Raw genomic sequence first — 990,093 nt, forward strand, 5'->3', positions numbered from 1 at the left:
ACCCAGGAATGGGAGTTTTCACAGCAGAGCAGGGTAAGGCTGGTTTGCAGAGCCAAGGATTGGAGTGACTAGCAGATCACCAGTCCAGATAACACCAAAGGGGAATGTCACAGAGTGCCAGTGTTTCTTTTTCTCTGAAGAACTGGTTTGGGCCTGCTTTTCTAACTTGGAATATGTTAAAGTAATGTTATACAGCAAAATCTTTTAACTTTACATACAATGTTGGCACACACACATTACCAGAACAATAATGTTCAGCAGATTATGAGTTTTCAAATGATATCTCACAAGGCATACTTTGTACAAAATTTTTCATAATTCTGTAAAAGTGGTGAACATAATGGTATAGACTGTCATATCCCCTCTTTCCCTTACAAAGCTGAAGGAGTGTCAGCCACTGGCTTAGCCATAGGCAGTAGGCCAGGGCCCTCTTGAGTTTTGGCCACATAATTCCCAAGTGTTGCTAAACACTGCTATGCCATTCACATGTGCTCTTGCAAAGTTCTGTGAACTATTTAACATTTTGACCAGCTTTGTGATCTTCCCTGCCCTTTCACTCACTGCAGATATTAATACTTTCCAGAGTGGAGTTATCTTGGCATTTAGCCATCAAATCAATCAGATGGTGTGCCTCTGTTTCCCTTTCTACAAAACAGATCATGTTTACCATGGCTTCTCTGCAGTGATAAGCTTTAAGTGTGTTTACATGCATTAGTTGTGAAACAGCATTATCATGAGGCTTTTTAACATGACATGTATTCTCATTTCAAAGGGTTCTTCCTAAGAATTTTGCATCTTTTCACAGGGATTAACACCAAGTCTCCTATTGCAAAAAAGTGTTTACAAATATTTGTATTATACCACATCTTTTGTTTAGATTGATGGTCTTTGAGGTTGGTTTGGACAATACTTATTTTGTCCTTTAACTATTTCCTGAACCGCTGCACTGGTGCTTCTTTTACTGGTTCTTCTTTTATCTCAGTGTTCCCTTCAGCACTGGTCCTTAATCCAGCCAAATTCCTGGGGCTTTGGTATTGCAGGATCTGGTGAGGCAGGGATGCAGGGTGCTCCTGCACATTAGCAGGCCTTTTCTAGAGTTGTCCCTCAACCCCAGGGCTGTGCGGATCCAAGAAGCCCATCTCCCCTTGTGGGGTCAACCTGTTGCCCTTGTCCCCAAGATTGAGTACTTTCCCAGCCCTCTTTTCTAGAGGGCTATGACTTGGGTTCTTTTGGTTAAGAGAGTCCTCCATCACCATAGACACCCTCTGGCCAGATGTATCTGTTGCCAGCAGCATCCTTTCCACTGCTTCTCCCTTCCCTCAAGTGTCTCTCACCCTTGGGCAAGGCAAGCATTTTGGCAGTTGCCCTGCCCTGCCTGTGTTTCCCCACAGTCACCTGGGGTCTCAGTTACAACCATGCTCAGCTCTGTCTTTGCTTTCCCACTGAGGGTAGACAGCAAACTTGCTGCCTTCGTTACAGCATCATAGCCAATGTGACTCACACCTTCTGTGTAGAGATGGGTGGAGACCATCCCTCTGCACCACTTGGCCACAGGTGTCTGGTTACAAACTGGAATGTATTTTAGGCCATGTCTATATGTACCGTGCTGCAGAGGCACAACTGTACCAGTACATCAGCATAAAAAATTCACCTCCACAAGTGGCAGAAGCTGTGTCAGTGGCTCTGAACTGTGATACTCTTCATACATAAATCTTTAAAAAATGGCACGAATCTAGAGTGCACCTCATGGATTTAAAACATCAGAACCTGAATGCAGCACATGTTCTGCTTCCTCTCACACTGTGCTGCTGTGACAAGCTGCAGACTCCTCCCGATCCTGCACTTACACCGATCTTTACATAGGCAGGGACACACCCAGCTGCAGTTACATGAAGGCTCTGCCAACCACTGCATGAATCAACAACAGAGAGGCTCCAGCCAAAATACCCCCAGCTCCCCAGCTTAGGACCCCAGAGCTGTACTGTCCTGCCCTGGTCGAAAGCCTGACCACTATGAATTTATTACCCAGTCTGCCATTTCTACAAAGGAAAGTGGACATGCACTAACTCTTGTTCCTGAGCTGATTTACAAAGCACTTCAAGCAAACAACACAGTTTTAGGTAAAAATATAGAACAGATTTATTAATTAGAGAAAGATTGCTTTTAAGTGATTATAAGAGATAGCAAACAGATGAAAGTAGGTTACCTAGAAAATAAGCAAAAATGCAATCTAAGCCTAATATACTAGGTCTGGTCTACACTGGGGAGGGCAGTGATTGACATAAGATGTGCAACTTCAGCTACGAATATAGTATAGCTGAAGTCAAAGTATCTTAGTTCAACTTACCTCGCGTCCTCACAGCACAGGGTCGATTGCCGTGTCTGCCCCGTCAACTTTGCTTCCACTTCTTGATGAGAGTTCAGCAGTCAATGGGAGAGCGACTGGGGATCGATTTATCATGTCTACACTACACATGATAAATTGATCCCCAATAGATCAATTGCTACCTGCTGATCCAACAGGTAGTGTAGACGTACCCCTAGATAGGATTTTTTATTAAGCAGTGTCTAACTCTGTTGGATAGTATAAACAGTCCACCAAGATTTCATATACAGGCAGGCTTCCTTCTTTCCTGCCCAGGACCAGCACTTCCCGCAGTTCAGTCCTTGTTCTTTAGATGTTTTCAGGTGCTGTGTTGTAAGGGGAATGAGGCCCCATGATGATGTCACTTCCCCCCTGTATAGTTTATTCCATATGGCAGGAATCCCTTTGTTCCAAGCCAAGTTCCCAGCCCAGACTGTGGAAAAATACAGGTACTAAAATGGAGTTCAATGTCATGTGATCTAGTTACATGGCCTTGCATGCTTTGCTGAGTCATAGCAAGGGCCATTGCCCATATCCTAGCTAGAACATCTTCAGGAAGGTCCATCATGTGTGGATAAGCTTCTTCCATGGTCCACTGTCAGTTCAGTGTTCTTTGATGGGACATTTAACTTGAATAGTCCCTTCACAATGTACTGGCCAGACTAGAAGTAAACTGCCTTGTGGGTGTTACCCCAGGAGCAAACACATTTGAAATAGATACATAGTCAATGTTCATAACTCCACATACAAAAATGATACATGCACACAAATAGGATAATCATATTCACAAATCATAACCTTTCCACTGACACCTCAGATGACATATTTTGTACAAGATGCATCATAATTATGTCATAATCATACCACAATGGTGAATATGGAGTGCAGAGTGTCACACCTTCCCTTTAACGGTGAGCTGAGTTGCCTTTTTTTAAAAAATTATTTATGATCACAAACCTTTTCCAGAACATGTGGAGAGTTACAAGGCTGGCGGAATGAAGGATTGTCATGTCCAGTTCATGGCACCAAGATCAACTCTCAGCTCATACAAAGCAGTGCACTGAAGAGCTGCTCAACAAGGGCTGGGATGAGCTCTGATGGGGCGAGGGGAAGGAACCCTGTGATCCGGCTCAGAACTTAAACAGAATATTCTGGAGATGGTGATGAGCCACTGGCAGGTAGTCTTAGAATGAGGTGAATTACTGGAGCCCCACAGGAGCAGACTTTTGAGAACTGGAGGAGGTTTGGCTTATCTTTCCCTAAGGATCTGAGACAAGAATCTAATCACTTTACTGTCTTTGGAAGAGACAGGCCAAGCTGTCATTGTGAAGTGATGGCTTCTTCAGCAAAGGACACACACATTTTCTTAAGCACACTTGGCAGCCTGCTTGCCTTAAAGTAGGTTCTGAAAATCTCCATCAGCAAAGGACTAATTACTTTTGCACTAGCCAGAAAGAACATGAGTTCACAGCATTGACTATGGAACAGAGATCTGCAGCACTTCTAGTACCCCAGCAAGCAACACCAATCTAATAAAAAAATTAAGCTGAAACGACCTCACCTCCATCTTATCAACATCCTGCTCTCCTTCCACAGATGTCAACAGCTAGGCTGAATCCCAGTGATTTTTCTCTGCAAAAGAATGAGAAAATTCCTTTCAGCAGCAGGTAATTCAAATCAACTCTCAAGAAGAAACAGCCTGGAATCAGAAGCCTAGCCTAGTTTAAATTACCATTTTTTCCATACATCCTCAGAATACTGTCCCCCTGTGTGGTGTCGTTCACCTCACACTAAATTGGTCGACATTGAATTGAACTTGACCATACGCATCATCATACACACCGTCCGCCCGATTCCTATCCCATGACTACCAGTTCTGAGCAACATAGCCCCTGGAGCACCGCCAGCTTTTTTGCTGCCCTAGGCAGTGGAAGGTCCCCCCCCCAAAATGCCACCCCGAGTGAGGCGGCGGAAGGTGCTGCCCCCGAAATACCGCCGATGACTGGGGCGGCCGAAGATCGGGCCACCGCGGGTGCCGACCTCCAAATGTTAGTGCCCTAGGCGACCGCCTAGGTCACCTAATGGGTTGTGCCGGCCCTGCATAGCCCATCCACACATGATTCAGCACAGAGAGTCTACAGCCAGGCTGGTGGAAAAGGTACATGCCAATCCAAGTCTCCCATTGTACATAGACATTTTTAGTCACCCCAGAGCATGACTTACATTGATGCGTCCATTGTGGTTTCAATTGCCAGATTGGAATCTGTCAGCAGCAACCTTTTGGTACGATGAGTAGTCAGCTATAGACATTTGCAATGGTTTCGTTGTCACTGATCCGACCATTTGACTGCCAGGATTTGACCTGCAATGTCACCCTTGGACTCTGCTGAACGGGTTCCAAACTGGTAAAGAATATGCGCAGCCAAACTCTGCACATGGGGTCTGGACGATGACCCACTTTGTCAATGCGGCCTCCGTTAGTCAATGGTACATGTTATTAATAAGTGTCAGCTGACTAGATTTCATGGTGGCCTTAGGGCCCTTCATTCTGTTGATGAAGCTGATGTCAGTGACTCAGCAAGCACTGCAAATGCTAGAAGAATGAATGCCTAGAATCAAAGCATCATAAGAGATGCTACAGATTTGTAGTCCTGTTTAAAGTTTTTCAAATTGATTTTTTTGGTATAGAAACGTGAATTTTTTTAAAACACTCCTCCCCCATTAAAAATGTTGGTGAAATTTTCCATCAACATTTTATCCATTTTTTGAAAAAACAGTAAAGTTTTCAGAACTTCACCTCCTTACACTCACACACATTTTCAACCAGCTCCTCAGATTTCTTGATTGCAAGGTTTCTTTGCTGAGGGTCTTCTTGCTGCTCTAGTCACTTAAGGCCATTGGGCATATGAATTTCAGATGAGTGTGATTGCCTAGGATGACGTCAGCAGCAATGTCATTTGTTACATATTTTATTTAAGGAAATGCATTTTTGTGAAAGGTCCACTTCAGAGTGATACATTTACCCAGCTATATCTGCATGTACTGTGTTATAGAAAGAAGTATATCAGCCTGATTTCCTGCTACATACCCCCATGTAAAGCTTCAGTAAATTTCCTTGATTTCAATGAAGTTACACTGATGTAACATTGCAGCAATGTAATGGGGCAAGAGGCCCTGTGTCTCCTGAACTCAGGCAGTTTTTCATAGTAGGTTAGAATTTTCTGCCTCTTAACTGGACTAATAGCTATATTTGTATTTGGTGACTAATTTAATTGTCTCCATGTGTGCTAGTCACAGCTCACAGGACCATGTCCCAGTTTTCTACTTTTAGAAAATAAAGCCAGGAAGGGGAAAATGAAGACAAAGGGGCTGTCAGGGGGCTAATGAAATAGGGGGTGCAGAAATTAAAGGAACATTAAGATACTAGAAAGAGTAGAATTTCTGTCCTAACAGTAACTGTGTTCAAAGAATTCAAAGCCATAAAGTTTAAGGAGTGACTTTTCAACATTTGGGGGGGGAAATCCCTGCTATATCTAAAAATGAACTGCTGTCAAATAGATGAATGCCATAAAATCAGAAATGTAGGGCTCCAAGGGGCCTTGAGAGGTCATCAAGCCCAGCCCCCTGTGCTAAGGCAGGACCATTCCTGACAGATGTTTGTCTAACGTGTTCTTAAATACCTCCAATTACAGGGATTTCACAGTCTCCCTTGGAAGTTATTCCAGTGCTTAACTATCCTTATAGCTTCCTAATAGCTAACCTAGATCTCTCTTGCTGTAGGTTACATCAATTACTTCTTGTCCTCCCTTCAGTGGACAGAGAACAATTGATCAGTCTTCTTTATAGCATATCTGAAGACTGTTATCCGGTCCCTCAGTCCTCTTAGTCATCTTTTCTCAAAACTAAACATGCCCAGTTTCCACTATGTCAAGTTTTCTACACCTTTGTCTTTTTTGTTGCTCTCCTCTGGACTCTCCAATTTGTCTTAAAGTGTGGCACCAGAACTGAAAGTGTCTTAAAGTGCAGCACCAGAACGAACACAATATGCCAGCTGAGGCCTCATCAGAACTGAGAGGAACAATCACCCTCTGTTTCTTACATGTGACACCCCGTTAATACACCCCAGAATGATATTAGCCTTTTTTGCAACTGTCACACTGTTGAATCATGTTCAATTTGCAATCCACTATACCCCCAAGATCCTTTGTTACAGTAACAGCTCAGGCCAGTGCTTTCTGGGGGCAGCGTTACCAGTGCTGGAAGGCCAGTCTGGAGTCCTGTGGTTATATAAACAACATTAGACTGTGTAGAGAGACTTCAACAACACAGAGGGCAGTGGCAAAGCGGTGCTTGAACAAACTAAGCAATCTGGTTTGGAACCGATTTAGTTCAAGTGCCCTTAGACAGACGAGACATTATCCAGTTTCTCATGGTGTAAATCAGTATAGCATCATTAAAGTCAACGGGCCAGATCCCCAGCTGGTATATGTCAGCATGGCTCCATTGAGATCAATGGCACAGATTACCAGATGGTGTAAATCCATGGAGTTTCATTACAGTCAGTATAGCTAGCTTGATTTGGCTGGTTCTCTTTTGGGACACATGATCTCGGAGGAAGGTAGGCACAAACTCCAACCTGGACCAACCTGCAGTATCTACTCATACACGCAGACCAGAAGACATAATCACTTCAGCTTCCTCTCTGGGACTCAGTGTTCCAAGTTTATTCCAAATTATGCAACAGCTGGAGAACCCTTCCTGGCACTATTATGTTGACTCCGGGTTTCACTCAGGCGAATACTGCTCAGACTTGTGGAAGAAATTAACTCCACTCTCAGGTTGGAAGCAACAAAATCAGAGATAGCTTTATTCAGGACATGCAATTGCAAGGTAAGAACACAGATGACAGAGAGCATCTCTGCTTCAGTTTCTCCAAAATACAAGCAAAATCACACAAGCATTTATACCTTTTTGTGACATGCATTAATTAAAAACATCTGCATTTTATTTAGGCTATTTGCTATCTATTCCAGTATTTTCTCACTTTCTCTTCTCAAACATCGTTATCTGAAGGCTAGGTCACACTGACTATTCTGCTGTTTTCCACTTGCTTCTGACATGAGCCCTGCTTCTACAGGTCTCACAGTATTAGGCTAAGGCCTTGGCTACACTGGAGAATTGCAGCACTGGTGGTGGCTTTACAGCGCTGCAACTCACTCACCATCCACACTTGCAAGGCACATACAGTGCTGTATCTCCCTGGCTACAGCGCTGCATATACTCCACCTCAACCTGGGGAATAACTACTGCAGCGCTGGTGATGCAGTGCTTCTCCACCAGCGTGGCCATCAAAAGTGCTGTTATTGGCCTCCAGAGGTATTTGGAGGTATCCCAGAATGCCTGCTCAGCCACTCTGCTCATCAGTTCGAACTCTACTGCCCTGGCCTCCGGTGACCTGCCCTTTAAATGCCCAGGGAATTTTAAAAATCCCCTTCCTGTTTGCTCAGCCAGGTGTGGAGTGCAATCAGTGAATCTTTCCAGGTAACCATGCCTCCACGCTCCAGAAGAGCCCCAGCATGGAGCAATGGCGAGTTGCTGGACCTCATCAGTGTTTCAGGGGAGGAAGCTGTGCAATCTCAGCTGCGATCCAGCCATAGAAATTACGATACCTTTGGGCAGGTGTCAAAGGCCATGCTGGAAAGGGGCCATGACCAGGACGTGCTGCAGTGCAGGGTTAAAGTGAAGGAGCTGCTGAGTGCCTATTTCAAAGCCCGCGAGGGAAACTGCCACTCTGGTGCTGCCCCCACGACCTGCCACTTTTACAAAGAGCTGAACGTGATATTTGGGGGGTGACCCCACCATCAATCCAAGGACCACGATGGACACTTCAGAGCGAGGGAGGGGAAGGAGGAGGGGAGTAGGAGGAAACCGAGAGTGAGAGTACTGGGGTAGTGGGGAGACACCCCAGAGTCCCTGGAGGCATGCAGCCAGGAGCTCTTCTCAAGCCAGGAGGAAGGTAGCCAGTCGCAGCAGCCTGTACTTGGTGGAGGACAAACAGAGGAGCGGATTCCCGGTAAGCGGCTTTTATTTTCAGGATGGAAATTTTTTGAGAGAGGAGGGATGGTTCTGCATGCATGCATGCGTATCTAGATGTGGAATAGCACATTGATGTGGTCTATCACGTCGCGGTAATTGGCCTTGGTAATCTCTTCAAAAGTTTCAGCCAGAGTGTGGGCAATGCGCTTGCGCAAGTTTATTGGGAGAGCCACCGTGGTCCTTGTCCCATTCAGGCTAATGCGTCCGCGCCACTGTGCCGCGAGGGGTGGGGGGACCATTGCTGCACACAGGCAAGCTGCATAGGGGCCAGGGTGGAATCCGCATTGCTGTAGAAGACCCTCCTGCTTTTCCCAGGTGACCCGCAGCAGCGAGATATCTTCCAGGATCAACTCCTGTGGAAAATATTGGGAGAGTGTTCAGTGTAGGTGCCCCCTGCAGCTCTTTGCTTTCCCCAACGCACTGAAACCCCAGTACAGCCCTGAAGCAATCAGTCCCCCTTACTCACCATTTCGGGGCTCCTATGGGTTATATGCACTCTCTTTGGTATGGAAAAATTATGCTATTGTCAAGAATGTTACTAATTCACTGTGTGGGAATAACTGTCTGAGATATAAACAGTGCTGCCCCTGTTAAGTGTTGCCTTTTTTGCCTTTCCACAAGCAACCTTGAGTTCTTGGCTGCCCGCATTATCAACAGCTCAAAGACTCCAAAACCTCTGGAAGAAGCCACGAAAAAGCAAAGAAGACATACTGCAAGCAGTCATGGATCACTCTGCCACAGAGAATCAAAAAGTGCAGGACTGGAGGGAAACGGAAAGCAAGATCTGCCAGAAAAATGCAGCGGCCAGGAAGAAAAGTACAAAGCAGCTGATAAGCATCCTGGCACGCCAAGCAGACTCTATCCAGGTGCTCATAGCCGTGCAGGCAGAGCACTACCGCGCCAGCCCCCCGCACCTCGTCCCAAAGCTCTTTCCCTTGTGCCCCAGTGTCAGCTCAAAACCCCCTTCCCCAGCATCCAGGTTCTTACCACCACCAGCTGCCTCCAACACCTGTACGTTCACCAACCAGCCCTGAGAACTACAACCCTTACCCTCTGCACTCAACCCCATCACCATGCAGTATAGATATCCTGAAGTGCAGCAGTCATTGCACAGCACTCCAGACAGGACATATTCAAACCTGTAACTGTACAGTTCCCCAACCCACCTCCCTGCCCTTTTAGATTCCCAAAATGTTGTATGTCTGTCAATAAAGTTATTTTCTTTTCAATAAATGAATTCTTAGCTTTGAAAACAATCTTTATTATTGGAGAAAGTCAAAGATACCTTAGCCCAGGAAAGAAACAGGCACTGCAAATCAGCTTAGGAAAAACAGATTCCTACTAACATTGTAACCACTGCGCTTCACTCCCATGCAAGGCACCAAACATTACTGTTGGTTTTCAGCCTCAAATTCCTCCCTCAAGGCATCCCTAATTCTTGAAGCCCTGTGCTGGGCCTCTCTAGTAGCCCTGCTCTCTGGCTGTGCACATTCAGCCTCCAGGCATTGAACTTCAGAGTTCCATGCCTGACTGAATCTTTCACCACTCCCTTCACAAATATTATGGATGGTATAGCACGTGGATATAACCACGGGGATGCTGCTTTCCCCCAAGTCTAGCTTCCCATACAGAGATCGCCAGCACCCCTTTATATGGCCAAAATCACACTCCACAGTCATTCGGCACCGGCTCAGTCTGTAGTTGAACCAGTCCTTGCTCCTGTCAAGCTTCCCTGTATACGGTTTCATGAGCCAAGGCATTAACAGGTAAGCGGGGTCTCCAAGGATCACAATGGGCATTTTAACGTCCCCTACTGTGATCTTCCAGTCTGGGAAAAAGTCCCAGCCTGCAGCTTCCTGAACAGGTCAGTGTTCCGAAAGATGCGTGCATCATGCATCTTTCCAGGCCAGCCTGTGTTAATGTCCGCAGTGCCTGGAGAACCATAGAGAAATACCCTTTCCGATTAATGTACTCAGATGCTAGGAGGGGTGGTGCCAGAATAGGAATATGCGTCCCATCTATCGGCCCTCCACAGTTAGGGAAACCCATTTGTGCAAAGCCATCCACAATGTCCTAGACGTTCCCCAGAGTCACGATTCTTCTTAGCAGGAAGCGATTAATGGCCCTGCAAACTTGCATCAACACGATTCCAACGGTCGACTTTCCCACTCCAAACTGGTTCCTGACCAATTGGTAGCTGTCTGGAGTTGCTAGCTTCCAGATTGAAATAGCCACCCGCTTCTCCACCGGCAGGGCATCTCTCAATCTTGTGTCCTTGCGCCGCAGGGTGGGGCCGAGCTCAGCACACAGTCCCATGAAAGTGGCTTTTCTCATCCAAAAGTTCTGCAGCCACTGCTCGTCATCACAGACTTCCATGACAATGTGATCCCACCACTCAGTGCTGGTTTCCCGAGCCCAAAAGCGGCATTCCGTGGTGCTGAGCATTTCCGTGAATGCTAGAAGCAAATTAGTGTCATACGCATCAGGTGACTCGCTATCATCGTCAGACTCCTCATCACTTTGGATCTTAAGGAATAGCTCAACTGCCAAACGTGATGTGCTGATGAGACTTGTCAGCATATGCCTCAGGAGTTCAGGCTCCATTTCCCACAGAAATTTTGCCACACAGAAACCGTTGAGAGAGTCAAGATGGAGCCAAACATGGACAGAAAAACAGGGATAGCTGGGATGTGAAGCGATGCATCATGGGGCGTTGGGACAGGAAGCAGAATGACCCACACCCTCCACCCCCTTCGCACAACCCATGGCACCAAAATGGCACCTAAATGGGACGAGGTGCTCTGTGGGATAGCTGCCCATAATGCACCACTCCCAACACTGCTGCAAATGCTGCAAATGTGGCCACACTGCAGCGCTGGTAGCTGTCGGTGTGGCCACACTCCAGCACTTTCCCTACACAGCTGTACAAAGACAGCTTTAACTGCCAGCGCTGCACACCTGCAAGTGTAGCCAAATCCTAAGACTTGACAGAACAGTTGCTCTGTCTCTGACACTTAAATGGCTGCACTTAAACCCTCTCTTTCTTTCCCTGCTTCCACAGACTAGTTCCAAAGCAGATTGTTAAAAAGCCCAGAACTTATCTTGTTCAATTCTGCTTTGCCTGAAATTATAGTTACAGCCTGCATCAGACTTTAGACTGCGTGAGACATGCTCACAGATCCATAAAGATAAGGGTTGGGTTTGTGTCAAAGAACTCAATGATGATGAATAAAAATGTCTTGTTGTGTCAATCACAGCATCTAATGAAAAAAAATTCTGCTTTAATAGATGCAAGTTCCCCAGACCCCTGTCCTAACTGGTCAACCTAATAGCTACCTTTGAAATGACTGCAAGTCCCCCCAGCTGCTGCCACCTCATGACCAGAGCCAGGGACTTTTTCCATATTTGAGGCTTTCAGCATGCTTAACTCGTTTTCCTCCTTTAGTGACCAGGGCATTGGTGGCCAGGGCAGTAATGTCTGCTGGACCAGGGTCAGAGGCAGGAGTTAGGACCAATTCCCAAGCCAAGTCAGGAAATGGGTACCAAGGTCACGCTTGGTCAGGGCCAAAGGCAGAACCAAGACGGCAAAAGACAAGTAACAAGCCAGAGCCTTCATGGTTATTTAGACAGCTTCCTAGCCCAAATTCCTGATTTAAATAGTTGGTGAGGACCAATCAGATGGGTGCCAGGTTCTCTCACTCTGGCCTTTTTGGGCAGTACGTCCTACAGAGACTAACCCTTTAGTAATTGTTAGGTGTAAGTTGGTGAGGCTCCCTCCTAGTGATGTGGTGTTATTGGTCCTAGCATCTTGGGTTCTAGACCCCCAACTACTTATACCTCCTTTTTTTGATGGGCTGATGCTAGTGTAGTTTTTGCTCCTGGGGGAATTATGCATCACTGCTTATGTGCAGAATTCATGCTCCATGCAGATTTCTTTGCTTCCCTGAAGAAAAATCACTTCTGATGAGGAAGCAAAGGGAAGCCACAAAAGCAGTCTCTTGCCCCTCCCTGACAGCACAGACAGGTCATACACTGCAGGGGGAGGGAGAAGGAGCTAGAGTGTTCCTGGCAGCTGCAGTTCCCAGCATGCCCTGAGGGAAGAAGAGGGCAGTGTACAGGAAACTCAATACAAGCGTGGTACCCAGCATCAGGCTGTTTCTCCCTCTGGATCCCTGGGCTCTGGGGGAGTGAAAAGAGCAGGTATCTGGGCTGGGGGGACATGGCTGGGCTCTGGGGGGGAAGAGCGTGCAGGTATGTGGGTCGGGAGTCCTGTGGCTGGGCTCTGGGGAGGAGGAGGTTTGGGTGTATTGTGGGGGCATGGCTGTGCTCTGGGGGAGAGTGTCTGCCCTCTCGGCTGGGCACTGGGGTGGGGTAGGGGGCAGAGAAACAGGAACTGGATTGTCATAGGGGTTTCTTTAACTCTCTACTCCTAGGAATTTCTGTGTGTGTCTGTATTGTTATGACATACTTGCTGACAGGTATTTTGAAATAAATTACCAAAATAATTGAATCTGGCATGATTATGTATTGTTATTTTGAGAAATAAAATTTGCAGAATTTTAAAAATATTCTGTGCAGAATTTTTAATGTTTTGGCACAGAATGCCCCAGGGTAAGTTTTGCAGTGGTGAAGCAGGCGGTGGAGCATGGAAAGGCCAGTTTGGCTACAGGAAAGCTGAGTGTAAAGCTGGACAAATCTTTTTCAACTGTTTTTTTCCCAAAAAAATGAAATTTCCAAGGTTCAAAATTATTCACCCATCCTGGGTCAAATTTGAGGTATAGTTTTGGTTGGAAAAACAATTTTTAAAGAGTCAAAATGACATTTTGATTTTAAATGTGGCCAGTTTAAAACAAAAAACAATACAGACGCACACAAAAGGGATGAAAATCACCGGAGGCACTTGAATTAATAGAAAAACTTGGGGGCGGTAGGGATTGTTTGAATCAACCAAAATGGTTTGATTGACACAAAACTAATAAAAAAAATTGTTTTGGGTTGGCTCAGAACATTCCAGTCAATACTAACAAATGTTGTTTTGTTTTTCCATTTGACAAAAAATTTTTTTTAAAAAAGTTGTTTCCGTTCAGTTGGAAATGGCTTTTTGTTTATTCAGATCAGCCCCTGAACTGAGAGATCCATCCTGCACTCTGATCTAGGTAAGTGCTTTATTAACACTAAGCGTCCGACACACACTCTCCAATCCCAAATACACTAGCACATTCTTTCCTGCTCCCTAAGTCTCACTCACATACTGGATCTTGTTCCCCAAATCATATTCTCCTGGCCCTACTCCTTCAAGTCATACTCACATCTATTCTGTCTCTCTTTCCCTCCCTCCCGCAAATCACCCCTGCGCACACACTAGTACTTCTTCAGCCCCACCCATGCCCCAGCCTCTCCTCCTGTTGGGGTCTGCAGTGTGGTGAGGGGAAATCAGTAGGAAAGGGAGGGCACAGCATACCAACGCTTCTCACAGTGCCTAGAGCGGAGGAGAAAAGGTCCCTTCCCATCCCGCAGATGGTTGTGCCCATGTGCTGCCCTGGCAGCAGGGCCTCCATTAAACATTACTCAGAACTCTGTCCTGGTCTCTCGCCCAGTTTCTTTAGCTGAGCCTCAAGTGCATTCTGGGAGGTTAAGAAGACATGGCCTTTGACATTAATAGCAGGTAGTTCTGTTTGTATGACGGGACTAATGGGAATGTTTTCCCACCGTACTATAGTATTGAAGGAATTACAGCAATTTATGTTTCTCATCTTGGGTCACATGTTCCTAATCCCCTTGTTGTTTTAGCTGCCACCTTTTCTCTCCACCCTCCCTGCCCCTTACAGGGCCACAAGCTAATACAGCAGAGAGGTCCCTCTTCTTTGGTGCCATGTAGATGGCATCTCTGTGGATATGGTGTCTCCTAGTCTCCAGTCCTGGACTCTCTGTTGGATCTCCTGTGCCCTGTGTTTGTCTGCTCATACATGATTATGACTCGGAAGATGGTACACTACCTTCCGGCAGAGGTTGTATTTGTCTGTTCTGTGTCCCTCCCCTCTGCAAATCAGGACATCTAGGTTCTATTTAGATGGTACATGTCCCTTATTCATTTTAGTTATTACACCCCCTACAAAGGCAGGCACAGACACCAGATTTGTAGAAAAAGGTCTTCGAACCCGTCTTGTCACCAGGTTTAGGGAGACAAGGAATAGCCCACTGGATTAGAAGCACCAGTCCCAGCTAGAGGTTGGTGGGAGGGTCACAGTCCCTCTAGGGCAGGTTCAAAAGGGACAGAGAATAGCTACCCAGTCTTAGCTATAGAAAAACAACATGACAGGTCTCCTTGGCTACAGAAAGTAAAACAAATGTGTGCAGCTTCCTTCAGCCTAGCCCTAGGGTCCATTCTAAACAGACAAAGGGGAAGGTGATCAAAGGGACTTGCCTTCCCTGTAAGGGACAATGAGAGAGCTAGTGATGGGAGCTGTTCTTAGAGAGGGAGTTGAAGAGGGAGCTGAGGCTTGGAGTGATCCTCCCTGGACTGGATGCAGAAGGACTCACTGCTGGGAGCTGCACTCCTGAGGGAGTAAAGATAAAGGCAGGAAACCTGTCCCACCAGGTGTGGGGACGGGGGGAAGCCAGTGTTGCTGTTTGAGAAAAGACAGCCTGAGTGTATCCTCTGGAAGTGAAGGAAGAGCCTCTGTTTCCCTCTCTTGTGGAGGATGGATAACGAGGTCTGCAGCCTCCACAGAGGCGCCAGCAGGGAGAGAGCCCCATTCTGCCCCTTGGAGGGCACTCTCTAGGTGCAGAGATGAGAGGTGTTTGTTCTGTGCTGATCTCATTCCTTTGCTCCAGCTCTGGGTTTCTCAGCCTAGTCAGGTTGGTCACTCCTTATTCAAAGGCAAGAATGTTTGCACCCCTTCTCTGACATTTACTATAAAGGTTAGAGTAAAATCTGTCTCTGTGGTAACAGTGATCAGCCTGTGTAATATACGAGTGTGTGCTTGAGTTACGAGAGGTGATAAGGATACTAGGCCTTGAAGGATACAGTATGTGTGGAGAGTGGGGCAGCAAGATTTTCTTTGCCTTAGACTGTAGTAACATTTCCACTGCCTCCTGAGTCCTCTGATTGCTAATGTCCCAGGCATCACGACCCATTGGCAGCGTGGCCCTGTTCCAGATTATAGATTCTGGAGTTTGTCGGTAGCTACTGCATGCACTTCTAGCCCCACACCAACATGGGTTGTAATGGAGACTCGCACTAGTGCTTGCACCGTGTTTTTATTTAATTTGTAAAGCTCAGCATTCACCCCTTTCCCTTCCCCAGACTAACTCCCTTTCCACCACCTCTGTGCTCTCTTTATGCCCAATTAACCAAGGCATCCACAGTGGTTTTAGCTTTAGGCCAGGTCTACACTAGAAACTTTTGTCAGCATAACAATGTCACTGTGGGGTGTGATCTCCTGTGATATTGCTATATCAGCAAAAGCCCTATGGTGGACCCATTATCTCAGCCTAAAAGTGCTATCGGGAGAATAATTTATTCCTCTTGGGCGCCCAGGATAAACTATGCAAGCAAAGGCACATTTATGCCAGTATAGGTACAGCTATGCTAAGAGGGCCCTTGCCCACTGCACTGTTGTTATTAATCCTCTCCATTATACCCACTGCAGTGCTGCTGAGTGGGAAAGGACAGATGGCACACATGGAAAAGTTCTGGCTCCCAGGTGGAATAAGACCTAGCAGCCATAGTGCACCAGAGAAGGAATGGATGTCACCTATTTTCAACGGGTTTATTGTGCAGTCAATGTTTATACAGTAACTGAGGTAGGAATCAGGTGATGAAATATAGCACCCTTATTGATTTACTGCACACTTAAAACTCCTGCCCTTGACATGGGACAGATAAGGGAGAGGGTTGTTTTATTTACCACTCTAAGCACTGTAGCGATGCCATTGCACTGGAAGAGTTGTAATACTTGAACACTGTGCCCTGTCACAAAGTGTTTGCACACATACCAATGCCTCAGACAAAAGGAATGTGACCACTATTCAATCTGAATTCACCTGTAGATTCAAAAACTGTCCCAATCTATGGGTCTTAATCCTGTGATCTGTTCAGAGAGCAACAAATTAATATGACGCAGTCTTTATTGTTAATTATTAACATAGTACACCACCTTCCATGCTATTTATATACCTTTCATTGAAAGAACCCAGAGCAGAGGACAATCTTTACAAACTACACACAATCATCAGATGAAATTTAATGTTGATAAATGCAAAGTAATGCACATTGGAAAGCATAATCCCAACTATGTATATAAAATGATGGGGTCTAAATTAGTTGTTACCATTCAAGAAAGAGATTTTGGAGTCATTGTGGATGAAAATATCCTCTCAGTGTGCAGAGGCAGTCAAAAAGGTGAACAGAATGCAGGGAATAATTAAGAAAGGGATTGATAATAGGACAGAAATGTCATGTTGCCTCTATATAAATCCATGGTATGCCCACATCTTTACTACTGTGTGCAGATGTGGTCGCCCCATCTCAAAAAAGATATGTTGGAATTGGAAAGGTTCAGAAAAGGACAACCAAAATTATTAGGGATACGGAATGGCTTCTGTATGAGGAGAGATTAATAAGACTGGGACTTTTCAGCTTGGAAAAAAGACTGCTAAGGGTAGATATGATTGAGGTCTATAAAATCATGACTGGTATAGAGATAGTAGACAAAGAAGTGTTGTTTCCTACTTCTCATAACACAACTAGGGGTCACCAAATGAAATTAATAGGCAGCAAGTTTGGAACAAATAAAAGGAAGTATTTCTTCACACAACACACAATCAACCTGTGGAACTCCTTGCCAGAGGATGTTGTGAAGGCCAAGACCGTAACAGGGTTCAAAAAAGAAGTAATTCATGGAGGATAGGTCCATCAATGGCTATTAGCCAGGATAGGCAGGAACGGTGTTCCTAGCCTCTGTTTGCCAGAAGCTGGGAATGAACAATAATCAACCTTTGGAACTCCTTGCCAGAGGATGTTGTGAAGGCCAAGACCGTAACAGGGTTCAAAAAAGAAGTAATTCATGGAGGATAGGTCCATCAATGGCTATTAGCCAGGATGGGCAGGGATGGTGTCCCTAACCTCTGTTTGCCAGAAGTTGGGAATAGGAGACAGGGAATGGATCACTTGAGGATTACCTGTTCTGTTCATTCACTCTGGGGCACCTGGCACTGGCCACTGTCAGAAGAGCGGATACTGGTCTGACCCAGTAGGGCCATTCTTATGTTCTTAATCATCATTTCACTCATCATTGAAATGCAGCCACCTCGTGAGCAGAAAGGAGCAATCTTTAAACAGTTCAGGCCAGAAAGTGAAGGACAATAATTCATCAGGTTAAAAAGCAAAGGAAAACTAAAGGGAAATGCAAGGGAGGCTGCCTGAAATCCCCTACCCTGGAAACTGACCAGAACAGCAGAAGTAAGATCTTCTCTCCTGCAAAAGAAGCCGAAGGGGTTACATTTTAATGCCTCCATTTGATACCAAAGACAGTTGGGCAGATTCCCAGCTGGGTAAATGTCACCGATCCATTGAACTCCCTGGAGCTGTGACAAGTGACACAAACTGAGTATCTACCCCAGCTCCTCCAGCAGTGTCGTGCTCCTTCATAACTCAGTGTGGGGCTGATTCAGCACTGAGTCAATATGGGGAAGAGTGTAACCCATGAAACCCCAATTCCCCTTTCTGAAGCAATGATATTTTCCTTGGCAGCCTCTCATTCAAATATTGCCTAAGCCTGAGCTTGGTAATGGATGGCTCTGGCATGCTCAGAGCCCAGAGTGGGCTGGCTGCCAGCTGGGTTTGTTACCAAATTGATCAACGGGTTCATCTTTAATTAATAGTGTAATTTCTATTGCAGTAGCACCTAGAAGCCTCAGCTGAAGCTAGGGTCCGACTGAATAAATGCATAATCAAGGACAGGCCCTGTCACAGGGAACTTTCAGTTTGAATAGGCAAGCCAGACAAAGTATGGGGGAGGGAGAAGTGACTAGTCCAAGGTCACACAGCAGTCAGTGGCAGAGCTGGGTATCTGGATGCCCAGTTTTATGACTTGACAGAATAAGGAGCTATGGTATCAAGTTGCAGTGGAGGAGGGTGGGATATTAGGAAACACTATTTCACTAGAAGAGTTTTGAAGCACTGGAATGAGCTTTCTAGGAAGGTGGTGGAATCTCCATCCTTAGAGGTTTTTAAGGCCCGATTTGACAAAGCCCTGGCTGGGGTGATTTAGTTGGTGTTAGTCCTGCTTTGAGCAGGGGGTTGGACTAGATGACCTTCTTAGGTCTCTTCCAAACCTAATCGTCTATGATTCTATGATTTATCCATTAGACCATGCAGCCTCCTCAAAAGGAACATTTCAGAATCTTACATCTTTCCTTAAATCTCCAGTGGTGGATAATGACACTCATGTCTCTCTCCCCAGCTGATGGTAATACTCTGCCTCACTGTGCTCTGTGCTATCTGACACATCTGGGACTAGCTGGAGGATGACAGCTCCTATGTAAAACCACGTTACCCTTTGGTCTCATTTGGCAGGAAAAGGCGAGTCCAGCTTGAAGCATCTGCTGACTGAAATCACAGTGGTGTATTGGCTTCTCTGAGTTGGGCTGACGTTTGGGGCTTGGCTTGGTCTGTCTGTGGAGGTTCTGAGTACGATAGCCTGGCTTAATGCGTGCATGTGGTCATGCTCCTGCCTCCACTGAGTGTCACAGCCTGCAACTTAGCGATGGCACATGGCATAAGTCCTTTACCTCCACTATAGCCTGGGACCTTCAGAATCAAAAGCCTTTTGATTCTGAAGGTCCCAGGCTGCAGTCCTGCTAATGATCACACTGCCTCTATATCATAGATACAGCCTATTACCAGCCCAGAGCCCTTGAATAGTCTGTTCTCTGAAGCTATTACATAGAGGGACGGGGTGGAGGATGGGAACCATTACTGGAAAGGAAAGGCAGGGAGAGACAGTTCATGGAGATTCTGAAGGAGAGAGTGAGCCTTACACAGGGAAGGCTTTGATTTGATTGGATTTTAAACAAAATGGAGTGTATCTAAAGAGAAGAGCTCCTCATGTAACCATGCTGTTTAAACTGCTGACATGATGATGATTCTCATGGAAGCCTTTTATCTCTTATATGAGGTAAAATGGACAAAACTATGAGGCCAAAATATTTTACATCTTTAGTTGGAGTTCTGAAGCCTGTGTATCATTCTGATTGACCATTCCACTTCCCGTCGAATAGCCAGGACAGAGGGGCATGGCAGGCGAGTTCTGTATGACTTCTCTTAGAGCGGAGGGCTAATATATTCCAGACTCAAAAGGATGTTGTATCTCAGGAATCTGTTCCTGTGTTTCCAACAACCAGCATGTTACACCCTGTGAGCTCAGTTCCACTGGCTTGTGATATAAAGTACCATCAAATAAACTGAAATATAAAGCTTTCCCTCAGGCCTGCTAAACATGCTGTTTGGTCTTTGCAATGTCTGTGTGCATGAAACTGACCTGTACTGCACTGGCAATCCCTGAGTCAGCCTAGAATGGGAAAGGGGAATTTCCTGCAGAGTCACTTCTCTGAAGCATTTTCCATTTACAGCAAGATCAATGCAGGCATTTGCACTAAACCTGATGCTGTGATTTAAATTTGTATTTCACCCACAGAGGAAAGGCCAGTATCTGCTCTGTGAAGCAGGGACAGTAGGCAGTCAGGGAATAAATCACAGTTCCCTGGTTCTTTAGCCAATTTCACCCCAGCCCAGCCCCTGGTGTAGGCTGGAGCAAGCAAAGATGTCCAGGGAACCATATGCCAGAGAGAGTCAGCTGGGGAGTGCTGTGTTCCTGCCACACACACCCTGTCTCCCCACCCTACTCACGGATCTGAAATCTCTGTAAGGAAATTTCATGGGTTAACTCCACTGGGCCACAAAAATGTAAACACACATCTCTGGGAGGTACATGAACAATGTGATAGGAATGTTATAAGCATTATTGCTCTGTGGGTGATATTAACAATCCGCCAACACTATCACCTCCGCCACAAGGAAAAGGCTGTGCTCTTCCTCTTCTTCTCTGGGAACTGATGAGCATACAGATATGACATATACTGAAGCTCAGGTGTGATCAGTCTCAGGCAGGTTCTCAGAGTCTCATTAGCCATGTCTTCTTTAAGATTATAGCCCAGAATATTTGCACGCCCTGACTGGAAGGGCTGAAGTTTTTTGTCTTTGATCTTGGTCTTATCTATTGGCATTGGGTCCAAGAGACACAGCTCCATAAGTTCCTTTTGTCTCATTCTCAGGAGATTCACCTCCTGATCCAATTTTTCTAGTCCTATTGTCTCCTGAATTCTCCTCCAGAAGGTCCTGTTGAAGTGTTGGTAGAGCTTCCAGTCCAATGAGCACCATTCTTTTACCTTTTCCTTGCTCTCAGGGGTCATGCTTTTGATAGAGTCCTGGCTTCGGGAATTCAGCTTGAAGTAAACCACATCATCCAGCTCCCAGCCCAAAGTCTCCTTCAGCAGGACCATGGACTCATCAAAGTAATCAGTTAGCAGCATCAGCTGAAAAGCCTGTTCAATCTCCGCTAGGACATGCTGAACATAGTCCTCAGTGTCCATTGCGTTGTTATCATAGCCAAAGTCAAACCACATGTAGTTCCTCGCATGAACATTATTTGTGCATTCACTCATATTGTAATATGTCCATGGAGAGGCCAGAAACTCATTCACATCCTTTGACCTTCTAAATGCTGGTGTAAAAAATTTATTATAGGCATAGGAGGACTCCATCAGTGAAATTGGGTTTCTCATGATGGAAAAGTAGGTGGTAGTGTTTGGCATTACTTTTTGGACCTGTTTATAAAGAGACAGCACAGTGTGAACATTAATGTATCTCTTGCTTATGCATAGGAGAGGTTTTGTGATACAAAAATGGCTCCTACTTGACTTTAAGGGTAAACAGGCCAAAAGAAGAAGCATAGTGTAGATCATTTGCAGGGGGTTAAAACATAGTCACGGTGGGAAAGTCTAAGTACAAGCACTGTACTGACAGGTTGTAGGCAACTGGTCCAGTTCGCTCTCTGTGCTAGGAAGACTTGCCAGCACTGCTGTACTGGTATAGCTAAACCAGCACACATGGCCCTTGGCCACTCACTATAGTAAGCATATGGAAGCAGAGTTTTCTCATTCCTGTTAGGGCTGAGTGAATAGTTTGGCATGTTATGCTTGGCTGCATGAGGGGTTTTCTGGCTGAACAATCACAGAGGAGTATCGTATCTGAGGTACCTGTGCACCCCTAAACACCATGGATGTGGGCTCAAGGCCAGCCCCACTTGGCTGATGCTGAGGGACACATTGGTTCAGGCCAGTGATGGAGTGAAGATCCACATTTATAAAGCCCCAGTGACTTGCCCAACTGCTACAGTGAGACTGTGGCTGTTATTCCAGACCATTGGCTGGAGCAGCAGCTGTGGGAAGAGTGCTGTGCAACAAACCCTGCACCCTGGCCCTTGGTGAAGGGTGGATTTCACCTCCCAAATTCCTCTTTGTGTCCTCCATATAGAGTCTGAATGCTTGGGATTTATGAGCATAGAGTGGAATTCACCCCCAGTTACTCCATCAAGAAGAGAGAGAAAGACAGAGAGATCATGGCCAGGCCTAGAAGTTGACTCTCTATTTTCCAAAGCAAAGGGTCCTCCCTGAGCCAAACAAGGTAACTCCAGTCTTGTTTGTTTGTTTGTTTGTTTTATAAATAATTGTCAATTCTAAGATTCTTAGAGAAATTGCCAGCTAATGATGGCCATTCCCCAGATCTTTGTGATTGAAGGCTTACGTATTAATTCCTAACTCGTAAAACATTTTACATGCCAATTGCAATGCGCTTCTTGAAGGGAAACGCCTCTGCAGAGTGATATTTAGTGCTAGCTAATAACCAGGGATCCTAGAAATCTGTTTGCCATGGAAAAAATGTAAAATTTGCATTTTTACAGAGAATCTTTAGTTTTTACATTTGTGAGAAAATAAAAACCTATACAGTGGAACCCTGATTATCTGATCTAATTGGGACCAAGGCCAGATCAGATCATAAACAATTCAGATAATCAGGAGAATGGCCAGGGCTCCAACTGCAAGCTTGCTTTAAAATTGTAAATATATCAATAAAATATTGTGTTCAACTGATACCTATATATACTGTGGCCAGGATAACAAAAGTTCAGAATTTCATTTTAATCACAAAAAAAACAGATTTCTACATTTTTTTATTGGTGAATTTTGTTTTTTTATCATGGAAAACTAGGATCCCTGATAATAACAGCACCACGGTCATTTCACAGGATGCATACCCAACTGCTACTGTCCAGGATCTCACCTCTGGGAGATTAAATCTCATGTGGTTGCACATGATGTTGTAGCTTTGTCCCATGGTTTTAAATCCCTCTACAAACTGGGCCATGAAGCGATGAGGATAGCCCAGGTGGTAGTTTTGGCCAGCAGGAAGGGCTAAGGTCAGATTGTGCTTCTCTGCAAACCGAAATAGGATGTTCATGACTGTGCTGCTGGCAGTTTTGTGGGTCTTGAGAAACATCACGTTCGTCTGGGGGTAACTGGGTCTCAGGGGCTTGGTGGAAAACCTCCACATTCTGTAGGAACTTAAAGCACATGGGAAATGTTTTCTCTAGTGTTGTATAATCCATTTCTCCCACCTGACAGTGCTTTCCCCTGCCATTTCCTACCCTCTTGCCCCTCCCACTTTACTTTTCCAAAGCCACCAAAGTTTAACCTGAACTACCTTTCCTTGGGATAACTGGGGCCAGCTCCACACCTGGCATAAATCAGCATCACTCCACTGAACTCAGCTGGCCCATTCCCCAGCTAGTGTAAATCAGCATCAGTCCACTGAATTCAATGGTTCCGTTCCCCAGGTGTCATAAATCAGCATAGCCTCATTGAAGTCAATGGGCCACATCTCCCACTGGTGTACATTGGCCATAGCTCTATTGAAGACCAGATCCCCAGCTGGTGTAAACAGGCATAGCTCCCTTGCAGTCAATGGGGCTATGACAACTGACATCAGCTAAAGATCCAGCACTTTGTCTGTAGTTCTAGAAACCATAGATGAGCCACACCCCTCTTCTGCCCTCATTAGCTCCGAATGCCAGTCTGCATGGCTCTTTCAGCTCCACACAATAATCAGCTTATTTGTTACTGAGGGGTTTGGGAGGGGCTCTGACTTCTGCTCACTCCCCTTGCTGTGTATTGTTGCAGCTACTCCCAGCTGCTGGATGCTCTACACTGTTGATAGGTCACTTATTTAGGTGCTAGATATAGAATTAGGAGCCCAACTTCAGGCCCTCAGACTTGAAAATCCTAGCCCTAGTCTCTGTGCTTAGGGCTACATTTAGCAATCCAAAAATATAAGATATGATGGATCATCTTGCTGCCCCTGCACAGACAGGGCACATGCCAAAGTTCTCCTTACTTGTTCTACCACTATACAAAGTGGACTTACGAGGTGATCTTTACATTCGTATGGAAGAACCCAGCTAGAAAGATGACTCCCAGCCAAAGAGTAACAAGCCCCAGGAGTCTGGAATGCCTGCAAAAGAAACAGAGATCCAGTGAGTCCAAAATAAAATTTAATGTCCTCCCAATTCAAACCACACCAAATTTCCTGCCACTGTTTGTAACTGAGGGCTTATCTACATAAACATTTCATTTGCGGCAAGCTGGGGGTAAATCTGTCCCCCTAGCCTGCTGCATGCAACTGTCTGTGTGGACCCTGCTGACACACATTAAAGTTCCGTTGTGCAATCTGATACGAACATCAGAACAGCCATAGTCGGTCAGCGCAATGGTTCATTAGCCCAGTGTCCTGTCTCCACCAGTGGCCAGTGCCAGGTGCTTCAGAGGGACTGAATAGAACAGGACAATTTCCCATGATTCATCCCGTCGGCCATTGCCAGTATCTGGCATTCAGAGGAGCTACCCCACTTTGAAAAGGGAGTAGACTGAAGTGCACTAGGGAATTGCTAGTTCACATCAGCAGGGTCCACACGGCCACTTAGTGCATGGAAGGCCAGCGACGGGTAGATTTACAGCCCAGGTTGTCACAAGCTAAATGTTTGTGCAGACAATCTCTTAATGGCTGTTACAGCTGCCTCCTTTCTGGCCTTTCCATGTTGTTAGATAGCGTGAGCACATCGATCAGCATCTGCCTTTCCTGCCCTGGTGGTAACTCCTGTTCTCTGCAGTAAACCAAGAGCGCTTGTGTTGTAACAGTTACATTCCCTTTTTACAAAAACTTCCCTTTTTACAAAAGAAAGCAGAGCATCTCAGGTAAGCATGACCCTAGGAGCTGGGGCTTTAAAAAAAACACTCATGATCAAATCGCAAGAGTTATCAAATCGCAAGCTGATTAGAATTCCACCTTCCAAAATGGAGATGACAGACCTTTGATCTCTCCAGCTGCACCCACAACCCTCGACAACAAAGGCAGCTCCTCTATTCAGTAACTATGCTCCAGAAGTATTGGAGCCAAAGTTTTCGTTAACCTATAAGGTGCCGCAGGACTCTTTGTCGCTTTTTACAGATCCAGACTAACACGGCTACCCCTCTGATACTATGCTCACAAGGGCTGTATCCCTGCCACTTGGTTTATTTTGCCCTTCCACACCCTCTATACATGTCATACTTTTTTTCTGTCTTTGGAGAGAAGACCAGCTCCATCACCTCCAGTAAACCTGCCCAGATGCCCCTTTTTCTCAGCCCAGCTGAATCTGTAGGGCAATGTTCCCTCTAATATTTCCCACCCATGTGCGGAATGAATTTTGTTATGTGCACCAATATGGAGGTGATGTGTCACACATCACCTCCATATTGGTGCACATAACAAAATTAATGTGGCAGGGTGGGACTGAGGGGTTCGGAGTGTGGGAGGGAGCTCAGGGCTGGGGCAAAGAGTTGGAGTGCGGGGCAGTAAGGGCTCCAGCTGGGGGAGCAGGCTCTAGGGTGGGGCTGAGGATGAGGGGCTCAGGGCTGGGGCAGAGGGTTGAAGTGCAGTGGGCTGAGGGCTCCAGCTGGGGGTGCAGGTTCTGGGGTGGTACTGGGAATGAGGGGGTTGGGGTGCAGTGGGATTCCTTAGGGCTACGGTGGGGAAAAAGGACTCCAACTCAGTTCTCTGTCCCTGCAGCAGAACTTGGGCTGCAGGATAGAGGCACCTCTCCCCTGGCCACAACAGGTCCAGGCTGGGCTGGGTGGGGCTGAGGGAGTGGCACCTGGCCACAGCAGGGCCAGGGCTGGGTTGGGGCTGAGGAGAGATGCCTGTTCTCTGGCCGCAGCAGATTCAGGGCCGGGCTGGGTTGAGGCCAGGGGAGGGGCTCCGTGGCAAGTCCAGGGCTTGGGGAGAGGCATCTCTTCCCGCCACAGCCCTGAACACCTGCATGCGCTTAATAGGCAGCTTTGCAGCTTAGAGGGAACTTAGCTAGGGGACATCACCCCCACAAGCCCGCTCACAAGGGGACTCATTCAGTGCTGACACACACTGCCTGAAGTTAATGAATCCTTTGAAGTCAGCTGGGTAGCACATGGGAAGTAAGGGAGCTCTAGGTTGGTCTCCAGGATGGGGAACCACTGCTGTTCAGGAACTGTGGGGAGTGAGGGAAGCAGAGCCGAAAAGAGGGCAAGGCAAGTGAGGCGCTTGCCTCAGGCGTGCAAAGCTAAGGGGCACAGAAAAGCCCCTGAGCATCCCTGCCAGAACGAGAGCTGCATGTGGCTCTCCTGGCTGCTGCACGTTGCGGGGAGGGATGGGGAGGAAGCACACACATGCTTCACAGCCCTCCCATCCCCTGGCACACACATGGAGGAGACGCCGAGGGGGCTTCCAGTGGGAGACAGGATCATCGGTAGTGGGCCTCATTCACCTGAGTAGCTGTTGGGGCTTCGGTGAGTGTTTGACTCTGTGATCCACTCCATCTCCCCCGCAGCCCCTACTCCTGCAAACACTGGGCAAGGGGCAGCCCCATCCCCCACCCCCAGTGAAGCTATGGCGAGGGGCAGCAGGGGAGGAAGGAAGCCACATGTGATGGCAGTCCCCTTCCCCCCAGCACCCACTACCCCCTCCCAGAGCCCACAGCCCCTCTCCGACCCTCAAACTCTGTCCCAGACCCTGCACCCAGCCCTCCGCACTCCTGCCCAGAGCCTGCACCCCTCCACCCATCCTTCACCCCACCCATGCCCCAGCCCTGAGCCTGCACCCAGCACCCAAATTCTGTCCCAGAACCTGCACCCCCACCTCTTCCCACACACCCTCTCCTGCCCCCAAACTCTGTCTCAGAGCGTGAACCCAGAGGCCATGCCCTAGCCCAGAGCCTGCACCCAGCACCCAAATTCTGTCCCAGAACCTGCACCCCCACCTCTTCCCGCTCTCCCTCTCCTGCCCCCAAACTCCCTCCCAGAGCCTGTACCCAGCCCTCTGCACTCCCTCCCAGAGCCTGCGCCCCTCCACCCATCCTGCACCACACCCCATGCGCCAGCCCGGAGCCTGCACCCAGCACCCAAACTCCATCCCAGAGACCAACCTCTCAACTATCCTACACCCCAATCCCCTGCCCCAACCCAGGGCCTGCACGCCAGACCTCCTCCCCCCACCCAAACTCCCTTGTAGAGCCTTAGGCAGGTGGGGGGCAGAGTTCAAGGGGGTCGGGCTCTGAGCATTCTGGGCACCACCAAACTTTCTACACACCTGTTGCCCCTGATACTTGGAGAGGGGGTGTGTGAGGAGGCAAGTGGCAAATCAGTAGGTGGAGGGGGGCAAATCTCCCAAATTCAAAATCTGGGACTGTTGTCTGTTGTCTGTTGGTCCTTTTTGTTGCTTTTCTCTGGGCTGGGGGTTGTCCCAATGCTGCAAAGAGGGCGTTCCCAAAGGAAGGTGCTTGCTCCTGACCCCTAGGCCGTCAGTATGTCTGCTCTTCTCTAGTTATCCCACTTGACCAGTTTGATTGTCCTTGGTCTGGCTTCCAGCTCCTCTCCAAGGGTTGCAGCTGTCTGGAGGTGCCTGCCTTCCATGCCTTCCTCATTCTCACCTCATTCATTCAATGAGGAAATTGATTACAAAGTGAAGGGGAAGATCTTATTCTACTTCTAGCAAAAAGACATTTTTCTTTTACTTTAATTATACTACCTCAGGGGCCTGCTATAACATATTACCAAGGTTCAATACAAAGTCATATAAAAGTTATTCAAAAATGCATAATGCAGATATTTATCTACAACTGCATTGATTGCTGTGTGCAGTAATATAGGACCCTTGGATCTTTGAATGAGGCTTTATATTTGGGGGGGGAGCGAGGGGGTGAGTGGCGAGTTGGGGGTGAGCGAGTGGGCAAAGAGGTGAGCAGTGAGCCAGCAGGGGTTCTAGTATGTTACATGCACTATGATGCAAACCTTATATGTATTAGTTGATTTTGTACCCGGAACTTATGATTAAAATAAATAACGTTCTATTACCGTTATTATTCTTTTTTATGTATTTTTCTTTTTTTTACAAAGTAACTACTATGAAATTATATGGAGGGGGGAGGGTGCAATTTTATATCCTTGCCTAAGGCACAAAAATAGCTAGTTACGGCTCTGGAGGGAATTATCTCGCAATGCTCTGGGGAAACTGCTGAAGCCAAGGCCAGGGATCCAAGAGGAGCACATGTGCCTGCTGAAAATCTTGCAGCTTTTTCCCCTGCAGGGACAGGGTGAATGAGTGCATGGAGATGCCAGCGACCCAGAACTTCACCTTGGAGCTCTGGCAGTCACCTTATGGCAGTGGGCTGGCTGGGGGAGACTGTGTTCTAACCTAAACTATAGGGACAAATCCTCCAATGGTACAAACTGACACAGCTCTCCTGAAGTCACCGAGACAGTCTCCCCTGGTGTCAAAGGGGCTGTGCTAACTTACACCAACTGAAGATCCAGCCTGTTGCAAATAATATGTGACTAATTTTGTCTGGTTGCTGGCAAATCACTATGACAAACTTTACACTTTAGACACAAGTTATTCCTGTGTGCCTGTTTCAGCGTAGGTACACCAAATAGACTGTTATTCTAAAACACATGGATCCAGCCTCATCACTGACGTAGCTCTGCTTACTTCAGTGGAGTAACATCAGGAATGTATTGGCCCTGACTGCATCAAACTACGTGTGATTACTAGGCAGTGTGTAGGTTTGAATCTCCACACCTCCGGAGACTGCTTAGTATTTTTCTGCCTTGTACGAGGTTCCTTCAAAGCAGGCCCGAGGCTTGAGAGTCAAACCATGGTAAACTGAAGTTTTAATAGAAACCAACTGAGCTATAGAGCGCAAAAACGTGGTGAAATTCTTCATTGTGGTTATTTATGAGATAACCAAACTCAGGCAAACCTAACACCTAAGACCATCTCTGGGCTGAGAACAAGCAGGAGAAATGTCACAAAGGCCATCTCAATTGTTTCCAATTACTGAACCCCGGACCTCCAGAACTATGCCAAGAAATGTGGACAAATGGGGAGAGTCCAGAGAAGAGCTATAAAAATGATCAGAGGTTTAGAAAACAAGACCATTGAAGAAATGTTAAAGGAACCAGACATGATTAGTCCAGAGAAGAGAAGGCTGGGGTGGGAGAGCTGGGTGAGGGGAAGAGAGGACCCTGACAACAGTCTTCAACTATGTAAAAAGTTATTATAAAGAAAACTGTGATCATGGCTATTCAGCACTATGGACCTCCACTGTCTACACGTATTATTGTTGCTCAATTGTCCTCCATGTCCACTGAAGTTAGGACACAAATGTGACACTAGCCTAGCAGGCGCCAGCTCCTGCCAAGGTCCCTGTGGCTCAGCTGAATACTTCCAGATATATAGCTGGACTCTGTCTGGCTCACCTGGAGGTTTGCATTGGTAGGACAGGTATTAGAATGATAAGAAAGTGTTTCGTGTCTGGACTCTGTGGAATGCTTGTGAGTTGCTGCGTACATTAAGCTCACTTGTACTATCTGTAATGTAATATTTGTGCAGGTGTAGCATGAGTAGGCTTGCTAATTTTGGTTGGACGTACTCTGGAGATTTCATCACAAAACATACTATTTAATTAAAGATTAATCTTTAATTCCTGAGGCTCCAAGACAATCCCGGAGGACTGGGAAACCTAAGCATGAGCCAGTGAATGAATCACCACACAAGAAACTGTTACGCCCCTTCCAAAAGAGGAGACCAATGAATACCAGACCAGCTCTGGGTGGATCTTTCAACTGGAAACTCCCTACATCTGGATTGCAGAATTGTCAACAGAAGGACTAAAAGCTCATTGTTCTGCTTCCCTCCCCATGAAGATGAATCACATGAATGGACTTTTGCCATCAGCTGAGAGCACATGGCAGAAGGGGATGAAACCCCCCAACAAAAGGACCTAAGGATCTTTATGCTGCTTGGACTCTGGGGTATGTCTACACTGCAAAGAAAAATCCACAGCTGGCCCGTGCCAGCTGACTTGGGCTCACAGAACTCAGGCTAAAGGGCTGTTTCACTGCTGTATAGACTTATGGGCTTGGGCTGGATCCCGGGCTCTAGGACCCTGTGAAGTCTACACTGCAATTAAACAGCCTCGCAGCCTGAGCCCTGCGAGCCTGAGTTAGCTGGCACAGGCGAGCCGTGGGTTTTTCTTTACAGTGTACACAGACCCTAGCAGGCCTGCACAACTCATAAAGCAATGAGGGCCATATTACTCCAAAGAAAATAGCTGAGGGCTGAACCCCCCCACCCCGCTAAAACCCCCCTCCCCAGCGCCACCCAGCCCCGCCGAAACACTCCCGCCCCCAGCACTCGTGTAAGCAAGCAGGATGCACAAGATTTTGTTGAATAAATTCACACACAAGGGAAACAGTCACACACAAAGAGAAGAGATATCTCACGGCATATGGCACACTAGGAAGGCACTGACAGTTTGTGGAAGCCTGTAGTGTAGAGAGGGGAAGAAATGGCATACATAGGGTGACCAAATCACAGCAGTAACATAGGACCCACCCCTTCCCTACTCAGCCCCACCATCACACCCCTCTTCACCCTCTAGTCCCCCACTAGCTTGCTGCATCCCTCCTAGTCAGTCCCCCATCCCCACTCGCCTCCTTTCACCTCCTCCCTCCCCTGCCAGAAACCCCCATGCCCACCCGTAGAACTTCTGCTGGCTCACTGCTTGCCTCTTTGCCCACCCGCCCCTTGCCCACCTGCTCACCTCCAACTTGCCGCTGCACCCCCCCCCAGTATGAAGCCTCATTCAAAGACCCAGGGGTCACTATATTACTGCATACAGCAGTCAATCAATGCAGTTGTAGATAAATCTCTGCATTATGCATTTTTGTATAACTTTTATATGACTTTGTATTGAACTTTGGTAATATGTTATAGCGGGCGCCTGAGGCAGTATAATTAAGGTAAAAGAAAAATGCCTTTTTACTAGAAGTAGAATAAGATCTTCCCCCCCACTTTGTAATCGATTGTGCTGTTGAATGAATGAGGTGTGAATGAGGAAGGCATGGGCCTGGTCTACACTAAGCGTTTAAACCGATTTTAGCAGCGTTAAACCGATTTAACTGCGCACCCGTCCACACTACGAGGCCCTTTATATTGATATAAAGGGCTCTTTACATCGGTTTCTGTACTCCTCCCCAATGAGAAGAGTAGCGCTAAAATCGGTATTACCATATCGGATTAGAGTTAGTGCGGCCACAAATCGATGGTATTGGCCTCCAGGCGGTATCCCACAGGGCACCACTGTGACCACTCTGGACAGCAATCTGAACTCGGATGCAGTGGCCAGGTAAACAGGAAAAGCCCCACGAACTTTTGAATTACATTTCCTGTTTGCCCAGCGTGGAGCTCTGATCAGCACGGGTGGCGATGAAGTCCCAAATCCCAAAAGAGCACCAGCGTGGACCGTACAGGAGATACTGATTGCTGTATGGGGAGACAAATCTGTTCTATCAGAGCTCATTTACAGAAGACGAAATGCCAAAGCGTTTGAAAAAAATCTCCAGGCTACACAGTGCTGCGTGACAAGCGTAACGGAAAGCCAAAGAATCAAATGGATGCTCATAGAGGGAGGGAGGGGGTACTGAGGACTCCAGCTATCCCACAGTCCACTGCAGTCTCCGAAAACTATTTGCATTCTTGGCTGACTTCCCACTGCCTGTAGGTTCAAACACATTGTCCAGCGTGGTTCAGGGTATAGCTGGTCAATTTACTCCCTCCCCCCACCACGTGAAAGAAAAGGGAAAGAAATCGTTTCTTGACTTTTTTCAATGTCACCCTATGTCTACTGAATGCTGGTGGTAGACGCAATGCTGCAGCAGTGAAGAGCAGGATCCACTCCTCTCCCCTCCCTGGTGGCAGAAGGTTCAATATGACTGCTATCTGTTGTCACCATCAGCCCGTGAGTGCTCCTGGCTTGCCTCAGGTGAGGTTGGCTGGGGGCACTTGGGTAAAAATAAGAATGATTCCTGGTCATTCCCAGTAGTAAGTACAGAACAGCTGGTAACTGTCCTCATCATAGCAACTGGGGGCTGAGCTCCATCAGCCCCCTCCCTTTCCTGTGTAAAGAAAAGATTCTGTACTGCCTGGACTATCATAGCAGCAGCATGCTGGGCTCCTCTCCTCCACACTGCTTAATGTCCTGCCTGGACTGTCATAGCACCAGGAGGCTGCCTCCCCCTCACTGTTTCTTATTCCTGCATTCTTTATAACTTCATGACACAAATGGGGGGACACTGCCACGGTAGCCCAGGAAGGTTAGGGGAGGAGGGAAGCAACAGGTGGGGTTGTTGCAGGGGCACACCCCATGAATGGCACGTAGCTCTCATTTCTGCGGGATCTGACACAGAGCAGCTGTGCTCTCTGATACACTGGTTCTCTAGCACACTTGCCCCATATTCTAGGCAGGACTGACTCTATTTTTAGAAACCATAAAGGAGGGATTGACTCGGGGAGTCATTCCCAGTCTTGCCTTTGCGCCCCCGGCTGACCTCAGCCAGGGGCATCCATGATAGCAGCAGACAATACAGAACGACAGATAACCATCATCTTACTGCTAATTTACAATGGCAGCAGAGGGTACAGAACAACTGATAACCATCTCTGCTATCATGCAAAAGCAAACAAATGCTGCTGTGTAGCGCTGCAGTAACACCTCTGTTAGCAGCATCCAGTACACATACGGTGACAGTAAAAAAAAAGCTGAACGGGCTTCATGGTTGCCGTGCTATGGCGTCTGCCAGGGCAATCCAGGGAAAAAGGGTGTGAAATGATTTCCGTTGTTTTCCCGGAGGAAGGAATGAGTGATGACATTTACCCAGAACCACCCGCGATAATGATTTTTGCCCCATCAGGCACTGGGATCTCAACCCAGAATTCCAAGGGGCAGAGGAGACTGCGGGAACTATGGGATAGCTACGGAATAGCTACCCACAGTGCAATGCTCCGGAAATCGATGCTAGCCTCGGACCATGGACGCACACCGCCAAATTAATGTGCTTAGTGTGGCCGCGTGCACTCAACTTTATACAATCTGTTTTACAAAACCGGTTTATGTAAAATTGGAATAATCCCGTAGTGTAGACGTACCCATGGAAGGCAGCACCTCCAGACAGCTGCAACCCTTGGAAAGGGGATAGGAGCCAGATCAGGCCCAATGCTCCTATAGAGACGCTCACCCAAATGTAATGGGCCACTGGTAGCCACTCCATAGTTCAGACTGATCCTAACTTACAACTAAGATCCCTTTTTAACTTCCCTGTAACTTCTCCAAAAAATTACCAGATTCCCCTGAGTTCTCCTAGGCCAGGTAGGATTTGTCTGGGAGGTTTGGTAACCTTCAGAAAAGGGGTTTTGCAATTATGTTATTTTACAAATATCCACCATTCCCTTTCTGAACATTTTCCTAGCTTCCTACCCCAAAAAATGGCTTAGCCCCAAACATCAAGTGTCTGGCTGAGTCGGATGGGGGCCTCTGGGTGTTACTGGGAGAGAGCTGAGGGATCACAAAGACCTGTATCATGTTTATAACATTGACTCTGTAAATTATTTAAACTGCCCTTCTGCTGAGCCTTGTCTCTGCGGCAAGTGTTGCTCTGCAGAGGAAGAGGTGGGGCCCTCGATCAGGTGGGATGTGGCTAGTATTCTTGGGGGCAGGGCACGGGGGATGCTGAAGAACAGGGAAGAATGATATGGCTGTGGGGTTGGATCCCTGACCTGTTCATTTCTAGACTGTCCTGCCTTTGTGTTTTTAGGGAAGCTGTTGAGTATTTGTAAGTGAGATTTGTTGATAGGCTAACAGGGCTCCTCTAAAATTTACAAACTCTTCAGCTAACAAAGTGGTTCGGATTTATGTGCAGTATGTCATAGTTCTCTCTTCTCTAACGCGGGGATGGACATTTGATTTGATCCTGTCCTCACTTTCCCTTTGCACTGCTGGGAACAGACTCATCTGCACGGGTTCCCAAAGTGTGGTGAGATTGAGTCCAGAGAGCTGGGTGCACATGGGGCCAGCTTCTTCTGACTGCGAGATAGAAAGAAGCTAAATATACATTTAAGGGTCCTCCTAATGTGGCTTTTCCATGGAAGCAGTTCCTGCGGTGAAGACAGCCACATGAACCCTTGATCCAGACACAGCACCTGTCTGGTCCTGGGATTAGCAGTGATTCCCCCCAGAGACTGTCAAGCCTTAATGACCCAGTTTTCTTTACCAGTCTGGGACAGTTACTTGAACATTTGGGATCATCAGGGGCATTCTGCCATTTCCCTCTCCCAATTGCCCCCCACTGCCCCCTCCGCCCGCTTGCCTTCTCAGCCACCCTGCCCATGCTGCTGGATCACTTGCCTCCCGCCCGACTCTTCAGCTGCCCGTGTAACAACAGAAAAGCCTCCCTCTCCCAACTGCCCCCCCCGCTCGTCTCCTCAGCCACCCCTCCCCTGCCGCTGGCTCACCTGCCCCCCCGCTCGCCGCCTCAGCCACCCCTCCCCCGCCTCCGGCTCACCTGCTGCCTGTGTAACAACAGAAAAGCCTCCCTCTCCCAACTGCCCCCCCGCTCGTCTCCTCAGCCACCCCTCCCCCACCTCCGGCTCACCTGCTGCCTGTGTAACAACAGAAAAGCCTCCCTCTCCCAACTGCCCCCCCGCTCGTCTCCTCAGCCACCCCTCCCTTGCCGCTGGCTCACCTGCCCCCCCACCTGCCACCTCAGCCACCCCTCCAGCTTACCTGCAGCCCGTATAACAACAGAAAAATCTCCCTCTCCCAACTGCCCTCCCACCCGCTAGTCTCCTCAGCCACCCCTCCCCCACCTGTCTCCTGAGCCCCCCTGCTCGCCTCCTCAGGCCCCCTCCGGCTCTCCGGCCCCCCCCCAACTCGCCTCCCCTGCATCCCTTCCCCATCGCCAGCTCACTTGCCTGGCATCTCAACTGCTGCTGCTGCCACTGCCCCCACCTCCTGCCACTGGTTCACCCTCACTCTCCACAGTCCAGCCTGACACTGGCCCCTTTACCACCCAGCCCACCGGCCAGCCAGCCAACCGTCCTGCCAGCTGGCCCTTGGCTTGCCTACTCACTCCATGTGGGCCGCACAGTAAGGCCACCTGCTCACACCCCCGCGGGCCGCAGAGTGAGCTCAAATGGGCCGCATGCGGCCCTCGGGCCGTAGGTTGCGCAGGCCTGCGGACAAGGGGTTTCCTTGGCATAAGAAAGAGATCATGGATCCATAGTCACTTGCTTTAACCTCATAACTAACTCTCTATTTTCCTATTTAATTAATCTTCATATAATTTATTATAGGATTTGCTGCAGGTATTGTCTAGATGTGAGACCTAAGGTGCAATTGACCTGGGGTAAGTGACTGGTCCTTTGGGATTGGGAGTAACCTGAATATTGCTGAGATTCTTTGTCTTAAAGGCCATCTATCACAGAAACACGGTGACAAGACAGACCGGAGTAACCAAGAGGGCTATGTGTGACTGTGTTTAAGGCTGTTAATCCATCTGAGGAGTTTGCACTTGGTGCAGTTGGTTGGTGAAATCTAAGTTTATAACTCACAACCAACTTTGGGTTTGTGCTCTATTATTTTTAACCGTCTGCCCAGAGGTTGGTAGGCCTGGTTTTGTGCCCCCTTGGAAGCCTCACAATTAAGTAATCAGCTTAGTTTGCAGCAAGGGAGATTTAGGCTACCTGATAATTAAGCAATGGAAGAGGTTACCTAGGGAGGCTGTGGAAACCCTGTTATTGCAGGTGTTTAAGAACATGCTAGACAAACAGGCTACAGGGATGGTCTAGGTATATTTAATCCTACCTCAGCACAGAGGGATGGACTAGATGATCTCTTAAGATCCCTTCCAGCCCTACATTTCTATGAGCTTCTGCAGCGTGAACTAAAGGATCCTCCAGCTCGGTGCTGTACAAGAGTCAAGTCATTGGTGGATCTGTCCCAGAAGCAGGGGCGGCTCTATGTATTTTGTTACCCCAAGCACGGCAGGCAGGCAGCTTTCGGCAACATGACTGCAGGAGGTCCACTGGTAATGAGGATTCAGTGGCATGCCTGCAGGAGGTCTGCTGGTAACGCAGATTCAGTGGCATGCCTGCAGGAGGTCTGCTGGTAACGCGGATTCAGCTGCAGGCCTGCGGGAGGTCCGCCGGTCCCGCGCCTTCGGAGTACCCGCCTCCGAATTGCTGCTGAAGCCATGGGACCGGTGGACCTCTTGCAGGCATGCTGCCAAAGGCTCCCTGACTGTCACCCTCATGGCGACCAGCAGGCCGCCCCTCACGGCTTACCACCCCAGGCACGCACTTGGTGCACTGGTGCCTGGAGCCACCCCTGCCCAGAGGGGCCACGCAACACTGAGCAATGGGCTATAAAAGCACTTGAAAACAAGGGTCTAGCTGAAAATGCTGTGTCTGCCAAAACTATAGTGCCAAACGCTGATATTCTGATATTTCAAATGTTATATGTAAATGTTAAAAAAAGAATTTGGACAATCTTTTGACCCTTTGGATCAAAGTGGAAGGAAACAGCAGCTTCAGAGACGTGCCAAAATTACACTGTGATTTAATTTAAAATATTCCTTAAAGGCTGCTTTCCCAGCTTTGCACCCACACCTGGATCCCAGCAAGGAACAGCCAGTTCACAATTAATCTCTGGCCCTGGATCAAGCCAGGGCTGAGCTCAGAGACATATGAACTATTTACACAGCTTAGGCAACACATTCACTAAAGCTTCCTATAAAACTATTTTTTAATCACACCCTCACGATCACTTCTTTGACCCTTGCTGTCTTCTTACCTCCAAGAGCATCTTAGGCTTTTCATGTTGTCTCCAACTTCACCACAGTAAGCTTGAATGAGTGTTCTTTGCAAACCAGCCAAATACACTTCCCTCTCGTTCCAGCTTCTCCAGTGTCTCGTGTTAGTGCCACTATTTCTAGCAGTCAATCACATCTATGAAAGGCTGGGACAGGCTGGGACAAAGGGAGTGGCTATGTGTCCACTGGGCGCAAGTGCAACTTATTTTATAAGACAAGAGGAGCTTTGAGATGACACTGCCGATACACAGGAGAACAAGAGACAGGTGCAAACCCTCTTCCCATCCCTGGGAGTTCATGCATCAGGAGGCAGATATGGGAAAACCATCAGTGAGGGTCTCATGATTTTTGTAATCTTGAAGGGAAGCCACACGTGCGCACATAGCTCAGAGTGGGAGAATTATGCCTCCATCTTCTTCCTGACAGCGAAGAGTAAGGCTATAGTCCTGGCACTGGAGGACAGGGAGGGAATTGCACTTGTTGCCTGTTGATGGTTGTATATTATCTCTCCATATTTTTGTACAGAGCCATAGGCAGCGAGTTATATGGGCCCGTGGTGCTCATGTTGCACCAATATTCATGAAGGTGGGCCCAGCTCCACCAACGTTTGGGCCACAGGCCCCATGCTTTGGGGGGCCCCACACCATGGCTTGGCTTTGAGCAGGGGATTGGACTGGATGACCTCCTGAGGTCCCTTCCAACCCTGATAGACTATTTAAAAAAAAAAGTGGGGCACTCTCACCTAGGGGGCAGCTCCCTCTATCCCTGGAATTGCTGCATGCTGTGGAGAGGCTCCAGAGCTGACCCAGCTCCCAGCCCATTGGCAGGGAATCCCGGCCAATTGGAGCTGCAGGGGCCAGCGCCAGAGCTGCCTGGCCACTTCTCCACAGCAGGGAGTGGGAGGGAGCCTCAGGCAGAGAAAGCCCCAGGAGTCTCTCCCTGTCAGAGACACATAGACACAGCTCGGGGGTTCTGGGGACAGACAGATGGAGCTGTGGGTGGGGAAAGGAGCAGTGATGGGCCCCCTGGGGCTGACATAAAATACAGAGTACAGAGGGGGCTTCCTGAGGGGACTATAGCAACATACACACACACCGCAGAGCAGACCCAGGCTGAGGCTGGCTCTGTTCATCACTCCCCCCCACCCCACAGAGACCCACAAAACCCTCTGCCCCCCCGAGAGACCTCCAACAGCCCCTGTCACCCCTCTCTAGAGAGCCCCCACTTGTGCCAGACAACTCCCCTCCTCCACTGCCTCCCCTGCTCCAGAGCTCCCTACAATCTCCTCCTTTGCATCCTGTCACCCCCAGCCCATTGACTGAGAGGCTCCCATTCTATTGCAGATGCAGACCTGCCTGGCCGTGCCTGCACAGCATGGGGAGGGGGAGCCACAGGTGAGCAAGCCCCAGTCATTGTCATCACAGGCACAGCAATTCTCTGGGTATTTAATTTCACTGAGGCAAGTAATTCTATCTACTCTTCCTTTCCAGACAGTTTGTGGCTTTTCCTGTAAGAAAACTTACAATTTCTTTGCAAAGAAGTCCATTTATAGTGTTTTCACTTGCAAAGTATATTTTCTGGTTGTTCATAAGCTCATTTATTTTGTTAACTCGGTTTCAGAGGCAATTATAAAGTCACTTGAATTGTACCTGTTTTTTTCCATTGGTTCAAAAACACATGGAAGATGTGCCAAACCGCCCTCTGTAGAAATGTAAATGGAGCTAGAAAAGCTCTGCAAGGGTAAAGGTCACTTCAGGAAATTGTCCTCATGTCATTCATTCTTCTGGGCATTCCATTCTACTGTTCCCTCCTATAGTGATAGTGATCAGTGTTTCCACCCACAGGGGAGAGGCAGAAGACTGGGTCAACCCTGCAGTGACTCTACCTCTACCCTTGTTCTCTGTCTGCTCCCTCTACCAGCCCCTTTGGTCTCCCTAGGCTTGCCCCTACCATTACTCCTCTCTAGAGCTTCTCATGAAGTAAAGTCTGTCATTACAGGTTCTTATCTCTGTAACATATTTAATGGTGATGCATTTATTGTTAATGCAATATAGGAGTCTCCTTCAGCCCTCTATACAAACTGACCGTCTTCTTTTCATATGTTTTGCCCATAGGGCTTTAGGAACTGCAGGGCCCGATTTGAATACCCATTGGCAGTCCGGGTCTGCAGCTGCACTTCAGCAGTGGGGAATCTTTCACTCGCTCTGGACCCTCCTGCCGCCAAAATGCCACCAAAGACCCAGAGCGAGTGAAGGGCATCCCGCCACTGACATGCAGCCGAAGTCCCAGACCACCGCCGGATATGTAAAAAAAATTAAAAAGGCGCCTAAGGCTCGAGGCCCTCTTAGGCACAGGCACGGGGCCCTCTTAGGCACGGGGCCCTCTTAGGCGTGGGGCCCAATTCTGGGGAATCAGCAGAATTGGCCTAAAGCTGGACCTGTCTGCAGCCCTAGGGCAACCAGCAATAACCCCTGTGCCTTTGCAATGGAGTGAGGGAAGGGGATCATAGAGTTCCTATTTATATGATTTGCAAGAAGTGTTATCATTACTCAGGGTACCAAATGTGTTTAAATGATATAAGTGCCTTGTAAAATCCCAAAACAAGCTCATTTTCATTTCTCATATAATCTCATATGCAGTATGCACACATTTTTCATTACTGTTATTATTATTAGCTAGGTTTCTGGGGCTTTTTCATTGTGGCAAAATGTGTGCTATTTTATAGATTGAATGATTGAATGACATAATACTCCCCTCCCCCTGCCCCCAGTGTCACTAAGTCCGATAATTTTGTCAAGTGTTCTTCGTACAACATGGTGGTGCCTACCCCACCTTGTGCTTCAGGGGGTCACGGGATCCAGGGTGTCCTGAGGAGTTAGCGGGGGGCCTGGCGCTGGCAGCAGTGAGTGACCTGGCCCCAGCCCACTCTGCTCCACCTCGCTGGCTCCCAGCATGGCTCAGGGGCAGGGCCTTCGGGGAAGAGGTAGAGTGGGGATGGGGTGGGAAGAGGCGGGGCACAGCAGGGTTGCTTGCTGCTGTCGGCACCAGGCACTCCGCTAACCCCCTAGGCCACCCTGGACCCCACGTCCCCCTGAAGCACGGGGCCCCCCTATGGATGGCATGGATCCACTTGGGCATCACCAAAAATTATGTAAACCTGCCACCCATGTACACAGCTACACAGCCTGGGTCTAACTGTCAGTCACATTTTGCTGTATTACACCTCCAGTTTTTGTTGGCCTCGCACATGTATGTAACCCTTCTGCCAGGTGATATTGGCAGCAAAAAGGTCCAGGTTCAAACACCTAGGGGTTCCTCTTAAAATTAACAAGGTAGAAGGTTTTTTTCCCCTTCCCCTGTATCTGACTTGTGTCCAAGGAGTGAATCCTTGCTGCTAAGGACCTATATGCCATTGGTCTCTGTCATAAACAGATAGTTAAGGGTTAATGTCTCTTTTACCTGTAAAGGGTTAACAAACAGGGAACCAAACACCTGACCAGGGGACCAATCAGGAGACAAGATACTTTCAAATCTTGGTGGAGGGAAGCCTTTGTTTGTGTTCTTTGGGTTTTGTTTTGTTCTCTCTAGGATATGAGAGGGACCGGACGTATACAGGCTCTAATTTTCTATTCAAGTAGTAAGTGCAAGTAGAAAGGCGGTTTAGTCTTTTTAATTGGTTTTCTTTATTTGCAAATGTGTATCTGGCTGGTAGAGTTCTAATGTGTATTTAGCTGAAAGTATTTTAAATTGTATTTCTGTTGGAGGAGGCTTTTTCTCCAGTTCCTATAAGCTGACAGACCCTGTAACTTTTACCATCTAAATTGCAGAGATAACTTTTACTTTTTTTCTTTCTTTTTATTAAAAGTTTTGCTTTTAAGACCTATCTGAATTTCTCCCCTTGTTGAGGCTCAAGGGAATTGAGTCTGTACTTAATACAGAAGGAGAAGGGAGGGGGAAAAGGGTGGAATCCCTTTGTTTTAGATTCACGGAGCTTAAATCTGTCTCTCTCTCCAGGAGCCCAGGGAGGGAACACCTGGAGCGGAAGAGAAGGGGAGGGAAATGGTTTACTCCCCTGTGTTGTAAGATTCAAGGAATTTGGGTCTTGGGGTCCCCAGGGAAGGTTTTTGGGGGGACCAGAGTGCCCCAAAACACTATATATTTTTGGGTGGTGGTAGTGTATCAGATCTGAGCTGGTAATTAAGCTAAGGGGAATTCATGCTGGTACCCCAACTTTTGGACTCTAAGGTTCAGCTTGGGGAAAGATACCATGACAGCCTCCCACTACAGGCAGTTCTTTGCTAAATTAAATGAGGGGATGGTCCTGCTACTGAGGAGAACTTTCCTGACTTCTGCACTACCCTGTTAGAATGGGCTAGTGAAAGGATCTGAGTCCTTGCTCCCACTTCCATTACCCAGAGGCCTGCCTGACCTTGAGGACTCCCCTTCTGCTCTCCTGAGCGGCGGGGTCCTTGTAACCCCAATAAGGCTGGGCCCAGGATTCCTGGGAGGCTGAACCCCAAGTCTCATCATGGTCACTTAGGATTCAGGCCAGTGGTGAGGTGAAGATCCACATTTATGAAGACCCAGTTGTGACATTGCAGTCTATATAATTTTATTAAAATATGCTAATGAGTGAATATAATGTAACTGGAATATTCTTCATGCAAAAGGTCTCTTGTAAGGTATCATTACAAAGCTTATAATCTACTGAGTGTGGTCATCCTGTTTGTGTATAAATGTATCACTCTTGTAACTGAAACTAGAAATATGAAATATAACTCTGAAGTCCTATTGTAATTATGCAAAGTGTGGGCCATTAATGGTGGTTTGGTGACTCCCATTAACCAGGACAACTGTCAGCAGATGGCTCTGTTTTAGCTGTAAGTCTTCCTGTATATGTGTGTGCTGGCAAATGGGTAATGAAGTCTTGCAGTGACATGTGATCGTGTCACCTGAACTAGAATCCATCTTTAACCTGGTGTCTTTCTATGGAGAAGGAGAGGGTGGGAACCCAGAGAGGGAAAAAAGGATTCCCGCTTTATGCAAAAGATATACAAAGGGGTGGAACAGAACAAAGGGAGGAGAGGAGCCATCATGAAGAATCCCCTAGCTACCACCTGAGCTGGAACAAGAACTTTACCAGGGGAAAGAATTGTGCCCAGGTCTGGAAGGTGTCCAGTCTGAGGAAAAAACTTACTGAAGCATCTCTGAGGGTGAGAGTATCTGTATTCAGTTTGATTAAACATAGATTTGCGCATTTTATTTTATTTTGCTTGGTGACTTACTTTGTTCTGTCTGTTACTACTTGGAACCACTTAAATCCTACTTTATGTATCTAATAAAATCACTTTTTACTTATGAATTGACCCAGAGTATGTATTAATACCTGGGGGAGCAAACAGCCGTGCATATCTCTTTATCAGTGTTACAAAGGGCGAACAATTTATGAGTTTACCCTGCATAAGCTTTATACAGGGTAAAACGGATTTATTTGGGTTTAGACCCCATTGGGAGTTGGGCATCTGAGTGTTAAAGACAGGAACACTTCTGTTAGCTGCTTTCAGGTAAACCCTTCAGCACTGGAGCAAGCAATTCAGACTCTGGGTCTTTGCTGGAGTAGACGGGAGTGTCTGGCTCAGCAAGACAGAGTGCTGGGTTCCCAAGCTGGCAGGGAAGGAAGGGCTAGAAGTAGTCTTGGCACATCAGGTGGCAGCTCCCAATGGGGTTTCTGTGATCCAACCCGTCACACCAGTGACTTGTCCAACTGCTACAGTGAGACTGTGGTTGTTATTCCAGACCATTGGCTGGAGCAGCAGCTGTGGGAAGAGCGCTGTGCAACAAACCCTGCACCCTTGCCCTTGGTGAAGGGTGGATTTCACCTCCCATATTGCTTCTTGTGCCCTCCACAGCAAGAAACAGTGAAAAAAATAAGCAAAAAATGGGAAAGGTTAAAGCAGTGGCTCTCAACCTTCCCAGACTACTGTACCCTTTCTGGAGTCTGATTTGTCTTGCATACCCACAAGTTTCACCTCACTTAAAAACCACTTGCTTACAAAATCAGACATAAAAATACAAAAGTGTCACAGCACACTAGTACTGAAACATTGCTACTGCCTCATTTTATCATATAATTATCAAATAAATCAATTGGAATATAAATATTATACTTACATTTCAGTATGATACTTGAGCCTGTTTTTCACTTGTGAGCTGAGTCTGAAGCCCAAGCCCTGCTGCCCAGGGCTGAAGCGTGTAACTTAGTTTTGCAGAGATTCTGTGGCATGTGGCCTGGGGTAACTGCCCTACTTGCCACCCCCTATGGCCAACCCTGCACTTGTGACCCTCCTAAACCTGTCCTGTGACCCGCACTCAGGATCACAATCCCAAGTTTAGAGGCAGAAAAGTTCATAAGAAACTCCAGTTTTCAATGACTATTAGAGATTATCTGCAGGAAGCAAATCTGGAGCTTGTCAATGCCAGTATTACACTGGCGAGCTGATTAATGGGCCAGCTGGGTGCATGGGCCAGCACCGCTTGCTGGAGGTGATAAAGACTGTAGGAGATCCCACTCTTGAAGGAATCTAACGTGGCAAGAATCCCAACATATATTTCTGTGAAAATTGGCTCCCTTGGTGAAAGGAATTGCCTTACAGGATTGGTGAAAAAATCCTGAAGAACAAGAATAGACCTGGTCTTCTCCTCATAACTGTTGCAGAGATCATTGCTGGCCATAATAGACCCAGTTTCTGCCACTCTTGAGCTGCAAGATTAAATTCTCTATATCTCATTATCAGGTACATTTTCAAAAACAATGAACCAAATATTTACCTTTTGTTTAGCACCATCTGGCTCTCTATTTACCTTCTGTAGTTTATAAGTAGGTTTGTCACCTTATCAGGGCCATCCCTAGGATTTATGGGGCCCTATGCAGTATTACTAAACTGATGCCCCGTACCAGGAGATGTCAGCAAACCAGTAAAGGGCCTGAACCCACTATTGCTTATTGCTAAAAGCTGCCAAGTCAGCAGGCTTAGCTTATCCAAGGAAGGAGGGGAGGGGGGTTTGGGTGCCACAGAAAGGGCAGCTTGACCCCGCGTCTTTCCTGATAAGAATTATGTTGAAGTTGTTGATACATGCATTTTAAAAGAGCAGGATGTGCCCTCAGGAGTGTGTCTAACAGGGTCTCAAGACTGCAAACTCTGGGAAAAAAACACACCTGGTTAATCAATAATCAGAAGAAAACCTCCTGCTTGACCATCGAAACTGCTTGTGTAAGTTTTCTTTAAGGGACATGTCATTGTGTTACTAATGTATAAAATAATGGGGGAAAATTTGAGATAGTGGGACTCTTCGGGACTGGACTCTCCCTCTGGATGCAACTTATGTTCCTCACCAGCAGACGGACTGCAGCTGTGCCACTCAAGAGCGACACTCCGCTTTAGTAATTATCAAGGGTTGGGAGTGTTTTACTAACCTGTTGCAGACGTATATAAGTGCTTGAGACTAAGGGTATGCCTACACTAAGAATTAGGTCGAATTTATAGAAGTCAGTTTTTCAGAAATTGTTTTTATACAGTCGATTGTGCGTGTCCCCACAAAAAATGCTGTAAGTGCATTAAGTTGGTGGACTGCATCCACAGTACCGAGGCTAGCGTTGACTTCCGGAGCGTTGCACTGTGGGTAGCTATCCCACAGTTCCTGCAGTCTCCACCACCCATTGGAATTCTGAGTTGAGATCCCAATGCCTGATGGAGCAAAAACAGTGTCATGGGTGATTCTGGGTACATGTCGTCAGGCCCCCCCTCCCTCGCTCCCTCCATGAAAGCAACGACAGACAATTGTTTTGTGCCTTTTTTCCTGGGTTACCTGTGCAAATGCCATACCACGGCAAGCATGGAGCACGCACAGCTGACCGTCACCGTTAAGTGTCCTGGGTGCTGGCACACGTGGAACTGCAGCGCTATACAGCAGCAGCTCATTGCCTTTTTGCAGCAGACAGTGCGTTACGACTGGTAGCCATCGCTGTCGTACTCCTGGGTGCTCTTTTAGCTGACCTTAGTAAGGTCAGTCAGGGGCGCCTGGGCAGACATGGGATTGATTCAGCCAGGTCATCCCCATCTTCTGCCAAGCACTCAGGAGATGACGATTGCTAGCAGTCCTACTGCACCATCTTCTGGCAAGCAGCCAGGAGATGATGATGGCTAGCAGTCAAACTGCACCATGTGCTGCCAGCCTAAAGATGTAAAAGATAGATGGAATGGATCAAAACGAGAAATAGACCCGATTTGTTTTGTACTCATTTGCTCCCCCCTCCCTCCCTCCCTCTGTGAAATCAACGGCCGGCTAAACCCAGGGTTTTGAGTTCAATCCTTGAGGGGGCCATTCTGTGTGACAGTTGTTTGTGTTTCTTCTTGATGCAGCACCACCCACTTTGTGGATTTTAATTCCCGGTAAGCCATGTCGTCAGTCACCCCTCCCTCCATCAGAGCAGACAATCTTTTTGCGCCTTTCTTCAGCCCAGACGCTATAGCACTGGGATCATGGAGCCTGCTCAGATCACCGCGGCAAATATGAGCACTATGAACACCATGCACAGTAACCTGGAGTATATGCAGAACCAAAACCTGCCAAAGCAAAACCAAGAGAGGAGGCGACGGCAGCACGGTGACAAGAGTGATGAGGACATAGACATGGACATAGACTTCTCACAAAGTACGGCCCCTGGCAATGGGCACATCATGGTGTTAATGGGGCAGGTTCATGCTGTAGAACGCCGATTCTGGGCCCTGGAAACAAGCACAGACTGGTGGGACCACATAACGTTGCAGGTCTGGGATGATTCCCAGTGGCTATGAAACTTTCGCAGGCATAAGGGCACTTTCATGGAACTTTGTGGTTTGCTTTGCCCTGCCCTGAAGTGCTAGAATACCAAGATAAGAGCAGCCCTCACAGTTGAGAAGCGAGTGGCGATAGCCCTCTGGAAGCTTGCAACGCCAGATAGCTACCGGTCAGTTGGGCAGCAATTTGGAGTGGGTAAATCTACTGTGGGGGCTGCTGTGATCCAAGTAGCCAAAGCAATCAAAGAGCTGCTGATATCAAGGGTAGTGACTCTGGGAAATGTGCAGGTCATAGTGGATGGCTTTGCTGAAATGGGATTCCCTAACTGTGATGGGGCGATAGACGGAACCCATATCCCTATCTTGGCACTGGAGCACCAAGCCAGCAAGTACATAAACGAAAAGGGGTACTTTTCAAAGCTGCTGCAAGCACTGGTGGATCACAAGTGATGTTTCACCAACATCAACGTGGGATGGCCGGGAAAGGTACATGACGCTTGCATCTTCAGGAACTCTGATCTGTTTCAAAAGCTGCAGGAAAGGACTTTCTTCCCAGACCAGAAAATAACCATTGGGGATGTTGAAATGCCTATAGTTATCCTTGGGGGCCCAGCCTAGCCCTTAATGCCATGGCTCATGAAGCCATACACAGGCAGCCTGGACAGTAGTCAGGAGCTGTTCAACTATAGGCTGAGCAAGTGCAGAATGGTGGTAGAATGTGTCTTTGGACTTTTAAAAGTTCACTGGCGCTGTTTACTGACTCGGATAGACCTCGGCGAAACCAATATTCCCATTGTTATTACTGCTTGCTGTGCACTCCACAATATCTGTGAGAGTAAAGGGGAGACATTTATGGCGGGGTGGGAGGTTGAGGCAAATCTCCTGGCTGTTCAGTACGTGCAGCCAGACACCAGGGTGGTTAGCAGAGTACAGGAGGGTGTGGTGTGCATCAGAGAAACTTTGAAAACCAGTTTCATGACTGGCCAGGCTAGGGTGTGAAAGTTCTGTTTGTTTCTCCTTGATGAACACCCTCTCCCCTTTGTTCACTCTACTTCCCTGTGAGCTAAACACCCTCCCCTCCCCCCTTCGATCACTGCTTACAGAGACAATAAAGTCATTGTTGCTTCACATTCATGCATTCTTTGCTAATTCATCACACAAATAGGGGGATAACTGCCAAGGTAGCCCAGGGAGGAGTGGGGGAGGAGGGAAGCACCGGATGGGGTGGGGGAGAAGGGAAGGACGAGGCCACACTGCACTTTAAAACTTTAAAACTTATTGAAGGCCAGCCTTCTGTTGCTTGGGCAGTCTTCTGGGGTGGAGTGACTGGGTGGCCGGAGGGCCCCCCCACCGCGTTCTTGGGCATCTGGGTGAGGAGGCTATGGAACTTGGGGAGGAGGGTAGTTGGTTACACAGGGGCTGTAGCGGCGGTCTGTGCTCCTGCTGCCTTTCCTGCAGCTCAACCATACACTGGAGCATATGAGTTTGATCTTCCAGCAGCCTTAGCATCGATTCTTGCCTTCTGTCAGCAAGCTGATGCCACCTATCATCTTCAGCCCGCCACTGACTCTCTTCAGCCTGCTCCCTCTCCTCATGTTCATATTGTGCTTTCCTGCACTCTGACATTGTCTGCCTCCACGCATTTTGCTGTGCTCTGTCAGTGTGGGAGGACAGCAGGAGCTCGGAGAACATTTTATCCTGAGTGCGTATTTTTTGCCTTCTAATCTTCGCTAGCCTCTGCAAAAGAGAAACTTTTCCAGCTGGTGGAAGAAAAGGGAGAGTGGTAGTTAAAAAGACACATTTTAGAGAACAATGGGTACACTCTTTGACCTTAAACCTTGCTGTTCACATTACACAGCACGTGTGCTTTCATTACAAGGTTGCATTTTGCCTCTTGTATTGAGGGCCTGCTGATTTGGTGTGAGATATCACTCAAGCTTCATCCCTCCCCCCACCACATAGCTAACAGCGGGGAACATTTCTTTTCAGCCACAGCCAAACAGATGAGCAGGAACGGGCACCTCTGAATGTCCCCTTAATAAAAGCACCCTATTTCAACCAGGTGACCATAAACGATATCACTCTCCTGAGGATAACACAGTGAGATAAAGAACAGATGTTGTTTGAATGCCAGCAAACACCAGGACCATAAGATGCCATGCTTTGTTATGCAATGATTCCCATTACGTGCTACTGGCCTGGCATGGTAAAGTGTCCTACCATGGCGGATGGAATAAGGTCGCCCTCCCCAGAAATCTTTTGAAAGGCTTTGGGAGTACATCCAGGAGAGCTTTATGGAGATGTCCCTGGAGGATTTCCGCTCCATCCCCATACACGTTAATAGACTTTTCCAATAGCTGTACTGGCCACAAATGCCAGAGCAAATTAATCATTAAACACGCTTGCTTTTAAACCATGTGTAATATTTACAAAGGTACACTCACCAGAGGTCCCTTCTCTGCCTTCAGGGTCCGGGAGCACACCTTGGGTAGGTTCAGGGGTTACTGGCTCCAGGTCCAGGGTGAGAAACATATCTTGGCTGTTGGGAAAACCGGTTTCTCCACTTCCTTGCTGTGAGTTATCTTCAGTCTCTTCATCATCATCTTTCTCATCCCCAAAACCCACTTCCATGTTGCGTGATTCTCCATTAATGGAGTCAAAGCACAGGGTTGGGGTAGTGGTGGCTGCACCCCCTAGCATGGCATGCAGCTCATCATAGAAGTGGCATGTTCAGGGCTCTGATCCAGAGTGGCCGTTTGCCTCTCTGTTTTTTTGGTAGGCTTGCCTTAGCTCCTTAATTTTCACGTGGCACTACTTTGCGTCTGTCAAGGTTTTTTCCCCACTCTGAACTTTAGGGTACAGATGTGGGGGACCTGCATGGACCCTTCTAAGCTTAATTACTAGCTTAGATCTGGTAACATTGCCACCATCCAGAAGTTAGTGTCTGGGACACTTTCTGTCCCCACAAAACCTTCCCCTCCCTGGGCAGCCTTGAGAGGCTTCACCAATTCCCTGGTGAACACAGATCCAAACCCCTTGGATCTTAAAACAAGGAGAAATTAACCATCCCCCCTCCTTTCCCCCCACCAATCCCTGGTGAGTCCAAACCCAATCCCCTTGGGTCTTAAAAGAAGGAAAAATCAATCAGGTTCTTAAAAAGAAAAAAAAACTTTTAATTAAAGAAAGAAAGATAAAAATCATCTCTGTAAAATCAGGATGGAAAATACTTTACAGGGTACTCAGATTTACATAGCCCAGAGAAAACCCCTCTAGCCTTAGGTTCAAAGTTACAGCAAGCAGAGGTAAAATCCTCAGCAAACAAGGAACATTTACAAGTTGAGAAAACAAAAATAAGACTAACACGCCTTGCCTGGCTAATTACTTACAAGTTTGAAACACGAGACTGATTCAGAAAGATTTGGAGAGCCTGGATGGACGTCTGGTCCCTCTTAGTCCCAAGGGCGAACAACCCCCAAAACAAAGAGCACAAACAAAGACTTCCCCCCACGAAGATTTGAAAATATCTTGTCCCCTTATTGGTTCTCTGGTCAGGTGTCAGCCAGGTTTACTGAGTTTCTTAACCCTTTACAGGTAAAAGAGACATTAACCCTTAACTATCTGTTTATGACAGTGTCCCTGTTATGTATGGCCTCTGTCCTTCATGCCCTTTGAGACTTTTTCTAACATTTTGGCATTTCGTTTCCTGGGATGGAGTTCATCTAGCATGGATTCATCTCCCCATACGACGAGCAGATCCCATACCTCCCGTTCGGTCCATGCTGGAGCTCTTTTGTGATCCTGGGACTCCATCATGGTCACCTCTGCTGATGAGATCTGCACTCACCTGCACCTTGCCATGCTGGCCAAACAGGAAATGAGATTCAAAAGTTTGCGGGCCTTTTCCTGTCTACCTGGCCAGTGCATATGAGTTGAGAGCGCTGTCCAGAGCAGTCACAATGGAGCACTCTGGGATAGCTCCCGGAGACCAATACCGTCGAATTGTGTCCACACTACCCCAAATTCGACCTGGCAAGGCCAATTTCAGCGCCAATCCCCTCGTCGGAGGTGGAGTAAAGAAATCGATTTAAAGAGCCCTTTAAGTAAAAAAAAAGGCCTTTGTTGCGTGGATGGGTCCAGGCTTAAATCGAGGTAACGCTGCTAAATTCGACCTAAAATCATAGTGTAGACCAGGCCTAAGTAAAGTCTTGCTTTAAGTGAAAACACGCTTGTGTTGTCCTGTCTGTGCCAGCTATCTATCAGTTATGGCCATGTCTCCCTTGATTTATTTCCTGACACCACCTAGCACAGAGTAAAAGTTACCAAGAACTTTGGGTTGAAAGAACCCTGGGTAACACCCCTATGCCCGATGGCAGCCCGGGCTCGCATGTGTATTTTAGATAAGGGTGGTCTTTTGAAGGATTACTTTAAAAAACTATATGTCTGAAGATCCAAGCATTTAAAGCAAAAAATGAATACTCAGACTGTGCAGCTAAAAATTTATGCAAGAATTTTTTTTAGAGATGTGATTTTATAATCTTCAGCAACACAGTAATGAAATGTTTTTAAAGCAAATTTTAAACTAAGGTCCTGTAGACGAACATGTTCTGAGTAAATAGTACAGTAATGCACACTTGTTTTGTCAGTAAATTCAGAAACTGAGGCTGTGTCTACACTGCCACTTTCAGCGCTAAAACTTTAGTCATTCAGAAGTGTGAAAAAACACTCCCCTGAGCGACAAAAGTTTCAGTGCTGAAAAGTACCAGTATAGACAGTGCTTTATTGCTGGGAGCCGCGCTAAGACCCAGGGGTGCCCCAAATTTTTGGGTGCCCTATGCAGTTGTGTATGCTGCATATGCCTAAGGACGGCTCTGCACCTGAGGATCTAAGCCTTTCAATACAGCCACTGAGATTCACATAGCGTTGTTCATGGAGGGTATTACAGAAAAGCCTCCTAAATCCCTGGAAACATTTATTTGCCTCATTTTGTCTGTGCATGAGCATTAAGAATGCCTTGTCTTTCCTGATGAGGGGGAGGGCAATGGCAAACAGATGGGTTTTCAGCATGTTCTAAAAATGGCCAGGCCTCCTCTCCTGTAGTAGCGTGTCCCGCAGTCAGACTCTCAACAGAGAAAACTTTACAGTATCTCCAGCTCCTACCAGCCTCATGGTGACCCTGTGAGGGGTAAGCTGGGAACAGGAGAATGGGGAGGAGCTGGGGGAGAGACAGGAGAATGTACTGAAGAGCTGGAGAGGAAGTTGTAAGGAGTCTGGTGAATGTGGAAGGAGGCAGAGGCAGACTGGGAAAAAGGAAAGGAAATATGAGAGGAGGGCTCAAGGAATGTAGGAGGCAGTTAGGGGCAGAAGGCTGTGGAGGAGCATAGAGGAACAATAGATAGCTGCCTAGGCTGTCTTGGGAGGGAGGGGGATGGAGAAGGATAGAACGTTAGCTCCCAACTTCAGGAGAGAGTGAGTGATACTCCCTCTGCACATTGAGCAGAGGCTGCATTTTTATGATAAAGGGCTGTGCCAAAGGATGTGGCATCCTTATTTCACAGGGGACTCTACTAGGAAGCAATTCACACTCCACAACAGGCAGCTCTAGAACATCAACTGGGAACAGCACACTAGCCCTGCCACTGGCCTTGAGCGGGGTGGAGCCTGTGAGGCAAGGGACCCTTGTAGCTACAGCACTCTTTGAACTGGGCCCCTCTGTGGCCAGCTCCTTGGGAAGCTGAGGTTCCCCTGAACTCTGTAGCACAGGCTAGTGTGGTAACAAAGACCCCAGAGGATGCTGTGTGTTCAGCAATGAATTTCCCAGTAACTTCACTGCTGTTAAATATGAAGCCTGATGAATAACATGTATCCAATTATCTGAGCCAAGCCGCTCTTTGAGTCCCCTGACCTGGATGCTCAAAAGGGTGAACTGGCATCTTATAGAAATCGCCAAGTGCTAAAACTGAGCAAAGAATGAAAACATCCTCCGTCCATTCATTCAAATCAGACTTGGATTCAGTTGTGTTCACTTCCTGTGAACTTATGGCCCATTTCAAACAATGCTACTCTAACATGCACCAGGGAAGTTCTGGTGCATGCCAGCAGGGGCCACATGGGCCCATTGGTGTGAGACATGCTAGTGCAGCCTAAACTTACACCCCTCTGGTGCAGAGTAAAGCACCATGTAGACAGGGATGAAAATAACATTAAGCACTTATTGGTTTGGGGGCCTGGCTCTGGGCCCCCAGAAGGGGCAGGGCCTCAGGTGGAAGGGGCGGGGCTGAGGGTCAGCCTCCACCAGCTAGCCCATCCATGCTGCCTAGCCCACACCACCTGGGGCTCCAGTGGCAATTTAAAATGCTCGGGCTCTGGCTTCACCTGCAGTAGGACAGCAACAGCTGGAGCCCCAGGCCCTTGTAAATCGCTGGCTCTGGGGCAGCTGCCCCTTTTGCCCCCACCTCATCGGTGGCCCAAAGTGGGATAAAAGGGGCAATGATGTTAAAGCGCTGCCACAGCAGCACTTTAAGCAGGGTCCTTTGCTGCGGCAGCGCTTTAACATCGGCTGCATACAGGCCGGTACCCATGGCCACTTTTTACTGGTATGCTGTACCAGCCCACTTTCATCCCTGTGTGTAGACAAGCCCCAAGTCCCCCAAATCCCAGACCCTAACCATTGGATCATCCTGCCATCCCAGGAGACCAATATTGTCCTCCCCTGAGGGGAGAACAAACAGTCCACTGATCTAACTGTGCTAGGTCTCAAACTGGGGTTTGGGAGAGGCTAAGGTAGGGCTATAGGGCCTTGACAGGGAGCCCCCAGGCTTTGGGGGTATGAGGATAAGATGTACCACTTTTGTATGGTGTCCCTAGCCTCTGTTTGCCAGAAGCTGGGAATGGGCTATGGGATGGATCACTTGATGATTACCTATCAGAGGGGTAGCTGTGTGAGTCTGGATCTGTAAAAAGCGACAAAGAGTCCTGTGGCACCTGATAGACTAACAGACATATTGGAGCATAAGCTTTCGTGGATGAATACCCGCTTCGCCAGACGTCAGCTTATGCTCCAATACATCTGTTAGTCTATAAGGTGCCACAGGACTCTTCGTTCCTTTTTGATGATTACCTGTTCTGTTCATTCCCTCTGGGGCGCCTGGCATTGGCCACTATTGGAAGACAGGATAGTGGGCTAGATGGACCTTTGGTGTGACCCAGTATGTATGTTCTTATGCAGAGGCACAGAGGGTGTCACAGAAACAGGCTAAAGGGAGGGCTGCGTATCTGTTTGCCTCCCTGGGAAGGTCTCCGTCCAACTCACAGGAATCAGCACATACTGTGGGGGATGTTTGTAGAAACAATTATGAGTGAACTATAAAAATCAGCCGTTTAAACTCTTGGAGTCATTACAAGCTGGCAGAGGCTGCACGTGTGGCTTCCACAGAGCAGGATGTGTTCTATCCTGTTAGCTAAGGGTGGTATATTGAAATAACTATAAATACAATGATGACACAACACTGTATTTAGAAGTGTTGACAAAAGTTTTTAATAGGAAGATAAAATGGGGGTGAATTCCTGAATTTTAATCCTCTGGCAATGCCTTCCTCTCTCTCCATAGCGCAGAGCAAGCTATACATTCATTCTGCCACTGAGCTAAGAGGTACAGCTCTACAGTAAGGCACCGTCAGAAAAGCACTGCTCACCACACCCACCATTAGCCTTGCAATTACTACTGGCTAAAGCTGTGCAAAGTTCCTGCAGCCTCGAAGTCTGTGGTGGGTCTCTGCCATGCCAGGCACAATTTCTCCCTCCTCTTTCTCTAAGGGCTTTGTGTGTAAAGAGCGATCAGCATGACAAGCTATTTCTGAATCTGAACTCCCTGCATCAGGCACTGATCTCTTTTAATAAGGCTACAAAGCAGAATTTTAAATCTTAATTCTCTCAGTGTGGTAAAAAGGGAGCTGGGAGTGAGTGGAGAAAACAAAAAAAAATCTGCTCTGGAAAGAAGAGATAACTATCCAGCTTGCAAAAAGCAAAGTAGGGTGGCTTATTCCATTGTAACTGTCACAATTCATAGCAACTGCACCTGTCTTTCCCTTCTGGTGTCCATCCATGGCACCCACTCCCAGGCTCTTGGCTCCCCGGCCCTCACCTCTCTTGGTCAGAAACACACGTCTCCCTCCACCCAATCTGTGTATTTCCAGGCTGCGCAGCTCTCTGCCTACACTGTGAATTCACCAGCAAAGTCAGACTGCCTCAGCAGGCCAGCTTTGCTTCTCTTCTCCGAGGCGGCAAACAGTGCCATTGCCAGGGCCATAACCAGGGTGCAGGGAGAGAGGCAGGTGGGCAGCTATCCAGGGCACAAAACCACAGGGGCAGAAAAATGGGGAGGAAAAATGATGGGAAAAAAACAGCAGGAGGTGCAAATATGCTTGCTTTCCCAGGGTACTAACATGCCTTATTACTGTTCTGGACACTGCCACAGCTCTTTCTAGGCAAGCACATTGATTCTTAAAGTACAAGTATTACAGAGAGAAAATAAAAGAACCTACATGCTTGTTAATCAATTTGCCAGAGATCACCCCCCACACCCCATCTCCACGAGGCCTCTGGTCAGTATCAGACCTTCCAAGCCTTCCCTAAGGATGAGGGGGGCCCCTTGGACAGAAGGGTCTGCCATTTGCTAGAGCCAAAAGCAGGCCCTCAGTCAGTTAAACTCAGGCTATTTATCCAAAAATCCTTTATGTCTGTTGGTGCCTGGAGACTTCAGTTTGAACTAGTGGCTATGAGGCTCTCTCTAGGGCAGTGATCTCCAAAGTGGGGTGCACGCACTCCAGGGGGTGCACAAGAGGATCCTTCGGGGTGCACGGCAGGAGGAGCGCCGCCTGAGCAGTGCCGCTTTCCCCCCCCCCCCTTTGGCAGTTCGGCCTGGAGTCTGAGCGGCTTTTCTTTTTTTTCCCCATCCCTCAGCAGTTCGGCTACATTTGGACAACATTTCTGCAGTGCTGACAATTTATTGCCACATCATGCAGTATATTTAGATTCAAACCCCATAAAGGAAATACCTGAGAAAGGAACACAGCTTCTAAGAATACAATTCTACTTGATAGTGCAAAATAGGGAATTTCAGAAGGAAACTATTCATCATGAATCTGTTCTGGTGTCCTTTTGTTAATGATACGGTTAAAACAAAAGCTAGTATGTCCTAATTTAGACACCCTCACTCATGTTGCTTGTCATTTTACTCTAAGAACAGTCCCATTGCAATCAGCGATGCTACAAAACATAAGAGCTGAGTAAGGGGATCAGTATCTAATCCTCAATAAACAGTATGATAGTTTTGTATTCAATTTTGATTCAAATTAATTAGAGAAATTTAAGAAATTACAAAAAGCCACCACAAAATCTTAAAGTTTTTCTGGTTTTTTTAAACTAAACAAGTGGATCCTTCAGGGTGCGCGGCAGGAGGAGTGCCGCCAGAGCAGTACCACTTTTTTTTTCCCCTCCCTTGGCAATTCGAGCAGGACTCCAAGTGGCTTTTTTTTTTTTTCTTCAACAGTTCGGCCGGGAGCAGGGTGTGCATGCTCAAAATTTTTTTACTAGTGGGCTGCACGATCAAAAAAGTTTGGAGGCCACTGCTCTCGGGGATGAGGGCTCTCAGGAGATGTTACAGCTGAGTGACTTTACCTAACCCCTTCCCCCCCCACCCACTGTTGTTAGTGTCTGGAGAGCTGTGCTTCCCCTCCCCCAAGGTGTGCATACAATACCAGCCCACAGTGATGACAAACTCAATTCAATAAGGTTTGCTCAGGATATTGCAGGAAATTGCCCCATCAGAGCCTTTTCACAACTCTGCATTATGTATTATTGGTTGCGATGGCTCTGGGAACTCAGGCAAATGCACGCTATGATCCACCAACCTCTCACCTGGTTGTTTCCCTCTTGACCATAGAGTCACTGCATCTAGTCCGTTTAATTATGGCATTTCACAGACCCTGTATTCCTTAGCCAGACCATTTGTACCATTGGCCCTGTTTGCAGCAGAGCTGGTACTCTACAGACAACGAGTGCAAGGTGGCCAGACCTTTCGCTGGGGCCAGTCAGCACAGCTCCATGGTGGAGCCATTTCAAACAGTGTGACGCTAACGTGCACAGTGTGAAAGTAGAATGAATGATATTGTGAAAATAGAAAGGATTAAAGAAATGCTGTCTGTACCTTTAAGCAAAACTGTTGGAATGCTGCAATCCAGGTGTCAGGAATATAGACATTAACATAGAACAATTGCACCGTTTAAGGGCAATTGGTGAAGTATTAGCCTTAGATCGATGAGTTAGTAAGGAAGTCGGATATGCATGCTGTGCCCCAGGTGAATTTTACTGTTTTGCTTTCTTTGTCCCTTTGTCTAATTCCTGCTCTTTTATCTGTATAAATAAGACTGTTTGGGTCTTCATGGCCACTCACATTATCTGGGTGTTATTGGCGGAGCGCTGCGCTAATAAAACAGAGTGGTCTGACAAATTGTGTGTCCTGATTCTAACTTTGACAATTTGGAGGTTCCACCGAGATGGCAACTGACTTCACTGGGGCTGTGCGATTCCTGACCATTTTTGTAGGAAGACTGTGGCAGCCGGCACCTGGGCATTTGGCCCAAGCGGTCCTCCACTAGAGCGGAAAGGCGCACAGCCACAGTGAGATCTACGACATCGAACCTGTTGCTTTCCACTCTGTTCTGGTAGGGATCTCAGGATCTGACATCAGGAATCTGGTCAGGTAATTATTTCTGTGTTTTGTCCAGACTGAGGACTGTCCTGTCTCTGTGTCTATCCGTCCTCTTGTGGAGTGTTTGAGTCTGGGTGCTGTCTCCATCTGGGGATAGGCCGACCAAGGGGTTCCTGTCCCTGCAGTCTGAGTGAGTGGAATCTGCACGGTCGCAGGCGCACTACACGTTGGGTAAAACCCCTGGTGTGAAAGCAAGGGCGACTGAGGCATTAGCCTGTGGGCTACTTTTGCGTGTTGCACTAGGCATCGCTCTGATGAACCCGAATTTCCTTCTTGTGTGATTGGTGTGTGAAGTCCTCCTGTATTGGTAACCAGACGTCTAAGTCGGGACCATTCCTTTAATGAACGCCGGCTCATTTTATGTATTTAGGATGGGTCCAGACTCCTGTAAAAAGCGTCCAGACTCCCGTAAATTTCTGGAAAAATGGTCTAGGCTAACTCAGGGGGATCCCAAAACTCAGTAGCCACTGTTAAAATCTTGGAACAAAGACTGAGTGGACGTCTTAAAGGACAAACTCGGCCAACCTAAAACTAAATTGACTAAAGGAGAGGTTAATTGTTTCATGCAGTGGTGGCAAGAGGCAAATCATAGGTGGACAAAATCAGTTCGCCTCTCTCAAATATTCAAATAATAAGTTAAAAGCTTTATTAAAAGCCTCCTCTCCCACCACCAGACTGAGCACTCCCCTTTACCCCGTTCTCCAAACCCCGGATCGATCCAACCCCCTTCATACTCCCATCTCATTGTAAAAAGGACAAAAAAACCCTTGTTCTGTTCCCCTTTGTTGTATGCCTCAAAAACTGATTCTTTAGTGTTCCACTACCAATTCAGCAAGGAGGGTGGGCTCCTCAACTAGACCCCACCCTTCCTGGTCCCTTTCCTTGAACGTTTCTTTCAAAATTGTGAAATGACCACAATATCACTCACAAACGGTTTGTTGAAAAAAAAAGCAGGATTGGGCCCAGACAAGCAGGCAAGTAACAGATAAACTGAAAAACAAGTTGAAAGCCCTAAGGGAATAGCGTCAGGAGTAAGAAAAGCAGTAAGTGCAGGCATGAACCCCTGGAGCAATACTTAAAATGGTGAAATCTGAGGTGATAAAGGTGTCATTTTGGGACATAAACAAGTGATTTAAGAAAAGAGTGAAAAGTTAACTCTACAGAGGCTGAAGAGAATTAAGCAGTTAAACTTTGTGGAAAATGTTAAAAAGGACCATGTTAAAGAGAAAGAATTCTTGGTTCATCTAAACCAACACATCTGGTTTGTAAAAGTCCTGTTTTCTAGGTGTGAGATAAATTGGTTTTGGTTTTGTTTTTAATGCCACTAAAAATTCATTTGACTCTTTAATTCAAAGTTGCAAAACTGACAGACCTTTTTGCAAGACCCAGGTAATTAGTGCTGTTTGGCTTTGGGATTTAGCATTTAACCCTTAAGGGGTAACTTGATTCTTTACAAAAATTAAAAAATTTTTAAATAAAGACTAAGTCATGGGTGCAATAGGGCAGTCAAAATCAAGAGAATAGGGAGAGATTCTGAAGTCTTTTTGTTTGGTTGGGTTTTTTTTGTAATAATAGCAGATAAAAGCTGTAATGAAAGAATAAGAAATTAACAGTGACCCTCTAACGCAACAGCAGAGGTGAGGTGCACAAAACAAAAAGAAGCAATGTTAAAAACACTGAGCCTTAAAATAGCTCTATGTATTCAGACTGTCACTTTTATAAGGGTACATGAAAACTCTGTAAGAACAAAACAAACAGTTACACCTTATGTTATAATTAACATGGCTAATGTTTTTAAAAAGTTATAGTGTAGAAAGAATGTGCATTTTCCCTAGGACATGTGCGGTGTATATTGTAGAAAGGGGTAAAAAAAATGCAAATGAAACATGCTGCTGAATTAAAATCCTATTAGGGCTCCTAAAAGAGCCGCAATAGGCTGTGTTTTCTTTTTCAGATCCCTGTGTGTTAAGACAGAGTCTCTGAGCTCTGCTGACGGCTTTGAATCCAAAAGCCAAGCCTGTGTTGATGCAAATTACCTAACTGATAAAGGAAGGTGAGAACTGCCAGCACAAAAGAAGCTGCAAATAAAGAACATACCTGGTCAGCAAACAAATTGCCTACATAAAAGGCATGATATAACAAGATACCTTTAATAGATTTGATGCTGATGTTATTGTTAATAATTAAACATTAAAATAAATTTAATGTTAGTAAGTACCCCTGTAACAACTTATAGTGTGTATGCTTTTTGGAAAAATCCTTTAAAGTAATATGGTAATAATGCTTCTCAGCTATTATCTGTGAATAAACTTAAAGCTTAACACAGCAGGAAAAACATTACAAACTTGGTCTGCTATATAAGAGGAAAAACTTAAGGTACACCACCTCATGAATTTAACAACTAAACAATGGAATAATTTCCACATAACCCTTAAAAAGTAGAAACCATTAAAACCTGGCCTGCCTATAAAACAAACAACAACAACAACAAAAACAGAAGAAAATATGGGGGTAATTCTTCTGTTTTGCCTGCAATCAGCAAGGGTATTTGTAAAAGAAAGGAATCTTTTAAGTAATAATCAATGCCACCCCAAAAGGGGTAGAAAAATGTTATTTTTGTCTTTCAGATAATCCAAAGTACTGTATAATGGGCTATGTGTACGTGTTAATTCTTGGGGAAAAGTGTTTAAAAAGTGTTAGCAACCCACTAGAAGACAAATGTAAATGTAATGTAAGTACTGTGTTTACCAATAATCACATTTACTATTTGCCACAACAACAACAACAACAACAAAAGAGTCTCAGCTTACTGTAAGCACTGATTTAGCTGAGTTCTCTATCAAGCTTGGCATTGAATGGCAAATAGTTACCAATCATCTGTTAGAAGGTAAAAAGGTAACAGTTCCTGAAAAAAAAAAATATGTGGAAAACTGGACCATTCATATTATACACACAAATGGGGACATGTTAAGAATTGCCACTACAGAAAAACATAACAGCTTACCATTGGTATAACATATTTTCTGGATGGTCTCCCACAACTACTGGCATACTAATGTTACTACCCCAATTGTGTTTTTGGTTTTAAATTGTATGTGTTTAATTGAAATGTTTAAAATGTGCTGGTGGATAAAACAAATGATGCAAAGCTAAAGCCACAGGCCCAAATCACCTCCCAGTATTTTCTATTACGTGGACTAAATAAGAAGTGACACTGGCGATTAATAATCTTAGTTTCAAAAGGGGGATATGTAGGAGCAGGATTTTATAATGTCCCATGAGAATTAAAGTATAATTTGATTTCATCCTGCTAGCCACTTTTTTTAAATAGCAGAAAGAAATGACCCTCTGGTACTATAAGATTCTGTTTTCCCATATGCATTACAAATTGGGCCCTCTCTTAACTCTTTGTTTTAAGATTTAGTTAGTAAGAGACAGGATTCTCTATTGTGTCTATGTTAAGTAAATTAGAGAAACATTAAAGGACTGGGTCGCAATGTAAATTGTCTTGGTTATCAACTGTAAAACTTAGCAACGTTTAATTTGCAATGCCTTTTTTTTGCTCGATACAAAATACTACTGTTTGTATTCTCAATCTATTTGTGTGAATGAGGAATATATGCATCAGGAAAAGATAAGGTGTGAAGGCCATTGTTATAGCCAGAGTCAAGGAAGAAGTAGTAAAGAGACTTAAAGAACATCAAAGAATCATCAGGCACTGCTTACTACCCCTACGGCTGTTAAACTGTCTGGCATCACAGAGTGGATACATGCTTTGCAGTATAAGAATGCACCACCCCCAGAGAACCAATCATCACCTCAGGACCACACAGAGTCAATTTTGACTCCAGAAGAAGACACAGTAACAGCCTGCAATACCTTACAATCTACGCTCTCGTAAGGGTTGCCAGAAGCAGATGACTACATAAAGCAAGGCCTAAGAAGAAGTAGTAGTGAGCCTAGCGCCTGCTGCCTGGTGGACATAAAACTGTGACTGCAGTTCCCTCAGTTGAGGTTGTCAGAACCAGAAGGGCCCTGCCTCCAACATGCATCTCTGGTGGTTCTTGTTCCTCGGCTGTTGGTGTCTTAAGGTCTGGGGAGTCCACAATGACAATTCTTTTATCCAGCAGCAAGTGTGGTTAGCTCAGACCCTTAATATTTCTAAATGCTAGGTCTGCAGCCGCATCCCAGCCCACTCTCAAACTGGTGTTCCTGTCCTGGCTACCCATTCAATTCCCCAGACCTCACTGGAGGACCTTGTCTGTTTAACACAATATGGAACAGTAATGACACCTGGGAAGAGGCTATTGGCAGTTCCTTTATCCCACTTGGGGGAGTAATACACCAGGCAAAAAGGCTCCTGAGGTTACAAGCAGTAGTTGAAATAATGGTAAATGAAACCGGAGAAAGTTTAAAAACCCTGGCCAAAGAAACAGGGGTGATCCGACAGGTGGCCCTCCAAAACCATCAGGCATTAGACATAGTACTGGCAGCCAAAGGAGAGACCTGTGCTCTCATTGGAAAAGAATGTTGTGTGTTTATACCTGACAATACCAATGAGGTAAGAGATAGCGCCAGCCACTTCGAACAAATCGCATCTCTTCCCCATGAGCAGCCGAGTTCTTTATGGAAGTGGCTAAGTAACCTGTTCAATTTCTCTGGCATAGGAAACTGGTTGTTTCAGGGAGCCCTAACTATCCTTTTGGAATCTTAGTGATTTTTGTATGCTTTCAGTTAATCTTCTGTTGTATCCAGAATTGTGTCACCCAGGTGACTGCCCCAAAACAGAGTGCTAATATGATGATTTTGAATATCACTGATGAACAAAGAGATAAGGAATGGTTAATTTGTGGAACCCAGTAATTGTTGGTCATGGCGTGCGCTTGACCAAAAGGAGGGATTGTGAAAGTAGAATGAATTATATTGTGAAAATAGAAAGGATTAAAGAAATGCTGTCTATACCTTTAAGCAAAACTGTTGGAATGCTGCAGTCCAGGTGGCAGGAATACAGACGTTAATATAGAACAATCGCACCGTTTAAGGGCAATTGGTGAAGTATTAGCCTTAGATCGATAAGAGTTAGTAAGGAAGTAGGATATGCATGCTGTACCCCAGATGAATTTTACTGTTTTGCTTTCTTTGTCCCTTTGTCTAATTCCCACTCTTTTATCTGTATAAATAAGACTGTTTGGTTCTTGCATGGCCACTCACATTATCTGGGTGTTATTGGCGGAGTGCTGCGCTAATAAAACAGAGTGGTCTGACAAATTGTGAGTCCTGATTCTAACTTTGACAACAGCAATTACTACTTGTTAAGGCTGTGCAAAGTTCCTGCAGCCTCAAAGTCTGTGGTGGGTCTCTGCCATGCCAGGCACAATTTCTCCCTCCTCTAAGGGCTTTGTGTGTAAAGAGCGCTCAGCATGACAAGCTATTTCTGAATCTGAACTCCCTGCATCAGGCACTGATCTCTTTTAATAAGGCTACAAAGCAGAATTTTAAATCTTAATTCTCCCAGTGTGGTAAAAAGAGTGCATACAGTACCAGCCCACAATGATAATAGTAATAGGATGAAATTTAATAGTGAAAAGTGCAAGGTCATGCACTTAGGGATTAATAATAAGAACTTTAGATATAGATTGGGGATGCATCAGTTGGAAGCAACAGAGGAGGAGAAGGACCTTGGGGTATTGGTAGATCACAGGATGACTATGAGCTGCCAATGTGATATGGCCGTTAAAAAAGCTAATGCGGTTTTAGGATGCATCAGGCGAGGTATTTCCAGCAAAGATAAGGAGGTGTTAGTACCATTATATAAGGCGCTGGTGAGACCCCACCTGGAATACTGTGTGCAGTTCTGGTCTCCCATGTTTAAGAAGGATGAATTCAAACTGGAACAGGTTCAGAGACGGGCTACTAGGATGATCCGAGGAATGGAAAACCTGTCATATGAAAAGAGACTCAAAGAGCTTGGCTTGTTTAGTCTAGCCAAAAGAAGGCTGAGGGGGGATATGCTTGCTCTTTATAAATATATCAGAGGGATTAATATTAGGGAGGGAGAGGAATTATTTAAGCTTAGTACCAATGTAGATACAAGAACGAATGGGTATAAACTGGACACTAGGAAGTTTAGACTTGAAATTAGACGAAGGTTTCTAACCATTAGAGGAGTGAAGTTCTGGAACAGCCTTCCAAGGGGAGTAGTGGGGGCAAAAGACATATCTGGCTTTAAGATTAAGCTTGATAAGTTTATGGAAGGGATGGTATGATGGGAGAGCCAAATTTTGGCAACTGATCTTTGATTATCGCCAGATAAGTATGCCCAGTGGTTGGTGATGAGATGTTGGATGGGATGGGATCTGAGTTACTGCAGAGAATTCTTTTCTGAGTGCTGGCTGGTGAGTCTTGCCCACATGCTCAGGGTTTAGCTGATCGCCATATTTGAGGTCAGGAAGGAATTTTCCTCCAGGGCAGATTGGCAGAGGCCCTGGAGGTTTTTCGACTTCCCCTGCAGCGTGGGGCATGGGTCACTTGCTGGTGGATTCTCTGCAGCTTGAAGTCTTCAAACCACAATTTGAAGACTTCAATAACTCAGGCTTAGGTGAGGGGTTTGTTATGGATGGGTGAAGTGGATGGGTTGTTGAAGTGGATGGGTAGGGTTCTTTGGCCTGCTTTGTGCAGGGGGTCGGACTAGATGATCACATTGGTCCCTTCTGACCCTAGAATCTCTGAATCTATAACAGAAACTCAGTTCAATAAGGTTTGCTCAGGATATTGCAGGAAATTGCCCCATCAGAGCCTTTTTACAAGTCTGCATTATGTATTATTGGTTGCGATGGCTCTAGGAACTCAGGCAAATGGCCACTATGATTCACCAACCTCTCACCTGGTTGTTTCTCTCTTGACCATAGAGTCAATGCATCTAGTCCGTTTAATTATGGAGTTTCACAGACCCCAAACTCCTCAGCCGGCCCATTTGTATCATTGGCCCTGTCTGCAGCAGAGCTAGTACTCTACAGACAACGAGTACAAGGTGACCAGAGCCTTCGCTGGGCCCAGTCAGCACAGCTCCATGGTGGAGCCATTTCAAACAGTGCAACGCTAACGTGCACCAGGGAAGTTCTGGGGCATGCCAGCAAGAGTCAAGTGGGCCCTTTGGTATGAGATATGCTAGTGCAGACTAAATGTACAGTCCTCTGGTATGGAGTAAAGCACTGTGTAGACAGGCCCCATGTCTCCCAAGCCCCAGGCCAAGGCCCTAACCACTGGACCCTCCTTCCATCCCAGGGGACCAAGTCTCATCCTCCCCTGAGGGGCAAACAAACAGCAGTCCATTGATCTAGCTGTGCCATGTCCCAAACCAGGGTTTGGGAGTGGCTGAGGCAGGTCTATAGGCATTGATAGGGATTCCTGGCAGCCTGCAGGGAGCTCCCCAGGCTTTGGGGTACCCGGGTAAGATGTCCCACTCTTGCAGAGGCACAATGTGTGTCACAGAAACAGGCTAATGGGAGGGCCGCGTATCTGTTTGCCTCCCTGGGAATGTCTGACTCTGGGAATGTCTGCCCAGCCCATGGCAGTGAGCCTCCCAGCCTGGGGTGACTGACTCGGGTTAGTGGGGCTTGCGCTAGCGCTCCCAAAACAGCTGTGTGCATGGCACTTTAAAGCTGTAGCTTGGGCTGGAGCTGAGGCTGTGACACCTAGGGAGGAGGCTGCTGCCCGGGGCTGTGTACACACACACACAGGGGCTAGCATGGGAGGATGTTTGTAGGACTGTTTATGACTGTAATATAAAAAGCAAACATTAAAATTCTCTGAATTATTACCAGGTGGCAGAGGGAGAATGTGGTTTCCAGAGCATGACAGACCATTGTTTTTCAAGCTCTCAGACAGTGATTTCCCCAGGAATTGAAACTGGGGCGGGGGGGGGAGGGGGAAGCGTGTTCTAATTTACAGGGTGGGATGTCAGGGAGTTATATAAAAGAGATATGAATAAAGTAAATGTTTTGTTAGGATAATGCAAATTTAACATAAGGATAATGCAAATTACACCAAAACACATAACAGGCCTAGATTTCTAAAATATATATATATATTTTTTTAAATGTATGTAATTTAAATGGACTTTTGAAAAGTAAGCCATCATAGGATAAGAGGGCAGTCCTCTCATGGATCATTAACTGGTTAAAAGATGGGAAACAAAGGGTAGGAATAAATTATCAGTTTTCAGAATGGAGAGAGATAAATAGTGGTATCCCCGAGGGGTTGGTACTGAGACCACTACTGTTCAACATATTCATAAATGATCTGGAAAAGGGAGTAAACAGTGAGGTGGCAAAATTTGCAGATGATACAAAACTATTCAAGATAATTAAGTCCCAGGCAGATGTGAAGAGTTACAGAGGGATCTCACAAAAATGGGTGACTGGCCAATTCAGTGTTGATAAATGCAAAGTAATGCACATTGGAAAACAATCTCAACTATACATACAAAATGATGGAGTCTGAATTAGCTGTTAACACTCAAGAAAGAGATCTTGGAGTCATTGTGGATAGTTCTCTGAAAACATCCACTCAATGTGCAGTCAAAAAAAGCAAACAGAATGTTGGGAATCATTAAGAAAGGGGTAGATAATAAGACAGAAAATATCATATTGCCTCTATATAAATCCATAGTACCTGCACACCTGGTATACTGTGTGCAGATCTGGTCACCCCATTCCGAAAAAAGATATATTGGAATTGGAAAAGGTACAGAGATGGGAAACCAAAATGATTAGGGGTATGAAACAGGAGGAGAAATTAAAATGACTGGGAATTTTCAGCTTAGAAAAGAGACGACTAAGGGAGGATATGATAGAGGTCTATAAAATCTTGACTGGTTTGAAGAAAGTGAATAAGGAAATGCTATTTAATCCTCCACAAAACACAAGAACTAGCAGTCACCCAATGAAATTAATAGGCAGCAGGTTTTAAAAAAACAAAAGGAAGTACTTCACACAACATAAAGTCAACCCATGGAACTCTTTGCCAGGGGATGCTGTGAAGACTAAAACTATAACAGGATTAAAAAAAGAACTAGATACATTCCTGGAGAATAGGTCCATCAGTGGCTATTAGCCAGGATGGAGAGGGATGCAACACCATGCTCTGAGTGTCCCTAGCCTATTTGCCAGAAGCTGGGAGTGGGCAACAGGGGATGGATCACTTGATGATTACCTGTTCTGTTCATTCCCTCTGAAGCACCTGGCCTTGACCACTGTCGGAAGACAGGATACTGGGCTACATGGACCATTGGTCTGACCCAGTATGGCCATTCTTATGTAAAAATTAATTATAATAATAAAAATGTTTAGTACAGAAACTCCCCAACATAATGACCTCCCAAGATATCAAGGATGTGAGATAACAACCTTGGCAAATAATGCATTTTAAAAATCTAGGCCTACTAGGAAACATATTTATATAAGTTTCCATTCTAAGTTACAAATCTAGCATTCTGGAGCAAAGTCACTAAAATATAGTCCAACAAACAAATGTTTATTTAACATGCCCCTCACTTTTCCCTCCACTGCACCCCACTCACTGGTGTTGTCCTTGGTCAGTGGAGACAGCATTCAGAGGTGCTTTTATGTGAGTACATCTCCCATGAAAGCACCTCTGAATGCTGAGTCTCCGGTGACCAAGGACAACACGGTGGGGGGCAAGAAGGCACCTTGCTTGTTTCTCCAGCTGCTCACTGTTTGCTCTGACCACTGCTGTTTGTTGTACCATCCTTCACTCCACCACTCTGTTCCCAATGGCCCTGCACAGTCACCTTCTGCTGCCACCTGCCACTGTGACCTCTGCAAGTTGGTCTGACCCAGCTCTCAGTGATTTCAGCTGAGCTCTCAGTGGGGGAACCTCACTGCTAATGTAGTCTGGTCCATCTCTTCCCCAGAAACACTGTCCTCACAGCAGGACTAAGCACATAGACCTGATTATCAGTGATTTCAGCTGCAGTGGTCACATAACAGAACAAAAGACTATCCATGGAGTCTAATCAGCTCTGTCTTTAAACAGTGGAGAGGAACAGGTCCCCCACCCTCTCTCGATGCCCTCAGTCAGCACAGGCTAAGTACAGTTCTACTGCCCTTTACTCATACAATAAGAACAACAACATTTCACTCTCCCCCTCGCCGCATTCAAGTGATTTGTAACCGAACCCCAGCGAAAATCTATTACTTGGACAACACAGCTCTGTTTGCTGGATACCTAGGTAGATTAGGTGTGAATGTAAATATAATCTGGTCCTGAAGCTTTTCTCCCCAGCCCCCAGCTCATCACTAGGTGTCAGGGAGAGCTCATTTAGACTTTGTTTACAAATCATCATTTGAAATTATTAGGTTGACCAACATCACCCAAATGAAAGCACTGACATTGTCATAAAAAACAGCAGCTGTATAAGGAAGCTAGTCTATGTTCATACTTTTCAAATCTATTATACTTTTTCAGATACACTTATTTCATGATACACTATGTATGCTTTTAAAGTGTGTATTAATATTTCAATTTCAATTCAAATTTCCAAACAGTCACTAAATTGGCATGTAACTAGTTCACAAAATTGGGGGGGAGGGTTGTTGGGAAAATTCAAGGGGGGGTGTAGGGAAATCACTGCTCTCAGATCACTTCTGCTCCAGTTTGAATCAAGGTTGTGAGTTTAAAATATAGCCTATCAAGAGGCCAAAGGACACTGATCAGCAGAACACTGTGTTTAAAAGTGATGTAGTGATAGAATGACTTGCATACATCCCCATCCCTGGGCACTCCCAAACTCCTCAACTGTTCTGTAGGCACATGCTGTAGCTGCTGATTTTCCACGTACTTGGCACAGATACTTTATACACAGGCCCCCAAAAGCCAAAGGTCTGGGGCTATTTAGACCCCATGAGATGACATGCGCATACACCTTTTAGATAACATCTGCTCCTTGACAGACTTAGTTCTGATTTCAATCTTCTGCTGCACACAGTTTTCCTTAGGTGGTTTGAGCACCATTGACAAGAGTTGGGTAAAATATTTTGCACAATTCATTTGGCTGAAGAGTGCAGATTTTGGAGAACTGGAACATTTAGCAAATTTATGCAGAATTCACCAAATCATTTTGGTTGGGGAAACCAAACTCTAAAAAGATCAAAAGGTTTTGTTCTCAACATTTTCTAAACAGTGTTTCAACGCAAAACAACTTTTACTTTCAAATTTTACTTCAGGCCTGCACAACATACGGCCCATGGGCCACAAGCGGCCCATGGAGGCTCACTGTGCGGCCCGCGGCGGGGATGCAAAAGGATCTGGGCTGCCCGCGGCGGCAGGGAGCCCAGAGCCCTTTAAATATCAGCGTCTGGGATTCATAGGGCTCTGGGCTGCCAGCAGAGATTCCCGGCCATGGCTGAGATTTAAAGTGCTCAGGGCTCCCTGCGGCTGCAGGCAGCCCAGAGCCCTTTGAATCCCGACCACGGCTCCACCGGATGGGCTGGGGCTGGGATTTAAAGGGCTCAGGCTCCCCTCAGTGGCAGGAGCTCTGGGCCCTTTAAATCCCTGCCCCAGTCCAGCAAAGCTCCAGGTTCCCCCAGCTGCCAGAGCCCCGGGCCCTTTAATTTGCCCCTGAGGGCTTCCAGCCACCTCTTCAGCTGGGAATCCCTGGTTGATTTAAAATCAAGTATCACCTCCCCACCCCCAACCTTCCTTTTTGGCCCACAGCTGTTTTGGTGGGGCGGGGCTGGGGAAGGAAGGTTTGTTTCTGCAGGGCTGAGTGGTGCTGGGGTGGGGTGTTTTTGTGTGGCCGGGAGGTCCTAGGGGGGTGTGTTTCCGTGGGGTCAGGGGGGTTCGGCCCTCAGCTGTTTTCTTTGGAGTAATGTGGCCCATGCCGCTTTACGAGTTGTGCAGGCCTGTTTTACTTCAATGTTATTGTTAAAGAAGGTTTAAAAACACCTTGACAATGAAATGAAATGTTTCCTTTCAGGCTGAACACAGCATTTTGAAATGAAATTTTTTCAGCTTTTTCAGTTCACTGAAAGTTTTTTTTAACAATTGTTCCAGGTGAGCTGCAAACTAATTTTTTTTTCTATTTTTTTATTTGTCCAGCAAACCTTAAGCCTAAATGCGCTTGCTTAGAAAGACCAGTGTGGTCACTTATCTGAGTTATTACACAGTTTAGAGTCACTGAGGAGAAGGCAAAGCGGCACCATCTCTCTCTCCCACACTGTCTGGATTGGAAGCAGTATCATAGAATCATAGAAAATTACAGTTGGAAGAGACCTCAGGAGGTCATCTAGTCCAACCCCCTGTTCAAAGCAGGACCAACCTCAACTGAATCATCCCAGACAGGTCTTTGTCAAGCCAGGCCTTAAAAACCTCTAAGGATGGAGATTCTACCACCTCCTTAGGCAACCCATTCCGGTGCTTCACCACCCTCCTAGTGAAATAGTTGTTCCTAATATCCATCCTAGACCTCCCCCACTGCAACTTGAGACTATTGTTCCTTGTTCTGTCATCTGTCACAACTGAGAACAGCCAAGCTCCATTCTCTTTGGAACCCCCCTTCAGGTAGTTAAAGGCTGCTATCAAATCCCTGCTTACTCTTCTCTTCTGCAGACTAAATAACCCCAGTTCCCTCAGCCTCTCCTCATAAGTCATGTGCCCCAGGCATCTAATCATTTTTTGCCCTTCGATGAACTCTCTCCAATTTGTCCACATCCTTTCTACAATGGGGGCCCCAAAACTGGACACAGTACTCCAGATGTGGCCTCACCAGTGCCCAATAGAGAGGAACAATCACTTCCCTCAATCTGTTGGCAATGCTCCTACTAATGCAGCCCAGTATGCCATTAGCACTTCTTGACAACAAGGGCACACTGTTGACTCATATCCAGCTTCTTGTCCACTGTAATCTCTAGGTCCCTTTCTGCAGAACTGCTGCTTAGCCAGTCTGTCCCCAGCCTGTACCAGTGCATGGGATTCTTCCATCCTAAGCACAGGACTCTGCACTTGTCCTTGTTGAACCTCTTCAGATTTCTTTTGGCCTAATCTTCCAATTTGCCTAGGTCTCTCTGGACCCTATCTCTACCCTCCAGCATATCTATCTCTCCCCCCAGCTCAGTGTCATCCACAAACGTGCTGAGCCTGCAGTCCATCCCATCATCCAGATCATTATTGAAGATATTGAACAAAACAGTCCGCAGGACTGACCCCTGGGGCACTCCGCTTGATACCGTCTGCCAACTAGACATCGAGTCACTGATCACTACCCATTGAGCCCGATGGTCTAGCCAGCTTTCTATCCACCTTATGGTCCATTCATCCAATCCATACTTCCTTAACTTGCTGGCAAGAATACTGTGGGAGACCATATCAAAAGCTTTGCTGAAATCAAAGTATATCACGTCCACCGCTTTCCCTATATACACAGAGCCAGTTATCTCATCATAGAAGGCAGTTAGGTTGGTCAGGCATGACTTGCCCTTGGTGAATCCGTATTGACTGTTCCTGATCACCTTCCTCTCCTTCAAGTGCTTCAAAATGGATTACTTCAGGACCTGCTCCATGATTTTTTGGGGGACAGAGGTGAGGCTGTAGTTCCCCAGATTCTCCTTCTTCCCTTTTTTAAAGTCTGGGCTGGAGCTGAGCCCAGAGTGAGTCAGGCTGGCCAGCAGCAAGACACATACACACACACCCCACCACAGCCTGCTCCTCACACACTCCCTGGGATAGCACCAGCAAAAGTGTACTGTTCCCTCCAAACAGATTATCTCTAACTATGTGCTATATGATTGCTACACACAATGGCTGTCATTGGAAAAAGGCTAAAATTATAATCTAACACTTCAAATTCTCAGGGGATTTCCTGGTCCTGCTTGCCAGCTGTGGGCTCTGTAGGGAAACATGCAGTCTGGATCTTTCAGCAGTCAGTTAGATGGGGGTGAGTTGTGCCTCTGTCTTACGGAGCAGCCTGCTTTGTCTCACTCTGTTTTTGGTTCTTGTATGGTAAGGTTCTGGATTTTGAGAAATAAAGTAGAGTGACATTGCAACCTTTCAGAAAGAGTATTTTATCTAATTCCTCAGTGTGCGTGCCATGAATGTAACAGGAAAAGAGCCCAGCACCCTTTGCACTAGGAACTTGATTCTGCACCATTCAGGCTGATGGGAGAAGGAGCAGGCCCCAAAGAAGAGATATCTTTAGCTGTAAGCCTGTAATAAGCACTCAAAGGCTACATTGATGGTGACCATGTAAGAACCTAGTGACAAAATGGCCGATGTTGGTATGGTGGGTCCCACGCTTTTCTTGGCGGGGGGCTAAGCAGTCACTCATTGCTCCTGCTTTTTGTTGTACCAATAAAATAAAAACCAATGGGATCTTTTAAAAGGGTGTAAGGGTCCGGTGCTGGGGCTTGTCCCTCTCAGGCACGGCAGGGAGCCAGGGCGCCTCCCTACAGGCAACAGTCCGTGTAGGCCAAACCCCTCAGCAGGGGCTGAGGGAATAGAGGGTCTGTAAACAAGGCAGAATCCCAGCCCTTCAGCAGGGTCGGGTACACACAAAGTTTATACGCCCAGGCCCTTGGGCAGGGTGTGCAGGAGGCAGTCAGGCTCAGGCCTTTCAGCAGGCTGAGCCAACACACAGTCTATAAGCCCAGCCCTTGGGCAGGGTGGGGCAGTAAGCAGTTCAGGCTCAGGCCTGTCAGCAGACTAAGTAAACAAAGTCAATAAGCCCGGCCCTGGGGCAGGGCGGGGCAGTAAGCAGTTCAGGCTCAGGCTTGTCAGCAGACTGAGCAAACACAGTCTATAAGCCCAGCCCTTGGGCAGGGTGGGGCAGGAAGCAGTTCAAGCTCAGGCCTGTCAGCAGGCTGAGCAAACACAAAGTCTATAAACCCGGCCCTGGGGCAGGGCGGGGCAGTAAGCAGTTCAGGCTCTCAGGCAGAGGCTGCGCAGCGATTTAAGCCATAAGTCTATACAGCAGGCCTCCTCTGGCGAGGGAGAGGGGGAAGTCTGCCACCCTTGGAAGGGAGGCAGGGGGGACGCAGGCCTTCCCACTCCACTGCATCCCAGTCCGGGGCCCTAGCAGCGGCAAGGGTTCGCTGCAGTCAGTGGGGAATCCTGGCTGCAACACACTTATTCAGGGTCCCCAAAAGCCAGACTGGGGTCAGCTATCCCCAGGCCACTTCCAGTCTCCCCCTCTCTAGGTACCTGTCCTCTGCTGGCGTTATCCAGCGGGTCCCAGACCATGGGTTCCTCTGGATACTGGGCGGCGGGAAGCTCCGGCAGCTCCTCTGGATACCGGGCACGAGGCAGGTCAGGCCAGCGCTCCTCTGGGTAATGAGCGCAGGGCAAGGCAGGCCAGTGCTCCTCTGGATACTCGGCGCAAGGCAGGTCAGGCCAGCGCTTCTCTGGGTAGTGAGCGCGGGGCAGGTCAGGCCAGCGCTCCTCCAGATACCGGGCCCGAGGCAGGCCAGGCCAGTGCTCCTCTGGGTAGTGAGCACGGGGCAGGCTGGGCCAGGCTTTTATACTTCCTGTCCCGCCCCTTGACTTCCGGGAGGGCGGGGACAGGTGGCAGTGACTCTGCCCACTGAGGCACCTGCTCTGGCTCATCCCTCTCAGGTGCGGCGGGGAGCCAGGGTGCCTCCTTACAAGGGGATGAGGCAAAATGCCACGTTTACTGTGAATACAAAAAGAAGCACAGTAAACAAGTAATCAATAATATTCTATCCCATGTACTCACACAAAAGAATCAAAGCAAGAAGGCAGTTATATTTACTACATTCCATTTACTCACACACACATACACATACAAGTTCTGCAAAGTTGTTATCGTTACCAGCCTAGAGGTTGCTCATGCCAAGTTACTGGCCAGGTAACCTGGGCACGAGGGTGGAGCTGAGTCTTTGTTAGATGCGCAGCCGATGCTTCTGGAGGTGGTTGCAGAACCAGATTCAAAGTCCTTAGTCTTTAGGGTCTATTTTTATAGGAGTTTATTCCTGTGCCAGTCTATGGAGGTGGCTTCATCATGCTGTTGCTGAATCAATCAGCAGATGGGAAATCCATGATGGCTCTGTGATGGCTGCCAGATGTTACCTTGTTCTTTGGTTCTCCCATCCTTGGGGTTGTTGGGTGGATTCCAGTCTGCCCTCCGGGGGTTATCCGGGTATCTCCACTTAGCACATTCTTCAGCCCATCGATAGTGAAGTTGTAACTCTTAGGCTGGTATTCCTAACCATTAATCTTCTATTCACACACAATATCCATTCACATGCATTCTGTAGCTTTAGTTCAACATATAAATCTTTTGACTTTAACCACTCTTAGGGTATAACAAAACTGCTTAACCCTCTTACCATATAACATACATAACGAGCAAGATAAAGAACGGGAGAAGAGTAGAAGTCTCTGTATGCTGTTTGAGGAACAGTTGCAAGGTCTTCTCTTTTCTGAGATAAGGATGTGCTGACACAATTAGCAGTTTGGCCTTGTAAACTGCTCACAGGGAAAAGAAGAAAAAGACCTTCTAATTAACACTATTTTGGGGTCTCTAAACTATGAGGGAGGGGTTTACATTCAATCTATCTACCATACACCTCCTTATGGCATTAATACAGAAGCCATACAGAATACAGAAATCATACAGAAATCCTTTGGTATAGTCTGACATCTTGGGGTGCCTAGGGCCCACTAGTGGCCCAAGAAGGTGGTAGAGGAGGAAAACGGTGGAGTGGTCTGGGTTTGCTCCTCACTCTGAGCCCCAGCCCCTCTCAACCCCTGCGGATTTCTTACCCTCTTCTCCCTTGGGTAGGGTTACCTTCGGTCCTTGACACTGGGGGAGAGAGTCTCCCTTCCTTCGGTTCCTCAGCAACACACCTCCAAACTCCAGTCCTCTCTCCTTCCTCGCACATCTTGATTGCCTGAAGCAGGGGGGTTTATTAGGTTCCTGACAGGGCCTTAACTGACTACCGGTGCTCCAATTAACCTGTAGCAACCCTCCCTAATCTATAGGTGTGATGTTCCCCTCTGCTGTTATCTGGACTGGTGATCTGCTAGGTCACTCCAATCCTTGACTCTGGGAGCCAGGTTTACCCTGCTCTGCTGAGAGAACCCCCACTCCTGGGCTGGTCACACACAGCTTTTAGCATGTAAGCTAATCCTTGGATTGCACAACTGAATGACACTAGCTAATATCTCCAGACCCAGACACAACCTTAGGAACCTTCAATTTGCAGTGTCCAGTTATACCTGCTGGACACTGCAAGCTTATATGAGTTTGTCAATTTAACAAAGAAATTGATATGTACCTGGCTTGTTATCCCAAGGGGAGTCTCTGACACACTTCAAACCAAACACTCTGCTTCAGGTAGAATAAACAAACACATTTATTAACTACAAAGATAGATTTTAAGTTATTATAAGTCAAAGAATAAGAAGTCAGATTTGGTCAAATGAAATAAAAACAAAACGCATTCTAAGCTGATCTTAAGACTTTCAGTGCCCTTACAAACTTAGATGCTTCTCACCACAGGCTGGCTGGTTGCTCTTCAGTCAGGCTCTCCGCTTTGATCAGCACTTCAGTTGCTTGGTGTGGTGTCTATAGATGTAGGTGGAAGAGAGAGAGAGAGAGAGAGAGAAAGAGAGAGAGCATGGCAAACGTCTTTCTCTTTTATCATGTCCTTTCTTCCCTCTTGGCTTTGCCCCTGCCTTCAGAGTCAGGTGAGCATTACCTCATCGCAGTCCCAAACTGACCAAAGGGGTAGGGGGTGACTCATTCAAGAGTCCAACAGATCCTTTGCTGTCGCCTAGGCCAGTGTCCTTTGTTCCTGTGAGGCTGGGCTGGGTTTTTCCCATACATGCCTTGATGAAGTGTGAACTGCCCCTTTGCTTCTGGAGAGTTTTTGCCTGGGCTTGCTTTAAGCCATGAGGACACGTTCTCAGCCACATAATTATATACATGAAATTACAACCTATAACATTACTATAACAATGATTACTATAACAACAATGCTCAATGCATCATGAGCCTTCCAAACACACCCAACATGACAAACTTTGCATTAAATATCACACAATTAATTATAATTATATTATATTATATTATATTATATTATATTATATTATATTATATTATATTATATAGGGTGTTCCCCCGAGCTACACATCGTTACAACAGGGAACCACACTTTAATTAGCCAAGGGCTTATATATCTCCCCTCTACCATTCTCCCACTGCTCCCTGGCCCTCTTGTATCACACTAGATATGCTATTCTCCTCACAGTAAACCAGTCACTAGCGAAAGACATGATCACACTCATCGAGACAGTGTATTATGTTTGCCTCTACTAAGACAAAGCTCACTCTTGAGCATGTGGGGTCCACAGTAGTCCCAGTCCTGTATGCACCAGCCCAACTGATCCTGAGGGGAAGGTCAATCCAGAAAGAGCCAGAGGAAATCTGCACCTACTTTGCAGTGGGATTCAAGTAGCTGCTTGAGATTCATGCAAAAGCTCCTCCTTGGTTTGATGCAGGGGTATATGCAACCGCACGCAGGTGGCTGCCACTTCTGCTCAGTGTGGTACCAACCACAGAGGATTCCTTTCACTCACATTGGAGGTTTGGAGCATGTGCAGGGCCTCAGCCCCACTCCTGATGTCATGTTCATTGGCCCAGAGGACCAGAATCACTGTGGGATGAGCTGGCTGGCTCTGCTTCAGAAAAGTGCTAGACCAGTGGTGGGCAACATGCGGCCCATCAGGGTAAGCTGATTAAGGGCCGCAAGACATTTTGTGGACGTTGACTGTCCACAGGCATGGCCCCCTGCAGCTCCCAGTGGCTGCAGTTCACCTTTCTTGGCCATCGTTTCCCACAGCTCCCATTGGCTGGGAACAGCGAACCGCGGCCACTAGGAGCTGCGGGGGGCCATGCCTGTGGACAGTCAACATCCGCAAACTGTCTCTTGACCCACAATCAGCTTATCCTGATGGGCTGCATGCAGCCTGCGGGCTGCAGGTTGCCCACCACTGTGCTAGACTATGCTTCTCCCGGTGAGAGGTCTCTGCCATGCTGGATGAAACAAGATGACAAGGCCCTGGCTTTGCATGTTCACTGTTAAACTGAAACTAACTTAATAAATCAGGTTAATAAAAAACTGGCAATTATCGAATTTTAGAACTCTTCAAGGACTCGGTCTGGCAGGGTGCAAAGCACTCAGGCCCCGATCTTACAAAACACTCGTGCAGAGATGAAATCAGTGAAACAGTTCATGTGCTTAAAGTTAAGCATGTGCTGAAGGACTTTGACGGTGCAAAACCAGGGTGCTCAGCACCTTGCAGGATCCCTTCAGAACAGTTTGTGAAATTGCAAAGTGAAAACAAAACCTGAATTAAGTTTAGTAACATGTTCTAAACATCCCAATGATCAGCCTGAGGGACAGAACACTTCATGACACAACTGTGCAACTTCCCTTTGTAAATTTCTTTCCCCTGCAGAGAAATACCCTGTTTACAGTAAGAAGAACAGGAGTACTTGTGGAGGCCAGGGAGACCATGTGGAACTTGAGCTTCACCATGTGCTGGTTCAGACCTCATAGGTCCAGCATGGGCCTGACACCCCCTTTGGCCTTTGGGATAAGGAAATAACGGGAGTAGTATCCCTTGCCCATGAACTCCTCGGGCACTGCCTCTATCGCTCCTAGTCCAAGGAGCTGCCCCACCTCCTGCTTGAGCAAAGCTGCATGCAAGGGGTCCCCCAGGAGGGATGGGGTGGGGGGTGGTTGGGTGGGGAGGAAGTAAACTGGAGAGTGTAACCCCAGGAGATGGTGTTGAGGACCCATCAGTCCAAAGTGAGCCGAGACCATTCCAGGAGGAAAGTATACAACTGGCTGGAGAAGGGAAGCTTTATTGGGGTTGGATCCCAGATGAGGACTGGCGGGTTGCCCCTGAGCCTCCCATCGAAATTGCCTTTTCCCCACCTCCTTGCCATTGGAGGGTCCAGGCTGCGGGGCAGGCCAAGACTGCCTGTGAGGGAGTCTCTTATAGTCCCATTGCTGCTTATAGGTTGCCTCATACTTTGGGCGGGCGGCTGAGGTTGGAGTCTGCTGCGGCTTGAACTTAGGTTTTGCTGGAGCCGGGACACAGAGACCCAGAGTCTGGAGGGTCATGCGGGAGTTCTTCGTGCCATGCAGCCTTGTATCATTTCCTCTGTGAACAGAGCTTTTCCATCAAACAGGAGATCCTGCATGGAAGATTGCATCTCGCTGGAGAGCCTGGAGAGTAGGAGTCATGATACCCGTCTCACAGACATCACAGAGGCCATTGAACATACGGCCATGTCCGCAGCATCCGAGGCAGCCTGCAGGGAAGCCCGAGCTGCCATTGCCCCTTCCTCCACCAGCACCCTGAACTCCTTCTTATCATGCTCCTGGAGGGAGACCTCATATTTAGGCAGGGAGCCCTACAGATTAAATTCATACTGACCCAAGAGGGCCTGATGGTTTGCCACTCGTAACTGGAAGCTCAAAGATGAATAAATATTTCTTCTGAAAGAGTCCAGCCTCTGAGAGTCTTTGTTCTTTAGGGTCGGGGTTAGCTGACCCTGTTGTTCCCTGTGGTTGACCAACTCGACCACCAGGGAGTTGGGCGCTGAGTGGGTATATAGGTACTCATGCCCTTTAGTGGGTATAAAGTACTTGCGTTCTGCCTTTTTTTATATAGGGGCCAACAAGGCTGGTGTTTGTCACAAGGCATCTGAAATTTTAGCCAATCCTTCATGGGGTGGCAAGGCCACCCCACCTGGTGCCGATAGGAACAACATATTGAACAAGGAGTCCGAGGGCTCCTCCATCTCTTCTGCCTGGAGATGAAAGCTTGCTGCCACCCTCTTTAAGAGCTCTTGGTGGGCCCTGAAGTCCTCCTGTGGGATGGAGGGAGGCGGGGCCTCAATTGCCTCCTCTGGGTGGGGCAAAGAGGCCGGTGCGGTGCTTTGGGTGTCGGCTGGTACTGGAGGATCCACCACCTGGTCGAACTCCAGGCACAGTACCGAGGATGAGCGTCCCGACAACGACGTCCACTGCGGTCCTGTTGATATCCGCTCTCTGAGGAGGACTGGTGTCGGATGGAACCCAGCCCGAGAGTCTGGTCGGCATCAAGGGCAATCCACGTGGACTCTGCCCCGAGCAGATGCTGGGCGGTGATCGACAACAGGAACATTCCCTTGACCAAGACCGGTACCAAGCCGGGGCTCACTGCGGAGATCCTAGCAGAGGCTTGCCTCTGGAGCGTGGGGCCGACATCGGTGGTGCTCCGGGCACAGGCATGGACAAGACATCCTGGGCCACTTGGAGGGCTTCAGGTGCGGACAGCATCTGGACATCTGGAAAGGCCTGTTCCGAAGGGGCTGGGCTACTCCACTCTACGTGAATTCGAGGCCTAGGGCCCTGGTGGGGATCGAGGACTGCCAGACATGGGCCTAGCCTCTGTCCCAGACTTCCCTCGGTGCCGCTGCAAAGAGGGAGTCTTCTTGGCCCTTTTGGTGTGCTCCGTGGATAGAGAGCGGCGCTGACTGGTCGATGGTACCGGCGGATCACTGCGTACTGACATTGCGGTACCAGCTCAGAGCGGCTTGCCAGTGTCAGGGTCAGTGCCAACTCCACCAGAATGGCTCATAGCCTAATGTCCCTTTCTCTTGTGGTCCAAGGCTTAAACCATTTGCAAAACTTGCACCTCTTGCTGATATAGGTTTCTCCCAAGCAGCAGAAACAGTCTGTATGCAGGTCGCTTCTTGGCACAGAAAGCCAACAAGAACCACACAACTTAAATCCCGGGGCTTGGGGCATGCCCCGGCCCAGGCTCACTGACTAACTAAACTAACTATGGTAACTAACTACAGGTACTAAACTAACAAAGAGTTGTGGGGACGAGCTACAGCAAAGCTGGAGCAGAGCAGTTCTGATGCACCTTCACTGGCGGCAAGAAGGAACTGAGGATGGGAGGGAGTGCGCAGCTCCCCGTATACCGCGTCAGGGAGACGACACTCCAGGGGCTGCAAGGGGCGCTTCCCCCCATGGATACTTCTAGGGGAAAAACTTCCGGCACCAGTGCACATGGCGAGCATGCACACCTATTGTGGAATACACATGAGCAATCACTCGAAGAAGAGGATACAGATGAGAGCTAAAATTGGTTAAATGGAATCAATTACATACAGTAATGGCAAAGTTCTTGGTTCAGACTTGTAGCAGTGATGGAGTAAACTGCAGGTTCAAATCAAGTCTCTGGAGAACATCCCCCGCGGGGATGGGTCGTTCAGAGCTTCAGTTTGCAGCAAGGTTCCTCCAGAAGTAAGAAGCATGAGTGAAGACAAGATGGAGGGGTTTTCAGTGCCTTTTATATTCACTGCCCCTGGAAGGACACCCCTTTGTTCTGACTGTGGAAAATCACAGCAAGATGGAATTTGGAGTCACATGGGCAAGTCACATGTCCATGCATGACTCAGTTCTTTGCAGGCCATGCTGGTTATGATTATGCTATCTGTATGTGTGTGTCATTTTTGTAGTTAAAGGTATGAATATTGGCTATGTACTTGTATCTCAATGTGTTTTGATTCTAAGGGCTTGTCTACATCAGAAAGTTGCAGCGCTGGTGAGGGAGTTACAGCGCTGCAACTTTGAAGGTGTACACATCTGCAGGGCATCACCAGCGCTGCAACTCCCTGTTTGCAGCGCTGGCCATACTCCCGTTTTGTCTCGGGTGTAGAGGATCCAGCGCTGGTGATCCAGCGCTGGTAATCCAATGTAGACACTTACCAGCGCTTTTCTTGACCTCCGTGGAAGGAGGAAGCCTCTGGTAATCAAGCTGGTCTCCTTCCCTGGCTTGCTCTCGCGTTCCCAGAACCCCGAGCAAGCAGGTCTCCTTCCCTGCGGTTTGCAGGGTGGTTCGGGGAACGCGAGAGCAAACCACGGCGAAGCTGGTCTCCTTTCCCGGTTTGCTCTCTCGTTCCCGGAACCCCGAGCAAGCAGGTCTCCTTCCCTGCGGTTTGCAGGGTGGTTCGGGGAACGCGAGAGCAAACCGCGGCGAAGCTGGTCTCCTTTCCCGGTTTGCTCTCTCGTTCCCCGAACCCCGAGCAAGCAGGTCTCCTTCCCTGCCGTTTGCAGGGTGGTTCGGGGAACGCGAGAGCAAACCGCGGCAAAGCTGGTCTCCTTTCCCGGTTTGCTCTCTCGTTCCCCGAACCCCGAGCAAGCAGGTCTCCTTCCCTGCGGTTTGCAGGGGGGTTGGGGAACGCGAGAGCAAACCGCGGCGAAGCTGGTCTCCTTTCCCGGTTGCTCTCGCGTTCCCCGAACCCCCCTTGAAGCCGCCCAACAGCGCTGCAGTGTGGCCACATCTAACACCACTTGCAGCGCTGGTTGCTGTAAGTGTGGCCACTCTGCAGCGCTGGCCCTATACAGCTGTACTAATACAGCTGTAACAACCAGCGCTGCAAAATTTTAGATGTAGACATGGCCTAAGTAGCCTCAGTGAAGCATTTGGTCAGCTTCTTGAGAAGGGACTATTCTCAGTAAGTGCCCAATCAAGAAACACTTGGGTGACAATGAACTTTGGGAGACACCAATCCACATCTGAGCTTTCCTGGGAATGTTCAAACTAACATGTAAACAATGGCGCCTGCCTGCAAAAAGCCAAACCATTCATGGACATGTGACTTGCCCAGGTGGCTACAAACTCCATCTTGTTGCTGTGATTTTGCACAGAAGAACAAAGGGGTTTCCGCCCACAAGAGAGAGAATATAAAAGATTTATACAGAGTAAACAGGATTTATTTGGGGTTTGGATCCCATTGGGAGCTGAGTGTATGGGTGCTGGAGACAGGAGCACTTGCTAAGCTGTTTTCAGTTAAGTCTGCAGCTTTGGGGGCATGGTTCAGATCCTGGGTCTGTGTTGCATCAGGTTTGCATGTCTGGTTCAACAAGGCAGGGTTCTGGAGGGTCAGACTGGCAGAGAACATGGGCTCAGACATAGTCTCAGCACATCAGGTAACAGTCCCAAGAGGGGGTCTCTGTGACCAAACCCGTCACACCGGGATTCTTACATCCTAAGTGAGGACTCTGCACTTGTCCTTGCTGAACTTCATCAGATTTCTTTTGTCGCAGTCCTCCAATTTGTCTAGGTCACTCTGGACCTTATCCCTACCCTACAGCATATCCACCTCTCCCCCAGGTTAGTGTCATCTGTGAACTTTCTGAGGATGCAATTCATCCCATTATCCAGATCATTAATGAAGATGTTGAACAAAACTGGCCCCAGGAGCGACTCCTGGGGCACTCCGCTTGATACTGGCTGCCAACTAGACATCGAGCCGTTGATCACTACCCATTGAGCCTGATGATCTAAACAGCTTTCTATCCACCTTATGGTCCATTCATCCAATCCATACTTCGTTAACTTGCTGGCAAGTATACTGTGAAAGACTGTATCAAAAGTTTGCTAAAGTCAAGGTATATCTCGTCCACTGCTTTCCCCATATCCACAGAGCTAGTTATCTCATCATAGAAGGCAATCAGGTTGGTCAAGCATGACTTGCCCTTGGTGAATCCATGTTGACTGTTCCTGATCACCTTCCTCTCCTCCGAGTGCTTCAAAATGGATTCCTTGAGGACCTGCTCCATGATTTTTCCAGGGACTGACGTGAGGTTGACCAGTTTGTAGTTCCCCGGGTTCTCCTTCTTCCCTCTTTTAAAGATGGGCACTATATTTGCCTTTTTCCAATCGTCCAATCCAATTGCCACAAGTTTTCAAAGATAATGCCCAATGGCTCTGCAATCATATCTGCCAACTCCCTCAGCACTCTCGAGTACACTGCATCCAGCCCCATGGACTTGTGCATGTCCAGCTTTTCTAAATAGTCCTTAACCTGTTCTTTCACCATTGAGGGCTGCTCATCTCCTCCCTGTACTGTGCTGCCTAGTGCAGCAGTCTGGGAGCTGACCTTGTCTGTGAAGACCGAGGCAAAGAAAACATTGAGTACTTCAGCTTTTTCCACATCATCTATCACTAGGTTGCCTTCCCCATTCAGTACGGGTCCCACACTTGCCCTGACCTTCTTCCTGTTGCTAACAAACCTGTAGAAACCCTTCTTCTAACCCTTCACATCCCTTGCTAGCTGCAACTCCAATTGTGCTTTGTCCTTTCTGATTACACCCGAGCAATATTTTTATACTCCTCCCTAGTCATCTGTCCAAGTTTTCACTTCTTGTAAGCTTCCTTTTTGTGTTTAAGCTCACCAAAGATTTCTCTGTTAACCCAAGCTGGTTGCCTGCCATATTTGCTTTCTTTCTGCACGTTGGGATGGTTTGTTCCTGCGCCCTCAATAAGGCTTCTTTGAAATACAGCCAGCTCTTCTGAACTCCTTTCCCCCTTATATTAGCTTCCCAGGGGATCCTGCCCGTCAGCTCCCTGAAGGAGTCAAAGTCTGCTTTTCTGAAGTCCATTGTACATATTCTACTGCTCTCCTTTCTTCCTTTTGTCAGGATCCTGAACTCGACCATCTCATGGTCACTAATGCCCAGGTTGCCACCCACTTCTACTTCCCCTACCAATTCTTCCCTGTTTGTGAGCAGCAGGTCAAAAGGAGCATGGCCCCTCATTGGTTCCTCCAGCACTTGCACCAGAAAGTTATCCCCAACACTCTCCAAAAACTTCCTGGATTGTCTGCACTGCTATATTGCTCTCCCAGCAGATGTCAAGGTGCTTGAAGTCCCCCATGAGAACTAGGGTCTGTGATTTGGAAACTTCTGTTAGTGAGAACCAGAGAAGCAGCCCAGGGAGTAGGTCAGTGCTGGGAGCAGAGCCACAGAAGAAGCCCAGGGAACAGAACTGTGCTGGGAGGAAAGCTGCAGCAACCAGAGCCAGAGGGGCCAGAGAAGCAGCCCAGGGAGCCGTGCTGGAGGCAGAGCAGCAGTGCTGAGGCAGAGTGGAGCTGGAGCAGTCTGGAGCGGGGTGCGGTGAGCAGCTGAGGACAGTGAGGGGGGTCCCTGGGCAGCACACCCAGTGCAGGGAGACACCCCCAGCCAAGAGGCCTTACAGGCCAGACTTGGGAGGGGAATTGTAACCCCAACAGGAAGAAGGGTCCCGCCACCTACAGCCTGAAGACATGTGGCCACTGCAAGAAACTGACCTGCAGGATCCCTGCAGCACAGCCAGGGCCTGGGCAGGAGACCTGGGATGTGTGAGGAACTGACTATTAACGTCTCTTACATTCCAGCAATGACTGTTCGTGATGTCCTCATGCCCACAGAGCAGGTTGATGGGTTTTCCTTTAACCTTTCCCATTTTTTTCTTATTTTTAAAATTGATTGCTATTTAATAAATTGTGTTTGCTTGAACTATATGCAATGATCAGTGGGTCAGGGAAGCGACCAGTGCAAAGAGAGCACCCTGCAGTGGGGACATCTTAGCCCCTGCCCTAAGTGACCACGACAAGGTTGGGGGTTGAGCCCTCCAGGAATCCTGGGCCCAGCCTTGTTGGGTTTACAAGGAGTCTGCCAGATAGGAGAGTAGAAGGGGAGCCCTTGAAGTCTGGGTGAAAAGAAGTGGGAGCAAGGACTCAGATCCTTCCGCTAGCTCATTTCACCGGGGATAAAGGATATTAGGAATCATTAAAGATAGAGAATAAGAAGGAGAATATATTATTGCCCTTATATAAATCGATGGTACGCCCACATCTTGAATACTGCATACAGATGTGGTCTCCTCATCTCAAAAAAGACATACTGGCACTAGAAAAGGTTCAGAGAAGGGCAACTAAAATGATTAGGGGTTTGGAGAGGGTCCCATATGAGGAGAGATTAAAGAGGCTAGGACTCCTCAGCTTGGAAAAGAGGAGACTAAGGGGGGATATGATAGAGGTATATAAAATCATGAGTGATGTTGAGAAAGTGAATAAGGAAAAGTTATTTACTTATTCCCATAATACAAGAACTAGGGGTCACCAAATGAAATTAATGGGCAGCAGGTTTAAAACAAATAAAAGGAAGTTCTTCACACAGCGCAGTCAACTTGTGGAACTCCTTACCTGAGGAGGTTGTGAAGCCTAGGAATATAACAGCGTTTAAAAGATAACTGGATAAATTCATGGAGGTTAAGTCCATTAATGGCTATTAGCTGGGATGGGTAAGGAATGGTGTCCCTAGACTCTGTTTGTCAGAAGGTGGAGATGGATGGCAGGAGAGAGATCAATTGATCATTGCCTGTTGGGTTCAGTCCCTCTGGGGCACCTGGCATTGGCCACTATCGGTAGACAGGATCCTGGGCTAGATGGACCTTTGGTCTGACCCAGTACGGCCATTCTTATGTTCTTAATTTTTAAGCCAGATAAGTTCCTCACAATAGCAGGACCATTCCCCTGCCTATATATGTAAATACAATAAAATCGATGCTTCTGATTTATTTTACAAACAGCAAGTAAAAAAATCTTAAGATGGAAGCAAGAAAATGGATCAGGCAATAATCATATGGCAACAGACTGCTTAGCTTGGGCAATACGGAGGTGGGGCACACAGGCTTTATACTACCCTCCAATTTCACTGGAGTTACTTTAGTGTAAATTGAGTAAGACAGTGGCAATCAGATTCATGGTCTTCAATTAGTTTTCTTGCAGCTGGTCGGTATTTTATGGCACTGCATCCAGACTAGACTGCAACCTGGTAAGAGTCCCTCCTCCTGGTCCAGTCTCAGCTATGCCTCTTTTTCACAAGGCAGTATGTTAAATCACTGCCATAGGGTTAAGGGAAGATCATAAGAAATCTATAGCAGTGACATCTCTAAAGAGCGTGAGACCATTCAGGTTATGAGCTGGAGGTCCCCACCAGTTGGAAGCACCCCTCTTTCTTCCTTCACCTGCTCACTCATAGGTTCTGCCTCTTTTTCTGTTCCTTTCAGTGTCTCCATGCTGCACTTTGGTGTGGTGGCTGCATCTTGCCAGGGCTTTTTTGGGTCTACTCTCACTCCTTCTCCTCTTCATCTACATTACAAATAATTAACTATGCATTAGAAAAAAAGGGGATGGGAACCTAAGGCCTGGTCTGCACTATGAGGTTAGGTTGAATTTAGTGATGTTAGGTCGATTTTATAATGAACGCGTCTACACAACCAACCCCGTTCCGCCAACCTAAAGGGCTCTTAAAATTAACTGCTGTACTCCTTCCCAACAAGGGGAGTAGCACTAAAATCGCCCTTCCTGGGTCAAATTTGGGGTACTATAAACACAGCACTGTGCAATCCGATGGTACTGGCCTCTGGGAGCTAACCCAGGAGTGGTCCAATGTAACTACTCTGGACAGCACTTTCAACTCCGATGCACTAGCCAGGTACGCAGGAAAAGCACCAGGAACATTTAAATTTCATTTCCTGTTTGGTCAGCCTGGCAAACTCAGCAGAACAGGTGACCATGCAGTCCCAGAATCACAAACGAGCTCCCGCATGGAGCGAATGGGAGACACCGGGTCTGATTGTTGTATGGGGAGAAGAATCTGTCCAGGCAGAACTCTGATCCAGCAGAAGAAATGCTGATATATATGCCAAAATCACACAGGGCATGGTGGACAGAGGCTACACCAGGGACACACAGCAGTGCCGAATGAAAATTAAGGAGCTGAGGAAAGCCTACCAAAAGACAAAGGAGGCAAATGGTCGCTCCAGTTCAGAGCCCCAGACATGCTGCTTCTGTGATCAGCTGCATGCGATTCGAGGGGAGGACCCTACCAGCACCTCAACACTTTCCGTGAACACCTGCAAGGTGGCAGCTTTACGCAACATGGATGAGGATTTTGTGAATGAGGAAGAGGAGGAGCAGGAGAATGCGCAGCAGGCAAGTGGAGAATCCATTCTCCCCAGCAGCCAGGACCCACCCACTCTGGAGCCAATACCTTCCCATGGCATATTGTTTCTGGAACTTGAAGGCAGAGAAGGCACCTCTGGTGAGTGCACATTTGTAACAACACTACAGGGGTTAAAAGCAATTGTGTTTAATGTTCGATTTCCCCAAACAATTGGGATGCCTTCACGGCCAGTAAAGCTACTGGAAAAGTCTGTTAACGTGTCTGGGGATGGACCAGGAATTCTCCAGGGACATCTCCATGAAGCTCTCCTGGAGGTACTCTGGAAGCCTTTGCAGAAGGTTTCTGGGGAGGGCTGCCTTATTTTGTCCTCCATGGTAGGACACTTTACCATGCCAATCCAGTAGCAAGTGGTCTGGAATTATTGCAGCACAAAGCATGGCAGGAATTGTCCTGGGTTTTGGTCACATTCATGCAACATTTTAGTCTTTATCTTTCTGTGTCAGCTCCGGAGAGTGACATCATTCATGATCACCTGGCTGAAATAGGGGAATTTTTGTAAGAGAACAGTAATCCCCTCTGTTTGGTGATCCTGACACATTAGATCCCAGTCACACTGGGCTGTTTGCGCTTGGCTAAAAGGGATCAGCCTGGAGAATAGCCATGCGGGGGGCGGGGGGGTGTTATGCTGCACATCCACCCCAAAACCACACCCCTCCTTTTAAATGGCAACCGCAGCCCCTCCTCTTAAATGGCAAACCCAACTGGCATTTGTTGCTATCGGAAAGGAGGGCATTGCAGTTTTAAACCATTCCCACATATTATGAACACGGAAGAAGCCAATCCCACATACCCTTTGGCTTACCATGGCTGCCTGCAAACTGAATTCTGTTGCCCAGCCATGTGTGATGTGTCACCATATCGGCAGGCACTCAATATAAAAGGCAAAATGCAACCTTATACCTAAAACACATGTGCTGTCTGCTGTAAATTGCTTGATTCACTGTGAGTCTCCCTTTTGTTTTCAGAAATGTATCTTCTTAAAAGCCTACTCTCCCTTTTCTCCCCCTGCAGCTGCAAATGCTACTATGCTCCCCGCATCAACTCTGTTCCTGAGATTATCGCAGATTAGAAGGCGGAAAAAAACGCACTCACAATGACGTTTTCAGAGCTCATGCAGTCCTCCCGCACTGATAGGGCACAGCTGAATGCATGGTGGCAGAGGCCAGGAAAGCATTAAGTGAGCATGATCGGAACACGCAGGAGGACATGATGAGGCATCTGTTGGAGCTGTAAGAAAGGCAACTAGAGTACCGACCCCACTGCATCCATTGTGTAACTGCCTGCCCTCCTCGACAAGTTCCACATCCTCCTCACCCAGATGCCCAAGAACATGGGAGAGGGGCCCCTCTGGGCACCCTATCACTCAACTCCAGGGGATGGCCCAAGCAACAGAAGGCTGTCATTCAAACAGCTTTGATTTGTAGAGTGGCTACAATAAGCAATATGATAGGTTCCTGAATGCCTGAGATAGGTGCCGGAATCTGTTAATAGCTGTGCATATGCTCCCTGGCAGATTTTTAGGCAGCTAGGAGACTTTACAAGCAGAAATATAGGGACTTTAGGAGCCCACAGGGTGAGGAAGCAGCTGAGCAGGAGTTTTGAGGAGAGCAATAGGGTCTGAACATTGGACTTCGGCATCTAAAGCAGCAGTTAGATGGATCTAGCGCTCCATGTCTCTAGGACTCAACTCCCCAACTGTACAATGGGAGTAACAGTATCCCACAGGGATATTGTGAGGATGAATACATCGAAACACTGACGTGCTCTAACCGTATGATAGTGGGGATCCTAGACAGTAACACTCACATCTTCTTTCGGTAGGGATCCATTCTTAAAGGGACTCCCAACTGAAAAGCTAGTTAGTTTCACAAAAGGATTTAAAAGCAGTTTCAGTGCTAACCTTACCCCAGAAGCCCTCTGCCAACATGTGTGGTTTTACAATCCCCTTACATAGCCCCTCTCCGACTTGACTAGGGGAAGCAGTGAAACAGTCTGTGATGGGTTGGATCACAGAAACCGCTTGGGGAGCTGCCAACTGATGTGCCAAGACTACCTCTGTTCCTGTTTTCCCTGCCAGCTCAGGACTCCAGCACCCTGTCTTGCTGAGCCAGACACTCCTGTCTGCTCCAACAAAGACCCAGGGTCTGAATTACTTGTCCCAAGGCTGCAGGTTTACCTGAAAACAGCTCACAGAAGTGTGCTTGTCTTTAGCACTCAGATGCCCAACTCCCAATGGGGTCTAAACCCAAATAAATCCATTTTACCCTGTATGAAGCTTACGCAGGGTAAACTCATAGTTTGCCCTCTATAACACTGATGGAAAGATATGCACAGTTGTTTGCTACCCCAGGTATAAATACATACTCTGAGTTAATTAATAAGTAAACAGTGATTTTATTTAATACAGAAAATTGGATTTAAGTGGTTCCAAGTAGTAACAGACAGAACAAAGTAAGTCACCAAGCAAAATAAAATAAAATGCGCAAATCTATATCTAATCAAACTGAATACAGATACTCTCACCCTCAGAGATGCTTCAGTAAGTTTTTTCCTCAGGCTGGACACCTTCCAGGCCTGGGCACAATTCTTGCCCCTGGTAAAGCTCTTGTTCTAGCTCAGGTGATAGCTAGGGGATTCCTCATGATGGCTTCTCCCTCCCTTTGTTCTGTTCCACCCCTTTATATATCTTTTGCATAAGGCGGGAATCCTTTTGTCCCTGGAATATGTTTCATGCAAAAGGGCTCTTGTAAGGTATCATTACAAAATTTATAATCTACTGAGTGTGATCATCCTATTTGTATAAATGTAACACTCTTGTATCTGAATCTAGAAATATGAAATATAACTCTGAGGGTCTATTGTAATTATGCAAAGTGTGGGCCATTAATGGTGGTTTGGAATCTTGATGACTCCCATTAACCAGGACAATTGATTGGATGGCTCTGTTTGCAGGCAGGCCTTCCTGTGAGTCAGGCTGGGAGGAATGAAGGCTTGAAGTCTTGTAGTGACATGTGATCATGTCACCTGAACTGGAATCCATCTTTAATCTGGTGTCTTTCCATTGAGAAGGAGGGGGTGGGAACTCAGAGAGTTACATTATATTCACTCATTATCAAATTTTTATAAAATCATATAGACTGCAACATCACACAGTCTACACACAAAGTGCTATTGAATGCATAACTAACATTCCCTAGAATTATCTATTTCTGTGATTCCTCTTCTCCAGTGTAAAACATGAAACTTAATTAAATGGAAATGTAGCATTTTATACTTACCATGGACTTACAATTGTTTAGTGCCAATCTCTTCCCATTCAATAAGTACTGAAATTGTTTTCAATTTTTCTATCTTTTTAGGAAACATTGATTATTATGGAGTCATAATAGTGACTTTATGGCAAAATCTGAAAGCATTTATTTCCATTCTAAGCCTGAACTGAGACATACTAGTTATCCTGATAAATTCTTTCCACCTGATGTCTCTCCTGCCCTGTCTGAAGCTCCTGTGGAATTCTATCTAAGTTGGAAGTTTTCCAGCCAAGCCATTTCTGAGGTATGTGACTCAGAGTAACTGCTCATTTTCCAAGACTGGTCCAACCATTTCTCATTCACTTTCAAGTCAAAGACCTTGCTGTGCAAAATGGATCAACACTTAGCCCTCATGAAGAACTCATGCAGAGGATTTGTTTCACCAAGTTTGGTTTCCAAGCTATGGACAGCCTGACTGCTTCCCTGCCCTGAGAGAATGGATAAGGGGATGGAATCTCACTGGCAGGTATGGCTCGCTAATTCCACTCTGGTTACGAGGGAGGTGGAAGTTGCTCTTTTTAGAAGTGAGAACTGGGGTCTAGAACAGAGAAGTGTGTGCACAGAAACCCCAGGAACAGTCAAACTTGGGAAGAAAACGTAGATTCATGTTACCAATAAAGCCAATTCCCAGGAAGGAATATATGTTTGGACTAAATACAGTTGCTCAGATTGTGGGAGTGGCCAAGCTGTGTTGATGCAGGACTCATACAAATGGGGACAAAGAAGGCTGTATGCTACCTTTGTGCGTCCCAGCTCCTGGCTCCTCTAAACTTCATTCTCCTGCCCCCAAAGAGCCATTGAAGCAATTGGAAATAGTCAGAACACAGCATTACTCAGGCCATGCCCACAATATATCCCCTGGTGCGGGGAAACTCACTCAGCCAGAGGAATTCCTGCAGGACCAGATCTGTTTGAGTTACAGCCTCCGTGCCACTGAGTAGTGCAAAGAGGCTGTATCATACTAGGTTGTATAGGTTTTGGTCAGAGCATAAGAGGAGCTCCTGCTTACACTAAGGATACAAGAAATGAAACCTGACTGGTGCAATTATAATAAAAATAAACACTGACTTGTTTTTAATAACTCTTATATTTTATCAAGTTTCTTATACAGTCATAAAAAACATATATTCATTAGAAGATCACTGAAAATAACACCAAGGTTCTCCAGCTGTTCTCCTAAGAAAGACTGAGGTCTCCATTTAGACTAGGGTATAATACTGGCAAAACATTATACAAGATTTTGTGAATTAAAATAGTGTCATTTTTTTTTAAATTCTGATCAAGTTTTAAGTAGTCAAACCCCAAGTCCCTGCCAGATAACATTTTCCATTGCATGTATGATTCTCATTAAATGTAAATGTTTGTCCTGAGACAGAAAAGGTTCATTTCAGACTTGTTTTCAGTTAGAACAGTGAAATCCCACAAACCTGGCCTGGTATACACATGCCCTTCTGCACTTCTCTCAGGCTTCTGGCCAGCATGACTACTTCCCATGTAACACTGCCGTTGGTTGCGCTCTGCCTATTGGTGTATTGTAGCCAGAGGGAGGAGGAGTTCATGGTTGTTACACTAGGATCTTATGGGCTTAGGACATACAGACAATCTGTTCCTCAATTCCACTGCCCTTCAGCAGGCCAAGCCCCCCATTTCAAATGGGGTTTTACTTGCATATTTTTGGTGCTGAGGAGCTGCCAGTGACTAAGAAGTACGGAATCATGCTACCGATATGTAGTCACCTTTCCTGCTGCCCAGCTTCTTAACTCCTCTTTCTGTACAATCAATGCACCTACATTTCTCTCTCTGCTGTGCAACACAGGGGAAGGAAGCAGAGATGTCTGTCAAGTGGCTAATACCCCCAATCCACAAAGAATATTTTGAAAATTAATGTATGTACCCTCCTTAACATGTATATTTTCTCCTTTCTCTTCCTTGCGGATTACCAAAATGCAAGCATAACCAGACGCTGTCTTTATAAACTGGCCTCTTCTATTCCGTGGTGCCACAATACAATCTTTCCCATCAAAACAGCCTAGTTTGATACATAGACTCATAGGCTCTAGGACTGGAAGGGACCTCGAGAGGTCATCGAGTCCAGTCCCCTGTCCTCATGGCAGGACCAAATACTGTCTAGAAATCACCAGAAATACATAATCACCAGTTTAGCCAAAATCTAATACAAGACTGCAGTCTACTTCTATGACTTTACAAGATCTGTGCACAGGATGATTACATTCTCTTTTAAACCAAGCAAGGGTACTGCGAATGGAAGGGGCAAAATTATGTCCTGGTAAAGGCAGCGCTTTCATGGCATCTCCAGCCCTTCCGCCGGTTTAGCCCAAAGCTGCCTTTGGCTCAGGGTGTTGTTGATGGGATGCTGTTTATACCTCTGATCTCACGTTTGTATTATCTGTGCGAAAGGAAAGATTACTGAGGGGTTGACATTACTGGAAACCCTACTCTGGGTACCAACTACAGTATTTCTAGCATGCCTATAACTGTAGTATCCAAGTGTCAGCACAAATTGTTAACTCTGGCTTGGTGCTAGTGAGACAAATGCTATAAAGACACTCTAAACATAGTGGATCTCAGTTGGGAGATATAGGGACAAAGATATGATCATGATGCCCACTGCCTGTTGGACACCTAGTGGAGCTTAGCAAATTATTACCACTGCCATGAATTTAACAACTGTGCCAAAATTACCCCACATACATACAACTATGAGCAAGTGAGGGGAAAATACCTATAATTCCAGGATCAGGAACATCACTGCCATAATCCTGCCATCTACATCCCTGAGATCCACGAGAATTTAATCTTCCATTTTCATAGCTGACTGCACCCACAAATCACATACCTAGATCGAAGAGGACTAAGCCGCAGGTGTAACAATTTGCATATGCAAAGTTGTAGGCTTGTGTTTGAAAACAGGCTATAAATTATCTTGCTATATAGAGTAAGAAGAACAGAGATTTTAAACTGCCCCATTGGCAGAAAGTGATAGAAAGAGCAGATGGTCTCCCAAATCTAGATGCTGTGTACACTTTCTTCTTGCTGCATGTAGCTCTAACATCCACAAGCATGGACTATAAATGAAATAACAGACGCAATCTAAAGTAGAGAGGAAAAGCCATCAACAGAGCATTATAGAGTTAAGGCTTTTCAAGGGTTCCACCAGCTGGACTGGGATGGGAGATAGTTCTAAGCACTGTAGCATGGGAGGGACTGGCAGGTAGGCCCCTTATATATGTATACTCAGTTTGAACTTTCAGAGCCATGAGGAAGCCTGTGTGGCTTTGGCCGCTACTGATCTCTGCTTTCTGGACGGTCAGAGCTCGTCCAATGATGGATAATACTGGGAGGAGGAATTGCAGTCCTTTACCATTTCAGTACAATCATAAAGTGAGCAAGGCAGCTTTGAACATTGTTCAGTCTCTCAGAGTCTAAAGTGCAGTTATGAGCTAGAGATACAGTCGATACAACAGGATATACACCTATTTCTCAGCAGCACGAAGCTCTCAGGAACTAGCTGGCAGTGTCTTGTAAGGGTTCAGAATCCCTTTGGGGTCCAACATGGCCTTGACCTGCTGCATCAGAAGGACTGCCTCCTTTGGCTTACTGTATTGAATGTAATGCTTCTTCTTGAAGCCCAATCCATGCTCTGCACTGATACTGCCATTATACTGTGCAGTCCACTCATACACAAATGGCTCAATGGCATCCAGCAGGGAATGGCTGTAGGACTCAGCTGTGATGTTCAAGTGCAGGTTTCCATCTCCTGGAAGAAAGCATAATAGAGCTGGGTCTGAGATGGTTCTGACAGAGAAACAGAATGACCGTGCTATGGAAATTTCTCATTGGCTCTGCTGTGTAACAAAACAGCAGAGTCTGTGTTATGTCCTGAGACCAGCTGTCCATTAGGATTCTATAAACACTGGTTCCTCTCTTCAGATAGTTATGTGCTTGAATAACTCAGAATATTTCCTAGCTCTTGTGCCATCTCAAAGAAGTATAGTCCATCAGAAAGCCCTCACAATGTAGAGTAAAAATAACTTTCCATTTCCTGATTTTGTGCTTTTAGAACTTCAGCCATAATATTTCTTGTGGCAAAGGTTTATCTAAAGTTACTTCATTAGGACTGTGACATTTTGATTTACCGATACCACATGATTCAATCTCTTCCAATTATATTTGTGCAACCATTTAAATGTAGCTCATTAATAGAGTTGTTTTCTTTTGGACTGCCTCTGAATAACGATCTTTGATTAACATCTAAATATCTATTGACTATTTGGGAGTCAAGATAAATCTGAAGTTTTTAGTGATTCGTGTTCACTTTGGAAGAAAAGAGCTCTCCCAAAAGGGACATGACTCTTTATATTAAGACGTAGAATTAAAAATAATAATTCTTTGTTAAATCATAGAATCATAGAATATTAGGGTTGGAAGAGACCTCAGGAGGTCATCTAGTCCAATCCCCTGCTCAAAGAAGGACCAACACCAACTAAATCGTCAATATAGTCAAATGTGTACAAAAGACAACCTTTATTAAGCAACCTCCTGTTTAAAGCCACTGCTATGAAATATCTTCAAATAGAGAGTGCTTAACACTGCTCCACTTCTAATGATAGCTCAGCTCTGTTAAGCAATCCATTTGTCTGTCTCCGGAGTCAAGTTTCACTACATAAATTTCAAAATATCCCTTTAAAAATTCCAAGTTCTTTTTTACTCAATTGCATTATTTTAATCACTTTTTTCTGGTGGTTAATGGCTCAGCCATAATTGGTTTACAAATATTGCTACTCTCTCTAACGAGGACAGTGGTTTCTACCAAACACTAACATTTATTATTTGACTGTGCAGATCAAACTTATTGCCCAATAAAATCTACCCAAAACATTGGATAAAGAGCTACAAGGCAACATCTCTTTGAATAACTTCTTATACTGTGCTACAGATTGTTAATGTTATGAAGTCAATTTTTCCATTAGCATAGGGATCATGTCTGAAATTAGTGGATTCCAACAAATCCTCACAGCTCCAACTAGAGCTATAGCTCTCAGTCAGCCAATAACATCTAGTTTCCATTTCTTAGAAGCTAAGCTACAAAAGGAAATCCGTAATGTTTCCCAACTCACCTAGATGGCCATAGCCAACCACATTCTTGGCAGTCTTGCCCAGTCGAGCCCTGGTATCAATCACAAGGTCATATAGTCTCTCCACAGGGAGTGAGAGGTCATATTTGTAAACACAGCCATCATGAGTTAGGGCCTCTGTGATCCGCTCCCTCAGAGACCACAACATCTGTAGTTCATTGGATCAAAAACGATAAAGTGGAGAGAGCAAATTAAAATAAACCAAATACATCAGATTTCACTCTTCATGAAGTTTGACGATGGGGGGCAGAGGGGCAGGGAACTGTTATCCAACTATATGAGCTACTGTGATGGCCTTACGTCCTCCCTTTGGATATGTATTATCTTACAGCTCTCGGAAATATCAATTTATATTTGTTTGGCAAATTGGCACCATCATATGGTGGAACTATGCATGAGGTCTCTAAATTCAGCAATTTCAGATAAAGCAGTACTGGTTAAAATAACTGACTTGCTCAGTATCCTGCTACTGCAGTCTTTGGTTCCCATGCATCTCAGTCCTGCCTTACCAGCACCCTGCTATCTGAGCCCCATACAAACCATCTCAGCCTTGACCCACAGCAGTCTCTGGCTCTAAATACAGGGCTCCAATCTAACTTTGAGTGTGTTTAAATCCTGTCTCAGAGAAAGGAGAAAACATATAATTTCATTTTCCTGGATGTTTTAGAATGGCTAATTTTCTGTCTAGAGTCAATACTTAGATCTCCTGCCAGTGCATTGGCTGTGAGGGAAGGGGAAGACTATGGAAGCATCTCCCCATAAACATCCAAAAAGCCACCTCACTGTCCTCTTTAAAACTCTCCACTGTCAACAAGGCAACAAAAAACCATAGTGGTCAGGCAACTGGTGTGCAATGACCACCGCTTATCACAGTGACCAGGAGCATCTCACTGTTTCCTTGTACTCTCCTGTTCGTTTGCTGTATCTATCTGTTGTCTCTTGTCTTGTACTTAAATTGTAAACTCCTTGGGATGGCAGCATCTCTGTTATGTGCTGATACAGTGCTTGGCACAATAGGGCCCTAATATAGGACCCTAGAGGTTCCTGTAATGTAAATAATAATCATCTCAGCTCCATGCTAGTACCCAAAATTTGCTTCCCATACATGAGTGCAACATGCCGCTGAGACTGAGAGACAGGTGGTCCAGTCCAATGCAAGATCTTCCACTATACACACCGCTGTAACATATTCCAAGGAACTGAGGGTCAGGGTGTAGTCCAGCACTGCAAATCTTCCCACTTCTACAGAGGAATAGGGTTATTCTGCCTCCATCACCTGTCAGCCTCTCTCTATCGTTTTGTTTTGCTCTATAAGAAAATGAGGAATTTCTCTACTACTTTGTGCTCAAGCAAAATTGCATGTCTAGAGAAAGACAATTCAGCACCTCCACATTAACACCACAAGAGAGGGCCATAAGGAAAATGTTGGTAGAACATTGCAAAACAGCCAAAAAAAATATTGGCATATGTTTCACCATATAAACAAGCTACAACTTTTCCTCCTGATGTCAAGTGACTTGAGAATTCCTAAGCCACAGAACAAACTGTTTAACCATTCATCAATATAAAGTACAAACCCAAATAGAGAATGATTCAATGAGTGTTTATGTTGGAGGGTGAATCACCTTTATTTTCTTATCCTCTGTGGCCACAGTCCCATCAGTCACCAAACCAGAGGCCATGACATGTTCCAAGAAGTTGTTCAGCTTTTCTTCATCATGTACAGAATTGGAGCCTGATGTTTCAATTAAAATATAAAAGGGGTTTCCTGGAAACGAGAAAGGACAGAACAAGAGAACAGCCAGTAGCAGAAGATAGGGATTTAATTCAGATTATTAAAAGGTCATTTTGAGAATATTCTCTACAGTGACTCCTTTTGTATAAAGTAGAGGGCTGAGATAACTGATCTTCCCAACCTTCAGCATCCTTTCACCATTCCCTATAAGAATTCTGCTGGCCAAGGCAGGAGTGAAATAGCTGTGAATGCCTCCAGAGCTGGGATATGTGGGAAGATTCCCTCACGAACAGCTGCTCTGCACTCTGCATTGGCTAGACTGCAGCGAGCTCTAGACAGAGCACAACGGATGTTATGTCCCCAAGAGTTGGAAATTCTGCAAATATTTTTGATCTTGTCAAAGTATCTGCTTTGTGTTTGAGAGTGTTTCAGAGTGATACTTTCCATTTGTACGGAAATAAACTCTGCCACAAGGCATACAGCTTATCTACTGCTTCCTTCCAGTTAACCAATGTAAATAAAGTCCAAAATTCTGGAAATTGCCCTTTCCTGCTGCATTTCACGTAGGTTCCCTCTGAGGAATCCCTCTCTGCTACTCTATAGCCTTGATGCTACATTAGATGCTCTATGCACTGCCCTTGTTTTAATCACTCTTTATTGTAGCAGCTGCTGTTGAGATGGGGCCAATAATTTCAAATAAAATTCCCCCTCCCCCATACAAAAAAATTATGTTTCATGTGATGTTTGTTTGAATGTCTCAGGGGACTAAGCTGGGGAGATAGGGAAGTTTGCTCAGTGATAAATTATGTTATAATGTTACTGGAATTTATTCACGTTATTTATTAGGTTGCTGCTTCCTTCCTACTCCAAGGGACTAGACACAGTCCCTATGAAAAGCTGTCTTTTTGCTATCTCTGGAGAGACCCCTCAATAACTGAACATACAGGTTGAACACTTCTCTTGTCCTAGGCAGGAGACTAGCTGCTCCATGGCAGGGTTGGAGTGCAGTGGTGGAACAGTGTGGGAAGTCCAGACGTCAGTGAACCTGGATACTGGACTCCCTTCTCACCTTTGGAGAGACCTTTCTTTAGATCAGCTAAGTATTTAGCCCAGCATTCCCTACCTCCTCCCAAAAGAAATCCCCAGAAGATATTATGTCTTTTTCAACAGCACAATAAAACATCAAGATACTTGGGTTCATAGCACAGCCTTATACTCCAGAACACCTGTCTATGCACAGTACATTAATTCTAGTACCTGTCACTGGGTTGGACAATTTGAGGTGGTTCTCAACCAATTTCATGCACTTGTCATCCATGAATTCGTATGCAGACAGGATCTCTCCCAGCATGCCTTTGCAGGTAGTGAAAGTTCCAAGAACCTGAGAGAAACTCTGACAACCTTTCCACAGACAACAAACAGCACAGAGAAAATTAAAACTGCTAGCATACTAAAAAATACTGCCCCCTCAAAACAGTTTGTCCAGGGTCCAGTAAATAATAATTAATGATGTGTGCTACATAGAACGCTGTTAGAAATGTTTGTGATGGCAAATGTTTAGCGTAGACCATGCAGGTGCAACTCTTACCAGACTGGTCTTTTTCATGCCAATAATTTTTAGAAAACAGGACATCTTGGATCCTATCAAGATGTTTAGGGCACCGTATCTCTATTCCCCACTTATCTGTCTGGGCCAGAAGGGTGGTGAGGCAAAATATAACCAGCACAGCTAAACACTGGGTCCCTTCCCTTCTCCACTTCTACTTAACATTTTTTACCTGTGAATGACATTTTGCCTGCCAGAGCTAAGCTAAAGCTCAAATGGCATGATGACAGGAATACCACAGATAAGAGAGTTTTGCTAAATCCCAATGACCACAAGTATTTTAATACACATCAAAAAACTCTCTCAAACATTTTATTATTAGAAATAAAATCAAGTTGATGGTTTACAGCAGTTTACTGACTTGTACCTTCTCTCTCAATTCTCACTCTTTCCCGGCCTCTTCTGTCACTGGTTTCACCAGTCAAATTATTAAAAACCAGCCCCCAGGATCACAGGGCAGCTTCATCTCCAATAATATATCCCAAATCAGTCTCTTGGTCCTCTGATACTGTATGAACACCATTGCATATTGTTTCTGGTTACCAACACCACTGCTAGAGAATGAGAGAGGGACAGAGCCTACCTAAGAAGACCAGATTCACAGACTTGGGTTTCCGTGGACAGAGGATAGAGACAGCAGTAATGATCCCCAAAGTCCCCTCTGACCCAATGAAAAGCTGCTTCAGATCATAGCCAGTATTATCCTTCCGCAGAGAAGCCAAGCAGTTCAGAATGGAGCCATCAGCCAGGACCTGGCAGAGGACAAAGAAACAATACTGATAAACCCTTCATTACGCAAATACACACAGGTGATGAGCTGGTGTGAAGAGACAAGATGATAAGAAGCTGCAGCAAACCTCTCAAGAGAGCCCAGCACGGAAACATCTGATCCACAAAAATGGTCTGCGGAATTTGCAGGGCTCTACCTCTCAGTGCTGCAATGTGGTTAAATTATTTTTTCCTTTTCTAATTGTTGTCCCTCCTCACACTTTTTCCCTATCACTTCTTCCACATAGCCTTGGACAGGGAGAGCTTTCTCTCATCAACATGGTGCCCATTTTGCTCCACCAAATTCCTCTCTTCCTTAGTGGTACATGCTCTGCTCATGTGTAGCATGAAAAGCAAGGAACAGTTACACTAATAAGAACAGATTGTTTTTCATACCAATCAGTGATCTTTCTCCAATGGACATGATCAGCCACTGTATGTAGTTTTTAGCTTAGGACAGCTGATGGAACCAATGAAAGTAAAGTGCCAATTTTGAAACAGTGAGGGTAATTAATCATCAGAAGTAGTAAGTTCTCCATCATTTGAGCCCTTAAACCAAGATTGGATGGGTTTGTAACAGATATGCTCTAGTTAAATATTACCTTGACTTCTTAGACACCTGAGAGATGAAAAAGACCACCTGGGTCATGTAATCCTTTCCCCCGCCAATACTGTTCTTTACAATAAACATACTAGTGAATTTTTCAGTCTATCTTTAAATGTTCCAAACACCAGGACTTTCAGAAGTAAGCTGACTATTTTACAGCCTAATAGAACTACAAGACATTCAGCCAAGACTTTTCTGTGTTTTAACTGAACTTCACTAATAGGCTGGTAGCACCACCTATTTTGCCAAACCTTAATAGTTCGCACTGACATTTTCCATGCACGGTGTCTGCCTCAGCCTTATATCATAGAATCATAGAAGATGAGGGTTGGAAGAGACCTCAGGAGGTCATCTAGTCCAATCCCCTGCTCAAAGCAGGACCAACACCAACTAAATCATCCCAACCAGGGCTTTGTCAAGCCAGGCCTTAAAAACCTCTAAAGATAGAGATTTCACCACTTCCCAAGGTAACCCATTCCAGTGCTTCACCACCCTCCTAGTGAAATAGTTTTTCCTAATATCCAACTTAGACCTCCCCCACTGCAAACTGAGACCACTGCTTCTTGTTCTGTCATCTGCCACCACTGAGAACAGCCTAGCTCCATCCTCTTAGAATTCCCTTTCAGGTAATTGAAGGCTGCTATCAAATCCCCCCTCACTCTTCTTTTCTGCAGACTAAATAACCCCAGTTCCCTCAGCCTCTCCTTGTAAGTCATGTGTCCCAGCCCCGTAATCATTTTTGCTGCCTTCTGCTGGATTCTCTCCAATTTGTCCACATCCTTTCTGTAACTGGGGGCCCAAAATTGGATGCAATACTTGGACTGAACTGGTGGAAGTGATGGTCCCAGGCTAAAGGGATTTCTAGCCTGCGTATGAAAACCTAGGAAACCAAAGCTGCTAAGCAAAAGCAGCTTGTGCCTTAAGAATCTGCCAGCCTGTTTATCACTCAGGGTGAAAATTTGCCAATTCATATACTACTATCTATATGTTAAACTCAACTTTTTTGTTTTTGTTTATGTACTAGGTAATCTGCTTTGATCTGTTTGCTATCACTTAAAATCTATCTTTTGTAGTTAATAAACTTATTTTATGTTTTAATCCAAACCAGTGTGCATCTAAGGTGTCTTGGTTACCACAAGTGTGCATGGTGCTCTTCACATTGAGGGAGAGACGGACTGGGCATTAAACCCATATACTTGCCAGATTGACCAGGGCAGGACGGTACTGCTCTGTGGTCCTAGGCTGGGAAGCTGGTGGTTAGAGAGCCTGCATGTAACTGCAGCTGGGTGTGTCCCTACCTGTATGAATGCTGGTGAAAGTGCAGGCTAGAGGGCTTAGCAGCTTGTCAAAGCAGCTAAGTGTGAGAGGGAACCCAGGCTGCTGGGTCAGAGGGCTCAGTGGTATGCCAGTTCCAGGCAGCACCCCAGGGACAACCCATCACACAAGTAAACCTAAACTATATCCCTGACAGGTGTTTGAAGGGTTTTAAGAACAGGTAGGACAATGATGGAGATTCCATAACCTCTCTTGGAAGCCTTTTCCAGTGCTTAACTACTCTTAGAGAAGAGGAAAAACTTTCTAACTCCAACCTAAGGATATGTCTACAGTACGAAATTAATTCAAACTTATTCTATTCGAATTTTCGGAAGCGATTTTATACATTCGGTGTTGTGTGTCCCCACTAAAGTGCCTGAATTCGGCGGAGTGCATCCACAGTACCAAGGCTAGCATCAAATGTCAGAGTGGTGCACTGTGGGAAGCTATCCCACAGTTCCCATAGTCTCTGCCGCCCATTGGAATTGTAGGTTAAGCTCCCAGTGCATGATGGGGCAAAAACATTCTTGCGGGTGTTTTTGGGTCTGTGCTGTCACTTGTTCCTCCCTCCGGGAAAGCTACGGCAGACACCATACTGTCAGCAGACAATGCAGTATGGTGCACCGCCTGTCTCCTGGTACTATGAATCCACCTCGCATATCTTCTCGTCTTTCTATCTACTCTTTTATCTAACCATTTCCCGCCTTTTTTCAGCTACTGTGAACCAAGCAGAACAGCTTCTGCTGCAAACTCTGCTCTCCCGTTCTTGCATCGCTAGCTAATTTTTCCATGTTGTCTGTCCCGGGCTCGCGTGCAAGCTACCGAAGCCAACAATTCCCTGCCGTTTTTTGGCCATCATGAACTGAGCTGCACAGCTTCCGCTGCTTTTTCCATGTTGTTGGCCCTGGGCTCCTGTGGAAGCTACAGACAGCAACAATTCCCCGCCGTTTTTCGGCCATCGTGAACTGAGCTGCAGCTTCCACTGCAAACTCTGCTCTCCCACTCTTGCAGCTCTAGCGAGCTTCCTGACTCCGTGAAAGCTACAGAAGACAACCATTTGCCACCTTTTATCAGCCATCTTGAACCAAACAGCTCTCCTACATTTCGCGCCCTTTTTCCAGGATTACCCCTGCAGGCACCATAGTGCGGCAAGCACGGAGCCCACTCAGATCTCCGCTGCAGTTTTGACCATTGTAAATACCTCATGCATTATCCAGCAGTATGTGCAGTACCTGCAAAACGGGGCGACGAAGCGATGACAGTGCGATTACTATACTGATGAGGACATGGACACAGATGTTACTAGAAGCACGGCATGTGGCGATTGGGAGATCATGGTGGCGTTGGGCCAGGTGCATACTGTGGAACGCCAATTCTGGGCTCAGGAAACAAGCACAGACTGGTGGGACCACATAGTGTTGCAGGTCTGGGATGATTCCCAGTGGCTGAGAAACTTTTGTATGTGTAGGGCCACTTTCATGGAACTTTGTGACTTGCTGTTCCCTGCCCTGAAGCGCAGAGACATCAAAATGAGAGCAGCCCTCACAGTTGAGAAGCGGGTGGCCACAGCACTGTGGAAGCTTGCAATGCCTGACAGCTACCGGTCAGTCGGGAATCAGTTTGGAGTGGGCAAATCTACTGTGGGGGCTGCTGTGCTGCAAGTAGCCAATGCAATCATTGACCAGATGCTATCAAGGGTAGCGACTTTGGAAAATGTGCAGACCACTGTGGGTGGCTTTAATGCACTGGGGTTTCCTAACTGCAGTGGGGCGATGGATGGAACACATATCCCTATCTTGGCCCCGGCACAACAGGGCGGCCAATACATAAACCGCAAGGGGTCCTTTTCCATGGTGCTGCAAACACTGGTGGATCACAAGGGACATTTCACTGACATCAACATGGGATGGCCAGGAAAGGTGCATGATGCTCACATCTTCAGGAACTCTGGTCTGTTTGAACAACTTACTTCCCAGACCAGAAAATTAGTGTTGGGGATGTTGAAATGCCTATAGTTATCCTCAGGGACCCAGCCTACCCCTTAATGCCATGGCTCATGAAGCCATACACAGGCACCCTGGACAGTAGTAAGGAGCAGTTCAACTATAGGCTGAGCAAGTGCAGAATGGTGACAGAATGTGCTTTTGGATGTTTGAAAGCGCACTGGTGCAGCTTACTAACTCTGTTAGATCTCAGCACAACCAATATTTCAATTGTAATTGCTGCTTGTTGTGGCTCCACAATATCTGTGAGAGTAAGGGGGAGACGTTTATAGCAGGGTGGGAGGTTGAGGCAACTCGCCTGGCGGCCAATTTCACACAGCCAGACAACAGGGTGATTAGAAGAGCACAGTAGGACATGCTGCGCATCAGATAAGCTTTGAAAGCCAGTTTCATGACTGGCCAGGGCACGGTGTGGCAGTTGTGTTTGTTTCTCTTGAAGTTACCCGCCCCCTATATAAATATATGAAAGGAAATCAAGTCAAAATTGTTTTAAAACTGTTCTTTATTATTTGTTGCACAACACATTGAGAGAAATCAGAAGGTAGACTGGGGGATGGGCGGGGGATATTGGGTTAGGGGGGTGGAGGAGGAGGGAAGGACATGTCCAGAAACCAAATCAAAAGTTTGCATATGCCAGCTTTCTGCTGCTTGGGCGATCCTCTGGGGTTGAGTGTGTGGGTCCTCACAGCCTCCCCCGCTGTGTTCTTGGGCATCTGGGTGAGGAGGCTATGGAACCTGAGGAGGAGGAAGGTCATACATGGGCTGCAGCGGCAGTCTGTGGTCTTGTTGCCTTTCCTACATTAGATCCACCATACAATGGAGCATGTCAGTTTGCTCCCCCATGAGCTTGACCACAGCGTCTTGCCTGCTCGCATCGTGTGCGTCCCTCCTCTCTTCATATTCCTGTATTGCTTTACAGGACTCTGCAAATTTTGCCTCCATGTATTCAGCTGGGCCCTATCAGTGCGGGAGGACTGCATGAGCTTGGTGGACATGTCGTCCCGAGTTTGTTTTTTCCGCCTTCTAATCCGGACCAGCCTCTGGGATGAAGTAGATAGGGGCCTCATTGAAACATTTGCACCTGCGGGAGGAGAAAAGAGGAGGGTAGTATTTTAAAAGATATATTTCAGAGAACAAAGGGGACACTTTGGTGTGAGTAAGCCATCACATGGCCAGGCAACAGAATTCAGCTTGCAGGCAGCCTAGGGGCACACGGGGTTCTGCTTCTTCTACATTCATTTCAATGCTTTCAAACTGCTGGGCCCTCTTTCCCATAGCAAGCAATGCCTGGTGGGTTTGCCACATAAAAGGAGGGACTGCAGGCTCTCTGGGATGATCGCTTCACACAACACCTCTCCCCCACCCCCGCACCCACTGCGTGGCTCCGATGAGGCTCTGAGCAGGGATGAGCCCTTTAAACTAAATGTGAACAGACCAGCGAGGCTGCATTTTCCACCTACCCCCCACCGCGTGGCTCCGATCAGGTTCCCGCTCACCTGAAGTACCTTCTCCAGGGTCCTGGTCCGGGAGCCCATCTTAGGAGTGGGGGGAGGCTACTGGCTTCTGTGTTAAGAATAGTTCCTGGCTAGGGGGGAAAATGCATTCCCCACTTGCCGCCTGTGCACTGTCCTCCTCCTCCTCCTCTTCATCCTCCAATGACTCTTCCTCCTCGCTCTGTGCAACTCCCCCCTTGCAGGTGTCCACAGACAGTGGTGGGGTAGCGGTGGTGTCACCCTCCATAATTGCATGCACCTCACGGTAGAAGAGGAATGTATGGGGCTGTGACACAGAGCGACCGTTCGCCTCCCTGGATTTTTGGTACACTTGCCTGAGCGCCTTGATTTTTGTACGACACTGTTCTGTGTCCCTGGAGCAGCCTCTTTCAGTCATGGCCCTGGAGACTTTAGTGTACGTATTTGCATTCTTTTTTTGGAATGTAGTTCTGCCGTAACAGACTCGTCTCCCCAACATGCAATGAGATCCAGTGCCTCTCGTTTGGAGCAGGCTGGAGCTCGACTGCGAATCCAGGACTGTGTGATCTCTTGTGATGGTGGACTCTGCATGATCGCCTGTGATGGTGGACTGTGCTGACGGTCACCTGTGCTGATGGTGACCAAATAGGAAATGAAATTCAAAAGCTCCCAGGGGGTTTTCTGCCACCTGGCTAGTGCAACGGAGTTAAGAGTGTTGTCCAGAGTGGTCACAAGGGAGCATTCTGGGATTGCTCCTGGAGGCCAATAATGTCAAATTGTGTCCACAATACCTGTAACCCGGGATTGCGACCTCAATTTAAGTGCTACTCCACTTGCCGAGGTGGAGTACAGAAATCGGATTAAAGAGCCCTTTAAATCAAAAATCCCAGTTTGGTCGTGTGGACAGAATCACTTTTTTTTTTTTTTTTCAAATTAACTTGGCTAATTCCAAAATAACAGGCTAGTGTAGACCAGGCCGAAATCTGAAACACCCATTACTTCTTGTCCTCCCTTCAGTGGACATGGGGAATTGACCACAGTCCCCTTTATAACAGCTCTTCATATACTGGAAGACTTATCAGGTCCCCCTCTCGGCCTTTAATTCTCAAGACTAAACATGCCCAGTTTTTTTTAACCTTTTCTCATAGTCTGGGTTATCTAAACCTTTTATCATTTTTGTTGCTCTCCTCTGGACCAGTGTTCTCTCTAATTTTTTAGATCCATGTGAAGAATGAATTTTGTTATGTGCACCAATATGGAGGTGATGTGTGAGGAACTTACAGGGAACTTAGCTCTGGACTCTCTTCAATTTATCCACATCTCTCTCAAAGTGTGGGCCTACAACTGGACACACACTACTCCAGCTGAGGCCTCATCAGTGCTGAATAAAGCAGAACAACTATTTCCCCTATCTTACACACCACACTCCTGTTAACACACCCTAGAATTACATTAGCCTTTTTCACAACTGCATCACACTGTTATCTCGTATGCAATTAGTGATCCACTATAACCCCTGATTCTATTCAGCAGTACTACCACCTAGCTAGTTATGCCCTATTTTGTAGTTGTGCATTTGATTTTTCCTTCCTAAGTGTAGAACTTTGTATTTCTCTTTATTAAACTTCATCTTGTTGATTACTGACCAATTCTCTAATTTATCAAGATTATTTTGAATTTTAATCCCACCCTTCAAAGTGCTTCCAACCCCTCCCAGCTTGGTATCAGAGAGGTAGCTGTGTTAGTCTGGATCAGTAAAAGCAGCAAAGAGTCCTGTGGCACCTTACAGACTAACAGATGTATTGGAGCATGAGCTTTCGTGGGTGAATACCCACTTCGTCGGATGCATGGATACAGGATGGAAGGAAGTTCAGATACAGAAAGCAGCTACAAGACATTCATCTTACCACTTCCAGTCCCAGAACTGTCCCTCGGAGAGAGCCGTACCTCAACAGCCTCAGGCCTCCTGCATTTGTTGCCACATTACCACCAATGTGGCAGCTGCCCTTGGCTCCAAGGTCAAGTGGCATGATGAAGTCCAGCTCCTCAAGATACTGGTTCAGGTTCTCTAAAATACAGCCAGCCTGGCAAACAAGGATTCCTGAAACACAAGAATCAAGCTACAATTTGACACACAGAAATGGTCTCCTAAAGATGCAGGACAACTGTAAGCAACTAGGACCACCCCTTTCTCCAACACTTCTAGCCTGATGGTACAATTCAAATCCAAAACAATTCTTCTCATGACTCTATCTCCCTCTGTAGCAGGGTGGTTATCCACTTCTGCCCTGCGAGGCTTGAAACAGCCCAAGAGAGGGCTGTGGCTGGGGCAAGAAGCCTGGGCTGATTGGGGGAAAGTAGGCTCAACTGGGGCCATGCCTCAATGAGGCCCAGCTGGCCCCTATAAAAGGCTGTGAGCCAGAGGCCCAGGCAGTCTCTCTCTGCCTGTAGAGGGAGAAGGGCCTGGCTGCAAGGTGCTAAGCAGGGAATCCAGATTGGAGCAGGGCTGGGGAAAGGCCAAGGGAGCTAGGAAGCTCTGGCCTAGGAAAGCCCCAGGCTGCAGTCCTGATGAGGCCCATTAGGTACTGGGTTGCAGAGGGCAGACCATGGGTAGGCAGAGGCAGCTGGTCTGAACCCCCCCTTGCCTGTGATGAGTGGCTTATACTGCAGTCTGCTCCACAATTTGAACAGGGACTAGATGGAGACTGGGCAGTAGCCAAGACTGAGGCGAAATGGGGATAGTGGGTGGGGGTTTCCCTGGGAGGGGAGATCCAGACTGTTGGGGTATTTCCAGGGGGCAGCACCCAGTTAAAGGGGCACAGGGGTCCTGTGAGGGACATGGGGGCTAAATGACAGGCAGGACACCTGGCCTGCAGAGAGTGCTCCAATGACTGGTGAGCTATTTCCCAAGACAACCAGCAGGAGGTGCCGCAGGGGTGAGTCTGCATCGCTACACCCTCCTACTGAAGTCTATGGAAATTCTGACACTGACTTCAGGAGGAGAAAGCCCTGGATTGGTATCTGGAACACAGGGGTACCAAATATTTCTCTCCCTTTAATTTTCCCTTACTTCAACTTTTTAAGAACTTAAATGTTCAAATCAACAAGAGATTTTCTCATTCCCCATGTCCAACCACATATGCATACTTTTTCCATTTCTCTCCTCCACAAATGCCAGTGCAGACTGGCCATAAACCTGGCAGATCCTTTCTTCAATACCACTGTGATTTATGTCCTACCCTTTACTATCAGATCCAGATAGTATCCCATCTGGATTTCTTAAACAGATACTGAGATGAGTGCAGGTACTCCTCTCCCTTCCCCTAGTCTCCATGTACTATCAGAAACAATATCAGAAGAATCCTGGATTCAGGAAGCCCCTGCTGCCTCCTCGTGGTGGTGCTGCTGGTTTGAATCCCTGCTGATACTATACTAAGCACCTCTCAGAAGGAGGGTAGCTTTCACAGGATTAAAAGATGAGCCCTTTTACATTAGAAGAAATATATTTACCAGACACACTGTTGAAGCTGATGACCTGGTTCATCAGAGCTGTGGAGATGATAATCTCATCAAAGACAGGAACGCTTCCCCCTACAAGGCCAGTGTTACCTCCCTGGGGGTTTACTGCCAGCTTCCTTTTGTTACAATACCTGAAAGGGAACACATTGTTCAGCAATCACACTGCTCAGAGCCATGTCCCACTTCCCTTCTTCATGCCTCTGGGAGATTTGTTCTCACATGCAGTTGGATGAATTGGGTATCCTCATTAAAGCAAATTGTTTCAGTCCTAAAAGCTGAATTTGAGATGAATGGTCGGTTTCAGATAGAGAGTGAGAAAGCACAAATCCTGCTGATGCCAATAGGCCTTGGATAAAGGAATATAAATGCAGGACCATCCCCTTTTTTGTAGTTTGTTGTACAATACAATATTTTTACCCCAAACAGCACTCAACTCCTTTTAGAAACTAATTGTTCATGTGGCTACTTTTGTTAGCACATCTTTATCACACTGCTGTGTGTTCTTTCCACCTTATTGCATGGGATTTTGGTTTTGCTGAGGCTCCCGGATCCCTCAGCACAGCGGTGTGTGGGAGTTCCAGGGCCCCCTGCCTGTGGGACTGAGCAGCAGCAGGGAGATCCTCCAGTGCTAGGCAACTGCAGCATCTGTCGGCCACCCGCTGGGCAACTACAGGGAGTTCCCCCGCTGCCTGCCATTGCTGGGCAGCTGCAGGGAGGTCCCCTGCCGTGCGAAATGGTTGGGCAGCTGCGGGGTCCACCGGCCACCCACCACAGTTGGGCAGCTGTGGGTTCCCCCCACCAGGGTGAGGGCTGGGAGCTGTGGGGGCAGGGCTGGCTGGGAGCTCCAGCCCCAGGTTAGAAAATGTCACAAAGGCCTATGGAAGTCACGGAATCCGTGACTTCTGTGCATCGTAGCCTTATTTATAGAGCACTATGGATGTGTGTGGGGCATCTTACAGAATAAGTGAAAAGGCAGGTCTCTGCTCCACAGAGTTTACAATTTAATTCCAAAATTGCAGTCTAAGTTAATTCTCTGCTTAGACCTCATACACATGAACAGGGTGGAGGATTAAGGAAGGACTAAGAACAGAAGGCCAATTCAGGCCCTTAGAGGGAATACAAGATACTATCAGGAACAGCTGCTGACTAGCAAGGGGCCTTCAAGAAGGTAAAGTGCCACAATCAGTTCTTACAGAGCTGTGATGCATCTCAGGATAAGGACTATCTAGTTATGTAAAAATATTTTTAGTTTCTCTTGTTGTAACTAATGCACTTTAAAAATCTCCTCGAAAACCTTTTAGAACTAGGAAAATATGCTGTTCTTTTGTTGCTGAACCAAGAGACATCCTGAATCCTGCAAGTTCCAGTTGTATTAAGTGTACAAAGCTGCAGTGTACTAGGAAATATTTCATAAATGCAGACCTTGATGGTAGAAGGTTTTAGGATCACTTTACACTTTGCTGTAACACACCTGGTATTGGGTTCATACACTGTTGTAAAATGGGATCAACCTTTAATTGTCTGAACCATCAAGTGGTAAGCCTGTGTACTGCTGCTAAATTAGGGCTTGATTCTACACCCAGTGACATCGAGAGGAGTATTGTCATTGACTTCAATGGATACAGGATCAAACCTTCAGGTTCAGGAGCTCTTTGAAGCTGGCATCAGGCCAAAGGTTTCTCTTTTAGGATTTATTTTGAATCTCTTATTTTATTTTCCTTTTGTTCTCCTAATCTCCTTTTTCCCCTTTGGCTATTTTTCTCCTTCAGCCTGAGCCTGTTGTGACCTTCTGAGGGTTGTCCTTTTCTGCAGCTGGCACTGTTTCCAATTAGGTCAGTTCAGTGGAGCAGAGAAATCACTAATGATGAGACGTTGCCCCCTACACACACCCCCACACACTACTACTAAGGATTTTCTAATCAGGGCCACAGGTGTGTGGCTCTGAGGAGCCAGCTGTTTCCCATTTGGCATTTATAACATTTGTTAGTTGTTCTCAGTGATCATATTGCTAGTTAGGAACTCATTCCTTTCTCTAACCACCTGAAAGCTCTCTTGGTCTAGCTTTCATAGTTAGACTGGATTTGCTCATTCCATGCACATTACTTGGTTTCTTGATTAAATCTGGTAGCAATATCAAATGATATGAGAAAGTTGTTGGAGTAGAGCAAAGACAGAATTCAGAGATGGTAAAACAGAAGCACTAAATAGCAAAGATCAGTTAAAAAGATGTAAATTACCTGAGAATCTCAGATATCTCTGCTGCTGTCCGTGGCCTCAGTAACATCTTACTGCAGCCTGCAATGAAAGCAAGGTATGGTAAAATCAATCTGAAGCAAAGATTGTGGTCAAAAAGAAAAACCCAGCATCTTTTGGTATTTCTGACACTAGTGGCAACAGAACATGTCAGGGTCATCTGCACCATGAGCTTCAATTATGAGGTGAGGTTACTTGTTCCCTGGTTTAGCAGCACAGGGAAAATCATGGAAGAAACACGTTCCTGCAATGCTCCAATAGTAACCAAGCTCAGGGTACATCTACACCAGGGCTTGGCAACCTATCAGAAGCGGTGTGACAAGTTTTCATTTATTCATTCTAATTTAAGGTTTTGTGTGCCAGTAATACATTTTAATGTTTTAAGAAGGTCTCTTTCTATAAGTCTATAATATATAACTAAACTATTGTTGTATGTAAAGTAAATAAGGTTTTTAAAATGTTTAAGAAGCTTCGTTTAAAATTAAATTAAAATGCAGAGCCACCCAGACCACTGGCCAAGACCCGGGCAGTGTGAGTGCCACTGAAAATCAGCTCATGTGCTGCCTTTGGCACATGTGCCACAGGTTGCCTATCCCTGGTCTACACTACCTGCTGGATTGGTGGGTACCGATCGATCTATCGGGGATCAATTTATCGTGTGTAGTGTAGACGTGATAAATGGATCCCTGATCACCCTCCTGTTGACTGCTGAACTCCAGCTCGGCGAGAGGCAGAAGCAAAGTTGATGGGGGAGTGGCGGCATAGGCGGCAGGTTTGTATAATTTTTGGTGGTGCCCAAAATGGTGGTGCCTCCCCGCTCTCGCCCTGTAAGCCGATATAAAATGAAGCTACAACGCATAGGCACCACAAGATTACAAGGGTCAATTAAAAGTGGAAAGTCAGAAGCAGCACTTGTCTGCTTCAATATACAGTATTATATTTTGTGCACCTGTTGTGAAGAAGTGTGAATATTCTTAATGTTTTCTCTGAATACTGTGTGGGTGCCTCAGTTTCCCCTGCAAGGTGCCAACTGAAGGTGTTGGGGACAAAGAGATCAGGTGGCCTCCTTGTCCAGAAGAGACACAAAGGCCAGAGGAGGGAGTGTCAGTTTGGAGCTGGCTGGGGAAATGGGGAGAGGCCCAGAACTTGGGTCTAGGCTCCCCAACCCCCAAAATGGACCTGACTGAGGGGTCCTGTTTTCTGCACCTACAAGCTCTGTTTTAGACCATGGTCCTGTCATCTAATAAGTTTTCTGTTTTACCGGCTGGCTGAGAGTCACGTCTGACTGCAGAGTTGGGGTGCAGGGACCTCTGGTTGCCCCAGGACCTCCCTGGGCAGACTCGCTGTGGAAAGCGCAAGGTGTGGAAGGGCATGCTGAATGCTCTGAGGTTAGACCCAGGAAGGTGTAAGCTTCTTGCCCTGGAGACAGTCTGCTCAGAGAGAGGAGGCTCCCCCAGAGTCCTGAATGGCTTTGTATGGAATAGTTCCAGAGCATCCCAGGATCCCCTTCCACGCCATGCGCTTCCCAGAAGTCCGCACAGGCACTGACACTCCCTCCTCTGGCCTTTGTCTCTTTTCCAGGCATTAGGAGGCCACCTGATTTCTTTGTTCTCCAACATCTTCAGTTGGCACCTTGCAGGAGAGCAGCCCAGGCCATCAGTTGCCTGGAGACAGGGTTTTGGCCATTCTCTGTGCAGATGGCTTCACACTGGCCCTCTAGGGCTCTACAACAATCACACTCCCATATCCCACCATCTAGATCCTTGAGAAATGCATAGGGGAAACTGAGGCACCCACACAGTATTCAGAGAAAACAGTAAGAACATTCCCACTGTATACGACTAGTTATATACTTTAAAGGGTGTAAAATAATCAAGTATTGTGCTAAACACAATGATACTCCAAACTGACCACCATATTTAAGTTGCATGTTTTTCCCCTCAAGTGAGGGCTCTGGAGTGGGGCTGGAGATGAGGGGTTCACACTGCAGGAGGATGCTCAGGTTTGGGGTGCTGGGGGCGCAGGCTCTGGGGTAGAGCAGAGCTGGAGATAAGGAACTTGGGGTGCAGACAGGCTGCCCCAGGGCTAGGGCCAGAGAGGACTCCTTTCCCCCAACTGGCAGCAGCAAGCTCCAGGGGAGGGACCCCTCATCTTCTCTCCCCCCCTCTCCCCCCCCGGCAGCACACTCACTCTGCACCACAGTCACTGCACATGCTCCCAGGGACTCTCTCAGGTCCAGAAAGCCCCCACTCCTCCCCTATGGTGGATAACGGGTAGGGGGGAGGGTTGCCATCACGTGGGCCTCCCCTGCTGCTGCCCCTCACTATAGCCTCACTGGGGATGGGGCTGCCCCTTGCCCAGCATGGGGCAGGAGTGAGAACTGCAGGGTGGTGGCTAGGTGGGGGCAAGGTCTCACAAAATTCACCCAAGCCCCAGCTGCTCAGGTCTAGGAAGCTCCCCTCCCCCATCTCCCCTGTGGTGGGTGGGTGGGTGCTAGGGGGAGGGAGGAGAACTGCCTTCACATGCAGCTTCCTTCCTCCCCTGCTGCAGCCTGCTGCCCCTCACCCTAGCCGACTGAGAATGGGGCTGCCCCTTGCCCAGCACTGGGCAGGAGTGGGGGCTGCAGGGGGGGGATCACAGGGTCAAACCTCACTGAAGCCCCAGCAGCTGCTCAGGTGAGTGAGGTCCACCCCAGATGTCCATCTTCTGGCCGGAAGTCCCCTTGGCATCTCCTCCAGGTGGGTGCCAGGGGACAGGACAGAGGGCTCCCAAGCACGCGTGTGCTTCCTCCCCCTTCCTCTCTCCCCTTCCCCCTCCTGAGCTATTCCAACAGTCTGCTGGCCGCTGCTCTCTATAGCCTTAGGCAGAAGCAGCGGCAGGCAGCTGGCAGCACAAGCAAGGGAGAGAGGCACGGGCTGTTTTTTTCCAGGCAGGGAAGCTCCAAGGCGGGGCTGGGGCCCGCTCCAGGCAGGGCCAGGGGAGAAACCCAGCTCCAAATATGGGTGAAGCACAGCCCCCAGCCTTGAATATTCCTGGTGCTTGGGCACCTCGAGCCCATGTAACCTGCCGCCCCTGAGTGGCGGCCATCGATCCTGCGCCACGAGGACGTGAAGTTAGTGATTCTAAGTCGATCTAAGATACGCCAACTTCAGCTACGCTATTCTCATAGCTGAAGTTGCCTATCTTAGATCGACGCCCCCACCCGCTCCCTGACCGAGTGTAGACCAGGCCTTAGTGATCAGAAATGACATTGATGGGCTGCAAAGCGAGCAATGTCCTATAATAACAGTAATAATACTGAGCTCCTATATAGTGCTTTTTATCTATAGCTCCCCAAGCACTTTACTAAAAAGGTAAATATCTTTATTCTCATTTTACAATTAGAGTATGTTGCTATGGTGAGGACAAGAGATGGTCAGAAAAATAAGAGATTAAATGGCAGTAGTTTTGGCAAATAGCAGCTCTCATGTGGCTGGAATTTTTCCCACAGAACTTGGATAACTGGCCAGATGTAATAATGGATGACTTTCACTTCTCCCTGAAGTACTGTACACATAGAAAAAACAGGGTAACAAACTAGGTAAATCGTTGGTAGGGCCCTACCAAATTCACGGCTATCAAAAACACATCACAGGCCATGAAGTCTGGTCTTGTGTGTGTTTTTACTCTAAACCAGGGGTCCTCAACGTGGTGCCTGCGGGTGCCATGCATCTAAATGTGCCCGCGTCTTGGCCAGCGGTCGAGCATCCGCCGAAACCCCACCGAATTTCTGCAGCATTTCGGCAGTGACGCCTCTCGATGACGTCACTTGTCGGTGGCAAGTGACACCATCGAGAGGCGTTGCCGCCGAAACGCAGCAGAAATTCAGCAGTGATGCCTCTCATCGATGCCACTTGCTGCCGACAAGTGACATCATCAAGAAGCGTCACCGCCGAAACGCTGCAGAAATTTGGCGGTGATGCCTCTCAACAATGCCACTTGCCGCCGACAAGTGAAGTCATCGAGAGGCGTTACCACTGAAACGCCACAGAAATTCGGCGGCATTTCAGCGGATGCTCCACCATCGCCATGGTCTTTCGTCTGGCACCCGCCAGACGAAAAGGTTGGGGACTACTGCTCTATACTATACAGATTTCACAGGGGGAGACCAGTGTTTCTCAAATTGGGGGTCCTGACCCAAAAGGGAGTTGCTGGGGGTTGGAAGGTTATTTTGGGGGTGGGAGGTGTCACAGTATTGCCACCTTTACTTCTGTGCTGCCTTCAGAGCTGGGTGGCCACAGAGTGGCAGCTGTTGACTGGATGCCCAGCTCTGAAGGCAGTGCCCTACTAGCAGCAGTGCAGAAGTAAGAGTGGCAATACCATACCATGCCACCCTTCTGTGCTGCAGCCTTCAGAGCTGGGAGGCCAGAGAGTGGTGGCTGCTGACTGAGGGCTCAGCGCTGCAGGCAGCAGAGCAGAAGGGTGGCAATACCATACCATGCCATCCTTACTTCTGTGCTGCTGCTGATGGCAGCTCTGTCTTCAGAGTTGGCAGCAGCCGCCACTCTTCAGCTGCCCAGCTCTGAAGGCAGCGCTGCCACCAGCAGCAGCACAGAAGTAAGGGTAGCAATACCACAACACCCCCTACAATAATCTTGCAGTACCCCCCCTCCAACTCCTTTTTGGGTCAAGAGGCCTACAATTACAACACTGTGAAATTTTAGATTAAAATAGTTGAAATCATGAAATTTATTATTTTAAAAATCCTATGACCATGAAATTGACCAAAATGGATCATGAATTTGCTAGGGCCGTAATCATTGGTCTTCTCCACAGAAGCAAATCTTAAATTTCCTAAATTAGCTCTGCTCAGTCTGGCATTCTGCTTCACTGACTTGGCATGGGCAACCATGGAAAACTATGCCATTTTCCATGCTAAGAGAATAAATAAGTGGAGAGAAGAGAACTCCAATAACAATCACCTTCTCAAAAATAAATCCGCTGTGTTGAAGACTGAAGAATCATACTCTACTGTAAGGTATTTTAACACCTTGTTCTAAATACTCACTGGGTCAGTGAGTTTAATGATGATACAAGGCAAGTACTTTATAGAGCTCTCACAAATATACAGGGACCCAATAGCTCCATCTTTAGGATAATCAAAGAAAGATTTGACTATTTGAATATTTCAAACAAACACTCTTATTTTTAAGGTAGATATGATACTCTAAAAGAATCAATTAAAACATAATTGACTGCTTAGTGGATGAATTTCACTATAAAATGAACCATTTCAAAAGCAAGGTAAAACTTTGGGTATATGTAAACAAAAACATAATTTAACAGTTAACCAAGAGCTGATTAGGAAATATTTTTTGTTCCAGTGAAAAATTCTGACAAAATTGAGAGTTTTGACCAAAAAAAAATTCATAGGAAAGTATTTTTTGAATGAAAAATTTCCACCAGTTCTAATAACCAAACCTGATTTTGTAGGATTTGTATAAATAAGCAGCAGCACAAACTTGGCACCGGAGTTGATGTTTTTGCCTGCAGATTTTTCAATATAGGGCTCAGTGGAATAGATGGCTATAAAACTATTAGAATAAACTCTTAAAGGTTGAGTATATCCAATAGTTTTATTAAAAAGGGAAGCAGGTTTTTGGAAAGAAAATAAATACAAGAAAGACTTTGCTATTTTTTATAGCTGCTATTATATACTGCTAATCATGGTTAGAAGGGGGTAGGGTGTGTCAAAATGTTAAAACACCTACCTCGGACTGACTGCAGCCAGTCCACATTAAACAGTCTCAATTCATCTGGGTCAGTGATGACTCTGCCAGGTATAAGGTGCTCAAAAAAGGCTATATCACTATCAGAAACATGAGAGAAAGGCAGCCTCTTCACACCATACTGCTCACTAGTCAGCATCACTTCCTTGGGGCTGCTGGAAGTTGTAGAGAGAGCTCGCTTGCCCAGCAGACTGGTGCCTGATAAGATGGATGGCCTGGACATTGGTATCCTGTATAGCTCTGCTAGTTTTTTCTGCTTAAGTGTCCACTGAGCAGTAGCACTGGTCCACACTGCCAAGGGTCTCTTATGGCCGTTCATCTGCCATCTTGGTAGGGTCCAACAGCACCAAACCAAACGAAGCTGGACGAGAGAGGAAACTGTCATGGTTGCCCTGAAATGCAAACAGAGGATTAACACCCAGTTTCGATTCTTCCTGCTGCTCTCCATGTCCCGTATGCATAAAAAAACTAGATTTTTCAACTAACTGACTTGCTACTGTTCTTTATAGAGGCAGAACTACAGGGGAAACCTAGCTCTTGTAGGGAGTAAAAGGTCATTCTTATTTGCAGATAGGAGAGTTTCAGGATCATCATTATATTATTGTACACAGTCAACCCATCTCATATCTAGGAAAATCCAGACTGAAGTAGGATCATATATGGGAAGCAGAGGGAAACCAAAGCTTCTAGTATTTGTTAGGATATAGATATTCAAGCATGTCTGGCCTTTACTTTAAGAATTTAGGTGTATTCTTACCACTTAGCTAGTTATAGAGGTATAAAAGAAAGAATCAATATAATAGTCTATCTGTGTAAGGGCCTTCTCTCACTGTGACAGTCTGTGGGCCTGTTTAGTCATATTGAAATAAGGCAATCGGGGGCTGTTAGGAAGGTGAGCCGAACAATACCTCCAGAGAAAGAGAAGAGCTTAGAACATGTAAAAAGAAATGTAATTTGATAGTTTTCTGTCTGGTAAGAACTCACTTATCAATAGACACAGCCGGAGAACCCTCATGTCTGTGTAGATGTAGTTGTAAATCCTTATGTCCGTATAGATGTAGTTGTGAAATCCTCACTTCTGTATTGTTTTGTATGGTTTTTTGCATGTTCTCTGTCTGGTTCTGTAATTGTTTCTGTCTGCTGTATAATTAATTTTGCTGGTGTAAACTAATTAAGGCGGTGGGATATAATTGGTTAGCTAATCATGTTACAATGTTAGGATTGGTTAGGTAAATTTTAGTAGAATGACTGGTTAAGGTGTGACGTTATAAGTGTAATATAATATCTCATTGAAAGGTGACAGGGCCAGAAAGAGTTAATTAACTCACCTCACCGACTGACCTGACTCGTGGGTGAACCTTAAGGACTGGTTAGGAAGATATGTAAATGAACAGAGCTTTGGAATGCAAGTCCGCATTTGTTAGAGGTAGAAGGGGAGGTGTTTGCTCAGGTCTTGTGAGGTAAGCAAACAAGTCTTGTCTATTGCTATAGTTTTAATTCAAAGATCAAAAAAGGAATATTAGCATTTAAGATGATACTTGAGTGAAATAGTATTATTGTCTATATGTCTCTTTGAAGGTTATGGTAACCTGTATCTGAACTGTTTAATGGATAAATTACTCTGTGCTAATTGCCAGGATGTTTGGGAGAAGGAGTTAAGCCTATTGTTTTCTCAGGCTGAAAGGCTGCTGGAAATGTATGAGAAGCCTGGGACATGATCCTTCTTCATCTCAGATCTGCTTTGGGTTTCAAGAGGGGGAAACCTTAAGCCACAAGGATTGAGATCCCCAGTCATTAACTGGAGCCACCCTGAATATGGAAATTGGACTATAACCTATGGACTATTTCTAAAAGGACTTTTGGCAACTACAAGCTCATCTCTGCTGTGCATCTGAACCTCAAGAATGGAATTCAAGTCTGTCTGTATATTGATCTTTTAACCAACTCTCTCTCTCTTTTTAAACAAATTTTAGCTTAGTTAATAAGAATTGGCTGTAGCGTGTATTGTGGGTAAGATCTAAGTTATGATTGAACCTGGGTATGTGGCTGATCCTTTGGGATTGGAAGAACCTTTTCTTTTATATGATGAGATAAGATTTCAGGAACCATCATCATATATCTGACAGGTGTGTCTGGACGGAGGCCTGAGGCTGGGTACTTCAAGGGAACTGCATGGTTTGGACTTCTAAGTAACCAGTGAGGTACTACAGAAGCTGTTTTGTGCTGGCTTGGTAAATCTAAGTATTGGAATAACCACCAGCGTTTGGAGTTTGTCTGCCCCGTTTTGTTTGCGGTTCACCCTGATTGAGTGACCTCAGCTGCCTCCCACGGGCAGCCCCCGTCATAGAAGGTATAGCTGAAAATATTACTATATAAATTAGCGGCAAACAAGAAGTAAGCTGGGATTCGAAAGTAAGGAAAAAGGAACTTGGATTTAAGCTTGCTGGAAGTTCATTCCAATAAACATTGAATTGTTTGCACCTTTGGACTTCGGGTATTGTTGCTCTCTGTTCATGTGAGAAGGACCAGAGAAGTGTGAGAGTGAAGGAATAAACTCTCTAACAGTATTACTGAAAATTCCCAATGAAATATACATGATATATCATATCTTTCATTGAGAAATGCATGTATTATAATGGCTGTAAAGGTCCTTCAGAACTGTTGTCAATGAAGGACAGAGCTTCATATTTAATGCACCTACTCATGTGCTGCTTCCTGAGGACATACGCCCTCAGCCCTTATGCTGCACATGACATGACTGGTCTTTTTCACAAATTCTACCCATAGCTCAAGCCTGCTTTTCCCTTGCATCTTGCCCTTGAGAAGATACCCAGATATAAACTCCTGAAGCCTGATTCTCCACTCCAAGGCACAATGCAGTTGAGAATCAGACCTGTCTGTGAGTTTCCCATGACACTGGGTACATTTGCAAGAATCTATAAACTGGGACACTTATTAATCTGTAAGAATCCAAAGAACACATATCTGATCAACACCATTTGGGGGCTGGTTGGATACAAATTGCAATTCAGGGCCCCCCCCCCCCCCCAACAAGGAGCAGATGTTAACTACTCCAGTGATCAGTGAAAGACTGTGGGTGTGGAAGAACTAAAGACTTAGTGCAAACTGATAAGTCAAACAAAGAAATCCTCTCTGCTTTCATTACCAATTTTTACAATACCAGTATTAAACACTGATTAAAATGTCAACCATCATCTTTCTTTGTACAAACAGCAAGTTTCAATGATATACTGGAGTGCTGGATGTGATGTGAATAAACCAGTGAAAGTGCTTGGACGCTCAGAGGAATAAGTTGATAGATTTATTGATTATAACTAATCAGTTTCAGAAGCAAGATAAAACTTTGGTTATATATAAACAAAAAATAGTGCCTAGTGCCTAGCTATCTCCCCTTCTAGATCATTTAATAGGACTTTTATAGGAAAATAGGACAAATAGGACACATCAAGTGTATACTCATTTGTCCATGGCATTAATTGCTGACAAGTTTGCATTCCTCCTCCCACTTCCAACATATAGCTAAATGCCCACAAGCCAATGTCAAAATGCAGCATTTACAAGGGGTCTGGCTCCATTGCCCACAGAAAATGTGAGAAAACTGAGTTCCTATGTTGATTCAGGCCCAATAAGCATGTACCACTGCCAATTATTGCCACATTATGCCCATGTGGTTATGCTGAGAAAAGAACCCCCCAAAGTGAATGGTAGTAGACACTGAATTGGACATCAGGACAAAAATGTGTGTAGCATGTAAATAGAATAAAATTAACACGTTTGCTACTTTTTAAAACAAAGTTTAAACAGTAATATAATATATATATATATATATTATATTACTGTTTAAACTTTGTTTTAAAAAGTAGCAAACGTGTTATATATATATATATATATATAACCTGACCTATCTTCTATTTTATTTACTTTGGTGTGAATAAGAACCTGCTACTCCAGTAACTTTGCTACCAACTCAAAGCATCTGCCTGCTCAGATGCTCAGCCTTTCACACAGGACACGTGAGGGGATTTTGGAAAAGCTGAGCTTTCCCGTTGGAATCTGTATGTTCAGAGGCAGCTGTTTCAGGATGTGCCCAGCTGTCACTGGGAATCTCTTTTGTATGTGTTTGGGGAGATGGCAAAATGGAACATACAGCTGAGAAACGCTTTCACGCTAAGAATCTCTCCTTTTTATTAAATGGCCACATGGGATACATCCTAATTTCCTACAGTGGAGTCCTGCCATAGGTAGATACTCATGGCACTGGTCTACCATCTGGCAGGTGCATGGCAGCAAGCCTGCAGCTTGGCATGCCAAGACAGGTCTGTTTGTGTGTGCTGTAGGAGAGTGTGTGTCCTGGTCAGCATTCCCAGACAACAGGCGTGGGCCATGACTATCACACTGCACACTGCCAAGCCATTGGGGGGCAGAAGGAGCATTGCACACTGCCTCGGGGGAGGGGCAAGGGGGAATGGACGCACACTGCCAAGACATGGGGGGGCCAGAGGGGGGAAACTGCACACTGACTCAGTGGGGGTCCAACGCAACTGCCAAGACACGGGGGGGGCAGAGGGGGACTACTGCACACTGCCTCGGGGGGGGGGACGGGGGACGAAGCACACTGCTAAGATATGGGGAGGTCGGAGAGAGAAAACTGCAAACTGCCTCAGAGGCGGGGGGGACATTACACAGTGCCGCGGCTGGGGGAGGGGGATGCACACTGCCAAGGTGGGGGGGGGGGGGTCGGAGAGGGATACTGCACACTACGGCGCGGAGGGGGCCGGAACATTCCACACTGCCTCAGTGGGGAACACGCTGCTACCCGCGCGAGGCTGTAGTACGTCGCCCGCCCCTAGTGCTCGCGCGGCGCCTGCCTCTCGTTATATTACCGAGCCCGGGTCTGCGGCCGCCTCGCCCGCCACGTCACACAAAGGCGCCCCCGACCGCTTTGCGTCCAGCCGACCAGAAACCGAGCGACGGTTTCCTGAGAAAGTCCCGCCCCCCAGGCCGCCTTGTTAGAGTGGGACCCACGGGGCGGGGCCAGGAGTCAGAGCGAAGGGGGTGAGGCAAAGCGCTACAACTGCGCCAGCGCAGCCCCCCCCCCCCCCCCCGGCACGTGCCGGTGCTGAAGGGCTCAGGATGGGGGCAGAGGGTGGGTGTGATGGGTTAGACCCTCGCCTGGTGTCACCTGATATATTGGGGTCCTACTGGTTCCACCAGCCTGGGCTTCCTTCCCTGTCCTGATGTGGCTCTCATAGCTCCTCTGGCGTGCACCCGCCACCCCCCAGCAGGCGGCACAGACTGAAGTCATCTCTGTGTGAGAGGAGGCGGGTGTAACCAGGGCCGGCTTTAGGCCTATTCCACCAATTCCCCCAAATCGGGCCTCGCGCCTAAGAGGGCCCCACGTCTAGTGAGAATCCCTTCCCTGGCTAGAGGTGCCTTTTTAATTCTTACTCACCTGGCGGCACTCCGCGTTTTCAGCGGCACTTCGGCGGGGGGTCCTTCAGTGCTGCCAAAGACCTGGAGCAAGTGAAGGACCTGCCACCAAAGTACCGCCAAAGACTCGGACCACCGCCCGGTGAGTACAAGCCCCACGTGTTTTTTTACATGTGTTATTTTTTGTTAAGTCATCCTTGCCGGGGCCCCATCGAAACTCTTCGAATTGGGCCCCGCACTTCATAAAGCCGGCCCTGGGTGCAACATGGGGGGGGCCTCCTGAGTCATACTGAGAATGTAGGGCAATTGGCTAGTTATCTTAGGTGCACGTACACAAATGCAAGAAGCCTGGGAAACAAACAGGAAGAATTAGAAGTCCTGGCACAGTCAAAGAACTATGATGTGATTGGACTAACAGCGACCTGGTAGGGTAGCTCACATAACTGGTGCACTGTCATGGATGGGTATAAACTGTTCAGGAAGGGCAGGCAAGGGAGGAAAGGTGGAGGAGTTGCACTGTATGTAAGAGAGCAGTATGAAACTGGAGAAAAGCCTGTTGAGAGTCTTCGGGTTAAGTTTAGAAGTGAGAGCAACAAGAGTGATATCATGGTGGGCGTGTGCTATAGACCATCAGACCAGGAGGCTGAGGTAGATGAGGCTTTTTTGGGACAGTTAACCGAGGTTTACAGAACACAGGCCCTGGTTCTAGTGAGGGACTTCAGTCACCCTGACATCTGCTAGGAGACCGACACAGCAGTGCACAGACAATCCAGGAAGTTTTTGGAGAGTGTTGGGGACAACTCTCCGGTACAACTACTGGCAGAACCAACCAGCAGCCACTCTCCTCTTGACTTGCTGCTTACAAACAGGGAAGAATTGGTAGAGGAAGTAGAAGTGGGTGGCAGCCTGGGCAGCAGTGACCATGATACGGTTGAGTTCAGGATCCTCACAAAAGGAAGAAAGGAGAGTAGCAAAATATGGACCCTGGACTTCAGAAAAGCAGACTTTGATTCTCTCAGGGAACTCATGGGCAGGATCCACTGGGAGGCTAATGTGAGAGAGGAAAGAGTCCAGGAAAGCTGACTGTATTTTAAAGAAGCCTTATTGAGGGTGCAGGAACAAACCATCCCAATGTGCAGAAAGAATAGCAAATATGGCAGGCGACCAGCTTGGCTTAACAGTGAAATCTCTGATGAGCTTAAACGCAAAAAGGAAGCTTACAAGAAGTGGCAACTTGGTCAGATGAGTAGGGAGGAGTATAAAAATATTGCTTGAGCATGCCAAGGTGTAATCTGGAAGGCCAAAACACAACTGCAGTTGCAGCTAGCAAGGGATGTGAAGGGTAACAAGAAGAGTTTCTACAGGTATGTTAGCAACAAGAAAAAGGTCAGGGAAAGTGTGGGACCCTTAATGAATGGTGTGGGGGCAACCTAGTGACAGATGATGTGGAAAAAGCTGGAGTACTCAATGCTTTTTTTGCCTCAGTCTTCACAGACAAAGTCAACTCCCACACTGCTGTCCTGGGCAACACACTATGGAGAGGAGGCTAGCAGCCCTGAGTGGTGAAAAAACAGGTTAGGGACTATTTAGAAAAGCTGGGCATGCACAAGTCCATGGGTCCAGATCTAATATATCCAAGGGTGCTGAGGGAATTGATTGATGTGATTGCAGAGCCATTGGCCTTTAAACTCGTGGCAATCAGGAGGTCCTGGACGATTGGAAAAAGGCAAATATAGTGCCCATCTTTAAAAAAGGGAAGAAGGAGAACCCGGGGAACTACAGATTGGTCAGCCTCATGTCAGTCCCTGGAAAAATCATGGAGCAGGTCCTCAAGGAATCCATTTTGAAGCACTTGGAGGAGAGGAAGGTGATCAGGAATAGTCAACATGGATTCACCAAGAGCAAGTCATGCCTGACCAACCTGATTGCCTTCTATGATAAGATAAGTGGCTCTGAATTGGAGGAAAGCAGTGGATGTGATATATCTTGACTTTAGCAAAGCTTTTGATAGTCTCCCACAGTATTCTTGCTAGCAAGTTAAAAACGTATGGATTGGGTGAATGGACTATAAGGTGGGGCACATGACTTATGAAGAGAGGCTGAGGGAACTGGTCTTATTTAGTCTGCAGAAGAGAGGAGTGAGCGGGGATTTGATAGCAGCCTTCAACTACCTGAAGGGGGGTTCCAAAGAGGATGGAGCTAGGCTGTTCTCAGTGGTGGCAGATGGCAGAACAAGGAGCAGTGGTCTCAAGTTGCAGTGGGGTAGGTCTAGGTTGGATATTAGGAAAAACTATTTCACTAGGAGGGTGGTGAAGCACTGGAAAGAGTTACCTAGGGTGGTAGTGCAATCTCCATGCTTTAGAGGTTTTTAAGGCCCAGCTTGTTAAAGCCCTGGCTAGGATGGTTTAGTTGGTGTTGATCCTGCTTTGAGCAGGGGATTGGACTAGATGGCCTCCTGAGAACTCTTCCAACCCTAATCTATGATTCACTCAGCACTCACATGCACACAGGACTGTCCTTAGGCATACACTGCTGTGTAGGGCACCCAAAAATTTGGGGCGTGGCCTAGGCTGGTCGCGGCTGGACTCCTCTCTTCTCTGGGGACACTGGGGGGCTTCTCCCTGACCCTAACCCTGCCCCATCCCTCCTCAGCTGACTGGGTGAGGACTCAGCCTCTGGCTCTGCTGACCCAGCCTTGGGGACAGGGGCGGCTCCAGGTACCAGCACGCCAAGCGCGTGCCTGGAGAGGCAAGCCACGGGGGGTGCTCTGCCGGTGACTGCAAGGGTGGCAGGCAGGTTGCCTTCGGTGGCATGCCTGTGGAGGGTCCGCTGGTTCCGTGGCTTCGGCGGACCTCCCGCAGGCTGCCGCCAAATCCGCAGGACCGGGGACCTCCTGCAGGCAAGCCGCCGAAGGCAGCCTGTGTGCTGTGCTTGGGGCAGCAAAATACCTAGAGCTGCCCCTGCTTGGGGAGCCCAGAGCGGTTCAGCCCCGGCCCACTGCTGCCCATACTGCTGCCCATAGTGGAGTTCCTCCTTGGACCCTGCCTGCCTGCACTGCTCAGTCTCTGGCCGGGGCCAGGAGAGGACGAGGGAAACTTCCATGTGAGTGGGGGGATGAGGGGAGACTTAAAGTAACAGTGCACTCACTGTCTCTCACACTTCCCTAACACACACACACAGACTGGCTCTCACAAGTCAGTCCCCCAATACAGATTGTCATAGAATATCAGGGTTGGAAGGGACCTCAGGTGGTCATCTAGTCCAGCCCCCTGCTCAAAGCAGGACCAGTCCCCAACTAAATCCCCAAATGGGCCCCTCAAGGATTGAGCTCACAACCTTGGGTTTAGCAGGCCGATGCTCAAACCACTGATCTCTCTGTCTCTCTCAGCCTTACAGTATACCTCCCACAGGGTCCCCCCTTAAGCCCATCTATCAGAGCTAGAATAAAAGAAACCACCAGATTGATATGAACTCACAACAACACTTTATTTACTAAAGGAGAAGGAAGGAAGGGGAGAGGAATGGATTAAGGACACTGGAGATTTGGAATATAAGCATACACATGCGCACGCACACATTCAATAAAGCAAAGATGTTTTTTTACTCCTTCAGGTACTGCCGGTGGCGAGGCTGCAGAATCCAGACTGGTGAGATCAGCGATGGACACCAACAGTGGATTACAGGTGTCGAAGACAGGTAAGTAACCATATCTCAGACCCACCCTATCCCTCTTTGTGTTGTCTATGGGTGAGTGTCAGATCTAACTAACCAGATGTAGTCCGAGAGTGCACGTCTGCTTCCCAAAAGAAAATAACTAATTAACCCCAAGATGACAACTTCGTTCAGTGAATGGTTATTGGCCTGCAGTAGCCAATGTGGAAGCTATACCACATCACAGAGAGAGAGCTTTTTGACACCTGAGCCCCAAGGATTCCGGTGCTCAAGAGCTCCTGGCCCCCTCTTTGTTTGTTTATATAGAAACCGGTTATTTAGCAACAACTGATTCCCGCTCTTTTCACTTTCCCACCTTTTGCCCAGAATAGGGGAACAAGAAGCTGTCACAAAGTGGAGGTCACGTTGTTCTTATCCAGACCAAGATGGCCACCTAATCAACAATGCCCAAAAATCCAACTGGGTGTGTGCCTTCCCCAAGAATTCGGCAGGGCTGTAATTAACATGTCTCCCTCACACACCCTGGCTCGCTCTCACACACACAGGTAGTGTTGTTGTTGTTATTACTGCTTGGTACTTCCTGTCAAAATGCTCGTGGTGAGCCAAGAGTAGCTAGGGATTAAAGGAGGTCTGTGAGCTCTGGCAAGATGCAGCCTCCATGTGACAGCACGAAGCCTGTCTTGAGTCACTGCTGCAGCGTCTGCTGTGTACAAAGCTCAGTGTGTGTCAGCAATGTCTTGCCCTGTGTAGTGAGATCTGTACAACATACCCTCATAAAAATTGACCCTTCCCTGAATGTGGAGGGCAGTGCCGTAATAAGGGCGAGGCGAGAGAGGCACTTGCCTCGGGCGCGCAAAGCGGAGGGGCATAGCTCTACTGTGATCAGTGGTGCTTCGGTGGCAGCTCTACCGCTGCCACTTCTTTGGCCATTCGGCGGCAGGTCCCTGAATCCCTCTCAGAGGGAAGGACCTGCCGCTGAATTGCCACTGCCGCTTAATTCATTCTTCAGCAGCAATTCGGCAGCGGGTCCTTCTCTCCGAGAGGGACTCAGGGACCTGTCGCCGAATTGCTACTGAAGAATGAATGAAGCGGCGGCGGCAATTCGGTGGCAGGTCCTTCCCTCCAACAGGGACTCAGGGACCAGCCACCTAAGAACCTGGAGCCGGCCCTTGCTTCGGGCGCAAAATTTCCTTGTTACGGCTCTGGTGGAGGAAGATATGCCAGTTTTTGCCCTCCCCACACTCCTCCCCATGAATTACACAAACTGGGTTTAGGAATAAACAAAGTTTATTAACTATAAAAGGTAAATTTTAAGTGATTACAAGTAAAGCTGCAAATCTGTTACGGATTCTGTGACTTTCCGTGACTTCTGCTGGTGCTGGGGACCAGCAGCAGCAGTTTGGCTGTGTGGGAGGGGGCTCAGGGATAGGGGCAGACGGTTGGAGGGGCACAGGTGGGCACTTACCTGACACAAAGACCATGTCTCTGCCTAATTTCAAATCCCTGCTCAAAAGGTCAACAGCATTTTTGAACACAGGCAGAACATTATTCCATAGTCTCATTCTTGGAAACGGCTGCTTTGGCTAAAATTTTCAAAAAACTCATTTAGTCAGAGGCAGACACCCCGGTGTGGCAAATTCCAGGCCAAATGGATTAATTTGGGAAAGTCATAAATAACTGAAAACAGGGTCTGTCTTTGAGAAGTGTCAGGCAACCTACGTAATAGGTGTTGCCAACAACCCTGCCTATAATAATTTAGGACAATTGGTGTGTATGCACAAGTCACTATAAACTGAAAAAACTAAAACACTATCCAAAAAACCCAAACCACAACCATGCAAGGGATTGCACTATTGATGCTTAAAGGATCAATTTCAAAACATTGTATTTCCCTTTACTAACATCCTCATTGACACTATACACGTGAAATCTGATTTGCATGTATAGTTATGAAAATTATACAGTGTGTTTGCATCCTTGTGTTCCCCAACATGAAGTCATCAATGTGCTGAAGTCTTCTTGACCCCCTATGAGAACTCTTTTCTTCAGCTGTGGGAGAACCATTGTGCTTTCAGAGTTTTGAACTGTAGTACATTCATCAACATTTTGATTTATTATGCATTTGTTCTGTTTAGCTATTAATAGTGTAAGCTCCATGGAGTAGGGACTGAGTCTCTTTCTGGTTTCTATGACACTCTCAGGACTTAAATCAGGAGTCCCCAACGCGATGCCCACGGGCGCCATGGCGCCAGTGGGGGCATCTACATGCACCCACGTCCTGGCCAGCAGTTGAGCATCCGCCAAAATGCCGCCGAAATTTGGTGGCATTTCGGCAGCGACACCTCTCGATTACGCTGCTTGCCGTCGACATGTGATGTCATCGAGAGGCGTCGCCGCCTAAATGCTGCCGAATGCTCGATTGCCGCCACAGTCCTTCATCTGGCACCCACCAGACGAAAAGGTTGGGGACCACTGACTTAAATACTACTACTTTTTTGAATGTGCATTTTTCTTCTATTAGGCTTTAATATTACAAACACTGTGTTTGTAAAGGTCAGTTCCCTTTCTCATATCCCATTGCTGCTTCCCTTTCAACCCCCAAATAAATGCTAGACTTCTTCTCAACTCCCTGGCTCCCTGCCTCTGTGACCCAGTCACTCAGAGTTTCCCCACAAATACACTGGTTTACACGGAATCAAGCCCAGCCAAAAAATCATACCAAAGATTCTGCCTGATTGCAGGCTTCAGAATTTGATCTGATCTCTGTCTCAAAAAGTAACATCCAGCCAGTAACACCCCCTGTCCCCCCCCCAAAAAAAACCCCACAGTCATTACAGGCATAATGGATGGTATTGAGCCTGATTCTCCTCTGCTTTGCACTTTTAGTTGTTGACACGTACAAAATGCCAGTTTTGACTTGGTATCACATTATACTTACCTTGCACTTTGAAACTGATTTGGAGTAGTTTATAACTATTGTGCCCACAAAGTACTGTGACTTGACAAAGGAGACAGAAAGAAGTAGGTAACTACTTGGGTAAAAGGCCTTACTCACAGAAGCTGCAGTCCTTATCCTCAAACAGGTGCCATAAAATAGCTGGCAAGAGATGTGAGCATGGGGAGAGCCAAATGTTGTTGCACAAGGCATTTATATTTTAAGTTTGAACACTGGCAGAATCACTTTGGGTTGCCACCTCTGAGATACAAAAAAAAACTTCAGGACATCCGGGATGATCCTGAGCCCATAATATTGGACAGCTGGCAGTATATATGGAGAACCCTTACAAGATTCCCCAGGACAGCCACATTAAAAATTGGATCAATCTTGGGAAAACCTGGACCAGTGGCAACCCTACACTACTAGCCTCTAGGGACAAGTGCTGCAGCCACAGAGACATTGCTTAATTGGGACTGGCAGCTTACTGCCTACAACAGTTGGAGCTAGTGAGTATTAGTATAATCCTCACTCCATCACCACCATGCAGAGAATGGATAAGAGTTAGAGAACGTGCCATCCAGGTTTTGAGTGTATGAAATGGGTCCCACTCCTGCCATAAAACCCTGTGCTAAATTCAAAGTTAACAGAGCTAATAATAATCATTAGTCTTGGGACCAAGATGTGAGTTTGAGATATAGGTACATCCATGCCATTATTTATGTATCTGCATAGGTTCCCTTTGTGCATGGATTTGAAGCTCTAGCCGGGAACCCTGAAACAATGTGACTTCAGACTTTTATTCCCAAAAATACTTTATTTATAACAATATATCCATTATCTATAACATAATCAAAAAATACTGCTATACATTTTTACATTTTTTAATAAAAAGATTTATAATATTCTCTTCCATTTACAAAGGGAACATATCTAATTCCTTTGAGAATAAAACAACATTCTGGTTAAAGTTACATCATCTCCAATTTGGATGAATTGTGATAAAGCTGACCACCACAAAATATACAGGTGTCTGAAAAAGCTTTTCTTGATAAACTTTAGTGGAACATTCCTTTTAAATCTCTCTCAGTTCTGTCCATCCCTCTCCACAAAGGTAATGTATATTTAACATTGCACATTCAAAATACAGGACTTCAAAATTCTTTAATGACCAAGATCAAGGCTACTGATCTTCCTGTCTAAAGAGGAGCAAAAAACCCTAAACCCAGAAATGAATGGGCAAACAGATACTATTAAGTCTGTGATAACTTTAACTATTAGAACCTCTGTTTGTTAGCTGTTCCATATGGAACACACTCTTTATTGCTCAAATTCTGTTCCAACTCAGATGATTTGATACATTTGAGAGGTTGCATGCCAAACTACATGTCATCTTATCTAGTGTTTGTGGTCCCCATATATACCTTTCATTCTTAGGACTGAGAACATAGTGCTAACTCTAGGTCTTTAGCTTCCCTGCTTAAAATTGAAAGCATCCATTCTTCCAGGCTACAGCTCCCCAGACAAAAATCACTAAATAATTTGCTGCCCTAAGCAACTATCTCTAAGTTTATGGTAATCAGCTTTGCATTGATAGATCTGTAACTTCTTGGTTATGCAGCAATACCTCCAAAGAGATGTGTTGGCTTTTGAGTATCAGTTTAACCAAACAATTACGATTTATGGTTGTTATTTTACGAAGTATTTTTTTAAAAATAAGTGTTGCCTACAATATTGTATCATTGGAGGGATGGGGAAATGGAGCCTGAGTGTTCATCAGTATTACAATCTTCAAAAACAGTGACACTCCTACTTGTAATCCAGTGTAAAAGGATAATGAGGTATGGGTTTTTCACTGGCTACTTTACTACATGCTGATTTGCGAAAAGGTTTACTCTCCAGACAGAGGCAGAGCCACTTCTTACACTCTGAGATGAGACACAAAAAAGGGCTGACTACATTCCCAGATCCAGCTTTGTGCAATTGTGCTTTCTCGCCACTTCCCTCCAACAATCTGTTGCTAAGTTCTGTGCACATATTTTTGCTGTGTTTGTTTTAAAATGGCAAAAGCCATAGTCCTGTGAACATGAAAACTTCATATATACCATATGGAGTGATGTGATAACAGGGATATGTACATCACATTTTAAACTACAGAACTCCGGAGACACTTTTTTCCACAGCTGATGTGACAATCAAAATACATTCACAGATAACTACACTAATACCAAGAGGGGTTTTCTATGACATTTTTGTTTAATTGCTACCTCCTACAAAGCCAAATGCAAATAGCATAACTGCAAGAAAGGAGACTTAGCAAGAGCTGTGTTTTACGTTCTTGCATCACAAAATGCACACAAAGGGCACCATTCAATGGTCCTCCTGTAACAGAAAGACTATCTTTTGTTTTTTCAACTAGAATTGTGCTATATAAGCCTGTCTTTTGAATTAATTGTTCTGTTTTGTTGTAACGCTGTGGGCCTGATTCTGTTATACTGCAACCCCTGACACGCCAATGATCTATACAGTGGGCTACACCATTACAGCCACTGGTGGCCATAGGTAGTGGAATCCCAGAATATGGGAAGTACAAAAGTAACAAACCCATCTTTACCTCTCTTCTCAGTTCCTACACCAAGCATAGCTCAGTATTGAGGGAGGCATCAGGGAGGAGGGGAAGAGAATAAGGGACTTATAGGAGGGTGAATGATAGCTCAGTGGTTTGAGCATTAGCCTGCTAAACCCAGGGTTGTGAGCTCAATCCTTGAGGGGGTCATTTTGGGATTGGTCCTGCTTTGAGCAGGGGGTTGGAGTAGATGATCTCTTGAGGTCCCTTCCAACCCTAATAATCTATGATTCTATGACTTATATGGAATATTTTCTTTTCTTCCTCTTGGATTTCTGTCTTCCTTCCACTGTAGGGTATGAGACTCTAATGATAGCAAGATTCACTTTTTATCTGTCAACCTGAAAGGCAACTCAAATCCAAAGCATGCAGATCTCTCACCAAACAAGCAAGATGTCCCTTTTAAAACATTCCTGCTGTGTGGACTTCTGTTTTATTAGCAGTGGTTCATGATGGATGCTGATTAAAATCAGAAAAAATGCAATAGAGTTAAAGTCAATGACTTCATCTCAGGTTTGATGCACCATCACAAGAATCTGTATCTTATTACAATATTATTCTCCTCCTAAAACTTGTTTTCCTGATTATTTATCAAAGTGCAACATAGAGATAAGTAATGTAAACAGGCCTTAATTTTATTTCATGAGTAAATCTGACCCCACTATCTTCATAACACCACATTAGGTTTTGTCTTCACTGTAAAGAACTTAAAGCATTTCCAGAGAAATGTGACGTTGGCAGGAAGGTCTGCACTCGCTCTTGCTACCACTGTCAGTATTCAGGGCAGATCTCTTGCTACTTAAAAACGATTTTCCTCCAGAATGGACAAATGTTTGAGAGGAGAAAGGAATTCAAAAGAGGGGCCTGGATGTGGGAGCTGGATCAAGTCCAAAGGCAGCAATGCAAAATTGAACAGAAATAATTCTCAATAAAAAGAGATGTGTAACTTCAGATACACTGAGCATGCTTCACCAAAATTACATACAATACTTCGCTTTGGGGAAATAAGATACTGGCCTGCATGTTGCTTTCAGTGCTACAGGACTGTACACATACACAAAAAATGGACTTCACTCCTAAATGTATGAATGTACTTCATGCAGGTTGCAGTTATATAGAGATCCTTCATATACATTATGCATAGCTTCATGCCTGCACTATTTAGGTAGTGGCAATCCACCATGCTGAAAATGTAGCTCTCTCATTCCCCTGAAATGCCTTAGGCAGTTTCACAGATTCCAATGTATTAGCAAAAATTCCAGCTGTGGGCTGCTCCAAGTATTTCATAGTAACAGCTGTCAGTGCTGTGTGAAAATAACTTAAATAAAATCCCTGTGGTAACTTTCTCAAAAATCCTACCCTCCCTCACCAAGTCATTGTCATCTTTTTAAAATAAGAATTACAACTGGCTGTTGGACAATTAAATATCAAATCAAAACAAGGAGGAAGGTAGGTCAAAAACTAAAAGATAATATTGCAACATGTAAGAAAGTAATATATTAAACTCCTTCTATATTCAGTGTACATTCCCCTTCCTTACTTCTTTTTCTTCCTTTCCTGAACACAACGGGGACAGAACCTAGGGACAGAGAAGAATAATATTAAGGTTCAACAGATAAATATTTTGCCTGGGAACTCTTTGCTGTTTTGGAGAAGGAAATAAAATCCACTATATGGATGTCAATTTCTTTTGTTGATGCTGTAATATTACAGAGCACAAATATGGGGGAAAGACATTTCATTGAGATGGGTCCAGGAAATTTGAACAACTAGCAAAGGAGCTATGGTGTTTGGAGGGTGAAAGTGGCAGAAGGGGGATCCTCAGCCCCATTTTAAAACAAAGCTGGTTTTAGTTATCTGAACAGAAAAAAACTGAATTTTTTTTAAGTGTGAAAGATACCTCCTTGCTGTAACTTGTATGTTCTTAAAAAAATAGATGAACCAAATAAATTACCCCTTCTCTTTGAGGTGAGACCACACATGGAAAAAAACAGCCTGAAGGAAAAATATCTCATAAAAGTTACAAGCTTCCGAAGACAGGGGGAAAGTACAAACATACTCCCCCAATTTTAACAATAGCACTGCAGTTGCTACTCAGTGATATAGTAGATATACTATGCAGGAATGTGATGTACATACAGCTGTGCAAATACATGTTAACTGTTCTGATTAGGCTGTTATCTTGTAAATGCTTGCAACCTGAAATATCTTGTTAAGGCCTTATTCTAATGGCTGGTCTACACTAATGCTGTAAGTCGATCTAAGTTACACTAGTTCAATTACGTAAATCACGTGACCAAAGTCCACATAACTTAGGTTGACTCAAAGCGGCAGTTACACCACGGTATGTCCATGGCAGACATTCTCCCAGTCTTCCACCTCGGGGGGAGGTTGAGCACAGATGTCGATGGGACAGTGCTCTCCCATTGACTTAGTGCGTCTTCACCAGACTCACAAAATTGACACTGCTGCAATCTGCAGTGATGCCGATTTAGCCGGTAGCATAGATATGGCCTAAGCCTATTAAAATCTATCGGAGTTTTGTCAGACTCCAATAGAAGCAGACTTTAGAGAAAAGAATAGATGTTTCCTAATGTATCACGTACATCCAGACAAATACAATTCTCTTACAACGTATGTTACAAGCCTGCATCTAGTCCTCTCGAGGTCCCTTTCAGTTCTATGATTCGATGGTTTCTATATTAGTGAGAGCAAAACTCATGCACCAAGATTGGTTAAGATGTCAGAATTTAATTTTTTTCATGATTGGAGAGAAGCAGTCAAGAAGAGACTCAACAAACAGAACCTGTGCCTCCTACTTACCATTTTCCTTTTGGTTTTGTGGTGAGGTCCACACAAGCGAAGTGAAACCACTCAATTGGACACTGCAGTTCAGGAAAACAGAAAGAAGAGAAACACTTATAAAACTAGGAAAGGATGGCCTACTATTGCAGGTTATCTCATCAGATGTATTTGTGCTGTGAAGTTATGCAGGGCACTGTAAGAACAGATATCCAGAGTGTACCTTCAAAAAATATAAGCCACAGCTGAAAGGGACCTTAAAAAATTAAAATCCAATCCCCTGCACCATGGCAGGACCAAATAAACCTAAACCATCCTTGACAGGTGTTTGTCTAACTTGTTTTTAAAAGCTTCCAATGATGGGGACTCCATGACCTCCCTTGGAAGCCTATTCCTCATAGTCCAGGTTTTCTAAACCTCTTATCATTTTTGTTGCTCTCCTCTGGACTCTCTCCAGTTTGTCCTCTTCTTTCTGAAGGTGTGGGGCCCACAGCTGGACACAGTACTGCATCTGCGATCTCACTAGTGCCAAGAAGAGTATGACAATTACCTCCCATGTCTTACATACAACACTACTGTTAATACAGCCCAGAATATTAGCCTTTTTCACAACTGCATCATCACACTGTTGACTCATATTCAATTTGTGATTGACTATAACCCCGATTTTTTTCAGCAGTACTACCACCTAGCCAGTTATTCCCCATTTTGTAGTTGTGCATTTTATTTTTCCTTCTGAAGTGAAGTATTTTGCACTTGTCTTTATTGAATTTCATCTTATTGAATTCAAACCAATTCTCCAATTTGTCAAAGTCATTTTGAATTTTAAACCTGTCTTCCAAAATTATTACAAAACCACCCCCCCTCCAAACTTGGTGTCATCTGCAAATATTATAAGCATACCCTCCACTCCATTACCCAAGTCATTAATGAAAATATTGAAGAGAACCAGACCAGGATGGACCCCTGCTGGACCCCATTAGATTCACCCTCCCATTTGACAGCAAACCACTGATAACTACTCTTTGAATATGATCTTTCAACCAGTTGTGCACCCACCTTATAGTAATTTAATCTAGACCACATATCCTTAGTTTGCTTATGAGAATGACGTTTGGAACTGTACCAAAGCCTCACTAAAATTAAGATATTACACATCTACTGCTCCCCTCATCCACTATGTCAGCAATTCTGTCAAAGAAAGAAATTACGTTGGTTTGGCATGATTTGTTCTTGACAAATCCATGCTATTTCTTATGACCCTATTATACACCAGGTGATTACAAATTGATTGTTTAATAATTTGCTCCAGTACCTTTTCAGATACTGCAGTTAGGCTAACTGGTCTATAATTCTCTGGGTCCTCGTTCCTCTTTTTAAAAATAGGTACTATGTTTGCCCTTCTCCAGTCTTTTTGGACCTTTCCCATCCTCCAGGAGTTCTCAAATATAATTGGTAACGGCTCTGAGATTGCTTCAGCTAGTTCCTTAAGTCCCCTAGGATGAATTTCATTAGGCTTTGGTGACCTGAATACATCTAACTTATCTAAATAGTCTTTAACCTGTTCTATCCCTATTTTGCCCTGCATGCCTTCCCGTTGGTTGTCAATACTAATTGTGTTGAGTATCTGGTCATCATTAACCTTTTTAGTGAAGAATAAAGCAAAATAGGCATTAATCAGCTCAGCTTTCTAGATATCCTCAGTTATTAGTTCCCTTTCCCTGCTAAGTAAAGGACCTACACTTTCTTTTTTCTTTCCCTTGCTCCTAATGTATTTAAAGAACCTCTTCTTATTGCATTTTATGTCCTTTGCAAGGTATAACTCATCTTAGGTACTTACATCGGGATTGTCACAGCCAATCATTTCTCCATAGGACACCTGGTGGCACAAGCAATATGTGGGCTCATTGGGATCCACTGGCATGTCTAGGACATCCGAGGGGTGAACAGACAGGATGGTATCAGCAAACTCAGAACTGTGGAGGAAACAATACTATTGAATGTTAAGTGAGAGCAAATTACTTTTGCTCATTTAAAACTGTATATTTCATAGATAACTAGTTTCACTTGAAAATTTAGCTTTAAATATATCTTAAGCTTAAAATCAATTATGAAGGTTTAGAAAATATATTCATTAAAAATATAAATAATTTGGATAATTTTGAGCATTGGTCAAAACAAAATTATATGAGGTTTAACGTAAAGAACTGGAAGAATAATTTGCAGCATACAATACATACAAATAAAGGGAGTACTATTTAGATAGCAATGATAAGTATAGCAAAACTGCATTGATGACCAACTAGAAACAACAGGAATGTGATAAGAATCGATCCTTTTCAGTAGTGGCTTAAAAATCATATTTCTATCAGAAAATTTTGAACTCTGGTTTCAAGTAACAGCCAAGATTGCTATAACTGAAGGAATGTAATATTCCTCTATTTTTCCAGTTCATTTATTCGTGCATTTGGCAGCACTTTGCATATAATCAGTTTCTTCCTTGCTGAAAACACCATTATAGACATTAACAGGAGCAATATAAGCCTTATAATTTTTTAAAATAATATTTTTATGATACCATGCAGTGCTGTTTAAGGATGCCTTATAAGAAACTGGAATTATTTTTGTCATCACTTTCAAAATATTCAAATTGACAGTGTCCTGTTAATTACAGCATATGAAAAGTAGATCTGAGATTCTTTCCTGCTTGCTTCAAGGGACTGGATTAGGTGACGCATGATTATTTAGGATACCCACCCTATGATGTAGAATACCAGGAAATGATTCCAAGAATGCCCCAGGATTTCTGGGAGAGTGATGCAACATCACAATATACCTCAGAATGAGCAGGTCACCCTTATCTGCAAGCCAGCTCAGTGTAAACTAGTACAAATGGCCACACACAAAAATGCTAAGCTACTTTTCTTTACATTTGCAGAAAGCAACAGAGACTGCATTCTTGCCACCTCAGATACAGATACTGTTCCAGCCATATTAACGCCTTGCTCAGTGTATGAGAACTTAATAATGCAAAGATATCTTGACATTGGTGCCAGGGGAAAGCATGAAGAGAGGACATATTTAAAATGCAGTCTGAGTAGAAGAATGGTCTGGGAATACAAACTGTTCAGCTGGAAGTGTCATCAAAAGGACCAGGAAGGTTTGGCTTAGTATTTTATAAATTTACAAAGCTTTTCCATAAAGCCAGAAAAGCTGTGATTGTTTGTCTCTTACCCTCCTTTTAGTTTTTTCTTCTTTGGAGTATCTTCTTCAGATGTTCGCCTGCCTCGACCCCGGGAGCCTCTCTTGTCCTTTTGACTTCGTCCCTCTGAAAGCCAAAATTATTTCAAATTAAAGGGCACCCCAGAAAAAACATTGGATGCTTTTATCTGTGCTCCTATTATTTTAAACTTCTGTTTTGCAGACTATTTATGTACAAGGCTCTTTGGATATTAAAAATATGTATAATTTACACATACTATATCACACACAGTCTCAACTTCTGTTCTGGTTTGCAACTTGTTCAGCCTCATAACACAAGTCAATAGAGTTGCACAGGAGTCACCTGGAACTTGGCCTGGTACTGTATATTCAACGAACGGTTTAGTAAAAGAGTGCTTTAAAAACACACTGAACATCTTCCCATCCAAGGACTGTGCATTATTAATCAGGGTGCAACAGACACATGCCATCACCAGCACCCACCAAACAGACTTCAAAACCATGTCCTTAGCAATTTAAAGGAAAGAACAGTTGTACAGTGTTAATTGTTTACTGTATTTTATTTGGCTTTTTGCCATTTAAAATTTCTAATCTATATTAAAAAAACAGGCATTTTCTTTTAACTCTTAAAATGTCCTATTGTCATCAGGTTACACTGGACTCTTTAAGTTAGAAATAAAATCCTAACTTTATTTTAATCAATATTTTTTCTTAATGAGAAAATCATCCTCTCCCACCCCAATGTCTTTTACTTCTCAAGGCAAGGCACAGCTGAGACAAAGTTTGCTCAACTCAGAATAGATGCTTTAGTTTCAAAGTTTTAAGAGCTACAGACTGTGGATATGACTCTTGCCACCACACTCAGCTTCATTTGTAGCAGTGCTTATAACCAGTGACCTAGAGAAAGGACTATTTCAGGATATGCTGACTCAACAAAGCAAGGGACCAGCTTCCAGCAAGAACTGTTAAGAGGGCTCTAAACTAGATTCTTTCTTCCTCTGCCTACCAAATCGTGGCATTTTGTCAAAATTACCTAAACCCTTTAAAAGCATAAAATAAAATAAAATAAAATAAAATAAAACACACACCAAAGCTTAAAAAAAAGTTATGTCTGCTCCATCACAGCCCTTCTGCACTACACTGGATATGCATATTTACAGCAAGGTTTTCCAGCACTGAGTGAGATGGTGTGGTCACATTAAAAATAACTCACGCACTTTTCAGGCCTCGACCTCCAGGGCTTTCAAAATCACTGCCTTCCAACTTATCCTTCAGATCTGCTTCAAATCGTGCCAAGTCTGCATCCAGCCGTCGGATGTGTTTATCTACCTGCATGGGAGAGAAACTACATGGCTGAAAAAAACTTCAACAAACCCACTAAAAAAATCCCAGCTATTCTAGCAGGTGGGACTCTAACAGTTCAGGGCACACTGAGGCAACTCACCCTTACTAAGCATGTCCTTCCTGATGAGGTTCAACAAGGACAAGTGCGGAGGCCTGCACTTAGGACAGAAGAATCCCAGGCACTGCTACAGGCTAGGGACCGAATGGCTAGGCAGCAGTTGTGCAGAAAAGGACCAAGGGGTTACAGTGGACGAGAAGCTGGATATGAGTCGACAGTGTGCCCTTGTTGCCAAGGCTAACTGCATTTTGGGCTGTATAAGTAGGGGCATTGCCAGCAGATCAAGGGACATGATTATTCCCCTCTGTTTGACATTGGTGAGGCCTCATCTGGAGTACTGCGTCCAGTTTTGGGCCCCACACTACAAGAAGGATGGGGAAAAATTGGAAAGAGTCCAGCGCAGGGCAACAAAAATGATTAGGGGGTTGGAGCACATGACTTATGAGGAGAGGCTGAGGGAACTGGGACTGTTTAGTCTGCAGAAGAGAAGAATGAGGGGAGATTTGATAGCTGCTTTCAACTACCTGAAAGAGAGTTCCAAAGAGGATGGAGCTAGGCTGTTCTCAGTGGTGGCAGATGACAGAACAAGAAGCAATTGTCTCAAGTTACAGTGGGGGAGGTTTAGGTTGGATGTTAGGAAAAAACTTTTTCACTATGAGTGTGGTGAAGCACTGGAATGGATTACCTAGGGAGGTGGTGAAATCTTCCTTCCTTAGAGGTTTTTAAGGTCAGGCTTGACAAAGCCCTGGCTGGGATGATTTAGTTGGGGATTGGTCCTGCTTTGAGCAGGGGCTTGGACTAGATGACCTCCTGAGGTCCCTTCCAACCCTGAGATTCTATGTTTCATTGGATTGATACTCCGTTATACTTTACAATAAAGGGTCCGTTATACATTATTTATAATAGGTTAATAAAGTATTAATAGCTGTTATAAATATGTTGCAGACATGAGTAGTATGTGTTATAGATGGTTCAAAGCACGTCAGTGGAAAGTGTTATCACAGATCACTGTAAGCCCTAGTAAAAGCAAACAATTAATTAAACATTTAATAATCATGTACTAACTCTTTATGAACTATTTATAAATAAAGATCAATACAGAGTGGGACAACAGTCTTTAAATAAAAATAATCACCTAATAAAATATTACTACTAGAGGAGGATTGAATGGCATGATGTGTTGGAATCAAACTTGCCAAGATGATGGCATTTGAAAGTTAGTACTGACACCTGTTCTGCGATCTATGTGAAATTGGGCTGGTCTCACTCCAGTCCCTATGGGCAGGTGTCTTCATCACAAGAGACATTGGTAGCAATTTCTGAAAAGAGGTCAGAGTCAAATGGGCTGGTGAACAACTTGCTTGCCTTTAGGGATGATCATTCTAACGGCAGGGCTAAGGCATAATATTGGAGTGACAAGAGAAAACTCTGCTTGTGCTGTGGATGAAGAGAGGACTCCAGTGCCATCAATAACAGCACTTATTTAAAACCCCCAAGAATACTACACCACTAATACTGGGGGACTGCACAGCTCAGGGGATTTGTTATGGGAGAGTCTTTCAATTCTGGTTTATTAATTCAAAACTGAATGAAGTCAGCAAGGATCAGTAGCTGTTACTATTAATCAGCCTCAAATGAGTTCTGGCTTGATTCGAAAATTAGTGAACATACTTCAAGAGCCACCATCTCAACTGACATCGTGTTTGGCAGTCTAAGCCAGTACTGGGAACGAAGATTAAAATTAACTACTTTCCTATCTCACCCGCCAGGTCAAGGTTGAGACAGAAGGCTGGGACAGTGCAGGAAAGCTTCCATTCATGCTCCCTGTGCATATCTGTCCTATGGACTCATCTAGATACTAAAGTAATGATAGACACTTTTCCTTAATCCTTCGTATTCCCTGGACTTTACCAACAGCATCTTTGATGTCAACTCAACAAATGCAACAGGAAACAGCAAAGAATGGGAGCAATTTCAAGTTGCTGGTGCTATATTACACTGCAGATGGGCAGTACAAATCACAGCAATGACTAACAAACCATACAGCTGTGGGGTACTCACAATGGAGGTTTGTTTGACACACAACTAACGGAACAAAAGGAAATCTGGAGTTTTCTTGGTAAGACAATGGTAAAACAGAAAATAATGTGTCTTAACAGAACTACTGCTCTGTCAGGAACAGAGTCAACCCAAATATAGATACTTCAGCAAAAAACCCAAAAGCTCCTTCTTAGTTTATGATTACACTTGCAAGAATCTCACTGATCACAATCACAGCACGTGTGCACTTAATTCTCACCATCTCATAGGTCTGCATGGCTAGCTGCACTTTGTCATCACTGTACTCTTTACATTTACAATAAGCGTTCTGAATCTTCTGGAGGTACTCCACCCGCTGCTCCGGCAACAAGTGCTTCACTGTTGAAATGTACTCTGCTGCAAGGCTGTCAATTTCTGCTTTCTTATCTGAAAAGAAAACAGGCAGTAAAATTACACGAGAATTAATTTAATAAATGAAATACTTTCTAGCTAGCGACTGTACTTACCTTATGATCCCAATTACCATGGTGCCTGAACCCCTTCAAAAACTAATGTATGTATCCTTTTTAGGAAATCACAAAAAAGATTCACCCTACCCAGATCTGATACTGCACTCAGCAGTTTTCCACTGACCTCAGTGGAGCTACTCTTGTGAGATCAGAACTGAACTCACTGACTCCAGTTCATAGGTTTCAACATTTGTTCAGCTTCATTCTGAGTGTGAGAATTTGCTAACTTCTGTGCTGCCATCTCTCTTTCCTTCCAATGCCATTTCAACAGAAAGGAAACTCATTTGGCAATAACAGCCATACACTGTTTGAAAGCTCACATCCAAAAGTTAAACATGAATGTCTCAAAAGATAAGCAATATTCTACTACTTTGCCATCAGGTTACACATACTTTCCCTCCTCTGTTGTGATGACATCCATGCAGTGTTCACGCCAGTTTTATAGGGTATATTTATATATGGACAGAACCTAGAAGCTACCGTATATACTCATTCATAAGCTGAATTCTTTTAGTAAATAAGGGAAGCATCAGAGAAGGAGGTTGGCTTATGAACTGGTATAGAGAGGGAGAGGTGGGACATAGCCACTCCCCCAACAGAGGTAGCACAGCCAGAAAAGCCAGAAGGGAAGAGGCAGGGCCAAAGTCTCTCCGTTTCTGGCCACGCTGCTCTCCCCCCAGCCTCCGAAGCAGCTGCAGTTCTGGGGCTGGCAAGCCACAGCTGTGCCCCTCCTCCCCCTCCGAGCAGGCTGTGGCCGCGCCGCCCAGCCAACCAGAACACACTGCGGCCATGTTGCCTGGCCCAGCCCGCTGGAACATGCGGTGGCCGCACCACCCCGTCTGGCCCACCGGAGCAGGCTGTGGCTGTGCTGCCCACCCTGCCGGAGCAGCTCCAGCCAGGCCAGAGACATCCTCCCCTGGCTCTCCCCAGATAAGGTGGGAAGGGATGGGATGAGGAGAGTGTGGGGGTCTCAGGCTAGGGGTGGGGTCCTGTGGGGGATGGTCACAGGGGTTACTCCCCTGACCCCCAGCTTCTCCCCCCAAAAAAATTTCCCCACCAGTTGCTGTCCTGGCCCATCAGGGTAAGCAGCTGGTGCACTGGGACACTTTGTTTACTTAGGTTTACCTCCATGCCTGCGGACGCTCAAGGTAAACAAACCATCTTGGCCCACGAGCGACTTATCCTGATCGCCTCGGAGCCAAAGTTTGCTGACTCCTGAATTATAGGGTTGGCTTATGAACAGGTCATAAAAATTTTCCATTTTTACTTATCCATCTTGGGACGGTCGGCTTACAAACAAACCGGCTTATGATTGAGTATATACAACTTATATGTGACCTCCAAAAGTATAAATGCTGCCACCTGAATCTATCACAAAATAAAATGTTGTAGAATAAAGATTAAGAAAGACTCTTCACCTATATGTAGTGAGGCATTGCTGCTGGAACAATTCAATAATAAACACGGATATAATTGGTTAAAAAAATCAATCTATAATAAAAGTTCATTGGTTTGATTTATTGACTAGAGCAGGGGTAGGCAACCTATGGCACATGTGCCGAAGGCGGCACACGAGCTGATTCTCAGTGGCACTCACACTGCCCGGGTCCTGGCCACCGGTTCGGGGGGCTCGGCATTATAATTTAATTTTAAATGAAGCTTCTTAAACATTGTAAAAACCTTATTTACTTTACATACAACAATAGTTTAGTTATATATTATAGACTTATAGAAAGAGACCTTCTGAAAACGTTAAAATGTATTACTGGCACGCAAAACCTTAAATTAGAGTGAATAAATGATGACTCGGCACACCACTTCTGAAAGGTTGACGACCCCTGGACTAGAGCATGGAAAGAAGGAGAGTATAAGTTCTCACATTTACTATGTGAGTACATTAGCATTTGTACCTTTACAGCATAGGTAAATCTTGTCTCCAAAACCAAAGTTTTGCTCTTCCATACCTCATAGTCATGCCAAACCCCAGTGGGATTGTTATGCTCCTTCAGATGAAAGCTCTCTATTCTGACTGCTTACTGGAATACCTTAGCATACCTTCTGTTCTTTGATCCAGTTCACGCATCAGCTGGAAGTTCCTTCGCAAATCACAGGGCAGGTTTTCAATACCTGAAACAAAAAGGCACAGAGATTGTAGTCCATCCTTCCCTCCACTAAAGTATGAATTGTCATCTCTGATACAGAACATTGATCGGATGCCCATCATGTATAACAAAAAGGAGCGACACCCACCACCTAGTGATACAAAGTTATGAAGATAACTAGCCATAGTATTGACAATAACTATACATGTTTACTGAGACACAGAAGTTTCTGTGGAGCTTGCTGTGTTCTCAAGAATCTAAGATTTTGGTTAAAATAAACATAAATAAAATGAATATTCTAACCCTTCCTATTGCAAAGAAAGCCTTGACAATGTGAAAGCCCTGATCCTGCAATGATTAACATATGCATAACTTTATACACCATGAATAGTACTACTGAAATCAACAGAGCTACTTCCGGTGCACAAAATTAAGCCTGTGAATAAATCTCTACAGGATTGGGGACAGTGGTTATATTCAGTAACATGTTTATTTCATTTCAGTCTGTTTGGCATAAGATTACTTAGACACAAGAAAAGTGGGCACTCCCTCATGCATCAAGGATAGTAATGCCATGACTCAGGGTGCCTCAATTTTTGGCTACTCAACTTGTGAAAATTTAGACCTAATTTTAAGAGACCCTGAGCATCCAAAGCTCCCATTGACTTAACTGGAAAAAATAGGGAGTGTTCAGCACTTCTGAAAGTCAAGTCCAAGGTGGATATCTAAAGATAGAGGTAACCAAAATCACAGGCCACTTTTGAAAATGTTCAAATGGATTACATTTATACTACTAGAAAATCTTAAAATTCACCTGGATAAGTGCAACTGCAATCTGAAATTGCCAGCTGGGTTGGGAAACATAACTCTTGCTCACTCTTGACACCCCAAGACTTTGATGCAGCCAAGAATTTGACAATACTTTTGTCTGTCCAGGAAAGGGTGGCAAGAAGATGATCTCCACTTGTGACATTACACTCCATATTCTTCATTGAAATATTGTTATGTGAATATGGCATAACTAAATTATATTTTATGCAAGATGGGTCACGTGAGGTATCATTGGAATGTTATGATTTATTGAATGTGTTTCTCCAAATAGTATGCATGTATCGTTTCTGCATCTAAAGTTAGGAATATTGTCTATGTAACAATTACAATTGTGTGGGTATGTGCTTGGGAAACACCCACCAGACAGTAAGCAATCAGCCTTAATGGACCATTAGGGAAAGACAATGAGTCTTCAAAGATGTGGATCTCCCATCTTCGGGGCAGTTCCTTCCGGTGGACACTGCAAATAAACCTGGTTTCATGGTTGCTTTGACACTACAAGGTCAAGTGATAATGTCACCTGGTACAAAGTATCTCCTTGGACACTGCTGTTACTTTTCCACTGGAGACAAAGGCTTCTCGCCTTATGTAAATTCTGTTTAAGGCTGGGGAGTAAGGCAAACAGGTCTCTTCCCCAATGCCTTTCTGCCCAAGAAAGACTGCTGAAAGTACCTGAAGAGACAAAGGAACTGAGCTGAGGGAAAGGCAAGGGCTGAGTCCAGACTAAGGCTATGTCTACACTGGCAACTGAACGACAAAACTTTTGTCTTCAGAGGTGCTAAACCCTCCCCCCCGAAAGACAAAAGTTTTGCTCCAACAAGTGCCAGTGTGAACAGCACGCGGTCAGCAGGAGCGCTCTCATGCTGACAAAGCAAACGCCACTCGTTGGGGGTGGAAGTTTTCTGTCAGCTGGAGTGCTGACAAACAGCCGCTACATTGTATGACTTTTAGTGACACAGCGGTAGCGACACAGCCATGTCACTAAAAGCTGTGTAGTGTAGACATAGCATAAGACAGGAGTTTAGTCTGTAAAAACAAATAACTGGAACTCTAAGCTACAGAAACTCTGCAACTTGCCTAAAACAACATTTAGAGTGAGAAATCTGTGTCTTGAGTATATTAAGCTTAGTTTGCATGTTTTATTTGCTCAGTAATCTGCTTTGTTCTGTTTGCTATCCCTTATAATCACTTAAAATTTACCTTATGTAGTTAATAAATTTATTTCTTGTTTATAACATAATCCAGTTTGTGCAATTCATAATTGGGGGAGGTGGGCAAGAAGCTATGCCTATCTCTTTCCACATTGAGGGAGAGGGCAATTTTTATGAGCTTCCGCTGTGCAGACTTTTCTGTACGGTGCAAGACAATATTATTTTGGGTTTACTCCCCACAGGGGTTATGTACAAGTGCTAGGTGAATCCCTAAGCTGATTGCTCCCACAAATAGTTGTGTGTGCATGCTGGAGAAGGCTTGAGGGCCTGGCACAGCTAGGACAGGGTGAGGAAACCCAGACTGGTGGAATGGGTGGAACCAGTACGACGCCAGCACATCAAGTGGCATCCCTGATGTGGGGGGGGGGCAACCCGTCACACCACTTGTCATAAACAGATAAGAAAAGTTAATAGCACAGAAGTACTTTATATCTCTGACTGTAAAGGGTTAACAAGTTCAGTAAGCCTGGCTGTCACCTGACCCGAGGACCAATCAGAGGACAGGATACTTTCAAATCTTGAGGGAGGGAAGTTTTTGTGCTGTGCTGTTAGTTTCTGGTTGTTGTTCACTCTGGGGGCTCAGAGGGACCAGACGTGCAACCAGGTTTCTCTCCAATCTCCCTGATACAGGTTCTTATAGATTCAAAATAGTAAGTACTAGGTAGATAAAGCAAGTTAGGCTTATGGTTGTTTTCTTTATTTGCAAATGTGTATTTGGCTGAAAGGAGTTCAAATTGGTATTTTGCTGAAAAGATTTTAATTTGTATTTGTATACTTAGGCTGGGAGGGTGTTCCCAGTGTCTACAGCTGAAAGACCCTGTACCTATTCCTTTTTTTTTAAATTTACAAAGATAATTTTTACTGTTTTTTTTCTTTCTTTAATTAAAAGCTTTTCTTGTTTAAGAACCTGATTGTTTTTTTATTCTGGTGAGACCCCAGGGGACTGGGTCTGGATTCACCAGGGAATTGGTGGGGAGAAAGGAGGGAAGGAGGAGAGAGAGGCTAATTTCTCTCTGTGTTAGGAATACTGTCTCTCTCAGGTAGAATCTGGGAGGGGAAGAGAGAAGGAGAGGGAAAGGTGCATTTTCCTCTCTGTTTTAAGATTCAAGGAGTTTGAATCACAGTGATCTTCCAGGGTAACCCAGGAAGAGGCAACGGTGAGGGAAAGGGTTTACTTTCCTTGTGTTAAGATCCAGAGGGTCTGGGTCTTGGGGTCCCCGGGCCAGGTTTTGGGGGGACCAGAGTGTACCAGGCACTGGAATTCCTGGTTGGTGGCAGCGCTATGGGTACTGAGCTGGTAATTGAGCTTAGAGGAATTCATGCTGGTACCCCACCTTTTGGACGCCAAGGTTCAGAGTGGGGAATTGTACCGTGACATGGTAGGCAGCGTTTGGGATCAGGATCAATAAGCCAGTGAGGTTTTTATTTCTCTCCCTGCTATCTATCTGCAGGCAGACTGAAAGGTTTGGGTTTAAAAGCAAAATTCAGTAGGATTTTTTCTTTCTCTTTCCCTGCAAGCTGTGGGTAAAGCAGGCTAGAGGAGATTGTGTTAAAAGCAAAGGTCTGCAGGTTTTTTGGTCTCTTCTTTCTGAGTACTCTGAAGGCAAAGGCATTAGAGTTTAAAAAGGGACTTTTGTTAAACAAAGGGACTCCAGTTGTGAGTCACCATATACCAGCAAAACACATTTGCAAATGAGTGTTTTTTTTTCTTTCTAACTCTGTCGGGAATAGCTAGGTAGAAGGAGTTAAAAAAATAACGACTCTGTTGCTAAGCAACCCTAAGGAGGCAATAGAGAAGCAGCATTTCAGGCAGTAAACAGCAGAGGGCGTCCCAACACAAGAAAGCAAACCATGACTACCAAAGACACCCTGAAACAGGAACGAGCAAAACTGGAGGCAGAAGAACAAATCAAAGACGCAGACCACAGGCGAGACATGGAAAAGAAACAACAAGAACTAGAAATAAAACAAAAAGAAATGGAGCTGAGAGAAAAAGAAATGGAGCTGAGAGAAAGAGAAAGAGAGGCTGCCCACAGGAGAGAGCTGGAGATAAAAGACAGAGAGAGGGAAGAGAAGGAACGAGAGAGAAAGCATGAACTGGAATTAGCGCAGGCTAGCCAGCATGCTCCAGTCAACCCTAACAATCCTTCTCCAGTTATTGTTCCACATCCCAAGAAATTTCCCACCTACAAGGCAGGTGATGACACTGAGGCCTTCCTAGAAAATTTTGAAAGGACCTGCCATGGGTACAGCATCTCTGAGGACCAGTACATGATAGAGCTGAGACCACTGCTCAGTGGACCCCTAGCAGAGGTGGCGGCTGAAATGCCTAAGGAGAACATGAACGATTATAAACTTTTTCAAACCAAGGCCAGAATCAGAATGGGGCTAACACCTGAGCATGCCCGTTGGAGGTTCAGAGCCCTAAGGTGGAAACCAGAGGTGTCATTCACCCGACACGCCTATCACATTGGAAAGAATTATAATGCCTGGATATCAGGAGCCAATGTTAACTCTCTGGACGACATGCACCTCCTAATACAATTGGAGCAGTTCTCAGAGGGTGTTCCTGAAGAAACAGAAAGGTACATCCTAGGTGGGAAGCCCAAAACTGTAACTGAGGCAGGGGAGATTGGAGCCAGATGGGTGGAAGTGGCAGAAAAGAAAAAAGCTACTATCAAGGGGAGCGAATATCACAGGAGTCACACCGACAATAAATCCTATACCCGAGGACAACCCAAGACTCCACCTGCAACCCCAGGAAAGCTGCCGACTCCCTATTCTCTCACCTCACCAATCTCCAGTAACCCACCTCGGCCTAGTGACCAGTCAGTTGGGCGATGCTTCAAGTGTAATGAACTGGGACATATAAAGGCCAACTGCCCCAAGAACCCCAACCGAGTGCAGTTCATTATATCTCCATCACTCCAAAGATCCCCAGGCCCAGATGCCTCTCAAATATCCCGGGAGCGAAGGGAAATGTTGAGAGTGGGCGGAAAGAAGGTTATCGCGTGGAGAGACACGGGGGCACAAGTGTCAGCTATCCACCAATCCTTGGTGGACCCCAAATTCATCAACCCAAAGGCCCAAGTGACAATTTATCCCTTCATGTCACAAGCGGTAAACTTACCTACAGCTAAACTGCCTGTCCAGTACAAAGGCTGGTCAAGAATGTGGACTTTTGCAGTCTATAACAATTATCACATCCCCATGCTAATGGGGGAAGACTTGGCCAACCAGGTAAAGTGGGCCAAGAGGGTGGGAATGGTTACACGCAGCCAAGCCAGGCAAGCTTCCAGACCCATCCCTGTTCCAGAACCATCCACAGAGGCCCCATCTGTGTTAGCAGAGACCCAGACAGAGGTAGTGGACCCAGATTCCCTGCCAACGACTGCAACAGCCACAGTACTTCCAGTCCCAGACCCGGACCTGGAAACACAACCAGCACCAGAACCATTGCCAGCACTGACGCCAGCGCTTGCAAACACATCTTCAACCCCAACGCCAGAGGGCGCCAGCAAGCCTGAACTGGCAGAAGCAGCAAACAACCAGACCCAAGAGGCTCAGCCAGAGCCTGAAATACCACCTGGTGCACCAGCGGAGAGCGGTTCACCAGCCACGAAAACTATCCCATCACCTACATCGCTTCCCGAAGGACCAAGCCGAAGTCCACAGTCTGAGGAGGAACTGGTGTCTCCAATCTCCAGGAAACAGTTCCAGACTGAGCAGGAAGCAGATGACAGCCTTCAGAAAGCTTGGGCGGCAGCACGGAGCACCTCACTGCCTCTCAGTTCTTCTAACAGATCTCGGTTTGTTATAGAACAAGGACTTTTATATAGGGAGACTCTTTCTGGTGGACACCAGGAAAACTGGCATCCAGAAAAACAGTTGGTGGTTCCAACTAAGTACCGGGGGAAGCTCTTAAGCTTAGCCCATGATCATCCCAGTGGCCATGCTGGGGTGAACAGAACCAAAGACAGGTTGGGGAAGTCCTTCCACTGGGAGAGGATGGGCAAGGATGTTGCAAAGTATGTCCGGTCTTGTGAGGTGTGCCAAAGAGTGGGAAAGCCCCAAGACCAGGTCAAGGCCCCTCTCCAGCCACTCCCCATAATAGAGGTCCCATTTCAGCGAGTAGCTGTGGATATTCTGGGTCCTTTTCCAAAAAAGACCCCCAGAGGAAAGCAGTACATACTGACTTTCGTGGACTTTGCTACCCGATGGCCAGAAGCAGTAGCTCTAGGCAACACCAGGGCTAAAACTGTGTGCCAGGCCCTAACAGACATTTTTGCCAGGGTAGGTTGGCCCTCTGATATCCTTACGGATTCAGGAAGTAATTTCCTGGCAGGGACCATGAAAGAACTGTGGGACACTCATGGGGCGAATCACTTAGTTGCCACCCCGTACCACCATCAAACCAATGGCCTGGTGGAAAGGTTTAATGGAATTTTGGGGGCCATGATACGTAAATTCGTGAATGAACATTCCAATGACTGGGATCTAGTGTTGCAGCAGTTGCTCTTTGCTTACAGGGCTGTACCACATCCCAGTTTAGGGTTCTCACCGTTTGAGCTTGTGTATGGCCACGAGGTTAAGGGGCCATTACAGTTGGTGAAGCAGCAATGGGAGGGGTTTATGCCTTCTCCAGGGACTAATATTCTGGACTTTGTAAGCAACCTACAAAGCACCCTCCGACACTCTTTAGCCCTTGCTAAAGAGAACCTAAAGGATGCTCAGGAAGAGCAAAAGGCCTGGTATGATAGACATACCAGAGAGCGTTCCTTCAAGGTAGGAGACCAGGTTATGGTCTTAAAGGCGCAACAGGCCCATAAAATGGAAGCATCATGGGAAGGGCCATTCACGGTCCAAGAGCGCCTAGGAGCTATTAACTACCTCATAGCATTTCCAAATTCCTCCCTAAAGCCCCAAGTGTACCACGTTAATTCTCTCAAGCCCTTTTATTACAGAGACTTACAGGTTTGTCAGTTCACAGCCCAGGGAGGAGATGACGCTGAGTGGCCTGATAGCGTCTACGATAAAGGGAAAAGTAACGGTGGCGTGGGAGAGGTGACCCTCTCCACAACCAGGAATGGTCTGCAGTAGCAACAGATCAAGAAGTTGATGCACTCTCCTGTGAAAGTTCCCTAAAATCAACTGGTTAAAAATTGTCCTTACAATGTGAAAAATCTTGTAGTTTTACTTAATTAGTGGCATATGTAAGGATGCATGTGTTTATTGATCTGTTTCTTTTGAAGTTCTAGGGAGAAATCACTGCCAGTGTACTTCCACACTGTCAGCGATTTGGGGGGCGTGTCATAAACAGATAAGAAAAGTTAATAGCACAGAAGTACTTTATATCTCTGACTGTAAAAGGTTAACAAGTTCAGTAAGCCTGGCTGTCACCTGACCCAAAGACCAATCAGAGGACAGGATACTTTCAAATCTTGAGGGAGGGAAGTTTTTGTGCTGTGTTGTTAGTTTTTGGTTGTTGTTCACTCTGGGGGCTCAGAGGGACCAGATGTGCAACCAGGTTTCTCTCCAATCTCCCTGATACAGATTCTTATAGATTCAAAATAGTAAGTACTAGGTAGATAAAGCGAGTTAGGCTTATGGTTGTTTTCTTTATTTGCAAATGTGTATTTGGTTGGAAGGAGTTCAAATGTGTATTTGGCTGAAAGGAGTTCAAATTGGTATTTTGCTGAAAAGATTTTAATTTGTATTTGTATACTTAGGCTGGGAGGGTGTTCCCAGTGTCTACAGCTGAAAGACCCTGTACCTATTCCATTTTTTTTTAAATTTACAAAGATAATTTTTACTGTTTTTTTTCTTTCTTTAATTAAAAGCTTTTCTTGTTTAAGAACCTGATTGTTTTTTTATTCTGGTGAGACCCCAGGGGACTGGGTCTGGATTCACCAGGGAATTGGTGGGGAGAAAGGAGGGAAGGAGGAGAGAGAGGCTAATTTCTCTCTGTGTTAGGATTACTGTCTCTCTCAGGGAGAATCTGGGAGGGGAAGAGAGAAGGAGGGGGAAAGGTGCATTTTCCTCTCTGTTTTAAGATTCAAGGAGTTTGAATCACAGTGATCTTCCAGGGTAACCCAGGGAGGGGAAGTCTGGGAGAGACAACGGTGAGGGAAAGGGTTTACTTTCCCTGTGTTAAGATCCAGAGGGTCTGGGTCTTGGGGGTCCCCGGGCCAGGTTTTGGGGGGACTAGAGTGTACCAGACACTGGAATTCCTGGTTGGTGGCAGCGCTAAGCTGGTAATTGAGCTTAGAGGAATTCATGCTGGTACCCCATCTTTTGGAGGCTAAGGTTCAGAGTGGGGAATTATACCATGACACCACTCATTTGCAAACTTTTCCAAACGGGAGGGATTCTGCTATATGATATGCAGCTAACCTCATGAACAGGACCTGGGGCATGACACACCTACACTATTATTGGAGTACATACAGTGTTAATTTCAGGCCACAAGATTGCATTGTGCATCTGCAGTTTCACCATGCTGATATATAATCTCAAATAAGGGACCTCTAGTCCCCTGCTGTGTAGTCTACAATGGTCAGATCAAAAGGCCACTGACTACACTTTGTTCCCACATGCACAATTTATTAATAATACTGATAGGCACCAGCTGACCAGTGACTCATTTTGATATGAAAAAAGGAAACTTTTTGCTTTTCCATTAAAATATTTAAAGTGACAAAGAAAATTAAATGCAAAAATCTAACTTATTGCACTGCTATGCTTACACAGAGAATTCTCAGAAGTCAGGAATAGTGAGTACAAAGATGGTGCTCCTACGCTGCATTTCATATAATGCCATTTGTGATTATGTGATCAGACTGTCACAGACGATGATGACCAGAGGGCATGGGATTTAAGTGAGGAATACCATGTAAGTCTATAATTAGAGGGGGCATCCTAATTCATGTTTGTGGCGGAAGACTCATGGCTGCATGTGAAGTACCAACTTCCTATTCCCTGACTTTCCCAATGCTCTGCACAGTCCCTGGGACCCGGAAATTTCCATTTTTCAGTCTGAAATTCCAAATTCTGGAGAAGATGAAACCCACAAAAACCTCCATGAAAAGCAAACACACCAAGTCAAAATTTATGGTATGCAAACAGAATGAAGTCCAGACCAGTAATATGTGCTTTAAAAGGACCGATTTCACAAAGATGAAACAACTGTGAGTCAAATCAGCCGGAAGGAAAAAATTAATCAGGAAAATGTGAATGATAATGAAGAATTGTTTAAGGACATTTTCCTAGAAGCCCAAAATGTCACAATTAAGGAAAATGGCCACACTGGTTTAAAATAATTGACCTGGTTCACAGAGAAGTGAAGACATCTATATAATTTTTTTTTAAATGGAACAAACTGAAGTATGGTTAATCTGATAATAATGAATGTAAATCAGCAGCTAAGAATTATAGAAGGTTTATAAAGTAAACAAAAAGGGACAGAAGGAGAAATCTATAGTCAGCAGAGTTGAGGAAAAGGAGGAGTTTTTCAAGTGTATTGGGTACAAAAGAAATCTTAACAATGGTACAGATCCATTATAGACTCATAGACTCGTAGGTCAGAAGGGACCAATATGATCATCTAGTCTTACCTCCTTCACAAGGCAAGCCACAGAACCCTACCCATCCACTTTTATAACAACCCCTAACCCAGGACTGAGTTATTGAAATCCTCAAAATTGGTTTGAAGACCTCAAGCTGCAGAGAATCCACTAGCAAGCGACCCATGCCCCACGCTGCAGAGGAAGGCGAAAAACCTCCAGGGCCCTTGCCAATCCGCCCTGGAGGAAAATTCCTTCCTGACCCCAAATATGGCGATCAGCTAAACCCTGGGCAATGTGGGCAAGACTCACCAGCCAGCACCCAAGAAGGAATTCTCTGCAGTAACTCAGTTCCCATCCCATCCAACATCTCCCCGCAGGCCATTGAGCAGACTTATCTGGTGATAATCCAAGATTGATTGCCCAAATTAAACTATCCTATCATAACATCCCCTCCATCTACTTATCAAGCTTAGTCTTAAAGCCAGATAAGTCTTTTGCCCCCACTACTTCCCTCGGAAGGCTGTTCCAGAACTTCACTCCCCTAATGGTTAGAAACCTTCGTCTAATTTCAAGTCTAAACTTCCTAATATCCAGTTTATACCCATTCGTCCTCGTGCCTACATTAGTACTAAACTTAAATAATTCCTCTCCCTCCCTAACGTTAACCCCCCTGATATATTTATATAGAGCAAGCATATCCCCCCGCAGCCTTCTTTTGGCCAGGCTAAACAAGCCAAGCTCTTTGAGTCTTCTTTCATAAGGCAGGTTTTCCATTCCTCGGATCATCCTAGTAGCCCGTCTCTGGACCTGTTCCAGTTTGAATTCATCCTTCTTGAACATGGGACACCAGAATTGCACACAATATTCCAGATGGGGTCTCACCAGCGCCTTATATAACGGTACTAACACCTCCTTATCCTTGCTGGAAATACCTCTCCTGATGCATCCTAAAATCGCATTTGCTTTTTTAACAGCCGTATCACACTGGCGGCTCATAGTCATCCTGCTATCAATCAATACCCCAAGGTCCTTCTCCTCCTCTGTTGCTTCCAACTGATGCGTCTCCAACATATATCTAAAATTCTTATTATTAATCCCTAAGTGCATGACCTTGCACTTTTCACTATTGTGTTTCATCCTATTACTATTACTCCAGTTTACAAGGTGGTCCAGATCTTCCTGAATAGTATCCCTGTCCTTCTCCGTGTTAGCAATACTCCCCAGCTTTGTGTCATCCGCAAACTTTATTTGCACATTCCCGCTCTTTGTGCCAAGGTCAGTGATAAAAAGGTTAAATAAGATCGGTCCCAAAACCGATCCTTGAGGGACTCCACTAGTAACCTCCTTCCAGCCTGACAGTTCACCCTTCAATACGACCCGCTGGAGTTTCCCCTTTAACCAGTTCCTTATCCACCTTACAACTTTCATATTCATCCCCATCTTTTCCCATGTGGAACCCTGTTAAACGCCGTACTGAAATCGAGGTAAATTAGATCTACCGCATTTCCTTTATCTAAGTAATCCGTCACCTTCTCAAAGAAGGAGATCAGATTGGTTTGGCACGATCTACCTTTAGTAAATCCATGTTGCAATTCGTCCCAATTACCATTGACCTCTATGTCCTTAACTACTTTCTCCCTTAAAATTTTTTCCAAGACCTTACATACTACAGATGTCAAGCTAACAGGCCTATAATTACCTGGATCACTTTTATTCCCTTTCTTAAAAATAGGAACTACGTTAGCAATTCTCCAGTCGTATGGCACAACCCCCGAGTTTATCAATTGCTTAAAAATTCTCGCTAATGGGCTCGCAATTTCACGCGCCAGTTCCTTTAATATCCTCGGATGGAGATTGTCCGGGCCCTCCAATTTTGTCCCATTAAGCTGTTCAAGTTTGGCCTCTACCTCAGTTGCGGTAATATCTACCTCCATATCCACATTCCCGTTTATCATCCCTCCATCATCGCTAAACAATTCACTAGTCTTATTAAAAACTGAGGCAAAGTACTGATTTAGATATTGGGCCAAGCCTAGGTTATCCTTAACCTCCATTCCATCCTCAGTGTATAGCGGCCCCACTTCTTCTTTCTTTGTTTTCTTCTTATTTATGTGGCTGTAGAAGCTTTTACTATTGGTTTTGATTCCCTTTGCAAGGTCCAGTTCAATGCGGCTTTTAGCCTTCCTCACTTTATCCCTACATGTTCTGACCTCACCAAGGTAGCTTCCCTTGCTAATCCCGCCTTTCTTCCACTCTCTGTAAGCTTTCTGCTTTTTCCTAATCCCCTCTCTGAGTTGCTTGCTCATCCAGCTTGGCCTACAACTCCTACCCATGGTTTTTTTCCCCTTTCTTGGGATGCAGGCTTCCGACAATTTCCGCAGCTGCGACTTAAAGTAATTCCAGGCCTCCTCCGCATTTAAATCCGCAAGTTCCTCTGTCCAATCCACTTCCCTAACTAATTTCCTTAACTCTTTAAAATTAGCCCTCGAGAAGTCAAAAACCCTAATCCCAGATCTACATTTGTTTATCCTTCCATCTGGTTTGAACTGAATCAGCTCATGATCACTCGAACCAAGGTTGTCCCCTACCACCATTTCTTCTACGAGGTCCTCACTGCTCACCAAAACCAAATCTAAAATGGCATCCCCTCTCGTAGGTACTTCAACTACTTGATGAAGAAATTCATCTGCTATCACATCCAGAAAAATCTGACCCCTATTATTCTTGCAAGCACTCGTCCTCCAGTCTATATCCGGGAAGTTGAAGTCTCCCATAATCACACATTTCCCCTTTGTGTTTACTTCATTAAAGACATTAAAGAGGTCTCTATCCATATCCAAATCAGATCCCGGTGGTCTATAGCACACCCCAAGCACTATCTCAGGGGAAGCTCTAGTTGCTTTTTTACCCAGTGTGATTTTTGCCCAGACAGACTCTGTCTTATCCATTCCATCGCTTCTTATTTCATTACAGTTAATCTCATCATTGATGTACAAGGCTACTCCACCACCTTTGCCTTTCTTCCTGTCTTTTCTAAACAGCACATAGCCTTCAATACCTGTACTCCAGTCATGAGTACTATTCCACCAGGTTTCTGTTATCCCTATAATATCCGGTTTCACTTCCTGCACCAGTAGCTCCAGTTCCTCCATCTTGTTACCTAGGCTCCTCGCATTAGTGTACAGACATTTTAATTTTTGGCGTTTGGCGTCAGTGACATTCTTTCCCCCGTCATGCACAGACCTTTTACCACCAGCATCACCCGTTAATCTGGTTTCTACTCCACTATTCCTCCTTGGATCAATTCTTTGGTCCGCAAGGGTATCCCCTCTCACTTTGTTTACTTCCCTCTCCAGGTTATATTCCGGCATGGAGATCTCCTGAACATCTCCCAACCATCTCCTCCAACTTCCTAGTTTAAAGCTCTCTTGATTAGGTCGGCGAGCCTCCATCCTAGAATTCTATTTCCCTCCTTACTTAGATGAAGTCCATCCTGAGCGAACAGTTGTCTATCCGTAAACGCTTCCCAATGACCATACATCCCAAAGCCCTCCTTATAACACCAATGCCTGAACCATCTGTTGATCGCCATAATCTTGTCACTCCTTCGTCGCCCTGCTCTAGGAACCGGCAGAATCCCACTGAAGATCACCTGAGCTTCGATTTCTTTGAGCGTCTTCCCCAGTCTGGCATAGTCCTCCTTGATACAGTCCAGCGAGTAACTAGCCGTATCATTCGTTCCCACATGAAGGACAATCAACGGATTCTTTCCCGCTCCCACTAGGATCCTATTCAGCCTCGGGTCCACATCCTGTATCGTAGCCCCTGGACATGTTACTAGATGGACATGTTAAAATTATCAATAATAATGTGTAAAGGCAGAAGTGTTCAATAAACTAGCATCTCAGTAGGATGATAAACAGCAGCTACCAAAGTTAGACATTTTAAAATCAGTATCTCTGGATAACTTGTACCCAGGAATTTTAAAGAGCTGGCTGAGGAGCTCGCTGGACCATTATTTTTAATTTTCAATACATCTTGGAACACTGGGGAAGTAGCAGAATGCTGAAAGAAAGCTAATTTTGGGCAAAATATTCTAAAAGGATACCCAGGATAATACAGGCCTGTCAGTCTGACATTGGACATAGGCAAAATAATGGAGTGGCTGATATAGCACCTGATTAATAAATAATTAAACGAGGATAATATAATTAATGCCAGTCAACATGGGTTAATGAAAAACAGATCCTGTCAAACAAATTTGATATCTTTTTTTATGAGATTACAAGTTTGGTTGCTAAAGGAAACAGTGCTGATGTAACATACTTCTGGAAGGCATCTGATTTGGTATTGCACAACATTTTGATTAAAAAACTAGAACGATATAAATTAACATAGGCATTATTTAATCCATTTACTGTGTGCCAACTGCTACATCTCAAAATGTCATTATAAATGGGGAATCATCAAGCAGGTGTATTTCTAGTATGGCCCCCCAGGGATCTGTTCATCATATTTAACATTTTTATCAATGACCTGGAAGAAAACATAAAATTATCACTAATAAAAGTTGCAGATAACTCTGATACATGGCCAGGAAGGAACAGCTTGCAGGCTAATTGACCCAGATTCAACCTTTAGAGGCATATTGGTAGATAATTTGTGTGTTTACATATATATTGTTAGAGATTGACAATGTAATCTAACGGTTCCTGACTATGTTGTATGTATTCTGTTAATTCTGAGATCAAAAGATCTTAACATTTAAATGAACTGTAAATATAGTGATATCACTGTATTGATTTCTCTTTGAATTATATAGCATATCACCTGCAAATGGTGGAAGATAGGCAACTGCCTTATATTAATCCGTGTCGCTCATTACTAGTGATGCTTAGGAAAAAGATCTACTTCAAAGTTGCGATGATTGCCTGTTGTTCACCTGAGAACACCATGATATCAAGAGGAGCCCTGTATAAAGGATCTTGGGTCCTGATCCTTTTTATCTCAAATCTGCTTATGCTTTATCAGGGGAAACACTGAGCTACAAGACTGAGGTCTCCAATTTAATTTGGATCACTCTGGTATGGAACATTGGATTGAACCTATGGACTTATTCTAAGAACTCTTTGCAACTCCAAAGCTCACTATGAAACTGATAGAACTGTAATTGTGTCTGTATGTATAATGATCTTTTAACCAATACTCTCTTTTCTTTTATTAATAATTTTTAGTTTAGTTAATAAGAATTGGCTGTAAGTGTGTATTTCTGTAAGATCTGAAATATTAATCTGGGAGGTAATGTGTCCAATCATTTGTGATGGATAGAACCTTTATATCTGACTTGGCTGTATGGGAGGGAGCCCAGCTGCTGGGTTGCTTTTCAGGGAACTATGTTTTGGCTTCTGTGTAACTAGTAAGCTATTGTGGAAACTGTTTTGTTGCTATCTTGGTGAATCTAAGTATTAAAATAATCACCAGCTTTGGGGATTGTGTGCCCCATTCTTTGCAGTTTGCCCTACTTGAGTAACCTCAGTGTGCCCAACCCCGGACCCTGGTCACAGACTCACAATAACAGGGGTGTGGTAAACCATAAAGAGACAGGTAACTGATACAGAGCAATCTGGACCATTTGGTATGCCAGGTGCCAGTCCACAATATAAGTTTGAGTGATTGTGGACTATCATGGGAAGCAGGGATTCTGAATAAGATTTGGGGTCGGAGGTGGATAATCAGCTAAACATGAGCTCCCAGTGCAATGCTGTGGCCAAAAGAGCTAATGTGATCATTGGATTTAAAAACAGAGGAATCTTGAGTAGGAGTAGAGAGGTTATTTTACCTCTGTAGCTGACACTGGTGCAACCGCTGTTGGAAGTATCCAGTTCAGATGCCCACAGTTCAAGAAACAAGATAAATTGGAGAGGATTCAGAAAAGAGTCACAAGAATGATTAAAGCATTAGACAATGTGCCATCTAGTGAGTGAGCTCCTTGAGTTTATCTATTTACATTAACAAAGAGAAGGTTAAGTGGTGTCTTGATTACACTTTATAAGAACCTATTCGAGGAACAAATATTTAGCAATTGGCTCCTTAAAAAAGCAGACAAAGGTATAACAGGATCCAACATCTAGAAGTTGAATCTAGACAAATTCAGCCAGATAATAAGGCATACATTTTTAACAGTGAGAGTAATTAACTTCTGGAATAATTTACCAAGGGTTATGGTAGATTCTCCATCAGTGACAATTTGTAAATCAGGATTGGATGTTTCTCTAAAAGATCTGCTCTAGGAATTATTTTGGGGAAGTTCTATGGCCTGTGTCATACAGGGGGTCAGAATACATGATAACAGGGGTTCCTTCTGGCCCTGCAATCTATGAGAAACAGCTACACCAGGAGAGGAACACTTTTATAAAGAGGGGTGGAGAGTCTGTAAAGAACTGGGGATGTAGAGACAACACCTTATTGGATTGAAATCCATTCACTCTACCAAATTTTTATTAAGCAAAACACTCAGCAAGTTGTGATCAATTACAAGTGGGAAGCTCATCAGGAGGATTTCAGGAAAGTCCCCTCCAGCACTGGATAATATGGCTTCCACCACTCTTTGTTACACAAACTTATTTATAACTTTGTTATCTTAGAATCATATGGTTAGAAGGGACCACAAGGGTCATCTAGTCTAATCCCTACTCCGGGGGGAATTCTGCTGATCTGCAGACACGCAGAATTAATCTGTCTCACGTAATTTTGTATTTTCCCGCATACAAAATATTTGTCTAAGTGCTACAGTTCCTCCTTTTGCCCACCAGAGACCGCTGTGGCACCAGAACAGCCAGAGCATTCATGCCGGCTGTTCTAGCGCCACAGCGGCCTCTGGTGAGCAAAATGTGGACCTGCAACGCTTCTTAGGCAAAATGTATTTAATGTGGGAAAAAAACAAAATTCTATGCCCAGTGTGGCAGAATTCCCCCAGGAGTAGAGTTCACCACAGCACCCTGCCCACGGAGCCACGTTAGGGCAGAGTGGGGCACACAGGGCTGATGGAGGGGGGTGTGTGTCACAGACTGAGGTTCAGAATGGCTAGTGGGGAGGGGGGAGCAGACTGGAGCATGAGCTCAGCACCTAGCGGAGTGACAGTGTTGAGCCTGGGGAAGAGGAGGGTGGCTGCAGAGCTCCATGGGGATGGGCGGTGTGGGGACAGGGGCAGACGTGCCTGACTGCATGGGAGAGGCATGGGGTCAGCCAGGGACTGCATGGGCGAGGCTTCCCAACACCCTAACTATACCACCCCAATCCCAAAGAAAAACCTCCCACCCACACCCAGCCCCCTCCAGGGTCACTCCCAGGCTCCTTCCCTCTCCCTCAGCTACTCCATTACCTCTGCCTCCCCCAAGCCTTTGCACTGCTTCTTACAGGTGCAGGAAATACAGGTCTGTATTGTAATTTAAACGAATTACACAAAATTGTGCATTAATATGCCCAGTAAGGGACCTGTCCAAAAAAAAAATATTACCAGAATCTTTTTTTTGTCTGTATTGTTATAGACATACTTGCTGACAAATATTTTTTGAAATAAAATTACCAAAATAATTGTAACTGCCTAACCGGCATGATTATATTATGTTATTTTGACAAACAGAATATGCAGAATTTTCAAATATTCCACCCCCCCCGGCCAAGATGAAGGATTTGTTGTGTTTAAACCATCCAAGACAGACAGCTATCCAGCCTCCTTTTGAAAACCTCCAGTAAAGGGGCTTCCCAGACTTCCTGAGGCAGTCTGGTCCATTGTCCTACTGTTTTTACAGTTAGGAAGTTTTTCCTGAGATTTATCTAAATCTGCTATGCTGTAGTTTGAACCCACTGCCTCTTGTCCTGCCCTCTCTGGCAAAGGAGAACAACTTTTCTGCATCTTTTTTATGACAGCCTTGCAAGTATCTGAAGACTGCTATTATGCAGCCCCTATGTAAGCTGTGGGAACTAGGACTGCTACTGTAGGGGGAGTGTAGCCCTGTGACATTAAGAACCCAAGAGCAAAGGGGCACCCAAATAGCTGGTAATGAACTGCAGCTGGCTTAACCAGTTCTACTGTAACAATTGTTCAGTGTCATGAAATATATCTGGTAAATATCATGCAAGGTGCCAATGAAAAGCTCATGACTCACTGATTAATATCATTGTGTAATGCAGGTGCAAGCAAGTGATGCAAAATTATGGACATAAACTGAAAGTACAATTCTTAAATTGTGTTTGCCAGCCAAGCAGGAGATACTTCACCCTAGACAAAGGACTGTAGTTTTTCCACCTGGTAGGGAGTCACTGCCTAAGTACTTTGTACACCTCTACCCCGATATAACACTGTCCTCAGGAGCCAAAAAATCTTACCGCGTTATAGGTGAAACCACATTATATTGAACTTGCTTTGATCCGCCGGAGTGCGCAGCCCTGCCGCCCCCCGGAATGCTGCTTTACCGCGTTATATCCGAATTCGTGTTACAGTGGGTCGTGTTATATCGGGGTAGAGGTGTATTTACATTATCACATAGACCCATCAGGTTAACAAGGGGTAGAGGCAAACCTCACACTATCACAGTGGGGAAGGAGATAGACAGGTACATGTTTGATGCTCAACCAGTTACACTGGAAGGGGAAGGAACTAAGTAATTTCAGCAGACAGCCCAAGCAAAAAACTTCCCTCACCAGGAGACTGCATTTTTGGGGGGAGAGGGGGGATTTTTTTTTAAATAGCTTCTAAATTCTATGGCTTAAAGGAAGCAGATAAATTTAAATGCCAGTTCTGCACTCCTTTTTTAAAAGTTGTAATTAAACTTGCAAAGGAACAAAACTTCTGCTTTGGAGCTACACAGGTACAATATCTTTGTATTTGGACTCATTTCTGTAATATGATTACGTCTCCTCATGTCACGCTGCCACTCCCAGCTCAGCCAGACCCATGGACTTAAAGTTACATATGACAGAAATGAAGAATCAGAAGATAAGACTTGGGCAAACTCCCTTGAATCCTTCCCTTTTGTTTTATTTCCTCTTAAGCTTTCAATAGGTGTGTTTGAAAAAACACATAGCAAAATACTCACATGCACCCAGGGCCATCCTTACCCATACACAAAGTACGCAGCTGCATAGGGCACCAGGAAATTTGGAGCACCACATTTCCTGGTGCCCTGCACAGCTGCATGCTGCTCCAGCCCCTGCTCCAGCTCTTCCCCAGGGCCCCCGCCCCCAATTCCCTGAGCTTTGCAGCAGGGCCAGGCCTGAACTCATTGGCAGGAAGTGCAGCGACCTGGCCTCAGCTGCGCCACCAGTCAGTGCTGGGAGGTGATTCCCCCCTGCCTCCCAAGCCAGCCCCATTCCCCCCGTGGAGGCCTTAGGGCCTACCCCCCCATGGGGGGGTTGTGTAGGGCCCCAGAATTGCTAGGGATGGCCCTGCATGCACCCATTCACAGGAGACTGCATGTTGCCTTCCTCACAGCTTGAATGAACTTTATGTAGGGGTTACCCTCAGAAGAATCTATTTCAAAGGTTCACTAATCTATAAAAGAGGAACAACCTACAAGTTATCTATCTTTGATCAAAGACGACTCAGGCAGCTTACGTCAAGCTAATTCTAAGCATCTACACTAAAATGTATCAGCGTAGACACTGCGTTGCTTACATTAACTATTGCTGCCTTTCAGAAATCATCCCACAATGCCCCCCACTGGCAGTTAAATCAGCGCAAGCGCTCCTAGTGAGGATGCGAACCACTGAAACAAGGAACACAGTGTGGACGTGTAAAACTGATTCAATTCTTGTTGTGGCTATACATCAACATAACTTCGGTCAACTTAATTTTGTAATGTGGACTTGCCCTCTGACTTTTGGGAATAGATTCTGACGCAGGGATTTGGTCAGCTATCTTGATGGAAATGTGGTGAGGATTTTACGTTGAACCAAGCTAGTTAGATTTTAGTTACTAGAAGGGTTTTATCTTTACTTCTTGTGTAACCATTTCTGACTTTAGTTCTTATACTTGCATTCTTATACTTGTTTTACTTTTTATCTAAATCAACCCATTGCTGTTGAACTGAACTGTTTGGTAACTACTTAAAGTAACAAACTATTGGATACTGACTCTTCAAAAGAGCAACAAACCTTACCATTCCTTCAATTATTCCAGGTCAGGATTGGACATTTCAGAACACATCTTTCTGTAGAAATTTGGGGCCGGGGAGAGTGGCATCACCGTACCAGTTGTTAACCAATACTGGTGGAAGTCTGGTATTATAGGCAGACTCCTGGATTCAAAGTAGACACAGGGAGCATACTTGTTGCTGATTGTGGGCATGCCAACCAGAAAGCTACAGTAGTAAACCTTTAAGGCACTTTAGGTTTTAGAATAAGAGGTGACAATTCTTCACTGGTCTGGACTGCATACCACAAAGTAACAAGCCCCTGCACAGGCTGGGGGAGCTGCGGCAGCCCCCATGGGGAGGGGGAGCTGGGGAACAAGGGCAGCCCCATGAGTAGGATCCTACCAAATTCAGTCCATTTTCATCAATTTCATGGTCATAAGATTTTAAAAATCATAAATGTCATTTCAGCTATTTAAATCTGAATTTCACAGTGTTGTAATTGTAGGGATCCTGATCCAAAAAGGAGTTGTGGGGGGGTCATAAGATTATTGTGGGGGAGTTGCAGTACTGCTACCCTTATTTTTGCGCTGCTGCTGCTGGCGCTGCCTTCAGAGCTGGGCAGCTGGAGAGTGGTGGCCACTGGTTGGGATCCCAGCTGTGAAGGCAGTGCCACCACCAGCAGCAGTGCAGAAATAAGGATGGCATGGCATTGCCACCCTTACTTCTGTGCTGCTGCTGACAGTGGTGCTGCCTTCAGAGCTGGTCACCCAGCCAACAGCTACTGCTCTCTGGCTGCCTGGCTCTGAAGGCAGCGCAGAAGTAAGAGTGGCAATACTGTGACCCCCCCCTTGCAACTCCCTTTTGGGTCAGGGCCTGCAATTTGAGAACTGCTGGTCTACCCCATTAAATCATAGAATCATAGACTTTAAGGTCAGAAGGGATCATTATGATCATCTAGTCTGACCTCCTACACAATGCAGGCCACAGAATCTCACCCACCCACTCCTGTAACAAACCCCTAACCTATGTCTGAGTTACTGAAGTCCTTAAATCGTGGTTTAAAGACCTCAAGGTGCAGAGACTTCTCCAGCAAGTGACTTATGCCCCACACTGCAGAGGAAAACGAACCCCGCCCCAGGGCTTCTGCCAATCTGCTGTGCAAGTAGGGAAAGAATTGACAAGGATTTGTAGGGGATCTTAATGCATGTCAGTCTGTTAGCAAGAGTTAGGCCAGCTGTAACCCTAATGACGTGAGACTTGTAGAACCGAGGATAGTGTGAGGTGAGTAGGAAAGAACTATGTGAGAAGTTATCACGACCTTGCACTGATAATCAAATACATAGACTGGCACCCAGAAGTGAGAAAAATAAGATAGCAGGATAGCCTATGTATAAACAAAATGCAGCTGTTGCTCATTAGTCTGTATTATTGCTTGTTATTGTCTGTAACAAAGGTATAAATGCTTGCTGTAATTGTTTACGTGTTGAGAGACCTGTCCGGGACTAAGGCGACCCAGTGTCCTAGGGCACTCCCTCCCTCTATTGCAATTGCTGGAATTAGAATAAAGTATTTGATTTTGCGGCACCCAAACAAAAAGCGAGAACTGAGTTTTTTTTCGACACTGCCTTGGAGGAAAATTCCTTCCTGACCCCAAATATGGCGATCAGCTAAACCCTGAGCATGTGGGCAAGACTCACCAGCCAGACACCAAGGAAAGAATTCTCTATAGTAACTCAGATCCCACCCCATCTAACATCTCATCACAAGCCACTGGGCATATTTACCACTAGTAGTCAAAGACCAATTAATTGCCCAAATTAGGCTATCCCATTATACCATCCTCTCCATAAACATATCAAGCTTAGTCTTGAAGCCAGATGTCTTTTGCCCCACTACTCCCCTTGGAAGGCTGTTCCAGAACGTCACTCCTCTGATGGTTAGAAACCTTCATCTAATTTCAAGTCTAAACTTCCTGATAGCTAGTTTATGTCCATTTGTTCTTGTGTCTACACTGGTATTGAGCTTAAATAATTCCTCTCCCTCCCTGTTATTTATTCCTCTGATATATTTATAAAGAACAATCATAACTCCCCTCAGACTTCTTTTGGTTAGGCTTAACAAACCAAGCTCTTTGAGTCTCCTTTCATATGACAAGTTTTCCATTCCTCGGATCATCCTAGTAGCCCTTCTCTGAACCTGTTCCAGTTTGAATTCATCCTTCTTAAACATGGGAGACCAGAACTGCACACAGTATTCCAGATGAGGTCTCACCATTGCCTTGTATAACAGTTCTAATACCGCCTTATCTCTACTAGAAATACCTTGCCTGATGCATCTCAAGACCATACTAGCTTTTTTCACAGCCATATTACATTGGCAACACATAGTCATCCTGTGATCAGCCAATACTCCAAGGTCCTTCTCCTTCTCTGTTACTTCCAACTGATGTGTCCCCAGCTTATAACAGTAGTGCTTGTTATTAATCCCTAAATGCATGACCTTGCACTTTTCACTATTAAATTTCATCCTATTACTCGTTATTAATCTGTTACTCTTAATACTATTAATCTATACAGTGTAGGGTAAAAGGATACAAAAGGTCAGTTTTCATGGTCTGTGATGCACTTCTCATGGCTATTTGGTAGGCTCCAACCCATAAGGCAGGGGAGGGGAGCTGAGGCAGGCAGAGGGCTGGAGTCAGCCCCGCGAGGAGGGGCGGAAGAGCAGAGGCAGGGGGATGCGGGCAGCCCGCAGAACAAACAGCTACGCCCAAGAACAAGGAAGGGCCGCTAAAGAGAAGAGGTTGAACTGCTCCTGCTCTCCGCAGGTAATGATGATACAAGCACGCGCCTCTCACGCGAGACGCGGTTGATGACGCACATGATACCACGCCCCCTGCGAAGAGTGACGCAGTTGTTATTCCCGCAGTCAGCTGCAGTAACAACAGCGCTCGCGGCAAGCACCGCCCCGTCCCGAACTCAGCGGTGTCACCGCCCCCGCTGCCCCCTCCATCATCCCCACCCCGCCGCGGGGACCCTCTCCCGCAGGCGCCCCCTCCCTGGCGCCTGTCCCCGTTCCCCCTCACGCCGCAGGTGGTGGGACGCCCCGCTCCCCACGCCGGGCCCGCTACTCACTGTCCAGATAGTGCTCCAGGTACATGGCTGTCGCCATCTTGTGCCCCGCTCCCTGCCGCGCTGTTCCCTCGTCGCTCGGGCCCGCATGACAAGGGCCGCAGCCCCGGGCTCATTCCATATTCAGGAGTTGCCGCCGCTGATTGGCCGCCCGGGACACCGCCAGCTGTATATCAATAAGGAGGCGGGGCAACAGCACAGGCGCCAAGGGGGGAAGGAGCAGGTGGCATCCAAGTATTGGGAGGTGGTTCCGGCATGCGCGCGCCACCCGCCTTCCTTCATGCAGACACACCTTCCCTTCAGCCTCCCCTCCGCCCCAGCCCGGGGCAGTGCCAACCGCCCTTCTCCCTAGCGCCGGGCAATGACAACCTGTAACTGTCCCCCAGCCTGCAGCAGTGACCGTCTGTAACCCCTCCCTCCCGGAGCAGTGACATCTCCTCTCCCCACCCCAGAGGCAGTGACAGGCGCTCTCTCAGACACACACCCAGCCCGGGACAGTGACAGCTTCTCCTCACCTGTCCCAGCCTGGGGCAGTGACCGCCTCTCCTCCCCAGCCACCACGTGGCAGTGACAGCCGCCCCTCATCCCAACCCGGGACAATGACAACCTGTAACTCGCCCCCTGCCTGGGGCAGTGACCGCCTGTAATCACCTCCCCCGTGACAACCTGTAACCCGCCCCCGCCCTCCCCCAGCAGTGACAGCCTCTCACCCCCTCTACCCCAACCCGGGGCAGTGACAACCTATAACCGCCCTCCAGCCCGGGACAGTGACAGCCAGTAACTCTCCCCCCACCCCTGTCTAGGGCAAAGGTAGCTGTCACCCCCGCAGCCAAGCCCGGGGCCGGAGCAGTGTCTCCCCCATAGTCCCCCGTCTAAGGATAGGGCGCCCTCTGTGTAGCCGCCGATAGGTGCCCTAGGCAAATCCTGAGCCCCTTCCGTGCGCTCTTGCCCCCCGGCGGGGCTAGGCAGATGGGGTGGAGCAGCGGGTGGGGCTCCGCCTTGGCGGACTTGGAGGCCTTAGGCAGCCCCTGCTGTCCAAACTGTGCCCGCGTGGCTCTCTATGGTTCTCCGGAAGCGGACGCTCGTCCTACCCGCGCCTGTTTCTTCGGGAGTGGTAACGGTTGTGGCGCGTGCCGCCCTGGCCATGGCGTGCAGACGCGGGGCGCTGGTGGTACTGGAGGGGGTGGACCGGACCGGGAAGACCACGCAGAGCCGGAGGCTGGTGGAAGCGCTGCGGGCATCTGGGCACCTCGCCGAACTCCTGCGATTCCCGGGTACCGGGGGGAGCCTGCCCCTTCCCCCCCTTTTATGCGCCCCCCCGCGCCCTGCCGTCCCCAACCTCCGTGATATGGATCGGGTTGGGGGGCACCGCTAACCCTGGGGAGGTCGGGGGCACCGTTACCCCGGTGACATGGAAGGGAGGGCAGGTGGAGAGCACCACCAACCCCCGTGATGGGGGTACTACAGGTGGGTGGGCACTGCCAAGCCAAGTGACATGAAAGGGAAGTGTGGGGCAACAATAACCCTTGCAATTGTGGGAATGCTGCCAACCCCCATGACATGGAGGGAAGGGTGGGGCACCGTTACCGCCATGACGGGTCACCGCCAATCTCAGTGACATGGAGGGGACAGGGGACATTGCTAACCCCTGTGACATGGAGCGGGGAGCAGGGCCGACTTTAGGCCTATTCCACCAATTCCCCCAAATCGGGCCCAGCGCCTAAGAGGGCCCTGCACCCAGTGAGAATCCCTTCCCTTTCTAGAGGCGCCTTTTTAATTTTTACTCACTTGGAGGTGCTTCCTTCAGGTCTTCAGCAGCACTTCAGCGACAGGTCCTTCGCTCGCTCCAGGTCTTCAGCAGCATTTCAGCGGCTGGACCTTTGCTTAATCTGGGTCTTCAGCAGCACTTCGGTGGCAGGTCCTTCAGTGCCACCAAAGACCTGGAGCGAGTGAAGGACACACCGCCAAAGTGCCACTGAAGACTCGGGGCACTGCCCACTGAGTACAAGCCCCACATGTTTTTTTTACATTTTTTTGTTTTGTTTTGTTTTTGCTTTTGTTTTTCAGTCATCCCTGCCAGGGCCCCGTCAAAACTGTTCAAATTGGGCCTCGCACTTCCTAAAGCCGGCCCTGGCGGGGAGACACCACTATCCTCACTGATGGGGGAGGGGAAGTTGAGGGAGGTGTTAGCAACATTAACTCCACTGATGCAGGGTGGGGCCGCCCTATGTAGCCCTCTGACAAGGGGTGGGGGGCCCTGAAGGGTGCACACCAAGGGCTGGTGATTGCTGTGGCTTTCCAGTAAGCAGTGTTCCCCAAAGTTTGAAAGCTAGGTGTCTCTTCAGGAAAATAAAACCATTGGTGCTGTGTCTTGCCCTCCCTTTCATGCCTGCCATGTACAGTTTGAGGTCTAGTCATCTTAAAGGTATACATCTTCATAGTTAGTGTTTGCTTTGTCCTGGGGTATGCCCCCCTTCCATTTGGGGAGAGGCATCTGAAAACACTGGAGAATGTAACACTGATACCTGTAGCTGCATTCTCAGCTGTGGTGTTGCATGGTTCCTTGGCTGTCACAGTGAACCCTTTGTGGTGGGAATCTATTGCCACACTAGAAAGGCCAGGATGCATGGCTTTTCTGTCACGTTTCCCTACATTTACTCCTTTTATTTTTACTCTGCCATTGAGGTTGTGCTTCCCATATTATGGCACCTCCTGGTTTTTGGTTTGTTTCCATTGCAACTTGAAAATTCTCTTTGCGTAGCAATTTTTAAAAGTTGAATAGTTGGATTTTCAGAAAAGCAGTATGTATGTCCAAGGATGACTGGTTTTTAGTTTTGGGTTTAAAATATTTCTTCCATGGAATTTGTACATGGAGTAAATCTTAAGTCATATTGCACAGTAACTGAAGCAAGAGACTGCATAACTCACCAGATTTGTTCTTGTACTCTTTCTTACAGACAGAACAACAGAAATTGGACGGCTAATTAGCTCCTACTTGGAGAACAAGAGCAATTTGGAGGACCACACAGTGCATCTGCTTTTCTCTGCTAACCGCTGGGAACAAGTGTAAATATAATTCTTTTTTGAGTTTTAAAGTAATGTGCATAGCTTTGAATCCTGAGTATTACCTGCACACTTTAGGGCACCCACCTTTACCCAGTTCCTAGAGCTGAAGGCATAACCCAGTTGATTTAGGCAGCCCCATTCCCAATTTGATCCTGCTTCTGAAAACAATATTTACCCATGACTCCTGATTTCCTATACAGGTCAGGATTGGTCTTGTGATAAATGCTTTCATTGTCTCCCCTGTATAGGATATTAATTGTGCTGAATTTTTGGTTTCCAAAGCATCCCTGGGAAGCCACTGCTCTCCAAGCACACATACTGATGCACCTGTGTCAATTAACATTATGGGGCATGTTTGTTTCCCAAATCTCCCCTTTATTGCACCTACAGTGGGATGCCCCCACTTGTCATACTGTTTTTTTTATAATTGGAGATATACCAATCTCCTAAAACTGGAAGGGACCTCGAAAGGTCATCGAGTCCAGCCCCCTGCCTTCACTAGCAGGACCAAGTACTGATTTTGCCCAGATCCCTAAGTGGCCCCCTCAAGAATTGAACTCACAACCCTGGGTTTAGCTCGCCAATGCTCAAACTGCTGAGCTATCCCAAGGGATAGCTGTAGTTGGGCCACCACCTCAGGGGAAGTCCGAGGAGGCAGGCACCAATATTGGGGTGGCACCAACGATACAGAGTCCATTATGGAAGTTACAGGAGCCCTGTCAGTCAATTCCTCTTGCCTTTCTAACTGGACAACCTTCTGCAATAATTCACTTGTGGGCTTCCCATCCCATTTCTCTTTAGGTTCTCCTGCCATCATGAGCTTCCTCCATGCCTTCGTTCCCCATGTGCATCTCCTATGCATTCTCTGTACTGCATCTGATACACATATCCATTTCTTCCTCTTGTTCCTCTGCTGTCCCTTGCACCTCCCTGTTCTCTTCCTCTAACATGCTATGGTGCATCGGGTCCCTTTTCCCCTTGAAGATCTGGGGGCCTTTTGTTGGCAAAAGTTACCGCCTGGACAGGTTCCATTTTTCTGTCAATTCCTTCTTCTGATTGTCCCAGCGGATCTTGAAAAACTATAGCTGCTAGAAAAATGTCCTGTTTTAATTCGGGGTACCCACTAGCTGGATCTGTGGGTCCTAAATTCACCTTCATTTTTTAATTCAAACCGTCTATCAATGCAGTCTTAAAAGCTAAAGCATTGAAATCCAGTTGGGTTCCAGTTACTATTGGCACAAACCCAGCAGCCATGGCCAGTATTGCCTTTTTAATGACACACCATTCTGGGGACTCACAGAGGCCTTGTTCTTTTACATGGAACAATTTCCCCTGTTGTCTGTCCAACATTGCTTTCTTTATTATTTTTCACCCAGTCCCATCTGGTAGCAAGAACACCGTTTGCACCTAACCGCTCCTCAGCAGTCCTTATTACTGCGCAGTCAGAAGCACTAGTGCAGGCCTGGGGTAAAACCTCATAATCTGCTGGCCTCCATGCAGGTTGTGCCAACACCTTCACCATCCAGTCCAGACACAGTTTCCTTTCTAGGGGTCCCAATAACTGAGCATCTGCCTGTACCTGGTCACTGTTTATCTGGGCCCAAGCCTTATTTTCTTATAACATTGTTCTGACAGCTGCCTGAGCATCCCTTAGTTTCATTTGCAATGTAGATACTTCTCCAATCAGTTTTTCTCCTTTCATTTTTAAATGTTCACACTCTCCTGTTTTGGCCTATAGGTCTGTTGCATTTTGTAATGCTGAAGCTGCACTGGCACACTGCGGTGCCTTATACTGAGCCAAATTATCCTTAACTATATCCAGTGGTGAGCTGGAGCTGGTTCCCACAGGTTCTCAAGAACAGGTTGCTAAAATTAGACCTCCATGGAGAACCAATTGTTAAAGGGCCAGGAGGTGGGCAAAGAACTCCGGTCCACGGGCCAGACCATCCTGTTGCTCCCAGGATTCCCAGCTGGGGAGGCTGAGGCTCCGGCTCCCTGGGCCCTTCCTTCTCTTTCCCCCCAGCTGCAGCATAGCCAGCCGCCGGCACCAGCTAGGCAGCTCAGCTGAGCTCGGGAGTCGTCCTGCTGCTGCTTTTTGAGTGGCCTGGCTAGGTGGGAGGGGATTGCTGCAAGCTCCAGGGCTGGCCAGAGGGGAGAGGAGGAGGCAAGTGGGGCAATTGGCCCAGGCCCCAATTGGCCCCATGAGGATGTCTCCCCTGAGCTCTCCTCTGCTTCCCCTACCCCGCAGAGCCTCAGCATGGCCAGCTGAGCTCTGGGCTGCCGGCAAGGTAAGGGGGCGGGGAGCTGCGAGCTCTGGGGCCGCAGGGGGGGGAAGGGCAAGTGGGGCAATTTGCCCCAGACCCTGCAGGGGCCTCCGGCCCCACGAGTATGTCTCCCTGGCCCCTCCCCCCCCTTAAATCAGAACTTTTTATAGGGAACCGGTTGTTAAGATTTTGGCAGCTTATCACTGACTATATCCAACTCTAATTTGTAATCCTCCAGTTGTCTTTCCTGGAGTGCTACCAGGCTGAAAGATTAGTGACAGCTTTCCATAATGCCCATGCTGCTGCTGCTTTGATATAGTTTTTTCTTTGGTTTTTGCTTCATGTGTTTACAGAATGCTTTAAACTAGGGCTGTCAAGCGATTAAACAAATTAATTGCACGATTAAACAAGAATAGAATGCTATTTATTTAAATATTTTTGGTTGTTTTCTACATTTTCAAATATATTGATTTCAATTACAACACAGAATACAAAGTGTACAGTGATCTCTTTATATTTATTTTTGACTAAAAGTATTTGCACCGTAAAAAACCAAAATATATAGCATTTTTCTATTCACCTAATACAAGTACTGTAGTGCAATCTCTTTATCATGAAAGTTGAACCTACAAATGTAGAATTATGTATAAAATAATCTGCATTAAAAAATGAAACAACGTAAAACTTTAGAGCCTAAAAGTCCACTCAGTCCTACTTCTTGTTCAGCCAGTCGCTCAGATAAAAAGTTTGTTTACATTCGCAGAAGATTGTAAACAAGAAGCAGGCAGTACTATGTCACCTGAAAGTGAGAACAGTCGTTTGCATGGCACTGTTGTAGCTGGCATCACAAGATATTTACATGCCAGATGCACTAAAGATTCATATGTCCCTTAATACTTCAACTACCATTCCAGAGGACATGCTGATGACAGGTTCTTCTCAATAACAATCCAAAGAAGTGCGGATTGATGCATGTTCATTTACATCATCTCAGTCAGATGCCACCAGCAGAAGGTTGATTTTTTTTTTTTTTTTGGTGGGTTTTGTAGTTTCCACATCAGACTGTTGCTCTTTTTAAGACTTCTAAGAGCATGCACCACATCTCATCCCTCTCAGATTTTTAGAAGGCACTTCAGATTCTTTAATTTTGGGTCCAGTGCTGTAGCTATCTGTAGAAATTTCACATTGGTATCTTTTTTTGCATTTTATCAAATTTGCAGTGAAAGTGTTCTTAAAACGAACAAAATGTGCTGGGTCATCATCTGAGACTGCTATAACATGAAATATATGGCGGAATGTGTGTAAAACAGAGCAGGAAATATACAATTCTTCCTTGAGGAGTTCAGTCACAAATTTAATTAACACTTTTTTTTAACGAGCATCATCAGCATGGAAGCATGTCCTCTGGAATGATGGCCAAAGCATGAAGAGGCATATGAATCTTTAGCACATCTGGCATGTAAATGTTGCAGTGCCAGCTACAACAGTGCCATGCGACAGCCTGTTTTCACTTTCAGAAAACATTGTAATTAAGAAGTGGGTAGCATTATATCCCGTAAATATAAACAAACTTGTTTGTCTTAGCAATTGACTGCCCAAAAGTAGGACTGAGTGGACTTATAGGCTCTAAAGTTTTATATTGTTTTGTTTTTTGAGTGCAGTTACCTAACGGAAAACCACTACATTTGTAAGTTGCACTTTCATGATAAAAAGATTTCATTACAGTACTTGTATACGGTGAATTGAAAAATATTTGTTTTTTACAGAGCAGATATTTGTAATACAAAATATAAAGTGAATACACTTGTATTGTGCTGTAATTGAAAACGATATATTTGAAAATGTAAAAAAAAATCCAAAAATATTTATACATTTCAGTTGGTATTCTATTGCTTAACAGTGCAATTAATCATGATTAATTTGTTTTAGTTAATCGTGTGAGTTAACTGTGATTAATCAACGGCCCTACTTTAAACCCCTTACAAGCAGACTCAAGGACATCCCTCCCCTGGAAAGAATCTTGTCCCCCCGGGCATGGACCTTGTTCTGCTACCCATTTAGCAAAGAAGTTGGGCTTTTCAGCTAACCCTCACCCCTCCTGCTCCTTTTCTTTGTTCCCTCCTGAAGCTTCAGAATGGTCATTCTGTCAAGTAGGTAGCGGCCCTTATTGACTAAATGCATATGTATTCTGCTGCTATTACTTTTCTACAGTTATTCTCTGTGTGAAGCTCTATCAGTTCAGTCCAAATGACCACAGGCTGCCTGCATTCTCCACTACGTTGGTTACCTGCACCCACTCTCTAAGGCACCCACCTTTAACCAGTTCCTAGGTCTCAAGGCATAATCTGATTGATTTAGGCACCTCCACCCTTTCCCAGTTCCTAGAGCTCCAGGCAAAAGGCACCTACCTTTAGCCAGTTCCTGGGGCTCAGGGCCACCCATACCCAATTCCTGGGGCTTAGGGTGTACTCTTCTGTGGATTTGTGTGGTCTTTTACCAGTGAAAGAGCCTTACACAGTAATATCCTTAACCTCTATTTATTAACCACCACCAAAACAGAATGCTATGAATACAATGCTCACCACTCCCAAGAAGGAAGATAAACTTTTCCTGATGGCCAGTCAGGATCAGGTCATCCGGGGACTCCAGCTTCTGCATGGTGTGATTGGCAGGCTGTTGAGATCTGGCAGGTATCCAAAAGAACTGGTTCCAAAGAACTTCCTTTTGGACCCCAGTTTATATAATGAAACTTGAGTCCTGCTTAGCTGTGCCTTAACCAATCATTTTAAACTAAAGTACTACAAAACCATATCTTTCACCAATCCTAGCCCATTATGAAAAAATCTTTAACCAATCACACCCCACCACCATAGTTGATTTACATCTAGCAAAATTAGTTATGTAACAGACAGAAACCATACAGATAAACAATAGAGAAGTAGGGATCATAAAGGCAAAACAGTAAAGAGGTAGAGATTTCACCCAAACTGTTGATAAGTGATTCCTTGCCAGACAGAATTTTCTTTAAACATCTTAAGAGATTCCTTGCTTATCTGGTATGGTGGGTACTATTAGTAGGGGTGCCTTCTTAACAGCCCGATATTACATTGTTTTGATATAACTTAAAAGGAAGGTGAGGGTGTGACTCTGCTTCTTGGCTCATAACTACTGCTCTCCTTACATGGCTGCAGAAAAAGGCCTCAAAGACCTTACATGAGGTTACACAGTGGATTAACATGTTACCTTGGTAATCTCTTGAAAACTTAATTAAAAGCTCAACTATAAGTGAAAGTGAATTTGGTAGTCTCCTCTTCCTTCCCACTTCTGTGTGTATCACAAAGTTATCTCCCGATATGATCTGATTGGCATTCTTAAGAGCAGCCTGGAATAGAATTAAGAGTGCTTTAGGTTAGGATTGAGGTGTACTGAAGCATCTGCTAGCATCATCTTGAATTAGGCTAGAATTAGAAATCCATCTCTTTATGAGCACTAAATTAATTCATGCTAAATATAAGAAAGTCTTCATGCTTTTCCTAATGTTGTAGCTGAAGGCACAGAGACTGATGTGGAACGCATTTCTCCAGCTCTGAATTTGCCATACCAACAAGACTGATTTAGATTTCTCACACAGTATTCGTAATCTTGGGTTCACATGATTTCTTGATTTGTATTTTATATTTATAGCCCTCTAAACTATAGGGATAACATGCCTGTGTTCTGAGCAGAGCATCTGTTCTGAATCCCTGATCTAGTCTGTTAATTTTTGTTTGTTTGTTTGTTTTTTCCCCCTTTGGAAGGAGGGAGGCAGATACTTGCCTCTGGTGTGGGAATATTTCTTCAATGTTTCCAGGTCTATTGGTGAATTTCCTCTGCCTGGTCTTAAGTAGAGGGAACAGCAACAATTACAGGGTGGATTGAGCTCAGAGAAGAGCACTGAGTGAGTAAATGTGACTCTATTGTAGCAACAGAGAACCACAGCTTCTCCCAGTGGAGCTTGGCATAAGTGGCATAGTTGTAAGGCGCTAGGGCATGGATTTTGTGTTTTTCATGCAATTAAAAAATGACATTTCCCTTCTAAATCATGTATTCTGCTACTGTCCTGTATGATGATAAAATTCAAAATACATGGTTAACAACATTCAACGTGATTCTGACCAGTCCCTAGGACTTCTGATTGAGTCATACTCCCTAAACTTTAATCAAGGGAAATTGTGATGAAACTTCTAAGTGATTTAAGGAGGGTGGGAGTGGCCCAGGCTTTCTGCTTCAACATCCATATATAAGAAGAAAATGTAAGAACTACTTACTTGTGAGCAGTTCACTGCTCTCCCACCTAACAAATGCTATTTCAAGCTTATGGCTTGATGCTGACCTCTCTCATTAGAACTTCAGTGAGAGTAACAGGTGCTTAACACCTCTCTGGAACAAACTCCCCCAGGCTAAAACTTCCAAACTTTGGTGCCTACATTTGCACTGAAATAAGGCACCAAGGCTGCAGTGAGTTCTGCGCAGGCAGACACTGGCACTTGTATGGAGGCCCACTGATTGCAGAGTGTCTCTGGACATGCATTAGGTCCACCAGTGGAGAGCTTGTTACAGGATCTGACCTGATTTTCTATGTGCTGAGTGTGACATTGCACCCCATAATGCTTTATAGAAATATGCTTATGAGTGTAAATATGACATACCTGGAATGTTTTATGCTAGATATGTCATGTAACATATCTTTGCAAAGGTTATGTTCTACTGAATGTATTCATCCTATTTGTATGCATGTATCATTGTTATATCTGAAATTATGAGTGTTGGCTCTATGCTTGTATTTAAAGTTTGCTGTAGGAAGCACCTAAGGCAGATTTGGTCAACAAAGTGTGAAGGGGTTATTCAAGTAATTGGGAGTACTTAGCTAACAATGGACCTTGATAGATGCCAGTCCACATCTGAGCTTTTCTGGGAATGTTCGGGCTAACATGTGAGCATTGGCGTCGGCCTCTAGAGAACTGAGTCATGTGTGGACATGTGACTTGCCCATGTGACTCCAAAACTCCATCTTGTAGCTGTGATTCTAAAGTGGGGAGAGAGGGGTTTCCACCCACAAGAGAGCCTATAGAAGCCCCTGGAAACCCCTCCATTTTGTCTTCAGCTGGCTCAAGAGATAGCCTCTCCACCCCAAAGGATGCCTGAAAGAAACTGGAACAAAGGACAGTAATTACAGGGGTGTGAGCGATTGCTGGACCCAGACTATGAGGAAGTTTAGTCTGTAAAAGAACATCTCTGAGGGTGAGATTTACCTGCATTTAGTTTCCTACTGTATTAGGCTTAGACTTGTGTGTGTTATTTTATTTTGTTTGATAATTTACTTTGTTCTGTCATTACTTGGAACCATTTAAATCCTACTTTTTATATTTAATAAAACCACTTTTTACTTATTTATTAACCCAGAGTAAGTGACTAATACATGGGGGAGCAAACAGCTGTGCATATCTTTCTATGAGTGTTATAGAAGATGGACAGTTTATGAGTTTACCCTATATAAGCTTTATTCAGAGTAAAACGGATTTATTTGGGGTTTGGACCCCATTGGGAGCTGGGTATCTGAGTGTTGGAGACAGGAGTACTTCTTAAGCTGTTTTCAGTTAAGGCTGCAGCTTCTGGTAGATGTGGTTCAGCCCTGGGTCTGTGTTTGTAGCAGGCTATCATGTCTGGCACAACCAGGCAAGATACTAAAGTTCTAAGCTGCCAGGGAAAACTAGTTTAGAAGTAATCCCAGCACATCAGGTGGCAGTTACAAGGTTTCTGTGACCCAGCCCATCACACTGAGGCCCCTTAACTCCCCTCAAAATTAATGTTGTGTGAGAAGTCTCAGAATCAGCCCCCATGTCTGCTTCCTGGCATCAGAGGGTGAAACATTCTTAGTCCCTGCTCTCACATGGATGAATTGCAGAATTGAGGCCTTAGAGTGTAGTCTCACTAAATCTCTTGCTGCTGAGATGCTCTTAAAGAACTGGTGTTCTTCCCTTCATTTTTCAAGTTAAGCTTCAGCTCTCTTGCTTTATGATGAAGTATGCACTACGCTGTTTATTACAGAGAGTGGGTACTGCCTTTAATACGATCTCCTATTAACAGTTCAACGTGGATGCTACTCCTTTTGAGCAATAAATGGTAGAATGATGTAGGATTTTAGCCAAACCAGACCTTTACAAGTGTAATGGTATAAATTTGTGGAAAGTAGTGCTGTTAGCTGGAAATCTGTAAAATAGAAAATATGTTTCACTTTTAAAAAGCTGCATTTTCCAAAGGCTTCTCTGCTGATGATGGTGGTAGTTCATCTTTACTAATGCCAAGCAGATCGGGAACATTCCTGAATTCTCGCACGGAAGACAAATGCATGAGTCTTGACACATTATTGTCCATTTTGGGTGACGCTCAAGTGATTTCTTGCCCAAGAGACACAGTCCTTATTGTATCTGCTACACTAAATAGAAAAATTGAACTAAACCATTCATTTGGTCCCAACTGTGGATACTTTCAGCTTGGCTGTGACTCTGTCCCTAGGTCATTTAACTGGATGAAGTAGTGCTCTGCATTACCATGCAGGAGACTTGGGACTAGTGGCTCTGAAACTTGCTTTTTATGCTGGGTGATGGGAGGTTATTTGCTCAGCTCCTAATAAAGGGCAGGATGAAAGTAGCACTATTTCAGGCAGCAGCAGCCATAGCAAGCACCCATCTTGCAGCACTATTTGTCTCTGAAAAGAGTCCCATCCATTCCTCCTTGGCTGGAAGGATAGTGATGCAACAAGGTTGGGGGAGATTTTTAGAGCGTTGAGAAACTGTGGGTGACAAAGCTTATAAACAAAAATCACAGCCTTGACTGACAAACTACTCTAACCCCTCAGTTGCTGGAGATCACTATAACCAAGTGCATCAACTATTGAAAAGGGCCCACCCGCTGTGTCCTCTGTGTTGAATTCTTTGCATTTCTGCCTGGGTATAATGGAGTATGACATGTCTTTTCTTTGTTGTTCAGGCCATTGATGAAAAAGAAGTTAAATCAAGGCATCACTCTAGTGGTGGACAGATATGCCTTTTCCGGGGTGGCCTTCACAAGTGCCAAAGAGGTGAGTGGATGAACAGAAAGGCAGTGCCTGTGTCTAATTGGGAGGGCACTGTAAAAATGATAAACAAAATAAATAGTATTTTTCAGTTCACCTCATACAAGTACTGTAGGGCAATCTTTAGCTTGAAAGTGTAACTTAGAAATGCAGATTTTTTTTCTTACATAACTGCACTGAAAAACAAAACAATGTAAATCTTTAGAGCCTACAAGTCCACTCAGTCCTACTTCTTGTCCAGCCAATTGGTAAGACAAACAAGTTCGTTTACATTTACAGGCAATACTGCTGCCTGCTTCTTATTTACACTGTCACCTGAAAGTGAGAACAGGCATTAGCATGGCACTTTGTAGCTGGTATTGCAGGGTATTTAAGTGCCAGATATGCTAAACATTTGTATGCCCCATCATGCTTCAGTCACCGTTCCATGCTGATGATGATCGTTTAAATTTGTAAATGAACTCCTTGGAGGAGAATTGTGTATTTCCTGCTGTTTTACACACATTCCACCATATATTTCATGTTATAGCAGTCTTGGATGATGACCCAGCACGTTTAATTTACGAACACCGTCACTGCAGATTTGACAAAATGCAAAGAAGGTACAAATGTGAGATTTCCAAAAATGGCTGCATCACTTGACCCAAGGTTTAAGAATCTGAAGTGCTCTCCACAATATGAGAGGGATGAGGTGTGGAAAATGCTTTCAGAAGTCTAAAGAGAGGAACACTCAGATGCGGAAACTACAGAACCCGAACCACCAAAGAAGATCAACCTTCTGACTCAGATGATGAAACTGAACATGCATTGGTCTGCTCTGCTTTGGATCGTTATCTAGCAGAACCCTTCATCAGCATGGACGCATGTCATAGAATATCAGGGTTGGAAGGGACCGCAGGAGGTCATCTAGTCCAACCCCTTGCTCAAAGCAGGACCAATCCCCAACTAAATCATCCCAGCCAGGGCTTTGTCAAGCCTGACCTTAAAAACCTCTAAGGAAGGAGATTCCACCACTTCCCTAGGTAACCCATTCCAGTGCTTCACCACCCTCCAATTGAAAAACTTTTCCCTAATATCCAACCTAAACCTCCCTCACTGTAGCTTGAGACCATTACTCCTTGTTCTGTCATCTGGGACCACTGAGAACAATTTAGATGCATCCTCTTTCGAACCCCCTTTCAGGTAGTTGAAAGCAACAATCAAATCCCCCCTCATTCTTTTCTTCTGCCAACTAAATCCCAGTTCCCTCAGCCTCTCCTTATAAGTCATGTGCTCTAGCCCCCTAATCATTTTAGTTGCCCTCCCGCTGGACTGTTTCCAGTTTTTCCACATCCTTTATGTAGTGTTGTGACAGATTTCTCTTACCAGTCTGTCCAGGGTGTCAAGTGATCAGGCTGAGGCCACAGGATCTTTAGGGGAGGAGATGACGGAGCACACCAAGTGTCTTAAGTTTTAAAGCTTTATTAATAAAATAACAGCGGTGAGTGTTGGGACTTCTCCCACGTCATACAAAAGAAAAAAGAAAGCGTTAGTACCCCAGCCCTAACCCACTTTCATATTCACACATGCATGACTCGAGGCTGGCCAAGCCTGGATGTAACGTAAGAAGAAGAGGCGGAAGGGTGAATGGGAGTTCTTGTACCGTGAACGGGTCGTCTAGTGTCCGCTGTGATCTCCGACTTGCTTTGGCTCTTGGGAGGGTTTTTAAGTCCTGGGTTCTTTTGGGGTGTTTTCGTTTTAGGGCCCTCTGTTACTGGTGCTCTTTGTACCAGTCCAAACCGGCTCGCTGTAGCCTCCTCGGCTTTCCAGAACACACCAGCTCCAGAGACTTTGTTTTCCCCCCGTTGATCTTTGCCATCTAATTCACTCTCACTGTTCTCACTGCTATCTCTGCAGCCCTCCTCAACTTAGTTCTCCTCTTCTCACAGCTGGGCAGCTCCAGATTTCTCGTCCAGCCCATTACCTTGGATCGGGGCCAGTGTCTTATCTTCACACGGAGCTAGCTAAAGTGTCGAGTTAACCCATTCTCTGCTCTCTTCCTCCTTCCCCCTCTTGGCCTCTTGCAACCTGCAAAGGAATCTTCCATTTCACACTCACACCTTTCACCTTCCCTGGAAATGCCTTACGGTGCTTGCAGCCGCGTTAGCAACATACAATGCTGATTTGCCTCCCCTTGGGAGTCCTTGGGCCTGTGACAGCGTGGGGCCCAAAACCGGACACAGTACTCCAGATGAGGCCTGCGGCAAGTGAATACGGGGGGCATCCTTTCCCCAACCTCCCTGCACTCTCCAGTGGTGGGAAGCGGAGTGCCACAGCTGGGAGCTGGCAGAGTGGAGCGGTATGGGGCCGAGCTACCCCACTTCCCACTGCTGCCGGTGAGTGCCAGTCAGGAGGTGGGGGGTGGATAGGGGTCAGAGCAGTCAGGGGACAGGGGGGTTGGGTAGGGGGTGGGGTCTTGGGGGTGATTAGGGACCGGGGTCTTTGGAGGGGGCGGTCAGGGAACAAGGAACGGGGGAGGCAAAGCAAGGGTGATATAACACAGTGTCATCTATAACACGATGAGATATTTTGTCTCCCGAGGACCGCGTTATATCGGGGTAGAAGTGTAAATGGTATTCTATTGTTTAACAGTACGATTAATCACGATTAATTTTTTTAATTGCTTGACAGCCCTAATTCATGGTAATTACTACTCACTTCTGCTTAGAAGATTGGTTCATTCAAGACCTTCATCTGCTCTACTAGCCCAGAGAAATTGGAGGCTATTTAAGAATTTGCCTCTAGCCCTGGAATCTTAAAGGAGATTAATGAAAGGATTTATATTTGTAAATGAGTTGCAAAAGCTTTGTAGGTTTAACGAATTGGCTTTCTACCATCTTTAGCGACTCAGACTTCAAGGCCAGAATGGATCATTGTGATCAGTTAGTCTGACCTCCTGCACATCACAGAACCTCACCCACCCATTCCTATAACAGAACCATAATGTCTGACTGAGGTACTGAAGTTTTCAAATCGTGATTTAAAGACTTCAAGTTGCAGAGAATCCACCATTTACTCTAGTTTCACCTGTGACCCATGCTTCAAAGGAAGGTGAAAATTCCCCAAAGTCTCTGCATATCTGACTGGGGGGGAATTCTTTTCTGATCCCAAACATGGCAATCAGTTAGACCCTGAGCATGTGGGTAAGACCCACCAGCCAGTCTCCTGAAAAAGAATTCACTGTAGTAACTCAGAGCCTTTACTATCTAGTAGTGTCCCATCTCCAGCCCTGGGAGAGATTTGTTACTAGCAGTTGCAGAACAGCTACATGCCATTATAGGCAACCTCAGCATACCACTCCTTCCATAAACTTATTGAGTTCAGTCTTGACACCATTTAGGATTTTGCTCCTACTGCTCCCCTTGGAAGGCTGTTCCAGAACTTCTCTCCTCTAATGGTTAGAAACCTTCGCATATTTCAAGCCTAAACTTGTTGATGGCCATTTATAGCCACATATTCTTGTGTCCACCTTGGCCTTTAACTTAAATAACTCCTCTCCCTTCCTGGTGTTTGCTCTCTATAAATCCAGAGGGATAATCATATCTCCCCTCAGCCTTTGTTTGGGTTATGCTAAACAAGCCAAGCTCCTAAAGTCTCCTCTGTAAGGTATGTTCTCCATTCCTTTGATTACCCTAGTAGCCCTTCTCTGTACCTATTCCATTTTGAATTCATCTCTCTTACACATGGAAGACCAGAATTGCACACAGTATTCTAGATGAGGGCTCACCGGTGCCTTGTATAATGGCACTAACACTGCCCTATCTCTACTGGAAATACCTTGCCTGATGCACTAGCTTTTTTTCATAGCCGCATCACATTGGCTGCTCATAGTCATCCTACCCAGTCGGTCAACCAATTCGTCAATGCGTGGTATGGAGTGTGCATCGAATTGGGATACTTGATTCAGTCGGCGAAAGTCATTACAGAATCTCGTGGTACCATCAGGTTTAGGCACTAGAAAGGCTGGACTGGACCACTGACTGTAAGATTCTTCAGTAACCCCTTATTCTAACATTTTCTTTACTTCAGCCTTGATTTCTTCTCTTTTGGCTGCTGGGATAGGTCTCAGTTGTCCGCCCCGGTTTTGTAGAGAACATTTCTCGGTTGCAATTAATCATGTTGGCTGCCTCGATCTTTTGGATTGGCGTCAGGTCGGGTGATATCCTCACTTGCTCATGTAAGTTATCCACCTGGGAAGCAGCAAAAGAGTCCTGTGGCACCTTATAGACTAACAGATGTATTGGAGCATGAGCTTTCGTGGGTGAATACCCGCTTCGTCGGATGCATGTAGTGGAAATTTCCAGAGGCAGGTATAAATATGCAAGCAAGAATTAGGCTAGAGACTAACATGGCTACCCCTCTGATACTTGACCTCCTGAGGAAGGGTCTCCTGGGTGACTGAGTGTGCCTCTCGATCGTGCCAAAGTTTTAGAAGATTGGTGTGGTAAATTTGCTCCAGTTTCCTGCAGCCTGGCTGCTGCACCTTATAGTTCACCTCTCCCTACGGCTTTGGTCACTTTGTAGGGTCCCTGCCACTGGGCCAACAGTTTACTTTTTGCTGTGGGCATCAGGACCATCACTCGATTCCCCTGGTTGGAACCGTTGAAGCTTTGCTTGGTGGTTATAATGGGTTCGTTGGGTCTCCTGTGCTTTCTCTAAGTGGTCCCGTACAATGGGCATAACTGGGGCTATCCAACCCCTTATCTGCAGTACATGCTCGACTATGTTCCTTCTGGGATTTGGCTTCTCTGGCTATATCCAATATGTCCTAGGGGTGGCGCCTGTATAGTAGTTCGAACGGAGAGAAACTCGTGGAGGCTTGTGGAACCTCCCGGATGGCAAACATGAGGTAAGGCAATAGGGTATCCCAATCTTTCCCATCCCGGCTCACCACTTTCCTGATCATGGCCTCTAGGGTCCTATTGAACCTTTCCACAAGGCCATCTGTTTGCAGGTGGTATACAGAGGGCCGTAGGGCTTGTACGTGGATCAGCGAACAGAGATCTTTCATCAACTTGGACATGAAAGAGATCCCATGATCAGTCTGTATCTCCTTGGGTAGCCCAACCCGGGCTAAGATCTGTACTAGCTCCTCAGCTATTGTCTTGGAAGCTGTGTTGCGTAGGGGGATGGCTTCCGGTTATTGGGTTGCATAGTTTAGTACAACAAACATATGTTGGTGGCCCCAAGCTGTCTTCTCTAGGGGCCAAACCAGATTCATGGCTATGCGCTCAAATGGTACCTCTATTATTGGAAGAAGTATCAAAGGGGCCCACAAGTGTGGACAAGAGCTATGTAGCTGACACTCTGGACAAGAGGTGCAGTATCACCGGACATCTTCGTGTACTCTTGGCCAGAAGAACCTCTGCAGGATCCATGCATGGGTTTTCTCTACCCCTAGGTGTCCTCCAAATAGGTGACTGCGGGCGAGACTCAATATGGCTTTTTGATGTTTTTGTGGCACCAGAAGTTGATGCATTTTCTTGCTCCTGCATTTGCACCACACAGTACAGTAGATCTTTCTTCACTATAAAGTAAGGTCCTGGACCTTCTCATCTACAGGGATTCTATCTATCTTGGCCACCTCTTTTCTAGCGTTATCATATCTAGGGTCCTCTGCCAGGTCCTGCCTGAAAGTCTGTCTCCCAGAACTAACCTGGGAGTTCCCAGGAGCCAGCTTCTGCTTCTTCCAATAGCTTTCTGCCGTCACAGCTGGGGCCAGCCTCTGGCTCATCTTCTGTGGTGGTAATTTCTCTGATGGCTGCTCATGTCCATCTGCCTACTAGGGCGGTCGTCTGGCCCTGGGTCAGGATCTGGGTTCCCAAAGCTTTTGCAGCCTTCCTCTTTTTTTTTTTTTTTTTTTTTTTCCGGTCTTCCGAGTCTTTGGGAGGGAGCTGAGAACAGATCTTGAGAAATCTCAGCGAACATCAGGGATTGACATTCCCCTGGCGACGATTTGCTGCCCTCAGGGTCCCCACCTCCCTCCAGCCTCTCCGGGGGGAGTAAATTATCAAACTCTGGATAGTCCCTCCCAATGACTACAGGATATGGGAGTTTAGGAACTACGCCCACTGTCGCCTCAATAGGGTTCCCCTGAACCTCTGTCTCCACCGGGATGGTGGGGTAATGGCTCACAGCCCCCTGCACACACGTCACTGCTGCACGCTGGCTACTTTTTACCAGCGTGCCTGATAGAAGGGTGATAGCACTCCCAAAGTCCACAAGCACTGTAGTCTCTGCTCCGTTTATCTTCACCGGCCTGGTGTAGTTATGCGGGGCTAATGCGACGCCTGCAAGGTGGATAAGGGAGCACAGAACCTCCCGATCCCCCCAAGTTGCATTGCATAGGCTCCTCAGTGCTGGGACACTATGCTGCTATGTGTCCCCATTCCCCACATGCATAACATCTATAATTGCGTCTAATCACTCCCCTGTCTTGGGAGTTAGGGGGTTTAGTCCCAGGGTTCCCCCCACTCAGGCCAATCCTTTCCTTCTGGGGTCCCTGCTGGTTTTCCGCCCTCCCTTCTTCCACCTAGGACTCCCCAGGAGTTTGGCTGCCCAACCTTCCAAGGTTAGGGTCAGATGCTTGCTTCGAAAGGGGCCTTCCTTGGGTGGTTGGGTCAATTCCCTGGCTGTCATGCGTCTTTCTACCAGCATGATCATCTTGTCATAGGTGGATGGATCGTTCTGGCCTACCCATTTGCAGAAATCTGTGGCAGTCCTCACATGTAATGATCCATGACCAGGGTCTCCAAAATCTCGTCTGGGTTGCACACCTCGGGCTGCAACCATTTCTTCGCGAGGTTTATGAGGTCGAATGGCTGGGACCTCAAGGGTTTTTTTCTCCTGATACTTCCACTCATTGGACCTCTGGGCCCGTACCGCTGCCGTCACCCCTGATCTCTGCCTTCAGCCGGGTATAGTCAGTGGCATCTATGGCAGGTAAGTCAAAGTAGGCTTTCTGGGCCTCTCCGCACAAAAAAGGGGCAAGAATGCTGGCCCACTCCTCCTGGGGCCACATCTCATGCTGAGCAGTCCTTTCAAATGAGAGGAGATATGCCTCTACGTCAACTTCCGTCATCTTTGGCAGACAACCAGTGGCCCTCAGGGTTCGTGTCCTATCGGACCCCCGGGCCTGGGTGGTGAGGATTTTTAGCTGGTCCACTACCTCTCGGAAGAGGGCATGATCTTGGGTCGCATGATCCATTAATAATTTATTGGTTTCCTGCTGTAGCCGCATAGATTTCTGTTGCACCATTGCCTGAACACAGGTGGCCTGCTGCTGTGGCTTGTACCAGAGCTCTTACCACCTTCTCCATTGTGGTACAAAGCAAACAAACAAAAAAATCCAAAACCCCAGTGCACCTTTTTTTAACCTCTTTTCCACCACGCTGTGAACGATTAGGCCGCTCCTGAAACCAGTTGTGACAAAGCTCTGTCCTTGTCTCTGTGGGTTCCGCATTTCCTGGTGGATTTCACTAGCCTCACAGGCTCACTGTGACCCTCCGGGTAGCCCTTCTGTCTCTCAGTGGTTTGAGCATTGGCCTGCTAAACCCAGGGTTATGAGTTCAATCCTTGAGGGGACCATTTAGGGATCTGGGGCAAAAATCTGTCTGGGGATTGGTCCTGCTTTGAGCACAGGGTTGGACTAGATGACCTCCTGAGGTCCCTTCCAACCCTGATATTCTATGATTCTAATTATTTGAAAAAGTGACTCAGTGTTTAAGTGTCTGTGATCTCATTTGCCAAGGTGCTGAGTACCTGTAGTTCATGTTGACTTCAGTGAGAGCTACAGATGCACAGCACGTCTGAAGATCAAGTCATAAGTATCTGGGGTATCTTTTCTAGTACACATAAACTGGGCTATTGTCAGCTGGTGTAAATTGGCATAGCTCCTTCGAAGTCAATGGAGCTACATAGATTTACACCAGGTGAGAATCTGGTCCACTTGTTAGTACTACTTCTTCAGTGGATGTTCATTTTCCCCAAGTCTTTTTCCTGCTTGTCTCTTGCTGATCTGCTCTCTCATTTTCATTGATTTTTCTTCCACCTCTGATTTATTTCTCCTCACTTTGGACAGAATTTCTCCTTGGATTGGTGCAAACAGCCTGATGTAGGGCTTCCAAGGCCAGATTTGATCCTGTTTCTTCAGTTGAGCACGTTGGAGGCAGCAAAACGAGGGGACTTTGGAAATGAACGCTATGAGAACAGGTCCTTCCAGGAGAAAGTTCTACAGAACTACTACCATCTGATAAAGGACAAGACTTTAAATTGGAAGGTAAGGGAATAACCTTCCAGGAAGGCTCTAGCTGAGTCAATGAATTAAAACTAAACTTCTCAAGATTTTATCCTTTACAGCCCCTTCCAGGAAAAACTGTTGTATAATATAAAGGGTTTTCTAATCCTTGAAATTAAACAGTGAAGACAAAACTGCTACAATGTAGCACAATCACAGGGAGATGCCATCTTGACCTTCTTATATAGGTAGGATGCAGGAATTGCAACTCACCATTTGAATGACTAGAACAATAATCTATCAAGCTTGATATAAAACTAGATCAAGAAAGTAAGTGATCACTTCAGGAGATATTAAACTACTGTTAATTAACCACATTTTTAAAAATACAGAATTTATGTACAACTGCATTGAAAACCTGACTTCCCATTCATGCAGATGGTGACCTGCATTTCTGTGGTCTGGATCTACAAGTCAGCTAGAGTTCCAGTCTCAAGTATCAGCAAAATGTCAGTTTTTCCAGAACAGAATTCTAAGCACTGAAGCACTGAACAGAGATTGATAGTGTCAAGTGTTCCTAAAATGATTTTGAAAATACCTGTCTGTATATTCTTAGAAAGTCAATATGTAAGCTGTTAAAGGTGATCACTGGATAGAATAATATCAGCCATTCACAGAGGACTGTTCACAGTCAAGTTGTAGATTTAAAAGTAGGTTGAATACTTTCAAATAATAAATACATTGAGGAAATTGCAATCTGTTTGTGGATGAGGAGAAAACAAGGCTGGATAAACTACTGTGAATTGTTCACTTAGCTCGACTCTAAACCCATCTGTTAACCTGCCAGTTTCCATCTCTACCATTGTGTGTTCCAGGATTAGGTCATTTATAAAGAAACAAAATCTGTATCTCGTAACAATTCATCCATCAAGTGCTAACTTCATTCTGCTCCTTGTCTAAGTAGTCTAAAGCCATGGAAAGGTGTTGACCTTCCAATTACCATGGATTTGTAGTAATGAGTGAGCAGCAACTTGAGCGAAAAGTCATCAAATTGTCTTTTAAAGCTCAACTGTTTTGCTTCAAATTGCAAAAACCCCATAATTTCCTGGCTTAATGGTGATCTGGAATGTCTGTTTAATAGATACTAGCACATTGGTGTTTCACTTTGACAGTAGGTTTCCTTTATTTGACAACCCTTCTTTACAAAAATCAGTTAAACAGATGAAGCCCTAACAGAGTCTCCTGCAACATGGGTGGTACATTGGAAGATAGGCAAAGCTAGACTGGTGTGTCCCAGTTTCTCCAGCTCTAAATGGGGATATTATTTTTATACCTTACGGGGTAAGATGAGGCTTAATTCATTTATGTTTCAAGAACCTCACTTAGATAGCACTATACTATTACTTCTGTCAAACTCAGCTCTTCACATATTCCCACCCCACATCCCTGGCAAGGGTAAAAGTTTTGCACACCCAATGAAGGATTAACATTTCGTCCAAATAATAGTCAAATTTGTATTCTCTGGGAGATTTCTGTAGAGCTGGGGTTGTAAAATACCTTAGGTCCGATGCCCAGTAGCCTCTGTCATTAACAAATCCTGTTCATTAATAGTCGTCTGTTTTCCCTCATGCCTCTCCACACTCATTAGATGTTCTTCCCTGCATTCAATTTCTGTATTTGCCAATTCCAGGACAGAAATTGTGCACAAGAGATAAAATTCAACATGCCTGACTATTCTCGATTCATGAATTTGGAATAGAAATAGGGGGGAGGGATAGCTCAGTGGTTTGAGCATTGGCCTGCTAAACTCAGGGTTGTGAGTTCAATCCTTGAGGGGACCATTTAGGGATTTGGGGATTTAGTTGGGAATTGGTCCTGCTTTGAGCAGGGGGTTGGACTAGATGACCACCTGAAATCCCTTCCAACCCTGATATTCTGTGATAGCTGCCGTAAAAGGTTTAATACAGTGGGGAAATGATGGAAATAAGTCCAGGACAATCAATGGCTTCCCATTTCTAAACACATCAGTCTTATTTTCTCCTCTGATGAAAGCATTGGGCACTGGGAAATGTTTTAAATGCAATGCTTTTATTTTGGAAACAGACAATTGATGCTTCGAAGAGCATTGAAGAGTTGCATAATGAAATTAAGTCTTTCACTGAGGAGGCCATCCAGGAGGTTCAGAATAAGCCCATAGGAGAACTCTGGAAATAGAATTGGCTCTTACTCCATCCTCTTCCTGCAGCATATTCTGCTCCAGATCTGATTGAAGGGGAACTGGCATCTCACAGATCTTCCTCAGACTGACTCCTTCACCTTTAATAGCTGCAGTTTAGATCACAGCATTGTTTTTATAGACCAAAAATACCTTGGAGACCTCTGGTTTTATCTAACTCCTCCTCTGTAAATTGGATCTTACAAGCCATCTTCCTGATGTATTTTATAAATGCAGACTGTTCTGTAAATCGTCCTATAGTCCAGGCACAAGCCTTGTGCAGGAGCAATGACAAAATGTATAAAACAAGTAATTGTAAGTGGAACTTTTGGCTAATTACCATGATGAGTTATGGTAGTGGGACTTGAAGTGGGGGAGATAGGGTTGTGAATCAAGAGAAGGGGAAAGAGGGTTTCTACATTTGTACTTAGAGAACTGTCATTTTCCACAATCATATGCCTGTGGGATTCCCCTTCCCATAACTTATTTAACATACTAACTCAAACTCTTAATTTGTGGAAGTATTGCTAATAAATTAGTGCCTTTTATTTTAGTGTCCTTTTTTGTGACAGCAACATTTACTTAAGTAAACTGGTTTGAAATCACTTTTGGAAAAGTATCAACCCAAGGCTATACACTTTCTTAAATGAAAGGTGATCCAGTGTTTCAAACACCAGCCTGGGATGTGGGACACGTAGGTTCAATTTCCTGCTCTGCTATAGACTTTCATTGGGACCAGGTCAATTAGTGTCTCTAGGCCTCAGTTCCCCAGCTATAAAATAGGAGTGATAGGGGGGTACTATCTCATAGGGTTGTTGTGAGGATAAATACATTTGAGATTGTGAGGTGCTCAGATGAGTGTGCCAGTAAGAACCTTGGCTAGATAGGTTGCTATAGTATGGGACTGGTTTGAAAGTGTATATATAGTATGGGACTGGTCTGCACACTGAAACTGTAATTATCTTTAAATTGAGTTGAGTTCCCCAAAGCCAGGATAATGTGTCGGCAGCTTAAAGTTAGGCTTTCTTGTTTTATGGATCCTGATGTCCAGTTACTGGACGTTGTTTTGTGGGTTATGTCCCAGCATAACCCACCATGTCACACCTGCCAGGGACTGTAGTCTTACCTGACTCTCTCACTTCTTCCTGGCTAAAACCAGATTTCATGGTGATATTTCTAGAATAACGTTGTCTGTGTTCTTACATCAAACAGGAGGCTTGATTGGATGTAAAATTAAAATGTTGGCAGGGTTTTAGTTTCTGTATCTATGGGTCACTTTCAAAAAAAATCTGTCAATCAGCAGTTTATATTTTATGCTGCATTTCTATTAGACAATTGTTGGCTTTTTGATAGGTTGAACACTAGTTTAATATACCTTGGAAACAGCTCAGCTCATTTGACAAGAGGTCAGCGCTGTAGCTCTTAGTTATGTCTGGCACTAAAGATTTTCCTTCTGCTAGCTGGAAATTAGGGTTGAACTCCTTGGCCCAGCAGATGCAGAAATTCAGTTATGGAGTTCTAAAGTTTAGATGAGGCTATGCTGACAAGATCCAATATGATGGAAAGAAATTGGCTAAACTGTTTTACTGGAACAGTTTCTTTAAGTATGAGGCTATTGCAGACTTCTCCTTTTGATAACTGTCAAACAGATTTTAATTTAGCTATGTGTCATTATTGAGAGTAACTGCTACAGTAGACTTATTTTTACCGTAAAGTTTGTTGAGAAAGGAGGGCCTATGTGGCTGAGGTACAGGACTGGGAAGCAGAGACCTAGGGTCCCAGCTCTTCTGCAAACATAATGTGACCTCAGGCATGTTACTTTATTGTTCTCTACCTTCGTTTCCTGTCTGCAAAATAGGAGCAGTACTTCCTCAGCCTGACTCTACACAAACCTAGCTGAAAAAAATTTCATATCCCTTACTCTCATAACCAGATTCCTTGTCACAACAGATTAAAGGATTCAGATGCTGACAGGGATCCCTTTTAAAGGGAAGAGCAGCTCTACCATCATTAGCAGTAAAATAGTCAAGTGCTGATATTGTCATCTTTAGGCTTCAAAGTTAAATACCCAGAGAGATAAATGGGACACTTCACATTTGACTAGTTTTGACACTTCATATTTTTAAAGTTACTTTGTAGGCATGAGGGCTAGCAACCTAATTTTTATAAATGAAAACATTCTAGAACACAGTTCTGTAGCTAGCGCACATGGGATCCTGACTGTAGCTGAGAGCAGTCTAGCTTTGCTGTTGGTACTGCAAATAAGCATAGTGCCAGGCGTTTAGGAAAGCAATGCATGTGTTGGAGCAGTTTAAAAGCACATAAATTGGTCATTATTTTGTCCTTACACTGGATGCTTTTATCTTTCCCATGTTAATTATCTGCCTTAAAATTTACTGGAGGATGGTGAATTTTTCACCAACTTGTTTCTGTTTAAGAAGCTCTAGCTGTCCAGGACTAGGCACTATATTCATACAGGAGCTTGCAATAACAGGGAGGCAAAGAGACTGGCATTAGCACTGCAGTAAGGGAAGGTGACTCCTGAGGTTGAAAAGAGTGCACTAGTGTTCTCCTGTCTCTTCCACCCCACTCCTTTAAAAAAAAAAAAAAACATCAAACCAAAAATAACCTTCCCAAGCAAGCATACAGGAAATGGTTCAGTTATCTTGAGCCTGACAGAAGGATTCATGCCAACTGGTCCAGGACTCAACTACATTGAGGCATGGCAGCTTAGCTTAGTTAGGCCTAGCTACAGTTTCAGGCATCTACTGTGGACTATCAGACATCCTTTGCACCCTCTCAGTTCTCTTAACAGGTTGGCCCAGTCCTTTGCCACTCAAAGCCTGGTTAAAACTAGATGCCTTAGAACTGCTTCAAGATGATTTTTCATACTATGGCATAAGCATCTCTGGACAAGGAGTAAGGGGTAAAATACACAGCTGCCATCCCTAACAGCATGGGTTGCTCCTAAGAAAGAAGTACTAAAAAACTCAAAGATTTTAAGTTTGTTTATTCAGATACAAATTGAAAGCAGTTGATGAATGGAGCACAGCCCCACTTCGTCCACTATCTCCCCTCCTCCCTTAAAATTAATGCAAGAGATGAGGAGGAACAGCAGCAGAGAGAAAGCAGCAAGTAATTTAGTGACAGAAGCATCATGGCTCAAGAGTTAAAATCTCTGGCTCTCTGGGAGATTACGGGTAGATAATATGCCAGTCAGCCTTGTCATGGAGGAGAGCATTTATGGCCAGTTTATGCACCTTCTGGGCACAAAAGCATCAGCTGACAAGTACTGTTCCCAAATGCAGGAAAATGCATTGCAAACATGGATTTGCCATCTGCAGAAGCCCTGGAGAAAGGAGAAGACTTCAGTAGCTTCTGTGGTGGCTCACACCAGGACACAGTTCTCCTATGCATCTGTTTTTACTAAATATAGATATTATGGGCCCCAGGCAAGTTCATGTAAAGTTACTTTAATAACTCCAAGGTTTCCAGTATAATTGTGTTTGATGTTGAACTATCAACTTTTCTAGGCAACCATTTTTTTTTCCTGACATCTTCAGATCACTTAAAATGAGTTTCTCTGGCCTAGCTTCTACAGTATGCATTTGCCACACTGTGCTAGAAGGATCATAGAGGGAAGCTGCAGAATAGCATATGAAATGGTACCTATCAGCCAACAAATATATTCTATGTCCAATTAAATTTCAAGCCCCCTTGTACATCATTTTGAAAGCACAGAGTCAATAGGAGCAGTAGCTGGAACTATTCAGTCAACCCAGGAGGAATGGTGCTACACAAGATGCTTTGTATCACCAAAAACTGTTGGGTTAAGGACTAATTCACAAAGGTGAAACCTTACATACCAACATCAGGAGCCTATGGAGTCAAAAGAGGGTTTAGGTATGAGAAAGGAAATGGCAGATTCTCAGTCTTCCTGTTCTGCCTCAGCACCTCTCCCCCTCCCTCCACCATTTTAACTAAAAGAAATATCAGGCTCTTAAGATTTAAAAACCTCTCACAGGACTGTTTAGCTCTCTTAACATACACTTTAATGAAGACACCTCACTGCTGTATTTGTCAATCCATCTTTTGAGAGCCCTGGTGTTTCAGTGACTCAGCCAGTGAGACTATGGCCCTCACGTACATATTTTCTTCCTTCCTCCTTTTATTTAAACTAGGTTTCTCCTCCCCTTGTGGTTGTCATCTTCAGACCTTGTGGAAAACCTCAGGGTAATGTCCAGAGAGGAAGTGCTTCACCTCTGAGAGAAGGTTGCTGCCCTTTATAAGAGCAGGCAGCACTGTGTGTGAGAAAGCACTGCAACTATTATTAAGCATGAGCAGCAGCGCGTGGCCTATTACAATGGAAAATGTGACCATCTAGGTGACTAGCTCACATACTGCTGTGCTGGAGACTCCATATGGGACAGGCCTGGTAATAATTTACATTGCTTTCCATAAATCTAAGTCTGCCCAAGTCAGCCATAAGCAGGAAAGCTGTGGAAGGAACTAGCAACAGTATAGCTTTTGCCCCCCCCAAAAGAGGGATAGCTCTGATTAAATATCAGTGGGAAGTACTCATAAGAGATTAGCTCCATGTGGGATTTCTGCTGTTACTATTGTATGGGCAGCTGAGCTGCTGCTGCAAACAAACCAACCAAAACTTTGAACTCCTAGGCACCACTGCATCCACTTCTTGCACATGTTTTGTGGTGAGAAATCCTGACTCTGGTCACTGAAGCCTTAATGACGACTTGTTTCTTGATCCCAATGCAGACAGTGCACTCTGTGCTTGAGACTGCACAGAATGCTTGGATGGATGGGAGGCAGGGAGGTCAGCAAGCACCTATGAAAACCAGGAAGGGCCCAGGTGCTCAAATGAACTTCTTCTTCCCCCCACCCACGCCCCACACACAACATAGACGTGCAGTCAGTTTCCTGTCTATTTTCAAAGAGATAAGATTTCAAAGTCTTCATCCTCCGAGTCAAAGAATCTTTCTAACCTGTCTGCATCAGAAGAGTCTGAAAGACAAGAGATAAAACCACCTCTGTTTAATGTGCCTATTCCTTAAAACATTTACACCAAAGCCGCACACCAGCCCAAGCTGTATGAGAGGAAGAGGGGGGCCATGATTGGCTGAGGGATTTGGGGGGAGGGAGAGAAGAGGACAGAGCATGCTTTAATAGCAAGTAACAATGGACAATCCACATTACACCTACACTATGTGTGGCACAGAATATATCAGCTAACCCTAAATGTTATGTTCCTCAGCACTGGATAGTTTGTGTCACAGCTTAATGTGGCACAATCTTGTGTTCTAATGTCTGGTGGCTGTATGTAGAAGTGTCAAATGCACAGACTCTATAGACCCATAAATATATATGCTGTATGCTATATAGAGAGAATTCTGATTAAAGAGAGGCTTGGTTCAACTATATCTTTGGAAAGAGTGGACCAGTGATGTCTTGAGGCTTTATATAGACCATACTCAATCCTCTGTTGCTAGTATTAGGAGACGTTCCTTCAACTCGTGTTGGGGTGTGACACATTTCCTTCTATTAATGCCTTTGATCCAGAACACTAGGAAATGGCAACACCACAACCCAGATGTTACTGACTCTGCTGAGGCCAGCTCTAGCAGGGAGCTGACACTGGTGCAGAGTCATGTTTCCTACTGATTTGAAGAGTGCAGGCCACACCGATGGAGCAGGCATTGGTGAATGCCCAGCCCAGCAGCACTGAAGGCAGTGTGTGTTGGTCTATGATAGTTTTACCATTACAGCAGGCATGCCAACTGAACCCTCCAAATTTGGAGCTGACCATAGAGGAAGACTCAGAGAGGGGAAAGAAGTGGACCTAGCAGAGACCAACACTAGCTAAAGCAACAAGAATGTGTGTTTTAGGTTTTACCAGAGTAACCAACAGCTAGTGAAATGCTGACTGCACAGCAGGAACAGAGAAGACTAGTCAGCTAAGAATTGGTGGGGCTCCGAGTTGGGGCTCATTCGGTTGGATGAGGGAGCACATGCAAAAGCCCAATGGTTCCTGCTTTCCAGTGTCCCAACTAGATTGAGGGCCCATATGCACCAGGAGCATGGATGTATCTATACATAAAACACCCAAGGGGAAGTACTCTCAACTGAGGCAATAAGGGAAAAAGCAGCCAATATCTCAAGGACAATGACTGCAGTAAGACCAAAGTGAGACTGAATTAATCACAAACATCAGTAATTCTAATGAGGGCCATAGCAATAAGATGAGCAGAAAAAGATAATGGATTGGTAAGGGGAGGGAGAACTGAAGGTGAGCAGCCCATGCCACAATTTTTAGGGAGAACAAGAGATGGGAAATAAGGGTATGGCTACATTTGGAATTTCAAAGTGCTGCCGCGGCAGCACTTTGAAGTGTGAGTGTAGTCAGAGCAGCAGCGCTGGGAGAGAGCTCTCCCTGCCGCTCTGATTACACGGACGCTTTACAGCGCTGTATCTTGCAGCGCTCAGGGGGGGTGTTTTTTCACACCCCTGAGCACGAAAGTTGCAGCGCTGTAAGGTGTGAGTGTAGCCATGGCCTAAGGAAAATTTGAACCAAGAAGGATTAAGAAAAAGCTTTCTTAGAGGAATGGATAGAGTGAGAGATAAGGGAGACGGTGAGAAAGGCAAGTGATAGAACTGAGTGTCACAGCAGGAGAAAGAGATAAGAGCACATGGTATAAATGACAGGACACATCCAGTTCCTGGTAACTACAGAGATGTTTGTCCACAGATATTCCAGATGGCTGGGCCTTACCTGGTGTGAGATTCAGAACATCGGGGCTGGAAAAGTGTGAAGGCTGATGTTCTACCAGTTCAAACATTGGCAGAGCGCCTCTTAGCAGGGACAGCTGTGGAGCGACACAGAGCCAGCCTGTTAGCACAAATATGCCTCCAATCAAGGGTAATAGTGACAGCCTCTTCACTCAGGAGCCAGAAGAAAGGTGAAGAATCTGACAGAAAAACTGACTAATATGTCCTCTTCTCTACCTTTAAACCCCTGCCTTTTCTGGAAGGGAGCAGTCAGCTAGCTGGTTTCTATCACTAGACAGCAAGGGATGGCAAAAAGGATCCATAATGCCTTTGGCTCTCCTCCCAGTTGGTAAGGAAAGGTCCTGGCAGAGCAGTACAGCACAGTAGGAGCACCAAATACACACAAGCACCAAGAAGGGTAACCAGAGCCTCCCAGCATCTGAGGCAAACAGCAGGGCTAGCCTTGGGAATACTCAATACATCATCAGGGAGCTGTTATATTTGTTCAAGCTAAATGAGTTATTAGTTCTGAGAGTTCAGCTTCTAAGCCCCAACCTAAACAAACCACGGCTTAACTGTATCTCTACCATCTGGGGACTGTTAAAGCCACCAAACTCAAATTAGGCAAGGATAGGACTGGCTTACTATATGGACCTGACCTCCCATCCACCCCGCTTCCCACATATTTCCACGGAATAAACCAAGAGTGTTCCTTGTGTTCCACAGACATCCCACAGTGCCCTGTTTTAGCAAGATGTTAGCCTCATTGTCCGACAGTTTCCGAGCTGGGTAATCTATTTTGCTCATCCAAATTCCTATGCAATTTCAGAAGGTTGTGCACTCGATTCCTTTTCTCATTGCTACTTTGTTAAACTGCTGCTGCAGGGCTGAGAAGACCCGGGATCTTCCCCAGTCTCTGGCAGACTTCCTGTGACCACCAGACAAGACACGAATCTCACTCACAGACCTGTCTAATTTTTCTAAAAGCGATTATAATTTTTTGCTAAGTGATAACTTCTTATTTTCAGCTTGAAGAGCTTCACACATTAATGGCTGTAAGGTGCTCTAGAGACCATAATTGAGCTAGTCCCCCCCACACCAGTCAATCTGCTGACCTTCAAGGCAAGGCATAAAAGATCATCTCTCAGGTATTTGCATTTCTATTTGCAAGTTAAACGTGGGGGGCTGAGTTCTTCTTGGTTTTAATTACCAACTAGCTGTTTACTCTTTAAAAGTGGTGGGGAGGATAGCTCAGTGGTTGAGCATTGGCCTGCTAAACCCAGCATTGAGAGTTCAATCCTTGAGGTGGCCATCTACAGATCTGGGGCAAAAATCTGTCCGGGGATTGGTCCTGCTTTGAGCAGGGGGTTGGAATAGATGACCTCCTGAGGTCCCTTCCAACCCTGATATCTATAATTCACCCTGCAGAGTGTGCTGGATGCATTTGCAGAAGTTGGAAAATAATGTAGACCCATGCCCTTTACCAGTGACATGGCTGAACACAAACCTTTTGATTTGCTGGCACCAGTTATTAAAGTCTTCCTCTGTGTTGCAGAAAAAGCCCTGAAAAGAAAGTTTGTACAATCTTTATTATCTTAGAATAAAACCAAAAAGTGTGGATACTGTCTATCAAAGCCTCACAGAGTAATGCCAAGCAGTTATATGAAATATACATTCTGAACATTGGCTATGCCAATAAAAATGTTTCTGCTTTCATGTAGTGACAAAGCCAAAAATTTGAGAATGTTTTTGGTATTTCTAGTCACCTGGCTTTAAACTGTAATTCAGATGGTAGCAAAACTCTGGCTACTTCTCATGGACTTACTCAGGCCAGTCTCTTCCAATGCTGAAAACACTGACTATGGTCTCAGCTGGGGCACATGACTTACAAGAGCGGCTGAGGGAACTGGGCTATTTAGTCTGCAGAAGAGAGGAGTGAGGGGGATTTGATAGCTGCTTTTCAACTACCTGAAAAGGGGGTTCCAAAGAGATGGAGCTCGGCTGTTCTCAGTGGTGCAAGATGACGAACAAGGATTAATGGCTCTCAAGCTGCAGTGAGGAGGTCTAGGTTGGATATTAGGAAAAACTATTTCACTAGGAGGGTAGTGAAGCACTGGAATGGGTTACCTAGGGAGGTGGTGGAATCTCCATCCTTAGAGGTTTTTAAGATCAGGCTTGACAAAGCCCTGGCTGGGATGATTTAGTTGGTATTGGTCCTGCTTTGAACAGGGGGTTGGACTAGATGACCTCCTGAGGTCCCTTCCAACCCTGATATTCTATGATGGAAGCGACATGGGGACACAGCCAGCCCAACTGGACACACAGTTCAGACATTTCACATTTACCTGAGAACACAGTGTTACAATTGTACTTGGGTCCAGAGGTGCTGACTTTCTAATGGCTCTGCCCCAGGCCCTGCCCCACTCCACCCTTTCCCCCAAGCCTCCACCCTCACCCCACCTCTTCCTGCCCCTTCCCACAAGCCCCCACTCTCACGCCACCTTTTCCCATTCATGCTCCACCCCGCCTCTTCCCTCCCCCGAGCATGCCCCGCCATTGCTCCTGTCCCTCCCACCAGTGCTTCCTGCATGCCATGGAATAGCTGATCCACAGCAGCAGGAAGCGCTGGGAAAGAGGGAAAACTGCTGATTGGTGAGGCAGCTGGCAGGCAGGAGGCACTGGAGGGAGGGGGAGGAGATGCCGGTAGGTGCTCAGCACCCACCATTATTCCCCCCAGTGGGTGAGCCAGCCCTGGAGCACCCACGAAGCCAGTGCCTACGCTTGGATCAGCTACTTCACCACAAGGCAGGATGCAAATCCAGACTGCAATTCAGAGATGGCAGAATCAGTTATCAGGCTGCTGTCAGAAAGGCAATTGAATGTACAACTGCATGAAGATAAAGTTAGGGATACAGAAGAGGCAACTTCTCTCCAGGTACCCTTCACTATACCCTGGGGCTGCTATAATCTCCATAGGTCAGTGCATTCACTTTATTTCAGAGTTGCCTGCAGCACTTGCCACACTGCATGACAGACCCTTAGCAATTAGTCACTGTGTAGATGCAGCAGTGTAAGGGGGTTTTCCCCTCTACTGAATTGTTTCATGCAGAAGAGTTATTTTTGACCAAAATTTTAACTTAAGTCAGGGTATGGAAGAGTTTGCCAATAGGACTGGCAAGTAAATAGCATCTTCATCAGCAGACTTGTAGGGAGAGGAAACAGTCAGAAAAGAAGGGAAAGCTGAAAAAGACGGTTCCAACTGCTACAGTGGCATGACTGCAAAGACAGGGTCAATCTCTCAACAGCTGCAACAGAAACAAGTAACAGATACACACCACTGCGATGGATGGGTCAAGTTCAGCAATGCTCATTCGGCACGGGGGGTGCTGGCAGTGGAAGCTCTCATCAGGGATACAGCCATTGTCACTGGGTTCCATTGCAGGCTGTGTAGTGTGGGGGTCCAAGTAAATTAGCTCCTCACCTGGACAAACAGGAGAAATTAACAGAGTATGTCACACCAGATGAGCACCCTGTGAGCGAGTAAGTGGATAAAGGTCACTAACGCATCCTTTGTCCCGTCATAATTGGTTCATGATTTGGAAAACAGAAGGAAGAGGAAAATATACAGGTGCTCACAAAGGAAAAGAGGGAGAAGAGGGTAAACAAATTATACAACCCCATGAAGGGAAGGCAGCTCTGGATCTAGGACAAGGTCAGACAGACCCATCTGCTGCAATTTAATTCTATGTGAGGAATGTTCCACAAGGAATAGCACTTTAGGGTTTGTCTAAGGGAGTCTATACCCATGGCTGCAGTCACCCTGGATCCTCGCTCACGAGGCTCGTCTCATAGTACCCTCAAGCTATTCTCAAGTAAACAGGGAACACCACTCTGGGGAAGGTAAGGGCGAGTTGGGGGAGGGCTGCACTGCTCCGCAGTCACTTCCCTATCTGTGGGCAGACATCTCAAGACATACTGGACACCTCCCTAACATGGCACAAAGCTAGGCTGGTTAGTCACTCACCTACATAGCCAATGAAGTAATGAGCACTGTTGGGTTTCCCTCCAATCACTCCCAGGGACTGAGGCATCATGAAGCAGTGCTGGAAAGCAAGACAGAACATGGGCAGATGGCAGGCAACAGCAACTAGAGCAAGTGATCAGAAATCAAACTCAAAGAGTCACTGATAGTGGCACATGCTGGGCGTCTGAACATGAGCAAGCCCAGCAGCAGAAGCAACGGTTTATGGTAGAAGGTCTCTGCCAGGAGGGAAGGATGCTGCAACATGGAGCCTTAAGGGAAAGAGGCTCAGAGAAGCCTTAGAGCCCTGGGGAGAAGTAGACCAAGAAGAAAAGAGGCAAGAGGAGGAAGAAGAGATGAGACTCCAGACACTGCATGGTGCAATCTGCACTATGGTCACAAATTCAACAAGCAACTGAGTAAAACCCAGCTCCACTCAGTCAATGATTAAACTCGCATTGACTTCAGTAGTGTCAGGATTTACTCCTAAATCTTTTGTCAATGGATCTGCAATAGCACTCCCAAGGGAATTACGTTGTTCTGAATGTTCTTGGGAAATGGATGAGAGAATTTAGCATCCACGTTGCTGAATCCAAGCCAATTCAGTGAATCAGAGTGCCCATACTAACACGGCTGAGGGACTGACACCACTATTAGAGCAAGAAACTGTGCAACCTTCTTCACAAAGTCAACATGTGCCCCTCAGAACCTGATCTCTGCCAGTCTCGGCTGCTCCAAAGGCTGGTCTGGAACCCCAGAGTTCTGCTCACAGCACACAAAGCTCTGATACCATAGCTAGATGTGGACTTGCAGCACACAGCACTTAAAGCTCAGGCTGCTGGCAAGCAGACTGGCAGTCATCTTGAATGCTCTGGTGGCTTGGACTGGGTACAGACAAGTAGGGACTGATATTAAACCATGGGTAAAATTCTCAGAAGCACCTCAATCTCATTTTCAAGAGTGACTTAACCACTTTGGCTTTTAAGTCCCATTGACTGTCAAGGAGACTTAGGCACCTAAACACCAATGTCTCTCTTGCAGCTGGAACTTGGGCACTTATGAACATTTTGCCCCAGAACCAGTTTTACACCTGACCTAACCAAGACTTATTCCTTGGCTCTTGGCAGTAAAACACCGGAAAGTCAGCTCGCCCATGGCCATGCCAAACAGCACTAATTCCCCTACCTTTAGTGTTTCAATATAAGCTTCATTGATATCTGTGAGTCCAAGGCGAAGAGGTATCAGCAGCACCAATGGTTTCCATTGCGACAACCTATCTGTAACCTCTGCTCCATCCGGGAACCCATTATAGAGCAGGTCTGACTCCGCAGCAGGGAACGCTGCAGCCCCCAGCACACAAGAAATTGGACTTGCACAACCTTCCTACAGAAAAGGAGCAGACAGACAGACAGACACACACACACACACAAGCAGAAATGGTTTCAGGAAAAGCATCAAACAGCTTATAGTCCTTGAATACTTCTCCCCTAACTCTTCCCCTCCAACCCCGCTGCCACCTCAGTGCTCAACAGAAACTGCCATCTAATTTCTCAGAGCTACATGACACTTAAATAAGCAGCTGGTTTAAAGAGCAAGCACTTTGCTTGAGTTATATATTCTCTCCAGAACCCTCTGGTAAAGTTCACATTGATGTAACTTTGTTTTAGAAATACTGTACATCAAGCCTTTTACACCAAAGCACTTAGAACACTCATGGTATGTCTACACATCAATAAAACACTTGTGACTGGCCTGTGTCAGCTGACTTGGGCTTGCGGGGCTCGGGGTCAGGGCTATACAACTGCAGTGCAGATATTCAGACTCAGGCTGGAGCCAGGGATCTGGGACCCCATGAGGGGGGAGGGTTCCAAAGCCGTGACTCCAGTCCGAGCCCAAACACCTACATTGCAATTTTAGAGTCCCACAGTCTGAGCCCAAGCAGGTGTTTTATTGCTATGTAGACATACCCACAGGGATCACTTGGGACACCACTAAAAAGCAGCCATCTTTACAGCAGCAATGCAAGAACCAGCAACTGCCCTGTGCCAGCAAGATTAAACAGTACACTTGTGAGGAGAGACAAAACTACTATGCAACTGAAATCACAGGGAGAATTTAGGTAAAGGAATGTAAGTGCTTGAGTTGTAATTTGGTCAGGACACTGGGGCTGAACACAGGAGGTCTTCATCTTAATAAGATACAAACGGAGCACTAAATAGCCACACTAAAATCTTACGGGGACCCTTCAGGTACTTAGTCTTCAAAGACAGACAACACAAGATTTCTGGCAAGTATTCTTGCCAAGGGTCAGGCAGGCCAGATGAAAGGAGTCCAAGAGACAAGTCCAGGGGTATCCAAAGTTGGAGTGTTCAGAAAATTCTGGAACCTCAGTTAACTAAGATCCCTTAAGACAAAACACATCTGCATCAGCTCTGACAACCATACAGTGGTCTTTACAAGCAGAAGAGTTGACTACGATTAGGGTAGTTCAAGAAAGCTTTCAGTGCTAATACCTTTTGTTCGGTTGTCTGTTCCACAAAATAGCTTCCAAGCAATCCAAATTTTCCACCTCCATGAGACCTCCCAGCTTGCACCATACCAGTGAGGATATTGACAAGTGGAGTCTGCCTAGGAGGGTAATGTGAGGGATACTATCACACAATGCATGCTGTGAATCAGGGATCATTCAGAAGCTACTTTAAGAGCCCTAGGGGAGTGGAGGAGGGAAAACATAATTGGGAGGCACCTTAAAACACAAAGCCACCTTGAAATGTAACAGTGACACTTAGCACAACAGCTGTCTATTTAGAGTATTGTACAAATACTAATCCTCACAGCACACCGTTAGTAAGCACCGAGTATCCCCATTTTACAGATGGGGAAACTGAGGCAGAATGTTTAGCCAGCAGCAACTCAGTGACAAACAGATTTCCCATTACATGGGAGTTTCTGACCCCTACCCCAATAACACTTCTCTAGGCCTTACTGCCTCACTTGCTAAGTCTACCGCACCTTAGAACACTGTGGTGTTATTTATAGTAAAGTGATCAGATTAACAAATGTAAAGCAAACAGAAAGATAGCCCAAACAAGAAGCTGCAGCCATGTATGGCACAACATTGTAGTACTTGCGGGCATCTGCAGTTTAAGCAGGGCACTTGTTTCCCAGACCTATATCCCAACTTGACCAAGAGAAGGTGCTATAAGGACACAAAGCATTCACAATGCATAAATGTCTAGCTGGCAGCCAGTATCAAGCGGAGTGCCCCAAGGGTTTTGTCCTGGAGTCAGTTTTGTTCAGTATCTTCATTAATGATCTGGAGGATGGCGTGGACTGCACTCTCAGCAAGTTTGCAGATGACACTAAACTGGGAGAAGTAGTAAGGATAGGATACAGAGGGACACCTGAACAAATTAGAGGATTGGGCCAAAAGAAATCTGATGGAGGTTCAACAAGGACAAGTGCAGAGTCCTGCACTTGGGATGGAAGAATCCCATACACTGTTACAGAATAGGGACCGAGTGGCTAGACAGCAGTTCTGCAGAAAAGGACCTAGGGGTTACAGTGGATGAGAAGCTGGATAGGAGTCAACAGTGTGCCTTTATTGCCAAAAAGGCTAACGGCATTTTGGGTTGTATAAGTAGGAGGGACATGATCATTCCCCTCTATTCGACATTGGTGAGGCCTCATCTGGAATACTGTGTCCAGTTTTGGGCCCCACTCTACAAGAAGGATGGGGAAAAATTGGGAAAAAAAGAGTCCAGTAGAGGGCAACAAAAATGATTAGGGGGCTGGAGCACATGACTTATGAGGAAAGGCTGAGGGAACTGGGATTGTTTAGTCTGCAGAAGAGAAGAATGAGGGGGGATTTGATCGCTGCTTTCAACTACCTGAAAGGGGGTTCCAAAGAGGATGCATCTACACTATTCTCAGTGGTACCAGATAATAGAACAAGGAGTAATGGTCTCAAGTTACAGTGGGGGAGGTTTAAGTTGGATATTAGGAAAATCTTTTTAATTAGAAGGGTGGTGAAGCCCTGGAATAGGTTACCTAGGAAGGTGGTGCATCTCCTTCCTTAGAGGTTTTTAAGGTCAGACTTGACAAAAGCCCTGGCTGGGATAATTTAGTTAGGTGGTGGTCCTGCTTTGAGCAGGGGTTGGACTAGATGACCTCCTAAGGTCCCCCTCCAACCATGATATTTTAGGATTCTATGGAAGGAAACATTTGGAGGCACTTGTTTGTGTCATACTAGGTATATGAATGACTGGGCAGTACAGCCTTTTTGTTTGGGCTATTTGCAGACCCTTCTCTAAGGTAATTATTCTATCTGAATCCATTTATTTTTCACCTGCCATCATTGCGTTAGTGGACTGATCTGGCCATCCTGTAAAACTTTTTGTATTTATTCCATACCCTTGGAAGCATTATTTGGTTTTCCTCCAAGACTTTCCTGCCAGCAGTCTGAAAATCTTGTCATTCTTAGTTGCAGCTATTTGCTCTGTGCATTACAAATCACTACCTGGATTTAACTACTTGCAACCATTCTGTGCTTTCATTCCCATTATAGTTCTAAAATTCTTTATCTTTGATCTCATGTGCTCCTTATGTCCCAGTCTCCTTTAAACTGAAACTTCCTAACAGTGCTTTGGGTTTAAGTGATTTACTCATAGCACGTTCCATTTGTTGTCCCCCGTATTCATTTGGTTCCTGGGTCCAGTGGTCCCTCCTGTTAGGCTGGGGGAGGGGCCTTTAGAAGTGGGCAGGCACAACCTCCCAGGTTTCCAGTAAGGCTGTGTAGACTTCCAGGCTTGGGCCCGAGCTCTGGGACCCTCCCACGCCTGCAGTGTCCTAGAGCCTGGACTCTAGCCCAAGCCTAGAAGTCTACACAGCAATGAAACAGTCCATCACCCCAAGACCTGCACACCCGAGTTGGCTGGCACAGGCTAGCCGTGGGTTTTTCTTTGCTGTGTAGGCCTACTCTTTGGTTCTAACCCACCTGGCCGCGGTTTTGGACATGGCATTTACTAAAAGTTTGATTGTGTTATACTGCAATTGATCTTCTGGTTCCTTCCATACATCTTGCAGCCAGGGCACACAACTTTGACTCCAACTGTTATACTTACTGATTTCTTCCATCACTACAGTGTTGTCCATGGCTACGTGCACTGCCAATGAGCTCCATGTATCAAAAGTGGCAAGTTTTCTACAGGAAAGAGAGAGAAGTAAATAGAGGACTAACAAGGCACTAAGCAAAGGTATGGTTCTAACAGAAGAACTTTCACTATTTCCCCTATAGTTTTCATAAAACAAGATACTGAACTAGAGAAGATACTGGCTTTCACAGTTTGTGCCAGTCCTACCTCCTCTCAGTAGAATTCACTGCAAGAATTCATAGCTTAGGCAGTCAAAGCAGTGAGGGAAATGCTGTAGGGAGAGAAAATGCCTCTAACCTACAGTGGTGATTGAACAACAGTGCAGTATTATCATGTCCAATTCCTGCAGATAACAGCATACTCCCACGCAACTCTCTCCCTGGGCTCACCACCATAAAGCCCCAGTGGGAAATAATTTAAAAAATAAAGGTTTACGCTTTATTCTGCCACTGCATTAGTCACTCAAATGGCGAGACTACCTCTGTCCTTGACTCTTAAGGAATGCCACTGCCGTCAAGGTCTGCAAAGGCCGTCCTCAGATGTGAACACAGATTCAGAGATGTTAAACACAAGCAGAGATTCCAGCAGCAAGCCCAATATCTTGCTGGGCCTAGAGACAGATTCTTGGAGGACTGTCCTCAATTGGAGTTCACTTGTCTTTTTGGTCCACCAAGCCTGGGAGCAAGGGGTAACGTCCATCTCCTCTCTCAAGTTTTTGCCCCACTGGGATTGATTTCACAGGGAGTTGGGAGACAATTTAGTTGGGACACCACACTATTCAGCACAATTGCTTTTATACGGCACACTACATCCAGAGACTTGGGCGATGGGCTGTTTGATTGACTGAAAAGTAAAAAAAACTACCTCATTGCATTGCACAGAAGGAATAAAGGGTAAAGCCCAGAACTTACTTGAGCACTTGTGCAACTGTGTTTGGTCCGTACCACTGGCCTATCGATTTGCCCTCTCCAACTCCCATCTGGGCTACACCAAGTAGACACAACCAAATTAGTCAGCAGCCGCCATCAGTTACAAAAAGGATTTTACAGGAAAAGCTACAGCTTGGGTCTCGGCTACACTAAAAGGTTAGGTGAACCCAGCAACATCTACCAGGGGTATGAAAATTCCACACCCTTGAGTGATGCAGTTAAACTGACCTACCTATCCTCAGTGTTGACAGCACTATGTCACAGAAGAATCTTCCATCAACTTAGCTAATGCCTCTCGGGAAGTGGATTACCTCACACTGACAGGAGAACCCCTGTCATCATAGGTAGTGACTACACTGTAACGCTACCGCTGTAGCATTGCAAGTGTAGACAAGCCCTTAGACATGCTTTGGAGTCAGATCATGCCATCTTGCCTAGGGTGTGTTGAGATCATAGCACCTCATGTGACCATAAAAACGGCCCTCCCAAGTCAATTAAGAAACCATATTAATAAGCTCCAAAAAGAAGTCTCAGCCATACTCTGCTGGAAGCAAGATCGATTCAGGGCTCAGGAATGAGACAAAGGGAATTCCTAAAAAGGCTAAGAACTGCAGATGCTTCAGAGGATGCTGTTTAGAAGCAATTCTATTTAAAAGATGCCTGATTGTTCCTGCCACCGTTCCTGCTGTCTAACTAGGAGTGCAGGTGCTTAGCTCTTCCCAAAAAACATGCCCGTTGCCATTTTTGCTTTGCTTTTCCTTCATCCTTAGAACACTTGCACCCAGACAGGATCTTTGTGGAGTTCATGAGCACCTCCTACTCATTTCCACACCTGATGCAATCTTCTTGCTTGCAAGATTCCTATGTAGCTGCTGTGGGCATGACTGTCATCATATTCTCTCCCCCGTCTTGAGATGGGCAAGTACAAGGGAGATAAAGATACTGGCATTAGGCTGACAGGATTTTCATGTCACAAATCCTTCAACCCTTAAAATCAATAACCTTAGTTTTAGGCAACACCACATAGGAAGCAGTGCTGTATAGATTTCATTCATACACAGCAGCACACATAGAAGCTTATCTGAACACATTTTACCACAGCCCTTGGCAAATTATTTGTACCATCAATCTCTCACAAGTAAGTTACTTCTGAAGTTGCTGTGCTACTAAAATAAACCTGAAGAATCTGTTGCTGTTCTGTAACATTCAGGGAAACCCAGGGCAGGACACTCCTATCTAGGGGGGGAGGGACAGCTCAGTGGTTTGAGCATTGGCCTGATAAACCTAGGGTTGTGAGTTCAATCCACTTAGGGATCTGGGGCAAAAATCAGTACTTGGTCCTGCTAGTGAAGACAGTGGAATGGACTCGATGACCTTTCAGGGTCCCTTCCAGTTCTATGAGATATACCTATTTATTTATTGACAACTGCCTCTTACCTATCTGGTGGATGGAGTAGTAGCTGTCTTTTTTGTCAATGAAGGCATTAAGTATGTTGAAGTAATTATCCGTCTGCCTCTTCCCTTTTTCCCACCTCCAATCTAAGAGATACAGGAGAAAAAATAGGTTACATACTAGTATACTTCTCCATATGTCACTGCTTAGTAGGATTTCCTTAAAGCTATGAGTCAGAAGTCTTATTGCTAGGAACCTGTGAAGATCCCCAAAAAGGACCACATTTAAACACAAGTAAAAGGGTCTTTTCAGAGGTGGGAATTGAAGACATGGTAAAAATCAATTCCAGAACATGCATTGACCCTTCTCTGTCAGGATGCATTGGCTCCCAAGGAGAAGGAATACCAATGTGAAAAATCTCAAACACCCCTAAAATCCTGCAAGCGTGAAAGAACATTGGAATTTCTAGTGCCCAGAATGTCTTTGCAGAAGTGGGACAGTTGGTTTGGGAAGGACAGGATGCCAGTGCCACAAGGCGTCTCCTGCCAATCCACAGAACTTTAGCAGCAGCAGCAGCCACAGAGAAGACCATCACAAAGTGTCAGCTGGCTACAGGTGTCACTTCTAGAAAGGTGGGATTCAGGGAGAGACCTGAAGGCATCTCAGTAAAAAGTTAAAAAATAAAACTAACAGCTGCTTATCGCACAGCAATTTTAACCAGCGTAAATGTTTCAGGCATGTAAGCCTGGGAAGTTTGGGGCTCTCTCAGCTAGCCCTTTCAGGGGTGTCAAACATGAAATGGCATTCTGCTCATCTTGGGGGATGGGGAAGAGTTTGCAGTAATTTAAAAAAAAAGCTCAGCAAACAAAACCATGGTCTAACAGTCAGTAGAATATCCGCAGGCTGCCATAGCAATAAATCCAAATGCTAGGGTGTTTTCCACCTCAAAATGACATGACCTTGTCTCCAAACACCCACTGGTACAATGGAAAGCAAGCTGCTCCATTGGTGCAGAAGAATTTACAAGAAGATTTTTTACTGGCTAGCACAGCCCTTGCCAATTGTCCATACAGATTTATTGATTCTTATTTGGAAGGAAGAGATGCTAGTGAAACTCACTGGGATGTTTCCATTGGGGTTGCTTCATCATCTAGCTCTTCAGGTGAGAAGATCTAGAGAAACTTTACATGGCTCCCACAGCAATTTCAAGTTGTGCCCTCTCTTTTTGTTGCCCTAACAAGTGCACCATCATTTGGACTGGCTCTGGACACCTCCCTTAAAAATGCAATGATTTACCTCTGCCTAAGTGCTGGCAGACCAATGCCTGAGCGAAGATCATCTGACCACACCTCAACATGCAGCCCCAGCCGGTATCAGACGTGGGGCCTGTTCCTCCTGTAGCCAAGAAAAACAATCAGAACAGAATGTAAGGGTTAGACCAGCTGTCTAGTCACAGTGCAATACAATGGCAGGTGAGGGAGGGAGAACTTGGAGCTCTCTAGGTATGCAAGGTGGGTGTTATGACAACAGAGACTCATCTGTCAGACGATGCTGAGGAATAAATACAGATTTGATAGGCAAACCCTATCACCAGACTTTTAAGAAAAATAAAGCCAGGCACTTACAGAAGACAGGGGTGCCTTTCAAGTAAATATGCAATTTAGACTGGGGAATGAGACATGGGATCACACCAGCCCTCAGGCATGGGTCTGTGAACAAGTCTCCAGCTCAAGCTACCAGAAACCTATTTATTTATTTCAGCTAAAGGCGTTTTATGGACTATTCTCGCCATAATCTTCACCCAGATCCTACACCTGCTAAGGCACTTCACCATGAAAACATGGCAAGGACTCTCCACAGCTGCTGATGGCTAGACAAGGTTCCCAAGTGAATATAGAAATAAGCCAAAAGACAAAGGGTAATTAGGCTGTTGGTTCATGTTACTGGTATGCAGAGGCTAAAAGCCAAAAGACTTTAAAAGCACATCCTATTGCAGAACTTCAAAGAAAGCTGCCACTTCCCCTCCCAGATGAGGCCATTGCACAGCCAGCTGTTAAGATAAAGTATAGAACGCTGAGAGTGACCAGAACTAGTGGGCTGGTTTTACAGACTCAGCTGCTCCTTAATACACTGGTAGCATGAAATTTTTGCAACTATTTTCTCTTCTCTCTGGTCACTTTATATCTAGGGTGTAGGAAGACAAAGTAAAAAAGCCAAAGAGGAGATCCTCTAGAGGTCACAACCCAGACTCATGCCAATATGTTAGATCAATTTATCCCATTTGGTCAGCAGAGCTCTCCTTTAACCAGGCTTGCGGTCTGTCACTTACAGAGGACTCAAAATGTGATGATGCTAGGTGATGTACAGAACAAATGCATTGCCCTTGTCTTCAAAAATTTGCAATCAAATTTTAGATGTCACAATGGATGGGAGCAGCCAACAATGGAGAGGGTAGCAGGGAGATGGGGTGAGAACAAGGTTTACAGCAGTAATAAGATCAAATGGTTACTTGAGCATAGCATGGGCACATCTTGGGGCTTCCTTGGAAAGTCATTGCTTGCATGGAAGCAGCACAGAAAAAGGTGCACAGATGGGAATGGAATAAAGAGTGAAAGCGCTGTTGAAACATACATTTAAAGAGCTGTGGAAGCTTGTTGGGCCACAGGCACTTTATCTCGTGCTTCCCCTAGGTACCTTTTTGGGGGTCCCTGCTGTTTCACTAATAGAGGAGGAAGTTTGAATCTGTGGTCTTGCTACTGTCTACTGTAAACTGGGATAACATTAGTCAAGTTCATAAATTAAGCCTGTAGAAGTTTAAGTTAACGGATATTCAGGGAAACAAAGACACAAGGTGGGTGAGGTAATTTTTTTTTATTGGACCAACTTCTGTTGGTGAAAGAACTTTCAAGCCATGCAGAGCTCTTCGTCAGGTCCTCTTCTTCTGCCATTCCTGCCTCAAAGAATTTTCACAACAATGCTGACATCACTCACGACAACATCCCCACCAACAATCATAAGAAAAAAAATAACCATCTGATTGGGCGCCACAGAGCAGATGAAACTGCACTCATGATCATTACATTGATTGCTTCAGGGAAAAAAATTGACTGCAAAATCCTTAAATATCACATCCACCATAATCTCTCCACTAAGAGGACATCCATACAGTCCATGAAATCTAACCACAAAATAACGAACAAGCCATCAGATCAAGCCACGGTAGTCCTCAACTGTGATGTCATCAAGAAGGCCAACTGACAACTCTCCACCACCACCTACTATAAAGAACTGAAAGACAACCACACGCCACAATTTACCCAGGAACTTAGGGATATCATCAAATCCTTCCCAAAACAACTTCGAGAGAAACTCTACAACTTCTCCCCCCAGAAACCCACCTCAGGGACCTTCTACATTCTTCCCAAGAATACACAAAACAAGAGAACCCAGACGTATCCATCATATCTGGCCACAACACTCTTACTTAAGGAATATTGGAACTCACAGAAACCATCCTCAAATCACTCACCAAACTCACCAAACCACAACTTCAACAACCACTACACGTCCATTAAACTCTTTCTGGAACACTCCCACATTAGTATCAACTTCCTGGATAACAACCAGCTTCAGCAATGGAATCCTGCAGACAACCACACAAGAAACCTACAGACCACCACACCTACCTTCATAGATCTAATGACCACCCTTAATACACCAAGAAATCTGTTATCTACAGCCAGACACTCAGATACCACAGAATATGCTCTGAGGAGAAAGTCCGGGATATACACCTTAACACACTTAAAACTGCCTTCACCAAAACAAGGACATTCCACCAGAGAAGTACATCGCATCATGGAATGGGCCACCCAAATACCCAGGAGAGAACTTGCTTCAATACAGAAATAAACCCCCTTATTCATCACCTACCACCCCATACTGAAACCCATATGGGATATCATCATACTACAATCCATACTCAATGGGGATCCCTCTTGAAAGACCTGTCCTGAACCCCTACTTCCAGCATTCAAACAACCCCCCAAACTCATCATCAGAAACAAGCTCCCCACAGACCAAAACATACCAACTCAAAGCAGCACCATCACCTACCAGAACAGATGCAAAATCTGCAGACATAGCTCCACAGCTAAAATGATCAACACCCACCCCCCAACATATATTTTTCAAGACCCATGGATCCTACACATGCCTATCACAACATGGAGAGTTGGCAGTTTTTCAAAGGGACACTATTAAGGGCCCAAAAGCAAGCTATTCCGATGGGTAGGAAAAATAGAAATTGTGGCAAAAGACCACCTTGGATTAACCGTGAAATCTTGCATGATCTAAAAAATAAAAAGGAGTCATATAAAAAATGGAAACTAGGACAGATTACAAAGGATGAATATAGGCAAACACAGGAATGCAGGGGCAAGATTAGAAAGGAAAAGGCACAAAATGAGCTCAAACTTGCTATGGGAATAAAGGAAAACAAGACAACTTTTTATCAATACATTAGAAGCAAGAGGAAGACCAAGGACAGGGTAGGCCCACTGCTCAGTGAGGAGCAAGAAACAGTAACAGGAAACTTGGAAATGGCAGAGATGCTTAATGACTTCTTTGTTTTGGTCTTCACCGAGAAGTCTGAAGGAATGCCTAACATAGTGAATGCTTATGGGAAGGGGGTAGGTTTAGAAGATAAAATTAAAAAAGAACAAGTTAAAAATCACTTACAAAAGTTAGATGCCTGCAAGTCGCCAGGGCCTGATGAAATGCATCCTAGAGTACTCAAGGAGTTAATAGAGGAGGTATCTTTGCCTCTAGCAATTATCTTTGGAAAGTCATGGGAGACAGGAGAGATTCCAGAAGACTGGAAAAGGGCAAATATAGTGCCCATCTATAAAAAGGGAAATAAAAACAACCCAGGAAACTATAGACCAGTTAGTTTAACTTCGATGCCAGGGAAGATAATGGAGCAAGTAATTAAAGAAATCTTCTGCAAAGACTTGGAAGGTGGTAAGGTGATAGGGAATAGCCAGCAATGATTTGTAAAGAACAAATCATGTCAAACCAATCTGATAGCTTTCTTTGATAGGATAACGAGTCTTGTGGATAAGGGAGAAGCGGTGGATATGGTATACCTAGACTTTAGTAAGGCATTTGATATGGTCTTGCATGATATTCTTGTTGATAAACTAGGCAAATACAATTTAGATGGGGCTACTATAAGGTGGGTGCATAACTGGCTGGATAACCGTACTCAGAGAGTAGTTATTAATGGTTCCCAATCCTGCTGGAAAGGTATAACAAGTGGGGTTCCGCAGGGGTCTGTTTTGGGACCGGCTCTGTTCAATATCTTCATCAACAACTTAGATGTTGGCATAGAAATTACGCTTATTAAGTTTGCAGACGATAACAAACTGGGAGGGATTGCAACTGCTTTGGAGGACAGGGTCATAATTCAAAAGGATCTGGACAAATTAGAGAAAAGGTCTGAGGTAAACCAGATGAAGTTTAATAAAGACAAATGCAAAGTGGAGCACTTAGGAAGGAACAATCAGTTTCAAACATACAGAATGGGAAGAGACTGTCTAGGAGGGAATACAGCAAAAAGTGATCTAGGGGTTATAGTGGACCACAAGCTAAATATGAGTCGTCAGTGTGATACTGTTGCAAAAATAGCAAACGTGATTCTGGGATGCATTAACAGGTGTGTTGTGAGCAAGACACGAGAACTCATTCTTTCGCTCTACTCTGCACTGGTTAGGCCTCGACTGGAGTATTGTGTCCAGTTCTGGACACCACATTTCACGAAAGATGTGGAGGGTCCAGAGAAGAGCAACAAGAATGATTAAAGGTCTTGAGAACATGACCTACGAAGGAAAGCTGAAAGAATTGGGTTTGTTTAGTTTGGAAAAGAGAAGACTGAGAGGGGACATGATAGCAGTTTTCAGATATCTAAAAGGGTGTCATCAGGAGGAGGGAGAAAACTTGTTCACCTTAGCCTCTAAGGATAGAGCAAGAAGCAATGGGCTTAAACTGCAGCAAGAGACATTTAGGTTGGACATTAGGAAAAAATTCCTAACTGTCAGGGTGGTTAAACACTGGAATAAATTGCCTAGGGCGGTTGTGGAATCTCCATCTCTGGAGATATTTAAGAGTAGGTTAGATAAATGTCTATCAGGGATGGTCTAGACAGTATTTGGTCCTTCCATGAGGGCAGGGGACTGGACTCTATGACCTCTCGGGGTCCCTTCCAGTCCTAGAGTCTATGAACATGTGGTATACCTCATTCAGTGCACTAAATGCCCCAACCATCACCATGTGGGTGAAACCAATCACTACACTCTTGAATGAACTCACACAGGGAAATGATATGACAAAACCCCTTATCACCTGTGAGTGAACACTTTTCACCAGGGCTTTGGAGTGGAGCCTGGAGCAGCTCTGGAGCAGTGGAGCTGCAGTTTTTGCTTGGAGCTGGAGCAAAGCTCCAAAGCCCTTCTTTTCACAATGCAATCATTCTATATCTGACCTATCAGTCCTCATCCTCAAAGGAAACCTGCACAAACACTTGCAAAAGATGATCCTGGGATCTTAAATTCATTACTCTGCTAAACACTAAAAATCACAGACTGAACAGACAAACTGGATTTATAATTTATTACAACAATCTGTAACCCACTAACCCCCTGTTATAACCTTATTCCCAGATCTGGACCTTAGCGTCCAAAATATGGGGGTTAGCATGAAAACCTCCAAGCTTAGTCACCAGCTTGGACCTGGTACCTGCTGCCACCACCCAAAAAATTAGAGTGTTTTGGGGCACTCTGGTCCCTCTGAAAAACCTTCCCTGGGGACCCCAAGACCCAAATCCCTTGAGTCTCACAACAAAGGGAAATAATCCTGTTTCCCTTTCCCCCTCCAGGTGCTCCTGGAGAGATACACAGACACAAGCTCTGTGAAACTACACAGAGTGATTCCCCCTCTCCGTTCCCCAGTCCTGGGAACAAAAAGGACTTTCCTATTCCCCAGAGGGAATGCAAAATCAGGCTAGCCAATTCAACACACACAGACCTCCCCTGATTTCTTCCTCCCACCAATTCCCTGGTGAGTACAGACTCAATTTCCCTGAAGTAAAGAAAAACTCCAACAGGTCTTAAAAGAAAGCTTTATATAAAAAGAAAGAAAAAATACAAATGTTCTCTCTGTATTAAGATGATACAACACAGGGTCAATTGCTTAAAAGAATATTGAATAAACAGCCTTATTCAAAAAGAATACAAATCAAAGCACTCCAGCACTTATATTCATGCAAATACCAAAGAAAAGAAACCATAGAACTTACTATCTGATCTCTTTGTCCTTACACTTAGAAACAGAAGACTAGAAAATAGAATTACTTCTCCAAAGCTCAGGGGAAGCAGGCAGACAGACAAAAGACTCAGACACACAATTCCCTCCACCCAAAGTTGAAAAAATCCGGTTTCCTGATTGGTTCTCTGGTCAGGTGTTTCAGGTGAAAGAGACATTAACCCTTAGCTATCTGTTTATGACACGCCCCCCAAATTGCAGACAGTGGGGAAGCTCACTGGCGGCAATTTCCTTCTAGAACTTGAAAATAAACAGATCAATACAACACATGCACCTTTACATATACTACTAAGTATATAACTAACAGACTTTTACATGTTAAGAACACTTTTTAACTACTGGATTCTGGGAAACTCTCACGGGAGAGTGCATCAGCAACTTTGTTAGAAGCTCCTGTGATGTGTTGAATTTCAAAATCAAAATCTTGGAGAGCTAAACTCCAACGAAGAAGTTTCTTGTTGTTCCCCTTGGCAGTATGAAGCCACTTTAGTGCAGCATGGTCAGTTTGTAGTTGGAACCGCCGTCCCCAAACATATGGGCGTAGCTTTTCCAGGGCGTACACAATGGCATAGCATTCCTTTTCACTGACTGACCAGTGACTTTCCCTCTCAGACAGTTTCTTGCTGAGAAACACGACAGGATGGAAGTTGTGATCTGTTGCTTCCTGCATGAGCACTGCTCCTATACCACGCTCAGATGCATCTGTGGTTACTAGGAATGGTTTGTCAAAATCCGGGGCCCTGAGTACAGGGTCAGACATGAGCGTTGCCTTAAGCTGGGTAAAGGCTTTTTGACACTCATTAGTCCACTTAACGGCATTTGGCTGGGTCTTTTTGGTTAGGTCGGTCAATGGGGCAGCGATTTGGCTGTAGTGTGGTACAAATCGCCTGTAGTATCCGGCCAAGCCTAAGAAGGATTGGACCTGTTTCTTTGACCTTGGGACAGGCCACTTTTGGATAGCATCCACTTTGGCCTGTAGGGGGTTTATGGTTCCTCGACCCACCTGGTGCCCCAGGTAAGTCACTCTGTTTTGGCCTATTTGACACTTTTTGGCCTTAACAGTTAGTCCTGCCTGCCTGATGCGCTCAAAGACCTTTTCCAGGTGTAGTAGGTGTTCGGGCCAGGAGTCTGAAAAAATGGCCACATCATCGAGGTAGGCAACTGCAAATTCTCCCAGTCCAGCTAGTAGACCGTCTACCAGCCTCTGGAAGGTGGCGGGTGCATTTCGAAGGCCGAAAGGAAGGACATTGAATTCATACACCCCCGCATGGGTGACGAATGCTGACCTCTCCTTGGCAGGTTCATCTAGCGGTACTTGCCAGTACCCCTTGGTTAAGTCTATGGCAGAGATGAACTGGGCACGTCCCAACTTTTCCAATAGCTCATCAGTGCGTGGCATTGGATAGTTGTCCGGACGAGTTACCGCATTTAGCTTACGGTAGTCCACGCAAAAGCGTATTTCCCCATCTGGTTTGGGTACCAGAACCACTGGAGATGCCCATGCACTGGTAGATGGGCGGATTATACCCATCTGTAGCATGTTCTGGATCTCCCGTTCTATAGCAGCTTGGGCATGAGGAGACACCCGGTAGGGTGGGGTTCTGATTGGGTGAGCATTACCTGTATCAATGGAGTGGTATGCCCGTTCAGTCCGTCCTGGGGTGGCTGAGAACAATGGGGCGAAGCTAGTGCACAGCTCCTTGATTTGTTGCCGCTGCAGACGTTCCAGGGTGGTTGAGAGGTTCACCTCTTCCACGCCACCGTCTTTTTTCCCGTCGTAGTAGACACCGTCAGGCCACTCAGCATCATCTCCCTGGACTGTAAACTGACAAACCTGTAAGTCTCTGGAATAGAAAGGCTTGAGAGAATTAACATGGTACACTTTAGGCTTTAGTGAGGAATTGGGAAATGCTATGAGGTAGTTCACAGCTCCCAGGCGCTCTTGGACCGTGAATGGCCCTTCCCATGATGCTTCCATCTTATGGGCCTGTTGCGCCTTCAAGACCATAACCTGGTCTCCTACCTTGAAGGAACGTTCTCTGGCATGTCTGTCATACCAGGCCTTTTGCTCTTCTTGAGCATCCTTTAGGTTCTCTCTAGCAAGGGCTAAAGAGTGTCGGAGGGTGCTTTGTAGGTTGCTTACAAAGTCCAGAATGTTAGTTCCTGGAGAAGGCGTAAACCCCTCCCATTGCTGCTTCACCAACTGTAATGGCCCCTTAACCTCGTGACCATACACAAGTTCAAATGGTGAAAACCCTAAACTGGGATGTGGTACAGCCCTGTAGGCAAACAGCAACTGCTGCAACACTAGGTCCCAATTATTGGAGAATTCGTTGATGAATTTTCGTATCATGGCCCCCAAAGTTCCATTGAACCTTTCCACCAGGCCATTGGTTTGATGGTGGTACGGGGTGGCAACCAAGTGATTCACCCCATGAGTTTCCCACAGTTTTTCCATGGTCCCTGCCAGGAAATTAGACCCTGAATCTGTAAGGATGTCAGAGGGCCAACCTACCCTGGCAAAGATGTCTGTTAGGGCCAGGCACACAGTGTTAGCCCTGGTGTTGCCTAGAGCTACTGCTTCTGGCCATCGGGTAGCAAAGTCCACTAAAGTCAGTACGTACTGCTTTCCTCTGGGCGTCTTTTTTGGGAAAGGGCCCAGAATATCCACAGCTACTCGCTGAAATGGGACCTCAATTATGGGGAGTGGCTGGAGAGGGGCCTTGACCTGGTCTTGAGGCTTACCCACTCTTTGGCATACCTCACAAGACCGGACATACTTGGCAATATCCTTGCCCATCCCCTCCCAGTGGAAGGACTTCCCCAACCGGTCCTTGGTTCTGTTCACCCCAGCATGGCCACTGGGATGATCATGGGCTAAGCTTAAGAGCTTCCCCCGGTACTTAGTTGGAACCACCAACTGTTTTTGCGGCTGCCATTCTTCCCGGTGTCCACCAGAAAGAATTTCCTTGTATAAAAGTCCTTGGTCTATAACAAACCGGGATCGATTAGAAGAGCTGAGAGGTGGTGGGGTGTTCCGTGCCGCCGCCTAAGCTTTCTGAAGGCTGTCATCTGCTTCCTGCTCAGCCTGGAACTGTTCCCTTGAGGCTGGGGTCACCAGTTCTTCCTCAGGCTGTGGACTTGGGCTTGGTCCCTCTGGAAGCGATGTAGGTGATGGGGTTGTTTCCGTTGCTGGTGAACCGCTCTCCGCTGGTGCACCTGAGGGTATTTCAGGCTCTGGCTGAGCCTTTTGGGTATGGCTGTCTTTTGCTTCTGCCAGTTCTGGCTTGCTGGCGCCCTCTGGTGTTGAGTTTGAAGATGTGGTTGCACTTGCTGGTGCTGGTTGCGGTTCCAGTTCCGGGCCTGGGACTGGAGATGCTGTGGCTGCTTCAGTGGTAGGCATGGAATCCGGGTCCACTACCTCTGTCTGGGTCTCTGGTAACACAGACGGGGCCTCTGTGGACGGCTCAGGAACAGGAATGGGTCTGGAAGCTTGCCTGGTTTGGCTACGTGTAACCATTCCCACTCTCTTGGCCCGCCTCACCTGGTTGGCCAAGTCTTCCCCCAGTAACATGGGGATAGGATAATTGTCATAGACTGCAAAAGTCCACATTCCTGACCAGCCTTTGTACTGGACAGGCAGTTGAGCTGTAGGCAAGTCTACAGCTTGTGACATGAAGGGGTAAATTGTAACTTTGGCCTTTGGGTTGATGAATTTGGGGTCAACGAAGGATTGGTGGATAGCTGACACTTGTGCCCCCGTGTCTCTCCACGCAGTAACCTTCTTTCCGCCCACTCTCAAATTTTCCCTTCGCTCCACGGGTATTTGAGAGGCATCTGGGCCTGGGGATCTTTGGTGTGATGGAGGTGTAATGAATTGCACTCGCATGGTGTTCTTGGGACAGTTGGCCTTGATATGTCCCAGTTCATTACACTTAAAGCATCTTCCATCTGATGGGTCACTGGGCCGAGGTGAGTTACTGGAGACTGGTGAGGTTGAAGGGTAGGGTATCTGTGGCTTTACTTGGGTGGTATGTGGGGTCTTTGGCTGTCCTCGGTTGTAGGGTTTATGGTCTGTGTGCCCCCTGTGGTAATCGTTCCCCTTGACAGTAGCTTTCTTGCTTTCTGCCAGTTCCATCCATTTGGCTCCAATCTCCCCCGCCTCAGCGATATTTTTGGGATTTCTATCTTGTATGTACCGTGTGATGTCTTCAGGAACACCATCCAAGAACTGCTCCATTTGTATGAGGAGGTTCACTTCTTCCAAGGTTTGAATGTTGTTTCCTGTTAGCCAGGCCTCATAGTTTTTTGCAATGTAGTAGGCGTGTTTGGGAAATGACACCTCTGGTTTCCATTTTTGGGTTCTGAAGCGCCGACGGGCATGATCTGGGGTTATCCCCATCCTGTATCTGGCCTTGGTTTGAAAAAGTTTATAGTCGTTCATTTGCAGCTTAGGCATTTCAGCTGCCACCTCTGCTAAAGGTCCACTGAGTTGTGGCCTTAATTCTACCATGTACTGGTCTTCGGGGATGCTGTACTCAAGACAAGCTCTTTCAAAATTTTCCAAGAAGGCCTCGGTGTCATCACCTGCCTTGTAGGTGGGAAATTTCCTGTGCTGTGGAGCAATAATTGGCGCCGGGTTGTTAGGGTTGGCTGGCACATGCAGCCCAGCTTTTGCCAAATCCAGTTCATGTTTTCTCTGTTTTTCCTTCTCTTCATTTTCTTTTTCCATTTGTTTTTGTTGTTTTTCCATGTCTCGGCGGTGGGCCGCCTCTTCTTCTTCTTGCTTCCTTCTGTGGGCCAACTCATCTTCTGCTTGTTTCCTTCGGTAGGCTACCTCTTCTTCTTCTAGTTTTCTTTTGTGTGCTGCCTCTTGGGCTGCCTGTTCTCTTTGGTAGGCGGCCTCTCTGATCTGTTCTTCTCTTTCTTTCATTTCCATTTGTCGCCTGTGTTCAGCGTCTTTGAATTGCTCTTCGGCCTCAATTTTTGCCTTAGAAGTCATGATTCCTGTTTTCTTGTGTTGGGGTGCCCTCCGGTGTTTCTCTTCTGAACTGCAGGCTCTCTGTTGCCTCCTGAAGTCTGCCTAGCAACAGTGCTTTTTTCCTTTTCTCTCTCTAGCTAATGTTCAATGAAGGGAAACCAGAAAAACCACTTTATTTGCATGCATATAAGTGCTGGTACTTGCCTCCTAATGAGAGGGCTATTGCATGACAAAAGACCCTCAACAGTCTTCTCGCTTAACATGCAAACCACAAACTGCTAGAGAGAGCAGAAAAAAAAATTCTCTCTGGTTCCCTTTTAAAACCAAACTGTTTCTCTCTGCTAAAAAGCCCTTAGCAGAGAAAAGAAAAATATAATATTCCTACTGGCTTCTGGATTCTGTCTATATCCCGCCGCTGCCACTCATGTTACAACCTTATTCCCAGATCTGGACCTTAGCGTCCAAAATATGGGGGTTAGCATGAAAACCTCCAAGCTTAGTCACCAGCTTGGACCTGGTACCTGCTGCCACCACCCAAAAAATTAGAGTGTTTTGGGGCACTCTGGTCCCTCTGAAAAACCTTCCCTGGGGACCCCAAGACCCAAATCCCTTGAGTCTCACAACAAAGGGAAATAATCCTGTTTCCCTTTCCCCCTCCAGGTGCTCCTGGAGAGATACACAGACACAAGCTCTGTGAAACTACACAGAGTGATTCCCCCTCTCCGTTCCCCAGTCCTGGGAACAAAAAGGACTTTCCTATTCCCCAGAGGGAATGCAAATCAGGCTAGCCAATTCAACACACACAGACCTCCCCTGATTTCTTCCTCCCACCAATTCCCTGGTGAGTACAGACTCAATTTCCCTGAAGTAAAGAAAAACTCCAACAGGTCTTAAAAGAAAGCTTTATATAAAAAAGAAAGAAAAAATACAAATGTTCTCTCTGTATTAAGATGATACAACACAGGGTCAATTGCTTAAAAGAATATTGAATAAACAGCCTTATTCAAAAAGAATACAAATCAAAGCACTCCAGCACTTATATTCATGCAAATACCAAAGAAAAGAAACCATAGAACTTACTATCTGATCTCTTTGTCCTTACACTTAGAAACAGAAGACTAGAAAATAGAATTACTTCTCCAAAGCTCAGAGGAAGCAGGCAGACAGACAAAAGACTCAGACACACAATTCCCTCCACCCAAAGTTGAAAAAATCCGGTTTCCTGATTGGTTCTCTGGTCAGGTGTTTCAGGTGAAAGAGACATTAACCCTTAGCTATCTGTTTATGACACCCCCTCTTTTTGTCCTATGACTGCAGAGGTGTTATGAGGCACTCTACTTTAAAATGGTCCCTTAGAATGTGCTAACTACTTACACTAAATGATCTGTTCCACCTTGCATTTAGCTGTGACACGTGGAATACTTTTCCCAGACTGCAAAAGAGCTCTGTGTGGCTCGAAAGCTTGTCTCTTTCCCTGCAACAGAAGTTGGTCCAATAACAGATATTACCTCACACCCCTTGTGTCTCTAATATCTTGGGACTGACATAGCTACAACTACGCTGCATTCAGGGGAACAAATTAAGTTCATCTAGGGTTTGTTTAATTTACACAGAGAGGTTGAGATCAGATTGAGACTTGCTAAAACATTAGCTAACCCTGATCTAACCTCCACCTTTTCCCTAGTGTAGACATAGAAGTGGAAGGGATTAACCTCTGTACTCAGTTAATGTTAACCTCCAGGAATCAATCTAAGCTTCAATGCAACCAGCTAGCCTGTATTAAATTGTGTCTACAGTAAGTGTTAAGGAATGTTTCAAATCCCATTAAATAACTGACTTTAAAGAATTGGAAGAGTAGACTATTCTGTACCATTGTTTCTAGCTCAAAATTCCAGATGTTTTGAGAAGTCTTACTTCTGAGTCAATAAACCACTATTCCATCGGAAGGGCACAGATGTATAATTCCATCTGCACACTTAGGACCCTCTCCGATTTCCATCCCATTTTTATATATAAAATTACACAAGAAGAAAACAGAATCATCTTCAGGAAGAGAACCCCTGAAAACTAGCCTTTGATCCAGAGGAGAATTTTCATTCTATCACTACAGTTCATCCCGTTTTCACATATTCCTAGTGTGGTATTCACAATTCCATGGTAGATGCTTTAAGGTTCAATTTCTTTATTCCACCTCTAGCTTTTATCTCAGCTCTTTGCTTCAGTTTGACTACAATACAAATCATACAGATGATTTTGTATTACTTAATTTTGTGTTAAACATAGGAATTCTTCCAACAATGGGAGAAAGTCTCCTACATACATCTTTGGGGTTTTTTTTAATCTATTGTATCAATAGTTGCCTTATTTCCAGGAGAAACAAATTTAGTTACAGCAAGTACATCAAGCATTAACTATTCTATCTACCAGTAAAATTTGGAGTATTCAACTCTCTATGAAGTGGAAATAACCCAATACTGTATTTGTAGGGATTGATAAGAACTTATTAACAGGGTGGATAAAAATTAATTATTTCTTTTAAAAAATAGGTTTTTCCCTCAAAAAACATTTTATCAAAAAAATCTGATCTAAAGATATCTTCATTAAAACTATGTTATAGCTCAAAGATATCTCATCATGGAATAGAGATTATAAATTCTAATTCTATAGTATGAGACAATATTCATGTAATGTTTAATAAAAGTTTTGTAAATGAGTTCAAATAGTTCACAGATTAGGGACCAATTTTATGGGGTTTCAGGGGCTTTTGTATAGATTTAGGTTAATCTTTCTATCTATCCAATGGGACTCAGTGCTCACTCTAGAAGATATCATCAGAGATGCTTAGTTTTGCAGTTCTCAAACTGTGGATTTGTGTCTCCAGAGATAACATGCTTATCAACAGCAAAAATGTTTTAAATAAATAATATATAGAGGTGAGAAATAACAGACCTCAACCCTATTGTCCCTCTGCAAATTTGGGTACATAGAGTCAATCCCTTACCTTTCTCTAAAAAGTACAAAATTTCAAAAAGTTCAATGAATAGAAGATTGTTGGGTGGCGGAATAGATCTGGACAAAGAGAAGAAGTCTTAAGATAAATGTGAGAAGGGAGGGGCAGGCAGCAGAAAAAAGTGAAACTGTTTGAGCTGCGTATTCCAGAAGTCTTAAAGTCTTTCCGAGTGTAGCGTTCATTGATTTGAGATCTACCATACCATTCTCTCACTAGAAGGGAAAACCTATAATGGCAGCAGGCTGTAAAAGAGACCCAGTTTGGTAATATTTTAATGAAGTTCCTCTTCCTGTGGGTAAGACAGGCATACGTGAAAAATGCAAACACTGCAATAAAGAAATGCAAGGCCTAGCTGCCTGAATGAAACAACATCATGAGAAGTGTTCCTTCTCAGGAGGAAGCTGAGTTGAAGATGATGAAAGCAACATGTCTGAACACGCAGGATCTTCAGGTTGGTCAACTTTTTTATTTCATACTTCTGTCTTAAGGACTGCCTGTCTTCTTCCTTATGGACTATTCTTGAATTCTCATGTTTGAGCAAAAAATATATAGTTAGTACCATAGAGTAACATCATTTTAGATGCAGCTGCAATAAAAAATAAATAGCTGAAATAGGTAGATCTTCCTTTTACAATTTCACCTTTAAAAGTAGTACTGACTGTGAATGCAATGAGCAATACTAAATGAGCAATATGGTAATAATAAAATAACTGCATTGACTTATTTTGTTTAGGAGAATCCATCCTCAACATACAGAATTCTGAAGACTATCCACCTTCAAGAGCACCATCATTTTCTATAATTTCAGAGTTATCTTCCAATGATAGTGTTTCAGTCACATCGTGTATGGCACATATCCATGAAAGCTTATGCTCAAATAAATTTGTTAGTCTCTAAGGTGCCACAAGTACTCCTGTTCTTTTTTAGTACATCACCTGTAGCAAAACAGAAAAAAAAAATCATCTAGAAACAACCATAGATAAATTTGTGATAAAACCCAGCAGATTACAAAAAGAGGCAATTGATGAAAAAAATTGCCCGGTTTATGCAACAAACTCTTTTCCATATGACTGAACCATGTTAATGAAGTGTGGGTTCTCAGTCATTAAGACCAGGATACTGTCCACCCAGAGCAGATGTCATTGGCAAATTGCTGGATAAAGTGTATGAAAGAGAAATTGAGCAGTGTGCAAAAGGTCTAGAGGGTGAAATTGTTAACCTGAGTGTGGATGGGTGGAGCAATATCCACAATGATCCTGTTGTATGCGCTTGTGTGACAACAGAAGAAGGGAATGTCTCCTTACAGAAACAACTGATACATCAGAAAATGCACACACAGCAGAATACTTGCAAGCAGTATCAGTAAAAGCTATAACAAACTGTAGGAAAAAAATTCAAATGTCTAGTATGCAGCTTGGTCACAGACAACGCTGAAAATGTATCCAAGATGAGAAAAAAATTATTAGAAGAGAGTCTCAAGCTAACAAACATACAGTTGCAGTGCTCATTTGATGCACCTCCTGGCCAAAGACTTCAGTGTTCCAGAAATAAAGGCTAATGTTGAAACTGCAAAATACTTCCGTAACAACCACTTTGCAGCAGCTGCTCCGAAAAAAGTGGAAGGAACCAAGCTAATTCTCCCACAAGACATGTGATGGAACTCAGTAGGGGACTGTCTTGAGCACTATATCAAGAACTGGCCTAATCTGATGACAGTTTGTGAACAATATTGTGAAAAAAACAGATGGCACTGTCACAGCCAAAGTTCTCAACACTGGGCTTAGGAGAAATGTTGAACACATGCTGAGTACCTTGAAGCCTATTTCTGTAGCCTTGAACAAAATGCAGGGAAATAGCGGTTTTATTGCTGATGCTGTTGAAATGTGGAAGGAACTGAGTAAGAGCTTAAAAAGAGAAATATGCAATGACAGAGTTAAATTACAAGCATTAAAAAAAACAACACGAATGGGACAAACACTATCTCCAGCTCATTTTCTTGAAAACAGTCTCAATACTCGGTACCAGGGTCAAACCTTAACTGCTGGAGTAGAGGAGTTGGCTATGGCATGGACATCCAGCAAACATCCCTCCATAATACCAACTATAATAAACTTCAGAGCTAAGGGTGAACCATTCAAAAAAATGTTTGCTGATGATGTTTTAAAGAAAGTCATACCAGTGATTTAAGCATTTGGATTCAGAGATTGTTGAAGTGATACTCTCACTTTTAACAGCAGTAGCTTCTTCTGCCAGTGTAGAAACAATATTTTTTCCCAATTGGACTAATTCATTCCAAATTGAGAAATCGTTTGGGACCTAAGAAAGCAGGAAAGCTAGTTTCTCTTTTCCAAATTATGAATGAACAGGAAAATGAAGGCGAAGATGACTGAGTTAGCTACAGAAGCCAATATTTTAAGTTTCTCATGTTGACCTGGCTGACACAGTCGACGAAATATTTAAAAATAAATGAATAAATTTCACTATTTTAGTTAGAAACAATTTTAACAAAAAAAAACCTGATTTTAAAAACTTGAATGTTTAACTAAATTCAAAAATTCATATGCTTGTTTTGTTAAATAATATGTTTGCTGCTGAAGAAAAAACCAGAATACATAACGATGTTGTTTTAGTTAAATAAAACAATTTAAATATCTGTTTGATGATGTTCTCCTCCTAATATAGCATGGCAAGAAAATCCTCCAAATATTAATGATTAACTTGTTGAATTGGAGATAGTTAACCTCCCAATGACTTCATAAATATCTGTTTCAATTACATCTCTACCTCGATAGAACTCTGTCCTCGGGAGCCAAAAAAAATCTCACCGCGTTATAGGTGAAACCATGTTATATTGAACTTGCTTTGATCTGCTGGAGCGCGCAGCCCCACCCCCCCGGAGCGCTGCTTTACCGCGTTATATTCGAATTCGTGTTATAACAGGTCATGTTATATCGGGGTAGAGGTGTACCTTTGGTAAATAAAATAACCAATCATTTATTTTCTGATATAGCTGTAAAATTAACCTGAAAAAGTTTTCAAAATATATAATTTTAAAGATGTATAGTGTGTACCTTCTAAAAATGAAACCTGCATCTATCTCGGAGTTGTGAAGAATATGCATTAAGGTTATAACAACCAACAAGAATGCACTTTTATGTAGAAATCCATGATTAAATCAAGTCTTCCTGACTAGTGATTTAAATCAAATCCACCCAGCTTATGAAGAAAAGAAAACTGGTTCAGTTATTAGAAGGATTTAAGATAATTTGATTCAGAAAGATCACCTACAAAATTAACGTTAACTACCTGCCCTTTCTGGAAGTCTGGATTACCATTTAGAAGCAATACTGCAGGGTTGCCTCACAAAAGGGGCTCAAGACACCAATTTGGCATTGCCTAGGGTGTTGAATGTTTTTCCAAACTGCTAAGAAGTGCCTAAGCACATAGAGGGTTTTGTAGAATCTTCTGAGTCCACCTCTGTTTTTAATATAACTTAATTATTCCAGAGCTTTTAGCCAGCTGAGACTATTTTTTAAATAGTTTTAGTGTTCAGTGGGGCCTGCTGGCCCAGCAATAATTAGAAGAGTCCAGCATGCAGATAGCATGTTGTTTATGACCCCAGAGAAAAACAAGAACATTGAGAGCTAATATTTTTAACAGGAGCTCTACAAGTTGTATGTGATCACCTGGACCAGAGACAGGAAGTGTGATAGCATATTTATTTTAAACATTGTTTCTCCAGAAAGGATACATTGTTCAATTTTCTGTAGTTTTTCTAGCATAGTTGTTCTAGTTTCAGATATTTCCTTCATGCCTTAATAAAAGCCATACTTGAAAAAATTAATTTAGAAAAATATTAGTACATTTTAAAGGAGTCCTATCCAGTCCTACTTGGTCAAGAGGATGAGACCAAAAGGAAATTTATGGACAAAGAAGATTCGGAGATACTCAGAACTATCGGGAAAGAAAAGCCCACCAAGAGAAAAAGCACAGCATATTTCACAACAGTAGGTGGCTTTCAGAATGCACATCACAGCTAAAGATGCCTGGGAGTATAAAGTTTTCCCACATAGAAGAAATGAGAGGCAACATCCTTCCTCTCTAAAAAAAGGGCTAGTCTCCAGTTTGTGCTCTTCAGCACCTCTTCTCTGTGGCATTTATCTGGCCCCTGTTAATGGAGTATCTGAGCACCTCAGTCATTAATGGCATTATCCTCACAATACCCCGGTAAGGCAGAGCAGTGATATTCTCAACATTGTACAGGTAGGGAACTGAGGCAGAGAGCCGCTGAGGTGGTCAAGGAAACACAGGGGATCTATGGAAGAACAAGGAATTGAACCTGTATCTCTCGAGTCCCAAGCTAGCACCCTAACCACTGGGCCTTCCACTTCCCTCTTATGGCAAAGTAGTACACTTCCTCCACATCCATCACTGCCCAAGATGTAATCAAATGTTAATAAGAGGCCAGGAATAGGTGCTAAATGCGGTGGCTTTGGCAGGTGCTCTCCTCACACCTTGGGAAGTTACCTTAGCACTGCACTAGGTTGTTGTTCACAATTCAGGTATCTCTTTAAAATGATGTTTTCTGAAAGCACTCCAGTACTTTACTGCCACTCCACTGCACTTCAGATGCTTATTTCTCACAAGATGGCACCCTGAACACATTCCAGATCTAAAGCCTAGTGAGGTCAATGGAATGTTCCCATTGGGTCAGGCCCTAAGAGACAAGCCAGACTCCTTTACAGTATAGTTATTTTGCTAACTGTATCTGTGCTACTTACCAATGGCAGGAAAGTTCTTTCTGTATGTGAACCAAAGCCGAGATGTCACATCCAACAGGATCTCCTCTTTCTCTGAAGAATTTTCAAAAATAAACACACATGTAACATCCCTGAGAAAGGCACCAACCCTACCTAAATCCCCATCACTTAATAACTTTCACTGATGAAAGTGTCTGGCTTGATAGGAGCAGGGGACTATTGCATGAAGGATGGACCAGTTAAAGATCCCGCCTACAGGGCAGGAGAGGCCTGTGAAGAAAAAACAGAGCCATGTTTGGGGAAAGCAGTCTTTACTACTTCAGTCTCTCCTTTCCAGTATTAGTCTTCCCTAGCTTTAAGCATCATGACCCTGTATCTCCAGCCAGGAGAGCGGGAGGAGAGAATGTTCTACAACCCCTGTAGCCAAAAAAAAAAAAAAAAAAAAAAAAAAAAAAAATTTCTCTAAAAATGCAGCAGGCGTGTCTGAAGGCAGCAGGAAAGGCTATCCTGACAACATGCAGGGGAACATACAACTGCATGTACTGTAAGCAGAACGCCTATAATCTAGCAAGCAGGGCTGCACTTCCTCAGGATGCTACTTAGAAAAAGCTGGGATGACGTAAGAGTTCAAAACACTACATGGGATGGTTAGATGTATGTAAAGCCCTCAAGCCCTGAAAAGCACTGCGTAAGTACTAGCATGTGAGTGAATTACCTGTGAATACACTGTATGTTCTCCCCAGTATCCAAACAGGCTCTTTGGTCTCAGGGAAGTCTTCATACTCAAACCTGAGAGTATCATAGGTCAGAGTAGCTGGTGAGAAACAGAAAACACACAGAAATCACATGCATTGCAGTTTGGTTTTTTCTGGTTTAAAAATACGTAAGATACAGTAATACAGGATGGATCACTTCACAATTCTAATGTTATAGTAACATGCATACATGTTGAGCAGCTGGTCTGAGCTCTGGTAAGAGCTCTATTGATCACATTAATAATAAATACCACCTAGCTCTTATATAAATGCATTTCATCAGTCGATCTCGAAGCACTTTATAAATGTGCTCAGTATCAATCCCATTTTACAAATGGGGAAACTGAGGCACAGAGTGGGGTAATGAGTTGCCAATATCACCCAGTTGGGCTATTAATAGAGTCAGGAACAGAACACAGGTCTCTCTACTAAGTCTCAATCCTGTGCTCTACCCATTAGACCACAGTGCTTTGATGAAATCAGCAAGCTATGAAAAATTACTACATCAATGAGGAAAAGCTCAGGATTGAACCAAAACACAAGAATTGCCAAACTTGATCAGACCCAAGTTCCATCTAACCCAGTACCCTGTCTCTGACAGGAGCCAGTATCTGCTGCTTCAGAGGAAGGTATAAGAACCCTGCAACAGGCAGATGTGGTATAATCTGCCCCTTCCCAACACAGGTCTCAACCTAGTCTCTAACAATATGAGACTGGTTTAAACCCTGAAGCAGGAGGCTGAATATCCTTCTGGAATTTCCAAGTTTGTTAATAACAAAGAAGTCCCTGCTCTCCAGAGTACATGTTTTTTGGTAGTGCACTGAGAAGCCTAGGATTAAATTAACATAGATATTAAATATCCCTCTCAAAGACAATCAGTCCCTTCTGAAGGTTCTAAAAAATTGCTCCTTTGTTAGACTCAAACATGCAAAGGTCTTTTTTTTTTTTTAAAGCAAAGAGTCTGCAGGGTGGGGAAAAGGTGAGACAATGTTCTTTTATCCATGTCACACGATAAATCATGGGAAACAATGGGAGCTATGCTGAGGCATCTAATCTAGAAGTTGCAGGCATATATAGGATCCATTCTACTAGTTTCCTTCAAAACATAACTTAGCTCAGTACTTAAACATCTCTCTTTTCTAACATAAGTATCCAACTCTGACTGCGCATTACAGAATAATCCAGCAGTGTAGTCTATTGCAAGGCATTCCCAATCAGGGCTGTGGTCCTCTCCACAGGAATGAACAAGCAAGCTGTTGGGAGCTTCGTGCAATGTTTTAATGGAAACAGGGCTCCACTATGTGCCTTGGGAAAAGCTGATCTGAGCTTCAAGGAAAATGCTCCTAATAAAAGTGTGTCAGAAGATTTAGTTCAAATACTTTTTACTTGCACGTTACTCTTGAATAAGCTTGAGCAAGCTACACATCAAATTTTAACAGCTTTCCTTAGTTCTGCTGTACAGACTAGATATTCTCAGCACCTATTTTAGCTGACACAAGATTCAATAAATTACCCAGTGAGAGGGCTGACATGAACATCACCCAGCACACTCCATTTCCCTCTGTAACTGGGGGTGTAACCTCTTGGCCACTGAGTCACACCAGAAAGCTATTTCTGAGTCATCACCTGTGCTGCAGATTTCACTGTCCTTCATTCTAATTTTATGAGTAGAATTCAATATACATAAATTCAGTTTTCCCTGATCTTAGGAATTGGTGGCTTATCACCACTGCATTTCGGGCTTGCCTACACTTGAAGGTTAGTTTGGATTAAGTTAGGTCATGAATTTAAAAACACAATAGATATTTGTGAACAACACTGTTTAGACAAGCCCTCAGCCTTGCTAAGTGTTACCCCAGTTTTACAGGTGTGGTCAATAACTCCTCTACAGTTTGTGCTAAGAAAATATAATAGCACAAAGAGGGTCACAGAGATTCTACTCCTCCTTTTAGCCATATATGTTAATCTATATTAGATTAAAAAAAAAAAAAACCAAGCCAAACAAGATGTTTTTGTCAATGAGACCTCACAGGTCTCACTTAGATCTTCTGCCCCCTGGTCTTTCTAAACTGGAATATCATGATCTGAGTGTCAAAGGGAAAACAAAAGCAGCAGAAAACTGTCATCACTGTAGTTTTCTTCAAGGAATGGGGTCCTCTCTACATAAATGGGGGACTATTTCCAAATTAACACAAGCAAGTAGATTACCTGTACCAAAGTTCTCAAACTTTTTCACAATATGGACCACATCTTAATAAAGATAATGGTCTTCTCTTCCCATGGGCTACATCTCCCCTGCAAGCACAGCAATTCTTTACATAGGAAAATGTTAATAAGATGTAGCAGCCAGAAAAAAAGAATTAGAGCCAGACCCATGTAACAAGCTAGGTTTTCAAGGACCACCAACAGTCAATAGGCCACTTTGGTTTATCTTCTTTCACCTTCTCCTTACTACAACTGATGGATAATTGTGTAGCCAGACAAGCATTGATAGCACAAAGTCCCTGTGCATTTGGTGCTATTTCTGACAGATGGTATTTTCCTAAGCCTGTATTTTCAAGTCAAAAATAACTTTCTTCCTCTGTTTCTCCCCCACCCCACCCCAATTCACAGGCTTATTTGCAAGCCAAAAGTGGATTTTTTATTAAGTTTTGCAAAACTCTGTATGGTCACTTGAGATTGTCTGACAAGCATTTTAACAAATGTTAAGACTAGTTTTAGAGCTCATTACTCAAAGATGGCTTACTTTTAGATTTTCAAACTTGCCACGAATCAAGCACTCAGTGAAGATACTTGTTTAAGTAAATTGGAAAGACGGGGACTGCATTTACATAACTCTCCACTTTCCCCCCTTTCATTCAGCAATACACATCTCTTCTCATATATCTCGAACACTAAAAGCATGTGAGCTGGTTCAGATGGCCAAGTTAAACTTTACCTAGAGGGTCTCTCTTACTCAGGGCTGCTCTGGAACCAACCTGCACCCAGGCAAGCCATCCCTCTCCCTTCCACCCCCACATTTATTTGAATTTCCAATCAATAGCATTCAATGTAAATGTCACATGTTCTGCAACTTTCTATTCTACAAGGTCACAGGGGTCATGTGATTTGAAGCTGTCAGACTGGTGAGTGGGGGACCTGCTGCTCCAATTCAATGAAAGCTGCCATGGGAAGAAGCTGCACACTACAGAACATAGTGGGCTCAGGGAATCCAAAGCCTCAGAGCACGCAACATTTTATTTGAATACAGTCACTATGCACACCCAGCTCCAAGGCCCCACTCCCACAACTGGATCTGTGAATACAGTTCCCTGTGTTGGCATGGAGCCCCCACTGGGCTCCCTGAAGATACAGGGGTTCACTCGTGAAGATCTAGCTGCACAACTGGAACCTCAGACTGCACACTCAACAGATGTCAGTCAGATACACAAGCACATCTGTTGCTTATTAAAAAAGAAAACACGGGTAATCAAATGTGAGACAACATCCATTCAACAGCATAGTCAAGAATTTACATGCAAAAGAGTCAAGATAGTCAAAGTTATGATTCCTAGTGAGTATAATTATGAAACATTGTACATTATAATGGAATTGCTAGTGCTCCAGGTATACTTAAGGTTACCAGAGCATTTTCACTATAAACCCCATTTTCAGATGATCATAAAACTTTCCAAAAGTTCCACCCATTGGGCTGAAATTCTCCAGACCTGGTTTATACCAAAGGCAAACATCTAGACACATTTGAACAAAACAGTTCTGCTATTTTTGAGTATGAGAAGAGTGGGAAAACATACGTGAATGTATTTTCTCCATTCTGGTTTTGCTTTGTTTTGGGGTTTTTTGGTAATTGTGTCCTTGAAAGCTTTAGAGTCAAAATGGCTGGAAATAATAGGTGGAAATTAGGCAGGCAAAAAGTCTTTTGGATGTTCGCCTGAAAGTCAGTTGGGATTTGTCAGAGTTACTGAGGTTTTGCACCTCAAGTTTTGAATGTATATATTAACAATTATCTACAAGCATTCAGAAAGGGACATAAGTTGCAATGGATATATGTGTGCAGATAACAGGTGCACATTGAATAGGTTAGCCCACTTTCATTCAGTGATTATTTATTGCCTATGCAGCTAAGGGGACCAAATGTGCCCACTACAAAGTCTTCAACTATGCAAAGCACACACTCAGGAAGGCAGAACTGTCTTGTCTCATGAATCCAGGCATGTTGTGAACAAAGCAAGGCTGTACAGAGTCTTTGCCTTAGTGAGTGCACATCTTGCACAGGACATACCATAGCATTCCAGTAGCATCCCGCCATTCCAGTAGCATCCCCCCAAAGAATCACTGATTATGGAATTTCTTTTTCCTTTTAACTTGAGCTAGAACAAGCCATTAAAAAATTACATAGAGGATAGTTAGGGTTGGACAGTTCAGCACTCAAGTGAGGAAATACTAATACCATTAAGACTGAACACAACCTACAACTGTTCCCTTTTGCACAGGCATTTAAGACTAATCATATTACCTGCTTCCTCTCATAATACCAGGCATCTCTTACAGTCTTGTATGGTGTGCAGTGAATGAGCCCTTACCTGTGGATGTGTATCTTGTATATATATATATATATATATGACTTAGCATCAGTTTATCTGGCATAAACTGGTAGGAGATCCTACAAGTGGATGGATAGATGTAAGGTTGTAAAACAACTGTGTGATATTTCACTATTTCGGAAATATTATGTGATAATCAAAGACTATTTTAGTGCATAAGGGATGAAGTTAACATTGTGGGTGAAAACAGACATCTTCTGTACTTCTGAAGCTTAAACATGAAGAATTAATTTAATTCAGTTTTAGCACAATGAAAAGTTATCACATGTGCTCACAAACAGGCAGAGAGTTAGTTATTGTAGGAACCAGGCTTTGAATTTCCTGATTTGCACATCATGTCAAATTGCAACCATTGCACTAAATTAGTAAATGCAAGGACTTTCACTCTTACTACCATAAGCCAGTCTTACTAGCCATGTTAACTTTAGTTCTATAAAAGATAAAATGGTTAACAGTCATTGTAATACTTCTCCTTGTGTTTCCTTGTATCTACCTAAAAATTAATAAGAAATCAAAGCTTTGGTGATGCAACAGAAACATGACCTATGAGTGCATCAAGTGATTATTTTGCTTGTGCACACTAAGTGGAACAGCTTAAGCATAGGTGATTTGAGTAAGTTGTACAGGAACAATAAAAAGGTATTTCCACAAAACACATTTATATTACCAGCACTCTCTGGAAGGCATGTAAGTAAGGTGAGAGAGTGCAAGAAACCCATGCTTTTCAATATCCTCTAGGAATTTTTCTGAAATCACCAGTGAGAGAAAGTTCTAATTCTGTGGCAATCTTGCCTCTTGTTCTGCACAGTAGCATTTTCCAGGCAGTGCCAGCAGCTGTTTCAATCTATAGATGCTGGGAATAGTGTCACTGCACAGCAGGATATATGCAAATACATCAAGTGATAATTTTTGTTCTTATGGGGGTACATTATAGAGATAAACTAGGGGGAAATATCAGAAACAAAATTAAAGTTAGTAACTGAAAAATGCCTAGTTAAAATATCCAATGAAAAGGTTTCAAGCTTCCCCACTTTAACAGGGGAAGAAGCACTCACCCCTCACAAAAAGCCTTAAATAAAATTAAACCCTTGTCATGTTTAAGAGGCAAAAGAGAAGAAAAGGGCCATGTGTCACGAAGTGTGGGGGAGTCCAGTCCTGCACCCTCTTCCTGGGACTCACAGTGACTCTCAGCCAGCCAGTAAAACAGAAGGTTTATTGGACAACAGGAATGCAGGTTACAGCAGAGCTTGGAGGCCCAACCAGGACCCCTCAATCGAGTCCTTCTGGGGGTTCAGGGTGCTTGGATCCCAGCATAGGATTCCCTGAATTCCAATCACCCAGCCCAAAAACGAAACTGCCCTGCCCCTCCTCCAGCCAGCCGATTCCTTTGTCCAGCTTCCCGGGCAAAGGTGCTAACCCCCTCCCCCCTACCTGGCTCAGGTTACAGGCTTAAAAATCCTGTCCCTCACCTAAAGTCCTCCCCGGCTCTCCCATCCCCCACACAGACAGACCCTACTGCATCACATCTCTCCCCCCTTCGAGACTGAATTGAGCGGGGTCACTCTGCCCAGTGACCCGGGGAAGTTGAGGGCCCCCTCTCCGGGACAACGCGTCCGCTATCAGGTTGGCACTTCCCTTCACATAGACCACATCCATGTCATAGTCCTGCAGGAGCAGGCTCCACCTCAGGAGCTTGGCATTGGCTCCTTTCATCTGGTGCAGCCAGGTCAGGCGAGAGTGGTTGGTGTACACGGTGACGTATCGCCCAAAGAGATATGGCTCTAGTTTCTTAAGGGCCCACACCACAGCCAGGCATTCCTTCTCGATGGCCGCGTAGTTCTGCTCCCAGGGTAGCAACTTCTTGCTCAGGTACACGATGGGGTGTCTCTCCCCCTTTTCATCCTCCTGCATTAACACTGCCCCCAGTCCCGTGCCTGAGGCGTCAGTGAACACCATAAAGGGCTTGTCAAAATCTGGGTTTGCCAGAACTGGGCCACTAACCAGAGCCTCCTTTCGCGCCCGGAGAGCCTGCTGGCACTGCTCGGTCCAGACCACCTTGTCTGGCTTCCCCTTCTTGCACAGCTTAGTGAGGGGGGTGGCTATGGCACTAAAGTGGGGCACAAACTTTCGATAGTACCCCGCCATCCCAATAAAGGCCTGCACCTGCTTTTTGGTTTGGGGGGCAGGCCTGCCTCTGATCACCTCCACCTTGGCTGGTTCTCGCTTTAGACAGCCGCTCCCCACCCGATGGCCCAGGTAAGATACTTCAGTCATCCAAACCTTGCACTTCTCAGCCTTTACGGTTAACCCAGCCTCTCGGAGTCGGTCCAGCACTTGTTTAACCTGGGACACGTGGTCCTCCCAGGTCTGGTTGAAGATGCAGATGTCGTCAATATATGCCACGGCACAACTCTCCATACCCCTCAGTAGCTGATCCACCAGGTGCTGGAAGGTGGCCGGCGCTCCCTTGAGGCTGAAGGGAACTGATCAGAAACTTGTAGAGCCCCAGAGGGGTGATAAAGGCTGATTTCAGCCTGGCATCTGCGTCCAGCGGCACCTGCCAGTAGCCCTTTGTAAGATCCATGGTGGTGAGGTACCGAGCACCTCCCAGCTTGTCTAGGAGCTCATCAGGCCCGGGCATGGGGTAGGCATCAGATACAGTGATGGCACTGAGCTTTCGATAGTCCACACAGAACCGGATCAACCCATCCCTTTTGGGGACCAGCACCACTGGTGAGGCCCAAGGGCTGGAAGACAGCTGGATCACCCCCAAAGCCAGCATGTCCTTGACCTCTCTTTCTAGGTCCTGGGCAGTCTTCCTGGTGACCCAAAAAGGGGAGCATCTTATAGGGGGATGTGATCCGGTCTCCACCCGGTGGACAGTCAAATTAGTGCGTCCAGGCTGGCTAGAAAACAGCTGTCGGTATAGATGTAGCACCCCTCTGATCTCAGTGTGCTGGGCTGGGGTCAGCTGATCAGAGAGGGGAATTGCCTCCAGGGGGGAACCAGCTTTTGTCCCGGGGAATAGCTCCACTAAAGGGTCATCTCCCTGCTCCTTCCAGTGTCCACACGCGGCCAACACCACATTCCCCCTGTCATAGTATGGCTTCATCATATTCACATGGTACACCCAGCAGTGATGAGCCCGGTTAGACAGCTCCACCACATAGTTTACCTCATTTAGTTGCTTGACAACCTTGAAGGGCCCTTCCCAGGCAGCCTGGAATTTGTTTTTCCTCACGGGGATGAGAACCATCACTTGATCCCCAGTGGCGAAGGCATGGGCCCGCGCCGTGTGGTCATACCAGACCTTCTGCTTCCTCTGGGCTAGGGCCAGATTCTCCCTGGCCAGGCCCATGAGCTCAGCAAGCCTTTTCAGGAAGGACAGGACATACTCCACCACTGACTCTCCATCGGGAGCAGCTTTCCCCTCCCATTCGTCTCTCATCAGGTCCAGGGATCCCCTTACCCGCCTTCCACATAACAATTCGAAAGGCGAAAGCCCAGTAGATTCCTGGGGTACCTCCCTGTACACGAACAGCAGGTGAGGTAAGTACTTGTCCCAGTCCTGTGGGTGCTGGTTCATAAATGTTTTTAGCATCATCTTTAGCGTCCCGTTGAATCTTTCCACTAGCCCGTTGGACTGGGGATGATACGCTGAGGCCCAGTTGTGCTGGACCCTACACTTCTCCCACAAGCACCGGAGCAGGGTCAATATGAAGTTGGACCCCGGTCTGTTAAGACTTCCTTGGGGAACCCTACCCGGCTGAAAATGGTCAGCAGCGCATCTGCCACAGTGTCTGCTTCGATAGAAGACAAGCCACTGCCTCGGGATAGCGAGTGGCGAAATCTACCACCACCAGGATGTATTTCTTCCTCGACCGGGTCGCCTTGCTGAGAGGTCTCGCTATGCCCATGGCCGCCTTCTGGAAAGGTTCTTCTATGATGGGTAAAGGCCTCAAAGCTGCTTTTCCCTTGTCCCGGGCCTTCCCCACCCTCTGGCAGGGGTCGAAGGATTGGCAGTACTGTTGGACATGGTAAAGACCCCAGGCCAGTAAAAGTTCTGTAGCAGCCTCTGCCTGGTGCACCGGATTCCCTGGTGCCCTGCGAGAGGAATGTCATGGGCCAGGTACAGTAGCTTGTGGCAAAACTTCTGGGGAACCACCAGCTGCCTCCTGATCCCCCATGACTCTACTTCCCCTGGGGGAGCCCATTCTCGGTACAGGAACCCCTTCTCCCACAGGAACCTCTCCTTGCAACCTCTCCTCATGGTCTGTACTGCACTGAGGTTAGCCAGGTTCCTTGGCCTCCGCAAAGAAGGATCTTTCTGCAACTCGGCCTGGAACTCAGCAGCTGGGACAGGGATGGGGACCTGCTCTCTCTCATCGGCTGGATCTGAGGCCGCAGCCTCTCTGAGCCGTGTCCCTGGGCGTTCCCTCCCCACCAGGTTAGGGTCCTGCACCTCGGGCAGAGTACCTTCCCTGTTGTCAGGGCGCAGTGCCCTGTGCTGACTGACTACGGGTCACAACCAGGGCACCCCGGGCGTTGCTTGGCCAGACAGACCTCCAGATCCCACCCCCAATTAACACTTCCGTGGGCAAATATGGGTGTACCCCCATGTCCTTGGGGCCCTCCTTGGCCCCCCACTTCAGGTGTACCCTCGCCACGGGCACCCTGAATGGGGTCCCGCCCACACCCATCAGGGTCAGGTAGGTGTCAGGCATCATCCGATCTGGGGCCACCCCTCGGGCCAGGCCAGCGTCACCTCTGCACCTGTGTCCCAGTACCCAGTGACCTTCCTCCCATCTACCTCCAGGGGAACAAGGCACTCTCTCTGAAGGGGCAGCCCCGCGCCCACCCTGTAAACCAAAAACCCAGAGCCTGGAGCATCCAGCTCCCCAGAGGAGCTGACCTGGGGCCCTCCTCCCTCCTTCGCAGGTGGTATGCGGCCAGTCCCCCTTTCCTGCGAACACTGCCCCTCATCTGGCTGGGTCTCTACCAAGTTAACCTGGTATGGGGTCGGTCTGCTCAGTCAGTCCTTGAGTCTGGGGCACTGGGACCGTATGTGACCCCTTTGGCCACACTGATAGCAGCTCATGTCCCGTTGGTCCCCTCGAACCGGTCGGTTGTCCCTGACGCTGGGCGTTCCCCTTGGGAGGGGGATCTCCCTATTCCCCCTTTGGGAGGTCCCAGGATGACTCTCTGCATCGCGGCGGGCCTGTTCCTTTGGGACTCCTCCCTGCCACCCCCCAACCAGCTCTTCACAAACTCATCAGCCAGCCGCCCTGCATGTCATGCGTTCTCTGGCTTTTGGTCCCTCAACTACAGCCTCAGGTCGGATGGGCACCGCTCATACAGTTGCTCCAGTACCAGCAGTTTAACCAGGTCCCCCTTCGTCTGGGCCCCATCTGCCCACTTGCTGGCGTATCCCTCCATGCGGACAGCTAGTTGCAGATATGAGACCTCAGGGGTTTTATCCTGACTCCGGAACCTTTCCCAGTACATCTCAGGAGTCAGCCCAAACTCACGCAGCAGGGCCTGCTTGAATAGTTCGTAGTTCCCTTTCTCCTCCTCTCCCAGCTGGCGGTACAATGCCACGGCCTTGGGGTCCAGTAAGGGGGTGAGAACCCGGAGCCTGTCTGCCAGAACTACCTGGTGCAGCTCACAGGCCGTCTCAAAGGCATGCAGGAAGTCATCCATGTCCTCCCCCTCCTTACGCTGGGCCAGGATGCACTTATCAAAGCTCCGCGCAGTCCTGGGCCCCCCCTTGCTCACCGCAGCCAGGGGCCTGCGGCCCCTCAGCCTCGCAAGTTCCAGCTCATGACGACGCTGTCACTCTTTCTCCTCCAGTTCCCACTGTCTTTGCCTCTCCTCATGTTCCCTCGGTCTCTTTCTCCTCCCAGTCATGTTCTCTCTGTTGCTCACGATCCTCCAGCTCTCTCAGTTTTAGCTCTCTCTCCCATTCTAGCTGCTTGCACTCCACGGATGCCGAGCGCCACCGGGATGATCCCCTGCTGGCGGGTGAGCCTCACCAGGAGGATCCCCTGCTGGCTGGGGGGTCATGGTGCCCTCAGTAGCCGCTGGGTTCCTCCCCGCCCTTCCCCTAGCCATAGGAATGGGGGGGTCTTGGGAAGCCCTCAGCCGCCGGCTGACCACTCCCAGCAGGGGCAGACACTGGTGCCTGCGCTGCATCTGCCAGGCTGCTTCCCTCAGAGACAGGGATCTGTTCATTCAAGCGATCTTCCTCCTCCAGCTGGGCAATCAGCTGGTCTTTGGTGAGCCTCCCACTGTGCAGCCCCCTCTGCTTGCACAGCTACACCAGGTTGCACTTACGGCGCTTGGCATACATCTTCCTGCTGGCCACTCGCAGGCCGGGGTTCTTGCCGCTCCCCACGGTTTCCAGGGAGACCCCTAGTGCACCAGACCTTCTTGAGGTCACCACCTCTCTGCCAGGGTCGAGCTGCAGACTCCTACGTCCCTGGGATCGCTTACTGCAATCCCCCGGGGGACCCTGTTACTGCAAAGTCCTTCTCACTGGGCACACACTTTCAGGGGTTAATCACCCCTTCGTTTTACTGCTCCCCAGTCACTTACTGCAGGAAGCACCATCCACGGGGTGTAATATATCCCACCACTGCCACCAGTTGCCACAGAGTGTGGGGGAGTCCGGTCCTGCACCCCTCTTCCTGGGACTCGCAGTGACTCTCAGCCAGCCAGTAAAACAGAAGGTTTATGGACAACAGGAATGCAGGTTACAGCAGAGCTTGGAGGCCCAACCAGGACCCCTCAATCGAATCCTTCTGGGGGTTCAGGGTGCTTGGATCCCAGCATAGGATTCCCTGAATTCCAATCACCCACCCCAAAAACGAAACTGCCCTGCCCCGCCTCCAGCCGGCCGATTCCTTTGTCCAGCTTCCCGAGCAAAGGTGCTAACCCCTTTCCCGGCTTAGGTTACAGGCTTAAAAATCCTGTCCCTCACCTAAAGTCCTCCCCGGCTCTCCCATCCCCCACACAGACAGACCCTGCTGCATCACACCATGATGATCCAAAGATCTCAAATGAACTGCTAAGTACTTCAGAGAGTCAGGGAAGAAAATTAGGCCTGGTATACACTACGAGTTTTTCGAATTTAGCAGCGTTAGACCGAATTAACCCTGCACCCGTCCATACAACGAAGCTCTTAATATCAATATCTGTAGTCCCCTCCCCACGATGAGAAGAGTAGTGCTGAAATCGGTACTGCCATTTTGAATTTGGATTAGTGTGGCCGCAATTCGACAATATTGGCATCTGGGAGCTATCCCACAGTGCACCATTGTGACCGCTCTGGACAGCAATCTGAACTTGGATGCACTGGCTGGGTAGACAGGAAAAGCCCTGCGAACTTTTGAATTCATTTCTTGTTTGCCAAGCGTAGAAAGCTGATCAGCCCAGGTGACCATGCAGAGCTGATCAGCACAGGTGACCATGCAATCCCAGAATCAAAAAAGAGTTTCAGCATGGACCGTACGAGAGATACTGAATCTGATCTCTGTATGGGGAGATGAATCTGTTCTATCAGAACTCCGTTCCAATAGACGAAATGCCAAAACATTTGAAAAAAAAATCTCCAAAGCCATGATGGACAGAGGCCACAACAGGGACTCAACACAGTGCTGCGTGAAACTTCAGGAGCTGAGACAAGCATACCAGAAAGCCAAAGAATCAAATGCACGCTCACGGAGGAAGGGGCAACTGACAATTGTAGCTATCCCACAGTTCCTGCACTCTCCGAAAACCATTTGAATTCTTGGCTGAGCTCCCAAAACCTGAAGGGTCAAAAACATTGTCGCAGAAGGTTCAGGATATATGTCGTCAGCCCCCCACCCCTTCCTCTGTGAAAGCAAAGAAGAAAAAATTGTTTCTCGCCTTTTTTCAATGTCTCTGTGTCTCTACTGGATGCTGCTGGCAGATGCGGTGCTGCAGCACTACACAGCAGCACCCCCTTCCCTTCCCTTGCAGACGCAGACGGTACAGTAAGACTGGTATCCATCATCATCATTCTGTGAGTGATCCTGGCTGGCCTCTGTGAGGTCAGTCGGGGGTGCATGGACAAAAATGGGAACGACTCCAGGTCATTCTCTTCTTTTTAAGTTTTGTGTAATGGAGATTCAGTCCTGCCTGGAATATCATGGAAGCTGGAGGCTTCTGCCTCAGGCTGCTCTCCCCAGTTAGCAGCACCGTGCGGTCACGCCTACCCCTTGCTACCAGGGCTCACAATCAGATACTTAGACCTCTGCATTTTGCTGCAATAAAAAAAATTAAGCTGCCCTTTAGAACTGTCTCCCAACATACATATCCTGGGACATTTTGTATTCTACCAGTGTCAACCAAAGTCCCACACACAAATGGAGATTCAGTCCTGCCTGTGCTTCTATCCTAGTGCTTGTCACAGATTCCCATTTTCAGCTATAGGCTGAGTAAGTGTAGAATGGCGGTTCACTCTACTTTGCTGTAAACCAACAGCCCTCCCCTCCCCGCCTTGGATCTCTGCTTGCAGAGGCAATAAAGTCAGTGTTGTTTCTTATTCATGCATTCTTTATTACTTCATCACATAAATGGGGAGATAACTGCCACGGTAGCCCAGGAGGGGTGGGGAGGAGGGAAACAATGGGTGGGGTTGTTGCAGGGGCACCCCCTAGAATGGCATGCAGCTCATTATATCTGCAGGATGTATGGGGCTCTGACCCAGAGCAGCCATTTGCCTCTCTGGTTCTTTAGTAGGCTTGCCTGATATTCTAGGCAGGACTGACTCTCCATTAGACAAAATAAAGAAGAGAATGACCTGGGGAGTCATTCCCATTTTTGTCCATGCACCCCCAACCAACTTCACTGAGGCCGGCCAGAAGCACCCATGACAGCAGCAGACGGTACAGTATGACTGGTAACCATCATTGTCAACTTGCAAAGCAGCAGCCGGTACAGTAGAGCTGGTAACTGTCTTTGCTAACTTGCAAAGGCAAGAGAATGGTGCTGTGTAGCACTGCAGTACCGCGTCTGTTAACAACATCCAGTAGACATACGGTGACAGTGAAAAAAGGCTGAATAGGCTCCATGGTTGCCATGTTATGGCATCTGCCCAGGCAAACCAGAGAAAAGGGCGCGAAATGATTGCCTGCCGTTGCTTTTATGGAGAGAGAATTGACTGATGACATTTACCCATAACCACCCGTGACAAATTTTTTTTCCCCATCAGGCATTGGGAGTTCAATCCAGAATTCCAATGGGCAGGGGAGACTGTGGGAACTATGGGAAGTCAAGCTAGCCTCGGTACATGGACGCATGCCACTGAATTAATGTGCTTAGTGTGGCCACGTGCCCTCGACTTTATGCAATCTGTTTCCAAAAATCAGTTTCTGTAAAATCAGAATAATCCCATAGTGTAGACATACCCTGCTGTCTAAGGGTAACTCCTCTTCTCAGTGGCCCATGGCTATAAGTGAAAACAGTTCAAAATCTGCTGACTAATTTACCAGTGGAAGCAGATTGCTTCCTCCCCTCCAAATCTAACTGGCTAAGCAGAGTTGCTGGAAAAGAGGATCCTGAAATTCCACTGCTGCAGAGGAAAACTGTAGGAGATAATTCTCATTTGGATAAGTGAGGCTCAGACGAGATCTACTGTACATCACACCAAGATTTTCTTCCCTTGATAAACCTTGTATCACATAAGAGCACCTAAACTGCTAGATATGGTCCTCGTACTATTCACTTACTGTATCATTCATCTTATTTCCAGTCAACAGGCAAACTAGGCTAAATGGAACCAAATATTGTGCTTTTATGTGCAATGATGTACTGGTCAGGGAGCCAGTTTGACACTCACAGCTGCAGAACTCTGGTTATAATAATACTAGCACTGAGGAAGAAAAATAAAGGCAGCAGCCCTGGAGCACAGGAGTTCTGGGTCCAACGTGGAAAACAAGCAGGGGCTGAATGTCTTAGGAGAGTATTAATCAGAGTTGGATATGGAGTCCTTCACCCATGGGTCAGTGGCTTACATGTGGCCCTGGAAGGAATGGATCAAAATTACCACCCTATGTCAGTGGTCAGATGATTGTTTGCAAAGAGTTGGTCTTAGTCCATTACCTAATGGATATTTGTCCATTTCAAAAAACACTACTTGCAATTGGCCTTAATTGCCTCCCTTGTTGGCATTCTGAGCAGAGAAGGCAAGAAATGAACAGAGAGCAACCAACCATCTCACTCTGGAATTGGTATCTCCACAACAGGGCTTCAAAATACTACCAGGACAGTGAAGAAAGACCGTACAGCCAACTGTTCTTGCTCTACAGTGAATTTCCATACCCAGAGCAGGCAACATCAGTGAAGCAGTGAGGTGCCCTTTTCCACTACCTCAATTACAAAAGGAACTAGAAAAAAATTAGGAGGAGGAGGAAACTTTTCTGAAGTCTGTAAACTAGTATACTCCATATGGCATGCATCGGCCATACACACACAGGAAGTTGCAGAAGAAAGGAGGGTGTTCTGTGGAACAAGAAATTCTGCTTCCAGGGAGTGGTACTGTTGATTGACCAAGTTAATTTCAAATGCTCAACCACGCCTAACAGGAGCAGACTATTTCCACTACATACATACACTCAGCCTTTCCCAAACTGCCATGCATAACGTGGGGTTGGGGAGGAAGATGGGCAGCGTTCTGTTTCAATTCAAGGCACTTTGTTGGCATAAAACATTATGTGTTGCCAAATATAAAAACCAAACCCTTAGGACTCTGTCAGAAGCAGACAATGCATCAAGGATCTACAGAGCTTTTGAAGTTGTAACAGTGTTCATTGCTGATTTGTTGTCAGCATGCTACATGATAACATGCAATCCCTGTCTTTCTCCTACAGTTACATTTTCCTCATCACTTGAAGAGAAAGTCTTGTGTCCTTCCTAATGCAAGCCACACCCCTTTCTCTAATTGCCAGGGGGAGCCAAGGGAGTGTGCATGGTTGAGGGGATATCTTACACACATTATGCTTGGCACCTCCTACGCCAAGTTCTGTAAAGCTTTTTCATGGACCACATTTTAATAGAGAATGTCCTGTGGACAACTCTCCCCATGTGAGCATACTAGGTTGATAGAAGAGATGAACACATTCTAGCTTAACAATAGCCCTCATTTTAGCTTTGCCCATGTCTTGACTGAGCTTAAAATATTGATGTTGTGAGAGAAAGAAAACAGGAAGGCTTGGAAAAGTAGGGTACACACAGAACCAGGGTTTCTGTTGGAATGGGGATCACAGAGAACCCCTGGCATTTGGAAGGGGTCAGGTTACAGGGGGTCCCTGAAATAGAGTGGGCTAGGAGGGTGAAATACAGACAGCTTATAGGAGAGAAAGAAGGAATGCAAAGAGTCTCAGTCCAGTGTGTGTAGTAAGCTTGGCCTACAGCTACTAGTGATGAGTGTGATATAAGAACATATATAGAAGAGAAATAAAGTGTGTGACCTAATGTATTTTTAACTTTCAATATGATTTAGCAGCAAGATGTGAGAAAGCAACACCATGGGAGCAGCTTGCCCTGCATGACCAATGGACCACAGTTTGGGACCCCACTCATACATCCCTTACTGAACCCTCATCTTGGGGATCCCAAGCCCCTACCCACTAATACTCCTATCCCCTGACTTGGGGATCCGCCGCCAGCCCCCACCCCATAGATCCATACACGACCTTCCCCACAAGCCCTCCTAACAAGGGAATCACCAAAGGAGACTGACCCACCCTAGGGCCTGCCTCCCCCACAGCCACCCTGCTCCCCCCGTGCCGGGGTGGGGGGAGGGGGGAAGAGAACACCGGTGCTCAGGGCAGTGGTGGCACAGCCAGCCCGACACGCCGAGTGGCGGGGCGGGACCGGCTCAGAGCTCTGACAGGGGTCCCACCGCCGCTCACCTGCGTCCATCCTGCGACTCCTGCCTCCTGACCAGTCCCAGGGCCAGGTGGGCTGCGCCTACTGCCTCCTCCACATACACACACATAGACTGCACCCTACCCCGTCCGCTGCTGACGCCTTGAGCGGCCAATCAGAGAGCAGATCACTGCGCTTCTCAGTCGGGATAGGTCGAGAGGGGAGCTGGCCGGGTTCAGCTGCGCTGCACCGCTTCCTCATCCACATGGGGGCCGCCATTTTACTGTACGGAACGAAGAGCTCAGGTGAGGAGGAGTCATGTGGTAACAGGCTGAAGCTAGGATCGGGGAATAAGTAGGGAATGATATTTAAATGCTTTGCCATTACCGGATCTCAGCCCTATGCGCAATCTCACCCTATCACTGGAGGCTGGTCTTATACGTGGGCGCCGCCATCCTGTAGTACGGATCAGGAAAGCCCCGCCCCCTGTTTCCAATATGGCTGCCTCAGTTGAGCTTCATTCGAACCCCTTGAGTCTCCCATTCCGATCCGCTCCCCACAAGTCAACCCTCACCTCACAGAAAAATCCAGTGAGGGCATAGAGAGGGGTGCTAAGAGGTCCCCTTCCGAAGAAGATAGCGATGTACGGCGGTGCCTCGACCAAAATGGCGGCGGCCATATGGTGGTCGCCATCTTCGTTGACGGCACCTTCGTACAGAAACCCCTTCCCCGGGGAAGGGGGGCAGCTGAGGTGACCTGGCTCCGCCATCTTGTTGTACGGCTGGCCTCGGCCCCTGTGTTGGGAGGGGTGAGGGAGCTGGGGGGAAGGGCCAACTGGCCGGAGATGGTGATCTGCTGCGCGGCGGTGAATTGCTCTAACCGGCAGGGGAAGGTGCATAGAGGAGCCGTCTCCTTCCACAGGTAACAGCGGCCGCTGAAGCCGGCCCAGGTACCCCCGCCCCGACCGCCAAAGCCCGGGTCCCGCTGGAATCGCGGGGCACAGACCCGCCCCTCCCCCACCCACTGAGTGAGTGACAAACTGTACAGACACCGGCTGATCCCCCTTCTGGTCCCAACTTGAGAGATCTCCCTGACAGACAGACAGACAGACAGACATCTACCCACACCTGCCTTCACACACTGACAGACACACACTTGCTTTTCCCTCACAGGTAAAGCCATCTACTCACCCACCCCCCGCACAGGCAGCTATCCGACTTCCTTTTCCCCCACCACACACCCCTCCCGTGCCTTCCTACTTCCACAGATGGACAAGCACCTTCCCACTCCCCCGAACCACTCTCTGTCTCCCCGCGGACAGACATTCACCTACCTCTTCTCTGTCCCCTTGCAGAGCTACACCTGGTGTCCACCTGTCACTCCCCCTTCTCACACATAGGTTCATCTACCCCCTAACAGGAAGACCTGCATCTCCCACAGTCTGACACCTTTACCTCTAGGTACACCCCCAACCCCACAACTAACATGCACACCTCTACCTCCCCGTTGTCATAGACAGACACATATGGACTTACCTCCATTCCTTCATGGCCCCTGCACACAGACACACATTCACCCCCCAACGTCACACAGATAGACTAACTCACACCTTTCTCCTCCGCTAGACACAGGCTCCGTTTCTCTATCCCCAGGCCCGGCCCACAACATTTTGGCACCTGAGGCAGGGAGCTCAAATGACACCACTATACCCCTCGCTTGGGCCAAAACTTTGAAAGGTCTCAGTCTGCCTTCCTGTTCTACACCTCTCATGGTACTGCTCTGCTACCTACCCCAATAAAGGAGAACTAACAACTTAAAATGCCTTGTTCAAAAATTTTAAGTAACACTTAACTTCCAATTGCCTGAACATCAAATGCAACTTTTCTTGTCTGCATAGTAAACACTGGCATTTTTATCTGTTTGAATAATCAAAGTGGTGCTTTCCATGCCTTCTTGGTTGCAAAGATTTGAACTGCTTCCTGAAGGTCCGCGGTCTGGGATGGTTGCAAGGCTGAAACAGCGTCTCTTGTGTCATTGTGGAGGGTAGATATGTTTTTATTAACTTCAGCTTGGAGAAGCAGCGTTCTCCACTGGCAGCTGTTACAGAAAGTGGTAGAAATATCAGCAGAGCAATGAAAGCATTTGGAAAGAAGGTGGTCATCTTATTTGTGCACATATATTCCAGAATAGCCCTGTCAAGATACAAGAAATGTATCTTGAAAGGGCTTTCAGTTCATCACCTAAAATCACTTGCATCAATATCTCACGTCATCATGTGTCAACACTGTCTTTAGTGCCCTGCATTGCTGATGTAGGTCTTCCTCAGGTATAGTGAGGAGTTTTGGAATATCATACAACATCCCAAATATACTGCTGTGTTTCTTGAGCTGCATGAAACGTTCTTCAACTGACTGTATTGCACAATCTAGCACCTGGTTAAAGAATTCAACTTTGAATTGTTGTTTGGTGTCTTATGGGATTATCCCGTGCCTCGTAATCAAAATGTCTTCTTCTTTGGTGACGCTTGTATTCTTGAATGAGTAGGAAAATAGCTTCAGTGTGAAGTTCCTCTGCCAACTTCTGTGCACTCTTCAGAACTTTTGAAATCCCTCATCTGACTGGTAAGCCTGTAAGTATGACTTTGCTTTGTACAGTTGTTCCATTGCTCCAGATATATCAGGGTCAACAGCTTGGAGTCTCTAGCTTACAACATTTATTTCAAACAGTATGTCATGCCACAACACTAAGCCACATGGAAATTTGAAGTTATGTATGTTTCTGGTGATTCCATTTCCCTCTGCCACTGTTCTCCCACAAACAGTTCCTGTCATAGCATTATACTCCATAATGGCAAATTTGGCATCATCTATCTTCTCAGTTTGGTGTTTGATAGGCTTTATCGCCTCCACTCGACTTTCCCATTGTGTAGCACTCAGTGGTTTCAGTGTCAGAGAGGATGTTCCTAGATGTTGCTTCAAAATTTGCCATTGATGAGCTGATGCAGAGAAAAATACATAGATGCTTTGAATTACATTAAAAAATTCAGCAGCCTCTCTAGAAGCTGATGCTGCATCACTGACCACCAAGTTCAATGAATGAGAACGGCATGGGACAAAAAAAGCTTGAGGGTTTAACTCTCAGATCTGTGTATGCACTCCTCTGTTCTTTCCTCACATGTTAGCACCATTATCGTAGGCCTGACCTCTCCTGTCAGCTATCGCAGTTCTAATATCTTCCAGCTTTTTAAGAAGCATATTTGTCATACCAGCTCCTGTAGTATCATCAGTGTCAATAAATTCTAGAAAATGCTCTCTGACAGTCACCATTGCAGGGACATTTTCACTAGGTTCTGTTGTTACAAAACGCACCATTAAAGTCATTTGTTCCATATGGCTGATGTCAGGTCTGCAGTCCAGAATAACAGAGTAATATCTTGCTGATTTCCAACCTGCCACAAACTTCTGTTTGACTTTAGTTGCCAGTAACCCTACGATCTCACTTTGAATTGTTTTTCCATGGTAGTGGTGTGTGTACATTTCTTGGGTGATGACTCTTCTTAGATGCTCCTGGAGTACAGCATCAAACTCAGCCATCAGCTCCATAATTGTAAGGAAGTTTCCATTGTTTGGCACATACAGCTGATCTGAGGTGCCACGCTGTGCTAGGTTTTGGGTTGCCATTGTGCAAATGCTTGCTATGAGCCTTCTCCAACCATTTTGCCAGTAAAGAGACTCTGATGCAATCTTCTCTTGATGCTGATCATCTATGGTGGCCTTTAACTTTAGTCTCATCTCAAGCTCTTTCCACCTATAGAATGCTCTCCGGTGATTTGCTGCCTTCTCATGGCATGCCAGATTTCTGGCGAGATTTTTCCAGTCCTTTGTTCCTGTAGAACCCAGTGTGGCTGGAACATTAGACTGGAAGATTTTGCAACAAAAACAGTATGCAGCATTCTGGGTTTTTGAGTACATAAGCCATGGCCTCTCCACTTTGTCACCATTGGGGATTTCTCGCCAGTAATGTGTTGGATGGAAACTTCTATTTTCATTGTCTTTGGGGAACATGAAGTTTTTCACTTGCTGTGGCCCATGCAATACAAGGAAGTCCCTCAGGCTACTGCTCAAGTGGGTCCACAGTCCCGGATCATCTAGACTTAAGGAACTAACCTCAGCAGCAGCTGTTTCTTTCCCCTCACCACACTCTTCTCTGATCTACACTTTTCTTCAGGAATGTGTCTGGTTACATTTATTTGAGATGGAGATATGGATGCTGCAGTAGCTGCCAGGTCACCTGCATACTGACTAACTGAAAGATCAGGCATCTCCTCACCACTCACGTCCTCACTGAGGCCGGAAGGCTCACCGTGAACATTTGTGTCTATGTATCTCAGGAGAGCTTCTTCCTGCTTAGATAGAAAAGCTTCCTTTGCTTTCTTTTTTTTTTCTGAATGCTGCCCCACAGGGGTGGTTTCTTCTTTCACTCCTGACTGCTGTTCTTTGCCAGCTATAGTGGCTCTCAACACTCACTGGAAGGGGACAAATAAGCAGGCTGGTAGCAGGGCCTGAGTGAGGGAAGATAACAGTGTCTTAAGGACCTAACTGACTCCTACTACTTCAGTTAACTGCCTGTTCTCCTCAAGTGGGTTCAGGGAAGCAGCAGGAAGCTCCCTGAGAAGCTGGTGTTAATCAGTCCAGGCTCCTGGAGGTGCTAGAGAGGTACATAACAGGCTCCTCTTCCTCTCTCTCCCTGAAGCTCCTGCTGCTTTCTGTTATTCCCTCTCACCTTTTCTCCTGCCTGCCTGTTATGTCTCTTGTGCCCTCCTTCCTCCAGCACAGCACTCCACCATCTCTGTGCATCTAGAGCAGAGAGAATACATATGCACCAGCAGCAGACACCATTTTCTACACTCTGGGTCCTAGTGGCGCACCCAACCCCACAATCTGGCACCTGAAGTGGCCGCCTCAATTCACCTCATGGTAAGGCCAGCCCCATCTATCCCCAACAAGACAGGGAGTTAGACACATGCCAAACTCCTATCCTATCTCTCCAACATAAATACACAGAGCTGCATCTGTCATCCATCCTCCTAAGATAAAGAGTCCCAGCTATCCTCCATCCCCAGATGCACATACACCTTCTCATTTCCCCCTCCTCAGACTGCCAGGTACTCACCTACTCTTGCCTTCCACTCTTTGCAGGTTTCCCACTGACCAGTGTAACTGTTTAGTCCTGCAATGTTCTTAGATGGTTGATGAGGGACTCTCATGTTTCTTCCTCTCCTGTCAGATGCACACATTTTATCCTCCCCTTTCTCTCCTGCCCCAGCACATGTATTTCCTGAACCCCAACAAATCTCCAACTGGACAGCATATAAATATTTAATCTGGCTTTACCTTTAGGACCATGATGGGGGACATAAACATTCTTCTTTGATTCACTGATACACATTGCTCCCCCTATGTCTGCCCCCAGCCAGTGTAACTGCTTAGCCCTGCTGTGCACTCAGAGTTGTTGATATGGAGGACAGAATGCCATCTCTGTCTCTCACATCTCCCTTTCCTACTTCTTGCCCTCCAGTACTCTACTTTTTTCCTCCCTCTCAGACACACACACTTCCCAATATCACCACCCCTGCAGATTTTCCTGTAGCAGGCATCCTAACTGTTATGTTCTTATGCTGTTGATGAATGAGGGATGCATGCTTCCTTTCCCCACTGTTCTCTTTACCCCTTTGGCCTGGTCTGCATTAGAAAATATGTTGTTTAAGCATTTCATAATTTTAAACAGTCGAGTTAGCTGACCATGACTGCAGTCAGCATGGACAAGGATAAGTCGTGTTTGATATGATGAGAGAGTTAATCATGAAATCTAGCTGGCAGCATGTTGAACATGACTTGTCTGCACTGACCACAAAGCCCTGGTCAGTCTATGTTGGCTAACTGTGTTGGTAAAAATCATGGTTAAGCACAATAACATTAGCTAATATAAACAAGACCTAAAATGCATTCCCCTCCCACTCTCCAATGTGTTTTCTTCCCTGCAGGTCTCCCCCTAGACGTATGTCCAGTCTACATTATAAAAACTTTGCTGATATAACTACACTGGCAAACTCTCCTAGTTAACATGCAGCTTATACCATCAAGAATGCTTTTACTGGTATAGTTTATTTTGTTCAGGGAGCTAGTATAAGATATACTGACAAAGCACTTTTTTGCTGGCATAATTATGTCTACATTAAGGCTTTTGTTGGTATAAAAATGTTGTACAAAAAAAAATCACACCCCTCTCTCACATTGCTATTCTAGCAAAAGTTTCTAGTGTAGACCTGCCTGTGGTAACTCTGCTTATGCTATTGATGAGGAACACACACTTGGATTTCCCCCCCTCCAAGCTCTCCACTGGCTAAGGAAACTTCAGCTAAGTCTTGTTATAGCCCAAGGCTGGCGTTAAGGGCTGTAGACATGCACATTTTCCCCACTGCATGTCTCAGCTAGTATGTGTAATAGTCTTGTTATGTACCGTCATGGTGGTGATGTGGGATGCACACAATCTTGCCCTCCTCTTATGTCTTTGCTGAACGATAAGACATTTTGGCCCAGAATGAACAGTAGGGAAAGAGATTCCATGAGTTACATACAAACAGCTTTCTTTCTGGGACGTATTCTATTGCTGCAGGTGGCATCCAAGATAAACTCCATTAAAGAAATGCTCTGTAGTAGTAGTCTTTTTCTCTTCCAAAAAACCCAGGATAAAAATATTGCTTTCCTCTTGTAGTTAAAAACTGAAGACAATTCAAGAGCAAATTATATACAACACTTGTTTGTAATGAAATTCCTGTGCACAAAATGAGTAATACTAACATAGTAATACTAACTATGCTGATTCTGTTCTGTATGTCTGTTACTTAAATCTGCAGATACATAAGCTGTCTCTTTTTTATTATGCAGAGCTGTTAATCTTTATATCCATTATGCTTTATTGTATGAATTTTGTGATTTGTTTTGCCATTTTTTGACATTTCAGAAAGTTCTTCTGATTATTTTTGGTTTGCAAGATTGCTGAGTAATCATAGTTGGTTTGGGTAATATTGGTATTCCTGCCTGAACACATTCACCTCAGACGCTCTCTTAAAATAGTGGGCCATGTGGTCCAAAGTCGCAAACATTCAAATGGAACTATTCAGGCAGACACCTGTACTTGCATGTAGCCCATGGTCTCTGTATAGGTGCAGGGGTCCATGTGCCTAGATCCAAATGTAACCTTAGGATTGGTAATGCTAAGCAAAAATTCAAAATTAAGATGACTTTTGCGAGCCCATTTCAAACTGTATCTTGTATGCCTAGTTTAATTTTTAATTTTTCTTCCCTCATGGGATATGAAAATCTACAGAATTCCTCTCTGAAAATGATTGTGTGTGAGGTCCCTGGCTATGTTTTTGTTTTTTTGGAGAGGTGCCGTTAACAGTATAAAACAAGCATTTGTGTCAACTATAAGAAATACAGTGTGTCTAAATGCTATGATTTCTTGGCATTGAGGCCTGAATGTAGGATGTTTTATCTCTTGTTTAATATCCCTTCATTACTCAGTATAAACACCAGTCAGTCCCTGAAGATTGTAGATGGATTAGATTGTTGTTCGGGGCAGAGGGTTTCATTATTCACATCTTGTCTTTCCTCACTTACAAGTAGAGTCATGGTCTCTGACTGGTCTAAATACATAGTGGAGTGGTCAGTTGCTTGCTAACTGATTTTAATAGACAGGAGCACAAAGCTAACTGATTATGTCCTCTCTGGGGAATTTAACTGTCAGCCAAGGAAATGAATATTTAGCATTCCACTGAAACTTTCAATAATCAATCATCAACCAGGCATACTCAGTACTATACTGCTTTCTAGATAATTTTGGTCCGCTAACACTAAGCTTCTTTGATTATAGAAATATCTATTTATTTTACCCTTTTTATGCTTCTTGTTTGCAGATTCCCTCTAAAGGACTCAAAACGTCTGATCCAGTGGTTAAAAGCTGTTCAAAGGGACAACTGGACTCCCACCAAGTACTCCTTTCTCTGCAGCGAGCATTTCACCAAAGATAGTTTCTCCAAACGGCTGGAAGATCAGCATCGGCTACTTAAGCCGACAGCTGTGCCAACCATCTTTCAGCTCACAGAGAAGAAAGACGACAACCAGGATTATGTCAAAAGTAGAATTAAAATAGCGGGCCAAATATCTGTGAGGGATGGAGATCAATCAAGGGAAGGAGACTGTGAGGTAGTTGAGAAAACCTCATATTCTGACCAAGACTTTATGGTAATGCAAGGGACTAAAGAGATGGAGCAAGTGACTCTGCAAGCTGAAATTGGGTCAATGTCTGAGCAAGGAGAGAATGTCTGTGGGCAGTTGGAAGGGCCTCTGAGAAGGATGTTAGTCGATAATTTAGTCTCAAAGACAGGAGTCCAGAAAAAGCCAGAAAGACCATCTATGGATGATTGTTCTGAAAGCGCTGTCCATACTGAGAGTTGGATAACAGATAGAAGTGGTATATCAATTGATGACTTCACACCTCCAGTATCTGGGGCTTGCAAATTTATTGGCTCCCTCCACTCTTACAGCTTTTCCTCTAAGCACACGAGAGAGAAGCCATCTTTCCCAAAAGAGCAACTTGAGAAGAAAAGGCCAAAGAGAGATGTGGAACCAAGCTGCAGCAGCAGTATCATGGGGCACAATAAGACCTTAGCAGAAAGCTCCCCTAATTCATCACTTACTGCAACCCCTCAGAAACCTTCCCAAAGTTTGTCAGCATCCCCTGCAGACCTTACCCCTCAGCCAGCAACAGAGGCTGTGGTAGGGCAGAAAGGAGAGACAGATGCCAACCCCATGTCAATCAATGAGGTCATCATCTCAGCCTCAGGAGCTTGCAAGCTCATTGACTCCCTCCATTCATACTGTTTCTCCTCTAGGCAAAGCAAAAACGAAGTGTGCTGCCTACGGGAGCAGGTGGAGAAAAAGAATGGAGAGCTGAAGCTGTTGAGGCAGAGAATCAGCCGCTCTGACAGTCAAGTCAAGAAGCTGAAGGAGAAGCTGGATGAACTAGAGAAGATCAGTTTCCCATACTTGAACAGTCTGCTGTCCCAGGACTGTGGTCAGTACCCTCAGTGCCTTTGTAATTGGGGCAGAATTCATTCTTTCGGTTAAAGTAAGAGGCTATCTAGTTAAAGTGCACATCTTTTGTGTCATCTCTCATCTAGGGTAGTGTGTTTTGCCTTGCTTCTAAATAGAAAGTACTCCAATTAGCTTCTACTTTCCCTTCCCCGGCCATTTTTAACTAGTTCAATTTCTACTTGAAGCTGATCATAAAGACCATAAGGATTTATTTGTCATGTTTAAGGAGCTAGAAGTCTGCTAGGGCCTAATTTTAAAGCCCAACTAGACCACAGTGAATCTAAGCCCAACCCTAGCTCGTTGAGTTGTTTCATAATGACCCGAATTTGACACTTGTTGTCAGGTGAGTCCCACTGGGTTTGGGTAAGGTTGCAAGCATCTATCTGACAATGTTGTCTCCACCCAACCCATCACTTCCTATCCCTGTTGTGCTGGACTTTGGGCTCAGGAGCCCTGGATCCCTCACCCCAACCTCACACTCTGCTTATCCTGTGGGAGGCTGTAGCAGTGGCACTGCTGGGTGTAGACACTACATGATACGTCACGCTCCAACAGGGCTCCTTCCTGCAACATTGGGGTGGTCAATCCTAGAAGCACTCCTCCAGGATCTTGGCCATCTGGCAGTGGCTCTGGACATCTCCAGTGCCTCAGCCCAGGCAGCTTTGTGGGGGCAAGCACTGAGCCTGCCCAGCCAGCCCATGCATCAGGCCAGCCAAGTCAGCATCATCTCTCTCTTGCCATGTTGCCATGTGTGTGCAGGTGCCCCATCCTGACCTGCAAGGCAGTGCAGAGTGGATGCCGGGAACACTCCAAGTCTTCTCTCGGCATCCTGGCACTGCTGTGGCCTCCTGTTCAGGATGACAAAGGCTTCTTCCCATGCAGCTGTCCCAGAATGCCTGGTACTGCAACTTCCCCAACCAGCCGCCACCACCTCCATTGGGTTCTGGGGACAGGGATCCTTTGTCTCTCCCTTCAGCCTGGTGCCAGCCTAGCTCTCTCGTAGCCGGAATTTGTCCCAAGCCCGAGAGTGTTGAGTTCTTTTCATATCCCACACAAACCTGACACTTGTAGTTGGGTCCTGTCAGGTTGCAAGCCTCTATAAGGAACCTGTTCTCTGCAGTCAAAGTTTGTGTGTGACTTAGTATCCACTGTCATTAGCAATTCACTAGATACACATTGTGCAGTGCCTGGTTGTATGGAGTGCAGTGGGCTGCATTCAGTGAAGCCGAGCCTCCCAGCACCATCTTATTTGACTCTTTTTCAACCATGTTTCACAATCTGATAATCTGTAAGTGGACTGGCATAGATCCTAGGTGTTTGAGAAGCCCCCAATAGCCTTTTATCTTGATTTAAGAAGTAGTTTAGTTCTTGTCTCTTAATAATTGCATTGCAAAGAGTTCTTAGGACAGGGTTTCTCAAACAGGGGTCGCCGCTTCTGTAGAGAGAGCCCCTGGCGGGCTGGGCCGGTGTATTTACCTGCCCCGTCCACAGGTCCGGCCAATTGCGGCTCCCACTGGCTGCGGATTGCTGCTCCGGGCCAATGGGAACTGCCGGAAGCGGCGTGGGCCGAGGGATGTACTGGGCCCTGCTTCCAGCAACTCCCATTGGCCCAGAGCAGCGATCCACGGCCAGTGGGAGCCACGATCGGCCAGACCTGTGGATGGGGGCAGGTAAACACACTGGCCCGGCCCACCAAGGACTTTCCCTATGGAAGCGGCGACCCCTGTTTGATAAATCCTGTCTTAGGATAAGAATAGGATAGAACATAATACTCAAAATATTATAATGCTGTTACATAAATCAATAGCATGCTCTCACCTGGAATGCTGTATTTAGCTCATCTCCAAAAAGTTATAGCAGAAATTGCAGGGGCCAGAGACAGGTGACTAAACTGATTAAGGCTATGCTGCCACAGACTTCCTGTGTGACCTTGGGCAAGTCACTCAGGCCTGGTCTGCACTTAAAAATTGGGTCAGCAGAACTATGGTGCTCAAGGGTATGAAAAATTTATACTCCTGAGTGCTATATCTCTGCCAACCTAGCCCCCAGTATAAGCACAGCTAGATCAACGGAAAAATTCTTCCATCGACCTAGCTACCGCTGCTGTGGGAGGTGGATTAACTACAGCAACAGAAAAGCTCCTTCTGTCACTGTAGGAAACCTCCACAGAAGTAGCGCCTATAGCGTAAACATAGCCTTAGTCTTCCTGTGCCTCAGTTCCCTCACCATAAAATGTGGCTAATAGTTACTCTAAATTAGCTGTTACCACTCAAGAAAGAGATCTTGGAATCATTGTGAATGGTTTCTAAAAACATCCACAGAATGTGCAGCGGCAGTTAAAAAAGCGAACAGACTCATCTTGAAGAAAGGGATAGATAGTAAGACAGAAAATATCATATTGCCTTTCTATAAATCCATGGTATGCCTACATCTTGAATACTGTGTGCAGATGTGGTCACCCCATCTCAAAAAAGATATACTGGAATTGGGAAAGGTTCAAAAACAAAAATGATTAGGGGTAGGGAACAGCTTCCATATGAGGAGAGATTAATAAAATTATGACTTTTCAGCTTGAAAAAGAGGTGACTAAGGGAGGATATGATAGAAGTCTATAAAATCATGACTGGTGTGGAGAAAGTAAGTAAGTGTTATTTACTCCTTCTCATAACACAAGAACTAGGGGTCACCAAATGAAATTAATAGGCAGCAGGTTTAAAACAAACAAAAGGAAGTATTTCTTCACACAGTGCACAGTCAACCTGTGGAACTCTTTGCCAGCGGATGTTGTGAAGGCCAAGACTATAACAAGGTTCAAAAAATAGCTAGATAAATTCATGGAGGATAGGTCAATCAATAGCTATTAGCCTGGATGGGCAGGGATGGTGTCCCTGACCTCTGTTTGCCAGAAGCTGGGAGACAGGGAATGGATCATTTGATGATTATCTATTCTGTCCATTCCTTCTGGGGCACATGGCATTGGCCACTGTCGGAAGACAGGATACTGGGTTGATGGACCTTTGGTCTGACCCAGTGTGGCCGTTCTTATGATATGGAGAGACTTCTGTTTGAGAAGAGAGTGAGAAGTCTAGGACTGTTTAGAGGAGATGAATAAGGAGGGGTATAAGATAGAGGTATATGAAATAATGAATGCTATGGAAACAGTAAATCACCATTTTCTGTTTATTCCTTTTTATTTTACAAGAACAAGGAGGCATAAAATTGGGTCACAATTTTAAAACTGATAAACTTTTACATAATGAATAATTAATTTATGGAACTCATTGTCACAAAATATCTTTTAGGCCAAGAATTTAGTAGGATTCAAAAGAGGAGTAGACCTCTAGATGAATACACAGAACATCCAGAATTATGTTACAAAGGATACATATGTCATGGAGTCCCCGGGCGATGCTTTGGAACTGCTCCCCACAAAGCCAGTCAGGACTTTGGGGAGCCTCCTCTCCCTTGGAGCAGACTGTCTTCAGGACAAGAAGCTCACATGGCTTCACCTTCCTTGGTCCGACCTTGGAGCATTCAGCATATGCCCCTCCGTGTGCTTCCCACAGCGAGTCTGCCTAGGCGGGGTCCTGGAGAAGCCACAGGGTCCTGCACCCCCACTTCGCAGTCAGACATGACTCTTAGCCAACCAGTAAAACAGAGGTTTATTAGATGACAGGAACATGGTCTAAAACATAGCTTGTAGGTACAGAGAACGGGACCCCTCAGCCGGGTCCATTCTGGGGGCCAGCGAGCCAGACAACCCCATTTGCCCTCACTTCCCGTCCCCAGCCAGCTCCAAACTGAAACCCCCTCCAGCCCCTCCTTCTCTGCTGAGTTCCTTTCCTGTGCCTCACCTCTTTGTTCTCCCACACATTTAGCATCCCCTTGCAGGGGGGAAAGGCCCAGGCCATTAGTTGCCAGGAGACAGAGTGTCAGCAAGAAACTGAGGCACCCACACAATATTCAGAGGAAACATTAAGAACAGTCCCACTTCGTCACAACATAATATAAAGGATAGAAACCCTCATTCTTCAGAGCATAAGTCAGCCCCCAACTGACAGTGTTGGGAAGAAAAACTTTCCCTAGGGGTTTTCCATTCTGAGGTTTCTTACCTCTTCCTCTGAAGCTTCTAGTACTAGCCAGTGTCAGAGACAGGATACTGGTGTAAATGGATGACTGCTCTGATCCAGTGTGGCAATTCCTATCTTTAAGCTCAACTAAGATAATATAAACTACCTGCTTATATTTAGGGTTGCCACCCAACCTTATTTTTCCATGAGAAGGTCCCAATTTTAATAGGTCCTTCCCATGGAAAAATCCCACATTTTAACATAGGTGGAAAAAATATCACTAAAGTCATGTCAAGGTTGGGTGTTTTTTGTTTGTCCCTGCAGGATTACATAGTAGAAGTGAAGCCATTCAAAATTTGTAACTTCATGCAGGGTTTCCAACAATACTATAAACCACAAAGTCAAAGCTTAAATAGCTAGTAGCACATGTCACTAAAACTCTTTAACAGGCTTGTGATTGGTACCTTTTGATGCATATTTTTATACTCTTTGTGTGTCAATATAAAAGAATATTTTAATTTAAACTGCTAGACAAATTTTTTAGGTTTACATAATTTGCCTTAATATTTTTTTAATAAATTCACATTTGTTGGAACTCCTACAAATGAGCTTCTTATAAAATTGGTCCTTTGAAAGATGCTTTGCCCTAATTTAGGAAGCACCATGACTAATTTTCTGAAATACATGTGCTGTATATTGGAGGACAAGAATCAAACCTTTTTAATAGGAGTTCTGAAAATTGCCAGATCCAATATTTTTCCAAGATAGAAAGCAATATGTAGATAATCAAACAAATTCTAAGTGACTATAAATTGTTTAATGCATAAAGTTTACATTGGTAAAGTTTTAACTGTTGTCCATAAATCTTAAAGAAGAGTTTATTTTAATCTTAGCATTCTGTTGGCATGTACCACCTACTCACGCTTCTGTCTTCTTGTTTATATAGTATTAAAAAAGCCCTAATAAAACTGCAGCCAACTGTCAAGTTGGGCAGTTTATATTTTGTATGAGTGCTGAGGGTAGATTGATACACAAAGCTAAATTGAGAGTGCTTTTCATTTCCTGAGAATCACATAAAGGAGACCCCATAATTTATCAGTTAAGTAATAATACTATTGGAATAGAGAAAGTGAATGAGGTAATATATTTTATTGTATACCTGCTGGGGGTGGAAGAGACAAGTTTTTGAGCTACCCAGAATTGTTCTTCATGTCTGTGTGGCCATGAATGACAGCTTGGGAAACATGCAGTTAAGGCTGAAACATTGCTTTGTTTTGTCTGAACTCTGAGTTGGGAAGGGCATGTCTCCCTTACCACAGCAGTTTTATCAGTTTGCATTTCAGTCAGAATGTGGTATATTTCCAGTGAAAATGTACAGCCAAACTTGCATGTTTCTTTTCTAAACATATGGCCTGTGAGGATGTGAGACCTGGGAGATGGGTTGGAAACAGGAGGGAGCACAGGCTATAATAGCAGAGAGGAAGGAGGGTCAGGGCAAAGCTGGGAGGCAAGATCAAACCAGTATCTTAGATGCCTTTATACAAATGCAAGAAGTATGGGTAATAAGTAGGAAGAACTGGAAGTGCTAATAAATAAATACAACTATGACATTATTGGCATTACTGAAACTTGGTGGGATAATACACACGACTGGAATGTTGGTGTGGATGGGTATATTTTGCTCAGGAAGGATAGACAGGGGAAAAAGGGAGGAGGTGTTGCCTTATATATTAAAAATGTACACACTTGGACTGAGGTGGAGATGGACATAGGAGACGGAAGGGTGGAGAGTCTCTGGGTTAGGCTAAAAGGGGTAAAAAACACAGGTGATGTCGTGCTGGGAGTCTACTACAGGCCACCTAATCAGGTGGAAGAGGTGGATGAGGCTTTTTTCAAACAACTAACAAAATCATCCAAAGCCCAAGATTTGGTGGTGATGGGGGACTTCAACTATCCAGATATATGTTGGGAAAATAACACCGCGGGGCACAGACTATCCAATAAGTTCCTGGACTGCATTGCAGACAACTTTTTATTTCAGAAAGTTGAAAAAGCTACTAGGGGGGAAGCTGTGCTAGACTTGATTTTAACCAATAGGGAGGAACTTGTTGAGAATTTAAAAGTAGAAGGAAGCTTGGGTGAAAGTGATCATGAAATCATAGAATTTGCAATTCTAAGGAAGGGTAGAAAGGAGTACAGCAGAATAGAGACAATGGATTTCAGGAAGGCGGATTTTGGTAAGCTCAGAGAGCTGATAGGCAAGGTCCCATGGGAATCAAGACTGAGGGGAAAAACAACTGAGGAAAGTTGGCAGTTTTTCAAAGGGACGCTATTAAGGGCCCAAAAGCAAGTTATTCCGATGGTTAGGAAAGATAGAAAATGTGGCAAAAGACCACCTTGGCTTACCCTTGAGATCTTGCATGACCTACAAAATAAAAAGGTGTCATATAAAAAATGGAAACTAGGTCAGATCACGAAGGATGAATATAGGCAAATAACACAGGAATGCAGAGGCAAGATTAGAAAAGCAAAGGCACAAAATGAACTCAAACTAGCTATGGGAATAAAGGGAAACAAGAAGACTTTTTATCAATACATTAGAAGCAAGAGGAAGACCAAGGACAGGGTAGGCCCACTGCTCAATGAGGAGGGGGTAACAGTAACGGGAGACTTGGAAATGGCAGAGATGCTTAATGACTTCTTTGTTTCGGTCTTCACTGAGAAGTCTGAAGGAATGTTTAGTATAATGAATGCTTACGGGAAGAGGGTAGGTTTAGAAGAGAAAATAAGGAAAGAGCAAGTAAAAAATCACTTAGAAAAGTTAGATGGCTGCAAGTCACCAGGGCCTGATGAAATGCATCCTAGAATACTCAAGGAGTTAATAGAGGAGGTATCTGAGCCTCTAGCTATTATCTTTGGGAAATCATGGGAGATGGGGGAGATTCCAGAAGACTGGAAGGGGGCAAATATAGTGCCCATCTATAAAAAGGGAAATAAAAACAACCCAGGAAACTACAGACCAGTTAGTTTAACTTCTGTGCCAGGGAAGATAATGGAGCAGGTAATCAAAGAAATCATCTGCAAACACTTGGAAGGTGGTAAGGTGATAGGGAATAGCCAGCATGGATTTGTAAAGAGCAAATCGTGTCAAACTAATCTGATAGCGTTCTTTGATAGGATAACGAGCCTTGTGGATAAGGGAGAAGCGGTGGATGTGATATACCTAGACTTTAGTAAGGCATTTGATACAGTTTCGCATGATATTCTTATAGATAAGCTAGGAAAGTACAATTTAGATGGGGCTACTATAAGGTGGGTGCATAACTGGCTGGATAACCGTACTCAGAGAGTAGTTGTTAATGGCTCCCAATCCTGCTGGAAAGGTATAACAAGTGGGGTTCCGCAGGGGTCTGTTTTGGGACCGGCTCTGTTCAATATCTTCATCAACGATTTAGATGTTGGCATAGAAAGTACGCTTATTAAGTTTGCGGACGATACCAAACTGGGAGGGATTGCAACTGCTTTGGAGGACAGGGTCAAAATTCAAAATGATCTGGACAAATTGGAGAAATGGTCTGAGGTAAACAGGATGAAGTTCAATAAAGATAAATGCAAAGTGCTCCACCTAGGAAGGAACAATCAGTTTCACACATACAGAATGGGAAGAGACTGTCTAGGAAGGAGTATGGCAGAAAGAGATCTAGGGGTCATAGTGGACCACAAGCTTAATATGAGTGAACAGTGTGATACTGTTGCAAAAAAAGCAAACATGATTCTGGGATGCATTAACAGGTGTGTTGTAAACAAGACACGAGAAGTCATTCTTCCGCTTTACTCTGCACTGGTTAGGCCTCAACTGGAGTATTGTGTCCAGTTCTGGGCACCGCATTTCAAGAAAGATGTGGAGAAATTGGAGAGGGTCCAGAGAAGAGCAACAAGAATGATTAAAGGTCTTGAGAACATGACCTATGAAGGAAGGCTGAAGGAATTGGGCTTGTTTAGTTTGGAAAAGAGAAGACTGAGAGGGGACCTGATAGCAGTTTTCAGGTATCTAAAAGGGTGTCATCAGGAGGAGGGAGAAAACTTGTTCACCTTGGCCTCCAATGGTAGAACAAGAAGCAATGGACTTAAACTGCAGCAAGGGAGATTTAGGTTGGACATTAGGAAAAAGTTCCTAACTGTCAGGGTAGTTAAACACTGGAATAGATTGCCTAGGGAAGTTGTGGAATCTCCATCGCTGGAGATATTTAAGAGTAGGTTAGATAAATGTCTATCAGGGATGGTCTAGACAGTATTTGGTCCTGCCATGATGGCAGGGGACCGGACTCGATGACCTCTCGAAGTCCCTTCCAGTCCTAGAGTCTATGAGTCTATGATGTATGTAAGGTGACTAGGCAGACTGACTTTGGAGATTGATTATGCTAATTATTTTATGCCCTGGTTCCAGTACAGCAAGCCAGCTGACTAACCTCCCCTGTTCCTTGGCACTCTGCCACCTCACTAAAACTGCTGGCGCCAAGATGAACCTTACGCCCATCTGCAACTGGCCCCCAGCACAGAGTCTCCTTATTGAATTGTCATATATTCTGACATGTATTGGAGTCTGGGGTTCCTCATAGCCCAGAATGTGCCAGTGTGAGAGTCTGGGATCTGAAGTGTTCAAAATTTTACTGTATGTCAAAGCATGCAGTAAATCATTTGATAGGTGCCAGAGCCCTAGAAAAAGGCAGCTGGCGCCAAAATTCATCTCCTGAAGGAGAGTAAAGATATCAAGGGGAAGAAATAAAGATCTAAAGTATGAGGGAAACGTTGCTGAAAAGTAGTGGAGGGTCAGGAGAGAAGGAGACTGTTATGAACAGCCTGCTCTGATTGGGAACAACTACTGCCAAATCCTCTTGTCCTGCTTGAAGGCTTCTCTTAACTACCAAATCCTTCCACACCTCGCTTTGACTATATTTAGAGCTGTCGAGGTTTTCTGTTTTGAAGGTTGGGTCATGCTAATTGTGCAACTGTTGTGTATCAGGTCGGTTACTTTTGTAAGCGCCTGTTTTAAATTAAACTACAACTCCCAGCAGACACTGGGATAACATTCTCACCTAATCATGAGATCATTTCGTATATTACCATCTTATCAACCAAGTCCAAAACATTTCCTGGTGAACAAGGAAAGATTAGGGAGCTAAGGTGAGCAGTCTAAAAATAACCCTGGAGAATATGGCCAGCAGTGCAGCAACCACAGGTATGGTTAAATGCAGCTAAAATACTGTATTTATTAGTCAAAGAGTTAAAATTCTATCATTCAAAGGTTTTTGCTTCACTGGAATCCCTTTTGAATCTAGTGTCTGCTTTTGTGAAGGCTGTGTTATTAAAAACAAAAACATGGAAGAATTGATTCACATCTGAAGCTACTTGAATTATTTGAAAAATCAGTATAACATTTAGACTTTCCCCAAGTTAGATTTGTTTTAGAAGTTTTACTAAACCTAATATACATACATTAGCGTTCATAATTCTTGCACTTGAATGAAAACAGTTTTGGGTGAATTGGATGGCTTTTGAGATTGGTAATACTAATAAGATATAAATGTGGGGCTTTTATTTTTGTGCACTAGTTGAATCTGACACCTCTTCAGTGGGTTGTGTGAAGTGAGCAGGTGTTCCCAATCCAGAACTGGGTTAGCATTACAAAGCCAGTCAGCAAAATCCATGCCTTTATTGATGGTGTCAGAGGCCGAGAGTTGAATGATCCTGGAGGCTGAATACTCTCATCCCTTTAGATGTTTGCTCCAAATCAGGGCAGTAGTACCTTGCTGGGGCAGTGGCGGGATGTTGCCTTGCTGATTCCTCTGCTGATTCCTCTGCAATACCTGTTCTATGGACAAAGGGAGGGTCTCAGTCTCTGAGGCTGTCTGGCATAAACCTGTCATCAGCACTAAATTAATTTAAAATGTAATTTCATTTAAAAAAACAGAATGCAGGGCTCCAGATTGATGCTAAAATGAGCTGAAAATTAATCTATCTCTGACCTGATAGTCTCAGGACATAGCAAAATTGGACATCACTTTGTGTGATCTTGCTTCTTTAATGTAGGAATGTGTGTTAGGAGTTGGATGGGAGGGATATCAGACAATTATATCCAATGTGAAACCTGCCCTTCCTTTCACTAGACTGTATCTCCTCTAGCTCAGCCAGAAGCTGTGAGCTTGATGCAGGAATTCCTGGGTGAAATTTGATAGCGTGTGTTATGCAGCAGGACAGACTAGATGGTCATAATGGACTCTTCTTGCCTTAACATGTATGAAACTAGGGAAAGATTTGAAAATCCCTCACACTGTGTGCTGGTGTTGATACACCCTAATAGCTATGGGGGGGCAGTTTAGCAAATGTTTAGGAGGAGGAATTTGTTCAGTGAATTTGTTCAGTTCAAGAGTATAATAGGGTTTAAAAAAGAATTAGATACATTCATGGAGGATAGGTCCATCAATGGCTGTTAGCTAGGATGGGCAGGGATAGTGTCTCTGTTTGCCAGAAACTGAGACTGGGGCTACGTCTACACTACATTATAAAATCGAAATTACTAAAACCGGTTTTATAAAACCGATATTATAAAATCGATTTTATGCGTCCACACTAGGGCACATTAATTCGGTGGTGTGCGTCCATGGTCCTAGGCTACCATCGATTTCCGGAGCGGTGCACTCTGGGTAGCTACATTAAAGGAATGAGACCAATAACTTCGATTTCCGTCCACACTAACCCTAAATCGATATAGTAATATCGATTTTAGGGTTACTCCTCTCGTTGGGGAGGAGTACAGAAATCGATTTTAAGAGCCCTTAAAATCGATTTAAAGTGCCTTATAGTGTGGACGGGTACAGAGTTACATCAATTTAACGCTGTTTAAATCGATTTAACTGTGTAGTGTGGACCAGGCCTGGGAGACAGGGAATGGATCCCTTGATGATTATCTGTCCTGTTCATTCCCTCCGGAGGACCTGGCATTGGCCACTGTCAAAAGAGAGAATACTGGTCTAGATGGACCTTTGGTCTGACCCAGTGTGGCCGTTCTTTTGTTCTCTACCTGAAAAGGGTGTAGTGAGGATAAATACATTAAAGATTGTGTGGTGCTCAGATATATGGTGATGGGGAACATATAAGTATCCAAGGGCTTGTCTACACAGGGAAATTTACCAAAACCTCTATCACGAAATAACCTATTTCACAATAGCAAGTCTGGAATAACTCCCCATGTGAACACTCTGTTTTGGAATAAAAGTGATTTTTATTTCTGAGCAATTACTTCACTTTGGAAGCACACTAATTAATCTGGAATAAAGCATCCACATGGGGAGCTTTCTGCAATAGTTACTTTGGTCAATTTCCCTGTGTAGACCAGCCTCAAAATAAATAGAACAAGTGGGTGTGACAAACATTAAGAGGGATGGGAGAAGGAGGACAAGGGTGTCAGTGATAAGAATGTGTTAACATAGGTTAATTCTGTGCACAGGTTGACGGTTTTGAATCTTTTAAATATTTAAAATACACACACACACAGAGTATCACCAGTTTTCTTCAGATGAATAATCCTGTCCTCATTCCCCTAGTTAAACTGTCTAGGTTTTTATATTGCATCTATCATCATAGTATTTGATTGAAAATGGCTCTACTGCTGTGTTAGCCACCAGAACAGAGAATTCCACCCAGGAAATCACTCTTTCGGCCATGGGAGAGAAAAGGAGATACCCCTTTCCCACATCACACCCAAATTAAAAAGAGATAGGGAGAGGAAGAGAAAAGATGCTGCTGTTTCTTCCATTCCTTTTTTGTCCCTGTTTGTATTGTTTCTCCCCTTTCTCTTGGTGAGATCACACATTTTGTCATAATAGACTATATAATATGAATTAAAATATAAACAGTGCTATACTGTACAGTTTCAGGGGAGGGATATCTCAGTGGTTTAAGCATTGGCCTGCTAAACCCAGGGTAGTGAGTTCAATCCTGGAGGCCGTTTAGGGATCTGGGGCAAAAATCTGTCTAGGGATTGGTCCTGCTCTGAGCAAGGGGTTGGACTAGATGACTTCCTGAGGTCCCTTCCAGCCCTGATATTCTATGATTCTAAGCTTGCAGCAAAACCTCTGAATTCCTGTAGCTTGTACTATGTTAATTAAGGAAGACCTGAAAGAAAGCTTGTATCACTTATAAATGCACAGTTTCCTTAGGACAGGGGTGGGCAGACTACAGCCTGTGGACTGAATCCAGCCTGCTAGCCATTTTAATCTGGCCAGCCAGCCGTTTTAACCCATCCCTTGAGCTCCCACTAGGGAGTGGGGTCTAGGGCCGCTCCTTGTGGCTCCCAGAAGCAGCGCATGGCAGGGCTGCCCGGGGGGGGGGGGGGAGAGTAAAGTGGGGCAATTTGCCCCGGGCCTCACAGGGGCCCCCACAAGAATATCGTATTCTATAGTATTGCAACTTTTTTTAATGGAAGGGGCCCCCAAAATTGCTTTGCCCCAGGCCCCCTGAATCCTCTGTGCAACCCTGGTGCATTGCCCCCCGGCTCCTACATGTAGGGGCTCTGCTCTGCACACTGCTCCCGTTCCAAGCGTCATTCCCATTGGCTAGGAATTGCAGGAGCCTGCAGACGAGGCAGCGTGCAGAGTTGCCTGGCCACATGTCTGCATAGGAGCCAGAGAAGGGACGTGCCACTGCTTCTGGGAACCACTTGAGGAAAGCACCACCTGGAGCCTGCACCTGTCAGCGTCCCCAACCTCCTGCCCCAGCCCTGTCTGCCTCCCACCCTCCAAACCCCTCGATCTCAGCCCAGAGCACCCTCCTGCACCCCAAACCTCTCATCCCCAGCCCCTCCTCAGAGCCCACACCCCTAGTCGGAGCCCTCATTCCCCTCCCCTACATCCTCCCCCAGCCCGGAGCCTCTTCCCGCACCCTGAACTCCTCATTTCTGGCCCCACCCTGGAGACCGCACCCCCAACCAGAGCCTCACCCCCTCCCACACCCCAATCCCAATTTTGTGAGCATTTATGACCTGCCGTACAATTTCTATTCCCAGATGTGGCCCTCAGGCCAAAAAGTTTGCCCACCCCTGCCTTAGGATGTTGAGGAGTTCCAAAATATGTAATTTTAACATTTTTTTCTATATTCTGTGCTGCCAGAGAATTAGTATTTGCAGGCTGCAGATGTCAGAAAGTGGTCTTGCAGAATTTTGATATGGTATGCTGTAGTACATGCTGACCCTGGTTATGTAATCTTCATTCAGAACAAAATAAAAAATTTGTGAATGTTTAAAAATGGGGATGGAGTTTGATAGTTCTGTAAAACAACATTGCAGAGGCAGGAAAGGAGAATAACCACAGAGTAGTGGAAACCAGTCAGAAGGATAGGGATTGTATCTCTGCCTCAGTATGAGTCTGGGGGCTTGGGGACAGCACTGGCTCCTATAGCAAAATGAAAGGAGTCACTCACTATTAAGCTTGTTTTTGGTGTAGGTGGGAATTTGACATCAAGGCCTGTCTTTGAAAGGGAAAGATCAGATGACAGTTTGTCTGTGAATTTTGAGCAGTGAGGTGACAAAGCACCTTGTTTGTTTAATTTGGGAGGGCAAATGGAAACCAGGAGATCTTGTCATAGCCTCTTCTGTCAGTAAGGAGTGGATTTGGTGATTGGGTTAGGAGTGTTGCGGACCTCATGGCTACTCAAAGTGGGAAGCAGCAAAAATTGTATATCTGGTGAACAGCCAGGCTAGGAATACTGGAGTTGATCAATGGAGATACATGTATTGGGGGGGGGGGGTAGGGGATGCTGGGAAAGTGTGTAGGGAAGGGAAGAAGCAGTAGCAGTGTGCATGGAAAGAGAGTTAATAACGCTGGGAGAAGATGAAAATATGCAAGGGGGGAAGTATACCTACAGTGGGGGAGCAGTATGGAGGAGGTCAATAGTAGCTAAACTAACATCACAGTGAATTCCCTTGTCATTTCAGCAGAGGAGGATATCTTCAAATTTAGGTTGTGTTCTGTGGTCAGTCTGCAGCGTGCATGCATGCACCTTTAATTTTTTCAGTGGACATGGTTTTCACAGATTCCAAGTTCAGAAGGGACCATTGTGTTACTCTAGTCTGACCTGTATAACGCAAGCCATACAGCTTCCCAAAATAATTCCTAGATCAGATCTTTTAGAAGAAACATCTAGTCTTGATTTAAAAATTGCCAGGGATGGATAATCCACCATGATCCTTGGTAAGCTGTTCTACTGGTTAATTACCCTGACAAATTGGGGTAGACTGAACATTTTATCTTCTCCTGGCTTTTTCTGGCCTATTTCACCACCGCTATGCATGTCATGGTTAAGCAACTGGGAGAAGACAGTGAGTTTATAGGTTTTATTATGTCTTTACTGGATCACATGATCACACACTCTATGGTTTATACTACTGATGGATTTCATCCCAGTGTTTCATATCTGATGTCCAGAATGTTAGCAGTTCTCTTCTATGCACCAGAGTCCTTAAACTAAAATTCATATTCCCCGGTACTGTGAGGCACCTTTTGATAATGCAGCTGGTAGAGTGTTTGCAAGAGTCCTGCTTGAAGCTTAGCTCCATAATAAGGAAAATATTCATCACCTCTTTAGAGTGATTCCTCTAAACAAGGATTACATTGATAACACTGATTGTTTAAAACAAAACAACCCAGCATGCCAGAGATACATTTCCCTTTCCTTTGCAAACACCACTTTATGTTCTACCACAAGGGTCATCTAGCTCTACTCACCCTAACCATGATCCCACAGGCAGTTAGCCTCCCTCTTAAAGTACTCCAGCCTTCACTTGCTATACAAAGTATAGTACAGATCAGCTGGTAAGAAAACCAGCATAAGCCAGTTCAGACATATATAATAATTCACATTCCAATGAAATACTTTATTTCAGCTCCATTAAACTCCCAGGCTTTTTAAATCAGTTTTGTCACCAAATAATGCCAGTGGTGAGCTGGAGCTGGTTCCCACAGTTTCTCAAGAACCGGTTGCTAAAATTAGACCTCCATGGAGAACCGGTTGTTAAAGGGCCAGGAGGTGGGCAAAGAACTCCGGTCCACGGGCCAGACCATCCTGTTGCTCCCAGGATTCCCAGCTGGGGAGGCTGAGGCTCCCCGGAGCCCTCCCCTGCTTTCTCCCAGCTGCAGCATGGCCAGCCGCTGGCACCAGCTCAGCTGAGCTCGGGAGTCATCCTGCTGCCGCTTTTTGAGTGGCCTGGCTAGGTGGGAGGGGATTTCTGCAAACTCCAGGGCTAGCCAGAGGGGAGGGGAGGGGGCAATTGGCCCAGGCCCTGCAGGGGCCCCCGGCCCCATGAGGATGTCTCCCCTGGGCTCTCCTCTGCTTCCCCCACCCCGCAGAGCCACAGCATGGCCAGCAGCTGGGCAGCTCAGCTGAGCTCTGGGCTGCCGGCAAGATAAGGGGACGGGGGGCTGCGAGCTCCTGGGCCGCACGGGGGGGGGGGGGAAGGGCAGATGGGGCAACATACCCCTGGCCCCACGAGTATGTCTCTCCGGCCCCTCCACTGCCCTCAAATCAGAACTTTTTATAGGGAACCGGTTGTTAAGATTTTGGCAGCTCATCACTGAATAATGCAAGCTGTTAGCAAGGGTGAAGAATTTACCAACATCTCTTCAGCTGAAGAGTGAAGTCTGCTAGCCATTCCCTCTGCAATGTAAAAGAATAAAGCATTTGTACTTAATTCTAAGGTGTTCTCAATCAACCTTCTATCCCAATCATTTGTTTAAAATGCTACTTACTGCATCTTTCTTGCTCCTCTCCTACCCTCTTTTCCATCCTGGCTTCACTCCCCTTTCCTTCCTGTCATGGATCATGGTTTATCCCTTTGTCCTTTGTTTTCATTGTCAATTAGCTTCTTATTTTCTCTCTTTCCTCCACTGCTTTATATCACTTCCCTATATTGTGTTCTCTGCCGCTGCCTCTATTTTCTGCTGCTTCTTTCTTCTCCCATTTCTTCCTCGTCCCTCAATTTCTCAATCTCTGTCTTTTAAAATCATACATCTCTTTTCTAATTCATTCCATCAGCCTCTGTCTCTCTCCTACTCCCTTACACACCAGCTCAACTCATTTACCTCCATCCACTCACACACAAGGCTTAGATCAGGGAACTAACCCTGCTTGATGCAAAAGATGTGAGGGCATCATTGCCCAGAGGCAGCATCAAGGTGAGAAATAAACCTGCGCTCCAGCTGCTGGGAAAGATTTGTGTGCTGAAATTCTTAATGATGCTGTCTCTGGACTTTACTCAGGGGCTTTGTCTTTCAAATCCTCTGTGGGGTAGTAGGTGCTTGATAAACTTGAATCCCCAAACTCCTCTGACTAGTCAGGAGAAAGAGCATTCTTTTGCTTCTCCCACCACCTCCACCTCCCACCCTAGAATCTGCCCACTGCTTCAAAGATGGATGAAATATCTGCTCCTCCTCTCTCCCTTCTAGCTACAACAAGTGGGTGGGGGAGGGGTGTTGTTGTTTTTGTTCATCTGCTGCTCTGTCTCTAGCTTTTGAGAGGAGGATGGATCTCCACTGCTCTTTCCCTGCTATAGCCTCTGTTTTGGAGTCTAAATGCTCCATTAATGACTCCTCTGTCAGCCTTTGCAGCCACTTCTAGTTTTCCCAAGCAGCACAATGCATGAATGATTCTTGTCAGTTTCACTGCTGTCCACAGGGTTCTGAATAGTAGCAGTTATTCCTCTGCAACTTGGTGCTTTCCCTACCTACAGCAGACAATTAAAGCTGCAGACTTAGGAAGACATGACTGCATCTTTTTGTATGTATGCATCTTTACATCTGGAAAGTTATTTTCACAAACTTAAGGGCTAGAAACCCAATTGAAAAAAAAATACATTCTGCAGAAGTTGGTGACGCTTGCCCAGAAAAGCTATGTACTCTCCCCAGGCATGTAAATGTTTAAAGAAATAGTAATTAGGAACAATAAAATTACTCCTCGCACCTTGTGCCTGACTCTTCCCTGAAGCCATTTCTTCCATCCATCAGGTACAGTCTGCCTCTTGATCTATAAATGCTGGGGAGGGGAGTCAGAGAAAGTTTGAACTTATTCTGTTGCAAACCCTTCTGCATAGCAGTGAAGCTGAAGTGTATTCCAGGTTAATGTTTTTCGGTTTCAGAAAATAGGCATCTCTTTCCACACAGTCAAAAACTCACATTCACTGCCTGCTTTGATCTTTTGCACAGAAGAGAGGACTTTGAATTGCTGCAATATCACTTGCTCCACTAGTGGGGAGCAAAAGCCTATGCTGCAGAGGCAATGGTTTCCAAAGCTTCCCTGATCACTTAAACCTGGGTCTTTTCCTGTTACAAAGTGCAAAGAGAGCACTCAGCAGGGAGGAGGGATCGGAGCACAGTATAAACTTTCAGCGAGCAGGAGGCAAATATCTATTTGGCAGAATATCAGCACTCTTTTGACTCACTAATTTGTGCATTCAGAGAGAAGGTGGAAAGAAAAGATCTTTCTTGGAAAGCTGCCCTGCCGTGGAGGGCTTTGATCTTGAGGTTTTCTATAGCACCCATCATCATAGTATCTAAGCTAAAAAATTTTTTGATTGTATGTATGTTTATTTACAACATGTCAAATAATGTGGAGAGCCTGCAGATGTTATTCCCTGTATAAGTAAAAAGTCAGTATCTAAAAATGTGAAATATAAACATTTCCTGTTTGAGAACCCCTTTTCAATAGTACTGTCAGCTGTGAAGAGTGCAAATTGATATGACAATCTTTGCAAACTATTGCTATAGTTCTATAGAAATCCAGTCAACCTCACTGTGGGATCTGATGCGAATATCTTGTTTTTCTATCTCAGTGTGTTTCAGGAGAATTAAATGTAATTAGGGGCATTATATTTGTTTTAAAACTGTTTTAACACTCACTAAACTTGAGGAGAGAGAACATAAAAACGGCCATACTGAGTCAGACCAAAGGTCCATCTAGCCCACTATCCTGTCTTCCAACAGTGGCCAATGCCAGGTGACCCAGAGGGAACAGGGAATCCAGTGATCCATCCCCTGTCGCCCATTTCCAGCTTCTGGCAAACAGAGGCTAGGGACACCATTATTGCCCGTCCTGGATAATAGCCCTTGATGGATGTATCCTCCATAAATTTATCTAGTTCTGTTTTGAATCCTGTTATAGTCTTGGCCTTCACGATATCCACAGACAAGGAGTTCCACAGGTTGACTGTGCGTTGTGTGAAAAAATACTTCCTTTTGTTTGTTTTAAACCTGCTGCCTATTAATTTCATTTGGTGACCCCTAGTTCTTGTGTTATGAGGAGTAAATAACACTTCCTTATTTACTTTCTCCACACCAGTCATGATTTTATAGGTCTCTATCATATCCCTCCTTAGTTGGCTTTTTTCCTAGCTGCAAAGTCACAGTCTTATTAATCTCTCCTCATATGTCCTTTTCTGAACCTTTTTTGAGATGGAGCAACCACATCTGCACACAGTATTCAAGATGTGGGCATACCATGGATTTATATAGAGGCAATATGATATTTTCTATCGTCTTATCTATCCCTTTCTTAATGATTTCCAACATTCTGTTCGCTTTTTTGACTGCTGCTGCACAGAGTGGATGTTTTCAGAGAATTATCCACAGTGACTCCAAGATCTCTTTCTTGAGTGGTAACAGCTAATTTAGACCCCATCATTTTACGTGTATAGTTGGGATTACGTTTTCCAATGTGCATTACTTTGCATTTATCAACACTGAATTTCATCTGCCATTTCGTTTCCCAGTCACTCAGATTTGGGAGATCCTTTTGTAGCTCTTAACAGTCTGCCCGGGACTTAACTATCTTGAGAGTGTTGTATCATCTGCAAATTTTGCCATGTCACTGTTTACCCCTTTTTTCCAGATCATTTATGAATATGTTGAATAGGACTGGTTCCAGTACAGACCCCTGGGGGACACCAGTATTTACTGCTCCCATTCTGAAAACTGACCATTTATTCCTGCTCTTTGTTTCCTGTCTTTTAACCAGTTACCAATCCATGAGAGAACCTTCCCTCTTATCCCTTGACTGCTTACTTTGCTTAAGAGCCTTTGTCAATGGCTTCCTGAAAATCTAAATACACTATATCCACTGGATTCCCCTTGTCCACAAGCTTGTTGACCCCCTCAAAGAATTTTAGTAGGTTGGTGAAGCATGATTTCCCTTTATAAAAACCTCCTTGACTATTCCCCAACAAATTATGTTCATCTGTGTGTCTGACAATTTTGCTCTTTACCTTAGTTTCAAACAGTTTGCCTGGTACTGAAGTCAGGCTTACCGACCTGTAATCGCTGGCATCACCTCTGGAGCCCTTTTTAAAAATTGGCATCACATTAGCTATCCTCCAGTCTTTTGGTACAAAAGCTGAGACCCCACAAGAAGAGAGACCCCACAAGTGACAGAAATGAAAATCCTCTGTTGATGGGCAGCAAAGAATCCTGTGGCACCTTATAGACTAACAGACGTTTTGGAGCATGAGCTTTCGTGGGTGAATACCCACTTCCTCAGATGCATGTAGTGTTGATGGGGAAAATTCTCTTTAGAATCATTGAAGATTAGGGTTGGAAGAGACCTCATCTAGTCCAACCCCCGGTCAAAGCAGGACCAACAGCAACTAAATCATCCCAGCCAGGGCTTTGTCAAGTTGGGCCTTAAAAACCTCTAAGAATGGAGATTCCACCACCTCCTTAGGTAACCCATTCCAGTGCTTCACACCCTCCTAGTGAAATAGTGTTTCCTAATATCCAACCTAGATCTCCCACACTGCAACTTGAGACCATTGCTCCTTGTTCTGTCATCTGCCACCACTGAGAACAGCCTAGCGCCATCCTCTTTGGAATCCCCCTTCAGGTAATTGAAGGCTGCTATCAAATCCCCCTCACTCTTCTCTTCTACAGACTAAACAAGCCCAGTTCCCTCAGCCTCTCCTCATAAGTCATGTGTCCCAGCCCCCGATCATTTTCATTGCCCTCTGCTGAACACTCTCCGATTTGTCCACATCCTTCCTGTAGTTGGGGGCCCAAGACTAGACACAATACTACACATGTGACCTCACCAGTGCCGAATAGAGGGGAATAATCATGATTTTTCTTCAATCTGCTGGCAATGCTCCTACTAATGCAGCCCAATATGCTGTTAGCCTTCTTGGCAACAAGGGCACACTGCTGACTCATTTCCAGCTTCTCATCCACTGTAATATCCAGGTCCTTTTGTGCAGACCTGCTGCTTAGCCAATCAGTGCATGGGATTCTTCCATGCTCAGTGCAGGACTTTGCACTTGTCCTTGTTGAATCTCATCAGATTTCTTTTGATCCAGTCCTCCAGTTTGTCTAGGTCACTCTGGACCCAATCCCTACCCTCCAACATATCTACCTTTCCCCCCAGCTTAGTGTCATCTGCAGTCTTCCTGAGGGTTCAATCCATCCCATCATCATTAATAGAGATGTTGAACAAAACCGGCCCTAGGACTGACCCCTGGGGTAGTCCGCTTGATACTAGCTGCCAACTAGACGTTGAGCCATTGATCACTACCCACTGAGCCCAACAATCTAGCCAGCTTTCTACCCACTTTATAGCCCATTCATCCAATCCATACTTTTTTCACTTGCTGGCAAGAAAACTGTGGGAGACCATATCAAAAGATTTGCTAAAGATATATCATGTCCACTGCTTTCCCCATATTCACAGAGCCAGTTATCTCAGCATAGAAAATAATCAGGTAGGTCAGGCATAACTTGCCCTTGGTGAATCCATGTTGACTGTTCCTGATCACCTTCCTCTCCTCCAAGTGCTTCAAAATGGTTTCCTTGAGGACATGCTCCAAGGTTTTTTTCCAGGGACTGAGGTGAGGCTGACCGGTCTGTAGTTCCCCAGATTCTCCTCCTTCCCTTTTTTTAAAGGTGGGTACTATATTTGCCTTTTTCCAATCATCTGGGACCTCCCCTGATTGCCATGAGTTTTCAAAGATAATGGCCAATAGTTCTGCAATCACATCAGCCAATTCCCTCAGCACCCTCAGATGTATTCCCACCCTCAGATGCATTCCCTCCCAATTCTCTCAGCATCCTCGAATGCATCATTCCCATATCTTTCAGTCTGCTCCTCTAAACATGGGCTCTTTCTCCTCCCTTTTCCTGTACTTTTAACAAACAGTTTGGGATTGAGGCACAGTGAGTTTCACACTGGCCTAGCAAGTTTTCACCTATAACATTACCCTTTTAGGTCATTGATTTTCTTCATAATTTAGTCTCTACCTTCCAGCCTAGCCAAACCTGTGTTATATTCCTGCGTGTTGCCAAGTGATGATGGCAGTAGGTGTATAAACTCTTCTCACATTGGGTGAGTGTGGGGCTCTTTTAGCTAGTGTGTGGGAGGGGAACATCCTATAGTGACTCCTGAATTTGGATCCTCTGGCTTCACAATGCTTAATATCACCACTCTAGACTGTGTAGTGGGCATGTCCAGTTATGTTTGTTTTGGTCTTCCCTGATATAATAGGTGTGATGTATCCCTTTTTTCACTCGCATCATCAGTACAAAATGCTTTGCATGAAATGAAATGGTGCATGTCAATTAATTTCTCAGGGGGAGAGAGGTTGTTTTGTTTGTTTTTGTTTTTTTACAGTGCACACCCTATTAAAATCACATTACAGAATAAAAAGTGCATAACTGATGTTTACCAAAGCTGTTCCTCTCGCAATAATTCATTAAAGAAGGCATTTTTGTTTCATGAGACAAAAGTTCCATATAAATGTAGTAATAGAATAGAGCTATTCCCATCACAGAGCAGCTTTCTAGTCCATTTCTACTTTAACTTGTATGCCATAGTGTCTTAATTGGCTTTTACCTAGCCCCGGTCTTAAGCATAAGCAAAGCAACTTCTGGACTAACCATTATTCCTGTCTAACTGTGGGGAAACAACTCACTGTGAGTTTCCAGCAGAGGGGAGGCAAATTATGGCCTCATTAGCCCCTTCCAATAGTTTGTGCCCAAGTTTTGATTGGCCTCTTGCACATCCACAAGCTGGCCCTGATTATATCTTTGTCATTCTTCATCCAGACATGCATATTGTATTTTTTGGTTTGGCTTGGAGCAGTGAAAATGTTTGTGAGGTGGATCTGTCAATCAGTTTCCTGAAGAATTCTTCTACAAGATATCCTGCTATGGGTCTGTGGTTTCCCTTGGATGCCTAGGCGAAATATTTTTGAACAGGGATATATTGGAAATCTAGTCATCTATGTTTCATGTTTGCCATCCCTATGCTCTGTTAAATGGAATTATAACCTTGGTAGGTATTGTAAATAGGCTGGTTTGCAGCCCCATGTTTTGTATCAGTGCTGGAACTTAACTTGGCAAGGGTGTGAGGGTACCACTCTTTCAAATACTCTTGCAGAATATAGCTATGCTATATCCAGGAGATCCTTTAACCACCTTCATTCTCCCCTATTAAATCCCCATCCTCTTCCATGTATAGTTCATAGCTACATTGTGGCATCAGATTCTGTGGCTGGAAAGGCTGCCACTGATTGTCCTCTCTTGTGACACTGCATTTAGACTAACCACCAGAACTGTCCTTAATGGCTCTGCATCCTACTTCCTGACCTTTACTAGGGACTTATGCCAACCTTCTGAAAGTTAGATGACTGAAATTGTGCACCTGATATTGGGCAGATTGTTTCCTGAGATGCTGAACAGTCGCATCTCCTGCTTAAGCCAGGAAGAGGTGCAGATACTCAGCACTTCTGAAAATTAGGCCATGTAATGAAGGTATCTTAAATATGTTTTTAGTGACTAACTTTAAGCCCTGAAGTTTCACAGTTTTCCCTTGAACATACACGTGTTTTTTATCAAGCCTGAGGTTGATGAGCTCTGCATGCAGTCACATGCTGTATTAACTGCAAGACCAAGAGGCAAATTGTAAGTCAGACTTGTTCTCCACAACTGTTGTCCTTTGTTCCCAGCTCCATTCATACTTTGAAGGAGCCACTGATCTAGCACGAAGCAGTGATGATGTATCCTAACATCTGTGAGATGCTTTCTATAACAAACTCTCCCCCACTCTGCACAGTTGACAGAGAACTCTTAAGCAGATCTCTGAGTCAAAAGTTCCTGATTCTTTCCTCCTTCTCAACAGAGACCCCCCAGCTAAACCCTATGATTGAGCCTCTGTCCTGGATGCTGGGCACCTGGCTGTCAGACCCACCAGGAGATGGTGACTTCCCTACGATGAAGCCCTTTCAGTACCTGGAAGAGGTGCGCATCTCTCATGTGGGGCAGCCCATGCTGAACTTTTCGTAAGTCTAAAACTTAGTTTGTCATGGCAATACCTTTGGATGGAGCGTGCATAAACTCCAACAGGTTTACTGGCTGCACATAAAAAAAAAAGTGGTATAGTAAAAATATTCACCCATCAGATAATAGGATATGATGGGGATCTGACTGGGTGGCCTGATTTTTAGAGGTACTGTGCATTAACAGCTCCATTAAAACATGTGCCTGGATTACACACCTAAATCTGTTAACTGCTGTTCTTGATTAAACATTCATCTGCATTTCTGTTCACTTAAACTTTTACAAATCACTGCACACCTCAATGGGAATGCAGAAATAAGTGTCACAGGCTGGGGAGCATGACAATAATTTTAAGTGTACACATGCTAGTGACCTGTTGCCAAACGACCACAAGCAGTTAATAGAGCACACCCATGTGGTCCACAAAGTGCAAAGTTTTGAGAGCCAAGCAGTGGAGGACTTGGGAGGTTGGGCAAGAGAGTGGTTCCATGAGAGAGATTTATATCAGAGTGGTCCAAAGAATCATTATATTTTGAATATCAGTAGGTTTTTAACTTTCTAGACACTTAAACTTGTGTGTGTGTGTGTGTGTGTGTGTGTGTGTGTGTGTGTGTGTGTGTGTGTGTGTGTGTGTGTGTGTGTGTGTGTGTACACGAGTACAAATATCGCCACAAATTTACACTGGCCTAAGGCACGAGGCAGACAATATTCTTAATGCTGAGCTAGGTACTTTAGTAAGATTATCTTTAGAGCTACTTGCTCTGCTTCACTGTAGAGCTTGTGCCTAGACCCAGACCCTTTCTGCTATAAATTTAAACAAACAGTCCATGTGTCCTCACACAAGCAGCTATGAAGAGGCTGCTACATCTGTCCATTTAAATCCTAGCAATCTGTCTATATTGTAGATAATGAAAAAAAGTAGAGTGATTAAATGAAGTGTTTAGTAGGGCATATAGGGTAAAGAGCTAATTATTTAGTCATTTTGGACATGTAGGTTTAAGAAATTGTGTGCAAATTAAAAAGAGATTTGGAAGAAGATAGATTTTTTAGCTAACATTTCAGTATTCATGTTGGTAAAAATAAGCTTTTTGCCTGCTACTCAGTTTTGGGTGTGGATTACAAAGGTTACTGCTCTGACTGCAGGAGAAAGGAATAATTACAAGCTCTTAACATAGTGCAAAAGACAGCACACATCCCTAGACAACATGCAGTTTTTGTACTGCTATAAATATGTTGGTTGGGGGTGATTTTTTTTTTAGCTGATATGATTTTACTGGTATAACCCCTAGTGTGGATGCAGTTATACAAGCAGTTATGCCGCTTACATGTACACCTTTATTGCCGTTCCCATCCAGGAATAAGCTATACTGGTAGAAGCACATTCACACCAGTATAACTGCATTCCACTAGGAGACTTGTACCTCTTTAACTATACCGATATAGTTAAAGCAGTACAACTTTTGTGTCTAGATAAGGCCAAACAGGAGAAGTAACATGTTCATAAACAAAGGAGATTATTGATCAGAGTGCAACTGCAAACACACAAAACGTTCCTTGTTTGTGTGCCTAGCTCTGCACACAATTCCTTATTTCTCATTACATTAGGAGTACTTATATCATGTGTAAGATATGCTGATAGTCTGTTTCTTGGGCACCCAAGGCTGTGTGTCTGTCATGAAGCAATCTTGCATGCTTACTTATACTTTATTACACATGTAAAATGTTTTCTCTGAATATTTCACGTTGACTGTTCTTTGTCATTAGTAACTGTTGTGACAGTCCCTAGTGTGTAACTCTGCTGAGTGTTCATGGGTACGTTTTGTGCTTATGCTGTTAATGGTTGGACTTCAGCTAATGAAATGGAGCATTTTGCAGGCTCTGGCTATAGTTTAGTTTTGAGAGGGGATCAGATTTCTATGACCTAGTACAGTCTGAGCATTCCATAGGTTTGTGGTAAGTGTCAGAGTTGGGGAGGAGTATTATTGAGATGTGTCTGTAGATGACGGCCACAGTAGGGAATTGCTGGAGCAGAATTAGCAAGAATTAGCTCAGAGGAAGCCCCACGACCCCCATTTCATTTTTACAAATGTCACTGAATCCCTGGGCAATGCTCTGGAACTGCTCCCCACAAAGCCAGTTAGGACTTTGGGGAGCCTCCTCTCCCTTGGAGCAGACTGTCTTCAAAGCAAGAAGCTCACACGGCTTCACCTTCCTGGGTCTGACCTTGGAGCATTCAGCATATGCCCCTCTGTGCACTTCCCACAGCAAGTCCACCCAGGCAGGGTCCTGGGGAAGCCACAGAGTCCTGCACCCCCACGTCACAGTCAGACGTAACTCTTAGCCAGCCAGTAAAACAGAGGTTTATTAGATGACAAGAACGCCATCTAAAATAGAGCTTGTAGGTACAGAGAACGGGACCCCTCAGCCAGGTCCATTTTGGGGCCCAGCGAGCCAGACAACCCCATCAGCACTTGCTTCCCATCCCCAGCCAGCTCCAAACTGAAACCACCTCCAGCCCCTCCTTTCTGGCCTTTGTCTCTTTCCTGGGAAGAGGCCGCCTGATCTTTGTTCACCTTTAGCTATCCCCTTGAAGGGAGGAAGGGCCCCAGCCATTGTTGCCAGGATACAGAGTGTCGGCCATTTATGCACACTCATAGACTCAGACTCTAGGACTGCAAGGGACCTCGAGAGGTCATCGAGTCCAGTCCCCTGCCCTCATGGCAGGACCAAATACTGTCTAGACCATCCCTGATAGACATTTATCTTACCTACTCTTAAATATGTCCAGAGATGGAGATTCCACAACCTCCCTAGGCAATTTATTCCAGTGTTTAACTACCCTGACAGTTAGGAACTTTTTCCTAATGTCCAGCCTAAATCTCCCTTGCTGCAGTTTAAGCCCATTGCTTCTTGTTCTATCATTAAAGGCTCAGGTGAACAAGTTTTCTCCCTCCTCCTGATGACACCCTTTTAGATACCTGAAAACTGCTATCATGTCCCCTCTCAGTCTTCTCTTTTCCAGACTAAATAAACCCAATTCTTTCAGCCTTGCTTCATAGGTCATGTTCTCAGACCTTTAATCATTCTTATTGCTCTTCTCTGGACCCTCTCCAGTTTCTCCACATCTTTCTTGAAATGCGGTGCCCAGAACTGGACACAATACTCCAGTTGAGGCCTAACCAGCGCAGAGTAGAGCGGAAGAATGACTTCTCGTGTCTTGTTTACAACACACCTGTTAATGCATCCCAGAATCACGTTTGCTTTTTTTGCAACAGTATCACACTGTTGACTCATATTTAGCTTGTGATCCACTATGACCCCTAGATCTCTTTCTGCCATACTCCTTCCTAGACAGTCTCTTCCCATTCTGTATGTGTGAAACTGATTGTTCCTTCCTAAGTGGAGCACTTTGCATTTGTCTTTATTGAACTTCATCCGGTTTACCTCAGACCATTTCTCCAGTTTGTCCAGATCATTTTGAATTTTGACCCTGTCCTCCAAAGCAGTTGCAATCCCTCCCAGTTTGGTATCGTCTGCAAACTTAATAAGCATACTTTCTATGCCAACATCTAAGTCGTTGATGAAGATATTGAATAGAGCCGGTCCCAAAACAGACCCCTGCGGAACCCCACTTGTTATACCTTTCCAGCAGGTTTGGGAGCCATTAATAACTACTCTCTGAGTATGGTTATCCAGCCAGTTACTCACCCACCTTATAGTAGCCCCATCTAAATTGTATTTGCCTAGTTTATCGATAAGGATATCATGCGAGACCGTATCAAATGCCTTACTAAAGTCTAGGTATACCACATCCACCGCTTCTCCCTTATCCACAAGACTCGTTATCCTATCAAAGAAAGCTATCAGATTGGTTTGACACGATTTGTTCTTTACAAATCCATGCTGGCTATTCCCTATCACATTACCACCTTCCAAGTGTTTGCAGATGATTTCTTTAATTACTTGCTCCATTATCTTCCCTGGCACAGAAGTTAAATTAACTGGTCTGTAGTTTCCTGGGTTGTTTTTATTTCCATTTTAAAGATGGGCACTATATTTGCCCTTTTCCAGTCTCCTGGAATCTCTCCCGTCTCCCATGACTTTCCAAAGATAATATCTAGAGGGTCAGATACCTCCTCTATTAACTCCTTGAGTATTCTAGGGTGCATTTCACCAGGCCCTGGTGTCTTGCAGGCATCTAACTTTTCTAAGTGATTTTTAGCTTGCTCTTTTTTAATTTTATCTTCTAAACCTACCCCCTTCCCATAAGCACTCACTATGTTAGACATTCCTTCAGACTTCTCAGTGAAGACTGAAACAAAGAAGTCAATAAGCATCTCTGCCATTTCCAAGTTTCCTGTTACTCCCTCCTCACTGAGCAGTGGGCCTACCCTGTCCTTGGTCTTCCTCTTGCTTCTAATGTATTGATAAGACTTAAGAAATGCATAGGGGAAACTGAGGCACCCACACAGTATTCAGAGGTAACATTAAGAACAGTCCCACTTCATCACAACAAATGAGGGATTGGAAATGCCATCTAGTGACACGGGAAATAGGAAAGAAGTGGAAAAAGTATGCTCTGCTAGTCTGACAGTATTTAATTAGTAATCAAAAGTGCAGGCAGATCCAGCTGCACTAATGGAATTTATTGTTACACACAAGATCCAGAGTAAGACTGACCAGAAAACATAATTGTGGGGGCTGATGGAGTCTACATATGTCTCCAAGTTGGTGTATTTGTGCTTTGTGGGGAAGAGCAATGACTTAATGGCTCTTGTAGCCAGCTGTCCAAACTGGAAGATAGATGGTATAAGATCAGATATTTAATTGAGTAAGGAGGAGTATATAGGGTAAATGGTGGCCCCCACTCAATGAAAGGGCAGAATTCCCAAGGATTCCTCTCAGTGAGTCCTTGTATTGAGACAGATGAGCTGTGGAAAATTCCAAGCAAGAGCATGAAAAGCAAAGTATCTCTGTAAATGTTAGCTAGGCATAACATGATATATCTTATACAGGTTTAGAACTTGCACTGCTGAAAAGCTGCTTTACTGCTATGCCAACCACCAGTGCATCCATAGTGTGGAGACATTTTTTGTATTCTTCTATTCATAATGTAGGTACTGCTGGTGACCATACCATTGAGTAAAGTATCATTCTCTCAGTGATGAGACTGGGCTGAACACCTTGCATTTTGCTACTCTTCCATAGCAGAAATCTGGTAGTTTTAGTGTCCTGGTTTCCCAACAGGTTTAATGCTTTCCATCCAGACACCAGGAAGCCAATGCACAGAGAATGTGGATTCATCCGCCTCAAACCTGACACTAACAAGGTGGCCTTCATCAGTGCCCAGAACACAGGTACTGGACCGATACCCTACCAGTTTGCACTATTGCCTTAAATTTGGGTTCTGTGTGGGAGGGAAGAAGGGCCAGCAGTTTCCTACATCCATGCTTCAGAACATTATTGGACCTGTGTGAGGTTTTCATATAATCTGTTTTAATTGATAATCCAGCACCAGGAAGCAGTACTTCTACCTCCTGGTATGAATGAGCTCTTGCACTGTGAAACCTGTTGTGAGTGACAAGTTGCCAGTGACTCATGTAGTGCTTTGGGAGAACTAGGCCCCTGGCTTTCTCCAAGGGCGTCAGAGGACTCTAAACTAGGATAACACTCCAGTCCTATGCGAGGTTAGGGGGTGTCCTCTTTTTGAATAGAAAAATAAGTTGGATGGGGATGAAGCTCCCCAAAATACCTTCCAATTTCCAAGCACAGCTTTATAAACAAAGGATGACTAAAAAAAACTAAAAATCAAATACAGGTCTGGAGCCTTGAAGATAGCAGAAGACAAGCAGCCTGCCAAGTTAAATTTAAGCTGTAACATTTCCATTCCCTTGATGGTATCCTTCTCTCCTCCACTACTCCCTATTTGAAACACAAGTTTTTCTGGAAACTGTAGATCCCACTGTGGGTGTAAATAGGCGCACACCCCAGTTCAAAACAGGAAATTGTAAGGATGCAACTCTTCCTATTACAGCTAGCATGTTATTTGGCTAATTGCCAGGTGACTCCTTAGAGACTTTGGCAGGTCACATTTCTTTTTAAAAAGTTCTTACCTGTGTTAACAACACTCCAGGGGTGTACCTCGTATGGGTGCACCAGAGAACTCAGAGCCCACCATGGCTTTTAGCCACCTTTGCACTCTCTCTATCCTGGGCTACTCAGGTGCCCCTGGCATAATTTAGACAGTCCTAATTTACAGTGGGCTTCCCAGGCTGCTTAAAGGGGACAGAGCTGGGGTTAGAACGTCACCCAAATGTTTAGAAGTGAAAGAATATTAAAATCCAGTCAGCGTCTCAAATTGCATCTAAAACTACCTAGTAGTCATCCGTTGAGCACTCTGTTAGCTCTCTATTGAACTGCACTTTCATGTTATTGATTCCACTATGAGTAATGGCACAGCATATCCTGGCAGGTGACTATATCAGGTAGGCAGGGAGCACTAGGTTTGCCAATTTGTCTTTCAAATTGTTAACTAGGCTGTTTGCGCTGGTAGATGCCAATAGGGAGAGCTGTGTACACTTACACAGACCTACATGTGTGGTTGCAGTATAGTTAGCCTTTTGTAGCTTATAATGATGTTAATAATATCCCTTCTCGCTCCAGGTCTTGTGGAGGTGGAGGAAGGAGAAGTGAACGGGCAGGAGCTGTCTATAGCTTCTCACTCTATAGCCAGGATCTCCTTTGCCAAGAAGCCCCATGTGGAGCAGGTGAGTGTCCTGGGGTTTGACATAACCATTCAGTTAGCTGTGATGAATACCTGCCCAACATCGCATCGCCCCAGAGACAGCCAGTTAAGGAGATGCAAAACATCCTTTTAATCAAACAAAAAAACTCCACATACAAACTTTAGGATGTTCACAGAAATACTTCAGTCTCTTTCCTCTCTCATTTCCTCTGTAGTCTTCAGAGGGTATTTATTTTTTCCCATTGCTTTTAGGAATCCTTAAGGGGAACGTTATCACTAAACATCTCTCCAGGATACTTTCATGGGCCTGATTCTCATTTACACTAAGGCCCCTTTTACACCTTTCTATTGCTCTGGCAGCGTAAAGGGGCCTTGGGGTAAATGAGAATCAGGCCCTGTGTGTTTGGGAATAAGAGAGAACCTCTTACAAACTAACCTGATAGGTGCTATAAGGTTTAATCCAGTTGATAGTTGTGACATGTGCTGAGATACTTGGAGGGAAGAGCTATAGAAATGCTGTTACTTATTATTTATTACAGGCAGTGCCAGTGGAACACAGACTCTTCTGTAGCAGTGACTGGCACTTAGGTGGCATACATAGCACATCAGTAAGGCAGAAGAACTTCTGCTACTGGGGGCATATCCCTACTGTGAGAAACATGGCACTGGAATCTTTGATCTCCATGCAGAGTAGACAGGAGCTGTTTTTAAACTCTTATCTAAGAGACCCCAACATCATAAAATGCATGATAATTAGTGTATCTGCCTTGAAATTGTAAGAGCTGAGTGGACCTAGAATTAGTAGTAGTTTTTTATTGCTGGTCTCCCACAACCACTATGATGTGAGAGTACACAAATGAGATATATTGGCACCAGATTTCCTTAGGGTGTTTAGCAGAGCTGCACTGGTACTCTGTAGAGAAGCCTAAATGCTTTGTTCGTGATTCACAACTTTTTCATTTCAGGTTCTGCTCTCTTTCATTTGGGCTTTAGGATGCCAATCCTCGGTAGGCTATTGTCTTCATTGCTCCTCAAATAAAGCTGTGAAACTTTAGTTTACTTTAAATTAATACATGTTGGTACAGGGCTGGGCCTAATTATGTACCTGGACAAACAAACAACTCTCATGTGGGATAACTGGGAGTTGTGGAAGTCCCTGAATGAGCCCTGGTTCTGTATTTATGAAATTTTCCAGTGGACTTCAGATCATGCCCATTATTGTCAATAGGATTCTCTCTTGACTTCAGTGGGCTTTGGATCAGACCCACAGAGACCTGCACACAAACAACATAAATAGAACACTAGCTGCATTTAAAAACAAAACCCAACATTTTCCAAAGTGACCTTGCAACTAATAAACCTAGATCAGTGTTGTGATGGGTTCCCCTCTGGAGCTTGCATCTAGTGAACCTAGATCAGGGTTGTGCCACCTGAAACTGGGGTACCACTGAACCTGACCCACAAGCCTGGGCTACTTGTACACTGTGCTGCTATGACAGGCCCTCAAGCCCCCACCAGCACATGTGCAGGTAGGGACACACCCAGCTGCAGCTACATACAGAAGCTGAAATCAGCTCTCTATGGGAAGGCTTCAGCTAAGGAACTGTCCAGCTGCTCAAGTGCACACCCCCCTCTGGAGGGTAAACCCAAAATTATACCATCTTGCGCTGCCCAGGGAACTGTACATCATAAGCTCATGAAATTCGCCCTCTCCCACAATGTGGAGAGGAATATACACAGCTTTCTGCCTCAAGTTATGACACACACACACACAGGTTTTAGACAAAACAAAAATAAATGTATTAACTACAAAAGATAGATTTTAAGTGATTGATTATAGGCGATAGCAAACAGATCAAAGCAGGTTATCTAGCAAGTAAACAAAAATGCAATCTACACTTAATATACTAAAAAGATTGGATATGAATAGCAAATTCTCACCCTACATGATTATTTAAGCCAGCTGCAGGCTCTTAAGGGGCAAGCTGCACTTGCTTGCAGCTTAAAACCCCAGGTATTCCTTTCACAGGCTAGAAAACCCCCTAGCCTGGGTCCAGCACTCCCACCCACCCCCAGTTCAGTACTGTTCCTCAGGTGTTTCCAAGAATCATCTTTAGGTGGGGAGTCAGTGAAGAACCAACATAATGTCACTTCCCTGCCTTAAAAGCTTTTGCATATGCTGGGGAACCCTTTGTCTGCAAGCTTGGTTCCCGCATCTTTCAGTGAAAAAACACTGGTATTCCAAGATGGAGTCCAGTACCATGTGATCTGGTCACATGCCCCCATAGTGTCATAAAAGCCATGTTTATAGTGTCCTCGGGAAGGCTCAGGGGTGGGAGATTAGCTTCTTCTAGGACCTATTGTTCTCCCTAATGGTCCATTGACTTACCTTTCCAGCTAGCCATCTAGACTGACAGTCTTTTGCCTAGTGGGCATTTCCCAGGTGTAAACGTATTTGTAATAGATACATAGACAATATTCCTAACTTCAGATACTAAAATTATACATGCATACAAACAGGGTCATTATGTTCAGTAAATCATAACCTTTTTTCAATGATATCTCACATGACCTGTCCTGTTTAAAATACATCATAGTTATGCCATAATTATATCATATTATCTCTATGAAGAATATGGGCTGCAGTGTCACAAGGGTTTCCTCATGGTGTGGACCACATTTTAGTTGAGAGATTGTGTGACTATGAATGAGAGCGGGTGAAGATATTGCCTGCTTCCTTTCCCTCCTACACATTATACATTACTAGTGCAATGGGGAGACTGAGTGCCTGTAGAAACACCTGGGAAAGAGGAAGAAGAAAAACCAGCATCATGTGACTGGTTCACTCCCTGCAGCTTATATTTGGGAACCACTGTAAATGTTCCTTGGCTCTTCAGTGCCATCTTTGTTGCTCCTACCAAATCAGGGCCACAGACAGTAAAATATGTTTAATGCAAATGGTTTTTCCAGATAAACTCAAACTAGCTATGGGAATAAAGGGAAACAAGAAGACTTTTTATCAATACATTAGAAGCAAGAGGAAGACTAAGGACAGGGTAGGCCCACTGCTCAGTGAGGAGGGGGAAACAGTAACGGGAGACTTGGAAATGGCAGAGATGCTTAATGACTTCTTTGTTTCGGTCTTCACTGAGAAGTCTGAAGGAATGTCTAGTATAGTGAATGCTTACTGGAAGAGGGTAGGTTTAGAAGATAAAATAAAAAAAGAGCAAGTAAAAAATCACTTAGAGAAGTTAGATGCCTGCAAGTCACCAGGGCCTGATGAAATGCATCCTAGAATACTCAAGGAGTTAATAGAAGAGGTATCTGAGCCTCTAGCTATTATCTATGGGAAATCATGGGAGACGGGGGAGATTCCAGAAGACTGGAAGGGGGCAAATATAGTGCCCATCTATAAAAAGGGAAATAAAAACAACCCAGGAAACTACAGACCAGTTAGTTTAACTTCTGTGCCAGGGAAGATAATGGAGCAGGTAATCAAAGAAATCATCTGCAAACACTTGGAAGGTGGTAAGGTGATAGGGAATAGCCAGCATGGATTTGTAAAGAACAAATCGTGTCAAACTAATCTGATAGCGTTCTTTGATAGGATAACGAGCCTTGTGGATAAGGGAGAAGCGGTGGAAGTGATATACCTAGACTTTAGTAAGGCATTTGATACGGTCTCGCATGATATTCTTATAGATAAACTAGGAAAGTACAATTTAGATGGGGCTACTATAAGGTGGGTGCATAACTGGCTGGATAACCATACTCAGAGAGTAGTTGTTAATGGCTCCCAATCCTGCTGGAAAGGTATAACAAGTGGGGTTCCGCAGGGGTCTGTTTTGGGACCGGTTCTGTTCAATATCTTCATCAACGATTTAGATGTTGGCATAGAAAGTACGCTTATTAAGTTTGCGGACGATACCAAACTGGGAGGGATTGCAACTGCTTTGGAGGACAGGGTCAAAATTCAAAATGATCTGGACAAATTGGAGAAATGGTCTGAGGTAAACAGGATGAAGTTCATAAAGATAAATGCAAAGTACTCCATCTAGGAAGGAACAATCAGTTTCACACATACAGAATGGGAAGAGACTGTCTAGGAAGGAGTATGGCAGAAAGAGATCTAGGGGTCATAGTAGACCACAAGCTTAATATGAGTCAGTGTGATACTGTTGCAAAAAAAGCAAACATGATTCTGGGATGCATTAACAGGTGTGTTGTAAACAAGACACGAGAAGTCATTCTTCCGCTTTACTCTGCGCTGGTTAGGCCTCAACTGGAGTACTGTGTCCAGTTCTGGGCACCGCATTTCAAGAAAGATGTGGAGAAACTGGAGAGGGTCCAGAGAAGAGCAACAAGAATGATTAAAGGTCTTAAGAACATGACCTATGAAGGAAGGCTGAAGGAACTGGGTTTGTTTAGTTTGGAAAAGAGAAGACTGAGAGGGGACATGATAGCAGTTTTCAGGTATCTAAAAGGATGTCATCAGGAGGAGGGAGAAAACTTATTCACCTTAGCCTCCAATGATAGAACAAGAAGCAATGGGCTTAAACTGCAGCAAGGGAGATTTAGGTTGGACATTAGGAAAAAGTTCCTAACTGTCAGGGTAGTTAAACACTGGAATAGATTGCCTAGGGAAGTTGTGGAATCTCCATCTCTGGAGATATTTAAGAGTAGGTTAGATAAATGTCTATTAGGGATGGTCTAGACAGTATTTGGTCCTGCCATGAGGGCAGGGGACTGAACTCGATGACCTCTCGAGGTCCCTTCCAGTCCTAGAGTCTATGAGTCTATAAAGGCATTATGTTACTTGGGGAAATTTTTTTTTTAGGGAATGTAAGACCCTGTCTCTGCTTGAAACAGTATTGAAGAACAGTTACTATGCAGTTATACCACCAGAAAGTTAAAACATGGATCTATTTTGTAGGATCTGTGCAATCTACCTATATTTTAAGGGTCATACTTAAGACACATTGTTAAGGCTGATTCCTCATGCTGACACTTTGAGTGTAGAAAGTGGGGTCCTGCAAGGATTTTAAAAATTAATACTGGCCACTCCAGCCTTGTATTAAACTCCCAAGGTTACAGCTTTTTTCTGACCTTGGATGGGTAGATGCTGCCACCACCCAAGTGTAAAAACCCTTTTGAGAACCCAGGAAGGCACACTTGGGAATTTCTTCCTGTGAGGTACCCTTAAGCCCTTTCACCCTGAGAAAGAAAACGAAGGAAATTAGCTGTTGCCACCAGCTAATTAAACAGCATGTGCACAAACCTTTTAGGACACAAAATTCAATCCTGTTCTTAAAAGAGGTACATTTTATTAAAAACAAAAAGAAATACATTTGAAAACTCAGGCTATTGCTCGATTTTTAAAAAACCACTTACAAAAATTAAGCATCAAGACTAAGCTTTTTGAGGTCCAGCTTAAAGGTTACAAGCAAAACAGAAGCATTTGGGGTTAGCACAGGGGAGTCCACAAGCCATAAAGAAATAAAAAGAAATAAACCTAATTGTGTCTTCCTAGACATTTTCTGATCTACTTACATATTGAGGGGTTTCAAATGAGTAGTTTTTAGGTATGATTTAGATGATTTTTCATACCTGGCTCCAAGCTTCTTACAGCATAGTTTCAACCCTATCTTTGCTCCCCCCCCCCCGAGAACAGAAACTGACAAAGGAAGTTTTTTTGCCAATTTTAAAAAGTTCTAGCCTTCCCATTGTCTCTTTTGGTCAGGTGCCCACTCCCTTCCTTTTACCTGTGGACCTTTTAACCCTTTACAGGTAAAGCAAATAGAGAACAGCTACTAAGAGGGATTTTATAGTTAACTTGCTGGCTGGATGTCCATAAAAGCAAGTTCCCCCTCCTCCCCCTCACTTATCACGCACATCCAGAACTTTAGCATGATTCTTAACACAGTTGGGTCCGGTTTATACTGCAGGACACTACTGCTTTAATGTATCTTGGGACAGCTGTGTTTTAACAGGGTTCCCGAAGACTGTTGCAATTGTGGTGTAAATGGGACCCATGGCACTTCATAAGCAGGGCTCCTTTCTCAGCATCCAAAGAGTTTTTCATTACCTTTGAAAGTCTGCACACAGGTCTTGCCAGCCACAGTTTGCAATCTGTTTTTCCATTGTTACTGCATGTTCAGTTTCTCTTGCCTAGAAGTTCCCCATTTAGCTGCTATACAATGCTGTCTCTGTTCCTCTGTGTTCTGTATAAAGCAGATAAGAAGCAGCCTCCCCTATGACTTGAAGAGTGTGGCATAGTAGGAAAAAGTTTGCCCTTACAGTTCCTCTGGCTCTTCTAATAGGCTTGCAGTAACAAACGTTTTGGGAAGTTGTGGCTTCAGTTGTCTGTGTGGGTATTTGGCAGGAAAGGTCCCAATTGCAGAATACCACATGGTGGCACTATTCACAGGTCATTTATTCTGCCAGAGCCTTACCTATGCTTCACATCTCAGATTAAAGGAGATTAGGAGGAACAGTAAACTAAGAGGACAAGCAGTCCTGGGAAATAATTCTTCAGTACAGTGCCTAGCTCTGCACTTTGCCGCCATGCTCTGTTAGGGTCTGTCTTCACTGCAGAGTTCCCAGGCTCTTACTCCAGTATTGGCCCTAACCCCCTTCCCATGTACACATGCAACCCTCTCATTCAACTTTAGTGGTGCTTTCACTCCAGGCTAACTGGCCTGGCAGGGCGGGAGTGGGGTATGGGTTAGAGCGCAGGTTCAACTTGGCCTAGTAATCTGTCACTTTTCAGTGTGGACACAAGCTAAATCACTTGGGTGCTTTTAGTTCTCCAGTGCTTTCCTTCTGAGCACCCAGGGGAACTGTGAGAAAGGCAAGTTCTCCCACAATTTGCTGGGAAAGAATCATAAAGCAGTTCAGCTCACTACAGCACAAAGAACCAAGAGATGTGCCCCCAGAAGTCTTAGCCACAGCACCATGAGTACAGCACCAGTGAGGACCCAGTAATGGGGGGTCTGGCTTTGCAGTGTTGCTGCTCACATCCATGCTTGACTAACCCGAGTGTGGATCATTGGTATAACAGTGCAGAGAAGATATACCCAAAACATGAGACCAGAGCAGAAACTGACTAGGGAATAAAGCTCAAACCACTGAGATCTCGTGTGTCATAGGCCAGGCACTATGGCAAGGAGGTTTGGAACTGCCAGAATGATAGCTGGCCTTGCTGTGAGAGGAAGCTTAGGCTGCAGGATATATGGTACTGTGACTTGGGCTCTGCTGTGAGGGAACTCTCTGCCAGAGCCCTAGAGCTGGAGTTAATAGGACACTGCTGTGAGGAAGCTTACACTGCTGGAGTTAGTGCTGGCATATTGAGGGCACAGCAGGAGTCCTAACTGCTATTTGTGAAGTCACAGCTGCAGAGTAACAGCAAGAAGCAAACCTAAAAACTGTCCAAAAAAAAAATAGGTACCAATCCAGTCTTGCATGTATTTTAATGTGAGCTACTGAATATTAAAGTTGAATTACTTCAATATCTAAAATGTTTGAGATTGGATGTAGCTAGAGAAAAAAGGTATTAAGTATTGATAATACTCACTGACCACCTCTGACTACAGAAAACACAATGCTATTTTATTCTGGACTTTAAGGATCAAACCTGCAGCCTGGCTTTAACTGATCTCACCTTAGTGCCGGAGTAAAGATTGCAGTTGCAAATAACTGTGGGCCTAAATTTGCGCAGACACAATCTGGGTCCTAGTGTGTGTGGTCTGATTTGCATGCACAAAATTGTACCCATAATTGTTTGGGCCTGTAGAAATGGAGACCAGTGTCTGAAAGACTAGCCTTGGCTATCATGTCAAATTAAAAAATTTAGAGGAGTTTTTTAAAACTAAGGGCTGGGAGAAAGCCAACAGGTGTGGAGGAGCACACAGTTCAGACAGACCCATCCCTTAGGGGATGATATTAAAGGGGATACTGTATAGCCTAGTAAAGAGGAGAGGATAGAAGTTGATAAAGTACAGGTAGGAGCAGAAGAGAGAGAGAGAGAGAGACAGATGAACGAGTCCCATTCAATTACATCACGTGAAGGCAGACTAAATATTGACACATTTAATAAGTGCTTGTATACAACTCAGAGAAGTCTAAATACTAAGATGGGTGAACTTGAGTGCTTAGTATTAAATGAGAATATTGAGAATAATAGGCTTCACAGAAACTTGGAACAATGATAAATCAATGGGACACAGTAATATACAGGATACAAAATATATAGAAGTGACAGTAAATCATGCTGTCAAGGGAGTAAGAAAGAAAGCAGAGAAAAGTATAGTAAAAATCTTAAATGAATCAAACAGTACCATCGAAACTCTATGGATAGAAATTCCATGCTATAAGAGTATAGCAGTAGAATGGTGACTGATTGGGAAATGCTCAAGGAGATTAGAGAGGCTACAAAAAAAGAAAACCCAACAGCTGTTTCTAGAAACCATTAATGACTGCTTCATGGAGAGGCAGTTCTTGATTTAGTCCTAAGGATCTGGTCTAAGAGGTGAATATAGCAGAACAGCTGAGTAATAGCGACCATAAAGTAATTAAAATTTAACATCCTTGCAGGGTGGAAAACACCAAAGAAACCCACCACATAAGGAAGTACTTCTTCACACAATGCAGTCACCCTGCAGAACTTGTTGCCAGATGATGTTGTGAAGGCCAGAAGTATAAATGGGTTCAAAAAAGAATTAGATAAGTTCATGGTGGATAATACCATCAGTGGTTAATAACCAAGATGGTCAGGGGCACAACCCCATGCTCTTGGTGTCCCTAGACCTCTGACTGCTACAAGGTGAGACTGGATGACAAGGGATGGATCACTCAGTAGTTGCCCTGTTCTGTTCACTCCCTCTGAAACATCTGGCATTAGCCACTGTTGGATGACATACTGGGCTAGGGAGACCATTGGTCTGAGCCAGTGTGGCCATTCTTACAAATTATCTCACTGGTGCAGATAGTCCGGAGCTGCTGTCATCTTTCTAGTTATCTGATTTCTTTATTCTTAGTGATTTAGAGAGCTCTTATCATCATGGCACCAGAGTGCTTACAAACTTTTAAAATAAAATAGGTAGAACTACTCAATCGCTGCTGCTGGCTGAAATATTGGCAGCCATATTTTCAGGAGAGGGGGCGGAAACTGGCATACAGCTGAATAAAATAAGTGTCTTTCTTAATTCCCTGAAGTTTGTACAACTCTGCCAAGGGATAGGAATTCCAGAAGTGAGGGACCTCTACTAAGAGAGTTCACAAGAGTTCAGTCCCAAGCTCTGAAAGTTAAAATCAGCTGAGAAACTCTTATTGACGTGTTGAGATCTAAGGCAAGAGATGGTTCCTCGGGTAGTTGGCTCCCAGACCATTCAGAGTTTCAAAATGATCACCAATACCTTGACTTTCACCTGGAAACAAACAGAAGCCCAGTGCAAAGACAAGTGTGAGCATTGTGTTCTTTTGGCTGTTTATTCCACTCGAGAGGCTGGCAGCTATATGCTGTACCAGCTGGAGCTTCTGTTATAGGAGTGGTCCTAAGTAGAGCTCATTACTGTAGTTTTGCAGAAAGCTGACTAAGCGATAGGTCATAGAATAATAGGGTTGGAAGAGACCTCAGGAGATAATCTAGTCCAATCCCCTGCTCAAAGCAGGACCAACACCAACTAAATCATCCCAGCCAGGGCTTTGTCAAGCCGGGCCATAAAAACCTCTAAGGATGGAGATTCCACCACCTCCCTAGGTAACCTATTCCAGTGCTTCCCCACTCTCCTAGTGAAATAGTGTTTCCTAATATCCAACCTAGACCTCTCCCACTGCAATTTGAGACCATTGCTTCTTGTTCTGTCATCTGTCACCACTGAGAACAGCCTAGCTCCATCCTCTGTGGGAACCCACCTTCAGGTAGTTGAAGGCTGCTATCAAATCCCCCCTCACTCTTCTCTTCTGCAGACTAAATAACCCCAGTTCCCTCAGCCTCTCCTCATAAGTCAAGGGTCCTAGCCCCCTAGTAATTTTCGGTGCCCTCCGCTGGACTCTCTCCAATTTGTCCACATCCCTTCTGTAGTGGGGGGACCAAAACTGGACATATACTCTAGGTTTGGCCTCACCAGTGCTGAATAAAGGGGAGTAATCACTTTCCTCAACCTGTTGGCAAATGCTCCTACTAATAGAGCCCAATATGCTGTTGGCCTTCTTGGCAACAAGGGCACACTGCTGACTCATATACAGCTTCTCATCCACTGTAATCCTCAGATTCTTTTCTGCAGAACTGCTGCTTAGCCAGTTGGTCCCCAGCCTGTAGTGGTACATGGGATTCTTCCTTCTTAAGTGCAGGACGCTGCACTTGTCCTTGTTGATCCTCATCAGATTTCTTTTTGCCAGTCCTCTAATTTGTTTAGGTCACTCTGGACCCTATCCCTACTCTCCAGCGTATCTACCTCCCCCACATTTGAGTGTCATCTGCAAACTTGCTGAGGGTGCAATTAATCCCATCATCCAGATCATTAATAAAGCTGTTGAACAAAACCAGCCCGAGGACCAACCCCTGGGGCATTCTGCTTGATAGCAGTTGCTAACTAGATATCAAGCCGTTGATCACTACCCATTGAGCCCAACAATCTAGCCAGCTTTCTATCCACTTTATAGTCCATTCATGCAATTCATACTTTAACTTGATGACTGTTACTAGGTCTGCATTAGAGAGGAAAAGTTGCAGTTTCCTAGCTAGATACAAAGGATAAAAGGCACCGCAGTCCTTATGACCACGTTTGTCTCTGTAGTGCTCCCTTGTGGCCTATCAGGGCACAACTCACCCAGCCCTGGGCCTCCTCTGGTAGGGTGCTGTCTCTTCCAAGGTTCGATGTAGCTGTGCTTTCGCAAGACCCAACCTTCTATTCAGGGCTTGTTTGCAAACAGTCAGTGCTTCAGCTGATCCCTCAGGGTCTGGTCATCCCTGTCCAACTGGCAAGCTAGCCCAGTCTCTGGGCTGCAACCAGGCATCTCATATCAGAAGGAGAACACTACACTCCTTCCTACTCTGTCCTGAATGGGCCTACATCTTCTCCTTTTAACTCCCCTCTCCATGCCTGATGCTGGTGTAAAAGGGTGGGACCAATTGGGTCCACAGACTCTCATTAACTCTCTCATTGCCAGTGTGGAGCCTGCCTGCTCTATCACTGTCACCTTTGCAGAGAGCCCTGTGGTAGCAATAGTCCCAAATCTTGTGAGTCATTTTGGTGAGGGCATTCATCCTCAGCTGACAGCATAGATCTTACTCCTGCTTATTCCTCCAAATGCTTTTTCTAGCTTGGAAGCATCGCTTATGTAGAGTGAATCACCTTCAACATTTCAATCCCCACCAACTTGGTCAGTCACTCAGGGAGAGATATCCACTGCAGTAACTGTGTTGAAAAGGAGACATACAGCTGACTATCATCAGCACTTCAATGATTCCACAATTCTAAAGGTTGTACAGGTCTCAGTCCTGACAAATGTTCTGTTTAATAGTGCTGCTGATACATCATTTTTTCTGCTGCTTTTGATTAGTAGAGCCATCTTAGTTCACCTACTACTGCCACTTATTTCTGAAATCTGTGTACTTTGACATCAAAACCCTTTTGACAGTAGCTAATTGTGAGGTCACAAATGATTGCATTGTGACTTCAGGTGAGAAATAGGTGGCCGGAGAAGCCAAAAATAGCAAAGATTCTGGTTCTTTACCTTTTGTATTTCTCATTTGCATGAACCATGAACAGAATTATGTCAGATGAGAATTACTGTCAAACTTTCCATAGGGCATCACAAGTCAATAATCTATCTGGGCCACCAATGAACGTTTTATAGCGAGAGTCACACCAAATGGGGGAGGGGAATGATATTTACAGGTTTTTTTAAAAGCTAAAAACACACATTTTCAACAGTTGAGATTTCAAAGTGATTCCTGAACTGTCAGAAGAGGTAGGGCCAGAGCTGAAAAAGAAAATGTTTATATTCTCCTCGGAGTGGCTGTGGAAAAGATTGATTTCTACATATTTTTACTTTTTTTAAAAGTTGTTTGTTAAAACCTACCTATAAAATCTTGACACTCCTGTATATGGAGAACAGCATTACTAAGCCAAAGGCTTTACATGTCCATCATTACTTTATACTGTGTATAAACAGCTGGGGCTCTCAAGAAGAAACTTGTTCATTAGAACTTCCCCTGGATGCATGCCCTAGAGAAACTGATGTACTGAACCCAATTTACTGAGTCTAGAATGCTGAAGATGTGTTATTCTTTGGGGGTGATTGTGTTTGTAAAGTAGCTCAATAATCTCTTCCTTGCTTTGGTACGAGAGTAATAAAACAAGATGATGCACGTGAAATGAAGCTCATGTAGCACAGATCTGGGGGGGGATCACTGCTTCTGGGCCGCTCTCCTATTCTGTAGGCCTGGTACACCTAAAAATTAGATGGTTCTAGCTACATTGCACAGGGCTGTGAATATGTCATGCCCTGTGCAACAGAGTTAGTTCAACCTAGCCTTCACTGTAGATGCAGTTCGGTCAACGGAAGAATTCTTCCATTGATCTAGCTACTGCCTCTTGGAGGGGTGGATTACCTATGCAAACAGAAATCCACTTCCTTCAACATAGGAAACACCTCTACAGCAGCTGCTATATCACAGCTGCAGTGCCATATCTGTGCTGCTGTAATTACTTTAGTGTAGACATACCCCTAGATACAAGATAATGGGAAGCAGGGTTGGAGACTTCCAGTAGCCCACTCCCACTTCCAAAACCAAGATTGTTCATGGCAGGCTGCTAATGCTTCTCCCACGTGGTACTCCCCCAACCCATAGATGTGACAAACGACCCCGCACAAAATAAATGTCTTTTGTCGTAGACCTACACCCAACCCACTGCCACATGTACTTTTTTTATGTGAGGCAACCAACCTCCATCCCTCCCACATACAGTACCTGCTGCTCCAAATGAGGTATCCCTCCATGCATACTTCCTCCTCTCTATGCCCATTTCCCTTTACTCTGTGTTTGCTTATTTTTTGAGAAGCAGTGAGCTCCCCTGGCTTCCATGATGTGCAGTGGCTTTTCGTCTCCATCAGGGACCCGAAACTCCTTTTGAATTAAACTAAGTTTAAGAAAAAAAACCTACAGTTCATAGGAGTAACAAATTATTCATTCTGTTTCCTTCTTCCAACATACAGCTATCATTATCCAATATTTGTATTGTGGTAGCATCTAGGACCCCTGGTTGTGGACCAGAACCCCATTACAGTATGCACTGTACAAACCCAGAACAAAAAGACCCTGCCCTAAAGAGCATACAATCTAATACTCACAATAAGAAAACTATGGGTTTTACTGAATGTACTTGTTTTTAAACAGGCTAGTTTTTGAATAGGATGAAAACCCCCAAGCTGAAGCAGAGCACTGCATGTCACAGTACTGTTGCTGAGATATAATAAAGGTTCTTCCAGTGGCACTGCAGAGCCCATGTGATGAGTACTCTGGCACACCAGGGAGTAAATATTGCTCTATTTAATCTGCCAATTTTAAGCCTCAGCAGTCATGGCATCTGCATGGCGTCCTTCTGTGATTTGGCAGAGTCCATGTTAGAGAGCAGTCAACCAGACTCATTTTGAAGATTAATGATCCTTGTCTCCTCTTATGGGAGGGTATCCTATTATCAATCCTGTTACAAGGTGTGGCTGGCCAGGGTAGTAGTTATTTGAATGTCTGCTAGATCAATGGGCTGATGTTTTTTCTGGAAATTGTATATTTCTCGGCTCTGGCTCTTCCCACAAGCATTAAACACAGCTATAGAGAACCTTTCATTTTTATTTGCATATGTATTAATGATGTTTTTAAAAGGATGACTTTGGCTTTGCTTTAACTGACTTTAATGTCAAACTAAAGAAAGACTGATTCAGTCATAAAACCAGCCAGGTGGCCGACCTGTTCCATTGTGATCATGAAGGAGAAAGAAACCTTCTTGTCTCAATACAGTCCTTTCTAACCAACATTATTCTGTAAACCCTTTCTTACACACTAGATTTCAGTCTTTTGCTCTCTGGAGTTACCATGTGTCTGATAAAAACTAGGAGAAACGGTCTCATTTTTGAGTAACCCTTTCTTCTGAACTTGCTTCCCCTCTCAGCTAAGTCCATCCTTCAAGGGTCCCTTCAGCAGGTCAGTTACACAGCAAAATATGGCTGAGACCCAGGATTCCTTTCAACTTAGGTCGGGGCCGTGGCAGAGTTGACAACATTCAAAGTAATTGTTCCTCCATCGGAGAATCCTTTGTTCTCTTTGGAGTTAGAGGAACTCAGCAGAGCAAACACATTCCATTGGAAACAAGAAAAGCAAAAGATCTAGCATTTTTCATTGTAACCACAGAGAGGAAAAGCAGCTTCTTAAAGATTTAAAGGAGCTGTGTCCTTGCAATGTGTCCTATGTTCTTGTGGGATCTGTGCTATTTCTGTCTGAAAATATTTGGTGGAAGAGGGAAGAAGCAGCCACCCCAGAGTAGCTGTGCAGAAAAGACAATTTCCTATATAGGGTAAGCACTGGAGAGATAGGGAAATGGGAATCCATAGATCTGCTGTGTGGAAAGATGAAAAACATATGTAGGTAGGACTGATTCAGGATCCATTTGTGGTTGCTCCTAGTATTTGTTGCCTGGGTCAGCAATGACTGGGACTGCTGTTGAGGCAATACTCTGATTTTTAAGGAGTCAGTGCTTTGTATTGTCGAACAGTGACATCTCCCTCTAATTTTCAGGGTACCATTGACTGGCTATCATAATAGTCCTGTCCAGTCTGCGTTAGCTAAAATGAGTATAGTTGTGTTGTGGGGCTTTAAAGGTGGGAGATCTTAAACTTGGGGGATTAGGAGATCCTCAGATATATAAGCAACTTTCCTCCACATATATATGTAACAGATGCACATGCTGCCTAGATGGAAAATATTTTCATTTTGCTAGCTACCTCCCTTTTGAAACAGGGTAACAAGTGATGAAAGCTGCACAGAGAGCCTGAATAGTACATTCAAAGGAGGGGAAATAACTAATGTGTTGATGACGGTAACAATGGGTACCTCAGACTGTGTAGCTCAGAGAACAGCTAACTAAGGCTGTCTCTACACTTCGAGATAGGGGTGTGACTCTTGCTCATATACACATAAGAGTTAGCGCAAGTATAAATAGCAGTGTAGCCGCAGTAGCACTGGTAGCGGCAGCAGAGGCCCGGCTGACCCACACTGAGTACAAACCCACCTGCAACCGGTAAACTCTAGGAACCCATCAGGTTCTACTGGAATTATTCTCCCTCTGGTTGCTGTGAAATTCACTTGAACATTTGTTTATATTAAAATCATACTGCCCTTTAATTTTCTCTCAGAGCAGTACAAAATTGGCAGTAACTTTTCATTTTGCTTTGACCAGCTTTACTCCCTTTGGGCATGGTTTATCCTTTGATCTCAGGCCATTGGTCACCTGAGGGAGAACAAAGCCAGACAGACCTCTGCAGTGTGAAGTTTGGAATTCCATTCCTCAATGCACACAAGATTCCACATCTCCCATAAGCTTTTTAAACTAATCTTAACTCTCCTGAAATTAGCCTTTCCTGCCACATAATGCCTTGGAGCCAGATTGTGGCTGGCCCCTGCACTCAAGGAAGGAGGGCACAGAGAGTGTCCCTTCATGTTTCTCTCATGCAGGAGCCAGCCCCAGCTGCAGTGACTAGCCACACATAAAGGACCATGGCTAAGGAGAGCGTACACAGCAATGGCTGCACTCCTGAGAACTCCCAGAGACTAGTGCACCATGAGGGGCAATGCCCCTGGGAATTCCTTGTGGGCTATGTGGCTTACCACAGGCCAGCACCTTAAAGGCATAACTGAGCACTCAGCTCTCTGGGAAGAGCTTCTTAGCACTCAAAACACTAATACTGGGAAACAACACATCCTGCAAATGCAGAGACTCACTACTCTGTCTTGTATGAAATGTCCAGTTGCGGAACCATAGAAATCAGAGCTGGAAAAGACCTAAGGGATTAGGTCATTCAGTTCATTCCCCTGTCTGTAGAAGATTCCTTCTTATATGTTAGGATTTGGATAATGGGATCAGAATTGTTTGTGGATGATTGAATATGAAGTATATGAATGTTGCCAACTCCAAGCATTCAAAAATCATGACTCAGGGTCTGCAATCGCGAGATTGTCTTAGAAATCATGAGATTTAAAAATCGTACTGTTTGTATTCTTTTTATGTCTTTTAATGCTGAAGTGTTTAGAATTCACATTTTCAAGATTTTTGCTACAATCTGAGCACTAAAAACTTACTAAAAAAATAAGAAAAAGCTGAGATTCTTGGGTAATAAAATTATCCCAACAGTTAGAGGTTTTAAAAAAAAAACAAATATCACAAGACCTGCAATACATGCATGAGAATTAGCAATTTTGCATTCCCTCTGAAGCACCTGGCATTGGCCATTGTCAGAAGACAGGATACTGGGCTAGATGGACATTTGGTCTAACCCAGTATGGTTTGTTCTTATGCATAATATAGAGGAGATTGCTTGACAAACACAAACAAAATAACCCCCTTCAAAATATTGTTAATGTAAAAGGAAGTTTAAGAGCTTAAACACCAAAGTCAGGAAATTTTAAAGTAAGGTTCTCGCACCTTATTTTGTTGCTTACATTGCAATCTTTCATTGTGCAATTACACAATATACAGTGTATGTAGAAAGACAAAATGTAGCATAAGCCCTTGTAAGGCTATCAGGAAGTAGTGCAGTTCATTTGTATTTGCTGAGATAAATCACTTTCCTTTTTCTAGACACCCAACTACTCATTAAGATCAGCCATTTCTATCGCAGAGAAGCACATCGCACATCGTCTAACCGGTCTAGATTGATTCATAGACTCTAAGACTGGAAGGGACCTCGAGAGGTCATCAAGTCCAGTCCCCTACCCTCATGGAAGGACCAAATACTGTCTAGACCATCCCTGATAGACATTTATCTAACCTACTCTTAAATATGTCTAGAGATGGAGATTCCACAACCTCCCTAGGCAATTTATTCCAGTGTTTAACTACCTTGACAGTTAGGAACTTTTTCCTAATGTCCAACCTAAATCTCCCTTGCTGCAGCTTAAGCCCATTGCTTCTTGTTCTATCATTAGAGGCTCAGGTGAACAAGTTTTCTCCCTCCTCCTGATGACACCCTTTTAGATACCTGAAAACTGCTATCATGTCCCCTCTCAGTCTTCTCTTTTCCAAACTAAATAAACCCAATTCTTTCAGCCTTGCTTCATAGGTCATGTTCTCAAGACCTTTAATTATTCTTGTTGCTCTTCTCTGGACCCTCTCCAGTTTCTCCACATCTTTCTTGAAATGCGGTGCCCAGAACTGGACACAATACTCCAGTTGAGGCCTAACCAGCGCAGAGTAGAGCGGAAGAATGACTTCTTGTGTCTTGTTTACAACACACCTGTTAATGCATCCCAGAATCACGTTTGCTTTTTTTGCAACAGTATCACACTGTTGACTCATATTTAGCTTGTGGTCCACTACGACCCCTAGACCTCTTTCTGCCATACTCCTTCCTAGACAGTCTCTTCCCATTCTGTATGTGTGAAACTGATTGTTCCTTCCTAAGTGGAGCACTTTGCATTTGTCTTTATTGAACTTCATCCGGTTTACTTCAGACCTTTTCTCCAATTTGTCCAGATCATTTTGAATTTTGACCCTGTCCTCCAAAGCAGTTGCAATCCCTCCCAGTTTGGCATCGTCTGCAAACTTAATAAGCATACTTTCTATGCCAACATCTAAGTCATTGATGAAGATATTTAACAGAGCTGGTCCCAAAACAGACCCCTGCGGATCCCCACTTGTTATACCTTTCCAGCAGGATTGGGAACCATTAATAACTACTGTCTGAGTATGGTTATCCAGCCAGTTACTCACCCACCTTATAGTAGCCCCATCTAAATTGTATTTGCCTAGTTTATCGATAAGAATATCATGCAAGACCATATCAAATGCCTTACTAAAGTCTAGGTATACCACATCCACTGCTTCTCCCTTATCCACAAGACTCGTTATCCTATCAAAGAACGCTATCAGATTGGTTTGACACGATTTGTTCTTTACAAATCCATGCTGGCTATTCCCTATCACCTTACCACCTTCCAAGTGTTTGCAGATGATTTCTTTAATTACTTGCTCCATTATCTTCCCTGGCACAGAAGTTAAACTAACTGGTCTGTAGTTTCCTGGGTTGTTTTTATTTCCCTTTTTATAGATGGGCACTATATTTGCCTTTTTCCAGTCTCCTGGAATCTCTCCCATCTCCCATGACTTTCCAAAGATAATAGCTAGAGGCTCAGATACCTCCTCTATTAACTCCTTGAGTATTCTAGGATGCAATTCATCAGGCCCTGGTGACTTGCAGGCATCTAAATTTTCTAAGTGATTTTTAGCTAGCTCTTTTTTTATTTTATCTTCTAAACCTACCCCCTTCCCATAAGCATTCACTATGTTAGACATTCCTTCAGACTTCTCAGTGAAGACCGAAACAAAGAAGTCATTAAGCATCTCTGCTATTCCCATGTTTCCTGTTACTGTTTCTCCCTCCTCACTGAGCAGTGGGCCTACCCTGTCCTTGGTCTTCCTCTTGCTTCTAATGTATTGATAAAAAGTCGTCTCGTTTCCTTTATTCCCATAGCAAGTTTGAGCTCATTTTGTCCCTTTGCCTTTCTAATCTTGCCCCTGCATTCCTGTGTTGTTTGCCTACATTCATCCTTTGTAATCTGACCTAGTTTCCATTTTTTATATGACTCCTTTCTTTTTTTGTAGGTCATGCAAGATCTCGTGGTTAAGCCAAGGTGCTCTTTTGCCACATTTTCTATCTTTCCTACCCATCAGAATAGCTTGCTTTTGGGCCCTTAATAGTGTCCCTTTGAAAAACTGCCAACTCTCGTCAGCTGTTTTTCCCCTCAGTCTTGATTCCCATGGGACCTTACCTATCAGCTCTATGAGCTTGCCAAAATCCGCTTTCCTGAAATCCATTGTCTCTATTTTGCTGTATTCCCTTCTACCCTTCCTTAGAATTACAAACTATGATTTCATGATCACTTTCATCCAAGCTTCCTTCTACTTTCAAATTCTCAATGAGTTCCTCCCTATTTGTTAAAATCAAGTCTAGAACAGCTTCCCCCCTAGTAGCTTTCTCAACCTTCTGAAATAAAAAGTTGTCTGCAATGCAGTCCAGGAACTTATTGGATAGTCTGTGCCCCGCAGTGTTATTTTCCCAACATATATCTGGATAGCTGAAGTTCCCCATCACCACCAAATCTTGGGCCTTGGATGATTTTGTTAGTTGTTTAAAAAAAGCCTCATCCACCTCTTCCACCTGGTTAGGTGGCCTATAGTAGACTCCTAGCACAACATCACCCTTGGTTTTTACCCCTTTTATCCTAACCCAGAGACTCTCAACATTTCCATCTCCTGTGTCCATCTCCACCTCAGTCCAAGTGTGTACATTTTTAATATATAAGGCAACACCTACTCCCTTTTTCCCCTCTCTATCCTTCCTGAGCAAACTATACCAATCCACACCAAACATTCCAATCATGTGTATTATCCCACCAAATTTCAGTGAGTTAGTTTTGAGATTAGAACAGAATAGGAATCTTCAGTTGCAGCTTCATGTTTCCCATAATGGAGTCATCTCAGGACACATCTGTATTCCAGCAGTATCAAAAAGAGGTGGTCTAGTCCTTGCTGCGCCACTGATCTGATTTATGAATTTGGCAAGTCATAATGCCTTTGTGTACTTCAGCTTCCATAAACTGGAGATAACAATTCCTGCCCTTATTAAAGTGCATTGAGGTTTTTCAATGAAAAGTACAGATCATTATGAATAATAAAGTAGTGTAGTGCCCAGCCTGTACAACCTGTGTTATATCATCTCCCCCACCAAATTGTCTTTAGTTTACAGTTAGGAAATGCAGTTGTGTTGAAAAGGTTGCTCAGGCAATACAAATAAAGAAAATCACCACTTAAACCAGAATTCACATCCAGCCTCAATCTGTATGCCATCCCACCCAGATACCAAAATGCCCATATAGCCCCATAACAGATACATTTTCAGTCTAACATAGAACCACTTCATCACAATCACACTGAAATGCAGAAGCTAAACCCCAGCCTCAGACAGATTATAATAAATTGCCTATAGACATACATGTACTGGTGAAAAGTCTAGTGTATAAGCTCTAGAGGAAAAGGGTGGAGGTTGGAGTTCAGCTTCTGAGTGATTTGTCAGGAACTGGAGGTGTGCATTGTGATTGGTTCTCTGTTGGAATTGAAAGTGGGTTTGTTGTGTTGCTGCGCTGTGTTGATGTGTTACTTTGTGTGTGTGTGCGTGCGTATGTGCATAGGTGAGTGTGTGCTAAGGGATGCAAGTTGTGTGAATGTCTTGTTTTTTACTGATAGTGTTGATGGGAAATGCATTTGAGCAGTTTTCACAGCATGACAGTGTTTTTGTGAAAGCCTCATTCTTCCTTATTCTCAAGCCCCCCCAGGAAAGAGGGTGAATGGCTTGGGGGGGTACTTTGAGGAAACAGGGACTCCAGGTGGTCCTTTTCCTGAATCTTTGTCTAACTCACTTGGTGGTGGCAGCAGTACTGTCCAAGGACAAGGAAAGTATTTGTGCCTTGGGGAAGTTTTTAACCTAAGCTGGTAGAAATAAGTTTAGGGGGTCTTTCATGTGGGTCCCCACATCTGTACCTCAGAGTGAGGAGGGAACCCTGACATCCTTCCTCCAAATCCACCTCCTCTATGGCCTCTTGTTAATCCTCGGGAGTAAGACAGGACAGGAGAGAATTATCGCCCACATTGTCAGAAACATGGAGTACCCAGCTCTGGTGCGGAGGCAGCTGCCCCCTCTAATATTGGCTACTTGCATTCTCTGATGAGTCTGAACTTTTCTTGGTAGTGATAAGTAAGATTTTTGTTAAATTAGGGCAATAACTGTTTGTGTTAAAGAGTCACTTTTCAAAAGTGTCATATGCCCAGGTTATTTTGAAAGTGTGCATATGAGTGGAGTTTGGAACTTCAGGGGACCGTGCTTCTTTAGCTAGACAGAGATAAAAAATGGTGAGACTGGCAGAGCCAAATGTCAAATTTACAAAAGGCATCATTTAAAAAACCTTTCATCTTCATAAGAGCATGAATATTTAACTGTAAAAGTTATGGAAAATTCCACTGTCCTCAGAGTGATTGTATTAAATTGGAACCCATTGTTAAATCCTTAAGAAGAGAAATAGCAGGATTTAATCCTGCTTTAACTACAGATCTCAAACAGTCCTAACTCTTGAGTCACAACCAATGCCTCCCTCATAACAAATGTTCCTGTTCTGTTTGGTGTCTCCGATGCTGAAGCACTCTAAGATGATAATGTAAATAAAGCCATTAGAATAAGGACAAATGTTTTTTCAGCTGTTTGTTTTTAAAAGCAAGAAAGAGTTTGATCTAAATCTTGGAGTCTGTAGATATAAATATATACAGCTGACAACAGCATCTTATTAAGAGACATATCATTTGGAAGGTATTTTGTACAGTATGGTCCAAAATTGTGGCTCCATTGGGAAACTTTTTGACTGTAATACTGTCCTTTCCATTTTCAGTTCTTCCTTTCAGCTGAATGCACCATATATAATGAATTTTTAAATTTGACTAGTTGATCCCATTAAATGTAACCACTTGGCAGAGCTATCAGACTTGAGTTCTCTCAGTCCCTGAGACTTCATTTCCGCTAATCCCTGGGACTGTGTTCACCATGAGAAGGAGCAAAGGGGGCCAAGCAACATAAACAAATCTTGTTGATGACGTGCAGAAAATCTGCACTGAAAAAAGTCAAAGGGCCAAAATGCTGAGCGTGTGGAGTCTATGCCAAGATACTTTCAGGCACCGCTGATCACTCAGGGTAATCCTGTGCATTTATATGTGTGGTCATATGATCACTTCTGTGCAAGGCTCCATAGAATCCACAGCTGCAGCTCCATATATTCCACCTCTTGCTGCAGAATTGTTCTCCAGGATCAAAGCTTTCAAAATCATGGGCCTAATTCCCCACTCTCTTGCACCAGTTTTATGCTAGTGTAGCTCACTGACTTGAAGGAAGCCTTTACAGTACCTTGAAGATGTAAACCAATACAGTGCATCTTCCTGAGTCTGCTTACAGTCTGAAACAATAGCTCTGAGAAATGTAAACTGCCCTGTTCAACTCAATGGGTTAAATCTCTGATCTAAGCCTGTGTATACTAGGGATACTTGTGGCAGTGTAGCTACAGCAGTGCCAGGTCCCCATGTATATGCTCTGCACTGATGTGGCTTACCCCATATTACACCAGTGACACTACTACAAATGAGATGAATGAAGTGTCAATTTTAACTATTTCACTGCTGATCATTTTAGCAGAAGATAATGTGTTTAATCCCAAAGGCCCAACTCCTCAAAGGGATTTAGGTTTTGTGACAAAGTTCCTCCTCTGCCTTGGTGGGTCCTGCATTTACTGGCAGATTTGCTCACCTCAGTGATCTTCCGCACAGTCTGGATCAACTCCTCCTGTGTCAGATCAGGAGTTAGGAGGAACCCGGGCCCGCCTTCTACTCCAGATTCCAGCCCAGGGCCCTGCAGATTGCAGCTGTGTATAGTACCTCCTGTAACAGCTGCATGACAGCTACAGCTCCCTGGGCTACTTCCCCATGGCCTCTTCCAAACACCTTCTTTATCCTCACCACAGGATCTTCCTCCTGGTGTCTGATAACACTTGTACTCCTTAGTCCTCCACCAGCCCACCCTCTCACTCTCAGCTCCTTGTGCCTCTTGCTCCCAGCTCCTCTCACACACTTCCTCTCCTCTGGCTCCTCCTTACCTGACTGGGGTGAGCTCCTTTTTAAACCCAGGTGCCCTGATTAGCCTGCCTTGGTTGGCTGCAGGTGATCTAATCAGCCTGTCCGCCTTAACTGGTTCTAGCAGGTTCCTGATTACTCTAGTGCAGCCGTTGCTCTGGTCACTCAGGGAATAGAAAACTACTCATCCCTTGACCAGCATATTTGCCCTCTACCAGACTCCTGTACCCCACTGGTCTGGGTCTGTCACCGTTTCTAATTTAAAATTCTAAATACCTTTGACGAGTTGGGCCAGACTGCTTCCCCCTCAGCTGCCCAAATGTCCAGCTTCCCCCGATGATTTCTTTAGTGCAATTAATCATGGTCTACACAAAACTTTTGGACGTACTGAAAGCTGCCAGTGTGTGAATGTGATGTCAAAATAACTAACCTAGGGAGCTGCTGTACTGAGTTTTATTAATTGTCTTAATTACAGGCCTAATGTTTTCATGTAAATGAAGCTATTTCATAATTTCCAGTCTGCCCCAGCTGTCTGCTGCACAGTTTAGGTCCAGCTTGTTACAGAGTACGTTGGGGTTTGCTGCTAATAATCATCAGAGATGGAATTTGGCTTTGCTTTGTGTGAGCATTCATTTTCTGTCAGAGGCAGTGATTTGTATTTGAAATTTAGCAAACTGGAAATGAGGTAAGAATGGCCAAAGCCCTAATGGCTGCTGCTAACACAGTCTGTTTATTAGTGTGTTTGTTTCTGTTTGATGACTGGCATATTTTCTTATTTTCCATCTGCATTAATACATTTTGTCAGCTGTACTTCAGTCCATCCCTCTCAGTGTACACTGTTCTCAGCGTAGGACTCAGCTGTGCAGTACAGTAGCAGCCATCGTTCTGACAGAAGTGCTTTCTCTTAGAAAGTTGCTCTCTGCTTTATTGGAGGGTACATTGTGATTATTCCCAGTTTCGCCAGGTGCTCTTGTAATAAACCAACCTATTTGGGGGCACAGGGAAGGGAGTATTGCAGCAGTCCTTAAGATTTTGCCTGTGGAAGTCTGTCAGACATGAGAAGGGCTGGGCCAGTAACTTTCAACTAAGGAAATAAGAACTAAGCTTATTCTAGCCCCAGATGTTGGTTTACTTCATTTAAAAAAAAAATGCTAACCAGAACAAAATAAAGGGCTGTGTGTGTTTATTTCCCTCTCAGATTACCAGAAAATTTAGGCTCAATTCCGATGGGAAACTAGAACAGACCGTCTCCATGGCAACCACTGCGCAGCCAATGACTCAGCACCTTCACATTACCTACAAAAAGGTGACACCTTAAAAATAGGAGAGTAGGGTTTCCCCGCAGAAAAGGCGGAGCCTGGAGCCTAAGGACAGAAGCCTATCTTGGTGACCCACATTCACACCTGATTACAGGAGGGGGAGGCAGGTGAGCTACACATGCTGTTGGGAATGTTATGCAGATGTTTCTGTAATGGTATATATAAAAAACAAATAAAAAGCCTTTATTTTTATGGCTGTGGCTTTGGACCTTATTGCTGTGCGGGCCGTAAATTCCTCTGCTCTGGCAGTGATTAAACAAGGGATTTCTCAGGCCTGTTCCCTAGAGAGTTAGGAGGGCTGGCAGATTCAGCCTTCTAATCTTTTATATGATCTAAACGCATCGCCACAAAAACAAAACAGGAAGATAAAAGCAGCAGCAGCAATACAGGGTGTGACAGACAGAACTCTCCATTCCATGTAACGCAATACAGGCTAAAGTAGAACACCTCCTACTGTGGGACAGAGAGAACTGCCCTGGGGCCAAAACCTGCAAGGTACTCAGCAACCACCCAGAGGTGGCAAATACCCTCACCCTCTTTACTTCAGTCAGACTAGAGGGGGCTGAGTAGCTAGCAGGATGAAGCCCATAGAGGATCTGATCTGAATCACTAGGAGTCATTCCATTGCCCTCAGTGAGTTTTGGTCAGTCCCAGAAAAAGTCCCTTCCCAGTACAGGATGGAGGGAGCTCTGGAGATATGAGCCACGACTTCTCTAACTTAAATGCGGAACACAATAAAACTCACATTGACAGGCACATGATAAAGAAAAGCACCAGAACCTTTAAATAATGAGGAACTAATTCCTGCAGCATTTTCAGTGACCTTGATGTCATGGTTGAGCCTTTGATTTAGCTGATATATAATATTAGAAATATCAGCAGGTCTTTGTGCAATAGAAATAAATGTGGATCTAAAATTAAAGCCTTAATACACATGAGGCAGTTTTTGGTGTGGGGAAGACGAATCAGACAAAGTTTTCTGAGACATGATACTGAAAAAATTGTAACTCACTTTATATGAGAGGGGAAGCTATAACTTTGCCTAAACATTTCAAATGAATTTTATTCAAGATTTCTTGATGAGCTGTATGGCATGGGCCTAATTTTGGTAAGTCTGGCTGTTTGTTGTAATAGGTATTTATTCCCTACAGATTTTATCTGAACATTTATCACACTGTCAGGTTATGGAGGATTGTATAAAATTCACCAAAGACTTGTGTACAGTTGTGCCAGCCATTTTTAAGCCCCCGGGGGGGGGGCACGATGTTTGGATTCAAAGAGGTTATACTCTTTTGGGAGGTTTTAAGCTCTATCTGCCAAACCACTTGGGTTCAAGATGGTTACAGATGCTGCCAGAACCATATTGGATTTGAATACTACATTTTACTGTGTTTAATTGAATAGCATGTATAGTCTTCATAGCACATCTCTAAGAAACTAACCCATCAACAGCAAATTTTTACATACCAATGATCATAAATACTTAGTTTAAAAATAAAAACTTAAAGAAATTATAAATCAAGAGAACTCTGGGATAGGTTAATAAACGTGCTGTTAGACTGAGATTCTCAAAGTCATCTAGGCAGGATTTGGACACAATTTTTTATTCATTTTAATTGGCCTTACTGGCTTTGTACATTCTCATAAGGATATTTTTAAAAGTAGACTTAGGTTTAGATTTTCAGTATTTCTTTAAAAAGAAAGAGAGAAGGAAAGAAAATGGAAAGTGAGGAAGTTTGGAGTTAAGATTTTACATGAGCTCTGAACTCTTTCTCCCTTGTCCCCTTGTGCTGTGCTCCATCCAGATAATGAAATTGCAGGTCTGATAACTGTATTCCTTTCCAGTTTTTCTGATTAATTAACAATAGGGAAAATAAAGCAAATCTCATCTCTCTCCTGTGTAGAAAAGATACGGTCAGTTTAGCTCTCGTAGCTGCTTTGATGGAGCTTGGAGTAGAGAGTCTACAACCAGTACGAGTTTGGGGGTGGTGTGCAGCCATTGAGGTGTTTGATCCACCTCAAGATGAGAGCTGGTCAGAATATTGCTGTTGAAAGATGCTGGACTGAAAATGGCTCTTCAGCTTTTACAAAACAATTTCCATTGGCCAAATATTGGGAGTTTCACCGAGAGACTTCAAAAATGAAAATTACTGGGGTTTGGATTTTCATCAAGAGTGCAGAAAATTGACAAAACAAAACTTTACTTTTTGTCAGTTTTTCATGTGGCATGGGGAAGAATAAGCATTTCCCAACCGGCTCGTGAATCACAGGAAGCTCTTCTGGCTAAGGACCACAGATAAGAAATGTACAGTGGAATTTTTTAATTATTATTTACAAATAAGTTGGATGATGACTCATCAGTATCAGGTTTTCAATGGAAAGCAAATTATTAATACTAATAATACATACAACTTACTCCTTTTTTTATTAAGCTAAATAAATTAAAGAAATTCCCCAACACTCTAGGTACCCTTACCAATCACTTAACAACACACCCTGAAATTTTAAACCAGGAAACCAGGAGTAACCTTCTTCTCACCCCAAATAAGGAAGAATACCTCACTGTACCTGAATATTATTATTTGAACAGTGTAGGACTTAAGCATCTTGCTGTATCAGGGCATTGCAGTATAACTGTCATATTGTGCACTACTGCAGGTGTAACATCTGTTTCACTAACAAGTATTATTGTCCATACGTTACTGCATGGGGTATGAAGCGCTGCACAGTATTGGCCTCAGGAGCAACTGCATAAGCATTATTACTGCTCCAAAACCTCCAGTCCCAGAGAAGGAAGAGAGAAGAGAGTCTGCTGTGGAACATGTTCTGCGATTCCCTGAGAGCTGTTGGTTAAAATAACTCTACTGAGTCCTATTGTGCATAGTTTTTCCGGATAAGAGATTCCCAGCTTAGCAGCAGCTGCACAAAGTAGACTGGAAGTAATATGATGCTAGCTTAAAATGTTAGGTGAAAGATGAACAATGGCACTTGCAGGAGGGTCTGTTGCACTTGGTTCAGGGACCATGTAATGTGAGAAGAGTGTGATTGTAAAGTCACAGTCCACTACTTCAAGGATTGGAGTTCAGGGAAAACACCTTTACAAATTCCCTGTTAACTGCAAAACCAGATTTTCCTCCCCAGAGTGAGTTTTCACACCTCTTTCAGTGAGGATGCTCCTCCTATGTCTGCTCCTGTCAAAAACTCCCCTTGCACGGGCAAGTGCTGCCTGTAGTCCCATGGGTGGGGGGGGGCGCTCCATGGACTTTAATAGAAGATGTATTTTATGCACCAAGGCAGATTTTAGATACAGGTGAGTTAAAAAAAAATCCTTTCTGGAGCTCTTCTCAAAACAAGATTGGTAGAATGCCCCTCTGTATCACATCACTATCAGCAGTGTTTCCTGTTTTAATCACTGGCTGCCTGTATATATAACCTCCACCTCCCACCCACACACATTCCTCTTGAGCAATGCTAGTTTGTTTGATTATTCTTATCTTTTTGTTATACTGCCTTAATTGGTGCATTTAACTCATCAAGTGCCTTAATTTACTGCATTTTTCCTTTGTGCTAGTGCTTTACTTACAACACATCTGTAGCCTGCAGCATTGTAATTCAAAGCAGCCTCTAACTCCTAATCTAGACAAAAATTTAATGGTGCAGTGCTGGATTGGGTTAAAATGCTAGTCAAGACAAAAAAAGGCAGGTTGTATTTTATGACATGCTGAATTAGTTGAGTTAAAGCCTGGTGGGTGGCCTAGGTATTACTGGTGATGTGGAGCTGGTCTACAGATTTTGTACCATTCTAACTCTTGGTTTAGAAACCAAAGTTTACTGTACATTTAAGGGAATGAGCTGTACTGATAAGCACTTTATACCAGTAGAACTGTCTCCCCACTGAGACATTGTACTGCCTTTACTAGATCTACTTCTGAACAGACAGTTCTAGCAATACAAAAACAACATTTAGACCAGCCTTTAAATGTTAGCTAGCTCAACCTATGACAATCCTAGGCCAGGTCTACATTTAAAATTTTTGCTGGCATAGCTGTCTGTTAGGAATGTGAAAAAATAATCACATCCCTAACTGACACCGTTGCACTGGCAATAATCCTAGTGTAGATGCCGTGCTTTCAACAAAAAAAAGTCCTTTTGTCCATGTCTTGTTGGGGGGAATTGATATAATGAGTAGTCGCACAAGAACTCTTGCTGGAGTGCGATGTCTACACTGGGAGGGGTTCTGGTATAGCTCTACCTGCAAACCCTTTCCAGTGTAAACAAGGCATACATACGGCTGCATGCAGATTCTGTAGAAGGAGTGTGATGTGAGTTACTCCTTTTATTATGTGGAGGCAGCCAGAAGAATGCTGTTTACTTTCTTCAAGCCCAGAACTCCATGAGTTTTCACACCTTCAGAAGGGAAAATGCCATTTTGCCCATATAAATATAGGATAAAAACATCCACCTCCCCAATATTCATGCATGTTCCTACTCCAGAGAAACTAGTTTGTAGTTCTAGCCTTAGGAGCAAGGCAGCTGGCAGGATCTTGACCCAGGACTAATCTGTTGGCAGGGCAGTTCAGCTGAGACTACTCAGCCATTACACCTTTGGGGACAAAGATTTTTTTTAAGATGTGTTAACTAATGTGAATTGAACCAGGCACACTGTAGTTTTAACAGGTTAGCTGGCTGTGGTAAACCACAAAAGGGAGCTCTGCATTTACTTCACCCAGCTAATGTATAAAATCCCAGTGCAGACAAGGCAAATTGTAGTTTTAACATGTTAAATACCCTTTTTCACCAGCAGTGAGCTGGCCTGAGTGTATGTCTCTCTCTGCACCACTTTAGACTGTTCTTGTATTTGTTTAAAAATCACCACATTAGTTCACAGAAGCCAAACTCCATCTATTTTTATTGTCTATCACAAGATAAAATTGCAAGTCAGACTTTATAATTTGCTAAAGAAGAAACATTTGTCACTCTTGATACAGTTTTTCCCATTCACAACATGCTGCTCAAATGACTTTTCTCCACATTCCTCCCACCCCACATTGTACTTATATGCTCTTGTTCTTTGGCTCCATCTGAATCTCCTAGAGAAAAAAATCATCCTCATTATAGTGCTCAAACAAAGCTGTCATGTGAGAAGTGATGCTTTGCTCCCTTCATTTTGTTCAGCTGTGTAAATCACACTGACTGATTTCTAAACAGTCTCTGCCCCTGCTTTCCCCTTTGCAATTCTTTGTTACAATACAGCAAGTTGGTCAGTTAAAGCATGCCGTATCCCCCAGATTGAGTTGTTCTGGTAGCCCTTATACTCCCAAAGTCACAACTTTTTGTAAATTACTTTAGCAGGGGCATCAGTTAAAGAGGGCAGCTCAGTCAATAATCCACCACTTCACAGCCTACAAAGGTATCCCCACAACCACAATGTACCATGCACAAGGGCACAATAGTCAGGCTTGGTACAGAGGTGAAGACTGCATTAGCCACTGATATTCTGAGAAGAGCCTAACAAAGAGGACTATGGGAATTAAAGGGACAATCTATCTTTCAAGTGAGGGACACATTTTTTTCCTCTGATACAATCTCCATGTCCCCCCAGTTTCCCTGATACAAAAGTGCAAGTGTGTGGCATGACCAGAAAATAAATACACATATGAATATCCACACCACACAAAAGTAAGAGTTTAGCCCATCAGTCTGCCCTGGGATGGGCTTTGACCTGGCCATGTAGAAGTCACCAAGGAGAACAAGGGCTGCAAAGGATTACTCTGAGGCCATGTCTACATCTAAAATTTTGCAGCGCTGGTTGTTACAGCTGTATTAGTACAGCTGTATAGGGCCAGCGCTGCAGAGTGGCCACACTTACAGCAACCAGCGCTGCAAGTGGTGTTAGATGTGGCCACACTGCAGCGCTGTTGGGCGGCTTCAAGGGGGGTTCCGGGACCGAGAGAGCAAACCGGGAAAGGAAACCAGCTTCGCCGCGGTTTGCTCTCTCGGTCCCGGAGCCAGCCAGCAAACCGCAGGGAAGGAGACCTGCTTGCTCGGGGTTCCGGGACCGAGAGAGCAAACCGGGAACGCCGCGGTTTGCTCTCTCGGTCCCGGAGCCAGCCAGCAAACCGCGGGGAAGGAGACCTGCTTGCTCGGGGTTCCGGGACCGAGAGAGCAAACCGGGAACGCCGCGGTTTGCTCTCTCGGTCCCGGAGCCAGCCAGCAAACCGCGGGGAAGGAGACCTGCTTGCTCGGGGTTCCGGGACCGAGAGAGCAAACCGGGAACGCCGCGGTTTGCTCTCTCGGTCCCGGAGCCAGCCAGCAAACCGCGGGGAAGGAGACCTGCTTGCTCGGGGTTCCGGGACCGAGAGAGCAAACCGGGAACGCCGCGGTTTGCTCTCTCGGTCCCGGAGCCAGCCAGCAAACCGCGGGGAAGGAGACCTGCTTGCTCGGGGTTCCGGGACCGAGAGAGCAAACCGCGGCGAAGCTGGTTTCCTTTCCCGGTTTGCTCTCTCGGTCCCGGAACCCCGAGCAAGCAGGTCTCCTTCCCCGCGGTTTGCTGGCTGGCTCCGGGACCGAGAGAGCAAACCGCGGCGTTCCCGGTTTGCTCTCTCGGTCCTGGAACCCCGAGCAAGCAGGTCTCCTTCCCTGCGGTTTGCTGGCTGGCTCCGGGACCGAGAGAGCAAACCGGGAAAGGAAACCAGCTTGATTACCAGAGGCTTCCTCCTTCCACGGAGGTCAAGAAAAGCGCTGGTGAGTGTCTACATTGCATTACCAGCGCTGGATCACCAGCGCTGGATCCTCTACACCCGAGACAAAACGGGAGTACGGCCAGCGCTGCAAACAGGGAGTTGCAGCGCTGGTGATGCCCTGCAGATGTGGACACTCTCAAAGTTGCAGCGCTGTAACTCCCTCACCAGCGCTGCAACTTTCTGATGTAGACAAGCCCTGAGTGTGAGAGAAGCCTCCTGTCACAGAGGAAAGGATGTTTACAGTTGGGTAGCTGCTCCCTGCTGAAGGGAGAGGAGAGAAATGTTTCTGTTGGTCCCAGCCTCTCTTCTTTTCCTCCTCTTCAGCATCAAAAGGTCTATGGTTACTGTTGCTTCTGGGTGGGGGAGGAGCTGGGGCTTGGGGCCGCATTTGGTGACTGGAATCATCTCTCTGGTAACAGCACAAAGAAGATGGCCTTCAGGAAGTGACCAAAGCTACAAATAGCAGCCACGAGCCAATGGGAGCGAAGGCTGGGATCAGTATTCACCACACATTTTGTGATGTCTGCCTAAGGAGAAGGAAACAGATCATCAGAATACACAGAACCACACTCTCCCCTACCACCTTCAATAGCACATCCTGGCCTCAGAGACTGTCTCACACCATGCCTCTTTCTGGGTGAAACTGGGACTGGCTCACCACTGCCCCCAGCCAGCAATACAACACCATTTCCCCTGTGGTGCCTCCATGCAGCAACTTGAGTGCTATGAGCACCATCTCTGGCATTGCCACCTCCTGTAAGCTGTTAAATGATGCCTAAAGGCACTATGAGCTCTGAAAGATTTATTCATCTCATTCTGCACCATCTTCATTCACACTGTCTTCCATCTGGGTTGCTGAAAATTCTGCTCATGTGACAGCAAAATAAACTCTCTCCCCTTTCAAAAAGGACATCCTCAATAACACCCTCTTCACCCACCTTCCTGCCTCCTTAGTAACAACCAGATTCTGTCCAAAGATTGGGCTGTTTAATTTCAGCTCAAATTGCTTTTACTTTTTCTGTTGCCTTAATGTTTTATTTGGATCTCAGTTGGCCAAATCAACCCCCCGTCTTAAGCTTTGTCTGTTGACATGCGTGCATTGGCACGGATGCCTCCTAGACATGTGGACTAACCTCAAAACCAGCTGCCCAGAGTGATCCTTAAGTAGTTAGCAGAATGTAAGCTGATCTGAGAAGAGAGAGAGAGGGAAACCAACCTAACAGCAAATTCATGTTAGAAAGGATATCTTCCAGCACTGAAAAGGTGAGAGTGGAAAACCTTTAGAGGGCTGGAACAGGACTGAGTTGCACAGAAAACTGCATCTTTGGAGAAAAACTCAAATGTAGATTGTTCCAGCAATGCAAAATAGCTGGCTTTGTGAACTGAGTCAGGAGATCTGGATTGTCTTTCTGCTTCTGCCATAGATTTCCTGGTGACCTTCAGCAAATTAACATGTCCCAAGTGATTGCAGAAGTGGCCACAGATTTTGGGATGCCCAGTTTATGACACAAGCCCAGTATTTAATCACAATGCTACAGTCTTAGTCTTTGGGGGCTTCAGACTCTCAGCACCTTTGAAAATGAGCCTCCATGTGCAGCTCAACTTGGTCACCTAAAGCTAGTGGGATGTTTGGGCCTTATTCTGTGCCTCGAGTTCCCCATCTGTAAAATTAGGCTGATGCTGACAGAGCTCATGGAAGTATTATGAGGTTTAATTCAATAGTGTTTGAAGAGCTGTCTGAGCCTCTTAGATGGAAGGCAGTGTAGAAAAATAAAGTATTATGTTATAGCCACACCCTTGCCTTTCCCAGTAGCCTGGCCTCCCAGGTTTAGGATTACCTCAGTTTTTCATACACCCATCCATCCATTCCTAGAGTATCCCAACACTCTAACAGGGAGCTCTGGTGAGCAGGGATTGATGTAGGGTTTGCACCTATTGAAGGCACTGCTTGTTGAGGCACTGACATCAATGGGAACAAAGTTGGGCCCTTCATGGGGAATTGTGATATGAACTATCCCAAACAATGTAAAGGTATATGCAAACCCCTCTACATTAATGCCATCTGTGCCTAATGTCATAAGAGTTAGGAAAATCAGAGCTAGTGTGCCAACAGCAACCGTAGTGCAGCATTGTGAGAAATCTACATTCCAAGATGAGTCTTATAGTCCATGCAAAGTGAAGTCTTACACTCAAGATCAGTGGTCCCCAACCTTTTTGTGGCCGGTAGCACATTCATGTTTTCAGAAGAGTGTGGCGGGCGCCAACCATTTTTCAAGGCTTATTTTGTATTTGTACATTAAATAATACAAAAGTATCATATTTAATATAACATAATATATGAAGCCGGAGAGAAGCCACAAGGACAGAGAACAGATGCGCCTGCAGCCCCGGAGTTCTCTGACCCCGGCAGGCACGGGGCTGCGGCTTCTCTCCAGCTTAAGCTGCGGCCTTGCGCCTGCCAGAGACTGAACACTGGCGCCCACAGCCTGCAGCCCTGGAGTTCTCTGTCCCTGGCAGGTGCGGGGCCGCGGCTTGTCTCCCCTGCTGGGCACTAGGTGGGCCCCGCGCCTGCTGGGAACAGAGAACATCACGCTCGCAGCCTGAGTTCTATGTCCCTGTCAGGTGTGGGGCTGCGGCTTCTCTCCCCTGCTGGGCACTAGGTGGGCACACATAAATGCCCCAGCATGCGCTTTGGTGCCCGCGGGCACCACGTTGTAGACCACTGCTCAAGATGATGGCATTTCTTTGTTTCTCTGGATGTAAATTAAAGAGAATTTTTGAATGCTCCATCTCATCAACTTCAAAACTACATGGAATAGTCTTGGCATCAATGGGCAGAAGTCTATTGATTTTGGTGAAATTGAAGAACCAGAAAAGGGAAATGGGGGACGCTTGGTGCTCCTGACATCTGATTAGCAGAGCACAATTTCAGCCACTTCTGTAATTGCTTAGAGATCTAAGAAGCAGTTGATGGGAGCCATTAACACCTTCCAGTATAGCAATACCTACCCCCATCTCAGCTCCGTCTATCCCCCAAATTGAATTTAAAATGGGGACACCCTGAATGACTTCTTTCTGACAGAAAGAAAATAAATAAAAATGGGGCAGGAGTGAGGAACACCAAGAGGCCCCTGTTATGGGGACTGGGAAAGAAGTAAGATGTCATTGATGTGTGCGATGAGCAACTAAGTATGCCCCTATGCCCTTATTATATAATCATGCTGAATGCAGCAATGCTACCTGTGTGTATCTACGACTCTTCAACAAAGTGACATTTAAACATCAGTCAGGAGCAGAAAGGTTGTTGCAATTAATCTGAATAATTTAGATTACTAAGGGCCTGAATCTGCCACTCTAAGGCAATTAGAGTGGTTCACTAGTGGTAAACTAGGTTCACTGGGGGAAGGAGACCAAAACCCTGAGGTAAGTGGGGAAGTGGGATGCCAGGAGGAAGCACAAGCAGGAGAGTGCAAAATGGGAGGACTCCTGCCTCATACTAAGAAAGCAGGATGATCAGTGAGTTATCTTAAGTGCCTGTACACAAATGCAAGAAATCTGGGAAACAAGCAGGGAGAACTGGAAGTCCTGGCATAGTCAATGAAATATGATGTGATTGGAATAACAGAGACCTGGTGGGATAAATCAAATGAGTGGAGTACTGTCATGAATGGATATAAACTGTTCAGGAGGGACAGGCAGGGCAGAAAAGGTGGAGGAGTTGCATTGTATGTAAGAGAGCAGTATGACTGCTCAGAGCTCCAGTATGAAACTGCAGAAAAATCTGAGAGTCTCTGGATTAAATTTATAAGTGTGAGCAACAAGAGTGATGTCGTGGTGGGAGTCTGCTGTAGACCACCAGACCAGGGGGACGAGGTTTTCTTCCAGCAACTAACAGAAGTTACTAGATCAGGGATCGTCAACCTTTGGCATGCAACTCGCCAGGGTAAGCACCCTAGTGGGCTGGGCCAGTTTCTTCACCTGCCGTGTCTGCAGGTTTGGCTGATCGCAGCTCCCACTGGCCGCGGTTCACCGTCCCAGGCCAATAGGGGTGGCAGGAAGCGGCGGCCAGCAAATTCCTCGGCCCGCACACCTTCCCATAGCCCCCATTGGCCTGGGACAGTGAACCGCGGCCAGTGGGAGCCGCGATCAGTCAAACCTGTGGATGCAGCAAGTAAACAAACCGGTCTGGCCCACCAGGATGCGTATCCTGGCAAGCCATGTGCCAAAAGTTGCCGATCCCTGTACTAGATCACAGGCCCTGGTTCTCATGGGGGACTTCAATCACCCTGAGATCTGCTGGGAGAGCAATACAGCGGTGCACAAACAATCCAGGAAGTTTTTGTTAAGTATAGGGGACAATTTCCTGGTTCCTTGGAGGAACCAACTAGGGGCAGAGCTCTTCTTGACCTGCTGCTCACAAACAGGGAAGAACTAGTAGGGGAAGCAAAAGTGGATGGGAACCTGGGAGGCAGTGACCATGAGATGGTCGAGTTCAGGATCCTGACACAAGGAAGAAAGGAGAGCAGCAAAATACAGACCCTGGACTTCAGAAAAGCAGATTTTGATTCCCTCAGGGAACTGATGGGCAGGCTTCCCTGGGAGAATAACATGAGGAAGAAAGGAGTCCAGGAGAGCTGTCTGTGTTTTAAAGAATCCTGATGGGGTTCCAGGTATAAATCATCCCAATATTTAGAAAGAATTGTAAATATGGCAGGCAACCAGCTTGGCTTAACACTGAAATCCTTGCTGATCTTAAAAACAAAAAAGAAGCTTACAAGAAGTGGAAGATTGGACAAATGGCCAGGGAGGAGTATAAAACTATTGCTCAGGCATGCAGGAGTGAAATCAGGAAGGCCAAATCACACTTGGAGTTGCAGCTAGCAAGAGATGATATGAGTAATAAGAAGGGTTTCTTCAGGTATGTTAGCAACAAGCAGAAAGTCAAGGAAAGTGTGGGCCCCTTACTGAATGAGGGAGGCAACCTAGTGACAGAGGATGTGGAAAAAGCTAATGTACTCAATGCTTTTTTTGCCTCTGTCTTCATGAACAAGGTCAGCTCCCAGACTACTGCACTGGGCAGAACAGCATGGGGAGGAAGTGACCAGCCCTCTGTGGAGAAAGAAGGTTCAAGATTATTTAGAAAAGCTGGATGAGCACAAGTCTGCAGGGCTGGATGCACTGCATCCGAGGGTGCTAAAGGAGTTAGTGGATGTGATTGCAGAGCCATTGGCCATTTTCTTTGAAAACTCATGGTGATCGGGGGAGGTCCCGGGTGACTGGAAAAAGGCTAATGTAGTGCCCATCTTTAAAAAAGGGAAGGAGGAGGATCTGGGGAACTACAGGCCAGTCAGTCTCACCTCAGTCCCTGGAAAAATCCTCAAGGAATCAATTCTGATACACTTAGAGGAGAGGAAAGTGATCAGGAACAGTCAGCATGGATTCACCAAGGGCAAGTCATGCCTGACTAACCTAATTGCCTTCTATGAGGAGATAACTGGCTCTATGGATGAGGGGAAAGCAGTGGGCGTGTTATTCCTTGACTTTAGCAAAGTTTTGATATCATGTCCCCACAGTATTCTTGCTGGAAAGTTAAAGAAGTATGAGCTGGATGAATGGACTATAAGGTAGATAGAAAGCTGGCTAGATCATCGGGCTCAACGGGTAGTGATCAATGGTTTCATGTCTAGTTGGCAGCTGGTATCTAGCTGGTTTTGTTCAATATCATCATTAATGATCTGGAGGATGACATGGATTGCACCCTCAGCAAGTTTGCAGATGACACTAAACTGAGAGGAGTGGTAGATACACTGGAGGGTAGGGATTGGATACAGAGGGACCTAAACAAATTAGACTATTGGGCCAAAAGAAATCTGATGAGATTCAACAAGGACAAGTGCAGAGTCCTCCACTTAGAATGGAAGAATTCCATGCACTGCTACAGACTAGGGACCGAATGGCTAGGCAGCAGTTCTGCAGAAAAGGACCTAGGGGTTACAATGGATGAGAAGCTGGATATGAATCAACAGTGTGCCCTTGCTGCCAAGAAGGCTAATGGCATCTTGGGCTGTATAAGTAGGGGCATTGTCAGCAGATTGAGGGACATGATCATTCCCCTCTATTCGACATTGGTGAGGCCTCATCTGGAGTACTGTGTCCAGTTTTGGGTCCCACACTACAAGAAGGATGTGGAAAAATTGGAAAGAGTCCAGTGGAGGGCAACAAAATGATTAGCAAAAAAAATGAGATGTCCTTGTGGCACCTTAGAGACTAACAAATTTATTTGGGCATAAGCTTTCATGGGCTAAAACCCACTTCATCAGATCAGCTTACGCCCAAATAAATCTGTTAGTCTCTGAGGTGCCACAAAGACACCTCGGTTTTTTTGCTGATACAGACTAACACGGCTACCACTGAAAAATGATTAGGGGGCTGGAGCACATGATTTATGAGGAGAAGCTGAGGGAACTGGGATTGTTTAGTCCACAGTAGAGAAGAGTGAGGGGGAATTTGATAGCTGCTTTCAACTACCTGAAAGGGGGTTCCAAAGAGGATGGATCTAGACTGTTCTCTGTGGTAGCAGATGACAGAACAAGGAGTAATGAACTCAAGTTGCAGTGGGGAAGGTTTAGGTTGGCTATTAGGAAAAACTTTTTCACTAGGAGAGTGGTGACACACTGGAATGGGTTACCTAGGGAGGTGGTTGAATCTCCTTCCTTAGAGGTTTTTAAGGTCAGGCTTGACAAAGCCCTGGCTGGGATGATTTAGTTGGAGATTGGTCCTGCTTTGAGCAGGGGGTTGGACTAGATGATCTTCTGAGGTCCCATCCAACCCTGATATTCTATTATTCTATGAATTGGAGAGACAAGGTGGATGAGGCAATATCTTTTATCAGACCCACTCGTCTCTCTAACATCTTGGGACCAACATTACACTGCATACTCTAAGTCAACTGAAGGCCTGTTTCTGCCAGGGTTACTCTTGGAGTAAGGTACCAATCAGCACAACTAACTGAGAATACCATCTATTCTACAACTCAACGCATTGATGGAAACATCTTTGGTCTGTATCTCCAGTCAATGGATGGAACCATTGCCTCATTCACAGACCCCCTGGTTAATAACTCTTCCCAGCAGGGACCCCTACATGTCTGAGGCCTTCTTGGCCTGAAAAAACTTGCTTTCCCAGTCCAAAGCATTGAAAAGCCAAATGTTTCAAAGTTGGAAGGTGCCTGCTTTTTTCCAAACATTATTTGGTTAACAGCACTTAAGCCAAGTGTTAAATTAACCAGGGTTAACCTGATAAAGCATTGGAAATGAGAGTTTCAAACCCATTAATGAAATCATTATTTCACTCACACTGGGCTCCAATAAGCTGTTGTGACAGCACTTAGCTGGCTTACTGCTATTCAGCAAACATTGTTTAGCAACTTGCTCTTCTTTACTGTTACTAGTTTGTAGTAACTGGAATTTGTTATATTCCATGGGGATTTTCTTTGTAAAGAGAGTCCTGCTGGAGGTGATTCCTGAGGCTGTGAACTCCTCCCACGTGGGGTGACGCTGTAAAGGGTTAATTACTGTTTCCCTCCATGAAGGGGGAGCATGGGAGCTGGCTGCCTGCTGCAGTCTTTCAGCTGCCTATCCAAGGTCTCCATACGGGTTTTCCTATACCAGCACAGAGTATGGTGGCCCCTCTTGGCAGCCCCATCCCTAGTGTGTGCATGAGCAAGGAGGCGGGTGCACAGGGGAAACTCGGATTCAGTGCCAAGACAAATGAATGGCAGGGCAGGGCAGGAAGCAGACGAAAGGCCCTCCTGGAATGGCCGTTTAATTTTGGCCAGTTTGTGAGCAGGGCTGGGACTTCTCCCACAGAAATGCCCAAGTCCAGGCGAAGAACACTGAGGGAAACAAGTGCAGTCTGGAAGAAAGGATTGGCAACAGTCCACTGCTCGGAAGAAATCATGTCTGCACTTCTAAAGGGAAGTGTCACCTTTCTCCAGCCCAGGGTCAGCTACTCATTGACAAGCACGTGTCAGAGACAGCCTGCGAGTCGGAGTGCAGGCATCAGTTACAATATATTGGTTTGATGTGTCAGACTTATAGCTCCTAGTTTTTAAAATAAGGGACCAGCAGCTAATATAAATCAGCCTAGCTTCAGCAAATTCAGTGGAACTCTACTGATTGCATCTGCTGGGGCTCTGACCCCCCATGCGGGGGCTGTTAGGCTCAGGGAATTGAAAAGAGGCAGGGGTTTGTTCACATCAACTGCAGGTAGCTAGCACTGCTCTGACAACCACAGCTATACCAGGAAGAGTTACACATTTCGTTATACAGGTAGCACCACAAAGCTGGGTCTGGGCCAGGATATGAAGTGAGAGGTTTTTAATAGCCACATAAACAAGTTATGTTTACTTGCTAAACCTTCCCCTTTGGAACTGCGCAGGCAGGTTACAGATGAAATAATTTTTCTAGAGATTGAACGAAGGATCCAGCAGCAGATGTTCATGTTACAAGACTCCTGCAGTTTGCTCACTCTCACGACCACTAGCAGCTGGCACTAGAGAGGCTCAGGACTGGAAGAGAAAAGGTACTTGCAGGCAGTATGCAGTTAGGCTGCCAGAGTGGCGCAGGAAGTAGAGGATTAGAATAGCCGGAGTTGTTTCAAGGCAGGACTGAGATGTAAGAACAAAGCTGTGCTGAGGCCAGTACTGGTGTAAACGAGACTACCGGAGGTCAGAACTGAAGTAAGTTGGCGGAGCAGGTGGCAGGGAAGCTTGCAAAAACCTAGCTATAGCTTAAGGGATCACTCTTGGTTTCACTAACACTGGGAACATCCCCATAATTATTCACAATTTAAAGCAAGCATGAGAAATTCAACACCTCTTACCCAGCCGCCTCTCCTCTTCAGCCACGTCACCAAGGTCTTGCGGACAAACTCTCCCAGGCAGTCCACAATGGTATGCACCATTGCTGGCTGGGCCTGTCTGACGCAGTCCACAGCTAGCCCAGCAGCCACAGCATAGAGAGACACGACCTTGCCCCAAGTTATTCCTGCAGGAAGACGGGATAACATTCATTTTCACACACGTTTGCTGCAGAGTTGGGGCTGGCAAAAGGCACGCTGCTTAGAAGTTAAGATGAGTTTCTCTCTGTATGTTTGTGCAGCTTTCCTAGTTCAGGTGCAGTAGCAGTTCTGCATCTGCCTGCTCTGGAGAGCGTAGTCTACACCAGGAGTCAGCAACCTTTCAGAAGTGGTGTGCCGAATCTTCATTTATTCACTCTAATTTAAGGTTTTGCGCGCCGGTAATACATTTTAACGTTTTTAGAAGGTCTCTTTCTATAAGTCTATAATATATAACTAAACTACTGTTGTATGTAAAGTAAATAAGGTTTTAAAAATGTTTAAGGAGCATCATTTAAAATTAAATTAAAATGCAGAGCTCCGTGGACTGGTGGGCAGGACCTGGGCAGTGTGAGTGCCACTGAAAATCAGCTCGCGTGCTGCCTTCAATACCCATGCCGTAGGTTGCCGACCCGTGGTCTACACTAAGGTGAATTGGGTGCAGTGATTGGGGAAGTGGTGCCCCACCTTCAAGATCAGAAGCAGAGGACTTTAAAACATATCCATCCCTAGATGTCCTTTGATCTCACATCAGCCCCAGTTCTACAGTTAAATGTCTTCCAGCACACGACCCTGTGCAGCAGAGTACAGAAAGCTGTCCAGACCACCAAAGCAGTGACTGATGCACTGTGGGACAGAAGTAGGAGGAGTAGCTGTACCAGTGGGGCTATTATGCCATTGATTCTCACCCATACCCACACTGCACCAGTGGAAACCTACATGAGTGGATCACATGGTGGTTAGCCATGCTCAATGCACCGCCTAGCCAAACAGCAGTGTGATCCTCTGTGCCCTGCTGGGAGCATGTGTGTGATGTGAAGTGTGTTACAGCACGCTAAGGGGCCCAGACCCTGGCTAGTACTCCACACCTCTCCAGTGCAGACATAGCTTTACTGTTACGTCGCTAGACCAAGCCGCACAGCCAGGCAGTCGCAGCACAATGACAACTTGGCACACTGCAGAGGGAGGACGTCTTCATCGTGACTTATGGCCCAATATTCATCTGAAAGGGAGGCAAGGATGCAGGGCCTAGAGCATGTGCCAGGAGGCATGGATATCCTACACACAATACCACATGCTGAAAACTAAATGAACCCCCCAAAGGTTTTGGTGCCATGCCTAGATCTAGTTTGAATGGCACTGTACAGCCTAGGGATGGGCATGTGTGTGTTGGGGGAGTGGAATGTTGGTCAGTTATCTAATCTCCCTGACAGCAGAGCTTCCTGCAAGGCTGACCTGCCAGAAGCAAGTGCCCCCTAGAAGTCATACCAGCAGCATTCATCTTCCTGTTCTGTTAGTGCTACTGATAAGCACTCCACAACCACAAGCTCAGCACTGGGCATAGTCCCATGTGCTTTGCCAGTGGGCAGCGATGGACAGCTCAATGCTGAAGAGCTACAGCCAGAGCTCCCTTGCAGTGCTATTAAGGTGAACTATGACCCAGAAACTTGACCCTCTCCCAGCCATGCAAGAGAAGCAGCACAGCAAAATGGCGTTGTCTCATTAAACCTCAGAGTCGAATGAGAGGAACATTTTCCCATTATTCTATTATTTTAGATAGCAATTGTTAACAAGCAGGCGGTGAGACATTTTACAGTTCTAGAGTTCTGTGTAGCCTGCTCAAGGCCTGTCCCAGCTGCATGCAGAACCCATGTGAAGCACCGGTAGTGCAAAGCCGTGCAAAGAAGCTGTTGCCTGAAGATGATCTGGAGGAAAACACAGCCATGCAAAAGGAGAGAGATATCTTAGGATATCTTATTCAACATATTTCAGCAGTGAAAAGGAGACGAGTCAGGGACAAGAAATTGGATGTGCTCAGGGAAATGTCATTTAGTAAGAAAGCAAATTATGAAACATGCGTTGGCTGGTGCAGCATTTCTGCTGCAGAGAGCTCCACCTCTTGCCTTCAGAGTGCTTCCAAAGCCACCAGCACCTGAGACACTGGAGAGCTAGAGACATATTCAGGAGGAGTCTGTCTTGCTTTTTACATTGGAGTTCCTCTTCTCTCCTCTCCATTTACTCCACTCCATTACACAGCATGTGAATTTCAACAAGAGGTCCCTGTGATAATTCTACCCAGTGACCAAAAGGGACCTACAGGCAGGGCTGGCCTTACCATGAGGCAAATTGAGGCAGCCCCCTCAGGTGCCACACTGTAGGGGAGCCCCACTCAGACCCAGAGTGTAGAAAATGGTGTCTGCTGCTGGTGCATACGTATTCTCTCTGCTCTAGATGCACAGAGATGGTGAAGTGCTGTGCGGAGGAAGGAGGGCACACGAGACATAACAGGCAGGCAGGAGAAAAGGTGAGAGGGAATAACAGAAAGCAGCAGGAGCTGCAGGGAGAGAGAGGAGGAGGAGCCTCTTATGTACCTCTCTAGCACCTCCAGGAGCCTGGACTAACTAACACCAGCTTCTCAGGGAGCTTCCTGCTGCTTTCCTGAACCCACTTGAGGAGAACAGGCAGTCAACTGAAGTAGTAGGAGCCAGTTACGCCCTTAAGATGCTGATATCTTCCCTCACTCAGGCCCTGCTACCAGCCTGCTTATTTGTCCCCTTCAACTGAGTGTTGAGAGCCACTATACCTGACAGAGAACAGCAGTCAGGAGTGAAAGGAGACACACACACACCCGCTCACCCAAGGGCAGCATTCAGAAAAAGAAAGAAAGCAAAGGAAGCTTTTCTATCTAAGCAGGAAGGAGCTCTCCTGAGATACAGACACAAATGTTCATGGTGAGCCTTCCAGGCCCAGTGAGGATGTGAGTGGTGAGGAGATGCCTGATCTTCAAGTTAGTCAGAATGCAGGTGACCTGGCAGCTACTGCAGCATCCATATCTCCATCTTAAATGGATGCAACCAGGCACATTCCTGAAGAAAAGCGTAGATCAGAGAAGAATGTGGTGGAGGCACAAGAAACAGCTGCTGCTGAGGTTAGTTCCTTGAGTCTAGATGATCCAGGACTGTGGACCCACTTGAGCAGTAGCCTGAGGGACTTCCTTGTACCGCATGGGCCACAGCAAGTGAAAAACTTCATGTTCCCCAAAGACAATGAAAATAGAAGTTTCCATCCAACACATTACTGGCGTGAAATCCCCAATGGTGACAAAGTGGAGAGGCCATGGTTTATGTACTCAAAAACCCAGAATGCTGCATACTGTTTTTGTTGCAAACTCTTCCAGTCTGATGTTCCAGCCACATTGGGTTCTACAGGAACAAAGGACAGGAAAAATCTGGCTAGAAATCTAGCATGCCATGAGAAGGCAGCAAATCACCAGAGAACATTCCATAGGTGGAAAGAGCTTGAGATGAAACTAAGGTTAAAGGCCACCATAGATGATCAGCATCAAGAGAAGTTTGCATCAGAGTCTAATTCCTGGCAAAATGTTCTGAAAAGGCTTATTGCCATTGTGCGAATGCTTGCTACCCAAAACCTAGCACTGCGTGGCACTTCAGATCAGCTGTATGTGCCAAACAATGGAAACTTCCTTACAATTATGGAGCTGATGGCTGAGTTTGATGCTGTACTCCAGGAGCATCTAAGAAGAGTCATCACCCAAGAAATGTACACACACCACTACCTTGGAAAAACAATTCAAAGTGAGATCATACAGTTACTGGCAACTAAAGTCAAACAGAAGTTTGTGGCAGATTGGAAGTCAGCAAGATATTACTCTGTTATTCTGGACTGCAGACCTGACATCAGCCATATGGAACAAATGACTTTAATGGTGCGTTTTGTAACAACAACAGAACCTAGTGAAAATGTCCCTGCAATGGTGATTGTCAGAGAGCATTTTCTAGAATTTATTGACATTGATGATACTACAGGAGCTGGTATGACAAATGTGCTTCTTAAAAAGCTGGAAGATACGGGAATTGCGATAGCTGACAGGAGAGGTCAGGGCTACGATAATGATGCCAACATGTGAGGAAAGAACAGAGGAGTGCAGACACAGATCTGAGAGTTAAACCCTCAAGCTTTTTTTGTCCCACGCCGTTCTCATTCATTGAACTTGGTGGTCAGTGATGCAGCATCAGCTTCTAGAGAGGCTGCTGAATTTTTTAATGTAATTCAACGTGTCTATGTATTTTTCTCTGCATCAGCTCATCAGTGGCAAATTTTGAAGCAACATCTGGGAACATCCTCTCTGACACTGAAACCACTGAGTGCCACACGATGGGAAAGTCGAGTGGAGGCGATAAAGCCTATCAAACATCAAATTGGGAAGATAGATGATGCCATAGTTGCCATTATGGAGGATAATGCTAGGACAGGAACTGTTTGTGGGAGAACAGTGGCAGAAGGAAATGGAATCACCAGAAACATACATAACTTCACATTTCTGTGTGGCTTAGTGTTGTGGCATGACAAACTATTTGAAATAAATGTTGTAAGCAAGAGACTCCAAGGTGTTGACCTTGATATATCTGGAGCAATGGAAGAACTGGACAAAGCAAAGTCATACCTACAGTCTTTCAAAACATTCTGAAGAGTGCACAGAAGTTGGCAGAGGAACTTCACACTGAAGCTATTTTCCCATCCATTCATGAATACAAGAGTCACCAAAGAAGACAACATTTTGCTTACAAGACATGGGATAATCCCAGAAGACACCCCAAACAACAATTCAAAGTTGAATTCTTTAACCAAATGCTAGATTGTGCAATACAGTCAGTTGTAGAACGTTCCATACAGCTCTAAGGAACACAGCAGTATATTTGGGATGTTGTATGATATTCCAAAACTCCTCACTATACCTGAAGAAGACCTACATCAGCAATGCAGGGCACTAGAGACAGTGTTGACAAATGATGACATGTGCAATATTGATTCAAGTGATTTAGGTGATGAACTGAAAACTCTTTCAAGATACATTTCAGTAGGATCAACTCCAAAGGCCGTTGTGGAATATATGTGCACAAATAAGATGACCACCCTCTTTCCAAATCCTTTTGTTGCTCTGCGCATACGTCTACCACTTCCTGTAAAAGTTGCCAGTGGAGAACGCAGCTTCTCCAAACTGAAGTTAAGAAAAACACATCTGTGCTCCACAATGACACAGGAGAGGCTGGTCGGCCTTGCAACCATCTCAGTAGAGCATGAGCTGGCCCAGACTGTGGACTTTCAGGAAGCAATTCAAATCTTTGCAACCAAGAAGACACAGAAAGCATCGTTTTGATTATTCAAACAGATAAAAATGCCAGTGTTTACTATGCAGACAAGAAAAGTTACATTTGCTGTTCAGGTATTTGAAAATTAAGTGTTTCTTACAATTTTTGAACAAGGCATTTTAAGTTGTTAGTTCTCCTTTATTGGGGTAGGTAGCAGAGCAGTACCATGAGAGGCGTAGAACAGGAAGAAGGCAGAATTGAGACCTTTCAAAGTTTTGGCCCAAGCGAGGAGGTATGGGGGCGTCACTTGAGCTCCCTACCTCAGGTGCCAAAATGTTGTGGGCCAGCCCTGCCTACAAGTGGATTTTGCGGAGTTGCCTTTTTTTAATGAAATCTGATTAAAACAAACTGCTCTTTAAACTGCAAATGTAGATAGATGGGGTGGAATTGGTTAAAATGAGTGAAACAAAAATCATCTATGCATATTTCATCTGATAACGAGAGGCTGTTTGTTCCAGTCGTGTCTTATAGGAGGTCAAAAACCACAAAGTGCTCTTGAATAGAAGTCCTTGTGATAATAACCTAGCTACAATTCAGAGTCCCCTTGCATGCCTCCTTCCCCCACCAATCCTGCATCTTTGGGAGCAGAAGGAAATAGCGATATTCCAAATTAATAGCCAAATTGATTCCATTTTTGTTCTCATCAGATTTGGCCAGGAGAGCCCCTGCTGCATGGCCTTCACTTGTGTATTTCAGCATCCCTGTGGTACTCTCAGTCAACATTTGGCTATTGTTCTCATCTGTGTTATTTGTCACCATGACAGCCACAAGGGTGAGCCAGGAAGAGGGTACAAAGACCACAGGAAAGGAAGAGCTATAGACAGTGGGTGTACATAGGTGTTTATAATATTGAAGGAAATGCTCTTCTTTTCAATACACTCCCTAGCCATCTAATGAGCCCTTCAGAATTCTTCAGTATCCTCCCCCATTCATGACATCGTGGGTCAGAACCTCAGCTAGTATATGCATAGTGTTGGCATAACTCCACTATACTGATTCCCACACTGGGATCTGTCCCCTTTTGGTTCTATGGGTAGTTAACCACAATTATAGGAACAAATATACTGGTCCAGTTCCAAGCCTTTACTGACATCGACTCAGATTCTGCTCTCATTTACACCCAGGTACATCTGAAGTAAATCCAGTAGCTGCAAGGGGTTTACCCGGGACTAACTGAGATGAGAATTTAGGCTACCTCCATAGAGGATGATGCCTGTGGTTATGGTTAGTTTTATTTTAAACTGTATATCTTGTTAAGTCTTTCCCTCGACTTTAATAAGCTTCAGATCATGCCCTTAGTGCCCATATGTGACACAGTAGGGAGCGAGGTGGATTAACCTGGGAATGTCGTTTAGTTTTACTGGGACTGTCTGCATGGGGGATGGGAGAGCAGGGGATAACTTTAGGTGAGGGATGATATCTAAGCGTGTAATCTAAGCCAGGAAGGGGGGTGGGGCAAGTCAACACCTTTGCCCAGAAAACTGGACAATGGGAAAGGGAGAGAGGAGGGGAAGAGAGCCTGCTGGAGGGGTTTTTGGTTTCAGTTTTGGGCTGGCTGGGGAGAGGCAGGGAACCCCAAGTCTCAGGTCTAAGATCCTTGCCCCCCTAAGGGACCTGGCTGAGGGGTCGTGGTTGGAACTGTGCTCTTGTCATCGAATAAACCTTCTGTTTTACTGGCTGGCTAAAAGTCACAGTAAATCGCAAAAAGTGCGGGGTGCAGGGCCCTAACTCCCCTACACTCCGTGACACCATAAAAAGGGGATGACTTGACAGATCTAGAGTCAATTTTCTTATTTGTCCACAGATTAAATACGGAACAAAGCAGTGGCTGTACCAGCTTCCCTCTCTATACACCTGCTGTAGAGTTGTGGGGAGGGGGAGTTATCTGTGAAAAGACAGTTTAGTCTCCAAATCTGTTCACTACTTGGGCGCTGTCATAAAGGGTTAATGTCTCTTTTACCCGTAAAGGGTTACAAGCAGTGAACCTGGAACACCTGACCAGAGGACCAATCAGAAGACAAAAGTCTTTGTTTTGTGTTGTTTGTTTGTCCGTTGTTCTCTCTGGGTTCTGAGAGTGACCAGACGTACCTACAGGCTCTCTAATTTTCTGTTCAAGTAGTAAGTACAAGTAGAAAGGCGGTTTAGTCTTTTTGATTGTTTTCTTTATTTGCAAATGTGTATTTTGCTGGAAGAATTTTAATTTGTATTTGTGCTGGGGGGAAGGCTTCTCTCTAGTGTCTATAAGCTGAAAGACCCTGTAACATTTACCATCTTGATTACAGAGACAACTTTTACTTTTTTCTTTCTTTTATTAGAAGCTTTTCTTTTTTAAGACCTGACTGATTTTTTTCCCCTTGTTGAGGCTCAAGGGGATTGAATCTGTACTCACCAGGGAATTGGTGGGAGAAAGGGAGAGAGAAGGGACGGGGGAAGGTGGAATTCCTCTGATTTAGATTCACGGAGCTTGAATCTGTATTACCTCTTGGGGAGGGGAAAAGAGAAGGGGGGAAGGTGTATTCCTCTCTGTTTTAAGATTCAAGGAGTTTGAATCACAGTGATCTTCCAGGGTAACCCAGGGAGGGAAAGCCTGGGAGAGGCAACGGTGAGGAAAGGGGTTTACTTTCCTTGTGTTAAGATCCAGGAAGTCTGGGTCTTGGGGTCCCCTGGGAAGGTTTTGGGGGGACCAGAGTGTACCAGGCACTGCAAGTCCTGGTTGGTGGCAGCACTACAAGATCTAAGCTGGTAATTAAGCTTAGGGGGATTCATGCTGGTACCCCATCTTTTGGACGCTAAGGTTCAGAGTGGGGGTTATACCATGACAGGCACTCTGCTACAATTGCCAGCAAGGTGGCCAGTCAGTACCAGCTGCAATGGGGTCTGTGAAGTGGACTCTTATCCACTAGACACTGACAGAGCCCAAACCCATTTCCATAGGCTGCAGAAGGATAATGACCTGTTGACTGGTCCAGAGGTTAGACCAGTGACTAATTTGAAAGCCTCTGCAGTCACACTAGCAGACCCTTATGGGGAATAGCTGTACATGTTGCCTGAATCTTTAAGCCTGTTTTTTCCTGTTATTGAAAAGCTATCCATCAATGATGTATTTGCTGGGAGAATTCCCCTGTGTCGGAAATGCAGAGCTATTAGACTCATAGAATCATAGAATATTAGGGTTGGAAGAGACCTCAGGAGGTCATCTAGTCCAATTCCCTGCTCAAAGCAGGACCAACACCAACTAAATCATCCTAGCCAGGCCTAAAAAATCTCTAAGGATGGAGATTCTACCACCTCCCTAGGTAACCCGTTCCAGTGCTTCACCTCCCTCCTAATGAAATAGTGTTTCTTAAAATCCAACCTAGACCTCCCCCACTGAGACCATTGCTTCTTGTTCTGTCATCTGCCACCACTGAGAACAGCCTAGCTCCATCCTCTGTGGGAACCCCCCTTCAGATAGTTGAAGGCTGCTATCAAATCCTCCCTCACTCTTCTCTTCTGTAGACTAAATAACCCCAGTTCCCTCAGCCTCTCTTCTTAAGTCATATGCCCCAGCCCTCTAATAATTTTTGTTACCCTTCGCTGGACTCTCTCCAGTTTGTCCACATCCCTTCTGTAGTAGGGGGGACCAAAACTGGATACAATACTCCAGGTGTGGCCTCACTAGTGCCAAATAGAGGGGAATAATCACTTCCCTCGATCTGCTGGCAATGCTCCTACTAATACAACCCAATATGCCATTGGCCTTCTTGGCAACAAGGACACACTGCTGACTCATATCCACCTTCTCATCCACTGCCCTTTTCTGCAGAACTGCTGCTCAGCCAGTCAGTTCCCACTTAAAGGCGAACTCCAAAGCCATACTGAATTCATCGTATGGCATGTCTACACAGCGCAGTGTACCCAAGTTACTGACATGTTACAACCCAGCCCCTGCCATCAACACACACAGATGTATGCTCCACCAGCCAGGCCATGGGGGCGTTGGGCCCTGCACTCAGCCCTCCCAGAACAATGGACATCTCTAGCAACAGGTGCCACAGAACAGCCACGCCCACCGTGGCCTGTGTCCTTGTTCCTTCGTCGTCCATCTGCAGTCTGAGGCTGACAGTACAGGCTTGTCATTGTGCCTTCACCCTGCCTTGGACCCCAGCCTTCTACCTGGCTCCTCTATTTGGCAGAATGCAGTGTAGGACTGCCAGATAAACAGGAAGGGTGGGGGCCTAGTCCCAGGTGAGAAAGAACTAAATCAGGGGTCCCGGGGGACCCAGTGCCTTCCCAGCTAAGGCACATTCATCACAGAAACCTACCTTTATAAACATGTTTTCCCTGCCCTGGGGAATTCTCTGCTACATCTTAGTTTGTTGAAGATATTCCAAACTGCAACATGTTTTCACATCAATACTAGATTCAGATTATTTGTTTCAAATACCAACCTTCATGTCTATGATGTCAGAGGGATGTGTTCCGGGACAGCACCAGCAAACCAGGAAGAGGCTGAGAATTTTTGCAGGCAGGGGAAAAAGCTGACTCATATTGTTGTTACAAAGGCAGGTGAAAGTGTAGTTGTGCTGTGCATGCCTCCCACAGGCAGCCTGCAGGTGTAAACTCAGCCCCTCCCTCAGTTTGCCACTGTCAAGGTGAAGGCACAGCCAGGCCACATGGCACCTGTTCAACCATCATTATATGCAATAGCAATGCTGGCGGTACAAATAGCTACAATACCCGCGCTGTGTCCACCTTGCTGACTCCAGTTAAGAATTCCTGCCGAAAGTGAGGTGGGGGCTGACAGGGTTTGGCTCCTTACCCCAACTGGCAAACCCAAGGCCATTCCAAGGACTAGATTGTGCCCATAGCAGCAAGGTGGGATATGGAGAAGTTCACTGTCCCAGCATGAGCTCCCAAGCAGCCCCATGCCGCAGACTTGGGCTTACAATTACTCCAGGATTTCTAGTGTGGCAGAGGTCACAGAAGTACCTATTCCCCACCTTCACAGGATCCACTGTCCATTCCCCCTGGCATGGAACCCCTTTGCTGGCAGTATGGAGGCGCTGAGGGCCATAGATTACCAGCTCCTCCCTTCTCACTATGCTAGACCCACTGTGACCTCATCAGGACCCATCACAGATTTCCGAGTAAAAGAGCTGGGCTTGCACTTGAGCACTGGTCAGGAGCAGAGAAGGTTCCCGTTTTGTCTCTGCCCCCTGCACACTCACATGGAGCCAGACATACTCTGGCCCCATGTCCTACAGAATGTTTACAGAACCCATCAATGCTGGGGGGGGAACCATGCTGCTCATCTATAATTGTAATCAAACAGATTGTCAGTAACCTCCAACTGCGGGAAATGCAGGCGAGTTCGATTGTATCTTCAGTGTGACTTGGAGCTGAAGTGAATGGAAAACCTGTCCAGAAAGGAAAGCACTAGAACCAGGGTGAGACTTGCACACATCTGCCCTTTGGAGTGGAACAAGAACTCCAAGTCAAAAGGACACAGAAGGCATGAAAAGCTGCCTGGAATTAGTTTGTTTTGTTTTTTTTAAGTAGCAGACTTGCAGCCAGCTGTGGAGCTGTAGGTATGTAAATACTGGCTAGCCAAGGGAAAAATGAACTAATGAGAAAGGGTTGCTTTTGAGAGTTCTCCTGCTGCATACCATCTTCCCTGCTGCTGGAGAGAACTCAGGAGGCCACGTGACAATGGGGGTCTGGTCAGTGTCAGAGCTCACTCTGCAGTGTTTCCTTTGCCTATTTAAATAAACCTCCCCACTTCAGCATCAAAGCAGAACTCCCAGTTCAGATCTAAAAGCAACATTATCATGAGCCACATTTCAACAGCTGGGGGAATATGTACAGACACACCACAGTCCTCTCTGGTGATATCTATTGCAGATAGAGGGAGATCAGTAAATAAATACACAAGGGATTCTAGTTGAGGCTCAGTTTCATATGGCCTAAAACAAGAGACAGCAGAGAGAGAACCACTTCTTACTGCATTCCCACTAGAGGGTGTGAGCATTTACCCCACTGGCAGTTTGGGGGGCAACCTGAAGTCATGCTGACCCTACAGGACAAGGGAATGGGACATGTAAGCCCAAAGATTCCTAATCAAAACCCCACAGGAAACAAAGTGTCACAGAACAAGAATCATAGAATATCAGGTTAGGAAGGGACCTCAGGAGGTCATCTAGTCCAACCCCCTGCTCAAAGCAGGACCAATCCCCAGATAGATTTTTGCCCCAGATCCCTCAATGGCCCCCTGAAGGATTGAACTCACAACCCTGGGTTTAGCAGGCCAATGCTGAGCTATCCCTCCCCTTTAGAAAGTGAAAGTTCTGTGTTCTAGGGGTCAGCAGCCCTGCCTACCACACCAGTAACAATCATCAAGTGTTTCAGGGAGTGGGGGAAGGGAACACTTTTTTTTTCATTTTTCCTTTCAGTTTCCCATGGAAAAAACCTTCCTTTTGGGATTTATTTTGCTGAAAAATGTTGAAGGTAAACTAAAGCTAACCCAGAACCTGATGCAAAGCTCCCTGAAATCAAGGGAAAGTCTCCTACTGACTCCAAACGGGCTTTGGGTCAACCCCCAAATTCAGAGCTGAAGTTTTTGCTGTTGCAGAGCTGGATTGGGGCCACTGTAGCACCAGACTATGTTTGTGGGGGAGCATTAGCCCTGGGCCATAGTTTATACTGCTGTATCTGTATCTGCAGATATGGGTTAATTTAGCTAATTACCCACCCAAGATGAGGGCTCACACCTCCTTTAATCTATTAGAGTTTGGCCCCCAAAATCAGCTACAGTTGAGAGGTTACCAATAGAAGGGAGCCCCTCTGGTGCACAATAGAGACTTACATGGTGCTCTTTCTGTACTACTTACAGTACTTTTGTTAACCAACCAATGGCAATACACACCCTGCAATCTGGTAAAGAAGAGAAACAACAATATACAACATCTGGCACTTGCATTACTCACACCAGTCCTTGCGGAAAAACGCAAAGTGTCAGTCATCATCCTCACCATGCGCCCCACCACTAAGATCAGCATGCTGGTTTCCCCACCAAGGCATGCAGGCCAGGAGACAGCCTAAATAATGTGTTATGCTGACACCTACCAGGATTCAGACATATTTATGAGGGTTTTAACCCTTTTTCCTTATTTGAACTTCCACACTCTGCTGTTTTTGGGATGCCCAATTCTTCATGGTTAGTTTCTCTTATACTCATTAACATATATATTACCTTATCACCATAGTAACAGGAGGTTACCTTAAGGAAGTCTCTCACATTTCACCCCAGTTGCCAGTGGTCATCTTGTGGTATCTACTGATCTCCTGTAGACATTATTGTCCAAACTCAGCAGTTCTTTCAAAAACCTCAGCACATCACAAATACAGAATCAAGCCCAACAAGTTCTCTGTATACACTCAAAAGTTTGTCTCTCTCACCAATAGAAGTTGATCCAAGAAAAAAGGGTATTACCTCACCTGTCTTGTCTCTCTAATATTGATTATAGGCATTTTATTTATATTATACAAGCTTTGTTTTACGGATGGAGGGGGGAGTTCAGTGCTGCACTAGGGGTCGAGGAAGGAATAAGAATGGAGTAAGAGAGGAGAAGGGGTAAAAGGAGAGAAAAACTGCCCAGCAGGAAGGTACAGAGAGTGGGCACTTGAGCAGGGCTGTAGTCCCAGACCTGGACTGTTTTCTTAATAAGCTGAACGCTAAATAGCAGAGTTTATATTTCAGTTTGTTTCCAACACTGAGCCGTCAGTGATTGGCTTTGACAACTCAGACAATATTTGAGATCTGTCTTCTTGGCGAATCAAGGCTTTTTTCCTCTGCATTCCAAAAAATGGAATGTCCGGCAGCCACAGACTTAACACTTAATTTTGCTGGATTCAGCAAGTCTTGCAACTGTAATTTGGATCCAGGAATGTTAGAACTAGCAGAATCTGCTCCTTTCTCCCAGCCAGAAATCTGTGTGAGTAGCAGAGAGGAGCACATAACTCACTCAACAAATATGGCTTCTTTTTCTGCTCATAGGCTGTCCTCTTTGCGGCACTTGAGGCAGGGGCGGGGTATGACCCTGGAGCACCTTCCTGAGTTCTGCCAGTGGCACTGGAAGCAGCCAGCGTAAAGGCGAGCCCAATGGTGGGCAGCTCCCCTGTGCAGCTGGCGCGTAATCGTGGGGGGTGCCTGCTAGCGCGGTGTGACTGCATAAGTGCACAGCTTGAGGAAACCCTGGTGATGCACCTTGTGGCTTCTCCCCAATTGGCTGGGCCTAGGTTGTATGGTTGGGGATTCCAGTATTGCCAGCCCCGATCAAAAATCATGAGTCAGCTCCACCCTCCCCCAAAAATCATGGAATTGTCTTAAAAAAGTCATGATAAAACCCACCAATTTGGGGGCTTTTTTATTTGTCTTCTGGGTTTTGAGCCTTTGGAGCACACCTGGGGCACATTTTCAAGCTTCTAGAAACTCATTTAAAAAGCCATCCAAGGTTCTCACCTAGTCACTGGACTCCAGGAGCTGGGGCTTTAAGATCACCCAATATCATGAGATAAGGCATAAGCATTGGCAATGCTGGGACCCACAGCAATGACCGGGCCTGTCTCCTCTGTCACAGTCACACAAATAGTTGTGTGCATGCAGTCCTAGCTACCAAAGGCACAGTCAAGTTCTCTTCTGGCTTGTTTAATTTCCTGTAGGTCAGAACGCTGGAGCAGGGAAAATGAGACCCCCATTCCCCTGCTGTAGTAGGTAGTGCCAAGCTAATAAAATAACCACTTCCCTTGCAAACACTTGAACGTGCATGCTCAACACTCATTTTCTGTGAGCCTCAGAGCAAGGAATGCTCAGCTACTCAAATGGGCACAAAGAGGCATGAGCACAGCTTGGGTGAATTTATTCTGCAATCCACACCAATACTCAGACATTTTGTCATAGTTGCCCAGCTCCATTCATCTTTCCAAGCCAGTGATGCTCCACCTCACTGTGCACAGGAAGTCTCTTCATTCCAAGCACACCGTGTAGTCTTTCAGGCTAGCACTGCAATCCACCTCATCCATTTTTTTTAATTCCCAGAGCAATGGAGTAAACCTCTTGGTGAACAGTACAAGAGCTCTGCAGGTTATTTTGGATTCACCCTGATGGAATCTCTGGGAAAGAGATTTAGGGTGACCAGACAGCAAGTGTGAAAAATTGGGATGGGGGTTGGGGGTACATACACTGCTAGTATTTCCACCAGACTCTTAGTTATTGCTAGGCTGCTCACAAAATGAGCAGGGTATTGCAGACTTCCCATGGTTATGCCAGGGCCGTCTGGAAAGAGAGTAGACAGAAGGCTTTGTCAAGTCCATCTCCACACCAGCCAGTTATCACTAAAGGAGAACTGGGGTGGAAGAGGGGGTGTTTTCAGAGGAGACCAAGGCTTCCTTGAAGGAGCACAGCACAGATTGTGCACACATTTCCGTCAACACCACATGGGCTGGGTCACTAACTAACTCGTATCTGACTAATCAAAAGTCTCCAGACACCGACTCGTTCAGGAACAAATCTAATGAAATGACGGAGCACCATAGAGTGTCTTAGGCTCCCATGTCGTGGAACAGTTCTGGCTGCTCCCAAGAGCAGAGGAAGCTAGATGGAAGCAGGCTCCCTTGCAAGGAGGAAGTGCTGGCTACAGCTAGGAGAAGGGAAGCCAGGAGAAGTGGAGACACCTGCAATGGGTCCTAGCATGAAGAGCAAGGGCTGGAATGAGGGAGACTCCCTTGTAATGAGGCCGCTCCAGATGCCAGCAGTGGGGATGGGAACCTGGAATCAGAGTGACTCCCTGGGGTGATGAGAAAAAACAGGCTCCTCCTGGAAGGAGCAGGAAAGGCCCTCTGGAAGGAGAGCCCTCCCAGATAATGAGACATATCCCAGCCAGTGATATGCTAGGTAAAGACAGTCCAGAGGAGTTCTTTTCTAAATCAGTCATGCAGTGTGTTCTACAAAAGAGCCCAGCTCCAGCAGATTTGCAAAACAGTCCCCACCCTTTGGTCTAGCCCTGCACCCAAAGCCAGCCCCATCCCTGCTCCCACCCTCCCCGCCAGCCCAGACAGACATCTGTACCTGCTGTGAAGATCTGGGCTGCTACTGCCAAGAAGGCGTCAGTCACCACGGTCTCGGAGTGCAGTGAGATGTTCAGCTGGCGGGCAATATTCCGGTAAATGTTTGGTCGGATGTATTCTAGCTCGTCCCCTGGAAACAAGGGCTTGGAGTCAGCACGTGGCCAGCACAGATACTGCGTTTCACTCGTCCCCTTCAGGGAGACAATGTCAACCCAGCCACCACGCCTCTGGAGAGGATGTTCCTTCCCTTCAGCCCCCATTTTGCAGATGAGAACACTGAGTCAGGGAACAGGGGTGAAAGAGGAAATCCATCCCCACACTAGTGCTGAGGCCAGGCCAGGGACCAAGGGGCAGCTGGTTGCATGCACACAGATTTCTGGGGCCGCTTGACCATTGGCACTGGTAGCTCCTGTGAACGTATTGCCCCAGCCAGCTCCACCTCCTCCTGACTGCCACAAGCCTCCGCTGCCTCATGCACAGCAAAGTCTCCTGCGGGGGAGCACAATCAGAGGTACCAGTGCTGCATGTGGCGGAGAGCCCCCTCCCCCATCCCCATGCTACTGGCATTCATGGGGAAGGGGCCCACAGTTGCTGCCCAGTTCCTTTGCAGAATTGCAGCCCAAGAGGTGTTCTCAAGGCTGCAGAGGGAGTCAGTGTCAGGATGGGATTTGAACTCAGGATCTCTATCTTAATTCTCTGCTAAGCCACTGAACCCCATCCGCCTTTTCTCTTGCCTGGCAGGTCTGACTACAGTGACTGTACAAGTCCACTGGGGACCATATGTACTCGGGTTGCTAGCCCATGCTGCCATGTCTTCACTGCTACTGGTACCTGTGCTAGGGCTAAGTCAGGTGTGCCCACCCGTGCTACAGTCACATCTTCACTCGCAGTGTGGACATACCTTGGTAGTCTAGGTGGGAGTTACTCAACTTCCAGCATTGTGCAAAAAACTTTTGGGGTGGGTTGTGTGCGCACGGCATTGGACAAACACTTAAAACATGTTCAGGTCACGTTTACACCACAGGGCAAAACCACGTCTCAACTGTCTGGGGGACAATGGTGGTGTGACCAGAGCCTCCTGCACATCTGGTTCTGTAGCATAGATGGGATCGAAAAGGCAGGATTTTCCCTGACCAAATTAAGGACTCTGGAAGCGTCATTATTAGCTACTAAACCTACCCCATTTATACAACCTCTGACATTAGTTTTTAAATATTTAAGCAGGCAACCTCCACAGCTTCACAGTATTCCATAAAGTGTTTCAACACTTCTGAGGGTTCAATTGTTCCATGCAATCTCATTAACAAAGGAAACCCTGCAATGCATGGCTGAGGCTGATAAGAGGGAATGTTGCATACGATATGGGAGAACTGTTCCTCTGTCTCAGGGTTATACAGCCTTACCCTCTGAACATGAGGAACAGAGGGATAGCCTCACCCTGGGCTAGCTGAAATGTCTGTATGGTGGAGGAGGGGAATAGGATAAGCACTTGGCAGAGCACTGTTATTCTTCACTATTGGTTTTATTATAGGAGAGCCTGAAGGCAGTGCCCACGGTGCTAGGTGCTATACATGCACATAGCAAGAGTCCCAGTCCTGAGGAGCTAAATAAATAGACAAGGAAAACAAAGGTACAGAGAGGGGAAGCGATTCCCCCAAAGTCACACATCAAGTCGGGGGCAGAGTTGGGGACATTACCTTGGTCTTATTCCCAAGCCTTCTCCTACTCACGAGGTCACGCTGCTTCTGAAAGCAAGGGAGCCTTCTCTCTCCATGCTCAGTTGGGATCATGTGTAATGAATGTTGTGATCTCAGCAATCAGCTTGTCAGCATTTCTTCCCACACAGTTGTGAAAGAGCATGGAGAGCAGCGATGGCAGCTTCGTCACATAGACCTAGATGGGCCCCTTCTGAGGCCTTGGCTCTATTAAGTGTGGGACCAGTTCAACGAAAGCTATTTTAAACTAGTGCCAGACAGTATGGACACTCATCATCTGATTTAAATGTGGTTTGTATCACTTACTGAAGTAAGCAAAACCGATATAAACCAGTTTTAAATCAGATGATGAGTGTCCACACTGTTTGAACCAAATCACCACTTACAGCAGTTTAGTTAAATAGGTGCAACTTTGAATGACCTTGGCATGCCTAAGCTTTGTCTATATTTAGCCTCCGCTGCCATTCTTATTGAATAAATATAGATCCTGCCCCTGTACTAGATTTCCTAGGACCAGTGCCTGGTGTAATAGAACTAGACCAAAAATGCCATGAAGTTCCCTCAGGTCACTGAACTGCTACCAGATGAATTGTGGCTTCCAACCTCTCCTGCTTTGCACCTGTTCTCTGAGATTCTCAAAGTGCTTTATGGCATGGCCTAGATAAGCCTTACTACAGTCCTACAAGATAGGTATTATAGCCTTTTCACAGCTGGGTATACTGAGGCAGGTAGGATAAGTGACTGACAGAGTCACAGAGGAAGCCATTGGCAAAGCTGGGTAAAGGACACACAAGTCCCATTTCACTTCCCTCTACTCTAACTTCTGAGTGGGGATGGATTTGAATTGGTAACCAAGAGATGAAAGATTTCATATCCCCCATTACCAACTGCTGGGCTATCCTATCCCCCTTCTGAACAGATTTGCCAATGTTAGTAAGCTGGAGAAGTTGTTCCCCATGAAGTAAGGTTTCCTTAAAATGGCTGTTTTCAAAGAAACACTGCCAAGGTCAACATTTCACCCTTCTTGACACATCTCCATTCCTAGGCAAAGGTGGCAACTACTCCTTAGCTAGTTAAGTATAACAAGAACTCAGTGAAAACACATTGCCTCCTGTCATAGCGTGAGACACCAAAAGCTGCATATCTTGATGCCTGAGATTTCTATTTAGTGAAGATTGTCTTGAGCACCCTCCCACCCCGCCCCAGGATGAAAGCACTTCCATGTCATAGGATACCCTGAGGAAACCTAACTTAGATTTGTCTCAGCTGCATGAACGTCAAATCAGGAATAATTATTGGCATCACTGGGCTTACTCCCAACACACATCGGCCTAACAGAGATTAGAAGCTAGCCTTTATCCTTTTAAGATAAAAAAGTTTCCTGAATACAGGAGCATATTTCACCCAAATTGCAAAGCCCATGCTAGCGTTAGGCCACGTCAACACAGCTACATTTTGTCACCATAGCTATGTCAGTTGGGGTGTGAAAAAAAAAAACCCTAGCTGATGTATCTATGGTGACAAACCCCTCCGTGTAGATGCAGCTGTGTGGAGAAAAGAGTGCTTCTTTCATCTTAGCTGATGTTGTTGGGTGAGGTGTTGTTATCATGTTAGCAGAGCTCCTTCTGGTGGCATAGGCCTGTACCGGCTTAGCTATGCCAACATTGGCTCTGTAGTGTAGACTTGGCCATAGAGAATGAGCATACACCACTAATGTCACATTCCAGCAGGATGCAGGGGTGTCCAAACATTTCCCAGGTCCATGGAGCCCATAGGAGGTGCCAAGCCAATTTCAGCAACTGTTTCTCTGGCAATTCAGTCAACAGCTGCCCCAAGGACATACAACCACCCTGTACTTAACAGTGCTAATGGTGGGGGTGGGGGACATATCAGTCTCTGCCTGCCCTCACCCAAAATACAGATCCCAGGACCCACAAAGCACCCTTTCTAGGGCCCAGTGAAGGACTGTGTGCTGTGGAGAGGCTGACCCCAATCTGCCACGAGGTAAGGTCAGATCCACATATAGAAGGACTCTCTGTCTGCGGATCTAGGAGTCTGATTGGACTCCGAGTTACAAAACTGGTGCTGGGAATTGAGGACCTAAAGTTCCTCTTCTCTTGCTGAAGATCTACATCCCCGCCTCATCCCAGGCTGGAGGCAATTCCCAATAAATAAGGGCTCGTCTATGTGAGGAAACTGACCAGAATAGCTTATCCAGAATAGCTTCCGATGTAGACATTCTTATTCTGGAATAAAAGTCACTTTATTCCTGAACAAGTGGGAAGCACACTCATTCCAGAATTCTGTATTCTGGAATAGACTGTCCACTTGAGCAGCTCTTCTGGTCAATTGTCCCTGGGTCTGAAGTAAACATGATCCAGCAGCTTTGAGAAAAAAACTATGAGAAAGTAGATGGGCACATCTACACAGCACTGAATGCTGAGGGAAGCCACAACAGATGGCATCAGGGGAACCAGTAGGACAGAGAGAACTCTAAGGGCTTGTGCTGCTCCCCAGAATCTTCCCTTTGCCTAGGAAGAACAGACACCAAGTAATGGTTGGCCAGCAGAACATAGGGGATTTACAGTGCATGGCTAGCTCAGAGCACTGCACTGATTCCAGTTAAGTTCAGGAAGGCCAGTTTCTAAGCTGGTGTCAAGTGATGCAATATCAATGGCACCATGGTAGTTTACAGCAGCTGGGGACCATGCCCCGAAGGGCAGCAGAGGATTCACTGACTGTACTCCAGCATGAACACTGCTAGTCTTCCCTTTATCAACTAAACCCTGCAAGTCTGTTTGCACCAGGAGCCACGCGGACATGCAGCTGGCTGATACAGCGATGGTGGTTGTTCCAGACATAGGTGGATGGTTGGTTTGTAGGAGTTTTTTTTATAATAAAGCTGAACACTTATTTTTACTGTTTGTCACCAGTTAGCCCTATTAGTAGCCACAGTGTCTCACTGCCACTATTCCTCAGCTGTGAGCTCTGTAAGAGCATCAGTACAGAATTCTCTTTACGCACTGTGTGTCCAGGCCTGCTCGCTGGCTCATCATGCTCACTTGCTGGCTCACCTTACCATCCATATGCATAAGCACAAGCACTGGGAATGCTCTGTTCCTTCTCATATACAGAGTGCTCACAGCAACTGTCACTGGGCGAGAACTGGTTTAGCTGGCTGTACCAGTCGATACAGCAGTTTGGGGCTCAGGTTCCTGGCATGTGCCTGGGAAACAGCAGTGGTTTAACACCTTATGCTGCAGTTGGCTATTTACAACAGGAAAAGGGAAGGAAGAGCTAAAGGCCATGTGGGCAGCAATGTTTCTGAACAAGTGATCAGGAAATGACTGTATAGCTCAATAGGAAGAATGATTTTTCCCTTGTGCCTTTATATGTGGTTCCATTCCAAGCAGGTTTGCTTAGAGAAGCCAAGTTCTTAGGACTATCAGCCAAATCCTTCCATCTGAACATAAGCACAGTAACAGAGTCAGAACAGTCGTCAAGGAGACGCCTTCAAATTCACTCTGCCATCTGCTCGCCCTCCAAAACACTTCTGCCACCCACATTGACCCCACCTGAGCAGACGGTGGAGAAAGAGAGAAGACCAAAAAGGTGAAAGGGAATGGAAGGAAAAGGAAAGAAAAGACACAGATGGCAAAAGAAAGGAAAAAACAAAACAGGAGAGAAGAATATGTCTGGGGACGAGAGGAACTTAGAGGAAAATAAATAAATGAAACAATAGAAAAGGATGAAAAATTCATCTGAGGGGAAAACCGCAGCCTGTAAAACAAAGACCAAAGAAAAGTCACCAAGATATAGAAAAGGAAAGGAGAAGTCAGAAGGGAAAAGAGGGAGAGAAACTGGGGGAGATACTAGATGAAATTCTCAGCACATGTATGTCAGCGAAGCACACTGCAAGCAGACAGACAGCGAAGTCTGTGGAAGTAGACATTATTGGTAGTGTTCTGGCTAAACGTGATCTGAAGATCATTTGGACAAGGAGGGCTACTAGATTCAAAAATACTCTCCACAACCACAGTGACAGGAGACTAGGAGAGAACTGGCTGACTTTAAGACAACAAAGGCTAAATCTTAATAGGATGGGCAAAAAATCGTGCCGCATGGCCAGTTGTCAGTATCCCAGTATGCCTGTGAGGTACATCTAGTACAGTGGTTCCCAAACTTTAACAACCCGTGAACCCCTTTCACTAAAAGGTGAAATCTCCTGAACCCCCTCCTAAAAATGAATATTTCCAGGGATTTAAGTTTAAATCTCCTCAGTGTGATGCTAACATTCACTCACCTCTCACTGAAGCAAAAGAGTGCTCCAAAGAAAATGACAAAATGTTGAATTACTGAGGCACCTCATTGCTGCTACAGTGACTACTGCCTGGTTCCAGCTGGTCTGGCGTGCGAACACCTTTTCTTCCACCACCAGAGCCATCCCTAGGAGGGTGCCCCATGAGGGACAAATTAGCCTGGACCACCCCCCACGTACAGCATAGCCCCTGCTCACTCTGCCCTCATGCCACCCAATTCCCCGTCTGCCAAGGACAGGGGTCTCAGCTGCTACCTGCATGCCTGGGGTTTCAGCTGCCTCCCTGCCTGCGATGGGGCTCAGGCTGCTGGCCTTGCACTGGGCTCCGCACTCCACAGAGATCAGGCTGCTGGTCCCTGGTGACTGCTGAGGCTTGGGCTGCCGGCCCCAACTTCCCGGCCCTGTGCTGCATGGGGCTCAGGCTGCCAGCTCTGCACTCCGTGGGGCTCGGGCTGCTGGCTCCCACTGACTGCTGAGGCTCAGGCTGCTGGCCCCAACTTCCTGGCTTGCACTGCATTGGGCTCGGGCTGCCAGCGCCTCCACTGACCTGGGCTCGGCTGCATGCTCTGCAGGGCTCGGGCTGCCGGCCCCAACTTCCCAGTCCCACGCTGCATGGGGCTCGGGCTGCCGGCACCTCTGCTGACCAGGGCTCAGCTGTGCACTCTGCAGGGCTTGGGCTGCTGGCCCCAACTTCCCAGCGCTGCACTGCATGGCGCTAAGACTGCCGGCTCCACACTCCGTGGGGCTCGGGCTGCTGGCCCCCACTGACTGCTGGGGTTTGGGCTGCCAGCCCCAACTTCCCAGCCCCGCGCTCTGCAGAGCACGGGCGGCTGGTGCCTCTGCTGACCGAGGCCTGACTGCACGCTCTGCAGGCCTCGGGCCGCTGGCCCTGCGCTGACGGGCTCAGCTGCATGCTCTGCGCTCCACAGGACTCGGGCTGTCTGCTCCGCAACTGGGTCACACCTGCTGCCTCCCGTGCCCAGGGTCCTCTGGCCGCCATTAAGGACATTTTTCTGGCAACCCCCCTATATCATTGTGTGAACCCCCAGGGGTTCGTGAACCCCAGTTTGGGAACCACTGATCTAGTACAAGCTGATATAGGGCAGGATGCCACTGGTTGGCCCAATGAACTATGCTCCCCTTCTTATCACTCCTTTCCGCAGGAGAACATGCTGGCAATGAGGCCATGTCTACATTTACTAGAGGCCCACGCGGCTGTGATTGATGCAGCAGGGGTCAATTGATGCAGCAGGGGTCTGGTGAAGACCCGCTAAATCGACAGCAGAGCACTCTCCAGTCGACTCTGGTATTCCATCGGAATGAGAAAAGTAAAGGAATCAGGGAGTTGCCAAAGTTCTGCTCGCACTAAACTGAACACTGTTGCCCTGCCCCTGTCCCACTCCTCCTCCCCTGACCCCACTTCCCTGCCCCTCCTCTGGGGCCCTCCCCACTCACTCCATCTCCTCTCCCTTTGTTGCTCCTTCTCTCCACCCTCACTCACTCACTCATTTTCATCGGGCTGGAGCAGGGGGTTGGGATCCAGGAGGATGTGAGGGCTGGGGGTGCCAGCTCCAGGGTAGGGCTGGGAATAAGAGGTTTGGGGTGCAGGAAGGGGTTCTGGGCTGGGGCAGGGGTTTGGGGCATGGGAGAGAGTTCCATCTCCAGTTAGGGGTATGGGCTATGGGGTGGGGCTGGGGATGAGCGGTTTGGGGTGCAAGAGGGTGCTCTGGGCTGGGATCGAGGGGTTAAGAGAGCGGGAGGAGGATCAGGGCTGGCACAGGGGTTGGGGCATAGAAGGGGGTCAGGAGTGCAGGCTCCTGCTGGCACTGACCTCAGACAGCTCCCGGAAGCACTGCCATGTCCCCTCTCTGGCTCCTAGGTGGAGGTGCAGCCAGGTGGCTCTGCACACTGCCCTGTCTGCAGGCGCCACCCCTGAAGCTCCCACTGGCCAGTTCCCAGCCAATGGGAGCTGCGGAGCTGGCACTTGGGACGGGAACAGTGTGTGGAGCCCCCTGGCTGCCAACGGGACTTTTAACAGCCCGGTCAGGGGTGCTGACCGGAGCTGCGTGGGTCCCTTTTTGACTGGGCATTCCACTCAAAAACTGGACACCTGGCAACCCTAAAGGGAAGGCGACGGGACAGCGTCTCCCATTGACCCAGCGCGGTGTAGATAGGGTTGCCAGCTATGTTCCATGTAAGCTGCACGGTCATGTGGTCAAGCCAGCAGCCTATTAAGTGCAGTGCAGGCACTCAAGGAACCCGCTTGGCCAGGACCTGCTGCAGCTGGGGGAGGGGCATCCCTCCCCTAGCCCCAACCTAGCCCAGCCCCCAACTTGCTGTGAGCAGGGGTGACTGCCCCTCCCCTGACCTGGACCCAGCCCTGCCGCAGCCAGGCGCCCTTCCCCTGGCCCCACCTCAGCTCTGGACCTGCTGCGGCTGGGATAGAGGCACCTATCCTGTAGCCCCAGCCCTGGAGCTGCCGCAGGAGAGAGAGCTGGGGGGAAGTCCTCTCTCCTCACCGTAGCCCCGAGCAGCCTGCACCCCAAATTCCTCATCCCCAGCCCCACCCAAGAGCCTGCACTCCCAACTGGAGCCCTCATCGCCCTTCACCGCAACCCTCTGCCCCAGCCCTGAGCCTCCTCCCACACTCAGAACCTCTCAGCCCCACCCCCATCACATTAATTTTGTTATGTGCACCAATATGGAGATGATGTCTCACCTCCATATTGGTGCACAAAATGAATTTTCATTCCTCACATGTATGGGAAAAAGTAGAAGGAATGCTGGTTGCCAGGCATCTGGTTTTTGACTGTAATGCCTGGTTGAAAAGGGACTGTGGTGGCTCCTCTCAGTACTGCTGACCAGGCCATTAAAAGTCCAGATGGCAGCACAGTGAGGCTAAGGCAGGCTCCCTGCCTTCCCTGGCTCTGCGCAGCTCCCTGGAAGCAGCCGGCATGTCCCTGTGGCACCTAGGCACAGGAGTGATCAGGGAAGTTCCATGTGCTGCCCCCACCCCCAGCACTGGTTCTGCAGCTCCCATTGGCCAGGAACCATGACCAATGGGAGCTGTGGGGGCAGTGCGCAGAGCCGCCTGGCCATGCCTCTGGCCAAGGGGCAGGATATGGCACCAGCTTCCAGGAGCAGCACAGAGCCAGGGCAGGCAGGGAGTCGTGACCAGGAGCTGCTTGAGGTAAGCACTGCCTGGCCAGAGCCCACACCCTGGACACCCTGCCTGAGGTCAGGACCCTTTCCCATACCCTAATTCCCTCCCAGAGCCTGCACCCCCTTCTGCATCCCAACACCCTACCCCAGCCCTGAGCCCCCTCCTGTCCCCCTCTGACATGCCAAACCCCTGAATCAGCCCTGAGCCCCCTTCCCGCACTCCAAACCCCTTGGCCCCAGACTGGAGCCCTCTTCTGCACCTGAAACTGCTCATCTCTGGCCCCCCCCCAGAGCCCACACGCCCGTCCAAAGCCTGCAGCCCCTCCCACACCTCAACACCCTGTCCCAGCCCTGAACCTCTCTCACATTCCAACCCCCTTGGTTCCAGCCTGGAGCCCCCTCTTGCACCCCAAGCCTCTCACCCTCTGCCCCACCCCAGAGTCTGCACCCCCAGCTGGAGCCCTCACCACCTCTCACACCCAGACCCCTGCCCCAGCCCAGTGAAAGTAAGTGAGGGTGGGGGAGAGCGAGCGACGGAGGGAGGGAGGTGGGAGTGAGTGGTGGGCAGGGCCTCAGAGAAGGGGCGGGGCAGGGGAGGGGCCTTGGGGAAGGGGTGGGACAGGGCAAGGGTGTTCGGTTTTGTGCAATAAGAAAGTTGGCAATCCTAGGTGTAGACACTGCGGTAAGTCGACCTAAGCTACGTCGACTCCAGTTACATTATTCATGTAGCTGGAGTAGGGTAACTTCTGTCGACTTACCTGCCTAGTGTAGACAAGGCCTTAGTGCTGCCATCTAGCATATGCACTTGATGCCAGCACCGTACACCTTAGCCCCCCCCCCCACCGCGTGTTCCTACAACCCAACATCCAGATCCTGGTAACTATACATAGTAATGGAGTTCAGCTGATATAGCCTTTAGTGCTTTGCTAGCTGAATGCCATCTAGCCATGGCCACCACATATTTGCTCCTCACATATTTTTTCTTCCTGCACAACTCCACAGGCAAAGCCAGGTTGTGAAAAGCTCCCTGGACTAGTGATTTGGCCCCACCCCTCCAAGCATGGATGGCCCCAATGCCAGAAGCAATAGAGAAGACTCCGGTCCAACTGAGTGAATCAGAAAGACAGTCTAAGGCAGATGGCAGTGGATTAACTGTCACATTTTGTTATTGAAATGCAGCCATTACAAGGCTCTCTAATGCACACAGTCCAAGTGGAAGACCCTGAATGAAGCATCCCTACAACTCGGTCACCCCCTTCCTAGGTGAGCAATTGAAGCAGCCCAAGTTTACCGCTAGTAGAATTATACAGATAAGACTGTCACTGTAGTCTGGCATCGGGCAGTCATGGAGGCCAACTCGCCCTGCTGAATGCAGAATAGATTGTGAGCTCCGTTGGGGTGCTAGTCTGGGGAAGCCATGGATTGAATGAACATAGAGATAAAGGGCTTGATCCTGCCCCCACTGAAGTCAAAGGAAAAACTCTTATTAAGTTTTAATTGGTACAGGATCAAGCTTATATTTCCCCAGGGACCTACAGGAAACAGTCTCTCCAGAATCACTGGGATGAGCAAGGAGCTGCTCCTTGCTCCAGGTGGGAGGTAGGGGCAGAATGAGGAGGTGCAGTGGGAACCAGTCTGGATGCTCCAGGTGCAGAGAATAACACCTCTTTCTTTAAGCAAATAAGGTCTTGGCTGGTTGGGATGCCCTCTTGGCACCCAGCAGTCCTTGCCTTTTGCCCGTTCCTGGTCTAGTCTGAAGTGCCCCGAAGGGACCCCCTCAGGTTCCCTGGCCACAGCCACAGCATGGATGCTTACCTAGTCGCAGAAGCACGCTGGACACCTCAGCCAGTCTGCCGCCAGGCATGGGTGCACTGTGCTCTGGTTTGCTCCAGCCAATGCCAGCCCGAAGCAGCCGGGAATGTATGTAGTCTCTGCAGAGCACCTTAGCCTGGGACACCAGCTCCTTGTCGGTGGGAGACCGATCAAAAACCTCCATCACCTCCGCAGCAAAGACCGAGGAACGGCGTAGCACCTCCATTCCTGACAGCTGAATTCACCGACTCAGAGTGTGCCTATCTGAAGTCTGCCCCGAAGCCTTTGACAGGAATCTGTAGCTATTGTTTAAGGGAAATAATATACTGGGCTTGTGATTCGTCACAGTTCCCACAAAAGTTCTTGAATTAACCTTCATTAGCTTTACCTGGTGGATAAGAGCATATGGAAACCCATTAGCTCACCCGGAAAGAAAAAGGAACATAGGGCCAGATCCCCTAGCAATCTAAATCATAGTGCCATGGAAGTGATTGCTGCGACACTACTCTACACTAGCTGAAGATCACGTCCATTGAATCTTACAGCGAATAGGCCAAATCTTGCAGTCTCTAGGTGCCCAGTGAGAGCAGTGTGGGAGTTCTGCCTGAGTATGGACTGCAAGATTTGTGCTAATGTGATATTTTCTCTTTTCCCCCTTTTAATTTCAGAACTGCTGAATCTTAATTTCAAAGAGACTAAATAGTTAGAATCTGGAAACAATTTTCAGAATGTGTAGACAAGACCAGCTTGCTTCAATTAAATGATCTAGGAAATCAAACCAGAGTCCCACATTCCAGCTACAGTACCTCAAGCAGATGCAGACACACAAGAATTCCAGCTCATCAGAATGTGGATGTTGAAGGAAGGAGGTCACCTATACACCATTAATACCGTGCTATAATAGTGTTTCAATTTTCCAGTCTCCCACTAGCCCTTATCCTCAGAGACAAAAGCTTCTTGTTTAGTGTAATCCTAAATTAGTTTTTGTTCCTGTGACTTGTTTAAGAGATACACTCTGCCAGGTTTTTCTGCCAAGCCTTTCAACTGCAATTGTCTCAGCAAAGTGGAAAAGCAGACGTGCCAGTACCTACAATAAGGGACCTAAAATCCTCTTAGAAGGACCTGAATGAAAGCTTTGGGTCTGACTTCAGTGGAGCTGCAGGTGAGCAAAACCCCTTAAAAAAAATCAGACCAAAGTTTTAGTCAGGTGGGTTTGAGACCCTCATTTTAGGAACCCATATGTGAAAGTTTTTACCATAAAGAAAACAACACCAATTTTTTAAAAACTTTCCAGCAAAGGACATATTTACCTCTCATGTTGCATTTCCTTCATTTGAATGATCTTTTGTCGGTTTCAGCTGTTTCTCACATTTCTTTGGAAGAACTGGTTCAAATAATCTGTTTTAGGATTTATAAAGATTATAAATAAATGTGTTAGTCTCTAAGGTGCCACAAGTACTCCTCGTTCTTTTTAAAGATTATAATGATTCTCTGCTCCCATCCTCTGCTGGAGCTAAAGTGCAACTGCTTGCTTGGTTCTTTATTCTCTCCCCATCTCTGGCAGCCTCCACATCCCGTCTGCACTCCAGTATGATCCTACCACTTGTTCTGCTGTTTTTGAGAGAATAGGGCAGCCAGAGAAAGGAAAGCCTCTTGCTTTAGCCTTGTAAGGAAGATGAAATAACCAGGGGCGGGGTTATGCAAGCCAGTTAGCAAGAATCTCCCCTCCCTTTTCTTCCTCAGTTAAGGAGGCTCTAAGCAGTTGTAATGCTAGGTTAAGAGGGACTTTTTTCGAGATATTCCAGCCCAAACAGAACATTGCTTAAACAGGTGGCTGAGCTCCAGGGAGAGCATGCTCTGATGCACCACTGAGAACACTACCAAGGAAAAGTATTATTTCCTGTGCTTTTGCAGAATCTGCAATAGTTATTTGCCCATATACCCCAAAGTGCCAAATCATGGAACGGCAGCACCTAGAGTGGGTGACTGTGATGCTAGATTTTGAACAGGTTGTGCAGTTGAACTGTAAGCAACACAGGTGCTCAACAATACTGAGGTGAAGGAGACCAGATCAGTTTTAATTTCCAAAAGGTTATTAGTAGAGCTGGTCAAGAAATTCAGTGGATCCCACTAAGCAAAACTGAATTTGCAGTGAGACTGGCTGGGCTCAGGGATTGTTTGAGATACAGAGTGTCCAAACTAGGTCAGAAGAGATATTTATCACCATCTGCTGGCTGTTTAGTGGCTTTTGTGAAAGACCTGAGGTAAGGACACCTGTGGGTTTACACTAGTGCAGCTACACTGGTGGCTGAAATTCCAGTGCAGTCAAGACCTCTTCAGTTTCTTTACACTAGAAGCTTTCTACAAAGTGTACTGGCTCAGGTGAGGTGGCAGCCATCAAAAGTGAAGTGGGCTTATAGGAGCTGGTCGAGTATTACACAGTAGCATAACCAGTGACGTATTACAAAACGCTTCCTACTGGTGCTTGTGGCACATTTGCTTACAAATTCCCTCAGAGCTTTTGCTCTTGGCCATCAACTTTCATTTAACTTGAAAATGAATCCACCAAAAGAGATTTATATCTCAATAACATCTAGGCCAAGACCTAATGTATTCCAGGATTTTGTGGTCACAGAACCCACCATCTGCCCACCAATTGTTGCAGAATGTGGTCCAGAATATATGGCATTTTTTTAAGTCATGTTTCTAGCCTTCATGGCATCAGTATAACTGAGCCAGTGTTGCCTTCTTGAATCTGCAGATAGCTTGAAAGTCCCAGTTTAAATTGTCCCCATTAACTCAATGGTGCTCTGAAATGAAGGTGAAGATTTAGCATCAATATTGTTTAGCTGATCATTCAACCAGAATGCCAGCTAATATAATTACTCCACATGCCTTCCACATGTCCTTAGATGTAAAAAGCCTGCCCATAGCTGTCCTCTATCCATCTGTCCAAGCTTCTCGCACCCTCTTCAGTTTCTGCAGTGCCACTGTGAGTTAAATACAATAATCTGTGGCTCACTGAAAAGCAATGGTGTCAGGGCTGTGTAATGTAATTGAAATTTCATATCAAGACAAAGATAGCGAATCTGAGTTTATTGAAGCAGCACCATATTTTCTAGTCTGCCACACAAAAGCAGAGCACACCAATTCAGGGCCCTTGCAGTGGAATTTAAGACTAGTTTGCCACAGGATACACAGGGCCTTGAAATAGATAAACATAGCTAGATATAGGCCTAGTCCACACTAGAAAAAGTTTGCTGGTCATAATATGCAGTCAACCTCCCTAGCACAGATGCAGCTTATACTGGAAGAAAATACTTTTATCATTATAAACTTCACCAGTTCGGTGAGTGAAATAAGCACTCTTATATTGGCATAAAAGCACGTGTATACTAGGACCTCTGCTGCTATTGAAGTAATCGACATTGATCTGTTGGCAAAAGTCCGAATGGACAGCTGGCCTCAGATTACAAGAGAAGCTAACAATTCAAGGTGAAGGTAGGTTCCTAATACACCTCACTGAGCTTGGATATTTCAATGGTGAAACACCACACGAGTGATGAATCATAGAATCTCAGGGTTGGAAAGGACCTCAGGAGATCATCTAGTCCCGCCCCCTGCTCCAAGCAGGACCAGTCCCCAACTAAATCACCTCACATACCACACGAGTCCCTACACTGGTACGAAGAGTTGGGCCAAGGACAGCTTACAAGCCTCAAATCCAACTTTTCTATCTTCAGACAATGTGTCTTGCAGCCTTAATAGTTAAAAGTCACTATTTAGTCAGTGAGGTCACTTATATTTTTGAATTTTTCATTCAGCAATGGAAGTCTCATTTAAGCTCATTGTAGCCGTTATTGTAAGTCAAAGAACTACCCTGACTTCTCTTTGATATTAGCCTGTTGTTCCCAACACAATAATTTTTACATACACAAACTTATCGGACAATTCCAACAGAAACAATGCCCTTGTTGTGGAATGTATACTGGGTTGGGGAGAATGCAACAATAAAAGCCAGTTTCTGCTGGGGGAAGTCGGGGTTTTAAGGTTCAGCTTTTGGAGCATCAGACTGGCATTGTGAACATTCCCATTAGGCAAAGGACTGGTTCAGTCACTCCTCTGCCCGCTGCAGTTGTATGTTTAGAGGACAGACACTTGTTTGGCCAAACATGAAATTTTAGTTTGATTGAGATCCCCATTAAACTAATTAACTTAGCCCCTTAGCTCCTCAGCTCCTCTGAGCTTGCTGGTAACCAAGGCATGTGTTTGTAAACATGCCCTCATTCTTGCACCTGCCTCCTCCTTCCTGATTCACTGAGCAATACTTCAGTCCAGTGTTTGTGAAATTGTCACCTATCATTATGGAAGCAATTATGATGTCACAGATTCTAAGTTAATGGACTGGGCGGGAGAGGAGGCAGCTTGCTTCACATACAAGTATTTTGTTAATTGTCAGTTACAAGAAGACACAGTAAATGGAAGTGATGGTTTAATGGGGCTTCGTCAAAATATTCAGGTTTTCTGAACTGTTGCTTTTATTCTTCAAGGGCCTGATCAAAAGTACACACAGAATTCTTATTTATTATTTGTATTGAGATAGCACCTAGCACCCAGTCATGGACCCAGGACCCAATTGTGCTGCACTGTATAAATGCAGAACAAAGAGACTGTTCCTGCCCCAAAACAACATACATCTAAAGTAAGGGCTCCTGCAGACTTCAAAGGTCTTCATGTTTTAGAGCTTGCTCATGCCCTAAACTGCAGCAGGTTTAGATCCCAAATTACTGCTATATAGAAATGTTTGTAGCTACCCACTTCAGTCATATATAGTATAGACTGCCTTTTAGAACTACAGCTGGCATGGACCCACACAGGGTAACAAATTTTCCCTGTGGAAGAAAATTGCAATGCATGCCACTTCAGTAGACAGACACACACCTTTCACCATAGAAAGGGTGATGGAGGAGAAGAGAATGAAGACAGTACCACTAGATACATCCTGCAGAACTGAAATACATACAGGTCTGTGGCAAACTATTGCATGTTATTAGTGCTGATGCCAGAAGCCACAGAGTTACCAGTTCCATTTATCAAAAGAACAGGTACAGCAATGGAGAATTCCACAATTCCCCACCATAGGGCCTACACCTTAAGTTGGAGGGGCCTCCTGAGGAGGAGAGGGTAATTTTCCATCTCTATTCAGGACCCAGTCCATCAAGGTGCTGAGTCCCTTGCCCAAGGTGCTGTGTATCATCAGCTTCCATAATTAATATTAACAACAAGGGGGAAGGAACACAAGCCAAAATAGGGACAGAACTGCAGGACCGATTCTAGGCACTAGAGTTCCAAGCATGTGCTTGGGGCGGCACTTTTCAAGGGGCGGCACTTTTTTTTTTCGCTTCGGCGGCAGCACTCCGGCCCCTTTTTTTTCACTTGGAGCTGCAAAAAAACTGGAGTCATCCCTGGAGAACAGGTTAAATAATAGTTAGATAAGTGGGATGTAAGTCAGAAAGGCCTGAAGAAATTCTTCCTACTAGTTACTACTTATGAAACTAGCTGAAGCAATTTCTGAACCATGAGCAATAATCTTTGAGAATACACAGAGGATGGGTGAGGACCCAGAGGACTGTAGAAAGGCAAACATAGTACCCATCTTTAAAAAGAAGAATGAAGAGGACCTGGGGAATTATAGACCAGTCAGCCTAACTTCAATACCTGGAAAGATACTGGAATAAATTATTTAAAAATCAGTTGTAAGCAACTGGAAGATAATAGGGTGATAAGGAATAGCCACAATGGATTTGTCAAGAACAAGTCATGACAAACCAACCCAATTTCCTTCTTCAAAAGGATTACTGGCCTAGTGGATGGTGGGGAGAGGAGGGGGAAGTAGTAGACACAATATCTTGATTTTAGTAAGGCTGGACACAGTTTCATAGACCTGAAGAAGAGCTCTATGATGCTCAAAAGCTTCTCTCTCTCACAGCAATAGAAGTCAGTCCAATAAAAAATATTACCTCACTCACCTTGTCTTTCTGATATCCTGGGACCAACGTGGCTACAACATTGCACATAGTTTCACATAACAGTCTCATGAGCAAATTAGGAAAATGTGGTCTAGATGAAATTAATACAAGTTGGGTGCCCAGCTGGTTGGAAGACCACACTCAAAGAGTAGTTATTGATGGTTTGGTGTCAGACTGGAAGGGCGTATCTAGTAGGCTCCCACAGGGTCTGTCTTGGGCCCAGTACTATAAAGTATTTTCATTAATGACTTGGATAATGGAGTGGAGATTGTCATCTGCAAAGTATATAAGTACACCAAACTGGGAGGGGTTGGAAGCATTTTGGACAGTATTAGAATTTAGGACGACCTTGACAAGTTAGAGAATTGGTCTGAAATAAATGAGATGAAATTGAATAGAGACAAGTACTAAGTACTTCACTGGGGAAGGGGAAAAAAATCAAATGCCCAGTTACAAAATGCGAGTAGTAAAAGATTTGGGGTTTATAGTGGATCACAAATTGAATATGAGTCAACAATGTGATGCAGTTGCGAAAGGCCAATCTCATTCTGAGGTGTATTGTCAGGATTGTTATATGTAAGACATGGGAGGTAACTCTCCTGCTCTATTTGGCACTAGTGAGGCCTCAGCTGGCGAACAGTGTCCAATTATGGGCACCACATTTTAGGAGAGATGTGGATAAATTGGAGAGTCCAGAGGAGAGCAACAAAAAAATGATCAAAGATTTAGAAAACCTGACTTTGCTCAGTTTTTTTTTAAACTTTTCCTCATAGAATCACAGAAATGTAGGAAGGGAAGGGACCTCGATAAGTCATCTAGTGCAGGCCATTTCACTGAGGTAGGACAAAGTATTATCTAGATCAGGGGTTCCCAAACTTGGTTCATGGCTTGTTCAGGTTAAGCCTCTGGCGGGGCATGATACACTTTGTTTACCTGAGCGTCCACAGGTACGACCACTCACAGCTCCCAGTGGCCGTTGTTCACCGTTCCTGGCCAATGGTACCTGCAGGAAGGGGTGGCCTGGCAAATCCTGACAAATGTTCACGAGGAAGTAGACTGAGAGCACTTGCTCATTTCCCGAAGGCCATTGACTAGCTGTCAGGTGGTAGTCATGTTTTGTCACCACCAACCTCCAGCCAGGGTCACATTCAAACCACAGGTACACATGAAAGGGTTCTTATCAGCATAAGGAACATAATTTGATAAACAATCTTTAGGCTAACAGTAATTTAGTTAAGAGAGTGATTGTCTGTGGTGCATTTCTTTTTAAATATTTCCTGTAATTTGTTTTAAACACATTTTTACAGAGTAATGAAACAGCCTACAAACCAGGCAGAGAGAACAGACAAGAAGAGATATCTTCCTTTTCAAATATTTTTACTTTCCATAAATAATATACTGTAACAGTCTGTTCAGTTGAAACAGGCCTGCTCTAGCCATTTGAAATGTATAAAGAAAACATTTATATAGTAATAATACCTCAGAAAAGAGAAGGAAGACCAGGAATGGAAGAAATGGCTCCTGGAATGGTTACCATCCACACAGAGATAAAGTCATTGTGTTTTGCCTATGCTAGTCTAACCACACTAGGAGTGCGGGCCTTTGTCCTCTTCTCGTGGTTGGTCCACCCAAGAGCTTTATGAATCTGTCCTGCTTCCATGCAAGGGACTCAGGGCTAAGCTATTCCTGAATATTCCACATGTAGATGCTTATCCCAGAATAAGAGTGCCTTTTTCTAGCTAAGTCTAAATCTACTTTGAAAGTGGATTTAAATTAAACTGGAAGAAGGCACTCTTATTCTGGAATAAGGATCCACATATGAAGTTATTCAGGAATGGCTATACTGAAATAATTCCATGTGTAGACAAGCCCTCAGTCCTCTAGCTCAAGTAGTATGGGCTCATGCTTTTAGCCTGTAGGTCCCAGCTTCTATCACTGCTGTTGGCTCATGTAAGGTTGGTTACACCAGCCAATATTTTAATAATTTGGGGCCAGTTACTGCTATCCTGATTCAGTATTATTACCTTACTGAGTATTACCTTACTTCTGATATTGTTTCATAAATTTCAGTGGAACTATTCACAGCAGAAAGTTCTACTCAGCTTGAGTAAGAGTGGAAGAATGTGGCCCTTTGTTACAATGGAGCCTTATTTTTGTGCCTACGAACACAGTGTTATAATTTTGGGTTTCTTCAGTGGTTCAATTAAGGAAATGAGAAAGTTCATTGATGCAGTGGGATTCACAGTTTATTTTCTTGTCAGAGCAGCAGCTCTACACACATCACAATAGTGTGTTTAGCTGTCCACAAATTCAACACTTCTAAAAAAGTCCTCTATCAGTTAAGATAGAAAAGAGCTCAGAAAGGAAGCTGTAGTAACTTTTATTGCCTTACCTGTGCAATGTTTGAATCCAGACACGGCAGAGCAAAAAGGACATTTCTTCCTGGCCAGACCAAGAAGCCAAAGCTTGATGAAATAAACATAATCAAGAGTAAGATTAGACCACATTTGCTGGGATTTCTCTTAATTCAACATCTCCCCTACTCTTGGGTCTATGAACCCTCCAGCCAAGGTTTCCCTAACTGGAAAAAGAGAAGAAAATGCTGAGCAGCGGCTGGTCTGTGAGAGGCTGATGTTTGGGGTGAAGTGTTATGAACCCCTCCCTACTCCAGGAAGGAACAGAGAGCTTTAAAGTGTTTTAATAAAAATGCTGTTAGCAGTCTCCCCACCAGACAATGTTGGAGTTATGCCAGCATTCAACCCTGGTAGGGTCAAGAGTTGTCCTGAAACCTTCTGCAATGGTAGGTCAAGTTAAATAGGTCCCATCACAGGGCTACCTGCCTTTCTGGCATTAATTGTGAACTTGTGTCTGTCCCCCCTCTGAGCCATAGTCCCCTTCTGGTTTGGTCTTGCAAGCCAGCCAAACCATCAAGTCCCCTCCTTCCCGGGTTAGCCGAGAAATCCAGACAAACAAAGACCCCAATCAGCCAAACTTTGCCTTGGGGGCCTCAGTCCTGTCTCTAAGGTCCATGTGACCTTCAGACTTAATAGGGTGCAGGCTAAACAGCTCTCAGCTGGCTTCTGGCTGCTGTGGTCCAAACCTCTGCCAGTCTTAGGAACAGCCTCACCCATATGCACTGGGGACTGGGTGAACAGGGTCTTTCTCCCGCTGCTGGAAGTTCCGCCCCTTGGCCCCAAAAGGAAGCAAATGCTCACCCTAAGTGAGGTGCAAACTTATATGCTCATGATCACTTCCAAGGCACATTTCTGCAGTCTGCCTAAGCCTCCTCAGCCCCAGCTCAGGGACATTCCTATAGCCACTCATGCCTACCTTTTAATGGGCCTACCCAAACCAGCCTTATCCACCACTGCCATAGACTTGCCTCTCCCAGAGCTCCTATTTACAGAGAGAGACCCAGAGCTCCTGCTCTGTCTCCCACTTCAGTACAGACCCATAGCCTATGCCTTCCCAGGCTGTCTAGCACACCCCATCCCACTTATAGGCTCTAACAGAAGGCTCATCACCATCACTGCAGGTCTCACCCTGTCCCCTTCCCAGTCTTCTGCTCAGTGATGAACGGGAAGCTCTTTTGGTTTCCTTCCCCAGCATATATGGCTTCCCAACCACCAAGCCTCCTGCTACCATCAGACTGATTCCAGCCCTGGCTGTCATGCCAACCATTCAGTATCTTCCCAGAAGCTGCAAGTCAAAGCCAAAGATGCAAGAGACCTGGCAGTGGCAACAGGACATCTGACAGCTCAAGCAAGTGAGCTAGGAAAACACCAGCAGTGTTCAAGCTAGATACTGTATGTCAGCTTTAAATTGCCATGGACTGCTGAGGTGAATGAAACCCTGTCTCAGGCAGACCCCACCAGACAGTTAGAGAGGAAGGAGTCAGTGTTGTGGAAACATACTGCCTTGCTGTATTTCCCTTACTAGTAAGCTTGGGTAAAAGAGCATTCATGCAACAGCCACTGACTTACAGATAGAGGAACAGGCCATGAGATCGAGCCTCATGTGCAGTGACCTCTAGCAGCGGCTATGGATTCTGACTAGGCCTTTCAGACACCTGAAGAGGTTTAGTAGTTCCTCAGGAGCACTTCCCTATTGCAGACTCTGCGAGGGCAGGAGGATACCTCAGATAGAGCTGTTGTTCCACAGGAGAGCATGTTAAGTTTGACTGGGGATGACTGCACGTCCCAGCAGTGTGGGAAATTCCAATAGGTATTTTTGCAGAAATGAAATAATTATTGCAAGAGGTACAGTTGTGTATTTGGATTTAATTGGAGAACTGGGAACGTCTCTCCTGAGCTGTAGGAGAGGAATCCATCCCACACAGAGCACCAGCACAAGGCCTAGGCACTGCTGAAATGCCAAAAATAAAAGTTTTGGTGGGACTTTAGCACAATCCTGGTCTAGGGTCCCCACTTGCATATCCCCAGATTACCAGACATTCCATACTGCCAGGAACAGCATGGGTCCATCCCCACCAGAGTGACCGCACACATACATGCAAAGTCCCAGGGGCGGGGTAGGTACTCTTCAAAATGGCCTCCTGCACACATGCGAGGTCATGCCACCAGGTATAGGCTGGCCCTAGAGTTACCACCTGGCTGGTATTTGACTGGCCTGGCTGGGATTCTTGTGGGTTTGCCAGTTGCCAGAAAAATAATTAATCCGCTATTTTCTTTGCTTGGGTCTAAAAATGTGCATTATTATCATAATACCCTGGGACACCTAATGTTAAAAGTTTCTGTGTCCAGCTAAAGATGCTGCAGAGTTCCCACTTCCACAGTTTAAGAGACAACAGAGAAAACTGTTGAAAATACAGCAGCTGTCTGCCCACCAACATGAACGCGCACCGTTTGAGGTTGAGAGAGGGTTTGAGTCACGTGAGAGTGAAGAGAGGGTTTGAGTCACATGAGAGTGAAGAGACCTAAGATGTTACCTACCAATAATATATGTGTTCTCTCTCTAGATACTGTAAGTGGCTGTTGGAGGGGGTTGCGGAGTTGTCTTGTGGTTGGGGATTCAGGTTGTGGCAGGCTTGTCTTTTGTGGGACGGGCTTGCCAGTTTTTTTGCATTTCAAAGGTGGTAACCCTACCTGGCACGTTCTTCAAAATGGGTCCCTCATTCGTGCTAGGTCACAACAGCAGGGACGGTTTTCAAAATGGCATCCCCAGCCCAGGAGCACCGGAATCTCAATGGGGGGGACCCACAAGGCCCTATCTCCTTCTGTGGCCCTGTCCCCTCCATGGCCCCACCCTTGCTCCTCCTCTTCCAGGTGGGGACATGTGCCAGGGGCAGCTCATGGACAGGTGGAGAGTCTGGGGCTCCCCACAGCAGCCTAGGCTCCCTGGATGGCAGGGACACCCAGAGGATTTAGGGGGCCTGGGGCAAAGCAATTTTGGGGGCCCCTTCTATAAAAAGAGTTGCAATACTATAGAATACTATATTCTCATGGGGGCCCTTGTGGGACCTGGGGCCTGAGGCAAATTGCCCCACTTGCCCTCCCTTTCCCCGAGTAGCCCTGCTGGATGGGTCTTACCACGGCCCAGCTTCTGGCCTATCCAGGGGGCAGAACCTTGGGTGGAGGAACACCGATGGAGCTGCACTGCTGTAGCACTTTAATGAAGACACTCAATGCTGATGGGTGAGAGCTCTCCCGTCGGCAGTTAATCCACCTCCCCGACAGGTGGTAGCTATGTCTATCAGAGAAACTCTGCTGTTGACATAGTGCTGTCTACCCAGGGGGTTCAGTCGTAATAATTATGTCGCTCAGGGGTGTTACCTCTGGCACTGCAGGTAAGGGTTGCACTTTGCAGCAGGGGAGCGTATCACTTTATTAGCTCCCCTGCCATGAAGTGCAGCGCCTGCCTGCACCATTCCATGCCTGCCCAAGACTTGTAGTTTGGGGGGGCAATGCAGCCCCTTATTCCCCAAACTACACCCATGTTAAAAAGTGGAGGAGCCATGGACTTCTGGCCCTCCCAGTTTTGGTGCCTCTGCCCTCATACCAGACAAAACTGCATCTAGTTTCGTTTCAGCACTAGATAGGGGACAAACCATTTAAAAACAGGACCATCGATCTTAAAAATGGATGAATGGCTGACCTAGCCTGCTGTTCTTCAGAGCTGATTTCACCCCAGGTTGCCTTGCTGTCAGTTAAAGATACACTGAAGAAGCCAGAGGCCATTGCAATCTGTGCCCCTTCACATAAGGAATAAAAAAGCAGCATCTTAAAAAAACCCTAATTAGTCTTTTGATGAGACATTATCAGTGTAAAGATGGGCTTGTGACTAAACCAGTGGACTGGGACTGGAGATCTTGGTTTGATTCCTGCTTCTTCCAAACTTCTGGTCTGACTAGGGTGACCAGATAGCAAGTGTGAAAAATCAGGACAGGGGGTGGGGGATAATAGAAGCCCATATAAAAAAAAAAAGCCTCAAATATAGGGACTGTCCCTATAAAATTGGGATATCTGTTCACCCTTGGTCTGATCCTGGGCAAGTCATTTAGCCATGCTATGCATCAGCTGTATAACTTGGCTAAAAGTTCCGACCCTTTAGCACCTATTTAGGATAAATTCATTGTTTGAGAGATGCTCAAATACTATGATGATGCAGCCTTGTAAACGGAAGAGTTAACTAATAATATTCACTGCCAGCCAACCAAGCAAAACGTACTTGTTTATTGATAATTGCAGAATACAGATGGTTTAGCCATGTTCAGGATTGTTGGAAGGGTGGGAAGATAAAATTACCATAATTTCAATAAGGCAAAAACGTTCAATGCCACATCAAAATCCTACTGAAAGTGTGCTGTACGCTTACGCTACTGTTCCAAGACCTGTCCAGGAATAACTTGCTGTGCTCTGTCTGATATTAGGAGACAACGGGGAAACTTCCCCTTGTAAGAGAGAGGCAATTGTGTTAGATAAACTATTACATGGTAATTCTCAGAGGGATCACAGAGCGCACAGACCGTTAACAGGAAACACCTCAGGTGGATAGCCCACAACTCAGATAGACACATGAAAGCAGTTTCCTTTGTAAAATTAACACACAGTTATGCCAAGCCAGCTATGAAATAAAAACAGGACTATCCCCTTTAATGCATATATGAAACCATTGTGTATCAGATTCAGATAGATGTGCTGGTAAGAAAGTGTTTTTATTCCAGTTGAAGTCCCACATCTTCGTCTTGGTCAGGAATGCTGAGATTCTAATTCTCTATAGGTTCTTATGCCACTCTCATCACTAGTATCTGAGGCACGGCCTATACTAAAAAGTTAGATCAACACAGGTACATTGCTCAGGGGTGTGAAAAATCCACACCTCGGAGTGGCATAATGAAGCCGACCTAACCCCCAGTTTAGATAGCGCTAGGTTGACAGAAGGATTGACAGAAGAATTCTTCATCTACTTACCTCCTCTCAGGGAGGTGGATTTCCTACACTGGTGAAAGAACCCCTCCCATCAATGTTTCTAGTGTCTACGTTGATACGCTACAGCTGTGGCTGTAGTGTTTCAAGTAAAGACAAGCCCTGAGTGCCTTGCACTAGGACATTAAGCAACGTGATTAACATCAGCTATCTGTTTGTTCTCTCATCCTTACCCTCAGCAGAAAAATGTGTGCAGTGGAGTGTCTTGTTTTGGATTCTTAAAATATGTACACATTGCTACATACCTATTAGAGAAGGCAGGTCAAAGCAATAGAATCATAGAATATTAGGGTTGGAAGAGACCTCAGGAGGTCATCTAGTCCAACCCCCTGCTCAAAACAGGACCAACACCAACTAAAACATTCCAGTCAGGGCTTTCTCAAGCCCGGTCTTAAAAACCTCCAAGGATGGAGATTCCACCACCTCCCTAGATAACCCATTTCCGTGCTTCACCACCCTTCTAGTGAAATAGTGTTTCCTAATATCCAACCTAGACCTCCCCCACTGCAACTTGAGACCATTGCTTCTTGTTCCGTCATCTGCCACCACTGAGAATAGCCTAGCTCAACCCTCTTTGGAACCCCCCTTCAGGTAGTTGAAGGCTGCTATCAAATCCCCTCTCCCTCTTCTCTTCTGCAGACTAAATAAAACCACTTCCTTAAGCGTCTCCTTGCAAGTCATGTGCCCCAGCCTCCTAATCATTTTTGTTGCTTTCCGCTGGACTCTCTCCTATTTGTCCACATCCCTTCTGTAGTTGGGGGACCAAAACTGGATGCAATACTCCAGATGTGGCCTCACCAGTGCCGAATAGAGAGGAATAATCACTTTCCTCAATCTGCTGGCATTGCTCCTACTAATACAGCCCAATATGCCATTGGCCTTCTTGGCAAGAAGGAAACACTGCTGACTCTGCTCCTTGCACTTGGAGCAGAAGGTGGGGAGGTTTGGTATGGTCCTTAGTTCCTGGGGATGTTAATGCTACAGTCTTGGACTGCCCTCAGGAAAGCTCTGGATCCTGCACAGATGAGAAGTATCCTTATTGCAGAAAGTTCCACGGGGCCAGAGGAGCAAAGTCTTCATCACAGAGCTTTAACTGATCTCTTAGGTACCCTGGGCCCAGACCATGGAGCACATTAAAAAAGAGGACAGACCTTGAACTTTAATCCATTACATTGCTAATCTTATAGGTATGCCAGAGCCCATAGTTAAATCATGGGCTGTCTTTCCCACATGAGATGATTGTTTGGCAGTCAGCATGAGGAGCTAAGTTTGGATTTTTAAAGGTGCCTCTGGAGAAGTTGGTGCCTAGTTCCATTGGACATTGGTCCAATATTAGGTTTGGGGGTAAACTGTGGCTTAGAAAATTCTAATTGGTATCTCACCAAAAGCAGGGCCATCTCTTCTGTAATTACCTAATCTTGGCATGGACCTTCCATAATGAGAGGCAGTATGGCAGAATCACCTCAGAGAGCCCCAAATCCTACTGTTGGGAGACACCAGGGTGGGAGTGGGTGGGGAGGCGGAGGGGTGTTCAATCTATCCATATATGTCAGAGACCATCAGTAATAGGGATTCTGTCCCCAGTGACAAATGGGATCTCCTTGTGATATGTCCAGATAAAAGCCTACTCCCCTTGCAGGACAGAAGGATTAATTATTTAGCACATAATGCATGTGAAAAGCATTGCAAGTTTTGTCCTTTGACAAACCTTGCTAAGGGTCTGTAGCAGGGTAGTCACTCTGCTCCCTGGCTAAGAGGGGTTAAAAGCAGCCCTGGAAAGGGCTGCAGCTGAGAAAAAGGCTAGACTAATTGGGGAAGCAGCCACAGCTGGGGCCATGCCCCAATCAGGCCACAACTGGCCCTATAAATGGGCTGTGAGCCAGAAGCTGAGTAAGTGTTTCTCTCCTCCTGGAGAGAGAAGGACTGGGCTGCCTGGGAGCTGAGCAGGGCATCTGAGGCTGAGCAGGTCTGGGGTTGGGTAGAGGAGCTGGGGAGCTCCAGCCTGGCAATCCCCAGGCTGCAGGCCTTGGTAAAGGCCCAAAACAAGTACTGGGGTTGCAGAGGTGCAGCCCAGGGTTAGGAAAGGCAGTTGATCCACCTCCCCCCTTGCTGCTGAGTGGTTTATAGAGTGCAGTCTGCACCAGTGAGTGGGGGCTAGATGATGACTGGCAGTAGCCACTGAGGCAAGGTGGGGCTAGAGGGTTGGGGGTTCCCCTGGGAGGGAAGACCCAGAGACTGGGGTACTGCAGAGGGCAGAACCCCAAGGTAAGGGGCACTGGGGTCTGGGAGGGACAAGTGGGACATCCTCCAGCAGAGGGTGCTCTGAAGCTGGAGTGCTAATTCCCAGGATGACCAGCAGGAGGTGCCATGCCAGTGAGTTGTTGCCTCTCTACAGGGTCTGATAGAGAAAATTATCATAGTCAGTCTAACCTGATTGAACAGGTTTGTTTTGTTTTAAACAAAGCTGAAAAGGGGGAAAATATTGTTCTTGTGCCTCTAAAAAGTGTATACGGTAATTATGCAAGGGTTCTCCCTTTCTGCTTGTTTTTTACCTCCAAAATTCAGATCTTAAACATCCCGGCAGACTGGTGACCTGTAGAGCTAGTGAAGTTATGGTATCAGAGATGAGCAAGGGAAAACTGGACAATTGAAGGAATAGAAGTTTTAGTCATGCTTAAAACTTTGTGTGTTTTTGGAGACCTCCTCTGACTTCCCACAATGAGCACTTGATGATCATAATGGTCCCTTAAAGTCTATGAAAGAAGGCCTTTGCTAAAGATTCAACACCTCTGCCCTCTCAGATCAGATGTGTGAAAACTCACAATACATAGCTAAAAGATCTCCAGGAAAACCAGGGAAGACCAGATTTAACAGTTCTGATCTTTAAGGTATCACAGTTAGGCCCTCATCATAAAGCAGCAAAAAACCCCAAAAAGGCACAGACCCAGCTTTGAGATTTCCTTTGCACCTTCAGACAGAGAAGTAGGACATGGTTGTGACTATTCATGGTGAGAGACATGGGCTTTAGACACTGTTGGAGGAGTTTGGGTTCAGCACTGGCTGCAGTGTGGGATAGTATGGCAGCTGCCTTGCACATGCACACATGGCTAGCCCCATTTAGATCAATTGTTCTAGATCCCAACAGAAGGTACCTTTGTACACAAATATTTGAGCAGATGCAGCTGTAGGGAAAGGCTTCCACTGATATCAGTGGGATTCTGGTCAGGTCCATAACTGAACAAGTAGCAGTCTCTAGCCTTTCCCCTCAGCAGGAAAGATTATGCAGGAAAGATATTGTGACAATATGAGGAGGTGAGAGCAGAGAGAAGCTCCTCCAAAATAATGCTAAAAGCCATACAAAGAGTAAATTCAGTTCCTCTGCATACCCTTGGCTCTCTCTCTTTTCCACCCGCACAGCCAAGACCCCTAAGGTATATCAGTGACTGCTTCCAGAAGATGGTACCACATGGACAAAGTCAGTGATTTGATATTTTCATTCATTTGGAGAATTAAATGACAAAGCAGCAAGACACTCCCTCCAGTAATCCTGCAGGAAAGTTTGACATACATGGGGGACCTAACTGGGCAACTCTACTCACGTGAGCGAGCACTTACTTCCGCAAGTCATCCCCAATTGTCCAACACCAAGTCACTGGGGAGTTTGTATTCATGCCAGAATTCTATTGAAATCAACATGGCTCAGGCTGGGTACTTGAGGCCAATGCTACAGGAGAGAAAATTCTGGAAAGTATCAATGCTGAAGGAGAACGCGGGATGAAAGGACAGCTGTATACCGCAAGGCATCCTATCAAAGCAGAAAGATCACAGCTCTTCTGTGATCTGAAGGGGATGCCCCTGGAATATTATGTTCAGTTCCAGGCACCCTCTTGCCACAATGAGAGAAATACTGCATGAGCTAGAGAACAAAAGCCAGAGGGGCTGACTTGCCTAGCTCTTATCCTTACCCATGCAGAGAAGAGGAATGGTTATGTCTACCCCTTAGTCCTAGCCCAGGCTCATAGATGTGTTTGGCCCAAACATCCCTACCATCCACACCCAAAACTCTCCTGCATATGCTTATGTGTGCTTTGAACCCCACACTTGCTTGCACAGCTGGAGATGGGCATAAGAGCCAAGCAGTGCTTTAGCTCATGCCGGAACCATCCCTCTTTGCAGTGAGGAGATAGGCCAAATCGCTCAAGGGCTGACAGGCCTCCATTGCTGTCCTGCAATCTCCTCTCTCCCTGCTGCATCCAGGACAGAAGTTCTCCCACAATGAACAGAACTGGCTGGGGAAGAATCCTAGCATGTCTCAGCACACATAACCACGGGCTATGCCCCCAGACATACAGCCACATGCTGAAACAGTGAGAATACCACAATGCTCTGCTGTGGGACTACTCATGCTCTGGCTAGGCTAACCCAAGTGTCAATCATCTGGTTTAACCATGCAGTGTAGACACACTAAGGGGGAAGGGAGCACAGACATTTGACGATGACATAATCACCCAAGAGCGGTAGGAATTTAGTGTGGTGCACTGGGACTAATGGGATTAAAGCCTGAGACTGGCAGAGTGAATGTCAATGAAAGCTCCAGAGAATGAAAGGTGGAAGGGGGGGCTGGCTGCAGAATAGTCTCCCACAGGAAGTGATGGAAGCCCCATCATTGGGGACTTTTGTTTTACAGTGGTCAACACACTGCAGAAAGTCTATTGGAGGGAGGGAGCAAGTCTGCATTGGTAGGGAGACTTAGTGGATGACCTCACTGGTCTTGTCCATCTCCAGCTTCCACGATTCATATGAGGCAATCTAGTGAAGCCTGCTCATCTGAGGCTCTGATTAGACACAGTTACCCATCCATACACAGCTCACTGCTTTTGACATTGCCACACATTCCCTCTAGGAAGAGTTTCCTGGTGCAGGGCAGTGCCGCTGATCCTGTTACGTAACACTGTTGCTTTCTAACAGACTGGCTGGAAAAGAGCTCTGGGACAACATTAGTGTCACACATTCCAGCCCCAGTTCAACACAGCACAAAGCCTACAAAACTCCCAGGCATTCAGCATGGGCTGCTTCAGCCCCTTCTGCCACAGTTACCTCATTGGGAATAGGCACCTGAAAGCAACTTGGGGAAGCTAGTGTACCTCATCCAGAGCAAATTGTAACATGGCAGGACCCCAGCTCATGAAACAGCTTTCAGTTTAAGACTCCAGCACTGCTGGTCCAAGTCCAGGCTGGGAAAGACAGAGCTTGCAAGACAGCCAAGTACATGCTGTATGAGCTCAGCAGTAGCAAAAGAGGACCAGTGGAGGTGAAGATCTCATACTGACAGCCTAGCTGCTTTGCCAGCGGGTGGGCAAGATGAAGGTCTGTTGGTTGTATTTTCAAAGAGAGAGAAACAGCCCCAGGAGAGTTACTTGTCCTACCCACCCCCTTCACCCCCACCAAACAGAGAGTGACGGGCCCAGGCAGCAGCTGCCACAATGAGATTTGCAGTGATACACAGTCATCCCAAGCGGGACTGAGAGAGAGTTTTCCAACATTTCCCAGCCTGCTGCTCTCTTGTGGCTGTCTGGACAGCCATGTCCCTCCCATAGCCTCCTGGCGTGGATAGACAGGTTAAAGTGTTACTGACAGCAGGCCCTGAGTAGCCTTGACTCAAGTGATTGGTATTTTATCTAGTTGGGTCGATTTTACTGCCAAGAACTTCCCTGAAACCCTAGGGCACATTTAAAAGATCATTGCTCATTTGTGTCTTGCTGCACATTTTGGTTAGGCCTTGATCTGGGATTGGCTTCAAAGCAGCTGCTGGGGTGGGTACATTATGGTGCTGGCCATAGGGACTCAAGTAGACACTTGTACCTTTATTTTGGTAGGGTATTTGTCAGGGAATAACAGATGAAGGATCATAATCCACACCAGAGAGTGGGCTGAGCAGAAATGGCACGGACATGGGAGGGAGGGAAGCAGACCTCACTGCCCCACATTTAGCTGAGATTCCAGTCACAGGGCAGCTGACTGTAGCCCCACTCTTCCAAAGGAGCACTGGTGTCTGCAGAGGCTAGGGGAGGATCAGTTTCTAACACCCACTCCCATCTGCACGAGGAGGTTGATTTCAGGCTGAGGCGAGCCAGCGCTCGCCAAAAGAAAGGAGTGTGTTTGTGGTGTTGGTTTAGTGGCCCTAACCCAACTCCCAGTAAGAGAATGGAGCTGGTAGGTGGCTACCCACAACCCCATGGCCTGTGCCCAGCTCCCAAACTAGGAGCACAGCAGCATGTGGCCTGGGATCTAGGTGAGCTGGGTTCAGTTGCCTTGAGCAAGTCATGATCTCTGCACCTCATCAGGGCTTTATTTCCTCTGTTTTGCTTCTCTATTTACAATTTGAGGTCTCTGAGTTAGAGACCATGCATCAACTGCACTGGTGCCCTTACTTCAGATGGCAGCTCAAGCCACAGCTGCCCTGAGACAGAGGGTGGCGTGGGGGACATGGTGCCAGCAGAGTCCAGCACTCCTGTCCCTCACATAGAAACAGACTCAAGTAAGAGGATTTGATCTGCATAAGAGGCTTTTGTTCCATTCTGCTATTTCACCACAAAGGCAGAGCGAAGCCAGGTTGTACAGCCAGACAGGCTCAGGGAAGGAACAGTTCAGAAAGCACTGCAGTGTGATAATGGAGCCCTAAATAGCTCCAGCTGACCTACAGCTTAGCTACAACTAACCAGGAAGGAGATCTTGGAGTCATCGTGGATAGTTCTCTGAAGACATCCACGGAGTGTGCAGCAGCAGTCAAAAAAAGCAAACAGGATGTTAGGAATCATTAAAAAAGGGATAGAGAATCAGACAGAGAATATCTTATTCCCCTTATATAAATCCATGGTGCGCCCACATCTTGAATACTGTGTTCAGATGTGGTCTCCTCATCTCAAAAAAATTATACTGGCATTAGAAAAAGTTCAGAAAAGGGGAACTAGAATGATTAGGGATTTGGAACGGGTCCCATATGAGGGGAGATTTAAAAGGCTAGGACTTATCAGCTTGGAAAAGAGGAGACTAAGTGGGGATATGATAGAGGTAAATAAAATCATGATTGGTGTGGAGAAAGTGAATAAGGAAAAGTTATTTACTTATTCCCATAATACAAGAACTAGGGGTCATGAAATGAAATTAATGGGCAGCAGGTTTAAAACAAATAAAAGGAAGTTTTTCTTCACACAGCGCACAGTTAACCTGTGGAACTCCTTACCTGAGGACGTTCTGAAGGCTAGGACTATAACAGGGTTTAAAAGAGAACTAGATAAATTCAAGGAGGTTAAGTCCATTAATGGCTATTAGCCAGGATGGGTAAGGAATGGTGTCCCTAGCCTTTGTCAGAGGGTGGAGATGGATGGCAGGAGAGAGATCACTTGATCACTACCTGTTAGGATCACTCCCTCTGGGGCACCTGGCATTGGCCACTGTCAGTAGACAGGATACTGGGCTGGATGGACCTTTGGTCTGACCCAGTATGGCCGTTCTTGTGACCTAAGAAGCTTTGCAGTCTTCAGAGGGAAATCTCTCTTTTCCATGCCCTTTGGCCCATTGATATTAACATGTACTAAACCTACCAAATAGCCAGACCCTCTTTCAGAGCTTCCACGAACCCAAGGCTAAGTTAGAGTTCACAGGCTGCTTATGACCATTCCCTGTGAGATTCTACTCCTCACTACTGGCCCAGCGTTCCATGGCCCTGTCTACACTGGGAAAATTCGGCAAGTGTTTCCCCATGTTGCTACCATGGGCTGAGCTGCTTCTAAAGCCCTAGGACAGGTGGGCCACACTCATCTTAAACACTGTGCAGATTAGACCTAGTCTCAACAGGGTTGGGCAATGGCACATAGCACACCAGCTGCCTGTCCATCTGCACTAGGGTGTCTGATGTTGTCAATTCAGGTGGAACTGAGCCAGAATGGGAACAGCTGGAAGCAGTGGAGTTTTGGTATAGTCAGAGGGCTAACAGCAAGGGGAAACTGAGGCAGCAGCCACATTAACAGTGGCCTACCTAGTTGGTGCAGTACAGACACCAATGTGGCCATACCTACAACATGTGCTGGCACTGCTAGAGAGATCAAGCTACCACAGCTTTCTTTTTTAGTTTTTTTAAGCTCAGGGACCAAGGTTTACTGTTGGAAATAATGTTGCAATCCGAGCACTAGGTTGCAGCTGGGAGGTGAGGAGGAGATTTGGGTTGAGGGGGAAGAATTCAGCCACAGTTCATTGTAGGGCTGTCCACGCAGCAGCTGTCCAAGCTGCCATTTCAGCAAGTGTCCAACAGGTTCTTGCCCCTACACCCAGCCAGCCATGCTGCCTGGAGGAAGGGAATACAAGGCCTACATCTTCCCCATGCCAATATCAGCCTTGCACAGTCACATGTGCGCTCCCCAGTAGCAGTGTAGCTTTGTGCAGGGACACAGAGAAGACACCTTGTACCCTTGACCCAGCTTCTGCACCTAGGCAGGGCCAACCAAAAGCTGATGTTCTTTTGCATTTGCTTTACAGTCAATTAAATTAGCGGTCACCTCAAATCACTTCCTCTCACCCAGCTTCTTGTTGCATTACAGCTACCCCAAAAGGATCAGGACCCCTTGGTGCTAGGCACTGAACACATGAAGAGAGAATTCTTTGGGGCAGGGACTTAAAGTCCCATCAAGGATTAAATTTTTTATTAATGTTAACTGATTGGGAAGCAACAGAAATGTGCCGTGTCGCTGATTAAAGGGACAGGCTGGTGACTCCAGGGAACCCCCTGCCCTCTAGGGCTGAGCTCTGGGCTGTGGCCAGGAGTGCTGGAAGTCCACATAGGAGTGATGGGGCTGTTTTATCTTGTACAGAGTTCAGATGCAGTCTTGTAGGTCTGTCTGTACAGGAGACAAGTGCACCCATGTGAGCAATTTCCAAATATATGTAGGTACAGTTTTCTCACATAGGGAAATTCTGCCTCTGGGGCTAATCCAACTGTGTCACCATTTTCTTTTGCTTGTCTGCACTACTTGCATGGCAACTTGTAGCCCAGGATCTGTGCACCTCCATTGTTACCATGCTTATCCTCACCACACATCCGAGGTAGGCAGTGCTGCCTCCCCATCCCCCCATTGTACAGGTGGGGCCCAGTGTCACACAGGAAATCTAGTGGAACAGGGGACCAACCCCACATCTGAATCACAGGTTAGCGCCCCAGCCACTGGATCAGCATTCCTGCTTCTCCCCATGGAGGAGCAGGTAGGACTGGGGAGATGACTGGCATGTACATTCCACTCTGAAAACAAGAACATTCTGCTCCGCACCACATGCTGCTGAAAGGCTACCTTGGTGTTCCTGCTAGAACACTCAATGGGTAGTTACCTGGGTCTCCCAGAACTAAGGACAGCAGATGTGCAAAATATGACACAGGAAAGGGAGTCAGAATATAACAAGGTAGCCCAAATTTTGAAGAGTGCAGGGAAGGCAGCAAGTGGAATAAGAGTCCCCAACAGCCTGAGGGGACCTATGTTATCTTGTTGCCACCTGCAGGTTACAGAAGGCAAGTATAATTCACATCTGCATCCAAGCAACTCCCTTCTTTACAGAGCACTGTTCATCCAGGAGGAGCACCTGACAAATTCTACAGTCAGCTTGTGGAACTCATTGTCACACAGTGATGCTAACAGCTCAGCACAGTTCAACAAAAGGACAGGACCATTTATAATCCTGGATATTCTAGAATGGATTAAAAATAGCCAGGAGTCTTGGAAGGGCTCTAAATCCTCCTGCCTCAGAGCTGAAACCAGCTGCTGATGGAATTTCCTTGGAAGCAGTCTCACCAGCCAGGGAAGGGAAATTAAGCTCCAAGGATTTGTTTTTAAGGCCTTTTCTTCAGGGCTTGTTTTGCCGGAGTAAAATCTACAAACCAAAGGAAAATTAAATGCTCCCTGTGTTTCAGTAATTCCCATAGGACTTCCCTGGTTTAACTAACGTGAAGCTGTGAGGACAGCCTTCCTTTAGGTTTTCCCTTGACCCAGCTTCCCCTTCCTTTTAACCTCCACCCCTAAGCAGCCATGAGACAGGCAGAGACCTATTAACTCTTTACAGGCTGCAACATCTTTACCTTTAATGGGCAGGCTATTCCATAACTGCCCACTGCAAGGTTTCTTATTTCTTTCTCTGAAGCATCTGGTTTTGAACACTGTTGGAGTAGGAGACTAGACTCTGACCTCTGTTGTGATCCACTCTGGCAGTTCCTATATAAATTAATCCCCATATTAAATGTAAAAATAGCTGTATTAATGTAACCACCACATAGGCATGATGAGGTATAAAGGTTATTTGGTATGGCCACATTGCTCGCTGGTAGACCCATAGATTAACGTCTGAAGGGAGCACTGTGATCATCTAGTCCAGGGGTAGGCAACCTATGGCACTCGTGAAAAGGCGGCACACAAGCTGATTTTCAGTGGCACTCACACTGCCCGGGTCCTGACCACCAGTCCAGGGGACTCTGCATTTTAATTTAATTTTAAATGAAGCTTCTTAAACATTTTAAAAATCTTATTTACTTTACAAACAACCATAGTTTAGTTATTTATTATAGACTTATAGAAAGAGACCTTCTAAAAACGTTAAAATGTATTACAAGCACTCGAAACCTTAAATTAGAGTGGATAAAAGAAGACTCGGCACAGCACTTCTGAAAGGTTGCTGACCCCTGAACTAGTCTGACCTCCTGCACATCGCAGGCCATAGAACCTTGCCCACCCACTCCTGTAACAGACTCCTAACCTCTGGCTGAGTTACTGAAGTCCTCAAATCATGGTTTAAAGACTTCAAGTTACTGAGAATTCATCAAAGGAAAGTGAAAAAAACCCAGGGGCTCTGCCAATCTGACCTGGGGAGAAATTCCTTTCTGACCCCAAAACATGGCAATCAGTTAGACCCTGAGCATGTGGGCAAGACCACCTGGGAAAGAATTCAGAACCCTTAGAGCCCTCCCCATCTAGTGTCCTTTCACCAGCCACTGGAGCTATTTGCTACTAGCAGTTACAGATCAGTGACATGCCCTTGTAGACAGTCCCATCTTACCATTCCCTCCATAAACTTATCAGGATCAGTCTTGAAGCCGGTTAGGTTTTTTGCCCTCACTGCTCCCCTTGGAAGGCTGTTCCAGAACTTAACTTCCCTGGTGGCTAGAAACTTTCATCTAATTTCAAGTCAAAACTTCTTGATGTCTAGTTTATAGCCATTTGTTCTTGTGTCAACATTAACACTTAATTTAAATAACCCCTTTCCCTCCCTGGTGTTTAAGCCTCTGATGTTTTTATAGAGAAGAATCATCTCTCCCCTCAGCTTTCGTTTGGTTAGGCTAAATAAGCCAAGCTCTGTGAGTCTTCTCTCAAAGGAGTACAGAAGCCGTGAGATTTATGCAGGTCATCTCTGACTCATTCCAATAAAACCTTTCCATCACTGCATCATGAATTCAGCATGTGCCACATATTTTACAGAAAAAAATTCAGACCTGCTTTAACCAGCGGTTCTCAAACTGTGTTCCGGGGACCCCAAGGGACCTTAGAGACTGCACATGGGGTCTTCAAAATGTCAACCATCATGCCAAGGATAGACAGACTCTGCAGTAAGAAGCAGGTACACCCCAGGGGTTCTCAAACTGGGAGTTGGGACCCCTCAGGGAGTCATGAGGTTCTTACATGGGGGTCACGAGCTGTCAGTCTCCACCCCAGACCCCGCTTTGCTTCCAGCATTTATAATGATGTTAAATATATTTAAAAGTTTTTTTAATTTACAAGTGGGGGTCAAATTTGGAGGCTTCCTATTTGAAAGGGGTCACCAGTACAAAAGTTTGAGAATCACTGAGGTACACCCATCTGGAAGTGCTCTTCTACTCTTAAAGAATTACTAACAGTACATGTTTATATGAAGTACACATAGACCTTTCTCAGCTGGGAGTCTGTGATTAACAATTAACATTGCTTTTGAAAAGGGGACCAACAACAAAAAAAAGTTTGAGACCCTCTGCCCTTAAGGCTCGTTCCCAGGCACCATCCATGCTCCTAGGAAACAGCCCATTTCTTAAGGGTCAGGTAGAGAATAAAAGGTTTGAGTCTGAGACTTGCTGTATTTAGTCTTGTACCAGTACTAATGCTGCCAGGCCAAAGGAAGCAGGGATAGCGTCACAGTCCACACCAGCAGGGCTGGAGACAAACCCTCCATAGCAATAAGAAGCAGCTAATCACCTTTAATGAACCTAGTCCCATTGGTTTTAGATGCTGTAACTGTTGCACGGAGCTTATTTTCCCAGTCTCCACTCCGCTCAGACAGGAGAAGAGCCACTGCCATTACCCCATGTGGGAAGAGGTGGAGAGGAAGCCCTGGCTCCTGGCCTGACTGGGAAATAGGGTGACCAGATGTCCTGATTTTATAGGGATAATCCCAATATTTGGGGATTTTTCTTATATAGGTACCTATTACTCCCCCCCCACCCCACTATCTGGCTCGATTTTTCATATTTGCTATCTGATTACCCTACTGGGATATGAAAGCATTTGCTGCCCCTTCTTTTCATTGAGACTGAGGCTAAGTGGCCTTTCAGAGGCCTATCTGCAGCTGCAGGAGGCTCAGAGAGGACATGCTAGGAGTGGAAAGAAGGAAGGTTCTTTTGCGATCCTAGTTAAGTTCTGCTTAGCAATGTTCTGGGGGTAATAAAAATCCACTTCATGGAGGGGTGATATTTTATTACAGAGCTGGGGAACAGAGACATGTAGCAACTGGTACCCCACAGTAGATTGATAGCTCCCCTTGCACAGCCACCTGTCTTCACTAGTGAGCAGCACTGGAAGAGGGTACCAGGAAATCCAGCAGGCCAGATTTGCAAGGGCTCAGCATCCAAGATTAGGGACAGGTTCTCAAAAGGGCTCAACACCCTAGGGGTTAAGATCTCTGGAAAACCTAGCCCCAGCTGGCATTACTGAGGCCTTCTGAAAATTCTGACCATAATGGACAATTTTGGAATAACCTGCTCAGAAGGGAGTGTCTTCCTAGCCTCTGGCTCCCAAACACAGCCCTCTGCTCATGCCCACACAGGAGCATATCATGCTAGCAGAGAAGTTGTACAGTAAGTGCTAGATGAATGCTCTCTTGTGAAAGTTCTTCAGAATGACACCTGATTTTATAAGCGGTAGAGCTAACATATGCATTTGTAACACAGACAAAAATGTCCATTTTGTGAGGGATCTGGCAGTCAAGGGAGGCTCCTAATGCTGCTGGAGACTTTCCATGCTCAAAAACCAGAATGGGCCTCAACAGCCCAGTCAGAATGACTAACTCAGGCAAAAGCCAATGAAACAGCCCTAACTATAATAAGGTTAAGCTTTATGGCCCTGATCCTGCAGACACTTTACACATGAGTAGCTCTAGGCATATGAGTAGTTCCACTGAGTTCAGTGGGGCTGCCCAAGTGTGTAAAGGAACTCATGCATCATGGTGTGCAGGTTCAGGGCAATAAATGCCAACAAGCCCTATGTATCCTTAGAAAAAAAGGGTATTCTAAACTCTTGCATTAGGTACCTAGATCAGCTGTAGATTTTCTTAGTGTCATCTTTGTAGTATCTGGGTACTTCCCAGGTAAGTCAGATCAGCAAGGTCCCTAGCAGACCTCATAACATCTGCTGCTCCCCCTGACTTGTTATTGCTTGGTTTCTTCTATGTTTTAAACTAAGCAGAGCTCTGATTAGGGTAGAAAAGCACTGGCAAAGAAGAGGGACCAGCACCATAACCTAAGAGTCTCTGCATAGATCTAGTCTCCTCTGGAAGTGTGTTTCACAGCCAGATAGCCTCAGTTGAGGCTGCTTTGTCCCTAGCTCTCACACACTTCATCCAGCACTTAGTCTGCATTATTCCAGACAAGCCCAGCTGTCTTGGGGAGGCAGTCAGGGATGGAGATGTGGGGGCACAGCAGAGCCCAGTCCAGCCCCCACAGAGGCAGGGAGAGCACACCACTCAGCCCCTCCCCATCACCAGCCATGTCTCCAGCTCCCAGCCCTGCGCCTGATCCTCATCCCCAGCCTTGGTGCAGGTCCATTCCCAGCCCAGGGCCAAGGCTGGGGGGGGGAGAGAAAGGTTGGGAGCAGAGCCAGACTGGGCCACAGCCCCGGCTTCTACCACAGGCCGGTTGTGGCTCTGTTCCCACCCCCAGTCTCAGCCCCTGGCTGTGACCCCGCTTCTGGCTCCAGACCTACCTCCAGCTGCAGCTCCAGCCTCAGCCTCCTTACCCCATCCATATCCCCAGTGCCTAGCTCCCAGCCCAGCTCCATGAGGGTCAGGAGTCACACCAGGGGCAAGGGGGGCACCGCCCTCAAAAGTTTGGGAACTGCTGCATTGCTACCTTAAAGCACATTAGGAAACCTCTAGTGCACACCAGCAGGATCGACACAGACCAATTATTCACAACACATTAGAAAGCTTTAGAAATCATATCCCTATGGATATAACCATTTCCAGTGTTTAGCTAATAAACACAAGTATTTATTTTGTATCAGGGTGTTTATCACTATTTAGTGGCTAAAACCAAAAACCCTATTCATAAGTCATATCATTAAGACCACCATAGCACCTCCTGACATCAGATCATGGCATTGCAGGGGACATTGCCTCTAGTGTCCTATTAGCCAGTTCCTAGGTATACAATGACCTGTCTTTGTCCCACTCTCCCATGGCCTGACACTCCAGCCTAGTCACATAGAAGTTCAATCTCCTTGTGGGCCAACAAAACAGCCAACTGTAAATCCAAATAAGTATCTATGATCATTCAGGCTACACTGATCTCCTCTGATTCTTAGCCCCTGCAGAGCTTCTCCTATGCTACTGTCTTCCAGCAGGTTTCTCCCACCCCCAATTGCCTCCAGCAACTTCCCTCCAGGATCTCCCTGCTCCCTACAGGCCCTAACTCAGTCACCTTTAGAGCCTAATCTGCTTCCCCCATAGATTTCTTCCCACTTACCTTCCTCAAGCTCTTCCCACCCAGCCTGCTCAAGTAGCCCTCTCACTAATTTCCCCTCCTCACACAGCTGGGATTGTAGCAGGCTGGGTGGGGTGTTTATCAGTATGTCTATCCCACTCAGCTGGAGATAGCTGGTGATCACAGGCAAGGCTGAGCCAGCTTGCCTTAAAGGGCCACTTACTTGCCTGTGACATAGCCCTCGAGACATCCTTGCAGTGGCATTAGTTGTATCTGGAAAATGAGTGTCAGTGGCACATTGTCAGCAGGGGAGAATCCACAATATTTCACTGCCTCTCCTAGCAGCACCTAAGAGAGAGTCAAATTGTGGAAAGGGAAAAGTCCAGCTGGCAGTAGTGGAACATAGTTAAATGACTTCTTCATCCTGTTTGTAAGAGGTCTCCCTCCTGATAGTTACCAGCTTCCTCAGCCCTTGTAAGAAGCATGCTCATTTGGATATATACAACACCGGTGAAACTTTGCTGAGCGGTGCCTGTTTACTTCAGGACAGAGACAGGTCCTTCCCCACTGGGGTTAGCTGACAGTGTAAGGAGTACTTTTTCCAATTATCCTGGAGCCACTTTTGGCCTCCGCCAACCACCAGAGCCTCTGTTGAATCATCACATTGCTGAACGGGAAGGAAGATCTCTGCTGAGTTGTGGAAGATGCCACTGCATAGCTCAGCAAGGTGTAGGATCTTATCCCAGTCCTGAAAATCACCAGGAGAGGGAAGGAGCTAAGCAAAGGAGCCGTAGAACCGAGGTTCTCAGTCTGGAGGTCATGAACAGGGCATGGGCCCGTAACCCTCTTCCCATATTGCTAAATGGCTATTAGCCAGGATGGACAGGGATGGTGTTTCTAGCCTCTGTTTGCCAGATGCTGGGAATGGGCGACAGGGGACGGATCACTCAATGATTACCTGTTCTGTTAATTCCCTCTGGGGCACCTGTCATTGTCCACTGTTGAAAGACAGGATACTGGGCTGGATGGACCATTGATCTGACTCAGTATGGCTGGGCTTATGTTCTTATGAGACCCAACTAGTTGGCAGGGGTCCTGCCTGGTATGGAAATAGTAGAGAACCACTGTCCTTGGAGGAATCTTATAGACCTTTCCTATGAGGAACGGGGTTGTTGCCTCTATCCACAGGAAAAAATCTGTGTTAATTACTTTCCCCAGCAAACTTTGGCTTTCCTCTGAGCCCTCAGGTGAACTCACTAGATGGAGAGTATTCTGCCCAGACCTGTCATCTACAAAGTTTCTCAAGCAGTGGGACAGAAGAAATTGGGGGAGAATGAGGGAAGTGTCACAAGACTGCGGAAATTTTATGACAATCTAAAGCAAAGAAAATCTCGCATCCCCACTCCTCACACACCTTGTACCCTTCATGATCAAGTGTCCTCTTTCACTCTCTCACAACACACACAAGCTGATTGTTATTCTCACTGAGACATTTTTCCTCTTACTTTTATAATAAATGTGAGGAGGGACATAGACATTTCTGACTTTGAATAAGGCTTGCCTACCTAAAAACACAGGATTGAAGAGAAACAGATCTAAAGCTTCTCCTCTCACAAGACAGTGATTTCCCTTTTGAATCTGCTCAAGTGCTAGTGTCTGCCTATAACTTCCAGCCATCCCTGAACTCCATTGGCATGTATGTAGCTTCCAATCCTATGTCCACTCTCAGATCAACAAGACCCTGTTTGAAATTGTTATTTATAATACAAGCTTTTTCAACATTGCTGCTCTATCGCTGGTGATCGCTGGTACTGGGTAACAGTCTTACCGTATGAAATGTGTCAGTCAAACTGATAAGATTATTAGGCTGATGGAAGAACAGCATTTCATCAGCATGTAAATTTCAGTCACACTGCCGCCTTAGATAAACCTAGGGCTTGCCATATTATTCCAAGTAGAATCCAGTAGAACAAAGTGCTTTATAAACCCATGTCCTTCACACTGGGCTAAAGGATGCTAAAAGCAGCATTGAATGCACTATACACTTCTTTTATCCTGATTTAAAAACATGGCTAGAGTAGCATATCTAGGGCTGCTGGAGTGGGAGCAGGGTTGGACTGGATTTGGCATGCACATTTCTGGAATGTTTTTGTAAATGTGTGCATATGCCATGTGCAACCATGAAAGCTCTAGTTGCCACAAAAGCTCTAGTTAAGATTACAGATCTATTTCCATTAGAATTCCCTCCTTTCATCAGCAGATCAACTTTGGGAAAAGTTCCTTTAAGGCAGAAACTTTGCATGCATGATCTCAGCCTGAAGGCTAGTTGTTCAGGCATTCTGAGCAAAATCCGTTCTGCACTTTAGAGTTATTTGTGAGTAGAGGGAAGGGAAAAACAAACCTTTTCAACTGGGAAATAATTGTTTGTGTTGGGGTTTTTGCTTAGAAATAACTCCCACTGGCTGAACATCCTCCATGGCTAGATCTCAGGGGGCACTAGTTGCTGTGTAAATCTAAGAAGAATGTTTTGTGGGATGAAAAAATTGCTTCTGCGCGCAAGCAGTTGCAAATTCCTCCTTGTTCCCACTTGTGCAGAGCCTGGTGGTGGCACTATGGAGCTGTGCAGGACAACAAAGCAAGGTCAGAATCTGATGTGCTTTCCTTTATCCAGTGAGGGGGAAAGGGGGGGTTAGAAAGGCTTGAGATCACCATGAGGGGTAGAACAGCCAGCAGTGAATGTCCTCTGGCCCTCCCAGCCTCCAGTATGTTCCCGTCCATCCTGACCCAGCCTGGAAGGGGTTGTCTATTTACTCCCAGTCAGTGAGCAGTACCTCAGTCCTCAGTCACTGGTGCTCAGTTGTCTGCTCTGCTAACATGTAGATTAGGATAAACCATGTTCAGCTCTGCAGGTTTGACCCCAGTATCTGGACCTATGCTGTGCTGAGTACTCTGTGTTCTTATTTACACTTGCAGCTAAACCAATTTTGGCCATGGCTCAGCCGCCAGCACTGCTGACATCCATGGTGGGCAACAGGGAATGTTTGTAATGGGGTGTAGTGGGCCGGCGTGGCTCCCCTCCTCCCCCGAGAAGGTCGAGCCCCGCCGGAGGCCAGAGTGGGTGGAGCTACGGAGCTCTGAGCCCGCCCCTCAAAGGGTCAGGCGGCGACCCAGAACTATAAAAGCCAGCCCCCAGAGCTCAGTCAGGCCCCAACAGCCAGAGAGGTCAGACGTACCGCAGGGAGCTTGAGACTGGGAGACTCCGGTGACCCAATGGAGCCGCCCACATTGGCTCTCCCGTGCTTATTACTGGGAGTCGCTGCCAGAGCTTCCCCTCGCTTGCTACCTGGAGGAGCCGCCGGCGCTACCCTGGGCTGACTATCCTGAGGAATTCCTGGACCTACCACCCAGCCCCGGTCGCAATGAGCCTATGCTCGTGGACCCTTCAGAGGCCGACGTTGGGACCCAGGTAGGTCCCAAGGGGGAGTACGGAAGCAGCCCGGGGGCAGCCGACCCCAGTCAGGCTGCGGAGTTGCTGGAGCCTATGTCAGTGTGTTGCGGCCAGGATCCCCACTGACTGAGCAGCGGAGTGATAGCCGCTGTTAGGGCCCCGGGCTGGGACTCAGTGGAGTGGGAGGGCCTGCGTCCCCCCTGCCACCTAACTCCTGGGTGGTAGACTCCCCCTCTCCCTGGCCAGAGGAAGCCAAAGCCTGAGCCTACTGACAGCGTTTGCTGCCCCGCCCTGACCAAGGGCTGGGCCTTTAAACTGTTACTGTTGCTCAGCCCTGACCAAAGGCCTGAGCTTACTGACTCAGCGTTTGTTACCTGCCCTGACTTAGGGCTGGACCTTAATCTATTGCTAGTACTACTCAGTCCTGACCCAGGCCTGAGCTTACTGACTCTGTGTTTGCTGTCCGCCTTGGCATAGGGCCCAGCGCCACGCGACTGGTACGGCAGCCCTGCCGGAGGGCCTGAGCCCCTTGCCTGCCGGACGGACAAGCCATCCTCTGCAAGGACCGCCGGGCTAGTTTCCCGGACCAACTGGAGTGGAGTGGGCCGGCGTGGCTCCCCTCCTCACCGGAGAGGGTCGAGCCCTGGCCACACCCGCTTACATGGGGATAAGCCCTAGCACTCGGTCTGCAAGGGTCTGTCTTCACTGCAATTAGCTCAGGCTTTTACTATGGTGGTACCCCTTGCCCCCCTCCCATCCACTCACAAAACCCTTGCACCCCAGTTGTGTGGTGCTTTCTACCTGGGACTCGCTGGCCCTCCTGGGGCTATTGGCTAAAGCCCAAGTGCTGGATTTTCAGAGGCAGCTTAGATATTAAGTACACTGCATGACCTGTGCTGGTATGAAGTCCAGGGCCCTTGCAAAGTCTCTTGTTAGTACAGAATGTGGGTGACAGGGGTGTGTGTGTAATGGCAAACCCAGGTAGGCTTTGTGCTGCTGAATCCTAGTTTGGCATCCTCTTTAGGGGGTGGGCCCAGATTTTGGTTCACTCCTGGGTATGACACAGGAGAACTTTTCATGCAGCAGGAATTCCAAACCATCTGTTAAGTTACTAAGTAGAACAAACTTCCTCTGCACCCCGCAGTGGCTCATTAGTCCCCTCCAATCTTTAATTTGCCTACGATTCATGAGGTGATGAAAAAGGGTCTCTGGCATAGGTGGATGCGCATGCTTGAAACTGCCATTCTCTTCTACTCAGGGACCTCCAACAAGTTCTCATCTTCCAATACCACCACAACCTGAAATACTGTTAAAAGCATCACTAGTAAGACTGCCTATCCTGCCCCGCCTTCAAGTCCACAAAAGCCCATTAAAACTCAGTCAATCAATCAATTTAAAGGACTTGCCATTGTCATGATGGGGAAGAACCCTGGGAAGCTGCAGTTCCAGAGCCAAGAGTCAGGAATCAGGGTCTGCAGCAGAGCCTGTCTCCGGCCAACCTATGGAGCAAAGCAGCATATAGCAGGCTGCCTGATTGGCTCCACAGCCTGAACTGAGGGAAAAGTCAGCAGACCAGCTAAGTGTTTGACCATGGCTGAGATAGCTCCTGTGTGTTCTGCCTTGCTTCACTCCTGGTAACCCGGCTCCAATTCCTGGCCTCTGACTCTTGGCTCTGTCACCTAATCTCTGACTCCAGCTCTGATGCCTGACTCCTACTCTGACCACTAGGCGTGACCTGCCAGGTCACAATCACAAGAGCCAGAGAGAGACAGGGAGAGAGGAGAATGCAGGCCAAGGAGATAATAGCTTCAACTTTTACCTTGCTCCGAACTTTTATTTTCTCCTCCTCCCTCTCCACCTCTCAGGACAGAAAAGGAATGGGCTGTTTCATTGCTTTTCAGAGCCACCAGGAGGTGAGGCATGCATCCAGGAGGGCACTGATGATCAGCCATGTGGTCCAGAATCTCCAGAGGAAAAGAAACAAGACCAGAGACCACCTAGTGCAGGAGATGCAGAAGGACTTGTCCAGAAGGTAGGATCAGATCCTGGGACTGCAGAAGAAGATGTTGGAATAAAACCAGTGGAACCAGGCTGTAGCATGGGCCATGTGGGAGACATGGAAAATTATTGCCATGGATTACATTGACCACAACCAGGCGATGAGGAAGCAGGACCACTATCCACACAAGCAACTATTCAAGCAGCTGCTTTGCATGTATGGCCAGCAGAACATGACATCTAGCCCCTGCCATGATCCAGCCTGTTCAATAGCCTCCTCTTCACACTACCACATCCTGCAGCCAATAGACAATTCCAGGTGAGGAATAAGCCACTCAATGCAATTCACAAATGGACATGCATGTGGGGTATATGTACCCAATACACTGCACTGATGCTGATGCACTGATGCTGTGCAATTCCATTCCAGAGGATGCTACACTGATTGGCTTTATGTTCTGTTTTCTTTGCACTTACTTTCTTCAGTTTGTGGCAGATGGACTGTCTGTATTGCTGACTTTTCATACATTATTTTGCTGTTCTGTCCCTCTGTGTGTGAGTACATGAAAAAACAAGAGAGAATTTCAAAGCAAAGATTTTAATAAAGTCTGAGGTTAATAATACATAAGTGATTATCTCTCAGGGAAATTTAAGGGGTCCAGGGAAATTGATGGAGTCCACTAATGTTTCACCCACATTATCCTTCCCCCGTTTTCCCCTTCAAGCTGGGGGGTGGGACACAAAAGGCATCTCATATTTCCCTTGCTCTTCTGACCCAGCCTTAGTTATCAGAGGCACACTTTCTGCCTTCTAACATAATGTTTGAGTTGGGAGTTCCTGGAGTTCTCATTTAGATTTGTTTTTTATCACTAATTATTAATTCCTTCTCTTTGTGTGATGCTGGACAGTCTTTGTATGTTGGTTGAGCTGTCACTTAGAAAAGCTATGTTCTCAGCAAACTCTAGATCTTCCATGTGATACCTCTGCTGTATCTTTCTACACCTGTTCTCAGAATGGCAGTGACAAACAGGAGAGCTGAGAGATATTCTGGATTGGGAACACATAACACTCACTGACATGTGGGTTACCTTTGTGAGCACATGTGCGAAAAGGGAATCTTTTGATCCCTTCTAGCTGCCTGCACCAGTACAGGAGCCCAGCAATATCTGCCTTTCATTCCTGGATTACTTTCTTAAGGCTGCCTTTACAAGGTAAAGGGTTGAAAGCTTGCTTTATTATTGTTATGGTTTTAATCAAAGAAAGCTTTGATTGGCCTGTATGTTCCTTGCTCCCTCAGATCAGAGGACCAGCTGGAGGGCATACAAGAGAACAGATGTCAGGTTTCCTGGGGCCATAAGGCTGCTCCACAGGTGTTACTCTAACCCATACTAAAACTGGAGCAGTTAATAGATCTGTTTCAGCAAAAGGGCTTGAGTGTCCACTTCCAATGCCACATCCAGTTTCAAAGGCAACTGTTTTCATTTAGGTACATTTAGGCACCATTTTTAGGTGTTAACCCAAGTGTAGTGAAGTGATAGGGTGGGAAGGGATCACTAACCCACTTTCTCTCTCAGCCAAGAGACATTTTTTACATTCCTTTGCCATTTTTGCTACAGTCTTTAGTAAGAGGGGCACTGCAGAGGCAATGAATTAAGGATCAGAGGATCAGCCTTGTGTAAAAAGCCATGAGTGCAGGAAACAGTGAGAGTGTACGTGTGCTGGGGAACCATAGTTTGTTAGCTGGAAAAGATTTCAAGTCAAGTGTTAAAAGGGACCTGCAAAGCAGTTTTTTAAATTGACCTGCTGCCTGGGTTTCATAGAATATCAGGTTGGAAGGGACCTCAGGAGGTCATCTAGTCCAACTCCCTGCTCAAAGAAGGACCTAATCCCCAACTAAATCATCCCAGCCAGGGCTTTGTCAAGCCTGACTTTAAAAACCTCTAAGGAAGGAGATTCCACCACCTCCCTAGGTAACCCATTCCAATGCTTCACCACCCTCCTAGTGAAAACGTTTTTCCTACTATCCAACCTAAACCTCCTCCACCACAACTTGAGACCATTACTCCTTGTTCTGTCATCTGCTACCACTGAGAACAGTCTAGATCCATCCTCTTTGGAACCCTCTTTCAGGTAGTTGAAAGCAGCTATCAAATCCCCCCTCATTCTTCTCTTCTGCACACTAAACAATCCCAGTTCCCTCAGCCTCTCCTCATAAGTCATGTGCTCCAGCCCTCTAATCATTTTTGTTGCCCTCCACTGGATTCTTTCCATTTTTCCTCCATCCTTCTTGTAGTGTTGGGCCCAAAACTGGACACATTACTTCAGATGAGGCCTCACCAATGTCAAATAGAGGGGAATTATCACGTTCCTCGATCTGCTGGCAATGCCCCTACTTATACAGCCCAAAATGCCATTAGCCTTCTTGGTAACATGGGCACACTATCTACTTTTATCAGGCTTCTTGTCCACTGTAACCCCTAGGTCCTTTTCTGCAGAACTGCTGCCTAGCCACTTGGTCCCTAGTCTGTAGCAATGCATGGGATTCTTCTGTCCTAAGTGCAGGACTCTGCACTTGTCCTTGTTGAACCTCATCAGATTTCTTTTGGCCCAATCCTCTAATTTGTCTAGGTCCCTCTGTATCCTATCCCTACCCTCCAGTGTATCTACCACTCCTCCCAGTATAGTGTCATCTGCAAACTTGCTGAGAGTGCAGTCCATTCCATGCTCCAGATCATTAATGAAGATATTGAACAAAACTGGCCCCAGGACCAACCTTTAGGGCACTCCACTTGATACCGGCTGCCAACTTGACACGGAGCCATTGATCAGTACCTTTTGAGCCTGACGATCTAGCCTGCTTTCTATCCACCTTATAGTCCATTCATCCAGCCCATATTTCTTTAACTTGCCAGCAAGAATACTGTGGGAGACCATATCAAAAGCTTTGCTAAAGTCAAGGAACAATACGTCCACTGCTTTCCCCTCATCCACAGACCCAGTTATCTCCTCATAGAAGGCAATTAGGTTAGTCAGGCATGAATTGCCCTTGGTGAATCCATGCTGACTGTTCCTGATCAGTTTCCTCTCCTCTAAGTGCTTCAGAATTGATTCTTTGAGGAACTGCTCCATTATTTTTCCAGGGACGGAGGTGAGACTGCCTGGCTTGTAGTTCCCTGGATCCTCCTCCTTCCCTTTTTTAAAGATGGATACTACATTAGACTTTTTCCAGTCATCCAGGACATCTCCCGATTGCCATGAGCTTTCAAAGATAATGACCAATGGCTCTGCAATCACATCTGCCAACTCCTTTAGCACCCTCAGATGTTCTCGTCCAGTTTTTCTAAATAGTCCTGGTCCTGAACCACTTCTTTCTCCACAGAGGGCTAGTCACTTCCTCCCCATGATGTGTTGTCCAGTGCAGCAGTCTGTGTGCTGACCTTGTTTGTGAAGACAGAGGCAAAAAAAAGCATTGAGTACATTATATTTTTCCACATCCCCTGTCACTAGGTTGCCTCCCTCGTTCAGTAAGGTGTCCACACTTTCCTTGACTTTCTTCTTGTTGCTAACATACCTGAAGAAACCCTTCTTGTTACTTCTTGCTAGCTGCAACTCCAAGTATGATTTGGCCTTACTGATTTCACTCCTGCATGCCTGAGCAATATTTTTATACTCCTCCCTGGTCATTTATCCAATCTTCCACTTCTTGTAAGATTTTTTTTTTGTGTTTAAGATCAGCGAGGATTTCACTGTTAAGCCAAGCTGGTCGTCTGCCATATTTACTATTCTTTCTACACATTGGGATGGTTTGTTCCTGCAACCTCAGTAAGGATTCTTTAAAATACAGCCAGCTCTCCTGGACTCCTTTCCTCCTCATGTTACTCTCCCAGGGGATCCTGCCCATCAGCTCCCTGAGGGAGTCAAAGTTTGCTTTTCTGAAGTCCAGAGTCCGTATTTCGCTGCTCTCCTTTCTTCCTTCCTTTCTTTGCTCTCCGTTTGGTTCTTTAGGATATATAAAGGACTGATCTTTTACTATGGTGATTTTTTATTCTTAAAAATAGGCATTTAAAATATGGTATCTCCTGGCTTTGTTGGAGGAGCACTCAAATGTTTAAATAATGTTTGCGGTGAGTTCTCAGCACCTGCCTTGGATGGTGAAACTATTAAATCTTTAACAAAGGCTTTCTTTATTCAAAATGTGAGTTACTCATTAGTTATTTGTCTGTTTTTAAACATCTAACTGTTTTAAAACAGTCTGATTAAAAAAATTTTCTCTCTCCAGGGAAAAAGTCTTTCTTCCCTGGGGATCATCATTTACACTAGCACTCAGTCATCATGGAGTCTTCCATCCTTCACAGGACCTGATCTCCTAAACCTAGAGTACAAACCAAGCAGGGGAAAAACACCCCACACACTTAAAGAAGCTCTGAAAGAATGAACATAAGAACATAAGAAAGGCCGTACCAGGTCAGACCAAAGGTCCATCTAGCCCAGTATCTGTCTACCGACAGTGGCCAATGCCAGGTGCCCCAGAGGGAGTGAAACTAACAGGCAATGATCAAGTGATCTCTCTCCTGCCCTTCATCTCCATCCTCTGATGAACAGAGGCTAGGGACACCGTTCTTTACCCTTCCTGGCTAATAGCCATTTATGGACTTAGCCACCATGAATTTATCCAGTTTCCTTTTAAACATTGTTATAGTCCCAGCCTTCAGAACCTGCTCAGGTAAGGAGTTCCACAGGTTGACTGTGCACTGTGTGAAGAAGAACTTCCTTTTATTTGTTTTAAACCTGCTACCTATTCATTTCATTTGGTGACCCCTAGTTCTTGTATTATGGGAATAAGTAAACAACTTTTCCTTATCCACTTTCTTCACATCACTCATGATTTTATATACCTCTATCATATCCCCCCTTAGTCTCCTCTTTTCCAAGCTGAAGAGGCCTAGCCTCTTTAATCTTTCCTCATATGGGACCCTCTCCAAACCCCTAATCATTTTAGTTCCCTTTTCTGAACCTTTTCTAGTGCTAGAATATCTTTTTTGAGGTGAGGAGACCACATCTGTACACAATATTCGAGCTGTGGGTGTACCATGGATTTATATAAGGGCAATAATATATTCTCTGTCTTATTTTCTATCCCCTTTTTAATAATTCCTAACGTCCTGTTTGCTTTTTTGACCGCCTCTGCGCACTGCGTGGACATCTTCAGAGAACTATCCACGATGACGCCAAGATCTTTTTCCTGACTCGTTGTAGCTAAATTAGCCCCCATCATATTGTATATATAGTTGGGGTTATTTTTTCCAATGTGCATTACTTTACATTTATCCACATTAAATTTCATTTGCCATTTTGTTGCCCAATCACTTAGTTTTGTGAGATCTTTTTGAAGTTCTTCACAATCTGCTTTGATCTTAACTATCTTGAGTAGTTTAGTATCATCCGCAAACTTTGCCACCTCATTGTTTACCCCTTTCTCCAGATCATTTATGAATAAATTGAATAGGATTGGTCCTAGGACTGACCCTTGGGGAACACCACTAGCTACCCCTCTCCATTCTGAGAATTTACCATTAATTCCTACCCTTTGTTCCTTGTCTTTTAACCAGTTCTTAATTCATGAAAGGACCTTCCCTTTTATTCCATGACAGCTTAATTTATGTAAAAGCCTTTGGTCAGGGACCTTGTCAAAGGCTTTCTGGAAATCTAAGTACACTATGTCCACTGGATCCCTCTTGTCCACATGTTTGTTGACCCCTCCAAAGAACTCTTAATAGATTAGTAAAACACGATTTCTCTTTACAGAAACCATGTTGACTATTGCTCAACAGTTTATGTTTTTCTATATGTCTGACAATTTTATTCTTAACTATTGTTTCAACTAATTTGGCCGGTACTGATGTTAGACTTAAAGCTTTTCTTATCTATCATTATAAAGCAATAAAAAGGCTCAAGCCCCATTTTCCCCTCAGGTTGCTCACCTTAAAAGTCAAGCTCTCTCCCCTTAGGTTGTATAAGAGGGTGTGAAATGACAAGGGAACCCAACAAGGCCAGTGTGGGCAAATAAGCAGCGTGGGCGCAGGCAATTGTTGGAGGTGCCATATTTGACTTTTTAATAAGGCAAAGGACAGCAATGAGTAACTTCCATGGGAGAGATGGTATTAGCAGCCAGAGTAGCAGGTTGGGTGACATTCCCTCATGCTCTAACTGCATAGCTGTTCTCCCCAAACACATTCTTGTTTTGGGTCAACAGGCTTCCATGCTCCTGTCCTCCACAGCTTTCCTCTGCACCTACTTTTTATTGCTCTTAATGATCCCTAGTTGTCCTCTTTCTAACCCCAATCCAATTTCACCTGAATTATGCCTTTGGGGCCTGCATGAATTTCTAGCCAGGAGCAGGAAAACATGAGGACAGGGGAGCAGGAAAGCTGAGAAGCCAACAGAAGATACTAAACTAGAAAGCAGTGAATATAATTTTTCTATCCACCTTGGATGGGCTTTGTATGGAGGGACTTCACTTTGTTCAGTATGGTTCTAGCTTAAGGGAAAGGTGCCTTGGGGTGGGGGGGTTCTCCCCTCCTCCCTGTGACAGCTCCATGAGAGGGTTAGGAGGGAGTCTCCCCTGCTCCTCGTGAGGGCCCCACGGAGGGAGCCAGGGGCAGGCGGAACCCCAAGGCCCGGGAATCAACTGTGTTCCTGTGTCTGCGTCTGCTTCTGCTTCTAGGATCAGGCAAGGTGTGAGGGTATTACTCGGTCAGGGAAACAAGAAAGGCAGGCCGCCCCGCCTGCTGGGGGCTGTAGTCCTCGCTTCCCCCGGATGCCGCTGCACTCTCGTCGAGCAGGAGGGCCAACGAACTACACGACCCAGAAGCCTTCATTTCTCCAATCCCTTTGCCGGAGCTCCCCGTTGCCTGCCGGGTATTGTAGTCCGTAGCCTGACTCTGCCCTGGCGGGCGGCCGAGAGGAAACTACACGCCCCAGGAGGCTGCGCGGTGCGCCCGCCAGCCCGCCCCTTCGGTGTTGTTGCGTCCTCACCACCCCTATTTGTCGCTGCTGCTGAGTTCGGTGTCCTGGGGCAGCTCTTATAGAAACCGGCTGCGCGCGGGACGAGAGCTCGCCATGGAGTCCCTGTGCGGGGGGTGCTGAGCGCGGGGCCCCGGGCCGCTGCCAGGTGGGGCTGCCGGCAGCCTGGGCTGGGGCAGCCCCGCCTGGCTGCAGGGCGCTGGGCACGGGCAAGGCGGGGCGGGTGGGAGGCAGGCTGGGCCCCGGGAGGAAAGGGGAGGGGTGTCGGGGCAGGGTGTGAGGGGAAGGGGGCAGGCTGGGCCCTGGAGAGAGGAGGGGTGTTGGGGCAGGCTGGGCACAGGGGAGAGAAGGGGTGTTGGGGCAGGCTAAGCCCTGGAGAGAGGGTGGTGTCGGGGCAGGCTGGGCCCTGGAGAGAGGAGGGGTGTTGGGGCAGGCTGGGCACAGGGGAGAGAAGGGGTGTTGGGGCAGGCTAAGCCCTGGAGGGAGGGTGGTGTCGGGGCAGGCTGGGCCCTGGAGAGAGGAGGGGTGTTGGAGCAGGCTGTGAAGGGAAGGGGGCAGGCTAGGCCCTGGAGAGAGGGGTGTGTCGGGGCAGGCTGGGCCCTGGAGAGAGGAGGGGTGTTGGGGCAGGTTGTTTGTGGGGGCAGCTGGGTACTGAGGAGATGGGTCTAGACTGGGCAGGCTGTTAGGGGAAGAGTGGAAGGCTGGGCACTGGGGAGAGGGGTCCAGTGCAGGGCTCTTGCAGAATAGCATAGGAAGTGGAGATGGTAGGGGGCGTTCAGGACATAGGCACTGTTCCTGCCTGTGAAACGAAGTTTCTCATGTCTTTGAAGCATCCAGGGTGGTTTTGCTAATGTGAGATGTGCTGATGTGCTTTTGTGAATGGGTTGGGATGACCACCCTTAAGTAATGGGTAAAGGAAGAGGTCGCATTTTGGGGAGAAAGCTAGACTCCAGGAGTTCTGAGCATAGCAGCTGTATTCTTCCCCATCACAGCTGTTTGGTGGCTGAGATACCACTGCTCCATCCTTATACTACAGGACCCCAGCCACCCGGTTTTACAGAAGTGGATGTCTTAGCATCCTTGGGCCATGGCTCACCTGAGGGATTTTGCTAACCAGGTAGGTGATAAGAATTTGTTTGTGAAACATAAAAATCCTCAAAGCAAAAATCTTTTAAGAACTGTACCGTTATTTACCAAGGTCAAAACATCCTAAGTGTATTCTCAGCTGTGCTCTTCTTATCCAAGTGATTGCTGTCATATTCCCCGACGATATCAGATTTTGACGCTGCAAGAGCATGGGGCAGGCAGCATGAGACTGGCATAGATACAGTACCTCCCTAAATATAACTGTGCTCTCCTTAGGGAAGTGGGGAGTATTTTTCTCTCGCAGCATTTGCGGGGAAGCAGGATAAGAAATGGGACAGACACACAAAGTCTAAGTTATAGAATGACTGCCTCCTAGTATAGTGGACTGTATGTACATCAGTAACATCCACAGTGGTCATCCTGTATTAAGTAGATGGAGCCTGTAACTTTGGAGATGGATGAGGGGCTGTCCTATTTGACACTAAATTACCCATACAAAATGATGGGTTCTAAATTAGCTGTCACCACTTAAAGAGATCTTGGAGTCATGGATAGCTCTCTGAAAACATCCACTCAATGTACAGTGGCAGTCAAAAAAGTTAATATTAGGAGCCATTAGAAAACGGATTGATAATAAGACAAAGTATCATAATGCTGCTATATAAATCTATGGTACGCCCACACCTTAAATACTTTAAGCAGTTCTAGTAATCAAAAACATATTAGAATTGGAAAAGGTACAGAGAAAGGCAACAAGAATGATAAAGGGTATGGAACAGCTTCCGTATGAGGAGAGATTAAAAGACTGGGACTGTTCAGCTTGGAAAACAGATGACTAAGGGGGGATATGAGAGAGGTCTATAAAATAATAAATTATGTGGAGAAAGTGAATAAGAAAGTGTTATTTGCCCCTTCACATAACACGAGAACCAGGATTTATTCAATGAAATTAATAGGCACCTAGTTTAAAACAAACAAAAGGAAGTACTTCTTCACAAAACACACCGTCAACCTGCGGAACTCATTGCCAGGGGTTATTCTAAAGGTCAAAAGTATAATTTGGTTAAAAAAAAAAAAGTAGATGCAATCATGGAGGATACATCCATCGATGGCTTTTAGTCAAGATGGTTAGGGACATAACCCCATGCTCTGAGTGTCCCTAAGGCCACGTCCAGACTACCCGCCGTATTGGCGGGTTAAAATCGATTGCTCTGGGATCGATATATTGCGTCTAATCTAGACACGATATATCGATCCCCGAGCGTGCTTATATCAATTCTGGAACTCCATCAACCCCAACAGAGTTCCGGAATCGACAGGGAGAGCCGCGAACATCGATCCCGCGTGGTGTGGACGGGTGAGTAATCCGATCTTAGATATTCGACTTCAGCTACGTTATTCACTTAGCTGAAGTTGCGTATCTAAGATCGATTTCCCCCCCGTAGTGTGGACCAGCCCTAAGCCTCTAACTGTCAGTAGCTGGGAGTGGACAACAGGGGATGGATCACTTGCAATTGCTCTGTTCTAATCATTCCCTTTGAAGGTACCTGGCAGTGGCTACTGTTAGAGGCAGGATAATTGGTTAGATAGACCATCTGTCTGACCCAGTATGGCTGTTCTTATGTGAAATGTGCCTTATATGAATATGTAAGCATCCAGTGGATGAATTGATGAGGCTGTTAAATGCAGGCACTGTGGAGGAGAAGGCTCCTACATCAATGTATAGGGACATGTGAGAAGCTTGCACTAGATGAAGGGCTAGTAGACTAAGGCTGAAGGAAGTTAATCAGAAGGAAGGAGAGTAATTTTGACTTGGATCATGAATGGGGGTGGGGTTGTTTGGCTGGCTTTAGTTGCAGCAAGCTTATATGAGTGAATATTAGGTCTAAAGTTGTCAGTATAAATTATGCCTAATCTTTTCATTATTATAGTCTGTATCAGGGTTTCTCAACCTTTTCCATACCATGACCCCATGTTACAACAGAATCGTAGAAGTGTAGGACTGGAAGGGACCTTAATAGATCATCAAGTCCAGTCCCCTAAACTCAAGGCAGGGCTATTAAATAACTAAACCATTACAGGTAGGTGTGTGTCTGACCTGTTATTTAAAACCTCCAATGACAAAGATTCTACAATCTCCCTAGGCAATTTGTTCCAGTGCGTAACAAATTAAAGAGTGTTCGGGACCCTCCCCTTCCACCTAGCCATCAAGAAAGCAATCCCCAGGGCTGCTCACTAACCCTAGACTGAGAACCAGTGCTCTACATAAGTAGGGTCTGTAGAGGGCCAGGAAGAATCTATCAAGTAAAGAATGTCCACCCATGTTCATAGATTGGCTTGTTGATGTCATGAGCTGACCGAAGACTAAGGGTAGGCTTGAGAGAGGCAGGGTGGTCCAGTAAATAGGACACTGGGTTGGGACTCAGGTTCTATTCCCAGGTCTGTCTCTGACCTGCTATGTGATGCTGAACAAGTCAACTCCCATCTCTGTGCCTCTGTCCCCTCCTGTCCATTTTCTGTCCTGTCTATTTAGATTGTAATCTCTTCAAGGGAGGATACTCACTGAGTTTGTTCAGGACCCACCACAATGGGCCCCAGTCTCTGGTGGGGCCTCCAGGCCCTACTATAATGCAAGTAATAACTTGTGGCTGAAACTCAGATCTGGATTTACTCCCACTTCTGCTGCAGGCTACCTGTGTGACCTTGTAAAAGTCTTAAGAGATTGTGCCTCAGTAATAGGTCACTATCTGATAGCTGTTATGAGAACTAGTGTCTGAAAAGCACTCGGATAGAAGATTATAAAAATGCAAAGTATTTTTGTCATAGGAATTGCTCTATTTATCTGGACTGTAGAAATCAGTTAGACCCTCCCTCCGTGAATCAGCAGGCAACAGAAAAACTGCACTGAAGTGATACTGACAAGTGGCTTTCAAACATCTCCACATATAATACCTCTAGTCTGCTGCAAAAGTACTGATTTCCGTTAGAGAACTGAAAGGTTAAGACGTTACACAAGGTATTGCTGCACTCCCTTAAACTTGATTCCCTCCTCCAGCTGTGACATAGAGAAACTCTGAATATTTGTCTTTGTGGTTAGAGAGTACCTGAGCCCAAGGACTGTACACAAGTACAATACATTGGTGTTAATCTCTGGGGAGACTGGAGTTCTGCAACCACTAGTCCTTGTGCTGTAGGGTATGGCACCAGCAGTGTTTACTTTCTAAATTGTTGTGGCATAGATGAGGAAGTCTTAACTCCTGGTTTAAATCAGTGATTCTCATTGTTTGCTAAATGGGAAGAGGGCCCAGGATAGAAACGTGGAAAGGGCAGAGATGCTGTGCCCCCACAACTCCTGTATATGCATCTGCCTCAGATTGAGAACCCTGACTTCTCTCCTTTGGGTTCCTTCACCTCAGCCTGGGGCATGACTCCAGCAGGTGATGCTGTAGGCAGCTCTGTTTGGAGGGCCAGGTGAACTGCAGCAAAGCAGGGCTTGGCCTGGTATTGCGGATCTTGTTTGGATATGAAACGTGTTGGCTTCGGTGTCAGCCAAATATGCTCATCTGTACTTAGAGCCTGTTCAATGTGGGGACTTTCCCTTCTCTAGCCCACTCCCAGAGCTTAAAGGTGTCATGTCTACATGTCACATCTCTCCTCAGCAGCAAGACCCAATAGAGCTGCCAAGCCTGAGTTTCTCACAGTGAAATGCTTGGGATTGCTGCCAAGTTGGCTCTTAAAATGCCATTTTTCTTAATTCCTGATATCTGCAGTGATTTGCTTTGTTTAAAACTAAAACATAGCTACTTCAGTCATGATGGAAAATTCCCCCACAACTGTCATGACAAAGTGCCTTTCTCCCCCACCCTCCAACTGGCACGATAAATTCTTTGTCCTGAGCTGCCATGATATAATTACCTTCCTCCCCTTGAGATCCAAGTGGAATGTGCTCCCCTATCTCAAGCAGTCAGGTTGGAATGTTCTTTCTCTCCCCTTTCCCCCAGCAGAATAGCATAGAGCATTGTCTCCCTCCATCTCAGAGTCAATGTGGTTGGCAACTGCAGGCCTTGATGGATGCTAGGGTGTTTATATTTAAGTTGTCTTTGCTCACTTCAATTGTGTTGCTTTGTGGTGAAAGATACCAGGTGGGTTCTTGGAATGCGCCATAGTTAAGTTAGACTGACCTGTGTGTGGCTGCTCTCTGCATGAAGCGTGAGACAGTTCATTTCTTAGCATTGAGAACAGCATATAGACCAGTTGGCATTCAAAATGGTGGTGTTGAGATTTTTCTCCACTTCACCTCTCAGCACTGTGTGAGCATGTGCATGAAGCTTGCCTGCAAGCCGGCTAGAGCATCTGTGCAAAGGCTCACCAAGTTGTAATGTGGCATTTCAAATAGGATTTTTCTCTCTCATTATTACTTGTTGCTAATCATGGACCAGGATCCCATGGTGTTAGGCGCTGTACAGACATGGAACAGTATTACACACGGGACGACTGAAGAGAGATTTCATGAACCTGGTGTAATCTTGCTGAGTTTCACTTACTTGACTGTGCCATAGGCTGGACAGAATTCTGTTGTAGGCAATCTGAGCATGGACTCTTACTGTTCCTGTCATATATTGTGAGGTAGCAGTAGCTGCACATGAGTAGAGCTTTCCTACTGGGTAGTATTAGCTTATCTCAGAATTGATATGTCTGAGCTATCAGTACTTAAGTTATGTTTGTGATGTTGCACTCCATAATGTTTTATGGAAATATACTTACAAGGGTAAATATGATGTAACTGGAATATACTTTATGCAAAGGTCTCTTGTAAGGTGTCATTACAAATCTTATAATCTGAGTGTGTTCATCTTATTTGTATGTATGTATCATTCTTGTATCTGAAGATAGAAATATAAAATGTAACTCTGAGGTACAGTACTATTGTAATTATGCAAAGTGTGGGCCATTGATGATGGTTAAGAATCCTGATGGCTCCCACTGACTAGGACAATTGGTTGTAAATGGCTCTGTTTACTCCCAAGCCTTCCTGTGTTCCTGTAAGCCAGCCCAGGAAGAATGGTGGAATCCATCTTAAACCTGGTGCTTTTCCATTTGGAAAGAGGGGTGGGAATCCAGAGAGACAAAAGATTCCCACCTTGTGCCAAAGCTATAAAAGGGAGTGGAAGAGAACAAAGGATGGTCTCAGTCATGAGAGAGCCTCTTCTTTTCACCTAAGATGCCTGCTGGAACTAACAAGGACTGTACCAGGGAAAGGATTGGGCCCAGACTAAGAAGCTTATTGGAACATCTCTGAGGGTGACATTTACTGGTATTCAGTTTCTTAATGTGTTAGGCTTAGACTTGCGTGTTTTTGCTTTATTTTGCTTGGTGACTTACTCTGTTCTGTCTGTAATTACTTGAAACCACTTAAATCCTACTTTTTAACTTTGTATATCAGTATTATAGAGGATAAACAATTTGAGTTTACCCTGTATAAGCTTTATACAGAATAAAATGGATTTATTTGGGGTTTGGATCCCGTTGGGATGTTGGGTAATAGGTGACCTGCTGAGCAGTTTTTGGTTCAAGTCTGCAGCTTTGGGGGCGTGGACCAGACCTGGGTCTGTGTTGTGGTCGGCTAGTGTGTCTGGCGTAACAAGGCAGGGTTCTGGAGTCCCACGCTGGCAGGGAAAACGGGCTCAGAGGTAATTCCAGCATGTCAGGTGACAGTCCCAAGGGGATCTCTGTGACTGAATCTGTCACAATGTTATTCCTGTTTCTGTTCTGTATAGGTAGAGCGAAGGCATGAGTGATCTACTCCTGCATTCAGTCTGCATGCCAAACTCTCCTCATTTCCAGTGGAGGTCAGTGTCCAGAGTAACTCCTGGATTGGGCCTTTGAATTTTCACTCATTGGCAGAGAAACTCACTAGGTCATGGCTTTGCTGCAACTGCGGGACCTATATTGACTTGTTCAGAAATACATGTGAGAAACTTTTCATCAGCTTCTGGTGGTCTCGTCTGGTCTTCTGCTCCTCAAACAAAGAAGGCTTGAGGCAGGCATGTGCCGCTTCCAGACCTGGGCAAAGGGTAGTCTGCCACAAGTATGAGTTGTTCTCGGGTCTACTTTTAAGCAGCTGGGAACTTTGGAGTTTCCCATTCTAGGTGCTGACTTTAAGGGTATGGCTACATTTGGAATTTCAAAGCGCTGCCCCGGCAGCGCTACGGGAGCACTGCCACGGCAGCGTTTTGAAGTGTGAGTGTAGTCAGAGCGGCAGCGCTGGGAGAGAGCTCTCCCAGCGCTGCATGTAAACCACATCCCTTACGGGTGTAGCGTGCAGCGCTGGGAGCCGCGCTTCCAGCGCTGCCACCCTGATTACACGGACGCTTTACAGCGCTGTATCTTGCAGCGCTCAGGGAGGTGTTTTTTCACACCCCAGTTGCAGTGCTGTAAAGTGTGAGTGTAGCCAAGGCCTAATGTAATTTGATGGGACACAATTCCTTCCTACAGGAATTGTTCAGTCTCCCCAACACCTTTGGCCAATACAGCAATACTCTAAACGCTGTGTTTGTTACAGAAGCGTAGTCCCCTGCTGCCCACTTCAGTCTCTGCAGTGCTCATGAAACACAAGACAAAACCAGAACTAAATGTCACCCCTCTGTGCTGTTAGCAATGGGACTGAGATTTGGATCAGATTGCTGAGCCCACAACATACCCTTGTCAGTCCCCAAACAACCTTCTGCAATGGCTGCTCCAGTTTCACTTCATTAATCACTATTAATCATTTGCATAAGGGCCAACCAAGAATGGGACTCCATTGTTCTAGGTACTGAACAACCAGTAGTAGATGGTCCCTGCCTTGATGAGCTAGCAGCCAGACAGACACAGGATGGGGAAGGGGTAGAAAACACCAGCAAAGTGAGCAATATGAGGGCAGCCAGCTGCATGTTAGTTGCAGGTTTTTCCCTCTCCTGTTTAAATCAGACTTGATGAACAGGAAGTTATTGGTCCTGGCTCTACATCACACTCCTGAGTCCCCCCACATCCCTTTCTAGTGTTCTTCCTTTCAAGGTGCAGTGTTCAATATGGATGTTGCCCTCTCCCTCTGTGAATGCTGATCACTTTTCAGACAGGAGGGCCTGGGAGTGTCTGTTTGCACAGGGGGTCATGTGGATAGTACTTCCCTTTCTGAGTCAAGTATCCTTAATAGACTGCTGGTGCAAGGGTAAGCTGGATCCTGCCCGTGCAGTGGGTTACGAACAGCACATCTGGCCATTCATTAAGACTGCAGCCATGCTATCCTATCACTCATGTTCTCTAGCTTAGATCATCTTCCGTCCTGCACCCCACACTCCAGTCCTTGCTTGCATCTCTAGTTCCTTTAATCTCTACTGCTCAATGCTGCATTTCCCCTCTCTTTCCATTTCCAGCATATATTTGTTGAAAGTGTAGCACTGTTTGGGTGTTGCCATGGATGCATGAGGATTTTTGGCATAGTAAAATCCTGTTCAGCTAGCTGAGTGTGCTGGTCGCCCATGTCTAGGCCTCTGTTGCTCTGTGTGCAGATGTGATATTGTTGGGAAGGGTTGTTTAGCTGCTGTGCCCGGTCCAAAGGCTTCTTAATATGCCCAGTTGGTTTAATTATTAAACATCAATTGAGGCACTCATTGAGGACCAGCTGCAAGAACCCAGTGAGGAAATGGGAAAATGCAGCTGTCCTGACCTCAGATAAAATCTCAGTTGAATTCAAGGTTTAACTAGGGAGTGGTCCCTCATTGATGTGTTTGTAGGTGAGTATGTATCATATGCTTGTTCTGAGAAGCCATGGGTGTGGAAACCCATACATCATAATTGCTTGGTTATTTCCCACAAGTAATGCAGGATTTTCCAGAACCTAGACTTGTCTTTAAGAAAGCCCTTTTGATCACGAAGAGCCTTTTACCACTGCAAAGCAATGCAATACCTCTGAGTCTGCAGCTGGGCCGAATGAAATGGCATCAAAGAGTGATGCAGACTTCCCACCCACCCACATTCACAGTAATGAAGTATTAACTCTGAGGCCTAATTATGACCATTTGAATGCCAATATTACTCTGTGGATCATCACATTAGAAGCATCCCAGTCAATGCGCTTATGTAGTGAGGCTGAATGTGCTTGTCACATCTGGACATGCCATTCATTTGAAAGGCTGTTCCAGGAGAAACACTCAGCAGATCAGCTATTTTGTCTCTTTTGTTGTATTCAGGTGTCTGGGATCCTTGCTGCTTGCTGTCCTTCAGAATGGAGTGGTGCTTACCTTGCCAACAGTTAAATAATGGTGTGCTCCACTGGGGTGGGGTAATCAGTATTTCTGAGCAGCTGCCCTTGTGTTATGGTGAAATCTGATAGTAAAATAAAGGGTCAAAAGGAAGAGAAAACATTCCCTTCTTTCTGAATCTCCCTGCAAAAAACACTGCAGACTTGGGGTGGGGGGATGTCCCACTGGATTTCTATTTGCCTTGGTCTTGGGATACCAGTCAGCTCAGTTACCACATGCTTACTAGGCTGTAGGAACAGAAGGCTGGATCTGACATTCCAGGGTCTATGTTTCTGTACGCATACAGCAAACAATCTCTCATTGTTATTAAACACTTCTATTCTAGTACTACCTAGAGGCCAGTCAGGTTAGGGCCCCATTGTCATAGGCACTGTACAGAGGTCCTTTGTGATACACAATCCCTCGCCCAAAGACCTGACAGTTTTTTTTCAGAGACCCCTTTCTGTGCACTTGGAGGGCTAAGGTATCAGTCCCCAAACTTTTAGGGCTGCATTCTCCCCCACCCCCTGTCCTTGTCCATGCCTACCTGGGGACTGGGAGTGGGGCTGTGGCTTGGGTGTGTAAGGGGGCCGAGGCTGGAACCACGGTGTGGGGCGGGGCCAGGTGCAGAGCCTTGGCCAGGGGCCCAGGCTGGGGGGCAGAGCTGAGACTGGGGGTGGGGCTGGGAGCAGAACCTCAGCTGGGCCTCAGTGAGGGCCAGTAGCCGGGGCCGCGGCTGGGTGTAGAGCCGCAGCTGGGCTGTGGTAGGGGGCCAAGGCTGGGTGTGGGTTGGGAGCTGGGGCCACAGCTGTGGCTGGGGATGGGTCTGGGTGGCACTCCCTGCCTGCCCCTGGGGCTGGCTGGGCCCCACCACACCCCAGAACTGTCCCCATGCCCCCTAAGGGGCGTGCCCCACATTTTAAGGACCACTGGTCTAAGATTGTTCTTCATTTCACCCTGGCATGGGGTGGTACCACAGTAAGCGTGTGTGCGGGAAGATCTCCAGATTTCCAGTCCTGTCATATATCTGGAGGTCTATTGTGGTCCTTGAGGATGCCTTACAATGAAGATGAACTCTCTCAAAGAAGTGTATTGGGAGTCAGTGTGGTGACAGTGACCCTGTTTTAGAGTAGAGTGTCCTGTGGGTGGCTTATGGTTTGACCCTTTCACCTTGTCTCTCTTCCGGTTAGCACTCCAGGGTGGACCCAGAAGAGCTGTTCACCAAGCTGGAGAGGATTGGTAAAGGCTCGTTTGGCGAGGTGTACAAAGGAATCGACAACCGCACCAAAGAGGTGGTTGCTATCAAGATCATTGACCTGGAGGAGGCGGAGGATGAAATTGAGGACATCCAACAGGAGATCACTGTGCTCAGTCAGTGTGACAGCCCCTACATAACCCGCTACTATGGGTCCTATCTGAAGGTAGTCAAAGCTGCTACAGGAGAGAGCCTCCCTAGTACTCTAGCTCATAAGTCTGTGGATGGGGCTAGTATCCTAGAACAGCAGGAAGCAGGCTGGGGCGGTGACTAACAGCTGCAGGATGGGTGTCCGGCAAGGGTGGGCTGCACTGTCAGCAAAGAACATCATTACTGCAGCAAGGGTGCAATGGCAATTTCCATTGCATTTACCAGCCCTAAAGAAGTGGGGCTCTGCTGGAACGAGAATGCTCCATCAAAGAGAGAGGCCCCCAAGTAGATTTCCTATAAAGGAGGTAGCTCCCACACAGCCCCCACCCACCTTCTCCTAGAGCAGGGGTAGGCAAACTTTTTGGCCCGAGGGCCACATTGGGGTTGTGAAACTGCATGGAGGGTCGGGTAGGAAAGGCGCCCCAAACAGCCTGGCCCCCATCCCCTATCTGCCCCCTCCCACTTCCCACCCCCTGGCTGCCCCCCTCAAAACCTCTGACCCATCCAACCCCTCCCCGCTCCTTGTCCCCTGACCCCTATCCACACCCTGCTACCTGACAGCCCCCCGGGCACTGGCACTCCCACTCCCTATCCAGCTGCTCTCTGCTCCTTGTCCCCTGATGACTCCCTCCTGGGAGCCCCTGCTCCTAACTGCCCCCTGGGATCCTACTCCCTTATCCAACCCCCCCCCGCTCCCTGTCCCCTGACTGCCCTCCTGACCCCTATTCACATCCCTGCCCCCTGACAGGCCCCTGGACTCCCACTCCCAACCCTCCCTGTTCCCCATCCCCTGACTACCCTTTCCCCCACCGAACCTCCACCCTATCCAGCTACCCTCTCCTCCCTGACTGCCCTCCAGGATCCCCTGCTCCCTTAACCAACCTCCCCACCCCCTAAGCTCCCTTACTAGCAGCAGGAGCTTGCAGCCATGACACCCAGCCAGAGCCAACTATGCTCCTCATGCTGCCCAGCGGGAGCGGTGGGCCAGAGCACGGCCCATGTGGCAGCATCCCTGCGGGGGGAGGGAGGACAGCGAGGGAGGGGCGGGGGACTAGGCTCCCTGGCTGGGAGCTAAGGGCCCGGGCAGGATGGTTCTGCAGGCCGTGGTTTGCCCATGTCTGTCACAGAGGATTCTCTTTCTGGCTTTAGAGTCCTCAATATGTTGCCTTTGCATCTCTGGGGACCCTAAAAAAGAGAGAATCACCACTTCCGACACAGCTTTGGAAGATATGTTGCCTTTACACTCATAAAGTGCTGTCTGGCTTTACTCTCTGGTTTGCCCCTGGCATTGTCTATCAGTGTTTAGCTACCAGAAGGCCTGAGACTTTGATTTTACAGCTCCTTGATAGTCTTTGCTCCATCTTTATTCAGCCCCATTCCCTTCCTTCTGGGAGTTGCTCAGAACACAGTGTCGTGGAAAGTGTTTCCCTATCAACAGTAACAGGCACCTTCAGTAATACTGAGTTGTGCGGAACCACTGAGGAAGGGAGCCAGGTTATTCTCAGGGTTTGAGACCCTAACTCGAGTTTCTTGTAGAGGCTACCATGGCAGTCTCAGGAAGCACTACTTCTAGCGGAGCTCAGGCTGCCTCCACTCTTCTCTGCATGAATCCCATGCATGGGAGTGTGAAGTGGCAGCCCCGCCCTGGTCTCAGCACACCTGCCAGTTACCTTGGCCTGTCTGAACAAAGGTTGTCAATCGCACTGAACACTGCCACGTTTAAGTGGTTTGAGGCTGCCAGACTCACTCAGCTTCTCACTTAAACCAGTCTGTAATACTGTAAGGGATGAACAGCGAGGTATTGCTATTACTATTGACGTATATGACGGTAGCATCTAAGAACTGTTAAGGATCAGGGCCCTGTTGTGCCAGACACTGTACAGACATGACAGAGAAAACACTCCCTACCCCCAGAGAGCTCCCACTCTAGGGGTTGCACAGAATACAACAAATCAGTGAAACAAAGGGTGCATGAGGATGGGGAGATTGAGGCAACAATGAAATAAACCAAGTGTAACACTTGGAAACAGTGTTGGGGTGAGTAGGAGACTAGGTCTGTTGGAGGAGCGATACTGGGGTCAGGAGCTTTTTATCTCAGCTGCCATTAGTGACTGGAAGTCACCACTATCTAGTGACTGTTTGGAGACATACCTAAGATGAGTTGATAGTCTAGTGAAAAAATATGGATGCTGCTCAACCACCGTCGCTGTTGGCAGTCTCATTACTGAGGCCAATGACTGAAAAACTGTCCTCCCTCCCTTAGAGGGCTTGTTTCTAGGACCAGCTGGAGATACGTTGATAGAGGCACATGGGGAAGATTGCATGACTGCTGCCCGTGAATAGATTTCTGTCTCCAAGATGCTAGACTAAGCATTAAACTCACTTAGAAAAAAATTGATTGGAAGGGAAGTGCATAGTGGGATCCCTCCTAGGGCCTAATTTCTGTGCAGCAGTACTATGTCAATGAGCGATGAATGGAAGCTCGCCTTACTTGGTCCTAGTCTGGCAGTGGCGGTTGAGTGCCTGTTTGGTCTACTGAGTGAAGAGTTGTGCACAAGTTTCATGGCTGGTGGAGCAGGGCCTGATTGAGGTTTGATTTTTGTTTTAATCTTAACACACTGCCCAGTGCTCACCAAACCTTTTCCTGCCTCACTTGCAGAGTACCAAGCTGTGGATAATAATGGAGTACTTGGGTGGAGGCTCAGCACTGGATTTGGTAAGTAGCGTGGTCAGTCTTAATCTATTAACACATGGACACATGTGGCCCACAACCAAAGGCTGGAACCTTAATTTGTGAAACAACCATAAAATTGGTGTTTATTAACCCCACTAAGCCTTATTCAGAGCCATTTGCCCAAAGAGTAGCCAACGCAGAGCAGGCATGCTGGCTATAAAGCCTGTTTTATGCCAGGATGGAGAAATCATTTGCTCTGTGACCCTCTGGGAAGTCTGTACCCGCCTGTCTAAACACCATTGTACAACATACCCTGCTACTCTATAGACAACAGGTTATCTCAGGAATAATCAGTGGTGGCTTGTCCTGTTGGAGTGACACTATATCCATGCTACACCAGATGCTAAAGAATAGAGATGCAGAACATACATAGGTCTCAACTTTGCTGTGTCCTACTCCTGCACCTCCACTGATTTAATGCACGTATAAGTGGGACAATGGAAGGACTGGGATAAATCATTTTTTTTGCACGTGTTGGTAACTCCTTTAGCGTGCCCTAACTAAAATGGGCTGATTCAAACACTCCAAAGGCAGTCCTCAGTCACACTTAACAGATGTTTATATAGGGCCTCTGCCCCGTGGACCTGACCGGCCCCCTCCGTCCCTTCTCTGATCTGCAGCCAGTCCGCTTCCAAACTGCGCCAAGGACACATCTCTACACGCTTGTGCTCCACACTCTTCACTTCCTCACCCTCGTGTCCTGCCCCGACACAAAGTGGCGGGACCTCCTGCCACTTCTGGAGGGTGAGGAGCCCCAGTGGGCCAGCCTATACTCTACGCTGGTCCCAAGGCCCTCCGGGGATATCAGTTGGCAGCTTCTTCATGGGGCTGTGAGCACGGGCATGTATTTGGTGTGGTTTACCCCTGCCCCAGACACCTGTCCCTTCTGTGGCATGAGGGAGACCCTGGCGCACATTTACTTAGAGTGCGCCAGGTTGCAGTCCCTATACCGGCTCCTCACCAATATATTGTTGCGTTTCTGGCTGCACTTTTCCCCTCACCTCCTTCTCTATGCACTCCCTATCTGTGGCCCCACAAAGTCACGGGACCTGCTGGTCAACCTCCTCCATGCCCTGTCTAAAATGTCCATCTACGCAACCAGGAAGAGGAGGTTGGCCAATAGAGACTCCTGTGACTGTGAGGCTTGTTTCCGATCCTCTGTCAATTTACGCATCCGGGCAGAGTTCCTCTGGGTGGCGTCCACTGGCTCCCTTGACGCCTTTAAGGAGCAGTGGGCGCTGTCTGGGGCTCTCTGCTTGGTGTCCCTGTCAGGCTCCCTTCTTATGACCCTTTGACCGCACTCCTGTCCCTGTTCTTTTATTAGTTGTCCCCCGAAATCAGTTGAGTTCTGAGGTCCTGCAGATCCTCCCCTTAGGCTGAGGGGGATCCTTTAGCAGTGTGCCCACCCACTTCCGGATACCCAATAGGTACACAACTGATTAAATAGAATGAATCTAAACTTTGGGGTATTCCTGGCCTATCTCTCTGTGAAGAGTGGGTGGAATGATGGTATTCCAGTGTCAAAGCTTTTTTTGCTGTGTAAAAAGGCATGCCTGACCTGTAGCACCCCTGTCTGGGCAAGTGTGGCTCAGCCATACTCTGCCTTAGTTTCCTTTCTTGAACTCCTTCAAAACTCCATACAGGAGTTCCATTAATATCCTGGTTTATTATCATAAACTGTGCCAGTCAAAATAAAGTTCTCACAGACTCAATAACATCCTTCTCAGCCCTACCTAGGGGGAATCTTCTTGTCCCCTGGAGTCTGCTCTCTGATTGTCTCTTCCAGAGCTTTTAAGGCTTCTCTCCTTACCTGCCTGGGTTGAGAGAGGGCGGTGGATAGCCCTGAAGTATTAAGACTCTATTGCAGCCTCCTAAGTCTTTGCATCTTCACTCTGTCTTCCCCCCGACCACATCCTGTTTGCCTCTTTGTAAAGCTCAGTTGCCTTCTCTTAAACCTAATTGGGCAGCAGCTATTCAGACAGAGGTGCACTGGACCGTGCTACCTCTTAAAGGGACAGTCACACTGTGACACTCACCTTAGCAGAGAATTCTTTGAGTTCTCAGCCTTTCCAGTGCGATAACTGATGCCCTGAGCCTGCAATGAGAGCAATGCTGTTGGACCCCACTGACTTCAGGGGGGCATTTGCACAGAGTTCATTGCAGGGTTAAGGCCTCAGTTACTACACTGGAAAGGCTGAGAACTCAGCTAGGGTGGGATCTTATCATCTCACCTTGTCTCCAGATAAGTCAGAAGCGCCTCTCTTGCTGTTGCACCAACTGAAATGCTGCCCACTTGCACGCATGTGCCCATAGCCTTGGACAGATGGGATCTGTATATTTCTATGTGTGTAATGTATTCCCAGCCTAAAGCAGATGAGTGTGGCAAACCTTGGTTTTGGTTCTTATAATTGATGCGGGGAGGACGGGGGGCAGGATAAAACATAGCAGTAGACTTCCTGATTGGCATGTCTGCCAGAAGGTGTCTCACACTGCTATGGAGGAGATTTTGTGTTACAGACTGAGGTCAGGAAACGTGGAACCTGTTAGGAATCACTCTAGTGGTGCGTAAATGTCTGTCATAAAAGTTGCGTAGGAAATTTCAGATCATCTCCCCTCTCTGGTCCTCCTCCTCCTCCTATTTATTTTTCCCTCTGTCATTCTCTCACCTCTTCACTTCTATTTAATGTCTATGTTTCTTCCTTTCTTCCTTCCAGACTTGCTCTCATTCACTCCTCTCCCCACTTTTCTTCCATGTTTAGTTAAAGCCAGGACCCTTGGAAGAGACCTACATTGCCACTATCCTGCGGGAAATCCTCAAGGGCTTAGATTACCTGCACTCTGAGAGGAAGATCCACAGGGACATCAAAGGTCAGGCTTGGAGAACACCGCCCCTTTGCTCATGAATGATAATCCCACCAGCCCTTAGATAAACCTAGAGAAGCAAACTGAGGGTGCAACCAGAATTGCTTTGTAATCCACTACCTTTGTTATCAGTAGTTTGTTCCTGAAATCATAAACCTCATGTTCTTGCAGATGAGCATGAATTGCTGCCTATATCTATGACTTGGGGTAGGGTGGAGGGTCAGCAGCACCAGTCTGGCACCTGTGGTTTGGGTGAGGACATGGAACAAGGGGAGATGAGTTGCCAGAGAGAGGTGAGTTAGCAGAATTGTTCAGCTGCCTGCTGACTATTGTTGGTTAGTGTTGGAGCTTCTGTTTCTTTATGTAAGACCCTGAGTAGTCTGAGCGCTGATCATTATGGACACAACTTGCCTGTGGCTCTGTTGTTGTGGCTGGAAACTTTTTCAGTATGTGTGACTGGAGCTGCCCCACCGAGAGCTCTGAAGCCTGCATGACAAGAGCACAACAATGCTAGAAACAGAAGGGCTGCTGCCATTATTTTCTCCTGCTTCTCATCTTACAGCATCCAAGTGTACTAGACACCATGCAGTACAGAGACAAGGTTCCTGCCCCAAAAAGCTTAGCTGGACTACTTCCCTCCATTGCATCATGCTTGAGATCAAACAGGCATGGGGCAGGAGGGATATGGTGACCTCAGTAAGAGTATCTGACTGCAGAGAGGGTCAGAGCATTGAATATTAAAAGAACTGACCTACTTGCAAGTTCTGGGAAGGGACACGAATGAGGAAGATAGCAGCTTGGGGAGCCAGTTCTGGGAAGGTGTTTCGTGCACATGGGTAGTTTGACAAAGATATTGAGGTGATTGTGTCACTATGTGTATGCCTTCTAACTGTGTTGGTATACAAGATATCTACAGGGCCAGCGCTTCCATTTAGGCGACCTAGGTGGTCGCCTTGGGTGCCAGGATTTGGGAGGGTGGCATTTTGCAGCCCTTGGCGGCAATTCGGCAGCGGGGAGTCCTTCCGCGCTCCATGTCTTCGGCGGCAGGGAGGTCTTTCCACGCTCTGGGTCTTCGGCAATTCTGCAGCGGGTCCTTCACTCACTCCGGGACCCGCTGCTGAAGTGCCCCGAAGACCGGGAGCGCGGAAGGACCCCCTTGTCACCGACTGGGAGCGCGGAAGGACCCCGGCCTAGGGCGCCAAAAACCCTGGTGCCGCTCCTGGATATCTAGCTTGCTATTACTGGCACCTGCTGTGTCCATAGCAGCTGCAGAGGGGGACAGCAGAGATGTGAGCATCCCCAAATGACTTGCATACCAAACAAACATACAGGGTCTCTTTTGGAAAGAGACGTCCCAGGATCCTGAGTGACATTCCCTAGGTGAACTGAGTGAGTGGAAGTAACGCAAGTTCTAAGGCCAGGATTGCCCAGGACAACCAGTGCTGAGCACCCACCCACTGAAAATCAGGCCCTTTCAGGATGTCTCAAGATGGGTCTCCAGTGACTCTTCATGAGGCCCTGTGCTGTAGGGCCTCCTTCAGCCTCCGGCAATTTCTTCAAAACTAGTCATGGAGCTGCCAGATAAATGTTCCCCGTCTGCCCTTGAATGCATGAACCTGCTTCGAGTTGCTTGAGATACTGAATCTGGAAATCAGAGCCGGAGTTCTCTCTCAAAAACCCGAGTCACTAGAGTCCCGGTTGGTTACAGCAAAAAGAACAGGAGTACTTGTGGCACCTTAGAGACTAACAAATGTATGTGACCATAAGCTTTTGTGGGCTACAGCCCACTTCATCGGATGCATGCAGTGGAAAATACAGTAGGAACACACACACACGCTCTAATGAGAATGATCAGTTAAGGTGAGCTTTTACTAGCAGGAGAGAAAAAACTTTTTGTAGTGGTAATCAAAATGCTCCATTTGCAGCAGTTGACAAGAAGGTGTGAAGAACAGTTGGCAAGGAGTGGGAGCCGGGGGGAAATAAACATGGGGAAATAGTTTTACTTTGTGTAATGACGCATCCGCTCCCAGTCTTTATTGAAGCCTAATTTAATGGTGTCCATTTTGCAAATTAATTACAGTTCAGCAGTCTCTCATTGGAGTCTGTTTGTTTTTTAAGTTTTTGTTGTTGTTGTAATATTGCGACTTTTAGGTCTGTAATTGAGTGACCAGGGAGATTGAAGTATTCTGTGACTAGTTTTTGAATGTTCTAATCCTTGATGTCTGATTTGTGTCATATATATATGGCAGCTAGCAGAAGGTGCATGCAACATTCACTTCACTGAAGGGACCAGCATCACCTGAGGTCTATGGGGTGGAAAATACAGTAGGAAGATTATTTATATATATAAATATAAAATACAGTAGGAAGATTATATATATATATATATATATATATATATATATATATATATATATATATATATATATATATAAATAAATAATCTTCCTACTGTATTTTCCACTGCATGCATCCGATGAAGTGGGCTGTAGCCCACGAAAGCTTATGCTCAAATAAATTTTAGTCTCTAAGGTGCCACAAGTACTCCTGGTCTACAGGAGTTTCAGGAACCATTTGACTTACTTTTGTTGTGTGAACAGCTGCCAATGTGCTGCTATCGGAACAAGGGGATGTGAAACTGGCTGACTTTGGTGTGGCTGGACAGCTGACAGACACCCAGATCAAGAGAAATACGTTTGTTGGGACTCCCTTCTGGATGGCACCAGAGGTTATCAAACAATCTGCCTATGACTTTAAGGTGAGTTGGTGGGGTAAAAGAAGGGCTCTTACACTTTATTGCTGCATTACTTAGGTAATACTACATGCTTATGTTAACATTAGGATGAATATAAAGATTGGAGCCTTAAGAGAGTGAGCTCATCATATGAGGGATTGGGGTCGGTTAGGGGAGCCTGTGACTAAATGGTCATCGAGACTAAATACCCCATAGACCTCAGGTGATGCTGGTCCCTTCAGTGAAGTGAATGTTGCATGCACCTTCTGCTAGCTGCCAAGTGCATAGCATGACACTTCTCGCTCCTCTGAAGTCACTCTTCTCACTTCTCTCTCAGGCAGATATCTGGTCCCTTGGAATCACAGCCATTGAACTTGCAAAGGGAGAACCCCCGAATTCTGACTTGCATCCTATGAGGGTGCTCTTTCTGATCCCCAAAAACAACCCTCCAACACTGGAGGGACATCACAGCAAGCCCTTCAAAGAATTTGTAGAAGCCTGTCTCAACAAGGACCCTAGATTTGTAAGTATAATTTCCTCCCTCTCGCTGCAGATAGAATGGAATGTCTGGGACATAGAACTCCAGAGTCCAAGGTGCCTAGAAATCCTCAGCAGAAAGGCGTGTTAGTGCTACAGTTGGAGAGAAATTAGCAGGCAGGTTGCAAAATGAAAAAGCAGGCATGGCAGAAATAAAAGACAAAGCTTTTGGGTGTTAGTCATGGCTCTTGCAGATCTTGGCTACTGCTAGATTTAGCACACTCTTTTCTGTTTCCTGATTTGCCACAGAGGCCAACTGCTAAAGAGTTGCTAAAGCACAAGTTCATCACACGTTATACCAAGAAAACCTCATTCCTCATGGAGCTGATTGACCGATTCAAGCGCTGGAAGTCAGAGGGCCATGGAGAGGACTCTAGCTCTGGTGATTCTGACATGTGCGTATGCCACTTGCCTTGGTGCTTGCCTCCATAGCCTGCTGTGGCCTATCCTCCCAAATCCTATTCACTTCTTCCACTTTAGAGCACTGAGTCCCAATTAAGTGGGGAAGAGAGAGGGAGGGTCCCTGAGCCAGGTTGGTGTGACTGTTCCCCATCTTCTTCTGGAACGTGAACATTGATAGATGTTCGAGCCCTGGTTAGGGGAGAAAAATATAGATGTCTGAGTAAATAGTATTGCTGTTCTCTTTGCATTTTGTCCCTCATGATACTGTGGAGCCTGTGCTCAGTTTTGGATCAATGTAGGTGAGGAGCCAAAAGTATTGGCTGGAGACAGGAAATGTTTTATGAGCCAAGTACTATAGGACTTAGATCCAGGTCCCAAAATGTGTAAGGCTAGTGGGTTAACCCACTGTGCCACCCCATAGAGCACTCCTTGAAGTGTCTTCTGCCTTCTTTATCTCTAACAGGCATTCAGCTAAATACAGTACCTGGCTTCAGAGGAGCCTTCATGGAGGATAGGTCCATCAATGGCTATTAGCCAGGATGGGTAGGGATGGTGTCCCTAGCCTCTGTTTGCCAGAAGCTGGGAATGGGTGACAGGGGATGGATCACTTGATGATTACCTGTTCTGTTCATTCCCTCTGGGGCACCTGGCATTGGCCACTGTCGGAAGACAGGATACTGGGCTAGATGGACCTTTGGTCTGATCCAGTATGGCCGTTCTTATGTTCAGAGTATGTAGCTCTGAGACCATATTGTAGTAACTGGATGTGGTCCTGCTACCTGTAGTCAAACTGGTATAAGGATGTCAAGATGCTTAACAGTGACAAGTGGATTTTTATTTTTTGAGATGGCCAATTTCAGACCCCTTATATGGGCCTGACTCTTCTGAATTGGGTGGTTAGAACTTAATGAAAATCAAACTCTATTAGTGCCTCAAACTGGGCATCTAGAATTGCTAGTTACTCTTAAATCTTTACCATAGGTCTCTGTCAGACCAGATTTATGTCTTTGGTTCATGCAGGGATCTGTGAACTAGAAGAATTGAAATGGTAGTTATCCTGGCTCTATGCAATGAGCTGTATGGACCAGAGAGTCTGATAATCTGAAGGTGTTTCAGTTTGGATCAAATCAGATTTTCTAGACTGACTTGAATTAAATTTCCCCAGTGCACCTAGAGTGGCAGCTGTTGTTCTGCCCCCTCGCAAAATGCCCAAAGCCCTGGTGTGAAAGGGTAATTATGCCTGGCTGTAATGCATCATCTGGGAGCATAAGGGCTCAGAAATGGAAAGGTTCATGTCCTGTGTGTGTGATATATCACACAGGCTCTATGTCTAACTCCTCCTTCTGTTTCTAGTGATGGAGATACAGAAGATGGAGACCAGGGTCCAATCTGGACGTTCCCACCAACTATTCGACCCAGTTCCCTTAAACTGCACAAAGGAATAGCTCTCCATGGCTCTCAGAAGGTCAGTCTGCTGACCTTGTCATCAAAAAACAGGGTGACCAGGAAATGAATGGGGCCTAGGAGCAGGGAAAGCTGCCTTTCCAGTGCACTCGTATGACATTCTCTGTCCTTAACTTTCTAATATTGCCTCCAGCCTGGCACCTGAGCATGGTGTGGGCAGCATTACAGGGCTGACTCCATGCCCCCAGGATGCTGACTGTTAATGCTCATTCTCTGAGGACAGGAGCAGGAGTCAGAACTAGCCTTTCTACCCAACCAGACTCAATCCTCCAGTTGTATAGAAGAGTAGCTAATGTTGATCTCTGGTAGGCAGGGTCGGCTCTAGCAATTTCGCCACCCCAAGCACGGCGGCACGCACTCTGCCGCTCGCTGGTCCCGTGGCTCTGGTGGACCTCCCATAGGCTTCCCTGCGGGGGGTCCGGTGGTCCCATGGCTCCGGTGGACCTCCCGCAGGCATGCCTGCGGATGCTCCATGGGAGCCGCGGGACCAGCGGACCCTCCACAGGCACGCCTGCGGCAGGTCCACCGGAGCAGTCTGCCACCCTCCCGGCAACCGGCAGAGCACCCCCCGCGGCATGCCGCCCCAAGCACGCGCTTGGCGCACTGTGGCCTGGAGCCAGCCCTGCTGGTAGGAGATGTGTTTCAGATATGGGGGAAGTGGCAGACTGAAGCACCTTTGTGGACTGGGGTGCACCCTTCTGTGGGTATGTTTGCTGCATGAATCCATCATCTCTCCATGTTTTGCTTTCCAGTCTGCTGAGCCCATCAAGCGGCAGCCCCGATCACAGTGTCTCTCCACGCTTGTCCATCCAGTCTTCGGGGAGGTGCGAAGGCCGTTTTCTTTGTTTACGATGGCTGCAGGTGAAGGGGAAGCAGCTGGGTGGCTGTTTGAGATCCATGTAAATGGCAGGGATTCTTGAGGGTGAAGAGGAGCAGGGTGCCTGGCAGGGCCAGAGGGTTGTGAAACATCTCTTAGTTCAGAAAAGCCAACTCTGTATGTACTGCTTAAAAGAGCTGTCCCATAAATACCTGTCCTGCCTAAACCTACCCTGGGCAGGAGTACAGTGCTGCCTACAGTTTTTTCAGCTCTTCCTTCTTCTATGTGAGTCTCTTGAGCCCAGGTTACGGAATGCCTGCCCTTCTCTCTGCATCATCCTCTCTGATTGCCTGGTAGCCTGGCCTTCCTCAAGTCCCTCTCCCAGTACAGGTTCCCTCACATTCTAGTGCTAGGAGAATGCCTGATTTCAGCAGCCACCTCACCTGTGTGAGGCTAGGACATGTCCTGCTTGGGCAGAGCAGGAATCAGGGTTTGCCAGCACTGGGCAACTTTATTTATTTGTTACTCTGTTTAAATCCCCTGCCATCTGCACCCACTCTGTCTTCCCTGCTACGTGCTGCTGCCCACAGCAGGTCACCAAAACGGTATTTTTTGAGAGAGGTTAGATCTAGAATTGGACTTCTGAGAGTTCTAGACCTTCTTTCCATCTGTCCCAAGTTTTGTCCTGGTTCTTTAATAGCTGGGCTGGGTTGTGATTAGCAGAGGAAGTGCTAAGGAATTAGCCACCATGCAAGCGATGGAGTAGGGGGAGGTGCAGAGGCCCTGAAGTAACTGGAAAACATAAACTTGTCCTAATTGCTGCAATGTTGCTGCCTTTTAGAGTTGCTATTATGTGATTAACGTTATGCACGTAACTGGTGTGGGACAGGAGAGTCTCCTGTGCTTCTATGGCCCCCCCCATAATATCTTAGCACTGTGAAATCCCAGTGAGAGTCACACCCTTCAGCAAGTGCTTTCAGATTCAGGTGTCTGAAGGCAGGCATCTGAGTGAAAGTGGCCTGATTTTCAGGGGTGCTGAGCACCAGCAATTCCCGCTGGCTTCTGTAGGAGAGGGTTCTTCAGGCATCCACACTTGAAAATAATGTCCCCAAAGCCTCTAGGCCAGTGTCAAGTAGACTTGCCTCAAAAGCAGCTTGCCTGTCACAGCTTCCATCTCTATGTGACTGGGATAAAGCCTCGGGCTGGGGGCACTGATAAGTGTGTTTGTTTGAATAGATTGTGCACATTTTCAAAACTTGTTTTATTTCTTACCCTGGTGGCAAAGCCCTCTAGAACCTAACAGGGATGAGTCAGTGTGATTCTGCAGACCTATAAAATTTAAGGACCTACAGCCTTTTGAGTTTTTTTTTTTTTTTAATTAGCCTATAGAAAGATCTCTATTAAATTTCATAGGTTTGAAGAATCACACTGTCTTCAACCCTGTTAAGTTCCAGAAGGCTCTTCCATTTGGCTTGTGTTTTATAGGGTAACTTTTAGAACACATTTACAAAATGCACAAAATATTTAAGGCACTTTTGCTTCCTTAGCTTGAAAAACCAAACTAGCTCCCATCACAGACCGCTGAACAAGGTGGGTGATGTAATATCTCTGTTGGACCAACTTCTGTTGGTGAAAGAAACAAGCTTTTGAGCTACACGGAGCTCTATATAGGTCTGACTGAACAGTTAGTCATTAGATGTTAGTACCTTGTGGGTTTTCTACCCACTGGGGCATGTGCTTAGCAAAGGACAGGCTTCCTATCCCACTGTCCTTCCCCTGAGACCCTGCACTTGAGTTCTTTCATCAAGTGGAGGTGAAAGTGTCAGTGACTTTTCAGTCCAGCAGTTCTCAGTCCACTGAGTGCTGCTTGTCTGTCATTCCCCAACCTTGGTTGCTGCACATAAATAAACAGTGAAGTACGTGGGTTGCTGTGACAGCTGAGGCTTTTTTTGTGTGTGAAAGGGCAGTTCACTCATTGAGGTAAGGCAGATGTGTCTTGTTAAAAGAAAGTTAGTTTTCCGCCAGCAGGGGGACTGTGAGCAGAGATGGTCCCAGCCTCAGATTAGCATTAAGATTTGCCTTGTTCTGCTTTCTGTCTTTGTGAGAGGGGATGTGAACTCAAAGAATTAGGTTGATCCTACGATTACATGCAAGGAAATATGAGGACAAGTTAAAGCCACTTAATCAGCATAGTCGAGATGAAGGTAGATAAGGTTTTTAACTGACCTGGATGGTGTTTAGTTGGCATAGATATTGCATTGTCAAGAGGAGCTTCTGCTTTCAGCTTTGCTTTTTGTTTAGTGGAAAATACTATGGGAAAGGCAGAGAGTTCAGGCTGATTGTGCAGGGTACTCTTGCAGGCTGGACTTGCAGAAAGTTACCCAAATGAAGGGGGAAAGAGGCTACAGCAGACAAGCTATTCAGGGCCTGGAAAATCTGTTATGTCATAAGCAGCGAATAGGTTGTCCTGTTCTGTCTTGTTATAGCAATGCTGCTTGACCTGGAGTTTCCTAATGCTGAATGTTCTGCTCTTTGTGTACTTTAAATAAATGACTGCACCATGTAACTTGCATGAGCTAATGAAAGACAGAACAAAGAGTTCTCAGGTAAGATAAAATTCCCCCCTATGCAGAGGCTAGGACAAGGCCTGTGCTCCACTCTTGAGCATTTAAATGGCACACCGGCCTTATGTCAATGCTCTGCATGGGGGAATCTCCCCTTTTCAGGATTATGCTAGATTGAGGGATCAACTAGCTCAAGGTCCGAATCTTGTCAGCAATCCCCCTTCCACCTCTAGGTAATTAGTTCAAAACAAACCCAGGTTGTTACGGGGAGTGTTCTGTGACCTCAGTCCAGTATCTGTTCCTCACAAAATCCATCACCATACGTGGCACCTGTCTAGTAGCCCCTGTAGAGATCAGTGAGTGAGCATGGACAATGAACTGTCCTCCATTCTAGAGGTAGCCGCACTGAGGCAGGTTGGCAGTGTGGTGTAGAGAAGCTTGCACTGCTATGTGGTTCCTGGTCTTTGGACCTCAGGGCTGTCAGTCCAGAGCACTTAATTTGTGTGTGGGAAAACTTGGCAGGGTGTTTGCTTTGTTAAAGGCTTGGCTGTGACTGTCTCGCTGTGTGATGTGGGAAGCTAAGTAGCACGTGGAGGAGTGTGTTCAGAAAGTGTGTGAAAACTCACTTTGCTTGGACTGGCCTTATTCCTGTGCAGAGAGGAGAAAGCCCTGGGGTGCGAGGCTTGTAGGAACCTACATGTTAGTTGCCTAGGTCCTGCAACAAAATCACATTGAAAAGGAAGACTCCTTAATATTCATTCTATGCTGATCTGCTTGGTGAATGCTTTCAGATGTCACAAGCTGTTAACACTGTTTTTGGCTTGCAGCTCAAAGATAAGCACAAGCAGACTGGAGGGAATGTGGGAGCTATGGAGGAGCTGGAGAATGCCTTTAGCTTGGCTGAGGAGTCCTGCCCAGGCATTTCTGATAAACTGATAGCACACATGGTGGAGCGGGTACAAAGGTAAAAACACTCTCTGACATGTGGGATGGGGATTAGGGGCATGCGTTGAAAGTTCAGTGGTTCAGATGTGTTATCGTAAAATCACAGGGCAAGTATGGATTTGTCATTCAAGAGCCAAAACATCCAAGAAGCATGTGTGTTGACTGAAGCAAACCTTGAGGTGTCTACGACACTACTTTGAATCATTCTCCATTATGATGCACTGTCATGCTGAATATAGTTGTGCAGAGCATATGGCTTGTGCCCTGAGCATCAAGCGATACTTTCAGCCACTTTCAGTTCTGATGCATGATGTATCATGGGTTGTTACTAGCCCAGCTAGTGTGACTGTGTACCATATCAGTCATTTATACTTCAGGGCATTACCATCCTCTCAAAATCTGTTTTCAAGAACTGTTAGCTTTCATGGCTAACGTGTTTGAGCGCCAACTGTAGCTTTCTAGGACTAACCAGTGGAGCTGTGGATGGAGTGTAGTTGTAGTCGTGTTGGTCTGAGGAGATTAGAGTTGAGCTATGTCAGTTTCAGAGGAATGTAGGGAAGGGGATGCACCTTGTCTTGGTTTTACATACACCATGGCAGCTGAAGAGGAATAAGACAAAAGTAACAAGCAGTGGAAATCGAAGATCTTCTGTATGTATTTGGATGTTCTGTTGTATTTGCAAGGATTTAAAACTTGTAGTATTTTTGGCTGTATTGCTGAGTATTTTTATCTTTTGGTCTGCTTCTACACAAAGAAATGTTCAATTACACATCACATTTCTTAAAACTCTGTTAGACTTTTAAGTAGAACTCCGTAAGCAGATGAGGTATAACTTCCTTCATGTCACTTTGAAACTGTGATAACTTTGGAGGCTCTGCCGTTGGCAAAAAAATGAGTGCTGATTTTGCTTTCCATTAATATTTTGAGCCAAGAAACTAACCCCCTGCATCCTCCTAAATAATGACCCAACATATGCTTGATTTCTTTGACTCTTTTTAGGTAAAGCATAACTGTGGGGTTGTCTCCCTTCTTTTCATAGTCCTATAAACCTTTGAATGTGTTCTTCGAAAAGTAAGCCCAAAGTTTCTCTCTCCTGTTAGGGTGTAGATGCCATGCTGTTTTCTTTCAGGCCTGTTAGCTTTGTTTACCTTATATGTTAATGTACTAGCATTGTATCTGCCTGACCACCAGGCTGATCAGACAAGTAAACACCCATTCTTTTGTTTAGGGTAAACTGGACTTATGCATTGCTTGCCAAACACATTTGAAGAACATAATTCTAGCACATATTTATAACTTTGTACATAAGTCTAGTGAGTATGTCAGGCCTGACAGGAATTACTGACACAGAATAATGAACCACCAGGAGGTGTCAAGAGAAATGTAAAAGGAACTAAATAAGAAGAATAGTTTTAAAACATGACAGGTTGTCTTTTTTTGCTTGTGCCATTTCCTTTAATATATAGACATGGTTCTTTTTTGCATTTTTTAATTTGGGAATCGTAATATCAGTTTTTGAGGGCTGAGAAAATAAAAGCTTAAGCTGTCTCTTGTGATCATGCTGCTAGTTCCTTCTTTTTGCTGACAGATTGAAGTTGAAATGAATTCTAATTTAGAGAGAGAGAACCCTTGATGTCATTTACCTATTAAATCAATTAAAGTTTATAAGTAAAGGTGAAGCAAAGTGTAGGGTTTCAGGTTCTTAAAATCTATTATTATATTGGGCAGCATTGATAACCTGACCTGCATAACACAAGCCATAGAATTTAACCCAGTGACGCCTATAGCAAGCCCATTATACACCTGAGCCAGAAAAAATCTTTGACAAAGTCACAAATTTTTCAGTCTGTCTTAACTGCCAGACAAGCCAACTGGCTGCAGTACTATGATCTAGAATGAAGTCAAAGGGATTCTTTCTAGCAGCAGCCTAGGTGTAGTAGGACTGGGCTGTATATGAACCAAGACACACCATCACTTGTGAATACTGATTAATTTTCTAGAGGCTAGGAGAACTTCCTGGAGCTAAGTTGTGACACTCCCACCCCACTTAAGCATTACCCTTGCAATTGGGTAATGTTCTGAGTTACTTTCTCAAACCACATGGCAGAAAATGTCCTCCTGTACTGTTATCTAATCATCCCTTTCTCAAGGGCTTTGCTTTTATTTTTTGCCAAGCTAGACAACTGCCGTTGCTTTGTCAGTCTATCAAATGAAACTCAAGGGTGTGCAGTGTGCCTCTTCTATCATTGTCCATCATAGAACCCCCCACACCCACCAGAGACTAACTCCCTAGTGTGTTATTCAAATGGATGAGTGCAGCCAAAATCACTTGTCTGTCCTTTTTCCTCCCTTTCTCCCCAGGTTTTCACATAGCCGGAACCACCTGACTTCAGCCCGCTGACCAGTACAGTTGTTGCTGCTCTTTACGGGGAAGGGAGGATTTTCCCAACTTCATAAGAACTACATCTCTAATCCCAGACCACCGTCATCTGCTGTTGGATGTAACATTGTGACTCCAGGACATTTCAGAACCTTCATCAATACATGTTTCCATGACAACCAAGGGTGGGGTTCACAATGCAAGTACAATTTAGACCTTTTGCAGAGCCCAAGGAGGGGCGGTCTAATTGTTTTTACACTGTTCTCAATGGAGTTTTTAATTGTTCTCCCTGTGGACGTACCCATTTTTATTTGATTCCGAGCTTGTTAAAAGGTAAAATCCTGGCTGGTGCAGCAAGAAGGAAGTTCTCCTGTATTCAGATGTTTCAAAAGGGAAGTATGATGGGTTCAGCCTTCTCCTCTCCCCCCAGGGAAGTGTAGGTGAGTGGTAATGCACAAGGAGTACAGGTGGCTCCAGGCTTTCCATACACTACAGCATTCTAGTGGAGTCAGAGTTGCACTCTGGCCCCACAAGATTTTTTCAACTCCTTCATACACTAGTGGAACAAAGGCTTTAACTAGTAGCAGTAAAAGTAGGTTTGCTGCTGTCCTCCCTACTCTTCATTCAAGAGTAGCTGCGTTGTTTTGTCACTTTCACAGGATGGGTTTGCTGACTGTTCTGCCAGCGGTTCTGGGGATGTCACTCTTTGAACAGGCCTTACTTTACTTAAGCTACACTAGAGCAAAGTTTGCCTCACTTTGACAAGGCAGCTGCATTTGGTCTAAAACTCTCTCGTGTGGGGTTAGGAGTTGCTTATGCTTCCTGCTGCTTCTGACAGACATACCAGGTGCGTTGGCTTGTGGCAGACTGAACGCCATGACTATCCTAAAGTGAGACAGGCTAAACACTAAGATTAAAGTGCATTAGAAAAGAGACCTTTGTCATGCAAAGATGTTTAAAAGGTGAGTCTGAAATTCTTTACAGTGATTCTCAATAGAAGAAAATTCAGCTTTTTCTTTACCTATTAAATGGCTGATATCATTGCTCCTTGGTGGCTATATCCCAAATGCGGTGCTTGGGATACCAAAGTCAATTTCTCCCCTACTTTACTCTCATGAAGCATTTCTTAAAACTGTGCTCTAAACAACTTGAAGCCAACACAGTCTCAGCCAGAAGTACAATCCCACATAATGCGCTGCATCTCTCATTATCAATGTATTAGCTGCCGTTCAGTAAAGCAGACACTTTGGTCATTCAAGGTATTCCTATGGAGCAACTTCACCTAGTTTTGCTTTCTTGACAATGCTAGTTTAGCCAGGAATTTCAGTTCTCCACTTTGTCATAGATTTGTATATAAGATACTCCAAGGATCTGGAGGGAAACCAGGCTTGTAAAGAGACAGGGTTGAAATTTTGAAAGCTGCGTGCCTAAAGCTAAGCAGCTAGAACTTATGTTCACATAAGTGATGTGACTTCAGATAGCTCTTACAGCTCCCCTAGAAGCCAACAGGAGCTGCAGATGCTCAGTGCCTCTAAAAGTTAGACCACTTAACTAACAGGTAAATGTGGATTGTGCTTCCTACCTTCAGCTGTGCAGGTTTCAGAATGTTGGGCCTGGAGTCTCTACAAAGAGAACACATGAGCCCCATCACTTAGTCTTATGCTAAAGTGAACTGCAAACAATCGTTACTGCTCCTCTATGATGTATAAATACAGGCTCTATGTGTTAACACTGCTTATCTTGTAGAAAATAGCTGCTGTTATCTCTTGCTAGAGCTCACTTATGGAGCAGAGTTTATTTTATGTACTGAGGTAGCCATGGAGCCTGTATTTATGCACAATGACAAGTAAAGGGAACACTCAGCCAGGCAAAAGGGAAAGTCTCCTGCTGCTTTTAACTTTATTCTGTTCATGATGGTAGCATATTGTTAATAAGGTACCTTGTATTATCCTTCACATGCACTTCAGTGTCATGAGTAAAGATGATTTTTAAGGAAACAATCCCCATAAATTTCCTCCAATATTCTAAGCAACAGTGGTGTGAGTTTTTAAAAGAGCACTGAAAGTAGTGGTTGTTATAGCTTTGTTACACAGAATGCAAAGACCCTGGAGCTTTAACAAACATCACAGACCTTTCATAAACTAAGTGGACTTCTGCTGATGTATGAGTGTATCCTCCAGGCCCTCAGCACTGTGGAAACAGGGGAGTTGAAAATTACAGGCCAAGCTCTCACCTAACACCCTTTTAGGGAAGGAAATACTTCCCCTATTCCCTTGAAGTTGCTTTGGTGATCTTTAAACTGCAGGAATATTGGTCCACAGCTGCAAAATAAGATGACTTCAGCAGTGAAAAATGATGCTCTAGAACATCACTGAGGGTGACTGTGTGGCAGAGAAAGCTGCCTGAGCCTGATGTCTATCCTGTTTCTAAAGCAGCTGTCAGCTTAACATCTTTCCCCCTTCCTGCTCTAAAGCTCCACCCTGCTGCTGTGGTAGTGGATTAAGGGCTAAGTATTTTCTACTCTAGTAAGTTTACTGACTTCTAAGCAAGAAAAAAAGCAGAATCTGGTTCTCAGCAAGTGGACAGTGATTGATAAGTCAATCAGGTCAGTCCAACACCAGTTTAAATAGCAGATGCAATACCTTTTATTCAAATAGAAATAAAATAGGACAGCATGTTTACTCCAATAACATCAACACCTTTGAATACTGTTAATTGTCCACCATACTGGCTACAACAGAGGCTTGGTATGGGCGGTGATAGAGATACAGCTAGGAAGATAGTTTCTGTGAAATAGGGTAGGCACTCTTTCTAAACTAGGCTTACAGCCAGCTAAACTAGCAGGGTGGAAAGTGCATTCTTTCTGACACTTCTTCTACCTTTGTATCCTGTTTGAAATGTTCACAGCTAAATGATGGGGTGTTTTCTTCTCTCAGCTGCATGAGGCACAGTAAGAGTAGTTGTCCCTTTGGAGCTGAGGGTGGGATGGCACTGCACAGACAACACACACATGCCTACAAAGTGGGCCAAAGGGAGGGACTTTGTAATCCAGCATGTGCTGAAAATACTTAAGCAGATGTGCTGCTGCACTGGTCTGACCAACATGAAACAAACGGAAGAGACACATGAAATTATCTAGACTGCTAGGAGGTGAACAACATTTAAATCAGCTAAGGAAATTAACATCCTGCACAATGAGGCTACAGGAGCAGGTATTTTTATTTTCTTTCAAAGAGCAGCTAAAGAAAGAAATAGTTTCATTCTAACACAAGCAAATACAATAGGGACTGAGTTTGTTGTGGTTTTCTGAACTGAAGCAGTTAAACTATACGGAGTTGAAGACTGTTTATAGTGGAACAAGAGGACATCTGTGTTAAGCAATTACTCAATCCAGTAAACGTTAGTAACATGTTTAAGAGTCTACAGGATTACAGATCATGCTAATATATTATCTTGGATGTTTGCCAATAGGTGACAGCCAACAGCATCCTGATAAGTACTTCCAGTGTACTCCTGTCTCACTATTACAGAGGGACTGTCCCTGCTCAAGTATATAGAACACATTCTTTTCTTCATTCTCTTTCCAACTCTTCTGTTGGGCTGTCACTTTTCTTCCATTAGCTTTTATACCTATTGCCTTCCTTTGCATAGCCTCCTTATCAAGCAATTTGGGACAAAGTTTCACCTATGAAAGTTACAAAGGGCTGTCCAGCCTCCCCTGTGTTTTGCAGTCCACATACCTGGCCTTTTAATTGCATATACACCATTTTATGATCTGTGCTTTCTCCAAGGAACAAATTCTATCATCATTTTTTCTCTATTCACTTTAATGGCTTCTGCTTTTTTCCTCCAGTGATGGGAGAACATTTCATCCACTTTATGATCGCTTGGTGCTAGGGTGGTGCTCCATGAGAGCAGCAACCCTCCAGTTCTAGGGAAGGCTCTGCCTCTCCAGCAGCTGAGACCAGAGCCATTGCAGACCTGCCCTGCATGCAGGGCAGAAGTCAGCAAATATCAACTCTCAAACCCTCTTACCATAGATAACAAGGATGGTCCAATGATTAGGCAGCTATCCTGGAAATCAGGAGGCAGATTCAACTCACTGCCCTGCCAGACACCCCGTGTGTCCTTGGCCAAGTCACTTAACCTCTCTGGCGCTCAGTTTCTTGTCTGTAAAATAGGAACAAGAGCACTGCCCTGCCAAACAGGGGTGTTGTGAGGGTACATACATCTGATTGTGAGGCACCGAGATACTATGGTAATGGGGACCATATAAGTAGTCAAGATAAAAAAATGACACCCTGAAGCGTTCTTTATGTAGAAAATTCATCAGAATTCCTCATTAGATATTTGATTAATAACTTTTCCAGAACTGCTGAAAGCTGCGACCTACCATTGACTTTAAGCACTGTACCCCACAATATGGGATATTTAAGAGCAAACGTGTGTCAAGTCTCCCTGAAAGGAGAACTCTAAATGAAAAGCCAGGTGGTTACACAAACTAATAGCCCTCTTGTTGCTCTCATCTGGTTGCCTGGCCTGGCCTGGCCTGCTCTGCTATAGTTACTCTGATCTCCATTAAAAGCAGGCTTCCCACCTCATTACCTGAATCCCACCAGCAATGACTTTTTCCCTTTTATAATGGACTGGAACCATAACTTTTACACAACAGACTCTTGGCATAGAAACACACATCCTCTTAGAACCCCTGTACTCTCCAAAATACTGGCGTAACTGTTGCTACCCACATCCCAATCCTTGAGAGACCACATTTGTTGTAACTGACAACCAGGATAGGGGTAGAAAGTGGCTGATAAATATTTTTTTTTAAGGGCTGTCAAATGATTAAAAAAAATTAATCATGATTAATCTGTTAAATACATTTTCAAATATATTGATTTCAATTACAATACAGAATACAAAGTGTACAGTGCTTGTTTATATATTTATTTTTATTACAAATATTTGCATGGTTAAAAACAAAAGAAATAGTATTTTTCAGTTCTCCTAATACAAGTACTGTAGTGCAATCTCAATCATGAAAGTTGAATTTACAAATGTAGAATTATATACAAAAAAAACTGCACTCTAAAACAAAATGTAGGCTCTAAAGTTTTACAAGTCCACACAGTCCTACTTGCTGTTCAGCAAATCGCTCAGACCAACAAGTTTGTTTACATTAATGATGCCCACTTATTGTTTACAATGCCACCTGAAGTGAGAACAGGTGTTTGCATGGCACTGTTGTAGCCGGCCTCACAAGATATTTATGTGCCAGATGCAGTAAAGTTTCATATGTCCCTTCATGCTTTGCCCATCATTCCAGAGGACATGCATCCATGCTGATGACAGGTTCTGCTCGATACTGATCTAAAGCAGTACAGACTGATGCACATTCATTTTCATCATCTGAGTCAGATGCCACCAGCAGAAGGCTGATTTTCTTTTTTTGGTGGTTCAGGTTCTGTAGTTTCCATCAGACTGTTGCTCTTTTAAGATTTCTGAAAACATGCTCCACGCCTCGTCCCTCTCAGATTTTGGAAGGCACCTTGGGTCAAGTGTTTTAGCTACTTTTAGAAATCTCACATTGGTACCTTCTTGCATTTTGTCAAATCTGCAGTGAAAGTGTTCTTAAAACAAACAACATATGCTGGTCATCATCCAAGATTGCCACAACATGAAATATATGGCAGAATGCAGGTAAAAGAGTAGAACACATACAATTCTCCCCCAAAGAGTGCTGTCACAAATTAATGCATTATTTTTTTAATGAGCGGCGTCAGCATGGAAGAATGTCCTCTGGAATGGTGGCCAAAGCATGAAGCAACATATGAATGTTTGGCATGTAAATACCTAGGAATGCCGGCTGAAAAAGTACCATGCAAACACCTGTTCTCATTTTCAGGTGACATTGTAAATAAGAAGTGGGAAGCAGTATCTCCTGTAAATGTAAACAAACTTGTTTATCTTCATGATTGGCTGAAGAAGAAATAGGACTGAGTGGATTTGTTTGCTCAAAATTTTACACAATTTTGTTTTGAGTGCAGAAACGTAACCAAAAAAAAATCTACATTTGTAAGTTGCACTTTCATGATAAAGATTCCACCACAGTACTTGTATGGGGTGAACTGAAAAATACCATTTCTTTTGTTTATCATTTTTACAGTGCAAATATTTGTAACAACAATAGAAAGTGAGCACTATACACTTTGTATGCTGTGTTGTAAATTGAAATAAAATATTTGAAAATGTAGAAAATACGTAATATATTTCAATTGGTAGTCTATTGCTTAATAGTGTGATTAAAAGTGCAATTAATCGCGTTTAATTTTTTTGTTAATTGCATGAGTTAACTGATTAATCCACAGCCCTAGTTTTTTTTCAAGAGCTTTTTCCAAAGAGTATTGCAGGTGAAATCAATAATGCAATACTTGTCAATGCATGTAACTTGCTCTTCAGGACCTTCCTCTTCTAATATATAAGGTAGATGGTAGTGCACTGGGTTGCTTAAGGCTAGAAACTAAATCAGAGATAGGCAACTACCTAACACACTTTGGTGGGCCAGGCAGTGCGATGCGGGGGTGGGAGGCACCAGGGTGAGTTAGAGAGAAAGTCCATCCTGCACTCACTCTGCAGCAGCAACAGCTCCTGTTTGCTGGGGGCTGCACCAACCCCCCTGATCTGGTCTGTTGGCTCTCACCACAGCGTGATGTGACAAATGCGTCCATGCACACGCAGGGCCTTCGCCTCAGGATGTGCCACCCACCCTCTTCCTGGCTCTGGCGCTGCTGGATCACTTACCCCAAGCTGGGCTGTGGTGAGCCAAATAAAATGATCCAGTGGGTCTGGTGTGGCCTCTGGGCCACCAGTTGTCCATCCTTGTACTAAATCAATGAGACACTACAAGGCCCAGTCAGCATGTATGGAATATTTGAACTTACTGAGTCTTGTTGCTTGCAGAGTGGCAAACTCTGGCTCTTGAGAAAGTGAGTCAGTGCCAGGCATTGTACAGAGGCGTTGTGCAAGCTCTTTCTATACAGCTCTGCCAATGTAACATAATCCTCTCTGCTATTCCAGGTCCCTGTCTCTCCAGAGCAGATGATCAGTAATACCAGATGATGTGAGAAAATGTTCACTTGGGGCAAAGCTGAGAAAGGCATCTAACTTACCAGTAATGGGTTTTTCAGGCATACTGCCTCTGCACATCTACACTGTAGGAAGTTGCATGCCACACTCACAAGCCATGGAATCATTTAAAGAAGTAAAAGCAACAGCAGATAACTAGAGCTATACAACAATGTTTTAAACCATCGCTGTAGAAGGCCCTTTCCTCTTAACAGTCTAACTCCTCTCTGTCTCAAAGTCTAAGCAAAAGGCTATGGAGGAGAGTCAGTGTGGACATACTCAGAAAACTTCAATTACTGATAGGGAATCCTCTTTTCTCCTTCATGAAAATTGCCTCTGCAGATCCCCACTGTAAGAGATTAACACGCAGTTGAAATCCCAAGGACGGCGGCTGGGGATTTCTCATTCAAAAGGGAAACTCCACTCTAAACTGTATTCCTTTCACGCATTCCTTTCAAACAGACCCTGGATGTTCATAACGTGCATTACTGCTCTTGGGAAGAAGAGGCAAGCAGAGCATCATCCAGGAAAACAGAGGAAGACTGTAGAAGCTCAACCACCTGTTATGGAGTCCAAGCTTCTTCCCTCAAGCTGCAGAGCTAAGGAAAAAGAAGGTTTAATCAGCTCTGAAGAGGAGAAAAAAATCACACGTGTAATTCTTTGAAGATGCCATCACACAGGCTTACTACTCTGGAGTCCATAGAGATCACTGCAAAGCTCAAGAATAAGGCATTTCACCTAGAACAGGTGACTGACCACTGACTCTGAAGGACCTAACTACCCAGCTTGCATACCTTCCCAAGAGCAGACGTCACATACCTTCCCAAGAGCAGGAAAGCTTTAGCATGAACACAGGCACACTGACAGAGCTTTACACTGAGCAGCTGTTTACTTCCACCACCATGACATTTACACTGAGCTAGATTACAGCAGAAATGGCTAATAAACACACGTTTATACATCTACAACAGTTTATTTTAAGACACTAATAAATTAAAGTACATTTAACTTACAATGGACAACCATCATGATGCACTGGTCCAGTCTGCTCCTTTATGGATGAAGGTGCCAAGTGAAAGGTCATGAAATCTTCTATCTAGAGTCCTCCCATCTGGGATCCTAGTCCTTTCCCATCCAGCACACGTCAGACTTTGAACCAACACAACCCAGGAGTCTCTCTGGGGAAACAGTTGCATATGCAAGCCCCTGCATCTCGTGTGTTCCACAGGTGTCTCTGCTTTCCTCTTCTTTCTGCCATCCTCACAACACACAGCACTTTCTTATCTCTTTCTAACACCTTATTGTTTCTTCCCTGACACAAATACTTTTCCACCTGAAATAAAAATCAGCCCCTCTAAGCTATGTTACCTATCAGCAGCATTTATTACTTTCAGCTTATTACAACTTTACCACTCCTTAGATCAGGGGCATTCATAACTTGCCCAATCAAGTGCTGCATTGCACAGCATCCAAAGGAAACAGCATATCTGCAGGAAGTGGGGCAGACAAACTATTTTTATCTTGAATATGGTGGCACAACCCCACAGGGGGGCAGGAGCCAGGATATAATGCTCCACCTTGATACAGGTGACCATCACACCATGTTAAAGCTGAAGATGGATGCCACCTCCAGAGAGTTAAGGGCTGGGATTTTCAAACATGCTTAAATAGCATAGGAACACAAGTATCAGTGACTTTCAATGGGGCTTATATGCCTATGTCACTTAGGCAGCTTTGAAAATACCACTCAAGAGCAGCAACATATTGTACTGAAGGATGTTGTGGTTAGTTCTTTGGCCATCCCTGCCTTAAGAATGTCTCACTAGTGGAGGGTGATTAAAGGGTTTGTAAGAGGAGCCCTCCACTCCATGATGGATGCAGAGGACTCTGGAGGAATAATAAATATATCTGGTAGGCCCCTCAGCATGCAGCACAGCAGGCTCTGAGCTCTAAGGAAACCATGTGTGTTCTCTCATACAGGTCTCCTGCTCCAAGCTGTAAAATGTGATACCTCTAAAACTAAAAGCTTCATGTTCTCCCCATTTCCCCCCATCCCCCCCAAAAAGTGAAGTTGTTGCCATGGCAATTTCCTGAAGAGCTCCGTGATTTTACAGCAGCTGTATTTTCTGTTTGAAATTAAAGTGAATTCAGGCCTTACAGCTGCACACATCTGCAGAACCCCAGTTAGTCCAAGAAGCTTGTGGCCAGTAGGTTGAAGCTACGGCAGCCGACAGTCCAGAGGTTTAGCCACACTGTCAGAAGGGAACTCCCGGGGGCCAGAAAGCCTGATACCCGCAGTTATGGACCAAGAAACACAATTGACACACCCAATCACAATGAACATGGCCATCTGCCTCCATCAGGACATGTCACTGTATACCATACAGAACCTGTAACTGGAATGCAATGCACGCACACAGCAAACTATGGGATTCCCATGGAATGGAAATTTTGCAGCTATTGTTAAGATTCATTATCTCTCCAGTTAGCTTTGACTGTAGCAGACTTTACATCTTCTAGTCCAGTCTAACCTGATGTGACCCCAGTTCTTCACTCCCCTTGTCCATCTAACTTCCATACCAGGTGGAAACAAGCATCTCATGTTACTGCTTTATCAACCCCTCTCCCCCACACTTCTGGTTCCATCCCATCGCACTACAGATGTCTACAGCAGAGACCCAGCTCTGTTCCCTTCAGTTTGTGCGAAGATCCTTTCCATCCATGGGAATCAACAGGCTCGATCTCCCTGGAGAATTTGTGGCTCTCTTAATCACTTCCATCCACCTGGCAAGAGAGGAACAACAGAACATTTACAACATTCAAGGCCACATCCTTTGCTTACAAAACATTTCTGGGTTCAAATGTATTGGATTGGCTGTTGATCTATGGAAAATTTCCACAGTACAAGAATAGCTTGCACTCCAGGATCACGCTTTCATCCAAGGATCTTCAAATGCTTTGGATATGTCTTCACTTTGAGCTGGGTGGTGGTGGTTGGGGGAGAGTGATTCCCAGCTTGAGGAGACCTGAGCTAGCATGCTGAATAGAGGGCATAGCCATGGTAGCATGAGTCCAGGAGGCACTACCCAACCCAAGTACATGCCCATCAGTTGCTAAATATGTACTCAGTTCAGCTAGCCCTTCCCATTGCTCCCCCTGCCATGGCTACATTCTATTTTTAGTGTGCTACCTCAATCAGCGCTAGCGCAGGATGTCTCCTCAAGCTGGGAATCGCCCCCCAAGTCAAAGTGCAAACACATACCCTGTAAAAACACTAAGGCTTGCAAACCCCTGTGAGGTAGGCAGTCTGAACACCATTTTACTGCAGAGGGAAAAAAGGGGTACAAAGAGGTGAGGTGATCTGATCAGCACTACACAGTGTGTGTAATGTCCTTACATTCATGAACAAACTGAGGGTAACATGTTAAAATAGCTCAGAATCTGAACACTATTTGGCAGGATCAATGTAGCCAAAGTGACAATTATGCCTTGTATATAATACACTATACCATATTACACATCATCAGTAAAGTTGCTTTAAGAAGATAGACCAAATAGTCTATTTTTAACCTTCTTTTGGAAAGTTAAAGTCCCACAAAGGATGCTAACTAACGTACTGCAACCTAGGAAAATATATAAAAAAGAGGGAAGTCATGTAGTTGTGGGCTTGAAGCAGGTATTGGCTTGTCAACTGGATTGCATTAGAGGGAATGTAACTCTCTTCAGGAGCCAGCAGTTTCCAGGAGTGAGGAAGTTTTATGTTTTCTTCCTTCAACACAGCAATTACCCTGATTATCAGACTCTTTCCCCAATAGTTCTATGGGAGGATAACCTGCAAACAGTCAAGTGATTTCTCATCACTAACATCATGAAGTTTATTTTGAACCACTCCCTATTTCAATCAAATAGACAACTGTATATTCAAAGTATGGAGAGCAGCTGGCCTCAAATAACTTGCAGACATATTTGGCCCTTTGCATAATCATTCACAGACTTACATAAGGAGTCCTTAGATCAGTGGTTCTCAAACTTTCATGTGGTGACCCCCTTTATAAATTAAAAACACTTTTTTTATATTGAACATTATTATAAAAGCTGGAGGTGAAGCAGGGTTTGGGAGTGGAGGCGGACAGCTTGTGACCTCCCATGTAATAACCTCACAACCCCCAGTTTGAGAACCCCTGCCCTAGATCTAGTTTAATTGCCTTTCTCCATTTCACTGACTCAGGTTTGTTGGATAAATGTCTATCCAACACTTTCAAGTCCCTCAAGTCTATTCTAAGTGTTTTAGGACTGTGAAAGGGATTAATATCTTCCATGAACAAGTTACTAAATGAAACCAGATCTTTTGTTAGATCCAAGGTCAGAGAAACCTGGGAGGATACCTCTGGAGATAACCAACATTGGAATGGAGGCCACAAGGCAATACCTAAAATATCCACTAGAGATTGTATTAGAAAAACTCAGTATGAAAATTATACAGAAATTGTCTCTTCTGTTCCCTGGAGTAAACTGTACTGGGCTTGGGCCCTGCTTGAAAAGAAGACTGAACCCACTGTGGGTGATGCTGCCCAAGGCCAGTCTTGTTTTGGGATGTTAGCACCATGCACCTGGTTTTGTAATCAGGCTCACTGGATTCTCCTGTATTTTTCTTAGGAAAGCTCTCTTCACTTAAGAGGTTATCCTTGGCCACTGAGAACTGTTTGAGACTGTACCTCTTTACACAATGGAAAGAAACTCTTATAAAATGGGTAAAAAATGTCCCACTCTCGCTATCATTCTGGAAATCAATACTTCTCGGAATCTGGTTACTGGAAAAACATGGCAATTATGAGAAAAACTTTAAACCAATTATATGTGGCTTGGAGAGTTTTCTTAAACTTACTTTCTGAAAAAGTGAAGGAGATAGGGACTCGGCTGGAACTATTCCGTAATACTGTGACCCATACAATATGAGACTTGCTGACAAGAGTCTGATGCTCTCAAGTGGGGATGGGGAGACTTCTCTTTCCTTACAGGAGGTAGAAGGGAATATAGGGAGAACACAAAATAATATTGGCCCAAGAGATTATCTTCCTGCTTTCTAGAAGAATTGACTGGTGTGTAAAGTTGCACCTAGTTCTCTTGCATATAATATAATTTAAAAATGTAAGTTTTGAGTATGAATGTATTGCAGTACAATCAGCATTCAAAAAATGTCACAGGGCAAGGCAGTTGCAAAGACAGCAATAGAACGCAGAACTCCTATCTCCTAGCTGTGTGTTCTAACCTGTATACCATGCTCCCTCTCTCTTTGAAAAACAAAAAGATTTCTGCTGTACCTAAATAATAACCTCTCTCAGTGAACTGTATGTCAAAGGCTGCCTGGGCCCAGTGTGGATATACTATGGGGTATGGTAGGCAAGGTAGTGGGCACCCACACAGAGGGTATATACTTCTACACATGCTACATTACCCAGATTCATTGGGATTTCTAGCATGTCACAGTGTAGAAGGAAGTTGGATCTCCAACTAGGCAGAACCACCAGCCATAGGCGCCAACTCTGTTTGTGCTTCAGGACCCACCAGCAGCCAAGCTCCCCTCCCTCCCAGCAGCCTCCTGCCTGCTGGTGGCCCTACCAATCAACTTCTCCCCCCTCCCTCCCAGAGCCTCCCGCCTGCTGTGGATCAACTGTTCCATGGCGTGCAGGAGGCTCTGGGAGGGATGGGGAGGAGGGGAGTGAGGATGGGGCATGCTTGGGGGTGGGACTGGGGGAAAGGGTAGGGGGGGGCAGGGCCTGGGCACCCTGAGGGAAACTTGGAAGCTGGTACCTCTGCCACCAGCTATTTCCCTCAGAAGGGAGTAGAGGTCTGAAGCAGTGACCACAGAGGAGCTTTGCAGCCATCAGGGATGGTGAGGGAAAAGATTCCCTCTTTCTAGGAACACAGTGGATCCCCTTGGGGGTACTTGGATTGTGCACAGCAACAAGGACTGGGATCTAAAATTTCAACTCTGGACTACCCACTTGTGGCTAAAGCAAATATTAGACTCTGAGATGGATGTAGGAACCCTAAATTTACCTCTCAAAGGTGTACTTGCTCTCAGCCCTGAAGAAATACACATGGGACTTGAACTGCAACTTGAAGACATAATCCTTCTGAATGCCATCTGCCTCCACTGGGGTGCTGACTGTGTAGCCAAGTAGTGGGAGACTAGCCAACGGATAATCATCCTGAAACATAGCCAAACAGTGCAGTTCTTGATGAAAGCCATCCTTTACCGGTCAGCACATGGACAGCAGTTGCAGAGCACGTGTTTGATCTTCCATATTGTACAGTCAAGAATGCTTTATTTTCTCTTAGCAGGGGGTGAAAAGAGAAGCTGCCTGTCCATCTATTTTGAGACCTGTATGTTGTAAATTATGATGAAATTTTCCCCAAGCTTGCGTAGTTATTTTAATAAAATTACATGCCTCTATTCCCCTGTCTCTCACTGTCTCCTAGATTTTCCCCACTGTCTCTCTCAAATCCAGAGCACTATTCCCACAGCAAAACAAAGATTTTGTTCCCAATAACACTGTTTCCTCAAGGCAAGAAGCCCATGTAACATGAAACAGGTTTACTGGGCTAATGAGGACTGAAGGAGCAGGTAGCATTGTGGCAATATTCACTACAGAAACATGCACAAAATCACTGTCACAGGAATTCCTGAGGCCTATTTCAAATCATTAGTTTTGCTAAACTTTAACAGGAGTGGGGAAGATTGGACTGGCATCTAAACACAAAGGAAAAGGAAAGGTATAGGTGAAAGGTTCGTTAATCAACTTGACCTCATTTAGCCACTACTTCAAGAGACTCCCATCCCTCACACTTCCCACTTAGAAAACAGGATATCCTGATTAAAGCTGTGAGAGAAAGTCCCTAGCCTTAAGGAGCCTGACTCCATTAATTGCTGCCTGCAATTTTTCTTGCTACATGCCTTTGGAGTTAGGCAATTCAGTGCAGATGATAGATGATTGCAAAATGCACCTAGAGGACAGTAAAGAGTTATAGCTGTGTCTTCTGTCCAGTATCTCTCCCCTTGTCCCCATACTGTTCCACTACTATAGCATACCTGGTGAGTTTTGTAGAAGAACAAACAGAAGTTGGTGAAGACAACCCAGAGCTTTTGCCAGCCATTACTATTTTTGAATTTCCTCAGCAGGAACCCTGAAAGCTGATTCTAGCAATGAAGAAAAAGAAAACAAACAAACAATGTGAGATCACTGATCACTCTCCCCAAGAACAAGACAAATGCTGCTCCTGGCACTATTCCATATGCTGACTGATGTTCCCTATTGTGGCTGCTTCTAGACAATGCAGAACAATTAAGACGGCCCTTTTCCTATGCTTTGGGAGGCTTCTAGGACGTTCCAGTTACTAATGGAATGCCTTAGCACATTTTTGCATTATCAATTTGCCACCTACACAAAATGGCCTGCTTTCACATTGCAAAACAGTTAAATATGCAAGGCATTTTCACCTCAACAGAAGATGATTCAACTTGATTATGTGATTATTTACCAATTCTTACTGTATGGGCTTCTAATTCTATTATACCAATGATTTACCATCCATAGCACCTCACTAAGAGAATGATCTTAAGCTCCCCAAAAATCTAGCCCTACCATTGTTGCCGTCCGCATCCTGTCTTCCTGAAACATGCTAAGAACTAATAAGCAACATCCACCAAGTCATTGCATTCAGTTTATTTGTGCGAGATCAAAAATAAAACATGAAAAGAAACAAGCAAAAAAGTATTCCAGATTGACACTGGGGTTCTGGACTAGGATATGACTACATAAAGCTGAGCCAGGAGTGGACAGCATGTTGCAAGGAAGCATTATTTAAGTTAATATACTGGTATATTGGAACCTGAGTAATAGAATAGTGGTACAGTGAGATAAGAGAAAGATGTGGCTACAAGAAGGAATTACAGTATATTAGTTTTATATCTAATGAAAAAGAAAAAAGAAAACCCAGAGTTTAGGTCGGTGTAGCATAAACTGAAAGGATATCAGAGCTATTTTTGGCAGGTGAGACAAAGAGATCAATGGACTTCTGCACCAATCACCAAACATCACGACTTCCATTCTAAATGTGTCAGGCATTCGCCCACTTGCACAATGTTTAGGGTGCAGGGTGGGAGGAACTAGAATTTTTTCTGCTTTGGACTCAACTCAGTGTTTGAGAGGTGTTTTTACCTGAATCATGCATAAGTAATCAGACAGGGATAGGCTCTGGTTCCGGTACCAGCAGACATGGGTGATTGTGTTGGGCCGATGGGTCGGGCCCAGCAAATAGTGAGGAGAAAGCTCTGGAGAAACAGCAAGAAAGCAGAAAACTGAGCAGAGACAGAGTAAAAAATAGAGCTTTAGAAGAAGAAAAAGTGATGTAAGAAAAGCATCTGTTAAATGACAAAGGAATGTGAAAAAGTCATTGTATTAATCTGAAATACAGAGCAAAGCAAAAAGGTGCTGGGAAAACGCATACTGCAATCCTAGAGTCAGTGGGTATACAGCTCACAGCACTTCAGATATCACAGTGATCTGGTGCCATTCATAAATTTGTCAAAGGAAGCAAGACCAGGTTCCTTCAAACGGGATCCAGTTTGCCTGCTGGCAAGATGACAAACTCATGGTCTCCACGTCAATGTAAAAGGTTTATAAAACTTCCCACAATGAGTTGATTAGTTTGCTATGTAAACCATGAAAATCCAGGTGCTCCAGTTTAATGCCTAGCTGCACTTCCTTCCATTAAACCCAAGCGCTTTGAGAACAGAACTCTCAGGAAGATAGGAAGGTGGAAATATGCAAAGGTACTAAAGTAACCATGTTTTCTCCTTCAAGGCAACTACTATATATTCCCACTTGTGGGAATCTAGCAAGCAGTACGATCCTCCTGGAAGGTGGACCCGGGAGGTGTAACTAGACAAGGATTGCAGAACTGCCTCCCAAAGGAAGCCTCAAATCTGGATACAAATTCAAGAGTAATGCTGTGTGTACAGAAATCCAGGTGGCAGCCCTGCAGATTTTTATGGTGGAAACACAGGCAGACTGAGCTCTAACACACTAGCTAACACAGAACAAGTCTCTATTGAATAGAAATGTTGTGTTGGGCCGATGGATCGGGCCCAGCAAAATAGTGAGGAGAAAGCTCTGCTTCCTGCTTCCCAAAGCTCAGCAGGGCTGGTTCAGGGGAGGGAACATCGCACAAATGGGAATATGCAGAGGCCCTCTTGAAGGAGAAATAGTTCAACTTTATGAAAATATTGAGAGTAAAGCAGTTTCTAAGTCCAGGGACAATGAAGGAAGTACAGTAGCTTATTAGCACCCAGTCCCAGGGTTTAGTAGCTCAGGATTGGCTCTAAACTAGAACACCATTGGCAGAAAGAGAAAAATAGTCAGTACCCTCTGGAGAGGCTGAGGATTTCAAGAAACTCAAGTTAAAAATTCTGTCTTAGAAGTTTCCTAGTTTTCCTTTTACATTTTTCTTCTTCAAAACACTCCCTTGAATAAGAACACTGTGGTGGAGTAGCGACATGTGTATATATACACACACAGACACACATGCATGTTCAAACATTTATTAACCCTTCACTCACTCACTCTCTCTCTGATCACCACAGAAATGACTGATGGCAACAAACGTATACTGGAGAAAGATCAGGTGGTGAATGAGTTGAGACAGACATTGAGAAGTTGGAGCTGTGCCCTATAGGGTACCTCGACAGCCACACTGTGGTCAGTCATGGAGACACTGGTGTTGCGGTACCAGCACACGTGCATTGTAGTGTTGGCACGGTGGTGGCTCTGCCTGTCCAGGGAGCTACGAGAAGACTGTATGTCATCTTCGGATTCCTGCTCTAGAGAGACCTCATCAGAGGATCCTGGGGGAGGAGAATTCAGCGGTAGTTTAAGAAAACGGTGATACATAGCCTGTGGCAGAAACTGGGATTTCATGGAACATCTGCAACTTTTTCTTGAACCTGCCCAACACTAACAGACAGTATGAATGTGCTACACAGCTCCTGAAAGTCACACTGAACAGATCATTCTCGCTGTCATGATCCAACTGCGTTTGGGATATCTGACTCATATTAAAACACTGAGCATATGTTTTACAATATCACATCCAGAGAAGGATGTGACTTGGAAAGAGCCCCTTCTCACTGTGCAAGAGAAAATTCACCGAAAAAAGGAATGTCACATGCTTCATCACAGACCACAGTAAAAACAGCCTCTCATAGACAGAAAACAGTGTATCAGGAACTTCTTGTCCATCAAAGATACCAGCTTCTATGGATTGGACAAAGCACTGTGTGGTTAAACAGGGGAATATTCTCCAAAATAAGAGATGGTTAAGGGGATTATGGACCATGCAAAACACATTATTGCTTTGCAGCACAAACTTCTGTCTGCTGAGTCTCAAAATACCAGAAACATCACTATAGCTAGGGGAGTTACTCTAAGGAAAATGAGGAAACAGCACTCTATTAGCATATACCACTTATCCTTCCTGTCTGAGAATTTGCAAGATGCAGGGATCACAGCACCATTTGCATTATGTTAATAAAGAAGGAAAATGCTACTTACTGTTAGAGCGATTACACATGGAGTTTTCCAAAAACATGTCATATTTCTCACTCGATTTTTTGGCCATTTCAATCGCCATGTTTAGGTCTTCCATCCACTTCCCCATCTCCAGACGGGTACTGCAAAACAGAGTGCTGCTGGCTAAGCATCCTGGTTTTGGACTGGGACATAGTGCTAGATTTTTGAATCAAGATGAACTTTGATATCCCAGCATTCTGCGCTACCAAAATATGACGTTTGTTCACAGTTTATCATATAGCAACAGAAGCGGCTTTCCTGACCGGGAGTTAAGTTCCACAACTTCATGTGTGCAAAGTCATAGAAAATTTCACTCCTCCCCATCCTCCTGCCATCTGAAATCAACCCGGGCTTGTTAGAAAAGTATAGAGGACAGTTGCAATGCTCATTGGCCCATCCCGTGCAGTGGTAACTTAGTTAAGTTGATCTCCCCTGAACTTAATTCCCTCCAGACCTGAGCTATGACACTACTCTCAAGGGAGCTGATGTACCCAAATTTTAAAAACAGAAGCCCTTTAAAAAAAAATCCAACATTTCCCAACATATATCATAGAAAATAGGAGACATTTGTGGTAACTAACTATAAGGAAAACCTTGTTACTTCAGCAAACTGTGGTAACTGCTGGCAAAAGCTGACTTTTTAGTTGGTGACCACCTTACTAAGGAATCACTTAGTAAAGTTTCAGAGTGGTAGCTGTGTTAGTCTGTATCAGCAAAAAGAACAGGAGTACTTGTGGCACCTTAGACACTAACAAATTTATTTGAGCATAAGCTTTCATGGGCTAAAACCCATTTCACTGGATGCATGGAATGGAAAATACAGTAGGAAGATAGATATACTTATGAAATGGGTTTTAGCCCACGAAAGCTTATGCTCAAATAAATTTGTTAGTCTCTAAGGTGCCACAAGTACTCCTGTTCTTTTTGCTGATACAGACTAACACAGCTACCACTCTGAAACTTTACTAAGTGATTCCTTATGAAGCCTTCTGATGGGGATCTTGCCTTTTAAATGCGGAAAATCAAATACAGGGCTCAAACATTTAATTACAGATAATTCTGGTAAATATATTGCAGCATGCCTTTAAAATGTAAGACACAGAATGGGAGGGTAGAGTAGGGAGAAGTTAGAGTTCATGATTACCAAGCAGTTGAAGACACATGTTTAAAATAACAGTTTAAAAATCACACAATCTATACTGAAAAGGTGAGAGAATGGATAGACAGCAGACTGTCAGACTCAACTGCTGTATAATTTTAACATGTTCTAGGGTTGTGTGCCACACATATATTGGGATGAAATTACAAGGAATATCACCATTCTTTATATGGGCTTTATGACTTATCTACTTTTTTTGAGATAAGAAATACTTTCTGACTGAAGATCGTATTAAAGGAAGGCATCTTAGACTGGGTAGGTAGAATGACACTGAAAATGATAATACTGAAGCATTTAAAGCATAGCACTCCTTTAAAAAGGATATCTATTTTAGCTTTCATCTTCCAGAATGAGGCTATGTCCAGACTACCCGCCGTATCGACGGGTTAAAATCGATTGCTCGGGGATCGATATATTGCGTCTCATCTAGTCGCGATATATCGATCCCCGAGCGCGCTTATATCGATTCCGGAACTCCATCAACCCCAATGGAGTTGCGGAATCGACAGGGAGAGCCGCAAACATCGATCCCGCGCGGTGAGGACGGGTGAGTAATCCGATCTTAGATATTCGACTTCAGCTACGTTATTCACGTAGCTGAAGTTGCGTATCTAAGATCGATTTCCCCCCGTAGTGTGGACCAGCCCTAAAACAGAGAATGAAGGATGCTGAAGATTTATTCCAGAGCATATGGAAACCATTTATAGATTATATGGATGACACTGTGATTACTGGGTAAGAACTTCATAGGCCATATTTTTTATTTTCTGGAATAGTTGCTACAGAGTAATTTTTTCCTTTTATAGACTCATAGACTCATAGTATCAAGACAAAGCATTTGCTCTTTTTCAAGTTTTAGAAAAATCCTGTCAAACATTTCCAAGTTATGACGGGGTGAAAAAAATTATATACTCTTTGATTTTAATGATATTTCTAAGCTTGTTTCGGCTCACAGTTGGCTGAACTTCAAAACTGACATGTTCAGGTAAGCTAGCACTCGAAAAGGGTTAATTTAGTCCTTTTGTTAATATGAAAAATATAAAATAAGTGGCTGGTAGCCATTAAAAACTTGATTTCACAAAGATTTGGCAATAGCTTTTGCTAACATTAGGAGCTATGAAACTAGCTGAATAAAAAAAACCTACGAAGAATATGTAACCTTTAGATTAAGGGTTCCAATTCTGCATCACCCGTGCATGCATAACTTCAACTGAATCCCATGGGAATTTTAGATGCACAAGAACTACTGGGGTCTGTTCTTAAAAGATTGTAGAAATTGTAAATTATATTTTACATCTGGAGTATGGAGAGATTACATCATGGAGTATAAAGAAAAACAATAAACCTGAGTGACAGTAAACCAACAAACAATAGACCAATCCAGTTTTAAAAGAGTCTTTTTAGCAACAAATATTACAAATTCTGTCATGAAATACAATGGTTTACCTTACAGTAACACTGAGGTAACAAATTTATATGCTCCAAATCTGGAAATGGAAAAATTTAGGTTCTCACTAATTTAGCCAGTCTCTTTGTACATCCTGTCCTTTCTACAGCGTATATTTATCACCTTAGTGTGAAGTTTTGCCTTGCAAAATTGACTTACAAATGTATCAATCCCAACTGTAATCCTTATGTAGGCAAAGCTCACATTGAATTAACCGGAGACTTCCCTCAGTAATGACTGAATAAAGACTGAAAGATTTAGTTTATAGGTCATGTAAATATTCTGTTTTCTAATCACTTTAAAAAAGCAAATTACAGAGAACTGAATATTGTGCAGAAGAAAAGTTTACTTTTGTAAATCAGTTCTCTGGATTATGTACCATTCCTTTTAGGTCACGTCTTTTACTATCTACCTGAAAGCTGAATATGAGAGAAAGGTCTTGATTTATTGTTGTGTTGTCCAGCAGGGAGCTGCTGCTAACACTCAATTTTCTAAAAGAGGAAAGGGCTAAGTTGAAAAGAACTTTGTTTACTTTACAAGCCATCCTTGAACTCATCTCATTTCCTGGCTTGTGCAATGCCTCCACTACATCTGCCCAGGAATTCTGCACTTCTTAATCCCATTTTCATTTTCTACATTTTAACTGGGAGTTGGAAATATGTTAGACAGCCAAAAAACCCCCCATGTTTAGGTCGTCTAATAGCATCACTTGTATCTTTCCCCCTTTTCCTGTTTTAAATTAATTGGTTAAAGGCTTTCACTGCAAGCTCAGTCAGCTCATCAGGAAACAAGGCACTAGCAATGTCACTTCTGCTGCTGTTCCTTTAAGAATGCGTGGTTTGCTTAGATCAAATACTCCTTTCTGTAACATGGCATTAATAAAAGGTGTTTAAATGCTGAATATTTTAAACCTATTGTCAAAACCATGCTTTCCTGAGGGCCCATGAAGCACTCCTTTGGCCCCAGCAATCAGCAGCCAAATGTTTAATCCAAGGGCTCTTACCTGCTTGTGGCTGGGAAGAAGAAATACATACCTTGCTGCCACTACTATTGTTTTCTGAGCTGAATAGATTGTGAAGCAGTGTGGGACAGACCATTCATTCTCACTCTCTTCCACCTAACATGAAGAAAAAAGGTTTCTCTCATCACTCACTCTGCAATGGTATGTACCCAAGTTGTTCTCTCGGGTTAGATAGGAACTCATTCACAACACCATGACTTCAGAGTTGCCACAAGTATAAAAAAGTCAGCTACTTCAAAAGCACTCAAAGTCTATTTTGGTTCTACACAGGAATCTATGTGTTATAGTTCTAGTGCCACATCTGTAGGTTGTGTAAGTGCCATAGCCAATGGGGTTGGAAAAGAGCAACTCCAGCTAAGGTACATCTTATTACTCACCGGAGGATCCAGCACTATTAACTGTAAGTCAAAGAAAGAAAGAATAGCTCCATTAGAAGAAGGGGTAGAAGAGCTGATATGGCTAGTTGTGAAAAACAACAGCACAGATCAGCATTCCCAGATCAGTCTCAAACAGTCATGCAAAAGTGAAGAGTTAAACAAGGTTTGTCTTCAGATTGCTTTGCTAGTGAGGTGAAAAGAATGACTGCTTTGTCTGCTGGCATCACACACAGATTAAAGCATGAAAAAGGTCCAGTCCACATCTCCATGGTCTTTGACAACCCTAGCAACAGCCTGGAAGCACCTCACTCCTGACCAATAGATGAGACTTTAGTTCAGCATAACTGCATGAAGTGAATGCATCAAGAGGGCTCCGTGCACAGTGGCTTATTTATTTATTTAACCAATGCTGTGGTGCACTTTGAAAGAAACTACTTACCAGCATGCCATGCAGAGCGAGGTGTCCATGAATTTTGAACTGATTGGTACCCGTGACTCCTTTGCTTGTGTACAGCAACATATCTGAGAACTGACAGAGGAAAGAGGAATATAACCTGTATGCTTAAAAAGACATTACCAGGTACCTTTTCCACACAGATGTTTCGTTTAAGTTTGCCATTGTTTGTGATACCTTTTAAAAGCATGAAAATAAAGTTTCTTTCTCTACCAATTTTGTCCATTTCCATTAAAAACATTTGCTTTGTTTCTCTAATGGAGCTTGATATTAACATGGCTTTTTAAATGTACTTAAATTAAATAAATGGGTGTAAGTAAATAGTCAGAAAATGGACTGGATTACTGCTGTCCTCCACATACCATGAGAAGTAACTCAGTGAACTTTTGGTTAGCATGTTGAGCTCCATCATCTCTGTACTGGGACTCAATACCTGAAAAACAGCTTGGTTTGTGGCTATGCCTTGAGGACACTTGATGTGTAGACAGCAAAGGAAGCACTCACCAGAAAGAACATCCTCTGCTGTAAACCTTTTTTAGTGAGCTTGTACAAGCAACCCTCCCGGATAAATTCCTGTGGGGAAAAAGAAAGTTACATTAAGCTTTGCCTTTCTCCAAGTGCACAGAGTTTTGAGGTCTCTTCCTTTTCCCCACTTTCTCCTTGCTGCAAACACCATTTGGAATTAGTGAGAAAAGGTAATTTCTGATAAAAGGCTGGACTTTAGCACAGTGGCTACTGAACTAATGTCCCATTAACCCTATAGAACGCTAAACTGTCCATTAGTTCTCTGATGTGCCACACTATCATTATGAGGATCAGAAAAATTATATATCTAGAATCTAAAAAATTCTCCCAAAGTCACAGATATTCAAGGTTAATGCTAACACTGTGGCATCAACTCTGTTGATGCTCCTCTCATCAATGCTATATTCTCTCAGGCCATTTTAAAGCAGAGAGAAATCAGAGACAGACCTAGCAGCGTGGTCATTGTTTGGTGACATAATGTATTGCCTCTTATCCAAGGGCCAATCATAACAGCTCACCAAGTACCTGTTGTACTCAGAGCAGGGCAATGGAATATCAATCTAAGTTGAACTACTTTTGTTTTTGTTCCTTACAGTCAGGGGCGGCTCTAGACATTTCACCGCCCCAACCACGGCGGCATGCCGCGGGGGGACGCTCTGCCGGTCGCCGGTCCCGCGGCTCCGGTGGACCAGTGGACCCTCCGCAGGCATGCCGCTGAAGGCACCCTGCCTGCCGCCCTCCCAGCGACCGAGAGAGCGCCCCTCGCGGCATGACGCCCCAAGCACGCGCTTGGCGTGCTGGGGCCTGGAGCCGCCCCTGCTTACAGTAACATTACATGGGGAAAATGTGACCTGATATCCTAAGAGAACCCTTACAGGCTTTAAGATAAATACATATTTAAAGTCTGTGACAGGTAAATAAGTATGTTATATAAATGTTGTTCCTAAGTAGTTAAAGCCAATAAAGGCTTTAGAAGTTAAGCAAAGAAAGTTACCTACTCTGCCAGGTGCTATGAGGTTATCAATGCCAATCAAGTCATGTTGTAGCTCTGTCAGCTTCTGGAAATTCTCCAGGCGGATCAGGCTGTTTTGGAGCTGAGATGTCATCTCTGTAACCTCCTTCAGTGCATCTGCAGGAAAAGCAACACCAACACAGATCAGGGCTCCACAGACAAAGCCAGAGGTCCTAGCCATTAATCTGTCATCAGTTATTTTGTAACACTCAGTTAAAAGGGCTCAAATTTATGTATGCATTTATTTTTAATCACACGGAGAATATCATGCAACTTCATGGTAATTACATGTTTCTGGAGATTACCAGGTAATTACAGTTTCTAAATCCAAATGTAATTACCATGTAACCAATACTTTAGTTTGAAAGTTAGAAAATATGACACTATATGGTATGGCAACTTCTTTGCTACGTTTATATATTTAACCAAGCAAGAGTTTCTGAATGAGTATTACAACTTTTCCTTCACAGTAGGAAGCAAGAAATCATTTTCCAACTTGGATTAAAAATATTAGACAGTCAAAAGTGAAAAGGAAACAAGCTATGGGAAATGGCAGAGGAGAAAAGGATTTTCTATTCAAATAGAACAGTATTCATTAAAGCTATTTCTTTCTGCTACTAACAGCTGTTAATAAAATCTCCTATTCTGGGGTGGTGCTTTTGAAGGTGATGTTGCTTTCATACAGGGACAATTGTACCAGAATATGGCAGAAGACTCATAAAGCCCCAAACTACAGTGTTTAAAAATATATATATATAAAAAAAATAAAAATTTTTAAAACACAAGTGAACTCATGCTTTGAACTTAAACATTTTCCTGCCAGTTTTGTGCTTTTCCATTTGGCATTTTCTATTATTTTTAAATGCTATTGAATTTACTAGACTATTAATTTCACAACTTGAATTTACAGCATTTTAAGCCAAAATGGGCTAATATCATCACTGTTTAAATGACTGTAGAACGAGCAAGCCACACTTTTTGTAGGTCCAACCCCCAAAAAAGTAAAAAATTACACACACACACACATGCACTCTCTCTCTCTCTCTCTCACATACACACACTCTTTAATTTATTTTTTCTTCAATAGCAAATTTGCTAATCAGTATGTCTGCCCAGGGAAAGGACAAAATCCAGTCTCCAGAGCTGTCAATCACAGGCAATATATATCAGAACTTGACTACCCAAGTTTCTTAGTTCAGTGTAGACCGCTCTCCAGATATTAAGCACCCTTTTATTTTTTGGGGGGAGGGGGCGGTGATGGCAAAATGATGATAAAAACAGTAAAACTCTGTGGACCTTTAGCCATGAAGCCAGATGGAAAAACACAGCACCTCCTCTTCCAGTGGAAGATAGGCAATGTTTGTAGTTCAGATGCCCTTCTGGCAAGGGTAAAAGAAACAAGGAAATCTATTTTTATAGGCAAAGTGGCAAGATACTTCTTGGAACAGCTAAAACAACTTTTCATTCAACGAAATAAAAAACAGGTTGGGAAACTTCAGTAATTTGGATGGGCTCAGAAATCCCATCATCTATGGTTGCAGCAGCAGTTTTCCTTTATTTGAGTCTGTTATTCATCCAGTGCAGACACTGCACTTTCAGGAAAGTGGTGAACACTCCCAACTCCAGGCCAACGACTTTAAATGGGACAATTTGTGGGATGCTGTAATCCTCATGTCCCAGGTTCCACATACCATGTCTGTATCTTATTCATACCCTTGCACAAGTCATGGAGATGAATTTCTGCCTTGCCATCATTAAAAGAACACCAACCTGATTCAAATATCCCTTGGCTTTGAAAACTGGCCTTTCATAATCTAGCTGTCAAACTTTGTTTGAGACAAAGTTACATCTGAGAGGTATTAGGACTGGGTCTCAGATGACCATGTCTACCAGAATCAAAGTCTACAAGCTTTCATAAGATGATTGATGGCTTCCTTTCCTTCACAAATCTGGGGGTTGGACTGAAGACAATTCTTCACATGCAGAAAAGGTGGTGAATCCTATTACAATTCTGGCAGCTGCTTAACTGCATCCTGAACCTGCTGCTGAGGGGGATTCAGCTATCTGCTCTCACTGGTATCACTGTCTTGGGTAGGTAGGTGAACATAGGCCAGGGAGGGGTGAGCTGGATGCTCTTTGTACCAGTTTCTTTTCTGCTTGTGGTCCCTTTTGCTGATCTGACATGTTGCAATCAGCGGCTTCTGACGGGCAACTCACCTCTGTTTCAGTCCAGCACAGGTACTTCAGAGATGGTGTTCCACAGTATCCTGCAGTGGGAAGGTAAGCATCTCTGAGAGAGTGGCCAAAAGCAGGAGACTGCCTGGAAACATGAGCTCAGTGGCCTGGGAGAAGGTTGCTTCTAATCACACAGGAGATGATCCAAGAATGAGACTCTCTAAAAAAGCATTGCTTGAGTGCCATGCCAACAGGGCACTACTCAGAGAAAAAGACACTCTAACCTCTACCAGCAGTAGCTGAACAAAGAGATTCCCTGCTCTAAAGGTGCTCAAATGGCATCTGTCTGTAGTACACAGCAAGATGGAGCAACTACTGGAGGAACCAACCAGGGGCTGTTTTCATCTTGACTTGCTGCTTACAAACATGGAAGAATTGGAAGGGGAAATAGGAGTGGGTGGCAACATGCGCAGCAGTGACCATGAGATGACTAAGTTCAGGATACTCACAAAAGGAAGAAAGGAGAGTAGCAAAATATGGACCCTGGACTTTAGAAAAGCATAGTAAATATGGCAAGTGACCAGCTTGGCTTAACAGTGAAATCTTCAGAGACCTTAAACACAAAAAGGAAGCTTACAAGAAGTGGAAACTTGGACAGATGACTATGGAGGAGTATAAAAATATTGCTCGAGCATACAGGGGTGTAATCAGGAAGGCCAAAACACAATCGCAGTTGCAGCTAGCAAGGGATGTGAAGAGTGACAAGAAGGGTTTCTACAGGTATGTTAGCAACAAGAAAAAGGTTGGGGAAAGTGTGGGACCCTTAATGAATGGGGGAGGCAACCTAGAGACAGACAATGTGGAAAAAGCTGAAGTACTCAATGTTTTTTTTGCCTCTGTCTTCACAGACAAGGTCAGCTCCCAGACAGCTGTCCTGGGCAACACAATATGGGGAGGAGGAGAGCAGCCCTCAATGGTGAAAGAACAGGTTAAGGACTATTTAGAAAAAGCTGGACGTGCACAAGTCCATGGGTCCAGATCTAATGCATTCGAGGGTGCTGAGGAAATTGCCTGATATGATTACAGAGCCATTGGCCATTTTCTCTGGAAACTCGTGATGATCGGGGGAGGTCCCGGACGATTGGACAAAAGACAAATATAGTGCTCATCTTTAAAAAAGAGAAGAAGGAGAACCTGGGGAATTACAGACCTCCCCTCAGTCCCTGGAAAAATCTTGGAGCAGGTACTCAAGGAATCCATTTTGAAACACTTGGAGGACAGGAAGATGATCAGGAATAGTCAACATGGATTCACAAAGGGCAAGTCATTCCTGACCAACCTAATTGCCTTCTATGATAGGATAACTGGCTCTGTGGATATGGGGAAATTGGTGGATATGGTATATCTTGACTTTAGCAAAGCTTTTGATATGGTCTCCCATAGTATTCTTGCCAGCAAGTAAAAACAGTATGAATTGGATGAATGGACTATAAGGTGGATAGAAAGCTGGCTAGATTGTCGGGCTCAACGGGTAGTGATCAACAGCTTGATGTCTAGTTGGCAGCTGGTATCAAGTGGAGTGCCCAGAGGTCAGTCCTGGGGCCGGTTTATTAATGATCTGGATAATGGGATGGATTGCACCCTCAGTAAGTTTGCAGATGACATTAAGCTGGGGGGAGAGGTAGATATGCTGGAGGGTAGGGATAGGGTCTAGAGTGGCCTAGACAAATTGGAGGATTGGGCCAAAAGAAATCTGATGAGGTTCAACAAGGACAAGTGCAGAGTCCTGCAGTTAGGATAGAAGAATCCCATGCACCGCTACAGGCTGGGGACTGACTGGCTAAGCAGCAGTTCTGCAGAAAAGGACTTGGGGATTACAGTGGATGAGAAGCTGGATATGAGTCAGCAGTGTGCCCTTGTTGCCAAGAAGGCCAATGGCATATTCGGCTGTATTAGTAGGAGGATTACCAGCAGAATGAGGGAAGTGATTATTCCCCTCTATTTGGCACTGGTGAGGCCAAACCTGGAGTATTGCATCCAGTTTTGGTCCCCCCACTACAGAAGGGATGTGGACAAATTGGAGAGAGTCCGGCGGAGGTCAGTGAAAACGATCGAGGGGATGGGACACATGACTTATGAGGAGAGGCTGAGGGGACTGGGGTTATTTAGTCTGCAGAAGACAAGAGTGAGGGGGATTTGATTGCAGCCTTCAACTACCTGAAGAGGGGTTCCAAAGAGGATGGACCTAGGTTCTTCTCAGTGGTGGCAGATGACAGAAGCAGCAGCAAGGGTCTCAAGTTGCAGTGAGGGAAGACTAAGTGGAGTATTAGGAAAAATTATTTCACTAGGAGGGTGGTGAAGCACTGGAATGGATTACCTAGGGAGGTGGTGGAATCTACATCCTTGGAGGTTTTTTAAGGCCCGGCTTGACAGAGTCCTGGCTGGGATGATTTAATTGGTTTTGGTCCTGCTTTGAGCAGGGATTGGATTAGATGATCTCCTGAAGTCTCTTCCAACCCTAATCTTCTATGATTCTATCTGTAACACAGAAGAGAGGCCAAATAAAAGTGCAAAAAGAGCTAGCACACCCAAGAACATGGTAGCCTCTGCAAAGGAAACTCACTACTAGGCACTTGTCTGAGTGGTGCTGGTCACACTCAAACGCTGGACAGGTAGTCTAGGAGTTCTTCAATGGAAGCAGAAATGTTGAAGAGGGAGGATGGATCGGATTGCTTGTTATTGGCAGTTCTGAAGAATGTCTCCTGAGCTAAATGGCAGAACCAGACAGAACAGTTACAAGACATATCTTCATAAGAAAAATACATATTTAGGTTGAGATTTTCAAGGCCACCTAGGGGATTAAATTTAATAGAAGATGTGTCTAAATCCTCTAGACAGCTTTGCGAATCTCAGCCAAGAGAGCTAGATACCTATACAGCTCCCATCTTCATAGTTTTGTAAGCAACTGCCACATACATAAAAATAGAAACACTTTCAGCCTGCAGGAGAAACAGCATAGCTTCTAGGTGGCGAGCTTGCTTGTGACCCACATGACAGAGAAAGAGAGGGCGAGTTCTGTGTATAACAAAATTTTTGAGGAAAGCTAAGTCAAAGAAATGAGTTTTGCATTTAGTCCTGAGCTGCAATACTTCTAGATCCACTAAGAGATGCTAAAATGCAAAACTGATATAAAAGAGAGAACAGAATTCAGACTAGCATCTTCACTGCTCACTCACTCCTGCAGTCGGCATAGTCCTGGTGTTCTACTGTGTAGTGCTTGCAAAGTCTCCCCAGGATCAGCTTGTAGTGTATCAGCCGTTGGATGGGCTTGAGCAGGAAAGTGTTGAGTGGCAGATAGCAAACCTTTTGCAATTCAAACTCCTTATAAACCATTTCCAATTTCTTTAAGTGCTTAGTTGCTTTCTCCAGTTCTGTCAGGACCTCATCATGTTTCTGCAAGTAGCTGGTAAACTCCTGTTGGATCACAAGAGACACAGGAATGACTAGAAACTGGGGAAAAACCCTTAACATGGTCTAGATTTGACCAACGGACATCAAGAAACACTTGCAACCCCTTGTCCCTCATCTTCAGTTTTATTTACAATACTGAAATATGAGCAATATAAACAAAATCTGCATATGCCCTGACTGTTGGTAAAAATAAACATTTGCAATATCATATATTGTAACTGCTCTATTTAAAATCTCTTATAAATATATTCATATATGGTTGGCTGGCTTTTGTTCTCTGGACAGGGCAATTACTTATACTTTATAGGTGGCGTGGATAGCACTGCCTATTATTAAGGGTTCCTGACACTTCCCACTACAAGACACTGTTTTCAGTTGCTTATAACTTTGCAACCTTTAACTGTTTGGGCTGAAATTTTTCCTGCTGCATGTCTGTCTTAGGCTGAATATTTTTTTCTGGAAAATTTCAATCAAAACAGTTTAGCTATTTCTGACACCCAGGCAGAGTAGGGGAGGAAGCCACTTGACTCAAATGCAAAGGGGACAAGAGCCGGACTGGAGGGAGGGAAAGGACTATATTGGTACAAGAAGACAGTTGTGACTGGTACTGGTTGGGCAAGGAGATTGAGAGTGGGAGCTGGGGAACGGGATGGAGGGGAGGCTGGGAGATATTGTGGGAGAGACCAGGAATGGGTGGGAGGAAACTGGGAGCCAGTTTGCAGGAGGAACTCTGAGATTAGACAAGGAGCAGGGAAGCGAAGACAAGACTAAGATTGGCTGTACAAAGGGACTGGGACTTGAAACCAGAGAGGGGTGGGATGAGGGAAATGGGTACTGGGGGCCAAACAGACAGATCAGACAAGAAGTTAGGGGAGAACTGGGATTGGCTGAGCAAAGAAACTAGGATAAGAAGCCAGGGAGGTGATGGGGGAGACTAAGATTGGACGAGGAGCCCAAGGAGAGATACTGGGACTGGGAGCCAATAGTGGTAGTGGGGAGACACGGACATGACTGGAGGGCAGAGGTTGGGTGAGGAAGAGTGGAAAGATCAGATGAGGAGTTGGGAGGGGAGAACTGGCACTGCTTGGGCAAGGAAATGGACTGGGGGTTGGGGTGGTGATGAGATTGGGACTCTGATGGTGAGCCCAAAAGGGAGAGACGTGGTGGGCAAGACAACTGGGACTGTGATGAGAAGCCTAAAGGTGAGGAAACTGGGACAAGGAGCCGGGGGTGTGGAAGAGATCAGACCTGGGACAAATGGCAGGGGTTGGGGCAGAAGGGGTCAAGCTTGAGGGGGACCGGAGAAGACAGAAAACACTCCCCTCTCAAGCCTGAAATAGAACCCAAGATTCCTGAAACTCAGCCTATGCAATTTGCCTCCCTTGCATGTATGTATTATGATCAAGTCATAAATTATCTGTTCACATACTATTTTTTCCACAGAACACCTGCCTCATTTGGTGCACAGGCTGGGCCTGCTCTGGTGATGCATCAGCACTGTACGGCAAAGGAAGATGTTGTCTGTAGGGTCCCTGCTTCATTTGTTGCAGAATTTGTATGGTATGTAGAGATGAAGTATGGAATTGTAGGGAGGAAAAGAAGGGTCTCATAGTTAAGGCATTCAAAGGATGCCTTGGAGAACTGGATTTTATCCCTGCCTCTGACACAGAGCTCCTATGTGGTGCTGAGCAAGTCACTTATACCAAACTATTCATTGGTGATCACTGATGGCATGTTCTTCATTTTCTGGGTGCCTGACTTGAGACTCTGGGATCTGGGTACAGAAGTGCTAAGCACTCAGCTGCAACTGAATACAATGGGAGCAGTGCTTTAACATATAGCTTGTCTTTCTCGCAGAGGGTAGAATCAACTTTGTCTGTACAAAGTGCAAGCTAGTCTCCATATCAGAAGAGTAGATTAAAGGACTAGAGACTCAAGTATCAACTCTGCGTTGCATCAGAGAAAATGAAGACTTTCTCGACAGGAGTCAGTGTTTGGTACTGCAGGCACAGCATGCTGAAGAATCAGAGAGGGCAGTGAAGAACGGGAAAGAAAATTGGCAGCATGTGACCTCCAGAAGAAGAAAGAGGAGAACCCATGTATCCCCAATGTAGATAGAGGTAAGAAACCTTCTTCAGGCTCTCTGCACATGTACTACATCAGAGAATGTTTTGGAAGAGTCATCTGAGGGAAGGGATCAGAAGAAGATCCCATCGACCGCAAGGCATGGGATGCAATGTCCTAGGGTTGGGGGTTCCATGACCACTACTCCCAAGAGGAGACGACTGGTGGTGGTAGTCAGGAACTCTCTCCTAAGGGGGATGGAGTCATCCATCCAGACTGGGAGGCTTGAGAAGTGTGCTGCTTGTCTGAAGCTAGAATTCAGCATGTGACAGAGCGTCTGCCATGACAAATCAAGCCCTCAGACCACTACCCCCTTCCTATTTCTCCACATGGGCACCAATGATACTGCCAAGAATGACCTTGAGTAGGTCACTGCAGACTACGTGGCTCTGGGAAGAAGGATAAAGGAGTCAGAGGCGCAAGTCATATTCTTGTCCATCCTCCTTGTTGAAGGAAAAGGCCCAGGTAGGGACCATCGAATTGTGGAGGTAAATGCATGGTTACGCAGGTGGTGTCAGAGAGAGGGCTTTGGATTCTTCGACCGTGGAATGTTGTTCCAGGAAGGAGGATTGCTAGGAAGAGATGGGATGCACTTAACGAAAAGGGGGAAGAGTCTCCAACTACCTGAGTTCCAAAGAGGATGGAGCTAGGCTGTTCTCATTGGTGGCAGGTGACAGAACAAGAAGCAATGGTCTCAAGTTGCAGTGGAGGAGGTCTAGGTTGGATATTAGGAAAAACTATTTCATTAGGAGGGTGGTGAAGCACTGGAATTGGTTACTTAAGGAGGAGGCGGAATCTCCATCCTTAGACATTCTTAAGGTCAGGCTTGACAAAGTCCTGGCTGGGATGATTTAGTTGGGATTGGTCCTGCTTTGAGCAAGGGGTTGGACTAGATGACCTCCTGCATAGACAGCTGCAGCACACAGGAGTCAGCAAACAGAGCTGTAAACAGGGGAGTTTCAGTGGGAGGAGAAGGTTTTTGTATTTTGTGTATTCTATTTTGTAAGTTATGTATGTGGAGACTGGTAGGGGCAGTGTGCTGGGAGAGAAGCTGAGCCCTGATTAAGGGGTGGGCCTTCTCTGCTTAGGAGTACTATAAAGGTAGCCAGCCAGTCAGGAAGCAGCATAGACACCTGCAGCGGCACAGGAGCCAGGAAACAGAGCTGTAAACAGGGGAGTTTCAGTGGGAGTTTGTAGGGGGAGTTTGCGGGGGAGGCTAAGAGACCTAGGCATAGGAATAGACAGGCTAGTGAAGGGAGTGGGCGGTGTTCTGGTGCCCGTTGGAGGTTTGATTTACTGTAGGTGGTGGTGGTTTGCTTTGGTTTGTGTTTCCTAGACTAACAGGTTTTTGGTGGGTAGGCTGTGACTGATACAGAGGCAGCAGTGAAAGACACAATGAGGATGACTGGATGTGGAAGCTGCGGCATGTACATGATCCTGAAGGGGGTACCTGAAAAGAGTTTCGTCAGCATGAAGTGCCACCTGATAGAGCTGATGGAAGAAAAGATCCGAGGATTGGAGATGCAGGTGGAAACGCTGGTTGAGTTTAGAAGGGGCTTCAAGCAGATGATGGAGCAAAGACATGAGGAGGCTGAAGGGAAAAGCTCAGACTTGCAGATGGAAGAAGGACCAAAGAATTCTGAGGGGATACTGCTGGGTGAAGAAAGTGGACAGTGGAAGCATGAGACTAAGAGAACCAGGCAGAGGAAAAGACGGCCCAGATCCTGAGAAACAGAGCTCAGGAACAGGTTTGCAGAGTTGGAAAATGAAGAAGGGGCAGAGCAGGTGGTGGCTGAAGGTGAGAGGGCAAGGAAGGAGAGAAGAGCAGCTAGTCCGATAGAAAGAGGGGAAGAGTCAATGGAGACGACACCACCAAATATGAGCCCCAACAGGATAAGGGATGGGTTGCGGAGGATTGCAAGGGACAATAGAAATCGAGAGGACTTGTAGCCAGAGGGAACAGGGAATAGAGAGAATTGCACCATCACCAGGAAAAGCCAGGTCTACGTGACTGGGGACTCCTTATTGAGAAGGATAGACAGGCCTGTAACTAGAGCTGATCCGGAGAACAGAAGGATGTCCTGTCTGCCCGGTGCTAAGATACGGGATGTGGACCTGAGGCTGAAAAGGATCCTAATGGGAGTGGGAAAGAATCCGCTGATTGTCCTTCATGTGGGAACGGATGATATGGCTAGATTCTCGCTGGAACGCATCAAGGGAGACTATGCCAGGCTGGGGAAGACGCTTAAGGAAACTGAGGCTCAGGTGATCTTCAGTGGGATTCTGCCTATACCTAGAGAAAGGCAACAAAGGTGTGACAAGATTATGGCGATCAACAGATGGCTCAGGCACTGGTGCTATAAGGAGGGCTTTGGGATGTATGGCCACTGGGAAGCATTCATCGACAGAGGATTGTTCTCTCACCCGAGTAAGAAGGGAAATAGACTTCTAGGATGGATGCTGGCACACCTGATTAAGAGCTTTAAACTAGGAACTTGGGGGAGATGGTTGGGAGATGTCCAGGTAATCTCCACGCAGGAATTTAACATTGAAAGGGAAGAAAAAGTAAGAAAGGATACAGTCGTGGGCAGGAGAATGGACATAAGGAGGCAAGGTAGTGTAGATACCAGTCTAATAAGTGATACTGGTGGCAGAATGTCTGTGCCTAATCGGGTAGAGAATGACAGTGAAGCCACACAGCAAAAATTAAGATGTTTGTACACTAATGCGAGGAGCCTAGGTAACAAAATGGAGGAACTAGAGCTACTGGTGCAAGAAGTGAAACCAGATATTATAGGGATAACAGAAACATGGTGGAATAGTAGTCATGACTGAAGTACAGGTATTGAAGGCTATGTGCTGTTTAGGAAAGACTGAAATAAAGGCAAAGGTGGTGGAGTAGCATTGTATATCAATGATGAGTTTAACTGTAAAGAAATAAGAAGTGATGGAATGGACAAGACCGAGTCTGTCTGGGCAAAAATCAAATTGGGAAAGAAAGCTACTAGAGCCTCCCCTGAGATAGTGCTTGGGATGGGCTACAGACCGCTGGGATCTGATTTGATATGGATAGAGACCTCTTTAATGTTTTTAATGAAGTAATCACTAGTGGGAATTGAGAGATCATGGGAGACTAACTTCCCAGATATAGACTGGAGACAAGTGCTAGTAATAATAATAGGACTGAGATTTTTCTGGATGTGATAGCTGAAGGATTCCTTCACCAAGTAGTTGAAGAACCAACAAGAGGGGATGCCATTTTAGATTCAGTTTTGGTGAGTAGTGAGGACCTCATAGAAGAAATGGTTGTAGGGGATAACCTTAGTTCGAGTGATCATGAGCTAATTCAATTCAAACTAGATGGAAGGATAAACAAAAATAGATCTGTGACTAGAGTTTTTTAATTTCAAAAGGGCTAACTTTAAAGAATTAAGGAAATTAGTTAGGGAAGTGGATTGGACTGAAGAACTTGGGGATCTAAAGGCGGAGGAGGCCTGGAATTACTTCAAGTCAAAGTTGCAGAAACTGTCAGAAGCCTGCATCCCAAGAAAGGAGAAAAAATTCATAGGCAGGAGTTGTTGACCAAGCTGGATGAGCAAGCATCTCAGAGAGGTGATTAAAAAAAAGCAGAAAGCCTACAAGGAGTTGAAGACGGGAGGGATTAGCAATAAAAGCTGCCTTATTGAGGACAGAACATGTCAGAATAAAGTGAGAAAGGCCAAAAGCCATGTAGAGTTGGACCTTGCAAAGGGAATTAAAACCACTAGTAAAAGGTTCTCTAGCCATATCAAAAGAAAACAAAGAAAGAAGAAGTGGGACTGCTAAACACTGAGGATGGAGTGGAGGTTAAGGATAATCTAGGCATGGCCTAATATCTAAATAAATACTTGCCTCAGTCTTTAATGAGGAGTTTAGGGATAATGGTAGGATGACATATGGGAATGAGGATATGGAGGTAGATATTACCACATCCAAGGTAGAAGCCAAACTCGAACAGCTTAATGAGACTAAATCAGGGGGCCCAGATAATCTTCATCCAATAATATTAAAGGAACTGGCACAAGAAATTGCAAGTCTATTAGCAAGAATTTTTAATGAATCAGTAAACTCAGGGGATGTACCGTACGACTGGAGAATTGCTAACATAGTTTCTATTTTTAAGAAAGGGAAAAAAAAGTGATCTGAGTAACTATAGGCTTGTTAGTTTTACATCTGTAGTATGCAAGGTCTTGGAAAAAATTTTGAATGAGAAAGTAGTTAAGGAATGTGAGGTCAATGGTAACTGGGACAAAATACAACATGATTTTACAAAAGGTAGATCGTGCCAAACCAACCTGATCTCCTTCTTTGAGAAGGTAACAGATATTTTTGACAAAGGAAATGCAGTGGATCTAATTTACCTCGATTTCAGTAAGGCATTTGATATGGTTCCACATGGGGGGTTATTAGTTAAACTAGAAAAGATGGGGATCAGTATGAAAATTGAAAGTGGATAAGGAACTGGTTAAAGGGGAGACTCCAATGGGTCATACTGAAAGATGAGCTGTCAGGCTGGAAGGAGGTTACTAGGGGAGTTCCTCAGGGATCAGTTTGGGGACCAATCTTATTTAATCTTTTTATTACTGACCTTGGCACAAAAAGTGGGAAAGTGCTAATAAAGTTTGTGGAGGACAAAAATCTGGGAGGTATTGCTAACACAGAGAAGGACCGGGATGTCATACAGGAAGATCTGGATGACCTCGTAAACTGGAGTAATAGTAATAGGATGAAAATTTAATAGTGAAAAGTGCAAGGTCATGTATTTAGGTATTAACAACAAGAATTTTGGTTATAAATTGGGGACACATCAGTTGGAAGTAACAGAGGTGGAGAATGACCTCGAAGTATTGGTTGATCACAGGATGACTATGAGCCGCCAATGTGATATGGCCGTTAAAAAAGCTAATGCGGTCTTGGGATGCATCAGGCGAGGTATTTCTAGTAAAGATAAGGAGGTGTTAGTACTATTATACAAAGCACTAGTGAGACCTCATCTGGAATATTGTGTGCAGTTCTGGTCTCCCATGTTCAAGAAGGATGAATTCAAACTGGAACAGGTACATAGGAGGGCTAATAGGGATCTGAGGAATGGAAAACCTGTCTTATGAAAGGAGACTCAAAGAGCTTGGCTTGTTTAGCCTAACCAAAAGAAGGCTGAGGGGAGATACGATTGCTCTTTATACATATATCAGAGGGATAAATATCAGGGAAGGGGAGGAATTATTTAAGCTTAGTACTAATGTGGACACAAGAACAAATGGATATAAACTGGACACTAGGAAGTTTAGACTTGAAATTAGATGAAGATTTCTAACCATCAGAGGAGTGAAGTTCTGGAACAGCCTTCCAAGGGGAGTAGTGGGGGCAAAAGACATATCTGGCTTCAAGACTAAGCTTGATAAGTTTATGAAGGGGATGGTATGATGGGATAGCCTAATTTTGGCAATTAATTGATCTTTCATTATTAGCAGGTAAATATGCCTAATAGTCTGTGATGGGATGTTAGATGGGGTGGGATCCGAGTTACTACAGAGAATTCTTTCCTGGGTGCTGGCTGGTGAGTCTTGCCCACATGCTCAGGGTTTAACTGATTGCCATATTTGGGATTGGGAAGGAATTTTCCTCCAGCGAAGATTGGCAGAGGCCCTAGAGGTTTTTCGCCTTCCTCTGCAACCTGGGGCACGGGTCACTTGCTGGAGGATTCGCTGAACCTTGAAGTCTTTAAACCACGATTTGAGGACTTCAGTAACTCAGACATAGGTTAGGGGTTTGTTACAGGAGTGGGTGGGTGAGGTTCTGCAGCTAGCATTGTGGAGGAGGTCAGACTAGATGATCATAATGGTCCCTTCTGACCTTAAAGTCTATGAGTCTCTTCCAATCCTAATCTTCTATGATTCTATATAAAGTGATATATGATGCTAATTATGCTCAAAAATCAGGTCCAAGGTATTTCAAATGGAACTTTCCAAAATTAAGAGATATTTTTCATATTTATTTATTTCTCTGTGCCTCAGTTCCCAATTTCTAAAATGCAGATGACACCATCTCATGGGATGGCCTGGGGCCACATATTAAACAACAAGGATAAAAGGAAATATTGAATAATTGTTTATTAAGAGAGCCATCCTGTGCCCTGAATGAGGCAGGCATCATGTGGAAAAAACAGTATGTGATCCGATAATTAATGACTATCATAATGTATACAACACAAGGGGGCTGAATTAGGGTTGCAGAGGCAGCCTTAGTTCTGGTGTTTCCTAATTTCTGAATATATGCCATATAAAACAGTAACATGAAACTGGAAAGAAAAAGTTAAATTAAAAAGTTACAATACAGTTGCTATTGCTGCTTAGTAGTAATTACAGTTTACAATCTATGAAGAGTGTACATAATATTTAACAACCAAAGAGAAAGGAGCTAGTATTGGCAATGTGGACATGTGTAAAGTTTGCAAGCAAATGAAAAACCAGTTTAAGCTGGGTAAGCTTTGGGACTGACTGCAAGCCCGAAAGAGAGAGACTAGAACTTAGAGAGGTAGAGACAGGGTCAAGGAGACAGGGGTAGGGAAGAGACCAGCAAAAGGATTTGTGCCCACGATAGTACATTCCTCTCCAGAACCTGGAATGGAACCCAAATTTAAGGTAGTTTAAAGATAGCAGGACAGACACCTCCCACCCCACACACACACCACAAAAATCAAACAAAACCAGATGTCCACTGAGACAGAGGATAAAAAATTCTGTAAAAATTAGTTACAATGGTAGAGATTTGTTGCACCAAAATCATGATATTTTTAACCATCTCTTATAGTTCATGTTATAAAAACAAACTGAAGATAGATCAAAAAGGCAGATACGGATAATGCCAATGACTGAAGAACCCAGAATACCTTTATATTATTTGCTACAATTACGCTAGTATAACTGCATGTGAACACTATTCCTGAATAAAAATGATTTCATTCCAGAATAATTACTCCAGAATATAAAAAAACAAAACAAAACAAAAAAATAGAGTTACACTGGCATCGCTATAATGGAATAATTGTTCCTTTATATCTATGCTGCTTAATTTCCTCATGCAGACAAATGCTTTGTCTTCTAAGCAGCCAGTTCATATCTGATCTTAGATGTAGGTTGTATAAATACACAATGGCAGTAGTATTAGTTGCTACAAATAGTCTCCTGTTAAATTTTGTTTTAAAGTGATTTACAAACCATAATCAAATAATTTACAAATCACTGAGTTGGCTGAAAATGCTACAGTTGGAACTACTGCCATGTCAATAAGTGATGCTGATCTGAAAATTTCAGAGTTTCAAGAGTCAATTCTTCTACCTTCAGCATGCACATGTTCCTCAGCATGACATCTCCAATCCGTTGATAATCTCCTTTCACATGAGAGTTGGATTGTCCTTCCCTGAAATAAACAAACAATGGAATGAGAAACTGCACTAAGATGAGTGTCCTGGATACACAATTTTTTGAGTCTACTAAAGATGACTTTTGGATAACGAAAGGAAACAAGACTTATTCTCCCTTTCGATCCATCTCCCCATGCTTCCTACTGCAGTTGAAATCATGGGGAACACCGTATATGGTGACCACAAAAAAGAACAACCAACCACAACCACACCCACCCCACAATCACATGAGCAAAGGATCAGAAATTATCTCCATGATAAGGTTGGCAAAACTGTTCAGAGATTTGTAAAAATAATCTTGACAGGGTACCATCTGAGTTTGAGTTATTTTTGTTAGCTTTTGTACACTGTATTTGTTCACTTCTGCTCTTCCAGAACTAGGCTGCTGTAACCGTATACAATTATTTGGCTTATGCCCTCTCTGGCAGAATCTTCATAAGCTGAGGCACAACAAACAAGTCATGAAATCCAGGGTCTACACAGAGAAAATCTGGTTTGCTACTATAAAGAGGTAGAAAAATCATTAAATCAATTAAATTCCATGAACAGAACTTAGCACGTTCGACCTATGATGGCTAGTTGAATTCCAGTACATTATGTCTCAGGCTACAAGAAAATAACACAAAAGTTCATTGGTCCTGGAATCCCTTCTCTAAAAATCAGAAAAACTGTTCTGTGAGAAATTAATAACTTTGCCTTGTGCATCTTTTATTCATAGAAACATTTGTTTTCCAGTTACTTTAACCTGTCAAAGTAAAACACCCCAAAAGAACAAGTACTATTATCCTTTTGACCTTGTGTTTCTTCTCTTTGCTAGGGCCAGGAAAATTAGGTCAAATTTTTGGAACAGGGAGCAATAGGTTCTGCTGAAAAAACGCACACCTCTGCATGCTGAGTACATAACTATACACAAAAAGGGTGATTAGGTATGCTATAATATCATTTACATGTACAAATCTGAGGGATTGTGGGGACAATAATGCATGAAATTGTGGCCTCTTAATAGTATTTTAAGAGTAGTTTTTCTCTTTCTATAATTTATATTTTTAAAAACACCTCTTTATATATTCCTTTTACACAGTTTCAGAAGTGCCAAACTGTACAGATTTGAAGGATCATCTACAGCCTTTGCCTGAGCATACAGCAGACAATCCCCAAGAACTCAGGCACAAAGCTCACTATTAAGTTTTACCAGAGTGCTACCCTCTGCTCCATCTCTTTCAGGAAACTTCGGTGAAACTCATAGATTGGATCTATATTAGAGAAGAGCAGTGTCATCAGACCTTCAGGCATGGCGTTCTCTTTGATGACTGCACTGCGGAACCACTGCAGGAGAAAATATAAATAATTGTCTGTTTAATAACATTTGACAAACCACCATCTGAATTTTAGCTCCTGAAGATACAGGGAGAGAAAGAGCAGGAGGGAAAGGGAAACGTCTAAGAAAGAGATCATCTAGAGAATATAAAGAAAGATGCAATTTCTCTCCGCGCCAAGCTTCAAAAATTTGAAGCAAGTCGTTTGGCCGCAGGCATAGGCATACTCCATGTTCCAGTGGCAAGATGCAGATAGACTATTGTACAACCACAATAAATTATGTGATTCTGGAACTTTCCCACAACCAGTGTTGTATAACTGCTTTTATTTCAACACTAATGTAATGGTTCTTTTGTAAATTTTGTAACAGTAAATGGAGTTATTCAGCTGTTGGAGAGATTTTGCTTTGTATTATATGTTTTTTCTCAATGTCTTTAGTTCCTAGTATTTTCACAGTGAGGAAGGGAACATACCTTCTGTTTCTGAGGTGCCAAGTATTTCAGTTATCTTATGTACAGTTTAGAATTTCTCAGGTGAAAGAGGAGGAACTTACTCACCAGGATGGTTCTTTGAGATATGTCCCCCCTCCATGGGTGGTTCACTGAAAGTGTGCATGTATGTGTCCTTGTGCTGCCAATCAGAGAATTTCAAAAGCAGTCCGTCCCATCCACACGTGCATTGCCTCACCCACCACGAGGCTAGCTAGCATGCACAGGCATTTCCCCCCTCAGTTCCTTCTCTACCACAGTATTTATTAGCAAAACGCCGAAGTAGAGGGGAGGAAGGTGAGTCGTGGAGCATCCATAGAAACAAACATCTCAAAGAACCATCGTTACTGCACAAAGTGAGTAACTTCTTCTTTGTCTTCGGGTATTATCCCTATGAGTGCTCCACTGTAGGTGACTCCCAAATAGTTACCTTGTGCAGTAACTAAGGTTCTTCGAGATGTGTCCTTGTGGGTGCTCCATTTCAGGTATTTGTGTGTCCCAGTGCCGTCAATCGAAGATTTATGGTGGCAATACCCGCACAGGTTACACGTGCACAGTAGGCATCTTGTGGTGCCGTTAGCACCGCATCTAGCACGTGCACAACCCGAGCCCTCCAGTTCCTTCTCTATCACAGAGTCCTAGTAGCGAACTCCGAAATAGAGGGAAGGAGGGTGGTTAGTGGAGCACCCACAGGGAGACATCTTGAAGAACCTCAGTAACTGCACAAGGTGAGTAACCCTCTCTTCTTCTTCGAGTGCTGTCCTTGTGGGTGCTCTTCTTCAGGTGACTGTAAAGCAGTGCCCCTCAGAAGGCAGGAGGGATTTCAGGTTTATTTGAGTCACAGAGATAAGTACGGTTAGGCCAACTACGGCATCAGCCCTGGAGTCTTGAGTGATTGCATAGTGCTCAGTGAATGTGCGGACAGAGGCCCAAGTGGCCACTCTACAAATCTCTAGCATAGGAACATTGTTTAGGAACGCTATAGAGGTTGAAACTGATTGTGTGGAATGCACTCTGATGTGGGTAAGAAGGTCTGCATGCCGAATATGATAGCAAATGTTGAATGCATGTAGAGATCCATTTAGACAGTCTGAGTGGATATTGCACAGCCTTTTGAACGCTTGGTAGTAGAAATGAAAAGTGTAAGAGATTTCCAGAAAGGTTTGGTCCTTTCCAGGTAAAACGCTAATGCTCCCCTGATGTCCAATATATGCAAGTCAGTCTCTGTTGGAATTTCATGAGGCTTCGGATAGAATGTAGGAAGATGGATTCGTTGGTTCATATGAAAGGATGATACCTTTGGTAGAGATTTTGGGTGCGGATGCAGCATGATCTTGTCTTTGAAGAATATTGTGTAGGGAGGATCAGCCACGAGAGCCCCTATCTCTCATCTGGTGGAAACAATAGTGACCAAACAGAGGAGGGAACAGGTGGCTAATATCAGACTGAGGTCCCAGGCCGAAGTAGGTTGGTGAACCTCTGGGTAAAGGTTCTGGAGACGCGTGAGGAAGTGTTAAGCGATGGGGTGCGCGAAGACTGAGGTCCCATCAATCACATGATGGAATGCTGTAATGGCCGCAAGGTGGACTTTGATTGAGCATGTGTTTTTCTTGACACCAGGAGGAGAATCTCTTCTGGTTTTGAAGGTAAGTATTATGCGTGGTTACTTTCCTGCTGTTTAGTAATACGTGTTTGACTTGTTCCGAGCAGGCTAGTTTGCCATAATGGAACCATGCAGGAATCATGTTTGTAGGTGGAATTTCTACAGATTTGGGCGAAGAGTGCAACTGTTGTTCTGAGACAACTGATCCAGATGGCAAGGGAGAGCTTGAGGGGCGCGTATCGCCATGTTCATTAGGTAAGGGTACCATGCTTGCCTGGACCACATCAGGACTATGAGGATGAACTTGGCCTTGTCTAGGTGTATCTTGTGTACCACAAATGATATTAGGAGAATCTGTGGGAACACGTATAAGTGGTGCATACCATGTGATGAGGAAGATCTCCCCTAGTGATTGTGGTCCCATTCCCGCTTTCAAGTGGAACATTTCGCATCTCCAAAAAACCACAAATGCACACAGGTCTATGAGGGGAGTGCCCCACCAGCAGAATATGGATAGTAGGACTCCGTCACTCATTTCCCATTTGTGTTCTCAAGAGGCGTACCTGCTGAGCATGTCTGCCATCGTGTTCTAACAGCCGGGAAGGTAGGAATTTGAAATGTTTATGTTATGATGTATGCATTAGTTCCAGTGTCATGGCTTCGGTGCATAGCAAGTGAGATTGAGCACCCCCTTCGCAAAAGATGTAAAAAACATGCAGGCAATGTTGTCAGTCATTATATGAATTGATTCGTTCTTTATGCGAGGCAGAAAGTGTCTGCTGGCATTGTGGACTGTGCATAGCTCTAGTAGACTGATGTGTAGCCGAGTCTCCGCAAGAGACCATTTGCCTGGAACCATGTGCTGATGCCCATCAGCGAGGCGTCTGTCATCATTACTATTGATGGGGGTTCCTGTTGGTATGGGATGCCCATGCATACATTTTCTGGTCTTGTCCACCAGTGGAGAGAGTCCAAGATACGGGGTGGCACTGTAAGTCATTTGTGCAGGCTGTGCATGCTGGGTATGTATACCGAGCTTAACCAGCCCTGTAGACAGGGCATATGTAGTCCTGCATGTTGTACCATGAACGCTGAAGCTGTCATGTGTCCTAGCAGTTGCAGGACAGTACGAACCACCATTTGGGGGCTGACTCTTAACTCTGAGATAAGGTTTGTCAGAGTTGCAAATCTGTGCAGGGCAGGAATGCCTTGACTTCTATGGCACTGAGATGTGCCCCAATGAAGTCCAGTTGCTGGACAAGGATTAGAGTGGATTTTCATTCGTTTATCTGTAGCCCTAGATCCCTGAAGAGTGCTATCATCATCTGGACAGTGTGCATCCCATGTAATGAGGAAGATGTCCCCCAGTGATTGTGGTCCCATTCCCGCTCTTAAGCAGAACATTTCGCATCTCCAAAAAACCACAAATGTGCACAGGTCAATAAGAGGAGTGTCCCACCGGCAGAATATGGATAACAGGACTCCATCATTCATTTCCCATTTGTGTTCTCTTCCTCAGTCTTTCAGAAGGAGACATCTCCTGTCCCTGCATGGAGGGTGCCCAGAGAGGAGGTCTGTTGGTCTGGCTCTGGTGGGAGAGATTTCTCCATCAGTATCATTTTCAAGTGGAGATCTCGGTCACGTCAGACTCTTGCTTTCAGATTACTGCAATGGGTGCATTTTTGTGGGACATGCACCTCCCCAAGACACTGGACATACAAAGAGTGTCCATCCAAAAAAGGCACTGCATCATGGCAAGAGCCACATTGCTTAAAGCCTGGGGAGCCAGGCATCTTAACCGTTAACTGACCCTGGTGTGGGGAAACTATGAGGAGTGTAAACTGAGAACGTTAACTTTTTTTTTTTTTACACTAAAACTATCACTAACACTAACTACAACTATTAGAAGGACTAACTACTTAAACTGTTGTTTTTAGAAGTTTGGCGAGAGTGACGAACACTACCCCTGAGCTCAGTCTTCAGCAGAGGACAGCAGAGAAGGAACCGGATGGCTCGGGTTGTGTGTGCACTAGACGCGGCACCAACGATACCGCAAGATGCCTACTGAGCACATGCGACCTGCACAGATATTGCTCCATACATCTCCAATTGACAGTGCCAGGGCACACCGGCATCTGAAGTGGAACACCCACAGGGACAGCACTAGAAGAAGAATTTCTATTTTTTCAAGTTAATGGTTAAAAACCTGGCGTGAGGAACAACAATATTAAAGAAATTTAACTCTCTTACTACTGTAATGACTTCTAGGTCTTTCACATATGTCCGTTCAGTAGCAAGAATCTCTTTTGCTATGAAATACACCTTCTCTGTTGGATATTGCTGAAAGAAAAGAAAAACTACCAATTAGAATTAAACATACATATATTACATTTCTTATTTTTAATCATGAACTCACTTTCAACCAGTTCCTGGATCTCTCTGAGAAGAATTCAAGCAATGCTACTTTGGCAAAACTGTTGCCTCCTGCAGTGAAAATGGAATGTTTCATTTTCAAAGCACTGGTAGTCAGATCAGTGTTGGATTTCTCAAACAAACATTGAAGTTGTTGTAAATTATTTTTTGTGAGTCTAAAGGAAACCTCTGAACTAAATTAGATCACACCACCACGTGGGACTTAGATAGCACTTTTCATTCCAAAATCTCAAAGCACTTTACAAGAGTGGGGAAGGTATTATTCCAGCTTTCACAGATTTTAAATGATTCTGTAATAAATTTAAGTATGACCTGTGTTTCTAATTCAACAGAATCAGTGTTTTGGCAGTTTCTGAATCACTCTGTTTCCATTTACTCAAAGGTGACACTAATTAGCTAAGAAGCCACAACAATCAAAATGTTTGCTGCTTCGTTGCCATGGAGTAACTATGGTAGTACTCTGCTCTATCAACATGGATACAGAGGTTTAAGTTGCAGATGCTAGATCCTGGGCCTTTCCTGATGGCTGACTTTTTAATTTTAATATCATTTGTTCTAAGAAAGCAGACGCACTATAACCCTAGGCTGAGCAGATAAGGTTTCTAGGCACAGCTGACTGGTGTTGCAAGAGTTTGAAAGAAAAACAAAGGCCCTAAATAATACCAGTTTGGAAAGGCAGTGAATTTTACTTAAGAAGAGTTACCTTCAGTTTTATCAATGCCATTTGTCCAGTGTCAAAAAACCACTGAAAGAATCACTTTGTTTCACTATATTTGGAGTCAGTTTCTTCCAAACCCCAAACGCCTATTTAAGGGTGGGGAGAATGGGAATGGGCATCGAAGCAGAAGGAAGGAAATGGTGAAAACAGATTTTCTGTGGTTGCAAGAGATCAAAAGTCAAGTTGGCTTAAACACATATATTATTAAAAAATTCTTAAATAATATTGAGGGTCTGATCACATTTCAAGTTAAGACACCACTTTGTCCTTAACTCCCCTTGCTGTGTGCCCAAGATCCTCAATTTATGTAAACTAGTATAGCTCAACTGAAATAATGGAGCTATGCCATTTTACATCAGCTGAGAACCTATTTATCTTTTTGTCCCTCTTAATAGTATTACAACTTTAAAAATTATTTCCCCCTTTTTTAAAAATATATACACCAAGTAGAAGAAGAAAGGCTCCCTCTACTAAAAAATAAAATCAGTTGCATTATTTCAGGTAACCCCATTTCAATTAATTCTACTGGTATAAAAGTATCAAGGGGCACTGAACCCCTAGAGAATCTCAGTTATTAAAATTATGGCACAAGAAAAGCACACGCATTCCACCCTATACTGTACATCACATAGCCTCACTAGCATCCTGTTGTACAGCAGGCAGGCACCAGGAGCACAGAGAGGACCATGTGGGTGCAACAGAAGTAAATGCTTTATTGGCTACAGTCCAGAAGTGATAAACAACAGCTGGTACTACTACTGGGATTACTGAGCTCTATGACAAGTATTGGAAGCACCTTCCAATACAATTGCACAGATGACGTCTATGTATATGTAAAACATACCAGATTTGATGTGTTAATACTGCACTTGTGCAAAATATTTTAATGGCTTGTCAGAAAGTCATTCTTAGGCACACTCTTCGATGGGCCCATCCTACAACATTATTTCTTCCAAATACTTGTCTAGCTCCTTTTTAGGTTATTTTGTGTTTGTTGTTCCCATTATTGGTTTATTTTCGGTCAACTCCTACTGATGTAAAGAGATTCCCAAGTTCTTGTAATTTCTAACACCAGATGGAAAAGCCTGCCTATGACCTCTGCAGCAATGATACTGCTGTGCTCTGAGCTTCTGCATAGCAGGTCCTCCGAGCCCTGCTGACCAGACAGCTCTGCTCCGCTTCTCTCAATACTGGTCTTCCAGCAGCTGCCACTTACTTCATCTACAGGCTGCTGCAGGTCCTGTCTTGGCCACCCAAACTACCTATGGGAGATTCTTTGGGCCTCTAGGCGCGTCTCTTCCCTTTGCAATTCTCCTCACTCCACTCCACCCCACCCCACCCCCAGCCGCACTAGGAGGGTTTTCAAGCCTGCTGTGGTCTCAGTGGAAAGACAGAAGAACCTGGGTTAAGTGCATAAGAAAGGAAAACTGAGCATGTGGGGAGAAGAGGATGGTTTGGACAGGAGAAGTGAAGGAAGAAGAGAGATAGAGATGTCGGGGAAGGAGGAAAGATGGAAGGGGATAGTCCAAAATTATTATATGCCAGCACTAGTTTGGAGGATGATAAATGAATGCGAGGAAGAGACAATACTTGGAGAGCAACAACTGAAAGGTGTGTGTATATAAAATACTGAAAGGTTTATTGTTCAGATGAGAAGGGGCAAGACAGGATAAGGAATTTATATGTACAGGAAAGAAGCAGTGAAATGAGGAGATTGGTGAGACCACTCTGGATGAGGTAGAATTATTTCATTTTGAGATTAAATGCAATAAAGGAAATAAGTTTACAGAGGAGCTTGCTATAAGATGCTTCTTCAGAACGAGCAACAGAAAAGTCAGCAAAAATTAAAAAGCTATGCAAAAGGAACATAATGGTATTAATGAGAGACTTCAATTATTTGAACACAAACTGGGACATAAGAAGTGAAAGAAATAAATTAAATAGGCTTTTAGACAGGGCAATAAATATAAAAAATGCTATTTTTTTAGTCTCTGCTTTGTGCTGAGTCATACAGGGCAGGTAGAGAGGCCACCATCTGTCAAAAAGAGGTCAGTCCGTTGATTGATGTAAGTACATAACACCCACAGGCTGGCCTATATACCCACTATCTTTACCTGAGCAGCAGCCAATTCAGAATCCAACTGAGGAGGAAGGAAGTTCAGAGAGTAAAAAACATGCTAAATTTTTTGCAGGGGAGGAAACAGATGGGGAAGGAAATTGGGGATTCTTTCCCAAAAAATATTTTAAAAGTGAAAGATCTTTGGAAGCATTTTATTAGCATGATAAATGTGACACTCATTGTCTTCTTTCTTTTTGTTTTAGGGCTTGTCTACACTACAAAATTAAGTTGACTTGAACTATTTTGACCTTGAGCCTCCAAATTAAGTCAATTGTGTGTGGCCACACCATGCTCATTGTCTTGATGGAGTGTCACTAGCAGCACCTGCATCGATGCACAAAGCAGTGCATTGTGCGTAGCAATCCCAAAGTGCAACTTGCCACAGTGTGCTTTGGGAAAGTTTGTGCAGTGCCTCATGAGACCAATACATTGTCACAGGGGAGAATGGGAATATTGCATCGGTATCCCATAATGCACTGTCCTCCCTCCCTCATATCAATGGCAAACAACCCAGTGGTTTTCGTGCCTTAAAACTGCCACGCGTACTCCATGCCTCTGGGGTTATGGTGCCTGCTCAGTTGTGCACTCTTGCTGTGAGCATCTCAAACACCTTGCGGTTTCTCCTGCAGTATTTCCAGAGCCAAAATAGGGTCTGCCGCATGGAACATAGCAATGTCCTGCAAGCAGCCCTGCTGCAAGCCATTGAAAAAAACAATTCACAGTTGCTGCTGGCAGTCACAGAGCAGCTGCACTCTGTTGAGTGCCATTTCTGGTCCCATGAAACAAGCACCAGAACCATGTTTCCTCCTGTAAGCCCGATTATTAAAGCCCTCACTATTGTTTTTGCCCTTCCTCATGCACTGACTGGCTCTCCTCATTACTGACAAGATCAAAGTTACCCAACTTTCTTCTGTCTCCTCTAACTCTGTTACTATTATTTATATTGTAGTAGCTCCAAACATCATGTGAGGTGCTGTATTAACATAAAGCAAAAAGATGGTCTCTGCCCTGAAGAACTCAGAATCTGAGTTCTCTTCCTCGAATGTTCCTCATACGCAATCCTCCACTCTTCTTCTCTCCCCTCCACCTTAGAAGGCGCAGCCGTAGTAAGTGCCTGGCATTAGTTCTGAATATCTCATTCTGTTCATATCTGCTCCATTCTGCGTACCCTAATAGGTAGAGACGGGTGCACCCATCTTAGATGGAACAAGGGCATATGGTGTGGAACCAGCATGCAGAGAACTCACACAGTTGGCAGGGTGATGATGTGAGGCTTCCTTGCCACTACAAACATTTCCAAGCTAAAATCTAGCTTGGTGAGGGGGGAGTTGCTCTACTTTATCTTCTTTTTAAGTTTATTTTCTAACCTTTATACATCTCTGAATGCTCCCTTCAAAGAGTCTAACATTTCAGTTGTCTTTTAAAATAAATATTTATAAGTAGCAAAAAGGGTATTTATTACTCTAGATAGCGTACCAACCCTCACCTAATGCCCTTTACACTGCAGAGCAGGCATGGTAATGACATCTTTTAAACTGTCTTTCAGGTGCCAACTACAGCGCTATTTCTATTTTCCCTCTCAAATCCTATTGTTCTTTCCCCACCACTGAGCCTCTTTCCTTTTCCAGAAATCCAATGCAAGTGCCAAAAAAGAGTTAACACTGCAGTTCTGCAAGCACATGGTGCCACATAAAAGCAATGACAAACTAAGGGCTACTGAACATTTTCACCAAATGTTTTGTAATTTAGAGAAATGTTGAGGAAGACTTACTTTTACTTGTGTAATGATTTAATTTTAGTAAATGGAACTATGATTTTAAAATACAAAACAATACATAGCAAACAAAAACTTAAGTTACACATTCATGTCCTGATATTTCTATAAAATTACAGCAGCACCCACCAGCACCAACACATTTATATTAGTATTCCCATTGTAAGTCTCCATCTTCCAGGTATTCATAAATAGCCTGTAAAAATTTACCATGAAACTTAAGGTCTCATCCTGGGTAAGTTTCATTTTAAGAAATTATTTTCAAGAGGAAACTGAAGCTTTAGAACTCTCAGAAGTTGACCATGTTTAAAATCAATTAGCAACAAAAATTCACCCCAAGGCTTAAAAGCTTTTTTAAATGAGTTTCAATCCAAAGAGAATGTAAATTGTTGAGATATTACACTTTTGAAAAATGAGGTATATGTGACAGAAATGGAAAAAGACTGAGTGCCACTATAATATTTTTATATATACACACACACACCCCACAATTGTTTTATTATTTCCTTTTATGTATGATGCACCTACCATAAAAATGAGTGCAGTTCAATATTTAAAAAGACAAAGTAATTGTTAGCTAATACAGTGTCAAAAACCATCCACTCACCAACCTTCAAAAATAACTGAAAGCTCCCCACTCTAACTTCACCTTCTGATAAAGCCTAAGTAGTTTTTGCCACATTCTCTGTACATTAACAGATTTTAGCTCGGTGGCCCTGTCCACTCTGGGAAATTAAATCAGGTTAGAACAAAGTTTTAACTAACATGACGTTAAGCACGCAGTGAAGACAAGGACTGTCCAATCAGTTGACAACGTTAAATACAACCAGTGCTGTGCTTAACAACACACACACACTTAAGCAACACACACAGACGACTCCAACAACAGCAGTGAGGACGATGATCCTGGCATGACGTTCTAATGCAAGAGACTCTGGGACCCCAAGGTCAACATACTCCCACTGAATTTTCATTGTAGGAGCTTGCAAACACTAAGTTTGTATTAGCACAAAATATCATTAATAGTAACAAAGAATATACAGAGAATTGCATCAGAATCCATGCTAAGTCAATACACATGCCTCACTCATTGCTTAGGTTCTCTGTAGTGCCATTGCCTTACCTTGCGTTTTACTTCCTCTTCCTCTTCCTCCCGGGCACTGCCAGCATCGCTCAGGACAGGGCTCAGAAGAGGAGATGAACCCTGGCTAGTTGGGGTCAAATTCACCTGAAATGTGGGGTTCAAGCTCTGTGGACTCTTGAATTTGAAAGAAGAGAGCTGAGGGTGGTCCATTGAGAGGCCTAGAATTGGAGAAGGAAGGAAAGATGGATTGGGAAATGAGAAAAGATATGTTATGACAATGGTTTATCTAAAAAAGACCACTTGCCTACCAGCAATGCAAAGATTAGCCAATAACTATAATCTTATATTACTTCAAAAATGCCAAAGAATCTGGCACACAAACATTTTTAAGCAGATTGAAATCTCTTGGAATAATTGAGTAATCTATACAATTGAGCTATTAGCTGGCAGTTAGATATAGTTTGAGCTATTGAACACAACCCGGATAGGGACTAATGAAATGGCTCAGTTCCCCCTTATTGTGTTAAATAGTGACCAGTACAGATTACTTTTACAGAAGAATACATTTTTACATTTTCCTTTTTTAAAATTAGAATTCTCTTTAGCCCCAGAGAGAAGCTAGGACACGTTATTGTAGTAAGTATTTCTTCAGAAAGCATTGAGCAAGGGAAGTGGGGGAGGAAGGAATGGAAAAATCTTTCATGAATTCAGAATTTGTGGAATATCTGATCTCAATATCTGTGTTTCTGGAGGTGGGGAATATGCTGCTAGACACACAGGGACCACATACTATATTCCACCTTAGGCTCTCTAGATCGACAAAATTTGTTAAATATTTGAGCTAAATGTTTTACTGACTTCAACAAATGAAACTGATCTTGTAACACTGCAGCATACAGAATTTTTAGCTAGGTAGAAGAGAATGTTGTAGCATTCTTCAGTAATTCAAAGGGTATGGACGGTACATGGGGCAAATAACTAGACAAAGATGCTTTGCTCTAGTAGAGTTATTTTGGGAGGGCAAAAAATAAAGCAGGGACATGTGTTATTCAAATTATCATGACCACAATATTTCAGACAAAGTAAAACGTTGTTTTCCTAAACCCTCCCTCTGATAACGAGTCAAATTCTGTAAGTCTAGACCTCTGAACCAGTTCTAAGCACTCAACACAGAATCATAGGACTGGAAGGGACCTTGAGAGGTCATCTAGTCTAGTGCCCTGAACTCATGGCAGGACTAAGTATTACCTAGACCATTCCTTACAGGTGTTTGCCTAACTTGCTCTTAAAAAGCTCCAGTTATGGAGATTCCACAACCTCCCTGGGCAATTTATTCTGGTGCTTAACCACCATGAGGATTTTTTGGAGTTTCAACCAATTTTGAGGATTTCAATAACTCGGTCCTGGGATAGGGGTTGTTATAAAATTGGATGGGTGGGGTTCTGTGGCCTGCCTTGTGCAGGAGGTCAGACTAGATGATCAGATTGGTCCCTTCTGACCTATGAGTCTATGAGTCAGGAAGTTTTTCCTAATGTCCAACCTAAACCTCCTTTGCTGCAATTTAAGCCCATTGCTTCTTGTCCTATCCTCAGAGGTTAAGAACCACAGTTCTTCTCCCTCTTTCTTGTAACAACCTTCTATGTTCTTGAAAACTGTTATCATGCCCCCTCTGAGTCTTCTCTTTTCCAGATTAAACAAACCCAATTTTTTCAATCTTCCCTCATAAGTCATGTTTTCTATACCTTTAATCATTTTTGTTTCTCTTCTCTGGACTTCCTCCAATTTGTCCACATCTTTCCTGAAATGTGGCACCCAGAACTGGACACAATACCCCAGTTAAAAATGTAATGCTTTCCATCCTCAAAGGGCTCTACAAACATTAACCTATGCTTGCAACACCCCACTGCAGTATGTATGTATTATTATTTGTTTTACAGACGGAAAACAGGGCTAAGTAACTTGCCCAAGGCCACAGAGCGAATCAGTGACAGTTAAGAATTAGAACCCAGGAGTTCCTTTCTCAGATAGTTGTGTTCAGCCCATTAGACCAAACTGCCTCAGAGCTGCTACTGGAACAATGGACTGTACAGCAAGTGCTCATTCCTCCAAAGACACAGCTCAATCACTCTTCTGAAACGTGCTTGAATTTACACAATGTTCACTATATGATAATCTATCTTTCCCATTATAAACCCCTTTTTTCAGAGGATTACATGTCAGTATAAAACAGATTCCAGGTTGACACCAGTTAATGCTCCACACTGGCACTCCCACTCCAAAATCCACTTTGTGTAATCTCAGCACATACTGTGACCTTTGTTTTATTCAACACCAGCTTTTCAGATAGATTCTCCTCCTGTAGTCAGATTACTAAAATCATAAAAAAACCAAAAAACCTACACTATACGCATTCAAAAATATCAGCCCACAGGAACAGAACTGTAAATGAGACACTCAATATCTTTTAACAAAAAATAAAAAGCAGAGATTAACTGACTGAAGGAGAGCCAGTCATGATATACTTTGATATACTTTTGGCAAGAGATAGTTGCTGTTTGTTTGGCTCAGGAAGCAAAACTACTTAATTGCGTGGCTGCAGCATGACAATGATGAGGAAGCAAATGCATATTTTCACATTGACAAATGCAGGAAGCTAAACGCAATTGCACTCGGTCACCTGGAAGAGATTCAGATTATCAAGGCTGTAAAGTTAACTATTAACACACTTCAGCAAAATCATTATCAAGTGTCTATTGTTTCTGCCTGTGTATTTTCTCAATTCAATTGCTTTTAGTCTACCAGACCTATAACACAGGAAAGTTCGAATAGCTAACATTTTGTTTTTACATATGAAAATACTGCAGGGAAAGTAGTTTACTAGAAGTTTGCCTTTATATATGAATGAAGTTAAAATGAGATGGAAAATAATGACCCTTTTTTGACATTAAAAAAGTGCAGCAGAAGTGCCACAGAAATCATAAAGACTTCCTATATATTCAGAAATTAGCACCAAGCAGCTGCAACTATTCCAAATATTGTGGTCTCAACTACTTTAATGGAAGCAATAATATTCAGAGAGAAGGGGAGAATGAGGTATAATTTCCTGCAGCCTATTTCAAATGACTTGTTCCAGTATTGACTCATGTTACCAGCTCAAAATATGGGGAGAAACCCAGGAAATTAATCTAGACATTTGTTCTTCTTTATCTGATTTCAAATACTATTTTTCTTGACATCAATGTAAGATTATGAAAATCAGAAGCATATTCAACTAATTAAGTCTGAAAATATGTACATTAAAAAATGTAGGTACCTGGTATTTTCTTTCAAGTTTGATTTTTAGAAAAAGGGACAAACTAGGTCTATATGCAATATATTTCTTAGGCTATAAGCTCTTCTAGGCAGGGATCGTTCTCCTCTGCGTCCTTGTGCGTTGGTGTGGTGTAGGGCAACAGTGTCTATCATGTTTGTGTCACTGGGATACGAGGAAGGATTTATTCATGGAAGATGTTACAACAATTGCAGTTTTATAATATGTGGGATTAGACTACTGGCAAATTCTTTAAAGGAACAGTAGCAACCTATTTAGGACCCCAATCTTCTCTTTTCTAGAAGTATAGTAAATCTCACTAACACTAATTTTTTAGGAACTTTTTTTATTTGAAATATGATTTTAAAAGTTTGATACAAATGCACATATCACCTGTTACAGTTAGCAAAAGGTGTTTAAACACATTACAAATGCAGATTTCAATTTCAGTTCTCTCAGAAACCTATTACAAACTTATTATGTACTTCTAATAGAGCAGCAACGGGGAAATCTTCTGGCAAGTTGTGGAGTGGCTCCCATAGCCTCTTCTGGTTGATAAAGGATAATGGAAGGATCCAAGTAGTAGTTTAGGAAGTGCCCACCATTTTCAGTAGCTGTTTAAGGTAGAAACCTGCTAAATATTTACAACTTGGTGGCAATACGTTCAAAGTGTTTGTCTGGTTTCCGTTCTGGGCAGATGATGGCCCACTGAAGTATTCCCACCCTAAAAAGCAGGCATCAGTATCCATGGGTATTACAAGAGAATTACTTTACTTAAGAAAGGCAGATTTTGATATCTAGTTGACAGAGCCTCTTTAATCTTCTACATCAAGCCAGAACACACAACACTAAAAATGAGCGTTTGCTCATTGCAGTTTTTCTTTTAATATAAAGCAAGAATGGGGGATGCATTATGAAACTGGGATGCATGTACAAGCATGCAAAAAACTCTCCATTTGCTCTTGTTCTTGCTTTAGCTACAATAAATAAAATTATGCTCTCACATCCTGTGCAGTCACACTGAAATCAATAAAACTTTGCCTGTATGAAGGCCGGATTTGACTCAACGAGCTGTATGCTCTAAACCAAAAACTCAGTACCTTTAAAAATACTGCTCCTTTAAAAACAGTAATACATGTTTCAAAGACAGACATAAATTGTCCTACAGGGCAAGTATAGGTGTGGGTATATAAAATTATAGCTGTGGGTGGGAAATTAAAAGCCTTCAACATTGCCTGAACCTTACCATTGTTTTCAATGGATGCAAAATTAGTCCGATGTGGATTGCTTTTGAAAATTTCTATCCTATAGCTGCTGTACCAATATTAGTAAAATGTTAATTATTTTATTGCTCTGTTCATAAGCTCTCCTTTCACAAGGCCATAAGGAAGAGCGATGGCCTTTATCAAAGAAGCTAGTGCCCCAGACCAATACATAATCATCAAAATCAAAACTTGTTCACCTACAGTTTTTTGAAGGATATCCAAACATGCCAAAGATTTTGTTTCGACACAGCCATTACTGGAATACCTTAAACACTTTCTACATGTAGACTGGGAATCCATTTTCTAAAAGTTGATTATCTTCACTGAATAGGGATGTGAACAGCTAAACTGAAGATCGTGGGGAAAAATAGTTAAGGACTATATACAACACTGGTCATAAGTAGGATGTGGTTCTTTGGGATCTGCTCATTTAAAAAAACACTTTGCTTTTAACTCAGATGTTATAATTACTATATCTTACCTTTAATGTTTTCTTCAAGGACACATTTGATTCAGATCCCTTTAGATTCAAGATTAACATATTTATCTTCTTAAAATGTATGTTTTTCCCCCACTCAAATGTTGTTAAAGTACTTCTCTGTTCTCTAAATCCAGACTAGTTTGTTGAAGAATGAGCAACTTATTAGCCACAGGGCTCCTTGTTAGCTTGGCCAACTAGTGTGTTCAGAGTACTAGTAGTTATTACTTTCCTGAACTACTAGGAATTTATCCCTCTGTCCATTTGAAACTTGGGGAGTGAGGATATGGAGGAGTATGGGAGGCAACGATCTGAAAACTTGTTACATGACATGAAGAACAAAGTGCTCATTCAACCGGCAGTATGAGGAAAAAAGAGTTTGGGAGCACAGTTCTAAGTCTGAGGCATGAATTTGTTACATCAGCAGAAAACTGCTTCTGGCTCAGCATTACGGACAACAACCGGAGGACACACCAGGGAGATGTCACCATTGTACTGGTCAAGTTTAAAGACTAAAGTGAAACTGACAATGATGCACAATGATGGCCACTTTCTATAAATCTCCAGTTTGTCTTCCTCTAGTGCTGTCAACTAGATTGCCGCTTTCATTTTTATTGTACTATCCATATTTCATATTTTGAACTGGAAAACAATCAGCAGATATTGCCTCTTAATCCCCAGAATTTAGAGCTAAGGACTGTGTTTATTGAGATGTAATAAGTTGTTAAAAGAAAATCACATACATACTGCGCCACAAAAAAATTAATGTTATAGCTAGGAAATAAACAAAATAAATCAAATTCACAGTAGTTCGGAAGGAAAACATTATGTATGTCTTCCAACGCCCACACAATAGCGTGGGAAAGCAAGATGAACAGAAAATATTTGAAAATACATACAGTACACAAAAGGCTGCTTAAACAGAGGTTCTTCTCTAAAAAGTGACTGTGCAAACATAGCATCCTCAATAGATAAGCTTTCTGTATGCATTCAGAGCCATTTGTCATATTAGTGACAAACATATATTTATATTCTTTTTTCTCCTCTGGTCAGCTGTGTAAAGCTTCTACAGCTATAAGGGGGTGAGCTCAGTTCTATTTCTTCTCACACATCAGAATTAAGAAACTTCTAGTTACTAGGGCCAAATTCTGTCCTTGGTTACAAATGTGTATCCCTATTAAAAAGAATGAGGTTGTCCAGGTCTGAGGGTAGAACATGGGCTACAGAATTATTATATCTGGCCTACAAATGCTGCACAAGCCAAAAACAACACAGTTTGGCTTCCAGAACTGTAAACTCAGGCTAGGATCTGACAGTTAAAAGTATTCTGACATGCAAGCAGAGCTCATTTGAGTCAGAGTCACTGAGACTCAATTTAGATGGAAAGCCTATGATGCCATTTTACAGTTATTTTTCAGAGTAGCTCTCCACTCAGATCCCAAACTTTAAAAAAAATTTAAATAAATCACAATACAGTTTAAAACCATATATTTGAATGTGTTTCTTGACATGGATATAAAAATAAATAATTTGGGACCTGTAGATTCGGGGTGAGTAGATTACATTCTGAAAACATTCTACATGTCAAGAGATTACTAACACCTAAAGTAATGTAAGGAAGGTAGTGAATTCAGGTTCTTTAATTGCTGAAGTGTTAATGAGGTCATCAGATGCTGCAGAGGAAGCAAGACAGTTACTTTTTCGTAACTGGTGTTCTTCAAGATGCGCTGCTCATGTCTATTCCACAATAGGTGTGCATGCTCGCCACATGCATCGGTGCCGGAAGTTTTTCCCCTAGCAGAACCTGTGAGGGGAGAGGAAGTGCCCTCCACGACCCCTGGAATGGTGTCTGCGTGGCACGGTATAAGGGGGAGCTGCGTGCTCCCCCCACCTTCAGTTCCTTCTTGCCAGACAACTCCGAAAGAGGGGAAGGAGGGCGGGATGTGGAATAGTCAGGAGCAACACATTTTCTTCTTCGAGTGATTGCTAGGGTGTATTCCACAATAGGTGATTCCAAGCTATACCTTCTGGAGGTGGATAGGAGTTCACAAGTCCTCGGGACGGAGTACTGCCCTGGCGAACCAGGCATCATCCCTGGTTTGGGAGACTATTGCATAGTGCGAGGTGAACGTGTGCACTGAAGACCATGTGGCAGCCCTACAAATGTTCTGTATGGGGACGTGGGCCATGAAGGCAGCCGACGAGGCCTGTGCCCAGGTCAAGTATGCCCTCATAATAGGCAGTGGAGGGACACCTGCCAGCTCATAACAGGACCAGATGCATGAAGTGATCCAGTTGGAAAGTCGCTGGGTGGAAATCAGCTGGCCTCTTGCACACTCAGCTGAGGCGATGAACAGTTGCGAGTTCTGAACGGCTTGGTCTGCTGCAGGTAGAAAGCCAGAGCCCGCCTCACATCAAGCGTCTGGAGGCAGCACTCCTCACTAGTCACGTGAGGCTTGGGACAGAGGATTGATAGAAAAATGTCCTGACCCATGTGGTAGGCAGATATCACCTTTGGGAGGAACGCAGGATTTGAGCAGAGCTAGACATTGTCCTTATGAAAGAATGTATACGGCAGCTTGGAGGTCAAGGCCGTGAGCTCCAAGACCTGCCTGGTCGACGTGACAGCAACCAGGAAGGCCTTCTTTCACGAGAGGTGAGACCAGGAACAAGTGGCCAATGGTTCATACGGGGGCCCCGTAAGATGAGCCAGCACCAGATTCAGGTCCCATTGTGGGACCAGGGGCTTAGAATATGGATAAAGCCAGTCCAAACCCTTAAGAAACCGGCCAGTCATAGCATGGGAGAACACAGTGTGTTCTTGCACCAGTGGATGGAAGGCCGATATGGATGCCAGGTGCAACCTGACTGATGAGGGCGCCAGGCCCTGGGCCCTTAGGTGGAGGAGGTAATCAAGGATAAACTCGATTGGGGCAGCCATTGGAGATACCCTTTGGTCTGCCGCCCACCGAGAAAACCGAGACCACTTCGCCATGTAGGAGCAGCGAGCGGAGGGCAGTCTACTTTCGAGGAGGACACGCTGAACCTGTTCTGAGCATGTCCTTTCCTCACCACCTAGCACCTGAGCAGCCACACCATGAGGTGAAGAGCTGCCAGGTTGGGGTAGAGGAGGTGGCCCTGGTCCTGAGAGAGCAGGTCCGGGCGGAGCTGCAACGGCGGAGCCACTGCCAGGCCCAAGAGGGTCCCATACCAGTGCTGCCTGAGCCACACCGGGGCAATGAGGAGGACCCTAGATTTATCCATCTTGATTTTCTCCAGGACTCTGCCAATCAGAGGAAACGGGGGAAAGCGTAGAGAAGCTGGCCTGACCAGGATAGGATAAAGGCATCAGAGATAGCGCCCTTCCCTAGGCCCCCCCCGGAGCAGAACCAGGGGCACTGTCAGTTCTTTCGGGTCGCGAATAGGTCCACCTGGGGAGTTCCCCACCTTCTGAAGAGCTGGTGGGCCACTTCCAAGTGTAGAAACCACCCGTGCTGAGAGAAAAAATCTCTGCTCAAGCGATTCACCCTCAAGTTCTGGGCACCCAGCAGGTGAAAGGCTTTTAGGTGGATGTCATGGGCTATACAGAAGTCTCACAGACTGAGGATTTCGTGGCAGAGGCCAGAGCATCCGGCCCCGCCTTGCCTGTTGATATAGAACATTGAGGCCGTGTTGTCTGTGAGGACCCTGACTACCTTGCCCTTCAGGAATGAGCGGAAGGCCATACAACGCCACTCGCACCACCCTGAGTTCCTTGATGTTTATATGAAGGGTCAGGTCTTGCAGAGACCACAGGCCTTGGATCTGAAAATTGCTCACATGGGCCCCCCAGTCCAGGTCCGATGAATCAGACACTAGCTTCAACAATTGGGCCCTATCCCTGAATGGGACCTCTTGGAGCATGTTGCTTGGGGTGGACCACCACCGCAGGGAGGTGATCATCGAGTTCGACATGGTGAGAACCTTGTCCATTCAGTCCGTGGCCTGGGAGAACTTCGAGGCCAGCCAGAGCTGGAGGGGCCTCATCCTGTGTTTGGCACGGTGGACCACATATGTGAATGCCAACGTGTGACCTAGCCACTGCAGGCAAGCCCTGGCTGTCATCACCAGGAAGCTTGCAACCGAGTCGATGAGCCCTTTCAGGGTCTCAAACCTGTCTGGGCGGAGAGAGGTCCTGGCTGATGTTGCATTCAGGAGCACCTCGATAAACTCTATGCTTTGGACCAGGACTAACTTGGACTTGGTGTTGTTTACCAACAAGCCCAGGGCAGTGCATGTGGGCAGGAGTGCCACATGATTCCTCACCTGCAATCAGGAGGTGCCCTTGACCAGCCAGTCATCCAGATAAGGGAATATCTGGACCCCCCTGGCGCCTAAGGTAGGTCGCTACCACTCATATGCACTTTGTAAAGACCCTGGGGGCAGTGGACAGACCAAATGGGAGGACCATGAATTGGTAGTGATTCTGTCCCACCACGAAATGGAGGAAGCACCTGTGAACTTCGAATATGTGGATGTGGAAGTACGCATCCTGTAGAATGAGGGCAGCTTACCAGTCCCTGGGATCCAGGGAGGGGATGATGGAGGCCAGGGAAACCATATGGAACTTGAGTTTCACCATGTACTGGTTCAGGTCTCGCAGGTCTATGATGGGCCTGAGCCCCCCTTTGGCCTTTGGGATAAGGAAATACCGGGAGTAATACCCCTTGCCCAGGAACTCCTTGGGCACTGCCTCTATTGCTCCTAGTTCCAGGAGCCGCCGGACCACCTGCTCGAGCAGAGCCTCGTGCGACAGGTCTCCCAAGAGGGACGGGGGCAGGGGGTGGTTGGGCGGGAAGGACATAAACGGAAGGGTGTTAACCTTGGGAGATGGTGTTGAGGACCCACTGGTCTGAGGTGAGCTGCGACCCCTCTGGGAGGAAAGCATACAACCGACTGGAAAAAGGGAGCTTTATTGGGGGTCGATCCCTGCTGAGAACCGGTAGGGTATCCCGAGCGTCCCATCAAAAATGCCTTTTACCCACCTGCTTGCCCTTAGAGGACCCAGGCCGGGGGGCAGGCGTTTTCTATAGTCCCACTGCTTCTTATAGGCGGCTTTGTACTTTGGGAGGGCAGCCTGGGCAGGAGCCTCCTGCAGCTTGAACCTGGGTTTTGCTGGAGCAGGGACATAGAGGCCCACAGTCTGGAGGGTTGTGCAGGAGTCTTCCATGCCATGCAGCCTTATGTCTGTTTCTTCAGCAAACAGAGCCTTCCTGTCGAAAGGGAGATCCTGCATTGACGACTGCGCTTCGCTGGATAGCCCAGAGAGTGAGATCCAAGACGCCCATCTCATGGACACCGCCTTGCGGCCGTGTCTGCTTCATCTGAAGCAGCCTACATGAGCACCTTAAACTCCTTTTTATTGTGCTCCCGGGAGTCCTCAAACTTGGGGAGGGATCCCCAGAGATTAAACTCGCAGCAACCCAGGAGAGCCTGATGGTTTGCTACTCTCAGCTGGAAGCTTGACGACAAATAAATTTTTCTCAAAGTATCCAGCCTCTGAGGGTCTTTGTTCTTAGGGCTGCTCCTGCCATTTCCTGCGGTTGACTGACTCAACCACCAAGGAGTTGGGCGCCAGGTGGGTATACAAATACTTGCGCCCCTTAGTGGGTACAAAGTACTTGCGTTCCATCTTCTTAGATGGATGGGAGCCAACGAGCCTGGCGTTTGCCACAGGGCATTTGAAATTCTTGCCACCCCTTCATGGAGCGGCAAGGCCCAGTGCCGAGGGGAATATCACACTGAACAGGGAGTCCGAGGGCTTCTCTATCTCATCTGCCTGGGGGTGGAGGCTCGCTGCCACCGTTTTTAAGTGGTCTTGGTGGGCCCGGTAGACCTCCTGCGGGGCCACAATCAGCTCCTCCAGACGGGATGGGACGAGGAGGCCGGTGCGGTGCTTTAGGTGTTGGCTGGCACCGGAGGATCCACCACCTGGTCGGACTCTGGGCACGGTGCTGACGACATGGGTCCCCACCGACTCCTTTCTTGGTGGTCTAGGGATGGAGGCCGGCGGTGCTTCCGACGCCCCGGCCACCAAGCGAGTCCCCACCGGGGACTGCACTGGAGGCCACAGTGCCCACTTGTACCACTGGGCTGGCCATGACGCTCGGTGCCACTGCACTTGCTGAGGCACCGGTGGGGCTGGCTGTTCAGGCTGGCTAGCCTGGCCTGTATACGAGTGGCTGTAAGTGGAGGCCAGGCTGGCGTACGAAACCGCTGCTGCCTTTGGACCAGGAGTAGTGGCAGTGCCGGGATCTGCATCAGCCACGGGACAGCAATCTCGAGGCGGAGGAACGGCACCGACGGCAGTAGCTGCTCCGTGAATGGCATCGACAGGTGGACCCATGACAGCGAGACACCGACAACCGAAGCCATGGTGCTGTGGCGGAGACTTGGAGGGGAGTCCAAGCTGGAATGGCATCAATGGTCGTGCCGCAACTGACTGTGGTACCTCCAAGACGAGGACTGTTGACAACGTCAGCCGCAGTCCCATCGATATTCGCTCCGCAAAGACGAGCGGCGCCGGGAGTCCCGGTCAGATGGCACCCATCCAGACAGTCTGGCCGGCATCGAGGGCGATCCACATGGACTGAGCCCTGAATGGTCGCTGGGCGGTGAGCGGTGTAGGGAATGTTCCCTTGACCAAGACAGGGCCGGCAGCGACTGCAGTGATCCCAGCGGCGGCTTGCCCCTTGAACATTGGGCCAAAATTGGCAGAGCTCTGGGCACCGGCATGGACATGATGTCCCTGGCCAGCTGGAGGGCTTCGGGCTTAGATGGCATCCGGACATCCAGAGAGGCCTGCTCCGCAGGGGCTACACTACTCTGCTCAACGTGACTAGGAAGCCTAGGGCCCAGTGGGGATTGAGGGCTACCCGACATGGGCCTAGCCTCTGTCCCAGACTTCTCTCGGTGCCGTTGCAAAGAGGGAGTCTTTCCAGTCCTCTTGGCATGTCCCATGGAAGGGGAGCGGTGACGACTGGTCAATGGTACCAGAGGGTCTCCACGTACCGATGCCGCGGTGCCGGGTACCGGTTCGGAGCCATGTGCCAGGATTGGGGCCAGTGTCGACTCCATCAGGATGGCCTGGAGTCTAGTGTCCCTTTCTTTTTTGGTCTGGGGCTTGAACGACTTGCAGATCTTGCACCTTTTGCTGATATGGGTTTCTCCCAAGCAGCGCAGACACTCCGTGTGCGGGTCCCTCCTTGGCATAGAATGCCTACAAAAGCCCCAGACTGGGTTCACTAACTAACTGAAATAGCTAACTGACTACAGGTACTAATGAACGAACAAACAGTTCTGGGGACAAGCTGCAGCAAAGCTAGAGCTGAGCAGTTCTGACGCACCTTCACTGGCCACAAGAAGAAACTGAGGGTGGAGGGAGCTGCACGCTCCCCTTATACCGTGCCAGGCAGGCGACACTCCAGGAGGGCGCTCTCCCCCTACGGGTACTCCTAGGAGAAAAACGTCCAGCACTGCTATTTTGGCAGATAACTTTCTCAATTCACCATTAAAAGGTAGTGCCCCACTGTGTTTAAACCAGTGTTTCTCAACTCTTCTGATACCAGGGAATGGCTTGCTGCCTTCCTAAACTGTGTCAGAGAGATCTGAGGGACAGGCACCGGTCCACAAACCGGTCATTGTAAAACACTGGTCTAAACAACCAGAAGACATATGGTGCACATTGCTTATTTCTGCCTCTTTTCATTCCACTAATAGCATTTTAATGTGATTTTACACGTGAATTTCTTTTAAGAAATATAGCGTGTGGAATAAAGTTTCACTTTGCACTATTAGGATCTGATCCAAACACCACTGAAAGATTCCCAGTGACTTCAGATGGGCTTTGGATCAATCCCTGAATACTTAAATAGTACAGTATTATGCGAACAGTGACACCATTGTGCTAAGAGCCCATTTTTATACACATTACACAACATCATGTAAGAACATAGGAACAGCCATTTTGAGTCAGACCAAAGGTCCATCTAGCCCAGTATCCTGTCTTGAGACGGTAGCCAATGCCAGGTGCTCCAAAAGGAATGAACAGAACAGGTAATCAAGTGATCCATCTCGTTGCTCATTCCCAGCTTCTGGCAAACAGAGGCTAGGGACACTATTCCCGGCCATCCTTGCTAATAGCCATTGATGGACCTATCCTCCATGAATCTATCTAGTTCTTTTTTAAAACCCTATTATAGTCTTAGCCTTCACATCTACGACAAGGAGTTCCACAGGCTGACTGTGTGTTGTGTGAAAAAATTCGTTTTAAACCTGTTGCCTATTAATTTCATTTGGTGGCACCTAGTTTGTGTGTTATGAGGAGGAGTAAATAACACTTCCTTATTTACTTTCTATAAAATCATGACTGGCCTGGAGACCTCTATCATATCCCCCCCTTAGTCGTCTCTTTTCCAAGCTGAAAAGTCCCAGTCTTATTAGTCTCTCCTCATACGGCAGACATTCCATACCCCTAATAATTTTTGGTGCCCTTTTCTGAACCTTTTCCAAGTTCAATATATCTTTTTTGAGATGGAGTGACCACAGCTACATGCAGTATTCAGGATGTGGGCATACCATTGATTTACATAGCGACAATATGGTATTTTCCATCTTATTGATTCCCAACATTCTGTTTGCCTTTTTGACTGCCGCTGCACATTGAGTAGATGTTTTCAGAGAACTATCCACAATGATTCCAAGATCCCTTTATTGAGTGGTAACAGCTAATTTAGACCCCATCATTTTATATATATATAGTTGGGATTATGTTTTCCAATGTGTATTACTTTGCATTTATCAACATTAATTTTAACCTTGCCATTTTGTTGCCCAGTCACCTAGTTTTGAGAGATCCTTTCGCAGCCCTTCGCAATCTGCCTGGGACTTAACTATCTTGAGTAGTTTTATATCATCTGCGAATTTTGCCACCTCGCTGTTTCCCCGTTTCCAAGATCATTTATGAATATGTTAAATAGGACTGGACCCTGCACAGATTCCTGGGGTATACCCTATTTACCTCACTCCATTCTGAAAACTGACCATTTATTCCTACCCTTTTTTTTTTTTTTATCTTTTAACCAATTACCAATCCATGAGAGAACCTTCTTTACTATAGTTTCAACCAGTTTGCCCTGTACTGAAGTCAGCTTTACCGGCCTGTAACTGCCAGGGTCTCCTTCGGAGCGCTTTTTAAAAATTGGTGTCACATTAGCTATCCTCCAGTCATTTGGCACAGAAGCTGATTTAAATGATAGGTTACAGACTACCATTAGTAGTCCTGCAATTTCACATCTGAGTTCCTTCAGAACTCTTGGGTGAATACCATCTGGTCCTGGTGACTTACTGTTTAGTTTATCAATTTGTTCCAAAACTTTCTCTAATGACACCTCAATCTGAGACAGTTACTTAGATTTGTCACCTAAAAGGAATGGCTCGGGTTTGGGAATCTCACTCACATCCTCGACCCGAAGACCGATGCAAAGAATTTATTTAGTTTCTCCGCAATGGCCTTGGTGTCCTTGAGTGCTCCTTTAGCATCTCAATCACCAAGTGGCCTCACTGGTTGTTTAGCAGACTTCCTGTTTCTGATGTACTTAAAAAGTAATAGCAACTTTTTTTGAATCTTTAACTAGCTGTTCATGAAATTCTTTTTTGGCCTTCCTAATTATATTTTTACACTTCGTTTGCCAGAGTTTATGCTTCTTTCTACTTTCCTCACTAGGATTTAACTTCCACTTTTTAAAGGATGCCTTTTTGCCTCTCACTGCTTCTTTTACTTTGTTGTTTAGCCATGGTGGCTCTTTTTTTGGTTCTCTGACTGTGTTTAACTGGGGCTATAACATTTAAGTGGAACCTCTATTATGGTGTCTTTAAAAAGTTTCCATGCAGCTTGCAGGGATTTTACTTTTGGTGCTGTACTTTTTAATTTCTGTTTAACTGACCTCCTCATTTTTGTGTAGATCCCCTTCCTGAAATTAAATGCTACAGTGTTGAGCCACTGTGATGTTTTTCCTGCCACAGGGATATTAAATTTAATTATATTATAGTCACTATTACCAAGAGGTCCAGCTATATTCACTTCTGGACCAGATCCTGTGCTCCACTTAGGACTAAATCAAGAACTGCCTCTCCTCTTGAGAGTTCCAGGACTAGTTACTCCAAGAAGCAGTCATTTAAAGGTGTCAAGAAACTTTATTGCTGCAGCCGTCCTGAGGTAACATATACCTAGTCAATATGGAGATAGTTGAAATCCCCCACTGTTATTATTGACTTTTGTATTTTAACAGCCTCTCTAATCTCCCTGAGCATTTCACAGTCACTATCACCATCCTGGTCAGGTGGTCTGCAATATATCCCTACTGCTATGTTCTTATTATTCAAGCATAGAACTACTATCCATAGAGATTCCATGTACAGTTTGGTTCACTTAAGATTTTTATTTCATTTGATTCTATGCTTTCTTCCACATATAGTGCCACTCCCTCACCAGCATAAACTGTTCTATCCCTCCAATATATTTTGTATCCTGGTATTACTATGTCCCTCTGATTATCCTCATTCCATCAAGTTTCTATGATGCCTATTATATCAACATCCTCATTTAATAGAGGCACTCTAGTTCACCCATCTTATTATTTAGACTTCTAGCATTGGTATATAAGCACTTAAAACTTGTAACTTTTTAGCTGTCTGCCATTACATGATGTAATTGAATAGGACTTTTTTTCTTTTGACTATTTCTCACCAGATCATACCTGTATTTTATCATCTTCCATCCTCTCCTCCTTATTAAGACATAGGGAAACTTCATTTATAGATCCTCCTCTAAGGGATGTCCATACCACGTGCTCCTCTGCACCTGTCTGCTTTCCCCCAGCCCTTAGTTTAAAAACTAATGTAAAGTGTAATGTAAAGTGTTCCTTATCCTGGATATTTCAAAATACTGCTTTTAATTAAAACAAACAAAGACAGACCAAAATCTAACTTATTCTCTGCAAAACTGTTCTTTAAAATTATTTAAAAAATGTTTGGGCTATAGAGGCATAAAAAAAACCCTCAGCAATTTCTTTTGTCTCTACAATTTTAATTCATAGATTTTCCACTCTTTTTTCCACACATTATGGCTTTGGCCCACTAAAGCACTTTATACACAGCTATAATTTAATGGAACTACTCACATGCAAAAGTTTTAAACCTGCTTAAGAATTTTACTGGAAGGGCCCAATTTGTTTTAAAAATTCTCACTCTTAATTTTACAGGTTATGATCAGAATGTGAACTTATTGATTTTCATATTTCTAAAAATATACTTGAGTAACCAAAGCATCTTTAAAGATCATACTGAATTTGTCATAATATCTTAGTATCGTGGGTAGCATATATTAAAAACTTTTATAAAATTTTATATTAATATAGTATAATATTTACTTCAGCATGACTTGGGTTAGTTTAAGGTGAGGCTGCCATCATGCAACTTGATCATGCATGACTACTGTGTTTGCATCCAGTGAATTGCAGGTTTGGGGCTTACCGTATGAACCTCCGAGACAGCTATACGATGCAATGAAAATAGCAGCTCAAATTCAGATATTGTAACAACTTACTATGACTAAAGTTCTAGTATCTTTTTATGTTAGATCACATACTTTTGGTACGGAATCAGAGACATCAGTCTTAATTCTCGCTGACTACTAAGAAAACAAGGCAACAGTTTGTTTTAACCTCTAAGCAGTTCAAGTATGGAAAGCAATTCCAACTATCAGGAAGTTCTAAAAACAATTGTAAAAAAACCAAACAACAACACACCAAATCCAGCTCACCTTACTTATGTAACTAGATGCACTGAGTTCAAAGGGACTATCTTGCATTTGTAAGGCATGCAAGGTTTAGCTGTATAAGAAGCATGGCCTTCTGAAAAAGAATGTGTAACACAGAAAATATGAGTACATGACCTACTTGTCACCATGCACTGTGCTTATAATTACTGATGGTTAGTTATAAGGATATAGAGCAGACTGCCTGAGAGAGGCTGAACCAGAGCTAACAGGAAAATGTCTCTGACATAAATGGTGCTTTTAGGATGAAATCTGAACTTTTCTTCTCATCTGTACTCCATAATAAAGGGGTTCAAACAAAACAGTAACTTGAGCACTATTTGCTTAGGCCAATGTACTCTTCCAAATGCCTACAAAAAGAAAACTAAGCTAGGAAATCTGGTAATAAAACTCCTGGGAGTCTTAGCCTAGGAGAACCAACATTTAATCTATTTGAAACACAAGTGAAAAGAAAAATAAAAGCTAAAAAGCCTGTTTTGTCATTCATATAAAAGGTTTCCTCGTTTTATTGTATAAACAATTTTTAAAGTTCTGAATAAGTACAAATCTGTAGGTTTATAATCAGCAATTTCAACAGAAAACAAAGCTGTAAAACTCCCCAAACAAATAATTCAACAAAAACGTTTACTGGGTTAAAAAAAAAATCAAGTTCCAAAAAGATGTATTAAGAAATTCCAGCCCCCTTTGCATTGTTAGTGTAATGTTTTTCTGCAAAGATTAGCACCTGTTGAACTGGGGATCACTTCATGCTAAGGCACAAGTAGTTTTGTGAGCTGAATGTACAATACACCTGCACATTCTGGTGACAGGTCTTTGCACTTTCTTACCAATGTTTAGAACTCTGCCACAAACAGTATTACTGAGTGAAGTCAGAGCCCTGCACATTGAAACTACAGTAGAATATTGTGATTTCATAGAATTTACAGTAATGTCTTTCCACAGGTTACACGTCTTAGTTTTAATTATTTGAGAAGCACTTCAGATTCAAAACCCATTAAGTTATTCTTTAAAAACAGCAAAGAGTTATTCTTGACTCAGTGGATTTATCTTCTAATAACCCACAGAGAGGTAAATGAATTAAATGCACTTTGCAATATACATTTGGAGCTGTAAAAATCTCACAATATCCATGTATTTGGTATATATGTATACTCATGCATATACACACAGCATTTGTGATGAGTTCAGTGTTAAAATGGCTACAGTGCAGATGACGACTATGAGAGTTTGCACTGAGAATTGCGCTATACACCTATTTAGTCCATTAATATCTAATAATTAAGGCTGAGCAACCTTTGCAAAATGACAATAATAAGAATGACTTACCAACAGGTTTGCACCAAAACAACATAATAATAATTAAAAGGATTTCTTTTGTTACTGTTTTCCCACAGTCTTATCAAGATTTGCAATAAACAAAATTAAACAAAAGAAACCACCACCACCACCTAATACCACAGGATAAGTGAGTTCAATACTTGTTTTATCCAGTAACTTTGAGGTTACTGGGCTTTTAAGTGAAACTTGATAGAAAATCAATATATTTCCTACTCTATATGAAAGATAAAATATGAGTATTTCTGGGAAATGGACAAAATGTTACTTTAATGACTCATGATTATTTTAAAATTACAAAGTATACACCACAACACGCTAATACGAATGTAGTAAAATTTACCAAGGCTTAACTGGATGGCTGTTTGTTCACAGAATGTTCTGACACCGGTGTTTTGTAAATCAAATGGACTCCCGTGACTATACATACCAAGACTAAAATGCTCTCTTATAGTGCTTGACACACTTCAGATGATTTAGTTGGGGATCGGATGATTTAGTTGGAGATTAGTCCTGCTTTGAGCAGGGGATTGGACTAGATGACCTCCTGAGATCCCTTCCAACCCTGATATTCTGATTCTATGACATTTGGTGAAAAATATATTAAATGATCAGTGGTGTAAAGATACATAGAGAAATAAAGGTACAGATTGTTTTATGGAGCTCTAAGGCCTACAATGCATTTTAAATGACTTTCTGTTGCACTCTGAAGTGCAGTCAAATACCTTATCTCTAGACTGAAATCCATTAGTAGGCTATAGCTATAGCAGTGAAGAATCACTATTGTTTATGCCTATTCTATAAATGTATTTGTATATATACAAATACCTGATTAAACATTTAGCAGTTGCTAACACAGGGTCCCATGCCATGTAGGGGAGTTCAGAGGCAGAAGGGATGAATGGCCTCTCAGAGGAAGGAGAGCAGTGCTTCTATGGCATGCTCCCCTTTCACTTAATGAAGGCTGTGCAAGTATGAGGATATGGAATGTGGGGTAGAATAGTATACTGGCATATATGTGTAGGTGAATAGCTGCTTTTCACATCATGTTCTTCTTGGCCATTGGCTTATCTGAGGTGAAACCTGTGCAGTAGTTGATGGCTGACCAGCATTAAGTCCCTTCCATGCCTTCCATTCACGAGGTCAGAAATCATCCTCAGAAGTGATGCTGCCAGGAAGTACCATGGAAAGGCTCCTAGTCTTTGGCTTGCCACTGCCCAAATCTGAACAAATGAGTCGTGTGTTCTTTTTCAAAATCCTCCCTGTTCAGGGTACCTTGCATAGGAGACTCCACAAGGACCATCTTCTAAAGTTTCCCATGTAATTCCTCCTCTGGCCCCACAGCACCCTAGTCCATGTGTAACATGATGCCCATAACTTATTTTCATACTCAGGTTCTCCTTCCACTCCAAAAAACAGTTTCTCTATGTAAGTATCCAGCACCTTCTTTTAAAATTAAACAGCACACTATTAACTTTCTTTAAACAAAAATTTTTATGCTCAAATTAAAAATATTCAATATCGACAACTATTATTTAATACTGAAGTTGTGAAAAACTGAAAACAAAATTGAAAGTCTGCTAGCATGTTCTCAATTTAGAATGTTATGCTTAGGTATTGAAATACACATTGCAGCACATCACAAACTATACTAGCAAGGTAAAACAGCCTAAGTGGAAAACTGAGAGCCTGCCTTCTCACCTTCTTCCTTGGCTGGTCCAACCAGAGACACCTCCATGGGGAGAGGAGTAGGTGTGTCAGGATGCTGTGACTGCTGCCAGGGAAAAGAGCTAGCTAGATAGCAACAGTGGCCTATGTTAGAACTGACACCTCGACTGCTGAAAGGCACTGAATCCAATAATCTCTCTAGACGAGGACTGTATCTTTGCACCACCCATGAGGATGCTTCTGAGGGCCTCTCTCCCCTGGGAATAGATCAGCAAGATTAAATGAATCTGAAGTCTGACCATCTGTAGGAAATGCTTCAAAACATTCTTCTTTGACAAAACCCGTCACAACAAGACACTGCAACACTAACATCCCTTTCTACCTGCCCCCAAAAACAACACACAAAACCTCTCAAGATTAACTAAAATTAAATAAACAAACACACAACTCTACCCCAAGCCAAGTTTGTATACTCTAAAAAGGAAAAAGAGCCAGAGATTATAAAATTAATTGACTTACATGGAGGCATTCAGATACTAGGATGATGGATGGCATTATAAAAACCGCAAAGAGTCCTGTGGCATCTTACAGACTAACAGCTGTATTGGAGCATGAGCTTTCGTGGGTGAATACCCATGCATCCGACAAAGTGGATGTTCACCCACGAAAGCTCATGCTCCAATACGTCAGTTAGTCTATATGGTGCAACAGGACTCTCTGCTGCTTTTACAGATCCAGACTAACACGGCTATCCCTCTGATACATTATAAAAACTGTAAGAGAAACACCTCCCTCTTCCCCCATGAATAGCACAAGGGTTTGAAGTCCCTCCATCAGTCTGCTAGCCAACACTTAAGTTTTGATTACCTAGCCCCCTTAAGGTATTTAGGTCAGCATTAGAAGAGTGTTTCCCCATTCTGTCTCCCATATCCCAGCTTTCTGGAGAAGAATATAAAAGGAGACATACTGGTTACCCACTCAAGTGTGCTATCTTAGTAACTGGATGCTGCCTTTTAGCTCTGTTTGTATGGCTCTGATCAGCATGTCCTTATCAGAGTATTCCCAACCCCCTTCTTCGGAAACAAAATTGAGTCAGATGCAGATGCTGTGGAAGTAAAAATAACTTATCTGCTATTATGCTTCACTAAAAATATTATTTGAATGGATTAATACTTTTTGCCAAAAAATTGCCTACCTGTCTCATGCTAGAAGCCAAAGAATCAAGAGCTGGAATCCAGTCATTATGGTATCTTTCAAGAATGAAGCATGAGTTTAAATTAAAGCATTACCTTTTGGTTTTTTAAAAAACCCTGGGGTTTGTAATTGCCATTAAAAGATACACAGGATTGCAAAGTGCAGATAGGGGTAGAAAAGTTTACAACTACCTTTTTAAGACTAACTATATCAAGAAAAAAATATTAGTAAGCTTTCACATATGATTATAAAGAGAATTTGGAGAAGAACTTTGTGGTTTTTTTTAAAAATACACTTTAGACTCAGTCAATCCTTAGGAAAACACTTGTGACAAAATCTTACATACAGACAAAAGGCAATTTTTAATCTTTAATATCTTGGAGTTTTTCAAAAGAATCAGAAATTGTCCCTGCCCATATTACAATCCAAAGATTTGCCTCCCACTCTCCATCCCCCTAAAAGAGAGTTCCCCAATTAAAGCCTTTTTCAAGTTATATAATGGAAAAATAAACTAATTATAGCATGACCACACCAGCTAGGTGAGATAGCCAAAGAACAAAAAGTTTGTCTCTTCCAGCTGCCTATTTACCCATGCAATATTCCACATTCCTGAAATTTCCACAGATAGAAATCAAGTCAACAAGAGGCAAAATTATTACCATATAGAGGGGGAGGAGGGGAGGGAAGAGAGAGAGAGAACACTGCCATTTAAAGAAACAGAACAGCCACAAACACTTGAAAAATGACACAGCTAATATTTCACCATATGGTATTATAGGTATGTTTTCATTTTATAATGCCAGTCAGCAAATGCAAACTTCTGACACTTCCCAGTGCAACAATAGGAATTCCACTCAAACACAATGCGTAGAATGAGTACACATACTGAATGCTTTAAGGAAGGGGTGGCCAACTTGAGCCTGAGAAGGAGCCAGAATTTACCAATTTACGTCAGCAGCATCCCATCAGCTCCCCTACCTCACTCCCAGGGCCTCCCATCCACCAGCAGCCCCAGGGATTAGCACCTCCCCCTCCCATTCCCATCAGCTGTTTCATGGAATGCAGGATGCTGGGGGGGGGGGAGGTTTGAAGGAAGGGCGCGGCAGGCTCAGGGGAGGAGGTAGGAAGGGGTGGACTGGGGGTAGTGCCTATGGCAGAGCCAGGGGTTGAGCAGTGAGCATCCCCCAGCACATTGGAAAGTTGGCACCAGTAACTCCAGCACTGGAGTCAGTGCTTATACAAGGAGCCACATATTAACTTCTGAAGAGCCGCATGTGGCTCTGGAGCTACAGGTTGGCCAGCCCTGCTTTAAAGGAATGATCATGTCTGTAGAAGGAATAGTTAGAACAGACTACAAACAAACAAACAAAAAAAATAAGTGAATGAGGGACAATCACCCCATTAAGTTTTATTGCACATTGAAAGAACTTTCCTTGTAATGTTTCATCAGGATTCTTTAAGAGATTTTTAAGTGGCCTCCAATACATCAGTCCCTTACCCAGGAAACACCATATGAACATTAATGGAAAACACACTTTATGAACAAATTAATTATGCTAATTTATGCACCCTGTTTATTTTAGAGGGAATCCAATGAAGTGATATTGCACTATTATCCCATTTAGGAAAGGCGGGTTCAGAATCTGGACCACACGGAATGTAAACCAAATTGCCTCAAGAGGCGATGCTTTTGACCCCAAACCTGCCACAGGGATATTTTTTATTTTAAACTCGTTTCTCGCACAAGGTCCTCAAAATTTTGCATCTCAGAATTCCAGCCCCTACTAAGAATATCTATTAGGTGGACTGAGATCAGGTAAGTTTGATAACCTCCACCAATCACTAATTTAATGAATTAGTACAATGGATATGATCACTGAAATCTATATTTATGTCTTTTCAATTACACCTTCACTATGAATCATGTTACATAAAGTCACCTATCTAAAAATGCCTATGAAAGCAGTGAACATAAAACAGTGGCTGATGGTATTCACTTTTTTTTTATGATTATTATTATTATTAACTTTACTCCAAGTCTTTATTTTCCTGAACGGAGCTATCTTATTTCAATAGCGTTCTGCTGAATACAGTGCAGAGTTTAAATTAAAGACAGTTATTGCCTGATTTATCTTTTAGCATTTCTCCCAGACCAAGCAAATTTTATATGCCTCAATTAAATTAAGTTGCAGCCATTCTTCTGCAGTGTAATTGATTAAATTAAGACAAAGAAGATGAGAAAGTTCAATAAGGAGTTAAGTGCCTTTATAATCTATGTGTCTCACTCCAAACAGCTGCAAAACAGCAGAGAACTTGTTCATTGCTGGACTGTTGTTGATCACAATGTGCCTTCAAGTTCAACAATTCTCTTCAGGGGTAGTTCAGATGATGCCCAGCATGTATTTGCTCCTGTACACATGCTCCTCTTCTAAATTGCCATCTAAGATTTTGATTTTTTGAGGTGTATGCCAGATTTTTGTTGCATAAACTTGACATTTTAAGAATTATCTTCACAGTTGATTCACAGATTGCCCATCTTTGTCTCAAGAAACAGCACAGACTCTTGCTGCACTGCAGGACCACAACCTATGTATTGGATGTGGCCTGTAACAACTGACCTACAAGCGGCAGCATCTCGTGCTGATGTCAGAGGAACTGCACACTAGACTAAATCTGACATACAAACATGTTTCCAGGAAAGTAAGGATAATAGGATTATAAATTTTTCTTAATTCTGGTTGGCCCTACTGACAATATTAACCTTTCTGAAGTTTTTTAAATTTAGCATTTTGCATAAATCACAGTTAGTTAGAGACTTTCTGAATACACATTTCAATATAATGCAATAACAAAGCTGGGATACTTCAAGGGAAAATAAAGAGAAGGAAAGAAACAGGAATCAACTATATTATGCAAATTAAAATCCAGCCACTGAAATAAGAGTTTTCCACCTCAAAAATGATTTAAATTATATCTCTGAATTGAAACCGCTGAATTGAAAGTTTGAGCAGCATAGCTGGATACCTCAAACTACCAATCAATTATTGGTGTGTGTTTTTCCTGTATGATCTTCTTGGGCAAGATTCTTTAAATTATTCTGAAAATCAAAAGTGAAGTTCTCACCAGTTGCCCGAGCAAAGGGGTTGCTGAAGAAGTGGTTTCCATCCATTGGAGCTGCACTTTCCGAATCCCAAGAGTCTGTATCTGTACTGGCAGAGTCTTCTGTAGTAGTAAGTGGACAGCTCAGCTGCTCCAACTGGTCAATGATGTCAGTGAACTGAAAGGCTGAGCTGGATTCAGAGCGAACTGAGTAGGCTGGGAAGTTAACTATAGAACTAGCTTCAGAATGAATAGCAGAGCTATACGTGTGAAAGGATGATGCACTATTCAGTGGTAAATTATTGAGGGAACTGCTTTCAGAACGGTTGTTTATGAGTGAACTGGTTTCAGAAGGACTCAAAAGGCTTTGCATTCTGCTTGCTTGTGCTTTAACCTCAAACAATTCTGATGTATCTGATGGCCTCTCATTGCCATTGAAATCACTCCCTTCAAATTCAAACTCATCTTCCATGTTCATATCTACTGCTTCTATGGAGTATCTGTCAGGGCTTGACTGAGAAGACACCATACTTTGCTGAAGAACATCCTTAGTTAGTTTAGTTGAATCTGATGCATGCCTAGATAAATCAGACCCCATTTGGTCTAAGCCACTGTACACATATGAAAATGCTTCAGACCCCCCAGCAAAAAAGGAGATTTCTGTTGGATCATCATCAATAAATTCTTCTGAAACCTGCAGCTGGGAGTTCGTCAATGTGAAAAGAGGGTCACCCCTACTGCAATACTGATGCTTTTTATTAGCAATAAAAACACCTGTGGTAAAGTCATCCTCATCATTGTCATTTTTAAAGATAACCCTGCTCTCCTGGTTACCCTTCTCTATTTCCAGATCTAAACCACAACTACTCTCAACACCAGTATAAGTGGGGTTGCAGTTTCCTACAACATTACAAAACCCAACACCTTGGAATGATTGGAGTATGGGAGATCCAGGCTGCTGTGTTGCTTTCTTCCTAGTTTCTTCAGTTGGTACTGCAATACTCTTTTCTGTCGTTGGACTCCTCATATACGGTGCTCTCGGGTCCAAGAAGGAATGATTCGTCTCCATACAAATGGGTACGTCAGTAGTGGTAGTGGATGATGTATAAACTGAAGGGAAGGAGGCAGATACTGAGGCATGGGACCCAGGAGCACTTAAGCCCTCAGTAAATGAGACACTCTGAAGTGGAAAAAAAATAGAACAGGTAAAAAAGTGTATTTATCATACATAGAAAAAATACTACCTCTGATATCTGACTCAGTAAAAGTGTGTACTGGAAAGAGATTTTCTGCAAATACAGCTTCATATACAGAAAAAGACCAAAATCTCCAGAAAGGTTAAAAAACTCACCTTTTACAACTTCTCGTGAACAGTTATTACATTACTCCCATCATTTTTAAACCCTCCACTAACAGAGCAAACAACGAAACACACACAAGGGTATTGAAGGGAATTCACAAAATATTTAGGGACAAGTCCTGAAGTGCTTGCTTCAGCACAACTCCTTTTGCTCATACGACAGAGACATTTGATCCGAAACACATGAACAGGACTGCGTATCTCAAGGAATAAATATGAAAATTTCTTTTCAACTCTGTGAAGTGTGAAAGATAAGCCATGTGAGTCACTTCAACCTTCCTGCAGTACCTATTAAAATTAGTACCACAGGAAAAAATTATACACAGCATGAAGATTAAACAGTGAAAATGATTCTGGATCAACAAGACAACATAATCAACTTTCCCTACACTACCAAATTGGAAAGCTGGCTGTCAGTCTTACTGACCATAATATTTAGAGTGGTGCAGGACTAACCTGTTTTGGCACATCTGTCTTCGAAGTGTGAGCAGACACTCTAGCTTTGCTGTGCCTCCTGAAAGAGAGAGAGAGTATGCTGTGAACGAAGAAATCAATCAGCCTTTCTCCTCCCCCTACCCAATCTCACTCATTCTACCCACCCATGCAAAAGAGTAAAAAGATGTTTGAAAAGTGTGAATTGGGAGTGCTTTGTTCCAGGTGGGCTGTCATAAACAGATAAGAAAAGTTAACAGCACAGAAGTACTTTATATTTCTTTGACTATAAAGGGTTAACAAGTTCAGTAAGCCTGGCTGTCACCTGACCAGAGGACCAATCAGGAGACAGGATACTTTCAAATCTTGAGGGAGGGAAGTTTCTGTGTATGCTGTTAGTTTTTGGTTGTTGTTCACTCTGGGGGCTCAGAGGGATCAGACGTGCAACCAGGTTTCTCTCCAATCTCTCCAATACAGGCTCTTATAGATTCAGAATAGTGAGTGCTAGATAGATAAAGCGAGTTAGGCTTATGTTTGTTTTCTTTATTTGCAAATGTGCATTTGGCTGAAAGGAGTTCAAATTGGTATTTTGCTGAAAAGATTTAATTTGTACTTGTATACTTAGGCTGGGAGAGTATTCCCAGTGTCTATAGCTGAAAGACCCTGTACCTATTCCATTTTTTTAAATTTGCAAAGATAATTTTTACTGTTTTTTCTCTCTTTAATTAAAAGCTTTCTTGTTTAAGAACCTAACTGTTTTTTTATTTTGGTGAGACCCCAGGAGCCTGGGACTGGATCCACCAGGGAATTGGTGGGGAGAAAGGAGGGAAGGGGGAGAGAAAGGTTAATTTCTCTCTGTGTCAGGATTACTTTCTCTCTCAGGGAGAATCTGGGAGGGAGAGAGAGAAGGAGGGGGAAAGGTGCATTTTCCTCTCTGTTTAAGATTCAAGGAGTTTGAATCACAGTGATCTTCCAGGGTAACCCAGGGAGGGGGAAGCCTGGGAGAGGCAAAGGGTTTACTTTCCTTGTGTTAAGATCCAGAGGGTCTGGGTCTTAGAGGTCCCCGGGCAAGGTTTTGGGGGGACCAAAGTGTACCAGGCACTGAAATTCCTGGTTGGTGGCAGCACTACAGGTTCTAAGCTGGTAAGTGAGCTTAGAAGAATTCATGCTGGTACCCCATCTTTTGGACACTAAGGTTCAAAGTGGGGAATTGCACCATGACATGGGCCTTGAGTGGGCCTGACTGTTATAGAAAGGCAGTCAGCAGCGGACCAGCTGAGCGGCAAACAGCAAAGGTTAATGGAGGGAGTTTGGCAGGGGAGAACACTCAGGCTTTCATCTTTTAGGCTCCTCTGAGTTGTTACTGCAACAGCTAAGGAAGCTCTTAGAAGAAAGGAAACATGGATGGTGAGTGTTCAGCTGTTGTTACCTGCACAGGATGTGCCAGGTTTGTCTTTCTTCCACAGGACAAAAGTGACTTTGTCTGTACAAAGTGCAAGCTGGTCTCCATATTGGAAGAGAAGGTTCAAGGTCTGGAGAAACAAGTATTGACCCTGCGTTGCATAAGAGAAAATGAAGATTTCCTGGACAGATGTCAGGATATGCTTCTACAGGCACAACATTCTGAAGAATCAGAGCAGGCTGCGCAGCAGAGACAGAAGGATAGTAAAGAAATTTGGCAGCATGTGACCTCCAGAAGACGACAGAGGTGCATCCATGTACCAGCAATGCAGATAAAGGTGAGCAACCATTTTCATGTTCTCTCCACAGGCATGAATTCGGAGAGCGGACTAGGTGATACATCTGAGGGAAGGGAGCAGAAAAAGACTCCACCGACTGTAAGGCATGAGATGCACTGTCCTAGGGATGGGGGTCCCATGACCACTGCTCCCAAGAGAAGAACACGGGTGGTGGTGGTCAGGGACTCAAACGGGAAAATCGAGAGGTCTGCTCCTTGCCAGGAACTAGGATTCAGGATGTGACGGAGAGATTGCCGAGATTTATCAAGCCCTCAGATCACTACTCCTTCCTGCTTCTCCACGTGGGCACCAATGATACTGAGCATATCGCTGTAGACTACGTGGCTCTGGGAAGAAGGATAAAGGAGTTTGAGGTGCAAGTGGTGTTCTCATCTGTCCTCTCTGTGGAAGGAAAAGGCCTGGTAAGACACCGTTGAATCATGGAAGTCAACGAATGGCTATGCAGGTGGTGTCAGAGAGAAGGCTTTGGATTCTTTGACCAAGGGATGGTGTTCAAAGAAGGAAGAGTGCTAGGCAGAGACCGGCTCCACCTAACGGAGAGAGGGAAGAGCATCTTTGCAAGCAGGCTAGCTAACCTAGAGAGGAGAACTTTAAACTAGGTTCACTGGGGAAAAGAGACCAAAGCCCTGAGGTAAGTGGGGAAATGGGATGGAAGTACAAGCAGGAGAGTGCAAGAGGGGAGGACTCCTGTCTCAGAAAGCAGGACGATCAGCAAGTTACATTAAGTTCCTACACACAAATGCAAGAAGCCTGGGAAACAAGCAGAGAGAACTGGAAATCCTTGCACAGTCAAGGAACTATGATGGGATTGGAATAACAGAGACTTGGTGGGATAACTCACATGACTGGAGTACTATCATGGACGAATATAAACTGTTCAAGAAGGACAGGCAGGGCAGAAAAGGTGGGGGAGTTGCACTGTATGTAAGAGAACAGTATGACTGCTCAGAGCTCCGGTATGAAACTGTAGAAAAACTTGAGCGTCTCTGGATTAAGTTTAGAAGTGAGAGCAACAAGGGTGATGTCATGGTGGGAGTCTGCTATAGACCACCAGACCAGGGGGAAGAGTTAGATGACGCTTTCTTCAGGCAACTAACAGAAGTTACTAGATCACAGGCCCTGGCTCTCCTGGGAGACTTCAATCATCTCGATATCTGCTGGGATCGCAACACAGCGGTGCACAGACAATCCAGGAAGGGGACAATTTCCTGGTGCAAGTGCTGGAGGAACCAATTAGGGACAGAGCTCTTCTTGACCTGCTGCTCACAAACCATGAAGAATTAGTAGGGGAAGCAAAAGTGGACGGGAACCTGGGAGGCGGTGACCATGAGATGGTCGAGTTCAGGATCCTGACACAAGGAAGAAAGGAGAGCAGCAGAATACGGACCCTGGACTTCAGAAAAGCAGACTTTGATTTCTTTGGGGAACTGATGGGCAGGATCCCCTGGGAGAATAACATGAGGGGGAAAGGAGTCCAGGACAGCTGGCTATTTTGAAGAATCCTTATTGGGGTTACAGGAACAAACCATCCCGATGTGTAGAAAGAATAGTAAATATGGCAGGCTGTAGAACTGATAAATGAAATTGTTTTCAATTGTTATTAATGTAACTTCTGTTCACCATTCACTACACTTGCCTATACTGTAACTTCTGTTCCATATTGTAATTCAAACCCCATTTAAAACACTCACTCCATTTTGTAAAAGCTTCCTCCAACCTTCATTTTTGCAAACCCTGCTGTAATCTTATTAGTTTAGTTTAGATGTGTGAATGAGGTATGTATGAATGATGGAATCAGCCTCCAGCCCCAGCCTGTTCTTATGAGATAAAGTTCAAATACCAACGGCTGAAGACCTAGACAACAGCCCTAAACAAAGTAAGAAGCATCCACCCTAAAAAGAAAAGGACAACAGAAGGAAGATCAAAGCTAGGTCCAAGGCTGAAAGTCACGCCTGCAATTGATGGGTGATCAATCTAAACCCAGAGGCAGCGTGACACAGCAAGACCTATAGACTTTGACTCCAAACTAAAAGCCTATAAAAAAAGAAGGGTGAGATGAGAGACTCTGGGTAACATTCTGCTGCCAACATGGAAGAACATCGATGCCTGCCCAACAGAGATCCAGCTCAGCCTTGTGCCCAGCTTTCCTGGCCAGTTAGCTGCCACAAACTACGAACCCAAGCTGCAAAATCAAGCCATGAACTTAAGGTATCTTCAGGACTGGTAACTATGCAGCAGCTGCAGAACACCTGATGAATGTGTGTGTGTGTGTGTGTGTGTGTGTGTGTGTGTGTGTGTGTGTGTGTGTGTGTGTGTGTGTGTGTGTGTGTGTGTGTAGGTATTAGGTATAATGTGAATGTGTGTGTGTATGTGTATATATATATATATATATATATATAGGTATTAGGTATAATGTGTGTGTATAAGAATTAAGATATTAGTTATTAGTCATAAATTGTTATCATAATAAATGTGGCATCTTTGCCTTGTCCCCATTGGTACAACAAGGCGACCAGCTTGGCTTAACAACGAAATCCTTGCTGATCTTAAACACAAAAAAGAATCTTACAAGAAGTGGAAGATTGGACAAATGACCAGGGAGGAGTATAAAAATATTGCTCAGGCATGCAGGAGAGAAATCAGGAAGGCCAAATCACACTTGGAGTTGCAGCTCACAAGATATGTTAAGAGTAACAAGAAGGGCTTCTTCGGGTATGTTAGCAACAAGAAAAAAGTCAAGGAAAGTGTGGGCCCCTTACTGAATGAGAGAGGCAACCTAGTGACAGAGGATGTGGAAAAAGCTGATGTACTCAATGCTTTTTTTGCCTCTGTCTTCAGGAACAAGGTGAGATCCCAAACTACTGCACTGGGCAGCACAGCATGGGGAGGAGGGGACCAGCTCTCTGTGGAGAAAGAAGTGATTTGGGACTATTTAGAAAAGCTAGCCGAGCACAAATTCATGGGGCTGGATGTGCTGCATCTGAGGGTGCTAAAGGAGTTGGCAGATGTGATTGCAGAGCCATTGGCTGTTATCTTTGAAAACTCATGGCGATAGGGAGAGGTTCCGGATGACTGGAAAAAGGCTAATGTAGTGCCCATCTTTAAAAAAAGGGAAGGAGGAGGATCCAGGGAACTACAGGTAGGGTGACTAGACAGCAAGTGTGAAAAATCGGGACAGGGAGTAGGGGGTAATAGGAGCCTATATAAGAAAAAGACAAAAATCAGGACTGTGCCTATAGAAATGGGGACAACTGGTCACCCTAACTACAGGCCAGTCAGCCTCACCTCAGTCCCTGGAAAAATGATGGAGCAGGTCCTCAAGGAATCAATTCTGAAGCACTTAGAGGAGAGGAAAGCGATCAGGAACAGTAAGCATGGATTCACCAAGGGCAAGTCATGCTTGACTTATCTAATTACCTTCTATGACAAGGTAACTGGCTCTGTGGATGAGGGGAAAGCAGTGGACATGTTATTCCTTGACTTTAGCAAAGCTTTTGATATGGTCTCTCACTGTATTCTTGCCAGCAAGTTAAAGTAGTATGGGCTGGATGAACGGACTAGAAGGTGGATAGAAAGTTGGCTAGATTGTCAAGCTCAACAGGTAGTGATCAATGGCTCCATGTCTAGTTGGGGCACTCCGCTTGATACCAGCTGCCAAAGGTCGGTCCTGGGGCCAGTTTTGTTCAATATCTTCATTAATGATCTGGAGGATGACGTGGACCGCACCCTCAGCAAATTTGCAGACGACACTAAACTGGGAGGAGTGGTATATATGTTGGAGGGTAGGGATAGGATCCAGGGGGATCTAGACAAATTAGAGGATTGGGCCAAAAGAAATCTGATGAGGTTCAACAAGGACAAGTGAAGAGTCCTGTACTTAGGACGCATGAATCTCATGCACTCTTACAGACTAAGGACCGAATGGCTAGGCAGCAGTTCTGCAGAAAAGGACGCAGGGGTTACAGAGAAGCTGGATGAGTCAACAGTGTGCCCTTGTTGCCAAGAAGGCTAACAGCATTTTGGGCTGTGTAAGTAGGGGCACTGCCAGCAGATCGTGGGAATGTGATCATTCCTCTCTATTTAGCACTGGTGAGGCCTCATCTGGAGTACTGTGTCCAGTTTTGGGCTCCACACTACAAGGAGGATGTGGAAAAATTGGAAAGGGTCCAGCGGAGGGCAACAAAAATGATTAGGGGGCTGGGGCACATGACTTAGGAGGAGAGACTGAGGGAACTGAGATTGTTTAGTCTGCAGAAGAGAAGAATGAGGGGGGATTTGATAGCTGCTTTCAACTACCCTGAAAGAGGGTTCCAAAAATGATGGATCTAGCCTGTTCTCAGTGGCCCCAGATGACAGAACAAGGAGTAATGGTCTCAAGTTGCAGTGGGGGAGGTTTAGGCTGGATATTAGGAAAAGCTTTTTCACTAGGAGGGTAGTGAAGCACTGGAATGGGTTACCTAGGGAGGTGGTGGAATCTCCGTCTTTAGAGGTTTTTAAGGTCAGGCTTGACAAAGCCCTCGCTGGGATGATTTAGTTGGGGATTGGTCCTGCTTTGAGCAGGGAGTTGGACTTGATGACCTCCTGAGGTCCCTTCCAACCCTGATATCCTATGATTTTATGTTATATCCCTGTTTCAGTAATGACTAAAGGAAGATACAGCAAGGACATGAAATATTTGTGAATTACTACAAAATACAGAAGCAAGACAATTACATAAAACAGAGACATTAGATTCAGACCATTCATGTCTTCAAAGGAGACTGCAAAAGCAACTGCAAGGGCATGGGAAAACAGAATAATGAGACAGCATAAAGGTGTCTGTTCTTTTAAAAAAAATTCCTCCTCATCAAAGCACACAAATATCCATAAATTAATATGGTGTCAAAACAGAGAGCAAGTCAATTCATGTGCAACACTTATGCAAAGTACCTTGTCAGTTAACTGTATACAATACGTGGCACATAATAGTACCCGTTTTCCATTAAAAAAACAACACTTTTTATAAATTATAAAAGCTGGTGATTTGATCCACACATAACCGTTTTTAATTAGAAAATCCCTCCACAAGACAGGAAGCTGATCAGAAGTCTAAATAGTTAATATACATTTTTTATGGAAGTTTTCATCTTTTTATCACCAAGATTAATGTCCCGTAGACCTTTTCCCATTTTGTGAAAATTGCCTTGGGAATGTATTTTCTAACTAACTAACTCATGTAAACCATACACCCCTAAGAAAACCACATGGACTGAAATGAAGGATGACATCTCTTTGAAACATTTCCTACTAGTAGTTAGAGTGTGTGCGCACACTTGAGAGAGATTCAAAAAATAAATCAAAGGTAGAACACAATTTCAAGTCTCTGCTCTGTTACAGACTTCCTGTGTGACTTTGGGCAAGTCATTTAGCCTCTCTGTGCCTCAGTTCCTCATAATTTTATAATTAAAAAAATGTCTCAAAGCAGCAATTTCATTAAAAGTGAGATTTAGGATATCAACATAGGGACTCCAAGAGTCTCAACTTCATGTCACCTTTTCAAAAACACGGGTTTTACCTTTCATAGGGAGTTTTCTTCATCCCACTGTCTTTAACATAATCCACCAGCTGTTTCTGTGTTCGTCCACTGTGAACCAAGCAAAGTACTAATAATATAAAAATCACCACAAAAGGAGTAGATAAAAAAGTCCAGGTTTGGAACAAAGAATGTTTATGCATCAGGAACAGATTCTGAAACTTAACTCCAGTGAATTACTTTAAAGCACTTCTTCATCATGATTTAATTTCCTAACTATAAAAAGTTGTGTTTTATAAATATACTCAGTTATGCTATGCCATACCTGTATCTGAATGAAGACCCTCTGCTGAAGAAGACTGCTTTAGCCTTTGGTTTTGGCTGATCAAACAGCCTGAAGAAAGTGTGATATTCCACACAGATTTTCCAGAAGTTTTTACACTCATCCCTACTGCCAAACAGGAACTCCAGAGTATCCTGATACGGACCCTAGGAGCAAAACAGACGATCAAGCACCACATACAAGAACACTGAAGATAGACAAGAAAATAGCAGCTGGCGCAGCTGACCCCAGGGCCACCTGAGCAGCCCCCCCTCCAGCAGCAGCAGGGGCCCGGGCTAGCCCCCTCAGCAGCAGCAGTGAGGCAATGGGGTTCCCCCGACCTTAGCAGCAGGCCCCAGGCTGCGCCCACCCCAGCAGCAGCAGCAACCACCAGAACATCCACCCCAGAGCAGCAGCATCTGCTGGAGCGCCCCCCGCCCCCAGCACCTAAGATTTAGTTAGGGGTATTTTTAGTAAAAGTCACGGACAGGTCACTGGTCATGACATTTTGTTTATTTCCCAGGACCTGTCCATGACTTTTACTAAAAATACTCGTGACTAAATAGTAGCCTTAATCATGAGTTCATCTGCATTCAAAAGGAAAGTGTCACAATCTCATGGACAAGCACAGAAGACAGAATAAGCACTTTTGGCCACTACCGCTATATGGACATCCAGAAACAGGTGAGAATCTAATAAGCATCTTATGTTGTGAACCTGAGTCACATAGGGCAGGCTAACTTCCTCAACTGAAAGTGCTAATGATATCGCCTCTGCCATTTCTTCTATTTGTTTCCCTAGGTCTTTCAGGATCACTTTATTTTTATCTGACTTGAGAGCCCACAAACAATTACCCATCTGTAACGGTTGTTCTTCAAGATGCAATGCAGCAGTGTATTCAGATTAGGCGGCGCACACCTAGCACACTAGAGCCAGAGAACTTTGCCTAGCAGTATCTGTAGGGGAGGCGCTCATGCCCTGCAGCCCTAGCCCCATCCCAAGAGCAGTGCCACCCCAAACTCCCTCAGTGGAATTGTAGCGAACATCAGAAGTACAGACTGATGCAATGGGGGTGGAGGGTGAGTTGTGGAATACATGTCTGTATCACATCTCAAACAACAGATACAAGAAGGTAATGATTTTTTCTTTTTTGAGTAGGTGCAGCCATGTTTTCTATTTAGGTGACTCACAAGTAGTACTCAGAGTAGGAGAGAGGTTGGAGTCTATTTAAACAAGGACTACAAGATTGCTGCATCCAGATCAGATTCAAACTTTCGGAAGGCAGTAATAGCATAGTGGTTTATAACAGTATGCACAGATGACCAAGTGGCAGCCCTACAAACGTCCAATATAGGAATATCACTTAGAAATGCCATCAATGTTTCCTAGGGTCTTGTGGAATTAGCATGTATCCTCTGAGGCAGCGTATACAGGAAGTTATCCACCCAGAGATCATCTGTGAACAGACTGCTTAATCCTTAATTTGGTCTGCATATGAAATAAACAAACAAGGTAAGCAGCGGATATGTTTGGTCCTATTGAGATTCAGTCCTATTTTCTCCTATTGAGACAAAACTAAACATCGGTTGATGTCCAGTGTGTGAAGATGTTGTTCCTCTGGAAGTGAATGCTGCTTAGGGAAGAACACTGGTAAATAGACAGCTTGGTTCAGGTGAAGCTGGTGAACAACTTTGGATAAACACTTCAAGTAACCCCGCAGCCATATCCTATCTTTAGAAAATTGAGTACAATGGGATTCCACCATCGAAGCCTACAACTCACCTACCCTCCTGGTGGATGTTATCACCACAAGGAAAGCAGTTTTCTGACACAGAAGGGAGAAAGAAGAAGTTACTAGACGCTCAAATGGAGGCCCCAAGGGAAGAGTTAAGACAATATTAAGGTCTCACAAAGAAATCGGCTCTTTAACCAATGGGTAGAGACAAGTGACTCCTTTCAAGAACCTCACTTCCATGGGGTTTGAAACCATCGACTTTTCCGTGGGCAGATGAAACACCCAAGTCATCGCCAGGTGGACTTTCAATGAATGAAGTGCAAGACCAGAAGACTGAAGGTGTAACAGGTACTCCAAAATGCTCTGGATACAAGACAACTTCAGATGAACTCCGCAGACTAATGACCAAATCCAGAACAGATTTAACTTCGACAAACAGAACATTTTGGTGGAGGGCTCCCTACTATTGAGCAAGACTTGCCAACATCATCTCCAAACATAATTCCTCCTCCTCATCTATCCATGCTGTGAGATGCAGGGAGTGCTGAATGCAAAACCCAACCAAGATACTAAGTCAGGAGGTCGGGATGAAAAGGAACAGATACAAGTGGGCAGACCATTAACATGAAGTTTGGAGAACCAACAACACTGCCTCAGCCGTGCTGAAGCAATGAGAAAGAGCTTGGCATGGTCCAACCTCAGCTTGAGAATGACCTGCAGGATGATCAAAAAATTGGAGGAAAACCATACAAAACAGTGCCAATTCTCAGCTCAGGTGAAAAGCATCAGTGAAGGAGCCCAGACTGAGACCCGACCCCTGGGATTAAAAGATCTGACATTTCTTGTCATCTCTAATGGCAAGCAGCTATCAAGAGTTTATGGAATGCTGCCTATGGCCAGAGGTATTGCAGAAGATGACATACATAAATTTCTCAGTGCCAGGAGCAGAAGGCAGGCAAATCTTTCTGATCAGATGAGGAGCTCACACATCCCAGTGAACTCCACTGGAAGACCCAAAAACTATTTGTGATGGTCCATCACCAAGCAACTCAGCCTTTCTGCAATCATGTTTTCTTTCCTTTCCTGCTGAGTGACAATAAGAAATGTCTTACAATGGACTGCTCACTCATACTAATGGGGTTCCCCAACACAGGAGACATGCTCATCTTACTTCCTGCTTGTTTATGCAGAACATGATATCCATACTGATTGTTTGAATCAGGACAACCTACTTTCATATCAGCTCCCTGAAGGTCCTTTGCACACTCAGAATGACCCTGTCTTTCACAGCTTTTATGTACAATTGCTATACTTGTAGAAACTAAATGCCCTGGGCTGAAGTCTCTACACAATGGCTCTTCAACCCAGTGCATGATTCATCTAGGATCACAACAATTAAACCCGCATAGTAATATCCTACAGCAGGTATATAATTCAGTAAATTTAAAAAAAAAGACTGGCATTTTTATGAATATCTAAAGTTGTATTAGTTAACATAACTAATTGAGGTTCATCAATCTTCATGCTTCAGGATATACGCTCACCATGAAAAAGAGTTCTGAACAAGTCCCCCTGTGTGGAACAGAACTGCATGCTTAGGTGCATTATTTTGCCTTTTTTCACATTCCTCTGAAGCATCTGGCATTGGTCACTGTTAGTGACAGGATAATGGACTAGATGAACCACCGATCTGTTTCAATTTGACACTTGCATTTTTGCTTCTTTGTTCAGACACACTGAGAAGTACTCAAAATCTATCTACAAAAATGTTAGATTTAACTCTCAAGTGCCAGCAAAAAATGGTTAGCTATTTTTCATAACTGTTGTTCTTCGAGATGTGTTGCTCACGTCTATTCCATTCTAGGTGTGTGCACACTCACATGTACAGTTGTCAGAGACTTTTGCATTAGCAGTATCCGTAGGGTCAGCCCCCTTGAGTGCCGTGCTCATGCGTTGGTATATTAGGTGCCGCTGGCCCTATGCCCTCTCAGCTCCTTCTTGCTGGCAACTCTGACAGCGGGGCAGGAGGGCAGGTAATGGAATGGACATGAGCAGAATATCTCAAAGAACAACAGTAATGAAAGGTAGGTAACCATTTGTTCTTCTTCAAGTGCTTGCTCGTGTCAGTTCCATTCTAGGTGACTCACAAGCAGCATCCCTGGAGGTGGGCTCGGAGTTCACAGATGTGCAGATTGTAATGCCGCTCTACTAAAGCCAGCGTTGTCTCGTGCTTGCTGGATAAGCACATAGTGAAACGTGAATATATGGATGGACGACCAGGTGGCAGCCCTGCAGATATCAGAAATTGGCACATGGCCCAGGAAGGCCGCCGCTGAGGCTTGTGCTCTAGTTGAGTGGGTAATTACAATTGCTGGTGGAGGCACCTTTGCCTGATCATAACAGAATCAGATGTAGTCTCTGGGTGGACACTGGCTGACTTTTCATCCTATCTACCACCGTGATGAACAACTGCACTGACTTGCTAAATGGCATGGTCCTTTTGATATAGAAGGCTAGCACGCTCCTGACATCCAGGGAGTGCAACCTATGTTCCTCCTCAGATTTATGAGGCTTTGGAAAGACTACTGGCAAGAATATGTTCTGGCTCACGTGAAAATGCAAAACCACATTGGGCAGGAAAGCCAGATGTGGCTGTAGCTGAACCTTGTCCTTAAAAAATACTGTATAGGGAGCTCCGATGTATGTGCTCTAATCTCGGAAACCCTTTGGGCAGAAGTTATCGCCACCAGGAATGACACCTTGCAGGACAGCAAAAGAAGGAAACAGGATGCTGTGATGTCATCTAATTAAAATATAACCATACAGATCACTGTTGCAACCATTAGACAATATTTGCTGCAAATATATAACAAAGGTTGTCAAGTGAGGTGTCTATGAAAAAGGTTATGATTTGCTGGTTCTGATTATGATATCTGTATGCATGCATCATTTTTGTATATGAATTTATAAGTATTGGCTCTATACTTGGACTTCAAATGTTTGCTCCTGAGCTAACATCCACAAGGTAACACCCTGCACATCTTGGAGGGACTATTCAAATTAAGTGGCTCATCAAGAAGCACTTGGTTGACAACGGACCACGGGAGATGATCATCTACACTGAGTGGACTGTCATGTAAATGTGCTATCTGGAGTGTAGGTAATGGCTTCCTGCAATGACTGAGGGAAACTGGGCATAAACACATGTGCCCATGTGACCCCAAACTCCATCTTGTTGCTGTAATTTTCCACAGTAAGAACAATGGGATGTCCTCCATATGGCAAAAGCTATAAAAGGCCCTGGAAACACTTCCATTTGGTCTTCAATCCTGCTTCTTACCTCTGGACGAACTTTGCTACAAACTGACGTTCTGAACAAAGGACTGAACGATCCATCCAAACTGTGGATGTATTCTAGAGACCTGACCTAAGCCAGCAGTTTATTCCATCACTGCTACAAGCCCGAACCAAGAACTTTGCCATTATTGTACGTAATTGATTCCCTTAACCAATTTTAACTCTCACCTCTCTTTCTTTTTATAAATAAACCTTTAGATCTTAGATACTCAGAGATTGGCATCAGCATGATTTTAGGGTAAGATTTAAGTTATATATTGACCTGGGTGTATGGCTGGTCCTTTGGGATCAGAAGAACTTATTTGATGAGACTGGTTATAAAGAACCACTCATCTCTGAATCCAGTGGTTTTGGTGGTGATATAAGAACTGGAATGCTTGAGGAAATGGGCTTTATGTTTTCTTGCTAGCCAGTGTGATTAAACAGGCATTTATTTTTGTGGCTGATCTGGTATATCTTATTAAAAAATAACCACCAGTTTTGGGTTGCATTTGCCCTACATCTCAGCAGTCCGTCCTGAATTTGGCATCCTCAGTTGTGACCCACTAAGGCATGGTTACAAGAAGGGAACAGAACGTCAAGGGCTCAAAGGGGGCTTTCATGAGCCACACAAGCACCAGATTCCGAGCTAACAGAGGGACTGAGTCCTGGATTTCAGAGTAGAGCCACTCCAGACCTTTTAAGAACTGGACAGTCGTGTTATGAGCAAAGACCAACCTGTCCTGGAATGGAGGGTGAAAGACTGATATAGTGGCCAAGTGAACCTTAACTAATGAAAGGGGCAAACCCTAGAGCTTCAGGTACATAAGGTAGTCCAGGATTAACTGCAGCAAGCCCTGCTCAGGCCTAACCTCTTGGGCCAAGGCCCAGCAAGTGAATCGTTTCCATTTGGCCAGATTGCTCTAGTGGAGGGCTTTCTACTACCCAGTAGGACCTGCTGGACTCGAGCCGAGCATTCCTGCTCCTCAGCAGTTAACCACGGAGCAACCAAACTGTGAGGTGCAGTGCTGCCAGATTTGGGTGCAGGAGCCAGCTGTGATTCTATAACAGAAGATCCAGCCAGATGGGCAACTGCATCAGGGTCGTCACAGACAGGTCCATCAGCGTGCCAAACCAATGCTGGCGAGGCCAAGCCATGGCTATCAGAATAATGCTGGCCTTGCCCTGCCCTGCTTGATCTTAATGAGGACTCTGTGAAACAACAGCACCAGTGGGAAAACATACATCAGAGGCCCTCAGCCATGAAGTAAGAAGGCATCTGGCAAGGAGCCCCTGTCGACCCCCCGAAATGAGCAGAACCTGTGACGCTTCCTGTTCTGACGAGTCGTGAACAAGTCCACCTAGGGAGACCCCCCACTTTCAGAAGATCTGGTAGATCACATAGCGGTGGAGTGACCACTCATGGTGAGACGAGAAGGTTCTGCTGAGGTGATCTGCCAATACATTTCTGGTTCCGGGGATGTGTGCTGCCACAAGATGAATCGCATGCTGCACGTAAGTCCCAGAGCCAGAAGGCTTCCTGGTAGAGGGCTGACGACCCGGCTCTGCCTTGCTTGAGGATATAAAATGTCGTGGTGGTATTGTCCGTCAGAACTTGAACCACTGTCTTGTAATTGGGACTGAAAAGCCTGGCAGGCTGGATGAACTGTTCAAAGCTCCCTGACATTTATGTAGCGGGAGTGTTGACTTCCGACCAGTGGCCTGGTGTACTGAGCTCACCCAGGTGGGCTCCCTAGCCCAGATCTGAGGAGTCAGACACCAGAGTTAGCAACTGAGATGGGGCTGCGAAGGGAACTTCCTGCAACACCAACGTGGGGTCCAATTACTACACCAGCGATGACCGGATATGGTCCGGCACCTTGACTACCAGGTCCAGGTCATGTCTGACATTGGTCTACACCCCCAGCAACCAAGACTGCAACAGCCGGAGGTGAAGCCAGGCATGATGGACCATGTGAGTACAGGCAGCCATGTGGCCTAGCAATGTTAGCAAGTGCAGGCGGTGATGAGCAGGTGGCCCTCACACAGGATATTACATCCAACATGGCTCAGAAACAGGTTTCCGGAAAGAATGCCGTGGCCCGTATGGAATCAAGGACCACCCCGATGAACTCTATCCATTGCACTGGTACAAGGGACAATTTCTTTCCGTTCACTAACAGGCTCATGTCGCAGCATGTGTACCACACTAGACCAAGGCTGCTCTGCACTTAATTCCACAATCTGCCCTTGATGAGCCAATCATTGAGATAAGGATAGACCTGGACCCCCAGACCCCTCAGGTAAGCAGCTACTGGGGCCATACATTTTGTAAAGACCTGCGAGGCCGAGGAGAGGCCAGAGGGAAGCACCATGAACTGGAAATGGTGCTGGTCCACCATAAAACGGAGGAACTGTCTCTGTCCTTGGAAAATAGAGATATGGAAATAAGCACCTTTCAAGTCAAGAGACCAGTCTACTGGATCCAGGGAGAGGATGATGGAGTCCAGGGATACCATGCAAAACTTCAACTTCTTGAGGTACTTGTTGAGTCACTGCAGGTCCAGAATGGGGTTGTAAGCCCTCGTTTACTTTTGGGATCAGGAAATAGAGAGAGTAGAAACCTTTCCCTCATTTCCTAAGGGACCGCCTCCACCACCACTCAGTTATAGGAGATTGTCCACCTCCTGAATGAGGAGTTGCTCATGAGAAGGGTCCCTGAAAAGGGACGAGGAAGAGCGGAATGGAAGGGGGTGGCTGAAAACTGACGGGTGTAGCCCAGCGACACAATTTCTAGCACTCAACTGTCCAAGGTGACTTTTGACTAGCCTGAACAGTAGGGACGGAGACAGTTGAAGAAAAGATGGGCGGGTCCCAGGAGGTGACTGGGTCATCGCTCTCAAGTGCAGCCTCAAAATGCCCATTTCTGACCCCCATGGTGTTTCGCTGGGCCAAGCTGCAAAGCTGAGCGGGAGGAGGAAAGGCTGCAGCGACTAAACCCAGTGTCCCTTCTCCTCGTAAATTTCTACAAGGCTGCCAAGGCCTTGGCGGCAGGGTCAGCCGGCATTGCTTCCTCACTGACTGAGGAGTATCCATCCCAAGGGAGCGGAGGGCGGCCTGAGTGTCTTTCAGACCACGCAGCCTCGCGTCTGTCTGTTCCGAAAAAAGCCTGACTGCATCAAACGGGAGATCCTGTATGGAGGACTGCTTCTCCTGGAAAAAGCCAGCGGTCTGAAGACAGGAGCTGCGCCTCATGACCACCAAGGCGACCACCCTGGCCACCGAATCGTTCACATCCCAGGCAATCTGGAGGGAGCACTAAGAGGCTGCTGTATGCTCCTCAACAAGAGCCCCGAACTCTTGGGTCACCTCCTGGGGCACGGAGTCCTTAAAACTGGTGGAGGGAGTCCCACAGGTTAAAATTATAACACCCAAAAGAGCCTGGTGGTTCACAACCTGGAATTGGAGACTGGCCATGGAAAAAAATTTTCCTCTCACAAGGGTCCAGTCTCTTGGTCTCCTTATTTTTAAAGTGGAACTAGCATGCCATTGCTTGTCCTTTCCATTGGCTGTCAACACAACCAATGACCCCGAGAGCAGGTGGTATACAAGTATTCAAACTACTTGGTGGGGACAAAATACTTTTTCTTGGACTTCTTGGAAGTGGGCAGGATGGAAGACAGACTTTGACAGAGGGCTCTGGCAATGTTCAGGATCCCTTTGTGCACCAGGAGGGTAACACGTGCAGGGGTGGATGCGGAGAGCACACTGAACGAAGTGTCTGATTGCTCCGCCATCTTTTCCGCCTCTAGGCCTAAGTTAGTGGTCACCCATTGAAGCAGGACTTGGTGCTCCTTAAAGTTGTTCAGTGGGCTAGCACCGGAGGGCTCCGCCAGCACCTCATCTGGAAAGGACGACTACGACTGAACCACCAGGGGAGGGCCCGGGATATCATCCCCCATACCGGAAGGGGGTCTTGGGGTGGGCATCTGTTGCTCCACCTCAGCACCTACCAGCACTTCCTGCACCGATTGGAGTTTGTCCAACAAGGCAACCGATGATTGGTAAGATGGGGGAATAGGCATAACTGGCATTCCCCAGGCATTCCAGTAAAGCTATTGCACTGGCCACTGGTCCTGCCGCCAGGTTGGCAGCGCTGAGGCAGATACTGTAGAAATCCTCTAGTGACCAGGATGGGGCCATCGATGCCCGAATCTGGCAGTTAACTGTCTCTGTGGGTGACCGCTGGCTCGAATAGTCATACCAGTGCTGGGAGTAGAGGCAGTGGTGCTGTGTTGGGGAGCATCCCCGGGGTTTCGGGTGCAGTGACCGTTGGTGCAAAGATGACCAGAGCCAACTGTACAGTGACCAGCGCTTCTCTCTGGCGAGGCCCAGCACAAGGGCAGAGATCAGGAGCATGGTGCCAGCAATCTGTAGAAGGGAACCGGTGACCTCGCTCATGTGGACACCAATGGCATGGCAATGAAGGGCTCTGCCTCAGCTCCAGAGACCAGTGGTGCTCACTTGCCTTCTGGGAAGCTTTCATGGCTTGCTTGCCCTCGTAGTGAGCCTTTGCCAGGTCCACTGCCGCACACAGTGGCGGCTGGGGTGGGAGAGTCCTTTGCTCTCTGGGTGCCGGCAGCTGATAACTTGTTGACTGAACCATCAGTCTAGGTCCCCTACTGCTCCCCGGAGTTGGTGGCAGATCCCTTAGTGGGGTAAAAGGTGGCCTCAGGGACATGACTACGCCTTGGCCTTTGCCCAATGCCCCTTGGTTCGACTTGCTCAGTGTCGGGTCCTCTTTTTGGTCTTTTTCTTGGGTTCCTGCAAAGGGGACCAGTGCCGGGTAGAGCCTGGTGCCGGAGGTGCACTACACACCAAGGCTTAAGTGCTGGGTGTTGTGTCCAGCCAGGCCAGCTCCAAGGCTGGCTGAAGAGAAGCCTGCATGAGGAGGGCCCTCAAGCGAATGTCATGTTCTTTCTATGTCTTGAGATGAAAGTTCTTACAGATGTAATATTCTTCTTTGATGTGAGATTCCCCCAGGCACTTCAGACAGCTACCATGCAGGTCACTAACAGGCATGGGCTTGCTGCAGTCAGAGCAGGGCTTAAAACCTGGAGACCAGGGCATGCTCCACTTGGGATAAAGTCCTCACTGGGACCCTAACTAACGACAGTACTTAACAGCTACTTACTAACTAATCTACAATATATCAAACTATTTACAGCTGGAACATGAGGTTTGAAGAGTAGAAAAAAATGCTGACTGCTTGCAAAGCAAGGGAGAAAGGCGCTCCGACCAACCACCATGGGTGGTAAGAAGGAACTGAGAGGGCGTAGGACTGGCAGTGCCTGATATACTGACACATGAGCTCAGCACTCAAGGGGGCACCACAACTGACCCTACAGATAGCACTAAGGCAAAAGTATCTGACAACTGTGCACAAACCTGGAATAGAATTGACATGAGCAAGCACTCAAAGAACACTCAGCTGCAATTATATTCCTCAACACACTTACCATAAGAATATAGTAAGCGGGCTCACAGACGACCCTGTTCTGTAACTACACACTCTAAAATACTGTGAATTTACCATAAAAAATTGTCTATTGAAATCAAATATGCAAACAACTTTTTGACATAAGGTTAAATATTAAAATCATTAGATTTAAGTACAACTTTAATTCACTAAAATTGTAATTCCATGTACTACATAAACTCCATCTAAACTTTATTCTGCATGCATTTCAAATACTAGCAAAGATTAACGGAGCTGCCCTGCAGATAGCTGAGACCTTTGTGCCTTACTGCACCGGGCCAGTTATCACAAAATCATAAAAAGGTAGGCCTGGAAGGGACTTCAACAAGTCATCAAGTCCAGTCCCTGCACTGAGGCAGGAACAAGTAAATTTAGACCATCCCTGACAGGTATTTTTCCAGCCAGTTCTTAAGAATGTCCAATTATGGGGATTCCATGAACTTCCTTGGGAAACCTATTCCAGAGCTTAACTACCCATATAGTTGGAAAGTTTTTCTTAATTCCTAACCTAAATCCCTCTTGCTGCAGATTAAACCCATTACTTCTTGTCCTATCTTCAACGTAAATGGAGAGTAACTGATCACAGTCCTCTTTATAACAGCCTTTAGTATATTTGAAGACTGTTCTCAGGTCCCATTTCCCCCTCTCTCCCCCGGTCTTTTCTTAACGTCTCCTCAAAGGTTGGGTTTTCTAAAATTTATCATTTTTGGTGCTTTACTTTGGACTCTTTTCAGTTTGTCCACATATTTCCTAAAGTGTGGTGCCCAGAATTGGATACTCCAGCTGAGGCCTCACCAGTGCCAAGCAGAGTGGAACAATGACCTCCCATGTCTAACAAACAACATTCCTTTTAATATATCTCAGAATATTAGCCTTTTTTTTTTGTGCAACTGCATCACATTGTTCACTCATATTCAATCTGTGATGCACTATAACACCAGATCCTTTTCAGCAGTACTACCATCTAGCCAGTTAGTGCCCATTTTGTAGTTGTGCATTTGATTTTTTCTTTTTAAGTGAAGTACTTGCTGGATACCATGGTTACAGTACTTTGACTTATCCTTACTGAACTTCATCTTGTTGAACTCTGACCAACTCTCCAATTTGTCAAGGTCAGTTTGAATTCTAATCCTGTCCCCCAAAGTGTTTGCATCCTCTCCCAGCAGGGTGTCATCCACAAATTTTGTAAGTATATTGTCCACTCCTTTATCCAAGTCATCAATAAAAATACTGAATAGTACTAGACCCAGGACTGACCACCAAATACACTCTCTTAGTTTTACAGCTGACCATTGACAACTACTTTTTGAGTACAGTCTTTCAACAGTTGTGCACTCACCTTACAGTAATTTCATTTAGACCATATTTCCTTAGTTTGTTCATGTGGGACTATGTCTAAACTCTTACTAAAATCAAGATAATACCACATTTACTGCTCCCTCCCTCCTGTGGTGCCTATGCCAGTAACCTCAAAGAAGAAAATTAAGTTGATTTGGCATGATTTGTTCTTGACAAATCCATGCTGGCTATTCCTTATAACTATTATCCTCTATGTGCTTACAAATTGATTGTTTAATAATTTATTCCAGTATCTTTCTATGTATCGAAGTTAGGCCAACTGGTCTATAATTTCCCGAATTGTCCTTGTTCCCCTTTTTTAAGATAGATACGTTAGCTCTTTTCCAGCTCTCTGGGAACATACCCTGAGTTCTCAAAAGGTAATTGCTAACAGTTCAAAACTGCTTTAGCTAGTTCTTTATGTACCCTAGGATGAATTTCACTGGGCCCTGCTACATACATGTAACTTATCTGAATATTGTTTAACCATTCCCTATTTTGGCTTCCACTCCTTCCCCCTTGTCATTAATATTGTTTTGAGTATCTGGTCACCATTAAACTTTTTACAGAAGACTGAAGCAAAAGAGGTATTAAACAACTCAGCCTTATTGATGTAATCAGTTATTAGCTCTCCTTCCTCACTAAGTAGAGGGCCTACACTTCCCTTAGTCTTTCTCTTGCTTCTAATGTGTTTAAAGAACCTTTTCTTATTGCCTTTTATGTTCCTTGCTAAGTATAACTCATTTTGTGCCTTAGCCTTATTGATTTTGTCCCTACATGTTCATGTTATCCTTTGGTACTCTTCCTCAGCAATTCGTCCATGTTTCCACTTTCCATAGGAGTCCTTTTTGACTTTCAGGTCATTAAAGAGCTCCTGACAGAGCCATATTGGCCTCTTAGTAGTCTTCCTATCTTTCCTTTGCATCAAGATAGTTTGCAGTTCTGCGTTAAATATGGTCTCCTTGAGAAACTGCCAGCTATCCTGGACTCCTTTATCCCTTAGATTTTCTTCCCAGTTCTCTGAGTTTGTTAAAGCCTGCTTTTTGGAAGTCCACCATCCTTATTCTGCTGCTCTCATGCCTCCGTTTTCTTAGGATCATGATATCTATTATTTCATGATAATGTTCACCCATACGGTCTTCCACTTTCAGATTCACTGCTAATTCCTTCATCTTGGTCAGAATCAAGTCTCAAATGACTGTTTCCCTGGTTACTTCACTTCCTCCACTTTCTAAAAACACAAAGTTGTCTCTAGTACATTCCAAGAACTTGTTGGCAGGGCCGGCTCCAGACACTAGCCTACTGAGCACATGCTTGGGGCGGCACCTTGGGACGGGGTGGCATTCGGGGTTTGTTTTTGGTTTGGCCAGGTGGCGCCATGGTGGGAGGTGGGGTCTTGGGCGGCGCGACGCTCAGGGGGGACTTGGGCGGCGCGACACTCGGGGAGAGCGGGGCTCTTTGTTTTTGCTTGGGGCGGCAAAAATTTTAGCGCCGGCCCTGCTTTTTGGAAATGTATTTTGCCATACTACTTTTTGAACAGATGTCTGTGTAGTTAAAGTCTCCCATTACTACCAGGTCTCCAGTTTTGGATACATCCGTTCATTCCCTTCCATGAAAAACCTACAGAAGAAAAAAGTTTACTGCAAAAATTTAGTAGACTGAAAATTGGGATGAACATGCCACATTCTCCCCTTGCATATGTGATTGGCAATGGGGTGCAGGTGCAGAGTCTAATCTGGCAACCATGTGGAGCCCTGGAATCTGAAGCAAATTTTGTCCCCAAACCCTACAGATTTCCAGACATCTGCTGGAGTGCCTGCTCTCTTATGAACCTCTCATACTCTTAATTCCAGCAATGGGCAGCATGACTCACACAGCTGCCATAACTGCATATTACATAACACCCAGAGGTACATTAAAGCCACAGAAAGAAACTAGTAGCAAGCTGAAACAAGCAGCATTAGCCCTCAAGTGGCAATTTGCCCCATAATTGAGCTCCAAAGTTCTGGGCTCATGGGGTAAAGAGTGTCTGCTCAGAAATTCCAACCCCTTATGGCTGGCCATGACTTCTTCAGTCTTGCATATTTGACAACACGTCACTGTAAACAGGATTGTCCAGCACTTCAGTTGGTGGTAGGCCTGCCTAATAGCCTCTCATCCTTGTCACTCAATCCAAACAAACCTCTTTTCTGAACTTTTGTTTCTCTCCCCACCATGGCCCCAAAATACTAGTTTTAGCTATAGGCAAATTTACATATGAAGCACCAGCACTATAAGAAACATTCCTATTAAAAAGAAAATACACATACTGAACAATTTACTCATAACTCTCGTTACTATTTGATATTTTAAAATACATGTGCTTATGTCTAATGAGGGCCAAGACAGGTATAGGAAGTGGAAAGCCTTAGAAGAACAAAGTAGGGACATTGAGGAAGTGGGGGAGACGTTTACTACAATAACTGAAGGATGAAGCCAAAAAGTATCCTTTAGGGCATTTTAAAAAAATCCACTTCCTTTACAAAATTATAGCCTTAAGCATTTCTGCTAACAGTTAGAAGACTTGTTTCAAAACAGTGCCATAGCTATAGGTATGGCTAGACTTACATGGACTTCTGGGTGTAGCTTGATAAGAAACCTTTTTCTCTTGAAGCTTAATTTACGGACCTTAGACCAGTTGAAGGTGTTGATTTTTATGGTACCCTAAATGAAAAACAAAATTATTTATGGCTAGCAAGAAATGTTTATATTGTCAAGTTGTATTTTGAACAGCAACAAATGTCCCTCCTTGCCCCCACAATTCATTGTATTCAAATCTATTTTCAATTTATTCCTTTGATCAGGCTTTATCTGCTTTGCAATATCATTCATAGATTAACAGAAAACATAGGGTCTTCAAGCAGATATTGAAGGACAATATCAGGTACTTTGTGGTATATACAAGTTTTAAATAGGTATTTTTGTTCTTTTGTAAACTTTCCGTTGTTCATTCTACCCCAGGGTAGCTCTACAAAATCCAATTTAACTGCTCACCTGGGTTGAGTTTCCCAGTTGCCATCAATATCTGCAGAAGTTACTCATCTTGTGCAGTAACAATGGTTCTTCGAGATGTGTCCCCATATGAGTGCTCCACCATAGGAGTGTCTACGTCCTTGCGCTGATGATTGGAGAACTTAAGTAGCAGTGCCCATTGGGCCCGCACATGAACTGTCTCTCCTTGTGCTGTGCCATGAGGCTAGCCAGCGCACACAGGCTAATCATCCTCAGTGCCTTCTCTACCAGACTCATAAATGAGAACTCCGAACTAGAGGGGAGGAGAGTAGGTTGTGGAGCACCTATAGAGGGACACATCTTGAAGAACCATTGTTACTGAACAAGGTGAGTAACTTCTTCGAGTAGCATTCCTATGGGTGCTCCACTTTAGGTGACTCCCAAGCAGTACCCCTTTTGGAGGGCTGAGACTTCAAAGTTGGGTTAGTTACAGATGACAGTACTGTGAAGGAGAAGATGGCACCGGAGGTGGAGTCCCCAGTGATCGCATAAAGTTCTGAAAAGTATGGACTGAAGCCCATGTCCCAACTCCGCAGATCTCTGTGATGGGACATCATTGAAGAAGGTGACAGATGAGAAAATCAATCTTGTGGAATGTATACAGATCGGGGGGTGGGAAGGGAGGAGATCACATTAAGAATTTGGTAGCACTGTCTGATGCAATTCAAGACTCACTTAAGAGAGTCTTTGGGCGAATATTGCTGAGCCCTTGGATCTTTCCACCACAGAGGTGAAAAGTCTAGGGGACTTCCTGAAGGCCTTTGTCCTATCATAGTAGAAGGCCATGGCTCTCCCGACATCTAGGGTATGTAGTATAACCTCCCTAAAGTCTTGGTGAGGCTTGGTGTAGAAGATGGGAAAGTAAATTGATTCATGTGAAACGGGGAGGTTATCCTAGGGATGAATTTTGGATGTAGCCTGAGTATAACCTTGTCTGGAAAGAATACTGTGTAAGGGAAATACGCCATCAGAACTGCTCTCTCTGCAGCTATTAGGAAGGCTGTTTTCACTGATAGGTATGTTAGCGAACAGGTGGCCACTGGTTCAAACGGAGGCTAGTCAGCACTTTCAGAACCAGGTTTAGCTCCCACATAAGGGTAGGGAATTGAGGCTGAGGGAACAGGTTTATGATACCCTTAAGGAATCTTTTAGTGGTTGGGTGTGACAGCACCAATAAAAGGCTGTAATAGCTGATAGATGGACCCTAAAAGAGCTTAGAAATAATCCTGACTTTAAGAGTCAAAGCATAGACTAGAATATGTGGAAGAGTTAATGGATGTTGGAGATATTTATTGGGAAATGCACCAAATCTGAAACCTGGACCATTTCTGACAGTAAGTATGTTGTGTGGTGGACTTTCTACTGTATAAATAGAACCTCCTCTACTTCCTTTGAGCATGAACTTTCTAGGTGCTGGAACCAAGCAGGAGCCTGTGAAAGGAGGTGCAAATAGGTCAAGAAAGAGATCAGTGGGCACATCGCAAGCTGTGTCAGGTAAGGATACCAGGTCTGCCTCAGCAAAGCAGGAGCAAATCAGGATGACATGAGTTCCATCCCTGTTTATTTTTAACAAGAGCTTCAGCAGAAGAGGAAACTGAGGAAAGGTGGGAAGAAGCTCCTTGTCCCAAGGGAGAAGAAGAGCATTGCCCAGAGACTGCTGTCCCATCTCCACCCTGGAACAGTAGCATCGACACTTGTCCTGGTGAGTAGCGAACAAGTCTATGGGTGGTGTTCCCCATCGTGTGAACAGGTTGTGGAGTACTGATGAGTGCATCTCCCACTCATGATTGTGTGGGAATTTGCAACTAAGGTTGTCCACCACTGAGTTCTGCGTGCTCGAGAGGTAAGCTGCGGTATAATGTGATGTAAGAGATGCATGAGGGCTATAGTCTCACAGCCTCCACGCATAGGGAGGGTGACCTGGCCCCCAGCAATGGTTGATGTAATACATGCAGGCTATGCTGTCTGTTAGGATCTTTGCATGTGATCCTGTGATTTGCAGAAGAAAACGGGCGCAGGCATTCCTGACCGCTCTCAGTTTGAGGAGATCCAAGTGTAGAGACATCTCCATACGTGACCATTTGCCTTGTGTCATGAGGCCATTTAAATGTGCTCCCCACCCTATGAGTCGTGAGTTGGTGGTAAGAAAGAATGATGGTGACATATATGAGAAGGGGATCCTTTTGCACACACTGGTTGGGTCCTTCCACCAGTTTAAGGATGTTTTGAGCCTGGTGGGTAGCAACAGGTTTGTCCAGCCTGTCCCTGTTAGGTCTGTAAACTGAACTAAACCATAGTTGGATGCATCACATGTGGAATTTGGTGTGTGGTATCACCACAATGCCTGCTACCATGTGTCCAAAGAGTTGGAGACAGAGTTAGGGCAGTATTTGTGGACACTACTAAATGGTGTTTAGGAGTGAAACCAGGGATAGGAACCTGTGCTGAGGTAGGAGGCCTTTTGCCTGTATGGCGCTGTGACAGGGTGTGCATACCCCACACTAGGAGAGAAAGGTTTAATCCCACACTATGGACAGAGGAAGTCCATGCTGAGCATGCTCCAGCTGCTGTGCTACTACAAAGATGAGCAGCTCAGCTCAGTCTGGGCTGGTCACTGAGGAGGAAGCACAATTGGTGGAGGCTCCAGGCCAGGAATCGCTACAGCCCCTAACTACGAGAACCAGAGATCCCAGGGACTACATCAGAGACGTACTACCTACACCCAATCGGCAGGAGTCAGAATTCCAGGGAGCTACCCACACCAGGAAACCCAGGTACCCCAACGATACACAGCTTCAGGAAACACAGTAGGAAGTGGCCCAGGGAGGCAGAATGAGTGGTATCTCCCACCTGTGTAAGGTCAGCGAATTGCGGTACGATCCATGCTGCCTGGGTGGTGAATGCACTCACCACTGACAGGGTCCTTGGCTGGGACCTGGTGGAGTTAGGTGGGCTGGGATCACGCTAGCCCAGTCGCCACCTAACCCGGATCTGGCCATGGATGGTTGCATCAGTTGTGGAAAGTGGTCTTGCGGTGCTTCAACCTGCCCATCAAAAGGGGTATTTACATGCAGGTGGTTGGGACAAGGTTTGCAGACCAGACAGTTTGTGCTTCAGGAATTTCCCTTTCTTCCTCTGTGGTTCTTAACGGTGCTGAGGTTAATATTGAGCCACATATGATCTGTGTTGAGACCGGGGACTAAAATGCCTCTTTTACCCCAGTGTACAGATTCCCAGCAACCTCAGGGCAGCCCTGGAATCCTTCAGGATATGAAGGGAGGCGTTGGTCTTTTTGGTAAAGAGCTTCGTATCCTCTAAAGGAAGATCTTCCACTATGGACTGCACCTCTTTCAGGAATCCTGATAAGTGGAGCCATGATGCTTGTTGCATCACCATCGCTGTGGAGATGGACCTATCTGCCGTGCTGGTGGCATCGAGGGCTGACTGTAGCGATGTTTTTGCTACTAATCGTCCTTCTTCTACTATGGCTTTAAAGTATGCCGATGTCCCTTGGCCCATTTGTCAATAAAGTTGTTGAGTTTGTAAATGGTTAGCCCGCACATTCTGTGCAGCATGAGGAGAGACAATGCATGTGCAGGCCCAACGGACACAGCTACCAAAGTTCTCTAATCAGGAGCACAGGGATGAAGATACACTTACAAGGGAGCACCCATAGGGCCATATGAGCAAATGCTGAAGGAACTGAGTATGTTTAATTTGGAAAAAAAGGAGATTAAGGAGGGGACATGATAGCGGTATTCAAATACTTGAAAAGCTGCCATAATAAAAGATGGAGAAAGGTGGTTCTCTCTTGCCACAGAGGGCAGCACAAGAGGCAATGGGTTCAAACTACAGCATAGCATATTTAGATTAAATCCCAGGGAAAACTTCCTAACTGTAAGAACACTTGAACAATGGAACAGACTGCCAAGGGAGGTTGTAGAAGCTCCTTCACTGGAAGTTTTCAAAAGGCGGCTGGATAGCCATCTGTCTTGGATGGTTTCGCGATAACAAATCCTGCATCTTGGCAGAGGGCTAGACAGGATGACCTTTGAGGTCCTTTCTAACCCTATGATTCTGTGATATAAGGTCAGCTATTAAAAAAAGTCAGAAGAGATTTTTAGATTAAAGTGACTGACAGTTACTTAAGGAATTATAATCAAAAGGAAGATGTACGTATCTGGTATTATTTCCCCAACCTACCTGGAATACTAGTACGCCCATGTGTGAAACAGCCAGGCTAATTTTTGACCCCTCACGGTCAGATGCAAGGTGGAATCTAACGCCATACATCTCCAGTTTCCGAGCAATTTCAAGCACCTGGAAATCTGACTCAGCAGGAGTTTGGCCCCTCCAATAAGGAACAGAAGCATAAAAATAGAGAATATTAAAAACAACATGATTTCATAATACTTCCAAAGGGTCCAAAGTAATTAATCTATATGTCCAGAACTAAGCAATAATTTTCTGCCTAATTTACACTGACAATTTCACTCCATGAAAGTATTACTGCTACCTTTGTAATTTGACTAACACAATATATCTGGGGGAAACTGATACGGAGAAGCAAATGAAAACTGGTATTAAGGTTATCTGATTCAAAACCCAGGAGGTCAACAAATCACTGTCCAAACAGGAATCCTGTTCAGTTTGATTTCTTGCTTAGGAATACATTGATATACCCAGAAAACAAGGGGGAAATTGAGAATATTGCATAACAGCATGACAGAAATATAGCAAATGTTGCAACAATACAGGACAATCTAAAATGGGATTATAAAATCAGATCAGAAATATCCAGATAGCATTGTATCAAATTAAATATACAGTACATTTGAAGCATATGCACTTCATTTAATAATAAAAATAAAAATCTAGGAAAACCTAATATAATCAGGCTCTATGCATTCCATGATTCTACAGACATAGAATTTACCCACTGCCACAGAACTGTAATGCAAAACCCTAGATCTCTCATTTAAAAATATCACATTTATACCCTTTACAGTTGCTTAGATAATGGTGAAAAGCAATGGAGTTTGCAAACTTTGAGTTTACAATGAGCCTGAAATTGTTAAGAGAGGTGTGACTTGCCATCAGACTTCATGATGCCACAGTCACAGAATTCAGCATGTTTTTTGCCATGGAATTGCCCCCCCATCTTCCTGCACTGCCAGAACATGCTTGCACTTTCTCGTTTTCCATCTTCCCCCATCAGGGGAGTCAATTGGATTTCAGCGTACACTTCCACAGAGCACAGCAGTAGGGCATCAGGAAAACAAGTCAAGCCTAGCTTGCTGCCAGGGAGTGGGTGGAACCTGAAGTGTAGACTGTCCAGCTGAGCTTGCCAGGATGAACACCACAACAGATAGACAATACCCCAGGAACAAAGAAGATGAGATACTGAAGTTGGCTTCAAGCTCCCCATTTCCATGATGCATACTGAGGTAAGGAGCTACTAAACAAGGCCACCTAGACAACATTTTAACTGCTGAGACCCATAGATGTGGACTGCCCAGAAAACAGTGAAAAACGAAGATCTTCAAGAGTAACCTTTACTGAAAATGACGACTGCCAAATATACATCAAATTAGTGTTTTCAACTGTAAGTCACAGTTGTCTGGGAGTTTGAGGGTGACAGCCCTCATGGAGATGGGAATTAAGGACATTTCACAAAGCCAGAATAAAAAGAACATTGACATAGAATTTAGGAGTTCTTGCCACACACTTTAGTCCCACAGTGCTGCAGGATACACAAGGGTCTGATTATAATAGGAGTTTGATGTAACTGACTGACAAAGGCAACCTCAAAATTTAGAGGATCTGCAACGTAACACTATACTAAAAGATCCCACAATGATTACTATAGCACTAGTTCTGATCAAGTGCTATTTTTGCCATCTACATTACTGCACTGCATACAAAAAAGGCAACAAATGGAATTTTCATACAGTTTAATGGAAGGAAACTGAATGATGGAGGAAGGGTAGGGGGCTGGGAAAAATAAAGGAACTCGGCAATTTTTGCTTAGAACTGACTAGCCTCAACACAGGCTGTATTTATGTATGCCATATTAAAACACGCTTTTAGAAAAAAAATGTACCCAGGGAACAGCTCTTCCCCGCAATAGATATTCAATTAGTTTAGAATAGACTATATGCTATTTAGGGTATGATCTGTCTATTTTTGTATACTATCCTGTGCCAAGTGTAACATGAGCATTAAATAAAACGAATATTTCCTGCAATATCTCTTCCTTCTTCTACCCTTTTTTTTCTTTAAAGATGCCTTCTCCTAACAGTTTATAGAGTTACCATTAAGACCAGACATCTTTGTTCTATTTCTATAAAGTAATGTTTTTCTGTTGAACATGTTCAGATAAATTATTAATAATTAAAGCAGAATTTATGGAAATAAGGACCTCTTAACTGTATGCATAGACCATCTTTAAAATTAAAAACACAACCACAGAACCCATTCAGAATGCAATCCTTTTAAATATGAAAAAATACTGCAGGAATCATGATTCTCTCACTCTTACAAGTGGTTACATACTTGAAAATCATTGTGCCACACACATTCTGGGTGAGTACAAAGTGGTTAAAACATTCAGTATAGTTTCTACTGCTTTATTCTGTAAGAACAAGAAGTACTTGTGGCACCTTAGAGACTAACAAATTTATTTGGGCACAAGCTTTTGTGGGCTAAAACCCACTTCATCAGAAGCATGGAGTGTAAAATACAGTAGGAAGATGGGGACGGTAGAGACAATTCAGTTAAAGAGGGCTATTATCAACAGGATGAAAAAAATCACTTTTGTAGTGGTAATCCAGGTGGCCCACTTCAAACAGTTGACAAGAAGCTATGAGTAACAGTAGGGGGAAATTAGCATAATAAATTTGTCAGTCTCTAAAGTACCCAGGGCCACCGAGAGGATTCAGCGGGCCTGGGGCAAAGCAATTTCGGGGACCCCTTCCATGAAAAATAAGTTGCAATACTATATTCTTGTGGGGACCCCTGCAAACTGCCCCACTTGTGCCCCTCCCCCCATCCCCAGGGCAGCCCTGAAGGTGCCACTAGTACTCCTTGTTGTTTTTGCTGATACAGACTAACACGGCTACCACTCTGAAAACGGCTTTATTCTGTATTAACTTTGAAAAAACAATCGATCTTCACAATGGCAAAGCCTGAAAAGACTTTTTCTCCCAATTACAAAAATTTCAGGGGTTCAAAAAGGAGTTCAATATTTTCAAAGATTTAGTCTATATTGTGTTTTTCATCAAATTTGGGTATGATGTAGCCAAATAAACTTAATATACAAAATATAATTACAACAGTATAACTTTTGTGAGCAGATAAGGCCTAAGTTGCATCTCAGTGGGATAAGTGATAAAAGGTTGGAAATATAAATTTTGGCCATAAATTCACACATTACACAACTTCAAGCATAGTGTGTACAACACAATGAGCTAAGCTCACTCCTGGTGTAATGCCACAATCTCAGAAAGAGGATGTTTGGGCTTCATGTGGTGAAAAATAAAATCACGGAAATGTGCTGGAGAATTTGGAATATGTCCAATAAAACTTCTATGCACAAACTCAGGTGAGCAACTTGAGTACTATCTTATTACGTATAAAAACCACTAGAGTTTAACTATTCAAATTTACCTAATAAAGTTAAGAGCACAATACCTGTCAGAAAGAATAGAATTTTTAAAAACTGCCAGCATCTACAACAGAAGGAACTTTCTAAAGTGGGGAAAACTAGGAATGAAGCCAAGCAGCTCATACTGCACAGAACACATTTATAAATGAGAAGCAGTTTCAAAGTAATTATCCTCAGATGTTTGCTGTAGACTAATCTGCACAGACTGATCTGAAAACAATCTGGTCTAATTTTGTTCATCCATTAAGTAGATAAATCTGCTTAGGCTTCCCCAAGTCAATGGATGACAACCTGCCAATTAAAGGTATTTTCCGAAAAGAACTGCCTTCAGTACAGAAGGTCTCAATGCAAGGTTTCCTTACAGCTGGATCCATATGTAGACAATATTTATCACAACATCCATACAGTAATGGGGAAGATCAAACTCAAACCCAGATACTGATACATGTCCTCTGCTTTATATAATTTTTTAAACCTACAATTAATTTATTTTATGGCTTGAAGAGGCAAAAGCATTGCATATTCAGAAATTGCACTGGTGAGAAAAGTAGAATTTCAGATTCTGAACCAGGACCTATATTCACAAAGATTTCCAAAGGTATTCACCTATTTCCAAAGATACCTCGATGAGGCTGGCTTTAGCACAAGATAACTGTGTTACAAGGGTCAGGATACTGATTAGCCTGATGACCACTCAAGACCAAGACCACTGTGGCTCTTCTGCTGTCACCTTGTTCTCTTTCCACCCTCCAGCCACAAAATTGTTATATTCACTTATTGTGTATTGTTTAAATCCTAAATTGTGCACTCCTTGAGGCAGGAACTGGCCTTATGTTGTTTGTATAATGCCTAGTACAAGAGAAGTCTTTTAGGTATACCAGAATATAAAGTGGTCAACTTTGGATCTTGCAGAGGTACACATCTACTGAGCTGTGCCATTAATAGACTATTTTGGCACTGAGTAAACAGATCTGACAGTTTAAATGTAGAAGCCATATTTTACACACAAAAAATTAATCACTCATTTTAAGAAGCACAATATAAGCCAGGGGTCGGCAACCTATGGCACGTGTGCCAAGGACAGCATGCGAGCTGATTTTTAATGGCACGCTGCTGCCTGTTGGAGTCCCAGCAGGCAGCAGCGCGCCATTAAAAATCCTGGCCAGCCTGCTCTTCTCCACCCTCCGCTCCCCCAACTTCCCCGCCGTAGGGGCAGGGGGCAAATGATTGGTCCTACTGGCTCCCCTGCCTCTTCCCATAGTGTGCTGGGTTCCTGCCCCTCCTCTGCCTCTCTGTCCCTCCCTCCCTGCCAGCCAACCAGCTGATGGCCCCTGCGAGAGAGGGGGTTGGGAAGGAGCAGAGTCAGCGTGCTCGCTGCTCCTGGCGGAGGCAGAGAAGAAGCAGAGGCAGGGCCTTGGGTGGGTGGAATAGGAGCATATCTCCTCCAGCACTCTGTCCTGATCCCCCCCATACACACACCTCCCAGCCCTCTGCCTTGACCCCCCCACACATATACTCCAGCCCTCTGCCCTGGTGCCCCCCTCCCATAGGCCTCTGCCCTGAGCCCCACACCCCCCCAGGCCCGTGCCCTGAGCCTTGTGCCCCGCACACACCCCAGGCCCCTGCCCTGAGCCCTGTACCCCCCGCATACACACCCAGCCCTCTGCTTGATTCCTTCACCCCCGCCCCACGACCCTAGTCCTGAATCCGGCATCCCCACACATACCCAGCCCTCCTGCCCTGACATCTGCACCCTCCTCACATGCCCCCAGCCCTGACTCTTGCCCCCCTCCACATACCCAGCCCCCCACCCCACCCCACGCACCCCCCACATCTTGACTCTTGCACGCCCCTCTATCCCCACCCTCACCCTGAGCACCAAACGGGAACTCCTGCACCTCCCCCCTGCCCCACATTCCCATCTGCACCTCTTGCACCAAATGCGAGCTGCCCAAGTAAGCGCCCCACACCCAAACCTTCTGCCCCAACTCTGAGCCAGATTTTCATTCTAGCTCCTGGCCAGACCCTTCACCCCCAACCCTGTGCTCAGTGCACTCCCACCCTCAGCTCAGTACAGAGAGAGGAAGAGAATGGACCAGAACCAGGGAGAAGGTAGGTACCCACTGTATGTGGGCAGGGCCAGGACCCCAGACTGACAGCGGGCTGAGTGGGTCCAGCAGCTGGGATCCCGGCTGGCAGGAGCTGGCGGATGGAACCCGAGTGGTTGTTCAGAGTTGCAAACACTTCAGAGTTATGAACAACCTCCATTCCCGAGGTTTTTGTAACTCTGAGGTTCTACAGTACTATTTTATCGTCACTTCTGTCCCACAGATTTTCAACTTTTCTATTCTCTTTATACTTCACACAGTATAAAATGCCTATACTATGGAATTTATTTATAATTAATGAATTATAAACAAGGCCCTATGTAACTAGTGGCAAGTAGAAATTATATTCTGCAACTGGAAATTCTGGGACAGTCTTACACAAACTACTAATTTCTTTAAGTATTTTAAATAGAAAAATAATTAGTTTTAAACCACTACTACTCAGACCATAAGGTCTTTAGCAAAGAAGGCCATCATGATAATGTATACAGTATTAAAACTGTATTACAAAGTAAGTGCAGGTGAACAGCATGTTTTCATCCTCCTTATTTCTCCCTACCTCCCTCAAAGTTAAAAACATTATTAGCTCTAATAAGACTTCATTTGTCTAACAAAAATGAATGGCAGTTAAAACAACAAATGCATCCTGTATGAGTGACCACTAATGAGGTTGCTGCAGTCTACTGTATTTGGCAAGGTTTAGAGCAGGGGTCTCAAACTCAAATGACCACAAAGGCCACATGAAGTCTAGTAAACTGGCTCAAGGGCCGCATCACTGACACCCCCACCCTCACTGCCCCGGCCCTGCCCCCACTCTTCTCCTTCCATGAGGCCCCATCTCTGCCCACCCCTTCCCTGCCCCTTTCCATCCCCTTCCCCAAAGTTCCCACCCCAACGTTGCCCCTTCCCTGTCACCAGGGGGTGCAGGAGGGGTTCAGGGTGTGGGAGGGAGTTGGTGTGTGGGGTGCAAGAGGGAGGAGGGGTGCGGCAGGGGATTGGGGTGCAGGGTGCAGCAGGTGGCTCAGGGTAGGGAATGCAGGAGGAGTGCAGGGTGCAGCAGGTGGCTCAGGGCAGGGAGTTGGGGGGCAGGAGGGATGCGGGATGCAGCAGGGGGCTCAGGACAGGGAGTTGGGGTGCAGGAGAGATATGGGGTGCGAGCTCCAGCCCAGCACCGCTTACCTAGAGCAGCTCCGTAGTGACAGTGGCACACATTGGGGCTAGGGCAGGCTCCTGGCCCCACGCCACTCTGCTCCAGGAAGCAGCTGGAACCACGGCTCCTGGGGGAACAGGGGTGGGCACAGGGCTCCGCTGCAGCTCCTCCAGGTACCTTCCATGAAGCTCCCATTGGCCACAGTTCTCTGTTCCCAGCCAATGGGAGCTGCCAGGGGAGTACAATGAAGCAAGGCAACGCAGGAGCCTTCTGCCTCCTCCCTCCTGCCCTAAAGGAGGGCCGCCAGCCGCTTAAGGGAGCGGTGCAGGGCTTGTGGCGCCACGGGGGACAATCCTGCAGGCCGGATTCAGCCTGTGGCTTGTAGTTTGCCCATCCCTGGACTGGAGGTAGTCAGAGCGGCGGGGGAAGCATGGAGCTTGGCGGGCTGCACAGAAGAGTCCATACAGCCGTGTGTTTGAGATCCCTGGTTTAGAGTATAAATTGAAGCCATTATCGTGGTTTTGCTTCCACCTACCAACAGCATTTAGCTTATGCCATCTATATGAAGGAGCAAGCACATGTAAAATTGTAAATGGCCTATACTTCAGTCTCCTGGGGGAAGATGTTCTGTATCAGTTTGATACTATTTACACTACAATTAGATCAAACTGTGCTAGAACTTTTTAAACACATAACTAAGTATTTTGGGGGGTTAAAAACTTGGGGGGAGGAGGTTAGCTGTAGATGAGGCCTAACTCAGTGCTCCTGCATCTAGATTCTTTTACTGCCCCCTTCACCATATTTGAATTCCATCAAACAATTATCATCTTTCTAATTTCCCTGTACTGTTTCATCAATATGCTGTAATACTATAACATTTCCAAACAGCCCACCAATAATCTGCACTTACAAGTGCTTCCTGTGAAACTCCAGTATCTTTCCTTGTACTCTTTCCTGGTTTGGAAAGTATTGGTTTGTTTTTAGGTGATCACGATCCCCAGATTCATCGAAATCCCCAATCTCCGCTATGATAAAAAGTAATAGAACATGTCAGAATTTAAAGAAACTATACTTGAGTAAAGAAAATAAAGTTAATAATCTTCAATTCTAACTTTTCTATAAAATACCATTTACATAGTACCTTAACTTATTTGGTTTTATGATGATATTTATTGGCATTCCCACATCTGCAAGTTTTCACATGGGGGCTTTTCCATAAGAGACAGGACCAAACTATCAATCAATGAGTTACCTTTATCTCTAAAAGGTTATATCAGACTAATTCCTTCCAATACTGTGAATTAGGGAGCCATTGTTGGGACTTAAGTGTGGTCTACACACAAAGCTGCAGAGCAGTTTAAATGCAACTTTGTGTTCAGCTTGCGCCTGTAATTTATAGGTGCAAACTAAATGGATTTAAACCAGGTTTAAACTGATGAATGTCCACATAGGGCTTTGCACCTTTTAATTAAAATTAGTTTTAAACAGATTTAAGTTAAACCAATGCAACTTCTGCATAGACAAGCTCAGAATAGCTTTGGAGAATCATGATAAACATATTTCAGCTTAAGCTTCAAAAAGGACTGCTATAAACACGTCAGAATTTTTTTTAAATAGTTATGAAAAATACCATGAAAGTATCTTGTTTAAAATTAGGCTGACCTATAAAACCAAGAAGTTTTAAACATGATTATCTTGTAAATATATTAAGCCCAAAATATTTATATTCCTTTGTCACCTTTGCTTTTCTAGCATCCTAAGATTCACTCCTGAAATGTGGCCACAGATGTTGATACTTCTCAGCTGTTCCATGTTGATTTGAAGTTCTCTCAAAAACACAAGATAGTGCTAATAGTGCTAGAAAATCCTTGGCAAGTTTTCATAGCACAAATCATTGGACATTATGTAAGATAGCTTTGGCCTTCCAATAAGTGGAGTCATGTTCCATTATTTTGTCTGAAGAGGTGTTTCTTAAAACATTTTTGGTTTGGGTGGGCAGGACGAAAGGAAGAATGTATCCCCTGTGTCTTATATTTAAGATTTGTAAATAAATGTCATTGCTTGTCTCCTTTAATCCCTAGGACCAGATTTTCAATGCTACTTTGGTACCTAAATGCCTTTGAAAATCTGGCCTTAGGGGCCTCAGGGCAAGCATCTTGAGGGTCCTAAACAGAAAACAAGTCCATTCAGTTTCCACCTTGCTCCCAAACAGGAGCCCACCACCTGCCTTTCCAATTCTCCCTTCTCTCTAACTCTTCCTAGCAACAAGTCCTTCCCCAGAAGGACGATATTCTCACTATCAGGCCTGTTTTCTTGTGTTGCCAGGCTCCTGCTCTAATTCCTTCCACTTCCTGCCTGCCCTCCATATGTACACTGCCTTGTAGCCTGAAGTTGATTTGGAAACTGATATAGGGAAGATTTAAGGCAGATAAGAAGGGCAGGCCAGAAAATAAGCAAGATTACTGGCAATGGGAGGAGAGCCAGGTGAGAGTTACAACAGATAAGAATCTTGACTCAGCCCCACCTTCCAGCAGCCAAAACTATATTGCTTTTTAGCACAGCACTCCAAAGTGGCCTCCTTCCCAACCCCATGAAAATTGGCCAATCCTCATTGTGTTAAATACATGGTGATCATCCAGTATGCAGAAGGTTAAAGATTAACTAGTTAAGGTTTTTTTTTTAATCAATATTAGACTTGTGAAATAGAAAATACTTGTTTTAGGGTTTTTTTGTTTGTTGGGTTGTTTTGTTTTGTTTTTTTTTAAATTATTGACATGCAGATAATGCTTTGGTGCGCTGATACATGATCTAGTTCAGTTTAACAGTGGCAACATCAGTTTATGCTAGGATAGCCAACATACTAACACTGCAGAAGATGAGAGATGATCAGAGCTGCTGTGTTGTCACTGCAGGTTAGTCGTTCCTCTGCCAAGTCTCTCTTGATTTGTAATGCAAATAGATACCTAAAAAGGAAGAGTGAAGAGTATAATCTTTTGATGAGCTAAATAAAACTCAACACTACTTACACAATAAGCAGCTTCTACAAATATTCTTCAAAAAGTACATAAAACAGAACTCATCATTTCTCAGTGACAATCACATAAAATTAAAAAAGTAGTACATAACATAGGTAGGTCAAATTCCTAACCAATGTGGCCACAAAGCAATTTAACAGTGTAATGGAGTCAACTGTCACAGGGGAACCAAACTCTTTGAAAAGCTTGGCTTATCAGAAAGCAGATTTCAGAAAAGACTGTTACTCACCTTTGTAACTGTTGATCTTTGAGATGTGTTCCTCATATCCATTCCAATTAGGTGTGTGTGTGCCATGTGCACGCTCGTCGGAAGATTTTTACCTTAGCAACACTCGGTGGGTCGGCTGGGTCGTCCTCTGGAGTGGCGCTACTATAGCGCCAGATATATACCCCTGCTGACCCAATGGCCCTTCAGTTCCTTCTTGCCGGCTACTCCAACAGTGGGGAAGGAGGGCGGGTTTGGAATGGATATGAGCAACACATCTCGAAGAACAACAGTTACAAAGGTGAGTAACCGTCTTTTCTTCTTTGAGTGCTTGCTCATATCGATTCCAATTAGGTGATTCCCAAGCCTTACCTAGGTAGTGGTGTCGAAGAGAGATGTTGCAGAATGCAAAACTGCTGAGCCAAAGGCTGCATCGTCTCTGGACTGCTGAACCAATGCGTAATGTGAGGCAAAGGTGTGAATCGATGACCAGGTAGCAGCGTGACATATTTCCTGGATGGGGACATGGGCAGATGAGGCTTGCGCCCAAGTAGAATGGCCGGTGAGATGGCTAGCCGGAATGTGAGCCAATTCATAGCATGTTCGGATGCAGGATGTCACCCAAGATGAAATTCACTGGGAAGAGACTGGCATGCCTTTCATCCGGTCTGCCACCGCTACAAAGGGCTGAGGTGAACGTCGGAAGGGTTTGGTTCTCTCGATATAAAAGGTGAGAGCCCTGCGGACATCCAAGGTATGTAGTCGTTGTTCCCGACACAATGAGTGCGGCTTCGGGAAAAAGACTGGGAGAAAGATGTCTTGATTGACATGAAAAGCAGACACCACCTTAGGGAGGAAAGAGGGGTGCGGTCGCAGCTGTACCTTGTCCTTGTGGAATACCGTATATGGGGGATCCGCTGTCAAAGCCCAAAGCTCTGATACTCGTCTTGCCGAGGTGATAGCAATGAGGAAGGCTGTCTTCCAGGAGCGGTACAGCAGGGAACAGGTGGCCAGAGGCTCAAAAGGGGCACCCATAAGCTTGGCTAGCACCAGATCCCAGGTATGGGTTGGGTGTCTGACTTGAGGGTACAACCGCTCCAATCCCTTAAGGAACCTGGAAACTATGGGGTGAGAAAAGATTGAACTGCCACTTTCCCCCGGGTGGAAGGCAGAAATAGCTGCCAGATGCACCTTTATAGAAGAGACCGCCAGGCCCTGCTCTTTCAGGGACCATAGGTAATCCAGGACAGTAGGGACAGATACCTGTCCAGGGACTAAATTACTCTGAGCGCACCAGTAGAAGAAACGCTTCCACTTGGTGAGATATGTCGTCCTCATGGAAGGCTTCCTACTGCCCAAGAGCACTTGTTGTACAGAGGCAGAGCAACGCAAATCAGACTGGCTCAACCACACAGCAGCCATGCTGTGAGATGAAGGGATTGCAGGTCCAGATGGTGAAGCCTGCCGAAGTCCTGTGTTGTGAGGTCCGGCCAGAGTGGCAGGGGGATCGGGTCTGCCACTGAGAAGTCGAACAACAGGGTGTACCAATGCTGCCTTGGCCACGCTGGAGCAATGAGGATCAGGTGGGCTCTGTCCCTGCGGAGCTTGAGCAGGACTCTGTGGACAAGCGGAAACGGTGGGAAGGCATAAAGCAGGTGTGTCATAAACAGATAGTTAAGAGTTAATGGAACAGAAGTACTTCATATCTCTTTTGCCTGGAAAGGGTTACCAAGAACAGTTAGCCTGGCTGTCACCTGACCAGAGGACCAATCAGAGGACAGGATACTTTCAAATCTTGAGGGAGGGAAGTTTTGTGTATACTGTTAGTTTTTGGTTGTTGTTCACTCTGGCGGCTCAGAGGGACCAGACGTGCAACCAGGTTTCTCTCCAATCTCTCCGATACAGGCTCTTATAAGGTCAGAATAGTGAGTACGAGGTAGATAAAGCGAGTTAGGCTTATGGTTGTTTTCTTTATTTGCAAATGTGCATTTGGCTGAAAGGAGTTCAAATTGGTATTTGGCTGAAAGAAGTTTAAATTGGTATTTTGCTGAAAAGATTTTAATTTGTACTTGTACACTTAGGCTGGGAGGGTATTCCAAGTGTCTATAGCTGAAAGACCCTGTACCTATTCCGTCTTAAATTTACAAAAGATAATTTTTACTGTTTTTTCTTTCTTTCATTAAAAGCTTTTTCTTGTTTAAGAACCTGATTGTTTTTTTTTTATTCTGGTGAGACCCCAGGAGACTAGGTCTGGACTCACCAGGGAATTGGTGGGGAGAAAGGAGGGAAGGGGGAGAGAAAGGTTGATTTCTCTCCGTTAGGATTACTTTCTCTCTCAGGAAGAGTCGGGGAGGGGCAGAGAGAAGGAGGGGGGAAGGTGCATTTTCCTCTCTGTTTAAAGATTCAAGGAGTTTGAATCACAGTGATCTTCCAGGGTAACCCAGGGAGGGGAAGCCTGGGAGAGGCAACGGTGGGGGAAAGGGTTTACTTTCCTTGGGTTAAGATCCAGAGGGTCTGGATCTTGGGGGTCCCTGGGCAAGGTTTTGTGGGGGACTGGAGTGTACCAGTCACTGGAATTCCTGGTTGGTGGCAGCGCTACAGGTTCTAAGCTGGTAATTAAGCTTAGAGGAATTCATGCTGGTACCCCATCTTTTGGACGCTAAGGTTCAGAGTGGGGATTATACCATGACAAGGTGCCTCTTCCATGGGATCAGGAATGCGTCTGAGAGGGAGCATGGGGAGCGTCCTTGGAAGGAGCAGAACACCTGGCATTTCCTGTTCTCTCGGGAGGTAAAGAGGTCTATGTGGGGAAAGCTCCACCTCCGGAAAACAGAATGGATACCGTCCGGACGAATCGACCACTCGTGAGACAGGAAGGACCTGCTGAGGTGATCTGCCAGAGAGTTCTGGATTCCTGGGAGAAAAGACGCTAACAAATCGATCGAGTGGGCTATGCAAAAGTCCCAGAGGCGGATGACTTCTTGACAAAGGAGGGAGGAGCGTGCTCCGCCCTGCTTGTTTATACAAAACATGGCCGTTGTGTTGTCCATGAACACTAATACATAACGGCCTTGTGGATGGTCCCGAAACACCTGGCATGCTAGACGGACTAATCTCAGCTCCCTCACATTGATGTGCAGGGCCAGCTCTTGGGGCAACCAGAGGCCTTGAGTGTGAAGGCTCCCGAGGTGGGCACCCCAACCCAGAGATGACGCGTCTGTGGTTAGGGCCACCGAGGGTTGCGGTGGGTGGAAAGGTATCCCTGCACAGACCAGACAGGGGTCTAACCACCAAGTGAGGGAGTCGAGAACCTTCCTGGGGATAGTGAGCACCGAATCCAGACTGTCTCTGTGTAGACAGTATATTGAAGCAAGCCAGGTTTGGAAGGGACAGAGACATAGCATGGCATACTTGGTCACGAAGGTGCAGGCCATGTGACCTACTAGGCCGAGGCAAGTGCGCACCGACGTTGTTGGAAAGGATTGGAGACTTCTAATTATTGAAGCCATTGTTTGAAAATGCAACTGGAGGAGACAGGCAGGCTCTGGCCAGATTGGAGTCCCGAACAGCTCCGATGAAGTCTATTCTCTGCGTGGGTGTCAGAGTAGACTTTTCTGTGTTGATCATGAGGCCAGGCTTCCGAAGAGGTCTGTGACAATGTGCAGGTGCTGTGATACTTGCAACTGGGAAGTCCCTCGAATGAGCCAATCATCGAGATATGGGTAGACGTGTACCCGATGCCGACGGAGTGAGGCGGTGACTACAGCCATGCATTTTGTGAAGACACGCGGATATGTAGAAAGGCCAAACGGAAGTACACTGAACTGAAAGCGTTGATGGTTAACCACAAAGCGGAGGTACTGTCCGTGTGGTGAGTAGATTGCAATGTGGAAATATGCGTCCTTCATACTGAGGGTGGCATACCAGTCTCCCGGATCTAGGGATGGGATGATGGTCCCCAGGGATACCATGCGGAACTTCAGCTTGATCAGCAATTTGTTGAGTTCTCGCAGGTCTAGGATCCGTCGTAGACCTCCCTTTGCCTTGGGGATTAAGTAGTAGCGGGAATAGAACCCCTTGCCCCTCATGTCTTTTGGCACCTCCTCTATGGCTCCCAGTTTTAGGAGCGCCTGGACCTCTTGTAAGAGGAATTGCTCGTGAGAGGGTTCCCTGAAGAGGGACGGGTAGGGAGGGTGGGAAGGGGGGGGGTTTGAAACAAACTGGAGGTGGCATCCCGTTTCCACCGTGCGGAGGACCCAACGATCTGAGGTTAGCTGGGACCAGGCAGGGAGGAAATGGGAGAGGCGGTTGAAAAAGGAATGAGAAGGATCCGGTAGGATAACTGGCAGGCTGTCCTCGGGCATCCCATCAAAAGTTTTGCTTGGGCCCCGTTGGTGGTTTAGGAGGCACTTGACTTTGGGTTCTTTGAGGGCCAGACTGCCTCCGCCGATTCCCCCTGCCACGCCTTCTGGTAGCGTCCTGACGCAGGCTAGTGTGGTTGGGGCCAGAAGGACCTTCGTTGGGTCACTTGCATGTGCATACCCAGCGAGCACATTATGACACAATTGTCCTTCAGACTTCGCAACCCGGGGTCAGTTTTGTCTGAGAAAAGGCCCTGGCCCTTGAAGGGTAAATCCTGAATGGTCTGCTGCAATTCAGGGGGAAGGCCTGAAGCCTGGAGCCAGGAGATACGCCTCATCGTCACTCTGGATGCCAAAGTTCTGGCAGCCGAGTCCGCTGCATCCAGAGAGGCCTGGAGGGAGGTTCTTGCTACCTTTTTACCCTCTTCAAGTAGGGCCGTACACTCTGGACGGGACTCCCGGGGAAGAAGCTCCGTAAACTTCCCCACGGACACCCACATATTAAAGTTATACCAACTTAGGAGAGCTAGTTGGTTTGCCACCCTAAGTTGGAGGCCCCTAGCCAAGTATATTTTGTGGCCTAGGAGGTCCATGCGTCTAGCCTCCTTCGCCTTAGGAGCTGATGCTTGCTGGCCATGACGCTCCTGTTTGTTCACTGATTGGACAACCAGAGAGCAGGGAGGTGGGTGGGTGTAGAGATATTCGTATCTCTTTGAGGGGACCATATATTTCCTCTCTACTCCCCTTGCTGTAGGTGGAATTGAAGCTGGGGGATTGCCAACTGGTGTCCGCATTGGCTTGTATAGTGCAGATGAACGGGAGAGCCACTCTAGTAGGTGCATCAGCCGATAAGATGTCCACGACCGGGTCCTCTATTTCAGTGACCTCCTCCATATGCAAGTTCATATTCTGAGCCACCCACCTCAAGAGGTTTTGATGGGCCCCGAGATCGACTGGTGGAGGGTCTGAGGAGAATTTTCCTGCTACCGCTTCATCAGGTGAGGAGGAGGAGGAGAGGCCTGGGACCAACGGGTCCTGAGGTGGGTCGTGTACTTGAAGGGCGTCATCTGCATCAGGTGGAACCTCGGTGACTGCAGATGGAATTGGAACCTCGTCCGTGCCCGTAGGGGGAGGGCAGCTCACTGTCACCTCTGGTACCCGGTGTTTTGACGGGGCCGACTGTTGAGCCACTGATGGGGCACCTTGGGCCCATGGTGTACAGAAGGACCAGTGATGGTGTACAGAAGGACCAGTGATGAGACCCTTGTTCGTGTCTTTGTCTCTCCGGATATTGGCTGGGGACATCAGAGTCACACTCCTGATGGTAGGATGCTTTGCCAGCCTGAGACGATACTGATGTATGTCTCGAAGGCCACGGTGGTGCCGAGAGACCCTGGGAGGGCGCCACGGTTCTTGATGCTCGATCCCGGGGCGGTACCAGGGAGCGGTACTGGGAGCTATGGCGGTACCGCGAGCGAGACCGGGACCTTCTGCCGTACTGGTGCCGGGAGGTTGACCGGGATCTTGAGTCCCTTCGTCTGGAGCGATTGCGGGATACACAGTACCGAGATCAGTGCCGAGAGCTGGATCAGTACCGGGAGTATCTGTCCGATGAACGAGATGTTGAACGTCGCCACGAGTGCAACTGGTACTGCGATGGAGAGTGGTGCAGGGACTGCGAGCGGCACGGTGAGCGGTAACGACATGATCGAGAGCATCTGCAAGACCATGATCTGGAATGACATCTCTCTGGTGGACCGACGGAAGGAGGCCTTACCAGGGCCAGCTTGCCGATGGATTGAACAACCTACACCGGCGGTGCCGGGGGTTGAGGATGTATCAGCTCCGTCATAGCAATGAGCTACATTGCCGTAGAGAAGGTCTCCAGCGTAGAAGGGAGAGCAAGCTCATCCACAGCAGGAGCTGGGAAGCTGTCTGGCACCGGACTCAACGGCCCTTGTGGGACCAGAATCGACGGTGCCGTGCTAGGTGGAGCTGCAATCTGCGGTGCCGCAGCGGACGACGGTGCCCGACGAACCGTCTTAGATGAGCGCTCCTTCTGCGAGGCTGGAGTCGGAGCACTATGTCGTTTCCCAGTTCGGGAAAGGGAGCGGTGCCGGGACTCCTTCTCAGTACAGGAGTGATCCGGTGCTGAAGGGGTGCTTCTTACCGAGGCAGTCTGTTGGGCACTCAGTACCGATGTTGCAGGACTAAGTGCCGACTCCATAAGGAGCTGCTTCAATCGAAAGTCCCGCTCCTTCTTCGCTCTTGGTTTAAATGACTTGCAAATGCAGCACTTGTCAACAAGATGGGATTCCCCTAGGCACTTGAGGCAGGAGTCGTGGGGATCCCCTATTGGCATCGGCTTCTGGCACGCCGAGCACAGTTTGAATCCCGATGCCTTGGGCATGGGCCCGCACCGGGGTGGAGGAAAGGGGCTAATCCCCGATCCCCCCTTCAACTATATACACTAACTATAACTACAAGAACTTGAACTATAAACACAGTAAAGAGCAAAGAACTACAAGAAGCTAGGGATGTGGAGATCAGCAAAGCCGCGCTCCACAGTTCCAACGACTGTCATGGACGGTAAGAAGGAACTGAAGGGCCGTTGGGTTGGCAGGGGTATATATCTGGCACTATAGCGGCGCCACTCCAGGGGGCGACCCAGCCGACCCACCGAGTGTTGCTAGGGTAAAAATCTTCCGATGAGCGTGCATGCGGCACGTGCACACCTTATTGGAATCGATATGAGCAAGCACTCGAAGAAGAAAGTCTGTTTCGACCTCAGGATTAGATCTCGGTCATGGTTCAAAGGGTTTCATCTACCCACACAGTGGGGGAGGTGCATGGCTAATAATATCTTATTAGCAAAGTGTGGAGAGTAGGAGGAGTCTGGGGTCCTATAAATCTAACTCAGCCTAAGAAGATACAGCACTGGGGAAAGATGATATTGGACTTGAGACTTTGGCTAGAATTACTCCATATCACTGCCTTACCAAGTTCAGAAATTGGCAAATTTCTGAAACGGGGAGCATGTCACTTGAGCTCTGATGGAGTACGCCTTCATGTTCAGTGACAGAGGTGCACCAGCCAATTGTAAGATACAATAAGATACATTGTGTCATCTACTTAGCTATTCTATGTGATGGCCTGACCTTATGGACTGCTCAACTATAGCCAGAAATAACCTAGGAGACAGTCTGAACAGCTTAGGTCTGTTCATGAAGTAATATAAGCCTTTGGAAATATCCAGTGTATGCAACTTCTCTCGAAGTATCATGGAACTTCATGAAGAAGTCCACAGGCAAGTTAACTAATTTTTACTCCTGGGGAAATTCTGCATCACTGTACGTGTGCAGAATTCATGTCCCCCCCAGATTTCTTTGCTTCCCCACAGAAAAATGACTTCTGACAGGAAAGCGAAGGGAAGCTGCAAGAGCCATCATGCGCCCCTCTCGGCAACACAGGCAGCTTGGCTTGGTAGAGTCGTAAATCACAGCCGGGGGAGGCGGGAGCGGGGCAATCATGTGAGAGAGAGACACTGACTCTCAGGCACTTGGTGTGGAGGGGCAGGGCTTCAGAGTGTTTCTAAGGAGGTAGGCATGGGACAGGCTCTGTCCCTTCAGGCAGAGCAGAATGTAGCAGCCTGCCTGCTAAGTGAATTTTTCCCATTGTCTTTTTGAATTCCCCCAGGAGTATAAAACAGGTGTAAAAGTTTTAAGGCTCCTTCACATTGCCAGAGGGGTGTAAAGGACAGTATGGCCTTATAAATGCTTATGGGGATTTCGTGATTAGAACTGCCTAAATTTTTGGACTGAAAAAATTTCCTATCAAAATGTTCTCCATGATCTGTTTGCTACTGACCTTTCTGGAGATGATCAGTAGCCAATATAAATTGTGAGTTTGATTCCCCAGCCCTCAGTTGTCTATGATGCAACACTGATCATGTGGTTGTGTAGCAGGGTGGTCACCCTGCTCCTGCCCTGAAGGGCTAAAAACAGCCCTTGGAGAGGGCTGTGGCAGGAAAAGCAGCTACTAGGCTGATTGGGGAAGCAGCTGCCGCTGGGCCATGCCCCAATCAGGCCTCAGCTGGCCCTATATAAGAGGCTGGGAGCCAGGAGCTCAACAGTCCCTCTCTGTGTTGAGAGAGAGAAGGGCCTGGCTGCAGGGAGGTTAACCAGGTATCTGGAGTGAAGCATGGCTGGGGAAAGGCCAAGGGACCTGGGGAGCTCTGGCCTAGGAAAACCCCAGGCTGCAGGCCTGGTAAGGCCTATTAGATACTGGGTCGCAGGGGCAGCCCACGGGTAGCCAGAGGCAGCAGGTCCAAACCCCTTTACCTGTGATGACTGGCTTATACTGCAGTTTGCCCTAGTGAACAGGGCCTAGATGGAGACAGGGCTGTAGCCAAGACTGAGGAGAAATGGGGACAGTGGGTGGGGGTTCCCCTGGGAGAGGGAGACCCAGAACTGTGGGGTACTGCCAGGGGGCAGCACCTAGTTAAAGGGGCGCCAGCGTCCTGGGAGGGACACGGGGGCCAGCAGTGATAGCGGATCACCAGCTGACAGAGGGTGCTCCTGGGTCAAAGCGCTAATTCCTAGAGAGAACCCAGCAGGAGGCGCCACAGAGGTGAGTCCACCCGCTTACAGGCTGCATATATTCGTTGATTAATAACTAGAAATAAAGGGTCAAATCTAGCTACATTACGATTAGACAAGGGGGTTTGGGGATTTTCTCCAATGCTCCCCACTCCTATTCTCCATCTATTGTATTGTAGTTTAAATAAATTACTGAAATAATGGAAACCAGAGTGATTATATTGCCTTATTTTGACAAATAAAACATGCAGAATTTTAAAATACTGTGCACAGAATTCCCCCAGGAGTAACTGATTCAAATAGAACTCAGAACACCTTGGGGATGAAATTTCAGCACTGCCTTGTGCCTATGAAATGCCATGTAGGAAAGGTCACCTGTAAGTGCTTGGAGCTCACTCTCTCTTCTAGCTGAAGTGACAGCAACTAGAAAGACAATCTTCAGTGAGATGAAGAAAGAAGCACTCTGAAAGGGGCTCGCAGGGAAGCTCCTTGAGTATCAACACGACAACAATGAGGTCCCAGGCAGCAGCAAGTCCTGACTTCTGCTACCTTTGTGGCCAATTTTCTCAACACACAAAAATCAACAGTGAGATCCAGTACAGGATCTAGTGCGCAAGTGCTTCCTTTAGGAAATTACCCTGACGCACTAAGACAGAACACCAAGATTCAGGTCTATAAGACAACTGTTATTCCTACACTTCTTTATGAATGCGTAACCTAGGTGACCTATCGACAGCACCTCAAGAGTTTGACTGGTAGGTGTAGCAGGAAGAGAGCCTGAGATATAAGCCCTTGTATTAGAAGCCTGATATGAGGCTTGAGCTAAAGTAGTCGGCAAGATTTGCTAATATAAAGCAAAGTTAGCGAAAGCTAGGCTGTGAGCAAATGTCAGGCTCTGCCTGTTTGCAAGTTTACAGAATTTGGCAAGAACAGGCCTAATATTGCAGAAACACATTTTTAAAAAGTGCTAGGCACAGAATACTTACACAAGAGTGGTACCAGAACATCCCTTTATTAAGGATGGTACAAAAACATTTCCCAAGGATAACAGGAACACACTAACCCCTTTTAAAATATACGGTCAGGATGACAGCATAATAGAGATGTTTTGATTGAACCAACATGTATAAGGAGATGAGTGATAACTAGGCATGTCAGGGGGCACTAACTATGTTAGAGGTGCAGTATGTAACTTGTTTATATGAGGTGTGACAAAGCTCTGACCTTGTCTCAGTGGGTCCTGTGCTTCCTGGTGGATTACGCTAGCCTTAGGCCACGTCCAGACTACCCGCCGTATCGGCGGGTTAAAATCGATTGCTCGGGGATCGATATATCGCGTCTAATCTAGACGCGATATATCGATCCCCAAGCGCGCTTATATCGATTCTGGAACTCCATCAACCCCAACGGAGTTCCGGAATTGACAGAGGGAGCCGCGAACATCGATCCTGCGCGGTGTGGATGGGTGAGTAATCCGATCTTAGATATTCGACTTCAGCTACGTTATTCACGTAGCTGAAGTTGTGTATCTAAGATCGATTCCCCCCCCGTAGTGTGGACGTGGCCTCAGAGGCTCACTGTGACCCTCTACATAGCCCTTCTCTCTCTCTCTCTCTCTCTCTCTCTCTAGGTAAGGGTCACAGCCTACTGAGCCATTTTCATCATAAGCCAACATGGGAGGTGAGGAGAAGCAACCCTCCCTCGCACAGTCTGTCTCCCAGTCTCAGTGAATTAACTGGGAAAGGGGGGAGCCTGGGCCTGCCCTCTGTTCTGGGCCCTAGAACCCTAATAGTAGCAGCTATTGCTAGCTGGCTTTTTGGAAACAGGATGAGTACAATTCCCTGGGCCACTTCCCCACAGCAGCCCCCACTTCCTCAATATCTACTTCACTCTTACCTCAGGGCCTCCCTCCTTGTGCCTGATAAGGTTTGTACTGCTCAGTTTTTCCAGCAGCACGGCTTCATACTACAGCTCCCGACAGGCACATCCACCAGACCAACCAGGAGGCTTTTAATTCATTTCAGCCAGCCCTGATTGGCTTCGGGTGTCCCAATTAACTTAGTTGTCTTCACTGCTTTCTGAAAGGATCTTAATTGGCCCCAGGTGTCTTAACTGACCTGGAGCAACTGCCATTTACTTACCCTGGTAACCGGGATTTGTTTAGCCTGGGGCTAATATATCTGTCTCCCACTACTTTCTTATAGCCATCTGGTCTTGCCTCATCACATAGGGTAGGAAGAGGTGTTTTTGTGTATGTGTTTTGGTCCAGCCGAGGGGGGAATGGAAAGTCCCGCCATTCTCTGAGCTGCGTTTATCATTATGGGCATACATTTCAGTATTTTTGTAGAGTTTTCTAGGTACTATTACCATGCTTTGTTGACAGTAAACCTGGCCTGGTGTCTTTGTGTCTTAACTGATTTCGTGATTATTGGACAGTTTGCTCAAGGTTTTCTGTGCTGGCTGTTTGCGCAGAGCTGGGGCAACACACAGGGAGAAAAGCGCGCGCGCACACACACACACACACACACACACACACACACACACACACACACACAGCTAAACATCTAATCATACTGGTGACTGACAACTGCTGATCTGGTAAGTAAGCAAGCTGTCCTCTGTAGAAATCACGCTCTAACATGACAGAATACCACGAGCTAGGGAATCCCCTTATCCCTTCCCTACAATGCTGACCATCTAACCACAGTAGCAGGTCTTCAATAGACCTTTGAGGAACTCTGATACCTTTGAGTAGGAGAAGACAGCATGACCATACAGGTGGATGGCATGCACAGATCATTACGAGGTGTACCGTAATGGAGCTGAACAAAAAAGGTGCAGTGTTTCAGATGAGGTAAGTATTCTGTGACACTGATGCCTGCATAGCGTCCAGGCCATGTTCTGCTCCCTATACTCATAACATCTTCCGTGTCAACAAATAAGTTTTTCTGTGAATCTATCAGGATCTCTTGATCTGTACCATGACCTCTTGGTCTTGTCTAGAGCAATCCCTACCTGTGGTACTTAACTAGCCAATATCCTCATGCCTCACCTGAGGCAGAACTGTATCATCCAGTACCATCCTTGGGGTCAAGCTCTGAGGATAGGGGAGAAGCAACTTTACGCAGTGCTGATGAAAGACCTCTGTACTGGTTCCAGTGGAGGATTTGAAGGCTCTGTTTTTGAAGAAAAGTGATGTTTTATGTCCTCCTTGCAGAATGATCCTGAATGGTGTTTAGAATTATGTTTTTGCTCCATCCCACTTTGCCCCTAGGTGTCAGTCTTCTGTAAGAAAGATATGGGGTGGCTGGCTCTATCACCAAGGGAGACTGACATTGTCAGTACTGGTTTCAACACCATCCTCTTCACATATTTCTTCTTTAATGTCCTATCACAGGGTATGATGACTGCTTGAGGGACTGCTGGCTTTCACAGACTCTCTTGGCTTCATTTTGGTGTCATTTCCTCTGGGTCTGAAGTGACCTGTATGGATTGCTCATGCAGATGTCATATGAGCCTAACGTGCCTGCATTTGCAGGCACAGGCGCCAACTAAAATATTAGTGGGTGCTCAGCACCCATCGGCAGCCAGCTCCTCCCCTCCGCTCCAGCGCCTCCCGTCCAACTGCAGCCCCACTGATCAACTCCTCTCCTTCCCACTGCCTCCCATCTGCTGCGATCAGCTGTTCTGCAGCGTGCAGGAGGCACTGTGGGGGAGGGGATGGAGCGGGGACAGGGAATGCTCGAGGGAGGGTGGAACTGGGTGGGAAGAAGTGGGGCGGAGAAGGAGCGGGGGTGGGAAGAAGAGGGGCAGGGGTGGGGGGCTTGGGAGACGAGGTGGGGTGGAGGTAGGACCTAGTGCAGAGCAGGAAGAGGCGGGATGGGGTCGGGTGGGGGTGGAAGTGGAGCCTGGGGCAGAGTGGGAGATTGAGCAGCTCTGGGACCCAGAGGAAGCCTGCGCTTGCAGGTCCTCAAGGAATATTACCAGCACACTGAGCACTTGTCCAAGATGTGGCTCTCCCTCAGGCAGAAGATGCAATGACTTTGTCCATCAGTGAGGGGAATGAGGCAGCCACAAGACTGGCAGGGTTTGAACCCTAATGGTTTGGAGCTTGCCATAAGGGAGGAAGGTTGGCACAAAGTGCCTCATCACACTGTGCGGGAAGAGAGATACCATCCTACTGTGCAGGAAGGAGAAGAAGGAAAATGAAATTTCTTCTCCCAATTAGTGAAAAGGAATGAATTTGAAGCTCCAAAAAAGTAGTTGCGTTCATCTTGCTGCCACAGGTAAGAGTGAACTGAGGGAGAGTCCCAGCCACTCCATCCTTTAACACCTTGCACAGGATTCCAAGGTATTACAGAGCACATGCATGACTCTGACAGACTCTGCTATTCAAAAGATTCCAATATTGCAAACACTGGCATCCTGGGCTGACTGCAGGGGGGAATTGACATTTTAATAGTGACAAAGATGGCAGGGATAAGTCTGGAAAGGGAGAACAAGTAGATTATTTTCAGTGCACTAGAGAAGGGAGAGCAAGTGGAGGGATGCAAAGAAATGGGTGACACGGTCAAAGCGTTAGGCTAGGAAAATACTCTTTGAAGCAACATTCTGAATAGATATGAACAGGGCAAGATCACATTTGTCAAGGCTACAGGAAAGGATGTTACAATAACCAAAACAGGACATGATGAGATCCTGGATGAGACTTTTAGCTGTGAGGATGAATAGAAAAGGCTATGCCTTACAGATGTTATGCAGAAAAAAAAAATCAGCAATATTTAGACATAGCCTGGATACAAGACCTTAGAGAGAGGTTCAAGTCTGATATGAAACCCAGGTTACAAGCCTGAGTCACCTGAGGGTATGCCTACACTACGAAATTAGATCAATTTTATAGATGTCAATTTTTAGAAATTGATTTTATACAGTCAATTGCGTATGTCCACACTAAGAGCATTACGTCAGCGGAGTGCATCCTCACTACCATGGCTAGCATCGACTTACGGAGCAGTGCACAGTGGGCAGCTATCCCATAGTCTCCGCCGCCCATTGGAATTCTGGGTTAAGCTCCCAATGCCTGATAGGGCAAAAACACTGTCGCGAGAGGTTTTGGGTATATGTCATCAGTCGCCTCTCCCTCTGTGAAAGCAATGGCAGATAATTGTTTTGCGCTTTTTTCCTGGGTTACCCGTGCAGATGCCATACCACGGCAAGCATGGAGCCCACTCAGCTCACCATCACGGCTGCTGTTGTGGGCAAGTCTACTGTGGGGGCTGCTGTGATCCAAGCAGCCAATGCAATCATTAGAAGAGCACAGCAAGGCGCACTGCGCATCAGAGAGGCTTTGAAAACCAGTTTCATGACTGGCCAGGCTTCAGTGTGGCAGTTGTGTGTGTGTCTGTGTGTTTCTCCTTGATGCAAACCCACCCCCTTTGTTGATTTTAATTCCCTGTAAACCAACCACCCTTCCCCCTTCGAAATAAAGTCACTATTGTTTTGAAACCATGCATTCTCTCTTTATTTAAAAAAAAAAAAGAGAGAGAGAGATAACAGACAAGGTAACCCAGGTGGGGTGGGGGAGGAGGGAAGGACAAGGCCACACTGATTTTTAGTGTGGCTACAATAAGCAAACTGTTTGAATGACAGCCTTCTGTTGCTTGGGCCATCCTCTGGGTGGAGTGGCTGGGTGCCCGGAACCTCTCCTCCCCACCCGCTTTATTGGGCATCTGGGTGAGGCGGCTATGGAACATGGGGAGAAGGGTAGGCGGTTATACAGTAGATGCAGCAGGGGTCTGTATTCATTGGCTTTCCTGCAGCTCCAACAGACGCATCATCATGCTTCTCCCATTAGCCTCAGCATCGCGTCCTGCCTCCACTCTTTGTGCTCACTTAATTCTTTCCTGGCTTCTGCTACTGAATGCCTCCATGCATTAAGCTGTGCCCTATCAGAGCGGGAGGACTGCATGAGCTTGGAAAACATGTCATCACGAGTGTGGGTTTTTTTTGCCTTCTAGTCTGCAATAACCTCAGGGATGGAGATGATATGAGGAGCGTAGAAACATTCTACGCTCTGCGATTCTGGAGGGACTGCATGGTCACCTGTGCTGCTAAGCTCGCCACGCTGACCAAACAGGAAATGAAATTCAAAAGTTCCCAGGACTTTTCCTGCATACCTGGCTAATGCATCGGAGTTCAAAGTACTGTCCAGAGCAGTCACAATGAAGCACTCTGGGATAGCTGCCAGAGGACAATACCGTCAATTTGCATCCGCACTACCCCAAATTTGTCACAGCAAAGTCAATTTTACTGCTACTCCCCTTGTTGGGGAGAAGTAAAGAAGTCAATTTTAAGAGCCCTTTAGGTCGACAGAATGGGGTTGGTTGTGTGGACACAGTATTTTTAAATTGACCTAACACGGCTAAATTCGACCTAACACCATAGTGTAGACCAGGCCAAAGGTTATGAGGAGAGCACAGATGTGGGACCTAAATTTGTGCTGGCAGGAGGAGAAGAGAGAAGAGAAGATCAAAGTGAATAGAGGAAGAGGAGAAGGTAGAGGTGGTGAGAACTGCAGAGAGGTGGAGGTAACCAGGAAGGAGTGATGGAGCCAGTTGCAGGACAGAGGAAGAAAGCTGCTAGGATGCAGAAGAAAGGTCTGGTGAGAGGCAGATGGTCAAGATTACAACCATCCTGGGGAAGATCTGTTACAGGCAGATCTATTCAAATCACATTACCTGTTGGTGATGAAGGGACAGGACGAGGGTACATTTACAGATAGTAACATGCTGAAGATATCAATTATTTACTAATTTTTTAAAATCTGACATAAGTAACATGCTAAATATGATAAGAAGATTAGCAGAAGCTGTTATAGATGTAATCTACTAACCTGATGGATTCTTGCTATTTGACAATTAACCGTTTAATAAAACATTTATCACTTAATCCTTCTAGAAACTATTTATAAATGTACAATATAAAGAGTGACCATTTCCTCTATATAACTGCCTCCTTCAATGGTAACACATTGACATGTTTGGTAGACAGAAATTGCCCCTGCCGACCTGCACCGTTGTCTATTCATGCAAACTTGCGCTAGTTTTTACAGCCACAGGCATCATCTATCACTTGAATCATTAAGATAGTCGTATTTCTGTTAGAAATGTGACTCTTTCTAATAGAAATGTTCCCCTACCTTCCCTAAAAGCTAACCTTCATTGTTATAATTGAGAAAATACCCTTAGGTGAGCTTATTTCTGTTTTCTCTTCATTTCTATATTTTTAACCACTAATGAACATTAATTACTTTGAAATATATTTTACCTGGTGTATTCCTCTTGCAGCTGACCAGGGTCAGGAGGGAAAAACTTTACAGCTAGACGAAGCACTGTGTTCTTTGGTCCTATGAAAAAATATTAAACAGTTTTACAAACAAATATCTCTATACAGAATAAGGAAAGTAAAGGATTTATAACAATAGAATTTTAAATGAAGGAGACAAAACAGACAGTTTGAATTACTTGTTACTGTTCAGTTTATCAATTAATTCCCAAATCTCCTCTAGTGACACCTCAATCTGTGACAATTCCTCTGATTTGTCACCTACAAAAGCCGGCTCAGGTTTGAGAATTTCCCTAATATCCTCAGCCATGAAGACTAAAGCAAAGAATCCATTTAGTTTCTCTGCAATTACTTCATCGTTTTTAAGCGCTCCTTTTGTATCTCGATCGTCCAGGGGCCCCACTGGTTGTTTAGCAGGCTTCCTGCTTCTGATGTACTTAAAAAACATGTTATTACCTTTTGAGTTTTTGGCTAGCCGTTCGTCAAACTTCTCTTTGACTCTTATTATTACATTTTTGCACTTAATTTGGCAGCGTTTATGTTCCTATTTACCTCACTAGGATTTGACTTCCACTTTTTAAAAGATGCTTTTTTCTCTCTCACTGCTTCTTTTTCAAGCTTGTTAAGCCACGGTGACTCTTAGTTCTTTTACTGTGTTTTTTAATTTGGGGTATACATTTAAGTTGGTCCTCTATTATGGTGTCTTTGAAAAACACCCATGCAGCCTGCAGGGATTTCACTTAGTCACTGTACCTTTTAATTTCTGTTTAACTAACATCTCATTATTGCATAGTTCCGCTTTCTGAAATGAAATGCCACAGTGTTGGGCTGTTGAGATGTTCTTCCCACCACAGGGATGTTAAAAGTTATAATATTATGGTTTCCAAGTGGTCCTGTTAGAGTTACCTCTTGGACCTGCTCCTACACTCCACTCAGGACTAAATCAAGAGTTGCCTCTCCCCTTGTGGGTTCCTGTACCAGCTACTCCAAGAAGCAGTCATTTAAAGTATCGAGAAATTTTGTGTGCACATTTTTTCCTAAGGTGACATGTTCCCAGTCAATATGGGGATAATTGAAATCCCCCACTATTACTGAGTTCTTAATTTTGATAGCCTCTCTAATTTCCCTTGGCATTTCATCGTCACTGTCACTATTCTGGTCAGGTGGTCAATAATGGATCTCTAATGTTATATTTTATTAGAGCATGAAATTACTATCCATAGAGATTCTATGGAACATGTGGATTCACTTAAGATTTACACTTCGGCCATGTCTACATCTAAAATTTTGCAGCGCTAGTTGTTACAGCTGTATTAGTACAGCTGTATAGGGCCAGCGCTGCAGAGTGGCCACACTTACAGCAACCAGCGCTGCAAGTGGTGTTAGATGTGGCCACACTGCAGCGCTGTTGGGCGGCTTCAAGGGGGGTTCGGGAAACGCGAGAGCAAACCGGGGAAGGAGACCAGCTTCGCCGCGGTTTGCTCTCGCGTTCCCCGAACGACCCTGCAAACCGCAGGGAAGGAGACCTGCTTGCTCGGGGGTTCGGGGAACGAGAGAGCAAACCGGGGAAGGAGACCAGCTTCGCCGCGGTTTGCTCTCGCGTTCCCCGAACCACCCTGCAAACCGCAGGGAAGGAGACCTGCTTGTTCGGGGAATGCGAGAGCAAACCGCGGCGAAGCTGGTCTCCTTTCCCGGTTTGCTCTCGCGTTCCCCGAACCACCCTGCAAACCGCAGGGAAGGAGACCTGCTTGCTCGGGGGTTCGGGGAACGAGAGAGCAAACCGGGGAAGGAGACCAGCTTCGCCGCGGTTTGCTCTCGCGTTCCCCGAACCACCCAGCAAACCGCAGGGAAGGAGACCTGCTTGTTCGGGGAACGCGAGAGCAAACCGCGGCGAAGCTGGTCTCCTTTCCCGGTTTGCTCTCGCGTTCCCCGAACCACCCTGCAAACCGCAGGGAAGGAGACCTGCTTGCTCGGGGGTTCGGGGAATGAGAGAGCAAACCGGGAAAGGAGACCAGCTTCGCCGCGGTTTGCTCTCGCGTTCCCCGAACCACCCTGCAAACCGCAGGGAAGGAGACCTGCTTCTTCGGGGGTTCGGGGAACGAGAGAGCAAACCGGGAAAGGAGACCAGCTTCGCCGCGGTTTGCTCTCGCGTTCCCGGAACCACCCTGCAAACCGCAGGGAAGGAGACCTGCTTGCTCGGGGTTCGGGGAACGCGAGAGCAAACCGGGGAAGGAGACCAGCTTGATTACCAGAGGCTTCCTCAGGTATGCTGGGATACCTGCTTATTCCACGGAGGTCAAGAAAAGCGCTGGTAAGTGTCTATACTTGATTACCAGCGCTGGATCACCAGCGCTGGATCCTCTACACCCGAGACAAAACGGGAGTACGGCCAGCGCTGCAAACAGGGAGTTGCAGCGCTGGTGGTGCCCTGCAGATGTGTACACCTCCTAAGTTGCAGCGCTGTAACTCCCTCACCAGCGCTGCAACTTTCTGATGTAGACAAGCCCTTCATTTGATTCTACATTTTCTTTCACATATACTGCCACTCCCCCCACCCAAGACCTGTTCTGTCCTTCCAATATATATTGTACCCTGGAATGATTGTGTCCCATTGGTTGTCCTCAGTCCACCAGGTTTCTATGATGCCTATTATATCAATGTACTCCTTTATCACGAGGCACTCTAGTTCACCCATCTTATTATTTAGACTTCTAGCATTTATATACAAGTACTTTAAAAAATTGTCCCTGTATTTGTCTGCCCTTTTCTGATGTGTCCGATTCTTTTTTATGTGAATGTTTCTCGTCTGATCTGGCCCCTAGATTATCCTCTTCCATCCTCTCCTCCTGACTAAAACCTAGAGAATTCTCTATCAACAGACTTTCCTCTAAGAGAAGTATCTGTCAGATCCACGTGCTCCTCTGCAGCAGTCGGCTTTCCCCCCATCTCTTAGTTTAAAAACTGCTCTGCAACCTTTTTAATGTTAAGTGCCAGCAGTCTGGTTCCACTTTGGTTTAAGCGGAGCCCATCTCTCCTGTATAGGCTCCCCCATCCCAAAAGTTTCCCCAGTTCTTAATGAACTAAACCCCTCCTCTTTACACCATCGTCTCATCCACGCATTGAGACTCTGAAGCTCTGCCTGCCTACCTACCTGGCCCTGCGTGTGGAACTGGAAGCATTTCTGAGAATGAAATCCAGGACCTCTATGGTGGCAATCTCTTCCCTAGCAGCCTAAATTTGGCTTCCAGGATGTCTCTCCTACCCTTTCCTATGTCATTGGTACCTACATGTACCATGACCGCTGGCTCTCTCCAGCACTACACAGGGCTGCAGCTTTGGGAACAGGCAGCTAACAGGGAGTTTCACAAGGGAGTCCTCCAGGTGAAGGAGCAGCAAACAGGACCCTTGGGGTAAGTGGCTGTCTGTAATGTGTGCTTGTGTTTGGGGGTTATTTGCTGTGTGCTGAGCTTGTGTTTGTCTGTCTGTTTGTTTGAAGGGCCCTGTGCTGTGGCTGGCAGCTGGAAGCTGTGAGCCTCAAAGTAAGGTTTGAAAGATAGAAGCGTCTGTTAATTGGCTGACCCTTAGTCAGTGGGTGGGAATATCAAGAAGGACGGGGCTTTATAAAGCAGCAAGCAAGCAACCAGGGAGTTGTGAACAGGGCTGCTAACAGGGAATTTCACAGGGTAGTGGGAAGGGGGCAAGGTTCACTTGCCATTTCTTAAAACCTGTAAACTAAACTATTTTCAAAACTTCTTGATTTAAACAATACCCTTTCATTAAATAGGTAGCTGTAGGAGAGAACACAGCAGAGTGGGGGCCATCCAGTTTATTGCGCTGAGTGCAGCATGTATGATTACCTGCCCTGTGCGCGGATGGCGTATGTGTGCATTTGGTGCCAGGAGCTCCTGGCCCTCAGAGACCACATACAGGCTTTGGAGGCCATGGTGGCGGAACTGGAGGAGCTAAGGGAAGCAGAGAGGTGAGTTGATGAGGCTTTCTGGGACACTGTAGAATTGTCCCACCTCCGGTCAGACAGCCCCTGCGCTGTTGAGGAGGATGAAAGGTTCAGGGAAGTAAAGCAGTCAACGGGAGCAGAGGGAAATCTTCCCATAGTTGGGACCCTCCTTCCAGTTGGTGTTGGGGTATCCTCTTGCACTGAGGTTACCTCTCTGGGGAAGGGAACTCCAGTCACTAGGAAAAGGCAGGTGCTAGTAATGGGAGAGTCAATCATTAGAAACAGACAGCTGCGTTTGTGTTGACAGGGAGAACCATATAGTGACTTGCCTGCCTGGTGCGAAGGTTGCAGATCTCTCGAGGCATCTAGATAGACTTTTGTGTAGTGCTGGGGAGTAATGGTCTCAAGTTGCAGTAGGGGAGGTTTAGGTTGGATATTAGGAAAAACTATTTCACTAGGAGAGTGGTGAAGCACTGGAATGGGTTACCTAGGAAGGTGGTGGAATCTCCATCCTTAGATGTTTTTGAGGTCAGGCTTGACAGAGCCCTGGCTGGGATGATTTAGTTGGGGACTGGTCCTGCTTTGAGCAGGGGGTTGGACTAGATGACCTCCTGAGGTCCCTTCTAACCCTGATATTCTATGATTCGAAGGAGAGATTAATAAGACTGGGACTCTTCAGCCTGGAGAAGAGACAACTAAGGAGGAGGAGATGACAGAGGTCTATAAAATCATGATGGGGGGGGGGAGAAAATAAATAAGGAAGTATTATTTACTCCTTCTCATAACACAAGAACTAGGGGTCACCAAATTAAATTAATAGGCAGTAGGTTTAAAACAAACAAATGCAAGTATTTCTTCACACAATGCCATGGCTATTGGCCATTGTTGGATGACAGGATACTGCATTAGATGGACCATCGGTCCAACCCAGTATTGCCGTTATGTTCTTAAATACACTATGAGCAAGAAAAACACTAAGGAAAGTGTAGGTCCTCTATTTAAAGGGGAAGGAGAATGACAAGAAGGCAGTTGAGGTTTTTAAAGAGGTGTATAATATCTATATTGCTTCAGTCTTTACTAGAAAGTTTATTGGTGACTAGATACTCAACATAATTAATATTAATGGCAAGGGGAAATGAGTCAAAATAGGGAAAGAACATCTTAAATATTTAGATAAATTAAATACATTCAAGGCAAGGCCTGGTGAAATCCATCCTAAGGTACACAAAATATAAATGAAGCAATCTTGGAATCAACAACAATTATCTCTGAGAATTTAGGGAGCATGGGTGAGGTCCGGAGTACTAGAGAAGGGCAAAAAAGGATCTGGGGAATTACAGACCAGTCATCCTAACTTCAATACCTGGAAAGATACTGGAACAAATTATTAAACAATCAATTTATAAGCATCTAGGAGGATAATAGGATAAGAAATAGCCAGCATGGATTTATCAAGAATAAAATCATGCCAATCCATTTTCCTTCGTTGACAGAGTTATTGGCTTAGTGATAGGGAGGAAGCAGTAGATGTGATGTATCTTTATTTTAAGTAAAGCTTTTGACACCATCCCCACATGACACACAAACTAAGGAAATGTGGTCTAGATGGAATTACTATAAAATGGGTGTACAACTGGTTGAAAGACCACACTCAAAGAGTGGTTATCAATGGTTTGCTATCTGATTAAGCAGATATATCCAGGGAGATGCCGCTGGGGTCAGTCCTGGTCTGGTACTATTCAATATTTCCATTAATGACTTGGATAATGGAGTGAAGAGTATGCTTATAAAATCTGCAGATCACACCACACTAGGAGGGATTACAAACATTTTGGAGGACTGGATTATAATTCAAAACAACCTTGACAAATTTGAGAATTGGTCTGATTTCAACAAGATGAAACTCAATTAGATCAGTACAGAATACTTCACTTGAGAAGTAAAAATCAAATGCACAACTACAAAATGGGGAATAACTGGCTACATGGTAATACTGCTGAGAAGGCTATGGGGTTATAATGGATCACGAATTGAATATGACTCAGTGTGATGCTGTTGCGAAAAAAGACTAATATTCTAGGATGTATTATCAGGAGTTTCGTATGCAAGACAAGAGAGGCGAGGTGAGGCCTCAGCTAGAGTATTGCATCCAATTCTGGGTGCCACACTTTAGGAAAGATGTGGACAAACTAGAGAGTCCAGAGGACAGCAACAAAAATGGTAAAAGGTTTAGGAAACCTGATCTTTGAGGAAAAATTAAAAACCAAATGGCATGTTTAGTCTTGAGAAAAGAAGACTGAGGGTAGACCTGATAATCTTCAAATATTTTAAGTGCTGTTGTAAAGAGGGCTGCGATGAACTCATCTTCATGTTCACTGAAGACAGAATAAGCAGTAATGGGCATAACATGCAGTAAGGGAGATTTAGGTTAGTTATTAGGAAAATCTTTCTAAGGTAGTGTAGTGAGGCAATGACTCACCTCCTTCTGGTTGTCTCTGTAATTAGCTCTCCAGCATATGGAGTGCCTCTGACTGGCCGGTGTCTCACCTGCCGCTGGTCCCTGTGTCCCTCCTGGACCTCAGTGCCCTTTACTTTGGAGTTCTGCCCACTGCAGTACTCCCACACACTGGGTCTCCCCTCCCAGGGGAACCCCCAACCCTCTACATGCACCTTAGCTCAGTGGCTTCTGCCAGTTGTCATCTAGCCACTTCCTCAAGGGGCAGACTGCAGTCCATAATGGCCACTCATCACCAGCAAAGGGGTCGGACCAGCTGCCTCAATCGCCAGGCTGCACTCCTGCAGCCCCAGTACCTTCTTAGGCATTAACCAAGGCCTCAGCCTGAGGAGTTGTCAGGCTGGAGCTCACCAGCTCCTTTGCCCTTCCCCAGCACTGCTCAGCCTCAGGTATCCTTGCTCCTTCAGGCAGCTGGGTCCTTCTCTCTCCAGAGAGAGAGAGTCTGCTTTCTCCCCAGGAGCCCTTCTTATACTGGCCCAGCCGGGTCCTGATTGTCTGCCTCAAGCCCACCTATGATTCGTTTCCTGTGGCAGGCCTTTCCCAAGGCTGTTTTAACCCCTTCAGGGTTGGAGCAGGGTGACCACCCCACTACAGGTAGTTAAACTATGGATCTGGTTACCAAGGGAGATTATGGAATCCCCATCACTGGAGGTTTTTAAAACCTGCTGGATGGTCTAGGTTTACTTGGCCCTGCTTCAGCATAGGGGGCTGAACTGATGACTTGTCAGGGTCCCTTCTACCCGTACATTTTTATGATTCTATAATTATGATTTAACTATGTAATCAGGCAGGGTAGTAACACACAGATACTTGTACTTTTTATAAATATCATATGCCCCTCAATGTATTTCCCAGTTCTCCACATGTTTAGACAAATCTCTCTGTTCCTATCCTCTTAGCAGCCATGCTGACAGAGATCCTTGGCTGGGAGCAGAGAGGAAACAGTGTTTTGCAGAATTAGATATGGCCAGACTTTCACACCAACTCCACCCAAGCAATTAGAGAACAAGAGCTGCTACAATTACAAGAGAGTGATTAAGATCATGGAAGCTTTGCCTCTCCTGAGCTTGGTAAGGACCTTTGCTATTAGAAAGAATGGGGAAAAACTGCAGAGAACACAGAAGCTGCCAGTACCAATAAGGTTTTTGCAAAGTGGGCTGTTCAGAAGAATGGTGAACAGATTTATTTTTGGTGTCCTCCACTGGGAATCCATTCCACTATCACCTGAGCTGAGCCACTGACTATTTGTGAGGGTCAACACCAGACAGTGTCTTTTCCTGACAGCCAAGTGGCTGTTGGGAGCATGGCCGGCTTCAAGGTTTTTGCCGCCCCAAGCGGCAAGGGGGAAATTAAAAAAGCTGTAATCGTGATCGGCAGCAGGTTGAAGAGCCAGACGTGCCGCTCCAAGCACCTGCTTGCTGCCCTGGTGCCGGCCCTGGTTGGGAGCTTTTTGCAGGACAGTGCCCAACTATATGAGGCAGAATATAGTTACCTGATCATTTGTAAAAACAACTAGGAGTCCTTGTGGCACCTTAGAGACTAACAAATTTGGAGGTGTCTCATCTTTTGAGGTGTCTCATCTTTTCATGTGCTGTATATTTATACCTGCTTACTGTATTTTCCACTCCATGCATCTGATGAAGTGATTATATCCCACGAAAGCTTATGCCCAAATAGCACTGTTAGTCTCCAAGGTTTCACAGAATTCCTCATTGTTTTTAGTGATACAGATTAACACGGTTACCCCTCTGAAACCTGACCATTTGTGTAAATCAGGAGCATCTTTAGGGATGTTATGAACGGGATTTTCAAAAGCACTCAGTGTTGGCCTACCTCTGCTTCCATTGAAGAAAACTGCCTAATTCATCAAATGGGAGTAAAGTTAAGCTAATGTTGAGCACTTTTGAAAGTCCCATCCCAGGTCTATGAAAGCCCCCTGCACATACAGAACCACTCTCATACTCTGGGTATGCATGTGTAGATCATGTGTGTTGCAGGCAGGAAATATCCATGGTTATTACAATTTAGACTGGAGGAACTTGGAAGCCCTTTTCTAATAGCAGGTTATTAGTTATTTGCCATAAAGCTAGCAGGTCAGAGTTTTTCTCCAATTCAGTGACTACAGCATATTATAAATAGAGGCAACATGTATGTTCTTTAAAAAAAAATAATTAATTAGTCTTTGATAAAGAATATGGCAGTCACATTTATCAAAGTTATCAAAAATAAACTCCCTAATGAACACTATATGAAAGTTTATATACACCTTTACCCCAATATAACGCGGCCCTCGGGAGCAAAAAAAAATCTTACCATGTTATAGGTGAGGCCAGGTTATATCAGGGTAGAGAGAGAGGAACCTCTCCCCGCCCCAGCTCACCTCCGCCTCCTCCCTGAGCACACCGCCGCCGCTCCGCTTCTCCCTCCCTCCCTCCCAGGCTTGCCGAGCCAATCAGCTGTTTGGCACGGCAAGCCTGGGAGGGAGGAGGAGAAGCAGAGCTGAGCGACGTGCTCATGGGAGGAGGCGGCGGCAGCGGTGGCGGCGAACTGGGGCTGGGAGTGGTTCCTCTGTGCCCTCGCCCTTACTTGCTGCAGCCCCCCTGCCCCAGCTCACCTCCACTCCACCTCCACCTACAAGCATGCCGCAGCTCCACTTCTCCCTCCCTCCCAGGCAGCTGTTTGGCACGGCAAGCCTGGGAGGGAGGAGAAGTGGAGCTGCGGCATGCGCGTGGGAGGAGGCAGAGCAGAGGTGACCTGAGGCGGGAGGCCCGGGGGAAGGCCGCAGCAAGTACACGTGTGCACAGAGGAACCGCTTGCAGTAATGAGAATTCGGATATAACAAGGTAAAGCAGCCCCATCTCCCGGAGAGCTGCTTTACCGCGTTATATCCGAATTCACATTATATTGGACCGCATTATATCGGGGTAGAGGTGTATATTTAAAATAGATGAACAGAGTTGGTTCAAGTGTAAATTTTAGTAACGTTCTTAGTATATTTAAAAGTCTTTACAGCCATAGAACATGTCAGCAAAGACTCCGAACTACATACACATCATTTACTTCACAAATCTGTATCAACTCCATACACTAAAACTATAAACATGTCTGAACTGTATTATCTTAAAGCCCATTAAACACCTAACACTCACCATCTTCTTGCTGAGAAATTAAAATATAAGGAAACACTGAAAAAACAAGTAGTACATCAATATTAACCAAGAAAGAGAAAGTACAGAAAGACTTTATATTTTTGTTGGAGTTCTGAGCAACATGGATGATTTGAGCAATCCCCACTGAAGTAGGATGAGATTTTGTTTTTTTCAACTGCAATACTTAAAACAAGAAACCTGCACATCTGAAACATCTGTTAGCGTTCAGGTCTCAGAATTTCAAGCATACCTGAAACTGAAGCACATTTTAGTTTTAAAACATTTACTATAAAATGGAAAGCATTTAACCATACTACCTCCCACACCCTTTTAAAGGCTTGAAAAGGAAAACTATATTTTGTACAATTCCACAAAGGAAAAAGTTAGTTGATTTAAAATATGAAAAACATTCCTTAGTTTCAGAGTTCATTAGTCCATGCCTCAATACTTGCCTGCTAATTAATGTATTTTAAAACCAATAAAGCAGTTAGTTCATTCTCAAAGAGCTGCGTATGCAGTGTAAGTTGTTAGAATTCTTCCATTCAAAATGTCCTTGTACCATAATAGCAGCTAAAATAAAGTGTTCATGCACACAAGAGATACTTTCAGAGCTCTCTGCATGAATGCACACACTTTTACTTCAAGCTTTGCTTCTCAAGTCAATTTTAAAAGTAGGAGAGTGTGGAAAAGGGGTTCCAGTATTCAGTACTAACTTAAGAGAAATACTCTCTTGGGAGATACCAAAAAATAGCTTTAAAAAAAGGAACCCCCTTTTCGAGCGGTTGCAGGTTTAACATGGGACAAAAGACAGCCACCACCACCACCAATGTCTTTTAGGGCCTAAAAATCTAGCTGACCTAACAAAAAGACTCAATTTAACATAGACTTTAGGTCAGCAGATAATGGCCTCAGTCACATAGTTTAGCACAGGGGCGGCCAACCTGAGCCTGAGAAGGAGCCAGAATTTACCGATGTACATTGCCAAAGAGCCACAGTAACACGTCAGCAGCACCCCCATCAGCTCCCCCACCCCACTCCCAGCACCTCCCACCCACCAGCAGCCCCACTGATCAGAACTTCCCCTCCCTCCCTGCACCTTCCAATCAGCTGTTTCATGGCATGCAGGAGGTGGGAGGAGGGGAAGAGCATGGTAGGCTCAGGGGAGGGGGCAGGAAGGGGTGCACTGGGGTAGGGCCTGTGGCAGAGCCAGGGGTTTAGCAGTGAGCACCCGCCCCCGTCACAATGGAAAGTTGGTGCCTGTAACTCCAGCCGTGGGGTGGGTGCCTATACAAAGAGCCACATATTAACTTCTGAAGAGCTGCATGTGGCTCTGGAGCCACAGGTTGGCCACTCCTAGTTTAGCATGTCACCATGTTCTGGGCCATGGTCTGCAAAGATAATATTTTGATTAACTTATTTACCAGGTAGCACCTGGCCATCAGTATGATTAGGTAGCAGATATTAGTATAAATCTAAGTTTCCCCAGTCTATTCAAGTATGGTACATGATGCACACAGAACAAGCAGGCACTTGCTAGATGCATGACTGCACAACTGATGCTTGTAAGTGTCTCTGTGATGCTGGCAAACCAGGTGCCGGCTCAAGCCAATGCCCTGGGCCTCATTGAACACTTACAAATGCATAGCTAGAAACCAGTCTTGCTTGCCTGTGCCTTAGCATTGTCAAAATAGATATTAGATGTCAAGTTGATAAGAATGTTTAGCATTTTATAAAATGTCTGTAAGATGCTGCATGTATTGATCTTACCTATAATCTCTATAGCCCATGGTATAAAGTTATAGAGTGTTTGCCTTGTAAACCTCTGTAACTGTGTAACTCAACAAACAGGAGGAGCAGAATTGATTAAGGTAAACTGCTCAGCACACAACATGGTCCACTTGTGGTAAATGACATGGTGTATGGCATCAAAGGACAGAATGTTGATTGCATTCCTAACTCCCTCCAGGAAGGAGAGACCTACACATGAACTCATCCTATCAGTTTGGACTCTGGAGTGGCTAACAATCCTTGATGAGTAGAAACAATCTCCTTCATGCTGTCTAGACACAGAGACAAAGGGCTTGTCTACATCACAAAGTTGCAGCGCTGGTAAGGGGGTTACAGCGCTGCAACTTAGGAGGTGTACACATCTGCAGGGCATCACCAGCGCTGCAACTCCCTATTTGCAGCGCTGGCCGTACTCCCGTTTTGTCTCGGGTGTAGAGGATCCAGCGCTGGTAATCAAGTGTAGACACTTACCAGCGCTTTTCTTGACCTCCGTGGAATAAGCAGATATCCCAGCATACCTGAGGAAGCCTCTGGTAATCAAGCTGGTCTCCTTCCCCGGTTTGCTCTCGCGTTCCCCGAACCCCGAGCAAGCAGGTCTCCTTCCCTGCGGTTTGCAGGGTGGTTCGGGGAACGCGAGAGCAAACCGCGGCAAAGCTGGTCTCCTTCCCCGGTTTGCTCTCGTGTTCCCTGAACCCCGTGCAAGCAGGTCTCGTTCCCTGCGGTTTGCAGGGTGGTTCGGGGAACGCAAGAGCAAACCGCGGCGAAGCTGGTCTCCTTCCCCGGTTTGCTCTTGCGTTCCCCGAACCTCCGTGCAAGCAGGTCTCCTTCCCTGCGGTTTGCAGGGGGGTTCGGGGAACGCGAGAGCAAACCGCGGCGAAGCTGGTCTCCTTCCCCGGTTTGCTCTCGCGTTCCCCGAACAAGCAGGTCTCCTTCCCCGGTTTGCTCTCGCGTTCCCCGAACCTCCGTGCAAGCAGGTCTCCTTCCCTGCGGTTTGCAGGGTGGTTCGGGGAACGCGAGAGCAAACCGCGGCGAAGCTGGTCTCCTTCCCCGGTTTGCTCTCGCGTTCCCCGAACAAGCAGGTCTCCTTCCCTGCGGTTTGCAGGGGGGTTCGGGGAACGCGAGAGCAAACCGCGGCAAAGCTGGTCTCCTTCCCCGGTTTGCTCTCGCGTTCCCCGAACCCCCCTTGAAGCCGCCCAACAGCGCTGCAGTATGGCCACATCTAACACCACTTGCAGCGCTGGTTGCTGTAAGTGTGGCCACTCTGCAGCGCTGGCCCTATACAGCTGTACTAATACAGCTGTAACAACCAGCGCTGCAAAATTTTAGATGTAGACATACCCAAAGATTCCTAAACATAAGCAAAGAAATTCTCATGTTGTTTGGCATGGGTTAGCCCTAAAAGACATTTTGAATTGACAGATTACTACAACTGTGTCACCTTTTGAAACTCAGACAAACTCATGTGTGACTTGAAACTCAGATACACACACACACACACACACACACACACTTTAACCTCTTTAAATAACTCATTCTCTTTTCCTAGCTAACAAACTTTTATTACAGGATTTGCTACCAATATTTTTTTTAGTGCGAGATCTTAGGTACAAATTGATGTGGGTAAGTGACCGGTCTCTTGGAATGGGAAGCAACCTGAATATTTTGTGTTTTTTGATGTAAGTGACCATTTATCATATAGTCCAGTTTGCAGTGGCAAGAGAGATTGAAATGTCCAAGGGGAGACTGTCTGTAACTCCGTTAGAAGCCTACTGTAGTACTTTGGGAGTTCAAATGTGTTACTGGGTTGGTGAAATCTAATTATAGAACATACAACCATTTTGGACTGTGTGCCCTGCTTTTTGAAAATCTGCCCTGAGATAGGCGCACACAGTCATAAGCCACTCCAGATAGTGTGACAGTCCCACCAATTTTTTGTCAACTGTTCTCCTTGGGAGAGAATTCCTCTCCCAAGATGGAAACCATTTGAATACACAAGAGCTACCATGTGGCATGCATAAGGAGATGATCCTTTAAAATAGAAACTTGCTATTGGTGATTCTACAGAACAATGAACTTAGGTTCTCCTGAAGAGGCTCTCTCTATAGCTAGTACTATGCCTTTTTATTTATTTTTCTAAGGTTAAGAGGATGAAAGTTAAAAACTTGCACCATGGGTTTAAGCTAAAAAAGTCACTTCAACTCAATTTCTTGTTGGTCAGGTTAGTTTGAAAAATTTCTAAAGAAACCTCCAAATAATAACTTTCTGCAGTGTTCTGGGGCCATTTGCCAAAGACCTCCTTCATTAACATAAGCTTCTGCAGACTACTTTCAGCAACAGAAAAATATAACTCCAAAAATGATTACTGAAAGGCCCTGTATAGCATAGTCAATAAAATTGTTGGCAGGAGTGGGAATCCACCATGTTTCTGCACTTGTGATTCCACGAACCCCTACATTTAGAAGCAGCAAATGTGTACCCAATTTGATCCTGTTCTAGAAAAGGAATGTCTTGTACATGGTTGAAGAATTAGGCTGCACATGCCAGATTTTAGATGATATCAGCTCACTATACATTTTCATCTTTTCTTTGGGCCTTTGATGAAAACTAAAGCAGAGAATGTCAGTGCTGCAACTCTCTCTTATTGGGCAATGACTGGAAACAATTTCACTCCAGAGATTGTTGTCCTCCTACACAATGGATTCTTTCCACATCAAAACAACCTAAGCTAAACAAAGCTCCAACAATATGACTGATACTCTTCATCTAAATCTAACAGCATCTGATCCAATCTACCCAGATGTATATCATTGCAAAGTGACAGGTTTTCAGTCACTTCAAGTTCCATCCAGAATCAGGTTTACAAGTCCAAATACAAACCCTTTATCTCCCCCTTCCAAAAAATATTTTCCAAATATCTCCTAAATAGCTAGATAGATAGCTGCCTTCTGAATCCAGGTTTAACAGCTCTGTTAGTCATGGCTTAACATAACACAATTAAGAACTTCAGATTTCCCGCATTCCAGACATTAGCTGGTATCAGACACAAGTTTGTGTACACGCTATCTGTAGAGATGGCGTGCCACATTTAGAGAAGAATATCTCAAAAGATGTTAAGAATGTAATCCCCTAGTGCAGAGTCCATAAGGAACAAGATCAAGGTTGTGTGGTTTATGGCTACTATGTGTTACCACAATGGAAGCAATTGGGTCCTTTATCGTTTTGTGGTCTAACACAACACAAGTAGTCACATTTTGTAAATTAACTGTATCAAAGCAAAGCATATATTGGGATTTAGATAGGAGGAGGAAAAGAAGTCTTCCATTTGTTGGCTGTCTTAGAGCTTAATCATATGAGATACTGAACACACTTAGCCTCCACTTAAGTGAACGGGAGTGGGCATTCACACCTCACAGAACAGAGACCTAATGGACAAATAGCGAGCAACTAATTGGACAAGATTTAGGTCTCTGAGGAAACAGCAAATTTATCTTTCTAGAAAAGAAAGATCTACATTTAGTTCAAAATAGCCCATAAAGCATGCAGTAATTCAACATGGTAGTAAAACTATGAATGGCACATATTCTAGAAATTTTTGACACTGTTAGAGGGCTTGAAGCCATCTTGAAGGTTTGAGTTTGTAGATGTATGTTTAAATCAACTACATATGGTAACGACAAGTACAAACCCAGTAAACCTGATTAAAAAAAAAAATCTACTAAGAACTATGAAAACAAACCAAAATTAAATTCCTGAAAAATTAAAGGAAAACTCTTTATAAAAAAAATTAAATATGTACTTACTTCGTACTTGTTTAACGATAGGTTTCATAGGTTCAAGCCAGATCTGGAAGTGAGACAAAAGTTAAAAATTAATATCCATACTACAGAAATGTTGTAAAACACCAAAACCAAAAATCAACTAAAAATACTTACTAAACGAGCATGTATTTCTCTCTCCCTATTTCAGTGCAATAGCATAACAATTTTCTTCCACTAGTTGAACAGACATGCTTAGCCATGATTTAAACTTAAAAAGAGAAGATTACTCACCTTGTAGTAACCGAGGTTCTTCAAGATGTATGTCCCTGTGGGTGCTCTACTCCAGGTGACGGTGCGTCCCAGCACCATTGATCAGAGATCTTTGGTAGCAGTGCCCGGCCTGGATGCACGCGCTCAGCTGCTGTCTCGCGGTGGCATTAGGCATCCCTCACCCCCGCCCTGGTCCTTCTCTACCATAGAGTTGTCTGATTAGTACTCCAAAGTAGAAGGGAGGAGGGTGGGTACCGGAGCACCCACAGGGACACACATCTTGAAGAACCTCAGTTACTGCAAGGAGAGTAACCTTCTCTTCTTCTTTGAGTGCTGTCCCTGTGGGTGCTCCACTCCAGGTGAATGTGAATGTGTACTACTATGGCTGGTGAGATTTTGGAGTTGCGGCAGTAATAACAGTAGACAGTACTGTGTGGCCTACTATGGCGTCTGTCATTGTATCCTGTGTGATAGCATAACGATTGACGAATGTGTGGTCAGATGTCCACATGGCCATCTTGCACATGTTGGTAATATGTATGTTGTGGAGGAAGGCAACAGATGTTGATATCACCCAAGCAGAATGAGTTCTTATGCCCTTGGCTGGTTGAGCATTTCGAGTCTGGTAACAGGATCTGATGAAGTCAGAGATCCACCTGGAGAGAGTCGTTGCTTAGAGATAGCATCACCCTTTGATCTCTCGGCAGTAGAGATAGAGAGTAGGGGATTTACGAAATGGCTTAGTTCTCTCAAGATAGAATGCAATTGCCCGTTGGACGTCGAGGATATGTAATGCCGCTTCCTGTGAAGTCTCATGAGGTCTGGGATAGAATGCAGGTAAGTGTATTGGCTAGTTAAGGTGGAAGGTACATACCACTCTCGGGAGAAATCTGGAGTGAGGTTGCATAGAAACCTTGTCTTTGGAGAAAATCGTGTAGGGAGGATAGGCCATCAAGGCACTTATTTCACTGACCCTTCTCACTGATGTTATAGTAACCAAGAAAGCTACTTTCATAGACATGTGGAGCAGGGATGAGGTGTCCAGGGACTCGAAAGGAGGTTTCATGAGACCTTGGAGAACTAGGCTGAGATTCCAGGAGGCTGCTGCTGGCTGAATCTCAGAGTAGAGATTTTGCAGGCCCGTGAGGAAGCATTTTATGGTGAGGTCGGCAAAAAGGGAATATCTATCCAGCAAGGTCATGGAAGGTGGTGTACTCTGATAGAACTGAGCAAGAGCCCCTCCTGTTTTAGTTTCAAAAGGTAGTCTAAGATGTCATGGAGGGTGGCGGTCTGGGGTGTCAAGCATCTGTGGAAGCACCATACAAAGAAACCGGTCCACTTTTGCAGGTAAGTCTTAAGAGTGGAGTCTCTTCTACGGTGCAGGAGGACATACTGGACCTGCTCCAAACAGGCTAATTCATGGGTTTGAAACCATGAAGGAACCACAGCGTCAGATGAAGTTTCTGGAGCTGCGGATGGAGAAGCCAACTGTTGTCCTGAGAGAACAGATCTGGTCTGTTGGGGAGAGTCCTTGGAGGACAGATGGACATGCGCAGAATGTAAGGGTACCATGTCTGTCTGGGCCAAGCTGGGGCAATAAGTATGACCTCTCTGATCTTGCGTAGAACCCTGTGTATCAGTGGGATCAGCGGAAAAGCATACATGAGGGATTTGTTCCTAAGAATGTGGTCCCAAGTCCCGCTCTGGAGCAAAATACATGGCATTTGCGGTTCTGAGTTGTGGCAAACAAGTCTATCTGCTGGGCACCCCAGTAGGAGAAGAGCTGTCAGAGTATCGTGGGATGCAATTCCCATTCGTGTTCCTTGGAGAAGAGTCTGCTGAGTGTGTCGGCGCTAGTGTTGTGGTGATTTTTGTGTGAAGTTGTATGCACCAATTCCATAACCAGATGGCTTCTGTGCCTAGGGAGTGTGATCGTGCTCCCCTCTGCCTGTAGATGTAGAACATGCATGCTATATTGTCCATCAGGACCCAAACGGATTTGTTCTTTATGATGGGGAGAAAGTGAAGGCAAGAGTATCTGACCGCTCTGAGCTCTTGAAGATTTATGTGCAGACTCAACTCTGATAGGGACCAGCAGCCCTGTGCCATATGTTCCCCTAGGTGCACTCCCCAACCTATCAGGGAAGTGTCCGTGGTGAGCATGAGTACTGGGGAGTATGGATGGAAGGGGACACCCGTGCATAGCAGAGCTTTGGAGCAGAGCCCAGAGCAGCTCCAGAGCAGTAGAGCTGAAGGTTTTTGCCTGGAGCGGAGCTGGAGCACAGCTCCAAAGCCCTGGTGCATAGGTTCTCTGGTTCTGTCCATCAGTGTAGGGAGGCCAATACGTTTGCTGGAGGAGTTAGCATCATGCAGAAGCTGTGTCTGCTGGGTTTGTAGCTGGAGTTGAGCCAACCCTGAAGGCATCTCATGTGCAGCCTGGCATATCTGACCACGAAGGTGGTAGCTGACGTGTGACCAAGAAGCTGTAGGCAGGTCCATGCTTGTATTCTGGGGCGAACAGAGAGCGTGCGTATGAGATGTGTAATAGTGAGGCTCTGGTTCGAACTGAGTCCAGGTGAGCTGTGATTAACTATCAGGGTAGATTTTTGGATGTTTATTTGGAAGCCTAGACTGTGGAAGAGGGAGATGGTAAAAGGCATCACTTTTAACGTCTTGTCACATGAGCCGCCTTTGATAAGGCAGCTGTCTAAGTAGGGGAAAGTATAATCCCATGTTTGTGGAAGTGGCCACGACTACGGCTAGGGTCTTGGAGAATCCTCCCGGTGAGGAGAGACCGAATGGAAATACTCTGTATTGAAAGTGGTTGTGTCTGAGTGTGAATTGTAGGAAGCCTCTGTGTGCTGGACAAATAGATATGTGGAAATAGGCATCTTGTAGGTCGAAGGCTATGAACCAGTCCCCTTGTTCCAGTGCGGGTATTATTGTGCCCAATGTGAGCATCTTGAATTTCTGTACACATACAAATTTTCTCAGTCGGCATAGGTCTAATATAGGCCTCCATCCCCTCTCTCTCTTTTGGGTCAGAAAGTAGTGGGAGTAGAACCCTTTTCCCCGAAGTTGCGTTGGTACAGGTTCCACTGCACTCAGCTATAGAAGATGGGGGAAGGGTAGGCAGGCAGGATATGAAAGGGACGGAGTAACCTGACTGAACTATTTCCAGGACCCAGCAGTCCTGGGTGACCTGTTGCCAGACATGGTGGAAAACATGGAGGTGGTGGCCAAATGGGCAAATAGGCGGCAGAGTCAAGGGGTGATCACGCAGATCCCCGACCAGCACTTCAAAATTGCTGTTTGTTTCCTGATGGGTGGAAGGTGTCTGGCTGCGCATGGTTTTGTCTGCACCTAGGTCTGCTGCAATTTCTCCCAATATCATATGGTCTGGGCTGGGGCCAGTGATATTGCTGTGCGCGGGGCCTCTGATAAGATTGATACCATTGTCTCCTGGGGAGGGACGGGTATATGCTCGGTGTGTGTGGGGTGGCCCTAGAGTCTTTCATAGTTTGAAGAACTTCGTCGTTTTTTTAGAGAAAAGTTTATCTTTATCAAATGGAAGGTCTTCAACTTTGGCGATACTGGATGCAGACAGCTAGGAAGACCTGCTCATCACCACCACAGTTGTAGTAGTGCAGGCTGCTGTGTTCCCCATGTCCAGGGATGCTTGTAGTGCTGTCCTGGACACCAACTGACCTTCGACAAGGACAGGCTTGAAGTCTGCTTTCCTGTCCTCCAAGATATGAGAGGCAAAAATCAAAGAGCTTGTTGTAGCTGTTGTCATAGCTTGCGAGGAGGGCGGAATAATTTGCAATTCTAAATTGTAGAGTGGAGGAGATATAAACCTTTTATCCCAAAAGTCAAGGTGTTTGAGGTCCTTGTCTTGCAGAGTGGGCCAGTATTGTGGCTGTTTTGTTCTATGCGTCGCTGAATCCACAAGAGAGGTGGGTTGTGGGTGGGAAAATAAGAAACCTACATCCTTTGCGGGAACATAATATTTACGTTCAGCCTTCTTGCATGTTGGTGGGATGGAGGCAGGGGTCTGCCACAGAGTATCAGCTGGTTCTAGGAGGGCTTCATTTATGGGTAATGTGATCTTTGAGGGTGCAGAGGTTTGGAGGATTTTGAGGAGTCTGTTGTGTCTCCTGGACTTCCTCCAAAGGAATGTCCTGGCTGAGTGCCACCCTCTCGAAAAGTTCCTGGAATTGCTTAAAAAGTCGTCCACATTTTGTGGAGGTGGAGGCATGAGGACTTCTTGTCTGTGGCTGATGGAGAAGCAGGAGCCGGTAAAACCATGAAGGGTTCATAGCCCACATCTTCAAGAGGGGGTTCAGGAGCTCTAGATGTAGAAGGAGCTATAGATAGAGACGCAGAATGGGCTTCCAGCCTGGCGGAAGGAGTGTAAGGAGGAGTGGTGGCAGGAGCCAACCAAGGGTACCACTGAGGCCAGGACATAGGCTAGGAAAAGTGGGGCCCCACCTATAGGGGGACAAAGTAGGGAAACTGAGGCTGGTTCTTGTGAGGTGCCATGCCTTGAGATAGATTTGGCTCTGGTGGAGGGGGGAGACTCAGGCGGGGAAAACTCTGCCTGAGGCTGCATGTCGTTCTCGCTGTCAGTGAAGGAACCAAATCAGGTGGCGAGAGCAGTTGTTCAAAACAGTAAACGCTTTGTGTCGAGGAGCGGAGAGTCAGGGGCAATGGAGATATCATCCTGATGCAGAAATTGTTGCTGCTCCCTTGGATGCAGTGCTAGGGAGTGTGAGCGGCAGCTTGCAGTGACTTTTGTTTAGCTTTAGCGGGAGCCATGGGCCATTTGTAGGATCCCTGCAGAGGTTCTGCATCTGCTACAGGGTCAGGGGCAGGCTCGGTGCCAACGTTCTTGTCGGTACGGGGATGGAATGCGCTGCCGGCACCAGGTCCACTGTTGGTGCCGACGGGATCGGTGCCAAGGAGAGCTTTCCGCTGTGCAAAGTCGGGTCCCTGCCTTTGTGCCCCGCATGAGCCGCGGCTGAGGTGCTGGCGTGGTCGGAAGCACCTGGTCTTGGGGCTGTCAGTACTGAGCGTAAAGATCTTGCAGGAGACCCTTTACCCTTCTGAATGTGTCTGCACGGAGACATTGGGGCTTCCTCCCTCTTCGCCTGAGAGGGCGAAGCTGCGCTCCCAGTCAGTTCCAACATAGCAGGGGAGCGTGAGGGAGAGGGTTTACTACCCATCTCTATAAGCAGCTGCGGACTTTCTCCATCAGGAGCATTTTTAGCCACAAGTCCCTGTAACGACAAGCTCTAGTTTTCAGGTTGGTACAGTGGAGACATTTGGTAGGGACGTGTCTCTTGCCAAGGCATTTCACACAGAGTGAGTGCCCGTCATGCTCCTTGCAGGAGCCACGTTTCTTAAAGCCCGGAGACCCCGGCATCATGCAAGTATGATTGCCTGGGGTGGGAAGTCTCAACAAGAGATGAATGCGAGAGAGAAGTTGTTTTTTGTTTGTTTTTTAAACTAACGAACTATTCTAAAGGAAGGGGAGAACTGGGATATGTCTAGCTAACTATTTCTATTTCTTTCAGTGGCCAGGGAAGAGGTTAGCACTGCCCCAAATCCCGTCTTCAGCCGAGGACGGTTGAGAAAGAATTGACGGGGGTGCGGGACACGCGAGCTCGGGCAGACCCTAACGACGCGGCAAGACAGCAGCTGAGTGCGTGTGTCCCAACCAGGCACTGCTATCAAAGATCTCTGATCAACGGCGCCAGGACACACCATCACCTGGAGTGGAGCACCACAGCGACAGCACTCGAAGAAGTAGGTACATATCAACAACAAAGATATATTGCAAAAAACATTATGAGAAATATAGTATGGAAGGAATCACACCAGGAAAGGAGCACACTGTTCCCCCAATGCTGAAAGGAGTTGGCCATAGAACCATGTAGAAACCATACTACTGCACACAAATATCAAAAAAAAGTGTGCAGAATTTAGGCAACTCATACCTTCAGATTCTCAGCTTTACATGTATGATGGAGGTTAAGCGCCAGTCCCCTCTTTCCTTTCCACATTTGGCCTGGCTCACTTAACTATGCTGATGATGCAAAGCTTGACTAAAAAGTTTGACTTCAGAGTTTTCCACAAAATTATTCCTCTTTTACAGCAAAAGACAGCATAATCCCTACATATGTGCACTAATATTTTTAAAGAGTTACCACCAATATAAACACTGAAAATACATCAACAGCAGCAATGAAAGACATTAACTAAGCCAAATTACACCTGCATAATGTTGTGTGAGGACTCTACATTTTGAGCTACTTAATTTTCACAGAGGGAGGATATTACAGCTTTAAAATTTATTAATTTTTGTCTGAAAACTCAAATATATGGGGGCAGTATAAATAGAACAACAACAACAAAAAAAAACAACAGTTACTCACCTTTGTAACTGCTGTTCTTCGAGATGTGTTGCTCATATCCATTCCAATTAGGCGTGCGCACTCCACTTGCACAATTGTCAGAAGATTTTTATCCTAGCAACACTCGGTGGGTCGGCTGAGGTACCCCCTGGAATGGCATCCTTATGGCTCCGGATATATGCCCCTGCCAACGCAGTGCCCCCTCAGCTCCTTTTTGACAGCTACTCCAACAGAAGGGAAGGAGGGCAGGTTTGGAATGGATATGAGCAACACATCTCGAAGAATAACAGTTACAAAGGTGAGTAACTGTCTTTTCTTCTTCAAGTGCTTGCTCATAACTATTCCAATTAGGTGACTCCCAAGCCTTACCTAGGCGGTGGGGTCAGAGTGAGATGTTGCGGAGCGAAGGACTGCTGAATCAAATGCCGCATCATCCCTGGACTGCTGCATTATGGCATAGTAGGAAGTGAAGGTATGTACTGATGACCAAGTCACTGCCGTACAGATCTCCTGAATGAGTACATGAGCCAGGAAGGCGGAAGACGAAGCTTGTGCCCAAGTGGAGTTAGCGGTCAGGTGTGTAGCTGGGATGCCGCTAAGTCATAGCACGCATGGATACATGATGTAATCCAGGGTGAGATGCGCTGGGTGGAGACCGGTAGCCCTTCATCCGGTATGCCACAGCTACGAACATCTGGGTCGTCTTTCTAAAAGGTTTCGTTCACTCAATGTAAAAAGCAACGGCCCTGGGAACATTTAGGGAGTGCAGCTGTTGTTCCCCTCGAGAAGCGTGAAGTTTCGGATAAAAAACTGGAAGGAAGATGTCTTGGTTGACATGGAAGGCAGATACCACCTTAGGAAGGTGGGTGGGGTGTGGTAGCAGCTGTACCTTGTCCTTACGAAACACCGTATACAGTGGTTCTGATGTGACAGCTCTAAGCTCCTATACATGTCTGCCGAAGTGATAGCTACGAGGAAGCCTGTCTTCCAGGAAAGGTACAGGAGCAAGCAGGTAGCCATAGGCTTGAAGGGGGCACCCATGAGCCTGGAGAGGACCAGGTTGAGGTCCCATATAGGGGCTGGCTGTCTAATTCATGGGAACAGGCGCTCCAACCCCAAGAAGTCTAGTGACCATGGGATTGGAGAAGATAGAAGGCCCATTCTCATCCGGATGGAACGCTGAAATAGCTGCCAGGTGCACTCTGATGGATGATATAGCCAAGCCCTGCTGTTTTAAGGACAAGAGGTAGTCAAGACGACAGGAACTGATGCCTGTACTGGGGTGTTATGATTCCGGGCACACCAGCAGGAAAAATGTTTCCACTTGGCTAAGTAAGTGGACCTGGTAGAAGGCTTTCTGCTACCCAAAAGGACCTGCTGAACCAAGTGAGAGCAGCATAGCTCAGACTGATTTAGCCATGCAGCATCCACACTGTGAGATGGAGAGATTGCAGGTTGGGATGAACGAGCCGTCTGTGGTCTTGAGTGATCAGGTATGGCCATAGTGGGAGCGGAATTGGAGTGTCCACTGACAGCTCTAAGAGTGTGGTATACTAGTGTGGTATACGCTGGGGTGATCAAGATCAGCCGGGCTCTGTCCCTGCGTACTTTGAACAGGAGCCTGTGGACTAGCAGGAATGGAGGAAAGGCATAGCACAGGTGAGGTTTCCTGCATTAGGAAGGCATCCGAGAAAGAACCCGGGGAGAGACCTTGGAAAGAGCAGAACACCTGGTATTTCCAATTGTCGCGAGAGGCAAATAGGTCGATCAGGGGAAAGCCCCACTGCCAGAAGACAGAATGGATGACATCTGGGCGAACTGACCACTCGTGAGCCACGAATGATCTGCTGACGCGGTCCACTAAGGTGTCCTGGACTCCCGGGAGAAGCGACACCACCAGATGGATCGAGTGAGCTATGCAGAATTTCCACAGATGAGTGGCCTCCTGACAGAGGGGAGACGACCGGGTTCCCCCTCGCTTGTTGATATAAAACATGGCCGTTGTGTTGTCGGTGATGACTGCAATGCAACAGCCGTGAATGCGCTGTTGGAATGCTTGACATGCCAAGCACACTGCTCTGAGTTCCTGTATGTTCATGTGGAAGGATGTAGCAGGGTGGTTACCCGCTCCTACCCTGTGGGGCTTGAAACAGCCCAGGAGAGGGCTGGGGCAGGGAGTAAAGCCCCGACTGATTGGGGGAAGTGGCTGCAGCTGGGGCCATGCCCCAAACAGACTAACTGGGCCTTATAAGAAGGCCAGGGCAGCCAGAAGCTCAGGACTCTCTCTCTGCTTGTAGAGAGAGAAGGGCCTGGCTGCTCAGGGAGCTGAGCAGGGTACTGGGAGTGGAACAGGGCTGGGGGGAAGACTAGAGGAGCTGGGGAGCTCTGGCCTAGCAAAGTCCCACACTGTGGACCAAGCTGAGCACCTAAGACCAGTACTGGGGCTGCAGAGGGGCAGCCCAGCTATAGAAAGAGGCAGCAGATCCAACCCAACCTTGTCTGTGATGAGTGGCGTATACTGCAGTTTGTCCCAGGGAGTGGGGCTAGACAGTGACTGGCAGTAGCCTTACACTGAGGTGAGGTAAGGTTAGTGGGTGGGGGTTCCCCTGGGTGGGGGTACTGCCGGGGGGCAGCAAATCAGAGAAAGGGGCCCCGGGGTCCTGGGAGGGACACAGGGGTCAGCGGTAAGGCAGATCATCAGCCTGCAGGGGGCACTCCAGGACGCTGGAAGAGCTAATTCCCATGGATGACCAGCAGGAGGTGCCGCAGGGGTGAGTCCACTCGCTTACAAGGGATAACTCTCCTGCCGACCATAGCCCATGTGTATGGAGGTTCCAGAGGTGGGTTCCCCATCCCAGTGATGATGCGTCTGTGACCAGGGACACGGAGGGCTATGGAGCATGAAATGGCATCCCTTCGCACACTACTTTGGGATCCAGCCACTAGAGAGGCTAATACTCCTGGTGGAATGGTAACTACCGTGTTCAAGCTGTCCCAACGTGGTTGGTAAACTGTTGAAAGCCAGGCTTGCAGCAAACGTAGGTGTAGTCTGGCGTGCCTGGTCAGATTCATGCAAGATGCAATGTGTCCCAGGAGGCACAGGCATGTTTTCATGGTTGAGGTCGGGAAGGTTTGCAGGCAGCGGACAATGTTCGCCATGGACTCAAAGCGCGCGTCCGGCAGAAGTGCCCAGGCTTGGCCAGAGTTTAAGACTGCTCCTATGAATTCTATCCTCTGGGTTGGTACAAGAGTAGATTTCGAGATGTTGAGCAGTAAGCCTAGGCGATAGAACATGGTCATGGTGGTCTGAACATGAGACCGCACCTGATCTCTGGAGCGACCTCGAATGAGCCAGTCGTCGAGATATAGGAACACTTGAATCCGTTGTCGACGAAGGGAAGCAGCCACATCAGCCACGTACTTTGTAAACACCCTGGGCGCTGTGGAGAGGACGAAAGAGAGGACAGTGAATTGGAAATGCTGTTGGTCAATCACAAAGCAGAGGAAACGCCTGTGCAGGGGTTAAATCGCTATGTGGAAGTATGCGTCCTTCATGTCAAGGGTGGCGTACCAGTCTCCAGGATCCAGGGAAGGAATAATGGTCCCCAAGGAAACCATGTGGAACTTCAACTTTACCATGAATTTGTTGAGTCTGCGCAGGTCCAGAATGGGTCATAGCCTCCCCTTTGCCTTGGGGATTAGGAAGTAATGGGAGTAAAACCCCCTGCCCTGCAGTTCTCTTGGAACTTCTTCTATCGCTCTGATAGCCAGGAGCAACTGTACCTCCTCTAAAAAGAGTTGCTCGTGAGAGGGGTCCCTGAGGAGGGACAAGGAGGGAGGGTGGAAAGGGGAGGACAAAACAAATTGGAGTCAGTATCCACTTTCCACCATGCGTAGGACCCAGTGGTCTGATGTTATGTGGGACCACGTAGGGAGGAAATAGGAGAGGCGGTTGGTGAAGGATGGAAAAGGATCCTGTAAGGAGACTGGTGCTCCACCCTCGGGCACACCTTCAAAAGTTTTGCTTGGGTCCACCGATGGTTTGTAGGGGGCCTTGATTCTGGCCTGTCTGAGGGCCAGATTATCGCCTCCTACGACCCCGTCCACATCTTCTAGAGAAGTCCTGCCTTGGCCGAGGGGGGGTGATAGAATCTCTGTGGCTGTAGCCTGAAGGGCCTTCTCTGCGTTACCAGCGTATGCATGCCCAGTGAACGCATGATGGCCCAGTTGTCCTTCAGACTCTGCAGCCTTGAGTCTGTCTTTTCAGAGACCAGACCCTGGCCATCGAAGGGTAGGTCCTGGAGAGTCTGTTGCAGGTCTCTGGATTACCATCCAGAGTTGCCATGAGATGTGGAGCATGGCTATGCCCAAGGCCAGGGTCCTAGCCGCCGAGTCCACCGCGTCCAGAGACGCCTGCAGAGAGGTTCTGGCCACCTTCTTATCCTCCTCTACTAGAGCTCCAAACTCCTCTCTGGACTCCTGTGGGACCAACTCTTTGAATTTGGACATAGATACCCACGAATTAATAGTTATAACGGCTCAAAAGTGCCTGTTGGTTGGTCACCCTGAGCTGTAAGCCTCCCACTGAGTACACCTTGCGCCCAAACAAGTCTAGACGCCTAGCATCCTTCGATTTAGGCACAGGGGCCTGCTGGTCATGGCATTCCTTCTCATTGACTGAAGCCGCAAGGGAGCATGACTGAGTGTATGTGTAAAGAAACCCATATTCCTGAGAGGGAACACAGTACTTCCCCTCCACTCCTTTGGCCGTCGGTGGAATAGAAGCTGGCAGCTGCCAGATAGTCTCGGCATTGGCCTGTATAGTGTGAATGACAGGGAGGGCTACTCGAGATGGTATCTCTGCTGACAGAATGTCCACCACCTGATGCTGTACCTCCACCACTTCCTCCACCTCAACGTTCATATTGCACACCACTCTGCGGAGCAGTTCCTGGTGGGCGCAGAAGTCCATAGGGGTACAGCCCGCAACTGTAGTGTCCGCCACTGCCTCATCTGGCGAGAACGAGGAAGACATCCCTAGGGCTAAAGGATCCTGGGGAAGGTCCGTCACGTTAGCAGAGTGGGCCTGCAATGGCACTGGAGCAGTTGTCCCAGAATCCCCTGAGCGGGAGGGAGGGGGCGAGATGCCGTCGCCTCTGATACTTGTGGCTCTGAAGGAGCAGAACAAGAAGCCCTCGAAGGAGCCCCTTGGGCTTGATGGTGTGCCCAGGAGGTCCAAAAGGACCACTGTGGAGGTTCCTGGCCCAGGTTCTGGCCTTCTTCCAGCCACTGGCCTGCATCGCTCTCGCTCTGGTCCTGGGCATAGAAGCCACCTTCTGAGTGTGACGACGCAGAAGCAGAGTGGGACGACCAAGACTGTGCCGTATGGTGGCACGGTGCCAGAGACTGGTGGCATGATGCGGAGCGGTACCAAGACAGCGAACTGTGCCTGCGGGCCTAGCAGTACCGCGAGCCTGATCTGGATCTTGATGGAGACCTCAGACGAGATCAGCCCCGGGATCGGTACTGGAATTGATGCAGAAAATCCGATCGGTACCGGGCTTATTGTGATTCAGACCTCCGTGAGCCCGAACAGCGGCGTGAGTGCAACTGGTGCTGAGAACAAGATCAGTGCCAGGACTGCAAGCGGCACCAAGACGGGTGCTGGGACCATGACCGAGAACGGTGCTGTCCTGCTTCGCTGGGCAGTCGCATCAGGACGGCTTCCCTTTTGACAGAAGCGTCCACATCGGTGGTGCTGGGGCCTGACGAAGAACCAGCTCCATGGAGTGCAATCAAGTCCCGCGCTGTTAAGAAGATCTCTGGTGTAGAAGGCAGTCCCAGCTCAACCACGGTGCGCACCTGGGAGCTCACAAGCACCGGACTCGACAGCCCTTGCGGTGCCAGAGTCAATGGTGCAGGAGCCATTACTCCGGCAACGGACACGGCTCTGGCTGCAGTGCGGGAAGCACCGGCGGTTGGTGAGACAACGAGCTGAAATCAGCCAGCACCTGCTTGGAATGCTTCTTCCTTTGACTCGGAGACAGGGACCAGCACAGTGGAGATTCAGCGCGCATCTTTCAACGAGTCCGAACGCGGTGCCGGACCAGTTGGTGCCACAGAGGCACTTCACACCAAGGATGACGGTGCTGGATCCTGTGAAGTGGAATGGATTGAGCTAAGTGCTGCCTCCCTGAGGAGCTGTTTCAATCTAGAGTCACACTCCTTTCTTGTCCTTGACATGAAGACCTTGCAAATGCAGCACTTGTCTGCTTGGTGGGATTCCCCCAGACACCTTAGGCAGGAGTCATGGGGGTCTCCTGTCGGCACTGGCCTCAGGCAAGCCGAGCAGGGTTTGAAACCCAGAGTCCCTGGTATGGGCCTAGGCACCGGGCCGGGGTGGGGGAGAGACCCCGCTCCCTTTCAGAAAGAAACTAATCTAACTACACTAACTACTACAACTGTGAACAACTATTAACAACTACTTACCATTAATGAGAACTATTAACACGGACTAAAGACATATGCTAGGGAGGGTGGAGAACAGCTAGCTGTGCTCCATAGTTCCAACGACCATCAAGGGCGGTAAGAAGGAACTGAGGGGGCACTGGGTCGGCAGGGGCATATATCCAGCACCTCAGCCGACCCACCGAGTGTTGCTAGGGAAAACATTCCGACGATTGTGCAAGCAGTGCGCACACACTTAATTAGAATCGGTATGAGCAAGCACTCGCAGAAGGAACAATAAAACGTATCATAGTCTGGAATATATACACTGAAGCTACAATACTGTGTAAAGATAATAAAGAAGAGTCTGTGTGTGGTCAATTCCTTCTCTTAAAACACGAAGTTGGTAAAGAAGCCATTCAAAAAGTTCTTATGCTTCTGAAGTAAATTTTGGGAAAGGAAAGGATTGAGTTCAAACAATACAAGCAGAATAAGGAAGAGGAGGAAAAAAAGCAATTGGCAATATCTGGGCTGATGGCCCACAAGATTTAATTAATGTGATCAAACACCTTTATTGAGTAGAACCATCAGTAAATGGATAATTTATTTTTATTTTGCAATGGAGGGGGAGCAAGATGAATCAGAGTCTCTTCTATGTATCCTTTCAAGTGACATATTTTGAAAACAACAAAGAGTCTGGTGGCACCTTAAGGACTAACAGATCTATTTGGGCATAAGCTTTCGTGGGTAAAAAAACCTCACTTCAGATGCATGGAGTGAAAGTTACAGATGCAGGCACTATGACAAGAGAAGAGAGTACCTCACAAGTGGAGAACCAGTGTTGACAGGGCCAATTCGATTAGGGTGGATGTAGTCCACTCCCAATAATAGATGAGGCAGTGTCAATTCCAGGAGAGGCAAAGCTGCTTTTGTAATGAGCCAGCCACTCCCAGTCTCTATTCAAGCCCAAATTAATGGAGTTAAATTTGCAAAGCTTTTTTGGACAACAGGAATGGTAACATACAAAAGCCAGTAATTGAACATTTCAACCTCCCTGGACATTCTATAACAGATTTAAAAGTAACTATTCTTGAACAAAAAAACTTCAGGAACAGACTTCAAAGAGAAACAGCAGAACTAAAATTCATTTGCAAGGTGCCACGGGACTCCTTGTTGTTTTTGTGGATACAGATTAACACGGCTACCTCCTGATATTTTGTGAAGTAGTACTTTGACCTGATTGATAGGTGAAGCAAATTATAGTATACATTCACTGGGATACTCTTACATGGAGTTCCAAACTTCTTTCGACTGTTAGGTGGAAGCATTCATCCAAGCCTTTTTATTATAATGAATTAATCAGGAACCATGACATACCCAATATGACTGGATGTTCTGGAACTCAATTCCAAAGTAGTCGGACTCAACCAAATTCAAATGCTTATAAACCTCTGTCAGCAATGTCTGGCCAGAGCACTTGGACTGGAAGAGTAAAAATAAGAAATATAACAAGATTAAATATAATTCAAATTAGTTTATTACAAAGTGGAAACAAGATGTATTAACATTTAAAAGCAGTGGAAAAAATGTTTCAAAACACTTTTGTATTATTGGTCACTAATATTACTGTAGCATTTAAAAACCCCAACCAGCATTAGGCTCTGTACAAACACACATAACTCAGTTAAAATAACTAGTGGGTATTTCAATAAATTAGCACAAATTTTGCTGTATAACTTGGAAATGCAGGTCCATATCCTGAGATGTACAAGACCTCTAATTCAGTGCACCTGAAGAGGGAGAGGAGAGATAATTTTAAACCAAAGCAGCTGGAGGCCAGTTCAGCCACTGGACATAAGTTATAATACACCGCTACCTCGAAACAACACTGTCCTCTGGAGCCAAAAAAATCTCACTGTGTTATAACGCAGTTTCACCTATATCAAACTTGGCTTGATCCGCCGGAGTGCATAGCCCTGCCCCCCCGAGCACTGCTTTACTGCGTTATATCCAATCACGTTATATCGGGGTAGAGGTGTACCTTAAGGCTGCTCTAATTTATCATTGCTTGCAATGGCACAAAGTTGGCTATGCTGAATGAGAATTCACCCTCAACAAGGAAATCCTCAGCCGACAAACTGAGGCAGCTTTAAGTCCCCCTTGTATTTCCAGAGCAATACAATGGAACTTAGTGGGGCCAAAGATATGGCCTCTAATGTAGATTTGAAAAGATTCACAAGTTGCTGGTCCACTAATGAGCTGGAAGACCCTCACTGACAGAGCTAGAATATGGGCTCTGTGATGGAGAATCTCAGCTCTCATTTCTAGCTTTTTTTCTTGCAAGGACATCCAGGAAAACACACAACATGGTTGCTAAGGTCTTAAGGTATTCACATCTGGGCTCCACTTTTGTGTCAGGAAGCTGCTGGACTCTAAAGACCTCCATCTCTCTCACATTTGCTGTTGGTGTAAAATTAATTTGCAGCATCCCAAAGAATCAACTCATTAACTCTCCCCACAAATTTTATATCAATTTTGCACACAGATACAAAAACCATGGATACAAATTGATTATGTTAAGTGGGAGGAAGCAGCAAAAAATTTCATAACCTACCCAAAATCCTGAAGTTGGACCTACTTGTTCAAATTTTCAGCTCTCGATCGGCTCCCACTATTGCATGACTAGGCAGCTAGCTGCTTTTCGTGAATTCGCCCATCAGTCAATGCATCTAGATTGCATGAGGGATGCTCCACATGGTGGGTATAGGGATGAGGAAACTTACAGCTCCAGCAATACAAAGGGAAAGGAGATAAGGAAAGAGACAAGACTAAGCTGAAGCCACATGGGGCAGAAGTTCTGTAGCCACTGAAAACCCATCTCTCTCACTGAGCTAGGTCTATCATGAGCACCAACTAGGAGAGCTTATACACTCAAAAACCAAATGGAATCTATTCTCCAGCTGAGTATCTAGCTCACTACCAGAGAGAATCTGACCCACATCCAACTAACCACCTCAAAATCAGATACTAGGACTACTTGCCTACCACTGCTGTCAGCAGAGGCCACAGTACAAATCATCTGTCAACATCAATGCTGATGGAAAGTAGCCAGGTAGAGGAGCCACCAAAAGGAACCTACATGAGATGGAAGGACAAGGGACAAGCAAGGCAGGGCAAGAAATACTTTTACCTTGGGGGAAGGGGGGAGAATTAGAGAATGATTAGTTATGGGAGTGAGGAAACTATGGAATACATACATTTTTATTTAACAAGGAGGAAGAGCATGGAACTAATGGATTTTTGGATGGGGCAAGGATGTATTTTACCTTGGAAAATGTACGTATGAATGAATGAGGTGGAACATTTTTGATGAAGCACTTTGTTCAAATTTTGGCACTGTGCTATCACTGTGTAAAACATTAATACAAACTAAATGAGAAATGGGAACTCAAACCACAACCCTGACCCCCCATAAAAAGGTGTTTTCTAGCAAAAACAATTCTAGTTTTTCCCTGCTTATTAATATTTATGTTTAATATTCAGTGATAATGATCAGTTTCTCCTTCAGTCTAGATTTCAGCAGGTAATTCTGATACTGTGAAGGAGAACGTCCAATATGCCCTTGATAAAGTATGTTAATTTAGGCTTGGTAGTGAGATTTTCCAGCTGAGTACCCTAAAGGAATTTGTATTGCTCAAAAAAGATTGTGTATACTTGAATGAGTCAAATCGCTGGATGTTCATATAATTTTGGTTAAAAACAAATTAAAAAACTATTTCTTCACACAACGTACAGTCAACCTGTGGTACTCTCTACCAGAGGATGTTGTGAAGGCCAAAACTATAACAAGGTTCAAAAAAAGAACTAGATAAACTAATTGAGGATAGGTACATTAATGCCTATTAGCCAGCAAGGGCAGGAATGGTGTCCCGAGCTTCTGTTTGCCAGAAGCTACAAATGAGCAACAGGAAATGGATCATTTGATGATTATCTGTTCTGTTCATTTCCTCTGGGGCACCTGGCATTGGCCACTGTCGGAATACAGGACACTGGGCTAGATGGACCTTTGGTCTGACCCAGTATGGCTGTCCTTATGTTCTTATCCTTATCAGAATGGAAAATTACTTCAAAAGCGTTATGTTTACTGCCATTTTAATATGTCGGTCAATTTTATTTATTCAGTGCATTCTGCACATAAACAATTTTTTTTAAGTAAATAATTTGAAGGATTGTTAAATTATCTGGTTTCTTATATCTCTTCTCTCAATGTCTTGATCAGTAAGTTTAATAGGCAACAGGAAGCTAACTTCTATTTAAAAACTGTTAAATTCAAATATAATTACTAATTATAGTAAGGCAGAATACAGAAGATTATAGATAAAGAATCATGCTGTTTGAATGTTTTCATTTTCAAGTTTGCCTTACTGCAGTAATCCCTCTCTAAAGCTTAGAAGGCACTATCATACTGAAATCTAGTCAATTTCAAAACAAAGTGGAAAACCTTCAGGTACTAAACCTGCTTTCTGAGTTCACCAGTCTTTTTAAAAAACAAAATTATCTTTTTTTTTTTTTCTATTTCTCAAATACTTCTCTCCCTCTCCACATCTTGTGTGAAAGACACTCACTCACAGGGGAAAAGTGACCAACTTAACTGATTATTCAGGGAAACAATAAAATTTGTAAATTATATAAAGTACTATCGAATTGCTAAAAATGAAAAACATGGAGAAAAATATTTCAATTAAAGTAGTCCTGGAGTTATTAGAAACAGCACTAAGTAAAAATTCAGATAGCAATGTGACCTTTAAGTTGACTGAGTCTCCTTTAAATATAAAATGCATCAAAGAATGTTGCATTTACAAAGAATAGTATTAAGTAATGTGTTGATGAAAATGAGTTACAAAGCTTGGTATCTAACAAAGTATTTCATTATTCTTTGTTTCAAGTTCTGTGGGAAAATTTTGCCTGGGAGAATTTGATTTAGTTTCTCAAGTTGTTTGTTGTATTTACCCATTTCCAGTTCATCTGCCAAGACTCCTAAGTCTTTTGATTTTGTAAATTTCAAAATTAATTAGATTTTGTATTGTCAATTTAATATCAGTTATGCCTGCATAAGAGCTGCACCAGGCAAGTTCTCTTAAACATGTTCTATAATGTGCTTAGAATTTTGATAACGTAGGAAACTGCGTATATGAATGCATACTCGATTCTTTAAAGGTCACAAACATTTCAATAGGAATTCCTCATTATGGCACATGTCCAGTTCTGAAATTGTCACATTCCCTATGCTCTGCCAACAGTCTACTACAACTGACATCACAGAATTATTATAGAAGTTCATAAAGATTTCTGTAAAAGAAAAATAAAGTGGCAGGTAGATCAAAGGATATGGTGCTTCAGCTGTAGACACAAGTACTTACTTTTAATAATAAAATTCATGTTCCTAAAGGAAACAATCAGGACCACTGAGTAAAATTTGTATAAACCTGAATATTCAGTTCCAGCAGCTCCCATTGACCTGGAGCAGTGAACCGAGGCCACTGGGAGCTGCAATCGGCCAAACCTGCAGACGCAGCAGGTACACACACTGGCCTGGCCCGGCCCACCAGGGGCTTTCCCTGCAGAAGCAGCGGAACAAGTTTGGGAACCACTGGTTTAAGGGATAAGCAACAGAAAAGTAATGTTACGTTTCTCCCACCTCTTTGGGGGCCAGATTACAATTATTTGGGGTTGTATATTTGGTCAGACCCCTATTATTACTTAAATATTATTCTACCTATATTTTCACTTTCAAAAATATTCTCTTCCCCAATGAGTCAAAGAAAACAACCTGTTTCTAACCTAAACAAAGTACAAACACAAAACATGTAAACCTCCCTCCAAAAGACTAACCTCCATAGCCTTAACATATTATTAGGACTGTTGCTTAATCGCAGTTAACTCACACAATTAACTCAAAAAAATTAATCATGATTAATCGCAGTTTTAAATCGCACTGTTAAACAATAGAGTACCAATTGAAATCTATTATATATTCTGGATGATTTTCTCCATTTTCATATATATTTTATTCTGTGTTATTAAAATCAAAGTGATAAAAAGAAAAATATTTTTCAATTCACCACATACAAGTATGTAGTGCCATCTTTTTGTCATGAAAGCACGTTTAGAATGTAGATTTTTTGTGTGTGTGTTACATTACTGCACTCAAAAACAAAAATAATATAAAACTTCAGAGCCTACAAGTCCTCTCAGTCCTACTTCTTGTTCACCCAATCGCTAAGACAAAAGTTTGTTTACATTTACATGAGATAAAGCTGCCCTCTTCTTATTTACAATGTCACCAGAAACTGAGAACACGCATTTGCATGGCACTTTTGTAGCTGGTACTGCAAGGTATTTACATGCCAGATATGCTAAACATTCGTATGCCCCTTCATGCTTCGACCATCGTTGCAGAGGACATGCTTCCAGGATGATGCTCGTTTAAAAAAAAAATTATATTATATATATATATACACATACATATACACACACACTCATTAAATTTGTGACTGAACTCCTTGGGGAGAATTGTATGTCTTTACTGCATTCTGCCATATATCTCACGTTATAGCAGTCTCGAATGATGACCCAGCACATGTTGTTCATTTTAAGAACACTTTCACTGCAGATCTGACAAAACGCAAAGAAGGTACCAATGTGAGACTTCTAAAGATAGCTACCGCACTTGACCCAAGGTTTAAGAATCCAAAGTGCCTTGCAATATCTGAGAGGGACAAAGTGTGGAGCATGCTTTCAGAAGTCTTTAAAAAAGCAACACGCTGATGCATAAACTACAGAATTCGAACCACCAAAAAAGAAAGTCAACCTTCTGCTGGTGGCATCTGACTCAGATAATGAAAATGAACATGCGGCAGTCCGCACTGCTTTAGATTGTAATCAACAGAACCCGTCATCAGCATGAACACATGTCCCCTGGAATGGTGGTTGAAGCGTGAGGGGACATATGAATCTTTAGTGCATCTGGTACATAAATGTCTTGTGATGCCAGTTACAACAGGGCCATGAGAATACCTGTCCTCACTTTCAGGTAACATTGTAAACAAGAAGCAGGCAGCATTATCTCCTGCAAATGTAAACAAACTTGTTAGTCTGAGTGACTGGCTGAACAAAAGTGGGACTGAGCTGACTAGCAGGGTCTAAAATTCTACATTGTTTTATTTTTGAATGCAGTTTTTTTGTACATAATTCTACATTTGTAAGTTCAACTTTCATGATAAAAAGATTGCACTATAGTACTTGTATTAGGTGAACTGAAAAATACTATTTCTTTTGTTATTTTACAGTGCAAATACTTGTAATCAAAAATAAATATAAAGTGAGCACTGTACACTTTGTATTCTGTGTTGTAAATGAAAACATTTGAAAATGTAGAAAACATCAAAAAATATTTAAATAAAATGGTGCTCCATTATTGTTTAACAGTACGATTAACTGCGATTAAATTTTTTGTTTGCATGACAGCCCTACAAATTACTCTAGTGATGGCCACTTGTTGCCTGGGCAACTTGCCAGAAGCCTAAGGGGGCAGCAGCAGCAGCAGCATAAAAAGGTTGAGAGAATGGACTGTGATAGGAGCAACTACCCTTAAAAGAAAATTCTTTCAATGATATGAGGAACCTTCTGGTAAAGTTGCCTGTTAGACTCCTAGAAAATGATGTTGTGAATACCTCAGAATAAAATAAAAAATCCACTTTTTTATATTCAAATACCAATTATAACTAGCAACCTTAATCAAATACTGAATAAAAATAAGCAACTCGCAAGACTTTATGACAGCCCTAGAATCTAGGAAAGGATGCTGCTTCCTTTAATATATAGATACCAGAGACATACTGGCAGCCACTGCACCTCATGAAACCAGATAAAAAATGCTACTACAATTTTGACCCTGTGAAGAATTGAACATTTTTAGTTTATGTCATAAAAGCCAAAGGATTAATGATGTTTCAATAACTAATGGAAAAATCTGAGCTCAGTTATTTTCACCTATAACTCAAATACCTAGAGCATAATCCTGCTCCCACTGAAGTCAATGGCAAAATTTCCCTTGACTTCAATGGAATCAGGATTTGACCCTCTATTGGCAAGTAATAGAAAGAAGAACCTAGGACTCTTAGCCACAATCTACTAACTAGAGTTATCAAGCAATCACGATAAATCAAATCACTCATTTCAAATCTTTTCAGAATTCTGTGTTTGCCCTTGCCTTGGTTGAGATCTGTTGGGCTTATCTGAAAGACATTTCAAATGAGAGGATACCTGACATCTGACCAGAATGTTTTAGGAAGAGTGAGTTTCAGCGGCCTTAAGTACAGAGATGAGTGACACACCATACATTAGCTCAACATTTCCAACTGTGTATTTGAGACTCCATTATGTCACAAATGTAAATACCAGGTGGGGTCTTTTTTAACTACTGTTACTAGAATTATTGGGATGTAGATATTTTGTTTCAAATAACTTGCAAACCAGGTAACTGGATAATATATCATCTCCTCCAATGTTAGGTATACTTTGTTCTCTACACTATCTTTCAAAGTAAGGAGTGTAACTTATATCCTTAGCTTACAAAAAAAAAAGGGTATGTTGACAAAATGGACTGATACAGAGGCCCCTTCATTCCACAGATGGATTTCTATGCTTGGACATATCAGACATCTTCCATATAATGCCTACATAGACCTTCATATGACTTATTGGAGTTCTGAATGCAAACATAAAGCAAACAAATTCCACAACCTGTTTTGTATGCCCTTTCAGTCAAATTTATTTCTAATTCTGATGACACATTGTGGACCTTATTTAGGGCTGTGTCAACCTCGCTTCAAGATGCTACTTTTTAATTACATATTTTCATATGCAGTTTGACAACAATTAAAATAAGTATTTGAGAGTATTTTTGTGTTTTCCATTAGACAATGAGAAAGTCTCTCATACTAAGCATTTCAAAACAAAAAATCAGAACAAAATTTTTTTTAAGCAAATATTATATGTTTCAGTTACAATTACTTGTTAATAAAAATGAATAGGACATAGCTTTGGTGATATTAAGATTCACATTGTGTGCAATGAAATGATGCCAAAATGAATGTCAATCACATTTTCAAATGAAAAAACTACTTTTCTCTGAAGCAATTTCACTTGTAAGAAGCTGCTCCAGCTGAAGTTTTGACAGAACTTTATCCCAAAATAATAACTAATTAAAGCAGTTTTTCCTTGGGAGTATCCTAGACATCCAAGCTCAAGCTTCCACTACTGCACAGGCCAACACTTTCCTTCAAACCTCAACGCCAATACCCCGTTCATATATATATATTCCAGAATTCATTAGTGCATCTGTTATTTACTTGGGTTTGTTTTATTTCTAAATAAAATAAAAATTTAAATATTAAAGTTAAGATATTTATAGAGCATATGTCCATGTACTATGTTAGCACTTAAAACATTTACAATTTTAGAGCATTCTCCATTCAGAACATTAAGGCACACACAGTTTTTCCATCTCTTCTCCCAGTTTGAGGATGCTTCGCATGTGTGCAAGAACTTATAGTTCTCCACTGTCTGTTAAAGCAGGAAGGCTATAACAAACAAAGTTGTTATGGACACCACCACAAAAGGAAAAGATAGAAAACAAAGTAATAATTTGATGCTGCACTGTGGGGAGCCCACGTTATCCTGAGAACTCTTTTCTCCTAAACTCACAAAAAGTCCGACAAAGTTATCCAGTAAGGAAAATATTGTACTGTGCATGCTCAATAAGTTATTTTCAAACTGTCCTAAATCACAATCTAATTTTTACAAATCTAGTAAACCACACATTCATGTGTTAAGTCTAAGAACATGTAAAGTTTGGCTTTTTAAGAACTAACCTTTTTAGAATCATGCTCTCAATGATTGAAAAAGACATCAAATAACTGTAAAGTGCAATATAGTAAGAAAACTGTGCACCTGAAAACAGCACCTTTCCCCTCCACAGATCAGATTAATGTCATAGGTTCATATCATAAAATAGGTCCTACCTGCTTTATCACAAAAGTAAATTCTGTCACCTCTTCTCCACTCCCCCACTCCCAGCATTGCATTGCAGAGCCAACACATCTATGGGAGCAGGAGTTTGAACCTATTCTAGCTTATGCATCATCAGATTTGGTAACCAAATTCCAATTACATAACCATATTGTGGCCCCAGTTACACCTATGCAAACCAGTAAAACAACAGGATCACACAGATGTAAATAAGGACAGAATTTAGCCTACAGAATTTTTATTTTTGGTGATAGCACAAGAGCCAGAAAGAATATAACTTGGTTTTCAGATCTCAGGTAGAGTTTCCGGGCTTGCAAAGAGGTAAAAAAGCATTTTAAGTGTTCACAATTGATCGAGTCATTGAAAACAAATATGGAACCCCACAATGCCATTTATATAGAGAAGAACGGTGTATTTGTATTATAGAGGTCTAGGGAATCACTAAGATCATGGCATCAGTCAACACCAAATTTCATCAGCCACCATTCCATACATTCAGAGGGATTGTCTTCACTACAACAGTTATGTCAAGTTACTCCGCTTGAGCTAGCATAGCTCAAAGGAGCAGCCATGCTGCAAAAAACAATTTGAGCCACACACAGTGATTAGATTAGCAACTAATGAGGTGCATTAACTCAAAGTGTAATCTGTAGCTGAATCCCCAGGACACTAGGAACTCAAGTATCAGCAGCACTGGAGCTTCAATCTACACCTCCCAAAAGGCCAGCTAGCTCGAGTTTAAAAGCACCACTTATCACAAGATAGAGATCTGTGCGTGACAGCAGTAGTTTTGTTAGGGGCAAGTTATACCTAAAACTAATATTGCAGTGAAGACAAGCTCTCAGTTAGAATTCTGAGGGATCTTACAAAGTTATTTAGCCTCAGCTAACCTAAACAATTGTGCAAGGGTATCATCTGCAGGTTTTGCCACTTTACTGCAAATATTCTAACATGGAACTTTTGGGCACTCTTACTATTAATGTTTTGTTGTGTTGAAAGTAGGACTGACAAGTGATTAAAAAATTAATCATGATTAATTGCACTGTTAAACAATAATACAACACTATATTTAAATATTTTGGGATGTTTTCTACATTTTCAAATACATTGATCTCAATTACAACACAATGCAAAGTATACAGTCCTCACTTTATATTTCTTTTTTATTACAAATATTTGTACTGTAAAAAAGAAACAGTATTTCAATTCACCTAATACAAGAACTGTAGTGCAATCTCTTTCTCATGAAAGTTGAACTTACAAATGTGGAATTATGTTAAAAAAAATAACTGCACTCAAAAACAAAACAAAGTACTACTTTAGAGCCTACAAGTCCACTCAGTCCTACTTCTTGTTCAGCCAATCACTCAAACAAGTCTGTTCACATTTGTGGGAGACAATGCTGCCAATTTCTTGTTTACAATGTCATCTGCAAGTGAGAACAGGCATTCGCATGGCATTGTTGCAGCCAGCGTCACAAGATATTTACATGCCAGATGCGCTACAGATTCGTATGTAAGCATGTTTTCTGGAACTCTCACCAAAAGCACAAAGGGACATACGAATCTTTAGCATATCTGGCACGTAAATACCTTGCAACTCTGGCTACAAAAGTGCCACATGAACACCTATTCTCACTTTCAGGTGACACTGTAAATAAGATGTAGGCAGCATTATCTCCCATAAATATAAAACTTGTTTGTCTTAGCAATTGGCTGAACAAGAAATAGGACAAAGTGGACTTGTACGCTCTAAAGTTTTACATTACTTCACTCAAAAATAAAACAATGTAACAAAAAATTCTACATTTGTAAGTTGCACTTTCAGGATAAAGAGATTGCACTACAGTACTTGAATGAGGTGAACCAAAAAATACTAGAGTATTTTTTATTGTTTTTACAGGGTAATTATTTGTAATAAAAATAATATAAAGTGAGCACTGTACACGTTGTATTCTGTGTTGTAATTAAAATCAATATATCTGAAAATGTAGGAAGAGACAAAAATATTTAATGAATTTCAGTTGATAGTCTATTACCAGTGTGATTAAAACTGTGATTAATTGCAATTAATTTTTTTGAGTTAATCACATGACTTAACTATAATTAATTGACAGCCCTAGTTGAAAGACATCTTTACACTTTCTCCACTGTCTCCCTCTTATCATGGAAAAAAGAGTCTACAAATCAATAAAGCCACCTCTATCCTTCTCCAAATCCCTCCTTAAAATTTATCAATGCTGTGACATTCAAATAATCAATCAACAATGGCTATGCGAACAGCAAGCCAAGACTTCTGTTTATTACGCAGAACTTGCTGTCTTACTGTAACATTCTCCCTCAAGCTTCCTTACCTTTGTCTGTTATGTCTACCTGTTGAGTCCCATTATAAGACTAGAGCTTGAGCAGTCCCGTTTTTAGTTATTTATTTCAATGGCACCTAGCACAATGGAGCCCTGAATCTTGATTGGGTTCAACAGTTATTACTATACATTTTCCCAGTTTCTTTCTTTCATATAAGAAAAAAAAGGGCTGAATATTTGTTCTTTTGTGCACACATACCATCCCCATATTGACGATGTCAGCTAACTATACAGAACTCCCAATATACTCAGACCATCCCATAACTACAACCTCAGGAAAAATCAAAATAATTAACTAAATCATTGATTTAAAAGTCACTTGATTTTTTTAATCCATTAATTTGTCAGGTTAAATTTGGAAAATTAATTTGAAATTTTGGGCTACTGCAATTTTAGATTAAAATTCATAATGAAATAAATTATAAATCTCATTGTACATATGCTGCTCCTGGATAGAGTCTCTTCTTTGAATTTTACAAAACTCTAAAATTCAGGGGAAAAAATGTAAAATTTGAAATTTTACTAAGAATTAAGAACCCAAACATCTACTTTAGCAATTTAAGATTGAAAAATGTGAAAGAAAGAAAAGCAAAATGTAAAACTGATTTAAATGGGGAAAAAATGCATTACTATGATTTCTTGGACGAGGTGGGTCTAAAGCCCGAGCCCAAACATCTACACTTCAATTTTACTGGTCTGCAGTCCAAGCCTTGCAAGCCCAAGTCAGGGGACATGGGCCACCCATGACTGTTTTACTGCAGTGTAGACATACCCTAAGGCCTTTCTTGACATCCATTTTACTTGGCAGTGGTGCAGACTGTGCCGTTCTGCTCTTCCAAAGACAGTTTCTTCCAGTGGGGAAGCCACAGGAGACATCAGTAATCTGTAATACTGAGATGCAACACAAATTCCAGAATACCAGAGGTGTTCAAGATCAGTGAAAGCCTCATTTCCTTTTTTGGCTGTTGCCTCATCCAGTGTAAGTACCTATACTTTTCACTTGTATTGATAATACAGACTTGTTTTAGCATTATGCTAAGAATTAGAGCAGCGGTTCTCAAAGTGGGTCACAACCTCATTTTAATGGTGTTGTCAGGGCTAGCATTAGACTTGCTGGGACCCAGGGCTGAAGCTGAAGCCCGAGTCCCACCGCTTAGGGCTAATGTCTAAGGGCTTCAGCACTGGTTGCACATTGCACTCCATGTGTTTTATGGAAATATGCTTATGCATGTGAATATGATGTAATTTGAATATGCTTTATGCAAAAGGTCTCTTGTAAGGTATCATAACAAAGGTTATAACCTACTCAGTATATTCCTCCTATTTCTATGTATGTATCATTCTTGTATCTGAGGCCTTGGCTACACTGGCACTTTACAGCGCTGCGACTTTCTCGCTTAGGGGTGTGAAAAAACACACCCCTGAGTGCAGCAAGTTACAGCGCTGTAAAGTGCCAGTGTAAACAGTGCCCCAGTGCTGGGAGCGCGGCCCCACGGGAAGGTGGAGTACCTGCAGCGCTGGGAGAGCTCTCTCCCAGAGCTGGCGCCGTGACCACACTCACACTTCAAAGCGCTCCTGTGGCAGTGCTGTACAGCTGCAAGTGTAGCCATACCCTCAAACTAGAAATATGAAGTATAACTCTGAGATCCTATTGTAATTTGCAAAGTGTGGGCCATTAATGGTGGTTTAGAATCCTGATGGCTCCTATTGACTAGGGCAATTTGTTGTAAATGGCTTTGTTTACTTACAAACCTTCCTGTGCACAGGTAGGCCAGCCCAGGAAGAATGGAGGCTGGGGGGGGGTCTCACAGGACATGTGATTATGTTACCTGCTATTGGAATCTACCTTAAACCTGGTGCTTTTCCATTTAGAAGGAGGAGTGGGGACCCAGAGAGACAAAAGATTCCCGCCTTGTGCCAAAGCTATAAAAAGGGGGTGGAACAGAACAAATGGGGCTGCCAGTCATGAGAAGACCCCTGCTTCTCTGCTGGAACTAACAAGGACTGTATGAGGGGAAAGGTTTGGGCCCAGACTAGGAAGGAGTCTACTCTGTGAAAGAAGCTTATTGGAACATCTCTGAAGGTGAGATTTTACCTGTCATCAGTTTCTTAATGTACTAGGCTTAGACTTGCGTGTTTTTGCTTTATTTTGCTTGATTACTTACTTTGTTCTGTTATTACTTGGAACCACTTAAATCCTACTTTTTATACTTAATAAAATCACTTTTGTTTATTAATGAACCCAGAGTAAGTGATTAATACCTGGGGGAGCAAACAGCTGTGCATCTCTCTATCAGTTTTAGAGAGGGTGTACAATTTATGAGTTTACCCTGTATAAGCTTTATACAGAGTAAAACGGATTTATTTGGGGTTTGGATCCCACTGGGAGCTGGGTGTTGGAGATAGGTGACCTGCTGAGCAGTTTTTGGTTGAAGTCTGCAGCCTTGGCGGCGTGGACCTGACCTGGGTCTCTGTTGCAGCAGACTAGTGTATCTGGCTCAAGAAGGCAGGGTTCTGGAATCCAAAGCTGACAGGGAAAACGGACTGAGAGATAAATTCAGCAGATCAGGTGACAGTCCTAAGGAGGTCTCTGTCATTGAACCTGTCACACGGCGTCAGGTTACAGGCTCCCGCCTGTGGCTGAAGCCCTTGGGTTTTGGCCTCCCTCCGACCCTGGGTGGTGGGGCCTGGATGTTCTTACTCTTCGCCCCTTCCCCACAGTCTGACGTGGTGGGGCTTGGACTTTGCTCCACCACCTGGGATCGTGTAGTAAATTTTGTTGTCAGAAGGGGGTCACAGTGCAAAGAAGTTACTGTTAAAATGGTACTCTTAAAGCTGAAGAACTTTCTAGTTTCTTGGTCATTAGTGTGAGTTTGTTCCAGGTAAGCAGTGACTGAAAATCATTACCATTAAATGGCTGTTAAGTGGCTCTATGTGAAGTGAGTTGGTGATATCAGTCCATTTCCTGAAGTATCGATGTCCTAAATACATGAAAAACAGTACCTTAAAAGTGTCAGCCGACAGTCCAAGGACTGAATATTACATGACCAACAGAACTAAGTGACTCACACTTCCGCAGGAGAGTCTTCCAAAAAAAAAAGGGGAAAAAATACCTTGAAGTTCAGCAATGAAAAAGGTGTGAGGAAATCTGCATTGCCCGTGATAGTGTATTTATTCTATGGCTAAAAAAAGACGGTTACTCACCTTTGTAACTGTTGTTCTTCGAGATGTGTTGCTCATATCCATTCCAGTTAGGTGTGTGCGCGCCGCGTGCATGTTCGTCGGAAGATTTTTACCCTAGCAACACTCGGTGGGTCGGCTGGGTGCCCCCTGCTGTGGCGCCACTATGGCGCCAGATATATACCCCTGCCAACCCAGCCATCCTTCAGTTCCTTCTTGCCGGCTACTCCGATAGAGGGGAAGGAGGGTGGGTTTGGAATGGATATGAGCAACACATCTCAAAGAACAACAGTTACAAAGGTGAGTAACTGTCTTTTCTTCTTCGAGTGCTTGCTCATATCCATTCCAGTTAGGTGATTCCCAAGCCTTACGTAGGCGGTGGGGTTGGAGTGAAATGTGGCAGAATGTAAAACTGCTGAGCAGCAGCTCTTGACTGTTGAACGAGAGCACAATGCGAAGCAAAGGTATGGACCGAGGACCAAGGAGCTGCGTGACAGACCTCGTGAGTAGGTACACGAGCCAGCAAGGCGGCAGATGAAGCCTGAGCCCTGGTGGAATGCATGCTGATGTGGCTTGGGGAAATATGAGCCAAACCATAACAAGTGCGGATGCACGCCATCACCCAAGATGAGATCCTCTGAGAGGAAACAGGTAGGCCTTTCCTTCAGTCTGCTACTGCGACAAAGAGTTGGGGCGTTTTACGGAATGGTTTTGTCCGCTCAATATAAATGCGAACGCTCTACAGATGTCAAGGGAGTGCAATTCGTGCTCCCATTGTGTTGAGTATGGGTAACATGAAAGGCCGAAACCACCCTAGGGGGGAAAGCCGGGTGTGGTTGCAACTGCACCTTGTCTTTGTGAAACATAGTGTACGGCGGAAATACCGTAAGAGCCCTGAGCTCGGAGACTCGTCTGGCCGATGTAATGGCCACGAGGAAAGCTGTCTTCCAAGACTGGTATAGCAGCGAGCAGGTCGCTAACAGCTCGAATGAGGGAGACATAAAAGTCTGGTTAAAACCAGGTTGAGGTCCCAGGTTGGGCTGGGCAGCGTACTTGAGGGTATAAGCGCTCCAAGCCCTTGAGGAACCTCAAAACCATAGAGTGTGAAAACACAGAACGACCACCTTAGCCTGGGTGGAAGGTAGAGATGGCTGCCAAGTGTACCCTCAGCGATGACACCGCTAGGCCTTGCTGTTGTAGGCCAGATGTAGTCCAAAACAGAGGAGATTGAGACTTCAGTAAGAGTAAGATCAAGCGTTTCGCACCTGGAGGAGAAACGCTTCCACTCGGCCAGGTACGTTGACCAGGTGGAAGGATTCCTGCTACCCTGGTTTAGTCACACAGCCGCCACAACGTGAGGTGAAGAGACTGCAGGTCCGGGTGGCGAAGCCTGCTGTGGTCTTGAGTTATGAGGTCTGGGTGGAGTGGCAGGGTAATTGGGTTGGCTATTGAAAGGTCGAGCAACGTGGTGTATCAGTGCTGCCTGGACCACGCTGCAGTGATCATGATGATGCGCGCTCTGCCCCTGCGGAGTTTGAGCAGGGCTCAGTGAACCAGCGGGAACGGTGGGAAGGCATAAAGGAGTTAGCCCTTCCATGGCAGCAGGAAAGCATCCGAGATCGATCCCGGGGAGAGACCTTGGAAGGAGCTGAACATCTGGCATTTCCTGTTCTCGCGGTAAGCGAACAGGTCTATGTGGGGAAAAGTCCCCACTGCTGGAAAACAGAATGCATCACATCGGGGCAGAGCAACCACTCGTGAGACAGGAAAGACCTGCTGAGTCGAAGCGCCAAGGCGTTTTGAAAGCCTGCAAGAAAGGACACTACCAGATTTATCGAGTGGGCTATGCAAAAGTCCCAGAGATGGATGGCCTCCTGACAAAAGAGGGAGGACCATGTCCATCCCTGGTTGTTTATGTAGCACATGGCTGTTTTGTTGGCTGTAAACACTGAGACACCACGGCCTCGCAGCTGCTGCTGGAACCCCTGGCACACCAGGCGGACTGCTCTCATTTTTGGACATTGATGTGGAATGCCAGCTCCTGAGAAGACCAAAGGCCTTAAGCTCAAAGGTGACCGACGTGAGCACCCGAGCCGAGAGATGCCGCGTCCGTCTTCAGGGACGGTGAGGGCTGGGGCGGATGGAACGGCATCCCTGCCCACACCAGGGAGGAAGTTAGCCACCATTCTAGGGTGCTCAAGGGAATGGTGACTATGGTGACCATTGGGTCCTTGTCAGGGCGGTACGCCAAGTTGAGCCAAACTTGGAGAGGACAGAGGCAGAGCTTGGAGTGGTTGGTTACAAACTTGCAGGCAGTCATGGGACCCAGGAGACCGAGACAATTGCGAGCCAAGGTTGTTGGGAAAATCTGCAGACCTCGGATGATTGTTGCCATCGCCTGAAACCGTGGCTGTGGTAAGCAGGCTCCGGCTAGGTCGGAGTGCAGGATAGCTCCTAGGAAGTCTAACCTCTGCGTGGGAACCAGAGTGGATTTTTCTATAGTGATCATCAGGCCTAGACGTGTGAATAGGTCCTTGACGATGCCCACATGCTGAGTGATTTGCATCTCGGAGTCTCCTTGGATAAGCCAATCGTCCAGATATGGAAAAAACGCATATCCGACGTCGGTGGAGGTAGGTGGCGACTACGGCCATACACTTGGTCAATACCCATGGGGCTGGAGAAAGGCCAAACAGCAGGACCGTAAACTGGAAGTACAGATGGTTGGCTAGAAAGCGGAGGTATCTCCTGTGCGGAGGGAAGATGGCGATGTGAAAGTACACATCCTTCATATCGAGGGCGGCATACCAGTCTGCAGGATCCAAGGACGGGATAATGGTTCCCAGGGATACCATGCGAAACTTCGACTTTATCATAAACTGGTTGAGCCCTTGCAGGTCCAGGATAGGTCTGAGACCTTCGTTTGAGTAGGGGATTAGGGAATAATGGGAGTAAAACCCTTTGCCCCTTTCATCCATCAGCGTCTGCACCTCTTGTAAGAGGAATTGCTCGTGAGAGGGGTCCCTGAAGAGGGACAGGGTTGGAACAAATTGGAGGTGGTACCCATACTCCACCGTGCGTAGGACCCAGTGATCTGAAGTTAACTGGGACCATGCCAGGAGGAAGTAGGAGTGGGACCACGGCCTGTAACTGGTACGCTGCTCTCAGGCGCACCTTCAAAAGTTCGTCTTTGGTCCCGGTGGTGATTGTGAGGGACCTTGATCTTGACCCTCCAGGGGTCCTGACGGTCGTGTGCGACCACCTCGGCAGCACCATCTGCCAAAGTCCTGTCTCTGGCTAGGCACAGAGTACAGCGGTGTGGCTGGGGACGGAAAGGCCTGCGTTTGGTCGCCGGTGTATGCACGCCGAGAGAGTGCATTAGGACCCTGTTGTCCTTCAGGCTTTGCAGCCTGGGGCTGTCTTTGCCGTGAAGAGGTCCTTACCATCAAATGGTTAGTCCTGAATGGTATACTGCAGCTCCGGCAGGAGGTTTGAAACCTGAAGCCATGAAATGCGCCTCATGGCAACACCCGAGGCCAGAGTCCTGGCTGCTGAGTCTGCTGCATCCAACGAGGCCTGGAGGGAAGCTCTGGCCACCTTTTTCCCTTCCTCCAAGAGGGCAGCGAACCCTTGGCGGGAGTCTTGAGGGAGAAGCTCCATAAACTTACCCACTGCCACCCAGGTGTTATAATTATAGCGGCTAAGCAAGGCTTGTTGATTTGCCATCCAGAGCTGTAAAGCCCCTGCAGAGTACACCTTGCTGCCGAGTAGGTTCATTCGTCTAGCCTCCTTCGATTTCGGGGCGGGCGCCTGCTGGCCATGCCGTTCCCTCTCCTTAACGGACTGAACGACTAGTGAGCAGGGAGGAGGACGGACATACAAGTAGTTGTACCCCTTAGAGGGCACCATATATTTATACTCGACTCCTCTGGCCGCAGGAGGGATATAGGCTGGGGACTGCCATATAGTATCGGCATTCGCCTGGATGGTCCAAATAAACGGGTAGGCCCCTCTAGTGGGGCAACCGCCAATAGAATGTCCACTACCGGGTCCTCTACCTCCGGTACCTCCTCCACCTGAAGGTCCATATTGAGTGCTACCCTCCTTAGGAGGTCCTGATGGGCTCTCAGGTTGCTGGTGGGCACATCAGAATCGCAGTCCTGAGCATAAGACCTGTCCGCGTGGGATGACACTGATGCGTGTCTGGATGGCCATGGAGATGTTGAAAACCACGGGCAGAGTCTCTGACACCATGGGACCTTGCCCAACTCGGCACCGGGGACTGGTACAGGGAGGCGCACTGGTACCTGGAACGAGATCCGGACCTGCGACCAGAGCGGTGCCGGAAGATCGACCGAGATCTCGAGGCTCGACGTCGGGAGCGGCTACAGGAGTCATGGTGCCTGTAGCAGTGCCGGGAGCTGGAACAGTGCCGAGAGTAGCGGGTCGGTGAATGGGATACCGACCAGTGCAGTGAGTGCGACCAGTACCGAGGAGAACAGCACCGGGAGCGGGAGTGCCGACGGGACCTGGAGCATCTGCGGGACCGTGATCATGAACGGTGCCGCTCTGCTGTGCCGACAGAGGATGGTCGTATCAAGGGATGCTTGCCAAGAGACTGTATTACCCGCACCGGCAGTGCTGGGGGTTCAGGCAGCATCGACTCTGTCATGGCAATGAGATCCCTCGCCGTTGGGAATGTCTCCGGCGTGGAGGGAACAGTAAGCTCAACCACAGCCCGTACCGGGGAGCTGTCAGGCACCGGATTCGACGGCCCCATGGGACCAGAGTTGACAGTGCCGACGTCATCGGTGCCTCTGCAGGCGTCGGTGCCGGGCAATCCGACTTAGACGAGCTCTCTGGCTACGGTGCAGTTGGCATGGAAGCAGCAGGAGCAGGGAGCTCAACCATGGCGCGTGCCAGGGAGCTGTCAGGCACTGGCAGGAGTCGTCGTAGGCTCTCTCGACCTCGGGAGAGAGAGAGAGAGAGTGGTCCCGAGTCGACTTCGGTGCCGGTGACGGCCGGTGCCGAAAGGCCTTGGCAGTACCGGCAGGGTCCGGTGCCAAAGAGGTGCTTCTGCCCGCCGATTGACCATCGCTCGGTGCCGAAGGCAGGGGGTAAGTGAAAGTCCCGCTCCTTTTTGTTCTCGGCTTAAAAGCCTTGCAAATGGGGAGCCCAGCTGTCAAGTGCGATTCCCTGAGGCACTTCAGACAGGAGTCGTGCGGATCTCCTGTCAGCATCGGCTTGTGGCAGGCCAACCACGGTTTAAAACCCGGTGAGCCGGGCATGGACTCTGGCACCGGGTGCGGGGAAGGAGCTACTCCCCGAACCCCGCTAACTATTACTAAACTAACTAAGCTAGTAAAGAAAAAATGTATAACTATATAAATATATACATAAAAGGATTATAACTATATACACGAGAACTATGAGTAGCTAGGGAAGTGGAGGTCAGCTAAGCCGCACTCCACTGTTCCAACGACCGACACGGGCAGTAAGAAGGAACCGAAGGGTGGCTGGGTCGGCAGGGGTATATATCCGGCGCCATAGCGGCACCACTCCAGGGGGCGCCCAGCCGACCCACCGAGCGTTGCTAGGGTAAAAATCTTCCGACGAACGTGCATGTGGCGCGCACACACCTAACTAATGGATATGAGCAAGCACTCGAAGAAGAATAAAGAGCTCTTTAACTTCCACTGCTGTGGTCTGGTACCTCTGACCAGCATTACATTCAAGTTTAATTTTTCTTTAAATAGTTTTTACTTAAATAAAAAAGCAAAGTTTTCCATCAGTCATCTTTCCCAAGCATTCCTTTTTAACAACATTTATAACTGATATGCCACTGTGGCAAACTTAAATTAGCATGCGTTATATGGAGTATAAAATTATATGCCTGCTAAAATAAAATACGTATGCACAGCTGTATGCCAGGACACTCCCATAACCACATTCAACTCTGGCAAAATGAAGAGGGAGCACAGTCTAGTTATTAAAGCAGAATTAGAAGCCAGGATTCTATTTTCATTTTCAGACCTGTGACTTCGGGGACACATCACATTTTTCCCATAGGCCTCAGTTTCTTCAACTGAGAAACAGGACTAATACCATTTATCTCACAGGGATGGAAGATACTCTGCATTTCTCGAGTGCCTTGCATCCATAGATCTCAAAAGTATGATATAACATTTTTCAAATGAATAGTCACCAACCAAAACTTCTATTTATTTCCTTACACTATTTAAAATGGACTGATGAAATATAAAAACATTCCCCTTAGTAACAAACAAAATCATTCTAATAACTGTTTCAAAATATCTTTACCGAAGTGTTGTATTTATACTATTTTAGCTTTAAACATGATTTGTCTTTAAATACTTTATATGCCTTTAAATACTTCAGTGGTATGTCACTGCAACTTAATATGCTCTGTGCTTTTTTAACTCCAGTTTCCTCAAATCTAGAAGAGCTATGTAATATCAACAGATATTTGTGAATTAGATCCATAAACTGTATTTTTCAGAATGTTTTATTAAAAAATTAGAGAGGTTTTAAGAGTACATACAGCAGGTATGGTACTGTAGATGTTTCTTACGTCAATAAAGGGGTTAATCCATCAACACAGTTAATCCCCCTTTCCAATGCTTGTTTGGTAGATCAACAGAAGAATTCTTCTGTGTCTACACCAGGTCAACCTAGCTATAGTGGCTCAGGGAGCAAAATTTTTCACAGCCCTGAGCAACACAGCCTTTTAATTCTTAAGCACAGAACTGGTCTTAGTCTTTTCTTTACAAGAAAGCTTAACTCCTCAAATCTGCTGTCTTGTGTAATTTGTTTCAGTCTGGCTACAAATTCAGTCTCTCATTCATCTTAATGAGGTTTTAGCATCAAACCTATTTGTGACCACCTTAAAGGCTTATCAGAGTTAAACCACTTCATATTTGCTGTACAGAGTTGATACCTCCAGCAGTGTTTTTCCAGAGTGGCTAGGCATTTTGGATCTTTTGCTAATTTCAGATGCTTATTTTTTGACATGGTGAGGTTATAAGAGATCAGTTTGTTATGCGAAAGAGAAACTGGGATGAAATTGTACTGTACTTTTGGCTTCTGGCATATCTAAGTAAAGGAGATCATTATTTGAGCCTATATGCTGAGTTTCAAAAGGACTCTTAGCACTGCAGTATTTGGGCCTGTAGAGGTACCATACAGCAAGTGTACTAATCTGTACTTGTGCAAATGCAGAAGTCATACTGAATAAGGTGCAACCAGTCAACAGTCTCTCCTCTGTGACCTAAAGAAGGTCAATACTCAACAGATCCACAGAGCTTCTTGAAGGTGGAGCAGGAACTCATTTAGAGAAATAAACCTTTTGACTGTAAAGCTCACTACCTTCATTACTTGAGCAAGTAAGAGGCAACTTTGTTCCATCACAGTTGGGAAGGAAAAGCCCACTAAAACTAAAATCCTTGGAAAAACAACATGTGGGATACTCCTAATTGTAAAATGTGCTGGCAAGGCTTTGCTGTGGTAAAAGTCTACACAGTGATAAACAAGTCCAATTGCTGACTTGTCTACATTGAACAAATGGACCACGGTGCAATATTAGACATATAAAGCCAGCTTCCACAAAATAAGTTCTTGTCAACAAGAATTTCAGAGCACATATAGGTAGACTGCCACTGTAATATTATATCAAGTTTCTCAGAGATTCTAGTCTAGTGGATCACAATGGTCTCTTCTGGTCCTAAAATTTATTAAATAAAAATGTTCTCAAGATGTCACATGTGGGTGTATCTGTGTCTTCTTCAGGTTAAGCACCTTTTCCTCAACCTCCAATTTTGTGACTTTGAGCACAGTAGCGCTATAATGAGCAACTCCCAAAATCACTGTACCAGTATCAGTTATTGAAAAACCATAAAAATAGCTGCTCTGAGATTCCAAAATCCACAAATAAATACAACCACAATAGTGAAGAACGTTAACTGTAGCTGTGCCAAAAATACCAATACTAAAAGTAACAGTGAGGAAGACACATCGCAGGGTCCTAGAGCCTGGGCTACAGCCTGGGCCACAGCCCAAGCTCGAAAGTCTACACTGCAGTGAAACAGCCCTGCAGTTTGAGCCCTGCGAGCCTGAGTCAGTTGCACATACAGTCATGGGTTTTTAATTGCAGTGTAGACGTACCCTTAGACTCGTGAATGTGTTACCTTACAGGCTTGATAGTTTAAGCTATTTGAAATGTCACATATTTCAACAGTTCAGTATTTGAATCATCATCATTTAGGAAGCATTCAAGCATGTAACTGACAACAATGGAACAAACAAATACCATGGATTGGTAAAATTGGATTTATTTTTAACAATGCATTTTCATTCCCCTCCCACCCTCTACCAAGAGAGCAGCCTTTTCTGAAAAAGCTACTTTGGAATCCCCAAAGGGTTTAGGGAGGCATCATGGTGTTGTGAATAGGGCACTGGACAGTCACAGGAGAGCTGGTTCCATTCCTGGTTCTGCCACTTGCCCAAAGTCATATAGCCTGGCAGCCATCTCACCTCTCTGTGCCTATTTCCTTTCCCATCCTGTCTATTTTGTCTACTTATCGTAAAAGATCTTCAGGGTCTTTTATGTGTTTGTACAATGGGGTCCTAATCTCACTTTTGAAGCCTCCAGGCATTTACATAACACATAATTTACAGGTGCTATATGGTTCTTACTAACAGTATTTGTACGTGCAGACAACTACTTTTATCACTGTATGGTCACAAAAATATGATAAATAATTAAAGAAAGTTTACTGAACGACACGGATCCCAGGAATCTTAGACTGAACAGTGGCATTGAGGGGAAAAATGAAAGTCAAGCCACCAAACACAAAATAACAGGTTTCAAAAAGTATAGTAGAATTATATAATATGTAGATTGGAAAGCTTGAATTACTTTCTTTTTAAACCCTATAATATCTTCAAATTTCAAATACTGAATTACTAACTTTTTCTTCTGAGGTCAGACAAAAAAGTTCTACGGCCGCTTATTTGCCATATTTAGGATAATCAAGCAGGATTAATGACAAACATCTGGCTATGATTCTTTCTGGAATTTTGATTATTTTTTGCTTGTCACAGAAGAAAAACATTCAGTTTACTAATATAGTATTTAGATTCTTTTAACTTATTGTTTCATAGGATCCAGAAGCAGTCTGTCTTCCCACTTCCCACATATTTAAGCTGTTAATACTTTTACAGCACAGAGAAAAATCCACTATGAAATGAAGTCCTCATTACATGAATGAAGGAGGGAGTGGGGGGGAGAGCACAAAAGCAGCTTCATGTTTTGAGCTGTTTCTTTTTGCCAGGAAGACCAAAAGTTAGACTGTTTTCTCCTACAGGAGGGCCTCTTCTTAGAAAGACTGAGGATTTGCCAGGCATTGTCCCAAACTACACTCATTATATACAGTACAGAGCACCTCTCAATAGTTATGTCCAAATAAGCTTATTTGGCTTCCCTTTACACATTTCCCATTGCAGCAAGTTTGCATTTTGATTCCTTGATAAGTGTGTATTAGTATTTACACCTTTTTCTTCACAACTTCCCTGTAATAAATTATGGCCATTTTTCCTGATGTTTAAATGTCAATGCCGTTTTTATTGTTAGCATATACTGATGTTATTGATGTTTTTAACATCATATAATGGCTAGAGGCTGAATATAATTCTTTTAAAAAACCAGGAAATCACTGACTGGCTTACAACCTTTCAGATTACTTCCTGAACGGCCCTATAAGCAGTCCTGAAGGTCCTAAGCCAGTTCCCGATTTTAAGGTCTACGAATGTGGCAAGTCACAGTCAGTAGTTCAGACAGCAGACCACAGACCTAAAATGACAATGAACATCTAAGTATACACAACTTCATTCCACGCCTTTTAAATTAAAGGTGCATGAAAACCATATAAAAACAAACATGCCTAAAATAAGCCTTTCAAATAAGATGTTAAAGTACAAGTAGCTTTATTAAAGGGGAAAATTACAGGCTTTTAAACAAGTCAAACAAGTTTAGTGAAACTAATTGTTAGAGACACCATCTGCTTTGCTTGATACTTCAAAAATGACACGTCAAGAAAAAGTGTGGGGCATCTTCTTGCTAGCTCGAAGTACTGTCTCTTAGCAGAGTTAAGATATCTAGCTAAAATAGAATAGCTATCAACAATAAAAGATACCAATATATTCCACTGAGCTTGGAAATAATGCAATATCTATTTTGATAAAGAAATGAAACCTTAACAGAACTGGAAACACAACTAAAGGCAGTTTGAGCAATTTTAATTTCCAATCTTTTTCCAAACTCCCACACATCATCTGTGTTTTTTTAGGCTGCACCTAGTTTCAGGTGAGCCATTCAGTAGTTTGAGGCTCTTTCACAGTTATAGATTAATACATTTAGTTTCTCTTCCAACATAAGGATATTAAACAAACATTATACAATGCAAATTAAATACATGCCAAATCATCCCCAAAAGAGACACTAAAGGAACAAAGCATGTATATACCAGTTAGGTCAGGGGATGGAGCAGAGTCCAACAAGAATTATTCCTCCTCCTCATTCCCCAGAGCCCTTGATCAATCTCCACAGGTTTTGGAGCTGGAGCTACCAGACCTAAGGATAGGGGTTGGAGCCAAGACAACCCCCTAAATGCCATTATCCCCTGGCAAACCTATAGAAAGTTTCAGCACAGATTAACACTCTCTCCTCTTTCAGCATTAACTCCCACTCTACACCTACCTCCCTTAGAGATGGTTCATAGGTGTGGGCAGGAAGTCAGTAACACACAGCTCCTGAGTGAGCTGTTCTGCCTTAGGTGTGCCACTGCCCTAAAAACTGTGCGATTCTTCATGGATCTTAAGACAGCTATGTGATTAGAGAATCATGCTCCCTCTGTAGCTCCATTAATATCCCTGTTAGCCCACATGGGATACTGGGAGATTCAAAAAATTCACCAGACTGCACATCAAGAAATTGCCCCCAGCTCAACATGGAAATTGATGTTTTTGCTCTGTATTAATGCAGCTTTGGAGGTTTAGCTTGAGTCTTAAAAAGTTCATGCAACGCCCAAAAATATATATACATATACATACATACATACACACACACACACACAGCCATGAAGTTACAATGCATGCACAAAAGAATGAGAAAAACATGAATCCAGCTCCACTTCATTATTCTATTATACATTGGGCAACAGTAGTTCTTTATTTCTGTTTTTTTCTATAACGTGCAAAAGGGACACAGCCAAATCAAACAACACAATAGATATGTTGAATATGCTCTGGCCTTACAGTACTCAAAAATGATAAAAGATTAAAAAGTGTCTGCAGAAAGCTCATAAAGCTTTAAGTTAATTATATGAAAAAGTGAGTGGCAGAAATGTCAAAAAGTGAAAAGAATGGGGAAAATACTTTTTTTTCTGCTATGTATAACTGCAGAGTCTATGGAACAAAAACACCTACAACACCAGACAAACCAAGGGGGAGGGATAGCTCAGTGACTTGAGCAGTGGCCTGCCAAACCCAGGGTTGTGAGCCTCCTCCTTAAGGAGGCCATTTAGGGATCTGGAGCAAAAAATCTGTCTGGGGATTGGTCCTGCTTTGAGCAGGGGGTTGGACTAGATGACCTCCTGAGGTCCATTCCAACCCTGATATTCTATGAAACCCACAGCAAGGACCTAGAACAATCCCTGACTATTAAGAGCAGGGAAACATGACAAGATATAAGTACTACTTCCAGCATAAGGATTGAAAATGTACAGAATTATAACTGTCAGGCAAACAAAAAAAACCCCAAAACAAACTTAATGAAGTGAATAAATATGTACTCAGCATTGATAAATGCCTTCACTTAGTTGAGAAGCACGCTATTTCCCTTTAGTGAAGGCACTGCTCATTCACTTACTAAAAGCATCATAACAAGGGAGAGGAAAATGAAACAACAAAGCCAATTCTAGCACAAAACAATTTTTGAGCTGATGTAAAATAGAATTGGTAGATCTACTTGGATTTGTTGAATATTTTAAAAGCTCTGCTACAATTAAGTCTCAAGCATGGAAGAGGACCTCCTCTTGAGTTGGTCAGAAGTCTCAGATGGTATGGTTTTACTCTAACATTTTATAATATTAGAGATAGTGAAAGAATCATTGCTTACCATAGGAAGAGTAACAAAGCCCAGAATTAGAATACAATATTTGAAGGCGAGAAGAGATTTTCTCTTTCTTAATTTGCAGGGTGGATTTCATTTAAATCATTAGTCACGAGCACTTGATTTAATCATGGATTTCTACAGAAAAGTGTATTCTTGTTGGTTGTTATAACCTTAACACACATTCTTCACAACTCGGAAATAGATGTAGGTTTCATTTTTAGAAGGTACACACTATACCGGGGTCGGCAATCTATGGCACGCGTGCCAAAGACGGCAGGCAAGCCGATTTTTAATGGTGCACTGCTGTCTGCCAGGGTCCCTGCCCAGCCCAGCCTGGCCCACTCTTCTCCGCCATCCAACCCCTCCCGCCGGGGCAAGGGGAAGAAGCTTGGTCCTGCTGGCTCCCCTGCCTCTTCCTGCAGTGTTCTAGGTTTCTGCACTTCCTCCTCCTCCTCTGTCCCTCCCTCCCTGCCAATCAGCTGGTGGCCCTTGCGAGGGAGGAGCAGAGTCAGCGTGCCACCACTGCTCCCGGCAGAGGCTTCTTCGGGGGGAGGGCCGGCATATCCACTCCAGCCCCCTGCCGTGAACACCCTATGACCCCAGCCCAGCCCCCCAGCCCTTACCCCCTCCCCCCACACACACACCCAGCCCTCTGCCCTGAAGCCTGCAACCCCACACACACCCAGGTCCCTGCCCTGAGCCCTGTACCCCCCTCACACACACCAAGCCCTCTGCTTGACTCCTTCACCCCCCCATGACCCCAGCCCTGCCTCTGGCACTCCCCCACATCCCCAGTCCCCCCACACCCCATGCATCCCCCTCACATCCTTACTCTTGCACCCATCACATCCCCACCCCTACCCTCAGCACCAAACAGGAGCTCCTGCGCCCCTCCCCTCCACCCACACATTCCCATCTGCACCCCTCACACCAAATGGGAGCTGCCCAGGTAAGCACTCCACACCCAAACCTCCTGCCCCAACCCTGGGCCCCCTCCCTCATTCTAGCTCCTGGCCAGACCCTAAACCCCAACCTGCTCCTTCACCTCCAGCCCTGTGCTCAGTGCACTCCCACCCTCAGCTCAGTACAGAGAGAAGAGGAGAATGGGTCAGATCCAGGGAGAAGGTAGGTACCCACTGTATGTGGGCAGGGCTGGGACCCCAGACTGGCAGCGGGCTGAGCGGGTCCGGCAGCCAGGATCCCGGCTGGCAGGAGCTGGTGGATGGAACCCCTGAGCGGCAGCGGGCTGAGCCGCTCAGCCCACTGCCGGTCTGGGGTCCTGGCCGCTGGCCCCGCACAGCCTGCTGCCAGTCTGGGGTTCTTGCTGCCAACTCCTTGCCAGCCAGGGTCCTGGCTGCAGGCCCTGCTCAGCCCACTGCCAGCCTAGGTGAACAGAACCCCAGAGCAGCAGCAGGCTGAGTGGGCCGGCACTGTAAGATCAACATTTTAATTTAAGAAGCTTCATTTAAAATTAAACATTTTGAAAACCTTGTTTATTTTACAATACAACAATAGTTTAGTTATATAATATATAGACCTATAGAGCGAGACCTTCTAAAAACACATTAAAATGTATTACCGGCACGTGACACCTTAAATTAAAGTGAATAAATGAAGACTCGGCACACCACTTCTGAAAGGCTGTCGACCTCTGCACTATACATTTTTAAGTGATTTATTTTTAAAAACTTTTCAGATTAGTTTTACAGCTATATCAGAAAATGAATGATTGTCTGGTTATTTCATTTACCAAAGGTAATTGAAGCAGATATTTATGAAGTCATTGAGAGGTGAACTAACTCCAGTTCAACAGGTTAATCATTAATATTTGGAGGCTTTTCTTGCCATGCTGTAGTAGGGGGAGAACACCACCATACAGACATTTAAATTGTTTTATTTAACTAAAACAATGACATTATATATTCTGGATTTTTTTTCTTCAACAGCAAACAATATTTTAACAAAATAAGCAAATGAATTTTTGAATTTAGTTCAACATTCAAGTTTTTTAAAATCAGGTTTGTATTTGTTAATTGTTTTTAACTAAAATAGTTAAATTAATTTTTTTAAAAAACAAAAATTAAAATCAACGCTGTCAGCTAGGTCAACATGAGAAACTTAAAATATTGGCTTCTGCAGTTAACTCAGTCATCTTCACCTTCATTTTCCTGTTTGTTCATTATCTGGAAAAGAAAAACAAGCTTTTCTACTTTTTCAGGTCCCAAACAACTTCTCAATTGAAACGAATTAGTCCAAAAGAAGAAAATATTCTTTCTACACCAACAGAAGAAGCTACTACTGTTAAAAGTGAGATCACCATTTCAACAGTTCCTGAATCCAAGTGCTTAAATGACTTCCACCAGCTTCAGCAATAAAACAGCTATTTCTCTGCATTTTGTTCAAGGCTATAGAAATAGGTTTCAGGGTATTCAGCATGTGTTCAACATTTCTCTTAAGCCCACTGCTGAGAACTTTGGCTGTGACAGTGCCATCTATTTTTTTCATGATTTTGTTCACAAACAGTCATCAGATTAGGCCAATTATTGATATAGTGCTCAAAAACATTCCACTACTGAGCTCCATCACATGTCTCATGGCAGAATTAGCTTGGTTCCTCCCACTTTTTTCAGAGCAGCTGCTGCAAACTGATTGTTAGAGAAGTATTTTGCAATTTCAAAACAACATTAGCCTTTATTTCTGGAACACTGAAGTCTTTGGCTAGGAGGTGCATCAAATGAGCACTGCAACCGTATGTTATTAGCTTGGGATTCTCTTCACTCTTCTAAATAATTTCTTCTCCTCTTGGATACATTTGCAGCATTGTCTATGACCAAGCTGCGTACTAGACATTTGAATTTTTTTTTCCACAGTTTGTTATAGCTTTTACTGCTACTTCTTGTAAGTATTCTGCTGTCTGTGCATTTCCTGATGTATCAATTGTTTCTGTAAGGAAGACACTCCCTTCTTCTGTTGTCACACAAGCACATACAACAGGATCATTGTGGGCACTGCTCTACCAATCAAGACTCAGGTTAACAATTTCATCCTCCAGGCCTTTTGCACACTGCTCAATTTCTCTTTTAAATAAAAAAAAACCCTATTTTTTTTAAATAATTGATTTGTATCCACCCTGTTAACTTGAGTCTGTAAGACGTAGACCAAGAGATGCAAATTTGCTACTATTAAAAAAACAAAACAAAAAAAAGTCAGCAGTGGAGAAAACTGAAGTCAGATTCTATGCAGAAAGAAATTATGCATGATCTCCACCTAATTAATTACCAGTGGGAGCCACGATCAGCCTAACCTGTGAACGTGGCAGGTAAACAAACATGCCCAGCCCGCCAGGCTGCTTACCCTGGTAGGCCACGAGCCAAAGGTTACTGATCCCTGGTTTATAACCATCCATGACAGTGCTCCAGTCACGTGAACTGCTCCATCAAGTTTCTGTTATTCCAGTCACGTCATAGTTCCTTGATTATGCCAGGACTTCAAATTCTTCCTGCTTGTTTCCCAGGCTTCTTGCGTTTGTGTACATGCACCTAAGACAAACAGCCAACTGCCCTACTTTCTCAGTAGTAATCAGTATGCTTCCCATCTTGTACTCTTCTCCTTTTGTTTCCTCCTGGTATTCCACTCCCCCACTTACCTCTGGGCTTAGGTCGCCATCCCCTGACAAACCTAGTTTAAAGCCCTCCTCACTAGGTTAGCAAACCTGCTTGCGAAGACGCTCTTCCCTTTCTTCATTAAGTGGATCCCATCTCTTCCTAGCAGTCCTTCCCAGAACAGCATCCCATGGTCATAGAATCCAAAGCCCTCTCTCCAACAACACCTGCATAACCATGCATTCACCTCCACAATTCAACAGTTCGTACCTGGGCCTTTTCCTTCAACAGAGAGGATGTACAAGAACATGACTTGCACCTCAAACTCCTTTATACTTCTTCCCAGAGCCACATAGTCTGCAGTGATCCGCTTAAGGTCATTCTTGGCAGTATCACTGGTGCCCACATGGAGAAGTAGGAAGGGGTAGCGGTCCAAGGTCTTGATCAGTCTCGGCAAACACTCCATCACATCCTGGATTCTAGCTCCAGGCAAGCAGCACACTTCTTGAGTCTCCAGGTCTGGTCGGCAGATGGATGACTCTGTCCCCTTTAGGAGGGAGTCCCTGACCACTACAACCCATCTCCTTCTCTCGGGAGTGGTGGTCATGGAACCCACATCCTTAGGACAACGCATCCCGTACCTTCCAGGCGATGGGGTCTCCTTCTGATATCTTCCTTCAGAGGGCTCTTCCAAATCCTTCTCCTCAGTAGTGCCTGTGCAGAAACCGTGAAAACAGTTTTGCACCGCCATCTGCATTGGGGGTACATAGGTTCTCCTTTCTTCCTCTGGAGGTCACATGCTGCCAATATTTTTCCCTGCACCACACTGCGCTCTCTGAATCTTCATCATATTTTGCTTCCAGAACTAAACTCTGACTTCTATCCAGAACAATCTTCATTTTCTCTGGTGCAACGCAGGGTTGATACTTGGGCAACAAAAGTGATTAGGGGGCTGGGGCACATGACTTACAAGGAGAGGCTGAGGGAACTGGGGTTATTTAGTCTGCAGAAGAGAAGAATGAGGGGGGATTTGATAGCAGCCTTCAACTACCTGAAGGGCGATTCCAAAGAAGATGGAGCTAGGCTGTTCTCAGTGGTGGCAGATGACAGAACAAGAAATAATGGTTTCAAGTTGCAGTGGAGGAGATCTAGGTTGGATATTAGGAAACACTACTTCCCTAGGAGGGTGGTGAAGCAGTGGAATAAGTTACCTAGGGAGATGGTGGAATCTCCATCCTTAGAGGTTTTTAAGGCCCAGCTTGACAAAGCCTTAGCTGTGATGATTTAGTTAGTGTTGGTCCTGCTTTGAGCAGGAGATTGGACTAGATGACCTCCTGAGGTCTCTTCCAACCCTAATATTCTATGACATTAAGTGAGGAGTTACTGTACTATATCATTAGATTTAAGAAAAGTACATACAAAGTCATAAAATTAACAAGTGCAGAAACTCAAATACATAGAACATAATTTTCAGCATAACAAGAGACAATGTTTACACTGTTGTGTATTGCACTGCCTTGTCTCTTTATGCCAGCCATTATATTTTGTGCTGTGTATATTCAAATACCTTAAATCGGATGAGGTAAAATAAAAGTTATTCGACATGCTCCTACCTATCTGATCTCAAGTGGCTTCTCCACTATCTTCCTCACTCATGCGAAAGAGCTCAAATTACGCTGCAGATTCAAATGTCTTGGTTTCCAAGGCGTTTAAAGGCTCTACAGCAACTCCAGGAATCTAAAGGCAGGCTAGCGAAAAGAGCCTAACTTCAGCTGAACTGGGAATTTAAATTCAGGTACGATCAAAAAGTGAGTGAACTGAACAAACTAATAAGCTCAGGACTGAAATCAAGCACAATCCAGAGATAAGAGCACTCAAGTCTATATATCTGCAAAGTTGCAGATACAAGCAGCTACATTTGTTTCAAAAATCTGACCGAGAAAAAAATATATTTGGTGATAAAATATAAATACAGAAGAAGATAAATGACAGACATTTCTGGATTTTCATTTGCCAAGCCTTTATTTCAAAAGCAAGGCCTTGTCCTAACTGAACATCCACCAGTTTGGTACCAAGTGTTTTGTAGTCTGGCCCCTCATTCCAGGACATCATTTTTCTGGCTTGTACTACTAGCAACCTCTTCCAATCTTGCACAACTGTGCCTGAATGCAACACACACCCGCAACAGCTAGAGGGTATGGCTTCTGAAACCCAAACTAATCCTCAATTTGCTGAAAATTTGCCAATACAAATGATGCTACCAGCTGAAGAAGCAAGAGGATCTAGTGGAATTTCATTTCCTCAACTAAAATATATAAGTATTACATATAAAATTGCAGGGAGTATTTCTTCAGGAATGACAGACTTTTACTTGATATGCAACAAGGCCTTCCAAATCCACAGAAAAATCTGAAAACTACTGAATACAACACAATTTTGCCTGCTTATACACCTGAACACTGACTGGATTGTATTTATAATCTGTAAGGAATTAAATGTGTTCAAATTTTATTTAAAGTAAATTAGATCATCTCCTTTGAGAGGAACTGAAATGAACTCAGATAAAAGCAGCAAAGAGTCCTGTGGCATCTTATAAACTAACACCTATAAGGTGCCACAGGACTTTTTGCTGCTTTTACAGATCCAGACTAACCCGGTTACCCCTCTAATACTAAACTCAGATAAGATACTTTGTGAGAACCACTTGAGTTTACCATTATTGTCCCTTTGGCAAACTCAAAACCAAAAAGTACAGAAATAAGGAATAAAGTCATATATACCCTCAAGTCCTTTAGCAAGTCAGTTCTACTAAGTCACCAAGTCAAACACAGACAACCTTAACTCCGCCTTGTGCAGAATGCCAGAACAGCTAGGGTCCGCTCTATAATAAAGATATGCTTAAGAACTCAGAATGAGTCATTCCTAGAAATTGTGGCCTGCTTTCTGTCTTAAGCTCCAAAAATCTCACAAGCTCCTGTGTATGTAACTTCCAGTGACTGACTGAAAATGAGCAACCGGTGTTCTCAGCTGTATTGGTCTCACAAATCTTCTATTCTCTCTTCTCTCCTTAAAGAGCCGTAAGAAGTGAAGTCCAGACAGAAGTACAAATAACTAGTTCACTTAAGACCTCTCTTTTTGCATATATAAGTTTGATATCAATTACTGATCGACATGCAAAACACCCACTGAGAAAGTTTGCTCTGATGAATTCTATCTTCCCCACTATCTCCCTCAATACACACACACATATACACACCCTCCACTGTTAGGGAGTTTAAAGACAAGCTCATGGGCGTGTCCACTCATTATGAGTTTTCATCCATTACGTGCAGTGTTCCTATTTAGCCCTCCATAACAGAGCTCTTGGCCCTAGATAATTCAAGTAGCATGAAAAGGTTTTGAATCAACAAGCCATGAGTCAGATAAAAAGGCTTTTTATCTGAAGCAGTTAGCTACAAATTCAACATTCCAGTCTCAGACTCAGTAATTTCTAGAGCCCAATGAAATTCTTTTTATTTTAAATTTTGGGGGAATTTTGTTGTATCCATCTCTCTCCAGGGGTCAGGTCCTGCCCCCAGAGGATGAGAGGCCCTGGAGAGCAAGCCCACCCCGCACTCATCCTGCAGCAGCAGCTCCTGTCCTGCAGGACTGGTCCCAACCCCCTGCACAGCATTGCAACTTGGCCTGCAGGGTTGCAGTGCTAGCCACTCACTCACATCTGGCTCAGATCATCATGAGAGGGCCAAACCTGAACAGCACTGCAAGCTTGCACACCAAATCACAAATGCCCAGAGCCAGGCCCAGCCCCATGGTACAGGAGTCACATACATCGTTTTAATAGCAGTACTTCACTTCATTTTGTGTTGTTTTGCATTTGTGAAAAACACAAACCGTTAGAACTAAACAGCTGGAAATTACTATGAAAACTCCTCACAAGCAGAAAGAGGGAGTAGGCAAGAGTCACATGCTATTAGCATCTGATCCTAGAGCAGTTGCTCACAGGCCTGATCTTCCCCTGTTCTCAGGACTCTTTACAAAAGCAGCCACTCGGCTTGTTATTCCCTGACCCCTGTCTTCTTTAGCAGGCTGGTGCTAATGTCATTCCTTATTCATAGCCCTTCACCACCCTGAGAAGCTAGAGAATTTCAAATCCTTCTTCACGATCAGCAGTATGTGGCTGTTATCCTCTCCAGACATCTGACAAATTAACTTTTAAAGGGAAGAAGGAAAGGGGGGCTTTGTATTCAACTAATACAGCAGTTCAATAGGATGTCTGCTGTGCTGTGACACTACTCAAACAGTCTACTCTACTTTTATTTATTATTTTTATTACCGTACTGCCTAGAAGCCCCACTCACAGACCAGGATTCCATTGTGCTAGGTGCTGTACAAACACTGAACAAAAAGACAGTGCCCACCCCAAGGAGCTTACAATCTAAGTGTAAGACAAGAGATAAGAGATGGATACAGGCAGATAGTGAGAAAATATTAATAAGCAAGATAGGCAGTGGTCTCAACACACTAGCAGCCTAAAAATTGTCAAGTTTTTGGTAGGCATCACAGCAGAGAAAAGTTTTGAGGAGGATAATGAGTTAGGTCCCCTCTACACTGCCAAGTTTCTGCGCAGTAAAGCAACTTCCTGCATTGTAACTCCCGAGATGTACACACTGCCAAGCCACTTAGTATGCAGAAACTGCGCAATTGTAGCGCTCAAATAAACCGACAAGAGGCATAGAGCTTTCTGCGCCGGGTCTACAGCGCTGCATGCCAGTGTAGACACAATGGCAATTACAGCACTGCAGTTGGATTCTGGGAGGTGTCCCACAATGCCTGTTCTCACCTCTCTGGTCATCAGTTTGCATTTTACTGCCCTGTCCTCAGGTGACCAACCATCATCCCCACCCCATACAATCATTAGCAAATTTGAAAGTCCCTTTCCTGTTTGCTCAGTGATGCGTGCAGTGGTCTCAGCGCATCTTTGCAGGTGGCATGCCTGCTCCACACACCAGCCGATTCCCTACTTGGATCAATGCAGAGCTGCTGGACCTCATCCACATTTGGGAAGAGGCGGCTGTGCAGTCCCAGCTGCGCTCCAGCCATAGGAATTATGATATCTATGGACAGATTTCACGATGCATGATAGACAGTGGCCATGACTGGGACACACTGCAGTGTTTGATAAAAGTGAAGGAGATGCGGAACGACTACCACAAGGGGAAGAAGGCCAGTCAAGAGTGGAGCAAGCCAGGAGGAGGAAATCTTGGACAAACAGGAGGCGGCAGCCCCTGGTAAGTGGATCTGATTTTGGGAATTGCTGAAGAGATTTGTTGTGGGCAGGAGGGTTGCAGAAATCAGGTTGATCTCCCACTGCATTCCTATTCTGAGCAGCAGAACAGCCTGTTGACAGATTCATTCACTTCACAGGAATCTCTCTCAGAAATCTCCAGGAATCTCCAGGCAATCTGCTGCGGCAGGTTCCTCGGCAGAGCTGCTTTATTTCTTACCCCATTAACTGTAACTTTCACACACCACTGTGCCGTCACGGGCGGTGGCAGGAGAGAAGAGAGACCATTGCTGCACACAGGCGAGCCACACAGGGCCCAGGATGGAAGCCACAGGCTTGGAGAAGACCCTCCTTTGAGTCCTTGCTCACCTCCAGCAGCGAGATATCTTCCATAATGATCACATCTTGTGGAAAGCGCAGGGACGGGAATGATTATCAAGCCCCCCTTACTGTGCTCGCTCTCCCCAAGAGCCAGGTGTCCAGTGTACAGCAGGGTCCAGGAAGATTGATTCATCCTGCCCTTGCAGTTACTCACTATTTTGGGGCTCATGTGTGCTTGTCTGCGGTCAGCCAGTTAGTGACAGGTGTGAGAGTACTGGCTGAGTTTTAAAGCACTGAATCACTGTTGTCTGTGTTGCAAACAATACTGCTTCTGTAAAATGTTGCATTTAAATTTCACAGAGATGACCTTGGGAGGCCAGCCTCCCTTATTGGCAGTAGAACGGCTGTGCAGAATTAGAAAGCAGCTACGAAGAACTAAGGTGGACTTTCTCCATGAGGTTATGATGCACTTCACCGCTGAGAAATGGGAATTGAAGGAGTGGTGGGACAGCGAGAAGAGGGAGCAAAAGGAGAACGCGTCACACCAGAAAGAAGCCAGGGAGCAGCACTTAAACGTTATGGAGCACCAAGTGGACACACTCCAGGAAATACTAGCTCTTCAAACTGAGCAGCTCCGCGCCCACTCTTCCCTGCAGCCACTATCATAAAATTCCTTCCCATGCACCCCCTCACACACACACATCACCAAACACACTTATCAAACTCCTGGCTCCACTCTCTACCCCAGCATTCCACTCCTCCCTCTTCACAGTCCAGCAGTGTGAACTCCCACTACCCACTGCACTCAACACCCATCCTTCTACAGTTTGGCCCTGCTGAAGTACAGCACCCGCTGCATTGTACTCCAAAGGAGAAGGCTGGATATGATCCCTGGACATACACAACTCTGTAGCCATTCTGGGACCCCTTCTCCTCTTGATACCTTCCCTTCCACCATCTCTGCTGATGAATTTTTTCGTTTTACTCTCTCCTCCAGTTATTGTCTTTTATTAAAGAATTGTGTTTGTTTGAAAGCAACCTTTATTCTATTAAGTGAAAGCAAAAAGAGCACTGCAAAGCAACACACAATTATATTAAGGTCCTTTCTTGCATCATGTGCACCAATCACCTCCTAGCATTACAAGCACTGCAATCCTGAGCATAGCAACAAATATTACTGCCTTTCAGCTTCAAATTGCTGCCTCAACGCATCCTTGATCCTTATGGCACTGCGCTGTGCCCCGCTAATAGCCCTGGTCTGTGGCCATTCAAACAATCTCCAGGCACTAATCCTCTGTGGTTCAGCCCTGAGTGAAGCTTTCATAGAATCATAGAATATCAGGGTTGGAAGGGACCTCAGGAGGTCATCTAGTCCAACCTCCTGCTTAAATCAAAGCAGGACCAATCTCCAGACAGATTTTTGCCCCAAATCCCTAAGTGGCCCCCTCAAGGACTGAACTCACAACCCTGGGTTTAGCAGGCCAATGCTCAAACCACTGAGCTATCCCTCCCCCCAAAATATTATCTTCTCTTCACAAATATTATGGAGCGTACAGCACGCAGCTATAAGCATAGCAATATTGTCATTGGCCATGTCCAGTTTCCCATATAGGTATTGCCAGCAGGCTTTTAAACAGCCAAATGCACACTCAACAGTTATTCTGCACTTGCTGAGCCTGTTGAACTGTTTCTTGCTGCTGTCAAGTTGCCCCGTGTACAGCTTCATAAGCCACAGCATTAAGGGGTAGGCAGGGTCTCCAAGGATGACAATGGGCATTTCAACTTCCCCTACAGCGATGTTCTGGTTCTGTTCCCTGCTTGCAGCTTCCTAAACAGGACAGCATTCTGAAAGATGCGTGTGTCGTGCATCTTTCCAGATCACTCTGCGTTAATGTCCATGAAACATCCACAGTGATCCACAAGTGCCTGGAGAACCATTGAGAAATACCCCTTGCGATTAATATACTCAGTAGCTAGGTGGTCTGGTGCCAGAATTGGAATACATGTGCCATCTATCAACCCGCCACAGTTAGGGAAGCCCATTTGTGCAAAGCCATCCACGACGTCATGCAGGTTGTCCAGAGTCATGGTCTTTTGCAGCAGGATGTGATTAATGGCCCTGCACACTTCCCTCAACACGAGTCCAACGGTCGACTTTTCCACTCTGAACTGGTTAGCAACCGATTGGTAGCAGTCTGGAGTAGCCAACTTCCACAGTGCAATCACCACGCACTTCTCCAATGACAGAGGAGCTCATATTCTAGTGTCCTTGTGCTGCAGGGCTGGGGCGCATTCATCACACTGTCCTATTAATGTGGCTTTCCTCATGCGAAAATTCTGCAGCCACTGTTGGTCATCCCAGATGTGCATCACAATGTGACCCTATGACGAGTGCTTGTTTCCTGAGCCCAAAAGCAGAGTTCCACTGTGGTCAGCATCTCTGTGAAAGCCACAAGCGATCTCATACCATAGCTACTATATGTGGCGAGATCAACGTCACACTCCTCTTGACTTTTTAGAGTAAGGAGTAACTCCACTGCCACTTGTGACGTGTTAGGCTGAACAAGCAGCATACTGGTCAGCAGTTCGGGATCCATTCCTTCAGCCTGAAAGAGGCAGGGAAAACCACTGAAAGATGGTGCCAAATGCGTACGGAAGCACAGGGTTTGCTGGGATGCTAGACACAGCTCAGATGTGAGGACCTCCAGAATAGGACACCAACTCCTTTCTTCTCTGGGGTGAGAAAATAAGTCTAAGTAGGCACTGTAGATGGTGACCTACAACTCTGGAGCAGTGCTCCTTCCTACCCATCAGAAGTTCTTGAAGCCTGAATGGAGGCAGATAACGGAGACCTCTTGATCAACACAGCCCAGGAGCTTAGCATGGAATGTCACCTATCCAGGACGCTCACAGAAAGGGACTGACCACAAGACTGAGGTCTAGCTGTGTCCTCCCTTTCTATGTCCAAGGAGACTTGCATAGTCACTCCAGAAGAAACATTTTAGGCCAGCTTCTCTAGCTTTTTCAGTCTGCTGAGAAAAGGATCGACATATGGTACATTGCTCAGGAATATGTTCCTCTCCTAAACAAAATAGGCACCAAGAGTACCTGTCATTAAGTGCCACTGAAACCTCAAGTGGAAAGATTCTAGCCTTAAACCTAGAACCTGACTAAAGTTTTAAAAAATTGTGGAATTTGCCAATGAACAAGGCGACAAAACTACCCACCTACCCCACACCTAACCCTTACCAACCACCTAGCTCAAGGTGCAGCACAGGAGTTGGCATCACCATGTTGCACGACAGACACTTGACAAAATAACTACACTTAGTGACGGACGGACAGACGGGGGGTGTTTATGTCATTCAATTTTTTGAAAAATTACCACAGACATGTTGCTGACCCCTGGTGCAGCAAAGCAGGCAGACACTGCAAGGGTTCTGTCTTGTTGCCACAGGCAGTATGAAAAAAGTGAGGGATGATTTGGTCCACTCTGCTCTCTATGCCTGGGGTGGGAAGGCAAGAACATCCAGGGCTGCACCAATGCCCTTACAAACACTGTTGGCCAAAAGAAGCAGATCTTGCACACGAGGCACACGTACACCAAGAGTAAAAATATCTGGACAATCACGCAAAGAAAAACTACCAATTTCTAAGTGAGGTCACTCTTCTTGCTTTTTTTTTCTCCAGTAAAACCGGCTGAAGTCTGCACAGCAATTTAAAGCTTTGTACCTTTGCTCTAAAAAAGAGTCAGGATTTTACTAATTCAGAATAACCTGAAAGTTGAGTGTCTCTTAACTGAAATAGAAAGGCGTTTTCTAACCCTATTATCTGTGAAATATTTTCAGTTTACTTTTTGGGTGGGGGAGGGGTGGAAGAGTGGAGGAGAAAAGGAAAAAGTAAAGAGAAGAAACAGATTATATTCAGTTGTTTCTACAGCAACCCCACAATTTTTAATTTTTAAAGGCTGCCTCAACTATTCAGCAACCATAATACTGACCCAGCATCAAAGACCTAGATGCCAAGGCTAATCTTTCTGGGAACACTGTCAGCTCACTGTGGAAAGGACACTCAGAATTGCCAAGCTGTGTGGTTAGACGTCACAAATTCATCTGAGGAAGGTGCAAAAAGTTGGACTTAAGAAAACAGATATCAGGCTTTCCCCACCTCCAAATCAAGAGAGCACTGTGTCTTTAATCAGGAAATGAAAAATAATTATGCAAGATCTCCAAGAGAGACATGGAAGAATAAAACAAAGTAGTCACATCTGGATACCTGAAGCTCCAGCAATGCAAAAAACATTAACATTCGTAATTACTGTATATTCCTGTGTATTAACCAACTCTCATAAGTGTGCCATCTTTGTGATATTTGTTCAGTGAAACATAAGTTATTTTAAATACATAATTCTGATACTAACATTTATGCTCCTTATAAGATCCACACTTGGAGGTCTTAGATGAGCAAATGAGGTCTATTTACAAGTAAGCTGTTTGGGGACCTGCTCTATGATCTGAAGGAGGACCAGAGGATTCTCTTCCCTTGCTTTGAGTCTTATTTGAACGCCCATTCCAGAAGTTCCCTTGAAATTTTGTCATTTTATACACCAGTATATACAGTAAATTCTACATTACCTGAAACTAAACTTATCTGAAATCAGACTGAACCTCTTTCTTACCTCAACATCAAGTACTTCCACAGTGTTGTCCAACAGTTTTATTTTGATCGGTAGATCCCCCTCATGCATTTTGGCAGGTGTCATTGCCATAGAAAGGTTCTGCTCTGGCTCCAGCGTACTCACTCCAGTGTTCTTCTGGACTCCCAAACGAGACCCAGGAGTCTGCAGTATTCTGTACGTTCCTTCTATCTCCCCCATTATTCAGCAACAATATACAAATACCTAAAGGGGAATGCAGAGAATAATGGCTAAGAAAAAATAGGTATTTTTCATTAAACAACATTTCAAAATGAAGATTCTACAAATGGAAAGCATAATTCTACATTAAAAAAAATTATACATGGAGTCCTCTTGTACTTATTTGTTCAACTATCAAAATAATCAAATTATTTAAAAAAATAAAATTGATCAAAATGAGTTTGAAAAAGCCAACTACTGAGGAAGCAAAAAATAAAAACAAAAACAAAAACAAAAAAAGCAGTAACGAACCAAACACTCAACCAGAAATATGGACAGGAAACAGGAAAGTATGGGCAGAGAACATGGGAGCAAGTAGTGAGAAGAAACTTGAACAGCGAATGACTAGCACCGAGTCTAAATTATTCCAACCAGTGCTGGGTGGCAAGGAAGCCTCAAGATGCAGGCTTCTGCAACAGACAAACAGTTCCAGATTATTAGGGAGTCAGCATGCCAAGCAGATTAAGTATGCAAAAATATCAGTTACTGTTGAAAATGTTGCCATTCAATTAGCACACCCAATATGAAGTGCTCATCACTAATATTTTGCTTGAAAATACAGCAAGAAGAAAAACTACACTTCTAGTGATGACATGAATCAAAAGGAAAAAAAAAAAACTTTGTTTGTTGTTTGCACTCTGTTTGATCCTGATGATCTGGGCCACTTTGTGCCCACTGCAGTTTGGGGAAAGGAACATGGAAAAGGTGACTTAGCATCACTTTTGGAGATCCTGTGGATTGACAGTCCTGTCACAAAGAAGTAACTTGGACAGTAGTTCTGTGTCTGCTCTAAACTGCACCATCTACAATAGGCCCAAGGGACAGTTTTAGCAACTAGGAATTGTTTAAGCACAAAGGACTAGCCATGCTCCCTTTTCCTCAGTCACATCCCCTGCACTAGAGGTTCCAATGGGTGGCGGATAGCAGATAGCCAGATACACCAGCTCTACATCACAGCAGGACTCCTCAGCAGGCCACTTGTGCCAACTTTAAGTTTGCTTTACACCACCAGAGCAGCACAAAGAAAAACTTAGTGGGGCCAAGGATCCAGCCTGTGCCTTTAAATGGCAGCATCATAAATTGGTACTGCAGGATTCCCCAGAACATGCCATTTTACAAGGCACTGTGAAGAATGCTACACTGTCTCTTGCAGTGCTGGTTTCCTCAATTTCACATAGAACCTGCACAACCCTCAACTACACAGAAACCATACTTTTAGCTCTCTCCATTCAGCTACCACATAAGAACATAAATTGAATGTTGGGCTTAATTTCTAATGTATTTGTTCTCTAACAAACATACTTTTTCTTTAAAAAAACCATATCCATTTATTTCTAATGCACTCTTCACTACAGACAGTTTGAAAAAAAATCTACTTGTCTACATAATCTGGGCAAGTGGGAAGCTTGCACAGTAGAGTTAAGAGACATACATTCATACCCCCCAAAAAACTTTTCATTAAAAAAACAAGTGGCCAGACCTTATGCAAAGACAGCCTTCAATGCAAATTAGTCAACTGTTGTCTAACTGAGCCTGTAGGCAGGCAGCTCCTGTACCTCTCCTGCTCAAAGGTGTGACAAGCAACAAGATTTAGGAGGGACAGTAGCAAAAAACACAAAAAACAAACAAAAAAAACCACACCCACCCACACCACAGCTGAAATTATTTGCCTGCTACTGTTACCTAAAATTACTATCACTAAGATTAGAGAAAAATATGCTTCCCCACAGTTTAGTGTGTGTGTGTATATAATTATATATGCACACACATCATTTTGTATTTATTTTCACACTATGCACTATTTCCCCTGCTTGTATGTTTATTTCCACATAACAAGAAGAAAGAAAAATCTTTAAAATAACAAAGTGTGGTTTTAAAAACCACAAAAATTGGCAGGAGGATTCAGGATGAAGTGCAATATCTGAAACTTAACTTTTTTTAAGTGACTGGATTTCAAAATGACATGTCCCTTTAAATTTAAATTAAATTAATGCTCTGATGTTTTCACTACTTCCATGCAGAACCTTGCAGGCAACTGTGAAACTGTCAAGAATCAAGTCAGTTTCATGCTACTACTTGGGAAAGCAATTATTACAAAAAGCAAAATATTACAGCATCCCTACTATATTAGACACTATACAAACCTAGTATTAGACATGGTCCCTACCCTGAAGAGAAAGTTATTAGCAGCAGTAGCAAGCACTTAAGTTATTCTCAGAGGAAAAAGACGCAAACAAGGGAGATTGAGGAAGAAGAAGAGTAGTGGAGACATCTCATCTTGCAGTAAAGAGGCTCTGGAGAAGGGGCGTAACAGTGGAGACTCCTCCAACAACCTCTAATCTAGCAGGACCCAGAAGGGTCTGAAACAACTAGTGACAGAAAAAACTTAATTTTTGCCAGCAGTTAGAAATTCAAATTTACAATATAGCTACGAGCTAAAAGTGCACACGCACATGTGCATAAGTCTAGCCCCAGGCAGGATGTGGGGATCAGCACTGTGATAAAAATCCACTTCCCAGCAGCTGGTAGCAGGGGAGCTGGACTTCTCACATGGGTGCTGCTTCTGAACACTGATGGGGAAGTAGTCTCTTTTCTTCTACCCCCAAATTTATCATTTATCCAGATTTGGATGTAAAGCTCTCTAGCTAACATGTACTTGGTACATTTTTCAATATCTAATGATAGTATCTAGGCACAAAATACAAATGTAATACATCTGTCATTACCCATGACTCCTCATTTCAGGTGCTCTGCAACACATTGGTCTCAGGTTCCTCCTGATGCATGGTGATACATTTCCACAGTCAAGCACTGAATATAAACCCTGGATTTCAGAAAAGCAGACTTTGACTCCCTCGGGGAACTGATGGGCAAGATCCCCTGGGAGAACAAGATGAGGGGGAAAAGTATCCAGGAGAGCTGGCTGTATTTTAAAGAATCCTTATTGAGATTGCAGGAACAAACCATCCCGATACATAGAAAGAATAGTAAATATGGCAGGCGACCAGCTTGGCTTAATAGTGAAATCCTTGCTCATCTTAAACACAAAAAAGCAGCTTACAAGAAGTGGAAGACTGGACAAATGACTAGGGAGGAGTATAAAAATATTGCTCAGGAATGCAGGAGTGAAATCAGGAAGGCCAAATCACACTTGGAGTTACAGCTAGCAAGGGATGTTAGGAGTAACAAGAATGGTTTCTACAAGTACGTTAGCAACAAGGTGGTGGTCAAGGAAAGTGTGGGCCCCTTACTGAATGGGGGAGGCAACCTAGTGACAGAGGATATGGAAAAAACTAATGTACTCAATGCTTTTTTTGCTTCTTCATAAACAAGGTCAGCTCCCAGACTGTTGCACTGGGCAGCATAGTATGGGGAGGAGGTGACCAGCCCTCTGTGAAGAAAGGAGTGGTTCAGGACTATTTAGAAAAGCTGGACGAGCACAAGCCCACCGGGCCGGGTGCACTGCAACCGAGGGTGCTAAAGGAGTTGGCGGATGTGATTGCAGAGCTATTGGCCATTATCTCTGAAAACTCATGGCGATCGGGTAGGTCCTGGATGACTGGAAAAAGGCTAATGTAGTGCCCATCTTTAAAAAAAGGGAAGGAGGAGGATCGGAGAACAACAGGCCAGTCAGCATCACCTCAGTCCCTACAAAATCATGGAGCAGGTCCTCAAGGCATCAATTCTGAAGGACTTAGAGGAGAGGAAAGTGATCAGGAACAGTCAGTATGGATTCACCAAGGGCAAGTCATGCTTGACAAACCTAATCGCCTTCTACAACGAGATAACTGGCTCCATGGATGAGGGGAAAGCAGTGGACGTGTTATTCCTTGACTTTAGTAAAGCTTTTGATACAGTCTCCAACAGTATTCTTGCTGGCAAGTTAAAGTATGGGTTGGATGAATGGACTATAAGGTGGATAGAAAGCTGGCTAGATCATCGGGCTCAACGGCTCCATATCTAGTTGGCAGCCAGTATCAAGTGGAGTGCCGCAAGGGTCAGTTTTGCTCAGTATCTTCATTAATGATCTGGAGGATGGCATGGATTGCACCCTCACCAAATTTGCGGATGACACTAAACTGGGAGGATAGATATGCTGGAGGGTAGGGATAGGATACAGAGGGACCTAGACAAATTAGAGGATTGGCCCAAAAGCAATCTGATGAGGTTCAACAAGGACAAGTGCAGAGTCCGCACTTAGGATGGAAGAATCTCATGCATTGCTACACACTAGGGACCGAGTGGCTAAGCAGCAGTCATGCAGAAAAGGAACTAGGGGTTACAGTGGACAAGATGCTGGATAGGAGTCAACAGCCTGTTGACTGTTGCCAAGAAGGCTAACAGCATTTTGGCCTGCATAAGTAGGGGCATTGCCAGCAGATCAAGGGAGATGATTATTCCCCTCTATTCAGCATTGGTGAGGACTCATCTGGAGCATTGTGTCCAGTTTTGGGCACCGCACTACAAGAAGGATGTGGAAAAATTGGAAAGAGTCCAGCGGAGGGCAACAAAAATGATTAGGGAGCTGGAGAACATGACTTATAATGAGAGGCTGAGGGAACTGGGATTATATAGCCTACAGAAGAGAAGGGGCAAGGGATTTGATAGCTGCTTTCAATTACCTGAAAAGGGGATGGATCTAGACTGTTTTCAGTGGTACTAGATGGCAAAACAAGGAGTAATGGTCTCAGGTTACAGTAGGGGAGGTTTATGTTGGATATTACAGGAAACTTTTTCACTAGAAGGGTTGTGAAACACTGGAATGGGTTACCTAGGGAGGTGGTGGAATGTTCTTCCTTAGAGGTTTTTAAGGTCAGGCTTGACAAAGCTCTGGCTGGGATGATTTAGCTGGGGGACTGGTCCTGCTTTGAGCAGGGGGGTTGGACTAGATGACCTCCTGAGGTCCCTTCCAACCCTGATATTCTATGATTCTATGACCTTCCAAATGCCCAGCCCAGGCTTTAAAGAACTCATCGCTAGGTAAGCTCTCAGTCAGTTATAGGGCCCCTTCTTAGCACAAAAGTCTTTGGAGTCACTGATGGAGATATGGTAAGCAAGACACCTAGGCTTTAGTCCATAAAGGACTTTATACATTAGCACTAAGACCCTGAATTGGAGTCACAATCTAACATAGCTGTCCGTGAGGCATGCAAAGTGCCAGTATGACATAATCTGAGTTTCCCTAAAAAGTACCCCCTAGTCTAGAAATGGGCCACAGCTTGTCTTGGCCCCTATTCAGGCAGCATCCCCGACAAGTGATTATCAGGTAATTCACACTTAACTTTGGCCCTCATAACAATTTCAGTAAGACCTAAAGATTGCGAGCCATTTTAAGGATCAGAGGGCAGGTACCTCGATAGACGGGTGAAGTTACTACACTGAAGTTGCTACCTCAAAGAGTCTCCCTCTCCCTCCCTAACCCATTCCACTCAAAGTTTACTCGGATAAACCATATGCTTACTTGTATCAGGTAATGACAACCCATTGCCTCTGATGAGAAATATGTACAGCAGTTATCATCCGCTAATCGGTAACACTGGAGGTGGTAATATCTCAGAGCCACTCCCAATGAAGACACTGAGAAGAATGGTGATGAATAAGAGCACATGTGGCTGGCTCAAGGGAATGAGTCCTGTTTTAGGGCTTTATTCCTGCAAGCCCCACTCCCCGCCATCTGCATTATTTCTGCCAACAAAATTCATTTTAATACAGCCAACTGCAACGTAATGCACATTAGAACAAAGAACATGGGCTACGCCTGCAAAATAGGAGTGTCTTGGAAAGCAGTGAGTCAGAAAAGGACTTAGGAATCATGGATAACAACTTCAACATGAGTTCTCAGTGCAATGCTATGGCAAAAAGACTAATGCAATAACCAGATATATATCAAGGGGAATATCAAGTAGAACTAGGGAAGTGAGCTTGCTTATGTACAAATCATTTGTAAGACTGCTACTAGAATCCTGCATCCAATTCTATGCCCACACTACAAGAAACATGTAGAAATACTGGAGAGAGTTCAAAGGGCCACAAAAATGATTATAGGCCTGAAAAACAAACCTTATAATATGATGCTTAAGGAGCTCAATCTATTCAGCTTATTGGAGAGAGAGTTGGGATGTGACTTGATCACTGTGTATAGGTAATCACATGTGGAAAAAATATCTGATAGTGAGGGGCTTTTCAATCTCCTAGACGAAGGCATAACAAGAGTCACTGGCTGGAAGCTGAAGTTATACACACTCAACCTTGACATAAAACAGTTTCCTAGCAGTGAGTGGGATTAAGTTTTGGAACACACACCTCAGAAAGGGAGGTACTGGACCTACCATTGCTTGGAGCCTTTAAAACAAGATTAAATATCTTTCAAGAAGATGTCCTTTAATCCAGCTTCTGGGAAAAATTCTATTGCCGCTCGGTGCAAGGTCAGGCTGGAGGACTGTGGTGGTACCTTCTGGCCTTGGAGTCTATGAATCCCCCTGTTCAGTTCCTCCTTTCAGGAGCCACAGAGAGAACAGGTAGCTCTGCATCACTCAGCATGCATCTAACACTTGCAGTTCCACTTTAAGACAGTGATTATAACCAAATTGCATACCTTGGGTACGTCTACACTACCCGCCGGATCGGCAGGTAGTGATCGATCTATCAGGGATCAATTTATCATATGTAGTGTAGACATGATAAATCAATCCCCGATCGGTGTCCCGTTGACTGCTGAACTCGAGCTCAGCGAGAGGAGAAAGCAAAGTCGATGGGGGAGCAGTGACCATCGATCCCACGCTGTGAGGACGTGAAGTAAATGATTCTAAGTAGATCTAAGATACGTCGACTTCAGTGACGCTATTCTTGCAGCTGAAGTTGCATATCTTAGATCGATCCCCCCTGAGCGTAGACCAGGCCTTCCAGGTTTCAGTCAGTTGCCTCCAGGGGTCAAGAAGGAATCAAGAAGGAATTTTTTCTCTGATGCACAATTGGCCAGACATATTCTGGGATTTATTTATTTATTTATTTTTTCACCTTCCACTGAGGCATCAGGCATTGACCACTGCTGAACATGGGACACCGGAGAGGGCGGACCATGTTCTGAGGTGGTATAAAGAATATTCTCTTAAATGCTTATCTGGTGTCTCTCTCTCACATGCTCAGGGTTCAACTGATTTACAGATTTAAGGTTATGAAGGAGTTTTCCCTCAGGTCAGATTGGCAGGGACCTTGAGAAGTTTGTCACTTTCCTCCCCAGCATGGATCACCAGCTAGGATCATCAGGTCACATCCCATGTAATCTATTTCCTGACACTGCAGGGGCCTCCGGCACTGACAGCATCTCAGTTTCTCTTGTTTTCTGCCTATGGCACACAACAATTCAGTCTTCTGAAGAATGAAATTTGGACTCAACACACGAGTAACCAGGTGCCATTGAATGACCTGTGATATACAGGAGGTCAGACTAGATCATTTAATGCTCCCTTCTAGCCTTAAACTGCATGTGATCGATTAAACCTTTCCCTGTGGTCGCCATGAAGTTGTCTATGTTCCCCTCTATTTTACCTTTTTTCTCCCTTTCCCTCATCTGTCCTCTCTACTGCCACCAACATTTAAAGCGGGGATTCCAGTACAAAAATTAAATAAGTGATCAGTTATTAGGAAAGACATCAATATTTAACTTTAAAAAACTATCAGTTAAGTGTTAAACTCATAATAAGTTACAAATTTGATATATAGAAACACATTTTGCAGTAAGTTGGTCAGCAGTCTCAGTAAACTCTGAAATACCATTTTTAATTAGATGTTTAGATAATGTTGTAAAGCATCCAGATACCATACTGATGAGCACAGTATAAGTACAAAATTTGGAAAACAAAATTTAAAATTTTACCTGGAAACAGATTTCCAGCTATATATAGTGAGAAGTACTTCTGATTTATTTTTTTTTTAATTGCTGGATTCAAAATAAAATGTTCCTTTCTTTAAAAAAAGCAAGAATTTAAAATCTGAAGCAGTTTTTAAAATAAGAAAAAAACTTGCAATCTGCCTTTTTCTAGCTAAGAAACTTAAAGCTATTATAAAAACATCACAACTGCAAAATAGTTTAAATGTACAAGCAAAAAAAACCAACCCTCTTTGCAGTGTATTAAAGGAACCGGTGGTGAATTTTCAAGCATAATTCCTAAAAAAACATGTTACAAAGTGCCTTGCATCTCCCAGCTGGTTCGTCTGGAACACACAGAACATTTCCCACAAAGTCAGTATGAAAACATCACTATGATTTTGATACACATGGGCAGGAACTTTTTGAAGAATGTTCCATATTGCAATTTATTTTAAAAAAGATTGTTTGGCAAGAAAATAAGCTACTATAAATGACAACTTGATTCTCTGGCACATTCACATCTTGCTCTTTTAAACAGACTATCAATATTTCTTCATTTTCTGTTTTACAGTGTAGAATGTCATAACTGAGCACTAACAATTGTGACCTCTCTCTCCGTAGGAGCCTCCAGAAGTTCAGCGGTAGGCAAATCAATTACATTTATATACTGCCCCTCATGCACAAGCACTGCATAACACGTTGCAAACTTCTTTCTAAACAGACTATGGGTATGTCTACATCTACAATTTTGTAGCGCTGGTTGTTACAGCTGTATTAGTACAGCTGTATAGGGCCAGCGCTGCAGAGTGGCCACACTTACAGCAACCAGCGCTGCAAGTGGTGTTAGATGTGGCCACACTGCAGCGCTGTTGGGCGGCTTCAAGGGGGGTTCGGGGAACGCGAGAGCAAACCGCGGGAAAGCAGGTCTCCTTCCCCGGTTTTGCTCCAGCGTTCCCCGAACCCCCGAGCAAGCAGGTCTCCTTCCCCGCGGTTTGCTCTTGCGTTCCCCGAACCCCCGTGCAAGCAGGTCTCCTTCCCAGCGGTTTGCTCTCGCGTTCCCCGAACCCCCGAGCAAGCAGATCTCCTTCCCCGCGGTTTGCTCTCGCGTTCCCCGAACCCCCCTGCAAACGGCGGGGAAGGAGACCTGCTTGCTCGGGGGTGTGGGGAAGGAGACCTACTTGCACGGGGGTTCGGGGAACGCGAGAGCAAACCGGGGAAGGAGACCTGCTTCCCCGCGGTTTGCTCTCGCGTTCCCCGAACCCCCCTGCAAACCGCTGGGAAGGAGACCCGCTTGGGGGGGGATTCGGAGAACACCGGAGCAAACCGCGGGGAAGGATACCTGCTTGATTACCAGAGAGGCTTCCTCAGGTATGCTGGGATACCTGCTTATTCCACGGAGGTCAAGAAAAGCGCTGGTAAGTGTCTACACTTGATCACCAGCGCTAGATCCTCTACACCCGAGACAAAAGGGAGTACGGCCAGCGCTGCAAACAGGGAGTTGCAGCACTGGTGATGCCCTGCAGATGTGTACACCTCCTAAGTTGCAGCGCTGTAACCCCCTCACCAGCACTGCAACTTTGTGATGTAGACAAGCCCTATGTATATTAAACTTAACAAGATACTGTACCAGAATTACAGTAATGAGTATATAGAGGTGCCAATGTAATGATTTATATTAAAAAAAGACTGAAGTTTTGTAAACAAGGGCTGCCACTACTTTTAACTGTGTGAGAGCTTAACCCTAAAAGCCAGTTAGAAGTGTTTAGAATAAGGATGTAAATATCCTTTAAAATGTTAACCATTTAAACTATTAAAATTATATTGTTTAATCAGTTAGATTAAAGGGGGATGGGCTGGGGCCATGACAGGGGTGGCCAGCCCCAGGGAGGGGGATTAATGGTTAGGACAGGTTAACAGTAAGACTAATCCTTACCAGTTAACCATTTAATATCTTACATCCCTAATTTAGACTGTAATAAAAGAAGCTTCTATAACAATGAAATGCACTCAACTTTTGTTGTGTGTGTGGTTGTTGTTTTTTGGCGGGGGGTGGGGGGGAAGATAAGTTTTAAAGTTTCAAAAACTAGTGAGAGAGCAAGTGAACATTTCCACAGGCCATATCCCCAAGGAGCTGGCACCAGATAGTGTTAGCTACCCACCCATGATCAGGGAAGATGAGCATACCCTAACTTTCAGCAGCCAGACAAGGAAACTGAGATGCTGCCACTATTACGGGTACGGAAAGCTTGTTTATGAACATGTCCCTGGCTCTCCCCACCCCCACCCAGCTTGTGGGCCGTAACTACAGGACAGATAAGAGCAGCACCTTTCTCCACGCACGGAAGGCAGTGGGCACCACCTGTCCCGGCACACCCTCGGCCTTCTGGCTCTGCCTGTCCCATGGGGGGAAGAAAGAGGTATCGCAAGGAAAGCACCTGCAGGGCCAGTTCCCGTGCGGCCCCCCGGGAGCGCCGGGCCGGGGCTGTCACGGTGGGCAGAGTCCCCAAGCGCTGCTCGCCCCGTAGGGACCAGACCTCAGGCTCCGGGACAGAGGCTAGAACCCCGCGCCCCCCCCCCACACGCACACCGGGGGGGGGGGGGGCAAAGACTCGCTCTCGGCCCCAACGGCCCTGAGCCCCACATCCCCCCTCGGCTGCGGGAGCAAGAGAAACCAGCTCACACCCCCCCCCGGAAGGGCCGAAGAGAGGGAGGAGTAGCCCGGCTGTTCGGCACAGACCCGCGTGGCCCCTGCTCAGGTCCAGAGCCCCAGCAACCACCAGGTCTCCGAGCTCAGTCGCGCCGGGCGAGTGGCGACTTCCCCGCCCCGCCCCAGCGCTCCCGAACGGCGACTGTCTGCACAGCCCCTCGCAACCTACCGCGCGCCTACCTCACACACCGCCGTTCCCAACCGTCCGCACCGGCTCGCGTGCTAGTTCGGGATCCCGGCCCTTGCTCTCGCGCACTCGCCCTTCAAGCGGCCATCACGAGCCCAGCGGACCCAACCGTAATTGGCCAGCACCGACTCCGAGATCTGGTGGGACGGGGCGGAGCCACCCCCGCGCTTCCCACAAGTTGGGAGGCCGGAACTTGCCAATTGGCCCTTCACAAGCCCACGTAGGCGGGGCCGAGCACCGCGGAGAGCCCGGGGCTCCTGACAAGAGCGTGTGGCCAGACCAGAGGCCGGGGGCAGCAGGAGGTGCAGCTTTTAGTTCTGGCCCTGGCTGCCACCCCCTTTCTGTGACGGGGGAATAGTTAGAGCCCAGCTGTGTGGGGACAGTTAGTGGGAAAGCTGAGCGAGCCGTGAGATTAATGCCAGGCTAGGTACCACACCCACGAGCCTGCCCATTTCACTCCTAGTTTGTGTGGTGCTAGCCCCAAACAAGCTACAGAAAAGGGACGGTGTGGCCACGGCTTTGCTACAGTGCCACGGAGCTGGGCCTTACATGCAGCAACAGCAGGCAAAGCAGTGATGTTTAAACCTCAGTGCCCTTTTAGAAGATGTAACCACTCTTCGCTACCTACCACAGTCGGCCTTTCTTCTGGTTGCCCTGGTTTCTTCTCCCTCTAGAAATAAACACAGAATTTGTTAAAGTTAAAAGAAAAGTTAAGTGTGTGAATCCCGGCTGTATGTTTGGCCTCTATAAACCTGCTCTTAACTGTCCAATCCCACTTCCTTAAGTGCAGTGATAGTTATACCACTCAAGCTCTCAAGATTTCACAGTACACTTTAAATATGCAACATGCATTGACATGTTTGTGTATTTGTCAAATATGCCTTAACCACCAAGCCTACAATCTGATCCACATGCACAGACCCTTCCATGCACACAGAGTAGGATTTAAGTTAATAGGGCATTATGTGGACACTGGAGTCTGGCCCTGTGAATAAGATGACAGGTTCAGGGCCTTACCGATCTCACATCCTAAGAACCACTCTAATGCCACTCAAAAGGATGGAGGTATGGCATACTCATTGATTCATAAGCAAGAAAGATATTCCTGATAATAAAAGAGTATCTAGAACACCTATTCTAGTATGGAGGACTATTTTTTCTCCTAGTTGGCTCCATTTAATGCATTTCCCTATCACTTACAAATATGCATAAGCAGTGTGTACTTTTCCAGGGTGAGGGCTTAAAGCTGCTTTAAAAATGTTTAGCCTTTCCTGACAATAATATAAGGCAGTTGGCTTGCTGGGAAGGGTGTAGCCTATTAGGGAAAAAAATATTTCAAATGCAATGGAGATGAAGAGGAAACCCACAGGAATTGAGGAATCCAAGAAACTGACAATCCTGTTTTCAAAGATATACTGTGGTTTGTGGTGTTATTATTCAAATATGCAATAGATCCTAGATTCAGCCAGTAAACAAAAATCCTGAAATACGGGTTTTGCTCTGAATAAAACATAACATTAAAAGTTGTGTGTGTTATTCAGCTTTTTCATGCACACTTATATGCTTGTTTCAAAAGGTGACTATTACAATTTGGGACCTTGGTGCTGCAATGGAGCCTTGCTGATTTCAAACTTCACCCACTTGATGCCCCGTGAGGGGTCAGGGCCTTATTCCTTCAGACAGTGGCCAGCAACAAAAACTTCACCCACTCTTCACCTAATAGCATTTTTCTATATGATAGGGTGATCTAATCAGGTCCTACCCTTAACCAGGAAGTAAAAGTAATAGGAATAAGAGAAACAAGTGGAGGTTAAAGACAAAGGAAATGCTGAGAATAATCTTGCATAGTCTCCCAGAGATCCGCCGTAGTTCCCAGTTATAGAAAGAGAAAACCCACACATGCAATGTAAGATTTGTTTAATGTAAACCATGTACCAAACAAAATAGACATCAAAGCTCCTTTGGCCTGGAGAATCATCAGTGATCTCCCCATCACTGGTCCAATAAAAGGAAAACCATGAATTGTATTTGACAGTTCCTAAGCAGAAATCCCTGCACCACTGCCATCTCCCAGAAAATCTAGCACAAAACAAGAGATACACATCATTAATGCATCCATACACAACTCGAATTGAGCAGAAAAATCACCTTCTTCAAGTGGCCTCTGTACATTCCTGCTCATGGGATGCAGCCACCAGGAGCAGCTTAGCTAGTGGCAGTTTAACGAGCAGGGGGCCGCTGGAACATTCACACACTCCTTCCATCCCTTCCTTCAGTGTTTGTGAAGTACCCCAGTCACCTCAGTTCCTTCCTACTGTGTCTAGTTGAATGTTCAGGAACTGCTCCATTATGCTTCAGCTGGATCCTTTTCTTCAGTGCCTTTTAGACCGGGAAAGTTTTAAGTCAGAGTTTAAACGAAGAACAAAAAAATTATCTAAATAGCTTAGCTTAGATTTTTAGATAGTTTGAAACCATCATCTTTGATTCCAGGAATGTGCATCCAAAGATCAAGCAGCTAGAATTTAACAGACATGACACCCCCTTTAGTTTTCCCAGCATCCGATAAACACACAAGTTGCTTGGCATGTTTTGGAGAAGTAAACGCCATCAAGTTGTTTGACATGTTCACTTTTCATTCAGAAGGCTCTACAACTCTAATATTCTAATATTCCCCTGGGAGGGGAGACCCACAGTGAGGGGGTACTGTTGGGGTAGAACCCTTAGGTAAAGGGCACCGAGAGGCAGGCAAGCCACCGGCTTGCAGAGGGCACTCCAGGCTGGAATCGAGCTAATTCCAAGGACAACCAGCAGGAGGAACCACACCGGTGAGTCATCACTTGGCTACATCCTCCAGGCCAGAGGTACAGAATCCCCTTACCTGTAAGGGACTAATCAGTTAAATTAACCTAGTTGGCACCTGACCAAAAGGACCAATGGGAAAAGAAGGGTAAGCGGGGTCTCCAAGGATCACAATGGGCATTTCAACATCCCCAACAGTGATCTTCTGGTCAGGGAAGAAAGTCCTGGCTTGCAGCTTTCTGAACAGGCCATGCACCTTTCCAGACCAGCCTGAATTAACGTCAATGAAATGCCCATGGTGATCCACAAGTGCCTGGAGGACCATAGAGAAATACACCTTCTGATTTATGTACTCGGAGGCTAGATGTCAGGCATGCAGGAGTGAAATCAGGAAGGCCAAATCAGACTTGTAGTTGCAGCTCACAAGATATATTAAGAGTAACAAGATGGGTTTCTTCAGGTATGTTAGCAACAAGAAGAAGGTCAAGGAAAGTGTGGGCCCCTTACTGAATGAGGGAGGCAACCTAGTGACAGAGGATGTGGAAAAAGCTAATGTACTCAATGCTTTTTTCACAAACAAGGTCAGCTTCCAGACTACTGCATTGGGCAACACAGCATTGGAAGGAAGTGAGAAAAACGTGGTTCAGGACTATTTAGAAAAGCTAGACGAGCACAAGTCCATGGGGCCGGGTGCACTGCATCCAAGGATGCTAAGAGAGAATGGTCTCAAGTTGCAGTGGGGGAGGTTTAGGTTGGATATTAGGAAAAACCTTTTCACTAGGAAGGTGGTGAATTACTGGAATGGGTTACCTAGGGAGGTGGTGGAATCTTCTTCCTCAGAGGTTTTTAAGGTCAGGCTTGACGAAGCCCTGGCTGGGATGAGGATTGATTAGGAATTGGTCCTGCTTTGAGGAAGGGGTTGGACTAGATGACCTCCTGAGGTCTCTTCCAACCCTGATATTCTATCGTTCTATGATAGGTAGGCTGGTGCCAGAATTGGAATATGCGTCTCAACTATTGCCCTGCCACAGTTAGGGAAACTAATTTATGCAAAGCCAGCCACAATGTCATGCACATTACCCAGAGTCATGGTTCTTGTGAGCAGGATTCGATTAATGGCCCTGAAAACTTGCATCAACACGATTCCAACAGTCGACTTTTCCCCTCCAAACTGGTTAGCGATCGACCAGTAGCTGTCTGGAGTTTCCAGATTGCAATAGCCACCCGCTGTGATGGGCTGGATCACAGAAACCCCCTTGGAAACTGCCATCCGATATGACAAGACTACTTCTGCCCTGCTTTCCCTGCCAGCTTGGGACTCCAGCACCCTGTCTTGTTGAGCTAGACATGCCAGTCTGCTCCAACACAGACCCAGGGTCTGAACCACGTGCCCTAAAGCTGCACACTTAGCTGAAAGCAATTTGAGAAGTGTTCCTGTCTTTAACACTCAGATGCCCAACTCCCAGTGGGGTCCAAACCCCAAATAAATTAGTTTTACCCTGTATAAAGCTTATACAGAGTAAACTCATAAATTGTTCGCCCTCTATAACACTCATAGAGAGATATGCACATCTGTTTGCCACCCCCCAGGTATTAATACATACTCTGGGTTAATTAATAAGTAAGAAGTGGTTTTATTAAACACAGAAAGTAGGATTTAAGTGGTTCCAAGCAGTTACAGACAGAACAAAGTGAATTACCAAGTAAAATAAAATAAAACACGCCAGTCTAAGCCTAATACAGTAATAAAACTGAATACACATAAAATGTCACCCTCAGAGATGTTTCAATAAGTTTCTATCACAGACTGGATGCCTTCCTAGTCTGGGCACAATCTTTTCCCCTGGTACAGCCCTTAGTCCAGTTCAGGTGGTAGCTAGGGGATTTCTCATGATAGCTGCCTCCTTTGTTCTGTTCCACCCACTTATATATCTTTTGCATAAGGCGGGAATCCTTTGTCCCTCTCTGGATTCCCACTCCCTCTCTCTCAATGGAAAAGCACCAGGTTAAAAGATGGATTCAAGTTCAAGTGACATGATCACGTCACTGTAAGATTTCATTACCTACTTGCCACCACACACCTATACAGGAAGATTTACAAGTAAAACAGAGCCATCTACAGTTAATTGTCCTGGTTGTTGGGAGCCATCAAGATTCCAAAGCACCATTAATGATCCACAATTTGCATAATTTCAATGGGCCCTCAGAGTTATATTTCATATTTCTAGTTTCTGATACAAGAGTGATACATGTATACAAATATGATGACCACACTCAATAGATTATAAGCTTTGTAACGATACCTTACAAGAGATCTTTTGCATGAATTATATTTTAGTTCATTATGTTCACACTCATCAGCACACTTTAATAAAATCATATAGAGTGCAACGTTACACCCACTTCTCTACTGGCAGGGCAGCTCTCAATCTTGTGTCCTTGCGCCGCAGGTTGGGGGTGAGCTCAGCACACAGTCCCATGAAAGTGGCCGCAGGTTGGGGGTGAACTCAGCACACAGTCCCGTGAAAGTGGCTTTTCTCATCCAAAAATTCTGCAGCCACTGCTCGTCAACCCAGACTTGCATGACAGTGTGATCCCACCACTCAATGCTTGTTTCCCGAGCCAAAAGCGGTGTTCCGCTGTGGTGAGCATGTCCGTGAATGCCACAAGCAATCTTGTGTTGTATGTGTTAAGCGAGTCGACATCATCGTCGGACTCCTCACTGTCAGTTTGTAGCTTAAGGAGTAACTCGACTGTAATTCATGACATGCTGGCGAGACCCATCAGCATATTCCTCAGCAGTTTGGGATCCATTATTGCAGACCGAAAGGGAAGACAGAGCACGCAGTACAAAAAATGTTGAAAGATGGCGCCAAATGTGGATGGAAGCACAGGGATTGCTGGGATGCAAAGTGATGCATTACGAGACATTGAGACAGGACCCAGAAAGCCGACTTGCTTAACACATACAACACAAGATTGCTTGTGGCATTCACGGACATGCTCACCACAGCGGAACACCGTTTTTGGCTCGGGAAACAAGCATTGAGTGGTGGGATCACACTGTCATGCAAGTCTGGGTTGACGAGCAGTGGCTGCAGAATTTTTGGATGAGAAAAGCCACTTTCATGGGACTGTGTGCTGAGTTCACCCCCAACCTGCGGCCACACCCTTCCCACAAGCCACAGCACCAGAATGGGAAGAGATGCTCTGTGGGATAGCTGCCCATAATGCACCATTCCCAGTGCCGCTGCAAGTGCCACAAATGTGGCCAAGCTAGTGCGCTTGCAGCTGACAATGTGAACATACTGCAAAGCTTTCCCTGCTGCGGTCTCCGAGGGCTGGTTTAACTCTCAGCGCTCTATATCTGCAAGTGTAGCCATGTCATAAGAGGCAGTACTTACTCACATACCTTCCTGTGGTTTATTGAAAGCAGCCAGGTTATCAGGTGGCTCCAATTCCACAGAAACCCTTATAGCTTGTGGTTAACCATGCCTACCTAGGGTCCTCTGACTCAACTGTATTGCCCTTGTAGTTAAATATAGAACCTTGGTTTGATATTGCAACTGCTTGAGTTTGTATAACAAAGTAGATGATTAAAAGTGCCTTTTTAGTATAATCATACTGTACTTTAATATCAATTAAACAGCAACTCCCTCCTCCTAACACCTCACCAGAACAAATAAAAATGATTAATAAGCCACAGAAAACCAAAAGGCATATATAAATAGAAACAGAGTTGCAAATAGTAATGAGTATTGTGCAACTAATACACCTAAAATTCTCTCTACTTCATAAAATCCCTCTCCATGCAAGTGACACATACAGACAACTATTAAAAGTGATTTACTACACACACAGAAGATGTGGCTTAAAATAGAAACAACCGATAACATTTAGGCCAATGATTTGTGCAATCCATCCCCAGTTCCCCACCATCCATCTCAGTGTGTGCACTGCACATTGCTAATTTAGGGCTTGTCTACACATGGCCATCCAGGATAATTAATCTGTATTTTTGTGAATACCCTCATTCAGAGGGTTTAGTGTGGTTTAATTTATCCTCTTCAAATCCACTTTCCTGGATGTCCTGCGTAGACAAGGCTTTAGGCTGAACACCCAAACTGTAATTCTCAACCATTTTGGTCACGTGCCTGCTACAGCTCACTGTCCTACCCCAATCTGATGACTTATTGGCTAGGAATAACCCCAGGATAGCCATTTTCTGCAAGGCAACTACCATTCTTTCCATGAGAACTCTCTCTCTCATGGGCCAATGCTGCAGTGTCAGTTGTAGACCGCTACAGAGGTACAGAAATTCTCCTTCCTTAACTGGAAGTTTTTCAGTCATTGCCATAGGCCCCAAGTTTGAGGAACACAAACATATATTTGGCCTCGCCAGTCTGTGATCATGGTCCTGACCCAAAAGCAGCACTCTACCTGGAGAATAACATCTTTCAAATAGTGTGTGTATCTGCTATTCCAGAGGTAGAGGGAAGTGACTGTTGCATTGATAATTCTGTGAACAGCTGGGTTCTCTCTAACTCTTCACAAGTATACCCACTGGAACAGCCTCCACTGTTTGGATGCAGACACCTCAGAGTAGACGAGGCCTATTTGAATCCCTGGACATACGAACTTCCTCAGGCAGCCAGGTGTACACCAAACCAAATAACCTAGAGAGCCAAGAGAAGTCAATCAAGTTTCAATTAGCACTGCACAATTAGTCATATTTTTTTTTATTTGCAGCCTAGTTCTACTCCAGATGGTGCAAAGTTTGTTTCTGCCTGTGAAAACATCAAAGGAAATAAATTCTAATTTGATCCTTACACTGACCGTCATAAGCAAAACGCAAAGAGGAACTGTTTGGGGCAAACTGAGCTTTGATCCAAAATGATCATTATGAATGATGAGTAGTAAAAGCAAAATTTTCCTGTGTAAATTCTTTGATGACTTTTCCTTTCAAACACTAAACTCCAATAAAAGTGCTGACTCCACTAATGCCAAGTGAACCTGGACTGAGAAAGTGAAATAGCATTACCAAAACAATGTTAAAGGAAACTACTTTCAAAACTGACTGATCACATCCACATTATCCACATGGAAATGCCATCAGATGTGCTAAATGTTAGCAAAAACCTGCTGGTCCCAACTAGGGAAATTCATAAGCATTTTTCTACCCTAGAGGAAGCTATCCTACAGATTGAGTGCTGGTGTTTTTACCATCATGTTGTTTCAGTATTCTTACAGCACACCAATGCTGAACAAGGCTTTCAAAACATTCCCCTTTAGGACACTGCACTGGAGACTTTCCCCAGCAGGAGCCGAACACAGCTCTAACACAGATTTAAAAAAACATGGTGTAGATAAAAATTGCTCAACTCACTTTTAACATGTTACGGTTCACTTTTAATTAAAAGCTTAAAACCCATTGGCCTTGGGCTATGTGTCTGGCTTTAACCTTTCCTTAGTCTGCCATTCTGTTAAACTGGTGTGTGGATATGCATGTGGGAAAAAATTCTATAAACTTGCTGATAGAAACAACAGATACTATAGAAAGTGTTCTTTGATTTCATCACATACCTTGACTTTTCATAGACAAGTCTGTAGTTTCAGTTATCAGTGAAAGTCACACAATTAAAAGAAACAAATTAAATTCAACACGCTACTGTGTGCGCACACACACACATGCAGACACTTGCTCTACAACTTCTCCTAGTTTGATCAGTTTACTTGATCAAACTGGTTCCTATTGCCTGGAAGGTTCAGCCTACAGCAGGTAGCAGTTCTGTTCCAACAATGCAAAATGAAAGGCGTACATACAGTGAGGCATGCAAAAGCAAAAACAGTTACTGATCCATATGTACATCTTATTCTGTCGCCCAGCAGAGAGTTGAGAATAGAAAAGCAGATTGTTCCACACATATCCTGTATGTAGAGGCATGAGTAATCTAGAGTCAAGGATCTGAAACACTGTAATATATTGGCCCCTAGTGGTAAGTGACCCTAATTACATGACAAAAAAACAGCTCCAACATCTGCAGTGCTTATTGAACTTAAAATGAAACTATATGATTAGAACTGCAGTTGTATCTAGGAACCCCTCTAATGGACCAGGATCCCATTGCCCTAGGCACTGTACAAACACAACAACAACAAGATCTCCTGTCCCAATGTAAAGTTTAAATTTTATGACTGAAAAAGAGAGAGTTACTCACCTTGTGCAGTAACTGAGGTTCTTCGAGATGTGTGTCCCTGTGGGTGCTCCACTTCAGGTAACAGTGCGTCCTGGCACCATTGATCAGAGATCTTGGTGGCAGTGCCTGGTCAAGCCGGGTGTGTGCAGCTGCTGTTTCACTGTGTCGTTTGAGTCTCTGGAGCACATGCACAGCCCAACCCTCTCAGTTACTTCTCTACTGAGGAGTCCTTGTACTTGAACTCCAAAGTAGAGGGGAGGAGAGTGGGTAGTGGAGCACCCACAGGGACACACATCTTGAAGAACCTGTTGCTGCACAAGGTGAGTAACCCTCTCTTCTTCTTCGAGTGCTGTCCCTGTCGGTGCTCCACTCCAGGTAAATGTAGAGCAGTACCCACTATGGTTGGGGGGACTTTGGAATTATGTGCATCATAGCAGCAGAGAGGACATAAGGCCTACTATGGCATCCACCCTGGCATCCTGTGTGATGGCATAGTGCTTGACAAAAGTGTGAACTGATGCCCATATGGAGGCTTTGCAAATGTCCAGAATGGGTACGTTGTGTAGGAATGCCACAGATGTTGACATGGCTCAAATAGAGTGGGACCTGACCCCAGCAAGGGGTTTTATGTTCTGGGTCTGGTAGCATAATTGAATACAATGCAATATCCATTTGGAAAGTCATTGCTTGGCTACAGCAGCACCCTTGGATTGTTCGGTTGTGGAGATGAGAGGGGAGTCTACAAAATGGTTTTGGTCTGTCTAAATAGAAGGCTATTGCTCTTCTGCCAACAATACAGACTCCTGTGGGGTTTTGTGGGGCTTAGGGTAGAACGTGGGGTGGTGTATCAGCTGGTTAATGTGAAATTTGGACACCACCTTCGGGAGGAATTTAGGGTGAGATTGCATTGTGACCTTATCCTTAAAGAAGACTGTATAGGGAAGATTGGCCATCAATGTGTTTATTTCACTCACCCTTCTAGGTGATATGGTGGCAACTAGGAATGCTAACTTCATTGACGTGTAATAAAGAGGAGGTAAGCTAGAGGTTCAAAGGGAGGCCTCACGAGTCCCCGGAGGACTAGGTTCAGATCCCACGTGGGCGTGGGAAGGTGTACTTCGGGGTAAAGGTTCTGACGCCCCTTGAGGAAGCGTTTGGTGGTTGGATGTGTAAATGCCGAGAATCCTTCGATTTTGTCGTAAAAAGTGTTAACTACCATGAGAAGTACTTTGATAGAGCTGAATAATAGTCCTGAATTCTTGAGCTCTACCAGGTAATCCAGCACTACAGGAAGGGGTGTGATGTAGGGAGTGAGCCCTTTATGCAGGCATCATACGGAGAAACGTTTCCACTTTTGAAGGTAAATATTACGTCCCATCTGCTATTCAGTAATATGTGTTTGACCTGTTCTGAACAGGTTAATTCATCTACTTGGAACCATGGAGGAGCCAAGCTTTCAGGTGGAGCTTCTGCAGCTGTGGATGGGGGATCTGACTGTTGTCTTGGGATAGGAGGTCCAACCTCATCGGGAGAGTTCGTGGAGGGCAGACTGACATGTGCAGCATGTAAGGGTACCAGGTCTGCCAGGGCCAGTGCTGTAACAAGGACGAGGCAAGTGAGGCATTTGCCTCAGGCGCGCAAAGAGGAGGGGCGCAGCTCTACCGCGATCGGCAGTGCTTCATCAGCAGCTCTACCGCTGCCGCTTCTTTGGCGGCAATTCGGAGTTGGGTCCCTGAGTCCCTCTCAGAAGGAAGGATCTGCCGCCAAATTGCCACCATCGCTTCATTGATTCTTCGGCAGCAATTCGGCGGCGGGTCCTTCCCTCCGACAGGGACTCAAGGACCCACCACCGAATTGCCATCAAAAAGCCTGGAGCCGGCCCTTGCCTCGGACACAAAAATTCCTTGTTATGGCTCTGGCCTGGGCCACACTGGGGCGATTAAGATAATCTTGGCTTTGTCGTCCCTGATCTTGTGTAGGATTGTTCAAGAATGCAATCGATATCACCATGGCTCACACTGAGTGGGATCTGATGCCCACTGGAGGTTCTTTGGGATGCAGGTGGTAGCAAGTTTGAATACAGGTAGACACCCTTTGGAGAGTCTCTGGGTCAATATTGTAGAGCCCTTGGAGCACTCTGCTGTAGAGATGAATAGTCTTGGTGACTTGCAAAATGGTTTGGTTCTGTCCAAGTAGAAGACTAGAGTCCGTCTGACATCTAGCATGTGCAACGTTGCTTCTCGAGAGCCGTTATGTGGCTTGGGATAGAAGACAGGTAAGTGTATGGTTTGGTTAATATGAAAATTTGTAGGCACTTTGGGCAAGAATTTTAGGTGAGGATGTAACACGATTTTGTGTTTGGTAAATACAGTGTACGGTGGTTCAGTCATCAATGCTCCTATTTCGCTGACATGTCTTGCAGACGTGATTGACACTAGGAATGCAATCTTCACTGACATATGAAGGAGCAAGCAGGTTGCTAGGGGTTCGAAGGGTGGTCTTGTGAGACATTTGAGCACAAAACTGAGTTCCCCCAGTGGTGCAGGTTGGCATACTTCTGGGTACATGTTCTGTGTACCTGCTAGAAAGCGCCATGTAATCAGGAGAGCGAATATTGAAGACCCTTCTATCTGTTTGCGGAGGGCCGTAATGGCAGTGAGATGTACTTTAATACAGCTTATGTCTAACCCCATTTCCTTCAGTTCTAGTAAGTAGTCTAGGATCACAGATAGAGGCGCCTTGGTCGTATCCAGCTGTTTTTGTTGACACCAAAGGGAGAATCTTCTCCACTTGTGGTAGTAAGTATTTCTAGTGGTGAGGCGACGGCTATTTAGTAATACCTGTTTTACTTTCTCTGAACAGTTCAATTCTGATGTTGGAACCAGAGAGGAGCCACGCTTTGAGATAGAGTTTCACTGGGTCTGTGTGGAGTGTCAGGCCCCTGTTCTGGGACAGGAGGTCCATCTGGAAAGGCAGCGGTTGTGGGGCACAGACTGCTAGATATGAGAATTACAGAAACCAAGTTTGTCTGGGCCATGTGAGGACAATGAGAATGTTGTATGCTCTGTCAAGTCGTAGCTTGCGGATGATCTGTGGGATCAGTGGTATCAGCAGGAAGGCATACATGAGTTATGTGTTCCACAGGATGAGGAAGGCATCCCCTAATAATCTCCGCGCCAGGCCTTCCCTAGAGCAAAATAGTGGACATTTGTGATTTGTCGCTGAGATGAAAAGGTCGATTACTGGGTGACCCCATTTTTGGAATAATTTGTCGAGAACACTGTCATGGATTTCCCACTCATGTTCCTGTGAGAAGTGCCTGCTGAGGTTGTTGGCTGTTGTGTTTTGGCACCCTGGTAGGTATGATGCTGTGATATTTATATTGTTGTGGATGCAGAAGTTACATAAATTCATGGCTTCTACGCATAGCAAGTGAGACCTGGCTCCTCCTTGGCGATTGATGTAAAATGTGTACTTCACATTGTCAGTGAGAATAGAGACTGAGGTTTCTCGTATGAGTGGGAGGAAGTGTCGGCATGCGTTGTGTACCGCGTGGAGTTCCAGGAGAGTGATATGTAGTCGGGTTTCCGTTGCAGACCACTTGTCTTGTACATTGTGGTGACCCAAGTGGGCACCCCAACCTATCAGGGAAGCATCTGTTGTAATAATCACCGTTGGGGGGTCTTGTTGAAAGGGAATCCCAGAGCATACATTCCCTGGTTGTGTCCATCATTGTAGGGAGAGGATAACCCTTGGTGGTAGTGTCACATATCTGTTGAGAGTGTGTTTGCTGGGTGCATAGATCATGCTCAACCAGTACTGCAGACAGCACATATGGAGTCTGGCATACTTTACTACAAAAGTCGTAGCTGCCATACATCCCAGAATCTGAAAGCATGTCTTCACTGAAGTTTGTGGGCTGATGGTCACCATGGCACTTATGAGCACTGTAAACACCTCACACATTATCCTACAGTACATGCAGCACCAGAACCTGCAAAAGCAGGCAAGGAGGCGACAGCAGCACGGTGACGAGAGTGATGAGGGCATGGACACAGACTTCTCTCAAAGCACAGGCCCTGGCAATTTGGACATCATGGCGGTAATCGGGCAGGTTCATGCTGTGGAACACCAATTCTGGGCCCAGGAAACAAGCATAGACTGGTGGGACGGCATAGTGTTGCAGGTCTGGGATGATTCCCAGTGGCTGCGAAACTTTCACACGTGTAAGAGCACTTTCATGGAACTTTGTGACTTGCTTTTCCCTGCCATGAAGTGCAAGAATACCAAGATAAGAGCAGCCCTCACAGTTCACAAGCAAGTGGCGATAGCCCTCTGGAAGCTTGCAACGCTAGGCAGCTTCTGGTCAGTGAGGAATCAATTTAGAGTGGGCAAATCTACTGCGGGGGCTGCTGTGATCCAAGTAGCCAACGCAATCACTGAGCTGCTGCTATCAAAGGTAGTGACTCTGGAAAATATGCAGGTCATAGTGGATGGCTTTGCTGCAATGGGACTCCCTAACTGTGGTGGGGCAATAGACAGAACACATATCCGTATCTTGGGACCAGAGCACCAAGGCAGCCAGTACATAAACCGAAAGGGGTACTTTTCAATAGTGCTGCAAGCACTGGTGGATCACAAGGGACGTTTCACCAACATCAACATGAGATGGCCAGGAAGGGTTCACGACGCTCACGTCTTCAGGAACTCTGGTCTGTTTAAATGGCTGCTGCAAGGGAATTATTTCTCAGATCAGAAAACAATAGTTGGGGATGTTGAAATGCCCATAGTTGTCCTTGGGGACCCAGCCTACCCCTTGATGTTATGGCTTATGAAGCCATACAAAGGCAGCCTGGACAGTAATTAGGAGCTGTTCAACTACACCTGAGCAAGTGTAAAATGTGCATTTGGATGTTTAAAAGCTCGCTGGCGCAGTTTACTGACTCGGTTAGACCTCAGTGAAACCAATAGTCTCATCGTTATTACTGCTTGTTGTGTGTTCCACAATCTCTGAGAGAGTAAGGGAGAGGTGTTTATGGCGGGGTTGGAGGTTGAGGCATATCGCCTGGCTGCTGATTACGTGCAGCCAGACACCAGGGCAGTAAGAAGAGCACAGCAGGGCGCGCTGCGCATCAGAGAAGCTTTGAAAATCAGTTTCATGACTGGTCAGGCTATGGTGTGAAATTTCTGTTTGTTTCTCCTTGATGAAAACCTGCCCTCTTGGTTCACTCTACTTCCCTGTAAGCCAACCGCCCTCCCTTCCCCCCTTCGATCACCGCTTGCCGAGGCAATAAAGTCATTGTTGTTTCAAAATAATGCATTCTTTATCTATTCATGACACAAATAGGGGAATAACTGCCAAGGTAGCCCGGGAAGGGTGGTGGAGGAAGGAAGCACCAGGTGGGGTGGTGGAGGCGGGGAGGAGGGAAGGACAAGGCCACTCTGCACTTCAAAAAAACTTATTGAATGCCAGCCTTCTGTTGCTTGGGCAGTCCTCTGGGGTGGAGTGGTTGGGTGCCCGGAGGGGCCCGCCCCCAATGTTCTTGGACATCTGGGTGAAGAGGCTATGGAACTTGGGGAGGAGGGCAGTTGGTTACACGCAGTAATGAGCTGCCAAAATATTAACAACAGGTTCCCTCCTCCTCACCCCATGAGGGGGTCATGTCCCCCCCACAGGGTCGTGCCCCATCCAACCCATGTTCCTTGAGGCCCCCCTGTAGGATCCCTGACCCATCCACCCTGCTTCCCTGTCCTCTGACTGCCCCCTGCCTCCCCATCCAACCTCTCCTCTCATTCCTGATGGCCCCTGCCCCATCCAACCACCCCTTCTCTCTGTCCTTGACTGCCCCCCACCACCTCATCCAACCCTTGCTCCTTCCTGACTGCCTCCCTGGGACCGGGCCGGGCCAGGCCCACTTGGCCAGGCCCGGGAGCCGCGGGGCCCGAGACTCCCCGGGCCGGGATCAGGAGCCACGCCACAGGGCCCAAGACTCCCCGGGCCAGGCCGGGGCCGGGAGCTGTGCTGCGGGGCCTGAGACTTCCCGGGCTGTAGCCGCTCGGCCAGGCCCAGTGCTGCGGGGCCTGAGCCAGGCCGGAGCCACTGGAGCCGGAGCCAGAGGTGCTTGGCCAGGACCAGGCTGGGGCCAGGCCAGGGCCAAGGGGAGCCCGACAGGGCCACGCCGTGCCTCCCTGGAGCCCTCCTCGCGCCTCCCAGCCCCAGCTTACCTGCCTGCCTGCTGCTGGTTTCAGGCTTCCCGCGAACATCTGATTCGGGGGAAGCAGGGGAGGGGGAGGAGGAGGAGGAGGGCGGAGCATTCAGGGGAGGAGGGGGACGTGAGCTGGGGCCAGGTGGACAACTGCCTACGCTTTTGTTAATTTTAAAAGCTTTTTTAGAACCGGTTGGCCTGGAACAACCGGTTCTAAAAGGGTTTCTAAATTTAACAACTGGTTCCTGCAAACCGGTGCGAACCAGCTCCAGCTCACCACTAGTTACAGGGGGCTGCAGCGGCAGTCTCTGCTCCTGCTGCCTTTCCTGCACCTCAGCCATATGCAGGTTCATATCAGTTTGATCTTCCGGTAGCTTCAGCATTGCATCCTGCCTCCTCTCATCATACTGCCACTACCGCTCCTCTTGCTCCAGCCATCTATCCTCTCACGCATCCCTCCTGTTCTCACGTTCATTTTGTGCTTTCCCGGACTCTGACGCTGTCTGCCTCCATGCATTCTGCTGGGCTCTTTCAGTGCAGGAGGACTGCGTGAGCTCAGAGAACATTTCATCGTGAGTGCATTTTTTTCACCTTCTTATCTGCTCTAGCCTCTGGGACAGAGATGATGGGGGAGTGTTGAAACATTTGCAGCTGTGGGAGGAAAAAAGGGAAAATTTGGTTGACCATTTAAAATGGGTTGGCCATTTAAAAGGAGGGGCTGTCGTTTTCAGGTTAACGTGCAGCACAAATCCAATTAATCCCCCCCACACACACCCAATTCTCTGTGATGATCGCTTCACCCCACCCCACACTGCATGGCTAACAGCAGGGAGGATTTATTTTCAGCTACAGGCACACAGACCAGCAGGAACGGCCACCTCTGAATGTCCCCCTAATAAAATTCCCCTATTTCAACCAAGTGATCATGAAAGATATCACTCGCCTGAGGATAACACAGAGATAAAGAACGGATGTTCCTTGACTGCATTCCAGTAGCTTTACTTGCCGCAAATACATCCCAAGACTTCAGAGCAAAATAATCATTAAACACGCTTGCTTTTAAACCATGTATTATATTTACAAAGATACACTCACCAGAGGTGCCTTCTCTGCCTTCAAGGTCCGGGAACCCGGGTTGGGAAGTTAATGTCTCCAGGGTGATAAACAGTTCCTGGCTGTCGGAGAGAACAGTTTCTCCACTTGCCTGCCATGCTCTGTCTTCAATCTCCTCCTCTTCCTCCTCCTCATCATCTTCCTCATCCCCAAAATCCTCATTCCTGTTGCGTGAGACTCCCTTGCAGGAATCCACGTACAGGAGTGGGGTAATTGTAGTGGCACCTCCTAGAATTGCATGCAGCTCATGACAAAAGCATCATGTCTGGGGGTCTGACCTGGAGCAGCCATTTGCCTCTTTGGGGTTTTTTTGAGCTCCTTAAGTTTCATGCGGCACTGCTGCGAGTCCCTGTTTTAGCCTCTGTCCTTCATGCTCTTGGAGATTTTTTCAAATATTTTGGCATTTTGTCTTTTGGAATGGATTTCTGAGAGCACAGATTCCTCTCCCCATACAGTGATCAGATCCAGTACCTCCTGTTCGGTCCATGCTGGAGCTCTTTTGCGATTCTGGGACTCCATGGTCACCTCTGCTAATGAGCTCTGCATGGTCACCTGTGCTGATCAGCTTGCCATGTTGGCCAAACAGGAAAAGAAATTCAAAAGTTCATGGGGCTTTTCCTGTCTACCTGGCCAGTGCATCTGAGCTGAGTGTGCTGTCCAGACTGGTCACAATGGAGCACTCTGGGATAGCTCCCAGAGGCCAATACTGTCAAATTGTGTCCACACTACCCCCAAATTCGACCCAGCAATGTTGATTTCAGCACTAATCCCCTCATTGGGGAGGAGTAAAGAAATTGATTTTAAGACCTCTTTAAGTCGACAAAAATGGCTTCGTCGTGTGGACAGGTGCAGGGTTAAATCGATCTAACGCTGCTAAATTTGATCTAAACTCATAGTGTAGACCAGGGCTAAGTATAAACTAAAAAGAAGTTCCTATGTAACTTGTAACTTTTTTTTTTCCAGAAAGTATCCAAGAGAGCACTGCCACGGAGTTCCGCCTGCAGCCGAGGACAGTTGAGAAGGAACTGAGGGGACAATTGGGGGAGCGCGCGACAGGAGGTACCAATGGCTGCATGAGACAACCCTTGTGCGTGTTCTTCCCCCGACCGAGTACTGCTGCAAGAAATCTCCAGTCTCTGGAGCAGGAACGTACCGACACCTAGAGTGGAGCACCCACAGGGACCCCACTCAAAGAAGCAGCAGATGTTCTCTGTTTTTGTCCACCATTGTAATGACTTTAGCACAGCGGTGGTGGTATTACCATCATGTTGAGTCTGTGTTTGGTGGTTCTGTGTACAAAGCTCATCCAGCCCTGGAGGCACCTCATGTGTAGTCTGGCGTATTTCACCATGAACGTGGTGGTGGCCAGGTGACCCAGTAGTTGTAAGCATGTTTGTGCCTTGATTCTTGGGCAGATCAACATAGTGTCTATGAGGCGTTTGATGGCCAAGAATCTGGCCTGAGCTGAGTCAAGATGGGCCCCAATGAACTCTAATTGTTGTGTGGGTATCAAAGTGGATTTTTGAAAATTTATTTGCAGCCCTAGTTTTTGAAAGAGGTTGATGGTGAGTCTTGTAACTGTTTCTGTCTCCTTGTATGAATGACCTTTGATGAGGCAGTCATCCAGGTCTGGGAAAAATATGATCCCTTGTTTTCGTAGGTGAGCTGGAACTACTGCCAAGGTTTGGGAGAATACCCTCAATGCAGTGGAGATACCGAATGGGAGCACTCTGTACTGGAAATGTTCATGTCTCATAGTAAACTGGAGAAACTGTTTGTGTGCCGGATGTATTGAGATGTGGAAATGAGTCTTGTAGGTTGAGGGCTCAGAACCAGTCCCCCTGTTCCAGTGCTGGGATTATTGTGCCCAATGTGACCATCTTGAATTTTTGGGAGCATATGAATTTGTTGAGTCTTCGCAGGTCTAGTATTGGTCGCCAACTGCCACTTTTCTTCTGGGTTAGGAAATAGTGGGAATAAAATCCCTTTCTTCTGTATTGTGCTGGTACTGGTTCTATGGCACCTAGCTGAAGATGATGATAAACTTCAAGTTGTAGTAGGTGCTTGTTAGAAAGATCCCTGAAGAGGGACCGGGAAGGGGGTAGGGTAGGTGGCCAGGAAGTAAAAGGGATGGAGTAGCCCAAATACACTATCTCCAGAACCCAGCAGACTTGCGTGATTTGCTGCCATTGTGGAAATGATGTAAGCGGTGGCCAAATGGGCAGGTAAGTGCTGGTGTTAGGGGCTGGGCGCTCAGACCCTCGACCAATTCTTCAAAATTGTGATTTGTTTCCTGATGGTTGGGACACTGACTGGTCTGATTGGTTCTGTCTATGCCTAGGTGGTCTATTGCAGTTTCTTGCTGCTTCAAAAAGTTTGGATTGCAGGTGGTTGTATTGTGTGACCTGGGTCTTCAGTATGGCTGATACACTCCGCTCCCAAAAAGAAAGAGGTATACCCAGGGTACGCAGGGTAGCTCGTGAGTCCTTCATTGTGTACAGGACCTAGTCTGTTTTTGCTGAAAATAATTTCTCCTTGTCCAAGGGCAGATCCTCTATCTTTAATTGGAGTTCCTTTGGGATGCCAGATGATGATAGCCATGAAGCTCTGTGTATGACCACTGCGGTAGCTGTAGTATGGGCTGCCGTATCGGCCATGTCCAGGGAAGCCTGTAGGGCCATTCGGGCAACCAGCTGTCCCTTGACCAGGACCAATTTGAATTGGGCTCTCCTGTCCTCTGGTATATCTGTGGTAAATTCAAAAACTTTGCCATAGTTGTCAAAATTGTACTTGGCAAGGAGGGTGCTATAGCTGGCTATTTTGAATTGTAGTGTGGATGATGTATATACATTGCAGCCTAGGAGGTCTAGGTGCTTGCAGTCCTTATCTTGTGGTGTGGATCAGTGTTGAGGTTGTTTGCCCTGTGGGTTGCTGCTTCTACCACCAGGGAATTGGGTTGTGGGTGGGCAAATAGGAAGTCCATGCCCTTGGCTGGGACATAATATTTGCTATCCACCCCTTTGCATGTTGGTGGAGCTTTAGTGTGGGTCTGCCATAGGTTTTCAGCAGGTTCTAGGATGGCATCATTTATAGGAAGCGCAATTTTTGATGCTAAAGAGGGCTGCAAAATTTTTAAGAGCTTGTGTTAACTCTCTTGAACTTCCTCTAATGGAATGTCCTGACCGATTGCTGCTATTTGTTGGAACAGCTCCTGAAACTGTTTGAAGTAGTCAGCCAGAGTGGGTGGAGGTGGCACGATGGCTTCATCTGGAGACTAGGAGGAGTTGTGTTCTGGGGACACCGTCTCAGATATGGCCTCTTCCTCAGGCTTCTGTGTCCATGGATGTAGGCTGCACAGAAAATACTGGTTGGGACCGAAGTTGTGCCCTGGGTGTGAGGAAGTGCGGGCATGGTGAGCCTTATAAGCTGTCCATGCGTCCAGTGGTGAGCTGGAGCTGGTTCCCACCGATTCGCAGAAACTAGTTGTTAAATTTAGCAGCCCTTTTAGAACCGGTTGTTCCGGGACAACCACTTCTAAAAGGGCTTTATTTAACAAACGCTTGGGCAGCTGTCCATCCTGGCCCTGGCCCCAGCCCCAGCTCCACCTCACATCCCCCTCCTCCCCTGAACGCTCCGCCTCCCTTTCTCCTCCCCCTCCCCTGCTTCCCATGAATCAGATGTTCATGGGAATCCTGAAAGAAGCAGCAGGCAGGTAGGCTGGGGCGGGGGGGGGGAGCATGAGGAGGGCTCCAGGGAGGTGCGGCGAGGCCCCGCCCAGCCCAGCCAAGCGGCTCCCTTCGGCCTGGCTCCCCTGGCCCCATCCGAACATCCCGGCCCCAGCCCAGTGACGGCCGAGCATCCCAGCCCCAGCCCGGTGATGGCCGAGCGCCCCTGGTCCCAGCCCTGGCCCAGGCAGAGTGCCCTAGCCCAGTCCCGGCCCCAGCCATGTGGCCCCAGCTTGGGCCCCGTGGTGCTGGCTCGGCTTAGCTCAGGCCCCGCAGTGCCAGTGCCAGCCCCGGCCGAGCAGCTTCGGTCCTAGCTGGGACCCGGCCCCGGCTCCAGCCCCGTCCCCATCCCCAGCTGAGTGCCCCTGGCCCCAGCCTGGCTCGGGGCCTGGCCTTAGCCCTGGCCTGGCAGCTCCAGGCAGCGTGGTAAGGGGGCAGGGAGCAGGGAGGTGGTGTTGGAAGAGGCAGGAGAGTTCGGGGGTGTGTGGAGAGTGGATAGGGGTTGGGACGGGTCAGAGAGCAGGAAACAGGGGGATTGAATGGGGACAAGAGTCCCGAGGGGGGGCAGTCAGGAAGGAAAAAGGGTTGGATGGAGCGGTGGGGGGTAGTCAGGGGCAAGGGTTCTAGGGGCAGTCTGGGACAGAGAGAAGGGGTGGTTGGATGGGGCAGGGGTCCCGGGGGGCTATCAGGAATTAGAGGAGGGGTTGGATGGCATGGCAGGGGGCAGTTAGGGGACAGGGAAGGGGGGTGGATGGGGCAGGGGTCCCAGGATGGCGTCAAGGAATGTGGGGGGGTGGATGGGGCAGGAGTCCTTGGGGGGGCACAACCCCCTCGTGCGATGAGGAGGGAACCTGTTAATATTTTGGCAGCTCATCACTGCATGCATCCCATGGTGGCCATTGCATTGGATGTGGCATGTGGGGGCCTATCCATGGCGGAGGTCATACCATGGCCATTGCGCTTGTTCTTTGTATTGTAAAGCCCCAGTGGTGTGTTTTTGTGGGGGTGTAGGAGAATCTGGCGGTGAGAACACTTGCTCCTCTTGGTTTTGGTCATCATTATCACTATCTATGAACACTGAATATGCCATGGATGAAGTTGGTTGGGTTAAAATAGAACCCTTGGTGCCGAGTAAAGGTGATTCTGGCACCAGTGCTATGGAAATGTCTTTCTGCATTAAGAATTATTGCGGTGCCAGTGGTTTGTGATTGGATTTCGAGGGTTTAGGCATCTTGTATTTCACTTTAGTAGGTGCCAGTGGCCCCATTGAGGTGCCATCTGCCGGTGCCGGGACGTTTGCCGGTGCCAGTACTGAGGGTCATGTCGGCACTGGAGGTGGCTATGTGTCCAGTGCCGGTTCCAACGAGGGTGTCAATGCCGTCGGTGCTGAGGAGGAGACATGGGTAGTTTCATGTCTCACCTCCTTCGACTTATGGGTGGTGTGCCTGGTGCTGGAGATGCTGGGAGAGTCGTAGGTGCTGGCTGTCGAGGCCATAAGCACTGCTCATAGTGACCTCGCAGGGGATGGCTTCTTTTTAGTCAGTTCCCTGTCTGGGGAGGTCAAGGCTCGCTTCCTCTTCTCCTAAGAGGGTGGAGCCATGCTCTCGGTCAGTTCTGACTGGGAGGGAGAGCACTTGGAAGAAGGTTTAGATACATCCTTCTCTGATCTGGGCTGGAGAGATTTCTCCATAAGGATCATTAAATGCGTCAGGCCCTTGCCTTTAAGTTTTTTAAGTGGGCGCATTTGACTGGAATGTGAGTGTCTCGGAAGCACTGCACTCCGAGTGAGTGTCTGTCAGAGTGCAGCATTGTCTCATTGCAGGAGCTGCATTTTTTAAAACCAGAAGAGCCTGGCGTGTTAAAGTGAAAGAATGAGAGGTTGCAGTGGACCAAAAATACGCATCAAGGTTTTTGTTTGCGGGGAGCAGCGAGCTTGAAGAAAAATGGGAAAAGATTTTTTTAAAACTATTAACTAACTTATCTAAAGGGAAGGTAAAACTGAGTTAATCTTATCTAATTTTTCTGTCAATAGAGGGCTACAGAACTGCCCCGAGCTCCATCTTCAGCTGAGGACGGTTGAGAAGGAACTGAGGGGGTCAGGCTGTGCGTGCACTGCACAGACTCAAACGACGCTGCAAGACAGCAGCTGCGCACACGTTGCCCGACCAGGCACTGCTACCAAAGATCTCTGATCAGCGGCACCAGGATGCACTATCACCTGGAGTGGAGCACGCACAGGAACAGAACTTGAAGAAGAACTGTCAAATACTGAGATTATCCACTGATCATGGCCTGCACTAGAGAAATAAACACACATTTGGGAGTCGGGAAGTCCTGCATTTTAATCCTGGTTCTGACAAAAACTTGCTTCAATTTCCCATCTGCAAAGTGGGTCTAATACTTAGTTCCCTCAAAGGGGAGGTTACATGGTTTACTTTGAACATGTAAAGAACACTGTACATATAGGTGGTGAAAATAACTAATTTTAAAATGCACAAAAGAAAAAGGACACATTTTCTCAAGAATAGCCACCAATGTTTTCTCTTTTGACCTTCTCTAATTGTATGTATTAGTTACTTTGGAATGGATAGTGGGATTACATAATTTTTCTCTGACTGAAATTGTCATTTTACATGACAAGTATGCACAAATATACACACAGATCTATAAGGACTCTGCCATAATGTGCAATATGCAAAAATAAATTGAGAAAAAGAGGGAAAGGATCAATGTTATTCAGTTTATGCATGATACTTTTAAAATGAGAATTTTAATTGTTGGATTCCAGAGGAATGATTCCAATTATTTGGGCTGGAGAACATAATTTTATTCAAATGTGTAAATCAAGGAAATGTAATGTATCCAGTAGTCTTTATAGAGTTGTGGTATCAACTCTTGTGATACAGTTTTTATATTCAGAAGCAGGTAAATTAGTGGCTGTGAGGTAGTTTTATTTTTTATTTATAAAAGTTGCTTTTTACCAGCTTACCTGTTTCTAACTGAAGACTTACCAAACTGCGTAGTAGTCAGCAAACCAAACTCAGCTCTCTGTAAAATTTGTGTAGATCTGGATGTACAGAATCTATCATTAAGGGCAGATTTTGACCCAGTTATACAAGCTTGATCCTATGCACATCTTAACAGTGGAGACATTTAACTGAAGATGACAGAGGAGATCCTAATTCTGATCAACAACAGTAACATGTTCTGGACACAGCATTTTACTGCCTGCATTTCCCCTACTGTATTTTAATAAAGGCAATGGGACAGTGAGGAATATTCCCATTCTAGATTTTAATGGGTGTTTTGCATTAGCTCTCAGGGTGTGTCTACTCACTCATCTCTCAGATATAGAGATTAGCTCATTGTGAAAGATTAGGTTGTTTGCTCATACTGCTGTGGGAGTTTTCCCAGGAATTTTTGGCTATCACTTACAAAATTAGTTAATTTTTCCACTGGTGATCTAACAGGTTTTTCAGCAAAAGCTGAGGCAAGAGGGACTGCGTACCACTACCAGCAAGATATTTTTGCTGGACATGTCAGATACTCCCAGAGCCCTTTTCCTTCTGCCATCAATTTCCTCAGTGTGACCACTGTGGTTGAGAACAACTTTGTATCTGGCAGGTTGGGCTTTATTAGGGTGTGGTCATACTTCAGCCTACATACCTGTGTTGCATCACTGCAGTTGATGTGCACAGAGCTAGCTTGTCACGGAAGGAAGGACAGCAAGAGTGTAGGGTTTCCTTTAGCATAAACACGTAGGTTGTGTCTATTCTGTGAAGCTATACTGAGTTTCAGACAACTCTGGAGTTAGCCACAGGTTCTGCTGAGCTAGCAACTCCACATTCCTTGCCTGCCAGGGGGTCCATAATCTTTCCCACAGTGATAAACACCCAATACTTCCTGGTTTATGGAACCTGTTCCTTAAAGCTGAGCAGGCTGTCAAGATGAAGTGTCTGCAGGACCACCTCTGTTAGCCTAGAGGGAGTTGGTGAAATGCATAGTGTTCTCCCCATAATAGATAGGTGACACCTCACTTGACTTGCCAGATGTACAGATGCAAGAAAAAGAAGATGCAATCCAAGAAAGATAGGATGCCATCAGCTGCTCCAGTACTGGGAGAAAAACCTGTCCTATTGGTATTGAACTGAACAATATTTCAGCACTTCAGCCATCTGTGAAGCCTGAGTTAGTTTTGAACAATATTAAGTCATCCTGCCATTTGCCTGAAAGCAACCACAGGCAAGGGGGTGGTGCTGGTGGAAATACAGCTATTTCTGAGACTCCTACTGCCAGCCAGCAGGTCTGGGGCAACAAACTAACAAGATAGTTGATTTTAGCTTTTACTCTCCCACAGTCCACGGGGGTAATCTGAGAAAATCTCCATTAAAGACCAAGATCTACCATGGCACTTAAATTAAGAGGGAATGTTCATTTCTCCATGCCACTGCAGAAACTCACTAGGACTAGGCAGTTCCAGAGTGGATCCTGTGTCATCTGCATGAGATCATCAGCTAGTCACTCTAATAGAGCCTCTCTTTCCCTCGTGGAAACCCTCAGCAGAGAGGTTCTGTCCAGGCTCCTGCAGTAAGTAACCCAATGTCAGTCCCTTTGTACTTCTCTATACAGTTTTCCCCCGCCCCCCACCTACGCACCTCTATCAAGGGGACAACAGTAAATCAAATTTTGTAATTGGAAAAAACTAACAAAGTTGCTTGGGTCATATTGTTGGATATGTGCTGGTGGATAGTGTATCAGTAGGTCTCTTTACCTCTTTCTCCTCCTTTCAGACCACCACCATCACCAACGACACAATTTAGATTCTAGACAGATGGCCCACCCCAGAATAGATCGGCCTAGCTTCCAACTCCCCTTGGGGCAGAGCACTGGCCTAATCTGCCTGCAAATAATGAGAGAATCTTGGCCTTCAGAGTGACACTGAAAGGGATTTATGAGATGGAGTTCAAGAAACAAGAATTTGAGGACACAGTCACTCTGCTTTTGAGCACCAAGAGAAGTGCAGAGAAGAGCCCAGAAAAGCCATGGAGTGTTGCTACGGCATGGAAACAAGGCTTCAGAAGCAAGAGCTCCACAAGGGTATCTGCAGAGCCAAAGACAAGAGGCACAATATGCCCCTCTGGACAACTATGGGCTAGGTATCCAGAAGACACCTGCAATATTTTACTAGAAAGCTGTGTTGTGTGGGATAGAACTGCACCCTTGCCATTGGCACTAGGGCAATCCCACTGGTTCAGTTAGCAATGCAGTAGCTCTCTAGAGTAGATGTGCTGCCTGGCCTTGTGCACACTAGCAAGCTTCATCACCAGTGGAGGAAGTGGTGGAAAATAATGTAGACAGGACTCAGATGTCACCAGTGTTTACTAACCTTTGTGGAAAACCTGGTGGTAAAATATTGGAGCCTCGTCTATACCACAGCTTCCAAGATTGATGCCACAGGTTCAGAATTATGTGGTTTGTTAATGCAGAGGCAGTCTACAGGGACTGGATCCAATAACTTAATTCCTTACTCCTAACATAATTGAACTCCAATGGACATTCCATTATCCTCACTTCACTACACACAGCTGTCCTGCAGGTCAGTTAGGAGTTGCCTTTCTCCAACACGATTATCCTAGACTGAGCTGGTAGCCTGGGAACAGGTAACGCAGACTTGGGGTTTGAATTCCCCATTCCATCCCAGTGAATGGAGTCTTTCTCCAGGTGTTTGGAGCATGTCTTTGCTCACTTCCTGCTGACCAGTAAGCAGATGCAACTTCTTGCCAAAGAACTAGTCAGACAAAAGGAGTCACTACAGTAAGCAGCTCCCACTAGTGCTGCTCACAGAGTGGTCACGGCGTATGGGATACTACCAAGAGATGGCGGATGAAGCCAAGGCACGAGAGAAGATGACTGTTGGAAGTGGGGGTAGGGCAAAGGGAAGGCACAAAGAAAGAGCAAAGATCTAAAAACAGAGTACAGAAGAAACTAAAGAGGGGAAGGAAGAGGTTCAAAGGACAGGAGGAAATGGGTCACCGAGAGACCAAAGAAAAAGGTTGAATGGGAATGGAGGGAAAAAGTTTAGAGGGGAAAAGGCCAAAGAATTAACTGGAGGAAAGATATTAGAAGAGGGTAAGACAAAGACAGAAGTTAAGAAGCTAGGGGAAGATGGAGTTAAAAATAGAAAGAAAAAGGGGAGCAGTTACAGTGCAAAGAAAGGCACAGTCAAACTGTCATCTACACTATGTAATTACATATAAAACCAGCATCTAGTACATCTGGGATGAGGGGTGCGATTCAGCCAGCACTTTACACAGCTTCTCAGGGGTTAAGCATATTTGAAGAGCAAAAAGTACCCATCTTGCTCTGACAGGTGGATGAGAGGTTTGATCTGCTGCCCACAAAAATGCACTAGTGTAAAATTCCTCATGGTGTTATCATGAACTGTGTCTAGAAGCCAGTTATTTATAGGAATTATATTTGGGTTATTTGGAATTATATATATTATTTGGGTTATTTGGAATATGACCTGACTGCATGTTAGTGTCTAAAATTCTGTAATTCATCAGAGTTGCTGCTCCACCACAGAGCTGTATAAAAAATATTTTGAGACCCTGTGTCCCTAGCCCACCTCTGTTTATTAGGTCTTTGCCTACTTTTAGAAACTTGCTCTAAATAAGTCAGCTTTGCCCAATTACTTTCAGCTCTCAGAAACTTCATTTGCCACTCTTCTTGCTCATGGCTGTTGTTCCGCTAAGAGCTAACAAGTCTCAGTGACCAGAAATATCTGCAAGCGACCGCCGTTATTACAGTTGGAGCTTTTAGATACTACCAACATCCAGCCCCCCTCTCTGTTAGGCTCTGTATAAAACGATGAAACAAGCCCCTGCCCTAAAGAGCTCAGATGAGACAAAGGGTGGGAGAGGAAAGAGGCATGAAGATGTAGAAACTTACCAAGATCACAAAGGCAAGCGACAGAAGAAACAGAACTCAAGTGTCCTGACTTCCAGTCCAGTGTCCGACTTAATAGACCATGGCACCTCTCTAACAGCTGTATCAGTGGTTTCCAGACACTGGGACACATACTAGTATTCACCAATGGTACTTGAGCTGGCTGTCATCTCACCAGTGGTCTCATCGCAACATTCCTCCTTTCATTAGGGCGCAACTGGAAAAAGCAATCATTGCTCAGAAAAGGTTGTGACTATCGAAGTTAGACTCAGGGCTCACAGTTTGTCAGACCACTCTGTTTTATTAGCACAGCGCTCTGCTAATAACATCCAGATAATATGAGCACCATGCAAGACACAAACTATTTGTACAGATAAAAGGGCGAGCACTTAACAAGATAACAAAGGAAGCAGAATCTGATAAGTTTACCTGGGCTAGGCATGCATATCTTATTTCCTTACTAACTATTACCAATCTTCTGTTAATGTTTCGCCATTAGCGCCCTTGTTTATGCCTAATGTTTCTTTCCTGGCACCTGTATTTCAACATTTCTTATTTCTGCTTAAAGGTACATACAACATTTCTTTAACCCATTCTTATATTTACAATATAATTCATTCTACTTTCACATGACCCTCTGCATTAGCCATACCACGTGGGAATCCTTGAAACAAGCAATTTTAGTAAGAGAAACGACAGTGAGGGGGGGGGGGTCACTTTGTGAATCAGTCCTGCACAGTGTCACTCTTTGGGCAATTACATAAAATGGCCTCGAAGTTAAGGCTACAGTGCATTATCTGCTCATAGTGAAATATGCTACAAAGGCACAAAGTATGTTCAGTAGCACTCAATACTGGCAAATCCACCTCCATAGCAATAGAGAAAGGGTTGTTGCAGCTACATTGTTAACAGTAAATTAAAAATGTGTTACCTTGGGGCCTGGAACAGGTCTCCTTTCACACTCCTCCAGGACCTGGCTTATAGTGAGTGAAATACATTCTGTCTTCCATGCTTCATCTTGATTCAAAGGATGTTATACTGGAAAATTAGGACATTTAGACTCTCTCATACTCTTTCCATTAAAGGTTATGAAAAGGGAAAACATCTCCACTCATCAGACAAGGAGATCTGACCTGTCCTTCATTGCTTTCCCACCTCATCTTCTATATACTAGAAATGGATTTTTAAGTCAGCGTTTCTCACCACAGGCTTTTCTTGCAGCCACAGCCTCCTGGGCTGTTATTGGGGGGGGGGGGGGAGTAGCAGTCCCTCCCTGTTGCTCCTGGATGCACCGTCTTGGTGTTGGTTGCTGGGGCCACCAGCAGTGGTTGGTCCCTGCTCCCCCAGTGGAGACACCTGGAGCACACTGCTGGAGGACCAGGCAGTCGGTAAGTTCCCCACCTTCCCAGGGGTGGTGGGGTTCAGACTTTGGGCAGAAAGGCGGCAGCCTCTGGTCACAGGGCTTTAGGCTCCAGTCCCCCACTGCTTCCCTGCCACTTCATTGCCCCCAGCCCCCGCTGCCTCCCCAGAACCTCCCATTCAGGGCTTAATTTGTTCCCAGGCTTGACAGGGCTTAGTAAGTCTGTTGTGAAAAGTGATATTAACAGGTGTATAACTGTCACTTTTCACAGCAGACTTACTAGCTAGCAATAAATAAATTACAATGATTTGGACATATATATTTGTTTTTCCTGAAGCTAGTCAAGTATTTTAGGGAAAAAAGTGAGAGAGCAGCCACCAGCAAGAGTTAGTGGCTGCACTGAGGCCATCAAAAAAAGTTTGTCCTGAGGATCCCTGCAGGTTTTAGTTATTAGTTCCACAAATTACACTACCACCCCCAGATGTCGTCTATGGGTCAGCAACTACCAAAATGAGTTTCATTCCGCAACTCTTAATATATATATTTTTTAAAGCATTCTGTTCTCTGGCACCCTCCAAAAAGAAAAGTGACATCTGAAAAGGCATATTCTAAAATGGATTTCATGCTCCAAAGTTATTTTGCCTCTTTCCCGTCACCCATCTTCTCTGCTCATTTTACATAGGAATGGCCATACTGGGTCAGACCAAAGGTTCATCTAGCCCACTATCCTGTCTTCCGACAGTGGCCAGTGCCAGGTGTCCCAGCGGAAATGAACAGAACAGGTGATCATCAAGTGATCCATCCCCTGTTGCTCATTCCCAGCTTCTGGCAAACAAGAGGTTAGGGATACCATTTCCGCCCATCCTGGCTAATAGCCATTGACTGACCTATCCTCCATGAATTTATCTAGTTCTTTTTTGAACCCTGTTATAGTCTTGGCCTTCACATCATCCTCTGGCAAGGAGTTCCACAGGTTTACTGTGTGTTGTGTGAAGAAATACTTCCTTTTGTTTTAAACCTGCTGTCTATTAATTTCATTTGGTGACCTCTAGTTCTTGTGTTATGAAAAGTAGGAAACAACACTTCCTTATCTACTTTCTCTACACCAATCATGATTTTATAGACCACAATCATATCTCCCCTTAGTCATCTCTTTTCCAAGCTCAAAAGTCAGTCATATTAATCTCTCCTCATACAGAAACAGTTCCATACCCCTAATCATTTTTGTTGCCCTTTTCTGAACCTTTATCAATTCCAACCTATCTTTGTTGAGATGGGGTGACCACATGTGCACACAGGGCTGGCTCCAGGCACCAGCATTCCAAGCAGGTGCTTGGGATGGCAATGTGCAAGGGGCGGCAGTCTATGTGTTTTTGCCCCCAAGCAGTGAGCCAAATTGCCGCTGCGGATGGCGGGGGCAGTCCATGTGCCGTTAGGGTGGCACGCGCGTTTCCGCAGCAGTGGCAATTCGGCGGCAGCTTCTGTCGTCAGCTGGAAGACAAAAGCTGCGCCACTGCGGATATCTGAACACAGAAGTTGCAACCAAATTGCCACTGCTGTGGAAACTTGCGTGCCGCCCTAGCAGCACACGGACTGCCCCCGCCATCCGCCGTGGCAATTCGGCATGCTGGTTGGGGCAGCAAAAACAGTAGTGCCGGCCCTGTCTGCACACAGTATTCAAGATGTGGGCGTACCATGGATTTATATAGAGGCACCATGATATTTTCTGTCCTATTATCTATCCCTTTCTTAATTATTCCCAGCCTTTTGTTTGCTTTTTTGACTGCCGCTGCAAACTGAGTGGATGTTTTCAGAGAACTATCCACAATGACTCCAAAATCTGTTTCTTGAGTGGTAACAGCTAATTTAGACACCATCATTTTATACGTATAGTTGGGATTATGCTTTCCAATGTGCATTACTTTGCATTTATCAGCATTAAATTTCATCTGCCATTTTGTTGCCCAGTCATCCAGTTTTGAGAGATCCTTTTGTAGCTCTTCGCAGTCTGCCTGGGTCTTAACTATCGTTAGTAATTTTGTATTATCTGCAAGTTTTTCACCTCACTGTTTCTCTCTTTTTCCAGATCATTTATGAGTATGTTGAATAGGACTGGTCTCAGAACAGATCCCTGGGGGACACCACTGTTTACTTCTCTCTATGCTGAAAACTGACCATTTATACCCATCCTTTGTTTCCTATCTTTTAACCAGTTGCCAGTCCATAAGATCACCTACCCTTTTATCCCGTGGCAGCTTACTTTGCCTAAGAGCCTTTGGTGAGGGACCTTGTCAACCGCTTTCTGAAAATCTAAGTTCACTATATCCACCGGATCACTTGGTCCACATACTTGCTGACCCCCCTTAAAGAATTCTAGTAGATTGGCGAGCCATGATTTCCCTTTACTAAAACCATGTTGACTCTTCCTCAACAAATTATGTTCATCTATATGGCTGACAATATTGTTCCTTAGCATAGTTTCAACCAACTTGTGTGGTACTGAAGTTAGACTTACAGGCCTGTAATTGCCGTGATCACCTCTGGAGCCCTTTTTAAAAATTGGCACTACATTAGCTATCCTCTAGTCATCTGGTATAGAAGCTGATTTAAATGATAAAGTTACGGACTACAGTTAGTAGTTCTGCAATTTCACATTTGAGTTCCTTCAGAACTCTTGGTTGAATACCATCTGGTCCTGGTGACTTATTGCTGTTTATCAATTTGTTCCAAAACCTCCTCCAATGACACCTTAATCTGGGACAGTTCCTCAGATCTGTCACCTAAAAAGAACAGCTCAGGTTTGGGAATCTCCCTCACATCCTCAGCCATGAAGACTGATGCAAAGAACTCATTTAGTTTCTCCGCAATGGCCTTATCATCGAGTGCTCCTTTAGCACCTTGATCGTCCAGTGGCCCCATTGGTTGTTTAGTAGGCTTCCTGCTTCTGATGTACTTTAAAAAATTGCGATGACTTTTTGAGTCTTTGGCTAACTGTTCCTCAAATTCTTTTTTAGCCTTCCTAATTGTATTTTTACACTTCATTTGCCACTGTTTATGCTCCTTTCTATTTTCCTCACTAGGATTTAACTTCCACTTTTTAAAGGATGCCGTTTTGCTTCTCACCGCTACGGTGGCTCTTTTTTGGTTCTATTACTATGTTTTTTAATTTGGGGTATACATTTGTCTATTATGGTGTCTTTAAAAAGTTTCCATGAAGCTTACAGAGATTTCACTTTTGGCACTGTACCCTTTAACTAACCTCCTCATTTTTGGGAAGTTCCCCTTTCTGAAATTAAACGCTAGTGTTGGGCCACTGTGGTGTTTTTCCTGCCACAGGGATATTAAATTTAATTATATTATGGTCACTATTACCAAGCAGTCCAGCTATATTCACCTCTTGAACCAGATCCTCTGCTCCATTTAGGATTAAATCAAGAATTGCCTCTACTCTGGTGGGTTCCAGGACCAGCTGCTCCAAGAAGCAGTCATTTAAGGTGTCAAGAAACTTCACCTCTGCATCCCATCCTGAGGTGACATGTACCCAGTCAACATGGAGATAAACTCAATAATGCGGAATTTCAATTATTTTAATAGCCCCTCTAATCTCCCTGAGCATTTCACAGGGTGTGTCTATACTATCCCCGAGATTGGCGGGTAGTGCTCGATGTATTGCGTCTCATCTAGATGCGACAAATCAGTCCCTGAATCGATGGAATCCCTGGGCAGGAGGAGTAAGCGGAGTCGACGGGGGAGACGCAGCAGTTGACTCGCCGCCATGCGGACGGCCAGGTAAGTCAAACTAAGATACTTCGACTTCAGCTACGCGAATAGTGTAGCTGAAGTTGTGTATCTTAGTTCAACCTCCCACCCCCGCTACTGTAGCCCAGGCCACAGTTACTATCACCATCCTGGTCATGTGGTCGGTAATATATCCCTACTGCTATATTCTTATTATTAGACCACGGAATTACTATCCATAGAGATTCTATGAAACAGTTTGATTCATTTATGATTTTTACTTCATTTGATTCCATGCTTTTTCTTTCACATATAATGCCATTCCCCTACCAACACAATCTGTTCTGTCCTCCTGCTATATTTGGAACCCTGGTATTACTATATCCTACTGCTAATCCTCATTCCACCAAGTTTCTGTGATGCCTATTACATTAGTATCCTCATTTAAATACAAGGCACTTCAGTTCACCCATTCTACTACTTATACTTCTAGCATTGGTATGTAAGTACTTTAAAAATTTGTCTCCTGTTAGCTGTCTGCAATTACACAAATGTAATTGAATAGAACTCTTTTTTATTTGACTATTTCTGATCAGACCGTGCCTGTAATTTATCATTTTCCATCCTCTGCTCCTCACCAGGACATAGAGATTATCTTTAAATAGATCTTCCCCTAAGGGATGTCCAAACCATGTGCTCCTCCGCACCTGTAAGCTTTCCCCCAGCCCTTAGTTTAAAAACTGCTCTACAACCTTTTTAAGTGCGAGCAATCGGGTTCCATTTTGGTTTAAGTGGAGCCCATTGTTCCTGTATTGGCTCCCCCTTTCCCAAGGCTCCCCAGTTCCTAATAAATCTAAACTCCTCCATACACCATCATCTCATCCATGCATTGAGACTCTGCAGTTCTGCTGATCTAACTGGCCCTTGTGCATGGAACTGGAAGCATTTCAGAGAATGCTACCATGGAGGTCCTGGACTTCAATCTCTCACCTAGCAGCCTAAATTTGGCCTCCAGGACTTCCCTCCTATCCTTCCCTATGTCACTGGTACCTACGTGAAGCATAACCAGCGGCTCCTCCACAACACTACACATAAGTACATCTAGATATCTCGAGAGATCAACAACCTTCAGATCACACAGGTAAGTCACCATGCTGTTCTCCCGGTCATCGCAAACCCAGCTATGTTTCTAATGATCAAATTGCTTTCACTGCAAATAAAGAAATAAAGAAAAAAAAGACAGTTACTCACCTTTGTAACTGTTGTTCTTCGAGATGTGTTGCTCATATCCATTCCAATTAGGTGTGCATGCGTGCCGCATGCACGTTCGTCAGAAGATTTTTACCCTAGCAACACTGGGTGGGTCAGCTGGGTCGGCCCCTGGAGTGGCGCCGTTATGGCGCTGGATATATACCCTTGCCGACCCAATGGCCCTTCAGTTCCTTCTTGCCGGCTACTCCGACAGAGGGGAAGGAGGACAGGTTTGGAATGGATATGAGCAACACATCTCGAAGAACAACAGTTACAAAGGTGAGTAACTGTCTTTTCTTCAAGTGCTTGCTCATATCGATTCCAGTTAGGTGATTCCCAAGCCTTATCTAGGCAGTGGGGTCGGAGTGAGATGTGGCAGAATGCAAAACCGCTGAGCCAAATGCTGCATCATCTCTGGACTGTTGAACTAATGTGTAATGTGAGGCAAAGGTGTGAATCAATGATGACCAGGTAGCTGCCCGACATATTTCCTGGATGGGAACATGGGCCAGGAAGGCAGCAGATGAAGCTTGCGCCCGAGTAGAATGGGCAATGAGGTGGCTAGCCGGAACGTGAACCAATTCATAGCATGTGCGGATGCAGGATGTCACCCAAGATGAAATTCATTGGGAAGAGACCAGTAGGCCTTTCATCCGGTCTGCAACAGCTACAAAGAGCTGAGGTGACCTTCGGAAGGGTTTGGTTCTCCTGATATAAAAGGTGAGAGCCCTGTGGACATCCAGGGTGTGTAGCTTTTGTTCCCAATGTGATGGGTGCGGCTTCGGGAAGAAGACTGGGAGGAACATGCCTTGATTGACATGAAAGGCGGACACCACCTTAGGGAGGAAAGAGGAGTGTGGTCGCAGCTGTACCTTGTCCTTATGGTATACCGTATACGGGGGGTTGGAAGGCATAAAGTAGGTGCCTTCTCCACGGGATCAGGAATGCGTCTGAGTGGGAGCCCGGGGAGCATCCCTGGAAGAAGCAGAACACCTGGCATTTCCAGTTCTCTTGGGAGGCAAAGAAGTCTATGTGGGGAAACCCCCACTTCCGGAAAACAGAAGGGATGACGTCCGGACAAATCGACCAATTGTGAGACAGGAAGGATCTGCTGAGGTGATCCGCCAGAGTCTTCTGGACTCCTGGGAGAAAAGACGCTACCAATTCGATCGAGTGGGCTATGCAAAAGTTCCAGAGGTGGACGGCTTCTTGACAAAGGAGGGAGGAGCATGCTCCGCCCTGCTTGTTTATGTAAAACATGGCCGTTGTGTTGTCCGTGAATACTGACACACAATGGCCTTGGAGATGGTCTCGAAACACCTGGCATGCTAGACGGACTGATCTCAGCTCCCGCACATTGATGTTTAAGGCCAGTTCTTGGGACAACCAGAGGCCTTGAGTGCGAAAGCCTCCGAGGTGAGCACCCCAACCCAGAGATGATGCGTCCATTGTCAGGACCATTGAGGGTTGCGGTGGGTGGAATGGCATCCCTGCACAGACTAGAGTGGGGTCTAGCCATTAGGTTAGGGAGCCCAGAACCTTCCTGGGGATAGTGAGCACTGAGTCCAGGCTGTGTCTGTGTGGTTGGTATATTGAAGCAAGCCAGGTTTGGAAGGGACGGGGGCGTAGCCTGGCATACTTGGTCACGAAGGTGCAGGAGGCCACGTGACCTTCCTGGCTGAGGTAGGTGCACACCGACTTTGTCGGGAAGGTTTGAAGACTTTGGATTATTGAAGCCATTACTTGAAAACGCGACTGTGGGAGGCAGGCAGGCTCTGGCCAGATTGGAGTCCAGAACCGCTCTGATAAAGTCTATTCTCTGTGTGGGTGTCAGAGTAGCCTTTTCTGTGTTGATCATGAGGCCCAGGCTCCCGAAGAGGTCTGCAACGATGTGCAGGTGCTGTGATACTTGCAACTGGGAAGTCCCTCGAATGAGCCAATCATCGAGATACAGGTAGATGTGTACCCGACGCCGCCGGAGTGAGGCGGCGACTACAGCCATGCATTTTGTGAAGACACGCGGAGCTGCAGAAAGGCCAAACGGAAGTACAGTGAACTGAAAGCGTTGATGGTTAACCACAAAACGGAGGTACCGTCTGTGTGGTGGGTAGACTGCGATGTGGAAATACGTGTCCTTCATATCGAGGGTGGCATACCAGTCTCCTGGATCCAGGGACGAGATAATGGTCCCCAGGGTTACCATGCGGAACTTCAATTTTGTCATGAATTTGTTGAGTTCTCGCAGGTCTAGGATCAGTCGTAGACCCTTTCTTTGCCTTGGGGATTAAGAAGTAGCGGGAATAGAACCCTTGCCTCTCATGTCCTCTGGCACCTCCTCTATGGCTCCCATGGCTAGGAGCGACTGGACCTCTTGTAAGAGGGATTGCTCGTGAGAAGGGTCCCTGAAGAGGGATGGGTGGGGAGGGTGGGAAGGCGGGGTTGAAGCAAACTGGAGGTGGTATCCCCTTTCCACTGTGCACAGGACCCAAGGATCTGAAGTTAGCTGGGAGCAAGCAGGGAGGAATTGGGAGAGGCGACGGAAAAAGGGAGGAGAAGGATCCGGTAGGGTAACTGGTGGGCCATCCTCAGGCGTCCCATCAAAAGTTCTGCTTGGGCCCCGCTAGTGGTTTAGGGGGCACCTGATTTTGAGCTCCTTGAGGGCCAGATTGTCTCTGGCGATTCCCCCTGCGATGCTTTCTGGTAACGTTCTGACGCAGCCTAGGCTGGGCATAAGGACGGTGCAGCTGGGGCCGGAAGGTCCTGTATTGGGTCACTGGCATATGCATACCCAGTGAGCGCATTATAAGGCAATTGTCCTTCAGACTTTGCAACCTGGGGTCAGTCTTGTCTGAGGGCTGGTCTACACTGGGGGGAAAAAATTGATCTAAGATACGCAACTTCAGCTACGTGAATAGCGTAGCTGAAGTCGAAGTATCTTAGATCGAGTTACCTACCATCCTCACGGTGCGAGATCGACGTCCGTGGCTCCCCCTGTCGACTCCGCTACTGCAGTTCATGTTGGAGGAGTTCCGGAGTCGACAGGAGCTCATTCGGGGATTGATATATCGCGTCTAGATGAGACGCGATATCTCGATCCCCGAGAAATAGATTGCTACCCGCCGATATGGCCGGTAGTAAATATGTACCCGAGAAAAGGCCCTGGTCTTCGAAGGGTAAATCCTGAATAGTTTGTTGCAATTCAGGGGCAAGGCCTGAAACCTGGAGCCAGGAGATACGCCTCATCGTCACTCTTGATGCCAGAGTTCTGGCTGCAGAGTCCGCTGCATCCAGAGAGGCTTGGAGGGAGGTTCTTGCTACTGTTATACCCTCCTCAAGTAGGGCCGTGAATTCTTGATGGGATTCCTGGGGAAGAAGCTCCGTAAACATCCCCAAGGACACCAAAGTGTTAAAGTTATACCTACGTAGGAGGGCTTGTTGGTTTGCCACCCTAAGTTGGAGGCCCCCAGCTGAGTATATTTTGTGGCCTAGGAGGTCCAGACGCCTAGCCTCCTTTGACTTAGAAGCCGGGGCTTGCTGGCCGTGATGCTCCCTTTTGTTCACCGACTGGACAACTAGAGAGCAAGAAGGTGGATGAGTGTAGAGATATTCATACCCCTTTGAGGGGACCATATATTTCCTCTCTACTCCCCTTGCTGTAGGTGGAATTGAAGCTGGGGCTTACCAAATGGTATCCGCATTAGCCTGTATGGTGCGGACGAACGGAAGAGCCACTCTAGTAGGTGCATCAGCCGATAGGATGTCCACAACTGGGTCCTCTATTTCAGGGACCTCCGCCACCTGTAAGTTCATATTCTGAGCCACTTCCCTCAAAAGGTCTTGATGGGCCCTGAGATCAATTGGTGGAGGGCCTGAGGAGGATGTCCCCGCCACCGCCTCATCAGGTGAGGAGGAAGAGGAGAGGCCCAGGAGGTCCTGTGGTGGCTCCTGTACTTGAGGGGTGTCATCTGCATCAGGTGGAACCTCGGTGACTGCAGATGATACTGGAGCCTCATCCGTGCCCATGGCGGGTGGGGATGGCGGCTTATTGTCGCCTCTGGTACCTGGTGTTCTGACAGGACCAACCGTTGAGCCACTGATGGTGCACCTTGGGATTGGTGGTATGCCCACAGTGTCCAAAAGGACCAGTGATGAGGCCCTTGCTTGTGGCTCTGTCTCTCTGGAAATATGTGGCTGGGGATGTCAGAATCACACTCCTGATGGTAGGATGCGTTACCAGCCTGCAATGAGACCGATTGCACGGCGGTGCTGATAGACCCTGGGAGGGCGCCACTGTTCTCGACGCTCGAGCCCGGGGCGGTACCGGTGAGTGGTACCAGGAGCTATAATGGTACCGCGAGCGAGACTGGGACCTTCTACCGTACTGGTGCCGGGAGATCGAACGAGATCTTGAGTCTCTTCGTCTGGAGCGACTGCGGGATACACGGTGCTGAGATCAGTGCCGTGAGTCGAATCGGTATCAGGAGTATCTGTCCAGCGAACGAGATGTCAAATGGTGCCACGAGTGCGACCAGTACCGCAATGGAGAGCGGTGCTGGGACTGTGAGCAGCGCCAGGAGCGGGAATGGCGCGATCGAGAGCATCTGCGAGACCGTGATCTTGAACGACGTCTCTCTGGTGGACCAATGGAAGGTGGCCTTACTAGGGCCGGCTTGCCGATGGATTGTATGACCTGAACCAGCGGTGCTGGGGGTTGGGGCCGTGTTGACTCCGTCATTGCGCTGAGCTCTCTTGCCGTGGAGAAGGTCTCCGGTGTAGAAGGGAGGGCAAGCTCAAACACAGCATGAGCTGAAGAGCTGTCAGGCACCGGACTCAATGGCCCTTGTGGGACCAGAATTGACGGCGCCGCGCTTGGTGGAGTCGCAATCTGCGGTGCCACAGTCAACAGTGCCGTGGCAGATGATAGTGCCGGACGAACCATCTTGGAAAAGCGCTCCTTCCGTGGAGCTAAAGTGGGAGCACTATGTTGCTTCCCGGGTCTCGGGGACAGGGAGCGGTGCCGAGCAGATGTCGGTGCCGGGACTCCTCCTCAGTACCGAAGTGGTCCAGGGCCGGAGGGGTGCTCCTTACAGAAGCAGTCTGTTGAGCGCTTAGTACCGATGCTGCAGGACTAAGTGCCGACTCCATGAGGAGCTGTTTCAATCGAAAGTCCTGCTCCTTCTTCGTCCTTGGTTTAAACGACTTGCAGATGTGGCACTTATCAGCAAGGTGGGATTCCCCTAGGCACTTGAGGCAGGAGTCATGGGGATCCCCTATTGGCATTGGCTTTTGGCACGCCGAGCATGGTTTGAATCCTGGTGCCTTGGGCATGGGCTTGCATTGGGGTGGAGGAAAGGGGCTAATCCCCGATCCCCCCTTAAACTATATATACCAACTAACTAAAACTAGCTATAACTACAAGAACTCGAACTATACACACAGTAAACAGCAAAGAACTATGAGTAGCTAGGGACGTGGAGATCAGCAAAGCTGCGCTTCACTGTTCCAACGACCGTCACAGGCAGTAAGAAGGAACTGAAGTGCTGTTGGGTCGGCAGGGGTATATATCCGGTGTCATAATGGCGCCACTCCAGGGGGCGACCCAGCAGACGCACCGAGTGTTGCTAGAGTAAAAATCTTCCGATGAATGTGCACGCGGCACGCACACTCCTAATTGCAATCGATATGAGCAAGCACTCGAAGAAGAACATATGCACCCTAGAAGGCTTCCCATCCCAGGTTAGCAGGCAGTACCAGCAGCTAAAAAAGGGCAGAGCTAGAGTGCAGCAGAAATCTGCTCCACTGTGCAGTACTGTTGTAGCTGTGCTGGTCCCAGGACGATAGAGACAAAAAGTGCGTAAGATAATATCTTATTCTTCTGATGGTGAAAAAGAAGCTTTTGAGCTACACAGATCATTTTCTGGTCTGGGAAATGCACCCTGTCATAGCTAAGGTTACATTTTAGTCACGGGTATTTGTAGTAAAAAGTCATGGACAGTCATGGGCAGTAAAGAAAAATTCATGGCCCGTGACCTGTCCATGACTTTTATTATATACTCCTGACTGCAACTTGGTTGCTCTGGGGGGCGGGGCGGCAGCCCAGGAGTACCATGGGTGCTCTGGGGGAGGGGAGGTGCAGCCTGGGGGCACTGCGGGTGCTGAGGGGTGGTGGTGTGTGGTCTGGGACTCCTGCTGGTGCTGGGTGGAGGAGAGGGGCTGGCGGGCTCCTTATGGTGCTCCCGGAAGTGGCTAGGTAGAGGCAGGGCCAAGGGGGGCTCCACGCACTGTCCCCGCCCGCTCTGCAGATAGGAACCAGACATGCTGGCGGCTTCCGGGGAGCCCCCCCGCCACCAAGGTAAGCACCACCTATCCTGCGCCCCAACCCCCTGCCTCAGCCCTGAGTCCCCTCCCATACCCAAACTCCTGCTGCTGCAGGGGGGAGGGGCGCTGTGCTCGAGGATTAGGTTTCTTGCATTTGCTCAGGAAATACACGTCAGTGTTACATCTTCTTTCTTCATTTTGTTGAGTTTCCATTTCACACGTCAAAATTACATATAATTCTCTGTTGTTTGCAGTGTTGGTATAACCATGTTGATCCCAGGATATTAGGGAAAAGGAGGGTAAGATAATATCTTTTATTGGACCAACCTGTGTTGGTAAAAGACAAGGTTTTCAGCTACACAGAGCTCTTATCTTAAAAAGTGTTTACTACTTATGCTAAGCAATCTGTTTCACCTTGTGACACGTAAGTATCTTTCCCAGACCTGAAGAAGAGATCTGCGTAGCTCAAAAGCTTGTCCCCCTCACCAACAGAAGCTGGTCCAATGGAAGATATCACCTCACCCCCCTTGTCCCATTGTGCATTAGACATTTAGCTGCACACAGTACCTATCCTTCTAAGTGGGAATTTGGGCTCTTTCAAATCAAGCTGCGAGTGAGAATGTTCTTCAGTTCCAAAAATCAAGAATCACTCACATGAAATGTTCTGCCACTAACTCAATAACTTTTCAATCGTGTAGTTTGCTTTAGTGCTTTTGATTTGCACAAATCACTGCAGAGAGAGAGAGAAGCAGTCTATTGGTAGCCAGGTCCCAAAATAATACATGTATTCCTAGGTGAGAGTCAACAATCCCAGGGCACCCTGCTGTAACTCACTCTGCCTGAATTTAAGTGGGCTGCTGCATTCTGCAATAAGTTAACAATAGGGGCCACGGGAAGTTGTAAGTGGTTGCTGGAAGGGGAAGTGCATCACATAATACATACAGTTCTGCAAGCTCAGGATTACCTGCATGAAAAGTGTACTGTATAGACTGTAATTCAGTGCTGTGCAGGTTTTATTTAATTCCCATATTTGTGTGCAGTTCCATCAATATATCACTCTTAACTTACATGAGTCCAACAAACTGGACTGGGAAAGAGAAACTAGAACACCAAACCCATCATGCTATTTAATGATTCCTGGTTAGACTACAGAAGGAATTCAATGAAGACCCACTGTATATTTTGATATTTTTATTAATATAGTCTGGCCTAATGACAATACAGAATCTGAATACAGCAATTTAAGATGTTTGTATACAAAGAAATAGCCCCTTTAGTAGCCAAATATAAAGCACTGCAAGTGTATTAGTACTCTGACTCCTAAAATAATTGTAAAATTACTTCTAATAAAGAAAATAAAACCATTGTGGCCAGCTCAGTGGACCAGCGATAATGCTTGAGTCTAGTGTATGACATCTACCTCTGACTCCAAGTCTCTCTTCCTCCAGTCTGGATTAGCTTCAGGCAAAAAAGAGGTTTGAGAAAGAATGGGGTTTTTTTTGAGGTTTCCCATCAAGTTGTTGTATAAATGAATGTCAGTTGCAATCAGGAGCATCAAAAACCAAGTGGAGAAGAGCAGAGATCCTCAGAGTTGTCAGGCACACAGGACTTCTCCCTCACAAGGAGTGTATGTGTGGAAGCAATTAGCAACCATATACAATTCAATTAATTAAGATAGCAAATGCCAAGAATTTACACTTCTTTCCCCCCCCACCATAGAACATTTCCTCATTAGAATCAATTTAAAACAACTTACTCAATAACTAACCATAATGCTCTATTGAAAAAAGCTAGCTGTTCAATGAATACATATTACCCCCCAAACCCAAGATCTCTCATAAGTAAGGCTAAGATTTTTGCTAAAAATAACCGTAACAAAATCACAGACAAGTCACAGGCAATAAACAAAAATTCACGGCGCCCATGACCTGCCTGTGATTTCACTGAAAATAACTGGGGTCAGGGTTAAGTTGGGGGAAGGAATGGAGTTGGGGGAGGGGGAGACCAACAGGCCGAGCCCCCTGCCATTGCAGGGGTAACAGCTCTGGTTCCAGTGGCTGCAACAGGGGCATAGCCACAGGGTGCATGCAGCCCCAACTCCAAAGCTGGCCACAGCGGCAGGACGGAGGTGCATGGCACCAGCTGCAGCCCCTGCCAAGCCCCAGCTGTAGCCCTGGGAAGCCGTGAGGTGGGCACATGGCCCCCACTGCAGTTGCTGGGCAGGGGCGCATAGCCCCAGCTGCAGTATGGTCCCTACTGCAGCCCCAGCAGAAGCCATGAGGCTGGGGTGCAATAAGGGGTGCAGTCATGGGGGGCATGCAGCCCCCACTCTGGAGTTGGCCACAGCTATGGGACAGGGATGTGCAGCTGCAACCCCTGCCAACCCACAGCTGCAGTGGGGGGAGGGGGATGGTGCACAGCCCTGGGACACTGCGAGGGGGGCGCACAGCTCCCTCTGCAGCATGATCCCGACTGCAGCCGCAGGGCTGGGATGGAGCAGGGGGCGCAGCCATGGGGAGTGCACAGCTCCTGCTCCAGTGCTTGCTTCAGATTCTGGACAGAGGCTCACAGCCCGGCTCCAGCCCCCACTCCAAGCCGCAGGACAGGGGCTGCAGGGTACTGGTTCCAGCCATCCAGCCCCAGTTGCAGGGCAGGGACACCGTCCTGCCTCCAGCTCTGGCTTCAGCTGCTGACAGCTGAAGTGGATGAAGTAACAGAGGTCCGGTTAAGTCACGGAATCTGTGACTACCATAACCTCCATGACTAAATTGTAGCTTTACTCATGACAATTCCACAGGTAGAGCTCAACCTACGCTTCTGCACTAACTGCATAGTATCTTTTTATTCCAAACAGAAGTTGGCTTAAGTAAGGACTACAGGAAGGGAGCAGTCGCCCAACAAAGGTTAAGTACCAGGGTTAAGTATGTACTTGTCACTTGCAATATATATTTATCAGCTTTCACAGTTTTTTCCTAATACTGGTTATAAATACTATTGCAGTTTAGATCACAGTACTGACCTCAGATGAAATTCACTGAAATGTTATGCAACTGTTTTTCCTAGCAGCACTTCAAAATGTGCTATGTCCAATGTCCAAGAATGCTATTGTAACTGAGACCATTTGAGAACCCAAAGTGCACAGAGGTGCTTAGCTGCACTATACAAACAAAAAACACAGGGGCTGGAAAAAAAAAAAGAATAGTAAGGTATTTTAAAGCATTCATTCTAATGCCTTAACTGAAGCTTATAATATTATTTCTGGTCCATTTATGGTCACTTCTTCAGTAAACCAGTCTGGCTCAATATATTGAAAGATTTAAGTAACATGGCTTGAAATTTTTCTCTGGCAATACTGAAATGCCTTACCATCTCTTCTCTATGGAAAAGGCAAAATTTATACATTTACATTTCCTTCCCTACTAATTTTGTATTCATCCATTTAGCAAGAAAGGACTCACTACACCTGTGTTTCTGACAAAGCAGACATAAGTAAGGCTGCTGCTTTTGCTTCCTACATTGTGGACAAAGATCAGAAGAGATGAGTAGGAAGACGAGCAGCTCTACGAAATGATAGCTGCTTTAGAGGCAGCACAGGAGTTCAACACAGAGGCTATTGTGGTGGGTTTGACTTTGGATATTAAAAAGATACTCAGAATATAAAGCAATTTATAAACTGTAGTAATTTTAAGGTAGGTCAAAATTTGATCTGCTCAGTAGCAGTACTCCTTTAAATTAGTAATTTAGTGACCATTAAAGCTACAATTTGTGGAATTTAACTGCAGGATTAAGTTATGGTATTCCTCATCTCTGATATAAATGTAGACGAGGAAGAACAAGGCCACTGCTGTGCAGGAGACCAGAAAGATCTCAGCGTTTTGTGATGGTGCCATTTCTATTATCTCTTTGGCACTGGTGGGTTGTAAACAGCACTGGTAACTAATTTTGCAGTAGCACATCATGTTATTAAATCTGACTGTTGGCTTTGGAGGGGGAAGTAGACAAGATTAGTCATTCAGCAAGTGCCCCCTTTAACAAGGAATTCTCTTATGACCTCTTTCCTAGTTAAGACAAAGCATACCTCTTTTGTAATTAGACACTTGTGATGCCAAGGCAATGGCTATTCAGCACTGGACAAGAATAGAGGAATGGCCAAGAGTCTCTCAGGCACACAGTTAAACAATGCAAGAAATAGGAAACAGAATAACTTAACTTGGCATTGGACTCCCTAATTAGTCAAACATCACATCACTGGACAATCTATAGCAACACTCATGTATTCCTAGGTGTAACAAGTAGTATGACTAATGGTGGTAGTGAGCTAAGCAAATAGACTGACTACTGCTAAGTCAGCTTAGGAAAGGCTCAGTATCATCCATTTTGCATTCTTAATATACTAGGTTATAGAAAATGAGCTCAATAAAATAATACTAAATTACTAAACTAAAACTGATCACATTCTCTATATAAGGTATAAAATATTGACTGAATACAATCTGTTACAAAGTACATATTACAAAAATTACCATGCATTTGCACGTAACACTCTAACGTGACTTCCAAGTTACAGGCGAGGTAAAAGACATCCTTCCCAGTAAGAGACACTATTGCATCCCAACACTGGAATGTTTCATCTTAATCTGCATATGACGTTATCTGCAAAGAAGGCAGAAATATGAATATTTAAGAGTTAGCTGTTTTGTAACTATACCTTGTATTTTAGAAACTGAACTGTAGCGTGTGTATCAATTACTCAGTGCTAACAGAGAAAGATCATCTTCGGTATTCCACATGTAGGTCTATTAAGGTGCAGTCTACATGATGTCTAACATTCCTTCCATCAGCCTCACCAGAACACACTTTGCCAGACACATCAACCCCCCGCATTCTGAATTCTGGAGCAGGAGACTGCCTGTGGGGATAAGGCAAATTTGTTTTTCTAACAGTTCATAAACACAACAAAGACTAACATTAAGATTCAAAACCTTAGATACAGGCAATGCTGAAAAAATGGATTTTCTTTATGCCTAACAATGTCATGACATCACTACTTAAATGCATTGGGTGACATCGTGGGGGGAAGTTTGCTAATGTGACAGACTTTCTACCTCAAAATTGGAGGACAAACTTTTTGTTCCCTATTCCCCCAAATCCCTACAGTTGCTAAAGCAGTGTCTCAAACGGTGGTCCAGGGAGAATTTTCTGGGTGTAGGCAGAAAGCAGGTTAGTCACATGGGGCTGGATCTGTTTCCAGGTGCTAAACTGAATTTGAAGCATGCTAAATATTTCCCCAGTAAGCACTTGCTGTGGTCACCACAGGGCTCTTATTTAACCACCACTGAGAGGGGAGGTAGACCATGTGATTGGAAAGGGAGGCAGTCCATAGGATGCAAGGTCTACACTATGAAAGTCTGAAGACCCTTTTTCTATGGCATTCTGGAACACTACACAAATTGTTACACACCAACATAAGACATAAAATTAGCATATGTAACATATTGATTTGATGTGCTATTTGATGAGGAGCAAGCATAGTGAGAGGAGTATAAGGGCAATTGTACTCTCAGCAGTTCGTGATGCTTGTCAAATGGGCTGCTATATTGGGACCAGCTGGAGATTTTTAAACGATAGGAGCGTATTTATTCCTCAACAATTTGAGCAAAGATTGGAATCTGCCCAGCTGTTAATAGGACTTTACAAAAGCATTTTTAAAATTTTTTTATGCATACACATGTATATACACATATATATATATACATACATATATATATACACACACACATACACATACACACACACACACGTCCACCCAATAGACTCTGAGCTGCAATGAAGGAATTTGGAAAGTCTGACAAAATTATTAGGATGATACAACAGTTTGCAATTCAAAAATCAGACTGTGAAAAACAAGTGAAATCTCTTCCCCATTTGACATCAACACTGGACTAAGGTGGGGAGATGTGGTATCCCCAGGACTCAAACATGGCTATTGAAATAGTGATGCAATCACTATGAAATTCTCAGAATGAGGGTGAATTTAAATGGCCTGACCAACTTTTTGGATACACTGATGACCTGGGCTATCCAAGAGAAAGAAGGTACAAAGGAGGATTGGAGACTTGAAGGATGTGGCAAGAAAAATGGGACTTTAAACCAAATATATGGTTGTAAAATGAGGATCTTGGACAAGCTTACTTGGCAATTGATAAACAAGTTTGATAGTTTAAATGCCTAGGAGCAATTACCAACAACAGTTAGATGAGGGAGGAAATAGAAGGCATGATTAGAGAGGGGAAATGCCTGTTACATTTCTCTGCATGGAATTTTCAGCTCACAACAACTGAGAAAGACCAAGCGTTAGATCTGAGGCCATTGTAAGGGCTACTATTTTATATGTATGTGAGAGAAGCAAGCACTTACTAAGAAGGAAGAAAGACAGCTGATAAATACCTCCAAAAATACAGGGTTGAAATGAAGATTTTGGTTAGTATGGCCAAAAGAAGAAGATCTAATAGGGAACTGCAGGAGGTCTATGGTGAAGCTAGTATAGTAGTAGTGAAATCCTGATGACTCCAATGGGAAGGGCATGTCATTAGGATGAAAGAAGACAGACCAGCTAAGCATCTCTTGCCAGGACATAGTTATGGTGTCTGACCAAAGAGAAGACGGAGGGAAAAAATTAAGCAAAATCTAAGAGCTCAATGTGAATTACCATCAATGGGGAAAAAAAATATGCACTTGACAGAAAGATGTGGGGGCAAACAGACTGGCCAAGGTCTTCCATGGTCTATATAGTCAGGGAGGAGGAAGGAGGAGATGTGTATTATATTAACCTAGTCTAAAGGTCATAAATGCACAGATCACCATGGCACAGTCTAAATCACAGGACAGTGTACTGTCTCCTGGTTGTGCATAGATGTAAAATGAATTTACTGAAACCAATAAAATCATTTGGCCATTTTAAGTCCAGGAGAGAGCAGCCTGTAGTCATCTTAAATCACCACTTGATCAAAGCATTGCAACAACAAATAACTATTTATCCATGAAAATTTGTACTTTGTCCTAAGAGCACAGAAGAATGGACTTGGATGGTAGACAAAGTCTGAGGCCTGGTCTACACTACGCGTTTAAACCGAATTTAGCAGCATTAAACTGATTTAATCCTGCACCCGTCCACACAACGAGGCCGTTTATATCGATATAAAGTGCTCTTTAAACTGACTTCTGTACTCCTCCCCGACGAGAGGACTAGCGCTGAAATTGGTATTGCCATGTAGGATTAGTGTTAGTGTGGCCACAATTCGACGGTATTGGCCTCCGGGCGGCATCCCACAGTGCATAATTGTGACCGCTCTGGAAAGTGATCTGAACTCAGATGCACTGGCCAGGTAGACAAGAAAAGCCCCGCGAACTTTTGAATTTCATTTCCTGTTTGCCCAGCGTGGAGCTCTGATCAGCACGGGTGGCCATGCAGTCCCAAATCCAAAAAGAACTCCAGCATGGACTGTACGGGAGATACTGGATCTGATCGCTGTATGGGGGAGACAAATCTGTTCTATCAGAGCTCCGTTACCGAAGACGAAATGACAAAGCATTTGAAAAAAATCTCCAGGCTATGGTAGACAGAGGCCACAGCACAGTGCTGTGTGAGAAGTGTAACGGAAAGCCAAAGAATCAAATGGATGCTCATGGAGGGAGGGAAGGGGTACTGAGGACTCCAGCTATCCCACAGTCCCCGAAAAGTAATTGCATTCTTGGCTGAGCTCCCGATGCCTAAAGGGTCAAAAACATTTTCCCTGAGTGTTTCAGGATATATGTCGTCAATTTACACCCTTCCCCCTCCCCTGAAAGAAAAGGGAGGAAAAAAAAGTCTCTCTCCTTTTTTCAGTGTCACCCTATCTCTACTGCATGCTGCTGGTAGACGGGGTGTTGCAGCGCTGAACACCAGCATGCCCTTACCGGTGGCAGACGGTACAATATGACTGGTATCCATCATCATCATCAGCCCGTGAGTTCTCCTGGCTGGCCTCGGTGAGGTCGGCTGGGGGCACCTGGGTAAAAATGGGAATGACTCCCGGTCATTCCCAGCAGATGGTACAGAATGGCTGGTAACCGTCTTCATCATAGCAACTGGAGGCTGAGCTCCATCAGCCCCCCCCCGTGTCATGTCTAAAGAAAAGATTCTGTACTGCCTGGACTATCATAGCAGCTGGAGGCTTCCTCTCCCTCATTTTATCTCAATAAAAAAGTCAGTGTTTCTTATTCCTGCATTCTTCATCACACAAATGGGGGGATACTGCAACAGTAGCCCAGGAGGGAAGAAACAGGTGGGGTTGTTGCAGGGGCACCCCCTAGAATGGCATGCAGCTCATCATTTCTGCGGGATCTCTGGGGCTCTGACATGGAGTGGCTGTGCTCTCTGGTTCTCTAGTACACTTGCCTCATATTATAGGCAGGACTGACTCTATTTTTAGACAAAACATAAAGAAGGGAATGACCCAGGGAGTCATTTCCATTTTTGTCCATAAGCCCTCAGTGAGGCCAGCCAGGAGCACCCATGACAGCAGCAGATGGTACAGAATGACTGATAACCGTCATCTCATCACCAATTTACAATGGCATGGCAGATGGTGCAATAGGGATGGTAACCATCTCGGCTACCTTGCAAAGGCAAATGAATGCTGCTGTGTAGCACTGCAGTACCGCCTCTGTCAGCAGTATCCAGTACACATATGGTGACAGTGACAAAAGGCAAAACGGGCTCCTTGGTTGCCCTGCTATGGCATCTGCCAAGGCAATCCAGGGAAAAAGGGTGCGAAATGATTGTCTGCCATTGCTTTCACAGAGGAAGGATTGAGTGATGACATTTACCCAGAATTACCTGCGACTGTTTTTGCATTGGGATCTCAACCCAGAATTCCAATGGGCAGGGGAGACTGCGGGAACTATGGGATAGCTACGGGATAGCTACCCACAGTACAATGCTCCGGAAATCGACGCTAGCCTTGGTACATGGACGCACACCGCCGAATTAATGTGCTTAGTGTGGCCGCGTGCACTTGACTTTATACAATCTGTTTTACAAAACTGGTTTATGTAAAATCAGAATAATCCTGTAGTGTAGACATACCCTGAATGTAACTTTTCAGATAGCTATTTAAAATACACGCTAGCAAGCCTTTAAGTTCACTGTCACCATTCTTTAACTGTCTAAGTGTCAGAACAGTTTGCCAGACAGAAACTATCTCCACTATTAGAACAGTAGCACATGACAGTGCTCTCAAGACGAAGCTCAAACAGAAATTAAGAACTGAATATAGTTCTCCACATTTTTCTGGAAATTGAAAGTTACATTTTAAAAAATGTAATCAAGTTTTCATAATACTTTTTTCATTCAGAGCATCAATATTCAATTAAGTTAAGTTAAGTATGCTTATTCTGTCCTCAAGGTACTGATTTACTTCACTTTAAAAAACACCTGTGTGAACATTTAAAAACGTAACACGAAATGGATTCAACCTCTTAAATCAATCAGTTGACGTGTTATTTTTCTCCACTGCCTTGAAACACCTACTATTTTTCTTATGGTGATTATTATAATCATTCGAAGGTCTTACCAAAGAATTTATACATGGTGTCCATGAACTGCACTGCTGTCTCCCTCACCACCTTGCATCTGCATTTGCATCTGAGCCTGCATTCTTGCAATCATCTCTTGCATGCGACGAAGCTGGAAAAGACGAATAGTATAGAAAAAGCCTTTTAGTTCTCTCTCCTAAGCAAGTGGCTCTTCACTGCCACAATGGATTGTTTTCTATTAAATGAAAACTAATTTTGGTCTTCACTAATATTTAACTAACCATCAAAAAAGTATTAAAGAAATTTTTGCTTTTCTCCACTCACAAAAATATGTAAGTAATTTACTGATCAAAATAACAGGCATCACTTTTGAAATATGGCACCAGTTTCCCAAGTGTGTCTCAGCAGAAGCTTCTACTTCCTCTATTTCCTGTTGGTGTTATTTTCTTAGTTACAGCAATACATTAAAATGGATTGTGTGTGGTGGTGTTGGAGAGCTGAATTAAACTATTTACAGTCACTGAAGTTATTAGTAAAGCCCTAGTCTTCAAGCTGACTTTTATGTCCCCTCTACCCACCCCTCCTTGATCCTTGACAGAAAGAGGCAATATTTGAAGCATTCCAGCTACAGTAAAATAATTCAGACAACCTCTTCTGTGGCAGACAGGAATTGCTGCCAGGAACCCAGCTGTGCTGGTAATACATCCATCCATCCAACCAAACATATAGGATATTAAAACTAAGAAAACTTAGATGAGGGTTCTACAAAATTCAAACCATTTTAGAATTATTGAATTGTCCCTTTAAATGCACAGGTCAGGAAACAACTGTTGAGATTAACCCAACCATATTGCATATACAGTAACTCCTTACTTAATGTTGTACTTATTTTCCTGAAAAATGTGACTATAAGCAAATCCAATTTCCCCATAAGAATCAATGCGAAGGAGGGGGGGGTGTTAGGTTCCAGGGACATTTGTTTTGTCAGACTCATAGACTCATAGGTCAGAAGGGACCAATATGATCATCTAGTCTGACCTCCTGCACAAGGCAGGCCACAGAACCCTACCCATCCACTTTTATAACAACCCCTCACCCAGGACTGAGTTATTGAAATCCTCAAAATTGGTTTGAAGACCTCAAGCTGCAGAGAATCCACCAGCAAGCGACCCATGCCCCATGCTGCAGGGGAAGGCGAAAAACCTCCAGGGCCCCTGCCAATCCGCCCTGGAGGAAAATTCCTTCCCAACCCCAAATATGGCGATCAGCTAAACCCTGAGCATGTGGGCAAGGCTCACCAGCCAGCACCCAAGAAGGAATTCTCTGCAGTAACTCAGTTCCCATCCCATCCAACATCTCCCTGCAGACCACTGAGCAGACCCGTCTGGTGATAATCCAAGATTAATTGTCCAAATTAAACTATCCTATCATAACAGACAAAAGACATTACACACACACACACACACACACACACACACACACACACTTAAGTTTTAAACAAAAATTTAATACTGTACACAGCAATGATTGTGAAGTTTGGCTGTGGTGGTGAAGTCAGAGGGTGGGATATTTCCCAGGGAATGCCTTATTGCTAAATGATGAACTAGCACTCAGCTGAGCCCTCATGGGTTAACACATTGTTGTTAATGTAGCCTCACACTCTACAGGGCAGCACAAATGGAGGGAGGGGAGACAGCATGGCAGAGAGACAGACAGACATACACTGTGTGCGTGAAAGAGAAATGCATTGTCCCTTTAAGTATGCTGACCCCACTCTAACTACACTGCCCTTTTAAGTAGATCAGCAAGTTGAGACAGCAGCTGCTGCCAGCAAGCTCCTCCTGAGCCCTGTCATGTTCCCCTCCCCCATATGGAGATGAGGTAAGGGAGGGAGCGGTGGCCAGGAGCAAGGAGCATGGGGAAACCCAGACATTAGCACCTCTCCTCCCCCCCATCCCGTGCACAGCAAGCAGGAGGCTCCGGAAGCAGCTCCAAGGCAAATGGCAGGAGCAGCACACAGCAGTGGGGGGAAGGAGAGCTGAACTGCCCAGCAATTGATAGCCTGCTGGGTGACTGCTGGACAGGGAACTCAGAGGAGCAGGGAGCTGATGGGGGGCTGCCAGTCCACCCTGGTTCCAAGCCCCCACCAGATAGCTTCAATTAGCTGCTCTTTCTGCAAGCTGTGAACAAAGCAGGTGGCTACCAAACAAAAATTATAAAGGAGCACTGCACAGCTTTAAACAAGCATATTCTCTAATTGATCAGCAACATAACAATGAAACATTAACTGGGACAATTTTAAGTGAGGAGTTACTGTATATAGTCTTTTTAAGTTCTATTTAGGCTACTGAATGACGGTCTCGATAGATTTAAAGTAATGGAGCCAACACTGCTCTAGGAACTTTTTTTTTTTTTTAATGCCCTGGCTTTTGTGCATTTAAGTTTTCACCCTTAATGCTGCATTAATAGATTTCTGCAATTTAATTAATTTTTTAAAAATGAAGTTAGCATAATGACCCCAACAACCTTACTCCTTCCCAGCCACTTCGCACATTGACAAGCCTGCCACCCCCATGTTAACTACAGTCCTCCTCAAAAGATCATCCCCACTCCAGTGATAAGAGCACCAGTGGAAGGCAAGGGGTTCAGAAGGTGTCTTGTCCTTGTTAAAAGGGACACTGTGAAAGGTTTCTGCAATTGTGGGGAGTGAGATCTTTTACTGCTGTGAAGGACAACAAGCTCATCTCTAGAGATGGTGGGGGAAAGTTTAGTAATGGATAGGGTGACCAGATAGCAAGTGTAAAAAATTGGAACACTTTTTTTTTTCAGGGTGGGGGTGGGGAAGGGAAATAATTGCCCATGTAAGACAAAGCCTCTAATATTGGGAGATTTGGTTACCCTAAGCCCAGGGCTCCCTACACAGCTCAGCTGACTCACGTCCCACTAACCCTGATCTTAAACTGCAGTGCAGACTCACCCAAACTGGCCACAGACTCTCCTGCCTGGCTTTATAACCACCTCCATTGAGGGAGATAGCTGGGGAGGGCACATGGGAAACTGCCCCACATCAAGGCACCAACCACCCTTGCTCTCTGCTGTGCACCCCTTGGAGCCCTCCCTGCCTCCAGCTACTGCAGGCTGCAGTCCCCGGCCAAATGCCCTTGTTGGGTCACGGCTGCTGGCGGGGGCGCTATTTACCTCGCTGCTGTGCACAGCGCCCAGCACTGAACAGAACCCGTGCACCACAGGGAGCTGTCCATGTGGTGAGTGGGGAGCAGAGTTACATGGTCTGCAGGGCGGTGCCGGGGCCCCCTCCATCCGCCCGGAGCCAGGTGACGGCTCCCCGAGTGGCACTGCGCTGCTGCTTCGGGGCAGGCTTCTTCCTCAGCTTGCAGCTGCACCAGCTTGCTGTGCTTCCTGGGATGGCGGGAGCCTGGGCTGGCACTCTCTGGCGCTCTGCACCATGCACAGGGCCCTGACTCTAAGAGCCAGAGGGACCTGCTGGGGGGCGAGGTGGGGAGTCCCGGCGGTGCTTAGCTGGGGAGGGTCCCAGGAAGCATCTGGCAGGTCCCTCTGGCTCCTAGGGTCAAGGTCGGTGGGGTGGGGGCGGAGGGCTCTCTGCCCGCTGCTGGCGCCTGCAAGCCCCACTCCCACAGCTGATTGGGCAGGAGGGAGCCAGTGTAGCATGCAAAAACCCCCTCTGTCTCTGTGCCTGGGGCCGCCAGCACTGCAGGTGGGCAGGCACGCCACCGGGAGCTGTCCCAGGAACTGCTGCCACGCCAGCCCCGGGACTTTGGCGGTGATGGTGAGCCATCTCCCAATATCGGGACAAAGGTCAACCTGACCGATGTGCGGTCAGGACGCAGGACAAATGCGTTAAAAATCGGGACTGTCCCGATAATATCGGGACATCTGGTCACCCTAGTAATGGAAGGAAGTTATTTGACTGATTATCAGATTGCATGTTCAAATGCAAATTCTAATTACAGTATGCAATCTTCGTTTGCTTATAATGCTGTTCACACTTGTCAAAGCACTGGTTATCACTGAGTAACAACTATATGCTAAGTGTGAAATTTAATTTTTCAATGTGAATTTAAAGTTCACAAAAAGTGCCCTATTAAAGTGCTGAAATTCTAGAATTATAACACAAGCTTCTTCCCACTGCCCTGCTATGTGGATAATCCTGGTTTAGCAGAACTGTATCTAGAGGCAAGAAGATAATTGTCAACTGTCCATTCAATAACTTGGTGCCTCAGAATGCTCTGAAGGTTCAGACTGATGCCAGTTGTAGCAGGGATTTTGCAATATGGTCACATCTGCTCACTATGAATTGGAGTGAGCCCAAGCTCATTTCACAACAGACTTAAAAACAACCAGCAGATGGCAACTACTTTCTGATCCAAAACAGATATGAGCTAGCAGCCAGGAGATTAAAGGTTCCATATAGTCACTATTTTGAGCCATCCAGTCCCCTCCAAGATGGAATTTTGAAAAAAAAAAAAATCAGCTTTGAATTTACCAGAGCAAGCAAGCAAGCACGCACACAGTTGTGACAATTCTTGAGAGAAAGTTTTCATTCTCCTGTCACTCACACTACTGAAAGTTTATAATAACTGAAAAAAAAAAAAAAAAAAAAAGACAACAAATCTCCCCCCCCACCTTCTGCACTGAGACCACAATTAAATATTTTGCCCCAAAGAAAATAATTAAGGAATGAAAAGTGAGCATTTCTGCAACACAGAGCTTGTCTATAAAGAAAGCATTCTTACTTCAGCTTCTTTTTCCTGCAAAATCTGATCTTTATTCACTTCCTCATCTTCAATTTTCCTAAGATTAAAAAAAAAAAAAAAGAGGCATAAACATTCATCAACATGCGTGCCTTCTGATTCATTTACTCAAAGTGGCAGCTTTATATCTGTTCATATGTGAGGCTAAGATTATGTCACTAAGGTCACAGAAGTCATCCAGAGACCACTGTGACATTTTCTGCTTCCGCCCCATGCCACCAGTGGGAGCTTTCCCCTTCTCATCCAGCAGGGCTTGGGCTCTCATCCTGCACCAGTTCCATTTTGTCAGTTTCTTTTTTTAAAAAAACACTGAAGTCAATGACTTCTGTGAATTTTTGTGTATTGCCTGTGACCTGTCCCTGACTTTTACTTAAAATATCCGTGACAAAATCTTAATCTTATGAATAAGCAACCAAGATTCTCATTCTGAACCAGACTTGCATTCTTATCTCTCACATGTAGTTTCTTTAAATACACATCAGATTTATTTAGGCACTTTCCCCACATCAGCTGAAAAACGTTTTTCATAAGAAAAACCTTTTTCAGAGCAAGTACACCAATTCCCCCAATCTACCTCCAAAAAAGAAAAACCAACAAAGAAGCATGCACACAGTTTTGACAATTCTTGAGGAATGCAGGAGAAAGTTCCTTGCTGTGAATTAAGACAGCTGTCATCCTTGTTCTATATGCAGGACATAAACACTGTTCAAAAATAGTACTAAGTGCAGTAATTGATGCAGTAAAGATAAAGTTGTGTCCATGCACATATTTGATTACCACAACAGAGGTATACTAATATCAAACAAAATTTGTTCACCATCACCTAAATACAATTTACTAGAGATGCTACAAGTGCTCCAGTGTTCTCCTCTGTCCTTCACAAGTTCAACCATTTTATTTTCCAAAACCATGTCAGAGTAGCACAGGTAGATCCATCTCAGAAGTAGTACTAGAGTTCATATATCTATCTATGTGACTGAAGCAAACCAGAAGTTTAAGATGATGGGCAAACTATGAGCATGAGTTCAGAAGTGACATGAACGCTTATGCTCAAATAAATTTGTTAATCTCTAAGGTGCCACAAGGATTCCTCGTTTTTGTTAAAATAACTGGGCATCAGTTTTGAGTTTTCTTAGAGGCCCACTAGGATCTGTGTGAGGAATCTGGCTGCTCTTGCAGCTGGTACTGTTTCCTATAAGATCAGAGACATGAAATAGAACTAGCATGTGCCAGAAGTTTGCGATCAACCATATGAAAAGCCATACATTATCATCAAGATTTAAGATAAAGCAAAATGTCTTCTCAAAGTATCAAGTGCAAACCCAGAGCTTTTTCAGAAGAAAAAGATCCTTCACAATTCCTCCTGGCTTCTGAATAACTTGCCATTTAAGTCAGAGCTGGATTTCATGTAGCATATCACTGCTATTCCAATACCTTGGGAATTTTACTTGCATTTACCATTGACTCAGTGGGACCAACACCTTAATTCCTTTACTCTTCTACATATTCCATACATAATTCAGCTTGCTCAATAAGTGGGTGCATTTAGCCATGTATCTGGTAAGGCCTTTTAATCAGGTGTACACATGTTCTGTAAGTGACAAATATGATACAAATTCAGATATGTACATTGATGAGCATCATATAAAATATCTAGGAAAGACTCCCAAAAATGAGGGCAGAGCACCATTCTTCCCTTTTTCCACCAATGGGGCAGTTTGAGAGAGACAAAAGAATACAGGTTTTTTAAAAGTGTATATACATCTGTTTGGAGATCTTACTGTGAAAAAGCAACCTCCAAGCAAATCAGTCGAAGAGATGTGTTTTGTAGTCATGTGGAAAGGTGTATTTGGAAGTGGTATAACGAGTAATATATATTGTTAAGATAGCACCAAATGCAAACAACCACTAAAAAGTAGGCCTATCACCTACAGAAGAGTGATGATGCTTTCAACAATCAGCCTGACTTCAGAAACCAATAGTACTTGCAAAGCAGATTTAATTTTAACTGCTAAGTAAGTAACCCAATGCATGTTACAAGGGACACTTCAACTTAAAATGTAGCCAATTTCAAGCTGTTAGAAGTAGTTTCAAGTACTACACATACCATGTTTCCCTCCCATTTTTTTCTCCTCTCCCCATTGCAGCCTCAAAGACCTATACAAATTTTAAAATTTTATTAACGCTAATGTTAATTTTTTTTTATAGTACACAGATTAAGGAAAAAAAGGGTCTGTCTATCTGGGTATAGTGCTCAGATTATTCACAATACATAGTTTGTTTTAAGAAGTCCCAAGATACATGTAGTGCATAATCAGCAATAATAAAATCACCAAATTAAGGTGAATAAATTTAACAATTCAGTTTAGATTTAGAATCTGAATACTCGGGTATATCACTCATGAAAAGTTATACAGAGAGTTGGTTGCAGAAAGCAAATATAGGAATGAGTGTAGGTTGTCCCTCAGTAATTGAGCATTTCGGATTGATTGTCCATTTGGAAAATACAATCCATGAGGAAAGTATTTCAGTTACTTTCCCCACTACGCTTCTCATCAGCACTCCAGCTCATCCCTCCTGGTATTGCCCAAGTATGGTGATGTGTTCTACGTAGATGTCTCTCAAATCACCTGATGGCATCCAACACCATGAGTTGCCACATCAGCAGAGCATACCGCTGACAGATTCCACATTCTCTCAACACTAGCTCATTACTGGTGTCCCAGGTGCCCAGGGCTCTGATGATCAACTTATCTGTCTGAACCTGGTAAGCTCCAGTTCTCAAGGTGTCGGCCAGAGGAGCATATTTCTCCACCTTTTGAGCTCCGGCGTTGCAGAAAGCCGGGGTCCTGTTCTCAAAGGGCACTGTGACGTCCACCATGATGACCTGCTTCCAGTCCTCATTGGTGATGACGATGTCTGGTCACAGTTGGCTGTTGGTTCTGGGGATGGTGGAGTTCATGGCAACCTTCCCTATAGGTGGTGGGATGACTCCAACCAGGTGATCTTATATGGTGATGTGTCATAGAATATAAGGGTTGGAAGGGAGGTCATCTAGTCCAACCCCCTGCTCAAAGCAGGGCAAATCTCCAACTAAAACTTCCCAGCCAGGGTTTCGTCAAGCCTGACCTAAAAACCTCTCAGGAAGGAGATTCCACCACCTCCCTAGTAACCCATTCCAGTGCTTCACCACCCGCCTAGTGAAAAAGTTTTTCCTAATATCCAACTTCAACCTCCCCCACTGTAACTTGAGACCATTACCCCTTCTTCTGTCATCTAGTATCACTGAGAACAGTCTAGATCCATCCTCTTTGGAACCTCACTTCAGGTAGCTGAAAGCAGCTATCAAGTCCCCCCTCATTCTTCTCTTCTGCAGACTAAACAATCCCAGTTCCCTCAGCCTCTTCCCATAAATCATGTGCTCCAGCCCCCTAATCATTTTTGTTGCCCTCCGCTGGACTCCTTCCAATTTTTCCACATCCTTCTTGTAGTGTGGTGTCCAGTTCTTGGGCCCAGTACTCCAGATGAGGCCTCACCAATGCTGAATAGAGGGGAATGATCACGTCCCTCGATCTGCTGGCAATGCCCCTACTTATACAGCCCAAAATGTAGTTGGCTAGTGTAGTGTGTCGCAGCTGCCAGGCTCTGTAATGGTGCCTGCAGCTATACAGGACGTGGGGCAGCATTTCATTGGCATAGCGGCATTCCTGCATTGCCATGGCTCCGTTCAGTGGGATGCAGTTGAGCCGGGCCCTGTGGATGAACCTCCAGTCGGCAAATCGGGTGAAGCTGCCCCCGGGGAGGAAGTGTTGCTGGCATCCCACTTGTGTGTCACCTTGAATGCCTTGCCCTGGTCCGGCTTCCGTTTCAGATTTTCCACGTATTGCCAGTGGATGGCATCCTTCAGGGTCCTCTCCAGCATGGTTCTAGCTCTCTGAGTGATGGTAGTGTGATCTGTATTCTTCAACTATGGCACCAGGACTCCCAGCTCCTGCCATTCATTGCACCACATCCAGTGGCAGCCAATATACTTCTCCAGTTGTTGCATAGCATTGCAGACATGCGTCTAGAGCAAAGCATGCATATCTAATCATACATTAAGTGTTGTCAAATGCATAAAGTAAACAAATTGATGTTTACTAAGAAGATGGTAATTTGACACCCACCACTTCATAATACTCAAAGTAAGATACAGCCCCTAAATTTATAGCTAGATAGGAGACAAACATATTTAGTGTAATCTAGAAAGATACCACAAAACACATAGACTATCCTCAATCTGTCAGAGAAACTTGGTGTACACTGCCTATTTCCTGTTCTTTCAAAGATTATGGAGGCAGAAAGCTGAGCAGTTTTAACTCCACTTTTAATCTCCATGAGATTCTGAGCAGCACACAATCACAGATAGACCAGTTCTATATTAAAGCTTTATAAACACCAAGCCCTTGAAACACACTTGCTAGATAACAGGAATCCAGTTCAACAAAAAAATCCCTTTAAAGACTAGAAAGGGGTTACAATTTCAAAGAACAAGGTGGCTGAAAACAGAGACTAATAGCTTGCTGGTCTGCCTGGAGGGAGAACTGAACTACCAGGCTACCGTAGAGGAGTTGGAACCCATTTCTATCCTGACCCATCTGGTTCTCTCGCCAGTCTTAACAGCAGGGAAAATCCACTGCTGGTTGTGAAAGATTGTCAGCTCTACTGGTGAGTTATCATATAACCCTCTAGTGGCTGAAACATACGAAGGCAGTTTTCAACTTTAAGCCAAGGCATACCTGATTAATTTCTACCTGAAACTCAGACCTCCCCCAACTCAAAACAAACACATTAATTTTAATTAAAACAAAGTTTTCCCTGTCTCCTTCACTCCTGCTGTGAAGGATCTAGCTCTGTTTCTCCCACTCTCCAAACTCCCAAAGAAAAGGGAACTATAATATTTGAAGTAGGCATCATTTGTCAATTACTCTGCAATACAGGAAAACTCTGCAGTTTGCAGGAGGTAAAATAAAGTGCTTGTAGTGGAACCTCAGGTTTACCCTGTGATTTAAAAAACAAAAACAAACAAATCCAACCACCTGTCCATATAGTAGAATCTGGTGAGAACATTGAATTCCTTTTCAAAAGTAGACTGCCAAGATGGATTTCTAACCCTAGAGACACTTCCAAGAACAACGGAATATTTTTTGCCTCAATCTCACAGTATCTGTCATCCCGTTTTTCTTTCACTACTACCACCCCATACCCTTTCTTTGAGAATGGTAGGGAGAATTTAAAAGAACATAAGGGAAAGAGGGAGAGAAGAGAACTCATTCTCCTTTTTCCATTCCCCTCCTCTCAGTAAATAAACATGGAAACCCTTTCAGGATGGAGAGCCAAACAGCTGTTGGAGGAAAAAGAAAGCTGTGGTGCTAAAGACTATTGGGAATTCCCTCATAGATAAGGTGTTACAAGTTCTTTATTAGCAAGATAGCATACTAAAGGCAATCATTCCTTATTAAAGGCTTAATCCAGCAAGGTTCTGAGGGAGTTGCAGAGCCTGCCTGCCAGTGGGCAAGGGGTGCTTGTGAGGAAGTCTAAGAGTTTATTAGTGGCTGCTGCCATAGCTTCATTTCACATCCACTGGCTCTACTGGTACCCAACTGAGTCCCAAGGACAGTAAACCAGTTACAATTCAATTTTTAGTAGCGGGAAGTGTGGTTTACATATACCCAGTGTAACATGCATTCTGAACAGAGAACAATGGATAGAATCTCAAGCTTTATATCAACTGTAGCTGTTTCTGATCTTTCAGACTAATAAAGTGATACTCTCAAAAGGGATTTTGTACAAAATAAGACCATGACATTCCATAGGTATTTTTACAATGACTCCTGGATTAACTATTTTCAGTTTACAATAATCCCTCTTTCCCCATCCCACTGAATGCTAGCCTCTACTCTTGCCTCAGAGAGGAATTCAGTTATTTCCTTCTCAAAGACCATGTGATAAATGAAATGGGGGGAGCTCCCTTTTATGGACAGCCAGCCAGCCAGCTATAAAGTCCCTCCTGGTGACTGTCCTCTGCTTGCTTTACCTGTAAAGCGTTAAACTCCCTCAGGTAAAGTAAAGGGAGTAGGCACCTGACCAAAAGAGCCAATGGGAAGGCTAGAACTTTTTAAAATGGAGAAAAGAACTTCCTGTCTGTTTTTTCTACCAGAAAGAGGGGAACAGGGAGCAGTTATGCTACAAGAAGCTTTATGCCAGGTATGATCATAAATCATCAGATCATACGTAGAACTACTTATTTGGAACTCCCAAATGGTAAGTAGATCAGAAATGTTTAGAAAGACACAATTAGGTTTATTACTTATGGCTAATGGACTCCCCTGTGTTAACCCCCCGATTCTTTTGTTGCTTGTAATCTTTAAGATGAACCCCCAAGAACGCTATTTTGGATGCGCAATTTGTGGAATTGCTCTTTTAAAATGTAGCAAAAGCCTAAGTTCCAAATGTATCTTCTTTCTTTTTTGTTTTTAATAAAATTTAACTTTTTTTAAGAACAGGATTGAATTTTTGGTGTCCTTTCCTTTGTTTTCTTTCTCAGCTCTTCCCCAAGGTAGAGGGGTGTGCGTGTGAGGGGGGGGAGGAGCTTGAGGGTACCCCACAGGAAGGAATTCCCAAGTGCGTCTTCCTGGGTTCCAAAAGGGGTTTTGCATTTGGGTGGTGGCAACGTTCACCAAGCCAAGGTCAGAGAAAAAGCTGTAAACTTCGGAGTTTAAAACAAGCCTGGAGTGGCCAGTATTAATTTTTAAAATTCTTGCGGATCCGCATCTTCTGCGCTTGAAGTGCCAGAGTGGGGAACCAGCCTTGATAGACCATCACTGTAGAAAGTTCTGCAGGCCAAACTAGTGACACCTGCACACCAATGCCTTTAAGAGAGTTTCACAAACAAGACTGTCCAGTTTTTAGTTAGATGTTACTAATCAACTCTACTGATACACAAGGATAGTACCTGGGGGTTCTTAGATACTATATCAGCAGTTAAACTCTAAGAAAATAGACTCTCAGTAGTTTGTTGGCTATGCAACACTAATAGACATAAAACCTGAACAAAGTTATTTTAGACAACTAAGTCAGCAAATAGGATTCTGAATACCTAAGAAACAGATCTGGTGAGTAAGGAGCTGTTTCTGCCATCACTTTTCCTTGAAGAAAAAATTTAAGAAGCAGCTAGCTATGTCAAATAGCTGGTAACAGGACAATGGTAGGGGATGGACAGAGTGTGGTTTCATACTAAGTACAGAAAGGGGAAAAAAAAAAGGTAGGGTGGGGATGGGGGAAGATGACAACAAATCCCAATGAAACCACAAGCAAAAGTAGAACTCGATACACCCTTTTCATTTCATCAACTCAGTTGTCTGTCCAGATTTACTAACAATTCATTTCCTCTATTCAAGTTTAAAATTTTAGGCGTTAGGAGACTGATCCATCAGCTTCCAGTTTTTGGTTACAGCTCCTGAACACCCTATGGTACATCAGATACTGCTACTGAAAGGTCAGCATGAGAAGGGGAAGGATAAATAGGAAGGTAGACTCAGAGGAGACAATGGTAGACTGTAACCATGCACTGACAACCTGCCGCCTCTTTTAAGCCTCTCAGAGCGGAAGTTCTCATAGTGAAGGTCCTGGGTCACCTCTTGAAGATCCTGCATATGGGTACTGGAAGAAGAAAAAAAAAGGAATTGGATAGTGAAACCATGCCCTATGCAGAATCATAACTTGCTAAGGCACTTTCTTGAAGCGTGACTCAAACATAGTATGAATAGGGATAGTCTGGTGATTTGAACCCAAAATGCAAAAATACAAGCGCATTCTTTTACAACCCTCACATCACTGAACCTCCACATATCCCCTCCTCTCCCCATGACATTAACATTCATTTTTTACAATATTTTTCTTGGACTACTGGTTGTGACCTACTACTGTTCAAGTACTGAAAGTAAGGTGTGCAAGTACACTAGTATAGAGAACATGAAGGTTCCTTGCCATTTGTAGAAAGTGGAGCAACAGCAGCAAGCATTGCCTTCTCCCCCTAGACATGGGGGTAAAGAGATATAACAGCTACACTTTGGTGCGGAAGAATTGGGAGCGGTCTTTCCTCAAACAATTACTTCCTCTTCCTGGGGAAGGCTCAGGTGGCAAGGTCCATTCAGGGCCCTGTGAAAGGGATACTACTGCCCTGAATATTAGACAGGGTAAGTCTCCCAAGCCCCAGTGACGCTGGATGGAATATGTGGAACACTTTGTGATATTATCGATACCAATATTATAAAATTGCAATCAATCTGACCAGATATGCCACGTAAGATAGCTGCGAAAGTGTTATAATTTACCAAATATGATAATCTTGTTTATATGTTTGTATCACCCTGGTATTGTGAGCTGTAGATATGCACGGTGTATCTGTATTTCAAAGCTTGTGCAGCATTTCTGAGTGATACTGCCAGACAGAAAGGCCTCAGCACTAAGCCTGCTTGATGGCCCATCAAGTGTCATCAGCTGTACAATGAACCCAACTGAAAGTGCCAGGGGATACACCTTATGAGTCAGTAAGGCATTTGGGTGGGGTGCGTGCGTGTGTGACTGGTTGGTGAGTGTTAAACACAGTTTTGGGAATATCTGCTCTCCCTTTTGCAACCTGCCATGTCCTCCACATTTTCAGTGAGGGCTACCCCAGGCCACATCCCCACTGCTCTTTCCCCCCTTAGCTCCTCCGGAGAGAAAGATAATGGTGAGTATTTCTTGTCTCATGCAATCCAGTATGGATGTTCTCCCTCTCCTGAAGGAAGGCCAGGTCTACACTAAAAGGTTAGGGTACGTCCAGACTACCCGCCAGATTGGTGGGTAGTGATCGATCTATTGGGGATCGATATAATGCATCTCGTCTACACGTGATATATCAATCCCTGAATGTATTCCCGTCGACTCTGGAACTCCACCAGGGCAAGAAGCGGAAGTGGAGTTGATGGAGGAGCCGCGTCTGTCGATCCCATGCCGTGAGGACGGGAGGTAGGTAGAAATAAGGTACATCAACTTCAGCTACGCTATTCCCGTAGCTGAAGTTGCATATCTTACATTGACAACCCCCGTTCCTCCCGCAGTGTAGACCAGCCCTTAGGTTGACAACGCCACATCTATTAGGGGGTGTGAAAAATCCACAGCCTTGAGCGATGTTTATATTGACCTAATCCCCCGTGTAGACAGCACTAAGTCGATGGAGTAATTCTTCCATCAACCTAGCTACCACTTCTCGGGGAGGTGGGTTACCCACACTGATGGGCAAACCCCTCCTGGTGGTGTAGTAGGTGTCTACTCTGAAGCCCTACAGCAGCACAACTGCAGTACTGCAGCGTTTCTAGTGAAGACAGCCGTATGCTCCCCTTCTGTGAAACTATCAGGTGACACTTTAATGAACGTTGTTGTTTTTAGTTATGGAAGCAGTATCAACACCTATTTGTATGTTTATTTCCACCTTCTGGAAATGGGATTTAGTGATACCATCAGGATTTTGGTTATTCTCTCTTCAGAGCAAGATGGCTTACTGCTACCAGAATAGTTCAGTATGTAGCTCTATTTGTCTGGCTGCAGGGAATGCAGCATGCCAACATTTCAGTCCCAAAGACCTGGGTTGGAATTTGATCATGGACCGACCTTAAGATCTATCCCTTACAGAAGCCCTAATCCAAGCGGATAGCTTCCAAAGCTTTAGTACACTGATGTGTATTTCAGTAAAACTGTTTATTCCCTTCAAATTTAAAACATTTGCAAGGAAGTCTTTCATCAAAGCTGAGAGACTTTAACAACTAATTTAACCCATGATGGTTAGATCAGACTGCTGGACATGAAAGGTCTGAGAAAATTTCATTCTCACCTGGAAATTTATTTTGCACGGCCAGAAGTCTGTATAGTTAGGGGCTCTTAGTAATGAATATACTTTTGAGTGAGGATTCTCAAACTGGGGGTCGGAACCACTCAGGAGGTCGTGAGGTTATTATGCGGGGGGTTGAAAGCTGTCGGCCACCACCCTAAACCTTGCTTTGCCTCCAGAATTTATAATGATGTTAAATATATAAAGAAGTGTTTTTAATTTTTAAGGACGGGGCAGTCACACTCAGAGGCTTGCTATGTAAAAGGGGTCACCGGTACAAAAGTTTGAGAATCACTGCTTTTGAGGGAGGGATGGCTACACGTTAGAGTATTAAAAGTTTATTAGAGACCCTCCTACCAAAGGGCTGTATATCTAGAGAACAAGAAGGCTATTTTGCAGGGGTTTGAGAACGTATGTACTGATGGCCCAGTTGCTGCCCTGAAGTTTCTTTGAATCTATGCAGTGTTGTTGTAGCTGTACATTAGAGAGACAAGACAGGTGAGGTAATAATTGGTCCAATAAAAGTTATTACGTCATCCATCTTCTCTCTCTCTCTCTCTCTCTCTCTCTCTCTAGTTTCCTTGTATGATGGGATAGACAGGCCAAACTAAGAACTCACTTACATGGTTAAGTGCATGGCAACATAATGGGCTATCCCATTAGCTTTATTAAGTCTTGTCTATGTGGGGAAATAACAGTGGTATGACCCAAGGTGTGACTTTAAAGTGGTATAAACTCCTGTGTGGACACTTCTTTCAGCATCAACTTCAAGGTGACTGGGAACAGGTTAAAGCTCAACTAAAAACATTTATAACAAAATAAGTGTCCACGCCGGGGTCTGAACCAGCTTAACTTAAATTGTCTTTTTAATGGATATAGGTAGGCCAGGGCAATTTTTCCATATATAGCAGGCCCTAGACTCTGAAATGCAAACCTTAAACCAGGCTCAGCCTTTGATGAGACTGCCAAGCAACAAAGCACTGGAAAACACTAATAACTTTTTATAAGTTTTAGTTCTGTGCAGATATTTTGATTGCACTTTTAACACGCAGGGAGTGCTGCTCAACCTTGAGGTTCTTGAGACTTTGACGAAAGGACGACAGTAGTACCTCTTGTATCCTAAGCAAGAGGTTTGAACACATGATTAAGTTTTGATAGAAGCGTAATAGTCTTACATTAGCATGGTCCTCAGCTTCAGGAAGTCGTTGTGTTCTGGGTTCTCCACTTCAACTACACCCCATGGGTAGAAACGACCTCTAACTTTTTTACCTTTGGCTTCAATCAACTGATTGGATCCCACTACACAAAATGGGATACTGACCTGAAAATCAAGAGACACCAAGAATGAACTAAAAACAAACTATAACCAATAATAAATTCAGTTTCACTAGACTTTGCATAAAAAAGCAGTAAGTTGTATGTAGTACTTTTCTTCTGTAGTTCTCAAAATAATTTACAATGAATGGCAAGAATCATTATCCCCATTTTTCAGACGGGGAAACTTGGGCACAGAGTTACAGTGACTTACTTGAGGTCAGACAGCAGGTCAGTGGCAGAGCCTGGAACAGAATCCAGGTCTTGTTTTAAAATGATATACTCACCTTGGAAAATTTGGTAAAACATGATACACCACTTCTATCTCAAGAACTGTATCTGTCACAACTACTTTTAATCTAAAAAACTATTCTTACCTTCAGGAGCCTGGTCTGTTCTTTAAAATCTTCATCCTCATCTGATTCTGCGTCAGGCAGGTGATAAATCTTGATACTATGTTGTTCAATTTCATCTAGAATCTAAGAGAGTATATCAGGAATGAAGGTAATACACATGACAAATCAATCCTTTAACTTGCAAGATAAACTAATTGCACAAGAACCAGGTCCAAAGAAAATCTAGATTTTGAAAAATCCTAATTTCCTGCCTAATTTTTTTTTTGTTTTAAAATAAGGCCATAGTTGGAGAGAATGATTGTAAACTGACTTAACTATCCTCAGTTGTTCTAAACATCCATAAAAACTACTTAATCCTATCACACCAATATATAAATCTTGCCCTCAAACTTGAGACAAATGACAATTCTGTTCCTTCCAATTCCACTACGCTAGTGTTTTGGAAAATTCCTGTCTCTTTCTTGGAGAATTCAGGTTTACATTGTAGAGACGTACACATAAATTTACCCCAAAAACAATAGCACTAATTAATGTAGCAATTGTGCATAGTGAGGCCTAAGCCTTTGCAATTAATTCACTAATGTGTTTATCACTGCTACAACACCATTTTGAGATTATGAAGTGAGTATAAAATAGTAATCTCTAAAGTTGGTTCATAAAATTTGTTTAAAACCGATAGTCCCTTCCCCATTTAATATCCCTCTCCACGGCTATGTCTACACTGGCAATTTGAACGACAAAATTGTTGTTTTTGAAAGGTGTTTAAATCCCCCTTCACTCCCCCCAAAGGACAAAATTTTTGCCATGGCAAGTGCCAGTGTGAGCAGCATGTTGTCAGCAGAAGTGCTCTCCAGCCCACAACGCGAACACCGCTTGGGTAAGGGAGGGGACGGCGAAGAAGTTTTTTGTTGGCAAGGGAGCCAACAGCAGCTACATTGTGTGACTTTTAGCAGCATAGCTGTGGTGACACAGCCATGTTGCTAAAAGCTGTGTGGTGTAGACATAGCCTTAGGCTAATTGTAACCAGCATATATTAAGTGTTACCTTCTCTGCTCAACACGTATTACTTAAATTTTGCTTTAGAAGAAAATTGCTCACCTTCCATGACTGCATAGCAAAAATTTGTGTGTATATATATACACACACACACACACGATATCACACCACTTGTTGAAGTTTGTTATATGGTAGGGAGACTGCCATCTTCATTATTAATTGTGCTGGAGAGAATTTTCCATGGGGAAAAGTCACTAACTGAACAGTAATTTGTGAGTAAATGTATTTTTATTTTTATATCAATTTTTTACTTTCTGGGCAGATGTGGTCAAGAATTACAGAGTACAAATACGCTTCAGGTTCTCAACCTCACTCTACTAAGACATGAGCCACACTATGAGAAAATGTCTCATTGACACTCCTCTCCCCACTGATAATAGAATCTCTGCGGCAACTACAGCAGTTACAGTCAACCCCCCCCCCCCATAACATGCCCCGCCATAGCGCGAAATTGGATATAATGCGATCACAGGTTGGCTCCCCTTTAAGGTACAGTATAATACAGGTAGGTACTGTACCAATGGTCCCCAACACCATGACAGGGGAGAGAAGCTGCAGCCCCGCACCTGCCGGTGACAGAACTCTGGGGCTGCGGGCACCGGTGCTCTCTGTCCCCGGCAGGCGGGGAGCCGCGGCTCCTCTTGAAGCAGGAGAGAAGCCGCAGCCCCGCACCTGCCAGGGACGCAGAGCACCGGTGCCTCCAGCTGGAGTTCTCTGTTCCCTGCAGGCGGGGAGCCGCGGCTTCTCTGGAGCGGGAGAGAAGCCGCAGCCCCACGCCTGCAGGGGACAGAGAGCACTGGGGCCCGCAGCCCCAGAGTTCTGTCCCCGGCAGGCGGGGAGCCGCAGCTCCTCTCCCTTGCTGGGCACTAGGCACCAGGGGCACTAGGCGGTGCACCTCAATGCACCGCTTTGGGGACCACTTAAAACTTGACTGGTTTGAAACCCCACTATACCACAACCCCGCATTTAGAGCGATGTAATTTTTTGGATCCCAATGGTCGCGTATAGCAAGGTTTCACTGTACTTTCTTAATGATGCCTTGCCATATAATATATTTGTAGCTGTCAGTGTGATGTAGCAGAAGGAAATCAAGGAGAGTCAACATGGATGTGAGAACTAGCTTTGGGTGGGCTACTAGTGGTTCATGGATCACAATTTGGAAGCCACTGATATAAACAGGCAATCACCCTCCACTCCCTCCAAGAAAGTGAGCAGACTTATTCTCAACTTCTCTTCTGGGAAGGAGGGGAGAAAAGATTTCTCTCCTTTTTAGCTCAGAAGATTCAGCTCTTCTATTTTCAGAGAATGATGAAACCACTCCCATCCACGAGGGGAGGGAAGAAAAAGACATGTTGCATATGAAGCAGTAAGGTAACAGACCTAACTCCTGGATTCAATCTGACAGTAAAGTAAACAGAAAAAATTCAAAACAAAAGCATGTATAGCCACATTTAAATAACATACGTTTCAATTTACCTATAAACAGTGTACAGTGAAAATGCTTTCTCACCACATTCAACAATAGTCCAAACATGATGGAGATTGTTTACAAGGAAAATGATAAAAGCAGCAAAGAATCCTGTGGCACCTTATAGACTAACAGACGTTTTGGAGCATGAGCTTTCGTGGGTGAATACCCACTTCCTCAGATGCATGTAATGGAAAAATGGAAAATGATAGCATCCATGGATTAAGTTCTACCAAGTTTATTCTCAAATGCAATACATATTTTTTAAAAGTAAAACTTTTAAAAAGAGGAAAATAACCAGCATGATTCTGAATTTTAGTGGGGGGCCGGGGAAATCAAATTTACTTCAAGCTCCTCAACTTGGAACTGCTTATTGTTCCAAGTTACATTTTCAAAGCAAAGAGAAATTTGCAGAGATATGGGGCTACTAGTTTAAGAGTGGCCTCCTATCCTGAATTCTGGTTCCCATAAATCCTTTATTCCTGCCCCTCCCTCAATTAAGAGCTGATTTTTGCAAAATTCTAGCACTACTTGTATTTCAAAGCCAAGTGTAATTAACTCACTGATCAGACTTCAGGAAGCAATTTGAAAGGATTTACAGAATGAGTGGAAGTTTTAAATTTAAGAGCGGTGGTTGGGTCACCAGGGCCTCTTTAACAAGTTAATTACACTTTGCATTGTAAAACTCAAACAGATATAATCAGCTCTTACTTGATTTAAAAATTAAAGAGTAAAACTTAAAAGCTCTCTAAGGCTAGAAGGATCTGACACTGTGTCTAAGAAGGGTGGGGGAATAAACTGGTACCAAGCAGTGGAGGTAGGGAGTGTCAATACATAAAGAAAGTGATAAAAGACGGTTACTCCCCTTTGTAACTGTTGTTCTTCGAGATGTGTTGCTCATATCCATTCCAATTAGGTGTGCGTGCACCGCATGCACGTTCATCGGAAGATTTTTATCCTAGCAACACTCGGTGGGTCGGCTGGGTCACCCCCTGGAGTGGTGCCGTTATGGCGCTGGATATATACCCTTGCCGACCCAACGGCCCTTCAGTTCCTTCTTGCCGGCTACTCCGACAGAGGGGAAGGACGACGGGTTTGGAATGGATATGAGCAACACATCTCAAAGAACAACAGTTACAAAGGTGAGTAACCGTCATTTCTTCTTCGAGTGCTTGCTCATATCGATTCCAATTAGGTGATTCCCAAGCCTCATCTAGGCAGAAGGGTCGGAGTAAGATGTTGCAGAATGCAAAACCGCTGAGCCAAATGCTGCATCATCTCTGGACTGTTGAACCAATGCGTAATGTGGGGCAAAGGTGTGAATTGATGACCAGGTAGCTGCCCGACGTATTTCCTGGATGGGAACATGGGCAAGGAAGCCAGCAGATGAAGCTTGCGCCCGAGTAGAATGGGCGGTGAGGTGGCTAGCCGGAACGTTAGCCAGATCATAGCAGGTACAGACGCAGGACGTTACCCAAGATTAAATTCATTGGGATGAGATCGGCAGGCCTTTCATTCCGTCTGCCATCGCTACAAAAAGCGGAGGCGACCTTCGGAAGGGTTTGGTTCTCTCGATATAAAAGGTGAGAGCCCTGCGAACGTCTAGGGAGTGCAGCTGTTGTTCCCGACGCAATGAGTGCGGTTTTGGGAAAAAGACTGGGAGGAAGATGCCCTGATTGACATGAAAAGCAGACACCACCTTAGGGAGGAAGAAGGGTGGTCGCAGCTGTACCTTGTCCTTATGGAATACCGTATACAGGGGGTCCGCTGTCAAGGACCGAAGCTCAGATACTCATCTTGCTGAAGTAATAGCGACGAGGAAGGCTGTCTTCCAGGAAAGGTACAGCAGTGAGCAGGTGACCAGTGGCTCAAAAGGAGCACCCATAAGCTTGGCTAGCACCAGGTTTAGATCCCAGATAGGGGTCGGGCGTCTGACTTGAGGGTACAAACGCTCCAATCCCTTGAGGAACCTTGAAACTATGGGGTGAGAGAAGACTGATGGGCCACTTTCCCCTAGGTGGAAGGTGGAGATGGCTGCCAGATGCACCTTTATGGAAGAGACCGCTAGGCCCTGTTCTTTCAGGGACCAGAGGTAGTCCAGGACAGTAGGAACAGACACCTGCCTGGGGACTGAGTTACGCTGAGTGCACCAGCAGGAGAAACGCTTCCACTTGGCCAGATATGTCATCCTAGTGGAAGGCTTCCTACTGCCCAAGAGCATCTGTTGGACTGAGGCAGAGCAACACAACTCAGACTGGCTCAACCACTCAACAACCATTCTGTGAGATGAAGAGACTGCAGGTCTGGATGGTGAAGCCTACCGAAGTCCTGTGTTATGAGGTCCGGCCAGAGTGGCAGGGGGATCAGGTCTGCCACTAAGACGTCGAACAACATGGTGTACCAGTGCTGCCTCGGCCACTCTGGAGCAATCAGGATCAAGTGGGCGCTGTCCCTGCAGAGCTTAACTAGAACTCTGTGGACGAGCAGAAATGGTGGGAAGGCATAGAGTAGGTGCCTCTTCCACGGGATCAAGAATGCGTCTGAGAGGGAGTCCAGGGAGGGTCCCTGGAAGGAGCAGAACACCTGGCATTTCCTGTTCTCTCGGGAGGCGAAGTCTACATGGGGAAATCCTCACTTCCTGAAAACAGAAGGGATGACGTCCGGATGAATCGACCACTCGTGAGACAGGAAGGATCTGCTGAGGTGATCCGCCAGAGTGTTCTGGACTCCTGGGAGAAAAGACGCTACCAAATCGAAGGAGTGGGCTATGCAAAAGTCCCAGAGGTGGAGAGCTTCTTGATAAAGGAGGGAGGAGTGTGCTCTGCCCTGCTTGTTTATGTAAAACATAGCCGTTGTGTTGTCCGTGAACACTGATACACTACGGCCTTGGAGATGCTCTTGAAACACCTGGCATGCTAGACGGACTGATCTCAGCTCCCGCACATTGATGTTTAAGGCCTGTTCTTGAGGCGAACAGAGGCCTTGAGAGGGAAGGCCCTCGAGGTGAGCACCCCAACCCAGAGATGACACGTCACAGGGTTAGGGCCATTGAGGGTTGTGGTGGGTGGAATGGCATCCCTGCATAGACTAGAGTGGGGTTTAGCCATGAGGTCAGGGAGTCCAGAACCTTCCTGGGGACAGTGATCACCGAGTCCAGGCTGTGTCTGTGTGATTGGTATACTGAAGCAAGTCAGGTTTGAAACGGATGGAGGCGTAGCCTCACATGTTTCATCATGAAGGTGCAAGAGGTCATGTGACCTACTAGGCTGAGGCAGGTGCGCACTGACGTTGTCGGGAAGGTTTGAAGACCTCGAATAATTGTAGCCATTGCTTGAAAACACGACTGCGGGAGGCAGGCTCTGGCCAGATTGGAGTCCAGAACCGCTCCGATAAAGTCTATTCTCTGTGTGGGTGTCAGAGTAGACTTCTCTGTGTTTATCATCAGGCCTAGACTCCCAAAGAGGTCTTCGACGATGCACAGGTGCTGTGACACTTGTAACTGGAAGGTCCCTCGAATGAGCCAATCGTCGCGATATGGGCAGACGTGCACCCAACGACGCCGGAGGGAGGCGGTGACTACAGCCATGCATTTTGTGAACACACACGGAGCCGTAGAAAGACCAAACGAAAGTACAGTGAACTGAAAGTGTTGATGGTTGAGCACAAAAGGGAGGCACGGTCTTGTGTGGTGGGTAAATTACGATGTGGAAATAAACATCCTTCATATCGAGGGCGGCATACCAGCCTCCTGGATCCAGGGACGGGATAATGGTCCCCAGGGTTACCATGCGGAACTTCAGTTTTGTCATCAATTTGTTGAGTTCTCACAGGTCTAGAATCAGGTCGTAGACCTCCTTTTGCCTTGGGGATTAGGAAATATCGGGAATAAAACCCCTTGCCCCTCATGTCTTTTGGTACCTCCTCTATGGCTCCCATAGCTAGGAGCAACTGGACCTCTTGTAAGAGGAATTGCTCATGAGAAGGGTCCCTGAAGAGGGACAGTGAGGGAGGGTGGGAAGGCGGGGTTGAAAAACTGAAGGTGGTATCCCACTTCCACCGTGCGCAGGGGCCAACGATCTGAGGTTAGCTGGGACCAGGCAGGGAGGAATTGGGAGAGGCGGTTAAAAAGGGAGGAGAAGAATCCAGTAAAGCAACTGGTGGGCTGCCCTCGGGTGTCCCATCAAAAAAGTTCTGCTTGAGCCCCGCTCGTGGTTTAGGGGGCGCCTGATTTTGACCTCCTTGGGGGCCATATTCCCTTCGACAATTCCCTCGACCACGCCTTTTGCTCAAGTCCTGACGCAGCCTAGGCGGGGCGTAAGGACCGTGTGGCTGGGGCCGGAAGGTCCTGCATTGGGTCACTGGCGTGTGCATACCCAGTGAGCACATTATAACGCGATTGTCCTTCAGACTTTGCAATCTGGAGTCAGTCTTATCTGAGAACCGGCCCTGGCCTTCGAAGGGCAAGTTCTGAATAGTCTGTTGTAATTCAGGAGGAAGGCCTGATACCTGGAGCCAGGAGATACGCCTCACTGTCACTCCTGACGCCAGAGTTCTGGCTGCAGAATCCGCTGCATCCAGAGAGGCTTGGAGGGAGGTTCTTGCTACCTTTTTACCCTCCTCAAGTAGGGCCGTAAATTCTTGACGGGACTTCTCAGGAAGAAGCTCCGTAAACTTCCCCAAGGACACCCAAGTGTTAAAGTTATATCTACTTAGGAGGGCTTGTTGGTTTGCCACCCTAAGTTGGAGGCCCCCCAGCTGAGTATATTTTGCGGCCTAGAAGATCCATGAGCCTAGCCTCCTTCGACTTAGGAGCCGGGCTTGCTGGCCATGACGCTCCCTTTTGTTCACCGATTGCACCACTAAAGAGCAAGGAGGTGGGTGAATATAGAGATATTGAGGGGACCATATATTTTCTCTCTACTCCCCTGGCTGTAGGTGGAATTGAGGCTGGGGATTGCCAAATGATGTCCGCATTAGCCTGTATGGTGCGGACGAACGGAAGAGCCACTCTAGTAGGTGCATCAGCCGATAGGATGTCCACGACAGGGTCCTCTATTTCAGGGACCTCCTCCACCTGTAAGTTCATATCCTGAGCCACTTGTCTCAAAAGGTCTTGATGGGCCCCGAGTTCAATTGGTGGAGGGTCTGAGGAGGATGTTCCCGCCACCGCCTTGTCAGGCCAGGAGGAGAAGCCCAGGACCAGGGGGTCCTGTGGGGGCTCCTGTACTTGAGGCGTGTCATCTGTGTCAGGTGGAACCTGGGTGTCTGCAGATGGTGACGGAGCCTCATCCATGTCCGGGGAGTGGGGGGGCAGCTTATTGTCACCTCTGGTACCTGGTGATCTGACGGGGCCAATCCTTGAGCCACTGATGGAGCACCTTGGGCTTAGTGGTATGCCCACAGTGTCCAGAAGAACCAGTGATAAGGCCCTTGGTCATGGCTCTGGCTCTCTGGAAATATATGCCTGGGGATGTCAGAGTCATGCTCCTGAGGATAGGATGCACTACCAGCCTGCGACGACACCGATGTGTGTCTCGACGGCCATGGTGGTGCTGACAGACCCTGGGAGGGCGCCACTATTCTGGATGCTCGATCCTGGGTCGGTACCGGGAGCTATAACAGTACTGCGAGCGAGACTGGGACCTTCTACCGTAGCGGTGCCGGGAGGTCGACTGGGATCTCGAGTCCTTTTGTCCGGAGCGACTGCGGGATATACGGTGCTGAGAGCGGTGCCGTGAGTCAGATCGGTACTGGGAGTATCTGGCCAGCAAACGAGATGTCGAACGGTGCCGGGAGCGGGAACAGCGTGATTGAGAGCGTCTGTGAGACCGTGATCTTGAACAACATCTCTCTGTTGGATCATCGGAAGGTGGCCTTTCTAGGGCCAGTTTCCCGATGGATTGTATGACCAACACCGGTGGTGCTGGGGGTTGAGGCCATGCCAACTCCATCATGGCGATGAGCTCCCTTGCCATGGAGAAGGTCTCCGGTGTAGAAGGGAGGGCAAGCTCAAACACAGCATGAGCCGGACAGCTGACAGGCACTGGACTCAACGGTCCCTGTGGGACCAGAATCGACGGTGCCACGCTCAGCGGAGCCGCAATGGGCAGTGCCACAGTCGACGGTGCCGCGGCAGATGACAGTGCCAGAGGATCTGTCTTTGAAGAGTGTTCCTTCTGTGGAGCTGAAGCAGCTGGAGCGCTATGTTGCTTCCTGGGTCTTGGGGACAGTGAGCAGTGCCAAGCAGATATCAGTGCAAGTAAGGGTCGGTGCCGGGGCTGCTTCTCGGTACTGGAGTGGTCCGGGACCGAAGGGGTGCTCCTTACAGAAGCAGTCTGTTGGGCGCTCGGTACCGACGCTGCAGGACTAAGTGCCGACTCCATGAGGAGCTGTTTCAATCGAAAGTCCCGCTCCTTCTTCGCCCTTGGTTTAAACGACTTGTAGATGCAGCACTTATTGGAAAGGTGAGATTCCCCTAGGCACTTGTGGCAGGAGTCGTGGGGATCCCCTACTGGCATCGGCTTTTGGCACGCCGAGCATGGTTTGAATCCCGGTGCCTTGGGCATGAGCCCGTACCGGGGTGGAGGAAAGGGGCTAATCCCCGATCCCCCCTTCAACTATATACACTAACTATCAAGACAACAACAACTAATACTAACTATACAAGAACTCGAACTATAAACACAGAAAAGAGCAAAGAACTACGAGAAGCTATGGATGTGAAGATCAGCAAAGCCACGCTCCACTGTTCCAATGACCGTCACAGGTGGTAAGAAGGAACTGAAGGGCCGTTGGATCGGCAGGGGTATATATCCAGCGCCATAACGGCACCACTCCAGGGGGCGACCCAGCCAACCCATCGAGTGTTGCTAGGGTAAAAAATCTTCCGATGAACGTGCATACGGCATGCACACACCTAATTGAAATCGATATGAGCAAGCATTCAAAGAAGAACATATGTTAAGTATGTAATTTTTAACCATTTAAAAAAGTGTTTAAATGATAATGGAGTCACATACTTTAATGAAAGCAGCAAAGAGTCCTGTGGCAACTTATAGACTAACAGACGTTTTGGAGCATGAGCTTTCGTGGGTGAATACCCACTTCGTCGGATGCATGTAGTGGAAATTTCTAGGGGCAGGTATATATATGCAAGCAAGAAGCAGGCTAGAGATAATGAGGTTAGTTCAATCAGGGAGGATGAGGCCAAGGGAGGAGAAACTGGTTTTGTAGTTAGCAAGCCATTCACAGTCTTCGTTTAATCCTGAGCTGATGGTGTCAAATTTGCAGATGAACTGAAGCTCAGCAGTTTCTCTTTGGAGTCTAGCCCTGAAGTTTTTTTGCTGCAGGATGGCCACCTTAAGATCTGCTATGGTGTGGCCAGGGAGGTTGAAGTGTTCTCCTACAGCTTTTTGTATATTGCCATTTCTAATACCTGATTTGTGTCCATTTATCCTTTTCCGTACAGACTGTCCAGTTTGGCCGATGTACATAGCAGAGGGGCATTGCTGGCATATGATGGTGTACATTCCATTGGTGGACATGCAGGTGAATGAACCAGTGATGGTGTGGCTGATCTGGTTAGGTCCTGTGATGGTGTAGATATGTGGGAGGTTTGTTGCATGGATTGGTTCCTGAGCTAGAGTTACTATGGTCGGTGTGCAGTTACTGGTGAGAATATGTTTCAGGTTGGCAGGTTGTCTGTGGGCGAGGACTGGCCTGCCACCTAAGGCCTGTGAAAGTGTGAGATCATTGTCCAGGATGGGTTGTAGATCCCTGATGATGTGTTGGAGGGGTTTTAGCTGGGGATGGTATGTGATGGCTAGTGGAGTCCTGTTGGTTTCTTTCTTGGGTTTATCTTGCAGTAGGAGGCTTCTGGGTAAACGTCTGGCTCTGCTGATCTGTTTCCTTATTTCCTCGTGCGGGTATTGTAGTTTTGAGAATGCTTGGTGGAGATTTTGTAAGTGTTGGTCTCTGTCTGAGGGGTTAGAGCAGATGCGGTTGTACCTCAGTGTTTGGCTGCAGACAATGGATCGTGTGGTGTGCCCGGGATGGAAGCTGGAGGCATGAAGGGAGGGATAGATAGCAGTCGGTAGGCTTTCGATATAGGGTAGTGTAAATGTGACCATTACTTATTTGAACCACGGTGTCTAGGAAGTGGACCTCCCGTGTAGATTGGTCCAGGCTGAGGTTGATGGTGGGGTGGAAGCTGTTGAAGTCGTGGTGGAATTTTTCCAGAGTCTCCTTCCCATGGGTCCAGATGATGAAGCATTAGCACTAGCAAACAAACTTATGTTCTTATGTTAATCCATTCATTGCTTCAGTCAGCCAGCTCCAAAAATTTTAAAATTCATTTTATAATTTAACACTAGTGTGCATAGCCAATCCGACCATTGCTGAATTTTTTTTTCTTTTTTTTAGGATAATACCCCAGCCAAAACAAGGATCAGAATCCTCAGGATGCCAAAGACTGTGGATGTTTTCTGGCAAATTTTAAACTACAGTACACCATGCCTGTACAGTGTCATGTGGGAGAATGTGACGGGACAGAGTGGTCCCGCATTGGTACAGCAGGAGTTAACCCTTCCTTCCTAGCAGAGGAAGCCACACCCCGGAAGCCCTGATGGCCATGCTCCAACTGGAGAACAGATATAAAAGTCTGCAGATCAGCTCAGTCTGGGCTGACCACTGGAGAAGGACGCACACTGCCTGCTCCTGAGGAGGGAGAACCTGCGTGTCAGGATCCAGGAGTCGGCCAAGCCGAGGTACTACCTAGGACCCTGATGGGGGACATCACAGGGGAGAAAAAGACTGTAAGACCCCCTGCCCCAGATGAACTGGTACTTATGGTAGGAAGTGACTCACGGGAATTCTAGAGACAAACAGTGTTAGACTCTGGGGAAGCTTGGCGTGTTGCGGCCAGATCCCTGCCGAGCAAGAGGCAAGGAGAGCTGGCCACTACGAGGGCCCTGGGTTGGGGCTTGTTGGAGAGGGCGGGCCTGAGTCCCCCCTACCCCCTCACCATGAGGGATCTTATATGCACTCTGGCCGCTAGGCTGTACTACTCCGCTCGTAAGGAGGTTTATATGGACTCTGGTCACTAGGATGTGCTACCCCACTCGTAAGGGATCTTATATGGACTCGACGCTAGGCCGTGCTACCCTACTCGTAAGGGAGGTTACACAGACTATGACTGCTAGGTCACCCCCTCACACCAGACAGGGGTGATAGTAGGGAGGAAGGCTAAGACGCCATCATTGACCGCCCGCAGGGAGGCAAACTTAAGGACTTGAGTGATGAGGCGCTGGTACCCTATCCTACCCCTGCCACAAAGGGATGCTGGGGTGCCCAGTCTGCCACAGAGAACAGCACTTTTCTTGGCTGAAGTCTCCCTGCTTGCCTACACTAGTGTTATTAGTAGCCAACATTAATATACTTTAATGCAAACAAAATTAGAACTTACCCTTTTCTTCAGCCTTTCCCGTTCCTTCAGAGTAAGTGTATCAGCTTTTGCAATTACAGGTACAATATTCACTTTGTTGTGTATTGCCTTCATAAACTCAACATCCAAGGGTTTAAGACTAAAAATAATGTTGAAGTTTTAAAGAATGTCAGGTATTTAAATGCCTGATTTATTTTTACACTAAGATGAACATATACATGATCTGACAAAGATGAGGTTTTTTTTCAAACACAATTCTTAAAGTTTCCATTTTCAATAATTCTAGATTGTCATCCCACTTCTCCCCAAAAGGGTAAATTCACCACCTCTAATAGTGCTATGTATCGTCTTCAATATGATCTACCTGTCTTGTTTTTTAAAAAAAACAAAACAAAACAAAAAAAAACAAAAAAACCCCCACAACTTAGTGAGCGCACACACTTACAAAGTAAAAGCGGTCCAAAAAGAAAAAAAAGTGCATAGATACCTACCCATGACCAAATGGGGAAATGAAGTAGAAGCAACAGTGTACCCGGTTATCTACAATATGCCGCCTGTTCAAGCCACTTTCATCATGCAGATACCGCTCAAATTGCTCATCAATATAAGAAATGATGGTCTTAAAACTGTAAGAAACACGTGGATTAATATAGTTATGCTGACCATTTAGATGCTCACACTCCATATTCTGAAGAAGGGTTTTGTAGTAGTTTTTCTTTGAAAAACTAACACACCAAGTTGCCTTTTAACCAACCAACCTACTACCCCTCAATATCAAGCAAGTATTGGGGCAATGAAAATAAGATAAGCTAACAAGATTGGAGACCACAGTAGTATATACTCTAGGATGTTAGGCAAGTCAAATTCCTGTGTTAATGATCGTATATCAGTGCTATATTTTATTCCTCTAGTGACTTTCTACTGAGATTTCCTCGTGTTAATATTAAACATATGTTCAAGATACTCAGCTTAAACATTCCAACTCAGTTGGGGGGGGGAGGGGAAGTCAGCCTTGGTGGTGCAGGGCCATGCAACAGATCTGAGAAAATGCATCCAATTGCTTATCACATCTATGTCATAACGAATCAGTTCATTTGACCATGAATATCCGATTCTGTTCACTATGGAAGGGAAGGATTTAATTCCTGTTACATGTTCATCAATTGCAAATATCACACACTGAATAGATCTGGTATTGGTTTATAGCTAGGCAGACACATGGAAGATATACTAAAACCGTATGGTGGCTATACATTCTAAAATGCTGGCATATATAACTATAAACATAAGTTCATATGGAAAATAATTGCTAGTGCCTATGAAGGACCTTGAGAAATTCCAGTTATGTTTATGGACTGACATTTATTTCCAAAGCTTTTTTTAAATTTACTTAGATTTTTGTAATAGTAAGAAATAAAGCTCAGCTTTAAGTCACTTATACAAGACTCAAGACTACATTTATTCCCACAACAGATTTTCACTAGCAGTTATGCCTGACTTTAACACGGATAGGATATATGCTCAAAGGTAGGAAAGTAGTACTGCAGCTGTTATTATTGTCTGACCCCTTGCTTATATTGCCTATCCAAACAGTCTCTGCTCTTGCAAGAAAACTGATACACCCAACCAAACTTCCTTCTAATTCCATATCAGTGGCTGAGGGATGGACTAGCTACATCAGCCTTTGTCCACTTCATTCACCTACGAACAGCAAGATATAACACTTCTGCAAGTTTTACCTCTACATACAGTCCAGATAGTGTCATATGGTCATCTCTCCACTGTAAGTCAAAGAACTCCAATCTACCTCAGTCACACTCCAGAATATGTATTGGTTTCAGTAAACTATATTTGAACCTTCTTGCTTTCACCCATAAGATATTTGACCAGCAAAAGGTCAGTTAAAGTTGTATGTAGAAATCTGACATTATTTAATTTAAAAATATTTAAAACTCAAAAATAAACACTTATATTTAAGGTTTATCTTTGCCTTTAATTGTATCTTTAAAATGTTTGAAATGGAATTACTTATCACTTCTCTCCAGTACCTTTTAGAGATGATATTTTGTTTATTTTTGAAAATCTGAATGTGAGGTGATTACACTTAACATATGAAACTTGGGAGGCATGATGCTTGACTGAGGGCTTGTGTACACTTACCAGGGGATCCATGAGTGGCGATCGATGCACTGGCGGTCGACCCCAGATTGCTCTCACGTCGGCTCCTGTACTCCACTGGATCGAGACGAGTAAGGGGAGTCGACGAGAGAGCGTCTCCTGTCAAGTAGATCTAAGCTATGTCGATCTGAGTTATGTTACTTCTATAACTCAAATTGTGTGGCTTAGATCGACTTTTCCCTTTAGTGTAGGCAAGGCCTGAGTTAGGAATAAATCAAGATGTGGGCTTTTTCTTTTGCATTTCCAGCACATCTGCAGGAATGGTAGTTCATCTCTTTCTGTAAGTGTGTGGAATTTGAACATGTTGTACAAAAAAAGAGATGGTATGAACCATTTTCTAATGAAGTTCTGCTGAACTGCTTGCTGTATCTTATGCTCCAAGTCCCATTTCCCATCCTAGTAATTTTCAATTAGAAAGAGTACATAATGGGCTGCACTACAGCCAGGGCCGGCACCAGCCAAGCCAACGCTTGTGGTGGCCAATGGTGAGGGGCGGCATGTCTGGCTCTTTGGCGGCGGGTCCCTCACTCCCTCTCGGAGCGAAGGACTAGCTGCCAAATTGCCACCGAAGACTGAAGCGGTGGCAGTAGAGCTGCAGATTGCGACTTGTTTTTTCTTTTGCTGCTTGGGGCAGCAAAAACCTTGGAGCAGGCCCTGACTATAGCTCACTTAAAGCCTTGCGAATTCCCCGTTTATCTTAAAAAGCATGAAAATAAAATTGGAATTAGGTGACAAAGCTCAGAACATAGAATAAAAGGAATTTCACTTTATTTATGAAGGATTGTGTGGGGAAGGTTGATTAATTTCTATATTTATTTTGTTACTGGGTTATTTGATGTAAAGTAAGTGACAGGTATATTTATTAGTGTATCTTCAGACTGTCACGGGAATGCAGAGATCACGGATGAGCACCTTTACTATGGTTTAGTAAATCTGAATAAATTAATTTCTTTAACAGGTCCTTGAAAGTCACCAGCAGCCAAACCCTAGTCACTTACCGGCTTTTATTTTGTAATTAAGTTATTTAAGTTACTCTGTAAAATACAGATTTTTCCTAAAGAAGGCAAGATTTTCTTCCAGTTTTATAGTTTTATAAAAACTTCAATATACTTGCTTTAATCTCATCATGTATGTTAATTTTATAAATAGCTATAAAATCCACACACTATAAAAAGTAGCACTGATTTACTTCACTCCAATATACCACAAGCCCAGAACTTCAAAGGCAAACATAACATCATGAGTCAAGTGAATGTTAAGGTATCATACCTGGCACAAGTTTATGATAATCAAGGACTGTTCAAAACACTGGACACTACAGAACAGCAATTTTATCAGACTGCTAAAATACTCTTTAGCCTGTTAGTTGGGAACATACACAATCAATTTGTAAAAATAAGGATTTTTAAAGACATCCCCCCCCCAATGAGACCCCTTTAAAGCAAGCCTGTCTTTCTGAAGTCACATTTCAGATTCAACACTTCAAATACATAAATTAATAAAAAAGACTTTTATAATTCAGTTGTTGTTATGTTACAACAAACTGCGTTTTATGATGTAATATAGTATCTAAAAGTGCCATTACTGGTACGTTAACTGCCATGTGGTTTAACTGGAACTACTAAAGGGAAGGGTGCATAACTGGTTGTAAAAAAAGCAAAAAAAAACCAACAACACACAAACTCAAAGAAATATGCTCCGTATCAGTGACTCATTGCCAAACTGGGAGGATGTATCTAGTGGAGTCCTGCAGGGGTCACCCCCAGGTCCGGTACTATTCAATAATGACTTGGGTAATGGAATGGAGAACATTTTTAAAATTTGCAGATGACACCAAGCTGGGAGGGGTACAAACCCTTTGGAGGATAGGATTAGAATTCAGAACAACCTTGACAAACTGGAGAACTGATCTGAAATCAACAAGCTAAAATTCAATAAAGACAAGTGCAAAGTACTACACAAAGGAAAAAATCAAATACAGAAATACAAAACAGGGAATAACTGACTAGACAATAGTTCTGTAGAAAATATGGGGGTGAGGGTGAATCACAAAATGAATATAAGCCAACAACGGGACGCAGTTGCAAAAAAGTGCTACTATTCAGGAGTGTGTGTTAACAGGCATGCAGTATGTCAGACATGGGAGGTAATTGTCCTGTTCTACTCGGCACTGGTGAGGCTTCAGTTGGAGTACTGTGTTCAGTTCTGGGCATCACACTTTAAGGTAAATATGGACAAATTGGAGAGAGAGCAGAGGAGAGCAACAAAAATGATAAAAGGTTTAGAAAACCTAGGAGGAAAAGTTAAAAATCTGGGCAAGTTTAGCCTTGGAGGGGAGGCTGGAGGGGAAAAATGAGGAGCGGCTGATAATCCTCAAATATATTAAGAGATGTTATAAAAAGGGCACTGATCAATTGCTGTCCATGTTCATTGAAGCTAGGACAAGTAGTAATGGGCTTAACCTGAAGCACAGGAGATTTAGGTTCCATATTAAGGAAAACTTTAACACTAAATATAATTAAGTACTGGAATTGGTTACTCAGGGAAGATTGTGGAATCCCCAACAACAAAGGTTTTTAAGTTAAACAAATGCTTGTCAGAGATAGTCTAGGTATACTTGGTCCTGCCCCAACACAGGAGGATGGGCTTGCATGACCTCCGAAGATCTCTTCCAGCCCTACATTTCTGTGATTGTACTATGTGTGCAATGTACCTGCACTTCAGTGATTTAGTTCCGAGAAAAGAATAGGAGAATGAACTTTAAAGAATTTAAAGAGAAACTTAAATCCTCTTTTCTATAGGTCAATAAATCCTTTACATACATACCAGTCCCGACAGTTGATGGCATCACCATATCCTGGTGTATCTACAACTGTCAAACGGAGTTTAACACCTCTTTCCTCGATTTCAACTGTTGAAGCTTCGATCTGCACAGTTCTTTCAATTTTTTCTATAAAACAGCAAACTTCATCTTAAAAAGAAATCTCAGACATAGTTAATGCTGAGACTAGATCAAGAATAACCAGCAACTGGAACTATTTAAGAGATTTTAGTCCATAACCACCTTATTCTTAGGGTCACATGACATCAGAAGCAGACACAACATTTTCCATAGATGTGTTTTCTTAAGACATCTGCGGATGTGTACTGTTTCTTTAAATCTGTAGCAGAAAACCAGGCAGGAGGGGCTGGGGATGAGCTTAGATAGAATGAGAAACAGACACACTAGCTTTAGGAGTACTTTTATTTTTATAGGGAAGGTCCTTTTCCATTGTTGGAAGAAAGTGACAGACATGCCTCATGACATGCTGAGCTAATGAAAATGAGTCACTCAACAAGAAAGCAGTGGAAAAGCAATGTAAATAGGACCAAGATTCCCAGAAAAGGGAAACAAAAAATACTCATTAACAGCTTCAAATTCCTTTGGCAGAAATGTGGCAGAGGTATGACAAATAAGAATATACGACAGGTAAAGTCTGCATACCCAGTGGAAGCATGTGCAGAAAAAAATAGACGTACTGCTAATTTTCTTTATCATAGGCATCACTTGGCCTCTTGCCTTACTTAGAAAATTTCTCCAAGGGAGGTATTATAAGAATTTTCTGCATTTTTGTTCAAGTTGACTTTATTTTCAAACAAGACTTCTGTCCTCCCTTCTTCCTGTACCATAGTGACATTTTTTCCAAAGAGAACTGGGTAGACTCTTTGGTACCATTCAGCATCATTCCTCACTTGACCACATGGGCTCATTAACAGATGCAAGGGGCTCACATTCCCTGGGGTGAAGCGTACTGCCACTCTAGCTCTCATAACGTGGATAATAAGCAACTGGGGTTCTCCTGCCAAGGCAATCTGAATACTGTTTGGAGTATTCCAGACACAAACTTCTTTCGCAGCTACAATAGCAGAAATATGCAACCATATTTGGAAAAGAGCCAGCTAAGGGGGAATATGATTGAGGTCTATAAAATCATGACTGGTATGGAGAAAGTAAATAAGGAAGTGTTATTTACTCCTTCTCATAACACAAGAACTAGGGGTCACCAAATGAAATAGGTAGAAGTATTTCTTCACACAATGCACAGTCACCCGGTGGAACTCTGCCAGAGGATATTGTGAAAACCAAGACTATAACAGGGTTCAAAAAAGAACTAGATAAATTCATGGAGGATAGGTCCATCAACGGCTATGAGCCAGGATGGGCAGGGATCGTGTCCCTAGCCTCTGTTTGCCAGAAGCTAGGAATGGGCAATAGGGAATGGACCACTTGATGATTAGTCTGTTCCATCCATTCCCTCTGGGACACCTGTCATTGGCCACTGTTTAAAGACAGGACACTGGGCTAGATGGACCTTTGGTCTGACCCAGTACAGCTGTTCTTATGTTATGTTCATTCACATTGAAGAGATATTAGGAAATAAAAATGTTTACCGGCTGCTCCTGGGATTATCCTTTCTGGGTAGAGATCTGTCAAGAACAGGCTGTTTATTAGTGTAGATTTTCCCAATCCAGATTCACCTATGATTCATTTTGAAAATATGCTGATCATAAATATGTTCTAAATAATTAACCTTTCAGAACTGATATACAACAACATCTGATTCTAGATATTTTTCTTGCATTAAATGTAACCAAATCTTTCAAATTGTGGATTAAACTGACATGGAGTGGTAATAACATAGTCAAGCCGCTATTATGCCCTTAAAACGGGAGGGATAGCACAGTGGTTTGAGCATTGGCCTTCTAAACCCAGGGTTGTGAATTCAACCCTTGAGGGGGTCATTTAGGGATACAGGGGAAAAAAAAAAACATTAAAAAATTGGGAACTGGTCCTGCTTTTAGCAAGCAGTTGGACTAGTTGACCTCCTGAGGTCCCTTTCAACCCTGATGTTCTATGATGTATTTTATATATTCCAAATTTTTAGCACATAAGCTCTAAGTAAAGCTCAATATTTGAAGATTTACATGTAAATCTGTTAGAGCTCTAATTCTAAATTGACCTTAAGTTCATAGTCTGAGTCTTATGATTTTTCAGTCTCCTGTAGCTTTTAAGCTAGAAGTTGTAGTGAAAATTTTGTAAATAATAAGAGTTTGGAGTACATCTGGGATTATGTAATAAGTGCCACTGACCAGAAAAAAATACGTTACTGGTATTCATCACAATTGAATCTTTGTGCCGTGGTTAGCCAATAAAGAATGCAATTATACCTGCTACTTATGCTGTCTGATATGGTATGCAGAAGCTTTACAAACTGTTATAGAGAGGCATATAACACTACCTTTTGGCATATGCACCAACTAATGTTTCCTGTAATTGAAGGCTAACACAATGTATGATTAACTGGTTTGCTAGTTCAGAGCATTTATGTTGCATCAGAAAAAAAAAAGAAAGATCTTCAACAAAAGAATGGCTACATAGTTGGAAGACCAGGATCTTTGACACTTTAGCCATTTGCTTTGATGAAGACCCAGACCTCTGTCAAACTGCTCAGCTTCTGATGTTGCCAAACTGTTTCAAAGGGGGAGGATCTTTGACAATGTATGCAACTGATTAGTCAAAGAACCTGTTCTTCATTAAACTGGTCAATAGAACTGAACAATAAATGAATAAATAAATAAATAAATAAATAATGAAAAGGAAAAAAAAAAAAAAAAGAGTGAAGGATGGGCCAGTCAATCCCCCAGGCTATATGACCAATGACACTGATCAAACACAGATGTAATGATTGAATATGAAGACCAAAATGAAAATAAAAAACTATAACAAAATGAAAACCCAACCAGCTAAATAGTTGGTCAAATATTTTAGAAAAATGGCCATTTTTCAAACTGAAAAATTACAATCAGTTCCTATAGTCAACTGATTCAGGAATGGAGCTTGCTGGCTGAACAGTGTCACTGCAACAGGAAAGCCAAGATTTTTACTGATGGAGTTTACCCGTGCTTTAAACTGGGCTAAGCTCCACACCAAAACAAATCAGTTTTCCTTATCTACTTTAAAAGTTTGAGTAAGTGCAGCTACATTGGCTACTGACCATCGATTAATGAATTTGGGGCTAATCCTAAGCCTAGACAAGGCCACAGTTTAGTGCTGGAAACCTTAAATTCGTCAATTAACACAACCTTTCTTTTGGTTTTACACAGCCAATCAGCCAGGACAATATAAATGTCAGCTTGCATTTTCATGAATCAGCCAATTTGTCTACACCTGGATAATTTGGACAGCAATAATGGAAGCTGTCATTGAAATAGGGAGAATTATGGTCAGAACTATATCAGCATACACAGCTTTTAAGAAAATTTATCCCACCCCAGTTTCCTGAAAATGAAGAAATGTGACTTTAAATAATAAGATTATAGGTCAAAATAATAAAGACATTAAATATGATCCACAACAGAAGAAAAAGTTAAATGACTATCCTTGTTTACCTATACATATCTGAACAAAAGACAGACACATTCAGGCCAAATTGCTGAAATAATCAGCATTTTGAGTACCGTATATACTCATTCATAAGCTGAATATTTTTGGTTAAAAAAAAAAAAAATGCATCAAAGAGCAGGGGTCAGCTTATAAACAAGTCTACACCAAAATTTGATGATTTTAAACTCTGTAGAATCATTGAATATCTAATACATTGTTTTTTAATCTAATACATTGTAGTTTTGTTTACCTAGAGCGTCTGCAGGCATGGAGCCCCTCAGCTCCTTGTGGCAGCGGTTCGCTGTTCCCAGCCAATGGGAGCTGTGGGAAGTGCCACTTCCTGCAGCTCCCATAGGCTGGGAATGGCAAACTGCAGCCACAGGGAGCTGAGGGGCTCCATGCCTGCAGGCGCTCCAAGTAAATAAATCGTCCCACCAGCAGCTTACCCTGACAGGCTGGGAGGCAAAGTTTGCTGACCCATTTATTGATGTCAATACTGCAGCCTTTTAAAGTTGCAAAGCCTTTGTTTAGTGGCCTAGATTGGCTTGAAAGGAATACTAAAAGAGCCGTACCACAGATCTGCATGACATCTGACTCATGCATTTCACAAAATGCTATGCCTTATAAGCCAATCAGAAAAATACAATGAATGATAGTACTATAGCACTGGTGTCAGTCCACTACTGTGTAATTTGATCTCTTCATGCATTTCTACCATTGGACCGCATAAGTCTTGAGCCAATATGAAAATATAACATGAAGAATCGATGGAATCTCTAATAAAATTGAAATAGCCTGTTATCCCTACAGACATGCCAATCTACAGGGCTGCTTTGAAATAAACACAGAATAATAATTTGACAGTGATAAAGCAGGTGACACTCCTATATAAAGTCCTATAAAATCTGTAACTACAATAATCCATTTTCATGCTAGTATTTAAAATGAACAGTGAAATCAAAAGAGAAAGGTCTTCTTATCATGCAGCATTCAAACGTAAAGTTGTTGAATATGCAGAAGCAAATAATAATTGCGCCACTGCTCGTGAATTCTGTATCAATGAGAAGCAAGTAAGAGAATGGGGGGGGGGGAACCACACACTAAAAGACATGCCAAGAAGAAAAAAAAAACAAACATCCAATGAGGTGCGCTTCATTTCCTGAGTTAGAGAAAGATCTCAATAATTGGATTGAATGTCGATAAAAAGGGTACATTGTCACTAGAACTGGAATTCGTCTGCATGCTCTGCAAATGTCAAAAGACGACAAATACAAGTCAGTAAAGCCATCAATGTTTGTTGCATCAGCGGGTTGGTGTACTCGCTTCATGAACAGTCATGGTCTCTGTCTTCTTCAGTGAACGAAGATAGCGCAAAAGCTGCCTAGAGATCTGGAAGAAAAAACATCGCATCTCTCCAAAGGTTTATTATAAAATATCAAAAGGAATATGCATTTGAACTGTCATAAATAGGAAATATGGACAAAACACAAATGACATTCGATCTCCCGAGCAACATAACGGTAACTGGTGTTGGTGAAAAAACAGTTTTAATTAAAACCACTGGCCATGGGAAAAAAAATCCATTTTACAGAGGTTTTAGCATATGTGGCAAATGGATCAAAGCTCCCTCCTGTTATTTTTAACAGGAAAATCTTGCCTGAAAACATGAAATTTCCTGCTGGTGTCAGCTTATGTGCACACGAAAAGGGATGGATGGATGAAAGTAGGACTACTGAATGGCTGGAAAAAGTGTGGCATAAGGGACCAGGAACACTTTCCAAGAAACTTGCTATGCTCGTCTGGGACATGTTCAGGGCACACAAGATGGATGAGGTGAAAACTCTGGCCAAAAATATGAAAATTACTTTGGCTGTAATACCTGGAGGCTTAACTTCAGTTCTACAACTGCTTGAGGTCTGCCTGAACGAACCCTTTAAAGACAGGCTACGCAAAATGTGGTCTGAATGGATGTGCTCAGGCATGGCGAAGTTGATAAAAGGTGGGAATCTTATGAAGCCCGAAATCATCCTGGTCGCCCAATGGATCAAGGACGCGTGGGTGTCCATTTCCTCGGAAATGGTAAAAAAATCATTTAGGAAATGCTGTATCAGCAATGGGTCAGAAGATGACACCATATTTGATGACAGCAGAGGCTAATGATGAGAAGGAATCTGAGTCTGAAGACAACACTGCCGACATCTATAATGACAATGCAGGTGCAGCTGTGACTGAAGCAGAGTTTAATGAACTGTTTGGTGAATTAGAGACTGATTCAGACTTTGAAGGATTTTCAGACTTTTTAAAGTCCATATTGTTCTAAGTTACTTGTTTTAAATATTAATTTACTGATTATAAATATTGACTGGAATTTTGAAGGTGAATACATATTTATTCAGCTATATAACAGGTTTTTTGTTAGATTGCATTAAAATAATTCTAGCAAAACTTTGAGCGTTTCTTGTGATGCTAGCTTTTAAATATAGTAGGAGTTAGAAACCTTTGGCTCCTGGCCCCTCAGGATAAGACACTGGTGGGTCAGGACATTCTGTTTACTTGGAGTGTCTGCAGGCACGAAGCCCCTCAGCTCCCAGTGTTCGCGGTTTGCCTTTCCCAGCGAATGGGAGCTGTGGGAAGCGGCTTACTCTGACAGGCTAAGAGCCAAAGTTTGCCAACCCCTGAAATATAGGATCGGCTTATGAAAGGGTCATACAGTTTTGCTATTTTTATCTAACCATCTTGGGGGGGGGGGGCAGGGGCAGCTTATAATAGAACGGGCTAATGAACGAGTATATACACGGTAATTTTTTTAACTCATCTACTGCCCCTGTAGTTTAGCAAAAGTATCATCCAAACTCTAATACAATGCATTTCAATGAATTTTTGTTGATTTCTCTAATTTTTCTCCTCAAATATCTATTTATACCTTAAAATTATTGGCAGACAGGTAACAGTCAGCAATGCTATACCACACAGAAACTTTCAAATAAGTGTTTTCTCTTCTACTACTAATGTTGCCTTTTTTCCATTTGACATACATGAATTTGTTTTTGAATGGAGCAGACACTGGGTTGTTTTAATAATTTATACATGGCTCTATGCCAAAGCCATTTTACATAGTTGTGTTTTCAGCTGATGTCACAGAGTTCTGGGAATTAAGTTTAGCTGCAGCAGAGAAAATGTGTTTATAGTTCTCTTAATTGTTTACATTTTTTGGATTACTGAATAGTAGACTTCAAAAAGGTTAAAAATAAAACCTTAATTTGAGAACTAGGGGGTTTCTTAGCAGATAAAGCTTTAGAAAGTAAACTGACATTTTATATAAAAGCTGTTTACATGTATCCTATAAAGATTTTATCCAAAACAAAGCCAACAAAGCTGATGAAAACCCTAACTAGCAAGGAATGGACTTTCAATAGACAGTATAACTGATTTAAAGTGTTTTTTTTTAATTCTCACCTTTGGTGATGCAAGCAGGCTCTCATGAATTCTAATAAAATATGAGAAAAGCAAAGCTTGCCTAGCATTCAACTGTAATCTACAAAAACAGGACAGAAGTAACGCTGTGGATGCTCTGCTAGTAGAAAACAAGGAAATAATTATAGGTTCGAGAAGAAGGTCTTTTATAAGTCTTGAACTCTAGAACAATTACATCTCAGGTGGTACATAAACAACCACTAATGGTTCTACCACCAAATAGTTCCATGACTCACAAGCCAACTCCTGCAGACGCAATTAACAAAAGGGAGTTTTTATTACTAGTAACTATGTGTGAAAGATGTAACCCAGCTTTGTTTTCAGATCTGGGATTAGGTTGCTGGGCTGGTAGGTTTTTTACCACAATTTTACTGGTAGTTTAGAATAGATGGATAGAATCCTGAAGTGTCACTTTTCAGTAAATACATATATGTTATGGTTGAGAACTAGTATGCTCAAAATCCAGAAATTATGGTTTCTACAATAACAGGGATATATAAGCGTAATATGTCTGAGTTAACCTTGGGAGCCTGTTGGGGAGTAAAGAGACAGTTTGAGGACTGCTGAATTGCAGAGCCACATGAGGTGGTCAGTTTGGCATGAAAGGGTTTCTAGGGTTTCTTTTGACCTCTTCTGCTATTCCTGATGTACCACTAAAGTGATCTATCTCAATTTAATGGCCTGCCAAATTTCCATTTAAATGTACTTAAAAAAATAATGAATTGTACAGTTAATCATTTTATGCTTACAGACATTTTTTCCAAGTGAAACTGTATCAGCTCCCACACACTGCTGAGCATGCACAATACAATTACAACAATTAATGGAACATTAAATGTGCAAAGATGGAATTTTAAACATTTAAAACATGAAAATCACTATGCATGAAGAAAGTTGGTGTAGTCACTACTACTCACTGATTGGCCACATGCTAAGTTTCATAGTCCACCCATTTTTACATTATCTGAGCACAATAAATGGTTCAAATAGGGATATGTGGAAAAAAAGTTTCCCCAACTCAAAAAACAGCAAATAAGACCTCTCTCAAACTTTTTTTTTAAAACTCACTTAAGCACAGAAAGCTTAAGTCCCAAAGCACAAAACAGGAGGAAGTAATGAGTACAAAAGGTGTGAGAAGACCTTCTCAGTCTTATCTACAGCATTAGCTACCACACACATTAAAGTTTGGATGTATTGCTACTTATGTGGAACAGCTAGCTCATTAACACATTAAAGATGATAATTAAATTCAAGTATACTTCAAACTACACAACTATACAGGACAGAACTGATGGATACTATATAAAGTATATGAAGACTTCCTTCATATGAGAAGTCACATTGCATTCAGTCTAATCCACAGTTTTCTAAATTCTAATTACAAGAGACTATAAAATATATTCTCTTACCAACCACCATGAGAGTGAACTCAAAGCCCTTTTTCACAGACTTCCGATGAACCTGGTTGGGAAGGTTTGCAAATCCAACATAGCCAGGAGTTTCTGGATTAGTAAATTGGGCAGGCGGTTGCTAAATAAAATAATCAGAAGATTATATATGCTATAGGTTGAAATAACTGAGGACAGTTCTGAAGCTTGTAATTACAAATTAGAGACAGAGCTGGAAAATCTTTGAAGTCTTCAGTCTTTGTTGCTCACACTGTTCTCTACAGAAGAGGCACTCAAGTTTGAGTCACCTTGATTTAAAACAGAGGGAGCTGGCAGGAGTGTTCTCTGTAAAAGGCCCTCAGCTTTGGAACATACTCCCCAACCTTTGGTCTGACTGAATCCAAACCTGTTGGTCTGCATTACACATTGCAAGGCCTACTTTTTCCACTCAGGCTTTAGAGAATGGAAAGGATTCATGATTTGGTTTTGGTTGCGACTTCACTGCTGATTGTATTTGCATTGTTTTTCTAAATAACTGTCAAAGGTGCCTGAAATAAAATATAGGAATCCTTTTGTATATTATATTGTTATAAATGCAGATACATAAATGACTGGCTGCACTTGCACAATGTAAACTAAAAACATTTACATATCACAGTTTTTAATGACAAATTAGACAGCAATAGCTTTATTATGTCTATTTCATTTCTAGATTAAAAATAATGGCAAGTTTTTCCTCCAAGAGTTTAAAAGAAACTGAAAATTCATGGGATGCGTTTCTGTCACTACTACTACTACATAATGTGCAGAAATGCACTACAGCTATGTTCATGCTACCGTAACAGTTGAACAATTTTGAAGACAATTTTACAACACAGAATAGATTAACTGCTAAGTGAAAGTTTTCGCAACTAGTGTAGTTTATTCCAACTATCCTTCCGGGAATTATAGTAAATTATATTCAAGAATACCCTCAGCAGACTATGGTTCTGTAACAATCATGGTAACTACTTTTAAAAGTGTGGGGTGTTTAACACCATTTTAAAAGTGGTTGTGTGGATGGGACCTAGGCACATGCTAAGTCAAATTGCAACTTTTACATTTCTAGTCAGTTCTGACTCATACAAATAAAAAAAACTTAAATTACCCGTGGCCTGATGATAATGTATTTGAAGTAGTATATTAAAGATCTTATAATAAAGCAAGGAAATTGACTTAATACAGGTGTCCTTCTAATCCAAATTAATCTGTGATCAGTTCATCAGAAGGAAAACTAGGGGGTGCTCTGGAAAGGACTCAACTTTCATTTTCAATTTACAAATGTATAAGCACATCCAGCATTGAAGAAAAACAGAAAAAGTTTTCAGACATATTGGTTATCCTCTCCAAACATACTACCCAAATACTTTACACTATTTATATCATTGCCAATAGGTTAATATGGGCCACTCTGATTTCTATTTGTGACATAAAATGTGTGGAACAAGAAATTATCTGAATCTTATATGGTGACTGTTACATTAATATGATCTTTTGGTTTAAATTCTCTATTGTTGCTTTTATAATCTTCCTTAAAGGATCTGTCAATCCCCCAGCTTGCTTTAGGGGCAAAGCCAACTAAACGGGTGCTCATCCTTTTCCTGAATGTTGCTGACTGCAAATGGGTACACAGTGGCAGAAGAGAAGTTCAAATACAAAACTGTACAACTAGGGTAAAGGGTTTGCTCAAGTGAGGGACATTATTTCAGTGGAAAAAAGCTACATGGTTTCCCTTTATAACCTTCACAGGGGAACAACTTGCATAAACACAACGTTTTGTATAATGTCACCTGTTACCAAATGGTTCAAAGTTTATTTTCACTCATTTCTAAATTTGAAATATTCCATACTCTTGACTGTGGATCCCACACTCTAAAAATTTATATTCGTTGCACATAAAGAAATAGTTAATAAAAAACTATGCTTTTATCTTGTAATTAACCAAGATACAAATGTTCTTACCTTGGCCATCCTTATGGAAGGTCAGCCACTCTGTAAACAAAATGTTTTTTAGTTTATTACAAACAGGATAATATGAAGATCAAACACCTACTAAAACCACCACCGTGCAATCAAATTTCAATGGTCTCTTGACAGTGAACAAGACAGACTTGTATGTATCACCCAGCTTTTGAACCACTCCAAATGATTTCCTGCCAAATACCAAAATTTTTATCTTTACCTTTGTTATTAAAATATCACTACATATTCAAAGACCAACACTGGGTGCCTAACTCCAATTCTATTTACTTCATTGGAGGAAAAGTTAAGCCAACAGTGCATGCTTCTGAAAATTCCACTTAACCTATATGAAATAGAAAAAAAAAGCTTTTAAATCTGGAAAAATTGTAAAGTCTACACCTTTTACAAAAAACAACGGAAGAGTTCTGTGCAGCGCAAAAGCTTGTATCTTACACCAACAGAAGTTAGACTAGTAAAAGATATTACCTCACCTACCTTTTTTCTCTAAAAGAAACTAAAAAAATACATGCCCAAATTAGAGTTTACAGGAAATTGCTTTTTGTTTGAATTCTGAAAAAAGTATACAGCTTTCTCTCCTCCCCTACACTTCTAAGTGTCCTGTAAATCATTAAAGGAAGAGATTCAACAACTTTGAAATGTGATAGGGTAGAAAAATTAGAGAAACTATCACCTCCTCTTCTCTAATCGCAATGTCTACAACAGTGTTCTCCAAAGTGGGGTGCGTACACCCCAGGGCGTGCACAAGAGGATCCTTGGGAGTGCATGGCAGGAGGAGCACTTTTTTTTTTTTTTTTCCTTTTTTACTTCAGCAGTCTGGGCGGAAGTCGTCTTTTTTTTTTGGCGCAGCAGGGGGTGCATGCTGAACACTTTTTTTTTTTTTTTTTTTTTTTTTTTTTTACTGATAGGTGTGTGCGATCAAAAAAGTTTGGAGACCACTGGTCTACAACGTAATCCTACCATTCAAAATGCTGCTAAAATAATCTTTTTGCCTCATAGCTCCACCAGCTCTGCCCCCAGTTTCTTCTTTAGCTCCCCTTCATCCACCACACCAAAAACTAACTTCTTGTCCTTACTCAGGAACGGTCTCCATAATTTATAGCCCTACCCTACCAGGCTGAATCCCACCTTCACTATCACTGATGCCAACCTTGGTCACCCAATTCTCTGCTTGTTCTCCAAGCACTTGCATTCCTTCCCCTATGCCACTCATTAAGAAGTGGGGAAAAAAAAAAGCTTCCAATCAAAAACTGTAAACCACCACCTAATCTTCCTTCAAGTCCCTCAAAACTCATCTCTTCCATAATGTAGATCATAACGGCTAGACAGGTAGAGAACTGTGATGATCGCTACTGACTGCCTACAATATATCATCTTAACCAAGCTATAAATCAGAGGCTTTGACCCCTTTGACCCCCTAAACGTTTAATAGTAATTTTCACAAGAACAAGAGGTGTTAACTACAACTCCTTACCAAATATTCTATTTTGGTAATTACCAGGGATTTCAGGAAGCAGATGTATCCAAATTTGGTATCTGCCTAGCAAGAAGAGTGCAAATTTACCTGCCACAGTTAGCTGTGCCTTCAGGACTGAATTACTGTTACACATTGTGTATGTGTGTGCATGTGTGAAGGAAATAGCCCAAGTAGCTTTAGTGTATGTCTACACTGCGCACCTTATAATGGCGCAGCTATGCCGCTACAGCTGTGCCGTTGTAAGGCACACAGCGTAGTCGCTATTTGTCACCGGAAGAGAGAGCTCTCCTGACGATAAAATAAAATACTGAGGGGTGGTATCTTAATCAACAGGAGAGTGGCTCCCGCAGATGAGGCGCTGTCCACACCATGTGCAATAGATCATAGGCTGTGGGAAGCTGTGCCTCCCCAAACAGCCCAGCCCACACTCTGCCTCCAGGCCAGGCCCCCTCCTGCAGTTCCCCCCAGCCCTCTGCCCTGGCTGCTGTAGCGCCCTGGGGCTAGGGGCCACTGCTGCCATGGCACACCAGGGCTGAGGGCACTGTTGTTGCACCACCTAGCACACCGGGCTGGGGGCCACAGTGGAGGCGCAGACGGGGAGGGTGAGGGGGGGAGCCTCAGGCACAAGGGGAGGGGCCGAGGACTAGGCTTCCACAATGGTCAGGTCACCGTCTGCTGATGATGCACACAGGCACTTTTTGTCATTAAAGCTTTTGTTGTTCAGGAGGGATGGAGGGTTTCCACACCCCTGAGCAACAAAAGTTTTAACAATGAAAGTGCAGGGTAGACAAAGCCTAAGAAACAAAAACTAGTGCAATATATGACAGTGTGTTTATTAGGTGGAGTTCCATGCCAGAATTATATAACATAAGTGCTCCGCGATCTATGGTTGATGATCAGTGGTCAATGATCAGTTTCCAAGTGGAATTCAAGGACCTGGTTTAAACCGATAAAGTCCTAAATTGTTTGAGATGTTAGTCAAGAGACTTCCACTCCTCAATCTGCTCGGCTGACAAACTCTTAGTAAGAGAGAGGAAGCTACTAGCAGGGTGTTCTCAACTTTAGAAAATCTTCTCCCTGTTGGTCCAGCGACCATATTGGCTTTCCAGGCACACTGCAAGGTCCATCTTCCCACTCATGCAGTTTGGGAGGGCAGGCTGTGGGTTGGAGGAATTTTATTATGGTTGACTGGTGAAATGGGGTATTTACATTTGCCGATGCATATTTGTATATTCATTGCTAAAGATAAGAGTCCTGGAGATATTCATTCTGAAATTTAGATTTATAAAATAAGCACCTGTTTGCAATCTAAACAAAAAATGTTGAGAGTTATCATTACATCAACTGAACAAAAGGTAATTAAAAGACCTCTCCCTAGCAGTAACTTTCTCTTAAATACTGTACAAATAGGTCCAAGGGTACTGAATTACTTATGACAATGAATTACCTTCCATACAGATCTTCAAGAACTTCAAATATTAACTGATCAAATCTCAACACCCTTATGAGTTGTTTCATTACCTCCACTGTACAGAGGAGGAAACTGAGGCAGAAAGAGGACTGTTATTCACCCAGGATCACACTGCAAGTCCATGTCTGAGGTAAGATTTGAAACAAAAGCACCTTGTATTTTCTCTTGTAGTTATAGGATCACACTATTTTGTATTGGATACACTGTACTGTCCGGCCCAATTGATGCTTCTCTGGTGTAACCATCAATCCACTTAGGCTTCCTGTTGGCCAGTGGTTCTCAACCAGGGGTATGCGTACCCCTGGGAGTACACAGAGGTCTTCCAATGAATACATCAACTCATCTAGATGTTTGCTTAGTTTTACAACAGACTACATAAAAAGCACTAGTGAAGTGAGTACAAACTAAAATTTCCTACAATGTTTTGTTTATACTGTTCTATATACTATACACTGAAATGTAAGTACAATATTTATATTCCAATTGATTTATTTATAATTGTATGGTAATGAGAAAGTAAGCAATTTTTCAGTAATAGTCTGCAGTGACACTTTTTATGTCTGATTTTATAAGCAAGTAGTTTTTAAGTGAGAAGTCACTTGGGGCTACACAAGACATATCAAACTTCTAAAAGGGGTACTGTATTCTGGAAAGGTTGAGAACCACTGCTGTAAGCAACTAACAGAAATCTTTGACAACAGGGAATACTGCATGAAAGATGTTAATACTGTGATTAAGTTCTGTCATGTATGCAGCAATACACGAATTCATAACCAGTTCTAATTTGACAGCATCCTAGATCTTCCCTTACAGCTGGTCTAAAACCCTATGGAAGACATTGATCATTCAAGAGTCAAGACAGATGTGTAAAGAGGAGGTCTGAGCATAGTTTGAACTAGGTTAACAATAGATTGCTATTAAAATACATCTAAACCGCTGTTAGATCTCATTTCAAATGCAGATGAAGATAAGTAACTTACTTTTCTTACACTTTAGATTTGGTCTATAAAAATTTCACACATGGCATAGAAAACTCTAACCTTACAGTTGCTCCATCTTCTTCTACTTCGTGTAATGACCATTTTAGGCTGCCAGGATCTTTGCTACCTTTTTAACCCTACTCTCTGGACAGCTCTACTTTCCACCCCTATAGTCATCAGTCTCCAGCTGTAGCTCCCTATTTTCTTTCCTTTGCTCCATCCCTGAGGTCTGGTCTACACTACGTGTTTAAACTGAATTTAGCAGTGTTAAACCGATTTAAACCCTGCACCCATCCACACAACGAGGCCCTTTATATCCGATATAAACGGTTCTTTAAACCGTTTTTGTACTCATCCCGACGAGGGGAGTAGCGCTGAAATTGTATTGCCAAGTCAGATTAGGGTTAGTGTGGTCGCATTCGACGGTAGTGGCCTCCAGGCGGTATCCCACAGTGCAACCATTGTGAACCACTCTGGAAAGCTATCTGAACTCGGATGCACTGGCCAGGTAGACAGGAAAAGCCCATGAACTTTTGAATGGCATTTCCTGTTGCCCCCAGCGTGAGCTCTGATCAGAACAGGTAGCGATGCAGTCACAAATCCAAAAAGAGCTCCAGCCTGGACCGTATGGGAGATACTGAATCTGATCGCTGTATGGGGAGACAAATCTGTTCTATCAGAGCTCCGTTACAGAAGACGAAATGACAAAGCATTTGAAAAAATCTCAGGCTATGACAGAAGAGGGCACAGCAGGGACTCAGCACAGTGCTGCGTGACAAGCATAACGGAAAACCAAAGAAACAAATGGACGCTCATGGAGGGAGGGAGGACTCCAGCTATCCCACAGTCCCCACAGTCTCCGAAAACCATTTGCATTCTTAGTTGAGCTCCCAATGCCTGAAGGGTCAAAAACATTGTCCGGGGTGGTTCAGGGTATATCTGGTCAATTTATCCCCCCTCCCGGTCGTGAAAGAAAAGGGAAAAAAATCGTTTCTTGCCATTTTTCAATGTCACCGTATGTCTACTGCATGCTGCTGGTAGACGCAGTGCTGCGGCGCTGAACAGCAGCATCCCCTCCCCTTTTTTTCCTGATGGCAGACGGTACAAAATGGTGGAAAAACCGTCATCATCCTGTGAGTGCTCTGGCTGGCCTCGGTGAGGTCGGCCGGGGCGCCTGGGTAAAAATGGGAATGACTCCCAGTCACTCCCGGCAGATGGTACAGAACGGCTAGTAACCATTCTCATCATAGCAACTGGAGTCTGAGCTCTATCAGCCCCCGCCTTTCATGTCTAAAGAAAAGATTCTGTACTGCCTGGACTATCATAGCAGCTGGAGGCTTCTTCTCCCTCATTTTATCTCACTAAAAAGTCAGTGTTTCTTATTCTTGCATTCTTTATTACTTCATCACACAAATGGGGGACACTGCCACAGTAGCCCAGGAGGGTTGGGGAGGAGGGAAGCAACGGGTGGGGTTGTTGAAGGGCCACTTCCTAGAATGGCATGCAGCTCATCATTTCTGCAGGATTTCTCATGCTCTGACTCAGAGTGGCTGTGCTCTCTGGCTCTCTAGCAGACTTGCCCCATATTCTAGGCAGGACTGACTCTATTTTTAGACAAAACATAAAGAAGGGAATGACTCGGGGAGTCATTCCCATTTTTGTCCATGTGCCCCCGGCTGACCCCACTGAGTCCAGCCAGGAGCACCCATGACACAGCAGACAGTACAAAATGATTGATAACCATCATCTCATCACCAATTTACAATGGCAGATGGGGCAATATGGATGGTAACAGTCTCGGCTACCTTGCAAAGGCAAATGAATGCTGCTGTGTAGCACTGCAGTACCGCCTCTGTCAGCAGCATCCAGTATATATACGATGACAGCGACAAAAAAGCAAAACAGGCTCCATGGTTGCCATGCTATGGAGTCTGCCAGGGCAATCCAGGGAAAAAGGGCATGAAATGATTGTCTGCTGTTGCTTTCATGGAGGAAAAGGAAGGATTGAGTGACGACATTTACCCAGAATCACCATGACAACTGTTTTGCACCATCATGCACTGGTATCTCACCCAGAACTACAATGGGCGGGGGAGACTACGGGAGCTATGGGATAGCTACCCACAGTGCAACGCTCCAGAAATCGACACTAGCCTTGGTACATGGACGCACACCGCCAAATTAATTTGCTTAGTGTGGCCACGTGCACTCGACTTTATACAATGTTTTACAAAAACGGTTTCTGTAAAATCAGAATAATCCTGTAGTGTAGACATACTCTGAGACTAAATCCTAGTCCCACCTGGTTCACAACCCTCACTTCAACAGCCCAGTAAATTCCAACCTTAACAGCCTGTGAACCTGCCCAGAACTGCCACTGGACCTGAACTTCCCTCTTCAGCTAGAGTTTGTGCACGTCTGTTAATTCCACAATACCATAAGGACTAAAGTAATTTACACTGTAAAGGCTAAGCTGTTAACGCTTGCATTTAATTGTTAATGCGTAAACTTGTGTGTGTAAAGCTGTACACTGTAACTTTGCAGAAAGTGAAAATTCACAGTGGTGTAACTGAAACGTATTCTTCTTCCGAGCTACCTTTTGCAGGAGTACGTTTAGGTAGCTACAGTTACGGCCAGAAAGCCACAAGGCTTCTCCAAAGCTTGGGGGGAGGGGGGCGGTGTGTTAAGGGCATAGTATTTGAAAAGAGCGTTAGCCTTCAATTTTGAAACGCTAGGAGAAAAAAAAACCATCCCCTCCTACCGCACAGCCATCTCCCTTCCCGCTCGCACACCGGAGAGGGTGGTATCAAGCAACGGTGAAGCCGCCCACCTTCTGAACGCAGAAGAGACAAGGGAGCCCTCCGGCGAGCCCCGGCACTGCGTCTCCGGAGCCCTGAGACACACTGGGCCGGGGGTACCCGACAGCTAGGGAGTGCGGCGCCCGCCCCCAGCCACGGGGATTCTCGCCCCGCAGCACCGCCAGGCAGCGGCCGGAAAGCAGGGCGCAACAGCACTGGACACTGTGGGGCCCAGCCCTACGGAAGCTGCGAGCCGGGAATGGGGGAAAGGCGAAGAAACGCGCCTCTGTCTGGCTCCGGAGCCCAGACTCCTCGCCCTGGAGTTCTCCTCCCCTGGGAGCCGGGAGTGGCCGTGGCCGCCGCCGCGCCCCTCACCTGGCGGCCTCGGCTGTGCAGAGCGACTGCGGAACCAAGCTCTTCGAACCGTCCCTCAGACTCGCTCACTCGCTACGACGCGCTCTCTCCTCAGGCTCGCTTGCTACACTCGCGCGCGCCTTCGCAAACCCCACCCCAAGGGCGGAGCCAGGACTAACAGAGCGAAGTGACACAAGCACGAGCGGCTGATTCAGGATCAATGCGCGCCTCAAGAGCCCTGAAAGCGCATGCGCTTAGCTCCTGCGCGTACGCACGCGCCGTTCCTGTGGCGATTTGACAGGACAAGGGTGCGTGAGGGAGGGGCCACCCTTATGCTGGCAGGTCACGCACATCTCTCTCCTTTACCAAGATGGCGACCGCCCCCTCGGCCTCGTATCCAGCATAGGCTTCGCTGTAGGCCTATTAGAGGTAATGCCGATCTCCGCTCACACTCGCTATGGCAGCGCGATAAAATGGGGGGTCAGGGACGCATCAGGTAAGAGGGGGCGGACAGCTGAACCCGACCCCCCACCCCGGGGGGGCTGGGAGGACTCTGCTGCCTCTAACAAGCTGACGGCAGCAGAGAGACGGGCTTGGAGCCCGCAATATCTAGCCAGCGCCCATCTTCGCTCTATGGTTTGTGCCTTTTCTATTGGTGCTGGTGGGCCACGTGCTAGTGGGCTCCCCTCGCCCCCCGTTACCATAGAGCGCGGCGGAGAGAGAGGCAGCCGCCTTCCGGTGCGGGCTGGGGGCGGGACTACGTGTTTGCTTAAGAGTGGGGCGTATGCAACTACAGCTGCGGAGGTGCTACTGTCCAGCCTGCCACCCAGCAATGGGTGCAGAGTGGCTGTTGTCTCATCCCTGCCCCCACGCTTTTAACCGGGCGGCAGCTTCACCCTCTCCCCGTAGATCAGTGGTAGGGGGAGTGTTGCCAGGTCCAAGTATTTAAAATAAATGAGTCATGCCCTGGTTCCCCCACACCGCCAAATGCATGCAATTGTAAATGTATATGGGGTGATTTTTATTTGCCATCGGGTTTATGCAGATTTTGTTGCTGCTCTCAAAAACCGTGAACTAAAATGAAATTTTAGAAAGCTTATATTCTGATGTATTCCCACACTTAGGGTTTAAGACTATTTCTGTAGAGGGAGATTAGGCACTAACTGGGGTGAGGAGACAGTGTTCTGTCATTTAACTTTGTGGTGGCTCTGCTCCCAGCTCCACCGGGCCTGCCTTTGCATTCCCTTGGACAATTATTGCACTGGGACTTGGAGTTTAACTTCTCCCATCTACTGCAGCAATGACAGCCTTAGAGATTCTCTAAGTTTGCTAGCCCCCAGCACCTAGCTGCAGGATAAGCTTCCCCCAAGATGTCCTGCCCCTGTCCCTCTCTAGCCTTGAGGGAATCAGACCTGACAAGGGTAGTTCAATCTCCTTGCTGCTGAAACAGCAACAAGGAAACTTGTGCTAGGGGCTTTAGTAATATTAACACCTGTCCCTTGGGAACAGGGGCTAGACCTCCAACTCACTGCATTTATTATTTAGTGCTTGGTTATAGAATCATAGAATATCAAGGACCTCAGGAGGTCAAATAGTCCAACTCCCTGCTCAAAGCAGGACCAATTCCCAACTAAATCATACCAGCCAGGGCTCTGTCAAGCCTGACCTTAAAAACCGCTAAGGAAGGAGATTCCACCACCTCCTAGGTAACCCATTCCAGTGCTTCACCACCCTCCCAGTGAAAAAGTTTTTCCTAATATCCAACCTAAACCTCCCTCACTGCAATGTGAGACCATTACTCCTTGTTCTGTCATCAGGTACCACTGAGAACAGTCTAGATCCATCCTCTTTGAAACCCCCTTTCAGGTAGTTGAAAGCAGTTATCAATTCCCCCCTCATTCTTCTCTTCTGCAGACTAAACAATCCCAGTTCCCTTAGCTTCTCCTCGTAAGTCATGTGCCCCAGCCCCCTAATCATTTTTGTTGCCCTCCACTGGACTCTTTCCAATTTTTCCACATCCTTGTAGTGTGGGGCCCAAAACTGGACACAGTACTCCAGATGAGGCCTTCACCAATGCCGAACAGAGGGGAATGATCCCGTCCCTTGATCTGCTGGCAGTGCCCCTACTTACACAGCCCAAAATGCCGTTAGCCTTCTTGGCAACAAGGGCACACTGTCAACTCATATCCAGCTTCTCGTCCACTGTAACTCCTAGGTCCTTTTCTGCAGAACTGCTGCCTAGCCATTCAGTCCCTAGTCTGTAGTAGTGCATGGGATTCTTCCGTCCTAAGTGGAGGACTCTGCCCTTGTCCTTGTTGAACCTCATCAGGTTTCTCTTGGCCCAATCTTCTAATTTGTCTAGGTCCCTCTCTATCCTATCCCTACCCTCCAGTGTATCTACAACTCCTCCCAGTTTAGTGTCATCTGCAAACTTGTGAGAGTGCAGTCCATGTCATCCTCCAGATCATTAATGCAGATATTGAACAAAACCGCTCCCAGGACCAGCCCTTGGGGCACTCTGCTTGATACCGGCTGCCAACTAGACATGGAGCTATTGATCAGTACCCGTTGAGCCTGATGATCTAGCCAGCTTTCTATCCACCTTATAGTCCAGGAGTTGGCAACCTTTCAGCAGTGCTGTGCCGAGTCTTCATTTAATCACTCTGATTTAAGGTTTCATGTGCCAGTAATACATTTTAACATTTTCAGAAGTGTAGTAAGATACGCACACAGCTGACTGTTATCATCATCGAACAAGAGCAGTGCACCACACAGGTAGCTACTGACAACAAGAAGGTCTCTTTCTATAACTCTATAATATATAACTAAACTATTGTTGTATGTAAAGTAAATACAGTTTTTTAAAATGTTTAAGAAGCTTCATTTAAAATAAAATTAAAATGCAGAGCCCCCCAGACAGGTGGCCAGGTCCTGGGCAGTGTGAGTGCCACTGAAAATCAGCTTGTGTGCCGCCTTCTGCCATAGACACAGGTTGCCTACCCCTGTTATCCCTCATCCACGGAGCCAGTTATCTCGTCATGGAAGGCAGTTAGGTTAGTCAGGCATGACTTGCCCTTGGTGAATCCATGCTGACTGTTCCTGATCACTTTCCTCTCCTCTAAGTGCTTCAGAATTGATTCCTTGAGGACCTGCTCCATAACTTTTCCAGGAACTGAGGTGAGGTTGTCTTGCCTGTAGTTCCCCGGATCCTCCTCCTTCTCATTTTTAAAGATGGGCACTACATTAGCCTTTTTCCAGTCATTCGGGACCTCCTCCAGTCACCATGAGTTTTCAAAGATAATGGCCAATGGCTCTGCAGTCACATCCACCAACTCCTTTAGCACCCTCGGCTGCAGTGCATCCAGCCCCATGGATTTGTGCTCATCCAGCTTTTCTAAATAGTTCTGAACAACTTCTTTCTCCATAGAGGGCTGGTCACCTCTTTCCCATGCTGTGCTGCCCAGTGCAGCAGTCTGAGAGCTCACCTTGTTTGTGAAGACAGAGGCAAAAAAAGCATTGAGTACATTAGCTTTTTCCACATCCTCTGTCACTAGGTTGCCTCCCTCATTCAGTAAGGGGCCCACACTTTCCTTGACTTTCTTCTTGTTACTTACATACCTGAGGAAACCCTTCTTGTTACTCTTAACATCTCTTGCTGGCTGCATCTCCAAGGGTGATTTGGCCTTCCTGATTTCTCTCCTGCATGCCTGAGCAATATTTTTATACTCCTCCCTGGTCATTTGTCCAATCTTCCACTTCTTGTAAGCTTCTTTTTTGTGTTTAAGATCAGCAAGGATTTCACTGTTTAGCCAAGCTGGTCACCTGCCATATTTACTATTCTTTCTACACATCGGGATGGTTTGTTCTTGCAACCTCAATAAGGATTCTTAAAATACAGCCAGCTCTCCTGGATGCCTTTGCCCCTCATGTTGTTCTCCCAGAGGATCCTGCCCATCAGTTCCCTGAGGGAGTCAAAGTCTGCTTTTCTGAAGTCCAAGGTCCATATTCTGCTGCTCTCCTTTCTTCCTTGTGTCAGGATCCTGAACTCGACCATCTCATGGTCACTGCCTCCCAGGTTCCCATCCACTTTTGCTTCCCCTACTAATTCTTCCCTGTTTGTGAGCAGCAGGTCAAGAAGAGCTCTGCCCCAGTTGGTTCCTCCAGCACTTGCACCAGAAAATTGTCCCCTACACTTTCCAAAAACTTCCTGGATTGTCTGTGCACTGCTGTATTGCTCTCCCAGCAGATATCAGGGTGATTGAAGTCTCCCATGAGAACCAGGGCCTGCGATCTAGTAACTTCCATTTAGTTGCTGGAAGAAAGCCTCGTCCACCTCATCCCATTGGTCTGATGGTCTATAGCAGACTCCCACCACGACATCACTCTTGTTGCTCAAACTTCTAAACTTAATCCAGAGGCTCTCAGGTTTACTGCAGTTTCTTACCGGAGCTCTGAGCAGTCATACTGCTCTCTTACATACAGTGCAACTCCCCCACCTTTTCTGCCCTGCCAGTCCTTCCTGAACAGTTTATATCAGGGGTCTCACTCAAATGACCACAAGGGCCATATGAGGACTAGTGCATTGAACTGAGGGCCGCATCACTGACACCTCCCATCGCTGCCTCTGGCCCCCACTCCACCCCTTCCATTAGGCCCCGCCCCTGCCCCACCTCTTTCCACCCCTTCCCTGCTCCAATCCAACCCCTTCCCCAAAGTCCCCACCCCAACGCTGTCCCCAGGGGGTAGAGGTAGTGTGCAGGGTGTGGGGGGGGGCTCAGGGCAGGGCATTGGCTGGGGTGCAAGAGGGTGAGGGGTGCGACGGGTGACTCAGAGCAGGGAGTGCAGGAGGAGTGTGGGATGTGGCAGGGGGCTTAGGGCGGGGATTTGGTGTGCAGGAGGGGTGTGGGATGTGGCAGAGGGCTCAGGGCAGGGGATTGGCGATGTGGCAGGGGGCGGGCTCTAGCCCGGCGCCGCTTACCTACAGTGGCTCCGAGGTGGCAGTGGTGCACACCGGGGCCAGGGCAGGCCCCCTGCCTGCCCCGGCCCCATACTATTTCGTTCCGGGAAGCAGCTGGAACCGTGTCCCAGCAGCCCGAGGGGGAGGGGCTTAGGGTTCTGTATATGCGTTGCTCTTGCTGCTCCTCTAGGTACTTCCCACGAAGCTGCCGTTGGCCGCGGTTCCCTGTTCCTGGCTAATGGGAGCTGCAGGGGGCGATGCCTGGAAGGAGGCAATGCAGGAGCCCTCAGCCTCCTTCCTCCCTTCCCCCTCCCCCCCCGGCCTGAAGGGACATGCTGCCAGCTGCTTCAGATAGTAGTGCGGGGCTTGCAACGCCACAGGGGGCAATCTCGCGGGTAGGCAGAGGGGGAGACGCGAGGAGCTTGGCGGACCACACGCAAGAGCCCTGCGGGCTGCATGCAGCCCACGGGCCACGTGTTTGAGACCCCTGGTTTATATCCATCCATGACAGTACTCCAGTCATGTGAGTTATCCCACCAAGTTTCTGTTGTTCCAATCACATCATAATTCCTTGACTGTGCCAGGAATTCCAGTTCTCCTTGCTTGTTTCCCAGGCTTCTTGCACTTGTATATAGGCACTTAAGATAATTCGCTGATTGTTCCGCTTTCTCAGTATGAGACAGGATTCCTCCCCTTTTGCATTCTCGTGCTTCCTCCCAGTATCCCATTTCCCCACCTTTGGTCTCCTTCCCCCCGGTGAACCTAGTTTAAAGCCCTCGTCACTAGGTTAGCCAGCCTTCTTCTGAAGATGCTCTTCCCTCTCTTCGTTAGGTGGGAGCCTAGCACTCTTTCTTCTTGAAACACCATCCCATGGTCAAAGAATTCAAAGCCTTCTCTCCAACACCACCTGCATAGCCATTCGTTGACTTCCACGATTCGACAGTCTCTCCCCGGGCCTTTTCCTTCTACAGGGAGAATGGAAGAGAACACCACTTGCGCCTCAAACTCCTTTATCCATCTTCCCAGAGCCACATAGTCTGCAGTGATCCGGTCAAGGTCATTCTTGGCAGTATCATTGGTGCCCAAGTGAAGAAGCAGGAAGGGGTAGCGATCCGAAGGCTTGATGAGTCTCGGCAGTCTCTCTGTCACATTGTGAATCCTTGCTCCTGGCAAACAGCACACCTCTCGGTTTTCCTGGTTGAGGCGACAGATGACTCGGTCCCCCTGAGGAGGGAGTCCCTGACCACCACCACCCTCGTCCTTCTCTTGGGAGCGGTGGTCGTGGAACCCCCATCCCTAGGACAGTGCATCTCATGTCTTCCAATCAGTGGAGTCTCCTTTTGCTCCCTTCCCTCAGATGTATCATCTTGTCCACTATCTGCATTAGTACCTGTGGAGAGAACATGAAAACAGTTGCTCCCCTGTATCTCCATTGCTGGTACATGGATGCTCCTCTTTCTTCTTCTGGACGTCACATGCTGCCAAATTTCTTCACCGTCTCTTTCCCCGCTGCACAGCCTGCTCCGATTCTTCAGAATGTTGTGCCCGTAGAAGCATATCCTGACATCTGTCCAGGAAATCTTCATTCTCTCTTATGCAACGCTGAGTCAATACGTGCAATACATAGCACTGTAGCCAGAGGTTAAAGACACATTGTAAGTCCCCAGGGGCTTATACTATGAGCAACTCAATATGCTTGATTTGATGCTGTACATGTTAAGTTGCTGCTTGTGGGTTTTATTACTTAAGTTTTAGTAAGTTGGGTGAAGATCTTATGCTACTAAACTTCTGATTCGGGATTAGATTTATCATTTCCATTACTGTTGTCTTGAGGCACATCTGCCATCTGCTCGCTCCACAATCTCCCACTCTCATACAAAAGCCCTATGACCAACACAGATCATTTAGCACCTTCCGGCACATGCTTATCTAATCCAGAAGCTATTTACATAAAACAATTTTTTAAACGGTTTTACATCTTTGTTAAAAGAAGGCTAGTGAAGGAGAAATAGAGCTCAGGAACAGGTTTTCTGAGTTGGAAAATGAAGAAGGGGCACAGCAGGCAGTAACAGAAAGTGGGAGGGCAAGGAAGATGAGAAGGGCAACTAGTCCTACGAGAATAGGGGAATAGTCAGTGAAGATAGGCAGAGGTGGGAGCCACTGGAGGATAGAGACTGACTAACAGAAGATTGCAAGAAAGAACAGAAGACCAGAGGACTTGCAGTCAGAAAGAACAGGAGGAGGGCCAGAGAATCACAGCAGTACCCGGACAAAGTGGATCTACATGATTGGTGACTCCCTACTAAGGACAGGCCTGGCGCCAGAGCTGATCCAAAGAACAGAAGGGTGTGCTGTCTGCAAGGAGCTAAGATGTGGGATATGGACCTGAGACTGAAGAATATACTAATGGGAGCAGGAAATAATTCACTCATTGACCTTTGCATGGGAACAAATGATACTGCTAGATTCTCACTAGAATGCATCCGTGGAGATGGTGCCAGTCTGGGGAAGATGCTTAAAGAAGTGAAGGATTAAATGATCTTCCATGGGATTCTACCTGTCCCTAGAGGAGGAGAACAAAGGTGAGACAAGATTATGCTGATCAACAGATGACTTGGGCAATGGAGGACTTTGGGATGTTCAACTACTGGGAGAATTCACGGACAGAAGACTGTTCTCATTGGATTGACTCCACCTGAATAGTGAGGGAAATAGACTTTGTGATGGAGGTTGGCACAACTGATTAAAAGAGCTTTAAACTAGGAATTTGGGAGACAGTTGGGAGATATAGTCATGTAATCTCCATGCCTAATTTGAATATTGACCAGGAGGAAAAAATTAAGAAAGGAACAGCAGTGGGTAGGAGAATGGACATTGAAGGGAAAGATAGTGCCAATACCAATCAAGCCAGACTGCAATACTGTCAGTAGAATGACTGTACCTAAGCAAATGAGAAATCTTGTTTCTGCTTGGCTTGAGCCAGATGTTTGTACATCAATGCAAGGAGCCTGGGTAACAAAATGGAGGAATGAGAACTACTGGTGCATGAAGGTGAAACCAGATATTATAGGGATAACAGAAACATGGTGGAATAGTAGCCATGACTGGAGTATAGGTATTGCAGGGTATGTGCTGTTCAGGAAAAACAGAAGTAAAGGTGATGGAGTAGCATTGTATGTTAATGATGAGGTAGACTGTGAAGAAATTTAGAAGTGATGGGAATGGATAACTGTGTTTGGGACAAAATTACTTTTGGGGGAGAATGGTACCAAAGGCTCTCCTGTGATAGTGCTTGAGGTATGCTACAGAGCCCCATGATCCAATCTAGATATGGATAGAGACCTCTTCCTTTTAATATATTTAATACAATCAAAACCTACTGGAAATTGTGTGATTTATAGGAGGCTTTAACTTTCCAGATATAGATTAGAGGATAAATGCTACTAATAGTAGTAAAGGCTATATTTTCCTGGATGGGATCATAGGCACTGGCTTCCTCTGGGCCTGGGGCGTTCAACCCCCGGCTCTGCCCCATGTCCACCTGCCTCCTTCCCCCAACCCCCCACCCTGTTCTGCCTCTTCCTGATACCACCCCACCCCTTCTCCCAAGTCCCTGCCCCTACACTGCCTCCTCCCGTCCAGTTTTGCCCCCTCCCCAGGCGTACCTTGTTCCCACTCCTCCCCCTTCCTCCCAGAGCCTCCTGCACACCACGAAACAGCTGATTGCGGTGGGTGGGAGGGAGAGGGAGGGAGAGGAGTTGATCGTTGGGGCCATCAGTGGGCAGGAGGTTCTGAGGGAAGGGAGGAGCTGGCTACCATTGTGTGCTAAGCACGTGCTAATTTTTTTTCCATGGGGAGCACCCATGGAGTTGGCACCTGTCAAGATGATAACTGACAGATTTCTTCACCAAATAGTCACTGAATCTACAAGCGGTGATGCCATTTTAGATTCAGTACTGGTGAGTAGTGAGGATGCCGTAGAAAAATTGCTTGTAGGGGACAACTATGGTTAAAGTGATCATGAGCTAATACATTTTAAACTAAATGGAAAGATAAACAAAAATAGATCTGCAACTAGGGTCCTTGATTTCAAAAGGGCAAACTTAAAAAAATTAAGGGAATTAATTAGGAAAGTGGACTGGGTTGAAGAATTCACGGATCTGAATGTGGAGAAGGCTTGGAATTACTTTTTAAGTCAAAATTGCAAAGCCTATCCGAAGCCAGCATTCCACACAAGAGGAAATAACGTGTAGGTAAATGTTGCAGACCAAGCTGGAAGAGCAAGCATCTCAAACTGGTGACTAAGGCCTGGTCTACACTACGCGTTTAAACTGATTTTAGCAGCGTTAAACTGATTTAACGTTGTACCTGTCCACACTACGAGGCCCTTTATATCGATATAAAGGGCTCTTTATATCGGTTTCTGTACTCCTCCCCGACGAGAGGAGTAGCGCTAAAATTGGTATTACTATATCGGATTAGGGTTAGTGTGGCCGCAAATCGACGGTATTGGCCTCCGGGCGGTATCCCACAGTGCACCACTGTGACCGCTCTGGACAGCAATCTCAGCTCGGATGCAGTGGCCAGGTAAACAGGAAAAGCCCCGCGAAATTTTGATTTTCATTTCCTGTTGGCCCCCAGCGTGGAGCTCTGATCAGCATGGGTGGCGATGCAGTCCCAAATCCAAAAAGAGCTCCAGCATGGACCGTACGGGAGATACTGAATCTGATCGCTATATGGGGAAACAAATCTGTTCTATCAGAGCATTGTTACAGAAAACGAAATGCCAAAGCATTTGGGGGAAAAAAAATCTACAGGTTACACTGTGCTGCGTGACAAGCGTAACGGGAAGCCAGAGACTCAAACAGATGCTCATGGAGGGAGGGAGGGGGTACTGAGGACTCCAGCTATCCCACAGTCCACAGCAGTCTCCAAAAACTATTTGCATTCTTGGCTGAGCTCCGATTGCCTGTAGGGTCAAACACATTGTCCAGTGTGGTTCAGGGAATAACTCGTCAATTTACTCACTCCCCCCCACGTGAAAGAAAAGGGAAAGAAATCATTTCTTCACTTTTTTAAATGTCACCCTATGTCTACTGAGTGCTGCTGGTAGACGCAATGCTGCAGCAGTGAAGAGCAGTATCCGCTCCTCTCTCCTCCCTGGTGGCAGATGGTACACTATGACTGATATCCGTCGTCACTCCCAGCCCGTGAGTGCTCCTGGCTTGCCTCAGGTGAGGTCGGCTGGGGGCGCCTGGGTAAAAATAGGAATGATTCCTGGTCATTCCCAGTAGATGGGACAGAACGGCTGGTAACCGTCCTCATCATAGCAACTGGGGGCTGAGCTCCATCAGCCCCCTCCCTTTCCTGTGTAAAGAAAAGATTCTGTACTGCCTGGACTATCATAGCAGTGGGATGCGGGGCTTCTCTCCTCCGCACCGCTTAATGTCCTGCCTGGACTGTCATAGCACCAGGAGGCTTCCTCCCCCTCATTTTATCTCACTAACAAGTCACTGTTTCTTATTCCTGCATTCTTTATAATGTCATGACACAAATGGAGGGGACACTGCCATGGTAGCCCAGGAAGGTTGGGGGAGGAGGGAAGCAACGGGTGGGTTTGTTGCAGGGGCACCCCCCGTGAATGGCATGCAGCTCATCATTTCTGCGGGATCTGACACAGAGCAGCTGTACTCTCTGATACACTGCTTCTCTAGTACACTTGCCCCAAATTCTAGGCAGGACTGACTCTATTTTTAGAAACCATAAAGGAGGGATTGACTCGGGGAGTCATTCCCAGTTTTGCTTTTGCGCCCCCAGCCGACCTCAGCCAGGGGCACCCAGGATAGCAGCAGACAGCACAGAAGGACAGATAACCGTCATCTCATTGCCAAATTACCCTGGCAGCAGATGGTACAGAACGACTGGTAACCATCTCTGCTATCATGCAAAAGCAAATGAATGCTGCTGTGTAGTGCTGGAGTATCGCCTCTGTTCACGGCATCCAGTACACATACGGTGACTAAAAAAAAAAAAAAAAAGCTGAACGGGCTCCATGGTTGCCATGCTATGGCTTCTGCCAGAACAATCCAGAGAAAAAGGGTGCAAAATGATTGTCTGCCGTTGCTTTCCCGGAGGAAGGAATGACTGATGACATTTACCCAGAACTACCCGTGACAATGATTTTTTGCCCCATCAGCCACTGGGCTCTCAACCCAGAATTCTAAGGGGCGGGGGAGACTGCGGGAACTATGAGATAGCTACGGAATAGCTGCCCACAGTGCAACGCTCCGGAAATCGATGCTAGCCTCGGACCATGGACGCACACCGCCAAATTAATGTGCTTAGTGTGGCCGCGTGCACTCGACTTTATACAATCTGTTTTATAAAACCGGTTTATGTAAAATCGGAATTATCCCATAGTGTAGACGTACCCTAAGAGAAGGCCTGCAAAGAATGGAAGATAGGAGGTTCCTTGCTGATCCATATTTCTTGGAGGTCAGAAAGTGAAGGGGAAAAGTGAACTTTCAAAAGCCCAACAGAGCTGGACCTTGCAAGGGAAATTAAAACCAGTAGTAAAATGTTATATAGCCATATAAATAAAAAGAAAATTAAGAAAGGAAGTGGGACCGCTAAACATTGAGGATAATTTAGGGATGGCCCAACACCTAAACAAATACCTTTATTAAAAATGGAGGCAAAGTAACGAGGTGCTTTGGGGTACTGGCATGCTGGCTAGTGGAAATGAGGATATGGAAGTAGAAATTATCATATCCAAGGTGGAAGTCAAATTTAAAACAGCTGAATGGGACTTAATCAGGGGAGCCAGTTAATCTCCATCCAAGAATATTAAAGAAACTGGTACATGAAATTGCAAGCCCAATAGCAAGGATTTTTAACAAATCTTTAAACTCAAGTTGTACCTTGTGATTAGAGGATTGTTTATCTAGTACCTATTTTTAAGAGGAGGAAAAGTGATCAGGCAAATTACAGGCCTATTAGTTTAATCTCAATTGTATGTGAGTGTAACCCATGCCTGTTTGGTGTGGCACTTTATCCCCCTCTAGTGATTCTTAGACCACCTAAAGATTGATGAGTCTGCTACAGTCTTGGTTAAGAGGCATGTGGTGCTTAGCTCATGTAGTAGAGGCTCATGCAATAAGCTTCAGAAGTCCCAGGGTCAATCCTGTCTGCCCATGACCTGGGGGGCTTACGTAAAGTCTTAAGAACAAATTTTGAAATAGAAAGTACTTAAGGACATAGAGGTAGACAGATGTGGGATAAAAAATACAACATAGTTTCACAAAAAGGAAATCATGCCATACTAACCTGATCTTCTCCTTTGAGAAGATAACTGGGTTTGGTTTTTTTGTTTGTTTTTAGACAAAGGAAATGCAGTAGATCTAATCTACTAGGATTTCAGTAAGGTATTTGACATAGTTCCACATGAGGAAATTATTAGTTAAATTGGAGAAGATGGGGATTAATATGAGAATTTAAAGGGGAGTGTCACACTTTTGCCCAACAAATTATGTTCTCCTATGTGTCTGACAATTTTATTCTTAACTATTGTTTTAACTGATTTGCCCAGTACTGATGTTAGACTTACTGTTCTATAATTGCCGGGATCACCTCTAGAACCCTTTTTAAATATCGACGTTACATTAGCTATCTTCCAGTCATTCCAGTCACATAGGGAAGTGTTATTACCATTATACAAGGCACTCGTGAGACTTATCTAGAATATCGTGTGCAATTCTGGTCTCCCATGTTTAAAAGAGATGAATTCAACTGGAATAGGTGCAGAGAAGTGCTACAAAAATCTACAAAATTAGTTGAAAATAACAGTAAAGAATAAAATTGTCAGACACCTAGAAGAACATAAATTGTTGGGCAAAACTCAACATGACTTCTGTAAAGGGAAATCATGTCTTACTAATCTATAGAGTTTCTTTGAAGGGGTCAACAAACATGTGGACAAGGGGATCCAGTGGACATAGTGTACTTAGATTTCCAGAAAGCCTTTGACAAGGTCCCTCACCAAAGGCTCTTACCTAAATGAAGTTGTCATGTGATAAGAGGGAAGATCCTTTCATGGACTGAGAACTGATTAAAAGACAGGAAAAAGGGTAGGAATTAATGGTAAATTCTCAGAAAGGAGAGGGGTAACTAGTGGTGTTCCCCAAGGGTCAGGCCTAGGACTAATCCTATTCAACTTATTCATAAATGATCTGGAAAAAGGGGTAAAAAGTGAGGTGGCAAAGTTTGCAGATGATACTAAACTGCTCAAGATAGCTAAGACCAAAGCAGACTGTGAAGAACTTCAAGCAGATCTCACAAAACTAGTGATTGGGGCAACAAAATGGCAAATGAAATTTAATGTGGATAAATGTAAGTAATGCACACTGGAAAAAAAATAACCCCAAGTATACATACAATATTGTGGGAGCTAATTAGCTACAACTAATCAGGAAAGAGATCTTGGAGTCATTGTGGATAGTTCTCTAAAGACGTCCACGCAGTGTGCAGCGGCAGTCAAAAAAGCAAACAGGATGTTAGGAATAATTAAAAAGGGGATAGAGAATAAGACTGAGAATATCTTCTTGCCCTTATATAAATCGATGGTATATGCCCACATCTTGATACTGCGTTCAGATGCGGTCTCCTCGTCTCAAAAAGATATAGTGGCATTAGAAAAAGTTCAGAAAAGGGCAAATGAAAATGATTAGGGGTTTGGAACAGGTCCCATGTGAGGAAAGATTAAAGAGGCTAGGACTTTTCAGCTTGGAAAAGAGGAGACTAAGGTGGGATAGAGGTATAAAAAAGTCATGACTGGTGTGGAGAAAGTGAATTAGGAAAAGTTATTTACTTGTTCCCATAATATAAGAACTAGGGGCCACCAAATGAAATTAATGGGTAGCAGGTTTAAAACAAATAAAAGTAAGTTCTTCACACAGCACACAATCAAACTGTGGAACTCCTTACCTGAGGAGGTTGTGAAGGTTAGGACTATAACAGGGTTTAAAAGAGAACTAGATAAATTCATTAATGGGTTTTAGCCAGGATGGGTAAGGAATGGTGTCCCTAGCCTCTGTTTGTCAGAGGGTGGAGATGGATGGCAGGAGAGAGATCACTTGATTATTACCTGTTAGGTTCACTCCCTCTGAGGCACCTGGCATTGGCCACTGTTGGTAGATACTGGGCTGGATGACCTTTGATCTGACCCAGTATGGCCATTCTCATGCTCTACCTTATGAGAGGAGACTCGAGGAACTTGACTTATTTAGCCTAACCAAATGAAGGCTGGGGGTGATATGATTGCTCTCTAGAAACACATCAGAGGGATAAATACCAGGGAGGGAGAGAAGTTAAGTTAAGCATTAATGTGGACACAAGAACAAAGGCTTATAAAATAAGTTTAGGCTTGAAATTAGACAAAGGTTTTTAACCATCAGAGGAGCTGGAACAGCCTTTCAAGGGAGTGGTGGGAGTAAAAACCTAACTGGCTTCAAAACTGATTTTGATAAATTTATGATGAGACTGCCTACAATGGCATGTAGCTAATCTGTGATTGCTAGTAGCAAACATCTCCAGTGGCCACTGATGGCAAGCTAGAATGTGAGGGCTCTGATTTACTACAGAGAACTCTTTCCCTCATGTCTGATTGATGGGCCTTGCCAAAATGCTCAGGATCCAACCGACCACCATATTTGGGGTCGGGAAGGAATTTTTCCCCAGGTCAGATTGGCAGAGACCCTGCGTTTTTTTTCTTTCCTATGCAGTGAGAGGCTCTGGTAACTTGCAGGTTTAAACTAGTGTAAATGGTTTATTCTCTGTAACTTGAAGTCTTTAAATCATGGTTTTAAGACTTCAGTAACTCAGCTAGAGATTTAGGGATTTAGGAATGGGTGAGTGAGGTTCTGTGGCCTGCAGGCCAGATTAAATCATCATGATGGTCCCTTCTGGCTTTAAAGTCTATGAACTAAGTTCAAAACATGGCTTGTGAGTGACATTTCAGAGGTAGGAGTAAAACCCTATTGCACAGGTAAGTGTACAAGACTATCCTTGCAGAGACAGGTGGTCTAATAAACAGGATATTGGACTGGGAGTCAAGAGTCATGGGCCCTATTCCTGGCTCTGTCACTGAGCTGCAGTGTGACTGTGACATTATAACTCCATATGACTTATGGAAATATGCTAATGAGTGCAAATATAATGTAACTGGAATATGTTCTCTGCAAAAGGTTTCTTGTAAGGTATCCCTACAAAGCTTATTATCTACTGAGTGTGATCATCCTGTTTGTATGAATGTATCATTCTTGTATCTGAAGCTTGAAATATGAAGTATTACTCTGAAGTTCTATTGTAATTACGCAAAGTGTGGGCCATTAATGGTGGTTTAGAATCTTGATGGCTCCCATTAACCAGGACAATTGGTTGTAAATGGCTCTGTTTACTTGTAAATCTTTCTGTGTTCACGTGAGTAAGGCTGGAAAGAATGGACACTTCCGGTCTCACAGGAAATGTGACCATGTTACCTAATACTGGAATCCATCTTAAACCTGGTGCTTTTCCATTTGGAAGGAGGGGTGGGAACCCAGAGTGAAAAAAGATTCCCGCCTTGCGCTGAAGCCATAAAAAAGGGTGGAACAAAACAAAGGGGGCTCGAGTCATGAGAAATCCCCTAGTTACCACCTAACTAACAAGAACTGCACTGGGAGAAAGGATTGGGCCCAGACTAAGAAGGCGTCTAGTCTGTGAAAGAAGCTTACTGGAACATCTGAGGGTGAAATTTATCTGTCATCAGTTTCTTAAATGTATTAGGCTTAGACCTGTGTGTTGTTTTGCTTGATAACTTACTTCTATTACTTGAAACCACTTAAATCCTACTTTTTATACTTAATCACTAAACAAAAGTGACTTTATTAACCCAGAGTAAGTGATTAATACCTGGGAGAGTAAACAGCTGTGCCTATCTCTCTATCACTGTTACAGAAGGTGGACAATTTTTGAGTTTACCTTATGTAAGCTTTATACAGAGTAAAATGGATTTATTTGGGGTTTGGATCCCATTGGGAGCTGGGTGTTTGGGTGATGGAGATAAGTGACTTGCCCCCAAAGCTGCAGATTTTAATCAAAACTGCTCTGCAGGTTTCCTGTCTCCTCCCACTCTTTGTCTGTGTTGTCTAGATTGTAAGCTCTTTGGAAGAGAGACTGTCTATAACTGCATATAAACAGTCTCTAATACAATAGAGCTCAAGATCATGACCATGTGTCTGGTTTTCGACTGGAACACCCGGTTGAAAAGGGACTCTGGTGGCTCCATTTAGCACTGCTGACCAGGCCATTAAAAGTCAGGTTGGTGATGCTGTGGAGCTAATGCAGGCTAAACCCTCCCTGTTCTGGCACTGTGTTGTCCTCAGGAAGCAGCCAGAAGGTCCAGCTCTTAAGTGGGGGTCCATGTGGCTCCGCATGCTGCCCCAGCTCTGAGCCCCCTCCTGCAAACCAACCCCCTCATCCTTGACCCTGAGCTATCCCAAAGCCTGCACCCCCAGACGGAGCCCTCATGCCCCCTGCACCCCAGCCCAGAGCCCTCTCACACATGTTGAACCCCTCTGCCCTACTCTCCAGCCTGGATCTTCCTCCTTCACCCTGAACCCCTCCTTTCTGGCCCCACCTTGGAGCCCGCATCCCCAGTTAGAGCCTGCATCCTCTCCTGCACCCCAACCCCCTGACGCAACCCAGTAGAAGTGAGTGAGGGTAGGAGAGAGCAAGCCACAAAGGGGGGGAATGTAGTGAGTTGGGAGCAGGACCTTGGGGAACGGGCAGGTGTCATAACTCTAGTCCCAGACTTGGACCTTAGCGTCCAAAATATGGGGGTTAGCATGAAAACCTCCAAGCTTAGTTACCAGCTTGGACCTGGTACTGCTGCCACCACCCAAAAAATTAGAGTGTTTTGGGGCACTCTGGTCCCCCTGAAACCCTTCCGTGGGGACCCCAAGACCCAAACCCTTGAGTCTTACAACAAAGGGAAATAAATTTTTTCCCTTCCCCCCTCCAGGTGCTCCTGGAGAGATACACAGAAGCAACCTCCGTGAATCTAAGCAGAAGGAGTCCACCCTCTGTAATTCCAATCCTGGAAACAAAAGCACTTTCCTCTTCACCCAGAGGGAATGCAAAATCAGACTAGTAAATCTAACACCCACAGACCTCCCCCTGACTTCTTCCTTCTACCAATTCCCTGGTGAGCTGCAGACCCAATTCCCTGAAGTTCCCCACTAAAGAAAAACTCCAACAGGTCTTAAAAGAAAGCTTTATATAAAAAGAAAGAAAATACATACAAATGGTCTCTCTGTATTAAGGTGACAAATACAGGGTCAATTGCTTAAAAGAAATATGAATAAACAGCCTTATTTAAAAAGAATACAATTCAAAGCACTCCAGCAACTATAGACATGTAAATACATGATCTCTGTACTCACAACTTGGAAATAGAAGATTAGAGAGCAGGAAACAGAAATCCCCTCATAGCTGAGAGAGAGCATACAGGCCGAAGACAAAGACTCAGACACAACCTTCCCTCCACCCAGAGTTGAAAAAATCCGGTTTCCTGATTGGTCCTCTGATCAGGTGCTTCAGGTTACTTTTTTTTCAGGTGAAAGAGACATTAACCCTTAGCTATCTGTTTATGACACGCCCCCCAAATTGCAGACAGTGGGGAAGCTCACTGGCGGCGATTTCCTTCTAGAACTTGAAAATAAACAGATTAATACAACACATGCACCTTTTACGTATACTACTAAGTATATAACTAACAGACTTCTACATTTTAAGAACACTTTTTAACTACTAGATTCTGGGAAACTCTCACGGGAGAGTGCATCCGCTACTTTGTTAGAAGCTCCTGTGATGTGCTGAATTTCAAAATCAAAATCTTGGAGAGCTAAACTCCAACGAAGAAGTTTCTTGTTGTTCCCCTTGGCAGTATGGAGCCACTTTAGTGCAGCATGGTTAGTTTGTAGTTGGAACTGCCGTCCCCAAACATATGGGCGTAGCTTTTCCAGGGCGTACACAATGGCATAGCATTCCTTTTCACTGACTGACCAGTGACTTTCCCTCTCAGACAGTTTCTTGCTGAGAAACACGACAGGATGGAAGTTGTGATCTGTTGCTTCCTGCATGAGAACTGCTCCTATACCACGCTCAGATGCATCCGTGGTTACTAGGAATGGCTTGTCAAAATCCGGGGCCCTGAGCACAGGGTCAGACATGAGCATCGCCTTAAGCTGGGTAAAGGCCTTTTGACACTCATCAGTCCACTTAACTGCATTTGGCTGGGTCTTTTTGGTCAGGTCGGTCAGTGGGGCAGCGATTTGGCTGTAGTGTGGTACAAATCGCCTGTAGTACCCGGCCAAGCCTAAGAAGGATTGGACCTGTTTCTTTGACCTTGGGACAGGCCACTTTTGGATAGCATCCACCTTGGCCTGTAGGGGGTTTATTGTTCCTCGACCCACCTGGTGCCCCAGGAAAGTCACTCTGTTTTGGTTTATTTGACACTTTTTGGCCTTAACAGTTAGTCCGGCCTGCCTGATGCGCTCAAAGACCTTTTCCAGGTGTAGTAGGTGTTCGGGCCAGGAGTCCGAAAAAATGGCCACATCGAGGTAGGCAACTGCATATTCTCCCAGTCCTGCTAGTAGACCATCTACCACCCTCTGGAAGGTGGCGGGTGCATTTCGAAGGCCGAAAGGAAGGACATTGAATTCATACACCCCCGCATGGGTGACGAATGCTGACCTCTCCTTGGCAGGTTCATCTAGCGGTACTTGCCAGTACCCCTTGGTTAAGTCTATTGTAGAGATGAACTGGGCACATCCCAACTTCTCCAATAGCTCATCAGTGCGTGGCATTGGATAGTTGTCCGGACGAGTTACCGCATTTAGTTTACGGTAGTCCACGCAAAAGCGTATTTCCCCATCTGGTTTGGGTACCAGAACCACTGGAGATGCCCATGCACTTGTAGATGAGCGGATTATACCCATCTGTAGCATGTTCTGGATCTCCCGTTCTATAGCAGCTTGGGCATGAGGAGACACCCAGTAGGGTGGGGTCCTAATGGGGTGAGCATTACCTGTGTCAATGGAGTGGTATGCCCGTTCAGTCCGTCCTGGGGTGGCTGAGAACAATGGGGCGAAGCTAGTGCACAGCTCCTTGATTTGTCACCGCTGCAGACGTTCCAGGGTGGTTGAGAGGTTCACCTCTTCCACACCACCGTCTTTTTTCCCGTCGTAGTAGACACCGTCAGGCCACTCAGCATCATCTCCCTGGACTGTAAACTGACAAACCTGTAAGTCTCTGGAATAGAAAGGCTTGAGAGAATTAACATGGTAAACTCTAGGTTTTAGTGAGGAATTGGGAAATGCTATGAGGTAATTCACAGTTCCCAGGCGCTCTTGGACCGTGAATGGCCCTTCCCATGATGCTTCCATCTTATGGGCCTGTTGCGCCTTCAAGACCATAACCTGGTCTCCTACCTTGAAGGAACGTTCTCTGGCATGTCTGTCATACCAGGCCTTTTGCTTTTCCTGAGCATCCTTTACGTTCTCTTTAGCAAGGACTAAAGAGTGTCGGAGGGTGCTTTGTAGGTTGCTTACAAAGTCCAGAATGTTAGCTCCTGGAGAAGGCATAAACCCCTCCCATTGCTGCTTTACCAACTGTAATGGCCCCTTAACCTCGTGACCATACACAAGTTCAAACGGTGAAAACACTAAACTGGGATGTGGTACAGCCCTGTAGGCAAATATCAACTGCTGCAACACTAGGTCCCAATTATTGGAGAATTCATTGACAAATTTACGTATCATGGCTCCCAAAGTTTCATTAAACCTTTCCACCAGGCCATTAGTTTGATGGTGGTATGGGGTGGCAACCAAGTGGTTCACCCCATGAGTTTCCCACAGTTTTTCCATGGTCCCTGCCAGGAAATTAGATCCTGAATCTGTAAGGATGTTGGAGGGCCAACCTACCCTGGCAAAGATGTCTGTTAGGGCCAGGCACACAGTGTTAGCCCTGGTGTTGCCTAGAGCTACTGCTTCCGGCCATCGGGTAGCAAAGTCCACTAAAGTCAGTACGTACTGCTTTCCTCTGGGCGTCTTTTTTGGGAAAGGACCCAGAATATCCACAGCTACTCGCTGAAATGGAACCTCAATTATGGGGAGTGGCTGGAGAGGGGCCTTGACCTGGTCTTGAGGCTTACCCACTCTTTGGCATACCTCACAAGACCGAACATACTTGGCAACGTCCTTGCCCATCCCCTCCCAGTGGAAGGACTTCCCCAACCGGTCCTTGGTTCTGTTCACCCCAGCATGCCCACTGGGATGATCATGGGCTAAGCTTAAGAGCTTCCCCCGGTACTTAGTTGGAACCACCAACTGTTTTTGTGGCTGCCATTCTTCCCGGTGTCCACCAGAAAGAATCTCCTTGTATAAAAGTCCGTGGTCTATAAAAAAACGGGATCGATTAGAAGAGCTGAGAGGCGGAGGGGTGCTCCGTGCCGCCGCCCAAGCTTTCTGAAGGCTGTCATCTGCTTCCTGCTCAGTCTGGAACTGTTCCCTTGAGGCTGGGGTCACCAGTTCTTCCACAGACTGTGGACTTGGGCTTGGTCCCTCTGGAAGCGATGTAGGTGATGGGGTTGTTTCCGTTGCTGGTGAACCGCTCTCCGCTGGTGCACCTGAGGGTACTTCAGGCTCGGGCTGAGCCTTTTGGGTATGGCTGTCTGTCGCTTCTGCCAGTTCTGGCTCACTGGCGCCCTGTGGCGTTGAGTTTGAAGATGTGGTTGCAATTGCTGGTGCTGGTTGCTGTTCCAGTTCCGGGCCTGGGACTGGAGGTGCTGTGGCTGTTTCAGTGGTTGGCATGGTATCCGGGTCCACTACCTTTGTCTGGGTCTCTGGTAACACAGACGGGGCGTCTGTGGACGGCTCAGGAACAGGAATGGGTCTGGAAGCTTGCCTGGTTTGGCTGCGTGTAACCATTCCCACTCTCTTGGCCCGCTTCACCTGGTTGGCCAAGTCTTCCCCCAGTAGCATGGGGATAGGATAATTGTTATAGACTGCAAAAGTCCACATTCCTGACCAGCCTTTGTACTGGACAGGCAGTTCAGCTGTAGGCAAGTCTACAGCTTGTGACATGAAGGGGTAAATTGTCACTTGGGTCTTTGTGTTGATGAATTTGGGGTCTACAAAGGATTGGTGGGTAGCTGACACTTGTGCCCCCGTGTCTCTCCACACAGTAACCTTCTTTCCGCCCACTCTCAAATTTTTCCTTCGCTTCAAGGGTATTTGAGAGGCATCTGGGCCTGGGGATCTTTGGTGTGATGGTGGTGTAATGAATTGCACTCGCATGGTGTTCTTTGGACAGTTGGCCTTGATATGTCCCAGTTCATTACACTTAAAGCATCTTCCATCTGATGGGTCACTGGGACGAGGTGAGTTACTGGAGACTGGTGAGGTGGAAGAATAGGGTGTCTGTGGCTTTCCTTGGTTTGTAGGTGGGGTCTTTGGCTGCCCTCGGTTGTAGGGTTTATTGTCGGTGTGCCCTCTGGGGTATTCGTTCCGCTTGACAGTAGCTTTCTTGCTTTCTGCCACTTCCATCCATCTGGCTCCAATCTCCCCCGCCTCGGTGAGATTTTTGGGTTTTCCATCTTGTATGTACCATGTTATGTCCTCAGGAACACCATCCAAGAACTGCTCCATTTGTATGAGGAGGTGCAGTTCGTCTATGGATTTAACATTGTTTCCTGATATCCAGGCCTCATAATTTTTCCCAACGTAGTAGGCGTGTTTGGGAAATGACACATCTGGTTTCCACTTTTGGGTTCTGAAACGCCGACGGGCATGATCCGGGGTTATCCCCATTCTGTATCTGGCCTTGGTTTGAAAAAGTTAATAGTCATTCATTTTCTCCTTAGGCATTTCAGCTGCCACCTCTGCTAAAGGTCCACTGAGCTGTGGCCTCAATTCCACCATGTACTGGTCTTCAGGGATGCTGTACCCAAGAAAGGCTCTTTCAAAATTTTCTAAGAAGGCCTCAGTGTCATCACCTGCCTTGTAGGTGGGAAATTTCTTGGGATGTGGAACCATAATTGGCGAAGGGTTGTTAGGATTGGCTGGAGCATGCTGCCCAGCCTGCGCTAACTCCAGTTCATGTTTTCTCTGTTTTTCCCTCTCTTCCCTTTCTTGTTGTTGTTTTTCCATTTCTCGGTGGTAGGCTGCCTCTTCTTCTTGTAGTTTTCTGTGGTGGGCTGCATTTTTGGCATCTTCTTGTTTTTGTAGCCTTTCCATCTCTTGTTTGTGAGTTGCCTCATCTCTGGCCATTTGTGTTCTTAGTAGTTCTATCTGTTTTTCCATTGTTTCCAGCTGTACTGCTTCTGGTTTTTGTGACATTCTGGTTCCTGTTTTCTTGTGTTAGGGTGCCCTCCGGTGTTTACTGCCTGAACTGCAGGTTCTCTCTTGCCTCCTGGGGTCTGCCTAGCAACAGCGCCTTTTTCCCTTTCTTCTCTAGCTAATCTTTTAAATGTAAAGTAAACCAGAAAAACTACTTTATTTGTATGTGTATTGTGCTGGGTACTTGACTGTCAATCGGAGTGCTATTGTCTGACAAAAGACCCTTAATAGTTCCTTAATGGTTCCTTGCTTAATATGCAAGCTACTGCAAGGAGAGAACAGAAAAAAAAATTTCTCTCTGATTCCATTTAAAACCAAACCTCTGCTTAAAAGCCCCTAGCAGAGAAAAGAAAAATATAATTTTCCTACTGGCTTCTGGATTCTATCTTTCCCATAACGCTGCACACCATGTCATAACATTTTTTCCCAGATCTGGACCTTAGCGTCCAAAATATAGGTGTTAGCATGAAAACCTCCAAGCTTAGTTACCAGCTTGGACCGGGTAAAACTGCCACCAGCCAGGAATTATACAGTGCCTAGCTCACTGTGGTCTCCCCAAAACCTTCCCTGGGGGACCCCCAGACTCAGATGCCTTGAGTCTTACAACAAAGGGAAATAACCCCCTCCCCTTGTTTCCTTGTTACTTCCTCCCAGTCTCCCCTTCCTGGACGACCCTAAGAGATTCCCTGCTTCCAGTCCTGGAAACACAAGTACCGAGAGAGCTAATCTCTCTCCCCCCACCCTCACCCAGAGGGTATGCAAAGTCAGGCTTAGTAAATCTAACAAAGAGATTTTCCCCCTGACTTCTTCCTCCCACCAATTCCCTGGTGAGATGCAGACTCAATTCCCTGGAGTCCCCACTAAAGAAAAACTCCAACAGGTCTTAAAAAGAAAGCTTTATATAAAAAGACTGAAAAAGGACATAATATATAGTCTCTGTATCAAGGTGGCAATATACAGGGTTAATTGCTTAAAGGGAAAAAATGAATAAACAGCCTTATCCAAAAAGAATACAATTCAAAACACTCCAGCAACTACACACATGTAAATACAAAAAAATATATAAACCTATTGTCTTACTATCTTTGTGCTTACAACTTGGAAACAGAAGATTAGAAAGCCAGGAGATAGAAAAATCACTCTCAGAGCTGAGAAGGCACAGACACAAGACAAAGAACTCACACCCAAACTTCCCTCCACCCAGATTTGAAAAAGTCTTGTTTCCTGATTGGTCCTCTGGTCAGGTGTTTGGTTCCCTATGTTAACCCTTTACAGGTAAAAGAACATTAACCCTTAGCTATCTGTTTATGATAGGGCCACTACTGTCTCTCCCCCACCTCCCTCCAATCACCACCCAGGAGGCTGTGGCTGCAAGAAAAGCCTCTAGTGGTCGCATTTGGGAAACACTGGTCTAGATCTTGTGTTCTACATGCTGCTGCTATTAGGGCTGACCTTGGTCTCTCTGTCTGTGTATACATAGATGCTGATTATATTGCTGAGGCAGTATGCTCTGCCCCTGGTGAATCATGTCATTTGTCACTCTTTATTCAACAGCAAAGGCTGATGAAAGGAGCCATGTCCAGCTTAGAGGGTTACTGAATGTAGAGAGATGCTGGGAGATCTCCAAAAAAAGAAATGCTGGAAGAAATCCAAGGGGGGGGGAGAGGGAAAGAAGTTTAGGGGTTAATTTCAGGGGAGAGGTTGTACTTGGGGGGGATTTTGGCTACCACTTCAGTAGCTGAAAGAAATCAAGAAATAAAATTTCTGTAAATTCACCTACTTGATTGTTTTGTATTGTGGAGGGGACCTCTCTCGATAAAGAGTGCTGCTGGATTACTATAAAGAAAAACAGATTTGTTATCTATGCATGAAAAGTGGAAATAGGACCAGATTTTTGCCCTCTCAGTTGTAAGAATTCCAGCGTCTGGACTTGTTTTCTAGTGATGCTCTGCTTTCCCTTAGAGGGAAGAATGTTATAAATGTTGCAAGTGGTTCTTCAAATGAAGCATACATAAACAGAAGCCACATGTATACCACACATCCACATCTTTCGGCACTTAATATCAGTGAATGCAAAAATCACAGATATTAGGCTTGTTTTCACAAGAGCTAAATTCTGCTGTTACATAGTAGCTATGTATCTAGCAAGGTATTTCCTCAGTAACTAAATACTACACCTTAACAAGAAAGAGTTGAAATCATGTCAGTTCTCTGGCCATTATTGTTTTAGAGGGCGACTTGCTGTAAACTAACCTCAGATTCTTCTTGAAGTAGTAGACTTATAATTATTTGTCTGCAACTCTCTTTTTACCCAGTAATAGTACTTTCACATTCAAAATTAACACAGGTATCTCAAACACATGACCGTAATCAAACACTTAAAGGAAAGATGATGCTTGGCTCTATCTTGAATATTCACACAGTAAACAACATTTGAAGTAGAAATAGCTTATTTTCATAGAACTAATGTGACTCGTGGCATGATTTCATCAAACACATAGCAGCTTTCAGCAAATGGCAGAGTAGGTTTGGTGTATGAGTAAATAGCTCGCATGAGCGAGGCCTATGCTAATATCAGTCTCTCCACATCTTTTTCAACAGAATTTGCGGTGGTTTGTATGAAACTTCTAATTAAAAGCCTGTGTCTGAGAGGTGCTGAGCATTCACAACATCCACTAGCTTGAGCTGGTTCAAGCACTTCCAGGTCACCTGCAATTCCCCAGAATTGAGGCTCCTCCTACATAACCATCCATGCCCTCCCATGTGCTTAGAATTAAACGTGTATATTCTATGCATCTTCTAAAATGAATCAAAGACCAGCCTGATTTTTAGGCTCTAGGTAGAAGAGAAACTGTGTGGGAAGGATGCAGCAGCAGGGCAAGGCAGGCTGTGGGGGCATGAGGAGAGGAGAGTGAAAGAATGCAGGAGGGAAGAGATGGAGTCAGATGAAGGAAATGGCCTAAGAGAGGCAGCAGCTGCAGAGGTTGGATCAGAGAAAGCCCTAACTGGGGACAGCAAAGCATCCCTGGACAGAGGAAGGTGCCAGGAACCACTTAACTGCATTTGTCAGTGTTCCTCTTTGACCCAGTGGCAGTCCTGTATGGAGCGCAAAAGGGAACTTTCTTTGTGTGTGTCTGTCTCTCACCATCTCTCTGGGGGCATTGCAGGCTGGGCACCTTTTTTGAGCCAGCCCAGCTAGTCTCAAAGGGAACTGGGGGTGCTCTGTACCTATTTAGATCAGGCCCTAATTGTATCAGTTTCTCATGTAAGTACCGATTTGTATTTATCTCTGTTTGTAAGTGTCAAGGTTCCTTCCCCACTCTGAACTTTAGGGTACAAATGTAGGGACCTGCATGAGAACCTCTAAGCTTAATTACCAGCTTAGATCTGGTTTTACTGCCACCACCCAAATCCTTTAAGAGTTATTTGGGAAACTCTGTCTACCTTCCCCCCAGGCTATCTCCCTCCCAGTAGCCTTGAGAGACTTCTCCACCAAGTTCCTGGTGAACACAGATCCAAACCCTTGGATCTTAAAACAGGGAGAAATTAACCATTCCCCCTCCTTTCCCCCACCAGTTCCTGGTGTGTGAAGATCCAACCACCTTGGATTTAAAACAAGGAAAAAATAATCAGGTTTTTAAAAAGAAAGGTAAAAATCATCTTTATAAAATCAGGATGGAAAATAACTTTACGGGGTAATCAGATTCATAGAGCTGAGAGGAACCCCCTCTAACCTTAGGTTCAAAGTTACAGCAAACAGAGGTAAATCCTCTTATCAAAAAGGAACAGTTACAAGTTGAGAAAACAAAGATAAAACTAACACGCCTTGCCTAGCTGTTACTTACAAGTTTGAAATATGAGAGACTGGTTCAAAAAGATTTGGAGAGCCTGGATTCATGTATGGTCCCTCTTAGTCCCAAGAGTGAAGAATCCCCAAAACAAAAGCACACAAATAAAAGCCTTCCCCCCACCAAGATTTGAAAGTATCTTGTCCCCTTATTGGTCCTTTGGGTCAGGTGTCAACCAGGTTACCTGAGCTTCGTAACTCTTTACAGGTAAAAGGTCTCTGGCCAGGAGGGATTTTATAGTATTGTACACAGGATGGCTGTTCCCTTCCCTTTACAGTTATGACAGTAAGAGATAAAGTTGGACTTAAACTTGTTTAACAGCTGTTGAACGGAAAGCCACAGAGAAAGGGGATATCACTGGCCAGGCAGAGTGAAAATACCATGTTTAAATTTAAAGTATAAATTACAGTAGGCCTATTGTTACATATGCTTATAGGTTCACAACTAAGAGTTCACCAGTTACTATGTAGAATGAGAGGCATGTGTTTGAGGGGATCTCTGAGTCTGAGGAGGGACTGGTGCGTTGCTTAAAAGTAGAGTTGGCCAACGAGTAAAAGAAAAAAAACCCACCCTGATTGATAAATATTTTCATATTATTAAAGTGTTGAGTGCAGTGAGCTGTCATTGATTGGGCTGTGTCACAAGGATGCGGATAGCTACCGAGTATTTAATTAAAAAAAAAAAGTTTGTGAATCCTGAAAGTTTCACAAATTTGAACTCCACTGTTGTCTAAAAACCCACAATGGATAGTGCAGTAAACATTTCAGTTATCCACGAGGGAGCAGAAACAATACAGAGTGCTGTGTGTGACCACAAATAATGACTAGTCAACGTGAAGAGTTAGTAACACAGGCTGAAAAATTATTCATAAATTCCAAATTCTTTCATGAATACATACATTTGAAGAAGATCAGGATGGGATCAGGAATGATTCACTAACCTCAATCCATAACAAATATTATTGGTAACAAATAGTGTGACTAGCTGTACTCAAAGCTGTCTCCCTTCCACCACAGCTAGCTTAGAGGGGCCTTGCAGCTTTGTGAGAAAGAGTCAGTCTGGTTTCTTTACTGCCACTTTAGATTGCCATACTATAACTGCATCTAACATATGGAGAAACTCTTTTTTGGATTAGTAGAGATTAGGAATTAGTGCTTGTATGTGGACATAGAGAGCCCCTTGGGCATGTATAATGTTGACAGTCATCGGTGGGTGGGATCGAACCTGGGACCTCTGGGAACTTATTTCATAAACCTCTACTGCATGAGCTAAAAACCAACCGGTTGTTAGCTAAGGTTGTAAAGCAAACTCATTTCTTTCTCAGTCTCTCTCGGTGCCATTAGATGGGACAGAACAGCACACCACATCCAGGAGGTGTGTGGATTACACATGCACCATGAATAGCTATGGTTAGGATGAAGGGAAGGCTATGCTTAAATAGCTGCAGTCCCGTCATTGCTTAAAAAAATTGGCATTGTAACTAGACACTTGTTATAGTCTTTTCAGACCCAATATTGCCAATCCCAAGTGGTCAAAAGTCATGAACCTCCCCAAAATAATGAGATTGGCATAAAAATGATTTTAAAAAATTGGGACTTATTTTGTTGTTTATTATTATTTGTATTACTATCGCACCAAGGAGCCCTATTTATGGAGCAGGACAACACTGTGCTTATATTTGCCTTCTGATTTTTGAGCTTTTACAGTTCACACTTTCAAGCTTTTATCTATAACCAAGACAGCCAGAAACTTAACAACAAAAGCAGCTGAGAGTCTCATGTAATCACATGACTCCAGGAGCTGGGGCTTTAAGAAAACAAGATATTTTTGAGACTTGCCCTCTCTTCAGATTTTGTTGCAACACTGGATATAATATTATTAGGACTGTCAATTAATCACAGTTAACTCACGCAATTAACTCAAAAAAGTTAATCGTGATAAAAAATCAATCGTGATTAATTGCACTTATAACAATAGAATAGCAATTGAAATTTATTAAATATTTTTGGATGTTTTTCTACATTTTCAATGTTGATTTCACTTACAACACAAAATACAAAGTGCACAGTGCTCACTTTATATTATTTTTTATTAAAAATATATATACTGTAAAACTGAAACAAAATAAATAGTATTTTTCAATTTACCTTATACAAGTACTGAAGCACAATCTCTTTATCGTGGAAGTGTAACTTACAAATGCAGATTTATTTATTTATTGGTTACATAACTGCACTCAAAACCAAAACAGTGTAAAACTTCAGAGGCTACAAGTCCACTCAGTCCTATGACTTATTCTGCCAATTGCTAAGACAAACAAGTTTGTTTTCATTGACGGGAGATACTGCTGCCTGCTTCTTATTTACAATGTCACCTGAAAGTGAGAACATGTGTTCACATCGCACTTTTGTAGCCAGCATTGCAAGGTATTTATGTGCCAGATATGCTAAACGTAGGCCCTTTCCATGCTTCGGCCACCATTCCAGAGGAGAGGCTTCCATGCTGATGATGCTCGTTAAAAGAAAGTATGCATCAATTAAATTTGTGACTGTACTCTATGAGGGGAGAACTGTGCGTCTCCTGCTCTGTTTTACCCGCATTCTGCATATATTTCATGTTATAGCAGTCTAAGATGATGACCCAGCACATGTTCGTTTTAAGAACACTTGCAGAGCAGATTTGACAAAATACAAAGAAGGTACTGATGTGAGATTTCTAAAAATAGCTACAGCACTTGAATCAAGATTTAAGAATCTGAAGTGTTGTCCAAAATCTGAGTGGGACAAGGTGTGGAGCATGCTTTTAGAAGTCTTAAAAGAGCAAAAACGATGAGGAGTTCTTGACAAGGACTCCTCGTTGTTTTTGCTGATACAGACTAATACGGCTACCACTCTTAAAAGAGCATCACTCTGATGCAGAAACTACAGAATCTGAAACACAAAAGAAGAAAATCAGCCTTCTGCTGGTGGCACCTAACTCAAATGATGGAAATGAGCATGTCAGTCTGCACTGCTTTGGCTCATTATCAGGCAGAACCCATCGTAAGCATGTCCTCTGGAATGGTGGTTGAACATGAAGGGACATATGAATCTGTAGCGCATCTGGCACATAAATATCTTGCAACGCCAGCTACAACAATGCGACGTGAACGCCTTTTCTCACTTTCAGGTGACGTAAACAAGAAGCAGGCAGTATTATCTGCTGCAAATTGTAACCAGCCTTGTTTGTCTGAGTAATTGGCTGACCAAGAAGTTGGACTGAGTGGACTTGTAAGCTCTAAAATTTTACATTGTTTTATTTTTTAATGTACGTTTTTTGTATATAATTCTACATTTGTAAGTTCAACTTTCATAATAAGATTGCATTATAGTACTTGTATGAGGTGAATTGAAAAATATTTTTTTTTGTTTTTTACAGTGCATGTATTTGTAAAAAAGTAAAGTAAAGTGAGCACTGTACACTTTGTATTCTGTGTTGTAATTGAAATTAATATATTTGAAAAGTAGTAAACATCCAAAAATATTTTAAATAAATGGTATTCTATTGTTAACAGCATGATTAATTGCGATTAATTTAATTGTGCAATTACAATTAATTTTTAATCACTTGGCAGTCCTCAATATTATTACTGTTTTAAGGAGCTAAAAGGAACCACATTAGATTTTTCTATAGTACCCCACATAGTCTCTAAACTAGATAAAAATCTGTCCCTCTTCACAATTTCCATATTTTAATCCTCAATACCTCTCTAATCACTCCTTTGTAGTGGAAGCTTTCTATTGTTCCTTCCACTATGGAGTTAACTCTTTGTCCTTCCTCCCTTCTCCTTGTCCATCTGTGGTGTCTTTCTGTAATCTCTTGGCATTTTTCTTTGCTCTTTCACAGTTTGTTGCAGTGGTTGCTCATACTTACTTACCTAAATCAAGTCAGTGAGGGTTATGGTCTTTTAAAAATGCTGTAAATTGGTCCTCTTAGATAAATCTGCTTTGTAAAGCATCAGCAAGGGGTGCTTGTACACCATGTGAATCAGGCAGCACATTGGGAGACCCCGTGCTAAGATATGGACCCTGTTTTTCACTCCCCAGATCTGTGCCAGAAGATAGCAGAGAGATCACACTTAGCCTCCAGAAGAAAAGGTACAGGCTGTGAGACCCTAGTAGTCTCATGCTATGTGATATTTACTGCACCTTCTGACAACAGCATATAAAAAAGTACCACATGTTCATTCTAAATTACAATTGCTAGAAGGGAATTAGGGAAACAAGAAACACTGCAAGGATGAATGGACAAGAACATCAGTTTACCAGCCAATGCAGAATGGGATTTCTGTTCATTTCCTCTGTGGCACCTGGCATCGCCCACTGTCGGGAGACAGGATACTAGGCTAGATGGACTTTTGGTCAGACCCAATATGGCTGCTCTTATATTCTTAATGAATAAACAATCCCAGAAACTGAGAAAGTGGAAATGAGTGGTGGATGTTGAGCAGAAAGACCATGTTTTGTTCTGTGACATCAGCCCAATACTCATTTCTTGGGGAACTGTTGCTTAAAAATGCAAGCTACTAACTTTGCTTTGAAACACACCTTTCTACTAATTATTGGCTGGAGATGGTTTTTCTGCAGTGTTGGCTTAACAGAAAGAAGAACAATACTGCAGCTCCATTACGAAGGGTCTCTTTGCAAGATGAACAGCTAAAACAGTATTTATTAAAGGGGAAAATGTAATCTGCAGAAAACAGCAAAAATTGTGGGAAGATTTGAATAGCATAAACTTCAATTTTCTTGAATTCCTGTGACTTCCCCCCACTCCTGCTACCCTATGCCATTACTTCTACCCAGATAAAACTTAAATCTATTTTTCATGTGACTCATTTTCTGAAAGCTTCTTCTCCCATTCTTGACTCAATCAGCTCTTAACTTATAGTGAAGCAATATAACTTTCCACAAACGAATGCTTCCTTTCTTTGTCCCTTCTGTTTGACAAGCATTTCCCCTTAATACAGACCAGAATCCTGGAGTTTTCCTTAGGCATGGCAATCTTTTTCCATATCTCCCTGATTCATAAGTCTGCCTATTAACATCTCTAGAAAATGCTACTAGAAAGTCATACTGTGCTGAAATCCTTACTTATATTTAATTACACTCCATTTTAACTATAGTAGTTTCTCCTTTGGTGTTCCCAAATCCTTAGTGTCTAAAATCCAAATTAATATAAAACAGCAGCCAGATTGCTCTCTTGCGTTAAATGGCAGGACTATCTCACACACAGCATCTGCTGCTTTCTCTTGCTTTGTAAATCCATTTAGAATGGGCTCTCCGCTGACTTTCCTCTTTCTCTCTCTAGCGACATATAATAACTTTGTTCTTCTATGATATCTTCCATCCAAAGAACAGAGTGCTGTACAACCTGTAATTAAATCACAATCTGTGAGGTAGATAAGGATTATCTTCTCCTTTTTATAGCTGGTGAAACTGAGACACAAAAGTTGAGCCTTTCCCAAGCCAACACAGAAAGTCACGGCAGAGTTGGAAATCAACTTCATGTCTCCTGACTCTGCCTTTTGCATTAACCACTTGTCATGGTCTCATGGGACCTGTGCACTCTCAGCTCTGTACGTTCCCTGGGAGGAACCTCCTTCAGTGTGTGATAGCACTTGTTGGGAGTCACTTTCTCTCTTGGGGGTTAAGCCCTGAGCTTCACCGCCTCCTGGAACCCCACCTCTCTGAGCCTTCAGCACACCTGTCTGTCTCCATGAGTCCCCTCAGGAAGTCTATTCGCTTTGGACCCCCAGAACCTCCACACTTAGAGGGAGCAATGCAACCCTGATCTCTAGATTGCAATGACTCTCAGCCAACATAAAACAGAAGGGTTTACTGTATGTCTGGACACAGCACAAAAAGTTCTCAGGGCCCTCAAGCCTGTCCATCTGGGTCTGTCCAGCGTCCAGTTGGCTCAGGCTGCCCTCTGTCCCCAGTCCAGAAGCCACGTACTTCCAGCCGACCATCCTATATATATCACCTTCCCAACAGCCCCTCCTCCATCCTTTGTCTTCAGTCCTGAGCAAATAGATCACCTGGGCCCTCTCTTCCGTCCTTTGCTCCCACTGGCCAGAATCGGCTAGTCAGATCATGGGGGCCCTCTCTTCTCAGCCCTTTGTCCTCCCACTGGCAAGAACTGGCTTGCTCCCAAGATGGGGTAGGACTCCAGGTAACTGGTTGCTAAATTCTACAGGGTCCTGGCTGTTGTCCGGGGTCCAGGCTGCTATGTGTAGTCAGTCTTGGCCCTCTGCAACAACGAACACCCTCTTGTTAAACACGCACAAAGAGGCACACACCATATTAATGCAAAACACTAAGTAAATCCCCCACTTAGTCACACCACTACACAATGCTTCCTCTCACTTTACCATAGGTAAATCATGACCACCTACTCCCCAACTTGCTGCAGTTCCGCTTTCTTCAGATGGGGGGTTGCTCTTATTTATCCTGCTCACTTTAGAACGCTTTCCAAACCAATAAGTTACTTTCATTTTTCAAACCTATTTTGCTTGGCCTTTTTTGTGGAGCATTTAGTGATATTATAAGGACACTGCATTGCTTATAGGCTGATAGACAGAGAAGCCCAGTCAAGTTAAACAGTCTCACAAATTCACCGTGATCTCAGACTCTTTGGTCAGCTTTCCTACTATGGTAAGGGGAACTTCTTTATAAAACTACTTGGTTAGGATCAGGCTATTCATTCATATTAGGCTCAGGTATGGGTGCTTTTCCATTCAACAGGAGCACCATTTAGGGATACAAACCTGCCCCTACATCAAGGTTCGGCAACCTTTCACAAGTGCTGTGCCGAGTTTTCATTTATTCACTCTAATTTAAGGTTTCACGTGCCAGTAATACATTTTAATATTTTTTAGAAGGTCTCCCTCTATAAGTCTATATATTATATAACTAAACTAGTGTTGTATTGTAAAATAAACAAGGTTTTCAAAACGTTTAAGAAGCTTAATTTAAAATTAAATTAAAATGTTGATCTTATGCCGCTGGCTCGCTCAATCTGCTGCTGCTCTGGGGTTCTCTTCACCTTGGCCGGCTGTGGGCTGAGCAGGGCCTGCTGCCGGGACCCCAGCTGGCAAGGGTCCAGCAGCCAGAACCCCAGACCGGCAGCAGGCTGTGCGGGGCTGGTTGCTGGGACCCCAGACCAGCAGTGGGCTGAGCGGCTCAGCTCACTGCCGCTCAGGAGTTCCATCTGCTGGCTCCTGCCAGTCGGGATCCTGATTGCCGGTTCCACTCAGCTCGCTGCCAGTCTGGGGTCCCAGCCCTGCCCACATGCAGTGGGTACCTACCTTCTCCCTGGTTCTGGTCCATTCTCTTCCTCTCTCTGTACTGAGCTGAGGGTGGGAGTGCACTGAGCACAGGGCTGGGGGTAAAGGGTCTGGCCAGGAGCTAGAATGAGGGAGGGGGATCAGGGTTGGGGCAGGAGGTTTGGGTGTGGGGCACTTACCTGGGCAACTCCCATATGATGCGAAGGGTGCAGGTGGGAATGTGAGGCGTGTGTGTGTGCAGGAGCTCCAGTTTGGAGCTCAGGGTAAGGGTGGAGATGTGGGGGATGCATTGGGTGTGGGGGGGCTGGGGATGTGGGAGGGTGCAAGAGTCAGGGCAGAGGGCTGGGGGCATGTGAGGGAGTGCAGGTGTCAGGGCGGGGGGGGCTGGGTATGTGTGGGGGTGCCAGAGTCAGGGCTGGGGTTGTGGTGGTGGTGGTGAAGAAGTCAAGCAGAGATTGGGTGTGTATGAGGGAGGTACAGGGCCCAGGGCAGGGGCCTGGGGTGTGTGTGGGTGTGCGGTGCTTAGGGCAGAGGGCTGGGTGTATATGTGTGTGGGGGGTCAGGGCAGAGGGCTGGGTGACTGCCCCCCTCAGAACCCCCAACCCCCTCGCTCCTTGTCCCCTGACTACCCCCTCCTGGGCTCCATCCCAGGCCCCATCCATTATCTAAGCCTCCCTGCTCCTTGTCCCCTGACTGCCCCCCTAGGACCCCACCCCCTACCTGTCCCCTGACTGCCGCAACCTTTATCCACACCCCCACCCCCAGACAGACTCCCAGGACTCCTGCGCCCCATCCAACCACTCCCCGCCCCTACAACCCTCCTGCTGCTCCCTGCCTGCCGCAACCTCTCTCCACACCCCCACCTCCTGACAGCCCCCCCCCGAACTTCTGACTCATCCAACCCCCCCAGGTCCTTGCCCCCTGACCACCCCATCCAGAGACCCCCCAACCCTAACTGCCCCCCCCAGGACCCTCCTTTTTCCCTGCTCCCTGACTGCCCTGACCCCTATCCACCCCCCCGCTCCCTGACTGCCCCCTCCAAAGACCCCTGCCCCTAGCCACCCCCCCAGGATCCCACCCCCTATCCAACCCACCCTGTCCCCTGACTGCCCCCCCCACCTTATCCACACACACCCCAGCCCCGGACCCCTTACCTTGAGGCTCCAAGCAGAGCCAGATACACTACCCCATGGGAGCGCACAGCCCCGCCCCTCAGAGTGCTGGACACGTGTTCTGCAGGGCTCCGGCTGAGCGGGAAGCATCTTTCCCTCCCCGAGGGAGCACGCAGTCCCGGTCCCCAGAGCGCTGCATGTGTGGCGGCAGGGTTCTGGGTGAGCGGGAAGCATCTTTCCCTCCCTACAGAGCCAAACACTGTCCCGCTGGAGCACACAGCCCCGGCCCCCAGAGCTCTGTGCGCATGTCGGCGGGGCTCCAGGGGAGGGGAGAAAGTGGGGGAGGGGTCTCCGGCTTGCTGCAGTTGGCCCGGTGCTCCAGCCCGGGACCGCAGCCTGCTGTGCCGGGCAGGATTTTTAATGGCACGCGGAGTCCCAGCAGGCAGCCGCGTGCCATTAAAATTTGGCTCACGTGTCATCTTTGGCACGCGTGCCATAGGTTGCCAACCGCTGTCCTACACTCAAGTGTAGACAGTGGACAACTGAAGACAGTGGGGTTGTGTAGGTGTAACCTATGGCAGAATTTGGCCAATGGAATCTTTATTACTGGTGATGATGAATGAATCAGAAGGAACACAGCTTCACTTCCAGATCTCTGGTGAGAACTTTTTTCCTATCCAGTTGCAAATGATGCAAATTTGGTTGGGAAGTCATTGATATAGGAAGTGCACAGAGAGTTGCATAACAACATTGAGTCACTTTTTACAGCAAAGTACTTTTTTCTCTCTCTTTCCCCCCACATGGTGATCTATATTATCACAACCTTATCAAAAGTTTTCTTCCAGTGATAAACAATGTATCTGAGTGTATACCATGAAAACAAATTATTGGCTCCATGGAGTAACTTGCTTTGCTTGTGGGAGAGTTTCAGTCTTCTCTGACATGTGTAAGGCCTTCATTCTGAGTTCTCCTTCCACCTTCTTTTAAAACAGTAGCCTGCCTAAAAGAAATAAACAAGTACTTTCTAACGCAGCCTTAGTACTGCCAAAATTGAGATCAGCAGAGCTGGTAAAGCTGGAACTCCCTCAATATAAACGAGAGGGAACTTGCAAGGTGTTCCTTATGACTAGTCCTCTGTTTTGGAACTCACTTCCCTCCTTAGTCTGCTGGGCCCAGATCCTCAGAGGTATTTAGGCTTCTAACTTCCACTGATTTCAGTGAATGTTAGTATGTTAGAAGCCTAAATACTTCTGAGAATCTGTGCTGTAGAGCCTAGATATGTTAATCTTTTGAGCATGCTGCAAAGCCCATCTTTTTTTCTGTTCTCTAATGCAACTGAGGTAGATATATTTATGGACAGTTCTCTTGCATTATTTTGTGATTTCAGTGTGTGGGATAAGCACCCAGAGCACAAGATGGGTGCTTATTAGTTACATTTTAGAAATTTTAAAATATAATGAATCATACATTTATATTCACCACTTTTTTTAGCACATTTGGGTTGAATTCAAAACAAGACCTGCGGTCCTTGGCTGCAGAACAAAGTATGCATCCCTTGCAACACCAGAAAACGCTTGAAAAGCCCTTGGAAAGATCCCAAGTTGTCTGAGGGTGAATGTGGCTTGAAAGACCAGCATCTTTGCACCAGAAGTTGAGGGGCCAAGTTTTTCCCTTCCTAGAAATCTCTGTTCCTAAGGAGAGCAGGACTCAGAGAGGCTTCTTTCTCCCCATTTTTCCATTCTTAGAATGTCATGACATGTCCTGTTTTTAGGGCCTGACCCAGTGTCCCTGAGGGTTTTGCATCGTTTTGTGCCAGTTTCTGTGCATTCCTTCAGATTGGCCATATGCAGGCACTGTCAGCAGCTGAGCCGGGGAAACTGACAATAGGTTGCTGGAGCATATGTACTCATCAAGGACTGCTCCACTTGTCACAAGTTAACATATTTCCCATGATGCCTAGTTGTTGGCTCTTCTTCTCACTAGTCCTCAAGCCAGTCTCCCTCTCTTTATGCAGCCAAATCCACACGGTATCAGGGAAGGGAGAGGTGGGGCATTGCATGTCATAATAAGCGGGCACCCTCTTCTCCCCTGATGCCTCAGCTCTCCTGGCTGCGCCCTACCAAACCCACAGTATACATGCCTCCATGACAGATGGCTTGTTTTCAGTATGTGGTCACCCTGACAGAGAATGTTAAGAAGAGCAGGCTTTAAACAACCCTTCAAGAACTCTGTGGAGGGAAGGGACAGGGCCGGTTCAACCATTTAGGCAACCTAGGTAGTTGCCTAGGGCGCTGGGATTTGGGGGGCACCATTTTCTTTGGCAGCGCCTGCAGTGGCCAGATCTTCGGCTGCCCCAGTCACTGCCAGCATTTAGGGGAAGGGAGCTGGGGCAGGGGAGCATGGGGAGGGCCTTCTGCAGCAAGGGGGGGCGGCGCACAGGGAAACTCCCCGCCCCAGCTCACCCCTGCCCTGCCTCCTCCTCGAGCACGCCGTGGCTGCTTCACTTCTCCCACCTCCCAGGTTTGCGGTGCCAATCAGCTTAAGCGCCACAAGCCTGGGAGGTGGGAGAAGTGAAGCAGCCATGGTGTGCTTGGGGAGGAGGCGGGGCAGGGGTGAGCTGCTTCACTTCTCCCTCCTCCCAGGCTTGCGGCACCTAAGCTGACTGGCGCCGCAAGTCTGGGAGGCAGGAGAAGAGAAGCAGCCACAGCGTGCTCAGGGTGCTCGTCCTTGTAGCAGGGGTGAGCTGAGGCGGGGGAGGGGTGCCTCAGGGCAGAGGGTGGAGCGCAAGGTGGAAGTTTCACCTAGGGCATGAAACATCCTTGCACCGGCCCTGGGAAGGAAAGTGACCATGGCAGGTTGCTCCCACTGGTGGTGTTGCAGTGGGAAGACAGGGAAATAGGTCACAACAGTCCTCAGAACATCTCTGAAGCTTTTTCTCTTTCTCTCTCTCTCTCTCTCCCCACCCTCCTCCTGTGGGAGGAGAGAGAGAGAGTGTGTGTGTGTGAGAGAGAGAGAGAGAACAGCCTGTGAAAGGTTTTTCCCACAACAGAAATCTCCACTCTAGAAGTAGAGGCAGTGATAGGTCCTTCTAGAACCTCCTCTGTCACAAAGCCTGGTGGCACACTCCATCTCATGCTGTGTGTTGCTGTTCTGTAGTTGGAGCCATATGGTTAAAAAGCCAAGCCACCCAAGGATTCCCTCTGAAGGATACGGTTGAGAAGATCCACAAACGTGTAATGTCTGGGAGACTAGAACTTCATGTGGATAACTACAATGTGATAGGTGTATGTGGACCCCTATCACTGATATGATGCAGTATGTCCCTAAGGAATGCCCTAGTGAGCCAGACAATCAGATGGAGATTTGGGGAAAGGAAGATAAATCCCAGCAGGGGTTTCTAGATGGGGATTTCATCTGGCAGTGCCTCCCTGTGCTGAGGGTAACCTGGGCAACGCTAGGCTACCTACCTGCACAAGAGCTAATTGGGTGTAGCTGAAACTAGGTGCACTCAGAGGCTTAAAAGGACTTATTGTTTCACAGAGAAAATGGATGGAAATAAGGCTCTGATGCTCAAAGGTATTTAGGCTTGTAACTCCCATTTAAATCAGTGGAAGCTAGGAGCCTAAAAAGTTGAGTATGTGGGTCCAGCTTTCTGGCAATCAGGCCAGGGAGACTCTAGAAATGCCTTGTTTAATATTGGTGTAGTGTTTAGATGCTGTTTAGTTGCATGAAGGGAATAGGGTCAGAGACTTTACATATGTTTGATTTTTGGTTGCACCTTAAACTATAAGGGAATCTGAAATGGCGAGAGGGGTTTCTCTGTTTTGCCTGGGACTTGTGCTGTGTCAAGCCAGCTGCATGGACCTTGCCTCTGCCACATAAAACAGCAGAAGTGAAAATGTGCTCGTGGGAGGACCAGTAGATATACAGTATACTGGGTGCTGAAGCATATTAAAGTTTATTGCTTTTAGCTTCCAGGGGATGGACTAGATTCCCTACTGGGTCTTTTCAATCTATTTAATTAAATACTGTCTGTATACATTTCACTCTATAAAAGTAGGGAACAACTGAGTTCTTTCCCTGAGCATTTTACAGCCTAAGTTAAACAGACTATACATTTCAGACATAATGTTTCAGATTACCCCCATCCCCACTCCAAAAAGCCCTCTACCCTATAGCACTTTCTATACCTGATAAAGGGGAAGAGCCAATAACACCATGAAGTCTGCTAGAAACTTCAAAGTTCCTCTGTGCTCAGCTGTTGCCATGGTTTAAGCAGACCTGAAGAAGAGCTCGGTGTAGGTTGAAAGTTTGTCTCTTTCACCAACAGAAGTTGGTCCACTAAAAGATACTATCTCACACTCCACCCCGCCCCCCCACTTGTCTCTCCCAGTTAAGGCACCTTAGTTTCATAGCCACCCATGCACAAGCCAGCATTACAGCTGGCTGCCTTTGACTGCCCTAACCCAATAGGATCAGGTACCCATGTTGTAGCTAGATGAACTGGAAGTGACCTTTCAGTATAAGATGAGGCAAGACTCAAATCCACAACTTCCAAGACTGTAGTAGAGCACCTCAACCATTCAGCTACCACACCTAGTCTTAGAGTGGGGACTTTGCTATTGCCAATCCATTGTACATGGAAAACCTTCAGATACTACAATGGTGGGCAGCAGGACAAAAGCCCAAGATAGAAAAAACTCTAAAATCAACCAGATGAAGGTCTAATCACTGTACCAAGCAAATGTATTTTTATATCCTTGTTTAGATTAATGTTGAGAAGTTTTACAAAAGTATGCTTTCAAGCCAGGTGTGACTGAGTAGAGGCCAGCTATTTAGGGTGAGAGAGTTCAAAGCAGCACAAGACATTGTGTAAAGTGCTGTATGTAAAAGGTGAGCCATAGGAAACATAGGTGCTAAAATAGTACTAAAACCTTATGTCTTTGCTTTTCAGAACACTCTACAAACACTAGTGCATTAACACTAAGGGCTTGCCTATACAGGGAAAGCAGTAGAACTATAGTGGTATAATTTACCAGCACAGCTCTGTAACTTCCAACGTGGACATTGGTCCAGAAATCAAAGTGACTTTTTCCCTGTAGCTGATGTACCTGAACTTTCCAAATGGACAGATCAACCCTGACGCTTGACTGGACTGTCAGAATGTGGGGAAGTGGAATTGTGTGTGGGGGGGGGCGCTCCTGGCTTCCAGCTAATTGGGGGTCACACCCGCAGAGCTCACCTCCTCCTACTTTGCAGACGGGAGGGAGACAGAGGAAGGTTATCATGCTGATCTTCGGGGCAGCTGAGGACCTACCGCCTCCGTCTAGAGCGGGAGGCGCTGGAGCCAAGGTCTCGCAGCGGGGCCCAGCCGCCCCTCTGGACCGGACCCGACCGGGGCAGCGCCCTGCCGGCGGCGCTGCGGTGGCGGGGCCAGGCCGGGCCTGGAAGGGAAGGGGCATGGCTCTGACGTGCGTGGCTGGGATTGGCAGCCGCCCGCCCTATATAGCAACCGGGGAAGGTGCCTCGCAGCTTTCCCAGGAGCGTTTCGGGGCTTCTCCAGCAGAGAGAGCTAGCAGGGCACCGGCCGGAGTAAGTTGCATGCCAGGCGGGGGCCGGGGCTCGGGGCACCCTTCGGCCCTCGCCCGCTGCAGCCGAAGGGCCGGGTCGGGCCCGTGGCACCAAGTTGGCTGGAGAGGACGGCGCGGGCAGCGGAGCCAAGCTGCCGACGTGGAGGCTGAGACGCAGTGGCAGAGGAGGGAGCTGCCTGCCCCCCGCCCCCTCCCTGCCCGGAGCCCCGCGCCGCTCTGAGAGCTTCACTCCCGCAGCCCCCGGGTGCCGCCGCTGGGGGGGAAAGACCTACGTGTCACTACTGCGCATGGGCCCGTTCTCGCCCGGCAGCGCCGTCGCCGCCGAACTTTGCACGAACTTTCTGCCCGGCCTTGTCCGGCGCGAGGTGGGGGCTGGTGACCCCCGGGGGCGCGGGGCTCGGTGCTGCAGCTGCCTGCGCGCCTGTCTCCCGTGCGGGGCAGGACGCTGTGCCCTGGCGCCGAGCGGGCTCGGGCTCGCTGCCTGCCCGCGGGGTGTCTCCTGGCTGGGCCCCTGCAGCCGGCGTTGTTAGCTGGGCGCCCACCTGCTGTTCGTGCGTTCGCTCGGTCTGCGCCTTGCACGTGGGGCTGTTCCCAGACCTGCTGCTCGCGGCGCCTGGCTCCATTTTCACTGTTTGTCTCTTTTTTTTTTTCCCCCTTCTCTTTTGCTCGAGGGGGGAGGGGTGCATTGCTGAATTAACGTGGGATTTTGATGATGACGCTGGCAGTGGCCGCAAGAGAGCAGCCAAGCACCCTCCCCTCCAGCTCGGTTTCAGGGCTGCGTGATAATTCCCTTAAATCAGCCCAGCCAACATCCCTTCCATCCCCAAAACAGCTCAACAAACATTTAATAAGAAGGATGAAGTGTAACTTCATTGTGGTGTTGCTGCTAACTTTATGTCGCTTTGACTGTTTTACTTTTTAAGATTGTTGCAAGCTAGTCATTTTTGAAGCTGGGATTGTGAAATTTCTGACATTGTTCATAGCTGATATTTGTAAGAATTGTACAAAGTTCAGTTGTCCCCCCCCATCAGGATCTTTTTCAGACTTACTTTAGTCTTTTAGACCTGTTTGTTAGAAACCACTCCATAGTTTGTTAATTTGCACAGCACATCAGAGGTTTTAATGTACACCAAGAAAGTCCCATCAGGTGGGTTAGCGGAGTTCTGGGTAGGTACTGTATATTTGTCTGAGTAGGGCTGGGTTTAATTAACTATCTTGATCTTATTTCTCTGTATGTATTTGGAGAAGATGAAATAATGACAGTAAATAAAAGCAAGGCATAAGGAGTTGGGGGAGGCTGGTTATAAAATCAATGTTCTGCTTTTAATTACTTGAGAATGAGAGTGGTTGACTCATAGACCCAATCTTATCATTTTGAAATTACTTTATCTGGAGTGTCTGGGTGGGACTGGGTGAGGATGGCTTTACATACATTTAAGGAGGGGGGATAAAATGTTGTGGTTTCCGGGTTTGGGCTGTCTAGCAGGAGGGCAGATTTAGGTTTTGTCTAGACTGGGATTTAAAGGTGTACTGGTAACATGGTCTGTAATCTAATGTAGAGAAAGCACACGGTTTTTAATGTGTTCTCTGTGTGTTAAACCCTAGGAGGGAGCCTAACTTGCACTTTATAGTAGTATAACAAATGTTAAAGTATACAGTGTCTTGGCTACACTGGACTCCTAGGATGTCAGCCACCGGTTATGCTTCTTATCCTAGCCTAGACAAGAGCCGGAGTTCCTGGATGGGATCTATATGAAAGGAGGGTTCCTCTGAATGGCAATGTGTAGGTGAGACTGAGTAGCGGTCAGGCATGGTAGAGAGATTCTGGGTAGGTTTTATTAATGAGAAGGTTTTCTGGATGACTCTCCTTTTAGTGAAGAAAAAAGAGTGGAAGGCAGTGGTTCAAATACCTACCACCAGAAGCTGACTAGAGGGGCTTTACATCCAGTTAGACCTGGTGTACAGAAATCTTTAATTGTAACAAAATGGCCTGCCTTGGGATCTTGTCCAATGCCAGATCGGACTTGCAAAATGCTATTTGTCTGGTGTAACTCTCCCCCCCCCCCTTTTTTTTAAGTAAAATAATCTTTGCCATTCATTTTATGGTGAAGAGCAGGTGAGGTGCTTTTGTGCTTTAACTGGTGATTTCTCTGACAATTTTGCAAGGCTGATTTAAATAATTAGATATTAATGTGTGACTAGGCTTTCAGTAATTTGATCCATATAACTGCAAGTGTGGGGTTCTGATATTTGTATCTCTTTCCTTGCCCCCCTCTCCCAAGTGACTTCAGTTTTAGAGTCTCAGGTGACTCATTGCAAGCACTTCCTTTAAGAGGTTATTTCTATGTAGGTATCACAGTTAGAATGAATATCAGAGTAACTTACTAGCTTTTCCCCTTAATGTTATCCTGTTACTCCTAGTTACCTTCCCTAAAGAATTCCTGTCCTTCCTTGGTGTGTGTCAAATACTTGTAGAAGATCATGTCATCTCTTAACCATACTGTAAATGTTACATGCCTCACAAATTAATCCCCATTGCCTCCTAATCATTTGGGTTGCTCTTCTGTAGTGAGGCTAAAAGTGAGACTCCAATTTGTCAATATCTTCCTAGTAATCTAGATACACAGAACTGAACATAATATTCTTAGTGTGGTGCTCTCAGATCGAGAGAGATTGTTGCCTTTTCTTGCTTCCATGACATGATTACTCTTCATCTGCAGTTCAAAACTGACCTAGCCTTTTTTTTTCTTTGATGTATCACATTGCAAACTTATATAATTTGATCTCTGCTATCAACTCTAGCTCTTTCAGTATTACCATGTCCCTGGTTCCTCTCCAACCAGTGAATATCTGTTTGTCTATTCTTCTCCCCCCTCCCCCATTCATTTTCAACCCTCCCCCTCCAATCTTTAGTCTCACTGTTATTGTGCCATAGATCACAAGGCCTAGAAAAGTATAAATAACTAGGGACTAGGCATCTTGGATGTATGTATCTATAAACTTGTTTGGTGATTTAAGGAGAAATGGATTAAATTTCATTGGAGTTGGGACTAGTACAGTAGCTTTTCAGAGCACTTAAACACTGGTTAGACTAATACACAAATGAAGTTTGTTAATCAATTTATAATTGACCATATTGAAGAGGACAAGGTTTTTGTAAGGGGCATTATCTGGTGTTTAACAACTCTTAATCTTTCTGGGTGGCCTGGTTAAAGCTCAAGCTTTTGTGAATAAAGTAGTCTTGTAGATGCAGTTAACTGGGGAGGGATTTGATAGATTTACTGGCCCTTTAAGGTTGCACCGCCCCGTCATCACTTTCCCCTCCCCCTCTCTGAAGCTATGAATGGTCACTGGTACAGGCAGTGCTGAGGTGGCATTTGCGAAAATTACTTTCTGCTCTACACTGACACTGCTTGCTCTGCAGGGAACTCCTAAAGTCTTTCTAAACTTCAGAATGGTTTGGAAGTCTGCCTGCACCCCCTCACAGGTGTGCACATGTACAGATTTCAGATATGCTAATTACCTATTTAAAAAAAAAAACTTTTCTTCTCTCTTTACTTTAGACATAAGGCTTCACTTAAGCAAAATGTCAAGTCCCATTCAGAATCTGCTATGAATGCCTTTGTTAGAATATGCTTGCATTATAACAAATTGTCTGAATTACTCTCGATCTGTGTGTGATTGGAATAGATTGCTTTTCATCTGTCAAGTAACAATCTACTAGAAACGTTGGTAAGAGGAAGCTACAAAAAAAGAAAATCTTGTCAGTTTGAAGGCAGCCAAAGCTTGAGTCAGTTTAACAGCTTCAGCCTTAGAAGTGATATGTAAACCAGACACCAGTATCCAATCATCCAGGGGTAGTCAATTATTTTTTGTCAAGGGTCCAGATTTCTTGGTCAAGGTATAATCCAGGTCCAAACTCCAGAGAAAATAATGATTAGTAAATAAAAAAAATTCAGGGTCCATTCTAAAGCATCTGGCTGTCCAGATTTGACCCACCATCCACCTATTGACTACCTTGTCTTAAACTGATTAAAGTATAGGCAAGATCAAAGGTATATTTGAAATGTAAGGTTTCGTGAAAAGAAATTGAAATAATTCTAAAGCTAGATTTGTGGGGGCTGAGATCAAGGATGCTTTGTCACATGAAGAACGGACTGAAATTTCCCCCAGATCAGATATTATATTTATTAAATGCTGATGTAAGTTTACCCAACATGCCTGATGGGACAGTATGTTCTGTCCCACCTTTAACATCAAAAAGGGCACAGGCTATATGGGATCTGTGAGGCAGCATAAAACACCTGAAATCAGAGACTGTCTTGAGAGGCTGCCTGACCAAGTGGGGCCAGAGTGATGGCACTCAGAGGCTGAAATTGGGAGGGCAAGGGTGAGGGCATGGGGGGAGAAGGCGCACTTCCAAAAATAGAAGGGCGGCTTGCATTCACTGTAACTAACCTGTCTGGACTGCATAACCTGTCTACCATGTCACCCTGCAAGACCAAACTGTTGTATTTTGATCTCCTCTTGTCCTTTTAATTAGACAGGTTGGATCTTAGATTGTCTTGAGGGGAATTTTCACAGACCATCCTGGAAAGGTGAATTAATTTTCAACCTCAAAGGAAAGTGTGGAGCCTGCACTGCTCTGTCGGGGCTATCAGGGTATGTCTACACAGCAATTAAACACCCATGGCTGGTCCTGACAGCTGACTCAGGCTTGTGGGGCTTGGGCTACGGGGCTGTAAAATTGTGGTATAGATTCTTGGGCTGGCGCCTGGATTTGGGACAGCGTCGCAGGGTCTCAGATCTCAGGCTCCAGCACAAGTCTGGATGTCTGCACCACACTTTTACAGCTCTGCAGTCTGAGCCTGATGAGCTGCGAGTATTTAATTGCTTTGTAGACATACCCTACCTCAGAAGGATGCAGAACTAGGGACTCCACTCTCATAGTGGATGTTGCTGTCAGGGCTGTGGTCTGACACGAGTACAGGAAACAATCACTGGCCATGGATGAGAATTGAGTTTTAAGGTGGAAAAGTTGGCTGTAGTTATAAAATAGGAGTGGTCAGAGAGCAGAAATATGCTATAATGTTCTTAACTAATCAGTCTCTAGGCTGGTTATATTTAGGAGTGCATCTATCTGAAAGCACTTTTTTCAGCATGTTTTGTAGAGTACGTGCAGTAAATACAGATGAAGTCCCTACTCTGAAGATGGGTAAGCAGGTCCATGAATGGAGTCACACCTTGGGATAATAACAGGACTCCAGAGCTTTGCAGGGTCGAAGGGAGCTGACCCCAGCCACCCTTTCTGTTTTCTGTGCATTTGATTATATATGTGATGTAATTTAACTTGATTACCCAAATGAGAATCATTTTAATTAAAAATAGATTAAAATGGCAATGATTTGCTACTGCTATCCAAAAATGCTGATCCTGTTGAAAATCTAAATTGTGGCTTGCCATGTAGTCTCATACATATTTGTTCTTGCATACACACATTCAGAACAAAATTTTAAGAAAAGCTGCTGGGAGTACCATGTTGTTCCCCTTTGCCTAGGAACTGCAGTTCATCCAGTGGACTTCTGAAATTTCCAGTGAAACAAAGCCATTTAAAACATGAGAACGTGGCTTGTTGGGTGAAAAGAAAGTATGGCCATACTTCCCCGAAAGGTGTGGCATCCCTTTGGTTTAATAAGTGGCCCATTATCTGAATGTATTGACTTGATGGCCACTTCAGTTCTGGCCTGGCATGACTCTCTGAGGACTGCAATGTATCTCACAGCTTGAGTAATTGTGGAGACTAACAATGTCCACTCAGGGCTTGTCTACATCAGAAAGTTGCAGCGCTGGTGAGGGAGTTACAGCGCTGCAACTTTGAAGGTGTACACATCTGCAGGGCATCACCAGCGCTGCAACTCCCTGTTTGCAGCGCTGGCCGTACTCCCGTTTTGTCTCGGGTGTAGAGGATCCAGCGCTGGTGATCCAGCGCTGGTAATCCAATGTAAACACTTACCAGCGCTTTTCTTGACCTCCGTGGAAGGAGGAAGCCTCTGGTAATCAAGCTGGTCTCCTTTCCCGGTTTGCTCTCTCGTTCCCGGAACCCCGAGCAAGCAGGTCTCCTTCCCTGCGGTTTGCTGGGTGGCTCCGGGAACGCGAGAGCAAACCGCGGCGAAGCTGGTCTCCTTCCCCGGTTTGCTCTCTCGGTCCCGGAACCCCGAGCAAGCAGGTAAGGAGAACCGCTTGCTCGGCGGTTCCGGGAACGAGAGAGCAAACCGGGGAAGGAGACCAGCTTCGCCGCGGTTTGCTCTCGCGTTCCCGGAGCCACCCTGCAAACCGCAGGGAAGGAGAACCGCTTGCTCGGCGGTTCGGGAACGAGAGAGCAAACCGGGGAAGGAGACCAGCTTCGCCGCGGTTTGCTCTCGCGTTCCCGGAGCCACCCTGCAAACCGCAGGGAAGGAGACCTGCTTGCTCGGGGTTCCGGGAACGAGAGAGCAAGCCGGGGAAGGAGACCAGCTTCGCCGCGGTTTGCTCTCTCGTTCCCGGAACCCCGAGCAAGCAGGTCTCCTTCCCTGCGGTTTGCAGGGTGGCTCCGGGAACGCGAGAGCAAACCGCGGCGAAGCTGGTCTCCTTCCCCGGTTTGCTCTCTCGTTCCCCGAACCGCCGAGCAAGCAGGTCTCCTTCCCTGCGGTTTGCAGGGTGGCTCCGGGAACGCGAGAGCAAACCGCGGCGAAGCTGGTCTCCTTCCCCGGTTTGCTCTCGCGTTCCCGGAACCCCCCTTGAAGCCGCCCAACAGCGCTGCAGTGTGGCCACATCTAACACCACTTGCAGCGCTGGTTGCTGTAAGTGTGGCCACTCTGCAGCGCTGGCCCTATACAGCTGTACTAATACAGCTGTAACAACCAGCGCTGCAAAATTTTAGATGTAGACATGGCCTCAGTCTGCTCTACCAGTAATAGAGCAGTAATTCACACTGCTAAACCTCAGGGATTCCTGTTCCTAAATACATTGCTCTGGTGTTGACTGCAAGGAGAATCACTGCAGCTGGTGTGGACTCAGTGAAACCAGCAGCTGTGCTCCGAAGTCCCTGTCAGATGGGCACTAAATTAGGTCACAGTGCACCAACACCTTGTCCTTAACCATAACCTTTGAGGAGCAGAGCATGTGCAAAGTTAGCCCACTCCTGTTTAGCAGGAAATTGTGTTCTTTTGGGAAATCTGAATAGCTTCCAGACATCTACGCACTGCAGTCTTCAACATGAATGGATTCAGGTTCTAGGCAGTACAGAAATCTGCAGCTTTTGTGTAGATTGTGACTGCTTATGGCCGGGATAGTAATATTCCTTCTGTATCCTTACTGCTATTCATGGGTCACGATTGGTGAAGCCCTCTTCAGCCATATTCGTGTCCATCGTGTCACTATCTCTGGCTCAAACTCTGGGAAGGGTATGACTTAACATACTTTATTTGACTGTACCATCATGGCTTAACCTGCTTGGGGCTATTAACCTTGATGTTATCACACTGACTCTGTCATTAGAATAATAGAATGTTAGGGGTGGAAGAGACCTCAGGAGGTCATCTAGTCCAACCCCCTGCTCAAAGCAGAATCAGCACCAACTAAATCATCCCAGCCAGGGCTTTGTCAAGCCAGGCCTTAAAAACCTCTAGGGATGGAGACTCCATTCTTACCATTGACGAGACTAGAGTTTGTTTCTTAACTTAGAATATTAGCCATTCATACAAATATATTGGCATATTCCTTCCAGAACATGTTGCTGGCAGTGCTCTAATTTAACAGAATGGCTAGCTTCACCTTCCCTCAACCTTTTCCCCTTGTATTCCCTGCTGGCTACTATAACTATAATACAAGTAACTTTAATGTTTGTTCTTCTTTGAATGCGTGTTCATCTCAATTCCAATCAGGTGTGTGCACGTGCGTGTGTATAGTAGCTGAAAGATTTCTCCACACACCCCTTCCCCCCCCCCGCCCCCCCGTAGCATCTATCGGGTCAGCCTGGGCGCCCCCTGGGATTGCACCTTCATGGCACCCAATAAAGGGCCCTGCCAACCCGCCACTCACTCCGTTCCTTCTTACCACCAGTGATGGTAGCTGGAACTTCTTCTTCGAGTGATTGCTCACATCCATTCCAGTTAGGTGTGCGCGCCGCGCGTGCACGTTCGTCGGAAACTTTTTACCCTAGCAACTCCAGTGGGCCGGCAGGTCGCCCCCTGGAGTGGCGCCGCCATGGCGCCCAATATATATCCCTGCCGGCCCGCCCGCTCCTCAGTTCCTTCTTACCGCCGTGTCGGTCGTTGGAACTGTGGAGCGCGGCATAGCTGTCCTCCACGTCCCTAGCTCTCCTAGTTATCTATCGTTATCTATCGTTATCTCTAGTTCCATTATAGTTGTTAATTAGTTTGTTAAGTTGATAGTTAAGTTAATTAGTTGTAAAGTACTTCTTCGCCGGGGGCTTAGCCCTTCCCGGCACCCGGCACCGGGCTCATGCCTGGTTCGCCGGGCTTCAAGCAGTGTGCGGCCTGCAAGAAGCCCATGCCTACCAGCGATCCCCACGAAGCGTGCCTGAAGTGCCTCGGGGAATCGCACAGATCCGACAAGTGCCGCATCTGTAAGGCCTTTAAGCCGAGGACAAAGAAGGAGAGGGATCAAAGGCTCCGAACTCTCCTAATGGAGGCGGCACTTGACCCGACGGCTTCGCAGGCCGTGGTATCGGCACCGGCACCGGATCGCTCCGGCACTGAGAAGACTCCTCGGCACCGACCCTCTCCGGCACTGGAGCCAGAGCCAAGGCCGTCGAAGTCTAATACTCCGGCCAGGCAGACCCGGCTAGAGCGCCCGGCCTCGACATCGGCCGCGGCGCCGCCGGCACCGTCAGCACCGTTGACTCCGGGCCCGGCGGGTCCGTTGAGTCCGGTGCCGCCGAGCTCCCCCATGAGATCTGGGGTTGAGATAGTGGTCCCATCCACACCGGAGACCTTCGCCTCGGCTCGGGACCTTATTGCCCTGACTGAGCCCACTCGGCTGCCACCCCCGGTACCTCCGGTGCGGGTCGTGTCCAGAGGCAAGCCCATGATGTCGGCACCGCCCAGAGACAGTCGTTCCCGATCCAGGTCCCGACGTCTTGGGCGCTCCAGATCCCGACGCCGCTCGCAGTCCCGGCACCGCTCCCCTCAGCGGTACCGGTCGCACTCGCGGCACCGGTCGGCATCGAGACGGTCGCGGTCAGGCTCCAGTCGACACCGGCACCGCGACTCCAGGAGCAGGTCCCGACGCTACTCGCCGCACCGGTCGACCTCCCGGCACCGAGCTGGTGGCAGGTCCCGGTCCCGGTCTCGCTCGACCTCCCGGCACCGAGCTGGTGGCAGGTCCCGGTCGACCTCCCGGCACCGAGCTGGTAGCAGGTCCCGGCACCAAAGCGGCGCCCGGCACCGATCAGGATCACGGCACCGTGACAGATCCCGGTCCCGGTCCCGGTACCGGCACCGATATGACTCCCGGCACCGGTCCCCGGCACCGAGACGATCCTCCGTGCCGGCCCGCGCAGACCCGTACCATCCAGGGTCGGCCCCACCGTGGCCCTCGAGACAGCCGTCCGTATCCTCCCAGACGGACAGCGGCTATGCGCTGGGCACCGACCGGCAGGCGGCGCTGTTTGGTGATCCGCCGCTGCAGGACCAAGGCCCACAACAGTGGGGATTCTGGACACCCTGGGCGTACCATCAGGCCCAGGGCCCCCAGCAGCTCCCTGCTAGGCCGGCGACTGCGGAGCGTAGGGCCCCGGAAGCCTCGTTGTCTCGCCCCCCTCCCTCCCCGGAAGGGGAGGAAGGGTCCAAGCAGCAGGACTCCGCTGTGGCTCCGGAGGCAGAGGCGAGGGCTGAGGAAGACCCTCAGTTAGACACTCTCGTGCCGGGGGTCTCATCATCCTCCTCCACGGATGAGGCGGTGGCGGGTACCTCCTCCAACAGTCCCCCCCCGCTGGATCTCAGGGCGCACCAAGACCTCCTCAGGCGATTGGCTCAAAATCTGAGTCTGCAGGCGGAGGAGGTCTCGGAGATAGAGGATCCAATTGTAACCATCCTCTCTTCTGATGCTCCCACCAGGGTCGCCCTGCCCTTTATACGAACCATCCAGGCCAACGCCAACACCATCTGGCAGTCTCCGGCCTCCATCCCTCCGACAGCAAAAGGCGTCGAGAGGAAGTACATGGCCCCTTCTAGGGGATACGAATATCTCCATGTACACCCGACTCCGTGTTCACTGGTGGTTCAATCAGTGAACGATAGGGAGCGTCATGGCCAGGAGGCTCCAGCCCCCAAATCAAGAGAGGCCAGGCGGATGGACCTCCTTGGCCGTAAGGTGTATTCGGCTGGGGCGCTGCAGCTCAGGGTCTCCAACCAGCAGGCCCTGCTGAGCAGATATGCCTTTGATTCCTGGGTGGCAGTGGACAAATTTAAGGAGCTGCTGCCACAGGATGCTCGCCAAGAGTTTACGGCCATCTTGGACGAAGGCAAGAAGGTCGCACGCACGGCCTTGCAAGCCTCCTTGGACGCTGCGGACTCGGCTGCCCGTACCCTTGCGTCAGGAGTTACGATGCGTCGCATCTCCTGGCTGCAGGTTTCCGGCCTTCCGCCGGAGCTCCAGCATACTATACAGGACCTTCCTTTCGAAGGCCAGGGCCTGTTTTCTGACAAAACAGACCCCAGACTCAAGAGTCTGAAAGATAACCGAGTCGTTATGCGGTCCCTCGGGATGCACACTCCCGTGACGCAGCGTAGACCCTTCCGGCCACAACAACAACAACAACGCAGGCCGTTTTCCCAGTTCCGCCAGCGGCAGGACCTTTACAGGCGCCGCGGCAGGAACGGGAGGCGCAGGCAGTCGGGGAACCAAGGGGGGCAGAACCAAGGCTCCTCAAAACCCCCGCCTGGTCCTAAGCCTTCATTTTGAAGGTGCGCTCGAGGGCACAGTAACAGTTTCCCCTATGGATCCTTCCCCCCCGTTTTCCAACCGCCTTTCGTTTTTCCTCCCGGCGTGGTCCCAAATAACATCGGACCGCTGGGTCTTAAGCGTGGTGCAGACGGGATACCGCCTGCAGTTTGTTTCGTTTCCTCCTTCCCGCCCTCCTTCCTCGTCCCTCTTCAGGGACCCCTCTCACGAGCAATTCCTTCGGCAGGAGGTGCAGACGCTCCTCAGCAAAGGAGCTATAGAGGCGGTTCCGGAAAACGAGAAAGGCAAGGGGTTTTATTCCCGCTACTTTCTGATCCCCAAGGCCAAGGGGGGCCTCAGGCCTATCCTCGACCTGCGAGAGCTCAACAAATACCTCGTGAAGTTGAAGTTCCGCATGGTATCCCTGGGGACCATTATTCCATCCCTGGATCCGGGAGACTGGTACGCCGCCCTCGACATGCAGGACGCGTATTTCCACATTGCCATTTGGCCGCGCCACAGACGCTTTCTCCGCTTCGTTGTGGGGGCTCTTCATTATCAATTTGCAGTCCTCCCGTTCGGCCTGTCCACGGCCCCGAGGGTGTTTACAAAATGCATGGCAGTTGTCGTGGCGCATCTTCGGCGCAACCGTGTCCACGTGTTCCCTTATCTGGACGATTGGTTGATTCGGGGCACGTCGGAACAGCAGGTGAACAGCCATGTCCGCGTGATCACCGGCATGTTTGCGAGTCTGGGCCTCTTGATAAACACAGACAAGTCCACCCTGAGGCCCACTCAGAAGGTGGAATTTATCGGCGCCGTCCTGGACGCCACTGTGGGCAGGGCCTCGCTGCCTCTGCAGCGGTTCCAGACCATGGCGGCGATCGTTCAACGCTTGCGGTCAGCCCCGTTGACGTCAGTGAGGACATGTCTAACCCTGTTAGGCCACATGGCGGCGTGCACCTTTGTGACCGACTACGCTCGGCTCCGCATGAGGCCTCTCCAGCTGTGGCTTATCAGTCATTACAGGCCGGCAAGGCAACCGTTAGACATGTTAATCACAATCCCCCAGAAGGTCTTAGATTCCCTCGGCTGGTGGTTGGACCAGTCCGTATTGTGTGCGGGTCTTCCCTTTCACCCGTCTCAGCCCTCGGTATCCCTGACAACGGATGCCTCAGATCTAGGCTGGCGGGCCCACCTAGGGACCCTGCGGACGCAGGGCCTGTGGTCCCAGGAGGAGGTGGGGCTACACATCAACATGAGGGAGTTGAGAGCGGTCCGCCTTGCTTGCCAAACGTTTTGTCATCAGCTTCAGGGTCGTTGTGTAGCCGTGTTCACGGACAACACGACGACCATGTATTATATCAACAAGCAGGGCGGCACCAGGTCCTCCTCCCTGTGCCTCGAGGCGATACGACTCTGGGGCTTTTGCGTAGCCCACTCCAATCACCTCAGGGCTTCCTTCCTTCCCGGAGTACGGAACACGCTGGCGGATCGATTGAGCAGATCCTTCCTGTCACACGAGTGGTCCCTTCGCCCGGACGTCGCTCTCTCCATTTTCCGGAGGTGGGGTTATCCCCGGGTGGACCTCTTTGCGTCCAAGGGGAACAGGAAGTGCCAAGCGTTCTGCTCCTTTCAGGGCAGGGAGCCGGGGTCGATAGCGGATGCCTTCCTCATCCAGTGGTCGACCCACCTGTACTATGCGTTTCCTCCGTTCCCTCTGGTTCACAAGGTCCTCCTGAAGGTGTGCAGAGACAGGGCTCGTGTGATCATGGTGGCCCCGGCATGGCCCAGACAGCACTGGTACACCATGCTGCTGGACTTGGCCGTAGCCGACCCAGTTCCCCTGCCCCTTCATCCGGACCTGATTACCCAGGACCACGGGTCTCTCTGTCACCCAGACCTGCAGTCGCTGCACCTAGCGGCGTGGCTCCTGCGTGGCTAACTGGTTCCGAGCTGCGCTGCTCCACGCCTGTGAGAGAGGTGCTCTTGAGCAGCAGGAAACCGTCCACAAGAGCCACATATTCGGCGAAATGGAAACGCTTCTCCTGTTGGTGCGTAGAGAGAAATCTCCGCCCTATGGAGGTTTCGGTAACCGAAATCTTAGACTATGTTTGGTCCCTCAAGGAGCAAGGTCTGGCCTTATCGTCGTTGCGAGTCCATCTAGCAGCTATCTCCACCTTTCACCCGGGTGCAGACGGTCGCTCCGTTTTTTCTCACCCGACGGTGTCGAGATTCCTTAAAGGGCTGGAACGGTTATTCCCTAACGTCCGTCCCCCTGCTCCAACCTGGGATCTTAACCTGGTGTTGTCCCGGCTCATGGGGCCCCCCTTTGAGCCGTTAGCTACTTGCTCCCTGCTTTACCTCTCTTGGAAGGCTGCCTTTCTAGTAGCTATCACCTCAGCTAGACGGGTGTCGGAACTCCGAGCCCTTGTGGTAGACCCCCCATATACGGTCTTCCACAAAGACAAGGTGCAGCTTAGACCACACCCTGCCTTTCTACCCAAGGTGGTCTCAGCCTTCCACGTCAACCAAGAGATTTTCCTCCCGGTTTTTTTCCCAAAACCTCACTCCTCAGGCAGGGAGCAGCAGCTCCACTCGCTGGATGTCCGTAGAGCTCTCGCGTTCTACATAGAGAGGACCAAACCCTTCCGCAAATCCCCCCAGCTTTTCGTGGCGGTAGCGGACCGTATGAAAGGGCTTCCTATCTCCTCCCAGAGGTTATCCTCGTGGGTTACGTCCTGTATCAGGACCTGTTATGACTTGGCCCATGTCCCTACAGGCCGTGTGACTGCGCATTCTACCAGGGCGCAGGCGTCGTCGCTGGCTTTCCTTGCCCGTGTGCCCATCCAGGAAATCTGTCGGGCAGCTACCTGGTCATCGGTCCACACCTTTGCTTCCCACTACCCTGGTACAGCAGTCGAGAGAGGATGCGGCCTTCGGAACTGCAGTGCTCCAGGCCGCGACTTCTCACTCCGACCCCACCGCCTAGGTATGGCTTGGGAGTCACCTAACTGGAATGGATGTGAGCAATCACTCGAAGAAGAAAAGACGGTTACTCACCTTTGTAACTGTTGTTCTTCGAGATGTGTTGCTCACATCCATTCCACACCCGCCCTCCTTCCCCACTGTCGGAGTAGCCAGCAAGAAGGAACTGAGGAGCGGGCGGGCCGGCAGGGATATATATTGGGCGCCATGGCGGCGCCACTCCAGGGGGCGACCTGCCGGCCCACTGGAGTTGCTAGGGTAAAAAGTTTCCGACGAACGTGCACGCGCGGCGCGCACACCTAACTGGAATGGATGTGAGCAACACATCTCGAAGAACAACAGTTACAAAGGTGAGTAACCGTCTTTTCCCCGTGCTCTTGCTTCGGCAAGCGGCTTAGCAGTAATTTCGGTTTTCGCTGTTAATAGTTTCCCCTCTCCTCCCCCTTATTTGCCACTGGGAGATGCCGTGATCCCCCAGCTTCAAGACTTGCTAGGACTGCCTAAAAGTGAGCCCCATGCCTCCTGTTTATGGTGTCTGGGCAAGGGTCACCAAAAAGATTGCTGCAAGATATGTTGAAAATTCTGACCAAGAACTCTAAACAAAGGAAGCAGTGGCTTAAAATCCTCCTCATGGAGGCAGCTCTCTGACCTCAGTCGGACCCAGGCGTTGGAGATCCCGCTTCCAGGACATCTTTCTCCCCGTGTTCTACCCCAAGCCGCATTCCAGTAGCAGGGAGCAGACTTCACTCACTGGATGTCTGCAGGGCGCTAGCCTTCTACATGGAGAGAACAAAGTCATTCAGAAAGTCGATCCAGTTATTCGTGGCAGTGGTGGACAGAATGAAAGGTCAGCCAATATTGTCACAACGCATCTCGTCATGGATAGCGTCCTGTATTTGTGAGTTCTATAAGCTGGTGGGGATTCTTGCACCTCCAGTCACTGCGAACTCCACCAGGACACAGGCTTCATCAACAGTGTTCCTGGCTCGTGTTCCCACTCAGGATATCTGCAGAGCAGCGATGTGGTCCTCCATCCATACTTTTGCCACGCACTATGTCTCTGGCCTGCTGGATAGTCGCAATGCAGCCTTTGGACGAGCACTGCTCCATTCAGTGACAACTCTGACCCCACTTCCTGAACTTGGGCTTGTCAATCACCTGATTGGAATTGACATGAACAAGCACTTAAAGAAAAAATGGTCATTTGCCTTCTCATAACCCTTGTTCTTTGAGATGTGGTGTTCATGTCCATTCCAATACCCACCTTCCTACCCCTCTATTGGAGTAGCTAGCAAGAAGGAACTGAGGGGGTGGTGGGTCGGTAGGCCCCTCTTTTGGGCGCAGTGAAGGCGTGACTCCAGGGGGCACCCAGGCCAACCCAACAGATACTGCTAGGGGAGAAATCTTCCGGCTACTGTGCACATGCATGTGCACACACCTGATTGAGAGGTATTGTTCATGTCCATTCCAAAGAACAACAGTTATGAAAAGGTGAGTAAACAGTTTTTGTAAAACCAAAAACTAAGGGAACCATCGTGTCTAGGCCTGATCCCAAGGCCAACTGAAGACAGTGGAAAGACTCCCAAAGATCTTCAGTCAATTTTGGATCAGGCCTTCACATTGTGGTGATCTTGCTACTCTTGTCCTTTCCTCCTCCTCTTCCCCCATCCCCCTTGGTCAATCACCATCACTTATTGTGTCATATCTCGTTTAGATTGTGACCTCTTAGCAGCAAAGACTGAGTCTTGACTTTTGTGACACTTCTAGCATGCTTTGGGGCAGTCAAAGAAATGATAGAGGTACTGGCTTATTGAGAAGGTGGGGAAAGGATTTAGGATATGTCATTTGTGGAACACTTAGTGAAAGCCTCTTCAAAGGAAGACTGCAGTACTTCGTGTAAAAGGTGGCCTTGTGCCTCCAACTGATGATTAGATGTTAGCTTTTGAGTTTGCCTATATGCTAACTTCAGAATCTCTGAAGTTCTAGGGGAAGCTCTCTTGACAAGGTGAGTATACCTGGCAGGGGAATTTAGAATATGTTTCAAGACTCAAGTTTAGTGTCTAGTGTGTTTATAACCAGCATCTATATGCATGCAGCTATGTCTTTCTGTCTTGGGTTCTGAGGAAGAGTCTGCATTGATTCACCCGGGCTTCACTCAGTTACATTCCTAACTTCTGACAACTGTCAATTTTATTGGCAGTTTTTCAGGTTGTTTCCTCCAACTAGATGGATTGCTGTTAATGCTGTGGTTTTCAACCCTGAAACTTACAATTCATATCCTACATCTGTTATTAATCTGCTGTATTTCAGTCTTACACTACATAGGCTTTTGTAGGCAGGGTAACCAAAAAAAGTTTCCTGTGGGATTTAGCTTTGTGCTGGTGATTCCCTCTGGTTGTGGTTAAACAATATGGAGGTGATGCAGCAATCTGTGAGTTCGTGTTGGAGCTTCCTTGATGATGGGCAAGTTTGAGATGGCACAGAGGCTTACTTAGTTTGAAACAAAAAATACAGTAAAGGCAACACTCTTGAAATTCTACAGGATTGGGGGGGTGTCATATTTTCTTTTGTCTAGGAGCAGATTTAATAACTGTTTTTTCTTTCTATAAAGCAAAAGCTGGCAGGCTGACAAACAGGCAGCTAACAGGACGGACTTTCTGGCTACTGACCATTTAGCTGGTAAGTTACTGTTAGACTTTCCTGTTCCTGGGCCACTTGCTCAGCAAAGAGAAATTACCAGTGTTCTGCAGTGACCATCTGCCCACAGCTATCTTTTGTCATTATGGGCCTTTCTTGCATGATGGACCTGGGCTTTAGAGAGCACTTTTCTGCAGTTTTATCCCATCAGAGCAATGTATGGTCATTGAATTTAAAAACAACCGAAAAACCCACCTTAATGATAAATGTTGATGGGATGATTAGAAGGTGCTAGTCTACTTGTGTTCCCCTCTTCTGTAGGCATGGGCTGTGGACATACCATTCTTCTGAACTCTGATCACTGAGTTTAGAATGTGGAATGTTGGGCTGTGTTAAGGTCAGTACGTTCTGTTACTGGATTGAATGAAAAGCTTGAGGCTGGGAGCTGCTGTAGACCGCTTTGCTCCTTTAAAGCAACTGTTTTTCAGGGCTCTTTGTCAGGAGAGGGACTTAACTCCAATCTTGCTCATGAAGCAAGTTTCACACAGTTTGTATGAGTGTTGGTCATAGTGATTCTGGCTTGCCAAGCTAGGGGTGAGATGGAGCTGTAGTTGATCATGAAAGGCAGCGAGGACTCAGATTACCAAGGATGAATCTGAGAGAGAACCTGGCTAAATGCTTAATATCTAGATTTGTTGCTAATGTTTGTTCCGTGATAGTACTCCAAGCATAGAAAGCAGTGGGGAGAGGACAAGAGTCCACATAGTAGAAACTAGAGGCAGTGGCTAGGCAAGATACAGAACCTTCCTCAGTTCTGCACTGTCCTTTGTGGTCACTGCAGAATCAAATCCATTGGTAAATAGGAAAAAATTATTGGAAGTGGATTTTGCATTTCCCTGCCATGCAGAAGTGTGGCCGCTAATTAATAGAGCCCTGCAAATCTGCAGATCTTCGCTGTATATCCGTGGACCATGTTTGCAGATTGAATGTGGATACAAATTTTCTGTCCATGCAGGGCTCTACTAACGAACTCTTATTTATTGTGTGTGTGTGTGTGTGTGTGTGTGTGTGTGTGTGTGTGTGTATACACACACACACATACATGAGAAATGGTTTTCCCTTGATACTGACAAGAATCTCTTAAAGTCACTGCTTCCTTCCTGAGCATGGTATGGGGGAGGTGTTTTCACTTTTATGGAAGCTCTCAGGTAAACACAGTGGCTTCTTCACTCCAAATTAATTTTTAAACTAATCTCTTAAGTTCTGCCCATGGAGAAGTCCACCTCTCCCTGTTTTTGGTTATGGTGATGCTGGTGGTAAGCAGTGCACCGTTCTCTCTCCCAGTGGCATACCCGGATTGTGTGTAGGTGGGAAATCGACAATGAGCTCTGTGGCAGTTTTGACCCAGGAGAGCTTCGCTGAACACCGCAGCGGCCTGACTCAGCAACAGGTGAAAGGTAGGATGGTCACAAAGTTCCTATGAAATCCCATTTGATATTTGCTGCACACATAAGGTCCCTCCTGCTGCCTACAAGTGCTTCAGAATTGCAGGGTACTTGTGGGCAGCCAAAGGAGAGATCTCCTTATTCACAGTATGGATGGGCCATCAGATTATGGTTACCCACCTAGAGCAGAATAGTAGTATTTCATACCTATTTTGCTCAGGTATAAATGCCCTGACAGAATCAGGCTCTCAGCCTCTACAAAGAATCCTCCTTTTAAGCAGATTGTGTCAACAGTGGTACATAGGGTTGTCATAAACAGATAGCTAAGGGTTAATGTCTCTTTCACCTGAAACACCTGACCAGAGAACCAATCAGGAAACCGGATTTTTTCAACCTTGGGTGGAGGGAAGTGTGTCTCTGAGTCTTTTGTCTGTCTGCCTGTTTCCTCTGAGCTTTGGAGAAGTAGTTCTATTTTCTAGTCTTCTGTTTCTAAGTGTAAGGACAAAGAGATCAGATAGTAAGTTATATGGTTTCTTTTCTTTGGTATTTGCATGAATATAAGTGCTGGAAATGCTTTGATTTGTATTCTTTTTGAATAAGGCTGTTTATTCAATATTCTTTTAAGCAATTGACCCTGTGTTGTATCATCTTAATACAGAGAGAACATTTTGTATTTTTTCTTTCTTTTTTATATAAAGTTTTCTTTTAAGACCTGTTGGAGTTTTTCTTTACTTCAGGGAAATTAAGTCTGTACTCACCAGGGAATTGTTGGGAGGAAGAAATCAGGGGAAAGCTGTGTGTTGGATTGCTAGCCTGATTTTGCATTTCCTCTGGGTGAAGAGGAAAGTGCTTTTGTTCCAGGATTGGGAACGGAGAGGGGGACTCACTCTGCGTAGTTTCACAGAGCTTGTGTCTGTGTATCTCTCCAGGAGCACCTGGAGGGGGGAAGGGAATCAGGATTATTTCCCTTTGTTGTGAGACTCAAGGGATTTGGGTCTTGTGGTCCCCAGGGAAGGTTTTTCAGGGGGACCAGAGTGCCCCAAAACACTCTAATTTTTTGGGTGGTGGCAGCAGTACCAGGTCCAAGCTGGTAACTAAGCTTGGAGGTTTTCATGCTAACCCCCAAATTTTGGACGCTAAGGTCCAGAATCTGGGAATAAGGTTATAACATGGTGTAGCAGCGGCGGGATATAGACAGAATCCAGAAGCCAGTAGGAATATTATATTTTTCTTTTCTCTGCTAAGGGCTTTTTAGCAGAGAGAAACAGTTTGGTTTTAAAAGGGAACCAGAGAGAATTTTTTTTTCTGCTCTCTAGCAGTTTGTGGTTTGCATGTTAAGCGAGAAGACTGTTAAGGGTCTTTTGTCATGCAATAGCCCTCCCATTAGGAGGCAAGTAGCAGCACTTATATGCATGCAAATAAAGTGGTTTTTCTGGTTTCCCTTAATTGAACATTAGCTAGAGAGAGAAAAGGAAAAAAGCACTGTTGCTAGGCAGACTTCAGGAGGCAACAGAGAGCCTGCAGTTCAGAAGATAAACATCGGAGGGCACCCCAACACAAGAAAACAGGAACCATGACTTCTAAGGCAAGGATTGACGCCGAAGAACAAATCAAAGACGCTGAACACAGGCGACAGATGGAGATGAAAGAAAAGGAAGAAAGCCTCAAACTGGCAGCCTTCCAAAGAGAACAGGCAGCCCAAGAGGCAGCACACAAAAGAAAACTAGAAGAAGAAGAGGTGGCCCACCGCCGAGAAATGGAAAAGCACCAAAAAGAAATGGAAAAACAACAAAAAGAGAATGAAGAGAAGGAAAAACAGAGAAAACATGAACTGGAGATGGCAAAAGCTGGGCTGCATGTGCCAGCCAACCCTAACAACCCGGCGCCAATTATTGCTCCCCAGCACAGGAAATTTCCCACCTACAAGGCAGGTGATGACACCGAGGCCTTCTTGGAAAATTTTGAAAGAGCCTGTCTTGGGTACAGCATCCCCGAAGACCAGTACATGGTAGAATTAAGGCCACACCTCAGTGGACCTTTAGCAGAGGTGGCAGCTGAAATGCCCAAGCCGCAAATGCATGACTATAAACTTTTTCAAACCAAGGCCAGATACAGGATGGGGATAACCCCAGATCATGCCCGTCGGCGCTTCAGAACCCAAAAATGGAAACCAGAGGTGTCATTTCCCAAACACGCCTACTACATTGCAAAAAACTATGAGGCCTGGTTAACAGGAAACAACATTCAAACCTTGGAAGAAGTGAACCTCCTCATACAAATGGAGCAGTTCTTGGATGGTGTTCCTGAAGACATCACACGGTACATACAAGATAGAAATCCCAAAACTATCGCTGAGGCGGGGGAGATTGGAGCCAAATGGATGGAACTGGCAGAAAGCAAAAAAGCTACTGTCAAGGGGAACGATTACCCCAGGGGGCACACAGACCATAAACCCTACAACCGAGGACAGCCAAAGACCCTCCATACCACCCAAGTAAAGCCACAGATACCCTACTCTTCAACCTCACCAGTCTCCAGTAACTCACCTCGGCCCAGTGACCCATCAGATGGAAGATGCTTTAAGTGTAATGAACTGGGACATATCAAGGCCAACTGTCCCAAGAACACCATGCGAGTGCAATTCATTACACCACCATCACCCCAAAGATCCCCAGGCCCAGATGCCTCTCAAATACCCTTGGAGCGAAGGGAAAATTTGAGAGTGGGCGGAAAGAAGGTTACTGCGTGGAGAGACACGGGGGCACAAGTGTCAGCTATCCACCAATCCTTCGTTGACCCCAAATTCATCAACCCAAAGGCCAAAGTTACAATTTACCCCTTCATGTCACAAGCTGTAGACTTGCCTACAGCTGAACTGCCTGTCCAGTACAAAGGCTGGTCAGGAATGTGGACTTTTGCAGTCTATGACAATTATCCTATCCCCATGCTACTGGGGGAAGACTTGGCCAACCAGGTGAGGCGGGCCAAGAGAGTGGGAATGGTTACCCGTAGCCAAACCAGGCAAGCTTCCAGACCCATTCCTGTTCCTGAGCCGTCCACAGAAGCCCCGTCTGTGTTACCAGAGACCCAGACAGAGGCAGTGGACCCGGATTCCATGCCTACCACTAAAACAGCCCCCACAGCATCTCCAGTCCCAGGCCCGGAACTGGAACAGCAACCAGCACCAGCAAGTGCAACCACATCTTCAAACTCAACGCCAGAGGGCGCCAGCAAGCCAGAACTGGCAGAAGCAACAGACAGCCATACCCAAAAGGCTCAGCCAGAGCCTGAAATACCCTCAGGTGCACCAGCGGAGAGCGGTTCACCAGCAACGGAAACAACCCCATCACCTACATCGCTTCCAGAGGGACCAAGCCCAAGTCCACAGTCTGAGGAAAAACTGGTGACCCCAGCCTCAAGGGAACAGTTCCAGGCTGAGCAGGAAGCAGATGACAGCCTTCAGAAAGCGTGGGCGGCGGCACGGAGCACCCCACCGCCTCTCAGCTCTTCAAATCGATCCCGGTTTGTTATAGACCAAGGACTTTTATACAAGGAAATTCTTTCTGGTGGACACCGGGAAGAATGGCAGCCGCAAAAACAGTTGGTGGTCCCAACTAAGTACCGGGAGAAGCTCTTAAGCTTAGCCCATGATCATCCCAGTGGCCATGCTGGGGTGAACAGAACCAAGGACCGGTTGGGGAAGTCCTTCCACTGGGAGGGGATGGGCAAGGATGTTGCCAAGTATGTCCGGTCTTGTGAGGTATGCCAAAGAGTAGGTAAGCCTCAAGACCAGGTCAAGGCCCCTCTCCAGCCACTCCCCATAATTGAGGTCCCATTTCAGCGAGTAGCTGTGGATATTCTGGGCCCTTTCCCAAAAAAGACGCCCAGAGGAAAGCAGTACGTACTGACTTTAGTGGACTTTGCTACCCGATGGCCAGAAGCAGTAGCTCTAGGCAACACCAGGGCTAACACTGTGTGCCTGGCCCTAACAGACATCTTTGCCAGGGTAGGTTGGCCCTCTGACATCCTTACAGATTCAGGGTCTAATTTCCTGGCAGGGACCATGGAAAAACTGTGGGAAACTCATGGGGTGAATCACTTGGTTGCCACCCCGTACCACCATCAAACCAATGGCCTGGTGGAAAGGTTCAATGGAACTTTGGGGGCCATGATAAGAAAATTCATCAACGAATTCTCCAATAATTGGGACCTAGTGTTGCAGCAGTTGCTGTTTGCCTACAGGGCTGTACCACATCCCAGTTTAGGGTTTTCACCATTTGAACTTGTGTATGGTCACGAGGTTAAGGGGCCATTACAGTTGGTGAAGCAGCAATGGGAGGGGTTTACGCCTTCTCCAGGAACTAACATTCTGGACTTTGTAAGCAACCTACAAAGCACCCTCCGACACTCTTTAGCCCTTGCTAGAGAGAACCTAAAGGATGCTCAAGAAGAGCAAAAGGCCTGGTATGACAGACATGCCAGAGAACGTTCCTTCAAGGTAGGAGACCAGGTTATGGTCTTGAAGGCGCAACAGGCCCATAAGATGGAAGCATCATGGGAAGGGCCATTCACGGTCCAAGAGCGCCTGGGAGCTGTAAACTACCTCATAGCATTTCCCAATTCCTCACTAAAGCCTAAAGTGTACCATGTTAATTCTCTCAAGCCTTTCTATTCCAGAGACTTACAGGTTTGTCAGTTTACAGTCCAGGGAGATGATGCTGAGTGGCCTGACGGTGTCTACTACGACGGGAAAAAAGACGGTGGCGTGGAAGAGGTGAACCTCTCAACCACCCTGGAACGTCTGCAGCGGCAACAAATCAAGGAGCTGTGCACTAGCTTCGCCCCATTGTTCTCAGCCACCCCAGGACGGACTGAACGGGCATACCACTCCATTGATACAGGTAATGCTCACCCAATCAAAACCCCACCCTACCGGGTGTCTCCTCATGCCCAAGCTGCTATAGAACGGGAGATCCAGAACATGCTACAGATGGGTATAATCCGCCCATCTACCAGTGCATGGGCATCTCCAGTGGTTCTGGTACCCAAACCAGATGGGGAAATACGCTTTTGCGTGGACTACCGTAAGCTAAATGCTGTAACTCGTCCGGACAACTATCCGATGCCACGTACTGATGAGCTATTGGAAAAGTTGGGACGTGCCCAGTTCATCTCTACAATAGACTTAACCAAGGGGTACTGGCAAGTACCGCTAGATGAACCTGCCAAGGAGAGGTCAGCATTCGTCACCCATGCGGGGGTGTATGAATTCAATGTCCTTCCTTTCGGCCTTCGAAATGCACCCGCCACCTTCCAGAGGCTGGTAGATGGTCTACTAGCTGGACTGGGAGAATTTGCAGTTGCCTACCTCGATGATGTGGCCATTTTTTCAGACTCCTGGCCCGAACACCTACTCCACCTGGAAAAGGTCTTTGAGCGCATCAGGCAGGCAGGACTAACTGTTAAGGCCAAAAAGTGTCAAATAGGCCAAAACAGAGTAACTTACCTGGGGCACCAGGTGGGTCGAGGAACCATAAACCCCCTACAGGCCAAGGTGGATGCTATCCAAAAGTGGCCTGTCCCAAGGTCAAAGAAACAGGTCCAATCCTTCTTAGGCTTGGCCGGATACTACAGGCGATTTGTACCACACTACAGCCAAATCGCTGCCCCATTGACCGACCTAACCAAAAAGACCCAGCCAAATGCCGTTAAGTGGACTAATGAGTGTCAAAAAGCCTTTACCCAGCTTAAGGCGATGCTCATGTCTGACCCTGTACTCAGGGCCCCGGATTTTGACAAACCATTCCTAGTAACCACAGATGCATCTGAGCGTGGTATAGGAGCAGTGCTCATGCAGGAAGCAACAGATCACAACTTCCATCCTGTCGTGTTTCTCAGCAAGAAACTGTCTGAGAGGGAAAGTCACTGGTCAGTCAGTGAAAAGGAATGCTATGCCATTGTGTACGCCCTGGAAAAGCTACGCCCATATGTTTGGGGACGGCGGTTCCAACTACAAACTGACCATGCTGCACTAAAGTGGCTTCATACTGCCAAGGGCAACAACAAGAAACTTCTTCGGTGGAGTTTAGCTCTCCAAGATTTTGATTTTGAAATTCAACACATCACAGGAGCTTCTAACAAAGTTGCTGATGCACTCTCCCGTGAGAGTTTCCCAGAATCCAGTAGTTAAAAAGTGTTCTTAACATGTAAAAGTCTGTTAGTTATATACTTAGTAGTATATGTAAAGGTGCATGTGTTGTATTAATCTGTTTATTTTCAAGTTCTAGAAGGAAATTGCCGCCAGTGAGCTTCCCCACTGTCTGCAATTTGGGGGGCGTGTCATAAACAGATAGCTAAGGGTTAATGTCTCTTTCACCTGAAACACCTGACCAGAGAACCAATCAGGAAACCGGATTTTTTCAACCTTGGGTGGAGGGAAGTGTGTCTCTGAGTCTTTTGTCTGTCTGCCTGTTTCCTCTGAGCTTTGGAGAAGTAGTTCTATTTTCTAGTCTTCTGTTTCTAAGTGTAAGGACAAAGAGATCAGATAGTAAGTTATATGGTTTCTTTTCTTTGGTATTTGCATGAATATAAGTGCTGGAAATGCTTTGATTTGTATTCTTTTTGAATAAGGCTGTTTATTCAATATTCTTTTAAGCAATTGACCCTGTGTTGTATCATCTTAATACAGAGAGAACATTTTGTATTTTTTCTTTCTTTTTTATATAAAGTTTTCTTTTAAGACCTGTTGGAGTTTTTCTTTACTTCAGGGAAATTAAGTCTGTACTCACCAGGGAATTGTTGGGAGGAAGAAATCAGGGGAAAGCTGTGTGTTGGATTGCTAGCCTGATTTTGCATTTCCTCTGGGTGAAGAGGAAAGTGCTTTTGTTCCAGGATTGGGAACGGAGAGGGGGACTCACTCTGCGTAGTTTCACAGAGCTTGTGTCTGTGTATCTCTCCAGGAGCACCTGGAGGGGGGAAGGGAATCAGGATTATTTCCCTTTGTTGTGAGACTCAAGGGATTTGGGTCTTGTGGTCCCCAGGGAAGGTTTTTCAGGGGGACCAGAGTGCCCCAAAACACTCTAATTTTTTGGGTGGTGGCAGCAGTACCAGGTCCAAGCTGGTAACTAAGCTTGGAGGTTTTCATGCTAACCCCCAAATTTTGGACGCTAAGGTCCAGAATCTGGGAATAAGGTTATAACAAGGGTGTATCTGGGAGAGCAACACACAGTGATGAGGGAGTACTTGCTCTTTTAGTAGCAGGGTCAGGCACCGGGTGCTCTTTCCTGCCACACACACACAGGTTTTCATGGCCACAGCTATGTAGGAGAAGCTACTGATGGACTCTGTCTCCCATCCTTTCAACACAGTGGGCCAACTCTAACTTGAGAAGAGTTGCATCTACTTCACAACAGGTCTTAACTTGGTCCAGTGTACCTAGAGCTCTTTCTAGTTCCCTAGTGGATCATACCTGAGCTCCCCCCGGCCCCTTGCCCAATATCCAGGATTTTGCTGGACTTTCTCTGCTCTGTTTGCTCCAACCCTCCATCTCCCTCAGTCTCTTCACCTCAGCTTGACTCCAGACTTGACCCTCCTACCTTCCTCTCCCTTGCCCTGTCTGCCTCATCCTCTTTACTTTTCTTTGCATATAGCTGATCCCCCTCTTAACTGAACCCACCTTAAATAAATGCATATTGTAGCACTAATGTGCAGTTTGTTGCCATCACTTTTTTCACTCTGCTGGTGTGTTTTGCTCTTTCCCCCCACCTTGTGTTTGTCATGTCTATTTAGACTGTAATCTCTTTGGGGCTGGGACTTCTCTCTTTGTACCCTGTTCTGGGCTGGTCCTTGGGCACTGCAGTAGTAAACCTAATCATGCACAACCTGCTTCCCTCAACCCTACTTAAATAGACATCTGCAATGGGCATGAATGGGAGAATTGCTGGCAATTAAAACTTTGTATTGTTTGCCTCACTGCAGTTGCAGCTTTAAACTCTGAAGAGGAAAATGACCCTCCAACTTATAAGGATGCCTTTCCTCCACTCCCTGAGAAAGCTGCATGTTTGGAAACTGCCCAGGAACCAGCTGGTGCCTGGAGCAAAATTCGACCGATCAAGGCTTCTATCATCACTCAGGTTGGTGGAAGCCAAACTTCTCATCTCCCCCATCCTTCCCCCCGCAACAGTGTATCTCCTCCCCATTCCAAAAAGAATACAGATGAGCATCCCTTAAGAACTCATTAGGTAGTATGCTGAGGGAGGGTGGAGACTGGTTTCTTCCTCTCCAGTGACCCAGGGTACAAGGAGAGGAAGTACTGCAGGTGAAAGTGATATGCCAAGAGGGTTAAACCAAAGGGTGCTGCTTGCAGAGAGTAGTATGCCCAGCATTCCTGTGACAGTTTTCAGTGGAAGAGGAGCTAGCTAAAAGAGTCTTATTCTTGTCCATATACCCTCATTTCATAAATAGTATTGGTAATCCTGAGAATGGACAAGAATATCCCAGGTTCTAATACCTAATACTAAAACTTGGAAAGGATATAAAAGCTCATTCTTCAGGGCTTAAGTTCATCTCTAACGAGGGTTGGGGTGTTAGTCTGTTCCCAGAAAGGTCTCATTCTATCCCACATCTGCCTGCTGTGGGGTTCTTGCACCTTCCTCTGAAAGCATATAATGCTGACATGCAGAAGATTCCTGTGGCATAAATAAAACATCTTATTAAAACTTCCAAGAACTGATGGCTCAGCCTACTGCATGAGTGTCTTAATTTTGTGAAGGGCAAAGATCCAGTGTAGTAACCCAACTTGTAGTCTAAGCAGTAGGGCTTGTCCATATAACTTAATAGCCTGTGTCATGCTGAATAGTCTGCCCTCGCCTCACCTGTTATATTTGTTGATCAGGTGTTTCATGTACCGCTGGAGGAAAGGAAATACAAGGACATGAACCAGTTTGGAGAAGGAGAGCAGGCCAAGATCTGCCTGGACATCATGCAGAAGACTGGAGCTCATCTGGAGCTTTCTCTTGCAAAGGACCAGGGCCTTTCGATCATGGTCTCTGGCAAGCTGGAAGCAGTCATGAAAGCTCGGAAGGAGATTGTCGCTCGGCTTCAGACACAGGTGAGTGTATCTAACTGTTCTCTTCTACTTGTCTTTGCTCCTCCAACAAGGTGCCCTGCTGCTTGGAGGCCTCTGGGTGTGGGTGCTCATAAACTGAAGAGTTGTAATTAGATGACTAATCTAGTTTTGCCTTGCCTCTTTCAAAATGCACAAATGATGAATCGGGATGGAGACCAGGCTTGAAAGAGGGTTCAAAGCTAATTACAGGCCATGGTGTAAACTCCTCCCCAGGAAGATCCCTGCAACATCTGCTATACAAACAAGACATTGCACCTGGAGAGACTGCAGACCCCTCACAAGAAGCTGGTATTTCCTGGGAGATGGCTAACTGTTAATGTAGTATATACATACAGATAAATGGGGGAGGTGAAGGAGAGGAGTTACTAGATAGTAATACAATCGGGGTTTCTGATGACATAGCTTACAAGTGGGACTTGAGTTACCAGAAACCCATAGATGCAATTGTTATTCTCCTCTTACTGCGGCATATTTTTATAATCTGTCCTGAGGACAAAAGTATTATCAAGGCTTTCTTTCTATTTTTTTAATATCTCTCAGCTCACTTTTGACTTGCCGTTAAGGTGTCTCAAATGCATTTCCAGCAGAGGCAGTTGCCATTGATAACAACACTAATGTACACACCACAACAGTACCTTTCCACCCACACGTTGCACCCAACCAGATGGTAAACAATGATACAAGCTCTACAATGGGGCACATCTGGGAGTTGCTGTAGGAGAGCACTTTTTGCTTGAATATAGCACATTTGGGGACATCAGGCTAAGGTTTCCTATCACACTTGCACAGTGCCTTTGTCCACCCCTTCTTCATCCCTGTATCTCTTGTTTTTAATCAAAAAAAATAAAACAAAGGTAGCAGGCAGTAGAGTTGAAGCCCAAGTTGTTTATAGGCTACACCGCTAAGGTTTTTTGTGTTTTTTGTTTGTTTGTTTTTTTCTTTTTGCCCTGACTTTTTCGTGTGTGTAACTTTAAAGTCTTAATATACATGAACTGGCATCAAGAGATCCAATAGTATCATAAGCCACCAAGATAGCAAAAAGGTTAAAACGGAAGTGATGGGATATACAAGAGAAGGCAATATTCCCAAGCACATACGTAACCCTTAATGGCAGATTCAGAGAGTAGGTTCTGAAAAAGTAACCTCTATAGTACTGGGATGACACCAGGAACAGTGCCTTTTGCTAGTAGAGCACATGTTCAAACGTACCACTTCAGTAGTGAGCAAAGGTTACCATCTAATAGCTGTCTGCTCTCTGTGAAATATGTGGTCTTGATTGAATTCCTAATGAACAAGTGCCCACATGCTAAGGTCTTGGCAACCTTAGCAGCAGAGGCCAAAAGTCTGAATCAACACTTGCCCTCGAGGCAGTCTCTCTAAACTGTAGCTGCAGTACGAAGTTGCTTGTGCTGCTCGTTCCTATGGTGTATCTAGGGGACCTTGCCATCAGCAGCTAGGGGACTTCAGTCTCCAGACCTTGCTTCCTTGTATCTCATACAAGATCTAAATTAACTCAAAATACTGCTATTTGGGTGAGGAAAGCAATTAATCTTTTTCATTTTTGTTGGTAATAAGGCTCCACAGAGGGAAATAATCAGTGTCTTATTCCTGAGACAGAACATAGCCCTGGCTAAGGGGACTTGTCTTGTTCTGTAACACCATCCAAGTTAGTTGCCGCTCAGGGTCTTCTGTTTCTAACCATGACAGACGAGTACTCATTCCAGTGTTTTGGTTCCTGTGTTGCAGGCTTCAGCGACAGTTGCCATTCCCAAGGAGCATCATCGCTTTGTCATTGGCAAGAATGGCGAGAAGCTGCAGGACCTGGAGCTCAAAACTGCAACCAAAATCCAGATCCCCCGCCCAGATGACCCCAGCAACCAGATCAAGATCACTGGCACTAAGGAAGGGATAGAGAAGGCCCGACATGAGATCTTGCTGATCTCCGCTGAGCAGGTATCTGAGTGGTGCCTTCATCTTTCCTGCCTCCCGGGAACAGGTAGATAGATGTATGCTGTCGCACAAGATGGTGCAGCCTCATTGTACAAAGGACCATAGTTCAGTGGAGAGACAGTGTTGTGTTTGATGGTCAAAGTGCAACTCTAGAAGTCAGGAGCCCTGGCGTCAAGCCGTGAGTGCCACTGGCTCCGTTCCTCCACCTTTCTGTTTCTACAAAAATGGGGTATTACCATTTTAAAATGTTATGAGATCCTTGGGTGAAAAATGCTATAGGTGCCAGGTGAAAGGAGGAGGGGTTTCATGGATGGGAATGTTGTCGTGATATAGGTCAGGGGTAGGCAACCTATGGCATGTGTTCCAAAGGCGGCATGCGAGCTGATTTTCAGTGGCACTCACACTGCCCAGGGCCTGGCCACCGGTCCGGGAGGGCTCTGCATTTTAATTTTAACTTTAAAGGAAGCTTCTTAAACATTTTAAAAACCTTATTTACTTTATATACAACAATAGTTTAGTTATACTTGTAGAAAGAGCCCTTCTGAAAACGTTAAAATGTATGACTGGCACGCGAGACCTTAAATTAGAGTGAATAAATGAAGACTCAGCACAGCACTTCTGAAAGGTTGCCGACCCCTGATAGAGGTAGTAAGACTCTTACAGAAGCTGAAGATTTAAAGCAGGGGTCAGCAACCTTTCAGAAGTGGTGCACCGAGTCTTCATTTATTCACTCTAATTTAAGGTCTCGCGTGCCAGTCATACATTTTAACGTTTTCAGAAGGGCTCTTTCTACAAGTATAACTAAACTATTGTTGTATATAAAGTAAATAAGGTTTTTAAAATGTTTAAGAAGCTTCCTTTTAAAATTAAATTAAAATGCAGAGCCCCCCAGACCGGTGGACAGGACCCGGGCAGTGAGTGTCACTGAAAATCAGTTCCCGTGCTGCCTTTGGCACATGTGCCATAGGTTGCCTACCCCTGATTTAAGGGGTAGATTTTAAAAGGATTATGAACACGAGGGATACTTTTATCCAGGAGTATAGGGCACTCTTGTAGAGAGGTAAGAAGTCATACTTGAGAACTCTGCTCTCCAGAGTGGGGACTTTCCAGCACACTTTACCTACAACATACCCATGAAGCTCTGTGAATAATCTGGCTTGTTTTGCCTTTGTGAAGGATAAGCGTGCAGTGGAGAGACTGGATGTGGATAAAGTGTACCATCCCTTCATTGCTGGCCCTTTCAACAAGCTGGTGAGTGAGATCATGCAGGAGACAGGGACGCGCATCAACATTCCACCACCCAGCGTCAACAAGACCGAGATAGTCTTCACAGGTGAAAAGGAGCAGCTGGCCCAAGCTGTAGCTCGTATTAAGAAGATCTACGAGGAGAAGGTATGGGTGCTCTAAAGAGAATCTCTCACATTCATAGCTGCCTCTTCCTCCCTATGTTATGTTACCCACCATATTCTCCTCTTGTTTACCCATTTTTGTTACCCTTCCCAAAAAAGTTTTATGTCTGTTGGACCTGTTCAGCCATGTGCCCATCTGCTGTTGGAGAAAAGTAGGTCTTGTGGCGGTGTGAGGTATTGAATGTTCAGCTTCTAAAATTTCTTCTGTGGTCAGCCTGCCACAAGGAGTTGCATCTGATTTAAGTTTATTTAAAAAAAAAAAAAAAAAAACTGAGGGAAGGAGGAGTTTCAGGACAAATGGGGCTTGGAGACTAGCTGGCTTGTTACGATAGCTGCAGAGTACATGTCTCTCCTGTTAACTTTCCATTAGCTGCTATTGACATTCCAGCTATGAATTGCAGGACTGCTCCCCCATGGCTGAGGCCGAGTACTTAACCTTTGCTGAAATCCCTATTGTATAACTCATGTACTTATTGCAGTCTGGGTATCACCTTGAGAACACAATTGGGAATCAGGGTAGGTACGATATACATATGTGCATGCATGTGTGGCTGTCCTTGCTCCAGAGAGTTTACAATCTAATAGCAGATGGCATGCTTTACTTCAAAATCCTTGTAAGCACCACGTTTGATCATAGATCCCAGCAAGAGCCCAACTTTAAATTTTATTATTATTTTTTTAAATTGTCTTGGATTACTCTGCAACTGGTTCATTCTTTCTTCCTTATCCTGCTCCTTTCTGGGCAAAGAGTTTTACTGTATCTGGTGGCATCCCCCCTTTTCTTTCCCTGCCACTTGTGATTGATGCCCTCACACCTCTTCCCCACACAGAAAAAAAAGACTACGACCATTGCAGTGGAGGTGAAAAAGTCCCAGCACAAATATGTCATCGGCCCCAAGGGGAATTCCCTGCAGGAGATCCTGGAGAAAACTGGAGTCTCAGTCGAGATCCCACCCACTGACAGCAGCTCTGAGACGGTGATACTGCGTGGCGAGCCTGAAAAACTTGGGCAGGCATTGACTGAAGTCTATGCCAAGGTAATGCAAAATAGCATGTCAGCTTAAGTTGCCAAATGATGTCTTTTAGATGGGGGGGAGGGGGCCCAACCCATAAGCAACTTTCTGCACTACTCTGGCTAAAAGGCATAAATTTGAATGGATCCCCAAGCATCTAGAGGCCATGAGCATCTCCATTGTGCTCTTCTATATCAATTAACTAACTTGAGAACTCTGTACTAACAAGGCTGGTGCCGAGATGCAAGCTTCAATAGCCCTTGAATGGTGAGTATGTTGTGATGTCCCTTCATAGTCATTCACGTTCATAGTCTTTCCTCTTCCCTAGGCTAACAGCTTCACCGTCTCCTCAGTCTCTGCCCCCTCTTGGCTTCACCGTTTCATCATTGGAAAGAAGGGACAAAATCTGGCCAAAATCACTCAGCAGATGCCAAAGGTATAGACAGTTCATGGCAGCCTCACCCACTCCACTGAACTCCTTTCTCTTTCCTTAGAGAGATGGTCTCTGTTCTTTCTCTCCAAACCTCTCAAAAGATGTCTAGATTTCTGGTAAATACTATAGGAATGTCGCTAGAAATGGATGGGAATGGAGAAGAGAGCATCCTTTACAAGATGCTCTTGCAGTTGGGCTCAGTAATGCCACTTTTCCCTTCAGAATATCTCCATTTTATATAGGTTCAAATAATCAATAAGACAGGCTGAACTCTTCATATGAAAGTTTGTGCAATTCTTATTAAACAACCGCCAGGTGTAGTAATTGCATCTCTGTATGGTGCTGTTCAAAGGGTCAGTAAGCTAGTGTGTTCGTTTGGCTTTTTTTTTTTTTTCACCATCTGTAAAATGGAGATCATAGGTGGAGTGAGGTGCCCAAAGTCACTGTGGGAGTCAGGAGTAGAACCCAGGGCACCTGCTCTAGACACTCAACCATGTGGCCTTTGATATAGGTGGTTGTCGCTTCATAAAAATAAGCAAAGGATAACATGCAACTTATGTGCTCTCTAAGTGGAAGAGAAACAAAGCCCTCAGCAGCAGAGATGGATGGCTTTGTCATGGCCAGCAGCATTGATCTGGGTTACATGTCTTGAAGCTCTTACGGCATTCCTTGTCTTGTTTAAAGGTTCATATCGAGTTCACTGAAGGGGAAGATAAAATCACCCTTGAGGGACCAACAGAGGACGTGAATGTGGCTCAGGAACAGATTGAGGTCATGGTCAAGGATCTGGTGAGTTGGCATGTTGTAGCTTCAGTGGGGTAAGGCTCTGAACTATTGTAAAAGTAAGAATGCGGAGATGGCAGTAACAAGAAACAAGGGCTAACTTGCATATCCTCTTTTATAAACATTATACCCCCAGATGGGGGACAGGGATTTGACAAAAAGCGGGCTGTCTAGACACGTACAATGAGCTGAAATTAAAGCCTTCATCATGAAGCATCTTCTGTCTCTCTGACCCTCAGTAATTTGCCTTATGACTTACTAAGAGAGGGAGTGGTGTTGATGCAATACAAGAAGACTCTTCCAGGTGGTGGTAGCTGCACAAGAGAAGGCTTTCACTTTAGGACTGGGGAGATTGCATGGGGGCTTAGTGTTTCACACACTGGACATTAATAGTACAGACCAGAGTAACTTGATGATGCTGTTCAACTCAGCAGCAGTAGGAGTGTTTGTGGTTAGTTGTCAAAGGGCTAGCATTGATATTCAATTATTATGGACAACAGATACAAGAACTAGTACTCTGCAGTCTGCCTAACCCTGCACTGCTCTTTGCAGATCATCCGGATGGATTATGTGGAGATCAATGTTGACCACAAGTTTCACCGACACCTCATTGGAAAGAATGGAGCCAATAGTGAGTGAGATGCCTTTTTATGGGCAATGTAATGTACTCTGACAGCTGTATTTTATCCATCTCCTTAATCTCCATTAGACAGTGGCTGAATTTCCACGGGCAGTGTTAATATCACATGTTGTTGTCTTTACACTGATCAGCAGCTTCTCAAAAGGGCTATTCGCTCAAGGAACATTAGATGAGGAGCAAACTACTAGACTTATTTTAACTCTCTTGAAGTTGTCCTGGAGGATTATATGGGTGTGAAACCTCTTCATCCAAGATGAGGGGCCTCCCTCCAGATCAGGGTGGAGAGTTAACTCAAGAGGACAGGTTTAACTAATAGAAAAAATTATCTGGAAAGATGGACCTGGAGGGTAGACTCTTAAGTTCATGCCTATTTGTGCCTGCAGAAGGAACATCTGATTAAAGCTGTTCCAGGAATAAAAGTGGTAGATGCTGCATTCCTTGTATCTGTAGACACTGTGCTGCCTGTTCTTGTAGGTTCTATTGTGCAATAGAAAATCCTGTTTTTGCTGAGCTCCCAGGTGGAAAAGCTTTACCTCACTACCTCTTTTTAAAAATCTCCCTCTTCTCCTTCCCCCCTACTCTCTTTTGGAGAGGCTGGCCTAGGGTTCAGGTAATCCCTATATAAGAGAGCTGCTGTAATGACACCTGGTTGATTCCAGTCTTGCACTGGTAGGTGTGACAGAATGGATGAGTTTCAGCAGAATCCTTGTCTTGCAGTTAACAGGATCAAGGACCAGTACAAGGTATCTGTGCGTATCCCTCCAGACAATGAGAAGAGCAACCTGATCAGAATTGAAGGAGATCCTCAAGGTGTCCACCAGGCCAAGAAAGAGCTGCTGGAACTTGCTTCACGTATGGTGAGCAAGAAAGCACCACGGAATTGACTTTGACTAACAGAGACCTCATTGGCAATGTGTCTATACCAGGGGTCGGCAGCCTCTGGCATGCGACTCGCCAGGATAAGCATCCTGGCAGGCCGGGCTAGTTCGTTTACCTGCCACATTGGCAGGTTCAGTGAACCACGGCTCCCACTGGCCGTGGTTCGCTGTCCTGGGCCAATGGGGGTGGTGGGAAGCAACATGGGTGAGGGATGTGCTGGCCACGGCTTCCTGCCTCTCCCATTGGCCTCGGGTGGCAAACCATGGCCAGTGGGAGCTGCAGTTGGCCGAACCTGCTGACGCGGCAGATAAAGCAAACTGGCCCGGCCAACCAAGGTGCTTACCCTGGCGAGCCGCATGCCAGAGGTTGCCAACCCCTGGTCTATACCGTTTCTTATGACTACTTCTGGAATTAGAGCAAAGGTGGCCTTTCCCCACAACCAGCACTTGTATACCATACTGTATTCTTGCTGGAAGCAGAGTAAATTTAATGTCTGTCTATGGGTGTTTGAGTCTCCTTTTCAGCTTTAGGGAAAAGTAACTCATCTTCTATGCTAGACTAGCGCTATCTGAAAGACGTAACTGCCTGATCAGTTGCCATTCAGCAAAATGAAGTAAATAAAGGGCATGGAACTCATCCTGATGAAAACCTAATTTTCATTGATATGTTCTCAGGAAAACGAACGTACCAAGGACCTAATTATTGAGCAGAGATTCCATCGAACCATCATTGGGCAGAAGGGTGAGCGGATCCGGGAAATCAGAGATAAATTCCCAGAGGTAAGGCTTCTCCTAGCAAGCTGCAATTTGCAATCTGTGTGTGACTCTGTCCCTCCTTAGCAAGAATGTTCTTTAACTCACAGACCCTTTCTACTGAAGGGTTACTGATTCTTGGGACAGAGGAATTGTGCTGTGCTATGCCAATCACACCTTTGCGTGTTACGTGATTCTGCTGTTAAGTGACCACCTCTTGCAGGTTATCATCAACTTCCCAGACCCAGCACACAAGAGCGACATTGTCCAACTTAGAGGACCCAAGAACGAGGTGGAAAAATGCACAAAGTACATGCAGAGGATGGTGGCAGACCTGGTATGATAGCTTCCTGTGTTGTCTTCTCCACCTCCCAGTCTTTCGTTTTGGGACAGAGGATAACTCTGTGCTAACATCACACTTGAGCTTTGTCTGAAACCTTGGAATGTACAGCAGATGGGTGAGACACCTGCATTGTGCTGATGTTTAGTAATGAAGGGACAGCTCTTCCCCTTCTCACTCAGTTATCCTGGAGCTACTGGATCACCTCCCAAACATAGCTTCAGTCTGTTTTGAGTTAATTTACTTTTCTGACCTTCTCTCATCAGCAGTCAGGCATCTTCTAGGCAGAATGGTAAACAGAGGATCTTTTCCAGGTGTTTTAAGAAATCCTAACAGAAACAGAAAGGGTGAGGCATGACCAAGCTTGTTGGTGTGACGTCATCTCCTCAGCTAATTAATTCTATTCTTTCTCTTTGTAAGGTTGAAAACAGCTTTTCTATTTCTGTTCCCATCTTCAAACAATTCCACAAGAACATCATTGGGAAAGGAGGTGCCAACATCAAAAAGGTGACATTGCCCTCAAATGTTCTACAAAGTTCCTTTGTTCTCTCTGCCTTCAACTACCTTCCACTCATCAATCCTACCTGTTTGGTGGTGAAGTAAAACTTAACCTTCCAGAACTTCCTCCTGCATGCTCAACCTCAAACATGTATTTTGTTTCTTACTGCAGATCCGTGAGGAAAGCAACACGAAGATTGATCTCCCAGCAGAGAACAGCAACTCGGAGACAATCATCATCACTGGCAAGAGAGCAAATTGTGAAGCCGCTCGCCACCGAATTCTCTCCATCCAAAAAGAGCTGGTAACAGGAACTGGTTAATTTAAGTATCAGAGGGGTAGCCATGTTAGTCTGGATCTGTAAAAGCAGCAAAGAGTCCTGTGGTACCTTATAGATTAACAGACATTTTTGGAGCGTCCAATGAAGTGGGCATTCACCCACAAAAGCTCATGCTCCAAAACGTCTGTTAGTCTATAAGGTGCCACAGGACTCTCTTTGCTGGTTAATTTAAGGTGTTATAAATGGAGCACAGAGGCCTGACAAAACATAGGTGACTTGATGTCACCTTTAAATACACAAAAACGATGCAAACTAATTATACAGGAGGTAGTTAAACTTAAAGAATCCAGACTCTTATGTGTTGAGTTCATGGCTTGAATGTTAGCATGCTTTAAGATCAAACTGCCCAACTTCTCAGCAAAAGATACTTATGGTCCTTTCCCAAGAGGTTCTTGTCTTTTATGCCTAATTGTCTTGGCAGTTTCTTTAGTCAGGCCTCCGTATCCAACTTGCTAGGTTGCAAATCCTGAGAGCTGATACTAAAAATGCTGTATTAAAGACAGCTGAACTCAGGAAACTTTAAAAAAACTTTTTTGTTCAGATTCTGAATGCTTACAGTGCTAGCAACTGAACTGCTTAATAGAATAATGTTTAATACAGAAGTTGGCTTTAATTTGAGACCAATCTCCTCCAGATAATTGAGGACCACCAAATTTGAATTGTGTCCTCAAAACATAGCAAGCTTTGTCAGGTCACCAAAGTAGGCAAAGAAATCTACATGCCTAATCCTGAGAACATCTAGGAAAGACAAGTCCAGGATACAATTTCCAGTGTTATGTATTGCAGCCACTTGTCTCCATGTGGAGGTTTTCATGAAAGCAGCCAATACTTCTGACCAGAATCTTTTTGAATATACATTATTCATTTATCTTTTTTAGTAGATGATGATGCTTCTTTCAGCTCTTCTTTGTGCCCAAATGGTAACAGCGCCGTGGGGGGGTGTGTATAATACTTTTCCCAGTGCCAGTTACTGTGCTGGGAAACTGGCATGTGCTGGCACATCCAGCTGCTGCTTGGCAGATATCCCAGATCCTCTGCTCAGATTTTGTTTTTTAATAAGCGGTTGTGTGGTCATCTCCCAGTACTGAAATCCCAATAATCTCAGTATTCTGATATCAGCAGAAAAGGAACACACTGCCTGGGACTGCTTCCTCCTTACCTCAACAGTCTCCTCCCAACAGCTTGCCATACAATCCAATCTTAATGCCCTGGCTCCTTCTCCTAGGCTGACATCACAGAGGTTGAGGTCTCCATCCCCTCAAAGCTCCACAACTCCCTCATCGGTGCCAAAGGTCGCTTCATTCGCTCGATCATGGAGGAGTGTGGTGGGGTCCACATCCACTTTCCCACAGAGGGCTCTGGCAGCGATACAGTCACCATCAGGGGCCCTGCTCAGGATGTGGAGAAAGCCAAGAAACAGTTGCTGCACCTGGCAGAGGAGAAGGTGAGCCCTGCAAATAGGTAGACAGATCAGATCCAACCAGTCTCTTCTCCCTTAATGTATGATCAATCCTCCACTGTGTGCCTTACCACAAGGAGGTGCTGGGTGAGGTGGATAATATAAGGGGGCCCTGTCATTTGGGTCGTTATACTCATACTGTAAACGCATTCGGAACGCTGGTACCACCACTCCCAAGACAAGAGGCCATAATCCTGGTGGTTTTCGAATTAGTAAAAGAACTAGCTCTTTTGCCAGCAAAGTGACTTAACCCCTTTGTTTGGTTTGCCCTCTGCTCAAATGCTTCTTTGAGTCAGGATGAAAGAACAGAAATGTCTCTTCCAGCCCTCTTCCCCCCAACCCCCCAACTCCCACTTGGAATTGAAACACACTGATGTGACCAGAGTTAGTTAAACTCAGAGAGAGGCAACTTTCCTTCACTCCTCCCTCCTTTGTGGCCTTAGCCCATGTCTGCCGATTCCAAATGAGTGGCATTATATTTTCACATGCCTTGATATAATTACAGATGTATTAGGGTCTCAAGTGACAGGACGTTACTCTAAGATGCATGACTGGCCACTTTATTTATTTTTTGGCAAAACTTTCCTGGAAATGGCTGCCTGGTGAAAGTGCTGTGTACTGTCATGTTATGGGCCAGAGACACAGGTGCAGTAAGCTTGCATAGCTGGCCAGTGGCGTGAAACTGGCTTATCCTGCTATGGGTCTGGCCCATCGTGTGAATGAACAGTTCTCTGGCTCACTTGGTCCTGCTCCCGACTGCTCTCAGTACCATTTTAATCCTGCTGCATTCTTACTGGATTGCGTTGTGGCATATCAGAAGTAAGGTGACATCCTCCCAAATGCAAGTTCTCCTGGTGCAAACATTCTGATGCCTAGAGAATGTGAAGTAACATCTCTGATCTTGCAGATATCAGAATGCTTCTAGTTTGCTTTTACTTTGAAATATTGGATTTCTAGGCTGTAACACTAGTCACGCTTAGCCAAATGTGCATGTACACAAACTTATTCCGCAAGTTTCTCCATATATTCTGATGGTGAAATAATTGTGTTTGCATGTACTCTTGAGTACTCATTTGTGCTTTGTTCTCTTGGGGGGGCTGACCTCCATTAGCAAACTAAGAGTTACACAGTGGACCTTCGTGCCAAGCCAGAGTACCACAAATTCCTGATTGGCAAAGGTGGTGGCAATATCCGCAAGGTGCGTGATAACACAGGGGCCCGCATCATCTTCCCAACCTCTGAAGACAAAGATCAGGAGCTGATTACCATCATGGGGACTGAGGGGGCTGTCAAGGAGGCTCAGAAGGAGTTGGAGGCACTCATCAAGAACCTGGTGAGGGAGGCTTCCTCCATTCACTTCTTCTGTCTTTCTATCCACATTTCCCATGTGTGTTTCTCTGCAGCATAGGTGGTAGCAAGTGCTAACTTGTCAGTTGGGAGGAACTGCTTGGCCCTGGATATGGATGACATGTATATTTGAGAGGCCCTGGTAGGGCTCAGGAATTAAGATATGCATGTTTATCATTAGAGATGTGGGTTGTGCTCACTGTAGAGGCATTTCCCATGTTGTGAGCTATGAAAGATTTTTCTAATCCAGAAGTAGAGTGCAATGAATAAACACCACTATGTAATGTCTCCTCTCCACAGGATAATGTGGTTGAGGAGTCCATGCTGGTGGACCCCAAGCACCACCGACACTTTGTAATCCGGAGAGGGCAGGTTCTCCGTGAGATTGCTGATGAATACGGCGGTGTGATGGTCAGTTTCCCCCGCTCTGGCACCCAGAGTGACAAGGTCACCCTCAAGGGAGCAAAGGACTGTGTGGAGGCAGCCAAGAAACGCATCCTGGAGATCATTGAGGACCTGGTGTGTGTCCCAGCAGGCTTGTTTTAATGAGAAGCAGCCATTTCTTACGTGTGTCACAAGTCCCTTTTCTGTACCACCACTCCTTCCCCCCCAAAAAATCCCCTGCTCCATGTAATGTGGAGGGTCTTGTTTTTGCCTAGTCTCTGACCTGAGGAACCTGGGGCCCGTGTGACCTGCCACAGTGTATCTGGCACTCTGAGCCTGGGTCAGAACGTAGGAATCTCCAGGATAACTCCCTAATTAGATCCTAGCCTAGGAAACGTGCCTGGCCTCCCCAACGGTCTGGCTGGGAGAACATATACATCTGCTCTTGGCCTTCCCCTAGCCAGCTGTTTGGGGTGGCAGTTTCTTCTTGGCTAAGACTCTGCTGTGTTTCCTGTGCACTTCAATTCCTTAATGCCTATGAGTCCTCCTCCGCCCAAGGTCCCTGCCTCCCCTCTCATTGTAGGAGCAGAAGGGTGGTGGTGAGGGGTTCCTAATTCTCTTCTAGGTCTCTTTCTGGCTTGCTCTGTTCAGCCCTTTGGTGTCCTCTGGGGGAGGTGAGGAGCTGTACTTTCAACACTCTTATTAAAAAATAGCTTTCACTTGCTCCCAACTCTGGCACATACTGATCTGGAAGATGGTGCACAAAGCACTTCAGGCAATGGGTGCTAACTTTGGGGTTCCTAGCTCACGAATTGGCACCAATCCTCCCAAGGGTGGCTCTTACAACTCACCAGCGGTTAAGTGCCTGTGCTCTTGTCTATGCCTCCATAACAAGCTGTTACCCACACTCCCTTCCCCCCTGAAGAGCCTTGTGAGAGAGGAGGAATGCGCATGGGAATGGAGTTCTCGTCTGTGGCCCTTAGTTAGGTGTGGGGTAGCTTTTGGAGGACAGGCTGCCTTTTGTTTCTTGGGCGCGGAGGTACGAGGGATTCTGGAAATGTGTTGGACAGAATAATTGTTGCTCTGTCCCAACTAGGGCTGTTTGATTTATCACATTTAACTCGCATGATAAACTCAAAAAAATTGTGACTAATTTCAGTTTTAATCGCACTGTTAAACAAGAGATTACCAAATCAAATTTATTAAATATTTTGGATGGATTTTCTACATTTTATATATATCTTGTATTCTGTGTTTGTAATTGAAATCAAAGTGTGTATATTGATTACGAATATTTGCACTGTAAAATGATAAACGGAAGAAATAGTATTTTTTCAATTCACCCCATACAAGTACTGTGGTGCAATCTTTGTCCTGAAAGTGCAACTTACAAATGTAGACTTATTTTTCTTTTGGTTGCATAACTGCACTCAAAACCAAAACAATGCAAAACTTCAGAGTCTACAAGTCCACTCAGTCCTAATTCTTGTTCAGCCAATTGCTAAGAAACAAGGTTGTTCACATTTTCAGGAGATAATGCTGCCCTCTTCTTATTTATAATGTCACCAGAAACTGAGAACAGGCATTTTCATGGCACTTTTGTAGCCAGCATTACAAGGTATTTACATGCCAGATAGGCTAAACATTTGTATGCCCCTTCATGCTTCGGCCACCATTTAAGAGGACGTGCTTCCATGCTGATGACGCTTGTTGAAAAAAATAATTTTGTTAATTAAATTTGTGACTTAACTCCGTGGGGGAGAATTGTATGTCCCCTGATCTGTTTTACTCTCATTCTGCCATATATTTCATGTTATAGCAGTCTCGGATGACGACCCTGCACGTTTTCCTTTTAAGGCCACTTTCACTGCAGATTTAACAAATCTACAAATCTCACATTGGTACCTTTGCAAAGATAGTTACAGCACTCGACCCAAGATTTAAGAATCTGAAGTGCTTTCCAAAGTCTGAGCAGAACTAGGTATGGAGCATGCTTTCAGAAGTCTTAAAAGAGCAGCACTCTGATACGGAAACTACAGAACCCGAACCACCAAAAAAGAATCAGTCTTCTGCTGGTGGTCTCTAACTCAGATAATGAAAATAAACATGCGTTGGTCCGCACGGCTTTGGATGGTTTTCAAGCAAAACTCGTCATCAACATGGACGCATGCCCCCTGGAATGGTAGTTGAAGCATGCACATCTGGCACATAAATATCTTGTGACGCCGGTTACAACAGGGCCATGAGAATACCTGTCCTCACTTTCAGGTAACGTAAACAAGAAGCAGGCAGCAATATCTCCTGAAAACGTAAACAGACTTGTTTGTCTGAGGGATTGGCTGAACAAGAACTAGGACTGAGTGGACTTGCAAGCTCTAAAATTTTACTGCATTCAAACTTTTTTTTTAAACTTATTTTTGTACATAATTCTATATTTGTAAGTTCAGCTTTGATGGTAGAGATTGCATTAAAGTACTTTGTATGAGGTGAATTGAAAAATACTATTGTCTTTTTACAGTGCAAACACTTGTAATCAAAAATAAAGTGAGCACTGTACACTTTGTATTCTGTGCTATAACTGAAATCAATATATTTGAAAATATAGAAAACATCCAAAAATATTTTAAATAAAAGGTATTCTGTTATTAACAGTGTGCTTGACAGCCCTAGTCCCAACCTTTTGGCTCCACTCTGCTCCCATCCTGCCTATAACACACGTGACTATATGAACTTGCTATGATGACAAATCTTTGAGACTCACATTTTGATCAAGTGGGAGGGAATGTGTGACAACAGGTGTCACCTGAATAATTCACCTGCTTTCTCTGTTAAACATGCAGGAAGCTCAGGTGACAATAGAGTGCACCATCCCCCAGAAGTTTCACCGCTCCATCATGGGCCCTAAAGGTTCCCGAATTCAGCAGATCACCCGCGACTATGGTGTTCAGATCAAATTCCCCGACAGGGAGGAGAACCCAGGTATGATGCTTTGAGAACTCTACTTCACTGGAAGCTGAGGCTGTAAGAGTGGCTGCTCCCTAATTCTGTATTGCATGGGTGCTCTGAGCTACCCAGATGGCAGTTTAAGTCCCTCCTTGCAGAGGGGCGATGTGGGCGGGAGGGAACCTTGCCAGTGGACACTGCTTCTTTGAGCTGTGCAGTCCTTAGCCTTCCTCCAAGCCTAACACTAAAATGGGCAACCATGACAGCATCTCATTCTCTATGGGACTATTGCTTCTGTCTCCTTAGGCTCCTTTAAGAACTAGGCCAAACTGCAATGGCAGGAGAGAGCTATTGTTTGGTGTACAACAAACAGCAGTAGAGGTTCTATAAACTTCAAGTCTTTTACCTTTAAACTCTTTTGGGGATGGAGAACTTTTAAACAAATCACCTCTCCTGCTCCCCCAAGCGAAAGGAGAATGGCTTGTTCACTCCACTACATATTGCCAAGTTTGGTCTCTAATGTATACGCCGCACGCAGCAAGGCTCATTGATTCCTGGCTGCCTTAAGTTTAACTGCACATGTTAAATAAGGTGTAGGGGAGGGCTGAGAGAGGGGGAGATCTCCTACCATTTGAAGGGGATGAACAGAGCATGAAACTAGGCAGCAGTCCTGATGGCTGTAGAATATGCTGCTTTTAATGTGAAATATTCTGGGTCTGTGCACTTCATAACAGCTGAAAGAAGAGCTACTGGGAATGTGGGTTCTCAGACAGCAATGCTGGACTATGTGTAATGCTTATTACAACAATCTGCTGCTGCTGCTGAGTAAACAGAGGGTGCCATACAGAAGGGGCAATAAGAGGAATTCTTTCCTGGGCTGGAGAGAGGCTGTTCTCCTATATACAGAGTAGGGCATAATGGTGGACTCCTCTACAATCCAGGATGGAGCCAAGGCAGAGTTAGCACTGATGGTAGGTAACCTCTTGTACTAATGAAATGCTATTAAAATCTCTCTTTATGGTGAATGTCTGTCGTCCTCCCTGTGTGCCTTAGGATCCTGCTGGGTCAGGTGGAGGGTTCGTACTGATCTCTCTGGGAGTAATACCACTTACAGAAACTCAATTCTGTACTCACGGAGAAGATTCTTATTCTGTTTGTTTCCATAATCTCAGCCCCTGCCACAGAACCAGCCATGCAGGAGAATGGAGAGGAGACTGGGGAAGGAAAAGAAGCTAAGGAAACTGATCCCACTTCCCCAAAGAAGTGTGATATCATCATCATCTCTGGCCGCAGAGAAAAATGTGAGGCAGCCAAAGAGGCGCTGCAGGTATGTGGTGCTGCTGGGTCTCAGCAGGACTCTCATAGCTCTTGTAAACTACTTGTACTCTGTAGCAAGAAGCTCTTTTTGAATTCTCTGGGCTCTGGTGCCAGGTGGTCTTGCTCAAGTTGGTGTCCTCCTGGGGCTAACATGGCATAGGTAGATTATGTAGCCTAAAGGAAAGGGGTTCCCTTTGTTGCATCTAAACTTCCTGCCCTTTAATGACTTGCAGGGTGGGTGTGAATTGACCTGACCAGTAGGTGTTAAAGGCTCCAAGCAGTAGTGGGAGTTGCTTATGCATAAGACTTGTCCTTTCAACCCTCCCCCATGATACAGGAGCAATCAGTGTTTTCTGTATCCTTCTTCAATAAAGTCACTTCAAACCTTTTCCAAGCTGACTAGTTCCAGCCTTGGCAAGTTCTCATCATCACTAAGGCCATGTCTCTACTACAAAATTAAGTCAACCTAATTTAAGTTGGTCTACAGCTGCCACAGTAATTACATGTCTACACATGTCAGCAGTGTGCATCCTCACTAGCAGTGCTTGTATCAATTGTATTTTCAGTGTGGGGCTTTATAGGATTGCTCCTGAAAGCCAGTAACTGTTGACAAAAGCACTACAGTGTCTACACTGACACTGCATTGACCTAACTGTATTGACCCTGATACTCATGGAGCTGGAGTTAAGTTGGCATAGCAGGGCAATTACATTGGTGGGAGCAAGATTTAAGTATAGACACTTCCACAGTTAGGTTAACATAAGCTTCCTTGAGTCATCCTAACTCTAATGGAGACCAGACCCAAGTGTTTCTATCCTTAATCTAATGACTTTCTGGACCTTTTCAGCCTCCACTGTATTTTAAGGTGAGGCTATGAAAATGGGCACTGTACTCCAGAGGAGGCACCATTGTTATTCTAAGTTATGTTCTTTAGTATCCAGTGCATTCTCATAGCTTTCACTGCTGCTGTTAGGCTTTCTTCTTGACCTACCCATAGAAACTCCCTGGTCTCTTCTTAATCAATGGCTTAATGATCTTCTGATCAAATGTATTAAACTCTGCAGGATTCAGGAAGTGCCAGATCTTTCTCCCTCTCAGGACAGGTGTGACTAATCTGAAGCACAGCAGGGCTGCCTTCAAAAGGCTTTGGGAGAAACTACCTTGGATATTAGGAAGAACCTTTTTCACTAGGAGGGTGGTGAAGCCCTAGAATGGGTTACCTAGGGAGGTGGTGGCATCTCCTTCCTTAGAGGTTTTACAGTCAGGCTTGACGAAGTCCTGGCTGGGATAATTTAGTTGGGGATTGGTCCTGCTTTGAGCAGGGGGTTGGAGTAGATGACCACCTGAGGTCCCTTCCAACCCTGATATTCTGTGAAACCTGGCCCTTTACCCAGCAGAAACACTGCAGAGTCAACTCTGTGCTCTTCTTCCCCCATATAGGCTCTGGTTCCTGTCACCACTGAGGTGGAAGTGCCCTTTGACCTTCACCGTTACATCATTGGTCAGAAAGGAAGTGGAATCCGCAAAATGATGGACGAGTTTGAAGTAAGCTGGGTTTTGTCTCCCTCCCTTCCCTGGATCCCAGAGATCCTGTTGCTGTGAATACTGCCTTTTGGGAGTGCTAGGAATATGGGCAAATCCATGGCCCCAACAGTCACTAATGTACCACTGGTATGGCAGGTACTGGACAACAAGTGTTTGCTTGATTCAGCCACTAGGAAGCTGCAATAAGAACATGAGTCTAGTATTTAATCCCTCCTCCCCTTCCCCCAGGAGTGGGAGGAATGGGCTATGCACTGAGGTTCTGAACTGAATCACTCCGAAATGTCACCATCTTTCTGTGACAAATTTTGAAAGACAAAGTATTTTAGGACATAGAGATGAACAGTGATTTGGGATAAAATATAACATGGCCATACTATGCCATCCTTCTGTGCTGCTGCTGGTGGTTGCCCTTCCTTCAAAGCTGGGCTCCTGGCTAGCAACCACTGCTCTCCAGCTGAAGGCAGTGCCACCACCAGAAGAGGTGCAGAAGTAATGGTAGCAGGATCGCAACCCCCACACAATAACCTTGTGCCTTCCCCCACCAACTCATTTTTAGGTCAGGACCCTACAATTACATTACTGTGAAATGTTAAATAGCTGAAATAATGAAATTTCATGATTATTTCAAATCCAGTGACACTGAAATTGACCAAAATGGACCACCCTAGTGATTGGCCATATGCCATTGTAGGAAATCCCATCAGAGACTGCTAGTAGCAAAAATCCCCAGTGGCCAGAAACAAGACACTAGATGGGGAGGGCTCTGAGTTACTACAGAGAATTCTTTCTCAGGTGTCTTCCTGGTGGGTCTTTCCCACATGCTCAGTCTAACTGAACAGTATATTTGGGGTACAGATGGAATTTTTCCCCAGGTCAGATTGGCAGAGACCCTGGGTTTTTTTTGCTTTCCTCTGCAGCCTGGGGCATGGATCACTTACAGAGAATCCACCATTTACACTAGTTTAAATCTGCAACTTGAAGTCTTTTTAAATCCAGAGGTGGGCAAACTTTGGTAGCCCACAGGACCCTCCTGCCCGGCTCTTGAGCTCCTGGCCAGGGAGGCTAGCCCCCGGCCCCTCCCCTGCTGTTCCCTCTTCCACTGCAGCCCTGCTGCCACACGGGCAGCACTCTGCGGAGCAGCAGCATGTCTAGCTCTGGCCGGCGACACGGCTGCCAGACATGCTGCTCTGAGCAGCATGGTAAGGGGTGTGAGGGCAAGGGGGTTAGATAAGGGGCAGGGGGTCCCAGAGGGCGGTCAGGGAGCAGTTGGATGGGGCGGAGGTTGGGGGGGCAGTCAGGATGGGGAACGGGGGGGTTGCATAACCATGGGAGTCCCAGGGGGCCTGTCAGATGGTGCAAGTGTGGATAGGGGTCAGGGGACTAGGAGCAGGGGGGTTGGATGGGAGTGGGATCCTGGGAGGGGGTGGTTAAGGGACAGAGAGCAGGAGGGGTTGAATGGGTCGGGGGTTCTAAGGGGGGTAGTCAAGCGGTGGGAAGTGGGGAGGGGGCAGATAAGGGGTGGGGCCCAGGCTGTTTGGGGAGGCACGGCCTTCCCTACCGGACCCTCCATATGGTTTTGCAACCCCGATGTGGCCCTTGGGCCAAAAAGTTTGCCCACGCCTGCTTTAAACCATGATTTGAGGACTTCAGTAATTCAGCCAGAGTCAGGGTGGATAAAAATCAATGTTTTGTTTTGTTTAAATCAAAAATCTGATTGATTTGATTTATTTTAATTCGGATTTTTTGATAAAATGCTTTTTGAGGAAAAAACCTGAGATATCATGGAATAGGGATTATAAATTCTAATTCTATAGTATGAGACAATATATTTATGTAATGATTAATAAACGTTTTTTGTAAATGAGTTCCAATAGTTCATGGATTAGGGACACAATCTTATGCGGTTCCAGGGGCTTCTGTGTAGATCTATCTACCCAATGGGATTCAGTGCTCAGTCTAGAAGATCCTATCAGAGATGCTTAGTTTTGCAGTTCGCAAACTGGGGATTTGTGTATCTAGAGATAACATCCTTGTTAACAGCAAAAATGTTTTTAAATAGAGGTGAGAAATAACAGACCTCAACCCTATTGTCCCTCTGCAAATTTGTGTGCACGAAGTCAATCCCTTACCTCTCTCTTAAAGTGCAGAGTTTTAAAAAGTTCAATGAATAGAAGACTGTTGGGGGTGGAACAGATCTGGACAAGGAGATGAAGTCTGGAGATAAATGTGAGAAGGGAGGGACAGGCAGTAAAAACAAAAGTGGAAATGTCTGAGCAGCATATTCCAGAAGTCTTAAGGTCTTTCTGAGTGTAGCCTTCATTGATTTGAGATCTATCATACCAGTCTCTCACTAGAATGGAAAACCTATAATGGCAGCAGGCTGTAAAAGAGACCCAGTTTGGGAATATTTTAATGAAGTTCCTCTACCTGTGGGTAAGACAGGCATGTGTGCAAAATGCAGACAGTGCAACAAAGAAATGCAAGGTCTGGTTGCCCGAATGAAACAACATCATGAGAAGTGCTCCTTCTCAGGAGGAAGCTGCATTGAAGATGATGAAAGCAATGTGTCTGAACATGCAGGATCTTCAGGTTGGTCAACTTTTATTTCATACTTCTTTCTTTAGGCCTGCCTATCTTCCTTCTGGACTATTCTTGAATTCTCATGTTTGAGGAAAAAAATATAGTTGTTACTTTATGGTACTATCATTTTAGATGCAGTTGTGATTAAAAATAAATAACTGAAATAGGCAGATCTTCCTTTTACAATTTCACCTTTTAAAGTAGTACTGAGTGTCGGTGAATGCAATGAGTAATACTAAATGAGCAGTATGGTGGTAATAATTAAATAACTGTATTGATTTATTTTGTTTAGGAGAATCCATCCTCAACGTATAGGATTATGAAGACTATCCACCTTCAAGATCACCATCATTTTCTATAGTTTCAGAGTTATCTGTCAACGATAGTGTTTCAGTCGCATCATGTATGTCACATAGCCACAGTATATCACCTGTAGCAAAAAAGGAAAAAAAAACTCCATTGTCCAGAAACAACCATAGATAAGTTTGTGTTAAGAACCAACAGATTACAAAAAGAAGTAATAGATGAGAAAATTGCCCAGTTTGTTTATGCAACAAACTCTCCTTTCCGTATGATTTGAGAACCTACACTTCATTAACATGGTTCAGTCATTAAGACCTGGATACAGTCCACCCAACAGAGTAGACATCACAGGCAAATTGCTGGATAAAGTGTATGAAAGAGAAATTGAGCAGTGTGCAACAAGTCTAGAGGGTGAAATTATTAACCTGAGTCTTGATGGGTGGAGGCACTGTCCACAATATCCTGTTGTGTGTGTGTGCTTGTGTGACAACAGAAGAAGGGAATGTCTTCCTTTCAGAAACAATTGATACATCAGGAAATGCACAGACAGCAGAATACTTACAAGTAGCAGTGAAAACTGTAATGAACTGTAGGGGGAAAAAATTCAAATGTCTAGTACGCAGCTTGGTCACAGATAACTAATAATATATGGAGATATACCTATCTCACAGAGCTGAAAGGACCCGAAAAGTCATTGAGTCAGCCCCCTGCCTTCACTACAGGACCAAGTACTGATTTTTGCCCAAGATCTCTAAGTGGCCCCTTCAAGGATTGAACTCTCAACCCTGGTTTAGCAGGCCAATGCTCAAACCACTGAGCTATCCCTCCAGATAATGCTGCAAATATATTCAAAAAGAGAAGAAATATTTAGAAAAGAGTGGAGAGAGTCCCAAGCTAATAAACATACGATTGCAGTGCTCATTGATGCACTTCCTAGCCAAAGACTTCAGTGTTCCAGAAATAAAGGCTAATGCTGAAATTGCAAAATACTTCTGCAACAACCACTTTGCAGCAGCTGCTCAAAAAAAAGTGGGAGGAACCAAGCTAACTCTCCCACAATATGTGCGATGGAACTCAGTAGTGGACTGTTTTGAGCACTATATCAAGAACTGGCCTAATCTGATGACTGTGAACAAAATTGTGAAAAAATAGATGGCACTGTCACAGCTCAAGTTCTCAATATTGGTCTTAAGAGAAATGTTGAAAACCTGCTGAGTACCCTGAAGCCTATTTCTGTAGCCTTGAACAAAATTCAGGGAAATAGCTGTTTTATTGCTGATACTGTTGAAATGTGGAAGGAACTGAGTGAGATCTTAAAAAGAGAAATATGCAATGACAGAGTTAAATTACAAGCATTAAAAAACGAATGGGACAAGCACTATCTCCAGCTCGTTTTCTTGCAAATATTCGGTACCAGGGTCAAACCTTAACTGCTGAAGAAGAGGAGTTGGCTATGACATGGACATCCAGCAATCATAATGCCAACTATAATGAACTTCAGAGCTAAGGGTGAACCATTCAAGAAATATGTTTGCTGATGTTTTAAAGAGAGTCTCACCAGTGACTTAAGAATTTGGATTCAGAGACTGTGGAAATGATGATCTCACTTTTAACAGTAACTTCTGCCGGTGTAGAAGGAATATTTTCTTCCTTTGGACTAATTCATTCCAAACTGAGAATCGTTTGGGACCTGAAAAGCAGGAAAGCTTGTTTTTTTCTTTTCCAGATTATGAACAAACAGGAAAATGAAGGTGAAGATGACTGAGTTAGCTGCAGAAGCCAATATATTAAGTTTCTCATGTTGAGCAGGCTGATATAGTTGATTTAACTTTTTGTTTTCTTTTAAAAACATTTAATAAACTATTTAACAAAACACAAACCTGATTTTAAAAAACTTGAATGTTTAACTAAATTAAAAATTCATATGCTTGTTATGTTAAAATATTATGTTTGCTATGAAGAAAAAAAATCCAGAATATATAATGTTGTTTTAGTTAACTAAAAACAACCTATGTCTGCATGGTGGTGGTCTCCTCCTAATACAGCATGGCAAGAAAATCCTCCAAATATTAATGATTAACCTGTTGAATTGGAGAGAGTTATGAAGTCATTGTGAGGTGAACTATCTGTTCAATTACCTTTGGTAAATGAAATAACCAGACAATCATTCATTTTCTGATATAGCTGTAAAACTAATCTGAAAAGTTTTTTTTAAAAATAAATCACTTAAAAATTTATAGCGTAACCTTCTAAAAATGTAATCTACATCTATCTCTGAGTGGGAAGAGTATGTATTAAGGTTATAACTACCAACAAGAATGCACTTTTTTACGTAGAAATCCCTGAATAAATCTCTAGTCAGGAAGACTAGATTAATCGTGATTTAATCAATTTGATTTTAAATCAAATCCACCCTGATTACAGGAGTGGGTGAGTGAGGTTCCATGGCCTGCAATGTGCAGGAGGTCAGACTTGATGATCATGATGGTCCCTTCTGGCATTAAAGTCCATGAGATGCAGTTAGAATTCACCTGGAATAGACTGGCACCAGTGTTTGTTTGATTTCTGCAGCCTCCTGGCTGATGCCCTCAAGGCAGGTTATTCCACATCTGCCTGTTGCAGGGCTCTTCTGAAGCAACTGGTACTAGCCAGTGTCAGACAGATACTGGACTAGGCGGACTTATGTCTTGACCCAGACTGGCCATTCCTATGTGTATTGGTAGCCACAGGACCATGCTGCTCAAACCTTTTCCTTTTCCCAAACCTCCTTAGTTGGTGCAAGAGCTACCGACATACCAAGTTGCACAGTCAAGAACTAGTCACACAGTGATGAATTAAGTTTGCTTTGGTTCCTTGGTGGTGGTGGCCGTGGCAGTGATGCTGCAACCTCAGGTTCTTCCCCCAGCAATGAAAAGGTGGCATGTGGACTGGCTATAGTGTGGGTCCATTGGCCCAAAGTGACCACAGGTGTTTGTCATTTAGGTGAACATCCAAGTCCCTGCCCCTGAGCTTCGGTCTGATGTCATCAGTATCACTGGGCTCACTACAAACTTGGACCGCGCGAAGGCTGGGCTGCTGGAGAGAGTGAAGGAACTGCAGGCTGAGCAAGAAGATCGGGTAAGCCCTAGTGCCACAGTCTGCTCCCTTGTCTCTCTTGCTCCTAGGAGAACCAGCCCCTAACTCCTGCCCCAAGTGTTTTAGCTTTGTGTAAAGGAGTCAGCGATATCAGAGGATGTATAGCTGCAGAATGCACTCTTGTAAATAGTGTGTATTTGGCCTGACATTTGAACTTTTAGGGTAGGCACATGAGATCAGCCTTTCAGACCCTTCCCCCCCCACCCCACCCCCCCCGATCTGACAGCTGGGCACCGCCTTCTGAACCTGGGCAATAAAGTGAAAATGAGCAACGTTCACCTAGCTGGCAGAGAAGTGGAAGCTCATATGGATTGGGCTCTGCAGCACTATTGGAGGCAGCTGCCTTGGTTTACAATAAGGAATTTAGACTTATGAAGGCTTGTTTGCTTCTGCCTCAAGTGAACGTGAAGGCTGAGTTACAAGCTCCCCTAACCAAAGTTGCTGCACTGTAAGCAGGGTAGTTACAGCCCCATTAGCTACTAACCTGATGGGAAGAGGCCACTCCACTTTGTGTGTTACTCAAATGTAATTTTAATTAAAAAGATCAAGTGGATTCTAAATAGCCCAGCTGTGCAGTGTGAGCTGATGGAAAAGGTAGTGATTGGTTTGTCCAGTTTTTATCCTAGTTTAAACAAATAGGCGAGGCATTTGGAATGGGGCAATCTTTCTGCAGTGAAACCAGGCATGCAGTAACTGGTTTGGCCAGTGGCTTGTGTCTCAGCGCTCCCCAATAGCTTTTAATCATCGCTCTGTGAGGAATGCTTCCAAGTCCCATTCTCTACTTTCTTTATGTGAAGTGTGACAGTTTGATCATCCTCCCTGGCTCCTCTGCTCTCTTGGGTTCCCTCTCTATAGTCCCCAGGACAGACTAATGAGGAGCTGTCATGAGCAGGGAGCTATGGGTAAATGAGCAGAGGCTCAGCAGAAGCACAGGCCAGTGGCAGACGTGCACACAGCTACTTTGGCTCTGCAATCATACAAATACGTTCAGGTAGTTCCATCCAGAGCAGCCACTGTGGGACAACCTGGGGCATGTCACAGGAAAGCAAAAAACGCCCCCAGAATCTGCCTAAATGTGTGGTATCACCTTACAGGCAGGATCCTTGAGAGATGGAGGTAGAACTTTGACATAGACAGACAGGAATGGATTTAATTGGTCAAACCTTGGTGTATATTCTGCTATAGTGCTCGAGAGGGTCTCCCTTCTCATTACAGGCCTTGCGAAGCTTCAAGCTGACTGTCACTGTGGACCCCAAATACCACCCTAAAATTATTGGAAGGAAGGGGGCAGTGATCACCCAGATCCGCACGGAGCATGAGGTCAACATCCAGTTTCCGGATAAGGATGATGAAAACCAGGTGAGGACTGGAGGGGGATTAAAACCTTCTGGGGCACGATAGAGGCTCTGGGCTCTGAGTAGAGCACACATGACATTTCCAGCAGTTGCTCACTGCAAAATGCTGATCAAATTAAAAACACCCCAAGCCTGTCCCAGGCAGGCCAGTCTGACACTACACTTTGGTTTCCAGCCCAGAGTCTCCTGTAGTGTTGCCTTCCAGTCAGACTTCTCCCTAACAGGTCCCGGATGGGTTTGCTCTCAGCAACTCCATTCTAACTTTCTCCCCAACCTGCTTTCCTAGTCCCAGGATCAGATCACCATAACTGGCTATGAGAAGAACACTGAGGCAGCCCGAGACGCCATCATGAAGATTGTGGGTGAGCTGGAGCAGATGGTCTCTGAGGATGTGATGTTGGACCATCGTGTTCATGCCCGCATCATTGGAGCACGGGGCAAAGCCATCCGCAAAATCATGGATGAGTTCAAGGTGGGCACAGAGAGTATGCTGGATCCATTGCAGGAGCTGCTGTACAGTGGTTGGGATAGCTTGAACTACTTCAAACCCAGGACTCAGGGGCTCTTGATGCCCATGCTTTCTGCCCTGTGCACAAATCCTGACCTGGGCTGCAAAGTCTGATGATAGTGCTGATGTGTTACAGGGAATCTCTCTGTGGGCTTGATTGAGATGGAGATGGACACAGGAGTCGGGTGATGGGAGGCAAGGCTTCAGTCTAACTGCACAGGCCTTGCTCTCTTCCTGTGCTTACTCTAGTCTGAGCCAGGTCTGCATGCCAGGGTATAGGTCGACAACATGGTAGATGGACCACACAGCATAGTTGATTGGACACCACAACTGGGAATGGGTTGAAAGCCCTGCTTGTCTCCCTTCCCTGTCCTCCCCCACATCTTGAGCAAATGGGATCTCTGGAAATGGTGACCCAGGGTGTCTGAGTCCCAGTTGGCTACTGGAGCTCTTCCCAGGGTGGGACACATGACTTCAGTGTTCCATAAACAGGCTGAGAGAGAACTCCACTGAGCCCTTAGGCTGTGTCTGCACTGCAGTTGAACACCTGCAGCTGGCCTGTCTGTCGGCTGGGGCTACAGAGCTGTTTAACTGCAGGGTAGATACTCAGGTTGGTGGGCCCTGGCTTCAGCCTGAGCCCAAACAGCTACATTGCAATTGTATAGGCCTGCATCCTGGACCCCGGTCGGCTGATGTGGGCCAGCTGCAGGTGGTCAGTTGCTGTGTAGATGTATGCTGAGTGTCTGTGGCCTGCGTGGATTTTAATCTGCCAGACCTGCTTCTGTGTGATTCCCTCTGTGCTGTTCCCAGGGCTAAGCCACAACTGTTCTTCAGGTGCCTCTGCCAGTGGCACCTGTCCATCACAATCACAGTGATCTGATCATTTCACACTTTCAGACCTGAGCTTAATGGCTCCTCCCAGTGAGAGGGAACAGCTTTATCTGCTCCCCTGTCACTGATTATGGAGCTGGGGTCAGAGAAGCTTCCTAAAAGTGTTAGGGAGGCCGAGTGGTGCCCGAACCGAGGGCTGCCCCTTTATCACCGAGGCCCTGATCTCACACTGTCCCTTCCCCCGAGGCCCTGCTCCCTGATCTCACTCCTCTTTCTCCTCCACCACACTCACCCATATGGCTTTTAAAAGTGATGGGGCCATGGCCTCCTGGTACTCCTGGCTTGGAACCCATGAGGAACCTTTGCTATCATTTAGGCACCTCTCTGAGGGGCGTTTGATGTTCCCAGGGCCCTGGGTACTCAGCTCTGCAAGACTACTAGGGAATCTGGCAGCTTTTGATAAACAAAAATCCAAGGAGTCCAATACAGTCTGTATTGAATTTGCTGTTGGATTCAGTGTTTGTGGTGCCCTTACATCTTTAATACTTTCAGTGGGTTTAGATTTTCCTGTTGAAAACATAGCTGCTTTATGGAAGCTGTCTGTGAGCAGGGGGAGCTAAGTAGGGGGAAGCTTGGGTTTTTGGGTCCCTCGCAATGCGTGGGAGACACTTCTTCTGTTCTAAACAGTTTCACTATAATATTGGATTACCTTCCAGCAGTGCCTAAAGCAACAGGTCACGCACCTGTCTCAGGCTGGAGTAGGATTGTTTGGGCTCTTGGAAGAAAGGCCTTAGCGGTGTCTGTCTCTTGAAATGATCAGCAGTGAAATAATGAACAACATTGACACTGCGTTTGTCTTTTAGTCATGCCATGAACAACCCACTGATAGCCCTGGGGGGAGCTCAGACCTCTGAGTCTGTGCCACGCTGAAGACCTGCATTTCCCTTCTGTCTCTTGGAGATTGGGAAGGCTGGAAATCTCCTCTTTGAAGAGGAAATTGTGGCATCTCGAGCACCACTCTGTTCCTGGGGCTCTAGAGTGTCTAAAACAAGCTGAGAGCTGCTGGTGAATCCTGGAAGCTCTCTAGAACCCTTTGGTTTTTGCCAGTCTAGTGTCGTGAAGCGGCACAAGCAGTGGTTTGACAGAGGACGTGATAGCTGAGGATGTAGTGGTTAGAACTCCTACCATCATAGTGACTGCTAAAGCATGGCAGATTATGATGGCAGTGGGAGCGATCACCTGTATTCTGGCTGCCGGAGATCTAAGCACTCTGCAGAAGTGGATACTCTGCCCAGGGCAGGTGCTGGTGGTAGAGCAACTCAGCCCCATCCTGCTGGGCTCTGGGCTACACAACACTACAAAGCTGTGGGGTGCTGAGCGAATGGCAGCAGTGGCTGGAGAAGGGTCAGATCCCCCTGCTCCCAAGTTGAGCAGACTCCATTCTGCTGGGAATGAGGCTTCCTGTTGTGTATGGGCTGCAGCTTAGCACTCCCTTGTACTGGAAACCAAACGTTCCCCAATGGGGCTTGGTATGGTCCAGTGCAAACGAGCCCTCTGACTGTGAGCGCCTGTGGGGTCATCACTGCAGCCTAGCCATGGACCTCCAGAATGATGAGCCAGCTGAGCGGGGCTGGTGCACTTTTAAAACCCTCTGCTATGCCTTGCATTTCAGGTGGATATCCGCTTCCCCCAGAGTGGCGCGTCTGACCCCAACTGTGTGACTGTTACTGGACTCCCTGATAACGTGGAGGAAGCAATAGATCATATCCTGAACTTGGAGGAGGAATATGTGAGTAGTGGAGGAGGCAGGGACATGAAGGCCAGACGAATGGCTCTGATCTGTAGCATAAACAGCCCAGTGAACTTCCTTGTTAGTGGAGAGTATAGGCCTAAAAACTACAAGTCCCTGCTGTGTGTGTGTGCATGGAGCTTAGCGAACAGCTGTGGAAACTTACAGGGCATTTCTAATATGGGCGTACTGTTGCATGATAGTGATCACTGAATGTCCAGATCTGTCTGGCTCCTGCCACTTGTGGGCAGAGGAAGGTAGCGTTTTCCTCCTCCCTTCCATCTCTCTCACACTGCTCATGGCAATTTCAGCTGTTCTGTGCAACTGTCCCTAGAAGTTAGAGCCCTGAGTAGATGTTGGCTTGTGAAGCAGTGTCAAGGCAGCCTATGTGGCCACTGCCCCGTGCTACTGAAGTGAGGAGGGGTAAATGAGTGAATAGAGCGGCCAGTCAGATGGATGTCATCTGCCTGTCTGAGGGGTGCAACATGCTAGTCTTAGGCTGCTACTGGCAGCAATGGCTGTTTGATGCTGTGCGGAAAAGGAGACTTCATTGACCAAGTAGGGAACACAAGGAACATCACCATACAAAGAACCTCTCTCCCTGTGCTGCCTTCTGTCTGCAGCTGGCTGATGTGGTGGACAACGAGGCGATGCAGGTGTACATGAAACCCTCCGCACATGAGGAGTCCAAGGCCCCATCCAAGGGATTTGTGGTGAGAGACGCCCCCTGGGCAGCTGGCAACAATGAGAAGGTGAGTGCTGCTTCTGCTATTGCACCTCCAGAGGTTCATCTTCCTAGAGACTGTTCCTGTGCCATGGACTCCGCATGGCCAGGATGTGAACAGGAGGGTCATCTCCCTGTTCATTGTGGGACCTTTGAGGGACCAATGCCTGTTCTTCTTTGAGTGCTTGCTCATGTCGATTCCATGCTAGGTGTGTGCGTGCCCATGTGCACAGATCTTGGAATTTTTTGCCTTAGCAGTATCTGTAGGGCCAGCTGTGGTGCCCTCTGGAGTGCCACGCTCATGTGCTGGTATATGAGTCGCCGCCGCTGTACTACCTCAGTTCCTTCTTACTACCCCCTGAGGGTTGGTCGGAGCAACTTCTCCTTGCCTCCTGAGGTGGATAATGGGTTTTCCCCAGCACCTGTTATCTGCTCTTTGTATATAGTTGTTTACAGTAGTTAGTAATTAGGGGTTAAGTTGTAAGAGTTAGTTTAGTAAATTAGTCTCAGCAGGGATTTTGCCCTGGCACGGCCCTGGTCATAAAATCCTAGAATCTCAGGGTTGGAAAGGACCTCAGGAGGTCATCTAGTCCAGCCCCCTGCTCAAAGCGGGACCAATCTCCAACTAAATCATCTCAACCAGGGCTTTGTCAAGCCTGACCTTAACCTTTAAGGAAGGAGATTTCACCACCTCCCTAGGTAACCCATTCCAGTGCTTCACCACCCTCCTAGTGAAAGTTTTTTTCCTAATATCCAACCTAAACCTCCCCCACTGCAGCTTGAGACCATTACTCCTTGTTATGTCCCTGGATTTCAAACCTTGTTCAGCCTGCAATAGGCCTGTTCCTGTTAGCAACCCTCATAGCCACTGCCTGAAGTGCTTGGGAAAATCACATGTAAAGGAGAAGCATCAAATTTGCAAGAACTTTTGACCCAGAACTCAAAGGGAGCGGGGAAATTCGTCTAAGGACCCTTCTTATGGAGGTTGCACTTCATCCGACATTAGAGCCGTCCTGCTCCAACTCTACGCCTAGCATCTTGGCGTCGGTGGAGAGCATTCTGCCCCACACTGAGCTCTGCCCAGCACTGCTCCCCTTTGCTGGTGTCGAAGAAGTACCTGAAAAAGTGAGGCTCCCCGTCATCACGCAAGGAGGGACAGGGCTGTCTGCCCACTCCAGAGCCTCAAGAGGGTCTCTCTCAGGCTGGAGCCCCCAGGAACCGCCACGCAGGGATCTCACTCCTGGGAGCAGTATGGACCCTGGCACCTGGTTGTGCCTTCAACATCTGAGGGCCCTCCAGGCAGCTAGGGACCAGAGAGTCCTTCCAGCACACTGGAGGTGGCTAAGGCTCCCCGCTCTCAGAGCAAGCCAGCTATGAGGCTAAGGCTCCCCGCTCTCAGAGCAAGCCAGCTATGAGGCTACCTCAGAGGGCAGTTGAATACCATCCCTCCCCAGAGCAGAGGCAGCGTTCCACTACCGTGGTCCCTGACTCGGCAACCTAGCAACTCGCCATCACTGCAGTCCTGGTCTCCACCGGCGCAGAAGACCTGTAGTGAGGTATTTAGTCTCCATATACTCAGCACCGATTGTACTTGCACCAGCTGATGTCCCGGCACAGGTCTCCGCTGATACGGGACATCTCAAGTTGCCAGCACTGGACTCCATGCCCCCGGCACCAGTCCTCAGAGGCACCAATCACCTTACTTGAGGCACAGTTCCCTGGTGCCTACGGTCAGACACAAGTGTCTACAGTCTCACCTTGGTCACTAGAAGGGGACTAGTCTAGGTCAGAGTGAGACTTTAGCCCCTCGCCATGGCAACAGCAAATCTTGTGAGCACTGGAGACCATCTCTGCTCCCACAGTGCCAGCATGGTAGCAGGGTCAGTGACCAGCCTTATTGGAATGTGTGGGTCATGCTGGTGATGCTGGTGCCCTTCTCGCACCATTCCTCCCTTGTTGCTTCAGAGAAGCAACCCCCTGCAACAACTGTACCAGACTCCAGTGTGTGGTGTGGACTCCAGTGCTGAGGTAGAGAAACAAGTGCCCACTCCAAGGGAGCCCTCCCCTATAGGAGATAATGCCCCAGGCCCTCCCTCAGTGGTGCAGTCATCATCCTCGTCAGATGAGGCAGTAGCGTGGCCCTCGCATGTCAGTCTCCATGAGGACTTTAAAGAGCGCAGAGCCCTGCTTAGAAGGGTGGCTTCGACTTGGGCTTGGAAGTGGAGGAACTGGCACAGGAGTTGGGCAACTTGTTCAACATTCTAACAGCAGCAGCCCCAACGTGGCTCACACTGCTGGTACAAGAGGGGATTTTGAAGATGGCCAAGGCTTTGTGGCAAATCCCATCTTTTATCCTGCCCACCTCCAAGTGGACAGAAAAGGAAATTGTGTCCCCGCTAATGCGTTCAAGTATTTGTATACCCATCCACCCCCAGGGACACTAATTGTATCTGGAGCCAATGAAAAGGACAGGCAAGGGCAAGTGAAGTCCAGCTTCCAGGTATCTTTGTTTTTCTATGTGGAACTTTCCAGAAGATCATGGGAGACTCACTTCCCTGATATAGACTGGAGGACAAATGCTAGTAATAATAAGGCTCAGATTTTTCTGGATGTGATAGCTGATGGATTCCTTCACCAAGTAGTTGAAGAACTAGCAAGAGGGGATGCCATTTTAGATTTGGTTTTGGTGAGTTGAGAGGACCTTGGTTTGAGCGATCATGAGCTAATTCAGTTTAAACTAAATGAAGGATAAACAATAGCTCTGACTAGGGTTTTTGATTTCAAAAGGGCTAACTTAAAGTTAAGGAATTAGTTAGGGAGGTAGATTGGACTGAAGAACTTGAGGCTCTAAAGGCGGAGGAGGCCTGGAATTACTTCAAGTCAAAGTTGCAGAAACTATCAGAAGCCTGCATCCCAAGAAAGGGGGGAAAATTCATAGGCAGGAGTTGCAGACCAAGCTGGATGAGCAAGCATCTCAGAGAGGTGATTAAGAAAAAGCAGAAAGCCTACAAGAAATAGAAGATGGGAGTGATCAGCAAGGAAAGCTACCTTATTGAGGTCAAAACATGTAGGGAGTGAGAGAGGTTAAAAGCCATGTAGAGTTGTACCTTGCAAAGGGAATTAAAACTAATAGTAAAAGGTTCTCTAGCCATATCAAAAGAAAACAAAGAAGAAGTGGGACCGCTAAACACTGATGATGGAGTGGAGGTTAAGGATAATCTAGGCATGGCCCAATATCTAAATAAAATACTTGCCTCAATCTTTAATGAGGAGCTTAGGGATAATGGTACGATGACAAATGGGAATGAGGATATGAAGGTAGATATTACACATCCAAGGTAGAAGCCAAACTTGAGCAGCTTAATGGGACTAAATCAGATATTCTTCATCCAAGAATATTAAAGGAGCTGGCAGATGAAATTGCAAGCCCATTAGCCAGAATTTTGAATGAATCTGTAAACTCAGGAGTTGTAACGTATGACAGGAACTATATTAGCAATTCTCCAATCTTTAAGAAGGGGGGGAAGTGATCCGGGCAACTATAAGCCTGTTAGTTTGACATCTGTAGCATGCAAGATCTTGGGAAAAAATTGTGAAGGAGAAAGTAGTTTAAGGACATTGAGGTCAATGGTAATTAGGACAAAATACAATATGGTTTTACAAATGGTAGATTGTGCCAAACCAACCTGATCTTCTTTGAGAAGGTAACAGATTTTTTTAGACAAAGGAAACGCAGTGGATCTAACTTACCTTGATTTCAGTAAGGCATTTGATACGGTTCCACAGGGGGAATTATTACCTAAATTGGAAAAGATGGGAATCAATATGAAAATTGAAAGGTGGATAAGGAACTGATTAAAGGGGAGACTACAGTGGGTCGTACTGAAAGGTGAACTGTCAGGCTGGAGGGAGGTTACTAGTGGAGTTCCTCAGGGATCGGTTTTGGGACCAATCTTATTTAATCATTTTATTACTGACCTTGGCACAAAAAGTGGGAATGTGCTAATAAAGTTTGCGGATGACACAAAGCTGGGAGGTATTGCCAATATAGAGAAGAACCAGGATATCATATAGGAAGATCTGGATGACCTTGTAAACTGGAGTAATAGTAATAGGATGAAATTTAATAGCAAAAAGTGCAAGGTTATGCATTTAGGGATTAATAAGAAGAATTATTGATATAAGCTGGGGACACATCAGTTGCAAGTAACAGAGGAGGAGAAGGACCTCGGAGTATTGGTTGATGACAGGATGATGATGAGCTACCAATGTGATATCACCATGAAAAAAGCTAATGTGGTCTTGGGATGCATCAGGTGAGGTATTTCCAGTAGAGATAAGGAGGTGTTAGTACCATTATACAAGGCACTGGTGAGACCTCATCTGGAATAGTGTGTGCAATTCTGGTCTCCCATGTTTAAGAAGGATGAATTCAAACTGGAACAGGTACAGAGAAGGGCTACTAGGATGATCCGAGGAATGGAAAACCTGCCTAATGAAAGGAGACTCTCAAAGAGCTTGGCTTGTTTAGCCTAACCAACAGAAGGCTGAGGAGAGATATGATTGCTCTCTCCAAATATATCAGAGGAATAAATACCAGGGAGGGAGAGGAATTATTTAAGCTCAGTACCAATGTGGACACAAGAACAAAGGGATATAAACTGGCCATCAGGAAGTTTAGACTTGAAATTAGATGAAGGTTTCTAAGCATCAGAGAGGAGTGAAGTTCTGGAACAGCCTTCCAAGGGGAGTAGTGGGGGCAGAAGACATACCTGGCTTCAAGACTAAGCTTGATAAATTTGAGAGGATAGTATAATGGTATAGCCTACTTTTGGCAATTAATTGGTCTTTGACTATTAGCTGTAAATATGCCCAATGGCTTGTGATGGGATGTTAGATGGGGTGGGATCTGAGTTACTTACCTGGGTGTCTGGCTGGGGAGTCTTGCCCACATGCTCAGAGTTTAACTAATCGCCATATTTGGGATCAGGAAGGAATTTTCCTCCAGGGCAGATTGGCAGAGGCCCTGGGTGTTTTTTGCCTTCCTCTGCAGCATGGGGCACAGGTCACTTGCTGGAAGATTCTCTGCATCTTGAAGTCTTTAAACCATGATTTGAGGACTTAAGTGGCTCAGGTTTGATACAGGAATGGGTGAATGAGATTCTGTGGCCTGCATTGTGCAGGAGGTCAGACTAGATGATCATAATGGTAGTCTGTCCACACGTTCACATCCCATTACATGCTTACCCAGCAGGCCTAGTACGATGTTGGCTTTGGTACAGCAGTGTTGCAAGCCACACGACTGTGAACTCCAAGCCCACCTCCAGGGGTACTGCTTGAGAGTCACCTAAAATGGAATTGACCTGAGCAAGCATTTGAAGAAAAAACTGTTACCTGCCTTTCGTAACTGTTCTTCGAGATGTGTTGCTTATGTCCATTCTGCTACCTGCCTGCCTACCCCTCCGTCAGAGTTGCCCGGCAAGAAGGAACTGAGAGGGCACAGGGCCAGCAGCACCTGATATGCTGCCACGTGAGCACAGCACTCCAGAGTGCACTACGGCTGACCCTGCGGATACTACTAGGGCAAAAAATTTAACTATGCACGTGGGTGCACACATACCCTAGAATGGAATGGACATGAGCAACACATCGCGAAAACAACCGTTATGAAAGGTAGGTAACCCTTTTTGTCAGAATCATGTTTTTCCCTCTTTTCAGTGGATTTCTAGGCCTTTCCTGACCATTGCGGAGTGTCATAATCAGTCTGTTCATCACCTTGAGAGTTTGCCCACACTATGTGCTAGGCCCCTAGAAGTTAGTATGTTGGGTTTCTAAATTGCCCAGCTTTCCTCCGCTGCTGTCACCTTTCGCCTCTGCTAGGAACAACAGATTGCTCGGTGGTTTGAGCATTGGCCTGCTAAACTCAGGATTGTGAGTTTAATCCTTGAAGGGGCCATTTAGGGAACTGGGGTGTAAATCTGTCTGGGGATTGGTCCTGCTTTGAGCAGGGGATTGGACTAGATGGCCTCCTGAGGTCCCTTCCAACCTTGATATTCTATGAATCCTCCTGTAGAGACTCTGAAAGGAGCAGCTAGCCTGGCTAATCTCCCCTCCACAGCCCCTGGAGCTCAGATTGCCTTCCAAAGCAGCTGTAGCTGGCATTTTGTTACTGTGGAACTCAAGTTTAGGGACTTCTGACCATTATCTGAAAGGCAGGGGATAAGCTACTAAACCAAATACCTTCTTGTTGGCCACTTGGCCCTCACAAGGGGCATTGAGGACTTGGCAGGTTTCCATTCTAAAGCTAGCCTGAACCACAGAAATTAAGAGGTGTCAAGAACCTCTGACCCAGCTAGTGTCTTCCCGCCACTGTACAGAAAAGCCTTACCTGTTAGCAGGCATACTTCAATACTACAGCGATGAGAAGGAGAAGAGCATAGAGGATAGCATTTGAGTATTAGGGCAGACCTGGCACCACTGAGGAAATAGTGGGCAAACTATACTTGGTGTCAGTCTCCCCAAGAAGTAGACACCCTTCTGACCTTCCTGCAGAATCTGCTTCCCTGATATTCTAACTCGATTAGATTAATTCAGATCATGATCCTTCTGTGACCCATCTTAGTGACTTGCCTGCTGTTTTCATGGGTCCTACTAAAACCCTGTTTCTGTACTGTCCTTGACCTCTGCACATTTCAAGAACTTTGATATCCTAGAACACTCTTCCATATGTGGCCTTGCAACAGTCGTCTCTTCTCCTCCTCCTCACTCATTACGTGTTTGCACATATATTTCTTGAATGCAACAGTTGTCTCTGAGCTTCTTGAGTGTTGTATAGAACTGCAGCCAGCCTATATAACTTGGACCATTCTCTCTTCTTTGCTCTAGGCCCCTGATATGAGCAGTTCTGAAGATTTCCCCAGCTTTGGGGCTCAAGTGGCCCCCAAGACTCTTCCCTGGGGCCCCAAACGATAATGACCTGGAAGCAGAAACATCTCCTCCAGCTAGCTGACCTGACACTAACCTGCCACAAATACTTCCTGTTTGAATTCTGACCTGGCGGCTGGACCACAAGTAAATTGCCCTGCGAGGTCTCCTAATGCTGTGTGGAGTGCTGGAACCCATTCTACTTGTCTGTTGTTACTGGGTTTAGGACCTACTATAAATGGATGGTTCTCCTTCCCACCCCAAGCTTTCCACTCTGATTCAGACACAGCTTTTTGTTTGAAATGTCATAAGTGACTTTCATCTGCTAAGTTTCACAACTGCCAAAGTGGTGACAGTGATCAGATACCTTGAGCATGTCTTGCAAGGCACTCCAGCCTTCATTAGGAGACCTCCTTTACTGTGGCTAGGAATCAACTTCCTGTCTCATGACCTCAGGAAATAAATTTCCTTGACTTTCTAAAAGCCAAAATGTTTGCCCTTTTTCCTTTGTGTTTATCCCAGACCTTACCTTACTATTGTAGAGTGCAATCACCTTTTCCTTTGAACTGCCAAAAATCCATCGAACAGTGATAGTGGATGTGGGGAGTGAGCTAAAAGTCTAAAGATTAGAAACTGCTTTTAAAGGAACAATACAATAATCTGTAGACACAACAACACTGGAAGGGACCAGCAGTGGCACAAGGGATCCCCTAGTCACGTAGAAAAGCCTTTGAGTGATATGTGGCACTGAGCATGTCCATGTGTAGCATTGAGAGCCTAGATTCTCACATGCACACTTGAGTCTTCCAACATGTGAGAGTAAAAATACAGCTACTTCCCAGTGTTCCCCTTTCTCCCCTTGTTTGTTCTTCCCAACAGCAGCAGAGCTGGTCAGAGCCAGGCTATGACAGTATTATGGGGTGCAACAGAATTCAGGTCAGCCCAGGTTGCTATGGTAACATGGCCCAGGAGCCAGTTGATGGGAACTGCAATGCTGAAGCTACATAATTTCCCCCTCCCACTGACAGCATTTGGACACAAGGGGTAGGAAATTAATCACTATTTGCTATTGCCTTCTTTCTACCTCAAAAACCAGTCTGGGGGTGGCCTCCTAGTCTAGAGCATCAGCACTGATGCTAACCTGCTCATCTCACTGTGGGGGCCAGAGCTGAATTCTCTGCACCAGATGCAGGAAGAGCTGAAGAGCATCAATCAGCATATGCAGCTGTTGGAAACACACACACATGCATGTGAAACTAAGAGCAAGGTTATGGTGTAAAATACTCCCACTCCTTAGAGCTGTGGAACTCTGAGCCAGAAGGTGGGCTTGGTTTCAGGGGAGGGAAGAGAGGCAGGTTGTATGTCAGCTCTGAGTTACAGGAAGTCGAGCTGCTCTGAAGTACACAGAGGCCAAGAGTGCAGGGAGAACTAAGGCCCAAGGCTTGCCACTGTATGTGATGAATCCCATGCTCTGTACAATAGCATCTTGGCCCCTGAGATGCTGAACCTTAAGTACTGACACAGCTTGCTCGAAGGAGGCTTCTCCATTGAGCTGCTCACTCAGCCAGCAAGAAATTTGTGTTGGTGTGGTGAGGGAGTAGGGTCTCCTCCTTTCCTACCTCCATTTCCCTACTGCTTCAGCGCCTGTGCAAGCAAGTCCCCAGTCTCTCCCCAATAACACTGACTGAGGCAAGGTCATTATGTTGAAAGGCTGGCCCCAGTTCTCTTGCTGTTCCCAGCACTGCACCTGTGTTAAAAGTGAGGCTTAGAAATGCTGACATTTCTTCTTTTCCCCAACCCTCTCTGCTCTAGCCCTCTTCGGAAGAGGACCCTAGCCCAGAAGTCAGACACCAAAATGTCCTGATGCTTACAGTGAAGTGGAGAATTGCGGTCAACTGAACAAGCCAGGTCCCAGAGCTATGCAAAGGCAGTGGTGACTAACTTGACCACACTTCAGCCCCATGGTAGATGTCTAAAGGGGGTGGCTGACCAAATGAGGTAGTGCCCTAATTCCCTCCTCTTCAGCTAAAGGGGCTTTGGAAAGGGCTAGACAACCCAGATGGGGAAGGGATACAGCTTGAGGTTATCAAACCTGCCCTCCTCTTTTCCCTGCCCAAAAAAACCCTACCCTATCAGTTGCCCTGCTTGGCTTGAATTAAATTCAGGGTCCCCTACATGCTAAAGGTCATGAAGTGATTGTACCTAGTACTGTTTCCTGCTGCCCCTCAGTCTGTAGCAGATGCTCTGGTATGTGCTCCATTTCCTTTATTTTCAACGTCTTCCATAGTGTATGTTTCCATGGCAATGATCCCTTGGCCTTAACTTTGGAATTTGGAGACTATATGCAAACATGTAAAAAGGCTCATGAGTATGGATGACACTGGAATTTTATAAATTCTAAAATAAAAACCTGAAACAGCTTGGAGTGTTGTTTTTCTCTGCCCATGGTTTGTGAAGAGAGTGCTTCTCCATGTACATCGGTGTGAGGGCTAGTCTAATCTTCATAGGTTCTTTCAGACTTAAGCTTTCATCTTAAAGTGCCAGTTGTTCCCTGTCAGTAGGTAGTAAATCCAAACCAGGATCAGTGGTCCTACCGAGTGCAGGCCCCAGGGAGGAAGAGGTATTAAGGTTAGCACTAGTGACGTAGGTGCCCTCAGGGACCCCTCTCCATACCTACCAGTGTAAAGAACCCCAGTTAGTTCCCAGGCTCTCCCCTGCTATCTCCTTCTCTCCTCTGTAAAGGAACAGAATGCATAACTCTCAAGTTTCCTCTCTCTGGTAACAGGAAGGGGGGGGGGAGGAATTTAGGCTTGCTCCTGTCTGACAACATGCTGTGGTTTAGACTTCCCTTGAGCCCCTGTTGCAGCTGTGTAAGAGCCAGGCCTGTTAAATTGCTTCTTCCCACCTCACTGAAGCAGTGGGACTTGCTTCATTTCAGCCTGAACGCTGCTTCTCCCACATACCATCCTCTTGCCAGCTGAGGGCTATACAGCCCATCTGTCGGCTACCATAACTCAGAACCAGATGGAATTTCTTCTTTCATCCCCAGAATCAGCCAGCTCCAGGCTTTGCTAGGTATCTAACTTTAACCTGCAGGACTCTGAGGACTTAGCTGTATTCAAGTATGCTTGTCACTGTACTATTAATTGGCATGCTTTATTTATCCAAGAAATTACAATTATCCACTCTGATCTTTCACTAAAATAATTCAGTCCTCTGCAAGGTTTCTTACATACAACAGCCACCAGCTCAGGGTCAGAGCTGAGTTGAGTTCATCTTTTCCAAAGGAGAATGCTAGAAATCAAACTTTATGGCTGAATTCAGTTTCGTTTCACCCCCACTTAGAAGCAGTCACCATTTTTTGTGTTTTAAAATTGAGTCAACAGCAATTCATGGAGATTCTGCTTCAGGCTCAAACTGCTGCTGAGGATGAGCTTCCAGACTCGCAGCTACTGTGTGTGTAGATGTCGTCATCTGTAGTTGGGTAGGCCCCTGGTTTTCATGCATCCCACCTAACTCCCAGTCTTTGGGTGCTGTTTGCATAGTGGTGGAGGTGGCTCTGACTTCCTCTCTCTCAAAGAGGGCCTACCTCAGCAATGGATCAAAAGAAGAAAGGACAATTAGTATCCTCAGAGAGTTTGGTCACTGGCTGTAGGATAGCTTTCCAACTGCTTTGGCATCAGCTGTGTTTAAGGGAGGAAGGCATGAGTTCCTGGCTTCATCAGGTACATAATTTTAAGATTTAGGGGGCTGAACTGACAGAATCAGACAAGCCTGTCCAGAAACTACAGCCTGAAGAAAACTTGGGGGGCAACAGAAATGAGAGAAGAGATTATCAATGACCATGGAGAAAGAGGTTATGAACAGGGAGCCCCCCAGCTGCTAATGAAACATCTGAAGACCAAAAGGCATACAGTTTTACTTTAGTGACATCTTCCAGAGGTGGGTAGTGGGATGCCCACAGGAAAGCAGACTCCAGCATAAATAAAAAGATGTGAGGGTCTGTTCAAAAGCATCTGGTGGTCCAGATGTGGCCCACAGACCACCTACTGACTGCGCCACTGTAGAATAAAGACCACTGGCCCTGAGATTTACCTGGTTCTCAGCCAGTGCCTGCTTGGCCAGATAACGTTCGCGCTTCACCTTGATCTCCAGTGACTCAGGAATGTCAGGCACCATCAGGTCTATCACACGAGCAATAAAGAAAACCACATGCTGGAAACAAGGAAAAGAGCAATGTGTCCAATCAGACAGCTGACTCTTTTAAAAGCAAGACAGGATAAGTAAGGAACAGCATGGAAGTGCCTGACTGCAGGGAATGGGACAGGCACTGAAAGGACGTGAACCAATCAGTATTCCCCAGAGAGCACACTCTCTCTTCAACTCCACATGGGCAATGTCTATGCTTGGCTGGAAACAGGCAGTGCCGGACAGTACATGTCCTGGGGACAGGTGTAGAAAAAAAAACACACTGAGGAATAGGATAGCAAAGGAACAAAACCTTGGCAGGGGGAACTGATTGAGGAAAATGAGAGGGAGGTACCTCAAACACTATAATAAAGCCCAGGCGGATTGCTAGTAGGTTCCAGTAGGTTAGCGAGTACCTGCCGTTCTCATCCCTGTATGCACGGTACCTGGGGAAGAGAAGGTAACATTGCACGTAGATGCGTCATAGCTGGGAAAGAGGAGCCCTTGCATGTCAACATCCTCAGGGCAACCACTGGTAGTCTCATTCCCACAACTTTTCCTTCTGACACTTCATCCACATATGTAATCACTCTTAAGAATTAATAACTGATGGCATTTAACTGGCCCATGAACTGACTGGGTGTAAGGCATGGCTAATCCAGCTCTCTGGGAGGGAGTATGTGCCCATTCCTCCAGGACTGGCAAGCAGCAGCAAGATAAATCAGTCAGAGTAAAAGTAGCTCAGTTAAAAAACACATTCAAGTTCCTTCAAGACTGATTTACAACAAGAGCACAAAGAGGTGAGCCCCCCGTACATGAAGGAGGACCCGAGTGGCACTCCCCTAGGGAAGCTAACACTGCACTTCCTAACTCAGGTGTAAATTGGATGTGTCTATGGAATGGTGTATCTCTTGTACCCTAAAAAACTGAAATAGCCTTGGGTCTCCCTTCCCTCTCCCAGCCCCTCCTGGATGGAGCAGCATTCTCAATAATCGGGAAGTAATCCTGTGTGAGACCTGTGCTAAAGTAAGTGGAAACCCCATCTTTCACTTCCAAACATGGCTGGGGCCCCACAGAGGAGAGAACTGTCCTGAAGAGAAAACAAACACTAGGAAAAATCAGAGGTTGCAATTCAAATGGAGAATGGGAAGGAGCTTTGTCTTGAGGCACCCCCCAAGCAGCCGAGCTGGGACTCCTACCTGCACGTGACATTGTGCTGGGAGGCAAAGTGCTTTGGAGCATACGCCAGGGTGAAGTTAACATAGCCCTGCAGATCACTGGCGCGAGTGTACTGATAATACAGCCGGGGCAAGAAGTCTGAAGTGAAGGCAATCAGGAAGGCCTGAAATAAGGAGGAAAACACTAGTGCTATAGCCAGGTTCCTACCACATTACAGATGTCCATGCACCTTTTCAGCATACCTGCTTGAGCCTCAGGCTAAGTGTTGTTATTCTGAAGCTTTGTGTGACTCTAATGTTTGGCTGGACCGCCTCTCCCAGACAGCAACCCCCCACCCAAACTCCGCCCCTGCACTTCCTACTGAGGCAAGTCCCCATTGAAAGTTTGGATTGAGGCGTGCCAGCCCTACAGGGTCACTGCTTACTAGCAATTATAGCAGCAAGCATTTATTCTTCAAATGCAGACACCCTTCAATACTACACAGTTCTCATGGGTCACTGAAAACCAGTCCCGGTGTGCTTGGGAACTAAGCTGCAGAGATGAGGAACCCATCAGAGCAGGCTGTGTCAGGTAACGCTGCTCCAATAGTAGATACCCTTTTAAGGGGTTACTGAGCCAGAGGCCTGAGTTGCAGCAGCTCTTGAATCAGAGCGTGGTTCTGTCACATACAATGACAGCTCTGCATACGCTCCACTTACTATATTGTGTCTACAGACTCGTATCTGCTAAGTGGGATTTCAGTAACATTCTCTTTACTTCTGGCTTTCAGTCCCCTGTCCCCGATACCGACCTGCTCAGTGACTGCCTTCAAACTCCACAATGCTACCTGATTATATTAACCGTCAGCAACATCGCTGGCTGTGTCTGAACGCTGGGAGCTGGCTTCTCCTCCCTCTCCCTCGCTGCCCAGCGCTACTCACGTTACTGATGACAGCCAAGTGGGTGATGACCTCCAGGATATAAAACCAGATGCCAATGCCCTGGGCCCGCTCAGCCACAGGACGACGGTACTCGCAGACAAACTTCTGTGCATCCAGGCGGATCTCCACCCAGTTGTTGAGCAAGGCGAAAAGGGGCGCCAGAGGACAAGCTGCCACAAAGATAGTGATGAATCCAAATTGCAGGACTGTTGTACAGAAGGAAAGAATCATCAGAGCTCACATTCACAGTGGACAAGCAGAGCAGAGGATAGCTTGTCTGAGCAGTGATCGTGGCCTGTCTGGTCCCCTTCCCCTCCCCATCGTCTGTGGTTTCCGAAGGATGAGAATAGGGAGTGCCTGGGGAATATGTTGCAATCCAAAGATCACTGTGGGCCATTGTTTGGTTTGTTCCTGGAGATGCACTGGCCTCTGCTTCCCATCTGAAGTAGGCTGCCAGCATCACCTGACAGACCCTGGTAAGAAGAAGGAGCTCCTTCAGGCCATGACGTGCGCTTTTACTAGCATAGGAACAGTCCATATGGTGTACCAGCCAGGTGCTCCTGGCATGAATGCAGCTAGACCTGGAGGGTACCAGGATAGTGAAACCTCCACCCATGAGCCAAACAAGCTAGACTGGTAAAAGCACAGCTGGGCTGGTATAACTGCATCTATATGAGCTTCTGCTGGCCCAGCTTTTGTCAGCCATCACCCCTAGGCACCCGACTGACACACCTGGGCCGGCAGCATCCATTGCTTGGCCATGGTTGCACTAAGGATTTGGAGAGCTAGCACTGACTCACTGCTGTGATTGGCTCAATAAGGAAGCTGACAGCAGGGAAGTGAGAGGAGCCTTCAGGCAGAGGAAGCTGTGATGTGCAAAAGATTGGGCTGGAGCCCTGGGTAACTCCAAGCCTGAGATGGAGGCTTCCTGTGGGATATTCTGTACATCAAGCCAGACCCAGCAGGGCTGTTTGGCAGGGTGAGATGGGGCAATAGAACCTGCTGCATAATTCAATTTCTGCTGGGGAAAGAGGAGACATTCTCTGCCTGGGCTCCAATTTCGCCCCCAGGAGGCAGAGTTGTGTCTCTGGGGTCAGTTTCACAAGGCTACCACCTCTAATGGAGGGTTTCCTTAGACCAAGGGTCAGCAACCTTTCAGAAGTGGTGTGCCGAGTCTTCATTTATTCACTCTAATTGAAGGTTTCATGTGCCAGTAATACATTTTAATGTTTTTAGAAGGTCTCTTTCTATGAGTCTATAATATATAATTAAACTATTGTTGTATGTAAAGTAAATAAGGTTTTTAAAATGTTTAAGAAGCTTCAATTAAAATGCAAAGTCCCCGGACTGGTGGCCAGGACCCAGACAGGGTGAGTGCCGCTGAAAATCAGCTCACATGCTGCCTTCGGCACATGTGCCATAGGTTGCCCATCTTTGCCTTAGACCTTTAACTGCAATCCCAGAGCTCAGAATATTCAACACCAAGGCTAGGCACTCGAGTTCACTCTCTCTCTAGGGCTTCACTCAATTGAACGTGCTAGAGAAAATGCTGCTTCCCAAATCACCACCACTAGCAGGCACCAGAGAGCATGTCAGTGGGATGCACACGCCATCAACACTATCAACTGCAAAAGCTTCCTCCCTTGAGGAAGTCTCTGACCTCCAGTCTTCTCCTGGTGCTGTCAGTGATCAGGTGACCCTGCCTGGCCAGGACACTTTGCCACCTTGGGAGACTACTAACAGACTTGGCATTTGGCTCCTACCCATTTCCAGGTACTCGTCAAACAGCCCCTCACAGACCAGGAGCTCGTAGTTGCTCTCCCAGGGCACCTGCTGCGCCAGGCCCAATTGGGCCTCCTTGCTTTTTCGCTTTTTGGATCGAAGCTTGTACTTCTGCCACCAGCCTTTCAGCTTCCTGGGGGAGCAGAGAAAGGAGCGGTCACGGGAAGGGTGATGCCCCAGCAGAAACTGCAGTGGCCAGTCTCACTCTTATGGCCTGATAGGCTCTCCAAGTTGCCATGGCATTTTCAGGCAGCTAGCATCAGAGGGACCTTTGGCAGTGCTCCCAACACACCCTGACCCAGCCCTAGTGTCAGCCAGGAATCCGGGGTGGGGGAAAAGGGTCTTTGCTTCCCTATTATGAACAGGATCAGACTCTCTAGACAGGCTGGGCTGGGCTTGGCATCAGAGTAGGGTGGGAGCAAGGGTGGTTTTAAGTCCCTTTTCTGTGTCGAATGGTGGGGTGAGGCCCCAGTGAAAAGCTACTCTAATACATGCCCAGCAGCCCATGGTCCGGCAGCTAGGGCTCATTGGCAGAGATGCCTTAGCTCTGGGAATGACAGAGGACAAACGGCTGAGCCGAGCTTGGACATTACTCCAGAAAAGGGCCATGAAAAGTCCCTCCCAGCTCCAGCATTCCTGGCCTGGTTCGCTTCCTCCAATGCCTCCTCTGGCAAGAGCCCAGGACGAAGAATCCGTGGGCAGACAGAGCTTGTGGGCAGGAGGCGGGGCAGTGGCAGTGGGAAGCCAGAGGCTCCATAATGCACATGGCTAACTTGCCATGAGACCTATTGCAAAACCACTTTGTTCTGCTTTGACTGGTCCACGTGGGCTGTGGATCCCCCACCCTCAGTCAATCTGTCGCAGCAGCGCCCACCAATGGTCACAACCTGCAGCTGTCCCCTCTTCCTTCACTAGTGGGAGGAGAGGGCTGTGGTCACAGGCCCTGGCACATGTGGGCACTGGCCCTGTCTTAGCTGGGGCCCATAGGTCAAACCACAGCCTTCAGACCACCTGGGGCAGGTGCTGCAACCACCTGCCACGCACAAAACAAGCAGATGGGGCCGCATACACAGGTGTCTTTACCCGACTGAACCCCCCTCCCCCCCATTCCAAATCTATCACAGTGCCCCTGAAAGAGACAGCCCCACTTGCAGTCCCATAGATCCCTGTTGTAGAGCTTAGCAGCAGCTCCCTTGGTGCAACAATCTGCCAGAAGTCAGACTAACTCCCCCTGGTCCCTGTGGAGCTAGGCCCTGGCCCTCCACCACCCCCTGCCCCGATAGCGCACTCAGTACTTACGGGATGACGATTTCCTGCACATTGTTAATGACTTGTTTTCCCACCATGATGACCAGCAACTCTTGGGCGAGTTCAATGAGACAGCCACCAGCCCCGCACTGGGTGGGTAGGACAGAGGCACATCAGCTCCGCTGCACTTTCTCCTCAAGCTCAAAAGGATTGGCAGGGGTGGGGGAGCCCTACCAGGTTCCACCTCCCACAAGAAAGGCTACTCCTGAGCCACACACGCTGTCCTAACACGGCATAGCAGGCTGGTGCACTGCGCCCCGCCCCCGTTCCCAACCCTCAGGGTAGCCCTAGGGGCTGACTGCTGGGCAGGGTGGGCCAGGAACGAGGGGCCCCAGCTGCTGCCATTAGTCTTTGGGCAGATGAGCAGTAGGGGGCTCTTGAGGTGGCTGGGGCAGGAATGGAGTCTGACCACCCCCACTTCTCTTTGGTCCTGGGGGGATTAGCAGCCAGAGAAGGGGATTCCTCGGGCATGCCCCTGCTCCTCTCTGCGCTACGCCCACATCCTGCCTGGGTCTTCCTCACTCCCAGAGGAGCCTGTGTGTGAGTCCTGTCAGAGGCCTTGGAGGCAGCGTGCAAGCTCAGGCTGGGGGCAGGCCAAGAGCCCACTACACTGGCACTGAAGCTGGCCATAGCCTCCCTCCTCCTCTGACCAGGGCTGTCCTGAGAACTGTGGAGCCTTTCCCCATGCACAGAGCTGGGCAGCAACTGGAGTGTTTCCTGCCACCCCAGCAAAGGGTCCCCATTATGTTTGGCAGGTTACCTCACACTGTCCCTCACCTAAGACTCCAACCTCCTGTCAGACACTGCTACTGGACGATGGGGAATGGACACTTGCTAATTGCCCTGTTCCGTTCACTCCCTCTGAAGCACCTGGCCCTGGCCAGTGTCAGGACCCTAGGCCAGAGGGACCATTGATCTAACCCAGCATGGCCCTTCTTATGTTCTCAACCTTTATCAGCTGATACTTACATCCTCATTGCGGATCCCAAGCAAGGTCTTGTAGTGCCCTGGGTAGCCTACAAACCTGGGAAATCCAGGATGGCAAGACAGAGCAATAAATGCACAGCTGAACCCCTTGCTCCCCACCATCCCCCCATCAATCTCTTATTCCTCCTGAGGCTACTCGGGATGTGGTGCTGTCACATCCTTGGTGCCTTGCTCCCACATCCCAGCCACCCTTGTCCATTAGGAGGCTGAGGATGCCACTCAGCCAGTCCTCCTGGATTGACTGGGACAGGGTCAGACCTACTTCATCTTCTTCTTCCTCAGCCCACATCTGAAGCCAGCACTGATGATACCCTGTGGATGGGCATGGAGGGCAGCTCTGCCTGCCAGGAACATCCCATGATGGAAGCATGTGTGTCAGGAATTTCTAACTCACCCTGTGCTCTGTTCTTCCCAACAGAGGGGAAAGGAGGGACACAGTGCGATGGTGCCTGTCTGAAAGGAGATCATCAAAGGGCACCCCTGGATTTGTCCCTCATGTTAATTTAATCCTTCCACAGGTGAGAGGCATTTGAAGCAAAACTTCAGCCCACTACATACAACTATGCTGGCTGCAATTACCCCCTGCACTCCCCTGCTTACCCCTCTGCTTCAGATCCCATTTCCATCAGTTCTGGGGAGCAGCATGGTCCTGGATCAGGCCTGGGCTGGAACTCCAGCCCTGCGTGCCATCCCCAGATCTGTCACTGCCCTGCTGGGAGACCTGGGCAGGTCACATCACTCACCTGTACCTGTTTCCTCTCCCACCCACTGTTTCAGTTGCATGCTCCTTGGGGCTGGGTCTCACTGCGTGTGCAGCACCCAGAAACACAACAGGGCCCTGATCTTAGCAAGGGTCTGTATATAAAATAATGGCAGTAGGGGCCTTGCAACAGGGTCCGCCAGTTGCTGATACAACAGACCTTCCCCATGCAACAGCGACAGTCTGGCTTCCCTTCAGAATCCCAGCTCTGCGCACAACGAGCACCCTCATAACCACCAGGGAGCAGAAGCCCCAGATTGCCCAAGGAGTCTCAGCTCTGAGCTTTGGAGGGGCTTCCCCATGGGCATGTGCTTCCCAGATAGAGTGACCAGACAGCAAATGTGAAAAATCGGGATGGGGGTTGGGGGTGATAGGAGCCTATATAAGAAAAAGACCCAACAATCGGGACTGTCCCTGTAAAATCGGGACATCTGGTCACCCTATTCCCAAACTCAACTTCCCACACAAAGACTCCCTCGGATACAGGACCCCCAGCCCCTCAACACTCTGAACTGGCTGTGTGCGCCATGGGATCATACACTGAAAAGGCCAGCTAGCTCTCTGACATACTCACTGCACGGATACAGGGCTGCTTTAGAGCTACACAGGCATAAGGGTGGTTTCTAGTTGCTCCTTCCCACATTAGAATTGTGCCAGGAACCCCCACATTCCATCCCATGCCACTCATTGCCTCTAGATGGCAGCAGTGCTGCAGTGTCCTTGTGTCTCTCTCTCTCTCTCTTGCAGTGGTTCTCAAACTTTTTTTTTCCCCCTGCAGACCACTTAACTTGCTGAGCGTCTTGGCGGACCACTTAATGATCTTTCCAAACGTTGTGTGTACTGTTAGTTAACTATTGTAAAGTGCTTTGGATAAAAGTGCTATATTTAAAAAAAATAAACATTTTGTTCTACAAATAAAAGCACACACCTCATATTTTAATATCAGTAGTCTTACCTTTCTAATGTGATGGATGTGCCCTCTCCCCCCCACCATGGCAGCCCCCGAGCTGGGGCTGGGAAGTGGGGGGGGTGTCTGCCCCACCCAGAGCTGAGGCTGGGAAGAAGGCAGCCGCAGCCCTGGAGTTGGGGAAGTCACCTCTTTCTCTGGCCACCACAGCCCTGCACGTCCCAAATTCCCTCCTCCCACCTCTTCTCACCCCACTGCCTCCTCCCAACTACCCCCTATTCCCCCCAAGGCCACCACCTCATCTTACATGTGCATCTTCTCCAGGGTTCAGGCACCTAATTAGTGGAGCCACACCTATGCAGCTCCACTAATTAGGTCGGTGGCCATTCATTCTCTCGTGTGTGGCTGCACACCTTAGAGGGAACTATCCGCAGACCACCTGAATGGAGCTGGCAGATCACTCATGGTCCATGGACCATAGTTTGAGAACCACTGCTCTAGGGCTATCCACTGGAACTGCACATCACCAGGTCCCTCTGGGCCAGCCGCAGGAACTCCAGCTAAGATGGGTTTATGTTTGGAGGAGGGGGCCATGCCCCAGAGCTGGGGGATGGGTGGGGGAGGCAAGAGCTGCCCTCCCCTGGAGATGTCTTACCTGCCCTTGAAGAACGCGATGTAGATAGGAGAAGAGTAGAAATTGACAAACTGGAAGACAAACACTTTGAAGGTGAAAGCATCTTCATACTTCGTCTGAGTCCGGTGCATCTCTGTGACAGAGCAACACACACAGACAGCATCAGGTCTGCCCTGCGGCAACATTCAAGCAGACTAGCAGCACTTACTCCTGTCACCCAGTAACCATGGCAACAGCATCCCTAACAGAAGAACCTGGATGACTGTGTGTTGTTTAGGAGGCTTTTGTGTTTGATCTTTAAGATGTCTGTATTTTTAAAACTCCCAACAAATGCATGGTCACCTAGGATTTCACGGGTATTATGTTATATGGTGTGGCCATGCAGTACGTCATAGGACAGCCAGGATAGAACCCAGTCCCTCTTGTGCATAAGCCCACAGCCCTGCTTCTTGAGCCTATGGAGAATCTCAATTAGCAGTCAGCAGTAAAGGGCCTAGGACACACACATGTACAGTTCTGATTCTGTCCAGCAGAGGGCAATAATGTTGTACTGTATCTATAAACTAGCTACTAGCAAATTCATTAGAATTATTTTTCTTTTAAAAAGGCTAGTAAAGATCATATCCTTTAATATTATTTCCAGAGCTGGTGAAAAAAAATTGCTGTATTATTCTGCGAAAAAATTAACAAAAACATTTTCATTTCCTGTAAGTTCGAAATTTTCGGCAGAAAATATCCAACAACTGTCACTAAATTTCAGTTTATTGATTAAATGAAAACCAAAGCTCCCCCCATGAGCCAAAAAAAGAATATTTCAATTAAAATGAAAATATTAATCAAAAAGATTGTTTAAAAAATTCAGCCTTCTCTAATTATTTCTAACATCCCTCTGCACACATAATGCTTTTCCCAGGCATCTGCCAGCATTAGCCCTGGACCCGCAGAAAGCCATTGGACACCTGACTACAGGACTTGTGCATTGCAACTTTTGATGTTTTGCCCTATGAGACAAATTCCTGCCTTGTGTCACACTATCTAGCTTGCAGGACCTAAGATAGCATTCATGAAAACTGAGAAAGGTGGCAACCTTGTGATCCTACACCAAACACCTGCATTCATTCCCTGCCTTGGTACCTCTCTACTTTGATCTGAGCCCTTCCACTTTTCTCAGTTCCTGACCTGTCTGTATCCTCATTTTTCTGCCTTTTCCCATCTGCACCTAAATCCAATTTCTTTTAGCAGCCCCTGCTTAATGGCATAAGAATCCAGATGAAGACAACAGACCAGATTCTCCCCTCCTGTGTGAGTAGGTGTGACTCCCTCTCAGATCAGACGGCAGTGTTTCACACTCGCTTTGTGCAGGTGGATGTGATTACAATGCAGAAGTTGCAAAGGAGTGGGGAGCCAGGCCTGTCAGGAACTGTCCCATGGAACCACAGTTGAAGTCTGTGCCATTTCTCTTCCACCACTTACCCCACTTCGTAAGGAAATGGGCCAGTGCAATGTAAATTTTAGAGAGGATGAGGATGAAGATTAGATTCACCACTGAGCCCGTGAGGCTGGCAATACGAGATGCCTAGAAAAGAGGAGAGCAGAGAGAATGAACCAGAACATCCCCTGGGGCTTGCTCAAGCCCATTAAACCCCAGGGCAGAGCTGGCTGCATCTACCTCTTACCGATGCCACAAAGAGGAAGTTCCCAGATCTTGACACAAGGATGCTGACAATCGCCCGGTACAGGATAATGGAGATCAGAAACATCACAACCACAGCAATCTGCAAATACAACCCAGTGGCCATCAACTTGCCATCAGGAACTGCAGTGTGTTTCGGGGAGCTGGGCTTGTTCTGATCTCTGGGGGGCACTGGCAGCTATGGGAGAGCCATGCAGTCAGTAAGAGGCAAACAGCATGCAGAAAAGAGGCAGTCATGCCAGGAACTGCAGACTCCATGAAAGACCTTCAGAGCCAGGCACAGGGCGGCGGCCTGCAGTGCCCTTACCATCATGATGATGACCATCAATCCAGCCGTGACCCGTTTTACGCGGTTCCGCTTAGGAAAATATGGCTCCTCTGCTCCAGTAATTGGGTTCTCCATCGTCATGGGAGCCATGGCAGTGAACTGGGGTCGCGGCCGCTCCTAGGACAGTGGGAAAAGGCATCACCTTGATTTGGCTTTGTACAGCCTTGGGAGTTCAGCTGTGTGACAGAAGGCCAGGCCTGTACCTCAATGTCCTCGAAATCGGAACAGTCCCAGCGATGTGCCAGGGTGGCATTCATCCGCTTCCAGTACTCCAGGAATGTTACCGCCCAAAGGGACATGAAAATGCTGAAGAAGATGGTCCCACCATGGTCGAAGAGGCGACCTGCCTATGGAGCAAAGCAAGGCAAGTGAAAGGAACACTCAGGGGACCTGCAGGAGGAAGGGACACTAGGGTGGATCCTGAGAGCAGCGAAATGCTAACTTTCTGGATGTGTGAAGGTGGGTGAGGGCAGGAGAGAGAGAAAATGAGTTTTCCTCTGGGACTGACCGGGAGGTTACCCAGTGGAAGCATTGGGGTTTCGGTAAGAGACAAAGCAGCACTGGAACTGATCATCTACAAGAATCAGAGTGCTGGATCAGACTGAGTCCTTGGACCCAGGCTGCAGTGCTCCAGAGGCAGCAAGGAGATCAGTGGCAGCATAGTGCACAGCTGATGTGCTCACTTGTTGCGAACACCAGACCCATGCTGCTCCCAAACGCAGGTCATGGCATGCCAGGAACGGAGGCATGGGGACAGGGTGATTGGGATTCCTATGTGTCTGATCAACCAGAGCTGCCTGTGCTGCGCTGAGAAGGCAACGACGGGGTATGGCTTTGGGGTGTGCACAGAGCAGTTCACAGCTTGGGGCCCCGTACAGGCTTCATCCCCAGGCTCAGAGCAGGATCCCTCCAACTCTGAGCATTCATCTCTCCCTGCACAGGAATGGGGCCTCAGCTTCAGACAGGCAGAAAGGGAGAGAGTCTTATTCTCTCTGGATTTGCTTGAATCTCCCTGGGAAGAGGTTGGAGCCACACTGAGAGGTCACCCTCACTGTCTGAGGAACCTTACCTCAGCGCTATCTCCTGCTGGCGAAAGAGCATCGGGCCAGATCCCCAGCTGGTGTAAATCAGCCCTAGCTCCACTGGAGCCAATGGGACAGATCCCCACCTGGTGCAAGTCTGGACCAAAACTGAAGTCAATGGAGCCATGCCAATTTACATCAGTTGGGAGGACTGGTCCATTATGTATTTTACAGAGGGAGATTAGCCCGACAACCATAATCCCTTAAGTGTAAAATCTTGCGACTACCCGGCTCAGCAGAGGCTTGCTGTGCAAAGCAGATCTCCGTCCTGAGGCAAGAAACGTCCATGTGGTAGTGTGAATCTGCATAGCCAGTTCAAGCTGCAGAAAGCCTCTTCTGTGCTCTGCGGTGCTTTCCACACACACTAGAGCAGCACCCGAGAAGGAGCTGTCCCTGAGATCCGTCTCTGCTGCTCCACTCCATGTGCAAGCAGCAAAGTGAAAAAGACCCCTTCTCATCTCTGCAGCATGACTTGCTCCAGCACCAGAAAGGAGAGACTTTGTACACACAGGGAGAGGAGAGGTGGAAGGGAATCAGACAGGGAATGCAAGAGAAGGAACAAGGAGGGATAGCAGAGGGAAGCCAAGGAAGAAGCAGCGGACCTGGGGATGAACAGACTAGGGAGGGGATGCAAGCAGGGCCGGCGTTTCCATTTAGGCAACCTAGGCGGTCGCCTAGGGCGCCAGGATTTGGAAGGGCGGCAGACTGCTCCGGTGGACCTCCCGCAGGTGTGCCTGCAGAGGGTCCGCCGGTCTTGCGGCTCCGGTGGAGCATCTGCAGGCACGCCTACGGCAGGTCCAACGGAGCCGCAGGACCAGTCAGCCGGCCCTGCGCCTAGGGCACCAAAAACCCTGGCGCGCGCCTGGATGCAAGGGAGAAGAGGGGAAGAGGAGCTGGAGAGGGATGGTTTGGGAGGTGGGATGCCAGTGAATGTGCACAGCTGGGAGGAGGGAGACTAGTGTGAAAGTAGAGTGAATTATATTGTAAAAATAAGAATGGATTAAAGAAATGCTGTATGTACCTTTAAGCAGAAATAAATGTTGAAATACAGGTGTCAGGAAAAGAAACATTAAGGCATAAACAATGAGCCCACTTAACGTTAGCCGGAGACTGGTAAAAGTTAGTACGGAAATTAACTATGTACGTCTAGCTTCTGGTAAACTTGTCAGTTCTGCTCCCTTTGTTACGTCCGCGCCCTTTTATCTGTATAAATAAGATAGTTTGTGTCTTGCATGGTGCTCACATTATCTGGGTGGTGTTAGCAGAGCGCTGTGCAAATAAACAGAGTGGTCTGACAAACTGAGTCCTGAGTCTAACTGACACTAGAAAGAGGGGAAAGGGTCCAGTGCTGCTGATGAGAGGGGATGAGGAAAGGTCCTCGAGGAGGTGAGTCCTGGTGCTCTCTTCTCTCACACAGAAGCATGTCCTCTGAGATGTCTCCTCTAGTGCCATTAAGATGAAAAGGCAGAGAGCAAATACCAGTGCATTGTGCTTGTGCAATCACCCCTTCTGGTGCATAAACACAGCACCTCCCAGCCCAGCCAGACCCTGGCGCAGGGGCGAGAGAGCTGTGCACACCTGGGCACTCTAGCAAGCACCATCTATGGGGGAGACTGCAGGATATTCTCTCTTCCTGGCCCTCCCCTCTGGAAATTAACCACTCAGAGCCACAAACCTTACCTTGAACATGCTGCAGATGCTGGAGAGCTGCCACTGTGGGCACTCCTTACACAGCGGGCACATCTGGTACTGATCCTCGCTCTCACAGATCTCTTGCCTAGGGCAGGGGGGAGGCAGACAAGGAAAGAAATCAGGACCACGGTACATTCTCTGCTCTAGGCCACCCTTTCGCACCTCTTGAGGCCTCATTCTTTCCAGTGATGCAGGATTAGCCAGGACCCCATGGGAGTCCATGAACACTGATCCTTAAATCAGCCAGAGGGTCCTGGGAGAGTGAAGCCACTGAGCACATTCCCCTTGCAGGTCCTCAGGTGAGAGCACGGCATTTGGGATCAAAGCTGGATGCTCACATGGCAGCACAGAGCACTGGCTCTTTGCTGCCCATCCTTGCCCTGGACAGAAACACCTCATGGAGCTTTCCCGCAGCAGTTTCCTCTGGTTAGAGTCTAGCCATTGCCCCGCCATGTTGGAACCTGGGGCCAGACAGGGAGGAGCAGGTGGCCAGATACTGTGAAAACCTGGGTGACATTTCCCTGCAGGGTGTTTAGGGGACTTTGACCCCCTCGCAGCTGGTTGTTCACCAGGAGTTTTGCTCAGAAGCCTGTGAGAAGCCAGGTTTGCTCAACAGTGAGCGTGCGTTTTGGGGTTGCTGTGGCCTAGTGGACTGACCTCAAGGGAGGCAGCCAGGAATTTCTGACTTTCAGCCTTCCCTGGGGCTGCCCCCACATCCTCCAGGCTGGAGACAGCCAGTGCGAGAGGGAAGGAGAAGGCAGGGACAGAAAGGGGAGAGATGCTGACACTTACGCAGGTATGTCGCTCAGCATCAGAAATATGCCTGCGATGAAAACCAGTGTCCCCACAACTGCTGCAGGCAAGAGCCACCCAGTATAGAAACCTAAAGAGAGGGAAGAGAGAAGGCCAGTCCCTCAGAGTGGGAGTCTCATTGCAAACACAGGACCTGTAGCCAACCTGCACCCTCATCTCAGCAGCAGAGCCCAGTTCAGAGCCCCACATTCCTAGTGAAACCAATTGTGGAGTGATGCACTGCATCCCAGCAACTGAAGGAGAGTCCCCTGCTAGCCATTGTAACGGATGATTCCCACCATGTTCTCAGAGGTCACTTGGGGAGCAGGGACTTCCTCCCATCTACATGCAGGTAAAAGGGGAGGTTAAGGGTTATCCCACCCTGGCATTGACTTCAAGAGCCTCCTGCTGGCTATGTCCTCACCCTGAGACGTGGCCTCCAGAGTGAGGCTGGGTTTGGTAATGGCCATAAGGCAGGACTTTCAAAACCATTCAGTGCTGGCTCAGTTCTGCTCCTATGGAGCAGAGCAAGCCCAGTGCCGAGTGGCAGTGGGAATCCCACCTTCGTGTCCAATGCACAGGGACAACGATCCAAGTTAATCAAGTCTGGAGGCAGGGCAGAGTCTGTTACACTTGCCAGCATGCCAACCATTATGTTCTTTGGCCATACATCAACTTTTTGTTTCTCCCCATTCCAGACCTATTTTTAATTAATTTTGTCCATTTCTCTCTCCTTTTTCTTCCCTCCCTTTCTATTGCACCTTCTCCCTTCTCTCCTCAGCGACAGGCAGTGGGAATGGATGGTGTTCCTGGGGGAAGCCTCCGAGAAAAGGGCGGGTGGAGGCTTGCATGTAGATCTAGGCTCCAGCTACGATCTCCTCTGATCAGGAGTGCCACAGCTGGGGTCCCATCATGGAGAAAGTCTGTCCCAGCTTGTCTTGATGGGCTGTGGCGAAGGGATGAGCGTCCTGGTCTATGGAGGGTTTTGTAGATTAGGACTAGGACTTTAAACTCAGCCCCACCACAGACAGGGACCAGCAAAGCATCCATTGCTCCTGCTTGGTCAGCCACATTCATTTCAAATGCATCCCACAGCTTGGACACAACAGGAAGGGTTTCTAGCCATGGGAGCTTTCGGGCTGCTGCTCTGTGCAAGAGGGACAGCTTTCCTTGCTTGGGACATGGCAGACAATCCCAGTACAAGAAAAACAAATGCACTCTAATCTAGCTTCTCTTAACAAGCCATAGCAGGAAAGGGACAAGAAGGATGATTAGTGAAAAATGGCAACCTGAGAAAGATCCTCCCTGCTTCTCTGGCAATGACACCCATGCACTCGATGTAAAGGGTGCCCCTTACTATAGTACAGCCCGTCCTTGGTCTGCACTGGGGAAGCAAAGCGCTCTGCTTATACAAGCGATTGTTATTCTCTGTGCTGATCCCAGCATTCCCTGCAGCAGAACACAAGGAGGCCGATGCTCCAGTGGAGCATTAACTCTTTCTGGAGAAGGTATCAGGTTAGGGCAGAGCTGGGTGCCACAGGAGGTGTTTGAGGGAACAGTAAGGAGCAGGGCAGAACAATGCACACTAGTGCTGGTGGTGCCCTTCCACTGCTGGCTAGAACCCATTCCCTTTGTGCCACATGGCTGCAGGAGGCATTATTCTTCATCAAGCCTGGACAGTCTAATCTCCTGATCAGCGAGGCTCCAGTTCCTTTTCCAGTGAGTATGAGGAACACACGGCTATCACAGCCCAGGAACTGGTTGGAGACAGAGGTGCAGGCTAGAGGCTAACGAGAATGGGGCAGGAGATCCAGGGCAGCATATTGACACGTCTGGCTGGGGCCAGGGATGAAGGCCGGTTGTAGGGAGAGCGCAGAAGAGCATTGTACTCACCCAGCCAGGCAAAGTAGAGTGCAATCTTCTCTCCAAAGTACCTGCGGATGTGATCCAGTGGCTGGTATCTGTTCCATTTCTGCCACCTCGCCCAGTACTGGAAGAGGACCTGGCGCTCGGTCAGGCTCTCAGGGGCCAGCCTGTCAGCGGGTACTGCAAAGGGACCCTGCAGGGAAGAAGCAGGAAGGTTCCAACTAAGGCTTGTGAAAGCAGCGCAGCTGGCTGGGCTGGGCTGGGGAGAGGGGTTTGACAGTAGCCCCCTGCCTCTCCAGCTCCCCACAGCCATGCTACTCCAACCCCAGTTACCTCTGTGTTCCTTTGTAAAGGCTGAATAAGGAGCTTTTTGAACAGTCCGGCCCCCTTGTGGGCAGAGGCCACACAAGTGCTCTGTCTTGGCCAGGGCTCCCTGCTGTCTCCTGAGCTGTAGATCGGGGCATGACCAAAGTCCAGTCTGGCTGAGGTAGCAGGGAACAGATGCTAGAAAGAGACTGTCTCCTGACTTACCTCATGCAAAGGGAATGCAGCTGCAAAGACATTCTCGCTCAGCAGCCGATCCACCCCAACCTCCCCCTGCTTCAGGTGGCCATATGGTGTCGTGGCCAGGATCTCGTACAGCTGGGGGAAGCAAAGAGATGGTAATTAACTGCTGTCACACTGATGAAAGATACAAAGAGAGCCCCATGATCTCTCTCTAAGCACCGACACCACGCTCCGCACTGCACTATGGAGACCCATGCCTCAAAGGTTCTCAGCAACCATGTTTCCAGAGGGAAATGGAGAATTTGGGTGGAAAGAGACTAAACAAGTTCAGATGAATTCAGGTACAAGAAGTTGTTTTTGCCACCAATTCCAAGCCTGACTCTCATAGGCATTGTAACATTTTCTTTCCTAGACATTGAAAACTGAGAAAGAAGAGTTCGTTTTTAGTCAGCCTCTTTAAACTTTGTGTGTTAAAATCTATTTAACTCCAATTGCCAATGAAGACTTAGGAGAAAAGTTGTCTTTGTTAAAATTCAAACCCCACACTGCCCATGAATGAGCAAAATCCTCACACTACACCTCCTTCAGACTCCACAAGAAGTCTAAACCAGAGAAGACCAGAATTAACATCCCTGATATTTCTATTGTTAACAAACAAGAAAAACAACTTTGTTTGAAACACATCTTTCAGGCCTTTATATATCATAAAGCAACGCAAATGAGTGAGAGCTATTTTTAAAAAAAAATCTCTGCAGGATTCCTTTAAGCCTAAAGTCACACAAATGAGGAGGAGAATGCAGACAGGAAAGAGGAAACAAATGGCTATTTTCTTACTTCACTACTTTCTTCTTTAAAATAAAAGTGGCCTATTTTCTCTGTAGCTGCTTTTCCATTAGCAAGGCAGTATCACACCAGCCCAGTCAATATGGTCAGGAACAAACTCACAGCACGTGTCTTGGTGTCCTCACAAATACACTGGTAATTACTAGCAGCGATGTTTGTATCAGTTCTGACCTATATTTTGCAAAGCGCACTTTTGACAGGCTCTAGTCCACACTGCCCCAGTGGGAGAAATTTAGCACCTCTGGGGTTTTGACTTGCCTCATTGGAAGTCAAGTTTTTGGCAACAGGCTGCATGGCTGCTTGGCTTACAGCACAAAGAGATGGAGCAAGAAGGAAGACCCTCCTATCTTGAGGTTTATAAACAGCAGGATATTGTTGATCATTAGCGAGCTTGGCAGAATTCAATTTTTATCTTTTTATAATTAATGGATAATATTGATGTTTATTTTAAGCAGTTTTTAATCTATTTAAACTTTCAGAGTTACACAAAATTATGGGTTTTCAGCATTTTTTAAATGTTTATTAATTTAAATATTCATAGTGGCAGGAAATAATGGCAGAGTGTCAGCCAATAATTATTTAATGATAGTAGATGTTGTGATTCACAAAGTTAAAGTTCTGTACCCGGTAAAACAAAATTGACAGCATCACATCAAAATATACAAAGTAAATATCCTTGAATCACACTCTAATACAGGCAGCATTTTTCTTACTTTACGTATCTGTGAGTTTCACTTATCAATGGAAATATTTTTTTGTCAGTTTGCATTGTACAGTAAAATTGACGATTCTTGATAAAAATCTGATCCTTCCATCTAACCATTAGTTATTGCCTCACACCCTGGCAGGGCATGACCAGTATGTTCAGTGACTGAGAGACTTGCAGGAGCTGACAGAGGCAGGATGGTCCAGTAATTAGGGCAGTAGTCTAGGACTTGTGTGACCTGGTCCTGCTCCACCACAGACTGTGTGTGTGAACTTGGGCACATCACCTAGCCTCCCTGTGCCTCAGTTCCCCACTTGTAAATGGGGATAATAGCTCTGCCCTGCCTCATAAGCTTTAAAGATTGTGAGGTGCTCAGATCCAATGAAGAAGGGAGCCCTGTAAGTCCCTAAAATACATAGCTGATTCCCCACTACTTTGCACACTGCAGCCATTCACACCTGGGCAGCCATTCACACCTGGGCAGCAAAGCAGAGATGTCTGATTTGGTAACATTTCACAATCACTTTTCACAGGAGTAAGTGACCCTCTTTCTTTAGGCTGATGGGATGTGCCTACCACCTAAACAGCCAGGGTCACAAGCCCACTCATTACTCAAGCTACCCCCTAAACTCAACCTTCCCTCTGCTTAAATGTCAACCTCCCTAGAGGCCACCATACCTGCCCCCAACCTAAGCCCATGCCGCCCTGGAAGCCCTGCACCCTCCAGATTCAAGTGGGGCCTTCTCCACAACACCCATCTCTCCTCCTAGCCCAAACCCAAGCCTAAGCCTCGCCAGGGGCCCAAACTTGCTGCACCCAAAGCCTTCCCCCTGCGTGGCTCTTTCTGCCTGGGCCAGAACACTCAAGCCCTTCCCAGCTGGGCTGACACAAAAAGCAACGAATTAGGATGATAAAGTATTGAACCAGAAGCCAAGGAGGAAGGACCCATCTCAGCCCCAGGTCCTGCTGGACCTCTCCCTCCCCAGAAGACCCCTGGGCTGGCTACTCACTATCCTGTGCCGCTGTGTGCTGCTGAAGAAGGTGTCTTGCTCATTGCTCCCTAGGAACCTGCAATCACACACACCAGAACCATGATGGGAACATGCCCCCCAAAGTGCAACCCACAGGACAAGCCATCCTGCTTCCTCTCCCCGAGCCCACAGTCATCCACTCCCCATCCCATTTTGCCACAGGTACAGCCCTGCACTTCACCCATCCAGCTGAGGATGGCACCTCCCTGCCCTTGCCAACCCAGCTGCAAAGAGAAGGCACTTGCAGAGGCAGTTCCAACTGGCAGGTCACCTCCTTGGCTTCACCCATCAGCTCAGAGGGGCGGCCTATAGAGTCACACACCCAGGATAGTCCTCTCGCAGCACCCTTGCTTTGCATTCAACCCACCCACCTCACCCCTGCCTTTTGCGCACACATGGCTCCTCCTCCCTATGCCCAGCCAAGTGATGGTATTTAATTCTTATCCCTTTATTGCTCGGATAGCTTTGGCAGTGCGCTAGGGGTCTCAGGGACACTGACACCAACGTGCTCCCTGCCCTGAAGAGTTTACGATCTAGGCCAAAGGTGGGCAAACTACGGCCCGTGGGCCACATACGGCCTGCCCAGCCCTTGAGTTCCTGGCCAGGGAGGCTACCCCCGGCCCCTCCCCTGCTCTTCTCCCTCCCCCACAGCTACGCCACCTTATGGGCAGTGCTCTGGGCGGCAGGGCTGCGCGCTCCTGCAGGGCAGAGTGGCAGCGTATCTGGCTCTCGACAGCAAGTGGAAGGGGGCCGGATAGGGGGCGGGGACCAGGCTGTTAGGGGAGGCTTCCCTACCCGGCTGTTTGGGGAGCCTGCCCTACCCAGCCCTCCATACAGTTTTGCAACCTTGATGTGGCCCTTGGGCCAAAAAGTTTGCCCACCCCTGATCTAGGCAGATAACATGCACAGGCAGAAAGGGGAAGGCAGACAACAGGCAGCTGCCTGGATAAGCACTCCAGCAGGTGGCGTAACAGGCTTCCCTGTGGGTGCCCTGCAGGCCTGTTGGACAGGGAGAAGAGGTCTCCTCTCAGAGCTGCTTGGGTAACTGCCTGTGCCATAGCCCTTGCCCTCAGGGAGACAGCAGGAAGAGGAAAGGTGATCAGCACAAGGAAGCAGGAATGAATTTGTGCCACAGGCTCCCATGCCTCTTACCATGCTAACTTGTTCACTTTGAAGTGACAAGTGTAGTAGTCCATGGGCAGATTGGGGACCTCCTCATGCAGCAAGCTGGGGACACCCAGCTGCTTCGCCACTCTGTCAGACCAGTTTGAAGCTTGATTCGGCAGGGCCTGAGCACAAGCAATAGAAAAATGCTCAGGAGGAGGACAACAGCAGCAGCATGATGCCGAGTCAGTTTCTGGGGACAGAGGAGGGCAGGGGAAGAGACAAGTGCCCCAGTTGCATGCACAACAGTGCGAGAGGCTGGGAGCACTGGCATGTGAAAGAGGGTGAGTGGGAAAGCACTGAAGGGATAAGGAAGCTCCTCCAGGGCCTGCACAGGAGCCCCCCTGCAGACGTCCAAGACAGTTTTGCTGAGCAAAGCCCACAGGATTGAGGCCTCTGAAAACAGGAGGGCGATAAAATTGGGACTGTCCCAATATTTGGGTGGTTGTCCGGCACCTCAACTGATCTTTTGTTCCGCGGGCAGCACTTGGCTTTTTGTTTTTTTTTGCTCCGACAACGGATCCTCCCGCACACCATGTGTCCCGATATTTTCTTCATCTCATCTGGTCACCCTAATCCAGCTCCATGTCATGTCACTGCCCAGCCCAAAGTGTGCAACCGCCACCCCCCACACACACACATAACTCTCCCCCCACGGCACATGGAAGCAGTGGGATGGCTTCACCCTGGCGACTGGGAGTTCCCCAGCTCCTGCAGGGGTGAACTGGGCCCTAGAGGGAAGAGGATGAGTCTAGGAAAGATCTTCACCTGCAGGGGAAGCCTCAGCCGGAGATCCTCTGCGTAATAACACAGCACACTCCAGGGGGCGTTCAGCAGCACATAGTGCACCACTTTCTTCTCATCCTGGACCATGTGCTGGGAGAGAAGAGGGAAGGATGGAATTAGCCACCTGTTGTACTCAGGCCTGGCATTATAGGCTGGATCCTCAGCTGGGGTGAATCAACAAGGATACCTTGAAATTGAGGCTTCTATGTCAATTCATAGCAGCAAGGGGCCAGCCATGCAGAGCTCACCCTAGCTGTGCTGTTACTAAGCCTCTAGCTAGGGGGATGCCTACACTGCAAAGACAAATCCAGAGCTCAGGCTCACACGATGGGGCAAAAAATATCAGTGTAGATGTTCCTGCTCAGGCTGGAGTCCAGGGCCCCGAACTGTGTGTCTCAGAGCCTGAGGTTCCAGCCAGAGTCAGAACATCTTTGCTGCTTTAACATCTACATTGCTATTTTAAGCCCTGTAGCGTGAGCCCAGATCAGTTGACCTGGGCTTGGAGACTCACTGCCAGGGGTTTTCCTTTGCAGTGTAAACGTGCCCTAGGAACCTTGCAGAGCTCGGGAACTGCGCAGCAGAGGAGCACCTGCCATATGCAGCTCCCAGATCACACAGAGCAAGCCGTGCTCCTGTTGGCAGACACCTCCCATCACTCATCTCCAAGACAGTGCATCTCCCAGCAGGCCAGGCAGCGTGAGACCAAAGGGCTCCCCTCCTGGGCCTGCCAGGAGAATCACTAGATGACTGGAGTAGGTTAGACACACTTATGTGGCACAAGGTCATTATTACTCCAATAAAAGATCAGCAGATGATTCCCTAGCCACCCACCGCAGCCCTGCCTCATTCACAGCAGGCTGAAATGCCCACTGCTGCCCTGGCCCATTCACTGGGGAGAGGGCCATTTTGGAACAGGGTAAAGTTCTGGCCCCAGGCTCCATCCATTTTGTGGTACTCTGGCGGCGGAAAGGGGAGGGAGAGCTTCCTGAAGAGGCATCATCTGTTATCCCTAATGACAGATAAATGGTGTGGCAGGTGCAAGCAGGCTAGGCTACGCTGGGGTCTCTATGGGCCCCTGACCAGGTTCAAGATAAGGGAAGCAGGAAGGTGATTTACAGATATTGGTCATTCATGTCACTTAACGCTCTGCTGGAAGGTGTGCAGATACTATGGTGATGGTATCTAACATGACACAACAGAAAGGCACCTTTGCCCTCCTCCTGTGCCCAGGGGACCACGCCCATAATTTAGCTCATACATGCTGGGCCTTGTTTCTACATGAACCAGGTTTTCTCTGCTGGGTGAGCAATGCAGAGTGGACTGACCATGTGTCCTGGCTCCAGTGGGGGAAGAAGGCTCGATTTATCACCACATGCTGGAAGGCTGCCTATATTGCTGACAGATGGCTGCATTTCCAGTTTCCTCTTCAGACTGCCCAGCCAGCTGGCCCTTTGCTTTCCTTTCCCCACTGAGAGAAGCCAGGACCAAGCCAAGGTGGACAATGAGCTCCCCTTTCTGGAGAGGGTGGTCCTACACCATCCAGACGGGATTACTGAGCAGGGGGGAAAAGACCAAGATCCAATGAACAAAGCAACTCTTCCCCCCAGGACAGGGTGGCCCTGCAGAGCCAGGCTAGTGCGCTGATACACAGGGAAGAAGCCTGCCTGGGCACCAGAAAGGATCCAGCTACCTTTTCTATACAGATCCCGGCAGCCTGGAGCTTGTTCAGAAACTTCTTCCGCCAAGTCTTGTGGACATCGACAGCTCTTCTCCACCGGGGCACCTTGCTCTCAGCAGTGGTTTCTTCATTCTGTCCCTCCTGCTCCTGGGGATCTGCTTCCCACACCAGGACGAAGTCTGGGACAAGAAGAGACAGCTTGTGTCCACATCACAGACAGATGGACACTGCAAGGCACATGGGGGCAAAGCTCTTGGGAACCACACAGCTCATGCTTCATCTGCTTCTCCATCCGCTCCTGCCTGGTGCCCAGCTGATTCTTGTCACAGATCCAAGTCCTTGGTGGAGTAAGATGAGCAGCCTGGAGAAAGGGGCACGTGTAGGGAGGAGCAGGCTGGGGATTATAAACCTAAGAGCCCCACCCTTTATGGAATGAGTTTACCACATGTAGCTACAGGAAGGGTCCCAAGACAAACCAGGACAGTCAAGATAGACAGGGGCCTAGCGGACTCCAGATATGCCCAACAGAACTACTGCAACCAGCAGAACCCATTCAGTTGTGCCCTGTCCACGAGGACTGGCAGGCACATCCCAACCCAAGGGCGTACACAGTGTTAAGAGCAGGGCTGGAGACTTCACCCCTTATTTACAGGTTTCCTTCTTTAAAATAAATAAATACAAAGGCCCCCAACCTCAAAACCACCTCCCCATAGATCAGCACTTCTCCCTGCGCTGTGCCCTCACCTATCCTGGTGCGTCCATCACTGAAGACGTTTGCAGTGCTCTGCGTGACGTGGGTCGCTTGACTTGGTTTACTCAGCTAGAAAAAAGCATTAACTCATAAGGGTCTTGTGCTTGTATCTGCAACAGCCCTGCTGAATGCTGACAGGAACTAGCAAAAGGAAGTGATGGTGCTGCTGGCGTCATGCAGTCCCCACCAGGATTCCAGAAGCGAGTGTGACCTCACCGGGGTGCTAGCTAAGACTTATCTAAGTTCTCATCTGAGGGAAGGCAATGGGCGACAGAGCTGCCCTCCTACAGTGAGCATATGCCACTGCCATGGTAATATGAAATAAGTCATGTGCATATAGTGGGAACTGCTGTTTGCAAACCAGTCTCAGTGCATTTAGTGACTGCTAGGAGGCAGGCCCCATGAACAACGGCCAGCCAGCCTCACCGTTTGGAAGTGGGTGGCTCTGTATGCAAGCTTGTCCATTGTTTGGAGCAGCTGATCTCCCTGAACACCCTCTCCTTCATCTCTCCTTTGGATTCAGGCATCCCTGGTGTTGTCTGCCCCCCACCTCTTCAACAGGAACAGGATCTGTGCTCTCAGAAAGCCCCCCAGTCATCCCCCCGTGGCAGGAGGTGATGGACGCAGATTAACCCACCCTTCCCCCTCACAGCTCTAAATATCCATCCACAGTAGATTTTATATGCCTACCTCCGAGACTTCAATAGGAGCCTGGCTCAGACTGCCATAATAAGGCCCTTTGGCATTTTGGTCTTCACTCATCAGGTTGGCATGATCATCTGCTTTGATCTTTTTCCGTTGCATCTTGATCCTTCATGCCACCAGCACCTTCTGCTGTTTAGAAACAAGTCAGCAAGATGTGAGTGTAGTGTGAATGGGCCAAAGCTCCCTCCCACAGGAGGCAGCAGACCAGGCCTCACAATGTGTGGGGCCCCATGGCAGGAGAGATCAAGACACAGGTTGCCTTCCTTTCTGGTCCTGATGGTAGAGGTACAGGAGTGCTCTAGGGGGGAGCTGCTTCCTTCTCTTCCCGTTCTGCTGTGGTACATTATAAATGTATTTTGCTACCTTGCTAGGCAGTTATTCACTATGTACAAGACTTACCTAATGCATTTTGTTTTAAATAAATGTAGGAGTTTTATTTAAGAATATCAAGGGGAATCTATAAGAACAGCATTGCTAGCAGCGAGAACTTAGGTTGAGATACTGGACAAAGAAATTGTTACCTTTTGTATCAGAGTGGTTTAAGGGAACACATGCATGCCTTACAAAGATGTGTGAGCTTTCTTCAATTGCTTATCAAGAAGCCAGTCAGGCGAGGCTGGGAAAGATTTTAGGAAGAAGCTCTGAAGTGAAGCAGGAAGAGAGATGGAGTAGCTTTAGGGACAATTAAGTGCCTCGTTCTGTGTCTGGGTGGGGTTGCTGGGCATTCTGTAACACTTTCCATGGCATGTGACAATAGTAGTCATATTATAGTTTGGCTCAGAGGTCATCATCAGAGATATTTAATAAGTTAGGGGATGTATATTTGATTTTAAGTTTAAGATTTCTTCTGTAAAGTGTTAAATCATTAATTATAAAATGTATTTGTTATTAGTGCTTTTAAAGCACCTGATATAGAATTTACATTTTAGAAGATATAACTTTGTTATTTAAGAAAGTGAGATTAGCATCCCAACACTAAATATTATCCCTATTTTACACATGGGAAACTGAGGCACAGAGCAATGGTGTGACTTGTTCACAGTAAGTTTGTGGCAGATCTGGGAATAGAACCAAGGTCTTCTGACACCAGTTCAGTGCCTAAGCCACGACATGCAGATTGGTGCTTTGGGACCCCCATCACAGGACGATACATATCTATCTTTCTTGGTCACATCAACTTCACAAAGAAACTTGCCCAGAGATAATGCAAAGGGGCTTGTTTTTCATAGCACAAACAAACAAACTGCAGTAAGTGCAAAGAGTCCCAAACTCATAAGGTAATTAGAGGCAGGAGATCTGGGAATCTCTTGTATGAAGTGGGCATTGCAGGCTGGGCATGACACAGACAGGACATAAGCAGCCTCAGCTGTGTCTCAGGAGCATCACTTTAGCCCCAGGGCTCTGAATCCTGTTGTAACCACTGGTGCCCTCTACAGTAGGTTATTAAGTGTTACAAATGATTGGTTCAAATACCTTGAGTTTGCAATGTCTCGTGCTCCCACACAGCTGCTGTCTCAGGTGTTCTACAAGCAATGGATTTGCCATTTGGCTCCAACACCTACAGAGAGGTCTCTAGCTGAGGGTCACTGAACTGTTGCAATCTTCAACCATTTCCATCCGAATAGGTGAAACACATTTTCCCCCTCATCCCCGCGCTTCCCCAAGCATCACAGCTGTTGCAGTTCAGCTGCTGCTCATAATCCCGTCCCACAATGCAGTGCCTCACATATGGAAGTTAGCCAAACCTTCCTCCCCATGCAGCACTGCCAGACACTGTAGGGTATTTGCCCCAGAAGTCTCAGAATACAAGTTGGGTCTGAATGCACCAAAATGGTTCTGTGAAAACCAGCCTGGGCAAGATAAAATGTAGTGAAGAAAAAATGCAATCCACATCATGCAAGTAATGCTGCTGCTGCTGCAACAGCTTCCTTGCTTGGTATCTAGAGGAAGAAACATGCTAAATATGTCCAAAAGCTCCCTCTTCCCTGCCAAGCTCTTTGAAAGCAAGTGGCACAGGCAGATACCTCCCTCATTCATATAGTAGGGGACTATTTTTGTTTAAGGTGAAAAACTGTTACCTTCCTGTTGTAGCCCATTATGGGTCTGGGTTCCAGGCAGCCACTGATGAGCATCTCAGCCAAGATAGTGAGCAACTAGTGATTTAGGTATCATAGAATATCAGGGTTGGAAGGGACCTCAGGAGGTCATCTAGTCCAACCCCCTGCTCAAAGCAGGACCAATCCCCAGGCAGATTTTTACCCCACTTCCCTAAATGGCCTCCTCAAGGATTAAACTTACAACCCTGGGTTTAGCAGGCCAATGCTCAAACCACTGAGCTATCCCTCCCCCCGATGTCCAACTTGAAATCTGGTTTGCAGAAGGTGGGTGCCTGGCCCTTTCTGGAAATCAAGTCCCTCCAAGTCATCTCACATTGAGCGCCCCCAAATTGCTAGTCACTTTTCTGAAAACTTTGGTCTTGACCATGCTGGGGAAAAGCCCCACGTCAGAAGGCTTACTAACAAATCCTGTGTTGAACGTGACTTGGCACAGAGGCAGTCGTTTAAAAACATGTTAACTGACTCTGGTTAACTCAATCATAATCAAATATAGGAAAGAGAAGCAGAAGGAAATCAAAAGCTATTGGCTTTTACTTTAGCCAAGTGCTCCAACCTAGAGGCTCCATATGGTTTACATTGCCATTTTAATGTTTTTTTCACCCCAAATCATAGTGAGCCAAGAATGAGCAACTAAGGGGTTAGGAAAGCAATAAAAGTTTCTTGGGCTCATATGCAATAGACGAATATAATGTACCAGTCTGAGCTTATGTGAGAAACACTAAACTAAAATAGCCACACTAAGCTAATGGCTCTCTGCCTTTACTAGAGTAGAATTTAGGGTGCAGATGGGTTGCAGGCTGGGGTTCACAGAACTTTCCTTCACTCTCCGGATTTCAAAACCAAGGTATATTTGCATTACCCCAAGTAAAATCTGATTGCAGCCATGTCTCAGCTGTGTTGCCAGCTATCAGTACATTTATGGATTGTCCTTTTAAGAAATTTGAAAATTGCCTGCCAGTCCCCCCCATCCCCCCACAAATGGAATGCTGCATGCAAACAGCATGATAGCCCAGGAAATTATTCTGCCTCCTTCCTCTGTTGTGCTCGATTCTCAGCTGTGCAGTAGATGAAGGCTGAGATCAGATACACACTGGTAACTCTCCAGCAGAAAAGCTTCCTTTTAATTAAAAGAACCTGGTAGAAGGATCTTGGGAAGAGTGATTGGAGTCTGCAAATAAGGACTAGTTCCAATCACAAGCAGAAGCCGGACAAAAAGCAAACAACAAAATCCGAAAAGTGCTGATTTAAGGATTAGCTTGGCAAAGCCTCCTCAGGAAAGCGCATGCCCGGTTCCATTCCAGTGCCCAAATTCCCTAGGCACCTTTGAACATGCTAGCCTAAGTCTCCAAACCATGGGCCAAAATCAGCCCTGGCTTACACCCGTCACAGCTTTCAGAAGACAAATGGAGCGCTCAGCGCAAAACATGGACCCAATATGAGTCCTGCTATATTTTAATCAACATTGAAGGTTTTTGGATTGTGGAATAGGGGAAATCAGCAAGAGTGTAAAATCCTAACGGTAAATAAGATGGAGCCTTGGTAAAATATATGAAAATTTTCAGGAAATATTTTTCCCTGGAAGTTTGCAACTCCATACAGTTCAGGGGCAAATGTTTCCTTGGAAGTTCCTACTTGCATTCAACTCTACATTCAGCCAGTCCTCAGCCACGATGGCTGTGTGTGGAGCCAAGGTGTACGTGTGTCTTTTATGAGTTGATTAAATTAGTAGTAGTGGAATGACACGTTCCTAGTATAGTTCGCTATGCTAGACAGCTATTTCAGAGCAGTCTCACAGTAAACTCTGCCCAAGTAGTAAAACTACCAGCTAATCCCCACAACTGTGAGGTATTAACCCCATGTTAGAGCTAGGGAGCCTAAGAGAGAGTTGCAGGGATTGGCCACACAGTAAACCAGTGACAGAGCCAAATCAGCACTCCCAAGTAAGTTCTAGTGCCCAGCACCATGCACATTCTTTTAGCCTCTCTGTTGCAGCATACGCTGCTCCCTCCAAGCAGGATTCCTGCCCCAGCCTTACAGAGAGACGCGGCCAGCATGAACAGGAACAGCCTCCGCTTTCATGAAGTCCTGTCCTTCTACTGTACCTGATACTGGGGTTTATTGCAGCTGGACAGCCCTCCTAGCCAGTGTTCACACTCCAGACGTTAGCTCCAAGCTGACAGTTCGCACTGTAATCCTGCTGTGTTCCAAGTGCAAGCAAGACTATAAAGGGTCCTTCTAGGTTACTGTCCAAAGCTCCGCTCTCCCCCTGCGTCCCCTGGAATTTCTAGAGACAGGGAAATGGTCTCACTTCATCTCCACTTGGTTGCTTTTAAACGTCAGTTTATGGCTGCTTCCTGTCTTGGGAAACACCAGCCAGTGAGAATGCATAAGACCAAGAAATGGAGATAAAGCAGTGGAGGCAGCAGGTTTATAATCACTTCCCTGCTTATTGCCTCTAGCAGGCCCTGCCTTTGTTTGAGATGGGGGTGTGGATTTGCATGTCCCTGTACAAATTAGCATAGCCATATTTAAATAAAGCTTTGATGATAAAAATTTGAAGAGCCAATACCAGAAGAGAACGCGGAAGAATCCTGGTATTTCTGCTCTCAAGCTGATCTGGCTGTGTGTGTCTTGGCCAGGTTAAAGATTTCAAGTCATGTTGTGCTTCTCTAGCATGCAGGTGCGTCAAGAGCATCACTGTGCAGCACCACAGTGGGGCTTAGCCTCAGGGTGCCGCCACAATACATGTAATAAAAATAGTGGGAAAGGGCTATATTAGGAAGACACTATTTATTCATTATTATTAATTCTATCTGGGGAGAGGATAGGACAAAAAAAGCTGATATCATCCCAAATCAATTTCTCCTCAGGTCTTTGCTGAATGTGACAACTACGATCAAAGCAGCCACCACGGAAACACTGAGAAAGGCCCAAGTTTGCAGGTGTGGGAGTTACTAGACAGCTGAGATTCCCAGTTGCCAAAGAATAGAGCATAGGAGGCAAACTCTCTGAAAAGCAAGAATCCAGGAGGAGCCCAGCTGAGTGCTGGATTCCCCCATTCACACTGAGAACTTCCATTGGCAAGAACAGAGATCAGCACCCTAAGAAGGGAGTTAGACATGAAGGGTTTAGGTCAGTTCTACATACATACACGGCCCCCCTAATCAATGTACTATCAGCACCTCAATACACCTCTGTGAGGCAGGACAGTGCTATTATCCCCATTTTACAGATAGGGACTGAGTCACAGAGAGACTAAGTGGCTTGTCCAGACTCAAACAGTAAAACTGGCAGAGCGGGAAGTAAACTCAACTCGACTCCCAGTCCAGTGTCTTAACCACAAGCCCAGCCTTTCACTCTGCTCAGTGCAATCAGAACCTTACCTCCTCCTGCTGTCCTACTGGCAAGTTCTGATGTTGTCATCTGTGATATCATAATGCACGGGGAAATGAAACATGCCATTAGGGGAACTAATTGACACTGAAACCGTCAAAGCACAATTTGAACTCGTCTCTCACAAATCAGAGAGCGGGAAGCTTTTGCAAATCCAAGGCTGCTCTTGGTAAAATCAGCTGGTGTCATCAGATTGAGCAGTATTAGGTCCATAGATCCAGACTGCCGCCTTCTGCAGAAAAGGAATACAGGAGGGGGCCAGGAAAACACGAGGAACTTGATTTTGGAGCATTTTCACCAGATCACTTTACTACGGAAGCAGGATTTGCCTCTCCCTAGGAAACAAGCAGGGGATGCACTCTCCAGAATATACAGTTCCCCGGAGATCTGCATGGACCTTGAGGGGGAGGTTAAAGCCATCCATGCAAAGCCCGTGACAAGTTCTGGCTGTCCCTTACTGGCTGTTCCATGCTGCCAGGGAGTCAGTATCACATCCTCAGGGATTCCTTGGTCTGAGTTGCCCTTAATGCACCCCACCACCAACCCAGAATGAATTTCTACTGCATGAAGTGGCTCTGTTAAAAGTTAAAATGGCCTTCGAACTGAACGCAGCAAGCTAGATACAGTGTATAACAGAGGAATAGTCTGCAGGCAATCAGAGAATCATCATATCCATTCATGGCTATGCCAACATATCTCATGACTTGTCAAGGATATTACCTTGTCTGTTTTCAGAGTGTGAAATACCACAAGCTTCAGCATTTTATTATATTTATGCAGTACCACAGGTGGGTAGAGAGACTTACAGATGAGTAAAAAAGCCAGGTCCCCACCCCCACCCCCACCTTCACTGGACACCGCCCAAAGAGCAGGGGAAGAGGTAGCTTATGGGAAAGGATGAGAGCGATGATGGTAAAATCAAGATATGCTTTTTGGTGTCTACATGGCTTGTTAGTGTCTCTTATAATTTGTAATATAAGCTAGTATCATTTGAGGTAAGCGTGGAGGGCTAGTTCCAGAAGGCTACATGGAAGGAGTGAGTCTTGAAGAGGGGAATTATCTCCATTTGTTGATATCCTCAGGTGCATGGTACTGGATGGAGTGGGACATATGCTTGCAGTGAGTTCTCGACAAGGATGGAGACAATGCATGTTGATTGGTGGGGAGCAGTACAGAGTGATATAATGGGGCATCTAGCTGCTGGGAATTAGAGTTGTCATCTTAATTCTGTTCACACATGAAAATGAACCTAGTACTCTCACCCTTGTCCTCATGTAGGCACATCATAAAGCTGCCCTGCAGTTTCTGGCCTGACTTAGCACTGGACAATGGTGAGTGAACCTCATGTCCTGTCCTCTCCTGCAATAGACCACAGCTGTATCTGTGGACAGTTTGCATAGCACTGCAATACTACCAGGCCCTCATCAATTAAAAATCCCAAATCTCCAAGAGGAGTTTAAAGCTTATCTTGAAGTGATGTTAGGGCTCAAGAATGCTAAGTTGCCACCACCAAATCTCGTTCCGCTCACAGCAGACAGGGCACAAACAGGAGCTTCCTCATGTTGCTCCACTAATGTACTTCACCACTCATCCTGGAAAGGGTGCTCAGTCTTCATAGCCATTCACAGCTGGCCACTGAGACCATTAGAAGGTGCCAATGAATACCACTTACAATCATGGAATTGGATGGCTATGCAGGCCTGCTAAAGGGACAGAGCCAGGCATCTCATTTCATGGGTTCAAATCCTCTTCAGGTTAGTATTAGCCAGATATTACTGTAAATGTTAAACAAATATAATGTTACATTTTCATACACCCAACTTCACACTTTCTCCTCACTTCTTCAAACAAGCCCTTTCCTGTGGCCCCTTGTACATGGGAAGAGCTTCCCATAAACCTCTGCAGTTACCTCATTATCCCCCTTTCATATTCCTCCTTAAAACTCTCCTCTGCTATGATGCCTACAAAAACTGATAACCATGTGCTGTGACCAGCATTGTCTCACTGTCCACTTGTGCTCCCTCAGCTGTCTGTTGCTACCTGTTGCCCCTTGGCTTAGATCATAAGCTGTATGAGGCAAGCACCTTTTTGTTCTGTTTGTATAGACCAGTGGGGCTCTGGACTGTGACTGAGGGTGCTGCTTCAATACAAATAATAGTTGTTCAGTTGCCTTTGGGACGGGAGCTAGTGGTCTCAGCCCATTTCTCAATGGGTTCTGTTAAAGAGAGTCACCAATCAGCATCCTTGTTTGCAGCCTCAGTAAAAGAAAATGACAGGAGTGACTGTGCACAATGAGTTCTCTCCCCTTCTGAGCTCAGACAATTGGGGCTTTGATATTAAAAACACTTACCAGTCTTACTGGTTTTATCAATGCTTGTGTGCATGGAGCCCGCAAGAGAAATGCATTACAAATAGTGAAGGGATTGGTTAGATAGAAGCATTGTTAAAGATACACCCACATAGTCAGAATTCAGTCACAAGTATATTGGAGAACAGGTCATTCCCATGTATAGTATATTTCTCACAGCCTGTGCCTTGCACCGATTAACACAAATTCAATTTCCACACTGACCTGCCTCAGGCTGTGTCTACTTCACTGAATTTTACTGGTGAGAGATAAGTTATATAAATATTTTTTACATGTATTGCACAACAGATTAATATATGGTAACTAATCGGTTTCACAGTAAGACTTGGAAGTTAAATTTACCAGATCAGATGTCCAATACACTAGGGTAAACATAGGCGTATCTGAATGACAAAGCCACGTCTCTGTATTTAATAGGAACCAGGATGTGATTCATGATGCTTTCTGAGTGAAAATATTGACAGGTGCAGAATGTCACCAAGTTCTTTCCTTGCTGATCAAGAAACTGAAAGCAGCTTGACGCAAGTAGTACAGAGCTTACTGTCTGGTTCACATATTCAGTTAACTCTTCGCTCACCTGGGGTTTGACTGTCCTCCTGTTTTGGATTTTTAACTCACGGGCCCTGTTTAAAAATAAACACCACCCCAACCAGAAAATCCAGTTTCTGGCCAAATGAAAACCAGTTTGGGCCAAACTGTGCCCCCAGTACACTCATGCAGCCCTACTGCCTTCAGTGACCATTTAAAAGCTTGTGCATAGGATCGGTGGGGTTGCAGAGTTGCACATGAGGTACAAGTCGGCTCTGGTTTGATAAGTTCTCACTACTGGTGACAACTACCAGTGAATTAAGAGACTGAAAACATCAAACACTTCTCTGGATGTGTAAAGGAACCTGTGATGAAATACATGGTTGTTTGCAAGATGCTCAGATACTGTGATGGTGAGAGATGTACAAATGTCTAGACAGCAAAAGAAGACAGTAATAAATAATATCTCTCTCTTCTATAACTCTTTCCTTCCATAGCTCTCCAGTGCTTTACAGAAGTCAGATCATTATCCAGCTGGAGAAGTCGAACAGAGAGGCAAAGTGGCACCTTAAAGACTAACAGATTTATTTGAGCATAAACTTTCGTGGGTAAAAAAAACCCACTTCTTCAGACGCATGGAGTGAAAATTACAGATACAGGCATAAATATACTGGCAATGAAGAGGAGGGAGTTACCTTACAAGCGGAGAACCAGTGTTGACACGGCCATAGAGAGGCAAGCAGCTTGCATGAAGACAGCCAACAGGCCAGGTGCAGAGGTTCTATTATTTTTTAAGATTATAAAAATAGATTACAACAATGCAATCAGAACCAAGGCCGTTGCATGGGGTACTGTACACACACAGTAAGAGACAGTCCCTGCCCCAACAAACTAAATTTATCTAGATGGGTGGTTCTCAACATTTTCCATCCTGGGACCTCCCCCACCTACTTGAGACCTAGCCAGAAACCCCTCCTATTCTGCAGTTGGGAAGAGTGTGGTGGTCATAACCTCTACCTTGTTTGTGACCCCTAGATTGAGAAACCCCATTCTATTTAGATTTCACATTTTAAATGTAAGAGGAACTCACAGTGTGTGTTACAATTAGATACTTCATGATCTTCACCATGGTAACCCTCATCCTCCTAGCCCCCCATCCTTTGTTTATTGGCAACCCCTGTTGTGTCATGTCGAATCAATTGTAAGTCTCTTGGGGCAAGGACCTGTCTCATCTACAGACCACCACCAGCACTCCTGCCACTGCATGTCCATCATCATTATGAGCAAGCCATATGGCACCAGGGCAGGACTCCTTTGTGTATGGCTTCCACAAAAGGGAGCTCTTGTGCACAGTCTATGACAAGCTTGCTCAACTTTGCTGATGAAAACATTGTGTGGCAGCTAATAAAAGGTTCACTGAGGGTCAGAGCAGAACAACGCTGTGTTCCTTGAAATCCTGGTGAGTGATGGCTGCTCTGTATTTGGCCCCATAATTTTTTTTAACTAGTAGGATTTACCATCCAGTTTCCAACAAACAATTTTGTGTTTCCTGGCTTCTAAAGTAATCAGAAAGTAGACACTTTTAAAGGAACCACGTCACTTACTTTTCAGGGCCACGTGGCCAAACCATAAATATTACTCATGTGATGACTCTAAGCAACGGCATTGAGCAACAGCTCAAACAATAGTCTGCAGAGAAAGTGACCATGAGATGGTTGAGTTCAGGATCCTGACAAAAGGAAGAAAGGAGAGTAGCAAAATATGGACCCTGGACTTCAGAAAAGCAGACTGACTCCCTTAGGGGACTGATGGGCAGGATCCCTTGAGGAGCTAATATGAGGGGGCAAGGAGTCCAGGAGAACTGGCTGTATTTTAAAGAAGCCTTATTGATGGCGGAGGGACAAACCATCCTGAAGTGCAGAAAGAATAGTAAATATGGCAGGCCACCAGCTTGGCTAACAGTGAAATCTTCAGTGAGCTTAAACTCAAAAAGGAAGCTTACAAGTGGAAATTTGGACAGATGACTGGGGAGGAGTATAAAAATATTACTAGAGCATGCAGGGGTGTAATCAGGGAAGGCCAGGGCACAATTAGAGTTGCAGAAGGCAAGGGATGTGAAGGGTAACAAAAAGGGTTTCTACAGGTACTTTAGCAACAAGAAGGTGGTCAGGGAAAGTGTGGGACCCTTACTGAATGACAACATAGTGACAGATGATGTGGAAAAGCTGAAGTACTAAATGCTTTTTTTGCATCAGTCTTCAGACAAGGTCAGCTCCCAGACTTCTGAACTGGGCAACATGGTATGGGGAGGAGGTGAGCAGCCCTCAGAAAGAACAGGTTAAGGACTATTTGGAAAAGCTGGACATGCACAAGTCCATGGGTCCAGATCTAATGCATCCAAGGGTGCTGAGGGAGTTGGCTGATGTGAATGCAGAGCCGTTGGCCATTATCTTTGAAAACTCGTGGCGATCAGGGGAGGTCCCGGATGATTGGAAAAAAGCAAATATAGTGGCCATATTTAAAAAAGTGAAGAAGGAAACCCCAGGGAACTACAGACTGGTCAGCCTCACTTCAGTCCCCGGCAAAATAGTGGAGCAGGTTCTCAAGGAATCTATTTTGAAGTACTTGGAGGAGAAGGTGGTGATCAGGAACAGTCAACATGCCTGATCAACCTGATTGCCTTCTATGAGATAATTGTCTCTGTGGATATGGAGAAAGCAGTGGATGTGATATATCTTGACTTTAGCAAAGCTTTTGATACAGTTTCTCATAGTATTCTTGCCAGCAAGTTAAAAAATTATAGATTGGATGGATGGACTATAAGGTGGATAGAAAGCTTGCTAGATTGTCGGGCTCAACGGGTAGTGATCAGTGGCTCGATGTCTAGTTGTCAAGTGAGTCGATCCTGGGGTTGGATTTGTTCAACATCTTCATTAATGATCTGGATGATGGGATGAATAGCACCCTCAGCAAGTTTGGAGATGACACTAAGCTGGGGGGAGAGATAGGTACGCTGGAGGATAGGGATAGGATCCAGAGTGACCTAAACAAATGAAGGATTGGGCCAAAAGAAATCTGATGAGGTTCAACAAGGACAAGTGCAGAGTCCTACACTTAGGAAGGAAGAATCCCATGCACCATTACAGGCTGGGGACCGGCTGACTAGATTCACAGATTCATAGATAGATTCATAGATTCTAGGGTCAGAAGGGACCAGTGTGATCATCTAGTCCGACCCCCTGCAGAAAGCAGGCCACAGAACCCTAAGCAGCAGTTCTGCAGAAAAGGACCTGAGGATTGCAGTGACGAGAAGCTGGATATGAGAAAACAGCGTGCCCTCATTGCTAAGAAAGCCAACGGCATATTGGGCTGTATTAGTAGGAGCATTGCCAGCAGATCAAGGGAAGTGATTATTCCCCTCTATTCGACACTGGTGAGGTCACACCTGGATTATTGCATCCAGTTTTGGTTCCCTCACTACAGAAGGGATGTGGACAAACTGGAGACAGTCCAGCAGAGGGCAACAAAAATGATTACGAGGCTGGGGCACATGACTTACGAGGAGAGGTTGAAGGAACTGGTGTTGTTTAGCCTGCAGAAGAGAAGAGTGAGGGGGGATTTGACAGCAGCCTTCAACTAGCTGAACGGAGGTTCCCACAGAGGATGGAGCTAGGCTATTCTCAGTGGTGACAGAAGACAGCACAAGAAGTAATGGTCTCAAGTTGCAGTGAGGGAGGTCTAGGTTGGATATTAGGAAACACTATTTCACTAGGAGGGTGGTGAAGCACTGGAATGGGTTACCTAGGGAGGTGGTGGAATCTCCATCCTTAGAGGTTTTTAAGGCCTGGCTTGACAAAGCCTTGGCTGGGATGATTTAGTTGGTGTTGGTCCTAGGGGATCGGACTAGATGACCTCCTGAGGTCTCTTCCAACCCTAATATTCTATGATTCTATGACAGAGGCAGACTATAGGAATAAAGCTCTCAGAGGTGGTACCCTCCTGTGGAAAAAGGTTTTGAAAAAACCTGCTTATCTGAAGAATTTTTAGGCACAAGGAAGAAGAGATCTCTCTGGCACTAATGGTTTAGCAATATCCAAAGAGTGGGGTGAACTCTACCTGAGGTAATGAAATCCCCTATCCCCCTTTACAGTCCAATACTGGGTATGATTCACTTATGGAGAGCACCTTCTTACTCTAGAACTTCTTTGAAGTTTCCTTCAGCTGAGAATTGTTTCCAATTCTGGGTGCCACGCTTTGGGAAAGAAGTGGATAAACTGGAGTGTGTCCAGAGAGCAGCACAAACAATAAAATGTTTAGTAAATCTGGACTATCAGAAAATCTATTTTAAAATAGGCATGTTTAGTTTTGAGAAAAAAAAACTGGAGGAGCAGGAGGGCTGATAGTCTTCAAATGTGTAAAGGGCTGTTAAAAAGAGGACAGGGATCAATTGTTCTCCATTTCCACTGAAGGTAGAACAAGTAGTAAGAGGCTTAATCTGCAGCAATGGATATTTAAGTTAGTTACTGCGAAAACCTTTCCAACTCTCAGGGTAGTTAAGCTCTGGAACAGGTTTCCAAGGGAGGTTGTGAAATCCCCATCACCGGAGGCTTTTAAGAACAGGTTTGACAAACACCTGTCAGGAATGGTCTAGGTATACGTGGTCCTGCCTCAGCACATGGGGTTGGACTTGATGACTTCTAAATCCCTTCCAGCCCAATATTTCTATGATTCTTAGATTATATCAGGCTCTGTCACCGTCAGCATTTTGTAGCAACCTGGCAAAAATACCCAGACTGAAGAATCGGCATTAAGAATCCTTCTGAAGTCCTGAATGTCATAGAGGAGAAAGGCTATACCCACACCTTTGAGACTGACTCAGGAAGTCACCCAGGAATCAGCACCAGTTGAACTGAAATCCTTTGCTCGAGCTTTGCTCTTATTCAGACACATATGGATGACATTTCTGCTATGAAAAGGAAGGTGGAAGCAGTAGGAAACTGCCAGCTTTGGGAGTTATAGCTCCATGTGATTTGGAGGGTTCTGCATTAAGGTATGATGCTACATTCATGCAAATTAACAAGGACAGTGCAGTTCTGTGCCACAAAGTAGACTACCTCAAAACCAAAGGAGAGGAGGATATATTTTTGCTTGGCTGGCCATACTGAAGAACATGGCATCAGGAACTTTTCAACTTCGTTGTTGCTGGATGTTTCAAAACTTTGCTTGAAGCAATGGGTCCACTGAATCCCATTATTTGGTGTCACCTAGAAGACTTCCTGATAGTAACTGTGCTGCCAAGACTTCTTCTAGGATTGATTACGTGTGAAGTTTAGAACATGATGATTTACATTCTGAGTATGCTAAGGAGAATACAGAATCTGGAGAATATATTTTCTTATTGTATAAGTGCATTATTCAAACAATGGAAAAGTGTAATGGTAAAATCCCAGCAGCATTAGATAGTGAGATACCAGGCCAAGCAAAAACAGAATACAGTACGGTATGTACACAATACAGAACAGAATACAGGGCCCTCTGAATTCCACTCCTCATCCTAGCTTTAGCAAATGATGGGCTCCAATACCACAACAGTGGATATGGTATACAAACCGAAGCAGGGTGAATGTTGAAGATGCCTTTACTTTAAAGAAGACTGCTCTTCTTGTGGATCTCCGAATGCCTCTGTCTCAGCATAGCAGGGAATTGCCACATTTACTGTAAGCTATATTTTGTTATGGCTAATTCTGGGGAAGTCATGAGGCAAATTAAGTCACAAATTTGGGGGAAATAATGTAAGACATAGATTTAGGCCTCCTTAGATTCAAAAGTCAAATTCATAGCCCCTCCCACCGTAGTCCAGACACTAGCTTCTAGCTTCTTGCCCAGCCACCTACTCACAGTGGCAGCAGGTAACAGTTATCACTTCCCATCACCATAACAGTGTGTTGAGTGGCCGTTCATTCATCTGCTCGCACATACATCCTACTTAGCTCAGTCTTTTGTTTTATATTGAGAATTTTTTTAAACGTAGGTTTTTAAGCAATATTCCAACCGATGAGTGCTTATCTCAAAAAGAATCAGAAAAGATGGAAACTCTGGACAAGGGTAGGAGTGTTAACGCAGTTCAGTGCCTGTAAAGGATTGTCACCCTCATCTCCTCCGCTACAAAAAATGAAGTTCTATTCACGGGGTTGTTACTGACTTGAAGACTTTTCACTCCTGTTTACCAACATGGTTACTTGATTCTGAGACACAAGAGACTGCTGCTGGCTCAAACTGAACACAGAAGCTTGCTGACAAAATGCCCAATACAAATAAACACTCGTACAACCAGGAAATATCATGTGTTAAGATTTAATAATAATAATAATCATCATAATAATATTTCAAAAACAATGAGAGAGAGTGCATTATACACAAGATCTGGTACTCAGTGCTTTTTATTGGCCGTTTGCTCTGTGCCAGTGTATTTGGGTAGTGGTAAGTGGATAAAAAACCCAGCTAGGACACTTCTCCAAGGAGGGAAGGAGAGAGGGTAGGCAGGAGGTTCAGAATCGGACAAACGTGGCATCAATCTGCCGGACAGAAGGAAGAGCCAGCATGATTTTGCGCCGGTACTGAGGATCCTTCTGCAGGGGGTTTCTCTCCAGATATACAGTTTCCAAATTCTTGGCTCCCTTCAGCTCATCCAGGTCACTCCAACTCTCAATGAGATTATCATTCATCTGTGAAGCACACACACAAACACTCCTAGCAAAGCTTCATTAGTGAGAACATAATCCAGACAGACCCCACTCATGAGGAGTCACCTGTTACCGAGAACCAGGGGGCAGTTAGGCTGTGTGGTTACCACCCTGGTAGAATCTGCTTGGTCCTGCTTTGAGCAGGGGGTTGGACTAGATGACCTTCTGTGGTCTCTTCCAACCCTGATATTCTATGATTCTATGAATCTAGCTAGAAAGAATGACACCACATGAGCTTCCTCAGTGTGAAGCCTTGCTAAACATTCTCTGTTCCCTACTCCAAGCATAGTTATTCTTCAGCAATATCTACCACAACACCTGCCCCCAGGTAATGTGTAACCAGAATTGAACTCGACAGGTTTTAACGTACCATGGAAATGCCACCTATTAGCTCTCTCTTGTCCACAGAACATCACAGGAATGCCTTACTCACTGCAAAGCCCACACCCTGGTGACTTGTCCCTTCAGCATATTGCTGCAGTTTTGGCCTCAAGGATAGATTCATGGGTTCCCCTTTAATATTGTTCTCCTCAAGCCAGCCCTTAATCGACAAGGCAAAGCTTGAGCTCTCCAGTCTAAGGGCACCAACCTCTCCTAGGCGGACATTCTCATGTAGGGGTGGAAATGCTGTAAGCCTCACTTCAGCAGGTTTCCTCTCGTGTCTCCATTGGGAGGCAGTCTGACTCTCACAGAAAAGGCTATAAATCTAAGGCCTGCTCAGATCTCAGTGCCATCTACAACAGAGGCCTCATACCCTCCACACTGCAACCAACCCCCAGCAGGGCTAACTGTGGTCTCTTGACAGCTCGGCTCCTTTGAATACTGCTGCCCAAAATACACCCACTGGAAGGCAGGATGGCTTCCATAGCATAGAGACTCCATGCATGTCAGTGAAGACAGTATGCAGCAGCTGGCAGTACTTTGAACCACAGTTGGCAAAGGGGAGGGATACAAACACACCATTCAGTGTTATTACCATTCTGTCCCACATTTGGATCCTGGCCGAATTCCAGCAGGGGTGTCAGAGAAAGAGAGGAGTATAGTATGCAGCCACAATTCCCCTATCCCAGATGCGAAAGCTTCAGCGCTCCTTTGCTTCTGTAAGCAGAGCTTGGAGGTTCACAAGTTACAGCACCAGCAATATCTTTACTCTCAAAATAAGGGAGCAGACCTCTTTCAGCGCACTGCTCCCCACACACAACATGCAACCAAGCCAAGCAGCACTGAGAACTCCTAACTTGCCAAAATTGCAGTTGTGAAGTGGAAAAGCAGTGTTTTTCCTTGAAGCGCCTACTTCCCATCACCCCAGGGAAAGACAGCTGCTCTAACAACAGAGGCCATGTGTCACCAAAGGATGGTCGTGGGGTTAAGATGCTGCACTGGGCCTCTGGAAATCACTTCTCAGCTCTGCCACAGAGTCTGTGACACTTCAGATAAGTCAATCTGTTGGTGCCTCAATTGCCCCTGCCCTCATCCATAACATGGGAGTCATTTTTCCCTACTCAGAAGGGTGATAGAGAGGCATTCATATACTATTGTGCCAGGAGCCATACAAATACCTAGTTAGAGTAGGACACACTATCTGCAACATTCCTGGACTGAACAAGTGATACTACATCTGTGCTAACTTTAATACTCTTTATTTAGGGCACTGAATAGGGTCAGAAGGATGCATACAGCATTTAGGAACTAGAACCCTGCAATTACCGGTAATTAAAAAATAATTCTTTAAGGTGGGCTTCATGAAACTGTAACTAGAGTATGAGAAACACTGATGTGCTTTGAAGAGAATTTTGCCCAGTTCTCTCCATCAGGAGGGATACAGGGCCAAGTTAAAGTATTAAATGGGAAAGCTGGAGGCTTAGATGGGGAAGGGAGTTGGAGATCATGAGCAGACCTTTACCAATGCACTGCTCTCTGTTTCAGTAGTGGCCTCTTCATAAAGTCAAAGTCCTATAGAATTAGCTTGCTCCCTTTCCTTCCTGAGGAAGAAACACCAGCAACTGGAGCAACTTTTTCTTCTGGGAGCCAAACACTTTGTAAATTTCTCCATTTGGTTCAAAGATTCTAGTAATTTGAAAAGAATCACACCAGATTCTGCACACAAGCTAATCTGCACTGTCTCACTTTGAGGCTGTAGTAGGCCACACTTCATAGGAAGCCTGAGCTCCTTGATGCATAAAGGCAGTTCATTCTGGCATGAGTAGGCTCAGATGGGAACCACAAAACTGACTAATACGGCCTTTGAAAGACAGTATTAAAGGGTTGGAAAAGCACGGTCCAAGAAGCCTCTGTACTGGATTCTAGCTTGATTTCATGTCCAGCTACTTCCCAGTCCTGCAGCCAAAGCCTCCGTCCAAGGGCTCAGATAGTGAAAAGTTCCAAATGATGAAAACATGAAACAGAAAAATGTGGCTTCTATTTATTAAGCATTAGAAGAGCAAGTGCTGATATACCCTAACTGAACATAGCAAGAAACAATGTACACTATGGGGGCTTGAGCACTGAGATTCCAGGTGGCTATCTGCTCCTCTGTTCAAGCTTTGTTCCCTTCCTGACGGAAACTGCACAAACAAAATGCAGGGCTTAGCCATCCAGGATGCCACCAACCAGAGCCAGCTCAGTATTATGATCTGGTTAGCAGGAGCAGAAACACCCAGAGGACAGCTGATTTTTTCCTGAATGGTTACAAGGAACTGACCAGACTGACTCTGCTCTAAAACTGCTTTTAAACACTTTGGCTTACCTCTGCACCGAAATGCATTATATCTACTTCTATTACACAGCCATACTGTAACGTACAGAAAAGCTAGCAGTGCAAAAATGGGGGAAGGCAGAGCTCTATACTTCAAAGCTATCATGATTAGGGCTACAGCCCAAGCACAGTGGCAAGATCAGTATTCTAAGGAGACAGGCACCTGACATAATTAAGGGCCTGCTATCACTAAAAATCTGTAAAATGAATGAACTGTGATGACTTTTCTCATAATCCCTCCCCCATTCAGACAGGTAAGGAAAAGAAGGGCTTACAACCTTGTCTCCAAAACAAAGGGAACACTTGAAAAAAACTCAGTCCACATCAGCTCTAATGAGCACTGGAGCTGGAATCTAAGAGATGTACAACTCACGATTTTAAACCCTCCCCACCACTCCCAGTCAAGGAGAACGATTTATTTCAGTATGTATCTATTTCAGCAAGGCCTGCACTTACCCAGAATTCCTGCAGCTCTGTTAGATGGCTGACATTTTCAATCTTTTTGATCCTATTGGATGCAATGTCCAGCATTGTAAGTTTGTTCTGAAATAAGCAAATGAAAACTTTAGCGTGGATCTCATCCTCTACCCCACTCTGAGTCCCAGAGTTGAAAATTCTGAGAAGCACTAGTAACACCACTGCCAGCTGGCTATATTGTTAGCTAGCAAAAATACAATTGTCTAATTAGGGACTAATTAGTATTGTCCTAACTTCTCCCCAGGATTATGAAACTCCTGAATACGAGAAAAAATACATTCAGTGCAAGAACTCTCACTGCTTAACTACAGCAGAGAAGATAGTTGTTAAATCAAGACAGCTTGCCAACCTCCCTGAAACAACTGAAAACAATTACTAGCTTGCCAGTCGTTGCTGACGAACCAATTGCTCCTGAGCAGTGAGCTTTCCTTGTAATATTTTAAGATTAGTAATCAGACATTCCAACAAGAAGTTTTGGAATCTACAAAAAAAGCTGATTAAAAGAACTCTCTAAGGCAGTAGGTTTAAAGACAGGAATTCTATGCATTAGGAAGCCCAAGAGTTTTAGAAAACGTATCCCTACACATGCAGGAGATCAGCTAAAGTACTCTGATTGTTCTGATCTCCAAGGGTGCCTCACAATGCCACTTATTGGTAAAAGGGCATGGAAACATCACAGGCTTTTCAGTCACGGCAATCCAAGGCAGAAATACAGAAAGTTGAACTGATTTAAAAGAGCAATATGGCATGGTTTGCCTCTTCTGACCCATGATAACTCATTCAGTCATTTCTGGTGCCTGTGTAAGAGAAACTCATGGCTACCTATTACAGATCCAATTCATCTTTCAGCTCAGGAGTTTAGCAGCAGAGATAACTGGCAGAAATGCTGTTAGGCCTCCCTGTGCTAGTTAGCAGTCAAATTGTTACATTAACTGCTTCAAGACTCCATCTACCTGGTACAATTTGAGAGTTCACTCCAGCCTGACTAGAAACATGCACGTTCCCAGCAGAAGAGGAGGCAGCTCATGTTTTGTTTTGTTGTTTTAGGTATAACAGACAAAGAATGTATATGGTTTTCTGAGAAGTTCAATTTTCTTTGAGTAACTTAAGGAAAACAGGAACTTCCCAGCAACAACACTGTAAGACGAACCCAGCCATCCTAGGAAGTATTGTGAGACCAGCCCTGACGACTTCCTAAAAGAAAGCCAATGAGACACTCACATTGTTCTCCAGTCCCTCGATGACTTCTATGCCGTTGTGGCTAAGGTACAGCTCACGCAGATTCACCAGGTTCTGCAGACCCTCGATCTTGGTCAGCCGGTTGCTCTGAAATTGTACAGGAGGGAGTAAAAGTCCAGCCCAAAGGAAGGAACCCACAGTGAACTCTAACACAAGAAAGAATTTCAAGAATATTTCTACAGAGCACAGATCATTTAGATAGAAATAAAGTGCATAGGAAGGAATGACTTTGCCTGTTACAGAGGAAGGAACTGCACAACACTGCACCTGATGGATCTGGGACATTCAATTACCTTGAAACTTTTGTAACCAACTCACAAGCAAGTTCCAGGTGAGCCACAGTCCCTTCAAACCTGGCAGGATCTCGGATTCTCCCCCTACTTATGACAGCTGCAACCCTGAAGGCCTTTTCTATTTAGTCTGTTTAGAAGACCAGGCAAGGACTTCAACAGCACTCATTTTATATTGCTCTTTTATGAGCTGGAGAAGAGGACGATGTAGCAAATATAAACAGACTCCCAAATACATTATGCGCTTACTGTGTCTGTCATACATGTGAAGTTTTTATTGGCAGTGAAACACTGTGTGTGTACTAACGTCTGATTGTTTTACCCCCTGCTGGAATTTGCCAGGCTAAAATACTGGTGTGCAGGGAAAAAGAGATTGTTTCTCTGACCCAAAGGAGGTTTTGGAATAAACTGATAAATTAAACAGTAATAAGTCATCAGGACCAGATGGTATTCACCCAACAGTTCTGAAGGAACTCAAATGTAAAATTGCAGAACTACTAACTGTGATACGTAAAAGCAGCAAAGAGTCCTGTGGCACCTTATAGACTAACAGACTGTGATAAACTCAGGACAGATAGCTGCAAGGAAGGGGGTAGGAATCAGTAACAGAAGGTTAAAAGGCCCTCCTCCTTATCAACTGAGAGGCAACCACAGGTCAATCAGGTTCAGCTGGGAAAGATTACCAAGGTAGTAAATTAGAATCAGCTGAGGGGGGAGCTACCTGAGGTTAATTGGGACCAGCTGATTCCAAGTTGGGGCTGCCTGAGACCTTTTTAAACCCTTCCCTGTGGAAGGAAGGGGAGGAGAGTAGAGAGAGAAGAAGCCCTGCTGCTAGGAGTGCAGGAACAGAAAAACAGCAAGCCCCTCCAGGAGGAGAGGCCGTACTTTCTCCCACAAGGGGGGTAAGAATTCACTAACCAGGACTAGGGGAGATAAAGGGAGCAAATTTCCCTTGTGTCCCAAGGGGGACCGCATTACCTGAGCCTGTCTCACCAGGGCTGAAAGCAGCAGAGACTAGGGAGACTGAGGAGGTGCCTTGCCACAAGACGTATTGGAGCATGAATACCCACTTCGTCAGATGCAACGAAAAGCTCATGCTCCAGTACGTCTGTTAGTCTATAAGGTGCCACAGGACTCTTTGCTGCTTTTACAGATCCAGACTAGCACGGCCACCTCTCTGATACTTAACCATGATATGTAACTTATCATTTGAATCAGCTTTTGTACCAGATGATTGGAGGATAGCTAACGTGACGCCAATTTTTTTATAAAGGTTCCAGACACAATCCCAGCAATTACAGGCCAGTAAGCCTAACTTCAGTGCCAGGCAAACTGCTTGAAACTAAAGTAAACAGAATTTTCAGATACATAGATGAATGTGATTTGTTGGGGAAGAGTCAACATGGTTTTTGTAAAGGGAAATCCTGCCTCACCAATCTACTAGAATTCTTTGAGGGGGTCAACAAGCATGTGGACAAGGGGGAAACCAGTGGATATAGTGTACTTAGATTTTCAGAAAGCCTTTGACAAGGTCCCTCACCAAAGGCTCTTAAACAAAGCAAGCTGTCATGAGATAAGAGGGATGGCCCTCACAGATAACTGGCTTAAAAGATTGGAAACAAAAGGTAGGAAAAAATGGTCAGTTTTCAGAACGGAGGTAAATAGTGGTGTCCCCCAGGGGTCTGTACTGGGACCAGAATTGTTCAACATATTCATACATAAGGCTAAGTTTTTGTAATGGATATTTTTAGTAAAGTCATGGACAGGTCACGGGAGAAACAAAAATTCACAGACACCCGTGACTTGTCAGTGGCTTTCACAAAAAATATCCCTGACAAAGGGGTAAGTGGGTTTAGCACCCACTGTTGCTGGGGGTCCCCGGTCTCTCCCCCACCTTCACCCCCCACTGTGACTGGGCAGCTGTGGGGACTCCCCTGCCCCCCTCTGTGGCTGGGCAGCTGCAGGGTCAGGTGGGGGCTGGAAGCTGTGAGGGTAGGGCTGGCTGGGAGCTCCAGCCCCTGGGCCAAAAATGTCACGGCGGTCAACAGAAGTCATGGATTTTGTGACAACAATGTAGCCTTATTCATAAATTATCTGGAAAAAGGGGTAAGCAGTGAGGTGGCAAAATCTGCAGATGATACAAAACTACTTAAGATAGTTGAGCCCTAAGCGGACTGTCAAAAGTTACAAAGGGATGGATGACTGAGCAACAAAATGGCAGATGAAATTCAATGTTGATAAATGCAAAGTAATGCACATTTGAAAACAATCTCAACTATATATACAAAATATACTATATTAGCTGTTACCCACTCAAGAAAGAGATTTGAGCCATTGTGGATAGTTCTCTGAAAATATCCAATGTGCAGCAGCAGTCAAAAAAGCAAACAGAATGTGGGGAATCATTAGGAAATGGATAGATAATAGAACAGAAAATACTGCACACAGTATTCAAGATGTGGGCGTACCTTGGATTTATATAGAAGCAATATGATTTTTTTAATTAATAATATAATTAAAAAAAATATCATTGCTTCTATAAAAATCCAAGGTACGCCCACATCTTGAATACTGCGTGCACATGTGGTTGCCCCATCTAAAAAAAAGATACAGTAGAATTGGAAAAGGTACAGAAAAGGGCAACAAAAACGATTAGTGGTATGGAACGGCTTCTGTATGAGGAGAGATTAATAAGATTGGGACTTTTCATCTTGGAAGAGATGACTAAGGGAGGATATGACTGAGGTCTATAAAATCATGACTGATGTGGAGAAAGTAAGGAAGGAAGTGTTATTTACTCCTCCTCCTAACACAAGAACTAGGGGTTACCAAATGAAATTAATAGGCAACAGGTTTAAAACAAACAAAAGGAAATAATTCTTCACACAATGGTCAGTCTTGTGAAACTCTTTGCAAGAGGATATTGTGAAGGTGAAGACATTAACAGGGTTCAAAAAAGAATTAGATAAGTCCATGGAGGATAAGTCCATCAATGGCTATGAGCCAAGATGGGCAGGGATGGTGTCCCTAACCTATTTGCCAGGAGCTGGGAAATGGGCGACAGAGGATGAATCACTCAATGATTACCTGTTCTGTTCATTCCCTCTGAGGCACCTGGGCAGTGGCCACGGTCAGAAGACAGGATACTGGGCTAGATGGACCATTGGTCTGACCCAGTATGGCTGTTCTTATAGTCAAATGTTTTTTACTACTTTTATTAGCTCTGTTTGTTAAAAGTGAGTAGGGTGACCAGACGTCCCAATAAAATTGTGACTGCCCCGATATTTAGGCGTTTGTCCCGCGTCCCGACCGATGTTTGGCCGGGATGCAATTTCATGGCTTTTTTTTTTGTGCTGATATTTTCTCCTCTGGTCACCCTAATGACAGGTCACTCATTTCTTCCACTCATCTGATCACCCTAAAAGTGAGAGACTTGGTATCAGGGCAAAAAGGATAAATCCCCTCATTTAGCACAGCCTTGGGGAGATTTCTTCTTTTCCACTGCTGCAGCAAGAGGAAATCATCCTATGGGGACTGCTGCTGTAGGATCAACCCCAGTGCTTAATTGGTGCTAGGGCTTGCCAAGGCTGAGCCTATAGGCTTGGCAGTTTGTAACCCTGGCATCTCTGGGACTTCCATGTCAGATACAAAAGTAAAAAAAAACAAAAAAACAAAAAAAAACCAGCTTGAGCCCCGGCACCTCTTTCATTACAATTACTAGAAGAAGTTAGTAAACGTATTTCAGCCAAGGATGCAGAAGTATTTCTTTCTTCCTCCCCTCAACCAATGTAGAACTAGACACCCATTTGATGCACTTATGAAGTGCTTGCAGTTCCATTTTCAAAGAGCATGAAACAAAATACTGAGCACAGAGAATGTCAGTCTTTAAAAAAATTTAGCTGAAGAAAGAGTGCAGATCTGCTGATTCAGGCTGAGTCATGCATTGAATTGGGCTGTGGTTTACATGCTCCCTTGTCAAGGTGGAATGAGGAGTCCAAGGAGGATCAATACCTGTATACTGAGCACTGTCAAGTTTGTCAGTGCATCCAAGTTCTGGAGCTTGGTGATTTTGTTCTTTCCCAGGAATAGGCTGTCCAGGTTAGTCAATGTGTCAATATTCTCAATTGCCTGTAAAATGACCAAAGGAGGCAGTGTTACTGCTCTGGGCACTACTTCCAGCCTTAGGTGTCACCACCAGATTCGTTTAAAGAGTGTTCAGATGGTGGGAGCACAGCAAGCAAACCTAGATCTCCTGATCAAATTAAGCATTCTGTCCTTCTGGATCTATGGAGTCCTAAAATGACTATCCATATTCAGATTAGAATGTAAGCCATACCATCCAGATGTTTTTCCACCTGGAGCTTTGAAGGCAAGCAATCTTAGATGTTAGAGATGTTCCCACAGCAGGTTCTCAAACTTCATTGCACCATGACTCCCTTCTGATAACAAAATTACTACATGACACCCCCCAGAAGGGTAGGAGAAGGAAGAAGGTGGCCAGAGCCCGGGGGTGGAGCTTGGGCTTCAGCTTCAGCCCTGGGTCAGAGCAAGTCTAATGCTAGGCTTGATGACACTATTAAAATGGGATTGCAACCCACTTTGGGGCCCAGACACACAATTTGAGAACTGCTGTGTTAGTGAATCTGACATCCCTAACTAGGGGAACAGGAAAGGGGAGACAGTCTGTGGAAAGATCCAATTCTTCTGGTGGAGTTCACATTATTCTTTATAATCCCCAAAGAAATTTAATAGTCTGATGAGCAATTCCTTAGAACTGCCATTTTCCACATCACCTAGAACAAATAGTGAGCTGAATCCACCCTTAACATAATAAATAACTTCAGCAGACAAACACATTACAGCCAAGCCAACTGAATGAGAATGGAAGTTACTGTCCTTAGCAGATACATTGGACTTGTTTTTAAAAAGGTTTCTGAGGATGGCAGCATTTTCAATATTACAAACACCACGTTCCATTGAGATTAACTACAGCATTCACCCACAGCTGTGCTGCTGAGAATCAGAACCCCGAATGATTCTGCAACACGTAGTTCACATGAGCTGGGGCCTGCCTTGGGGCAGGAGCAGCATAAATGCCAGCACGCTTTCGTGGAATCAGTGCAGGAGTGGGAGCTAGGAGTCTTAATCCTGATACTGCCATTGTTGTGATGTGTGGCCTGAGGAAAGTCATTCAGCCTGTGTCTCAGTTTCCCTATAATAAAATAAGGATAATAATGCTTTTTAGTTTCACAGGCATGTTTAGTTCATAATGAGACAGTGCTTTGAAGACAGAAATGCTATACATGTGCCAAATATTAGTACAACTAATTATTATTAGTACTATTAGTACATGTGCCATTCCAGTTTAAGTACCGAACTGCTTGGAGTGAAGGGGGATGTGGGGAAGAATGAGGAGATTTCCCTCTGGATGATCAAAAGAACTGTATTCTTTGTTTCCAAAAAGAGATGTGTCCAGCCCTCCTCACAAGAGAAAGTACCAGAGGGCAGTTAAAGGGGGGATCCCAGAGACTCCCATAAAGAAAAGGAAACACAGGCAAGCTTTAAAAAAAAAAAAAAAGGGAACTTCAGCACATAAATAATTGAAGAAATTTTCTTTTTCTTCTCCTGGAGCCTCAAAGGCATATGATACTGATCAGACAAGCCATATACAACCACTTATAATGGACTCTAAAGTAGCTTAGAAAAATATTCGAACAAGAGTGTCGTAATTGAAAAGGCTTTTGATGTCTGCCATGTAGCCATCAACAAATAAATACAAGCTGGTAACAGCTCAAATGGGGACTCTTATTACACTTCACTGCCTGAGTCCCTGCCAATGATTGTGTTTTGCCAGGTCCCTGAGCAGTCTGTTCGCTGAGTTCAGCTCAGCAGTGGGAGAAACTTACAGCTAATACCACCTCCGATACAAGCAGCTGATACCCCCTCACTGGCAACTTCTGCTATGGTAATGGGGAAGAAAATACTTAAGAGTTCTGGGGAGAAGAAAATGTGTGTGTGGGGGAAATCTCTCTCCTTAAAGCACTGAGTCAAGGAGATGCTTATTTTAGTGAGAATATTATAGAACACGGATCAGCTACCTTTCAGAAGTGGTGTGCCGAGTCTTCATTTATTCACTCTAATTTAAGGTCTCGTGTGCCAGTAATACATTTTAATGTTTTTAGAAGGTCTCTTTCTATAAGTCTATAATATATAACTAAACTATTGTTGTATGTAAAGTAAATAAGGTTTAAAAAATGTTTAAGAAGCTTCATTTAAAATTAAATTAAAATGCAGAGCCCTCTGGACTGGTGGCCAGGACCCAGGCAGTGTGAGTGCCACTGAAAATCAGCTCGCGTGCCGCCTTTGGCACGCGTGCCATAGGTTGCCTACCCCTGTTACAGAACAAGTGCAGATGGGAGATATAAGAAGTAGGTCATCAGTTAAACATCTGTCTGATAACTAGCTTAGGCCAGCCTTGCAAAAAAATCAGCAAGAAAATTTACCAGAGCAGGCACAAAATAAATTTACTTGCCCACACTTATTGTGACACCACCAATCAGAGAATTAGCAGCATTTTACCCACCCATCACAAAGAAGAATTACTTGACATCAAGTGAAAAATTTTGCAAGGCAACTGACCCGTGGCTTCAAATTCCAGTGCTCTTGCCATTCATTCTAATGCACCCTCGGTCAGCAAGCCAGAGAAGTCCCGAGCATCAAAATATTGATATGACCTTGTTAAAGATTGAAATTTCAAAGGTCCTTTCCTGTGTTTTCACCCTACAGATTTATCTCCAGGAATTCTGTCCAGCTGTGACGCACAAGACACAAGTTACACTGTAGAAGAGAGCTACAGCTATCAAAGGTTTTTATTGCCCACAAACCCAACAGGGACAGGAGCTATTTCCTTGTGTCTGCCTGGAAATGCACTCCTCTCATCATTGCGCTGCAGCAGCCAGCCACTTAGGATAGGGCCACTTTGAGAAGTCAGAATACAATCAGTCTACAAGGATAGATACCATGTTTCTACTTTTTTTTTTTTTTTGGTATATTAAAATAAGCTTTAGAGGTTACATAATCTGATGTGACCTATCTCCACATACCTTTCAGTCCTTTACCATGGAGGACAATGCACCCAAATTTGTACTTATTTATTTTTAAGCTGTTGGAAGAGATTGTCTGGGTAGTCCCTGCCTGCAGCAATACAGTATTAAGAACATAACTGGATCCTTTCTGTCTTTCTCTACCTGTCTTTCAAATTGCCTCATGTACCCATAGCTGTGGGACAGAAGCTACTCCACTTTGCTAGATTCCTGCCTGTCTCTCCAGGCCACCTATGAAGATCCCATTGCCCTGTCTGTGCAAAGTCCAAGATTTCCAATCATTTAACTGGCTGCAGCCCCAAAACTGTAGTGTTATTCCCCACAACAGTTTCATTTCACAAGTAATACTTCCCTCTATTGGGGAGAAATGAACAGGGCTCTCTTTCAGCTGTGAAGTGAAATCTATTGACTCTATAATGCAAGCAAAGCGCTCCTCCCCTGCAGCCTAAAAAAAAAAAAAGGCTGAACACAGGGAAGTGGAAGGAATTGTACCCAGGGTCCATGAAGAGAAACGTGCTCCCAGGTAGTCATGATAAAAAAAAGAAAACTTCAAGAACTCTCCCCACCTCAGATGCTTTCCTTCTTTTCTTGTTATTGTCCTCAGCACAACAGCTGGTTTACCAAAGAAGCTGAGTTAAAGAGATACTATCAACTTAGAAATCACCATTCTGACAGACATTTTCCTACCTACTATCGTTACAAGCATTCCCTAAGATTCCTATCCTGAAAGAGATTAGGGAAGTATTTTTCTCTGTTTCACATTATTTATCTTGAGCATTTGACAGCACTTTATGTATAGTCAGCTTCAGTATTTCCCATGTTCCCTTTTTTGTGTGGATCTCACACCGAGCAACGGCAAGAGAACACACAATTGGCAGGGGTATGTAGTATCTGAAATCACTCATTCATCTTCTTGAAGCTGACCATGTCCCTAAGGTCAGGAGAACCACATGAGTGCAAATAAATGATAGAAAGGAAAAGTCAGCTGTAGGATAGGAGATGTACAGGCATTTTAGGCTATAAGTGAATTAAAATAACTAATTCTTACTATAGGTTAGCAACATCTGCATGAAGCAGCATAAACCAGAAGTGAAAACACAGATCTAAGCTTAACAGATTTCAATACTCAAACACGTATACCTGAACAGAGTGCCTTGCTCCAAAGAGATGAAAGGAAACTGAAGACACATTGGACATCTGAGTCCCTCTCCACAACCAACACAAGACTTTGGTGGGAGGCTGGCTTCCCCTGCTGTATTCCTGTGAGAACAGCTTTGATTCTTTTATCAAAAGTGTTATTGCCTAAGTTATTGGCAAGCTTATGGCACTATTCCAGTATGATTACACTGTTACAAGAACCTGAGTATTTTCAAGACAGAAATCAGTTTTTCTCTTATGATGCCCATGATCTTCTTTTCCTAGGGTGCACTGTCCCTTTATGAAACAAAGTGAGTCACTGCAAGTGACATTTTTCAGAAGTGCACAGTGCATCTAAATCCTAATTTAAAAAACTATTGACGCACTAAGTCAACAGAATGTAGGCTCCTAGAGTGACATCTGAAAATACAACCCTGGGTAAAATTTTCAAAAGCACTAAAATGGACCATTTCAGTTATGCCTAATCAGTTCTATACAAGAGCTAAAATAATCACAGAGTAAAAAGTCCCAATCAAAGGAAAGCAGCATGGCTGCATTGTCTCAGACAGTTCAACTAGAACAGAGCTTTCCAGTCTCCAAGGTGTATGCAGGTGTATGTAGGCTGCTTTCTGACCTCATCTCTAGAGATGGGACTGGTCAGCATCCAAATGAGTGAGTGTCCAAGGAAGAGGACTTGGAAAAGACTAAGCCATTCCCTACCACTCCCGATCTTGCATAGCAGATATTACAGGTACTCCTTTTTATCCAAAAATATGTGCATTCCTTCTATCTGCCCCTTCCACATTTCTATGTGACACGACTGGGTTATCTCAGTTGTATCTAGCCAGCTATTACTGGTTCCCCATCTAATTTCACTAATTTTGCTACTACTATAAATTTTTCAGTCGTGCCTACCCGGATTCGATTGGATCCCAGCTCTAACATCTGTAATTGCTGTAAGTTGCTCAGGTTCTCAATTTTGCTGATTTTATTGTTGACCAAGAAGAGTTTTTTAAGCTGGGTGAGCCGGTCCAGTCCTTCAATGTGTCGCAGCAAGTTAAAAGAGATGTCCAGGATCCTGCCATAAGCAAAGCAAAGACCTTGTCAATCCAAGGCAAAAGCAAAGGGAGACCATGGAAAGGGCACTTGCATATTGGGGGTGGGGATCTAAAGCAAATTTTCTATCACCTATGTTGCTTAAGCAATTTGTTAGCACACTGGGCTATAGGGAGTCAGAAATGGCATTTGTTTGCCATACAGGAAATTAAAAACATGCTTAAAACAGGGTCTGAAGAAAGAAAAAGAATTGGCAATACTTTCACATCACCGCCTGAACCCAACCCAACAGTGGCACTTCGGCCTCCAATTTTAAAAATGCTATTACACCATCCCTTTCCCAACCCAACATGTCCCTATGAAAATTCCCTCTGAAAAGCACTGGATCAAAACCTCCCTTAAGTACTAGACAGTTAGTACCTACTAGTGGAAACATTTGTGTACTCAGTCTAAACTAAGCTGAATTTCAGTATCCTCAACAATTTATCACCTTTTGCAAGACCTCGTGTCCTCTAGCCAGGAAGACAGTACAGAATTCAGCTGCTTGGAGGAGGAAGGATGAGTTTGTGGTTAGGACACTGGACTGGGATTCAGGTCCCTGCTACAGACTTCCACTGTGACCTTGAGTGAGCCACTGTATAATGAGGATAACAATACTCTCCTTCTGCTACCTTTTCTCTGCCTTGCTTAGTTAGACTGGAAGATCTTCAGGGCAGGAAATGTGTTTGTACAGTGCCCTGCACAAACGGGCTCTGATCTCACTCACGGCCAATAGCTGCTTCTATAATGCAAATCCTAGTTACAGTGGTCACCACAGAACAATGGGAGACTACATTCCTCTTCTCTGGGGTAGGCGGCCATTGCCGTCATGCAGCACTCCAGCCACACATCTACAGTACGTTTAATTTTTGGTTTTAACAAAAAATTGTCCCCAATTGCCTCTAGCGTAACGAAACCAGTTTAGAGCAAGACCTAAATTCCAATGAAGAACATAAGACAGTGTGTATGTAGCACCCACGTGAATCTCCATGAAAGAAAAGTCTACAAGCAGAGAGTGCCATGTGTGTAATTAAGGTTTTGGTTTGGTTTTTTTTAAATGCCTAATGATACATTTTGCTTGACGACCACTTTATAGAAAGCCTGCAGACTGGAGCCTCATTTACTACATCACCACGCAGTCCTGGTCATTCCCTCCTCGCTGGATACTCACTCAAGGTCTGTCAGGGCCTCTAAGTTCTCAATCTTTCGAATCTGATTATCATAGAGATCCAGTTCTCTGAGAGTCTGCAGCTGCTCCAGGTTCTCGATGCACTTAACCAAATTCTGACGTAGACATAGAGTCTGAGTATTGGGAATAAGTTAAAAAAAAGCCACAACAAAGTGAGACAAACCTCATGAGAAAAGAAAAAGAGCATCTGAAAAAGACAATCTGCACCCCTTCTTTGGAGTTACTATCAGACTCCATTTTATAGCTCACCCCCATTACCATGAGAAAAAGGAAATGTCGATCCAGTTTCTTTAAGGCCAAGAAAAGCACAGCCATGCCAGTTATAGGGTGAGGAAGGAGCGCATGGAACTGATGCTGTGGCTAGCCTATTAACTAAAGGCCCAATTCAAGTCAATAGGAATTTAGTCATGGACTTCAAGGATTGCAGGCTTCAGCCCAAAGGGAGTCATGTTTTAGAAGCAGGGAGGGACCTCGTTCCCATTATCTTGTTGAAAGGATTCTGCTAAGCCAGAGACTTGCAAAGTAAGGACAGGTCATTCTAGCTGAAAGGATGGACCATCACACAAGAAGAATCCTTGCAATGCTGAAAAAAGCAATACGGTCAATACATTTTTCTACAGAATTTTGCTTCTCCAGTTTTGTTAATAGCAGTCCCGCTGGAGCTAGTTACACTTCAAATTAGGGTTCAGCATCACAGTTTGCTGGTCCAAAGACCAAAGAACTTACTTCCAACTGACTAGTCTCTCAACAAGGGCATATTTTATGTTTCAGCCTATCATAGAGTCTACTATAGTCTCAAAATGCACAACAGTGATTTTCAGAAAGCCCTCAAAAGTTATTGTTATGGCAGATGTCACCAGGTCACACTGTTAAAAGTCTTCCAAGTTTGATAGCGTGCAAGCAAATTTTTAGTCTTGGAAGAAAGGCCTGTAGTGGTGTTAGGTTTTGGTTGTGCAAGTTTCTGTGTAGAGGCAGCTTTGGGAAGAGAGGGAGTTGTGGAAGCAGCAGGAGAGATTGCTCTCTGCCTCGATGTCAAATCTTGAAGCAGAGTTTATGCTGAGATGAGATTCCTAAAAGAGAGCTGCCTGCACCTCTGTTCCAGGACTAGTGTGTAGGTGTAAATAAAGCAATTTACACTTCAAATAAACCTGGATTCCATGTCACTGATTTCTCCTCCACTGGGAAGCAGACTTACAAGGCCCTGACATCTGCTACTGCTTGGCAGAGGGACAGTTACATTCTTCACAGCCACACATCTTAAAAGGATATTGCTCATTAGAAGCTCTGCTGGTTCCCAGCTAGAGAAAGACTCATCATACTGGCTGACTTACAGATAAATGACATAAGATTTGCAGCTCCTAGAGTTGCTTGTACCTTGATGCTCACCATTCCTTCTGAGTCTCACCTTCACTTTCTTGAGCACTTCAAATCCCTCGATCTTTCCAATTCGGAAATGATTCAGGTCAACATCCTGAAAGAGAAAAGGGAGAAGACTGACTCGTCCACTGGCTGTTGGTGTTGAAGGTTTGTTTCATGATAGTGTCTTCCAAGTCCAGAGTACAAATGCTGCTTGTGCCTTGCCATGAAAGGGAGACTGTAGATTCATAGAATATACAGACCTCAGTAAGACCCCTTTTTCCTAAAAAGCTTGCAAAACTCTGGTCTTGCAGGCAGCTGAGCGCCATTAAGTATGAGAGGAGCTTGGGTTTGTTGCCCAAGATGGCATGTCTGCCTACAGCTGAAAAAGTCTGAACTAGAGAATATTTTAGTGGTTATAGCAACCTCATGTGTTTGGTTCATTTAACAGAAGGGAAGCTTTTTGGATGAGTTTTGCTCTTATGAAGATAAAGTGCTAATTCTATTGGCTAGAGCTAGGTACTGCACAGGATTCCCAAACATACCTTTCTAGTGTTACCTCAATCCTAACTAGAGCATCCTTTGCTATTCCAGTCCTGGGCCTCTGCTGGCAGAGATTGCCAATTGTGTCTAATTATTTGGTGGTTTTGTGACTACAGGTGTGAATAGGTGAACAGCTAATACACTTACCTTCTGTGCTGCCTAGCCCCTGCTCCTCAGTTTTTGCAGAAAAACATACAAACAAAACGTAAATACAACACCTGCCAAAGTTCAGCAAATTTCTCTGTAAACAGTCTCTCACAATTCATTTATCTGACAGGCTGAGTGGATAACTTCCCATGTGTGCTGATAGAATAAAGTTATGTAACAGCAAGGAGATCTTAAAGACAGTCTAACAAGTGCTTACAACCTGTTGCTTTATGTTTATACTGTCTCTACTTTAAAATGACTCCACGCTTGTCCTAATATCCCAAGTTGTTAACAAAAAAATCCCAGTTATTGATTAAAAAAGTACATCTCTTCTTCTGACTGTAAAACTCAGGTTCAATTTTGGGGAGATCTGGACAGCCAACACTTCTGGAAGAATTATTCCTCTTGTCCAAGGTTCAGATACCTTCTCACAGAACTAGTCATCCTTTGCCTACCTTTGTTTCTTTAAATAAGTCCAATATGAATGTAACCAACATTACCTCAGCTTCCGGATCCAGGTTAATTGACTCCATATCAACTGGTGTCTCTGCTTCTCCTGCAGCAGAATGAGAACACACAGTATAAACTCACATTATACATCAACCGATGGAAAGGCTGCAGTGCTTCTCCACTGGCCGGGGAGGTGTGCGAGTGAATGCTCTTTAGTCAATCTAGGAAGGTGAGAAATATACTGCTTTGAGTCTTTGCTGCACTGGACAGAAGCTGCAGCTACATGAATGTCAACATTGTTCATCTAGTTGAGAATGCAAACGTCACTAACAGAATTTCGTACTTTGATTCATAGTGCAAAAATAATTATAATTCTCCAGCCTAGCTCTAGTGAAGCTGGTAAATGCTGCTGGATCAGCACCCAGGTATGATGGGGGTCTCTGGTTGAAGTAGTGACTAATACTGGGATGCCAGGTTTTAGCAGGACTGTTGATTTTTCAGCTACCCTAACATTTAGCTGATTTACTCCTGTACATTCTCCATCTTCCCTTGTGAATAGTCACAGTTGCTGAAATAACTGCTCTCCTCAGATAACCCAGTATAATGTTCCCAGGGGAAAAACTATTGTACACAGGTTGTCTGGCGGAAACACACCTGACCTGCATGTTCATCTACGTGAAGAATTCCACCCTTATTGGAATACTGAAAGCATATGATACTGGTTTGCGTGCCTTCTTGAATGTTTTTTCCTTGTTGTTTAAATGAGTACACCAATATTTTAAGAATGCAGCATTTGTTATGCTGGGTATGTTGTTCTGGGAAATGCTTTTACATCTCTGGAACACAGCCCAGTATTTTCATGCACTTCTAGCACAACATTAGAGGGTATTTAGTGGAGAGATTCATGTTGAATAATTCATGTGTGTTTCCCATTTGGTGAAGTGGGTGGGCTGGGTGTATCAATTTCAGTATAAGATTTCAAAAGACAGATATACAACATAGGAAGAGGTTACATTTCAAACCTATGGTCCCTTATGCTGAAGGAAACCTACAGGAATTAACTACTGCTGAGCACACAGACTTTGGATTAATCCTTGCATCATTTTATGCGATCTCACTCTATTAGCCCCTTCAGTAATACCTGATCCTATTTGTTTTTTTTGGTTCAATCAAGCATCCATTCAAATGACTAATACCCAACTACACTGGAAAAGTGCATTTCTTAGACGTACCTGACACACACTCCAGCACTGAAGGGATTCATGGTACAGAATTAAAACTCAATAGGGTCTAGCAGACCGATTTCCTAATATTCTCAAATTCTGTAATATACGTTGCCTGCTTTACCTCTACTGTTTCATCAATTCAGAATGGGAGGACTGATTGACTCAGGGGAATTGGTGAGTGATATGGAGCATTTGGCCTCTATCTTTCTAATCAGAATACAGCATAAATCAGCAGTGACCACAACTTGTAGCCATCTGATGTGAAACAAGCTGGTGGTTTGGGAGCCGTTCTGAGTAGCATCACAAAAAACTCGGCCATAACTGACACCAATCAGTATGCTGGTTGACAGCCTCAGCAGATGCCAAAGGATGAATTATCCCCTGTGATCCTTGGTAGAGCCGTGTGGAGAAACATGCTCTGTCACTGCCAAAGCTGTACATGTTCTATGGATGCCTAGAGTAAAAAAGGCTGCCAAACTGCCAACAGCCTCAGCCCAAACAAATTACGCTGCAACAAACCGCCCAACTGAATGTACAGCCAGCCAACTGCAGGACAAGACTGTAACAACAATTATTTGAGATCTCACTTGAAACTAACACATTCTTCTTGTATTAAGAAGTATAAAGAGCCTGTTGCAAGGCATAAGGTACAGGAGGCCTCTCCCCTATACCTCCACAATTCTCCAATGACAACATTGCCAAAGCGATACAGCTGGTAGATCATTGTGATTAACAAACACTAGTATTATTCAAAACCTTACTGTGCTTTGTTCCATGACAAGCTCCCTCAGGATCACCTCGGTAGTGACCCATTCACATGTGCTTTCTTTGGTGGCAATGAGTTAATACAATATTACTGTAACTGACGAGCCCTGATTGGAAGGCTCGACATCAGTGTACTAAACAGAAATTAATAAAAAAAACCCAAATCCTTTTACTGTCACCATTTGACATTGGGTAAAATAAGCCACAGACAGGTTAGATTGTTTATCCAAGGTCACACACAAATTCTGTGGCACAGCCAGGAACATAAGCCACATCTGACTCCCAGTCTTGTGCTTAAATCAGTAAGGTAATGGAACCTCTTAATGACAAAGTCTGCCCTTCCCAGAACTTGTATATGTTATGCTAACACCATGAGTATAAATAAAGATTTCATTGGGAAGAACATGGCTGCCCACCCAATTTTGCTACTCATACATAATTCATGTTATCTCAAACAAGTGCCAATAAAACTTGTCGTCACACTAGCATTTATTTTATGGCAGGGGTTCTCAACCTTTTTCTTACTGAGGCCCCCCTCAACATGCTAATAAAACATCAGGGCCCAGCGGGGGGATGGCAGAAGCGCAGGTCTCTGAGCCAGGGTGTGGTGGGGAACTCTTGGGCATAGGCATAGTTTTACTTCTATTTGGGGGGTAAGAGCTAGGGGGGCTCAAGCCAAGTCTCCAAAGCGGGGTCCAGGGAGGGGGCACTACCTCCACCCCGACTCACTCAGGAGGCCACTCAGCCTGTCTGGGCTATGGGGGGATGCAATCAAAAAAATATAACTTAAAGGGAGGGGGACAGTTCAAAAAGTTTGACAATTGCTCAGGATGCAGGGAGGGGTGACTGGGGCTATGTGCAGGCAGGGAAGTAGCTTAGGGTGCAGGCAGGAGATAGGTAAGGGCTGTGTACAGGTGGGGGGTGGGCTCCCAGTGCTGCTCCTGGCTTGGAGGGCTTGAAGGCGGGCGTGCTGGCATCAGCCCTGTGCCCAGCTTGTGGGGACGGGAGGATGCAGGTTTCAGCCCCGCGCTGCTCCCGGCTTGGAAGTGACGCGGGCTTCAGCCCCGCGCTGCTCCCGGCTTGGAAGTGACGCGGGCTTCAGCCCCGCGCTGCTCCCGGCTTGGGGTGTGTGGGGGGGAGATGGTGTCAGCTTCAGCCCTGCAACGCTTTTGGGTGGAGGGGAGGATGGGGACGCTGGCTTCAGCTCCGTGATGTTACTGGCTTTGGGGGTGGATATGGGGGGTGCTGGCTTCAGCCCCGCAACACTCCCGGGTTGGGGGGAGCATAGGCAGGCCGCTCCCGCCTTTGTGGGGGGGAGGGAAGGGGGCGTCAACTACAGCCCTGCGACACTGCATGTTTCGGCACTGGGGCTTGGGGCACCAGGTTTCAGCTGTGGGGCTCTGCAGCCCCACGAAAGGGCTCATAGATCACTAGGGGGGTCATGGACCCCCAGTTGAGAACTGCTGGTTTATGGCACATTAGAGACAATCTTTAGAATTCCTAAATCTTACTTAGGTTTGGGATTAACACATCATATTAAACACAATATGTTAAACATATTCCTGTATGTATCTGCTTGCAAAGCTGGGTTGCCTTAGTTACTTTAAGTCATGCTATTTAAAGCAATCCAGCTTTAGAGCCAGAGAAAGAAGTTATCAGTACATAAATAAGCCAGCTAAAATGTTTCAAAAGTAATTTTTTAAAAGGAGACAGCAAGAAACCCTCTCTTTCCCTCCTCCCTATCCTCGCCCACACGCATTCATCCCTGCAGTAGTTACAGCAAAGAAGCTGTACACGACCTACTTTCCCATGGGTTTAGAGAGACAGAGTGGGCTAGAAGAACCACTGTACCACTGGAGAAGTTGAGAGACTTTTTAGCTGCCACAAATAGAAAAGGGAAATTATAAATAAAGACAGATTGTGGATTTAATTTATTTATTTACAGGGTTGGTATTTTTTAAATAGTTCAGGCAGACAGCACTTGAGAAGTCCTAAGGTGCCAAATAAATATAAATTATGATGATGACAACTATGAAATACACATGTGAATATATATTAAGTGTAACAGCCTACAGACATGGAATTTGAAACCAAATATACAAAAGTCAAGAAATGTAAAACAGTTAAGATTTACATATCAATGCTGATTCCCCCCCCCCCAAACATTCTATATCCTACATATTAAGATGGATTACACATTTAATAGTCTAATCAGACATCTTTATGTATGTGCAACACAGGTGACATAATATTGCTATAGGAACCTTAAAACATATTTTGACTCTGCAAAGTAAGTAATAAAAACAGTACTAACAGATCTACATCCTAGGTAGTGTGTCTGTAATCTTCTTATTTTCTCTAACAAAAATAAGTTTTTACTGCTCTTTACTCCTGTTAGCACTTTATATCCAATACTGGCTCCTGCATCATCACCAGAACTATTATGTTCTGATTGCAGAATCTTTTCATATCTGTGGTGGTACTGGAGCCAGAAAGAACCCTGCTTGATTTTCAGAATCAATGCAGTAGATAGAAAAACAATAGGTTTTTACTGGTAAACTGAGCAAAAGTGATATAGCATCACTAACAGGCAACAAACACATAACCCTATACTGGTATTTTTACAGTCATTGCTAAGAATAGAACTGCACTTTAACTCATGTGTATTAAAATATGTTAATATTGCTTTCGCACAGTTTTTATTTTATATTAACTGTGTTTTCTGAGGAAAAAAACCCTCCAACTCTGTAGAATTGCACAACTGAGTTTTTGTGCAACTTCACTGATTGCAAGATACAAAAGTCTACAGAGTCCATATGTAGGTTTTTTCTGTAAGATTGAGTTCCACATTACAAAACGACTAGTTTATGTAAGTCCATAGTACCACAGGCACTTGTAATTACAAGCATAACTGCACTTTTCTTTAACTGCAAATGCATGAAAAAATATTAGATTACTTATAACTAAGTTCTTTAAAAACACGTATGCTATTCCTCAGAGAACTGATTGCATGTGAAATTTGAAATCTCAGCTGTTTGAGCTATCCATGTTTTAGTCTATCTTTCAGTTGTATAACTCAAACTGGTTGGCTGGATTTAACTACAAGTATTTCAACCAAGGCAGAGAACGGGTACTTTTATTTTTTAACTGACAGCTTTGGATGGAAAGATGAAATCTAGATGGAAACATTATATACGCTTCCAATTTATACTGTCCATCCAAGCTAAACTGTGTCTCCTTGTTTTGTTCTGTAGTGGAAATATGCTGTTTGATATATACTGTTTATTAACTGTTCAATAAAGATGTCCAAGGAAACAAACACAAAAAATCTAGTCCCAGGGTACAATTAAGCTATGTCAGTTCTATACACAACCATAATGTACTGTGTTAGAAGAGAAGAATTTTATGAAAGATTGATTGTTGGGCATTATTAAATATGTTGATTATAAAAGTAGGGCTTCTGATTTATGGTTTTAACCAATAAATACTGATAAACCACTCCCGATACTACAAAAAAAATCAGTGTTTATCCAATTAAAACCAGAAATACACTGGAAATGGTTACTTATATCTACAGGTTTGCCTACATGTGGACTTTGGGGGTGTGATTTTTAACAAGCACTAAAGTGCTGCAAGTATTACAGCAGGGATAGTTAATTATTTTTTATCAAGGTCCAAATTTCTTGGTCAAGGTCCAGACCACCACCTAGCTTCTCTCCCCTAATCCTCTGATTGCCCCTAGACCAAGCTCCTTGATTGATTGCCAGCTCCCCGCCTGCCCTGCCAGGAGAGTAAGGTGACCTTATTTCCCTAAACTGAAAACAGAAAGCAAGGGGTTGGCCTCAGCCACCTGGCATGCACGCACGCACGCACAGTTCCTCTGTGTCCCGAATTAAGCCAAGTAGCAGAAATGGGGCAGAGGGTAAGAGGAAAGGGTATGGACTGGAATCTGGGCAGCAAAGCAGTGTGTGACTGTGCATGAATACTTTTGAGCTTGGAGCCAGGAGGTGAAGCTGTTGGACTATGATCCAGCTAGTGGTGCAATGACTTTATGGGGGCTAGGATAGCAGAGGGGCAGGAAGGAGGCTCCGGGTAGTGGGAGTAGGGTGACCAGATGTCTCAATTTTATAGGGACAGTCCTGATATTCACAGTTTTCACTTATATAGGTACCTATTACCCCCACCCACTGTCCTGATTTTTCACACTTTCTATCTGGTCACCCTAAGTAGGAGGGCCAAAGGAGACTCCAGATAGCAGCCCTGGTGAGATGAGGGGAAGCCGGGATGTGGTGGAAGCAGGTGATTAGAGGCAGACTGGAGAGGGAAAGCGATCGGCTGGGTAGGGGACTCGGAGCTGGAGAGGGCTCCCGGGACTGGGGAGGACATAAGGCCATGGTGTAGGCTCCATAGACCACTCAGGGTCAGGGGGCAAAAGGCCACGGTGGGGACTCCAGGAACCGTTTGGGAGCAGGGGGCACAAGACGGGGGCCTCCAGGGACTATTTGGAGTACAAGTATGGCTCTGCTTGGCTCCAGCGCAGCTTCAGCTTGCACAGAGGAAACATGTAGCTGTGGCTAGTGGAAGGGGGCACAAATGAAAGATTCTGGGGGGTCATATAAGACCCCTGCCTTCTCAAGACACCCAAAAGCAAGGAGGCAGTGCTTCCCTGGCAGCAGGACTTTCCATGTGTGTCCATGCAGTGCAGGGAGGGAGCATGGCAGCTGGTTGAGTTCCTCCCCCCATGGGGCTGCATTGACTCTCAGGCTACGTCTACACTACAGCATAAAATCGAAATTACTAAAACCGCTTTTATAAAACCGATATTATAAAATCGATTTTATGCGTCCACACTAGGGCACATTAATTCGGTGGTGTGCATCCATGGTCCTAGGCTACCATCGATTTCCAGAGTGGTGCACTCTGGGTAGCTACATTAAAGGAATGAGACCAATAACTTCCATTTCCGTCCATTCCGTCCGTATAGTAATATCGATTTTAGGGTTACTCCTCTCGTTGGGGAGGAGTACATAAATCGATTTTAAGAGCCCTTAAAATCGATTTAAAGTGCCTTGTAGTGTGGATGGGTACAGAGTTAAATCGATTTAACACTGTTTAAATCGATTTAACTGTGTAGTGTGGACCAGGCCTCACCTGCAGATGGTCTGCAAAGCAGGCAGCAGTGCTGAAACTCCAGCAGCAGGCAAGGTGAAACAGCCCCATGTGTGCGGGGAGGGAGGAGCTCAGCCAGCTCTCCTGCTCCCTACCTGCATTGCACCGACACAGGGAGAGTGCAGCTGCCAGGGGGAGTGCTGTTTCCTCGCTTCTGGGCATATCCTCCAGCAGCATCCGGAACAATCCGGGGGCCAGGGGGGAGTAAGTGACCCCACCAGCCCCACTCATGCATTGCCTCTGCCCCCATGGTCCACTGTAAAGCATCTGGCTTTCTGGATTTGGACTACGGCCCATGTATTGCCTACCCCTGCATTGCAGTATGTCCTACTGTAATTAATAATGTATAATATATGTAACATTACAGATATACAAAGAAAAACCCCCAAATCCTCCAATTTTTGGACACACAAAACTCAAAGATTGCTAAAAATAACCTGCAAATAATTAATAAACCCCTAAAAATAAAAGCCCTAATTATAAGGTGCTGAAAGTTTATGTAAATTGTACAGCAATTACCATATGTACTTTTTACAGCAAGTAATGCAGAGTTACAGTATATTGGAATGGATCCTTTGAATGGGACATGGGATTTTAAACTTTCCTAGTAATTTGCTATTTTGAACTGAGTATACCTTTGCCAATTTAAGGGGTAATATTAAGATTGGGTGGTCTCTATAACCAGTGATGTGTTAGTCAGAGAGGAAGGATTATATGGCAATGGAGAACTGGATGGAACCCCTAATTTTTAGAAAAGCGTGTGTAGAATTTCTACCAAAAAAAGTGTAACTGTGTTTCTGAGTATTATCTGGACCTCACTGAAACACTTCAGACTGTAACTCTTTCTTGACAAAAGTTTTTATTGGAGAATTTCCCTCCTTTAAAAAAAAAAGAAAGAAAGAAAAAAAGATCCCAAAAGTTTAAATGATGTTGGCATATGAGATCTGCATAAAGGGATCTGCTCTGACAGTTCTTAAATGGACTGCTAAAGAAGACCTACTCTCCTGCAGGCCCATCAGGACAACTAAAGCCTCTAAGCACTATTACAAACAATAATAAATAATAATGGTGCCAGTTTTGAGCTAAGAGGATTCAAGAGAGGAGCAAAAATAGGACTTTAAAATGAACAATGCCTGCAACCTCTCCTCAGTAAAAAGTAATAATGAAGTACATCAGAAAAATCCTATTCTCTTTGATACTATAAACTCTCTGAAGATTTCTTTTAAAGTTAAATATGTTTGCAGATAAATAAAAACAAAGATACTACAAAGGACCAGAATTAAAATGAATCTCAAAACACAGATCCATACGGCAGATGGGATTAATTAACTAAAATTTAATACATGATCAGAGTAACTGCAAAACTGGGAATGGTACAAACATTTTATTACACATGGCATTAAGAAGTCCTTAAAATGATGATTAGGTACCTGTTAAGTTCTCCCCATTCTGCTCATCTCTCAGGCTCTGCTGACTGAGGTCTGTTACTATGCAACCTGCTTGCTTCTTCCCTTCATCATCTCCTGACTCTTCTGACTCTACCCGCCTGTCAACTGTGTAAGATACATAACAGCAGGGTTAGGCTACTTTCAGACAACAGCAGCAGTAAGCAGATACAATAACCAAGAGTCATATAAACCACTATGAGGTTAGTAGAGAGCCTAAATTTACTAAATTAAAGGTTTAGTCTTAAATAAAAGTCCTCTTACCCCTTGTTTTTACTTTGATTTTTGAAGCACTTTTTCCTCCCTTCACATCTTCCTAAACCAACAATCTGGGAAGAAGACTGGAGGAAAAAGGAAATTTCTTAGATCAATGGAGTGTAAATCCAAAGATTAAGGTGATGGAATTAGAACTGTGACATTTAAAGACCAACCATTCCCTGTTACAACCCACAAGACCACCTCATCTCCCCAGCAACAACTCATGAGACCAGTTCATAATTTCATTCAGCGTAGAGCTACGGCCTCTTGAGCACTGAGATCCATCTTGCTCAAAGGTTTGGACAGAACTTTATGTGACTGTGAACAATCTTAAATATGACACTATCCCATGGGGGAAGGGAGGGAGTAAGGGAAAGATGATTCAGTCATGGTTACAAATAAGCTGTATTTCTATAGCACCTTTCATTTGATGATGAAAAGACACTGTACAGTGATTAATTAGCCTCACAACACTCCCCATTTTACTAATAGCTTAGGTGATTCACAAAAAGGTCAAGCAACTTCACCAAGAACACCCAGATCCAGAGGTGGAATAGGACCCAGTTCCCTTGCAAATCCCATATTTTAACCACTATCTTATGTTCATCTCCAGTCCGCAAGTGCAAGATCCCAAAATCCTTAACAAGTTTAGCCCTAACTGCTCCCAGTGGGAAACTAACACAAAGTACTTCTTCAAACCCCATCCCTCAAACCTGCTTCGGAATTGCTCTCCCTTTCGGCACCCCAGCCATTCCCTTCTTGCCAGTCCAAAGCTTGACCTGGCCCCACCTGCCCCCCGCTGCCAGCGCCTAAGCCAGTGCCGTAACAAGGGTGAGGCAAGTGAGGGGCACAGAAAACGATGAAATTGCATTAAGAATATTTCTCTGCTTGCCAATAACTCTGGCTTCTTGCGAAAGAAGCTTCAGTAAACTCAAATTAATTAAAAACTACCTTTGAGCAACCACGGGTCAGCAGAGATTAACAAATATGTCCATCTTATCAATAGAACATGAAGTAGTGAATAATATTAATTTTCATGCAAACATCTATGAATTTGCCTCATTAAAAACACAAAAAGTACAATTTTGAAAAATAATCATTAAACATAGCAGATATGGTTCTACAGCTAAATTTTATTTGTGATTATTTAAATAGTAGGTTACATGCACTATGATGCACACCTTATATGTATTAGTTGATTTTGTATGCCAAACTTATGATTAAAACAAACATTCTAGTATCTTTTACAGACCCAGACGAACACGGCTACCCCTCTGATACTTATCATTATAATTGTTATTTACAGTTGGGGTTTTTTTTGTTTTTTTAACAAAGTAACTACTATGAAATTATATGGGGGTGGGAGGGCGCAATTTTATATTCTTTCCGCGAGCGCAAAAATAGCTAGTTACGGCTCTGACCCCGGCAACAAGCCTTCCCTCTCCGGGCACCATCACCCCCGGCAGACCCTGCCCCCCCAGCCAGCCGTTCCCGCAGGCCCAACCCTGCTACCCGCCTCACCCGCCCGGCCCCGGGGGCTCGCCCCACGGGCGTCCCCCCACCGGCCCTCGCCCCCCTTCGCCGGCTGCCCCGGGGGCCCAGCCCCGTCTCGCCCCCGGCTGCTGCGAGCAAGCGAACGGGCGAGACGGGGCTGGGGCTCGGCCCCCCCAAGACAGGGCCGGGCTCTCACCCTCCATCATCTCCTGCAGCGGCCCCTCTCCTCTCTCCGCCGCCATGTCGCTTCTCCTGCCCCCACCCACACCTCCTCGCAGCAACCGGAACAACCAATCAGCGGATTGAGCGGGGCAAGGATTTCCGCCAATCAGATCAGCTGCTGTTTCGCTGAGGCCTCGTAGGACCCCAGGCGCATGCGTTTAGTCTCCGTAGCCTCATGGGAGATGTAGTTCTCCGCCGGCTAGATTAGGGAGGCACTGACAAGCGAGCTGAGAGGAGGGGATGGTGACCACCCACGCTGCTTCATTGGCGTCAGCAGCAGCATCTCAGCGCTAGCACTGTTGCAGGGTTCCGGCGGCTGCTTCTTCTGCCATTTGCCATATTAAAGAGATCAAAAGAATTTGACAAGAAAAATTTTAAGGCCAAATGGTGCATCAATTTACATCTTGTGCAGCTCTCTACTTTTCACGTTGATCAGTGGTGCTTTGCCTGAGAGCAAATGGTTTGCTTTTCTCTTTTTCTTTGACCTAGTGGGCTAATTGATCTCTATTTCTGGATTTAATGTTTTGTTTTATTTTACTCTATGGTGCATATCTGATGGTTGTTAGGCAACAGGTAAATGTATTTAAATCTTGACACTGCTTTACTACACATCTATAAGATCCAGCATTTCCTCTGCACCTTTATGGCTCTTATTTGTCATCAGAGTGATTAGGAGCCATAGTCATGGACAAGTGCCCCATTGTACAAAAGACAGTCGCTGCCCCAAAGAACTTACATGTGTAAACGTCATCATCTTGAATTTCAACTACAGCAACCTTCACTCTGGCTTTAATAGATGCTATATTGTCCCACTTACATCCATTCACAGTGCTGCTGCAAACATCCTTTTCACACATGCCATCTTACACACACACCCTTTGCATTCCTCCACTGGCTCCCATTTCTCCGTCATGTTAAACATACTCTACTTGTCTTCACTTTTAAGACATAGCCTAGCTCCACCCTACCTATCATCTCTTACATGCTGTTGGAATGTTAACCCTTGCCTCTCCTCATGATGCCAATGATGCCAAATTTCATTGCCCATTTGTCACAATCTTGCCATATCTCAGTTTCCTCATTTAAAATGGAGATTTTAATATTTTACTCAGTGTACTGGAGTGATATGAGACTGACGGGAAGGAAGTCATTACAGAAGTGAGAAGATTTGCTTATTGTGAGAATCTCCTTATACTGTCTGATTTTCTATGTATATAATTTGATATTACCCAAATTTTAATAATTCCACAAGTGCACTTCTACATGTATGCCACTGTGGTAACAGCATGTGCAAATTATGCAAATCTGAATTTATTCTATGTAGAGGGGGGGATGCAGACCAAATACAATGTGAAACAGATTGTTAAACACAAGAGTAGGATACATGTAGGATACTGCTTAGAACGAAGTGTGCAATTAATACCTCTGCAGTTCTAGGGCAATTGAGAGATAGTGGGCAGCAGGTGTGTTACAAATTGTTTTAATGAACCTTCAAATCATTGTTTCTGTTAAGTTCATGGTTTTTAATGTCTAGCAGTTATGAATTCAAGTTCCCAGGCTCAAGTTTTTGTGCAGCTTTCTTTTGAGGACAAGGACTGATAAGTCAGCTGTGGAGTGATCACTTTGTGAAAAGTGTTCGCCCACAAGTAATAGGGAGATTTTGTCTTTTATAAGTTTTATGTGTGACTCTGAGAGCCTAATGATTGTCTGATTTCATCATCATAGTTGTTGTGGGGACAGCTGATGCACTGGATGAGGTATACCACATGTTGTGATAAGCAGGTGTAGGACCCAACACTGTTAACAACAGTGAAAGACAGCTAATATGACACATTCATAAAAGCCTAAAGTCTGAATAGCCCTGAGGGTTCTGCTGAGTGCCAGCTCCTCCACTGAGGTCACTACCGTAATATGAGGCTTAATGGCTAGGGAGATTGTAATAGTCAGGTTGAAAAATGGATGCTGAAACTTCTGAGTTCTGCCTCCTTAAAGAGTGGATGATCATGGAGAGGAGAGTGTAAATGCAGCCTGGAGAGCCATCCCTGTGATAGATAATTCCAACAGGAATTCCCAGGGGACTTGGGGGGGAGCTCTGCCCTCCCCCAATGTGACACTGGGATGAAGCAGCTCTGCCCTCCCCTAAGTGTGACACTGGAATGAAGTAGTTCTGCCCCCATCCTGAGTGTGACACTGGAATGGGGTAGCTCTGTCTCCCCACCCCGAGCGTGACACTGGGATGGGGTAGCTCTGTCCCACTCCAACTGTGACACTGGAATGGGGTAGCTCTGTCTCCCCACCCCGAGCGTGACACTGGGATGGGGTAGCTCTGCCCCCTCCGACTGTGACACTGGAATGGGGTAGCTCTGTCTCCCTACTCCGAGCATGACACTGGGATGGGGTAGCTCTGCCCCCCCTCCCCTGTGTGACACTGGGATGGGGGTAGCTCTGGCCCCCCTCCCCCAAGTGTGACACTGGGATGGGCGTAGCTCTGTCCTCCCCTCCCCCAAGTGTGACACTGGGATGGGGTAGCTCTATCTCCCTGTAACGATGCTGCTTCTGTTGGGGCACAACTGAGAGTATCAATTCAGGACAAATTTCTTACAGCAGGGCAGTTACAGCCCAAAGTTGGAGTTCCTTTAAGGCAAACTAGACCAGCCAAACAGAGAAGACTTCGGTTTTACCCCACTGACTATCCAGAAGTCACACACGCAATTCCCTTAGACACTCCACTTTCCCGGTATCACCACCAGTGCCACTCATTATGTGGACGAATGGTTATGAAAACCAATACCCCAGTAAAAGAAAAAAAAGGTTCTCCCAATCCCAGAGGACCAAGCCCCAGACCCAGGTCAATATACAAGTCAGATCTTACCCACAAATCACGAAGTTGCCAATTCTTTAGAATCTAAAATCTAAAGTTTATTTATGAAAAGAAATAAATATAGCTGAGAGTTAGAATTGGTTAAATGGAATCAATTACATACGTATACGGTAATGGCAAAGTTCTTGGTTCAGGCTTGTAGCAGTGAAGAAATAAACTGCAGGCTCAAATCAAGTCTCTGGAGTACATCCACAGCTTGGATGGGTCATTCAGTCCTTTGTGCAGAGCTTCAGTGGAGCAAAGTTCCTCCAGAGGTTAGAAGCAGTATTGAAGACAAAATGGAGATGATGATGATGCCTTTTATAATCCTTTTGCCATGTGGCATATGCTTTCCTTGTTCCAACCACAAGCCACCCAGCACATGGCATAGGAAAAGCTTAGAGTTCTGTCCATAGGCATATCCCTGCGTGCCTTGACAAGTCACAAGTTGTATATGCCTTCTCTCAATGGGTCAATTGTATAGCTGATGGTCCTTAGTGGGCCATCAAGCAGGCTAGGCACTGCTGACACCACATTGTTTGTGTTGTAGGAGCACCAGTGATCTGCATGCTTTGTATAACCTCTATGCTCAAAAGGTCTGTTACACTTCCCCCACCCCACCCCTTTTTTTCTCCTCTCCCTTTCTGAATACCTGTGAAGTGGCTTTCTCCCTCCCACTCCGTCCTGGAATGCTTGTGGAATGAATGGGCTGCTTGAACAGCTGGAAGATCAGAAGAGTGCCCAGGTAGACAAGGTGTCTGGGACTCTAATTAGGCAGCGCTCACACACCCAGTGCATGGACACTGCCCGAGGTGGAGTGTGACTAACCAGATACAGCCAAGTCATCTCTAGTCTCAGGCCATGAGGAGCAGGTCTTTAAAAGGGGAAGGGGCCATGTGCTCAGCAGTACACTCACAAGATTGTACCTCCTGTAAAGGCAGTGATGAGCTGCCAAAATATTAACAACAGGTTCCCTCCTCCTTACCTCAGGAGGGGGTCATGCCCGCCTGGGGGGTCGTGCCCCATCCAACCCCCCATGTTCCTTGACACTCCCCCCAGGGACCCCTGACCCAGCCCCTCCTTCCCTGTCCCCTGACTGCCCCCCGCCGCCCCATCCAGCTCCTCCTCTCATTCTTGATGGCCCCTCGGGACCCGTGCCCCATCCAACCACCCCTTTTCTCTGTCCCCTGACTGCCCCCCCCACCTCATCCAACCCCTGCTCCTTCCTGACTGCCCTATAGGATACTTGCCCCCATTCAATCCCCCTGTTCCCTGGGCTGGGCCGGAGCCGCTTGGCTGGCACCGGGACCGGAGCTGTGGGACCCGACTCCCTGAGCCAGGCCGGGCCGGGCTGGAGCTGCTCAGCTGGCACTGGGACCGGCGCCGTGGAACCCAACTCCCCGAGCCAGGCCGGGCCGGGCCGGGCTGGAGCCACTCGGCCAGCACCGGGACCTGCGCCGTGAAGCCCAACTCCCTGGGCTGGGCTGGAGCTTCTCGGCCAGCACCGGGACCGGCACTACGGGGCCCGACTCGCCGGGCTGCGGGCCGGAGACGCTCAGCCGGCACCAGGACCAGCGTCGCGGGGCCCAACTCCCCGAGCCGGGCTGGGCTGGATCTGTTCGGCCAGCACCGGGACTTGCGCCACGGGGCCTGACTCGCCGGGCTGGGCCAGGCCTGAGCCACTCGGCTGGCACTGGGGCCGGCGCCGCAGGGCCTGACTCGCCGGGCTGGGCCAGGCCTGAGCCGCTCGGCTGGCACCGGGACCGGTTCCACGGGGCCTGACTCCTCAAGCTGGGCCGGGCCGGAACCGCTCGGCTGGCACCGGGACCGGCGCTGCAGGGCCCAATTCCCTGAGCCTGGCCAGGCCGGAGCCGTTTGGCGGGCACCGAGACTGGCGCCGCGGGGCCCGACTCGCTGGGCCAGGTTGGAGCCGTTCGGCCGGGACCCGCACAAGCTGGGGGTGCTTGGCCGGGACGGGCTGGGGCGCTTGGCCGGGGCCAGGGAGAGCCGCTCAAGTGGAGCCGGACTGGACCGCGCGCACCGTCCCCTCCCCCCGGCCTGGCCTACCTGCCTGCTGCTTATTTCAGGCTTCCCACGAACATTTGATTCGCAGGAAGCAGGGAGCGGGAGGAGAAGGGGGGCGGAGAGTTATGGGGAGAGAGGGAGGTGAGCTGGGGCCGGGGCCGGGTGGACAGCTGCCCGAGCCTTTGTTAAATATAAAAGCTTTTTTAGAACCAGTTGTTCTGGAACAACCGGTTCTAAAAAGGCTTCTAAATTTAACAACCGGTTCCTGCTAACCGGTGCGAACTGGCTGGAGCTCACCACTGTATAAAGGCCCTTCACCTGGACTGCCTGGCCAGTGGTTCATTGTGTTGTATTCCATCGTGCCTCGGGAAGACTTACCTTCATCGCACCATCCATTGCTGCTCTGTGGGACACTTACCTGGAAGAATCCTGACATTCTTCTTCGAGTGATTGCTCATATCCATTCCAGTTAGGTGTGCGCGCTCCGCGTGCACGCTCGTCGGAAGATTTTTACCCTAGCAACTCCGGTGGGTCAGCAGCTCGCCTCCTGGAGTGGCGCCGCTATGGCGCTGGATATATACCCCTGCCGACCCGACCGCTCCTCAGTTCCTTCTTACCGCCCGTGTCGGTCGTTGGAACAGTGGAGCGTGGCTTAGCCGTCCTCCACTTCCCTAGCTTCTCTTCGTTCACTTATTGTATATAGTTGACTTAGTCCATAGTGTAATTAGTTTAATAGTTTTATAGTTGTTAGTTAGTTGTTGTACATAGTTTAGCGGGGTTTGGGCTCTAGCCCTTCCCCGCACCTGGTGCCGGGCCCATGCCCGGTTCATCAGGGTTTAAACCATGCTCGGCCTGTAAGAAGCCGATGCCCACGAGCGATCTCCACAACTCTTGCCTAAAGTGCCTTGGGGAATCGCACATGTCCGACAAGTGCCGCATTTGCAAGGCCTTTAAACCACGGACTAAAAAGGAGAGGGACTTTTGCTTAAAGACTCTCCTTATGGAAGCAGCCCTTAACCCTCCGTCCTCGGCACCGAGTGCTGACAGCGCTCCCCCGGCACCGGACCGCGCCGGCTCTGCCAAGATACCTCGGCACCAGCCTTCTCTGGCGCAGGGACCTGATCGAAGGCCTTCAGCTTCCTCTACACCTTCGGTGCAGACTCGTTCGGATCGCCCGGCACCTACCCCTGCTGCGGCACTGACGACCGTGGTACCGTCAACTCCGGTCCCGAGAGGGCCATCGAGTCTGGTCCAGGAGAGCTCCCCAGTGAGACCCGTGGTCGAGCTGACGGTCCCCTCCACGCCGGAGACATTCTTCTCTGCCAGGGACCTTATTGTGATGACTGAGTCGGCCCTGCCTCAATCCCTGGCACCGCCGGTCCTGGTTCTGCATTCCAGAGGCAAGCCTGCCACTATGAGGCCTCCTTCGCTGGAGTCGACAAGCCGGCACTGGTCTCGATGCAGGTCCCGGCACCGCTCAAGGTCTCATGGACGGTCTCGATCTCGACGCCACTCGCAGTCCCGACACTGCTCACCAGGCAGCACCGGTCGTACTCACGGCACAGATCCACCTCTCGTCCTGGTTGGTACTCTCGATACCACTCCGGCTCTAGGCACCGCTCCCGGCGCCGAGACTCTCGCAGCCGGTCCCACCGCAGACGCTTGAGATCCAGGTCGACCTCCCGGCACCGCGCTGGTTACAGGTCCCAGTCTCGGTCTCAGTCTCGGTACCGATACGATTCCCGGTACCGATCCTCTGCACCGAGGAGATCTCCAACGATGGGAGCGAGGGACTCATACCAGCCTCGTTTGGCTCCTCCATGGCCATCCCGACAGCCATCCGTGTCTTCTCAGGCGGATAGTGCATATGCCCCAGATACCGACGTGCCTGCTGCCTTGTTCAGTGAGCCCCAGGCTTAAGATCTTGGACCGCAGCAGTGGGGATTCTGGATGCCTTGGGCGTACCATCAGGTCCAAGGCCCTCTCCCAGGTCCACCGTGCTCGACGGCCTCAGAGCACAGGGTATCGGAGGCCACGATTACCTGTCCTCCCCCTCCTCCTATGGAGGAAGGGCTGACCCAGCCTCAGGGCTCTGAGATCCCCAGGGAGACAGACACGATCCACCAGGCGGAGCCCTCATCAGACCCGCTCGTTCCAGGTCTCTCCAATTCATCCTCCCTTGACGAGGCTATAGCTGGAACCTCATCGGCCAGCCCTCCTCCAATTGACCTCAGGGCCCACCAGGACCTCCTCAGGCATGTTGCACAGAACATAAACTTGCAAGCCAAGGAGGTCCCAGAGGTCCAAGACCCAGTGGTGGACATATTGTCATCAGATGCCCCCACTAGAGTGGCCCTCCCATTTATTAAGACCATACAAGTCAATGCCACTACGATCTGGCAGTCTCCGGCCTCTGTTCCGCCCGCTGCGCAAGGAGTAGAGCGCAAATACATGGTGCCCTCAAAGGGTTATGAATATCTATATGTACTTCCTCCTCCTTGCTCCCTCGTCATCCAGTCGGTTAACGAGAGGGAGCGCCATGGCCAGCAGGCCCCAGCCCCTAAATCGAAGGACGCGAGGCGTATGGACTTGCTCGGGTGAAAAGTGTCCTCTGTGGGGGCCCTCCAGCTCCATGTGTCCAACCAGCAAGCCCTCCTTAGCCGCTATAGCTACAACACCTGGGCGGCAGTGGACAAGTTTAAGGAGCTGCTTCCGCAGGACGCGTGACAGGAGTTCTCGGCGATCCTCGATGAGGGGAAAAAGGTCGCAAGAACTTCCCTCCAGGACTCTGGCCTCTGGCATAACTATGTGCCGTATCTCATGGTTGCAGGTCTCCGGCCTCCCCCCGGAGTTCCAGCACACTATTCAGGAACTTCCATTTGAGGGCCAAGGGCTGTTTTCGGACAAAACTGACCCTAGGCTGCAGAGCCTAAAAGACAACAGGGTCATTATGCGCTCGTTAGGGATGCACATGCAAGTAACTCAGTGCAGGCCCTTCCGACCGCAACAGCACCGCCCTTACCCTCAACCCCGGCAGAGGCAAGACTTCGCCAGACGGCGAGGCAGAAACGGCCGCCGAAGGCAATCGGGCAACCAAGGGGGCCAGAACCAAAGCTCCTCCAAGCCCTCTTCCAGGCCAAAACCTTCTTTTTGAAGGTGCGCCCGAGGGCGTTGTACCAGTTTCTTTAACGGATCCGTCCCCGCCCTTTTCCAACCGGCTTTCCTTTTTCCTCCCTGCGTGGTCCCAGCTAACATCACATCGTTGGGCCCTACGCACATTGGAACTTGGATACCACCTACAATTTATTTCAACCCCCCCCTTTCACCCCCCTCCCTCGTCCCTCTTCAGGGACCCCTCTCACGAGCAACTCCTCCTACAGGAGGTGCAATCGCTCCTCGCCAAAAGAGCCATAGAGGAGGTACCGGAGCACGAGGAGGGCAAGGGGTTTTATTCCCACTACTTCTTAATCCCCAAGGTGAAGGGAGGTCTCAGACCAATCCTCGATCTGCGGGAACTCAGCAGATACATGGAAAAGTTGAAGTTCTGTATGGTATCCCTGGGGACCATTATCCCATCCCTGGATCCTGGAGACTGGTATGCCGCCCTCGACATGCAAGATGCCTACTTCCACATAGCCATCTTCCCACCTCACAGGAGGTTCCTCTGGTTCATGGTCAACCGGCAACATTTCCAGTTCGCGGTCCTCCCGTTCGGCCTCTCTACAGCCCCAAGAGTATTCACCAAATGCCTGGCTGTAGTCGCCGCCCACCTTCGCCGCAGTCGGATACACGTGTTTCCGTATCTAGATGACTGGCTATCATAACTCTAGTCCCAGATTTGGACCTTAGCGTCCAAAATATGGGGGTTAGCATGAAAACCTCCAAGCTTAGTTACCAGCTTGGACCTGGTACTTGCTGCCACCACCCAAAAAATTAGAGTGTTTTGGGGCACTCTGGTCCCCCTGAAAAACCTTCCCTGGGGACCCCAAGACCCAAATCCCTTGAGTCTCACAACAAAGGGAAATAATCCTTTTTCCCTTCCCCCCTCCAGGTGCTCCTGGAGAGATACACAGACACAAGCTCTGTGAATCCAAACAGAGTGACTCCCCCTCTCCGTTCCCAGTCCTGGAAACAAAAGCACTTTCCTCTTCACCCAGAGGGAATGCAAAATCAGGCTAGCAAATCCAACACACACAGATCTCCCCCTGATTTCTTCCTCCCACCAATTCCCTGGTGAGTACAGACTCAATTTCCCTGAAATTTCCCAGTAAAGAAAACTTTAACAGGTTTTAAAAAGAAAGCTTTATATAAAAAAGAAAGAAAAATACATACAAATGGTCTCTCTGTATTAAGGTGACAAATACAGGGTTAATTGCTTAAAAGAATATTGAATAAACAGCCTTATTCAAAAAGAATACAAATCAAAGCACTCCAGCACTTATTCATGCAAATACCAAAGAAAAGAAACCATATAACTTACTATCTGATCTCTTTGTCCTTACACTTAGAAACAGAAGATTAGAAAGCAGAAACTACTTCTCCAAAGCTCAGAGAAAGCAGGCAGACAGTCAAAGACCTCAGACACAAAATTCCTTCCACCCAAAGTTGAAAAAATCCGGTTTCCTGATTGGTCCTCTGGTCAGGTGCTTCACGTGAAAGAGACATTAACCCTTAGCTATCTGTTTATGACACTGGCTTATCCGCGGGACCTCCGAGACGCAAGTCCTCAGTCACGTCCGCATTGTCAAGAACCTTTTCCTACATTTAGGTCTAATGATCAATGTGGAAAAATCGACTCTAATCCCCACTCAGAGGATAGAGTTTATTGGTGCCACCCTGGACTCGACTCTTGCCAAAACCTGCCTACCACTGCCACGGTTTCAGGCTATGATGGCCATCATCTGGAGGCTGCAAGTGGCGTCGTTGACTTCGGTACGCACTTGCCTCACTCTCTTGGGCCACATGGCAGCCTGCACGTTTGTAACGAACTATGCAAGACTACGCCTATGGCCCCTCCAGTCCTTGCTCAGCTCGCAATACTGTCCTGCCAGGGATCCTATGGACATGGTCATCACCATTCCCTCTGCCGTCCTAGACTCCTTCCAGTGGTGGCTGGATCCCTCCATGGTGTGTGCGGGGCTCCCGTTCCATCCGCCCCAGCCCTCGGCGTCCCTGACAACGGACGCATCATCCCTTTGTTTGGAAGGCTCACCTTGAGCACCTATGCACCCAAGGCCATTGGTCATCTCACGAGCTGGACCTCCACATCAACATCCGGGAGCTGAGAGTAGTCCGCCTCGCTTGTCAGACGTTCCGACAACACTTACAGGGCCGTTGTGTGTCAGTATTCACCGACAACGCAACGGCCATGCACTATATAAACAAGCAGGGCGGCACGAGATCATCATCCCTGTGTCAAGAAACCTTACGACTATGGGACGTCTGCATAGCCCATTCTATACACCTCATCGCGTCCTTTCTCCCGGGAGTTTGGAACATGCTGGCGGATCGCCTCAGCAGATCCTTCCTTTCCCACGAATGGTCCCTTCGCCCGGACGTTGCTCTTTCGCTCTTCTGGAAGTGGAGGTTTCCCCAGATAGACCTCTTTGCATCTCGCAGGAACAGGAAATGCCAGACGTTCTGCTCCTTTCAAGGCCTCTCACCGGGTTCAGTGGCGGACGCCTTCCTTGTGCCGTGGACGACGCACCTGCTCTACGCCTTTCCACCATTTCCGCTCGTCCACGAGGTCCTACTGAAAGTACGCAGGGACAAAGCCCACTTGATCATGATAGCTCCAGCGTGGCCTCGACAGCACTGGTACACCATGTTGCTAGACCTACCCATAGCCGAACCTGTTCCCCTGCCTCTTCACCTGGATCTGATCACCCAGGACCACGGCAAGCTCTGTCACCCGGACCTTCAGTCACTCCACCTCACGGCATGGCTCCTGCGTGGCTGACCCAGTTTGAGCTGCGTTGCTCCATCCCAGTGCAACAGGTGCTCCTGGGTAGCAGGAAGCCTTCCACTAGAGCGACATATTTGGCCAAGTGGAAGCGTTTCGCGTGCTGGTGCGTGGAGCGGAACTTCCTTCCCATCGAGGTCTCCATATCCAACATCTTGGATTACCTCTGGTCCCTCAAACAACAGGGCCTGGCGGTATCATCTCTGAGAGTCCATTTGGCGGCCATCTCTACATTCCACCCAGGGGAGGATGGCTGCTCGGTGTTTTCTCATCTGATGGTGTCTAGGTTCCTTAAGGGCTTAGAGTGCCTCTACCCTCAGGTACGCCGCCCTGCCCCTACATGGGACCTTAACCTGGTTCTTGCCAGACTCATGTCCCCTCCTTTCGAACCATTAGCAACTTGCTCCCTTCTCTACCTCTCCTGGAAAACTGCTTTCCTGGTGGCCATCTCGTCCGCGAGATGGGTCTCGAAACTTCGGGACCTCATGGTGGATCCCCCGTATACTGTGTTCCACAGGGACAAAGTGCAGTTGCGACCGCATCCGGCCTTTCTCCCCAAAGTGGTATCGGCCTTCCACGTTAACCAGGAGATCTTCCTCCCTGTCTTCTTCCCAAAACCGCATTCGTCTCGCAGGGAGCAGCAGCTACACTCCCTAGACGTCCGTAGAGCGCTCGCTTTTTATATTGAACGAACTAAGCCATTCCGCAGAACCCCCCAACTCTTTGTCGCGGTGGCTGAGCGTATCAAGGGACTACCTGTCTCCTTGCAGCGGATTTCCTCCTGGGTAACGTCATGCATGCGTGCATGTTACAGCTTGGCTCACGTTCCCTCAGGCCACGTGACTGAGCACTCCACCAGGGCTCAGGCCTCATCGGCTGCTTTCCTCGCTCAAGTGCCCATTCATGAAATCTGTCGTGCAGCGACCTGGTCCTCGGTCCACACCTTTGCCTCCCACTATGCCCTGGTTCAGCAGTCTAGGGATGACGCAGCCTTCAACTCCACCGTGTTGCACTCTGCGACATCTCACTCCGACCCCACCGCCTAGGTAAGGCTTGGGAATCACCTAACTGGAATGGATATGGCAATCACTCGAAGAAGAAAAGATGGTTACTCACCTTTGTAACTGTTGTTCTTCAAGATGTGTTGCTTATATCCATTCCAAACCCGCCCTCCTTCCCCACTGTCGGAGTAGCCGGCAAGAAGGAACTGAGGAGCGGTCGGGTCGGCTGGGGTATATATCCAGCGCCATAGTGGCGCCACTCCAGGGGGCGAGCTGCCGACCCACCGGAGTTGCTAGGGTAAAAATCTTCCGACAAGCGTGCACGCGCAGCATGCACACCTAACTGGAATGGATATGAGCAACACATCTCGAAGGACAACAGTTACAAAGGTGAGTAACCGTCTTTCTCTAGTGCCAGGCCTGTCCTGGGAGCGTGAGTATGCAAGTGTAAGTATGACCGCCCCCACTTCTTTTGAGCATAGCTATCAGTATAATAAAAGTGTTGCTTTCTGTTAAACTCTGGTGGGTCATTGGTCCTCCCTAAGCTTACTAGCTGGCCCAATTTCGGGTAACAGTTTGGGGTGTCACCCAGAAGCATAGTACAAGTTTGAAATACAGACAGTATAGAGCCAATACTTATAACTTTAAATATAAAAATGATACATGCATACAGATAGCATAATCATAACCAGCAAACCATAATCTTGTCATAGACTCCTCACACGACAACCTTTGTACAATATTTGCTGCAAATATATAACAATGGTTGCAACAATTATCTATATGGTCACAGTTTATGCCAATAATGTCACATCCTCCCCCAGAATGTGACATTGGGATTGGGTAGCTCTGCCCACCCCAAGTGTGACACTGGGATGGGGTAGCTCTGCTCCCCACCTCCCCTGAGTGTGACACTAGGATAAGGTAGCTCTAACCTGGGGCAGTGTTTAGATTTTGAAAGTGGTTTAACCTCAGCCGTGCTGCTCATAAGGCTGCCAGTTCTCCAGGATTGTCCTGAAGTCTCTATAAATTAAATATTAATATTCAATTAAATATTATGTCATGTGATGAAACCTCATAAGAACATAATATAAGAATGGTCCTACTGGGTCAGACCCAGGGCCAGATTAACTTTTTATGGGCCTGGGGCCAAACATATTTGTGGGCCCCCATGGGGCAAGGTGCAGGGGGGCGGGATCATCAGTCTCTGGAATGAAGGGTGGGCTGGGGGCAATGAGGCACAGCACGGCAGGAGCAGCTGCCAGATGCACACTGGCCTGCCCAGCCATGTGCTACTAGTATGCCCCTTCCCCTTGAGGGCAGGCCTGAACCACACTGCCCCTCTGCCCAGTGCCCCACCCTTATGCTCAGTGCCCTCTTGCCCAGAGACCTCCACCACAGATCTCTATGCCCAGCCCACACCCTTCACAAAGACCTCCCACACTGGCCTCTCACCACAACTGCACAGCACCCTGCACACCACACCACTCGCTCAGCACCCCTCGCCCATAGACTTCTCCACTGCCTACCACCTTCCTCAGAGACCCACCACCACAGCTGCACAGCACCCTATAACCCGGAGGGGATTCTGCACCAAAAAATTAAAAATTCTGTGTACAATATTTAAAAAATCTGCAAATTTTATTTGTCAATAAATAAATGCGGAGGCTCCAACATGGTAGTGGAGAGCACAGTCCATGGATTGCATGGAGGTGGGAGATTACCCTGCAGCCTCCCCCCACCCCACCCTGGGACAGGGACTCTGCAGTGAGGCTACACCTGACCGTGACACAGTGCAAGGGCCAGGCCTGTCCCAGAAGCACCCTGGGGCCCTGCCTCCCTGTGCTAAGAGCACCAGGTGTGGGTGAGCAGGTTCAGCCCGGCAGCAGGATCCAAGTGCAGAGGGACTTACTGTGTGGGGATCCAGGTGGGGGTAAGAGAGTTCTCTGTGGGGCAATCTGGGTGCGGGTGGCTCAGTGGGAGATCTGGATGCACAGAAGCTCATTGAGGGGTTCCAGGTGCAGAGGCAATGGGACTCTGCAGAGGTCCAGGTGAAGCTGTTTGGGGTGTTACCGAAATGTCAGGTCTGCCTAGTTGAGAGCCAATGACAGCCAGACAAGGATAAGGAAAGGCTGCTTTATTCTGCAGAAGAAAGGAGAGTTCTGTACTTTGGTACAAAAAAACTCTACTCCATATAAAAACCAAGTATCTTTTATACACACTCACACACAGGCTTCGGTCATGTTAGCATTTGATTGATGGTTAGCAAACCCTGCACTTCTGCCATCTGCTCAGCAAAAAACAGCCTAGGACCAGCTTCAACTGCTTCAAGACTGATAAGGAAAGACAGTTCAAAAGTTCAGACTACTGTATCCGTGAGGTGTCCAATTTCTCCTAATGGTTACCAGCTATTATAAGGCTACTAGCTGTTAGGGGGGGCTGCTAACTGTCACAGGGGCTTGCGGGGCGGGGGTCTAGGTGCAGGGGAGGTGGGGCTTGTCAGGGTGAGGGTTCGATGGGCCTGCTTAACAGGGGAGCCCCAGCTTCTGCCAAGAAGATGCCACATGCTGGGCTCTAGCTTCCCTCCTGTCCCCACTTCCCCTATCCTCTTCTCTTCCCCATCCCATGCCCCTTCTCCACTGGTCCATCTCCTCTCCATGCCACCCACTTCCCTCTGCTAGCCTCTTCCCCACTGCCTCCTTCTCAAATCCCCTTCTCTTCCCCATCCCACCCCCTTCTTTCCCCCACTGTTCTATCTCCTCCCCATCCCGCCCCTGCTTCTCCTATCCCCTTCTCTTCCCCATTCCATGCCCATTCCCAACTGTTCCATCTCCTCCCCAGGCTTGGGGGCAGAGGCAGGGCCAGCGCAACCCATTAGGTGACCTAGGTGGTTGCCTAGGGCACTAACATTTAGGGGGGCGGCGACTGCGGCGGCCGGATCGTCGGCTTTCCCGGTCATCGGCAGTATTTCGGGGGCAGGACCTTCTGCCACCTCTGTTGGTGGCGGCATTTCGGGGGTAGGACCTTCCGCCACCTAGGGCGGCAAAAAAGCTGGCGGTGCTCCTGGGCAGGGGGGAACCATCCCCCAGCACAGCCAGCAAAGCAGAGTGGGTTAGGGCTGGGTCACTCCACTTCCTGCTGCCCGGTGATTGCAGGGCAGGCCCGACCCCGCACTCACGGGGCGGCGGGAAGTGGAATGACCCAGCCCCAGCCTGCTCTGCTCTGCTCCCCTGGCTCCTGGATTTTGAGGGAGGGGAGAACTGCCCCACAGCACACACCAGTGCCAGGTGAGTGCAGGGTGGGCCTGACCCCTCCTGCAGTCCCCCAGGACACGTAGCTCAGGGGAGGGGGGTTTGGGGGGAAAGGGTGGAGTAGGGGCAGGGCTGTGGCAGAGCAGCAGTGGGGGCAGCTTTCCTTCTGACTCTGGGCCTGGCGCCATGGTAAACCCGGTATTGGTCAGACCAAAGGTCCATCTAGCCCAGTATCCTGTCTTCTGACAGTGGCTAGTGCCAGGTTCCCCAGAGGGAATAAAAAGATCAGGTAATCATCAAGTGATCCATCCCCTGTCACTCATTCACAACTTCTGGCAAACAGAGACTAGGGACACCATTCCTGCCCATCCTGGCTAATAGCCATTGATGAACCTATCCTCCATGAATCTATCTAGCTCTTTTTTGAACCCTGTCATGGTCTTGGCCTTCACAACATCATCTGGCAAGGAGTTCCACAGGTTGACTGTGGTTGTGTGAAGAAGTACTTCCTTTTATTTGTTTTAAACCTGCTGCCTGTTAATTTCATTTAGTGACCCTTAGTTAGGGGCGGCTCTAGGCCCCAGCACGCCAAGTGTGTGCTCGGGGCGGCAAGCCGCGGGGGCACTCTGCTGGCACCGTGAGGGCGGCAGGCAGGCTGCCTTCAGCGGTGCCTGCAGGAGGTCATCTGAAGCTGCGGGACCAGCGGACCCTCCGCAGGCAAGCCGCCAAAGGCAGCCTGCCTGCCGTGCTTGGGGCGGCAAAATGCCTAGATCCACCCCTGCCCTTAGTTCTTGTGTTATGAGAAGTTGTAAACAACACTTCCTTATCTACTTTCTCTACACCAGTCATGATTTTATAGACCTCAATCATATCTCCCCTTAGCCATCTCTTTTCTAAGCTCAAAATTCCGAGTCTTATTAATCTCTCCTCATTCAGAAGTCATTCTATACCACTAATCATTTTCTGATTAGGTACCTTTTCTGAACCTTTTCCAATTCTAATATACCTTTTTTGACATGGGGCGACCATATCTGCACACAGTATTCATGATATGGGAGTACCATGGATTTATATAGAGGCACCATGATATTTTCTGTCCTATTATCTATCCCTTTCTTAATTATTCCCAGCATTGTTTGCTTTTTTGACTGCTGCTGCACATTGCATGGATGTTTTCAGAGAACTATCCACAATGACTCCAACATCTCTTTCTTGAGTGGTAATAGCTAATTTAGACCCCATCATTCTATATGTATAGTTGGGATTATGCTTTCCAATGTGCATTACTTTGCACTTATCAACATTAAATTTCATCTGCCATTTAGTTTCCCAGTCACCCAGTTTTGAGAGATCCTTCTGTAGCTCTTCGCAGTCTGCCTGGGTCTTAACTATCTTTAGTAATTTTGTATCATCTGCAAATTTTACCACCTCACTGTTCACTCCTTTGTCCAGATCATTTATGAATATGTTGAATAGGACTGGTCCCAGAACAGACCCCTGGGGGATACCACTATTTACCTCTCTCCATTCTGAAAACTGACCATTTATACCTACCCTTTGTTTCCTATCTTTTAACTAGTTACCAATCCATCTCCTTCCCTCTCATCCCATGGCAGCTTACTTTGCATAAGAGCCTTTGGTGAGGGACCTTGTCAAAGGCTTTCTGAAAATTTAAGTAAACTATATCCATTGGACCCCCTTGGTCCACATGCTGATTGACCCCGTCAAAGAATTCTAGTAGATTGGTGAGCTATGTTTTCCCTTTACTAAAACCACGTTTGACTCTTCCTCAACAAATTATGTTCGTCTATTTGTCTGATAATATTGTTCTTTATTATAGTTTCAAGCATTTTGACTGATATTGAAGTCAGGCTTACAGGCCTGTAAATGCTGGGATCACCTCTGGAGCCCTTTTTAAAAATTGGTGTCACATTCGCTATCCTCCAGTCATCTGGTACAGAAGCTTATTTAGTAGTTCTGCAATTTCACATTTGAGTTCCTTCAGAACTCTTGGGTGAATACCATCTGGTCCTAGTGACTTATTGCTGTTCAATTTATTAATTTGTTCCAAAACCTTATCTAATGACACCTCAGTCTGGGACAGTTCCTCAGATCTCTCACCTAAAAAGAATGGTTCAGGTTTGGGAATCTCCCTCACATCCTCAGCCATGAAGAACGATGCAAAGAATTCATTTAGTTTCTCCGCAATAGCCTTATCGTCCTTGAGTGCTTTTCTAGCATCTTGATCGTCCACTGGCCCCACTGATTGTTTAGTAGGCTTCCTGCTTCTGATGTACTTAAAAAAACATTTGCGATGACTTTTTGAGTCTTTGGCTAACTGTTCCTCAAATTCTTTTTTGGCCTTTCTAATGGTATTTTTACACTCCATTTGGCAGTCTTTGTGCTCCTTTCTGTTTTCCTCAATTGGATTTAACTTCCACTTTTTAAAGGATGTATTTTTGGCTCTCACTGTTTCTTTTACTTTGTTTAGCCATGGTGGCTCTTTTTTGGTTCTATTGCTATGTTTTTTAATTTGGGGTATACATGTAATTTGAGCGCCTGTTATGGTGTCTTTAAAAAGTTTCCACACAGCTTGCAGAGATTTCACTTTTGGTGTTGTGCCCTTTAATTTCTGTTTAACTAACCTCCTCATTTTTGGGTAGGTCCCCTTTCTGAAATTAAATGCTACAATGTTGGGCCGCTGTGGTGTTTTTCCTGCCACAGGGATATTAAATTTAATTATATTATGGTCACTATTACCAAGGGGTCCAACTATATCCACCTCTTGGACCAGATCCTGTGCTCCACTGAGGACTAAATCAAGAATTGCCTCTCCTCTGGTGGGTTCCAGGACTAGCTGCTCCAAGAAGCAGTTATTTAACATGTCAAGAAACTTTATTGCTGCATCCCACCTCAGGTGACACGCACCCATCAATATGGAATACATCCAACCAGAATTTGCAACCCTGGCTACAGCAGTCTCTGGTTGCGCGGGTAGCGCGAGCGGGGATGCTTAATTAATTTTGCCTTCTCTGACATCCTGTGGGCCGGGCCCAAGGGGGCCCTAGCAACCATTTACGCCGCGTTTTTGCCATTCAGCGGCCGGCTGAGCACTGTTTGGGGGAGCTGATTGGCTCCTCTGGCTGTCAATCTGTACAGTCCCCGTTTCTCACCATCTTGATTGGCCTTGTGAGGACGGTGCTGTTCCCTCCGTCCCTTCGCGCGCCACCAGGTCCCGTTGACCGGCGCCCCAAGGTGGGGGCAGGGCAGGGAGCGGGCCGCGTTGGGCCCGAGGTAGTTATGGCTCCCGGGGGACGTTGAAGCGAAGGACGGTCCCCGTGGTGGTGAGTCCGGTACCTGTGGGGAGGCGATGGCCACGGGGGGAAGGGGCGGGGGGGTGTGGGTCGCCCGGGGAGGGGTAAGCGGGGCGGGGAGTGAAAGATGTTCCCTGGGAGTGGGGTGTTGCGAGGGGGAGGAGCGGGTCTCTGCTGGTTTGGCCTCACGTTGCCTTGGTGTGGGTGTTCCTGGGGCAGGTTCCTGTGGCGCCTGTGGTAGCCATGGTTTCTGATCGGGGGCGGGGTATGGGTTGTCCTCGCGGTAGGGCTGTGCTGGGGGCGGGCTCGGGTTCGCGGGACTAGGGCTAAGGGGGTGCTGTTTAATTATGCTCAGGCTGCAGCCTGGTTACCCTCTGCCCCCCCCCCCCCCGGCCCTCCAGGGCACGTGTTCTTGACTCCCTAGACAGGGTGTGTGCTTTTCTTGGCATAGGCAAGACTCATAGCCCTGGAAAAGTAGTGAAAGGATGAAATGGGAGGTAATGAGAGCCCAAGTTGAGCAGGTGAGGCAGGGAGTATGTTTTGTGTGTATAATGCCCAGTTAACTTCAGTGACTAATGTTTTGGAGAAAGCATGCTTTTATTAAAGCTCCAGCACCCTAACTCCTTCAGTTAAGGTGCCAGGGCTAACAAATTTTGTTTGAAACATCAAACCAGCCCTCTAGGGTGGGAAAAAAATCCTTCCAGTCTTTATTTTTAATGATGTATAAAGAAACAAGGGCATTTGGAGGGCAGCTATAAAAATGCCACAGTAGCAAATAGATAATGCATAAGCAATGTATTTTTAATAGGGCTGTCAAGCAATCAAAACAATTGTGATTAATCGTGCTATTAAAAATAATAGAATACCATTTATTTGAATATTTTTGGATGTGTTCTACATTTTCAAATATATTTCTTTCAATTCCAACACAATACAAAGTGTACAGTGCTCACTTTATATTTTTATTATAAATATTTTCACAGTAAAAAACAAATAGTATTTTTCAATTCATCTACACAGAGGTTCTCAAACTTTTGTACTGGTGACCCCTTTCACATAGCATGCCACTGAATGTGAACCCCCTTATAAATTAAAAACACTTTTTAGTATATTTAACACTATTTTAAATGTTGGAGGAAAAGTGGGGTTTGGGATGGAGGCTGACAGCTTGCGACCCCCCACATAATAACCTTGTGATCCCATCAGGGGTCCCAACCCCCAGTTTGAGAACCCCGATGTACTATAAGTACTGTAGTGCAATCTCTTTATCATGAAAGTTGAACTTACAAATGTAGAATTATGTACAAAAAAAACCTGACTTCAAAAATAAAGCAATGTAAAACTGAAGAGCCTACAAATCCACTCGGTCCTACTTCAGCCAATGGCTCAGACAAACAAGTTTGGTTACAACTTGCAGGAGATAATGTTGTCCTCTTCTTGTTTACCATGTCATCTGAAAGTGAGAAGACACTGTTGTAGCCGGCATGACACTGTTGCAGCCGGTGTCGCAAGATATTTATGTGCCAATGCGCTAAAGATTCATGTCGCTTCATGCTTCAGCCATCATTCCAGAGGACATGCATCCATTCTGATGATGGTTTTAGCTCGATAACGATCCAAAGCAGAGCGGACTGACGTATGTTCATTTTCATCGTCTGAGTCACATGCCACCAGCAGTTTGATTTTCTTTTTTTTGATGGTTCAGGTTCTGTAGTTTCCACATTGGAATGCTGCTCTTTTAAGACTTCTGAAAGCATGCTCCACACCCTGTCCCAGTCAGATTTTGGAAGGCACTTCAGATTCTTAAACCTTGGGTTGAGTGCTGTAGCTATTTTTAGAAATCTCACTCTTCTTTGTGTTTTGTCAAATCTGCAGTGAAAGTGTTCTTAAAATGAACAGCATGTGCTTGGTCATCATCCGAAATCGCTATAACATGAACTATATGGCAGAATGTGGGTAAAACAGAACAGGAGACATACAATTCTCCCCAAAAGAGTTCAGTCACAAATTTAAACACACTATTTTTTTAATGAACATCATCAGCATAGAAGCATGTCTTTTGGAATGGTGGTCGACGCATAAAGGGGTATACGAATGTTTAGCATATCAGCACGTAAATACCTTGCAACGCTGGCTTCAAAAGTGTCATGCGAATATCTGTTCTTACTTTCAGGTTATGTAAATAAGAATTGTAAATGTAAACAAACTTGTTTGTGTTAGTGGTTGGCTGAACAAGAAGTAGGACTGAGTGAACTTGTAGGCTCTAAAGTTTTACATTGTTTTGTTTTTGAGTGCAGGTATGTAACAAAAAAAATCAACATTTGTAAGTTACACTTTCACATTAAAGAGATTGCACTACAGTACTTGTATGAGGTGAATTGAAAAATACTACTTATTTTGTTTATCATTTTTTACAGTGCAATTATTTGTAATAAAAAATAATAATGTATTCTGTGTTGTAAGAGAAGTCAATGTATTTGAAAATGTAGAAAAATATTTAAGACATTTCAATTGGTATTCTGTTGTTTTACAGTGCGATTACTCGCAATTAATTCTGTTGAGTTAATCGTGTAAGTTAACTGCAACTAATCGACAGCCCTAATTTTTAAATATATGTAACTACCCGATTTAATTCTCTTTTGCATAGATATAGATGTGTGTGTTAAGATTAAGCACATGAATTCTGTGGGGGACATGTGTACCTCTTTTGTGTCTCCAGTTGTTCGATTGATGAAGCTATCAGACTAACACTGATGTAGCTGGATTGTACTCTCTGTGGATAGTGACAAAACCTCTACAACTTTTCTGAAGCCCTAAGACTTCTACTGTTTAAAGTGATATCGGTAGAGGAGAGACACTTAATGTAGAGTGTAGCATTTACTTTGTCTCTTCCATTGTGAATTTGGAAACTACGAAATAGCTAGTTATACATAATAAAGATTGCTGAGAAATGAATCTTTCGGGGAAAGATGGGTTTCCTTAAGGAAGATTAATAGTGGAACAACAGTAAAAGTATTGTATGAGCAGCAGAGAGCCACACCAAAGGCTCATCTCTCCATGGAAAATCTTGTCTTCACCTCACCCCGTCTTTATTTTTCGTGGTGCAAACTGAGGAACATTGGTGGCTGTCAGTATGCCATGTAGTGTTCTCTCCATCATTGATCTCCTTGGTCTCTTCTATATTTCCATTATAGATGGATTCCTAGCTGTGGTGTTCCAGACAAGGTCTGAATATGGCAACCAAGGATTGTGTCTTCTCTGAAGAGGGCGCCTCATTAGGATTACCTCTTCCAAGACCAATTGACACTGATGAGCTGAGCAAATCCTATCCTTGGACCAATAAGAGTAGAAAAAGTGGGCTTTCCAGACTCTGCCGGAGTAAAGCTTCTTTATCTGGTGATTATCATGTAGCACTCTGAATTTGGCAATGTGAACTTATGAATCAAGATATGTGTTCTTTCCAATGCCTTAAGACTTTCCCAATAAATTTGAAATAACACAGTTAAAGAAGTAATTGGAAAAAAAAAATTACGTGTTCAGGAAGTTGTACCAAAGGGGTGAGGAGGAGAAGGTGGTTGAATCTAGAATAGATATAGGGATGTGGAAGGAGTTTGACTACTTCTGAACCTAGAGCATATACATGGGTTGGATGAAGGTCTTACTACATGGTGACTATTACCAGCATAATGGTTTATGTACCCTTATGTTGCCTTGTTTTATACCAGAGGTTCTCAAACTGTGGTCCAAGTTCCATTCAGGTGGTCCGCAGATAGTTCCCTCTAAGGTGCGAACTTTGGGGTGGCTGTACATGAGAGAATGAACGGCCACCCACCTAATTAGTGGAGCTGCGCAGGCATGGCTCCACTAATTAGGTACCTGAACCCTGGAGAAGATGCACATGTAAGGTGAGGTGCTGGCCTTGGGGGGAATAGCGGGTAGTTGGAAGGGGGCAGTGAGGTCAGAAGAGGGGGTGAGAGGAATTTGGGATGTGCAGAGCTGCGGTGGCCAGAGAAAGAGGTGACTTTCCCCAGCTCCAGGGCTGCAGCTGCTGGGGAGAGACGGCCCTTCTTCCCAGTCTCAGCTCTGTGTCTAGAGAGAGACCTCCCCCCCTTCCCAGCCCCAGCTTGGGGGCTGCTCTGGTGGGGGAGAGAGGGAGAGACCCTTCTTCTTCCCAGCCTAGCTCGGGGGCTGCCGCGGCAATGGAGAGTGGGAGAGACTCCCCTCCTTCCCAGCCCAGCTCGGGGGCTGCCATGGCAATGGAGAGTGGGAGAGACTCTCCTCCTTCTCAGCCCAGCTCGGGGTCTGCTGCAACAGGGGGGAGAGAGCACATCCATCGCATTAGAAAGGTAAGACTACTGATATTAAAATGAGTTTTGTGCTTTTATTTGTGGAAAAAATAAACCTTTTATTATTAAGGTTTTTTATTTCATATATATATATATATATATATATATATATATATATATATATATATATAAACACTTTTATCCAAAGCACTTTACAATAGTTAACTAACAGTACAAACAACAGTTGGAAAGATCATTAAGTGGTCCGACAAGACCCTAAGCAGGTTTCAAGTGGTCCGTGGGGGAAACAAAAAGTTTTAAGACCCACTGTTTTAGACACTTTCTCCTGTACTGCCTACCCCCGAAAGCTCCTTGTTCTTTTGGGAGTGAAATGACTTTATAGGTGACACTGTGATATTTCCTTGAAGTACCTCTCTTTCGATGTAGGATTTCTGAGAATTTCAGCACAGTCACTTGGCAAGATGTGTGTCATAAACAGATAGTTAAGGGTTAATAGAACAGGAGTACTTCATGTCTCTTTTGACTGTAAAGGGTTAACAAGTTCAGTGAGCCTGGCTATCACCTGACCAGAGGACCAATCAGGGGACAGGATACTTTCAAATCTTGAGGAAGGGAAGTTTTTGTGTGTGCTGTTAGTGTTTGGTTGTTGTTCACTCAGACGTGCAACCAGGCTTTTCTCCAATCTCTCTGATACAGTCTCTTATATGTCCAGAGTAGTAAGTACTAGGTAGATAAGGCGAGTTAGGCTTATGTTTGTTTTGTTTATTTGCAAATGTATATTTGGCTGGAAGGAGTTCAAATTTGTATTTTGCTGAAAGGATTTTAATTTGTACTTGTATACTTAGGCTGGGAGGATATTCCCAGTGTCTATAGCTGAAAGACCCTGTAACATATTCCATCTTAAATTTACAAAGATAATTTTTACTGTTTTTTTCTTTTTTTAATTAAAAGCTTTTCTTGTTTAAGAACCTGATTGTTTTTTTATTCTGGTGAGACCCCAGGGGACTGGGTCTGGCTCCACCAGGGAATTGGTGGGGAGAGAGAGGTTAATTTTCTCTCTCTGTTAGGATTACTTTCTCTCTCAGGGAGAGTCTGGGAGGGGGAGAGAGAAGGAGGGGGGAAGGTGAATTTTCCTCTCTGTTGTAAGATTCAAGGAGTTTGAATCACAGTGATCTTGGAGGGGAAGTCTGGGAGAGGCAACAGTGAGGGAAAGGGTTTATTTTCCTTGTGTTAAGATCCTGAGGGTCTGGGTCTTGGGGGTCCCCAGGTAAGGTTTTGTGGGGGACCGGAGTGTACCAGGCACTGGAATTCCTGGTTGGTGGCAGCGCTACAAGTACTAAGCTGGTAATTGAGCTTAGAGGAATTCATGCTGGTACCCCATCTTTTGGACACTAAGGTTCAGAGTGGGTTTATACCATGACAGTGTGCCCTACAGATTTTGTTTGTTTGTTTGTTTGTTTGTTAGTACTCAAAAGTATAGGTGGGTGAACAGCGCTTCCTCACCAGTTCCAGTGCTGCTGTAGTTATAAGCAGCTAATTAACTAGTTTCTGACTAAACAAATATTTAATGGGACAGTGTCTGTGTAAAAATCATTAATAACAGCTTAGATTATTAAAACAGAGAGAATTTTTAAAATCATCATTTGCTCTTTTCTCAGCTTGGCCAAAAGAAAATAGGCTAGTGAAATAGTGCATGGGAACCAGTAACATCGCATTTTTCCAGCCTTTGAGTCATAGGTACTGGAATACTTAAAGCTGATCCAAACAACTGTTCTTATTAACATTAAAAATATTGAAAATATTTCTGTTTAATACTAGGCTTTTGTATTTAAAGAAAGCTTTTCAAAACCTTTAAATTTTTAGACTAAACTACTTGACAGTTGCTTCAGTGGGTAATTGGTCTTTCCCTGAAAATTGTGTTCTCACTAAATGTTCTTTTATATCAGACTTCTTTAGCTACAGAGATGTTAATCTTTTTTCCTTTTCTTCTAGTGGATGGATGGACTTCCTATTGCTTATCTTCACTATCTGCTCACAACATTTGCTCTGGCAAACTTGGCAACCCATGGGCTCATTTGGAACTTGCTTCCTTATCCTGTTCAGTCGATAGGACCTCTTCTTGTTCCTCCTTGAATGTCCTGAGTGTAGAGAAATCCCTCCATTCGTTCCCAGCTCCTGTGTGCAACCCAAATAAAGCCATCTTCACTGTGGATGTCAGGACAACAGAGGTACAGGGAATCCTCGACTTTATGATGTTCGCCTTACGATGAACGGCAGTTAGACATTTCTGAACTGACACCTTGATTTGACTTATGACAATTGGTTTCGACTTTATGACGCTCCGTCCTGGAATGGAGTGGATTGCGGTTCCAAGTTACGATGTTTCTACTTAGGATGCAATTTTCAGGACCAATTGTGTCTTAAGTTTGAGGACTGCCTGTACCAGCGTTTTACCATGGCTGTAGCAGGACCATCCACTAAAAATGAGCTTTGTATAATTCTGTTATAAACCACATAGCTTTATGTAGATGCAGATGTGTGTAATTTTTACTTGTATATGTAACAGAACTCGTAGTCATTATCATGTCTTAAAAATATGTGAGATTTATATATCCCAAGTATACTTTATAATTGGCAAAATGCACAAGACAAGATCAGACAGAACACTGATCTCTTGAGCCCTTTTTAAGCAGAGTAGAGGAAAATAAAACTTTAGGACAAACTTTAATACAAATTATAAAATTTAAATATACTTGGAGTTCTCTGTACTTAGTGCTATATTCATTTAAGCTTATGACCAGCATTTTTAGGTGACCAAAAGCATAGGCTTTTCTCATGCAGACATAGGTCCTACACTGAGTATGTAAAATGCTCTTTGTGGTACAAAATTGCTTTAAGAACTGTAAACACTGTGTGGCTAATGCACCTTTTGAAGGTCTGGAGCAGGTCACTTTATTTAAAATAAAAAAGACTGGTCAACCGCAAGCAGCAGTTGTAGCCGCAGTAAGCTGGAGACAATTGTGGCTTGATGTAGCTTGTAAAGAAGGACATTTTCACTGTGCTAACTGGATTATTTTACTGTAATCAATTTAAAGGAATTGTAAGTAAGTTAAGAGCAAGGGCTGGCTAATTGGATTTTGGATACTAATCTGCAGGTTGCTGATCAATTGTTTCTGCTGTTAGATATATCTAAAACTATAGTCCTATTTAGGATTTACTTGTAAATATAACATAATTTTACTAGATAGTTTTGTTTTCACAAGCCAAACAGCTGGAGAGTGCCATGTAGTATATAAGAAGGATGGAAAGATAAAAAGAAAGCAGTGTCTCCGTTTCATTTACCAGATACGTGACTATGGGCTTGTCTACATCAGAAAGTTGCAGCGCTGGTGAGGGAGTTACAGCGCTGCAACTTAGGAGGTGTACACATCTGCAGGGCACCACCAGCGCTGCAACTCCCTGTTTGCAGCGCTGGCCGTACTCCCGTTTTGTCTCGGGTGTAGAGGATCCAGCGCTGGTGATCCAGCGCTGGTAATCAAGTATAGACACTTACCAGCACTTTTCTTGACCTCCGTGGAATAAGCAGGTATCCCAGCATACCTGAGGAAGCCTCTGGTAATCAAACTGGTCTCCTTCCCCAGCTTGCTCTCGCGTTCCCCGAACCCCGAGCAAGCAGGTCTCCTTCCCTGAGGTTTGCTGGGTGGTTCCGGGAACGCGAGAGCAAACCGCGGCGAAGCTGGTCTCCTTCCCCGGTTTGCTATCGCGTTCCCCGAACAAGCAGGTCTCCTTCCCTACGGTTTGCAGGGTGGTTCTGGGAACGCGAGAGCAAACCGCGGCGAAGCTGGTCTCCTTTCCCGGTTTGCTCTCTCGTTCCCCGAACCCCCTAGCAAGCAGGTCTCCTTCCCTGCGGTTTGCAGGGTGGTTCGGGGAACGCGAGAGCAAACCGCGGCGAAGCTGGTCTCCTTTCCCGGTTTGCTCTCGCGTTCCCCGAACCCCGCTTGAAGCTGCCCAACAGCGCTGCAGTGTGGCCACATCTAACACCACTTGCAGCGCTGGTTGCTGTAAGTGTGGCCACTCTGCAGCGCTGGCCCTATACAGCTGTACTAATACAGCTGTAACAACCAGCGCTGCAAAATTTTAGATGTAGACATGGCCTATGGCTTTGTCTCTACTACACGGCTTTTAGCGACACGGCTGTCGCTAAAAGTCGGGCAGTGTAAACTCTGTTTGTCAGCAAAATACTTCCATCTCCTATGAGCGGGGTTCACGTTGTCGACAGGAGAGCGCTCCTGCTGATAATGAGCCATTTACACTGCCACTTGCCATGGCAAAGCTTTTGTCTTTCGCGGAGCTTTTTTTAAGCACCTGTGAATGACAAAAGTTTTGTCATTCAACTGGCAGTGTAGACAAAGTGTGAAGCAGCAGATTATCATAAAATTGAAACAGACATAGGAATACACCTCTACCCCGATATAATGCTACCTGATATAACAGGAATTTGGATATAACACGGTTATGCAGTGCTCGGCGGGGTGGGGCTGTACACTCCGGCAGATCAAAGCAAGTTTGATATAACACGGTAAGATTTTTTTGGCTACTAAGGACAGTGTTATATCGAGGTAGAGGTGTACTACTAAGTATGAAGTGAAATACATAACAGGTTTCAGAATAAAAGTAGGACCTATCATTTCCAACTTCCATTGAGAGAAAATGTGACATAATGAAATATTAGACCAGCCACCCAGTAGGAGAACTAGAAATAAAATTCTTACTGCATTCTTTTTCGTCTCTTCTAGATTCTCGTTGCCAATGACAAAGCCTGCAAGCTCCTTGGGTACAGTAGTCACGAGCTGATTGGCCAGAAGTTATCCCAGTTGATATCAAAATCTACTCAGGGTATAGTGGAGGCCCTAGGGGAGGACCATGTGGAGGATGATGGATATGCAGCTGTGGTTTCTGGAACAGTGGTGTGTGAGATGTTCAAGCAAATAATCCCTTACAGAAGTACCCTTGTGTGATTATTTCAATTTAACTCTTCAGTGTCCTCCAGTACATGTCCCTGGGTTAGAGGTAACCTTTTGTCACTGTTTGAGAGTAGAGGCATTTCTTTTTGGAAAGAAGCTTATAAACATGTTTTGCCTTTTTAATTCTGGCTTATGAAGTCCATTTGGGAGTCACACATAAGATTCTTCCTTGTGTCAACTTGTATAGTCAGGATAACTTTTGCTCAAATGAATTCATAAATGAACGCTAGAGAGAGAACCAGTGTTAATGACTCAACATAGAGCAGTTTAATACTAATGCAAGATTCCCAAGGGCTGCCTCAACGTAATTTAAAAAAAAAATTAAACTCTCAAATTGCATTCCATGAATTATAGTAGTTATCAAAGCAGTCAAATGCCATGAAATATCTGAGGATATATATGGCAAAACGCTTAACTGAGCATGAAAGAACAATTGATATCTTGCCTTCAAGGGAATATAATAAGCCATAAAGTATGTGGAACTGTCTGAGAGAAATGTCTTTAAAAAAAAGAAAAAGAGCCTTTTTTACTGCTATTGTCCACAGTTAATGCGTGTGCAAATATTCTGGGGGAGAAAAGGAGCTCATATTCTCTCAGCAGGTCTTCTCTTTTAAAAGAGATCTACAGCACTTCACAACTACAGCTTTCTCAGTCCTCAAACAAGTTTGGGGAGAAAAGTGAAGGTTTGGTTGTCTGAGGCCCCAGAATAAAAATTAGCATTTCTGGCAGCTGTTCAACTCAACATTTGTGCTATTAAATGTATTTTAGAGACTTCTTGTGGTGTAGTATAAATGCATTAACCTTTTCTATCACAAAACTCGTAAGCCCTGATATGAACAGGGCAGGGGGAAAAAGTGAGTAAACCTCATATGAAATAATCCTCTTATTTGAGAGGAATCTATTCCAATAAGAAATGAAACTGGCATTTTTACAATTTAAATTAATAAAGCTACCATTGAAGTTGAGTCTGCTGGTTTATTTCCACAGTAACCTTACTGATAACTCTTCTTGCAAGGTTCCAGCTGCTTTACTGTAACTTACTGAGATTCCCATAAGGAATGCATCTTTGAATGTATGGTGTTAGAGTATCATTTTTAAAAATGCATGCAAAAGTTGGGAAACACCTTGGTCGTTTTTCTGAGGTTGAAGAGAACAACATAGTATGTGTGACCAGCGAGCTGTTTACAAATCTTTGTCCCTTTATATTAAAGCCATATTTCTTCTAACAAAGCAAAAGCACTGGATCTTACTGAGGACTCCATGTTCATTGTGCGTGTCAGGTGTGAGGTTTAAAAACAAAGCTGTTATCCAAGCACAAAGAAGTTTTAATGTTGCATGCTCTTTCAGTGGCTGAGTAACTTAAACAACTTTATTTGTAACAGCATTTCAGCAAAGCCGCAATATTGGAGATATAAATATATAAATATGCAGCTTCCATATTGATATTATGCATGCACTGAAAGTGCTGTGGTCTCATTTTTAGTGTCTATTTGCATGTCTATTATACGTTGAAAGGGAAGATAAGAAATAGTTCAGGACATAAAGGCATTAGGTCGGATCTTTGGCTGCAGCCAAAGAGCACCAAGTGCAGTGTAGGAACAGTGCGCATGAAGGAGTTGCTTTTGTCTCCTGTAATCCTTCACTGGTCCAGGCTCCTGTTGTAACTTAGAACAGACTCAAAGGTGTCCCCAAGAAGGGTAGAGTAACACTGGCCAGAGAGTGCCTCATTGTGTGGTGCCAACTGCTTTCTTCTATTTTTAGTTTACACAAAAAGAGGATGCTTGTTTTAACTCAGGGATCCTCAAACTGGGGGGTCGGGACCCCTCAGGGGGTTGTGAGGTTATTATATGGGGGGTCGCAAGCTGTCAGCCTCTCACCCAAACCCCACTTTGCATCCAGCATTTATAATGGTGTTAAAAGTGTTACTAATTTGTAAGGGGGGTGTCGCATTGAGAGGCTTGCTATGTGAAAGGGGTTACCAGTACAAAAATTTGAGAACCACTGATTTAACTGTTTCTTCATGTGTTAGTGCCTTATAAGTATAGTGGGATTGCCCCAAGATTACCACTTTGTCTCACTTGTAGTTCATCTCAGATATGACAGCTCAGCTTTGCTTTGCAATCCTATAATCCTGCTCAGAACTGTTTGTCAAACCTCCATAGTACAAATGGAGGTTCTCATTTAACTGAACGTTTTGGAGAATGCAAGAGGAATTGGCACTATTAAGGAAGACTTTTTCACTTTGCCCTGTTCGAAAAATTAATAGAAAGATCCCTTATCTTGCATATCTTATTCAGCTCTCATTGCCCTGAAAGCTGTTGGTAGGTAAAAAGAGACATGTTGGTATACAGTATTTAATGCTGATTTCTGTTAACAGGTGGATGTTATAGGACATAGCAATGAGAAGATCCCTGTCTCAATCTGGATGAGGAGAATGAGAAGCAAGGACAACCGATGCTGTGTGGTTGTGCTGGAACCAGTGGAAAGGCTCTCTGCCTCTGTTTCCTTCAGAAGTGATGTAAATGTTCGGTTCTATTAGTCACAGAATGTCAGAGCAATTTGATATAAGAGATTTTGTGCAAGTGAGGGGGTCTTAAAAGCCTTAACAGACAATTTAGTACTCATGACTATGAAAGATGTATGTAGTACTGGCTGGAGCCTGGTGTAGTGTGGGCAGACTCTGCAAGTGTCTCCCACGCAGCTGTGCCAGTTCATCTCAGTCTTGACGTGCACTTTCTAACAAGATTAGCTGATTGGTCTCTCCTCAAGGGACGCTTAGCAGTGGAATAGATGAAATACTGCCGGTGAATTAGCAGACATGATTGTAAATCTTTGTGTACAAACACTTTTTGTTGGGGGAAATCTCAGATACTGTTTTTCCACTTGCCTCACATGGATTTTAGCTACATATGGTTTCTGTGCATAAAAGTAGTGTCAGAGTGACACTGTATTATGCCGCATCTGGTTACTGAATCAGTGGTTGTTATTGGTATTGTCTCTCTTCATGGGCACTTCCAGCCATATTGTTTGATGTTAGCATAAACTGCTGTTTGGGAATGGTGTGGCCTGTGGTTAAAACATTACAATTATGAGGGTCATGTGAACTCTTTTTAAGGGAGAGATTACATCATGTGACCTTCTTTTTGCACATCTCCATGGTTACACATCATTGGAAGAAGTAGTTGGGCACTACATAACAGACCTGATTCCTTCGCTTCAGATCCCTCCTCCTGGCAGGAAAATTCCGAAGGTACGGTGTGGTCTATCAACTAAGCTGTTCCTTGCTCTTATCACTTGTGATATAAATACTGCACAATCTTCATATTTCGTATGCGTTGGCTTTCTCTAGTTGGGTAACAAATAGAGCCTCTAGTGGCAGATTTAGCACCTGAGACCTAAGTCTCCTGATAACAGCTGTGGAGTTGTTGGTTGCTGTTCAGGTGTTTCCTAGCTAGGCAATGAGCTAGGGCTTTCAATGCAGAATCTCTCCTAGTGAAATAACACATTCTCCCCTCTATGCCCCCACCACCTGGAAAGCTTTCCTGTACATAACTTGATATGCATGCTGTAATGTAAACAGTGTTTCTCTTTTTAGAATCTCAAGATCCAGAGATCTGTAGGTCGAGCCAGGGAGGGCACAACATTTCCTCTCAGTTTAAAGCTGAGGGCTAGCCTTCCTGATGAGGACCAAATCCCAATGGTTGAGGATGGACTCCTACAGGAGTGCAAGACAGGATCTTCCACAGACTATTCTTACTCTGCCACTGTCTGGGTTTTCACTGCCATCAGTGGGCTTATCACACTCCAACAGGATGGGACTATCTGCGGCATCAACAACAGTTTTGCTTTAATGCTGTTTGGCTATGAGAAAAAGGAGCTGCTGGGAAAGGTGAGGACTGAATTCTCACCCCTCTTCTCCCGAAAAATGATTGGTGTGTCTTAATGATCTTAAGTCTGCCAGCAAAAGAATCTATTCCACTTGCTCAGTTAGAACTGCTGTTTTCAACAAATAAGTGTGGGGTGGTCGTCTGTGCATAAGTTAACTTCTGAACAGGATTGCCAAAGGATTAGAACAAATTTTAAGTATGCGGGAGAAGACTTTGCAATCTCTTGTCTTCCATCACTGTTGTGGATCATGTTTGTCTGACTTCCCACAAGTTTCAGATTGAATTGCTTTCTCCACCCACACAGGTTATTGGCATCTGTCACCAACCAGTAAGGAGTCAGTCTGGTTCATACTGTTGCACTCTGTATTTTAGAACATCACCTTCCTGATTCCTGGTTTCTGTAACCACATGGATAGAACTGGTGAATCCTCCTTGCCATTCCCCCCTCTCGATGATTGCATGGAGACAGAAAATGGACAAGCCTCTGGAGATATTAAAAGAGCCCAGCGAGGAGACTGTGGTATAGCAGATAATAGTGAAGGTAAAATGACCTGAAAGGGGAGAAGCATGTCACTGAAAATGGTTATGTGTGCTATGAAATCATTGGATTTCTATATAGCTGAAACCACATGTTTTCAATAATCAGTTACATTGCATGGATGGAAACTTGATTTTACTTCTACTTCCCTCTGCATTTCTAATGGCAAGAAAGCAAAGAACATGCCAGTTCAGAAATAATTATACCAAGAATAAATAATACTTTGCATGTACAGCATCCTTTTTTCTCAAAGGACTTTAAAATGTTTGAAATGTAACTGGCTTGACAGAGGTGTCGATATGCAGAAGTCTACTGTATTAGCATTTTAAAGGAGAACCTTAACATTGGTTAGCCAATATTTGGAGCTTTGCTGGTTTGTTTCTGTTAAGAGAAGAAAGTGCTGATAAGTCAGGTGTATTATTTGGTGCAATCCTGTCTATTTACAAAGAATGGACACACATTACTGTTCCCTTCAACACAGTAGGAACAAAAAGGAGATAGTTTCTTTCTTGCTCACAGTTTCCAAGTGTACCTTTCCAGGCAGGGCCCTGTCTACAAGAAGCTCTTTCTCTCTCTAGGCTTCTTTGCTATCACTGCTTCTCTGGCTTTCTCGTGCCTTTTCTTGATCTGATGCACAGTGGCATTCAGAACAATGTTCCAGCGCCTTCATTTGAAATCTGTTCCCAGGGATATTCTTCTCCTTGTCCCCGAGTTAATTCATGTTCAGGCCTTCCATGTGGCCTGTGCTTTGGGTGGTGGCATCTATTGTTTCAGCTACCTTACTCCATAAATGAGTTTAATTGCTTCTTCCATTCAGTCAGAATAAAGGTCAGCTGGCATGCCCTTCAGCAGTATGTGTTTGTCTATGGATCAAAAACACAGTTGTTGTCAGCTAGCAACATCCTCCAACATAAGTCAACTACAAAAAAACAGTAAAAGTATTTTAAATATGACAGAAGAATTCTCAATCAAGTAGAGTTGCATGATTGGAGAATGCATCTGTGAGCTGAATACCTGGGGTGGGGGAAACAAGAAATGTATCAAGTTGCTGTAAGGTATGTTCAGTCCTTTTGTCATTGTAGTTAAACTTCTCGTTTAACAAAAGAGCGCTTGTTGGGGTTTTTGGTTAGTTAATTTTACTACTTAATGGAGCTGTTAAAATATTAGACTTGGTGTTACAGCGTCTTGCTAAATTCCTTGCTTTTTCATGCATTGAATCAGAGCTATATATCCAAAGTCATAGTCTACATCTTCCAAAATGAGCTCCTTCTGAGAAATAGCTATGCAATGGGAGCTACTACTGTGATCACTCTTAGCTGGAAACACTGGTGAGTATTTTTAAAAATTCTCCTAGAAATTCACTTTTAATAGGCTGAAATACCTTTATCTAATAAATGTGCACTTACTGTAATCTAAGGCATTCTTGCTAATCACACTATTTTTTTTATAGCAAATCCTTAAGGTGTGTGGCTTTATTTTGCATGCTTTTTGAAGAAGAAAAGGAGAGGGGAATAGTTTTGGTTACTGTGTTCAGCAAACTTCTAGCTGTCACTGATACACACAACCATTCTATAAGATTCCTTATATTTAAAAGTACTTCTGGCTGCTTACTCTGATCACATTTCAGCAGTATGTCTTCCCACCCACTCTGTTTTGTCTCTGTTCTTTTCCTTTCATTCTATTCTTTTCCCTTTCTCTCTATAGCAACTGCTCTCTGGCACCAATTATGTATATATTGATGAGGATCAGTGGCTTTTCAAAAGTACTATTGTCAACTGTTAATGAAATAATTTAGTGCTTTCCTTTTGAAAGCAAACCCATGACCTCCAATGCAAGCTTTTATTAGTGCAGTGGACTTGACTCATAGAATTACTTCCAAATCCTGCGGTGGATAACATTTGCTTATATGAAGATTCTGGATAAAGTAATGTCAAAGTTTCCATTATAAATGCTGTCTCCATAATCTCAGATTTTAAAAAGTATTTTCCTCCTGCATGGGTATTTTCCATGCTGGTCTCAATGCAAAGATAGATGAGTACAATATGATGGGGGCTAATTTAGCTACAACGAGTCAGGAAAAAGATCTTGGAGTCATCGTGGATAGTTCTCTGAAGATGTCCACGCAGTGTGCAGAGGTGGTCAAAAAAGCAAACAGGATGTTAGGAATAGTTAAAAAGGGGATAGAGAATAAGACTGAGAATATGTCATTGCCCTTATATAAATCCATGGTATGCCCACATCTTGAATACTGTGTACAGATGTGGTCTCCTCCCCTCAAAAAAGATATTCTAGCACTAGAAAAGATTCAGAAAAGGGCAACTAAAATGATTAGGGGTTTGGAGAGGGTCCCATATGAGGAAAGATTAAAGAGGCTAGGACTCTTGAGCTTGGAAAAGAGGAGACTAAGGGAGGATATGATAGAGGTATATAAAATCATAACTGGTGTGAAGGAAGTGAATAAAGAAAAGTTATTTACTTATTCCCATAATACAAGAACTAGGGGTCACCAAATGAAATTAATAGGCAGCAGGTTTAAAACAAATAAAAGGAAGTTCTTCATGCAGCGCACAGTCAACTTGTGGAACTCCTTACCTGAGGAGGTTGTGAAGGCTAGGACTATAACCGTTTTTAAAAGAGAACTGGATAAATTCATGGTGGTTAAGTCCATAAATGGCTATTAGCCAGGATGGGTAAAGAATGGTGTCCCTAACCTCAGTTTGTCAGAGGATGAAGGTGGATGGCAGGAGAGAGATCACTTGATCATTGCTTGTTAGGTTCACTCCCTCTGGGGCACCTGGCATTGGCCACTGTCAGTAGACAGATACTGGGCTAGATGGACCTTTGGTCTGACCCAGTATGGCCGTTCTTATGTTCTTATGAAGATATTTTAAGGAGTGTCTGAGCATAATACAACCTTTGTGGACAAACGTGACCTTGTGTGTGTATTGTGCAGGTGAGAAGTAACTTAGAAATTTAAACAAAACAAAGTCTTAAAGTGTTTCAGAAGGCTGGCTTTTCTACAGTAAATTCCAGATTGATTCATGTTATAATCCAAGACAAAGGACTCTGATTTCTCCCTTTCTGCAAACTGTAGAAGTTCAAATTATAGTTTGTGTGTGTGTGTTGGAGTATTTTGGTACTACACCCTTTGGTAAGCCATTAAGGGCTAAATTAGCTACAGGAGTAACTCCAATGGAGTTATGCCTTCAGAGAATTTTGGTCCTAAATAATAATTAGAGATCTGAGATGAGTGAACTATTATAGGTTGATCATTTGCACAAGGAAAATGGTAGCTGTTTGAGGACTTATGGGTATTGGCTTCACATTTCCCTCTAGTTCTCAGCTTTGTCCTCTGATTCCTTTTTGGATGTGGTGAATGGAACCATAAGGAATTTGTGATCTGTCAGTCTTTGCCAAATAGATTCTGGGAGGAACTTTTCTTGTTTAGTCTAGATTTAGTCCCTTTGTATCTTCATTTTGTAGCTGTATACAGCCTAGTTAAGCTGTATGTAATTTTGGCAATGTCTGTTTACTTTAGGGAGCAAGAATAGCTCAGTGGTTTGAGCACTGGCCTGCTAAACCCAGGGTTGTGAGTTCAATCCTTGAGGGGGCTATTTGGGGGTTTAGTTGGGGATTAGTCCTGCCTTGAGCAGGGGGTTGGACTGGATGACCTTCTGAGGTCCCTTCCAACCCTGATATTCTCTTCTATGATTCTCTACCTTGCATCCTCACTTGCATTCTGATTCCCTTTGGATTTTTTTGCCCTGTAACAGACCCCTGTTTCTTCTCTGAGTCTTTCCTTAAACCTTGGAGCTTTGTTCTCCTTTCTATCCTAGATGTGCAGTTTGGGTGAATTAAGGTTACCATAGCAAACAGAACTTTGCTTTTTTTATCCTTGATTTTGGAGTGGTTTGAAATAACTTTAATGTTAAACAATGTAAATTCTCTTGTATTGCATTTGTCATAGGCTTTTTGTGGGAATCTGAGCATGAGCTCAGATTCACTGTCCCAGGTTTGAACACCGTGGTAAATCCAAAACTAGTGCTCAGGTTCTTCACCTACCCAGTGGTTTCAGGGCTGATGCTTTCTTCTGTTTTAATCCACCTATGTGTTTGATGCTTTAGCACTCTACCATGCTTTTCTGGGAAGCTATGTTGTGACCCCCCCCTTGTCACCTGGGTCAGTTCAACTCTTTAAATAATTAGGTATTAGATACAGAGCAAGGCCATTCCTAGGCTTCTTGAGCTATGAAAGCTGACATATCTGCAGTAAAGACTAAATCTAAAGAATTGTCTCATCTTGTTTGGTACAGATGCCAGCCTCTTGCTTGCTGGAGATGCAGTCCTCCTGCTGCACGAGAAGCAGAAGCTAGCAAGGAGCCAGGCAGAAGAGATTTTCACTAGTGCAGAGAGCTGGCTGAACAGTGGGAGCAGTTTGCCATCTACTCTCTCATCACCTGCAGTGACATCCACACATTTAAAGGGGTAGGTCTTATATGTGCACTGTCACCGCTTCTATAAACCAAACCAGTTAGCAACAACTGCAAGAAATATTATTCCATTATTTGTAAAACTGAACTAGGAGGGATCAGGAGAGTGTTAGCCTCCTGTACTTGGTTTTCTGCAGCTGAGTTTCTATCTGGAAGGCAGGTAAAGCATCTTGCCCATCTCTGATGCTTCTTTAGTCCTACGCATACTCAGCCTGTTAGATTACCCACTACCACCACTCTGCGTTGCAAGGATCACTTTCTCCCCAGCTAGAAGTGATACCTAGCTTCTGTCTGCACTAGGTCAGGAACAGATTTAAAGAAGTGTTTAAACACAATTCCAGCTAAACCAATTTCTAACCTTGCTTGGCCCCATTTATGCTATCCAGCAAAAGTGTTCTAGGAGCTAGGTTAGCTGAAACTATGTTTTAAACAGTGTTCCGTCCTTCTCAGAGTCACTATATGCTGTGTAAAAGTCTTGATTCACTTAGTACTTAGTCTTCCCATAGAACTTTGCACTCTATTAGTATAACAGTCCAACTGTCTCTGCTGCATCTCTTTAGGTCAGTCTTCTCTCTTTTCTCTTTTCACTACAAAAATGATAATTCTACATTAACAGAACTGTATTTGTCATCCATAGTCTAAGTACAGACTCTAACACTTTTTTATATCTGCACTATCCCTCATTTAATGTTTAACTTGAGTTATAATTGTTACTGCCTTTGTAAATTTACAATAATCTAAAGAACATTTTGTATTATCTTAGATAAAACTGTACATAAAAACTATATCTGGGATCCCAATACAGATCTTTCATTAATATCTGTCCTGCCATATGCTGTAGGTTGTTTTCATTTCATTGTGGCAAATTCACTCCTGTTCTTGATCTATTTCTTAGACAATCTATTGGAACAATGTTTAGCAGCCTGTTCCATATGCTAACTTTAGCCATTCCTTTGCATTAAGACTGAATTTTCTATGAACTGGGAAGTCTGCACAAAGAGTTTCCTACTGAATCTTATAAAAAACAACAACAAAAGTGCAAATTGTGTATTGATGAATTCTTCCTCATTCTTTTCTGGCCCTGACATTAATGACACATTTGAATCCCTGTAGTGTGGACTGTATTGCTACTGGTGGCCTGCCAGCCACAGATGAACAGCCATTGTCTGAGAGCCAGCATGATGGAGTCATCACGGTGATGGAAATTGCAGAAACTAATAACTCACCCCAGAGCCTCTCAGCCGCAGATAATCCCAAACCATCTGATTCAAAACAATCAGTTTTTGGTCAGGATACTGAAGTCCCAATGAGAGACTGTGATGGTCCAATACCATCTGAGACTCAGCAGGTAAACATTGATGTGACCGGTAGCTTATCTGACCTGCTGCAGGAAGAACATCATCAAGTCCTTGTGGATTTAAATAGCCAGCTGAGCTCTAGGTTACCATATCAAACCATGAAGTGTCAATCTTCCTCTGAACCTCAGGGAAAGGCTGCTTTACTACTGAACCCTCAGATGCTTGTTCCCTGCAGATTAGAAGAAATTGAGACTGGTGATTTGAATAGATCTTTGTGTGACACTACCTGTTTTTCATTTGGGACACCAACACTAGATGAACCGTGGCTTGGGGCAACATCTTACTGCAGACAAGATGTGCAAGCCCATGTGATTACAGAGCAGTTTGCAAATACAAAGTTAATGAGTGGGACAAGGAACTCCAGCTTTGAGCAGATGACAATAGAAAACTCCAAACTGACTGAATGTTCATCCTTCCTTCCTGTTGGAAGGAGTAATAGCCAAGATGTTTGTTCAGGAAGTCGACTAGCTTGTGATGCCTCTACTTTGGGGGCTGCCATTAATTTAAAAGAAATCCAAGAACCGGGCACTAAGGTAAATTGCATTTGCGAAGGTCTTAAGGAACTGGACCTGAACACTGGTGCAGAGCTGACTTCAGCCAATTGTTCAGATGCTACTTCAGATCTTCTAAGGACACGCTTGCCTGATGTGGTGGATTATGACTTAGATATGGACAGCCTCCTGGCCCAGAAGACTAATTCCTCTACAATTGAACAGGAAGAGCTCCTGTTGAATAGCACTTCCCCAAAGGGTGGCCAGGGGTGGTTGAATTTCATCAAACATTTGGAAAATATTCAAGAGGATTCCTCCAGAACATCTCATTCAGTGCCTAAAAGTGCTGCAGAGAACATAGGGGCTCATCTGAACGGAAGCCCTCTGAACAATGATGTGAATCCCCAAGAAGACTTTCAGCTGTTCAAGCAGCAGAACTTGAAAATGCAAGTAATATCCACCCCTGTGAAACCAGAAGCTACATTATCTCAATCAATTCCTTTGCTTGACTCCGAGATCCTGGAAGGTAGCTACTCTGGGAACTGCTATCACAGAGATGGTTCACGACTAAGTAAGTTTAAACCAATGACCATTTCTGACCCTCTGAAGCTTTTGATTAGACACACTTCTTTTCCTTTCTGAAAGAATGCAATGATTCTGGGATAGAGGATGGGAGGAGGCTTTGGAGTTGCAGGAGGAAAAAGGTTAATCTGTGGGTCAGTCTGTTTTCGTTGTCCAAATGGAGTGAAATGCAAAGTAATTAGCATAAATGATGAAGAGTAAATTTTCTCTTAAAATTCATTGATTTAGTAATCTCAGGTGGTGGTCTAAACACAAGGAATCTTTTTATTTATTTATTTATTTATTTATTTATTTATTTTTGAGAGGCCAGATATTTTATGTGACAATATCCTTTACTTGGAAAGCTGCTAGCATTTAATATAGCACTTAAGTTATGTGCTAAGAGACCTTTCATCCACTCCTACAGTTTGATCCAACAGCTTCTAATGTACAGCTCCCATTTATGTGTCACCTAAAGGCTGCATCCATAGCTCCCCCTTTGACAGGCATTTTCTTTAACCTGCCACTTCTAAAGGTGCAGTCACTGCTCTTCTGTGGGTCGTTATTTGAAGAGTCTCTAGAACACTTGCACTGTTGCCTGCCATCTTCTAATGGCCAAACCCTTAGTTTGGCTTCACTTAATTCTTACTTGGGCAAACTCCCACTGAAGTCAATGGGACTCTCTGAGTAGAGGCCCTAAAATAGAGCACCTCAAGCCATCATTTCAAATCTTCTAAACTTAGGAGTGCGAGTTATAAAGCTGGTTTCAGTGCTTTCGCTGCACTGGTAACTTTTTTCTTTACCCATGTTCACTGTTTAAATGGATCTGAATATCTTTCTGCTGGGATCTGTGTTTCTGAAGGTATACTTTTTGAAGTGAAGCGTGTAGAATTGCAGGACCCTGCAGCTCTCTTCTGTGTCTGGGTGGTGAGAGACCTCCTTCAGAGCCAGAAAGAAGCAGCAGCAAGGACTCAGCTTCTGCTCTCCAGTCTAGCCAGTTCTTCCCAGTCTATAGCGGATCTCTCCACATTCAGCCTGGGAGAAGTGAGTATCTCTGCCATCACGTAGTGTGGGAGTGGCCAAACTGCAGCTTGTGAGCCACATGCGGCTCTTTTACAGTTGAAGTGTGGTTTGCGGAGCCCCGCCTCCCCCCCGTCCCCCCATTCTCCGCCTACTGAACCTGAGGGAGAGTTCAAGGCTTCTGCCCTGCAGTGGGATGGTGGGGAGAGGGGCTTCTGCCAGAGATGACTGATGCCTGCTGAGAGTGCGGGGGGCACAATTTAAAGGTTCGGCTCCCCCAACAGCTTGAGTCACAACCCTCAGGCACATCCCCCCTTGCCGTCAGCGTCCCCTCCCTTCAGCTCCCAGGGCAGGTACCTCCCATGGGGCTGAAGCTCCGAGACCTTCCTCCTCACAAGGTTGAAGCTCCAAGCCCTGGCAGATGCACTCAGAGGGCCAGTAAGTTTGGCCACCCCTGACTTAGTGTTTGAAAATGCTTCTCAGTTCTTGCTTCCGCCCTTCTCAGGGTGAAGCTGAAGTGAGAATTTTTTTGATGTAATGTCTATTGCAGGAAGTATTTAACTGTAATGAGAGGGACAAAACAAAGTAGTTTTAACTACTCATTCATTTTTTGGATTTTTTCTTAGTGCATCATAATGCTTTACAGGACCTCTCTTGTTCAGACTTGGTAACTTACTGCATTAAGCTAAATTAATGCAAGGATAACATAAAATGGTCTAAGTGCATCTAATATAAATGCCCTAAAACCATTTAAAGTGTATTGGTTAGAGCAGAGGTGGGCAAACTATGGCCCATGGGCCACATCCAGCCTGCGGGACCGTCCTGCCCGGCCCCTGAGCTCTTGGCTGGGGAGGCTAGCCCCCGTTCCCTCCCCTGCAGGCTCAGGTCACTGTGCCACCAGTGCTTTGGGTGGCGGGGCTGTGAACTCCTGCTGGTGCCGGGTGTAGTGTATTAAATTGCTCCCTATAGGAGAGCAATTTAATATACTACACTCGAGTAGGGAAGGCTGAAATGTATCCCAAAATTCATCAGTATCTGTTTGTTGTCTCCCAGGAGAACAAGATGACAGTCTATGAAACTTAAAGGGTATTAAACTTAGAACTAGTGAAAGAACGATGTCCTTATCCTCTGTTTGCCAGAAGCAGGGAATGGGTGACAAGGTATGGATGACTTGATGATTACCTGTTCTGTTCATTCCCTCTGGGGCACCTGGCATTGGCCACTGTTGGAAGACAGGATACTGTGCTAGACAGACCTTTGGTCTGACCCAGTATGGCCGTTCTTATGAACACTCTTGATGTCATGTTTATATCTGTGGAATTCACTGCTGAGTTTTAGGTTAGTGAGACAAACTATTGTGACTGAGTTTAAACACTCATGTGACTCTGAGCCTAATGGTCAAGTTAAAACATGAAAAATAATCTAAATTCTTGCTCAGAATGTAACATAATCTTTGCTTGGTGGTGGTTGAAGAAGATAACTGCTGTGTACGGAGAAAGTTTACACAATTATCTAGGTACATTTTCTTCTGTTTCTTCTCTTTCCACTGAAGTGTGTGGTATTGGCAACTGCCGGAGTTAGGTTGCTGAACTAGATGAACCATCACTCTAGTTCATTTTGGTGATTCTGATGACAATGACAGCTTTTGGATGATTTAGTTTGGGGGTTGGTACTGCTTTGAGCAGGGGGTTGGACTAGAAGTCCTCCTGAGGTCCCTTCCAACCCTGATATTCTATGATTCATTGGAGTTAAAATAACACATTTTCACAACTACTGTGAAAAAGCATCTCCCTCTAAATATCTTATTTCTTTATATCTCTTTGTATTATAAACCTCACTCACTGGCTCATTTCAGTTTTTTGGTGTGTCTTCCTTCTTATTCCAGGTGATCAGGACAATGCCATTGTTTGAAAATTCCCAAAGAGCTGAAGATCTGGAAAGATTGAAGGCATGTGAGGGAGAATATGCAAAGAAATACGACACTGTCAATCTCATTGGCAAAGGAGCTTTTGGCTTTGTCTGGACTGCCAGATGCAAGAAAGATAATAAGGAGGTTAAGGAGGAAAAATTTCCTTAATTTACTCTTCTAGTTATTTTTTTCTTTTATAATATGACCGTTTATTGCAAGAGCAAAGGTTAATCTGTAATGAAATGTCAACCTCAGACTATCAAAAACACAAAATTAAATCTGAAGTTCTTAGCTCTTTAAAAAGACAAACAGAAACATACAAAAGAAGTAACAGAAAGGTATTGACACTGATGTAATATGTGCTTGAAAAGGATATATTAATCTCTGTATGTGACCAGCCTCATTTTGTGACTGGTAACCATTTTGTATCTAATTCAGCCCACTGAAAGTCTAAGAGCAGTGGTATTGCAGATCTTAACAATGCCGTAGAATTAAGTTATCAGTAAGCAGAGAGGACAAACTGCAAATGATGGCTCAGATCCTGCTGGCAATAGCCGTTTAGTGAACTCGTAGAGAAAATAATCTTCATCTTAATCATCCAGGGCCCTCTTGCATTATATTATTTGTGTAGGTTGTAGTAAAGTTTATTTGGAAGGAGAAGGTGCTGGAAGACTGCTGGGTAGAGGATCCTGAGCTGGGGAAGGTTACTCAGGAGATTGCAATCCTGCTAAAGCTGCAGCACCCCAGTATTATTAAGGTATAGTATAATTCAAAGCACACAGCTTTTAAGGTACAGTCATAGTCTGAATTATTCTTCACTTCCTTCCATCTTTCAAACTGATCTTCCATCAGGCTGTTGTCTAGTAGCTAATAACTCTTACTGACATTTTCTTAATGCAAAGTAGACTATACAATAAATGCTGTAAAATTGCTTGCTTAATATATAGTATTAACTCTTTAAAATACACCCAAGACACTTATCTGGTCAGATTAGTTCATCAAAATTATCAGTGGAAGATAACTAATAGTTGATTCTTTTTAACTATTTCCATATTTTAACTTTTTCCATTTCAGCCCCCCCCCCCCCCCCAAGGAAAATCCAGTATATGGGGAATAAAGTCTTCCTCATGTGGAACTCTGTATTCTTCCTGATTTTTTTTAGTAATGATCATAATTGTATACAAAAATATAAACACTAACTTAGCTTTACTAAATTGATTCTAGGATTATGGCAAACTGACCAAACCCACTCTCATCACTATAAATCATCTGAAGTCTGTTACAGACTTATTAGACATGGCTCACTTCAAAAATCTTGCGTTCTAACCAAGTCAGAAGAACTTGGCAAGATTTGTCATGGCTTGCAATCTTTACTCAGAGACAATGATATAGATGTGAGCTAGATTGTTGCAACAGTCTTTGGAGAATTAGGGGCATTGTAACATTGCCTTACTGAATTCTGTGGTTTCTATGTTCAGACCATACAGGGGTTCTCTGATTCTGTCAGTGTTCAGAATTCCCTCCAGGACATGCTGACTTAGTGATATGAAAGAGACCATTTTCAATTAAGAGTGGATTTTTAGTTAGTCTGAGATGTCTGTCACGATCATCAAAGCCTTCATTTGGTTGTCCCTGCAGTTAGAGGACAGTAGCTAATACCATTAAACAGAAGGTTTTGATTTATCTTGTGAAGGATTCAGGACTGAATTCCTGACTCCTTTACCTGCTATTTAGGTTTTGGGAGTATGCAGAAGATAGCTAATTCTCCAAGACATGAGAAGCTTATTTTGTTGAAATTTACCCTTCTCGGGAGGTTCATGCTGATTGTCACAAGACTGAGGAATCCTTCCTCTGAATTTTTTGTATACTTCAGACTTCAGTGTTCAGAGGAGACTTTATTTCTGGTGGCAGTGATCTGGTGACACAAGAAAGCTTTAGACTGGAAACTGATGCTCCCTTTCTAAATTCTTTCCCCGCTTACCCTGAATGATTTTACAAGTTGGGCAATTAATGCTGACAAGCTGTATGTTTAGAGAGATTTAATTCCGTAAAGATTATAATATGCTTTTATCACTGCCCTTCGTGGAGGTTAATATCTGTACAATGCTGTAAGGATAAAAAGCATTATAAGAAGTGCCTGTTATTTATAGGTGCTGCATGTATTTGAAAATGGACGTTTTTTCCAATTAGTGATGGAGAAGCATGGATCGGGTCTAGATCTTTTCACATTCATTGATAATCAGCCTGACTTGGATGAGCCCTTGGCAAGCTATATATTCAGACAGGTGAGAGCTACTTTTGAAGTAAACCGTGTTTCTGAGAATGTGCCAGATTGACAATTATGATGGGGAAAACCTGGCTATTACAAAAATCCTATTTCATTGGAAAGTTGACATAAGATTAGTCAATCTATATGCACTGCTCTGTTTCTATGATAGTGTGCGGTATTTAGAGAGTCCCACTTGAACATTTTGGAAGGCTGATTTCTAGTGGTCTGAAATGTCACCCATAATAACCTTTAAAAGACTGCTGCCACAAGTGGGGTAACATTAAATGAGGTTTCCCCAAGTCCCATTAATAAATCAGGTATTTTATATACTTTTCCTTTACTGCTGTCACACAAAGGTTTATGAAAACTGAAACTCCCCCTTACTTTTCTGCTCTGCCTGCTTGATTGGATTGTGGTGTCACAAAATTAACACTTTATCAGAATTGTTTGTTCGCAAATTGTGATGCTATCCTTAATTATGGCATTGCAGAATTAAGTGTGCAGAAGGAAGTGACTGAGGGCTTGTCTACCCTTGAAACGCTGCAGAGCTGCAGCTGCACCGCTGTGTCTCTTGAGCATAGACACTATGCGGGGTTCTCCCGTCAGTGTAGTTTATTACCTCTCGGGCAGGTGGATTGCAAGGAAAAATTCTTCTGTCAACCTAGTGCTGTCTACACGGGGAATTAGGTTGTCATAACTGTTGCTCAGGGATGTGGATTTTTCACTCCGAAGAGCGACGTAGTTATATGACCTAATTTTCTAGTGTAGACCAGGCCTCAGTATTTAGGAGTGAGTTATCTTATTTATATTAAAAGTTCACTCCCAAATACTCATACTTTATAAGCCTGCAATGATGGGGAAGGAAATGTGGGAATACTAAATTGTTCTTTGGTCAAAGTTTGGATAAAAAAAAAATTAACTTGCTGGATTGTGACTAATCGCTGGTGCTCCTAACCCCCGGGGATGAACAAACAACATGGCTAAAAGGCACCCTAACCTTACACATTTGGAGAGGGCAAAACCTTAGTTTGCTTCCAAGTATATTTCCCAGAGAGTATTACTGTAATACGATGACAGCCATCCCCAGTTGGATGCAGCTCATCTTGTATAGATGAGATGTAAACAAACCCCCCAACTATGCCTATCAGAGTTCTGTTGTGTTCTGTATTATTCTGGATAAGTGTCCCTCATGTAAACTTCTTTGTATTGTGACCTCACTCTTTGTGCTTCAGCTAGTGTCAGCAGTGGAATATCTCCACTGCAGAAATATTCTCCATAGAGACATCAAGGATGAGAACATCATAATTGCTGAAGATTTCACAATCAAACTGGTGGACTTTGGCTCAGCTGCTTACTTGGAACCTGGCAAACTGTTCTACACCTTCTGTGGGACAATTGAGTACTGCTCACCAGAAGTGCTCTTGGGCAATCCGTATGTACTGGACCTGAATGAAAACTGCTCTTGTGTTCCTTGTTAGCAATGCACTTGTAAGGCTGGGGCAGAAGAATGACAGAATGATGCTTAAACTATTGTCATTAGCATCTATGCTAGACCCATTGAAATAAATTGGGTATTTCACACCTCAAAGCTCTTCTTTCAGGTACTCTGCAAACTCACAGACATTGCTGCACAGGCTGCACTTGGCTCACATCTTTTGCAGATTTTCTTCACTACTATTGCAGAGACTTCATTCCTCTCTTTCAAATGAAAGCTGAGACTGGGTAACAATTGAGAAATCTATCTGTGGGCCTCTGCCCATTAGTCCTTCTTGCCCCCTCAACAGGGTGCACCCTCACATTGGGAAATACTGCTTTAAGTTTTGACAGTTGTCCAAATGCACCCTAAGCATCTCAAAATGTCTTGATCATTTTTCTATACGTCTTTTATCAAGATCATAAAAGCAGCAAAGAGGCCTATGGCACCTTATAGACTAACAGACGTATTGGAGCATGAGCTTTTGTGGGTGAATACCCACTTCGACGAAGTGGGTATTCACCCACGAAAGCTCATGCTCCAATACGTCTGTTAGTCTATAAGGTGTCATAGGACTCTGCTGCTTTTACAGAGGCAGACTAAGACAGCTACCCTTCTGATACAAGATCATAAAGTAATTCTCCTTTGCACTCAGCACAAGCATGAACCTTCCCAGCCAAAGGGGGACTAACTGCCTGTTGTGATTAGAATGCAAGTGCCACTTCAAGCTGAACTAGTGGTGCTCATGTAGTGCTTTATTAAAAATAGCATGCCGGGTGAGCTTCTGGCTGCCATGCTGTACAACCAAGTTAGGAGCAGGTTTAAGATTTTTATCCATAGGCTGGTAGGGTCTAGGTGAGTCATATTACAACTTAATCTGTTCTGTGTTTCTCACTATCTACATCTTAATAGATGGCTCTTGGTGACCCACGACCCCTCCCATTCAAGCCTGTTTATGAACACAGATCTGTTTGGCAAGTACAGCAATTGTTTACATGGAGAAACAGGGTATCAGGGAAGTATTTATGTTGTAGCTGTCATTTAACTTGCCTTATTTTGAAAGAAATTTTGTCATTTCCCACTCCCATCCTATTCCGTCCCCCTTCTCTACTTACTTTCTGACACGTACTTCTCTGCTGCTTGGTCAGTTTATTGTCCTCTCCTTGATCATGCTGTCCTGTAGTCTGGGCTTCCTCTCCCACTACATGTATCTCCCTGAAGATTGGTTCATTGCTCCCCCAGACACATGGTCCAGACATTGGGTTTTCTCATTCCCCATCTCCTCTGAACGTTCCTTTCCAAGTGGAGGTTAGTAGATTATGGATTCAGCCCCTGAAGAAGAATTACAGTTCCTCCTCCTGGAGCAAGGATTACTATTAGGGACATGTAGATTAACTGTTCCTCCTTGTTTCTAGCTGTTCACCTGAGTCCCCTCCCCAGGCTCTTCTTTCTAATGGAAAAAACTTGACATGTATTGCAGCAGCTGGAAAAAAGGAGGTGAGCCAGTCCTTTCTCCAGAGCAGCAGCAAGCGCTTTGTGCAGTCTACAGCCTAGGAATAGCTGCTTTGAGTAGACTGATGACTAAGCTGTGTTACCAGCGAATTAACAAATGTCACTTTGTGTTGTTCCCCTTTTGTTATCTGTACCTGTGATCTGCTAGGTCACTCCAATCCTTGACTCTGGGAGCCAGCCTTACTTACCCTGCATTGCTGTGAGAACCCCCACTCTCAGGCTGTTCCTGCACGGCTGCTAGCATCTATGTTGCTCCCAGCTACGTGAGTGAGCACTTTTGGTCAGCCACTGCTTGGATTGTGCAACTGAATGACACTAGCCAATATCTCCAGTCCCAGACACAACCCTTGGAACCTCTGCCTTGCAGTGTCCCGTTATGCCCACTGGATGCTGCACGCTTATATGAATTAATCAGTTTAACAAAGAAATTGATATGTACCAGGCTTGTTATCCCAAGGGGAGTCTCTGACATGCTTCAAACCAAATGCACTGCTTCAGGTAGAATAAACAAACAAATTTATTAACTACAAAAGATAAATTTTAAGTGATAAGTCAAAGCACAAGAAGTCAGATTTAGTCAAATGAAATAAAAGCAAAAAGCATTGTAAGCTGATCTTAACACTTTCAGTGCCCTTACAAACTTAAGATGCTTCACACCACAGGCTGGCTGGTTGCCCTTCAGCCAGGCTCTCCCCTATGATCAGCGCTTCACTCTCTTGGTGGTGGTGTCTGTAGATGGATGTGGAAGAGAGAGAGCATGGCTAACATCTCTCCCTTTTATCATTATTTCTTCTCTCTTGTCTTTGCCCCCCACCCCTTTAGGATCAGGTGAGCATTACCTCATCGTAGTCCCAAACTGAACAAGAGGGGTGGGGGGTGACTCACTCGAGAGTCCAACAGATCCTTGCATAGAATCAGAGAATATCAGGGTTGGAAGGGACCTTAGGAAGTCATCTGGTCCAACCCCCTGCTCAAAGCAGGACCCATCCCCAACTAAATCATCCCAACCAGGGCATTGTCAAGCCTGACCTTAAAAACCTCCAAGGAAGGAGATTCCACCATCTCCCTAGGTAACCCATTCCAGAGCTTCACCACCCTTCTAGTGAAAGTTTTTCCTAATATCCAACCTAAACCTCCCCCACTGTAAGTTGAGACCATTACTCTTCCTTCTGTCGTCTGCTACCACTGAGAACAGCCTAGATCCATCCTCTTTGGAATCCCCTTTCAGGTAGTTGAAAGCAGCTATCAAATCCCCCCTCATGCTTCTCTTCTGCAGAGTTCTTTTCCCAGTTCCCTCAGTCTCTGCTCATAAGTCACATGCTTCAGTCCCCTAATAATTTTTGTTGCCCTCTGCTGGACTCTTTCTAATTTTTCCACATCCTTCTTATAGTGTGGGGCCCAAAACTGGACACAGTACTCCAGATAAGGCCTTACCAATGCCAAATAGAGGGGAATGATCACGTCCCTCGATCTGCTGGCATTGCTCCTACTTTTACAGCCCAAAATGCCATTAGCCTTCTTGGTAACATATCCAGCTTCTCATCCATTGTAACCTCTAGGTTCTTTTCTGCAGAACTGCTGCCTAGCCACTCGGTCTCTAGTCTGTAGCAATGCATGTGATTCTTCCGACCTAAGTGCAGGACTCTGCACTGGTACTTGTTGAATCTCATCAGATTTCTTTGACCGAATCCTCTAATTTGTCTAGGTCCCTCTGTATCCTGTCCCTACCCTCCAGTGTGTCTACTACTCCTCTCAGTTTAGTGTCATCTACAAACTTGCTGAAGGTGCAGTCCACGCCATCCTCCAGATAATTAATGAAGATATTGAACAAAACTGGCCCCAGGACTGACCCTTGGGGCACTCTGATACCTATCAGCTACCAACTGGATATGGAGCCATTGATCATGATCCATTGAGCCCGATGATCTAGACAACTTTCTATCCACCTTCTAGTCCGTTCATCCAGCCCATACTTCTTTAACTTGCTGGCAAGAATACTGTGGGAGAATCCTTGTTGCTGCCTAGGCCAGCGTTCTTTGTTCCTGTGAGGCTGAGCTGGGTTTGTCCCATACGTGCCCTGATGAGGTGTGAACTGCCCCTCTGCTCCTTGAAAGTTTTGCCTGGGCTTGTTTTAAGCCATGAGGACACATTTTCAGCCTCATAATTTTATACATGAAATTACAACTAATAACATTACTATAACAGCAATGCTCAGTGCATCGTGAAGCTTCCAAAGACACCCAACGTGACTAAGGATGAACGTGGGGGTGCTGGGTGTTCCCCTGAGGTACAGAGTGTCGCACACTTCTAGCCCTGTGTGAAGCAAGTTACCTTCCTTCCCAGATGGGATGTCAAGTGGTAGGACTCTTCTCTCGGGAGAGGGTGTTTCAGGATGATGAGGGTTATGCCCTGAGCTGTCTAACCTGTAGTTTGAAACTCTGGTTGGTAAGCCCTGGTCTACACTACAAACGTATGTAGGTATAATGACATCACTCGGGTGTGGAACGAGCAATGCAGCTATACTGGCCAAACTCTTGGCATAGACAGTGCTGTATTGACAGGAGGACTTATCCTATTGACATTGCTACTGCCTCGTGGGGAAATGGAGTACCTATGCTGACGAGAAAAGCTCTCCCACCAGCATAGGTAGTGTCTTCACTAAGCACTACGGTGGTACTGGTGCACCTGCAGTGCTGTAAGTGTACACAAGCTCTAATTTTGGCCTGGGTTCAGTAGTTAGTCTGCTCTTCTGGTCACCAGATATATATTGTAGCTATACTAGCCCTCTTTGTTCAGGAAGGCTAGGTTCTGATTTCATCTAGACACTAGTTATGATGAGGTGGCTGTTCCTCTAGTGGCTGTTAATTCATGTTGCATAATTTGTTTGCAATTTGGCATAATTTATCAGTTTTTATTTAGGAGAGGCCCATGACTAAAATTACTGGAAGTGTTGTGTGTGAGGAAAAATACAGAGCTGCATGAAGGAAGCTTGTGTAGTGATTCCAAGTGATAAGTGTTCTCACTTCTGAAAGCACCGACTTGCAAAACTGAATACCAAGTGTTGGAGGAATGAGGGTGGGAGATGGTCAGGGATTGTGTGCATGTGCATGAAGGCACTATATATAAACACTTTTAGTTGTCCTATATATTTTTTTCTGCTTAAGCATTTATAGAGTTGTGTAGAACTAAAATATTTGCATATTAGCTTTCCTAACTTTGAAATAAAATTCAGAACCACATATACATACCTTTATAAATGTGTGTTCTTTCATATATCTTAGTGTATTTGTACTTTGAGTTTATGTGGGCTTCTGTATTTTTCTGTAGGTACCAGGGACCAGAGCTGGAGATGTGGTCACTTGGCATCACCCTTTATACCCTACTCTTTGGAGAGAATCCCTTCTGTGAATTAGAGGAGACCATGGAGGCTGTACTAAATCCTCCTTACAGGGTGTCAGAAGGTGAGTTTTTCATTTATTCATGCCATTCATTGCCAGTGGAACTGACCATAGTTGAAGAGATTGCTCTAGAACAGTGGTTTTCAAATTGCAGGTCGCGATCCAGTACTGGGTCGCAGAATGTAAGGCATTGGGTCGTGGCAGCTCTGGTCAGCACCGCCGACCAGGCTGTTAAAAGTCCCTTCGGCGGTGCTGTCCAGGTAAGGCAGGCTAATTCCTATCTGTTTTGACACTATGCTGCACCCTGGAAACGGCCAGCTGCAGTCCTGCTCCTAGGCAGGGGGGGCCATGGGGCTCCATGTGCTGCCCCTGCCCTGAGCAGCAGCTCCACACTCCCACTGGGCGAGAGCTGTGTGAAGCCGCTTGCACGTCTCTGCCTAGGAGCCAGACCTGCTGCTGACTTTTTCAGGGGGTGCAGTGCAGTCTGTGGTGCCAGGACAGGCAGGAAGTCTGCCTTAGCACCCCTGCTGCACTGCTGACCAGGAGCCACCCGAGGTAAGCCTGCATGCCAACCCTGCACCCTAAACCCCTCATCCCCGGCTCCACCCAAGAGCCTGCACCCGGAGCCCTGGCCCCCTCCTGCACCCCAACCCCTCACTCCTGGCCCTACCCCGCATCCCTCACTCCTGCACCCCAACCCTTTGCCCCAGCCCTGAGCCCCTCCCAAACCCCTCATCCCCCAGCTCCATTGGGTCGTGGGATTTAACAGTTTTCTTCAGCTGGATCACCAGGAAAAAAAAAGTTTAAAAACCTCTGCTCTAGAAAGAACCTTTGTGTAGCTGGAAGCACACAGTGTATATTCATTTCTCCAGGTTTTGCCCTCTTCTTAGGAGTCTGTCTCACACATGGTTAGTTTCTTAAACATCAGTTCTCATCTGAAAAAGAGCTATGACATGCAAACCTGTATATTCACCTGCTTTAAGGAAAGTACTCTACTCTAATTCTTTACACATATGGAGGTATCTGTGTACTGCCTGCACTGGCAATATTTCAAATTCCAGACCTTCTCTGTGGTGAGTTCACTCCTTCATTCATTATCCCAAACCACTAAGGAGTTAAAAATTGAGTGAGCTGAACAAATAATGTAATCAGAAAGTTCAGCCTACTAGATAAATTTAGGTCCAGTGACTACCAGTGGTCCTCAGGAGACTTGAATGCAAATTCAGGCTTTACTTCACTTAACCATTTCCAACCTGTATTGTTGGCTTGAGAGGTCTTGCTGGCAACTTCCTCACCTCAGTGAGGCCCTTAGGAATGTGAAGGGTGTTTGCTTGCATTTGTAGCTTCTGAATTGGTTTCATGATCTGGACTTGCTTCCTGGGGGAGGTGTTGAAGAGAACAAGCATGTCCTGGGTTGATAAATCTTTCATCAGCAACCTCTCTGTAGGTAGTCTTAGGAATATTCTAGTCTCATACAGAGCCTCTATAGTTTTGCAGTTAGGAATTTCCTGGTGTTTTCCCCAAGCCACCAGTATATGCCCTTAAAAGAAAAACAAACACAAGACCCCATTTCTGCAAGAGGACTGGAATTGGAATGGGTGGGTGCCCATCAGGGGCACCAAAGTTGTAAAAAGAATGGTGTGAAAACAAAGTCTGCCATGCTATAGATTCTTTTTCTTTCTATTCTTACCTTTTTTTCAGTTCACTGTTTATACAATGTGGAAGGCTTAGATCATTCTCCAAGCCAGGCAAACACAGCCCTGAGTGAATGAGACAAGACAGAGAAATCCTAGCAGAAGGGTTGGAGGGATCTGGGATTACAATTTTACCTACTTATGGATATTGAACCTAATTTACTAAGGGTATGTCTACACTGGCAGAGTTACAGAGCCGCTCAGAGAGCATTGAAGGGAAACTGCTATTGTGTGTTCACACTGGCAGCTGCTGGTGTAATAGTGTGTTCACAGCATCTCTATGGGATAGCTCAGTGGTTTGAGCATTGGCCTGCTAAACCCAGGGTTGTGAGCCCAATCCTTGAGGGGGCCATTCAGGATTTTAGGGATTTAGTTGGAGATTGGTCCTGCTTTGAGCTGGGGGTTGGACTAGATGACCTTCTGAGGTCCCTTCCAACCCTACTAATCTATGATTCTATGATTCTTCTGTCGCTAAGAGTTGTGGGAAGGCGGAGGGGATTGTGGGGCATCCTGGGTCCTGTCTCAATACCCTGTGATGCATTGCTTCGCATTGCAGCAGTCCCTGTGCTTCCATCTGCATTTGGTGCCATCTTTCAATGGTTTGTGTACTGTGCGCTCTGCCTCTTCAGTCTGCCCGAATGGATCCCGAACTGTTGACCATATGCTGCTCGCTCTGACATGTCATGAGTGGCAGTGGAGTTACTGCTTAAACTATAAAGGCAAGAGGAGTGCAACATTGATCTCGCCATGTGTACTAGCTACGACACGAGATTGCCTGTGGCATTCACGGAGGCTTCTGTCCACAGTGGAATGCCACTTTTGGGCTTGGGAAACAAGCACTGAATGGTGGGATCACATCGTGATGCATTTCTGGGACAACAAGCAGTGGCAGCAAGACTTTCAGATGAGAAAAGCCACATTAATGGGACCGTGTGATGAGCTGATCCCAGCCCTGTAGCACAAGGACATGAGAATGAGAGCTGTCCTACAGCTGGAGAAGCGTGTAGTGATTGCACTGTGGAAGCTGGCTACTCCAGACTGTTACCGATCGGTCACTAATTGGTTGGCAGTGGGAAAGTCGACTGTTGGTCTCGTGTTGACGGAAGTATGCAGGGCCATTATTCGCATCCTGCTCTGAAAGACCATGACTCTGGGCAACATGCGTGACATTGTGGATGGCTTTGCACAAATGTGCTTCCCTAACTGCGGAGAGGTGATAGATGGCACGCACGTTCCAATTCTGGCACCAGACCACCTAGTCACCGAGTACATTAATCGGAAGGGGTATTTTTCAGTGGTCCTCCTGGTGCTTGTGGATCACCATGGGCATTTCACAGACATTAACAGGCTCGGCTGGAAAGGTGCATGATGCACACATCTTTTAGAACACTGGCCTGTTCAGGAAGCTGCAAGCAGGGACTTTCTTCCCAGAACAGAAGATCACCGTAGGGCAGGGGTCGGCAACCTTTCAGAAGGAGCATTGCTAGCAGATCGAGAGATGTGATTGCGGAGATAAAGGAGGAAGGAGGCACTCATCAGGAAACTAATTGGGCCCTGGGTGATTGCTACTTCCCACCACCCGACACAGATGTAATGGGGTTGAGTAATGCCCATATAAGAAAAATTAAATCTACTGATTATTCCTCAAAAAGGTTTTTAATGACTGTTGACTATAAAGGCAACACAGACAAAATAAGAAAAGCAAGATTAAATACCAGCACTGAATAAGGATTAATATAAATGGCAGGTTATACTGAAGACAAGCACAAGTGCATATAAAGTTATTATTCATTAGCTACCTACTACTATCTTAACACTATAGTATCGATACAACTTGAGATCAATTCTGCTCAAGCAACCAGAGCTCTTTACTCCATAACCTTACCCTGCATTCACTTAAAAAAACATTATCTTTCAGTCGGCCGTTTTGCGAACTGGCCAGGTCCAGACAGTCATGAAGTGCACGTCCCTCCGGTTCAGGAGGTGTGGGTCAGGTTTCCCTTATGAGTGAAACACACACAGTCTCATGCCTTTGTACTTTTTATCTGATCTGTCGGCCGTGATTTAAAACAGGTTGACCAATTAGGGTCAGCCAAATCTTTAATGTGGTTAGCGTTGTCGACTTGGCTATATAATTTATGCTTACGTATCTCCTTGTGTTGCTTTGACCATATAATTTATGCTTACTTATTTTCTCGTACCCAGTTGTTTTAAATGTGGGTTAGACAAGCTGTGCCCAGGGGTACAACCTACCTCGCTTTAAGGAGTTAGAATGTGTTGTCTGGTTGCAGCGCGTTTTGACCACAAGTCTTAGTTTGTAATTGTGGAAAGCTTTCCCTTTTTCCCTCTGCAAAGCGGAAGTTTGAGGCCTAACATTGACAATACCTTTTGTTCATTTTAAGCTTGGCAATACTTTTGCTCAGAGATTAATCAAAGTGATCATTCCCCTCTGTTCGACATTGATGAGGCCTCATCTGGAGTACTGTGTCCAGTTTTGGGCCCCACATTACTAGAAGGATGTGGAAAAATTAGAAAGAGTCCAGCAGAGGGTAACAAAAATGATTAGGGGGCTGGAGCACATGACTTATGAGGAGAGGCTGAGGGAAGTGGGATTGTTTAGTCTGCAGAAGAGAAGAATGAGGGGGGATTTGATAGCTGCTTTCAACTACCTGAAAGAGGGTTCCAGAGAGGATGGATCTAGACTGTTCTCAGTGGTAGTAGATGACAGAAGAAGGAGTAATGGTCTCAGGTTGCAATGAGGGAGGTTTAGGTTGGATATTAGGAAAAACTTTTTCACTAGGAGGGTGGTGAAACACTGGAATGGGTTACCTAGGGAGATGGTGGAATCTCCTTCCTTAGAGGTTTTTAAGGTCAGACTTGACAAAGCCCTGGTTGGGATGATTTAGTTGAGGATGGTCCTGCTTTGAGCAGGTGGTTGGACTAGATGACCTCCTGAGGTCCCTTCCTACCCTGATATTCTATGATTCTATGACCCTGCACTGCAATGTGTCCCAGTCATGGCCCCTTTCTGTCTTGGAATGTGAAATCTGTCCATAGGTATCATAATTCCTACAGCTGGAGCGCAGCTGGGACTGCACAGCCTCTTCTCCCCAAATGTTGATGAGGTCCAGCAGCTCTGCATTGCTCCAAGCGGGGGATTGCCTGGTGTAGCCATCTGGAAAGATGCGCTGAGACCACAGCATGCATCACCGAGCAAACAGGAAGGGGACTTCCAAAAGTCCAAAGGAATTTATGAGACGGGGTTATGGTTGGTCACCTGAGGACAGGGCAGTGGAGGTCAAAACGATGACCAGAGAGGCAAGAACTGGCATGTGGGACATCTCCTGGAGGCCAATCGCAGTGCTGTAGTCAACAAGGATGTCTACACTGGCACTGTGGTGCTGTACCCCTGGTGCAGAAGACTGGATGCTTCTCGTCGGGGTGGTTTTTTTACAGCACTGCAACTCCACAGTTTCTGCACACTATCTGCAGTGTGTACACCTTGGGAGTTAACAACACAGAAAGCTGCTTTACTACACAGAAACTTGCCTGTGTAGACAGGGCCTTAGTGTGCCTTCTAACCTCATATAGCAGTCTCAGAGTAAGTAGGACTATATCTACACTGCACTCTTGTTAAAACTTTCATTGGTCAGGGGTGTGAGAAAAACACCCTCCTGACTGACAAAAGTTTTAACCACAAAAAGTGCAGGTGTGGACAGTGCTTTGTTGGTGGGAAAGCTCTCATGCCAACAACTAGCAGCTACACTGTGTCCCTTACAGCAGCAAGGCGTTAGTGGCTCAGCTGTGCCACTGTAAGCTGTGCAGTGTAGACATCACCTAGGACAGAGACAGAGCAATACCTCTTATTGTCTCTAACTTAAATTTTTTTTTTTTGGCTTAGATCTGATGGCTCTGGTGTCTGGGCTCCTGCATGCTGCTCCAGAGCAGCGCACAACCCTGGAAAAGCTAGTAGAGGATCCTTGGGTGCTGCAGCCTGTGAATTTGGCTAATTACACGTGGGAAGAGGTGTATGTGTCGGCCAGGCCAGGTAAGACATCAGTCTGAAAATGACTCACTTCTAGGGGAGGAGTGAAAGGATCTTTTGAATAAGATTTACAAAAGGAGATGGAAATATGACTAGGAGTTGTGTGGAGTCAGATAACTTGGTGGTTACTCTTGTGATTGTTTCAAATATGGCTGCTGTTGATAGATGGACTTCTGCTAAACACTTGCCAGTGAAATCCTAAATGGTGCAGACTAGGTACAGTCATCTTGTTAGTGGAATCTTGGCTGGCGTGGAGAAGATAGTGTAGTGGGGAAGCTTGTATAACTAGAATCACAGCTTGTATTAGTACAGCTCTAATAACTAGGCCATGTCATTGTCATTGCTTTAAGCTAGACCAGGCCTGCGCAACTCGTAAAGCGGTGAGGGCCACATTACTCCAAAGAAAACAGCTGAGGGCCGAAACCCCCCGGCCCCGTGGAAGCACCCCACCCCAGCACCACCCAACCCTGCAGAAACAAACCCTCCTTTCCCAGTGACGCCTCACCAAAACAGCTGTGGGCCAAAAAGGAAGGTTGGAGGTGGGGAGGTGATACTTGATTTTAAATCAACCAGGGGCTCCCAGCTGAAGAGGTGGCTGGGAGCCCTCAGGGGCAAATTAAAGGATCCGGGGCTCCAGCGGCTGGGGTAACTCGGAGCTTTGCGGGGCTGGAGCAGGGATTTAAAGGGCCCAGAGCTTCTGCCGCTGAGGGGAGCCCGAGCCCTTTAAATCCCAGCCCCAGCCCATCCGCTGGAGCCGTGACCAGGATTCAAAGGGCTCTGGGCTCCCCGCTGTTTCGGGCAGCCCAGAGCCCTCTGATTCTTGGCCACAGCTTAGATTTAAAGGGCTCAGGGCTCCCTGCCGTGGTGGGCAGCCCAGAGCCCTTTGATTCCCAGCTGCAGCTGAGATTTAAAGGGCTCTGGGCTCCCCGTCGTTGCGGGCAGCCCAGAGCCCTTTGATTCCTGGCCGCGACTGAGATTTAAAGGGCTCAGGGCTCTCTGCCGTGACGGGCAGCCCAGAGCCTTTTGAATCCTGGCCATGGCTGGGACTTAAAGGGCTCTGGGCTGCCCGCAGAGCGCCGTGTGCACGGGATTTAGAATCCCCCCACAGGCCTCACAGTGAGGCTCTGCGGGCCACATGTTGTGCAGGCCTGAGCTAGATCTTAGTGCTTGCAGAGATTTGGCTTCTATCTGCTTCCTGACTGCAAATTAAGGCTTAGTTTCTGGAATCTGTGCCTTTGTGTTTGAGGTACATGTTCATAGGTGCTGATTCCATGGGTGCTCTGGGGCTGGAGCATCCAAGGAAAAAAATAGCTGGTGTTCAGCACCCATCAACCACAGCTGTTGGGTGATGCCCCCAAGCATGTGTTTGGTGGCTGGGGGAGAGACTTGGGGGGAAGGCAGCGAGCAGGCAGGGGCCTCAGGAACGGGACAGAGCAGGGGGTGGAAGGAGGTGGAGTGGGGCTTTGGCTGAAGGGAGGAGTGGAAGCAGGAAGAGGCGGAGCCTTGGGGAGGGGTGGACTAGGGGAGGGTATTTAGGACAGAGCAGGGGTAGAGCTTCCCCAGGGAAAAGAAGAACTCATCACCTATGTACGTGCTGGCTGATTAACAGTGTTTGTGACTCATCCCTAAATTCCTGTTCCATCCTTTGTTTTTCTTCTTCCTCAGAAAGCAATAATTTCAGAAATCACTGTATTGAGCACAGCCACAGAGCCAGCCAGCAAGCTCCTTGCTTGCAGAGTGAGCAGAGACTGATCCATAATGCCTATGACAGTGAGCTCACAGATCCCCAATTGGAAGGAACAGCCACTGCTTAAGCCAAGAGATCTTGTTCCAATCTTCAGTGTTGGGACTGACATGCGGAGGACGCATACTGCAGATTTCCCCACCTGCTGGAGAACAGCTCCCTAGTCATCATCTGGACAGCACTTACTGTCCTCCCAAGAACTAAAAGAAGCTTCACGTTAAGCACTTCTGTTTTAACAGACAGATTAGCCTTAGGTACTAGAAGACAGCAGTTGCTCACCATTGAGAGAAATCTCTCCACTGGTACACTGTTGGCTTCATGCACTTACTGTAACAGAGGCCTGTGATATGAAGGGGGTTGAGAGTGATTTGAAAGAGCCAGTCTTTGACTTCAGGCTGATCCATTCTAGACTCTTAAATGCAGAAGCTTTTCACTTTCTCCAGATGAGCTTTTCTGGATATCCCTAGGAGTGATTGGATCCAAATGTGCCTTTTCTTTCTTACTGTCCTTGAGCCATCAGCACTTCATCTGGACAGGCCCTGTGAGCCTGAGAAGTCTATAGTGTTAATGAAACTGAATCCAGCAGTATACTTAGCAGATTTTCCCATGTGAGTTTAGGATTTGTTCTCTTTGTATAAAATTGAGCCCTATTCAGGAGACCACCACACACTCTCTCATACAGTTTCCAGTCTGGGCCAAACCTCTGTTTATCTGAAACTGCAAGACTTCCCGGTAGCTGTTTGGAAGTAAAATTAGCTCAAGTCAGGAGACTTCAGGGCATGTGCTCCTCCTAGGAGCTGGGTCTCTGGTTGAAATCCTATTCATGTGAACAAGGCTTGGCACAGTGGTTGCGGATGAGCCTTCCTGCAGCAGTTGTTAGAATGTGGTTTGAGGCAAGCATTCCCTTGCGAATGGGAAGACTTCTTTTGCTATTATCTGTTTCTTAGCTCATTCACATCTAGAATCTGGAGTCCTAATGTTTGCTGATGGAAGCTGAGGATTGAAAGAACCCCAGCTGATCATCATCCTCTATCCCTGTAATGGCAGTGGGATGCCGAGTGAGCCCATTTTTAAAGGGGCTTGGATTCTGACAGAATTCATATTGAAAGAAACATACAGTAGAAAATCCCAGCGTGGTCAGTTGGTTTTGACTTTGTTTCTCTATTTAATAGCGCTTGGTTCTGGAGTATGGGCATGCTGGTGGTTGTTGTTGAGCATGCTTTTCTCTAGACAGAAAGACTGAGATGTTGTCAAACTTGGAAACTGACCTACTTGGTTTGTAGTTCTCTTGTAAACCTTGGTTTAAGGATTTCAGAAATGCAGCTTGGTTTTTCAAGTGATCCTTGCTGCACCACAAAATCTAATCAAGCTTGAATGCTTGTTTACTGCTCTGTGAACAAGATGGTGAGTGCACGGCTGAAGAGAGATTACATGCATGGCTTTGTTTAGGGCAAATTGCGCAGGGGTCAGGGCCTCAATAGTATAACTCCCATCAGTTGAGTCTTTTACTGAACTAGACTTTTCCCCTAATTCTCTTTTAAGTTTTCATCTGGGCCAGAACTTCCCCAGAGTGACCGCCCAGATTTTGGCTGTGCTGCAAAATCTCACTCATACCTTCTTCTTCCCATTGCCCAGGAGCTGTCATTCTGTATGGTAGATAGAGAGAGAGAGAGAGTTTTTAAAGGACCTGTTTTTAGTGCACTGTGTGTGGAATTGGATGCAAAAGCCCAGAACAGTAACAGGATTTATACATCTAAATATGTATTCGTTGATGCTGTATTGCAGTACATAATTCCAGTATTATGGGACTGGCTTGCTCACTGAACTCTGTATAGCTGCCCTCACTAGTAGATGCTTCGTGTGTGATGCTGCAGGTTTGAACGATTCTGGACAGAAGCAACTGAGATGTGCACACAAATGAAAGGCTAACAGAAAGAAACCTCACTGGACCTTGTTCTCCTGTAGCAAAATAACTCTGTTTATACTGACTACAGCTGCACCTAAAAGGTTTCTTCAGGAAAATCCTATAGCCAGTGTGTGTCTCTAATTCTACTGAGTGAATTACATTTTAAAATGAAAAAGTGACGGATTTTTAACACCCTGTTTAGTTTTTGGCAATACAAAGTATATTTTTATTTGCTATGGTTTTTATCAAAATTGTGCTGTATCACTGTTTCCTAAAAGTGAACAGAATAAACATTTTAGTTCTTAAAGTATCTCTTTGGCTGTGTCTTTCACTTATGTTGCTGTGTGAACTGTTGACTTACAATGAAAGGCTTGTTTCCTAAAAAAAAAAAGAAAATCCTCTTTTTCTCTTTCCTCTTTTTGCCAGATAAATCCACTGGTTCCTCACTTGGATGCTTTTAGCCCTTAATTTGTAGGGACGCTAGATGTTAAATTTAAGTTTTGGGTTTTTTTTTCTTCCTTCTAACAGAGAGCCTGGTTTTAACCAAAATACAAATGTTGAAACATGCAGAATAAAAATTACTTCCTCTTTCAGTTCAACCATAATTCCACTTGGTATCTGTGTTGTCATAAACTTAATAGTTCTCCAGTCATTCATAGACTCTGCCAGGAAAAACTCAGTAGGATAGATCTGAATGTCTAGATTTGTAATCTTTTTTTCAAGACTGCCTAAAAGGTTAAAGAAACAAAAAGCTCTCAGTCCCAGCTGTTTTCATCTTTGTTATGTGTGACTTTGTTCTGAGCACTCTGAACTGCTCAGAAATCCACAAATAAAGAGGGTTAAACTTGTAGCCTGAGCACAACACTGAGGTTGGACTTCTTTGGTTCAAAATTCCTAATTAGGGAACATTCAAACGTGGCTATGTGTATATGGCTACTATGTTTACAGATATTGGTCACATATTAATATTGCTGCATTGATTTCTGATGACCTTCTTAAAAGATGTTATACTCTGGCTCAGACATGCCCTCAGTACTGGCCAGGTCAGACTCATGAAGAATTTCTGGCCATGCTTATTGTTTCTTGTAGTTTCCTTTGCAGGTCAAATATAACACAGAGCTGAAAAAACTCTGCAAAGCTCCACTTGATGTTCAATTGCTGCTTGAAAGAGGAAAGGCCAAAAAGTTATGGGAAAAGAGTAAGTTGTGCATGAATGAGGCGGGTGCAGTGTAGTGTATGTGTAGCCATGTACTATGCAAGGTCATCTGTGAGAATAGTAGAAAAGAGGCTGTGTAGGAGCTGAAAAATGGAAGAGTTGGAACTAAGACCATCTATGGCAGGGGTGGGCAAACTATGGCCCACGGGCCGGATCAGGGCTTTGAATCTGGCCCGCAGGATTGCCCCCCATGGTGCTGCAGGCCCCGTGCCGCTCTCATAAGCAGCTGGCATCACGTCCCTGCGGCCACCGGGCGGGGGGGCAGAGGGCTTTGTGTGTTGTCCTTACCTCCAGGCACCGCCCCCTGCAACTCCCATTGGCCGGGAACAGGGAACCGTGGCTAATGGGAGCTTCGGGGGAGGTACCTGGAGGCGTAGCAAGGGCAGCAACACACGGAGCCCTCCCCTCCCCCAGGGGCCACAGCGCTTCCTGGAGCGGCGCAGGGTGAGGACAGGGAGGGCATGCAGGGAGCCTGCCCTGGTTCCGGGATGTGCCGCTGCCACCCCGGAGCCCAAAGCCCTCCTTCACCCTGCCCCCCAACTCCCTGCCCTAAGCCCCCTGCCTGCACCTCGCACCCCTTCTGCACCCCAACTCCCTGCCCTGACCCCGTCGCACCTACACCCCTCCTGCACCCCAACCCCCTTCCCTGAGCCCCCTTGTACACCCTGCACCCCTCCTCTGCTCCAATCCCTTGCCCTGAGCCCCTTCCTGCACACTGCACCCTCTCCAAAACCCTGCACTCCCTCCCGCACCCCAACCCCCTGCCCTGGCCATGCATACAATTTCCCCACCCAGATGTGGGCCTTGGCCCAAAAGTTTGCCCACCCCTGATCTATGGCTGTTAGAATACAGATATTCAGACCTGTCTGCAAAGACCTATGCTTTAAGAATTTAGGTGTATTCTTATCACTTAGCTAGTTATAGAGATATAAAAGAGAGAATCAGAAATCACTGTCTGTGTAGTGGCCTTCTCTTACTGTGACAGTCTGAGGCCTGGTTCTTTAGCAGCCATAAACTGGGAAATGTATGGTCACGTCCTCATATTCCAAACTAGTCATATTGAAATAAGGTAATTTGGGGCTGTTAGGAAGGTGATTCGATCTATCACCTCCAGAGAAAGGGAAGAGCCTAGAAATTTAGTTTGATAGTTTTCTGTCTGGTAAGAACTCACTTATCAATAGACACAGCTGGAGAACCCTTATGTCTGTATAGATGTAGTTGTGAAATCCTCACTTCTGTATTGTTTTGTATGTTTGTTTGCATGGTCTCTGTCTGGTTCTGTGATGGTTTCTGTCTGCTGTATAATTAATTTTGCTAGGTGTAAACTAATTAAGGTGGTGGGATATAATTGGTTAGCTAATCATGTTACAATACGTTAGGATTGGTTAGGTAAATTTTAGTAGAATGATTGGTTAAGGTATAGCTGAAAATATTACTATATAAAATAGAGGCAAACTGGAAGTAAGTTGGGATTCGAAAATAAGGAAAAGGAACTTGAATTTAAGCTTGCTGGAAGTTCACCCCAATAAACATCGAATTGTTTGCACCTTCGGACTTTGGGTATTGTTGCTCTCTGTTCATGCGAGAAGGACCAGGGAAGGGTGAGAGTGAAGGAAGCTCTCTAATGATGGCCATGCCACACTGAATGTCCCTGATCTTGTTTGTCTCAGAAGCCAAGCATGGTTGGGCCTGGTTAGTACTTGGATGGGAGATTGTCTAGGAATACTGGATGGGTAGGCTTTTGCCCTCACTTCTATAAACTGCATGCATGCACTGCTACCTCCAAAGTTGTTTGGATCTTCCCCTCCCCCCTCTGATTTTCAATCAGAAGCATCTGCCAACCTGCATACAGAGCTGGCAATCACACCTGCTTCCAGATGGCAGTGCCTTGTCGAAGAGAACACGACCATTCCTCTCTTCTGACTCCCCTGTAGATTAGAGCTGCCCAGGAAAGCACTTCATGTTGAACCACTTTTTGCTCCATCTCCCCCAACTGTGGTCCTGAAGTTCCCTCACTCTCTCCTCTGGGGCGGTGATAGGGGTTTGGGGAACGCAGGTGGGGATCTGCAGTGTGAATGGTGTGTAGGGAGCAGTGTGTGTGAAGGACGTGTTAATGCTGCTCACTTCATTCCCTCCATAATTAATTGTGTGGTGAACTGTGCACATGAGGGGGCTGCTGCAGTGTGTGTGTGTATAAACTAGGGTGGGGAGCTGCAGATAATACTAGTTGTATGTGAGTGGGAGAACACTGCAGCAATATACAAACAAGTGTGTCTGTGAATTGTAGGAGTGGGAGGGGGGTCTCCACTAGAGTGAATTCCCCCAGCAAACTACATGCCATCCCAAACCACCTCATGTTCTGCTCCAAGGGCAAGGTCCATTTCTTTGACCTGCCTCCTGTACCAAACACATTGCAAGGGTATAGTTATGTAACAAAAACAAGAACCCTCTCCTCCCCACCCCCAGCTATCAAAAGAAGACACTCCACTGCACATGCTTCTTCCTCTGGGGAGAGGATCAGAGAACAACCAATGTGTGACATGTGCAGTGACATTGTTTTACGCACTGCTGGAAGGTGCTCAGATACCATGGTGAAGAGCGTGATATAAGAACCTACATAGACTAAAATAGGGAATGGATCAGGGCAGCATTAATTGTGTGCATCTTGTAGTATGTTTGAAGGATGGAGTGGGTTTGGATTATGTATGAGTTTGTTTTTTGTTTTTTTTTTAAGTGTAGTCATGTCATGTGTTGAAGAGTCTGAGCCTTGTCCAGGATTTGTTCCTGGAGCTGGTTTAGGCAGTGGACTGTAGCCAAGAGCTACGAAGAAATGTGTTTGAGCTGTTGTTGTTGCAGTTGTGAACTCTGGTGTATGTGGGAAGTGTGTAAAGAAGGGGGTGTGTGCATGGTAAAGGAGAACAATAGAGATTTTTGTGTGTGTGTGTCGCAGTGTGTCCTGCAGTGGGTGCTCTGTGAGTGGCAGTGGAGAGGCCGAAATCAGTCTAAAAAGGGGCAAAGTTTAAAGCTGAGGCTGTCTATTGCCAGATGCACCCACTCTTGGCTGACCTCTAAAGCCAACCAGCATCAGACCTGGTTAGTACTTGGATAGGAGGCTTTTGCCTACACTTCTAAAACCCACTTTTCTACCTCACAAATTCTCTTGCTTCCCCCTTGCCACTCCCACCCCCCACAATTTCCAGTCAAAAGCAGCAGGAATGCTGCATGCAGGTCTGGAAATATCACCTGCTTGCAGAGGAAAACTCTTTGTCAAGGAGAACATAACCACTGCCTCCCTTCAGATTCCCCTTTCTTCTCCATCTCCCTCCACCGGAGGTCCTGCTGCTCCCTTGCTCTCTCCTCTGGGGCAGGGATAAGTGGGTGTAGAGGGGGAGGAGGCTTGCAAAGTATGTAAGAATGCATCAATTGTGGAAGAGCAGGAAGGCAGTATATGACAGTTGGGGGTGGAACGATGACAGTGTGTAGGATGTATTAACTGTGTGCAGAGTGGTGTGTGTATGTGGTGCAGAATATGTGAGAGAGGCCTTCTTTATGGATAAGGCTGTGAGTCTGTCACGGGTTCCGTGACTTCTGCAGCTTTAGTGGCCAGTACGGCTGGTCCTGGGGCCAACTGCACCGGCCGTTGCTGGAATGGCCCTAGGGCCAGTTGCACCAGCCACTGCTTGGGCGGCCTCGGGGGCTGTTGGTCCCAGGGACCAGCCAAGCAGTGGTCCCAGGAGTGGCCTGGGGACTTCCGGAGCACCAGTGGTCCCGGGGGCAGCCTGAGCCAAGACCAGTGGGCAGTCCTGGGGGCATCCAGAGCAGCGACCCCGGAGACCATTGGAGAGCAGCCCCTGGGGGGCCTCATAGCAGTGGGTAGCTGGAGGCAGTTGGTCCCTGTCGCTGGAGCAGGAGCCAGCCGTTGGCCCGCAGGGTCACCGCCCTAGGAGCAACTAAGATTTAGTCAGAGATATTTTATAGTAAAAGTCATGGACAGGTCAGGGGCCATTAATTTTTGTTTATTGCCCATGATCTGTCCATGACTTTTACTAAGAATACCTATGACTAAATCTTAGCCTTAACTATAGAGGAAATGCAGTAAGCAGCACCAAGTGGTGTGTGTGAGAGGCCTGGTCTACACTAAGAGTTTATATCGAATTTAGCAGCGTTAAATCGCATTAACCCTGCACCTGTCCACACAACGAAGCCCTTTATATCAATATAAAGGGCTCTTAATACCAGTATCTGTACTCCTCCCTGACGAGGGGAGTAGCACTGAAATTGGTATTGCCATTTCAGATTAGGGTTAGTGTGGCTGCAATTCGACAGTATTGGCCTCTGGGTGCTAACCCACAGTGCACCATTGTGACTACTCTGGACAGCAATCTGAACTCGGATGCACTGGCCAGGTAGACAGGAAAAGCCCCGTGAACTTTTGAATTTCATTTCCTGTTTGCCCAGCATGGAGAGCTGATCAGCACAGGTAACCATGCAGTCTGAGAATCAAAAAAGCTCCAGCATGGACCATACAGGAGGTACTGGATTTGATTGCTATATGGGGAGATGATTGTGTGCTAGCAGAACTCCGTTCCAAAAGACAAAATGAAAAAACATTTGAAAAAGTCTTCAAGGCCATGATGGAGAGAGGCCACACTAGGGACTCAGTACAGTGCCGTGTGAAAGTTAAGGAGCTCAGACAAGCCTACCATAAAACCAAAGAAGCTAACGGAAAGTCCAGGGCAGGGCCGCAAACATGTTGCTTCTACGCTGAGCTGCATGCAATTCTAGGGGAGTCCACCACCACTACCCCACCTCTGTCCGTGGATTCCGAGGCGGGGGTAATCTCAGCCACGGCTGAGGATTCTGCGGACGGGGAAGATGATGAGGAGGAAGAGGACGACGAGCTTGCGGAGAGCACACAGCACTCCGTTCTCCCCAACAGCCAGGACCTTTTTCTCAGCCTGATGGAAGTACCCTTCCAGCCCTCCCAGGGCAGTATCCCAAACAATGAAGCCATGGAAGGGACCTCTGGCGAGTGTATCTTTGTAAATATAAAACATTTTTTAATGGTTAATTTGCCCTGAGGACTTGGAATGCATTCACGGCCAGTACAGCTACTGGAAAAGTCTGTTAATGTGTCTGGTGATGGAGCGGAAATCCTCCAGGGACATCTCCATGGAGCTCTCCTGAAGGTACTCCAAAAGCCTTTGCAGAAGGTTTCTGGGCAGCGCAGCCTTATTCTGTCCTCCGTGGTAGGACACTTGACCACGCCATGCTAGTAGCAAGTAATCTGGTATCGTTGCATGACAAAGCCTGGCAGCGTATGGTCCGGTGTTTGCTGGCATTCAAGCAACATCCGTTCTTTATCTCGCTGTGTTATCCTCAGGAGAGTGATATCGTTCATGGTAACCTGGTTGAAATATAAGAATTTAATTAAGGGGACTAAGGTGGCCATTCCTACTGGGCTGTTTGCCTATGGCTGAAAAGAAATCCTTCTCTGCAGTTAGCCAAGCGGGGGGTGGGGGAGGTGATTGGCGCTGAGCTTTTTCACGTTTGGCTACCAGGGATCTTCCCTGATACCAGCCACGTTGTGGGGGGCGGTGTGTGTGTGTGGCTAGCAGAGATCTTCCATGATACCAGCCACGCAGTGTGGGGAGGGGTAAAGCAATCATCCCAGAGACTTGAATGCGAGGGTGTAGTTGGGTTTCTGCTGCTGCACGTTAACAGGAAAGCCGCAGCACTCAACTGATTTTGCTTGGTATGTGGGAAAGGAGGACACTGGATATATGAAGACTGCAGAAGCCAAAAGACAATGGCTTACCATGGCCGCATGCAAGTCGAATTCTATTGTCCCGACCTGCGTCTGTGATCTCTAACACCAAAGCCGCAGGCATTCAATATTAAGATGCAAAATGCAACCTTGTACTGAAATCACATGTGCTATGTAATGTGAATAGTGTTGTTCACCATGAAAGAGTATAACCATTGTTCTGTAAAATGTATCTTTTAAAATACTTCTCTCACTTTTTTCCCTCCCTCCCACAGCTGCAAATTTTTCAAGCCTCCCTCCTCTGTCCCAAAGGCTATCTCAGATAAGGAGGTGAAAAAAAAGTACGCAAGACGAAATGTTCTTGGAAATCATGGAATCGACCTGCAACGAAAGAGCTCATCTGAATGAGTGGAAGGTCACCCAATCCCAGTACAGGAAAGCTGCCAGTGAATGTGAGGCCATGAGGGACGTGAGGAGAGGAGAGACACTCGAGATGAGAGGTGGCAGGATGCAACGCTGGGGCTGCTGCGTAATCAAATTGACATGCTCCAGCGTCTGGTGGAGCTTCAGGAACGGCAGCAGGATCACAGAGTGCCACTGCAGCCCCTGTATAACCACCCTCCCCGCTCACCATGTTCCATAGCCTCCTCACCCAGACATGTAAGAACGTGGGGCGGGAGGCTCCATGCACCTGCCCTCTCCACCCCAGTGGACAGCCCAGGCAGAAGGCTGTCATTACTTTGAACTTTTTTAGTGGTCTTTTTCTTCCCTCCTGTCCTCCTCCCAAACCCCACCTGGGCTACCTTGTCAGTTGTCTCCCTCTTTTTATAATCAATTAATAACAAATACATGATTTTTAAACAATAGTGACTTTATTTCCTTAGAAAGCAAGCTGTGATCAAAGGGGGAGGGTGGGTTGCTTACAGGGAATGAGTCAATCAAGGGGGCGAGTTTTCATCAAGGAGAAACAAACACAACAGTCAGACCGTACCGTGGCCAGTGATGAAACTGGTTTTCAAAGCTTCTCTGATGTGCACCGCTTCCTGGTGTGCTCTTCTAATCGCCCCGGTGTCTGGCTGCGCATAATCAACGGCCAGGCGATTTGCCTCAGCCTCCCACCCCATCATAAAGGTCTCCCCCTTATTCTCACAGAGATTGTGGAGCACACAGCAAGCAGCAATAACAATGGGGATACTGGTTTGGCTGAGGTCTGAGCAAGTCAGTAATGTGCGCCAACGTCCGTTTAAATGTCCACACGCACGTTTTACCACCATTCTGCACTTGCTCAGCCTGTAGTTGAACAGCTCCTGACTACTCTCCAGGCTGCCTGTGTATGGCTTCATAAGCCATGGCATTAAGGGGTAGGCTGGGTCCCCAAGGATAACTAGGCTTTTCAACATCCCCAACTGTTATTTTCTGGTCTGGGAAGTAATTCCCTTGCTGCAGCTGTTTAAACAGATTAGTGTTCCTGAAGACGCAAGCATCATGAACCGTTCCCGACCATCCTACGTTGATGTTAGTGAAATGTCCATCATGATCCACCAGTGCTTGCAGCACCATTGAAAAGTACCCCTTGCGGTTTACATGCTGGGTGCTCTGGTGCTCCGGTGCCAAGATAGGGATATGGGTTCCATCTGTCGCCCCACCACAATTAGGGAATCCCATTACAGCAAAGCCATCCACTATGACCTGCACATTTCCCAGAGTCACTGTCTTTTGTAGCAGCAGCTTAGTGATTGCTTTGGCTACTTGCATCACAGCAGCCCCCACAGTAGATTTGCCCACTCCAAATTGATTCCCACTGACCGGTAGCTGTCTGGCGTTGCAAGCTTCCAGAGGGCTATCTCCAATTGCTTCTCAACTGTGAAGGCTGCTCTCATCTTGGTATTCTGGTGCTTCAGGGCAGGGGAAAGCAAGTCACAAAGTTCCATGAAAGTGCCCTTACGCATGCGAAAGTTTTGCAACCACTGGGAATCGTCCCACACCTGCAAAACTACGCAGTCTCACAGTCTGTGCTCGTTTCCTGGGCCCAAAATTGGCGTTCAATGGCTAGAACCTGCCCCATTACCAGCATGATCTCCAAAGCGCCGGGGCCCGCGGTTTGAGAGAATTCTGTGTCCATGTCCCTGTCCTCATCGCTCGTCATTGCGCTGCCATAGCCGCCGCCTCCTCGCCTGGTTTTGCAGGTCCTGGTTCAATATAAACTGCACAAGAATGCGCAAGGTGTTTACAACATCCACGACTGCTGTCTTGAGCTGAGCGGGCTCCATGCTTGCCCTGGTATGGTGTCTGCACAGTTCACCCAGGAAAAAAGGCGTGAAACGATTGTCTGCCGTTGCTTTCATGGAGGGGGGGGGAATGTGACCAGAACCACCAGCGACAATGTTTTTTGCCCCATCAGGCACTGGGATCTCAACCCAGAATTCCAGTGGGCGGGGGAGACTGGGACCTATGGGATAGCTATGGGATAGCTACCCACAGTGCAACACTCCGGAAATCGACGCTAGCCTCAGTACATAGATGCACACCGTTGAATTAATGTGCTTAGTGTGGCTGTGTCCACTCGACTTTATACAATCTGTTTCCAAATACCGGTTTCTGTAAATTCAGAATAATCCCATAGTGTAGACATACCTAGAGAGACAGAACTGTGCAGGGTCTGCAGAGGGTGTGTATAAATTGAGTGCAGGGAGCTGCAGGTTGTACAAGTGTGTGTGTGTGTGTGTGTGTGTGTGTGTGTGTGTGTGTGAGTGTGTGTCTGTGTATGAACTGTGAGGTTGGGGGGTCTGCACTGTGTGGGTGGATGTAGTGTGGGAGGGGTATGTGTGATGTATGTTTTAGGAATGAACTAGATCAAACAACATTTATTGTGCATGGTTTTTGTGGGGGTATGGTGTAGCAGTGTGTGTGAGTGAAGGGACTGCAATGTGTGTGGACCTGTGTGTGCATGAGGGGTGGAAGTGGTGTGTGTGTGTGTGTAAGTGTGTTAATTCCGAAGGGCATGGAGCAAGCACTATGAATTGTGTTTGGTAGGTGAAATATATGGGAGGGTACGGAACAAGCCACATTAATCACATGTATGTCTTGAATTAGGTTGGGGGGGGATTGTTTTGAAATACAATGCTGCAGAGTATTGAAAGGTCTTGCCCAGTGTTTGTTCATTGAGTCGGTTTAGGAATAGGGTCGCCAACCCTCCAGGATTGTCCTGGGGTCTGCAGGAATTTAATTAAGGATTAATCTTTAATTAGATTGTCATGTGATGAAACCTCCAGGAATATGTCCAACCAAAACAGACAGCCCTATTTAGGAGGTGAATTATAGCCAAGAGCTGCAAATTGTCATTGTGAAGCATGTTGTGGATGGTGATTAGGGAATGTGGAGTGCGGGTGGGCAAAGGCAGCATGTGTGAGTTGTGCTGTGTGTGTGTAGTGACATGCTCTGCAGGATGTGCTGTGAGTGGTAGGAAAGGCAGGGATGAAACTGAGGACTTGTCTACACTGCTAAGTTTTGTTGCCAAAAACTGGCTTTTGGCGACAAAACAGCGATAGCATACACACTGCAATGTGACCTTTTTTTGGGGGGGGAGGGAATGCCTAGTTTTGGCGACAAAAAACTTCCACCCCTGTGAGAGACTTTTGTCTTTTCCTCTCCCTTTATTGTTGACAAACATGCAGTGTAGACACCACAGGTTTTTTTTCCCGATTTTTATTGTACTCCAGAAAGTTTCTCTCAATTCTCTGGTCAGCGTTTTCAATTCCGCTGCCCTGCATCCAACTCACCCCTCCCCCTTGCAAGCTCCGGGAATTTTAAATCTCATTTCCTGCTTGGTAGCTTCCCAGAGGAGCTTCCCAGATGAGCATGGCTTGCTGTTGCACCAAACGCACTCCCACTTGGACCATCACTGAGTTGTTGGATCTGATCAGTATATGGGGAGAAGAGTCTGTTCAGTCGCAGCTGTGAGTGACCCGCAGGAATCAGGATATATATGGGCAAATTTCTCAAGGCTCGTGCGAAAAGGGCTATGATCGGGACCCGCAGCAGTGCAGAGCAAAGATAAAGGAACTGAGGCAGGTGTACCATAAGGCATCGAGGGAGGCGAACCATTGCTCTAGTGGTGCACCTAAGACCTGCCGCTTCTATAAGGAGCTGAATGCTATCCTTGGTGGTCATCCCAACTCCATCACCAATAGCCCCGTGGATTCTTCACAGGCAGCAGAAAGAGGGGGTTACCCGCAAGCTGAAATTCTGGATGAAGAAGTGGAGCTAGAAGAGGAAGTGGAGTTCCCAGCAGGGTAGCCTGGTGGGGCAGGTGGCCAGGAACTTTTCTCCACTCCAGAAGTGCTCAGTGGGGAGCAGGAAGCAGATGAGATGCCGGGTAAGTTGCTGTGGCTTGGGTAGGGAATCAAAAAGTGGCAGGCAGGTAGTGTTTTCTGTATAACTAATCTATATGGCCAAGCAGCGTGTCGATGGACATCGAGACCTGTAGGGAATCCTCCAGAGAGAGACTTTGGAAAGCTTCCAGGAGGTACTTGTTAATCCTCTGCCACAGATTCCAAGGAATTGCAGCCTTGTTAGTTTCCCCATTGCTAAATGGCACAGTACAGTTTCCTACAATCACTGGAGCAGGGACCAAATTGGCATATAGCTGAGCTGCATATAGACCGGGGTGAAAACCGTAAGCATTCAGCAGCAGTCAGATGTCAGTCAGCAGATTGCCCACCTGTGAAAAAGTGTGGGATAATTTTAGAACAAGTTCCCTGCAAAGCTGTCCTGCAAGCCGTGACCTTTTTGTCCATACACATGTAACCCTTCTGCCCCTCTGAGTTGGCAGCAACAAGGGCCGGTTTCAGTATCCAGGGGTTCCATTTCAATAATGCAATGCAAAATCGGCTCGAGCCCCCACCCAGTGACCTGGGACAATTACATAACACCCCCTCGGGTGCCTATAGGAGGCAATACTTCCCCTCTCGCAAGCACGGAGTCTGAGTGTAGCAAAATCCTTTTAAAAAAGGAGGGAAACAATGTGGCATATTGAGGAAATACCACAAAACAGGATTCATGAGCAAAAGACCCACCAAGTAAGTTTTGGCAATGTCCTTTTCCCTTTAGGGTCTTAAGTCCAATCACCCCAAAGTCCAATAACCCAAAAGTCTCTGTCCCTGGTCAGTGCCACTCCAGAGTTCAAAAGTTTATCTGCAGAGTTTTAACCCCACAGCCTGGGTGGAAATGGGGGGGTGGGGGGGTGGCACACAGGGTGTTAAGGGGCACCTTACATGGGCCAGGGCCGACTACCCCGCCTCTCCTTGGAGTTCTGCTGCAGCCTTCACCACGACCAGCTCCACTTCACCAGCTATGCCACTCCTCCAGCCAACCCGTGAGCTGCTCCATTTGTCCCCACAAACCACTCCACTCCGCTCACTGTTCTATGGGCTGCTCCAACCATCCCACAAACTGCTCAGCTCACTGTTCTGTGGGCCGCTTCAACCATCCCGCAAACTGCTCAGCTCACTGTTTCAGGGACTGCTCCACTCTGCTAGCCGCTTAGCAATAGTTCTTCAGGCTCCCCCACTAGTTAACACAGTACTCAGTGATCTCAGCTCAGTAAGTTTAGCTCTTTTAGTGATTTCAGCTCATAGTAGGGGGAACCCCAGTGCTGCTGCACTATTAGCCCAAAGTGAATTCAGCTCAGCAGTCTCCTAATGGAATCAAAATTAGCTCTGCTCTTCAACAGCATAGAGAGAAGAAGGTGCAATTGATATGCCAGGACCTCAAAAGGGGCCCATACCATCAGGTACACACACCACTCCCCAAACTCTCTAAATTCACTGGGTTTTGGCACCCATGTCCCTCATCTAGCGAGTGCTACTTAGTTGATGGTGAGATTCTCTGTCATAAAACAGGTTCATAGTCCCTCATTCACATAATCAGGGTAACAACACTTTATTCCTCCTGCCCCAATAACAGAGAAATTGGGGATCCCACAGCTGTCAAAGTGACCATTTTAGGCTGCCGTGGGCTATGCTATTCAGGGTGGATGTATCTATGCAAACAAGATCAGCTCCTGAAATTCTTTTCCATACTCTTCATAATTCACCACCAGATGTCAGGGTAGAGCTCATCCTGACTCTGCTTACACACACAACCGCCTTCCCCCCACTCCCGACACTCATCATAATTGGGGTGATCATGGAGCTCTGTGCCTGCCTAGAGTCTCAGAGAGAAAGTGATTTCTACTAGCAAAATGCCCTTTTTAGTACAATGTTTCAATCATTTGCTGGAATGTAACAATCTCTCTTCTGGTCAGCACAGCCCTTGAAGGACACATCACACACCCCTGCAGACCAACTTCGGCAGATAAGAAAAAACCCTAGGTGCAGCAAAGAAGACATGTTTTGCGAGGTGCTGCAACGCGATGAGAGTCAGACCAGGGAACGGGAACAGAAAGAGTGCTGGAAAGCTGAAAGGCAGGACAGAAAAGAGAATGCTGCTTTTGCTAGGCAAGCAACAGAGCGGATGATAAGAGTTACGGAGGATCAGACAGAGATGCTCAAGTCTTTGATACAGCTGCAGACTGAGCAGATCCAGGCTCGACTGCCACTGCAGAACATGCACAATTCTTTGCCAACTTCGCCCCCCTGTATGCCCACATATTCCTTTCCACTTCACAGCACTTCTGAGTTTCCCCATTACTCCACCCCCTCTCACAGGTTGCACAGTGATAGCTGGAGCTACACACAGTTGTGAGGTTTTACCCTTTTTTACAGTAAATAAAGGCTAAGATATTTAATGGTACAGCATTTTTATTCTGTGTTCTACAAAAGTGTATAGCAATCAATTTACTCTCGGGAACAGGCTTCTAAAGCATTGTGTTACCTGGATCTTAGGCCCCAAAATTGTACATGGATGCAACAGGGAAGCAACTCCAAGCAGATGTGTTACTACCCCTAATTTTCAAAGTGGTTCCTCAAAGCCTCTCTGATGTTAATAGCAGCCTTCTGGGCTCTTCTGACAGCCCTAGCATCTGGCTGTTCAAACTATGCAGCCAAGCGCTCTGCTTCAGTGCTCCACGCCTGAGCAAACATTTCACCCTTAGATTCAGACAGATTATGCAAAGTGCAGCACGCAGCTATGACCACAGGAATATTACCCTCGGTAAGGTCTAGCCTGCCATTTAAACATCTCCAGCAAGCTTTCAAAGGGCCAAAGGCACATTCAACTACCATGCGGCACCTGCTCAGCCTGTTGTTAAAACGCTCCTTGCTGCTGTCCAGAGGCCCCATGTAAGGTTTCATGAGCCAGGGCTGTAAGGGGTATGCCGGATTTCCCAGGATTACTATGGCATTTCCGCATCTCCCACTCTGGTCTTGTGGTCTGGAAAGAAAGTCCCTGTCTGCAGCTTTCTGTACAGGCCACTGTTTCAGAAGATGCGTGTGTCGTGCACCTTTCCAGACCAGCCTACACTGATGTCCATGAAATGCCCTTGGCGATCCACAAGTGCCTACAGAACCATAGAGAGGTATCCCTTCCTATTGACGTATTCAGAGGCAAGGTGGTCTGGTGCTAAAATTGGAACATGTGTGCCATCAATCTCCCCGCCACAGTTAGGGACAACCATCTCTGAAAAGCCATCCTCTGTTTCATGCACATTTCCCAGAGTCACAGTCCTATGCGGCAGGATGCAATTTATTGCCTGCACACTTGGAATAATGCAGCCACAACAGTGGACTTTCCTACTCCAAACTGATTTGCAACGGACTGGTAGCAGTGTGGATTCACCAGCTTCCACACACCGATTGCAACATGCTTTTCTACAGAAAGGGCAGCTGTCAATTTGGTGTCCTTGCACCGCAGGTTGGGGGACAGCTCAGTACATAGCTCCATGAAGGCTGCTTTACGCATCCTAAAGTTCTGTACTCACTGGTCTTCATCCCACACCTGCATGACAATGTGATCCTACCAATCCTTAGCTCAAAAGCAACGGTCTATCGTATGCAGCTGCTCTGTGAATGAACAAAACACTGATAAGTTGCTGCCATCCATATCACACTCAGGTTCCTGCGATACATCCTCTGCTAACTTCGCAAGTAACTGTGCTGCCATAGCAGCAAAGAGTCCTGTGGCACCTTCTTCTTCGAGTGATTGCTCATATGCATTCCAGTTAGGTGTGTACGCGCCGCGTGCACGTTTGTCGGAGAAACTTTTACCCTAGCAACCCAGACTGGTCGGCTGGGCGCCCCCTGGAGTGGCGCCGCCATGGCGCCCCATATATATCCCAGCCGACCCGGCCACCCTTCAGTTCCTTCTTACCGCCCGTGTTGGTCGTTGGAACTGTGGAGCGCGGCTTCGCTGACCTCCACACTCCCTAGCAGCTCGTTTTGCTACCGTTGTATATAGTAGTTCTAGTCATTATTGTACATATATATAGTTCTTAGTTAGTAAGTTATATAGTGTGTTAGTTTAGTTAGTAGTGGTAGCGAGGGGATCGGGGTACCCCCCCTCCCCCCGCACTGGGAGCCGGAGCCCATGCCTGGCTTATCGGGCTTCAAGCAGTGCTCGGCTTGTCACAAGCCCATGCCCTTGGGAGACCCCCACGACTCCTGCTTGAAGTGCCTAGGGGAGTCGCACTTATCAGCCAAGTGCGCAATCTGTAAGTCCTTCAAGCTGAGGACCAAGAAGGAGCGGGACATTAGACTGCGACAGCTCCTCATGGAAGCGGCCCTGACACCCTTGCCCTCAGCACCGAGCGCAAGTCAGCCGGTGAGCAAGAGCACCGCCACAACGAGTGCCACCACCAAGAAGCCGGCACCGAAACCGGCCCAGAGCCGCTCCCTCTCCCCGAGGCCAAAGGCTGCAAAGGCACAGATTATCTCGCCTTCAGCCATCCCGCAGTCAGACCCTGCGCAGAAGGTGGATCACCCGGCACTGATACCTGCCGCGGCACCGCCGAAGCCGGTACCGTTGACTCCGACCCCGCGCGGGCCGTCGAGTCCGGCACCTGGCAGCTCCCCGGTACACACCGTGGTGGAGCTCGCCTCTCCCTCTACACCGGAAACATTCGCAGCGGCGAGGGAGCTAATTGCGATCACCGAGGCACCAATGCCCTTACCCCCGGCACCGCCGGTGCGGGTTCTCTGCTCTGTGGGCAAACCGACCCTGACCAGACCAGCTTCGGTCAGTGTAACAGGCCGGCACCGCTCCAGATCACGGTCCCGTGGACGCTCCACATCAAGGCGCCACTCAGGCTCAAGGCATCGATCACGATCCCGGCACCAATCGCCTCGGCACCGCTCAGACTCCTGGCACCGGTCGAGCTCCCGGCACCGATCACCCCGGTACTGCTCAGACTCCCGGAACCGGTCGAGCTCCTGGCACCGAGCACCCCGGTACCGCTCATGCTCTCGGCACCGGTCAGGTTCCCGGCGTCAGTCTGCTTCCCGAGGGTCAACTCGGTACTCCCGACACCGCTCCAGCTCTCGGCACCGAGGTGGGTGCCGCACATCCAGGAGCAGATCTAGGCAACGGCGCTCACGATCCCGGTCGACCTCCCGGCACCGAGCCAGTCGCAGGTCCCAGTCTCGATCCCAGCACCGATGCCAGCACCGGTCACCGTTGTCCAGAGGTGTGAGGTCGGTTGGTACCGCGGCACCGACTTCTGCAGCGCCACCGTGGCCATCAAGGGGCACGTCGGCATCCTCCCAGGCGTGCAGTTACTATGGGGACCAGGACCCTGAGGCACCGCTGGGGGTGTTCCAAGACCCCCGACCACAGGACTCGGGTGCCCAACAGTGGGGTTTTTGGACACCCTGGGCTTACCATCAGGCCCAGGGCGCCCCTGTGCCTCAGATACGTCCCACCGTCTCAGAGCATCGGGTACCAGAGGCCACTGTTTCCCGCCCCCCGGTGGTGGAGTCGGACAGACAGTCGCCCAAGCACTCCCCGGGACAACAGGAGCAGGAACCGGGTCAAGAGCAAGAGGCCGTACAGGAGACCCTTTTCCCCGGGGTATCCTCCTCCTCTTCCTCACCAGATGAGGCAGTGGCCGGGTCGTCGGCATCGGGGCCTCCACCGATAGACCTCAAGGCCCACCAGGACCTCCTCCGTCGAGTGGCTCTTAATATCAACCTCCTGGTCAAAGAGGTCGGAGAGGTGGAGGACCCGGTAGTGAGCATCCTCTCGGCCGATGCTCCTACCCGGGTAGCCCTCCCGTTCATAAGGACCATTCAGTCCACTGCCGAGAACCTATGGCAATCGCCAGCCTCCATCCCGCCGACAGCTAAAGGGGTGGAGAGGAAGTACATGGTACCCTCTCGGGGGTACGAGTACCTATATGTTCACCCTCCTCCCTCCTCCCTAGTGGCCCAGTCGGTTAATGACAGGGAACGGCATGGTCAGCAGGCACCGGCCCCCAAGTCCAAGGAGGCAAAACGGATGGACCTCATGGGTCGCAAGGTATACTCGGCGGGGGCTTTGCAACTCCAGGTGGCCAACCATCAGGCCCTACTGGGACGCTATAACCACAACATCTGGACAGAGGTGGGAAAGTTCGCCGAACTGCTTCCCCAGGACTCACGCCCAGAATTTAACGCATTCCTGGAGGAGGGTAAAAAGGTGGCCAGGACCTCCCTCCAGGCCTCCCTCGACGCAGCTGACTCGGCAGCCAGAACCCTGGCGTCCGGGATAACCATGAGGCGCATCTCATGGCTTCAAGCCTCCACACTACCCCCGGAACTGCAGTATACAATCCAGGACCTACCCTTTGACGGGAAAGGGTTGTTCTCGGAGAAGACGGACTCCAAATTACAAAATTTAAAGGACAACCGAGTCATCATTCACTCGCTGGGGATGCATACCCCTTCCATCCAGCGTAGACCCTTCAGGCCCCAAGCACAGCGCCCATACTTCCCACCCTGTCAGAGGCAGGACCTCAATAGACGGCGTGGCCGGGGGGGACGCAAACGCCAACCCAACTCCCAGGGAGGCCAGAACCAAGGGCCTTCCAAACCGCAGCTGGGCCCCAAGTCCGGTTTTTGAAGGTGCGCCCGGGGACGACTTACCAGTCTCAACACAGGATCCTTCCCCTACCTTCTCCAACCGCCTTTCCCACTTCCTCCCGGCGTGGTCCCGATTAACGTCAGACCGTTGGGTGCTACGCACAGTGAAGCAGGGTTACCATCTGCAATTTGCTTCCTCTCCCCCTTCCCGCCCCCCTTCCCGGGCCCTCTTCAGGGACCCCTCTCATGAGCAAACCCTCCTGCAGGAGGTTCGTTCCCTCCTGACGGCGGGGGCTATAGAGGAAGTTCCTCTAGCCGAGAGAGGCAAGGGATTCTACTCCCGATATTTTCTGATTCCCAAATCCAAGGGAGGTCTCAGGCCCATCCTAGACCTAAGGGGCCTCAACAAATGGATGCTCAAGTTGAAGTTCCGCATGATCTCCCTGGGAACCATTATCCCATCCCTGGATCCTGGAGACTGGTACGCCGCCCTCGACATGAAGGACGCATACTTCCATATCGCCATCTTTCTGCCACACAGGAAGTACCTCCGCTTCATGTTCAGACACCAGCACTTCCAGTTCGCAGTTCTGCCCTTCGGCCTCTCGACAGCCCCGAGGGTGTTCACCAAGTGCATGGCTGTCGTGGCTGCCCACCTCCGTCGGCAAAAAATCCACGTCTTCCCGTACCTCGACGACTGGCTCCTGAAAGGGTCCTCCCAGTCTCAGGTGCGACGGGATGTCAAGGCCGTTATGGACCTCTTTTCACAGCTGGGCCTGCTTATCAATGCCGAGAAGTCCAACCTGATACCCACACAGAGGTTGGACTTCATAGGCGCGACCCTGGACTCAGTTCAAGCCAGGGCCTTCTTACCTCAACCTCGCTTCCAGGCGATAGGGGTGATCATCCGGAGCTTTCAAGCCTCCCCACTCACCTCGGCTCGAACCTGCCTCACACTGCTCGGCCATATGGCCGCTTGCACTTACGTGACAAAGCATGCCAAACTCAGAATGAGGCCCCTCCAAACGTGGCTTCACTCAGTATTCCGACCGAGCAGGGACCAACCAGATGTATTAGTGACGATCCCCTCCGACCCTCTCCGCTCCCTCGACTGGTGGCTGACCCCATCTCTAGTATGTGCGGGCATGCCGTTCCATTCAAAGCAACCATCGGTAACTCTAGCAACTGATGCGTCATCCCTGGGGTGGGGAGCCCACTTAGGGGACCTGCGCACCCAGGGCCTCTGGTCGCCCCAGGAGCTGTCACTCCACATAAATGTCCGGGAGCTAAGGGCAGTCCGCCTCGCCTGCCAGGCGTTTCAAAGACACCTGCAAGGCCGCTGTGTTTCCGTACTCACGGACAACACAACAGCCATGTATTATATCAACAAGCAGGGGGGGACCCGTTCGTCTCCCCTATGTCAGGAGGCCATTCGACTCTGGGACTTCTGTATAGCCCAGTCAATAGACCTGGTGGCATCTTTCCTCCCAGGGGTCGAGAACACGCTGGCGGACAGCCTCAGCAGATCCTTCCTCTGCCACGAATGGTCGATCAGACCGGATATCATCCATTCCATCTTCCAGAGGTGGGGATTTCCACGCATAGACCTCTTCGCAACCAGGTCCAACAGGAAGTGCCAGGAGTTTTGCTCCTTCCAAGGTCTCTCGCCGGGGTCGATCTCTGACGCATTTCTCCTGCCGTGGACCCACCACCTCCTGTATGCCTTCCCTCCGTTCCCTCTGGTGCACAAGGTCCTGTTGAAGCTGCACAGGGACAAAGCGCATCTGATCTTGATCTCACCTGCGTGGCCCAGACAGCACTGGTTCACCACCTTGCTGAACCTATCTGTGGACCACCCAATTCCCCTTCCTCTCCACCCAGACCTGATTACCCAGGATCACGGTGCGCTTCGTCACCCGGACCTACGAGCGCTACACCTCACGGCGTGGCTCCTGCATGGCTGAGCACAGTGGAGCTCAGTTGCTCCGCACCGGTCCAGCATATACTCCTTAACAGCAGGAAGCCCTCCACTCGCTCAACGTACAGGGCCAAGTGGAAGCGTTTCTCTTGCTGGTGCGCTTCTCAAGGGGTGACCCCTACACAGACTCCGATGTCCATGGTCCTGGACTACCTCTGGTACCTTAAGCAGCAGGGCCTGGCAACTGCCTCCTTAAAGGTACACTTAGCGGCCATATCTGCCTTCCGGCCAGGGGAAGGGGGTTGCTCCGTATTCTCCCATCCCTTAGTCTCCAGATTTCTTAAAGGCCTGGAACGTCTATACCCCACAGTACGCCGCCCTGCCCCTACCTGGGACCTTAACTTGGTCCTGAACAGACTCACGCTCCCACCATTTGAGCCACTGGCAACTTGCTCGCTCACGTACCTGTCATGGAAGACGGCATTCCTGGTGGCCATTACATCGGCCAGGCGGGTCTCCGAGCTGAGAGCTCTCACAGTGGACCCGCCCTACACCGTTTTCCATAAAGACAAGGTACACCTGCGGCCCCACCCGGCGTTCCTCCCTAAGGTGGTTTCCACCTTCCACACCAACCAGGACATCTTCCTCCCCGTCTTCTTCCCGAGACCACACGCTTCTCAGCGGGAGCAACAGCTACACTCCTTAGATGTACGGAGAGTGCTGGCTTTCTACATCGAGAGAACAAAGCCATTTCGGAAGTCCCCTCAGCTGTTTGTGGCGATCACGGAACGAATGAGAGGGCAGCCTATATCCTCGCAGAGGATTTCCTCCTGGGTAACTGCATGCATTCGCGCATGCTACGACTTAGCTCGTGTCCCCTCTGGCCACCTCACGGCACATTCCACGAGGGCTCAGGTGACGTCAGCGGCCTTCCTTGCGCACATGCCTATGCAGGAGATATGCCGTGCAGCGACCTGGTCGTCGGTCCACACATTCGCCGCGCACTATGCGCTGGTCAGACAATCAAGAGAGGATGCGGCCTTCGGTGTAGCAGTCTTAAATACCGCCACATCGCGCTCCGACCCTACTGCTTAGGTAAGGCTTGGGAATCACCTAACTGGAATGCATATGAGCAATCACTCGAAGAAGAAAAGACGGTTACTTACCTTTGTAACTCTTGTTCTTCGAGATGTGTTGCTCATATCCATTCCAAACCCACCCTCCTTCCCCACTGTCGGAGTAGCCAGCAAGAAGGAACTGAAGGGTGGCCGGGTCGGCTGGGATATATATGGGGCGCCATGGCGGCGCCACTCCAGGGGGCGCCCAGCTGACCCGTCTGGGTTGCTAGGGTAAAAGTTTCTCCGACGAACGTGCACGCGGCGCGTACACACCTAACTGGAATGGATATGAGCAACACATCTCGAAGAACAACAGTTACAAAGGTAAGTAACCGTCTTTTATAGACTAACAGATGTTTTGGAGCATGAGCTTTCGTGGGTGAATACCCACTTCATCAGATGCATGTGCTGCCATGTGCGATATCCTCATGACAGATGCTGGCGCACACTACAAAGAAATGACAGTTGGAAAAATGGCACAAAAGGAAGCCAGAAAACTTTGGAGGGGTGGGACACAAAGCAATGCATGACGGAACATTTTGCATATCCCAGGATGTGCCACACTCTGTTTTCATATTCCCATAAGACCTAGCAACGGATGGTGTCGCCAGGCACTGTGGGATACATATCCCACAGTCCATTGCTCTCACTGTCGACAAAGGTGCCCTGAACATGAACACGCTCTGTCAACAGAGACAGCAAATGAAGACACGCTTTGGCAACTTTGCTTTTGTTGATCTTTTCTTGGTGACATTAGTTTCATTGAAAAAAAGTTGCCAGCGTAGACAAGACCTGAAAAGGAGCGCAGTTAGAGTAAAGGCTGTCCATGGCCATTCCACCTTGAATACACCTGAGTTTGGAAGCTATAGAGTTGGGCCTGGTTAGTACCTTGATGGAAGTCTGCCTGGGAACACCACATGCCTGTAGGCTTTTGCTTTCCCTTGCACAACCACCCATACAGCATCTCCAGCCTCTTTTCCTAATTTATTATTATTTATTTATTGTATTGCTGTAGCACTTAGGAGCCCTATTCATAGACCACCTTTATTTCCCCTCTTTTCCTGCTTCAGTGACAGGGCAATGGGCCTGCAACAATGGCACGTACAGCTGGAGATCACGCCTGCTTGCAGCATGCACCAGCCACAAATTCTGCTGCTTGAAGGAGGGTCTCTCTGCTCAGGTTCTCCTCCCTGTTGGCTGTAGAGCTAAGTGACCCAGGGATGCCTTTCACATTGAGCCTCTTGGGGGGGCAAGGATAGTTTGGGGGAATATGGTGGGTTCATATGCTTTGGGGGTTTCTGCCTCTGATGCTGCCAAGACCTAAATTTGCTGACCCATCTGTGATAGGGTGGAGTGAAAGGGGTTTCCTTTCAGGTCTCCAAATTGAAGCCACCTGCTGGTGTGAGGCACCGAGGGCTGTGGTTAGCACCAGCGTGTGCAAGGAGGGTCGGCCCCAGCAGGCAGCACAGCTGTAGGGAGGGCCCAGCCAGCACTAATTGTGTGACTGTCTGGAAATGGTGTGTAACTTGCAGGAGTGTTATCATATGACAGACTTGTGCACTGCAGTTTTCAATGGTAATGTCTTGTAGGTGCAATAAAGACTTCACAGTCTGGAAGAGCAACTTGCCTGTGTGCCTTGCAGTTGGTACAAACTCTACTCTCTGATTTCCCATCAAAAGCGCCTGCCATGCTCCTTGCAGCACTGGAAATCACACCTGCTCCCACATGGCACTGCTAGATGAAAGTCCTAGTGGAGGAAGATATGACCATTTGCTCCCTTCTGATTCTGCTCTAGAGCAAGGCAGCCCAGAAAAACATTTCACATTGAATCTTTCTGCTCTGTCTCCCTCCCACCAAGGCCCTGTGCGTGCTCGCTCTCACACCTGGGATGGTGTGATAAATAAATTGTGTATGGGGATAGCTCCCTTTTATGAACACCCAGCCAGCCAGTTAGCTATAAAGTCCCTCATGGTGGCTATTCTCTGCTTGGTTTACCTGTAAAGGGTTAACAGCGTTCTCCAGGTAAAGGAAAAGGAGTGGGCACCTGACCAAAAGAGCCAATGGGAAGGCTAGAACTTTTTAAAATAGGGGAAAAAACCTTCCTTTTGGAGAAGGATGATGGAGCAGCAATGCTAAAAGCAGGAATGCTGTGTAAGGCTTGAAGCAGGTATAAAAATTCATCTTCCATACCTAGAAGAAATTATTGAACAGGGCATGATTCAATACACATGATTAGGTTTATTTTTTTATTTTGGCTTGTGGATCTCCTTTGTGCTAATCCCAGATGCTTTTGTTTGCTTGCAACCTTTAAACTGAACCTCCAAGAAAGCTATTTTGGGTGCTTAATTTTTGTAATTGTTTCTTGTAAGATCTAGCAAAAAAGCCTAAGTTTCAGATGTAATTTTTTTCCTTTTTGTTCTTAATAAAATTTACCTTTTTTAAGAACTGGATTGGCTTTTTGGGGTCCTAAGAAGTTTGTGCATATTGTTTGATTAGCTGGTAGCCACGGCTAATTTTTTTTGTTTTCTTTCTCAGCTCTTTCCCAGAGTGGGGGTGAAAGGGTTTGAGGGTACCCCACAGAGAGGAATTCCCAAGTGCTCCTTCCCGGGCTCAAAGTGGGTTTTTTGCATTTAGGTGGTGGCAGCGTTTACCAAGCCAAGGTCAGAGAAAAGCTGTAAGCTTGGGAGCATAATACAAGCCTGGAGTAATGAGTATTAATTTTTAGAATACTTGCGGGCCCCCACCTTCCGCACTCTGAGTGACAGAGTGGGGATTTTGCCTTAACAGATGGTGATTAGCATGTATGAGGTTTTTTTTAAAGTGTAACCATGTAACGTGTCAAATGTTTTGCGTCTTGCCCTGTATCTGTTCCTTTAGTTCATTTAGGCAGTGAAATGTAGCCAAGAGCTGTAACAAGTGTGTTGAGCCATTGCCGCAGTTGTGAAGCATATTGTACGTGGCAAATATGTGAGTAAAAGGAACGAGTTTGTCAATGCTGGTTCCCCACTCTGGCACTTCAAGTGCAGAAGGTGGGGGTCCGCAATGATTTTAAAAATTAATACTGGCCACTCCAGGCTTGTATAAAACCCCAAAGCTTATAGCTTTTCTCTGACCTTGGCAGGTAAACACTACCACCACTCAAGTGAAAAGCTGCCTCTTGCAAATCCTGGAAAAACTCACTTGAGAAGTTTTCCCTGAGGTCCCTCAGCTTTTCCACCTCTCCCTCAGGAAAGCTGAGAGGAAAACAAACATAAGGGAAACTCAGCTGTTGCTACTAGCTAATCTGAAAAACATATGCACAGACCTTTTAAGACACACAAACCAATCAGGTTCTTAAAGGTAAATTTGATTAAAAACAAAATACATCTGGAACTTAAAAGCAGCAAAGAATCTTTGCTGCTTTTACAGATCCAGACTAACACGGCTACCCCTCTGATATCTGGAACTTAGGCTTTTGCTAGATTTTAAGAGAGTAATTCCAAAATTAAGCACCCAAAATAGCTTTCTTGGGGGTTCAGTTTAAAGGTTACAAGCAAACAAAAGCATCTGAGGTTAGCACAGAGGAGTCCACAAGCCTTACAGAAAATAAAAGAAATAAACCTAATCACATCTATCTAAACATTCCCTGTCCCAATTAATCCTTCTAGGTATGGAGGATGAAGGGAAAGCTTTTTTCCCCCCTTTTTAAAAGTTCTAGCCTTCCTATTGGCTCTTTTGGTCAGGTGCCCATGCCCTTTTCTTTACCTGGGGAACTTTTTAACCCTTTGCAGGTAAAGCAAGTAGCCACCAAGCTGGACTTTATAGCTAAATGGCTGGCTGGGTGTCCATAAAAGGGAGCTACCCCTCCCCCCTTCATTTATCACAGAGTTGTTCTGGGTGTGGGGCTTGTACCTGTGTGAATGGTAGGGGAGAGGTGTGATCCGGTGGAACAGGGCAAATGTTAAAGCGGAGGGTGGCTCTAGCCCTAGCAGGCCAAATGCACTTGGAAGCAGGGCTGGGCCTGGTTAATGCTTGGCTAGGAGACTTCCTGGCAATACTAGGTGCTGTGGGCTTTTGCTTTCAACAGCTGCTCAGGTGGTTCTCTGTCAGCCACCTTTCTAGCTCACACATTCGTTGTGCCCCCCCCCTCCCCCGCATTGTGTGATGGGACAGAGCACCTGCTCTGCTGCATGTAGAGTAGGAAATTGCACAAGTCCCAGGACAGCCAGCAGATTTTGCTGAATGAAGGGTGTCATTAGGGAGGATCTCTCCCCTCTGGTTCTTGGTGGATAGGGAGGGGCTTAGGAGTTTAGAGGCTGGATGGGCAGGAGCAGATGGAAAGTAATAAACATTTCCCCTTCAGTGATGATGACCATTAGATGCCAAACTTTCCCATAATCCTCCAAGGGAAAGTGCTGCTGGGTTCAAAACCTCTTCCCCAGGTTGTCCTGCTGCTTGTATTTCCAGCTGCACAACATGAAAGGTGTTCTCCTTCAGGTGAGGGGTGAGAATTATCTCAGCTCTACCGTCTTGGTAAATGCCTTCACTTGTGTGCTCCAGGTTTCTCCTTCTATTTAATGGTTATAATTTCCTCTCTCCCAGGGCTATTGTGGAGCATTCTTCGGGGCTTTGGTTTGATCAGGTAGAGCCCTATATAGGAATTATTTAAGAATCTGGGTCTATCATGTACAGTGTTATATCAAGGTAGAGGTGTATTATTACTCAAGAAAGAGATCTTGGGAGTCATTATGGATAGTTCATGTGCAGTGGCAGTCAAAAAAGCGAACAGAATATTGGGAATCATTAAGAAAGAGATAAGACAGAAAATATCATATTGCCTCTATATAAATCGATGGTATGCCCACATCTTGAATACCATGTGCAGATGTGGTCACCCCATCTCAAAACAGATATATTGGAAAAGGTTCAGAAAAGAGCAACAAAAATGATTAGGGATATGGAACAGCTTCTGCATGAGGA

General features: G+C 45.7%; 14 protein-coding genes and 2 long non-coding RNA genes across 57 annotated transcripts; 6 read left to right on the plus strand and 10 right to left on the minus strand.

Moving 5' to 3' along the window:
* Window positions 1-20,524: 20,524 nt before the first annotated feature.
* On the minus strand, window positions 20,525-24,333 carry GAL3ST2 (galactose-3-O-sulfotransferase 2). Its single transcript, XM_030575775.1, has 4 exons — window positions 24,320-24,333; window positions 24,006-24,140; window positions 22,866-23,145; window positions 20,525-21,349 (listed from the first exon to the last, which is right to left on the minus strand). The coding sequence occupies exons 1-4, from the start codon at window positions 24,331-24,333 to the stop codon at window positions 20,525-20,527; spliced, it is 1,254 nt and encodes a 417-aa protein (XP_030431635.1).
* A 64,114-nt stretch (window positions 24,334-88,447) lies between these two features.
* On the minus strand, window positions 88,448-119,921 carry D2HGDH (D-2-hydroxyglutarate dehydrogenase). The gene is made up of 10 exons (XM_030576626.1): window positions 119,773-119,921; window positions 114,851-115,260; window positions 109,085-109,142; window positions 106,839-106,978; window positions 105,236-105,429; window positions 97,748-97,916; window positions 96,816-96,959; window positions 95,449-95,591; window positions 93,806-93,971; window positions 88,448-92,445 (listed from the first exon to the last, which is right to left on the minus strand). Exons 2-10 carry the CDS (start codon window positions 115,251-115,253, stop codon window positions 92,186-92,188), a joined length of 1,677 nt encoding a protein of 558 aa, XP_030432486.1. The 5' UTR covers window positions 115,254-115,260; window positions 119,773-119,921; the 3' UTR covers window positions 88,448-92,185.
* LOC115658107 lies at window positions 116,093-117,285 on the plus strand. The gene is made up of 2 exons (XR_004002154.1): window positions 116,093-116,125; window positions 117,219-117,285. It is a non-coding gene; the product is annotated as an uncharacterized LOC115658107 (long non-coding RNA).
* A 7,802-nt stretch (window positions 119,922-127,723) lies between the features above and the next one.
* Window positions 127,724-129,708, minus strand: LOC115658106. Its single transcript, XR_004002153.1, has 2 exons — window positions 128,211-129,708; window positions 127,724-128,011 (listed from the first exon to the last, which is right to left on the minus strand). It is a non-coding gene; the product is annotated as an uncharacterized LOC115658106 (long non-coding RNA).
* Window positions 129,709-129,744: 36 nt separating this feature from the next.
* On the minus strand, window positions 129,745-165,134 carry ING5 (inhibitor of growth family member 5). Of its 6 annotated transcripts, XM_030576628.1 has the most exons (11): window positions 164,507-165,134; window positions 163,967-164,267; window positions 157,076-157,101; window positions 141,583-141,654; window positions 139,278-139,444; window positions 136,794-136,905; window positions 135,589-135,682; window positions 134,195-134,330; window positions 132,376-132,437; window positions 131,093-131,131; window positions 129,745-130,011 (listed from the first exon to the last, which is right to left on the minus strand). In XM_030576628.1, the coding sequence occupies exons 1-11, from the start codon at window positions 164,541-164,543 to the stop codon at window positions 129,930-129,932; spliced, it is 1,128 nt and encodes a 375-aa protein (XP_030432488.1). In that variant the 5' UTR covers window positions 164,544-165,134; the 3' UTR covers window positions 129,745-129,929. The 6 variants fall into 6 exon arrangements, with proteins under 6 accessions (XP_030432488.1, XP_030432490.1, XP_030432491.1 ...); XM_030576630.1 differs by lacking the exons at window positions 157,076-157,101; window positions 163,967-164,267 and having other exon boundaries at window positions 164,507-164,926; XM_030576631.1 differs by lacking the exons at window positions 157,076-157,101; window positions 163,967-164,267; window positions 164,507-165,134 and adding an exon at window positions 161,397-161,949.
* Window positions 165,135-165,453: 319 nt separating this feature from the next.
* Window positions 165,454-187,985, plus strand: DTYMK (deoxythymidylate kinase). Its single transcript, XM_030576635.1, has 5 exons — window positions 165,454-165,777; window positions 167,461-167,569; window positions 176,863-176,953; window positions 185,067-185,264; window positions 187,326-187,985. Exons 1-5 carry the CDS (start codon window positions 165,564-165,566, stop codon window positions 187,434-187,436), a joined length of 723 nt encoding a protein of 240 aa, XP_030432495.1. The 5' UTR covers window positions 165,454-165,563; the 3' UTR covers window positions 187,437-187,985.
* A 2,442-nt stretch (window positions 187,986-190,427) lies between these two features.
* ATG4B (autophagy related 4B cysteine peptidase) lies at window positions 190,428-243,273 on the minus strand. The gene is given in 14 exon segments (XM_030576627.1): window positions 190,428-192,459; window positions 194,225-194,320; window positions 195,729-195,783; window positions 197,556-197,701; window positions 198,245-198,323; window positions 199,427-199,591; window positions 199,593-199,624; window positions 203,365-203,444; window positions 204,306-204,378; window positions 205,761-205,862; window positions 207,013-207,111; window positions 225,869-225,940; window positions 226,563-226,661; window positions 243,143-243,273. Coding segments are annotated over 14 exon segments (1,182 nt in total). The 5' UTR covers window positions 243,153-243,273; the 3' UTR covers window positions 190,428-192,385.
* A 553-nt stretch (window positions 243,274-243,826) lies between these two features.
* On the plus strand, window positions 243,827-383,274 carry THAP4 (THAP domain containing 4). 6 transcript variants are annotated; one of them, XM_030576620.1, is made up of 7 exons: window positions 243,827-244,019; window positions 251,077-252,236; window positions 275,530-275,689; window positions 280,935-281,044; window positions 282,351-282,454; window positions 283,398-283,439; window positions 382,634-383,274. In XM_030576620.1, the coding sequence occupies exons 1-7, from the start codon at window positions 243,943-243,945 to the stop codon at window positions 382,766-382,768; spliced, it is 1,788 nt and encodes a 595-aa protein (XP_030432480.1). In that variant the 5' UTR covers window positions 243,827-243,942; the 3' UTR covers window positions 382,769-383,274. The 6 variants fall into 6 exon arrangements, with proteins under 6 accessions (XP_030432480.1, XP_030432482.1, XP_030432481.1 ...); XM_030576621.1 differs by lacking the exon at window positions 382,634-383,274 and adding an exon at window positions 306,571-306,883 and having other exon boundaries at window positions 243,828-244,019; XM_030576622.1 differs by lacking the exon at window positions 283,398-283,439 and having other exon boundaries at window positions 382,634-383,273.
* Window positions 313,636-350,489, minus strand: BOK (BCL2 family apoptosis regulator BOK). 4 transcript variants are annotated; one of them, XM_030576637.1, is made up of 5 exons: window positions 350,144-350,489; window positions 348,837-349,135; window positions 337,828-337,956; window positions 322,318-322,481; window positions 313,636-313,961 (listed from the first exon to the last, which is right to left on the minus strand). In XM_030576637.1, the coding sequence occupies exons 2-5, from the start codon at window positions 349,057-349,059 to the stop codon at window positions 313,836-313,838; spliced, it is 642 nt and encodes a 213-aa protein (XP_030432497.1). In that variant the 5' UTR covers window positions 349,060-349,135; window positions 350,144-350,489; the 3' UTR covers window positions 313,636-313,835. The 4 variants fall into 4 exon arrangements, with proteins under 4 accessions (XP_030432497.1, XP_030432496.1, XP_030432499.1 ...); XM_030576636.1 differs by having other exon boundaries at window positions 348,837-349,221; XM_030576638.1 differs by having other exon boundaries at window positions 313,850-313,957; window positions 348,837-349,221.
* Window positions 383,275-389,743: 6,469 nt separating the features above from the next.
* Window positions 389,744-419,993, plus strand: STK25 (serine/threonine kinase 25). 3 transcript variants are annotated; one of them, XM_030574763.1, is made up of 12 exons: window positions 389,745-389,901; window positions 390,746-390,870; window positions 400,312-400,542; window positions 403,186-403,242; window positions 406,020-406,128; window positions 408,723-408,880; window positions 409,194-409,379; window positions 409,643-409,788; window positions 411,149-411,260; window positions 412,012-412,083; window positions 415,468-415,604; window positions 417,947-419,993. In XM_030574763.1, exons 2-12 carry the CDS (start codon window positions 390,841-390,843, stop codon window positions 417,984-417,986), a joined length of 1,278 nt encoding a protein of 425 aa, XP_030430623.1. In that variant the 5' UTR covers window positions 389,745-389,901; window positions 390,746-390,840; the 3' UTR covers window positions 417,987-419,993. The 3 variants fall into 3 exon arrangements, with proteins under 3 accessions (XP_030430625.1, XP_030430623.1, XP_030430624.1); XM_030574764.1 differs by having other exon boundaries at window positions 390,790-390,870; XM_030574765.1 differs by lacking the exon at window positions 411,149-411,260 and having other exon boundaries at window positions 389,744-389,901.
* Window positions 419,994-424,270: 4,277 nt separating this feature from the next.
* On the minus strand, window positions 424,271-628,715 carry FARP2 (FERM, ARH/RhoGEF and pleckstrin domain protein 2). 11 transcript variants are annotated; one of them, XR_004002053.1, is made up of 29 exons: window positions 628,562-628,715; window positions 617,568-617,789; window positions 577,236-577,340; window positions 562,768-562,810; window positions 547,543-547,621; window positions 530,883-530,980; window positions 528,928-529,042; window positions 521,297-521,444; window positions 516,650-516,745; window positions 502,098-502,261; window positions 501,815-501,883; window positions 494,525-494,582; window positions 492,733-493,888; window positions 468,524-468,702; window positions 462,607-462,696; window positions 458,141-458,274; window positions 456,863-456,944; window positions 447,128-447,365; window positions 441,703-441,833; window positions 440,684-440,752; window positions 440,165-440,254; window positions 439,726-439,746; window positions 439,362-439,444; window positions 435,704-435,822; window positions 434,834-434,997; window positions 432,184-432,291; window positions 431,151-431,302; window positions 426,104-427,874; window positions 424,271-425,689 (listed from the first exon to the last, which is right to left on the minus strand). XR_004002053.1 is itself a non-coding variant. In XM_030575990.1 (29 exons), the coding sequence occupies exons 3-29, from the start codon at window positions 617,763-617,765 to the stop codon at window positions 427,784-427,786; spliced, it is 4,080 nt and encodes a 1,359-aa protein (XP_030431850.1). In that variant the 5' UTR covers window positions 617,766-617,789; window positions 620,531-620,684; window positions 628,562-628,715; the 3' UTR covers window positions 425,957-427,783. The 11 variants fall into 11 exon arrangements, 10 of the variants coding, with proteins under 10 accessions (XP_030431850.1, XP_030431849.1, XP_030431852.1 ...); XM_030575990.1 differs by lacking the exon at window positions 424,271-425,689 and adding an exon at window positions 620,531-620,684 and having other exon boundaries at window positions 425,957-427,874; XM_030575989.1 differs by lacking the exon at window positions 424,271-425,689 and adding an exon at window positions 624,134-624,297 and having other exon boundaries at window positions 425,957-427,874.
* A 40,682-nt stretch (window positions 628,716-669,397) lies between these two features.
* On the minus strand, window positions 669,398-728,906 carry SEPTIN2 (septin 2). Of its 4 annotated transcripts, XR_004002055.1 has the most exons (14): window positions 728,720-728,899; window positions 721,601-721,630; window positions 719,621-719,741; window positions 712,745-712,831; window positions 711,140-711,263; window positions 706,627-706,761; window positions 706,157-706,274; window positions 694,191-694,292; window positions 693,675-693,820; window positions 690,204-690,290; window positions 682,572-682,629; window positions 677,838-677,950; window positions 672,747-672,876; window positions 669,398-671,404 (listed from the first exon to the last, which is right to left on the minus strand). XR_004002055.1 is itself a non-coding variant. In XM_030576003.1 (13 exons), exons 2-12 carry the CDS (start codon window positions 721,607-721,609, stop codon window positions 677,846-677,848), a joined length of 1,092 nt encoding a protein of 363 aa, XP_030431863.1. In that variant the 5' UTR covers window positions 721,610-721,630; window positions 728,720-728,899; the 3' UTR covers window positions 669,398-672,876; window positions 677,838-677,845. The 4 variants fall into 4 exon arrangements, 3 of the variants coding, with proteins under 3 accessions (XP_030431863.1, XP_030431864.1, XP_030431865.1); XM_030576003.1 differs by having other exon boundaries at window positions 669,398-672,876; XM_030576004.1 differs by having other exon boundaries at window positions 669,398-672,876; window positions 690,207-690,290; window positions 728,720-728,896.
* A 128-nt stretch (window positions 728,907-729,034) lies between these two features.
* On the plus strand, window positions 729,035-838,537 carry HDLBP (high density lipoprotein binding protein). 4 transcript variants are annotated; one of them, XM_030575997.1, is made up of 28 exons: window positions 729,035-729,127; window positions 785,509-785,576; window positions 786,879-786,991; window positions 794,957-795,111; window positions 795,873-796,088; window positions 797,853-798,059; window positions 799,233-799,448; window positions 800,296-800,502; window positions 800,807-800,914; window positions 801,596-801,700; window positions 802,247-802,325; window positions 803,052-803,191; window positions 803,888-803,992; window positions 804,189-804,302; window positions 804,726-804,812; window positions 804,976-805,107; window positions 806,369-806,587; window positions 807,714-807,935; window positions 808,250-808,468; window positions 811,174-811,312; window positions 812,449-812,603; window positions 814,034-814,138; window positions 820,004-820,138; window positions 821,372-821,515; window positions 821,798-821,983; window positions 824,523-824,639; window positions 825,263-825,391; window positions 838,424-838,537. In XM_030575997.1, exons 3-28 carry the CDS (start codon window positions 786,916-786,918, stop codon window positions 838,520-838,522), a joined length of 3,816 nt encoding a protein of 1,271 aa, XP_030431857.1. In that variant the 5' UTR covers window positions 729,035-729,127; window positions 785,509-785,576; window positions 786,879-786,915; the 3' UTR covers window positions 838,523-838,537. The 4 variants fall into 4 exon arrangements, with proteins under 4 accessions (XP_030431857.1, XP_030431861.1, XP_030431860.1 ...); XM_030576001.1 differs by lacking the exon at window positions 838,424-838,537 and adding an exon at window positions 834,100-834,707; XM_030576000.1 differs by lacking the exon at window positions 838,424-838,537 and adding an exon at window positions 832,249-834,192.
* Window positions 834,660-860,693, minus strand: ANO7 (anoctamin 7). The gene is made up of 23 exons (XM_030576002.1): window positions 860,562-860,693; window positions 859,865-859,940; window positions 859,133-859,299; window positions 857,425-857,532; window positions 856,645-856,781; window positions 855,472-855,529; window positions 852,937-853,047; window positions 852,433-852,598; window positions 850,540-850,630; window positions 849,736-849,832; window positions 847,177-847,320; window positions 846,953-847,090; window positions 846,629-846,727; window positions 846,426-846,528; window positions 844,974-845,085; window positions 842,634-842,688; window positions 841,656-841,753; window positions 840,338-840,489; window positions 838,575-838,780; window positions 837,675-837,817; window positions 836,831-836,921; window positions 836,383-836,502; window positions 834,660-835,872 (listed from the first exon to the last, which is right to left on the minus strand). Exons 1-23 carry the CDS (start codon window positions 860,673-860,675, stop codon window positions 835,678-835,680), a joined length of 2,781 nt encoding a protein of 926 aa, XP_030431862.1. The 5' UTR covers window positions 860,676-860,693; the 3' UTR covers window positions 834,660-835,677.
* PPP1R7 (protein phosphatase 1 regulatory subunit 7) lies at window positions 860,621-904,139 on the minus strand. 6 transcript variants are annotated; one of them, XM_030576012.1, is made up of 11 exons: window positions 904,060-904,138; window positions 902,376-902,452; window positions 902,097-902,219; window positions 893,557-893,612; window positions 892,416-892,481; window positions 890,993-891,123; window positions 889,642-889,804; window positions 884,498-884,614; window positions 880,179-880,283; window positions 878,937-879,023; window positions 875,321-875,707 (listed from the first exon to the last, which is right to left on the minus strand). In XM_030576012.1, the coding sequence occupies exons 4-11, from the start codon at window positions 893,587-893,589 to the stop codon at window positions 875,531-875,533; spliced, it is 879 nt and encodes a 292-aa protein (XP_030431872.1). In that variant the 5' UTR covers window positions 893,590-893,612; window positions 902,097-902,219; window positions 902,376-902,452; window positions 904,060-904,138; the 3' UTR covers window positions 875,321-875,530. The 6 variants fall into 6 exon arrangements, with proteins under 6 accessions (XP_030431870.1, XP_030431871.1, XP_030431872.1 ...); XM_030576010.1 differs by lacking the exons at window positions 875,321-875,707; window positions 902,376-902,452 and adding an exon at window positions 860,621-860,705 and having other exon boundaries at window positions 904,060-904,139; XM_030576011.1 differs by lacking the exons at window positions 875,321-875,707; window positions 902,376-902,452 and adding an exon at window positions 867,843-867,861 and having other exon boundaries at window positions 904,060-904,139.
* An 18,247-nt stretch (window positions 904,140-922,386) lies between these two features.
* On the plus strand, window positions 922,387-964,434 carry PASK (PAS domain containing serine/threonine kinase). 6 transcript variants are annotated; one of them, XM_030576536.1, is made up of 18 exons: window positions 922,387-922,528; window positions 925,693-925,894; window positions 928,798-929,033; window positions 931,602-931,772; window positions 934,207-934,347; window positions 934,945-935,079; window positions 935,425-935,718; window positions 936,089-936,257; window positions 940,567-940,738; window positions 941,857-943,163; window positions 944,016-944,197; window positions 946,059-946,226; window positions 946,714-946,839; window positions 948,233-948,367; window positions 949,584-949,783; window positions 954,665-954,798; window positions 960,331-960,477; window positions 962,140-964,434. In XM_030576536.1, the coding sequence occupies exons 2-18, from the start codon at window positions 925,732-925,734 to the stop codon at window positions 962,286-962,288; spliced, it is 4,029 nt and encodes a 1,342-aa protein (XP_030432396.1). In that variant the 5' UTR covers window positions 922,387-922,528; window positions 925,693-925,731; the 3' UTR covers window positions 962,289-964,434. The 6 variants fall into 6 exon arrangements, 5 of the variants coding, with proteins under 5 accessions (XP_030432396.1, XP_030432397.1, XP_030432398.1 ...); XM_030576537.1 differs by having other exon boundaries at window positions 946,059-946,121; XR_004002140.1 differs by lacking the exons at window positions 949,584-949,783; window positions 962,140-964,434 and having other exon boundaries at window positions 960,331-960,416.
* Window positions 964,435-990,093: the final 25,659 nt, after the last annotated feature.

This window comes from Gopherus evgoodei, chromosome 9 (assembly GCF_007399415.2).
Source record: "Gopherus evgoodei ecotype Sinaloan lineage chromosome 9, rGopEvg1_v1.p, whole genome shotgun sequence".
Lineage (NCBI taxonomy): Eukaryota > Metazoa > Chordata > Testudines > Testudinidae > Gopherus > Gopherus evgoodei.

Bases quoted from the DNA above. Each gene is read 5' to 3' on its own strand.
- GAL3ST2 (XM_030575775.1), bottom strand. The intron at 23,146-24,005 runs GTAAGTCCACTT...ATGTGCTTTAAG, and splicing joins ACGAATGTAAAGATCACCTC to TTCCTACAGAATGTGGAGGT. The intron at 21,350-22,865 runs GTGAGATCCTGG...CTTTATAAACAG, and splicing joins TGAGATTTAATCTCCCAGAG to GTCCAAAAAGTAATGCCAAA.
- D2HGDH (XM_030576626.1), bottom strand. From the start codon at position 115,253: ATGACAGTTTCCTCTCTCGTCCAGCTTCGTTTGGTTTGGTGCTGTTGG. The intron at 97,917-105,235 runs GTAAGATGAATG...GTCCTCTGCCAG, and splicing joins CAGTTCTGGGACTGGAAGTG to GTCCTGGCTGATGGCTCCAT. The intron at 96,960-97,747 runs GTAGGCTCTGTC...GTCTGTGGAAAG, and splicing joins TGTGAATCTGGTCTTCTTAG to GTTGTCAGAGTTTCTCTCAG.
- ING5 (XM_030576628.1), bottom strand. From the start codon at position 164,543: ATGGCGACAGCCATGTACCTGGAGCACTATCTGGACA. The intron at 136,906-139,277 runs GTGAGAATTAAG...TCTCCCATGCAG, and splicing joins CCATGCAGACCTATGAGATG to GTAGATAAACACATCCGACG. The intron at 131,132-132,375 runs GTAAGTAGGAGG...CTCTGTCCCTAG, and splicing joins ACAAAACCAAAAGGAAAATG to GTTCTGTCCCCGTTGTGTTC.
- DTYMK (XM_030576635.1), top strand. From the start codon at position 165,564: ATGGTTCTCCGGAAGCGGACGCTCGTCCTACCCGCGCCTGTTTCTTCG. The intron at 167,570-176,862 runs GTAAATATAATT...TTTGTTGTTCAG, and splicing joins GCTAACCGCTGGGAACAAGT to GCCATTGATGAAAAAGAAGT. The intron at 176,954-185,066 runs GTGAGTGGATGA...CACTTTGGACAG, and splicing joins CCTTCACAAGTGCCAAAGAG to AATTTCTCCTTGGATTGGTG.
- THAP4 (XM_030576620.1), top strand. From the start codon at position 243,943: ATGGTGATCTGCTGCGCGGCGGTGAATTGCTCTAACCGGCAGGGGAAG. The intron at 252,237-275,529 runs GTCAGTACCCTC...CCTTCTCAACAG, and splicing joins TCTGCTGTCCCAGGACTGTG to AGACCCCCCAGCTAAACCCT. The intron at 283,440-382,633 runs GTAGGCTATTGT...ATTGCTTTTCAG, and splicing joins CTTTAGGATGCCAATCCTCG to AGCCACCAGGAGGTGAGGCA.
- BOK (XM_030576637.1), bottom strand. From the start codon at position 349,059: ATGGAGGTGCTACGCCGTTCCTCGGTCTTTGCTGCGGAGGTGATGGAG. The intron at 337,957-348,836 runs GTAAGCATCCAT...CCTTGTTTCCAG, and splicing joins CAGCGTGCTTCTGCGACTAG to GGGACGAGCTAGAATACATC. The intron at 322,482-337,827 runs GTACAGATGTCT...GTCTTCCTGCAG, and splicing joins AGCCCAGATCTTCACAGCAG to GAATAACTTGGGGCAAGGTC.
- STK25 (XM_030574763.1), top strand. From the start codon at position 390,841: ATGGCTCACCTGAGGGATTTTGCTAACCAG. The intron at 390,871-400,311 runs GTAGGTGATAAG...TCTTCCGGTTAG, and splicing joins TGAGGGATTTTGCTAACCAG to CACTCCAGGGTGGACCCAGA. The intron at 406,129-408,722 runs GTCAGGCTTGGA...TTGTGTGAACAG, and splicing joins GATCCACAGGGACATCAAAG to CTGCCAATGTGCTGCTATCG.
- FARP2 (XM_030575987.1), bottom strand. From the start codon at position 617,765: ATGGGGGAGATAGAAGGAACGTACAGAATACTGCAGACTCCTGGGTCT. The intron at 493,889-494,524 runs GTTAGTCCTGCA...TTTCCACTTCAG, and splicing joins AGACAGATGTGCCAAAACAG to AGTGTCTCATTTACTGAGGG. The intron at 435,823-439,361 runs GTATGTATTTCT...TCTGTTTTGCAG, and splicing joins ACAATAGTAGTGGCAGCAAG to TACCCGTCTGGAGATGGGGA.
- SEPTIN2 (XM_030576003.1), bottom strand. The intron at 682,630-690,203 runs GTCAGTGCATGG...TTTTAATCTTAG, and splicing joins CTTAAAAGAGGCGGCAGGTT to GAAAATTGAAGATGAGGAAG. The intron at 677,951-682,571 runs GTAAGAATGCTT...CGTCTTTTCCAG, and splicing joins TGCAGGAAAAAGAAGCTGAA to CTTCGTCGCATGCAAGAGAT.
- HDLBP (XM_030575997.1), top strand. From the start codon at position 786,916: ATGAGCTCTGTGGCAGTTTTGACCCAGGAGAGCTTCGCTGAACACCGC. The intron at 798,060-799,232 runs GTATCTGAGTGG...GCCTTTGTGAAG, and splicing joins TGCTGATCTCCGCTGAGCAG to GATAAGCGTGCAGTGGAGAG. The intron at 808,469-811,173 runs GTGTGTGTCCCA...TTAAACATGCAG, and splicing joins TGGAGATCATTGAGGACCTG to GAAGCTCAGGTGACAATAGA.
- ANO7 (XM_030576002.1), bottom strand. From the start codon at position 860,675: ATGCAACGGAAAAAGATCAAAGCAGATGATCATGCCAACCTGATGAGT. The intron at 859,941-860,561 runs GTAGGCATATAA...GCTTTTTTCTAG, and splicing joins CTCCTATTGAAGTCTCGGAG to CTGAGTAAACCAAGTCAAGC. The intron at 841,754-842,633 runs GTAAGTATCAGC...CTACCCACCCAG, and splicing joins TTGGGATCCGCAATGAGGAT to TGCGGGGCTGGTGGCTGTCT.
- PPP1R7 (XM_030576006.1), bottom strand. From the start codon at position 904,105: ATGGCGGCGGAGAGAGGAGAGGGGCCGCTGCAGGAGATGATGGAGG. The intron at 902,220-904,059 runs GTGAGAGCCCGG...TATCTTACACAG, and splicing joins GCTGCAGGAGATGATGGAGG to TTGACAGGCGGGTAGAGTCA. The intron at 891,124-892,415 runs GTGAGACTCAGA...CCCAATACTCAG, and splicing joins AAGTGCTCAAGAAAGTGAAG to ACTCTATGTCTACGTCAGAA.
- PASK (XM_030576536.1), top strand. From the start codon at position 925,732: ATGGCAACCAAGGATTGTGTCTTCTCTGAAGAGGGCGCCTCATTAGGA. The intron at 940,739-941,856 runs GTAGGTCTTATA...GAATCCCTGTAG, and splicing joins ACATCCACACATTTAAAGGG to TGTGGACTGTATTGCTACTG. The intron at 949,784-954,664 runs GTATGTACTGGA...ATTTTTCTGTAG, and splicing joins GAAGTGCTCTTGGGCAATCC to GTACCAGGGACCAGAGCTGG.